The sequence below is a fragment of the Bufo bufo genome, chromosome 5 (assembly GCF_905171765.1).
Source record: "Bufo bufo chromosome 5, aBufBuf1.1, whole genome shotgun sequence".
Lineage (NCBI taxonomy): Eukaryota > Metazoa > Chordata > Amphibia > Anura > Bufonidae > Bufo > Bufo bufo.
The window spans coordinates 356,513,847-357,588,370 of NC_053393.1; the positions used below are offsets into that span (position 1 = coordinate 356,513,847).

General features: G+C 42.5%; 1 protein-coding gene and 1 long non-coding RNA gene across 2 annotated transcripts; one reads left to right on the top strand and one right to left on the bottom strand.

The window, feature by feature from the left end:
- The first annotated feature begins 32,019 nt into the window (after positions 1 to 32,019).
- GABBR2 (gamma-aminobutyric acid type B receptor subunit 2) lies at positions 32,020 to 972,323 on the top strand. The gene is made up of 19 exons (XM_040433083.1): positions 32,020 to 32,444; positions 226,855 to 226,992; positions 373,092 to 373,262; positions 438,681 to 438,782; positions 477,930 to 477,995; positions 486,698 to 486,886; positions 489,202 to 489,438; positions 556,309 to 556,369; positions 635,332 to 635,412; positions 636,428 to 636,578; positions 653,769 to 653,901; positions 668,457 to 668,564; positions 693,561 to 693,683; positions 859,746 to 859,856; positions 862,919 to 863,143; positions 891,435 to 891,617; positions 939,093 to 939,222; positions 959,809 to 959,926; positions 972,158 to 972,323. The coding sequence occupies exons 1-19, from the start codon at positions 32,094 to 32,096 to the stop codon at positions 972,321 to 972,323; spliced, it is 2,844 nt and encodes a 947-aa protein (XP_040289017.1). The 5' UTR covers positions 32,020 to 32,093.
- Positions 93,694 to 116,123, bottom strand: LOC121001864. Its single transcript, XR_005779162.1, has 3 exons — positions 115,971 to 116,123; positions 97,345 to 97,350; positions 93,694 to 93,704 (listed from the first exon to the last, which is right to left on the bottom strand). It is a non-coding gene; the product is annotated as an uncharacterized LOC121001864 (long non-coding RNA).
- Positions 972,324 to 1,074,524: the final 102,201 nt, after the last annotated feature.

A 1,074,524-nucleotide genomic window follows, 5' to 3' on the forward strand; every position in this document is an offset into this window, starting at 1 on the left:
ACCAAGAAAGCGCCGAATACCGAACCCGAACCCGGACTTTTACGAAAATGTTCGGGTTCGGGTCCGTGCCACGGACACCCCAAAATTCGGTACGAACCCGAACTATACAGTTCGGGTTCGCTCATCCCTATTCGGCTGCTTTGCCAAATTTCACAAAGAAAGTGGATTTCTTTGTTTGTAGCAGGCGCAATGATGGGGAACAGCGATCGCACCGCCCTCTGTCAGTGAACCCCTCAGATGAGGTGAGTGGATTTTTTTGGCCACCATTTCAGGAAAAATATATTCTCTACCATGAACTGTGAGGAAATTCTGCTTTGAGGCGAATCAAATTTTTCCTTAAATTTGGATCGATCAATTAATTTGGCTTTGATTCACTCAACACTACATGTACAGCCAAAAGAGCCACAGAAAATTGATTATGTCAGTTTTTATGTATGTAGTGGGCACAATGAAGGGGACTGGTGATTGCACAGTCCCCCATCATTGAACCCCTCAGTTGCTATGTTCATTGCTGATTGCAGCATCTGAGGCTACCATTTAGACTTTTCAGGGGTTAATCAGTTTAAAAATACTCATCTTATCCATTTGCTTGCGTAGAGGCCGTCGCTGTCTTCTTGATTGAAGACAACACTTGAAATCTCACTCAGTGACGTGATGACAATCACCTCACATGGCCAGTGTGCCGGCGTGGTGACGTCATACGTCACCCCGCACAAGACTTTGCGCAGTATCTTCAATCAAGATGGCTGCGATGGGCTCTTCTCGTGCAGATGGATGAGGTGAGTATTCTTTTTTTGTAATTTTCACCATTTTAGGGAAAGTTGATTTGTTACCACAAAGCACGAAGAAATTCGGCTTCACAGTGAATCAAATTTTTCAAGAAATTTGGATCAAAGTCAATGAGTTTGACTTCGATTTGCTCAAAACTAAATATACGTTTAAAGTAACAGGTTTGATAATGACAAAAAAAACTGTGTAGGACACTTAAAACCCGTCTTGTTAAGTATTACAGAAATACCTAGATAAGCTAGCAATGTGGGAAAAAACATGGCAGAAAAATTTAAATGCTGATAATTGTAAAGTAATACACCTAGCCCACAGTAATCGTCTGGATGTATACACATTACATGGACTAAAACTGGGGAAAACTGAATAAGTAAAGGACTTGGGTATTTTGGTTATGATTACAAGTAAGCTAAGCTGCAGTACTCAATGTCAGACAGCAGCTGCAAAAGCGAATGTGATTTTAGGGGATTTAAAAACATAGATAAAAACCTGTGATTCCAATGTAATATTACCGTCTCATAAAGCCGCATTTAAATATGGGATTCACTGTTTTGGCCCCCATATGCTATAAAGGGTATAGGAGAGTTGGAAAGGATTCAGAGGTAGGATACGATGTTATTAAATCGGATGGAAAGTCTCTCGCATACTGAGAGGCTTAAACATTTGGGCTTGTTTAGTTAAGAAAAGAAACGCCTTAGAGCTGATCTCATTTATATGTATATTTATTCATTCCAAGGACTTTACAAAGGACCAGGGGACATTCAATTCTGGTGGAGGAAAGTCAGTTTAAGCATCAATACAGTAAAGGATTCTTTATAGTTAAAGTCGTCAGACTGCAGAATGCCCTGCCCCAAGAGGTAGTAATGGAAGATATTATGTCAGCACTTAAAATAGGGCTAGATTCTTATCTGACAGCATATGACATTGACAGTTCAGGACCCTGCCATTTTTCACCTTCAGGACCCTGCCATTTTTCACCTTAAGGACCAGGCCATTTTTTGCAAATCTGACAATTGCCACTTTATGTGGTGATAACTTTAAAACGCTTATACTTATCCAAGCCATTCTGAGATTGTTTTCTCGTCACATATTGTACTTCATGACAGTGGTAAATTTGAGTCAAAATTTTTTATTTATAAAAAATACCAAATTTACCAAAAATGCTTTTAAAACAGACAGTGATACCTCCTAAAACTAGTTATTACTTTACATTTCCCATATGTCTACTTCAATGTTTGGATTATTTTGTAAATTGCATTTTCTTTTTTTGGGACGTTAGAAGGCTTAGATGTTTAGAAGCAAATCTTAAAATTTTTAAGGAAATTTCCAAAACCCAATTTTTTATTAGCAGTTAAGGTCTGAAGTCACGTTGTGGGGCTTATATAATAGAAACCACCCATACATTTTAGAAACTACACCCCTCAATGTTTGCAAAACTTTTTTTACAAACTTAGTTAACCCTTTAGGTGTTCCACAAGAATTAAAGGAAAATGGAGATGAAATTGTGAGGTCTTAGTGTTGTACTTTTTGTGACAAAAAATGAATGTTTTAGCACAGTTTTTATTTTATTTTTTCTACGGCGTTCAGGTGAGGGGGTGGATCATGTGCTATTTTTATAGAGCTGGTCATTACAGATGCGACAATACCCAATACGTCTGGTTTTCGACTTGTTTTTACAATTTTATGTGTTTTATTTTTGGAAATAAAATGTTTTTTTTTACTTGAAACTTTTTTTTTTTAGTTATTTTTATTTTTGCCCCACTCTGGGACTTTAACTTGTGGGGTCTGAACTCCTCTGCAATGTATTACAATACAACCTGTATTGTAATACGTTGCATGTCAGCTTGTATGTTGACAGCCTACCTGTGAGACCCAGCCTAAGGCTGGATCTCACAGGCTTCCGTAAAAGGCAAGCCCCGATGCCTATCGAGGGCATCAGGCTTGTCTTCTCTGCCATCAGGTCCCTGCCACTGCAGAGTGGGGACCCGATGGAGATGCAGAAGCACCCATACCCTCCGTAAACCCTCTGCATGCCGTTGTCAGCTTCCACCATGGCATACTACTAGTTAATACGCCGGCATAGGTGTTTTCACTGATGCCTGCGTATGCAGCATGGGCCCTGCTGTCAGTGACTGCACCCACCCGATCAGCCTGCCATACATGTACAGCGCTAGTCCTTGAGTCACGTCCACCAGCGCCGTACATGTACGGCGGGGGTCCTTAAGGGGTTAAAGCCTTATTTACACATCAGTGTTTGGTCAGCGATTTCCATCAGTAATTTTGAGCCAAAACTAGGAGTGAAGTCTCCACAGCCATATGGTATAAGGGAAAGATCTGCCCCTGTCCTGTGTTTAGACCCTCACTTGGTTTTGGCTCACAATCACTGATGAAAATTACTGACCAAACACTAAGGCCTCTTTCACACCACCGTATGGCTTTTTCAGTGTTTTGCCGTCCGTTTTTCACGGATCCATTGTTCCGTTTTTGTTTCCGTTGTGTTTCCTTTTCTGGTCCGTTTTTCCGTTCCATTTTTCCATATACAGTATACAGTAATTACATAGAAAAAATTGGGCTGGGCATAAAATTTTCAATAGATGGTTCAGCAAAAACAGAACGGATATGGAAGACATACGGATGCATTTCCGTATGTGTTCCGTTTTTTTGCGGACCCATTGACTTGAATGGAGCCACGGAACGTGATTTGCGGGCAATAATAGGACATGTTCTATCTTTTAACGGAACGGAAAAACGGAAATACGGAAACGAAATGCATACGGAGTACATTCAGTTTTTTTGCGGAACCATTAAAAAGAATGGTTCCGTATACGGACCGTATATGAAATGCAAAAAACGGCGTGTGAAAGAGGCCTAACTGTGTGAATAAGCCATTGTGTCAGAACTTTGTAAAAGCTCTTGATTGATGTCATAGAGACATATCAAAGGTTTTGATTGGTGGTGGTCTGGGTTCTGAAACCCCCACCAATTGCTAGAATGGGGAGAAAGAAGTGCTAATCTTGCTGTGGGCAACAGAAGTGAGATGGACTCAACAAAAGTCTATGGACCAGTCTAACTATGTGAGTACTTCTCTCTTTATACTAGTGATCAGTGGGGGCCCATCACTCAGACTGCCACCGATTAAAATCTGTGACTACGACATATCAAAATAGTTTTCAAAGTTCAGTGGCAATTTAACTGTATTTTACTTTTCTGATTTTAAAGAAACTATGATCTGTTTTTCTTAATTCACTCAATTACAACAATTAGAGGACCTTGCCTAACCGTTGCCAGGTAGGGTCACACGGGATTTACATGGGAGTAGAAACAAAAGACATTTTCTATTTTACAACATTTTTACAGAATATTATATATTTTTTTATAAATGCTGTTTTATTATTATATATAGAAATTGCTGTAAAATTATAAAAATTTAAGGGAAATTGTAAATTTTTAACCAAAGCTCAGTGTTTGTGTAGATGAATCTTGTTTCACTGTAAATGTGAAATTTTCTCTGGGGATGATGCAAAGCTTTAGTGATATGCTTTTGTTTACAGTCACCAGCATTTCCAGGTTGGCGATGCCCACTATGGCAACAGAACACAACAAGGGAATCCCCCAGGAACATTGCTTTAGGAGAAAATGTGCTAGGGGACCAAACTGAAAAGAATATTTTTTGTTAAAATATGTTAAATAACATCTGTGTTTCTAGACATATATTGCTTGTTAGAAGGATATTTTTATTATTTTTATAATTATCATCCTAGGCCTCGTTCAAACTGAATTTTTTCAAGCAGACATAGTCAAACTGCTTCCCTTTGTTTTCTATGTAAAGGTCATGCTGCAGTCGTGGCTTATAGCCACAACTGCACCAAGAAAGGACATGCGTGGAAACCCTAATCTGTTCCATGGCACTCACACTAAAAAGCCACTGCAAGAACTGGAAGGGTTTATGTCACAGAATATGCAGTGTATTTTGCCTTTGCAAATTACACTGTGAACACGGACTGATTGTGATTTTTATCAACCCCTTCAAGACCGGGTGATTTTCCATTTTTTTGTTTTTTACTCCCAGCATTCCCAAAGCTTATGGCATTTTTTTTTTTCATTCATGTAGTCATATCAGGACTTTTTTTTTTGCAGGACAAGTTGTACTTTATAATGGCACTATTTGCGGTTGCATACAATGCAGTAGGAAGCTGGGAAAAATTCCAAATGGGGTGAAATTATAAAAAAGCCTTGACATGTCTGACAGAAAACGATCTTAGTATACAGAGTCACATAACAGGGACAGTGTAAGGAAAGAATAGAAATAAATAATTGTGTAGGATATTAGGGACTTTGAACACGGAAAGCAGTTTGAGGGAGTGAAGAGCTGAGCGGCTGGGGCAAAGTGCTTGATAGTACAGCTGCTGCAAAAACTCCAGCCATCTGCAATAAAAAAATATATATTTCTCAGTAACTGGCTCAATGATAGAAAACAGAGGGTGGTTATTAACGGTACACACTCAGATTGGGTCACTGTCACTAGTGGAGTACCTCAGGGGTCAGTATTGGGCCATATTCTCTTCAATATATTTATTAATGATCTTGTAGAAGGCTTGCATAGGAAAGTATCAATTTTCGCAGATGACACTAAACTGTGTAAAGTACTTAACACTGAAGAGCACAGTATACTGCTACAGAGGGATCCGGATAGATTGGAGGCTTGTGCAGATAAGTGGCAGATGAGGTTTAACACTGACAAATGTAAGGTTATGCACATGGGAAGGAATAATGCAAGTCACCCGTACATACTAAATGGTAAAACACTCGGTAACACTGACATGGAAAAGGATCTAGGAATTTTAATAAACAGCAAACTAAGCTGCAAAAACCAGTGTCAGCCAGCTGCGGCCAAGGCCAATAAGATAATGGGTTGCATCAAAAGTGGCATCAAAAGTGGCATAAATCGCTAGTCAGACCACACATGGAGTACTGTGTACAGTTCTGGGCTCCTGTAAACAAGGCATACATAGAGCTGGAGAGGGTCCAGAGGAGGGCAACTAAAGTAATAACTGGAATGGGGCAACTACAGTACCCTGAAAGATTATCAAAATTAGGGTTATATACTTTAGAAAACAGATGACTGAGGGGAGATCTGATTACTATGTATCAGTACTATGGGTCAGTACAGAGATCTATCCAATCAGCTATTTATCCCCAGGACTGTCACTGTGACAAGGGGACATCCACTGCGTCTGGAGGAAAGAAGGTTTGTACACAAACATAGAAGAGGATTCTTTACGGTAAGAGCAGTGAGACTATGGAACTCTCTGCCTGAGAAGGTGGTGATTGTTGTGAGTACAATAAAGGAATTCAAGAGGGGCCTGGATGTATTTCTGGAGTGTAATAATATTACAGGCTATAGCTACTATAAAGGGGTCGTTGATCCAGGGAGTTATTCTGATTGCCTGATTGGAGTCGGGAAGGAATTCTTTATTCCCCTAAAGTGGGGAAAATTGGCTTCTACCTCACAGGTTTTTTTTTTTGTCTTCCTCTGGATCAACTTGCAGGATGACAGGCCGAACTGGATGGACAAATGTCTTTTTTCGGCCTTATGTACTATGTTACTATTTGAACAGAGAGACAGCAGTTTTTTCCCTCCAAAGCATCAGGTTTCTACATATTATTGCCAGCACAGCACTCCAATAGCATTCTACCCCTGAGCAATTTCCCATTTTTTTCAGTGCATTGTATGTTTACGGTGTTATTAAATGCATTGCAATATAGTTAAAGCATTTTGTGGAAATAAAACCATTTTTATACCAGTGAAATTAAACTTGCAACGTGTGTTTTATAGTAGAAAAAGGTATTTTCTAAAACAGTTTTTTTTTAATGTAAACACAGTAGTCAAATTTACCTACCTTTCCTACATCCTTATATTAGTGTTGTTAGGCGGGGGGAAGGACAATCGCATTACAAGTGTGCAACATGTATTTTACAGTAGAGAAAGGTATTTTTTTAAACTACATTTTTAAACGCAAATAGCACATTAGTCAAATTAAACACTGGCCTTTCCTACATAGTTATATTGGTATTGGGAGGGGAGAATATCCATATTACAACATGTGTTTTATATTAGAGAAAGGTCCTTTCTGAAAATTATGTTTTTAAATGCAAATAATACAGTAGTCCAATCTTACACTGGCCTTTCTTGCAACGTTATATTGGTGTTGGGGAGGTGGAAGAGAATAATTGCATTACAAGTTTGCAACATGTGTTTTACAGTAAAAAATAAAATAAAATTTTGAAACTGCATTTTTAAACGCAAATAACACAGTAGGCAGAAATCTTACCAGTGCCAATACTGCATTATTCACAAAGTAAATTGTCAATAGCAGTATTTGCTGTGTTTGTAGAAGGGAAAGGACATTTAATTTCTCCTGTCTTTAAATTATAGAAAATATGCTTACAATTTTGCTATAACCGTCCCATAATTTGTGTGATGATGTACCAAACCCATGATTTTCATGTACTAAAATTGTGTGTTTACATTAGGCCTCATAATAAAATGTCTGGAATACAGAAGGGTTCAAAACAAAAGACCCAGACAGTGAGTAGTAACAGTACCAGCTATCCAGCCAGAAGTAGTAATAGCAATAGAAGACCACAGTTCTCCCTGGCTTTGAAAAGGCTCATTATTATAATTGAGGAGAAAGAGGATGAGACTGTGGATTGGATGGACCACTCTCTCTCTCAGTCTCAGCAGAATGATGCGTTAGTAACTTCTGAGTCTGACACCATGCCTTGAAGCCAGGGGGACCCCAGGCATAGCTATGATGCTAGTAGTGGTATTAGTGGCACTCATAGTCACAGAATTGAAGATGGGGCAGTGGTAGAGACAGTCGCATTCTGGGCAAATATATATCAGGGATTCAGGAGGTAAGCCAAGGAGCCCACCATGATCACAGTCTGCTAAAAGTGGCAGGGAGGGTCAGGATGATAGTGTGTTGGACAGAACCTGGGAGCTGGATCAGGGTGCTGAGGAGGCGGTAACATCTAAGAAGGACAGCGGTGGCATTGGCAGCAAGAAAGAGCAGAGGCAATGTAAGGCCCAAACCTCCCAAAGAACTGCCAGGGCCAGATCTGCTTTGGGAACTGGTGATAGCACTGATAATATGGGTGCAGCAGGCCCAAAATTAGCCAAGCTCATCTGCCACTAGCTCTGCTTTAGTATCTCCCATCTGGAAGTTTTTCTCCACACTGCCATAAGACAACATCATTGCTCATTGCAAGATCTGCAAGAGTAAAATAAGCCATGGACAGTCATACAAAAACATAGGCACCACAGCTTTATTGAACTACATGAAGCAGCATTACCCTATCCAGTGGGAAACAGAGGTGTCCTCCAGCTAACACAAGTGTTTCCTCCTTCTTCTGTTCTCCTTTACAGTAGTCAGGCCACATTCATGGGTAGTACCAGTGGCATGCCAAGGGGGAGTGGAGGGGGGTGTAGCTGGCCAGCTAAGACTTGTCCTAGTTTGCTAATATGCCTTATATGTGTATACAGCTAAACCTGCTAATAATCTTAATATACAGTCAGGTCCATAAATATTGGGAAATCGACACAATTCTAACATTTTTGGCTCTATACACCACCACAATGGATTTGAATCAGGTGAACGGTGTAGGAATTACAACAGTTTGCATATGTGCCTACCACTTGAAACCAAAAGTAATGGGACAATTGGCTTCTCAGCTGTTCCATGGCCAGGTGTGTGTTATTCCCTCATTATCCCAATTACAATGAGCAGATACAAGGTCCAGAGTTCATTTCAAGTGTGCTATTTGCATTTGGAATCTGTTGCTGTGAACTCTCAAGATGAGATCCAAAGAGCTGTCACTATCAGTGAAGCAAGCCATCATTAGGCTGAAAAAACAAAACAAACCCATCAGAGAGATAGCAAAAACATTAGGAGTGGCCAAAACAACTGTTTAGAACATTCTTAAAAAGAAGGAACGCACCGGTGAGCTCAGCAACACCAAAAGACCACGGAAAACAACTGTGGTGGATGACCAAAGAATTATTTTCCTGGTGAAGAAAACACCCTTCACAACAGTTGGCTAGATCAAGAACACTATCCAGGAGGTAGGTGTATGTGTGTCAAAGTCAACAATCAAGAGAAGACATCACCAGAGTGAATACAGAGGGTTCACCACAAGATGTAAACCATTGGTGAGCCTCAAAAACAGGAAGGCCAGATTAGAGTTTGCCAAACGACATCTAAAAAAGCCTTCACAGTTCTGGAACAACATCCTATGGACAGATGAGACCAAGATCAACTTGTACCAGAGTGATGGGAAGAGAAGAGTATGGAGAAGGAAAGGAACTGCTCATGATCCTAAGCATAGCACCTCATCAGTGAAGCATGGTGGTGGTAGTGTCATGGCGTGGGCATGTATGGCTGCCAATGGAACTGGTTCTCTTGTATTTATTGATGATGTGACTGCTGACAAAAGCAGCAGGATGAATTCTGAAGTGTTTCGGGCAATATTATCTGCTCATATTCAGCCAAATGCTTCAGAACTCATTGGACGGCGCTTCACAGTGCAGATGGACAATGACCCAAAGCATATTGCAAAAGCAACCAAAGAGTTTTTTTTAAGGGAAAGAAGTGGAATGTTATGCAATGGCCAAGTCAATCACCTGACCAGAATCCGATTGATCATGCATTTCACTTGCAGAAGACAAAACTGAAAGGAAAATGCCCCAAGAACAAGCAGGAACTGAAGAAAGTTGCAGTATAGACCTGGCAGAGCATCACCAGGGATGAAACCCAGCGTCTGGTGATGTCTAAGCATTCCAGATTTCAGTCTGTAATTGACTGCAAAGGATTTGCAACCAAGTATTAAAAAGTGAAGGTTTGATTTATGATTATTATTCTGTCCCATTACTTTTGGTTCCTTAACAAGTCGGAGGCACATATGCAAACTGTTGTAATTCCTACACCGTTCACCTGATTTGGATGTAAATACCCTCAAATTAAAGCTGACAGTCTACAGTTAAAGTACATCTTGTTTGTTTCATTTCAAATCCATTGTGGTGGTGTAAAGAGCCAAAAATGTTAGAATTGTGTCGATGTCCCAATATTTATGGACCTGACTGTAGTTCCTATGTTTATGTGTTAAAGACAAAAGCAGAGTTATTTGCTGTGACATCATATTTTGGATGTCATATAACTTATATTTTGTGTTCACAGAAGCAGAAAAAGATCATATGCTGTTAAGATTCATTTTGTAATGTAAGGTAAGCTCAGAGACACAGCAGAAACAGAAAGCATAGTGTTAATCTGTTGTTGCTGGGCAGAAGTCTAGACCAATCACAGTCAGTTTCTCACACAGCAAGAGTTTTCACCAATTACAGCTAGCATCACACACAGCCTGTCCGGGAATTCCCCTAGCAGGAGCTGCTCGAATCATTATTAGCCAGAGACAGGAGCTGAAGAGACATTCACTCCACTGAGAGCTGTCTTTTTATGGAAGTAATGAGGCCAAAATAGATATTTAAAACAGTTATATAATGTTCCTACTGTTAGTATAGTGATTAGAACTGTATACTGAACCAGTTATATGTGTGTTTACTTACAGTTCCACCAATTGCAAATCAAATTGCAAATACAAATTGCAAGCATTCAGATTCCATATTGCAATCCAAATAGCATACAACCATACCAGATCATACTTCAACCAATCTGCAAATAGTCACTGCTAACTGCATACTGCAAGTGAACTATTAGTTAGACCTCAGATATACCTCTCAGAGAGATCATAAAGTGCTTAAATAACTTAAAGTGAGAGTACAGATACTCAAGAGAGAAATATATCCACCATTTTATATTGAATGACAAGATTGAACAGTTGAACCACCATCTTAATCATACCGCCATTTTGTGATATATTTTCAACATGTGTTATGTACATGGACTATCTGCTGCGGAGGCGGCAGTGTTATATATGAAGTTTATAAAGAAGTTATTTCAAGTATTTGGTGTGCTCTTTAACCACCTCCGGACCGCCTAACGCAGATTCGCGTTCCGGAGGTGGCAGCCCTGCGCAGAGTCACGCATATATGCGTCATCTCGCGATGGCCGAGATTTCCTGTGAACGCGCGCACACAGGCGCGCGCGCTCACAGGAACGGAAGGTAAGAGAGTGGATCTCCAGCCTGCCAGCGGCGATCGTTCGCTGGCAGGCTGGAGATGTGATTTTTTTAACCCCTAACAGGTATATTAGACGCTGTTTTGATAACAGCGTCTAATATACCTGCTACCTGGTCCTCTGGTGGTCCCCTTTGTTTGGATCGACCACCAGAGGACACAGGCAGCTCAGCAATATGTTGCACCAAGCACCACTACACTACACCCCCCCCCTGTCACTTATTAACCCCTTATTCACCATTGATCACCCTTGATCACCCCTGATCACCCCATATAGACTCCCTGATCACCCCCTGTCATTGATTACCCCCCTGTAAAGCTCCATTCAGATGTCCGCATGATTTTTACGGATCCACTGATAGATGGATCGGATCCGCAAAACGTATACGGACGTCTGAATGGAGCCTTACAGGGGCGTGATCAATGACTGTGGTGATCACCCCATATAGACTCCCTGATCACCCCCCTGTCATTGATTACCCCCCTGTCATTGATCACCCCCCTGTAAAGCTCCATTCAGATGTCCGCATGATTTTTACGGATCCACTGATAGATGGATCGGATCCGCAAAAGGCATACGGACGTCTGAATGGAGCCTTACAGGGGCGTGATCAATGACTGTGGTGATCACCCCATATAGACTCCCTGATCACCCCCCTGTCATTGATCACCCCCCTGTAAAGCTCCATTCAGATGTCCGCATGATTTTTACGGATCCACTCATAGATGGATCGGATCCGCAAAACACATACAGGCGTCTCCCTGGAGCCTTCAAGGGGGGGTGATCACCCCATATAGACTCCCTGATCACCCCCCTGTCATTGATCACCCCCTGTCATTGATCACCCCCCTGTCATTGATCACCCCTCTGTAAGGCTCCATTCAGACATTTTTTTTGGCCCAAGTTAGCAGAAATTATTTTTTTTTTCTTACAAAGTCTCATATTCCACTAACTTGTGTCAAAAAATAAAATCTCACATGAACTCACCATACCCCTCACGGAATCCAAATGCGTAACATTTTTTAGACATTTATATTCCAGACTCACGCTTTAGGGCCCCTAGAATGCCAGGGCAGTATAAATACCCCACATGTGACCCCATTTCGGAAAGAAGACACCCCCAGGTATTCCGTGAGGGGCATATTGAGTCCATGAAAGATTGAAATTTTTGTCCCAAGTTAGCGGAAAGGGAGACTTTGTGAGAAAAAAATAAATAAAATCAATTTCCGCTAACTTGTGCCAAAAAAAAAAAAATTCTATGAACTCGCCATGCCCCTCATTGAATACCTTGGGGTGTCTTCTTTCCAAAATGGGGTCACATGTGGGGTATTTATACTGCCCTGGCATTTTAGGGGCCCTAAAGCGTGAGAAGAAGTCTGGGATCCAAATGTCTAAAAATGCCCTCATAAAAGGAATGTGGGCCCCTTTGCGCATCTAGGCTGCAAAAAAGTGTCACACATCTGGTATCGCCGTACTCAGGAGAAGTTGGGCAATGTGTTTTGGGGTGTCATTTTACATATACCCATGCTGGGTGAGATAAATATCTTGGTCAAATGCCAACTTTGTATAAAAAAATGGGAAAAGTTGTCTTTTGCCGAGATATTTCTCTCACCCAGCATGAGTATATGTAAAAAGACACCCCAAAACACATTGCCCAACTTCTCCTGAATACGGAGATACCACATGTGTGACACTTTTTTGCAGCCTAGGTGGGCAAAGGGGCCCACATTCCAAAGAGCACCTTTAGGATTTCACAGGTCATTTACCTACTTACCACACATTAGGGCCCCTGGAAAATGCCAGGGCAGTATAACTACCCCACAAGTGACCCCATTTTGGAAAGAAGACACCCCAAGGTATTCCGTGAGGGGCATGGCGAGTTCCTAGAATTTTATATTTTTTGTCACAAGTTAGCGGAAAATGATGATTTATTTTTTATTTATTTTTTTCCTTACAAAGTCTCATATTCCACTAACTTGTGACAAAAAATAAAAACTTCCATGAACTCACTATGCCGATCACGAAATACCTTGGGGTGTCTTCTTTCCAAAATGGGGTCACTTGTGGGGTAGTTATACTGCCCTGGCATTCTAGGGGCCCAAATGTGTGGTAAGAAGTTTGAAATCAAAATGTGTAAAAAATGACCGGTGAAATCCGAAAGGTGCTCTTTGGAATATGGGCCCCTTTGCCCACCTAGGCTTCAAAAAAGTGTCACACATGTGGTATCTCCGTACTCAGGAGAAGTTGGGGAATGTGTTTTGGGGTGTCATTTTACATATACCCATGCTGGGTGAGAGAAATATCTTGGCAAAAGACAACTTTTCCAATTTTTTTATACAAAGTTGGCATTTGACCAAGATATTTATCTCACCCAGCATGGGTATATGTAAAATGACACCCCAAAACACATTCCCCAACTTCTCCTGAATACGAAGATACCAGATGTGTGACACTTTTTTGCAGCCTAGGTGGGCAAAGGGGCCCACATTCCAAAGAGCACCTTTCGGATTTCACCGGCCATTTTTTTACAGAATTTGATTTCAAACTCCTTACCACACATTTGGGCCCCTAGAATGCCAGGGCAGTATAACTACCCCACAAGTGACCCCATTTTGGAAAGAAGACACCCCAAGGTATTCCGTGAGGGGCATGGCGAGTTCCTAGAATTTTTTATTTTTTGTCACAAGTTAGTGGAAAATGATGATTTTTTTTTTTTTATTTATTTTTTTACAAAGTCTCATATTCCACTAACTTGTGACAAAAAATAAAAACTTCCATGAACTCACTATGCCCATCAGCGAATACCTTGGGGTGTCTTCTTTCCAAAATGGGGTCACTTGTGGGGTAGTTATACTGCCCTGGCATTCTAGGGGCCCAAATGTGTGGTAAGGAGTTTGAAATCAAATTCTGTAAAAAATGACCTGTGAAATCCGAAAGGTGCTCTTTGGAATATGGGCCCCTTTGCCCACCTAGGCTGCAAAAAAGTGTCACACATCTGGTATCTACGTATTCAGGAGAAGTTGGGGAATGTGTTTTGGGGTGTCATTTTTACATATACCCATGCTGGGTGAGAGAAATATCTTGGCAAAAGACAACTTTTCCCATTTTTTTATACAAAGTTGTCTTTTGCCAAGATATTTCTCTCACCCAGCATGGGTATATGTAAAATGACACCCCAAAACACATTCCCCAACTTCTCCTGAATACGGAGATACCACATGTGTGACACTTTTTTGCAGCCTAGGTGGGCAAAGGGGCCCATATTCCAAAGAGCACCTTTCGGATTTCACCGGCCATTTTTTACAGAATTTGATTTCAAACTCCTTACTACACATTTGGGCCCCTAGAATGCCAGGGCAGTATAACTATCCCACAAGTGATCCCATTTTGGAAAGAAGACACCCCAAGGTATTCGCTGATGGGCATAGTGAGTTCATGGAAGTTTTTATTTTTTGTCACAAGTTAGTGGAATATGAGACTTTGTAAGAAAAGAAAAAAAAAAGAAAAAATCATCATTTTCCGCTAACTTGTGACAAAAAATAAAAAGTTCTATGAACTCACTATGCCCATCAGCGAATACCTTAGGGTGTCTACTTTCCGAAATGGGGTCATTTGTGGGGTGTTTGTACTGTCTGGCCATTGTAGAACCTCAGGAAACATGACAGGTGCTCAGAAAGTCAGAGCTGCTTCAAAAAGCGGAAATTCACATTTTTGTACCATAGTTTGTAAACACTATAACTTTTACCCAAACCATTTTTTTTTTTAAAGACATGTAGAACAATAAATTTAGAGCAAAATTTATATATGGATGTCGTTTTTTTTTGCAAAATTTTACAACTGAAAGTGAAAAATGTCATTTTTCTGCAAAAAAATCGTTAAATTTCGATTAATAACAAAAAAAGTAAAAATGTCAGCAGCAATGAAATACCACCAAATGAAAGCTCTATTAGTGAGAAGAAAAGGAGGTAAAATTCATTTGGGTGGTAAGTTGCATGACCGAGCAATAAACGGTGAAAGTAGTGTAGGTCAGAAGTGTAAAAAGTGGCCTGGTCTTTCAGGGTGTTTAAGCACTGGGGGCTGAGGTGGTTAAACCTACTGTTTCCATAGAACGGCGCTAGAGGAATTACAGAGTAACAGACAGTGTGGCTAGACTAAAAGTCAGAGATATCAAAATTCTTCTAATGCCACAGCGCAAAAGGCACTTCATAGTGCTGCGCCTTCAAAAGGGGGCGCTCATTGCTAGAGGCCCAGGGAGGCGGCAGTCCTTTCACTTACTAACTGCTCATCTCCCTGTGCTCCTTCCCTCCTTCAGGCCGGCTCACTCTGTGCCTGTAGGGCTGAATGGTGAAGCAGGAAGCAGACGGATACCTGCTTCACCAATCAGCCCTGCAGGCACAGATTGCACTGCTGGACTGTGTAGGAGGAGCATGCAGCCCAGGAATCTGCCTGTGCACTCCTCCCACACAGTGCTACAGTGCGATTGTGTCTGCAGGGGAGTGCTGGAGGTGATCTGATCATTAGGAAAAGGACAAGGTTAGTGTTTCCTGTTCTTTTTTATTTTTTTAACACTAAGGGGCACAATGTGAGCATTAATATAGTGAAATGGGCACAGAGCGGGCATTACTACTGTGAAGGGGCATAAACACTGTTATAGGGGCACATCTACTGTGAGGAGGCACAGTGTGGGCATAACTACTGTGAAGGGGCACAATATGGGCATAATTACCGTGAGGGGACACAGTGTGGGCTTAAAACATAACTATATTGATGCACTGAACCTGGAGGAAAGAACACATGCTCCCTGCATGGCAAAAGTGATAAAACTAGTCATGCAATGCTTTTTGAAAAAGTACACTGGCTTGCCGATGGAGCAGGCAATGTCGAGGAGACTGTCTTCACATTTCAGCCATTCTTAAGTGGCAAGTAATGCCCTCCTGGATTTGCAACGACAAAACAATCTGCCGTTACACCGCTTATTCTGCAACACTCCAACTTGGTGGAATTCAATGTTGCTAGAGCATCTGTATCAGCAGCATAAAGCCTTAAATGATTTCTCATTCACCAGACTACCACAGCAGGGAGCATGTGTTGCTTCAAGGTCAGGCAGTGTCAGCTCATCCGTGCTGAAGCCCTTGAAAGAATTCACAAAATTTGTCAGTAGGGACAACAGTGGGATGAATGATATTAGAAAAAATACTACTGCACTCTTAAAGTTAGATGCAAGTAAAATATTTTTTTATTATGACATATCCTCCATTTAACATTGGCAAATTCAGACAAAATGCCTTCGTGTGTGGGTGACTATTAAATCTCTGACATTTCGGTCGATTCCAGACCTTGCTCACAAAGTCACAAGGAGGAGAAGAGGATACTGGAGGAGACCCCCGTGGAACAGCATGGAGGCGCTGAGGGGTAAATCATGTAGCTCTGATATTTACGGTATGTTAGAACAGAAGCTCCCTCCTATGCAAAAAGGGACAACAGCGGAAGATAAACAGCTAATGCATCTTAATGCCCCCACCGGAAGCCGTTAGGGACCCACAAGGAGAAACTCCCATGGAAGAGGAGCTGCTACTGGAGGAGAAGTGGGAGTCAGTGCTGGAGGAGCAGGGTGATTATGATAACGATGACTCCAGCCAAAACACCCAATTACCCCAAGGGGGGCGGGGGGGTATGCTGGAAAGAATTATCTCCCTGGGCACGCTGACCATAATAGCTTTGATTCAGGTAGAATCGATTTGGGTCAGAACCGAATCTTTTGAAAAATTTAGCGCACCTGAAATGAACCGAACCTCAAAAGGTTTGGTGCAGGCACACAAAACAAAGCCAGACTTAAAACGGACACAAAAACAACCTCAAATGATAAATGACCACAATAATATCTAGTAAGTTGTAAGTGGGTACATAACAGAAATTTGCTGAAAATGTTTCAGATGTGTATACAGTACATATATCATACATATGCTGTAATGTACATTTGTGTTCTGAGTTGCAGCGAGCTGGTGGATCATGGTACACTGTGGCACACAATTTCAGAATGTTATAATACCTGGGCAGCAGGAATAGCAGGGGGTATCTGCAAATGGTTTGTTATTTTAACACCGCGGTAAATACTCCTGGTTCAGCCCTTTGCAGGAGGTTGGGTGAAGATCTAAGATATGCCCCCAGTTCAGTTAGTCAGTCTTAGGGGAGAGTTCCGTGATGGAGCAAACTGTGCCTTATGACCCTCTTCTCAGGCCCAGAAAGCTCAAGAGACTAAAAGATCTCTCTGTGAATTACTGCAAGAGAAAGAGAATGAGAGAATTGGAGAACTTGGAATCTGCATGGCCAAGCATATGGGTCAGTAAGGTAACCGGGTACTACAGCGATTCAGACTTTGTTGCTGTGAAGGACACCGTTAATACACCCTTCACACTTAAAGGGAACCTGTTATGTGTTTATCACCCCATGAACAAACTAGCCCTTATTATAATGACTAATTTCAATAGTATATTCCTCCCCCTTTTTTCACATTAGTAATATAGTACCTTTGCATTCCTTGTTATTCATTTTCCTGCCAATTATTAAAATGAACGAATGACGTCACAAATCATGCCCCATTTTTCATCTTCTTATTATCTACAGCTCTTTTTTATTTTTATTGTGGCTCCGAAGTCTCGTTTCAAATCCCGCGCATGCGCGCAGTAACGCCACTCTTCCAGCCTTCTTTCTTATACAACGCGCATGTGCCAGTTATTTTCTTTCCAGAAACTTCAAGTTGTTGTGTAATCACAGCAAATAACTCCCGCTTCTACTGGTTTACCGGAAGTGAGGCTAGACCGCGCCAGTATATCCCCGACGCATGTGCAGTTTACTTTATGATGTTTGAATGGGAGTCATAACACTAGTCAGACAGCGTGCTGGATTTTGAGCGTCTGAACAAGTGACTAGGGGAGTGGCTACAGTGCTCAATAGAAAAAACACTGGACTCAAATCAAAGTTATGCGTCACAGTGGACTCAAATCAGCTCATTAGCATGCGGCGCGTGGCTTCTTTACGTGTATATTATTAGGCTAACCCGTTGTCACACCACTAAGTGAATAAATCTAAGGTACTTTTTAACAGTTAATAATTGTATATAATGAGTTATATTATATTCAATTACCCACATGACAGGTTTCCTTTAAACACATCCTGGCCAGATGTGCTATCAAGACCATGTATCCCTCAGTCGACAATACAGCCATTATTACCAAGGTACTGCTGCCAGCCATAGATTCTACCGAGAGAGACTTTAGCAAGACAATGTAGAAAGAGGACCATAATTCCCATCCTTGCCTAAATCCACAAATCCCTATCTGGAAGAGAATTGCACTGTGTACAGCTGGAACTGTGACTGCTATAGCGTAATGTACTACACCTTTCATTTCTCAGTACAGTAAAGATATTTATTCTTCTACCTTTGGCCTGGTTTCTGACTCCTACACCATATGCTGGCCAGTGTACTGTACACATCCTGCCATGCATCCATACAGACATTTACCATCATGGGCATCCCAATTACCATCAGACAGGAGCCCCAGAACCAAGGTGTGCCTCGGGGGAAGTAAGGGTGCATCCTTCTTTCACTAAATGGCCCTTGGGTGCAACAGTGTGAGGAAAGCCACTGTGATTGGTTATGACAGTCGGAGCCATTAACACTCCCATTCTCCACTCTGGCTCCTCAGGGGTTTGCTACAGTAGGAGGGGACAAAAGAGAACTGTTGTAATTGCATTGTTTGGTACAAGACTGTGAGTGTGCAGTGGAACCACATCAAGTGCCTAGGAGGCCTGTTTTTGGCTTGAGAGAGAGAATGAGATTATACACTGAGGAACCAATATGCAGGCTGAAAGCTGAGTGGAGTGATAGTGCGTCTGAGTAGAAACTGCCCAGTGAGTTAACTGTCAAGCGTGTTCTAGCAAGGATGCATAGTCTGAGAAGTTATAGAGTGGTACAGCATAGCAAATCTGGAATATTGTCATAGCGAGACATAGTGATTGTAGATTGTTTGGCTGTGTGAAACTCTCTGGGCTGTGCGGTCAGACTGGTCTGTGATTCGGTCCTGAAAGTGAGCTAGCTAACCAGTGACAAACTGAAGCTGGTTTATTAACATTTACCTGTGAGAAGTTGAAATTAAAGGAATATTCTGGTCATAACTATCCACAGGATAAGGGATAACTATCAGATTGGTGGGAGTCCTACCACTGGAAACCCCAAGGATCATGAGAGCGGGGGCCCCATACAATGTGGAGCCCATTTTCGACAAACAGCTCCGTCCATTTCAGGTGGGCTCCACAGGGTACGGCACACACATTCTTGTGATCAGTGAGGGTCCCACCTACCTGATAGTTAACAGCCACCAGCCGTAGGACCCCCACCCATTACATTGTTTTCATAATTCCCATATAAGTGAAACTGCATTGCGCAGTTGTCTGTTACTTGTGAGATGCAGCATACAGTAGCTCGCTCTGCTATACTTGTATAGAAGGAACTGGCCTGTGGATATGCCATACATTTCTTAAGTGCGAGTAACACTTTAAGAAATGGTGCCCTTGGACTGAGACTATGTGGCCTTGTGATTGTCTGAACTATACTCCTGTGATGCAGAGAGTTGGTAATGTGCATATTCACTACCGTGGTTTGTTGAGGCATATTCTTTAACAGATTCTGACTTTGAAGTTGCAAAGATGTCATGAGACACTGAGTAGAAAGACTGGTAGCTGGTGCAAACAGGCAAGTAATGCTTAGGTGGGATAGGATGTGCATAGGGGATAGCTTCTCTGAGAACTCACAGTGGCACCAAAGTACAGGTGAAAGCCAGAAGTCACTTTGGGTGCAACACATCTCTCAGTGGACTATTGGAATATTGCATGGCCCTCGGTCCCAGTGATGGACCACCCATGAAGAGAACTGCAAAGTAGATTTAGCATTCAAATATTTATTGCCATCAACCGTTTTATGCAACCATCAAGCTTATTTTACCACCTATGTTTTTGCAACCATCAAGTGTTAGTGCTATTTTGTAAAGAAAGACACACACAAAGACTTGTGTTAAAGGAGTTATCCCATGAAAGGTATTACTATGCAATGAATTTCATTGCAAATGAAGTAGGTTTACAACATACATGCAGTTAAGATATTGTTTTTTATGCACATATTTTCCTCTCTGTTAGCGCCCCCTGCTGTTTATCCTTCTGGTCCATTTTCTCGCATTCAGTGGTGGACTGACATGCTCAGTATCTTTACTGCTCTCTTCCCCATCACTCAGTGCTGCTGTAGTGATCATAGAGAAGCAGGTAAAGAACTCCAGACAGTTCTCAGTTGACTAAAGGAGCAAGGGAGCTAAAAGTTATTAAGTAAAAAAAAAGTTTCAATAAACTCACAAAAATACATTTTTAAATCACCCTCCCAGTTTTACATATAAAAATATATATAAACAATAAAAAAAACATATCAGGTATTGCTACATTCAAAAATGTCTGAACTATTAAAATATTTATTTAAATGTCCTGCTCGCTGAACGTCGTACTGGAAAATACAATAAAAACACGTTTCACATTTGTTAGTTACCTTGTCAACCCAAAAAGTTTATTAACAGTGATTAAAAAGGTGTATGCACCCCAAAAATGGTACCACTAAAAACTACAGTTTGTTCTGCAAAAAAAAAGTCCTGATACAGCTGTGTAGACCAAAATATAGTTCTGGCTGTTAGAAAATGGGGAATCAAAGAAAATTTTTATATTTTTCAAACATTATTTTTTTTTAACCACTTCCTTCCCCCTTCCTTACCAGACCAGTTTTTCAACTACATGTATTTTATATTATTTTTCACGGGGTGCCTTAGAACTTTCTTTTGTGCCATTAGATGATGGATATAATATTTTTTTTAAAATATTTAAAGAAAAACTGTAAAAAGTTTGAAAATTTTTTTTTTTTCCTTTCTAAGGCTACTTTCACACTAGCGTTCGGAGCGGGTCAGTCTGATGAAACATCAGACGGATCCGCTCCGATAATGCAGACGTTTGCATCCGTTCAGAACGGATCCGACTGCATTATAACTTAGAAAAATTTCTAAGTCTGAAAGTAGCCTGAGCGGATCCGTCCAGACTTTACATTGAAAGTCAATGGGGGACGGATCCGCTTGAAGATTAAGCCATATGGTGTCATCTTCAAGCGGATCCGTCCCCATTGACTTACATTGTAAGTCTGGACGTTTCCGCTCGCCTCCGCACGGCCAGGCGGACACCCGAACGCTGCAAGCAGCGTTCAGGTGTCCGCTCACTGAGCGGAGCGGAGGCTGAGCGCTGGCAGGCGGATGCATTCTCAGTGGATCCGCCTCCACTGAGAATGCATTAGGGCCAGACGGATGCGTTCGGGGCCGCTTGTAAGACCCTTCAAACGGAGCGCACGAGCGGACACCTGAACGCTAGTGTGAAAGTAGCCTTATCAATTTTTTTTCTTTTACAAAAGGTTTAAAGACAAAACATTTCTAAAACCATTCCCGTATGCTTGTACCCTGAAAATGGACACTATTTATGTAATTTATCTACTGGCTGGGCCCGCTTTAAGACTTTAAAAGACTGGAGCATTTGGGATTTTGGCCGCCTATTTTTCTATTGCTGGTCATATGGCACTATACTACCAGAAAACTGTTGCACCGCACCAAAACGTTACAAGCCCCTTTAAAGTGACTTTTTTTTTAATGTTATTCGCCTAAGGTATTCATCTTGAGGGAAATTTGGACATTTTCTTTTTTTTTTTTACATTTTTGTGTGTTTGTATATTTTATGCAGAAAAAACCTTGCTATACAAAATATAGCTAAAACAAATACCTAGATTTTTTAAATAAACAAATGTGTGTATGTTTGAATATTTTACACATACAAATTCCACTATACTATTGCTAAAACTAATAAATATAATAAATATATATATATACAGGGTGGGCCATTTATATGGATACACCTTAATAAAATGGGAATGGTTGGTGATATTAACTTCCTGTTTGTGGGACATTAGTATATGTGAGGGGGGAAACTTTTCAAGATGGGTGGTGACCATGGCGGCCATTTTAAAGTCGGCCATTTTGAATCCAACTTTAGTTTTTTCAATAGGAAGAGGGTCATGTGACACATCAAACTTATTGGGAATTTCACAAGAAAAACGATGGTGTGCTTGGTTTTAATACAACTTTATTCTTTCATGAGTTATTTACAAGTTTCTGACCACTTCTAAAATGTGTTCAATGTGCTGCCCATTGTGTTGGATTGTCAATGCAACCCTCTTCTCCCACTCTTCACACACTGATAGCAACACCGCAGGAGAAATGCTAGCACAGGCTTCCAGTATCCGTACAGGAATATAAGGTACAATTTCTGTTCAGATATTTAACCCTCTAGAGCTGCCAAATCCTGGACACAAGTGAGCAAAAAGTCCACACAATAAAATAGAAAAAATGGATTGCGCTGCAGGAGAGTATGCTAAAATAATAAAGTCAAATGTATCTTTTTCTTTCTTGTGTAAATCTTCGGTCAAATGGGGTCATCCATATACATCAAACATAACTGCGGTGTAGAAATCTGGAAAAATAGAAACCGCACAATGGTGTAGTACTTCTAGAAAGGAGTATCACCTGGCCGCAGGTTATACTTACAAAACTCAGATGGTAATAAGCGTAGAAAACCGGCTCAGCACTTTCATCCACCCGGGAGCTGCCACCTCAGATGCCGTTCAGTAAGCCGCACAAACGAACAGGATCCGAACCGCTTGTGAGAAAACTTGCACAGGCACAAGCTGGATCTAAAATCAGCAAGATGTTACCAAATTTGCACTCTTCAGGGTCTCGGAAGAAGGATATCAACCAATGGTGAAGTACGTACAGCAAGGTTGGATAAAAAGGATTTATTATACTCACAAAAACAGCAGATTTGGGAGCAATTTAAAACAAGTACAAAGTGCCCGACCCGGGTTTCGCCATGATCCTTCGTCTGGCACGCCCCAGACGAAGCATCATGGCGAAACCTGGGTCGGGCACTTTGTACTTGTTTTAAATTGCTCCCAAATCTGCTGTTTTTGTGAGTATAATAAATCCTTTTTATCCAACCTTGCTGTACGTACTTCACCATTGGTTGATATCCTTCTTCCGAGACCCTGTAGAGTGCAAATTTGGTAACATCTTGCTGATTTGAGATCCAGCTTGTGCCTGTGCAAGTTTTCTCACAAGCGGTTCGGATCCTGTTCGTTTGTGCGGCTTACTGAACGGCATCTGAGGTGTGCAGCTCCTGGGTGGATGAAAGTGCTGAGCCGGTTTTCTACGCTTATTACTATCTGAGTTTTGTAAGTATAACCTGCGGCCAGGTGATACTCCTTTCTAGAAGTACTACACCATTGTGCGGTTTCTATTTTTCCAGATTTCTACACCGCAGTTATGTTTGATGTATATGGATGACCCCATTTGACCGAAGATTTACACAAGAAAGAAAAATATACATTTGACTTTATTAATTTAGCATACTCTCCTTCAGCGCAATCCATTTTTTCTATTCCAGTATCCGTAGTTTCAGGTGCTGCACATCTCGTATCTTCACAGCATAGACAATTGCCTTCAGATGACCCCAAAGATAAAAGTCTAAGGGGGTCAGATCGGGAGACCTTGGGGGCCATTCAACTGGCCCACGACGACCAATCCACTTTCCAGGAAACTGTTCATCTAGGAATGCTCGGACCTGACACCCATAATGTGGTGGTGCACCATCTTGCTGGAAAAACTCAGGGAACGTGCCAGCTTCAGTGCATGAAGAGGGAAACACATCATCATGTAGCAATTTTGCATATCCAGTGGCCTTGAGGTTTCCATTGATGAAGAATGGCCCCACTATCTTTGTACCCCATATACCACACCATACCATCAATTTTTTTGTTCCAACAGTCTTGGAGGGATCTATCCAATGTGGGTTAGTGTCAGACCAATAGCGGTGGTTTTGTTTGTTAACTTCACCATTCACATAAAAGTTTGCCTCATCACTGAACAAAATCTTCTGCGTAAACTGAGGGTCCTGTTCCAATTTTTGTTTCGCCCATTCTGCAAATTCAGTGCGCCGATCTGGGTCATCCTCGTTGGGATGCTGCAGTAGCTGGAGTTTGTAAGGGTGCCATTTGTAAGTAGCTAATATCCGCCGAAGGGATGTTCGACTAATGCCACTCTCCAGTGACATGCGGCGAGTGCTACGCTGTGGGCTCTTGCTGAATGAAGCTAGGACAGCCACTGATGTTTCTTCATTAGAGACAGATTTCATGCGTCCACATTTTGGCAAATCCAACACTGAACCAGTTTCACGAAACTTAGCAAGCAGTTTGCTAACTGTAGCATGGGAGATGAGTGGTCTCGTAGGGTGTCTTGCATTGAAATCTGCTGCAATGACCCGGTTACTGCGTTCACCAGACATCAACACAATTTCTATCCGCTCCTCACGTGTTAACCTCGGCGACATGTCAATGGCTGTAAACAAAGAGAAACTTGTAAATAACTCAAGAAAGAATAAAGTTACGTTAAAACCAAGCACACCATTGTTTTTCGTGTGAAATTCCCAATAAGTTTGATGTGTCATATGACCCTCTTCCTATTGAAAAAACAAAAGTTGGATTCAAAATGGCCGACTTCAAAATGGCCGCCATGGTCACCACCCATCTTGAAAAGTTTCCCCCCTCACATATACTAATGTGCCACAAACAGGAAGTTAATATTACCAACCATTCCCATTTTATTAAGGTGTATCCATATAAATGGCCCACCCTGTATATATATATTTTTTTATGAACGAAAAACGGCCGGGATGTTTGTATAGGTGTGTATGCAGTCTAATTACTATTGCTAATACTAGTAACTATTAATATATCTTTTACATTTATTTTTTTATTTTTTTTGTTTGTTTACTTTAAGTGAATTAACCCCTTTCTGCCACAGTCAAGGCAGGAAGAGGTTACTTCCCAGCCTTCAGGCTGACATTTCATTTTAAAGCCAGTAGGTGGCGATCTTACATAAGAAAAAGCGCTCCCTGCCAGCTTTCAGCTTCTTCAATGTAATACACGCTTGTAGCAGAGTGCTACAAGCGTGTATTACAACCAGACCTCTACAGCTTGTAATAAAACAAAATAAAAACGATACAAATTTGGTATTGCTTTACTCCTGCTGAGCTGCAGAATAAGGACTTCAGGTAAATTGTAACGCACATTGAACGCTGTAATGTCAAAACCCCCAAAACCTTGGTGGAATAGTGTTGTTTTTTTTCAATTTTACCCCACAAAGAATTTTCTTTCAATACAAGGCATGGTAAATTAAATGGTGCCATTAAAAATATGCATCTTGTCCATGAAGAAAATACATAGGGCTATGTGAACGAAAAAATAAAAAAGTAAGAAGCAAAGTAGAAGCAACCTTGAGTATAAGGGTACTTTCACACTTGCGTCAGAGGATTCCGGCAGGCAGTTCCGTTGCCACAACTGCCTGCCAGATCCGGCAATCCGGACGCAAACGGATTTATTTGTCAGACGGATCCGGATGCGGATCCGTCTGACCAATCAGACAGATCCGGATGCGGATCCGTCTGACCAATGCATTGAAATACTGGATCCGTCTCTCCGGTGTCATCCGGAAACGAATGAGTTTTTTTCAGGTATTGAGCCCCTAGGACAGAACTAAATACCGTAAAAGATAAACGCTATTGTGAAAGTACCCTTACTCAAGGTTGCTTCTACTTATGTCCTTCAGTTATTCCCGTCAACAATTTTACATATAGAGGGAAGTGAAGAGAAATAAGCAGCCTCTCTCTGTATAATACAATTAATGAATTGCAATTCATATATTTTACACAATAACTTTTTATAAGTTTTATAACGTTTTTTATATATTATCTGTTGTGGGGATTTGCTCTGGTAGGCAGGGTAAGTTGGCGCAGTACATAGGCGAAAGTAAGTTTGTAAAGCAAAACTTCAGTGTTTATTCACATGTAAGACAAAAGTAAAACTGCTCTGTACAGTCTTGGTGTTAGTTCACACAATGCAAAGTCCATAGAACAAAAATATCACCTTGTTGGCCGTTTTATCCCTAGCGGTCCACAGCAGGCCCTAGGGGGCCTGTCTCCCAGCGTGCGGCTCTCAGCCCTCTAGCACGGCACATGCCTCAGATCCCAAAACAGAGGAAACTTGCTGCTGAGCCCAGCTGTCTTTTAAGGACAGCTAGGTGTTGTCAAAACCCGGACCGGCACTTAAAATCCAGTCCGGTGTTTGACCCCACCTGGCTGCAAATCAGCCCAGCAGCACACACTGGGAGGAAAATACCTGTCGTCCCAGACCATACCCTTCACTGTGTCACACTGTGTATATATTTTTATTTTTTTATGTATTTTATATTATATTATTTTATATATATGATTAATTAATAAATTAAAGATTTGAGTGACATGGATAAGGTCTCTCTGGATTCCTCCAAATGAAGTGTGCCTGTCTACAGTTATAAATCAATTCGATATTATTATATGAACGAGGTGAATCATACAGTCAGAGCACCTTGTACTGTACATAGTGCAGAAGGGAGGTGAGCCACCAAGTTGAAATATCACATTATTAGATAACACAGAAAATAGTCCCTACTAAACAGTCCATCATCAGCACAGGTGCTACCAGTTGTAGTACTGCACTGGATTTCCCCCATATGTCTATGAACACATAGAGGGGACATTTACTATGGCTGAACTCCAGTTTTACTTCAAGTGCCCTTTTGCAACAAAATGTGTGACTTTTTAGTCTTTTTCGACACTGTAACTGTTTTGGTGGGTGGGAGGAGGTGGGCCATGGGAGTGAGCTCTGTGACCTGACTGATCAGAAAAGTGTGTATATTACACATGAAATTTACTCCAGCTCCTAGCTGGGGTCGATTTCCCAACTCCTAGCTGGGGTCGATTTCCCAACTCTTAGCTGGGGTAGATTTCCCAACTCTTAGCTTGAATAGGTTTCCCAACTTTTAGCTGGGTAGATTTCCCAACTCTTAGATGGGGTCGATTTCCCAACTCTTAGCTTGGGTAGGTTTCCCAACATTTAGCTGGGTAGATTTCCCAACTCTTAGCTGGGGTAGATTACCCAACTCTTAGCTGGGGTAGATTTCCCGACTCTTAGATGGGGTCGATTTCCCAACTCTTAGCTTGCATAGGTTATCCAACATTTAGCTGGGTAGATTTCCCAACTCTTAGCTGGGGTAGATTACCCAACTCTTAGCTGGGGTAGATTTCCCGACTCTTAGATGGGGTAGATTTCTCAACTCAAGCTTGGGTAGGTTTCCCAACTCTTAGCTGGGTAGATTACCCAACTCTTAGCTGGGTAGATTACCCAACTCTTAGCTGGGGTAGATTTCCCGAATCTTAGATGGGGTAGATTTCCCACCTTGTAGCTGGGGTAGATTTCCAGACTCTTAGCTGGGGTAGGTTTCCCAACTCTTAGCTGGGGCAGATTTCCAGACTCTTAGCTGGGGTAGATTTCCCGACTCTTAGCTGGGGTAGATTTCCCGACTCTTAGATGGGGTAAATTTCCCAACTCTTAGCTTGGTTGATTTTTCAGCTCTTAGCTGGGTTGATTTTTCTGCTCTTAGATGGGGTAGATTTCAATCTGGTGCATGGACAGCATCAGCAGGCAATACATTTAGTGCATCTCACTCCAGCACAGGACACATTAAAGGGGTTCTCCAAGTGTTTCATACCAATGACCCAACCTGTGGATGTCATTAGTATGTTTTCAATGGGGGTCCAACCCCTTGCACCCATGCTGATCAGCTGTTTGAAGAGGGCATAGCCTCATCGCAGAATAGGAAGCACAGCATTGTCCATTGGATAGAGCATGTGCTTGTTATTGCAGATAAGCCCCATTCACTTGGATGGAACTGAGCTGTGCCTAGGCCATGTGACTAATGAAGGTGACATCATTGGCCTAGGAAGAGGCCACAGAGCTCACTAGAATACCATGGTCTCTTCACACAGCTGATCAGCTGAGTTGCTGGGAGTCGGACCACCACTAATTAGATACCAAAGACCTATCCTGAAGATGGGTCATCAGTATTATACACTTAAACAACCCCTTTAAGACAGACATACACAATGCGGTTTTAATAAATCTACCCCACAAACTTGAGAAAAAAATGTAAAAATATCCCAAGAATCCACTCCATGATCCAGCAGGAATAACGACTCAAAAACTGCCCTGTGTGAACCCTGTTGATGGATAAAGGGGGAGATTTATCAAACTGGTGTAAAGTAGAACTGGCTTAGTTGCCCATAGCAACCAATCAGATACCACCTTTCATTTTTCAAAGGAGCTGCGAAAAATGTGGAATCCGATTTGTTGCTATGGGCAACTAAGCCAGTTCAGGACAACATCTGCATGGAGTTTATATGTTCTCCCCGTGTTTGCGTGCGTTTCCCCCAGGTATTCCGGTTTCCTCCTACACTCCAAGAGACATACTGATAGGGAACTTAGTTTGTGAGTCCCAGCGAGTGAGGCTAATGTCTGTAACGTGCTGCGGAATATGTCAGCGCTATATCAGTGAGGGAAAATAAAAAAAATAATAAGCAGCAAAAATCATTCGCTATTTAATTACATCCTTAAAATCAACAAATGTTGCAAACGTGCTGGAAAAAAATCGAATAATAATTATAACTAATAATTTTAAAAAGGCCTCTTATGAAAGGCAAAGGGGCGCATCACATAGCTATAGTAGATGTACACCGATGTATTGAGTCCATCTCCCATCCATTAACATTGGCTCTATTTCAAACAAATGAAACAGATGATAGCAGAGCACAGGAAGACGCCCTTCACTGGCAACCGCTTGCTTATATGATGAAACAGTCATTTGCTATTGTTCCACTTTAGCTATTAGAAAACTATTCTAACGTCTCCATTCAGTATATTGTCTGCTGTTATAATGTCTTTTATATTTTTTCTGACTGAACACAAACTATAGCATGGAACTAAAAACATAGCATAGCGCACACAAGTACCAAGGTCAGAGGCAGAACTACCGCCATATCAGCTGCGGTGGCTGCTATGGGGCCTGCAGTAGCAGGGAGGACGCGGCCATTAAGTGCCCGCATAGCAATGATTACTGTGTGTGTGCTGGAAGGCGAGGTAATGGATGACAGCTTTGGGCTTTACATTTGTGTCCGTCAGACATTACAGATGGGGTCCCATTCTCTATCCTATGCTCTCCTCAGCAGTAGGTAGGATGCAGTGACATCATTGTGCCCTGCTGGGCTGAGTAGTGTACAAAGGGCACTAAGGAGGCATAACTACTGTGTGGGGGCACTAAGGGGGCATTCTACTGTGGACACTAAAAGAGCATTCTACTGAGTGGGAGCACTAAGAGGACATAACTATTGTGTCGGGCACTAAGCCGGCATAACTACTGTGTGGACCACTAAGGGGGCATAACTATTGAGGAGGGGGAACCAAGGGAGCATTCTACTGTGTGGGGGAATTAAGGGCAAATTACTACCGTGTGGGGCACCAAGGGGGCATACAGGGCCAAGGCGGCATACTGTAGGCTCTTGACCCCCGCTCCTGTCCAGCGCTATTGTTTTATTTTCATATTTTTTACATGATTAAATGGGTGGGGGTGTTGTATGGCAAGCGGGGACAGTCTTGACCAGCCGCGGAAGAGGTGTTGTGGGGAGGGGGCAGTTAAACAAAACGCTATGGGGCCCAGCCTGTTCTAGGTACACCCCTGACCAAGGTCATCAAGCACAGTCATAGGCAGACTCATAATTTAAAAAAAACAACGTATGATATCAGCTTGTACATGGTTCTCCAAAATCCAATACACGCCAGATCTAAATAAAGGGGCGGCGTGGTGCGGGCGGTCGGGTAGGCCCGTCTCATTTATCATTTTCTACACCTGTTTACAGGCGGTGGATGTAGAGGATCCACCGCCAGCACAAGGGGTTATTAAGACCGGCGTCTAAAACGCCAGTCTTAATAAACACCCCCATTGTTTTTTTTTTACCCAAGTCACAAGGAATTCAGCAGTTTTGGACTTCTTGAAACAGTTGAGTCAAGGTTACGTCAACGTGCGAGTTGCAATGCAACCCCGTTTACTTTCATTAGTTGCGATCCTGCAGCAATACAGTGTTATCTTTGGTTGTGCAGAGAAGTCAACATCATCAGATTGGCGATGATCCGACTCCTGGCACCCCCACTAATCAGCTGTGACTCTCAGGTGGGTACAAAGGCCTCTTCTTAAGCCACTGTGTCACAAGTGAATGAGACTGAGCTGTAATACCAAGGATGGCCACTATCCAATGTATGGCGCTGTTCCTGGTGAGATTTTTGTGCAGCATAGTACCAGCATAATGAATGAGATTTGCCAAATCTGACGTACATTTTGCTTATTTTGTACATGCCGGAATTGGAATTCAAAATCTGCAGCATGTCAATTGTTTGTGCGATTCCACATCTTCTGTAGAGTGGTTTTCCCCGTAGACTTCAATGGGGTTGTTAAAATAAACAGAAAATCCACACCAAAATCAGCAATAAAACCACATAAAAACTGCACACATAAAAAAAAAAAACACAATAAATAGTGTGGATTTATTCATGTTTTTTATGCAGTTTTAGTGCGGAGTTCATGCGTGCAAATCTGCGCTGTATGCAGGTACCCTGAGGGTGCTTTCACACATTGGCCCTGATTTATCATACCTTCACTCCAGAATGCTGGCGTCAAAATGTCGCAAAAATAGGGCTTTTTTTGCGACTTTTTGCATTTTTACACCACTCACTCCAGTTTTGTAACGTGGGTGGGGAAGCGGGCCTGGTTAGCTATGTTAATGAGTTTCACTTCAGATTTATCATTGAGACTTTTTCTGAAAAAAGTCTCAGTCTGACTCCAGGAGGAGAACTGGAGCAGCTTTTCCAGACAAAAGTGTTCGGTCTAAGGGCTCATGCACACGACCGCAAATTGCGGATCTGCGAAACACGGACGCTGGTCCGCAACCTACAGTACGGAACGGGTGGCCCATGATAGAAATGCCTATTCTTGTCTGCAAAACGGACAAGAATAGGACATGTTCTATTTTTTTACGGAGCAGCGGAGGCGGACAGCACACGGAGTGCTGTGCGCCTCTTTTGCGGCCCCATTGAAGTGAACGGGTCCGCACCCGAGCCGCAAAAACTGCAGCTCAGATAAGGCTGAGACTAATTTATGAGGCATTTGATAAATGTGGCATAAAATGCTCCAACGCAGACTTCAGCAAAACTGACTTCAAATGATAAATCCCCCCCCCTCAGTTTTCTGCAATTTTTCATATTTTTTGTTTTAGTTTTTGCCCCTGCGTTTTTTGCTGAAACTTTATGGGAAATATCAGATGCCTGACACACAAGCATTTTTTTTTACTACTGACAGTTTAACGCAGTATGCTGCTGCTTTTCGCATTTCTTTCAGGCGTTTTGCCAGCACCTCCTCTATAGGGAAAAAACCACCAGGAAGAAAGCCAGCCAGTGCCAATGCATGTGTGCCAGGACCATGGCACTACTATGGCTAGTACACTGGCAGATCTACTGACAGTGAAAGTAATTGCAGCAATGCAGGGAGAGGAAGCTTGTAGTAACTTCCTGATCCCACCTGCTGTAGATCCAATAGATTTATTATGTCACGATACAATGCCTTGTGTCCCGATAGCCCGTGACAGCACATCTGCACTGGTGACCGGTCCCCCCTCCTCGCCCAGAGCTGGGTGCTCGTCCATCCCTTCCTCCGCAGCCATTGTCGCAGCCGAGCCTCTTGCACTGGCGGTGGGAGCCGTGAAGGAGGAGGCGCCATTGACAGGAGGACTGTCAGGGGTGTGCGGAGGGGAGGGGGAGACCCTGGTCCTCTATGGAAAGCGAATAGGGGAGAGGGGACAAGGTGTCTGGGCAGGAGCCCGGCGGACCCTGCTATGTCGCCGTGCGGGAGGTGAGCGCTCTCCCCTAGGTGCTGGGCTGTGACCCGCCTCTGCTTGGGGAGCCCTCCTGAGTGAGAGGGCGGACCTGCTCCGTCTCCCCTGCAGTCTCACACAGGAATGGCTCCGTCCCCGAGGAGGCACTGGAGATCAGCTGGCGCTCTCCGTGCTGCTGGTGCCGCTGCCGGAGGCTCCGCTAAGATGCCGGCGCTGCCCCCGCAATGCCTGCTGCTGGTGCTGGGACTGGGACTGGCACCCGGGCTGGTCCGTGGGTCTGGCGGGACGACCATCGAGCAGCCTGCCAATGGCACTTCCTTGTCTATCATGGGTTTGATGCCCCTGAGCGAGACGGTGGCAAAGGGAAATATCGGCCGAGGCATCCTGCCAGCGGTGCTCCTGGCTATCGATCAGATCCGCAACGAGTCGCTGCTGCATCCCTACTTCCTGGACCTGAAGCTTTACGACACAGCGGTAAGGATCACCTACCTACTACCTACCTGGGGCTGCAGAGGTATTTACCTTGGCGGGGCTGCCAGGTGTGTGTCTGGCAGCTGCCATTGGTCTCACTAGAACCTAGCAACAAGGCACCATTCCTTGAGTGGGAGTGAAGGGAATGCAGAGCTGCAGTATGTGCTGCCATAGTGCTGCATAGGTGCATGACTGGCTAGGAAGACCCCCATCCCCAAAGTGTCAGCCTCCATTCCTTGGTATAGATTAAGTTCAGATCACTAAGCAACAGATGCATTCAATGTCTCTGATCTCAAGCTGTAGGCCAGCAGTGCCCAGCCATTTCAGGGGCGAGCAGGTCCCATCACCCATATGGGCATTCCTGGGGGGAGAAGAATCATTTGGATTGACCATTGCAGGCTGTGTGCTGCGCAGAAGGGAAGACTCCTTCTAGGTGTCCATAGCTGGGAATACTAATCAGCAGAGCCATGCCAAATCGCATCGGAAAAGACCTATTCTCTCTTGTCTGACCCAGAAGATGGAAATGGATATGTCCTCTGTGGATGGGAGCCCGAGCACTCCGAGTTTACTACGTCAGACCTTTATTATTGGTATAAGAGGGAAAAAAAACACCGTTCTATGTAGAGCACATTCATCATATGGGGTTTTCTGATGAAATTCTGAAAGATAGATATTAGATAGAGGGAGGGATAGATAGATAGATAGATAATAGATATTACATAGATAGAAGATTGATTGATAGATAGATAGATATAAGATATATAGATGAGATGATAGATAGATATTACATAGATAGAGAGATAGATAGAGGGATAGATAGATAGATAGATAGATAGATAGATAGAGGGATAGATAGATATTAGATAGATAGATAGATAGATAGATAGATAGATAGATAGATAGAGGGATAGATAGATATGAGATAGATAGATAGATGAAATAATAGATAGATATACAACTTGTAAGTCCAGCTCATCTCATGTCCTCCGTACGCCAAGGCAAACTCAGGCATGCATAGAAATCAAGGAAGAAAGTGATCCAGCAGCCGACAATTCTGTCGTTGCAATGTCTTTATTTTTCACATGCACATGGACCAATACATGCCATAGACATCTCCTCCCTCCTTCTCTAGTTCGGTCGACATGTTTCGAACACTACGATTCTTAATGCTAAAAACCGTAGTGTTCAAAACATGTCAATAGATAGACAGATATATATTACATAGATAGATAGTTGGATGGATGGATATGAGATAGATAGATATGGATATGAGATAGATAGTTGGATGGATATGAGATAGATAGATAGATAGATAGATAGTTGGATAGATGGATGGATATGAGATAGATGGATGGATGGATATGAGATAGATAGATAGATAGATAGATAGCTGGATGGACGGATGGATATGAGATAGATAGTTGGATGGATGGATATGAGATAGATAGATATGGATATGAGATAGATAGATAGTTGGATGGATATGAGATAGATAGTTGGATGGATATGAGATAGATAGTTGGATGGATATTAGATAGATGGATGGATGGATATGAGATAGATAGTTGGATGGATATGAGATAGATAGATGGATGGATGGATATGAGATAGATTGATGGATGGATATGAGATAGATAGATGGATGGATATGAGATAGATAGATATGGATATGAGATAGATAGATAGTTGGATAGATATGAGATAGATAGTTGGATGGATATGAGATAGATAGATAGATAGTTGGATAGATGGATGGATATGAGATAGATGGATGGATGGATATGAGATAGATAGATAGATAGATAGATAGCTGGATGGATGGACGGATGGATATGAGATAGATAGTTGGATGGATGGATATGAGATAGATAGATATGGATATGAGATAGATAGATAGTTGGATGGATATGAGATAGATAGTTGGATGGATATGAGATAGATAGTTGGATGGATATTAGATAGATGGATGGATGGATATGAGATAGATGGATGGATGGATATGAGATAGATTGATGGATGGATATGAGATAGATAGATGGATGGATATGAGATAGATAGATATGGATATGAGATAGATAGTTGGATGGATATGAGATAGATAGTTGGATGGATATGAGATAGATAGTTGGATGGATGGATAGGAGATAGATAGATAGATATGGAGATGAGATAGATAGATAGATAGATATGGAGATGAGATAGATAGATAGATAGTTGGATGGATATGAGATAGATAGATAGTTGGATGGATGGATGGATATGAGATAAATAGTTGGATGGATGGATATGAAATAGATAGACAGATGGATGGATATGAGATAGATAGATAGATAGATAGATAGATGGATGGATGGATATGAGATAGATAGATAGTTGGAAGGATGGATATGAGATAGATAGATATGGATATGAGATAGATAGATAGTTGGATGGATGGATATTAGATAGATAGATAGATAGATAGATATGGATATGAGATAGATAGTTGGATGGATGGATATGAGATACATAGATAGTTGGATGGATATGAGATGGATGGATGGATATGAGATAGATAGTTGGATGGATGGATGGATGGATATGAGATAGATAGATATGGATATGAGATAGATAGTTGGATAGATATGAGATAGATGGATGGATGGATATGAGATAGATAGACATAGATAGTTGGATGGATGAATATGAGATAGATAGATAGATAGATAGATAGATAGATAGATATATGGATATGAGATAGATAGACATAGATAGTTGGATGGATGGATGGATATGAGATAGATAGATAGATAGATAGATAGATAGATAGATATATGGATATGAGATAGATAGACTTGGATATGAGATAGATGACGGAGGGAGGCTGGAGAACCACAGAGATCATCTTGTTCTGCTTCACACTTTGCCGGTTGTTCCGTACTAAACATACCTCGATCCGTTTTTCTCCTCTGAAGGACGCTATTGGCTTTGCCCCCTTTTAATAGATTCTTGTCATGATTCTATTGAACGTTTTGGGATGACCCTGTTGATTGAGCAAGTGCCTGAAGATGGCAGTCATTTCTTTTCAAGGAGCTTGCCACTCTTTCCAAGGCAAACTCTTCGGCTTGTTTCTGCAGGAATACACCTACACCCAGTGACTCCAATGACTAGAGTAACATGAAGAATGCCGTTCCTGGACATATCTTTAATAAATGGGAGATGTTTCCTGTGCTCCAATATTCACAGCCAGTTTCTAGGTCATTTTTTTTAAGTATCAGTTGAAAATTTGTTAACATTTCCTTCTCTCTAGAAAATGAAAAATCAGCTCCCTGAATTCAGGATTTGGAGCTGATTTGCCTTCTGGAGAACACCTTCTGAAGTTCACTCATGCCCATAATTAGGAATTGTACCTCCAAAGCTGGGCTAGATGCTGGCAGTCTACACAGATGTAACGCACAGCAAGCGCATGGGTTAGAATGCCTCACTATGTTGTGAGGCTCATCAATGCAAGGCAAGATTTTTGGAACGGCATCTTAGTTTCTGAGCTCCTTTTTGAAAACGGAATTTGGGAAGCTCCCTCAATTCCTTCCTTATAGGAGCTTCATTGCTGGCCAATATACATATCTATAAAAATCCAGTGCACAAGAAAAAGAAGATTGCGGCACTCACCTTGGATGTAAAAAACGTTCTTTATTCTTCCATTGCTTAAAAATGGGTCAGCGGGACAGACATTAGATGCACATGTAAAAAAAAACGGAGACGGACGTTTCTCGCTTGTATGCGCTTCCTCTGGCCTCGGTTTTTTACATTTGCATTCTATGTTGTCTGTCCCGCTGCCCCATTTTTAAGCAATGGAAGAATAAAGAAAGTTTTTTACATCCGAAGGTGAGTGCCGCAATCTTCTTTTGTGAAGATATCGCCTGTCAATGCAGAGCACCACCGGGTGATTCGCTATATATGCTTTGGTTTGCATCTGGGACGTTATCAGTACAGGACTATTAGGACATACACGTAGTGTCACTCCAGCTTTTTCTATGCTATTATTGTACATATCTATAAAAAATTGTGGTAGACTCGTTCTTCAATCTAGTGTAGAAAAAACTAAGAATATTTATAAATTCTACTTTCTATTGATTCTCCAGCATTAGGATGTTATACCTGGTTAAGGCTATCTGTACCCAAGTAGACTGGCCTTGAGTTTGGGCCGAAATGTCGCCTATATGGGTGAATTAAGAAACCACCTCTAATACCTTGCAGTGTTTCCTATTTTTGATTCTTTGTATAGTTGGGGCACTAGTTTGGTGCCATGAGGCTTGTGACCAATCACTGAACATATGGCGCTGCTGTTTTCTTTCTTTTTTTCTACATAGATAGACAGATAAGTACTGGGCAGATAGATAAAGGTGTAATAAGGCCATCCACTTACCACGTGCCATTTATAGTATTAGTGTTTTCTTCTGTAGCCTAAGGGTTTTTGTACCCCAACAGGTGATAGATAGATAGATAGATAGATAGATAGATAGATAGATAACAGATTGATAGATGATAGATATGGGATAGATAGATAACAGATTGATAGATGATAGATATGGGATAGATAGATAATAGATTGATAGATGATAGATATGGGATATATAGATAATAGATTGATAGATGATAGATATGGGATAGATAGATAGATAATAGATTGATAGATGATAGATATGGGAGGGATAGATAGACTGATGGATAGATAGATAGATGATATATATGGGATTGATAGATAATAGATAGATAGATAATAGATAGATAAAAAGATAATAGATTGGTAGATGATAGATAGATAGTTGATAGATAGATAGATAGATAGATAGATGATATATATATGGGATTGATAGATAGACTGATTGATAGATAGATAATAGATAGATAGATAGATAGATAATAGATAGATAGATGATAGATAGATAAAAAGATAATAGATTGGTAGATGATAGATAGATGATAGATAGATGATAGAGAGATAGATGATATATATGGGATTGATAGATAGATAATAGATAGATAGATAACAGATAAATAGATAATAGATAGATGATAGATAGATAAAAAGACAATAGATTGGTAGATGACAGATACACTTCTTTCGGACACAGTATGCCGGTACATGTATCCTTAGGCACATGGTTTCATTTCTAACTGAAGGATTTGCACAAACCTTTTAAGGACTGGAGGCTCCTGATGTCCTGAAGGCAGACAACATTGTGGCCGCTTATTCCAGAATCAATCTCGTTGTAATCCCAGTGGCTGCCCCTTATTGAAATCAATATAGAGTTATACATTTTATAATGTATTTTTCCCATTAACTGTTAATTTGATCTCTAAAATGTAACTGCAATGTGCGTAGATGAAGACTACCATCAGGTCCTGTTGGTTCCTGCAGTATACAGTAAAGGTATTGACTTCTATTCGGCTGCTATTGGTTGTGTTTTAGCTGACAACTGGCCACTGAGCGGCTTGTCACGGCTCCTATCTGGATGCCAGTCCTGGGATTCTCTTTTATGTTAATTATCTTTTCATGTGCTTGATTTAGTTTTCCTTTCTGCAGGAGCCCTTGTATCTGTAATCTAACTCCAGGCCCTGTGTACAGATTCCGCGGCGGCCGTTATTCCCGCTGCTGTATGGCAGTACCCTTGGAGCAGATGGTGACAGTGCAGTTTTATGGGACAGGAAGAACATTCATTTCTTAGTTGGCAGACGCTATTCAGAGTATTATTGTTCCCACAGAAATGTTGCACTTGACCAGGCGGCATAGATCACCGCTATCAGCGCACTCACTTCATAGATATAGTTTAGCCTTTTTATGCAGTTTAAGCCTTCAAGCAAATTCAACTGTTTGTTTTTCATATGACCTTTGTTATGGCGTATTATATTCTGCTGGTTGATCAATAACCTTCCATTAGTATTAACTTGTGTTCAATATTTGGCTAATAATAAATGCTGGATACTGTAACGTTATTAATTATTAACACTTCGTATAGCACAATGATATCTGCAATGTGTACACGTATGGTTTAACCTAATCCTCTGGATGTGTACAAGGCAAAGTTGTGGTGTAGGGCCTGATTAATATGGCAGTAGTACTATAGATTTAAGATTCCTTACCATAGCCTCACTCCGATGAGACGAGACCAATATAGGGTTAACAAGGTTGACTATGCTGATACTATTGCCAACATAGTCAGCTGATGTAATATCGAGAATTTATTTAGAGGTTTTTTTTAATTACATTTCTCCTCTATTTTTTTTCTGTGTAGTCCATAAAAAAATTGAAACCATCAACAAGCAGGCCCACCGCCTTTGAAAGTCCTTATTATTTTTGTCTGTCTCTATGAAATAAATTAGGAGCGCCGGGTGGTCGCCATGACTAGGTTGTAGTTCTGGTTAACTCATTAGGAATTTAACACCTTCATTAGCACTGCAACCCAGTCACCATATGTTAATGAGTCAGACCACTCTGTTCATTGCTGGTATATTCTCGGGTTAATGGGCCAACCAGGTCCACAGCCTATCGACAGCAGGAAATGATTGTGTACACTAAGGGGGGATTTATCAAAGAAAAGCTAAATGTGGTCCAAACTGGACCATGATAACTATAGTACAGAAAGCTGTCACATACAATGGACGGTTAGCAAAAAATGAGGACAATAAAATACATCTGGGACAGAGAATCAAGATATAATATGTCAATATATAATATAAATACTGCTCAGCCCGGAGATGCACCTTAAAGGTAGGTGCACTGTGTCCACGTACCTGGGCTAACCTGTCCTTATACAGCCCTATCACTTTCCGACACAACATACAATGGACCAACGCGTTTCCCCTTCTAGATAATGAAAGGTTCATCAGGGGACCGACGGTATCAGTATGGTAATAGGATGCCATATATAGAGATACATAAATCGTAAATTACTGGAGCGCCCCAGACCAGCAGACATCTGTGACCCGGTGAAGGACATAAGCCTCTGAGCACTTTTAACAGTGTATAAACACTAAAGTATACTTGATATGAATCCAAATACAGATTCAACGGTATAGTATAATAACAACTTAGCTGATTCAGGTAGATATAGGAATAAATCCAGGATGCACAGCTGGGGGGCTCCAGGGGGCCAAGAAAAACAGCTGGGCGAAAAATAACCATTTTTCTTTCTCATTACACTTAAAATAGCATATACACTAGCTATAAAATAGCAATAGCGCTTCAGTACTAAGTCAGTCACATCGTATTGTTCATTAGCCAATTACTAGGCAGTTTTTTTGTTCTGGCTAGCTTCTCATGACCACTGATTGTACTGCAGATTGACTTACTGGTCATTTGACACCATTTCAATTCTCTTATCCTACATTATTGCATTTGATGGCATTTCAACAGATCAGATTTTGCACACTAAACCCTATTCATTTCAGACTGAGTACATTCTGGAGTGCGTTCAGCAGAAATCTACAGGGCTCGAAAAAGGACAACATTCAGTAAATGTGTTGAATCTAAATGCACAGGGTTTGTAAGGCCACTTTCACACTCGCGTTTTGTGCGGATCCGTCATGGGCTGATCCGTTCAGATAATACAGCCGTCTGCACCCGTTCAGAACGGATCCGTTTGTATTATCTTTAACATAGCCAAGACGGATCCGTCTTGAACACCATTGAAGTCAATGGAGGACGGATCCGTTTTCTATTGCTCAGTGTGGTCAGACGGACACCAATATGCTGCAAGCAGCGTTTTGGTGTCTGCCTCCAAAGCGGAATGGAGACTGAATGGAGACTGAACTGATGCATTCTGAGCGGATCCTTTTCCATTCAGAATGCATTAGAATGCAAACTGATCCGTTTTGGACCGCATGTGAGGGCCCTGAACGGATCTCACAAATGGAAAGTCAAAACGCCAGTGTGAAAGTAGCCTTACTTGAAAGTCAGGAGTGAAATTTGAAAATGGAGGAGCCTTCATTTCACAGCACTCCTTCTTTCTAACAGCCACGTTTCTGTATTCTTGTAGATCCATTGTTATAATGGGAAATCTCATTTGGATAGAGTCAGCCTTTAATTATCATAAACAGAGTATGATCTTAAGAGATATGGGGGTTTATTAAGCCCTGCTCTACTAAATTCTGGCTTCAAAAAAAGCCTTTCTTCGCAACTTTTTGGGCTTACGTATGCAGAAATTTGTGATGTTATGTTATTTTACACCACGCACTCCAGATTTGCAAGGTGGACATGAGTAGCGATGTTAATGTGGTGTAGACCGTATTTAAGAAATGAAGTAATGGTGCAAAAAATTCCCTTCATGATACATTTCCCCCCATGGCCCTTAAAGGGGAATTTCATTTCAGCAGTCTACTGATTTTCTAGCATTTCTTGCAGTACCACTGTAGCATTCTTCTACCAGATGATCACCTAATTGAGTTATATTGGAAGGGACATTTAAAGTGGTTGTACAGTATTTGTAAAAAGCTTTCTTCGAGAACCAGGCCCATCCCAACTCATCACCATTGCACTGAATGGGGCTGAGGTACAGTACCACACTATGAAATAAACATTAATAAGAAAGGTGCACTACTGTGGATGCAAACAACCAAATCTGACTAAACCCTCAAACTGGTGTTAAAATTGAGAATTCAGCCAATAAATATATCCTTATATGAAGGACATATCTGAGCCCGAGCACCGCGCCAAGGTATCTCAAGTAGCTCGGGACCTAATGCTAACCTACCTGTGGCATATGGGCAATACCAGGAGCCTTTTTTTTCCCTAATCCTGATCAACTCCTTTAAAGTAGGCCATTCCAAAACTTAACGAACATTACCATATGAGTAATTTTTCCAATATAAATTAGAAAGGCTCTGTTTGAATTGCCAGTTTCCTGGCTACTTACCTCTCCATTGGCGTATTCATTTCCATGAAAGAAATCACTGACTGGACAATGAAACAGGAAATATATAGAACATGATAGATCACATTCCCCTCTAATAGTCCTTTTGAAGATGTTTCTTCTTTTCTTCTAAATAAGATGAAGACCAGTAACAAGCCTATCCTCTATACTAGGCTCATCGTTTGGTGATTCCGGCAGGTTCCGAGCACTTAGATAAAAGGGTATGGCATATATTTTACCTGACGGTGGCGAGCATTGTTCTCTTCTGTTAGATGTCTTACAGCATATAAACCTGTCCCTTTAAGGGTATCTATGGGTGTGGCTGCATGTAGAGCAAATAACCAGGTAGCACTGCTTTTTTTAGTTCCTGAGGGGGACACATAATAAAACAACACCCACTCCATTCTGCAATATAATGCATTTCTAAAATGTTACGCAGTGGACTTGTTGAAGGATATACAGTATATGCAAAGTTATTCTTCAGAACATCAATAGCCTTTGTGTTTAATCACAATTTTGTCAGTTTTAATGTTTCATGTGCCAATACATACTGTATTCCTGATTTTTGTGAATAAAACTATATGTCAAAGCCAAGAATCTATCAGCCTAGGCTACCATGGTAATAAACTGCATACTTTTTTTACTGGATTGCTGTGATGACTGTGTCCATCAGTCATCTATTGCCCACAAGCTCCTTCGTAACAAAAAAAATGTATATGTCTGATGTACACATCCTTAAAAATGCTCATTCAAAAACATTGGCCCATGTAAACATGGCAGCATTCAGCATCTTTTATTTGGGCCTAAATATCATTGCAGCACATATTCCCACGTAAACAGGTAATGAACTGCCGACAATATGCCAAGTACATGAGAACTGAACAGTCTTGTTCTTCCCAATACAATTTGTATTGAATAAAAATCTGTGTAAACTAGCAGATTTTGTTGGACCCTTATCTATGTTTTTTTGATTGCCTGGTAAAATGCCAACCACATTACCCAAACTCTACTTAATCAGACCTCAGCTGACAGCCCCAATCAGACCCCCAATGTTAATAAAACCCCAGGGACTGTGTTATCAGAGATTGACAGCATTCCCTGTGTAACTGTGTATACATAGATAGCTGTCAGTCATTGATAACTGTACACGGGGGAGGTGTTATCAGTAATTGTTAGCATTCTCTTTCTAACTGTGTATACATAGATAGCTGTCAATCACTGATAACTGTACACGGGGAAGATGTTATCAGTGATGTATAGCATTCTCTGTGTAACTGTGTATACATAGATAGCTGTCAGTCATTGATAACTGTACACGGGGGAGGTGTTATCAGTGATGTATAGCATTCTCTTTCTAACTGTGTATACATAGATGGCTGTCAATTACTGATAACTGTACATGGGGAAGATGTTATCAGTGATGTATAGCATTCTCTGTGTAACTGTGTATACATAGATAGCTGTCAGTCATTGATAACTGTACACGGGGGAGGTGTTATCAGTGATGTATAGCATTCTCTTTCTAACTGTGTATACATAGATAGCTGTCAATTACTGATAACTGTACATGGGGAAGATGTTATCAGTGATGTATAGCATTCTCTTTCTAACTGTGTATACATAGATAGCTGTCAGTTACTGATAACTGTACACGGGGAAGATGTTATCAGTGATTTATAGCATTCTCTGTCTAACTGTGTATACATAGATAGCTATCAGTCACTGATAACTGTACATGGGGAAGATGTTATCAGTGATGTATAGCATTCTCTATGTAACTGTGTATACATAGATAGCCATCAGTCACTGATAGCTGTACACAATGAGGCGTTATCAGTGATTGATAGCATTCTCTGTGTAACTGTGTATACATAGATAGCTGTCAGTCACTGATAACTGTACACGGAGGAGGTGTTATCAGTGATGTATAGCATTCTCTTTCTAACTGTGTATACATAGATAGCTGTCAATGACTGATAACTGTACATGAGGAAGATGTTATCAGTGATTTATAGCATTCTCTGTCTAACTGTGTATACATAGATAGCTGTGAGTCACTGATAACTGTACACAGGGAAGATGTTATCAGTGATGTATAGCATTCTCTGTGTAACTGTGTATACATAGATAGCTGTCAGTCACTGATAACTGTACACGGGGAAGATGTTATCAGTGATGTATTGCATTCTCTATGTAACTGTGTATACATAGATAGCTTTCAGTCACTGATAACTGTATACGGGGGAGGTGTTATCAGTGATTGATAGCATTCTCTGTGTAAGTGTGTATACATAGTTAGCTGTCAGTGACATATAACTGTACATGGGGGAGGTGCTATCAGTGATTGATAGCATTCTCTGTGTAAGTGTGTGTATATATATATATATATATATAGCGGTCAGTCACTGATAACTATACACTGGGGAGGTGTTATCACTGATTGATAGCATTCTCTGTGTAAGTGTGTATACATAGATAGATATCAGTCACTGATAACTGCACACAGGGAGATTTTATTAGTGATTGATGGCATTCTCTGTGTAAGTGTGTATACATAGATAGCTGTCAGTCATTGATAACTGTACACGGGGGGGGGGTATTATCAGTGATTGATAGCATTCTCTGTATAACTGTGTATACATAGATAGCTTTCAGTCACTGATAACTGTATACGGGGGAGGTGTTATCAGTGATTGATAGCATTCTCTGTGTAAGTGTGTATACATAGTTAGCTGTCAGTGACATATAACTGTACATGGGGGAGGTGCTATCAGTGATTGATAGCATTCTCTGTGTAAGTGTGTATATATATATATATATATATATATATATATATAGCGGTCAGTCACTGATAACTATACACTGGGGAGGTGTTATCACTGATTGATAGCATTCTCTGTGTAAGTGTGTATACATAGATAGATATCAGTCACTGATAACTGCACACAGGGAGATTTTATTAGTGATTGATGGCATTCTCTGTGTAAGTGTGTATACATAGATAGCTGTCAGTCATTGATAACTGTACACGGGGGGGGGGTATTATCAGTGATTGATAGCATTCTCTGTATAACTGTGTATACATAGATAGCTTTCTGTCACTGATAACTGTACTGTCACGGATGAGAGTGGGGGAACCCTCATCCGTGCGATGTTATGGAATAGGGTAGCTGCTAGTCCAGGACCACAGGATCAGGGAGCAGGTCACCTCCTCTCGCGTCCCTAATACTGACCCTGACTCCTAACTGTATGAGCCAACCCAGATGGTAGGAAGGCTCATACTCTGGAACCTAGGGTCCCTACTATCCCTCAGGAAAACCCTGTGCTAGGAGCAGGGTAAGACGACTTGTTCCTCCAAGACACAGACGAACAGGAGTCTCACTGGCCAAGCTGCAAGGAAGGGGGAACATATACAGACATATGGATATGGCAGATGAACTACACCAGTTCCAAACCTACCTGCCACAGCCTCGCTGACTGGAACCCATGCACCAGTACTGCTGTCCACACAAACACTAAGGACACAGCACACACCACAAATCTCACAGGTAACCAGAACATCCATAGCTGCAATAAACATAGAAAGGATAACAACATCAAGTTAACATCATCCATAACTTTTATGACCACAAGGGTGGCCCTCACTGGACAGATGGTAAATGAACCAGGAGGATGACTCCAGCATAAACATGACACGAGTACCCCTCAGAGTTCTGGCATCCAGCAGGAGCTAAATAGGCCAAGCAACCACACACACACACACACACACACACACCAGGAAAAGAGCTAACCCTTTCATCACCAGAGAAGGTAAGTATCACTTAAAGGAGACGTGTAAACAGAACAAACTCCCTAATACCAAACATAGAAAGTGAACACTTAAACTCACACGTTGCCCGAGGCAACCGCATGCCATGACAGCGAGCCGCCTAGCCCCCAGCTCCAGCTGCTACACTGCCAACAACCATATGTTGCCAACGGCAGCCACACGTGAGGCAACAAACACAGAGCCCTCACCTGTGGTTGACAACAAAGAACAAACCGCTGACAACTGCATGCGACCAAAGAGTCACGACCATAACCATGGTCGTGACACACCCACCCCTCAAAGCCCCCCCCACCAAAAAAATGAGAAAACTAGTGAGGGACCCAACAAGGAGATAGGATAAGGGGAAAAAGTAATAGAATCAGTGTCAGCACAAAGCAAGTCTCCCTGGACTGCTGCCAGTCCCTGGAGCAACACACAGGAACCAGGGCGCCAGCCAACAAACAGCCAGGAGAGACCACACTGACACTGCGTCCACACTCAGGTCACGGTTCCCACCAGGTCACTGCCAGCCTGCATCCTTCACTAGCATACACTAAAGCCAGTCTCACAAGGACTGCAGCCAGCCACACGACACAAGTCAGAACCACTGAGACGTGGACGAGGGGAAACCCAACCACAAGTGCAATGTCATACACACTGCAGCCACTGCTACAGAGAACTGCACTGTACTAGGATTCCCCTTTCACCCTCCCTCCGGAGGATAAGCATGCGTGCCAGAAACGAGAGGCGCCACATGCTGCGCCCTCTTCGGAAGGCGTAGACACTCCCACCGTTCAAAGCCCCCCCCAACACAAAAGGGCAAAGTTGGTGGGGCACAACAAACAATGGGAGGGGGTGGGGAATGAAGAGTAAGGGGACACCAAAACAGACAACGGTGAAGGAATGGCGGGGAAAAGCCAGTCACTGCGCCGTAAACGGTGAAACCCCCATAACGCTCTCCCTCCGGAGAACGCGCATGCAGCCCAAAAGCAGATGGCGATGCATGCTGCACCATCTTTCGAAGGTCGATCCAAGCAAGGAACCATTGTGGTCATACTGTCACGGATGAGAGTGGGGGAAACCCTCATCCGTGCGATGTTATGGAATAGGGTAGCTGCTAGGCCAGGACCACAGGATCAGGAAGCAGGTCACCTCCTCTCGCGTCCCTAATACTGACCCTGAATCCTAGCTGTATGAGCCAAACCAGATGGTAGGAAGGCTCATACTCTGGAACCTAGGGTCCCTACTATCCCTCAGGAAAACCCTGTGCTAGGAGCAGGGTAAAACGACCTGTTCCTCCAAGACACGGACGAACAGGAGTCTCACTGGCCAAGCTGCAAGGAAGGGGGAACATATACAGACATATGGATATGGCAGGTGAACTACACCAGTTCCAAACCTACCTGCCACAGCCTCGCTGACTGGAACACATGCACCAGTATTGCTGTCCACACAAACACTAAGGACACAGCACACACCACAAATCTCACAGGTAACCAGGCCATCCTTAGCTGCAATAAACATAGAAAGGATAACAACATCAAGTTAACATCATGCATAACTTTTATGACCACAAGGGTGGCCATCACTGGACAGATGGTAAATGAACCAGGAGGATGACTCCAGCATAAACATGGCAGGAGTACCCCTCAGAGTTCTGGCATCCAGCAGGAGCTAAATAGGCCAAGCAGCCACACCCACACCAGGAAAGGAGTTAACCCTTTCATCACCAGAGAAGGTAAGTGTCACTTAAAGGAGAAGTGTAAACAGAACAAACTCCCTAACACCAAACATAGAAAGTGAACACTTAAACTCACACGTTGCTCGAGGCAACCCCATGCCATGACAGCAAGCCGCCTGGCCCCCAGCTCCAGCTGCTACACTGCCAACAACCATATGTTGCAAACGGCAACCACACGTGAGGCAACAAACACAGAGCCCTCACCTGTGGTTGAAAACAAAGAACAAACCGCTGACAACTGCATGCGACCAAAGAGTCACGACCATAACCATGGTCGTGACATGTACACGGGGGAGGTGTTATCAGTGATTGATAGCATTCTCTGTGTAAGTGTGTATACATAGAAAGCTGTCCGTCACTGATAATGGTACATGGGGGAGGTGTTATCAGTGATTAATAGCATTCTCCGTGTAAGTGTGTATACAGAGATAGCTATCAGTCACTGATAGTTGTACATGGGGAGGTGTTATCAGTGCTAAATAGCATTCTCTGTGTAAGTGTGTATACATAGATAGCTGTCAGTCACTGATAGCTGTACATGGGGGAGGTGTTATCAGTGATTGATAGTGTTCTTTGTGTAAGGGTGTATACAGAGATAGCTGTCAGTCACTGATAGCTGTACACGGGGAGGTGTTATCAGTCATTTACAGAATTCTCTGTGTAAGTGTGTATACATAAAGATAGCTGTCAGTCACTGATAGCTGTACACGGGGAGGTGTTATCAGTGATTGATAGCATTGATAGAAAGACAGCCTACGTAGTGACAAATTCTCTTTAGAATAATGTTAATAAGTGAGCTTGTCAGCAGATTTTAGCCTCCTAAAAAGCTAACACTATTGGGTAAGTGACAAAAACAGGTGTAAACATATCTATGTTGCCATCCATAGAAGTTACATAGCTGAGAAAATAAACTTGAATGCTATCTCACGCCATACTGGCAAGTGTCTGCTGGGTGTTGCCAAGCCAGTGAAGTGTGCTGACTTTTCATCAGTAAGTCCTATGGGTTGTTGCTGACTGAAAAGTCAATCATTCTTTTACATCCCTTGGCACTAAAATGTTGATCCATCAGTCAAATTGAATGAAAATCCAAGACATTTCCCTGGCTTGGAAATGCCAATTTGACACTTGACAGTACAGGGCGTGGTGGATTTAAAGTTCATTTTCTCTTCTAGTCTACAATTATGAATGGCAGTATAGGTATGTTTACACTTGTTTCTATGTCACTTGCCCAGTGGTGTTACTGGCTTGGGGGCTAAAATCTGCTGAAAGGCTAATTATCACAAAGTGATCAAGCCAAATCAGAATATGCTAAAAGAAGTGACACCGCTTTGACTGTATTTCCATATACATTTACTTATGTGTTTTGACACATAATCTATTTAGACTACTATACATGCATTTTCTATTAGAAAAAATTACTTTACTTAGCATTTTTTGCACATTATGCAAATATATTGAAGGTCAAAAATTTGAACATAAGAAAATATTCTGAATATTAAGGCTTTTGGATTTCATCTTTTATGACAGTTGGCTTACCAGGACAGTCCTGATAACGTATCCACTGTAGAATGTTTTATTGGTAGCAATTGCTGTGTGTAATTTTTCATCAAACAGTATGATGTTTCAGAGCCAAATACATTCCAGGGCAAAGATGAATTCCTCTAGAAAAACTGCTCCGCTCTACACTGGCAAAATAACGAATACAAATAAAACAGAGTCGGGACTTTTTTCTTAACTCCATATGAGATAGATGCAATAATGATCTACACATGACTTGCAGTAGTTCAGAACTTTGTCAGGCAAAATTCTCCACCTAAAGTCACCTTGAGGCTTGTAGTTCTGCTAGCACACTTCTCACCAACTCCTGATGACCAGAACAAATAGAGATATTCCACAGCAAGTTCAACCCATGGCTACACCATATGCCAGACAGATAATAGAACACTACCACAATTCTAAATCCTTCAAAAGTGGTTTATGATTCTCACTTAGAGATGAGTAAATCAATTCCTAAATTTGTAAATTTGACAGAGGGTGCGAGAAAGCTAGAGAGCTTTTCCAGGCAATCAGAACACTTTTGATTCAGGTAGAATTTTATTGGGCTCAAATCAAACCAGAATTGGAGTTTAAGACATATGATCCTCTCCATTTCTCTCTTTCTAGTAAATTGGAATTAAAAGCATGTCAATAAAATAATAGCCCACTAGGTAACAACTAGAGCCTTGGTTTACCATTTTTTGGCTTCTTCTGGGACATACATCTAACATACAGAGTTATATAGCCAGCTCTGTCTGTCTTTCTATCCACAGATGTGTCCATCCTTAACTGATCTCCAGTTTAGTTAAGAACTGTAATTTGTCGTGAAACCAGTTCAGTACAATATCACAACATGCTATCTAAACATTTGCATTTTCTTCTTAATCTCTTTGGTGCTCAGTGAGGGGGTGGAAGTCTTCACAGTTGTAGATATTTGATATACACTACTACAATAGACTCTTACTTTAAAATATATTGACCATTTATCACCTATGTTCTGCTTATCACTGTTGTAGAACAATAGTACATTATGACCAGTATAACCTCGGCAGTGGAATAATACAGTATAAACTTACAGTAGTAATATTTGAGTAACTATGTGCCTATGTGAGGAATGGAATTACAAGTTAACATGTTTATACACAAGTGGACAAAATTGCTGGTACCCTTCTGTTAAAGAAAGAAAAACCCACAATGGTCACTGAAATAACTTGAAACTGACAAAAGTAATAATACATGTAAATTTACTGAAAATCAATCAAAATCTCAGACATTACTTTTGAATTGTGCTTGAACAGAGTAATCTCTAAATCAAACTAATGGAATTGGCCAGGAAAAAATGATGGTACCCTTAACTTAATATTTTGTTGCTTAACCTTTTGAGGCAATCATTGCAATCAAGCAATTTCTGTAACTCTCATTGAGACTTCTACACCTGTCCACAGGTATTTTGCCCACTTCTTGTGATAAATCTGCTCCAGCTGTCTCAGGTTTCAAGGGTGCCTTCTAGACTGCATGTTTGAGCTCCTTCCACAGACCTTCTATGGGATTTAGATCAGGGCTCATAAGAAGGCCACTTCAGAATATGCTTTGCTCTTCTTGGATGTTTTTAGCTGTGTGTTTTGGGTCATTATGCTGTTGGAGGATGACATGCAACTAAGACCAAGCTTTCTGACACTAGGCAGCGTATTTCACGCCAGAATGCTTTGATAGTCTTGAGATTTTATTGTACCCTGAACAGATTCGAGACACCCTGTGTCAGATGCAGCAAAGCAGCCCCAAAACATAACCAAGCTTCCTCCATGTTTCACAGAAGGTACCATGTTCTTTTCTTTGTATGCTTCATTTTTGCATCTGTGAACATAGAGTTGATGTGACTTGTGAAAAAGAACATTCTCCCAGAAGCTTTATAGCTTGTCAGTATGCAATCTAGCAAATTCCAGTCTTGCGTTTTAATGATTTGCTGTAGTGGTCATTCCTCCTGCAATGTCATTTGTATTGACATGTGTGAAGGCTTATGGAAAAGACCACTGATCGGTTGAACTTGAGCCCTTACTAATAGTAGAATATATACATTATAGCACACCTGTGTTGATTTACTGTTTTCTAGTCTTGTTTGTGCTTCTGTCATCCATCTATCCATACAGTGGCATGAAAAAGTTTGGACACTCCTGGTCAAAATTACTGGTACTGTGAACAGTTAAGAAGGTTGAAGATTAATTGATCTTCAAAAGGCATCAAGTTAAAGATGAAACACACTTTTCAACATTTAAGCAATATCAGTGTATTATCTTGGTTTTGTAAAATTTTAGAGTGAAAACAATGAAAGGTGTACCTTGCAAAAGTATGCCAACCCAAAGAGATTTGAGCACCCGGATACCTTTTGACTGAGGTCTCTGGAGTTGTGGTACATTATTCTACTGTTCAGCGTCACCTGCACAAGTATGGCGTTCCTGGGAAAGTCATCGAATGAAAACCTCCTTCATAAAGTAACATGTAATAAATTTGTTCATAAAATAATCTCTAGCGTTTAAATTGCTCCAACGGAGTCTAAACTACAGTGATTTAACAGCGATTTTCAAGCTACTCAACGCATTCCATGTGGACATGAGATTTTTTTGTAGTGTGACACAAAGTATAAGGCTAGTTTCTGAAGAGTGTCTTCACTTCCGGAATCAAACTCTGAGTGGGAGCTTGATTTTCGGGTATATACACTACTCCTATGTCAGGACCGTTACGGAATTATAATTTATACTTCTGTGTCTCCCTGCCTGACCTTGGCTGTACTGAATTGTACTAATGGCATTTTGTTCGTATGAAACTGGTCTTAGACTTCGAGATGAGCGAATTTACGAAAAAATTTTTGGTCCGATTCATGTGAATCGGCCAAGAAAGGTGATTTGGGTACAGATTTTGTACCCAAATCGAAAGCACTTTAAAGGGGTTCTCTTGGCATTTTGTCTAAGAGCGCTTGGCAATAAACTGTGGAGGGAAGATGTTGTACAAATTGCTTACCCTCTCTCATGTTGCCAATACCACTGTCTCCATTGCACTCGCACAGGCTGCGCGCTATGTGGCTGCTTTTTTTTCTGTTCAGCTGCATATACTCTAATGCTATTTTTCTAACACTAACCTGTGTGTGAATTCACCCTCAAGGTGGTAGATACATAGTTTTTTTTTAAGCATATTTTGCCCAATGAAAATTATTTTTTTACTTAAAAAAAACTGAAATGACACTGTGTCCGTATGTCTGCATGGCCAATTCGTAAAAAAATAGAACATGTCTTATTATTGTTCACACTACGGACAAGGATAGGACTGTTCTATAAGGGACCTGTCGTCCCGTTCCACAAAATGCACAAGGCCAGTATCTATGTCTTTACGGATCCACAATTTGCAGCCCGCAAAACATCCAGCAGTCGTGTGCATGAGCCCTAAGGGTAGCTTCACACATCGTTTTTTATTAGCATTTTTGCGACTATGATTTTTTGTGTGTTTTTTGTGTGTACAAACACCAGATCTAAATGTTAGCTGAAGTTTTATGTGAAATATGAAACACAGAACATCCAAACTTTTTTTTTTTGCTACTGACATTATTTGTTCATTTTTTTTTTTTCGTATTAACAATTTTTATTGTTTTACATTTTAAAGCAAGTAAAAGGCTTACATCAGCAATGAAAGAGTACAATCATATAAGGTACAAAAATAAAGACATACGGTATTGAATCATACCTATAAGGCATAACACTGAAGAGCGTTGTACAAAATCAGTAAATTAACACTAAGAAAAAGAAAAAGATTAACAGAATTTGAACCGTAAATGCGGGCTTAATCCAGGCTAAGTACTTGTTATAGCTATCAATGTGCATCGAAATATCATAGAAGAAATCCAAGATATGCTGTTATCTGTAAAGGGTAGGCAGGAAGAGTGAGAACATGATATGGGAGATGGGGGGGGAAAGGAGGGAGGAGACTCATGGGAAGGCTCTATATTTCTTCCATGGAGACCACATGTCTAAGAATGCAGAGCGGGTACGGGTTTCCCAGTGGGAAAGTTCTTCTAATCTGTATAATTGGTCGACCTTTTGGGTCCATCTGGCTTCCTCTGGAGCTTCAGTAGATAGCCATGCAGAGGCCACTAAAATTCTGGCTGCAGCTAAAAGTATAAGAAGCAATGGTCTGTCTTTTTTTCTGATCTTGTCTAGACCTAAGCTGAGAAGAGTCAGTTCTGGGAAAAATTTAAGAGAGGTGCCACATACGCTATTACACCTATTTACTATATTACACCACCAGTCCCCAATGGTCGGACAACTCCACCATATGTGATAAAAAGTACCCTTGGAGGCTTTACATCTCCAGCAAACATTGGAAACATTAGGGAAGTATAGTGCAATATTTTCTGGCGTTTTATACCATCTCATCATGATTTTGTATCCATTTTCTTGGATTCGGACACATCTAGAAATTTTATGGGGTACAGAAAACATCACTTTAATCTCTGTGGGAGTCAGGGAACGGTCAAGGTCCTTTTCCCAGACACCTACTATTGCTGGCTTGACAGATAATGTGGTGGACTTCATCCGTTTGTATAAGGATGAAATAAACCTTTGGGGCGATTGTTTTGACCCAATTATTTCGTCAAACCATGAGGACAGAAGTTGTATGGGGGAGGATTTAAGTATGGAGGTCACTTCAGATACAATAAAGTTGTGTGTGAAGGAGAGAGACATAGATTCTTTCAGGTCTTTAAAAAGAAGTGAAAGAGGATGTACGTTACCTTCGTCATTTATAATCTCTGAGATGGGCAAACTAGAATGTCTGATCTGGGGGTGACTCGACTCTTTCAAATCAAGAGGGGACAAATCTATCACATCCTTAAGAGTGAGGAGTGGAGAAGGAGTGGTCAGTGCATTATTGTGAGAGGAGAACCATTCCCATATTGCTAGCGAACACCTTATCAAGGGGTTTTAATTTGGTGGGATGGGGGGAAGGGTTTCCCAGCAAGTAATAAAGCTCTGGGGGTAGAGGGAAGAAAATTACTTTCCATATGTACCCAGAATTTATGGGGGGGGGGGGGGGACTCTAATCCAGTCCACTACTCTGGCTAGATGTATGGCCTTCATATACAGTTCAGGGTCAGGGAGATTAATACCTCCCAGATGTTTGGGCTTAGTGAGAGTGTCAAAGGAAATTCTAGATCAACGTCCTTTCCAAATAAATTTGCGAACTGCTTTATTAAACTTGTTGAAAAAGGACCTCGGAAGATTGATAGGAAGAGCCTGCATAACATATGTTAATCTGGGCAATATCAAAGCCGAGACCATATTCTTTCTGCCAAACCATGAGAGGTATGGGAGGTCCAATGAGTCCATCTGGGCAATAACAGAGCGTAAAAGTGGGGCAAAATTCAATTTATATAGATCCGCGGTGTTAGGAGAGATTTTCACCCCTAAGTAAGTTAATAGTTGTATGGACCAGTTGAAAGGCGAATGGAGTTTGAGAGACCTAATTAACGAGGGGGGGAAGCCTCTATGTAGGAGTTGGGATTTGGCAGGATTTACTTTAAAATTAGATAGGGAGCCAAATAAATCCAGCAGGGATAAAATAGATGGAAGGGATTTCTTCGGGTTGGTTGTGAGGATCAGGAGATCGTCAGCGAAGGCGGCCAGTTTAATTTCCTGATCACCAACCCTGAGTCCTACAATATCCTTCTGTTGTCTCAGAGCTTGTAAAAGCGTTTCCATTACTAATACAAATATGAGGGGGGAAAGGGGGCAGCCCTGTCTAGTGCCATTCTGTATGCGAAAGCTGGGGGATAGAGTACCGTTAACTGATATTGATGCTGAGGAAGAGTGATACATAGCTGTGATCGCATTAGAGAATTGATCCGGGATGTTGAATTTAGAGAGCGTGAGGTTAATAAACAGCCAGTCTATTCTATCAAAAGCTTTCTCAGCATCAGTACCCAACAGGACCATAGGGATCCCTCTAAGAGAGGAGAAATATAAGGCGTTCAGAATTTTCATGACATTATCTTTCCCCTCTCTCCCTTTAACAAAACCAACCTGATCCGGATGTATTAGGGAGGGAAGGAATTTTTGTAATATAATAGCCAACATTTTAGCTAATATTTTTAAGTCAATGTTAAGCAAAGATATAGGGCGGTAGTTCGAGCATAATGAAGGGTCTTTACCAGGTTTGGGGATGATCGTAATTGTGGCTCTGGACATGTCAGGAGATACAGGGGTGTTGTGAAGGGCATTATTGCATATTGGAAGAAGGTGGGGAAATAAGATATCGGAAAAGGCTCTGTAATAGGACAGGGGAAGGCCATCTCGGCCTGGGCTTTTCCCAGTTGGAGAGGAGTTTAGTGCCTTCTGAATATCAGACATAGTAAAGGGAGCGGCAAGCTGGTCACGTTGGTTATCTGAGAGGACTGGGAGATTTAATGTACTGAGAAATGAAGAGATGTTTTGCTCTTTATCCAATTTAGGGTTTGGAAGGGGCGGTGAGGGAAGGTTGTAAAGGGTTTCATAGTAAAGCCTGAACTGTTCTGCTATTTCTTCAGTTTTAAACAGTGTGGAGGTTATGTTGTGCACAAAACTTGCCATTTTTCTGCACTTTGTTCTCTGTATTTGGAATTTTGTAGCTTTATCACCATGGGCGAATATTTTTTGTTGGGAGTTTAAAAAGAACTTAGCAGAAGGTTCATTTAACAGGTTTTTCAGTTCCGTTTTAAGCATCTGTAATTCAGATAAATGAAGTTGGAGTAAGGAAATTTTGTGGGTCTTCTCCAGTGTGCTAATCTTAGAGAGGAGGGAGTTTATCTTCTTATCGGATTCCTTCTTCAGATATGAACAAAGGCTAATTAGTTGGCCCCTTATATATGCTTTATGGGCATCCCATAAGGTGTTAGGGGAGATATCAGACGATTGGTTGATGAGAAAGTATTCTCTTAGAAGTGTCATTATTCGCTTTTTATGGCTTTCATTGCCTAAGACAGACTCATTAAACCTCCAACTAGTTTTCTTACCCAGTCCCTGAGGAGGGCGGATGGAGCAGAAGATAGGTGAGTGATCTGACAGCGTCATGGACCCTATTTTTGCTGAGGTGCAAAGTTGTAGATGCTCCTTCGAAATCAGAATGTAGTCAATTCTGCTATATGAGTTATTGGCTGCAGAGAAAAAAGAATAATCAATAATGTTAGGGTTAAGGCATCTCCAAACATCTATGAGCCCTAGGTTAAACAGTCTAGCCAGAGTAGCGCGGATTGCCCTAGAGGACAAGGCAGATTTTTTTGAGGACGTGTCTATCAGGGGGTTAAAAGGCATGTTCACATCGCCTGCCAGTATTAATATACCCTCACTGTGTTTCTCAACCTGGGACAGAAGGCCTGCTATCCATCTAGGCTGGTCTGCTTTGGGGGTGTAGGCATTGACAAAAGTGTATAATATTTGGCCAATTTTTCCTTTTAAAATAATGTAGCGACCCTCAGGGTCTTGAATATGGCTTAAGTAAGTGAAAGGGGTGGCACGCCGGAAACCAATACTGACTCCCCTAGATGCAGCTCCATCTGCGCCACAGTGATACCATATGGGGAATCTAGAGAATGAGAGATCCGGGAAGTTATTCTGCTTAAAGTGGGTTTCTTGTAAGAAAACCACTGAACTTTTTTCTTTCCAGAGAAGAGAAAAAATTTGACTACGCTTAGAGGGAGATCTCAAACCCTTTACATTATATGAGACTATAGTTAATTCAGACATGGCTTGGATTCAGTAGGACAGATGATGTAGCTAATTACATTGAGCATGTTAAAGACAAAAAACCCAGCATTATAACATAATGGCATGAGAACTAAAACTTGAGACCACAATGGGTGGCAAAACAACAACATGTGGGGTTGTATGTATTTGTTCACACATTCACACATTTGTTTAGGGAAAAAAACGTAAGAAAAGCCATGCACTATGGAAAAAATTGTGAGCGATTAATCAACAAAAAAAAAAAAACCCTCAGAAAAACCATGTGTAGGGTTTTTAGGATTCTTTCACATGTAGTCTTTTTTTTCTTTTTTTGCATTTTTATGGTGGTAAAAAGCACTATGAAGGGGAATATATTAATGGGTATGGAAACCAGTGTTCACGAAAAATCAATAAATGCATACATGTATCTTACTAAACTACTGGAGGAAAAAAACTATGATCAATTATATATTTTTTGCATTAAGCTATCCTTTTGATGCACTTAGCAACACATGTCTCGGAGGGCATGCAGTCGTGTACATGAGCCCAAATACTGTGTAAAATATCCAGCATGGCAATTTATTCCTCAAAAATGTATTAGAATATACTGTATTTTTTGCCCTAAAAGACGCACCGGCCAAAAAGATGAACCTAGGTTTTAGAGGGGGAGAATAAGAAAAAAAATGTTTTCATTAGACCTCAGATCAGGACAGAAATCAGACACCCAATGTTAATTAGACCTCAGCTGACAGCCCCAATCAGACACCCAATGTTAATAAGACCCTCAATCATACCTCAGATTAGACCCCAATGTTAATAAGACCCCAGTAAGACCTCAGATGAGACCCCATGCCCTTTATCAGCCGCCCATGCCATTTATCAGCCCCCATGCCATTTATGAGCCCCCATGCCATCTATGAGCCCCAGTGCCATTTATGAGCCCCCATGCCATTTATGAGCCTCCAAAAAAAAGAATATGCAGAAAAGTATGAGTGAATGGATGCAAACATTCAATTTTTGATTTGATGGGCATTTGTCCTTTTTCAACAGAACTATGTAACTATGTATTGACATAATAAAAAGTAAGAAATCAGCAGCTCTCCAAACAAATAAAGCAAAGAAGAGATGGAAACTTCTCCCATATTTGCAAATTTCAGTCCTGATCCATGTGGACTTTTTAAAATGTCAAAAAGACCCCATGGAGCAAAGTTGAAACACTGCACATACCATATAGGTGAATAACATTTCCATCACTTAATTTGTTTGCCTTGCTGCTGATTTTTGCTCTTCTACTGTATAAACAGCCAAGGTAATTGCTTGTGTGTCTTAGGGCTCATGCACACGAACGTATTTTGTTTCCGTGTCCGTTCCATTTTTTTTTGCGGACCGCATGCGGAACCATTCATTTCAATGGGTGAGGGCAAAAAAAATAATTCCCGTTTCCGTATGTCCGCATTCCTGTTCCACTAAAAAATAGAACATGTCCTATTATTGTCCGCATAACGGACAAGGATAGGACGGTTCTATTAGGGGCCAGCTGTTCCGTTCCACATAATACGGAATGCACACGGACATCATCCTTATCTTTTGCGGATCTATGTTTTACGGACTGCAAAATATATACGGTTGTGTGCATGAGCCCTTAAGGTACTATTACACCAGCAGATGTCATATAGATGATGATAAATGTTCGTACTTGCGGCCGTTACTCGTTTGCTTTTAAATCGTTCCTTGTTATTAAAGATGGGGGACAGAGGCTTGGTCAAAAGGCATGTCTGAAATCATTAGCGAGTAGATGACTCCATATTATATGAACAGATCTATTAATGAGGAGCGATAATTTTTTAGCATCCTGAAAGATCACGACGGATGAGAAACTTGAGATTTGTCACTCATCTTTACTATACACAATTCTCGTTCATTTTTTCTCACATGAATCAGATTTTCTCTCCGTGTAATAGGGCGTTTATTGTGATCACAGCAGGTCTACAATACTTCATTTCTCAGGACAGTTAAATCAGCAACAAACAACATATTGTTGATAGGTTTATGTCTATAGTGACCCTCAGACACAGCGTCTGTTCCCAAAGGAAAAAATAAATTGGACAGGTTAGACTTTTTTTGTCCAATTGTACTGTTCTCCCCTGAGAAAAGTGGCGCCAGATTTCTCTGGCAGCCTCTCAACCCACTGCCTCAGTATAGATTAATATGTACGTTCAGCTTAGCCAAACATGCTATGTTAAGAGGGGGAGTATTCCTAGCCAAAAAGTATTTCTTTGTCTAGTGTCTACAGTCAGATAAAAATTAAAATAGTTCTTTTTAGGTGGCTATGTTGGTTTTGGAAGTTGGAATAAAAAAAAAGGTGGAATCAGGCAAACTTCTATTTCTTTCAGTTCATTGCCCTGACTTTTCTTTTTACAGTCCACTATATTAATGGCTAATTGTAATGGAATTCTTAATGTCCATTAAAATATATAACTGATGCTTACAGGACAAATGTTAAGGAGTATTTATTCCTGACCTAAAATGTACATTCTTCATAGTCTGCCATTAAATCATGCTTCCTACTATTTCCCTGTCCATTGTGCCAGGTTTAACCCCTTCAGGACCCAGTGATTTTCCTTTTTTTTATTTTTATTTTTTTATTTAATCCCTGCCTTCCCAGGGCCATAACTTTTTTATTCTTTGAATTATATTATATCTTTTAATACTGTTTATTATTGATTATATTTTTGTACATATTGATATAAATGTTTTAAATATTTCTAGCACATTCTATACAATTCATACCTTGAGAGCCTACCTGCTTCACTCCACTTTATTCCATTCACTCCATTTTATTTCTCTGTGTGTACTGGGAATTTGGCAGTGTACTCGGTAGGATTTTTATCCATTTATAGATGGGCGAGCCACCTGTGATACTTTACCTTTATGTTTATTTACACCGTATTTCACATAGCCATATGAAGGCTTGCTTTTTGTGGGGCAAGTTATACTTTCTAATGCTGCCAAATCAAAATGAGGTGGAATTGGAAAAAAATTAATTCCATCATTATTTCATGGGTTTCATTTTTTCAGTGTTCCCTATGTGGTAAAACAAACCTGTTTCCTTCACTCTCCAGGTTAGTACAATTGCAGCAATACCCCATGTATATAGTTTATTTTTTCTGTGTTTTAGTACTTAAAAAAATAAAAACTTTTTTTAGTGTTTTTTTTTTTGTTTGCATCACTATATTATAACCCCCATAACTTTTTTATATGTATGTCTATGGAGCTGTGCAAAGGCTAATTTTTGTGAGGTGACCTGTAGTTTTTATTAATACCATTTTGGGGTCTGTATGACATTTTGATCACTTTTTATTCAATTTTTGGGGGGAGGTGAAGCGACAAAAAAAAGGACAAATTTGCAGATTAATTATTTTCCTTTATGGCATTTACCACACAGAATAAATATGTTTATATTTTAATACTATGGTGATGCCAGTGATCTTTTTTACTTTTTTAATTGTTGTTTTTATATGAAGAAAGGGGATTATTTAAATTTAAATTTTTTATTAATTTTTTATTAAATGTCCCTTAGGTGACTTGAACATGTCATTGTCTGATCACATCTCCCATTTACTGCAATGAATTACCATTGAAGTCTATGGGAAGTTCACTATGTTCCTATGGAGCCTTGCCACAAGGTTTTCTACCTATTAGGGCTCATGCACATGGCCGTAATGGCACAGTGCCCATATAGAAGACCGTAAATGGCCAGTCTGCAGTATACCGGCACTGGCTGTGTGCCCTCCCCATTGACTTGAATGGATCCAACATTTTCAAGATACGACTGAAGATAGCACTTCACCTATCTTTTGCGGAGCGGAGGCTCTTCAGTGGACTTTCTGGTCTGTACCTCTGTATGTTGTGGATTGCAGACCCATTCAAGTCAATGGGCCCGCATCTGCAGTATAGAGTGCACTCGACTAGTGACTGTGCATTGCGGACCACTATTTGCCGTCCGCAGCATGGGTTGTAAGCCTCCCTTCATGCTGCCATAACAGCCTGGACCTGTGAAGGCATGGATTATGCAAGACTTCTAGAGGTGTCCAGTGGTATCTGACACCAATGAAGACCTAAGGTGCAAGGTGATGCACTAACACTTTTCTATCATAGCCAGTTTTTAATTTTTATTTTTTTAAGCAATTTTTGCTACACTAGCACTTCTGCAGATTTGGACCAGATGGTCTAATCTTCTCTCCCCACATGCATCAGTGAGCCTTAAGCGCCTATGACCCTGTTACTGTTTTACCGGTTGTTAATCCTTGGACCACTTTTGATAGGTACTAACAACTGTACATCAGCAACACTTCAAAAGACCTGAAAATTTGGGAAGACTCTGACCCAGTCATCCAGCCATAACAATTTGAGTCTTGTTAAAGTCAGTGAGACCCTTTTGATTTTCAATTATTTCTGCTTGCAACACATTAAGAACTAACTATTCTATTGCATCCTAACACATCCCACCCCCTGACTGGTGCCATTGTAATAAGATAATCAATCACTTTGTCCGTCTGGGATTTTAATTGTATTTTTTTCCTCAGTTCTCTCACCTTAGTCATTCTATAGGTCAGCGATACAGTATATGATAGACACATTAAATGTCTGCATTAAAAGGGTCCTTAGTAGGGGGTAAAATGTTATGGGAAATAACAAATATGACAAAGTACTACATTTACTTCTGCAAATGTTTAGTTTTATGTTTGCCCAGCAGGAGTTTAGGAATTCCTAATTAGAGTCATTAGCAATGTCCACGGGAGGTATTTAGTCTGATGCAAAATGGAGCTTAAAATTCACACTGAGCTACAAGCCATATTTACTTTAATAAAAATCTATGCCAATATAGGAAAAGCAGAGCAATGGTGCACTTATGATTAAATTGCCAATAATGGATCCTGCTCACACCGTATCAATGGAAACATGAATTTGGTGGCAAAAATATTTTAAGAAAAAGCAACATGGGGAAGATTTATCGAGACAGGAGCTTTCTGTCTTTATACCCCCTGCCCCGCTGGAGAATGTGCCTAATTTATGACGAGGGGCATACTTCATCAAAAATTAGGCGCATCCTCCTGCAGTCCGTGTACCTAAACAGAAATCTAAGACAGCTCAGAGCTGCCGTAGATTTCTGGCTTCATTTGCACCAGAAACCTGGCATAAATGAAGATACATTTGTCAGAGCCACTTGCCATGCCCTCTTTCCACCCTTGCCAGACCCTCTTTGAGGAAAGTGGCGAGGACAGCCTAAGGGCTCATTTACACGACCGTGTGCTGCCCGGGCCCGTGCTGCGGACCGCAAATTGCAGTCCGCAATGCACGGTCACCGACCGTGGGGCGGCCTCATGCGGATCGCGGACCGATTCACTTGTATAGGGTCCGCGATCCGTCCGTTCCGCAAAAAGATAGAACAAGTTCTATATTTTTGTGCAACGGAAGCACGGGACACCACGGAAGCACTCCATAGTGCTTCCATGGGGTTCCGTTCCGTGCTTCCGTTCCGTTCCACACCTCTGGATTTGTGGACCCTTTCAAGCGAATGGGTCCATATCCGTCGTGATGCGGAATGCACATGGCTGGTGACCCGTGTATTGCGGACCCGCCGTATGCGGGATGCAATACAGCCACGGAACCACACTGGAGTATCACCCTCCTGTTTGTCTTAGACAGCAATGACACTTGGTCGTCTGTGATTCTTTACATCCTCCTCTGACCCCTTTCGTAGATAAGATGTTTATATCTACATAATCTCCTTTTGCTGGATGTTTTTCCTAAATCACACCATTCTTAGTGCATTCTTAACACTGTTGCATGAGAAAACCCCAGGAGGTTGGCAGTTTAATACACTGGCCCCAGTTAGTCTAGCACCGATGACCATGCCTCATTCGAAGTTGCTCAGATTGCTCGATTTTCCCATTGTATAGTGAATTCACTTTGAAACGGATCCACCGAAAACGTGCTCACTTGATTTTATTCTGCACTCCAGGGGAACATGTCTAATTTCCATACAGGCAAGCTCCAATCATGAAAGAGCAGTTGTCCCTAATAAATTGGCCATCCATTGTACAGGCACAATAATATACCATATGTACATGACTGCAGATTACTGGATTACCTGTATTTTTAGAAATTAGCTTTGATCTCCTGTAGAGAATGTATGTTTATTACTCACTTCAGTATGAAACAGGAAAACTTCAGTGATTTTATTTTATATATCTCGATATTAGAAGACGCAGTGAAGGTTATATTACAGCAAGGTTTTCATTGACAATGCTTATGTCATTGTGTTTATCTATAGCCACGGATTTGTTGAACAGGTTTGCTATTCAGTGTAGAGTTGGTGAGCTCTTTATCCCTTAATGACAGTCATCCCTTTCTCAGACACACACAGAAGACGATGTTGACAGATAGCTCCAAGGCTCTAGTAATGATCATTTCAGGGAAGACAATCGAGAGACCACATATAAAACATGGTGACTTGGATGTGGAGAATCTGTGGAATATATTTACTGTTCATGGTATCATTTTCCATTGACTCAAAGCCTGTAAACGTATCAATTCTGGGGCTCCTGCCTATTAGTCGCTTTATGAGCCCAACCAATCTTACGGCAGGTGTCCTGCCTGCTATCCATCTAGCTCTGGAACACTTAGTCAGCCACCCTGCAATCCTAAAGGATTATCAACTGCAATTAACATTCACGGATACACAGGTAACGCTAATAACATAGACAAATATCATCAAGGCAGCATTTACAGTACTTGTATGATATATTTATTTTAGTAAGATCGGATACTAAATTCTTACTTTTTCTAATTAAGCAAACCTTTTCTTGAATGTTGTAGACTTGCTAAAGGGGATATGTAATATAGTTTACAATAAGCAAGCTGTGTTCTTTGTAGAAATTAACAAAAATGATCATTGCAGAGCTTCAGGGATTCACTGAACAATGTAGAAAATGCAGCAAGGTATAGTTCTAGGCAAATAAAACTGGAATTGGTAACAAGTGACATTGGTCCAGCCACATAACCCGAATAATTATCGAGTGAATTTACTCATTTACTCTATTATATTGTATAACACAATCATTGTAGATTTTTTGTGATAGTTTTCCTGCCCACAGTTTGAAAAATTATATATAAAAAAATAAACTAAACCTAAACTGAATTATTGGAAGTAGCCTTTTATTCCTTTTTTATTGCATTGTGTATTTTGGAGAATTAATATTCAATAAACGTTCATTGGATTCCTTAATTTTATCCTATTGCATTATAACTTAGGAATTTGTATTGGTATAACATTTCATATACTTTTATTCCTAGAAACATCTGATTATTAGCATAGCTGCTCTTAGCTTTTGGTGACATACATTTGTCTAGTTAGAGGGACTTTTATTGATTTCATTTGATAGAAACAGTATGTTTCCTAATGTTCTGTGTAGACAGAAATATAAAAAAAAGTTATAGATGTCAGATAATGGTAATGCAAACAAAAAAAAATTCAAAGGTCTTTATTTTTTAAAAGTACTAAAAACGTAATAAAAATTGTATGAATTTGGTATCGGTATAATCGTACTGACCTGCAGAATAATTTTGTCATGTCATTTTTAGAGCACAGTGAACACTGTAAAAACAAAACCCCCAAAAAACTTGCAGAATTTATATTTTTTCCAATTTCACTGCAGAAGTTTTACTAATTTTCCAATACAAGCTTCCAATACAAATAATAATATATATATATATATATATATATATATTTTTTTTTTTTATTTAATTGGTAAATGTATTTACTTTGTAAATAGGATCAAATTTTTTGTAGCCTGGGAATCTCTATAATTTTTTATGCAATTTACATCTAGTGGGAATCTTGGTACAGTTCATTTTACAGTCACACTCTATAGTAGTTTTCAATACTTGGCTAAAAACATGCATAATTTAGATTACAGTTGTAATAAATTACAAATTTAAACTATGTGAAGTACACCTCAACTTGTTAACTCCAGTTCACCATCATTCCTTGTAAAAAACAACAACTCTCAACTAGTGATGAGCAAAAATAATGTGTACATGTAGCAATGAGGTAGTAGCAATATACTGAAATCGTGAAAATGGGATGATGACATTTTCTCATGGGTGGCTAGGATTATGGTTATGTTGAGCAACACCAGAAAGTCTCAGCTCCTATTGAACGGAATGGAAGCTGAGCCTCAGTAACTTGACACAATCACTATACTTCAGCAGGCCCCAGGCTGTCATAGTAACTGATTGGAGCGCCTCAATTTCCCTGTGGGGGCTTTGATTGGAAGGTAGGAGGAGCCCCTCCTCCTGCCTAACCCCAGAGATGCCATGGTCGCTATTGACTGCTGCATCTGAGGGCTAAATGACTGGGTTCAGCGTCATCACCGATCCTGATCATTGCAGCTGGGTGCCTGCTGGATTGTACAGCCGGCACCCCACACGTATGGATTGGACTCAGAGCTGCAGCCTTTCCATGCAATGCCTTAAGCATAATGACGTACATATATGTGATTGTGCGTTAAGGGGTTAATGTGAATTTAAGGTTTGCTTGCAGGAGCAGGACTAATTGAAAGGTCATGCACTTAGGAAGTCAGCACAATGAGGCAGCTATTCCATTGAGTGGATTTGGCATTTTTTTTTCACTTAAAGGAACTGAATTACAAAGCCATAGACATTTAGATTGTGGACCTCGCTGTACTTGTCAGGAGCTAATTATAGCTTTCCAAAACTCCTATATTACCTTCTATATTATTAGTACAGCTGTCTCACTCAAAATACGAGTAAAGTACTCAATGAAATACTTCAAATTGTACATTCCAACACTTTCCTGTGAGAACTGAAGCATTTCCTTGTGATTTTGTATAGTAAATCTGTTTATCAATGTAGTTAAACTCTATTCCATGATAACACCTTCCTCTGGAGAGGAGGAATTCTAAATATATCTTTTTAGTAGAGGTTAGTATGGGTTAGATCCTTTCTACAAAGCTCCTATAGTACCATATAATGCCAAAATGGTATTAGTTTGAATGGGGCCTATGGTGTAATAAAACCCTTTCCCAAACCCAACATCACATGTAAAATAATTGCAGGTGTAAAATAGTCTTGAATTCTGTCTCACTTCAGTAAATGGTATTTATCATGTAGAGAAGGTTAATACAAGGCTCTTACTAATGTATTGTGATTGTCCATATTGCTTCCTTTGCTGGCTGGATTCATTTTTCCATCACATTATGCACTGCTCATTTCCATGGTTATGACCACCCTGCAATCCATCAGTGGTGGTCGTGCTTGCACACTATAGGAAAAAGCTCCAGCCTATGTGCACTCTTGCAGTTCTGGCCACCAGAAAGGCTGGTGCGTTTTTCTATAGTGTGCAAGCACGGCCACTACTGCTGGATTACAGGGTGGTCGTAATCCCTAGATACAAGCAGCATATAATATGATGAAAAAAATGAAGTGAAATCAGACACCCTTCTTTTGCAATCCTTTTTGTTTTGTGAAGCTACATCACTGTACTCAAAGGGTAGGGAGCATGCATTAAGATCGGCCTTAATCTGTGGCTCGTTAGCATCAGATGTGCCACAATTATTAACCTCTTTAGGACACAGGGCGTACAGGTACGCCCTGATGTCCTGGTACTTAAGGACACAGGGCGTACCTGTACGCCCTGTGTATTTCCGATCACCGGCGCCTGCTCAAATCATTGGGGCCAATGCGCCGAGGGGTCCTGTGATCCCCCCCCCCCCCCGTGTAGGCGATCGCAGCAAACCGCAGGTCAATTCCAAGTTATTCGTGTCTCTGAGAACCCGATAACCCGGAACACTATGGTGATCGGTGGTGTGATATTACACCACCAATCACCATCCTGCAATCCTGAGAGGTGATGGTGACATCACCTCTCAGGATCGCCTCTGATTGGTAGGTGGGCGGGCGGTTCAAATCTTGGCAGCGCTCCTCTCCTCCTCCTTTTGTGTCCGGAGAGCAGAGGAGAGAGGAGCTGCCTGCACGTGTCGGATCTCAGCCAGCATCACCCTATCCGTGCCTCAGCACCCCTCCGTGCCCCAGCACCCCTCATCTGATCAGCCAGGTAATTAGGGAAAGGCTAGGGAAAGGTTGGGCTAGGCAGGGATATAAAAGGGAAAGTTAGTTGAAAAAAATAACTTTGATTGCATCACCCTAAATAGAGTGTCTGGGGTCCACAGCACAGCTGTGTGACCCTAGACCCCCCCAGGGGTGCTGCCGCTTGCCCCCTGCCTCCCCCACCCCCTACAATTTTTTGGGGCGCAGGCAGTTTTTTTTTTTTTCTGTGCGTACGTTGACTGTGGCCGGCACTCTTAGCGTCCGGCCACTGTTAGCGCATCGCACACCCCACCGCATTTTTTCCCCTTTTTTTTAGTTAGTCTTTTTTATTTTTTTCAGTTCGTTTTAGGGATAAGTACGCAAACACCTGTGCCCCCACACACACGCACACTGCATAAAGATTTACACGCACACTCACACACACGCAGACACACACTCCCCTATGGCCCGCCGGATGTTCTCAACCGAGGAGGCATACGCCCAGCTTGCCTCTGAGTCCATGATTCCTGATTTTCTAGGACAACCAGGAATCCAGATTTCCACAGTGGGCTTCACTGAATATTACTTTTTTTGTCTTTTTTTCAGTGACCACTTTGTAAATCTAATGGTGGAGCAAACAAACCTGTACGCCCAACAGTTTGTTGCTCAACACCCGGGTTCCTTTTTGGCTAGGCTTGGTGGCTGGACCGCGGTCAGTGCAGCCGAGATTAGGACATTTTGGGGCCTCGTGCTGCACATGGGCCTAGTCAAAGAAACCTAGTGTCAGGCATTACTGGAGTGGGGACGTCCTCTACCAGACCCCACTTTACAGTATGGCCATGACACGTACCCGGTTTGAGGCCATCCTAAAATGCCTGCATTATTCAGATAATGCAGCATGTCCCCCACAAGGTGATCCTGCCTATGACCGCCTGTACAAAATCAGGCCGGTCATCGATCACTTTGGGGCCAAATTTGTACAGGCCTATGTACCTGGAAGGGAGGTCACGGTTGATGAGTCTCATTGCGTTCAAGGGGAGACTCATTTTCCGCCAGTATGTTCCCTCAAAGCGGGCAAGGTATGGCGTGAAGCTGTACAAACTTTGTGAGAGTACCTCAGGGTACACTTACAAGTTTCGTGTGTACGAGGGGCGAGATTCCCGTATTCAACCCCCAGAATGTCCCCCCACTCTGGGTGTTAGCGGGAAACTTGTGTGGGACCTTATGCACCTACTTCTAGATAAAGGTTATCACCTGTACGTGGATAACTTTTATACTAGTATCCCCTTGTTCCAGTCCCTCGCTGCCAGATCTACGTCCGCTTGTGGGACCGTGCGGAAAAATCAATGCGGCCTCCCTGCCCACCCCCTCCAGGTACCTATCCCCAGGGGTGAGACCCGTGCCCTTACCAATGAAAACCTGTTGCTGGTCAGATATAAGGACAAGAGGGATGTCCTTGTACTGTCCACAATTCATGGTAACGGCATCACCCCTGTGCCTGTGCTAAGTACTGCGGCAACGGTCCTCAAGCCCGATTGTATCGTCGACTACAATCGGTATATGGGAGGAGTTGATCTCTCTGATCAAGTTCTCAAGCCATATAACGCCATGCGCAAAACCCGGGCATGGTACAAAAAAGTTGCGGTCTACTTGGTGCAGGTTGCCTTGTACAACTCTTTTGTGCTGTCCCGGAGCGCTGGCAACACAGGGACATTCATTCAGTTCTATGAGGCAGTCCTCAAGGCCCTGATATTTTCGGACCGGGAAAGAGCAGGCCGGAGTAATTCGGGAACTGGAGGCGCCAGGATCGTCCACTTTCCAGGTGTGGTCCCCCATACTGGAAAGAAAGGACAGACCCAAAAAAAGTGCAGAGTGTGTCGCAGGAGGGGGATACGGAAGGACACCACTACTCAGTTTGACACGTGCCCCGATCATCCGGGCCTCTGCATTGACGGTTGCTTCAGGGAGTACCACACTTCCATGGAGTACAAAATTTATATCCCAATTTAGCAACTGACAATCGGATAAAAACTGGTTCTCAGACTTGAGACACAAAAACAAAACATTTTTTCTAAAATATTATTTAGTAAAGCTAAAATAAATAAAGAAACGACTTATTAGGTATAGCCGCGTATGTAATAATCTGCTCTATAAAAATACCCCCCCAGCCCTCAGATGAACACGGTAAAAATAAATATATAATTGTAATAACAAGCGATCAAAAAGTCATATGCCCCACAAAATAGCGCCAATAAAACCATCCTTTCATCACGCAAAAAATTAGCCCCTACATAAGATAATCGGCTAAAAACTTTTTAAAAAATGACTATTAGACTTTGGAGATACTAAAATGTTTTTTTTTCTTTATAAAAAGATAATATAGTGTAAAACATAAATAAATAAAAAGTAGACATATTAGGTATCGCGGCGTCCGTAAGAATCTGCTCTATAAAAATCCCCCCCAACCCCTCAGATGAACACGGTAAAAAATAAAAACAGTGCCAAAAAAGCAATTTTTGGGCAAATTTTCCATGTTAATCCGTTTTTTTCCACTAACAAAGCAAGGGTTAACATCCAAACAAAACTTAATATTTATTACCCTCATACCGCAGTTTACAGAAACACCCCATATGTGGTCGTAAACTGCTGTATGACCAAACGGCAGGGCGCAGAAGGAAAGGAACGCCGTATGGTTTCTGGAAGGCAGATTTTGATTGCCTTTTTTTTTGGGCACTATGTCCCATTTGAAGCCCCCCTGATGCACCCCTAGAGTAAAAACTCCATTAAAGCGACCCCATCTAAGAAACTACACCCCTCAAGGTATCCAAAACTGATTTTACAAACGTCGTTAACCCTTTAGGTGTTCCACAAGAGTTATTGGCAAATGGAGATTAAATTTCCGAATTTCTATTTCTGGTAACCTTGCCTCACAAAAATGTAATATAGATAAACCAAAAATAATATGTACCCTAAAAATAGTCCCAACAAAACTACCACCTTATCCCGTAGTTTCCAAAATGGGGTCACTTTTATGGAGTTTCTACTCTAGGGGTGCATCAGGGGGGTTTCAAATGGGACATGGTGTAAATAAACCAGTCCAGCAAAATCGGCCTTCCAAAAACCATACGGCACACCTTTCCCTCTACGCCCTACTGTGTGCCCGTACAGTAGTTTACGGCCACATATTGGGTGTTTCTGCAAACTACAGAATCGGGGCAATAAATATAGCATTTTGTTTGGCTGTTAACCCTTGATTTGTTATTGGAAAAAAAGGATTAAATTGGAAATTTGCCCAAAAATTTAAATTCTCAAATTTCATCTCCATTTGCCAATATCTCTTGTGCAACACCTAAAGGGTTAACGACCGTTGTAAAAATCAGTTTAGAATACCTTGAGGGGTGTAGTTTGTAGAAAAGGGGTCATTTTGGGGTGGTTTCTATTATGTAAGCCTCACAAAGTGACTTCAGACCTGAACGGGTCCCTATAAATTGGGTTTTTGAAAATTTCTAAGCTTCTAAGCCTTGTAACATCCCCAAAATATAAAATATCATTCCCAAAAGGATCCAAACATGAAGTAGACATATGGGGAATGTAAAGTAATAACTATTTTTGGAGGTATTACTATCTATTATAGAAGTAGAGAAATTGAAACTTGGAAATTTGTAATTTTTTTACAAATTTTTGGTAAATTTGGTATTTTTTTTTATAAATAAACATAAATTTTTTTTACTTCATTTTACCAGTGTCATGAAGTACAATATGTGACGAAAAAACAATCTCAGAATGGCCTGGATAAGTCAAAGCGTTTTAAAGTTATCACCACTTAAAGTGACACTGATCAGATTTGCAAAAAATGGCCTGGTCCTTAAGGTGAAATAAGGCTGTGTCCTTAAGGAGTTAAGAGGTGCACGCCTGTTAATAACTCTGGTGACTCTCTAGCCGTCCATGTGCCAGAACTAAAATCTGCATCAGCTAAGAGCAAACATGGCACAACCCCCAAACAAGTTACACAATTTTGGCAAGTGGGGCTTGTGCCAAAATTTTAAGTTGACATCAGAAAACACATTTTATGCAATTTACATCTAGTGGGAATCTTGGTAAAGTTCATTTTACAGTCACACTTTATAGTAGTTTTCAAACTTGGCTAAAGTTGGAATGTTAAAAACATGCATAATTTAGATTACAGTTGTAATAAATTACAAGTGGGGCTTGTGCCCAAATTTTAAGTTGACGTCAGAAACAGCTGTATGGGGTTTGATGTTCTCCAATAGTTGAAAGGGAACCTCCCAAATGCATGTAAACCCGCCAGCAGTACCCCGAAGGGGTAGCCCGCAGTGTGTTACTAATCATATTTTTCATCCTGCAGTCCGATGCTGCATATGGTCAGACAATGATCTTTTATCCTCCGTCCGCGCTATTTTGCATGTCAGCTTGAAGTCAAGGTAACCGCACCCCCTCTTGCCTCTGAGTGACATGGGATTGCGGAGTAAAACAGAGGGCACCGTGCATGCGCGAGACTTGGGAAAGCGAAGCTGAACTGCAGGCTGTCACTCAAAGGCAAGAGGGGGCATGGTTACCTTGACTTGAAGCAAGGAGGCCACTGCCCCCTTGACTTCAAGCTGACATGCAAATTAGCGCGGACGGAGGATAAAAGATCGTTTTCTGACCTTATGCAGCATCGGACTGTAGGATGAAAAGTACAGTATGATTAGTATCACACTGAGGGCTACCCTGAGGTACTGCTGGTGGGTTTACATGCATTTGGGAGGTGACTGGTTCCCTTTAAAGATCATTTGTCGACATGATCAACCCTAGTAAACCATGCATACTGCATGGGAGGGTTGGTCATGCTAAGTACAACAACCCCTCTTTCGCAGTAATCTGATGTGTAGAAGGGTGTGCATAGCCCCTCAGAACAGTGCTTCACCCCCACCCTTTCACCCTTTGTAACTCACTCACTGATTAACAGGGCCAATTATCCTTATTGTTCTGATGCCTGGCTCTGAAATCTCACACATAAGCCAGCAAGAGTACAACAGGAGCGTGCAATGATCTAATTTGGCTCTGAGATCGGTACTGCACATGAGTCGATTGTAATCTCACTAATGCTGGCATGAGATTTCAGGGCCAGGCTTTAGAATGGTGAAGATGCTTGACCTTGTCAATGGTGGGGAGAGGGAGTGGCAAAAGTGTAAGATGGAGGTGAAACGGCACATCGGATTGCTGAAAAACAAGGGTTGTTGCATTCAGCATAAACAACCCTGCCAGGCAGTATGCCTGATTTACTAGGGTTTTTCATGCTGACAGATGCTCTTTAGCATGATCACTATTGTTTAGCAAATCGAAGTATCCAAAGTGGATTTCGATCCCAATTTCAGGAAAAATTTGATTCGCCATGAAGCTGAATTTCCTTGCGCTTCGTGGTAACTAGTGTTGAGCGAATCGAAGTTCACAAAGTGTACTTCAATCTGAATTTCAGGGAAAATTTGATTTGCCGCAAAGCCGAGTATCCTCATAATTGATTTTCCCTGAAATGGGGTACAAAAAAAAAATAAAAATCATGCTTACCTCATCCATTTGAGCGCGAAGAGCCCGTGCAAAATCCTATGCGCGGTCACGTATGATGTTACCACACTGGCCAACGTGATGATGTCATCGCCGGCCACATGGGATTTCGTGGTGGATCAAGATGGCGGCAGCTCTTTGCAATCAAATGGATGAGGTAAATATGATTTTATTTTTTTATTTTTTATTGCAGACTTAAATATTAAAGTCAGATGCCGTGATCACAGATGAATGCAGCACATGAGGGGTACAATGATGGGGAGCGGCACAATCGCAGTTCCCTGTCATTGCACCCACTATTTCCAAAGAAATGCGCTTTGTGACGAAGTAATTCCTCACAAACGGAATTTTGCTCAACACTAGTGGTAATGAATCAATTTTTCCTAAAATGGTGGCTAAAAAGTATAAAAAAATTATACTCATCCACTTGATCACGGAAAGGCCGTTCGCTCCCGTCTTCATTGAGAAAAAAACGCCAAAGGACCTGGCAGCGAGCGTGATGACATCACCTCATAATCACACTGGGTGTATCATTGATGATGTCACCACACGCCCAGCGTGATCACATGGTGACCGCATCACGCTTGCCGCAGGTCCTTTGGTGGATTTTCTCTAATCAAGACGGGAGCGGCCTCTTCGCGATCAATTGAATGAGGTGAATATAATATTTTTTTTTAAGCCCTAATTAACCCCTGAGAAGCTGAATATAAGTGACAGATGCCTCGATCAGCATTTAAAGCGGCATCTGAGGGGTTAAATGACAGGGGTGGCACTATCGCTGTTCCGTACAGTGGAAAGCGATTCATGACAAAGTAATTCGTAACTAATCGAATTTCTTGTCAAAATCCGCAAAGCTGCCGAATCGAATTTAACAAAACTTCGTTCACTTCGTGAGCACCCATATTAACCCCTTTATAAATAGGAATTGTTGCCCACATTTACTATTATGATGACTAGATCTTGTCGTAAACTGCCTTAAACTGTGGGTCAATTTGAAGAATTTGTGGTGCATTACTTTGAGTTTTATTTATGAATCAAATGGAACAAAAAGAAAAATCCACGGAACCTAGCTAGCCAAGGGAAGTTTGCTTAGTGTTAAATGGTGTGGCTTTGTGGGAGATGGGTGTAGTCTAAGTTTTGACAATTTGAGCTAAAATTTTTGTAATAAAGGGAGCTGCAGGTGGAACTCAAATTCTCTTCACTCCTCACTTGATCCTTAAAGGGCATCTGTCAGTAGATTTGTACCTATGAAACTGTCTGACCTGTTGCATGTGCACGTTGCTGCAGAAAGTATCTGTGTTGGTCCTATAATCATATGTGTCTGCATTACTGAGGAAAATTATGTTTTAATATTTGCAAATGAGCTTCTAGAAGCAACAAGGGGTATTGCCGTTATACCTAGGGGCCCTGTTCTCTCGGCAACTGCAGCTCCCCCTGCTTTGATTAACAAGGCCAGGCGTGATACCGTTTTCACTGCCTTGCCTTGTCAATCTAAGTGCAGAGGGTGAGTTGCAGAGAAAGCTGAGCCTCAATGCCCCCATAGGTCTTAGATCCAAATTTGAATATATTAAAACATCGTTTTTCTCAGTAATGTAGACACATATGATCATGGGACCAACACAGATGCCTTCAGCTGCCAAGCACAAATGTAACAGGTCAGCCAGTTTGATAGCTACAAATCTGCTGACAGATGCCCTTTAAGTGGGGAAAAGATTAGAAGATGAATTATCATATTTATCTCCTCAAAACAACTGTTTTTCTAAAAAATTTAAACAAAGCCTGTTTATCATGTTGGGTGCGACTTCAGAAACCCTGGGTGATCAGCTGTTATGGTGAGTTTACACAGCCTGAGGAGCAGCCAATTATCGAGAAGGAAGCGTTTCTTCCTGACAACTGGCTGTATATTCAGTACCGGTTAAGCACTCTATTTACATCCAGCAATCACCTCCACAGTATGATAACTAGTAGAGATGAGCGAATCAAAACCCACGAAGTGGAATTCGATCCGAATTTCAGGATAAATTCGATTCGCCTATGTCACGAGAGGGTAGGGAAGCGTGCACCCCTGACTGCCACCCATGCCTCTCTCCCTGCCTGCTTGCACGATGTGTCCTAGGTAACGGTGCACAACTGGACGACAGTCCCTAACCTGGGTAAGTGTAGGGAAGGAACACAGACAAGGAACACACCACACGGAACACAAAAGCAAGGTGAGGCAAGCCGAGGTCAATGAAAGGAGAGGACGTCAGTACACAAGCAATAACCAATAGGAGAGTAAACAACAAGCCAAGTTTAAATAGTCAGGAGGTCAAGTCAAAAACCAGGAGATAAACAGGAGCAAGGTCAGGAACGATAGCCGAGGTCAGAAATGCAGAGAACACAAACGTAGCAGGTAGGTAATACAGACCCAATAACAGGCAACCTGTGGCCAGCAGGCTGCCTGTTAAATACCAGAGGAAATAGAGTCACGTGACATGGCCAGCGTCACGTGACCCGTCTCTCCAGGTCTATTGTAGCTTGATGACTCGGCGCTCAGTCTCCCTGCCTCCTGTCTACTGGAGAACAGAGGACGCTAGCCACTCTGAGGAAGTGTGCGTGGCCGGGTCCTCCCCGCTCCACCGTTGTCATGGAAACGAGGACGCAGCTCGCATCCTTGCTCCTCATCCCTGGAAGGGAGCCGCCGATGCTGCAAAGAAGGCGCGTGTCGCCGGGCCCTAGTAACAGCCTAGAAGCCGAATTTCCTCGTGCTTCGTGTCAACGAATCGATTTAACCTGAAATTGTCTAAAAAATAAAAAAAATTCAAACTTACCGCCTCCATTTGCTTGCGACGGCCCGCCAGCCTCCATCTTGCTTGAAGATCTCGGCCGAAATCCTGTGCGGTGCGAGATTACATCATCACGCCGACTATATAAGGTCTCACAGCTGACAATGTAAGTCACAGCAAAAACAACAAGCCATGAGGAGGAAAGAACTGCCTGTACAGCTCATAGACATGATTGTGTAGAGGCACAGATCTGGTGAAGAGTACAAAAAATGTCTGCTGCTCTGAAAGTTCCCAAGAGCACAGTGTCTTCCATAATTTTTTAACAACCAGTAGTGTTGATCACGAATATTCGAATTGCAAATTTTTATCGCGTATATCGGCACTTGAGAATTCGCGAATATTTAGAATATAGTGATATACAGTACAGACCAAAAGTTTGGACACACCTTCTCATTCAAAGAGTTTTCTTTATTTTCATGACTATGAAGGCATCAAAACTATGAATTAACACATGTGGAATTATATACATAACAAACAAGTGTGAAACAACTGAAAATATGTCATATTCTAGGTTCTTCAAAGTAGCCACCTTTTGCTTTGATTACTGCTTTGCATTCTGGCATTGGCATTCTCTTGATGAGCTTCAAGAGGTAGTCCCCTGAAATGGTTTTCACTTCACAGAGTGTGCAAAGCAATAATCAAAGCAAAAGGTGGCTACTTTGAAGAACCTAGAATATGACATATTTTCTGTTGTTTCACACTTGTTTGTTATGTATATAATTCCACATGTGTTAATTCATAGTTTTGATGCCTTCAGTGTGAATCTACAATTTTCATAGTCATGAAAATAAAGAAAACTCTTTGAATGAGAAGGTGTGTCCAAACTTTTGGTCTGTACTGTATATTCGTAATTTCGAATATTCAAGATTTTTTTTAATCAGTACACATGATCCCTCCCTGCTTCTAGCTTGTGGGCCAATGAGAAGGCTGCAATATCTTTGACTTTAGGAGTAGTGTTGATTGCGAATTTTCGTAATGCAAATTTTCGTAATGAGAATGTTCGTAATGAGAATTTTCGTAATGAGAATCAATGAGATCGTGAAAACTCAGATCCGATGGTATAATCTAACTCCCAGGCATTCCCATGGTGACGGTGACTCTTGTCGGGGAGGAGTATGCCAAAGTGGAACAACTGTCCAGATTTTTATTAAAAAGACGAATATTCTAAAAAACAAATATATTAGTTTTTAGAATATTCGTAATATTCAAAAACAAGAATATATAGCAATATAGCGAATATTCTGAAAAAACGAATATAGAGCAATTTAGCGCTATAATCTTAATATAGTGCTATAATCTTCTTTGTCTAATAGTCCTAATTTTTTTCTTATCTGAAGTTCAGATTGGAAAAAAATTACAACTATTAAAAAAAAAGATTATAGCACTATATTAGCTAAATTGTTCTACATTCATTTTTTTTCTTCGAATATTCGCTATATTACTATATATTCCTGTTTTAGAATATTACGAATATTCGAAAAAGGAATATATAGCACTATATCGAATATATTCGTTTTTTAGAATATTAAGTAACTTAAGCAGGGGGGAATCATGACTTCAGATGCAAAAAAGACAAATATTCAAAAAAACTATTATATTCGATATAGTGCTATATATTCATTTTTTGAAATATTGCAAATTCGAATATGACCCCTGCCGCTCATCACTAACAACCAGGACTTTTCCTAGAGCTGGCTGTCCCAATAAAATAAGTAATCAGGAAAAGGTTTTAGTAAGAAAGGTGACCAAGAACTCAATGGTCACTGTGTCTGAGCTCCAAAGATTATTTGTGCAGATGGGAGAAATTTCCAGAAGGTCAACCATCACTGCAGCACTCCACCAATCTGGGCTTTATGGCCAGAAAGAAGCATCCCCTTAATAAAAGACATATAATAGCCCACCTGGAGTTTGCAAAAATGCACCTCAAGGACTCTCAAACTGTGATAAATAAGGTACTCTGTTCTGAGGAAATACAAATTTAACTTTTTGGCCTCGATTCTAAGTGTCATGTCTGGAGAATCATCTGCCCCATACCATCCTTACAGTAAAGCATAATGATGGCAGCATCATGCTGTGTTGGTGTAACAGCGGCTGGAACAGGGAGGCTAAAGGGAGCAAATTGCTTAGATATTCTTAATGGGGAAAAAAAAACTAGTACAGAGTGCTCTGGGCATCAGACTGTGCGAAAGGTTCACCTTTGACAATAAATCGAATAACATCGCTAAAACAGCAGAGGAGCGGCTTAGGGGAAACATTGTGGATGTCTTGGATTGGCCCAGCCCAGCCAGAGCCTTGACTTGAACCCAATCGAACATCTGTGAGGAGAGCAGAAAATGGCTGTCCACTGATGGTCCCCATTCAACTAGATAGAGGTTGGGAGTATGTGCAGAGAAGAATAGCAGAAAAATCTCCAAATTCAGGCGTGCAAACCTTGTGGCATCATACTCGAGAAGATTGAAAGATGTAATTGCTGCCAAAGTGGCTACAACTAATTACCGAGTAAAGGGTCTGAAATCTTTTGTGAATTGTCAATGCAATATTTTATATTTTCCTTTTCAAAAAATTAGCAAAGATTTTTCTTTTTTCACAAAATGTGAAAAAGTGACAGGGGATGAAGCCTTTCCGAATCCACTGTATGTGTATGTATGTACACTGCCCATCCAAAATAAGTTGCCAACAAAAATATTTTGTTGGACCGCCTTTAGCTTTGATCACGGCATGCATTTGCTGTGGCATTGTTTCGATAAGCTTCTGCAATATCACAAGATTTATTTCCATCCAGTATTGAATACATTTTTCACCAAGATCTTGCATTGATGATGGTAGAGTCTGACTGCTGCGCAAAGCTTTCTCCAGCACATTCCAAAGATTCTCAATGGGGTTAAGGTCTGGACACTGTGGTGGCCAATCCATGTGTGAAAATTATGTATCATGCTCCCTGAACCACTCTTTCACAATTTGAGCCCGATGAATCCTGGCATTGTCATCTTGGAATATGCCCGTGCCATCAGGGAAGAAAAAATCCTTTGATGGAATAACCTGGTCATTCAGTATGTTCAGGTATTCAGCTGACCTCATTCTTGGAGCACATACTGTTGCTGAACCTAGACCTGATCAACTGCAGCAACCCCAGATCATAGGATTGCCCCCACAGGCTTGTTCAGTAGGCACTAGGCATGATGGGTGCATCACTTCATCTGCCTCTCTTCTTACCCTGATGCGCCCATCACTCTGGAACAGGGTAAATCTGGACTCATCAGACCACATGACCTTCTTCCATTGCTCCAGAGTCCAATCTTCATGCTCCCTAGCAAATTGAAGCCTTTTTTTCTGGTTTGCTTCACTGATTAGTGTTTTTTTTATGACTACACAGCTGTTCAGTCACAATCCCTTTAGTTCCCTTTGCATTGTGCGTGTGGAAATGCTCTTACTTTCACTATTAAACATAGCCCTGAGTTCTACTGTTGTTTTTCTTCGATTTGATTTCACCAAACGTTTAAGTGATCGACGATCTCGATCATCCAGGATTTTTTTCCCCGACACATTTCTTACTCGTATACGATGGGTCCCCATTATCCTTCCAGTTTTTAATAATGCGTTGGTTCTTAACCCAGTTTTAGTAGTTTCTGCAATCTCCTTAGATGTTTTCTCTGCTTGATGCATGCCAATGATTTGACCCTTCCCAGACTAACATCTTTTCCACAACCACGAGATGTGTCTTTCGACATGGTTGTTTAAGAAATGAGAAGCAACTAACTTGTTGCCAGCTGAAAGATAATTGCCCATGCAGTAGTTATCCAATAGGAGGCTCATAGCTATTTGCTTAGTAAAATCCAGTTGGTGACTTTTTTTGAGGACAGGCAGTGTATATGTATAGGTATATGTATATGAATAGACTGTAGTCTTGCTCATTATGATTTTTTACCACGTTAAACCTTGATTACACCAGTCAAGGGCTATGTTGCTGGGAAAGTACATTTAGGATGTAAGTGAATACAAAATTAATGAAGTTTTAACTGGACATATATATTACAGCACTTTCCCATTTATAACCACTCATTGAGCTCCCAAGAGAAACAAAGATGAAGTGTCTTAAGAAAGAGGAGTCTCTGTACAGTCTCTTCTACATGCAGCTTCTACTGTACATGCCTGCATTTTTTTTATATATTATATAATAAATTCTTAAAGGTGTGAAAATTACTTGGCTTTTGCAGTGATATAAAAAGTTTTGACCATGCCTTGTTATTGCTTAGTAGTTCCACTAAGTAGTATATGATAAAAACAAACTGTAATGCTGGACAAACACACATTTTCTGAAATATTGCTCCATTTGTTTAAGGCCTCATGCACACAAACGTATTTTGTTTCCGTGTCTGTTCCGTTTTTTTTGCGGATAGGATGCATTCATTTCAATGGGTCCGCAAAAACACAGTGTGCTGTCCGCATCAGTATGTCCGCTCCGTTGCCCCGCAAAAAAAATTGTGCAAGTCCTATTTTTTTCTAGTTTGCGGACAAGGATAGGCATTATTAGAATGGATCCGCAAAAAAAACGGATGCCATACGGAACGTCATCCGTTTTTTTTTTTTGCGGATCCGCAAAACACATACGGTCGTGTGCATGTAGCCTAAGGAACAAAGTCATTCACCAGTTTTCAGCAGCATATTTTTCTAACTACTTCTATACTTTTGTTAAGGTGCTACCGCACATACTTTTAAATTTCAACAAATTGGAAACTTTTGTGATTTGTCCCTCACGAATTGTTAAAAATGGCAGACACTATTTTAAAGATTAGAAGAGATAAAAAGCACAATCCGACAGTACAGTGCATTTTTTAACCACTTGCTTACCACCGCACAACTTTATACGTCATGGTGTTGGTTTACATTGTGATCTGCTGGTGCCCACTGACTCAGCAGATCGCTGTGAGCATGCGGTCATTAGACAGCAGCAGTCACAGTAAGAATGCCTGAGACCAGCCTAAGAGGTCTCACTGCAACAACGATCCATCGCAATGTAAATTGTAAAAGATAGCAGGGGAGCACCCTACTTAATGTGAAAGCACCCCCTGCTGGCTATTAAATTAATGGTAAGCCTACGCTCTCTGAATTAATTCCATCCTGCCCTGACTGTGGCAGGAAGGGGTTAATTCACCTTTTTCATAAAAATAAGAAAATAAAATTAAAATAAAAAAATAAAAAATTATAGCTATAGTTACTAGTGTTAGCAATAGTATAGCAGACTACATACGCACACATACACACATTCCCCCCTTTTTTATTCATTAAAAAGTTTTAAATAAAAAATGTATTAATTAGGTTTAGCAAAATTTTTCTTTTTGCTTTCTTAAAAAATTTAAAACTATTTCCTGCATAAAATATACAAACACACGCATATTTTTTTTATTTATAAAATAAAATATTATATCTGTCATATACAGATGAAACTCGAAAAATTAGAATATCGTGCAAAGTTCATTTATTTCAGTAATGTAACTTAAAAGGTGAAACTAACATATGAGATAGACTCATTACATGCAAAGCGAGATATTTCAAGTCTTTATTTGGTATAATTTGGATGATTATGGCTTACAGCTTATGAAACCCCAAAGTCTAAATTTTGAGGTACCTTTTGCTAAGGGGGTATGGACTAATTAGCTGACTAGAGTGTGACACTTTGAGCCTAGAATATTGAACCTTTTCACAAATTTAAAATTTTAAGCTGCATTAATGCAATTCCTTTTAATTTGCATTACTGAAATAAATTGACTTTTGCATGATATTCAAATTTTTCACCTGTAATGGCACAAAAGAAAGGTCTAAGATGTCCTGTGAAAAATTCCAAATACATGGAGGTTGGCTCAGAAATCAGTTATTTGCAGTTAGATAGGCCCATTGCTAAAGCTGAAAAATTGGCCTGGTAAGGAACGGGGATAAGCACTCTGATAATGAATTGGTTAAACAGGTTGTATGTTTCCACCGGATGCCATTTGTGTACCTATAGGTGTAAGTGCGGTTGTCACTTTGACATTACTAATGCTGTCTTGGCATAATAGAGCTTGTAAGGGGTTGGATACAGTCTTACGAGCGCCTAGAGTCTCATACATAGGTTTTCAGGCCAATTGGGGATCTTTTCATTTGGGTCAGATTTATCAGACAAAACACATTTTGGTAAATTCGCTAATCTCTAGTAATGCATTTCATTATGGGCAAAAAATGCTCACTTGATCAGTGTGTTTTTTAGAAGATTTTTTGTTACTGCAAACACCAGGCACAACTTAATTACCTTATAAAACAACCTTAACATTTAAAAAAAAATACTGTATAAAACAACACACACTAGCACTTGTGTTTTTTCAGCAAAATGGCTGTCTGTGGGATAAAAATGACAGACAATTAGGGAAATAATGGCTGACCCAAGGCATGCTGTGATTTAAAAAATATTGGAAATAATTGTAAAATACAGACTGGCACTCTGTATGTGTGGGTACAAAAAATATAATACACAATATATAAAGTGATCACGCTGATTTAATAAATGGACAAATACCAATAAAATACTAATAAAATTATCATAAGAACATCAAACACATACGTGCATGCTAGCACACATTATCTTAAATATAGGGAAAGCTAATATATGAAAAAATGCAAAGAATTCCTAGAATAGGTATATAAACGTTTCTTGTTAATGAGACTAGCTGAGTCTTGGCTTGCGGCTTGTATGCCAAAATGTCCTTAATAGGAACAGAAAAAGTCCTGAATATGGTTGCGATTTACTTGCGGTTTTAAGTATCCGGATCCAATTGTTACCAGTAGTGATAAATTGAGTGCTACTTTGCACTGTAATAACAGTATCTACAGGTCTTACCTGCTTCTAGATGGTTTGGGGTTTGATGTCCCAAAATACGGCATTACATACCCAGTATAGCGGTTGCTGTTGTCTGTGCTTTTCCACGCTGTTCAGGCAGACGCCGGCATGTCACGTGGTCTGTACCAGTAAGCAAGCTTGTGTCTCGCAGCAAAGGTATCGCGGGAACTGGTGCCGAAAATAGGATCCGAAGATTTTTATTTTTTTTATTATTTGGAGCGCTCCAATTATTCGTAAGTTTTGTAGATAAACTGTGTAGAAGCTTCTTATCAGTCCGGTGGATGTTCTCAGCTGTTCACGCCAGACTGCCACTGAGGAAGGGGTAAGAGGTCCCCGAAACGCGTATTTCCTATTTTTCTCTGTACGGGTGATACAGCCATTTGGACTAGAGCACCTGTTCCCTGTCACATAAGAGTGAGCTATTCCTACTACTTTTTTCTCAACAAGTGATTTAAAAAATACTTTACAAACACACCTCTGAAATATCTGAAGTGACTTGAGATCTCAATATGCTTTCCATCATTTTACAATAACAGCGCTGCGTGTTCCCTCCTGTTACCTCATTTGCTAGCAAATTGTAGTATACAATGTTATCCTTATGAGACATTTATTTAAAGGGGTTGTCCCATCTCTCATTTCCATGGTGAGATGAGACTAAGTGCCGACCTCAGGTGACCTTATGGAAACTGCTGAGTAGGCCGGCACGCCACTGTTTCCGTACCTCCCAATGCTGCCTCCCAAGCTATACTTTTTCCATAACTCAGAATGTAAAATGAAGATCCAATATATTTACTCAGATTTCCTTAGCCCAGTAGTAAATATTGTTTAATAAGAAAAAAATATTTCCTCTACAGTTATCTTTTTCTGCTTTGGGTGAATAGTAATAAAGCACCTGCAGGAATGTAGAATCAGAATACTTTTGGATAATAAGTTTTCATTACCATAAAAACATATTTAAAGATAGTACCCAAAAAACAAATATCTACTATTATAGATGATGTTTTCATCTGTTCATGGTTTGTAAAATGTTTCCATTTGGTATTTTTATTTTTAACATGTGTGCACTCGACTATTGGTTTATTTAACAGTGTGTCCACTCGGTCTTCAGTTCAATCCGGAGTGGTTTAACTTGGCTCATGGTTTATTCAGGGGTGTGTCCATTGGGCTTTTAGTTTATTCAGGGGTGTGGTCACATACTTCTAGTTTTTACAAGGCTTTACAGATTTTAGTAGTGTTTTATGCTGAAGAATATGTTTAAAGCAGTGAGTGATTTGTTTGTCTTTATCCTGTCATGGTATCCATTAATAGCAGAATTAAAAAAGTATTTAAACTAGTTGTACAGAATTATTTGCAGTATATCCAGAATTTATGATTGAATGATAACTAAGGTTTTTGGGATAGGAAGTGAGCAAGACTTGACATTTTAACTGTAATGCTGATCAAATCACAGAAGACTGGGTGGATTTTAAGTCAGTGGTAATTGATAAATTGGTAATTGAGTACAATTATTGTGTATATATTTTTTTAAATTCTTGTAAATAAGCATATTTAAGCTGTTATAGTATTGTATTGCTTTTATATCATATTTTCGTGATTGTGGACAAGAATAGTTCTGCAGAAAAGAACTACGGATGCGGACAGCACACTGTGTGCTGTTCGCATCTTTTGCGGCCTCGTTGAAATGAATGGGTCCGCAAACCTGTTCCGCAAAATTGTAGAACGGATGTGGACCCATTCATACAGTTGTCTGAATAAGCCTTAACTGTGCTAATTAGTGTTGAGCGAATAAAAGTATCCGAAGTGGATTTTGATCTGAATTTCAGGAAAAATTTAATTAGCCATAAAGCCGAATTTCCTCACGCTTCGTGGTAACAAATCTATTTTTCCTGAAATGGCGATAAAAAAACATACTTACCTCATCCATTGGCTTCCAAAGAGGCTGTCACAGCCATCTTGATTGATTGCAGAAATCACACGGTGTCTTCAATCAAGATGGCCACGACTGCTTCTCCACGATCAAATAGATAAGGTGAGTATTTATTTTTAAATTATATTAGCCCCTGCAAGGCCTTAATTTTAATCTCAGATGCCATTGTCAGCAATGAACACGTCATCCGAGGGGTTCAATGATGGTAGGCAGTGCAATCGCCGTTCCCCGTCATTGTGCCCGCTACATACAAAGGAATGTGCTTTCTGGTGAATTAATTTGGCACAAATTGAATTTCTTTGTGAAATTTGGCCTAATCGAATTTTTCATAACTTCGCTCATCTCTAGTGATAATCATATAACCAAGGCAGATTTTTATCACAAGGAAGCAAAAAAAAAATATTTATGAGAAATCTGTGTGGAGATGATACAGAAGATATATTTGTATATTATGTTCTTTCATTGTACAAGTAATTACATTTTTATTTTTTTTGCCTGAAATTAAAATACAACTTTATGTAATGAACAAATGAAAGGTTATTTATGAACCTATTGCATATTCTGCTATCTGCTTCACATTTTTAAGTGCTCTAGCTTTCAAGTTCTGTGTTCATATATTTTTTTATTACCATATATTTCGCCATAAGGTTTTTATGTTTTTTTGGCTTTTTCCATTTTTACTCATTAAGCACTTACATTTGTTGTTGGGTGTATTAGTTTGCTTTTGAAATCACAATAAAAAGAAATTACCGTAAAGGAATTTCCAGAATTTGTTTCTAGCAACAGCAACACTCAATGTCTATAGGCCAGCCATGTCAGGTACCTTTATATACTTGAATAGAGAGATGAGCTACAGTACCAAACACAGCCAGTAGACAAGAACAGTGCTGCATCAGACAAACACTATAAGCTATCCAGGCTTGTCATGGGATGGGTCACTTTAGCCAGGCTCTCTAGTTAATCCTATGGGATGTTGAGGAGTATGTCCACTTTATGACTTCCGTTTGACTGAAAATATGCGACCCCTAAGAAATAAATGTGATTTGTGTATGCTTATATGCAAATAGATGTGATCTTGATTTTGGGGAAGCTTAAGTCACTGGGGGGGATTTATCATTTGCAGTTGATTTTGTGTCATTATTAAGCATGTGGAAAGAATAGATCCGCTCACCTCTGTTCTCTCAGGGTAGGTGCTCCAAACCAGAAATTGAGACACCCCTCAAAGTTGTATGAAGTTAATATAAAAGTAGGGATGGGCACTCGTATATGGAAATATAGGACACTATTTATTCATAGAACATAAAATACAATAAAATCACAATAGTATAAGACAATATAAAACAATATGTTTGTTCTCACTATCATTTTTTGAGAGAAACCGTTTGGGCAGAGACTGGTAATTCCAAATTCTCTCTCTATTGTTTCCCCACGTGGGCCCAAGGACCTTATTGGGCCCACGTGGGGAAACAATAGAGAGAGAATTTGGAATTACCAGTCTCTGCCCAAACGGTTTCTCTCAAAAAATGATAGTGAGAACAAACATATTGTTTTATATTGTCTTATACTATTGTGATTTTATTGTATTTTATGTTCTATGAATAAATAGTGTCCTATATTTCCATATACGAGTGCCCATCCCTACTTTTATATTATTAAGCATGTCTTTGCTTTGTGTGTTTGCGCAAAATGTATAAGATTTTCCACCTTAATATGTTTGGCATGCTGGCACTGTGGTTTACACCTATATGTGTAAAGTACACCGGGATTTGCCGATTGTAGAGGTGTGACTTTTGTGTAACATAAAGTTACAAAAGTCTCACATAGTATCCAGGTCTAATCAATCCAGGTCTATTTTCACAATTGTCCCTTAAAGGGGTTGTGTCACTTCAGCAAGTGGCATTTATCATGTAGAGAAAGTTAATACAAGCCACTTACTGATGTATTGTTATCATCCATATTACTTCCTTCCCTGGCTGGATTCATTTTTCCATCATAATATAGACTAGTCGTCTCCATGGTTACAGCCACCCTGCAAATCCATCAGCATTGGCCGTGCTTGCACACTACAGGAAAAAGTGTTAGCCTCTCTGGGGGCCAAGACCGCGGGAGCGCACATAGGCTAGTTCTTTTTTCTATAGTGTGCAAGCACGGCCACTGCTGCTGGATTGCAGATTGGCTGTAACCATGGAAACAAGCAGTGTATAATGTGATGGGAAAAAGAATCCAGCCAGCAAAGAAAGCAATGTGGATAACAACAAAACATTAGTAAGTGGCTTGTATTAAATGTCTCTGCATAAAAGTGCTATTTGATGAAGTGACACAACCCCTTTAAATATAGGCCACTTTGAAAAGTGGTGAGGCTCACCAAATGTCGCAGAAAACGCCACAATCGACATGACTTGTGGCATTATTAAAAGTGTTATCCTGTATCATAAACAGCCCTTCCATGTGCCGGGCCCCTCAGAGGGAATATTCTTACCCTGCTCCCTGCACCGCTCTTGGTCCTCGCACCGCCGCTGCTTCTCCCTGTACACGGATGAAAACATCCAGTGTCGGGGGGGGCAGCCAATTGCAGGCGGGGATCGGGACGAGCCTCCCTAGCGTCACCCGCAATACTAGGGAGGCTCATCCCTGTCCCCGTCTGCTATTGGCTGCCCCCCCGACACCGGATGTTTTCATCCGTGTACAGGGAGAAGCAGCAGCGTCGGTGTGGAGACCAAGAGCGGTGCAGGGTAAGTATATTCCCTCTGAGGGGCCTGGCACACGAGGGGGCTGTTTATGATATTGGATAACCCCTTTAAGTCAAAAACTGACGTATCTCATTTGATAAATGTCCCCCTTGGTCTTTGCATTATCGTAATATCCCTTTGCATTAATTTAATATGACATTTTTAAAAATATTTTAAAAAACTAATTCATTTGAGATATACACTTTACTTTGAATTGCTAATAAAGACATGTTTTCTGAAGCACAAAGATTGGTACAAGAATGAGATAACACAAAACATGTCGCAGAAAATAAAGTACAAAATTAACATTCAAACAAGACAAATGTGGCTGGCAGCTGCAGCATTGTCCATGTGCATAACAAAGGAAGGGACACAATGTAAAATTATGCGTCAGTCCTATTATACACCAAGGCCAAATGCAGTGCATAAATTATGACCAATTTGTGTTTGAAGAGAGTGCGGACAAAGGGACATAAATTATTTATTTGCATATGAAGGTAACTAGCTGTCATCAGGAGGATGCACATACAGTGCAGCATTTCTATGTTTTATTATCTGCATTTACATTTCCTAATGCAACAGCAATGACTACATATCTGCCGGCTTAAAAAATACATTTAGAAACTAACACCGCTCCAAACCTGGTAAAGTTAACCCCGAAGTGCCGCCATTTACCGTTGCTAGATATGCTGAAGGGTTTGTAACGCAAAAGAAGAAATGGCCACTCATAAGCAATTCCCAGGTACTGAATGCAGTCTCGATAAGTACTGGAACAAATGACAAAGAAGGATAAAGTCCATAAATCCTTATTAGTAACTTTTAAAATCAATGTAAATAGTACACAACATATACCGTCACAGGTTTACAAGCAGATGAGATTTGGGGAGCCGTTTGACAGAGTGTTCACAAAAATGAGATATGATTATGGATGGCAAAATTTGCTTTCTTCTATCTATGAATAAAGATACAATGTTTTCCCATGGTAAAATATTTGACCCAGTGTTCTGAGAGTTTATTTTGGTTATAGGGACATTGAATAGATCTCTGCCAACGTCTGTATTGATATGTGCACCCTAACTTTCTATTTATAGAGTTCTCATGGTAGGACTACTCCAGGGGTGTACACAGATCTCATAGGGCCCCATAGCAAAATGTAACATGTGCCCTCCTTGCCCCATACCTCACTTTATTCAATTTCCATGTCTTAAAAAGTGGAACATGTGCTTTAAAATGATCACACTCCCGAACACCATATTTCTCAATGTATTTACACTATACAACTGGCATAAACACATTGATAAATCTGGATGTCTGCAGCCACCTCTAGAGTGAGCTCAGTGCATAGACATTTGTACAGTTACCATCATGGAAGCTGTAAAAATATCTTCACACTGAGTTCCCCTAATGGTGGCTACAAGACAATTCTGTGGATTAATGTAATAGGAGTTCAGCACCAGGTCCTCTTCTGCCGGGCCCCTTAGCAATCGCGTAGTTTGACTCCATAGTTGGTACATGACTGGCATACTCTAAGGATATGAAGTCGTCCGATTGACTGCATTCACTTGAGAAGGGAGATTGCTGAGTTGCTAGAGCAACAAATGCACCAGAATCAGTGAAGAGATAATGGTGGTTGTGTGAGGATAAAAAAAATCTTCCTCCTTCTCAACTATTGAACAGTGCAGACAATAAATGAAATCTGATCAATGTATTAACCCCTTACCGACGTATGACGTGTATACTTGTCATGGAGCACTGCTACTTGGCGCTCTATGACGAGTATGGCTGGAAATTGCCACCATGTTTTACTAAATGGGGGCAGAGCTGTGATGATAGCTGTCACGGACAGCTGATTATCACAGCTAGCCGCCTGGGACCTGTGGGAGCACACCCAGGTTGCGATCGCTGTGATTGGTCCATGAAGTCTCATGGACCAATCAGCGCTAGTTTTATTTGCAGTGAAGCGCAGGGAGGTGGGGCTGTAACGGAGTTCAGGGTGGTGGGCTGTATCGGAGACTGCAGCGGCGCTCCGACATACTGCACAGCCACATACTGCTATAGAGGCTCTGATGGTCCCTCCAGTGGACCGATCAGAGAGGGAGGGCATCAGGGATCGCTGCTGTCATGGCGCTTTGACAGGCATCCCAGACGCCAATGTGTATGTGAACCTGTCACCATATACAGTAGATGGTGACAGAGCTGTGACTGGCAGCTGTCACAGACAGCTACCAATCACAGTTTGCCAACCTAGAGCCAATCAAGATGGTCCTAGGTTGGCCAATCAGGAGACAGGAGTCTGGGTAGGTGACTTCACCCCCTCTGATCACCTCAGTTCTGTCAGAGAGGTGATCAGAGAGAATTATTGTCGCTCAGAGCTGCTGTTAGAGTTGCACCAATCGCTATAAACACCCCATCCACCTCCCATTACTTTCCAGTGAACCCCATCCTGCTCCCATATATTTTTTCAGACCAAATATTTTTCCCAAAAAAAAATATATATTTATGTCGTTTAGTTTTAGAATTTTATTAGCGGCCCTTTATTCCCCCCATCATCATCCTCACTGGCTAGCATCCACCAGTCCCTGACCCAGTGAGCCCCAGTACACCCAATGCTCCTGCCAGTCGCACAAAGCACTACATATGCCCCCCTCCCAATCGACATCCGCACAGGCCAACGGCCGCCAGTCACTGACAGAATTTTAGTGTTATTTTAGTGGGGACGCCCAGCACTCCTATCAGAGTCGCATCAAGAACTACATATTCTATTCCCCTACTTAATTTTTTTCTAAGCAATTTTTTTTTCTATGCAGAAAAACTATTTTGGTTCATACTGTTTTACTGTTATTTTAATAGGTACGCCCAGCACCCCTATCAGAGTGCGCCCAGCACCCCCTTCCCATTGACATCTACATTGGCTAACGGCCATCAGTCACTGACCCAGTGAACCCTAAACCACTCCTATATAAAATCTTTTTTAGTTACAGTTTTTCAGTTATTTTCTTGGGTACACACAGACCTATTGACAGAATTACACGAAGCAATACATATTTTTAGTGGGCTTTTTTCTGCCCACCACTGCCACCACTGACCCAGTTAGCCCAATCCCGCTCCTATTTTTATTTTTGAGTAAATTTGCTTTATATATGAAAAATATTTCAGTACCTTTTTGAAAATATATATTTTTTTATCTTCTACAGTTACTGGACTGTTAGGTTGTTTACTAAAATTAAAATACGGCGAGGCGGTTTACGCCATGATTTGTTCAGACACTGAGTCTGCAAGTGAAGGTGAAATTTATTTTATTGCATCATCATCTTCAAATGAATCCGATGAACCCTCAAGAAGGCGCCAAAGGGTTGATGATCAGTCATTAACCCAATTAAGTGCACCTATTTGGGCACCCCCAGATAACTATGTGGCCCAGGTACCCGACTTTAATGCTGATCCGGGTATACATGTTAATACAACTGGGTTTAGAGAAGTTGATTTTTTTCAAGCTTTTCTTTACTGATAATTTAATTTTATTGATGGTTGTGCAAACCAATTTGTACGCAAACCAATTTATTGCCATAAATCCTACAACATTTCATGCCCAGAAATGGACCCCTACCGACACTGGGGATATATTGGGGGTATTTTATTAAGTATGGGCCTGGTAAAAAAAAAACATCTATAAGAGCATACTGGAGTACAGATGTACTTTACTACTAATGTACAGTGCAGCCATGTCTAGAAGATTTGAAGCCATCATGAAATTTATACACTACAATGATAATACCAGATGCCCACCTCAAGATGATCCCAATTTTGATAGATTTTATAAATTAAGGCCCATAATCACCCATTCTATGTTTGTAGAAATATATACCCCTGAAAAACACATTGTTGTCAACGAATCCCTAGTGAACTTCAAAGGAAGGCTGCATTTTCGACAGTACTTGCCTAACAAGAGGGCATGATACGGCATCAAAATGTATAAATTGTGTGAAAGTGAAACTGGCTGCACACATCGCTTTAAACTATATAATGGGAAGGATTCTAAAGTAGAACCCCCAGAATGTTCCCCCACCCTTGGAATAAGGGGAAAAATTGTATGGGATTTGGTTCACCCATTGCTGGATCAAGGATACCACCTATACCTTGACAACTTTTATTCCAGTAGATCACTTTTTAAGTGCCTTGCTAACAGAAGTACGATGGAATGTGGCACAATAAGAAAGAACCAAAAAGACATCCCAAAAACGCTGCTGGGGCAAATGCTTAGGGTGGGAGAGAGCAGAGCACTTTGTAGCGAAAATTTATTGTGCGTTAAATATAAAGTCAAAAGAGATGTACTTGTGTTAACCACAATACATATTGACATCAGCACCCTTGTACCTGTTAGAGGTACTGGCACTGAAACCCCTAAACCAGTGTAAATTCAAGAATATAATAAATTTATGGGTGGGGTAGACCTGTCAGACCAGGTACTCAAATCCTACAGTGCCTTGCAAAACTCCAAGATATGGTATAAAAAAAACTTGTGGTGCACCTTACACAGGTTGCATTATATAATGCATTTACTTTACAGAAATGCAGGCCAAGAGGGAACTTATCTTGAATTTCAAGAAAATGTAATAAAGGCCCTCATATATGGGGATCGGGAGGAGGCAGGCCCCAGTACCACTTCTACATGTGAGGCAACAAGGATAGTGCCAGGACAGCACTTCCCCAGTGAAATTTCTCCCACAGCAAAAAAAAACAAGCCGCTAAAACGTTGCCGTGTGTGTTACAAAAATGGTATAAGAAAGGAAACCAGCTATCAATGTGAAACATGTCCATCAAAACCTGGCCTTTGTATGATAGGATGATTCAAAATTTACCATCCGACTTTTGATGTATACAGGTGAAACTCAAAAAATTTGAATATCGTGCAAAGTTTATTTATTTCAGTAATGCAACTTAAAAGGTGAAACTAATATCTGAGATAGACACATTACATGCAAAGCAAGATATTTCAAGCCTTTTTTTGTTATAATTTGGATGATTATGGCTTACAGCTTATGAAACCTCAAAGTCACAATTTTGAAGTACCCTTTGCTCAGGGGGTATGGATTAATTAGCTGACTAGAGTGTGACACTTTGAGCCTAGAATATTGAACCTTTTCACAAAATTCTAATTTTAAGCTGCATTAATGTAATTCCTTGTAATTTGCATTACTGAAATAAATGGACTTTTGCATGATATTCTAATTTTTCGAGTTTCACCTGTAATTTTATACTTTTACTTTCATGAAACCCTTTTTATCCTTTCCTGTTGCCCAGTGAGAATTTAGATTTTCGAAAAAATCTTAGTCCACCTTTCTAAATTATTCCAACTAAATTAATGTACAAATTATAATGAAACTAAAATTCCACTGCACCTCTAGATGAATACCTTAGTGGGAGTAGTTTCCAAAATGTGGTCACTTATTGGAGGTTTCCACTGTAGGGGTACCTCAGGATCTATTCAAGTGAAACATTGTGCCTAAAAACCATTCCAGCAACATCTGTCCTCCAAAAACCATGTGGTTTGCGTCTGAACCATGCTTTGTGCCAATTTATTAGTTTATGAACAAGTACGAGGTGTTGCCATATTCAACAGTAAACGTTTAATAAATTGTGGGTGCATTATCTCCTTTTGCCCCTTGTAAAATTTAAAAATGTGGGCCTAAAGCGACATTTTCATGAAAAAAATGCAATTTTTCATTTTTATGGCCAAGTGTTTCTAAATTCCAGGCCAAAGAGCCTGTTCAGCCAAAGTGCTTACTACTGACCATTCCTTAGGGGTTTAGTTTCCAAAATGGGGTCACTTTTTGGGAGTTTCCACTGTAAGGCCACCTCAGGGTGTCTTCATATGCGACATAGCTCCCAATTACCATTCCAGCTAAATCTGCTGCTCCTTCCACTTTGAAGCCTGCTGGTCGCCCATGCATCATTTGAGCACAAATGGGGTGTTGTCGTATTCAGGGGTAAATGGGGAACAAAATGTTCCCAATTATCATTCCAGCTAAATCCTCTCTCCTATCGCCATATGGTGCTCCTTTCACTCTGAAGCCTTCTGTGCGCCCATACATCAGTTTTTGAGTGCATATGGGGTGTTGGCGTATTCGGGGGGAAATGGGGAACAAAATGTGTTGTGCATTTTGTCCTGTTTCCCCTTGTGAAAGTGAAAAATGTGTGTGTAAAGCAACTTTTTCTGGAAAAAAATAGTAATTTTTCATTTTCACAGCCAAGCGTTTCCTAATTCTGTGAATCGTCTGATGAGTCAAATTGCTCACTACACACCTTGAAATATTCCCTTAGGGGTGTAGTTTCCGGAATGGGGTCACTTTTTTGGGGTTTCCACTCTAGGGGTACCTCAGGGTTTGTTAAATTGCAAATTGCAAACATATAGCAGTATACAGTCACATATGGGGTATTGCTGTAGTCAGGAGAAAATGGGCAATAAATTAGGTTCATTTTCTCCAGTTCCCCCTTGTGAAAGTGAAAAATTTGGGCCTAAAGAAAAATTTTCTGGAAAAAAATTAAATTTTTCATTTTCATAGCCAATTCAATGAATCACCTTTGAAGACAATGTTCTCACTACACATCTTGAAATATTCCTTTAGGGGTGTAGTTTCCATAATGGGGTCACTTTTTGGGGGTTTCCACTCTAGGGGTACCTCAGGGTGTCTTCATATGCGACATAGCTCCCAAAAGCCAATCCTGCAAAATCTGTCCTCCAAAAACCCTATGGTGCTACTTCCCTTTTGAACCCTGCCATACGCCCATACATCATTTTTTGAGCACATATGGGGTGTTGGCGTATTCGGGGGGAAATGGGAAACAAAAGTGTGGGGTGCATTTTGTCTTGTTTCCCCTTGTGAAAGTGTAAAATGTGGGTGTAAAGCACAAGCGTTTCCTAATTCTCTGAAACGCCTGATGAGTCAAAGTGCTCACTAAACATCTTGAAATATTCCTTGAGGGGTGTAGTTTCCGGAATGGGGTCACTTTTTGGGGGTTTCCACTATAGAGACACCTCAGGGTGTCTTCATATGCGATATAGCTCCCAATTACCATTCTAGCTAAATCTGCTCTCTAAAAGCCATATGGTGCTCCTTCCACTCTGAAGCCTGCTGTGCACCCATACATCAGTTTTTGAGCAAACATGGGGTGTTTCTGTAAACTCCAGCTTCAGGGCAATAGATTTTGAGTTTTGTTTGGATGTTAAGCCTTGATGTGTTGCAGAAAAAATGTATTAAAATTTCAAATCTGCTAAAAATAGAGAAATTTTGAAATGTCATTCCCATTTTCATTTAATTCTCGTGGGGCACCTAAAAGGTTAACAAAGTTTGTAAAATCTGTTTTGAATAGCTTGAGGGGTGTAGTTTCTAAAATGGGGGGATTTATGGGTGGTTTCTAATATGTAAGCCCCAGAAAGTGACTTCATAACTGAACTGGTCATGAAAAAATTAAGGTTTGGAAATGTTCTTAAAAATTTTAAGATTTGCTTTTAAACTTCTAAGCCTTCTAATGTCTCCAAATGATCTAAACATGAAGTAGACATATGGGCAATGTAAAGTAATAACTAATTTTGGAGGTATTACTATCTATTATAAAAGTAGAGAAATTGAAATTTGCTAATTTTGCCATTTTTTTGGTAATTTTTATTTTTTTTTATAAATAAAAATGAAATTTTTTTACTCAATTTTACCACTGTCTTGAAGTACAATATGTGATGAGAAAACAGTCTCAGAATGGCCTGGATAAGTAAAAGCGTTTAAAAGTTATTACCACATAATGCAACACATGTCAGATTTGCTAAAAATGGCCTGGTCCATAAGGTGAAAAATGGCAGGGTCCTGAAGGGGTTAAAAAGTGGGTTTTGGCAATTTTCTTAAAAATTTGAAGAATTGCTTCTAAAATTCTAAGCCTTCTAACGTCCTAAAAAAATAAAATGATATTTCCAAAATGATGCCAACATAAAGTAGACATATGGGGAATGTTAAGTAATAAATATTTTATGAGGTATCACTTTCTGTTTTAAAAGCAGAGAAATTGAAATTTTGAAAATTGCAAATTTTTCGAAATTTTTGGTACATTTTTTCATAAATAAAGGTGAAATATATTGACTCAAATTTATGACTATCATGAAATACAATGTGTCACGAGAAAACACTCTCTGAATGACTTGGATAAGTAAAGGCGTTCCAAAGTTATTACCACATAAAGTGAGATATGTCAGATTTGCACCATTAGGCCTGGTCAGGAAGGGGGCAAATGGCCCAGATGGGAAGTGGTTAAACAACTTTTAAATTTGTTTGATGAAGGGCATGGTTTATCAGGTAAAGGGTGTGGCAATAAATACATCAAAAATGCACCAAAATCTTTGTGCAAAAGTTTGAATTAATAAGCCAATTCCAAGTAATAGGTGGTATAAACAAATAGATGGTATGACTACACAGTCTAAAGGTGAGCCACAAAAATTTACAGTAGCACCAAAGTGGATCAGATTAATCTCATCTGCATGCAGCAGAAAATTTGCACACAACTTGACAACTGTAACACGTCAATTTATTTTTGCTTTTTTGCCATGCATTTCACCCCTTAAGATGCAGAAGGTGAAATCTGCAGCAGACCTCTCAGAGGATTTCTGCAGATTTTGGTGCAAAGTTTGCTGCTTTGGCAGACATACCATGGAGTTTCTGCTCTAGAAATTCTTCAGCGGACCCATCATGTGTGGCTATATACTTTATAAGAGAGTAAACTGAAAGTGCTTGATTGGGTCCCACCGCCTATACCTCCAAGATGACTCATTTATAGTTGAGAAATGGAATCTTTATTTCCCTTGAGTGGCCATTGTTTTCAGCTATTGGATTCTGATGGCTTTTCTGGGCCTATAGGTTGTCATATTTAATAGTGGAAAGTTAGAAATTGTGACTTTCCATTAGTAACATTCTCCAATAAGACATATCAGAAAAAAATGCCTATTGTAAAAAAAGATTGACCTACACCAGACATCCACACCCTAGAAGACCAAGGCTTCCAACCTCAGATTTAAACTTGCAATAATCACTTTTAATGTACTGTAATTATTTTTTTAACTTGAAAGAATTACTACATTACTTGGAAGCCACACACAAAAGGTTTTATTTGTCCTGATCTGGAAACTAGAAATTTCTCTTTGCAATGTTATGTTTCAAGTACTGTATCTTGATAGATTTACAGTGAGCCTTAACCTGCTATTGCAGGTTTTGTAGCATTGGTAGCTATAGCAACAGTCTAAATGTGCTTCTGTACAGCTAAGATGAATTTAATCATTAACATTATTTAACTAATTCACAGCTCTATGGATTGGAAACAGTATGCCATGATTAGTGTCTACTCTGGATCTTAATAAAATACATTGGGTGACAATATACATTTTGTGTACAATGTGCATTTATATAATGACGAGGTCATCAAATAGATATCATAACGTATTATTAAAGGTGTTATTCTGTTGTTACATTCACTGTGTACTTTTTTTTTATGGTTTTAGCTACAGTGCATTAGGAAATCTTTGGACTTTTTTTCCCTTTTCACATTTTGTTATGTTGTGGCTTTATGCTAAAATAAAAAAGAAAGGTTTCCCCCATGAAACTGCCCTCAATCCCTGTTAATGAGAAAGTAAAAACAGAATATTAGACATGTTTACAAATTTATTAAAAAGGAAAGACTAAAATTTCATATGGACATAAGTATACAGACCCTTCACTATGACTCTTAAAATTTAACTCTTGGGTCCTTCCATTTCTTTTAATAAAAAATGAAGCCATGAGGGGAAAGAACTGCCCGTAGAGCTCAGAGACATGATTGTGTGGAGGCACAGATATGGAGAAGGGTACAAGAAAAGTACAAGTACATGTACAAGTTCCCAAGAGCACAGTGGCATCCATAATTCTTAAGCAGAAGAAGTTTGTAAAAACCAGGACTCTTCCCAGAACTGGCTGCCCCACCAAACTAAGTAATCAGACTAAAAGGGCTTTGGTAACATAGGTAACATAGAACCCAATGGTCACTCTGAGTCAGCTGACTTGATTCTTGGTGCAGAAGAGAAAATCTTCCAGAAGGTCAACCATCACTGTAGCATTTCACTAATCTGGACTTTATAGCAGAGTGGCCAGAAATCACCTCTCCTCAGTAAAAGACATATGAAAGTTTGTAAAAAAAGCACCTAAAAGATTCTCAGATTGTGAGAAACAAGACTCTGGTCTAATGAAACCAGGATTTAACTTTTTGGACTCAACTCTAAGCATCATTAGAGGAAACCAGCATCATTTAGAGGAAACGAGGCACTGCTAAATACCATCCCTACAGTGAAGCATGGTTGTGGCAGAATCTTGCTGTGGGGGTGTTTTTCAGTAGCTGGGATAGGGAAACTGGTCTGGGTTGAGGAAAAGCTGAATAGAGTACATGAAAACCTGATCCAGTGTGCTCTGGATCTCAGACTGGGCTGAGGGTTTTCCAACAAGACAGTGACTATAAGCACACAGCCAAGACAACACAGGGCTGGCTTATGGACAACTCTGTGAATGTCCTTGAGTGGCCCAGCCAGGGCCCTGACCAGAACCCAACTGAATATTTCTGGAGAGACCTAAAAGTAGTTGTTGGTCCCACCTTACCTGACTTGACCTTGATAGGATCTGAATACAAGAATGGGGGAAAATTTCCAAATCCAGGTGTGCATCATAACCAAGAAGCTTAGAGGCTGTAAGAGATGCTAAAGGTGCTCCAACTAAGTACTGATTAAAGGATCTGAATACTTATGTCAATGCAGTATTTTAGTTTTTTTCCCTTTTTAATAAATTAGCAAGGATTTTGAACCTTCTCATTTCACTTTGTCATTATGGGGTATTGAGTGCAGAATGATGGGGGGAAATTTAGCTTTTTTTTATTTTAACACAAGCACAACATAACAAAATGTCCAAAAAAATAAAAGGGTCGAAAGACTTTCCCTAAAGCACTGACTGTATATTACGATACACTGGAGTAATGGTCATAATTTGCATGTCTAACACAATCTAAGGTGCTGAAAAGCAAATAAGTAAAATGCAGTGCACTTAATTACATGACATTACTAATATCTTATATCCATTTACTTATTTCATAAGTTGAATACAAAACCCTATGATTAAAACTCCCACCATTTCCACCATTAGTGATCATTGGGTTCGTCTGGAGCCAGAATGGCTGCTACTAACAAGATGATGAAAGAAAAGCCACCTTTATGGGTTGAGCTCTCTTTTGTATTGCTGGTTTTGTCCTGCCTGGTATCAAATGTGTCCAGCCTAATTTCTTCACCAAAAAAAACAAAATTTAGATTCACAGAGACTAATATAATGCAATAGACTACAACCTTTTCATGTGAACCTTCATTATTTAAGCTTTTGTATCATTGTTAAACAGTTTAAGCGCCACTTATCCTAATATAAGGAGCCAAATGGGCTGCATAGAGAAAATTAGAGGGTTACTATTTAGGCATGGGTCCTTAAAATGACATAGTAGGTTCCATCCTACTATACAGTCTTTTATCTCATGCTGTTTATAATGTTTTCTTTCACTCTTGTAATTAAACAAAATAAGGTGTTTGTAGAGCAGGGGAAAAGTGTAATTATTCAGCGTTTTGCTTCATTGTAAGCAGCATATCAAAGCAAATGTTCCATCAAAGCATCTGAGAAAATGGGTTTGAGAATATTTCCTATAGTGTATAGAGAAGCTAGTAGTGAATTTTTCGATAGTGCAGTTTCAATTCACGTAATTTCAGTTTTCTTTTCTGATTGTTAAAGCCTTTGGAATTGGGTTTGTTGAAGTCTAGTAGCCCCCTAAAAACATTAGAGTATCTTCTGCAGAACCTGCTGTTTTCGGCTAGACCGGCTTACTATCTGATATGAATGGAGAGCTCTTGACTCTCTCCTAACATAGCAGTGGCTTTCTCCTCTTGCTTGGTCAAGCCAAGCATGCATGTGTATGGGGCAATCGGGAGAGGTAACTGTCGGCTGAATGAGCATTCATCCGACAGCAGTTTTTTGACAGTTTGTACATCACATCACAGATCTCTGTACTTATCTCTGACATCGAATTTGGTAAAAAAGATTTATAGTTTTTCAGTAAAAGTTCATTTTTGGTTATACACTTTGTATTATGCCATGTGTTTCAATTGCTCGCTAAGTTCAATGCTTGCTAGCAATGGATGGAATGGAACATTCCCGTTTACATACATAGCAGATGTAGACATAGCTGGTACCAGTACATCAGAGCCCTTAAGTCCTGCAGTTGTATCAGTTGGACATGATCAGGACTGGTGTTCAGCATCTGGATGTAAACAATAAATGTTTGCAGTCACCGAAAGCAAGGAGAAGATGTGAAAATAATGAATTAAGACACAAAGCATATTAGAAAGCTTAATAACATTTCATTATAAATCGAGAGTAGTCTAAAGGTCCTATTACAGATGTAGCAGGGTTAACATACAAACTCTTAAGGCTACTTTCACACTTGCGTTTTGGGCAGATCCATCATGGATCTGCAAAAACAGATCCGTTACAATAATACAAACTGATGCATTCTGAGCGGATCCTTTTCCATTCAGAATGCATTAGGGCAAAACTGATCCGTTTTGGACAGCTTGTGAGAGCCCTGAACGGATCTCACAAACAGAAAGCCAAAACGCGAGTGTGAAAGTAGCCTAACTCATCGCGTTATCTTGAAACAAAAGCCACTGAAAAGCAATTAAAGGTGTTTGCTTAACGCATTTAGTTTAGATAACACGTCTCATAAAGCAGGTGTGTTAATTCTACTACATCTGTACACTACTTGATTTTGGACCAATTATTAGGAGCACAAGCTCCCATATGAATGCTCATTCTCTATAATTGGCCCATATAATCGAGCAACGAATCAGCTGATGAACCAGCGTTGATGCTCCATTATCGGCAGTACATCTCCCTGTGTAAACAGGAATGTGCTGCCAATAGTGAATAGACGAGAATGAGGGAGGAATGACTGCAGTAGCAATCTATTCTCCCACATTCAATGTTTCCATCAGCTTGTGTAATCAGGCTGCTGCAAATGAGCACCGATCGATGTGTTCATCCATCAGCTCTCGCGCTGCCCAAAGATCAGGCAGTGTAAAGCTCCTATAAGACCTCACAAAACTTTCCAAGAACGCTCAGTTCTGATAGTTGGCTAGAATAATCAAGCAGTCGTCCAGCCGATGAACGAGCAAACACTTGTTCATTGGCTGATGGCCATCTTTCATCAGGATTAAAGATGCCCCATTATCAGTAGCACGTCTTCCTCGGTAATCAGGAATGTGCTGCCGATAATGAATAGAACAGAAGGAAGGAGGAGCGGATCATTCCTCCCGCAATAGGTTTGCATCAGCTTGTGTAATCTGGCACACTGCCTGTAGGCTGCCTAATACCGCCCTTACCTGTTGGTAGTGGCCTCCATATGCCTATAGCATTTCAGTTATCTTTCTGGCAAAGACTTGTAAAATTTTGGGTCCATTCACACGTCCGCAATTTCTTTCCGCATTTGCGGACCCATTCATTTCTATGGGGCAGCACGATGTGCTGCCCGGATCCGGAATTGCGCATCCGCACTTCCGGGTCTGCAATTCCGATCCCGAAAAAAATAGAACATGTCCTATTCTTGTCCGCAATTGCGGACCAGAAAAGGCATTTTCTAATATAGTGTCTGTGATGTGCGGTCCGCAAATTGCGGATCGCACATTGCAGGTGTCCGTGTTTTGCGGATCCGCAAAACACTTACGGACGTGTGAATAGACCCTTAGTCAGAGAAATGTTAATGAGTTTTTACCAAGATAAGAGATTAAAATCTGATCAGTAAGAGTCAAGGTTAAAGAGGACCTGTCACCACAAAATGCAAAGCAATCTGAACTCACAATGCTATAGAGCAGGAGAAACTGAGTGGATTCATGTATATAGGCAACAGGACAGGAGGGGGGGTTATCATTGATTGATAGCACTGTGTTTATATAGGGCCCTTTACGCACATATGCCCGGGGAGGTGTAAATGTACCGCCGAGTACCCGGGTAATCCGATCGTTTGTGCGCATGCAAAAATGATCATTTACCGCCAGCAGATCGTGCCGTGGAAACACGACCTTCTGCCGGCAAACAAGTCCTTATGGGGAAGAGTGATGGCATTAGCGTTAGCTTCTCCCCTTACTCTGGATGAGATTGCTGCATGTAAATGCACGAGTCGCTTCCGCTAGCGATCAGCTTCCTTCCCGATAATCTGTTGTAAAGGGACCTTAAGTGTGCAAAAGAGATAGCTGTCAGTTGCTGATAACACCTCCTCCTTGTACAGATAGGTATTTACAGGAGGTGGAAAAAAAATATATCAATTTGGTCAGCTTCACCTGCTCTATAACATGGTGCTATCAGACTGCATTGCATTTTGTGGTGACAGATTCCCTTTCAGCTTATTCACTATAATGTACCATCAGTTTTACTATTTTTTTATTGGTTTGACACAGTTTTGGCCTGTTCTTATTAGGCTACTTTCACACTAGTGTTTTTGCTGGATCCGGCAGGGTTCAGCAAAAACACTTCCGTTACTGATAATACAGCCGTCTGCATCCGTTATGAATGGATCCGGTTGTATTATCTTTAACATTGCCAAGACGGATCTGTCATTGAAAGTCAATGGGGGGCGGATCCGTTTTCTATTGTGGCAGAGAAAACGGATCTGTCCCCATTGACTTGCCTGGGGGGTCATGCCAGATCCGTCTTGCTCCGCATCCCAGGACGGAAAGCAAACTACAACATGTTGCGGTTCGCTCTCCAGTATGGAAACGCAACTAAACGGAACGGAATGAGTTCTGTTCAGTTCAGTTTTGTCCCCATTGACAATGAATGGGGACGAAACTGAAGCGTTTTTTTCCGGTATTGAGCCCCTATGACGGATTTCAATACCGGAAAACTAAAACGCTAGTGTGAACGTAGTCTTAGATGTTTCCCTGCTGATGTATTGTAAGCTATGTTTCTGAGAATGCCAGTTCCTGTATAGAACATGGATTGAAGGTAGCGTGCATATTATTTGTTCGGGCATAGCACACGTTACATGGTCCAACTAGCCAAGACTGCACAGATTGTTATAGTCACAGTCTTCTGCATGTGAATGTGCTGTTATTGTGCTCTCTAATGGATTTAAGCCTTTTTTCTATTACATTTGTCGAAATTTTTAAGTCTTCTATCTGCATTAATTTAAAAAAATGAGATTTTATACTTACTGATTTTCAAATCCTTATTAATGATAAATGTACCTTATATATATTGCAAACAGGTGTACATAATTAAGTCTTTGACAGAGAACCTGCACTTGAACATGGTATGTGATCTGCAGGCAGCTTGTTATAGGGCAGTAGGAGCTGAGCAGAATGATATATAGTTTAGTGAGAACAGATTCAGTATAACCTGTATTTTATTCATATAAATCTCTGTCTATGTCTTTCTATGATTAGGACTCCAGAAGGTGGTCTTATTCAGTGATTGATAGCCTTACCTCTATGACTATATGACTGTGCTGTAGTGAGCACAGCTACCTACTGACTCCTAAACCTAGGAATAGTAAGAATTTAAATGAATAAAATAACAATGAATATTTTTTTTATTTAAAAAATTTGTATTTACCCAAAAATATATATACCATGCTGTATATTAAACTCCCTTTGCCTGTAGATGGGAGTAGAAGTACAACATTACAGGATCCCTGATTATTCCAGTAACAGTTAATCGAAGGCTTCCTGTAACCATCTTGGTCTAATGTATGTCATATATGTTTTTATTATAGCAAAGTATTTGAATGTGAGTATGTGCTGGCAAAAAATGATGCCTAATATTTTATGTAGGGGCAATGATAAGTGTTTGCTCTTCTAGTGTACCGTAACATGGAGTGTTGCTGTAAAATAAATCCTGAAGAAGTCAAATATTTTTTGTTGGAGGAAGCAATTTAGGCTACTTTCACAATAGCGTTTGGGGCTCCGCTTGTGAGCTCCGTTTGAAGGGTCTCACAAGTGGCCCTGAACGCATCCGTACTGCCCCAATGCATTCTGAGTGGATGCGGATCCGCTCAGAATGCATCAGTCTGGCAGCGTTCAGCCTCCGCTCAGCTGCTTGCAGCGTTCGGGTGTCCGCCTGGCCGTGCGGAGGCAAACAGATCCGTCCAGACTTACAATGTAAGTCAATGGGGACGGATCCGTTTGAAGTTGACAAAATATGGCTCAATTTTCAAACGGATCCGTCCCCCATTGACTTTCAATGTAAAGTCTGGACGGATCCGTCTGAACTACTTTCATACTTAGAATTTTTTCTAAACTATAATGCAGACGGATCCGTTCTGAACGGATCCAAACGTCTGCATTATAGGAGCGGATCCATCTGTGCAGACACCAGACGGACCCGCTCTGAACGCAAGTGTGAAAGTAGCCTAAATGGTATTTGTAGTAATACTATTACCATTCTATGACATCATATCTAAGATTCTCATATGTAAACTGGGGTGTCTACAGTGCTATATTTTTTATCTATTGTTCCTTGATTTGTATGAACCAATTAATGTAAAATAAGAGCATGTGCTCATTACCTTATTGCAACTCCATATCAGAAAGTACCATTGTCCATCAAATGTCATATTATATTATATAACTAAGTATATATTTCCATAAGGTAGATTTGTTAAAAAAAAAAAAACACTTTCCAGATTGTAGAGTTGGCAAAAATATCTATTATATACATTTAATTGGTAGAGCTGTAGGTAGAAACTCTCTGCACACTTTTATTTCTCCCATTTTTTTGTCTCATTAGAGTTGCTGTCTGGATCAAATTACAACAGCCAGCAGGAAGTTCTGGCTGCTGTAACTTAAATTAGCACATACAAGAATGGGAGGGGAGACCAGATCACTAGAGATTCACATTCTGTCCCTCTTTCACCTTCTAACTTACCTTAGGCCCTGCCTGCACCCATTCCTCCACCCTAACCACACCCACCCAAGCTATGCCTCTGTGAAAGGGGTTGTTTCTGCAGGATAAGTTGAAATGTTCCTTTGAAAACACAATAAATGAATAAAAACTGGAGTCTGCTTGACTGAAGTGTGTTGTGCCTTTGTTCTTGCTTTGTCTTTGGAGCAGGAACTGGACCAGACCCTGACAACCAATAGTATCTCCCATAGTTGAGCCAATGAACCCAGTTAAATGTGCAATGTTCTGTGACTTCTGCATTCGGAAAGTCTTCAGTTCAGACCCTTTTGCTTTTTTTCACATTTTGTTATGTTGTGGCCTTGTACTAAAATGAAAAAAAAATAAATAAAAATGTCCTAGCATAAATCTCTACTCAATACTCCATAATGAGAAAGTGAATACAGAATTTTAGAATTTCTTTCAAATTTATTAAAAAGGAAAAACTATAATTTCACGTGGACATAAATATTCAGACACTTTGCTATGACACTTGAAATTTAACTCGGGGGCATCACATTTGTCTTGATGGTCTTTGAAATGTTTGTACACCTTGTTTGGAGTCTTTTTGTGGTGAATTCAGTTGAATAGACATGAAAAAAGTAAAAAGGGTCTAAAGACTTTCCAAATGCACTATATATACAGTACAGACAAAAAGTTTGGACACACCTTCTCATTCAAAGAGTTTTCTTTATTTTCATGACTATGAAAATTGCAGATTCACACTGAAGGCATCAAAACTATGAATTAACACATGTGGAATTATATACATAACAAACAAGTGTGAAACAACAGAAAATATGTCATATTCTAGGTTCTTCAAAGTAGCCACCTTTTGCTTTGATTACTGCTTTGCACACTCTTGGCATTCTCTTGATGAGCTTCAAGAGGTAGTCCCCTGAAATGGTTTTCACTTCACAGGAGTGCCCTGTCAGGTTTAATAAGTGGGATTTCTTACCTTATAAATGGGGTTGGGACCATCAGTTGCGTTGAGGAGAAGTCAGGTGGATACACAGCTGATAGTCCTACTGAATAGACTCTTAAAATTTGTATTATGGCAAGAAAAAAGCAGCTAAGTAAAGAAAAACGAGTGGCCATCATTACTTTAAGAAATGAAGGTCAGTCAGTCAGCCGAAAAATTGGGAAAACTTTGAAAGTAAGGGCTATTTGACCATGAAGGAGAGTGATGGGGTGCTGCGCCAGATGACCTGGCCTCCACAGTCACCGGACCTGAACCCAATCGAGATGGTTTGGGGTGAGCTGGACCGCAGAGTGAAGGCAAAAGGGCCAACAAGTGCTAAGCATCTCTGGGAACTCCTTCAAGACTGTTGGAAGACCATTTCAGGGGACTACCTCTTGAAGCTCATCAAGAGAATGCCAAGAGTATGCAAAGCAGTAATCAAAGCAAAAGGTGGCTACTTTGAAGAACCTAGAATATGACATATTTTCAGTTGTTTCACACTTGTTTGTTATGTATATAATTCCACATGTGTTAATTCATAGTTTTGATGCCTTCATAGTCATGAAAATAAAGAAACTCTTTGAATGAGAAGGTGTGTCCAAACTTTTGGTCTGTACTGTATATATATATATATATATATATATATATATATATATATACAGTGGGGGAAATAATTATTTGACCCCTCACTGATTTTGTAAGTTTGTCCAATGACAAAGAAATGAAAAGTCTCAGAACAGTATCATTTCAATGGTAGGTTTATTGTAACAGTGGCAGATAGCACATCAAAAGGAAAATCGAAAAAATAACTTTAAATAAAAGATAGCAACTGATTTGCATTTCATTGAGTGAAATAAGTATTTGAACCCCTACCAACCATTAAGAGTTCTGGCTCCCACAGAGTGGTTAGACACTTCTACTCAATTAGTCACCCTCATTAAGGACACCTGTCTTAACTAGTCACCTGTATAAAAGACACCTGTCCACAGAATCAATCAATCAAGCAGACTCCAAACTCTCCAACATGGGAAAGACCAAAGAGCTGTCTAAGGATGTCAGAGACAAAATTGTAGACCTGCACAAGGCTGGAATGGGCTACAAAACCATTAGCAAGAAGCTGGGAGAGAAGGTGACAACTGTTGGTGCGATTGTTCGAAAATGGAAGGAGCACAAAATGAACATCAATCGACCTCGCTCTGGGGCTCCACGCAAGATCTCACCTCGTGGGGTGTCAATGGTTCTGAGAAAGGTGAAAAAGCATCCTAGAACTACACGGGAGGAGTTAGTTAATGACCTCAAATTAGCAGGGACCACAGTCACCAAGAAAACCATTGGAAACACATTACACCGCAATGGATTAAAATCCTGCAGGGCTCGCAAGGTCCCCCTGCTCAGGAAGGCACATGTGCAGGCCCGTCTGAAGTTTGCCAATGAACACCTGAATGATTCAGAGAGTGACTGGGAGAAGGTGCTGTGGTCTGATGAGACCAAAATAGAGCTCTTTGGCATTAACTCAACTCGCTGTGTTTGGAGGAAGAAAAATGCTGCCTATGACCCCCAAAACACCGTCCCCACCGTCAAGCATGGGGGTGGAAACATTTTGCTTTGGGGGTGTTTTTCTGCTAAGGGCACAGGACAACTTATTCGCATAAACGGGAAAATGGACAGAGCCATGTATCGTGAAATCCTGAGCGACAACCTCCTTCCCTCTGCCAGGAAACTGAAAATGGGTCGTGGATGGGTGTTCCAGCACGACAATGACCCAAAACATACAGCAAAGGCAACAAAGGAGTGGCTCAAGAAGAAGCACATTAAGGTCATAGAGTGGCCTAGTCAGTCTCCGGACCTTAATCCAATCGAAAACCTATGGAGGGAGCTCAAGCTCAGAGTTGCACAGAGACAGCCTGGAAACCTTAGGGATTTAGAGATGATCTGCAAAGAGGAGTGGACCAACATTCCTCCTAAAATGTGCGCAAACTTGGTCATCAATTACAAGAAACGTTTGACCTCTGTGCTTGCAAACAAGGGTTTTTCCACCAAGTATTAAGTCTTTTTTTGTTAGAGGGTTCAAATACTTATTTCACTCAATGAAATGCAAATCAGTTGCTATCTTTTATTTAAAGTTATTTTTTCGATTTTCCTTTTGATGTGCTATCTGCCACTGTTACAATAAACCTACCATTGAAATGATACTGTTCTGAGACTTTTAATTTCTTTGTCATTGGACAAACTTACAAAATCAGTGAGGGGTCAAATAATTATTTCCCCCACTGTATATATATTTATACTTTTTCCTCATGTCATATGATTTTAAATGGCTGATTAAAAGCAAAGAACAATAGACAACAATGAATGCACTGTGGATTGTATTTGACCATAACAGTATATTGGCAGGTGACTGGACAAACTGCTCAGCAGGTGAACATCCTGTATCCTAATTCTTTCATGATATTCTTTATTCTTCTCTGTAATGTACATGAATTTTAGGATTTGCATAAACTCTTACCTTAATTATGCATTCTCGTCCCTGCTCACACTGACTATTTTGACAAATGTTTAATATATCCAGGAATTTTAAATCCTCTGCTTCACACAACATACAATTTAACTCACATATTTCTGTAAGACAATTGTAGATCAAACAAGCCCATGTTATTGCTTTCAATAAAACAGGTCATAATGCCATAATGCAGTGTGATTTTTTATTAATTAGATTTTCAAATTACATCAAAAGGAAAACAAGTGAAAGTGCCTCAGAGCTTGCTCATTTTATAATGATTTTGCCTCTTTAAAGTACAGTTGGAAAAATACATACTGACCCTGATTACTCCGTAGTCCTCTTGCCTTTTTTTTATGGTTGTATGTTGTACCCTTGTACCCTATTGCAAGTATGGTTTTCTGTATTGCATCACTAGCACTACTATTCAATATGCTATAAAGCAAGCATACTACATAACATTTAAGAATGAGTAACAGGACCGCCATCGTTTCGAGTATACAGCTAGTTGGGCAGATTTATCAAGTGTTTTGTAACTGGCATAGACTTGAATTTCTGGCACATCGAATGCTGAAATATGTACCAAATTTTTTAAGAAGTATGTGCCTCTTAAAAATTTTGGAACACTTTATGCCATCAGACTTTATACCAAGTTTGGCATATACAACACCTGTCTTTGTATACAGTTGCAAGAAAAAGTATGTGAACCCTTTGGAATGATATGGATTTCTGCACAAATTGGTCATAAAATGCGATATGATCATCTAAGTCACAACAATAGACAATCACAGTCTGCTTAAACTAATAACACACAAAGAATAAAATGTTACCATGTATTAATTGAACACACCATGTAAACATTCACAGTGCAGGTGGAAAAAGTATGTGAACCTTTGGATTTAATAACTGGTTGAACCTCCTTTGGCAGCAATAACTTCAACCAAACGTTTCCTGTAGTTGCAGATCAGACGTGCACAACGGTCAGGAGTAATTCTTGACCATTCCTCTTTACAGAACTGTTTCAGTTCAGCAATATTCTTGGGATGTCTGGTGTGAATCGCTTTCTTCAGGTCATGCCACAGCATCTCAATCGGGTTGAGGTCAGGACTCTGACTGGGCCACTCCAAAAGGCGTATTTTCTTTATGTTTAAGCCATTCTGTTGTTGATTTCCTTCTATGCTTTGGGTCGTTGTCCTGTTGCAACACCTATCTTCTGTTGAGCTTCAGCTGGTGGACAGATGGTCTTAAGTTCTCCTGCAAAATGTCTTGATAAACTTGCAAAATTTATTTTTCCTTCGATGATAGCAATCCGTCCAGACACTGACGCACCAAAGCAGCCCCAACTCATGATGCCCCCACCACCATACTTCACAGTTGGGATGAGGTTTTAATGTTGGTGTGCTGTCCCTCTTTTTCTCCACACATAGTGTTGTGTGTTTCTTCCAAAGAACTCAACTTTGGTTTCATCTGTCCACAGAATATTTTGCCAGTACTGCTATGGAACATCCAGGTGCTCTTGTGCAAACTGTAAATGTGCAGCAATATTTTTTTTGGACAGCAGTGGCTTCCTCTGTGGTATCCTCCCATGAAATCCATTCTTGTTTAGTGTTTTACGTATCGTAGATTTGCTAACAGGGATGTTAGCATATGCCAGAGACTTTTGTAAGTCTTTAGCTGACACTCTAGGATTTTTATTCCCCTCATTGAGCAGTCTGCGCTGTACTCTTGCAGTCATCTTTACAGGACGACCACTCCTAGGGAGAGTAGTAGCAGTGCTGAACTTTCTCCATTTATAGACAATTTGTCTTACCGTGGACTGATGAACAGCAAGGCTTTTGGAGATACTTTTATAACCCTTTCCAGCTTTATGCAAGTCAACAATTCTTAATCGTAGGTCTCCTGAGAGCTCTTTTGTGTGAGGCATCATTCACATTAGGCTTCTTGTGAAAAGCAAACCCAGAACTGGTGTGTGTTTTTTATAGGGCATGGCAGCTGTAGCCAACACCACCAATCTCATCTCATTGATTGGACTCCAGTTGGCTGACACCTCACTCCCATTAGCTCTAGGAGATGTCATTAGTCTAGGGGTTCACATACTTTTTCCACCTGCACTGTGAATGTTTACATGGTGTGTTCAATAACAACATGGTAACATTTAAGTCTTTGTGTGTTATTAGTTTAAGCAGACTGTGATTGTCTATTGTTGTGACTTAGATGAAGATCAAATGACATTTTATGACTAATTTGTGCAGAAATCCATATCATTCCAAAGGGTTCATATACTTTTTCTTGCCACTGTATATGTTTCGCTGTGTGTCAGCAGTTAGTTCAGACTGGCCTCAGCCATCTTTATCTGTCCAGTGAAAGGATTCAATAAATGAACAACCCAACCTATCAGTATTACATTTTGCTTACTATTTAACACAATACAACCAATATTTTCTCACCATTACTCTAAACAATGACTCTTTTAGAGTGGTTATAACACCTGTTTTGAGGAGTATTATCTCTTATTGTGGAGAGTGCCAGGGCTGACACAGGGGCTCCAATAGTCTAGGCAATATCCCCTGTGAAAATGTGCAGATTAGCTCTCTACCAAGAGAAAACAGTGGTTTCTGTTGTGCCACCTTGTAGAAGTAGCTACCCTATAGTCAAGGGAGGAATGTATTAAGACCGGTGTCTTCAACACCAGTCTTATTTTGAAAGCTTGCCGGCGTACAATGCATAGAATTATTACACAAGCCTCTTAATTTTTTGCTCATCCTTGGGAGGTAGGTACATCAGCAAGAAAGCTAGCATAGATTTCGAGTGAAATGTGTGCCAGTTTTCTGGCACCCATGTTCTTAAATACCATATCCACTTTGGGAAAAGTGGCAAGTGTTGAGGAAAAAGTTTTTGTGCAAAACTGGACTTGCACCAAAACTTGTGATATTTGTACAGCAGGTTAATACAAGAACAGTAATCAAGCAACACCTTCTCCAAAAGGGAGAAAGGCTACATGGAGGTGGAGTAGATTTTAGGTTGATAAAGATTCACATTTTCACCCTGATAATGGAATATCCTTTATGACCTGTGATGTAATAGTAGAGCATGGGCAGGAGTCTGCAGAGAACCTGCACCATACTGTTATGGTGCTCTTATCGTATGGGCACTGTCAATGTTCTAGCTTGGTAAGAAGCTGGACTTGTCATGCACAACTATGCTCCTGCTCTAACAACAGAGATAGCATCTCCATCGTTAAACCCCTTATATTCCACACCCTAAGGAGACAGCTGCATGCGAGGGGAAGGCAAGGGATCTCCCTGTGATTGGGCCATAGGGATTTCATGTGACATTTTCTATAACCTATGTATATTGAAGAACCCTGATCAGCATGTTTGTTACAAGGGCATACTTACAGTAAGTGTGCCCTAATAACAACTTAAGAACTTATAAGTCATTAGGCTAATTTAGGCTAATGTCCTCACATAGATGGATATATACAAGTACATTTATATACAGTCATAAATAATTAATAAAAGTACCATTATAAGATTATAAAAAAAACTGTACATAAAATGAATTTAAAATGTTTGCAGAAAAAGAAGTAAAAAAAAATCCAAACAATAATATGTTTAATTATATAACAGTTTGAAAGTACAAACAAACATTAATATACTTATATTAGGTATCACCATAACCATAAAACATATCATATTATTTAAGGTGAAAAGGTGGCAAAAATTTTTGGGTGGTTTTTCCATTTCAATCAAAATAAGTATTAATTGCTAAGATATGCATACACATAAATCTCAACACATTTACTCAAAGAAAAAAATATAAATTAGTCCAGCAAAAAAAAAAAAGCCCTCATTCAAGTATGTTGATCAAACATTTTTGGAGTTATGGCTTCCAAAATGCTGAGAGGTTGAAATAATATCCTGAAATTGTTGTTTCTAAAAAGTTAAACTAATTAAATCTAAAACGAAGATGTGTTTATTGGTGGTAAATTTAGTCTCTCAAATAGAATGGAATATCATTGTAATATTTTTATAGCTGTAGATTAGCACATACTCCAGGACATAATACCAGTAACCTCTCTTCCCAAGGTCATGCATGGATTTTGTTGCGATAGCTTTTCAACATTTAATATCAATCAGTGCTGCTTATTCATGGCTACTCACATTAGATTTAACTGGGGTTTGATGGGATTGGGGTAAAGCCGTAAGCTGAAGTATATATGACAAACATTTTCCTACCGTAGAAGGGAGCAATGTGGCTCCCATAAATTGACAGATTTGGACACCAGACAAAAATGAAAACTCACACCTCTTTGATTTCCATTTTTTTTATATTTCCATTTTGAACATTGAGGGCATATCAGTTAGATATGCCCCCAATGTCTGATAGGTGTGGGTCCCACTTCTGGGACCCGCACTTATAGTAAGAATGGAGCCTGTAAAGTGCCTGAGGGTGCACTGCGCATGCATGGCTGCCCTCCATTATTTCCGTAAGCCCCATAGAAGTGAATGGAGTGGTGGCAACACCTTCTCGGTGGGCTTCCCATTAATTTCAATGAGACTTCCAAAAATAGCCAAGCGCACCAATTTCTGGCAGTCCAATAGAAATGAATGGAGGGCGGCTGCACATGTGCTGTGCGCCTTCCAGCACTTTACGAACTCCATTCTAAGTATAGGTGTGGGTTCCAGAGGTGGGACCTGCACCTATCAGATATTGCTAGGATATGCCCCAGTGTCCAAGATGGAAATACCCTTTTTGATTTGTGTAATTTGTGTATGTGATGTGAATGGTGACCAGAATCTGCGTATTGTAATGAGGTGGTATAAAGACAGACAGCTGGCAGAGGTATACTTAAATATTCAGAGATCAGCACTAAAAGTCCGATGTAACAGGCCATTGTCGATAAGCAAGTGTTTCTTCCTGACAATCGTCTGCTCATCGGTGGAGGAGAAAGATTCGTTTACATGCAGGGATCCCCTTCACTAATGTCATCGCTCAACCTCATACATAATCATTATTTGCTGGCAGCAGGAGTTGATAATTTTCTGGCAAACAATGACTGAGGTGTCCACTCGAATAATCCTATTACCCAATGAACTAACGTTTTGCTCGTTCATTGAGTAATCGCCAGCACCTTTACACAGATTATCGCTATTGAGCCTTCATATAAATTCTTGTTAGCGATAATATGCCCAAAGATCAGGCAGTGTAAAGGCTCCTTAAGTATTCTTTCCAATCTGTTGGTTCCATTCACAGAAAAGTCATGTAGACCAGGGCTCGACAAATCCCAGGCGCCAGGTCGCCATGGCGACCAGGAATTTAGTCCTGGCGCTTGGGTATTTGTGAGCCCGTTTTCAAAGGTGCCCGGGCGATGGGTGCGGAGCTGCCGTTCTGTCCGGAGGCAGCACCGTTTGAAACAGCTCCGTCACAGCACACAATAGCAGAGATGCTGGCAGCAGGGAGGGGAGGGGCTCGGGAGGAGTGTAATCTGATCCTAGAGTGGAAGCTGCTTCTGCCAGCCCCTCCCCTCCCCGCCCACCAACCAATCAGAGCTGAGGCAAGGACTAGCAGCTCTGAGTCACTGACACAAGTACAGGGAGTCTAAGTAAGAAAGAATCGAATGAGTCACAGGTTAAAAGAATCTAAAGATCCGATTAGTTAGTGACTCATTCGATTCTTTGAGTTAAAAGAACAGGTTACACTGAGTCTGTGCTGATGCTTTTGCAGCAGTGATAAGACAGTGACAGGACACAATTTAGATTACAGTGTGAATTAACCCTTTAGGATCAAATTGGCTTCTCAAGGAGATCTATATGTTAAAGGCATCCCTTCTTCTGTCTCATTCAGTAGCTATAGAACTAAGGCTACTTTCACACTTGCGGCAGGATGGATCTGGCAGGCTGTTCACCCTGTCAAATCCGTCCTTCTGCCGGACGGCAGCTCTGTCCCCATTGACTATAATGGGGGTGGAGCTCCGGCGCAGCACGGCAGTGCATGGTGTAAGGCCGCCGGACTAAAAGTACTGCATTGGAAAGCTATAGTAAAGGGCGAGCACACTTCATTTGGACTAACACTAAAATTTAATTAAATCACACTTAATTTCACACGTGTATAACGGATAGATAAAAAGTTATAAAATACAATAAAATACAAAGCATAAAATACACTTCACTTTGTATTTTATTGTATTTTATAACTTTTTATCTATCCGTTATACACGTGTGAAATTAAGTGTGATTTAATTAAATTTTAGTGTTAGTCCAAATGGAGTGTGCTCGCCCTTTACTATAGCTTTCCAATCCACATTTTCAGAGGGTGGGTGTCCCTCTTACCAGGGCTAGTAGCACCTGCTCCGCAATCACGTTTGAAGTGAGCCACCATCTTGAATTTTATATTAAAAGTACTGCATGTCCAACTTTTTAGTCCGGCGGCCTCTCACCGCAAACTGCCATGCTGCGCCGGAGCTCCACCCCCATCCCCATTATAGTCAATAGGGGACGGAGCAGCGGTATATGTAACATGGTATACAGCATTATTGGGGGGGCTCTATGGAGAAGTAGGGGGGGGCACCTACTAGGGGCTTTATGACGCGGCTCCGCCTGGCTCCTAACTTTTTTAGCTGGCTCCTAGATTCCAAGGAAATTTGTCAAGCCCTGATGTAGACAACCCCTTTTTGAAATGGAGCCACCCTGGCAAAGAGCTGAACTCAGGAGGTTTGACTTTCTTAACCTATGATGGCCATCCGTTTTTGCGGGCTGAAGTTGTGGTCTGCATCAGTTGTTACAAAGAAAATGTAGTAGTAAATGGATGGGCCAGGTCAACTAGTGCAAGAGGGAGTAATACAGGCACATAGAAGGGCTCCTCTGAGGGGAATCCCTTGTTGTGATGTCCACATGTAGTTTTTCCATGTATAGGATCACTATGACTTCGCTCATTAGCTCTGCATAGTCAGAAGAGAATTCCCCATTGGGATAGTGCTAGTCTCTGTTGTAGTGATTTGTAATATTGCTGCGATGATTTTTCAGTAATAGAAGGCAATCTGTTTATTTATATGATATTGTGTTTCAATTTGTACATAGCACAAAATAAGAGGAATTTGAATTAAAAAAAAATCTTTGCATATGCAGGTTTAAAGGGGTTTTCCAGGGAATTAATGAAAAAGTGTGCCACAAACAGTTAAAATTACTCACCCGCATTGATCCCTAACCGCTGCTGTTTCTGTCCTGTCCACACTGCTCTCCATTTCCCGTGCCCAGCTCAACATGTCAGAAGCACCAGGAAGGAACGGCCCACACAGCCAGTCATCGCTACCTCTAGTGAGTGGCTTAGTGGGCCTGGACCAGAACGTGGAGAGCAGTGGGGACCGACACATGGTATGCCCTAGTGCAGGGTTTCTCAACTCCGGTCCTTGGGACCCACCTACCGGTCAGGATTTGAGAATATCCCACAGAATATATACCTGTGGTAAGTCCTGATGGATGGACACTAATTATATCACCTGTTCAATACTAAGGAAATCCTGAATCATGACCGGTAGGTGGGTCCCAAGGACCGGAGTTGAGAAACCCTGCCCTAGTGTAACTAAAGAGCACATACAAGGGGTGATAGAGCATGCCACTTATTTTTTCATATCAGTCCAACGGAAAACACCTCCATATGCCGCACAGGTGCCGGTATATAAACTAATATGTCCATTCATGTCTGTGAACCCTTGTTCCCTCTATAGTAGTTCTGAAGGCATGGGAATGGTAAAACAACCCTCTAATATAACGATTTTGATAAGCAGTACCATAGACTTTCAGGAGTGGTCTTTTGGGGGATTAATTGGTCTTTCAAAGGATTTTGGCTATAATCATGAATCCTATCTTTCCTAACTAAATGTATCCTATAAACACTTCTCTTACAGATTCAAGGTACTCAAATTTGCAGACGTATTTGTGTTTTTACTACTGTGATCTTTCTCCTGGGACCAGTATTATCCTAAGGCACCTCTATATTTAAATTTGACACTGTGGGTCAAGCAAAAAAAGTAAGGGGACATAATACACTTAAGGTGACTGGGCATAGCCCAGAAAACATGATAAGACATTCAGTTCACAAGCTGTCACTGCAGACCAGCAGAGGCCATCTCGACCAGATGTCCATACACTGAATGCTCCAGGTCCCCGGTCTCCAAGCTGCTTAGCAATGTTCTCCACCATTTATAGTAGAAGGTTTATTTATCCTTATAATGCATCTATCTATCTATCATCTATGTAATATCTATCATCTCATATTTATCTATATATCTATCATCTATCTACAGTATCTACCAATTATATACTGTATATTAATTATATACGCAGGCGAACAATGCTTGCAATTTGCAAATTGTTACCATTCAATATAATTGCTGTAACACTTTATCAAAGCCGTAGCTTATGTTTAAAATCTGAAAATGTATCCTTCATGTGCTCAACTTGATATTTAACCCTTTGACCTTTGGATTTGCCTGCTTCACAGTTTTATTCAAAAAAAATCCCCCAGCATATAGAAATTTCAGATGTAGAATTAGAAACAGGTTGGAATATTTGAGCAATCCCAGCTTTTCCCCTGTTGCTAAGAAACATGTTATCTCACTCATACTGCTATACCATAAACAAAGCCAGGTTACCCTGGTAACCAAGTCTAGCGAAGCGATGAACGATGATGGAAGAAAAAAAAAAAAGAGAAATGATGGCTCACAGCATAACAGTCTGAACAAAGGGAGCAGATCCTAATAGCATTATATACATTGTCTTCATGTGTAATATTTTTATTGCGAATGCTTTATTATATGCTGACAACAGATTCAATCTCTGCCTCAGCTTCTGAAGCCTCTTTAAATGAATGCAGCTGCTTAGCGGTATTATATACAGGGTGATCTATGGGTTTACCATGTAGCGCTAATTGCCCTGATGACTTTGATGTATATTGTGTATTCACCCAGCTGAGATTTGGGGGATTTATGCACTATATGAGCAGTGTATGTCTTGCAGGCCACATCCTTTCCCTATACCTTTGACTATTATCTGCTGATGTCACACACAGGTATTTTCTGACATTCTTTAGTTTTTTTGTGTGCGTTTTTTGACAGTTCTTTGTGCCATATTTATTTAGGCAAAAATGCCAACTCCAGATGTTGTATGAAAGCTATTGGGAAATATTAAACACAGGACAATACACGGAAGTGTATTTTTTGTGTCAGGGGTGTTTTATTTTTTTTCACAGGATGCACTGAGTTTGGGGTTTTTCCCCTCACTAGCTTACATTTTCATCCCATAGACCTGGTAGTGAAGCCGAGTTTGGTTTCAAGTTGTAAAGCGGTTTTCCACTTTAAAAATCAATAACCGAAGTTATTCAACGAAGTCACGCGCGACTTCGCGAATAACAAACTTCGTCTCATCGGAGCCCATACATTCTAATACTGTATGGTGACAAATCTCTGTACAGTATTATTCCGAAGTTATGAACGAAGCGACTTCGGATGTAGCATCCAAAGCTCGCTTTGCTCATCTCTATTGATGACTTATCTTCAGAATGTGTCATCAATATTACGTTACTGCACAACCTCTTTAAAGGGGTTGGTCACTTTATGGTTAATTTTGACCAATGTGTTTATAAGATGATTATATGGCACTTACTTATCTAATCTTTATTGAAATTCTGTGCCATTTTCTATATTTCGTCACAGTCACAGCCCTGGGGATAAATAGATGATGGGATAGATCTCTGTACTGAGCCCTGATATATTTATACATAGTAATTAGATCTCCCCTCAGTCATCTTTTATCTAAAGTGAATAACCCTAATTTTGATCATCTTTCAGGGTACGGTAGTCCCCCATTCCAGTTATTACTTTAGTTGCCCTCCTCTGGACCTTCTCCAGCTCTGCTATGTCTGCCTTGTTTACAGGAGCCCAGAACTGTACACAGTACTCCATGTGCGGTCTGACTAGAGATTAGTAAAGTGGTAGGACTATGTTCTTATCACGGGCATCTATGCCCCTTTTGATGCAACCCCTTATCTTATTGGCCTTGGCAGCCGCTGCCTGACACTGGTTTTTACTGCTTAGTTTGCTGTTCACTTAAATTCCTAGGTCCTTTTCCATGTCAGTGTTACCCAGTGTTTTACCATTTAGTATGTACTGGTGACTTGCATTATTCCTTCCCATGTGCATAATCTTACATTTGTCAGTGTTAAACCTTATCTGACACTTCTCTGCCTAAGCCTCCAATCTCTCCAGATCACTCTGTAGTAGTATACTGTCCTCTTCAGTGTTAATTACTTTACACAGTTTTGTGTCATCTGCAAAAATGGATATTTTACTGTGCAAGCCTTCTACAAGATCATTAATAAATATATTGGAGAATAGGGCGCAATACTGACCCCTGAGGTACCCCACTAGTGACAGTGACCCAATCTGAGTGTTTACCGTTAATAACCACCCTCTGTTTTCTATCACTGAGCCAGTTACTTACCCACATACAGACATTTTCTCCCAGTCCAAGCATTCTCATTATATATACTAACCTTTTATGTGGTACAGTGTCAAATGCTTTTGAGAAGTCCAGATATACGACATCCACAGTACATCTTTCATAGGAAAAGATCAGATATGTACAGTGGTCCCTCAAGATACAATATTAATTGGTTCCAGGGCGACCATTGTATGTTGAAACCTTTGGAAGTTGAAATTGGTTCCAAAGCCCCAAAATGTCATCCAAGATAAGAGAAAATAAAAATGAAAGAAAAATAAGCTAAAAACAGATAAAACAAGTCCTTACCTATAACTGTCAGGAATAGCTGCTAACTAGCATCTAATCCAGCTATTTTACCAGAGAAGTGACCTTGATTGGTTGGATCTGAGTCTGAAGTATTTTATGCTGAGTCTGGTTTCAACTTACAATGGGTCAGAAAAGACCATTATATGTTGAAAATATTGTATCCTGAGGCCATTATATTCCGAAGGATCACTGTATTCTTATGAAACACCTATAGACGACTAAATGTGATCTATATTTTGGCCTAATAATTAGGGATTAGCGAATTTCATATTTTGGAATTTCGTTATGGTCCGTGGTAATGGAATCCATAACTCAATTCACATTATACCACAACACGAACCGAAAACGATTTTCAAAATATAAAATTCACTCATCCCTACAAAATTTATTGACAGATCAGCATTTTAGACCCTGGACCTACAGTACAGACCAAAAGTTTGGACACACCTTCTCATTCAAAGAGTTTTCTTTATTTTCATGACTATAAAAATTGTAGATTCACACTGAAGGCATCAAAACTATGAATTAACACATGTGGAATTATATACATAACAAACAAGTGTGAAACAACTGAAAATATGTCATATTCTAGGTTCTTCAAAGAAGCCACCTTTTGCTTTGATTACTGCTTTGCACACTCTTGGCGTTCTCTTGATGAGCTTCAAGAGGTAGTCCCCTGAAATGGTTTTCACTTCACAGGTGTGCCCTGTCAGGTTTAATAAGTGGGATTTCTTGCCTTATAAATGGGGTTGGGACCATCAGTTGCGTTGAGGAGAAGTCAGGTGGATACACAGCTGATAGTCCTACTGAATAGACTGTTAGAATTTGTATTATGGCAAGAAAAAAGCAGCTAAGTAAAGAAAAACGAGTGGCCATCATTACTTTAAGAAATGAAGGTCAGTCAGTCAGCCGAAAAATTGGGAAAACGTTGAAAGTAAGGGCTATTTGACCATGAAGGAGAGTGATGGGGTGCTGCGCCAGATGACCTGGCCTCCACAGTCACTGGACCTGAACCCAATTGAGATGGTTTGGGGTGAGCTGGACGGCAGAGTGAAGGCAAAAGGGCCAACAAGTGCTAAGCATCTCTGGGAACTCCTTCAAGACTGTTGGAAGACGATTTCAGGGGACTACCTCTTGAAGCTCATCAAGAGAATGCCAAGAGCGTGCAAAGCAGTAATCAAAGCAAAAGGTGGCTACTTTGAAGAACCTAGAATATGACATATTTTCAGTTGTTTCACACTTATTTGTTATGTATATAATTCCACATGTGTTAATTCATAGTTTTGATGCCTTCATAGTCAGGAAAATAAAGAAAACTCTTTGAATGAGAAGGTGTGTCCAAACTTTTGGTCTGTACTGTATATGGGTAGTAAATATGTATCCGGTTTTCTTAAGAAATGGCAATTCATTGGAATTTGGGATATATTTAGGGTTCTGCATTACAGGATGGTGCAAACTTTAAGGCCTGTAGTTAAAGTAAACCAATTCTGCTCCTGAAAAATGAAAGCTGTGCTGTGATTCATTACCGTGTGCAGCAAATGGACAGTTTAAATGAATCTGCCCTGTACACAAAGGAGCAGGTTTAAGATGGTGACTTTGCATTAAGAAAAAGTTTTTTGTATGTTGGAATTTGCAAGAACAGGGTCTGTTGTGACGGTACAGCAAAATTTTCTGAATAAGGCCTTATGCACACGACCGTTGTTTGGGTCCGCATCCGAGCCGCCGTTTTGGCGGCTCGGATGCGGACCCATTCACTTCAATGGGGCCGCAAAAGATGCGGACAGCACATCCGCGGCCCCGTTAAAAAAAAATATAACATGTCCTATTCTTGTCCACGCTTTTCGGACAAGAATAGGCATTTATATTGCCGGCGCCCGTTCCGCAAATTGCGGAAGGCAACACGGGCGGCTTCCATTTTTTGCAAAAAACGGCACGGCCGTGTGCATGAGGCCTAAATGTGGTTAATGTATTAACTGCATTTTGCACTGGGTGAAGCAATTCAAAACCACTGGCTGTTTATGTTATGGAAAAAGTCCAGGCCGCCCAAAGACTTGGTAAGGGATAGTGAACAGAATTTAAGCCGTTTATGAGCATAGTCCTAGAAAGTCGACCAGGCTGACTAGTATAGAACTACAAGTGCCGAAAACCATGGTATGGCATATCTTATGAGACATCTGCATTGCAAGCCATACAGATTACAAATTCTTCAGGATCTGAAACCAGCTAGTAACCGAAAGGCTGTGACTTTTGCATTGACTTGCAGGGCAGGGACAAATTTACTGACAGGCTGGTATTCAGCGATAAAGCTACCTCTCATCTCAGTGGGAAGGTCAATCACCACGGCAATATAATTTGAGGCTCATAAAATCTACGATCAACGAACAGGTGCAAATTCTATGGTTCCTTCTTTTTTGCCATGTTAAAGGAATGCCACAGATAGAGGAAGATCTGCCAAAAGTAGTCTATCAGCAGGATGGTGTTCCTCCTCATTTCCAGTTGGATGTTCACCAAGACCTGAATGAAACTCTACTGGAGCATTCTGAAATAAACAATTCTTCAATGTTGTGTTGGCCTCCACAATCACCAGATCCAACACCCTGTGCCTTTTTTTGTGAGGAAAGAACTGTGTGTATCTGCCCCCAAGCCACAATATCTGAAGGACCTGAGATGATGCCTCACTGAATCCATGTCCTAGGATATGCTGGCAAGCTTATCCAGTGGAGCTCACACTGAATATTTGTAGTGTATAGATAAAACTTGAATAGTGTGTCTTTTTATATTAATTTGTGTTATTTTCTAAAAGTTTAGAATACCAAAGCTATAATTTTGCACCATTCTTTTTGAATCACCCTGCCTATTGAAACTTAACTGAATTTGCAGGAAAACCACACATAGGCTTTTAGTGGCACATTTGCAGTTTTAGTTGCATTTTTTAAACCAGCATTTTTGGTGCATGTTTTGCAGGGAAAATACTGGGTCCAGATGTTGGCTTAAAGTGCATGGGAAATATAAAAAGCAGGTCACACAAGTTTTTTTTTGGTCAGTTGAGTGGGGTTTTGGTTCTCTGGTGTTTGAAAATACAGAATGCTGAAGCGCTATAAGAATTATTCTCTATAGGGAATAATTTGCCATAAAATAAACGTCACACAATTCTTTACTGAAAAAATATAATAACTATAAAAATAAACATGTATTATGGCATTTTTAGTGAATATAAAAAGCTGTCACAAAATTGTGTGTTTGGGATCCCCTGCAATCTGAAAATATCCAGGGGTCCCCAAGAAGTCCCCTCTGGATGGAGGTGTAGTGTGCATGTTATTGCACTGTTCTGTTACCTTTACAGAAGTGAAGAAAGAGGTGGGCATGTGCAGAGAGGGGACTTAGGGACCCCTAATTCTCTGGATTGCACGAGGTCCCAGTGGTTAGGTTCCCCACAAACTATTATTTATCACCCATTTACACAAGCTACATGTGCTCATTCCTTAGAGAACTAGGCCTTCTTCCTAGAGAATCACTATCTCTGAGAAATTTAAGGAGAGAAAACCATCCAGTACTCCAGAAAGAAAGAGAAACAAAAAATAACTAAAAGCTCCAAAATCTGCATGGCTAAGCATTGGAATAAGTGAGTAAGATATTTGCAGTTTAAGGGCTCATTCAGGCGGCCGTATGAATGAGTGCATCCGTTGCGCAATTTTGCGGAATGGGTGCGGACCCATTCATTTCAATGAGGCTGCAGTAGATGCGGACAGCACACCGGCATTTGCAAGTGAAAAAAGTCCTAGTAGACTGGGATCTTCCCCACAACGCCCTATACTATTTGTGTATTATGTCAGTCATAGTAAAACTGAAAAAATGCTTTTTAGGTCCTACCAAAGGTAAGGCCTAACAGGCATTTTTACATTGGAGGCCATTGTTAAGCCTCAGGCTTCCATGGCAATCTCCCAGAACCCCACAGTCACATAGTGGTAAAGGGAAATTCAGCATCTAAGTGGTTAAACAACTGGAATCAGGGTTATCTCTGCTTCCAGTCATCAGATCAGTGTGCCAACTGTGTAGCACAGCCAGCATCCACAAGTGATGGCACAGACACATCTCCTGAGCCCAAGCCATCACAGTGCTGCAGTAGTGCATTTTTCAGCATAAACTACCTTCCCATTAAAATGTACTGTTAGGGCGCAGAGCAGAAATGGGTTAATGGAAGTATTTTTAGATAGTATAGGTAGAGACTTGCCATGCAAAATTGATTGCAATAATTTGTCATAAATGCAATTTTTACACAAATTCAATAAAAAGCTGAAGTTCACTAGACAAAAATGAAATGGTGCGGTTGCACTACAGAGCACCAAGAAATGTTTCGCCCACAGGCTTGTCATTCACCCTTTGTTCTTGCCCTCCTACCTGAGATGCTCAGTATTGATTTTACATTGTTTTAAGTTTAAAGTTTACAAGCCAAGTAAATCAATATTAATCATAATGTCTAATAATAGGTTAAAGGGAGCTCATCACATTGAAAGTACAGCATGATATAGAGCAGTAGGAGCTGAGCAGATTGATATACTGTAGGAAAAATTCAGTACATCTAGTCCTGTATGCATTTAAATGTCATTCTGGGCTTAGGAGTTCAGTGGGCATTCCTGCTCAGTAACTGGCAGCCTTCCTTGTATGAATCTGTATATAGATGTAGCTGTTATGGTTAACACCGCCCACTGAACTTTTAAGTCCAGAATGAGTACGATTTAGATTAATAAATGGTAAATTATATGGACTCTTTTCCCACAAAACAAATCTTCTACTCAGCTGGTTCCAAAACATGATTACTGCAGATTGCACTGTTACTGATACTCAACAAAGCACCACTGCACTGGAAGTTTTGGTTTAAAAATCTTGTTGGACCCACTATGCCAACTAACCTGTTTGACTTCAAACTAAACCTAAGGGCTTTATCCTGGAGGTTCCCTGGGATTCACTCCTGTAAAGGGATCTAGACTTCTTTGCAGGGAACCTACCGGGCTGCTACCTCCTGTAGTAGTCCTGGCGTAGTTGGCTGCTGACCCACAGGGGTCAGAGACAACGGTGCAAAGCATCAAGGGATCAGGCAAAAGACGTAGTCTGAATACAGTTCAAAGTCATGGGAGGCTGAGTATGTTCTTAATCCAGATAGCAATTCCAAGGTTGGGGCAGGAGGCAAGGAGCAGAATAATTTGGCTAAGTATGTTACACGGGTAGTCAGACAAGAGATCACACCTTTGCTGCTTATTAGACACTAAAAAACCCAAAGCTCAGGCAAGGAGGTGGAACCACCAGCCCAGCTCAATACGATGGCAAATCAGCACCTTAGTCAGCAGCTGGACAGAGAGCAAGAGGGAAGGAGTAACTCCAGCAATGCTGTAACAAAGTTCACGGAGCACTTTACACACATGCCCGCACCAGCCGGGGAAAGCAGGACAGCAGCAGACACAGGCTGCCAAGCTATCAAAATCCAAGTTAATCCATGGCTCAGTTATTCACCTGAATCCACAAAAAGGATGTTTAGATTTTTTTTTAGCAAAATAAAGGGTCCAATTAGGCATATATTTTTTGATTGCAGAGTAGCAAATCATTTGCATTTAAACTTGCACAAAACAATGGCTAAATATTTTTTGCTGTTTGCACGTTATTGTGATTGCTCATTTGCCCCCAGAGCATTTTACAATTCTAATGTCTGGGAGGATTCTGATTAGATGAGGGGATGAAATGGTGACTAGCCATAATCTTTCAGCCAGGCAGATTTGTCTGATCCACAGAAATATTATTAAGTGACTTTTCAGGGCAGTTGGTGCACTTTTGATTCAAAATGAAATTATTTGGACCAAATCGAATCTGTCAGCTAATCGACCGATTCAGACCTGAAACAAATTTTGGGAAATTTGCCCATCTCTGTAAGCCACTTTTCCCCCATAGAGTAACACATAGTGGGGGACAGTTATCAAACTGGTGTTAAGTAGAACTGGCTTAGTTGCCCATAGCAACCAATTAGATTCCACTATTCATTTTCCAGAGCCCCTTTTGAAAATGAAAGGTGGAATTTGGTTGGCTGCTATGGGCAACTAAGGCTACTTTCACACTAGCGTTCAGAGCGGATCCGTCTGATGTTTCATCAGACGGATCCGCTCCTATAATACAGACGTTTGCATCCGTTCAGAACGGATCCGTCTGCATTATAACTTAGAAAAATTTCTAAGTGTGAAAGTAGCCTGAACGGAGCCATATTGTGTCATCTTCAAGCGGATCCGTCCCCATTGACTTCCATTATAAGTCTGGACGGATCCGCTCGCCTCCGCACGGCCAGGCGGACACCCGAACGCTGCAAGCAGCGTTCAGGTGTCCGCTCACTGAGCGGAGCGGAGGCTGAACGCTGGCAGACTGATGCATTCTGAGCGGATCCGCGTCCACTGAGAATGCATGAGGGCTGGACGGCTGCGTTCAGGGCCGCTTGTGAGCCCCTTCAAACGGAGCTCACGAGCGGACACCTGAACGCAGGTGTGAAAGTAGCCTAAGCCAGTTCTACTTTACACCAGTTTTGATATTATTATTATTATTTTTAAAAAATGTTACAATCTGGAGCATTGTACTTTGTGTTCTGCATTGCCCGGGAGTGTTTGATGCACACGTACCGGGATATCCGTGGTGCAGGAGGGCCCATAATACGTTTTGCTGTGGGGCCCTATGAGATCACTGTACACCGCTGACTATGCCACATTACTTTAGTCCTATAATATAAATTTTAATTATTACAATAACCCCTTCATTTAAAAGGATAAAGCCAGCGGAAATGGTTTGAGAGGTCAGACAGGAACTGTACTCGAATGAAAAAAAAAAGTTACTTTAACGTAATATGCAAACTGGGAAATTGCTGTTTCGTATCATCTGCCTGAGGCAAGTAAATCTCTGGGGACGCATGTATCACAAGTTTAGCATTTCTACATTACCCCATTAAACCTGGCTGCCTATGAGCATGGATCCAGGGGCAAGAAATATTCCAACATTCTGAAGCTAATTTTGGGAATTCTGCCAAAACCTTTTAAATGTGTATACTTCTGCAGAGCGTTACTATTGTGAGAAGAAATGTAAAGACACGTCGTCTGAGGAGGAAGCTTTCCTACAGATGACTCATGCATTACTGCAATAGTCCTATATAAAAAGTGTCAGATGAACACATAACACACATTGAAAACTGAGCTGACTCTTACACAGTGTATGTTACACCATATGGTCCATATACAGGATCTTCTCAAAAAATTAGCATATTGTGATAAAGTTCATTATTTTCTGTAATGTACTGATAAACATTTGACTTTCATATATTTTAGATTCATTACACACAACTGAAGTAGTTCAAGCCTTTTCTTGTTTTAATATTGATGATTTTGGCATACAGCTCATGAAAACCCAAAATTCCTATCTCCAAAAATTAGCATATCATGAAAAGGTTCTCTAAACGAGCTATTAACCTAATCATCTGAATCAACTAATTAACTCTAAACACCTGCAAAATATTCCTGAGGCTTTTAAAAACTCCCAGCCTGGTTCATTACTCAAAACCGCAATCATGGGTAAGACTGCCGACCTGACTGCTGTCTAGAAGGCCATCATTGACACCCTCAAGCAAGAGGGTAAGACACAGAAAGAAATTTCTGAACGAATAGGCTGTTCCCAGAGTGCTGTATCAAGGCACCTCAGTGGGAAGTCTGTGGGAAGGAAAAAGTGTGGCAGAAAACGCTGCACAACGAGAAGAGGTGACCGGACCCTGAGGAAGATTGTGGAGAAGGACCGATTCCTGACCTTGGGGGACCTGTACCACCCTGTACAGGCGTGTGCAGGAAATGGGCTACAGGTGCCTCATTCCCCAGGTCAAGCCACTTTTGAACCAGAAACAGCGGCAGAAGCGCCTGACCTGGGCTACAGAGAAGCAGCACTGGACTGTTGCTCAGTGGTCCAAAGTACTTTTTTCGGATGAAAGCAAATTTTGCATGCCATTCGGAAATCAAGGTGCCAGAGTCTAGAGGAAGACTGGGGAGAGGGAAATGCCAAAATGCCTGAAGTCCAGTGTCAAGTACCCACAGTCAGTGATGGTCTGGGGTGCCATGTCAGCTGCTGGTGTTGGTCCACTGTGTTTTATCAAGGGCAGGGTCAATGCAGCTAGCTATCAGGAGATTTTAGAGCACTTCATGCTTCCATCTGCTGAAAAGGTTTATGGAGATGAAGATTTCATTTTTCAGCACGACCTGGCACCTGCTCACAGTGCCAAAACCACTGGTAAATGGTTTAGTGACCATGGTATTACTGTGCTCAATTGGCCTGCCAACTCTCCTGACCTGAACCCCATAGAGAATCTGTGGGATATTGGGAAGAGAAAGTTGAGAGATGCAAGACCCAACACTCTGGATGAGCTTAAGGCCGCTATCGAAGCATCCTGGGCCTCCATAACACCTCAGCAGTGCCACAGGCTGATTGCCTCCATGCCACGCCGCATTGAAGCAGTCATTTCTGCAAAAGGATTCCCGACCAAGTATTGAGTGCGTAACTGAACTTAATTATTTGAAGGTTGACTTTTTTTGTATTAAAAACACTTTTCTTTTATTGGTCGGATGAAATATGCTAATTTTTTTAGATAGGAATTTTGGGTTTTCATGAGCTGTATGCCAAAATCATCAATATTAAAACAAGCAGTGCCGTGGGTTCTTGTCGCAGTGCTCTCTCCACCTCGAGCTTCTGAGCGAGCCAAGGTAGCCTTTATTCTCAGTTTACTGTCCGGGAAGGCCCTGGCCTGGGCTACACCACTATGGGACCGCGCAGATCCTGCCACCGCATCCGTCCAGAGCTTCTGCCTAGAGTTCCGGAATGTTTTTGAGGAGCCTGCCCGGGTTACCTCCGCAGAGACTGCCTTACTAAATTTGACCCAAGGAGGTTCTTCCGTGGGTGACTATGCCATTCAGTTCCGCACTCTGGCCTCTGAGCTGAACTGGAACAATGAAGCCCTTTGTGCCACCTTCAAGAAAGGACTTAACAGTGAAGTAAAGGACGTTCTGGCTGCACGTGAGCTTCCTTCCACTCTTTGTGACCTCATCTTGTTGGCCATTAGGATAGACAAACGTTTCGCCGAAAGACAGGAGGAACTCCTCCTTGAAAAGGAAAAAGCTCGTCCTAGACGCTTTCCTCGTCTGGCTCCCGTTTTTCCGCATCCACCTCAACCCGCTACTGGGTTTTCCGCCGTGGAAGCCATGCAGGTGGATAGGTCACGCTTGACTCTGCAAGAACGAAGCCGCCGCAGAAACGAGAACCTGTGTCTGTACTGTGCCAGTACCGAGCACTTCCTTAGAGATTGTCCTCTCCGTCCACCGCGTTCGGGAAACGCTCAAACCTAGTAAGCGTGGGAGAGGCGTTGCTAGGTGTGGATTCTTCCTCTCCACGTCTCATCATACCCGTGCAGTTGATCATCTCTTCCAAGTCCTCTTTCTCCGCAGCCGCCTTCTTGGATTCCGGTTCAGCTGGCAACTTCATTCACGCCACCTTGGTTGACAAGTACCGTATTCCAGTAATCCGTCTACCCAAGCCGTTTTTCATCTCTACTGTTAACGGTGAGAGACTCTCAGCCACCGTGCAGTTCCGTACCCAGCCTCTACAGATGGACATCAGAATATTTCATACCGAGACTTTAGAGTTTTTTGTCCTTCCCTTCTGTTCTTCCGAACTCCTCCTGGGTCTGCCGTGGCTTCAACGTCATAGTCCTGTCCTGAATTGGTCCACCGGTGAGATCCTGCGTTGGGGCTCCTCCTGTTCGGACCACTGTCTCAAGCCTGCTCTGGTCAAACAGAACCCGCAAGTTTCTCCGCCTTCTGGGCTGCCTAAGCCATACCATTTCTTCACGGATGTCTTCAAGAAACAAGCTGAGGTTCTTCCTCCTCACCGATCCTATGATTGCCCGATCGACCTGATACTCGGTTCTACTCCACCTCGGGGCAGAATGTATCCTCTCTCACCTCCTGAGACTCTTGCCATGTCCGACTATATACGTGAGAACCTACAGAGAGGATTCATAAGAAAATCTTCTCCTGCTGGGGTCGGTTTTTTCTTTGTGACAAAAAAAGACGGCTCCTTCCGCCCCTGCATTGACTACAGAGGTCTTAATAAAATTACCATCAAGAACCGTTACCCTCTGCCTCTAATCTCTGAGCTATTTGATCGTCTCCGAGGGGCTAAGATCTTCACTAAATTGGACCTCCGAGGGGCCTATAATCTGGTCCGTATCCGTGAGGGAGACGAATGGAAGACCGCCTTTAACACAAGGGACAGCCATTTTGAGTATTTGGTGATGCCCTTCATCCTCTGCAACGCACCTGCTGTCTTCCAGGAATTCGTCAATTACATTTTCAGGGACTTACTTTACACCTGCGTGGTCGTATACCTGGATGATATCCTCATCTTTTCCTCCAATTTGGATCAACACCGGGTCCATGTGCAACAAGTTCTTACTCGTCTCAGGAGAAATCGCCTATACGCTAAACTTGAAAAATGTCTATTTGAACAGACCTCCCTGCCTTTCCTGGGATACATTATCTCAGCCCAAGGACTTCAAATGGACCCAGCCAAACTCTCGGCGGTTCTGGATTGGCCACATCCCTCTGGTCTCCGAGCCATACAAAGATTTCTGGGCTTTGCGAATTACTACAGGCAATTCATCCCTCACTATTCCACTCTGGTAGCTCCTATCGTGGCCCTCACTAGAAAAGGAGCTAACCCCAAATCCTGGCCTTCCCAAGCCGAGGAAGCCTTCCAGTCCCTGAAATCCGCCTTTGCCTCTGCACCCGTTCTCTCTAGACCAGATTCCACCAAGCCCTTCTCTCTTGAAGTGGATGCCTCCTCGGTGGGAGCCGGAGCCGTCCTCACCCAGAAGTCTTCCCGGGGCAAGACTTCAACTTGTGGCTTCTTTTCAAAAACATTCTCTTCCGCAGAGAGAAATTACTCCATTGGGGACAGGGAACTGCTGGCTATTAAATTGGCACTAGAGGAATGGAGACATTTACTCGAGGGCGCCACACATCCTGTGTACATCTTCACGGACCACAAGAACCTGGCTTATCTCCAGTCTGCTCAGAGATTAAATCCCCGTCAGGCTCGTTGGTCTCTGTTCTTCGCCCGCTTTAACTTTGAGATCCATTTTCGTCCGGCTTGCAAGAACATTAGGGCAGATGCTCTGTCTCGCTCCTCTGATGTGGTGGGCGACGAGTTAACACCTCGATATATTATCCCTCCAGAACGCCTTATTACAGTCGCTCCCGTGGACCTGCGCCTTCTTCCTCCTGGCAAATCCTACGTACCTCCACGTCAGCGGCTGCGAATTCTCAAGTGGGGCCACGCCTCCCCTTTTGCCGGTCATCCAGGGGTGCTAAAGTCTCTCCAACTTATCTCCCAAAGGTACTGGTGGCCTTCTCTGGAGAAAGATGTCTCGGACTTCGTCCAGGCCTGTATGATTTGCGCCCGGGATAAATCGCCTCGCCAGAGACCAGCGGGTCTCCTCTTGCCTCTACCTGTTCCTGAAGTTCCCTGGTCTCACATCGCCATGGACTTTATTACTGATCTTCCCTCCTCCCATGGCAAGTCCGTTATTTGGGTCGTGGTGGATCGCTTCTCCAAGATGGCTTACTTTGTACCCCTGCCCGGTCTACCCTCTGCACCTATGTTGGCCAAACAATTTTTCCAACACATCTTCCGTCTCCATGGCCTTCCCAAACATATTGTCTCGGATCGTGGGGTACAATTCGTCGCCAAATTCTGGAGGGCTCTATGTGCCCAGCTCGGGATCAAATTGGACTTTTCTTCTTCGTACCACCCTCAATCTAACGGCCAAGTAGAACGGGTGAACCAGATTTTGGGTGACTATCTGCGTCACTTTGTATCCTCTCGCCATGACGACTGGGCTGATCTACTTCCCTGGGCGGAGTTCTCCTACAACTACAAACAATCCTCTGCCTCTAACAAGTCTCCTTTCTTTGTAGTTTTTGGCCGTCATCCTCTTCCACCGCTGCCGCAGTCTCCCACTCCTTCTTCTGTACCTGCCGTTGACAGTCTTGTACAGGATTTTTCCTCCATCTGGCGAGAAACCCACGCTGCTCTCCTCAGGGCTTCCGCCCGTATGAAGGTTCAAGCTGACAAGAGACGCAGATCTCCACCGGAATTTCGCCCGGGTGACAAGGTGTGGCTCTCCTCTAGGTACATCCGATTTAGGGTCCCAAGTTACAAGTTGGACCCTCGTTTCTTGGGACCCTATAAAATCAAGAGTCGCATCAATCAAGTTTCTTATCAGCTCCATCTTCCTCCCTCCCTCCGAATCCATAACGCCTTCCATGTCTCCCTTCTTAAACCTGCTATCTTTAACCGTTTTTCTCCCAAGCTTGTTTCTCCCACCCCTGTCGCCGGTACCTCCAATATATTCTCTGTCAAGGAGATCTTGGCGACCAAGATCTCCTGGGGGAAAAGATTTTTTTTGGTCGGCAGTCTCATCCGCAAGTTCTTCGGTATTAAAAAGGGAGGGAGACCAAAGGGGGGGGGGTGCTGTTACACTGAGCGCTCTGGGTCCCCTGCTGGTCTCGGAGCGCTCACAGCGTATGTCCCCAGGCAGCACTCCAGTGTCTCAGCGTGTGCTTCCTCGCTCTCTAGGGCGTGCGCGCTCCGGGACTCTTAGATTCAAAGGGCCAGTGCACCAGTGATTGGTGCCTGGTCCAAAGGGGTTATTAAGGGTTAAGGTTGTGAGAGGCAGTGCTGACTTAATTAGGCTGCACCTGTGCACTGCCCATTTATACCTTCTCCTCCCACAGCCTTCTGCCGGATCTTTGTGCCTTGTGCCTCAGAGAAAGCGTTCCCTATGATGTTAGTTTGCCTTACCTGTTGCCGTACCCGTTGCTACCGTCCACTCGCCTTTGAACCTTTGCCGCCTGCCCTGACCGCTGCTTCGTCCGACTACGCTCTTGCCTTCTCCCTGTGTACCACGCCTTATCAGTTGCCAGAGAGGTTGAGTTGTTACTAGGGGACACGACCTGGTAGTTACCGCCGCGGCAAATCCATTCCGCTTTGCGGCGGGCTCTGGTGAAGACCAGTAACTGCTTAGAACCGGTCCTCTAGTACAACCCGCGCCATCGCCTCTCTGGTGCAGAGGATTCACTACCTGTCCTGCCGGTTCGTGACAAGAATTAAAGGAAAATGGAGATTAAATTTCACTTTTTTGGGGTATTGCTAGAGTGGCACATTTGTTTGTTGCAGATAGTTTTAAAGTTTTAGGGGACTTTAATTTCACAAACATTTTTTTAGACCGATTTATGTACGCACGTTTAAAACATGCACACGAAGCTACACTTAATAAAACATACATGATCACTCAACAACACTCATTCTTTGATTATTGCTTTCTTCACTTAGGGAAAAAGATTAAAATGGCACGCTCTTGCCTTCTCCCTGTGTACCACGCCTTATCAGTTGCCAGAGAGGTCGAGTTGTTACTAGGGGACACGACCTGGTAGTTACCGCCGCGGCAAATCCATCCCGCTTTGCGGCGGGCTCTGGTGAAGACCAGTAACTGCTTAGAACCGATCCTCTAGTACAACCCGCGCCATCGCCTCTCTGGTGCAGAGGATTCACTACCTGTCCTGCCGGTTCATGACAAGAATTAAAGGAAAATGGAGATTAAATTTCACTTTTTTGGGGTATTGCTAGAGTGGCACATTTGTTTGTTGCAGATAGTTTTAAAGTTTTAGGGGACTTTAATTTCACAAACACTTTTTTAGACCGATTTATGTACGCACGTTTAAAACATGCACACGAAGCTACACTTAATAAAACATACATGATCACTCAACAACACTCATTCTTTGATTATTGCTTTCTTCACTTAGGGAAAAAGATTAAAATGGCACAGATTTATTCGAAAATGCGAGAATCACTGTCCACTGTGTTGCCTTTTAAAAGTATACATAAATGGGAGCAGGAACTGAAAACCTCCCCTGGCCACAGATCTTTAAAAACATCAAAAGGGTAGTATCTGCATCCAGCTATAGATTGATTCAGTTTAAGATCTTACACAGGTTATACTATACACCGCAAATGCAGGCTAAGTTCGCTAACAGAGGTCGTGAATTTTTCTGTCAAAAGTGCATTCCCCCCCCTTCCCTTCCCTTAGTTGCTGTCGCTGGTAGCCCGAACCCCATACCCCCCCGTACCCGTCCTGATGGTCCGCCCGTCAAACCGACATAGTCAGTCCACCTCACCTCTACAAAACAGAAAAGAATCGCGTGCCTCACCTTCTCCGCCTCTCAACCTCCTCATAGATCTTTATTTGGGACATAATCCGTCTCCACTCCTCAAATACCGGAGAAATGGGGGAGCCCAATCTCTTAACTATCAAAGCCTTAGCGATCAGGCAGCCCTTCAGCCTGCTCAATTGATGTGTAGAAGAGTTAGGATTTTCTGGTATAAAGAAACCCCAAATTACGGAGATCATATCCGGTGCACAAGATTGGGGGAGATCCCCCTGCAATGCTGTAAATACCTGCTCCCAAAAGCGCTTTATCACACTACATTCCCATAAAAGATGAGTATATCCAACATTGGGACTACCGCACTTTTGACAGAAAAATTCACGACCTCTGTTAGCGAACTTAGCCTGCATTTGCGGTGTATAGTATAACCTGTGTAAGATCTTAAACTGAATCAATCTATAGCTGGATGCAGATACTACCCTTTTGATGTTTTTAAAGATCTGTGGCCAGGGGAGGGGGGAGGTTTTCAGTTCCTGCTCCCATTTATGTATACTTTTAAAAGGCAACACAGTGGACAGTGATTCTCGCATTTTCGAATAAATCTGTGCCATTTTAATCTTTTTCCCTAAGTGAAGAAAGCAATAATCAAAGAATGAGTGTTGTTGACTGATCATGTATGTTTTATTAAGTGTAGCTTCGTGTGCATCTTTTAAACGTGCGTACATAAATCGGTGTAAAAAAGTGTTTGTGAAATTAAAGTCCCCTAAAACTTTAAAACTATCTGCAACAAACAAATGTGCCACTCTAGCAATACCCCTTCAACTCCAATAAGTGTAATCAGTTATTTTCAAAAATTCCAGTAAATTCTGATTATCCCACAACGGGGTGAAATGAAAAGCAAGTGACAGCTGCAAAATCGTTTTCAATGTATCCCAGACCCTCTGTAGAGTTCTAGGGATTAAACATCTAGTGTCCAAAGCACCAAACTGTGCCGTTTCTAAATACATAAAAATATTCTCAATTGACCTACCTGTTACCCTAGTTAAATACTGCCCTAGTGAATTCTCTCTGGAATAACAACATCTTTGTACCTGCGCAGAAAAAAAGTACCCTTGAAAAAAAGGGAGAGACAGTCCCCCTTCTGACTCAGCCAGCCATAGATACCTGTGCTTTATTCGGACCCTCTTCCTTCCCCAAATTAGATCATTTATTAAAGCTTCCAATCTAAAAAAAAAAGCGTCCTCTATCCAGATGGGGGAGGCGCAGATCGGATATAAAACCAGAGGTAGTATGATCATTTTTCTCATGCCAGTCGATCAGGTTGCAATATTAACAATTTTTGACAGGCTCTAATTTTCCCCTTTACTTTGTCCATTACTGGGGAAAGATTTAATTCATGGAATCTACCTATAGGGACACCTAACTTTATCCCCAGATAGTCCAGAGAGTCATCCAACGAAAGTATCCGGATCCGGGAGCCACCGTCGGGGGTATTTAGATTTAGCGGGAGGAGTGAGGACTTAGCCCAATTGATTGAATAACCAGACAATTGACTAAACTCCTCTATCACCTGCATAACATAGGGGACAGCATTCCAGCCCTGATCCCAACAAAAAGTATAACATCATCGGCATAGAGCCTGATTTTGTCACTCTCTCCCGCTACCCCGAACTCCCGAATCTGACCATCCAAGCGAATCCTACACGCCAGTGGCTCCAGAAATAACACAAATAATAAGGGAGAGATGGGACATCCCTGTCTCGTACCACGTTGAAGCTCAATCATGGAGGAATTAACCCCATCAATATTAACTCGGGCAATTGGTTCAGTGTATAACAATTGAGTCATTGCAATAAAAGCATTCCCCAATCGAAAATGTGCCATGGTCCACCACAGGAAGGACCACTCCACCCTGTCGAACGCCTTAGCAGCGTCCAAAGACAGGATGGAGTGGTCCGGGCCCCCCCCACCGACAGGTTCAAATACACCCCATAAAGATTCGCCTGAATCTGTCTCCCAGGTATAAATCCTGTTTGATTAGAATGAACCAGGGCTGCAATTACCCGTTTAAGACGGTTTGCTAAAGGTTTTGCGAAGATCTTATAGTCTGTATTAAGGAGTGATAAGACCCAACCTCAGCCTATAAGACCCAACCTCACTACCATCCTTTTCTTTTTTTAAGATTAAAGTGATAATTTCCTCCCTAAAGGATGGGGGGAGAGAGCCATAACTACATGATTCATTTAAAACTTGCAACAGAATAGGGAGGAGTACTTTAGCGTGATTTCTATAGAGGCAAGCCATCCGCCCCAGGGGAAGAATTATATTTAACGAATCGAAGGGCATCCTCCAATTCTGCCTGTTGTATAGGGTGATCAAGCATTCCGGTTTCCTGAGGCGGGAGAGAAAAGGCATTTCTAATTGGTCCAAATAGTCATCAATTTTAGAGAGCGACGAGGAGAAAGCAAAGCTGTTAAATATTTTTTTCTCCAATGTATTCACTGAGGAAAATAAATTGTCAGATGACATGCAGAATGCAAAAATAAATTCCCCATTAAAAGTGTCCTGTCTGACCCAGGAAGAAGTACATCAGCGGCTTAAAAAGATTAAAATAGACAAATCGCCAGGACCGGATGGCATACACCCCCGTATCCTAAAGGAATTAAGTAATGTCATAGCCAGACCCTTATTTCTGATATTTGCGGACTCTATACTGACAGGGAATGTCCCACAGGATTGGCGCATGGCAAATGTGGTGCCAATATTCAAAAAGGGGCCAAAAACAGAGCCTGGAAACTATAGGCCGGTAAGTTTAACATCTGTTGTGGGTAAACTGTTTGAAGGTTTTCTGAGAGATGCTATGTTAGAGCATCTCAACAGAAATAAGCAAACAACGCCAAATCAGCATGGCTTCATGAGGGATCGGTCATGCCAAACTAATTTAATCAGTTTCTATGAGGAGGTAAGTTCTAGACTTGACAGCGGCTAATCAATGGATGTCGTATATCTGGACTTCTCCAAAGCATTTGACACTGTACCGCATAAAAGGTTAGTATATAAAATGAGAATGCTCGGACTGGGAGAAAACATCTGTATGTGGGTAAGTAACTGGCTGAGTGATAGAAAACAGAGGGTGGTTATTAACGGTACACACTCAGATTGGGTCACTGTCACTAGTGGGGTACCTCAGGGGTCAGTATTGGGCCCTATTCTCTTCAATATATTTATTAATGATCTTGTAGAAGGCTTGCATAGTAAAGTATCAATGTTCGCAGATGACACTAAACTGTGTAAAGTAATTAACACTGAAGAGGACAGTATACTACTACAGAGGGATCTGGATAGATTGCAGGCTTGGGCAGATAAGTGGCAGATGAGGTTTAACACTGATAAATGTAAGGTTATGCACATGGGAAGGAAAAATGCAAGTCACCCGTACATACTAAATGGTAAAACACTCGGTAACACTGACATGGAAAAGGATCTAGGAATTTTAATAAACAGCAAACTAAGCAGCAAAAACCAGTGTCAGGCAGCTGCTGCCAAGGCCAACAAGATAATGGGTTGCATCAAAAGGGGCATAGATTCCCGTGATATGAACATAGTCCTACCACTTTACAAATCGCTAGTCAGACCACACATGGAGTACTGTGTACAGTTCTGGGCTCCTGTAAACAAGGCAGACATAGCAGAGCTAGAGAGGGTTCAGAGGAGGGCAACTAAAGTAATAACTGGAATGGGGCAACTACAGTACCCTGAAAGATTATCAAAATTAGGGTTATTCACTTTAGAAAAAAGACGACTGAGGGGAGATCTAATTAATATGTATAAATATATCAGGGGTCAGTACAGAGATCTATCCCATCAGCTATTTATCCCCAGGACTGTGACTGTGACGAGGGGACATCCTCTGCGTCTGGAGGAAAGAAGGTTTGTACACAAACATAGAAAAGGGTTCTTTACGGTAAGAGCAGTGAGACTATGGAACTCTCTGCCTGAGGAGGTGGTCATGGTGAGTACAATAAAGGAATTCAAGGGGGGCCTGGATGTATTTCTAGAGCGTAATAATATTACAGGCTATAGCTACTAGAGAGGGGTCATTGATCCAGGGAGTTATTCTGATTGCATGATTGGAGTCGGGAAGAAATTTTTTATTTCCCTAAAGTGGAGAAAATTGGCTTCTACCTCACAGGGTTTTTTGCCTTCCTCTGGATCAACTTGCAGGATAACAGGCCGAACTGGATGGACAAATGTCTTTTTTCGGCCTTATGTACTATGTTACTATGTTACTATGTTACTATATCATTTCAGATCTATATATAGTGGAATAGTACTTGACAAATTCCTGTCTGATCTGATCTGGATCCTCAACTATCTGGTCCCGAGTATTCCTAATATGCCTAATTTTTGTCCCACCCCTTTGATTGGCGATCAGTGTAGCTAACAGTTTCCCTGTTTTTCCCTCCTCACTAAAGCGTCTCTGTCCTTGAAAAAAGAGTTTATGTTGGGCCTTATTTACCATAAGAGTCCTATATTGTAGATTAGCGGCTTTCAATTGTATGCGAAGAGAGTCCGTACCGTATTTCGTCAGCTCGCCCTGCAACCTCCTAACTGTCTCTTTCATTGCATTTTCTTGCTTATGGAACTCCGCTCATTGTCTTTTTATTTTACCGCAATAAAGGCCCCTAATGTAGGCCTTCAAAGCGTCCCATACAAAATGAATATGGGTGGAGCCCTCGTTATGATGCCAACTGCCTGCCTGATCTTCACAACGCAAGTGTGAAAGTACCCTTAGACTTTTATATGGTTTTTATTCACTTGGGATAAGGAAAGCTTATTTGGGAAAGCACTGGCACTAGGACCCTTTTTTTTTTCTTTTCTGCACTTTCTACAGTTTTTCTACAGAATTATCATACAAAGACAGCCCCTTATAGATAAAATACAGTCTGGCAACCAGGCAGTCACTGTGGCTTCTTTAACCCACGGCGATGCACTGTTATCACCAGTGGAAGCTATGTCTGGAATACATACATGCGGCTGATAATGTAATGCTTGCACAGGCTCCAATGGTGTACCCTTCAGGCAGATCATGTAGCTGCAACTAGGGTAAGGCCCCTTTCACACGGGCAAGTATTCCGCGCGGATGCGATGCGTGAGTTAAACGGATTGCACCTGCACTGAATCCTGACCCATTCATTTCTATGGGGCTGTGCACACGAGCGGTGATTTTCATGCATCACTTGTGCATTGCGTGAAAATCACAGCATGCTCCTCTTTGTGTGTTTTTCACGTAATGCAGGCCCCATAGAAATGAATGGGGTTGCGTGAAAATTGCAAGCATCCGCAAGCAAGTGCGGATGCGGTGCGATTTTCACGCACGGTTGCTAGGTGACGATCGGGATGGGGACCTAGATAATTATTATTTCCCCTTATAACATGGTTATAAGGGAAAGTAATAGCATTCTGAATACAGAATGCATAGTACAATAGGGCTGGAGGGGTTAAAAAATAAAAATTAAACTCACCTTAATCCACTTGCTCGTGCAGCCCGGCTTCTCTTCTGTCTTCTTTTTTGCTGTGTGCAGGAAAAGGACCTGTGGTGACGTCACTCCGGTCATCACATGGTCCGTCACATGATCTTTTACCATGGTGATGGATCATGTGATGGACCATGTGATGACCGGAGTGACGTCACCACAGGTCCTTTTCCTGCACACAGCAAAAAAGAAGACAGAAGAGAAGCCGGGCTGCGCGAGCAAGTGGATTAAGGTGAGTTTAATAATTTTTTTATTTTTTTTAACCCCTCCAGCGCTATTGTACTATGCATTCTGTATTCAGAATGCTATTATTTTCCCTTATAACCATGTTATAAGGGAAAATAATACAATCTACCCAGCACCTAACCCAAACCCGAACTTCTGTGAAGAAGTTCGGGTTTGGGTACCAAACATGCCGATTTTTCTCACGCGAGTGCAAAACGCATTACAATGTTTTGCACTCGCGCGGAAAAATCGCGCATGTTCCCGCAACGCACCCGCACCTTTTCCCGCAACGCCCGTATGAAAGAGGCCTAAGGGTTTCCATTGCAGTCAATTGTAACTATATAAATTCCTATGCACTGAGTTCCCCCTAGTGGTGGCTGCTGGTAGCCAGTTTTGTATATATTATGTGAAGGGAAGCAGTGATTTACAGCTGTGTGGAGGAGATTTATCAATGTATTTATGCCAATCTTCTGGTGCAAATACATTTATAAAAATGATGTTCAGAATAAGTGAATTTTTTTTATTTTTTTTTATTTAAAATGCTTCTGCTTAAAATTTTTTTAAATTTGTGAGAAATTTGGGGCATTTTGCCTCACGTTTCGCATTGCCTTGGAGTGATTGGTGCATACTTACTGGGAAACTGGCTGGGGCAGGAGAGGTCTATTGTACATTTTGTTGTGTGGCCTTATGGGATCTACCATATGTATGCCTTTGTACTCCAGCTCATGGAGTGGGATTCTTAGCAAGGGATCCTTCTCAGAGACAGCCTTTTTAGTCTGCATGATAACAGATTGGAGAAAATTGTTGTAATTGTGTTTTTTTCTTTTCTTAACTTATTAGACAAGTAATCATTCTTGGGTAAAATAGTCAAAAGGTGAATTTCCTAACTTACCGCCTGCGTCCTTTATTCACAAAATATTACATTGGTGGTGAATGACTGTGCCTCACTGCACAATGTACAGCCAGCTATGACTGATTCCACTCCGTTAAGTAATGAGAAACTACCAGGTTGACATTTTTCTCAGAGCAAATAGCACCAGAAGCATTATTTTTTTTTTGTGAATGTCGCATATGCAGCTTTATAGTTTTATTACATTACCAGCAGAATTATCTTATCATTTTTAGATCTACAAATCAACAATGTTTATGTTAATTATTAATGAGGAAAATCTTATACGAGAAGCAACATGCAAAATAGAAATATCAAAAAGTAATATCCTTGGCTTTGTGAAAATGCCCACTCATTTAGTAACAGGATACAGAATCAGAATCATTTTGCGGAAGAGATATCAATAGGATAAAGGTCCCTTTACACTGGACGATACAGCAGGCGATTATCGGGAAGGAAGCGGTCCTTCCCAGCAATTGCCTGCTCGTCAGTGGAGGAGACCGCTGCATTTACATGCAATGATCTCCTCCACAGTGTAGGGAGGAATGATCGCTAATGCCATTGCTCGTCCCTATACAGACTCATCTTTGCTGGCAGCAAATGCTGTTTACATAGCACGATCTGCCGGCAATCGACAATTTTTTTGTGTGCACAAATGATCCATTACCCGATGAACGAGCGTTCCCTAGTGCATCAGGTAATCAACAGCACTTTTACACCACCAGATGTTACTATGAACGCTTGTGAGCAATTATCTGGCTGATTTTCGGCCCGTGTAAAGAGCTCTTTAAAGGAGATGTCTGGGTTCAGAGCTAAACCCGGACATTTCCCCATTTTCACCCCTCCGGCTCCCCTGATATGACCATCGGAGCATCTCGTATTTGCACATATTGGTTGAAATTTTGTAGAGTAAACTTTCATTTGCAATAGCTTTCATCAGTGTCATTTAGGAAATAAATAGTACCCTCTGGCATCTTTACATTATTGACTGTTTTTTTCCTGATGGACTATGAATCCACGTTAACTGGCTGAATATTGTCCATCCATGCAAAAAAAACGTGACTGCTCCCGAAAAGAATTATGTCAAATTATTTTTATGCTAATTAAGGTGCATGGAGGAATGAATTATTTACTTTATGCAGTTTTAAACAGTCTTGTAGTTATAACATATTTTCTGGAAAGATGAGCACACAAATCATCATCCAATTAACCCTATAACTAAGGATTAAAACCCCCACATTCTAGTCAATTGTCAGCATATTCTGCAATACAAACATCTCCAAAGAAGCAAAAAAAAAATCTTTCTCTACACTAATGACTACCTGGTTCCCTGGTTCCTGTTGTTAGTTATGCGCACAGAAATTTTGACAGATTTGTCCTTACTTGCCCTTTCGAAATCTTAGTGCTTAGTGCACTGATCAGCAAAGACATTAAAACCGGGGTCATGAATAACATTGATCATTTTGGTACAATTTCATCTGTCAAGAGGAGGCATGTATTAGGCAGCAACTGAACAGTCAATTCTTGAAGTTGATGTTTTGAAAGCAGGGAAAATGGTCTACTATAGATCTGTGCAAGATTTACAAGGATTACTGTATGGCTCATGCCAGAGCATTTCCAATACGATGGGTCTTGTGGGATGTCCCTAGTATGTATTCACTTATCCTGAAACCTCTGACTTAGGCCTCATGCACACGGACGTTTTTTTTTGCGGTCCGCAAAACGGATTTCCGTTTTTTTTTCCGTGGGTCTTCCTTGATTTTTGGAGGATCCACGGACATGAAAAAAAAGTCATTTTGGTGTCCGCCTGGCCGTGCAGAGCCAAACGGATCCGTCCTGACTTACAATGCAAGTCAATGTGGACGGATCCGTTTGACGTTGACACAATATGGTGCAATTGCAAACGGATCCGTCCCCCATTGACTTTCAATGTAAAGTCAGGAGTTAATATACCATAGGATCGGAGTTTTCTCCAATCCGATGGTATATTTTAACTTGAAGCGTCCCCATCACCATGGGAACGCCTCTATGTTAGAATATACCATCGGATTTGAGTTAGATCGTGAAAACTCATATCCGACAGTATATTCTAACACAGAGGCGTTCCCATAGTGATGGGGACGCTTCAAGTTAGAATATACTAAGAACTTTGTACATGACTGCCCCCTGCTGCCTGGCAGCACCCGATCTCTTACAGGGGGCTGTGATCCGCACAATTAACCCCTGCTACTGCAGTCCTGCTTGCCATGGTTACTTAGCAATTTTAAAAGCATTATACTTACCTTCTCTGTCTGTGACCGGCCGGGCGCTCCTCCTACTGGTAAGTGAAAGGTCTGTGCGGCGCATTGCCTATAGCACAGACCTGTCACTTACCAGTAGGAGGAGCGCCCAGCCGGACACAGACATCGCAGGTAAGTATAATGCTTCAAAAAATTGCTAAGTAACCATTGCAACCAGGACTGCAGTAGCGTCCTGGTTGCCATGGTTACCGATCGGAGCCCCAGCTATTAAACTGGGACTTTGATCGGAACTCTCCGCTGCCACCAATGATGGGGGAAGGTGATTTTAATTAGGGGGGGGGGGAGAGGGGAGGCCGCACTGGCCACCAATGATGGGGGGGTGATTTTAATTAGGGGGGGAGAGGGGAGGCCGCACCGGCCACCAATGATGGGGGGGTGATTTTAATTAGGGAGGGGGGAGAGGGGAGAGGGGAGGCCACACTGGCCACCAATGATGGGGGGGTGATTTTAATTAGGGGGGGAGAGGGGAGGCCGCACTGGCCACCAATAATGGGGGGGTGATTTTAATTAGGGAGGGGGGGAGTGGGGAGGCCGCACTGGCCACCAATAAATATATAATACTGGGGAGGGAGGGAGGGGGCCGCACTGGCCACCAATGAGTTAAATACAGGGGAGTGGGGTCTGCCCCCTCCTGCCTGGCAGCACCTAATCTCTTACAGGGGGCTATGATACGCACAATTAACCCGTTAGGTCTGGCACCTGAGGGGTTAATTGTGCGGATCACAGCCCCCTGTAAGAAATCGTGTGCTGCCAGGCAGCAGGGGGCAGTCATATACACTGTTCGTAGTATATTTTAACTTGAAGCGTCCCCATCACTATGGGAACGCCTCTGTGTTAGAATATACTGTCGGATCTGAGTTTTCACGAAGTGAAAACTCAGCTCTGAAAAAGCTTTTATGCAGACGGATCTGCGGATCCGTCTGTGTGAAAGTAGCCTACGGCCACGGACGCGGATGCCAATCTTGTGTGCATCCGTGTTTTTTCATGGACCCATTGACTTGAATGGGTCCGTGAACTGTTGTCCGTCAAAAAAATAGGACAGGTCTTATTTTTTTGACGGACAGGAAACACGGATCACGGCCGCGGATGAACAACGGGGCATTTTCCGAGTTTTCAACGGACCCATTGAAAGTCAATGGGTCCACAGAAAATCACGGAAGACGGAACAACGGCCACAGATGCACACAACGGTCGTGTGCATGAGGCCTTACAAGCATGGGTATTTGTACAGTATACAAATTCAGCATATTACCTTTCATGTGAGCACTATGCAGAAACCACTGACTTAGGAGCTACTCTTTGCTAATGTTAGTAGTGAAAAGCTTTCAGAGGATTCTTCAGGGCTATGGAATCAGCTACAAAATGGATGGTAAAGAAGCTGTAATAGCCATTAACTCTAGGCCTAGACTGAAAAATTAACAAATCTGGCATGCAGTAGTGGGCTTGTGGCAGATCTTCTGCAAAAAAAATATCTTTTGGCTCCTTACAGTGTGGCTCATTTAAAGACCCACGCAAACAACAATATAATATAATGTGAATGTTGCTTAAAGGGGTTATCAAGGAAAATATATTTATGACTCCATCAGTATCATATCTGGGGGGGTGGCTCACCCGGCGACCCTTGCCAAACAACTGTTAGAAGAAGCCTTGAGCGCTGCAGCCTCTTCCTAGGCCAGTGACATCACTGTCCATTGGTCACATGGGCTAGTTGCATCTCAGCCCCATTCAAAGAGACTGAGCTGCAATACCAAGCGCAGCCACTATACGATGTACGGCGCTGTCCTTAGTAAGCTGCCGGGAGCCTGCATCGCTCACCAGAGCTCCGATGAGCACAGCAGCTCCCTGAAACAGCTGATCGGCGGGAATGCCGGGACTTGGACCCCCACCGATGTGATAATGATGATCTATCCTGAGGATAAGTTATCATTATCTTTTCCAGGATAACCCCTTTAACCAAGCTAAATTGCTCAATCTATGTAGAGGGTATAGCTTTTGGGCTTTGTTGCAGAGTACCCACTAGTTTCCCTTTTATAGACCTATTAGATGGGTTATACATGATCAAATATTTTTATTATCAGCATTCTTTCCTTCAGAAGTGAGAGCACCCAATAATAATCATGCAGGACAGTGAGAAGTTAAAGTGACCCTGTCAGATGATTTATGCTGCCCTAATGTAAGGGATAGAAGTTGAGCTCTGTGATATATAGGCTTATGTGATTAGGAGCAGCATCTCTGAGTGCACACGCTCATACAGGATAAGCTGTCAATTAGCCGCTGTGGACAAGGTAATCAGGGCTCTCACTATCTCTCCTAGGAGTCCTGACCATGCACATGGACGAATGACCATCTGATGAACAATAATTTCAGGATAATAACGTTCAGGATTTTGATATTGATGGTCTTCGCTCAGGATAAGCCATCAATATTAGATCAGCAGAGAGTCAGCCTCCTGAACCCACTGCTGATCAGCTGTTTCATTGTAGCTCTGGAGCCAGAAGTCAACACCTAAGGCTGGGTTCACACGAGCGTGTCCGGATTAGGTCCGGATGCGTCCCGGTGTGTTGCGGCAAAACCGCGCGAGTAGGAATGCAATTGCAGTCAGTTTTGACTGCGATTGCGTTCCGATGTTCAGTTTTTATCGTGCGTGTGCAATGTGTTTTGCACGCGCGTGATAAAAAACCGACTGTGGTACCCAGACCCGAACTTCTTCACAGAAGTTCAGGTTTGGGTTCGGTGTTGTGTAGATGTTATTATTTTCCCTTATAACATGGTTATAAGGGAAAATAATAGCATTCTGAAAACAGAATGCATAGTAAGTGATCAGTTGAGGGTTAAAAAAAATAAAAAAAATTAACTCACCTTCTCCGTTTGTTCGCGTAAGTCCCGGTCTCTTCTTTACTTCTCAAAAGATGAACTATGGGCTAAAGGACCTTTGGTGACGTCAGATCACATGCTCCAATCACAGGGTCCATCACCGCGGTGATGGACCCTGTGATTGGAGCATGTGATCTGACGTCACCAAAGGTCCTTTAGCCCATAGTTCATCTTTTTAAAGAACTAAAGACCGGGAGAACTACGCGAACAAGAGGACAAGGTGAGTTAATTTTTTTTATTTTTTAACCCTCAATTGATCACCTACTAAGCATTCTGTATTCAGAATGCTATTATTTTCCCTTATAACCATGTTATAAGGGAAAATAATACAGTGTATAGACAGTCACCTAGCAACCGTGCGTGAAAATCGCACCGCATCCGCACTTGCTTGCGGATGCATGCGATTTTCACGCAACCCCATTCACTTCTATGGGGCCTGCGTTGCGTGAAAAACGCAGAATATAGAGCATGCTGCGATTTTCACGCAACGCATAAGTGATGCGTGAAAATCATCGCTCATCTGAACAGCCCCATTGAAATGAATGGGTCCAGATTCAGTGCGGGTGCAATGCGTTCACCTACCGCATTGCACCCGCGCGGAAATCTCGCCCGTGTGAACGCAGCCTAAGGCTACTTTCACACCTGCGTTCGGGGCTCCGCTTGTGAGCTCCGTTTGAAGGGGCTCACAAGCGGCCCCGAACGCATCCGTCCAGCCCTAAAGCATTCTGAGTGGGCGCGGATCCGCTGAGAATGCATCAGTCTGGCAGCGTTCAGCCTCCGCTCCGCTCAGCAGGCGGACACCTGAACGCTGCTTGCAGCGTTCGGGTGTCCGCCTGGCCGTGCGGAGGCGAGCGGATCCGTCCAGACTTACAATGTAAGTCAATGGGGATGGATCCGTTTGAAGATGACACAATATGGCTCAATCTTCAAACGGATCCGTCCCCCATTGACTTTCAATGTAAAGTCCGGACGGATCCGTTCAGGCTACTTTCACACTTAGAAATTTTTCTAAGTTATAATGCAGACGGACCCGCTCTGAACGCTAGTGCAGCTCCATCCATTGTGCAAATGAGAGCAGCCCAGCAGATGCCAGTTCCGTCCAGTACACAATGGATGAAGCTGTGTACTCCCAGTAGCTGCAAATAAACAGCTGATTGACAGTGGAGCATGGTGTCGGACTTCCACCAATCTGATTTTGATGGACCATCCTGAGGCTAGGCCATCATTATCAAAATCCTGGACAACCTAATTAGGAGCCCATACACCATCAATAGCTTGGGGTCTGCTCCCCCACTCTGACTCCTCACTCATTTGAATGTCTATTTGTTTTCAATGGGGAATCTGTGCTAATCTTCCTACAGAACAAAAGGACTGGATGTTGAAATCCATACATATTAAATGATCTGTTGGTCCTATCAAAAACACTAGGTTCGGCTGACAGTACCCTAATGTGTATGTGGTGCTTTACACAGCAGACAGCCTATGACTGGGGCCTTGAGAAAGATCTAGGAGGAAAATAACATAAGGAAAGAAGGAGATGGACATGCTTGAAAGTTTTAAATATGTTAAATGTCATCAGAAAAGGACCTATTGTTTATTAAATGACATTTTTATGTAAAAAATGTATTTTTAGAATTTTTGGTGATTTTTGTTTTAATTTTCCAGGTGACTATATGCTGTATATTTAAAAGAAAATCGTAAAATTGTGCAGTGTTTGCAATGGCCATTAGGCCTACTAATATGACGAGACTTCATGTTCTGTACACTAACATCACAGGCGTAATTGCAATGACAAATATCAGCTCTGTATAGAAAATACCAGATCCGCCACTCACAATAGGTGGTATCACGGGCACCTTACAGTATCTACAACCTCCTGACCTCTAAACAGGTCAAAGAACACGCCCAGAAAAATCTCCTATAGAAGTCAATGTGGTCATCTCCTGTCCATTGTTTCTGTTGTCCATGTGGTTGTTCTCAAAGAACAGGAAGTCTTGACATTTTTTAAGCCTAAAATATCCATATACACAGAATAAGAGAAGATACTGAGGATTACATCCAGTAGATTACAGTGTCCACATATACAGAATAACAGCAGATACTAATATTTTATCCAGCATTCAAGACACGAGAAGTGGCACTATACACTGTTCATATATACAGAATAAGAACAGGTATTGAGAATTACACCCAATATATAGGACAAGAGAAGTGGTGCTGTGCAGTGTCCATATACACAGAATAAAAGAAGATACTAAGAATTACACCCAGTATACAGAACAAGAGACGTGGTATTGTGCAGTGTCTGTATATTCAGAATAAGAGCAGTTTCTGAGGATTACATTCAGTATATAGGACAAGAGAAGTGTTACTGGGCAGTGTCCATATATACAGGACAGGAGAAGTGGTACTGGGCAGTATGCACATATACAGAATAAGGGCAGATACTGGGAATTACACCCAATATAAAGAACAAGAGACGTGGTACTGTGCAGTGTCCATATATACAGAATAAGAGCAGATAGTGAGAATTACACCAGTATAAAGGACAGGAGAAGTGGTACTATACACTGTTCATATATACAGAATAAGAACAGGTATTGAGAATTACACCCAATATATAGGACAAGAGAAGTGGTACTGTGCAGTGTCCATATACACAGAATAAAAGAAGATACTGAGAATTACACCCAGTATACAGAACAAGAGACGTGGTATTGTGCAGTGTCTGTATATTCAGAATAAGAGCAGTTTCTGAGGATTACATTCAGTATACAGGACAGGAGAAGTGGTACTGGGCAGTATGCACATATACAGAATAAGGGCAGATACTGGGAATTACACCCAATATACAGAACAAGAGACGTGGTACTGTGCAGTGTCCATATATACAGAATAAGAGCAGATAGTGAGAATTACACCAGTATAAAGGACAGGAGAAGTGGTACTGTGCAGTGTCCATAAATACAGGACAGGAGAAGTGGTGCTGTGCAGTATTCATATTGTAGGAAGGCGCAGGGGTCCGTCATTGACGGAAGGTACGTGTCACGAGGTTCCTGGCCTCGGTGAGATAAGAACCAGTAATTTTGTGTGTCATCGACAGCTAGTGTTCGCTGACACTGTTTTACTTAGTCTGGCTGTAAAGCTAATCCAGGCCGGTTCTTATTGGGAGCAGCCAAAGAGCAGAGTGGATGGCTGTTCCCCACGTCCAGGCCAGGCTTTGGGCTGGGGTCTAAAAGCCCAGCCAGCAGCTCAGCTGGGTGTGGAATGAACCTCCAGGTGATGGTGGAGCTCTGTGTTTTGGGAGCCGAGGAGTTCTGCCATACTGCAAGGCCCCCTGCACACGAACGTGTGCTTCCCGTTGCCATATTGCGGACTGCATCTGCGGATCCGCAATACACAGGTGCCGTTCCGTGGGCATTCCGCATCACGGATGCGGACCCATTGACTTGAATGGGTCCGCAAATCCGGAGATGCGGAATGGTACGGAACGGAAGCACGGAACGGAACCTTACGGAAGCACTACGGAGTGCTTCCGTGGGGTTTCGTCCCGTACTTCCGTTCCGCAAAAAGATAGAACATGTCCTATCTTTTTGCGGAACGGCCGGATCGCGGACCCATTCAAGTGAATAGGTCAGCGATCCGCTGTGGCTGTCCCATGGACTGTGTTCGTGCATTGCGGGCCGCAGCACGACCACGGGGCACACACGATCGTGTGCAGGGAGCCCAAGGCTGAGAGCTGCATGAGAGCTGCCAGCTGGAAGCCAGGCGCCCTAAACGTGTTTTTTTTGTGAACTTTTGCTGTGTGAATTAACACGAGAATTCCTGCGGTGTGAATTAACGCCAGGGTCCTGCCAAGTATTGTGTTTCTTTTCTTCCTTTTTGTGTGAATAAACACTGACTTTTGCTTTTCAACCATGGTTTTGCCTCTGTATTGCGTCCGCTTACCCTGCCTACCAGAGCAAATCCCTACAATATATACAGTGCAGATATTAAGAGCCCAGTATACAGGACAGGAGAAGTGGTACTGTGCAGTGTCCATATATACAGATGACAGCAGATACTAAGAATTACCCCCAGTATACAAGACAGGAGAAGTGGTACTGTGCAGTGTCCATATATACAGAATGAGAGCAGATACTAAGAATTACCCCTAGTATACAGGACAGGGGAAGTGGTACTGTGCAGTGTCCATATATACAGAATAACAGCAGATACTAAGAATTACCCCTAGTATACAGGACAGGAGAAGTGGTACTGTGCAGTGTCCATATATACAGAATGAGAGCAGATACTAAGAATTACCCCCAGTATACAGGGTAGGAGAAGTGGTACTGTGCAGTGTCCATATATACAGAATTAGAGCAGATACTAAGAATTACCCCCAGTATACAGGACAGGAGAAGTGGTACTGTGCAGTGTCCATGTATACAGAATAACAGCAGATACTAAGAATTACCCCCAGTATACAGAACAGGAGAAGTGGTACTGTGCAGTGTCCATATATACAGAATAACAGCAGATACTAAGAATTACCCCTAGTATACAGGACAGGAGAAGTGGTGCTGTGCAGTGTCCATGTACACAGAATAACAGCAGATACTAAGAATTACCCCCAGTATACAGGACAGAAGTGGTACTGTGCAGGGTCCATGTATACAGAATAACAGCAGATACTAAGAATTACCCACAGTATACAGGACAGGAGAAGTGGTACTGTGCAGTGTCCATATATACAGAATAACAGCAGATACTGAGAATTACCCCCAGTATACAGGACACGAGAAGAGGCTTCCTGCTGCTTACTATTTTCCACTGTGCCTGTGGCCACATGATCTAAACACAGTTGAAAGTGGTGCTGCAACTGCCAGGGGTCCACTACTGGGGGTAGGGGGTTGTTGGCGGGGGATGGTGCACATGCATTTTTTGCCCTAAAGTTAGAAGGCCATGGTTTTTGGGAGCCTAAAAAATTCTACAAAATGTAAGCACTATTGTGTATACTGGAACATGTGATCCTTCTTTAATGAATATGTGCATTTTTATATTGCACACATTACAGTCACAGCAGTAAAGGATGCTTATGCATGTCACATTTTGCCATGTTGTCAAGGAAACCAATTTATTTTTTATATATTTTTTCAAATACAGCACTTGTCTCAGAGGCACTGCAGCTGTTGAGATTACGAACATTTTGTGGGCTTAATTGCAAATAAGATGACGTTTCTTATTGAAAGTTTAATATTTTTCTAATCCCAGAAATAGGTCAGATAGGGAGTGAAATTGCAGAAATGAGCCAGTTGAAAACAGAAAGCAGCAATGCTGGAAACTACAAGGACTTATCTACTTTAGTCAAATTAAAATATCTGACATCAAAGCATTTCTTGCACTGTGCTTAGTAAAAATTTGCATTGGTTAGGGTTGCACTTCAGAAGGCAATTTGTAAGCATGGTCGATACAGATAATTTAATTCCATGGTTCAAAAACCACAAAAGTAAAGAAATTCATTGTAACTGATCAGAAATTAGCTAAGAATATTTCTGCCGAAAACTAAAATAGTGCTTCTTCCACTAAGTATTCACCACTGTAGCCAATGAAGTAAAAATATGAAGTGTGTTCTATCTGTTAAGTCAACATCTGGTCCTTATACATTGACATCAGATGCCGGGAATAGGTTTAAACACTGTCTTCAGAATTGCAGAATATTTTGGGCTGGATGTACACTGACCTACAGGCCTGTTAACTTTGATGACCCTTTGGTGAAACAATTTCACAATAGTTGTTTGAATAAGGCCATTTCTGTCAATTTGAGGGTAACAAAGGAAGAACAGAGTTGGCGTTGGGTGCCACAAAGGTTGTCAGTAGTGTTGAGCGAACTTGTGGTTTAAGTTCGGCGTCTAAAGTTATCGAAGAATCGCGTTATGGATTCTAAATTCCGTTATGGTCCGTGGTAGCGGAATCCATAACTCGATTCTTCGATAACCCGAACCTGAACTTTAGACGCCGAACTTAAAACACAAGTTCGCTTAACACTAGTTGTCAGACATGTAGAATATCTTTTTGGCACATTTTATATACAGGACTATGCATTTTTAGAACTGACTGTTCTCTTTTTCATGTCCATTCATATTAGACACATTGTATATGTAGTATATGTACATACTATATATATATATATATATATATATATACACACACACACGCTTATTGACAAGGAATATATGATGTGATATGGTTGGATATAGAGACATACAGGTTCCAGGGCCTGTATATCCTGTACAGTCATAGGTGCCAAAGCTGGCATCTCTGTTAGTCCCATAAAAGCTTGATTGGTGATAAATCTAGCAACTGGGCAGACATTCCAGGGAAACACTTGCTGTGTGTGGATGAGCATGATCCTGCTGAAAAATGCCACTTTGAAATCTTGCCATGAGCTGAGCTGCTAGTGTCCCTCATATCACTATTAGGGGTGATCAACTGTTATGTGCAATGACTCCCCAGATTGTCACACAAGCAGTTGGGGCAGTGTGTTGCTGTACAGCAAAGGCAGGATTAAAGCACTCACCATAAGGCTTCCATCCTCTAACCCAACCATCATGGGATCCCAAACAGAACCTAGATTCGGCATTAAAGACAATACAATTCCAGTCCATAGCAGCCCAAGCATCTCGTTCACTACATCTCTGCAAATAATGGTGACATCTCTGGTCTGAGCAGAGACAGGTGTGTAATGATGTTGCCACTTTGTCTGGATGGTGGACAACAAAACTGTTGGAGCTGCTCATGCATTTCAGGAAAATAAATGACCCTCTCTGCTGATGGTCTGTCTGGGCTTCCGGAGCCTGTTCTACATGTGTGCCAGCCAGCTAGGTTATAACCAACTAGATAATGTAGTAGATAGAGAGGATCGCAGTTTGAGGCGCAGAAACACCGGGCAGGACAGATGTGGTTATGAAGAAAGGTTCTTCTTTATTAAAAAATTATCAGCAGGTGAAGCAGATTTATATTTATAGTTTTATCAGCTTCACCTGCTGAGCAATACCTAATAAAGAAGAACCTTTCTTCATAACCACATCTGTCCTGCCCTGTGTTTCTGCGCTTCAAACTGCGATCCTCTCTATCTACTACGTTATTGGCTCTGAGGAATTTGGGCCCTTCCTTTGGAAATTTCGGGCGCTACAGCTGCACACCCGGTGACCAGACAACTACTCATATAAAGCCTTCTATAGAGTTGTGCCTATATTCAGCACAACCGCTTAAGGTGAGCCTCCAATTTTGTGTTCTACGAACCAACTTTGTTTTTAAGGACGTACTACTCTATTGTGCGCTTTCTTTTGCATATTCTCACAGCTTTCCTACGCATAACTAACTAACTTTAGAACCAACTAGATGGCAGGCAACTTGTTCAAAGGACCATCCTGCTTCTTTCAGGGCATGTCTAGCAGTTAATGATCTCTCACCAAGAGGTAGACTACCAAAAAGTAGCCTCTTAGAGCATCTACTACCTCATGTACCTCACACAGTGACCATAATGTATAACTGACCACATATACCTGTACACACTGCATCTATTATACCTTGTGACTCTCACATCAGTACACTGCTCTCTCTCTCTCTGTATATACACTTACCTAAAGAATTATTAGGAACACCTGTTCTATTTCTCATTAATGCAATTATCTAGTCAACCAATCACATGGCAGTTGCTTCAATGCATTTAGGGGTGTGGTCCTGGTCAAGACAATCTCCTGAACTCCAAACTGAATGTCAGAATGGGAAAGAAAGGTGATTTAAGCAATTTTGAGCGTGGCATGGTTGTTGGTGCCAGACGGGCCGGTCTGAGTATTTCACAATCTGCTCAGTTACTGGGATTTTCACGCACAACCATTACGCACAACCATTTCTAGGGTTTATAAAGAATGGTGTGAAAAGGTAAAAACATCCAGTATGCGGCAGTCCTGTGGGCAAAAATGCCTTGTGGATGCTAGAGGTCAGAGGAGAATGGGCCGACTGATTCAAGCTGATAGAAGAGCAACGTTGACTGAAATAACCACTCGTTACAACCGAGGTATGCAGCAAAGCATTTGTGAAGCCACAACACGCACAACCTTGAGGCGGATGGGCTACAACAGCAGAAGACCCCACCGGGTACCACTCATCTCCACTACAAATAGGAAAAAGAGGCTACAATTTGCACGAGCTCACCAAAATTGGACTGTTGAAGACTGGAAAAATGTTGCCTGGTCTGATGAGTCTCGATTTCTGTTGAGACATTCAAATGGTAGAGTCCGAATTTGGCGTAAACAGAATGAGAACATGTATCCATCCTCTGATGGCTACTTCCAGCAGGATAATGCACCATGTCACAAAGCTCGAATCATTTCAAATTGGTTTCTTGAACATGACAATGAGTTCACTGTTCTAAAATGGCCCACACAGTCACCAGATCTCAACCCAATAGAGCATCTTTGGGATGTGGTGGAACGGGAGCTTCGTGCCCTGGATGTGCATCCATCAAATCTCCATCAACTGCAAGATGCTATCCTATCAATATGGGCCAACATTTCTAAAGAATGCTATCAGCACCTTGTTGAATCAATGCCACGTAGAATTAAGGCAGTTCTAAAGGCAAAAGGGGGTCCAACACCGTATTAGTATGGTGTTCCTAATAATTCTTTAGGTGAGTGTATACAGGGAGTGCAGAATTATTAGGCAAGTTGTATTTTTGAGGATTAATTTTATTATTGAACAACAACCATGTCCTCAATGAACCCAAAAAACTCATTAATATCAAAGCTGAATATTTTTGGAAGTAGTTTTTAGTTTGTTTTTAGTTTTAGCTATTTTAGGGGGATATCTGTGTTGCATAATTATTAGGTAACTTAACAAAAAACAAATATATACCCATTTCAATTATTTATTTTTACCAGTGAAACCAATATAACATCTCAACATTCACAAATATACATTTCTGACATTCAAAAACAAATCAGTGACCAATATAGCCACCTTTCTTTGCAAGGACACTCAAAAGCCTGCCATCCATGGATTCTGTCAGAGTTTTGATCTGTTCACCATCAACATTGCGTGCAGCAGCAACCACAGCCTCCCAGACACTGTTCAGAGAGGTGTACTGTTTTCCCTCCTTGTAAATCTCACATTTGATGATGGACCACAGGTTCTCAATGGGGTTCAGATCAGGTGAACAAGGAGGCCATGTCATTAGATTTTCTTCTTTTATACCCTTTCTTGCCAACCACGCTGTGGAGTACTTGGACGGGTGTGATGGAGCATTGTCCTGCATGAAAATCATGTTTTTCTTGAAGGATGCAGACTTCTTCCTGTACCACTGCTTGAAGAAGGTGTCTTCCAGAAACTGGCAGTAGGACTGGGAGTTTATCTTGACTCCATCCTCAACCCGAAAAGGCCCCACAAGCTCATCTTTGATGATACCAGCCCAAACCAGTACTCCACCTCCACCTTGCTGGCGTCTGAGTCGGACTGGAGCTCTCTGCCCTTTACCAATCCAGCCACGGGCCCATCCACCTGGCCCATCAAGACTCACTCTCATTTCATCAGTCCATAAAACCTTAGAAAAATCAGTCTTGAGATATTTCTTGGCCCAGTCTTGACGTTTCAGCTTGTGTGTCTTGTTCAGTGGTGGTCGTCTTTCAGCCTTTCTTACCTTGGCCATGTCTCTGAGTATTGCACACCTTGTGCTTTTGGGCACTCCAGTGATGTTGCAGCTCTGAAATATGGCCAAACTGGTGGCAAGTGGCATCTTGGCAGCTGCACGCTTGACTTTTCTCAGTTCATGGGCAGTTATTTTGCGCCTTGGTTTTTCCACACGCTTCTTGCGACCCTGTTGACTATTTTGAATGAAATGCTTGATTGTTCGATGATCACGCTTCAGAAGCTTTGCAATTTTAAGAGTGCTGCATCCCTCTGCAAGATATCTCACTATTTTTGACTTTTCTGAGCCTGTCAAGTCCTTCTTTTGACCCATTTTGCCAAAGGAAAGGAAGTTGCCTAATAATTATGCACACCTAATATAGGGTGTTGATGTCATTAGACCACACCCCTTCTCATTACAGAGATGCACATCACCTAATATGCTTAATTGGTAGTAGGCTTTCGAGCCTATACTGCTTGGAGTAAGACAACATGCATAAAGAGGATGATGTGGTCAAAATACTCATTTGCCTAATAATTCTGCACGCAGTGTATATATATATTTTTTATCATCTTAATCCCTTATTGTTCCCTATATTGTTCTTTTTATTCCTGTATTTCTTTGTCTATTATGCACTTATATTATAATATATATCTTCTCTTTTATTATTATCATCTTTAACCTATTATCACTATAATAGCCAACGGCTATAGTAAAATCCAACCCATTTTTTATAACATCTTTGATAATATCTTTATTGGATAATTGAATGATTGGATAATTAGTTTCAACCAGAAGGTATTTAAAGTCCAAAGTAGGAGTATGCAGGTACCACTGATGAAGGGGAAGGATACTCCCCAAAACGCGTTTGGTACCGACCCAAGAACCCTGCATATCCTGGATTAGCATTGGAAGACCGTGCATAAGGATCCAGACACAGGGGATCCCCATTTTTTGATAACGGACATACCGCTACCATACCGCCAATTGAACACATCCCCCCGCTGACGCGGACACCAAACATCCGGCCACGGGGCACCGGGCAGAGGAGACGCGCGCGCTACCCACGAGCCGTCTAGGAGCCGCCGCTACGCGCGAACACCGGACTACTAACGACAGACTGCGGGGGAATCAAAGGTACTAGGGCACAATACTGTTTCACTGTGGGACGCCACACTGAGGTAGCATATGCCCACCACCTAAACCTCTGCTTTTAAGTACATTGCAATACAAATAAGAGGACCGTGTTCCCCTAAAGGGGTGTATTCTTCTAAAATTTCAAGGGGAAGTTTTACTCTTAAAAGGGCCTACTCTCCCCCCTCTCGTTTTAACTACACAGTTACATCCCCTATCAACGGGTACTACCCCTCCTGGGCAACCAGAGATATATATAACTATGAATGGACAGTCTATGAAGATTTTACCTATTACTTAGTTTGACGTCCGGATTCCCTACTGGTCCTTCTACTACAATGACTCTTCTAACTATCTCAATACCGACTGTTTTTTTATCTATACAACTTTTTATCAACTTTTTTCTTATCACCTTCCCTACATCGACTCAAATATATTTCTTATCCATATTTTTATCTATATATTTTTTATCCATATTTTATTAGCTATATTATTAAAGGTGTATATTGTATATTTAACTATATCCGAGATTGTCCACATTTTATTAGTTTAAAATCCAGCTGTTTGAGTGCCTGTCTATCAAGTTCTTTCAGTTTATATTGATGACCTATCCTCAGGATAGGTCATCAATATCTGATTGGCGGGGGTCTGACACCTGGTACTCCCGCCAATCAGTTGTTTGAACGGGAGGCGGCACTTCATGCTAGCACTACTTCCTCTACATTATACTGCCTGTCATCTCAGAAGTGCAGTGTAATGACAAGTACTCACTCCATTCACTTGAATGGAGAGAAGACTCGTAACTACACAACGCCGTTGCTGCAAGGAAGACGACTTGCATTGTAATGAAGAGGAAGCAGTGCTCGCATGGAGCGCCACGTCCTCTTCAAACAGTTGATCGGCGGGAGTGCTGCCGATCAGATAATGATGACCTATTCTGAGGATATACGGGACCACCTGCACAACCCCTTTAATGCATTGAATTGTCTAATACAGAAGTTTCATTTAATGGGTTGTATTACATTAATATGCCGGTAGTTTTAGTTAACGTTTTGTACTGCATTATTATAGCAGTTTAATTCAACACATTGTATTACAGTATGTCAATATACTGAGCAGTTTTAGTTAGCACATTATATTGAATGAATACACAGCGCAGTATTAATTAGAGCATCGTATTGCAATAACTGCATTAATATAGCAGTTTCATTCAATGCATTGTATTATGTTAATATACCGTAGTTAATGCATTGTATTGCCAAACTGGATGGAAAGCTGTCTTTTTTCGGCCTTATAAACTATATTACTATGTTACTATGCAGTTGTAATTTATTCATTGTACTGCATGAACCTCTTCTCGGCAGTCTTTAAACATGGCATCTGCTCAGTTGGTGGGTGCCAGAGTGTGTGCCATAGCCACTGGGTGCCTACTTTTTTACACAGCAGATGCCAATCATGGACATTTAACCCCTTAGATGCCATGGTCATTTGTGTCCACGGCATCTGAGATGGTTCTCCCAGTTAAGCTCTCTCAGGATCCGAATGGCTCCCCGAGTGTATGGTTGATGTTCGATTTCTGTGGCAGCCTTGGACATTCTGAATGGTCCAAGGTCTGCCACAGTTACAGTATATTCCTATGGAGCCCTGCTACATAATGAATCTCCCATAGACTGCAATAGTAATTGATGGCAGCCTATAGGAGAAGCGATCTGACAATCATGTTAAGTAAAGTAAAAAATAAATAAATATATATATATATATATATATATATATATATATATATACACTGCTCAAAAAAATAAAGGGAACACTTAAACAACACAATGTAACTCCAAGTCAATCACACTTCTGTTAAATCAAACTGTCCACTTAGGAAGCAACACTGAGTGACAATCAATTTCACATGCTGTTGTGCAAATGGGATAGACGACAGGTGGAAATTATAGGCAATTAGCAAGACACCCCCAATAAAGGAGTGGTTCTGCAGGTGGTGACCACAGATCACTTCTCAGTTCCTATGCTTCCTGGCTGATGTTTTGGTCACTTTTGAATGCTGGTGGTGCTTTCACTCTAGTGGTAGCATGAGACGGAGTTTACAACCCACACAAGTGGCTCAGGTAGTGCAGCTTATCCAGGATGGCACATCAATGCGAGCTGTGGCAAGAAGGTTTGCTTTGTCTGTCAGCGTAGTGTCCAGAGCATGGAGGCGCTACCAGGAGACAGGCCAGTACATCAGGAGACGTGGAGGAGGCCGTAGGAGGGCAACAACCCAGCAGCAGGACCGCTACCTCCTCCTTTGTGCAAGGAGGAACAGGAGGAGCACTGCCAGAGCCCTGCAAAATGACCTCCAGCAGGCCCCAAATGTGCATGTGTCTGCTCAAACGGTCAGAAACAGACTCCATGAGGGTGATATGAGGGCCCGACGTCCACAGGTGGGGGTTGTGCTTACAGCCCAACACCGTACAGGACGTTTGGCATTTGCCAGAGAACACCAAGATTGGCAAATTCGCCACTGGCGCCCTGTGCTCTTCACAGATGAAAGCAGGTTCACACTGAGCACGTGACAGACGCGACAGAGTCTGGAGACGCCGTGGAGAACGTTCTGCTGCCTGCAACATCCTCCAGCATGACCGGTTTGGCATTGGGTCAGTAATGGTGTATGGTGGCATTTCTTTGGAGGGCCGCACAGCCCTCCATGTGCTCGCCAGAGGTAGCCTGACTGCCATTAGGTACCGAGATGAGATCCTCAGACCCCTTGTGAGACCATATGCTGGTGCGGTTGGCCCTGGGTTCCTCCTAATGCAAGACAATGCTAGACTTCATGTGGCTGGAGTGTGTCAGCAGTTCCTGCAAGATGAAGGCATTGATGCTATGGACTGGCCCGCCCGTTCCCCAGACCTGAATCCAATTGAGCACATCTGGGACATCATGTCTCGCTCTATCCACCAACGTCACCAACGGTGTTGGTTGCACCACAGACTGTTCAGGAGTTGGCAGATGCTTTAGTCCAGATCTGGGAGGAGATCCCTCAGGAGACCGTTCGTCACCTCATCAGGAGCATGCACAGGCGTTGTAGGAAGGTCATACAGGCACGTGGAGGCCACACACACTACTGAGCCTCATTTTGACTTGTTTTAAGGACATTACATCAAAGTTGGATCAGCCTGTAGTGTGTTTTTCCACTTTAATTTTCAGTGTGACTCCAAATCCAGACCTCCATGGGTTGAAAAATTTGATTTCCATTTTTTTATTTTTGTGTGATTTTGTTGTCAGCACATTCAACTATGTAAAGAACAAAGTATTTCAGAAGAATATTTAATTAACTCAGATCTAGAATGTGTTATTTTTGTGTTCCCTTTATTTTTTTGAGCAGTGTATATATATATATAAATGAATATAAAAATTCTAATTTCTGAATTTTAAAAAAATTATCAGCTTGTATCAAAATGCCCATACAAAATATAAATGTATTTATCCCATACAGTGAACTCTGTAATGGAAGGAAAAATCTAAATGGCTAAGTTATTGTTTTTTCATTGCTTCTCCTCGCCTCAAAAAACAATAAAAGGGGATCAAAAAGTCATACACACTCTAAAATGGTATCAATAAAAACTACAAATTGCCCCACAAGAAATGAGGCCTTATACAGCACCACAGACATAAATATAAAAAGATTATGGGGATCAGAATATGGTAATGCAAAGAAAAAAGTAATTTTTTTTAAAACACATGAAAACAATATAAATTTGGTATTGCTGTAATCGTACTGACCAATAGAATGAAGGTTACAGTCCATTTTTACTGCATTTATTTTTTCAGTTTCACACTACATCATATGCAATATTAAAAAGTTATAGGTCCGGGAAGTCAGGGATTAAAAAACGGAAATGCAAAAATGGAAAGAGGTTAATATTCCAGTTTCATTGTATTACATCAATTTACGATTGGTAATGCATTGTATTGTGTCAATATAAAATGCAGTTTTAGTAAATGCATTGTGCTACATTAATATACTAGTTTCACTTAAAGCATTGTATTAATGTCATGATACCGTTGTTAACGCATTGTATTACATCAGTATATACTGTGCGGTTTTAGTTAATACATTGTACTCTGTTAATATACCAGTTTCACTCAATGCATTGTATTACATCAATATACAGTAGTTAACGCATTGTAATGTTTAAATGTACCGTGCAGTTTTAGTTACAGCATTGTATTGCGTCAGTATACCACTTTGCTAGTGCTTGACCCTGTCAATCAAAGCAGCCAGGGAGGGGCTGGCTACAGGAATTAGTGGAGTTTGGCTGCAACAAGAGCAACAGTGACGCCCTCAATGCACCCTAATTTGCATATTAAGACAATTTATCATAACTTAGGAACAGAGCCTCCGATCAACAAAAGAAAAATAGCGTTTTAATCAGGGGAACTACAGCTATGTGTCTATGCAAACAGTTTGATAGGGAGGTCTCTGGTGACAGATTCTCTTAAAAGTATATTGTGTCGTATTCTAATGTGTCGTATTCTACGTCTACATTCTACGCAAAAATGTTAAGTACAATATTATATTCACTGCAGTACAAATCTAATCAATTGAGACTAGAAGCATGCCCCAGGAAACCACTTATCATTATTTGTAGGATATTTGTAGTCTTTAAAAAAATTTATATCTCACAAATGTTAGTTTACCTCACAAAGGACACAGTAGTATATATATATATATATATATATATATATATCATAGGCAAATACTACCACATCATTATAAAGCCAAAAACATAATAACAAAGTGGCATATTTCAAAAACAGTAGATTTGATTTCTTAAGTCTTCTCCTAAAAAAGAAACATTGTTATGATTTTGCTCAGCATCAAAGAAAATGAACTGTGGCAGGTTTATAAATTAATGATGAGGGAATAAATGAATTATGGTTTCCTTACAATTATGTAACGAAAGATTTCAGTTTTGACTTCCTGATATATAGCATTTCTCAGGATAAGCAGAGTGTTCAGTTTAGTGTGAAGCAATTTGCTGCTGTCCTACATTCATTTGAAGCCTCCACTATCTTTCCTGAGATTACTTGTTTATCTTGAAGTAGTAAATGTAAAAAGTCAGTTAAAATGAATTGTATTCATTCAGTATTTTCCATAGCCAGAACAAAAGTCCAAAAATGTTATTGCCATATAGCGACACAGAACAGTATAAGCTGTGACATTTATTTACTTACAGCTACTATTATATTTGTCCTAATTATTAACAAAGTCAGCATTTGTGATAAAATAATAAAATAACCTATACTCACATACGTCTGCAGTGGCTGCAGTGGTGACATGTCTCAGCAGATGACATCATAGGTCAGTGATTGGCTGCAGTGGAAACATGAAGTATAGGGAGATGTCTTCGTAGCAGCCTGAAACAAACACATGCTGCCTTAGATTTATTGTACTGTATCTTTGACAACTGACTTTAAGTCTCAACATTTATAATAATAATCTTTATATAGCGCCAACATAGTCTGCATCGCTTTACAGTTCAGAGCTGAATATATATGCAAACTGTTGTAATTCCTACACGTTCACCTGATTTGGATGTAAATACCCTCAAATTAAGGCTACTTTCACACTTGCGGCAGAGAGATCCGGCAAGCAGTTCCGTCGCCGGAACTGCCTGCCGGATCAGGCAAAATGTATGCTAACTGATGGTATTAGTAAGACTGATCATGATCCTGATCACTCTTAAAAATGCCTGATCAGTCGAAAAAATGCATTGAAATGCCGGATCCGTCTTTCCAGTGTCATCCGGCAAAAACGGATCCGGCATTTATTTTTTCACCTTTTTTTTCAGTCTGCGCATGCGCATACCGGAAGGACGGATCCGGCATTCCGGTATTCTTAATGCCGGATCCGGCACTAATACATTCCTATGGGAAAAAATGCCGGATCCGGCATTCAGGCAAGTCTTCAGTTTTTTTCGCCGGAGATAAAACCGTAGCATGCTACGGTTTTATCTTTTGCCTGATCAGTCAAAACGACTGAGCTGAAGACATCCTGATGCATCCTGAACGGATTTCTCTCCATTCAGAATGCATGGGGATAAAACTGATCAGTTCTTTTCCGGTATAGAGCCCCTGTGACGGACCTCTATGCCGGAAAAGAAAAACGCAAGTGTGAAAGTAGCCTAAAGCTGACAGTCTGCAGTTAAAGCACACCTTGTTTGTTTCATTTAAAAAGCCATTGTGGTGGTGTAGAGAGCCAAAAATGTTAGAATTGTGTCCATGTCCCAATATTTATGGACCTGACTGTATCATAGCAATGGTACCACACAGTGCAGCAATGCTGCCCTTGCACCTAAAAAGAATTAAAAAAACTGTCAAAATGTTTAGACAGCAGAATGGGGCTAAAAACAATGTTATTAGAAATAGTTGTTTTGGCAATCTTTTTATGTAATGCTACTAAAAACTGGTTAAATGATTAGGCACTAAAAGGGATTTTGGGGTATTTTTTTTTTAAAAAGCAAAAGAAGTGATACTACACCAATCTACCGTCGCTCCCATTCTGATGCTTCCTGGGTCCCTGTTGTCTATACAGTACTTCCTGGTCACTCTCAACATACAGAAGATCCTCACTCAGCCAATCACATCTAGTAACATCATGTATCAAAACTAGAGATGAGATGTTATGAAATTCGTTCACGCTTCGTTTGGTGGTAAAAGCATAATTGCGTTATGGATTCCGTTACTACGGACCATAACGCATTATTATTAAAGGCATTCCGTTATGCATTTTGTCATAGAATTGTGTTATGGTCCGTGGTAACAGAATCCATAACGCAATTCTGCTTTTACCACCAAACGAAGCGTGAACGAATTTCATAACATGAAATTCGCTCATCTCTACTTATTACACATTAAGGCCTCATGCACACGACCGTTCCGTTTTTTGTAACCCGCAAACCGCGGATCTGCAAAAAACGGAAGCCGCCCGTGTGCCTTGCGCAATTTACGGAACGGGCGGCCCATTGTAGAAATGCCTATTCTTGTCCGCAAAACGGACAAGAATAGGACATGTTCTATTTTTTTTGCGGGGCCATGGAACGGAGCAACGGATGCGAACAGCACACAGAGTGCTGTCCGCATCTTTTGCAGCACCATTGAAGTGAATGGGTCCGCATCCGAGCCGCAAAAATGACCTCGTGTGCATGAGGCCTAAATCTACTCCAGGTCGCATGTATCTGAAATATGATTGTGTGATTGTGGTCTTATGCTACTGCAAATTGTTGCCAAAAGGATGTAAAAGCATTGTATACATTTAACGTTATTTTTTTTATTTTTTTATATACACTCTAAATGCCAATTAATGTAAGGACAAAATAAAAAATAAAACTTATGTTAATGGGTTGTACATTAAGAAAAATACATTGTTAAAATAAGATATTTACATTTACTTTCAGACAATGGCCAACATTTACCAATTCTGATGGTGTAAACTTAAACCAGGCAATCAAAAATATACACAGTATTTACAGTATCACAGATACAGATGAATTTGGTGCATATTTCAACTATCTAGTCTAAGTTTATATGTCAAATAAAGCATCTAAATGGACCAGCAGTATGTCAGTCTGACACACTAGGTCCATGCAAAACAGAAAGAACCACCCCAGATGGGTACCTCTACAGAGCAAGCTCCAGAGAGGCAGTGGTTCGGCAGTGAACAGCAGCTGCATTGTACTGCAAATGCATTATTGCAAATTTCTGTATTGTAAATGCTCAATTGCAAGCAGTTCATTTTTCCATCTGAAATAAGGGATCTCTGATGGAAGTGGCTCAAAAGGATGCTAAATGTACATAACTGATGCACATTATCCATCTTTTTACAGGATCAGTTCTTTTCTTTGTTTTTCTGTTCTTCTGACGCATTAGAAGAACAGAAAAATAAGTGATGTGAACTCGCCCTTACTTTGCAGAATAATTGTATTGCAGAATAAAATATTTGATGCCAATTTTGACACATGGAGTTGCGTCTTAGGCTATACCCCTTTACTGCTAAGGCACATACCTTCCCATGAGGTCACATCCACTTGTTGAGTACAGCACAAAAGGGGTCTAAGACAGCGAATGAATGTGGCGCCAGTGGTGTACACTACAATACTCACTCACCTTCTGGCACATTTTTATTAGTCTGCCCCAATGTCTGCATTACACAGCAGCACCATAATTGTAATCTTATCTAAAAATATCTATATAAAAAAGTTTATGAAGAATTGAAGATTTATTTAGGGGTTTCTCAAGCGGTTAGTGAATAGATTAGACTAGGTAATGGGGAAAAAATAACCTTTACTTTGACCGATCTCTACTGAATGTGATTAGGAATGTGGTTACAGAAAATAATGCACTATAATAATAGATGCAAGCATAACATATGTTCTAAGCCCTCACTCTATTGATAAAATCTTTGCCCCACCTATCTAATAGGCAATCTTGATTAAGGTGGTACATATAGTTGTGTGAGCTCCTCCTCCCACCGGTTGCTGCTGCACATGGAGGTAGCTAGGAGCAACACACTATATGTGCGGGGTCTGCGCTCATGAACATAAATGCATAACGGCATAGGCAGGTTTAGCGTAGGACCCGCCTGAACTGAGACCACCTTGTCGCTTGGTAGGTGGGCTTAGATGTGTTTTGATCAAAATGTATTGACCAAGTGTCTCAGATTTTATCAATAGAGTGAGGGCTTAGTCCATATGTTATGCTTGTATCTATTATTATAGTGCATTATTTTCTGTGATTGTATAAATGTAGCCATGTACATCCGCAACATTCATTATCATACCATGCAGGATGTTTTATAATTTTTTTTTCCGTGATGTGATTAGGAATGTGGTCTCAGTTTACCTTGCCTAAGTGACAAAGTAACGGTACAACGTAAGCAAGAAGACCAGAAAAGGACCAGTAGAGCCATAAATGCAGTACACTGTTTGGTCCATGATCAACTGCACTGATAAAAAAAAAAATTATGTGTATGTATATTTTAGAAAATGATATGATTTTGTAAAAAAAAAAAATTGGGAATATACAGCTGCAAGAAAAAGTATGTGAACCCTTTGGAATGATATGGATTTCTGCACAAATTGGTCATAAAATGTGATCTGATCTTCATCTAAGTAACAACAATAGACAATCACAGTCTGCTTAAACTAATAACACACAAAGAATTAAATGTTACCACGTTTTTATTGAACACACCATGTAAACATTCACAGTACAGGTGGAAAAAGTATGTGAACCCCTAGACTAATGTCATCTCGAAGAGCTAATTGGCGTGAGGTGTCAGCCAACTGGAGTCCAATCAATGAGATGAGAGTCGAGGTGTTGGTTACAGCTGCCCGGCCCTATAAAAAACACACACCAGTTCTGGGTTTGCTTTTTACAAGAAGCATTGCCTGATGTGAATGATGCCTCACACAAAAGAGCTCTCAAAGACCTACGATTAAGAATTGTTGACTTGCATAAAGCTGGAAAGAGTTATAAAAGTATCTCCAAAAGCCTTGCTGTTCATTAGTCCACGGTAAGACAAATTGTCTATAAATGGAGAAAGTTCAGCACTGCTGCTACTCTCCCTAGGAGTGGCTGTCCTGTAAAGATGACTGCAAGAGCACAGCGCAGGCTGCTCAATGAGGTGAAGAAGAATCCTAGAGTTTCAGCTAAAGACTTAAAAAAGCCTCTGGAATATGCTAACATCCCTGTTAGTGACTCTACAATACGTAAAACACTAAACAAGAATGGATTTCATGTGAGTATACCACAGAGGAAGCCACTGCTGTCCAAAAAAAACATTGCTGCACGTTTACAGTTTGCACAAGAGCACCTGGATGTTCCACAGCAGTACTGGCAAAATATTCTGTGGACAGATGAAACCAAAGTTGAGTTGTTTGGAAGAAACACACAACACTATGTGTGGAGAAAAAGAGGCACAGCACACCAACATCAAAACCTCATCCCAACTGTGAAGTATGGTGGTGGGGGCATCATGGTTTGGGGCTGCTTTGCTGCGTCAGGGCCTGGACGGATTGCTATCATCGAAGGAAAAATGAATTCCCAAGTTTATCAAGACATTTTGCAGGAGAAATTAAGGACATCTGTCCACCAGCTGAAGCTCAACAGAAGATGGATGTTGACACAGGACAACGACCCAAAGCATAGAAGTAAATCAACAACAGAATGGCTTAAACAGAAGAAAATACGCCTTCTGGAGTGGTCCAATCAGAGTCCTGACCTCAACCCGATTGAGATGCTGTGGCATGACCTCAAGAAAGCGATTCACACCAGACATCCCAAGAATATTGCTGAACTGAAACAGTTCTGTAAAGAGGAATGGTCAAGAATTACTCCTGACCGTTGTGCATGTCTGATCTGCAACTACAGGAAATGTTTGGTTGAAGTTATTGGTGCCAAAGGAGATTCAACCAGTTATTAAATCCAAGGGTTCACATACTTTTTCCACCTGCACTGCGAATGTTTACATGGTGTGTTCAATAAAAACATGGTAACATTTAATTATTTGTGTGTTATTAGTTTAAGCAGACTGTGATTGTCTATTGTTGTGACTTAGATGAAGATCAGATCACATTTTATAACCAATTTGTGCAGAAACCCATATCATTCCAAAGGGTTCACATACTTTTTCTTGCAACTGTATATACGTTATTTTACAAGTAAACCAAGATTTAAATAAGTTTTCTTAATGTTCCATTATATTCAGCCCTTTTCAGTAAATAGATTCTAATGTGGGAAATTCACAGGTGTCAGCAGAAACATGGTTGGAAATTTTGATAGTTACACATTTTTCCTGTTGCTACTTCAGGTTGTATCAGTCGTATATATTACTCTTGGGAGGTTATCATTAAGTCTCTAAAGTCATCATGATACTATGATGTTTACCATGTAAATTCCGTAAGGTATTTCCTTTCCAGCTATATTTCAAGGGGATTGAGTGATTTGAGGGATTATCTACGCTTCACCTATTTTAATCCCATTTATGCTAAGTGATGGAAAATCATTGCGATCAGTGCTCAGCAACTTTGATGAGATTAGATAAATCTCCCTTCCCTTATTCTTTAATGTGATTTAAATCACCTATTGCATTTCACAGTAACTTAAAGCTTGAACATTAAGATAAGTTTAGGTTTCAAGTGGAAATAATCAACAAAATGCAAGAAATTAATAGAAATGATTAATATTGGGTATGCCTCCCAAGTGTCCATCTTTCGGAGGCCCCAACAGTCCCTATTTTTGGTCAAAGTCCCTCCTCTTTTTTTCTCCTTGAATGTCCCTATTTTTGACCTGGGAAATAAATATGGATTAAGAAACTAAATAAGCTGTTCCAGAAACTGTCTAGAAGACCTGTCTATTGGATTTCAATTTAGACCTTAAAATGTATATAATCAGATGATTTTTATGCTAACATTTGAAGGGGTATTTCATGCCTGTTAAAGTAACAGAACGTATACAGTACTTAGTAGAGATGAGGGAAGTTTTGAAAAATGCAATTCAGACAATTCACCGAAGTTCACCAAGAAATTTGATTTGCTTTAAATGAATTTGTCACAAATCACTATAAACCAGGTATACGCAGGCCACTCTGCCTAATCATGTTCTTCCCACTTGGTGGCCCAATCTCAGTGTGAAGGCTTGGAAGTTAACCCTTTCCCGACTGCTGACAGGAAATTTATGTCAGCGGCCAGGCATTTAAAAATTGTGCCCGCTGGCGCATGCAGCGGGTATCATGACCACCGAGTGTCTCCTGTTTTAAAGAGCAGACATCCGACACTAATGTTCGCGACTGGAGTTAATGCCGGTCATGGACTTTTAACCCTTCAGATGCCGTGGCCATCCAGGTGTGCTCCAGCTCCTCCCGGCAGGGATCGGGGGAACCAGAGCATGTATGCAGCAGCCCCTGTCCTACTGTGTGATGGTACCAGAGATGGTACACAGCATCTAAGTGGGAAAACCTTCCTCAAAGCAATAAATTTGAGGGATCCACAACAGGGATGATCAGAATCCCATGTGGATCCCTCCATAAGGTTTGGGATCCCTCCATACTATTAACTTGATGGTATTTCACTTTTAAAAGTATTAGGGTTAATACCAGATGGCAGAACATGTTGGATGGATAAAACATGGCCACTGGATTATTGCAGCAACACTGTCCCTAGCGCATGAGCACTTGTCACATCTCGCTTATGCTCAGCTCACAGGATAATGGCGGAGAACGCACGGGATGAGGCTTTTATACGGCTGTGACATTACAGGGGATGGCTACCTGTGGATTGGCTGGTTTCATGGCATTATGGGTGATCTCACATTCCTGGGCTTCTTACTTTTACTTTGTAACACGTGCAGCCACCATTTTTGGAATACCTGATTCATTACCATGAAGCAAAGGAAATGAGACTTTGTTGTGAATCAAAGTTTTCCTAAACTTCGGACCGAATTTGCTTCACTTCACTCAACACTAGTACTTACGACAGTAGTTCCTACTGTGCAATGGTTCCCGCTGTACCGCTCACCCTGCTACTGTCTCAACACAGCAGGAAATGCTTGTGAATGCTGCCCAGCCAATCGCTGGCTGCAGCCATAACCTGCCTGAACTGTTGATTGGATCTTTCACATGTTCCTCTTTGACTGGGCAAAATGTTTAGTGATATGGTGTTGGGCACCTAAACTTATTATGACTCAAGTTTTGTTCAGAACCATAATAGGCTTTCCATATACAGTAGGTCTATGTGACTTCTATAGGCCTTCATACAGAGGCAAGTCTAAAAAAGTGGGCACTGCGTGGGGTTGAAGGGGGCGGGCCCTTTCTACGCCTGTTTTAGGAGTAGAAATGGTCTAAAATGTAAGCCAGCTAGGAAACTGGCTTACATTTTGACTTGCTCTGGATGTTCTAAAGTTATGTAGAGGCCGGAACCTCTTCATAATTTCGCCAATGCCAGTCTTAATAAATGACCCCCAATATCTCCATATTTACGCCAGACAATAAAGCATGCAAGGTAGTTCTTTAAGGACATACGTTGTTAATGAACTGTCAAGCCTCCATGCATTACGGTACAAGTTGCATGGACTGCGCATTGTGTGCCTGAGCTCTAAAACATATTGGAGCAATGCATATATAAATTTGGTACATCTAGTGCTGAAAATTTAGTATATTGCTAGCCTTTTTTGCAAGTTTCCCTAATGTCAAACAGTTTTCATCGTTAAATTGCTTTTTAATTTGTGACAGATAGCACATGCATTTGCAATTATTTTTTTTACATTTTACAGTTTTGGTGAGCTTGTTTGAATATCTATGTAACTATATGTTCTTCTATGTAATGACAACTATAAATGATTAGAAAAGAGCTACCAAATTGTTTATTTTGCATTAAAGAGGAATTACATCTGTGAATGGTAGCTGCAAATACAGTGGTAGCTTCAAATACAGTGGTAGCTGAAGTGGTAGCTGCAAATACAGTGAAGGAGTTTAAGCATGCATGGGATAGGCATAGGGCCATCCTTCATATAAGATAGGGCCAGGGGCTATCCATAGTATTTAGTATATTGGGCAGACTAGATGGGCCAAATGGTTCTTATCTGCCGACACATTCTATGTTTCTATATATTTAAAGGGGTTCTCCAGGATTCATATATTGATACCTACCCACAGGATGGACCATTAATATCAGATTGGCGGGGGTTGATCAGCTTTTCCTAGGCCAGTGATGTCATATTCATCGGTCACTGCTGCTGCCTCTTCAAATAGCTGATTGGCGGGTTCCCATGAGTTGGTCCCCTGCCTACTTGATAATAATGACTTGGGATGAGCGAATTGACTTAGGATGAAACATCCGAAGTCGATTTGCATAAATCTTCGTTCCAATACTGTACGGAGCAGGAGCTCCATACAGTATTAGAATGTATTGGCTCTGATGATCCGAAGTTATTGCTTCGCCATGTCTCGCAAGACTTTGGGTAATAACTTTATAACTTAATTTGTACTGTAAAAAACCATTTCCCGAACATGGGTTCCGTTCCAAGTGGTAACTTGGAACCGAACCCGAGTTCGGGAAATGGTTTTTTACAGTACAAATTAATTTATGAAGTTATTACCCAAAGTCTCGCGAGACATAGCGAAGCAATAACTTTGGCTCATCAGAGCCAATACATTTTAATACTGTACGGAGCTCCTGCTCCATACAGTATTGGAATGAAGCTTTATTCAAATCGACTTTGGATGCTTTAAAATGAAGTCAATTCGTTCATCCCTATTAATGACCTATCCCGAGGATAGGTCATTAATATTCTGCATGAATCCTTGAACTCCCCTTTAATATAGCATTTTAAGAAAATATGTAATATACACCTTAGAGATGATTGAATCAATTCTGAACTAATTGGATTCATAAAAAAAAAACTGCTGCCAAATCAATTTGAAGTTTTTGCTATGATTGAATCATGCAAAATAGTGCGCCACACCATTTTACAGTAAAAATGAGTGAGGAAAACAACAAGGAGGATGAAGATGGAGGATTACATGACACTGGGAGGGAGGTAGCATGCCCTGATTGGACCAGAGGCTAACAGACAGCCTGTGAACCAGTCAGCGGCATACTGTGAGCACAGGCTCAAAACATGCCAGACCTAAACCAAGCTCGGCTGCCAATTGCTCAGTGCAAGTATCTCCCATATGGCAGTTTTCCTCCACAAGCCAGCACACAAAACCACTGTTGTTTGCAAGATCTCATTCAAGCACAAACATAGGTATCAATGCTCTATTGCAGGGATGGCCAACCTGAGGCTCTCCAGCTGTTGCAAAACTACAACTCCCAGCATGCCCAGACTGCCTACAGCTAGCAGCCTACAGCAGGGCATGGTGGGAGTTGTAGTTTTACATGGTGGCATTATCAGATCATGTGGGAAAATAGAACTGACAAGCATTTCAAATCAGAACATGTCTTTCCTCCTACTCTTAGGCTACTTTCACACTTACGGCAGAGTGATCCGGCAAGCAGTTCCGTCGCCGGAAATGCCTGCCAGATCCGGCAAAACGTATGCCAACTAAGGGCTCTTTCACACCTGCGTTCTTTTCTTCCGGCATAGAGTTCCGTCGTCGGGGCTCTATGCCGGAAGAATCCTGATCAGGATTATCCCAATGCATTCTGAATGGAGTGAAATCCGTTCAGGATGCATCAGGATGTTTTCAGTTCCGGAACGGAACGTTTTTTGGCCGGAGAAAATACTGCAGCATGCTGCGCTTTTTGCTCCGGCCAAAAATCCTGAAGACTTGCCGCAAGCCGGATCCGGAATTAATGCCCATTGAAAGGCATTGATCCGGATCCGGCCTTAAGCTAAACGTCGTTTCGGCGCATTGCCGCATCCGACGTTTAGCTTTTTCTGAATGGTTACCATGGCTGCCAGGACGCTAAAGTCCTGACAGCCATGGTAAAATGTAGTGGGGAGCGGGGGAGCAGTATACTTACCGTCCGTGCGGCTCCCCGGGCGCTCCAGAGTGACGTCAGGGCGCCCCACGCTCATGGATGACGTGTCGCATGGATCACGTCATCCATGCGCATGGGGCGCTCTGACGTCACTCTGGAGCGCCCCGGGAGCCGCGCGGACTGTAAGTATACCGCTCCCCCGCTCCCGCTCCTACTATGGCAACCAGGACTTTAATAGCGTCCTGGCTGCCATAGTAACACTGAACGCATTTTGAAGACGGATCCGTCTTCAAATGCTTTCAGTACACTTGCGTTTTCCGGATCCGGCGTGTAATTCCGGCAAGTGGAGTAGACGCCGGATCCGGACAACGCAAGTGTGAAAGAGGCCTAATGGCATTAGTAAGACTGATCAGGATCCTGATCAGTCTTAAAAATACCTGATCAGTCAAAAAAATGCATTGAAATGCTGTATCCGTCTTTCCGGTGTCATCCGGCAAAACGGATCCGGCATTTATTTATTTCACCGGCATTTAGGCAAGTCTTCAGTTTCTTCGCCGGAGATAAAACCGTAGCATGCTACGGTTTTCTCTTTTGCCTGATCAGTCAAAATGACTGAACGGAAGACATCTTTATGCATCCTGAATGGATTACTCTCCATTCAGAATGCATGGGGATATGCCTGATCAGTTCTTTTCCGGCATTGAGTCCTTTTGACGGAACTCAGTGCCGGAAAAGAAAAACGCTAGTGTGAAAGTACCCTTTGTCTTCCCTGTGGCAGCTAGCCCACATCCCGAAGCAGTACACTGTCCTTGTTATCAGCTGATTCTTCACCTGCTCACGCTTCTCCTCCTCCTTGTCCTCTATCCATAACGGAATGTGTGGCCATGAGATAACTATTTGCAATCAGCAATTAGCTTGTGCACATGCTGAACGCCCACGTGCCCAAGTTGCTGGCGGTGGGGTTGCTGCTGTACCAATTAATTTTGGTAATTGTGGCACAATTCCATACCTTCCTCAGTACTAAATTCAGCAGGCATTGCTAGCTGTGTCAAGCTGTCTGTAAAACTTGTCTCACAATTATGTAAATTCACCAAAATGTTATTCTTTTCTATACCATCAGCCCGATATTTAATCTACTCACTTACCAGACATTAACATCACACTGTCCCCAAAGGGGCTCACAATCTAAGTTCCCTCTCAGTATGTTCTTCAAGTGTGGGAGGAAACAAGAGAACATACAATCTCCAAGCAGATGTTGTCCTTGGTTGGATTTGAACCACTACAAGGCACCAGTGCTAACCACTGAGCCACCGTGCTGCCCATCTGCCTTTTATTCATATGGAAATGAGTGACTTGGAGCACCAGGGCGCAAGTGAGATATGATTAGAAAGCTAACATATTACTGCTTTATTCTCAAGCACAATATTATATATATTACCCTTCTAAGCATAGAAAAAAAAAACACTTCCTCTATGTTGTAATGCTATAGCTTAGTGGTAAGTGGTCTATGAACTAAAGTCAGGCAATTCTCAAGATCAGAAGAGATCCAAATGTCTTGATGGGTACTAACTGCAGCCCATGACACCACTTAAGCCAGTAGACTTTATTGAAGGTTATCTACCAAGTTACATGGTGATGATAACTGACCTGAGGTTCTAGTATAACCTGCAGTATAAACATTTTATCCAGTCTGGATTACAGAAATAAGTATCTACATGATAAATAAAATAGGATGCCTCAAACAGGCCAAACAAATATGTCAATTAAAATGCACCAACTCATAAAAGCAACAAAACCAAACAGTTATTGCAGCATATGGATATGTTTTGTTTTATTTGATCGGATGGAACATGGGCTGCTTAACTCTAGTGCTCTGTGAAGATGTCAGAACAAAAGGAGCAGAACTGGATGATAAAGCAGTCAGAAGGTTGGACAATGCTATGACAGCCTTGGCAGCATTGTCGGAGACAAATTAGTATTCCAAGATAGGGGATCAGCTAGTTCAGACAGACAATTCTGGGTCATGTCAGGCGGCTGGCACATCATATCTCAAATGTTGGAAAACAAAATAGAAAGAATTGCACAAGAAACTGTGGCAATAAGGTGACTATATTTATGCATTAGGCGTATGTCAAGGCGTATGTGCTTTGTTCTGTTATATTTCTTTAATGGTTTTCTCAATACATATTATGGAAGAGTAAGAAAACTTGGCTAAAGTCAGCATTATCATTTTGAAAGAGCTGTTTGTGTAATATAACATAAAATCAATCAGCATGGGCCTGAATAGAACTATTCAGATAAAGCACCAACTCATATTGCAATGGCATCATATTATGGTTCTAGCTGTAACTCCATAATGCTCACTAGTGTTGAGCAAATCAATGTATCTGAAGTTAAATTTCCTCGCGCTTTGTGGTAACAAATAACATTTTCCTAGAATGGTGGCTGAAAAAAAAAAATAGTACTTACCTCATCCACTTGCTCGTGGAGAAGTCGTCCGTTCAGTTATGGCGTCACTGCACACACCCAGAGTGATCACGTGGTGAGGTCACCAGGCTTGCCGCAGGTCCTTTGTCAGGTTTTCTTCAATCAAGATGGAAGCAGAGTTCTGCGAGCAAGTGGATCATGAATCATTATTTTAACCCCTGATGAACCCCTGAAAGGCTTAATGTGAGTCACACATGCCGCGATCAGCGTTGAACGCGGCATCAGAGGGGTTAAATGGGGTGGCGACACGATCGCCGTTCACCTTCATTGCACCTGCTCCATACAATGGAAAGCGATTCGTAATGAAGAACTGCATAACTAAATGAATTTCTTGTGGAAGTTCGGTGAAGCAGCCAAATAAAATTTTTCAAAACTTTGCTTATTCACAATTTTTTTATTTCCTTGTAACACTGTAAAAAAGATCCCTGTGTGTAAAACATTGCACTAGTTAAAACCTGTGTTGCATTCATATTTGTACAGGCTTCATCTCAAATCTCTCATCTTATTTTGTCTTAATGTACTCTGTATTCTTGATGTGTATTCTTTAAAGAGGATCAGACAGCAGTTTTGACCATGCTAAACTGTTGGCAGCACTAGATAGGGGCTGGGGTGATTCGTACATGCATACCTTTTATGAAGCTTTTCTCATCTGGGGTAGTGTGAATAAGAAGTCTATTATGCTAGATTCTACTCTTGCAAGTTTCCAGGAAATGGGGATTCACAGTGAAGTTCTCTTTGCATTGAGCTGGTTCACATCCCTCCCACCCCCTATGCTCTGTTAGTTGTAACATCTAACCAGGTGAACACTACAGCGATCACTCAGAGAAGAGGGAAGGGACTGTGAAGCAGCTTAATGTGGAGAGCACTTCACATTAAATACCACTTCCTGGGCACTTCCAAGAGCAGATGTGACAGAATAAAATTTCATATTTATACTACTCCTGATGAGAAACACTCCTTATGAGATATGACAGTCATGAAGATAGTGGCACCTCTGATAAAAGTGATTGGGACTTACAAAGCTTGGTTTAAGTTTTGCAGAGATTTTACAGGGACTGGGCAGGGGGGCAGAGTTTAGCCACCGAGAAGTGGGGTTCCCATTTCGGGGTGAGTGCTCTGCTTATATGCAGGTATAGCTGGACTTCTTTAGAGACAGAGATAGGAGAGTCCTGTATCTGAAGCTACCCATGTAATGTCAACCTACAGTGCCTTGAAAAAGTATTCATAATGCTTTTTTTCACATTATACCCACAAACTTAAATGTTTTTTTATTGGTATTTTATGTGATAGACCAATAAAAATAGCATGTATGTGTGAAGTGAAAATAAATTCATACCTGGTTTTCAAAAGTAATAAGCAAAAATCTGAAAAGTGTGGCATGCATTTGTATCAATATCTTGTAGGACCAACTTTTAATGCAATTACAGCTGCTTCTCTTTTGAGGTACGTCTCTATCAGCTTTGCACATCTAGATGCTGAAATTTATACCCATTCTTTTTTGCAAAATAGTTCAAGCTCAGTCAGATTGGATGGAGAGCGTCTGTGAACAGCAATTTTCAAGTCTGGCCACAGATTCTCAATGGGATTTAGGTCTGGACTTTGACTGGGCCACACATGAATATACTTTGATCTAAACCATTCATTTTTATCCCTGGCAGTATGTTTAGGCCTAGTTCACACGAACGTATTTTTTGCGGGTGTACGGGCCGTTTTTTTGTCTTCCGTATACGGTCCGTATACGGAACCATTCATTTCAATGGTTCCGCAAAAAAAACGGAATGTGTTCCGTATGCATTCCGTTTCCGTATTTCCGTTTTTCCGTTCCGTTGAAAGATAGAGCTTGTCCTATATTTGGCCGTAAATCACGGGTCGTGGCTCCATTCAAGTCAATGGGTCCGCAAAAAAAACGGAACACATACGGAAATGCATCCGTATGTCTTCCGTTTCCGTTCCGTTTTTTGCTGAACCATCTATTGAAAATGTTATGCCCAGCCCAATTTTTTCTATGTAATTACTGTACACTGTATATGCCATACGGAAAAACGGAACGGAAAAACGGAACAGAAACGGAAACACAAAGGAACACAAAAACGGAACAACGGATCCGTGAAAAACGGACCGCAAAAAACTATAAAAGCCATACGGTCGTGTGAACTTGGCCTTAGGGTCATCCTGCTGGAAGGTGAACCTCTGCCCCAGTCTGAAGTCTTTTGCAACCTTTAACAGGTTTTCCTCCAGGATTGCCCTGTATTTAGCTCCATTGATCTTTCCATCAACACTGACGAGCTACAGCATGATGAACCCTACAGCATGATGCTGCCACCACCATGTTTCACGGTGGGGATGGTGTGTTCAGGGTGATATGCAGTGTTAGTTTTCTGCCACACATAGCATTTAGGCCAAAAAGTTTAACTTTGGCTTATCGGACCAGACCACCTTCTTCCACATGTTTGCTGTGTCCCCTACATGGCTTCTGGCAAACTGCAAATGGGACTTCTTATGACTATGGTTTTCTTCTTGCCACTCTTCCATAAAGGCCAGATTTGTGGAGTACACGACTAATAGTTGTGCTGTGGACAGATTCTCTAACCTGAGCAATGGACCTCTTGTCTGCTTCTCTAATTAGTGCTCTCCTTGTTTGGGCTGTCAGTTTAGGTGGATGGACATGTCTTGGTAGGTTTGCAGATTTCAATACTCTTTCCATTTTTGGATGATGGAAGGAACAGTGCTCCGTGAGATGTTCAGAGCTTGGGAATTTTTTTTTTATAATCTAACCCTGCTTTACACTACTCCACAACTTTTTCCCTGATCTGTCTGGTGTGTTTCTTGGTTTTCATGATGCTGTTTGATCACTGATGTTCTCTAACAAACCTCGGAGGCCTTCACAGAACAGCTGTAGTTATACCGTGAATACATTACACATAGTGATGTAGTTTCAGAACAGCTGGGGTGCCGGAGGTTGCTGATTCCTGTTATAGAAGTTTTTTTTTTTAACCCATGCTATATAAATTTGAGGTGATACGTGTTCTGTAACCTCCCTATCCACAAGACTGGGATCAATAAAGATATCACTGTAATTGGAAAAGGCTCAGGTGGCACATTACCTCCTTTAATATAGCAAAAAGGCCTTTGTTTAATCTGCAAGTGAATGAGGCTCTGTCACAGAGAGATCTGATGAATAGTTTTCATTAGTTAAATGATTACTTGACTGTATAGGTTCTCAGAGCTGTTATACTGGAAAAAGGTCAGTGCAAAGTCTGAGCCACAGGACAAGAATATCACTGGGAAGATGCTGCATTCAAGAAGAGCCCTAATAGAAATAGTCTCATGTTTCAGACAAGATAGCCTGCCTTTGTGCCTTTGTTTCAGTTCCTTATCTTATCTACAAATTTTAAGTAATTTTACATCATGCATTGTATGCTGCAGATAATTCAATGGGTTCACTTTGCATTCAGCTCTAGGATGGAGCTTTGTTTGTGTTCTTCAGCAATTTTAACAATCTCAACCATATAGCAAGCAGCCAGGAACTCTAGTTCCCTCCCATATGTTTGCCTAGTGTATTTATATTTTTAGTTAATTTGCCTGATACTACAACAATAAGACTACAAGCTACATCTGAGGAGCCTATGTCACAGATACCGGCAAAAAAAAAAAATGGCGGTCTCCATGCTGGAAACCCAATGGACCCAATTGGGAATGGGATCCATCAGGTGCCAGCAATGTCCAGCTTATTGGTGGTTCCTGTATTCTGTTCCTATGCTGGAGCAGAATACCGGAATGTAAGTGCAGATATGTATTTAGCCTAACATGACTTTTATGGCAGAGCCATAGGACATGTAGCTGATGTGAATGGAGAGCTATTTTCTGAGAACCTTACGTTTTTTCATTTCCTCTCGATTGAGCTGTGTGAGGGCTTATTTTGTGTGGAATAAGTTTCCATTATCATAGGTACTATTTTGGGGTAATAAAAAAAATTTGATCACCTTTTATTTTGCTTTTAGTGAAGCAGGATGAGGAATAAGGCAAGAATTCTTCCATTGATTTTTCAGTACACCATGCAACGTGCTGGTCAATATAATTCCAGACTGAGATACTAATTCTATATTTTATTTAATTTTTTTTTCATTTTTGCTACTTGTACACAAAAAAAACGTTTTTGCAAACTTATGTTTTTTTACCGCCATTTTTTATTTTTCTGGTGATGATCTTGTCTGAGGTCTCGTTTCTTGCTGGATGAGATGACATTTTCATTCGTACCATTTTGGGTACATAAGATATTTTGATCACTTGATATTGTGTTTTTTGGGAGACAAGATGACCAAAAAATTGCTGTTCTGATATAGTTTTTTTTTTTTTTTTTATGCTGTTCCCTTACAGGGTAGATCATGTGATATTTTATAGAGACAGTCGTTATGGTAGGGCGACAAAAAATATGTGTATTTTTTTTTCCTCATCCACTTGACTGCGTTGCTGCAGTCTCTTCTCTCTTCATTGAACAGGATCTGCTGAATGTCCTGCGATATGCGCAATGATGTCACTGCACTCTCACACATGGCTATGTCATTACGCATATCGCAGGTCCTTCGGTAGGTCCTGCTCAATGAAAAGAGGAGAGACAGCAGTAGTGCGATCAAGTAGATGAGGTGAGTTGTTTTTTTTAACCCCTAAATGGCCCTATTGTTAAAGTATACCTGTTTTTAACGGCCATTAGACGGGTGCACTCCTGTCTAATTGGCCATTAAAAACAGTCCCATTGATTTCAATGGGGTCTGTCCGTAGAAACGGCCAAAAATAGGACATGTCCTATTTTTGGACAGACGCTATTCACTGACTGTTAAAAGAGCGGCCATGTGAATAGCCCCATGGACTTTTATTGCTGCTAAAAATGGCCATGTGACCGCTGTTACTTAAACACACGGCCATTTGTCATGTGGATGAGGCCTAATTATATGTTTGACACATTGCAGTGCCCAAACATAAAGGAGTACCCAGTGGCTTTCAGAACACAACTTGACAATGTTTCAGGCCCCATTGCACACTTGTGGAGGCATAGAGCCGTTTGAAAAATAGAACGCTTCCAGAAATGCCCCATTTAAAAAAAACTAAACCTCTTAAAGTATTTACCTGGGGGTGTAGTGGGTATTTTCTGAAGAAATTAACACTAAGCAGGTGGAAGAAATTACATTTCCTTTCTTTTCGCAAAAGTGTCATTTTAAAGACGTGTTTTGTAAAGAGCACTTAAAAAAGGGAGAAATACACCCCAATATGTATCACCGAGTTTCTCCTGTCTTAGGCAATATCCCTATTGACACCCTAATGTTATGCCTTGACACAAGGCAGGGCCCAAATGTAAAGAAGCCCATTGGCTTTCAGAACACCAACTGAAAATGTTTCAGACCCTACTACACACTTTTGGAGGCATTGAGCTGCCTGAAAGATAGAACTCCCCTCACAAATTACCCAATTATGAAAACTAGATGCATTTAGAGGTGTAGTGAGAATTCTGAGCGCAAAATTCTTATAGGACAAACTAATAGGTATACAGTATATGGTTTTCTTCAAATTTTAATAAAGGGAGAAATAAATGTTTTAAAATGGGTAACTCTGTTACAGTCTTGGAAATACGCCACATTCTTATTTTGTGGTGCATACAGATGAAAAGTGAAGCTCTGCACTATTAAGAGATGCATATTTAAAGAAAAAAAAAAAAAGTTTCAAAATAGGGGGCTGGTTGTGATGGGCATGTTTTGAGGATATTTCTGGGTGGCAGTGTCAGGGTCAGGGTGAAGGAAGTGACGTTCTGATAGCCTTTGAACATCCTTACATTTAAAGGCTTGTGCAGGTGCGGCAGATTCAAACAGGAGATGTTTAACTACCTTCTACTGGAACTCAAGAAAGCTGAATGTTTCTTCAGCCTTTTTAAATAATTATTATAGTTAGAAATCTGAATGAGACAGATTGCTACCTTTTTGTATCAGGCCCTGTTTTATGCTTCACCAGGTATAGTTATAGTGCCTGGTAGGGATCGACTGATATAGATTTTTTAGGGCCGATACCGATAATCTGTGAACTTTCAGGCCGATAGCCGATAATTTATACCGATATTCTGTGAATTATCATTTTTGAAAAAAAATAAATTCCTACACAAATCTGCTGAAAATGAATGTTTATTGTTAATGTGTAATTTTTTTTTTTTGTAAATCTTTCTTTTTCATTTATAATTAATATTTTGTTGTGTTTTTTTTTTTTTTTTGCTTGTTTTTTTACTATTAGGCCCCTTAGGGACTAGAACCCTTGTCCTATTCACCCTGATAGATCTCTATCAGGGTGAATAGGACTTCACACTGTCCCTGCTGCTCTGTGCTTTGTGCACACAGCAGCAAGGAAACCAACTATGGAAGCCAGAGCTTCTATAGCGTCCTGGCTGCCATGGTAACCGATCAGAACTGCCAGTGAGGAGGAGGGGACCCTGTGGCCACTGCCACCTATGATTTAATACTGGGGGGCTTGGGTGGGGGGCGCACTGCACCACCAATGATTAATACTGGGGTTTGGGGGTGGTGGGGGGGCGCACTGCACCACCAATGATTAATACTGGGGTTTATGCACTTTGGGGGGTGGGGGGGCGCACTGGGCCACCAATGATTAATACTGGGGTTTGGTGGGGGGGCACACTGCCACCAATGAAGATAACTCATTAATTCATATACAGGAGGCGGTAGCTGGCTGCAGAATCACATAGCTGGCTCCCGACCTCTATGAGCGGTAGCTGCGATCTGCGGCAGTTAACCCCTTAGGTGCGGCACCTGAGGGGTTAACTACCGCAGATCGCAGCTACCGCTCATAGAGGTCGGGAGCCGGCTATGTGATTCTAAGGCCAGCTCCTGCCTCCTATATATGAATTAATGAGAGAGGTATCTTCATTGGTGGCGCAGCCCCTCCCCTCCTCTTGTCCTCCCTCTTCTCATTGGTGGCAGCGGCAGCAGCAGCACAGGGGGGAGGGAGACACTGCTTCCTTCTCCCCTGTGCTGCTGAGGGAACACAGAGAGTGCTGACAGCAGCGCGATCCGTGTTCCCGATGCGTAATCAAAATATCGGCTAAATAGATGCCGATACCGATAACGTTCAAAATCCTTAATATCGGCCAATAATCGGTCTATCCCTAGTGTCTGGTCAGAAAGATCCACTCCTCCCATTATTATAGTCTGCTACACAGACTGGTTCAAGCTTGTCAGCAGTAGACTTCCCCTTCCTAACTGCTACTGTGGTGTCTACATGCACGGTGGTCAACATATATACATCCTTCTTGTCCTTCCATTTCATGTTCATGTGGTACCCTTTGTACAGATTGTGTAGGTCCCACACAATTTTACTTCATGTACCAATATTTTCAGGGCAGCCTGTTGGCAGTCTCTGCCCTCATAAACTGAAAAACTCTAGGTGCAACCTATCTTGCTATCTCACATCTTATATAATTTCACCCCATATCTGGCAGGGGTGGCATTTGAAATTGAAATATAGATTTTTTTTTTATCAGGGGTGTATAATTTTAAGAATGAAACCCTAAGGAGGGCAGTTAAGGGCCCCAATGTATTTAGCCGATTATAAGCTGGGTCATTTATGGGGAGGACTTGGGAATTATCCAAAAAATATATAAAATGTTTTAGAGCTTCATAGTGGTTTCAGGACATAACTGCTATAAGTACAGGGGTTAGATGGACAGCACTTATAGCCCACTAGGATTGAACAGATGACATTTTTACTATGCCCATATTTAGGGTAATGCCCTTTTTTAAAAAAAAATTCAGGGACACTTGTGCGGGTTCGCCTTTTTAAGTACACAGATATGGGCTTTTGTACAGCAAACTGTGTAGCATACAGGTTAGCCTGCTGGACAATTAGTTCCAGGATTTTTTCATCCATAAACAAACGTGATGGCTCAGTGGCAGCTTCCACCACCATAGGTCTTTGGGGTCCAGTGATAGAAACAGAGCTACAGTCACTAATATCTGAATATATTTCTGCCTCTGAAGGGGTGTCTATTTCATCTGAACTGTCGGAGCAGAAGAACTAATATGCCTGCTCCGTACTATACAACTCTAGAGCCATTTTTTGTTCCGAAGCCCAGTAGGTAAAAAAAGAAAAACATCCCATCCTTACGTAACACTTTTACTGACAGTAACGACAGTGATGGATGGACAGTAATGGACACCTAGTAAAGGGAGTCCATTGACTGACAGTTATGGACAGACAGCACTGGATGCCCACTGACCGACAATTAAGGATGGACAATAACAGACAACTAGTAATGGATGCCCACTAACTGTGCTTAGTAAATATGCTGTGACCTCCATGATAGGTATATCATAGACATTACATGATCATTAATCAATAGTAATGGCCCCTAATAATTGCTGTGCTGCAGGCAAAGCTGAGCACAGTAATCAGGGGTTGGGGGGCAATACTGAGGCGGGATCAGAACCTTGCCTGACACTGGGAGACAATGAGGTACCCAATCAGAACATTGGAGGCTTTCTCCCTTCTCACTTATGTGAGGTGGCTCCCTAGCCCACAGCCCATTAGTGACCAACATAAAAGGGCTTATTAGAGAGACCATCTGAAGGAAAACAATTTTGCAAAGGATCTTCTAAATTTAAATGAGTATACGGCAGACATAACATTGCCTTTTTATGTATAAAAAGTCATTTTATATATATATATATATATACATTAGGGATCGACCGATATTGATTTTTTAGGGCCGATACCGATAATTTGTCAACTTTCAGGCCGATAGCCGATAATTTATACCGATATTCTGGGTATTTTTATTTTTGAGGAAAAAAAAAATTTCCTACACAAATCTGCTGAAAATTAATGTTTATTGTTAACGTGTATTATTATTATATTTTTTTGTAAATCTTTTTCATTTATACTTAATATTTTTGTGGTTTTTTTTTTACTAACTTTTAGCCCCCATAGGGACTAGAACCCTTGTCCTATTCACCCTGATAGAGCTCTATCAGGGTGAATAGGAGCTCACACTGTCCCTGCTGCTCTGTGCTTTGTGCACACAGCAGCAAGGTTACTGACTATGGCAGCCAGGGCTTCAATAGCGTCCTGGCTGCCATGGTAACCGATCGGAGCCCCAGGCTTACACTGCTGGGGCTCCGATCGGAGGAGGAGGGGAGAGGGGACCCTGTGGCCACTGCCACCAATGATTAATACGGGGGGGGGGGGCGCACTGCGCCACCAATGTTTTTACTATTGGGATGGGGGTGGGGGGCGCACTGCGCCACCAATGATTAATACTAGGGGGCTTGAGGGGGCGCACTGCGCCACCAATGAAGATACCCCTCTTTCACATACAGGAGGCGGGAGCTGGCTGCAGAGTCACATAGCCAGCTCCCGACCTCTATGAGCGGTAGCTGCGATCCACGGCACCTAAGGGGTTAACTACCGCGGACCGCAGCTGCCGTTCATAGAGGTCGGGAGCCGGCTATGTGATTCTGCAGCCAGCTCCCGCCTCCTGTATATGAATGAATGAAAGACTCATCTTCATTGGTGGCGCAGCGGCCACAGCCCCTCCCCTCCTCTTGTCTCCTCCCCTGCCATTGGTGGCAGCGGCAGCAGCATCACAGGGGGAGGAGACACTGCTTCCTTCTCCCCTGTGCTGCGGAGGGAACACAGAACGCGCTGAGAGCAGCGCGTTCTGTGTTCCCAATACGTTATCGGTATATCGGCAAAATAGATGCCGATACCGATAACGTTCAAAATCCTCAATATCGGCCGATAATATCGGTAAAACCGATAATCGGTCGATCCCTAATATATATATATATATATATATATATACACACACACTGTCTTAGAATCAGTCATCAGGTTACACTACAATAAATTCTCTATTTTCAGATCTGCAATATGTCAAATGTAGAAATATAAACGTATTTGCTTACACGTCTTCAGTTTCAAGTAATTATGCAAGTACTATTAGAGCTAGGCATTGATTCAGTAAACCAAAATCAGATGACCTAATCTTACAGTATTTCTTCAGTTTTGAATGGGGCTCTAGGTAAAGATTTCCAATCTCTCCATAAAGGTTGTGTTGACTCATCACCTCATTTCCCCATTGTGTCACTCAACTGTACAGCGTTAAATCTGTGACTCATCCTCTGTCCTTTCTTAACCATCTTTTCACCACAATGTTATTTTACATCACAGTAATTCACATAATTATGTCACATCTGCTGTATATGTGCTTCTGCCATGAAGCATGTTGACTCATCCAGGGTTCCACTTATTTAAACATATTTTCCCTCACTTTGCAGTCCATGGTGAGCAATTTTTCATGTTTGCTGCAGCGAACCGTATTAGAATGACTAACTGAAGAAATTCTAAATTGTTTTATAGAAAATTAATAAATGAAGTAAATAGGAAGTGAAGCACTCTCTCTAATCTGTGGATATGCTTTGTGTTAATGTGATATTTTAAGATAATAGTGCTCTCTCTTGAAAAATCTTAGGCTGGGTTCGCATCATGTTTTTGCCATCCATTTAACATATACAAATATCATATACATTAACGGATGCCTCAGACTGATGCCATAAAGTGGTATCCGTCACTATAGAGTTCCATTGTATAAAAAAAGTATACGTTTATTACCGGACTTTGCAGTATGCAAAAGCGTGGTGTGTTAGGTTTTTGGCAAAACTGAGGGCAAAAACGTGATACGAACCCACCCTTATTATTAGTTCCCTTACCATGTAGACGAGTAGCTCTTCTTTCAAGCATTCTGGCAGCTTCTTGGCTGTTTCTGCAACTGTCATACACACCAATGGACAAGACCACACATGACCACCTCAGCACTAGTGATGAGCAGCAGGGGTCATATTCGAATTCGCAATATTTTGCGAATATTTTGTAGAATATTGGTTGAATATTCGCAAATTAGAATATTCGTTATATTCTACAATTTTTTTTACTTGAAAAATCGGCAAGGTAATGATCGCGTAATATGCGAATTTTCGTAATGCAAATTTTTTAATTGCAGAGTAAAAACATGATTCCTCCCTGCTTCTTGCTTGTGGGCCAATGAGTCATAGCGCTATATTGAATATATTAGTTTTTTCGAATATTTGTAATATTCTAAAACAAGAATATATAGCAATATAGCGAATATTCGAAAAAAAACAAATGTAGAGCAATTTAGCTAATATAGTGCTATAATCTTTTTTTTTAATAGTTGTAATTTTTTTTCCAATCTGAACTTCAGATGAGAAAAAAAGGACAACTATTAGACAAAGAAGATTATAGCACTATATTAGCTAAATTGCTCTATATTCATTTTTTTTTCGAATATTCGCTATATTGCTATATATTCTTGTTTTAGAATATTACAAATATTCAAAAAAATGAATATATTCAATATAGTGCTATATATTTGTTTTTTAGAATATTCGTAATTTTTCCCATCTAAAGTTATGATTCCTCCCTGCTTAAGTTGTTTGTGGGCCAAGGACTCATTGGCCCACAAGCAAAAATCATGTTTTTACTCGGCAATTGAAAAATTTGCGATAAAAATTTGCATTACGAAAATTTGCATTATGAAAATTCGCAATCAACACTACTCCTAAAGTCAAAGATACTGCAGCCTTCTCATTGGCCCACAAGCTAGAAGCAGGGAGGGATCATGTGTACTGATTAAAAAATAAAAAATCTCAAATATTCTAAATTACGAGTATACTGTACATCACTATATTCTAAATGTTTGCGATAAATTTTTATAAATATTATGCCTATATTCGCGATAAAAATTCGCAATTCGAATATTCGTGATCAACACTACTCAGCACAAAGCTATATTTTATAAACAGGTGAACTAAACCATTAAATATCTGTCTATGTGCATGATTCCTTAAATGCAGTTTTATATTATATCTCAATTTTAATTATTTTTAATGTGTGGCCAAAGCTAATTGCTCATTGGTTACTGTGGTCTAATTAGCATTTTTGTGAATCACCCTCATTATGCATTTGAATACTGCCGATATCTTCCATGTTTTCCCATATTCCATATCTCATACCTTGCATTTTCTAGTAGGCAATTTATGTGGTTATCTTTCTCAGTGTGATTTGATTAAGATTCTTTTCTTGCCATTGCAGCCTCAAGTTTTTTGATTTATTATTCCCTAAATATTATGTAAAACAGGATATGTTCCAATCTTTTATCTGGTTTTGCATAAAATGAAAGCATTCATGAGCATATTTCAACACATTCTTTAGCACTTTGATTTTGAAGAGGTTCACATCATTTGCAAATGAAGTGCAAGAAGCAAATATATTTAAGTGAAAATAATGCGTAATAATTTATGAAAAAAAGTGTTTTTTTTGTAGAAAAGTCCAAAGCCTTAAAAATAATTAAAATGGGCTGTAGCACTTTGCAGTCCACATGAAAGAGAATTTCGTTTCTATGAACTGCTGTGATATTTTCAGTTCATACAGTAGCTTTTCATTTCAATTTAAAGAAAAAGGCAGTAGTCAACCTGACCATATGACAGGAAGTTAGAGCTGTAAGGCCTTATGTATGGAGGCAATCGGAATACCTGTAAATCTGTATTTTGGTGCTGCTGCCAATATCTGTACCACTGCATGGCACTCTACTAGAAGGAATGCTTCAAGGGGAGAATGCCTCTGTAATAAAATTGTTTCTGGACTCTGGACTTCAACATGTAAAAACTATCATATGCCTCTGTATGTGAACAGATGTATTCACAGGTGCACTAAGACCTATAGACGTTTATAGTGGCGTGCATAGCTTTAATTGTCATTCAACATATTAGACTCTGTAGGGTTCCTCTTCATGGCCTAATGCAAGTCCACAACAAGCACCAATCAAAAATATAACAAACCAGTTGTTGAAAGGATCTTTATTTAAAGGGGTTCTGCACTTTGTTTTAACTGATGATCTATCCTCTGGATAGATCATCAGCTTCTGATCGGCGGGGGTCCGACACCCGGGACCCCCTTCGATCAGCTGTTTGAGAGGGCAGCGGCGCTCCAGTAGCGCCGCGGCCTTCTCACTGTTTACCACCAGCCCACTGATGTCACGACTAGTATCAACTAGCGTGGGCTAAGCTCTGTTCACTTGAATAGAGCTTAGGCCCGCCCACGCTAGTTGATACTAGTCGTGACGTCAGTGGGCCGGCGGTAAACAGTGAGAAGGCCGCGGCGCTACTGGAGCGCCACTGCCTTCTCAAACAGCTGACACCCGGGACCCCTGCCGATCAGAAACTGATAATCTATCCAGAGGATAGATCATTAGTTAAAACAAAGTGCAGAACCCCTTTAAGCTAATGCAAACTGCATGTAGGATGAATATTCATTAATATGATCATTCGTCCTCCATAGCTTTTGCTTATTATCAGAAACACATCCCTGTTTAGACATGGAGATGTGCTGTTGACAAATGATTATTTTTGTGGCTGCATAAAAGATCAGACCACAAGGTAGTGTTTGCTCATTAGTCACATGATGTGTTTGGCGTTGGGATGGGCAATGGACAACTGAATGAACTTTCCTACAAAACACTGCTGTCGATTGTCTGCCCATGTTAAGGGCTCTGTATCCTCTCACTGCTAACAGTACCGATTCTCTCTTACTGATTTATCAGGCAGATTAATGATTCTAAATTCATATTGTGAAATATTTACCGTAATCAATATATTCATCCAGTATTAATATTTTATGGGAAAAAGTGTTATATGTACTGTCAATACATCAGTCATCAACTGTTGCTCCGCGTGGATTAATCTACTAGGCCAAGTAAGTGAAGATTTGTGAAAACATTTTAGTAGCTGGTGTATAGATGCTACCAACCCTTCTGGTGCCAACTATCAAAGAAGTATGTGTATAATTGGACTTTGAACTAGGAATGCATCTTGTTTTTTGTTATATTTTTAATTGTGCAGTTGCGGATAGAGGGGCTTTGTATCTCTTCACTATTAAAGTTAGAGATGAGCGAATTAAATCCCACAAAGTGGAATTCAATCCGAATTGCAGGATAAATTTAATTCGCCTAGAAGCAGAATTTCCTCGTGCTTCGTGTCAGCGAATCGATTTAGCCTGAAATAGTATAAAAAAACTAAAAACTTCAAACTTACCTCTATTTGCTTGCGACGGGCCGCGTGCGACGCGAGATTACATCATCACGCCGGCCGGCGCGATGACATCATACTTCGCCACGCCAGCCTGTGTGATGAAATAATCTTGCGCCGCACAGGATTTCGGCCGAGATCTTCAAGCAAGATGGCGGTGGCCAGCCCGTCGCGAGCAAATGGAGGTTTACATTTTTTTTATAGTTGATTTTACACTCAGATTCCGCGATCATGTATTAATGCGGCATCTGAGGGGTACAATGATAGGGGCGGCACTATCGCAGCTCCCTGTCATTGCACCCTCTACTTACAAAAAAATGCGCTTCGTGATGAAGTAATTCGTCACAGAGCTAATTTTTTTGTGAAATTTGGCGAATCAGCCGAATCGAACTTTTAAGAAATTCGCTCATCTCTAATTAAAGTGTAACTGCCATTCTATTTTTATTTGTGTAATGTGTAGGGCCAGTGGTGTTAACCATTTTTGCAATATACTTTAATTACTGAAATCGTACATTTCTATTAGAAAAATAGCTCTAAAGTGGCCCATTTTGAGCCTTAGCAGCGCTCCTGTCTTCTGTTTACATAACTGTGGAGACTCGCTCAACACTGACTGTGTTATCTAAACAGAAGACAGAGGAGCGCTGCTAAGGCTCAAAATGGGCCACTTTAGGGCTATTTTTCTAATAGAAATGTACGATTTCAGTAATTAAAGTATATTACAAAAATGACCAGCATTGCTGCCCCAATACATTGCACAAATAAAAATAGAACGGCAGTTACACTTTAAGATTCATAGCTCACAATATGCCATAACCAGAGTATCCCTTTAATACTACCCCTCTGTACTGATATGAATGCATTTCTGTAAGTCTTTCTCATATAACCTAATCTAATTTGACCCATACTAAGTTGCTTACTGAAAATACATAAATCTCTGATTAATTCTCCTGGCAGGCCAATAATCTCAGAAAAAAGCTCTTTCATTTATATAGTAGCTGATTGATTTCTATACACAAAGGCAAAAGGCACACAATAGATTATGAAAGAATATGAAGAATGATGGTGTTCTCTAAAAAAGGAAGGTGGTGTGTGTTTATTGATGCATTTATTTCTTGTAAGGTGAAGATGCATGTGATGTCTTTATGCTCCTTAGCTGTGCCCTATTGTTCTTTAAGGAACATATCTATTCATCTGCTCAAAGACATAGACAATGCATTAAAGGGTTTCTGTCACCAGAATTAACCCTATTAACCCCTTAAGGACTTAGGGCGTACCGGTACGCCCTATTTCCCGAGTCCTTAAGGACTCGGGGCGTACTGGTACGTCCTAAGTTTAAATCGCAATTGCGTCGTCGCGGGGGTTAATCCGAACAGGATGTCCGCTGAAATCATTCAGTGGGCATCCTGTCACAACGCCCGGGGGGGTCATGTGACCCCCCCCCCGTGTCAGCGATCGCCGCAAACCGCAGGTCAATTCAGACCTGCGGTTTGCAGCTTTTACCTGAGGTTGCGCGTGTGTCGGCGGTGCCATCGGGTCCCCATGCGGCTGTGGGGGGGACCCGATGGCATGGAAGGCAGCGCGATGTCTAAGGAAGGCATCGCGCTGCCTTCTGGTGACGAGCCTGTGAGATCCAGCCCCCTGGATCTCACAGGCAGGAAGCTGTATGAGTAATACACACAGTATTACTCATACAGCCAATGCATTCCAATACAGAAGTATTGGAATGCATTGTAAAGGAATATACCCCCCAAAGTTCAAGTCCCAAAGTGGGACAAAAAAAAAGTTTAAAAAAAAGTTTAAAAAATAAAGTTTTCCCCCCAAAAAATTAAAGTTTCAAGTAAAAATAAACAAAAACGTCATTTTCCCCAAATAAAGTTAAAAAAAATTGGTAAAAAATAGGAAAAAAAAAAGTATACATATTAGGTATCGCCGCGTCCGTATCGACCGGCTCTATAAACATATCACATGACCTAACCTCTCAGATGAACACCATAAAAAATAAAAAATAAAAACTGCTAAATAAACAATTTTTTGTCCCCTTACATCACAAAAAGTACAACAGCAAGCGATCAAAAAGACATTTGCCCACCAAAATAGTACCAATCTAACCGTCACCTCATCCCGCAAAAAATTAGCCCCTACCTGAGACCTCCAACTCCGCTGAACGGTGCAGGCGCAGTGAGGAAGCCGGCAGCCGGCGAGCATCCTTCACTCACTGCGCCTGCGCCGAATTCTCAAACAGGATGGCACAGGCGCGAGATTTACACGGCAGACATTGCTGGCAGTAGGAGACCAACGCTGCTTGGCCCTGTCAATCTAGTGTAGCAGGGCGTGGCCAGAGGTGGGAGAACGGAGCCTCTACGAGCAAGGGCAACGCCCCCCTGCTCCTAGAGGCTAATTAGCATATTATAAAAGTAATATTTTTGGAGTAACGGGGGCATAGATAAAAGTAGAAATAGGCTAGTTAGGTTCAGCTGACATTAGCACATCGCTAATATCAGCTAGTTTAATAGGGTTAATTCTGGTGACAGAAACTCTTTAACCTTTCTTCATTCTTTTGTTTGATAGTTATGCTGCTATTGGAGATGAGCGAAGTTCTCAAAACGATTTGGCTGCTTTGCCGGATTTCCCAAAGAAATTCGCTTCATGACAAATTACTTTGTCATGGAGCTCATTTCTTTGTGATTAGCAGGCGCAATGGCGGGGAATGGCTTTTTTGCCACCCCCATTATTGAATCCCCTCAGATGCCACATTCATTGCTGATTGCGGCATCCGAGATGACCATTGAGGGCTATCAGGGGTTAATCTGAAAAAAAATTAAATTACTGACCTTATCGATTTGCTTGCAAAGAGTCCGCTGTGGCCATCTTGATTGAAGATCTAGAGGGAAATCTTGTGAGGTGCATGATGAAGTCATCATGCTGGTCAGTGAGGTGACATCATACGTCACCGCGCATGAGATTTAGCGCGGGATCTTCAATCAAGATGGCAGCGGCTGACTCTTTGCGCGCAAATGGATAAGGTGCAGATTTTTAAGGTGATTATGATATATTTTTTTTCTAATGCCATTTTAGGGAAAATCGATTAGTTACCATGAAGCACAAGGAAATTCGGCTTTACGGCTAATCTCATTTTCCCTTAAATTCGGATCGAAGTCCACTTCATGAACTTCTATTCGCTCAACACCAGCTGCTATCATCTGATTCATCAATAACGTACAGTATATGCCTCTTTTAATGAATTGGTTAATGGTCTGGGTAAAATAGTAACCTCATCTTTGGATTGTCTAATATATTTACAACCAGACCATCCCTTATCTCTAGAGTAAAGAACATTTCAGCATACATCGGAGGCCACTGGCAGTAGAGAGAAGAATTGCTTGGTCAGTTTGATATAGAAAAAGTTAAATAGGTCCACAAATTTTAGGTTCCAAAAACATGCTATATGGAGGCTATGGACACCTGTGGAACCAATTTTATTTATTCATTTAGATCTATTTTAGGCTAAAAATATTTGTCTATGTTAATTTGTCTTTGGCTTCTACAGCTTCTACAATATGTTTAACAGTACATGCGATAACTCAGACTGATGGCTCCTTCTCCAGATCCTCTTTCTTTTTTCTAAAAGAACTTCTAAACTGATTTGTGACCACATCAAAGTTGAACTGTGATTTGGTCATAAATCAGCTTAGTCAATAAGTTTAGGAGAGAAGAGGACCTGTAGATGGAACTGGGTACTGTCAGAGAGCAGTTTATACTGTTTTTTTTTTTTTTTTATCACAGAATGACATTCTGCAACTGCCATGTACCATGAAATATAGAAGCTGCAGAAACCAAACAAAGGCAAATTTTCAATAAAAAAACTATTACAAAATATTTTAGCCCACCATAAGTTTTTTTAAAGTATCAGATGTGTTTCTGTATTAAACAATCAATGTGTAAAATTGCTTATTTGTTACTTATTTTAATAGAATTAAAACTGGAAAATGAACATCTATTATAAAAGGTAAAACACATTTTAGGGCCATTTTAAAGTGTGTTGATCCTTTTGTGTTTTTCTTTTTCTTTTTTTTTTTGCACTTTTCTTTATTTTGAGGTGGGGGGCAAACATTCTGTTGCTTAATGATAAAGTCTACAGTAAAAAATTATAAATTCTACATACACTATATTTTAGGTTTTGGTGTTTTGTAGCGTTTTTATACTCACTGGTATTTTTATTAAGTTGCAGGATTCTCTAGGTATGACATTTTTTCAGATTTTTCTATAGAATTTCAAAATCAGGAAAATGTGTGTACATAATGAGACTCAATAGGAAAAAGTCTCCAAAAACTACTTAAAAATGCGAGTGTAAAATCAGCCTTATGGCTAGCACTGGGTGTGTAGGGTAGTTATGATTTTATTTATGTTTAAAAAAGACTTTTTAATTAAAGCATACAATCAGTCATTTGATGTGAAATATTCATTAATGAAAGTCACAGTGGAAAATAACAGTGCAGAAAGATCAATAGTAGTAGCAGTATGAGTAAGTGAATTCATTGAATTGAAAGAACTACAAAAATAAGATTTGAGAGTATTGCACTGAATAATGAATGGTTTAATATAGACACAGCTGCATTTCTTCATTACGCTGCAAAGGAAATAAACAGAGCTGTGGCTTTATCATAATGCCATTGTTAGTTAAAACTAAAAGAGTTATCTATTCTTGGGATTGGTCTGTTCTGCTTCTTTTAGAATATACAGTGCAATACTAATTGGGCAAATATTAAAGGGGTATTCCGGTTACCATAAATATAACTTATGTTTTACGTTATGCTGGAGTCCTCTCCTGCATAACAGAAACAGGGCGGATCCGTTATGCAGCCCATAGACTTCTATTATGACAGAATGAATAACGGAATAGCTCTAAAGGCATTCCGTTATGCATTCCGTCATAGAATTGTAATAACGGAATCCATAACGCAATTCACATTATACCACAACCCAAACCTATTTCAAAATCTGAAATTCGCTCATCCCTAATTAGGTGCCATAATGCTCTCAGTGTGTTGCAGGCTCACACAGGAGCTAGACAAATGGATTGCAAGGTAAAATAAAGCTCTGATTATATGTAGAGGTATGGGTTCTGGTTGGGTCACAGCTTGCAGCCTTAATGCTGTTTTTCAAAAATTAAGTTACTTTACCAGAATACCCCATTTATACAACTGATATCTTGGAACTTTCAATTGTATTAATTAGCATGATATATTAATAATCATAATCATTAGAGAATCAAATTATGTGAGTCAATAAACCTTACATATATCCCTACCTGGACTGGCCTATAGTGGAGATCTACACTAGCTCCCTTGGTGTTTTAGATCTCAGCTTTGTCACATGGACCTTCAAAGCTGCCCCGTAAGTATTGAAGGGGTTTTCTGATAATAATGGTTCCATGCTGCTCCATCTTCATGTCCTGCACTTTTTTCTTCCGGCAGTGCATGCTCACATGCACTGCTTACATGCCACAAGCAGCACACCCCCATTGATGCCAGTCATTGATTGGAGTGATGGATGTGACTATGCTCTTCACCACCAGATATAAACACTGCAGGGACAGGTCGATGGAGACAGGGGAGGCAGCACAGAGGACTGGAGCGGCATGGTGCTGGTAACTAGGAATCTTCTGTTTCAGGGGCAGGCTGCAGGCTGCTAAAAAATCATCATTCCTAAGAAAAACCCTTTTCAGAGGCATGCATCTCTTAATTGCGGTGAATTTAACCCCTTCAGCACCCTGTGATTTTCCATTTTTGAGTTTTCATTTTTCATTCCCTTTCTTCCGAGGGCCATAACTTTTATATTTTTCTGCTCACATAGTGTCACGACCGCTACCCCAGCAGCAGTCGTGTCGCACCAGACGGAGGGGAAGGGGGACCCTTATCTACGGATGGGAATAGTATGGCCACCCCTGACTAACCCTAAGCTGGCACCTGTCTGCCCTGATACCCTAGACGGGGTGTGAACCCGTGCGGAGAGCAGGATGCCTAAAACCCTCAGTCACCCTAACAAGCCTAGAGTGGGGAAAGGCCGATGGGAGCACTAGTCACCATCACTCATGTCTAGGAGAACAGCAGGGGAAGACAGCAACAAACAAACTATATCAGAGATAGACTTATCCAGTCACGAGCAGAGAAGGCGATCCCAATCACGACAGTCCACGCCGGACAAGAGCTCCACAGCAACACCATCAAACGATCTCCTTCAAAGGTCAGAATAGAACTGGAAGTAAGGACTATATCTGGCAATGACTGCAAGTGAAAGTGAAACTAATATAGTAGCTGGGAGTGGCAGACAGGACTCACCTGAGAAGGATGCCTACAAACTCCCAGTCAGGACAAAAAAAGGTTCACAAGGCAAAACCCAGATGACATACCCTGAACCACGGAGCAAACTCACAAGCTATCGCGAGTAGCAAGTCGCTGCGACCTTCTCCTCCCCGACCTGTCTGGATCAGTCACAGTCGTGACACATAGTCAAATAAAAACGTGTTTTTGGAGGACAAGTGCGGCACCAAATGCATGGAATGGCCGCACAACGGCCGTGTGCACGAGGCCTAAGGGCTCATGCACACGAACGTATTTTCTTTCCGTGTCCGTTTCGTTTTTTTTTTTGCGGACTGTATGCGGAACCATCCACTTCAATGGGTCTGGAAAAAAAACTGAAGTTACTCCATGTGCATTCCGTTTCATGTCCGTATTTCCGTTCTGCAAAAAAATAGAACATGTCCTATTATTGTCCGCATTACGGACAAGGATAGTATTGTTCTATTAGGGGCCAGCTGTTCCGTTCTGCAAAATATGGAATGCACACGAATGTCATCAGTATTTTTTGCAGATCCATTATTTGCTGACTGCAAAATACATACGGTTGTGTGCAGAAAATCTAAGTTTTCTGTGATTTGCAGAAGAAAAAGCCCTGGAAGGTGTTCTGTTTGTATCCGTCATTCAATCTGTTCATCCATCCATTTTTTTTCTTTTTCTTTTTTCTTCTGTTCCTCAGATGGAACAGAGTAACTGAAATCTCAACACAAATGTGAACTCAGTCTAACATTTATTTGCAAAATAACTTGCAACTTTTCCTCCTTCTTGCCACTTTCCTGAAGTGTCTAGAAAGGGAATCATGGTGAGAGGGGCTGTGGCCAGCAGGACTGGTACATCTACTTTTATTCACGCCAGTTTTCTGGTGTGACTGAAGATAGAAATCTAGGGCAGCTAGGAGGCTTCAGTATACTTCAGTCTGTGGCGCAGTCTGTGGAAGGATGCCCCAAATCTATGCCGAAGTCTGCACCACAGCATAACTTTGTCCCCTGTTGTACTGTACCTAAAGCACATTTAGAAGGACCAACAATGACCACTCCATCAGAAGGCCAATACATAAAGCTCTTCATTAGGAGAGAGAACAACTTCAGTCCACTGTAGATATTGAGTAATAATAAAGAGCAGGAGAATCTAAGCATCATTGTCACAAGAAGGCTAGCTAGTAATGGTTTAAAGGGATGAGTAGCCATCTCTAATCCAAAGGAAACTAATCTAAACAATTTCACAATTGATCATTGGAATAAAGAGGAAGAATTACTATGGGATGTATGCCAGTATATAAGGGAAATGGTAGAGAGCTCGATACCAATGTACTAAAACAGCAGTGATAGAATGGTAGAGATTGTACACTATTGTAGGGTTGATACTTTGTTCTTCATATTACAACTCCTGGTTTGGCTGTTTGTGGAGTATTCAGTGTAATAACTCAAACATGTAAAAACTTTCCAAGAAGAGTGGGACATGTTGACTGCCATGGATTTCCTTTCGCCATCATCTGACCTCAGGCCCATCTGGCATTTAAAAAAAATTAAAAAAAATTAAAAAGCAAGAGGGCCAAGCATTAAAGAATGTATTTTTCATTCACTCTAGAATAACAAAGTTCATCAGGTTTTGCACAAAATACTGGATTCTGTCTACACTCAAAGTGCATAATTTTCCTTGTTATTAAAGGGGTTGTCTGTCTGGGTTCAGAACCCGGACATACCCATAAATTCACCCTGATGTTTTACAGGCTAGGGCAGCGCTAAAGCCCGCCCATCAGTGATAGTGATGTCACCGGGCTCACTGCTGGGTGGAAGCCTCCGCCTGGCAGCCCTAAGGAGAGCCTGGTTCATCACCGGAACTCCACAAAATGCTGAATTGCGCAGGGAAAAGGAGAGCATCAAAGCATGAACTGCTCCGATGCTCAAGTCAGGGGGGCTGCCTGGGTGAAAATGGGGATATGTCCGGGTTCAACTCTGAATCCGGACAACCCCTTTAAAGTCCAAACCATGCCAAATACTATACTAACAAAATATGTATAACATCACTTACAATCCCCCACTATTTGTGTCTCTTGGTATGCATTATAGTGCACCTCTGGTTTGGAGGTACCAGAACTCATATACTAGTGAAGTGTATTGCCTACAATTTTCATATTGTATTTTCAATATGAAGTATAGTATAGGTAACTTCAGTAGTTTCTCTTAGAGGCCAAAGCTATGTATTGACTTAAAATGTTGGTGATATATTGTAAATAATGTGTATGCTTGCTACAGTGCACGCCTACATCCCATCATTCTGGTAATTGTTACATATTTCCAAAAGGCTGTTTTCATTCTCAATTTATCCAAGAAAATGAACAAATATAAAGGTATTTGAAAAGGTGAATTTATCTTGGGAATTTTGGGATCTGTTATTTCTTTGTAATATAATATATTTTTCAGTTAAAGTGTTTGATTACAGGTTATTTATAATTATATAGTGCCAATATAGTGACAATCTAGCAAAAGCATAGTGGTCCTTGCCAGCAGACAGATGGCATGATCTAACAGCCTAACACCTTTTGGACTTGGTAAAAGCCAAAGAAACAGCTTGGATGCTTACTCAAGAACCAGTTTGTTAAAAAGCAATTATAGGCAGGAAGTATCTTTATAAAGAAAATATGTCTCCTATTTAGGACAATGTTCTGTCTGTATCGATGATGCATAGTAAACTGAAGCCAGGATGTCAACATTTAAAAGCTACAAAGTTTGTACAAATAAGTCCAAACAGTTGCAAAAGTCCAATGTAGGCTACTTTCAAACCAGTGTTTATGCTGGATCCGTCATGAATCAGCAAAAACGCTTCCGTCATAATAATACAACCGTCTGCATCCGTTCTGAACGGATCCGGTTGTATTATCTCTAATATAGCCAATAGCCATCCGTCTCTAAAACCACTGTAAGTCAATGGAGGATGGATCCGTTTTCTTTTGTATCTGAGAGAACGGATCCGCCACTATTGACTTACATTGTGTGTCATGATGGATCAGTCTTGCTCCGCAACACGTCGCGGACAGAAAACGCTGCTTGCAGTGTTATTCTGTCCGCAATGGGGAGGCAATCAACTGGAACGGAATGTATTCTGGTGCGCTCCGTTCAGTTCAGTTTTGAACACATTGACAATGAATGGGGACAAAACAGAAGCGTTTTCCCCCGCTATTGAGATCCTATGACGGATCTCAATAGCGGAAAGGGAAAGAGGAAGTGTGAAAGTAGCCTTAGTAACTTTTTGAAGCCAGAACTCTGGAGTTAAGGGCTTGATATATTCCTCCCAAAGAGTGAAACTCAAGATTACAACTGTTACTTGTTATAAAGCCTCATTTTCAATGAACATATATTGTCCAACAGCTTTAGTTTTTTTTATGTTGCCTTTTTTTAGTTATTTGAAAAACTGTAGAAAATACTTGAGCTCTCTCATGTTTCATTATTGAATAGTAACCCTGCGTTAGATCCATATATCTACTGTACAACCATACATCAGATTTAGAAAATTTTGGGACAACATTACATGAACTACCGCATAGAAGGAGGTCTAGATCAGGGATCACTAACCCCCAGTTCCCAGCATGCTCCATTTATATCTATAGGAGATATTAGAATAGCCAAACAATTTTGCATGCTGGGAGTCGTAGTTTCACCACAGCTGGAGTGCTGGAGGTTTCCAATCCCTCTCCAAAATATGGAAGTACGTAGTTACTTGCTGGTGGAAAGTCTAAGACCACAAGGCTACTTTCACACTCGTGTTTTGGGCGGATCCATCATGGATCTGCAAAAACGGATCTGTTACAATAAGGGTCCATTCAGACGTCCGTAGTGCATTGCAGATCCGCAATACACCCGGCCGGCACCCCCATAGAACTGCCTATTCTTGTCCGCAATTGCGGACAAGAATAGGACATGTTCTATTTTTTTCCGGAGCCGCGGACTGGAAGATCGGGGGCGCGTTCCGGAAATGCACATGTGGAGAGCACATAGTGTGCTCTCTGCATCCATTCCGTCCCCATAGAGAATGAATGGGTCAGCACCCGTTCCACAATTTGTGGAACGGATGCGGACCCATTATACGAATGTGTGAATGGAGCCTAATATAACCGCATGCATCTGTCATGAACGGATCCGTTTGTATTATCTATAACATAGCCAAGACGGATAGGTCTTGAGCACCATTGTCAGAGAAAATGGATTTGTCCCCGTTGACTTACATTGTGTGCCAGGACAGATCCGTTTGGCTCAGTTTCGTCATATGGACAGCAAAACGCTGCAGGCGGAATGGAGACTGATCGGAGGCAAACTGATGAATTCTGAGAGGATCCTTTTCCATTCAGAATGCATTAGGGCAAAACTGATCCGTTTTGGACCGCTTGTCAGAGCCTATGATGGATCTCACAAACGGAAAGCCAAAACGCGAGTGTGAAAGTAGCCAAAGGCCCCTTTTACACAGACGAGAATTCCACGCGGTGAACGCGGTGAAGGCATTGCACCCGCACTGAATCCGGACCCATTCACTTCAATGAGGCTGTGCACATGAGCGGTGATTTTGACGCATCACTTGTGCGTTGCGTGAAAATCGCAGCAAGCTCTATATTGTGCGTTTTTCATGCAACGCAGGCCCCATAGAAGTGAATGGGGCTGCGTGAAAATCGCAAGCATCCGCACATGGTTATAAGGGAAAATAATAGCATTCTTAATACAGAATGCAAAGTAAATTAGGGATGGAGGGGTTAAAAATAAATAAATTAAATTAAACACCTCATTCACTTGTTTGCTCAGCCCGTCTTGTCTTCTTTCTTCTTCTTTGAGGACCTGGGAGAAAAGGACCTTTGGTGATATCACTGCGCTCATCACATGGTCCATCACCATGGTGATGGACCATGTGATGAGCGCAGTGACGTTACCAAAGGTCCTTTTCTCCCAGGTCCTCAAAGAAGAAGCAAAAAGACAAGCCGGGCTGCGCAAACAAGTGGATGAGGTGAGTTTAATTTTATTTATTTATTTTTAACCCCTCCATCCCTAATTTACTTTGCATTCTGTATTAAGAATGCTATTATTTTCCCTTATAACCATGTTATAAGGGAAAATATTAAAATCTACAGAATACCTAACCCAAACCCGAAATTCAGTGAAGAAGTCTGGGTTTAGATCTGGGTCCCACATTCAGTTTTTTCTCACGCGCGTGCAAAATGCATTGCACTCGTGTGGAAAAAACTGAAGAACGCAACGCAATCGCATACAAAACTCATCCCACTCACAGGCAAAATTGCCTGATTTTCCCGCGACGCACCCGCATCCTATCTGGCCCTCACACGCGACGCCCGTGTGAAAGAGGCCTAACAATACGTGCCTGTTGTATCCAACGCTGTAAGGCTAGTCCTGTTCGTTAGTATAGTATGTGATCATTTTATAACTTATGCTCTCCATAGGGGTCGATATTGAGTGTGTTTTCAATACACAGTATTTAGATTAGATTTCTTCAGATGGGTCATTGATTCAGAGCTTTATTCTTTTTCTTGCCTTCCTTGCCATGATAGTTGGATGAAAAAGCATGTGCATTTTTTCAATAATAATTATTTCTATAAAACAATAATACATTCTATTAATGTGTAAGAAATAATTAATGAGGGTCTGTTGGCTTTCCAGACACATATGCTAATTTGAAAGCATCTTTTGTTAGAAGCCTGTGATGGACTGCTTCTTTGTTATTCCCCATAGAAATGAATGAATACATTGGCAACTGGATGCTACCATTTGTAGGTGTTTCCCCACAGACCATGTAAGGACAATCCCCCTTACCAAGGGAAAATGGTAACACCCAGCTGTCAATTTATTCATAGATTTCTAGAAGGAATAACAGATGCATTTTCAGCTGCTTTGGAAAATGAAAGGAGAAATCTGATTGGTTGCTATGGGCAACTAAGCCAGTTCTACTTTACACCAGTTTGATAAATGACTCCCAAAGTTTTTTGCTTTTTTAAAGATGTTCCAGAACTAGAGATGAGTGAATCAATTCTAAACAAATTGGATTCAACCCGAATTTTGTGCAAATTCAAGTTGCATCTGAATCTGAATGTATAGTGATTCAATTCAGGGGAATTTTGTTTAGAGACAGAGAGAGTGAAAATTAATAATGATATAAAGGAAAAAATAAATGACTAGAGAGAACAAATACGAGTCCTAGGAGACTCAGAGAATCATACAGAAATTTTCAGGCTATTTGGAACCTTTTCAATTCAGGTAGGATCGATTCAGACCCGAATTGAATCGGTTAACAGATTAAGCCAAATAGAACTTAAATTGAATTTTGTGCAATTCACTCTTCTCTATCAGAAGAATACAAGTATTTACTAAAACAGACATATCAGATGATGTGACAAATCCTTTTTAAGGGCTCATGCACACGAACATTTTTTAGCGAGTCAGATGCTGACCCATTCACTTCAATGGAGCTGCAAAAAATGTGGAAATGGCACCATGTGCTGTCCGCATCCATATGTCCGTTCCGTGACTCTGCAAAGATATAGAACATGTCCTATTCTTAACCATTTTATGGACAAGCAGAAGATAGTTCTATTGAGGGCAGGATCTTCCATTCTGCAAAATGTAGAACACACACTGGCCGGTGTCCGTGTTTTGCAAATCCGCAATTTGCGAACAGCAAAAACAGCGACGGCTGTCTGCATGAGCCCTAACTGCTGACAAGACGCAATGATTCAATGATACCACAAAACTACTGCACCAGAAGAAGTAAAAGGATGACCTTTTCAAAACATCAGAGACCATTATAATTCTGCTCAAAGAGGACCTGTCACCACTCCTGACATGTCTGTTTTAATAGCTTTATGTATTCCCCATGTAATAACAATTCTGGAGCATCTATTCTTATGGCTGTATGTTGTGCCATTCCTGTATTATTTCTACTAGAAGTCATGAATGAATTGCTAGCAGTCTGCAGTAAGGGTACAGAGGGGAGGTAACGAGCTGGGGGGGTGTACCGACACAGTCTGAAAATGTCAGCACTGATTGGATAGAGTGAGTCTGTGCAGGGACACACCTCCAACTTGTTACCTCCCCTCTGTACCCTTACTGAAGGCTAATAGCAATCCATTCATAATTTCTAGTAGAAATAAGAAAGGAATGGTACAACATAGAGTCAAAAGAACAGATGATCCAGAATTATTATTACATTAGGGGTGCATGAAGCTAGTAACACAGGCATGTCAGGAGCTGTTAAAGGTCCTCTTTAAAATCTAATGAAATGATTATTTCCTCATTTATGGCATCCTGACAGAATTCCGTTTGGAATATATTACTTGACAAATGGACAATATCGAGCATACTTGTGAGGATGTGATGTAATTTAATTAAATGTATGGAATTTGCATTAGGACTTGCTATGCTCAGCAGTTCATAGCAATGCCAAAGAGTTTATCAGCCACTGGACACTGAACCTTGCTTAATAGTTGACAACTTTAAACGTTTTATATCTAGAAATTGAAAATTGCACAGGCTTTGCATATCATTGAAGTCGCAGTAGTTTAGCAAATTCATTTATTTTACTATTATCTGTTTAAAGATAATGTGCAGATTTATATGCCTCTAACCTTGTTGCTCAGATTTTAATTGGATTCATTAAAGATGTAGACTGAACAGATACCAGTTTGGTGGTTATAAGGCTTTAAGATGTAGTTTGCCTTCTCAGCACTTATTACTGCTTGTGGTATATTTCGGAGGATAAATATACTGTATGCTGTGGGAGAGATTTATCAAAACTGGTGTAAAGTAGAACTGCCCATAGATACCAATCAGATTCCACCTTAACTTTTGGAAAATGAAAGGTGGAATCTGATTGGCTGCTATTGGCATCTAAGCCAATTCTACTTTACACCAGTTCAATAAATTTCCCCTATATGTCTTGTTTAAGTTAACTTACCACTTATAGAATAAATTACCAGCAATTGAAAATATGTTTTTCTTAGAAACCTAATTTACCATTCAGTATTTTATGAGAATAAAAAAAATTATGTAAGCAGCCAGACATTGGTAAATACCTTACTGTGATATTCTCAAAACTTCTTCACAGTTTTATTTGGTGATTATTTTATTGTAAAAATACTCCATACATTTCAAACATTTTTTTTTCTTTTTTGTGGCATTTTTTATTTTGTTGCATATATAGAAGTCTATGGAAAAATTCTAGAAACAAATGCCACTGACTCAACACAAAGAGCCACCAAAACACCACAAACAAAAACTCATTATTGGTAATGCATTTTATATTTCACTAATAGACTTCTATGCAATATCGGGCCACTAGTTTTGGGCACCCAACGTTCATGAGAAAATACCACAAGAAATGAGGCTTTTTTCCTGAAAAACACTGTGGCTGTGACTGAATGTTTCAATTTGTGTCTTTTGTGTCCTTGAGTATGAATTATGTATAAGTACTCTACTGAGCTGCATATGCTTTGAGTTTTTTTTTTTTTTTTTGTGATCATCATGAGTGAGATGGGTGGATGAAAAGTAGCAGGGAATACAATCTGGTTGCTCATTGCCAAAATAGAGTGTCTAAAAGCCACTGAGTCTTTGCAAAAAATTAACCAGGAGGCAAGCATAGACATAAAAAAAACCTTGGTTTTGAAACCTATGCAGTTACCATCACAGTCATTCTCTCCCTGTGCCCCATATTCAAAAAGATGACGCCAAAGCATACTGTTTATGGCCTCTGCATTACCAGATAACTTCTTAGTTTTTTATTAATGATTATGTTTAATAATTGGTGCCCCTACCCCCAGTTTTACTTCCCCTCTGGGGTTTAATTGTCTCATTTTCATTATTATGTCTTCTTCTTCTTCTTTTTTTTTATAATAATAATAATAATAATTATTATTATTATTATTAATCATAAATTTTATTCCTTTTTTTCACATGCAATACTCTGAAATAAACCTTACTGGGTGATGTGATAAATGTAAATGATTTTATGCACAAGTCTTAGGGCAAATAATATCCAATTTCCAAACCCATTTTAACTCTTTAATAAAAGTTAGCATTTACTATAATCCAAGTGACAACCAACCACCCTCACCTAATGAGAAAATGTATTAAAAAAAATCTGGTATTTGCGCCCATGGTTAGAAGCCTGTTATCATTACAGTGACCACAGGTTCAGATACCAGATTATTTTATACATTTTCTCATTAGTTAAGGGTAATTGGTTTTAGCTATAGAATTATAAGAAATGTTATGTTTTATCCAGGAGTTAAGATGGGGTTGGAAATTAGATATTATTTGACCTAGGTCGATTTGTGCATACAATGTGTTTCACATTTTTTCTTTTTTTACTTGCACTTTACAAGTACATAGTCCGTTATAGTCTTTTCTATATAGGGATACATTTTTTTATTTATTTCATACACAGTACTAGTGATGAGCGGCAGGGGTCATATTCGAATTTGCGATATTTCGCGATTATTTCGTAGAATATTCTTCAAATATTAGCGAATTTGAATATTCGTTAAGAGTAGTGTTGATTGCGAATTTTCGTAATGAGAATTTTCATAATGAAAATCAATGAGATGTGAAAACTCAGATCCAATGGTATATTCTAACCCCCAGGCGTTCCCATGGTGACGGGGACGCTTGTCGGGGAGGAGTATGCTAAGGTGGAACAACTGTACAGATTTAAAAAAAAAAAGACGAATATTCTAGGAAGCGAATATATTTGTTTTTAGAATATTCGTAATATAAAAAAAAAAGAATATATAGCAATATAGCAAATATTCGGAAAAAAACCCGAATATAGAGCAATTTATCTAATATAGTGCTATAATCTTCTTTGTCTAATAGTTGTACTTTTTTTTTTCCTGAAGTTCAGATTGAAAAAAAAATTACAACTATTAAAAAAAAAAGATTATAGCACTATATTATCTAAATTGTTCTACATTCGTTTTTTTTCGAATATTTGCTATATTGCTATATATTCTTGTTTTAGAGTATTACGAATATTCGAAAAACGAATATATAGCACTATATCGAATATATTTGTTTTTTAGAATATTCGTCTTTTTTTTTTTTTATCTGTACAATTGTTCCACTTTGGCATACTCCTCCCCGACAAGAGTCCCCGTCACCATGGGAATGCCTGGGGGTTAGAATATACCATCGGATCTGAGTTTTCACGATCTCATTGATTCTCATTACGAAAATTCGCATTATGAAAATTCGCATTACGAAAATTCGCAATCAACACTACTCCTAAAGTCAAAGATATTGCAGTCTTCTCAATGCCCCACAAGCTAGAAGCAGGGAGGGATCATGTGTACGGATTTAAAAAAAATCTCGAATATTCAAAATTACGAGTATATATCACTATATTCTAAATATTCGCAAATTCTCAAAGTGCCAATATTCGCGATAAAAATTAGCAATTCGAATATTCGTGATCAACACTACACGGTACCACCTGTAAATTTATAAGACCTTTTGAGGTATTTGAACATTATTTTTATTGCTAATTTCCCCTGTAAATGGCATGACATATTTGCCCCAGATACAGTGGGAATACAGCCTCTTGAGACTCAGTGCAGTTCTGGGTCTATGACCCAGCAGCTCCTGCAGTTACTTGGCACCCAGCAATGATGTGATTATTAGAGGAGGAAACTTCATGACAAGTTTTAGAGCTGTTTATATGGTGCTTTGGAAAGCAGGGACAGTAATAAACCATCTCTGTCTTCTGTAGGGAAGTCAGGCTGTCTTTGACAACGACTCCCTGCTCCTGCAGCTGCACAATCTTTGTGACTCAGCAAAGGTTTTTATGTTTTGAAGTGTCCTTGCAGAGCTACATTGACCTTCTGAACATTTAAAGGGGTTATCCCATGGCTAATGTAAAAAATGAAAATCAGACATCATATAGTACATGACAACCCCTTTCTAACAAATCTAGAACCAGCCCTGTACCTCATATGGATCCAGAGATCTCCTCATGCATTGCTTTGCTCTGCTAGATTTATATCCAGCTGAAAGGTCAAGGGGAGTGTCTTTTCTGCTGCAGCTAAGGGGCGTGTCTCAGCTCTACCTATCACAGCTCAGGAGGCAGCTGAAGGATGAAACTGAGCATGTGCAGTAATCTCAGTGAGCCAAAGAAATAAGGAAGAAAAAAAACGTCAGGTGACGCTATACAGATACATTTTATTCAATAATTCACTGGCTATGCGAAATTTTTAGTTACATACAGTTACAAAAGAATTCAGATCCAGGTGCTGGTTTGAAAACTGTAGAATATTTACAGCCCCTTTAAGTTGTACAGCAGTCCACATGTAGTTATTATTAATAATAATAAGAAAAGATCTACAGTATAATTTACGTAAGTATTGGTGGACTATTTTTTACTTATGTTGTTATCAAAAGCATTAATATCTATAATCACTATTATTATTGTTGTTGTAATCTGTATAATATAATGATGATCCGTGTACTGCTTATTACTTAATAATTGCTAAGTGCTCTTCTCAAATTCTGCTTAAATATATAATAGGCGAAATAAAATTCTATCATGGCTGTCTTAGAAAACCTCTGTCAGGAAGATATTGTCTCTCTTGCTCCTCAAATTACCAGCACTTAAGTGGTATAAAAATTGATCACACTCATATGTACAAGAGTGTTCTGAGCAGCATGGTTACTGTCTGGTTAAGCAGCCACCCAAGCCTAGAAAGGTTTGCAAAACCTCTTAAAAGACTCTTTAAATAGTAACAATGGGAAACAATAGACATGTAAAGGCATAAAGGCAATCTCATAGTAAGAACCTGTTTCTACAACAGAATGGCAAAGTCATCTGGAATCTAGCAAGAACAGAAGCAGAATATTGATCAGAGATCAACCAGTTACAAGTCTATAGATTATAAAGCCGATTTGTCATTTCCTGGAAGCACTGCTCGTATTGTTCATTGGCAGTGTTTGGCACGTTATCGTAGCACTGTTTAGTAGTCATCTCACCAGAGGAAAGATTTACACTGAAAGGTAACATCTCTATTATAAAGCTGAATACAAATAATGCAGGATCCCAGCATAGAGAATAGGTGATAGGGATAGCTCTCCTCCTCCACTTCCCTGCATTCTGAGCTTTGTATATGTTACAGAGCATGCCCACACCACTCTCCCATAGAAATTAGTCATTTGCTGTCCACGGTTCAGAGCAGATGTTCAGCTAAGATGGCTGTCCCTTAATCACGTAAAAATATTAGAGTATCACAGACCTGAGAAGTCTACCCTCAGTGGTTCCAAACATCTAGGAGATGTACTCAAAGTATATCACAGAAAACAATATAAGCAAGGTATAACATTGGTCTCCTCCGCTAGCAAGCAGGCGATTGCCAAGAAGGAATTCTTCCTCCCTGACAGTCGCCTGCCTGATCGGGGTGTATAATACACCCTTTAGATATCTCACCCCAAGATAAATATCTCAAGAACTAGGTGGAGCGGGATACATGCGTGTATGATATACAGTACAGACCAAAAGTTTGGACACACCTTCTCATTCAAAGAGTTTTCTTTATTTTCATGACTATGAAGGCATCAAAACTATGAATTAACACATGTGGAATTATATACATAACAAACAAGTGTGAAACAACTGAAAATATGTTATATTCTAGGTTCTTCAAAGTAGCCACCTTTTGCTTTGATTACTGCTTTGCACACTCTTGGCATTCTCTTGATGAGCTTCAAGAGGTAGTCCCCTGAAATGGTCTTCCAACAGTCTTGAAGGAGTTCCCAGAGATGCTTAGCACTTGTTGGCCCTTTTGCCTTCACTCTGCGGTCCAGTTCACCCCAAACCATCTCGATTGGGTTCAGGTCCGGTGACTGTGGAGGCCAGGTCATCTGGCGCAGCACCCCATCACTCTCCTTCATGGTCAAATAGTCCTTACTTTCAAAGTTTTCCCAATTTTTCGGCTGACTGACTGACCTTCATTTCTTAAAGTAATGATGGCCACTCGTTTTTCTTTACTTAGCTGCTTTTTTCTTACCATAATACAAATTCTAACAGTCTATTCAGTAGGACTATCAGCTGTGTATCCACCTGACTTCTCCTCAACGCAACTGATGGTCCCAACCCCATTTATAAGGCAAGAAATCCCACTTATTAAACCTGACAGGGCACACCTGTGAAGTGAAAACCATTTCAGGGGACTACCTCTTGAAGCTCATCAACAGAATGCCAAGAGTGTGCAAAGCAGTAATCAAAGCAAAAGGTGGCTACTTTGAAGAACCTAGAATATGACATATTTTCAGTTGTTTCATACTTGTTTGTTATGTATATAATTCCACATGTGTTAATTCATAGTTTTGATGCCTTCAGTGTGAATCTACAATTTTCAGAGTCATGAAAATAAAGAAAACTCTTTGAATGAGAAGGTGTGTCCAAACTTTTGGTCTGTACTGTATACAAACAAAAAACTAGGGCAATATGGAGACCCTAAAGAAGTACATCAGATTGCACGTGTCATATACACATACAGTAATAATAGATGTTAGGTATACACAGCAGTTAGAGCACTAATGTTGACCCCAGTCTAGGTGCACGATATACACATAGCAGAAAACACATGAGTATGCCAGATTGTGTGTGTGATGTACACACAGATAACGTAATAATAGATGCTAGTTATGCAAAGCAGTTAGAGTATAGACATTGCCCCCCCCCCCCCCCAGTTAAATATGATATACAAGTAACAGAAGACACATGGGGTGCCATATATATGCAGCAGTACTTATCTTGCCCAGGCTGATGATGATCCAGTAATCACCCTGGTAGATGATATGTCAATCCTGTAGGTGTTTTCCCGGTAGCAGGGACGGTTGCCTGGGCAAGTTGGCTCCTCACATTAAGTGGAGCTTCCTCCCATGCAACCATCCTTGCTGCAGAAGAAACCCCTACAGCAGGGATGCTCAACCTGTGGCCTTCCAGCTGTTGCAATACTACAATTCCTAGCATTCCCTAATAGTTGTAGGCTGTCCAAGGATGCTGGAAGTTGTAGTTTTGCCACAGTTGAAGGGCCGCAGTTTGGGCATCCCTGCCCTACAGGATGCATACATCATCTACCAGTGTTATTAATGAATAGTGATGGACGAACATCTGCCGGGATGGTTTGCGAACCCGATCAAATGTTCGCGAACCGCAAGTTAGCGGCGGGTCCCATTCATTTTAATGGCAGGCGAACCTGAAAAACCTTCAGCTCATATTTGCAGCCAAGAAATAATTACTAGAAGTGCACAAATAGTCCCACAACATGGACAGTGATATACCAGATGTATTATTCGAATTTTTGCGATCTCCATTCATTTAATTTTTTTTATGCGAAATATCGGCAATATAATTTTGCACTATAAAGAAAGTATATTGGTATATAACACCCCGCTTCAATCAGTTTTTTTGGGGGGGCGACTGGTATATCACACCAGTAGAAATTATTTGTTCCAATAACGCTTGTCCCTCTATATACCTGCAGTATCGCAGCAGAACCGCACACAACTGCCGCACAATACAAATGCACTATAATATACTTTCTAACATAGAAAGTATATTATAACATTGTACACGGAAGGCAATCCATTAGAATATACATAAAGATAAAACGTAACCTTTAATAATTTTACTATGACGGTCTATTCACACGTCCGTAAGTGTTTTGCGAATCCGCAAAACACGGACACCGGCAATGTGCATTCCGCAATTTGTGGACCGCACATCGCCGGCACTATAATAGAAAATGCCTAATCTTGTCTGCAATTGCGGACAAGAATAGGACATGTTCTATTTTTTTGCGGAAACGGAAGCACAGATGCGGAAGTGCGGATCCGCGGATGCGGACAGCACATTCCGGCCACATTGAACATGAATGGGTCTGCACCCGTTGCGCAAAATTGCAGAACGGATGCGGACCTATTTTGTGGACGTGTGAATGGAAAAGATATCCCTCAAAATGAAAATAAATTTAATTATTAAAGTTAAAGGGGTTCTGCACTTTGTTTTAACTGATGATCTATCCTCTGGATAGATCATCAGCATCTGATCGGCGGGGCTCCGACACCCAGGACCCCCGCCGATCAGCTGTTTGAGAAGGCAGCGGCGCTCCAGCAGCGGCGCGGCCTTCTCACTGTTTACCGCTGGCCCAGTGACGTCACGACTAGTATCAACTAGCGTGGGCGGGGCTAAGCTCCATTAAAGTGAACAGAGCTTACCCCCGCCCACGCTAGTTGATACTAGTCGTGATGTCACTGGGCCAGCGGTAAGCAGCGAGAAGGCCGCGGCGCTGCTGAAGCACCCCTGCCTTCTCAAACAGCTGATCGGCGGGGGTCCCGGGAGTCGGACCCCCGCCGATCAGATGCTGATGATCTATCCAGTTGATAGATCATCAGTTAAAACAAAGTGCAGAACCCCTTTAAGCAAAAAGCATAGATGTGGTAGGCAATAACAAGTGCTCGGCAGCACTAAATCAGGTGCTCGGCGGCACCAAATCAGAAACTATATGTCCTACCACAATCCGGGGAGTTCCAGTGCACATCCATGAATCCCAGAGGGAAAGCAAAAAACATCTATCCCTGGGCTAGATGATGATGTGGTATTGAAGGACAGGGTGGGCAAAGAACTGTCCTTGATATTGCCCTACAGGGGGGTGCTATTCTGGCCCTGATAGTCTAACCACAGACCACCTGCCCTGATAAGAGCGACCCCGTCTGGAACCTTACCCTATATAAAAATGGCCCTAGTAAGCCCCTAGCCCCTAGGCCCCTAACTTCCAGGTGATCACTATATAGATCTATGTGTCTTTGACTCATTATAAAAGTATATTATAAGTATATCACACCCCTCTGTGTATCACACATATTGATAGCACACCTATACCAGTGTCACGGCCATGCCCATGACCGTGACTCCTTTACCGCATGCAGTTGCCTGCGGTTTTGTATGGGTGTTCAACCACTTGTCCGCTTGTCTGTGGCCTCACTTGTGGTTGCCGCGGGCAACCAGTGTTGTATTTTGCAGCAGAGCAGCCTGAGCGTCGCTAGGCAGCTTGCTGCCCTGGCATGCGGTCACACCTAGCAACCTTTATGTTAGGTGTGTGTATGTTATGCACGTTGTATGTATTGTGTGCACTTCCCATTTATGTGTCTTTCCCTTCTGTGGTACTGGAAGGGTTAACTTCCTTCCCAGTGTGTGTGTGATGTCACTGGGTGTGTCCAACCCTTGGGTGTGGCCACTTGGGCCTATATAGACCCTCTCTCTAGCAGGGCTCAGTAGGTTGCTTCAGTCTTGCTAGCTGGAGCAGCCTCCTGTCTTTTCTATCCGCCTGTGAGAGCCACCACTGTGGTCATAAGTTTAAGTTTAAGTTTAGCTAAGTCTGTGTGATGTTCGGTTTATGTTTTCCTGTATTATTCAGTGCTGCCATGTATCTGGGTTCCGGTGTGTGGATGAGTTTGTGCTGACTTCTGTTTGCTATTTGTGGACTTCAGCTTTCCTGCACACGGATCCAGTCAGCAGGGCTGTGGCAGGTGGCTGGAACTAGTGCAGCACCTGCCATATACATAGGCTTGCATTTGTTCCCCTTTTCCCAACAGCTTGGCCAGTGAGACTCCTGCTCCTCCGTGCCTAGGAGGAGTAAGTCGTCTTACCCTGACTCCTAGTGCAGGGACCAGACGGAGGGTGAGTTAGGGATCCGAGGTTCCTGCGCATGGGTCCTCCTACCTTTAAGGTCGGCCCATGCAGTTAGGAGTTAGGGTCAGGGTAGGGACGCTGTAGGAGGTGACCTGCTCCCTATCCTGTTCTCCTGGCCGAGCAGCCATAACATCAGATGGCATCGCACGGCTGAGGATTTCCCCCATCCTCAGCCGTGACAACCAGTCCTTAAAAGGACTTTTGTGGCCCTATTAGCTAGCGTTTGGTGTCCCTAACAGTCTGTCCCTGCTCCACACAGCAACCTCTTCCTTCACTCGCAAAACACTGACTGTAAAATGGCGGCCAGATCAGGTCTATTTATGAGGTAGGGGGTATGTCCATGTGCTGAAATGTCTCAATTGTCTGTCCTGTACCACCTGATGGATGTGTCATGGGTCAAAGTTCTTCACAATGTAAAAGAATATGGCGGGCGCGAATATCTCCATATGTTCGCATGTTCGGCGAATTGCAAACACGCAAAGTTTGCCGCGAAACGACCGCCCGGCGAACCGCAAGGCCATCTCTATTAATGGATCATTGTCAGCCTGGGCAACCTAAGTACTTAGGGGCCTATACTGATGGTGTTGCCTAGATTACAACTGCTGCATTTATCTGGCACCCCATGTGTCTTCTGTTACATATAAATCAAACAACTACACTGGAGGCAATGTCTGTTCTCTAACTGCTATGTATAACTAACATCTATTATTACTTTATCTATGTGTACATCACACACGCAATCTGGTATACCCCATGTGTTTACTGCTATATGTACAGTACAGACCAAAAGTTTGGACACACCTTCTCATTCAAAGAGTTTTCTTTATTTTCATGACTATGAAAATTGTAGATTCACACTGAAGGCATCAAAACTATGAATTAACACATGTGGAATTATATTCATAACAAACAAGTGTGAAACAACTGAAAATATGTCATATTCTAGGTTCTTCAAAGTAGCCACCTTTTGCTTTGATTACTGCTTTGCACACTCTTGTCATTCTCTTGATGAGATTCAAGAGGAAGTCCCCTGAAATGGTTTTCATTTCACAGGTGTGCCCTGTCAGGTTTAATAAGTGGGATTTCTTGCCTTATAAATGGGGTTGGGACCATCAGTTGCGTTGAGGAGAAGTCAGGTGGATACACAGCTGATAGTCCTACTGAATAGACTGTTAGAATTTGTATTATGGCAAGAAAAAAGCAGCTAAGTAAAGAAAAACGAGTGGCCATCATTACTTTCAGAAATGAAGGTCAGTCAGTCAGCCGAAAAATTGGGAAAACTCTGAAAGTAAGGGCTATTTGACCATGAAGGAGAGTGATGGGGTGCTGCACCAGATGACCTGGCCTCCACAATCACCGGACCTGAACCCAATCGAGATGGTTTGGGGTGAGCTGGACCGCAGAGTGAAGGCAAAAGGGCCAACAAGTGCTAAGCATCTCTGGGAACTCCTTCAAGACTGTTGGAAGACCATTTCAGGAGACTACCCCTTGAAGCTCATCAAGAGAATGCCAAGAGTGTGCAAAGCAGTAATCAAAGCAAAAGGTGGCTACTTTGAAGAACCTAGAATATGACATATTTTCAGTTGTTTCACACTTGTTTGTTATGTATATAATTCCACATGTGTTAATTCATAGTTTTGATGCCTTCATAGTCATGAAAATAAAGAAAACTCTTTGAATGAGAAGGTGTGTCCAATCTTTTGGTCTGTACTGTATATCATACACCTACACTGGGGGCAATATCAGTAAATTATATGTATACTGTATCTATCTATTATTACTCTATCTATGTGCACACCACACACACACAATCTGATATACTTCTCTAAGGTCTCTATATTGCCCTAGTTCTTTGTTTTGATATACATAAATACAAGTACTTTTATATGCTCTCACTTCTTTAGCTGGATACCCCAGTGTGCATGAGGTTTTCTAGGGACAACAAAGAAGACAGTGGGATCGCCCTTCTCAGGGTGGCTGTTCCACTGTTAGGTAGGGTGGAATAAGGACATTGTAGGGTTTTCCTTGGTTATTTGTTTGGTATCTTTTTAATTGCAATTTTATTATTGCAATTAAAAAGATACCAAAATATAACCAAGGTTATGTTTTGGGAAAGTTTTTTTTTGTTTTCTGTGATATATATATATAAATATTTTAAAAAATAAAGCAGTTTAGAAAAATGTTTCTGTACATGTTTTTTGTTGTTCCTATCGGGTGCTAAGAAATAAGTCAATAGAATGTAATATAGGCTTTTCTAATTATCAATTTTGTAGTGCATATTACACCATCAATCATCTGTTCTTCCTTGTTAGTTTTTTATTTTTTGAATATGTTGTCAGTTAAGATGATTGCTGTAGCATAACCATGTAGCATAGCTGAGGTTGCCACTTGCCAAGCTTATAATATAATTCTGCATTTGCATGTAATTTTATATAGGACGTCAGGTAAATTTACTACACATAAGGAGTTACCATAGTGGCCAAACAATGTATCACAACCCCCGCCATATTTGTATATGTTTGTTCTAAAATATTACTGCACTATAAAATAATTACTAGACATATCATGTCACCCTGTCCCCACAGCTATATGCCACATTTTATGATTATAAATGCTTGACTAACATTTTCGAAGTTCCTTGGTCAAGTGGATTCCAATATATTTGACATTGTTCAACCATGTAATACTAATTGATATTCTAATTAGTCGCTATATACTTTACCCACAATATTTTTTCTCAATGTCTAATCCTGTTATATGCATGGCAACATAAAAGTCAGCAGGTAACCTAGATGGAATAAAGGGAATTTAGAGCTGTCGGTCTTCATCTTTGTCTGTGTCCTAGGGGTATTAATTGTCTTGACATGAAATGAGCAGAAACTTTCACTCACAATCCAGGGCGACCAAAATGAACCAGCATAAATGTCCCATTCATATCATAACCCTGTGCTGTCATCAAGTACAAGCAAAGCCATGGTAAATAATAGACTGGAAAACATAGAAAAAATAAACTATTTTCAATGTTATTGACACACATAGACGGACGCTGAGTAATGCCTTCAATAGAAATGTGTCCTCCTCAAGGAACAAGCAGTTTAGTGTTGGAATTTTATGTTTCTTTGTGTTTCTTTCTAAAATACATACTGTAGGTATCAGTACTTTTCTCCAAAAATAGAAAGATACCTTATATACTTAATTCCCCGAATCTAGCTCTGCCTTTTTAGTCATGTACATTGAAAACTGACTCTACAGATTTGAAGACACCTTTAGTACAAGGCTGTGGCCCTCATTCTGCCATATGGTTACGATATTCCCTCTTAGAAGCAGTGCTGAGCACATCACAGGGTCATAGAGGTGCTAATTTGGCACCAGCAGTCCATGATGTCTATTGATCTATGAAACACAAATCTGTTAATTATAGATTTTTGGCCTACTTGTACACAATGCATATTAGCAAAATTGATTTCATGGAACAGCTAAAAACAACATTTAAATGAACTGAATAGCCAGTTTCACAGTAATAAATGATTCTTTGCACATTCTTAAGTGTATTTCCCAAAAATAAAACATGTCACCTATTCACAGGGTATGCCCTAAATGTGACTGATGGGAAATCTTTGAGAATTGAAAGTGAAACATTTGATCCATTCTTCATAATGCCTTCTGGGAGGATGCTAACATTACATATGTAGAGCAGAGATGTGTAATGCCTCCTCGGGTTGGCAGAGAGTTCGCTCCTTGCCTCTATGTGTCAGTTCTTTGAATGTGCTAGTCGGTTCTATGTCTACTAGATGCGCTTAATTGTCTACTTCAGCTGTCATCAATTTACTTTACTGATGTTAATACTAATTACTTAATGTGACAAATGTAATATGACTGGCAGGCGAGGGAAAGTGTAAAATTAATTTATTCTTCGACACTAATTTGTTTGAAAGTGTGCTCTTCACAAGACAATAATTTAAATTTTGTACTTAGCAATAGTTCAAGAGCTGCTGCTAAACTGTGTGTTTATAGCAGAATAGGAATAACAACAGGTGAATAGGGCTGGGCTGCAATACCACACACAGCCTAGAGATAAGAGTCAAGCTGTTTCCCATTAAAACAGCCATGTTTTTCATAAACCCCTTAAGATAGGTTTCTAAAAAATACATGTAACTAAACTTTGGTCGTTAAAAGGGTTTTCTCACTTCAGCAAATGGCATTTATCATGCAGACAAAGTTAATACAAGGCACTTACTAATGTATTGTGATTGTCCACATTGCTTCCTATGCTGGCTGGATTCATTTTTCCATCACGTTATTTTACTGCTTGTTTCCACGGGTTAGGATCACCCTGCAATCCACACTATAGGCCTATGCACACTCCCACAGTCCTGCCTTTTCCTATAGTGTACAATCATGGCCACCACTGATGGATTGCAGGGTGTTCATAACCCCTGGATATGAGCACTATATAATGTGATGGAAAAATGAATTCAGCCAGCAAAGGAAGCAATATGGACAATCACGGTACATTAGTAAGTGCCTTGTATTAACTTCCTCTACAGGGCCGGCCTTAGGTGTTCAGGCGCCCTGTGTGAGCTAACCTTGTGGCGCCCCCCCCCCCCCCCCAAAAAAAAAAAAAAACACTGCTTGTTGCTGGCATCATGGCATAGGCTGGCTGACTATCCAACCAAGTAGTTACCAGCCCACACACCCCAAAGGCCGGTGTAATGTTATACTTCCCTACTTCGTGAGATTTCCCTACCCTCGTCACTTCCAGTCGCACCGGACATGACGTGAGGAGGTGTGCAGCGCCGCGCAGGCGCACAACGACAGGTTAGGGAAGTTTCACAGCAGAGTGCGCATGCGCCAGGAGCCTCACCAGCGGTTAGGGAAGGGAAAAATTACGTACGGGCCAGTGCTTTTTCCCTACCCTAACCGCTGGTGAGGCTCCCAGCGCATGCGCAGTGTCGGCCGGTGTCCAGCTGAGAACATCCATCCGATCACCGCACCTGTGCACTGGCCCATAATTTTTTCCTACCCTAACCGCCGGCGAGGCTCCAAGCGCATGCGCACTCTGCTGTGAAATTTCCCTAACCCATCGTTGTGCGCAGTGCGCCCCCCCAATATAATAAACATTGGTGGCGCAGTGCGCCCCCCCCAATATAATAAACATTGGTGGCGCAGTGCGCCCCCCCAACACCCCAGTATAATAAACATTGGTGGCGCAGTGCGCCCCCCCTCAATATAATAAACATTGGTGGCGCAGTGCGCCCCCCCCCAATATAATAAACATTGGTGGCGCAGTGCGCCCCCCCTCAATATAATAAACATTGGTGGCGCAGTGCGCCCCCCCAACACCCCAGTATAATAAACATTGGTGGCGCAGTGCGCCCCCCCCCAACACCCCAGTATAATAAACATTGGTGGCGCAGTGCGCCCCCCCCAATATAATAAACATTGGTGGTGCAGTGCGCCCCCCCTCAATATAATAAACATTGGTGGCGCAGTGCGCCCCCCCCCCCCAATATAATAAACATTGGTGGTGCAGTGCGCCCCCCCTCAATATAATAAACATTGGTGGCGCAGTGGGCAGTGCCAATGAGGGTTAAAAAATAATTAACTCACCTCCTCCAATTGATCGTCTTCTGTTCTTTCTTCATGACCTGTCAAAGGACCTGTGGTGACATCACTGTGCTCATCACATGATCCATCACCATGGTAATGGGTCATGTGATGAGCTCAGTGACGTCACCACAGGTCCTGAAGAAAACAGGAGAATGGCAGCTATGCGATCAACTGGAGGAGGTGAGTTAATTTTTTTAAATTATTTTTTAACCCTCACTGGCACTTCCCACTGTGCCACCAATGTTTCTTATGTTGGGGGGGGGGGGGGGCCGCACTGTGCCACCGTTTCTTATACTGGGGTGTTGGGGGGGGGGGGGGCCGCACTGTGCCACCAACGTTTCTTATACAAATACAGGAGGCGGGTGCCGGAATCAAATAGCCGACACCCGACCTTTGTGACAGGGAGCTGCGATCAGCGGCAGTTAACCCCTCAGGTACCGCACCTGAAGGGTTAACTCAACTGCAGCTGATCGCAGCTCCCTGTCACAGAGGTCGGGTGCCGGCTATTTGATTCCAGCACCCGCCTCCTGTATTTGTATTTCAGGTCAGTTTTTTTCATTGGTGGCGCAGTGGCCACAGCCCCTCCCCTCCTCCTCCTGTCTCTCTTCTTATTGGCAGCGGGGGCAGCAGGCAGGTCAGACAGGGGAGAGGGAGATGGAGGGGGCGCCCCGAGGGAGAACACAAGTGCAGCCTCGCCTGCCGCAGATTACATTGCGAGCTGTCGGCCGCCCAGCGCCCCTGTTACTATGGCGCCCTGTGCGGCCGCACAGCCCGCACACCCCAAAGGCCGGCCCTGTTCCTCTACATTATACCGGTAAATGCCATTTGCTGAAGTGAGACAACCCAAAATTAACAAGGTCTTTGGTAAACTCTCCTCAACTTTACTGCTACTGTAATGTGGTGTGGATTCTGCAAATCTGGATAAAAAACACATAGCACATCCAACACTTGTGAACCTTTTTATAATTCTCTAATGTTCAATTCATAAAATAATAAAATGGGTATAGAATTTAAGCTTTTAAATATTTTTTTGCAGCATGGAGACACGCTATGATAGATCATACTATTAAATTATTTTAAAACTGATGTATTAGCTTGAGATGCTGTTTAGTGTAAGAGAAGAATATTACATCTATGACTGCATGCTACTAGTAGCCAACACAGCACATAATGTTGTGCTACATGACTACCAGTATCCCCTGAGACTATACAAAGGACACATGGTTTGTAAGGCTACATGCACACGACCGTTCTGTTTTTTGCGGTCCGCAAACCGCGCATCCGCAAAAAAACGGAAGCCGCCCATGTGCCTTCCGCAATTTGCGGAACGGAACAGGCGGCCCATTGTAGAAATGCCTATTCTTGTCCACAAAACGGACAAGAATGCGACATGTTTTTTTGCTGGGCTACGGAACAGAGAAACGGATGCGGACAGCACAGAGAGTGTTGTCCCCATCTTTTGCGGCCCCATTCAAGTGAATGGGTCCGCAACTGAGCCGCAAAAACTGCTGCTCGGATGCAGACCAAAGCAACGGTCGTGTGCATGAGGCCTAAGTCTGATGTTTTCATAATGGGAGTGCTATGCCAGCTTCTCCCTGCCTCCCCCCACTCATCAGGATGGTGACTGACAGTCTGCTATGCATATGTGCATATACAGCAACCTGTCATTCACCACCCTGAGGGGCAGGCAGTAACATATAAGAAATTACCAACCATCTCTGCTGTATATCCCTAAGGTGCCTGCAGATAATACCCCTCAGGAATCACACAGGGTTGTAGAAGTACAGCCAGGTCAATAAATATTGGGACATCGACACAATTCTAACATTTTGGGCTCTATACACCACCACAATGGATTTGAAATGAAACTAACAAGATGTGCTTTAACTGCAGACTGTCAGCTTTAATTTGAGGGTATTTACATCCAAATCAGGTGAACGGTGTAGGAATTACAACAGTTTGCATATGTTCCTCCCACTTGTTAAGGAACCGAAAGTAATGGGACTGAATAATAATCATAAATCAAACTTTCACTTTTTAATACTTGGTTGCAAATCTTTTGCAGTCAATTACAGCCTGAAGTCTGGAACGCATAGAAATCACCAGACGCTGGGTTTTATCCCTGGTGATGCTCTGCCAGGCCTCTACTGCAACTGTCTTCAGTTCCTGCTGGTTATTGGGGCATTTTCCCTTCAGTTTTGTCTTCAGCAAGGGAAATGCATGCTCAATCAGTTTCATTTCAGGTGATTGACTTGGCCATTGCATGACATTCCACTTCTTTCCCTTAAAAAACTCTTTGGTTGCTTTTGAGATATGCTTTGGGTCATTGTCCATCTGGACTGTGAAGCGCCGTCTAATGAGTTCTGAAGCATTTGGCTGAATATGAGCAGATAATATTGCCCGAAACACTTCAGAATTCATCCTGCTGCTTTTGTCAGCAGTCACATCATCAATAAATACAAGAGAACCAGTTCCATTGGCAGCCATACATGCCCACGCTATAACACTACCACCACCATGCTTCACTGATGAGGTGGTATGCTTAGGATCATGAGCAGTTCCTTTCCTTCTCCATACTCTTCTCTTCCCATCACTCTGGTACAAGTTTATCTTGGTCTCATCTGTCCATAGGATGTTGTTCCAGAACTGTGAAGGCTTTTTTAGATGTCATTTGGCAAACTGTAATCTGGCCTTCCTGTTTTTGAGGCTCACCAATGGTTTACATCTTGTGGTGAACCCTCTGTATTCACTCTGGTGAAGTCTTCTCTTGATTGTTGACTTTGACACACTTACACCTACCTCCTGGAGAGTGTTCTTGATCTGGCCAACTGTTGTGAAGGGTGTTTTCTTCACCAGGGAAAGAATTATTTGGTCATCCACCACAGTTGTTTTCCGTGGTCTTCCGGGTCTTTTGGTGTTATTGAGCTCACCGATGCGTTCCTTCTTTTTAAGAATGTTCCAAACAGTTGTTTTGGCCACGCCTAATGTTTTTGCTATCTCTCTGATGGGTTTGTTTTGTTTATTCAGCCTAATGATGGCGTGATTCACTGATAGTGACAGCTCTTTGGATCTTATCTTGAGAGTTGACAGCAACAGATTCCAAATGCAAAGAGCACACTTGAAATGAACTCTAGACCTTTTATCTGCTCATTGTAATTGGTATAATGAGGGAATAACACACACCTGTCCATGGAACAGCTGAGAAGCCAATTGCCCCATTATTTTTTGTCCCTTAGCAAGTAGGAGGCACATATGCAAACTCTCCTTTATACTTTTTCTAGCTCCAGAGCATCCTTTCTATAGACTGGTGCCCAGAAATGAACTGCATATTCCAGATGAGGCCACAAAAAAAGCTTTGTAAAGTGGTAATATTACATCACTGTCCTGTAAGTCCATGCCTCGTATCCATGACAGTATCCTGCCAGCCTTATAAGCAGCTTATTGACATTATATGCTGTTATTTAATTTACAAGTGACTCCTACAGTTACATCCCCTAGGACATATGATGCACATAGATGATTATTACTACCCAGATGCATAACTTTACATTTATCTACATTGAACCTCATTTGTCAAGTTGATTCCCAAACACTCAGGGTGTTCAAGTCAGCTTGTAGGTTTCAGATACAGTCCTGATCAAAAGTTCAAGACCACTTGAAAAATGACAAAAAATCATATTTAGCATGGCTGGATCTTAACAAGGTTCCAATTAGAGCTTCAACATGCAACAAGAAGAAATGGGATTGAGACAAAAAAAAATTTGAGCATTCAATTTAATGAAAACAACAAATAAACTGAAACAGGCTGTTTTTCAGCTGATCAAAAGTTTAGGACCACACCTCCAAAAAAAAACTAAACCCCCCCAAAACAGAAATCCAACTTCCAAACATGAACTCAGTAATGAGTAGCTCCACCGTTATTGTTTATCACTTCAAAAATTTGTTTCGGCATGCTTGATGCAGGCGTTTCCATGAGGTGAGTGGGAACATTTCTCCAAGTGGTGAAGACGGCCGCACGAAGGCCATCTACTGTCTGGAACTGTTGTCCATTTTTGTAAACTTCCCTTGCCATCCATCCCCAAAGGTTCTCAATTTGATTTAGATCAGGGGAACACGCAGGATGGGCCAAAAGAGTGTTGTTATTCTCCTGGAAGAAGTCCCTTGTCTTGCAAGCATTGTGTACTGTAGCGTTGTCCTGTTGAAAAACCCATTCGTTACCACACAGACGAGGGCCCTCAGTCATGAGGAATGCTCTCTGCAACATCTGGACATAGCCAGCGGCCGTTTGACGCCCCTGCACTTCCTGAAGCTCCATTGTTCCACTGAAGTAAAAAGCACCCCAGACCATTATGGCGCCCTATCCACTGTGGCGCGTAGAAAACATCTCAGGTGGGATCTGCTTGTTATGCCAGTAACGTTGGAAACCATCAGGACCATCAAGGTTACATTTTTTCTCATCAGAGAATAAAACTTTCTTCCACCTTTGAATGTCCCATGTTTGGTGCTCTCTTGCAAAGTCCAAACGAGCAGTTCTGTGGCATTCAAGGAGACGAGGTCTTTGAAGACATTGTTTGTTTTTGAATCCCTTCAGTCTCAGATGCCGTCTGATGGTTGTGGGGCTGCAGTCAGCACCAGTAAGGGCCTTAATTTGGGTCGAGGACCGTCAAGTGTCTTGACGGACAGCCAATTGGATACTCCGGCTCAGTGCTGATGAAATTTTTTTGGGTCTTCCACTTGACTTTTTTGTTCCATAACCCTCAGGATCATTTAAGAAATTCTAAATGACTGTCTTACTGTGTCCCACCTCAGCAGCGATGGCGCTCTGTGAGAGACCCTGCTTATGCAGTTCAACAACCCGACCACGTTCAAAAAGGGAGAGTTTTTTTGCCTTTGCCATCACAACGTGTGACTACCTGACAGAAAATGACAATGAATCCACATCTTTGCACAGATTTGGCCTTTTAAAGGCATGTGGTCCTAAACTTTTGATCAGCTGAAAAACAGCCTGTTTCAGTTTATTCGTTATTTTCAATTAATTGAATGCTCAAAAAATGTTTTGTCTCACTCCCATTTCTTCTTGTTGCATGTTGAAGCTCTACTTAGAACCTTGTTAAGATCCAGCCATGCTAAATATAATTTTTTGCCATTTTTCAAGTGGTCTTAAACTTTTGATCAGGACTGTATCTTCCATAGACTGCACAGTAGTACATAGCTTGGTGTCATATACAAAAATAGAAACAGTGCTATTAATTCCATCTTCAATATCATTAATAAATTAAATAATAGGGGACCCATGACAGATTTTTTGGGTATACCACTTATGACCATTTAGAATAGGAATCATTGACCATGACTCTTTGGACCTGGTCCCTCTGCCATTTTTCAATCCAATGGCAAACTATACCTTCTAACCTTATTTTACCTATTAAATGTCTATAAGAAACAGTATGAAATTCCTTGCAAAATACAAGAATGCTACATCCACAGCAGCCCCTCTGTCCAGGTTTCTACTTACCCCCTCATAAAAACAAATCAGGTTAGTCTGACAAGTTCTGTCCTTAATAAACCCATGCTGGTTTTAACTTTTATTATTAACAGTTACATACTCCTGTATGTAGTTCCTTAAGAGTCCTTCAAACATTTTCACACAACAGAAGTTAATCTTACTGGTGTATATTTACCTGTTGAGGACCTAGAGCCCTTTTTGAATATGGGCACCACAAAATTATGAACAGGAACACAGTAATAACTGAACTGAGTTATTTAAGAATTGTTGGGTGTAACCCATCTGGACCTGGAGTCTTGTTCATATTCACCTTATTTAACTTAGTTGAGCTTGGACCATATCTACAGTTAGCCAGTTGAGTATATTACTGGCTGTACAGAGCTAAAAAAATAAAAATTGTAACTGTACTTTTTCTTTATATTCAGTTACCATCCTCCCGTTGCAGTTATTTAGGGGATTTACCTACTCTGAAAAATCACTGAGTAAAGTGGCCTAAATGGGAGGATATGCTCAACCCCAAACACTGTAGCGTGTTTATAATCTGGGGAGCAATTCCTCCACAAGTGATCCGTTGCTAACGGCAATCCCCAGCAAAAATGCATACAATGAGGGATGCCGGCAGTGGACCACAAGCACCACAAAAACATCCGACACCTGGTAGCCTGTGTCACATGGCCTGTTATAGGTCCCTCCCATTGTATTAGTGATCTTACTATGGAGGTATGTAGGAGTTTGGCTGTGAGTCGGTCCTTAGCCGATAGGTAGCTTAGCGGTAGGACCCACACCACACTGAGACACCTTGATGGGGTGTGCAGGGCTCCGATATGTTCCTGACTGGAATATATTGGCTAAAGTCTCAGCTTTTAACATCAGCGTGAAGGTCTAGCCAGTATGGTCAGTCGCAAATTAGTGTGGTGCTGATTTTTTCAGTGATTGATGTACCTACAGATTATTTTAAGCTCTTTGTAGATTGCAAAGGATACAGCAGATACCCTCAGATTTGTATTTTTCAAATGCCCTTCTTTTGTTATTTATTGCCCTTTTTATAGTAGCTGTCAACCATGTGGGGGTTTACTTTTATCCGTTTATACTTGTTACCTACAGGAATAAATCTTGCAGTGTGATTAGCCAGTGTGAATTTAATTTAAAGCTCTCCCGTTTATCCTCTGTATTATGTGACAATAACTAATCTCAGTCTGTGCTCTGAAATGCTGAAATGAGTGGGGGGTTGTTGAACTTATTAAAACCAGGATATAACTGATTACATGTCTTACAATACGAACGGTAGCGCACAACACTATCTGTGAGTGATAACGTAATATTAGGCCTAAATCTGTGTACCGTATTTTTCGCCCTATAAGATGCACCGGCCCAAAAGACACACCTAGGTTTTAGAGGAGGACAATAAGAAGAAAATATTTTTCATTACACCTCAGATCAGACCACCAATCAGACCCCCAATGTTAATAAGACCTCAGATCAGACCCCCAATCAGAGCTCAGCTCAGACCCCAATGTAAATGACTCCCAATCAGACCTCAGATAAGAGCCTCATGCCTCTCATCAGCCCCCATATCAACCCCTATGCCTCTCATCAGCCCCATGTTAGCCCCCATGCCTCTCATCAGCCCCCATATCAGCCCTTATTCCTCTTATCAGCCCCCATTATCATCCATTATGCCTCTCATCAGCCCCCATTATCATCCATTATGCCTCTCTTCACCCCCATTATCATCCATTATGCCTCTCATCATCCCCATTATCATCCATGATGCCTTTCATCACCCCCATTATCATCCATGATGCCTCTCATTACCCCCATTATCATCTATTATGCCTCTCGTCATCCCCATTATCATCCATGATGCCTATCATCTCCCCCATTATCATCCATGATGCCTTTCATCACCCCATTATCATCCATCATGCCTCTCATCACCCCCATTATCATCTATTATGCCTCTCATCACCCCCATGGCCTCAGATCAGCCCCAAGTTTTATAAAATAAAAAAAAACACTTACCTCTCCTGCTCCTGGACGCCGCCGTTCCTCACCGCCCGCAATATTCTTCCTCCTGCTGTCGGCTGTGCTGTGAACTTGCACGCCCTCACGCTGTGCTCAGCCACTGTATAGCCGACAGCCGAGGACCAGGAAGCGAGGAGTACAGAGCCTTCACCGCTTCCTGGTCCTCCGGTACTAATGAATGCTTCAATAATAGAAAAGCTCATTAGTATGGGGTGAAAAATACAGTATTTCTGTCTTCAGTCACTTCCAGTGTTGGTGTGGTGGGGGTAAAAAATTGCATAGTAGTTTGTTTTACACTGGAGCATTTCTTTAAATCTGAATATTTTAATGACCAAAAGACATTGGCTACAAATCCATTAGTGGCGTTGATAGTGGCACAATATTTCCAAAGTCAACAGTCAGTAGTAGTGTCTTCAGTGTGTTTGTGGAAAGGAAGGACATCGTCTTGCACCACCCTGTCTTTTATTTCCAGAAAGCAGTTTTGCAAACCGTTCCATACTTAGGTCCAAAAATGTCAGGGGCTACGGAAGGATTCCAAACAAAAGAGCAGAGCCAGAAGTAGGTAGTAGCAGCACCAGCTATCTGACCAGAAGTAGTAGTAGTAGCAGTAGGCCGCAGTTGTCCCTGGCTTCAGAAATGTGCAACATTATAGTAGAGGAGAAAGAGGATGAGATTGTTGATTGGATTGCTCATTCCTCATCTCAATCACAGCAGGATGATGTGAAGGTGACTTCTGAGTCTGACTTCATGCCATGGAGCCAGGGATTGCAGTGGAGCCAGAGAAGGCTTTCAGTGAAGTCCTCTCAGTCTTCACTGCCCCTTTATAGTGGGGCCCCCTCATTTTTCCTAAGTGACAAGAAAACCTCACCACACCCTACGGCAGATAGTCAAGAGAGTCTCCCTATTGACGACTTGTGTAAGAGTACTCAGCGTTTTTCCTGCCCTGAAGAGGAGGTTGAAGAGGAGGTTGCAGACCCCAGGCATCGCTGTGTTGGTGGTGGCAGTAGCAGTACTTGTATCCATGGTGTTGGGGGCAGTGACAGTGGCAGTCGGGGAAAATGCAGAGCATCGTTATCATCCCTTTCTGCTTTTTATGCTCAGACTCCTCCTCTGCTCCATCATCAGCCATTGATAACGGAATGTGTGGCCAGGAAACAACTGTACACACTCAGCAACTGGCTAGTGTGCAAGCTGAATTCCCACCTGGACAATTTTCTGGGGGTGCAGCTGCCGTACCATTTAGTCAAGACTTCTGCCTTTAGGGAGCTGATGGCTTGCGCTCAGCCTCGCTGGAAGATACCTAGCCACCATTATTTCTCCCAAGAAGCCATCCCTATCTTGTACTTTCACATGGTGGGCAACATGCGTTTACCCATAGCTATGTATGTCAGTGTCAATCACACATAATTTACTATTGTTGTCATTGTGTTTGAGAGCTTGGGGGTCAGGGATTAATGAAAGAATTCATAAAAAAATAATGAAAATAAATAACAAGTTAGTAAAGAGGATGTTATATACCAGTTTTCAGGGCAATTGAAGCAACTTTTGTTTGGTCTAAATCGATTTGGGTCCAAATCTAACTTTTTGAAAAATTTGGCAAACCTAAAGCAAACTGAATTTCAAGTGGTTCACTCATCTCTAATTTGCATCTTTAGAAATTACCAGATCCAATAATGCATCGCTCCAAGTGGGAGCATCTACAAACTGTCCGATAAAGTTTTCCTGCAGCAAGCTGAGGAATTTTATCCCCTAGGAAGTTGAAGCAGAACCATGACCCCAGTCAATATCTCTATTTGGTTATACAGCTGAACTTCTATCTCCTCTGTGATTTTAGGGGGTCTATAGATTACACCAAGTATTTTTTCAGAGTTTATTTCCCTTTGTAATTCCACCAATAAGGTTTTAACATCCTCAACATCTTCATCCACAATTGCCTCTTTCATACTCACCTTTATATCACTTCTCAGATATTGGCACAGTCCCTTCGCCTTTTCTATTGGCCCTGTCTTTCTTAAAGAGTGTAAAATCCTGATTATTGACAGCCCAATCATGAGTAGAGTCCAGCCATGTCTCAGCCACCCCAACTATATCTATGTGTTCCTCTTGTACCATAGACTTCAGCATCCCTATTTTGCTAGCTAGACTTCTGGCATTTGTAAACATACATCTTAAGCTACTATTTAATTCCCCACATTCAGTGAATATTTGGGATTTTTTTAATATCTTGTTTTATATTGTTCGTTTGTTACAGTTATACCCAGTCACCTTCCTACTTTCCTCACTAACCCCAGCCCCCACTAAATCCCCACTGTCCCCTCTTATATCCAACTCTCTGTCTACTCCCTTATTGGTTTGACCGAGCCACCCTCCCCCAGATTCTAGTTTAAAAGCTCCTCCAGCCATCTAACCATTTTTACCCCAGTCCATTAAGGTGCAGCTCATCCCTATTGTAGAACCTGTAGACGATAAATAAGCCACCTACCCAGCAATCTGTCTATCCGATCCGCAATAAGCCAAACCCGAGCACCCGGAAGATAACACATTGTTGTCTCAGTGACAGATGACTCTGTCTATCCACCTAATAATGGAGTCCACTACCACCAGTATCTGTCTGAACTTTGCTGTACTCCTCTTCCCATCCTTCCTACTACAGTCACCCTCCTGGCAATGCCCTGCTGCAGAGTTGCTGGCCCTGGACTGGAGTCCCTAATCTCAGCCAAACAGGCATGTTTACTAGGTCATTACTAGTAAATACTAGTCTCCCTGGTACTTTTCCCTCTACCCCTTCTCGTAAAATTAACCCAACTAGTGACTCCATAGTTCTAATTAGGGATGAGCGAATCGACTTCGGATAAAACATCAGTATTCAGGATCCCATCAGTGTTTTGTCCATGATTTTTATGGACCCATAGACTTCAATAGGCATGTTTGGTCTACATCACGGATCAAAGTAGTGCATGTCTCAGGTCTGTAAAAAAAATACTGATATGTGAACAGACACATTTGAATCAATGGGTACCTGTGCTGAGGACTTAGGCAGTTGTCTAGTGGGACAATATTTTTTATATATGTCTTAGAGTGAATAATAAAAAATAAATAAAAATGCTCACTCTTACTGATCCCCTGCCACGTACTGGTCTCCACTGCTATCCACTGCCTGGTTCAAGCTGAACAGGCGTAACACCACTGTGGCCAGTGATTGGCTGAGCAGGCATCTCCAGGCATTTTATGCTTGTCCAGCCCGGACAAGGAAGTGGAGAGCAGCAGAGTCCAGCAGTTAGAGTGAATAATGCTTAATTTTTCATTTTTAACCAACTCTGAGCCATATATTAAATTTAATCCTGAAGGACAACTTCTAGTTGGTTCTGCGACAAGAGAGGAACAATTTTGCATTGTCTTTGTTTGTCCAGATTGCCAGCAAAAATCAAGTAACACAACATCACTTCTTGCAAGGTCACAATCTGCATATTTATATAGCTATTAGCAGGACATACTGCAAATTGTTGCAAAAGCCTACCATAGACATAAGACAATGTATGGCAGTCAATGAGTGTTTGATCAGTTGTCCATGGGGAAGTTTATCCAACTGAGCCCACCAGCAATATGTTGGTGGACATTTTTAATAAATACTTACTGGTCATTGAACACACTGGCAAATGAATGGCCGATTTGTCCACAATGGCTCAAATTTTCCAACTTGGCAGTTGGAATACAAAAGCCTACCATCGCCCATCCCAAAACATTTGCCCTAGTTTTCTCATGTGTATGGTTATCCTAGCCTACCCCAAACTTTTGAACATTATACAATTTTAATTAATCTCTTATTCCTGCTATTCATTCTTGTTACAGGCTAGCCCTAATTGCCCTAAGAATTGTATCATAAACAGTCTGGTTAAAGTCAACAATGTATTAACACTTCTGTTTGTTTTTTGATGATTACTAGATGTTATATACTTGGTTTTGGTATGTAACTTCCTCACTGAAGCAAACTCAAAATGACAGAATTATTAAAAAGTCCTGCATTATAGGCCTTAAAGCTATTGTTCCCTACATATAATGGACACGATTATTAAAAATAGACACTTCTGCTTTGTGTAACTCATTATGTTATCTATATTTTTCTTAGTGTGACAATGCAAGAGGATTAAAGTCATTTTATGATGCGATAAAGTATGGACCTAATCACCTGATGGTTTTTGGTGGAGTATGTCCTTCAGTAACATCAATTATAGCAGAGTCTCTAAAAGGATGGAACTTGGTTCAGGTAAGAGAAGTCCACTTACTTGTTTTTTGCATATTATTACCTGTTTGTTAGTTCCTGTATGGGGTTGGCCTTTTATTGGCTGCAAAATGCACTAAAATTTCAAAATTGCTCTACAAACGTCTAAAAAAGACTACGTCTGACACCAGCCATATACAGGGTTTAGAAGAATGTACTGATGAAAGCATTGTTATAATATAGACTAAAATTTAGAGTAACAATTTTTTCAATAAATATTATACAACTTAAGCAAGCAAAATTCAGTCTGGTTGGTAATGTCATAATGTATACACATGTAGATAGAGAACAATGATGGAGATTTACTAATCGAAATGTGTTAGAATTATGTTGTAAATTGCACCCAATTTGCTGTACATATTTTGCACCACATTTGCTGTGTTTCACTCACTTTTTGTGGCTTGTCCGACAAGGAGACATGGTTTTTACCCTTTAACTGCTATACGTCGATCTGGTCATCGCTGCAGGGGAACTATCAGACTACTGTTTCTTGAGATAGTCTCAGGTCAGAAACACCTATGTGATGTACTGAGGGTTTAGGCAATATTTGAAGTCAGGAGACAGTCAGGGAGGTCAGGGAGGACACAGAAACAGGCTAAGGTCAGGGCTGGCAGCGGAGAATCAGTTTTCAGACAGAAGTTCAGTACACAGTAGTCGCAGAATAACGCTCCTTCTCTGGTTAACTAAAGACTAGGAACCTAAAGTTCAGGCAATCTCCCACTAGGGAAGCTGCCTTATATACCTAGGGACAGCCAGTTATAGGCTTGAAAACAACTTGGAAGTGCGTCCTTTAAGAGGCCAAGAGCGAGCATGTGCCCTCTGGGACAGACTTTGAAGGAGAGGCACATGGAGCGATGGGAGTCAGACCCAATGCAGGTGGCCGAAGAGAGCACCTGGAGTAAACTAGGGTCAAGTAAGAGACGTAACATCCATGCCCACTCAGGAGAGTGGGACAGTGGTGAGCACGGGGCCGTGGTAACAGCTTGTGTAAACACTTAACCCCTATAATTACCCCAGCCCTTAGCCCATAAAATCTCCCCCAGTGTATATAGAAAGAAAATTTCTTGAAATTATTTTCAGGTCGGATCCTAATGAATTGTTCAGAAAGTTTGATTCAGAATCAAATCGATTCTACCCAAATTGAAAGTGCTTCAATTGGCCTGTACATTGGTTTATGATACCGTGAGGTCTACTAGGACTATTTTTTTTCTCTTGTCCTTCTCTCTTTTTTAATTTTTATTTCAAATTCTCTCTCTGTTACCAGTTTTCTGGCATCCTAACTAAGGGCAGCATAAACTAGTGACAGATCCCTTTAGCCAATAGCTGTGTTACTTTCTTTCATTGACCCTGCTGTTTTGCTAAAACTTTGTATTGAATATCTCCAGGACATGCCGATGAGCTCCTGGCTCTCCACACTCAGCTGCTACTGATTTTACAAAAAATGTCAATCAGTGGTAAGAGGGGTGGGGAGAGTTGGCATGCGCTGGAGCTGTTAAGGCAGCATAAAACTGGTGACAAAATAATAATATTTCCCACCGCTGAGACCCACACCTATATTGAGAACAGAGCCCCGAAAGCGAAGGAGGGCGTACTGCGCATGCGCAGTCGCCCTTCATTCATTTTCTGTGGGGTCGGCAAAATTAGCCGAGCGCTGTTTTTTTTCATTGAGCCCATAGAAGTGAATGGGAGCTGTGGCCGGTCATGCGCGGTGCGCTCCCATTGGGGTGGGCACCATTTTGTACAATTTTTCCGAAGTGAATCAGCAAAAATTTATTATTATTGTAATCCGTTGCTGCTTTTACAAGAAAAAAAAAAATATTTGTTTATGTTTGCAAATGAGCTGTTCGGAGCTCCGAGGATGGACCCCAGCCCTTCGGTGCACAGTAGCTCCACTGCTTTATACCAGAAGACCCTCTTCCCTTGTTTAATTGACAGGGCCAAGCATAAAAAATTCTGCTCCCACCTGGTCCTCTAGCCTTGCACCTATGCTGTGCGTCACAAATTCAGCACATGTGCAGTACAGCACAGGAATTTTACTGTGCATGCTCTGAAATTATGATTCAAGGTGTAGATGTGAGATTGCAGGGCCAGGCTAGTCCCTTCTTCTGTGCCTATACTGAACAGCTGATCTGCATATTTGAAGAATTTTTTGATGAAAGCAGCAAGTTATGTAGAGGCGCTGACCTCTACATCACTTAGGCGCATCCACCGCCAGCCTTAATTTATGCCAGCTCCCGTCCCTTTACATTTAGATCATTTTCTATGCCTAAAACAGGAGTAGAAAATTAGAAATGAGACAGCCAGCCCCTTTTCCCCACCAACGCCACGCCCCCTATTTAAGAACTGGTGTACGTAGCATGGATGGGGAAGAAGTCGCAGATTCGGCTGCAAATCCCTTTTCTGACCAAGTCTGTGACACATAGTGGTGTATATCTGATAGATTCCAATGCTAATACATGGGAGTCTATGCGGGAAGCTGAATCTGATTGCTTTTTATCAGAACTATTAAAAAGTATAAAAAGAAAGAAAGGAAATGTTTTAAAAATATATAAAAATTCTAATCACCCCACTTTCCACAAAATCAAAAGAAAAATACATAAACAATAAAAAAAATAAACATCATGGGCATTGCCACATGCGAAAAGGTCCATACTATTAGAATATAAAAATATTTATTCCATATGGCAAATGATAAAATGGAAAAAAAAAGTAAAAATGGCCAATTCACAGTTTTTTGGTGGCTACTTCTCCCACAAAAAGTTGATCAAAAAGTGATCAAAAAGTCATACAAAAATCAATGGTATCAATAAAAATTACAGGTCACCACTCAAAAAAAATAAGCTCTCACTCTGCATAGATAAAAATATAAAACGTTATGGGGTCTGAATATTGTTATGCAAAGAAAGAATTTGTTTTCCAAAGTTTTTTTTTCTTTTCAGTATTAAAACACAAGAAAAACAATGCATATGTGGTATTGTTGTAATCGTACTAACCCTAAGGCTCAATTCACACCTGAGCGTTCTGAAAGGAGCGCTCTGTATGCGCGATTGTACGGACGTTTACAAGCGCGCATACAGAGACAAGTGTGCACACAGTGTCGCGCGTTCCCGAAAGTCTATGTACGGGAACGCGCGACAAGCGCCCAAAAAAACGCTCCTGTACTTGTGTGAGCGTCGGGCGTTTTACAGCGCGATCGTACGCGCTGTAAAACGCCCAGGTGAGAACCATTCCCATAGGGAAGCATTGGTTTCTCCTTGTTGAGCGTTTTACAGCGCGTAGGAACGCGCTGTAAAACGCTCAGGTGTGAATTGAGCCTAAGGGAATGCCTTAAAAACAAAACCCATAAAACCTTGGCCACTCCGTTTGAATTTTTTTCCCTCTTCCCACTATGTTTTATGCAACTGTAAATGGTGCCGTTAGAAAGTATAACTTATCCTGCAATAAACAAGCCCTCAAACAGCTATGTGAATGGATAAATAAAAAGGTTATGGCTTTGGGAAGGCTGAGAGTAAAAAATGAAAATAAATAAAAAAGGAAAATTTCCCCATCTTGAAGGTTAAGTTCCTCCTGCTCCAGTAATTGTGTACTAGAGAAATTGTTCTAGCTGCATGTATGTGAATGAATTTATGAATTTTCTAGTAGAATTTGTGCATGCCTTCACACTACACTACACTACATTCAACTATAATGAATGCAATAAAGTTTTTGGGGGGGATTTCAAACAAAGTGAATATAACTATGTTCACATGTTTATGTATATTGAATACTTTAGTAGAGTGTGTTGGTGTATTGTGATAATGATTCATTACAGCATATTACAAGTGCATCTTATAAAATGAAAAATATGGTACATTGCTCTATTTGGTATGTGGTGCTTTGTATATTTACATTGCTGTGTGTAGTATGTGGTGCTTGGTATGTCTACATTGCTGTGTGTAGTATGTGGTGCTTGGTATGTCTACATTGCTGTGTGTAGTATGTGGTGCTTGGCATGTCTACATTGCTGTGTGTAGTATGTGGTGCTTGGTATGTCTACATTGCTGTGTGTAGTATGTGGTGCTTGGCATGTCTACATTGCTGTGTGTAGTATGTAGTGCTTGGCATGTCTACGTTGCTGTGTGTAGTATGTGGTGCTTGGTATGTCTACATTGCTGTATGCAGTATGTGGTGCTTGGTATGTCTACATTGCTGTGTGTAGTATGTAGTGCTTGGCATGTCTACATTGCTGTGTGTAGTATGTGGTGCTTGGCATGTCTACATTGCTGTGTGTAGTATGTGGTGCTTGGTATGTCTACATTGCTGTGTGTAGTATGTGGTGCTTGGCATGTCTACATTGCTGTGTGTAGTATGTAGTGCTTGGTATGTCTACATTGCTGTGTGTAGTATGTGGTGCTTGGTATGTCTACATTGCTGTGTGTAGTATGTGGTGCTTGGTATGTCTACATTGCTGTGTGTAGTATGTGGTGCTTGGTATGTCTACATTGCTGTGTGCAGTATGTGGTGCTTGGTATGTCTACATTGCTGTGTGTAGTATGTGGTGCTTGGTATGTCTACATTGCTGTATGCAGTATGTGGTGCTTGGTATGTCTACATTGCTGTGTGTAGTATGTGGTGCTTGGTATGTCTACATTGCTGTGTGTAGTATGTGGTGCTTGGTATGTCTATATTGCTGTGTGTAGTATGTGGTGCTTGGTATGTCTATATTGCTGTGTGTAGTATGTGGTGCTTGGTATGTCTACATTGCTGTGTGTAGTATGTGGTGCTTGGCATGTCTACATTGCTGTGTGTAGTATGTGGTGCTTGGCATGTCTACATTGCTGTGTGCAGTATGTGGTGCTTGGTATGTCTACATTGCTGTGTGTAGTATGTGGTGCTTGGTATGTCTACATTGCTGTGTTCAGTATGTGGTGCTTGGTATGTCTACATTGCTGTGTGTAGTATGTGGTGCTTGGCATGTCTACATTGCTGTGTGTAGTATGTGGTGCTTGGTATGTCTACATTGCTGTGTGTAGTATGTGGTGCTTGGTATGTCTACGTTGCTGTGTGCAGTATGTGGTGCTTGGTATGTCTACATTGCTGTGTGTAGTATGTGGTGCTTGGTATGTCTACATTGCTGTGTGTAGTATGTGGTGCTTGGTATGTCTACATTGCTGTGTGTAGTATGTGGTGCTTGGTATGTCTACATTGCTGTGTGTAGTATGTGGTGCTTGGTACGTCTACATTGCTGTGTGTAGTATGTGGTGCTTGGTATGTCTACATTGCTGTGTGTAGTATGTGGTGCTTGGTATGTCTACATTGCTGTGTGTAGTATGTGGTGCTTGGTATGTCTACGTTGCTGTGTGTAGTATGTGGTGCTTAATATGTCTACATTGCTGTGTGTAGTATGTGGTGCTTGGTATGTCTACATTGCTGTGTGTAGTATGTGGTGCTTGGCATGTCTACATTGCTGTGTATAGTATGTGGTGCTTGGCATGTCTACATTGCTGTGTGTAGTATGTGGTGCTTGGTATGTCTACATTGCTGTGTGTAGTATGTGGTGCTTGGCATGTCTACATTGCTGTGTGTATTATGTGGTGCTTGGTATGTCTACATTGCTGTGTGTAGTATGTGGTGCTTGGCATGTCTACATTGCTGTGTGTAGTATGTGGTGCTTGGTATGTCTACATTGCTGTGTGTAGTATGTGGTGCTTGGTATGTCTACATTGCTGTGTGTAGTATGTGGTGATTGGTATGTCTACATTTCTGTGTGTAGTATGTGGTGCTTGGCATGTCTACATTGCTGTGTGTAGTATGTGGTGCTTGGTATGTCTACATTGCTGTGTGTAGTATGTGGTGCTTGGTATGTCTACGTTGCTGTGTGTAGTATGTGGTGCTTGGTATGTCTACGTTGCTGTGTGTAGTATGTGGTGCTTAATATGTCTACATTGCTGTGTGTAGTATGTGGTGCTTGGTATGTCTACATTGCTGTGTGTAGTATGTGGTGCTTGGTATGTCTACATTGCTGTGTGTAGTATGTGGTGCTTGGTATGTCTACGTTGCTGTGTGTATTATGTGGTGCTTGGTATGTCTACATTGCTGTGTGCAGTATGTGGTGCTTGGTATGTCTACATTGCTGTGTGTAGTATGTGGTGCTTGGCATGTCTACATTGCTGTGTGTAGTATGTGGTGCTTGGTATGTCTACATTGCTGTGTGTAGTATGTGATGCTTGGTATGTCTACGTTGCTGTGTGTATTATGTGGTGCTTGGTATGTCTACATTGCTGTGTGTAGTATGTGGTGCTTGGTATGTCTACATTGCTGTGTGTAGTATGTGGTGCTTGGTATGTCTACATTGCTGTGTGTAGTATGTGGTGCTTGGTATGTCTACATTGCTGTGTGTAGTATGTGGTGCTTGGTATGTCTACATTGCTGTGTGTAGTATGTGGTGCTTGGTATGTCTACATTGCTGTGTGCAGTATGTGGTGCTTGGTATGTCTACATTGCTGTGTGTAGTATGTAGTGCTTGGTATGTCTACATTGCTGTGTGTAGTATGTGGTGCTTGGTATGTCTACATTGCTGTGTGTAGTATGTGGTGCTTGGTATGTCTACATTGCTGTGTGTAGTATGTGGTGCTTGGTATGTCTACATTGCTGTGTGTAGTATGTGGTGCTTGGTATGTCTACATTGCTGTGTGCAGTATGTGGTGCTTGGTATGTCTACATTGCTGTGTGCAGTATGTGGTGCTTGGTATGTCTACATTGCTGTGTGTAGTATGTGGTGCTTGGTATGTCTACATTGCTGTGTGTAGTATGTGGTGCTTGGTATGTCTACATTGCTGTGTGTAGTATGTGGTGCTTGGTATGTCTACATTGCTGTGTGCAGTATGTGGTGCTTGGTATGTCTACATTGCTGTGTGCAGTATGTGGTGCTTGGTATGTCTACATTGCTGTGTGCAGTATGTGGTGCTTGGTATGTCTACATTGCTGTGTGTAGTATGTGGTGCTTGGTATGTCTACATTGCTGTGTTTAGTTTGTGATGTTTGGTATGTCTACATTGCTGTGTTTAGTTTGTGATGTTTGGTATGCTGTATTTGGTTTTTGGAGTTTGGTATATTTACATTGCTCTATTTGGTTTGTGGCGTTTACTGTGTTTCACATGCTCAATCTAAGGTGCTGCAATATTTATTTCTTGGCCTAAAAGTACCCTTTGTCATATTATTTGCTAGAGTTTGCTAGAAGTCCACGGAAAGAGACATAAATATTTTTGACCTTTCATTTTCATGAGGTAGCCCGTCAATTTTCCCTAGTAAAAAGAATGACTGAAAAAGTTATTTTGATATTATTGTGGTTCACAATGATAATTATTTTATTCTGCTCTTTCTGGGTATTGCCAGTGGCTGTGTCTCACGGTATGTTATTTTTTGCATTGGGCATCATTGAATATTATCTTCAGTGATTTTATATGCTGGCAAAGTGGCATAGGTCCTATAGTTTGCTTTGTTCTCAGTAATCAAACCTCATGGAAAACCCAGAGATCCTCACTGTGAAGTAACTTCAACAAAATAGTGAGTAATATTAATGGCCTGCAAGAGGAGTTTCTTGTTCACATCCTCCCATGTAAATGTGTGGTCAAAGTACACCTACTCTCCCTCTGCAATAAAGCCATGTTAAAAACAAGGAAGGTCAAGAACTTTATGTCCTAATATGCCACTACCTTCCCTGATCTCAACCACTTTCATTGTCATAAGCCACATTTTCAGTATATCTGATAAACATACTTCACTTTCGTAATTAGTAAAAGAACTGTGGCACAATAAATCATAGCTAATAGAATGAAAAAAAAGAATGTGGCCATATTCTTTCAGTCTTCACTGACATTTCATGGGTAGGGATGAGAGAACTTGTGGAAGTTCGGGTTCGCAGGGTTCGTCCGAACTTCAGGTCAAAGTTTGGGTTCGGGACCCGAACTTGACCCCAAATCCCTATTTATGGGTTAGAATTATCGATGAGGCACAGGAAATATAGGATATACAGTATCATCCCTATTTTGGATAAATGGCTGCAGGCTGCACAGGTATATGCACTAATAAACAATAGTACTAAGTCTGATCAATGGTGATTTCACTATGCTGACACACTTTATATGAATTAACACAACTGAATTGATAATATAGAAGAATTACTACTACTTATACTTTACATACATAGTCAATTTACATGACCGCATACCTTTTGAAGGCAAACAGATATGGAGGATCTTAGCTGTGAGAAAACACCAACATTGTTAACTTGCATAAGTATATAAATGGCCAGTCCAAAAATGTGGTGAGATGTTGTTCCATGTAACCCTGTAAAATACTGGTGAAAAAAAGGTTCAGTCTCCAAAGGCAACAAGACTTCTTTACCAAAAGAGCTGTGAATCTGCAATAGTCTATCTCAGGATGTGGTCACAGCAGAAACAGCTGATCTCCTTTAAAAAAGGCTTTGAAGAATTCTTAGAATAAAATACCATTAAGGGCTCGAACAGACAGCCGTATGCGTATTTTTGCAGACAGTTGCATATCCGCAAAAAAAACAAAACGGATTGCATTCCGCATGTTTGTGGACCCATAGACTTCAATGGGGCCACAGCCTGATTTTCACTGACAAGTATAGGACATGTCTTATTTGTTTTGCGGAGTTGTGGAGAGGAAAAACGGGCACCATAGAAGTGAATGGGTCCACATCTAATCCGCAAAATTGTGGATCAGATGCGGAGAACAACATACGGCCGTCTGAATGAGCCCTAACACTTATGTAAGTATTCAGAATACTTTGGATGCTTTGAATGTTGACCCAGTCTGATTACCATAGGTTCATGCCTTATGGGCATCTTTTTAAAGTTAAATCTGAGTCAACAGGATTGATCATTTCTTTTTAATTTACTCATGCCTCTTCCCTTCAGCCACATTTTCTCCCAACCCGTGGTTTAACCTGATAGACTATTTCAAGTGTACTGTGTGCCTGTGCCTATGTACTGTGTGCTGATAGGCACACAAATTATAAACTTAGATTACAAGGGTGAAGAAGTTTTTTTTTTTATTAACATACCATCTTAAAAAAACTATGATTCCAAAGTTTAAAAAAATTGTTAGCATTATTATAAAGAATATTTGTTTTTAACATTTGTGTAAAAATTACTGTATTGTCTGAGATCCTTAAATGAGCACCAAACCTTTACTCAGCACGGTTTATGAGCAGAGATCTGCTTATCTTCAAAAAGCAAACAACCAGGAAATCTATTGAATGAATGTACTATCATCTCTATGTGCAAGTGTTATCTATGTTATTGCTGGGGCATTTCAATGTGGATGTCTTCATTAAAATCATTTTAAAACCAAAGGCTGCTAAAATCTGCTTTGCTCACACCAGTATCATGGCTAGAAAATCCAGCGATCAGGAGAAGGAAACCATAATTAAAGGGACTTTATGGCTTCTCTCTAATACCCACTACTACTTTAACATAACTTTAACCTGAGTATGGAAACATTTTGTCCTGTTTCACCTGATTTGCACTGCTGAGAAAGTTTTGGTCCACAATGGGAAGTGCAACATGAGCTACTTCAGTAGAATATTAATTAGATTTTTTAGGTATACAAGGTTTGTGTTTGCAAATAATCTAGTCTCAATGCTCTAGCAGTCAATACCCCATTGGTTTAAAATGTTTGGATTTTGATGAGGACATTTAATGCTGACAGTCTATCAGTAGATTGACTTGAGTCTGCACAATACATAGTGTTGCATTAAAACCTATGTTTTCCAGTTCATGCTCTTCTCTAACTGTTCTGGTAAATCCTACCTTAGAAATATGTTCTTGTACACAGGTGTCTATATCCATTTGTGGTCATCTAATGGGAAAGACTGTCCTCTTGAATAAAATGTTATTTTACAATTTACGGAATGGTGGCATCTAATGTATAATGTATGCACTACTTAAAAGCCTTTCATAATGTATATACTAATATTAGATTACATTTTACTCTGCAAGTTAGAAGTTTGCCTTTAGCTATGCCATAGGGCTTTCAGCCATCCAGGCTTAACTTTTAAACATACAAATGCCTTTTGACGTTAAGTGAGAACAGGTACAATACTTGCACCCAGGCAGAATATAAAGTACGGTATATTAAATATATTTACAGCGGTTGGAAATGTGTAGGGTTTACAAAAACGGGGAATAGATACATATGATTGATAGATAGATAGATAGATAGATAGATAGATAGATAGATAGATAGATAGACTGATAGGACATCATTTAAAACATTTGATCATAAAATATCTTAAATTTAGCTACATACAAATTCATATGAAAAACAACAGACAGCAAATTCCACCTCATAATTTGTGTGTGAAAAATTAGGTACACCCTTACAGCTTCCATAGGAATTAATAGGGTACATAGCAGCCAGGTGCTACTAATAAAATGTCCTTGATTAATTGATCATCAGAAAGTGGGACCATTTCTATAAAAGCAGATGTTTTGGCAGTTGGCAGGTCTGGAGTATTCAGGTGTATGCTAACACAATGCCAAGGAGCAGAATACATCAGAAATTATGATAGAGACAACATTTTTGCTTCTGGTAAGCAAAAATCTGAGAAGGGTTATAAGGCCATTTCCACATTGATCTTTGTTAACTAACGCTACTTTCACACTGGCGTTTCTGGGTTCGCTTGTGAGATCAGTTTCAGGGCTCTCACAAGCGGCCCAAAACAGATCAGTTCAGCCCCAATCCATTCTGAATGGATAAGGATCCGTTCAGAATGCATCAGTTTGGCTGCGTTTGGTCTCCGTTGCGGTCACTAAAACGCATCTTGCAGCATTTTTGTGACCGTCTGACTATACGGAGCCAAACGGATCCGTCCTTACTTACAATGTAAGTCAATGGGGACGGATCCGTTTTTCACTGACACAATATGGTGCAATTGAAAACGTATCTGTCCCCCATTGACTTTCAATATAAGTCAAGACGGATCCATTGACTTAGACTTTTTTTTTTAATGAATAATGCAAACGGATACCAAACGGATCCGCACCAAACGCCAGTGTGAAAGTAGCCTAATGTGTGTGGGGCGTGCCCAACTCTCCCCTGACAGATGATATCAGAGGAGACAAGAATTGGGTGAAATTAATATTTTTGCCCGATCCTTTTTTTCTAAAAAGAACATGGCAGCATGGCTTAAGTTTCAAAGTTACATCTCAAAAAACCACAAGACTTCTTGAACAATGTTCTTTGGACAGACAAGACCAAAATAAAGATGTTTCACCCTACTGCACAGCACCATGTTTAGTGTAAATCAAACAGCATAGCAGCACAAACACGCAATACCAACTAAGCATGGTGGTGGTAGATGATGATTTGGACTTGTATTGCAGCCACAGGACATGTCCACTTTCAGTCAACCATGAAATCCTCTGTATACCATAGTATTCTAGAGTGAAATGTGAGGCAGCTAAAGCTTGGCAAAAATAGGGTAATGCAGCAGGACAATAAATCTTCAACAGAATGGCTTAAATGAGAAGAATTAAGGAGATGCAGTGGCCCAGTTAAAGTTCAGTCCCTAATCCAAATGAAATGTTGTGGCTGGACTTTAATATGCTATGCATAAATGATTGCCCACAAACTTCATGAACTAAAGTAATGTTTTTTTTTTTTTTTTTTCATCAATAAAGTTTTTATTGAGAAATGGTTTTGTTCTTAAGTAAATTTAACAAAATAGACATACAGGAAAGGAAAAATTAATAAATAATAAAGGGGGTTCCATACATAAATACATAAGTTTTGGCATATTGAGGATGTTACAGTAAACATAAGCTGTATATGCTAATCAATTGCATTTTACAATTTACAATAGTCATATGCAACATACATTGGCAGTGTACTTGTGCAAATATATCATCTGCGGGCAACTGTTTAGCTTCCCCCCATAACACTCCAATTATAGGAGGCAGTGTGGGAGTGGATCAGCGTACGAGCTAGACAGCCATAGTAACCATGAGTTATGCGTTGCTATTCTGTGTTTTATCGAGGAGGCGAAGGTGAATTCACATTGCATATGGTAATTTACCAATTTAAGGACTTCACTAACTAGTGGGGACTTTGATCCTTTCCATTGGCGGGCAATCACCTTTTTTGATGCAGAAAGCATATGCGCTACTATACCTCTGCTGCTGCAGGGAAAATCTACCAGGCCTATGCTCAGTATTGCTAGTTCCGGGCTTAGTATTCCTTTAATCCCTGTTACCTCTTCTATGACCCCAGAAACTGACGCCCAAAAAACAAGTTAGTGTAGGACACACCCACCATATATGATACGAGGAGCCCATTTGACCACATCCCCTCCAACACAGTGGAGAATAATTCGGGATAGAATGAGCCAACCTGTCTGGCGTTAGGTACCACCTTAATTGAATTTTCCTGTTCTGCTCTGTATGATTTATACATTTTGAACATTTCATGGACCAAAACATAGCGTCTGCCCATTTATCTAGTGAGAATTCTTTCCCCATTTCAGCCTCCCACCTAGTCATAAAAGGTTTTTTGCATTCTTTGTCATTTGACAGAAGAGATGAGTACCAAAATGAAAGGCTGGAATGGAGGGAGGTGTCTGCTTTAAGTAGACTACCGATTGTGTCGCACTCACTCTCTATTACACCCATTATGAGGGGGGAAAGAAAGTGACGGATCTGCAAGTACTGGTAAAAGAGAGAGTTAGGCAGGTTGTATGTGGAATGCAGTGTCTCAAAAGGTTTTAGGATGGATTGTTCAAATAGGCTCTCCAGTGTATCTATTCCACTATTTAACCAATTTGTGATTTGAAGTGTAGGGATATGGTATTCTATGACCGAGATAGGGAAATGTTTCTTCTCCAGGGGGTAAGGTGTTTTGGGTTTGAACACATGCGCCCATGCAAATATGGTGGCTTGCATTGTGCTTAGAGGCATGGGAAAGGTGAAAGGCTTTAATAAATAAGCTGCCAGTAGTGCCTTTAGGGATCTCCTTCTAACATAGTGCTCTTCAATGCTAAGCCACTTATGGGGTGACGCTGGGGACCACCACTCCATAGCCTGATCTAGCAAGTTGGCTACGTAATATTTGTGTAAGTCTGGGATCCCTAGCTCTCCTTTGCGAAGAGATGGGTATAACACATTTTTATTAATCCTAGAGCGAGTGCCCCCCAAATGAAGCTGAGCATGTCAGTTTGTAGTTGTTTAATACAAGTTCTGGGAATTTTTAGGGGTATACATCTAAATACATATAGGATTTTTGGGAGTATTAGCATCTTAATGGTATTAATTTTTGCTATCCATGAAAGCTGTACTTTGTTGTACTTAGAATAGTCTTCTTGGAGTTCAGCCCTCAGTTTTTTAAAGTTGAGGGAGATCATGTCAGTTAATGAGCTTGTTAACTCAACCCCTAAATATCTTATTGATTCAGTGGCCCAGTTAAAGGGATGGCGTTCGTTTATTTCACACTTTAAGCTTTCTGGTACATTGATGGGAAGTACATTGGTCTTACTAATATTCAACTTGTAATACGATACCAAGGAGTATTGGTGAAGTATCTCATTAAAATAAAATAGAAAATGTCAGTCCTGTGTCCCAAAACACAGAGAATTACTTGCGCTGCTGGTTCCGGTGTAGTGTGGTGGGTAATTCAGACTGAAAAGTCATATAGTAAAAGTTTGAAACCGCGCTGCTTGTGATTTAGTCATCCGATGCACAAGTGAATGAATCAGGGTATTAGCCTTCGTCCTCCTCTCTCAAAGGAAGACTATAGATCACAGTGTAAGGTGTTAAAAGACCGATTCCTTGAAAGGGGGTATGAAGAAGACAGCCTGGATGTGTGCATCCAGACTGTAGAAGATGAGAAAAAGAAAGAAAAGGAAAGTATGAAAGAAAAAGAAAAAAAGAATGAGAAGGATTACAGGTTTTCCTTCACAACAAGATATTGCTCAATGTCGGATATTGTCAAAAAAGCGGTTAGAAAGAACTGGGGTACACTTAAAAATGATCCAATACTAGGGAAGGTTATACCTGAGAACCCTTCTTTTATTTTTAGGAAGGCTTCCAACATTAGAACCAAGCTGGTGCATAGTGCCATCCGCCCAGTGGGTGTAAAGCGGGCCAAGGAGGGAGGGAAATTTATATGGTGTGGGTTCTGTACCGGGTGTAAAAATCGGAACACAAAAGGAAGAATGAGAACGCTTAACTGTATTGTATCCAATAAAAATGGAGGGGAGTTTCGAATAAAAGGAAACTACTCGTGTGAGAATGAGGGCATAATTTACGTATTGGAGTGTCCTTGCGGACTCCAATACGTTGGTAGGACAGTGAGGAAATTGAAAGTAAGGATCCAGGAACACATAGGGAATATTAAGAGAGGATTGATGAGTCACAGTTTGTCAGCTCACTTCAAGCTCACGCATGGTAAGAACCCGCGGGGCTTGAAGTTCGCTGGAGTGGAAGTGGTTAAACCACACTGACTAGGAGGCGACTCGCTGCTACAAATTAACCGAAAAGAAGTACAATGGATTTACCAACTAGGGACCTTGCAACCGAGCGCCCTGAACATAGAGTTCGATCTGAAGCTGTGTTTAGTGTAAAATATAGGACAAGAAGTATCTTTTCTGGGTGGAATTAATCAATGAGCTTTTACCTTTGTCTTAAGGACCTTCCAGGAAACGTCATAGGGAGTGACTGCTCATTGGGCGGTTGGATCATGTGATGTGAACGTCATGAAAGGGAAAGAGGTGGGGTTGAGAGTTTTTGGAGTAACGTGACCAGTAGTGGGTGGTGAAGAAATGGCGTGATTGCGTGATGAACGGGACAAGAAAACTATGAAGGGCTTACCATTCGAGAGGTTTTTTAGAGAATTTGGAATAAAGGCTGTGTAAATAGAAAGAAAATAGAAAGAAATAGAGGATACATTGTAATACATAAAAACGGTCCAGATGAAAGAGATAATAGAATGGACTAATGAGGCTTACATATATCATAAGGCTGCGGTAACATGATAGTGGGAAATATAGAGATAAGTAGATTGTTGTGAGAGCAATTCTCTCATTAAGTATATGTGAAAAGCATTGTTTGTATTGATGCATTTTAATATGATTTGATTGAGTTATGGCTCCCGCAGTTTGGGAAGCTGGGCTATTTAAAGGGCCCTACTGTGAACATGCGCAGTTGTCGCCCCTGAGGAAGCCAGGGTCGGGCAGGAACGTTATTGATTTTATCATTGTGATATGCCTGTTATCTACCTTTGTCTGTGAGTAGAATAAAACCTTTTTATATTAACAACTAAGAGGGTACTTCACTATATGCCGGTCATTTAATCCTGCAGAGGAGGCGGTCTGAGGAGGATCGAACCCTTTGAGAGAGGAGGACGAAGGCTAATACCCTGATTCATTCACTTGTGCATCGGATGACTAAATCACAAGCAGCGCGGTTTCAAACTTTTATTATGTGAAGTATCTCATTGACTGCCCGAAGTGATGTTAAGGGGCTAGTGAGTGTTAAAATACATCATCAGATTACAAACCAATACAGTGTGAGCATTTACCCACCGTGATCCCCGATATTTGAGTACAATTGCGTATTTTTTCTGCCAATGGCTCCATCACCAATGCAAAGATCAGGGGCGATAGTGGGCACCCCTGCCTAGTGCCATTGGTAATCGAGAAAGGTTCTGCCAAAAATCCTGATGCCAATACGTTCGCCGTTGGTGCTGAGTACAATCCTAGGATAGCCTGCAGAATATGCCTGTTGAACCCAAATTTCCTAAGGGTCTGGTCCAGGAACCCCCAGTGCACTCTGTCGAACGCTTTTTCAGCGTCTAAAGAGACAAAGATCGTGGGGGTTTTGGACCATTCCGCAACCTGAATTAAGTTGATCATCTTTCTAGTGCCATCTCTGCATTGTCTTCCTGGCACAAAGCCTACTTGATCAGGATTTATCAGGGCCGCTAGCACTTTATTAAGGCAGGAGGCTAGGATTTTAGAAAACAGCTTGAGGTCTGCATTTAACAGGGAAATTGGCCTGAAATTCTCAGGGGCATCAGGAGTTTTTCCAGGTTTGGGTAAAGTAACTACAGTGGCCCTTAACATTTCAGGGGGATTTTCCCCGAGGTCAGAAGTGCGTTGTATAACTTAGTTTAGTGAGGAAGTAGCGTGGGGTGAAATATTTTATAATATTCCACTGGAAAGCCGTCTGGTCCTGGAGCCTTGTTAGATGGAGTAGCTTTGATGGTGGTGAGGATTTATTTGGTGGTGATTGGCCTATTCAGAACGCTTAAATCGTCTGAAGTCACTTTGGGGAGCTTAAGGGGATCCAGATATGCCGAGATTGCCTCCGCAGATGGTTGAGTGGTTTTACCGTCTAACCGTAAGTTATATAAGGAGGAATAATAAGACGCAAAGGCGTTGGCTATTTCTTGGGGATGTGTAAACACTTTGTTATCATGCTTTAGACTAGTTATTCTAGCTGCAGCTTTCCTGCTTTTTAATCTACGCGTTCTTGGCGATATAAAAGAAGGGTTCTGAGTGCAGTTCTGCATTATTTGAGAGAGGCTAACGTTAGGGGGTTATTAAGTAGTTTGTGACTTTTTTTCGCATTTTGTAGATGGGATAGGGCATCTTGTAAAGCTTTGTTTCTACATCTATGCATTCTCGCAGCTGACTGTAACAGGATCCCTCTCATGAATGCTTTGTGTGTAAGCCATAGTGGGTTTACATTAGTGTCGGGTAGGTCATTGAAATGCAGGAATTCTTGCAGTTTAGCTCTAATGCCCTTAACTCTTTCAGGGCATTTGAGCAGGTAAGTATTCATTCTCCATTGTGGGCGTGGGAGGTTAGGAAGATCATCTTCAATGACAATGCTCACCGGGGCGTGGTCTGACCACGTCGCTCCCCCAATGTAGGACCTCATGACCCTATGCAAAAGGCTTTTTGAGACTAGTATATAGTCAATTCGAGATTGAGATAGGTGCGCTGTTGATATGAACGTATAGTCCCTCTCATCACTGTACTGATAACGCCAGATGTCATGAAAGGCGGACTCATACAGAGTTGTTTGCAGCTTTGTGCGGCGACTCCCCTGCGCAGACTTACAGTCTAATTCTGAATTGATCGGGATGTTAAAATCTCCTCCAACCACAACCTCGCCCACTGCAAATTTTTCCACTTTATTGAACAGCCTCTTGCAGAAGGCCACCTGTCCGACATTGGGGGCGTATACTGACACTAAAGTGAAAGGTTTACCATCAAGAGTGCATATTAAAATAACATATCTCCCTGCTAAATCCGTTATGCATTTTTTTAGGGAAAAGGTGATAGTAGATACAACACCAATGAATACCCCTGCTTTTCTCTTTTTCCGTGTATGGGAATGGTGTATTACAGGGAAATTCTTATGTTTACATCTAAAAGCATCTTTTTCCAACAGGTGTGATTCTTGTACGAAGACCACATCACATATAGATTTAAGGGCTTCTGACCAAAGCTGAGTGCGCCTATATGGAGAATTTAACCCGCGAACATTAAGTGAGAGAATTTTTAACCCCATTTCCTATATATATACAGTCTCCCTGTAATACGCATTGCCGCACTTTAGTAAAGAAGCCCCTAAAAGCCAAAATGCACAAAGCACTTAGTACATGCATAGTATTCATAGGAACCAACCAAAAAAGGGAACTGAACACATTAAAAGGGAAAACTAAAGTTAAATACAATAAGGTCATCAAGGTGTAACAAGCCCAACCAAATAATTAACAAAAGACCAAGAGAAGTCCGATTGGGACAAAGAAACAAAAGCTCCCTACTTCGGACCAACACTAATGATTGCAGACAATCAGCTACTCCCGGCTGAAGGCAGACTCACGTATCAGGCAACGTCCCATTCTGGAGAAATCTTGTCTGGACGCGGGGCGGCTTCTTTCGCTCGATGAGAATCTTCAGTGATGAGGCCCCATTCGATCAAACTACGAGTCGCCTCTTGTGGTGAGTTGAGGACCTGCAGGCCTCCATTGTGGGTGACCAGTAATTTCACTGGGAACCCCCAGCGGTACTTTATTTGTTGCTGCCTTAACGCAGCGGTGATCGGAGCGAACTCTTTTCTTTTAACAAGTGTTGCTGCGGAGAGGTCTATGAAGACCGCTATGCCTTTAAATTCCTCCGATGGGGTCGGATTTTGCCTTAGGACCTTCAGGAATGCTTCTTTGATGTTATAGAAGTGAATCCGCGCATAACATTGCGTGGGAGAGAAGCGTCAAGCCCCTTAGGTTTAGGCACTCTGTGGATGCAATCTATTATCAAGTCCCTCTCTGTAGACTCAGGCAGCGCTGCTTTAATAAGCTGTTGAAGGAGAGGTTCCAGCCCGCTTGCTTCTACAGACTCTGGGATCCCACGAATTCTGACGTTATTCCGTCTGTGTCTGTCCTCCAGATCCTGCCGCTTGGCTGTTATTTTAGCAATATCTTCCTCCATAGCCTCATGGGCATCATTGAGGGTGTTGTGAGAGGTGGCGAATTCGGCCATTTTAACCTCCAAGTGAGACGTGCGTTCTCCAATACTCTGGATATCTTTCCGGAGGTCTTTCAGAAGCCCCAGCATGTCCTCTTTCATAGAGGTACGCAGGTTGTCCAGCATAAAGCGCATAATGTCCGGTGTGAGCTGAGTAGGTTCATAGGTTTCCCGCTCAGTCCCGCGTCTATCAGCAGAGCTATGCATAGGCGGTAATGACGTTCCCGCCGGAGAGGCCAACGTGCAAGCTGGTGGAGCTCCTCTCTGACCAGTCTCTGCTTGCGTCGCTTTATCGAAGAATTCGGTTAATTTCGCTGGAGCAGGGCGCCTTCTGACCTTCCCCATGGCTGGTACACGGTGCAGGGCTACAATTCGCTGTATTAGGGTGCAGGAGTAGTAGCTGTGAGCCGCTGGCTAGTGATTAAGCCCGGAGCAGAAGTGCTATGCGACCGGCGCCATCAGCGTGCAGGCCACACCCCCACTAAAGTAATGTTGTAAAGAAGAGTGGGCTAAAATTCCTCCAGAATGATCTGAGAGATTGATTTTGTCATACAGAAAATGATTATTTCAAGTTATTGCTGGTAAAGGCACATCATTGGCAATCAGGTGTGGCTTGTGACTGGGAATGAATTTGCTGGAATTGATGACCTGAGAAAAAAATGACAACCTTTGGCGAAAAAATGTCCCCCAGGGCTGTTTAAAAATATTCTGTTAGGCCAATTCTTAATTTTAGATGCACATGAAATATGATAATGTTTAGAAAATGATATAAAACAAAAAAATCACACTGCAACCAAAAATACATTAAAATTTCATTAAAGTAACAAATATTAAAACATATATTAAACATACACATATTATACTGTATATCACCATACTTCTCTTGAACAGGCAATAAAGTTATGCGTTTTATTAAGGTAAACTCTGTAAAAATAAATTTATAAATATATAGTGGCGGACAGGCACTCAATTTATGGGGTTACGGGAGAACTATTGAAGAAAAATCTTAAAATTATTAAAAAAAAACTTTGTAAAAATGTATTTGATCAATAAACACATAGAATAAAATAATATAAAATAGAACCAATCTCATTGAGTATCTTCTAAAAATCCTTTGCAATATTATACGATGGTGGAGTATAAAAAAATGACGTTGCAACAACAATAATGCAATATAGCTATAAAAGCAACAGTAGTGCGGTAGATGCAATATAATAGCAGCAATGATAACGTAGGTGCAATATATAGTGCAAACAGTATATAGCCGCAGTAGATGCAGTCACTTGATCCTCAATATTACCTATTGGTTACAGACAGAGGCGTTTCCAAATAAAGCTGCAGCAGATACAGTCACTTGATCCTCAATATTACCTGTTGGTAACAGACAGAGGCGTTTCCAAGCAAAGCCGCAGCAGATACAGTCACTTGATCCTCAATATTACCTGTTGGTAACAGACAGCGGCGTTTCCAAGTAAAGCTGCAGCAGATACAGTCACTTGATCTTCAATATTACCTATAGGTAACAGACAGTGGAGTTTCAAAGTAAAGCCGCAGCAGTTCCTCCGTAGCTATACCACTACTAGAGTAAAGAGAATCCTTCAATTGTACTTAAATTGCAAAATAGTTCCCTTCTTGCTCCACATACAAGGAAGCCTTTCACTTCATATATAGGAAAGTTGATTTACTCACAGTTTGTCTGTCTCTATGTGTTGCATCCCACACAATTTGGCAGAACAGACTTACCCGTATCCCGATGTACTCGGAACCTCCGATTACAGATGTCATTCAAACTTGGCATCCCACATGGCTTGGCGGCGTCTCCGTGTTTCTCCGGACTCCTCCGCTCACCCGTAGGATGTTTATGGGTTCGCTCTCTGTGTGCTGCCGGCGTTCCACGTGCTATAGATCGGGAATAGAATCGGGTAACTGTGATTGTGGCTATAGTTTTCTGGGAGCACTCCACCGTGGATATTGTTTTAGATCAATGAATTCTAGTATACTCTTTCACCAAACATGTTTCGGAGAATAGACTTGCCCCTTCTTCAGTGGCCAGAATTTTTACAACTTTCCCATCTTTTTTAAATTAAAATAATTAAAATGGTACCATACATCTACCTGAAAATGATGACTAAAAATGTATGTACCAGGCACTAGCACAAAAACAGGAAAAAAGTTACTGTATATCAAAAACTCCTACTTTGCCTACTTAGTACTCATGGCATGACTAAAGATAAGACAGAAAATAGTAAAAACAGAAATATTCTACATTCTTTATACAATTATTTGGTAACTTTTGTTCAGCCTCTGCGTTGAAATGTTGTTTCTATAATTCATTTGCTTCATATCTCCATTGTATACATGGTAACAATGCCACTAGGGATGAGAATCGACTTCGGATGAAACATTTACTAGATAGGTGGTAGAGATGAGCAAATCCCACGAAATGGAATTCAATATGAATTTCAAGATAAATTAGATTTGCCTCAAAACTGAATTTCCTTGTGCTTCGTGCTAGCAAATCGATTTAACCTGAAATAGTGTAAAAAAAATAAAATAAAAAATCATACTTACCTCCTCCATTTGCTCGCGACTGACCGCCAGCCCGCATCTTTATTGAAGATCTCGGCTGGATTGATGACGGAATCTCGTGCCGCTCGAGATTTTACTCCAGATCTTCAAGCAAGATGGCGGCAGCGAATTTTTTTGTAAAATTCGTCGAATCAGCCGAATCTAACTTTTCATAAATTCGCTCATCTCTAATAGGTGGCATGCGTTAATGGATAGATCATCCATTAAAGCATGCCACCTATTAGAGATGAGCGAATTTATGAAAAGTTAGATTCGGCTGATTCGCCGAATTTTACAAAAATACTCCCTTCAGAGCATTGCTTCTAGAAGAGAATATATAAAACATATATAATACCGCAAAAAACCCCACTAAAGAACATCATATGGAGTTTCTGTAGCTACATAGTACAGAGCTAAGGGAAACAGCATGTGCTGCCATGCAGCCTCCTGAACAAGGCTCTATCATCTGCATGAGGAATTTCTACATATTAATTCTAACACAGCAACTATATTTTCACAATTCCCTTTAGTTTTATATACCCTATTAATTGACCTAGTTGCCTCATATGCTTTTATATTCTCACTTCACTAGTCATAAATTTTTGTATGTTATTTTATACTGGTATCTATTACTATGTCGAACATGCAAAAACTAGCTCTGACACAGTGAATGATCATGAATGTATGCTCAATAGAGGTCATGTGCCATTATACTATATTCCTGTTAAGAATAATGGACATACAGTATATCGGTCGAAGCTCCCAGCGTTGCGCCATGGCTATTAGTACAGTATATATCCTGAGCATACTGAATTTCTAGGAAAATAACATCAGTCCAAGAGACCAAATCTTATGCAATTTTCTGAATCAATGAAATGTGAATTAGCAGGAAGTGAATGATTGAACTTGATGGAGTTTATGTCTTTTTTTACTCTATTGACTGTTAGACTGTTATGCAGTACATATCCATGCTGGAGACAAAGCTTTTAAGCATTCACACAGTGACAGCATTAATAGATAGCTTATCTTTCTCCTGTAAATTTAACAAAATGGCATTAAGATACTTAGCTTTCTAATCATGTTAGCTGTTGTAAGTATTGTATTCCCCAGATAGTCCATGGTGTATACACTGACGGATGTGCTGAAATTGGTCACTGTAACAACGGCAATGTCTCTAATTGTAGGCGTCATGGTATTAATATTTTACATATCTGCTAGTTTCTGTTACTTTTCTAATTAAGTAATCAATGCAAACTTTGCAAAGTAATAAATTAAGCCATCAAAGAATGACTTTCTCCTTAAACACTGGTCTTATGACTAACACATCTTAAAGCTTTTCTTATTGAAGATGGTAGCTACATAGTAAGGTTTCTTTAAGTAAATCTTCCCAGGAGAATGTAAATTACACGATCCGATGCCTCTTTCCCTTTTGAAATACAATTAATCCAAATCCTGTTGGGATATTGATGTAAGTTTACTAAGCTAGTTTTAGTAAGGAAAAATCTAAACATATGTAAAAAGAGCCATATTCAAACATAACCATTTTTTAATAGTAAATTAAAAAAACAGTCAAAGACTTAATGAAAAAATATATATTAAAATGTATAAGCATTTTTAACAGGAGTCAATGGAATGGGAAAACAGATTGCATTAAGGTTTGACTGAAAAGAAGAATGCCTTTTAAATATTATTGCAGCCATGTGTCAGTGACAGAGCTCTTAGTTTGGAGTCAACTGTCAGCAGGGCTGTAGAGTCAGAGTCAGTTGTATTCAGAGTCGGAAATAAATGTCTCCAGGTCTGGCTTTAAAATAAAAATACCTGATGATGATGATGATGATGATGAAAACATTGAAAAGCCTTTTGTTCCCATGATTTTTCTACAGTAAGTTTGTAACTGCTAACTATTATACATGTGCCATTTATAAAAGAGTCAAGGTTTGAACTGGAGTTGGAGTTGGAGTATGGAAAAATAGAGGATTCAGTGTTGGACGTTTGGCCTACCGACTACACAGCCCTGACTGGCAGTCATATGGTTTTGAACTAGGTGCCAAGTTTTAGTTAAACTGTAAATATGTAGTGGCAATAACATCAGCTGCTGCCAGCTGGAGCCCATGGGAGGGGGAACTATGGAAAAAGAAGCAGAGCTATGTTGGCACGTCAAAGAAATCCATGGGGCCTCTACTGTACCATCATACAGTCTAATATTTCATATGGAGTTATTTTACTGTGAGATTCTGAATTAATCCAATAGGACAAAATGTGTGATATGCTCCATTGGACTTTGTATACTCTATATGGAGTAGAGATGATCAAATTTCCTGAAATTCTTTTGTGCCTGATTCTGCAACTTTTTCCAAAAATTTGATAGAGGTCCAAATCAATTCTACCTAATTCAAATATGCACCAATTCCTCTGAATTAGTATATAACAGTTTCTGGTCTCCTCGGAATCACATTTTCTTTTTCTGGAAAGCTTCAGAAAATAAATATGAGTGTGAAAGAATATACTCCACTGGAAATGAAATGTACAAGACATTTCGCTTTTCAAAAAGACAAGAATACTAGAGTGTCTCAAAAAAAACTTGCCCTGGTTAGCTGAGTGGCCTTGGAGGTGCTCTTGGGGGTGCTCTTTCTCATTAGGGAGTCCAATAAGTATGCATGAGGAGTATTGTATTGTCCAGTCAACCCTGCTTTGCCTTTCTGGGAAACATTTATTCAATTAGTATCTTACGCCTGGTGGCATCAGATAGGCCTAGTGTTCTTTTCTTTTGGAAGATCTTTTCCCTCTGTCTCTCTCTCTGTGATTTGCCCAAAAGGAATTACAAGATATTTGGGTTTGTTAGAATCTGTATTTTTTTATAAATTTGGGATGAACTCTGAACTGGTAGAACTGATTCATCGATCTCTGAGGCTACTTTCACACTTGCGTTTTTCTTTTCCGGCATAGAGTTCCGTCACAGGGGCTCTATACCGGAAAATAACTGATCAGGTATGTCCCCATGCATTCTGAATGGAGAGTAATCCGTTCAGTTTGCATCAGGATGTCTTCAGTTCCGTAGTTTTGACTGATCAGGCAAAAGAGAAAACCGTAGCATGCTACGGTTTTATCTCCGGATAAAAAAACTGAAGACTTGCCTGAATGCCGGATCCGGCATTTTTTCCCAAAGGAATGTATTAGTGCCGGATCCGGCATTCAGAATACCGGAATGCCGGATCCGTCCTTCCAGTATGCGCATGCGCAGACTGAAAAAAAGGTGAAAAAATAAATGCCGGATCCGTTTTTGCCGGATGACACCGGAAAGACGGATCCGGCATTTCAATGCATTTTTTCGACTGATCAGGCATTTTTAAGAGTGATCAGGATCCTGATCAGTCTTACTAATGCCATCAGTTAGCATACATTTTGCCTGATCCGGCAGGCAGTTCCGGCGACGGAACTGCTTGCCGGATCTCTCTGCCGCAAGTGTGAAAATAGCCTAATATGAAGAAATTCTTGCCTAGAAGTACTGGTTCTGTGTGCTGCTATTCAAGTTCCATACAGTTTTCAGCTGTGTAAATATTATTTCACACAATACAGACACATTTCCATGGTCAAAAAGACTTATAGTGTGCAAAATATATTGATGTTATGTACAATATTTACTATTTGGGTAAATTCACACTCTGGGGGAAATTAATCATTTGCAATGGTTTGAGTGTCAGTTTTAAGTCTGTCTTTACTTTTTGTGAGGTTGTGCCAAATTTATGAAATGGCACATAGTAATAATACATTTGGTGCAAATGCAATGTTGTATATGCTTATATCTGTAAAAGTACATCAGAGGGTTGCCTGGCATGGCACTTCTTTGCGACTTTTTAAAATGTTCTATTCTGAATCCTGACTTGCTTATCACTCTAATTTTAAAAGTGGCGAGGCTCACCAACTGTCAAAAAATTTGACCAAATGTCACCAAAAATGTACCAAATGTTGCATCACTTTTGACTTTTTTACGGCACAAAACTGGCATAGCAGACTTGATGAACATCCCCCGCTGTGTTTTTTGCTTTTGTTTTGAACAAATTCTCAAAAAGTAGAACAATTCTCAAAAGATTTTCTATTGTATTTTATGAAACCGTGATTGTAGCAGGACTGCCTAAAAACTAACATGGGTTTTCAGCTTTAATTAGGGGTCCTTTACAAGCATTTTTACACAATTTTCTAGCATTAAAAAGTTGACTTTTTAAAATGGCTATTTGACATTATTTTGTCACATGGACATTTGTATGCAGTCGTCACCACTTGAGAGTGCTGGGGCATAGCAAGGGCAAGGCCAGAGAAAATTTTATCACATTTACAATCATTTACACCTAAAAACTGACTTAAAAGAGGAGTAAAAATTAACCCCAGTGAGCGGCTGAAGTCATTTTTATTCAAGGCACACGGCCTGCCAGATGTTTGCCAAATTTATGATGAGGCGCATGCCTCGTCATAAATTAGGCAAATCCTGCAGCAGCACAGGGGGGAAACAAAACCAGTGTAGAAAGCCACCCAATGTCTTTTTCTGAGGCTAGCTTTACACATTCACCTTTTCTGATGCCGTTTTTGGTGCTAAAACCATAAATGGATTCTAAAATTTCTCTTATAAATACTATCTGTCTATGATCCATTCCAGGTTTTGCCTTCAAAAACTGCATAAAAAAACTGAATGTGAAAACTCAGCCTCAAAAGCTAACTTTAGTTATAGGCCATTGGCAAGATTGTCTGCTTATGGATCCCCATTAATCAGCTGTAGTCTGTAGGGGAACCCAACAGGAAGTGTTCCATTCCCCTACATTAGCTTGGTGGCTCAGTGGTAAGCATTGTAGTCTTTAGCTTCTTCAGGGTCCAGTACAGTGCCCACATTGTGCAGCAATAGTAAAAGAGCTACCCTTACTTGGTGTCCAAATTAGAACATGTACTGTATTACTGCATTATTGCTCTTTACTAATGCAGATGTTTTACCAATGAAATTCCTAGGCTGTATCTTTTAGCTGAAAACATGTAGCACAGATTAGGAGTCGCTGTGACATTTCATGTTGAAATTAAGTTCAAGTTACTACGACCAAGGATAAACTATGTTGGAAATATTGTACATGGTCATAATTGAGGAAACACTATATTTACATGTAGTTTTGGGTGAAGTTGCAGCAGTGGTGGGCTACCTACCACATGCAGTCCTATAATAAGGTGAAACTTTGTAGCGTGATGTTGCTTGGTGGCGCTGACGGAATAAATGTATAACAAAGAATTTTGGGCTTCTGCACTGCATCTATAGAACACAAACAACATAATTACTTGTGTTCATAATTCCCAGATTTGTCTGTGAATGTATATAATTTTAATAAAGTTAATTAAATTAAATAAAATGCAATTAAATAAGGGAATAACTATGAAATGAGAATACTTCTAATAAAATGTGATTGTAACAAGAAATTGAGTTACGTTTAATTGTTCATGCTCAACCTCAGATTTGTACAGAACTGTAATTTGGCATACATGAAGGTCTAGGAGCCCTACTGTATCTCCATATTGTTATGGCAGGCATGGGTGCTGCTGTACTCACCAGGCCTTGTCTTGTCACTGGCCTTCTCCTGCTCTTGCTGTTGGCAGTGTGTCCGCATGCTGGAGTTTCACGCGCTCCTCCTGTGGGCCGCAGCCTACTCTTGCCAGGCCTTCTTCCTCTGTCTTTATGGCATATGTGCTACTGCTGGCCCTTAAAGAGCCAGCACACACCCTGATTTGTTCCAGCCTTTGGCTGGCTGCCTATGTCAATGTAAGGAGCCTGAACTTACGGTTTCCTATTTTAATAGTCCAAATTAAGATAGGCTTATTCTGACTGTCTCTCTGTGTACCAAACTCTGCCTGTTTATAGATTCTGTTCTTCCACTGCCTGTCCTGATTACTGCCTATTTACTGTATTGACCATCAGCTGCCTGACCTCGGCCTTTTTTCTGACTATGAGTATTGTCTGACCCCTTGGTACTTCACACCAGTGTTTCTGACCCCCATGGATCAACTGCCCTGGGACTATTCCAAGAGGCAGCAGCCTAGTCCACATCCCTGAGCAAGAGTTAAAGGGTGAAAACCAGGGGACCACAAGGACAACACCCTTAGGGGTAGTCCAAAGCCAAACTGGTTAGTTGGTACAGTCATTCCACACAAATTGTCACAAATTTTATTTTAGTGATTTGTGCTGCCCCCTATGGCAGAGCACTCTCCATAAGGCTCCATGTACATGGCTCTGCCATTCAATGTGCATAAGGCTTAATTAACATTAGATCCATATATCTTGCTATGAACAGTTATTTTCACAACTCTCTTAAATTGTGAAATTATGAATAAAGTTAATAGCAGTTAGCAGTTTTTTTTTGTCTGCCAGTTCCATACCTGCATATGAATTATTTTAGCTAAGGAATTTGATTGCCTCAATAATGTGAGATATATTTTTCTGTTTAATATTTGCATATAGCACTGAATTTGTAGCATAGTAACATCAAACCATACTGAAAAGCAGATATCCCATTATGACATCTTCTTTCTGTTCACTCTATTACGTATACTTATTTCTTGCTGGATGTTAATTGTATTGTCTGTTGCAGACATTCTGTAGACCGGGAAAAGTTCCTTCTAAAACATGCTGGTCACATTGGCCTTCAGAATTTCAACCCATGCAAGATGCTTGTTACTATGTCAACATGAAAGATCAGATTGCCTTTGCCTGCAGCACCAAATTATGTATTTCAGCTGTTACTGCTATGATGATTGACAGCGGGACAAAGAGTGCACCTTTCATTGGCATGGTAACCTGGCTTCCATACTAACAGTGATGAAGAAAGTTGAAACAGGTTAAAGGATGATAGTTGAACACAGAAAACAAAACATGACAGTTCACATCAGGGTCAGAAGATTAGGATTAGGGGGTATAGTGCTGCACTGTGTCATAAAACATACTAAATATACACTATTAGACACTATAAATTTTGATGGGGATTTTTCCCACAATAAATCTGTCATAATGTACTGCAAATGTATCAAACGTCACATGTTTAAACATAAGACTTTTGTCTGGATACATTTTTGGGCAGCAATGGGGCACAACAGAATTGAATGGATAAGTTTATTGGAGAAAACTGTCCAATTGAAAGGAGATACTAGTACCGTGTTAGGCCACCCCTAGCCTGAATGGAAAATTAGATAGTTGTGCATGGAGGTATTCAGGTTCTGTATGATTTTGGAACTGGGTCTGTAGATCCTACCCACTCAGGTGGCATCCCAGCTGGTCCCATAAATGCTTGATTAGTGATAAATCTGGTGACCAGGCAGGCCAACAAAGTGTTGCATCTGGTGGAGACATTCCTGGGAAACCCTTGCTGTGTGTGTGGGAGAGTATAATACTGCTGAAATATGCTAGTTGGAAGCCCTGCCATGAGGGGCAACACATATGGCCAAGGATGTCCTTCACATATTAGAGAGCTGTTAGTGTCCCTTGTATCACTATTAGGGATGACTGACTGTCATATGCGATGGCTACCCAGATCATCACATCAGCAGTTGGGGTAGTGTGTCTCTCCACAGCAAAAGTAGGATTGAAGAGCTCAGCACAAGGCCTCCATACTGAAACATGACCATCGGGGGGATCCCAAACGGAAGTTGGACTCATCACTCAAGATTATATGGTGCCAGTTCATAGCAGACTAGGTTTCTCGTTCATGATAGCACTGCAAACTAAGGCGATAGTGGCAGGGCGTCAATGGTAGAACATGTAATGGATGCCCTAGTATATATGCAAACACAAAAAAAAGTTTTTCTGCACATTGACTACATGGATTCTATATTGCAGTAGTGCTATATTTACTATATAAATTAAATTGAGGGTCTTGCAAATATTTTGATTTTGAACCCAGTCACCCCGGTAAGAAGTAAAATTTATAATCTATACACACAGTTTATAATGTTTGTAGATTATATATATATATATATATATATATAAATAAAATATATACTGTATGTATGTACTACATCTTAGTATAGAAGCAGGGTCAGACACATAAGGCTGCCATATACATAATTATACTTTTTAAAAGTTAAATGTTTGAAAGCACTTCACCTTATGTATCCAGGTCCTGAAACCCACATGTTTCTTCGGTTTTGATCAGTTTTCTTGGCTTTGCTTGACTTCCCTCATTTCTCCTTGGAGAGCCAAGCAAAGCTGATCACAGCTGAAAGGGCACAGCACTTAACAGAGTACTTCTGCCCTTTCATTTCTCTGGAAATGGACCCACACAGATGAAAATACTTATGACATGCTAGAATTGTTTTTAATTAGCCTTTAAACAAATTCAAAGGGAACCAAGTAATACTGTACATTGGATTTCTGCAAACACAAAATATGTAACTCATTCACCTTTATTTTTCCTGATATAAGCCCATTCATTTAATGGTTTGGTAGTGTTCCTTCACTTAAGATCAACATAACAAATGCTTCACCATTTATTGAATATGTCATTTTAATAGGAGTAGTTGAGGGCCAACAATCAATGTATGCACATTGCATACCGTATTGAATAGGATTTTATTGAGACATCCTTGTGCACTGGAAACCAATATAACCAAAATATATGATTTTACAAGTTTTTTGAAGAACTACGAGCTCCAAACCACAGTGAATAACATCTAGCAGTTCTTTTCTTTAACTGGGATGTCTTCGATGTTAACTGCTTTTTCAGTTCATAGTGCATGTGATACATTATCCTGTATTGATTTTCACATAAAATGCACAAAAAGCAATATCTTTGTTGAGTGAGTCAACAAAACAATTTTACGGCACATATAATATAGAGAAAGATGAAAAACTGCTCCACAGTTATGTGCAATTCAGTCCATTTTTACCAAAGCTATCTGGTTTATTAAAAATTGTTTTCCTTTGACAAGAGTCAATGTAGCCCATTATTTTGAAAACAGAAGCAAAGTCTATAAATTTAACATGTCTAAATTATTTAGGAAGAAAGACTTAGGGGGACATCTATCAATACTGGCATTTTCTTTACTGGACTTCATTCCCCCTGTGCCACTGGAGAATGCGCCAAATTTATGCAGACGCGCACACCACTAATTCATTTGGCGCATCCTACCATTGACCGTGCAGCAGTCTAAAATCTATGGTAGCCTCCTAGCTGCTGTAGATTTCTGTCTTTATTCACACCAGAGAAATGACATCAATAAAGATAAATGTGGCGGACCTGAAAAGTGAAGTGCAGGGGGAAAAGTCGCAAAGTGTGCAATAAAAGCTTACTTTAGTTTCTCAGGAGATGATTGCTGCAGTGACTCCCATCTACAGGGTGTTGTCTGTGATGCAGGGTTGTCTAACATAAATGAAATAATTTGTGACAGACAGGAAAATTTGTAAATAAAAGAAAAAAAAACATTACCTTATGAAATTCTGCAACTTTCATCCCTGATGTTTCCGTTACCCACTGAACTGGAAGTGATGACATCTTGTCCTTGGTCATGTGACCACTGTGGACAATCACTGATCTCTGCATTGATGTGGAAGGTTCTTCCAATAAGCTCCACTGTGAAGTTTTCCATAGAGCATTGCTGGCCTATAAGACTCTGTGTCAATTTGGCAGTCTCCGCAAGGAGAAACTTTATTATCTCAGACCGATGTCAAAAGCCTCTTACCCAACTAAACCAGTACCCAGCTCTGCACTTGCAGCGAGCCCGTGAGAATCCAGTGCAGAGAATGGGAGTGGTGGTGGCTCTGATGAGATGTTGTGTCATGGTGTACTCCCTTAGGCTGTTGCACCCTAGGGATCGGGGCATTGGAAAGGGGGTTTGAAGATTCCGTCCAGGCTGTGCTATTTTATCTGGTAAAATTTAGAGCCATCCAATTATAGCCAATGGGATCCACTGGATACCATGTTCATAAAACAGAGCAGAACCACCAAAATAACTTTTGCAAAGTACTTATGTTTACACATGGTAAACTCTGTAGCAAATCGGCAATTTATCTATACAGAATTTTTCTGTTACATGTGAATAGGGTTTTTGGAAAAGACATTGAAATATATTCAACTTTACTGGAATCCACAACAAATTTGCAACATCTGAATATGGCTTTATAGCATAATCCAAACAGAAGTTTAAAAGGTATGTTACCATTTTGAGTTTTGCAGGCGAGAGAGCCAGTGACCCTGATTGGCCAAGAGGAGTCATTCTAGTTATTAGGAATTACGTGAAGGATTGTAGGCTGGGAATTGTTTAATAGTTCCAATCACTAAGCTTCTGGTCTGTAATACAAAAACATAGGGAAAATAGCAATTTTAATTTAAGTGAAATGCACACATAAATGTATCCTAACATGCTATTAGTATAATGGTATGTTGCTATATTATAGATACTAATTAAAATGCACTTTAAGATATTATTTGCATATTACTGATCCTAATAATGAAACACATTTTCTCATCTCTGTTTGTCCATTAATGTTTGACAAGCATAAAGGTTAATTGGATTGAAAGGTTTTCCATGAAATGGGTGACAACACCTATTGTTCATCTCAACAGCACTAATGCTCTGTTGGTCTAAGAGAACATATCCTGCTTCCTTTTATGACATTAAACATGTAAAAAGTGTTGTTCTGTCCCTTAAGTGCTGGAGTTATTTACCTTCCTTTTTACTTTAATTACCATACAAAATGTACAACCCAGTCTTCCTGCCCAAGTAATGTAAACAATGTGGTAAATCTACTAACATGTAATACGGAGGATGAATACTCTATGTGAGACCCTTGTTTTCTACGTTTTTAAATAAATCTGTCACCTATAATATTTTTCGCCAGTTAAAACCAGATGGTGAAACACATCCTTTCTTTCTAATCTGTTTTTACTATCTGGTCGTAGATATTTTACATTTTCTTTTAACATGATTGTTGGGGCAGCCAACTTGTCTGAGCTGCTGTTAGCAACATTTAGAGCTATACTTTACAACAGCCACCATGGCCCATAGACAAAAATAGACACAAGCTAACTGATTAAGGGGCATTTACTTAAGTTTTTATGCCACTATTCTGGTAGAAATAAAGTTGCAAATTATGTTGCACACCATTTTTTTGCGCCATAAACTTTTCTAAAGTGACAATAAAAGGGAGGGCGCTAAGCAGAAGGGGTGGGGCTTTACACTGTCGGACGGATTTACTGTAACTTACTGTATGCCAAAAGCTGGCCTAAGTTATAGCTAAAGTCTACGCCAGCCCCTAGCAGTTTCTGGATCAGGGACTGCCAGAGATGCAAATAATTTTTTAAGAGGCATTTGACTCTTAATAAATTAGGTGCATCTTACTCCAATGCATAGGGATCAAAACTGGCATATGAGAACGACAGTCTAGAACAATTTCCCTCATTGACTTCTATGTGAGAGATTTCTACCCATGCTCTGTGACCTGTGCAGAGGTCATTGTGAATGATAGACCCTATCTATTTATCTATCTAGGTTTTCCCTATAATTCTGCACTCAATACTCCATAATGAAAGAGTAAAAAAAAAATCTTCAACATTTTTGTTAATTTATTGAAAAGGAAAATCTTGCATAGACATAAATACTCAGACCCTTTAGTCAATACTTTGTTGAAGCAACTTTTTCTTCTATGCAGATCCTTCAAACTCTTTCAGGTTGGATGGGGACCACCAGTGGATAGCCATTTTCAGGTCTCTTTAGCGATGTTCGATTGTATTTAAGTCATGACTCTGGCTGGGCCACTCAAGAACATTCACAGAGTTGCCCCTGACACTGTGTTGCCTTGGATGTGCCCTTAGGGTCTTAAGTAAACCTTCAGACCAGTCTGAGGTCCAGCGCAAACAAGATCAAGTTTTTATTAAGAATATCTCTGTACTTTGCTCCATTCAGCTTTTACTCAACTTTGAACAGTTGTCCTGTTCTAGCTGCTGAAGAACATCCCCACAGCATGATACTGCCACCACCATGCTTGACTGTAGGGATGGTATTGGGAAGGTGATGAACAATGTCTAGTTTCCGCCAGACATGATGCATAGAATTGAGGCCAAAAAATGTAATTTAAATTTCTATCAGACCAGAGAATCTTGCTTCCCACATTCTGAGAGTCCTTGCTTTTTTGCAAACGTCTTGTGGGCTTTCATGTGTCTTTTAGGGTCTTTTACTGAGAATAGGATACTTTCTGGCCTCTCTGTCATAAAGCCCTGATTGGCGAAATGTTGCAGTGATAGTTTACCTTCTGGAAGAGTCTCCTATCTGGACACAGGATCTCTACAGCCAGTACAGCCAGAGTGACCATTGGGTTCTTGGTCCCCTCTCTTATCAAGGCTATTTCCCCCCGATTAATTAGTTTGATGGGGCGGCCAGCTCTAGGAAGAGTCCTTGTTGTTCCAAACTTCTTCTATTAAAGAATTGGATCTTGGAATTTCTCTTGGAAACTTTCAGTGCAACAGAAATGTTTGTACCCTTCTCCAGATCTTTTGCCTCCACAAAATCCTGTCTCTGGGCTCTACAGGCAGTTCTTGCCTCCTCGTGGCTTGTTTTCTGCTCTGATATGCATTGTCAGCTGTAAGACCTTATACAGGGAGAGCTGTGTCTTTCCAATCATGTCCAGTCAACCAGTACAAACACAAATAGCATAAACAACTCCCAACAGAGTATTGTGAAATTATGTTTTTTTTTTTTTTCAAGTGCTGGTCATCTTGTGCCACATATCTGTGTGAAAGCTAAAGAATGATATTTCACATCTGTATGTGAACTGCTCCGTGATGATTTGGCAAAGCTACTGATCACATTTAGACAAGTACTAGGCAGAACAGTGCAAATTTAGCCGCTAACAGAAGTAGCATGCAGCATTGAAGACTTGTTCATGTAATTTTATAGTGTGCTCTCTTAGTGCTTGTAACGGCCCCCCGGGCATAAAAGGGGGTAAACGCAGTTTATGAGATATTCCCTTTCCAGATGCAAAGGCAGCTACTAAAGACTCTCGAACTAGAAACCATATGAATGCTGCATACAGCCGAATAGAAAAAACCATATGAAAGGTTTACACTCCTAGCAGTCGAACTGGAACAGCATACAATCCCCCCAAGAATGAGATCAAGCTCTGTGTTGAGGGTAAAGCAGTGGACAGCCAGAGCTGTGGGTTTATTGTTCTTATATACACGTTCTTACACATTAGTACCACCCACAGGGTTTTGTAAAACAACCAGTAACCACATACAATACACTCAGACACTCAAAAATCCTCCCCTCTGCCTGTGATACAATTACCTTACACAATGGGTTAAAGGGCAGAGGCAAAACTCCATTAGCCAAATGGTAGCAAAAGACAATAAAAGACATAAGAATATTTAACTGTGCAGCTATTGCATACAACATAGACATTTAACATATCCCCAGATAGCTCAGGTCTGAGTGCATATTATTAGGTGAATGGCACTCAGACTACACGAATACAGTTCAATTGCCATGGAGCCAAATTCTTTCACATAGTCTTTGCAGGGGAAAATCAAGCATTTCAGCATGGGGCCATAGTCTAAAGGAAGCAGGCGGGCAACCAGGCTTCTCCAATGCAATGTGGCAAGATTGGTCTTGTCACAGTGCTCATTTTGTTAAACCTTCATAGACTGTTTCCAGCTCTACTGTCTCATGCTAGGTGAAATTTACACATCCAATATTAATACAGTTCAATTGCCATGGAGCCAAATTCTTTCACATAGTCTTTGCAGGGGAAAATCAAGCGTTTCAACATGGGGCCATAGTCTAAAGGAAGCAGGCGGGCAACCAGGCTTCTCCAATGCAATGTGGCAAGATTGGTCTTGTCACAGTGCTCATTTTGTTAAACCTTCATAGACTGTTTCCAGCTCTACTGTCTCATGCTAGGTGAAATTTACACATCCAATATTAATACAGTTCAATTGCCATGGAGCCAAATTCTTTCACATAGTCTTTGCAGGGGAAAATCAAGCATTTCAACATGGGGCCATAGTCTAAAGGAAGCAGGCGGGCAACCAGGCTTCTCCAATGCAATGTGGCAAGATTGGTCTTGTCACAGTGCTCATTTTGTTAAACCTTCATAGACTGTTTCCAGCTCTACTGTCTCATGCTAGGTGAAATTTACACATCCAATATTAATACAGTTCAATTGCCATGGAGCCAAATTCTTTCACATAGTCTTTGCAGGGGAAAATCAAGCGTTTCAACATGGGGCCATAGTCTAAAGGAAGCAGGCGGGCAACCAGGCTTCTCCAATGCAATGTGGCAAGATTGGTCTTGTCACAGTGCTCATTTTGTTAAACCTTCATAGACTGTTTCCAGCTCTACTGTCTCATGCTAGGTGAAATTTACACATCCAATATTAATACAGTTCAATTGCCATGGAGCCAAATTCTTTCACATAGTCTTTGCAGGGGAAAATCAAGCGTTTCAACATGGGGCCATAGTCTAAAGGAAGCAGGCGGGCAACCAGGCTTCTCCAATGCAATGTGGCAAGATTGGTCTTGTCACAGTGCTCATTTTGTTAAACCTTCATAGACTGTTTCCAGCTCTACTGTCTCATGCTAGGTGAAATTTACACATCCAATATTAATACAGTTCAATTGCCATGGAGCCAAATTCTTTCACATAGTCTTTGCAGGGGAAAATCAAGCGTTTCAACATGGGGCCATAGTCTAAAAGAAGCAGGCGGGCAACCAGGCTTCTCCAATGCAATGTGGCAAGATTGGTTTTGTCACAGTGCTCATTTTGTTAAACCTTCATAGACTGTTTCCAGCTCTACTGTCTCATGCTAGGTGAAATTTACACATCCAATATTAATACAGTTCAATTGCCATGGAGCCAAATTCTTTCACATAGTCTTTGCAGGGGAAAATCAAGCGTTTCAACATGGGGCCATAGTCTAAAGGTAGCAGGCGGGCAACCAGGCTTCTCCAATGCAATGTGGCAAGATTGGTCTTGTCACAGTGCTCATTTTGTTAAACCTTCATAGACTGTTTCCAGCTCTACTGTCTCATGCTAGGTGAAAGGCCATAGTACAATATTACTGTTTCCACCTCTACTGTCTCATGCTAGGTGAAATTTACACATCCAATATTAATACAGTTCAATTGCCATGGAGCCAAATTCTTTCACATAGTCTTTGCAGGGGAAAATCAAGCGTTTCAACATGGGGCCATAGTCTAAAGGAAGCAGGCGGGCAACCAGGCTTCTCCAATGCAATGTGGCAAGATTGGTCTTGTCACAGTGCTCATTTTGTTAAACCTTCATAGACTGTTTCCAGCTCTACTGTCTCATGCTAGGTGAAATTTACACATCCAATATTAATACAGTTCAATTGCCATGGAGCCAAATTCACATAGTCTTTGCAGGGGAAAATCAAGCGTTTCAACATGGGGCCATAGTCTAAAGGAAGCAGGCGGGCAACCAGGCTTCTCCAATGCAATGTGGCAAGATTGGTCTTGTGACAGTGCTCATTTTGTTAAACCTTCATAGACTGTTTCCAGCTCTACTGTCTCATGCTAGGTGGCATTCTCTTGGCTTCTCCAGTGCAATGTGGCAAGATTGGTCTTGTCACAGTGCTCATTTTGTTAAACCTTCATAGACTGTTTCCAGCTCTACTGTCTCATGCTAGGTGAAATTTACACATCCAATATTAATACAGTTCAATTGCCATGGAGCCAAATTCTTTCACATAGTCTTTGCAGGGGAAAATGCTAGGTGAAATTTACACATCCAATATTAAATTTAAAAATTGCATATGCAGTGCACCTCAAAGGGGAATTTTTTATTGTCTGATCTATTTCATATATTTTGTCTTAAAAATGAGTTTCACACCAGCAAGACTTGATTCCTGGTCTTTCGTCCATATATGCACGGAAGGATGATTTCAGTACAAAGCCAATGGCATAGAAAAATAGAGGGCCATGTCTGTTGTACTGTCTGCTGTAACAGTTACGGTTTATATCTGGATAATAAATTATATCCAACAGTTTATATGTTTCTAGTTTTGTGCTTTATACTTTTGACATTTTGTTTTTATGAAGTTTTATAAATCAGCTTTTGTCACAAAACTTAGAGCTTACAAGAGTGTCCCCTAACAGAGTTTTTCTTGTTTTACAAGCAAAATGCTTATTCTTATTTAGAATGGAAATTTTTAAATAGTTTTTCCACTTTGAGAAATTTATGTCTTATCTAACCATTTTTTTTCTTTTCAAAGTAGATTATTCCATACCTACTTGTGTATTAAAAGTCAATACATTAAATGAATATAGATGGAATAGGTGGTTTAATGTATTGGCTATATACCACTGTTTCCAGTGGTTTACAATTATATATAACATACAGTACAGACCAAAAGTTTGGACACACCTTCTCATTCAAAGAGTTTTCTTTATTTTCATGACTATGAAAATTGTAGATTCACACTGAAGGCATCAAAACTATGAATTAACACATGTGGAATTATATTCATAACAAACAAGTGTGAAACAACTGAAAACATGTCATATTCTAGGTTCTTCAAAGTAGCCACCTTTTGCTTTGATTACTGCTTTGCACACTCTTGGCATTCTCTTGATGAGCTTCAAGAGGTAGACCCCTGAAATGGTTTTCACTTCACAGGTGTGCCCTGACAGGTTTAATAAGTGGGATTTCTTGCCTTATAAATGGGGTTGGGACCATCAGGGTTGGGACCATCAGTTGCGTTGAGGAGAAGTCAGGTGGATACACAGCTGATAGTCCTACTGAATAGACTGTTAGCAGCTTTTTTCTTGCCATAATACAAATTCTAAGTAAAGAAAAACGAGTGGCCATAATTACTTTAAGAAGTGAAGGTCAGTCAGTCAGCCGAAAAATTGGGAAAACTTTGAAAGTAAGGGCTATTTGACCATGAAGGAGAGTGATGGGGTGCTGCGCCAGATGACCTGGCCTCCACAGTCACCGGACCTGAACCCAATCGAGATGGTTTGGGGTGAGCTGGACCGCAGAGTGAAGGCAAAAGGGCCAACAAGTGCTAAGCATCTCTGGGAACTCCTTTAAGACTGTTGGAAGACCATTTCAGGGGACTACCTCTTGAAGCTCATAAAGAGAATGCCAAGAGTATGCAAAGCAGTAATCAAAGCAAAAGGTGGCTACTTTGAAGAACCTAGAATATGACATATTTTCAGTTGTTTCACACTTGTTTGTTATGTATATAATTCCACATGTGTTAATTCATAGTTTTGATGCCTTCATAGTCATGAAAATAAAGAAAACTCTTTGAATAAGAAGGTGTGTCCAAACTTTTGGTCTGTACTGTATGTGGAAGAAAATAAGGGCCTATTTGACCTTCAGCAGTGCAGTTATATGTTCTAAAGCCCTTTTTGTCGTGTATTAGTGGCAAAAGAAAAATATATTCGCCGTTCAGCGGTGCAGTTATATGTTCTAAAGCCTTTTGTGGAGTGTATAAGTGGAAAAAAGAAAAATATATTTGCCATTCAGCAGTGCAGTTATATGTTCTAAAGCCTTTTGTGGGATGTATATGTGGAAAAAAATAAGGGCCTATTTGCCGTTTAGCGGTGCAGTTATATGTTCTAAAGCCCTTTTGTGGAGTGTATAATTGGAAAAAAGAAAAATATATTTGCCGTTTAGCGGTGCCGTTATATATTCTAAAGCCTTTTGTGGAGTATATAAGTGGAAAAAAGAAAAATATATTTGCCGTTTAGCGGTGCAGTTATATGTTCTAAAGCCTTTTGTGGAGTGTATAAGTGGAAAAAAGAAAAATGTATTTGCCGTTTAGCGGTGCAGTTATATATTCTGAAGCCTTTTGTGGAGTGTATAAGTGGAAAAAAATAAGGGCCTATTTGACGTTCAGCAGCGCAGTTATATGTTCTGAAGCCCTTTTTGTTGTGTATTAGTGCAAAAGAAAAATATATTTGCTGTTCAGCAGTACAGTTATATGTTCTAAAGCCATTTTTATTGTGTATTAGTGAAAAATAAATATAAATATATTAGCTGTTCAGTGGTGCAGTTATATGTTCTAAAGCCTTTTGTGGAGTGTATAAGTGAAAAATAGAAAAATATATTTGCCATTCAGCGGTGCAGTTTTATGTTCTAATGCCTTTTGTGGAGTGTATAAGTGGAAAAAAATAAGTGCCTATTTGCCGTTCAGCGGTGCAGTTATATGTTCTAAAGCCCTTTTGTGTAGTGTATAAGTGGAAAAAAGAAAACTATATTTTCCGTTCAGTGGTGCAGTTATATTTTCTAAAGCCTATTGTGGAGTGTATAAGTTGAAAAAAATAAGGGCCCATTTAACATTCAGCGGTGCGGTTATATGTTCTAAAGCCATTTTTGCTGTGTATTAGTGGCAAAAGAAAAATATATTTGCCGTTCAGCGGTAAAGTTATATGTTCTAAAGCCCTTTTTTTTGTGTATTAATGGCACAAAAAAGTATTTGCCGTTGTGTGGTGAAGTGAGAAAATTACAGCCATTTTTGGCATGTATTAGTAGAAAGAAAACGGGATTATTAGCCATTGTGTGGTGAAGTGAGAGAATTACAGACTTTTTTGGGGTGTTTTAATTTCCTTTTTATTTATTTATTTGATCTAACATTATGTCAGACAGAGAAGTGCCAGGCCCTGCACAGGGGAGTGGCAGAGGCCTAAATGTTTCTGGTGCAGGCACAGGTCACAGCAGAGTAAGGGGGCGTGGCTGTAGGAGTCACAGCGAGACGCCTGAGCTCCCGGTGTCATCTAGCGGTCGTGTCTTGACCAGCAACCCAGCAGTTCTTGAATGGTTGACTCGGTCATCCACTTTTTCCAAAGTGACATCAGACAACCCCAGCCAAGAGTCGGTGGATTTATCAGAGACAAACCTTTGTTGGCATAGCCCGGGAGCAGGCCCTGTGCCCTCACCTGTCCTCAACCTGCCTCTGTTATTGGGCCACTCTGTGGTCTCCTCATGCTGCTTCCACCTCACCACTATGTCATAGGGCCACTCTGTGGACTTCTTATGCTGTTCCCACCCTCCCCACTTTTTGACTTGGCCACTATTTTGCCTTTCAGCCTGGCTGACATCATTTATTTGACCCTTCTTCTTATCTGTAGGAAGGAAGAAAAAATTAGACGCTCAATGGATCCTGTCTGTGTAGCAGCTGTAAGGCCTGTGTGGTCCCATCAGAATTGGCTTGTGATTTTGTAGCCAAATGCAGGAGTGGGTACAAAACAGAGAATACATGCAGATATTCCATTCATGTGTCATCTCTGTTTTGGATCCACTCCTGTTTTTTTGGGCATTAGCAATACTGATGGATTACTGACCAAATGCTGACCGAGTGAAGTCGGATGTTTAACAGACAGGATCCATTTTTTGGGGGTTATTTTTTCTGACAGATCAGAGGAAGGGCAAAATAATCAGTGACGTCAACACAAACTTACTGCTGACACCCTCTCCACTCTGTCTGGGGGCTCTTCTTGTATAAGCGTTTAATAGAACAGGTTCTGTAGACATCTATGTGGAATCAGCTGACAACGGTGTAAAAGGAGTGCGCTTCTTCTTGGCGCTAACATTTTATGTAAGGGTGAGTTCATACTTGAGTTATTTGGTCAGTTTTGGCCCCGTGACTGCCCAAATAAGTGAAGTGTGCAGTGATTCTAAGAGCAACGCCTGTCATCTGCATGTCTTACTGACTCACAGTATTATTTCACTACCACAGCAAACTCCCTATGCGTATTACTGTAAGGCACAGTGTTCTCCACCACTATAAAGGCTCTCTGCAGCCAGGAAATAGCAATTTTTAACGCGATTCGCCGCAAATAAATTCAGATCGAATCAAATTTTTGCGCAAAATTTGCCGAACCGGACAAATAGAATTTTTTTAAAATTTGCTTATCTCTACTATACACACATCGGGTGGCTGAGATGACTTCTAGGTTCAAAGGCAGGCCATCCAGTATCCTCTTTCCCCAGGAACCTGCCCTCTCAAGAACACAGCAGGGACCCCGATAATCCATCATCTTTTAGTGTCTTTCTACTGCTGCCCATATGCGAGTAGGTAATATTTGTACTGAGCTTTACACTGGGTCACCAAAATGAATATTACTGGTGGTACCTAGGCACCCTGGTCTGACACTAGACATAAGAGCTGCCAGATGATTATGCCTGCCTTACCTGGACTGTTATGTAGGAAATAGAGGCTCACACCAAACTCATGAATCAATCATACCTCAAGTATGAACATTTTAGATAAGTATGTGATATGTGTCAGTGTTTTTCATGGCTTTTCTTGAAGACCTTCCTAAACATTTTTGATGTTCAAAAGAAACAGTGAGATACAGTATATAGAGATCTGCATAGTTTTCATGTTGGAAAGTGGAAAAACATAGAAGATGCAGTGGAACTGTGTTACTTGATTTGTTGTTTCCAATATAAGCACGTATGTCTTGATGTTTGCTTGTTTTTTGGACTATCTGCATTTGTCGGAAGGACCACTTAACCTGATAATGTGAGTGATGACAATCTCTATAAGGCACCGCAGAAGTACCTTAAGGCTACATGTAAACGACCGTATGTGTTTTGTGGTCCGCAAATTGCGGATCCGCAAAAAAATAAAACGTATGCCATCCGTTTTTTTTGCGGATCCATTGGACAAGAATAGGACATGTTCTATTTTTTGGCGGGGCTACGGAACAGACATACTGATGCGGACAGCACATGGTGTGCTGTCCGCATTTGTTGCCGACCTATTGAAATGAATGGGTCCGCATCCTATCCGCAAAAAAAACGGAATGGACACTGAAATAAACAACGTTCGTATGCATGTAGCCTAATGCTGGGACTCCTGGAGATGAGCTGTCATCTATTGCGGTTCCTTCAGTAATTGTGTCATTTTCCAACAGTGTAACCACAAAATAAATGAAGAATTATATCCTTTGCATTGAAACTTACAGAATGTCTGTGTAATGTAAGGGATTCTCTGGTGAGAAACAGAGATGCTCTTTGTAACTGCTCTTTGCTCTAGCTAATAGTTAAGGTCCTAAACAGCCCCCAACTTTTCAGTGTTCTTTAATAGAACATCTGCCAGTCTCTTTAAAATGTACAGTGGTCCTTCAGGTTACAATATTAATTGGTTCCAGGATGACCATTGTATGTTGAAACCATTGTAACTTGAATAATCGGTTCCAAAGCCCCAAAATGTCATCCAAGATAAAATAAAATGAAGATTTGATGGGTTGGATCTGAATCTGAGGCATAATATTTTGAGTCTGGTTTCAACTTATGGTTGGCTAGAAAAGACCATTGTATGTTGAAAATAGTGTATCCTGACGTCATTGTATCTTGAGGGACCACTGTATATATACCAATAAAATGTAATTATTACTATAACAATTGTCATGTGATCACAATTTCATGTAATATACAGTTATTAAAGATTAATAAAATAAATACTCTTATTTAATGAATGAACTGTTCTTGCACCAAAAACTGTGATCAATGCAGTTATACTTCTTATGGCGGAAAGTAGCAAAAAAGTGTCTGCAGGCAGCCCGCAAGGTATCTATGTGTTGCTGAGGTCGCATTCACATATGCGCTGTGAACTCTGGCAGTCTGACAGATGTACAACAAGCAGCATATACAGTATGCCGGAAAGCGGCCGGATCCTTGCTGGATCCCATTACAGTGAATCGTGATCCTGCGGTGCACAGTGGTATCCGGCTATGCCAGAAACTGTGAATTCTGTCAGTCTGTACCTGCGCTGGAACAGACTGCCGGAGTTCACAGTGCATATGGTATGTGAACCCAGCTTAAGCATTTCTTTATAGTGCTTAGAATCTTAACTTATTATAGAATTCTAGGACAGTGTAATGTAAGAAAAAAAAGCGACTGTTATTCCTGATGCTGTTTGGCGAGTTGAAAGTTAGCCAGAGCCACAATTTTCTTTTAAATATTGAGAGTGTAAAAAATAAATATATCTTGCTTAAAATCTATAGACTTTGAAAGGTAATATCATTTTAATTGTATTTGCTGCTATACACAGTGCAGCCATCTATGCCCAGATTGGTTCTTTCATTTTTTTTTTACTATTATGCTCTGCTTATTCCATCTGTTGCATGTAAACATACATTGTGCTAAAAGATTCATGATTTGCCAACTTGGTATAAGTCACAATGGATAAAAATGTGTCTGTATTTTATAAGTAATTCTGGTAATAAAACAGCATAAAAGATTCAGAAAGTTTCCAAAATGTTTTTGTTCAGTAATGTGTGCACTTTATTTTGGGACTTGGAAGTCATATGAGAAAACACCTGCAAGTAAACTAAAATAGATTTAATGGTTCACTTACAATAGGAAACAATTAGAGGCACATTTCAATTCTGAGTGCAGTCTAATGGCAAGATGCTAAGCCTTCGCTGTTGGAGTATATTTTGTTCATAATGATTCAGCACAGTATAGCCATACAATTTAATATTTCACTGTTTTTCAGTTTTAACAAAACAACTATTCAATATGTTTAAGGTCAACCTTCTACTGTCAGTGGTTAGGGCTCACTGACACAGATTTATAGTGGAAAATGCCACAAAACCCAAAAATGTTGAGTATGTATACAGACTGTGATGTACCTACCAATTCCTATAGTCAGTGGAGAAAACTAAAGGACCTTTTATGATATCATCACAAGTCCTGTAAGGGATCTGCACAGAGTATAGTGTAGTTCCCAGGTTAGAACAGTGCATCTGCCAGGACCTGTGATGACATCATATTCAGCATCACAGGTCCTGCAGGATCTAGCAAAGGAACTACACCAAGAATGCATGCCTCCCAAGTGTCCCTCTTTTGGAGGGACAGTCCCTATTTTTGACCCAAGTCCCTCTGTCCCTCTTTGATCCATAAATGTCCCTCTTTTTGACCTGGGGAATTAATGCATAAAAGAGCATTAATACATTTACAAAATTGCTCCTTACTAAACTATCTGTATGGTTTTTACCTGTATATTAGATCAAACTTCCTTGGGCGGTCGGTTTATCTCTGAATGGACGTTCTGGAACGTCCATTCAGAGGTCGCAGCTGCACGCTAATTGTCAGTGACAGCAGGGCACCCCAGGGAGAAGGCAGGGACCATTCCTGGGTGTCCCTGCTTTCTAGATCGCTGTATACACAGCAACAGCGGATAGAGACTGTTTTTCCTCTTGTCAAGCAGCATATGGAGAACGCTCAGCGAGCCTAGAGTCGGATCTAAAATCGGCAGGCATGGGTCTGGATCTTTAACCCGGGTGATCAGGTTTTGGTTCTGGTGCCACCCGTGGACAGTAAGTTCCTTGCCAGGTGGCAGCGGCACTATGAGGTACTGGAAAAAAATTAAAAATTGCATGGTACACCAGCCAAGTAGCGAAAGCCAGAGCAGGTGTACCATGTAAATCTACTCAAACCTTGGAAAGATAGGGAAGCCTGTACTGAAGACAGCCAGTGGTCAGGTTTTCTAGGGGAAGCGGTTTCGGCCCCTCTGTCTGAAGCAAGGGAAGCGGCTGCCACAGTAAGAATTGCTAAAAGCCTCTCCTCTAAGCAGGCTCAGGAGGCCAGGGAGTTTTTTAGCTGGAACACGGATATGTTTTCGGATCTCCCTGGACACACTTCCACAATTCGCCATGACATTGTCACTCAGCCTCAAGCGAAAGTCCTGCTAAAACCATACCGGGTACCCCGAGGCTCGGCGACAAGCCATCTCAGAGGAAGTGCATATGATGCTGAGGCTAGACGTCATTGAGGAGTCTAAAAGTGAGTGGGCTAGTCCTATAGTGCTAATACCCAAGCCGGACAGGACACTCTGGTTCTGTAACAATTTTTGTAAACTGAACGAGATTTCCAAATTCGATGCGTATCCATTGCCCCGGGTGGATGAGCTTATCGAGAGGTTAGGACAAGCCTGGTAATTTTCTGTTTTGGACCTCACGAAAGGGTACTGGAAGGTGCCCTTAACGGAGGCTGCCAAAGAGAAAACTGCCTTCATCACACCTGAAGGGCTGTATCAGTAAAAGGCGCTACTCTTTGGTCTGCATGATGTCCCTGCTTCCTTTCAAAGGCTAATGGACATTGTACTTCGTCCACATCGGCGGTACGCTTCGGCATATCTGGATGATATCGCCATCCACAGTACCGACTGCGAAAGTCACCTACCCAAAGTACAGGATGTAGTGAACTACCTTAGGAATGCTGGGCTAACCGCTAACCCAAAAAAATGTGCGATAGGGTTAGAGGAGACTAAGTACCTGGGGTATGTCATTGGGTGCGGAGTTATCAAACCTCAAGTGTACAAAATAGAGGCAAAATAGAGGTTAAAGATCCGGACCCGAGCCTGCCGATTATAGATCCGACTCTGGGCTCGCTGAGCTGCCTCCATATGCTCCCTGACAAGAGGCAAAACTGTCTATATCCGCTGTTGCATCTTGGTAACGTACTCCAGGACACTTTTATGCAAAGTTGGTTGCTGTTCCCACTCCTCTTTGGCTACGTCCAACAAACCGCGAGGATGTCTGTTATATAGCAATTCGAAGGGCGAGAACCCAGTATAGACCTGGGGCACCTCTCGAACAGCAAACATGAGATAGGGCAGAAGAAGGTCCCAGTCCTTCCCATCTTTAGACACCACCCTTTTTAACATGATTTTTAATGTTTTATTAAACCGTTCAACCAGACCGTCCATTTGCGGATGGTAAACCAACGTCCGTAACTGTTTAATATGCAGCAACTTACAGAGCTCCCTCATGACCTTGGAGATAAAAGGGGTCCCCTTGTCAGTCAGAGCCTCTTTACGTAGACCCACTCGGGAGAACATCTCCATCAGCTCCTTGGCCATCAGTTTAGCCGATGTATTTCGCAGTGGCACCGCCTCTGGGTACCGAGTGGCACAATCTAGGATGACCAGGATGTGTTGGTGTCCTCTAGCGGACTTCAGTACTGGGCCTACGAGGTCCATCGCGATTCGCTCAAGCGGTACCTCGATGATCGGGAGATGTACCAAGGGACTGCAGAATAGGTGCTGGAGGCTAGTTGCCTGGCAGGTCGGGCAAGACTTACAGAATTCGTCCACCTCTCTAAACACACTGAGCCAGTAAAACCGTTTTAATATCCGGTCCTGTGTTTTCTGCATTCCCAGATGCCCCCCGAGAACATGTTGGTGGGCTAACTCTAACACAAGTTTGCGATAAGCCTGGGGTACCACCAACTGTTCAATATGTTCACCCCGCAGTTGGTTTACCCGATACCAAATATCCTGATGAACCACAAAACGGGGAAACACCAACTCTGTCCCCACTTTGTTGGTACAAGTCACTGGGTCTGGGATGGAGATTTACGGGGTTTGACTGCCCCCCTCCCAAAAGAACCCCCCGTAACTTTCATAGTATCCTCGTAGCGCTCCACCAGGTCCAATATTTCCAGGGCATTGACTGGCCGATCCAGTGCTTGAGAGGGGGTGGCAGAGCCCTCCAGAATATATCAGCCAATAGTCTATCCAGCATAGCCATGGGACTCAGCACATCAGGCTGTAGCCACTTTTGCAAGAGGTGAAGTAAGTCATAATACTGGGGTCTCACAGGCTCAGCCGGCTTAAACCCCCACTGATGTATTTGCTGGGCCTGGACCAAGACATTCACCCCCAGTCTTGCCAAAATCCCACCCTTTACTTTTTGGTAGTCGGTCGCTTGATTGTCCGGCTAGTCGAAATACACCCGCTGAGAATCAGATGCCAGGAATGGAGCGACAACCTCAGCCCACTGGTCTCGGAGTAGCTTCTTCTTGATGACCACTTTCTCGTACATCGCCGGGTAGGTTTCGATGTCGTCTGCGGGGGTTATCTCAGGAATCGCAGCACGGACTGCTTTTCAGGCATTGTGGACACTCGGGGTTGCTCCTTCTGTCTGCTCGTGTTGTAGCAGCAACTAGTTGGTCTCCTGCTTCTGCTTATTAGCCTCGCATTGATGCAGGTTTGTCTCTCACTGTTGCAGATTAGCCTCCATGAGGGCCTTCACAACAGCCTCCATTTTGTCATGGGACACTGGTTGTAATAAAGCTGTTTTAATGTATGACATACAACCGTGCCTGGAAAAATGCGGAACCCAAAAATATTAGCATTTACGGCAACCTCAGTGCTCTTGCCGCATCCTCCACCAATTGTGGGGACTCGCTCTGGTAGTCAGGACAAGCGGACAAGTATAGAGGCAAAGAGTAGTTTATAACTCAAAAACTTCAGTGTTTATTCACACTTGTTGCAAGTACACAGTACGACAGTTCATTTGCAGTATTGGTGTTAGTTCACACCCAGATAGCTCACCAACAAAACAGTGACCTTTTTTCCTAGGTGTTCATCCACACCCGACCAGCATAGCTGAGAACAGAGCAGTCCTCCCGGATTCAGGCCTCCAGCCTGGCACAAGGCTCAGATCCCGGTACAGAGATTGCCAGAGCTCCAATGTCAGAGAGAGATAATTCCCCACTGCTGGCTGTTTTTTATAGGCCTGACAAAACCCGGCCTGGACCGTGGGGAGTAGTCACCCACCCATCACTTTGACTACTCCCAGTAAGAGCCGTCCCGGATCAGCTATTTACAGCCATACTAAATAGCAAAGTGTCAAACAGCAACTGCTGCTGACACATGAAAACTGGCTCTTACTCCACCGAGGCCAGGAACCTTGATGACACATACCTATCATCCACGATGATTCCTTGTACCTTCTTACAATATATATAGTACATACGGCAGTGTAGAGATATGTGAGGTAAGAGTTATAATAGATTTAGTGTGTACAGATATATAGTTTACACAGTAATATACTGCTATGTGAGTTATGAGGTATAATAAATGCAGTGTGTACAGATATAAAGAATATCTGTGCTTAACAGGGGGTCACAAATACAGACTTCTTCGCAGACAACAGGATTTTATGTCAAAACTGGTGCTTTATTTTGGCACCTCAGAACCCGCACAAACAAAATCATCAAAAAAACACCTGCCGTCTAGGCACTTCCTAATACACAGTAGTTTTCCCTGACTCACCTCTAAGCACAGTTTGTACTCAGGGTCTCAGACTCCAAGCGTTAGAAGGTCTGCTCATCAGACACAAGTCCAGACAGGGAAGAGATCGTGCTACACGTAGCCTCGTGGCCCCTCAGCCCTCCTGGCTGAGACCACCCAGAGCCTCTGTAGGCCTCTGTTTCCAAGTTTTCTCTCCTCAGACTGACACACAGAGGGTTGTATTTATCTCTCCTTGGTTACAGCAGGCCTCACCTGCGATCACCTCTGTTAAAAGACAACACCCGTACTGGAAGGGTGTGGACTGGCAGACCCCACTACCAAACCTATCCACCAGTCCAAAGGAAATCCAGACCAGAACAAAATGTAAACAAAACTGTCTGAGCAAACTGCGCTTTGCTGAAACCCCTGCAACTTTCTGGATTTTATTTATCTCACCCAGCTGAGGTATCTGGGTAGGATATATACGCTTTCCAGCACTTATACTGTCCACATCACCAATATATATATATATATATACAGTTGCAAGAAAAAGTATGTGAACCCTTTGGAATGATATGGATTTCTGCACAAAATGGTCATAAAATGTGATCTGATCTTCATCTAAGTCACAACAATAGACAATCACAGTCTGCTTAAACTAATAACACAGAAAGAATTAAATGTTACCATGTTTTTATTGAACACACCATGTAAACATTCACAGTGCAGGTGGAAAAAGTATGTGAACCCCTAGACTAATGACATCTCCAAGAGCTAATTGGAGTGAAGTGTCAGCCAACTAGAGTCCAATCAATGAGATGAGATTGGAGGTGTTGGTTACAGCTGCCCTGCCCTATAAAAAACACACACCAGTTCAGGGTTTGCTTTTCACAAGAAGCATTGCCTGATGTGAATGATGCCTCCCACAAAAGAGCTCTCAGAAGACCTACAATTAAGAATTGTTGACTTGCATAAAGCTGGAAAGGGTTATAAAAGTATCTCCAAAAGCCTTGCTGTTCATCAGTCCACGGTAAGACAAATTGTCTATAAATGGAGAAAGTTCAGCACTGCTGCTACTCTCCCTAGGAGTGGCCATCCTGTAAAGATGACTGCAAGAGCACAGCGCAGACTGCTCAATGAGGTGAAGAGGAATCCTAGAGTGTCAGCTAAAGACTTACAAAAGTCTGTGGCATATGCTAACATCCCTGTTAGCGAATCTACGATACGTAAAACACTAAACAAGAATGGATTTCATGGGAGGATACCACAGAGGAATCCACTGCTGTCCAAAAAAAACATTGCTGCACGTTTACAGTTTGCACAAGAGCACCTGGATGTTCCACAGCAGTACTGGCAAAATATTCTGTGGACAGATGAAACCAAAGTGGAGTTGTTTGGAAGAAACACACAACACTATGTGTGGAGAAAAAGAGGCAAAGCACACCAACATCAAAACCTCATCCCAACTGTGCAGTATGGTGGTGGGGGCATCATGGTTTGGGGCTGCTTTGCTGTGTCAGGGCCTGGACGGATTGCTATCATCGAAGGAAAAATGAATTCCCAAGTTTATCAAGACATTTTGCAGGAGAACTTAAAGGGACACTGACAGGGCCAAAAAGCATATTAAGGTATATATATGACCGTACAGGTCTTATAAAGTGTATAAGAATCATGTAAGTATCCCCCCTGTCCACCTTATAACTACAGTAATGTGAAGTTTTATAACCTGCTGGAATCGGGTTCAATCTGCCCAAGGGGCGGTGTTTCACCTCAGCTTGCGCCCAGCCAGCCTCGCCACAACTGCCGTTTGAAGCGCCGCCCAGCTCATCAATATTCACTTTGCTGGGCGGCTACTAGTGTCCCCGGCCATCTTCAGCGCATGCGCCCGGCACCCTCACTGGCCGGGATCGCATCGCGCCTGCGCACAGTCTCATTTTCAGAGGCTGCCTCTGAGAATGAGACTGTGCGCAGGCTCAATGCGATCCCGGCCAGTGAGGGTGCCGGGTGCATGTGCTGAAGATGGCCGGGGACACTAGTAGCCGCCCAGCAAAGTGAATATTGATGAGCTGGGCGGCGCTTTAAACGGCAGTTGTGGCGAGGCTGGCTGGGCGCAAGCTGAGGTGAAACACCGCCCCTTGGGCAGATTGAACCCGATTCCAGCAGGTTATAAAACTTCACATTACTGTAGTTATAAGGTGGACAGGGGGGGATACTTACATGATTCTTATACACTTTATAAGATCTATACGGTCATATATATACCTTAATATGCTTTTTGGCCCTGTCAGTGTCTCTTTAAGGCCATCTGTCCACCAGCTGAAGCTCAACAGAAGATGGGTGTTGCAACAGAACAACGACCCAAAGCATAGAAGTAAATCAACAACAGAATGGCTTAAACAGAAGAAAATCTGCCTTCTGGAGTAGCCCAGTCAGAGTCCTGACCTCAACCCGATTGAGATGCTGTGGCATGACCTCAAGAAAGCGATTCACACCAGACATCCCAAGAATATTGCTGAACTGAAACAGTTCTGTAAAGAGGAATGGTCAAGAATTACTCCTGACCGTTGTGCACGTCTGATCTGCAACTACAGGAAACGTTTGGTGGAAGTTATTGCTGCAAAAGGAGGTTCAACCAGTTATTAAATCCAAGGGTTCACATACTTTTTCCACCTGCACTGTGAATGTTTACATGGTGTGTTCAATAAAAACATGGTAACAATTAATACTTTGTGTGTTATTAGTTTAAGCCGACTGTGATTGTCTATTGTCGTGACTTAGATGAAGATCAGATCACATTTTATGACCAATTTGTGCAGAAATCCATATAATTCCAAAGGGTTCACATACTTTTTCTTGCAACTGTATATATATATATATACATATATATATATATACCACATTTATTAAGACTGGCATTTTAGATGCCGGTCTTAATAAGCATTATAGCAGGCGGTGGATCACTGAACTTATGTAGAGGGTGCCAGCCTCTACATAACTTCTGCGTGTCCACCACCACTTCTAAATTTAAGACAGCTTCCCAGCTGTCTTACATTTAGACCATGTATTGCGCCTAAATGCCTAAACCATAATATTTAGACTTTTCTTAAGGCATATGTTCACTTCTCAATACTGCTTCATTTTAGGCTGAGGCAATATGTCATAAAATACTGAAAATATATTCATCTTGCACTGATCCAGAATCACAGACTATATTATAGTCCAGACCTGCATTCACAATTTTGCTGCTTGCGTTCGGCCCATAATAGAACAGTCCTATCCTATTTTTTGGGGTGACAAGGTGACTAAAAAATGGCGAATCGCATGGTTTTTATTTATTTATTTCTGTTACAGCGCTCACCGCATAGGAGATATTTTTTAATAATTTAATAGTTTGGACTTATCGGACGCAGCGCTATGTAATATGTTTATTTATTTATTGTTTATATATTTTATATGTAAAATTGGGAAAGGGGGGATTTAAACTTAATATTTTAGGGTACTTTCACACTAGCGTTTTTCTTTTCCGGCATAGAGTTCCGTCACAGGGGCTCTATACCGGAAAAGAACTGATCAGGCATATCCCCATGCATTCTAAATGGAGAGTAATCCGTTCAGGATGCATCAGGATGTCTTCAGTTCAGTCATTTTGACTGATCAGGCAAAAGAGAAAACCGTAGCATGCTACGGTTTTATCTCCGGCGAAAAAAACTGAAGACTTGCCTTAATGCCGGATTTTTCCCCATAGGAATGTATTAGTGCCAGATCCGGCATTCAAAATACCGGAATACCGGATCCATCCTTCTGGCCTGCGCATGCGCAGACCGGTAAAAATGTGTAAAAAGATACAAGACGGATCCGTCTGTCCGCATGACAAGCGGAGAGATGGATTCGTTCTTGCAATGCATTTGTGAGATGGATCCGCATCCGGATGCGTCTGCACGCATTGCACCCACACTGAATCCGGACCCATTCACTTCTATGGGTCTGTGCACATGAGCAGTGATTTTCACGCATCGCTTGTGCATTGCATGAAAATCGCAGCATGCTCTATGTTGTGCATTTTTCACGCAACGCAGGCCCCATAGAAGTTAATGGGGCTGTGTGAAAATCGCAAACATCCGCAAGCAAGTGTGGATGCGGTGCGATTTTCACGCATGGTTGCTAAGATGAAAGTCTATTCACTGTATTATTTTCCCTTATAACATGGTTATAAGGGAAAATAAAAGCATTCTTTAATACAGAATGCTTAGTAGAAGGTCAATTGAGGGTTAAAAAAATTAATAATTAACTCACCTCCTCCAATTGATCGCGTAGCTGCCGGTCTCCTGTTCTTTCTTCAGGACCTGTCAAAGGACCTGTGGTGACATCACTGTACTCATCACATGGTACATCACATGATCCATCACCATGGTAATGGACCATGTGATTAGCTCAGTGATGTCACCACAGGTCTTTTGACAGGTCCTGAAGAAAGAACAGGAGACCAGCAGCTACGCGATTAATTGGAGGAGGTGAGTTAATAATTTTTTTTTTTAACCCTCATTGGCACTGCGTACCAATGTTTATTATAGTGGTGGTGAGGGGGGGCGCACTGCACCACCAATGTTTATTATAGTGGGGGTGGGGGGGGCTCACTGCGCCACCAATGTTTATATGTTCATTATACTGGGGAGGGGGGGGCACTGTGCCACCAATGTTTATTATACTGGGGAGGGGGGGCACGCTGTGCCACCAATGTTTATATGTTTATTATACTGGGGAGGGTGGGGCGCACTGTGCCACCAATGTTTATATGTTTATTATACTGGGGAGGGGGGAGTGCACTGAAGATAATTGACCTGTTAATACAAATACAGGAGGCGTGTGCCGGAATCAAATAGCAGGCACCCGACCTCTATGACAGGGAGCTGCAATCAGCCGCAGTTAACCCGCAGCTATTTGATTCCGGCACCCGCCTCCTGTATTTGTATTAACAGGTCAGTTATCTTCATTGGTGGCGCAGTGGCTACAGCCCCTCCCCTCCTCCTCCCGTCTCTCTTCTTATTGGCGGCGGAGGCAGCAGCTCAGGGGGGAGGGAGAGACTCCTTCTCCACTGCGCTGCTGAGAAGAACATCGGCGGCGTGCAGAGAACTATCAGCTCCTGTGCCCCGCTGCTGTATTCAACGGCAGAGCTGCGGCGGCGGGTCTAGTCGCAAATGGCGACAAGAGTAAAAAGTCTTGTCGATATTTGTAAATTCTAAGTCCCATTTCTGGTCGCCATCTGGAGCCCTGAGGGGGGTGACAGGGGGGTGATCAGGGAGTCTATATGGGGTGATCAGGGGTTAATAAAGGGTTAATAAGTGACAGGGGGTGTGTGTAGTGTAGGGTGGTGCTTGGTGCTACTTACAGAGCTGCCTGTGTCCTCTGGTGGTCGATGCAAGCAAAAGGGACCACCAGAGGACCAGGTAGCAGGTATATTAGACGCTGTTAACATAACAGCGTCTAATATACAGTACAGACCAAAAGTTTGGACACACCTTCTCATTCAAAGAGTTTTCTTTATTTTCATGACTATGAAGGCATCAAAACTATGAATTAACACATGTGGAATTATATACATAACAAACAAGTGTGAAACAACTGAAAATATGTCATATTCTAGGTTCTTTAAAGTAGCCACCTTTTGCTTTGATTACTGCTTTGCACACTCTTGGCATTCTCTTGATGAGCTTCAAGAGGTAGTCTTCTGAAATGGTCTTCAACAGTCTTGAAGGAGTTCCCAAAGATGCTTAGCACTTGTTGGCCCTTTTGCCTTCACTCTGCGGTCCAGCTCACCCCAAACCATCTCGATTGGGTTCAGGTCCGGTGACTGCGGAGGCCAGGTCATCTGGCGCAGCACCCCATCACTCTCCTTCATTGTCAAATAGCCCTTACTTTCAAAGTTTTCCCAATTTTTCGGCTGACTGACTGACCTTCATTTCTTAAAGTAATGATGGCCACTCGTTTTTCACCTGTGTATCCACCTGACTTCTCCTCAACACAACTGATGGTCCCAACCCCATTTATAAGGCAAGAAATCCCACTTATTAAACCTGACAGGGCACACCTGTGAAGTGAAAACCATTTCAGGGGACTACCTCTTGAATCTCATCAAGAGAATGCCAAGAGTGTGCAAAGCAGTAATCAAAGCAAAAGGTGGCTACTTTGAAGAACCTAGAATATGACATATTTTCAGTTGTTTCACACTTGTTTGTTATGTATAAAGGGTGGGCCATTTATATGGATACACCTTAATAAAATGGGAATGGTTGGTGATATTAACACAGGCTTCCAGTATCCGTAGTTTCAGGTGCTGCACATCTCGTATCTTCACAGCATAGACGATTGCCTTCAGATGATACGAGATGTGCAGCACCTGAAACTATGGATACTGGAAGCCTGTGCTAGCATTTCTCCTGCGGTGTTGCTATCAGTGTATGAAGAGTTGGAGAAGAGCTTTGCATTGACAATCAAACACAATGGGCAGCACATTGAACACATTTTATAAGTGGTCAGAAACTTGTAAATAACTCATGAAAGAATAAAGTTACGTTAAAACCAAGCACACCATTGTTTTTCGTGTGAAATTCCCAATAAGTTTGATATGTCACATGACCCTCTTCCTATTGAAAAAACAAAAGTTGGATTCAAAATGGCTGACTTCAAAATGGCCACCATGGTAACCACCCATCTTGAAAAGTTTCCCCCCTCACATATACTAATGTGCCACAAACAGGAAGTTAATATCACCAACCATTCCCATTTTATTAAGGTGTATCCATATAAATGGCCCACCCTGTATAATTCCACGTGTTAATCCATAGTTTTGATGCCTTCAGTGCGAATCTACAATCTTCATAGTCATGAAAATAAAGAAAACTCTTTGAATGAGAAGGTGTGTCCAAACTTTTGGTCTGTACTGTACCTTTCCGATGCGATTTTTTAAACATCTACAGCCTGCCAGCGAATGATCAGCGCTGGCAGGCTGTAGTTCACGCGGAATCTCGGGTCTTACGAGATGACGCCAATAGGCGTCGCTGAGACCTGAGAGCGCTGCCGCCCGGACGCCTATGGGCGTTACAGTGGCGGCAAGCGGTTAACAGTGTTCTTGAGTTCTTTGAATTCATTGGCACACAGTTTTTTTTTTTTTGCTTTATAGTATCTAAAGAGAGATAAAAACCTGTGATCTCAATAAAATATTACCCCTTTATAATCCCCTTGTAAGCCCGCACCTTGAATATGGGATTCAATGTTGGGCTCCACATGATTTAAAGAATATAGGAGAGCTAAAAAGAGTTCAGCGGTTCAGAGACAGATAACCAGGTGGAAGCAGGGTTGCCAATTGTCCAGAAATTTCTGGACAGTCCTTAAAAATAGGTGACTTTTTTTTCCTGTATCCGTAAAAAAAAACGTGGAGTGTACTGTACATGATTTTTTTGAGGCTGGTGGTACATGACTAGATTATTTTGGTGGTCACTTTCTTGATTCTACAGCTCACAGTAAAGGCTGGTAATGAGTTCTTATCAGTATATTGAGCTATAATGTCCAGATAAAAGAAAAATTCTGGTTGGCAACTCTGGGTGGAAGGTCTCTCTGGGTTGTGCCATAAACTTATTTTCTCTCAAGTTTATTTTCATCAATTAGTCTAGCTGTTTTTTTTTTTTCAAATTTACTTAATTTGCACTTTTCTCTCATGCCCCATGCTTGAATCCTAGGTTCCAGGTTTGTCATGTGTTTGCTGTTCCATCATGGCTTAGGGTACTGAGATGTGTCCTGAGATCAGCAGATCATGTGACACTAGCCACGCCCCTTGTTCTTACCAATGACACTTCCTATGTCCTACATTACAGGACTCCAAAGCAGGACATAACCTACAGCAACTGAATATCAAAACAGATTTGCCTCAAGGGCAATGATAGGCTAATAACTTTAGAATAAGTGGTAAAGTGGTATAACATCAAAATCGGTTCCAGAGAACCTTCTTTAAAAGGAGTTATCCATGAATGTATATTTGATAACCTATCCTCTGGATAGGTCATCAATATCAGATCAATGAGGACCCGGGACCCCTGTGGTTCAGCTGTTAGAAGAAACCGATGCTCCGTGGACGCCATGGCTTCTTCCTTAGCTGTGTGACGTCACCCTACATTGCTCACATGGCCTAGTGAAAACTCAGCCCCATTTACGGCATTGGGGCTGATCCAAGCACAGCTTCTGTCCCATGTACGGCGCTGTGCTTGGAAAGGCTTGGAGGCTCCTTGAAACAGCTGATCTATCCTGAAGATAGTTCATCAATATCAAGTCCTGGGTAACCTCTTAGACATCAATACAGGAAAGGATCCTTTACAGTTAGAGCAGTCAAACTGAGGAATGCCCTACCCCAAGAGATAGTCATGACAGACTCTAGCGCTAGATGCTTATCTAATAGCCAATGACACTGAGGGTTAGGCCTCATGCACACGACTGTATCTATTTTCCAGCCCGTAAACTACGGATCCACAAAGTACAGACATCGACCGTGTGCATTCTGCAATTTTCTCTCACCCATCAGTAGAAATGGCTATTCTTGTCCACAAAAATAGGACATGTTCTATCATTTGCGTAACAGCTGCCCAGATGTGGACAGCACATGGGTGACATTCATGTGCTGTCCTCATTATGTGCAGCCTCAAAGAAATGAATGGGTCGTCATGTGATCCGTTAAAAATATGGATCGGGGACTAAAACTACAGTCGTGTGCATCCCTTGTTCTGTAATTAATCGAGCAATTAATATCAGGACGGATTTCAGCCCTGCAAATGTGTGACTACAGCTCTAGATTATACAGATATATCATTTTTTTTATACATATTAGGTCATATTTTCATTATTTAATAACTATGGCAATGGCCTCCTATTAAGGAAGCCTGCGGTGGACAATGCCCCCATCTCTTTTTCAAATATAAGTTTACCTAATCTGTCGATAGGAATGGTGAGGAAAATAAGAAAATTCACATGTTGAGCGGAAGCTTTCATGCTGGTTGCCAGGGAAACAAGCAAAATGTGGCAGTGCCTTGCTGTTTATTCCATCTCAGGCAGTTCTGCTAAATGCACACTATGTACAACACGTTACAGTCTTCTAACTGAAATCCTCGGCTAATCGTTTGATCAGCAAAAGTTACCATACATTATTCTTAATCTTTAGTTTGGTGGTGTCACCTTTTTCCAGATGCTGCTGTGCAGAAATTGACAGAATTGTTGGAAATTTAGCATGTATCACTTATGTGAAAAAGCTTATATTGCACGTAGTGTAACTGTAGCAGGAGTCAAACATTATTATGGATGATTCTATTCATAGAAGTCACATGTTTATGTCACTAGTATGTTATATTTATTATTCATATTCATTCATATGGATTCTCCAGCCTCCAACAGTCCTGTGAGTAACTGCAATGCCAAGACAGATTTAGGGTACATTCATTCTGTTGTCATGATGGCAACCATTAGTAAAGGACGAACATCGGCCGGGACGATTCGCGAACGCAAGTTCGCGATCAAATGTTCGCGAACTGCGCGTTCACAGCGAACCCCATTCACTTTAATAGCAGTTGAATGCAGCCAGCAAACACTTACTAGAAGTACACAAATAGTCCCATAACATAAACAGTGATATACCAGAGGGGGATCATTGGCAAAAATTCCCACAAGAAATATGTATTTTAATCAGGGGTCATTTTTATGTGTCTTAAAGGGAAACACTCAAAAATGTGCCCTGCAGGGAGCCTAGACATTTTTTCTTTTCTATCGGTTTGATGTATACAAATGTGCAGCACTCCACATTTTTGTATCCCTGAAAAGTCCATTAAAAAATGCATACGTTAACGCAATTTTTTTTTTCTACCATAGAACTGTATAGTGAACGGACGCCACTGTACGGCATCAGTCAGAGGCATCTGTTAACACATGCATTTTTGGTATGCATTAAATGGATGGCAAAAATAGGATGTGAACCCAGCCCTAGTGTCAGAATAAGCACCATGGGAGGCCGCTATGTACTGACAGAGCGCTACCTGGTCCTGGTGGTCAGGGATGAGGACTGTGTTTCCCAAGGATCATTTTTTACTGGGAAATACAGGGCACAGTATAATACACTAGAATCTGTATAATATAAAGATATTAGGCCTACCCCCGAATAGTAATACAATTAGGTGGTCATTTGTTATATAGAAATACATCTATGTTAGGCGCATTTCTGACACAGATTGTGGCGGAAAGGTCCTTAGCACCGCAATCTGCATATTTTTCCCCTTCCAGTTATTGGATATCACCTCCATACATTGACCAGATAACACCTCTGTACAGTGACCGGATAACACCGCCATACCGTGACCGGATAAAAGGGTATAAGAGGGCACAGTACAGGGAATGACTAGGGGCACTGCACAGGGTGTAGTAAGAGGGCACAATGCAGGGTATAAGGAGGCACAGTACGGGGTGAGGGGCACAATCCCATGACCCTTTGACATTAGAAGGTCCTTATGGTGAATTTGGTTCATACGCCACTATAATGAGAGGCAAAGGAGTGACACAGAGGTGTGATTATGTGGCTAGAGATAAAAAATTTAACTGTCAGCCAGTATAGGCCCCAAAAATTAGGCAATAGGCATTCACCTGACAGCAAAAAACTTTGGATTCTGTGGCTGGAGGTACCTTAGGCGGTCACAGGATAAAAATTTAACTGTCCGCCAGTACAGGCCCCGAAATTAGCCAATAGGCATTCACCTGACAGCAAAGAACTTTGGATTCTGTGGCTGGAGGTGCATTAGGCGGTCACAGGATAAATATGTAACTGTTGGCCAGTACAGGCCCCAAAAATTAGGCATTCACCTGACATAAAAGTCCTTTTATGCCGCTGTATATACATAAGGCAAGGACCATTCTTTGTTCTGGGTTGTGGAGGATATGTGTGGACTGGCATGAGGAAATTCAATTGCACGTGGTCATCACAGGTGTTGAATTCCTCTGAGATCCATGCCTCATTCATATTTAAAAATGGGAGGTAGTCCACACTGTCGTGAGCTAGGCGAGTGCACTTGTCGGTCATGATCCCCCATGGTGCGCTGAACGTCCTTTCGGACAGGACCCTCGACGAGGGGCAAGCCAAGAGTTCCATGGCAAATCGTACCAGCTCTGGCCACAGGTCAAGCCTGCGCACCCAGTAGTCAAGGGGTTCCTCGCTTCTCAGAGCGCCCACATCAGCCGTTAACCCGATGTAGTCGGACACCTGTCAGTCTAGGTGTTACCTGAGGCTGGATCCGGCTGTCGATGGGTTGGCTGCAAGAATGATCTCATATCAGAAGTGGCCAACACATCTTCAAACCGCCCGCTTTGCAGGTGCGGTAGGATTGGTACCAGCACCTGTTTCGCTGTGGGTGGAAATTCCTCTGCCAGTGCCCGCAACAGCACAATGCAGCATCTCTCGCAGCAAGGCCTGGAAATGCAGCATTTTGAGAGCCCTCTGTGATGCTGGTAACATGTCCGCCATTTTGTGTTTGTACCGGGGATCTAATTACGTTGCCACCCAGTACAGGTCCTTCCCCTTTATGCTTTTTATGCAGGGGTCCCTCTTCAAACACTGGAGCATGATTTCCCCTATTTGCACTAAATTGGAAGTGTTGGAGCGCCCTGGCTCCTGCTCATCGCCCAGGAAAATGTCGTCCTTGGTCTCCTCCCCCCAGCCACGGACAACACCAGTGATCCCCGAAAAGTTTAAAGCCTGCTCTTCTTGATCCTCCTACTTCTCCCCCCAGCCACCATCCTCCTCTGACTCCTCTTCAGACTCCTGTTGACTTGTCTCAGATGGAGTAGCCCCCCCTGGGAATTCATTCAGCATTGTGACTTCCTCATCTTCCAGCTCCTGTTCCCCGACGGCTTAATCAATGAAACGACGCAATGCACGCTCCAGAAAGAAGGCATAAGGTACAATGTCACTGATGGCGCCCTGGCTGCGACTGACCATTTTTGTGATCTCATCAAATGGCCGCAGAAGTCTGCATGCGGCACGCATGAGTAGCCACTGGCGCAGTGAAAAAACCAAGTTCCCCAGAACCTGTCCTGCCGCAGAGTTCGTACAGGTAGTTGTTAACGGCACTTTTCTGCTGGAGCAGCCTATCAAGCATATACAAGGTGGAGTTCCAGCGCGTCGGGCAGTCACAAATCAGATGTCTGATGTGCAAGTGGTGTCGCCGCTGTTCGTCAGCAAGGCGAGCCATGGCTGTGTAAGATCTTCTAAAATGGCCAGAGATTTTCCTGGAGTGCCGCAAGACGTCATGGACCCGGGGTATTTGGCAACGAATCACTGCACGACTAACTTCAGGACATGTGCCATGCATGGCATGTGTGTCATTTTGCCATGTTTCAGCACGCTCAGCAGATTGGCACCGTTGTCGCACACCATTTTACCAACTGTAAAATGGAGCGGGGTTTGCCACTGATCGGGCTGTGACCGCAGAGCTGAAAGGAGTGCAGGACCGGTGTGGCTCTTGGCTTCCAGGAACAGTCGCAGCACAGCATGGCAACGTCTCACCTGGCACATCGAATAGGTTCTGGGGAGCTTCGGGGGTGCAGTGGAAGAGGTGGTACCAGTGGAAAAGGAGGAGACAGCCGAGGAGGAGACGGATTTTGGAGTAGGAGGAGGAGAAGAAGAGGCAGGCCTGCATGCAATCCGTGGCGGTAACACAAATTCCACACGGGTGCCATGGGAAAAAGCTTGACGGCCGTCAGTAGGTTCACCCAGTGGGCAGTAAAAGTTATGTACCTTCCATGCCCGTGTTTGCTAGACCACGAGTCTGTGGTCAGATGTATTTTAGCACTGACACTTTGTGCCAGAGATATATTAAATTGCCACAATGGCCATATAGTTCAGGGATGTCCTTCTGGGAGAAATATTTCTTTCCGGGGACCTTCCATTGCGGTGTGCCAGTGGCCACAAATTTTCTAAAGGCCTCCAAGTCTACCAATTTATATGGCAGTAGTTTGCTGGCTAGCAGTTCCGACAAGCCAGCGGTCAGCCGTTGGGCAAGAGGATTATTCAGCGTCATAATTTTTTTACTCTCGAACATTTGGGCCACGGAAGCCTGCCTTTTGCCAGATAAACGCGACGACGGCATGGTGGAAGGTGGAGTGGAGGACAAATGGGAGGAGAGAGGAGAAGGAGAAGAGGCAGGACGTGGAGTTCCGGGAGTGTGGCTTTGTGGGTTCTGATGGCGTTGCTATCACTGGGCTCGGTGATGGGAGGCCAGGTGCCTTCTTAAGACGGTCATCCCTAAGTGATTATTTGGCTTACCGCGACTTATGCGTTGACAGCACAGGCTGCAAATGGCAACACTATTATCAGCAGCTGACACATTAAAAAATGCCCACACTGCGGAGCCATGTGCCAGCGCCCTTGGAGCTCAAGATGTGACTATGCATGGCTCGCTCCAGATACATTTGCAGTCTGCTTTTTGCCTCCTGTGCACTGCGAGTTCTGCCTGCTTCTCCTCCTTCTCTGCCCTATCTGCTGCTCCTTCTCTCCTTCTGAACTGCCCTCCTCTTCCTCTCTTGTGGGCATCCATCGACACGTCATCATCCTCACCTTCACTACCACTGACATTAGAGATCTCAGAGTAGGCAGCAACAGCGGGGACCACCCTCCTTGGGCTGATCTGGGTGCTGTCGTCAGACTGCTGTGTGGTAGCCGTTGCTACCTCCTCTTCCTCATTCGATGCCAAGAATGGCTGCGCATTGGTAAGGTCTGAGAATGGATGGGAAAATAATTCCTCTGGCTCGAGTGGAGAGGCTATGGTGGTGGTGGTGGTGGTGTTTTTGGGGGTGCACACAGCAGAGAGTGAGGAGGGTGCTGATGCAGAGGATGAGGAGGGTGCAGAAGCGAAAGGCTGAGTGAGCCACTCAACCAACTCTGGGGCGTAGTTTGACGTAATCGCATGCACCTTCTCCAACTTCCCACTTAGGCTCCGGCCTGGGGCACCTGCCCGACCCCTACCACCCCTGCGGAACGGCCTGCCTCTTCCTCTGCCTGTCATTTTCAAAATGACCCTGTGCCACAGTCCCTAGAGAAGAGCAGTATTTGTGGAGGCAGGTATATCGTAGGCCTCAATCAGTATTTGGTGAAGCCGATATATCGCACCCCTCGATCAGTATTTTGTGACAGCAGGTATATAGCAATAGCACCCCTCAATCAGTATTCAGTGGAAAAAGGTATATGGCATCCCTCATTCAGAAACAAAGACAGAAAATAATATGTTGCCAGTGTTAGTTTGACACAGATCTAAAGAGAAAAAATATAATTTTTATTTTGCAGGACTCTATTCATTATTCAGCAAGGTTAACCTATTAGCAGCTGCTATTTTTCTTCTTGTTAGAAAAAGAATGTAAAGAAATTCAAAAGCAACAGTGACATCCCAACAGGCATTTCTTCACAGAAACAGATTGGCTCCAACAATTAATAATCCATGACATTTGCTGTCTGTTACTGCATTGAAAAGTGTCAGATGTTGCCATTTCCTAAGTATATTATGGGTATTATTTAAAAATCATATTGCAGAGTATTAGGGAAAACCACTTCTTAATCAAGAATTATATATAAGGAGTTCTACCTGAAATGTCAAGCGTTACATTTATTTTAAAAAATTTTATCTCGTTTGCAAATAGTTAAAGGCTATGGACACATTTATTTTTTTTTTTAAATAATTTTCCTAAAAATTATTTTTCAATTGGTCTTTATTAACAATGTTGAACCTTTCAGTTTCACTGCACCTACAGACTGTTACTTATCCATCTCAGTCAATCCATCAAGAGAGCTGCTCTGACTGCTCCATCTTTAGTCCTTACCTCTAGCTCACTGACATGTCATTTAAATTATATTCTCATCAGTTTGATAAGAGTGTTTATGAGTAGGTATGAGTAAACCCGTGGTAGTTGGGGTTCGCCAGGTTCGGCCGAACTTCAGGTCAAAGTTTGGGTTCGGGACCGAACCTGACTCGAACATGACCCCGAACCCCATTAAAGGCAATGGGGACCCAAACTTCACTTTATTATTTTCCGTTTTAACATGGTTATATCGGAAAATAATAGCATTCTTAAGACGGAAAGCAAAAGGGACACCTTTTGTGACAGGACACAAAACTGCTGCAAGCTGCGGTTTTGTGTCCGGTTATAAAAATGGAAAAAAATAGATCCGGCACTGAAAACAATGTCAATGGTGGAGCCTAAAAACCGGATCCATCACCCATTGACCTTCAATGGATCAGTTTTTTTCCGTTTTGATTTCACACAACCGCATCCTAACGGAACGGATGCATTCTGCAATCAAAATAAATGAATTTAATTGCGGTATTGAGATCCTCTGCCGGATCTCATTACTGGAAGTACAAACGGAAGTGTGAAAGTAGCCTAAAAAAGTCCCACCCACTGTAACTTTAAATAAATTAATTTCCCTTTCTTTTATCAATTCATAAAAACAATGTCAGATCATTAAAGTGTAGGCAGATAAGCAGACCAATATCATTCCTAGTTGCATGACTGGCATTATTCTCTCTAATCTATGCCAGCTGGAGTTAAAAGTGTTAAAACCATAATTTAATGAAAATGTTACCTGGCAGTGGTATATTGAGGATCTGGTGCCCTGAGCTCATTTTTAGCACAGCTGTTTCCAGATCACTTAGCTCAGTTTTCCATTCATAGCTAGAAATCACCACAGGAGCTTTTGGAAAACTGACCTCTGATAGATGGAATAGTATAGCAGAATAAGGTAGTGTGCAGCTCTAAACTATGAGTGTCTGACCTAGTTAGATAATATAGCAAGTACAAGCATATTAAAAGGGGTTTCCCAGTTAATTTTTATTCATAAAATATAATGGAATCCATTCAAATAATGAAAAAATAACAATAAGTATGAATTTTTTTATTCAAATAGGTTCCCTGCCTTTAAAAAATGAACTGGGTCAGACAGGCCACGTTTAATAGCGAGTTTATTGGCATGCTCTGCTTTTCATCTGGCATTCACTTTCCTTAATGAATACAGTGGAGAAAAAAGTATTTAAAGGCAATGTGTCATCAGAAAATGACCTATTGTTTAAATCATGTTTAAAAAAAAATTTGGAGAATTTTTGATTTTATTTTTAATTTTCCTGGTCAATACCCATATTTAAACAAAAAACATAAAATCCTGCAGTTTTATCACTGCCCACTAAGCCAAATAATTGGCACCACTTCTTGTTCTGCACAGATCACTTTACTGCAGTTCCCTTTTTATCTGTACGCAGAGGTGATATTAGTATAGGCATAATTAGAATGACAGATAAGACAAGATCCACCATTCACAATAGGTGATTGTCACAGTTTATCTATTCTTCCCTTGTACAATCACCTCTGCACAGGTCACAGAACATGCCCAGAAAACTCTCCCATAGAAGTCAATGAGGTTCCATCCTGACCATTGTGTCTATGGACCATAGGACTGCCATAAGCCAACTTTTTAAAGCTGTGTAAATGCTGATTAAAACAGCTCAGACAAGATGGCCGCCCCCATAATCATGTTCAGGAAATAGAATAAGTAAATCTGCAAACAGAAAATAAAAACTGATTAGAAAAAGAGGATATCTGTTACTATCTGGTTGTAACTGGCAGAAAACATTTTTGGCGATACATTTCCTTTAATAAATTTACTTTGTCCTCATTGGTCTCTATAACAATTCCCTCTTAACTCCTTAAAGGGCCAAAGTTTTCAGGTTTATACTTTTAACCATTTATATAATTGAAGAACATTTTAGGGTTAGTTTTGCTCTCTTTGGCAGTGAGCCTCTCTCTTTAGCTTGGCTTAATTTATCTGTCTTGTACATATTCTATTTTTCTCTTTGTGGTTTGTTATTGCTTCTTTGCTACCATCGTGTTTAAATTTAAATGCTTTCTTTTTGTCATTTAATGCCCCTGTTTTTTTTTGTTCCTGACACTTTTATTCCCATCGTATATGTATCTCTCACAATGAGTTTAGTATGCTTTTTAAAAAAAAAATCCCATTTTGTTTCTGTATTTTCATTTTTGAGGACATTGTCCCAGTTAATGAGGCTGATGGACTCTTTAAGCTGGTCTGGCTAAATTTTGCTTGGAAGTTCACAGTTTTTGTGCCTCTCTGAAAAAACACCCTTTCGAATTACTATTGGAAATTTATTATATTATAGTCACTATTTCCCAGGTGTCCCGCAACCTGCACGTCTATCAGGTCTAGTGATGAGTGAACTGGTTAATTCTGCTTTGGACAAACCCTATTCATTCATCTACATAACTCAAATTCATCCTGATCCCTAGCTCCGTACATGCCATAAAATGTATTAAATCAGTAAATGTTCTGACTCTGGCTTCAAATAAAAAATATCATATGATGTTGAGGAAAATGTTGGGAAGCCTGAGCCATTTATTAAATCTATGTGGTCTATTACTGGTAAGGTACTGATTGTGTTGTCAGGTACTATGTACAGTAGAATAGTAATGAAAATCAAAGCATTGTTGTAAAGCTAAGTTCTTCCAGTTAACATTATTAACAACACACTGCATTAGAAAATAATAATGTAAAAAGGTTAATAACTCTCAAAAATACATGTTATGTTTATTGAATAAAATTGGTTTACACAGAAAAAACATGTTTAAAGAACAATGACTCGCAAAATTTTCTCTTTCTTTTTGGAAAATACTAAGAACTGTAAAGCCAATCTTTTCCTTTGTTCTATATCTACCTGCACTTTTTTTTCAACATGCTCAGCCACAATGGCAATCAATTACCTGTTGGGTAAAAGCTAATTGTTATGAAAGAGTATTATAGTGCAGAAATAATTACAAAAAATCCCATTTGCTGCATTTGATGGATTCGGTATTCTCCTAATGTATTTACAGCAGGAAGACTTTCATATCTAATTCCTACAGTTGCTTTGATAGTGAAAAATTGTACAGGTTAATAATGCAAATGTAGCACACTTCCACATGCTCTGCTGCTTAAATGACTAAACGTGGCAGGCAAAATCAGATTTTCCTACCAACATATTATTTATGAAGCAATACGTCTCTTCCAGACTACTGCTACCACAGCACGACATGACATTTTCTCAGGAGGCCATGCACAAACTGACTCCAAGTTCATCAATAACATCAGTGCGTAATAATAAATCAAGTTATCTCCCTTGCATCATTATCATGATACTATGCCTATAATGGCAAGGGAACATACATGTGTTCAGTGAACACACACTTGGGTTAAATAATTAGTATCTACAGTATATACGGCAGAGACAGAAAAGATTAATGGATACTGCCATCATAAATAAATATAGTACATCAAACCCTTCTCATTTCAGAAATAATATGTCTTCAAGCTGAAATGTTATAAATAGATCTGGATTAGTATAACGGTTTTAGTAAGCAGAGGAGTCTCCAATACGTTTATAAGGATAGGTACATAGGCAGTGGTAATACATGTAATCATGGGGCTCCACTGGAAAGCTTGGAGAAATCATTTTGTGTCTTGACCTCCTTACTTTGTGTTCCAGTGTTATTCACTCATTTTTTCACTCTTGTTTTGCATCATCACTAACTATATCTCACTTGTAAGTGGAAATGGGCCCCCGTTAGTGCCCTCTTAACAAGGTATGTCACATACCTTTGGCCTTACCTTCAGTGCAATCTCATCATTCAAGACAGAATAAGGACATATAATGTGCGCCTATGTAAAAGAACATGGATGCACATACACATACGTGTGTAACCAGTGGAGCAGGCATTGGTACTTTCTGCCTGTTTTTACTGAACCACACAGGGGTCCCCAGGCACAATTAATGCATCAGAAACATATTTATCCCCTTCCTGATGCACCGATTTTAAGTTTTTGCTTTTCGTTTTTCATACCCTGTTTTTCGGAAACCATAACTTTTTTATTATTCTATTCACAAAGCCATATGGGAGCTTGATTTTTTTGTGTGGGACAAGTTGTACTTTCTAATAGCACCATTTAATTTGCATATGATGTAGTGGGAAGCTGGAAAAAAAAAATCCCAAATAGGTGGAATTGGGAAAAAACACACAATTCCACCATAGTTTTATGGGTTTTGCTTTTATGGCATCCTCTATATGGTTAAACTGGCTTGTTAACCTTATTATCTTGGTCAGTACAATTACTGTACCAAAAGATCCGATTTATATAGTTTCTCTAGTGTTTTAGTACTTAAAAAAAGTACTTAAAAAAAATCTGTAAGTTTCATTGATAGCATTTATACATATGTTAATGGTGATACATATTTGTATATTTTATAGTATGGCATTTTGGGACGCTAGTGATCTTTCAGGATTCTAATGATCTTTATTTTTTATTGTTTATTTTAAAATAGGAAAGGGGTAGACTTGAATTTTATTTTTATATTTTTTAAAAACTTTCCCCCCCCCCACTTATTGCTACACTTATTTTATGTCCCCCTAGAGGACTTTAACATGAGTTCATCTGATAGCTTCTCCTATAGACTGCAATGATTTAACATTTTTTTCAACAGCCTATCACTGGCTTCATTAGTCTCATCCCATATAGTACGGAACCAGTGATAGGCTGCATCAGTCAGTCACATGCGGTACACCTCAATGTCACCGATGCATTCTTGTTTACAAAGAATGTGAGGATGAATGGAGGTGTGGTGCTAAGAACAGAACATTACTATCTATATTTTGGATGTATTTTTTCTGTAATACATTTTGTTTGCCCAACAGGCCTGAACATATTGCTTGTTTCTTAATGCTGTTTTATTTCAAAAATGTAATAAAAACTATTGTACAGGTATAGCTCTATTTTTGTTTTATGCAATTTTTTGGGCATCTGGCTAAGTTTTACAACCCCTTTAAAAAGGACCTTCCAGACTTCCTTCCAGGATTATCTCGGGAAATATTTGTTTTAACAATGCTTTTCACCTTTTCTTAGAATTCTTTATTGTGTATTCCTGTGTTATTCACCCTGGACATGTATAAATAAATCGACAACTGGGCATTGCCAACCATTATATCATACTTGCAGGAGGTATCACAAGAGCGGCACAATGCAGGGTTTGAAAGATGCTTGACAATTGTGATTTTATGGAGAATGACAGTCGTTACTACAATAGACATAACAGGAGTGGTGACAGAGTCACTAAAAAAATAAAAAATATGGTACTTGAGTTGCTGATTTGGTACAATGCTTGCATATAATGGCATATCAAACGTTTAATATGACTTCATTTTTTGAACCAAGAAACAAACTATGTAGCGTTAGATAAACATGTCAAAGACTTCAAATAATTATGACAAAATGCATTTCAAACAGCACCACAAGAACATAGCATGTGCTGGTTTAGTGCTGATAGATTGACAGTAGCATGCAACAAAAGATTAGGTTCATTTCAGGACTTTCTTTCCAAATTCATTTCTCAATTATAATAGCTTAGACCTGATAATTAAGTGTGGTTAACTGCTTCTCACTTTATGTATATTAGCTTCACGATTTACAGTCTTTATGAGGTATTAAAAGTGAAGTCACGTAATGCATAATAGCGCAGCTACACAGTAAAGCACTGTCATCATTCGCTATTCATCGTTTTGTATAGAATTACACATATAGCAAAGATGACTTTGTCCCTTATCATCACGATAACTTGAAGTTATTTATGGCTTTCTAAGAACTCATGGAAGTACAGGAAAAAGTCAGTTTGTACTGGTGCAACAGCCTTTTCCATGGGAAAGGGGCGAGGACCTTCCTCTCTCAAGCATGAGAAAGAGGGAAGAGCCCCCAAAGTGCTGCAAGTGTGGTTTTAAGCTTGGTTTCCTTGTGCTGCATCTCCATGTGGTCCTTGTGGGACCCAATGTCGACTCCTGATTGATCACATGTGGACTATGAATTATATGGTGAACATCATTTAGTCACATGGATTATGCTCTATATTGAATATGATGTCTTAATAAGCAAATGATAAAAAGAAACATTGGAGCCATTAATAGTAAAAACCCTGCTGAAGAAAGATCTGACCAATGTATTAGGGGACACATGCCTCTTAATAAATGTGCCAGGAATGCACGCCCGCCAGGGAGCTGGACTAGGTTTCTAGTGTAACAGACCCAGAGGTCCTGACAGCTTCCTCATGCTCACATTCTATGCACATTGTGTGCATTTCAGTAGATGGCAGATAACCTCGATGCTGTTTCTGTCACACACATTTACAATACAGTGCTGTCCATTCTATCACAGTGCAGCTCACCTGCAATGTCAACTGAATCCTGCCCACGCTATATGACTTTCTTAGAGTGGCGGTACACTGATTCAGGCTGTTGCCAACCTTTCTTATCATTACACAGCTATGTCCAGGGCTTCTACACACATTTATCAAGATTGGAGTTTTCCTCACTGATCTTGACATCCACTGTCCAGCTGCAGGATGCGCCTAATGTGTGCAGAGGTGCAGGCCTCGTCATAGATTTGGGCCATACGTTAGACTGAACTCTATGGCTGCCTCCTAGCTCTCCTATATTTTTGACTTTCACGCCAAAAAACTGGTGCGAATTAAGCTAAATGTGTTAGGCCTGCTGGCCATGATTTCTTCCTGCCCTTTTAGAAAGTGGCGAGGGCAGTGTAGACAAACTTTTGTCACAGTGCTGGTGTCTTTTTTATGCCAGAAAACAGGTGTGGGAGGAATAACAAAATTCCCACCATGGTTTTTTACAATCATCGTGCAGAATTTTCTCTTGTGGTACCTCATGTGGTGTTTCCCAGCAGAATAAGACCCACAGAGCATATTTGTAACAATTCATATTACAATTTAATTAAATAACATGGTGTATCAACATCATTGCAAGTTGTACTTACATAGAGGGAGATATGGTATAACTGCATACAACAACATAGCAAATTCTGACAAATGCAAGGTTATGCACATGGGAAGGAATAATGCAAGTCACTTGTACATACTAAATGGTAAACACTGCGTAACACTGATATGGAAAAGGACCTAGGAATTTTTGTGAACAGCAAACTAAGCTGTAAAAAGCAGTGTCAGGCAGCTGCTGCCAAGGCCAATAAGATAATGGGTTGCATCAGAAGGGGCATAGATGTCCGTGATAAGAACATAGTCCTACCACTTTACAAATCGCTAGTCAGACCACACATGGAGTACTGTGTACAGTTCTGGGCTCCTGTGAACAAGGCAGACATAGCACGGCTGGAGAGGGTTCAGAGGAGGGCAACTAAAGTAATAACTGGAATGGGGCAACTCCAGTACCCTGAAAGATTATCAACATTAGGGTTATTCACTTTATAAATATTCACTGTATTTCAGGGGTCAGTACAGAGATCTATCCCATAATCTATTTATCCCCAGGACTGTGACTGTGACGAGGGGACATCCTCTGCGTCTGGAGGAAAGAAGGTTTGTACACAAACATAGAAGAGGATTCTTTACGGTAAGAGCAGTGAGACTATGGAACTCTCTGCCTGAGGAGGTGGTGATGGTGAGTACAATAGAGGAATTCAAGAGGGGCCTGGATGTATTTCTGGAGCGTAATAATATTACAGGCTATAGCTACTAGAGAGGGGTCGTTGATCCAGGGAGTTAGTCCGATTGCCTGATTGGAGTCAGGAAGGAATTTTTTATTCCCCTAAAGTGGGGAAAATTGGCTTCTACCTCACAGGGTTTTTTTTTTTTTGCCTTCCTCTGGATCAACTTGAGGGATGACAGGCCGAACTGGATGGACAAATGTATTTTTCCAGCCTTATATATTATGTTACTATGTAAACGTGTAAAGTACTGTTTTCATTTGTAGTCCAACATTTTATAGCCATAGTGGCAAACTAAAAAGGATATGTGTCTTTTGTAAGAGCATACAAAGGTTTGTGGGAAATCTTTTCATGGCATAATGGATTAGATGAGTTACTTCTCAGTACCAGAGTATTGCACAACATGGTCCACCATGTATAAAATACTGTATTCATTAGTAGTGATGGACGAACATCTGCTGGGACGGTTCGCGAACGCGATCAAATGTTCGCGAACCGCAAGTTCGCGGCGGGTTCCATTTATTTTAATGGCAGGCGAACCTGAAAAACCTTCAGCTCATATTTGCAGGCAATAAATAATTACTAGAAGTGCACAAATAGTCCCACAACATGGACAGTGACATACCAGATGTATTATTCGAATTTGTGATCTCCATAAATTTTTTTTTTTTTATGCAAAATATCGGCAATATAATTTTCGTGTACGCGCATGCGCACACCAGTTCTAATTATTTTTTACGATACCGTTTGTCACTGTGTGTAGCAGAGGGAATGCAGCAAAACCGCAAACAAATGCTGCAGTACCCAAATACACTATATAGAAAGTATTTTATTGGTATATAACACCCCGCTTCTATCAGTTTTTTTGCGGGGCGACTGGTATATCACACCAGTTATAATTATTTTTTCCAGTACCGTTTGTCACTGTGTGTAGCAGAAGGAACGCAGCAAAACAGCAAACAAATGCTGCACTACCTAAATGCACTATATAGAAAGTATATTATTGGTATCAGTTTTTTTGGGGGGCGACTGTTATCTCACACCAGTGGCGTCGCCAGGGGGGGGCCAGAGGGGGCCACGGCCCCCCCTACATCATGCTGTGCCCCCCCAACTAAAATGCCCCCTCCCCCCAAGTGAGCCGCCGCCGCCGGGCACAGGGAGATGAGCGCTTCCATTGCGCTCATCTCCATTGTAAACTGCCTGTGCCAGCGGAGGTGCAGGGGAGGGAGAGGCGTGTCCCTTACCCTTCCTCTGATAGGCTGCAGGCAGGCCCCAAAGTGGAGAGGCCCCGCCCCCTAATTGCTCCTGTTTATCTTTCTAAAGCTAAAGGACCTTTGATGATGTCATCACAGGTCCTGTAAGGGAACTGCACAGTGTAAAGTGTAGTTCCCAGGTTAGAACAGTGCATCTGCCAGGACCTGTGATGACATCATCTTCAACATCACAGGTCCTGCAGAATCTAGCAAAGGAACTGCACCAAAAATGGTGTAGTTCCTAGGTTTCAAAGGTATATCTGCCAGGACCTGTGATGACATCATCACAGGTCCTTCAACCCCTAACAGCAAGTATTAGAAGTTCTCAAGCAGCTCTGCATTGATCCATACAGACTGGAATGGAGTGGTAAGAGGAGGTCCTCCACTTTTCATCTTTACCCCCCCCCCCCTCCATGCCCTGTTTTTACTCATTGCTCACTGATGTATAATACTTCAGACAGTTACAGTGACCACTACCTCATGTACCTCACACACAGTGACCATAATGTATAACTGACCACATATTTCTATAAACACTGCATCTCAGTATTATACCTTGTATGTCTCACATCAATACACTTCTCTGTGTGTAATATATATATATAGATACACACACATACATGCACACACACTGCATAAATTACACAGTATTATACATGCAATATGTACAGATATATAGTATATACCGCAGTGCACTGATATGTGAGGTACAAGGTATAATAGATGCAGTGTGTACAGATATCAGTACACTGCTGTATATACTATATATGTGAGGTACGAGGTATAATAGATGCAGTGTGTACAGATATATAGTATATACAGCGGTGTACTGATATCTGAGGTACGAGGTGTCAATACACTGCTGTATTTACTATATACCTGTACCCACTGCATCTATTATACCTCGTACCTCACATATTACACTACTGTATATACTGTATACCTGTATACACTGCATATATTATACCCCGTACCTCACATATCAGTACACTGCTGTATATACTATATACCTGTACACACTGCATCTATTATACCCTGTACCTCACATATCAGAACACTAGGGAATATACTATATACCTGTACACACTGCATATATTATACCGCGTACCTCACATAACTGTACATTGCTGTATATAATATACATCTGTACACACTGCATCTATTATACCTCTTTTGTGTGCCAGGGCTGTTTTGTAATCCCAATCTGGCCCTGATGGCATAAATTCTAAAACGCAGCAGCAAGAATAGTTCATGGAACAAAGGGAGGGGCTATAAAAGGGGAATGGGGGCCCAATTTAGATTCCTGCTATGGGGCCCAGTGATTTTTATGTACGCCCCTGGCTGCAGGCACTAGGCCGGCAGCTTATCAGAGGCCGGAGCAATGACGTCATCGTGCCGCCTGAGCCTTACATTACAGCGTGGGACACAGGAAGAGGCTGCATCGCATCGCTGACACTGAGGTAAGTATAAGTGTTTTCTTTTCTTTTTTTTTACAATAGTGTTACTGGCACATTGGGGGGGCTTATTACAATACTGGCACATGATGATGGGGGGGATTTAATACTGGCACATGATGATGGGGGGACTTAATACTGGAACATGGGGGGCTTAATACTGGCACGTGATGGGGGGCTTATTACTGGCACGTGATGGGGGGCTTATTACTGGCACGTGATGGGGGCTTATTACTGGCACATGATGGGGGCTCCTGTTACTGGCACGTGATGGGGGCTTATAACTGGCACATTGGGGGGCTCTTGTTACTGGCACATTATTGAGGGCACTTATTACTGGCACATTATTGGTGGGCACTATAGGGGCATCTACTGAGGCCACAAAGAAGGGGTGTTTTATATGGGGGGCTCTGTACAGTAGCATTTTATACTGGGACACATTATGGTGGGTACTATGGAGAAGGGGAGAGAGGAGTACTATGGAGTCATCTACGGGGGGCACTAAGAAGGGGTATTTTATACTTGCAAATTATGGGGGACACTGAGGGCATCTACTGGGGCACGATATATGGGACATTTTATACTGGTACATTATGGGGGGCACTAGCAGGAAGGGGGGAGAGGAGCACTATGGAGGCATTTACTGGTGCACTATATTGGGGTATTTTATACTGACACATTATGGGGGACATTAGCTCAACTGGGGGCATAAGGGGGTATGTTTTGCACATTATAAGGAGAATTATTTCTACTGGGGGGCATTATGGTGGGTTTTATTACTCCCCCATGGTATGACCCCCTAGTAGCAGCACCATTCTCTCCCTGCTCTGCTATCCCTCTGTCCCTTCTCCAAATCCTTATTATGAAATCTTTCTCATTAGGATAAAACACAACATCAGCTCCGCCGAGCCCCCGGCGAAAGTGTTGAAGTGGTGTCCGAGATCCCCAAGGGCCAAGCCAAGTAACTGTAAGTGTTCATGTGAAATATGTTTATTTTATATATGTACACTCCTGTGAGAGGCGGGGAGGGAGATCTGTGGATGACACTGTTATAGGGAGGGGGAAATGGAGATGACACTGTCATGGGGTGGATCTGTGGATGACACATATAGCATAAGATGCTATATACGGTATGTGGCATCCACAGATCCCCCCCCATAGCAGTGTCATCCACAGATCCCCCTCTCTATAAAAGTGTCATCCACAGACAGCTGGACTTTTCTTCCCTGTTGCGGTTTTAGGTATTGGGTAAAGTATCGCAGCATTTCTAAGCGTACTTGTGTAAATGTATCGTTGTTATAGCTGCCCCCCCCCCTACTTTTGTCCTGGCCCCCAGTGTGCCCCCCCAAAATTTGAAAGCTAGAGACGCCACTGCACACCAGTAGAAATTATTTTCCCCAATAGCGTTTGGCACTCTGTGTAGCTGCAGTATCGCTGCGGAACTGCACACAACTGCTGCACAATACAAATCCACTATAATATATTTTCTATGTTAGAAAGTATATTATAAGTGTATTACACCCCTCTGTACTGCACACCTATCAATAGCACACCTATACCAATCCTTAAAGTGACTTTTGTGGCCCTATTAGCTAGTGTTTGGTGTCCCTAACAGTCTGTCCCTGCTCCACACAGCAACCTCTCCCTACACTGGCAAAAGACTGAATGTAAAATGACGGCCAGATCAGGTTTATTTATAGGCTAGAGGGTATGTCCATGTGCTGAAATGTCTCAATTGGCTGTCCTGTCCCACCTGATGGATGTGTCATGGGTCAAAGTTCTTCACAATGTAAAAGAATTTGGCAGGCGCGAATATCGCCATATGTTTGCATGTTCTGCGAATCGCAAACAAGCAAAGTTCGCCGCGAACTGACCGCCGGGCGAACCGCAAGGCCATCAGTGTTCATTAGTACTCCAGCATCTCAGAATCATAGTGGTCACCAGAGTACTAGACGACTTTGGGGTGGCCCCCTGCTCAAACGCAATAATGGGGCTGTAATCAGGGGTGGACTGGGTACTTATAGTGGCCCTGGAAAAAACTCAAAAGTGGCTGCAGATACCACAGTGCAGCACAAAATACAAAATTAATTAATGCTAAGAACATGAGATCTGTAAGCTGTCTTTCCTTATATGTCTCAATATTCTGCGTAATGTCTCACAGTCCACGGGATATTTGCTGTTCAAATGCCAATACAGTATGCTTCTGTACTCTGCGTTGGTATCCTATAGCCCAAAGCCACTCGTTATTCCAACACCAGTACCTTAAGGAAGGATATACACATAGTGCTTATCGTATCAAAAACGAATCAAAACACTTTATTGCACTTACAGACTAGATGTCTTGGTTTTTCACATAAAAACACATTACCCTTGGGACATTACGCAGAATATTGAGACATATAAGGAAAGACAGCACAAGTCTGCATATTTATAAATAGTGCTTTGAACCACTTGCAAATTGTTGCGCGGATCCATTGTTATTTTATTACGTTACAAGAGGAGGACTGGGACTACTCCAATAAAGGATCCTTCTGCAATCCAGTTACATGTGTAGTGAGATACTCAATCTATTATTTCATCAAATCTTTATGTACCAGGCTTTTGGCCAAGAGGAGGGCTTAGGTGGCCCTCTGGGAAATTTCCCTGTAGGGTCTATGGCCAGTTTGCCCCTGGCTGAAATGTCCAAAAGTAGACAGATGTATGAAACTCCGGTCTTAGTTAATTTGACCATAGATTAAAAAACAAAACAAAACAAAAAAAATGCTGGCAGCTTACAGTCACCACTAGAGGGAGCTAATAATAATAACACCGTATGCACTGATCTCCTGTTTTCCCTCTAGAGATTCTAGTGGCTGCTTCATGTAGGCAGCTTGTTGTTTTTACTTTTAGAAATTGGATTTTCAGGGTCATATGATCAAAGTATTTAAAACATTGTAACCTGGAAGCTCAAAACTCAATGCTGCACTTCTAGTAATCTATATCGCTGTTAGGCGATAGACTTCTTTACACATATACTAGTGTGATTTAATGTGTGAGTGATTTAATGGCACTTGCTATAAGGATACGGTCAGATGTTATGATGTCGTTTTGGAAGCCAAAATCAGGAGTAGATCACAAAAGGAGAGAAATTATAAAGGGCAGATATGACATTTTTTTTTTATTCACTCCTGGTTTTGTTTTTCAAATCAAGAAACATGACCGTGTGGTCATGACCATACCCTAAGTGTTACTTTTAGAAGCCTTCTGTAGCAAGCGTGATATGTTAATATGCCAAATTCTTGCAGAAATTTCTGCAACTGAAGCTCTATTTCATGCATCTTGGGGTCCATTCACATGTCGGTATGTGTTTTGCAGATCCGCAGATTGCGGATCCGCAAAACACGGACACCGGCAATGTGCATTCCGCATTTTGCAGACTGCACATCTCCGGAACTCTTATAGAAAATGTTCACAGAATGGGGTGGCTCTACCAATCCGTAGGATAGAAAAGGCTCTCACTATCTAAGTGTTAACTCCAAAAACACCAAGAGGTTAATAAATTGTAAAAAATAAATAAAGATATGGCACTCAATATCTGGAGGACTGCTCAAAGCAAATTACTTTATTATTACTACTACTATAACAGTTCTCAATTGTTAAAAGATTTAAAATATCATACAAGATACGTAAGTTATACAGAAATTAAATAACAAAAGGATAAAACATCACAAATGACGATAAGATATAGAAAATGCCTTTTCTTGTTCGCAATAGCGGACAAGAATAGGACATGTTCTATTTTTTTGTGGAACGGAAGTGCGGATCTAGAAGTGCGGATGCGCAAATGCTGATGCGGACAGCATATTCCGACCCCATTGAAAATGAATAGGTCCGCACCAGTTTTGCAAAATTGCAGAACAGATGCGGACCCATTTTGAGGATGTGTGAATGGACCCTTAATAGGGTTCTTTCTGGAGCATGTGCATGGATTTAGATGAATGGGACGGTGGCAGAAATTTTCTGCAATAAATTTATGGTATATAAACATACAGTATGGTTACCCTGTGCTATTACCTATCCATGGAATCAAAGCCTTTATCAGTTTATTTTCTCAGGTGACACAGGAAAGAAGGTTCACTGAGCAGCTGTAGTTTATAAAATGTTTTGGAGCCTGACTGCAATCAGTTTGTCACCCCACCTTAAAAAAATAAATAAAGAATCTGTATAGTTTGGTAAGAAAACAGTCACACCTAATTTCTGCTATATAGAAGTGTGACTAAAGAAGAAATTGGAAAAACATTGTAGCATGGCATGTTTCAGTCAAGCCAGGCACCAAAATATCAGAAAAGTAGAAAGTAAAAATTATTTTTTGTCTATACAGTTGTGTACTGTGACCAATATGGATGAGCGAATTGAAGTTGACAAAGTGGAATTCGATCCGAATATCAGGAAAAATTTAATTTCCACCGAATCCGAATTTTCTCATGCTTCGTGGTAACAAATCACATTTCCTCCTAAAATGGCTGCTGCACGTGTGAGGACATGGAGCAAAGAACTCTGGGAAGGCAGGATCACCCATAATGCCGTGCATGCAGCCAATCAGCAGCCAGCCAGCCCTGTGATGTCAAAGTCCTATAAATAGCCTCAGACATTTTGGATTCTGACATTTTCCAGTGTACTTAGTGCAGGGAATGACATCAGCAGGCGTTAGGGACAGTGCTACAAAAAAAATTATTGTGCTAAAAAAATGATGGATTATTCAAGGTGTAGGGAAAGGATAGGGAGGAATCATTCTACAGCATTTATGTTGAACAGGGTTCAGTAGGGGAGGTTACAGCCTGGGTAATAGCAACAATCCTATTACACCTTGCTGCACTGACTGGGGATCCAAATTGCCATTATACAGCTCTGTAATTCTTGTTATTGGGGTGCAAGTGCTGTTTGATACAGCCATTAGCAGGGTTTATTACAAGGAAATATTTCTATATCTTATTTGCCCTTGTGTGGTACAGTTATATGTTCTAAAGCAGTTTTTGGCTTGTATTAGTGGGGAGAAAAAAGGCTTATTAGCCATTGTGTGGTGAAGTGCAGAAATTGCAGCCCTTTTTGTCGTGTATTAGTGGCAAAAGAAATTTTTTTTGCCGTTAAGCAGCGCAGTTATATTTTCTAAAGCCTTTTGTGTCATGTATAAGTGGAGAAAAATAAGGGCTTATTTGCCATTCAGTGGTGCAGTTATATGTTCTAAAGCCGTTTTTGCCGTGTAATAGAGGCAAAATAAAAATATATTTGCCATTCAGCGGTGCAGTTATATGTTCTAAAGCCCTTTTTGTTGTGTTTTAGTGGCAAAAGAAAAATATATTTGCCGTTCAGCGGTGCAGTTATATGTTCTAAAGCCTTCTGTGGCATGTATAAGTGTAAATAAATAAGGGCCTATTTGCCGTTCAGCGGTGCAGTTATATGTTCTAAAGCCCTTTTTTGGCATGTCATAGTGGCAAAAGAAAAATATATTTGACATTCAGCGGTGCAGTTAGAGCCCTTTTTTGTTCTCTTTTGGAGTGCAGGGGACGCTCCTAAAGACCTTATTTGACTCAGTGGTGGCATCAGCCATATTCTATGGTGTGGTTTGTTGGGGGAGCAGCTTATCTGTGGCTGAGAGACAGAGATTAGATAAGCTCATTAAGAAGGCCAGCTCTGTCCCAGGTTGTCCCCTTGATCCAGTGCAGGAGGTGGGTGACAGAAGAACAGTAGCAAAATTAACATCATTGTTAGACAATGTCTCCCACCCCATGCATAAAGCTGTTGTGGAGCTGGAGAGCTCCTTCAGTGACAGACTGCTGCATCCTAGGTGCACAAAGAACGTTATCAGAGGTCCTTCCTCCCAGCAAGATTTATAACCGCCACTGTTCCAAGTAACCCAGTAGTGATTTTTTAAGTAAATTCTGTGTTATGTTTTTCTTGTATTTTAATCTTTAATTTCTAATTACTCTTATTTTGCTCCTGTTGTGAATGTGATTGCTGCTGTTATGCAGTTATATGTTCTAAAGCCTTTTGTGTCGTTTATAAGTGAAAATGAAAAATAAGGGCCTATTTGCCATTCAGCGGTGCAGTTATATGTTCTATAGCCCTTTTTGTCATGCATTAGTGGCAAAAGAAAAATATATTTGCCTTTCAGCAGTGCAGTTATATGTTCTAAAGCCCCTTTATGTCGTGTATTAGTGGCAAAAGAAACATATATTTGCTGTTCAGCAGTGCAGTTATATGTACTAAAGCCTTTTATGGCGTGTATAAGTGGAAAAAGAAAAATATATTTGCCGTTCATCTGTGTATTTATATGTTCTAAAGCCCTTTTTGTCATTTATTAGTGGCAAAAGAAAAATATATTTGCCATTCAGAGGTGCAGTTATATGTTTTAAAGCCTTTTGTGGCGTGTATAAGTGGAAAAAAAAAAAGGGCCTATTTGCTGTTCAGAGGTGCAGTTATATGTTCTAAAGCCCTTTTTGGCGTTGTAAGAAGGTACAAGGAATCATCGTGAATGATAGGTATGTGTCACCGAGGTTCCTGGCCTCCGTGGAGTAAGAGCCAGTTTTCATATGTCAGCAGCAGTTGCTGTGTGACACCTTGCTATCTAGTATGACTGTTTATAGCTGATGCGGGACGGCACTTATTTGGAGTAGTCTAAGTGCTGGGTGGGTGATTACTCCCCACTGTCCAGGCTGGGTTTTGACAGGCCTAAAAACAACAGCCACCAGTGTCAGGTGAGTGGATTAATCCTCTTTGACACTGGAGCTGTGTGAAACTCTACTGAGATCTGAGGCCTATGTGTGGGCTGAAAGCTGAAGACAGTGTGTCAAGCGAGCAGGCCGCCTAAAGCCTGCAATTGGACTTTTGGACTTTTTGAGGCTGAGCATTCAGCCAGGTGTGGATTAAACACCTAGGATCAAAGGTGAATCTTTTTGTGTATGTACTGTTTTGGGTGTGAACTAACACAATACTGAAAATTGACTGTCATACTGTGAACCTGCAACTAGTGTGAATAAACACTGCAGTTTTTGAGTTACAAACATGTCTTTGCCTCTATACTGCACCCGCTTGTCGTGTCTACCAGAGCTTATCCCCACAGCGTGTATTAGTGGAAAAAAATATATATATTTGCCATTGAGCGGTGAAGTTCTATTGTACTAAAGCCATTTACAGGGTTCATTAATAGGATAGATACGTACGCCCTATTAGCCATTCTGTGGTGAATTGTGATTGTTATATATTTTTTTGGGGGTGTGTATAATTAGGGAAAAGAATACAGGAAAATAGATCAGTGATTGTTGAGTTTCTTCTGTATGAACCAAATTACGTCGATTAGCCATTCATTGGTAAAATTATTTTGTGAAACAGCCTTTATGTGGAAAATAGATGGGTGACTGTTGACTTTCTTCTGTATGAACCGAATTCCTTCAATTAGCCATTCAGTGGGGAAATTTGTTTGTGATACAGCCTTTTTTTTGGAAAATTGGTAGGTAGCTGTAACTATGGTCAAGGACAATACAGTTGCAAGAAAAAGTATGTGAACCCTTTGGAATAATATGGATTTCTGCACAAATTGGTCATAAAATGCGATCTGATCTTCATCTAAGTCACAACAATAGACAATCACAGTCTGCTTAAACTAATAACACACAAAGAATTAATTGTTACCATGTTTTTATTGAACACACCATGTAAACATTCACAGTGCAGGTGGAAAAAGTATGTGAACCCTTGGATTTAATAACTGGTTGAACCTCCTTTGGCAGCAATAACTTCAACCAAACGTTTCCTGTAGTTGCAGATCAGACGTGCACAACAGTCAGGAGTAATTCTTGACCATTCCTCTTTACAGAACTGTTTCAGTTCAGCAATATTCTTGGGATGTCTGGTGTGAATCACTTTCTTGAGGTCATGCCACAGCATCTCAATCGGGTTAAGGTCAGGACTCTGACTGGGCCACTCCAGAAGGCGTATTTTCTTCTGTTTAAGCCATTCTGTTGTTGATTTACTTCTATGCTTTGGGTCGATGTCCTGTTGCAACACCCATCTTCTGTTGAGCTTCAGCTGGTGGACAGATGGCCTTACATTCTCCTGCAAAATGTCTTGATAAACTTGGGAATTCATTTTTCCTTCGATGATAGCAATCCGTCCAGGCCCTGACACAGCAAAGCAGCCCCAAACCATGATGCCCCCACCACCATACTTCACAGTTGGGATGAGGTTTTGATGTTGGTGTGCTGTGCCTCTTTTTCTCCACACATAGTGTTATGTGTTTCTTCCAAACAACTCAACTTTGGTTTCATCTGTCCACAGAATATTTTGCCAGTACTGCTGTGGAACATCCGGGTGCTCTTGTGCAAACTGTAAATGTGCAGAAATGTTTTTTTTGGGACAGCAGTGGCTTCCTCTGTGGTATCCTCCCATGAAATACATTTTTGTTTAGTGTTTTACGTATCGTAGATTCGCTAAAGAGGGATGTTAGCATATGCCAGAAACTTTTGTAAGTCTTTAGCTGACATTATAGGATTCTTCTTCCCCCTCATTGAGCAGTCTGCGCTGTGCTCTTGCAGTCATCTTTACAGGACAGCCACTCCTAGGGAGAGTAGCAGCAGTGAACTTTCTCCATTTATAGACAATTTGTCTTACCGTGGACTGATGAACATCAAGGCTTTTGGAGATATTTTTATAACCCTTTCCAGCTTTATGTAAGTCAACGATTCTTAATCGTAGGTCCTCTGAGAGCTCTTTTGTGCGAGGCATCATTCACATCAGGCAATGCTTCTTGTGAAAATCAAACCCAGAACTGGTGTGTGTTTTTTATAGGGCAGGGCAGCTGTAACCAACACCTCGAATCTCATCTCATTGATTGGACTCCAGTTGGCTGACACCTCACTCCAATTAGCTCTTGGAGATGTCATTAGTCTAGGGGTTCACATACGTTTTCCACCTGCACTGTGAATGTTTACATGGTGTGTTCAATAATAACATGGTAACATTTAATTCTTTGTGTGTGATTAGTTTAAGCACACTGTGATTGTCTATTGTTGTGACTTAGATGAAGATCAGATCACATTTTATGACCAATTTGTGCAGAAATCCATATTATTCCAAAGGGTTCACATACTTTTTCTTGCAACTGTATATGTCCTTTACGGCCCACTGGGTAACTCTGGTTCCCGCACAGCCACACCAGCAACTTGGCCAGGTGACGCCGCTTCCGCCTCTACGTTTTCACGCCGTTGGTCATGCGACAATGTCCGCCTCTACATTCTCATCCTCCACCGTGTCCTCAGCATCCACTGCAGGGACAATTCACAGTGCTCCTCCAGCATACCACATGTGCAGGGCACGGCGGTGACACACTGGTTTACACCTCGTTTGCCTGGGTGAACGGAGTTACACAGGGGAGAAATAGCTCCGTGTCCTTCATCAAGAAATCTAATCCTGGGACGCTGAATTGGAGGAGGAGGAGAACATTGGAGCACAAGCAATGTGTAGCGAAATGGGTGGTTTTTACACACAGGTGACAGTAGAGGAGTAGCAGGAGCAGCCAGAGGAGCTACAGGGTGATGAGGAAGACGAGGCAGAGGACCCAGACACTCCGTGGCAGTATGCAGTGGAGATGGAGGCAGGTAGTCCCTCAGGGTCACTTGTATGATGCATGCTCACTTGCTTGCGTAGTGAATGCCGAAATGTCACCATTCAGCAGAGGGATGACTTCTGGCTCTCCACCTTGTTGGACCCTCGCTACCGGTCCAAAATGGGGCCTTTTTTAAACCCGCTGAGAGGGAGGACAAACTGACAAACTGAACTACTATAGAGACATCCTATGTAGTCAGTTGGCCGCTGCCTATCTGCGCCAATGTCCATCCTCTCGCAGATCTGACCGGGGGGCCCTTTATGCTCACATTCCACTGCTGGGGGTGGCAGGAGCAGTACCAGCTCCATCAGCAGCAGCCTGAGTCTAGAGTCGCTGATGAGCAGCTTTCTTCAACTGCATAGTGAAGAAACTACTCACCAGCAGCTAGACATAGAACAGAACCTGAACCAGCAGGTGGTGGCATACTCGGAGTGCACCCTGCCAGCGGTCATTGAAGATCTGCTGGACCACTGGGCAGCCAAACTGGATTTGTGGCCGTAACTGGCCAAGTTTGCCTTGGAAAAGCTGTCCTGCCCGGATATTAGTGTGGCATCAGAGCTGGTGTTTATCGCAGCGGGGGCCATAGTTACCTCAAAAAAAACTTGCCTATCCACCCAAAATGTGGAGAGACTGACCTTTGTCAAGATGAATAAGGCGTCAGCCAGGATTTCCACCTACCAGTGCCTGCTGCATCAGACTAGATCATCCATGGTTCCACACCAACACATTGACAAAAGAGACCCGTCTGATGCCACACATCTGATGCCAAGTGCTCCTTCTTTCACCCACCATCTTCAGTTGGTACTGGTATTGCCACCAACCTCCCCACTCTGTCACCAGGTTACCCTGTGGTCTCCTGATGCTGCTGCCACCTCCACACTATGTCACCTTGCCACTCTGTTGTCTCTTACATTCAATCAAAGCACTCCCCGTGTGCAAATAATAGGCTGACAAACGAGTCTCACTTTCACTCTATACTTGCAGTTTCTCACATACAATTCAGCCACCATTCATTGGTATTATGATCGAGCGTATGAGGAAAAGGTTACTCACGCTTCAGAAGTATCTTCAATATATTTGTAGCTTTATTCTTCTTGATAAAAGACATATATGGCTCACAGGCACTTTTTTTCAGAGGACGCTGAGCTGTACCACACTAGTTCATGCGCAACGTTTCGGGGGACACACCCCCTTACTCATGCGTGAACATCAGGTGTAACTAGCAGGCTTAAAAAATGCCCAATACCATGTGTGGGGTCTATTTTTATTTTATACACCCTATTTTGAGAGAAAATAAAATAGTTACAAGATAACTATGTCACAAAAACACCTTGAAATTACAGATGTCAGTTAACCCTTTTGGTTTTAATGTCTCCATTTTTGTTATCCATCTAGTTTCATGTTGCAATAATTTGCGTTTATTCTCATCTGGAGTTGTTCCTGGTTTAACATATTCTAATACAACCCATTTTATTTCATTCCATCTATGTTTCTTTTCCTGACAGTGTTGCAACAATGTGGTTTCCTGGTATTTATTTTTTTCTTTTTCTATTCTGCTGTCTGTTGCATACATGCATCTCCTTATGTTAGATTTATGTTCATTTACTCTCACTTGTATTTCCCTTTTAGTTTGTCCTATCTACCACATGTTGCACCTCAATCCATATATGACATTTTTAGTCATACATGTGGCATAATGGTACATAGGAATTTCTTGGATGGTTAATGTTCTATCCTCTTAAAATTTGTTTACAGTTCATACAGGATAAACAGGGAGACGTACTCTTTCTTTGAGTGGCTAACAAAGTTTGTTGATCTTTTTTATATATTTTTATGTCCCCCTTAATTAGTCTGTTTCCTATTGTTCTTCCTTTTCAATATGCAAATCCGGATTTGTTTTTGAACAGTCTACCATACTTTTTATCATATTGTAATATGTCCCAATATTTATCAATAGTTTTTTGAATTAATATTGCATGACGATCGTATGTTCCTATATACAATAGATGATCTTTAGTATTCTTTTTTATCTTCCTTTTTTAATAAAGACTCTCTGGGAATTTGTTCAACTTCCTTTTTTATATTATCCATCATATTTTTGGGATAGCCTCGCTTAATAAATTTATGTTGTATCAGTTTTTCCTGTTTTATATAGTCAGTATTCTTTTTAGCTATACGTTTTTCTGTTATCAACTGGCCTTTAGGTATACCTTTAAAGGTATGTCGAGCATGGTGACTAGTGTAGAGTAGAGTATTATTCTTATCTGTAGGCTTTGTATACAATGTAGTTTTAAAACCTCCTTCACTATCCTTAGTGATTTCTACATCCAAGAATTGTATAGTCATAGTGTGATAGTGTAACTGTAATTTAATAGATTCATGGCATGTGTTCAGATATTTAATAAACGCTAGAAGAGATTGTTCACTCTCTTTCCATAATAGGAAAATATAGTCCACATGGCTACTTTTTAGTTTTCCAGGAATAAAAATAAAATTATTTTCCAACATAGCCATGAAAATATTAGCAAAACTCAGTGCTACGGAGGACCCCGTCGAAGTCCCCCGCAGCTGCAAGTAATATGCATCGTCAAATCTAAAATAATTTTTGGTTAGAACAAATTCCAAGAGTGTCAGATTGGATGTGGACAGCCATTTTCATGTCTCTCCAGCGATGTTGTATTGGGTTTAAATCAAGCTTTGGCTGGGTTACTCAAATATATTCACACAATTTTTCATAAGCCATTCCTATGTTGTCTTGGCCGTGTACTTAGGGTCATTGCCTTGTTGGAAGGTAAACCTTAAGCCCTGTTTGAGGTACAGAGCACACTGTCTCAGGTTTTAATTAGGTATATCTCTTTGCTCCTTTCAGCCTTCCCTCAACTCTGATGAGTTTCCCTGTCCCTGTTGCTGAAAAACACCCTCACAGAATGAAGCTGCCACCACCATGCTTCATGCTTGATTTCATCCAAGTATGACGCTTTGAAGTGAGTCCAAAAAGTTCAATCATGGTTTTCTCAGACCAGAAAATCTTTTTTCTCACAGTATGAGAGTCCATAAGGTGTGGCAAGTACCCGTTTCTGTCCGGCCATGCGACAATATTTTATTGCACGGATGGTTTTGACTTTGTACGCCAGTTGTGCATGACAAGGGTGGTGTGGGTGCATGTGGAGTGCCATTCCGGGGCTTGTCTTAGTAAATATGCCCCTGTCTGGTCAGTGTTTGAAACAAAAATAGTGCTCATGGTTCCTTACTTGATGCTGCAATGGTGACTTTTGCCATGAATGCTGCTGCAGTTGAAATCAGAAGAAAGATGTGCAGTGAGGAGGTGGAGATCCAGAACAGTTTCCATCTGCAACTTCTGCAGGTAGGGATGGATTGGGGACTCAAAGTGGCCCTGAAGAAAAATATAGAAGTGTCCCCATGTTGTAGATGGAACCAAAGTGGTAGAAGGAATGACCAAGCCAGGAAGGCACGGTCAAGTAAGCAAAGCATTGCACTGGTAGAAAGGGCCAAGGCAGTAAAACTGTAGGTGATTCAAACATGCCAGTAGGTGGTGGCAGCCCAGCCTAAGTCCCAGCACCCTCTATATATTATATATATATACAGTTATGTGTAAAATAATATCAGTGTTCAAAACAACTGAGAAAAAGCTCATTCCTCGTAATAGCATTTATTTCCCTATACACAAAGGCACTGAGAGCACTGTACATTCAATTCCAAATTAAAACATGATCAAAATATAAATGTTTAAACTGAAAATGAATAATAGACTGTTCAAAGAGAATAGCAGCCTTTGCATTTTCAGTTATAAATTTGAATATTTACACTATAAATTGAAATTTGTTTACAGATATAGCTTTTATGTTAATCACTGAACTAATATTTAGTTGCATAACTTTTATTTTTGATAAATGCTTTACATCTGTGTGGCATGGAGTCAACTAACATCTGACACCTGTGAAGAGATATTCCAGACCAAACTGACTGGACTACATTCCACAGTCATTCTGCATTCCTGGGTTTGGCATAAAAAAACAGGTGCGGATTGATCATAGACCTTACAGGGAAATTTCCCGGTGAGCCGATACCCAGGGGTCCACCCAAGCCCCCATCTCTGCTGCTGGCTGGGTACATAATAAGCTCTGAGATTCTAAGCTGAGAATCAGATATTCATGTACCTGGCCAGCTACATGCTCTCCTCAATCTAACTATTTCCTGCATCTCATCTCTTCAACACCCTTAGCCTGCTCCATATCTTAATCAGACAACTTTGAGGATGAGGACATAAAATGGCCAATACTGATGGCCAACACAGAGGGACAGCTTTTGGTACAATATATTGTGCTGCACTGTGCTATATGATATTATGCGCTTTGTTATTGCTGACTCCCCTACTTTTCTAGCCCCTCCTCCTGTCAATTTTAGACCCTCCTATAACATGGGGTCACTTTTAAAGGGAACCTGTCTTCAACTTTATGCTGACCTCACTGACGGCAACATAAAATAGTGACAGAAATGCTGATTTCAGCGGTGTGTCAGTCATGAGCTAAAAGTAAGTGGTTGCTCAGAACCAGCATCATAATCATTGCAGCACAGGCCTTGAAAAGAGTCAAATCTACCTGAGAAGAGTCACGTTTATTCATAATCTCCTGCTCTCCCCGCCCACCTGCTGATGATTGGCAGTTCTCTCCTAGAGAGAGGGAGAAAACTAGGTATTAGACTGTCAGTCATCAGCAGGTGGGCAGGAGAGCAGGAATTTATGGATAACCATGACTCTTCTCAGGAGGCCTTGACTCTTTTCCAAGCCCAGTCTGTAATGATTGTGATGTTGGTTCTCGGCAACCACTTACTTTTAACTTATAAATGACAGACCGCTGAAATCAACTCACCTGTCTCTACCTTATGCTGCCGTTAGTATGGGCAGGACAAAGTTGATGACAGGTTCCCTTTAAGTATTTTTTTTCCAAGGCCACTTTAGGTTTCCAATAAGGTTTTGTTTGCCATTTTAAAGCATTGGAGATTATTTTAGCTGAGCAGCCAATTATTTTCTGCACTTGTTTATACGTTTTCCCCTCTCCAATCAACTTCTTGATTAAAGTTCTTACTTCTTCGGTATAATGTCTGGAACGACCCATATTACTCACTGAGCAAGGGCTAAAACCAGCAAGTACAACATTTGCTACCTTTCTTCTTTAAATAAGGGTCATAATTGACACCTGTTTCTTCACAGAATAAATGATTTCACTAATTGAACTCCACACTGCTATTAATTTGAACACCCCATTTTATTAAATGAGTCAAATACACCCAATTAGCAGCATCAGTGTGCATGTCATGACTGTTGATTCTGTTAGTTGCCCATTACTTGGCTACACATAGTCATGAATTTGTTCCCATGTTTTATTATCTTTTCTGCCAAAAACAATAATTAAACACATTACTGATGTTAGACTGCTATTATATTTCACATAACTGTGTATATATATATATTATAATGATGCACATTGCAGGCAGCAGGTGACCCTGCTGTGCTATCAATTATAATGCCACACATGATAATTGCAAATGTGGGAGCCATGCGCTTCTGCATTGGTAACAGCTTCCACTGGCTGAGATCAGGAAGCTATTGTCTTTTAATGATAGGCATCAGAGCCTCAAGCAGGCTCCAGCCTATTATTGCAGCACTGCATTGTAATATACAGATTTTTTTTAAATCTGAGTGATCAAAATCCATTGCTGAATTAAAATGGCAAATGGCACAGCCTGATCGTTATAGTTACCTAGAGAGACTTAAAGTAAAAAAAAAATTAAAAAAATTTGAAATATAAAAAAATAAAAAAGCTGAAATTATCCCCCCCTTTCCTCAAAATTAAAACAATTTAAAAACATCATAGGCATTGCTGCATCTGAAAATGCCCATACTATAAAATAAATGAATATTTATCCCTTACATCGAACAGTATAGAAATAAATAAAAAAAAAGGTGATAAAAAAAGTCATAGACATGCCAAAATGGTATCTATGAAAAGTACAAATTGTCCCGCAAAAAAAATCAGCGCTCACAAATCTTGTCAGATGTAAATATAAAAAAAAAGGGTCAGAATTAGTGATGGACGAACATCGGCCGGGACGATTTCCGAACCGCAAGTTTGCGGCGGACCCTATTCACTTTAATGGCAGGCGAACCTGAAAAACCTTCAGATCATATTTGCAGCCACCAAATACTTACTAGAAGTGCACAAATCGTCCCACAACATGGACAATGACATACCAGAGGGGGATCAATGGCAAAATTTCCCACAAAAAATATGTATTTTAATCAGGGGCCATTTTTATGTGTCTTAAAGGGAAACTGTCAAAAATGTGCCCTGCTGGAGCCTGGAAATTTTTTATTTTAGACCACAAGAGTACACACCCTAAACATTAGGCATTCACCTGACAGAAAACATCAAGTGATTATGTGGCTGGAGGTATATTAGACAGTCAATGGATATCAATTTTACTGCAGGCCAGTGAACTACAGGCTCCAAAAATTATTCATTCACCGTACAGAAAAGAACAATTGATAATGTGGCTGGAAGTACATTAGGCGGTCACCCATATAACAATTTTACTGTTGGCCAGTTAGATTATAGGCCCCAAAAATTATGCATTCACTGTACATAAAAGATCAAGTGATTATGTGGCTGGAGGTATATTAGACTGTCAATGGATATCAATTTTACTGCAGGCCAGTGGACTACAGGCTCCAAAAATTATTCATTCACCGTACAGAAAAGAACAATTGATAATGTGGCTGGAAGTACATTAGGCGGTCACCCATATAACAATTTTACTGTTGGCCAGTTAGATTATAGGCCCCAAAAATTATGCATTCACTGTACATAAAAGATCAAGTGATTATGTGGCTGGAGGTATATTAGACTGTCAATGGATATCAATTTTACTGCAGGCCAGTGGACTACAGGCCTCAAAAATTATTCATTCACCGGAAAGAAAACATCAAGTGATTATGTGGCTGGAGGTATATTAGACAGTCATTGGATATCAATTTTACTGCAGGCCAGTACAAATACATGTCAAACACATATGTTTAAAAGAACTAAAAATATAAAATTGGATTAAAAACATGGCAAACGAAATCCCCCCTCTTGAAAAAAACCCAAATGATAATAGTTGAAATTCGATAACACATGGTCGTCACAGGTGTTGAATTCCTCTGTGGCCCCAATTAGGCATTCACCGGACAGAAAAGGCCTTTTATGCCGCTGTATTTGCATAAGACTGGGACCATTATTTGTTCTGGGTGGTGGCGGATATGTGTGGGCTGGCATGAGGAAAATCAAATAAACGTGGTCGTCACAGGTGTTGAATTCCTCAGAGATTCATGCCTCATTCATTTTTAGAAATGTGAGGTAGTTCACACTGTCGTGAGCTTGGCGAGTGCGCTTATCGGTCACGATCCCCCCTGCTGCGCTGAACGTCTGTTTGAACAGGACACTCGACGAGGGGGAAGCCAAGAGTTCCATGGAAAATTGTGCCAGCTCTGCCCTCAGGTCAAGCCTGCACACCCAGTAGTCAAGGGGTTCCTTGCTTCTCAGAGCATCCACATCGGCCGTTAACCGGTAGTCGGACACTTGTCGGTCTAGGCGTTCCCTGAGGCTTGATCCGGAGGGCGGCTGTCGATGGCTGCAAGAATGATCTCATATACAAAGTGACCAACACATCTTCAAACTGCCCTCTTCTTGCATGCACTGTAGGATTGGTACCCACAACTGTTTCTCTGTAGGTGGAAGTTCCTCTGCCAGTGCCCGCAACATCACAATGCAGCATCTCTCGAAGAAAGGCCTGGAAATGCTACATTCTGACAGCCCTCTGTGATGCTGGTAACATATCCCCATTTTGTGTTTGTACTGGGGATCTAAGTGCGTTGCCACCCAGTACTGGTCCTTGCCCTTTATGCTTTTTATACGCGGGTCCCTCTTCAAACACTGGAGCATGAAGGCCCCCATTTGCACTAAATTGGAAGCGGTGGAGCGGCCTGGCTCCTGCTCATCGCCCAGGAGAATGTCCTTGGACTCCTCTTCCCAGCCACGGACAACACCTGGGATTCCAGAAAAGTTTAAAGCCTGCTCTTCTTGCTCCTCCTCCCCCCAGGCACCATCCTCCTCTGACTCCTCTTCAGACTGTTGCTGACTTATCCCAGATGGAGTAGCCCCCCGGGAATTCATTCCGCATTGCGACTTCCTCATCTACCTGCTCCTTGACGACTTGATCAATGACACAACGCAATTCACGCTCCAGAAAGAAGGCGTAAGGTACGATGTCACTGATGGCGCCCTGGCTGTGACTGGCCAGTTTTTGTGATCTCATCAAATGGCCGCACAAGTCTGCATGCGTCCTGCATGAGCAGCCACTGGCTCGGTGAAAAAAAAAAAAGCTCCCCAGATTCTGTCCTGCAGCAGAGTTCATACAGGTAGTCGATAACTGCACATTTCTGCTTATACAGCCTATCAAGCATATACAAGGTGGAGTACCAGCGCGTCAGGCAGTCGCAAATGTTATGTCTGACGGGCAAGTGGTGTCGCCGCTGAACGTCAGCAAGGCGAGCCATGGCCGTGTAAGACTTTCTATAATGGCCAGAGATTTTCCTGCCCTGCCGCAAGAAGTCCTGGACCCCGGGGTATTTGGCAATGAATCGCTGCACGACTAAGTTCAGGACGTGTGCCATGCACGGCATGTGTGTGATTTTGCCCTGTTTCAGTGTGCTCAGCAGATTGGCACCGTTGTCGCACACCAATTTACCAACTGTCAAATTGAGTGGGGTTAGCCACTGATCGGCCTGTGACCGCAGAGCTGAAAGGAGTGCAGGACCATTGTGGCTCTTGGCCTTTAGGCACAACAGCCGCAGTACAGCATGGCAACGTCTCACCTGGAACGTCGAATAGGTTCTGGGGAGCTGGGGGGGTGCAGAAGAAGAGGTGGTAGCAGTGGAAAACGAGTCAGCCGAGGAGGAGAGGGAGGAGGAGGAGATGAGGCAGGCCTTCATGCAATCTGTTGCGGTAACACCAAATCCACATGGGTGCCACAGGTTGCATGCTTGACAGCTGTCATAAGGTTCACCCAGTGGGCAGTAAAAGTTATGCATCTTCCCTGCCCGTGTTTGCTAGACGACGTGTCTGTGGTCAGATGTATCTTGGCACCAACACTGTGTGCCAGAGATACATTCACTTGCCGCTGAACATGGCCATATAGCTCTGGGATGCCCTTCTGGGAGAAATATTTTCTTCAGGGGACCTTTCATTGCGGTGTGCCAATGGTCACAAATTTTCTAAAGACCTCCGAGTCCACCAGTTTATATGGCAGTAGTTGGCGTTCTAGCAGTTCCGACAAGCCAGCGTTCAGCCGCTGGACAAGAGGGTTATCGGCGTCATCAACTTTTTACATTCGAACATTTGGCCCACGGAAGCCTGCCTTTTGCCAGATGAACGCAAAGATGGCATGGTGGAAGGTGGAGTGGAGGACAAATGGGAATAGAGAGGAGAAGGAGAAGAGGCAGGACGTGGAGCGCCAGGAGTGTGGCTTTGTGGGTTGTGATAGTGTTGCTCCCACTGGGCTCGGTGATGGTAGGCCAGGTACCTTCTTAAGGCAGTCGTCCCTTGGTGAGTGTTGGGCTTACCGCAACTTATGCGTTGACAGCACAGGCTGCAGACGGCAACACTATTGTCAGCAGCTGACACGTTAAAAAAAGTTCACACTGTGGAGCCATGTATCTGCATCCTGGGAGCGTCAGATGTGACCGTGTAGGTGGATGGCTCTCTCCAGATACATTTGCAGTCTGCTTTTTGCTTCCTGTGCACTTCCTGTGCAGTTCTGCCTGCTTCTCCTCCCTATCTGCTGCTCCATCTCTCCCTCTGAACTCCCCTCCTCTTCCTCTCTTGTGGGAACCCACGTGATGTCCATTGACACGTAATCATCGTCACCTTCACCACCACTGAAATTAGAGATCTTGGATTAGGTAGCAACAGCGGGGACCACCCTCCTTAGGCTGATCTGGGTACTGTCGTCAGACTGCTGGGTGGCGGCCGTTGCTACCTCCTCTTCCTCATCCGATGGCAAGAATGGCTGCGCATCGGTAAGGTCTGGGAATGGATGGGAAAATTATTCCTCTGACTCAAGTGGAGGGGCTATGGTGGTGGTGGTGTCTTTGGGAGTGCACACATCAGAGAGTGAGGAGGGTGCTGATACAGAGGATGAGGAGGGTGCAGAAGTGGAAGGCTGAATGAGCCACTCAACCAACTCTGGTGCGTCCTTTGACTTAATCGCATGCACCTTCTCCAGCTTCCCACTTAGGCTCCGGCCTGGTGCACCTGCCCGACCCCTACCACCCCTGCGGAATGGCCTGCCTCTTCCTCTGCCTGTCATTTTCAAAATGACCCTGTGACAAAGTCCCTATAGAACTACAGTATTTCTGGAAGTAGGTATATCGCAGGCTTCAATCAATATTTTGTGTAAGCCGGTATATCAATCCCCTCTATCAGTATTTTGTGGAAACAGGTATATAGAACCCAATAATGAGTATTTGCTGGAAGCTGGTAAAACAAACCCCTTAATCAATATTTTGTGGAAGCCGGTGTATTGCAGACCTCAATCAATATTTGGTGGAAGCCGGTATATCAATACCCTCTATCAGTATTTTGTGGAAACCGGTATATAGAACCCAATAATGAGTATTTGCTGGAAGCCGTTAAATCAAACCCCATAATCAATATTTGGTGGAAGCTGGTTTATCGCAGGCCTCAATCAAAATTTGGTTGAAGCCGGTTTATTAATACCCATTATCAGTATTTTGTGGAAACAGGTATATAGAACCCAATAATGAGTATTTGCTGGAATGTGGTATATCAAACCCCTTAATCAATATTTGTGGGAAGCTGGTGTATCGCAGGCCTCAATCTATATTTGGTGGAAGCTGGTGTATCATACACCTCAATCAATATTTTGTGGAAGCAGGGTATATCACACCCCTCAATCAGAATTTCTTTTGGGGGCAACAGGTATATAACACTAGTTGCAATTAGTTATTCTGTTAGCGTTTGTCCCTCTATATAGTTGCGGTATCTCGGCAGAACAGCACACAACTGCTGCACAATACAAATGCACTATAATATACTTTCTATGTTAGAAGGTATATTATAGGTATATCACACCCCTCAATCAGATTTTTTTTTGGGGGGGGGGGGCAACAGGTATATCACACCAGTTGCAATTAGTTATTCCAAAGCGTTTGTCCCTCTATCTAGCTGCAGTATCTCGGCAGAACAGCACACAACTGCTGCACTATGCAAATGCACTATAATATACTTTCTATGTTAGAAAGTATATTATAAGTATATCACACCCCTCTATATGTCAACACATATCGATAGCACACCTATACCAGTCCTTAAAAGGACTTTTGTGGCCCTATTAGCTAGCATTTGGGGTCCCTAGCAGTCTGTCCCTGCTCCACACAGCAACCTCTCCCTACACTGGCAAAAAACAGAATGTAAAATGGCTGCCAGATCCAGTTTATCTATAGGGTAGGGGGTGTGTCCATGTGCTGAAATGTCTCAATTGGCTGTCCTGTACCACCTGATGGATGTGTCATGGGTCAAAGTTCTGCACAATGCAAAGAATATGGCGCCGGTGGACATCGCCATATGTTCGCCTGTTTGGCAAACCGCGAACGAGCAAAGGTCGCCGTGAAACGACCGCCGGGCGAACCGCAAGGCCATCTCTAGTCAAAATATGGCAATGAAAAGAAAACAAAAGTTTTTCAAAAGTTTTTATTTTTTTAAGTTTTAAAACTAGAGAAACTATACAAATGTGGTATCGCTGTAATCGTACTGACCAAGAAAATGAAGGGAACAGGTCCAATTTATCGCATAGGAAATGCTGTCAAAACAAAACCCATAAAACTGTGGTGGAATTGCTTTTTCCCATTTCCACCTCATTCAGAATTTTTTTTCCAGCTTCCCACTAAATTATATGCAATAATAAATGGTAGAATTAGAAATTACGTGTCCCACAAAAAACAAACTCTGAAACGGCATTAAGAAGGGAAAAGTAAAAAAAAAAAGTTATGGCTCTGGGGCTCTGGGAAGGCAGGAAGTAAAAAAAGAAAAAGAAAATATGGAACATCGATTCATCACGAAAAGGTTAAATTATATTGTCCCACCTTACTTGCAGCTACAAGCAAGGAACGGACCGCTGTATGGAAAAAGTTAACAGTAACTTAACAGTAAGAGGGGGCTCCCTCCCTCTCCCATCGGGGGACTGCTGTGCCTTTGCAGCCCCCCGAAGGGATGTGGTCACAGAGGTAGGGAGCCCCCCTCCTTACCCTTCCCCGTCTGCGCAGTTGTGGCCACAACTGAGCAGACGGGGAAGGTTCCCATGGCAACAGGGCGCCTTCTCAGGCATCCTGCTGTCCATGGTGCTGAACAGATCTGTGCTAAAGGCATAGATCTGTTCAGACAAAGTGTAAGTAAAATACAGTACAGTACACTATATATTGTACTGTACTGTATTATACAGACATCAGACCCACTGGATCTTCAAGAACCAAGTGGATCTGGGTAAAAAAAAAGTTTAAAAAAAAGTGAAAAAAGTTAAGATAAAAAAAAACATTTATCACTGAATAAAAAAAAATACACTACACATATTAGGTATCGCCGCGTCCGTAACGACCTGATCTATAAAATGGTCATGTTACTTTCCCCGCACGGTGAATGCCATAAAAAAAAAATAAAAAAAACTATGAGGAAATTGAAATTTTGCCCACCTTACTTCCCAAAAAAGGTAATAAAAGTGATCAAAAAGGTCGCATGTACGCCAAAATAGTACTAGTCAAACTGTCATCTCATCCCGCAAAAATCATACCCTACCGAAGATAATCGCCCAAAAACTGAAAAAACTATGGCTCTTAGACTATGGAAACACTAAAACATTATTTTTTTTGTTTCAAAAATGAAATCATTGTGTAAAACTTACATAAATAAAAAAAAGTATACATATTAGGTATCTCCGCGTCCGTATCGACCGGTTCTATAAAAATATCACATGACCTAACCCCTCAGATGAACACCGTAAAAAAATATATATATATAAAAACGGTGTAAAAAAAGCAATTTTTTGTCATCTTACGTCACAAAAAGTGTAATAGCAAGCGATCAAAAAGTCATATGCACCCCAAAATAGTGCCAATCAAACCGTCATCTCATCCCACAAAAAAAGAGACCCTACCTAAAATAATCGCCCAAAAACTGAAAAAAACTATGGCTCTCAGACTATGGAGACACTAAAACATGATTTTTTTGTTTCAAAAATGAAATCATTGTGTAAAACTTACATAAATAAAAAAATTGTATACATATTAGGTATCGCCGTGTCTGTGACAACCGGCTCTATAAAAATACCACATGATCTAACCTGTCAGATGAATGTTGTAAATAACAAAAAAAACGGTGCCAAAAAAGCTATTTCTTGTTACCTTGCCTCACAAAAAGTGTAATATAGAGCAACCAAAAATCATATGTACCCTAGACTAGTACCAACAAAACTTCCACCCTATCCCGTAGTTTCTAAAATGGGGTCACTTTTTTTGGAGTTTCTACTCTAGGGGTGCATCAGGGGGGGCTTCAAATGGGACATGGTGTCCAAAAAAACAGTCTAGCAAAGTCTGCCTTCCAAAACCCGTATGGCATTCCTTTCCTTCTGTGCCCTGCTGTGTGCCCGTACAGCAGTTTACGACCACATATGGGGTGTTTCTGTAAACTACAGAATCAGGGCCATAAATAATGAGTTTTGTTTGGCTGTTAACCCTTGCTTTGTAACTGGAAAAAAATATTAAAATGGAAAATCTGCCAAAAAGTGAAATTTTTAAATTGTATTTCAATTTTCCATTAAATCTTGTGCAACACCTAAATGGTTAACAAAGTTTTTAAAATCAGTTTTGAATACCTTGAGGGGTGTAGTTTCTTTGATTGGGTCACTTTATGGAGTTTCTACTCTAGGGGTGCATCAGGGGGGCTTCAAATGGGACATGGTGTAAAAAAAAACAGTCCAGCAAAATCTGCCTTCCAAAAACCATACGGCGCACCTTTCCCTCTACGCCCTACTGTGTGCCCGTACAGTAGTTTACGGCCACATATGGGGTGTTTCTGCAAACTACAGAATCGGGGCAATAAATATAGCATTTTGTTTGGCTGTTAACCCTTGCTTTGTTACTGGAAAAAATGGATTAAAATGGAAAATTTGCCAAAAAATAGAAATTCTCAAATTTCATCTCCATTTGCCAATAACTCTTGTGCAACACCTAAAGGGTTAACAAAGTTTGTAAAATCAGTTTTGAATACCTTGAGGGGTGTAGTTTCTAGAATGGCGTCATTTTTGGGTGGTTTCTATTATGTAAGCCTCACAAAGTGACTTCAGACCTGAACTGGTCCCTAAAAAGTGGGTTTTTGAAAATTTCTGAAAAATTTCAAGATTTTCTTCTAAACTTCTAAGCCTTGTAACATCCCCCAAAAATAAAATATGACTCCCAAATTGATCCAAACATGAAGTAGACATATGGGGAATGTAAAGTAATAACTATGTTTGGAGGTATTACTATGTATTATAAAAGTAGAGAAATTGAAACTTGGAAATTTGCAATTTTTAATTTTTTTGGGGTAAATTTGGTATTTTTTATAAATAAAAATGATTTTTGTTTACTTCATTTTACCAGTGTCATGAAGTAAAATATGTTATGAAAAAACAATCTCAGAATGGCCTGGATAAGTCAAAGCGTTTTAAAGTTATCAGCACTTAAAGTGACACTGGTCAGATTTGCAAAAAATGGCCAAGTCCTTAAGGGGTTAAATGAAAGGCAGCTGCGGGCTAATTAGCCACATGGTTCTTCACTGCAACATCGCCTAAACCTGCCCACAGCATGGCCGCTCCGTGTGGCCGACCTTAAGCCAGAGTGGCCTGGGTATACCGATTTATAGCAATTTGTGACTAATTGATTCATAATGAATTTGATTAGTTAGCAAACTTTGGCAACGCTGCTGAATCAAAGTTTTCGCTCATCTCTAGTTACTACACATTCTGAAATTCTCTAATCAGTGCATTAACAGATTTTTCTGTTATTTATTTTGTAACTGTATGAACAAACACCAACTGGTTGTTATTATTCTCTTTTCTAATAGGATGAGTGACTACATACTGTGACACTTAGTCATGACAGGACTGAATGTATATGGACACACCCCTTTGAAAAAGAGAATGGTGACACCCAGTTGTCAATTTATTCAATTAGGAGTAGCATAGGAATTGTACAATGCAGAGTTCTAAGGAAAGGTGCTCCAAGATTATTATTTAATTGGAAATACAACTGTTTAGTAAAATGTCAGAAGATTCAGGAGGTGAGTTGATTGCTTTTTGCATATAGGAAACAGGCCTTTGAATCAAAGGTATACTCTGTCACTCATGGACTGGTCAGTATAACAAGTATGCTTCAAATATTTTGTTTGATATTGTATTTTCTCCTGTTTGGAATTGTTGAAAACTAGTTGCTTGACAATTTATAAATTTTAAAGGGGAGAACTTTATTTTTGATATAACGTTACAGTCCTTTATGATTTGTCTAAATGACAGAATGATTGGTTTATTAGACTTTTACTTTGTCCTTCATTTTTTCCAAATTAGCAAAATCTTCACAGTTATGCGTTGGTGATTATTGTTTATCTCCCTCACCAATTAAATAAATCAGATATGTTTCCACATTTATTCTGAAAGAAAATCCAGAGTCTACTGCTTTCTATTCTTTTCTGGTATTTGTAGTATCGGAATTTATTTTAGAAAGGGTTTAAAGAGATTATGCATTCTCTGTAGAACAAAAGGGATTAAGAGATTACTTGATTTAGGTTTACAAGATGTTTAACAAAATAGTTGAAACTGAAACTCTGTTATTAGTATGGCATAGGAAAATGAAATATGAATAAAGCTGTTTAATTTGTTCACGCTGTGTTCCAGTTACTTATAAATCAAGTTTCATTCCAAGTAAGCAAAAGAACACAATAGATTGCAAAGATCTACCAAACGTCCTACCTGTGATCCTCACAAGAACAATAACGTGAGGAACAGGTTGGAGGTCCTTTTATGGTTAAGAACTTCCTTCCCAAAGAACAAATGTCACTATGACTGTCACGGTCATATTGTTGTTTGACCGTGAAGCGGTTGCTGTGCAGACTGGTTGGCGGGGGCAACGTGTAGTTTTCGGTTTGCGCGCGCACTTCTACTTTAAGGTGTGTCTCCCTGCTGTTTGGTGAGAGAGGGGTTATTCTTTTAGCTAGTGGGGATTTAGGTGTGTCCTGGGTGTGGTCACCAGGTGCTTCTTATACGTGTGGCCTAAGACCAGGAATCAGTTGTGCTCTAGCCTTGGTGTGTGCTGGAGTTATGCTCCTTGTCTGCTTGTTCCATCTTCCAGTGTGAGGGCCACCTAGTGGGACATCGATGTCTCCAGCGATGTCTTCCCATTCTATGCTCCATGTTCCGCCTCTCACTTGTTTCCCTGCGGCTGTTAGTTCTGTGGAGTGCGCTGCCTGGGGCTGCCATGCACCTTGCGGCATGGGTGTCCTGGCATAGTCTGGTGTGCTGGATACCTGTGTGAGTTGCTGGTACGGCGTCATGTTTGGTGTTAGGGCTTCTGAATGTATGCACGGTTCCAGTCGTGGTGAGAACACAAGACAACACACTTACCTGCCGAAGTCCCCCACTCCCCACCGTGACAATGACATGATATTTTTAACCAGAAACCGTCATAAGGAATTAGACTCCAAAACCACATGTTATATAAGAAGGAAATGGGTTGACTATGATATTGTAAATTCTGACAGGTTCAGCAGAAAATGAATTTTGAACGCTGTATTAAAATGCATCCATATAGAGTCTAAAGAGTCAGTGGATGGAGCCACTCTCCTGAATATTCATACTGAGAGTCCCCCTCCTCATTTGATTGACATCCCACACCACAGGTATGTCATCACAAGCTACTTTCAGTGGCATCCTGCATATGCAGTCTGCAGATGAGACCAAGTCCATATAACACACTTCACTGCATATGCACTAAATGTGGCTTGTGATGATGTACCCAACCTGTGGGATATCAACCAAGCCAGAATTTGGACCAACAAGCATGGCTATGAAGTAAAGAGCCTCTAATCATGTGACTCCTCATACATCATTGTGAACCTTTACAATCCTTAATAATACCTCGTCACATATTCCATTTAAAATGAGGCCAAACAACAGTCTAAAAATGAAGAACTTCCTGTGCAGTTATATGATTCCTTTTAATCTGTTAGAATTTCTGAAAACATCAGACAATATTGTTTCTGATTCCTGTATCGGAATAGTTCTGTAGTGTAGGTCATATTATCCTTATGTCAGGGCTAGTGACTAGCTAAGATGGATAATTTGATACGCCAATTGACAGAAGAAAGGGCTTTCTTTTCAGCTGTTTGACATTTTGGAGGCTGTCTAAAGGGTACAAATAGACTCAGTGGGCATCATTCTGATATTCATGACTTAAACCCTTTAGAATCCTGCCATTTTTCACCTTAAGGACCAGGCCATTTTTTGCAAATCTGACATGTGTCACTTTACGTATGTGGTGATAACTTCAAAACGCTTTTACTTATACAAACCATTCTGAGATTTTTTTCTTGTCATATATTGTACTTAATGACAGTGGTAAATTAGAGTAAAAATATTTCTTTTTTATTTAAAAAAATACCAAATTTACTAAAAAGTTAGAAAAATTAGCAATTTTAAAATTTTTAATATTTCTACTTTTAAAACAGATAGTGATAGCTCCTAAAATAGTTATTTATTTACATTTCCCATATGTCTACTTCATGTTTGGATCATTTTGTAAATGACATTTTCTTTTTTTGGGACGTTAGAAGGCTTAGAAGTTTAGAAGCAAATCTTAGAATTTTTAAGAAAACTTCCAAAACCAGGAGCAGTTCAGGTCTGAAGTTACTTTGTGGGGCTTACATAATAGAAACCACCCATAAATGGCCCCATTTTAGAGACTACACCCCTTAAGGTATTCAAAACAGATTTTACTAATTTTGTTAACCCTTTAGGTGTTCCACAAGAATTAAAGGAAAATGTAGATTAAATTTTAGAATAGACTTTTGGCAGATTTTCTATTTTAATCCATTTTTATCCGCTAAGCAAGAGTTAACAGCCAAACAAAACTCAATATTTATTGCCTTGATTCTGTAGTTTACAGAAACACTCCATATGTGGTCGTAAACTGCTGCATGGGCACGCAGCAGGGCACAGAAGGAAAGGAACGCCATAATAATTTTAAGTTGCCATGTCACATTTGAAGACCCCCTAATGCACCCCTAGAGTAGAAGCTCCCCAAAAATTGCCCCATTTTGGAAACTACGGGATAAGGTGGCAGTTTTGTTGGTACTAATTTAGGGTATATATGATTTTTGTTTGCTCTATATTACACTTTTTGTGAGGCAAGGTAACAAAAATAGCTGTTTTGGCACCGTTTTTATTTTTTGTTATTTACAATGTTCATCTGACAGGTTAGATCATGTGGTATTTTTATAGAGCAGGTTGTTGCGGATGCTACAATACTAAATATGACTACTTTTTTGGGTTGTTTGTTTCAGTTTTACATAATAAAGCATTTTTGAAAAAAAATATTTTTTGTGTCTCCATATTCTGAAAACCATACCATATTTTTTAGGCGACTGTCTTTTGTAGGGGCTCTTTTTTTGGTATGAGATAATGGTTTGATTGGTACTATTTTAGGGTGCATATGACTTTTTGATTGCTTGGTATTATACTTTTTGTGATGTAAGGTGACAAAAAATGGCTTTTTTGACAGACTTTTTATTTTTATTTTTTACGGGGTTCACCTGAGGGTTTAGGTCATGTGATATTTTTATACAGCAGGTTCTTATGGACGTGGCAATACCTAATATGTATACTTTTTTTTATTTATTTAAGTTTTAGACAATAACAGTAACGGTAAGAGCAGTGAGACTATGGAACTCTTTGCCTAAGGAGGTGGTGATGGTGAGTACAATAAAGGAATTCAAGAGGGGCCTGGATGTATTTCTGGAGCGTAATAATATTACAGGCTATGGCTACTAGAGAGGGGTCGTTGATCCAGGGAGTTATTCTGATTGCCTGATTGGAGTCGGGAAGGAATTTTTTATTCCCCTAAAATGGGGAAAATTGGCTTCTACCTCCCAGGTTTTTTTTTTGCCTTCCTCTGGATCAACTTGCAGGATAACAGGCCGAACTGAATGGACAAATGTATTTTTTCGGCCTTATGTACTATGTACTATGTTAACAGCATTTTGGTGTCTCCATATTCTGAGAGCAATAGTTTTTTTTTATTTTTTGCCATATTGTTTTATGTAGGGGCTCATTCATTGCAGGATGAGGTAGCGGTTTGATTGGTACTATTTTGGGGGCATACACCTTTTTGATCTCTTGGTGTTGCACTTTTTGCACAGTTTTTATTTTATTTTTTCTACGGCGTTCAGGTGAGGGGGTGGATCATGTAATATTTTCATAGAGCCAGTTGTTACGGACGTGAAAATTCCTAATATGTATCTTTTTTTTTTCCTTTTTTTTTTTTTTACAATTTTATGTGTTTTATTTTGGGAAAGGGGCTATTTTTTACTTGTTTTTTTTTTCTTTTTGTCCCACTCTGGGACTTCAACTTCTGGGATCTCATCCCCTATGTAATGCATTACAGTACAACCTTTTACGGTGGCAGCCTGCCTGTGAGATCCAGCCTAAGGGGCTGGATCTTACAGGCTTCCATAGAAGGCAACCCCGATGCCTATGGAAGGCATCGGTCTGCTCTTCCATCAGGTCCCCGCCACAGCAGCGTGGGGCCTGATGGAGATGCGAAAGGCACACGTACCCTCCACAATCCCTCGGCATGCCGCGGTCAGCTTTGACCGTGTCATACAAGGGGTTAATACGCAGTCATCTGTGTTTTTGCCAATGCTGGCGTATGCAGCAGGGGCCCGGCTGTCAGTGACTGCCAGGTCCATGCCGTTAATCGGGCGAGCGCAGCTCCTGCACCCTTTTGATCAGCCCGCAGTGCATGTATGGCGCCAGTCCTTAAGTCACATCTACCAGCGCCGTATATGTACGCCGTGGGTCCTTAAGGGGTTAAAGAGGTACCTCATAGTGACTCACTGCCTTTAGATTTCACTGCAGTTTAAAGTTGACTAATGCAAATTTTTGACTAAAAAGGAGAAAATTACAATAACAGATTTAGATCTGCTGTGTCTACTTAACATATTTTGCTTGGGGTTTCTCCTGACGGCGTTATCCTGGCAGCCCCCTGGTCTTCACCCTTTTGCCACTATTCAGGTACATGGATTTTGCTGCAAAGAAATCACCAGGCTGCTACTTCTTTTACTACTTTCTGTACAGTGACCATTGGGTAAGGCAAAACTATAGTAAAAAACAAGCCAAAGTTAAGGCAGGCAACTCAGAGTGAATATAAGGACCAGGCAGAGGTAAGATCAGGCAGCAAAGGGTTGAATCCAGAGACAGGCAGGGATTGGCACACAGATAAGCCTAAAACCAGCGATGTATCTTAGTAGGAAAATAGACTACTAGAACCTATTGCTCAGGTACCTTCTCTCTGGGGAAGGTGTTTAATATAACCTTAGGTATTGGCCATTGGCTGAGGAACACTGAGGTACAGGGACACTGGCCCCTTAAGAGCCAGAGGAGACATGCATGTGCCCACTGTATGGGTGGAGGGGGGCATAGCAGACACATTTCAGGCTCCAGCCTGGGTGTAGTAGACAGAGCTGTAAAGCCTAACAGTGGCCAATTTTGTGGAATCCCTTTTACTTTGCTTAGCGTGTTGAAAACAATGCTTCTAACGTATTCTTTAATTCGTAGAGTATGGGCATCAAACTGAATCTTTACTCAGGGTGAAAACAAAACCTAATGCCCGTTTCAGATTTCCGGCAGGAGTTCTCTGGATCCGGCACTGCATGATGTAACGGGAATGCCCGCCAGTCCAATTGAGTATAATAGAGTCCGCTGAGATCCAGCCGCTACCCGGCAAGAAAGCCGTGATTCATCCAGACAAATACCGCTGCAAATGTGAAACAGTCCTAACTTTGTTCTTGCTGTGACTTTCAGGGCTATGCAGTTTATTTGTTTGCCTACAAGAAATGCATAAGCAGGCAACAAAATATATCAGACATTTATAAGGTGGTGTCAGCATGCACAGTGTTTACCATATATTTTACTTACCTTTAATTTGAAAAGACAAAGAGGAGTGACACCCAACTAGAACTAACAAAAATCTGGACTCCAAACATGTAGTCTTTGTGGATTTCATTTCATAAAACATTTTCAAATCACAGGAATCTCAACTAGCAAAATAATAGCTCCAAATACAGTACTAAGAATACCCTACAATAATCCCTTTGCTGTTCAGAATCATTTGGCATTGATTGATATTAAAAATCCTTTCTGAATCTGACAAGTTGAAACATTTTTAGGACATTGTAAACTAGTGTTTCTACCCAGCATTAGTTGACAAGATAACCAGTTTATATACAGTATTTCTTCCTGGCCAAGACCTGCAACATAGGGCTAGTGTTTCCGTAGAGGAAATGGAACTAAAAAACCTGAAATATAGCAAATACATTAGTCTGTACTCACCCAAACCAGGGTATTTGGAACTTTAAATTCCCAGACAGAACTTAGGTAAGTTGTGAACAGCTGTGAGAAGTAATAGTTTCCCATTGCCCGACAATCATGAGTAACCTTATTTTAGTGCATCTGTGACCATGGCTATGATTAGTAAATACATTCTGTTTTAAGAAGGCAATGTTGTACTAAGAAAAGTTGATATATAGTGAGGCAATATAAATTAAATTTAAGAAGTTAAGTAAAGTTAAATATTTGACTGAAAATTGTACCAGTGCCTGGAGCAAACTCCCAGCAGATTTATTAAGAAAATCAACAGATAATTTGGTTTACTTACCGCTATTAATAAATAAATTAGGTATAGTAAATGTATCAATTGATGCTTATCTCTGTACCCACTTTGTATATTTATACTGAATAACTCCTATCCTAACTAGTAAGTGTTTTGAAATGATCAAAATTATACTAAAATGGCTTATGCTATAGGTTGAAGTCAATGCACTGGTTGCTCATCCTTTTTAGAATACAGTTTAAACTTCTCACTCTCACCTGCAAAGCATTCCAAAGTGCTGCAGCTCCCTACATCTTTTTCTTCACCTCCATCACCCTACCCTTGTTCTATGTTCTGCCAATGATCTAAGATTAACATCATTCCCACCTCCATCTTCAAGACTTTTCTTATGCTGCTCCATTTCTCTAGAATTCACTATCTAACATAAGTACCACAGCCCTGTGCATGAGGGGGCCCAGAATACTCTGTCACTCTGTAAGAAGACATAGGTATTCTAAATGCACATTGTATTTAGGGACTCTGTTACAGATTTTGCATTGGGGTTCAGGAGCCTCTGGCTGAAGCCACCAAGGAGGTTCTGTAATAGTAAGTAATGGGACAGCATATTTTCATGAAATAATTTTGTCTTATTTTGAATCCACAAGTTTACACACAAAAAGCGTTTGACTTAAATAGTTTGCCCCTTTTCAAGTTCGGGTCTGTGCACTGGGTAGCTAAGGAGGAGGTGTTACCAGTGTAATCTTGGCTACCCAGTGCACAGACCCCAGCTTGAAAAAATAATCTAAGCCCAAAATGTCCCTTTTTGTGTGCAAACTGATGGCAGATTCAAAATAAAAATCTGATGTTTGCAAAAATCAGATGACTGCTATCCCATAACTTACCATTACAGTACCAATATCTCAGACCTTCTGGCAGAAGAGCTATTAAAGGGGTTCTCTGGGAATTAATCAAATAAAATTACTGAAAATACTTAAATATTACTTTATAATAAATATACTCCCAAATACCTTTTATTAGTTATAGTGGCTCATTTTGTCTAAGAAGCAATCGTCAGGGGAAATAATATGGCCGCTGTCATATCAGTACAAACGAAACCTGTCCTAATCACACAACAGGACAAGTAACTTCACAACACTGAGCTAAAGAGCTGCCTCAGCCTCCACTCTGCTCTGCTTGTCAGGGATTATGATCCTGAATACATCTGATAAGATATTCAGCTGAATCTCTGTAGGAATGGAGTTCAAAAGGGGCATGAAGTACAGAGAGGATGGACAGGACAGACTGGTAATGTGGGGCTGTGATAACGGAGACTGCATACAAGAGCTGCTGCTCATTAGCCACATCCCACCCTCCTCTCTGTACTTCATGTCTCCTCATGAGCTCCATTCCTACATAGATTCAGCTGAAGATCTTATCAGATCATAATCCCTGAAAAGCATAGCATAGAGGAGGCTGGGGTAGCTCTTTAGTAACGTGTCCTGCTGTGTGATTAGGACAGGGTTTGTGTGTACGGGGTAGCTCTTTAGTAACGTGTCCTGCTGTGTGATTAGGACAGGGTTTGTGTGTACTAATAGGATGGAGGCCATTTTATTTCTCCTAACGATTGCTCCCTAGACAAAGCAAGCCATTATAACTAATGAAAGGTATTTGATAACGTACTTATAATAAAGTAATATGTATGTATTTTCAGTAATTTTGTTTCATTAATTCCCTAGAACACCACCAACAGAGACAGTGCTGTTGTCCAACATATTTGCTGTATGCCATTAGAGGGAGATCACTGCATCCAAGTGTAATAATATATCCATCTTCAATAAGCTTATATGATACCCCTGGTGATGGTTACTGGTAGCCAGGATTTTATAATTTTATTTTACGTCTGTATAAAGGTAAGGAACTACAACAAACAATCTCTATGGATAGCAGCACAAGAAGTTAGAGTTATTTTAATTTACTAAAAAGCAATAAACAATAGCTACACAAGAAACATATTTAGCCCACTACACTAAATCATAATTTCATGAGCAGTTTCCACAGAATGATCCAATGTTGCATGGTTTTCAAACATATGCTTGTTCTATGGCTATGCAGGATTCTGGATGCAGACTGTCTCAGTAGAGGATCAAAATATTTTCTGGTGGGCCCAGTTATCACATACTAATGATGTACAGCCATAGACCTATAGGGTCACATTTAACCTATATTTCTATTTGCCAGTGTATTTGCCTAATATTTTAAGTATACTATTGCAAAGGCATTGACTTGCCACTGAAAATAAACATGCCCACACTGCAGAGCAGTGAAGACGTGAAGTTACCTGATATAGGTTTGGGGCAGTATGCTTGAATTCCAGAGTCCAGGCCCCACGTCTACATGCCTAGATATGCCCCTGCACAAACAGTGCATATATTTTTCTCAGGGTATTCCAGGAAGCCGGCACTTCATATCATCTTTACATTTGAATCCCATTTTGCAGGACATTTTAAGTAATGTCCCCATTTTGCATGGGAACACCTATAAAACCTCCAAATAACAACCATTCTTAGTCAAATAAACACCATGACTTTGAAGCTCACTGCACAGGACTGTCTTCCTACAAAATGGGATCACAACTGGCCATAACAGTGCATATATTTTGCTCAGGGTATCCCAGGAAGCCGGCCTTAAGCACTTTGTATCATCTTTACGTGATATTTAGCAAACTTTAGCAATTTTCCTCTAGGCAGCAATTCAAAGCAGTTATGGGAACTGGTAAATATAAACCTCTAAGTTTTACAATGTTTGTGACCTAGTTGCTTCATTTAATTAGACTTTTACTGGGCTTGGTTGCTTTAATACATGAAGGCCTAAGGTGCAGAATAAATTAGCTACACTGCATCTCCTGTATGATTGGTAAATTAATTTGGTATATATTCAGTCTATGCTAAGCCTCTGTCCAAGGAACAATACAGTAGCTATTAGTACAATATATTCTATATATTTACTATACTTTCTATTTCTTTATATGAATTGCAATGTTAGACTAATAATCCTGTCTACTAGAGTGATCTTGCTGATTGACCATCAGGATTGGCGCATAGCAAATTTGGTGCAAATATTCAAAAAGGGCCCAAAAACAGAACCCATAAACTATAGGCCAGTAAGTTTAGCATCTGTAATGGGTAAACTATTTGAAGGTTTTCTAAGAGACGCTATCTTGGAGAACCTCAATGAAAATAAGCAAATAACGCCATATCAGCATGGCTTCATGAGGGATCTGTCATGCCAAACTAATTTAATCAGTTTCTATGAGGAGGTAAGTTCTAGACTTGACAGCGGCGAATCAATGGATGTCGTATATCTGGACTTCTCCAAAGCATTTGACACTACCACATAAAAGGTTAGTATATAAAGTGAGAATGCTCGGACTGGGAGAAAACGTCTGTATGTGGGTAAGTAACTGGCTCAGTGATAGAAAACAGAGGGTGGTTATTAGTGGTACACACTCAGATTGGGTCACTGTCACTAGTGGAGTACCTAAGGGGTCAGTATTGGGCCATATTCTCTTTAATATATTTATTAATGACCTTGTAGAAGGCTTGCACAGAAAATATCAATTTTTGAAGATGACACTAAACTGTGTAAAATAATTAACACGGAAGAGGACAGTATACTGCTACATATGGATCTGGATAGATTGGAGGCTTGGGCAGAGATGTGGCAGATGAGGTTTAACACTGCACATAGGAAGGAATAAGGCAAGTCACCAGTACATACTAAATGGTAAAACACTGGGTAACACTGACATGGAAAAGGACCTAGGAATTTTAGTGAACAGCAAACTAAGCTGCAAAAACCAGTGTCAGGCAGCTGCTGCCAAGGCCAATAAGATAATGGGTTGCATCAAAAGGGGCATAGATGCCCGTGATGAGAACATAATCCTACCACTTTACAAATCACTAGTCAGACCGCACATGGAGTACTGTGTACAGTTCTGGGCTCCTGTGAACAAGGCAGACATAGCAGAGCTGGAGAGGGTTCAGAGGAGGGCAACTAAAGTAATAACTGGAATGGGGCAACTACAGTACCCTGCAAGATTATCAAAATTAGGGTTATTCACTTTAGAAAAAAGACGACTGAGGGGAGATCTAATTACTATGTATAAATATATCAGGGGTCAGTACAGAGATCTATCCCATCATCTATTTATCCCCAGGACTGTGACTGTGACTGTGACGAGGGGACATCCTCTGCGTCTGGAGGAAGGAAGGTTTGTACACAAACATAGAAAAGGATTCTTTACGGTAAGAGCAGTGAGACTATGGAACTCTCTGCCTGAGGAGGTGGTGATGGTGAGTACAATAAAGGAATTCAAGAGGGGCCTGGACATATTTCTGGAGGGTAATAATATTACAGGTTATATTCACTAGAGATGGGTCTTTGATTCAGGGAGTTATTCTGATTAGTGATGAGCGGCATAGGCAATATTCAAATTTGTGATATTTCACTAATTTTTGGCCGACTATACGCCATAAATTCGAGTATTCGTGATCTCCAGTCATTATTTACTTGATTGCGAAAATCGCCAATGTAATATATTCGCGATAAAAATTTGCGATTAGAATATTCGCGATCAACAATAAGGGGTAGGCAACTTTCCTATTGGTTGCTACGGATGTTGCTAAGTGCCGATATTCGCTATAAATTCGCAATTAAATTCGCGATTCCGATTATATAGCACTTTATTCTAAATATTAACGAATTCTCGAAGTGATGATATTCGCAATTAAAATTTGTGATTCGAATATTCGCACTCAACACTAATTCTGATTGAGTCGGGAAGGAAAATTGGCTTCTACCTCACAGTTTTTTTTTTGCCTTCATCTGGATTAATTTGCAGGATAACAGGCCGAACTGGATGGACAGATGTCTTTTTTCAGCCTTATAAACTTTGTTACTATGGGAAAATACAGCTGGAAATCTTCAAATAATGTTTGTCTTATTGTTTCTTTACATGACACATTATAATATACATCCTGTCTATCTATAGTGTATGTAAAATTATATATGTAACATTTGAATACAAACAATTTTTATAGAAGATATTTAGACATCAAGGTTTCTACAATGTTGTTTTTTTTTCATTTTACAGATAAATCTAATGGTTGCTACAGTTATGTAACTGCAAAAATGATTCACAGAATTAATATTCACAGAAATATCGATAGTGATATACTGCTTCCTCTTATGCTTAAATAATTAATCAAAAATATTCCATTCTAACCACAAGAGGCATTTTCAAAGGCATTAGCTTGAAACAGCGTTTTTTCCAATATTTCATCCTACGTGTTCAACATGAAGGTTTACTTTGAAGAGTTAAGGGAACTTTCACCTAAAATATAACACTGGCAATACAATATATTAGAACATCAGCCCTCCAGCACTTTGTGGGCTCGTTCTAAGTATAGGTGAAGGTCCCAGAGGTAGGACCCGCACCTATTAGACATTGGGGGCATATCCTAGCAAGATGGGAAGCTGCTTTTTTGTTTCTTTCCTCCCCACCTTCCAAGAGTAATAACCTTTTTAAATTTTCTGTTTACATAGCTATGAGAGGATGTATTTTTTGTGGAAGAAGTTGTATTTTTAATGGTACCATTAAATTTACCATAACTTGTATTGAAAAATAGAAAAAAAATACATATTATTTGTAGGGTAAAGAAAAAAAACTATTCCTTTATGGTTTTTGTGTTTTGTGTTTACGGCATACACTGTGTGCTAAAGATGACAATCTTATTCTACGGGTCAGAACAATTGCGGCAATACCAAATTTATATAGTTAAAATTATGTTATACTAATTTAAAAAAAACTGCCATATTCTGACAGACAGAACTTTTTAAAATTTTTCTAATTTAAGGTCATTTTTATGTTTTCAGTGAAAATGGAGTAAATTGGACCAAATTTGACACTCACATACATTTTTCATACTATTAATGACAGCATTTCGGTATACTTTTCATAGTCGATCTCCATCACTTTATGCATATCTTTAGAATACTAAGAATGAATCCATTTGTTGCGCAGAATTTTAAAGGATTATTTGATTTGGACAGTTCCTACTTGTTAGAACACAAAGTGTCCCCCTGTTGTAACCCTCAGCAATCAGCTGTAATCTGTGGGGAAAACCTGTCAGTAAGTGTACAATTCCATGCAGTGCCACCACAGGAAAAATTAAGCATTGCACAGCACCCGTTCAACTTAATGAGCTGGTTGTGTAATGTGGCATAGGCCGGCTACTCTGAAGCAAGATACACTCATTGTAACCACTCTCCTCTCTGGTCATGAGATTAGGATCCTGAGCAGAAAACACAGTTCTGTTAATGCAGAAAACGCTAATAAGCCATATAAAATAGATTTTTTTTTTAAAGTAGACAACCCCCTTGAGCTACCGAATAATATACAGTAATGTAATTTTGCATGCAAGTGGACCATACAAAATGGTCTTTTTAGCAATATATGTATTGATAAATTAAGTGGCACAGTTAAATCTACACTGGTGTAAGAGTATACAGATGTTAGTCATTCCAGTACAGGACTGCTGCCTAATGTTTATCAGTGCTGGTGAGCTATAAATTATGACACACAGTCTCAACATGGTACCACACATGTTGGTTCAGGCTTTGCAGAGCTGGGGTCCTGGATTCAAAGCTATAGGGGTTAATTTACCAAAACTGGTGTACAGAAAATCTGCTTAGTTGCTCATAACAACCAATCAGATTCTACTTTTCATTTAGAAAATGAAAGGTTAATTCTTGATTGGTTGCTATGGCCAAGCAAACCAGTTTTCCTGTACACCAGTTAGATAAATTGCCTCTATGGAGTTTGTATGTTCTTCCTGTATTTGCGTGGGTTTCCTTTAGGATGTCCAATTTCATCCCACACTCAAAAACTTACAGATAGGTTAATTTGGATATTGTGATACAGATACTAGTATAAAAGTGAGGACAATCTCTGTATCAAAGTATGTAAGTGCTATATAAATAAATCAAACTTGAAGTAAATAGATTTATTAAAAAGAAATGTATTCACTAACAAATAAATTATTTACAATAAAATATTGAAGTGATATTTACAGAAATAAGAATCCACTGAACATTATACAGTATACATAAAATATAGTATTAGAAGCTCAGATACAAAGAAATTATAACCTAAGATTACAACCTAAATTCTGATAAAATAATAATTCATCCTCCATAAATAACAAAAATCTAATATAAGTACCGTATTTTTCAGACAATAAGACACACTTTTTCCCCCCAAAAGTGGAGGAAAGAGCAGTGTATCTTATTGTCCGAATGATGTTGCCTACTTCCATTAACTATGTGGTCATTAGCACGCGGGAGACGTAGGGAGCAGTGAGGGAAGCGCTGCGCTGGCTCTACTCACCCTCCCTAGTCTTCTTCCAGGCCCTATTCTGCACTCTGTCCTGACTGCGTACATTGTCAGGACGTAGTGCACGTAGGCATGAACTATGACCTGACGCTGTGCAACATCAGGTTACAGTGCAGCACTGGCCAGAAGAAGACCAGACAGAGAGAGTGGATCTGCAGATTGGCAGTGCTGTCCAGAGCAGGAGAGGTAAGTTTATTTATTTATGCTACTATCTGATCTGAGGTCTTATGGGTTTTGAACTGAGGCTGATGGAGGGGTCTGATCTGAGGCTGATGGAAGGATCCAATCTGAGGTCTGATGAGGGTCTTAGCTGAGGCTGATGGGGGTCTGAGCTGAGGCTGATGGGGGTCTGAGCTGAGGCTGATGGAGGGGTCTTATCTGAGGCTGATGGAAGGGTCCAATATGAGGTCGGATGAGGGTCTAAACAGAAGCTGATAGGGGTCAGAGTTGAGGCTAATAGGGGTTGAACTGAGGCTGAAGGAGGGGTCTGAGCTGAAGATGATAGGGGTCTGAGCTGAGGCTAATGGATTATTCCACATTTTAAAATTCGTCAGTAAAAAATAATGAATTAATTTCTAGAAATAAGATAGACAACCTCATGCATTCTATGCATAACACTTAATCCAACTCCATATCTGAATATTATATAATAGATAGTGATTTACAGCATGAGAACATTGTCAGCCTGGAAATAGATTATTTAGTGTCATGTGCTAACAACATCAATAGGCTCTGGAATGCTGATTTATTCTGGGTATGAAACAATTCATATAGATGTAGCACAGTGGAGATACTATCAAATCATCAAAGAATAGTGGCCAGCAGCTATTGGTGCTACATGTAGCATTTGATGCAGTGAAGCATTGTTTTCTAACATGATTATTTTACTAAATAGAGTGCCTCTTTTAAATTTATAGCTCACTAGTCTTTGCATTATATTGTCCAGCGATTCCTTATAGTGAACAGTCCACAGGAAGATACTTTGGGAACTATGAACATCTCCCACATCAGATAACAATGTGGTGTGCTTACATTTAAGCCTCAGAGGGAAGAAATCATGCAGGGTGTACCGTCATTTGTGAACCCAAAGTATGCATAACAAAGAAACACAAATCATATCCAAATGCATGCTGTGTCCGAGCTACTGACCATGATGAATGATGAGGGGATGATGCGTATCACAAGAATAGACTTTCGTTGTATAATTGATGCCTGCATCATTAAATGCTTTCTTCTCAAAAGATACAGTCAACTAGGCAGTCCTAGGGTTGGGCAACAATAAGAACTGCACAAGTGTGGAAGTAATGAAAGGAAATGCATAGTATCTATTGTGGCAATGTGAACTGAAAAATGCATGGGAAAGTCCAGGACCGGGGGTATATCTCTCCCAGGATCCTCAACTGGCTGAGGTGGGTGAAATCCAGAATGACGCTGGCTTCAGTAAATATAGTTGCTGAAGCTATTTTCGTTATTTATTCAGGGCTGGATTTTACTTGGATTGGGATGGTTGGTTTTTGAAGCGGGACGTCCCAATTTCCCCCCAGTCCAGGGCAGGTTTTCCCTAGCATGAAAGGATCCCCAGGTGAGGCCTGCTCTAATCAGGCTGGTATAAAGCACCGCCCAGTGTGTCAGTCTGGGAAGAGAAAGAGAGTGTGATTTGGAACAGAGACCTGCAGAGGCTCTGTGAGTGTGGTCTCAGCCTGGCTAGGCTGAGGGGCCATGAGGCTGGGAGATAGCCTGGAATTTGAGCGACTCGTATTTGCTACAGCCTGGAGTCTGCTGGACTATTGGGCTGAGAAAGCCACACCTGAAACAGTGTGTGGAACTGTGATGTATAGGTGAGTCAGAGACACGTCATTTTTGTTTAGTTAGTGCCTAGCGGGCAGGTGTTTCTTTTGCTTGTTTGTGCTGGTGTGTGAAGACTGCCAAATAAATGCACCGTTTGGACCTTAAACCTGGTGTCCGTGAAGAACTCTGTGGGTACGACCCCCTGAGAGAGAGCGATCCCTGATACTATTATAAATAGAAATGCTATGAATTTTGTGGGAAGCAGTGACAGGCTCATTAAAATTAAAAAATATTGTCTACCTGACAGCTATGACATAAAAAGGCTCTCCTTATTACTTGGGTCCTTTGATAATAAGCTAATCATAGAGTGCCCCCTGCTAGGGCCTCCAAAAATCAGCTATTATCTGTGGACAATCTGGCAAATGCTGTTTTCCTACAGTACCACCACAGCGGAAACTAAGCATTACACATTGCCCATTCACATTAACCCCTTCAGGACCCTGCCATTTTTCACCTTAAAGAGGACCTTTCATCGGTCCAAACATTGTGAACTAAGTATCATGATCTGTAGAGCGGCGCCCAGGGATCTCACTGCACTTACTATCATCCCTGGGCGCCGATCCGTTCTCCCATTATGCCCTCCGGTATCTTTGGTCACTTGGTTATAGTAGGAGGAGACTGCCCTTGTTCTCCTGGGCGTCTCCTTCTCCCAGGCTGTAGCGCTGACCAATCGCAGCTCAGAGCTCACAGCCTGGGAGAAAAAAACCTCCCAGGCTGTGAGCTCTGTGCTGCGATTGGCCAGCGCTACAGCCTGGGAGAAGAAGACGCCCAGGAGAACAAGGGCAGTCTCCTCCTACTATAACCAAGTCCCCTAAGACTCCGCCTACTATAACCAAGTGACCGAAGATACCGGAGGGCATAGCGGGAGAACGGAGCGGTGTCCAGGGATAATAGTAAGTGCAGTGAGATCCCTGGTCGCCTCTCTACAGAACATGATACTTACTGTAGTTCACAATGTTTGGACCGATGAAAGGTTCTCTTTAAGGACCAGGCCATTAGAAAATCTGACATGTGTCAATTTATGTGGTTATACCTTTAAATCACTTATCCAGGCCATTCTGAGACAGTTTTTTCGTCAAATATTGTACTTAATGACAATGGTAAAATTGAGTAAAAAAAATGTCATTTTTATTAATTAAAAAATACCAAATTTACCAAAAGTTTAGAAAAATTTGCAAATTTACATTTCTCTATTTTAATAATATATAGTAATAACTCCAAAAATAGTTATTACTTTACATTCCCCATATGTCTACTTCATGTTTGGATCATTTTGAAAATTACATTTTATTTTTTGGGGACATTAGAAGGCTTAGAAGATTAGAAGCAAATCTTAAAATTTTTAAGAACATTTCCAAACCCCAATTTTTTTAGGATCAGTTCAGTTAGGCCCCCTGCACACGAACGTGTGCTTCCTGTTGCCGTATTGCGGACCGCATTTGTGGATCCGCAATACACGGGTACCATTCCGTGGGCATTCCGCATCGCGGATGCGGACCCATTCACTTGAATGGGTCCGCAAATCCGGAGATGCGGAACTGAAGCACGGAACGGAACCCTACGGAAGCACTACGGAGTGCTTCCGTTGGGTTTCGTCCCGTACTTACGTTCCACAAAAAGATAGAACATGTCCTATCTTTTTGCTGAACGGCCGGATCGCGGACCCATTAAAGTGAATGGGTCCGCGATCCGCTGCGGCTGCCCCACGGACTGTGTTTGTGCATTGCGGCCCGCAGCACGACCACGGGGTGCACACGTTCGTGTGCAGGGGGCCTCATGAAGTCTCTTTCCGGGGCTTACATATTAAAACCACCCATAAATCACCCCATTTTAGAAACTACACTCCTCAAGGTATTCAAAACTGATTTTACAAACTTGCTTAACCCTCTAGGTGCCCCACGAGAATTTAATAAAAATGGGAATTAAAATTAAAAATTTTTTTTTTTTTTTGCAGATTTTACATTTTAATCTATTTTTTCTGCAACACATCAAGGGTTAACAGCCAAACAAAACTCTAACTCTATTACCCTGAATCAGGAGTTTACAGAAACACCCCTTGTGTGCTCAAAAACTGATGTGTGGGCGCACAGCATGCTTCAGAGTGGAAGGAGCACAGTATGGCTTTTGGAGAGTGGATTTAGCTGGAATGATAATTGGGAGCTATGTCGCATATGAAGACACCCTGAGATGACGCTACATTGGAAACCCCCAAAACGTGATCCCATTCCGGAAACTACACCACTCAAGGAATATTTCAAAGTGTGTAGTGAGCACTTTCACCCATCGGGCGTTTCACAGAATTAGGAAACAATTGGCTGTGAAAATGAAAAATTACAATGTTTTCCAGAAAAAGTTGCTTTACACCCACATTTTTCACTTTCACAAGGAATAACAGGACAAAATTCACCCCACATTTTGTTCCCCATTTCCCCCCTAATATGCCAACACCCTATATGTGCTAAAAAAATGATGTATGGGTGCATGGCAGTTCTCTAGAGTCAAACAGCTAAATATGGATTTTGCTGAACTGAATTGGCAGACATGTATTTTAGGTGCCATGTCGCATTAAATAAATTCCTGTGGTCCCCAGAAATAAAACACCCCAACAAGTGACCCCATTTCGCAAAGAGCACCCCCGTACGAACATTTTAAGTGGTAGAAAGGGTACTTTTCAGAAAACAGGTGTCTCACAGAAGACAGAAATACTTGGAAAGCATTTCAAAGCACATACTGTATATGTGAAAAATAAATAAGTACTAGCATTTTATTTTCACAAGGGGTTAAATGAGAAAATGCACCCCAGGTTGTGTTCCCCATTTTCTCCCCATTCAGGAAACACCCCGTATATGCTTGTAGCCTGCTGTATGTGCTCACAGCAGGGAAATGGCAAAATATGAATTTTGCTGAGAGGCCTGAATTGGCAGACATGGATTTTAGGTGCCATGTCACATTAAATAAATTTTCTGAGGTCCCCATAAATAAAAAACCCCAAGAAGTGACCCCATTTTGGAAAGAGCACCCCCGTATGAACATTTTAAGTGGTGTAAAGGGTACTTTTCAGCAAACAGGTGTCTCACAGAAGGCAGAAATACTAGAGAGGATTTCAAAGCACACATTTGTAAAAATGAAAAATTACAAGCAGACCACAATTTTTCACTTTCACAAGGGGTTAAAGGAGAAAATGCACCCCAGTATATGTTCCCCATTTTCTCCCCATTTTGCAAACACCCCAATTGTGCTTCTAGCCTGCTGTATGAGCGCACAGCAGGGAAATGGCAAAATATGAATTTTGCTGATAGGCCTGAATTGGCAGACATGGATTTTTGGTGCCATGTCGCATTAAAAAAATTCCTGAGGTCCCAAGAAATAAAAAACCCTAAGAAGTGACCCCATTTCGGAAAGAGCACTCCTGTACGAACATTTTCATCACACAGGGGTACTTTTCAGCAAACAAGTGTCTCACAGAAGGCAGAAATACCAGAGAAAGGATTTCAAAGTACACATTTGTAAAAATGAAAAATTACTAGCAGACTCCAATTTTTCTCTTTCACAAGGGGTTTAAGGAGAAAATGCACCCCATATGTGCTGTATTGGCGCACAGCAGGTCTCTAGAAGCCTGAAAAAACAGACATGGATTTTAGGTGCCATGTCGCATTAAAAAAATTTTTGAGGTCCCCAGAAATTAAAAACCCCAAGAAGTGACCCCATTTTGGAAAGTGGACCCCCGTACGAACATTTTAAGGGGTGGAAAGGACACTTTTGACCTAACAGGTGTTTCACAGAAATGAATATGTAGTGGTTGGTGAAAAGTGTATATGTAAGCTATGCGGACTAAATCAGAGGTATAAGGTTGTAAAATTACAGTGTACATCAAGGATGAAATTAATACTTTATGGATGTGTGGTAGATTCTAAAACACTCCTGCATGCACAGGCCAGGTTTTTCAGGGCAGGTTTTGCAGTGGTAAATGGTGTCTTTCCTTATCCCACTTTTGGAACACACCCTGCATCTTTTTTGGGTCCTTCCCTTCCTTGCTGTCTGGGGGACTTGACCTGGAAAAGATTGCCCTGGTACAACACGGGCACCATGACTCCCTGAAGTACTGGGACCCTTCCCGGCCTGGCTTTTAAAAATTAGGGCCTTGATAACCACCTCTTGGAACTGGAGGAAAGTTCCTGTGTGGCCTGCAGATTGAAATAGCATTGTACATTGCCACCTGTACACGGCCAGCTTTTTGTACCACACTTTTGTTTTTTGTGTGGCACTGTAGGGCTTCAGAACTTGATCTGAAAGATCAACCCCTCCCATGTGCTTATTGTAGTCCAGGATGCAAATTGGTTTGGGGACAGTGGTAGTGGTACCTCGCACATGAGCAGGGGAGCTGGTTTTTGTGTGAACGGTGATCAGTAAAAGGACATCCCTCTTGTCCTTGTACTTAACGGCCAGCATGTTCTCATGGAGGAGAGCCCTGCTTTCACCCATTCTCAGTGGTTGCCCTACCAGGGACCTAGGGTGGCCTTTCTGATTTTTGCACACTGTGCCGCAAGCCACAGTACTTCTGGCAGTTAGGGACCTGAATAGGGGTATGCTGGTATAATAGTTATCCACATAGAGGATAACTTATCCAGCAGTGGTTGCAGAAAGTCCCACACAATCTTTCCACTTACTCCTAGGATGGGGGGCGCATTCTGGGTGTTCTATGCAGGAATATTTCCCTTCATAAACGCAGAACTTCTGGGTGTACCCGGAGCTTCTCTCACAAAGCTTGTAAATTTTTATGCAATACCTTGCCCGTTTGCTAGGCAGGTACTGGCGGAATCTAACGCTCCCTTTGAAAAGTAACAGGGACTCATCTACACATACATTTTTATCAGGGGTGTACACCTCAGCAAACTTGGTGTTAAAGTGGCCAAGGACAGGCCTAACCTTGAACAGACGGTCAAATGTCGGGTTATTTTGGGGTGGGCACTGTGTATTGTCGTTGTTGTGTAGAAATTTCCGAATTGACTCAAAACGCTTCCGGGTCATGGTCTTACTGTATATTGGAGTCTGGTAGAAAATTTCCAAACTCCAGTATTGTCTGACGTTTGGCTTCCTTACTACGCCCATATGCAGCACGAGTCTCCAAAACTTCATCATCTCTGCTGTACTTACTGGGGTCCAATCTTGGGGTCTAGCTCAGAGGTGGGCAAACTTTTTGACTCGTGGGCCACAATGGGTTCATATATTGGACCAGGGGGCCAGACCAAGAGTAGATGGATGGGGTGTTTGTGTGACCTAATATAAATTACATTTAAATTTCGTAACATTAAAGGTTTAGTTTAATTCAAGGTAGAAAAGTATAAAAAGAGTTATGGTACAAAACTTTTATGCAATGTATTTCTTTCATAACATAGTATGTATAACTCACCTTCAATTTTAGTGGGAACAGTGTTGTTGGTCTCCCTTTTTTGCTAAGGCATCAAAGTCTGGAGTCAGCTTTGTTGTTGCAATTCGCAGAATAGATACTGTGCCAGTATATAGGACCCCATAGTTCCCCCCATAATGTGCCAGTATATAGGGCCCCCATAGTGCTTCTCCTCTTCTCCATAGTGCCCACCCCATATTGTAATTAGGGCCCCCATAGTGCTTCCCCTCTTCTCCATAGTGCCCCCCATATTGTGCCAGTATATAGGACCCCATAGTACTTCACCTCTTCTCCATAGTGGGCCACATAGTGCTTCCCCCTCTTCTCCTTAGTGCCCCCCATATTTTGGCAGTATATAGGGCCCCTATAGTGATTCCCCTCTTCTCCATAGTGGCCCCCATAGTGCTTTCCCTCTTCTCCATAGTACCAATTCATATTGTGCCAGTATATAGGGCCCCCACCCCCTTCTTGCCACAGTATTCTATAAATTATAAAAACAATAAACACATATACTTACCTTATGCTGCTGTACGGGATGCGATGCAGGCCTCTTCCGGCCTGTGTCCCGCTCTGTTCGGCTCAGGCAGTGCGATTACGTCATCATGGCGAGGTTCCATAAAATTTACAAAATCTTTAGAGAAGAATATTTAGAAAAAATCTTGTTCTGTGAAGCCTGCACTGTCTATCTGTATTCCGGAGTTGCCCTCAAAATCCGGAATTTGGGGCTGATAATCGTCAGGGTATGGGGTCCATATGGGTCACTCTGGGGGGCTGCCTCCTCTGCTACCCTGGGGCGCCTTCTAAAGGGTGCCTCATCAGCGGATGATGTTGATGATGAGGGGGTAGAGGAGTAGAGGAAAGTGACATCCTCTTCTCCCTCACTGGCCGACTCAGTATCAGAGGCAAGATACTCTTATGCCTCTTCAGCTGAGTAAACTCGTTGGGGCGAACGGGCCATTTTTATTTTATTGGGGTGTTTTGTGTGAAATGTGTAAAACTTTATTTAGTATGGGGTGTGTATGTAGTGTTTTCACATGTGAAGGGGCTTATTATAAATTTTAAAAATAGAGAAAAGAGTAGAATAAAAAAATTTATTGCTGGATGCACGCACAAACTTACTCTAACACTACCTAACTAAAATTAATTTCTATATATATGTATATGGAGATTTATATATATATATATATATACAGTCTTGTGAAAAAATTAGGACACCCTTTGAAAGCATGTGGTTTTTTGTAACATTTTTAATAAATGGTTATTTCATCTCCGTTTCAACAATACAGAGAGATTAAAGTAATCCGACTAAACAAAGAAAACTGAAGAAAAGTCTTTTCAAGATCTTCTGTAAATGTCATTCTACAAAAATGCCTATTCTAACTGAGGAAAAAGATAGGACACCCTTGCCCCTAATAGCGAGTGTTACCTCCTTTGGCTGAAATAACTGCAGTGAGACGGTTCTTGTAGCCATCTACCAGTCTTCGACATCGGTCTGAGGAAATTTTACCCCACTCCTCAATGCAGAACTTTTTCAGCTGTGAGATGTTTGAGGGGTTTCTTGCACGTACAGCCCTTTTCAAGTCACCCCACAGCATCTCAATGGGATTCAAATCTGGACTTTGACTTGGCCATTCCAGGACTCTCCATTTCTTCTTTTTCAGCCAATCTTTGGTTGATTTACTAGTATGTTTTGGGTCATTGTCATGTTGCATGGTCCAGTTCCGCTTCAGCTTTAATTTTCTAACTGATGGTCTCACATGTTCTTCAAGCACCTTCTGATACACAGTAGAATTCATCGTGGATTCTATGATGGTGAGCTGACCAGGTCCTGCTGCAGCAAAGCAGCCCCAAAACATGACACTTCCACCTCCATGCTTCACAGTTGGTATGAGGTTCTTTTCTTGGAATGCTGTGTTTGGTTTACGCCAAACATGTCCTCTGCTGTTGTGTCCAAATAATTCAATTTTGGACTCATCTGTCCAAAGAACATTATTCCAGAAGTCCTGGTCTTTGTCAACTTTATCGCTGGCAAATGTCAGTCTGGCCTCGATGTTTCTCTTGGAAAGCAAAGGTTTCCTCCTTGCACACCTCCCATGCAAGTTAAACTTGTACAGTCTCTTTCTGATTGTAGAGGCATGTACTTCTACATCAACAGTAGCCAGAGCCTGCTGTAGTTCTCGAGATGACACTTTAGGGTTTTTGGATACCTCTTTTAGCATCTTGCGGTCTGCTCTTGGGGTGAACTTGCTGGGGCGACCAGTCCTGGGCATGTTGGCAGTTGTTTTGAAAGCCCTCCACTTGTAGACTATCTTCCGGACAGTGGAATGGCTGATTTCAAAATCTTTTGAGATCTTTTTAAATCCCTTCCCAGACTCATAGGCTGCTACAATCTTTTTTCTGAAGTCCTCTGACAGCTCTTTTGCTCTCACCATGGTGCTCACTCTCACTTCAACAGTCAGGAGCACACCAAACTAAATGTCTGAGGTTTAAATAGGGCAAGCCTCATTCAACATGCAGAGTAACGATCTACTAATTATGTGCACCTGGTGTGATATCTGAGCCAATTTAAGAGGGAATACATGTGAGGGTGTCCTATCTTTTTCCTCAGTTAGAATAGGCATTTTTGTAGAATGACATTTACAGAAGATCTTGAAAAGACTTTTCTTCAGTTTTCTTTGTTTAGTTGGATTACTTTAATCTCTCTGTATTGTTGAAACGGAGATGAAATAACCATTTATTAAAAATGTTACAAAAAACCACATGCTTTCAAAGGGTGTCCTATTTTTTTCACATGACTGTATATATATATATATATATATATATATAGATAAAACTAACTACACGAGAAAAAAAAAAGTGCACAGTAAAGTGAGCAGACCGGTCAGAAAAATGGATGTTTATGATCAGCGCTCAGCAGGTGCAGGACGCACACATGCACACACACAGATATTATGTGCGTGCAAAAATCTGCGCTAACACTACCTAACTAAAATGTATTTCTATATATGTAGATGGAGATTTATATATACAGTGGATATAAAAAGTCTACACACCCCTGTTAAAATGTCAGGTTTCTGTGATGTAAAAAAAAATAGACACCTTTAATGTGACCTATAAACTGTACAACTCAATTGAAAAACAAACTGAAATCTTTTAGGTAGAGGGAAGAAAAAAGATAAAAAATAAAATAATATGGTTGCATAAGTATGCACACCCTTAAACTAATACTTTGTTGAAGCACCTTTTGATTTTATTACAGCTCTCAGTCTTTTTGGGTATGAGTCTATCAGCATGGCATATTTTGACTTGGCAAGATTTGCCCACTCTTCTTTGCAAAAACACTCTAAATCTGTCAGATTGTGAGGGGATCTCCTGTGCACAGCCCTCTTCAGATCACCCCACAGATTTTCAATCGGATGCAGGTCTGGGCTCTGGCTGGGCCATTCCAAAACTTTAATCTTCTTCTGGTGAAGCCATTCCTTTGTTGATTTGGATGTATGCTTTGTGTCGTTGTCATGCTGAAAGATGAAGTTCCTCTTCATGTTCAGCTTTCTAGCAGAAGCCTGAAGGTTTTGTGCCAATATTGACTGGTATTTGGAACTGTTCATAATTCCCTCTAGCTTAACTAAGGCCCCAATTCCAGCTGAAGAAAAACAGCCCCAAAGCATGATGCTGCCACCACCATGCTTCACTGTGGGTATGGTGTTCTTTTGGTGATGTGCAGTGTTGTTTTTGTGCCAAACATATCTTTTGGAATTATCAGACCATATTTCATCAGACCATAACACCTTTTCCCACATGCTTTTGGGAGACTTCAGATGTGTTTTTGCAAAGTGTAGCCTGGCTTGGATGGTTTTCTTCGTAAAAAAAGGCTTCCGTCTTGCCACTCTACCCCATAGCCCAGACATATGACGAATACAGGAGATTGTTGTCACATGTACAACACAGCCAGTACTTGCCAGATATATCTGCAGCTCCATTAATGTTGCTGTAGGCCTCTTGGTAGCCTCCCAGACCAGTTTTCTTCTCGTCACTTCATCAATTTTGGAGGGACGTCCAGTTCTTGGTAATGTCACTGTTGTGCCATATTTTCTCCACTTGATGATGACTGTTTTCACTGTGTTCCATGGTATATCTAATGCCTTGAAAATTATTTTGTACCCTTCTCCTGACTGATACCTTTTAACAATGAGATCCCTCTCATGCTTTGGAAGCTCTCTGTTGACCATGGCTTTTGCTGTGGGATGCGACTAAGGAAATTTCAGGAAAGACTAACTAGAGCAGCTGAACTTTATTTGGGGTTAATCAGAGGCACTTTAAATGATGGCAGGTGTATGCTGACTCCTATTTAACATGATTTTGAATGTGATTGCTTAATTCTGAACACAACTACATCCCCAGTTATAAGAGGGTGTGCACACTTATGCAACCCCATTATTTTTGATTTTTTTTGTTTTGTTTTGTTCCCTCCACCTAAAATATTTCAGTTTGTTTTTCAATTGAGTGGTAAAGTTTATAGGTCACATTAAAGGTGGAAAAAGTTCTGAAATGATTTATCTTTGTCTCATTTTTTTACATCACAGAAACCTGACATTTTAACAGGGGTGTGTAGACTTTTTAGATCCACTGTATAGATAAAACTAACTACACGAAAAAAAAGGGCACAGTAAACTGAGCAGACTGGTCAGAACAATTAATGTTCTGATCAGCGGTCAGCAGGTGCAGGACGCACGCACACAGATATTATGTGTGTGCAAAAATCTACACTAACACTACCTAACTAAAATTGATTTCTATCTAACACTAAAAGTACTTTTTACACCAATAAAATAAAAAAAACTGAGCACAAAAGCAACCAGTAAAAAAAAAAAAATAATTATTGGTGCTCAGGGCTGCAGAACGCATGCAAGCAGACGTTTGGTGCGTTTGTGCAGACACTGCAGTATAAAAATTGACTGCAGATACAAAAAAAGAACACTAGCTAAAAATTAACATATATATATATATATGATTCTAACTATTACTTAATAAAGGGACAGATGAAAAAAATATATATCTGCGCCAAAAAAACAGAGCCCAGGTGCTGAGCAGTGAAGTACGGACTGATCAGCACTTGGCGTTCACAGCTCGCACACAGAAAAAGTGGTGTAGAGCAGGAAAAAAAAAAGATAAAAGTGACAAAATAAATTCAAAATTTCTTCACCGCAGGCAAAACTGGTGAAGGTGTGCTGTGTGTGTGCACATTTCCGCAAGTCATTGGCAGCAGAGTCCATAGTTCCTTGGGCAACAGAGGAGGGGAGACAAGGAGAACACACAGCAGTTCCAACAGAGGCAGGGCAACACTCTCCAAAGCCTGGGACTGTTTCATGACACCCCGCCAGCAACCTCACTCTGATGCGTGGCCTACTGTCACAAGGAGGGAAACATTTTGGAAGATGGTGAAGGAGTACATAGCAGACCGTGTCAGTGTCCTCAATGATCCCTCAGTGCCTTACAACTACTGGGTGTCAAAGCTGGACATGTGGCACAAACTGGCGTGCTACGCCTTGGAGGTGCTGGCCTGTCCTGTCGCCAGAGTTTTGTCTGAGCGGGTATTTAGTGCTGCTGGTGATATTATAACAGGTAAGCATATCCGGCTGTCAACTGAAAATGCTGACAGGTTGACTCTTATAAAAATGAACAAGGCCTGTATTGACCATGACTTCTCGACTTCACCAGAGGAAAGCTGATGAACATAAAGGCACTTTAAATGTGTTGTTTATAATGTACTGAATACACTGTATTCCCATGCACCCCTTCCACCACAAAGAAGTGTATATGGTTGAATCTTCCTTTTCTTATCCTCCTCTTCCATCATATCAACATGCTTATTCGTTGTATATAATGCCCTCGCATTTATTGTTTTAGAGGGTCAGCTCACCAGCAGGCCCTCACCTACAATCTTTTACAGGGTCAGCTCACCTGCAGGCCCTCGCATATAATCTTTTACAGGGTTAGCTCACCTGCAGTTACTCACCTACAATTTTTTACAGGGTCAGCTCACCAGCAGGCCCTCACCTAGAATCTTTTACGTGGTCAGCTCACCTGAAGGCCCTCACCTACAATCTTTTACAGGGTCAGCTAATGTGCAGGCCCTCGCATATTATTTTTTAGAGTTTTAGATGAGCTTACCTGCAGGCCCTTGCCTATAATGTTTTACAGGGTCTGCTCACCAGCAGGCCCTCACCTACCATCTTTTACAGGGTGAGCTCACCTGCAGGTCCTCACATATAATTTTTTAGATAGTCAGCTCAACAGCAGGCCATCAATCATCATTTTTCAAGGGTGTATGTTGCCCTCCTTTATGTGTAATAAAGGGTGTCGGTTTCTTGTAATTTTTGGCCGCCCTTTTACTTAGTGCATAGGCTATATGAGTGTTGGAGTCCCACTACCTGAACAATTGTACCACAATGTGAATGAGGCCCTCCTTTATGTGATATATAGGTTGTATCGGAGTGCCTCTTTCTTGCACTTTATATACAAGTAAATATACAGGAAAGAATGTTTCCTAACAATTTTTCCTTTAAAATGCATACTATCTTTGGTTTTGTGCGTATTATTGTCAGTCTGTAAAAGTGGCATACTACTCGGACAACGTTATTCCCAGCAGCGACCTGGGAGTCCTGAGCATCCCGAGGTGTTCGAACCGAGCACCTTGGTGCTCGATCAACACTAATAAGAACATGGTTGGGTGAGTTTGACGTTAAGGACACTGGCGTAACTATAGGGGTCGCAGCGGTCACGGTTTTGACCGGGCCCCTGTTCTTTTCCCTTTATAAGATGGGAATACTAGTGATCGCTTCCATAATGGAAGCACTCACTAGTCTGCAGGAGGAGGGGAAGAGAAGCGCTGTACAGTACTCACCCCTCTTCCTGCTCGCTCTTCTCAGTGCCCGTGCTGCTGTGTCCTGGCTGCCTGCAGCGTCAGAACCTACAGAGCACACACTGACCTGACACTGCAGGAGGTCAGGTGAGTGCAGCGCAAGCCCTTAGAAGAGAAAACAGCCAGGTCAAGGAGAGTGGCAGCAGGAGAGGTAAGTTACTTTATTATTTTACAGTCTGATCTGAGGTCTGATATGGAGGTCTAATGGGGGGTCTGGAGAGGTCTCACTGGGGGTCTGGAGAGGTCTAATAAGGGTCTGGAGTGGTCTATGGGGGGTCTGGAGGTCTTACTGGGGGGTCTAGAGGTCTGACCGGGGGTCTGAATTGGTCTAATGGGGGAGTCTGGAGGTCTGACTGGGGAGTCTCGTGGTCTGACTGGGGAGTCTGGAGGTCTGGAGAGGTCTGACTGGGGGGTTCTGGAGAGGTCTGACTGGGGGGTTCTGGAGAGGTCTGACTGGGGGGTTCTGGAGAGGTCTGACTGGGGGTTCTGGAGAGGTCTGACTGGGTGGTCTGGAGAGGTCTGACTGGGGGGTCTGGAGAGGTCTGACTGGGGGCTCTGGAGAGGTCTGACTGGGGGCTCTGGAGAGGTCTGACTGGGGGCTCTGGAGAGGTCTGACTGGGGGCTCTGGAGAGGTCTGACTGGGGGCTCTGGAGAGGTCTGACTGGTGGTCTGGAGAGGTCTGACTGGGGGTCTGGAGGTCCAATGGGGGTCAGATATGGGGGTCTGGAGGTCTAATGGGAGTCAGCTATGGGGGTCTGGAGGTATAATGAGGTCAGATATGTGGGTCTGGAGGTCTAGTGGGAGTCTGGAGGTCTAAATGAGGTCTAGAGGTCTGATATGGGGGTCTGGAGGTCTAATGGGGGTCTTATCTGAGGTCTGACATTGGGTCGGGGTCTTACATTCAGGTCTAATGGGGGTCTGATTTGAGGTCTAAAACTGGGGTCTTATATGGGGTCTGACAGAGGTCTAAAGGGGGTTTGGTTTGAGATGCGGGAGATCTTATTTAGGAGTTTATATGGGGGTCTGATCTGAAAGGAAGGGGGGATTTTTTTGTACTAGCGCACAATATAAAGAGATGTTTGGTACCAGTATTTTCAGGGGGACTGTTTCTGCATGAAAGTATTAGGGAGCACAGTGGGCACAGAATTGGGGGTGGCAGGATGGGATGTTGAGAAGGTGAGGAGGAGGATGGAAAAGTAGGAAAGTTAGATGTCTGTTTGTTAAACTCTGCAGAGACGAGGCACGGCTGAAAGAAGTCACCATGGTGGTCTGGTCTAACAGGAGAAGAAGAGGAAAAAGAATATCTACATCAGAGAATAGAAGTCACTGGATGTAAGAGGTACATATGTGGCGCTGTATTACCCGGTATGTTCTGTGGCACTGTATGTAATGTTTTCCAAGTATGTCTTTTAAGGGGTTGTCCGCTTTTTTTTTTTTTGTATGAGCGCAGCCTTCTCTGCTCTGTTTACCTGCTCATCACTGCAAATGCTACAGCGTGCAGGCAAACAGAACAGAGAAAGCAGCTCTCATATGAGCGCTGCCCTCTCTTCAAATAGCTGATCGTCGGGGGTGCCGGAGGACCACGGCTGATCTGATATTGATGACCTATCCTGAGGATAGGTCATCAGTAGTAAAAAGAGAACAACCCCTTTAACAGTAGGACTGGAGGGAAGGGAGGGGGGGGGGGCATTTCAATATTTGACTTAGGCAGCAGAAAATCTAGGTACACCAGAGCTGAGTGAACAGGGGGGCTCAAGCTGAACTCTTGCACCAGGGCCCATGAGCCTTTAGCTACGCCACTGGTTAAGGACCATATTGGCCTGCACACAGCCCTGACTTTAACCCCATCAAACACTTTTGGAATTAACTAGAATGGAGATTGGGAGGCTTACCCTCTTATCCAACATCAGTGTCTGACCTCACAACTGTTTTTCTGGATGAAAGGAAGCAGGGAAGGAAGATATATTCGTTTTCATTTTCTCAAATATAGACATAATAATTAATTAATACCGTTAACCATAATAAAATCCAGAACCATAACTTTTTCAACCTTTATCCATGACTGATTGCAGATTATAATGTTCATTTACATTGCTAGCTCCGATTTTCAGCTCATGTTAATTAGTTTTATGCTGCCCTGGTACCAACAAATATTTTAAATTGGCCTCAGTGGGATGCTGTGTCTCAAGTGCATTGGCAAAATATGAAATATATATTGCATCGTTACTTTATATATGAATGTTACCATCATTAAGTTCAGAAACTTGCAGAGAGGCCCTGCAGAGTATTTTGTTGTGATGTAGTATCTAATATACAGTAAATTGAATCCATGACATATTCTGTGTTTCATCTTCCATATTCCTATGTCATGTAGTAGCTTATTAATGGATAAACAATATCAACAAAAAAAAGGGAGATCCAACATCTTAAAAAAAAAATGCTTAGAATTTCATTGATACATAAATAGTAAAAGCGGACATCAGGTGCACAGTAATGTAAAAAAAAATAATAATAATTGCTTGCACATTTCCCACATTTATATGCTTACTCTTAGCAATGGGGTACAAGGTGTGACTTGGATATTTGACATCACAGCCATTAGATATACAGTGTCTGGTGAGTTACCCAGCCGGACAAATGTTCGCACAAACCCCCTCTCTTTTTAAAAAATGAATGCTATAAACATAACGTGTATGTCCTGATGGGAAATAATTTACCAAGAGCCTTTTACAGCAAAGAGCATTGTTACATATGCTATGATATGGTGATACCAAACAATCATTGGGGCCTTGTGTTATTAATGTGGCACTCCTGATAATTAGCATGTAGCAGCAGCTTCACAGCATCTGGGAATATCTTTGTGATATGCACATTATAGAGATTAATACCACTGTTCTGTTTTAAAACAGACAATTGGATGATAAATCGCCCTTTGATATATACATTTGCATCTGCCTGTATCATTATACTCTGTATGTTAATAGGTAAATGAACGTGCATAAAATGGATAGCCGAGATTTATCAGCAATTTAGCAGTCATTATGTTAACTTTAGCTGTTGGGCAATAATGCTTTAAACTTGTAAGGGATTTTGACTCACCACAGTTCTGCACATTAAATAAAAGACAAATTAAGCCCCAGTTCAATCTGTCAAGTGAGATTTTGGTTTCAAGACTTATTAGAACCTTCACTGCCATGTTCTTATTAACTTGATGTATTAAGTTTAATATCCCGCTGTCAAAACCTGTACATTTTGGGATGCATCCAGTCTACTTTTACGAAGATCAATGATGTAATGAATCATTTCAATTTAGTGCTTGAAATATGAGCTTTATATCCCCAGCTAATCATCAGACATTTTTGTGGCATATTGATTTGTATGGAATTTTTGCCATTCTGTAGGCAATAAAGAGTGTATACAACATACTTTGCACGTAAGTTTTTTGCCTAACTGTTAGCAGACCTCCTCTCGAGAAATGGGAGTCTGACCATCATCAATGTAGTTAAATGGAAGGCACATTTTTAAAATATGAATGTCACCAATGAGTATGTTGGGTTAAGACAACTAGAAATCGCCCCCTAGGTTTCTTTTTCGATTATGAATGATAGTGAATTTCTGGAAACTTTTGGATTTTTGTAGTAGACAAGTTAACTTTGAAATGAAGGCACTTATTTACCCACATGTTCCTTGTAATATGACAGATAGAGAACATTAAAGTTTTCAGTAACACAGAGTAATCTTATGACCGACTGATAAGGGGAGGAAGCAATATGCTGTGTTGTGGCTAGCACTGAGGCATGGTGAATAATGCAAGGATGTGAAAAAACACCAATAAGTGAATCCATTTGCCATACTTACTACTTGAATTTCCCATGTAATAACAATTCTGAAGCATCTATACTTATCACTCTATGTGGTGTTCCTGTATTATTCCTTCTAGAAGTTAACAAATTGGCAGCAGTCTGCAGTAAAGGTAGTGCTGGGTGGTACCAGTAGTGGGTGTGCCTGACTCTGTCTAATCAGTGCTGCTGGTGTCAGGGACACACTCCCAACTGGAAACACCCATCTGTACCTTTACTGCAAGCTGCTGCCAATTCATTCATAAACAAAGGGATGGCACATCATAGAGTTATAAGAATAGATGCAAGTAGTTACTACAATAGACTTGTCAGAAGAGGTGACAGCTCCTCTTTAAGATGAATCTTATTCTTTAAAGTTATTTCTCAGATGTTCAAGATCTGTCTTCAGTATTTTCAGTCACTTCTCACATGAATGTAGTATGTTATATGTCAATCTGCATTGTCCTAGCAGTACAATATTTAGATATCTCCAACTACAACATCTTCAAAAATCAGTGCAGCCCACAGATGTTAAACTTCTGTTTATGATATTGAATAAACTAAGCACATCATTTACAATGTTAGTTGCAGCTATACCGGGTCATTTACAATCAGAAATACACCTATATTAGGCGTATTTCTGGCACAGATTGTGGCGCAAAGGTTATTTGGTCTAAAGAAGGGGGCGTCGCATGGGCGGAGAAGGGCCGGCAGGCCCGTCTCATTTATCATTTTCTACACCTGTTTTAGGCGTAGAAAAAGGTCTAAATGTAAGGCAAATCGGAAGCTGTCTTACATTTAGACTGGCGCAGGATACGCCAAAGTTATGTAAAGACCGGAGCCTCTACATAACATCAGCGGATCCACCCCCAGCGCACGGGCTTATTAAGACCAACGTCTAAAATGCCAGTCTTAATAAATGACCCCCATAGTCTTTACAGATTTTTTTTCCACTCTTATGTGTATTGATAAAAACACATATTAGAGAGCAGAATCATCAATGTGAAAAAGGGCCTTATATACATGTGGATTTCCAGCTTAAGTAGTTTAATTATGTCTTTTATGCTATTCATATTGTTCATCTTTGTTATCATCCACACCCAACACCATTTTATGTTATATTTGTCCTAACATAGAAAGAAGAGGAGATAACTACCTAGCCTAATGGTGGCCTTACACTGCCCCATTAACAGGCAGATTATCGGGATCAAATGGTCATATGAACACTTATTCCCAATAATCAGCCTGTGTAAAGGTGTCACAATTGGTCATACAGTGGAGGGGATCGTTGCATGTCAGTGCAAGAAGGAGCACTTCCTTCCTGACATTTGCCTGCTTCTTCAGGCCATGTAAACTGACCTTTTAAGCTGGATTTACATGGCCCGATTTTCGGGCCAATTATCAGGAACTACTTTGAACGCTTGTTCCTGATAATCTGCCTGTCTAAAGGTGCTGCAGATCACCCAAAGAATTAGCAAAACGACACCTCAAACAAATCATAGAGCCAAAGTCGATTCATAAAAAAACTTTGTAATGCTGTTTTTCTACAGCATCAGTGCTTTAAGTGGGCCAAAAGAGGTGCCGGTACTCTATTAGGCGCCGGTGCTCCCCCCCCCTGCACATCAGACCCCCCCCATCACACACATATATATTAGTTCCTCTATGTACCAGTACAGTACCCCCCCCCACCACCGCACATTCGTTCCTCTCTGTACCAGTACCCCCCTGCACATCAGACCCCCCCCCCCACTCATCACACACACACACATTAATTCCTCTCTGTACCAGTACCCCCCTGCCAGGGGGGTACTGGTACAGAGAGGAATTAATGTGTGTGTGTGTGTGATGAGGGGGGGGTCTGATGTGCAGGGGGGTACTGGTTCAGAGAGGAACGAATGTGCGGTGGTGGGGGGGGGGGGTACTGGTACATAGAGGAACTAATATATATGTGTGTGATGGGGGGTCTGATGTGCAGAGGGGTACTGGTACAGAGAGGCACTAATGTGTGGTGGTGGTGGGGGGGGGGTACTGGTAAAGAGAGGAACTAATGTGTGTGATGAGGGGGGGGGGTCTGATGTGCAGGGGGGTACTGGTACAGAGAGGAACGAATGTGCGGTGGTGGGGGGGGGGGGTCCTGGTACATAGAGGAACTAATATATATGTGTGTGATGGGGGGTCTGATGTGCAGAGGGGTACTGGTACAGAGAGGCACTAATGTGTGGTGGTGGTGGGGGGGGTACTGGTAAAGAGAGGAACTAATGTGTGTGATGAGGGGGGGGGTCTGATGTGCAGGGGGGTACTGGTACAGAGAGGAACGAATGTGCGGTGGTGGTGGGGGGGTCCTGGTACATAGAGGAACTAATATATATGTGTGTGATGGGGGGGTCTGATGTGCAGGGGCCCCCTACACATCAGACCCACCCATCAGACACATATATATTAGTTCCTCTATGTACCAGTACCCCCCCCCCCCACCACCACCGCACATTCGTTCCTCTCTGTACCAGTACCCCCCTGCACATCAGACCCCCCCCCCCCTCATCACACACATTAGTTCCTCTCTTTACCAGTACCCCCCCCCCCCACCACCACCACACATTAGTGCCTCTCTGTACCAGTACCCCTCTGCACATCAGAACCCCCATCACACACATATATATTAGTTCCTCTATGTACCAGTACCCCCCCCCACCACCGCACATTCGTTCCTCTCTGAACCAGTACCCCCCTGCACATCAGACCCCCCCCCCCCCTCATCACACACATTAATTCCTCTCTGTACCAGTACCCCCCTGCCAGGGGGGGGGGGGGGTACTGGTACAGAGAGGAACTAATGTGTGTGGGGGGAGGGGGGGTGCCTGTCACTCACCAGTACTCTTCAGAAGTTGGATTCCAAAGCAAAGTCGATGTTCTTTGCTGCACCGTCCGACTCCTGACTCCAAGGAGGACCAGTCACTGGTCGCCGCACTGATCGCTCCTCAGTCACAGGCGCGCGGGAAGGAGTTGACGTCACCTAACGTGAGGTCAACTCCCTGCCTGCGCCAGCCTGAGCCGTACTCTGCAACGACCCGCCCCCCTCCACTAGCTGCCCAGCCAACGACATTAGGGAGGAGATACTGCCAGCTCTCCGCTGCGCTCCGGTACCGGAAACCCACGTACTGGGCGCACGGAGAGGTGCTGGTACTCTCCAGGGCAATTTTTGGAAGTGGCGGTACTGAGTACCGCCGCGTTCCGGCCCACTTCAAGCACTGTACAGCATTAAAATCTATGTGCTGCGCGTAGATAAACGTCATCTTCGGCGAAGTTGTGCGAGACTTCAGTCAATGACTTCAGTATTCCTATCTGCGTATTTAAAAAACATTTCAAAATAGGAATCCAAAGTCGGCTTCGGTACTGGCGGCTACTTTGGATTCCTATTTTAAAATGTTTTTAAATACTAAGATAGGAATACCAAAGTCATTTACCGAAGTCTTACGCAACTTCAGCCGAGACTAAGTTTTCCTACACGGTGCCCATACATTTAATGCTGTACAGAAACATCCTTAAGTTTTTTTTAACAAATCGACTTTGGATCTATGATCTGAAGCGCGAATCGCTCATCCCTAACCTCAATCATCGTTTCAGATTGTGCACTCTAAACAGAACTCTGCTGCCCGGAAACAACAAGCAATAGCAGCAATCATTGTTCGTTCTCATACTGAGGAGGTGATCGCTCCACTAATGAGCATGTATTTGTCAGGAAGAAACAGTCATCTGCTCATTGCCACAGTGTAAATGTGCCTTTAATTGGAGCATGTATCAGAAGACGTTAGAATAGGTGATAAAATCCAAACAATGTCCTAAAATCTCCATACTCCTATGAGGAATATTTTGATAATGAAATGAAAGAATCATCTTTAAAGGTGATGTATCTGCATGCTAAGTTTTCCTTTTGCTTCTAACACAAGAAGGGATAAACAACTCTACTAAAAGTGTTCTGTGTGGGGTGAATCATAGAATTAAAATCCTTTGCCGCATACATGTAGTTCTTTGTTCCTCCTCAACAAAGAATCTACTGTGATATGTGAAAAACCATTGTCAGGCTGGGGCTCCTGCACAAAACATGCCTTCTTTAATTGCATTATAAACTGTATTGTTATTACACATAGTACACCCAGAAGAAGTCATCCGTAATGTCAAATTAGGTTATTTCTATATCAGCATAATTAAACCTTAGTGAAAAGTGAATGGCTCCAAATGTAGATTCCTGTGTAGAGGATCTTCTGGTACTCCAGTGGGCCTTCTGAAATGTGCGGCATGTCATAAAATATAATAAAAATCAACATTCCCTATGTGGTCAAGACTCCTATTGTTCCTTATTTAGTTCGGATTTCCTAAAATGTATATCCATCAAATTTGTACTTATATTTACCCTCAGTACTTCACACATGTGTCCCTGACAAGAGATGAGCGAATCGAAGCGGAATTCGTTACGAATTTCAGGAAAAATTAGATTTGCAACTAATGCGAATTTCCTCGCGCTTTGTGGTAACGAATCGCATTTTTCCTAAAATGGCTGCTGCACGTGTGAGGACATGGAGAAAGGAACTTTAGGAAGGCGGGATCACCCATACTAACATGCATGCAGCCAATCAGCAGCCAGCCCTGTGATGTCACACCCCTATAAATAGGGCAGCCATCTTAAATTCTGCCATTCACCAGCGTACTTAGTGAAGGGAGAGACGTGTCTGCAGGCGCTAGGGACAGTGATAGGAAAGATGTCATAGTGCAAAAAAAAAACGATTTACAAGTGCAGGGCAAGATTATGCAAGGTGTAGGGAAAGGATAGGGAGGAATCATTCCACAGCATTTCTGTTGAACAGGGTTCATTTGGGGAGGTGACAGCCTGGGTAATAGGAACATTCCTATTAGACCTTGCAGCACTGACTGGGGATCCCAATTGCCATTATACAGCTCTGTAATTCCAGCAAACCGTTCTTATTAGGGTGCAAGTGCTGTTTGATACAGGCATTAACAGGGCTTATTACAAGGAAATATTTATATGTCTTATTTGCCCTTGTGCGGTGCAGTTATATGTTCTAAAGCATTTTTTGGCTTGTATCAGTGGGAAAAAGGGCTTATTAGCCGATGTGTAGTGACGTGAGAAAATTACAGCCCTTTTTGTCGTGTATTAGTGGCAAAAGTAAAATATATTTGCCCTCAGCGGTGCAGTTATCTGTATTAAAGCCCTTTTTTGCGTGTATTAGTGGAAAAAGGAAAAATATATTTGCCGCCTAGCAGTGCAGTTATCTGTTTAAAAGCCCCTTTTTGCATGTATTAGTGGCAAAAGTAAAATATATTTTTGCCATTCAGAGGTGCAGTTATATGTGGTAAAGCCCTTTTTGCGGTGAAATTTTTTATGTGACACAGTCTTTTTTTCTGAAACTTTATGGGTGAATGTACACCTCCTTTTGCGGTATGGACTAAAATACTTACTAGTGAAATTCTTTATGTGACACTGGCTTTTTTTCAGAAAATGTCTGGGTGAATGTACACCTCCTTTTGCGGTATGGAACGACTTGCTTAGTGGTGAAATTCTTTATGTGACACTGGCTTTTTTTTGGAAAATGTATGGGTGAATGTACACCTCCTTTTGTGGTATGGGCTGAATTACGCAGTGTTGAAATTTTAAATTTCAAAGTAAACTCCACTGCTCTGCATCTCTTGTTAAGTCAATGTCTCCAAATATGCCCCTCTCGCACTTTACACCAAATACATTATTTTCATATAGAGATCCAATAATTATGTTGGAGGCATGTAGTGTATGCAAGCCATGTGTGACCCCTCTCATGACTGTCACGCTGTTCTGCCCCTGGTTTTCCTAGGCGAACGGAGTCACACTCCATGGATGAACTGTTCCATATCCTTCAGCAAGAAATCGAATCCTGGCTTTCTCTGCGACAACTGAAAATCTGAACCATGGTGACCGACAACGGGAATAACATGGTGTCTGTACTGCGTCAAGGATGGCGGAAGTCTTCCACCCACCTGCAAGACATCCTAACAATGTCCGGGAAACTTTGCATGCACTTCAGCCACTTGTACACCGCCAAGCACACCCTCCTTGAGCTGCAGCGTCAGAACTGCATCCCCCAACATAGTCTGATATGCGATGTTTCCAACCATTGGAATTCCACCCTCCATATGTTGGATTGACTGTAAGAACAGAGAAAGGCCATAAACAATTTTTTGATGATCCAAGCGGACAGGAGTACTCCCCTGTGTAACTTCGATGTCAGCCAGTGACAGCTTATGTGTGACACCTGCCGTTTGCTCTGGCCCTTTGAGGAGGCCACATTATTTGTCAGTCGCCAGGAGTACGGGATGAACAATGTCATTCCTTCAGCTTCATGTCCTGGGACAGATGCTAGTAAATCTGGCTGGTCAGGGCACTGGAGACGTGGCGCCTAGAAAGATGGTGGCAGAGTTCGATATGTTTGCCTGTCAATATCGCTATTTACATTCAGTGAACGGGAACATCATTTATCGCTAGGATATGCAAACACCAACCGATCTATTGGAGGTGTTACCAAAGACATTTACTTGCCTCCTGCTCTTTATATATAATGGCTCCAAGGCGCTCACGGCCATCGTAGGGACGTGGTTCCAAAGAAACTTTGACTGTTGTTTGGGTAAGCTACTGATAAGTTCTCAGGACCTCACTTGGCTAGCAGCGATGTGGACCGGGTATGACCTGTCTGGATCAGTGTCGGCCACAGAGCTTGTTTTTTCTATGCCCGTCGAACCTCGCATGGACATTTATTATGCCATCCACGCAGAGGACTTCAAGACTTTATGGAATGATATTCATAAATTAAAGGTCAAGGTCATGTTGGAGGAAGTTGACAATTTATTCCAATGGCTTTACTCGCATTTCTTCAGACACTTTAGAATCCACTTATCAGCAACCCAGCTCGTCACGGAATGAGCTGGAGTCGGCTTGTTTGCTGGACTGTCCTCCAGTTATCAGCCATAACCCCATACATTTCTTGATCCATATGCATTACCCTCATGGTCACCCCGAGACTGGTCGTCCATTCTTGTTGATGAAGCACTTTGTTTTTCCAGTTTGTCTTTTAAATCTTGTTGTTTTGCCCCTTCTGTGTTGTATTTTATGTGTGCTAATATCCTGTTTATTAAATAAACATAGTTTTTTCCCCCATGTTCAAAAAATAATAATTTGATTTGTGATTTGGTAGCCAAAACAGGAGTGGGTACATAACACAGAAGACATGCAACTATTCCATTCACGTGTCATCTTTGTTTTGGATCCACTCCTGTTTTTTTGGCATTAGCAATACTGAGGGATTACTGACCAAATGCTGACCGAGTGAAGGTGGATGCTCCACAGACAGGATCCGTTTTTGGGGGGTTATTGTTCTGACGGATTAGAGGAAGGGCAAAATAAGCAGTGATGTCAACACAAAATTACTGCTGATACCCTCTCCACTCTGTCGGGGGCCTCTACTTGTATAAGCGTTTAATAGAACAGGTTCTGCAGACATCTATGTGGAATCAGCTGGCGTCGGTGTAAAAGCAGTGCGCTTCTTCTTGGTGCTAACATCGACCTGTAAGGCTGAGTTCATACTTGAGTTATTTGGTCAGTTTTGGCCCCGTGACTGCTCAAATAAGTGAAGTGTGCAGTGATTCTAAGAGTGACGCCTGTCATCTGCATGCCATACGGACTCACAGTATTATTTTACTACCAAAGAAGACTCCCTATGCGTGTTACTGCAAGGCACAGTGTTCTACAACACTATAAAGGCTCTGTGCAGCCAGGAAATAGCAGTTTTTCTACGTAATTCGCCGCAAATTTATTCGGATCGAGCCAAACTTTTCAGAAAAAACTCGGCGAATTGGCAAATCAAATTTTTTCGGAAACATTCGCTCATCTCTATCCCTGACCCTTTGTGAGTCAGCTACAAAGGGTATATTCTATGAGGGGTCCCCTGCAGCGAAGGCCAGATGCCTGTACAGGAGTTAAAGGGTGAAAACAAGGGGATCACCAGGATAATGCCCTTAGGACTAGACCAAAGTCCAACTGTTTAGTTGGTACAGTGGGTCCACACCAACTGCAGTGCTCGTTACTAATATATACAGTATATATATATAGCAAGAAAATCTAGACTAGCACATCCAAAGTCACAGGTGCACATTCATAAAGCTAACATACAAACAGCAAACAGAATATGGTAGCACACTGTTATGCATGCAAACAATAGGGATTAGAGATTATTTTGGATTACAGTGGTACTATACCTACTATACATGGAAAATGGAAAACTCTGCTTAGAAGCCCTGGGCAGGCGGGCTGGGAGTGCTTAATCTAAAAAGAGGTGTGTATATATATATATATATATATATATATATATATATATATGCACAGGGTGGGCGATTTATATGGATACACCTTAATAAAATGGGAATGGTTGGTGATATTAACTTCCTGATTGAGGCACATTAGTATATGTGAGGGTGGAAACTTTTCAAGATGGGTGGTGACCATGGCGGCCATTTTTAAGTCGGCCATTTTGAATCCAACTTTTGTTTTTTCAATAGGAAGATGGTCATGTGAAACATCAAACTTATTGGGAATTTCACACAAAAAATAATGGTGTGCTTGGTTTTAACGTAACTTTATTTTTTCATAAGTTATTTACAAGTTTCTGACCACTTATAAAATGTGTTCAATGTGCTGCCCATTGTGTTGGATTGTCAATGCAACCCTCTTCTCCCACTCTTCACACACTGATAGCAACACCGCAGGAGAAATGCTAGCACAGGCTTCCAGTATCCGTAGTTTCAGGTGCTGCACATCTCGTATCTTCACAGCATAGACAATTGCCTTCAGATGACCCCAAAGATAAAAGTCTAAGGGGGTCAGATCGGGAGACCTTCGGGCCCATTCAACTGGCCCATGACGACCAATCCACTTTCCAGGAAACTGTTCATCTAGGAATGCTCGGACCTGACACCCATAATGTGGTGGTGCACCATCTTGCTGGAAAAACTCAGGGTACGTGCCAGCTTCAGTGCATAAAGAGGAAAACACATCATCATGTAGCAATTTCGCATATCCAGTGGCCTTGAGGTTTCCATTGATGAAGAATGGCCCCACTATCTTTGTACCCCATATACCACACCATATCATCAATTTTTTTGTTCCAACAGTCTTGGAGGGATCTATCTAATGTGGGTTAGTGTCAGACCAATAGCGGTGGTTTTGCTTGTTAACTTCACCATTCACATAAAAGTTTGCCCCATCACTGAACAAAATCTTCTGCGTAAACTGAGGGTCCTGTTCCAATTTTTGTTTTGCCCATTCTGCAAATTCAGTGCGCCAATCTGGGTCATCCTCATTGAGATGCTGCCGTAGCTGGAGTTTGTAAGGGTGCCATTTGTGAGTAGCTAATATCTGCCGATGGGATGTTCGACTAATGCCACTCTCCAGTGACATGCGGCGAGTGCTACGCTGTGGGCTCTTCCTGAATGAAGCTAGGAAAGCCACTGATGTTTCTTCATTAGAAACAGATTTCATGCGTCCACATTTTGGCAAATCCAACACTGAACCAGTTTCACGAAACTTAGCAAGCAGTTTGCTAACTGTAGAATGGGAGATGGGTGGTCTCGTAGGGTGTCTTGCATTGAAATCTGCTGCAATGACCCGGTTACTGCGTTCACCAGACATCAATACAATTTCTATCCGCTCCTCACGTATTAACCTCGGCGACATGTCAATGGCTGTAAACAAAGAGAAACTTGTAAATAACTCATGAAAGAATAAAGTTACGTTTTTCGTGTGAAATTCCCAATAAGTTTGATGTGTCACATGACCCTCTTCCTATTGAAAAAACAAAAGTTGGATTCAAAATGGCTGACTTCAAAATGGCCGTCATGGTCACCACCCATCTTGAAAAGTTTCCCCCCTCACATATACTAATGTGCCACAAACAGGAAGTTAATATCACCAACCATTCCCATTTTATTAAGGTGTATCCATATAAATGGCCCACCCTGTATATACATATATACACACACACACTGTGTATATATTTATGTATATAATTTTTTTCATCTCTTTTTTTCAACCTTTAACTTTTTTTATCATTACTTTATCACTTTGCACCATTTTTTATTTATTAAAAAACTCAAGATAATACAACAAATGCTTATAATTTGGAAATTTGTATATGTTAATTTGAGTATCAATACCTTAATTTGTATCTTACACTGGAAAGAAGTGAAAGACACATTAGGATATTCCAATGTGCAGAAAGATATGAAGTGCGGCTGCAATGGTTTTTGTAGATTCAACTACAATTCAAAGATTCCTTACAACATTAGAACAGTGCTTGAATTTTAAAATCACGTTTAACCTTTGCAACTCCCTGAGATGTGATTTGCATTACAAACCTAAAGTAATATCACTCTTATTTCAGCAAGCAAACAGTGCCATTCTTTTGTGTACATTGGCAAGTGTGCAATTGATTTTCTCATTCCAAAGTCTTTTGGAAAACATGGATAGCTATTTAGAGGCTACAGAACAACTTAGATTACTTAATGGGAAATATGCTAATGTCCCTTTCATACTTTACTGATCCCATAAGAATACCACAGTTGTAATACAAACACGATGGGTGACCCAGGTAGCAAATCACTGTGGATATTTGGCTAACTAAACACTGTAACGTTGATTTTTATAATTAACAATGAGAGTTCAGCGTTTCCATTATTGAATGAAACAGTTTTTTATGTGTTCTCATTCTGCTTTAAAGAGGTTATCTCACAAATTAATAAAAAATATATATGTGGAGTAATTCACGCCATCATTTTAACTATTTCAACAAGCTCATGCTGTTCGTCAGCGTAATTTTCACTATTTTTTACTTCTTTCTTACCTGCAGCTCTTCTGTTTCTTTTCTTTCTGTGGGTGGGCAGCAGCTCAATCGCCTTCATTTCCCAGTCATCTCTTGTTAACCCCTACAAAGAAAATAATATTTCTGCCACAGCCCTTGTGAAACCATTAATAAATGACACTATGATATGCAATGCAATTTCCCTCTCCACTGTCTAGAAACACATATATATATATATATATATATATATATATATATATACACAGTACAGACCAAAAGTTTGGACACACCTTCTCATTCAAAGAGTTTTCTTTATTTTCATGACTATGAAAATTGTAGATTCACACTGAAGGCATCAAAACTATGAATTAACACATGTGGAATTATATACATAACAAACAAGTGTGAAACAACTGAACATATGTCATATTCTAGGTTCTTCAAAGTAGCCACCTTTTGCTTTGATTACTGCTTTGCACACTCTCGGCATTCTCTTGACGAGCTTCAAGAGGTAGTCACCTGAAATGGTTTTCACTTCACAGGTGTGCCCTGTCAGGTTTAATAAGTGGGATTTCTTGCCTTATAAATGGGGTTGGGACCATCAGTTGCGTTGAGGAGAAGTCAGGTGGATACACAGCTGATAGTCCTACTGAATAGACTGTTAGAATTGGTATTATGGTATTATGGCAAGAAAAAAGCAGCTAAGTAAAGAAAAACAAGTGGCCATCAATACTTTAAGAAATGAAGGTCAGTCAGTCAGCCGAAAAATTGGGAAAACTTTGAAAGTAAGGGCTATTTGACCATGAAGGAGAGTGATGGTCTGTACTGTATATATATATATATATATATATATATATATATATATATATACACTCACCTAAAGAATTATTAGGAACACCTGTTCTATTTCTCATTAATGCAATTATCTAGTCAACCAATCACATGGCAGTTGCTTCAATGCATTTAGGGGTGTGGTCCTGGTCAAGACAATCTCCTGAACTTCAAACTGAATGTCAGAATGGGAAAGAAAGGTGATTTAAGCAATTTTGAGCGTGGCATGGTTGTTGGTGCCAGATGGGCCGGTCTGAGTATTTCACAATCTGCTCAGTTACTGGGATTTTCACGCACAACCATTTCTAGGGTTTACAAAGAATGGTGTGAAAAGGGAAAAACATCCAGTATGCGGCAGTCCTGTGGGCAAAAATGCCTTGTGGATGCTAGAGGTCAGAAGAGAATGGGCCGACTGATTCAAGCTGATAGAAGAGCAACGTTGACTGAAATAACCACTCGTTACAACCAAGGTATGCAGCAAAGCATTTGTGAAGCCACAACACGCACAACCTTGAGGCGGATGGGCTACAACAGCAGAAGACCCCATCGGGTACCACTCATCTCCACTACAAATAGGAAAAAGAAGCTACAATTTGCACGAGCTCACCAAAATTGGACTGTTGAAGACTGGAAAAATGTTGCCTGGTCTGATGAGTCTCGATTTCTGTTGAGACATTCAAATGGTAGAGTCCGAATTTGGCGTAAACAGAATGAGAACATGTATCCATCCTCTGATGGCTACTTCCAGCAGGATAATGCACCATGTCACAAAAGCTCAAATCATTTTAAATTGGTTTCTTGAACATGACATTGAGTTCACTGTACTAAAGTGGCCCCCACAGTCACCAGATCTCAACCCAATAGAGCATCTTTGGGATGTGGTGGAACGGGAGCTTCGTGCCCTGGATGTGCATCCCTCAAATCTCCATCAACTGCAAGATGCTATCCTATCAATATGGGCCAACATTTCTAATGAATGCTATCAGCACCTTGTTGAATCAATGCCACGTAGAATTAAGGCAGTTCTGAAGGCAAAAGTGGGTCCAACACCGTATTAGTATGGTGTTCCTAATAATTCTTTAGGTGAGTGTGTATGTATATATATATATATATATATATATATACATACATTGGAGAGGGAAATGGCATTGCATATCATAGTGTTGATTTAGTGATTAGAGATCAGCGAAGCGAGCTTCGGATGCTACATCTGAAGCCACTTCGCAAAAAAAATTGTTATGATGCTGTACAGAGATCCTTCTCATTACAACATTAGAATGTACTGCCTCTGGTGAGGTGAAGTCTGTTATTCATGAAGTTGCACGAGACTTCGTTGATTAACTTCGGTAATTGATTATTATAGTGAAAAACCACTTCAAAACTGGGAACCAAACTCGGCTTCTGTCCCAAGTGGTACCATGAGTTTGGTTCCAAGATTTTTCACTGTAATAAACAATTACCGAAATGATTCAACGAGGCATTGTGGCAGTACATTCTAATACTGCATTATAATGAATTTTTTTGTAGTGATCTCATAGAGGAGTAGGTGAAGTGGCCCAGACACCTTTTATTTATTCATTTCATTCATTCATCCCTAATTCTAAATATATTTTTATAGCTGTATATATATTAGAAAAAAAGGCAACACTACAAAGATCTAGTGAAAAAAATTGGATGTCTTTATTCACCCATGCATCAACAACGTTTCAGCTCTACTCAATGGAGCCTTTGTCAAGCTCCATTGAGTAGAGATGAAAGGTTGCTGATGCATGAATGAATAAATATATCCACTTTTTTCAACCTGATTTTTATAGTGTTGCCTCTTTCTATTTTTTGCATCAACTGTGGATCCTGGTCCCTGGGGTTTGTGGGGGGATTGCTTTTCTATTTTTTTTGTGTATATATATATATATATATATATATATATATATATATGTATATATATATATATATAATATATACACTACACACACACTCCATTATTGCTAGTACTGCATTAATAGAATATATATATATATATATATGTATATATATAAAATAATTTAATTAAAACGGCCTTATAAATGTTGTACACATGTATTATGACTCACTGCCATAGAGATGCTCTGGTCCTCCAGTGTTCCTCCATAAGCCTTTAATTTGTTGGACTATGTCCAAATTCAACAGGAAGTACACTTGCAGCAAGTTTAATCAAATTGTATAGGCAGGCATTTTCCTCTACAAGCATTGTTCTAGAAGAGAATAACTCCATTCGTGCACCAGCCGACAGAGCATGTTTGCCAGCTCATGGAGGTCACGTGGCTCAGTACTAAGGTTCTGTAATGTGCATGAGTTCCAACAAGGAGAGATAACTAAAAAGGCTGCTTCATTACAAATATTCAGAGTGTTGAACATAGTTAGTGCCACTGTACCGTCAGTAAACTTTTGATATGTCATAGGGACATAACAAAAGTTTAGATCGGTGGGGGTCTGAATGCTGAGACCCCACTATCTCTAGAACGAGGGGATAAAAGCACTCAGCGTGTTCTCTCTCCTTGGTGCAGGACAGGAAGTGAGACAGTTGCCTCGGGATAGCAACACAGTTAAATTAGTTACCGCCTTGATGTATAACTACTTGAATCCCCCAGCATGAATTAACTCATGGGAGCACCGGATCATTTACTTACTTGGCTGGCGGCTGCGAGTAGGGCTCAGGTGGCTCTGGGCATCGGCCCACCAAGAAACTTCTCTGTAGAGTTGGGTTTTTATATACAGTAGGAAAGTATGTAACCCCTTGAAATGTCGCTTCCTCTGTAGATTGCCATGAAAAAAATGATTTAAAAAAAGCTGTGCAAAAGCGCCATTAGAAAGTGCAGCAAAAAGTGTCTGTAAAAAAATAAATAAAAATGCTAAATACCTAACAGAACACTAAAAAGGACTGTCTAAAACCACTTTCGGACAGTACGTATTCTCAATATGGCATAGACTGGTGATGTAAGGCCGAGTTCACAATTCAGTTATTTGGTCAGTTATTTCCATCAGTTATTGTGAGCCAAAGGCCTCTTGCTCACGACCGTATGGCTTTTTCTGTATTTCGCGGTGCGTTTTAAATGGATCCGTTTTTCCATTTTTTTGTTTCAGTAGTGGTTCCGCTTTCATTCCATTTTGCCCATTTGTTTTTCAGTTTGGTTTCTGTTTGTGATCTGTTTTTTGTGGATCGTAAACAGAAACAGAAGCATACAATAATGTTTAAACAGTAAGTACATAAAAAAATTGGGCATAACATTTTCAATAGATGGTTCCGCAAAAACTGAATGTATACGGAAGACATATGGATGCATTCCGTATGCATTCCGTTTCTTTTGCGGAACCATTGACTTGAATGGAGCCACAGAATGTGATTTGCGGGCAATAATAGGACATGTTCTATCTTTCAACGGAACGGAAATACGGAAACGGAATGCATACAGAATACCTTCCGTTGTTTTTGCAGACCCATTGAAGTGAATGGTTCTGCATACGGACCGCAAACAGAACACACAAAAACGGAACGAAAAAAAAAAATGTATGTGCAAGAGGCCAAAATCAGGAGTGAAGCCTTCACAAAGATAAGGTATAATGGGAAGATTTTCACCTGTTCTGTTTTTTTCAGCCTCACCTGGTTTTGGCTCACAATAACTAATGGAAATAACTGAACAAGTAACTGAAGTGTGAACTTGGCCTAACTGAGCTTTAATAACTCATTATACATATATTGATTATTATGTTAATCTAGCAGTGACATACTTTACAGTATTTTTCTATTTTCTTTCAGCTGTCTTTTGCTGCAACAACTCCAGTTTTAGCAGACAAAAAAAAATATCCCTACTTTTTCCGGACTGTTCCATCGGATAATGCAGTTAATCCAGCCATAGTAAAATTCCTCAAACACTTCAAATGGCAAAGAGTAGGAACATTAACTCAAGACATACAGCGATTTTCAGAGGTAAGTGAAAGCAATGTGTGACTTTACAACCATAACTAGACTATCTACTATCAAAGTAATTGTAGGCGCTAGATACTAATAAATTAGGCTACTTTCACACTCGCGTTTGGTGCGGATCCGTCATGGATCTGCACAGACAGATCCGTTGAGATAGTACAACCGTCTGCATCGGTTCAGAACGGATCCGTTTGAATTATCTGTAACATAGCCAAGACGGATCCGTCTTGAACACCATTGAAAGTCAATGGAGGACGGATCCGTTTTCTATTGTGCCAGATTGTGTCATAGAAAACAGATTTGTCCCCATTGACTTACAGTGTGTGTCAGAACTGATCCGTTTGGCTCAGTTTCGCCAGACGGACACCAAAACGCTGCAAAGCGGAATGGAGACTGATCGGAGGCAAACTGATGCATTCTGAGTGGATCCTTTAACATTCAGAATGCATTAGGGCAAAACTGATTTATTTTTTCAACCGCTTTTGAGAGGCCTGAACGGATCTCACAAACGGGACGACAGAACGCCAGTGTGAAAGTAGCCTTATTTAGAGATTAACTGCCTCTGCATTAAAGTGTTCCAAGAAATTATTTTACGATGTTGGGAAATATGTACACGAGGTATCTGACAGGTTGAGCATTTGTATAATATACAGGTGAAACTCGAAAAATTAGAATATCGGGCAAAAGTTAATTTATTTCAGTAATGCAACTAAGGTTACATGCACACGACCGTATGTGTTTTGCGGTTCACAAATTGCGGATCCGCAAAAAAAAATGGATGACATCTGTATGCCATCCGTTTTTTTTTTTGCGGATCCATTGTAACAATGCCTAAAACGGACAAGAATAGGACATGTTATTTTTTGGGGGGGGGGCTATGGAACGGACACACGGATGCGGATAGCACACAGTGTGCTGTCTGCATTTTTGGCGGACGCATTGAAATGAATGGGTCTGCATCCTCTCCTCAAAAAAAAATGGAATGGACACGGAAATAAAATACGTTTGTGTGCATGAGGCGTTAAAAGGTGAAACTAATATATGAGATAAACTCATTACATGCAAAGCGAGATATTTCAAGCCTTTATTTGTTATAATTTAGATGATTATGGCTTACAGTTTATGAAAACCCAAAATTCACAATCTCTGAAAATTAGAATATTGTGAAAAGGTTCAATATTCTAGTGTCAAAGTGTCAGACTCTAGTCAGCTAATTAATCCATAACACCTGCAATGGGTTCCTGAGTCTTTAAATTTTCTCTCAATCTGGTTCAGTAGGAATAACAATCATGGGAAAGACTGCTGACCTGAGAGTTGTGCAGAAAACCATTATTGACACCCTTCATAAGGAGGGAAAGCCTCAATAGGTAATTGGAAAAGAAGTTGGATGTTCCCAAAGTGCTGTATCAAAGCACCTTAATACAAAAGTTATGTGGAAGGGACAAGTGTGGAAGAAAAATGTGCACATGCAGCGGGGATGACCGCAGCCTCAAGAGGATTTTCAGGAAAAGTCCATTCAAAATTGTTGGGGACTTTCACAAGGAGTGGACTGAGGCTGGAGTTAGTGTATCAAGAGCCACTACACACAGACGGACCCTGGACATGGGCTTCAAATGTCGTATTCCTCTTGTCAAGCCTCTCCTGAACAACAAACAACGTCAGAAGCGTCTTGCCTAGGCTAAAGAAAAAAATAACTGGTCTGTTGCTCAGTGGTCCAAAGTCCTCTTTTCTGATGCAAGCAACTTTTGCATCTTATTTGGAAACCAAGGACCCAAAGTCTGGAAGAAGAATAGAGAGGGAGACAATGCAAGATGCTTGAAGTCCAGTGTGAAGTTTCCACAGTCTGTGTTGATTTAGAGAGCCATGTCATCTGCTGGTGTTGGGTCCACTGTGCTTCATTAAGTCCAGAGTCAACACAGTTGTCTGCCAGGAGATTTTGGAGCATTTCATGCTTCCTTTCGCAGACGAGCTTTATGGATATGGTGACTTCTTTTTCCAGCAGGACTTGGCACCTGCCCACACTGCCAAAAGTACCAAAACCTGGTTCAATGACCATGGGATTACTGTGCTTGATGGGCCAGAAAACTCGCCTGACCTGAACCCTATAGCGAATCTATGGGGCATTGCCAAGAGAAAGATGAGAGACATGAGACCGAACAATGCAGAAGAGCTGAAGGCTGCTATTGAAGCATCGTGGACTTCCATAAAACCACAGCAGTGCCATAGGCTAATAGCATCCATGCCATGCCACATTGAAGCAGTAATTGATGCAAAATGGGCCCAAACCAAGTACTGAGTACATATGCATGCTTATACTCTTTAGAGGTCCTACATTTTTTGATTTAACATCCTTTTTTTTATTGATTTCATGTAATATTCTAATTTTCTGAGATTGTGAGTTTGGGGTTTCATAAGCTGTAAGCCATAATCATCCAAATTATAACAAATAAACGCTTGAAATATCTTGCTTTGCATGTAATGAGTCTATATTATATATTAGTTTCACCTTTTAAGTTGCATTACTGAAATAAATTAACTATTGCACAATATTCTAATTTTTTAATTTTCACCTGTACATCCTGTATTGGACATTCTAGTACTGAGTGTATCATTTCACATGGTCTTCTTTAGGGCTAATGGACACAATCCACTCATGTTGACTTTAACCACAGCTTCTGAAACATTTATCTACCTAATCTCAGTGAAGTAAATGTGGTTTCTCATATACTCAGCAGGCTTGATGAACAACCTTGCTACACTGACAATGTAACCGCAATGATCTAAGTTCTAATGCAGTGTTACTTCTCTAACCTATATAAGTGATCCTGTTCATAATATATTTTCTATGAAATTAACTAATGTAATAATGCAATTGTGTCTAAATATCAGCAAATGTATTAATGTATCATTATGTTGTAGTGTAGTATGCTAAGATTTACCGTATTTTTTGCCCCATAAGACGCATTAGTACCAGAGGACCATGTCAGGGATATAAAGCAAATGCTTTATATAAAAGAAAGAAACAAAGGAAATTTTTTAAAGAGAATTGATCCTAGAGGTGGACATATAAAACACCTCAAAAAGAGTTTGTCATTAATTTTATTATATTGTGCGATCAGTAAAACATGGTACAAGCGTCTATGCAAAAATATAAATGATTTATTATACAATAACTTAGAATACAATCAAAGCTTAATCAATATAAAATTCAATAATATTCAATAACATGCAGTAATATGTAGTGCCCTAAAATCACCACTAGATGGCTCTAACACAAATACCAGTGTTACTTATTACCTCTCAAACATAAAATGTAATACAACCCTATTGACCACAATTATGAGATATACTATCAGTTGACTATACACAGTAACTTTATAGTGATAAAGATAGATACTAACCCTTGCTCTGCTCAAACTATGACCAATCTCGGATATCGGGTAGTTTTGCGACACAACTTATAAATTATCAGGCCTGATATTGACTATGGAATGTGAATATTCCAATCAGATAGTTTCTCCAATATCAATATTAGATATTTTAGTCAATAATATGCATCTTTACTGAATATTGATAATATTGATGTAGCACTTTTAACATTATACATCCGCACTAAAGCGGGGAGTTACTAAATATCAGGCCAATTAATTCAATCAATACTACACATAATAAAGTTTTACATAACCCGAGAATGCAGATAATATGCAGAGTCTAAGGGAAGTCAGCTCTAAAGTCTGTTCGGATCATTGGGATTTTTCTCCTGGGGTCTCTCCTTTCTTTCTTCCTTCTCTTTTTTTTTCTTTTTCTACCTCCCTCTCTCTTGTGTGTGGTTTATTATCCCAAAACTTATCAGTTAGACACACCTTCCTAGCTTGGAGTTTTCCGAACATTGTTGATTAGGTGTGTACATATGATAACGACTATGATGTCACTGTATTACCCAGAATACATTTCTGCTGTTGGTGTAATGTTACTTATTTATTCCTAGGTGGCACTATTGTATAAGCTACTAGCATCATTACTAGTAAGGGATAAATGACCAGGTCTGACTTCATCTTACATTCCATACACATAACATATGGAATCCTAAATCAGAGCTAAAGTGATTAACTTTGACACATATACCCATTAAAGCATAGACATTCAGGTACCAGTTTAGGCACCTCCCAACTATCAAATTTATGGTACCGATAAGAAAATAATAGACCTTGTACTCTCACAGACATATGTGTCTTCCCTGTCACTTGAACGGGTGATTGTTAGTTAAAATAACACCGCCTTTCCTGAAACAGAGACTCATTAACAAAGTCTATACTTAAAATTCTTCTCATCATATTTTAGGAGTACATGCATTCCTAGTGAGAAATATATAAGATAATAGTTGCACTGACGTCCTTCATAATAGTTAAAGGGAACCTGTCACCGTGATTTTGTGTATAGAGCTGAGGACATGGGTTGCTAGATGGCGGCTAGCACATCCGCAATACCCAGTCCCCATAGCTCTGTGTGCTTTTATTGTGGAAAAAAGCCGATTTGATACATATGCTAATTAACCTGAGATGAGTCCTGTCCCTGACTCAACTCAGGGACAGGACTTATCTCAGGTTAATTTGCATATGTATCAAATCAGTTTTTTTACACAATAAAAGCACACAGAGCTATAGGGACTGGGTATTGCGGATGTGCTAGCGGCCATCTAGCAACCCATGTCCTCAGCTCTATACACAAAATCACGGTGACAGGTTCCCTTTAATAAAAACAATACATATGTACTATTGATTATCTTATACTAAGAAAACTAAGGTTCATTATATGTGTATACAGACACCACAGATTTTCTGCTTCACCAATAGATATCAACTGTAGGAGTAATTAGTACCAGATATGTCTAGAGAATAGATGATACAGATTACGTTTCACAGGTATAGCATGGTCACATTTAATAGAAACGTTGTAGATTAAATAAAATTTCAAAGTTTATTAGATATGCGTTAAAAGAAAGGGGAGGGTATGTAAGGCCCTACCTCAATATATACAAAAACAAAAAAATGGAAAATAAATATATTATTGGCCCTCTGAACTGCTATAGAGGGCAGAAAAATCACCCCTCAGTACCTCTTTACGTATTTGAAGTGGGATTACTGGCTGTCTAGAATGATGCTCTACAGAGTGTATGTAAATAGTAACGCTATGAACAGTATCCTTTCCATGAACCTATTTTGGCTGACATACAAAATGGTGAATATATCACAATATGGCCTCTTATATATAATCACATACACTATAATTATGATATTTAGACATAAATGTTATATACCTATGAAAAAGCACAACAACCAGGAAGCGGTGAAGGCTCTTTGTACTCACCGCTTCCTGGTCCTCGTCTGCCAGCTGTGCAGTGGCTGCACACAGCGTGAGGGAGCTCTGTGACCTCACGCTGTGTGCGCAAATTCACAGCACAGCCGACAGCAGGAGGAAGAAGATCGCGGGCGGTGAGGAGCGGCAGCATCCAGGAGCAGGAGAGGTAAGTGATTTTTTATTTTATAAAACATGAGGCTGCTTGGGGCTGATCTGAAGCAATGGGGGTGATGAGCGGCATAATGGCTGATAATGGAGGCTGATGAGAGGCATAATGGCTGATAATGTGGGCTGATAAGAGGCATAAGGACTGATATGGGGGCTGAAGAGAGACTTTAGGACTGATATGGGGGTCATGAGAGGCATGGGGGATTATATGGGGGTGATGAGAGGCATGGAGGATGATATGGGGGCTGATGAGAAGCATGGAGACTGATGAAAGGCATGGGGCTCTTATCTGATGTCTGATTGTGGGTCATTTACATTGGGGCCTGAGTTGACGTCTGATTGGAGGTCTGATCTGAGGTGTTATTGGGGGCATGGTGTGAATTACCACCAACACCGCAAGGTGACTTTTTGTTTATGACTGCTTGTTTTGTCACTTGCCTAAAGTGTAAATAAAACACTGAACTGTTTGATCCAAAGAACTTGTTGTTGCCTCTATACTGCGTCCGCTAATCCTGTCTACTAGAGCAAAACCCCACAATTGTTGGAGGATGCGGGCATGAGCAGTGAGGTGTGAACACAGTTTTTTTTTTGTTTCTGCATTTTTCAGGCACGGTTGTATGTCGTACATTAAACCAGCTATATTTCAACCAGTGCCCCACAACAATATGGAAGCTGTCGTGAAAGCCCTCGTGGAGGCTAACTTGCAGCAGCAGGAGGCTAATAAGCAGCAGCAGTAAACCAACCAGCTGCTATTGCAACATGTGATGGCTTTACAAGCGGCCAGAGCATCCACGATGCCCGAAAAGCAGTCCGTGCTGCGATCCCTAAGATGACTCCCTCAGACGACATCGAGACCTATCTGTCGGTGTTCGAGAAGGTGGCTATGAGGGAGAGACTATCCCGAGATCAGTGGGCTGAGTTAGTCGCTCCGTTCCTGGCATCCGGACCCCAGCATGTGTTTTTCGACTTACCAGATAATCAAGCGGCCGATTACACGACATTAAAGAGTGAGATTCTGGCAAGACTGGGGGTTAATGTGTTGGTCCGGGCCCAGCGGCTGCATCAGTGGGAGTTTAACCCGGCTGAACCCTCGAGACCTCAGTATTATGATCTGTTACACCTGTTGCAAAAAATGGCTGCAGCCTGACATGCTGAGTTCCACTGCTATGCTGGACCGTCTGGCTAATGTATTCTGGAGGGATTTGCCATACCCTCTCCATCACTGGATTGGCCAGGTGTCTCCTGGTAATGCCCTTGAGATGGTTGACCTGGTGAAGAGCTATGAGGCTACCAGGACTCTACAGGGGGGTTCTTTTGGGAGTGGGGCAGTCAAACCTTGGAAATCCCCACCCCAGACCCGGCAACTGGTGCCAGCAAAACCCACCCGGGATATACCCCCTACAGACCTAGCTCCGTTAGTCTGCTGGCGGTGTCAGGAGTCTGGCCACATAAGGGCCGACTGTCCCCATCGGTGCGAACCCATGGATACTAACTATGGCTACCACCACTCCTTGTATGCCAGGAAGCTGTGTGCAACAGGTACCCCAGAGACTATAGACAATAGCCACCTGTGCCAGGTGGAAGTGGTAGACGTTTTGGTGGTAGCTCTGCTGGACTCAGGGAGTCTGGTGTCCCTGGTAAGAGCTTCCATGGTGCAGCCCGCCGAGTATACTGGCCGAAAAGTCAGGGTCGTGTGCATCCATGGAGACTTAAAAGACTATCCCACTGCCCTGGTGTCTCTGTCCACGGTGGCCAGCAGGTGGATCCATGAGGTGGCCGTCGCCACTAATTTACATTATGAACTCATATAGTGAGAGACTTCCCGGGCTTCCCGGCACTGTGGTCTTCTATGAAAGTTGCTGATACCCATGAGCCAGGGGTAACCATAGCATTGTGGCCAGGCTCAGGGTGGGGGGGGGGGAGACCAGAACCCTGGGAACCTGAGACCGAAGGGCCAGCGGTAGGGGTGACCGCCACTTAGGTGGAAATGGGGGAGACAACCTCGCTAAGTGTGATGGTGTGAGACGTGGAGGGCTTGCCGCCGGGTCCTGAATTGGCAGACCTCAATATCTCCGGGGATAATTTTGGTACCGCCCAACGTCGGGACCCAACCCTATCCCGCGCTTGGGAAAATGTGTTAATAGTAGATGGTGAACCACAACAACCTGAGGCAGAGTCAGTGTTTCCCCGATTTGTGGTTCATCAAGATATGTTGTATCGGGTAAACCAACTATGGGGTGAACCTATTAAACAGTTGGTGGTCATCAAGGCTTATCGTAAGCTTGTTTTAGATCTAGCCCACCAACACGTTCTCGGGGGTCACCTGGGGCTGCAGAAGAGTCAGGATCGTATTCTACAGCGGTTTTAATGACCCAGCATAATCAAAGAAGTGGAAGAGTTTTATAAGTCTTGCCCGACCTGCCAGATAACTAGCCCCCAGCCAAATATCCATAGTCCCCTAGTACCTCTCCTGATTATCGAAGTACCGTTAGACCGAATAGCTATGTACCTCATAGGCCCAGTACTGAAGTCTGCCAGAGGATATCAACACATCTTAGTCATTCTAGACTACGCCACTCGGTACCCGGAGGCGGTGCCACTGTGACATACCTTGGCCAAACTCATAGCTAAGGAGTCAATGGAGATTTTTTCCCGAGTAGGACTACCTAAACAGGTTCTGACCGACCAAGGGACCCCTTTTATGTCCAAGGTGATGAGGGAACTCTGTAAGTTGCTGCACATAAAACAACTACGGACGTCCGTTTACCATCCGCAAACGGACGGTCAGGTAGAACGGTTTAACCAAACATTAAAAATATGTTAAAAAAGGTAGTGTCTAAGGATGGAAAGGACTGGGACCTCCTGCCCTATCTCATGTTCGCAGTGTGAGAGGTATCCTTCTCGCCCTTCGAACTGCTATATGGCAGACACCCTCGCGGTCTCTTGGACGTGGCCAAAGAGGCGTGGGAACAAAAACCCACTCCACATAAAAGTGTCATTGATTACGTTACCCAGATGTAAGATCAGATAGAGACAGTGTAGCCTCTTGTTATGGAGCATATGGAGGCAGCTCAGTGAGCACTGAGTCGGGTCTATAATCGGCATGCTCGGGTCCGGATCTTTAACCCGGGTGATCGCGTTTTGGTTCTGGTGCCAACCGTGGACAGTAAGTTCCTGGCTAGGTGGCAGGGGCCCTACGAGGTACTCGAGAAAATTGGAGATGTAAACTACAAGGTACACCAGCCAGGGCGGGGAAAGCCGGAGCAGGTTTACCATGTGAATTTACTCAAATCGTGGAAAGATAGGGAAACCTGTACAGAAGACAGCCCGCAGCCGGGTTTTCTAGGAGAAGAGGTACCAGCCCCTCTGTCTGATGCAAGAGAGGCGGCTGCCACAGTAAAAATTGCTGACAGCCTCTCCTCTAAACAGACTCAAGAGGAGTTCGTTAGTCGGAACACAGATGTGTTCTCGGACTTTCCTGGACGCACTTCCATAACCCAACATTACTGAGCCTCAGGCAAAAGTAAAATTAAAACCATACCGGGTGCCTGAGGCTCGGCGACAAGCCATATCGGAGGAGGTGCAGCTAATGTTGCAGCTAGACGTCATTGAGGAGTCAAGAATTGAATGGGCCAGTTCTATAGTATTGATACCCAAGCCAGACGGGACCTTGCGGTTTTGTAACGACTTTCGAAAACTTAACGAGGTTTCCAAATTTCATGTGTATCCCGTGCCCCGGGTGGATGAGCTCATCTAGAGGTTAGTAAAAGCCCAGTATTTTTCTGTTTTGGACTCATGAAAGGGTACTGGCAGGTGCCCTTAATGGAGGCTGCCAAAGAGAAAACTGCCTTCATCACGCCTGAGGGGCTGTATCAATATAAGGTCTTACCCTTTGGTCTGCATGGCACCCCTGCCACTTTTCATTGACTAATGGACATTGTGCTTCGTCCACATCGTCGGTACGCTTCGGTTTACCTGAACAATATTGTCATCCACAGTACAGACTGGGAAATTCACCTGCCCAAAGTGACGACTGTAGTGGACTCCCTTCGGAAAGCTGGCCTAACCACTAACCCCAAAAAATGTGCGATAGGGTTAGAAGAGACTAAGTACCTGGGGTATGTCATTGGGCGCGGAGTCATCAAACCCCAAGTGAACAAAATAGAGGTGATACGGAATTGGCCCCGACCTGTAACCACTAGGCAAATAAAGTCATTCCTGGCAATGGTGGGCTATTACATTAGATTTGTTCCCCACTTTGCTACTCTAGCCGCGCCCTTGACAGGACTCTTGAAGGGACACAAGTCAGTGATGGTTCCCTGGAATGAGCGGGCGGAAGAAGCTTTTTCCACTTTGAAGTTGGCCCTGTGCGGGTCACCGTTTTTGGTGACGCCCGACTCAATAGGGAGTTCGTAGTAAAGACCGATGCCTCCGAAGTAGGCCTCGGTGCTGTACTGTCTCAGGAAGTCAATGGGGAGGAGCATCTCGTTGTCTTCCCCAGCCGTAAGCTCACCCCAGCCGAGACCTGGTATAGTATAGTGGAAAGAGTGCCTGGCTATCAAGTGGGCACTAGAATCTCTCCGCTATTATTTATTTGGGAGAAAATTACGCCTGGTGACTGACCCCTCCCCTCTCAAATGGATGAGCCAGGCCAAGGACAGAAATGCCCGGGTCACCCGATGGTTTTTGTCTCCTTAGAAAAGTTTTTGGTGGAAAACAGGGCAGACCGGTTACAGGGAAACATGTATGCCCTGTCCCGGGTGCACTGTCTGGCGTGTGTTCACCCCCTCAGGGTGGAACAACGGGGGCGGTGGGGTATGTGAGAGAGGTTTGGTCTGGGAAAACAGGTATTTTCCTTCCAGCATGTGCTGCTGGGCTGATTTACAGCCAGGTGAGGTCAAATACCGGACCGGATTTTAAATGCCGGTCCGGGTTTTGGCAGCACTTGGCTGTCCTTAAATAGGCAGCTGGTAAATTTAAGTTAAATCCCTTAAGGATTATCCCTAAGTGGAAGTCACTGATACCAGACCTCACTGATGAGGATATTGAGGAAATGCTTGAGTCACCCTTACTTGTATCTCCGGCTATAAATAATAGGTTTATCCAACTGTGCATAATACATCAGGGATACCTGTCCCCTTTGCGTCTGGCTAAGATTGGTGCCCTATCACACTCTTGCTGCCACAGATGCTCTATGGAAGGCGCTGATTTTTGGCATTTAATGTAGATGTGTTCACACATCCAGAGGTTCTGGACAAAATCACTGATTTCTTAACTATTCTTATGGGACATACAGTACCCATGACCCCTAAATTATGTATCTTTGGCATCCTAGATGAGGAAATTTGGGATCATTATGGTAGAATATTCTTGAGAGAGGCCTTGTTTTTGGCACGAAAAGCAGTGGCAATTAGGTGGATGGGGGAGAGGTCCCACAATAAATCAGTGAAAAATTTGGTAAATACTGTCATACCATATGAGAATATAGTATACAAAAATAGAGGTTATGCTCCCAAATTCACTAAGGTATGGGAGAGATGGTGTTCCTCACCGCAATCAATGTACTCTTACCAGGAGCTGTCTAGCTCTTTGGCTATCATGTCTCGGTGACTGTGAGCTCATGTGATTAATGTGATAAAAGCAATACAAACAATATATGTGAACATTGTTTATTTGGCAAAGTGAATATGATATGACATAGTACATCTTGTTTTTGGGCTGTGCATACTGTTGTGTGTACTTTGTATACCTTGCATATTTTATCTGTTCAATAAAACAAATAAAAAAAAATAAAAAATAGGCAGCTGGGCTCAGAAGTCAGGTCTCTGTGTTGGGATCTGGGAGCCTTGTTTCTGGGTGAAGGCTTGTTACCTGTTTGGTGTGAAAACATGTTGGTGCTGCTATGGTCAAGGACTGTTTGAGACAGATTTGCCGCATTGTGTGAATTACCACCAACACCGCAAGGTGACTTTTTTTTGGATTATGACTGCTTGTTTTGTCACTTGGGGATTATATGGGGGTGATGAGAGGCATGGAGGATGATATGGGGGCTGATGAGAAGCATGGAGACTGATGAAAGGCATGGGGCTCTTATCTGATGTCTGATTGTGGGTCATTTACATTGGGGCCTGAGTTGACGTCTGATTGGAGGTCTGATCTGAGGTGTTATTGGGGACATGGTGTGAATTACCACCAACACCGCAAGGTGACTTTTTGTTTATGACTGCTTGTTTTGTCACTTGCCTAAAGTGTGAATAAAACACTGAACTGCTTGATCCAAAGAACTTGTTGTTGCCGCTATACTGCGTCCGCTAATCCTGTTCACTAGAGCGAAACCCCATAATACACACACACACGCCACATTTTTGGGACTATAAGACACACTTAGACTTTGGAGGAGGAAATTAAGAAAAATATATTATCCGTCAAACTTTAGAGCAGATCCCCAAATCAGATGTCCATTCTTCATCAAATTAGACCCCAAAATCAGACCCCCAAGCTCCATCAGCTTCAAATAAGAGCGCCCAATCTCCATCAGCCACAGAACAGCCTCCCATCAGACCCCCCTAGCCTCCATCAGCCTCAGATCAGATCCCCATTAGACCCACCTAGCCTCCATCAGCCTCATAACAGACTTCCATCAGACCCCTCAGCCTTCTTTAGCCTCAGATCAGCCTCCCATAAGACCACCCAGCCCCCATCAGACTCAGATCAGACCGCCACTCAGCCTCAGATCAGACCCTATCAGCCTCTGATCAGGCCCTCCCAGCCCCAATCAGCTTCAGATCAAACCCCCCTTCCCCAGTCCCCATCAGATCTCAGATCAGATATTACAATAAATAAATAAACAAACTTCCCTCGCTTGCTGCAGATGGCTCTGCAGATCCAGGATACTCCATTGCTTCTTCTGGGTCCCACTGTGTTGTGTAACCTGACGGTGCACAGTGTCAGGTCATAGTGTGCGCCAATGTGATGCCCTGACGTTGTGCGTACACAGCAGGACCTGGAAGAACACTAGCAGCACTACCCTCATCTCCCTATACCTCCCGCATGTTTATGACCGCTTCCATAATGGGGAAAAAAAGTGTGTATACAGTATATACTGTGTGTATATGTGTATATATATATATATATATATATACACACACACACACATTCTGGCATAGGTGTAAATTGCTAGAATACTTTCCATATAATATACATATATTATCAGTTCTCTTCACTTGAATTTTCTATCAAGTCATTGATATATTTTAACAAATAACTGCTAATGACTAATAGCAAGCTTTTGAGACTACTTAGGTTCTTCATCAGGCATCGAGTAACAAAATCTGAAGAGTCACATATTTATACACAAAAGGACATAAACATAGTCTGGTATATAAGAAGAGCGATGTAAAATAGAACTAATAGGAGAGAAAACAGCTATAGCAGTAAATAGATGGAACATTTCAATGAGTGTCATTAAAGGGATTCTGCACCGCCTATGTCCTCCAAATCTTCTCCTTTCGTCACAGTTAGATTGCCGCGAGCGCATGCGCAGTGCCGGTATAGTGTTCCTTGCGCATCGCGAGATTACGGCAATCTAACTGTGACAAAAGGAGGAGATTCGGAGGACATAGGCGGTGCCGGGCTCCTTCACAGGGGGGCGTGGCTGGGCACCAGAAAGGTTAGCACAGCCCCTTGGGCTCCTTACAAGGCTCATTTACATATCTCTAAAATAATTTTTCAAACAAAATAAAGGGACACAGCCCTATAGGACCGGTATATTGCGGACATGCTAGCGGCGATCTAGCTGTGCATGTCCGCATCTCTATAACTGAAAACATGGTGACAGAATCCCTTTAAGATCTGGTCCATGTTTGAGATGCCTAGTCTAAGTGGCACATTCCTTAAAGGGAATGTGTCATCAGAAAATGACCTATTGTTTAAATTATGTTTTTATGTCTAACATATTTTTAAAGAATTTTTGATTATGTTGTTTTTAATTTTCCATGTCAATATCTATATTTAAACAAATACCATAAAATCCTACATTTTTCGTACTGGCCACTAAGCCTAATAATAGACGCCCACTTTACTGCAGTTACCTGCTTATCTATACAGAGAGGTGATATTATTTGAGGCAGAATTAGAATGACAGATAAGACAGGGTCCACCATTCTCAATTGGTGATTGTACAAGAATACAGGGAGTGCAGAATTATTAGGCAAGTTGTATTTTTGAGGATTAATTTTATTATTGAACAACAACCATGTTCTCAATGAACCCAAAAAACTCATTAATATCAAAGCTGAATATTTTTGGAAGTAGTTTTTAGTTTGTTTTTTTAGTTTTAGCTATTTTAGGGAGATATCTGTGTGTGCAGGTGACTATTACTGTGCATAATTATTAGGCAACTTAACAAAAAACAAATATATACCCATTTCAATTATTTATTTTTACCAGTGAAACCAATATAACATCTCAACATTCACAAATATACATTTCTGACATTCAAAAACAAAACAAAAACAAATCAGTGACCAATATAGCCACCTTTCTTTGCAAGGACACTCAAAAGCCTGCCATCCATGGATTCTGTCAGTGTTTTGATCTGTTCACCATCAACATTGTGTGCAGCAGCAACCACAGCCTCCCAGACACTGTTCAGAGAGGTGTACTGTTTTCCCTCCTTGTAAATCTCACATTTGATGATGGACCACAGGTTCTCAATGGGGTTCAGATCAGGTGAACAAGGAGGCCATGTCATTAGATTTTCTTCTTTTATACCCTTTCTTGCCAGCCACGCTGTGGAGTACTTGGACGCGTGTGATGGAGCATTGTCCTGCATGAAAATAATGTTTTTCTTGAAGGATGCAGACTTCTTCCTGTACCACTGCTTGAAGAAGGTGTCTTCCAGAAACTGGCAGTAGGACTGGGAGTTGAGCTTGACTCCATCCTCAACCCGAAAAGGCCCCACAAGCTCATCTTTGATGATACCAGCCCAAACCAGTACTCCACCTCCACCTTGCTGGCGTCTGAGTCGGACTGGAGCTCTCTGCCCTTTACCAATCCAGCCACGGGCCCATCCATCTGGCCCATCAAGACTCACTCTCATTTCATCAGTCCATAAAACCTTAGAAAAATCAGTCTTGAGATATTTCTTGGCCCAGTCTTGACGTTTCAGCTTGTGTGTCTTGTTCAGTGGTGGTCGTCTTTCAGCCTTTCTTACCTTGGCCATGTCTCTGAGTATTGCACACCTTGTGCTTTTGGGCACTCCAGTGATGTTGCAGCTCTGAAATATGGCCAAACTGGTGGCAAGTGGCATCTTGGCAGCTGCACGCTTGACTTTTCTCAGTTCATGGGCAGTTATTTTGCGCCTTGGTTTTTCCACACGCTTCTTGCGACCCTGTTGACTATTTTGAATGAAACGCTTGATTGTTCGATGATCACGCTTCAGAAGCTTTGCAATTTTAAGAGTGCTGCATCCCTCTGCAAGATATCTCACTATTTTTGACTTTTCTGAGCCTGTCAAGTCCTTCTTTTGACCCATTTTGCCAAAGGAAAGGAAGTTGCCTAATAATTATGCACACCTGATATAGGGTGTTGATGTCATTAGACCACACCCCTTCTCATTACAGAGATGCACATCACCTAATATGCTTAATTGGTAGTAGGCTTTCGAGCCTATACAGCTTGGAGTAAGACAACATGCATAAAGAGGATGATGTGGTCAAAATACTCATTTGCCTAATAATTCTGCACGCAGTGTAGATAATCTATGACAATCACCGCTGCACAAGTCACAGAACATGCCTAGAAAACTCTCTCATAGAAGTCAATGAAGTCTCCTCCTGACCATTGTTTCTATGTCCCATGGGGCTGCCGTAAAGCAATTTTTAAAAAATTCTGTGTAAATGCTGATAATATGTATACAGTGACAAAGCCCTGTCTCTATATGATCAAGCCACTTTGTAGTGACCAAAAAGCAGAAGAGTCATACAGAAGTGTTCAGGGTGTACAGAGTGCAGACAGAACCCTATAGTAGAAATTAAAATGGATCCATCCTTACTGTCTGTGGATCATGCTGACAGCACAATGTCCTGCCCAGAAACAATGATTGATGTGCCTGCACGAACTGCAGGATCACCCAATGAACAAGCGGTTCGTTCATTCATCGGCGGCACATTTAGAGTCAGAGATTGGCAGGAACGAGTGTCCGCAGGAACGTTTGTTCCTGATAATCTGCCCGACAATCAGGCTGTGTAAATCCAAAGTGTGTATAGAGAGATAACTGTCACTGAAAAGATGGTACCTGTGTACAAGTGAACTCAGAAAGAGCAGGAATTTAAATGTATAAGTTTGCTGAATAGTTTCCCATAATACTGTATATAACTCTGCTCAGCTCCTCCTGCTCTATGTCATGCTGCCTGTAGATTGCACTGTATTTTTTGATAACACTATGCTTGTTTAACGCCTTTTAATTTTTGTATATAAAAGGAGTAGGCCATAATGACTATGTGGGTGATTTTTTTCCTCTCTGTTTGAAAGTACAGAACTCAGAGCAGGCATTTTAGAAGAAGAAAAATATAAGACTCTAGACAACATTCTGTCAAGACAATGCTCTAAAAAAAGAACTTTTTAATTGATAATATATAAATTCAATATGCACTACACTTCTGCTGAACTTTTAGACAATAGCAATAAATTATGTTTAAAATTGGATGTCAAATGGTCCATCCTATTACAGTAAAGTCAAGAGAGGTTCATATTACAGTCCTTTAAAATATTACATGAATGGATGATGAGTGTCAGCAAATGTACAGTATGTTAATGACTTCCCCAAGAGTTAGCTGGTAAAAAGTGTTTCAGTTAAGGAGATGAGATTGGAAGTGTGGGTTCCACAGGTGCATTGCCCATTAAAGGTACACAAAGCCTGGCAACGAGGGTTGTAGCTATAGGGGAAGCAGGGGAAGCGGCTGATTTGGGGCCCCGATTTTCAAGGCCCCCTCAACAGTATTATAAAATGACAATATATACAGTGACACTGTAGGAAACGGATGACGCAGCTGCTGGGCTTTGTCTGAGAGAGTGATCTTGACTAGCCACAGGAGTGCCTGGGAGGAGGCGGTTGTGAAGAAATTGCTGTGGGGTCCCCCGTTCAAAAATTTGCTGTGGGGCCCAGTCATTTCTAGTTATGCCAGTACTGGCAACTGCCAAATTTGTTCTTGTAAAGAAAGATTGGATGGTGTAAACCATATCTTGATGTAAATAACTTGATGTAAGACATGTTACAGAGACACATAAAGCTGGAATATGCTATAAAAGCATTACTAAAGACCTAGATACATTACAAATGAAGAAAATTCAGGACTGCTGCTACTCAGAAAAAAAACATGGGTAAAAGCAATAGACCTACAGAAGACTTACAAACTGCAAAAAACAATGTTCATGTATCCATTACTAAAACAAAACAAAACAAAAAATAAATAAAAATTAACAAGAACAATGTTTGTAGAAGGATATCACAACGCAAGCAGCTGCTGTAAAAAGAAAAAACACAAAAAAAAACACTTGTTGGATGAGACAGAAGGGGAACTTTTTGGCACAAGTGCACAATATTATTGTTACAGACAATGGTTGTGGAACCACTGTGTCAAGTAACCGGTTTGACGTTGGACCAAACCCCAGGGGCATTATTTTGGCATCTTCCAGTATTCAGCCTTTAATCCCTGTACAAGCACGTACACTTTGCTGTAGGTTATCAAAAAGACAGCAACCTCCTGGGATGGTCCTGGTCTACTTGGCATTTAACCTACATGGGCCAGGAACACTAGTGCAAAGCACCAAAGGTACACGTATGGCACAAAACACGGAGCACTAGCAGACAAACAGCCATATGGACTTCATGCACTTGGACACATGGACTTCAGGAACGGACTTCGGGACTTGAAAAACTGTTCAGGTACAGCAGAGCTTGGCAAGACTGACTTCAGTTAACTTAAACATTGTTTAGACACAGCAGATACATACAGAAACTAGGCAAGATTGATTCAATAAGAACTAGGACAGAATCCAGACAACACACAGAACAGACTTTAGCAAACGAACTAGATAAAGAATACAGACTGTGACATAGCTAGAACAATCCAGACACAAACTACAAACTAGAACTATGATTAAGGCCTCATGCACACGACCGTTCCGTTTTTTGCGGTAGGCAAATTGCGGATCCGCAAAACACGGAAGCCGCCCGTGTGCCTTCCGCAATTTGCGGAACAGACGGGCCATTGTAGAAATGCCTTTTCTTGTCCGCAAAACGGACAAGAATAGGACATGCTATATTTTTTTTGCGGAGCCACGGAACGGAGAAACGGATGCGGACAGCACACAGAGTGCTGTCTGTATCTTTTGCGGCCCTATTGAAGTGAATGGGTCCGCACCCGAGCCGCAAAAACTGCGGCTTGGATGCAGACCAGAACAACGGTCGTGTGCATGAGGCCTAAGTCACAGACTCCAAGCAGAACAAAGCAAGATATGGCAAGACAGCCATGAGAGATAAGGAAGTTACTCAACCAGTGCAGGATATAGCACTCAAGAGACATCCACCAAACTGACAGAGAACTCAGGACTATATAGCAGACTTAAATGGAGTCTGTCACCTGTTTTTCACCAATATAACTAAGAGCACTGCCCCATAGAAGATTGCATATGTAAGCTGTGTACCGGGGTGGTCTCCCCAGGATACAGCGAAGTCACAGACAAGGAAAGCGACACTGACACCAGCTTAATATGCAAGAACAGAAACTTTACTTAGGCAAAAAGTAATAACACAAGCATCACCAAAACAGAACAAACATGCATAGAAAACGCTATCCCGAACCCACAGTCAATGTCCCTGCCCACTGGACAGGCCTAGCCGATGGCGGACACAGCAGAGCCTGCAAGTTGTGCTGTGCCGCTAAAGAGGACACCCCTAGTCGGTGGCAAACGCAGCAGAGCCTGCAAATCAATAACTGCGCTGCAGTCCAGTACAGTAAAGCCTAGCAAAACGATATAATCCTAACTAACTAACTAACTAATGCGAGGCCTAGGCTAGTCTCTGTTACTTCAGGCGCCACACAATATATTACAATCAGTAACCAGGTATACTGACCTGCGTCCGTTCTGGGCCCGAGGATGTAGCCTACCAGAGATGGCCACCAACCTCTCAGCAACCGTGCGGCCTTGCTTGATGATGAGGCCTTCTGTCCACACACTGAACTGGTCTTCCTGGGACAACCTCTCTTTCAAAAGAGCTGGATTCAGTAAGGGTATAACAGCTACTCTCCTTCTTCTGAGTGTCCATTAACTGCCAAACATCTGCAAGCCAGGATGGAATCGGATTCAGTCCCTCACAGCAGAATCCTTCCACCATGCCAGATCAACACTTCCTGGTTCACTCACAAGCAGCAGCATGAGTCATCACCTACTTTGCATATGCAAATCCCAGAGTGTGCTGGTTGTAGCTGCAAAACAGTGGCCTCTAGTGCCCGGAATGCCAAATGACAGTTTAAGTGCAAACATTATGCAGAAATAGCTGTTTCACAATCTCACACATACACATCCCAAACCTACCTGTGTGCACTTTGTGTCTGTATTCCATGTCCAGGAAAAGCATTCTGCTAGAAAACAGCTCCCAAGTGTCCAGCTTGCCCAAAGCAAACCAGACTGAAGAGGGGAGGGCTGCTTTAGTTGCTCATATCTTGGGATTGGTAGCAGCTATAAATATGAACCTGGCATTTCAACCTTTCAAACGATGCCAGAATCACAGCATTATATCCACTATATCAGAAGATATAGCCGTTAGAATTCAAGTCAGGAGTGAAAGCTGTTTTTACTTTCACTTTCAGCTGGGCACTTGGGAGCTGTTTTCTAGCAGAATAAAAGTGCTTTTCCTGGAAATGGAATACAGACACAAAGTGCACACAGGTATGCTTGGGATGTGTCTGCAATCTTCTATGGGGCAGTGCTCTTAGTTATATTGGTGAAAATGAAGTGACAGACTCCCTTTAACAAACTCATCGGACACATGCAGACACACAGACAGCAAGGAAAAGGTTAACTCTCTCAATATAGAACTGTGGTGCAGTACAAGCACTTAGGCACAATTCACATCACAAGAAACTGGGACCAGGATAGAGAGTGCAGTGGAACTATCAAATAGCCATACTGGCCCAAAATTGCTCCCACAAGCAGATGCTACTGGCATGGATGGCACAATGATACAGGTGAACCGCTGTTCTAACAGTTATGATTGGGGGGAAAAAATACTGCACACAAAAAGCTCATCACAACTGTGAAGCTTTGTGGAGAAAGTATCATGGTTTGAGGCTGCTTTGCTGTCTCATGTCCTGGACACCTTGTGATCATTGAGAGAACAATGAGAATATAAGATGTATCAAAACATTTTACAGGAGAATGTACTTGACTACAAGCTAAAGAGACATTGGGTGATGTAACAAGACGTTGACCCAAAGGACACAGTAAGGCCTCTTTCACACGGGCGTTGCGGGAAAATGTGCGGGTGCGTTACGGGAACACCCGCGATTTTTCCGCACGAGTGCAAAACATTGTAATGCGTTTTGCACTCGCGTGAGAAAAATTGCGCGTGTTTGGTACCCAAAACCGAACTTCTTCACAGAAGTTCGGGGTTGGGATCTGTGTTCTGTAGATTGTATTATTTTCCCTTATAACATGGTTATAAGGGAAAATAATAGCATTCTGAATACAGAATGCATAGTAAAACATCGCTGGAGGGGTTGAAATAAAATAAAAAATTATTTAACTAACCTTAGTCCACTTGATCGCGTACCCGACATCTCCTTCTGGCTTCATCTGATCTCTGTGCAGCAACAGGACCTTTGGTGACGTCATTCCGGTCATCACATGATCCATCACCATGGTAAAAGATCATGTGATGGATCATGTGATGACCGGAATGACGTCACCAAAGGTCCTGTTGCTGCACAGAGATCAGATGAAGCCAGAAGGAGATGCCGGGTGGACTAAGGGGAGCTAAATAATTGTTGTTTTTTTTTTAACCCCTCCAGCGATGTTTTACTATGCATTCTGTATTCAGAATGCTATTATTTTCCCTTATAACCATGTTATAAGGGAAAAAAATAATGATCGGGTCTCCATCCCGATTGTCTCCTAGCAACCGTGCGTGAAAATCGCACCGCATCCGCACTTGCTTGCGGATGCTTGCAATTTTCATGCAACCCAGTTAATTTCTATGGGGCCTGCGTTACGTGAAAAACGCACAAAGAGGAGCATGCTGCGAAAATCACCGCTCATGTGAACAGCCCCATAGAAATGAATGGGTCGGTATTCAGTGCGGGTGCAATGCGTTCACCTACCGCATCGCATCCGCGCGGAATACTCGCTCGTGTGAAAGGGGCCTAAATCAACTAAAGAATGTTTGAAAAGCAAGATGAATAGTTTTGGAATGGCCAAGTCAGAGTCTTTACCTTAAAAGGGGTTGTCCAGTTACAGATGGAAGCTCTGACGCCCACATACTGCGGCGGGGCACGGAAGCGCATAGTTCCCTGCCCTGCCGCCGATCACCGCCATAGGCTTCAGGCCTAGTAGGCCTGATGCCTATGCAGTAGTGAAATCCCGCCGCAGGCATGCGTGATGACGTCATCGCGCGCTTGTGACGGGACGCAGCAGCACAGTGAAGTGTGCACCCCTTCCTCTCCTCTGCAAGTGCAGGTGAGTATTTAGCTTTTAGGTTTTTTTTTTGTTTTGTTTTTATGTGCCAACTTTGGTGGACGACATGGGGGACGGGGGGGGTCACACAGGAGGACATGTGGGGGAAAAATATTATGGTGGGATACTGTGTGGGGGGCAAATTATTATGGGAGGGATTACTATGTGGGGGCAAATAATTATGGGAGGGATTAATATGTGGGGCAAATAATTATAGGAGGGAATACTATGTGGGGGCAAATTACTATATGGGGCAATGTGGGGGAAACTAGTGTGTGGGACAAATTACTATATGGGGCAGTGTGGGGGAAATTACTTTGGGGGTCAGTGTGGGGGAAACTACTGTGTGTGGGCAGTGTAGGGGAAACTACTGTGTGGGGGAAATTACTGTGTGGGGGAAATTACTATATGGGGCAGTGTGGGGGAAATTACTGTGTGGGGGCAGTGTGGGGTAAATTTCTGTGTGGGGGGCAGTGTGGGGAAAATTACTATGTGGGGGAAATTACTGTGGGGGGGAGTGTGGGTGAAATCACTGTGGGGGGCAGTGTGGGGAAAATTACTGTGGGGGGCAGTGTGGGGAAAACTACAGTGTGGGGGCAGTGTGGGGGAAATTACTATATGGGGGCAGTGTGGAGGGCATTGTTATTGGGGAGGCACTGTAGGGGCAATTCTATTATTTCTGGGGACACTATACAGGGATTATTACCTGGAGCACAATATAGGGTGTTATTACTACTGGGCGCATTCTAGAGGACATTATAACTGCTGTAAACACTATAGGGACATTTAGGGCTCATGCACACGAATGTTTTTTGCGTTCCGTATACGGACCGCATTTTGATTCCGTATACAGTACCATTTATTTCAAAAGATGCGAACAGCACACAGAGTGTTGCTCCATTCCGTGACCCCGCAAAAATTATAAGACATGTCCTATTCTTGTTTGTTTTGCGGACAAGAATAGGCATATCTATAATGGGCCTCCTGTTCCGTTCCGCAAATTGCGGAAGGCACACGGGCGGCATCCGTTTTTTGCGGATCCACAATTTGCATGAGCCCTTAGGGTAATTTAGCAAACTGGTGTAAAGTAGAACTGGCTTAGTTGCCCATAGCAGCCAATCAGATTTCACCTTTCATTTTTGACAGCTCTTTTGGAAATCCAGTTCTACTTTACACCAGTTTGATAAATGACCCCAATTATGTCTACTAGGGTCACTATTTTTATCAGCAGTATAGTACCTGGGGCATTGGGGGGCATAACAGGCACAGTATTGGGGATGACACTGTGGGGACACCAGGATGGGGAGGTTGATGGAAAAATTTAGAAATCTAACATGTCTGTGTTACAAACTCTGTAGAGACGAGATGCGGCTGAAAGAATTTGTCATGGTGGTCAAACGGAGGAGAAGAGGAAAGAGAAGGTCTACATTACAGGAGATGTCCCTGGATGTAAGAGGTATGTGGTCAAGTATTGGGGGGCAGGGGTGCCAGAGAAAGGACACGCCCCGGGTGCCTAACACCCTAGGCACGTTACTGGGTCATATATATCAGAACGGCAGAGGATCGACTCCCAGCACCCCTGTCGATCAGCTGTTTGAAGAGGCCTCAGCGTTCTTATTAGCACTTTACACATCAACATTGCAGCGGGGAGCAGGTGTAATTACAGCTTCTCTAACCCATTCACTTGATTGAGAAGGAGCAGTTGTAGTTACACTTCATCCCATTCAAGTGAAAAGGATGAAGGCGCTGTAATTACACCTGCTCATCACTGCAATGTTGACGCAGGTAAACAGTGAAGAGAATGCAGAGCTAACACGAGCGCTGCAGTCTCTTCAACAGCTGATCAGCAGGGGTGCTGGGAGGCATCAATATCGGTAACTGGTCTACCCCTTTAACCCTATTAAGATGATGTGGCATGACCTGAGGGCTGTGCACACAAGGCATCCAAGAAATACAAATTTGCAGGGAGGAATGGTCAACAAATTCTCCTTACCATTGTGCTAGTTTTATTTGCAGCTATAGGAAACATTTTTACTCAGCTGCTAAAGAGAGATTTACAGGTTAAGGATTCACTTACTTTTTCTCCCTGTTTACTTAGTGTGCTCTATAAAAGACATATCTGGTACAACTGTGTGTTATTAGTTTAGTTACATTCTGTTTATTTATAATTGTGAAAACAGATTACGATATCACAATATTTTATTAGTAATTAATGCAGAAATCCAGGTAAATAAAAGTGTTTACTTACTTTTTATTGCAACTATATAATTTAAGTTCATTTACTGCCCTTTGTAAAGTGTAAGGCTAGGTTCACAACACTGCCAACGGTTTCTGTTCTGTTACAGAAAAACAGAAAATAATATTTCCTTCATCACCATTGATTTGATTGGTGTAATACTAGCATCTGGTATGCTCAGTTTGATTCCATGTTTACTTTATTTTTCATGTCTGCAGGACTTATAGTTCAGCCAAAATAACGCAAACATGACAGAAAGAAGCTTTCTGTTCTTTTTGATTGAATGATGGATAAAAATGTTAGGTGTTCAATTTGTATCCATTATTCAATCCAACGGATCCATGTTTTCCTGATTTTTCTATTCCTCTAATGAAATAGAACTAAGGAAAGTTAATGCAGATGTGAATTTATGCAGCTTTTTTTGTAGAATTTTGGGATTCAGTGACACTTTTATTAAAACATAGCATGCCCTAGGTGGTTTTCAATCATTTTTCTCCATAACTTAAAAATTTCTGAAAAAAACATTTTTAAAACACAATTAAAAATGCATGTAGAAGCGCCATGAATACATTTTTAATTGTGGGCTTCATTTGCAAGTATGAAAATGCTACAAATAGCCCACATTTTTATGTGTCTATGTGTCTAGTGTTAGAAAAAGTCACTGTATCTTCAATGAACAAAAATATAAATGCAAGACTTTTGATTTTGCTCCCATTTTGCATGAGCTGAACTCAAAGATCTTATAGTAGAGAAATGAACATTCATTGCATGGGCAACAGCTCTGGTAGACATTCCTGCAGTCAGCATGCCAATTGCACGCTCCCTCAAACATTGCGACATCTGTGGCATTGTGCTGTGTGATCAAACTGCACATTTCAGAGTGTCCTTTTATTGTGGGAAGTCTAAGGCAAACCTGTGCAAAATTCATGCTGTCTAATGAGCACATTGATATGCCACACCTGTGAGGTGGGATGGATTATCTCGGCAAAGGAGAAGTGCTCACCAATACAGATTTAGACAGATTTGTGAACAATATTTGAGAGTAATGGGTCTTTTGTGCATGTAGAAAATGTTTCAGATCTCTGAGTTCAGCTCATGCAAAATGGGAGCAAAACTAAAAGTGTTGCGTTTATATTTTTGTTTAGTGTAGATTGCCAAGGGGAAATTGCTTAGGCAGAAAAGAGGTGTGGCCTATTATGCAATGTTTTGAATCACAATTTGAATTATTTACACTGTCTACAGGGTTAGTCAATCTGCCCCATTGTGTGAAGGTGGGCTAAACTAGGGCCTCACCTTTAAATAATTCATATGAATATAGAAATGTATCAAGAATCTCAGTTTGGAGCTCAGTCAGAAAATACTGCTAGTGCAACATAATGTTAATTAAAAAAATTTAATATACTGTGGTGATCCCAAGTTTGCTGTTCTATAATCTGAAATGGAAGGAAATGCCTACCTGAAGATCTATTAACCTGTTATGCTCAGTCCGGTGTGACACATATACACATATTATAGATCTTTGTTGAAATTTTCAAGAAGGGAGAAGTGAGATTCTCACATGTGTGATATTAGGAGGTACTTTTCCAACTCTAGCAAGCCAAGAACTTTTGATTAAGCTCCTTTGTGTATGATGTGTCTCTTTCATATAGAAAGGGGATTTGTCAAGCTGATGAGAAGCTAAGCTTTCTTCATCAACATTTGTTATAGTATGAATACAATAACACAAAAAAATAACAATAACCTTCTAGAGTTCCATGCACATATGAACTGCATAAAAATGCCTGACTCTGCAAACCATCTGTGCCATGACTAGTTCTCATTAGGACTCTCTTATGATCAACATCTGGTAGGATTAGAGACTCCTCTGAATGACAAAAGGATTTACTTTTCAGTGCTTACATGTAGCTTTAGCTCCAGAAAAATGACTGAAATATGAATTAAAATAGAGTTCTGCATTGTTTAAACATTGTTTGCTAACAACTAAGGGGGAGATACAATAGTTCTCAAAATATATTATGTGTTTATAAGCAGCATAATCTCTCCCCGTTTGCAAATTTAGAATTTTCTTGTAGTATGCAACATTAATGGCTAATTATCTATTTCCATATTGCTAGCATTCTCTCTTCCAGCCACCGTTTAGTCTGCTGTATAGGAAGAACTAATTTTGCAGATAAAATAGGACATTGTAACCAGTGTTTAGGAATGTACCATCCAAACTTCTGCACTCAGCAGAATTGCTATTTAATTGGACGTGTGGACATATACACATGCACATGGACAGACACATGACTGTACAAAAGTCACAATTAATGCTGTCATAATTAGACTGTCATAAAATTACAGCAACAATGTCCCAATATCATCACCAGCCACATATTTGTTTATACTTCCTGAGACATAAACACTCAAATTTCTTAGTAGGAAAAAGTAAGGACATTTTTAGTAAATCTGGGCCAGTATGTTTATAACCATAACCACAAACGAGGACGTAAATCATATACTGTAAAAGTAAACATTGAACACAATTTAAAGGGGTTGTCTCATCATGGACAATGGGGGATATCACTAGGACATGCCCCCATCGTCGGTGCTGGTCCCACCGCTGTGACCCGCACCTACAGGGAGTGCAGAATTATTAGGCAAGTTGTATTTTTGAGGATTAATTTTATTATTGAACAACAACCATGTTCTCAATGAACCCAAAAAACTCATTAATATCAAAGCTGAATATTTTTGGAAGTAGTTTTTAGTTTGTTTATAGTTTTAGCTATTTTAGGGGGATATCTGTGTGTGCAGGTGACTATTACTGTGCATAATTATTAGGCAACTTAACAAAAAACAAATATATACCCATTTCAATTATTTACTTTTACCAGTGAAACCAATATAACATCTCAACATTGACAAATATACATTTCTGACATTCAAAAACAAAACAAAAACAAATCAGTGACCAATATAGCCACCTTTCTTTGCAAGGACACTCAAAAGCCTGCCATCCATGGATTCTGTCAGTGTTTTGATCTGTTCACCATCAACATTGCGTGCAGCAGCAACCACAGCCTCCCAGACACTGTTCAGAGAGGTGTACTGTTTTCCCTCCTTGTAAATCTCACATTTGATGATGGACCACAGGTTCTCAATGGGGTTCAGATCAGGTGAACAAGGAGGCCATGTCATTAGATTTTCTTCTTTTATACCCTTTCTTGCCAGCCACGCTGTGGAGTACTTGGACGCGTGTGATGGAGCATTGTCCTGCATGAAAATCATGTTTTTCTTGAAGGATGCAGACTTCTTCCTGTACCACTGCTTGAAGAAGGTGTCTTCCAGAAACTGGCAGTAGGACTGGGAGTTGAGCTTGACTCCATCCTCAACCCGAAAAGACCCCACAAGCTCATCTTTGATGATACCAGCCCAAACCAGTACTCCACCTCCACCTTGCTGGCGTCTGAGTCGGACTGGAGCTCTCTGCCCTTTACCAATCCAGCCACGGGCCCATCCATCTGGCCCATCAAGACTCACTCTCATTTCATCAGTCCATAAAACCTTAGAAAAATCAGTCTTGAGATATTTCTTGGCCCAATCTTGACGTTTCAGCTTGTGTGTCTTGTTCAGTGGTGGTCGTCTTTCAGCCTTTCTTACCTTGGCCATGTCTCTGAGTATTGCACACCTTGTGCTTTTGGGCACTCCAGTGATGTTGCAGCTCTGAAATATGGCCAAACTGGTGGCAAGTGGCATCTTGGCAGCTGCACGCTTGACTTTTCTCAGTTCATGGGCAGTTATTTTGCGCCTTGGTTTTTCCACACGCTTCTTGCGACCCTGTTGACTATTTTGAATGAAACTCTTGATTGTTCGATGATCACGCTTCAGAAGCTTTGCAATTTTAAGAGTGCTGCATCCCTCTGCAAGATATCTCACTATTTTTTACTTTTCTGAGCCTGTCAAGTCCTTCTTTTGACCCATTTTGCCAAAGGAAAGGAAGTTGCCTAATAATTATGCACACCTAATATAGGGTGTTGATGTCATTAGACCACACCCCTTCTCATTACAGAGATGCACATCACCTAATATGCTTAATTGGTAGTAGTCTTTTGAGCCTATACAGCTTGGAGTAAGACAACATGCATAAAGAGGATGATGTGGTCAAAATACTCATTTGCCTAATAATTCTGCACTCCTTGTATATCGAGAACGGAGCCCCGACAGTGAAGGAGGGCGCACTGTGCATGCGCAGCAGGCCTCTATTTATTTTTTATGGGGTCCGTGAAAATAGCCGAGCTGCTGGAGGGTATGTGGGATAGGATCCATAGAGCGAACATGACGATCAAGGTGGTCCCACAGATTCTCAATTGGGTTCAAGTTCCATCTAGAATTAGGGGACCAGGGTTGTACTTGGAAGTCTTGGTCATGCTCTTCCAACCAATATTGGACATTTCTATTCATGTGATGTTGCATTGTCTTGCTGGAAGATCCCATTCATCCCCGGGAAAGCAATCAGCATGTATAGGTGTACATGATTGGTTAAGATTAGGGATGAGCGAACCCGAACTGTATAGTTCGGGTTCGTACCGAATTTTGGGGTGTCCGTGACACGGACCCGAACCCGAACATTTTCGTAAAAGTCCGGGTTCGGGTTCGGTGTTCGGCGCTTTCTTGGCGCTTTTTGAAAGGCTGCAAAGCAGCCAATCAACAAGCGTCATACTACTTGCCCCAAGAGGCCATCACAGCCATGCCTACTATTGGCATGGCTGTGATTGGCCAGTGCAGCATGTGACCCAGCCTCTATATAAGCTTTGGTCACGTAGCGCTGCACGTCACTCTGCTGATACAAGCGTAGGGAGAGGTTGCAGCTGTGACGTTAGGGCGAGATTAGGCAGATTAACTCCTCCAAAAGACTTCATTCAGTGATCGATCTACAGCTGTGGATCATTGAACTGCTTCTATTCAATTGCTCAGTGTTTTTAGGCTGCCCAGAGCGTTTTTCAGTCACTTTTTTCTGGGGTGATTGGCGGCCATTTTGTGGCTTGTGGTGCGCCAGCACAAGCTACCACCAAGTGCATTTAACCATCAATAGTGTGGTTATTTTTTGCTATATCCTACATCAGGGTCAAGCTTTCATCAAGTGCATTTAACCATCAATAGTGTGGTTATTTTTTGGCTATATACTACATCAGGTGCAGGCTGAGCCTGTTTCACCCAAGTGCATTTAACCATCAATAGTGTGGTTATTTTTTGCTATATCCTACATCAGGGTCAAGCTTTCATCAAGTGCATTTAACCATCAATAGTGTGGTTATTTTTTGGCCATATACTACATCAGGTGCAGGCTGAGCCTGTGTCACCCAAGTGCATTTAACCATCAATAGTGTGGTTATTTTTTGGCCATATACTACATCAGGGGCAAGTTGAGCCTGTCACCCTAGCTGGTCAAGTTATTTTTAGTGACCGTAAAAGCACAGTTTTTGTTCTGGGTTGAAAAACAATTCCCAAATTTGCAATTCTCAAAATTAGTGGTTTCTGCTGTATCAGACCTACTTTAAATCTATCCCTAAAAGGGTATATTAGATTCAAGGTGCTGATAGTGTCATTCTGAAAAACTTAACACACACGCTACAGTGCAGATACAAATCGAATTCTGTGATTAAACGTATACCTGTCACACAGCGCCTAAAAAATATGCCTCGCATTTATATTCAGCTAAGGGCTCTTTCACACTTGCGTTATTGTCTTCCGGCATAGAGTTCCGTCGTCGGGGCTCTATGCCGGAAGAATCCTGATCAGGATTATCCTAATGCATTCTGAATGGAGAGAAATCCGTTCAGGATGCATCAGGATGTCTTCAGTTCCAGAACGGAACGTTTGTTGGCCGGAGAAAATACCGCAGCATGCTGCGCTTTTTGCTCCGGCCAAAAATCCGGAGCACTTGCCGCAAGGCCGGATCCGGAATTAATGCCCATTGGAAGGCATTGATCCGGATCCGGCCTTAAGCTAAACGTCGTTTCGGCGCATTGCCGGAGCCGACATTTAGCTTTTTCAGAGTGGTTACCATGGCTGCCGGGACGCTAAAGTCCTGACAGCCATGGTAAAGTGTAGCGGGGAGCGGGGGAGCAGCATACTTACCGTCCGTGCTGCTCCCCGGGCGCTCCAGAGTGACGTCAGGGCGCCCCAAGCGCATGGATCACGTGATCGCATGGATCACGTCATCCATGCGCATGGGGCGCTCTGACGTCATTCTGGAGCGCCCCGGGAGCCGCACGGACTGTAAGTATACCGCTCCCCTGCTCCCCGCTCCTACTATGGCAACCAGGACTTTAATAGCGTCCTGGGTGCTATAGTAACACTGAACGCATTTTGAAGACGGTTCCGTCTTCAAATGCTTTCAGTACACTTGCGTTTTTCCGGATCCGGCGGGCACCTCCGGCAACGGAAGTGCATGCCGGATCCCAACAACGCAAGTGTGAAAGAGGCCTTAATCTGTCATTACTGGTGTGCCTGTATTAGTGTAATACGGTACCTAAATAGATAGCCAGACAGTGTTAAGTGTCTGTAAAAAAAGGCCTGAATTTTAATTCAATACATTGGCCCGAATAATATTTTTCTTATTGTGGTGAACGGTAACAATGAGGAAAACATCTAGTAAGGGACGCGGACGTGGACATGGTCGTGGTGGTGTTAGTGGACCCTCTGGTGCTGGGAGAGGACGTGGCCGTTCTGCCACAGCCACACGTCCTAGTGTACCAACTACCTCAGATCCCAGTAGCCGTCAGAATTTACAGGGATATTTGGTGGGGCCCAATGCCGTTCTAAGGATGGTAAGGCCTGAGCAGGTACAGGCATTAGTCAATTGGGTGGCCGACAGTGCATCCAGCACGTTCACATTATCTCCCACCCAGTCTTCTGCAGAAAGCGCACAGATGGCGCATGAAAACCAAGCCCATCAGTCTGTCACATCACCCCCATGCATATCAGGGAAACTGTCTGAGCCTCAAGTTATGCAGCAATCTCTTATGCTGTTTGAAGACTCTGCTGCCAGGGTTTCCCAAGGGCATCCACCTAGCCCTTCCCCAGGGGTGGAAGAGATAGAATGCACTAACGCACAACCACTTATGTTTCCTGATGATGACATGGGAATACCACCTCAGCACGTCTCTGATGATTACGAAACACAGGTGCCAACTGCTGCGTCTTTCTGCAGTGTGCAGACTGAACAGGAGGTCAGGGATCATGACTGGGTGGAAGACGATGCAGGGGACGATGAGGTCCTAGACCCCACATGGAATGAAGGTTGTGCCACTGACTTTCACAGTTCGGAGGAAGAGGCAGTGGTGAGACCGAGCCAACAGCGTAGCAAAATACAAAGAGGGAGCAGTGGGCAAAATCAGAACACCCGCCGCCAAGAGACTCCGCCTGCTACTGACCGCCGCCATCTGGGACCGAGCACCCCAAAGGCAGCTTCAAGGAGTTCCCTGGCATGGCACTTCTTCAAACAATGTGCTGACGACAAGACCCGAGTGGTTTGCACGCTGTGCCATCAGAGCCTGAAGCGAAGCATTAACGTTCTGAACCTTAGCACAACCTGCATGACCAGGCACCTGCATGCAAAGCATGAACTGCAGTGGAGTAAACACCTTAAAAACAAGGAAGTCACTCAGGCTCCCCCTGCTACCTCTTCTGCTGCTGCCGCCTCGGCCTCTTCTGCTGCTGCCGCCGCCTCGGCCTCTTCCTCCGCCTCTGGAGGAACGTTGGCAGCTGCCGCCCAGCAAACATGGGATGTACCACCAACACCACCACCTGCGTCACCAAGCATCTCAACCATGTCACACGGCAGCGTTCAGCTCTCCATCTCACAAACATTTGAGAGAAAGTGTAAATTCCCACCTAGCCACCCTCGATCCCTGGCCCTGAATGCCAGCATTTCTAAACTACTGGCCTATGAAATGCTGTCATTTAGGCTGGTGGACACAGACAGCTTCAAACAGCTCATGTCGCTTGCTGTCCCACAGTATGTTGTTCCCAGCCGGCACTACTTCTCCAAGAGAGCCGTGCCTTCCCTGCACAACCAAGTATCCGATAAAATCAAGTGTGCACTGCGCAACGCCATTTGTGGCAAGGTCCACCTAACCACAGATACGTGGACCAGTAAGCACGGCCAGGGACGCTATATCTCCCTAACTGCACACTGGGTAAATGTAGTGGCGGCTGGGCCCCAGGGGGAGAGCTGTTTGGCGCACGTCCTTCCGCCGCCAAGGATCGCAGGGCAACATTCTTTGCCTCCTGTCTCCTCCTACTTAGCTTCCTCCTCCTCTTCTTCCACCTGCTCATCCAGTGAGCCACACACCTTCACCACCAACTTCAGCACAGCCCGGGGTAAACGTCAGCAGACCGTTCTGAAACTCATATGTTTGGGGGACAGGCCCCACACCGCACAGGAGTTGTGGCGGGGTATAGAACAACAGACCGATAAGTGGTTGCTGCCAGTGAGCCTCAAGCCCGGCCTGGTGGTGTGCGATAATGGGCGAAATCTCGTTGCAGCTCTGGGACTAGCCGGTTTGACGCACATCCCTTGCCTGGCGCATGTGCTGAATTTGGTGGTGCAGAAGTTCATTCACAACTACCCCGACATGTTAGAGCTGCTGCATAAAGTGCGGTGGTCCGTCTGTGCGCGCTTCTGGCGTTTACATCCTGCCGCTGCTCGCCTGTCTGCGCTACAGCGTAACTTCGGCCTTCCCGCTCACGGCCTCATATGCGACGTGCCCACCAGGTGGAACTCCACCTTGCACATGCTGGACAGACTGTGCGAGCAGCAGTAGGCCATAGTGGAGTTTCAGCTGCAGCACGCACGGGTCAGTCGCACTGCGGAACAGCACCACTTCACCACCAATGACTGGGCCTCCATGCGAGACCTGTATGCCCTGTTGCGCTGTTTCGAGTACTCCACCAACATGGCCAGTGGCGATGACGCCGTTATCAGCGTTACAATACCACTTCTATGTCTCCTTGAGAAAACACTTAGGGCGATGATGGAAGAGGAGGTGGCCCAGGAGGAGGAGGAGGAAGAGGGGTCATTTTTAGCACTTTCAGGCCAGTCTCTTCGAAGTGACTCAGAGGGAGGTTTTATTGCAACAGCAGAGGCCAGGTACAAATGTGGCCAGACAGGGCCCACTACTGGAGGACGAGGAGGACGAGGATGAGGAGGAGGTGGAGGAGGATGAGGATGAAGCATGTTCACAGCGGGGTGGCACCCAACGCAGCTCGGGCCCATCACTGGTGCGTGGCTGGGGGGAAACGCAGGATGATGACGATACGCCTCCCACAGAGGACAGCTTGTCCATACCTCTGGGCAGCCTGGCACACATGAGCGACTACATGCTGCAGTGCCTGCGCAATGACAGCAGAATTGCCCACATTTTAACGTGTGCGGACTAATGGGTTGCCACCCTGCTGGATCCCCGGTACAAAGACAATGTGCCCACCTTACTTCCTGCACTGGAGCGTGATAGGAAGATGCGCGAGTACAATCGCACGTTGGTAGACGCGCTACTGAGAGCATTCCCAAATGTCACAGGGGAACAAGTGGAAGCCCAAGGCGAAGGCAGAGGAGGAGCAAGAGGTCGCCAACGCAGCTGTGTCACGGCCAGCTCCTCTGAGGGCAGGGTTAGCATGGCAGAGATGTGGAAAATTTTTGTCACCACGCCACAGCTAACTGCACCACCACCTGATACGGAACGTGTTAGCAGGAGGCAACATTTCACTAACATGGTGGAACAGTACGTGTGCACACCCCTGCACGTACTGACTGATGGTTTGGCCGCATTCAACTTCTGGGTCTCCAAATTGTCCACGTGGCCAGAGCTAGCCTTTTATGCCTTAGAGGTGCTGGCCTGCCCGGCGGCCAGCGTTTTGTCTGAACATGTATTCAGCACGGCAGGTGGCGTCATTACAGACAAACGCAGCTGCCTGTCCACAGCCAATGTGGACAAGCTGACGTTCATAAAAATGAACCAGGCATGGATCCCACAGGACCTGTCCATCCCTTGTGCAGATTAGACATTTATAACTACATCCCCTTAACAATATATTCTTGTACTCCAGGGCACTTCATTCAATCCACTTTTTTTAATTTTACCATTATATTGCGGGGCAACCCAAAGTTGAATGAATTTCTCCTCCGTCTGGGTGCCGAGGCCTAAATATCTGACAGTGGCCTGTTCCAGTGGTGGGTGACATGAAGCCTGATTCTCTGCAATGGGACCTCTGTCTGGGTGCCGGGGCCTAAATATCTGACAGTGGCCTGTTACAGTGGTGGGTGACATGAAGCCTGATTCTCTGCAATGGGACCTCTCTCCTCTGTCTGGGTGCCGGGGCCTAAAAATATCTGACAGTGGCCTGTTCCAGTGTTGGGTGACATGAAGCATGATTCTCTGCTATGACATGAAGCCTGATTCTCTGCTATGGGACCTCTCTCCTCTGTCTGGGTGCCGGGGCCTAAACATATCTGACAGTGGCCTGTTCCAGTGTTGGGTGACATGAAGCATGATTCTCTGCTATGACATGAAGCCTGATTCTCTGCTATGGGACCTCTCTCCTCTGTCTGGGTGCCGGGGCCTAAACATATCTAACAGTGGCCTATTCCAGTGTTGGGTGACATGAAGCATGATTCTCTGCTATGACATGAAGCCTGATTCTCTGCTATGGGACCTCTCTCCTCTGTCTGGGTGCCGGGCCTAAACATATCTGACAGTGGCCTGTTCCAGTGTTGGGTGACGTGAAGCCTGATTCTCTGCTATGACATAAAGCCTGAATCTCTGCTATGGGACCTCTCTCCTCTGTCTGGGTGCCGGGACCTAAAAATATCTGACAATGGCCTGTTCCAGTGGTGGGTGACATGAAGCCTGATTCTCTGCTATAACTTGAAGTCTGATTCTCTGCTATGGGACCTCTCTCCAATTGATATTGGTTATTTTTTATTTATTTAATTTTAATTTTTATTAATTTCCCTATCCACATTTGTTTGCAGGGGATTTACCTACATTTTGCTGCCTTTTGCAGCCCTCTAGTACTTTCCTGGGCTGTTTTACAGCCTTTTTAGTGCCGAAAAGTTCGGGTCCCAATTGACTTCAATGGGGTTCAGGGCGAAGTTCGGGTCGAGTTCGGATCCCGAACCCAAACATTTCCGGGAAGTTCGGCCGAACTTCTCGAACCCAAACATCCAGGTGTTTGCTCAACTCTAGAGATAAGTATTCATACCCTTTGCTATGACACTTGAAATTTAGTTCTGGGAGCCTCCCATTTCTCTTGACAATATTTGACATGTTTCTACCCCTTGATTGGAGTCCACCTGTGGTAAAGTCAGTTGATAAGACTTGATTTGGAAAGACACAGCCCCCCGGTCTCACAGCTGACAATGCACATAAGAGCAAAAACAAAGCCATGAGGAGCAAAGAGCTGTCTACTCTACAGAGATCACAGACATGATTATGTGGAGGCACAGACCTGAAGAAGGGTATAAAAAAATCCTGCTGAACTGAAAGTTTCCAAGAGCACAATGGCCTCAATAATTCTTAAATGGAAGTAGTTTGGAACAACTAGGACTCTTCCCAGATCTGGCCACTTCACAAAATTGAGAAAATAGAGAGAAAATGGGCCTTGGTAAGAGAGGTGACCAAAAAGCTAATAGTCACTCTGACTGAGCTCCAAACATCCTGTGTGCAGATGTGAGAATTTTCCAGAAGGTAAACCATTACTGCAGCATTCAACCAATCTTGGCTTTATGGCCAGGAAGAAGCCTCTCCTCAGACACATGAAAGTTTGCAAAAAAAGACTCTAAGACTGTGAGAAACAAGCTTCTCTGTTCTGATGAAACCAGGATTGAATTTTTTGGCCTCAGTTCTAAGTATCATGTTTGAAGGAAACTAGGCACTGCCCAATACCTTGCCTACAGTGAAGGATGGTGGTGGCAGAATCATGCTGTGGTGGTGTTTTTCAGCCACTGGGACAGGGAGACTGGTCAGAGTTTAGGGAAAGCTAAATGGAGCAAAGTACAGAGATATTCTTAATAAAAACCTGATCCATTAATTACATACAGAAAGTAATAGTAATATGCAGACATTTATGTATAGTAACAATGAAGAATGCACTTGTCTCTTGTTGTGTACCTAGTATGTCATGTAATGTACAGTACTTCAAGAATGCAGAGCCATTTCATAAAGCTGCTGCAATGACATATCTGCATTATTTACCATTTCCACGTCTGGCGAGTGTCATTATTCATCTTTCATTTCCTCTTCTCTATGTGCTAACCTTTTTAAGTAGGTTAAACACTGAAGAAACTGAGTAAGGTTATGGAGCCTGACAGATGCATATCAGTCCATTACACTGCCAACAGACTGATTATCAGGCAATCCTCTTCAAATGTAATCACTTTAAGCCATGCCTGTGAATTGCTAACTTTTTAATTCAGCTCACTGTATTTCCACTAATCACGAACATTAGTAATTACATTAGATATTTTCACAATATAATGGAAATAGAAGGTAAGTGAGTTTTGTGTGCACAGCACTTTATGAATCACCTTGTAATCATAATTATTACATTATAGAGAAATCTATTTTTGTAAAGTAAATAATCCCTTTCCCTTAGACACGGTTTTCTATACCATACAGAGGAACCAGATGGTATAGGGAAGCAATGTATGTCCCTTCTGCTACTTAATGTTCCATTATAATAGGAGGATTTAGCGAGCCCCCTCCACCAGAATAGGAGAGCCAAAAAGTAGTTTTATGTAAAAACTTTTAGCCGTTTATGCCATGCTTGCATCTTTTATTTTTTTTAAATGCACAGGGCAGGAGCAGTTAGTTGCGTGGCCTACACACCCTAAAAGATTTACCAATATTTATGCCAGAACACTGTACAACTGAAATGTACACCAGTAAAATCCTAAAACTTCCAACAGATTTCAAGATTTGTATTAGAAAAAATGTACAATATTTCCAATCTAGAGCAGCCTTTAGAATACAGATGTATCAAAACGAAGAAGAAGAAACAGTGGAGTAGTTATGTTACATGTGTAGAAATTAGTTTTTCTGGATTGGTGAATAAGGCCGTCAGAAATTCACACAGTGATTTTCAGTTGACTGAACTTGTGTTTCAAGTTTGGCATGCAAGGTTCGGGTTCGGATTATCTAAGAATTCCGTTATGGATTTCGCTACCATGGACCATAAATTGTGGTACATGGTAGTAAAATCCATAGCGGAATTCTTAGATAACCTAAACCTTGTAGGTCGAACTTGAAACCACAAGTTTGCTCAACACTGTGAGCCAAAAACAGGTGCAGATCTTTCCATGATACCTTATCTCCTGGTTTGGCTCACAATCACTGATGGAAATCACTGGTCAAACGCTGACTGTGTGAAAGTGTCCTTAGGATGGCAAAAACCTAAAAACAAAAATGTGTAGTGCACACTTACTTACAGTATCTGTAGTATACAAATTTGCTTATACAATTATACTCTAGGGCTCCGTTATGACTTTACAATTATTTATAAATTCTATGGTGCTGTACACATGAAAAGGGGTATGCATACATAATGTAAAACAAGTACAATACACATTAACTATGTTAATAACAGGCTGCTACATGGGCATAGAGGACCCTGCCTGTGAGGGCTTAGGCTAGGGCTACACAGCACTTAAAAAAAAGGGTACAGCTACACAGAGATATGTGTCACACAACTTCTTTTCACTGAAAAGTCGCAAATGATAGTCAATGATGTCGCACTGCAACATGATGTGACTGCGATGTGACAGTCGCACAAAAATCTAACTTGGATCAATTTTTTGGACTGTCGTGTCTGGAATGACAGGAAGAGGTGCCCCAAGGTGAACCTCTGCACAGGTGGATAATCTGAATGGCTAGTAGCGATCCATTGCCTACTGCTAGTGAAATAGGATATCTCATCCCAAGCTTATAGAAGTAAACAGTGCTGGCCTTTTCTTCAAAGTGTCCCAGGAGCCATTTTTCAACAGGACGATGACAGGCCACATATTGCACATGCCACTCTTAGCTGCCCGCGTGGCCTAAATCTGCTACCATTGCCTATAAAGTCTCTGGAAATATCTCCCATCGAGCACATGTGGAATGTCAGCCATAGTGATGAGCGGCAGGGGTCATATTCGAATTCGTGATATTTTGCAAATATTTTGTAGGATATTCGTCATATATTCACAAATTCGTATATTCGTTATATTCTACATTTATTTATTTTTTTACGCGAAAATCGGCAAGGTAATGATCGCATAATATGTGAATATTGTGTGCTCAATACAGGCGTGGGTCAAACACGAATATATAGCACTATAGAATATAGTGCTATATATTTGTTTTTAGAATATTCGTCATTTTTTCCATCTGAACACGATTCCTCCCTGCTTCTTGCTTGAGTCATTGGCCCACAAGCAACTTAAGTAGGGAGGAATCATGACTTCAGATTGAAAAAAATGACGAATATTCAAAAAAACTAATATATAGCACTATATATACTATATAGCACACATATACTAATGTGCCACAAACAGGAAGTTAATATTTAACTATTTATATTTAGTTCATATAAATGGCCCACCCTGTAGTACTATATATTTGTTTTTTAGAATGTTCGTCATTTTTTTCCATCTGAAGTGAATACATGATTCCTCCCTGCTTCTTGCTTGTGGGCCAATGACGTCATTGGCCCACAAGCAAGAAGCAGGGAGGATTCATGTGTTCAGATGGAAAAAAATGACGAATATTCGTCATTACGAATATATAGCACTATACTCTAAATATTTGCGAATTATCAAAGTGCTCAACACTAGTCAGCAATTGCAATAGGAGCAGCCAGCAGTGGATTTCGATGATTTGCGTGCCCAAGTGCGCTCGGCAGAACATTCCTCAGACAACCATTAATAACCTAATTGATAGCATGGCAAGGTGTGTAAGTGCACGTATTTTTTGCAAATGGTGCTCATGCTGGAAACTGATTAAATCATGATGTTTTTAATATTTAACTTTTTTTCATCATTTGTATATTATTAACTTGTCTATCGATCCTTTGATTTCCATAATTTCTTGACATTTCCTTCATGGTGTTGCAATTTCAGTGTTAAGGAATGTAGATTATGATACCAAATGATATGCACCTCATATCACATAAAGTTTTGCTGCTCCGATTTACAATAAATAGGAAAAAAATTGCACTACAGCTATTTTTTCCATCCACTTCTAGTGGAACCAAATGGTAAAACAAGAGCAATATATTGGTACCTGTAATTTGTTGCATGTAGTTTGTTGCATGTAGTCTCCCTGCTAAGGCATTATTGCTGGCCGTATATTTTAGATAGCTCTGGGATGAACACTTATTACTCATGTTTTGCAACCCGCCATACATGTGCATACTCAGCTAGGCCAAGGATGTACAGTATGTGTTGTCAGTGGGCAGAGGAAAGTAAGCCACTGGCAGATACCTTTGGTGGTGACTTATCTCCCCGAAGACAAAACTATTGGACACTGAAATGCAGCTGGCAAATTATTCTCTCCCATTGGAGGGAAGTTGAGAGGCAAACATACAATTTAGATGAACGGATGGTAAAGCTGAAATCAGCGGGTTCATCTGGTATTTAATGGGAGTATAATATTGATGGGTTAACCTTAGGATAGATCTGATTGGTGGTGGTTCAGCTCTCGGCACCACTGCTGATCAGCTGTTTGAAGAGGCTACAGCCTCCTCACAGCATCCCAAGCACAGCACCATACATTGTATAGAGGATGTGTTTGCAGCCCAGGCCCATTCACTTAAATAGGAATGAGCTTTACACAGGGGAGGATTGGCCATAAACCTTACAGGGAAATTTCCCAGTGGGCCGAGGCCCAGGGGGTCACTCAAGCCTTCCTCTCTGCCACTGGCCAGATACATAATGAGCTCTCAACAATAATTAAATGTCACTGCCACGGTTATGGCCGTGACTCCTTGGGAGCCGCATACTGTTGCCCGCGGTTTTGGGTTGTAGTGTCAACCGCAGCTTGAGGCATAATGTAGTTGGCCTCAGGTGCGGTTGCCGCGGACAACAGCTATGTGTGCGGTTCCCTTGGAGTTATGTGCACGTTTGTAGCACTTTTGTATGTCTGTGTGCACTTTGTTTATGTTTGGTGTGCACTGACATTTTCCCTGCACTGTGGCTGTCCGTGGCAACGTTTTGTTGTATGATGTACATGTGGTGGTAGTGTCCCGGCCTTCAGGCTGACTCCCAGGACACGCTTGCCACCCATGTCGTTGCCTGCGGTAACAGCCACAGTGTGTTTATTGTTTGGACACTTCCCCTTTAAGTTATGTTTTCCCTTCTGTGGTTTTGGAAGGGTTAACTCCCTTTCAGTGTGTGTGAGTCACGGGGTGTGTCTGATTGTTGGGTGTGGCCTCTTGGCCCTATATAGCCTCAGTTGTAGGCAGTAGCCAGGGAGGGTGTTTCAGCCATGCTGGCTGTAGACATCCTCCTGGTTACTTACCAACTGCCAGTGGGGGCCAACCTTCTGGTCATAAGCTAATATATGTCCTTTGGTGTCTGGAAGATGTGTTTGCTTTTTCTTTATTGCACCTGTGGTCCTGGGTTCCCGTGTGTTGTGTGTTTGTGTGCTGAGTCCTGCTGTCTGTGGGCAGTACATCCACATGGGTTCCAGGCTTTGCGGTCTGTGGTAGGTCTCTGTTATGTTTGTGACAAGTACCTGCCATTGCCACAGGTTGCATTTGTTTCCCCTTGCTTGCAGCTTGGCCAGTGAGACTCCTGTTCCTCCGGATCCAGAAGGAACAGGATGTCTTACTCTGACTCCTGGCCTAGGGACCGGCGGAGGGCGAGTAGGGATCCGAGGTTCCTGCGCATGGGTCCTCCTACCTTCAAGGTCGGCCCATGCAGGTAGGAGTTAGGGTCAGGTTAGGGACGCTGTAGGAGGTGACCTGCTCCCTAATCCTGTTTGTCCTGGTCAAGCAGCGACCATCTTTCTCCAGGCACACGGCTGAGGGTTTCCCCCATCCTCAGCCGTGACATTAAAGCTGTGAGAATACCAGCGAGCAGCTTCACATAGCCTCCTGAATTCAAATGCTGTGCCCCACCTCATAGGCCCCCCTGCTCCATATCTTAAATAAAGACAACTTGGAGGAGGGCAGAAAATGGCATCTATTGATGGCCACCACAGAGGGACAGCTTTGGGGCAATATATTGTGCTTCAGTGTGGTATATAATTCTGATGGAATGGTATTTTGCACTATAGTAGTGCTGACCCTACCTACTTGTGTTGCCCCGCCGTCAGTCAATTTGGACCCACATAAAACCTGTGGCCACTTTACATTTTTTTCTAGGATTATTTAAGTTCCCAAGTCTACCCCTGGCTGTGCATAGGCCATGTGACCAAAGAACGTGATGTCACTGGACTGGGAACATTCTGCAGCGCTCACTGAAGTCTTGCGGCTCTTTAAACAGCTGATCAGCGGTGGTGCTGTGAGACAGAACCCCACTGACAGATATTGATGACCTATCCTAAGGATAGGTCATTAATATTATACTCCTGGAAAATGTATTTAATCTAATGCATATAAGGTGCTTAAATTACATAAATAGTATCCACTAACTTCTCCTCAGAATTGAGCTGCAAATGGATTACACTAAATATTCAAATAGCTTTCATGGATAGCAAGAATCAATGGTGTTAAAATGCTCATTTTAACTAAAATATTGTATAAATTCCACTACATTCCACTAATCATCCCAACTCGTATAATACTTCAGTTACAATTGGACTTGCTTCAGTGTATTTGGGGACATACCCACCCTAGAATCACTCAAGGCGCACTGTTCTCCTGCTTCCATAAATTGGTTCTGGGCATACCGGATCTTCAGCGTTACTACCGAGCTAATCTTATAAAGCAGACTAAAGAGTAGTGGTCTCCATCATCTTGGCACAAGTGGCTAGAAACAGAAACCTCATATGCCCTTAAACAGTCTCTTCGATGACTACTAGCTGCAAATTCACCCAAACCCCACTTCTTTCTGTGGTCAGTCCCTCCCTGGTTGTTTTTATTGACAGGGACATGATGAGGGAGGGGCTGGCCACAGAAATGAGTGGAGCTTGGGTGCAACAAGAGCAGTGGTAATGCCCTCATTGCATCAAAGTCCTAATATGTAAATTAAGAAAAAAGTATCATAACTCCTGAACGGAGCCTTAAATCAACAACAGAAAAACATAATTGCAATTAGGTGAAACATATCTATGTGTCTATGCTGGTGACAGATTCCCTTTAGTAAAATAAAGTGCATTGTGTAAAAATAAAAAAAATAAAAACAGCTATGCATTTGGTATTTTTTTTACATTGTTCAATAAATTATATACATGCCATAATGGTATCATTAAAAAGTAAAACTCATCTTGCAGAAAAGAAGCCCTCAATACAAAACAAAATTATAGGTCTCAGAATGGCCATGAATATCTGATAAGCGGCGTTGACAAACCGTACCCCTACCGATCATCTGTTGGTACCAGAACTATGCAGCCCAGTCCATTGTGTAGTGAAGGGAGCTGCAACACTGCTTCCATTTTTTTCAGTTGTAGCGGTGCTGCAGTAACTACCTCAATACATTACATAGCAGATGGAACTGTGTAGTTCCTGTGCCAACAGTGAAGTAGCTCGTTGTTGGGATGTGTCAGACCTCTGATGATCAAATAGTGATGGCCTATCTTGAAGACAACCCTTTAAAGAGTTGAATGTTGCAATACAGTTGCATACAAAAGTTTATGCACCCCTGGTCAAAAAGTACTGTTACTGTAAACAGTTAAGCAAGTTGAAGATTAAATGATCTCCAAAAGGCATAAAGTTAAAGATGACACATACCCTTTGTATTTTAAGCAAAAACATTTTTTTATTTTCATCTTTTACATATTCACAATATCAGAGAATGTCCTTTGGCAAGTATCACAGCTTGTAAATGCTTTTTGTAGCCAGCCAAGAGTCTTTCAATTCTTGTTTGAGGGATTTTCATCCATTCTTCCTTGCAAAAGTCTTTCAGATCTGTGAGATTCCTGGGCAGTCTTGCTGGTCAGATCAGGGGACTGTGTGGGCCATGGTGAAAGCTTGCTGTGTGGGCCAAAGGTCTATTGTGTATTTTGAGGTATGTTTAGGATTATTATTCATTTGTAGAAACCATCCACTTTTCAACTTCAGCTTTTTTACAGTTGCTGTTCTGTTTGCTTCCAGAATTTGCTGGAGATTCATTGAATCCATTCTTCCCTCTCCCCGTGAAATGTTCCCCATGCCATTGGCTGCAGCACAACCCCAAAGCATGATTGATCCACCCTCATGCTTAATTATTGGAGAGGTGTTCTTTTCATGAAATTCTGTGCCATTTTTTTCCCAAACATTTGCTCATCGTGGCCAAAGATTTCTATTTTAACCTCATCAGTCCACAGGATTTGTTTCCAAAATGCATCAGGCTTGTATAGATGTTCTTTTACAGACTGTTGATGCTGAATTTTGTGGTGATGATGCAGGAGAGGTCTTCTTCTGATGACTTTTCCATGAAGGACATATTTATGCAGGTGTTGCTGAACAGTAGAACAATGTGCAACAACTCCAGAGTCTGCAAAATCTTCCTTAAAGTCTTTTGCAGTCAAGTGGGGGTTCTGATTTGCCTTTCTAGCAATCCTATAAGTAGCTGCCTCTAAAATTTTTCTTGGTTTTCCAGATCTTCTCTTGACCTCGACTGTTCTTATCAACTGCCATTTTTTTTCTTACATTTCAAACTGGGGAAATGCCAAACTGAAAATGCTTTGCTATCTTCTTATATCCTTCTTCTGCTTAGTGGGACCCAACCATTTTCATTTTCAGAGTGTTAGGCAGCTTCTTAGAAGAGCCCATGGCTGCTGTTTTTTGTGACATGGTTAGAGGGGTCTGAGTATTTATGAAGCTTTGAAATTAGCATTGTCTAGCATTTCCTAACGATGGTTGTGAACAAGCCTTAACCCTAACAAGCTATTTAAGGTCTGAGACCTCGATCAAAGTTATCTGAGTGCTCAAATCTCCTTGGGTTCCCATACTTTTGAAAGGTATGCCTTTCCTTTTTCACTCTAAAATTGCACAAAGCCAAAATAATACACTGATATTGTTTAAATGTTGAAAAGTGTGTTTCATCTTTAACTTTACACCTTTTAGATATCATTTCATCTTTAACTTGCCTAACTGTTCACAGTTACAGTAATTTTGGCCAGGGATGCCCCAACTTTTGCATACCACTATATTTCATGGAAAAGCAGAATCATATACTATAAACTGTTCTAATTATAGAAGTTGTGACAGTTATTACAGAGCAACAGTTCCAGTTGAAACCAAGCATGTAGACAGGATTGATACATCTTGATTTGGAAGAGGTTTTTCAACTTCAGTGTCAAATGTCTTTGTCAACTTTAATATTGTAAAAAACTTTTTTGACTTCTGTTTGATGTGGAAGATTATGACAAGTAAAAATGACTTCTCTTGCAAACTGTAGCTACTTGTTGATCTTACCTTCATTTTCTTACTCTTTTGAACCATATAGGACCATTATAGATATTTTGCAAGTGCTTCTGACAGCATACATTTCATTATTAGACAATTTTATTATTAATTCTTTGATTTACTTTTAGAACAGGTATCTTTATACAGGAGATAATAAGCAAAAGAATGCAGATATTAAATTAAATATCTTCTAAAATCTGTATTTTTTAACACCTTCACCATGATATGTAAAATAAGCTGACACATTCCTCAAGCAGCAGGGGCTTGCATTTTATATTTTTTAAACTTTATTTTTGTTGAATATTTTTAGAAAAAAATCTATTTACAACAACGTACTCCTATCTGGGGATGCAGTGTTTTCCATTTTACACGCTTGTTTGTTATAATAGGACAAAAAAAAGAAACATGCAGTGTTCTAGTCAGTACATATATCACAAATAAGAACAGGTTGTCAATATTTAAAGTGCAACTGTAAGTTTGTTTGTTTTTAAATGTGTAGGGTAAATGATTCTGATTATTTTTAGTTTATTAGTTTATTTTAGTAGTTTATTTGTTGATTTTGCAAATTCTTATTACAAAACTGCCTCTGAAGTTGTCCCTAATCCATCTTCACAATGCAGTACTAAACGGTGAAGACACACATCACTCACTGCTACTGCCCTTACTTCCCTCTTGTATATCACTAAAACTGGCCAAATATACTATATATGTATTCTGGCTGACTATGAGTATGCTGTTAGTCGTGAGCGCTGACAGTGTAAAGTAGTCTTCAAAAAATAGAGGTCCAGCATCATTAACCTGATAAATTACTGATTTTGGTCAATGTGATATTTCCACATAGCAAATAATTCACTTGTAAGTATAGTAGAGTAATAGAATAGACCCAACAATTATTACATGTATGCCTTTAATTAGAAGTAATTGAATCTTCAATTGAAAGGGGCGTGTTTAAAATAACAGCAGTGTCAAATTAAATTGGTGAAGTCATTAATTCTGTGAAATAACAGGTGTCAATTTTGGCCTTTATTTAAGTTACGTTAGGTGGCAAATGTTGCACATGTTGGTTATGGTGCATTTCCTTATGAAATACAGGATGAAGTGGGTCATTCCACATGTTCTGAAGAATATACTTTGATTAAAAAGTTGATTGGAGATGAAAAACATATAGAGAGGCAGCTAAAATGCTATCTTCTGATGACCCTATCCAAAGAACTGTTTGTATCTTCCAAAAACAGCAGAGTATATAGTTTGTGTATAAGGATATAATATCCTCTCTAACCCTATATTCAAGCCCTTAGATATCATTTTAAACAAGACAAAGATAAGGTGCGGGCATGCCTGATGCAACCCCCTAGAGAGAAATAAGATTCCATCTGTGCCCTATTAACCCCTTAATGCATAATGCCTGACATTTATTGTATTATCCACAGATAATTGTATGGAGCAGGCTATTCCATACAGTATAATACAGTAGGCATCTGCCACTAATGATGGGGAAAAGCAATCACACCAAACCTTGTCAGGCATCTGTGAGGTTAGGCAGAGGGATGCGGCTCACTCTGCCTAACAATTGGAGACCCTGCAATGAAATTGTGGGTCTCTGATCAGTTACCATGACAGCCTAGGAGCTGCTGAAGCTTCCCAGGCCTGTCATGGTAAGCTTCCTGCTAAGTTGTGCACAAGGCACAGCTCAGCAGGGAGTGTTCAAGATTCCCAGTCAACCTAATAGATCTCTGTTAGGGTGAATGGGACAAGGGATCAAAAGATCCCAGGTTCTAGCCTCCTAAGGGGGCTAATACTAATTAAGTCAAAAAGTTAAAAACAAAATTAAATCACCCCTTTTCCCAATTTCACATATAAAATTATAAAAACAATAAAAAATACACATATCAGTCATAGCTGCATCAGAAAAGGTCTGAACTATTAAAATATTTAAAAAAATAATGGCGTAACTGAAAATAAATAAAAAACACGTAATTCACCATTTTTTTGTCACCTTTTCCCCCCCAAAAAATTGAATAACGGTGATCAAAAAGTTTTACATACCACAAAAATGGTACTAATTAAAGCTACAGTTCGTCCCGTAAAAACAACAAGCCCTCATACAGCTCTGTAGATCGACATATAAAAAAGTTATCGCTGTTAGAAAATGCAGATGCATTTTTTTTTTAAGTAATAAAACTAAATAAAAAACTATATAAGTTTGGTATCTCTTCGCTGTAATTATATTGAGCTGAAGAACAAGAATCACATGTAATTTTTATCCTACGTTGAAACCCAACCCAATTTTACCGCACAAATTTATTTTTCCATATTTCAATACAAGACATGGTAATTGAAATGGTGCTGGCCACAGAAACTCCAAGCCCCTGAAGAAGTTCCCTATGGACCAAAACGGTATGTATGGATAGTGGTTACGCAGCATTTAATTTCCTATAAACTGGATCATGAACCTCCTTATTGTGAAAATCACTAAATAAACCTTTAAATTGCAAAGAATATTCTGTGTGCCGCATATTTATACTATTGTTGGATCGTCGGGTCTTTGCTGGCACTGGGAAGAGTAAAACCGTGTGCGGTACTCCATTCTCTAATATCCTGAGGATAGGTCATCAATATATATGGCCGGACAACCCCTTTAACTCTCAATACAGTCAATACAGAATGTCTGACTAAGGCTACTTTCACACTAACGTCCGGGTGTCCGCTTGTGAGCTCCGTTTGAAGGGGCTCACAAGCGGCCCTGAACGCATCCGTACTGCCCTAATGCATTCTGAGTGGACGCGGATCCGCTCAGAATGCATCAGTCTGGCAGCGTTCAGCCTCCGCTCCGCTCAGCAAGCGGACACCTGAACGCTATTTGCGTCGTTCGGGTGTCCGCCTGGCCGTGCGGAGGCAAGCGGATCCGTCCAGACTTACAATGTAAGTCAATGGGGGCGGATCCGTTTGAAGATGACTCAATCTTCAAACGGATCCGTCCCCCATTGACTTTCAATGTAAAGTCTGGACGGATCCGTTCAGGCTACTTTCACACTTAGAATTTTTTTTAAACTATAATGCAGACGGATCCGTTCTGAACGGATCTAAACGTCTGCATTATAGGAGCGGATCCGTCTGAGCAGACATCAGACGGACCCGCTCTGAACGGTAGTGTGAAAGTAGCCTTAGTGTATCAAACGAATGCTAATTGACAATACAACACATCAATTGGCACTGGTTTAAACGGCCTTCACACCAGCTGATGCAAACTGAAAAGGGGATTGTTAACACGATCATTTGACCCCATTTATTTTGCATAGTGTCTGCAGCAGATCTCTGTTTACATGGGGGATATGCTTCGGACCAGAGGTCAGTTTAATGCCCACTTAAAAGATCCAGTCAGTTGACAAACATGCTAGTTTGTTGCATGATCAGTGGAGTGTTTAGCTGATCATCAGCAGAAATAATTTTCCTGATCATTTCTGATTATTGGCCAATGTAAAACACCCTAACATTGTCACATAGTAAGCATGTTACTTCTTTCTACAGGCTCACCAAATTTGCAGATGAGAACATTCTATTATTTAATCAGTCCAACTGATTATTTGCTGACAAAGCTCAATATAATGTCCAAAGCCATGGAAACCATGTTAAGAACATTTCAGATGATATCTATTAATATATTTAAAACTATGTGAACATGTCCATGTTTAGTGGTAAAAACTTAGAGTTTTTTAGACTAAAATGCAGAGGAAAGTTAAAGGAACCCGGCTATACTACCTGAACATTGCAGAAAGAGGAAGCTTGCATTGCCTGCCACCAGATTCTTGAGAAGACAGGGTGTCAAAAACTCTAGATTTACTGCAAAAGTCTTGCAGTAAGATTTGGTGGCAGCAGGCACTCAGGTTTCAGTAAAGTAACATGCATAGTAAATGCTGAAGGTCTTCATGCCCTACTTCCAGGACATCTACTGACCGACTAGCACAGGAAAAGTAGACTCCTTGGCTCCTTTTTGCTAAAAATCATATGAATAAGGCACAGATATTTGAGGATTTTGTTCTGTGGAGTAATGAAACAAACTGAAAATTTCAAGCCTGTGGATCAGATGCATTTCTGTAAATGGGTTGCGTATAGATTTTAAGCGAATCGCATTAAAGACGGCTATTTCCGGGCTGCAGTGAGCCTTTATAGTGATGTAGAACACTGTGCCTTGCAGTAACACGCCTAGGGAGTCTGCTGTGGTAGTGAAATAATACTGTGAGTCAGTATGACAACAGGTTTCACTCTTAGAATCACTGCATACTTCACTTATTTGGGCAGTCACGGGACCAAAACTGACCAAATAACTCAAGTATTAACTCAGCCTTACAGGTAGATGTTAGCATGAAGAAGAAGCGCACTCCTTTTACACCGTCGTCAGCTGATTCCACATAGATGTCTACAGAACCTGTTCTATTAAACGCTTATGAAAGTAGAACCCCCCCCAGACAAAGTGGAGAGGGTGTCAGCAGTAAATTTGCGTTGACCTCACTGATTATTTTGCCCTTCCTCTGATCCGTCACAATAACCCCTCAAAAAACGGATCCTGTCTGTTGAGCATTTGCCTTCACTCGGTCAGTATTTGTTCAGTAATCCATCAGTATTGCTAATGCCCAAAAAATAGGAGTGCATCTAAAACAGAGATGACACGTGAACCAACTATTTGCATGTCTTCTGTGTTTTCTACCCACTCATAAGCCAATTTATAAGCCAATTCTGATGGGACCATACAGGCCTTAAAGCTGCTACAAAGACAGGATCCGTTGTGCGTTTCATTTTTCCTTCCTTCTGACAGATCAGAAGTGTCAAATAAATGATGATGCCAGCCAGGCCGAAAGCCAAAATAGTGCACCAGTCATGAAGTGGGGAAGGGTGGAAACAGCATGAAAAGTCCACAGAGTGGACCGTTCACATAGTGGTGAGGTGGAAGCCGCATGAGGAGACCACAGAGTGGCCCAATGACAAGGTCTTTAGGTGGAAGCCGTATGAGCAGGCCACGAGTGGCACAATGACAGACTCTGTAGGTGGCGGCAGCAGCAGCAGCATTAGGAGAAGGCCACTGAGTGGCACAATGACAGAGTCTGGAGGTGGCGGCAGTATGAGGAGGCCACCGAGTGTCACAATGACCAATCTGGAGTTGGCAGCAGTATTCCAATACTGGGGATAGTAGCGATCTTCGAACCGACTACCTACATCTACAGGTGATTCGAATCTCCGCTCGAAGAAATTTCTAAATCACATGACTGAACAGTGAACCATGTGGGATGCCACGTAGGTCCTGGCAGGTCACAACGGTGAACTGTGCTATATTGCTGCATCGTACCCGTAGGAGCGGGAGAAACTTTCACCCACAGATTCGTGCAGACGATTGTGGAGATACACACCACACAAACCAATTGGCGATAACAGATGAAGATTTGGTAATGTAAAAACAACCAATAAAATATTATTAACTTTCTGTGGCCTATAACACATATGAGTGCATACGAACATACGATCCTGAGGTCTAGTTCGGCTGAACTGATACGATTGTGACATAGACCCGATTGATTTACCTTGATATTGGGCTACATGCCCTAATTGATCTACCCGTCTAATACTGGATTATGTGCATTGGGATATTTTGTAAATTGCGGTATTTTTAAGCTTTTTATGATATGTAATGATGTGTATGTGACACATTTATGTTTTATGTTTATTCACTATAAAGATTTTACTAAAGATTTTACTTTGGATACAATTCAAACATGTGTCTGCCTGATATTGAGGGACCCCCTACCAATTTTCCAATTTCCATACTTCTGAGGGAACCTGCCTGGCATGATCAGGCCTCTAGTCGCTACAGACAATGACAAGACAAAGCATCAAGATAGCTTTGAGCCCGGAAGAGTCGCGAAGTTCATCAAGATATGACACTAAAGATTTTGCCGCATATAACCGCAGCGTTGACCGCAGAATAAATTCTGTTTTTCGAACGAAATACTTCAATAAAGATTTTACCGCATATAACCGCAGTGCTGACGACTGAATTAATTTTGTTTTTCGACCAACATACTTCAATAAAGATTTTACCACATATTACTACAGCGCTGAACGCTGAATTAAATTAGTTTTTCCACCGAAATAAGTCACAAAAGATTTTTACCGCATATAATGGAGCCCGGAGATGGAGAGGGTGTTCGGATTCCATCCGCACTATTTGGACAGCAGTTCCTGGGAAGGTCATGGAGTGTCCCGGTCATTCGGCAACTATTCGCTCCGCTGAAGGATAATTATGAAAGTGTGTAGAAGCCACATGGGGCCCCTACGCTGCAGATTTATCATGGAAACATCATGGAGATTTAACCGCATATAACAGCAGCGCTGACCGCTGAATAAATTTTGTTTTTCGACCGAAATACTTCAATAAAGATTTTACAACATATAACCGCCACACTGACTGACTGCTACTGCTGCTGCTGCGAAGCAGGTGCTCTACGCCAGGCACTTTTGGCTTCCGACCTTCCACTGCTACCACCCTGCTGACTCTCAGCCATGCTTTGAACACATATAACCGCCGATGTGAACTGAGAATATATTTTTCTTTTTGTACTGAAATAGGCTACTAAACACTTTCAAGACATATAACCACCGCTGACATGAACTGAGAATATATTTTTCTGTTTGTACTGAAATAGGCCACTAAACGCTTTCAACACATATAACTGCCGCCGACATGAACTGAGAATGTATTTTTCTTTTTGTACTGAAATAGGCCACTAAACGCTTTCAACACATATAACCGCTGCCGACGTGAACTGAGAATGTATTTTTCTGTTTGTACTGAAATAGGCCACTAAACGCTTTCAAGACATATAACTGCAGCCGACTGAGAATGTATTTTTCTTTTTGTACTGAAATACAAAATAGCACATATAACTGCTGCACTGACTGACTGCTATCGTCGCTACTTCCGTGAACCCCTGTACCACTACTTTCCGGATAGGTAGGCTGCTGCGAAGCAAGTGCTCTACCTCGGGCATGTTTGGCTCCCGACCTCCCACTGCTGCCACCCTGCTGACTCCCAGCCATGCTTTCAAAACATATAACTGCCGACGTGAACTTAGAATATATTTTTTCTTTTTGTACTGAAATAGGCCAGTAAACGCTTTCAGCAGAAATAAATGCACCAGTGAAGTGCGTATATATTTTTCTTTCTGTTCTGAAATAGGCCACTGAACGCTTTTGCCACAAATAAGCGCACCAGTGAATTGCGTATATTTATTTCTTTCTGTACTGAAATAGGCCACTAAACCCTTTTTCTCAAATAACTGCACCAGTGAAGTGCATATATTTTTCCCTTTCTATAATAAAATAGGCCACTGAACAATTTTGCCACAAATAAGTGCACCAGTGAAGTGTGTATATATTTTTATTTTTTTACTGTAATACGCCCCTATACGCTTTCAACAGAAATAGCTGCAGAAGTGAACTGAGAATATATTTTTCTTGTAGTACTGAAATACGCCTGATATGCATTCACCAGAAATAACTGCAACAGCAGTGCAGTGCGTATATATATATATTTTTTATTGTAATACACCCCTTTCAACAGAAATAACTGCAGTGCGTATATTTTTTTCTTTTTTTAATGAAATATGCCTCTAAACGTTTTCACCAGAAATAACTGCAGAAGTGAAATGCGTATATATTTTTCTTGTAGTACTGATATAAGATACTAAAGATACTATGATATAAGCCACTAAAGGATTTTTAACATAGCACTTGCACCCCAATAACAAATAGCTGGAATGACAATTTTTTCCCCTGCACTTGTAAATTACTTTCCTATTAATGTCCCTAGCGCCTTCTGACATCTCTCCCTGCACTAAGATGCTGTGAAATGATTCCTATCCTTTCCCTGCACTTATAAATCATTTTTTCTGTCTTTTTTTTTATTCCACAATGAGGTTTTTCCAATTGCTGTCCCTAGCGCCTTCACACGTCTGTACCTGCACTCTGAACGCTGGAAAATGGCAGAATCTAAAATGGCTGCATTATTTATAGGGCTGTGACATCACAGGGCTGGCTGGCTGCTGATTGGCTGCATGCAGGCATGTCAATCTGGGAGATCCCGCCTTCCCAGAGTACCATGTCCTCAGTCTTAACATGTGTAGCCGCCATTTTAGGAAAAATGTGATTCGTTACCACGAAACCCGAGGAAATTTGCATTCGTTGCAAATTGAATTTTTCCTGAAATTCTAAACAAATTCCACTTTGTCAGCTTCGATTCACTCATCTCTAATCATCACCCCTGCCGATCATCTGTTTGAAGAGGAGGCGGCGCTTCATGCCAGCGCTGCTTCTTGTTCATTACACTGCCCGTTTTCTCGGAAACAACTGTAATTACGAGTACTTCCTATATTCACTTGAATGGAGTGAGTAGTTATAATTAGACTATGCTGCTGCTTCACAGGAAACAATGCTATTGTAATAACGAGGAAACAGCACTCGCATGAATCGGCGCCACCTCTTCAAACAGCTGATCAGCGCGGATGCCGAGTGTCAGACCCCCACTGACCTGATATTGATGACCTATCCTGAGGATAGATCATCAATTTAAAACCCATGCACAACCCCATTAAATTATTATTTTTTGGTTTATTTACATTCAGCTGAAAATTAGCAAATTTGGCTGATAAACCTAATTTGCAATCTGGAATGAACAATTTTCATTGCAACAGTTGCTAAAAGAGAGCAGAGATCTCTTTGCATTACAAGTTTTATGCACAGAATGCATACAGGATATAGACAGAAGAGAAGGCCTGTGCGGTAGGGCCCTTGAGAATTGCTATAGAGCACTGAATTATGTCTACTGCACACCCCAGTAACATGCAGCATAGGATAGGATCAGACAGGGATACACTTGCAGCAGCCTCTACTAGTACAATTTGTGGTTGCATTGTCTTGTGTGTAATATTAAGTACCTATAGCATTCAGTAAGCCTTGCAACTGGGGAACCAGAGTGAAAAACCTAATGGTGTGGTTATGTTACACGACCCTAGTAGTTCCATTATGCAAATCGTGAAAATGTATCTAGAGTTTTACATTAAACCATCTAAAGATGTCTATTTTTTATTTTGGCAATGCTATTTTTTTCTTCAATTTTCCAAAATACATATACACTGCTCAAAAAAATAAAGGGAACACAAAAATAACACATCCTAGATCTGAGTTAATTAAAAATTCTTCTGAAATACTTTGTTCTTTAAATAGTTGAATGTGCTGACAACAAAATCACACAAAAATTAAAAAATGGAATCAAATTTTTAACCCATGGAGGTCTGGATTTGGAGTCACACTCAAAATTAAAGTGGAAAAAGACACTACAGGTGTCACGACTGTGACTGATCCAGACAGGTCTGGGAGGAGAAGGTCGCAGCGACTTGCTACTCGCGATAGCTTGTGAGTTTGCTCCGTGGTTCAGGGTATGTCATCTGGGTTTTGCCTTGTGAACCTTTTTGTCCTGACTGGGAGTTTGTAGGCATCCTCCTCAGGTGAGTCCTGTCTGCCACTCCCAGCTACTATATTAGTTTCACTTTCACTTGCAGTCATTGCCAGATATAGTCCTTACTTCCAGTGCTACTCTGACCTTGGAAGGAGATCGTTTGATGGTGTTGCTGTGGAGCTCTTGTCCGGCATGGACTGTCGTGTTTGGGATCACCTTCTCTGCTCGTGACTGGATAAGTCTATCTCTGCTGTTGTTTGTTTGTTGCTGTCTTCCCCTGTTGTTTTCCTAGACGTGAGTGATGGTGACTAGCGCTCCCATCGGCCTTTCCCCAGTCCAGTCTTGTTAGGGCGACTGAGGGTTTAGGCATCCTGCTCGCCGCACGGGTTCACACTCTGTCTAGGGTATCAGGGCAGACAGGTGCCAGCTTAGGGTTAGTCAGGGGTGGCCATTCTATTTCCCATCCGTAGATAAGGGTCCTCCTTCCCCTCCGTCTGGTGCGACACGACTGCTGCTGGGATAGCGGTCGTGACAGTATATCTGGCCTTTTAAAAAAAAAAAAGTGACATTTCTTTTTTTTTTTTTTTTTTCTGCTTGCTGTTTTGCTTTGTATTTTGTCTGTTCCACTATGGATCCGGTTTCGGTTTTGGCGAAACAATTACAGGGGTTATCCCTTGAAGTGGCAGGATTAAAAGCAACAGTGCTGCAGCAGCAATCCTTGGGTTCCACCGTTGCTACGGGAAACCAAGGTACTCCTGAGCCAAAAGTGGCTTTACCTGATAGGTTCTCTGGAGGGAGAGACCAATTTGTAACCTTCAGAGAAGCTTGCAAATTTTTCTTCAGGTTACGCCCTAGATCCTCCGGCGGTGAGGAACAACGGGTGGGCATTGTAATTTCTCTCCTGCAAGGAGATCCGCAGGCTTGGGCTTTCTCCCTACCATCAGACTCTCCGGCCTTACGATCAGTGGAGCCCTGGGTCTCGTATATGATGACCCGGACAGGGTCTCACTGGCTGAGTCTAAGCTACGTAGACTTCGGCAGGAGAACCGGTCTGCTGAACTATATTGTTCCGAATTCCGTAGGTGGGCTACTGATACGTTATGGAATGACTCGGCCCTTAGGAGTCAGTTCTGCCAGGGGTTGTCTGAAAAATTAAAAGACGCGCTGGCGGTATACGAGGTCCCTGGGTCTCTTGAGGCTGCTATGTCTCTGTCCATAAGAATCGACAGACGACTCAGGGAGAGACTATTAAATTTTACAGAGTCCTCTATAGGGCAGGGATCGGTCTGTTATGGTCCAGTCGAACCAATGCAAATAGGGGGCGCCACTAGACGGGTGAATCCTCCTAAGTTCCGCCGTAGGTCAGAGGTTTGTTTTCGTTGTGGGGGGAGGGGTCATTTTGTAAAGGTTTGTCCCTCAGAACCCAAGAGACCACAAACAAAGGAGCCGCCAGAAAACTAGAGTCCCCAGATTGTGCGGAGGAGAACAGTCTGGGCGTATTCGTTTCCTCCATACGCATGTCTCAGTTTTTGTTGTCCGCTACCGTTGAGGCGGGCAATAAAACTGAGATCTGTTCCGTCTTTTTGGACAGTGGGGCGGGGGTCAACTTGGTGGATTCACGGTTTGCTCAGGCTCTGGGTTTTACTTCGGAACCGGTATGCAGAACTATTCCTGTGTTTGCCATCGACTCCTCCCCTCTTACTCAGAGAGAGTTAACTCAGATCATCCATAATATCTATCTGCAGGTAGGGGACCTCCATAAAGAGCATATCTCTTGTTATGTCCTGGACGGTCTTCCGGCTCCTATGGTATTGGGGCTTCCCTGGCTGGTGACTCACAATCCAGTGGTGGATTGGCAGGCCGGGAAGATTGTGGAGTGGAGTGAACATTGTAAGGACAACTGCTTGAGTAGTAGGTGCTCTACACTCTCTGTAACATCTTTACCTGCCTTTCTGTCAGATTTTATGGATGTGTTCTCTGAGAAGGGTTGTCAGGGGTTACCACCTCATGTCCATATGATTGCCCGATTAATCTATTACCTGGGGCAAAACTACCTAAAACCCGGTTATACAATCTTTCCGGCCCGGAGAGGAAGGCTATGAAAGATTATATTTCGGAGAGTTTGGCTAAGGGACACATCAGACCCTCTTCTTCACCTGTGGCTGCAGGGTTCTTTTTCGTTAAAAAGAAAGATGGGGGCCTACGTCCTTGCCTGGATTTCCGGGAATTAAACCGGATAACTATCCGAGATCCCTATCCTCTTCCTCTCATTCCCGACCTCTTTAATCAGGTTGCTGGTGCGAAATGGTTCTCCAAAATGGATCTCAGAGGAGCCTATAACCTGGTTCGCATCAAAGAGGGGGATGAGTGGAAGACGGCTTTTAATACTCCGGAAGGGCATTATGAAAATCTGGTCATGCCATTTGGTCTTACTAATGCGCCTGCGGTATTCCAACATTTTGTCAACGATATTTTTAGTCACCTTATCGGGAGATTTGTTGTGATATATCTTGATGACATCCTGGTCTATTCCCCGGATCTGGATACACATAAGATCCATGTGAGACAAGTGCTGCAGATATTAACCCCTTAAGGACACAGCCTTTTTACACCTTAGGACCAGGCCATTTTTTGCAAATCTGACCAGAGTCCCTTTAAGTGCTGATAACTTTAAAACGCTTTGACTTATCCAGGCCGTTCTGAGATTGTTTTTTCGTCACATATTGTACTTCATGACACTGGTAAAATGAAGTCAAAAAAATTATTTTTTTTGCACCAAAAAATACCTATTTTAACAAAAATTTGAAAAAATTTGCAAATTTCAAAGTTTCAGTTTCTCTACTTCTGTAATACATAGTAATACCCCCAAAAATTGTGATGACTTTACATTCCCCATATGTCTACTTCATGTTTGAATTGTTTTGGGAATGATATTTTATTTTTTGGGGATGTTATAAGGCTTAGAAGTTTAGAAGCAAATCTTGAAATTTTTCAGAAATTTACAAAAACTAAATTTTTAGGGACCAGTTCATGTCTCAAGTCACTTTGCGAGGCTTACATAATAGAAACCACCCAAAAATGACCCCATCTAAGAAACTACACCCCTCAAGGTATTCAAAACTGATTTTGCATACGTTGTTAACCCTTTAGGTGTTGCACAAGAGTTATTGGCAAATGGGGAGGAAATTTGAGAATTTCATTTTTTTGTCTAATTTTTCATTTTAACCCATTTTTTCCACTAACAAATCAAGGGTTAACAGCCAAACAAGACTGTATCTTTATTGCCCTGACTCTGCCGTTTACAGAAACACCCCATATGTGGCCGTAAACTACTGTACGGCTACACAGCGGGGCGTAGAGTGAAAGGTGCGCCGTATGGTTTTTGGAAGGCTGATTTTTATGGACTGGTTTATTTACACCATGTCCCATTTGAAGCCCCCCTGATGCACCCCTAGAGGAGAAACTCCCTAAAAGTGACCCCATCTAAGAAACTACACCCCTCAAGGTATTCAAAACTGATTTTACATACATCGTTAACCCTTTAGGTGTTGCACAGGAGTTATTGGCAAATGGCGATGAAATTTGAGAATTTCATTTTTTTGCCTAATTTTCCATTTTAACCCATTTTTTCCACTAACAAAGCAAGGGTTAACAGCCAAACAAGACTGTATCTTTATTGCCCTGACTCTGCTGTTTACAGAAACACCCAATATGTGGCCGTAAACTACTGTACGGGCACACAGCGGGGCGTAGAGTGAAAGGTGCGCCGTTTGGTTGTTGGAGGGCTGATTTTGCTGGACTGTTTTTTTGGCACCATGTCCCATTTGAAGCCCCCCTGATGCACCCCTAGAGTAGAAACTCCATAAAAGTGACCCCATCTAAGAAACTACACCCCTCAAGGTATTCAAAACTGATTTTACAAACTTTGTTAACCCTTTAGGTGTTGCACAAGATTTAATGGAAAATAGAGATACAATTTCAAAATTTCACTTTTTTGGCAGATTTTCCATTTTAATATTTTTTTTCCAGTTACAAAGCAAGGGTTAACAGCCAAACAAAACTCATTATTTATGGCCCTGATTCTGTAGTTTACAGAAACACCCCATATGTGGTCGTAAACTGCTGTACGGGCACACGGCAGGGCGCAGAAAGAAAGGAACGCCATACGGTTTTTGGAAGGCAGATTTTGCTGGACAGTTTTTTTTTACACCATGTCCCATTTGAAGCCCCCCTGATGCACCCCTAGAGTAGAAACTCCAAAAAAGTGACCCCATTTTAGAAACTACGGGATAGGGTGGAAGTTTTGTTGGTACTAGTTTAGGGTACATATGATTTTTGGTTGCTCTATATTACACTTTTTGTGCGGCAAGGTAACAAGAAATAGATTTTTTGGCACGTTTTTATTTTTTGTTATTTACAACATTCATCTGACAGGTTAGATCATGTGGTAATTTTATAGAGCAGGTTGTCACGGACGCGGCGATACCCAATATGTATACAATTTTTTTTATTTATGTAAGTTTTACACAATGATTTCATTTTTAAAACAAAAAAAATGTTTTAGTGTCTCCATAGTCTAAGAGCCATAGTTTTTTCAGTTTTTGGGCGATTATCTTAAGTAGGGTCTCATTTTTTGCGGGATGAAATGACGGTTTGATTGGCATCTATTTTGGGGTGCATATGACTTTTTGATTGCTTGATATTACACTTTTTGTGAAGTAAGATGACAAAAAATGGCTTTTTTTACACCGTTTTTATTTTAATTTTTTTACGGTGGTCATCTGAGGGGTTAGATCATGTGATATTTTTATAGAGCCGGTCGATACGGACGCGGCGATACCTAATATGTATACTTTTTTTTTATTTATGTAAGTTTTACACAATGATTTCATTTTTGAAACAAAAAAAATCATGTTTTAGTGTTTCCATAGTCTAAGAGCCATAGTTTTTTCAGTTTTTGGGCGATTATCTTGGGTAGGGTATGATTTTTGCGGGATGAGATGACAGTTTGATTGGTACTATTTTGGCGTACATGCGACTTTTTTGATCACTTTTATTACCTTTTTTGGGAAGTAAGGTGGGCAAAATTTCAATTTCATTATAGTTTTTTATTTTTTATTTTTATGGCGTTCACCGTTCGGGTAAAGTAACATAACCGTTTTATAGATCAGGTCGTTACGGACGCGGCGATACCAAACATGTGTAGGGAATTTTATTTTTTTCATTTTTAATCAGTGATAAATGTGTTTTTTGATTTTTACTTTTTATTCACTTTTTTTAACTTTTTTTTTGACCCAGACCCACTTGGTTCTTGAAGATCCAGTGGGTCTGATGTCTGTATAATACAGTACAGAACAATATATATTGTACTGTACTGTATTTTGCTTACACTGAACAGATCTATGCCTTTCAGCACAGATCTGTTCAGCACCATGGACAGCAGGACGCCTGAGAGGCGTCCTGTTGCCATGGGAACCTTCCCCGTCTGCTCAGAACTGCGCAGACGGGGAAGGGTAAGCACAGGGCTGAGGGGGGCTCTCTAGGGGCTCTCTCCCTCTCCCATCGGGGGGCTGCAAAGGCACAGCAGCCCCCCGATGGGAGAGGGAGGGAGCTCCCTGCGCTGTTAACCTTTTCCATACAGCGGTCCGTACGGACCGCTGTATGGAAAGGGTTAACGGCTGACATCGCATCGCAGATGTCAGCCGTTTATACCAGGGTGCCAGCAATGTGCTGGCACCCTGGTATACCCACTAGAAACCAACGATTATACAGGGGGAGGCGGGCGGGGGATCGCGATCCCGCCTGCCGCACCGCCCGCCTCCCGCACCGCCCGCACTGCCCGCAACCCTCCCCCTGCACCTCCCACCGGGCTAAAATCACTCGGGGGGTGCAGGGGGAGGGATACAGATCTATTTTAGGAATACTAAAGTTTCTGATCCCCGCGGTCAGGGACCGCAGGGATCAGAAACTGCAGAAATCGCAGCAAACCGCAGGTCTGAATTGACCTGCGGTTTGCCGCGATCGCCGACATGGGGGGGTCACGGGACCCCCCCGCGCATTTAGCCTAGGTGCCTGCTCGATGATTTTTAGCCTAGGTGCCTGCTCGGCGGCAGTGATCGGAACAACACATGACGTACCGGTACGTCATGTGTCCTTAAGTACCAGGACATCATGACGTACCGGTACGTCATGTGTCCTTAAGAGGTTAAGGGCCAACAAATTGTTTGCTAAGTTAGAAAAATGTGTGTTCGCCGTAAAAGAACTGCCATTTCTGGGGTATGTGTTGTCAGATTCAGGTTTCCGCATGGATCCAGAGAAAGTCCGGGTGATTATAGACTGGGATCTGCCTGAGAACCTGAAGGCATTGCAACGCTTCCTGGGGTTTGCCAATTTTTATAGAAAGTTTATAAAGAACTATTCCTTGGTGGTCAAACCACTGACGGACATGACCCGAAAGGGATCCGATTTTTCCAAATGGTCACATGCAGCCAAAACTGCCTTTGCATCTCTGAAGGAGAGATTCACCTCGGCCCCTATTCTCGTACAGCCAGATGTCTTGCTTCCTTTTATTGTAGAGGTTGACGCATCAGAGGTGGGGGTGGGAGCGGTACTATCTCAGGGCCTGTCCCCTGGTGAATGGCGTCCGTGTGCTTTCTTTTCGAAGAAATTGTCTACTGCAGAAAGGAACTATGATATTGGCAACAGGGAACCTTTGGCTATTAAGTTGGCTTTTGAGGAGTGGCGTCATTTTTTGGAGGGGGCGGTTCATCCCGTTACGGTGATTACTGATCACAAAAACTTATTATATCTGGAGTCTGCTAAACGTCTCACCCCTAGACAGGCTCGGTGGTCGTTATTTTTTACTAGGTTTAATTTTGTAATAACCTATCGCCCGGGGGCAAAAAATACTAAGGCGGATGCATTGTCTCGAAGTTTTCTTGAAGGGGGTGATGTTGAGGTACCAGAGCCCATTTTGCAAAAGGGGGTGGTGGTCTCTGCATTACACTCAGGTTTGGAGGGGAGGGTGTTGGAAGCTCAGGGGGACGCCCCGGCCTCCTGCCCCTCGGGTAAACTGTTTGTGCCAGAAAATTTACGACTGGAGATACTAAAAGAACACCATAACTCCACACTGGCAGGACACCCAGGTAGTAGGGCAACCTCTGAGTTAGTGTCTCGTCGGTTCTGGTGGCCTAAATGGCGCCAGGAGGTGTTGAATTTTGTGTCTGCATGTGCTACCTGTGCTCGTTCTAAGGTAGATCATACTCGTCCGGCAGGGCGTCTTTTACCTCTGGCCATCCCCAACAGGCCTTGGACGCACCTGTCAATGGATTTCATTACGGATCTACCAGTATCAGCGGGGAAGACTGTTATTCTTGTAGTTGTTGACAGATTCAGTAAAATGGTGCACTTTATTGCTCTTGCCGCATTGCCTAATGCTAACACACTGGCTCAGGTTTTTATTGACCACATCGTGAAGCTTCACAGGGTCCCTTCCGATATTGTTTCGGATCGTGGTACCCAATTCGTTTCTAAATTTTGGAAAGCTTTTTGTTCTCGTTTAGGGGTTCATCTGTCGTTTTCTTCATCTTTCCATCCACAGTCCAACGGTCAGACTGAACGTACCAATCAAAACCTAGAGACATATTTGAGATGCTTTGTTTCCGAAAATCAGGAGGAATGGTCATCTTATTTACCGTTAGCCGAGTTTGCCATTAATAATCGTCGTCAAGAATCCACCGATAAGTCACCATTTTTTGGTGCGTATGGTTTTCATCCTCAGTTTTGTACATTTAGTGAGGGGGGGCCGTCTGGGATTCCCGAGGAGGAACGATTTGCGTCTTCACTTTCTTCAGTGTGGCAGAGTGTGCAAGAAAGTTTGAAGAGAATGGGTGGTAGATACAAACGTGTGGCTGATAGGAGGCGCTCTGAAGGTCCGGTCCTTGGGGTGAATGACTTGGTGTGGTTGTCTACCAGAAATATCAAGTTGAAGGTTCCCTCGTGGAAATTTGGTCCGAGATTTATTGGTCCTTATAGGGTAATTAAGATCATTAACCCGGTGGCTTTTCGTCTGGAGCTACCTCAGACTTTAAGGATCCATAATGTCTTCCACAGATCTCTGCTTAAGAGATATGTAGAACCTCCTGAACCATTGCCACTACCGCCTCCACCGGTGGTTGTTGATGGCAGTCTTGAGTTTCAGGTAGAAAAGATTGTTGATTCACGATATGTTCGCCGCTCTCTTCAGTACCTGGTGCACTGGAAAGGTTATGGTTCCGAAGAGAGAATGTGGGTTCCAGCATCAGAGATAAAAGCGGACAGACTCATTCGGGCTTTTCATAGCTCCCATCCGGAGAGGCCTGGTCTTGAGGGTCCAGGGGCCCCTCGTAGAAAGGGGGGTACTGTCACGACTGTGACTGATCCAGACAGGTCTGGGAGGAGAAGGTCGCAGCGACTTGCTACTCGCGATAGCTTGTGAGTTTGCTCCGTGGTTCAGGGTATGTCATCTGGGTTTTGCCTTGTGAACCTTTTTGTCCTGACTGGGAGTTTGTAGGCATCCTCCTCAGGTGAGTCTTGTCTGCCACTCCCAGCTACTATATTAGTTTCACTTTCACTTGCAGTCATTGCCAGATATAGTCCTTACTTCCAGTGCTACTCTGACCTTGGAAGGAGATCGTTTGATGGTGTTGCTGTGGAGCTCTTGTCCGGCGTGGACTGTCGTGTTTGGGATCGCCTTCTCTGCTCGTGACTGGATAAGTCTATCTCTGCTGTTGTTTGTTTGTTGCTGTCTTCCCCTGTTGTTTTCCTAGACGTGAGTGATGGTGACTAGCGCTCCCATCGGCCTTTCCCCAGTCCAGTCTTGTTAGGGCGACTGAGGGTTTAGGCATCCTGCTCGCCGCACGGGTTCACACCCCGTCTAGGGTATCAGGGCAGACAGGTGCCAGCTTAGGGTTAGTCAGGGGTGGCCATTCTATTTCCCATCCGTAGATAAGGGTCCCCCTTCCCCTCCGTCTGGTGCGACACGACTGCTGCTGGGATAGCGGTCGTGACAACAGGCTGATCCAACTTTGATGTAATGTCCTTAAAACAAGTCAAAATGAGGCTCAGTAGTGTGTGTGGCCTCCACGTGCCTGTATGACCTCCCTACAACGCCTGTGCATGCTCCTGATGAGGTGGCGGACAGTCTCCTGAGGGATCTCCTCCCAGACCTGGACTAAAGCATCTGCCAACTCCTGGACAGTCTGTGGTGCAACGTGACGTTGGTGGATAGAGCGAGACATGATGTCCCAGATGTGCTCAATTGGATTCAGGTCTGGGGAACGGGCGGGCCAGTTCATAGCATCAATGCCTTCGTCTTGCAGGAACTGCTGACACACTCCAGCCACATGAGGTCTAGCATTGTCTTGCATTAGGAGGAACCCAGGGCCAACCCCACCAGCATATGGTCTCACAAGGGGTCTGAGGATCTCATCTCGGTACCTAATGGCAGTCAGGCTACCTCTGGCGAGCTCATGGAGGGCTGTGCGGCCCTCCAAAGAAATGCCACCCCACACCATTACTGACCCAATGACAAACCGGTCATGCTGGAGGATGTTGCAGGCAGCAGAACGTTCTACACGGCGTCCCCAGACTCTGTCACATCTGTCACATGTGCTCAGTGTGAACCTGCTTTCATCTGTGAAGAGCACAGGGCGCCAGTGGCGAATTTGCCAATCTTGGTGTTCTCTGGCAAATGCCAAACGTCCTGCACGGTGTTGGGCTGTAAGCACAACCCCCACCTGTGGACGTCGGGCCCTCATATCACCCTCATGGAGTCTGTTTCTGACCGTTTGAGCAGACACATGCACATTTGTGGCCTGCTGTTGGTCATTTTGCAGGGCTCTGGCAGTGCTCCTCCTGTTCCTCCTTGCCCAAAGGCGGAGGTAGCGGTCCTGCTGCTGGGTTGTTGCCCTCCTACGGCCTCCTCCACGTCTCCTGATGTCCTGGCCTGTCTCCTGGTAGCGCCTCCATGCTCTGGACACTACGCTGACAGACACAGCAAACCTTCTTGCCACAGCTCGCATTGATGTGCCATCCTGGATAAGCTGCACTACCTGAGCCACTTGTGTGGGTTGTAGACTCCGTCTCATGCTACCACTAGAGTGAAAGCACCGCCAGCATTCAAAAGTGACCAAAACATCAGCCAGGAAGCATAATAGTTATTATGTATAATAGTTATTATGTATTATGGTCATCTGTTTCCATTCCAGATGACCATAATACATAATAACTATTAGAATGTCTCACAAGGGGTCTGAGGATCTCATCTCGGTACCTAATGGCAGTCAGGCTACCTCTGGCGAGCTCATGGAGGGCTGTGCGGCCCTCCAAAGAAATGCCACCCCACACCATTACTGACCCAATGACAAACCGGTCATGCTGGAGGATGTTGCAGGCAGCAGAACGTTCTACACGGCGTCCCCAGACTCTGTCACATCTGTCACATGTGCTCAGTGTGAACCTGCTTTCATCTGTGAAGAGCACAGGGCGCCAGTGGCGAATTTGCCAATCTTGGTGTTCTCTGGCAAATGCCAAACGTCCTGCACGGTGTTGGGCTGTAAGCACAACCCCCACCTGTGGACGTCGGGCCCTCATATCACCCTCATGGAGTCTGTTTCTGACCGTTTGAGCAGACACATGCACATTTGTGGCCTGCTGTTGGTCATTTTGCAGGGCTCTGGCAGTGCTCCTCCTGTTCCTCCTTGCCCAAAGGCGGAGGTAGCGGTCCTGCTGCTGGGTTGTTGCCCTCCTACGGCCTCCTCCACGTCTCCTGATGTCCTGGCCTGTCTCCTGGTAGCGCCTCCATGCTCTGGACACTACGCTGACAGACACAGCAAACCTTCTTGCCACAGCTCGCATTGATGTGCCATCCTGGATAAGCTGCACTACCTGAGCCACTTGTGTGGGTTGTAGACTCCGTCTCATGCTACCACTAGAGTGAAAGCACCGCCAGCATTCAAAAGTGACCAAAACATCAGCCAGGAAGCATAGGAACTGAGAAGTGGTCTGTGGTTACCACTCCAGAACCACTCCTTTATTGGGGGTGTCTTGCTAATTGCCTATAATTTCCACCTGTTGTCTATCCCATTTGCACAACAGCATGTGAAATTGATTGTCACTCAGTGTTGCTTCCTAAGTGGACAGTTTGATTTCACAGAAGTGTGATTGACTTGGAGTTACATTGTGTTGTTTAAGTGTTCCCTTTATTTTTTTGAGCAGTGTATTATTCTATATCATTATTACCATCTGTACTGGATATTCATCATATTAATAGAAGGATGCTGTAACTGCTCAGTCTTATTACATTCTAAGTAGTATTTTAAAAGTCATTAAAATGGTAATATTCTCAGAAAGGCAGCTCCAGCCATCACGTTCAGCATGACCTCTTTAGAATTCTGTTACAAAAGTCTTGATTATTTTGGCCATGTGCCATAAGATTAATTGAAGGCCACCCACAATTTTCTAACGATTAGTGACACTATGCATACATTTTGTAATTACCATTAATAAATTACTCCCATAAATTTTAACAGGTTGCTAGATGTAGGTCTGGAAAAATGTAAAAATCAATCATGTGTGTTGCAAAGAGCCAGTGGTTTTAATCTGCAGCTTCATTTTATCATGCTAAATAGTCTCCTGATTCTGGTGATCTAAGTGGATTGTTTTAGAGTCCTGTAAAAAGTGTTAAATGAAGACATTAATCATGCAATATCTATGTACTTTATCAAGATAAAGCCATGTAGAAGACCATCTGCTTGCAACTAAACAGTGACCAATTTTTCTATTCAGCCTTTTTTTTTTTTCCTGGCAGGTGAGAAATGACTTGACAGGAGAACTGGAAGAGTCAGATATCCAAATTGCAGACACTGAGAGTTTCTCCAATGATCCCTGCATCAGTGTGAAAAAACTCAAGGTATTGTATGCACAGAGTGCGATAATTTAAGGAAATTGTGTACTTTATCTTATATTATATTTTAGTATTTATATTCAGTATTGTGATCTTACTTTTTTCTTACAGAGAATATATTCATACTTGAGAAGTGATCTTCTACTGTTCACTTCAAATTAAAAAAGAGCCATGAGAGAATCTGGACTGCCTACTTGACCTCAGCAGAATTGTTTTAGCCACACAAATGATTAGACAGTTGTTTCCATTCCAGATGACCATAATACATAATAACTATTAGAATGTTAGGGGCACCTACCAATTACAAGAAAGGGGGCCCAATACCCCTCAGGGTCTCCTGAAATTAACAGATTGGCAGATTGGACTTGTACACTGCTGTGCTGTTTCATTCATCTCTCAAAAATAGCTTAGCTCTGTACTTGGTTATCTCCGACTGTTTCATGGAGAAGAATGAAGCAGTAGTGCTCATGCTTGTCCTGCAGCTATGTTCATTTTGGGGGCCCTGCAAGGTACTGGGTCTTGTTCTCATTGGGGGCCCCAGCAGTAGGACCCCTACTGAATAGTTATCCCCTATCCTCATGATAGGGAATATCTTGAAATTAACAGAATACCCCTTTAAGATCGCGTCACCTAGATTCCACAAAACTAAACTTGAAATTACAATTCTATTCTCATTTGAATTTGATTTGGTAGAACAAAGAGGGGACTGGATACATTCTGGGACTCCGCCTTAATGCCCAGATTGGTGAATTACTGCGGTGATGGTTGACCTTCTGCAAGTTTCTCTCATCTGCACACTGAATCTTTGGAGCTCATCCAGAGTGGCCATTGGATTCTTGGTCATCTTTCTTACCAAGGTCCTTCTCCTCTGATTACTTAGTTTGGTGGGGTGGTCAGCTCCTGTTTGTTCCAAACTTCTTCCATTAAGAATTATGACCGTGCTCTTGGGAAATTTCAGTGCAGCAAAGATGTTCTGTACACAATTCTGTCTCTGAACTCTACAGGCAGTTCTTTGTTCTTTATGGCTTGGTTTTAGCTCTGATATGCATTGTCAGCTGCGAGACCTTATATAGAGGGCTGTGTCTTTCCAAATCATGTCCTATCAACTGAAGTTACCACAGGTAGACTCTAATCAAAGTGTATAAACACGTCAAAGATGATCAAGAGAAATGGAAGGGTATGAATACTTATTTCAAGGCAAAATTTATTTTTTTCCTTTTTAATAAATTACCAAACATTTCTAAAATTATGTTTTCACTTTCTGATTATGGGGTATTGAGTGCAGATTGATGGAGAAAACAAGTTTTTCTGACTTTTTCTGACCTTTTTCAATCTTTTCTGACTAGCACAGGGCCACCCATAGCGAAATATGAAAAAAAGGGAAAAGTTCTGAAGTTTTCCAAATGCAGAATACAGTGGATAGGCCATCGTCAGGATAGATCATCAATATCTGATCAGCGGGGGTCAGACATCCGGCACCCCTGCCAATCAGCTGTTTGCAGAGTTCACGGTGCTCCATTCAAATGCAGCTTCCTCTTCATTTCACTGAACTTCATCTCGGAAGTGCAGTTTAATGACGAGTACTTGCTCCATTCACTTGAATGGAGCGAGTACTTGTAATTACACTATGCTGCCGCTCCAGAGGAGATGACGTATAGTATAAAAACCATGAAGCAGTGCTCTCGTGGAGTGCCTGCTCGTCAAACAGCTGATCGGCAGAGGTGCCAGGTGTCGGACCCCAGACTATCAGATATTGACGACCTATCCTACTGCACAACCCCTTTTGATTTATCATCCCTGCTAACTCAAATCTGGTGATGTCTTGATATGACATTGCAACATGACCAGTGTCGTACCGCCAATAGCGGCAGACCACACAACTGCTATGGGGCTACATGTAAGGCCCCGCACCCTTCAATGTCTGCAGACGTTATTTATGTATTATGTCGCTCTGGCGGGCCCTGCTTCCCCTCTTCTTAGGCCCCCCTGCCCCTCCCCCATGTACCAGCACCGATGTCCCTGCCAGCACTGCAGCCAGGCTAGCACTTGCTCTATTCTTTCTGCTGGGCGCTGCACTGGCCAATCAGCATTTAGCAGGCTAAGCTCCTGCTGCTGATTGGCTAGTGTATCACTTGCACCAGCAGACAGAACTGAGTGGGCAGGACCTGGCAGTGACTCACCCACTGCCTGCTTCAGCTTTCAGTTTGCCACCAAATTCCAGCAGCCCCCAGCATTTCCTGCCCCTGTATGCCACTGCCTGCACAAAGTGAGTTCAGTGCTGTGCCTCTATGTGGTAAAAAAAAGTTTATGGTGGGGGGATAGTTGGTGAGGGGAAGAGGGGGTCCTACTGCAGCAGCAAGCAGAGTTCTTGGGGGGACACACACACACACTGTGTTCTGTATGTAAATTATAAGGCTTACCAGCCTCCGGGGGCCTGGGGCACACTAAGCATCAGCAGCAAAAATAGTTCAGATATGGGGGGATGGGCTATGTCAGGCTTCAGCAAAGTGGGCACAGGCAGGAGGAGCGATGTGTATGTGGGCCCCTGCCCTGCACTCGCTGTGCCCGCATACATATTGTGCCATGCCAACTCTGCTAAAGCCTGACATAGCCCATCTATGCCTGGCTTTACCAAAGCAGACAGGCCGGAGCAGTGATGTGTGCTGTACATGGCTCACTGCAGCCCCAGTGAGATCCCTACTCCCATACAGCTCTGTCATATCAGCGGTGTATGAGAGTACGGATTAGAAAGCGCTACAGGCACCTGAATTTAGCATCTATTTCTCATAGGCCTCATGCACACGACCGTTGTGTGCATCCGTGGCCGTTGTGCCGTTTTCAGTTTTTTTTCGCGGACCCATTGACTTTCAATGGGTCCGTGTAAAAATCGGAAAATGCACCGTTTTGCAGCCGCATCCGTGATCCGTGTTTACTGTCCGTCAAAAAAATACCTATTTTTTTGACGGACAACGGTTCACGGACCCATTCAAGTCAATGGGTCCGTGAAAGAACACGGATGCACACAAGATTGGCATCCGCGTCCGCGATCCATGGCCGTAGGTTACTTTCATACAGACGGATCCGAAGATCCGTCTGCATAAAAGCTTTTTCAGAGATGAGTTTTCACTTCGTAAAAACTCATATCCGACAGTATATTCTAACACAGAGGCGTTCCCATGGTGATGGGGACGCTTCTAGTTAGAATATACTACGAACTGTGTACATGACTGCCCCCTGCTGCCTGGCAGCACCCGATCTCTTACAGGGGGCTGTGATCCGCACAATTAACCCCTCAGTTAAAAAGTCGTTTTGGTGTCCGCCTGGCCGTGCGGAGCCAAACGGATCCGTCCTGAATTACAATGCAAGTCAATGGGGACGGATCCGTTTGACGTTGACACAATATGGTGCAATTTCAAACGGATCCGTCCCCCATTGACTTTCAATGTAAAGTCAGGAGTTAATATACCATAGGATCAGAGTTTTCTCCAATCCGATGGTATATTTTAACTTGAAGCGTCCCCATCACCATGGGAATGCCTCTATGTTAGAATATACTGTCGGATATGAGTTAGATCGTAAAACTCATATCCGACAGTATATTCTAACACAGAGGCGTTCCCATAGTGATGGGGATGCTTCTAGTTAGAATATACTACGAACTGTGTACATGACTGCCCCCTGCTGCCTGGCAGCACCCGATCTCTTACAGGGGGCTGTGATCCGCACAATTAACCCCTCAGTTGCTGCACCTGAGGGGTTAATTGTGCATATCATAGCCCCCTATAAGAGATCAGGGGCTGCCAGGCAGCAGGGGGCAGACCCCCCTCCCTCCCCAGTTTTAATTTCATTGGTGGCCAGTGCGGCCCCCCCGGCCCCCCCTCCCTCTATTGTAATTTCATTGGTGGCCAGTGTGCGGCCTCCCCCGGCCCACCCTCCCTCCCTTTATTGTATTATCATTGGTGGCCAGTGTGCGGACCCCCCGCCTCCCCACCTCCCTCTATTGTAATATCATTGTTGGCCAGTGTGCGGCCTCCCCCGGCCCCCCCTCATTCCCTCTATTGTATTATCATTGGTGGCCAGTGTCCGCCCCCCCGTCCCCCCCTCTATTGTATTAATATCAATGGTGGCCAGTGTGCGGCCTCCCCCCCCGATCATTGGTGGCAGCGGAGATTCCGATCGGAGTCCCAGTTTAATCACTCTGGGGCTCCGATCGATAACCATGGCAACCAGGACACTACTGCAGGCCACCAATGATATTAATACAATAGAGGGGGGCCGGGGGAGGCCGCACACTGGCCACCAATGGTATTACAATAGAGGGAGGGGAGGCCGGGGTGCCCGCACACTGGCCACCAATGATAATACAATAGAGGGGGGGGCGGGGGGCCACACACTGGCCACCAATGATAATACAATAAAGGGAGGGAGGGGGGGCCGGGGGGGGGGGCCGCACTGGCCACCAATGAAATTAAAACTGGGGAGGGAGGGGGGTCTGCCCCCTGCTGCCTGGCAGCCCCTGATCTCTTACAGGGGGCTATGATATGCACAATTAACCCCTCAGGTGCAGCAACTGAGGGGTTAATTGTGCGGATCACAGCCCCCTGTAAGAGATCGGGTGCACAGTAACAAAGCAAAATAGTGGGTGTGGACTAATGGATAAAAAGCTGCGGTGCCCTTAATGGGGTAGGTTCAATCTCCTTAGTGCAAAATAAAACAAGATACGGGTACCACGCTATATCTAAAGCAATATATGGAATTGTTAGTTACTTGAAACCATAAAGACAAGAAGCCAAGTTCGTAATCTGCTACAAAGTGGATATCACAAGTCCATATTACGTCTGTACATAGACGGATGTCACAAGTCTGTATTCAACACGTGGATTTTCAGCGACCCTTTGCTTTGCTGTGCATATACAAAGACAGCTGCCTCGCGTCTAATATTCCACAAACGATGGACCTGTTATCCGCCTCCAACATGTAGTCAGATTCCGCTTTGAGGTACCAACCGCTTACTCCAAACCGGTCTGGATTACCTTTATAAAGGACACAAACAGATGGTGCAATACCCTCAAGATTTAGAGGTAAGAAAGTTTTATTCTACTTATAAAATGCACAGTTTTCACATGCGTATAAAATGCCCGACCCGGGTTTCGCACTTAGCTTCGTCAGGGGCTGCGGTGCAAACGCCGCTAAAGGTCAACAGGTATATAGCAATCCTTAACCCCGGAACAAGTACGGACTTCCGTTTGTCCGGCAATGTGTTTAAACATTTAAACATTATAAAAGTGTACCATAAATATAAATACTAAAAGTTACTAAAAATTAGCTCTAGTAGCTTGCATACAACATATTACAGAATAACAATAAAATACAATCAATATAAAATAGTATTAAATATTCACAAAACTTGCTTACAAATAAAACATATAATATATTATATTCTAAGATATCAGACCATACAGACCGATTTAATGTCCCATTCAATGTTATGTCCATGTGGCTGCAATGTATTCATTTCATAAATCCATTGAGCCTCCCTTTTATTAATTTGTGTAGCGGGATTACCTCCTAGCCAGTGGCGTTTCACTAGTTCCACACCACAAAATGTGCAGCGGGATCTGACTACATGTTGGAGGCGGATAACAGGTCCATCGCTTGTGGAATATTAGACGCGAGGCAGCTGTCTTTGTATATGCACAGCAAAGCAAAGGGTCGCTGAAAATCCACGTGTTGAATACAGACTTGTGACATCCGTCTATGTACAGACGTAATATGGACTTGTGATATCCACTTTGTAGCAGATTACGAACTTGGCTTCTTGTCTTTATGGTTTCAAGTAACTAACAATTCCATATATTGCTTTAGATATAGCGCGGTACCCGTATCTTGTTTTATTCAGTCATGTACACAGTTCGTAGTATATTCTAACTAGAAGCGTCCCCATCACTATGGGAACGCCTCTGTGTTAGAATATACTGTCGGATATGAGTTTTACGATCTAACTCATATCCGACAGTATATTCTAACATAGAGGCGTTCCCATGGTGATGGGGATGCTTCAAGTTAAAATATACCATCGGATTGGAGAAAACTCCGATCCTATGGTATATTAACTCCTGACTTTACATTGAAAGTCAATGGGGGACGGATCCGTTTGAAATTGCACCATATTGTGTCAACGGCAAACGGATCCGTCCCCATTGACTTGCATTGTAATTCAGGACGGATCCGTTTGGCTCCGCACGGCCAGGCGGACACCAAAACGACTTTCTTTTCATGTCCGTGGATCCTCCAAAAATCAAGGAAGACCCACGGACGAAAAAACGGTCACGGATCACGGACCAACGGAACCCCGTTTTGCGGACCGTGAAAAAATACGGTCGTGTGCATGAGGCCATACAGAAAGAAAGTCTTAGAAAATGTCATTTCAAAGCACTTATAATTGGGGCTAATAAACTGTATTTATAAGTCTGGGTACACTCTAACTTCTTTAACTCTTGAATGACCAGAACATTTTCTTTTTTTTGCTTTTTACTCCCAGCCCTACCAAAGCCATTTTTTTTATTTTCCAGGTTAGTACGGTTATGGTGATACCACATACAGTACAGACCAAAAGTTTGGACACACCTTCTCATTCAAAGAGTTTTCTTTATTTTCATGACTATGAAAATTGTAGATTCACACTGAAGGCATCAAAACTATGAATTAACACATGTGGAATTATATACAGTGGGATGCGAAAGTTTGGCCAACCTTGTTAATCATCATGATTTTCCTGTATAAATCGTTGGTTGTTACGATAAAAAATGTCAGTTAAATATATCATATAGGAGACACACACAGTGATATTTGAGAAGTGAAATGAAGTTTGTTGGATTTACAGAAAGTGTGCTATAATTGTTTAAACAAAATTAGGCAGGTGCATAAATTTGGGCACCACAAAAAAGAAATGAAATCAATATTTAGTAGATCCTCCTTTTGCAGAAATTACAGCCTCTAAACGCTTCCTGTAGGTTCCAATGAGAGTCTGGATTCTTGTTGAAGGTATTTTGGGCCATTCCTCTTTACAAAACATCTTTAGTTCATTCAGGTTTGATGGCTTCCGAGCATGGACAGCTCTCTTTAAGTCACACCACAGATTTTCAATTATATTCAGGTCTGGGGACTGAGTGTCACGGATGGTGTACAGGAAACAAGACAATACCATATAAACAATGTCTCTCTGGATCCACAACTAAGGAACAAAGGGAGACCCCTGCAATAGACCTGCCGCTCTCCGTCACTGCTCAGCCTATGCGAACACCCCAAAGGTGGATGGCCGCATATTCACGTTCCTCGGCTATCTATTACCTGAAGACCCTACAATAGTGAAGGGACACGACCACCGGCTCCCTACACTGACACGGAGGGAGTCAGGGTCACCTGGATCCAGAAAAGACAAAATCATAAATACATAAACAGCACTTATCTTGCTGACGACTGGGGACTGGGAACTGGGAACTGGGAAACGCATGCATGCACACACACTCCAGGAAGTTGTATCAGCCGCACACTACTGCATTATGGGGAGTTACTTAAAGGGTAGCAATCAGTCCAACTGCATGACAGCTGAGATAGACTAACGAGATGAGAAACTAAACCAAAACAAAGAAATTCAAGGAGGAGGATCTGAGAAGCTCCTGTGAGCGCTTCTCAGCTGTCTGGCTGTGACAGTACCCCTCCCTCTAGGAGTGGACTCCGGACACTCAGAGCCCACCTTCTCAGGATGGGACCTATGGAAAGCCCTGATGAGACGAGAGGCCTTAATGTCCGTCACTGGGACCCACATCCTCTCCTCAGGACCATAACCCTCCCAATGAACGAGGTACTGGAGGGAACCGCGGACAAGACGAGAATCCACAATCCCAGAGACCTGAAATTCAAGATTTCCATCAACCATAATCGGAGGAGGAGGCAAAGACGAGGGTACAATAGGTTGAACATGAGGTTTCAATAAGGACTTATGAAAAACATTATGGATCTTCCAAGTCTGAGGAAGATCAAGACGGTAGGCAACAGGATTGATGACAGACAGGATCTTGTAAGGCCCAATAAACCTAGGACCCAACTTCCAGGAGGGAACCTTCAATTTGATATTCTTGGTAGACAACCACACCAGATCACCAACATTCAGGTCCGGACCAGGCACACGTCTCTTATCCGCCACACGCTTATATCTCTCACTCATGCTCTTTAGATTATCCTGAATCTTTTGCCAAATAGATGACAAAGACGAGGAGAATCTGTCCTCATCAGGCAAACCAGAAGAGCCCTCTCCCGAGAGAGTCCCAAACTGCGGATGGAACCCATATGCACCAAAAAATGGTGACTTATCAGAGGACTCCTGACGACGGTTATTTAAAGCAAACTCAGCAAGGGACAAAAAAGAACACCAATCCTCCTGATTCTCCGCCACAAAACAGCGCAGATATGTCTCCAGATTCTGATTGATGCGCTCTGTCTGGCCATTCGACTGCGGATGGAAAGCAGAAGAGAATGACAACGGAACTCCCAAGCGAGAACAGAAAGCCTTCCAGAATCTGTAAACAAACTGCGTGCCCCTATCAGAGACTATGTCTGAAGGAATCCCATGCAATTTGACAATGTGGTCAATAAATGCCTGCGCCAGCGTCTTAGCATTGGGCAAACCAGGAAAAGGGATAAAATGCACCATTTTGCTAAAACGGTCCACCACCACCAGAATCACAGACTTCCCCGAGGAACGAGGCAAGTCCGTTATGAAGTCCATGGACAGATGTGTCCAAGGACGGGAAGGAATGGACAAAGGAAGGAGAGGACCTGATGGCCGTGAATGAGGGACCTTGGCACGAGCGCAAGTCTCGCAAGCTGCCACAAAACCCTCAACTGACTTACGAAGCGCAGGCCACCAGAATCTCCGAGCGATGAGATCCAGTGTGGCTCTTGCCCCCGGGTGCCCAGCAAGGACCGTGTCGTGGTGTTCTTTAAAAATCTTGTGTCTCAAAGCGAGAGGCACAAACAACCTCCCAGGAGGACAAAGATCAGGAGCTTCTGACTGGGCTGCCTGCACCTCTGCCTCCAATTCAGGAAAAAGAGCAGAGACCACCACACCTTCAGCCAAAATGGGACCCGGGTCTTCAAAATTCCCACCTCCCGGAAAACAACGTGACAGGGCATCTGCCTTCACATTCTTAACCCCAGGGCGGAACGTAACAACAAAATTAAACCTTGAAAAGAACAAAGACCATCTGGCCTGTCTCGGGTTCAGACGCTTGGCTGACACCAAGTAGGCCAGATTTTTATGGTCAGTAAACACGGTAATAGGGTGTCTGGCTCCCTCTAGCCAATGGCGCCATTCCTCAAAAGCCAACTTGATGGCCAACAATTCCCTATCTCCCACATCATAATTTCTCTCTGCGGAGGAGAGTTTCTTTGAGAAAAAGGCACACGGTTGCCATTTGGCAGGAGAGGAACCCTGAGACAAGACCGCACCCACCCCTACCTCAGAAGCATCAACCTCAACTATGAAGGGTAACGAAATATCAGGTTGTACTAGGATGGGAGCGGAAACAAAACTCTCCTTGATATTAGAAAAGGCCTTACGCGCCTCTACCGACCAGGAAGAAAAATCTACCCCCTTTCTGGTCATATCAGTGAGTGGTTTAACAACAGAGGAATAATTCAAAATAAATTTCCTGTAATAATTGGCAAAGCCCAAAAAATGCATCAGCGCCTTCTGATTCTCAGGAAGCTCCCACTCAAGCACAGCGCGGACCTTCTCGGGGTCCATGCGAAAACCAGAAGCGGAGACAAGAAACCCCAGAAATTGGATTTCTGGAACCGCAAACACACATTTTTCCAGTTTCGCGTATAATTTATTCTCCCGCAGGATGAGCAAGACCTGACGTAAGTGTTCCTTATGAGTCTTGAAATCAGGAGAAAAAATCAAAATGTCATCCAAATACACTAATACAAATTTTCCCATTAAATGATAAAAAAATGCTGTTGACGAAATGCTGAAAAACGGCTGGGGCATTCATCAAACCAAAAGGCATAACCAAATTCTCAAAATGGCCCTCAGGGGTATTGAAAGCCGTCTTCCATTCGTCTCCTTCTCTGACCCTAACCAGGTTGTATGCCCCTCTTAGGTCTAATTTGGAAAAGACTTTAGCCCCAACAACCTGGTTAAACAGGTCCGGGATCAGAGGAAGCGGATAAGGATCACGAATAGTGATACTGTTCAGCTCCCTGAAATCCAGACAAGGTCTTAAAGAACCATCTTTTTTCTTAACAAAGAAAAAAACAGCGGCAACAGGTGACTTCGAGGGTCGTATGTGTCCTTTTCTCAGACTCTCAGAGATATAAGCCCGCATAGCGACCCTCTCAGGTTGGGAGAGATTGTATAAACGAGATTTAGGCAGCTTGGCGCCTGGGATGAGATTAATAGGGCAATCATACTCCCTGTGCGGAGGTAAACCCTGAACTCCACTCTCAGAGAAGACATCCAAAAATTCAGAGAGGAAAGGTGGTACAGTCTTAGTAGAAACCTCAGAAACAGATGTTATGAGGCAATTCTCTCTGCAAAAGTTACTCCAACCATTTATTTGCCTCGCTTGCCAATCAATGGTGGGGTTATGTTTAGTGAGCCAGGGTAGCCCCAACACTAGAGGAGAAGGCAAACCGCTAAGGACGAAACATGACACATCCTCAACATGAGCATCACTCACAATTAAACGGATATTGTGAACTATGCCCTTTAATGATTTCTGAGAAAGTGGAGCTGAATCAATAGCAAAAACAGGAATATCCTTTCCCAAAGTGCATACCTGGAAACCATGAGTTATTGCAAATTGATTATCAATGAGGTTGACAGCTGCTCCACTATCCACAAAAATCTCACAAAAAATGCTCTTGCTCTCTAGCACCACCCTAGCAGGCAGGACAAAACGGGAACTACAAGCAAACGGAAAACCTTCAATTTCCGCCTCAACCCTGCCAATAGTAACAGACGGAACATTTTTAAAAGATTTTTTCCTTTTTGTCTCTTTATTACTCCCAGAAAACTGCCTGAATCTCCTAGAGGGACAAACATTTGCCAGATGATTTATACCTCCACAACAAAAACAAACCCTCCTCTGCGGGCTGAATCTTCTATTGTCAGAGGCAATCAACCCCAGCTGCATGGACTCCTGCTCAGAAGGGGCTGACAGCGACTGAGACCCCTGTGCACAGAATGAGACCGCTGCACTGTCCCGGGACTGAGTATGACAGGAAGGAGAGATCTCTCCTCTCTCTCTAAGGCGCCTGTCAATACGAACAGCCTGAGACATAGCAGAATCCAAGGAGGTAGGTCTTTCATGAAAGGCAAATGCATCTTTCAATCCCTCTGAAAGACCATAGCAAAATTGACTTCGGAGTGCAGCATCATTCCAACCCGTATCTGCTGCCCATCTCCGAAATTCTGAACAGTATATCTCTGCAGATTGTTTACCCTGGCATAACAGACGTAGTCTAGACTCAGCCAGAGCAATACGATCCGGATCATCATATATCTGACCCAGGGCTAAAAAGAATTCATCCACTGAACGAAGGGGCCGTGCCCCCTCCGGCAGTGAAAAGGCCCAGGACTGAGCGTTACCCCTGAGCAGCGATATAATGATCCCCACCCTCCGTTCTTCATCACCAGAAGAATGGGGAAGAAGGCGAAAATGGAGTTTGCAAGCCTCTCTAAAACGCACAAAATTCTCACTACCCCCGGAGAACGTATCCGGGAGCGAGATCTTAGGCTCAGCACAAACTCCATGAACGCAAGCTGAACCGGTCACTTGAAACTGAGAAAAAGTCTTACGGAGATCAGCTACCTCCAAAGAAAGACCCTGAAAGCGTTCAGCCAAAAGTGAAACCGGATCCATGCTTGAGACGGTTTTGGCGGCTGATAATGTCACGGATGGTGTACAGGAAACAAGACAATACCATATAAATAATGTCCCTCTGGATCCACAACTAAGGAACAAAGGGAGACCCCTGCAATAGACCTGCCGCTCTTCCGCACTGCTCAGCCTATGCGAACACCCCAAAGGTGGATGGCCGCATATCCACGTTCCTCGGCTATCTATTACCTGAAGACCCTACAATAGTGAAGGGACACGACCACCGGCACCCTACACTGACACGGAGGGAGTACATAAACAGCACTTATCTTGCAGACGACTGACGACTGGGGACTGGGGACTGGGAACTGGGAACTGGGAACAGCATGCATGCACACACACTCCAGGAAGTTGTATCAGCCGCACACTACTGCATTATGGGGAGGAACTTAAAGGGTAGCAATCAGTCCAACTGCATGACAGCTGAGATAGACTAACGAGATGAGAAACTAAACCAAAACAAAGAAATTCAAGGAGGAGGATCTGAGAAGCTCCTGTGAGCGCTTCTCAGCTGTCTGGCTGTGACACTGAGATGGCCATTCCAGAACGTTGTACTTGTTCCTCTGCATAAATGCCTTAGTGGATTTTGAGCAGTGTTTAGGGTAGTTGTCTTGTTGAAAGATCCAGCCCCGGCGCAGCTTCAGCTTTGTCACTGATTCCTGGACATTGGTCTCCAGAATCTGCTGATACTGAGTGGAATCCATGCGTCCCTCAACTTTGACAAGATTCCCAGTCCCTGTACTGGCCACACAGCCCCACAGCATGATGGAACCACCACCATATTTTACTGTAGGTAGCAGGTGTTTTTCTTGGAATGCTGTGTTCTTTTTCCTCCATGCATAACGCCCCTTGTTATGGCCAAATAACTCAATTTTAGTTTCATCAGTCCACAGCACCTTATTCCAAAATGAAGCTGCCTTGTCCAAATGTGCTTTAGCCCACCTCAAGCAGCACTTTTTGTGCTGTGGGCGGAAAAAAGGCTTCCTCTGCATCACTCTCGCATACAGCATCTCCTTGTGTAAAGTGCGCCGAATGGTTGAACGATGCATAGTGACTCCATCTGCAGCAAGACGATGTTGTAGGTCTTTGGTGCTGGTCTGTGGGTTGACTCTGACTGTTCTCACCATTCGTCGCTTCTGTCTATCCGAGATTTTTCTTGGTCTGCCACTTCGAGCCTTAACTTGAACTGAGCCTGTGGTCTTCCATTTCCTCAATATGTTCCTAACTGTGGAAACAGACAGCTGAAATCTCTGAGACAGCTTTCTGTATCCTTCCCCTAAACCATGATGGTGAACAATCTTTGTCTTCAGGTCATTTGAGAGTTGTTTTGAGACCCCCATGTTGCTACTCTTCAGAGAAAATTAAAAGAGGAGGGAAACTTACAATTGACCCCCTTAAATCCTCTTTCTCATAATTGGATTCACCTGTGTATGAAGGTCAGGGGTCACTGAGCTTACTAAGCCAATTTGAGTTCCAATAATTAGTTCTAAAGGTTTTGGAATCAATGAAATGACAGCAGTGCCCAAATTTATGCACCTGCCTAATTTTGTTTAAACAATTATAGCACACTTTCTATAAATCCAATAAACTTAATTTTACTTCTCAAATATCACTGTGTGTGTCTCCTATATGATATATTTAACTGACATTTTTTATCGTAACAACCAACGATTTATACAGGAAAATCATGACGATTAACAAGGTTGCCCAAACTTTCGCATCCCACTGTATATAACAAACAAGTGTGAAACAACTGAAAATATGTCATATTCTAGGTTCTTCAAAGTAACCACCTTTTGCTTTGATTACTGCTTTGCACACTCTTGGCATTCTCTTGATGAGCTTCAAGAGGTAGTCCCCTGAAATGGTTTTCACTTCACAGGTGTGCCGGTCAGGTTTAATAAGTGGGATTTCTTGCCTTATAAATGGGGTTGGGACCATCAGTTGCGTTGAGGAGAAGTCAGGTGGATAAACAGCTGATAGTCCTACTGAATAGACTGTTAGAATTTGTATTATGGCAAGAAAAAAGCAGCTAAGTAAAGAAAAACGAGTGGCCATCATTACTTTAAGAAATGAAGGTCAGTCAGTCAGCCGAAAAATTGGGAAAACTTTGAAAGTAAGGGATATTTGACCATGAAGGAGAGTGATGGGGTGCTGACCTGAACCCAATTGAGATGGTTTGGGGTGAGCTGGACCACAGAGTAAAGGCAAAAGGGCCAACAAGTGCTAAGCATCTCTGGGAACTCCTTCAAGACTGTTGGAAGACCATTTCAGGGGACTACATCTTGAAGCTCATCAAGAGAATGCCAGAGTGTGCAAAGCAGTAATCAAAGCAAAAGGTGGCTACTTTGAAGAACCTAGAATATGACATATTTTCAGTTGTTTCACACTTGTTTGTTATGTATATAATTCCACATGTGTTAATTCATAGTTTTGATGCCTTCATAGTCATGAAAATAAAGAAAACTCTTTGAATGAGAAGGTGTGTCCAAACTTTTGGTCTGTACTTTATGTATAGTTTTTCTTGCGTTTTAATACTGGGGAAAAAAATTAAAAAAATGTAATTGTTTTTTTTCCCTAGCAATATTCTGACCCCTCTAACTTTTTTGTAGTTAGCTGTATTGAGCTATGTGAGGACTCATTTTTTGCAGGACCAACTGTACTTTTTAGTAATTATTGGAAAATACCTACTGTATATTTTTTTAGGTGCTGCAACAAAGTTGGTTAAGATAAAAAAAATGATTTATCCCTAACGGTTTTATTAGGTTATTTATACATTGTATTTCTGTATTTTTGGCAAACGGGGGTGTGACAGGGGAGGAGCCAGGGCAGGTAGTGGGATGGGCTAGGGGTGGGTATTGAGTGAAGTTAGGGGGCCGAATTCAGATTCCTGCAATGGGGCCCAATGATTTCTATGTACGCCCCTGAACATGACTTCTCTCATTCTCAGCATTATATTCTTCTAATATTAAGTGTAAAATTACAGTATGGGGATAATATTTTAAACATGCAGTACTAACCTAAATAAGAATTATGTAGCTATATGACTACTTTACCATTACCTAATTGGTGCTGAATTAGATTAGACTAGCAATAAAGCCTGTTGTATGAAAAAAAATGCTCTAGAAAACTCTGCCACCTTACTGTATATGCAATCACTCTACTACCTGGATGCCACCACTATGTCCCCTGGGTATGCCATCAGAGTCATCTGTTGGCAATCACTGTCCCCTTTGTATGCCACCACTCTGTCCCTTGTAAGCCATCACTGTCCCCTGGGTACACCACCACATTACTTCCATTTTTCATGAAACATTGAAATACAAAATGAGGAAGCATTTGCAGGATGATCATCCTCCCAGGGTTGGAGACAAGGACCCCTAACCACACATTTTATGGCTCCCCCATATTTACTGTATTACACTGAATGTATCCAGACACTGACATCTATATATTGATAGACTCCTCACGCGTGACACATGCACTCAGATTTAGCTCCAGTTTGTTGGGATGTAATTTCTTTCAAAAAAGGCTGCAGCTCATGAATGATTTTGTTGTATAGCATCAGCTTGTTTTGCCATTCACGGGCTCTGTGTACATGGTATTGCTCAGGGGCCTAGCTAAAGGCTCATGGTCCCTGGTGCAAGGGTTCTGCTTGGGCCTTCCCTCAGTGCTTTGTGGCCAGGGGCGCACACACTAATCGTGCCATTTAGTTAACAGAGTTATATGATATGCATGGGCTAACTGAATAGGAATTAAGGTGAAATTATTGTTATTATTGCAACAACTCATTCACTGTGTATTTATGTACTTGTATTGCTTTACTGTCTGTCTCTTGGTGATGTTGTCATGCCCATAGCAACCAATCAGAGCTCCTATTTCCTTTTATCAAAGTGTTCTAGTAAAATGAAATCTGGGCTATGATTGGTTGTTATGAGTAAGAAGGACACTTTTTCTTTTAGATACTGTAATGTACTCAGGTTATGAAAGATTACATAAATAAGATAGAAATAAATATTGTATCTGCTGTCCATAGACAAACAGTTTTGATATTTTTTCCCCCCACTAAGTACAGTTTACATGTAATTCAGCACATGTATTAAAATAGTCTATGTAGAGAGATGAGAGGCAGGTTCAGAAGCTGTGACCACTGCAGCCAATCAGAGAAGTGAGTCATTAGCAACATGGCTTGCCTTTTATACATATGTTATACAGGTGAAACTCAGAAAATTTGAATATTGTGCAAAGTTTATTTATTTCAGTAAAGCAACTTAAAAGGTGAAACTAATATCTGAGAGACTCATTACATGCAAAGCGAGATATTTCAAGCCTTTATTTGTTATAATTTAGACGATTATGGAATAATTAGCTGACTAGAGTGTTACACTTTGAGCCTAGAGTATTGAACTTTTTCACAAAATTCTAATTTTAAGCTGCATTAATACAAATCCTTTTAATTTGCATTACTGAAATAAATGAACTTTTGCACGATATTCAAATTTTTCGAGTTTCACCTGTATGTAACGTATGTTAGTATGATAATAACCAGAATGAGGTAAAGCATAATACAAGGTTATATGTGTCTGGGTTATTTCTTGGGCAGAACAGAACAACAGTTCACCTGCACCAGTGAAATCATAAGTCCAGTGATATTAATACAATCACACACATTACAAGTCTTTACTTATGAAAGGAGGAAGGAAATAAGTGTGTATTTTAAGAAAGAAAACAACCAAACATAGCTATTGATTAATTTACTTTGGTTTGCTTTAAAGCTAAATTCATTGGAAAGAGAGCACAGCATGAGTGACCCTAATAATAGATGGCAAAATAGATCACCTAAGGACTAGTGATGGACAAACATCAGCCGGGACAGTTAGCGAACACGCGTTCGCGGCGGGCCCCATTCACTTTAATGGCAAGCGAACCTGAAAAACCTTCAGGTCATATTTGCAGCCAGCAAACACTTACTGGAAGTGCACAAATAGTCCCACAACATGGACAGTGATATACCAGAGTGGAATCATTTTCAAAAATTCCCACCAAAAATATGTATTTTAATCAGCGGCCATTTTTATGCGTCTTAAAGGGAAACTCTCAAAAATGTGCCCTGCTGGAGCCTAGAAAGATTAGGCATTCACCTGACAGAAAAGAACTTATGATTATGTGGCTGGATGCAGGGCCGGCTCCAGGTTCATGTGGGCCCATGGGCGATAAATCTCAGTGGGCCCACTTGAGGCAATTTTGTACATTTACATTTCCCTCTGTGGCTCCCACATGGTATAATGAACACCAGTGGCCCCTATACAGTATAATGACCACTAGTGGCCCTTCACACAGTATAATGACCCCCCAATGCCCCCAAACACAGTATAATGACCCCCAGTGGGGTTATACTGTATGGACGGGGCATTGGGGGTCATTATACTGTATGGTGGTAATTTGGGGTCATTATATTGAATGGGGGCTCTGATGGTCATCATACTGAATGGAGTGTCATTGGGGAACATTATACTAAATGGGGGGCACTGGGGGTCATTATACTGTGTAAGGGGCCCTCACAGTGTAATGACCCCCCCCCCAGTGGCCCCCTCATATACCTATCATTGCTGTAGCGCAGGGGAGCCGGCGGTCTTGTCATTCACTAACTGCAGCTCCCTGTGCTCTTTCTCTTCTCAGGCCCGCTGCAGCAGTGAGACACATGTCATGACGTCACTGCTAGGCTGGGCCTGGAGGAAAGAAGGAGCTGTGCAGTGATTTAGCTAGAACTTTAGTATGCCCCCCGCCCCCCCAGTGGGTTCACATCACGTTTTTTCCTATCGGTTTGATATATACAAATGTGCAGCACTCCACATTTTTGTATCCTGCAGAGTCCAGTAAAAATATATATACGTTAACGTAATGTATTTTTTACAATGGAACTATATGGTGAACGCATTCCACTGTACGGCATCAGTTTGAGGCATCTGATAACGTATACATTTTTAATATGCATTAAATGGATGGCAAAAATGGGATGTGAACCCAGCCCTAGTGTCAGAATAAGCACCAGTACACAGCGGAGCAGCAGGGTGGAGAGGGGAGGCTGCCATGTACTGACAGAGCGCTACCTGGTCCTGGTAGTCAGGGTTGAGGACTGTGTTTCCCAAGGATCATTTATCTATTGTATAATACACTAGAATCTATATACTATAAAGATATTAGCCCTACCCCTGAATAATAATACAATTAGGGGGTCATTTATTATATAGAAATACGTCTATAAAAAATAACTTGTGATTATGTGGCTGGAGGTACATTAGGCGGTCACTGGATAAAATTTTTACTGTAGGCCACTGGAGTACAGGCCCCAAAAATTAGGCATTCACCTGAAAGAAAAGAACTAGTGATTATGTGGCTGGAGGTATATTAAGCAGTCAGTGGATAAAAAATTTCTGTAGGACACTGGAGTAGAGGCCCAACAAATTAAGCATTCACCTGACAGAAAAGGCCTTTTAAGCCGCTGTATATAAGACAAGGACCATTCTTTGTTCTGGTCGGTGGCAGATATGTGTGGGCTGGCATGAGGAAATTCAAATACACGTGGTCGTCACAGGTGTTGAATTCCTCCGAGATCCATGCCTCATTCATTTTTAGAAATGTGAGGTAGTCCACACTGTCGTGAGCTAGGCAAGTGCGCTTATCGGTCATGATCCCCCCTGCTGCGCTGAACATCCTTTCGGACAGGACACTTGACGAGGGGCAAGCCAAAAGTTCCATGGCAAATTGTGCTAGCTCTGGCCACAGGTCAAGCCTGCACACCCAGTAGTCCAAGAGTTCCTCGCTTCTCAGAGCGTCCACATCGGCCGTTAACCCGATGTAGAAGGAAACCTGTCGGGCTAGGCGTTCCCTGAGGCTTGATCCATAGGCTGTCAATGGGTTGGCAGCAAGAATGATCTCATATCCGATGTGACCAACACATCTTCAAAATGACCTTTTCTTGCAAGCGCGGTAGGATTGGTACCTGCACCTGTTTTGCTGTGGGTGGAAATTCCTCTGCCAGCGCCCACAACAGCAGAATGCAGCATCTTTGGCAGCCAGGCCTGAAAATGCTGCATTCTGCCAGCCTTTTGTGATGCTGGTAACATGTCTGCCATTTTGTGTTTGTACCGAGGGTCTAAGTACGTTGCCACCCAGTGCTGGGGTCCTTGCCCTTTATGCTTTTTATATGGGGTCCCTCTTCAAACAGTGAAGCATGCAGACCCCCGTTTGCACTAAATTGGAAGCGGAGGAGCGCCCTGGCTCCTGCTCATAGCCCAAGAGAATGTCGTCCTCGGTCTCCTCCCCCCAGCCAAAGACAACACCATGGATCCCCGAAAAGTTTAAAGTCCACCTCAAAGCCTGCTCTACTTGGTCCTCCCCACCAGCCTCCTCTGACTCCTCTTCAGACTCCTGCTGACATGTCTCAGATGTAGTAGCATCCCCTGGGAATTCATTCAGCATTGCGACTTCCTCATCTTCCTGCTCCTGCTCCTTGATGGCTTGATCAATGACACAACGCAATGCACGCTTCAGAAAAAAGGGGTAAGGTACGATGTCACTGATGGCGCCTTGGCTGCGATTGACCAGTTTGGTGATCTCATCAAATGGCCACAGAAGTCTGCATGCGTCGCGCATGAGCAGCTACTGGCGCAGTGAAAAGAAAACAAGCTCCCCAGAACGTGTCCTGCTGCAGAGTTCGTAAAGGTAGTCGTTAACGGCGCGTTACTGCTGGATCAGCCTATCAAGCATATACAAGGTGGAGTTCCAGTACGTCGGGCTGTCACAAATCAGATGTCTGACGGGCAAGTGGTGTCACCGCTGAACGTCAACAAGGCGAGCCATGGCCGTGTAAGATCTTTTAAAATGGCCAGAGATTTTCCTGGCCTGCCGCAAAAACGTCCTGAACCCTGGGGTATTTGGAAACAAATCGCTGCAGGACCAAGTTCAGGACATGTGCCATGCACGGCACGTGTGTCATTTTGCGCTGTTTCAGCATGCTCAGCATATTGGCACCATTGTCGCACACCACTTTACCAACTGTCAAATTGAGCGGGGTAAGCCACTGATCGGCCTGTGACCACAGAGCTGAAAGCAGTGCAGGAATGGTGTGGCTCTTGGCTTCCAGGCACAACAGCCGCAGCACAGCATGGCAACGTCTCACCTGGCATGTCGAATAGGTTCTGGGAGCTTGGGGGCGCAGCGGAAAAGGCGGTAGCAGTGGAAAAGGAGGAGTCAGGTGAGGAGGAGATGAAGGATGGAGTAGGAGTAGGTGAAGAAGAGCAGGCCTGCATGCAATCCTTGGCGGTAACACCAAATCCACATGGGAGCCACGGGTTACATGATTGACTGACGTCAGTAGGTTCACCCAGTGGGCAGTAAAAGTTATGTACCTTCCCTGCCTGTGTTGGTAGACCACGTGTCTGTGGTCAGATGTATCTTGGCACCGACACTGTGTGCCAGAGATATAGTCACTTGTGGCTGAACGTGGCCATATAGCTCTGGGATGCCCTTCTGGGGAGAAATATTTCCTTTCGGGGACCTTCCATTGCGGAGTGCCTATGGCCACAAATTTTCTAAAGGCCTCCGAGTCCACCAGTTTATATGGCAGTAGTTGGCGGGCTAGCAGTTCCGACAAGCCAGCGCTCAGCCGTTGGGCAAGAGGGTTATCCGGCATCATCAACTGTTTTACGCTCGAACATTTGGGAAGTGGAAGACTGCCTTCTTCCACGGCACAGTGGAAGGTGGAGTGGAGGACAAATCGGAGGAGAGAAGAGAAGAAGAGGCAGGACGTGGAATGCCGGGAGTGTGGCTTTATGGGTTCTGACGGCGTTGCTCCCACTGGGCTCGGTGATGGGAGGCCGGGTGCCTTCTTTAGGCTGTCGTCACTAGGTGAGTGTTGGGCTTACCGCGACTTATGCATTGATAGCACAGGCTGCAGATGGCAACACCATTGTCAGCAGCTGACACGTTAAAAAAAGCCCACACTGCAGAGCCATGTGCCAGCGCCCTGGGAGTCCCAGAAGTGACCGTGCATGGGGGATGGTTCGCTCCAGATACATTTGCAGTCTGTTTTTTGCCTCCTATGCCCTGCAAGCTCTGCCTGTTTCTCCTCCCTCTCTACTGCTCCTGCTCTCCCTCTGAACTCTCCTCCTCTTCCTCTGTTTTGGGCACCCACGTGACGTCTATCAACACATCATCATCGTCACCTTCACCACCACTGACATTTGAGATTTCAGAGTAGGCAGCAACAGGACCTCCCTCCTTTGGCTGATCTGGGTACTGTTGTCAGACCGCTGGGTGGCGGCCGTTGCTACCTCCTCTTCCTCATCTGATGTCAAGAATGGCTGTGCATTGGTATGGTCTGGGAATGGATGGGGAAATAATTCCTCTGACTCGAGTGGAGGGGCTATGGTGGTGGTGGTGTATTTGAGGGTGCACACAGCAGAGAGTGAGGAGGGTGCAAAAGCGGAAGGGTGAGTGAGCCACTCAACCAACTCTGGTGCACCCTTTGAAGTAATTGCACGCGCCTTCTCCAACTTCCCACTTAGACTTTGGCCTGGTGCACCCGCCCGACCCCTACCACCCCTGTGGAACGGCCTGCTTCTTCCTCTGCCTGTCATTTTCAAAATGACCCTGTGCCTAAGTCCCTAGAGAAGAGCAGTATTTGTGGAAGCAGGTATATCGCAGGCCTCAATATTTGGTGTAATCAGGTATATCGAACCCCATAATCTGTATTTTGTGGAAGCAGTTATATCGCAGGCCTCAATTAATATTTGGTGGAAACAGGTATATCGAACCCCTAAATCAGTATTTTGTGGAAGCAGGTATATCGCAGGCCTCAATCAATATCTGGTGGAAACAGGTATATCAAACCTCTTAATCAGTATTTTGTGGAAGCAGGTATATTGCAGCCCTCAATCAGTATTTTGTGGAAGCAGGTATATCAAACCCCTTAATCAGTATTTTGTGTAAGCAGGTATATCACAGGCCTCAATCAATATTTGGTGGAAACAGGTATATCGAACCCCTTAATCAGTATTTTGTGTAAGCAGGTATATTGCAGCCCTCAATCAATATTTGGTGGAAGCAGGTATATCGAACCCCTTAATCAGTATTTTGTGGAAGCAGGTATATCACACCCCTCAATTATTTTTTTTGCCACAACAGTTATATCACACCACCATGTTTATTTGGGGCAACAGGTATATCGCAGCCCTCAATCAGTATTTTGTGGAAGAAGGTATATCACACACCTCATCAGTTTATTTGGGTGGCAACAGGTTTATCACACCCATTGCAAATAGTTGTTCCAATAGCGTTTGTCCCTCTATATAGCTGCGGTATCGTAACAGAACCGCACACAACTGCTGCACAATGCAAATGCACTATATACTTTCTATGGTAGAAAGTATATTATAGGTATATCACACGCCTCAATCATTTTTTTGGGGGGCAACAGGTATCACACCTGTTGCAATTAGTTGTTCCAATTAGCATTTGTCCCTCTATATAGCTGCGGTATCACAGCAGAACCGCACACAACTGCTGCACAATACAAACGCACTATAATATACTTTCTATGTTAGAAAGTATATTATAAGTATATCACACCCCTCAGTATATCACAGCTATTGATAGCACACCTATACCAGTACTTAAAAGGACTTTTGTGGCCCTATTAGCTAGCGTTTGATGTCCCTAACATCCTGTCTCTGCTTCACAAAGCAACCTCTCCCTACACTGGCAAAACACAGAATGTAAAATGGCTGCCAGATCAGGTTCTTTTGTAGGGTGGGGGTATGTCCATGTGCTGAAACGTCTCAATTGGCTGCCCTGTCCCACCTGATGGATGTGTCATGGGTCAAAGTTCGGCGCAATGCAAAAGAATATGGCACCGGCGGACATCGCCATATGTTCGCATGTTTGGTGAATCGTGAACGCGCAAAGTTCGCCGCAAAACGACCATCGGGCGAACTGCAAGGCCATCCCTACTAAAGACTGCATTGTCAGTAGCTATGGTACACTTTTCCAAAATGTCACATAATTAAAAATAGAACAGGACTACAGTTCTGTGTTTATACACTGGTTTCATTAATTGTATATATACATCGATCAGCCATAACATCAAAACCACCTGCTTAATATTTGTGTATACCCCCTTGTGCCACCACAACAGCTCTGATCCATTGAGGAATGGACTCCACAAGACCTCTGAAGGTGTTTAGAGGGGAGGACCTCCATGCATCTGACTTCTTTTATGGCTGGATTAAATGAAGATCTTGTGAAACTGGAGGCCAAGTCAACAACTTGAACTCTTTATTGTGTTCCTAAAACCTTTTTTTAAGTGCATTATCCTGCTGATAGAGGCCACTTTTGTGAATTACCAGGATCCCAGAAGTACATTGCCCAGAGCATCATGCTTCCTCTGTTGGATTGCCTACCTTCCAGAGTGCATCCTATGGTGCATGGTATAAATAACTATAAAAGGGTATTCTCACTTCAATAACCCTCTCCCCCTGCTTCTGTGTAAGGGGATGTGTCTTCCATTGGATGGTGGTAGTGGTAGTAGGGTACTCCTTATGGTTCATTTGAATGAAACGGGAATAAGGAAGGTGGAGACATGCAAATACAACAAAACTTTACTGTACATATATTTAGATTCACACTTTCAAATGTCCAGTTCTATTAGCTGTTCACAGTCCAGTCAGATTTTTGGCACAAAGCAATGCACAGTTTAGTTCAAGAAACTTGAAGGGCTCCAATTCTTAAAACAGGTGTCATTTCAGGAGGTGACATGTCATCTATGTGGCACGTGAGCCATCACTGCTGCGGCCAGTCATTAACTGCAGTGGTCACATGCTCAATGTCAAAAGGAGGAGAGGAGATCCAGGACCTGCAGAGCTGGTGATCTACATATAACCCAGCGGCTTGGATAAGGTAAGTATAATCACTATCAGGGGTTTGGCCACACTGTGGGGTCTGAAAAAAAGGTGGACAACCCCTGTAAGTTAACCCCTTAATAACCGACTTAATGTCGTGGGTCTGTAAGGTGATCCCGTGCCATACATGACAGGTGTCGGCTGTACAATAAAGCTGACACCCAACTGCAATGACCAGGATTGGAGATGCAATGATCAGATTTAACCCTGCAGTTGGCGGGGCATCTCAGCAGCTAGACAGAGGGAGGAAGTTTTCTCTGTCCTCTGATTGTAGCCTCCATGACAAAATTGCAGGTATTACCACGTCCAAAAATGGCTGGTCTTTACTGAATATTTCTATATTTTTTATATGACCGATTGTTTGGGGGTCTTATGGTGAGCATGGACCATCTTAACTAGCCGCAGGAGTGGGGGTTGCACAGGAGGAGGGATTAATGGAGAAGTTGATACGGGAAGGTTCTTTTCAAAAATTTGCTATGGGGCCGAGGCATTTCTAGTTATGCCCTTGACCATGAAATGAATGAATAGCTGATAGGCATTGATGGGCCATATTGTTTGAAGAAAGAGGCACCCTTACGTAACCAATCTCTGTTGTCTGTGCTGGCTCATGGGTGGATCCTAACAGAGGCATATGGACAGGGTTTGCCATTCTCAGACAACCCTTTTATGGAAAAAATTTGATTTGTTTACAAATAAAATATGTATGTATTTTATGAATTGATTCAATAAAACATCACGTTACTGGAATGAAAAGAGAAAGCTGCCCCATGTAATGTAAATGCATTTCAATTATGAACTATCTAAAGTGTATGAAACCATAATCCAGCTTCCATAGCTTTCTATGGGATCCTATTGTGCTTCTGTGTCCTGCCACTGGTTGCTGTTTTATGGTTGCACTCTCTTTAGAAGCATTACTTGTAGGAGAAAATGTATCTGCACTATGGTTCCATGCAGACAAGTATGTGGCAAATCAGCAATCCTGATCTGAAAGGACTCCATATTCCACTGCATAGCCTCATGCAGATGGCCCTGTTATTTGCATGAGGCTTTTCTTGTTGAAAAGATAGATAGATAGATAGATAGAAAGAAAGAAAGATAAATAAAGAGTAAAGTAATAAGTGAGTAAAATAAATAAAGAAAATCACATGACCCTTTCCCAACAAACATATTGCCTTGCAGTCAGCTTCAGTCAATCATGAGGAACTATTGCTGCGATGTCCGTTAACATGTACCATACTTACCAATGTTTAGGTTGGTAACTGAAAAACCCACCCCTGAGAACACCCAATTCTGCCCAGAAATGTCAATTTATGGGCATGGTTATCATTAGCACCACCTATTTTTGGCTCAGGACAGTTGCTGGGGCTGTCTCTGAAAACCAGGGACAGTCCCTGCATATTCGGCACAGTTGGCAAGTACTAAGTGCTATATAGGATCCCAGCCAGGATTTGCCATGTTTTTCTTAGCTTGCTCAATTAAGTGATAATAATATTTATGTTAGATAGAGGAAAGAGGCCTTAAAGGGATTATCAAGGAAAAGATTTTTAGGACTTATCCTCAGGCTATATCTTCAGATCTGCAGGGGGTGACACCCTGGATGTTAGAAGAGGCCTTGAGAGCCACAGCCTCTTCCTAGGTGTAAAGGGGTGCCGAAGGCACACTCGGTCTCCCATCAGCCGCAGACCTGCTGCTTAGCTTTGGGAGCGAGGATCTGTGTTTGACCTCGTTCCCAGGGCGGCTTTGCTAGCTGGGAGGCTCCCTGCTCCTAGGTCTGCCTTGAGCACCGAGCTGATCACTCGGTGCCCGACTGGTCGGTCTGTCGGTCATGTGACGCTGGCCACGTCACATGACCCTCACTTCCCACTGTAAATACAGGCAGCCTGCTGGCCACAGGTTGCCTGTTAATTTAGGTTCCTGGCAGTTGTTGGATACCTGTGTACTTACCTGATCCTGTTCCCTGACGATCCTTTGCCTGCTCCTCCTGTACTGCGCATCCTTCCTGGTATATTGACCTCGGCTTCCACCTGACTATTCTTTGCAGACTCCTTTGGTACTTCTCGACTCTCCTTGTATTTATGACCCCGGCTTCTCCTGACCTTTCTTTGCTTATCCCTCTGTACTGCGTTGTCCTCTTGGTTTTGACCCGGTCCGTTCACTATCCGTTATTTGTCTTGTCTGTCCTTCCCGCACGTATACTAAGTTAGGGACTGCCGTCCAGTTGTCCCCTGTCATCAGGACTCGTGAGGCAAGTAAGCAGGGCCAGGGCTGAGGGTGGAGCGCAGTGGTCACTATCCTCCCCCGTGTGTGTGTGTGTGTGTGTGTGTACGTGACCGTTACACTAGGCCAATGACATCAGTCACATGGCCTAGTTGCATCTCAGCCCCATTTAAGTCAATGGTGCTGAGCTGCAATACCAAGCACTGTCACTATATGACGTATGGAGCTGTGCTTGGAAACCTACCGGGAGCCTGCATCGCTCACCAGAGCTTCAGTAAGCACAAGTTTCCTGATACAGCTGATCGGTGGGGATGCGGGAACTTGGATCCCCTATCCTGAGGATAAGTCATCATTATCTTTTCCAGGATAACCCCTTTAGAATGGAATACAGCTAGTTTAATGTAAGAGATAGTTTCCTTCACAGTGAGGGGAAGACAACAGCTAGTTACCATTTTTTAAGCTTTTTAAGACATACCTGATTATAAGGCACACCTAGGTTTTAGAGGAGGAAAATCAGAAAAAAAATATTTTTCATCAGACCTCGGATCAGACCCAGATCTTCATCAGATACACAAATCAGACCCAAAATCTGCATCAAACCTCAGCCCATAAAGCAGACCTCCCAATCTTTATAAGACCTCAGATCAGACCCCCAAACTTTATCAGACCTCAGATAAGACCCCCCAATCAGACCTTAAATTTTTATTAGACCTCAGATCAGACCCCCCAGCCCCTATCAGATCTCTGAACAGATATAAAATAAATTAATGAACTTACCTCTCCTGCTCCAGACGGCGTGCTCTTCCTACATTAACCTCTTCCTGGTCATCCGCCGGCCCTGCACTTCACAGTGACCTGTGACAATAAGGACAGTGCAGCGCAGTGCCTGGAAGAAGACCAGGGAATGGTGAGTACAGACAATGTTTGCAGTGCTACACTCAATGCTCCTCCTGCATATTAATGACCGCTTCCATAATGGAAGCGCTCGTTAGTATTCGCTTTATAAGACACAATGCTATCCCCACCCCCTCACTTATGGGGGAAAATAGTACATCTTATAAAGCTAAAAATACAGGACATAGATTTAATTAACTGAGGTCTACGTTTTAGAGATGGGAGTCCATGTGTAATTTTGTAACTCATGTTGCCTCAGGCCAGCAGCCATTTTCATTGAATTCAATATAGTGAGCATTTACAGCTATAGTACTTATAGTTATAGTACCATACAGTTTTTCTTTTAAAAAAATTCAGTTGATCACAGACTTGCATACCTTAGGTAAAGTATTTTGTCTGCGTTACAATTTGCGTATATAGTACTGGACACTTTCCAATGGACCATTTGTTTTTTTAAAAACTATTCCACAGTTTCTTAAAAATAATTTGTTTGATCACAGAGTAGTGTAGTGTTTTTCAACAGCTTGTTAAAAACAACCTGGTACTTCTTCCAATACCACCATGGCAGGAATCTACCCCTAAAAGGACAATTTTAAAGTGTGTTTTTAAACAGGCTGTTTGACATCACCGGCTACCATCCATTTATTCAAACGATATACTGATATACTGTGATTTTGACAATACTAAAGCCACTTGACTTTAACGATCTTAAAAAAAGTGTTTGATACAGTCCTAGGAAACCTCAGAGTGTCATACACACATTTTTAGGGTGATTAGGGCACTTTTGATTTCCATTGAATTTATTTGGTCTGAATCTAATCGGATGTCTGATTCAACAGAATCACACCGCAAATGATTTTCAAGAAATTTGCTCATCTCTAATAGATGAGATAGATAGATAGACTATTCCAAACCCCTATAATAGGGATCAGCAACCTTCGGCACTCCAGCTGTGGTGAAACTACGACTCCCAGAATGCACACTTGCTTGACTGTTCCCAGAACGCCCTTAGAAGTAAATGGAGAATGCTGGAAATTGCACTTTCACCACAGCTGGTGTGGCCTCGCTTTATAACATAATGCAGATTTCCTGTTGTTACTATATGCCTGTTATACACATACAAATATTTTATTCAGAAGGAATTGCCATCAAGAAAACAGTCCTTCCTAAGAGCTAAGAGTGATGTCAGCTAAGGACAGTGGATCTCTGTTATAAAAGGTTTTCAAATATTTATTCAGTTCTCACAAAATGTATCTTAATGATAGAACCTTGTCTCGTCTTCAAAGCTTTTTAGTTTTTTTTTTTCTGTCTTATGTTTGCATGGCAATTATAATGCCATCATTAGTCAAGACAATAAACGTAAGGATATGATGAGCTTGTTTTCAGGATTAAAATGGAGAATTCACGGAGAAAATAATGCACTCTACATAATATATTGGAAACATTTTAAATGCTTTTGTAAAATAAAAAATATTGTTTGGTGGCTATATGTCCTATTGGTAAAGACTATGGGCCACATTTATTATTAAAATACACCACTCTTGGGGCTTTAACAATTTGCACTGTTTTCTATTTTTTTTATGTTTGTGCATGTGCCACTACTCCACCGGCCTCGCCACTTTCCCAAAAGGGGGCGTGGTGAGCATGTGGAAGAGTTTCTGCTGGCGGCCCCACCACATTTATCATCATCTATGCTTGATTTCTGATATTGATCAATAGTGATAAGCGAAGTTTTAAAAAATTCATCACCTCATCCATTTTAATGCGGAGAGGCCATTGTTGCCATCTTAATTGAAGAAAACGTGTCAATTCTCACATGTCATCATACTGGGTGGACGTGGTGATGTGGTGATGTCACACTTCAGCACGCAAGCATTAATACATTTTCTTCAAACAAGATGGCTGCAATGGCCTCTCCACAATCAAATGAATGAGGTGAGTATGTTTTTTTTACCGCCATTTCAAGAAAAAAGTATTCGTTACCACAAGAAAAGAAATTCAGATTTGTGGCAAATCTATTATTTTCTGAAATTCTGAAAAAAATGTGTGGCAGCATCTGCCAGCATGCCTGGTTATCATAGCCTGGCGGCATATGCCCTTATGGGTATTTATTCTATAGATAAAGACTAATGTTCCCTATAGAATACACAGTTCATCAAAAATGTGTGAAATTCATTTGAAAAATTTATGCCATGATTTTTAACAAATGTCCTACTAACACAGCCATTTTTTTGCAGATTTTCCATTTCATTTTATTTTCTGTAATGCATCGTTAACAGCAAAACAAACCTCAATATTTATTACCCTGATTCTGCAGTTTAGAAAAACATCCCATATGTGGTTATACCTGTAAACTTCTGTATGGGCAGGGCTGGTGCAAGGATTTTTGCCACCCTAGGCAAAAGCTAATTTTGCCGCCCCCTTGACTCTGCCCATTGACCACACCCCCTTTCCTGCCCATTTTCCCACCCCTTTTTCGGGCCACCTATTGCATGCAACATTTAACTATGGTCGTGTACCCTGTGCCAGTGTGACTATGGTCGCATACCCTGTGCCAGTCTGACTATGGTCATGTATATATAATATCCAGCCATTGTCTGCCACCTAGTACCATCCCAGTGATGCCAATCACTCTGCGCTGTTCAGCAGGTTGGCACACCAAATACGAGCAGTGCCACCTATTCACTGCCAGCCGCCATTCAGCCACTGTCTGTCTAGAGGTCACTGGTCTCGCGGGATTGCGCGCCCGAAATCAGGGCCGGTGCAAGGATTTTTGTCAACAGAAGCAAATGTACATTTTGCCCCCCCCCCCCATCATTTCACATTTCTGCCCCTCATGATTCATGTCCATTTCTTGCCCCCCCATGTGCTAATATCATAGTGCCATCCTCTCTCCTCCCCCCTCCATGTGCCAGTATCATGGCGCCAATAGCCCCCCCCTCCCCCGTGGCAGTAAAGTAACAGTCCGGTATTTAAAAAAAAAAAAAAAAAACACTTTCAGAAAAGTTTCTCCTGGGACTCAAACTCACAACCTTTCACATCAGAGGCAAGGCATTTACCCACACAGCTATGAAAGCAGTGTAGCCAGTTACTTAAAAAAAAAAAGTTAAGTAGCAGTCCGGTATTTAAAAAAAAAAAAAAACACTTTCAGAGAAGTTTCTCCTGGGATTCGAACTCACAACCTTTCACATCAGAGGCAAGGCATTTACCCCGAAGTGAACAAACTCATGCTCGCACTCATCAGAGCGCATTTGGCCGGCAAGTACAGGAACAGAAGGAGATGATGTCAGATGGATGACAAGTAGGGGGCGCGGCGCAGGCGGCGGCCGGCACCCCCAGGGAGAGTGTGCTCTACGCGGTTGCCTACTCTGCTTATGGGTGGCGCCGGCCCTGTGTATGGGCACACTGCAAGGCTCAGAAGGGAAAGAGCACTATATGGGTTTTGGAAGGCAGATTTTGATGGAAGTGTTTTTGACCCGTTTTGGAAACTACACCCCTCAAGGAATTTATTGAAGGGTGTACTGACCGGTTTGACTTCACAGGTGTTTCATAACATTTAGAAACACTTGGCTGTGAAAAAAATGAAACATTACATTTCTTCCAATAAAATGTTACTTAAGCCACAAATTTTTCATTTTCACAAGGGGTACCAGGAGAAAATGCACTCCATAATTTGTTAATCCTTCTCTCCTGTAGATGGCAACACCAAATGTGCAGTATTAAATAGCTGTTTGGGCACGCGGCAGGGCTAAGAAGGGAAGGAGCACCATATGGGAAAATGGGAAAGCCCATTTGGCTTTTGGATGACAGATTTTGTTGGAATAGTTTTCGTGTGCCATGTCACATTTGAAAATCTGAAGTACCCATAGAGTGGAAAATCCCCAAAAGTGACCTTTTTTTTTAAAAATCAATTTATTGAAGGCTGTAATGAATGATCTGACCCCATAGGCATTGAATATAATTTAGAAACCTTGGCTGTGAAAATGAAATATTTCATTTCTTCCAATAAAATGTTTCTTTAGCCCCAGATTTGTCATTTTCACAAGTGGTAACAGTAAAAAAAGGACCTCACAATTTTTTATGCAATTTCTACAGAATACGGCAACACCACATATGTAGTTGTAAACTGCTGTATGGGTACGCCATAGAACTGAGAAGGGAAACAGCTCTATATAGCTTCTGAATGGCAGATTTAAATGGAATGGTTCTCGGGCACCCCTTTCATTACCACCATTGGCGGCTGGGAGGCAAGAAAAACTTAGGACGGGGATATCAGTTAGGTCACCTAAGTTAAGCGGCCACATGTCCCCCAATAATGTCAGATCAAACAAAGGTCTGTTTATATCCCCTAGAAAAAAAGTCTGCAAAATGCTCTAGTAAAATCCTGTGCTATAGCTCTATGCATTTCGCCAGAGATGCTAGACAATGCTAGAGGTAATAACAAAGACACACATCAAAAAGCCACAATTGATGGTGTATGGTTGTAAAAGACAGTAACAGAGGATAATGATACAAAGTAACGTGGCCCCCGCTGATAGTGTGAGGCTGCGCGTCCGACTCTGGTATGGCCAGCCTCCATGTGGCCCTAATCATTTACCTGGACATTCACCAGGCTTCAGAAGTAAAAGAGCACCATGTGCGTTTATGGCCTAATGTGGTGATTTACGCATTTTATTTTGAGAGTTGTAGAGGCTCTGGGTTGAAATAGTAAATGGAACCCCAAGAAGTGACCCCATTTTGGAAACTACACCCGTCAAGATATTTATGAAAGAGTGAAGGGAGCATTTTGACGCCACAGCTATTTTGTAGAAATGAATGCACCGCAGACAAGGAAAAGTGAAAATATCTAGTTTTCAACAGATATGGCATTTTAGTGCCCAATATACTGTGTCCAGCTGGTGCCATCTGAAAATCACACCACACTACTTGAATTGATAGGTGGGATTTGCTAGTTAGGAAAATGTCATAAAGGTGGACCTAAGTGTCATGAACCAGCGGGTGCGAACCCACTGTGCCATGTGTCCTACCTCCTCTAAGGGCATTGTCTAAGTGAACCCCTCGATCTTAACAGAACCCCTGATGGTGCGTTTAGACTTTCCAAGGGGAACACCAGGTCGCTACCTCTTGAGGAGGATAGGCACATGAGGCAGCTGGTCCAGGTGGACCAGCAGATACCTGAGAAAGGTACCAGAGGTACAGGCGTTGTCATCAGGCCGAGTCGTAACCAGGAGCAACAGTGCAAGACCAAAGGATGAGGCAGAGGCGAAGTCAGACAGGCAATAAGTCAGATCCAGATTTAATAAAGAGATGGGCCTATAGCTTGAGCAGAGAGTTGGGTCTTTTTGGGGTTTGGGGATCAGTGTAATATGAGCACTCAGTGTTTGGGGAGCGAAAGGAGTTCCTTCTAATGCAGTATTATAGACTTGGGCCATGTGAGGAGCAAGTACATCCTTGAAGGTTGTGTAGTATATGGCTGGGAGGCCGTCAGGACCTGGTGACTTCCCTTTGGCAATTGATTTCAGGGTATCCATGACCTCATTTTCAGATATTGGTGAACATAATCGGTGTGCCTGTTCTGCATTAATAGATGGTAGATTTAGCTTCCGTAGAAAATCCGAGGTGAGATCAGTTTTTTTGCGTTTTACCTCTTCAGGTTCTACTGCATTAATGTTGTAGAGATCCGAGTAGAATTAATGGAAAGCCTGAGCTATCGAAGTGTCATCTCTATAGAGTTGTTTTCCACCTGACCTAATGGTCGAGATTCTAGATTTGCGTTTGCGTTGGCGCAATAGTGCCAGCATGAATTTAGTAGGCCTATTGCCATGAGCAAAAAACGTTTGCTTTATTGCCAGATATAGTTTTGCCAACTGTGCATTAAGATGAGTTTTCAATTCTTCTCTGGCTGCATTAGGGTTTATCTAGGATATCTCTTTTTTTTGGGCGTTTATGTGAACACTCTAGCTTAGAGATCTTGGGGAGTATTTAATCTGTTCTTTTTTGCCTTTCTTTGTTTAAACTGGAAGCGAGCAAAATAAACCCCTAATTACTGCTTTATGAGCTTCCCACACAAATTGTGAGGAGGTCTCTCCTTGGTTATTACATATGAAAAATTCCTTTAATTTTTTATTTATGGCCATTTGGACATTCGTGGAGCTAAGCAGTATCTCATTCAAATGCCAACTGAAACATTTGGGAGATGTGTTAGGGGGTTTGAACTTGAGGAACACTGGTGGATGGTCTGAATGTATAAGGGAGCCTATTTTTGCTTCTGAACGTAGGTGTAAATTAGTGGTGGGGAAAAATATATAGTCCAGTCTTTGGCATGAATTATGTGGGGCTGAAAAATTGGTGAAATCTCTTTCTTTCGGGTTAAGCGCTCTTCACACATCAACCAGAGAACTTTTATGTAAGGATCTTTTTATGGAATTTAAAGCTTTATTTGGGACCGCCGAATTTCCTGTTGAAGAGTCTGCTCGAGGATTAAGGGTAAGGTTAAAGTCACCTGCTACTATGACTATCCCCTCTCTGAAAGTTTCGAACTCTAGCCAAAATTTGTCAAACAATTTTTTTGTGCTGTATTGGGGGCATAGATATTGACTAGAGTATATAATTGGGAATTAATTCTGCCTTTCACCATAACAAATCTCTCTTCTTTGTCTGACATGGTATTTATATGTAGGAAGTCTGTATTTCTATGGATCCCTATACTAGTACCAGATTTATTAGAGGAGGTCGACGTGCTGTGAAATCAAAGGTTGTATTTGTTTCTAGATAGCTCTGGGGTTCTATCATGCTTGAAATGTGTTTCTTGCAAAAGTATTATATTGACTTTTTCTCTGTTAAGTTGGTTAATGATTTGGCTTCTCTTTACATGGGATTTGAAGCCTCTAACGTTGTAAGTAGCTATTTTAAGTTCTGCCATGAGGATGGTTATGTGTATGGACCTGTGCTGCTAACTTACTCACTGGAGGGATGTTCCGGTGTATTACAGAGATTGTGTTGAGGTGTCTGACTTCATGTAGTGGTACTTTTGGTGAAGGAGGAGATGAAGGAGGGGGGAAGGAGATAAAACCAATCTAAATAAGTAAAAGACAAAACAAAGATTATCAAAAAACTGTGTAACTGACAACAGTTCCACAAAGGTCGAAAGGAAGGAGGGAAGAGGGAGGGAGAGGGGGAGGGATGGGGGCCCAGGCTGCAGAACCGAGACAGAATACCCAAATTCCGCCTACACAGTGAGAAGGAGGTGGAGAAATCTGGTTCTCCTAGAGATCCCCCTTAAGAGTAGGAAAAGACCCAGGACCACCAGTCTAAACATCCTCAGTCATCATCAGCGATAAGACGTCTTGGTGTCATCTTCTCTTGCTTTTTCTTGATCTTCTGAGCTTTGCTTGAGAGCACAGGTTCCCAGGTGATAGGAGGTGGGATCTCTGAAGGGATGAGGACATCAGTAGCAATGGACCAGTCTGGGATATCTATGTCCTCTATTTCTAGGGCAGCAAGAACATCTGGCAAATCTTTTGGTGTTCTAATGATATTTTTTTTTTTTCTCCAAATTATCAGCATACCGAAGGGGAAAAGCCAGCGGAAGGCAATTCTCTTGTGTCTTAGGTAATCTGTTAGAGGTTTTAGCATGCACCTTTTATTTAGGGTTGCTGGCGCTAAGTCTTGAAAGAGTAGGATTATCAAGTCTTCATATTCAATACGTTCCATTTCTCTTGCTTTTTTCATTATTGCCTTTATCTGTGCAAAGTTCAGAAATTTACAGACTACATCTCTTGGGGGTTTACCAGGTTTTGGTTTAGGGCGTAGTGCTCTGTGTGCTCTTTCTATAGTTATGGAGCCTGACGTATTATTATCTAACAGAGATTTGCATATTTCCTCTACTGCTTTTGGTACTGCTTCATTAGCGACGGTCTCAGGGATTCCTCTGAAGCGGATATTATTCCTTCTGCCTCTGTTATCTTGGTCTTCTATGTAGTCATGAAGATGGTTAATGTGCTGTTGGTATTTTGAGAAGGCATCAGATGATTGTCTAGTATAGTTAGTAAAAGCTGTTTGGGTGGTTTCAAGAGCTTCAACTCTGCTGCCAATCTGTCTCATTTCTCTTTTAATCTCAGACAGTTCCTCTAATACTGGGTTTAATGCATCTGACAGAGCTCTAGAAATAAAGGATCTGGATAGTGGGAGTTCAGCCATTAGTTCTGTGGCGTCTTCATTGTCACTATCTTATTCTTGTGATCGTGCTGTTGCTTTGGTACTGCTCCTTTAGGAGTAGAGACTTGTGCATATGTAGAGGCATGGGATTTCTTCATTATGAATTTATCCAGACCTGATTGAGACAGATGGGAGAGTTTTGAATGGCTTTGATATTCTTGGCAGGTGCCTCTGTATCTTCCTACTTTTACCATAGGTGCTTTGGATCTGAAACCACTATGTAGTGATGTGTCTATAGCATGCAGGTAGATTACGGATTATTGCATATTGGAACCTTCGCTGGCTGGAAGATTAAAAAGTCGGTGGGTGACTGGGATGTGACTTCTAAGTTGGTGGCCAGTGAAGGTAAAAAAAAAATATGGAGAGCTTTGTAGATAATCGCTTAAACCTTTCAGGTTGTATTCTAGCGTTGCTGTCATGTAAAATTGGGTCACTGGCCCTTTAAGAAGTGCTTAACAAAGATAGATCTTCTTATGAAGGTCCGAAAAATTGTAGGTGACCTATTTTGAAAGGTCCAAAGTTGTAAGTTTAAGGTGAGGGGGGGTGGCAAAGGAGAGTGGAGATCTGGTCTTGTAAAGTCCAATTGATGTAAAAGGGCCGGTTTAATCGGGTTTTGAGGATATAATGTCCTGACAAGGTCAGATATACCGGTTAAATCAAAGTTTGGACAGAGTCTCTCAGGTATCCTTTGCAGTGAAGCACTTAGGGAGTGTCTATGGAAGCGTGCTTACTCCGACCACTGCCGTGTTGCGTCTATCTGATATTATCCCTTGCGTCCGGGGTGACCCGAAGGGTAGCGCGGTGACTGGGCTAATGGAGCAGGGGAGGGCAAGCTCTTCTTACCGGCACAACGTTCTCCCTCGTATCGGAGTATTCCACGCTGCAGCTGGTCTCAGAAGAGGATTTGTCGCGAATCGCCGAGCGGACACTGTCTGCAATTGAGTCCGAGGATCAGCACTCGGTCTAGGCCGCAGATGAAATAACGGCTGCTAGGGCCGGAAAGGTCTCAAAAAGGGCTCAAAATGATCTAGATGACGATGTTGGTCCGAATGGGGGAGTTATGGAGTCCTGTAACCTTTGCAGGAGTCAGGATGTCTTGAGATTGACTTTAGATCGCAGGAGCTCAGGCTAGGCGCTTCCTCCCTGTTCGGCTGTTAGCCACGCCCCCCTGGATGATTGCCTTTCTGATGCCACTTTTGGAATTTGTTTTGGTGAAAAACTATTTTTGCTTTGATGACTTTTACTTTCAACAATGGGGGACTTCAACAGGGTCCTCCGCAGCTCCAGGTATTGCTAGTATTTTTATTTCTGCATTTAAAGCTAATTATGTTTTCTCTCCAGATCAGGGATGGGGGGGGTCATCAACATGGTATTGCTATGTGAATGATATTTTCTTTCTATGTGAATTAAACAAGTACTTGTGGTTTGTGGAGTATTTGAATGCTTGCCATGAAACTATTAATTTCACTTACATTATCATCAGAGAATTCAAAATTTTTTGGATGTTGAGGTAAGGAGGGAAGATGATGGTTCCTTTAAACCAGTGCTCCTCAACTCCAGCCCTCAGTGCTCACCTAACTTTCAGGTTTTCAGGATTTCCATAGTATTCAGCAGGTGATATAATTAGTTTCAACGAATCAGGACTTACCACACGTATTCATTCTGTGCGATATTCTCAAATCATGACTGCTAAGTGGGCCCTGAGGACTGGAGTTGCAGAACACTGCTTTAAACTACAATGTACAACAAGCCAAAAGATAGACATAATTTGCTGCTCTTTTCTAGTCACCGTGCCCCACCATATATTTTGTGGTATACAAATACAGCCGAGCAAAACTTGATGGTTAACGTGTTAAGTAAGCAATGGCAAGAAAATGTTAACTGACTTTTTAAATGGACTTTAATGGCTTTTGTCAGGAGGTAACCGAGATAACACTGTGAAGTGTTATCAGAGTCAATTTTAGCTCGCCTACATCTGTACCTAGGAGTCAATTTATGCAGGCAAAGAGGTATTGCTAGTACAGAGGATGATTGTGAAATACAGAGGACGAAACTGACTATGATTGATAGAGTAAGCAGATAAATTGGTTAGGTCACTATGGGTAAAGTATTACGTAGTCCTCAGAACAAAAGAATGATAAGAAAGATCGCTTGGTGTATGTGGAAACTTATGATCGACATACATACACCTTTAGTGAAGAACATGATTTTGAAATACTGGAATCTATTAAGCAGGGTAATCAGATATGGGAAATTGTTCTAAGAGAAACCAATGTTTGTGTATTAGAAAGGAAGAACATAGGTGATGAGTTAAACCTGTATTACACTGCCCGATTTTTCAGAAGAGTATTCCTAATGAGCATTCGCATAAACACTCATTAGCAATCATCTGGCAGTGTAATACTGCTGCCTATTGGCCGATGAACAGCAAAAGTTCGATCATTGGGCAATCCAAATCTTTTGACATGTTAAAAAAATGATCACTGATGTTCACTAACAAACCTCAGAGGTCTTCACAGAACATCTGTAGTTATACTGAGAATACATTACACACAGGTGGACTCTATTTACTAATTAGGTGACTTCTGAAGCCAGTTGGTCACTCTGGATTTTATTTAGGGGTATCAGAGGACAGGGGACTGAATACAATTGTACTCCAGACATTTCAGATTTGTATTTAATATATATATTTTTTTTAAGTATGTATCCTTTTCTTTTCACTTCGCACATACGTGCTACTTTGTGTTGGTCTATCACATAAAATCCCAATAAAAAACATTTAACTTTGTGGGTATAACAGGAAAAAATTGAAAAGTTCAAGTGGTAAGAATATTTTTTAAGGCATTGAAACTATCGAGCAATGTTTCCTCAATATACTGTAGGTGAACATGCTTTTATAATATACTGTAAATCTGTGGGATGGAAGAGTAGATTTTATAAAAATAGACAATGATCATTTCATTTTCATATTAGCTGTTTAAACACAGTACCACCTGAGCACTCGGGAAGGTCTTGTGCTCCTTCTTTCATATGTGCCTTGGCCAAAAGGAAGTGTCAGCTCCTGTATACTAAGTGGTAAAATGACTCTTTAGTAGTGAGGAGCGAATTACTGGATATTCGATTGGTCTGACTGGTCCAAATTAGGCATCTGATTTGATTCGGGACTGAATTGATATTACCTGAACCGAAAGTGCTTTAATCTCTGCGAAAAGCTACAGTATGACTGGCATTCTGGTATTCTCTCTCGCTCTTTGTCTGTATCTTTGTCTCCATAAGTCTTTACAGAAAATCTCCCAAACCAAATCACATGAAATTCTGATTCTATAGAATCCAAATTTTTGAGAAACTTTGGTTGATTCTTTAGAAATGATTCACTGATCTCTGCTCTTTAGTCTTATTTGAAGAAAGACTGTCACAAGTCAAATATATCACCATTCATGTCAGTCACCATTGAAGTAGATTTTGTTTCCTTAGCAAACTTCCTAAATGAGGGAACCAAAAGATTGACTTCTGGAAGACTTAAGCTAGCCTGAACATTTTGGATGAAATTTTTTTCCTCTATAGGACGAGGCATGTGGCATACTACAGAAATGTGATTTTGAGTAGCCTTAGGCCACTTTCACACAGTCAGTGTTTGGTAAGTGTTTGATCAGGGATTTCTATCAGTAATTGTGAGCCCAAATCAGGTGCAGGTCAAAAACACAAACCAGGTGCAAATCTTTCCATTATACCTTTTCAATGTGTATCCTCCACTCCTGTTTTTTTTTATCACAATCACTGATGGAAATCACTGATCAAACACTGACCAAACTCTGGCTGTGGGAAAGCAGCCTAAAGGTAAATTTTTGCAGTGAACTTAAAATTTATATATGAGTAAAATACTGAAAGTATAATTGTTTTCCTTTTTATTTTTATAGGGTAACGATGTACGGATAATTATTGGCCAGTTTGATGAACATATGGCAGCAAAAGTCTTTTGTTGTGTAAGTAGAAATGACTACAGTTTGAACTTCGATTTAAATTTTTTTTATATATGCAGTAACCCAGCAGGTCACTGCTAAGAGTTAATTTTATGCCAAGAGTTAAATATTGTGATTTGTTGTTTTGTTAAAGTACTCTTTTCCTTGCACTATGTATATCCCAAATGTCTATGTATGGGAAACAAATAGTTAACACTGGCAATCCTAGTTAGGTTGCTGGGAGACAGGCTGGACCAAGCCCCTGCTCCCCAGTTTGTAGAGTAGATAATGTCAAGCAGGCAAAGCTAAAGATTACACATGCTTGTGTAAGCTCTTGAAAAGTAGACCCAAAAATAAGCCTGTTCCAGGGACTCTTCACCCCCGAGGATGCCTGAAAATTGCCAGACAACAATCTGACTGAAAGATAGACTACCCCTGAGAGAAAGAGAACATTCACAGAAGGTCAGGAACAACTTCAAGGCCCTGCTGGATAGTGAGTAATTTGCTTGTTTATGTCAAAAGAAGTTACTGCTGGTGGAAAGGGCATATTGCTTAAAGGGGTCCACCACCAGGCGCAGCTCCCCGCCTCTCCCATTGAAGTAAATGGGAGCGCACCGCACATGCGCGGCCACAGCTCCCATTCATTTCTATGGTGCGGCTCCATAGAAATGAGATAGGCTAGCCATCCAATCTAAGATCGGCACCCTGCAGCCTGGGCATTGCAAAATGGGCACCCCAACCATCATGGGCGCCCCCAGGCAAGAGCCCCAGAAAGTCCACGGTGTGACCTGAGGTAAGAAAGGGTGTTCCCTCCAACCACTACACAGGCGGCTCGGCGAGCACACATTAGCCACCATGAGAACTATAGCCACCCTCATTGCCACCGCTACCATTCCCATCTTCTCCAACAACTTCCACCATGCCTCCCCTGCAGACCGGTGTGATGCATATAAGAATCTGATTATTAAGAAGCTAAGGTATGTTTTCATGGGTCAGTTACACCGCAGATATTCCATTATAACTCTCTTAGTTGAAATTCTTCAGTGTTCACAATAACATGTATAAGATTTAACCCCTTCCTGACATGCAGCGTAAATGTACTGCACATGTCAGGTCTTTAAAGGAGGAAAAATCACTGAAAAAGATACAAAACATTCTGCACGATGTAATAAATGAATATGTGGATGTGCATGGCTACATTGTATCTTGGGAGTAGCATTTTTGGGCACTTTTTCCCCACCTATCCCACAGGCGACCTTGATTAGGTGGTACATGTAGCTCTGTGTGCTCCTCCTCTCATTGGTTGCTTGGTGCACATAGAGGTGACTAGGAGCAGCACACAATATGTGCAGGGTCTGCTCTCCTGAATATAGATGCCCAACGGCATAGATAGGTTTAGAGTAAGTCCTGTCTGACTGAGACTAACTTGGCGCTGGTAGGCGGGCACAGATGTGTTTTGATCAAAATATATTGGCTAAGAGTCTCATATTTTATGATCTCAGAGTAAGGACTGAATCCATATATAATGTTTGTATCTATTGTGCATTATTTTCTGTGATTTTTCTTTAAAGGAAGAGCCAGTTGCCTGGTGTTTCACACAGCAAACACCCAGATTATTATGTGATTATTCCAATCGCAAACTTTTAAACCTTCACCATCTGAGAGGTCACTGCATTCCCATTGGGTCTGAATGGCTCGCATGAGCTGAGATCAGGGGAGCTGTTCATTTGCTGTTGCAGCTTCAGGCCATAGGAACATAGTACATCTCCTCTAGACTATAATGATAATTCATTGCAGTCTATGGAAGAAGCAATCTGACATTCACATGTTCCATTCCTCTAGTGTGAAAAAAAGGTGTTTAAAAATGTTTAAAAGAAATCAAAAAATTCAAATCACCCCTTTTCCTCATAATAAAAATAAACAAAAAACACTTAAATAAAACAATTAAAATATAAACATTTTTATTCTGTATGGTGAACGCTATAACAGAAAAAAATCAAAATGGCCAATTTGCCATTTTTTTATCACTTCACCTACCAAAAAAAAAATTACACAAAGTGATCAAAAAGTAATACACGCCCTAAGATAGTATCAATAAAAACTACAGCTGACGATGCAACACAGAACACAGCCTTGTTGACATAAGAATAAAAAAGTTATGGGGGTTCAAAAAGGTTTTTTTTTCAGTACACAAAAAAAAGTCTGAATTTTACTTACGTAATTGTACTTTCTTCGAGTCCGAAGGCAGCACAGAAGGGATATTTCCCGTCCCAGTCACTCTATCATAGGACCTCCCACCTATAAAAAATCGAACAATTAAACAATTAACAATTAACAGAATTAACAATACCCTAGGTACTCTATATGAGACGCCAAGGCACTGCAACAAATTGTGTAATACTCATGCAAGTAAAATTTATTGGGAGGGTTAGTGTGCTGCCTTCGGACTCGAAGAAAGTACAATTACGTAAGTAAAATTCTGACTTTCTTCTTCGTCCTGCAGCAGCACAGAAGGGATATAACATAGAAATTAAAGGGGGGGAACGCTTTCTTTTACTGCTGACAAAACTGCTGTGCTGAAGGCTGAGTTTTGTCCATTGTTGAGCCTATAATGATGAACAAACGTAGAAGATGAAGTCCAGGAAGCTGCGTTGCAGATGTCTAAGAGATCAACTTGCTGTCTCTCTGCCCAAGATGTAGAAGTTGCTCTCGTGGAGTGGGCTCTTAATGGCCGAGGCGGTTCTTTACCGTCTAAGATGTAGGCTTCCGAGATGGTTGCTTTAATCCAACGACCCAGAGTGTCTTTTGAGGCCTTCATACCCTTCAGCCTTTCAAGATAGCAAATTAATGCTCTACGAATGTCCAGTGTATGGAGTTTTATTTCCTCGTCTGACTTTGGGTCAGGGTAGAATACTGGAAGAACAGATTCTCTATTGATGTTAGTTGAAGATGCAACCTTTGGTCTAAATGAAGGCATGGTTGTAAGTCTGACACCATTTGGCAAAATTTTCAGATATGGTTCTCTGGAGGACAAAGCCTGCAACTCCCCTAGCCTCTTTGCACATGTGATGGCAATGAGAAAAAGGATCTTGTAGGACAACCAGCTAAGATTCACTTCGGCAATAGGCTCAAAGGGAGGACCTGTAAGTCTATTTAGAACCAGCGATAATTCCCAGATGGGCATAGGCGGTCTAACAGAAGGCCTCAACTTCTTCAATGCTCTAAAAAATCTAGCTATTAAAGCGTCACCTGCATATTGGCCATCTGTCCAGGCATTAATGGCTGTCATGTGAACTCTCAACGTATTAGGCTTTAGGTATTTTTTGTGCCCCTCTTGTAGGAATTGCAAAATGGAGTTGGTAGAGATTAGTAACTCTTTTTCCTGCAACCAGGATGAAAACTTTCTAAATAATCTGTTGTACACTGAAATAGTAGACTGCTTTCAGGAGGACAGTAAAGTAGAAATGACCTCATCTGAAAGGCCTTTCTCTTTTAATCTTTCCCTTTCAGGTGCCAAACGGTTAAATGCAACTTGTTCAGTTGAGGATGGTAAAGGTCTCCCTGTAGAAGAAGATCTGGGTACAGAGGCAAAGTCCAGTGATAGTTTTTCGAAAGTTGACATATGACAGAAAACCAAGCCCTGCGGGGCCAATATGGAGCTATTAGTATCGCTTCCGGTGCTTCTGATAGGAGTTTTGGTATGATCTGAGGTAATATTGGTATGGGAGGAAAATGGTAAACAAACTTGTGGCTCCAATTCAGAGAGAAGGCATCCAGACAGTCGGGTTTGTCCGCTCTCCTGAGTGAACAAAACTTCAGGACTTACTTGTTCTTTCTGGTTGCAAACAGATCCCATCTGGACGGCCCCATTTCTCCACTATTTGGGCGAAATATTTCGGGTTCAATTCCCATTCTCCTGGACACACCCTCTGTCGACTGAGCCGATCTGCCCTGACATTCTCGGAGCCCTTGATGTGAACTGCCATTAGCTTGTGTAGGACTGGCTCTGCCCAAGACATTATTCTGTCGCAAATGGACTGTAGAGAGAGACAACGCGTTCCCCCTTGTTTGTTTACATAATATGCCGCCGTCGCATTGTCTGTCTGCAGGAGAACTGCTCTGTGGTAGAGATAGGGCTCGAAATGCTGCAGGGCTAGTTGAATGGCTTTTAATTCCCTGAAGTTTGAGGATCTCCTCATAGTGGTTGAGGGCCATTCCCCCTGAATCCACTGGTCTCCCATGTGCGCACCCAAACCTTTGCGGGAAGCATCTGTGGTTATCACTACTCTTTGTATGACGCAGAATTCTCTTCCTTTTATCAGATTTTCTTCTCTTGTCCACCAAAGAAGCCCTCTGCGCGTTACATACGATATCTTCATCATAGTGGTTAGAGAGTTGGGATTCTTGTCCCAACAGTGGAGAATTTCTCTTTGCAGGTCTCTCATACGAGCTTTCGCCCATGGAACCTCTTCTATAGCAGCTGTCAATAACCCGAGGGTGCTCATTGCCGAACGGATAGATATTTTCGTTGTAGAGATCAACGACTGAATTCTTTGAACAATCTGAGCCACTTTGAGGGGAGGAAGAAATACCCTCATTACTTCTGAGTCTATTAAAAGACCCAGGAACTGGATTCTCGTAGTGGGGACAAGCTGTGACTTTTTTAGGTTGACAATGAACCCAACTTGCTATAGTAGATTCAGGGCAGTGTGTAGATCCGACCTCAGAATTTCCTTGGAAGCTGCTATAAGTAACCAGTCGTCCAGATATGGCACTATCCTTAGACCTCGAACTCTCAGAGCTGCTATTAGGACGACCACAACCTTCGTGAAGATACGAGGGGCCGGAGATAGCCCGAAGGGAAGAGCTTTGAATTGATAGTGCCAAGTCTGACCTAGAGTCTTGACCGCCACCCTGAGAAATCTCCTCGATTCTTTGTGGATAGGTATATGAAGGTATTCATCCTTTAGATCTATGGATGCCATCACCTCCCCAGGTTGCAGGATGCTCAGGACAGATCGTATGTTGTCCATCTTGAATTTTACCTTTTTTAAATGGTTGTTTAGAAACCTTAAATCTATGATAAGGCGCCACCTGCCATCTGGTTTTGGAACAGGAAACACTCTTGAATAGACCCCTGAATATACTTCCTCTTCCGGCACTCTCTCCAGAGCATTCATCTGTAGGAAATCCTGAAGAAGAGGCATAATTATTGGATCCTCTGTGTTGTTTAACAGGAACCTTTCTCTTGGATGATGAACAAATTCGAGTGAATAACCGTTCTTGATGATATTCCGAACCCAATTGTCTGAAGTGACACTCTCCCATTTCGTATAAAAGTTTCTTAACCTTGCGCCAACAGTGAGGGCAGGCCTGACGTCAGAATTTTGAACTGGAGGCAGGGGCTTCAGAAGGTTTCTTCTTTCCCTTGTCCTGGTAGCGGAAGCGAAACTTCTTTCCTTGCTCCTGTCTATTACGACCCTGAAAGGAAGATCTTCCCCTCTGCGTACGAAATCTAGCAGATCTGGGCCTGAACGTTTGCTGAAATGCTAAAGCTTTCTCTTTTTTATTTTCTTCCAGGATCTTATCCAACTGGGATCCTATTAACTTTCCCGGTTCAAATGGGAGGCGCAAAAACTGGATTTAGAGGAAGCATCTCCCGTCCAAGGTTTTAACCATATCGATCTTCTTGTAGAATTCACTAAAGCCATGTTCTTGGCTGAGATCTTTATAACATCAAGAGGAAAATCACAAAGAAATTCCACAGCCATCTTTAGGGTCAATACTTGATCCAAAAGTTCATGCCTTGATAACCCCGCTTGGATGTCTCTGGTTAGTTCGCTCAGCCAGACTCTTAAAGCTCTTGCAACAGGCACTGAGGACATTGCTGCCTTCTGCAGGGAAGCAAGGTTGCAATGAGCTCTTTTTAGGAAGATGTCAGCTTTCCGATCCATAGGGTCTTTTAATAGGGAAGAATCATCTGACGGAAAAAAAGATCTTTTGGACAGACGTGCAATGGCTGGATCAACTTTAGACGGCAATTCCCACTCCTCCGATGCTGCTGGGTCTAATTTGTATAGGGACTTGAAGCGAGGTCCTAAGTCCAGGCGTTTATCGGGTCTCTTCCATAATGGTCTTTAAAACCGGGTGAGCGGGAAGAACTCTGGATTTCTTCTTAGGGGAGTAATGCAGGTTACCTTTATCTTGAACTAAATCTTCTTCATCATTAGTTTCCAGACAACGCTTTACTCGTCTAATGAGTTTTTCTGCTGAATTCTTTTTCAATAGGAAAAATTCTTCGCTGCCTGCATCTGAATCCGAAGATAGGTCAGATTGAGAAACAATAGCTGACGACTGAGACATGTCATCTGAATGATGATGATGATGATGGTGGCTCCCCCCCCCCCTTCCTTGCTACCAGAAGTAGAAAGTAAATTCTGCATATTTTCTTTGAACCAGGAAAAAAACTTTTTTGCTTCTTCTGCTAATGAGTCCTGTGGGCTACAATCCATACAGATATTGGATACCACTTCTGGTGATAAGGGCTGTAGACAAGTGATGCATAGCTTAGATCTTGCGGGCTGCAGAACAGGCGGGATCACAGATGTCGTCTTGTAAATCATCTGGAAGCGGCAACTTACAACCTGCACAAGCATGGTGCTTTATCTTTTTATGGCTCTTCCGGCTCGACATCTATAGAAAGAAACAACTTTAATTAGATGCACATATAGAAAGCATAAGGGAGGCTAAACAGGGCAGCAATACCTTTAGAGACTCAGAACTCGGCTGCCCGGCACAGCAGACGTGTGCAAACAGCCTCTGAGTCTCTAAATAGGATCTAGGATTTGAATTTGCCGCCCAAACACGCCCCCAACGTGATGACGTAACAGAACCTGGACGCCGCACAGGAAAAGGCAGAGCGCCTGTGCCAGCAAAGAAACGAGGCATAGGCATAAAAGGCCGCGCGCGCGCCTATACATTTAACAGAGCCCGCGGTGCATAACAGAAGAAGAGGTAAGTTAACCCTTCCTGAACATTTACCCGGAAAAATAAACAGAAATGAGCCAGGCAAGCGTCGGCAGACAGCCCAATACTCACCCGGCTGTCACTATCTGTATACCGGGAACTAGGTCAGCCAGGCAGACGCACTGGACACCGACTGGCGACTTGCTACAGGCATTACCAGGCAAACGCACTGGTAGGCAACAGCCACAATGCACTATAGCAGGTCTGGGCTAGGAACACACTAGCCAGACCGAAGGAGCCTGAACAACGCTAGGCTCAAGTCCTTTCCAGGTGGGCAGCAAGGTGAGACCATCACCTGATAGAGTAAGGACTAGAAAAAACACAATTGGTGCAGTGCCTTGGCGTCTCATATAGAGTACCTAGGGTATTGTCAATTCTGTTAATTGTTAATTGTTTAATTGTTAGATTTTTTCTAGGTGGGCGGTCCTATGATAGAGTGACTGGGACGGGAAATATCCCTTCTGTGCTGCTGCAGGACGAAGAAGAAAGAAAAGCTATAAAAATGTGCTATCGCTGTAATCGTTCTGACCCAGAGAATGAAGTTCACATGTCAGTTTTATTGCATAGAGAACGACATAAAAACAAAATTATGGTGGAATTGCTTTTTTTTATTTCACCTCTTATGGGATTTTTTTCTAGCTTCCCACTATATGATATACAATTTTGAATGGTGCCTTTAGAAAGTGAAATTTGTCTAGCAAAAACCAAGCTCTCATGTGGCTATGTAAACAGAGAAAATAAAGAAGGTAATGGCTTTGGGAAAGTAGGGAGTAAAAAACAAAAACTGCAAAAACAGAAAATTGTCCAGTCAGAAAGGGGTTGAAGAAATCTAATCCACATTCTGCATAAAAATTAAAGTCCATTTAGGTTGCAGAACAGGTTCTTACAGCAGATTTCACTCTGCAATGCAAAGGGGTACATCCACCACTAATTTGTTGCTCAATCTGTGACAAATCTATATCTATAACTCATGTGAACTGTGCAGAAGATTTGTTGCAGATTGAATTTGAATGAATAAAGTATCATATGGAAGGGATTTTCCTGGTCACATGACCTTCCATAAATTACCATTTTATTGACCGGACTTCTGTTTGGACAGCACAAAAGACTTTGTAAACAAGGGAGTATACCTGATAAAATATAGAAAATGGTGCAGAATTTCAACAAAGACTATATTAATAAGTGCCATATAATCATCTCACAAACACATTGGTGAACTGTTACCAAAAAGTGGCCAACCCCTTTAGCGATAAATGTACCCAAAAATGAGCTTAAGCACTTCATTTGCTGTAAACATGTCATTACAAACTATGGTGAGGGCCCCCAAAGCCTACGAAGGCTGCCAAAAGTGACAATCCTGACTGGCTGACAGCACCTTACCTTAAGAGTGTGTCTATCTACCTTAAGATCTCATTATCACGCGGCACTGTGTCTGATGAAGGCTAATGTAGCCGAAAACGCGTTAACACGTTGTTGCCGCATTTCACTGTATCACAAAATAAAACGCAATTTAAGGAATCTTCTCTACTGCTGTGGTTTCTATTATAATACGACTGGGGTGGGAACCCTATACACAGCAGATACCTGGTGTGAACAAATTTGTTACATATAATCCTGACTGGTGTTAAGATGAATTTTTAGGATATATTATAACTTACAAGTTTTTTTTACATTTATTGTATGTTTTTCATCATTTGTAGGCTTATAATGAAGACATGTATGGTAGTAAATATCAATGGATAATCCCTGGATGGTATCAAGCACTATGGTGGCAGCAGGCCAATTCATCTACCTGTTCAAGTAAAAACCTACTGACAGCCATGGAAGGATATGTTGGAGTGGATTTTGAACCTCTTAGCACAAAAAATATCAAAACTATATCAGGACGGGTGAGCTTCTGTAGTACAGCACATATATACATTAGTACTGTTAAGCAAACTAAAGCAATAGTCAAAAATAAAATGGGGCAGATGTACTAATCCTGTCTAAGGTTTAGACAATTTATATATTGTGGTCAATGTATTAATATGCAACTTTTGCTTTAATTATTGTTTTTGTTTCTGTCATGGGTTGCACTTGTTTTTTCAGACAAATTTGCAAAATGTTGCATGCCATTTGTCTTTGTAGCACGAAATATCGATTTTTCAGTCTAAAGTCTAATCATATTTATTACAAAGGTATCGTCAGTTTGTATGCCACCAGGTAATTGGAGCACAGTTGTAGATTTTTTTGTGACTTTTACCAGAAGGTCACAATAACAAATCTGGCTAAAAGTGTACCCCATAAAACATCTGGCCACCCCTTAGTAAATGTAAACTGCTGGACATGGCATAGACGTACAATAAAAATTGCACACTTTTTTTTGTTTCTTACATAAAACCTATAGATTAGCCAGTTTTTTAAATATGGTACACTTTTAGGCCTCTTGCACACAAACTTTTTTTTTCTGTTTCCATTCTGTTTTTTGCGTTCCGTATACGGACTGTATATGGAACCATTCATTTCAATAGATCCGCCAAAAAAACGGAAGGTACTCCGTATGCCTTCCGTTTCCGTATTTCTGTCTTTCCGTTCCGTTCAAAGATAGAACATGTCCTATTATTGTCCGCATAACGGACAAGGATAGTACTGTTCTATCAGGGGCCAGCTGTACCGTTCCGCAAAAAATGGAATGCACACGAACGTCATCCGTATTTTTGGCGGATCCGTTTTTTGTGGACTGCAAAATACTGAAAAAGCCATACGATCGTGTGCAAGAGGCCTTAGACTGCCTAGTCTAAGGGTGTAATGTTTCAAGATGTGACCTTTTGATTTTTGGGGGTGTCTGCTTTGCTTTGAAACCATTTTTGTGACAAATGAAAATGACATCACACCATTTGCTAAATTTGTCATACGAGTCACATAGTTATATCTCTGTCTAAAGTCTAATATTATTTATTACAAAGGTTCCTTCAGTTTGGATTGGAGTACGCTTGCAACTGTTTGAATAAAAAGTTACAATGATAAATCTGGCTAAGCGGTAGCTCTGCCCACAAAACATCTGGCCGTTCTTTAGTAAATGTAAACTGCCAGTCATAGCACAAATCACCCTAAAATGGCACAAACAATACCTTTAGTGAAAATGCCTAATCCACCAACAAAACAGGCAAAATCATAATCATTTCACTCTTATGGTGCAGCACATTTAATACATTACCCACTTAGTTTAGTATATTACTTGGCTTGATTTATGGCACAATTTTGCACGAATTTGGTGCACATTATCTTACTCCAGGCCACTTTCTGGTAGGTCACACCCCCTTATCAGGTGAAAAAAAGTGTCTAAAAATATGTACTATGTACAAAACCTTTTAGTTTTTTGCTTTTATGGTGCAAAGTATGTCCAAATTTTTTTCTCATTTTGATTAGCAATGTTCCCTCAATGTTCTTTCTATAGTCAAATCGCTAGGTAAAAAATTTTAAAATCCTTAAGACACAACGTTGCCACCACTGCCAATTTGGCAAGTGTTGAAAATTGATTGCAAAACCCCAATTTCTTATAACCAGTAGTCATTATACATGATCACAGCATCCTTATATTGTATGGAGGAAATCATCAGTTGATGTCTAAGCACTCTACAAATCTACTAATAATATAGGTTATAGAATTGTTATGCCAATATTTTTTACATAAATTACAGACGTACATATGGAGATACATGATGCAAACAATTGGATCTTATATGCATCTGGATCGTATATGCATGTGTTGACTTTGATGAGATAAATCATTATTGTACCTGTAATACTTTGGTGTTCAGAAAAAAGCTGAATAAATTGATATACTACCTTCCTGAAAGAGAGGAGGGAATAAAGCAGAAGCTCCTAACTTAGCATTGGAGTTAACAACACAAAGAGTGGTAGAGGAGCTGGGATGAGACATCTGATTGGTAGAGGAGACACAGCACAACTAGGAGGAGCCTCTAAGCAAATGCGAAGAAAGAAAAAATGCATGTGTAGAAGGCACAAATTATTCAGGTTAGACAGAACTTATCTAGCTGCATTAAATTTGACATTTATAAGTAATGTTACACGTAATACATCCAAGGACAAAATATATTTGGGAGAAAATGGCACATTATATCTACATATTATACTTGAACTGTATGTGGTATATTATTATCTTAGAATTACACAAAGAGTCATCATTATTTCCTCTATTTAGACTCCACAACAGTATGAAAAAGAGTACAATGAAAAGAGATCGGATGTGGAGCCCAGTAAATTTCATGGTTACGCTTATGATGGAATATGGGTAATAGCCAAGACACTACACAGAGCAATGGAATATCTTAATGCGACCAATCGGCATCAAAGCATTCAGGATTTTAACTATACAAACCACAAGCTTGGGAAAATTTTCCTCGACGCAATGAATGAAACAAACTTCTTTGGAGTAACAGTAAGTACATTCTATTGTATAGCAGACGAGAGAAAGACGTATAGAACAAGAGTTTTTTTAAAAATAATTTGTATTAGATATTTTGATAAAAGGCCCATGTATTTTGTGTTCACATCTACTGTACATTGGAGGCTCCATTAGAAACTTTCATTGCATATTCTGTCAAAAATTGGAGACAAAATAATGAAGCATGTTGCGCTATTTTGTGCAGCAAAAAGGCAGACATCATGACGGAAACCCAACAGACCCAATTATAGTTAAAGGGGTCTCTCGGTGCAGTTTGTGTTCGTCATATGACGGATTTGGCCCTTTCATCTTTGTCATTGCTTTGCTCCTAATGCGAACCCATTCTAAAGAGCCGCACACAATGACATATGGCTACTTTTTATTTTTATGACACTAAGTATCATATAAAAGTTCAGTATTTTTAAGAAAACTCACTTGCTGAATTTATTTTGAAAGACGAGGGTTGGAGAGAATGAACTAAATTAGATTAAAAGAAGATGCTTTCTTATTTGAGCCTTCTAAAGCATAACTAATGCTGATGTCACATGAAATATTACATAGTCCTCTGTCAAGTGTCATTCTTTCGGCATTACAGTCACACTTTTCAGCTTTGTAAAACATGAAATTAAATAGGTGTGCTGAATCCTTAGACATTTTCACATGGTAATCTCATGATATTTGTGTCAAGGATTATTTCCTAACCATTCTTTATAGGCCTACAGTTAATATCCCTAAAATCCAGTTAAAGGGGTATTCCCATCTCAGACAATGGGGGTATATCACTAGGATATGCCCCCATTGTCTGATAGGTGCGGTTCCACAATGAGAATGGAGAGGGGAGAGCTGTTGCTGGAGGACCCCGGATTTCCCTGGGTCTGTCCACCACCAAGAAGTGAATGGGAGCGCACCGCGCACGCGCTGACCCTGCTCCCATTCATTTCTATGGGACAGACAGAAATAGCCAAGCCAGTGCTCGGCTATTTTCAGCGGCCTTATAGAAATAAATGGAGGGCAGCTGCGCATGTGCAGTGTGCCCTCCGTTCATTTCTCCACTCCGTTCTCATCCTAGCGATGTCTGAGATGCAAAACCCCTTTAAGCACTTGTTTGAGCAACTGAAAAATAGTTGCCTAATTTGTAATAGTTTTTTTATGGCTGAAAAGCATTTCAATTTATTTTGTTACTGGTGTTGTGACTGCTCTGTGAAATGGTTCTGTAAATTTAGTGTACAAATAGGCTTCCATTCAAGTTATTGAAGCTCTGAAACAGCTAGGAATTAGAGAGTTACATTTTATCACGACAATATAAAACACTATATACAGACAATGGGGATAAGTTATTGTGAGGGGACTTTTTGAAGAAGTTTTTTTGCTTGAGTCTGCATTGAATCTTGAATCTTGCATTATTTGCACCATTGTATCAAATGTTCCATATATTCAAATGTTTGATAAATTAGGTGCATCTTTGACTATGTCTAGAGATGTTCCTCCAGTTTTTATGCCACCCCTGTGAACTTGCAACATTTGTGCGATGTTTGTGTGACTTTTTTCTGAATATTTTCAATCTGGTTTACACCTCATTAGCATAGCTAACCACAGTCACTTTTCATAACTGGAGTGAATGGTGTAAGATCACAAAATGTCACACATTTTTCCACAAATTAAAAATAAGCCTTCTTTGTGAAAAAAAAAGCCTTAATTCTGGAGTGCAGGGCTTGATAAATCCCCTCTATTATGTATGAGCATTTACAATAATGAAAGCATGTAACAGGCAGGAATTGCTGTCCAAGAGTATGTGCCTGTCACATAGTAGGTTCTTGTCACACTTTGCTTCTAATACAATCAGAGGAGTACACAGATCTTATAGGGCCCCATAGCAAAACTTAACATGGGGCCCCCTTCCCTGCCTAGTTTCCCTATACAAGTGACACAATCACTGCCAGGCAACACAAAATGCACTGTAACAGATCTGTGACAAATTATTTTATTTTTTTTATTACACAGAAGAAATTTTAACTCAAAAAAACATTGTAATTAAAAAGTTATCCCTCTTCCTCACCCACTTTATCTCACTTATATGTCGGAAAAATTGGAATAGGTGCCTAATAAATATGGTGCTCATTCTGAACCATATTTTTCAGTGTATTTACACCAGACATACACCCCCACATTTTTGTAAATATTTTATTATATCTTTTCATGGGAGAACATTGAAGATATCACACTTTGTCACGATGGTTGATAAAAAAAATGGCTGCACAATATTTCACATACAAACAATAGAGCTGAGAAATGGGGATCATTCTAAATTAAAGTGATATTATACCTACTATAAATGGAAAAATAGAAGCTCTTTGCGCACATTTTTGATCAAGCGTGTGTCGGGCCCATCTACCAGCCGTCAAGGTGGCTTCCGCAGATGGGTATCTAACACTAATATACTGCCTCTCTTGGACTTACCTAAGCCTACAATTTTCAGGGCAGAGTAGGAACCAGCTACATTTATACTCTTCTCAACTTGCAGGATAACAGGCCGAACTGGATGGACAAATGTATTTTTTAGGCCATATATACTATGTTACTGTGTTACTCTTGACGCCTGGTAGATGGCCCAACACATGTTTGATCAAAAATGTGCGCAAAGAGCTTCTATTTTTTCATTTATAGTAGGTATAATACCACTTTTTATTTAGAATGATCCCCATTTCTCAGCTCTATTGTTTGCATGTGAAATGTTGTGTAGCCATTTTTTTTATCAGCCATGTTTGCTTGATGAATATGCACCTGTGACTATGAATATAAATGCACTAGTCTAAATTTTCTTTGTCACAATGTAAAGTAGTCAGTGTACAGCTTGTATAACAGTGTCAATTTGGTGTGCCCTCAAAATTACTCAACACACAGCCATTAATGGCTAAACCGCTGGCAACAAAAGTTAGTACACCCTCAATTAGCCATTTTCCCTCCCCAGTATCATGTGACTTGTAAGTGTTACAAGGTATCAGGTGTGAATGGGGAGGTGGTGTGTTAAATTTGGTGTTATCGCTCTCACACCCTCTCACTGGAAGTTCAACATGGCACCTCATGGCAAAGAACTCTCTGAGGATCTGGAAAAAAGAATTGTTGCTCTACATAAATACGCCTAGGCTATAAGAAGATTGCCCAGAAACTGAGCTGCAGCACGGTGGCCAAGACCATACAGCGGTTTAACAAGGCAGGTTCCACTCAGAACAGGCCTCGTCTAGGTCAACCAAAGAAGTTGAGTACACATGCTCAGCGTCATATCCAGAGGTTGCCTTTTAAAAACAGACTTATGAGTACTGACAGCATTGCTGCAGAGGTTAAAGGGGAAGGGGGGTCAGCCTGTCAGAGCTCAGACTATACCACACACTGCATCAAATTGGTCTGCATGGCTGTTGTCCACAAAAAAGCCTTGCTGATGACAAGTAGATTAAGGGTATGGATTACTGAAACCATGTCCTGTGGTCTGATGAGACCAAGATAAACTTATTTGGTTCAGATGGTGTCATGCATGTGGGGCGACAACCAGGTGAGGAGTACAAAGACAAGTGTGTCTTGCCTACAGTCAAGCATGGTGGTGGGAGTGTCATGGTTTGGGGCTGCATGAGTGCTGCCAGCTGGGGGGAGCTACAGTTCATTGAGGGAACCATGAATGCCAACATGTACCGTGACATACTGAAGCAGAGCATGATCCCCTCCCTTTGGAAACTGGGACACAGGACAATATTCTAACATGTTAATGACCCTAAACACACCTCAAAGACAACCACTTCCTTGCTAAAAGAAACTGAGGGTAAAAATACTCGACTGGCTAAGCATGTCTCCAGACCTAAACCCTATTGAGCATCTGTGGGGCATCCTCAAACAGAGCACAAGGTCTCTAACATCCACCAGCTCCATGATGTTGACATGGAGGAGTGGAAGAGGATTCCAGTGGCAAGCTGTGAAGCTCTAGTGAACTCCATGCCCAGGAAAGTTAAGGCAGTGCTGGAAAATAAAATATTGACACTTTGGGCACATATTTGGCCATTTTAACTTAGGGGTTTACTCACTTTTGTTGCCAGAGGTTCAGACATTAATGGCTGTGTGTGTTGAGTTATTTTGAGGGCACACCAAATTTACATTGTGATACCAGCTGTACACTGACTACTTTACATTCTATTAAAGTGTCATATCTTTAGTGTTGTCCCATGAGAAAAGATATAATAAAACATTTACAAAAATGTGAGGGGTGTACTTTTGTGAGATACTGTAAGTCTCCTGCTTCCCTTATATTATAAAGCTGTCTGTCTGCCTGCAGCCACCACTAGGGGGAGCTCAATAGACAGAAATGTATGCAGTTACAATTTACTGGAAGCCAAAATAATCTATTTGCATTGAGCTCCCCCTAGTGTAGGCTGCCTGAAAATGCAGTGTTTTTACATTGTGAAGAGGAAGAGGGAGTTCAGTGCAGATTCTCCTCTCCCTAGGTCCCATAGCATGGGGTCTGCCTACATTGAAGGTATGCCACTGAATCCAATTATTCTACTGTAACATTGTGACTGGAATATTTGAAGGCGCTATTATTAGAGATGAGCAACACAGTCCCCCCAGACTATCCTGGATGCATCATTAGCTTGATAAAGGGCACTTAAAACAGGCCCAAAATGTTGCAACATGTAACTAATTCATACTGGTGACAAATGGAAAATTAAGAATAAAGCTAACGTTTAATTGCATCAAAATGCAATGGGTTTTCATCACCAAATCCAATCCTTTTACTGTATGAACATCTCAGTATGATTTTTTTTCTTACCAGCAGGGAATTGGTTCCTTGTGCAACTTAGAAAAGTATCTTAATAAAGAAAGTGATCATGTTGAAAAATAGACAAAAGCTATGTTTGAAGAGAATACTGGCCTTGTGCTACACATCATATGCTAATTTCCCAAGATACTTGTGTTTAACAACTATAGGGACTCCTTGGGATTGCAGCCTTCCAAACCTAACACGGACCTGATAGCACATGGAAATAATTGTTTCTTTTCATGCTTTGACAGTAAAATGTATGTCAAGGATTGCTATTTAGTACTCTGAAGAGAATCTGGGGAGACTACCTAAGGTTTGGATTGATGATCTTTTGTGGTAGCTCTACTATCATGCTGGGACATCCTGTAAAATATTGCTGCAGAAAGGCCTCATTTAGACTTGTATGTTTTTCCATTGTATTGTACTGTCCTTATTGACTAGGTGCAGAATTTGATGTCATTGTTCCTTGGATTTTTCATATAGATATTCTGATATTGATGATATGTCTTGATATTTTCCTACACAGTATTGGGGAAAATGTATCAAAGCCCGGCGTTTTAAGGCAGTCTTTAAGTTCCCTTGCAATGCCGGAAGATGCGCTTAATTTATAATGAGGCGCATGCCTTATCATAAAGTAGGCACATCCTCTGAGCAGTCTGTGAGCAAAAACTAATTTACGGCAGCCCATGGCAGTCATCATTATAATAATTAGTGTTGAACGAAGCAAAGCATCCAAAGCGGAATTCGGTTCGAAGTTTAAGGAAACATCAATTCTAAACTAATCCAAATTTCCTCGTGCTTCAAATCAGTTTTGCTAAAACGCCTGGGTGCACGTGTTAGAAGGTGAAAGTAGGTGTAGAGGAGACAAACTCAGGGACGCTATATCACCCATAATGCTGTGCAGCCAGCCAATCCGCAGGTAGCCATCTCCCCATGATTATGTACACACAGCAATGGAGGACCCTATCTAGGTATAGGTATATTTACAAAATCCACAAAAAAAAGCCATACAGGCTTAGTACCTAACTTGACCCAGATAAATATTTGCATATTGATAAAATATAAATTTTAATTGTATATATTTAAAACCCAGTTGTGAGCAAAACAAAATGGTATTAAAAATAAACTGTTCCCTGTGTTAAATGTCTGCCCAAAACCCCTGAGGAAGCCAATTTATCTGGCGAAACATGTCGTGGGGCAGTCTTAGGTTTTATTGATCTGTTTGCCTGTGTTCTTAGTCTTGATAAAAGAGCAAATACGCATGGTAGTGCATCTGTTAATAGGTAGTTTTGGCTTTAATGTGAGCTAGTGATGCAACTGGCCACTAGTGGACTGTTAGCAGCACCTATGTGATTTAGTAGTGAGAGTGCACACCCCTGCTATTAGCAACTAAACACAAAGATATCAGACATTTAATGCAGGGAACAGTTTATTTTTAATACCTTTTTTCTTTTGCTCACAATTGGGTTTTAAATATATACAGTTAAAAGTTATATTTTATCAATATGTAAATATTTATCTGGGTCACGTTAGGTACTAAGCCTGTATGGCTTTTTTTGTGGATTTCATCCCCCTGTGATGTCACAGCTAGACAGAGCCCATTAAAATATGCTCTGTCGCTGGTATTTTCCTGTAAGCTGACCAAAGGGAGAGACTTGACAAGATGCTCATTCATTAGGGACAGTGTTGCTGCAAAGTACAACATGTTAACAGAGAGTGCAGGGCGAGCATAGGAGCCTGCTGAACGACAGACTTTGCTACAATTTATCGCCATGTACATAAGTGTGCAGTGCACCAAGATTCATCATAGCTAGCAAATCAAAGTTAATATATAGAATTACTGTGCCGCAGTATTAAAGGGCGGTCTAATATATTGCCACATGCATATTGTTCAACTGTTGACACAATCCCGGTTAATCTTTGAGTTGATAAATAGAATTACTTTGCCTCAGTGTTAAAGAAGACCTTTCACCAGAATAAAGTATCTAAACTGACTATATAGACGTGTAGAGCGGCGCCCAGGGATCCCCCTGCACTTACTGTTATCCCCGGGCGCCGCTCCGTTCGCCCGGTATAGCCTCCGGTATGTTCATAGTTAGGCTCCACCCAGGGGAACCTGCCGGCGTCTCCTTCTCCTAACTATGAACATACCGGAGGCTATAACCGGAGAACGGAGCGGCGCCCGGGGATAACAGTAAGTGCAGGGGGATCCCTGGGCGCCGCTCTACACGTCTATATAGTCAGTTTAGATACTTTATTCTAGTGAAAGGTCCTCTTTAAAGGGTGGTCTAATATAATGTTATCTGCATCTTGTTGAACTGCTGACACATTTTCAGTTAATCTCTTATTTTATATATAGAATTACTTTGCCGCAGTATTGAAGGGTGGTCTAAGATATCGCTGTCTGAATCTTGTTGAACTGCTGACACATTTACAGTTAATCTGTTACATTACTGATACAGTAACTGTACACTATGGCCAACAAACAGTTGCCTGGGTCCTCTAAAGGAATGTGCAGTGGCAAAAATGTTGCTGTGGCCAGCACAAATAGCAGCAGAAGAAGGGTTGGTGTCATCCAGCGGTTATGTTTTGACCAACAATTCAGCTGTACTAGAATGATTGACCCTCTATTCAAAATCATCTCAAGTGACAACAGATACACACAACCAGTAATCTGTGGGTTCTTCCAATACCATGCTTAGTTGGCATGACTCAGGAACTGTGCCCTTACCTGTTATGAACATGCTTCTTGCTTTTGCTGCTCCTTCTGCTAGCAAAGAAATGTACGGTATACTGCCGACTATCCTCTGCTTTTCAGCAAGGATGAGCTTTTTGAAGACAGTCAGTCTGTTCAACTGTGCGGTGGAGCCAAATTTATCATAGCGAATAAATTCTTTTAGCTGCTGTGTTACATAGCGTCAGTATTAGACCACGGTTAAATATCCAACTACGAGCGTCTCAACTTCATGAATCTTTAATACACACTGGAGCTTTAATTACTATTGCTGCAGGTCTAATATATTTCCGTGTGCATCATGTTCTACTGCACCCACATTTATAGTTAGTCCATTATTTTAATGATAGTGTTAGTTAAATATTTAGCCTTGTACAAGTTAGCATTGGGCCCAAATTCATCATTGTTAATAAGTTAGTTAAAAAAAATATATTCTGCCTCTATATTGTAATCCCCAATCCCTATGATGAACGGCGTTGAGTGGGTTACCTGCACCTGTCGTCGAAGGGTAGACTCATGGCGATCCCTTCAGTGTAGCTTGCATGCAGCCCCCGCCACTTGTCCTTCGAAGATGTTAAAACCGGACCGCCTGGGGTCAAATAACTACTTAGCATGGAGGAGTCGGGATGGTTGTCGGAATGAACCACACAAATCGCTCCATCAACACGACCCAAATTCATCATAGCTAATACATACTTTTAAAAAAAAAATAGTCTGCGTCGTTATTGCAATTGTATGGTTGGAACAACAACGGTATTACAGATGAATCACTCTACCAACTGGACCCAAATTCATCATTCCTAGCTAACACATTCAGTTAGCGAAAATTTTATTCTGCGTCACTCTAACAGCCTTGAGAAATTTTAAACAAATTCTATATCGCTGTGCAACAAAATTTTAACCCATGTGGATCCCTCCATACGGTCCAGAATCCCTCCATACTATGAACTTATTGCGCTAGAAGAGCGCGATCCCGGCAGCATGTCCATCTAATTGTAGAGGAGGGGTAAGGGGCGGGCTTAGCTTTACTTGAAGCAAGGAGGCCACTGCCCCCTTGACTTCAAGCCTGACTCGGAGACAGCGCCAACCGACATTAAAACAACGTTTTTAACAAGTATGAAGAAACACAAAGAGGAAAGAAAAACATGATTAGCAACACACTGGGGGATACTGTAAGGTACTGTGGTCGGTTTAATATGCGTTTTGCAGGTGACAGGTTCCCTTTAAGAGAACCAGGGATCATTCAGGACCTCCTCTGCTTTAGGAGGCAACTAAATCTATTTAAGATCAAGATATATTTTCTACAAGGAAAAGTTGAGTCTTGTCTAAAACTACTAGATTCTACATTGTACATATTAGGCTGTATTCCTTGGGTAGGACACCCGTTCCATTGCTCAACTGAATGTAACTAAAACAACGCTGTGGCATGACTATAGATGTAATAGAGTTAGACTGCCAAGGGAGTCACTTTAATGAGTTGAATCTATAATATTCCTTGGGGAGATTTTCCTTTCGGAAGTGTTCCATGCACTTCAATTTTATATGTGCCTTGTGGCAGACCTGACTCTTGTATAAAAGACTTTTAGCTAATTTTGACATTCATTTATTTGACAGCCATTTTGCAGTTTCTTGTCTTTCAAAAATGTCTTCCTTTATAATTTTATTTACAAGCCCTTCTGTTATCCTTCTTATACAATGGTTGTGAAAAACACAAGATGCCAAAGCAGTTTATTTTAACAGGAATATTTTGCTTGGGCTTTTCCAAGCTTATATTTTATACCTAAACTATAAAATAAATAAGGACATAGGATGCATTAGCTCTACACCATTAAATACTGAAACCAGAATAGATCAACTATAATAAATCAACCAGAATGTCACACCTTAAAGAGGACCTTTCACCGATTCTTACCCTATGAACTAAGTATACAGACATGTGGAGCGGCGCCCGGGGATCTCTCTGCACTTACTATTATCCCCGGGCGCCGCTCCGTTCTCCTGCTATGCCCTCCGGTATCTCCGTTCCCTAAGTTATGGTAGGCGGAGTCTGCCCTAGCGCTGGCCAATCGCATTGCAGAGCTCACAGCCTGGGAGAAAATAACCTCCCAGGCTGTGAGCTCTGCGCTGCGATTGGCCAGCGCTAGGGCAGACTCCGCCTACCATAACTTAGGGACTGGTATCTCCGCCTACTATAACTTAGTGAGCGGAGATACCGGAGGGCATAGCGGCAGAACGGAGCGGGGATAATAGTAAGTGCAGTGAGATCCCCGGGCGCCGCTCCACATGTCTGTATAGTTAGTTCATAGGGTAAGAATCGGTGAAAGGTCCTCTTTAAAGTCTACGGTATACAATCTTACGGTGTATATTAACTGTATGTCTGGCTATTCCAATGAAAATACTGTATTTATTTCCTTTGTTGCTTAAATATTTATTACACCCACCAATTAAATACACCGGGTAGTAATAAAGTGAAAGGAGCCCTAACACATTTTACAAAATTTGATACCCAAACAATAGAACTACGGCTCCAATTCTAAGTACAAAAATTCTCTTTATTAAATAAACACAATCACATTGTAATAAAAACAGCAGTAAACAGGTATGTTGTAGTGAGGAAAGACCCGAGGAGGACCGGGGGATCGACACACATGGGCTCACATAAGTTAGTAAGGAGCGTCGCAACAAAGCCAGAAAAAGAAAAGAAAAAGTAACTCTGGATGGTTGGATCCAATGAGAAATATACATAGGCAGTGTTGAAATAAAGACAAGCTCAGAAAAAGTACCCAATATTAGTGCGCCGGTCCCTCAGTCTCCTTGTCTCAATAGTTTTCCCAATTTTTCGGCTCACTGACTGACCTTCATTTCTTAAAGTAATGATGGCCACTCGTTTTTCTTTACTTAGCTGCTTTTTTCTTGCCATAATACAAATTCTAACAGTCTATTCAGTAGGACTATCAGCTGTGTATCCACCTGACTTCTCCTCAACGCCACTGATGGTCCCAACCCCATTTATAAGGCAAGAAATCCCACTTATTAAACCTGACAGGGCACACCTGTGAAGTGAAAACCATTTCAGGGGACTACCTCTTGAAGCTCATTAAGAGAATGACAAGAGTGTGCAAAGCAGTAATCAAAGCAAAAGGTGGCTACTTTGAAGAACCTAGAATATGACATATTTTCAGTTATTTCACACTTGTTTGTTATGTATATAATTCCACATGTGTTAATTCATAGTTTTGATGCCTTCAGTGTGACTCTACAATTTTCATAGTCATGAAAATAAAGAAAACTCTTTGAATGAGAAGGTGTGTCCAAACTTTTGGTCTGTACTGTATGTCTGTGTCTTGTGGCTGCTCACATGTATTTTCACATTGGATGGGAGTCCTGGAACTGGAACTAGACATTAATGGTATATACTGTGTGTTCAATATGCCATAAATACAGTATTTCACTTGTTAATACCACTTCAAATTTAATTTTTGGCCCTCGTCATTGGTTCACTCTGGCAATGTGGCCCTGAACCAGAAAATGTTGTGCACCTCTGCTTTATGGTTTTTTCAAATGTGACATGGTGCCCAAAAGTCATTCCAGCAAAATCTGCACGCCAAAAGCTATATGGCACTCCTTCCCTTCTGAGTCCAACTGTGTGCCCATACAGCAGTTTATGACCATATATGAAGTATTTCCGTAAACTGCAGAATCAGGTTAATATCTATCGAGGTATTTTGCTGTTAACCCTCGCTTTGTTGCTTCAGAAAATGGATTAAAATGGAAAATCTGCAAAAAATAAAATAAAAATTAAACACTTAGGCTAGCTTCATACTAGTGCTAGCGATCCGACAGGCTGTTCGGGCAGGAAACAGCCTGTCAGATCTGTCTGCATTCTGCATTGCCAGAAGCATAAAAGTATTAGTCCAACCGCTTTAACTATAATGGGCACCAGCCAAGATCTGGTTGTAAACCAGCAAATATTGTCTGATAGAATACTGCTGTTGAAATGAATATTTGCTGGTCCCCATTATAGTTAATGGGGTCGGACGGAGACTTTCATGCTTCCAGCAGAGAGATCTGGCAGGCTGTCGGAACAGTCTGCCAGATCTTTAGTGCTAGTCGGAAACTAGCCTTAAAGAGTTAACAGAATTTGTAAAATCAGTTTTGAATAATTTGAGAGGCATTGTTTCTAAAATGGGGTAATTTATGGGTGATTTCTATTTTTTAAGTCTCTCAAATTAATTTCAAAACTAAATTAGGCTACTTTCACACTAGGATTTTTTGCGCATCCGTCATGGATCTGCAAAAATGCTTCCGTTACAATAATACAACCGCATGCATCCATCATGAACGGATCCGGTTGTATTATGTCTTCTATAGCCATGACCGATCCGTCTTGAACTCCATTGAAATTCAACGGGGGACGGATCCGTTTTCTATTGTGCCAGATTTTGTCAGAAAAAACGTATCCGTCCCCATTGACTTACATTGTGTGCCAGGACGGATCTATTTGGCTCTGCTTCATCAGGCGGACAGCCTCCAGAGCGAATGGTGACTGAACAGAGGCAAGCTGATGCATTCTGAGCGGATCTATTCAGAATACATTAGGGCAAAACTGATCCGTTCAGGGCTCTCAAAAGCGGTCCAAAATGGATCTCACAAAAGGAAAGCCAAACACTAGTGTGAAAGTAGCCTTAGTCTTAAAAATGTGGATTTACTCAAGCATTTGAAAAACGGCTTCTAAAATTCTAGCCTTCTAATGACCTGAAAAAATAAAATTACATTTTAAAAATTATGTCAACATAGATAAATGTTAAATGTTAATTAATAACTATTTTATGAGGTGTCACTATCTGTCTTAAAAACAGAGGAATTCAAATTTAGAAAATAGTGATCATTTCCAAGTTGGACTTTTTTTAATACATAAATATAAACTCAAATTTACTACTAACATGAAGTACGTGTGTTTCAAGAAAACTCTCAGAATAGCTTTGATAAGCAAAAGTATTCCAAAGTCATTACCACATATCAGATTTGCAAAATTAGGCAGGGTCAGAAAGATAAAAAAAATGGCAAGGTTTAAAATGAAAGAGTACACAGCTCTCTGATTGGTTCTTTCCTTACAATAACTTTTAAGGGGAGGTCCAGACTACAAAGTCAAATTGCAAGTCAGGAATTAAACTTTGCCCAAATTGAGACATTGCAGAAAACAAGCATCTGAGTCTCACTTCCTTCTGGGATTCGCATCCCCACCTATCCCTTGGTTGAACTTGATGGACTTTTTCCAACCGTATTAACTATGAGCAAAATCTAAAAGTATTTTATATGTGTTTATTTTAGGCTATTCATTAAAAAGCAATTTTGAATTGAATCTCTACATACGCATTTGATAAACTTCTTTTAATATGGGCTTGTTTATTAGCCCATGCTTTCTATATTTATGGACTACATATGTCTTATGTTCCTCGCTTTTTTATGTGATATATTGCAAGGACACATTACAATAGCATGTATGGCTGGATTGGGAAATCTGAAATGATTATATGTTCGTGGTAGATAATTTTAAAAACATACTTTCTCAGTCAGTACCTGTGTTTGTAAAACTTTGGGAACTGGCTGACTTTGCCTGGAGAGGCTCCAAAATTTTCAGGTCTAATGTTGTTCATTGGATCAGTTTTTCATACATCACTGCTCCTCTTCCTGGGCAGAGACAATTTCAGTCTTAAACTAGTTTACTTCCTTGGAGAGGTGTTCCAATTGCAGATTCAGTTTTGTGAGGAAGGAATACATGTAATTGTAACTCCTTTATTTGCAGTAGATAAGCAGCTGTATCACAAAGGCTGTTAAATTAATCATTTGGAATATTTGTAATTATTTTTATTGATTGTCAATACTGACATTGCTTGATAAAATCTATAGTTTGTATTAGAAATGAGAGAAAGAGAGATCTATTTTTTTTATTTTTTATTTTGTGAATCGGACCAAGACAAATTTCAAGAAGTTTGCTCATCTCCACTCTATATTCATCAAAATGCATTTTAATTTTATTTTATGATGAGCCATGTTGTCCTGCAATTAGATCATTGAAATATGCTTAGCATTCATTAAAGGGGTTGACATCAACTTATCCTATAGATAGAGGTTTTGTCTGATTGGCAGGGATCTGACCGGTAAGGTCCCTGCCAATCACTAGAATGCCCTGTTTTAATGCAGTGGCAGACACACATGTGTATTCTTTACTCCATTCAACTCAACAGAGCAGCGCAAACATTCAACTATCTCTGGAAGTCCCCTAGAATTGAATGGAGTGGAGGCCATACATGCATGTTTGCTACTCCATGCATTCTAGTGATGGTGAGGGCCCAAGCATTTAGACCCCTTGCTGATCAGACATGTGTACCCTCTCCTATGAATAGGGGATAAGTTGATGTCAAGGAACAACCCCTTTTAATTCCATTTCTGTTGGCTTTGACACCGATTTACTCATATGCATAGTCCCTCAGGAATTCTACTGATGTCTCTTAGGTTTGACAAATAAACTTTGTTCAACAAAGACTTGAGCCATAAAGTGTAAGCCTTTAGATCGTGTTTGAAAATGCTACAGTAATTTTCTTGTTTTAAGCATAAAATGACATTTAATAAACTATGTTTTAATATACGCTTGGAGTTTCCAGTTCTATAATACAACCCAATACATTATATCATGTATTGGGTTAAATTTATTGTTAATTTCAAATTTATCCAGTACAAACAATAACAAAATAGGACACCTATAACTGTATACCTATATTCCCTATATCAATGGAAAAGGAATCAGAGGGGAAAAGGGGAAAAGTGGAACAGCTACATATGGTAAATTTACTTGCTTAATCTATTATTTCACTATTAGGATTACTTAAATGGCCACTGATCTTTCAGGCAAGTTTGCATAAATTAATAGTGAGAGTGAGTATAAGGTACTTTTTAGTATATAACGGAGAAAAATTCATTGATTTATCATCTGTTTCTCCCCACCCTGTTTCTAAATTAACTTTCTGAAATTCATAAGAAATCCAAATTGTGAGACCAAGACTGACTTCCTGTTTACTGAAGGATCAGATTACATCATCCCCTCTGCATTTGATAATAAGGAGAGGGGGAAGAGAAGGGAGTAAGTGTACAGCAAAGAGACAGCACAAAATGTTTTCAGCTGCTAATACTAAGTTCTTTATCCACCTCTACTGATTTATTTACATCTACACTACCTACAAAAAGTTAGGGATATTTGGCTTGTGGGTAAAATTTAAGGATGAACCTAAAATGCACTCTAACCTTTAATCAAAAAGTCGTATGTACCCCCAAATGGTAGCAATAAAACCGTCACCTCATCCCACAAAAAATGACCCCCCCACACAAGACCATAGCCAGAAAAATAAAAAATATGGCTCAAAATTGCAACATAAAAACATTTTTTTTTTCTAAAAATGCTTATTGTGTAAAATGTAAAAAAAAAAAATAATTTGGTATCATATGGCTCTACAAAAATATCACATGATCTACCCCATCAAGTTAAGTGTAAAAAAAACTAATAAAAATTTTGTCAAAGCAGTCTTTTTTGTCACCTCACAATCAATGAAAAATTTGTATGTACCCCAAAATGGTACCAATAAAAATGTCAACTCGTCCCGCAAAATACAAGCCCTCACACAAGACTATAAAAATGAAAAAATATGGCTCAAAGAAAATGGTAACGCAAAAACATTTTTTTATATGTTCTTATTGTGTAAAACTAATAAAAAAAAAACTAGACATATTTGGTATTGTTGCGTCCGTAATGACCGGATCTATAAAATATCACATGATCTATCCCATCAAGTAAATGGTGTAAAAAAAATAGAAAAACAACACCAGGTTTTTTTTGTGACTTCACCTCCCAAAAATGGATAAAAAGCAACCAGAAAGTCAAATGTACCCCAAATGGTGCCAATAAAAACTACAGTTTGTCTTGCACAAAATAAGCCCTCATGCAGTTCATTCAACAAAAAGAAAAAAAGCTATTGCTTTTAAAAACCATGACAGAAAATTACATGTTAGAAAATTCAGATGCCGCTCCCTCCCTTCTGAGCCCTGGCGTATCCCCAAATAACAGTTTATGACCACAATTTTGGTGTTACTGTAGTCAGGAAAAAGTGTGCAGCAAATTGGGGAGAATTCTCCTGTTATCTTTTGTGAAAAATAAAGGTTGGGCCTAAAGCACCATTTTCATGTAAAAAAATTTAATATTTTTCATTTTCACACCCAAGTATTAAAAATTCTATGAAACAGCTGTTGAGTGAAGTGTTCGCTACATCCCTTAAAAATTCCTTGGCTGGTGTAGTTTACAAAATGTGTTCACTTTTTGGGGTTTTTTACTGTGGGGTTACCTCAGGGCCTATTCAAATGCAACATGGTGCCCAAAGACCATTCCAGCAAAATCTGCCCTCCAAAAACCATATGGCGCTCCTTGCCTTCTGTGCCCTGCCGTGTGCCCAAACAGTGGTATACGACCACATATGGGGTGTTTCCGCAAACTGCAGAATCAAGGTAATAAATATAGAGGTTTTTTTTGTTGTTAACCCTTGACGTGTTCCAGGAAAAAAATTGATTAAAATGGAAAATCTGCAAAAAAAGTGACATTTTGAAGATTTACCTCTATTTTGCTTTAATTTCTGTAGAATGCCTAAAGGGTTAACAACATTTCTAAATCAAGTTTTGAATAGTTTGGGGGGTGTCATTTCTAAAATGGGGTCATTTATGGGTTGGTTCTATTATGTAAGCCCAACAAAGTGACTTCAGAACTGAACTGGTCCTTAAAAAGTTGACTTTGGAAATTTTCTTAAAATTTTCTAAAATTGCATCTAAAATTCGAAACCTTCTAGCGTCCTAAAAAAATTCAATTTCATTACTAAATTGACGCCAACATAAAGTAGACATATGGGTAATGTTAATTAATAAATATTTAATGAGGCATCACTATCTTAAAAGCAGAGATAAAAATTTGGAAAACAGTAAATTTGTTCAGATTTTCATTAACTTTTAGATTTTTTTTTATAAATAAAGGTTAAACATATTGACTCACATTTACCATTAACATGAAGTACAATGTGTCACAAGAATACAATCTCTGAATGGCTTGGATAAGTAAAAGCGTTCCAAAGTTATTACCACATAAAGTGACACATGTCAGATTTGCAAAATTAGGCCTGGTCAGGAAGGGGGTAAATGGCCCGGTCTGGGAGTGGTTAATGTGACCTTCTCTAAACTTTTGAATGCTCATGTCCAACTTTTCAATGTGTCAGTACTTTTTGCTAAGTTGCTGATACTTTTCTGCTCATCTCTAACAAGGAGCTTAATGTCAAAATTCACAACAGGTGTTTGATCTATGAATCGCCAATAAATTTCCTGGTTCAATTAGAATTGGTATTTAAACAGTAATCCTCATCATGCTGTTCACATTTTGACATCATGAGACCAAGTCGACACCTAATAATTGATCAACAGTACGTCGCCATTGCGAGGCTTCAAACAGGATGTTCTCAGACGGAAGTGGCCACTGAGCTTAGAGTGTCACAGAGTGTCATCAGCAAGTTGAACAGAGATACAGAGAGACTAGAAGAGTCACAGAAAGGCATAGACATGGACATCCTTTGGCCACATCCCACATTGATGACCGTTTCATTGTGAACAATGCCCTGCGGAACTGGATGATGAATTCCACACAACTCCAGGCACATTTAAGGGAGGTGAGAGTCACCCAAGTGTCACGTCAGACAATTCAAAACCATTTACATCAGTGTGATCTGCATGCTAGACGACCTGCAAGGCATCATTGTCTTTCATGGACCAGGGAGCATCTACGACCTGTGGGCCTCAGTGCTGTACACTGATGAAAGTCGATTCACACTGAGCAGAAATGATGGCCACCAACGATGTGAGATGTCAAGGAGAGTGCTATGCATCAGCCACTGTTGTCACTAGAAAAGCCTTTGGTGCTGGTGATGTCACAGTGTGGACAGGTGTGTCTAGTCAATACAGAACTGTCTATCAAAAAACTACCAGACCACTTAAATTATAAAAGTAAATTTATTAACAAATTACATACAGGACAATCCATACATAAAGAACAAGTGCAGGGAAAGGCGGCATCCTCAAGAGGAAGACACAGGGCAGTGATTCAACATATCATCCACATTAAATGACAATAAAGTGCAAGTGCATAGTGCCAAGTTTGTCAAGCAAGTAAATCATCAGAATCAGTTACCCATGTGTGCTTCCTCAAGGATGGCGCCAGCCCCAATGCATGTTTTGGCGAACCTTCATCTGGGGGTGACCCCCATAGCAGTAGTTGGTAGGCAAACATTCAGCATTCTATGGCATTCCCGTGGAGAATGACTCAATAACTACTCATTAAACAAATTCTCTGTCACGTATCAAGTGGATTCTAGATCCTACTTTTGACGGGTAATCAGCTCTAAGATTATCTAATTTTGAGCAGATGGCAAGGGGAGATGATAGCTTTGCTTCATCGATCCAGTCCTATAAACATGATTTTGTTAAAAGGATCACCTACATAATAGACTATACTAAACTGTATACTGTGGCTCCTAAATAAACACATTATTGTATACTATAGGCAAATATAATTCACAGTTACTCTGCACTTGTAATAAACTAGGTTTAAAAGTTGACTAACTTAAAATGAAGTTCTATATTATATATTAACATTTATATTATAGTACATTATATTTCTTAAGTAAAACATGAATAATGTAAAACTGCCAGAATAAAGGAGCATTATAAGATAATGTTAATGTTTTTTCCTCATGATAAGCCAATAACGTATGATCAGTGGAGGTCCTGAGGGTAAGGCTTCTTGCACACGAACCTTTTTTTCCATTCCGTTTTTTTTCACTTCAATGGGTCCCCAAAAAAAACGGAAGGTACTCCGTGTGCATTCCGTTTCCGTATTTTCCGTTCCGCCAAAAAATAGAACATGTCCTATTATTGTCTGCATTACGGACAAGCATAGTACTGTTCTATTAGGGGCCAGCTGTTCTGTTCCGCAAAAAACGGAATGCACACGGATGTCATCTGTATTTTCTGCAGACCGCAAAATACATACGGTCGTGTGCAAGAGGCTTAAGTCTGATTAGCAGAGGTGATCAGCATTGGCTGAAGTATTTGTCTGTGCAGCTGCATCTGGTATTATAAATCATCACCATTTATTTCAGGGGCACTGAACTGCAATACCTGGATTACTGCTGTAGAAAAAAGTTTGCATCACTGGTACTCTAAAGAATTGGGACTTTAAGGAGGACAAAATAAGTTGTTACAGTTCTGATTGCAGCTTATCTTCTGTGATAAAGTATTAACTTGCCCAAACCTTTCCTTCCCATTAACTGCCATCAGGGGAGAGTTGCCCACCTTATACACATAGATTAGGTTAGTTGAATTGATGATCTGATGTTCAGAAGAATGAATTATTAATTCCTAATTAATTTGATTTGGACATGCATAGTTAATTTATTAGTTACCAAATTCTTAACCAGTATAATAAAAAAAAAAGCATATCTTCTGTCACGAATCAGCGGGTATGAACCCACTGTGCCATGTGTCCTACCTCCTCTAAGGGTATTGTCTAAGTGTACCCCTCGATCTTCACAGTACCCCTGATGGTGGGGATAGACTTTCCGAGGGGAACACCAGGTCGCTACCTTTTGAGGAGGATAGGCACACGAGGCAGCTGGTCCAGGTGGACCAGGAGGTAACTGAGAAAGGTACCAGAGGTACAGGCATTGTCAGCAGGCTGATTCGTTACCAGGAGCAACAGTGCAGGACTGAAGGATGAGGCAGAGGTGAAGTCAGGCAGGCAAAAGGTCTGGGCGGGCAGCACAGTTACAGGTAATTCGGATCGGCAACAGGAGAGTCAAGGCAAGCAGGCAGGGATCAAACAGGTAGCAGAGTCCAGGAACACAAGTATGAGTCAGGAACACAGGGACACAAGCCGATATCAGGAACCTTAGCAGGACACAAGTACCTTGACACTGAGGCATCTGGGAAGGGGGCTGAGCCACTATATATGTGCAGGAGGGCTAGGATTGGTCAGCGAGGTCACATGACCTAACCCATAAAGCCCAGGAAGTGACGCGCAACGGCCCTTAAGGAAGTACTGCAGGAAACAAGCAGCAAGCATGCTGTGGCTAGGGCTGAGAGGAAACTGTGGAGCGGATCCCAGAACTACAGTACCTACACAGACAGAGCCCAGGACTGCAGCGGTGAATGGGAAGCAATGGCGGCAGATCACCGCTGAACACGGTGCCCGGGACCGTGGCGGTAAGCAGGGGAACAGTGGCGCACAGCAGCTACTGTTACATCTTCTATTCAGGTTTGTGCACTGTTGTATTCAACCATCATCAAAAACAGCTTGGCACACCCGCATGTTGTCATATAGTCCTCAAAATTAGCACAGTTTGCAAATTGTTAACTACTGTATGTTGTTTATGGCCATTAAAATTGTTTTCTAAATATCCTTAAATTGACATGAAGACATGAGGTAACTGCACAAACAGCAATTTCATTTCAGCTTCACATACACAATAGACTAACATGATCTGTTAGTGCTCAGTCTGGGCTCTCTCAGAAGTCCCCCTATGATTAATGGCAGAAAAACAATTATTGAACATATTGGATTTCAGGAAGGTGTTAGAGTCCATCTTGTGCAACTCCCCATTAGAACGTACATGCAGTCTCAACTAAGGTTACGTTCACATCTGAGTACATGATTTCTGTACAATCTGTTCCAGCAGAGGAGCAGAGTACTGGAATTGCCAAATCTGTTATAGCTAAACACCACAACACCGCTGGGTCTCCAGCATGAATGCCAACTTTTTGATGGAAAATTACTTCTGCATGCAGAAAGCGTCCATTCTTTCCAAAGACCCAACAGATGCCATTATAGAGAAGGGGCATCTGGTGGGCCCCAGCAGTGTCTGGCTGTGCTGGATACAAGAATTTTGCTATTGTGCTCCTCTTTTAAAATATTTGTCTCCATTGTGTTTATGATCGTCATGTGTAAGCAGTATCACAAAGCCAGCTCAATTTTAACTAGGAAATGAGAAAAAAAATTAACAGTACTTTCTATAGAAATAAATTGTATCCTATAAAACATTATCTGTTTGGTGTAAAGAACCATCTCCGAACAATCCTACAATTACTGAAATAACATGATGGGTTAGCAATCTGTATGTTTAACACTTGTCTACAAATTGGTGTAATCAAATAGTAACCCTGCAGACCTGCAGGGAGTTTTGAATCCAAGTTCTTGCCCGGCAGGAGCAGTCTGATTCCACAAATACATTATAACGCCTATTCAGGTAATTCTTACAAATACTGAATATTTAAAACACACTTTAAGCTTATTTTTAAACTGCAGTAATAATACCGAGTTAGTGAAACTCCTCCCTAGTAGAGAATGTATGTTCATATTACAAGTGAATATGTTAAGGAAATTGACAAAGTAATTAGCACAGATAATGATCCTTGGTAACAACTCCCATGTGTATGACATCGCTATAGGATGTGTAACATTTTCAGAGTTTAATTCCAATTAAAGCAATTTGCAGATTAGTGTTGGTAAAATTTGAAGTCATATATGCTCTAGTTTCAGTTTTAATGGGTCAACAAACATTGCTAGTCTTTGAACTACTTGGCTGTTTGCACAGTTTAAAATGCAAAGCCCACAGGAACACTTCATAGCTTAGAGGATATCATTTGTCCCATTTTAGTCATTTCTTTATATATTTAAATTAGATGTACAGTAAATGTTTTTAGATTTTGTATATAAAAGATGCAATTTAGCAACTATCTATGCTAAAGAGATCACCTTTATGGTTGTAGAAATGCTATATATCGTATCAGCAGGAAGCAAGTTTTTTTTCAAAGGTTTTAATTTCTTTTTAAATTAGACAAGTAAAAAAACTTACGAATTTGATATCACCATAATCATATTGACCCGCCGAATAAGAACATCATGTCACTTTTAGCGCACGGGGAATGTCGTAATATTAAAACCTAAAAAACCTTGTAGGAATTGTGAGGTTTTTCAATTTTACCCAACAAAGAATTTATTTTCCTGACCAATGCAAGACATGATAAATTAAATGGTGAAGGTAAAAAATAAGCCCTCATATCGCTATATGACTATTGGATGGTGAAGAGCAAAATGGAAAGCTGTTCTTTTGTCAGATAAATCTAAATGTGAAATTATTTTGGGAGCAAAGGATGTCGGGTCCTGCGGACTTGAGGAGAAGGACTGTCAATCTTATCAGCAGACAATTCAAAAGCCTGTATGATATGGGGTTGCATTAGTGCCTATGGCAGCTTACACATCTGGAAAGGCACAATCAATGCAGAACACTATATAGAGATTGTAGAATAAGGGTACTTTCACACTAGTGTTATTCTTTTCCGGTATTCAAATCTGGTAAAGGGTCTCAATACCGGAGAAAAACGCTTCAGTTTTGTCCCAATGCATTCTGAATGGAAAGCAACCCGTTCAGTATGCATCAGGATGTAACATAGTAACATAGTACATAAGGCCGAAAAAAGACATTTTTCCATCCAGTTCGGCCTGTCATCCTGCATGTTGATCCAGAGGAAGGCAAAAAAAAAAAAAACTGTGATGTAGAAGCCAATTTTCCCCACTTTAGGGGAATAAAAAATTCCTTCCCGACTCCAATCAGGCAATCAGAATAACTCCCTGGATCAACGACCCCTCTCTAGTAGCTATAGCCTGTAATATTATTATGCTCTAGAAACACATCCAGGCCCCTCTTGAATTCCTTTATTGTACTCACCATCACCACCTCCTCAGGCAGAGAGTTCCATAGTCTCACTGCTCTTACCGTAAAGAATCCCTTTCTATGTTTGTGTACAAACCTTCTTTCCTCGAGGCGCAGAGGATGTCCCCTCGTCACAGTCACAGTCCTGGGGATAAATAGATGATGGGAAAGATCTCTGTACTGACCCCTGATATATTTATACATAGTAATTAGATTTCCCCTCAGTTGTCTTTTTTCTAAAGTGAATAACCCTAATTTTGATAATCTTTCAGGGTACTGTAGTTGCCCCATTCCAGTTATTACTTTAGTTGCCCTCCTCTGGAACCTCTCCAGCTCTGCTTTGTCTGTCTTGTTCACAGAAGCCCAGAACTGTACACAGTACTCCATGTGTGGTCTGACCAGTGATTTGTAAAATGGTAGGACTATGTTCTCATCACGGACATCTATGCCCCTTTTGATGCAACCCATTATCTTATTAGCCTTGGCAGCAGCTGCCTGGCACTGGTTTTTGCAGCTTAGTTTGCTGTTTATTAAAATTCCTAGATCCTTTTCCATGTCAGTGTTACCGAGTGTTTTACCATTTAGTATGTACGGGTGACTTGCAGTTTTTCCTTCCCATGTGCATAACTTTCCATTTGTCAGTGTCTTCCACTCCGTCCCTTGTACGGTATTTGACCGAACAAAATACGGCAGCTTGCTGCAGTATTTTTTACAGCCAAAATTCCGAAACACTACCGCACTTTCCGGATCCAGCATTAATTTCCATTGAAATGTATTAATGCCAGATCTGGTACCAAGTGTTCTGGAAATTGTCGCATTGCCGGATCCGGTTTTCCGGTATGCGCATGCACATTTTTTTCTAGCTTTGAAAAAATTAAATACTGTATCTGTTATTCCGGAAAGACGGATCCAGTATTTTAATGAATAAGTCTAACTGATCCGTATCCAGAAACAAATATATCTGTTTGCATACGGATTTCTGGATCCGGCAGGCAGTTCCGGCAACGGAACTCCCTGCCGGACTCTAACAACGCTAGTGTGAAAGTACCCTAACTTATGCTACATCCAGACCTCTCTTTCAGGGAAGGCCTTGCATATTTCAGTAAGACAATGCTAAACCACATACTGAACCCATCACAACATCTTGGCCTCGCAGAAGAAGAGTCTGGGTGCTGAACTGGCCTGCCTGCAGTCCAGACCTTTCACCAATAGAAAAGATTTGGTGCATCATGAGACAGAAAAAGAATACTCAACTGTTGAGAAGCCAACATCAGACAATAATGGGACAACATTTCTCTGCCAAAACCCCACCAATTGGTCTCCTCACTTCCCAGAAGTTTACAGACTGTTGTTAATAGAAGAAGTGATGCTACACAATGGTAGATATGGCCCTGTCACAAACGTTTTAAGATATGTCGCTGCCATTAAATAAAATATGGTTCTATGAGATCTGCAAATCATTGCATTCTGTTTTTATTTACATTTTACACATTCTCAGTAGTGTTGAGCGCGAATATTCGAATCGCAAATTTTAATCGCGAATATCGCCACTTTGAGAATTTGTGAATATTTAGAATATAGTGCTATATATTCGTATTCACGATTAGTGTTGAATATTCTAATCGCGAATTTATCGCAAGTATATTACATTGATGATTTTCGCAATCAAGTAAACAATGACTAGAAATCATGAATTCTCTTATGGCAAATGTGACGGTAGTAGAAAATATCCTCGTCAAGCATTCCCTTCTTCCCATAAAAGAAAATCACCCAATATTCCACGAGTAGGAATATCCCTGGAATCGCCGAATAATCCACACATGAGTCAACTTAATGCTGGAACAAGACTGATTTACTGGTACACAGAACTCACAATTTATGCAGCAAAAACTCCTCCTCTGGGCCAGGCTAGATAATTGAGTTTTAAGAATACACACAGCTCAATTATCCTAAAACTCCTCCTCTGGGCCAGGCTAGACAATTGAGTTTTACCAATACACACAGCTCAATTATCTGCTGGCCAGAACATTTACAATTCTTAACAATTTCACACAAGTACTTTCTATCCCACATACAAACATAATCTCAACATCATTGTCCGGTACACGAATACATTCATTCTTGACACTTGGAACCGAACAATATAGTCCTCAAAATAGCAGGGAGAGAATCAAACTGAAGCATATAGGCAATTGCATAAAAGTCCTTCACAATGGCCCCCCTTTTTCTCCCTGCTCCGGCAACTCGGTTGGACCTTTCCTGGTCCAGTAGGGTTGACGGGTTCAGAGCTTTTAGTCCGAGGTTAAATCCGTTTGGCGTGACAATCCATCGGCATTCCCGTTTTGCTTGCCTGGGCGATAATGAATCGTAAAGTCATAGGGCTGTAAGGCCAAGCTCCAGCGTAGCAAACGGGCGTTGTCCCCTGAAACCCGGTTAAGCCACACCAAGGGGTTGTGATCGGTGATGAGAGTGAACGCCCGGCCATAAAGGTAAGGTGTGAGCTTTTTGAGTGCCCATACCAAGGCCAAACACTCTTTTTCAATGGTGGCATAACTGACCTCCCTTGGCAACAGCTTCCGACTCAGGTATGCCACCGGGTGCTCTCCTCCATCCTCCCCGATCTGGCTTAGTACTGCCCCCAGTCCAAACATTGAAGCGTCTGTATGGACAATAAATCTTTTGTTAGGATCTGGGGTAACCAACACCGGAGCATTAACCAGAGCAGTCTTTAGTGCTTGGAAAGCCACCTCGCATTCCGGGGACCACAGGACTTGTCGGGGTAGCTTCTTTTTGGTCAAGTCGGTCAGGGGTTTGGCCAGGGCACTATAGTCGGGTACAAAGCGTCTGTAATAGCCGGCTGTGCCTAAGAAAGCCATGACTTGTGTCTTGGTGTGGGGAGTGGGCCAATTGGCAACGGCCTCGATCTTAGCCGGCTCCGGCCGTTGCTTACCACATCCTACTCGGTGGCCCAAATATTGTACCTCCGCCATACCCAAGTGACATTTGTCGGGTTTCAGGGTCAGCCCGGCCCCCCTGATCCTATCTAATACTACCCCTACGTGCTCTAGGTGCGCTTCCCAGGTATCGCTGTGGATGGCGATGTCATCCAGGTAAGCGCATGCAAAGCTCTGGAGACCCCTAAGTAACTGATCCACCATCCGTTGGAAGGTGGCCGGGGCGTTCTTCATCCCGAACGGCATAACCCGGAATTGGTATAGGCCGAACGGGGTGATGAAGGCCGACTTGGGTATGGCATCTTCTGCTAGGGGAATCTGCCAATATCCCTTGCATAGGTCTATTGTGGTCAGATACTTCCCTGCAGAGATACGGTCAAGCAGCTCGTCCATCCGTGGCATCGGATAGGCGTCTGTAACTGTCTTGTCATTGAGGCGCCGGTAATCTACACAGAAGCGGGTTGTCCCATCCTTCTTTGGCACTAAGACTACCGGCGAGGCCCAAGGACTTTCTGAGGGTTCGATTACGCCTAGCCGAAGCATCTCATCTATCTCCTTCCGCATCCCTTCCCGGACTGCTTCGGGGATACGGTAGGGAGGCTGTCTCAGGGGTGCCTGTCCTGGAGTCTCTACCTTGTGTATGGCTAGGAGTGTGTATCCAGGCTCCTGAGAGAATGTGGCCTGTTTTGTTTCTAGTAAGCGGACAGCTTGATCCCGCTCTTGCGGCTCCAGCTGTTCACCTAGCTGGACTTTCTTTATCTGGGTCATCCCTTCGTTACTGCCCAATAGGTCGGGAAGGGGTAGGGTCTCTGTGTCTTCTCCTGCTGGTGCACAGATAGCGGCTACCTCCTCTGCCCGTTCCTGATAGGCCTTGAGCATGTTGATGTGAAAGGTTCGTTTCACATCTTCATCCTCGCAGCTGGCTATCGTGTAGGTAGTGTCGCATATCTGTCCTATAACTTTATAGGGGCCCTGCCAGGCGGCCTGGAGCTTGTCTGTTCGGACCGGCCTTAATACCATGACCTTTTGGCCTATCTGAAAGCTCCGGTGCCTAGCCCGTCGGTCATACCATACCCTCTGGCGCTGTTGGGCCGCCCGGAGGTTCTCTCGCACTGTCTGGGCTAATTCCTCCATGCGGTCCCTCAGCTCCAGGACATAAGGTACAACCGGGGTCCCCTCAATCTCTGTCTGCCCCTCCCAGTGATCCTTGATGAGATCTAAGGGCCCCCTCACCCGCCTCCCATAGAGAAGTTCGAAGGGTGAGAATCCGGTCGATTCCTGCGGTACCTCTCGGTAGGCAAAGAGAAGGTGTGGCAGGAATCGCTCCCAATCCTTGTATGCCCCCGTGAACGACTTCAACATTTGCTTTAGCGTTCCGTTGAAGCGCTCGCACAGGCCGTTAGTCTGGGGATGGTATGGGGAGCTAGTCAGGGATTTAACTCCACAGGTTTTCCATATCTGCTGGGTTACCTCGGCCGTAAATTGGGTACCTTGGTCGGACAGAACCTCCTTGGGAAAGCCTACTCGGGAAAATACTTTAACTAGGGCCTCTGCTACGGTCTCAGCCTGTATGTTAGAGAGAGCTACCGCTTCGGGGTAACGGGTGGCGTAGTCTACTATGGTGAGTATATACCGCTTGCCGGAACGGCTAGGTTGGGCCAGGGGCCCTATAATGTCCACGGCTACCCTTGTGAACGGTTCTTCAATAATGGGCATGGAAACTAGTTTAGCCTTTGGGTGGTCTCCCTTTTTACCTATACGTTGGCATACCTCGCACGTTTGACAATACGCCCTGACGTCGTCGGACACCCCAGGCCAGAAGAAGTTCTGGGTTATCCGATACCCTGTCTTGCGTATTCCCAAATGGCCTGCAAAGGGTACGTCGTGCCCAATCCTCAATAACTCCTGGCGGTATTTCCGGGGAACTACCAGCTGGCGTTTTTGCTTAGGCCCTGGTGTATTACCCCGGGTCTCGGTGAGCCTGTACAAGCGGCCTTCCTCCCAGATAAATTGCTCCTTCTCTAACCCCCCTTGGCCCCTCCTGGCTTTCTCTCGATACTTTCTGAGGGAAGGGTCTCCGGTCACCTCCCGCCCAAAATCCTCTGGGGTGTCCCAGGGTAGGGGTTCTACAGTCAAGGATAGGTTGGGTTGGCTTACCTGGGTCTCAGTAGGAAGCGGATGGCTCTCGGCAGCGCGACTTTGTGCTCTGGTGGTTACTGCGTGGGCCTCCTGAGCGGGGGTAGAGGCGAACGCCGAAGTCAGGGGGCCAATGTCGTTGCCCAGGATGACTTCAGAAGGTAAGTCTTTCATGACGCCCACATGAACATTGCCAGCTCCCGCACCCCAGTCTAGGTGTACCTGTGCAGTAGGAATACGGTATACTGCCCCCCCTGCCACTCTCACAGCAATTGATTTCCCCGGTTTCTCTGATGCCTTAATAAGGTGTCTTTGTACCAACGTGATGGTTGCCCCACTGTCTCTTAATCCCCGGGCGGTTTTTCCGTTAACCATGACCAGCTGACAATGGTGTTTCCTGTTGTCCGTAATAACAGATTGTACCATGAGGGCTTCGTAAAGGGTGCCCAATGGTTCTTCCTGACCCAGTTCCTGGGGATCCCAAGCCGAGTCTACACAATGGGCTGCTGCTGGTGGGCGGTACCCAGGTCGAGACCAATTTGACCTGGTGTTGTTATCCATGGGGCAATTCTGCTTGTAGTGACCCAGCTGTTTGCACCGGAAGCAGCGTTGTTCATTGTCCTCCTGGCGTGGATAGCGAGGGCTAGATGTCACCGGTCTGTTAGGAGGTTGGTATCTAGCGGCTGGTGGGTGTGAGGGCACCGTTGGTCGTGGAGGTTGTACCCGTGGTGTGACCGGGTTCGTCTGGCGAGTATCCGCATATTCATCCGCCAACTTAGCGGCCTCTGGTAGAGTCATGGGCCTGCGATCTCTCACCCAGTCTTTGACATCCGTCTGGATGTGATTGTAAAATTGTTCCAGGAGCATTAGTTGTAAAATGTCCTCTGCGGAGGTGGCCTGGCTGCTGTTGACCCAGTTAGAGGCCGACAGGGATAACTGGCATGCCCATTCCACGTAAGAGTCTTTCGTGGTTTTGCGTGAGTCCCTGAACTTTTGTCGGTAGGACTCTGGGGTTACTGCATAACGAGCCAGGAGCACTTCTTTAACCCTGGCGTAGCTATGGATCTCCTGCTCTGGCACGGTCCGGAAAGCATCAGAAGCTTTGCCTGACAGTTTGCCTGACAATATTGCGACCCACTCTCCTCTATCTATTCGGTGCAGGTTACATTGTCGCTCAAAATCTGCCAGGTAATTATCAATGTCACAGTCTTTTTCATCAAAAGCTTTAAAAGCGCTAAACGGAATCTTCCTTGTGTCTGCTGTGCTGTACTCACTGTTTGGAGAATGTGCGGCTGCTCGTTGGACTGCTGCCAATTTTAACTGTAGCTCTGCGTCTCTTATTTGTTTAGCCTCCTCCGCTAACAGGTTCATCACTTTCAGCACCACATCCGCTGTTGGGTTCGGACCGAACCATGCTAGCTTCTCTCTCATTGACTTGTTGGCTGGTGATTCCTCCTCCTGAATCACTGGTGTCCCCATCTCTTGTACTGCTGGCGTTGCTGCAACCAAGTTCTCCTGGTCTAGCTCCATTAATTTCTGCTATAATGACCCGCTTGGTTTTGTTGCTAGCAATCCTTCCACGGACTTCCAGTAGTTCTTTAAGTGTATTTCTTTTAAGCAAGGTGTACCAGCCTTCCATTCACTGTTCCCAGTGTCTGCTTGGAATCCTGGTGTAAAGGAAAGTAGAAGGGAAAATCCCGCTGCTGCCAACCAATTGTGACGGTAGTAGAAAATATCCTCGTCAAGCATTCCCTTCTTCCCATAAAAGAAAATCACCCAATATTCCACGAGTAGGAATATCCCTGGAATCGCCGAATAATCCACACATGAGTCAACTTAATGCTGGAACAAGACTGATTTACTGGTACACAGAACTCACAATTTATGCAGCAAAAACTCCTCCTCTGGGCCAGGCTAGATAATTGAGTTTTAAGAATACACACAGCTCAATTATCCTAAAACTCCTCCTCTGGGCCAGGCTAGACAATTGAGTTTTACCAATACACACAGCTCAATTATCTGCTGGCCAGAACATTTACAATTCTTAACAATTTCACACAAGTACTTTCTATCCCACATACAAACATAATCTCAACATCATTGTCCGGTACACGAATACATTCATTCTTGACACTTGGAACCGAACAATATAGTCCTCAAAATAGCAGGGAGAGAATCAAACTGAAGCATATAGGCAATTGCATAAAAGTCCTTCACAGCAAATATTCGGCCAAAAATTTGCAAAATATTGCGAACTCGAATATTGCCTATGCCGCTCATCACTAATTCTCAACTTGTTTTTGGAATTGGGATTGCGCGTGTGTGTATGTATATATGGAGATAGATAGATAGATAGATAGATGAAAAAAGAAAAAATGCTATAAGTAAACGCTGGTGTCCTTACATACATTTTGAAAAAAAAAAAGAGGCTTTACAGTGGTTGATCTCAAGTTCAAGATCTAATTTTGCATCTAAAATCCCAGTTTAGATATTTAATTTACCTGTGAGGTGGATTTTCTTAGACCAGTGTTGGTGCTATCAGTTTTGCAGGGAATTAAGTCACTCCTTCAGTCAATTTAGAAAATGGAAAATAAAATGTGATCTAATTTGAGTTAGCAATTATTTGCATTAGCAGTTGCATAATTAGGAACTCCTGTGTGAGCAGCAGACTGGAAGGGGGGAATCAAATCTGTAACTGCTTGGTTTATAGCATCTCTTAACATTCCTATACACTGCAGAGCACTATGCATATCATTTGACTGATTGGTGTCAGGGGAAACGCTGTGCTATCACTCTAGGGGAATCTGGAAACCAGAGCACATTGTAAAAAGTTCACAATAAAAAATAATGACGCTTGGTTTTTAGTGAGTTAGACTGTATGGAAGATTGACCATGACGAATAGGTACTTTTAATCATGAGCATATCTTTATTTGACCATAATAACTGCTGATTACCTTAGCATAGGTTTAGTAGGCAGTATGTCCTATTCACTTTAACTGTAATAAAAATAGAATGGAAAGATGTAGTCGAGGGAGCAACGCCTGTCATACTATCTCTCTATCAAGCTATTAAGTCACATCTACAGTGCTGCCCAACCATGTTTCACTTCACCTATACTACACTGAAAATGTGCATACGGCTCATCTTCTTCTTCTTAAAGAAAACAAAATGCATCTGTGAAAAGAACATTCACCAAATGTTTGTTTAACTGCTGTTCCGCCATCACTTTTGTCTAATGTGTATGGCCAGCTTAAGTGGGTATATAATGCAGAAGAGGAAACCTACTTACTTACTTACTGGCTGTATATTTTTAGTAAAAAAGAAGAAAAAAGGAGCCAGTGCTGTTAAAATTAGCTATCTAAAAATACCAAGTAATTGTGTTTCTATTTGAAAGTGGCAATTAAAAGAAAGAAAGGAAGGATTAAGCAGGCGTGATGATTCTTTAATCAGGTATATATGTGTAGTCACTGAACCATACGTAAGCTCTCTGAAAAAAGTTAACCACACTGTTTTCTTATATTTTATCTTTATTATATTTTACGAATCGATCAGCCATAATATTTGAACAACCTGTCTAATATTGTGTAGGTCTTCCTTATGCTGTCAAAACAGCTCTTATCTGTTGAGACCTCTAAAGGTGTTCTGTGTTATCTGTAAGCAGCAGATCATTTAAGCCCTTTAAATTACAAGGTGAGGGCCTCCAAGAATTTTACTTGTTTTTACAGCACATCAATCAAATTGAAATTAGGGGAATTCATAGGCCAAGTTAACACCTTGAACTCTTTGTCTTGATACACCATTCCTGGAAAAGTTTTGCAGTGGGACAGGGTGCAATATCTTGAGCAAAAGAACCACTACCAATAGGGAATACTGTTGCCATGAAGAGTTACCATGAATACTTTGTCTGCAACTAATGTTTAGGTAGGTGGTACTTGTGAAAATTACATTCACATCAGTGGACTCAAGGTTTCCCAGCAGAACATTTCTTAGAGCATCATACTTTCTCCTCCAGTGTGCCATCTTCTCATTGTGAGTCCTGATGCCATCTCTCTCCCAGGAAAGTGAGCCACACAAAAACCCAGCCAGCAAAATGATATATTGATTCATCTGGCTGTCTTCTCCCATTGTTTTGTGGTCTTGATCAGATGCTCATGTGCCTACTGCAACCGCTTTTTGCAATGAAAAGAGATCTGTAATGGATAATGAGTGTGAACGCATGGTGCCATCTAACCGGTTTTGGTTCAGGCTAAACCTAAAACCTAGCAGTCCCCTAATTTTCACCCTTTAACCCCTTCTACAGGGATCTGACATTCGCTGCAAGGGACCCACCCGGTCGATACTTCCTTGAATAGTTCCAGTGTAGTTTGCAGCTTACCCACTTGGGTCAGAGACACTGGTGGGAACTACCAAGGGATCAGGCAATATTCGTAGTTAAGAAACAGCCCAAGGTTTATGGACAGGCAAAGTCTGTAAAAGAAGCCTGATGTCAGGGCAGGAAGCTAAGGGTCAATATGATGAACAGGCACTGGTCAGGTCAGGCAGTGGTAAACAGGCAAAAATATGTCTAAAGTGCATAGTGCAACTTGCACTATGCACTTTAGTTGTATTTTTGTACAAATTTTATGATGCTGAGATAGACTGGGACGCTATATTGAGATGGATGTAGCTCATTGAATATATATAACCATTTACTGCAGTATCAATCTATCCTCTTTGCTTGCACATGTATGCCGCTGTTGTGACTGTTTTAATATGTTCACGATTTGCATAATTTAATAAATATATAGATTTTTGGTATTTGATTGTTCTTTATTAGTGGGGGGGACATTCATTCTTTTTAGTGTAAAGCGAAACTAAGTGTAGGGGAGACAAGCCCCGGAACACAAGATCAGCCATAATGCCGTGCAGTGTGCAGCCAGCCAATCCACAGATAGCCATCCCCTGTGATGTCACAGCCCTATAAAACCCTCATTCTGAGTGGTCTCCGTTTTTTGTCCGGTGAACTGAGCATAGGGAGAGACAAGGGACAGTGCTGCTGGAAATGATTAATTGAAGAATATTGGAGAGAGAGAGTGCAGGGAGACTTATTCTGAATCAGTTTTATTTATTCCTACATTTGCTAATTCCAACATCAGCTGTAAATTATTCCACTGCCAGCATGCCAATCCAATCGGCACCCCTTAGGGGGACAGGTCTTAATGATGACCATCCTCATATTTTGCTGGCTTTACTTCATCCAAATCATCCTTCAAAGTCTCCATGTCTTAGAAAGTAAGATGCATAGAGAGGAGGAGCTTGATGTTCCTGATGCCATATTCTCATCAATGTTAGATGATGTGGAAAAGGAGGAAAAGCAGATGGCAGAAGAAGGGCTCCCACCTGTAAGGCAGGAGAGCCCTGGGGTTGGAGAAGTGGGTATGCCAGAACTGGTTAATATTCAGTGTTTACTGTCAACCTATAGGAGATTGCAGACCAGAACAGCAATAATATGCATACTGTGCCCCCACGTAACCAGCCAAACCCCACACCAGCAACACCCCCTGTTTAAAGGTTCCGTGTGGCTATTAACAAAGAAGAAAGACTATGTGGCCTTCATTATTAAATGAAAGGTAGCTGTGGGATAATTGGTCACGCTGTTTTACACCACAGCATGGCTGCAACCCGCCCATAACACGGCCGCTCTGTGTGACCATTCCCTAAGGCCTGGGTATACCTGATTTATAGTGATTTGTGACAAATTAATTCGGAACAAATCAAATTTCTTGTCAAACTTCGGCAAACTTACCAAATTAAATTTTTCTAAACTTTGCTCATCTCTAATAGCTAGAATTAAATTTGCCAGCAATTTGTACTACAGTAGCTCTTCTGAAGGCTAGCCTTCACTTCCCAAATTCAGCTGTGAGACTTGGACACCCATGAACCTGCTGTCAGTTTACTAGTATACTGGAAATACTCCCCCAAGGCCTCCTATTTTGTAAATGCTTTGACTTTGTTATCTTATTAGCGCTCATAACTTGACCCTTGTCTAAGTTGTTCAGATCCTTACACTAGGTCATATTTTATTTTGCTTCCATTGCATCTACATGAAAAACTGAAACCTGCTTTGCCATTGACACAAGATAATCATTTTTATTGACTTTACCCGTCATTGGTTTTCATTTAACAGTATCTGTTATGTTATGGGTGGTTAGCACTGGTGCCTTGCAGTGCTGGGGTCCTAGGTTCAAATCTGGCCAAGGACAACATCTGCATTGTACTCAGGTTTCTTTTGACTCTCCAAAGACATACTGATAGGGAATCTAGATTGTGAGCCCCACTGCGGATAGTGAGTGATGATAATGTCTGTAAAGCGCTGTGGAATATGTCAGCACTATATAAGTGAGTAAAAAAAATATGACTAAAAAGATCATTTTTTGCTTATGGACATATTTACCACACAAAAATTATCTAATTCAAATTATATGCAGTACTATTCAAATCTTTTGGCCAGGTGTGGAAAAAATGCTGTAAAGTAAGAATTATTTAAAAAATAGAAGTGTTAATAGTTTATTTTTACCAATTAACAAAATACATGAACAAATCAATATTTGGTGTGACCACTCTTTGCCTTCAAATCATCATCAAGTCTTCTAGGTATACTAGCACACCGTTTTTGAAAGAACTTGTTTGTTCCAAAGATCGTGGAGAACTACCCATAGTTCTTCTGTGTATGCAGGCTTGCTCAAATCCTGGACTCCTTGTTCTTCTTTATGCTGAACAAAGTTCTTAATGACATTGACTGAATGTTTGGGGTTCTCCTGCTGCAGAATAAATTTGGAGCCAGTCAGACCTTAATTCTATATTGCTTTGTTTAAGATTACATTTCTAAACAAGGCCTCAAATAATGTACAGTGTGGCCAAATCAATAACATATCATAACCTACAATGAGAAAAGGATCAGACTCCAAAATGTACTATGAAACATATATATACATAAAACCTAGAGTTAAAGGGGTTATACAACTCATACGGGCCCCTCATACAGGTTATACTTTCCCCGCTCCCGCGTCGTTACTGAAGCCCGCATGGCCGCCGCTGCATCTCCCTGTCGCGCAGATCAAAACATCTGGTGACAGGGTGGGGGCAGAGAATAGCAGGCTGTGATGGGAACAAGCCTCCCTACCATCACCTGCGATGCTAGGGAGGCTCATTCCCATTGCAGCCTGCTATTAACTGCCCCCATCACCAGTTGTTTTGATCCATGCGTCAGAGAGATGCAGCATTGGCCATGCAGCCATGAGGAGCGACACGGGTGCCAGTGAGTGGGTATAGTAACCTGTATGAAGGGCCCAGGAATTTGGGGGGGCATTATAGGGATTGGATAACCTCTTTAAACTTTACCAATATATACCCAGGAATTTCATCTTAGAATTCAACGTACCCAACCCTTTTGTTCTTGAGAAATGCCAGAGGTGTCTGTCAGTATCTTTCACCCCTCTCCCATTCACAATGGAGGAATTTGGGGAATGATAGCTGTAGGCTGAACAATCACTTGGCCAAAACTTATGTCATGTGTGTTGCTGGCTTTATGTGGAGAATCTGTCTTTTTTTTAAATCTCAGAATAAGAGAGTTAGACACTTAGACTCCATATTAATGTTCATGGCCACTGTATACCATCAATCATCATCATCTAAGATGACAACGCTCCTCATGGATGGAGCAGAATCGTTGCCAAGTGACTAATCAACATAGTATGCTTTTAACAATGAACTGTATTATAATTGTAACCTTTCAATATACTGTACATCACACATCTTAAGGTAATGTTCATTGACTAGGCAGGGTAATGCTTATAGTAAATGCTTTGAGGCTTATGAATGTGTTTTGTATTTTGGGAGCTGTGCCATATAACACTTTTATAAATTTGTTAGTTGTCAAAGTAATTATAAGGAGCGATAATTCCCCTTGTATTTCGTTCAAAACCTGTAATAAAAACCAACCAGCTAAAGAGAAAAATAATCACTTGAGCATTTCTGTAAATTGTTTAGTAATTCAGTCTTTCCTCAGTGTCAACTTTTGTATAGTGATCTAAAAGTGTAACATATTAGATCAAAGGTATGCATTATAATTACCTTTAAATGTATTCACATTTGTATTTATTGTTGCTGCTTGTATTAAATAGTAAACTGTTTGTTTTTATTAGCACTTTGACAGTCCAATAAACAGTCTTACAGAAATCTATAGCTATTGTTTTACAATCAGAAAAAGGGGGAACGACCCCAGGGGTGCCAAAAGGGGAGGAGAAGGGGGACCCGTGCCCACCCAATATACCCACAGTGACGCCCCTGAGAGATAAGTTGGCACAAGCTCCCGAGTACAATATCAGAACGGCAGAGAAAATGGAGCTAGAAGTGCCAAATGATGAGGGTTATAAATATTTCATTGTAGCATGACAAAAAATAAAAATTACATACAAAAGATGCAGTAAGACAAGGAACAAAAAAGGGGGCAGGGAGAGGGAAGAACGGCGCCACCCTGGGAGGGGCCCTCCGGTCATGAATACTGAAATGTATGAGGTCAGCGAGATATATGTATAAACAGTGATAATGAACTACCCGCAGACCAGCAGTGTATACTTAATGAAAAGGTGAGTCACAAAATGACTACAGAGCCCAACGCGGACAAAGACATAAACACCCGGCCAATCACAAAGGAAGCCTGGCAATAAGTAGACCTCCAAATAGAGAGAAATCGGGGAGTAAAATAGCAGATGGGACTCACCAAAAGACAGACCAGGAGTGGAACAACCAGGGTGGCGCTACCCCAACGCGCATTTCGGCGTACCTTCGTCAGGGGGTAACGCCATCACTGCAGATCGAATGTTTTAAAATCTCTACAAACCAATCAAACACCAGCACTTGTTGTACATGTGTGCACATTATTGGATATATTGATATTGTTATGCTTATATTATATTTATTATATTTATTCTGTGGTATTTTGTATACTTTTCATTTTCCCATTTCTCTCCCTTCCCTCCCCTCTTTCCCCCCCGTCTATACACACTAGACGGTACATGGGGTTACCCATTTGGGTATATATAGATATATGCGGTCATATCAATATTCACTTGTCCCCCCTTCCCCTTCTTTCTATTCCCCTTATCAACAGTGGTGTCCTGATTCCCGATTCTGATAGGTAGATGCCTGTTGCTCCTCCGCCGGTGTGATGCGTGCGCGCGTCATCGGGCGCCGCCTCCGGCGCCCCGTGCCTGTGCGTCCACACGTCATTTCCGCCCGATCATGTTCTTAGTCACGTGGGTGGGCGTGTCTTTGACAGGACGCCGGCTGCGGGGTGCCCGGATGCGCTTGCGCCGGAATGATCGCGCGCCGACAGACATACGCCCCTGGGGACTAGTAAGTGCTGGTGTTTGATTGGTTTGTAGAGATTTTAAAACATTCGATCTGCAGTGATGGCGTTACCCCCTCACGAAGGTACGCCGAAACGCGCGTTGGGGTAGCGCCACCCTTGTTGTTCCACTCCTGGTCTGTCTTTTGGTGAATCCCATCTGCTATTTTACTCCCCGGTTTCTCTCTATTGTGAGGTCTACTTATTGCCAGGCTTCCTTTGTGATTGGCCGGGTGTTTATGTCTTTGTCCGCGTTGGGCTCTGCAGTCATTTTGTGACTCACCTTTTCATTAAGTATACACTGCTGGTCTGCGGGTAGTTCATTATCACTGTTTATACATATATCCCGCTGACCTCATACATTTCAGTATTCATGACCGGAGTGCTCCTCCCAGGGTGGCGCCGTTCTTCCCTCTCCCTGCCCCCTTTTTTGTTCCTTGTCTTACTGCATCTTTTGTATGTAATTTTTATTTTTTGTCATGCTACAATAAAATATTTATAACCCTCATCATTTGTCACTTATTGTTTTACAATGTACAGTAAAGCAAATGTGCAGAATCAGAACTCTCAAAGTTATAGAGATTTTAACATGTCCTTTGACGCTGTCTGTGACCCCAGTATACTATAATTTTAGATCAATGCAAGAAGATATTTTAATGTGTTGATAAATTAAAATTGACTTTTTAACCCCTCCCTGGAAAAGCCTGTTTGGACTAAATATCGAAGCCCCATTTTTTTTTTATCTGACATGTATCAAGTTATGTGGTAATAACTTTGGAACGCTTTTACTTATCCAAGCAATTCTGAGACTGTTTTCTTGTGACACATCATATTTCTTATTAGTAGTGAATTTGAGTTGATATACAGTACAGACCAAAAGTTTGGACACACCTTCTCATTCAAAGAGTTTTCTTTATTTTCATGACTATGAAGGCATCAAAACTATGAATTAACACATGTGGAATTATATACATAACAAACAAGTGTGAAACAACTTAAAATATGTCATATTCTAGGTTCTTCAAAGTAGCCACCTTTTGCTTTGATTACTGCTTTGCTCACTCTTGGCATTCTCTTGATGAGCTTCAAGAGGTAGTCCCCTGAAATGGTCTTCTAACAGTCTTGAAGGAGTTCCCAGAGATGCTTAGCACTTGTTGGCCCTTTTGCCTTCACTCTGCGGTCCAGCTCACCCCAAACCATCTCGATTGGGTTCAGGTCCGGTGACTGTGGAGGCCAGGTCATCTGGCGCAGCACCCCATCACTCTCCTTCATGGTCAAATAGCCCTTACTTTCAAAGTTTTCCCAATTTTTCGGCTGACTGACTGACCTTCATTTCTTAAAGTAATGATGGCCACTTGTTTTTCTTTACTTAGCTGCTTTTTTCTTGCCATAATACAAATTCTAACAGTCTATTCAGTAGGATAATCAGCTGTGTATCCACCTGACTTCTCCTCAACGCAACTGATAGTCCCAACCCCATTTATAAGGCAATAAATCCCACTTATTAAACCTGACAGGGCACACCTGTGAAGTGAAAACCATTTCAGGGGACTACCTCTTGAAGCTCATCAAGAGAATGCCAAGAGTGTGCAAAGCAGTAATCAAAGCAAAAGGTGGCTACTTTGAAGAACCTAGAATATGACATATTTTCAATTGTTTCACACTTGTTTGTTATGTATATAATTCCACATGTGTTAATTCATAGTTTTGATGCCTTCAGTGTGAATCTACAATTTTCATAGTCATGAAAATAAAGAAAACTCTTTGAATGAGAAGGTGTGTCCAAACTTTTGGTCTGTACTGTATATATTTACCTTTTTGTATAAAACAATCCAAAATTTATATAAAATTTAAAAAAAATACCAATTTTCAAAATTTTTATTTCTCTGCTTTTAAGACAGTGATTCCTCACAAAATAGTTATCAATTACATTCACCACATGTCGACTTTACATTGGTATCATTTGTGGTAATGGTAATGTTACTTTCTTTTTTAGGACGTTAAAAGGCTTAAAATATTGGAAGCCGTTTTTAAGAGCCTTACATAATATAAAACACCTAAAAATGACCCAATTTTAGAAACTACGCACTCAATTTTTTTCAAACTTTGTTAACCATTTGGGTGTTCCACAGGAATTAACCACCTCAGCTCCCCTAGCTTAAACCCCCTTAATGACCAGACCACTTTTTACAATTCTGCACTACACTACTTTCACGGTTTATTGCTCGGTCATACAACTTACCACCCAAATGAATTTTACCTCCTTTTCTTCTCACAAATACAGCTTTCTTTTGGTGGTATTTGATTGCTGCTAAGATTTTTAGTTTTTCCGATATTAATCAAAATAGGCTGCAATTTTCTAAAAAAACAAGTGTATTTTTAACTTTCTCTGGTTAAATTGTTTAAATATAATTACATTTCTATACAAGTTTGTGTCAGTATTTATTGTGCTACATGTCTTTGATAAAAAAAATCCAATAAGTGTATATTTATTGGTATGCTCCAAAGTTATAGCATTTACAAACTATGGTACAAAAATGTGAATTTCCGCATTTTGAAGCAGTTCTGACTTTCTGAGCACCTGTCATGTTTCTTGAGGTGCTAGAATGCCAGGATAGTATAAATACCCCCCAAATGACCCCATTTTAGAAAGAAGACACCCCAAAGTATTCGCAGAGGGGCATGGTGAGTTCATGTATGATTTAATTTTTTTCAAAAGTTAGCGGAAAATGACACTTTCTGAGAAAAAAAAAAAAAAAATAAAGTTTCCATTTCTGCTAACTTCTGGCAAAAAAAAAAAAATCTCCCACGGACTCACTATTCCCCTCAGTGAATACCTTGGGGTGTCTACTTTCCGAAATGGGGTCATTTGTGGGGTGTGTTTACTGTTCTGGCATTTTGGGTGGGGCTAAATTGTGAGCAACCCTGTAAAGCCTAAAGGTACTCGTTGGACTTTTGGCCCCTTTACGCACCTAGGCTGCAAAAAAGTGTCACACATGTGGTATCGCCATACTCAGGAGAAGTAGGGCAATGTGTTTTGGGGTGTATTTTTACATATACCCATGCTGGGTAAGAGAAATACGTCCAGGAGGAATAACCCAGCCCCCCGCAGGACGCATCCCTGCGTTCGGCGGTCGGGAGGTGGTTAAAGCAAAATGGAAGTGAAAATTATAAATTTCCTTTTTTTGTGTGCAGATTTCCCATTTTAATCCATTTTCCCTGCAAAACACAAAAAGGGATAACAGCAAGCCAAACCACAATATTTATTACACTGGTTCTGCAGTTTACATAAACACCCAATATTTGGTAGTAAACCTCTTCATGGGCATAACGAAGTGCTCAGAAGGAAAGGAGTGCAATATTGTTTTTAGAGGGCAGATTTTGCTGGAAAGGTTTCTGGGCACCATGTCACATTTGAACAGACCATGAGGTACCTCTAAATAGGAAATCCCCAAAAAGTGACACCATTTTGGAAACTACACCCCTCAAGGAATTGATCGAGGGGTGAAGTGAATGCTTTGACACAAGCGTTTCATAGAATTTAGAAACACTTGGGTCTGAAAATGAAAAATTACTTTTTTTCCCCAATAGTGTAGAGTGTTGCTTTAGCCCCAAAGGGTTATTTGTGAGGGCTTGTTTGTTGCAGAACAAGCTGTAGTTTTTTTTAATACTTTTGAGGTAAAACTGACTTTTTGATTGCCTTTTTTTAGGATGTGAGGTGGGCAAAAATTGCAATTCTGTCAGTGTTTTTAAATTTTTATTTTTTATGGGGTTACTCATGCGGTACATATAATATGTATAATTGTATTCTGTGGGTCGATGCGATTAAGGAAACACCAAATTCATATTGTTTTCATTTGAGATAATCGAATTTATTTGCAGCGAATTGGGTTAAAAAATTGCTATTTCCTGGCTGCAGAGAGCCTTTATAGTAATGTAGAACACTGTGCCTTGCAGTAACACACATAGGGAGTCTGCTCTGGTAGTAAAAAATAATACTGTGAGTCAGTATGACATGCAGATGACAGGAGTCGCTCTTAGAATCACTGCACACTTCACTGACCAAATAACTCAAGTGTGGACTCAGCCTTACTGGTCAACGTTAACGTCAAGAAGAAGCGCACTCCTTTTACAACGTTGGCAGCTGATTCAACATAGATGTCTACAAAACCTGTTCTATTAAATGCATATACAAGTAGAGCCCCCCCCCCCCTCCGACAGAGTGGAGAGGGTGTCAGCAGTAAGTTTGTGTTGACGTCACTGATTATTTTGCCCTTCCTCTGATCCGTCAGAACAATAATCCCCCAAAATTTGATCCTGTCTGTGGAGCATCCGCCTTCACTCGGTCAGCATTTGGTCAGCAATCCATCAGTATTGCTAAAGCAAAAAAAAACAGGAGTGGATCCAAAACAGAGATGACACGAGAATGGAATATTTGCATGTCTTCTGTGTTTTGTACCCTGTTAAGGGGCTATTAGCTATTGCTATTTATGTAGATTTCAATAGCTAATATTCATAAATAGGCGTGAGTCGTCTTATGATAGCTCCGCCTATTTATGCCTTACTTAACAACAAATCGCTACTGATTGCCCTACGCTACTCACTAAACTAGCTGCATGCGCCTTACTAGCTTGCTACCGTTAACAAGTACACGCTACACAAAGGGTATAAATAACACCGTATTTATTAATTCTTACAGAATATAACACATGTAATACACAGATAATACAGTACAACAATACACTACAACTATTGCTGAGGCAACTTACATATATATAAGGAATATAAAGATTTGTAACTATATATTTCTATATCAAGGGTATAGACTTATATAGTTACAGCGGCCCACAGCAATATGAATACACACACTATTACGACACACTAATACGGTTCTGACTACACCAACGCAGCCCCAAGTCCTCCCCAATATCTATCTACAATTGCACTAATACACATACATACACTTTACCAGCAACCCACCCACCTAGTACTATTAACTATCCCTATGGGGTCGACGGTGGTCTTACAAGGGCGTAAGCCAACCACAGAGCATATATATATATATCACAGGAGGTGATTAGGTTAAATCAGGGATCAGGGGTAGGGTTACCAGGGGTAATAAGGGGTAGGGTTACCAGGAGTATATAGGGTAGGGTAACCAGGAGTATATAGTAGGAGTAGTGGGATATATAGTAGTTGGTGAGAGTAGTGGGGTATATATATATATATAGTAGTGGGGTATATAGAGTAGTGGGGTATATAGTAGGTGAGAGTAGTGGGGTATATAGTAGTTGGTGAGAGTAGTGGGGTATATATTTATATAGTAGTGGGGTATATAGAGTAGTGGGGTATATAGTAGGTGAGAGTAGTTGGTGAGAGTAGTTGGGGTATATATATATATATATATATATATAGTATGGGGATCAGTGGGGTATATAGTAGGGGGGTATTTAGAGATGGTGCAGGGGGGTATAGTGATACTTATGGTTAAATGCGCGTTGTCCAGGGGTTGCTCGTTCGTCTAGGGGTGATCCTCTCTGGCTGGGGCTCCGTTCAGAAGTGCCTCAGCGTAGCGCCGCCTGACTATTTAAGTTTGGCGGCGCTCGCTCCCGAGGCAGCACGTCCGGACGTGCACGTGCGCGCCGCCGGCCAGAACACGTGGGCCGGCGCGGTGATATGACGTCACCACGCCGGCCCGCGCATCCCGGAGCGCGCTTCCAGGCGGAGGGTTCCTTTGATCCTCCGCCTGTAGCGCATCTGCATACCATGCGGTGCGATAATTATCGCGCCGGAGGTGTGCAGATAACAGAGGGAGGGACGTTTGTTCCTCTCTCTGTTATGTTAACTATCCCCAACGGTTGGGGATAGTTAAATACCAAAAGGCATCGGATCTCTATTGATCCCATGCCTTTTGAGGTCACCAGAGGCTGGACATAATTGTCCAGCCATCTGGAGACCTTCTCATCCCCTGCAGGGATGCATGAGGGGGGGGGGGGGGGGGGGGCGGCACGTCTGGTTCCTATACTATATGTGTATGGATACTTGAGGCACATCCATACACATATATATACATATATATATATATACATAGTTATATTATAAGTATATGCACATTCATGGATGTTTGGGGCACATCCACAAATATGCATACACCCACACGGGACAATAAGCCCATCCATACATATATATATATATATACATAGAGATGTATGCCTGTCAAGGAGGCCTACATACATCTCCATGTATATCCCCTGGTCCCACCTGGACGGGCCCACAGTCAAGGGCCAATATACATGTATACATGTCAAGGCATATATACATATATATTTAAATATAACACTTCCTTCAACAATCCCCCTGTTGTCGGGAATACGACAATAAACATTTTGGGGGAAGGGTTGGGAGGTATTTACCCCCTCTCAATCGCACTCTAGGTGATAATTCAGGAAGGACTGAAGTAGTATGACCCTTAGGTACCTAGACATCACCTATCATGATGACCAACATCTCCGACCTGCCCTTCACCAACGCCTCCGTCCACCGAATACACCGTCTTTTCTTTGGATAACTTCCTCGGCATCTTACATTATGTTCCTCAGGTGTCAGCCACTCCCTATGTAGTCTATTTCTGACTCCGGAATGGCTTCACCCTTGCCGTATTTAGGTCACTCCACTCGGTGACCGTGTTCTCTCTCTTGGCCAGTGTTGTTCTTCTGGCGTCCGTTACCCCCAATGTTAGTGCCGGTAATTCATGTAGCACCTCCTTATGGGGTATGGACGGCCGTACCTTTTAACACCAGTATGATTTTCATCTTAATTGAAGACTCAGTTGTTAGAGAGGTTCTCCCATGGACAGATACATAGGTTTTTACAAGGCAGGTCAGATTTTCTGGGGGGGGGAGGTGATGTCATAGTACCTAAATTCTACCTGCGGGAAAGAACCCCGCACTACCATCATTCAATCCAACCCTTACAAAAAGTCACCATTGTCGATATTGAAGCTGCAAATACTTTAGTAGATGAGGGGCCTGACCCTAGGGAATCTACTCTACCCCACTCACACGAACATGTCATATCCCTCCCAATACAGCCCAATTCAATTCAGTGTGTACCCATGGAGACTCATGCCACCTGGCCTACTCTCTATACCTCCCAAGACACTGGTAGATAACAGACCTTTGTGTCCTTGGGGAAACGACTATAGGATGCAAGTGTGCGTCCAGCCATATTGTAGTATGGCTGTCGCACATCTACACCTAGAGTGTCCATGGGTACATGAGGACACATATATACAAATAATCAATGTAAATCTATACACAATATGATGAGGACACAGGGTGGCCTATGATTATACCCCTATCCTTCTTACGAAAATCTACTACAATACGTGATATACATGTACATAATGCTATGAAGTCACAGGATGGCTTTGGATGTTCACCCTGAACCCTCATAGGAAAAACCTACTACAACACAATATTTATATACACCCACCCCCACACACAATACTATGAGGTCACAGGATGGCTTTTGGATTTTCATCCCGACCCTCATAGGAAACAGTATGTCCATGCGATATCTGGCTCCAGGACTTTGTTGGAGCTAAGTCCTGAGCCTCCTACGATTAACTTCGTGAAGTTCTGTCTGGTTCTGGTTTAGTTGGTCCGCAAGTCTCTTGACCCTCCTGTAGATTAGACACAGTCCCGTGTACATGATGATTACCAGAACCAGAAGAACTATCACCGGATGAATCAATAGGTTGAAGAAGGATGTTGCCTTTGGACTGTAGCCGAACAGACTTTCCCACCAGGAGATCTTGGAGTCTTTGTCCAACGCAGTTGTGATTGCCGTTATTTTATTCTTGTCGTGCATCAGTTGGATGGTGGCCTGTTTCTCTGTTTCTCGAAGATTCTTAATTATTTCGTCTTCTTGGCTGAAGTCTAGCAGGAGATGTTTGAGTTCTATCCCAAAGCCAAGAGGGATCTTCTGGAGTCTCACGGGTACGTCAGGGCGGATGTCGAGTCTCTTCTCCGGGGTGATTGGTGTCCTTCCTTGTAACTCTGCGACATCTAAACCTAGGACGGGACTAAGGGTGCAATACGCTCCAGGGAGGAGCTCTCCTCTCTCAGTGCAGTTAGTTCCATAGATTGTATAAGACATGTTTTGCCTTTGGTACCAGCACCAATACCCCTGTCCCAAGTATTTAAGGGAGGAGGGTATTGGGCTGGCCTTCATCTCACAGGACCCCTCGGTGCTCCAACATTGGTGTCTTAACACCCGATCCTGACTACCTTGACAGAGGATAGCATCCTCTTTCTTCCAACATCCCTCTGTGTCTAACAGATAAGGATGGCCCCTCTCATAGGTTAGAATGCCCGGGGGGAGCTGTGGATGAAGCACCGTCTGGTTATTTATGACAATCCCTAAGTTAATTGCACTGTAACCCTGTCTAAGATGGCCAGATACAGGAGCCAATGATGAAGCAGTGCAAGTGAGATTCCTACAGCCGTGCCACTGGACTACCCACCAGTTGGTGTGATTGGCTGCAAAAGGAGATATAAGAGGACTTACCCGTTGGCGGAGGTTAAATGGGAAGTGGCCGCCGTACAATGATGATACAATATGTTTAAGGTTGCCTGAGAGTTCACTCTGGACCTGCGTACACGCCAGAGCGAGCTGAGCTCTATCCTGTTCTTCCAAGAGACCCACAACTAACCTTCTAAACTTCTCTCGTAAAGCAGAAGATAGAGAGGTAGTGGCATCTATGTGCGAATGTTGCAAACCCTCTAAGACGTGGTTTACATCAAGCTGGGTCTCGAATCCTTCTCCGGCGTGTCGCGCAACATCCCCAAGTTTACCTCTCAGGACTTCCATATCCATAGTGTTCAGGGCGCCCACTCCCAATGCACCTCCGCCTAGTCCCATGGCTATCAGGTCTCTTCTTCCCCTGTGATTTCTGTGTATGAGATCGTCCTTTCTTACCTCTTGCCCCGCCTCTATCCAACCTCTTATCATGTCAATTTGGTTCCTCACAAACTCCCCACATCTGTGATCCCACTGGTCGACTCGGAAGTCATCTACAGAAATTCTCCAAGTAAATAGGACGAATTTTGTCCCCGTGATGATCTTCCATGGGGAGGACAGTTGAGAAGCTATAGGATCTGCCAATTGATGGATAGGGGCGTTGCAAGAGTCTAAATGCATTTTTACAGGTTGTAGACCTGTCGCTTCATAGGGGATCCTTACCACCGTTACACAAACTTGCCCTCTACCTCTGAACGGATACCATTGGTCATTTTCTCCAACCTGTAGCACTAGTTTTCCTACGGGTTTGGATTTAGACAGATAGGCCCATTGTGTAAATGTCCAGCACCCTTCATCTACTGCCTCGCAAAAAGGCCATCTAAACGAACCATCTATATTGATGTCAAAGTTAATATCCCTGCCACTGGGGTCTTTCCAATCGGAAGACACATACCTACCCCGGTATTCCTCATTCATAGGGGTACCGTCCATCCATACATCCACTGTAGGGGTATCCACCCCATTGCACACTAAATCCCAACTCCAGGGATTAGTGTCCAAGGTTACCATCTGGGTATCTTGTTCCCAGTGGGCATAGGTGACGAAATAATATCCAGTCACCTCCTGAACACAATTGTCTCTCATGATGGTGATCATAAAGGACCGTATGGATGGAGATCCCTTTAACTGAGCATACCTGGGATCCTTGGCATCTGTCCGTACTTTTAAAACGGTGGCTCGGTAAAAGCCTTCCAGTTTTACCGGACCACTCTGGTCATTCCATATGGCCTGGCCAGAGTTACTGCAGTTTAACTTTAGCATCACTATACTGGTTCGTATGTAATCTGTGGACACATGTCCTTGAACATAACTGGATTCCCTAGTGATAATCATCTGGGAATCTCTTAACATACAATAAGCTTTTAGGGTGCCCTTTACCGGAATGGGTCTGTCAAAATATGTCCTTACCCTCAGCCCATCTTGGCTATCCCTCCTTATGAAGGTAGCTTTAAGGATATACCAGCCACTATACTCTGCACCCGTGACATCCTCGGGACTCAGAACCCCCTCCTTGGTACAGTACACAACACTGTGGTAGTGTTGGCTTCCACTTGTTTGTAAGGATGTAAGTGAGGGTCCTTAGACACCCATCTTAAGGATCTCATAGGAGTAGGGTCAGAGTCCCGAAAATGTCTGAATTCTTTGAGGCAGAGTGCATGTAAATCATGTTGTATGGCAGACACATTCTCCACAGGGGTATAATGTTGAATTACACCTTGGGCAAAACTCTCCCTCTGGAAACCATACAGATACCACTGTCCTGGTGTAAATGAAAAGTTCTCGTATGGTGTCAGGATTTTGCCCTCCAAACATTCCACCATTAAAAGGCCGGGTTTATTCATAGATATGTCAGCCATATCTATATTAACTCCCAGGCCCTCCCCCAAAGAGGTTGAACCTGCCATCATCATGCTTACCACCAGTACCACAAGTTCGGGATATGCCATGTTCAGAGGATTTCTATATCTTTTCAGGCTAGTCGTAACCTTGGTGAGTCTCCCTCCCGTGATCTGTTAATTCAATGTGAATGTAATTAGCTTCATGGATCCACCTTCGACCCCACCAAAACACCCCCCCCTCCCCCCGGTCACCCAACTCTGTGAGGGTTCATGTTATTGAGTTGGGGAGGCTCGGGTGGCCTTGGCCTGGTCGATATGGATCCATAAAACTCCCTGTCGCCTACGTGACTTTTTCTTGGTCGTCATCGGCCTTTGCACCTTTAGCATGGTGTCACCCATTACTTCAAGGACCTGATAAGGTCCTTCCCAGTTTGCATCCCAGGGGCCGGCCCGACGGAAGATTTTCACCATCACTAGCTCTCCTACAGAGGGCATTGGCGTTTCCCCCTGTAGATACGGTCTGTGTAGCCGTATCGCTGCATGAGGCAATAACTCCTTCAGGTTTAGTTGTACCTGTTGGAGAAACAGGTCTCTGGCGATGGCGTTCTTCACTGGTCCTGACACTAGGGGTTCATTGGGTAGGCATAGGGGCATTTTGCGTCCGGTCATTAGTTCAAATGGGGTGATACCGGTACTAGTAGCCTCGGTAGCTCGGATTCCCATTAGCACGGCTGGCAGAGAGGTTACCCATGAGGAACCTTTCTCCAGTAGTGCTTTAGAAAGTCGTGTTTTTATGGTCCGGTTCATCCGCTCCACGATGCCCGCAGACTGAGGGTGGTAAGGCACATGAAACCTTTGCTTTATATCTAAAAGACCACAAAGTGCTTTCATTACCTTACCCGTGAAATGGGTCCCTCTGTCCGACTCTATCAATCTGGGGATACCCCATCGTGACAGAACCTGTTCCCAGAGAACAAGGGCAGTGGTTGTAGCCGAATCATTAACCGTGGGGATGGCTTCTACCCACTTAGAGAAGACATCCACTACCACCAGTGCGTAACGATAGTTACGACTTCCTGTTGGTAAAGGTCCTATAAAATCTATTTGTAGTGCGGACCATGGACCATCTGCAGGAGGGACTCGCTGCAACACCGGCTTCAGGGCTGACGCCCTTGGGTTAACCTGAGCACAAACCAGGCACTGTTGTGTTACTTCCTCTACTGTGTTGGACATTCCCTGCCAGTATAAGAGTTTATCCCGGCCCAGGTGTCCAAACAGTTGGTGGTTCAATCTGGTTAGCTCTGCTTGCAGATGCTGTGGAACCACGGGAAGAGGAAGTTGCTGTGTACCGGTATCGTAACACAGGATCCCCTGCTGTATTGACCAGGGATGCTGTGGAGATGTGAGGTGTGTCATTAGAAGAGGATCTTTTGCTTGTTCCTCCTCAAATGACACCGGGCCTTTACTCAGGTTGGTACGAACTGCAATCTGGTAAGCCGGTAACGGCTCAGTGTCTGTTTCCTGAAGGATCCCAGACACTGCCACTAGTTTGGCCAATTCATCCGCCTTGTTGTTACCTAACGTCAAAGGCTCATCCCCTTTCTGATGCGCAGGGATTTTTATGATGGCTGCTTCCGCCGTGTGTGCCATGCCCCATTCCCAAAGTTCTTTCAGGACCGACAAATGAGCCAGAGGTTTGTTTTGGCTATCCACAAATCCTCGTCTTTTCCATGTGTCCAGGTGTAGGGTGAGAGAACGAACTACATATGAACTGTCGCTATATATAGTTCGTTTCCCTGGGGGTTGAAGAAGCAAGGCTTCCTTGACCGCCTCCAGTTCTGCCCGCTGTGCCGACATGTGACCTGGTAACTTGACAAGATTCTGGGTACCTGTGGTCTCATCCAGCACAGCAAAACCTGTGACATAGGTCCCATCCATGAAAAATCGAGAGCCATCCACAAAGATGACTCTGTCTTCTGGATGTTTATCGGTCCTGAAAATTTGTGGCGCGTTGATATGCGCTGGTTGGCCACAGTCATGTTCGGTGCCAGTTAGGTTCAATAACTGGGACAGAACATACTTGGCTTTGTGGTTCACCTGCAGACTCCGGCCACTGAGATCCATAATCCACCTCCCGAATCTCTGTTGGGAGACTCCAGGGAGTGTATCACGGAGCAAGAGGGGCCAATGGAGAGTGTGGAGTCTGTAAAGTGAGGGGCCTGAAGCCTACAATATGCTCAGTGGTTTTGACGGCATAGTGTATGGCTGCCAGTTGTTTGGCACACTCATCGAACCCCTCGTTCAACAGGCGAAAGTAACCTGGAGAAGTATCCCAGCGGTCTAGTGTCATACCCTATCTGCTGTAGGAGGACCGCTGAGATAGACTCCGTCCCTGCATGCGCCTGTATGGCTATTTCCCCTTCAGGATGGGGAGTGGCCAATACAGGGGCAGAGGAGAGGTCCCTTTTCAAAGTAGAAAAGGCCTCTTCCTGTGCATCAGACCAACCTTTGATTGAGGGGTCTTCTCCTCTGAGGAGTTCATAGAGGGGTTTTGCTTTGGCAGCAAAATCCTCTATGAACTCCCTCATAAAATTAGCAACTCCCAGGAATTTTCTCAAATCCTGTAGAGTGCCCGGTCTAGGTAACTTTACCATGGCTTCCACTCTGGCTGCCACGATTCCTTTGGCTCCAAAAGAAATTTGGACTCCAAGGAAAGTCACCTCTGTTCTGGCCAAATTTGCCTTGTGGGGACTCAGCTTGAGTCCTGACTTGGCCAGGAGTCCCAATAGCTCTTTTAACAGAACCAAGTGTTCTTCTATGGTTTCTGTGTGTAAGAGCAGGTCATCCACATATTGCAGAAGGCATTCCGGCCGTGAGAATACACTCAGAACGGCTGCCAATGCCTGGTGAAAATACGTGGGACTACTGTGGAACCCCTGGGGGAGTACACCGAACATGTACTGTTTGTCCCCTACTGTAAAGGCAAATTTGTACCTACAGTTTTCAGTGAGTTCAATTGAGAAGAACCCATTGGCAACATCTATGGTTGAGAATATGCGACTTTTGCCGCTTATTCTGGCCATGATGTCAGGAGTCTGTGCCACCACTGGAGCGGACATTGGGGTGTATTTGTTGAGGACCCGGAGGTCTATGGTGAGCCTCCATGCATTGGTGTCCTTTTTCTTTACTGGCCAGAGGGCATTGTTGCATTTAGAATTGCCCTCTATGACCACCCCCCCTAGTTTTTAATTCTTGGACGGTGTCCAAAATTGAATGGGTGGCTTCTGGCGGAAAGCGGTATTGGCGTTGAGGTGGAGGGTCGGGACCCTGTATGTCCACCTGAACACCAATCAGTCTGCCACAATCGTTTTTTCCCTGGGCCCACAGATCGGGGTACTCATACACAATAGCCTCAAGGTCTGGATTATGCGAGATCTCAGGCCATTTGTGTTCAAGTACTTCAGTAGAGTCATCTATTGTTGGCAATGGTGGTCCCAGAAACTGGCGTTGGATGACAAACACCTTGGATTGTCTGGGACCCGTCCATACAATACTATTTGCCAGATCTAAGATCCACCCATTTTGTGTCATTACGTCGGTTCCAATAATGTTGTCAGAACCGGGGTAATACCACATGGGGATCCTAAGGGTCGTGTGACTGGTAATCTGGACAATTACTTCTTCTATTCTGTGGGCCCTCACCCCCCCTTGTTGGTGATCAAATCCGATCACCACACACTGAGGGGCTGTTGGGATGTAAATCATGTTTGACATTGGTAATGGAAATTTCCGCACCAGTGTCAAGCATGATTTCGGCGTCCTGATTTTTATTTTTGGCCTTTATGTGGGGTCTCCCTGAAGAATCCAGTATGATGGGACATACTGGCGCCAGATCTTTAGGGATCCCTGATCTTCAATCAATTTCTACCAGACTCCCAGTAGGTACCTGTGAGGTACATACTGCCACTTGTGGGTTCTTGCTATGAACCCTTCGTGTGGATTCCAGGGATTCCACACTCATTACCGAACGCGCTGGGTCATTCACAACAGCCACACGTTTTGGTGTCTGGACCTGTGAATGTCCCAGATATTCCCCCACTGGTTTGGCATAATTAGGTTTCATCTTGAAACCGTTATTATTGCCTGTTCTCTCAGGATTTGTCCGGTTGTTACGTGACCATTGTGGACAATTCCTCTTTATGTGCCCGTATTGTAAACATAGAAAGCATCGAATGCCTCCCATCCTTTCCAATGGTGGGGCTGTGGGGCGAATAGCCGAGTTACCTTTTGTGTGCTGTACCCGTTCATCTTGAGATGTATCGTGTACAGGCGCACGCTCCGTCACTTTGACGGATTTCTTATTGAGCAGTGTATCCTGTCTGCACTGCTCAATAATCATAGCAGCATCCGTGAGGGATGGCTCCCTAGCTGCACTCAACCGGATTGCAGTGTCAAGGTATGGGAATTTTTCCACAAACATACGTATCATACCCTGTGGAATTCCAATACCGTGATCTTTCGTAACCCTTCTGTACATTGCTTCAAACCGACTACACATAGACAGAGGTTCGTCATGTATAGTGGGTTTGAACTTGGACAGGATATCCGGAGTGACGTCCCAATGGCCCGTTGCCAGTCTCATGAGTATGGAGAGACGTTCCTCCTTGTCATAAAACTGTCCATTCATGGGTTGCGTCCTCCCCGTTACCTCATACCTTTGGTTTAGGTGTGTAGGTAACCATAACTTGAATAACTCCATGCGATATTCGTGAGCCACTGAATACTTGTTACAGTGACCCTCGAAGATATCACATGAAGTAAACGGATCTACACTGGGATCGTATTTTGGGATCTCCTTGCAGATCCGTAACAGGAAGTTTATCCTTTCCATACTGGAATGGTTAGGATAAAAATCTTCCTGTCTTTCCGGACGCGTTGGCGGATTGGAAGTGGTAAATGGCCAACCACTTTCCTCTCTCCAATCGTTGCCCTGTTCCTGGGATCGGTTGCCACTATTCTCCCTGGGTGTGTGGGTGAATTGTAGCGTCCGTTCCACCTGTCCCCTAGTGTCTACTGTATCGGATGTTTGATCCGTGGAAGATCTTGGCGCTGTCGCCGCTATCTCCCCCTGTGCCGTTTCCGAAACACAAACCTGTTTCGTGGGCACCATACTGTTAGCACCAGGCCGTGACAGATTCGAGATGACCTGCTGCAAATCCGCAATGGTTTGTGTTTTTGCAGCCAGGTCCTCTCGAAGTTGAACAATCATGTTATCCATAGATACCGTATTGTTCCTGAACTGGTTTATCTCAGTGTACAGTCTGAGCAGTTCCTTATCCATGTCAGAGTAGAAACTCTCCTTGTCCGAGAGTCTAGACTCTAACACGCAAATTTCCCTGCCCCTCTCGACCGTACACTGGATTTCTCTTGTAGTTGTATTTGTAATGTGTGTAACTGTTTAATGTTCTCAACACAACCATTGCAGTGGAAGTTTGCAGTGTTGGAAACTTCCTCTGCCTTTGCCGTGCTGTTAAGTGTTTCCAGATGTTCCGGCTTCCAAATGATATCCTCAAAGGTGTGAACCAATTTGGCTAACATTTGGAGCCGTTTTTTGGTTTTTTTAAACATGCTGCGATTAATGCAGAGTTTGTCATGAGCGTATGCCTGGTCCAATAAAGTGGACCATAGCAGCTCAGTGGATTTGTAGGTGGTGGGAATGATGGGGTTGTATGTGCTATGTTTGCTGAGGTGTTGCAGTGTGGCGAAGTTCATACTTACTTTTTGACGAGAGGCCATCTTCATTGGTGTCGTTTGTTGTGCTGTGTTGCTGCGTGGAGGAGGTCCTTCAATATTCGGAACGCCTTCTCCCGACCAGCCAGACGACTTATGTTCGACTTCAATGACGACGGTTCTCTCTTCAGTGGTGTAGGTGATGACTTCTCTCCAGTGGGCGTGTAAGGGAATCAGAAAATATTAATACAGAAAAATCAGAAAAGATTTTAGATTCTCTGCTGTAGAGATTGCTCTGTGTCTGGTTCTGATTGAACAAAACCGCCTTACCTATACGAACTATCAGGCAATGGACGCTCAGAATCCACTGACCGCGTCCCTCCCGCCTGACTAGTTCACAGCGTAAGCGATTCTTTTCGCCAAAACCAAACACAGAAAACAAATTCTTAGCAGTGGGCCTGGCTCGCCAATGTTAAGGGGCTATTAGCTATTGCTATTTATGTAGATTTCAATAGCTAATATTCATAAATAGGCGTGAGTCGTCTTATGATAGCTCCGCCTATTTATGCCTTACTTAACAACAAATCGCTACTGATTGCCCTACGCTACTCACTAAAACTAGCTGCATGCGCCTTACTAGCTTGCTACCGTTAACAAGTACAACGCTACACAAAGGTATAAATAACACCGTATTTTATTAATTCTTACAGAATATAACACATGTAATACACAGATAATACAGTACAACAATACACTACAACTATTGCTGAGGCAACTTACATATATATAAGGAATATAAAGATTTGTAACTATATATTTCTATATCAAGGGTATAGACTTATATAGTTACAGCGGCCCACAGCAATATGAATACACACACTATTACGACACACTAATACGGTTCTGACTACACTAACGCAGCCCCAAGTCCTCCCCAATATCTATCTACAATTGCACTAATACACATACATACACTTTACCAGCAACCCACCCACCTAGTACTATTAACTATCCCTATGGGGTCGACGGTGGTCTTACAAGGGCGTAAGCCAACCACAGAGCATATATATATATATCACAGGAGGTGATTAGGTTAAATCAGGGATCAGGGGTAGGGTTACCAGGGGTAATAAGGGGTAGGGTTACCAGGAGTATATAGGGTAGGGTAACCAGGAGTATATAGTAGGAGTAGTGGGATATATAGTAGTTGGTGAGAGTAGTGGGATATATATATATATAGTAGTGGGGTATATAGAGTAGTGGGGTATATAGTAGGTGAGAGTAGTGGGGTATATAGTAGTTGGTGAGAGTAGTGGGGTATATATTTATATAGTAGTGGGGTATATAGAGTAGTGGGGTATATAGTAGGTGAGAGTAGTTGGTGAGAGTAGTTGGGGGTATATATATATATATATATATATATAGTATGGGGATCAGTGGGGTATATAGTAGGGGGGTATTTAGAGATGGTGCAGGGGGGTATAGTGATACTTATGGTTAAATGCGCGTTGTCCAGGGGTTGCTCGTTCGTCTAGGGTGATCCTCTCTGGCTGGGGCTTCCGTTCAGAAGTGCCCTCAGCGTAGCGCCGCCTGACTATTTAAGTTTGGCGGCGCTCGCATCCCGAGGCAGCACGTCCGGACGTGCACGTGCGCGCCGCCGGCCAGAACACGTGGGCCGGCGCGGTGATATACGTCACCACGCCGGCCCGCGCATCCCGGAGCGCGCTTCCAGGCGGAGGGTTCCTTTGATCCTCCGCCTGTAGCGCATCTGCATACCATGCGGTGCGATAATTATCGCGCCGGAGGTGTGCAGATAACAGAGGGAGGGACGTTTGTTCCTCTCTCTGTTATGTTAACTATCCCCAACGTTGGGGATTAGTGAAATACCAAAAGGCATCGATCTCTATTGATCCATGCCTTTTGAGGTCACCAGAGGCTGGACATAATTGTCCAGCCATCTGGAGACCTTCTCATCCCCTGCAGGGATGCATGAGGGGGGGGGGGGGGGGGGGGGGCGGCACGTCTGGTTCCTATTCTATATGTGTATGGATACTTGAGGCACATCCATACACATATATATACATATATATATATACATAGTTATATTATAATATATGCACATTCATGGATGTTTGGGGCACATCCACAAATATGCATACACCCACACGGGACAATAAGCCCATCCATACATATATATATATATATATACATAGAGATGTATGCCTGTCAAGGAGGGCCTACATACATCTCCATGTATATCCCCTGGTCCCACCTGACGGGCCCACAGTCAAGGGCCAATATACATGTATACATGTCAAGGCATATATACATATATATTTAATATAACACTTCCTTCAACATACCCACTCCTGCTTTTAGCTACCAAATCATAAGCCAATTCTGATGCAAAATAGGGACCATGTCATGCAGGCCTTACAGCTGCTACAGAGACAGGATTCGTTGTGCGTCTCATTTTTCCTTCCTTTCTGACAGATCAGAAGGAGGGTCAAATAAATGATTATGTCAGCCAGGCCGAAAGGAAAAATAGTGGCCCAGTCATGAAGTGGGGAGGGTTTGAAGCAGCATGAGAAGACCACAGAGTGGCCCAATGACAGAGTCTAGAGGTGGCAGCAGCATCAGAAGGAGGCCACAGAGTGGCACAATGACAGTGTGGCGATGGCAGCAGCATCAGGAGGCCACATAGTGGCACAATGACAGAGTGTGGAGGTGGCACCAGCATCATCAGGAGGCCACAGAGTGGCAAGGTGACAGAGTGTGGAGGTGGTGGCAGCAGCATTAGGAGGAGGCCACAGAGTGGCACAATGACAGTGTGGAGATGGCAGCAGCAGCATCAGGAGGCCACATAGTGGCACAATGACAGAGTGTGGAGGTGGCAGCAGCAGCATTAGGAGGAGGCCACAGGGTGTCACAATGACAGTGTGGAGGTGGCAGCAGCATCAGGAGGCCACAGAGTGGCACAATGACAGAGTGTGGAGGTGGCAGCAGCAGCATCAGGGGGAGGCCACAGGGTGGCACAATTACAATATGGTGGTGGCAGCAGCATCATGAGGAGACCACAGAGTGGCACAATGACAGAGTGTGGAGGTGGCACCAGCATCATCAGGAGGCCACAGAGTGGCAAGGTGACATAGTGTGGAGATGACAGCAGCATCGGGAGATCACAAAGTGGCAAGATGACATTGTGTGGAGGTGGCAGCGGCATCAGGAGACCACAGAGTGGTAATGTGACATAGTGTGGAGGTGGTAGCAGCATCAGGAGACCACAGAGTGGAAAGGTGACACAGTGTGGAGGTAATAGATAAATGAAAGAAAAAAAGGAGGAGGTTAGACAAATCCTCTGGGTGTAGGTGGGGTCCCTTAGAGAAGATGTAAAACCTTTTGGGTGCCAGCAGTGATGAAAGAAGAAAGAAGAGGAATAAGGCTACTGGATTCCAATGGGGAAGGCAGCTGGGAATAGCGTTAGTGATTACTAAACGCTTGATAGTAGAGATCTAGTGAAAACAAAAGGAACTGGCGGGTAGTGGAAGCTCGAATCATCCACCAGGTTATTACGATCACTGCTAAATTCTGAAAATAGGAATAAGCAAGTGTTGAGAGGTAGCGACACTCCCCAAAAAAAACAATAACGGAAGATAGAACGGTCTTGTGTAGAAAAAACGGGATAGAGTATACAGTGACAAAAGATAAACATTAATTTGTCTATTAAAGTATAGTCATAATTAAAGTAATGTATATAAAAACAAGTCGTAATGAACATAGATAAAAGAAGATATAAGAAAGATCCTCCACTCACTTCGCTGAGGGGCTTGTCAACAGGATAAACTCAAGACACCTGTGACATTCAACTCTCCTGGCCAGGATCGCATATAGGAATGTAGAATTAAAGGGAACCTGTCATCAACTTTATTCTGACCTCAGCTGAGGGCAGCATAAAATAGTGACAGAAATGCTGATTTCAGCGGTGTGTCACTCATGAGCTAAATGTAAGAGGTTGCTGAGAACCAGCATCATAATCACTGCAGCACAGGCCTTGAAAAGAGTCAAATCTACTTTCATGGTTATTCATAATCTCCTGCTCTCTCCAACCCATCTGCTGATGATTGGCAGTTCTCTCCTAGAGAGAAAGAGAGAAAACTAGTATTAGACTGTCAGTCAACAGCAGGTGGGCAGGGAGAGCAGGAATTTATGAATAACCATGACTCTTCTCAGGTGGCCGTGACTCTTTTCCAGGCCCAGTCTGCAATGATTGTGTTGTTGGTTCTCGGCAACCACTTACTTTTAACTTTTAAATGGCAGACCGCTGAATCAACTCATCTGTCTCTACTTTATTTTTGCTGTTTGTATGGGCAGCATAAAGTTGATGACAAGGCTCCCTTTAAGTAAAGATGAGTTTTCTCAATGTATTCCCAGAAATCACCTATGGACAACTCATCTATACTTAATTATGTAGATGATTGGTCCAAGGACTGTTTTGTATCGATGTAATTCATGTAATGGAAATAATAACCTGGTACACCTTCTATTCCCATCCATATATACATAAAATCCCCTATGGAATAGAGATTATATCCAATACAAAAGGTCCATCTTATATAGAAAATGTTGATTTTATATAGAAATTGCCCATATGCCTATCTCTCTACCCCATACACAAGCGATGCGTTCCAGTGTGGAACCATCCATTCCTACACTTACCATCATTGGGTTCCAGGGTTGGAACGCTACTTGGCCTCTTCTTCCGCCCAGACACCACGACGCGTCACTTCCGTGATGTCACCAGAAGCTGCGACTCCTACGCTCCAAGGTGGAGCGCAGAGATCTCTACATGGTGCTTTCCACAGGGACCGGAAGCCGCGCTCCCTGGTGGTGCTACTTCCGGTTTCACTGCAGGAATGCTCCAATTCTACATCCAGATGTGACAAACCATGTGCCTATAAATATGTAAGTGTTTTCTGTGTACTGTTATTGCCAATTTTATTTATCTTCTCCTGAGGAAGGGAGTTCTGTTAAAAAAAAAAAAAGAAACGCGTTGAGCCACATATTACCCGAATAAAGAGATTGACTTGAGACCGTGTGAAGAGTGTGTGCTGACTTCAATCTCCAACATTCTACATGTGATCCTGGCCAGGGGGGTTGAATGTCACAGGTGTTTTGAGGCTTATCCTGTTGACAGCCCCCCAGCGAAAGGAGTGGAGATTCTTAGGGTACTTTCACATTAGCTGCAGGGGAGTCCGGCAGGCTGTTCCGTCGGGTGAACAGCCTGTCGGATCCATCCTGACGCTAATTCATGTGTGCCCCCAGACTGCCGCTATGTCCTCATTGACTATAATGGGGGGTGGGGGCGGAGTTCCGACGGCAGCACGGCAGCGCACGGCGAGAGGCAGCCGGAACTAACCGCCAGTTCCTTTTGTTTTCACTAGATCCATAGTCTGGAGGTGGCAGCAGCATCAGTAGACCACAGAGTGACCCAGTGACAGAATGGGGAGGTTGGTGGCAATACCAGTACCAGCTGAAGATGGTGGGTGAAAGAAGTAGTTCTTGGCATCAGATGTGTGGCATCAGGCGGATGGCAGCATCAGAATAGTAGCTGAGGCAGATAGCCAGAAGAAACCGGTTTCTTTTGTCAAAATGTTGGTGTGGCACCATGGATGATCTAGTCTGATGCATCAGGCATTGGTGGGTGGAAATCCTGGCTGATCCACTCCTAATTCATCTTGACAAAGGTCAGTCTCTCCACAGTTTGGTTCTTCTTGGGGTAACTATGGCTCCCGCCGCACTAAACACCTGCTCTGATGCCACACTACTGGCCGGGCAGGACAGCTTTTCCGGGGCAAACTCTGCTAGTTGCGGCCTCAAATCCAGTTTGGCTACCCAGTAGTCCAGCGGATCTTCAATGTGGGGTGGCAGGGTGCTGTCCAAGTATGCCGCCACCTGCTGTTTCAGGTCCTGCTCCAGGTCTACCTGCTGATCCTGGTGAGTAGTTTCTTCACTATGCGGGTGAAGAAAGCTGCTCATCAGCAATTCTAGACTCAAGTTGTTGCTGATGGTACTTGAACTGCTCCTATTCCCCCCACCCTGCCACAGCATCCATGGCAGAGGAATGTGAGCGCAGAGGGCTCCCTCGGTCAGACCTTCAAGAGGATGGACGATAGCGCAGATAGGCAGTGGCCAACTGACTACATAGGATGTCTCTATAGTAGTTCAGTTAGTACTGCCTCTCAACGGGTGTAAAAAAGGCCCCCATTTAGGACTAGTAGTGCCCTGGGCATGCTTCACATTCTGCCCACAGATTCTACAAATGGCCATGTTCACCTCCTCCTCCGGCGGCTTAACAAAAAACTGCCACATCACGAGTAGGTGATTTTACCCCCAACACTCCGTACTGACTGACTGCTACCGCTGCTGCTTCCGTAAACCCCTGCACCACAACTTTCCGGGCAGGTAGGCTCCTGCAAAGCGGGTGGTTTATCCTGGGCTCGTTTAGCTCCCGACCTACCACTGCTGCCACCCTGCTGACTCCCGGCCACACTAGCTATTGCTGGATCCGCCGCTGCCTCACGGGCAAGCTGCCACTCTCTTCTCCGATGATGATGAAGCGCCTAATTTACCCGACTCCTAAGTGCGATCAGCTACATCATCATCATCGAGTACTGTCTGCACGTCACTGATGTCCTCCTTAATGGTCTCTGGGTCAGGAGCCTGACCCCTCGCAACCCCAGCTCCCACGCAACTATTTTGGGAGACATATAACTTTTGCGAGACCAATCGAAACCAAAGTAAATTTCAGGTAATTAGCTCATCCCTACTATTAAACATATTATAGGCTTTCTCTGTGATTTCACTTTAGACCAATGCACAAGCAATAACCATGAGCAAACTATTTATTACCAATAAGTGCTTAAGGGGGGAAGAGCTCTGTTTACATGCAGCAATAATTCCCTATGTGTGGTATTAAACAATTGCTACTGCAGTTGTTCATCCCCATACCGATTAAATGTTTGCCAGTAGAGATGAGTGAAGTGTAAAAAAATTTGATTTGCCTGCTTCGCTGAATTTTTTTAAAAAAAATTTGCTTTGTGACGAATTACTTTGTCATAAACTGCATTTCTTAGTAATTAGTGGGTGCAATGACAGGGAGTGGCGATTGCACCACTCCCAGTCATTGTGCCCCTCAGATGCTGCTTTCATACGTGCAATAATCAGGTGTAAAATTTTTTACAAATGTTAATTAAATCATACTTACCTCATCCATTGACGGTGATGACAGATTCTGGAAGGAATTAATTTCACTTACACATGAAGAGCTAGACTTACAAAGATAAGCCAGATATAGACGACTCGAGTAGTAAAGAAAGGTCATCCACCAGAATCATAGTTCTTAGGCCAGAAAACTGAGATGTAAAATAAAAAGTTGAAGATAAACTCTACTGCAGCATGCACAACATTTAATTGTTGTAAAATGAAGTAGAAGACACCAGTGTATTACTTAATAAAACATAATGTACAACTGTGACTTTAGAGTCTTCCGCTGAAAAACATTGCAAAAATATGTCACAACTAAATGTGGGCGGCAAGCTTAACAACTGTTATTTTCCTTGCACCCCGTAATTTAACAATGTCTCAAACTTCTACAACAATGTGCAATTTCAAAGCAGTTATGAAAAAAGGAGAAGTGCAAATAATTGGCTGTTTGGAATAGATTACTTCAAGTGTAATTGTGGAAAGTATTATCTAAAACTGTGTAATTTTTATTGAAAAAAATAAAAATAACAAATTGTGATATGTTAGTTAAAGAAATGGTCTACTATGCTTCATTACCCATGGCTAAAGTTAACATTGTCTATAAGTTTGTGGGTCCATAGCAACAATGTGAAAATGTTTCTGTATTACATATGTTGAAGTTTAAGCACCTGTACAGGACATATTCAAGAAAGTCCAAGTTGCTTCCCGCAAAATGTTCATTACTCTTAACATCTACATGTTTTACATTGATGGTGGTTTCACACACAGCATTTCTTGGAAAAGCAACACTGCAGTTTTTTATTCCAGTGTTTGAGCCAAAGCCAGAAATAGATTCTATTGGAAGGAGAAGTGTAAGTCCTTGCACTATATTTCCTATTCCTTTTGAATGTACTTCTGACTTTGGTCAATAAACTGCATGAAATCCTGCCTAAAAAAAAAACTAACAAAAAAAAAATGTGTGTGAAACAACTACATATTAGGCTCCGTTTCATTACGCATGTAAAAATCACTCCCAGGCAACGCAAAATGCAATGCCCCAGATTTCTGCTGAATTTACATATTTTTATTAAGCGGAAGAAATGTAATAAAAAAAAATTCTAATTAAAAAAGTCACCCTCCACCGCACCCATTTTATTTGGCATTTATGTCAGAAAAAGGGAAATAGATGCTTCATAAATACAGTTGCAATAAAAAGTATGTGAACCCTTTGGAATGATATGGATTTCTGTACAAATTTTTCATAAAATGTGATCTGATATTCATCTAAGTCACAACAATAGACAATCACAGTCTTCTTAAACCAATAACACACAAAGAATTAAATGTTACCATGTTTTTATTGAACACACCATGTAAACATTCACAGTGCAGGTGGAAAAAGTATGTGAACCCCTAGACTAATGACATCTCCAAGAGCTAATTGGAGTGAGGTGTCAGCCAACTGGAGTCCAATCAATGAGATGAGATTGGAGGTGTTGGTTACAGCTGCCCTGCCCTATAAAAAACACACACCAGTTCTGGGTTTGCTTTTCACAAGAAGCATTGCCTGATGTGAATGATGCCTCGCACAAAAGAGCTCTCAGAAGACTACTGATTAAGAATTGTTGACTTGCATAAAGCTGGAAAGGGTTATAAAAGTATCTCCAAAAGCCTTGCTGTTCATCAGTCCACGGTAAGACAAATTGTCTATAAATAAAGAAAGTTTAGCACTGCTGCTACTCTCCCTAGGAGTGGGCGTCCTGTATAGATGACTGCAAGAGCACAGCGCAGACTGCTCAATGAGGTGAAGAAGAATCCTAGAGTGTCAGCTAAAGACTTACAAAAGTCTCTGGCATATGCTAACATCCCTGTTAGCGAATCTACGATATGTAAAACACTAAACAAGAATGGATTTCATGGGAGGATACCACAGAGAAGCCACTGCTGTCCAAAAAAAACATTGCTGCACGTTTACAGTTTGCAAAAGAGCACCTGGATGTTCCATAGCAGTACTGGCCAAATATTCTGTGGACAGATGAAACCAAAGTTGAGTTGTTTGGAAGAAACACACAACACTATGTGTGGAGAAAAAGAGGCACAGCACACCAAGATCAAAACCTCCTCCCAACTGTGAAGTATGGTGGTGGGGGCATCATGGTTTGGGGCTCCTTTGCTGCGTCAGGGCCTGGACGGATTGCTATCATCGAAGGAAAAATGAATTCCCAAGTTTATCAAGACATTTTGCAGGAGAACTTAAGGTCATCTGTCCACCAGCTGAAGCTCAACAGAAGATGGGTGTTGCAACAGGACAACGACCCAAAGCATAGAAGTAAATCAACAACAGAATGGCTTAAACAGAAGAAAATACGCCTTCTAGAGTGGCCCAGTCAGAGTCCTGACCTCAACCCGATTGAGATGCTGTGGCATGACCTCAAGAAAGCGATTCACACCAGACATCCCAAGAATATTGCTGAACTGAAACAGTTCTGTAAAGAGGAATGGTCAAGAATTACTCCTGACCGTTGTGCACGTCTGATCTGCAACTACAGGAAACGTTTGGTTGAAGTTATTGCTGCCAAAGGAGGTTCAACCAGTTATTAAATCCAAGGGTTCACATACTTTTTCCACCTGCACTGTGAACGTTTACATGGTGTGTTCAATAAAAACATGTTAACATTTAATTCTTTGTGTGTTATTAGTTTAAGCAGACTGTGATTGTCTATTGTTGTGACTTAGATGAAGATCAGATCACATTTTATGACCAATTTGTGCAGAAATCCTTATCATTCTAAAGGGTTCACATACTTTTTCTTGCAACTGTAAATAGAAAAATAACACACGAAGAAAGAGTTAGGCCTCATGCACACGACAGTATTTTTTCACGGTCCGCAAAACAGGGTTCCGTTGGTCCGTGATCCGTGACCGTTTTTTTCATTCGTGGGTCTTCCTTGATTTTTGGAGGATCCACGGACATGAAAAAAAAGTCGTTTTGGTGTCCGCCTGGCCGTTGCGGAGCCAAACGGATCCGTCCTGATTTACAATGCAAGTCAATGTGGACGGATCAGTTTGACGTTGACACAATATGGTGCAATTGCAAACGGATCCGTCCCCCATTGACTTTCAATGTAAAGTCAGGAGTTAATATACCATAGGATCTGAGTTTTCTCCAATCCGATGGTATATTTTAACTTGAAGCGTCCCCATCACCATGGTAACGCCTCTATGTTAGAATATACCATCGGATTTGAGTTACATCGTGAAAACTTATATCCGACAGTATATTCTAACACAGAGGCGTTCCCATGGTGATGGGGACGCTTCAAGTTAGAATATACTACGAACTGTGTACATGACTGCCCCCTGCTGCCTGGCAGCACCCGATCTCTTACAGGGGGCTGTGATCAGCACAATTAACCCCTCAGGTGCCGCACCTGAAGGGGTTAATTGTGCGTATCATAGCCCCCTGTAAGAGATCAGGGGCTGCCAGGCAGCAGGGGGCAAACCCCCCTCCCTCCCCAGTTTGAATATCATTGTTGGTCAGTGTGCGGCCCCCCCTCCCTCTATTGTATTATCATTGGTGGCCAGTGTGCGGCCCCCCCGGCCCCCCTCCCTCCCTCTATTGTATTATCATTGGTGGCCAGTGTGCGGCCCCCTCCCTCCCTCTATTGTATTATCATTGGTGGCCAGTGTGCCCCCCCCCTCTATTGTTTTAATATCATTGGTGGCCAGTGTGCGGCCTCCCCTCTTCCCCCCCCCCGATCATTGGTGGCAGCGGAGAGTTCCGATCGGAGTCCCAGTTTAATCGCTGGGGCTCCGATCGGTAACCATGCAACAGGACGCTACTGCAGTCCTGGTTGCCATGGTTACTTAGCAATATTAGAAGCATCATACTTACCTGCTGCGCTGTCTGTGACCGGCCGGGAGCTCCTCCTACTGGTAAGTGACAGGTCTGTGCGGTGCATTGCTTAATGATCTGTCACTTACCAGTAGGAAGAGCTCCCGGCCGGTCACAGACAGCGCAGCAGGTAAGTATGATGCTTCTAATATTGCTAAGTAACCATGGCAATCAGGACTTCAGTAGCATCCTGGTTGCCATGGTTACCGATCGGAGCCCCAGCGATTAAACTGGGACTCCGATCGGAACTCTCTGCTGCCACAAATGATCGGGGGGGGGGAGAGGGGAGGCCGCACACTGGCCACCAATGATATTAATACAATAGAGGGAGGGGGGGCCGCACACTGGCTACCAATGATAATACAATAAAGGGAGGGGGGTCTGCACTGGCCACCAATGATATTAATACAATAGAGGGGGGGCCAGGGGGGGCGCGCACACTGGCCACCAATGATAATACAATAGAGGGAGGGAGGGGGGGCCGGGGGGGGCCGCACACTGGCTACCAATGATAATACAATAAAGGGAGGGAGGGGGTGCCGGGGGGGGGGCCGCACTGGCCACCAATGAAATTAAAACTGGGGAGGGAGGGGGGTGCGGGCACCTGAGGGTTAATTGTGCGGATCACAGCCCCCTGTAAGAGATTGGGTGCTGCCAGGAAGCAGGGGGGCAGTCATGTACACAGTTCGTAGTATATTCTAACTAGAAGCGTCCCCATCACTATGGGAACGCCTCTGTGTTAGAATATACTGTCGGATTTGAGTTTTCACGAAGTGAAAACTCAGCTCTGAAAAAGCTTTTATGCAGACGGATCTTCGGATCCGTCTGTATGAAAGTAGCCTACGGACACGGATCCCGGATGCTAATCTTGTGTGCATCCGTGTTTTTTCACGGACCCATTGACTTAAATGGGTCCGTGAACCGTTGTCCGTCAAAAAAATAGGACAGGTCATATTTTTTTGACGGACAGGATACACGGATCACGGAGACGGATGACAAACGGTGCATTTTCCGAGTTTTCAACGGACCCATTGAAAGTCAATGGGTCCGCAGAAAATCACGGAAAGCGGAACAACGGCCACGGGTGCACACAACGGTCGTGTGCATGAGGCCTTAATGGGATCAATTTTTTTTTTCCATGTTTGAATGTAAAAATCATATATGTAAGTGATTTCAATATTAGAGTGAAAAGATAAGTTTAGTGGACAAAAGTATGCAATTGAAAGGAGACTCTAGCACTTTGCTGAGCCTTCTCTAGCCTGGATACAAAATAAGATACGGGTAGGCATGGAGACAAATTCCGTATGGTATCATGCTTACATTTCCCAACATATGTTGCAGCTTCGCCTATAGATCCTGCACGCTTGTAGGTTGCCGAAGCTGGTGTCCCAGCTGGTCCCATAAATGCTTGAGTGCTGATATATCTGGCAACCAGGCAGACATAGGAAATGTTCCAGTCTGCTAACAACGTTCCTGAGAAACCCTTGCAGTGTGTAGGTGAGCATTATCTTGCTGATAAATGCTGGTTGGAAGCCCTGCTATGAGAGGCAACACATGTGGCCGCAGAGTGACCTGAACATATAACTGTTACTGTCCCTCGTATTATTACTGGGAGTGCCCAAACTGTCATGTGCAATGGATTCCAGAACATCACAGTAGCAGCTGGGGAAGTGTGCTGCTCAACAGCAAAGGCAGGATTGACACATTCACCATGTGACCTCCGTAATCTAAACGGTGGTCACTAGATCACAAATAAAACCTGGATTAGTAACTAAAAACAATACGGTTCTAGTCTGTAGCAGTTCATTGGTCTTGTTCATAGACCACTGAAAATGAAGGCGATGGTTGCTGGCTGTCAATGACAATGGCGTTTCAGTTGATGTGATCGAGCTGTGCGGGCCAGTGTTGGCAGCTGGTGGGTTTTATTTGGGACATTACGTTCAATGGGAGTTCATGTTGCCACTGCTCCATGTATCCTTGTCTCGGTTACTTGTGTTGTGAATTGTGGCAATGTGCCTGTATCTCCCCTCAGTTCTGTATTGCCAGATTTTATTTTTCCGTGGCTGTGTTTGTGTGCATCTTCTCATCTAATTAGTTAGTTAGGTCTGCTATATGCAGTTTGTTCCTGATTTCTGTCTCAGCATGAAACATGTCTCTTGAGTTCTGTGACCTGCCCCGGTTGTGCAACATGTCATGTTGTGGTTTGGTCTGTTTGAAATCTCTCTGTCTGTGTTGGAGTTTATATCTCAAGTCTATGTCTGGATCCTTCTAGTTATGTCATTGTCTGAATTCCAACATAGTATTGTATGCCCTGACCCTGTGTCTATACTAAGCATTATATCTAATTTGTTTGCTTGACCCTTTAATATTGTCACAGACCAATTAAGTCTCTTCATGCTTGTCATACTGTAAAAAAAATATTTAGGAATGGTTTGAGGAAAGTTATAAAGTGTTCAAGGTGTTGACTTGACCTACAAATCCGACAGACCATAATCTGATCTGTGGGATTGAAAAACCTTCGGAGGTCACGTGAAGTCCATTCCTCATGGGTTAGAGCTTGACAGGAGCTCTTGACAGGACGAGGGGGGTCTACACACTATTAGGCAGTGGGTCTTAATGTTATTGCTGTTATGTTCCTTCAATATATTAAGTGTAAAATATGATGTATCCTTTACTGGTTCTTATAAATGTTTTTTTTTTTCTTTAGGGGCAAGTTGTATTTAGAAATGGAGAAAGAATGGGCACAATCAAATTTACCCAGTTTCAAGGTAACATATGATTTGTACTACTGACGTTATTAACATATGATACAAATCCATTGGTATGGAAAGCAAATGTTATTATTGGATGAGAGGTCATATACAGAAAAGCTGATGAGGATCACTGTGTTAATAAATGAAAGGGTGTTACATTTTGCACTAAAATATGCATGATATTTATAATATAAATTAAAGGGGTTGTGTCACTGCAGCAAATAGCATTTATTATGTAGAGAAGGCTAATACAAGCCACTTACTAATATATTGTGATTATCCATATTGTTTCCTTCGTTGGCTGGATTCATTTTTCCATCATGTTATACACTGCTCGTTTTCGTGGTTATGACCACCCTGCAATCCAGCAGCAATGGCCATTCTTGCACACTATAGAAAAAAATCACCAGCCTATGTGCGAAGCAGGTGCTAAACCCGGGTCGGGCAGCATTTATATGTATAGGCGATTGTGAAAGAGGGAAACTCTGTGATATAATAAAAGATATTGAATGCTTTTTACCAGCAGGTCTGACCTATGTTGATTTCCTTTTTGAAGGAAAGGTGGCTGCGGTTTAATCTGGTATTGTGGATAAAGGAGAATATATATGAGTTGCTTACTGCTGGTCGGTATAGAGGGTTGAAGTGATGGTGATGAAGAAGGAGATCAACTGAGGATCGAGTTGAAAGGAACACCTGAGAATTATAAACTGTGCATTTTTCTACCCAATATTGTAGCACGGTCCTAACATATATTTATTTTTTTGACCAGCCTATGTGAGCATCCCATGGTCCTGGCCACCATAGAGGCCGCACTTTTTCCTATAGTGTGCAAGCACGGCCACTGCTGCTGGATTTCAGGATAGTCTTAACCATGGAAACGAGCAGTGTATAATGTGATTGATAAATGAATCAAGCCAGCAAAGGAGACAATATGGACAATCATAATGTATTAGTAAGTGGCTTGTATTAACCTTCTCTACATGATAAATGCCACTTGCTGAAGTGACACAACCCCTTCAATACTATTTTGTGAGTGTAAAATGGGGGACAAGAATTAAACAAGTTGTCCTATCTTATTATGAACATATCGGCTAGGATAGCCAAACATCAGCTGGAGATAGGAAGTGGGGTTTTCCTGAGGTGGGGACCTAGCACCTATTTGACATTTGTTGTTTATCCTAGCAATAGGCCATAAATTTTGAGATGGGACAACCCCTTTAACGTATAGTTTTGACAATAGGTCTACTTCGTAGCACTCCAAAGCAAACTGGATATTACAAGGGACACTACTTTAAGTGGAGAAAACATAATTCATGGGCAATTGTGTGGCCTCACCTAGACCAAAAAAGGTGAGTTCTGAGTACATTATCTTTAAAATTATATCTTGTTCCCAGGAAGAGTGCAATCAAATTCTAGGTTACTTTACTGTAAGAGTAATTAGGTTATATGATATAATCTTAAAGAAATTAGTATGTTGATATATTTAGAAGAAGAGCTGTAGAAGACTATAAAACGTTTCCAAATATCTGAGGGATAATTTCAGAGGAAAAGAACCTTTAAAAGGGGTTGTCCAGGCTACAAATATCAGATCGGGCGGGGGGTGCTGGATGGGGGGGGTCACTGTATGAGGAGACTGGGTGCTGGGTGTCGGGTCGTAGCACCCCGACGATCATGTGTTAAGACTTATCCTGAGGATTGGTCATCAATATTAAGAAGGTCGGACAACCCCTTTAACTTCTTAACAGTCACATTAAAGTTCTCCCAAAAATGTCATTTTTTTTATTGTGTGTCTGCAGTAAATCTTGTTGGCGAACAATTCAGGGGACATAATTGCATTTTTAACCCCTTAGTGACATCATTAATTTTAGCTTTAAGGACCAATAATATTTTCCACCTTTGTGTTCTAGCAGTCATAACTTTTCATTTTTTCTTCTAAATGTTTTTTATTTTATTTTACGGGATTAGTTGTAGGTTTTTAGGAACTATTTGGGGTATATATAGTGTATCAAATAACTGTTATTATTTTATTTTTAGGGGGAAAGATAAAAAAACCCTGTAATTTTGGGGACATTATTTTGGTGTAATTTTTTACGGGCGTTCTCTGTGTGGGTAAAAATAATCTAATTTTATTATCTGGGTCACTAGAATGATAAAAATGTCACATTTCTATATATTTTTACAGTTTTTTTCCCTCCTCCTGCAGTCTGTCAGTTCTGCAGCTGCTCCCTCATTCTCCTCCAGATTGAAGGAGAGGGGGCAGCTGCTTTAACTGCCCATATCTCTGGTTTGTTATTGTATTTTGTATTGTTCAATAGATGTCATTCCAAGTTTCCATACAATACCAGAATGACAGCAATATGTTCAGTACAGGGAAGATATCACTGATAGAAATCAGGATGCTGCAAATGCAGCTGAAATGAAAGTATAAGCAGGTTTTACCTGCGATTATTCCCAACTCGGCAGTGATTTCTCCTCTGTAGCTTGGACTAATACTGTCATTTTGGTATGAAAGCTTGGAATGCTAGCTTTCAAACAAGACCAGTTGCATGTTTCTAGCTGCTACTATTCAGGAGATAGCAGCATCTAAAGCAGCCCTCCCCCTCCACTCTCTACCCGAGCCCAACTCGGGCAGAACAGTTAAGTACTCTTCCCACTGCAGGAGCTCAGATCGGGAAAAACAGGTGGTTAAAGAGGACCTTTCATCTAGAAAAACATTGTGAACTAAGTATCATGATATATACAGCGGCGTCCAGGGATCTCACTGCACTTACTATTATCCCAGGGCACCGCTCCGTTCTCCTGCTATGCCCTCCGGTATGTTCGATAAATGCAGAAGTTTGGCAGCACTACTGAACCCAAAAAATAGGGACAGCCATGAATAAATACCTTACAGGTAGTGGTGGTGCAAGCAGATGGGGATCTTGGCAGATGGTCCCGACGTCAAATCAATGTAAAGAAATCTGCAGCACTCACCAGTATGAAAAATCCAATGGTGGTTTTATTCCAAAAACAACAGGATAATGCAACGTTTCGACCTTCCTTGGTCTTTTTCAAGCAAAAGACCAAGGAAGGTCGAAACGTTGCATTATCCTGTTGTTTTTGGAATAAAACCACCATTGGATTTTTCATACTGGCGAGTGCTGCAGATTTCTTTACATTGATTCTCCGGTATGTTCGGTCACTTGGTTATAGTAGGCGGAGACTTAGGGGACTTGGTTATAGTAGGAGGAGACTGCCCTTGTTCTCCTGGGCGTCTTCTTCTCCAAGGCTGTGAGCTCTGCGCTGCGATTGGCCATTTATTAATATACATAAAACCCTCTCAAAACTCAAATAAGATACTGCCTTGTGGTGATTTACAATGGAATGCAGGTTAGTAATCAGTAAGTATCTCAAATAAGAGCAGCAATCATATATATAAAAAAGTACAATATATCATCAAAACATATCACAAGATCATATATTCAGATGTACGGAAATTCTTGCATCCTATAGAATACCATACTAGATGTGACTTTATATTGGGTATATCAGATATAAATCGCCACTAGTTACTTTCTTATTAGTGACAATTAGTATTTGTTAGGAAATATTAAAATCCCTGCTGCATGTCACATGGAGCTCCCAGTGAAGCAGAGTAACTTCACAGATGATTCCTTTCCTGTTATTAGAAAGTTAGTATGTCCGAGGATCTTACAGTACCCTCTTCATATGTTACAGTTATCCTCTGTATTAGATCACAAGTCCAAAAAATCCTGAGATAATCAATAGAGCAGTATATTTGTATATATGAACGTTGTATAAAACATTCAGGTTACATTATCGCTCCTAATGTCTGCGCCGTGGTGTAGTCTATACCCCACTGTGTTTGCCAGCCAAGTCGGATGGCGTCCCGCATGGCGTCCCACGTGATCAGGAAGCAATCTCTGTGATTTATCACCGGATCTTAGAGCGGGTAGGGTAACACCCTCTGTATAGGATTGATAGAAAAGTTGTAGTCCTTAGTAACATCAATGTTACAATCCTTGTGGATCCACAGATGTATTAAGGAATTTCAGGAATCCTCGTTGGGATGCCAGATTACTGCTTACAAAACACCAAACATGTCTTGGAGAATTTATGATTACCAGCACTTTCAAGAAAACATTGAATATGCCATTTCTAAGCTTATCGGACACTTTATACACATGGGATATTATCCCTTCATTATTGGAATGAATGAGAAGGTGTTATGTGAAAAATCGTACCAAAAATGCATATGCCGTTTTTTGGTATGTATATCTGCATATAGTGATACCAAGTGTTGATTTATCATCTCTTATAATTTTTTGGGGGGGATATAAAAGGGCAGTTTATTACATTATTGAATTAACAATTGATCCATACAATCCAGATCATGGTTTGAAGTTAACCTTATATCAATTGGACTTCCTTAATACACTGTCGCGAGCAAATAAAGGATGTAAGTATGAATTTTTTTTTGTTTTTTACACTATTTCAGGTTAAATCAATTTGCTTACATGAAGCACGAGGAAATTCGGCTTTGAAGCAAATCGTATTTATCCTGAAATTCGGATCGAATTCCACTTCCTGGGATTTCGATTCGGCTCATCTCTAATGATAAACATAAAAATACAAGGAAAAGAGTATCTGTGATCACTCCAGCTGGGACAATGTTAGGAGACAGTGTGCTCTTGTCTGAGTGCCCACCCAGCCACTGAAGGCAAAGAAAAACTAGATGTAAAGATAGACCAGGCACTCTATATATGTAACCAACAGACGAGATATTTATTATAAAATCAGTTATCTAAATTGCATAATATACAGCATACAGTATCAGCATAAAAAAGTAGCACTAAAATATCAATAGTAGCAATCAAACCATATATAGTATCAAAATAGCAGCAGTAAGTAACAAATAAACAAATAGCAGCAGTTAGCAGCAATAAATGTATCAAAAGGCAATGGTGTTTAAAGTCTGTCCACATAAACCACAGATACAGATCGTATATTCCTCTTTGACTGGGCAGCAGAGGGATATGGGCCTAATTAGAGGCCAGATATAAAAAATATCAACGTCTTTTCTCAGAGTTAATTTCCACATTCCGGGTCAAAGTATCTTATGTCTTTTACAGTTCCACTCCTGGCTAATTTTGTTTGCGCATATATAGATCGCCAGTCCCTTTGCAATATCACGGAGAGAGAAAGAGGTACAATGCGGTAAGGGGCAAGGTGGCGTCCCACCTAGTTGTATTTACTCATTCAGTATTACCTTACTCTTATTCCTCTCCCTCTCCCGTTTCCGGTGCAAGGTGTAACCCATACGTGTTTCGGGAACGTGGCCCCTTCCACTGAGGAAGGGGCCACGTCCCCGAAACACGTATGGGTTACACCTTGCACAGGCATGCTGGCAGAGAGTCCCCTTTGAATCTGATTCAAGCTCCTGGAACGAAAAACCCTGGCGATATTTAACTTCACCGAGCGCAGAATCTGCTGACGATACTGGATACAGAGTCAGCTGATATCCACGCCGAGTCGGCATTCAGAAACGGGAGAGGAATAAGAGTAAGGTAATACTGAATGAGTAAATACAACTAGGTGGGACGCCACCTTGCTTACCGCATTGTACCTCTTTCTCTCTCCGTGATATTGCAAAGACTGGCGATCTATATATGCGCAAACAAAATTAGCCAGGAGTGGAACTGTAAAAGACATAAGATACTTTGACCCGAATGTGGGAAATTTACTCTGAGAAAAGACGTTAATATTTTTTATATCTGGCCTCTAATTAAGCGCCATATCCTCTGCTGCAGTCAAAGAGGATATACGATCTGTATCTGTGGTTTATGTGGACGGACTTTAAAACACCATTGCCTTTTGATACATTTATTGCTGCTAACTGCTGCTATTTGTTTATTTGTTACTTACTGCTGCTATTTTGATACTATATATGTTTGATTGCTACTATTGATATTTTAGTGCTACTTTTTTATGCTGATACTTTATGCTGTTATTTTATGCAATTTTAGATAACTGATTTTATAATAAATATCTCGTCTGTTGGTTACATATATAGAGTGCCTGGTCTATCTTTACATAGTATAAACATAAAAATGCCATTTAAACAATAGGTCTGATGACACATTCAATTTAAAGGGGTTGGCCATTTTCTGGATACTTTTGAAGAATGTAAGATGACTAAATGGCACTTACTAATATAGTCTTGAAATTCTGCTCCATACGATCTACCCCAGGAAGTCAAAGACATAAAAAAATAATAATAATTTAAAACCATGCCAAAACAGTAGTGTTGATCGGAGCATGCTCGGCTGAACACCAGTTCGGTCGAGCATCGGCGATGCTCGGCACATCGCGGTGTTCAGCCGAATACAATGTGTGCTCGAGCATCGCGATGCTCGGCACATCTCGGTGTTCGGCCGAATACAATGTGTGCTGGAGCGCGATGCTCGAGTCTCCTCCACGCACGTTTGTTGGCTGCTACGCAGCCAATAAACGTGCAGCTAAGTACTGCCACTCACTGTAATGCTGTAGCCATGTTGTTTACTGGCATTATCGCTATTGGCTGTCCGAAACGCGTCATCAGGTGCTATAAAGCACCCGATGACACGTGTTTCGGCCAGTCTTAGTCAGGGAGAGCTGTGCTGTAGAAGGGACAGATAGTGTAGGGAATTTAATAAAAAATTTTTGTTAGGCAGGGTTTGTGTTAGAGACCCAAAAGTCCTTTTAAGGATAATTGTTGTGTCTAGCAGCAGTATATATTATTAGCACAACCTGCGCTAAATAGCTTGCAATTGTTTGTCCGCTGCAGACAGTCGACATTATCTGCGCTACAGCTCCTATTAACGTGTGCGCAGCCTAAAAATATCTGTGACATCCAGTGTACTTTTTCCGTAGACGCTGCGGGACAGTGACATTACCTTTGCTACATCTCCTGTATAACATATGCGCATCCTAAAAGTATCTGTGACATCCAGTGTACTTTTTCTGTAGACGCTGAGGACAAGCGACATTATCTGCACTACATCTCCTGTTTAACGTGTGCGCATATTAAAAATATCTGTGACATCCAGTGTACTTTTTCCGTAGATGGTGTCCGCTGTGGACAGTTACATTACCTGCGCTACATCTCCTGTATAACGTTTGCGCATCCCAAATACCTGTGAGATTCCCTGAAATGTATTATTAGCTGCTGGTGGCAGCAGCGACATTACCTGCGCTACATCTCCTGTATAACGTTTGCTCATCCTAAAAATATCTGTGACATCCAGTGTACTTTTTCGGTAGACGGTGCGGACAGTGACATTACCTGCGCTACATCTCCTGTATAACGTTTGTGCATCCTAAAAATATCTGTGACATCCAGTGTACTTTTTCCGTAGACTGTGTCCGCTGCGGACAGTTACATTACCTGCGCTACATCTCCTGCATAACGTTTTCACATCCCAAATAGCTGTGACATTCCATGTCATTTTTTTATTAGCCGCTGGTCACAGCGACATTACCTGTGTTACATCTCCTGTATAACGTTTGCGCATCCTAAATATCAGTGACATTCAGACTAATATTTTTGCTGCTGGTGGCAGCAACATTACCTGCGCTACATCTCCTTTATAACGTTTGCACATCTTAAATATCAGTGACATTCAGTTTAATTTATTTGCGCGTGCACTTACAAAACCTGCGCTAGTGTACGTGTGACATACTTGAAAGCATATATACCGTTTAATATGCAGAAGGCAAGCAGTAAGGGACGGGGAAGTGGCCGTGCTGCTGATGGTGCAAGCAGAGACCGTGGCCCTGGGTGTGGTAAAACTGTGCCTGCTGCCAGAGCACAAGAAACACACACTTATCCATGATACCTAGCTTCATGTCCCAGTTTGCAGGGCAGCGCAGGACACCACTCTTGAAGTCAGACCAGTGCGACCAGGTGGTCGGTTGGATTGCAGCAGATAATGCTTCCAGTCTGTTAAGCTGTCTTCCACAAAGTCCAGTCTCAGTAGCCAAGAGTCTGGTCAGCAGAATCCTCACCCTGATCCTCCTTCCTCCCACCATGGAGAGTTTTGCCAAACAAGTGATCCCACACTTGGATATTCCGAGGAGCTCTTTTCATCGCCATTCCTTGATTTGGGCCTCTCGCTAAGCCTGCTTGAAGAGGGACATGAGGAGATCGTGTGCACCGATGCCCAAACTCTTGAGCATCCACAGTCAGAAGAAGATGACGGTGGGGAATGACAATTAGTGTTTCAAAGGGTGGATGATGATAATGAGACACAGTTGCCAATAAGTCAACGGCAATTAGTGTCTCAAGAGGTTGATGATGAGGATGAGACACAGTTGGCAATATGTGAGGTTGTTGTTAGGTCACAGTCAGGAGGATGACCAGAATGAGGAAGTGGAAGAGGAGGTGGTGGACGATGAAATCACTGACCCAACTGGGGTGTACGGGGTTCCGAAGGTGCACTCGGTCCCCCATTGCCCGCAGAACTGTTGCTTAGCTTTGGGAGTGAGGATCTGTGTTTGACCTCATTCCCAGGGCGGCTTTACTGCTGGGTGGCTCCCTGCTCCTAAGTCTGGCCACATGTGACGCTGGCCACGTCACATGACCCTCACTCCCCACTATAAATACAGGCAGCCTGCTAGCCACAGGTTGCCTGTTAATTTCTAGGTTCCTGGCTATTTTTTGGACTACTGAATACTCACCTGATTCCGTTCCCTGACGATCCTTTTGCCTGCTCCTCCTGTACTGTGCATCCGTCCTGGTATTGTGACCTCGGCTCCCACCTGACTACTCTCTTAGGACTCCTCTTGTACTTCTCTACTCTCCTGGTATTTGACCCCGGCTTCTCCTGACCATTCTTTGCTTAACCCTTTGTACTGCGTAGCTCTCTTGGTTCTGACCCGGTCTGTTCATGTTCCGTATTTTGTCTTGTCTGTCTTCCCTGCACGTATCCTAAGTTAGGGACTGTCGTCCAGTTGTCCCCTGTCATCAGGACTCATGAGGCAAGTAGGCAGGTCCAGGGGTGAGGGTGGAGCGCAGTGGTCACTATCCTTCCCCCTGTGTGTGTGTGGACGTGACCGTTACACTGGGAAGGTGGCAAGCCGAGTGAGGACAGCAGTACAGAGGGGGAGGGATCCGCAGCACCGCAACAGGCTGTGGAGTGGCAAAAGGGAGAATGCGGGCCACACCAAACAGGCCCGCAACTGTTCCCCGGGGCACCCCCTTGTGGAAATCTCCCTTGCCAAGGGGTAAGTGTTCCGCAGTCTGGGGCTTATTTGAGGAAAGTGCGGACGATAAAAGAATTGTCATTTGCAACCTGTGCCGTACCAAAATGAGCAGGGAGGTGAACACTAGCAACCTCACCAGCATGATCCGCCACATGGCATCAAATCACCGTAATAGGTGGGCCGAACGACTGGGTCCACAATCAGTGTCTGCGGGTCACACCTCTGCCTCCTCTTCCTCTGAGTTACGTGCTGGCCAATCCCCTGTCCAAGATGCAGGCCCGGTTGCCTCCCACCCTGCACCTGAACCTTCGCAAGCACCATCAGCTAGCACATCCACTTCTGTGTCCCAGCGCAGCGTACAGATGTCCATACTAGGGATCGACCGATTATCGGTTTTAGTGATATTATCGGCCGATATTCAGGATTTTGACCATTATCGGTATCGGCATCTATTTTGCCGATATTCCGATGACGTATGGGGAACACAGATCGCGCTGCTGACAGCGCTCTCCGTGTTCCCTCAGCAGCACAGGGGAGAAGGAAGCAGTGTCTCCCTCCCCCTGTGCTTCTGCTGCTGCTGCCGCCAATGAAGAGTCAGATGGGAAGAGGAGGGGAGGGGCAGTGGCCACTGCGCCACCAATGAAGATAAATATCTCATTTATTCATATACAGGAGGCGGGAGCTGGCTGCAGAATCACATAGCCGGCTACAGACCTCTATGAGCGGTAGCCGCGATCCGCGGTAGTTAACCCCTCAGGTGCCGCGGATCGCAGCTACCGCTTATAGAGGTCGGGAGCCGGCTATATGATTCTGCAGCCAGCTCCCGCCTCCTGTATATGAATAAATGAGATATTTATCTTCATTGGTGGCGCAGTGCGACCCCCCAAGCCCCCCAGTATTAATCATTGATGGCGCAGTGCGCCCTCCACCCCCACCCCCGTATTAAAAACATTGATGGCGCAGTGCGCCCCCACCCCAGTATTAAAAACATTGGTGGCGCAGTGCGCCCCCCCACCCAAGCCCCCCCAGTATTAATCATTGGTGGCAGTGGCCACAGGGTCCCCTCTCCCCTCCTCCTCCGATCGGGAGCCCCAGCAGTGTAAGCCTGGGGCTCCGACGGTTACCATGGCAGCAGGACGCTTTAAGGCCCTGGCATGCCATAGTAAGCTCCATGCTACTGTGTGCACAAAGCACAAAGCAGCAGGGACAGTGTGAGGTCCTATTCATCCTGATAGAGCTCTATCAGGGTGAATAGGACAAGGGTTCTAGTCCCTAAGGGGGCTAAAAGTTAGTAAAAAATATATATATATTAAGTATAAATGAAAAAGAAAGATTTACAAAAAAAACTACACGTTAACAATAAACATTTTTTTTTTCAAAAATGAAAATTCACAGAATATCGGTATAAATTATCGGCTATCGGCCTGAAAGTTCACAAATTATCAGTATCGGTATCGGCCCTAAAAAATCAATATCGGTCGATCCCTAGTCCATACCCCAGGCCTTATAACGAAAGCGCAAATACCCAGCCACCCACCCACAGGCCATAGCACTCAATGCGCACCTTTCCAAATTGCTGGCCCTGGAAATGTTGCCATTTAGGCTTGTGTACACTGAGACTTTCCGCAGCCTGATGGCAGTGGCCGTCCCTCGTTACTCAGTCCCCAGCCGCCACTATTTTTCCCAGTCTACCTTCCCCGCCTTACACCAGCATGTGTCCCGTAACATCACTCGTGCCCTGACAAACGCAGTTATTGAGAAGGTCCACTTAACGACTGACACATGGACAAGTGCTTGTGGCCAGTGATGCTACATTTCCCTGACGGCACACTGGGTGAATGTTGTGGAGGCTGGGAGCGAGTCGTACCCTGGGATGGCACAGGTGCTACTGACACCAAGGATTGCGGACCCTACTTACATCAGGATTTCCGCCACCACCTACATTAGTGGCTCCAACCCCCCCTTCTCCTCCTCCTCCTCCTCCACTTCCACCTCTGAATTCTCATCTTGCAGCACCAGTCAGCCATCAGTCAGTAGCTGGAAGCAGTGTAGCACTGCAGTGGGGAAGCTGCAACAGGCCGTGCTGAAACTAATATGTTTAGGTGACAAACAGGCACACCGCCGCAGAGCTGTGGCAGGGTGTATAAGGGACCAGACTGAGCTGTGGCTCTCGCCACTCAACCTACAACCAGGCATGGTTGTGTCTGATAATGGCCGTAACTTGTTGCCTAGCCCACGTGTTCAACTTAGTGGTTCAGCGGTTTCTCAAAACCTACTCCTATTTTCCTGAGCTACTGGTGAATGATGTGCCGCATGTGTGCCCATTTCCGAAAGTAATCTACAGCTGCCCGCTGCAATTGCTAGCTCACTGACTGTTGTGCGACGTGATCATGCGCTGGAACTCCACGCTTCACATGTTGGCCAGGCTTTGTGAGCAGCAGAAGGCAGTAGTGGAATACTAGCTGCAACATGGTTGTCGCCTTTCCAGTCAGCTTCCACTATTCACAAGCGACAAGTGGGCATGGATGTCTGACCTCTGTGATCTTTTACACAACTTTGAGGAATCAACACAGATGGTGAGCGGCGTTAACGCTATTATCAGCGTAACCATCCCACTTCTGTTTCTACTAAAACGCTTGCTACTCATAATGAAGGCTGATGCTTTGCATGTGGAAGAGGTGGAAATGGGGGAAGACAGTTCACAGGATGATAGCCAGACCACTCCCAGTTCGTCTTCTCAGCGCAAATTGGATGATGATGAGGAGGAGGAGGAGCAGGAGATGGTTGCCTCCGCTACAGAGGGTAGTACCCACAGCAGGTTTATTCCATCTGTTCAGCGTGAATGGACCGAAGAAGAGGAAAAGGATATGGAGATTAAGAGTGATCCTCCTGATGAGGACAGCGAAGTCTTGTCTGTTGGGACTCTGGCACACATGGCTGACTTTATGTTATGCTGCCTTTCCCGTGACCCTCACGTTATACGCATTTTGGCCAACACGGATTACTGGTCGTTCAGCCTTCTCGACCCCTGCTACAAAGAGAACTTCTCATCTTTCATTCCTGTGGTGGAGAGGACTACCAAAATGGTGCAATACCAGAAGGTCCTTGTGGAAAAATTGCTTCAAAAATTTCCAGCTGACAACGCTTTCAGCAGAGTACGAAGTTCCTTAAGCAACAGAGAAGGGGAGACGAGGGGAACACACAGCAGTTCCAACAGAGGCAAGGCAACACTCTCCAAGGCCTGGGACAGTTTTATGACACCCCGCCAGCACCCTCACCCTGATGCATGGCCTATTGTCACAAGAAGAAAAAAGTTTTGGAAGATGGTGAAGGAGTACTTAGCAGACCGTGTCAGTGTCCTCAATGATCCCTCTTTGCCTTACAACTATTGGGTGTCCAAGCTGGACATGTGGCACAAACTGGCGCTCTACGCCTTGGAGGTGCTGGTGTGCCCTGCCGCCAGCGTTTTGTCAGAGCGGGTATTTAGTGCTGCTGGGGGAATAATAACTGATAAGCACATCCGACTGTCAACTGAAAATGCTGCCAGGTTGACTCTTATCAAAATGAAGAAGGCCTGGATTGCCCCTGACTTCTCTACTCCACCAGAGGAAAGCGGCTGAACATAAAGGCACATTAAATGTGGCTTTTATGGTGTATTGAATACACTGTATTCCCATGCACCCTTTCCACCACAAAAAAGGGTATATGGTTCAATCTTCCTTTTCTTATCCTCCTCCTCCATCATATCAACATGCTTATTAGGCTGCCCTCGCTCCTAATGTTTTTGAGGGTCAGCTCAGCTGCAGGCCCCTCCATCCATAATTCTTTGATGGTCTGCTCAGCAGCAGGCCCTCAACCATTTTTTTTCGATGGGGACACTCAGCAGCAGGTCCTCTGACCATAATTTTTTCCCATGGTCAGATCAGATGCAGGCCCTCCGCCCCTAATGGTTTTAGAGCGGTCAGCATCACCAGCAGACCCTCAACCATAATTTTACGGATGGTCAGCACAGCAGCTGTACCCTCACCCCTTATGTTTTTAGATCGTCAGCTCAGCGCAGACCCATCATTCCTAATGTTTTAGATGTGCAGAGATCAGCAGCAGGCCCTCGCACCGAATGTTTTAGAGGGTCACCAGCAGGCCCTTGCTCCTAATGTCTTTGATGGTCACCAGCAGGCCATCAATCATAATTTTAATGCTACTGAGGTGTTCTACTCGAGCACTCAACACTGCAAAACAGCCATTTTTTGGTCACCTTTTTTTTACATCCACATTAATGGCATTTCCATACCCAGCAGAACCTGCCTAACAATTTAAGGGATGTGGTGTGTCTCAGTTGTCACATTCTGGACCCAACATATTGGGCACTGAATGCTATACCTGGGGATAAATTGCAATCTTCATTTTGAATCATCCCCTGCTCATTAATTTCTGCAAAATACCAGTAGTGTCAAAATGCTCACTCCCATACTCTGATAACTTGAGGGGTGGCGTTTCCAAAATGGAGTCACTTCTGGGGGTTCCATTAATTATTCTACTCAAAAGCATCTGCAGTTGTCAGCACAAAGTTGTAAATCATCACATGTGCATGTTGCATTAGGGCCACATGTAGGATGTTTCTAAAACCAGGAAATACAGCACTGGCATATGATGGACAACATATTGCAATTGCAATTTTTACTTTGTACTATCCGCTGTGCATTACCATTTCCAAAACACCTATGGGGTCTAAATGCTCTCTCCACCCCTTAAAGGGTTTCTATCACTTCGTATGACATAATTAGCTGTCAGACACTAGCGATCTGCTAGTGTCTGCTCTGGCCAACCATCCTACTATAATCACTTGTGGGGCAGCGGTTTTGCTAAAAAACTAACTTTTATAAATATGCTAATGAGCCTCTAGGTGCTATGTGGGCGTCATTAGCACCTAGAGGCTCCGTCTACCTTCATACACAGCCGCCGCCCAGCGCGTCCCTCCAGCCCGCCCATGTCCTCCTCCGTGTGACGCAGCGGACGAGTTCTCGCGCATGCGCCGTGCGCGGCTGTATTCAGCGCATTTGAGATCTCAGCTCGGAGCGGTCAGATATTCAATGAGCATGCGCCGAATACAGCCGCGCACGGCGCATGCGCGAGAACTCGTCCGCTGCGTCACACGGAGGAGGACATGGGCGGGCTGGAGGGACGCGCTGGGCGGCGGCTGTGTATGAAGGTAGACGGAGCCTCTAGGTGCTAATGACGCCCACATAGCACCTAGAGGCTCATTAGCATATTTATAAAAGTTAGTTTTTTAGCAAAACCGCTGCCCCACAAGTGATTATAGTAGGATGGTTGGCCAGAGCAGACACTAGCAGATCGCTAGAGTCTGAGAGCTAATTATGTCATACGAAGTGATAGAAACCCTTTAAGTCCTGGGCCGATATTTGATTTAGCATTTTCATTTTTTCCTCCCCATGTTCCAATAGCCATAACTTTTTTAATTTTCCATTTATATAGGCATATGAGAGCGTATTTTTTGCGGGATAAATTGTATTTTTTTATTTTATTTAATTGACCAGGTCTGTTATTGCAAAATAGAAAAAAAAAATTGTTTGTGGAGTTAAACTGAAAAAAACCTACAATTCTTCCAAGGTTCTGCCAAGTCAAAAACTCCAGACTTCCCCCAAGCATACTTTAACTGCAAAAGATGCACTACATCACGCCAAATTTATTATCACTGTGTGGCATTTTCATACATTTGGACCAGGTGCGCACCGCAACATCAATTTAAAAATTAACCTCAAATACACCAACAATGATAAATTACCACCCTAGCCTTTTTCAGAAATACATATCTGATCAGAATGTTGAATATACTAAATTAAACTCACATTTACTGATTTCAGCAAATACAAAACGTGGCAGCCACCATTTTACAGATCAGAAGGCAGAGAAGAAGGTATCTGACACCAAAAAGGGATACATTTTGGACTGTCTTTTTATTGGTTTACCAATAGCTGCATATATTGCTGTCACATTGACATTACCAATGCGTTCTTGGTGGTAAAGAGCTTGAAAATGGATAGATACAGTTCTAGGAGACCTCAGAGTGTCAAATGCAACTTTTTCAGGGCATTGAAGGGTTTCTGTCAGCAAGAAAGTGGTTGTTAACCTGGCTGACATTAATGATGCGCTAATGTCAGCTGAACATAACTATATTAGTGCCATCTCACTGTGTGCCGCCGTTATAAAAAAATAATAATTTTATAATATGCAAATGAGCCTCTAGGAGCAGGGGGGGCGTTGCACCTGCTCCTACAGGCTTCGTTCTCCCACCTCTGGCCTCGCCCTGCTACACTTGATTGACAGGGCCAGGCAGCCATGGTCTCCTCTTGCCAGCCATGCCTGCCGTGGAAATCTGGCGCCTGCACCGTCCTGTTTAGTATTCGGCACAGGCGCAGTGAGTGAAGGATGCTCGCCGGCTGACGGCTTCACTCACTGCTCCTGTGCCGAATACTAAACGGGACGGCGCAGGTGCGAGATTTCCATGGCAGACAGGGCCGGCAAGAGGAGACCAGCACTGCCCGGCCCTGTCAATCAAGTGTAGCAGGGCATGGCCAGATGTGGGAGAACGGAGCCTCTAGGGGCAGGAGCAAGGCCCCCCTGCTCCTAGAGGCTCATTTGCATATTACAAAAGTTATTTTTTCTCAATAACGGCGGCACGCAGTGAGATGGCACTAATATAGTTATGTTCAGCTGACATTAGTACATCACTAATGTCAGCCAGGTTAATAACCATTTTCCTGCTGACAGAAACCCTTTGAGGGCACTTTTGATTTGGACTGGAGTTGAATCTGAAGGCCGATTTGACAGAATCGGACACGGAACTAATTTTTAGAAATTTGCTTATCTCTAATATCTCTATATATTTTACAGAGTGCATGGACAACTATAAATAGGATGATGTGCTGCACTTTGTCTATAACGTTTGTTTATTCTTGGTATAAGTATGTATAGAGAAATAGTTGCCAATGACTGAGTAGGACTACCCACTGGACTCCTAGCAGTAATGCACATGAATAAATTTCACGTACTGACTCTTCTGCCTAAAAATTATATATCCTGCTCTATAACATGTTGCCTGCAGATCAGACATTTTCAATGTGACAGGTTTCCTTTAAGAAATGTTTCACCATGTCATACTAATGTGTTCCCTTGGATAGAATAGCATGTTCAGAAGCTGAGAGATATTTTGTTCTATGTATAGGACCAATTACTAGTGTCTTTAAATGCATACTTTTTGTGCTGAAAATTTGCATTCTTTCCAAAAGCATAAATTAAAGCTGCCACCACCTATTCAATGTTCAACCATTTAAACAGGCCTTAAGACATACGATAATTTAGGATTATAGCCAAGCCAGTGCCTCATCTAAAGACAGCTATTTCGGTATGATTTCCCCTTATCAATGCAGAGCAGGGGTGTACATATAAATTACTGGGCCCCATAGAAAGACTCTAAATTGGTCACCCATGCCCTATTCATAGCCCCTCCCACCACCTGTTTCTGGCTCCTTAACAGTGACCTCACAGTACCCCGATGCTCTTTTAATAGTGGCCTCCACAGTCCCCTCCTCCCTTAAAGGGTTTCTGTCAGCAGGAAAATGGTTATTAACCTGGCTGAAATTAGTGATGTACTAATGTCAGCTGAACATAACTATATTAGTGCCATCTAACTGCGTGCCGCCACTATTGAGAAAAAAATAACTTTTATGATATGCAAATGAGCCTCTAGGTACAGGGGGGTGTTGATCTTACTCCTAGAGGCTCCGGTCTCCCACCTCTGGCCGCGCTCTGCTACACTTGATTGACAGGGCCAGGCAGCCATGGTCTCCTCTTGCCAGCCATGCCTGCCGCAGAATCAATGGCCCCCCTGCACTTAGAGACTCATTTGCATATGATGGCACTAATATAGTTATGTTCAGCTGACATTAGTACATCACTAATATCAGCCAGGTTAATAACCATTTTCCTCCTGACAGAAACCATTTAAGGGAGGAGGGGACTGTGGAGGCCACTATAAAAGGGGCAGCGGGGTACTGTCATGCCATGTGCCCCCACAGCAGTTTACCACCACATATGCCGTATTCAGGAGAAAATGGGTAACAAATTATTGGGTGCTTTTTCTCCTGTTACCCCTCGTGAAAATGAAAAATTTGGGGCTAAAGCAACATTTTATAGGAAGAAACAAAACTTTTCATTTTTACAGCCAAGTGTTTCCAAATTCCGTAAAACGCTTAGGGGGTCAAAGTGCTCAGTAATATGTTCTTTAAGGGGTGTAGCTTCCAAAATTGGGTCACTTTTTGAGGGTTTCCACTGTAGGGGTACGTCAGGGTCTGTTCAAATTCTAGCGAATTATGCCTCCAAAATCCGTATGGCGCTCCTTTGCTTCTGACCACTGCCACGTGCCCATTGAGCAGTTTACCATCACATATGGGGTATTTCTGTAAACTGCAGAATCAGAGTAATATATATTGAGGTTTATTTTGCTGTGTTGCAAGAAAAAGCTAAAAAAATCTAACAAAAAAGTGAAATTTTGAAATTTCACCTCCATTTTCCTTTAATTCTTATGGAACACCTCAAGGGTTAACAAAGTTTGTAACATCAGTTTTAAATAATTTGAGGGGTGTAATTTCTCAAATGGGGTCCTTTATGGGTGGTTTCTATTACATAAGCCCCTGAAAATCACTTCTTCACAACTGAATTGGTGCTTAAAAAAATTGTTTTGGAAATTTTGTTGAAAATTGGAAATATAGCTTCTAAACTTCTAAGCCTTCTAACGTCCTAAAAAAAAAAAAATGACATTTACAAAATGATGTCAAAATAAAGCAGACATATGGGGAATGTTGATTGATAACCATTTTATGAGATATTACTATCTGTCTTAAAAGTAGAGAAATTCAAATTTAGAAAATTGTGAATTTTTCAAAATTTTTGGTATATTTTTTATTATTTTATAAATAAAGGTGAAATATATCTACTCAAATTTACCACTTTCATGACCTATAATGTGTCACAAGAAAGCAGTCTCATAATAGCTTGGATAATTAAAAGCGTTCCAAATTTATACCACATAAAGTGCCACATGACAGATTTGCAAATTCGGCCTGAATTATGGTTGGAAACGTGGCCTGGTACTGAAAGGGTAAAGGGAAATCTGTCTCCAAGTAATCGCGATTTATGTAAGCACCATGCCTAATAGCACTTAGTACCTTATTTCTAGATTGTCGCCTTTGTTCCAGCTAATAGATGTTATACTATCATTCTGAAAATCCAGTTTATTTGGTATGCAAATGAGCCAGTAAGGTGCCAAGAGGGGCGTCACTCTTGCAGGAAGGAGCCCAGGCATGCCTCCTGCTAGTGCCCAAGCCCGCCCTCATGCTGGGAGCAGGGAAAAGGGGGGCAGAGTTATGGCTTGAATGTGATGTAATAGGGGTGGGTGAACACATTGTGGCAGGGGGCGTGTCTGGGCTCCTTCCTGCAAGAGTGACATCCCTCTGGGCACCTTACTGGCTCATTTGCATACCAAATAAACTGGATTTTCAGAGGAAAAAAAACATCTATTACTGGAACAAAGGCACATCTGGAAATAAGGTACTAAGTGCTATTAGGCCATGTCTTTACATAGCGATTATCCAGGTGACAGATTTCCTTTAAAGCTGACCTATAGCAGTGAAAAAGAAAAATGGCTGGGTTGTTATGGAAACCTTCTGTAAAACTGTATGTATGTGGAGACTAAAGGCCTGCAAGCTTCTATTGGCTGATAAGGGTCATGTGACAAGGCTTCTATTGGCTGATGCATTTTTTGGGAATATCTCAGGATTGGTATGTGCTAGGTAGCTGAGACCTGGTCTAAAACCTTCCCAGACACCTGATGTACCTGTGTGCCAAATTTCGTGATTGTAAATGCAACGGTGCGGATTCCTTTAGCGGACATACATACACGAATACATACACTCAGCTTTATATAATATATATATATATACATACATACAGTGCCTTGAAAAATCATTCACCCTTTTGACTTTTTTAGTATTTCGTTACATTACAACCTTAAGTTTAATGTTTTGTTAATGTGAATTTTATGTGATGGATCAGAACACAATAGTCTAAGTTGGTGAAATGAAATAAGAAAAATATATAAAAAAAACTATTGTTTAGAAATAGAAAACAGAAAATTGGCATGTGCGTATGTATTCACCCCCATTGGACCGGGCAAGGAGGGCATTAATCAGAGAGGCAGAGCAAAGACCTAAGGTAACCCTGGAGGAGCTGCAGAGTTCCACAGCAGAGACTGGAGTATCTGTACATAGGATGACAATAAGCCATACGCTCCATAGAGTGGCCAGAAGAAAGCCAATACTTTCAGCTAAAAAGAAAAAGGAACGTTTTGAGTTTGCCAAAAGGCATGTGGGAGACTCCCAAAATGTATGGAGGAAGGTGCTCTGGTCTGATGAGACTAAAATTGTACTTTTCAGCCATCAAAGAAAACTCTATGTCTGGCGCAAACCTAACACATCACATCACCCAAAGAACACCATCCCCACAGTGAAACATGGTGGTGGCAGCATCATGCTGTGGGGATGTTTTTCAGCAGCCGGGACTGGAAAACTGATCAGAGTTGAGGGAAAGATGGATGGTGCTAAATACAGGGATATTCTTCAGCAAAACCTGTACCACTCTGTGCATGATTTGGGGCTAGGATGGAGGTTCACCTTCCAGCAGGACAATGACCCTAAACACACTGCTAAAGCAACACTTGAGTGGTTTAAGGGGAAACATGTAAATGTGTTGAAATGGCCTAGTCAAAGCCCAGATCTCAATTCAATAGAAAATCTGTGGTCAGACTTAAAGATTGCTCTTCACAAGCTCAACCCATCCAACTTGAAGGAGCTGGAGCAGTTTTGCAAGAAGGAATTGGCAAAAATCCCAGTAAAGTATTGACTTTAGGGGGGTGAATAGTTATGCACATTGACTTTTTCGGTTATTTTGTCCTATTTGTCTTTTGCTTCACAATAAATAAATAAAAAACATCTTTAAAGTTGTGGGCATGTTCTGTAAATTAAATGATGCAAATCCTCAAACAATCCATGTTAATTCCAGGTTGTGAGGCACCAAAATATGAAAAAAGTCAAGGGGGTGAATACTTTTGCAAGGCACTGTATACACAGTATATGGTATATAGAGCAGTGTACTGATATGAGGAGTACAAAGTACAATAGAGCAGTGTGTACAGATATATGTGGTCAGTTCTATATTATGGTTATTGTGTGAGGTACATGAGGTAATAGAGGTTGCAACTTACTGCAGTACTGTATATATGAGTGAGATATGAGTACAAATAGGGAATGAGGGAAAATAAAGAGAAAGGAAGAGGGTCTCCTCTTACCACTCCATTCTAGTCTCATCGTGCAGTTCTTTCCCAGACTGTTGGGGGTTGAAGGACCTGTGATGAGGCTCTGTGCAGTTACTTTACTAGATATACAGGACCTGTGATGACATCATCATCACTTTCTCCTCTGATGATAGGGATACTATACTTGAGAGTAATGAGTGTAATTAGGGGCAGGGCCTTTGGTTCACTATGGGCCCCTTTTCCCCATGGGCCCCATAGCAGCTGCGTGGTCTGTCACTGGCTGATGAGGTACTGTCTTAGATATAATCCTAAATTCTGGCTCTATCTACGATAAGAGTCATTACAAATACTATATAATTTAAAATGTATTAACTTCTAAATACATACTTTTTCATTTGCACATTCTAAATGTTATGTTCAGTTGCGGTGTTAATTTTAGCTTGCTTACTAAGGAACACCTACCAGTAAAACAGATTTTAAAAGGCCACTGTAGATTTGATATTTATAGCCAAACCAAGAACAAAAGCATTAATAAATATAGTAATGGTTTGCTTTTACATCAAAGCTTTAGAATCAGCATATGCAATCTGCTTGCATGACCTCATACAGATATAGTACAATGCCTAATAAAAATAGACTATTGTCTGTATTCCCCAGTGTGTTGCTTAAATATCCCTATCCTTATCCCTATAGCTTTTATTCTAATCACTTTCTCCTTATTTCATACAGAAGTAAGGAATTTTTATTTTTTTTAGTAGTAACTACAATATAAATGATGAAATAAATATCAAAACTAAACCAAAAACAAAAAACAAAACTTTTGTCTACAACCGAAAATCAATGTCTTACATTTAGTTTCAACAATAAGTAACTCCTTAAACGCTACGTACAGCTTTGAGTCAATTATTTTTTATTATTGCATTGTACTGATTTTGAGCTAAAAATAATTTTTTTATTGATTTTTATAAAAAATATGGAGTCCTTTTTTTATGTACAGAGCTGAGATGCTTTAGTAAAACCCTTTGGATTTTCTCTCTTTTCCGTCAGACCAGTAGCTAAAGGACTCCTTATTTCTGCTCTCCGACCTCCTAAACCCTCATTATAGCTCATGAGTTTATTCTTTATTAAAGGCAGTTTTAATCCATACGAAAATGAGCATTAAAGGGCACTGGGAGGTCAAACTCTTTTTTTCCTGCTTTCAATACTTCTCTGACTATTCAGAATCATCCTGACCTTGTCAATCAAAAAGAAGATGGGGAGGCTAGGAGGAGCAAAGGTGCACTGAGTAGTTTAGGCTCACTCTCGATACACTTAACTGCTCATTTGAATGTGGATCAAAAGTACCGTACTCTATTTTTCATCCTAGAAGATGCAGGTTTTAAAGGAGGAAAATAAGAAAAAAAAATTTTTTATTGGACCTCAGCTGAGACCCCCTAATAAGACCCCCAATGTTAATCAGACCTCAGCTCACAGACCCAATGTTAATCAGACCTCAAAACAGACATCCGATGTTAATAAGTCCCCCAATCAGACCTCAGATCAGACCAACATATTAATAAGTTCCCCAATCAGACCTCAGATCAGACCTTTATATTAATAAGTCCCCCAATCAGATGCCCAATCAGACCTCAGATCAGACCTTCATATTAATAAGTCCCCCAATCAGACGCCCAATCAGACCTCAGATTAGACCTCAATAAGTCCCTCAATCAGACCTCAGTTGAGACCTTCATGTGAATGACTCCCAATCAGACCTAAAATTAGACCTCAATAAGTCCCCTAATCAGACCTCATATCAGACCTCCATGTGAATGATCCCCATGTTCAGATCAGATAAAAACAACAACTTACCTCTCCTGCGTTGGATGCCGCTCCTCACATTCAGCACTCTTCTTCTTGCCATGCACTGTGCTGTGACCCGACGCACACAGAGTGAGGTCACAGAGCGCCAACATCCTTACGTTGTGCGCAGTCACAGCGCAGCGAGTGGCCGCAGAAGTTCAGGAAGTGGTGAGTACAGAGCACGGGGAGCACTGCATTCACCACTTTCCGGTCCTCCTGTACTAATGAGTAGTTCCATAATGAAAGTGCTCACTAGTATTTAATATAAAGATGCAGTGCCATTTTTCCCCCACTTTGGGTGGGGGGGAGCACGTCTTAAAGGGCAAAAAATATGGTACCTTTTCTTGACCCATAAGTGAAAGGAATCACTACATTCAGTTGAGCTAGCACTTCAAGACAGTGTGCCTGCAAATGTCCTGGTAGCAGAACTTTCAGTGTGTTGTGTTTTTATTAGTAATCTCTTGTAGTGTATTTTTCTAATGTCTCATAAATGGGATTGGGCACTATGATGTTTGCTAGTATAATATTGTAGGTTTATGAAAATGAGACTGCACTATCTTTGCCTATTATGCCAACGTGTCGCTTAATTTGTAAGAGGGATTGAGTATCACTGACTAAGGATAGTGGCGCACATGTATCAATGTATTTGCATGTTTATCTGGCTCATTTTAATCCAAAATGATGTCTAATCTGCTTTGAGACACATTTTTATGCATTTGCAGCAGAAATTACAGCAATTTGTGCCATGCTTGTCAGTTTGTGAAACTAGAAAAAAAAAGTTAGACACATTTATCAATTGCAACTTTTTTTGCACATTCTCACTCCAGAAGGTGGGTGTAGTAAAATTTGGACAAAAATGTCTACACTGGAGACAAATTTATCATCATTGTACAACAGTTTGCTAAATTTGTTATAAATAATTGCATTGTTGCGACCAGAAAAAAGGAACATATGAAAATTTCCTCCTATGTATTCTCAGTTGGACAGCAAAAAACATTTTTATATTTTAATACTTAAGACATTTTCAGACACGATTATACCTATTATGTTTATTTTTAATGCTTATTTTTGTATGTAAAATTGGATCAGAGGGTGATTAGAATTTTTAATATTTATGTGTTTATTTTTTTTATAAAACATAAAACATTTTGTACTGTAATTTTTAGTCCTCTTATGGGACTTCAACATGCGATCCTTTGATCACCTTTACAATAGACTGCAATAGAATACTATTGCAGTCTATAAGATTTTTACTGTCTGCTTATCAAGTCCTGCCAGAGGCACGTCTTAGCAGGCAGCATAGTTACTCATCCAAAGCTGCATATTTAAATGGAATATCATACCTGAAGTCAGAGACTGTGATAAATAAGCCCAGAAAAAATATGCTACAGTATAATTTTGTAAACAACTACCAAGGACATATACCACACTATAGTATAAAAATATCATTTTTATCAAATCATCATTAAAACCATGTAGACAATAAATAATAAAAGGTGGCATTCCCAAGAAGGAAGCTGCTTATGGTGCTAATCACATGTTAGCACAATAAAACACTTCACAGATACACATGGAACCAATGAAAAGTACCACGAGGAAAAACACCATAAAAAACAGGTATACTGTATATAAGGAACATTATAAGATAGGATAATCAAAGCAAATTCAGATCACAAGGCTGGCTCCAACACCAATGTATATTTTGCCTACATCTTCTTGCAGGGAGTATAACTTTCCTGTGTGTGATGCATCTTTTATAAGTAGCCTAACCAGTCATCAGATACACACCAGAAAAGGCAGCATTCGTAATGAAATAATACTAAATTGCCATTCACCAGTAAAAGCAGAAGGAAAAAACCTGGCCACGGATATCCAAGGCACGCCATGGTTTTCACGGACTAGAATAGGAAGTGACATCAGTTCCGAATCCAGATCCATTTGGTCGGGCTTACACTTGTAATCTATATAACAAGGTTGGGTGTGCTCACCTGGCTTGGAATATTAGTTGAAGCACGGAATCTGCCGGGAACAAGACGTAAGATACTTGACCATAGAAAAGAAAAAATGTGATCCAGCTTCTTTATCAAACGTGGCAGCTTTTATTGAAAATAGTGCTTTAAAAACCATACATGTCTACACGTTTCGGATCCCTTAATACTGATCATGACTCATGATGGTCATGTGTAAGGATCAGTATTAGGGGATCCGAAACGCGTAGACATGGACTGTCTGTATGGTTTTTAACGCACTATTTACACTTGTAATCTATGGCTGGGCGCTTGAGTGCTCAACATACACTCCAAATGGCATATTTTGTCAAAGATTTTCCTTTAGAAACTTTTAGAAGTAGTGCTCTACTATCTCTTCTATAACATGTTTTTATTGTGGGTCTTATTTATTAGACACTTAAATAGGAAGTGTGTGAATGTATTTAAATGACAATGTTATGTTAATACTAATACTTTGATTCTTAATAGTTCTGGTATTAAAGGGAATGTGTCATCTGAAAGTGACCCGCTATTTAAATCACTTTTTTATGTTTAACATATTTTTTAAAAAATTTTGATGATGTTATTTTTAATTTTCTATGTCACTTTTTAAATTTAAACTAAAGCTACTTTCGCACCTGCATTTTTGCTGGATTCGTCATGGATCTGCAAAAACGCTTCGGTTAGAAAAAAATACAACTGGCTGCATCCTTTTTGAACGGATCCAGTTGCATTATCTCTAAAATAGCCATGACGGATCCGACCCTAAAACCATTGTAAGTCAATGGATGCCAGATCTGTTTTCTTTCGTGTCCAAGAAAAAGGATCTGACACCATTGACTTACATTGTGTTTCATGCCATCTTACTCCTCATCCCATAACACACTCAAAAATGCTGCTTGCAGCGTTTTTCTGTCCAGCATTGGAACGCAACCAAATGGAACGGAATGCATTTTGGTGCACTCCATTCCGTTCAGTTCAGTTTTGTCCCCGTTGACAATGAATGGGAAAAGTGCAGATGTGAAATTAGCCTATAACAAAAAATCCTGCAGTTTTTGTACTGGCCACTATGTCTAATATTTGGCGCCACTTCTTGGTTTATACAGATCACTTTACTGCAGTTAACTCATTCTAATCCTGCCTATAATGATATCACCTCTGTATACACATAAGACTGGATTCTCCATTCACAGTTGGTAATTGTCACAGTTTATCTATTGTTTCCTTGTACAATGACCTGCACAGGTCACAGAGCATTGGTGGGAAAACTCTCCCATATAACTCAATGAGGTCCCCTCCTGACCATTATATCTATGGACCATGGGGCTTCCATAAAGCCATTTGTCGTGCTGTAAATATAGTGCCCCCCAAAAATAATTGTGCTAAGCTGATGCCAGGATGCCCCCACATTCATACTGCTTCTAATGTCCCAGGCAAATAAATTGAATAATGGGAAGACCTTAAAACATACTTTTATTAGTCATCTTAAAATTTACGTCGGAAGCCCAAAAAGATACCCTACCCTTCCTGGATATAGTCATCATGAGAGGGGGTGGGGGAGAACTTCAGAACAAAACATACAGAAAGCCAACATCTACTAACTCCCTACTTAAAGGGCTTCTGTCAGCCCACTAAACTTTTTTTGTTTTTTTTTTGTTTACTAATAATCCCTACACTGCGATTTATGCATACATAAGTTAAATAATCATTTCTGTTCAGTAGAATTTGCTAAAAAGCAATTTTTAAAATATGCAAATTACCTTGCTACCAGCAAGTAGGACGGCTACTTGCTGGTAGCAGCCGCATCCTCCGACCCTAATGACGCCCCCTCCGCATTGTGATTGACAGGGCCAGGGAACGGAATCGTTCTCTGCTGGCCCTGCCTGTTAGCATTCAAAATCTGGCGCCTGCGCCGCGGCCGTACCTATCTTCAATCTGCGCAGACACACTGAGAGACGGCCACTCACTCGGCCGCTCCATCCTCAATGCGCCTGCGCCGATGACGTCACATCTACACCCGGTGCAGGCGCATTGAGGAGAGAGCGGCCATCTCTCAGTGCGCCTGCGCAGATTGAAGATACGTATGATTTTGAATGCTAACAGGCAGGGCCAGCAGAGAACGATTCCGTTCCCTGGCCCTGTCAATCACAATGCGGAGGGGGCGTCATTAGGGTCGGAGGATGCGGCTGCTACCAGCAAGTAGCCGCCCTACTTGCTGGTAGCAAGGTAATTTGCATATTTTAAAAATCGCTTTTTAGCAAATTCTACTGAACAGAAATGATTATTTAATTTATGTAAGCAGAAATCGCAGTGTAGGGATTGTTAGTAAACAAAAAAAAAAAAAAACGGTTTAGTGGGCTGACAGAAGCCCTTTAATTGGAACAGCCACCATCCCCTTCCCTTGAAAAGAGGTATCCCCACTGGACAGTACCTACGAATGAGGAGGAACTGTTCCACGCTGAGGGAATACAAACAACAGGCTGATCACCTACATGAGAGGTTCAGGGAAAAAGGCTATCCGGAATCGACTCTTAAAATAACCTACCAAAGAGTCCGTTCGAGGAGTCGAACGGAACTTCTTCACCCTAATAAAACAGAGAGAATGGAAAAGCAAATTCACCTGATAGGTACCTTTGATGGGGCCGCAAGAGAAGTGCGTGAGGTGTTATCTAAACATTGGAACATTTTACTGCTGGACCCTGACATTAAAGAAATTGTCGCACCAACGGCACAGATCACGTATCGCAGGGGACGGAGAATACGAGACCGCTTAGTACGCAGCCACTTCAGCGAGACCAAAGAGCAGGTGGGAAGGTGGCTCAAACCACTGGAGGGTTGCTTTCGCTGCAGTGGTTGCGTCGCCTGCCCTTTCATTAGTAAAGGCCGTGAATTCTGTAGCAATATAACAGCCAAGAGCTACTCTATCAAGGGATTCTTAAATTGTAGATCCAAGGGAGTAATTTACAAGGCCACATGTCATTGTGGCATGGAGTACGTGGGCAAAACCACCCGGGAACTTCGAAGGAGGGTGGGGGAGCACCTTGGAGATATAAGGCATAAGAGAGACACTCTGCTAGCCAAACACATAGAAACCAGCCATAATGGAAACTCCAAGGGCATGACCTTTATGGGCATTGAAGTAATCCCTCCCCTGAAGAGAGGGGGTAATTGGGATAGGAGGATATTGCAGAGGGAGACTTGGTGGATATTTGAGCTAAAAACTTTCCACCCTACTGGCCTCAATGAGCAGCTTTCATTTAGCTGCTACATTGATGAAACAAGGTCCACCCGTTGATTTTTGGGGGGCTGTTCTACTCCGTCTGCTAGACTCCACACATGTAACTGAAAAAGGACCCATAACACTGCCCACCTGTCTCAAGTGATATATAAAAATATCTCTTGCTTTCCCCATTCCAGATACTGAAGGATAATACCTCTGCTTGGGCCCAGCATAAATGTTAGGGACCTTATATATTCCTTAAGCATTTTGCCTATGATTTGGTGTTCTGGCAAGATAATGTCCTTCAATAAAAACATCTCACATTTGCCCATCTCCTAATAGGGCTGCATATGACCTGCCCCACTAACATTGATCTTGATTGGATGTGTTGATGGACAGGGATCGCACCCCACATCCTTGTGATTTTTACTGACACACATAATTTGCATATGTGTGGACAGGACTGATCTACTAGAACATGCATTAATAATATATAAAAAAAATTCAAACCATTGATCGCTAGCTATCAGGTCCATGACCTATTAAATCTGCTATTTAAATACTCTAGGTAGCGCGTTCTGTGATTGGATGGTAGCGACGCACCTTATCTGGCTATTTTTGCCGGAGTAACTGGTGGCCTGTGGGAAGTGAAGTTAGCCCACCTCCATTTCCCTACAAGCTTATCAGGGATCCATCCCCCGCAGACTGCTGGACCAACCGCGCACTGAGAAGGAGTGGCCGCAGCAAAGGGGCGGCATTGGTAGTGCCGTTCCCGATCATGTGATCTCAGATGGTGACGTGAGTCCTCTCGTGACTATCTACGTCACGACTCACGTGACTGATCATGTGATCTTAGGGGCGGAGCCAATTAGACGCGCGAGGCTTAAAAAGAACGCCAGCGCAAATTATTGTTCCCCACTGCCACACGCAGGAAAGGAGCGGACCCAGGAAACAAACATACTTGGCGAGCTAAGTACACTCTGTTCTATCTACAGGATTGTCATTTACTTGCTAATGCCGGCAACTGAGGCTGGAACAAGCGTTTATTGTGTGTTCTGTTTGAAGTCCGGGTATTTGTTGGTCCCCTGATGATCTGGCGTACAGTCATTTTTTTGTTTTGTATTTGTCTGTCTGCCCCAGGGTGTGACTGGTCCTTTTTGTTTCTGACGAAGCTAGGCAGTCACTGCATAGCCTTTAAGGGACACCTAGGGACAGACAGAGAGGGGTGAATTTTCAATAGTTAGGACACAGGGACGCTGTAGGGGAAGAGACCCAGCATCTGTCTCCCTCTTGGATTGTATCCCTTTAATTCCTAACTCACCCTCTGAGTGAGCCAGTGAACACACCTCCTGGCTGCTTCAAAACTCTCCACCAGATCACATCAAGGTGGCAGTTGAGTGTTACCTCCCATGTCCCACCAATAGAAATAATTATCTGCTAAAGTGCACCTAGTGTTACCAGTGCCACCAATAGTAATAATGCCCCATTATGCCCATATTGGTAATCATGTTCCCCATAGCCCCCCCATACTAATACTTCTCTTTAAAATATTTGCCACTAGAAAAATGGCCTCTAATATGTGCCAGTACAAAAATAACCCCTTTTTAATGAGTGCCTGTACAAAAATACCCCCTTATAATGTTTGCCAGTACAAAAATACTGCATTATAATGTGTGCCATTAGAAAAAATACCCTCTTATAATGTGTACCAGTACAAAAAATACCCCTTTACAATGTGCACCAGTACAGAAAATACCCCAATACAATATGCGCCAGTACAAAAAATATCCCAATCAGACCTAAAATTATACCCCCATATCAGGCCTAAAATTATACCCCGATATCAGATCAGACCCCCACATTACACCTCAGATCAGACCCCCAATCAGATCCTCAAAACAGACCCCCATATAAAATTCTCAGATGAGACCCCCATATTTAATCCTATTGTGTCCTGTGGATAGGTAATAACTTCAAACAACCATAATACCCCTTTAAAGGGGTATTTCAGGATTTTAATGTTGATGGCCTACCCTGAGGTCATTCACTTCCATGGGAGCAGTGATGTAATTTCAAGCACGGTTCAGACTCAATGAATGAAACTATATACTGTAGTTACCCCATTGACTTTTAGTGCTTGAGCTATCCCAAAACAGCTGATCGGCTGGGGTGTTGGGTACAGTACCCTCGCTGATCAGATATTGATGAGCCATTCTGAGGATAGGCCATCAATAGTAAAATCCTGGAATGACCCCTTAAGTAATACACTGTGATTTTTGACAAAAATCAGTGATATGAGAGGTTGCATACATTTATATAAACGTTTGTATAGATATTGCATATGGATATATGGAGGGAGTTTTTAATGTATGATGAAAAATCATATGATTATCTTATGTCAGGCCTGTTTGATGGACAGGCTCTTTGTCCTTCAGCTTCAGCTTTCCCAAAGGATGAAAAGCACAACATTATTACAAGAAAGACAATTCAATTGTGTGTACAGAGTATAGTACATGTTGTGCTTATGTTATTTTTCAGTGTAATTATTATCTAATCATCATTGGCCTCTTAGTACTATAGTAACATACTGTAGTTTATAAGGCTGAAAAAAGACATCTGTCAATCCAGTTTGACCTGTTATCCTGCAAGTTGATCCAGAGGAAGGCAAAAAAAAAATAAAAAATCTGTGAGGTAGAAGACAATTTTCCCCACTTTAGGGGAAAAAAATCCTTCCCGACTCCAATCAGGCAATCAGAATATCTCCCTGGATTATGACCCATCTAGTATCTATAGCCTGTAATATTATTACACTCCAGAAATACATCCAGGCCCCTCTTGAACTCTTTTAGTGAACTTACCATCACCACCTCCTCAGGCAGAGAGTTCCATAGTCTCACTGCTCTTACCGTAAAGAATCCTCTTCTGTGTTTGTGTACAAACCTTTTTTCCTCCAGACGCAGAGGATGTCCCCTTGTCACAGTCATAGTACTGGGGTTAAATAGATGATGGGAGAGATCTCTGTACTGACCCCTGATTAGTGTTTATCGAGCACCATAGTGCTCGGGTGCTCAAGGGCTCGGGCCGAACACCACGGGATACTACCGAGCACAATGGAAGTCAATGGGAGAACCCGAGCATTAAACCAGGCACCCCCTGCTCTGAAGAGGGGAGGGTGTCTGGTTCATACGAAAAGTTACTAAATTGATGGAAACACCACTGAAATGGTTCGGGAACAGCATGGGGTGGATGTCTGGATGCATCTTGGACTCCCAGGTCGCTGCTGGGAGCAATGTTGTCCAAGTCGTATGCCACTTTTACAGACTGACAACAATACTCACCAAACCGAAGATAAAATCGATTTTAGACGGAGGAGCTGACCCTCTAAAATATTATATGCAAGGGTCTGCAGGTGAGCTGACCCTGTAAAAGATTTTTGGTGCGGGCCTGCAGGTGAGTTGAGCCTGTAAAACATTATATGTGAGGGCCTGCAGCTGAGCTGACCCTGTAAAAGATTGTAGGTGAAGGCCTGCTGGTGAGATGACCCTCTAAAATATTATATGCGAGGGCCTGCAGGTAAGGCTACTTTCACACTCACGTTTGGTGTGGATCCGTCATGGATCTGCACAAACACATCCGTTCAGATAATACAACCACATGCATCCGTTCAGAATGGATCCATTTGTATTATCTTTAACATAGCCAAAATGGATCGGTCTTGAACACCATTGAAAGTCAATGGGGGACGGATCAGTTTTTTATTGTGCCATATTGTGTCAGTGAAAATGGATCCGTCCCCATTGACTTACATTGTGTATCAGGGTGGATCCGTTTGGCTCAAGCAGCGTTTTGCTGTCCGCCTCCAAAGCGGAATGGAGGCAGAACGGAGCCAAACTGAGCCAAACAGATGCATTCTGAGCAGATCCTTATCCATTCAGAATGCATTAAGGGCAAAACTGATCCATTTTGGACCGCTTGTGAGATCCCTGAACGGATCTCACAAACGGGAACCAATATGCCAGTGTGAAAGTAGCCTAAGCTGATCCTGTAAAATATTTTACGTGCGGGCCTGCTGGTGAGCTGACCCTGTAAAAGATTTTAGGTGCGTGCTAGTGTTGAGCGATCATGCTCGGCCAAATACCAGTTCGGCTCGAGCATCGCTATGCTCGGCACATGTCCGGTACTTCTCTTCGGCCGAGTACCGCATGTGCTCGAGCGCAATTCTCGAGTCTCCTCCCTGCACGTTTCGCGGCTGCTAAGCAGCTAATAAACGTGCATGTTAGTACTGCCCTTACTTTAATGCCAGTAGCCATGCTGGCTACTGGCATTACAGTGATTGGCTGTCCGGAACATGTCATCAGGTGCTATATATCAGGGAGAGCTGAGGATAGGAAGGGACAGAGAGTGTATGGAGTGTAATCGAATATTATAAGTGTACAAAAATGTTTCAGAGACCCAAAAGTCCTTGTATTTTTGTAGCTCAACCTGCGCTAAATTGCTCAGTGTTAGGGAGAGCTGTGCATAGGAAGGGACAGACAGTGTAGGGAGTGTAATAGTAAGATTTTTGAGAGATGAGTTCTCTTTGTAGCGGGGGTAGAGAAGGGTGAACAACCAGTAATCCGTGTTGTCTAAAATGCGTATAATGCGCAGGTCACTGGAAAGGCAGCCTAACATGAAGTCAGCCATGTGTGCCAGAGTACCAACAGGCAAGACTTCGCTGTCGTCATCAGGAGGATGACTCTCAATCTCCTCATCCTCTTCCTCCTCTTCTGCGTACCCACGCAGAACAGATGGAATTAAACTTCCATGGGTACTACCCTCTATCGTGGAGGCAACTGTCTCCTCCTCCTCCTCATCGTCCAATTCGCGCTGAGAAGACGAACTGAGGGTGGTCGGGCTATCACCCAGTGTAATGTCTTCCCCCATTACCACCTCTTCCACATGCAAAGTGCCGTCCTTAATTGTGAGCAGCGAGCGTTATAGTAGCCACAGAAGTGGGATGGTTACGCTGAAATAGCGTTATCGACGCTCACCATCTGTGTTGATTCCTCAAAGTTTCTTAAAACTTCACAAAGGTCAGACATCTATGCCCACTCTTTGCTTGTGAATAGCGGAAGCTGACTGGAAAGGCGACGACCATGTTGCAGCTAGTATTCCACTACTGCCCTCTGCTGCTCACAAAGCCTGGACAACATGTGGAATGTGGAGTTCCAGTGCGTGCTCTCGTCGCGCAACAGCTGTTGGTGACTTGTGGAAATGTGCACACATGCGGCGCACCTTGACAAGTAGCTCAGGCAAATTGGGGTAGGTTTTGAGAAACCGCTGAACCACTAAGTTTAAGACGTGGGCTAGGCATGGGATGTGACTGAGCTTGCCAAGCTCCAAAGCTGCCACCAAGTTACAGCCATTATCAGACACAACCATGCCTGGTCTCTTTTTCCCTGCCACAGCTCTGCGGCGGTGTGCTGTTTGTCACCTAAACAGATCAGTTTCAGCACGGCCTGTTGACGCTTCCCCACTGCAGTGCTACACTGCTTTCAGCTACCCACTGATGGCTGACTGTTGCTGCAAGACAATAATTCTGAGGTGGAAGTGGAGGAGGAGGAGGAGGAGGCGGAGGAGGAGAAGTGGGGGTTGGAGCCACTAACAAAGGTGGTGGCGGAAAGCCTGATCGACGTAGTGCCCACAATTCTTGGCATCGGTAGCACCTGTGCCATCCCAGGGTACGACTCGCCCAGTGTGCAGTCAGGGAAATGTAGCGTCCCTGGCTGAATGCACTTGTCCATGTGTTCGTGGTTAAGTGGACCTTCCCAGTAACTGCATTGGTCAGGGCACGTGTGATGTTACGGAACACATGTTAGTGTAAGGCGGGCACGGCATACCTTGAAAAATAGTTGCGGCTGGGGACTGCGTAACGGGGGAGGGACGCCAACATCAGGGTGCGGAAGGCCTCAGTGTCCACAAGCCTAAATGACAACATTTCCAGGGCCAGCAATTTGGAAAGTTGTACATTTAGTGCTATGACCTGTGGGTGGGCGGCTGGGTATTTTCGCTTGCGTTCAAATGCCTGGGGTAAGGACATTTGTACGCTGCGCTTGGACACGGAAGTGGATGTGTTTGCTGATGGTGCTTGCGAAGGTCCTGCACCTTCGACATGGGATTGGACAGCACCTAACACAGGGGAAGAGGAGGCAGTGGTGTGACCCGCAGACACAGACTGTGGACCCAGGCGTTCGGCCCACTTATTACAGTGCTTGAATGCCATGTGGCGGATCATGCTGGTGGTTGTTAGGTTGCTAGTGTTCACGCCCCAGCTTATTTTGGTACAGCACAGGTGGCAAACTACTATTCTTTTGTTGTCTGCACTTTCCTCAAAAAAGCGCCAGACTGCGGAACATCTACCCCTTGGCAATGGAGATTTCTGCAAGGGGTGCTCCGTGGAATAGTTGCGGACCTGTTTGGTGTGGCCCACCTTCTCCTTTTGGCCACCCCACTGCCTCTTCCAGCCTGTTGCTGTGCAGCAGATCCCTCCCCCTCTGTACTGCTGTCCTCGCTCTGCTTTCCACCTTCCCAGGTTGGGTCAGTGATTTTATCGTCCACCACCTCCTCTTCCTCACTCTGCTAATCCTCCTGACTTGTTGACCTAACCACAACCTCAATGATTGATAACTGTGTTTCATCCTATTCATCAACCTCTTGAGACAGTAATTCCCTCTGACTTATTGGCAACTGTCTATAATCATCATCCACCTCATTAAACAGTAATTGCCATTTGCCACTGTCATCTTCTTGTGACTGGGGATGCTCAAGAGTTTGGGGATCAGGGCACAAGATCTGTCCCTCTTCAAGCGGGCTTGGCGAGAGGGCCAAATCAAGGAATGGTGCAGAAAATAGCTCCATGGAATATCAGAGTGTGTGATCACTTCTTTCCCCAGACTCTCCATGGTGGGAGGAAGGAGGATCAGGGTGAGGATTGTGTTGAGCAGACTCTTGGCTACCGAGACTGGACTTGGTGGAAGACAGGGTGGTGCTTAAGCGACTGGATGCATTATCTGCTGCAATCTAACCGACTACCTGGTCGCACTGCTCTGACTTCAAGAGTGGTGTCCTGCGCCACCCTGCAAACTGGGACATGAAGCTAGGTATCGTGGATGATTGTTTTTCTTGTGCTCTGGCAGCAGGCACAGTTTCAATGCGCCCACGGCCTCTGCGTGCATCAGCATCACGGACACTTCACACCGTACTCTACTGCTCGCCTTCTTCATATTAAATGTTATATATGCTTGAAAGTATGTCACACATACAGTAGCGTAAGATTTGCAAGTGTATGCGCCAATTTCTTTTAAAAGGTATTTGGAATGTGGAAACGTCACACAGGAGATATCCCGCAGGTGTTAATGCTGTCACCAGCGGGTAATAAAAAAGTACAGGGAATGTCACAGGTATTTGGGATGCGGAAACGTTATACAGGAGAGGTACCACCGGTAATGTCACTGTCCAAAGCATCTACATAAAAAGTGCACTGTATGTCACAGATGAAATTTTTAACACACACGTTACACTGGAGATGTGGCACTGGTATTGTCAGATTGAAAAAGTACACGGTATGTCACAGATATTTTTTTATTGCGCACACTTTACACTGGTGATGTGGCGCAGCTAATCTCACTGTCAGAAGCAGACATCGTCTATTGAATAAGTACACTGGATGTCACAGATAAATTTTTGGATGCACACACCTTACACTGGAGATCTGGCGCAGCTAATCTCACTGTCAGAGGCGGACATCGTCTATTGAAAATGTACACTGGATGTCACAGATATTTTTTGGATGCGCACACTTTACACTGGAGATGTGGCGCAACTAATGTCACTGTCCGCAACGGACACCGTCTATTGAAAAAGTACATTGGATGTCACAGATATTTTTTGGATGCGCACACTTTACACTGGAGATGTGGCACAGCTAATGTCACTGTCAGAAGTGGACACCGTCTATTGAAAAAGTACACTGGATGTCACAGATGCATTTTTGGATCCGCACACTTTACACTGGAGATGTGGCGCAGCTAATGTTGCTGTCTGCAGCGGCCTAACTATTGTACGCTATTTGCGCTAAAAAAAGCTATTGCTGCTGCCACACACTGTCTTTTGAAAAAGTATACTAGATATCACAGATATTTTTTGGATGCGCACACTTTACACTGGAGATGTGGCGCAGCTAATGTCACTGTCAGAAACTGACATCGTCTACGGAAAAAGTACACTGGATGTCACAGGTTATTTTTGGATATGCACACTTTACACTGGAGATGTGGCGCAGCTAATGTTGCTGTCTGCAGTGGCCTAACTATTGTACGCTATTTGTGCTAAAAAAAAGCTATTGCTGCTGCCACTCATATTAGTCCTTAAAAGGACTTTTGGGTCTCTGAAAAGTTTTGATGATAAAAATATTCTTAAACCACTCCCTACACTGTCTGTCCCTTCCTCAGCACAGTTCTCTCTGACTAAGAATGAGCCGAACATGCGTCATCGAGTGCTATATAGCACCCAATGACACGTTCCGGCCAGCCAATCACTGTAAGGCCAGCAGCCAACATGGCTACGGCATTACAGTGAGGGCAGTACTTAGCTGCACGTTTATTGGAAAAAGTACACTGGATGTCACAGATATTTTTTGGATGCACACACTTTACACTGGAGATGTGGCGCAGCTAATGTCACTGTCCGCAGTTAATGTCACTGTCCGTCTACGGAAAAAGTACACTGGATGTCACAGATACATTTTTGGATCCGCATGCTTTACACTGGAAATGTGGCGCAGCTAATGTTGCTGTCTGCAGCGGCCTAACTATTGTACGCTATGTGCGCTAAAAAAAGCTATTGCTGCTGCCACACACTGTCTTTTGAAAAAGTATACTGGATATCACAGAAATTTTTTGGATGCGCACACTTTACACTGGAGATGTGGCGCAGCTAATGTCACTGTCAGAAGCGGACATCGTCTACGGAAAAAGTACACTGGATGTCACAGGTTTTTTTTGGATATGCACACTTTACAATGGAGATGTGGCGCAGCTAATGTCACTGTCAGAAGCGGACATCGTCTACGGAAAAAGTACACTGGATGTCACAGGTTATTTTTGGATATGCACACTTTACACTGGAGATGTGGCGCAGCTAATGTTGCTGTCTGCAGTGGCCTAACTATTGTATGCTATTTGCGCTAAAAAAAAGCTATTGCTGCTGCCACACATATTAGTCCTTAAAAGAACTTTTGGGTCTCTGAAAAGTTTTGGTGGTAAAAATATTCTTAAACCACTTCCTACACTGTCTGTCCCTTCCTCAGCACAGTTCTCTCTGACTAAGATGACGCGTTCCGGCCAGCCAATCACTGTAATGCCAGCAGCCAACATGGCTACGGCATTACAGTGAGGGCAGTACTTAGCTGCACGTTTATTGGCTGCGTAGCAGGCAAGAGACGTGCGGAACGGAGACTCGAGCACTGCGCTCGAGCACATGCGGTATTTGGCCGAATACCGCCATGTGCCGAGCATCGAGATGCTCGAGCCGAACTGGTCTTTGGCCGAGCATGCTCGATCATCACTACTCCTGATATATTTATACATAGTTATTAGATCTCCCCTCAGTCGTCTTTTTTCTAAAGTGAATAACCATAATTTTGAAAATCTTTCAGGGTACTTTAGTCCACCCATTCCAGTTATTACTTTAGTTGCCCTCCTCTGAACCCTCTCCAGCTCTACTATGTCTGCCTTGTTCACAGGAGCCCAGAACTGTACACAGTTCTCCATGTGTGGTCTGACTAGTGATTTGCAAAGTGTCAGGACTATGTTCTCATCACGGTCATCTATGCCCCTTTTGATGCAACCCATTATCTTATTGGCCTTGGCAGCAGCTGCCTGACACTGGTTTCTACAGCTTAGTTTGCTGTTCAGTAAAATTCCTAGGTCCTTTTCCATGTCAGTGTTACCCAGTGTTTTACCAAATTAGTATGTACTAGTGACTTGCATTATTCCTTCCCATGTGCATAACCTTACATTTGTCAGTGTTAAACCTCATCTGCTACTTCTGTGCCCAAGCCTCTAATCTATCCAGATTCATCTGTAGCTGTATACTGCCCTCTTCTGTGTTACTTTAAACAGTTTACTGTCATCTGCAAAAAAATAAATTTTACTGTGCAAGCTTTCTACAAGTTCATCAATAAATATATTGAAGAGAATAGTGCCCAATACTGACCCCTGTGGTACCCCACTAGTGACAGTGACACAATCTGAGTGTGTACCATTAATAACCACCCTCTGTTTTCTATTACTGAGCCAGTTACTTTCCCACATACAGACATTTTCCCTCATTCCAAGCAATCTCATTTTATATACTAACCTTTTATGCGGTACAGTGTCAAATGCATCCATTGATTTGCCGCGGTCAAGTCTAGAATTCTTCATAGAAACTGATTAAACAAGTTTGACATGACCAATCCCTCAAGAAGCCATGCTGATAAGGCATTATTTGCTTATTTTCATTGAGGTACTCCAAGATAGCATCTCTTAGTAAACCTTCAAAAAGTTTACCCATGACAGATGTTAAACTTACAGGCCTATAGTTTCCAGACTCTGTTTTTGAATATTGGCACCAGATTTGCTATGCGCCAATCCTGTGAAGCACTCCTTGTCAGTATAGAGTCCTTAAATATCAGAAATAAGTGTCTGGCTATGAAATTACTAAATTCTCTTAGGATACAGGAATGTATGCCATCTTATTCCAGCAATTGGTCTATTTTAAACTTTTTAAGACACTGCTGTACTTCTTCCTGGGTCAGACAGGGCACTTTTAATTGGGAATATACTTTTACATTCTGTATTTTATCTGACAGTTTATTTTGTTCAATGAATACAGTGGAGAAAAAAAATATTTAATAGCTTTTCTTTCTCCTCATCACTCTCTGCAACTCCCCCCTCATCACTCTGTAAAGGGCCAACACCTTAAAATTTAAACTTTTTACCATTTATATAATTGAAGAACATTTTAGGGTTAGTTTTACTCTCTTTAGCAATTAATCTCTCAGTCTCTAGTTTGGCTGCTTTTATTTGTCTTTTAGATATTCTATTTTTTTCCTTATAGTTTTTCATTGCTTCCTAGCTACCCTCCTGTTTTAGTGATTTAAATGCTTTCTTTTTGTCATTTATTGCTTTCTTTACATTTCTATTTATCCACATTGGTTTTTTTCTTGTTCCTTAACTTTTTATTCCCATATGGTATGTACATCTCACAATTAGATTTTAGGGTACTTTTAAAAATATCCTATTTTGTTGCTGTATTTAAATTTTTGAGAACTTTGTCCCAGTTAGTTGGGCCTATGGCCTCCCTTAGTTGGCTAAATTTAGCTTTTTTAAACTTTGGTATTTATTTTCCTCTCTATAGAAAAACTCTTTTGAATGACAATTGGAAGGTTATTACTTTATGGTAACTATTTCCCAGGTGTCCCCCAACCTGCACATCTGTTGTTTTGTCAGGTCTATTGATTAATACTAAGTCCAGTGTGTCTGTCCCTCTAGTTGGGTCCTGAACCAGTTGGGTAAGGTAATTGTCTTTGGTTATTGCGACAAGAAACGCTTTTAGCGCAAATAGCAAATATGAACTTAATCTATTTTTTTCTTTTTCTCTAGAAATATGGCAATAAACGCTTTTAGAGCAAAAAACACCAAATGTCAACTGCGTTTATTTTTCTTGTATTGGAGTAAAACATGACAAGAAGCGCTTTTAGCGCAAATAACATCAAATATGAACTAAGTCTCTTTTTCTCTAGAAATATGGCAATAAACGCTTTGAGCACAAATAATCCCAAATGTGAACTGCGTCTATTTTTCTCGTATTGTAGTAAAATACGACAAGAAACGCTTTTAGCGCGAATAACAGCAAATATGAACTTAGTCTATTTTTCTTTTTCTCTAGAAATATGGCAATAAACGCTTTTAGTGGAAATAACTCCAATTGTGAACTGCGTCTATTTTTCTTGTATTGTAGTGAAATATGACAATAAATGTTTTTAGCGCAAAAAACAGAAAATATGAACTTAGTCAATTGTTCTCTAGAAATCTGGCAATAAACGCTTTTAGCGCAAATAACAACAAAAGTGACCTGCATAAATATTTCTCGTATTGTATTGAAATAGGCCACTAAATGATATCAGTGCAGTTAACAGGAAAAGTGACCTGCGTATATACACTGCTAAAGGGAACACAAAAATAACACCTCCCTAGATCTGAGTTAATTAAATATTTTTCTGAAATACTTTGTTCTTTACATAGTTGAATGTGCTGACAACAAAATCACACAAAAATAAAAAAAAATGGAAATCAAGTGGAAAAACACACTACAGGCTGATCCAACTTTGATGTAATGTCCTTAAAACAAGTCAAAATGAGGCTCAGTAGTGTGTGTGTCCTCCACGTGCCTGTATGTCCTCCCTACAACACCTGTGCATGCTCCTGATGAGGTGGCGGACGGTCTCCTGAGGGATCTCCTCCCAGACCTGGACTAAAGCATCTGCCAACTCCTGGACAGTCTGTGGTGCAACGTGACGTTGGTGGATAGAGCGAGACATGATGTCCCAGATGTGCTCAATTGGATTCAGGTCTGGGGAACGGGCGGGCCAGTCCATAGCATCAATGCCTTCGTCTTGCAGGAACTGCTGACACACTCCAGCTACATGAGGTCTAGCATTGTCTTGCATTAGGAGGAACCCAGGGCCAACCGCACCAGCATATGGTCTCACAAGGGGTCTGAGGATCTCATCTCGGTACCTAATGGCAGTCAGGCTACCTCTGGCGAGCACATGGAGGGTTGTGCGGCCCTCCAAAGAAATGCCACCCCACACCATTACTGACTCAATGCCAAACCGGTCATGCTGGAGGATGTTGCAGGCAGCAGAACGTTCTCCACGGCGTCTCCAGACTCTGTCACGTCTGTTACATGTGCTCAGTGTGAACCTGCTTTCATCTGTGAAGAGCACAGGGCGCCAGTGGCGAATTTGTCAATCTTGGTGTTCTCTGGCAAATGCCAAACGTCCTGCACGGTGTTGGGCTGTAAGCACAACCCCCACCTGTGGATGTCGGGCCCTCATATCACCCTCATGGAGTCTGTTTCTGACCATTTGAGCAGACACATGCCCAATTGTGGCCTGCTGGAGGTCATTTTGCAGGGCTCTGGCAGTGCTCCTCCTGTTCCTCCTTGCACAAAGGCGGAGGTAGCGGTCCTGCTGCTGGGTTGTTGCCCTCCTACCGCCTCCTCCACGTCTCCTGATGTACTGGCCTGTCTCCTGGTAGAGCCTCCATGCTCTGGACACTACGCTGACAGACACAGCAAACCTTCTTGCCACAGCTCGCATTGATGTGCCATCCTGGATAAGCTGCACTACCTGAGCCACTTGTGTGGGTTGTAGATTCCGTCTCATGCTACCACTAGAGTGAAAGCACGCCAGCATTCAAAAGTGACCAAAACATCAGCCAGGAAGCATAGGAACTGAGAAGTTGTCTGTGGTCACCACCTGCAGAACCACTCCTGGGGGTGTCTTGCTAATTGCCTATAATTTCCACCTGTTGTCTATCCCATTTGCACAACAGCATGTGAAATTGATTGTCACTCAGTGTTGCTTCCTAAGTGGACAGTTTGATTTCACAGAAGTGTTATTGACTTGGAGTTACATTGTGTTGTTTAAGTGTTCCCTTAATTTTTTTGAGCAGTGTATTTATCTTTTTCCACAGATAAAAGCCACTAAAGGCTTTTCAACATAGCACTTGCACCCCAATAACTAATTGCTGGAATGACAGAGCTGTATTATAAGACTATCTGGATCACCAAGTAATGTTTCCCTGCACTTATAAATCGCTTTTTTTCACAATGAGGATTTTTCTATGACTCTCCCTAGTATCTGTACACGTCTCTCCCTGACTGTGAAATGATTCCTCTCGCTATCCTTTCCCTGCACTAGTAAATCGCTTCTTTCCTTTTTTCTTTAACAATTCGTTTTTATTTCACTCTCCCTAGCGCCTGCATACACGTCTGTCCCTGAACAAAGTAGGATAGTGAATGGCAGACTCTTAGATGGCCGCGTATTTATAGGGCTGTGACATCACCGGGCTGGCTGGCTGCTGATTGGCTGCATGCATGGCATTATGGGGCATCCCGCCTTCCCAGAGTTCCTTGCTCCATGTCCTCACATGTGTATAAGAGAGAGAGAAAGTTTTGAGGGTCAGACGGATCTGTTGGAAGGGATTCCACTAGATCTGAAAAACTTGAGGCACCTTGGGTTTGTAGGAGTGGGGTGGAAAGGAAGAAAAGCGCTAAATACTAGAGGCTGCTCGGGGTTTGTGAGGTCGACAAGAGTGTCTGCCTGTAAAGGATATGGGAGTGTGCCAAACTAGGGGGACTGGTGGGTAATGGTACCATCCCAGTCTCGCCTGTTCTTGGATAAACCCTTTTTAGCGCCAATAGTGGTAAGTTAGTGTCAAGCTACTCAGGTATATAGTTAATATATAGTATATATAGTTTATATTTAATATATAATAATTATAATATATAGGATAAAATATATACAGTACAGACCAAAAGTTTGGACACACCTTCTCATTCAAAGAGTTTTCTTTATTTTCATGACTATGAAAATTGTAGATTCACACTGAAGACATCAAAACTATGAATTAACACATGTGGAATTATATACATAACAAACAAGTGTGAAACAACTGAAAATATATCATATTCTAGGTTCTTCAAAGTAGCCACCTTTTGCTTTGATTACTGCTTTGCACACTCTTGGCATTCTCTTGATGAGCTTCAAGAGGTAGTCCCCTGAAATGGTTTTCACTTCACAGGTGTGCCCTGTAAGTTTTAATAAGTGGGATTTCTTGCCTTACAGGGAGTGCAGAATTATTAGGCAAGTTGTATTTTTGAGGATTAGTTTTATTATTGAACAACAACCATGTTCTCAATGAACCCAAAAAACTCATTAATATCAAAGCTGAATATTTTTGGAAGTAGTTTTTAGTTTGTTTTTAGTTTTAGCTATTTTAGGGGGATATCTGTGTGTGCAGGTGACTATTACTGTGCATAATTATTAGGCAACTTAACAAAAAACAAATATATACCCATTTCAATTATTTATTTTTACCAGTGAAACCAATATAACATCTCAACATTCACAAATATACATTTCTGACATTCAAAAACAAAACAAAAACAAATCAGTGACCAATATAGCCACCTTTCTTTGCAAGGACACTCAAAAGCCTGCCATCCATGGATTCTGTCAGTGTTTTGATCTGTTCACCATCAACATTGCGTGCAGCAGCAACCACAGCCTCCCAGACACTGTTCAGAGAGGTGTACTGTTTTCCCTCCTTGTAAGTCTCACATTTGATGATGGACCACAGGTTCTCAATGGGGTTCAGATCAGGTGAACAAGGAGGCCATGTCATTAGATTTTCTTCTTTTATACCCTTTCTTGCCAGCCACGCTGTGGAGTACTTGGACGCGTGTGATGGAGCATTGTCCTGCATGAAAATCATGTTTTTCTTGAAGGATGCAGACTTCTTCCTGTACCACTGCTTGGAGAAGGTGTCTTCCAGAAACTGGCAGTAGGACTGGGAGTTGAGCTTGACTCCATCCTCAACCCGAAAAGGCCCCACAAGCTCATCTTTGATGATACCAGCCCAAACCAGTACTCCACCTCCACCTTGCTGGCGTCTGAGTCGGACTGGAGCTCTCTGCCCTTTACCAATCCAGCCACGGGCCCATCCATCTGGCCCATCAAGACTCACTCTCATTTCATCAGTCCATAAAACCTTAGAAAAATCAGTCTTGAGATATTTCTTGGCCCAGTCTTGACGTTTCAGCTTGTGTGTCTTGTTCAGTGGTGGTCGTCTGTCAGCCTTTCTTACCTTGGCCATGTCTCTGAGTATTGCACACCTTGTGCTTTTGGGCACTCCAGTGATGTTGCAGCTCTGAAATATGGCCAAACTGGTGGCAAGTGGCATCTTGGCAGCTGCACGCTTGACTTTTCTCAGTTCATGGGCAGTTATTTTGCGCCTTGGTTTTTCCACACGCTTCTTGCGACCCTGTTGACTATTTTGAATGAAACGCTTGATTGTTCGATGATCACGCTTCAGAAGCTTTGCAATTTTAAGAGTGCTGCATCCCTCTGCAAGATATCTCACTATTTTTGAATTTTCTGAGCCTGTCAAGTCCTTCTTTTGACCCATTTTGCCAAAGGAAAGGAAGTTGCCTAATAATTATGCACACCTAATATAGGGTGTTGATGTCATTAGACCACACCCCTTCTCATTACAGATATGCACATCACCTAATATGCTTAATTGGTAGTAGGCTTTCGAGCCTATACAGCTTGGAGTAAGACAACATGCATAAAGAGGATGATGTGGTCAAAATACTCATTTGCCTAATAATTCTGCACGCAGTGTATAAATGGGGTTGGGACCATCAGTTGCGTTGAGGAGAAGTCAGGTGGATACACAGCTGATAGTCCTACTAAATAGACTGTTAGAATTTGTATTATGGCAAGAAAAAAGCAGCTAAGTAAAGAAAAACTAGTGGCCATCATTACTTTAAGAAATAAAGGTCAGTCAGTCAGCCGAAAAATTGGGAAAACTTTGAAAGTAAGGGCTATTTGACCATGAAGGAGAGTGATGGGGTGCTGCGCCAGATGACCTGGCCTCCACAGTCACCGGACCTGAACCTAATCGAGATGGTTTGGGGTGAGCTGGACCGCAGAGTGAAGGCAAAAGGGCCAACAAGTGCTAAGCATCTCTGGGAACTCCTTCAAGACTGTTGGAAGACCATTTCAGGGGACTACCTCTTGAAGCTCATCAAGAGAATGCCAAGAGTGTGCAAAGCAGTAATCAAAGCAAAAGGTGGCTACTTTGAAGAACCTAGAATATGACATATTTTCTGTTGTTTCACACTTGTTTTTTTATGTATATAATTCCACATGTGTTAATTCATAGTTTTGATGCCTTCATAGTCATGAAAATAAAGAAAACTCTTTGAATGAGAAGGTGTGTCCAAACTTTTGGTCTGTACTGTATATATATATATATATATATATATATATATATAAAAAAGATTTATATAAAAGATTATACACACAGATAGGAACACTACATAACGTCTCAAGTGCCTAAGAGACCGTATTTTGCAGTGTCATACACGATATAGTGTGGTATAGTGGGGCGAATTGGTTATATCAAATAGGTAAAATCTGTTTAAAAGGATACGAATACATATAATAAAATACTGTAGTATCGTAGGTTCATTTACTCACTTCACGAGGGGGGCGGTTTACCAGGAAAGGCATAATACACCTGTAAACCAAACACCCCCCCAGCCTGGATCGCTTCTAGAGTTTTAACGGATGAAGGCAGCCAATCACACGGGTGCTTCTCTTCAAAGGTCTTTATTGCAATACATGTAAAAATCCGGCTCACATGTGTAGCCACCATTGTAGCCGGCTAGCCGCTATGTTAGGAAAAATTGTGATTCGTTACTATGAAGCGCGAGGAAAATCGCATTAGTTCAGAATCAAATTTTTCCTGAAATTCGGAACGAGTTCGACTTTGTCAGCTTCGATTCACTCATCTCTATTTGGCTTATAATAAACTGCTATTAGTATTTTATTATTGTTTTTTCCTCCATGTATTTCTGCCGACAGTAACTCCACATATTCATGTCCCTCACTTATATCTTCCCGGAGTGTGGACTTTAGACAGGACTTTGCATAAAGGCAAACCCCTCCCCCTCACCGGTTTTGACGATCCTTTCTAAACTGTCACGCCCTGCCCTGTGGGTGTTCTGAGGAGATCTGTAAGAGTTGCTGCACGTGACTCGATCTGACAGTTTGTTTTGTTGTGGGTTTGAACTGAATCCCACCTCCTCCCAGATGTTGTTCTTTAGGTAATTGGTAAGGCTATTTATTCCTCCCTCTCCCTATAGCCTTTGCGGGTTATAGTTCTGCCTTGTGTGAGCTCTGGAAGTTTGGTGGATCTTCTGCTCCAACACATCTCTAGATAAGTCCTTTTCCCTTTTTCCTATTGTGTCTGTTTTTACTAGGCCTCTAGGGTGACGCTAGCTCCTTCGGTTGCTGAAGGAGCTGGGTGTCTCTTTCCCTCTTCCCTACAGCTGAGGGTTTGGTTCAGTGTGTTACAGTCTTAGGTACGTGGGCATGTGCATATCTACCATTGAGATATGCACATGGTCATAGCAGCTTAGAGAAAGTGTTTTAGGGATTGCTAGGAGGTGACCCCTTTGTTCCCTAGCAATTGGGGCCTAGTCAGTTGTTTTGTTTGCCTTGTCGTGTTCTGTTTCCTTCCCTTATTTTACCTACCGTGACATAAACAGACTGTAACCCTGTACATTAACTGCCCAGTCATAACTATCATCCAGCCATGTCTCAGTTATTCCCACTATGTCATAGTCCTCCTTACACATCACCAATTCCAGTTCACCAGTTTTATTAGTCAGGCTTCTGGCATTAGTATACATACATTTAAGAGGTTTATGTATATTTTTTACCCTACACCTTTCCTTATGAACTGTTCGAGTCCCTCCTTCCATTCCTCCCCCAGTTCCATTACCTCGCCCCAGGTCTCTATCTGCACTATCTTCCCCTCCTATAATGTAATTACTTTCCCCCAGTCCCTAGTTTGAACACTCCTCCAACCTTCTAGCCATCTTCTCCCTATCTTCTCTTGCGCAACATACATATAAAATAAACCCTGTGATTATAAATATACATTCATTAACTGCTGTATTGTAACAGTTAACAAACATTGCTAAATGGATAAAAATTGGCTTCCTTTTTCATGATGAATTATTTATGCTTAAATGGCTGTGTTCTGAATCTTTCAGTTCAGTGGCTGACTTATATAATACCAGTCAGAGTAAGATCATTCTCAGTTAAACCTGACAGTGAATATCTGATGTTCTAAAATAAAGAAGTAATAGGGATTTCTTTCTCATATGCATTCTTAATTAACATTATAAGGTGTGTGTTTTTTATTCTTGTTGGAAAAGTGGTTTGTAAAAACAGTGACAACAGAAATGAGTTCAAAATAAATATTAACTGGATATTCATGCATAATTCATTCTGAGAGTCTACATTACTTCAAACTAAATCACTCCTGTCATAATTCATGTACAGGCTCCATCTAAAATATATGCAAATAACAGCTTCTGCTTTGAAGTTTCTTACATGTTTTGCAGTAAATCAATAGTCTATCTATGGCCATAAAATGTGCAGTTCCACATTAAAATATCTACAGTATCTTGTGGGTTCTCAACTATTCTTTCATCATTTCAGAGAGTGAACTTTTGCATTGACTTTTTCGGTCAGGTCCATAAATATTTGGACATTGGTCAAATTATTGTAATTTTACCTGTGTACATAGAATATTAGAGTTGAGCATAAATGGATTATCTGGGATTGTTATACTGATGGCCTATCATTAAGGAAATGTACAACGAAAAGACCAAGAAAAAACGCAAAACATTTGCTCATCCAATAATTGTAAAATCTATAAAGCAATTTTATTGTAAAAAACAAACAAACACTTAAAAGTTGTATACAATGAAAGATGTGCCGGTATGAATAAAACCAAGCACAGACAACCAGCCCACCAAAATCCACAAATATGGACCAAACATGTAAAGTCCGGGACAATACACAATTAGATCTAGTATTAAAATAATTATAATAAGGCAGCATCAACTAGAAAAGCTACAATTTCTGGGGAAATTGTGTGAAGTGTTCTTGCCTCCACCAGTAGTCTGCAACTGGAGTGGGCGGAGTAACTGGGTGGAGTGGCATGAGTAACTGTTGTGTGGTTGGAGTGGCTGGAGTAACTGTGGAAAGGTTGAACTGGGCAGAGTAACTGTGTGGAGTGGGCAGAGTAACAGTGTGGAGTGTTTGGAGTGAGTAAAGATAGTAAACATTACACTAATCAATTGATTGATCAAATTTAAAAAGTGCACATGGCAAAATTGATAGAGTGAGAAATGCATTTCAAATATTTTTTTTTTATATAGCACAATTAATTGCAATGTTGTTGCTCAAAATGCTTCACAGTTACATTAAAACATACATTTATAAAAACATTAGCAGCATTATCAAGCCTAGCAGATGAAGATATGACCACATGCATTTGGGGGGGTCTCAGCATCTTGACGTAGAATGGAGGTGAAGGTGTGCTATCTGTTTGATGATAATCAGTGTTCACAACCATTGTTTCCTGGAAGCACTCATGCCCCGTTTATGCAGGCTCTAAGTGTGTGACACCACATCACTATGTACCTCCTGGGCACATCCACTGTCACAAACCTCCATTTCCACTATGATGCTGTGGGGCTCCAGATCCCGAATGTCACAAAACTCCATTTCCACTATGCTGCTGTAGGGCTCCGGATCCCGAATGTCACAAACCTCCATTTCCACTATGCTGCTGTGGGGCTTCGGATCCTGAAAACGTGGGTATGAAAGGTCCAGTTTAGTCCAGCGTACCTTTGCAGCTTTAGGTCTCTTTCCTTTAGATGGCATGATCATATTCACACAGCTCTAATTTCTTTTCGCAAATGTAGCTAGTTGAAACACCTCAAATACTCTCTACTGTATAAAACTTATTTCCAAACTTTTAAAGGGGTTGGCCACCCTAAGTATCAAAAATCCAAAGTGCCCCAGACAATAGCCCAAACTATGAAGTATTTATATCATGCTAAATGTGCTGGCTATATGTAATTTTTCTAATCTGTTCACCATGACATGTTCCCCTGAGGAGTTTCCTCAGACAGGTTGTGTGGGCGGAGCAGCTGGAAAGTGAAAGTAAATATCCCAGCATGCATTGCAGCAAGCATCTTCAGAGGAGTAGTCACATGACATCCCTGCCCACCTCTGTTCCTATAGAGAAAAGAGCCCCTCAGACTTCTGTACAGACACAGCAATAGAAAGCACACCCCAGTCCCAGCAGTAAAGAGAGGTCACTTCACTGGCGGTTGTAGTTAAAAAATTATAAATCCTACAGCGAGAGCCAGACCTACATTTTGATGCATAGTATGTCACTGAAATATTAAAGGCACAGTCGCATTTTAGAAATTGCCCTTTAAATTTGAGGTGGCTAGAGTGGAGTTTCAATAAATGTCAATGGGCGGCAAGATTTGCAAACAAATGGTCATATTATGAAAACTATCAGGACTATGGCTTAGCCGTGGACATTTCGAGTGGCAGCAGGGATAGCTGAACGTTTTGATATAAGATTTGTGTTGGTGGCGCTTGAAAATTAGGGAGTAGTGGCAGTTTAGAAATCATGTCCTGATTTTTCAGCTCCCACTCTATCTTTTGTCAGCTCCCACTCTAGTTTTGAACCTTCCGCCATTCATTCCTATAGGACCAATTTCGGCACAAAAACGCTGATATTTCGTGAATTTGAGGGTATCTAATCCAAATCAGGTGAACGGTGTAGGAATTACAACAGTTTGCATATGTGCCTCACAATTGTTAAGGAACCAAAAGTAATGGGACAGAATAATAATCATAAATCAAACTTTCACTTTTTAATACTTGGTTTCAAATCCTTTGCAGTCAATTACAGCCTGAAGTCTGGAATGCATAGACATCACCAGACGCTGGGTTTCATCCCTTGTGATGGTCTGCCAGGCCTCTACTGCAACTGTCTTCAGTTCCTGCTTGTTCTTGGGCCATTTTCCCTTCAGTTTTGTCTTCAGAAAGTGAAATGCCTGCTCAATTGGATTCATGGCAGGTGATTGACTTGGCCATTGCATAACATTCCACTTCTTTCCCTTAAAAAACTCTTTGGTTGCTTTTGCAGTATGCTTTGAGTCATTGTCCATCTGCACTGCGAAGTGCCGTCCAATGAGTTCTGAAGCATTTGGCTGAATATGAGCAGATAATTTTGCCCGATACACTTCAGAATTCATCCTGCTGCTTTTGTCAGCAGTCACATCATCAATAAATACAAGAGAACCAGTTCCATTGGCAGTGATACATGCCCACGCCATGACACTACCACCACCATGCTTCACTGATGAGGTGGTATGCTTGGGATCATGAGCAGTTCCTTTCCTTCTCCATACTCTTCTCTTCCCATCACTCTAGTACAAGTTGATCTTGGTCTCATCTGTCCATAGGCTGTTGTTCCAGAACTGTGAAGGCTTTTTTAGATGTTGTTTGGCAAACTGTAATCTGGCCTTCACCAATGGTTTACATCTTCTGGCGAACCCTCTGTATTCACTCTGGTGAAGTATTCTCTTGATTGTTGACTTTGACACACATACACCTACCTCCTGGAGAGTGTTCTTGATCTGGCCAACTGTTGTGAAGGGTGTTTTCTTCACCAGGGAAATAATTCTTCGGTCATCCACCACAGTTGTTTTCCGTGGTTCTCCGGGTCTATTGGTGTTACTGAGCTCATCGGTGCATTCTTTCTTTTTAAGAATGTTCCAAACAGTTGTTTTGGCCACGCCTAATGTTTTTGCTATCTCTCTGATGGGTTTGTTTTTTCAGCCTAATGATGGCTTGCTTCACTGGTAGTGACAGCTCTTTGGATCTCATCTCGAGAGTTGACAGCAACAGATTCCAAATGCAAATAGCACACTTGAAATAAACTCTGGACCTTTTATCTGCTTATTGTAATTGGGATAATGAGGGAATAGCACACACCTGGCCATGGAACAGCTGAGAAGCCAATTATCCCATTACTTTTGGTTCCTTAACAAGTGGGAGGCACATATGCAAACTGTTGTAATTCCTACACCGTTCACCTGATTTGGATGTAAATACCCTAAAATTAAAGCTGACGGTCTGCAGTTAAAGCTCATCTTGTTCGTTTCATTTCAAATCCATTGTGGTGGTGTATAGAGCCAAAAATGTTACAATTGTGTCGATGTCCCAATACAGTCCCTGACTGTAAATACATGCAGCAGGGGATGATGGCAGAAGAAGAACAGCTAACACATCTTGCTGTCTGCTACATAACTGTTGGAAAACCACAAGGAGAAAATCCCATGGAGGAGGTGGATTAAGAGGAACTGCCACTGGAAGAGGAGGAGTCAGATGTGGAAGAGCAGGTGGATGACGATGACACCAACCAAGACACACAATCATCTCAATGGTGGCGGAGCCAGAAAGAACTGGCTCCTCGGGCATGCTGACTAGAATGGTGAGCTGTATGCTCACTTGCTTATGCAGAAACAGGCATATCATTGAAAAAAGCAGTCTAATGATTATCAAAGCAAAATGGGAGAATGTTTTCCTCCCGTAGAAAGGACGAACAAATCATGTTATTTCTAGGAAAACCTGTGTACATAGCTTGCTGCAGCTTTTGGGGAGCAGATACCTGTCACCAACATGTCTGAAAGGGAAGCCCCTAACCGCCAGCTCCCCCCCACACACACACACACACAGAGTCACCCCTCTGTAACTTAATCAGTTCAAGATTCCTCTGTGTGCTTATGTACAAGATGAAAAGCCACAAAAATATAATGTATGGTACAATAACAGGCTATAAGCACCCTATTTGGAATCCATGAGACCCATATAGCCATGCCAAAATAGCATTGTGAATCTAAAAAACTTTTTTTATAGAACTAGTAGAAAAGAAATATGAGCTTTCATAGGAACAAATTAAGAAACAAATTATTAATAGATTGAGCATTTCTAAGGGATAAGGGGGTGTGCATGGGTCTCTGAAGTACTTGTGGCAAAAATGGAGCATAGTGAGGAAGATCAATAGTGACCAAGCAGAGTGGTAGCCTTGAAACCACTTTTTTCCCAGAGGGTTTAGGTATGAAGACAGACATAAGATGGATAATATTATAGTGTATGAAAACAACAAAACAAATGTTCAACTGTCCAAGAAATGTTCAAGTGTTTTGCCTACACTGTGTTGAATTGAACATGACAGATCCTATACTCTCTTGTTTGGTACTTTGTGGAGAACGATTCATACTGTATTGGATAAAGATATATAGACACTTTGCAAGAATAGCTTAACAAAGAAATGTTAGAACTGATGACTGTCATGGACCTTCTACAAACACCTGACCTCAACACCACTGAAAATGTATGAAGAGTGAAAAAATGTATGCATTCAATAACATCAGAAGATACTGTAAGAAACATTGCCAAATCATGTGGAAATAACATGGCTTATCAGGTTTATCACAGACATGTAGTTCATGCTAGCCAAAGTGACCAGCAGTCTTACACTTCTGAATCCATTGTGCTGAAAATGCCCTAAATACTTGGTATGTTGGAGTGTAACCTTCATGTCCTTTGCAAGATGTTTAGCCTTCCTTGGCAAGTGTTTCTTTCATGTATATGGCAGACTCACTTGACTCTTGGTATAGTAACTTAACCAGTTCAAGGTTTTGGCAGGTTTATCATGAGATCAAAGTGTTTAACCCCTTAAGGACTCGGCCCTATTTCACCTTACGAACTTGGCAATTTTTTGCAAATCAGACCAGTGTCACTTTAAGTGCTGATAACTTTAAAACGCTTTAACTTATCCAGGTCATTCTGAGATAGTTTTTTCGTCACATATTGTACTTTATGACACTGGTAAAATGAAGTAAAAAAAAATCATTTTTATTTATAAAAAAATACCAAATTTTCCAAATATTTGTAAAAAAAATTGCAAATTTCCAAGTTTAAATTTCTCTACTTCTATAATACATAGTAATACCTCCAAAAATAGTTATTACTTTACATTCCACATATGTCTACTTCATGTTTGGATCATTTTGGGAATGATATTTTATTTTTTTGGGGATGTTACAAGGCTTAGAAGTTTAGAAGCAAATCTGAAAATTTTTCAGAAATTTTTAAAAACCCAATTTTTAGGGACCAGTTCAGGTTTGAAGTCACTTTGCAAGGCTTACAAAACAGAAACCACCCAAAAATGACCCCATTCTATAAACTACACCCCTCAAGGTATTCAAAACAGATTTTACTAACTTTGTTAACCCTTTAGGTGTTCCACAAGAATTAATGGAAAATAGAGAAACAATTTCAAAATTTCACTACTTTGGCAGATTTTCCATTTTAATAATTTTTTTTCCAGTTACAAAGCAAGGGTTAACAGCCAAACCAAACTCAATATTTATGGCCCTGATTCTGTAGTTTACAGAAACACCCCATATGTGGTCGTAAACTACTGTACGGGCACACGGCAGGGCGCAGAAGGAAAGGAATGCCATACGGTTTTTGGAAGGCAGATTTTGCTGGACTGTTTTTTTTTACACCATGTCTCATTTGAAGCCCCCCTGATGCACCCCTAGAGTAGAAAATCTATAAATGTGACCCCATCTAAGAAACTACACCCTCAAGGTATTCAAAACAGATTTTACAAATGTTGTTAACCCTTTAGGTGTTCCACAAGAATTAATGGAAAATAGAGATACAATTTCAAAATTTCACTTTTCTGGCAGATTTTCCATTTTAATAATTTTTTTCCAGTTACAAAGCAAGGGTTAACAGCCAAACCAAACTCAATATTTATGGCCCTGATTCTGTAGTTTACAGAAACACCCCATATGTGGTCGTAAACTACTGTATGGGCACATGGCAGGGGGCGCAGAAGGAAAGGAATGCCATACGGTTTTTGGAGGGCAGACTTTGCTGGACTAGTTTTTTTGACACCATGTCCCATTTGAAGCCCCCCTGATGAAACCCTAGAGTAGAAACTCCAAAAAAGTGGACCCATTTTAGAAACTACGGGATAGGGTAGCAGTATTGTTGGTACTAGTTTAGGGTACATATGATTTTTGGTTGCTCTATATTACACTTTTTGTGAGGCAAGATAACAAAAAATAGCTGTTTTGGCACCGTTTTTATTTTTTGTCATTTACAACATTCATCTGACAGGTTAGATCATGTTATTATTTTTATAGACCAGGTTGTCACGGATGCGGCGATACCTAATATGTATACTTTTTTTTATTTATGTAAGTTTTACACAATGATTTTTTTTTTGAAGCAAAAAAAATGTTTTAGTGTTTTTATAGTCTGAGAGCCATAATTTTTTCAGTTTTTAGGCAATTACCTTGGGTAGGGTATGATTTTTGCTGGATGAGATGTCGGTTTTATTGGCACTATTTTGGGGTGTGTGTGACTTTTTGATCGCTTGCTATTACACTTTTTGTGGTGTAAGGTGACAAAAAATTGTTTATTTAGCACAGTTTTTATTTAAAATTTTTTACGGTGTTCATCTGAGGGGTTAGGTCATGTGATATTTTTATAGAGCCAGTCGATATGGATGCGGTGATACCTTATATGTATACTTTTTTTTATTTATGTAAGTTTTACACAATGATTCCATTTTTGAAGCAAAAAAAAAATCATGTTTTAGTGTCTCCATATTCTGAGAGCCATAGTTTTTTCAGTTTTTGGGCGATTATCTTAAGTAGGGTCTCATTTTTTGCGGGATGAGATGACGGTTTGATTGGCTCTATTTTGGGGTGCATATGACTTTTTGATCTCTTGCAATTACACTTTTTGTGATGTAAGGTGACAAAAATTTTTTTATTTACCACAGTTTTTATTTTTTATTTTTTACGGTGTTCATCTGAGGGGTTAGGTCATGTGATATTTTTATAGAGCCAGTCGATATGGATGCGGTGATACCTTATATGTATACTTTTTTTTATTTATGTAAGTTTTACACAATGATTCCATTTTTGAAGCAAAAAAAAAATCATGTTTTAGTGTCTCCATATTCTGAGAGCCATAGTTTTTTCAGTTTTTGGGCGATTATCTTAAGTAGGGTCTCATTTTTTGCGGGATGAGATGACGGTTTGATTGGCTCTATTTTGGGGTGCATATGACTTTTTGATCTCTTGCAATTACACTTTTTGTGATGTAAGGTGCCAAAATTTTTTTATTTACCACAGTTTTTATTTTTTATTTTTTACGGTGTTCATCTGAGGGGGTTAGGTCATGTGATATTTTTATAGAGCCGATCGATACAAACGCGGTGATACCAAATATGTATACTTTTTTTATTTTTTTATGTAAGTTTTACACAATAACAGCTTTTTTAAAACAAAAAAAATGATGTTTTAGTGTCTCCATATTCTGAGCCATAATTTTTTGAATAATTTGAGCAGGCACCGTGTTCCGATCTCTGCCCGCCAGTACTTAAAAATGTGTGATGTTTGTGGTGAATCGAATAGAAGATGCCATGGCTGTCGTACTGCTCAGGATCAGAGGAACAAAGCTGGAAGCAGTAGGGGATGAAATACCCCTTCTAGTTTGTTTAATCTACTACCTATTTTTTGGAGGTCTGTCTTAAACGTCCAGGCAATTAGACATAATCTGAAGCACTGAGCTTTCTTTCTATTCACTTACTTAAACACTATAGTAAATTGTATCTTTCTCATACAGTACCTTTTAAGGTCTATTAACATTATATGGAAAGGAAACAAGTTATCCAATTTAAGACAGTAGTACATTGGGAATTTACCATAACATATTAAGTGAAATATAAATTGTAATGTAATTTATAATTTTTTTAATTATAAATCAACCCATTCATTTGTAAAAAAGTTTTTTTGTACAAACTATCACTTATAAAGTATCTTAAAGCAATTAGTATCTTCTAGGCAAATATTTACAGTATGTACTTAGTAGACGGGTCTGAAATGTCAATAGCGATTTACATATTGTGCATGATTTAGAATTTTAGCATATGATATGCACAAGTGAATAATATTTGCAAGAAAACAGATTATTGAACATATTAAATATATTATCAATGCTCGCAGAAAGTATAATACTGGCTGCCATCCGTCATTGTGTGTTAGGACCCGGAGATCCCAGTGCTAATTAAGGCCTTATTCACATAGTCAGTGTTTGATCAATGATTCCCATCAGTGATTTTGAGACAAAACTAGGTGCAGGTCAAAAACACAAACATTGGGCTGTGTAAATCCACCATAAGGCCTAAGGCCGGGTGCGTCAAGTCCTGATGTATATTATTGGACAAATATAAAACAAATGGCAGCAATGTAAGGAGATGGTAGAATATTAGGAGGCCCACTGGCCCCAGTGGGGTCTATGGCCAGTCTGTCCCTGCTAGTATTAGTATAAAAAAAAACTGTCAAAGCTAGTCAACAGTTTTCTTGAAAAGAAAAGTCTCACTTTTTGCAAAAAAATTTGCTCATTTTAAAATTTTTCATGCAGTTGCAACTTTCGATAAAGTAGGTGGGGGTTATCCGAATGAGGTGTGACAGGTTTATTATAATGTATGCCATAAAATGGTGTAAAGCATAGAGAAATTCTAAGCTCTGGCACTTCAACTGTCAGAAGATATGCCAAATTTATTGACAGAGCTACGACTTACAATTAAATTTGGCACATCTTGCTTTTGTTTTATTAACACAGGTGCATAAAAAGCCAGTCTTAATACATTTCTTCTATATATTCCTATTTAAAACTTTATGTGCCACTATACTTCACCTCTTAAGGCTACTTTCACACTAGCGTTTTTACTGGATCCGTTACTGATAATACAAGCATCTGCTTCCATTATGAACAGATCCGGTTGTATTATCTTTAACATAGCCTAATCGGATCCGTCATGAACTCCATTGAAAGTCAACGGGGGACGGATCCGTTTTCTATTGTATCAGAGTTAAACGGATTGACTCCATCCCCATTGACTTGCATTGTGGGTCATGATGGATCCGTCATGCTGTGGTTTTCTGTCCAGTATGAGAACATAACCAAACAGAATGGAATGCATTTTGGAGCATTCCGTTCTGTTCAGTTCTGTTTTGTCCCCATTGACTATGGATGGGGACAAAACGGAAGCATTTTTCTCTGGTATTGAGATCCTATGACGGATGATAATAGAAACATTAGTGTGAAAGTAGTCTAAAGGGGTTGTCTAGGATTAAAAAACATGGCTGCATTAGTTAAAAACAGCCCCACACCTGTCCATGGGTTTGTGCCTGGTATTGTAGCTCTGCTCCACTGAATGAATGGCACTGAGCTGTTATATCACACGTACTTCGTGTACAGGTGTGCTGCTGTTTATGGAGGAAAGCAGCTATGGTTTTCTATCTATGGACAACCCCTTTGATTCACAGGAGATCACAGCACTCAGCAGATAACTGGCAGAAAAATGGGTGCTCGTCACTTTTATCCCTGACTCCACCTCAGGAACTCTTCAGATAATAAAAGAGTTTCTTTTTTTTTTTTCTTGTACAGTGTTTTGTACTTGTACATGTATATTGCAAAAGCGTATCTTTTTGACATATATTTGGCTAGTAAATGTTAGTCTTTTTTAGCCTGAATTGAAGTGTTGCCGATTGAGCCTGATCGGCATGCCGGTCCCATATATATACTTCTATCAGATACAACCTGATGAAGGGCACGATATGTAAGCCCGAAACGTTGCTGTTCAAAATTATGTAATGTCCGGCTGAATAAAACATTCACGTGGTGTGCTGTCACAAACTCTATTTTATTATATGGACAACCCCTTTAACACTACCACTAGAAAATAAATGGAAAGCTTGAGGAGGAGCCAATGTTACTACTTTGGTACTGTATATATGAAACTTTCATTTATATATTAATGCTAGTAGACGCTGGAGTAATGTACACAGTATACTTTCATGAACCCAGAGTGACTGACTGACCAGAGAATGACTATGATTGAAATTATCTGCACTCAGTTGTGATAGAACAGCTTTTTAGCACAAACAGCACATAGTTTATGTCTATTATTGAAAGGATTGTTATAATGCTTATTGTTTTATCACAGGAGTTATGTTAAAACGTTTCTCATATAGAGGACAGTTAGAAGAAGGTGTCTAACCAGCTGTTAGTGAAAGCAGATGATGGATATTGATGTTCATGGGGTTCAGTGAGTCATATAACTGTAGCCATATTAATATTCATACATTGGAAGCTAATAGCTATAGGACTAATCTCTCTAGTAGTGATAAACAGTGTAACCTAACAGAGCATAATGATCCCTACTGCTAAAATATGTAACTTCTGTTGTGTCAGACACAGTATGGTTCTGCTCTACTCCCTGTGTGATTGGCATATAGGGAGGGAAACTACTGCTGATTTCTGGTGTCCTACCCAAAAGCAGCATATGATAGAGGGAGAAAAGCTGAGCTCTGTGATGTATAGGTTTATATAATTTGGAGCAGGATAAGTCCTGACAGAACTTCGAGGAGAGACAGTGAGAGTCCTGATTATCAGCTCCCACAGCTTTCACTCTATCATTATGTAGACACAGAAAGCTGAGTGTTGGTGGGGGCATGTGTGATATGATCATACACCATGAGGGGAATTTTGCCGACTGTTGTTTCTATGCTGTCCTTAGCCACTTTCCTGAGAAGGGTGTGTGCGAGGGTGGAAAGGGGGTGGCACCAGCAGTTTTCTAGAGTAAAAGAAGACTGAATGCTACACCGGCTCCTAGCTGGCATAGATTTTAGTTTCCTCTGGATAGGGCATCTAACGTATATCTGATCGATGGGTTCCGACATCTGGGACTCCCACAGATCAGCAGTTTGAGAAGATAGCGGCGCTCATAGCAGCACCGTGGCCTTCTTGCTGCTTTCTTTAGGCCACTGATGACACTTTCATTGGTCACATGGCCTAGACACAGCTGAGCCCCATTGAAGTGAATGGGTCTGAGCGCGACACCAAACACAGTCATTATACAATGTATGGCGCTGTGCTTGATAAGCACGGAGAAGGCTGCGGTGCTCACAGGAGCGTCGCTGTCTTCTTAAATAGTTGATCGGAGGGTATCCCAGGTGCCAGAGGATAGGTCACCAGTATTAAAATCTCAGAAAACCATGCTCATTCCCTGCTTTTTTGTGCTTAGGTGTTTAGTGGGCAGTCCTATTCAGTTATTGACAGCTATGTCTATATGCAGGGAAGGCTGTTAAAAACTGCACCCACTGATATCAACTGCTTAATGCAACTACCCTTATCCTTCTAAATTTGTGCATTCATGATAGATAATGGCGAGTTAGGAAGTGTATTCATTTTATTACAAGTAGCTGAATGCAAATAGAGCAAATATAAACATAAAATACACATAAGGAAGTAATGTGATATTTGACAGCAAATATGCCGAATACCTACATAAAAATGTAAGGGAAAATATCTCTCAACTGTTATTTGAGGAATACATCCAGCTGCATGCATTGCCTGACAGAAGACAATGATTTGCTCTATCACAACGTCTAAGGGATTGTCAGACTACTGTCAGAAAATTGTCAAAACTAGTATAATCATTTAGCTGTAGTAATCATGTCATCATGTAAGTATTGTAACCACGCTACCACTCTCGTCCTTCTTTCTGTTTGTCATCACTTTTGTAATGAACTTTTTTATTTTTTAAAGGAAATTATTAACCCCTAGAGGACCCAACAATTTTCAATTTTTGTGTTTTCATTTTTTCTACCTACAGTACCCATAACTATTTTTATTTTTCTGTTAACATAGCTGTACGAGGACTTGTTTTTTGTGAGACAAGTTCTACTTTATAGTAGAGCCATTTAATATTGCTTATGATATTGTGGATAGCTGGAAAAAATTTTTAAATGGGGTAGAATTGTTAAAAAACTTTAATTCTGCAACAGTTTTATGGGTTGTTTTTACGGCATTCCCTTTGAGGTAAATCTGACCAATTACTTTTATTCTCCAGGTCAGTATGATTCAATTGGCCATTTACAATTTTTTTTTTCAGTTACGCCATTTGCCATATGGGATAAATAATTTAATATTTGAATAGTACTGTGAATTTTTTTAAATTGCTTTTTTTTTTTTGGGCAAAAGGGATGATTTGAACTCCTATTTTTCTTTTTATATTTTTTTATATACTTTTTTTTTTAAGTCACCCTAGACCTTCAGGTCATATTTGTAGCCACCAAATATATACTAGAAGTGCACAAATAGTCGCACAACATGGACAGTGACATACCAGAGGGGAATCAATGCCAAAAACTCCCACAAAAAATATGTATTTTAATCAGGGGCCATTTTTATGCATCTTAAAGGCCCTGTTTGAGCCTAGAAAATTTTTATTTTAGGCCACGGGAGTACAGGCCCCAAAAATTAGGCATTCACCTGACAGAAAATAACAAGTGATTATGTGGCTGGAGGTACATTAGGCGGTCATTGAATAACAATTTTACTGTAGGAAAAATGTATAAGACTGGCACTCAACTTATGTGACTCACATGAAAAAGATCACAATTTATATGTATATGTATACTTCTAAAAATAAACAATAAAAATACAATAAAATACTGTGTGAAAAGACTACAGATGACACTGCGTGGCTCCAATTGGGTCACCTGAACGCTTCACAATTCATGCTAATGGTAATACATATCTGTTGCTAAAAATTGTAGAAACAGAGCACCTACACAGGGACAAAAAGAGAGGAAAGATAGATCACAAATTCTCTCAGAAGACGCATGTATAGTCCCTTAATTAACTCTGCAGAAAAGGAAATCCAACGGCTGTGATAAAAAAAGTCCTCCTCTAGATTCGGAGGATATCTAATTGTGGACAGCAATGTGTTCCTACAAAAATATCCAGGTGTTGACCTGAGAGGGGTAATCACTCCACAGAAAACGCACAGTAAACCTATATTAGTCCAATCATGCAGGGGTTCAGTCCAATAGACGTAGTGCAGATTCTATCATCAAAACTGTTTTAGCCAGGTATGTTACTGGTGATTAGATAGAGATGGTAGGTTAAGTGGTACTATATGTCTTACCGGTGACGTCTCAAAGCCGGTGACTGTTAGCTCTGTACCGCAAGCTCCTACTCACCGCAACATGCATCTCTATGCTTCCCCATCGGCGTCCTCGCTCACCACTGGCTGTCACGTGGTTTCCGTCAAGGATCGCGAGAGCGGCCTTTCAGTCAATGTATTCAAGTAGTAGATAGAACGATCCTGGAAATATAGGACTTTGGAGCGCTTCAATTTTGTTTAATCAGTCCATCCAAGAATATTAATCAATGTTTCCAGTTAATGAAGATGCAGGGGTGGGTCACGCCAGATGCGTTTCGGGGACTTCTTTCCCCTTCCTCAGTGGCTCTACCCCCATTAATCCGTCATATCCTTTTATATCCCCTCCGGTAATCATCAAAAGCAGGACTGGAGCAAAAGTTGATCCTTGCGGAATAATTGTGTTTTCTGTGCGTTTTTTTTTATCTTCATGTGCGTTTTCTGTATATTGTTTGCACAATGCTGTAATTAAGCTCTATAATAAAGGAAAAAGGTCTACACCATTGCTATCCTTAAAAAAGGAAAGAAGAGTGTGAAAAAAAGGGTGAAACGAATAGTGAATAGGGGGACATCCCCATAGTGCATAACAAAACCCATACATATTTACAAAGGAACATAATCTTATTAATCTAATACAATGTAAATATACATTAAAGGGATATTCTAAAATTTTATTATAATACATAACGTGGAAGTGAATGAAACAGAAATCGTGCATAATATAGCCAATCCCTCATCTTTATTCCATAGTTTGGGCTTTCTGTCCTAGAGTAGGTTAGGGTATGTGTGCCTATCTCCAAGGAGGGATCACAGTGCTGATAACATAGCCAGACATGTGATTCCTCATTGGATGAGAGGCACACATCCCAATATTCAGAGAAAGCCAAAGATTTCCAACTCAGCGTTTATTCCCGCTGGGATCAAGCTGCCAAAGTCATAAATTTGTCTCGATTCAGCTCTGGACATTCTCTCGATGTGTTTTCCTCCTCTCCAGTGTCTGTCTATCTTCTCCAAGGCCATAAAGGTAAGTCCCTTAGGATCTTGATTATGGACTTCTTTAAAGTGCTTCGAAAGCGAGTGTTTTAGATATCCTTTCTTGATATTAGATAGATGTTCGGATATCCTCACCTTCAAAGTTCTCTTTGTTCTCCCAATGTACTGTTTAGTACACGGGCATTGGATAAGATAGACAACGCTGGTTGAATTGCAGGTAAGGAAATGTTTGATCTCCCATGAAAAGGAGTTTTGCGTTGATTGTACCTTTTTTTTATACTTCTTGGGGCTTTGGTGGTTTTACAGCCTGCACATTGGCCACATCTGTAAAGACTTTTAAGGTTTATCCAGTCTGTTATTCACAGAGTCTTATTTGATTTTGGTTTAATTGATGGGGCAATTTTTATACCCAAATTGGGTGCTTTCGTTTACGTGATCTGCGGTCTAACTGGTATTAGTGAGCCTATAGTCTTATCTTGTAACAGGTGGTGCCAGTGTCGCTTCACTATCTCTTCCACCCCCCTATATTGTGTGATATATGGGAGTATCAGTCTGAATTGGGATTCCACCTGATTTTAATGTAAACAACGAACTCCTAGGTAGACTCCTCACGTTTTCTAACGCTCCCTCTAACACTGGACTGGGAAATTGTTTCATCACAAACTTGTTTTTCAAAGTCAAAGCCTCCACTTCAAACTGGGAATCTTCGGTACAGTTCCATTTTAATCGGCGGAACTGTCCGAACGGAACATTCAACAGCCAATTCGGCAAATGACAGCTTGAATGCAGGATAAAGGAGTTCCTGGCTGTCGGTTTTTGTTAGGTTTTACATATGTACCCGTTTTCTTTTTTCATAATTGACAGATCTAGGAACTTTGTTTCTACTAAATTAATATTGGCAGTGAAAACCAGGTTAAGGTCGTTGGTATTCAGTCTGGCTATAAAAGATCGTAGGGCTTCTTTCTTTCCCTTCCAAATCAAAATAACGTTGTCTATGTATCTGAGCCAGAGCATCAGGTTGCCCCTTCCCCCCCGATATGGATCAATGCAAACCTGCTCCCACTGGGCCAGGAACAAGTTTGCATAACTGGGGGTGAACCTGGTGCCCATGGCAGTCCCTTTAACCTGCAGATAAAAACTGCCCTCAAAATAAAAATAATTATGTTGTAAAATGTGTCCTATTCCTTCTAGAATAAAATCGATTTGTTCTGGTCTCATCACCTTATTTTTCTCTAATTGTGCCTTTAGGGCTAATATGCCCTGTTCATGATCTATCACTGTATAGAGCGATTGGATGTCCAAAGTTGTCATTATTCAATCAGGGTCTGTCCTTAATCCTTCCAATATGTGAAAAATCAAGATCAAGATCCTAAGGGACTTACCTTTATGGCCTTGGAGAAGATAGACAAACACTGGAGAGGAGGAAAACGCATCTAGAGAATGTCCAGAGCTGAGTCGAGACGAATTTACGACTTTGGCAGCTTGATCCCAGCGGGATTAAACGCTGAGTTGGAAATCTTTGACTTTCTCTGAATATTGGGATGTGTGCGTCTCATCCAATGAGGAATCACATGTCTGGCTATGTTATCAGCACTGTGATCCCTCCTTGGAGATAGGCACACATACCCTAACCTACTCTAGGACAGAAAGCCCAAACTATGGAATAAAGATGAGGGATTGGCTATATTATGCACGATTTCTGTTTCATTCACTTCCACGTTATGTATTATAATAAAATTTTAGAATATCCCTTTAATGTACAGTATATTTACATTGTATTAGATTAATAGGATTATGTTCCTTTGTAAATATGTATAGGTTTTGTTATGCACTATGGGGATGTCCCACTATTCCCTATTCGTTTCACCCTTTTTTTCACACTCTTCTTTCCTTTTTTAAGGATAGCAATGGTGTAGACCTTTTTCCTTTATTATACAGCTTAATTACAGCATTGTGCAAACAATATACAGAAAACGCACATGAAGATAAAAAACCGCACAGAAAACGCAATTAAACCGCAAGGATCAACTTTTGCTCCAGTCCTGCTTTTGATGATTACCGGATGGGATATAAAAGGATATGACGGATTAATGGGGGTAGAGCCACTGAGGAAGGGGAAAGAAGTCCCCGAAACGCGTCTGGTGTGACCCACCCCTGCATCTTCATTAACTGGAAACATTGATTAATATTCTTGGATGGACTGATTAAACAAAATTGAAGCGCTCCAAAGTCCTATATTTCCAGGATCGTTCTATCTACTACTTGAATACGTTGACTGAAAGGCCGCTCTCGCGATCCTTGATGGAAACCACGTGACAGCCAGTGGTGAGCGAGGACGCCGACGAGGAAGCATAGAGACGCATGTTGCGGTGAGTAGGAGTTTGCGGTACGGAGCTAACAGTCACCGGCTTTGAGACGTCACCGGTAAGACATATAGTACCACTTAACCTACCATCTGTATCTAATCACCAGTAAAATACCTGGCTAAAACAGTTTTGATGATAAAATCTGCACTACGTCTATTGGACTGAACCCCTGCATGATTGGACTAATATATGTTCACTGTGCATTTTCTGTGGAGTGATTACCTCTCTCAGGTGAACACCTGGATATTTTTGTAGGAACACATTGCTGTCCACAATTAGATATCCTCAGAATCTAGAGGAGGACTTTTTTATCACAGCCGTTGGATTTCCTTTTCTGCAGAGTTAATTAAGGGACTATACATGCGTCTTCTGAGAGATTTTGTGATCTATCTTTCCTCTCTTTTTGTCCCTGTGTAGGTGCTCTGTTTCTACAATTTTTAGCAACAGATATGTACTACCATTAGCATGAATTGTGAAGCGTACAGGTGACCCAATTGGAGCCACGCAGTGTCATCTGTAGTCTTTTCACACAGTATTTTATTGTATTTTATTGTATTTTTATTGTTAATTTTTAGAAGTATACATTTAATAAATTGTGATCTTTTTCATGTGAGTCACATAAGTTGAGTGCCAGTCTTATACATATTTCCTTTTTTTGTCAATTATTCTCTGACTGGGTGATCAGTTAAGACTAGAGCACCTATTCCATACTGAAAGGGTAGTGAGCTATTCACGCGAATTGTATTCAATTTTACTGTAGGCCAGTGGAGTACAGGCCCAAAAAATTATGCATTCACCTGACAGAAAAGAACAAGTGATTATGTGGCTGGAGCTACATTAGGTGGTCACTAAATAACAATTTTACTGTAGGCCAGTGGAGTACAGGCCCCAAAAATTAGACATTCAAATGACAGAAAAGAACAAGTGATTATGTGGCTGGAGGTACATTAGGCGTTACTGATTAACATTTTTACTGTAGGCCAGTGGAGTACAGGCCCTAAAAATTAGGCATTCACCTGACAGAAAAGAACTAGTGGTTATGTGTTTGGAGGTACATTAGGCGGTCACTGGATAAAAACTTTACTGCAGGCCACTAGAGTAGAGGCCCCAAAAATTAGGCATTAACCTAACAGAAAAGGCCTTTTATGCCGCTGTATATACATAAGACAAGGGCCATTCTTTGTTCTGTGTGGTGGCGGATATGTGTGGGCTGGCATGAGAAAATTAAATTACACATGGTCGTCACAGGTGTTGAATTCCTCCGAGATCCATGCATCATTCATTTTTAGAAATGTGAGGTAGTCCACACTGTCGTGAGCTAGGCGAGTGCGCTTATCGGTCACGATCCCCCCTGCTGAGCTGAACGTCCTTTCGGACAGGACACTTGACAAGGGGCAAGCCAAGAGTTCCATGGCAAATTGTGCCAGCTCTGGCCACAGATCAAGCCTGCACACCCAGTAGTCCAGGGGTTCCTCGCTTCTCAGAGAGTCCACATTTGTCATTAACCCGATGTAGTCGGACACCTATCGGTCTAGGCATTCCCTCCTATCCGAAGTGACCAACACATCTTAAAACTGCCCTCTTCTTGAAAAAAAAACTTTAAAGTCCCCCTCAAAGCCTGCTCTTTTTGCTCCTCCTCCTCCCCTCAGCCACCATCCTCCTCTGACTTCTGTTCAGACTGCTGCTGATTTGTCTCAAATGGAGTACCCCCCCCCCCCCCCCCGGGAATTCATTCAGCATTGAATCTTCCAGCTCCTGCTCCTTGACGGCTTGATCAATGACACAACACAATACACTCTCCAGAAAGAAGTCATAAGGTACAATGTCACTGATGGTGCCCTGGCTGCCACTGACCAGTTTGGTGATCTCATCAAATGGCCGCAGAAGTCTGCATGCGTCGCGCATGAGCAGCCACTGGCGCGGTGAAAAGAAACCAAGCTCCCCAGAACCTATCCTGCTGCAGAGTTCGTACAGGTAGTTGTTAACGGCAAGTTGCTGCTGGAGCAGCCGATCAAGCATATACAAAGTGGAGTTCCAGCATGTTGGGCTGTCACAAATCAGACATCTGACGGGCAGGTAGTGTCACCGATGAACGTCTGCTAGGCGAGCCATGGCCGTGTAAAATCTTCTAAAATGGCCAGAGATTTTCCTGGCCTGCCACAAGACGTCCTGGACCCCGGGGTATTTGGCAACGATTCGCTGCTTGACTAAGTTCAGGACGTGTGCCATGCATTTTGCCCTGTTTCAGCGCGCTCAGCAGATTAGTACAGTTGTCGCACATCACTTTACCAACTGTCAAATTGAACTGGGTTAGCCACTGATCAGCCTGTGAACGCAGAGCTCAACGGAGTGCAGGACCGCTGTGGCTCTTGTTTTCCAGGCACAACAGCCGCAGCATAGAATGGCAACGTCTCATCTGGCACGTCGAATAGGTTCTGGGGGGGCTTGGGGGGTGCAGCGGAAGAGGCGGTAGCAGTGGAAAAGGAGAAGTCAGCCGAGGAGGAGAAGGAGGATGAAGTAGGAGGAGGAGAAGAAGAGGCAGGCCTGCATGCAATCCGTGGCGGTAACACCAAATCCACACGGGTGCCACGTGTTACATGCTTGACGGCCATCAGAAGGTTCACCTAGTGGGCAGTAAAAGTTATGTACCTTCCCTGCCCGTGTTTGCTAGACCACGTGTCTGTGGTCAGATGTATCTTGGCACCGACACTGTGTGCCAGAGATATATTTACTTGCCGCTGAACATGGCTGTGATGAATACCACACTTCGTGCCCGCTTGAGGTCGCCTATGTCGAGCTCACGAGACGCGGTATGGTCACTGATTACCACAGCATGACGTTACGCCCTCCAGAGGAGCAGGTAAGATCAACTTGGTACAGTTAACACACACCTCCTGTCCACGCGGGGACAGAGAGGAAACAAGCTGAGAGAGCCTTTTCACTGCCGCAGTGAAAACAGCGCTGTCTCAGCCCAGGAAATCTGCCACCAGCTTCTCGTTTGATATAAGCCCAGTCCGCTAACGGGATTATATAGGGTGAGAAACCAACCCGCGGTAGCTTATAACTAGGCCAAAACACGGACGTGGGGTTCCGTGATCGAGATACAAGATAGCACAAGATAAAATTTATATATTTAATTGCCGTAAGGGCACACTAGATATAACACAATATACACAGAGAATATATACAGTGGTCTGAGGTTACAGATACAGGTTATATGGGTACAACAGGGTTAAGCAGAGCAAAAGTCAGTTACCGGGTAGTTGAAAGTTCTGTGATGGTGGAATAGTCCTTAGCTTCAGTCACGTGGTGGGCGGTGATGTCAGCGGTTTCCAGGTCTCTCCAAATACATTTGCACAATGTGACCCCCTTTCAGAGAAAGACACCGCTCTCTGGCTTGCATGGGCTTATGACCTGTAGCCAGCAGCTCCCCTCCCTGCCTATCGGTAGGGTCCACCCCTCCTTCTCTGGTGCTGGGAGAAAATGACCCATAAAACCCATTAGGGCTCATAGCCCCAGACCAGAATGTCGCAGGAAGATGGTTCCGGGCCCAATTGATCCGCCTGGGTTCCGGCTATAACTAAAGTCCAAACATGATACTGTTATTTGATTTCTGTGGGGAGATATGGATATTTTCCTTCCCTGACTTCGCCCCATCAAACAAAGACCATGGGCCACCGGAACACAAATATGTATCCGGTTTGCGCCTGTGATGGCCGGGCGATTCATAATTCCTTATGAAATGTAGGTGCCAACATGTCTGGAAGGTATCATTCATCCTGGCAAGGGCTGATACCTCCTGCTGGGGGGTTTTCCTGCAGGATTTAGCTTGCCTCCAAACTTGCTGATTGAGGTGTGACATTCTCCTCCTGGGGCCTCCTTAAAGCCTGGACCCCTGGGCTTTCTTCCTTGCCAGCTGACAATCAGATGGCTGGGGGGTGGGAACTTATTTTGCACGTATACTGATGTATATGCCAAAAGGTGAATCAAATGAGAATCAGGGCTGCCAGTAAATAATAATCCATTTTCCTCACAATTGCCATATAGCCTTCGGATGCCCTTCTGGGAGAAATATTTCCTTCCTGGGACCTTCTATTGCGGTGTGCCAATGGCCAAAAATTTTCTAATTGCCTCCGAGTCCACCAGTTTATATGGCAGTAGTTGGCGGGCTAGCAGTTCCGACAAGCCAGCGGTCAGCCATTGGGCAAGAGGGTTATCCGGCATCATCAACTTTTTACGCTCAAACATTTGGGCCACGGAAGCCTGCCTTCTGTCAGATGAATGCGACGACGGCACGGTGGAAGGTAGAGTGAAAGACAAATGGGAGGAGAGAGGAGAAGGAGAAGAGGAAGGATGTGGAGCGCCAGGAGTGTGGCTTTGTGGGTTCTGACTGCGTTGCTCCCACTGGGCTCAGTGATGGGACGCCAGGTGCCTTCTTAAGGCGGTCGTCCCTAGCTGAGTGTTGGGCTTACCGCGACTTATGCGTTGAATGTACAGGCTGCAGATGGCAACATTATTGTCAGCAGCTGACACGTTAAAAAAAAGCCCACACTGCGGAGCCATGTGCCTGCGTCCTGGGAGCGCAAAATGTGACTGTGCATGGAGGATGGCTCGCTCCAGATACATTTACAGTCTGCTTTTTGCCTCCTGTGCACTGCGAGTTCTGCCTGCTTCTCCTCCTTCCCCTCCCTATCTGCTGCTCCATCTCTCCCTCTAAACCCCCCTCCTCTTCCTCTCTTGTGGGCACCCACGTGACGTCCATCGACACGTCATCATCACCTTCACCACTGACATTAGAGATCTCGTAGTAGGCAGCAACAGCGGGGACCACCCTCCTTGGGATGATCTGGGTACTGTCGTCAGACCGCTGGGTGGTGGCCGTTGCTACCTCCTATTCCTCATCCAATGCCAAGAATAGCTGTGCATTGGTAAGGTCTGGGAATGGATTGGAAAATAATTTCTCTGTCTCGAGTCGAGCGGCTATGGTGGTGGTGGTGGTGATGGTGGTGGTGTCTTTGGGGGTGCACATAGCAGAGAGTGAGGAGGGTGCAGATACAGAGGATGAAGAGGGTGCAGAAGTGGAAGGCTGAGTGAGCCACTCAACCAACTCTAGTGCGTCCTTTGACGTAATCGCACGCACCTTCTGCAACTTCCCTCTTAGGCTTCGGCCTGGTGCGAAACGGCCTGCCTCTTCCTCTGCCTCTGCAGTATTTGTAGAAACAGACATATTGCAAGCCTCAATCAGTATTTGTTGGAAGCCGATATATCGCACCCCTCAATCAGTATTTTGTGGAAGCAGGTATATAGAGCCTCTTAATCAGTATTTTGTAGAAGCAGGTATATAGAACAACTGAATCAATATTTGGTGGAAGCAGGTATATATCGCACCTCTCAATCAGTATTTTGTGGATGCCGATGTATCGCAGCCCTAAATAAATATTTTGTGGAAGCAGGTATATAAAACCCCTTAATCAGTATTTTGTGGAACCAGGTATATCGAACCCTTTAATCAATATTTTGTGGAAGCAGGTATATCGCACCCCTCAATCAGTATTTTGTGGAAGCAGGTATATTGCACCCCTCAATCAGTATTTTGTGGAACCAGTTATATAGAACCCGTTAATCAGTATTTTGTAGAAGCAGGTATATCACACCCCTTAAGTATTTTGTGGAACCGGGTATATTGCACCCCTCAATCAGTATTGTGTGGAATCAGGTATATTGCAACCCTCAATCAGTATTTTGTAGAAACAGGTATATACAGGGTGGGCCATTTATATGGATACACCTTAATAAAATGGGAATGGTTGGTGATATTAACTTCCTGTTTGTGGCACATTAGTATATGTGAGGGGGGAAACATTTTAAGATGGGTGGTGACCATGGCGGCCATTTTGAAGTCGGACATTTTGAATCCAACTTTTGTTTTGTCAATAGGAAGAGGGTCATGTGACACATCAAACTTATTGTGAATTTCACAAGAAAAACAATGGTGTGCTTGGTTTTAACGTAACTTTATTCTTTCATGAGTTATTTACAAGTTTCTGACCACTTATAAAATGTGTTCAATGTGCTGCCCATTGTGTTGGATTGTCAATGCAACCCTCTTCTCCCACTCTTCACACACTGATAGCAACACCTCAGGAGAAATGCTAGCACAGGCTTCCAGTATCCGTAGTTTTAGGTGCTGGACATCTCGTATCTTCACAGCATAGACAATTGCCTTCAGATGACCCCAAAGATAAAAGTCTAAGGGGGTCAGATCGGGAGACCTTTGGGGCCATTCAACTGGCTCACGACGACCAATCCACTTTCCAGGAAACTGTTCATCTAGGAATGCTCGGACCTGACACCCATAATGTGGTGGTGCACCATCTTGCTGGAAAAACTCAGGGAACGTGCCAGCTTCAGTGCATAAAGAGGGAAACACATCATCGTGTAGCAATTTTGCATATCCAGTGGCCTTGAGGTTTCCATTGATGAAGAATGGCCCCACTATCTTTGTACCCCATATACCACACCATACCATCAATTTTTTTGTTCCAACAGTCTTGGAGAGATCTATCCAATGTGGGTTAGTGTCAGACCAATAGCGGTGGTTTTGTTTGTTAACTTCACCATTCACATAAAAGTTTGCCTCATCAGTGAACAAAATCTTCTGCGTAAACTGAGGGTCCTGTTCCAATTTTTGTTTTGCCCATTCTGCAAATTCAGTGCCCCGATCTGGGTCATCCTCGTTGAGATGTTGCAGTAGCTGGAGTTTGTAAGGGTGCCATTTGTGAGTAGCTAATATCCGCCAAAGGGATGTTCGACTAATGCTACTCTCCAGTGACATGTGGCGAGTGCTACGCTGTGGGCTCTTGCTGAATGAAGCTAGGACAGCCACTGATGTTTCTTCATTAGAGACAGATTTCATGCGTCCACATTTTGGCAAATCCAACACTGAACCAGTTTCACGAAACTTAGCAAGCAGTTTGCTAACTGTAGCATGGGAGATGGGTGGTCTCGTAGGGTGTCTTGCATTGAAATCTGCTGCAATGACCCGGTTACTGCGTTCACCAGACATCAACACAATTTCTATCCGCTCCTCACGTGTTAACCTCGGCGACATGTCAATGGCTGTAAACAAAGAGAAACTTGTAAATAACTCATGAAAGAATAAAGTTATGTTAAAACCAAGCACACCATTGTTTTTCGTGTGAAATTCCCAATAAGTTTGATGTGTCACATGACCCTCTTCCTATTGGAAAAACTAAAGTTGGATTCAAAATGGCCGACTTCAAAATGGCCGCCATGGTCACCACCCATCTTGAAAAGTTTCCCCCCTCACATATACTAATGTGCCACAAACAGGAAGTTAATATCACCAACCATTCCCATTTTATTAAGGTGTATCCATATAAATGGCCCACCCTGTAGAACACCTGAATCAATATTTGGTGGAAGCAGGTATATCGCACCCCTAAATCTGTATTTTGTGGAAGCAGGTATATAGAACCCCTTAATCAGTATTTTGTAGAAGCAGGTATATCGCACCTCTCAATCAGTATTTTGTGGAAACAGGTATATTGAACCCCTGAATCAATATTTGGTGGAAGCAGATATATCGCACCCCTCAATCAGTATTTTGTAGAAGCCGGTGTATCGCAGTCCTCAATCAATATTTGGTGGAAGCAGGTATATCGCACCTGTCAATCAGTATTTTGTGGAAGCAGGTATATCGCACCCCTCAATCAATATTTTGTGGAAGCAGGTATATAGAACTCCTTAATCAGTATTTTGTAGAAGCAGGTATATCGCACACCTCAATCAGTATTTTGTGGAAGCAGATATATAGAACCCCTTAATCTGTATTTTGTAGAAGCAGGTATATCGTACCCCTCAATCAGTATTTTGTGGAAGCAGGTATATAGAACCCCTTAATCTGTATTTTGTAGAAGCAGGGGACATCCTCTGCGTCTGGAGGAAAGAAGGTTTGTACACAAACATAGAAAAGGATTCTTTACGGTAAGAGCAGTGAGACTATGGAACTCTCTGCCTGAGGAGATGGTGATGGTGAGTACAATAAAGAAATTCAAGAGGGGCCTGGATGTATTTCTGGAGTGTAATAATATTACAGGCTATGGCTACTAGAGAGGGGTCGTTGATCCAGGGAGATATTCTGATTGCCTGATTGGAGTCGGGAAGGAATTTTTTATTCACCTAAAGTGAGGAAAATTGGCTTCTACCTCACAGGTTTTTTTTTGCCTTCCTCTGGATCAACTTGCAGGATAACAGGCCGAACTGGATGGGCAAATGTCTTTTTTCGGCCTTATGTACTATGTTACTATGTTATGTACTATGTTACTATGTAGGTATATCGCACCCCTCAATTAGTATTTTGTGGAAACAGGTATATAGAACCCTTGAATCAGTATTTTGTGGAAGCAGGTATATCGCACCACTCAATCAGTTTTTTTGGGGGGCAACAGGTATATCACACCCATTGCAAATAGTTGTTCCAATAACGCTTTTCCCTCTATATACCTGTGGTATCGCAGCAGAACCGCAAACAACTGCTGCACAATACAAATGCACTATAATATTCTTTCTATGTTAGAAAGTATATTATAGGTATATGACACCCCTTAATCAGTTATTTTTTGGGCAACAGGTATGTATATCAAACCAGTTGCAAATATTTATTCCAATAGTGTTTGTACCTCTATATAGCTGCGGTATCGCAGCAGAACCACACACAACTGCTGCACAATTCAAATGCACTATGATATACTTTCTATGTTAGAAAGTATATTATAAGTATATCATACCCCTCAGTATATCACACATATCAATAGCACACTTATAACAGTCCTTAAAAGGACTTTTGTGGCCCTATTAGTTAGTGTTTGGTGTCCCTAACAGTCTGTCCCTGCTCCACAAAGCAACCTATCCCTACATTGGCAAAACACAGAATGTAAAATGGCTGCCAGATCGGGTTCTGTTATAGGGTGGGGGTGTGTCCACGTGCTGAAACGTCTCAATTAGCTGTCCTGTCCCACCTGATGGGTGTGTCATGGGTCAAATTTTGGCGCAATGCAAAAGAATATGGCGTATGCGAACATCTTCATTTGTTCGCATGTTCGGCGAATTGCGAACGAGCAAAGTTCGCCACAAAATGACCGCAAGGCCATCTATATTCACTATATTCCAATACAGTGCTGCCCCCTGCAGGCCTGTATTGGAATATAAAACTTATAGGTATCGGAACCTCAAGCAGCCTCCAGGATATCATTTTAATGTAATTGATTCCCTGATCTCAGTCAGGGGAGGCTGTTATAGGCGTGGGAGCATGTGGCTCCTACATCTTCACCGCTCAGATGCCATGGTCACTGCGATTAGACTTATGTTTACTGAACCCGGCAGCGCCATATTTAAAGAGATTACTTCTGCCATACATGTATGGCAGATGTCATGGGGTTAAAGGGGCTGTCCCACGAAAAATATTCTATTTTTTTGAAAACAGCACCTGGGTCTGAATAGTTTAGTAATTTTTTTAATTTTGTGATCCATGTAATTAAAAATGTATAATAGTTACTAAGTTATTCAATGAACTCTTACACCTTATTTTTCTAATTTCTCTATCAACCTCACTGAGGTGGACACACATACTCAGTTCCAACTTTTATCTGCCTCCAGCTGCAGGAGGCAGGACATGCCTTCTGAGAAATGACATGCCTCCCTGAGCTGCCAGCTTAAAATGAATATTAGAGATAAGAGCCGCAAAGCGGAATTTCAATTAAAAAAAATACACATCATGGGCATCGCCGTGTGTGAAAATGCCAGTACTATTAGGATATAAAAATATTTATCCCATACGGCAAATGAAAAAAGTCAAAATTTCGGATTTGGTTAAAAAAAGTCAAAATGCCTTATTTGGTCACTTCATTTCCCACAAAACATTAAACAAAAAGTGATCAAAAAGTGACACACACCCCCAAATGATATAAATAAAAAAAGTACAGATCGCCCCGCAAAAAATTAGCCCTCATAAAACTCCATACACATAACTACAAAAAAGTTATCTGTGTCAGAATATAGCAGGGATGGCCAACCTGAGGCTCCCCAGCTGTTGCAAAACTACAACTCCCATCATGCCCGGATAGTCTACAGCTATCACCCTACAGCAGGGAATGGTGGGAGTTGTAGTTTTACAACAGCTGGAGAGCCGCAGGTTGGCCATGCCTGGAAAATAGCAATGAAAAGAAAAAAAAGATTTATTTTCAAGTTTTTTTTCCCAGTATTAAAACGCAAGAAAAACTATACCTATGTCATATTGTCATGATCGTACTGACCTAATGAAAGTAATTGTCCAGTTTTACTGTATAGGCAATGCCTTAAAAACAAAAACTTTGCCAAAAAAACCCACATGTAGAATGACCACAAATAAGTTTGATTCATTTGACAGTTTTCAAATAGATAAATATATCTGCTCCTTGTTCTAGTGAGAAGTGTAATATTTGCAAGTAATTCCAGCAAGCCCAACCACTTTGATTCATGACAAACCAAGTTATATGCCGATTTTGTTGTGGAAAATTTCTTTAGCACGTTGATAAGATTAAAAAAAAAAGATTTTATCCACATTGCTGCCACTGTAAAGGCTGCAAATATTTAGCAATAGTGTTGATCGCAAATATTCTAATTACGAGTTTTTATCGCGCACATCGGCACTTCGAGAATTCGCAAAGATGTAGAATATAGTGCTATATGTTTTTTTTCATCAGTAACCTCCCTTCTTGCTTGTAGGCCAATGAGAAGGCTGCAATGTCTTTGTCAGAGCTAAGCAACATCCCTAGCAACAAATGGGAAAGTTGCTTACCCCTTACTATATAAGAAACTCCCCAGCAGCCATTTTCTGCAGTTTTTTTGCAGTTCTGAGAGAGAGAGCAGTGACATTGTTGTGCTCTGTGCTTTCATCTGGATCCTATTCCTTATCCAATTACATTAGATAGTTAGTTAGCTTATATATAAAATACAGATAGTTAGTAGGAGATAGTCAGTGTAGGTTATATCCTGATATAGTGTAACTGACAGGTTCCAGTACAGGGTGTTAGGTAGTGTGATAGGAATTACTGTTTCTCTGCTGTCCATACATACATGCTACAGACATAGTGCTGTGATGTCACAACAATACTGCACCAATCAGTAATATCTACTCAGACCTGATAAAATGTGAAGTTGCATGTATTGCGCAAAAAATATGTGCATCATTAGTGCCGATTTACACAATCGCGAAAATAATGACTGGAAATCACGAATTCTAGAACTCGTAAATTTATTGCGAGTATTATGCGAAAAATTCGCAAAATATCGCAAAAACGAAAATGCCTATGCCGCTCATCACTATTCAGCAACCTGCTGCTGCAAAAAGAAAACAACAAGAAAATATACCAAAATGTACTTTTATTAACCCTTTCCAAAATCGGTTCTTTAAAAACTCTCACTGTAGAACTGAGCGAGCACCACAGTCACGGGTTGCCTGCTGTTTCACACAGCAGACACTCGGGGCTAATGTCTGCAATTGTCAATAGTGCCAAAATGTCAAATGTGACCATGGCACCTCATGAAAATAAGTAAAATAAAAATCATCTAAAAATATTGACAGAAAAAAATATATAAATGGACGATTTTGCTTCACTTCCTAGAAAATATTTAAATCAAAAGTGACCAAAATGCCATATACCCCCCACAATGGTATCAGTAAAAACTGCAGATCGCCCTCCAAAAATTAAGCCCTCATACAGCTCTGTAGATGTAACTATAAAAAAGTTATGGAGCCACAATTCAATGATAAAAAACAAAAAATAAATGTTGGATTTTCTTTTCATCAAAAATTGCTATTGCTTAATTCATACTGACCCAGAGAATGAAGGCCACAGGTCAGTTCTGCCACATAGGAAATGCTGTAAAAACAAAACCTATAAAACTGTGGTGGAATTCCTTTCCGTGGAATTCCGTTTGAATTTTATTCCAGCTCCTCACCAGATTAGATGCAACAATCAATGGTACCATTAGAAAGTGCAACTTTTCCCACAAAAAAGACACCATACAGCTATGTAAATGAAAAATAAAAAAGTTATAGCTCAGGGAAGGTAGGGATTAAACAATGAAAACTCAAAAGTGAAAAATCCCTTGGGGCTGAAAGGGTAGTATATAGAGGGGCAAATAAATATTCTGTAGCACTATTTCTACACTCACGATGAGGCGTAAATTAAATGTTAACTTTTTTAAGTGGGTTGTTACAATTTTAGTCATACCATATACTATACTTGTGTAAATTAAAAGGGGCTTAGAACCTAAATTCCCTATCAGTTTGTCTTTGGAGCATGGAGGATAATTGAAGTATGTGGAGGGCACTCACGCAAACACAGGGAGAACATACAAACTCCATGCAGATGTTGTCCTTGATCTTATTACAATCTAGTACCCCAGTGCTGGAAGGCACCTGTGCTAACCATTCAGCCACCGTGAAGTTTTTACTTCATTAAACAAACTTTTTTAGTTACATAAGGGGACTTTTCTTTTTTCTTTTTTTATATGGGCTGCTCCGTTCCCCCTCTGTGCCCCTCATTGTGGTTACCGATGGTATGGATTAGCATACCATGCGGGAAACAAGAACAGGGGACACAGCAATGGAATGGAGCAGCCCATAGAAGAAGAAAAAAATACAAGGGTATCGCCTCAACATACCCTACAGTGTCACGTACTTATATTGTAATGTCAGGACTGGTGGAAGGTTCTCTTTAAAGGGAGTCTTTCACGCAGATTCACCCTATTAACCTAATAACAGTGTTATGTACACGGCATCCCCCCTATTAAAACTGTGCTTACCGTTAGTTCCTTGCTAGCATCGTTGTGCAGAAAAACACTTTTAATCCGTATGCAAATGAGGCTGTGAAGGTGCCCAGTGGAGGCGTTACAACGGCCGGTACCCAGGCCCCGGGTCATTTTCATATGAAGCCACTCCCCCTCTGCCGCGTCTGCCCGCCTTTAGTCTCTGCTCTAACCTCCCTCCTCCCGTCCGTAATCCCGCGCATGCGCCGATGAACGCGATAACGCACGGTAAACTGTGATGCCCCGGCCCGATATCGGAGGGGAGGAGGGAGGTTAGAGCAGAGACTAAGGGCGGGCAGACGCGGCAGAGGGGGAGTGGCTTCGTATGAAAATGACCCGGGGCACCTACATATGTGTATCAGGGCACCTACACATTCCATTTACAGGAGCTTTTATGGAATCCCATTCTAAATCCATAGGCATTGCTATAGAGTTGGTCCACACTTTGGAGCTTAAAAAGTTTTTTACAATCTTGTAGGTTTTCTACAAGATTTTGGAGTGTGTCTGCGTGAATTGTTGCTCATTTAATGCAAAGAGCATTTGCAAAGTCAGAACTAATGCTGGACAAGAAGGTCTGGCTCACAATCTCCTTTTTAGATAATATCTATAATGGAGCAAAAGAACGGAAATAATAGTAATGATGTGAAAGCATATTTATTGGCACAGTGTAAATACGAATTAAGGGGGAGATTTATCAAACTGGTGTAAAGTAGAACTGGCTTAGTTCCCCACAGCAACCAGAATCCATCTTTCATTTTTCAAAGGAACTCTCAAAAATGAAAGGAGGAATCTGATTGGTTGCTATGGGCCAATAAGCCAGTTCTACTTTACACCAGTTTGATAAATGACCCCATAAGTCTTCCAGGGGGAGAGACGCTCTTTGCATTGTTGCCACCCTCTTATGTGACCTAATATGGCACAAGAATATGGCTTGTCTAAAGCAGATAACCCATTAATCTCTGCTGGAACAGCCTGCTGGAGGATTTTAACACTAGTGTGAAACTAGCCTTAGGCTTTCTAAAATGACCAGTTTGGAGTATACAAGTTTTACATATTTAAATTTTTGGAGGGCGTAGAGTGCATATTTTTTTTAAAGATGCATTATAAATTATGTTATCTTTATTGTATAGGTTATTATAATTACTCTGATACTATATATATATATATATATATATATACACAGTACAGACCAAAAGTTTGAACACACCTTCTCATTCAAAGAGTTTTCTTTATTTTCATGACTATGAAGGCATCAAAACTATGAATTAACACATGTGGAATTATATACATAACAAACAAGTGTGAAACAACTGAAAATATGTCATATTCTAGGTTCTTCAAAGTAGCCACCTTTTGCTTTGATTACTGCTTTGCACACTCTTGGCATTCTCTTGATGAGCTTCAAGAGGTAGTCCCCTGAAATGGTCTTCCAACAGTCTTGAAGGAGTTCCCAGAGATGCTTAGCACTTGTTGGCCCTTTGCCTTCACTCTGCGGTCCAGCTCACCCCAAACCATCTTGATTGGGTTCAGGTCCGGTGACTGTGGAGGCCAGGTCATCTGGTGCAGCACCCCATTACTCTCCTTCATGGTCAAATAGCCCTTACTTTCAAAGTTTTCCCAATTTTTCGGCTGACTGACTGACCTTTATTTCTTAAAGTAATGATGGCCACTCGTTTTTCTTTACTTAGCTGCTTTTTTCTTGCCATAATACAAATTCTAACAGTCTATTCAGTAGGACTATCAGCTGTGTATCCACCTGACTTCTCCTTAACGCAACTGATGGTCCCAACCCCATTTATAAGGCAAGAAATCCCACTTATTAAACCTGACAGGGCACACCTGTGAAGTGAAAACCATTTCAGGGGACTACCTCTTGAAGCTCATCAAGAGAATGCCAAGAGTGTGCAAAGCAGTAATCAAAGCAAAAGGTGGCTACTTTGAAGAACCTAGAATATGACATATTTTCAGTTGTTTCACACTTGTTTGTTATGTATATAATTCCACATGTGTTAATTCATAGTTTTGATGCCTTCAGTGTGAATCTACAATTTTCATAGTCATGAAAATAAAGAAAACTCTTTGAATGAGAAGGTGTGTCCAAACTTTTGGTCTGTACTGTATATCTTCACAGATAAAATGTAAAGTATGTCTCAATTAGTGTAAACCAACTACTTCCTCCCCTTCTCTCTGCAGATGGTAAAGAAGTGAAGGTGGGCGAATACAATGCAGTAGCTGACAGCCTTGAACTGATCAACGATACAATTAGATTTCAAGGTACATGTACATACAATGATAATGCACAATAAACTAAACAGTATACACCAAGGCCCTGATTTACCATGCTTTCATTACAGAATCTGATGTCAAAGACTTGCAAAAATAGTGATTTTGTGACTTTTTGCACTTTCACAAAATTTAAGCAATTGCGCAAAGTTTGGCAACTTTTTTGCACTTGCTTGAACAAAATGTTGTGATATTTTGCATTTTTACACCACTCACTCCAGTTTTGTAATGTGGGTGGGAAAGTGGGTATGTTTAGCTATGTTAATGAGTTTCACTTCAGATTTACCATTGCAATCTCACTCCAGGAGGAGGGTGGAGTAGGAAAACTGGAGAAGCTTCTCTAGACAAAAGTGTTAGGTCTAAGGATAAGCCAAATTTATCAAGTAACATGAGACATTTGATAAATGTGGCATAAAGTTCTTCAACGCAGACTCAAGCAAAACTGACTTTAAATTTTCTCCTCATGATAAATCTCCCCCAAATGTTTTGCAATATTTTACATGCTCAGGGATGTACAGATGTAGTCGAGCTAAAATTTACTCTGATAACACCGATGTTACAGTGTTATCTCGAGACAAAAAACATTGAAATCTATTGAAAAAGTAAATTAACATTTTCTTGCCATTGTTTCCTTAACCCTTTGAGGACCGACCAAGGGACGTATTTGTCCCATGTTTTTAATTGCCTGTATCATCTTATTAAGAACTTAAAATACTTTTTTTTTGTTTGAGTAAAAATATTAGTTCTTATCAATAAATGGATCTAGCTTTATTTATTGTTCAAATACATTCTTAAAGGGAAAAATATATAATTATTTTTATATTGATGACGGTAATATTATGGTCCTCAAAGAGTTAATGCATTAAGCATCAAGTTTAGCTTGGAGCTTTAGCAGGAGCTTAAAGTCTCACCTTTGTAGGAGAAGGAAGAAACATAAGACAACTTAATAAGAGTTAATATGAAAATTTTCAAAAATATTTCTTGTTATATTTTCTATTCATTTTAGGGTTAGAGCCTCCAAAAGACCAAACTTTCATTCGAATGGAGCGACGTCAGATCTACTTGCCACTTTACAGTATTCTTTCTGCCATAACGATTATTGGAATGATTATGGCCAGTACATTTTTATTTTTTAACATCAAAAACAGGAATCAAAAGTAAGTGCCATCAGTAGTGATGACAGAATTTCTAGAAACTTGATTCTATTTGACCGATTTGACCCAAATCGAAAGTGGTTCAAAGGCTATATACACCTTCAGGGGTAATTTTTTTATGATCACATTTTACTTATTTTGGGCTGAAAATTATTCAGCTGTTTTTTCACAAAGGGTAAAATTTTCCTCTAGCTGTGTGACTCCTACTTTCACTTTGTTATAGTCATCTATTAACCCTTAATCTCTAAATTATTAAAACATCATGAACACTTATTCAAGCCACATTCTTATCAGTAAGATAAGAATTGAGCTATAATGAGTGTTTAGGAGGTCAGAGATCAGAGATAAGGAGCCATCAGCTGAGCTGCCTGATGGAACAGAGTGAAAACAGACAGCAGGCTACTAGAGAATCCGATGGCTGTAGATAGAAAAGGATTTAAAAATTTTTATAAAGCCAATTAAACAAAGACTTTTTGAAAAAAATTTTTTTTTAGCTGAAAATCAATACAATTTAATAATAAAAAATAAATAAAATTGCCCCCAAAGCTGTATATAGCCTCTAAGTGCCCTGAAAAGTTGTGGATGAACATTCTCTCTCTCTCTAAATTTCTGGGTCGAATTTAGACTCTACAGAATCAATTTACTCATCTTTAATCATATACCACTGCATCTTCCTCTATTAAGCATTTAGAAAAGGGGAAGATGGAGAGATTGTCATCTTCCTACACATGTATGTAACACATTGGTCCATATTCATGAAAATTATCCCCCTAACTACAGTATGTTTAACATGATTGAAAAATAAAATTTGAAATACATTTTGGGTGATGGGGAGTATAGTATTTTATATCTTTGCACACATAAAAATTTACATTGGTCCATTTATTTTATGTTCAGAGTTTTACAGAATGTAATGAGAACAATTCACATTATGTTTCCTGTAGAGATGTGATTCTACCATCACATATAAAGACTAGGACAGCTGCGTACACCTATCCGTTTGTTACATGTCAAATAAACTTCTCATTATGCAAATTAACAATTCAAAAGAAAAATAAATTTAAATGTATATCTGGTAAAAGAACTTGTGCAAATTTGGCTTAGGCTTAAAGGCTTCCCCTTCCCCCCCCCCTCCGAACCTGTGAGGCGATGCATACTTATCTGCATCCCGTCAATTGGCTATTGCTCCTTCAGTCCAACTCTTTTTGTCATGCTCCAGTCCCAGCATGTAAACTTCCAGTGACAGGGTCACATGGTGTGCCACTGTGTTATGCAGTCAAGTGTTTGGAAAAAACGTCAACACTGCAGCCAGCCATTGGCTTCAGCGCTGCTTGTGACCCCATCTTTGCCAGAAGTTTACATGCAGGTAGTGTTGGTCGAGCACCAAAGTGCTTGGGTGCTCAAGTAGAACAACTTGCGATGCTCGGGTGCTCTACTGAGCACCCGAGCACAATGGAAGTCAATGGGAGAACCCGAGCATTAAACCAGGCACCCCCTGCTCTGAAGAGGGGAGGGTGTCTGGTTCATAGTAAAAGGTCATAAATTGATGGAAACACCACTGAAATGGTTCGGGAACAGCATGGGGAGGATGTCTGGATGCATCTTGGACTTTTACAGACTGACAATAATACGCACCAAACCAAAGATAAAATCGATTTAGAGGAAAAATTGTTAGGAAACATTCTTTCCTATATACACTGCTCAAAAAAATAAAGGGAACACTTAAACAACACAATGTAACTCCAAGTCAATCACACTTCTGTGAAATAAAACTGTCCACTTAGGAAGCAACACTGAGTGACAATCAATTTCACATGCTGTTGTGAAAATGGGATAGACAACAGGTGTAAATTATAGGCAATTTGCAAGACACCCCCAATAAAGAAGTGGTTCTGCAGGTGGTGATCACAGACCACTTCTCAGTTCCTATGCTTCCTGGCTGATGTTTTGGTCACTTTTGAATGCTGGCGGTGCTTTCACTCTAGTGGTAGCATGAGACGGCGTCTACAACCCACACAAGTGGCTCAGGTAGTGCAGCTTATCCAGGATGGCACATCAATGCGAGCTGTGGCAAGAAGGTTTGCTGTGTCTGTCAGCGTAGTGTCCAGAGCATGGAGGCGCTACCAGGAGACAGGCCAGTACATCAGGAGATGTGGAGGAGGCCGTAGGAGGGCAACAAGCCAGCAGCAGGACCGCTACCTCCGCCTTTGTGCAAGGAGGAACAGGAGGAGCACTGCCAGAGCCCTGCAAAATGACCTCTAGCAGGCCACAAATGTGCATGTGTCTGCTCAAACGGTCAGAAACAGACTCCATGAGGGTGATATGAGGGCCCGACGTCCACAGGTGGGGGTTGTGCTTACAGCCCAATACCGTGCAGGACGTTTGGCATTTGCCAGAGAACACCAAGATTGGCAAATTCGCCACTGGCGCCCTGTGCTCTTCACAGATGAAAGCAGGTTCACACTAAGCACATGTGACAGACGTGACAGAGTCTGGAGACGCCGTGGAGAACGTTCTGCTGCCTGCAACATCCTCCAGCATGACCGGTTTGGCATTGGGTCAGTAATGGTGTGGGGTGGCATTTCTTTGGAGGACCGCACAGCCCTCTATGTGCTCGCCAGAGGTAGCCTGACTGCCATTAGGTACCGAGATGAGATCCTCAGACCCCTTGTGAGACCATATGCTGGTGCGGTTGGCCCTGGGTTCCTCCTAATGCAAGACAATGCTAGACCTCATGTGGCTGAAGTGTGTCAGCAGTTCCTGCAAGACGAAGGCATTGATGCTATGGACTGGCCCGCCTGTTCTTCAGACCTGAATCCAATTGAGCACATCTGGGACATCATGTCTCGCTCTATCCACCAACGTCACATTGCACCACAGACTGTCCAGGAGTTGGCAGATACTTTAGTCCAGGTCTGGGAGGAGATCCCTCAGGAGACCTTCTGCCACCTCATCAGGAGCATGCACAGGCGTTGTAGGGAGGTCATACAGGCAAGTGGAGGCGACACACACTACTGAGCCTCATTTTGACTTGTTTTAAGGACATTACATCAAAGTTGGATCAGCCTGTAGTGTGTTTTTCCACTTTAATTTTGAGTGTGACTCCAAATCCAGACCTCCATGAGTTGAAAAATTTGATTTCCATTTTTAATTTTTGTGTGATTTTGTTGTCAGCACATTCAACTATGTAAAGAACAAAGTATTTCAGAAGAATATTTAATTAATTCAGATCTAGGATGTGTTATTTTTGTGTTCCCTTTATTTTTTCGAGCAGTGTATTTACTTGTATATAAAGTGCAAGTGCTGCCAAAAATTGCAAGGAAGAGGCACTCCGATACAACCTGTATATCACATAAAGGAGGGCCTCATTCACATTGTGGTACAATTGTTCAGGTAGTGGGACTCCTACACTCATAAAGCCTATGCACTAAGGGAATGGGCTGCCAAAAATTACAATGAACCAGCACTCCAATACACCCTTGAAAAATTATGATTGCTGGCCTGCTGGTGACCCTCAAAAACATTAGGAGCAAGGGCCTGCTGTTGACCCTCTAAAACATAAGGGGCGAGGGCCTGCTGCTGATCTGACCATCTAAAACATTAGGGGGTGAGGGCCTGCTGCCGAGCTGACCATCTAAAAAAATTTATGGGTGAGGGCCTGCTGCTAACCATCTAAAATCTAACCATCTAAAAAAAATTGTGGGCGAGAACCTGCAGCCAAGCTGACCATCTAAAACATTATGGGCAAGTGCCTGCTGCTGAGCTGACCATCTAAAAAAATTTGTGGGCGAGGTCCGGCTGCAAAGCAGACTATCGAAAAAAAATTGTGGGCGAGGGCCTACTGCTGAGCCTGCCATCTAAAAAATTTTGTGGGCGAGGGCCTGCTCCCGAGCTGACCATCTAAAAAATTTTGTGGGCGAGGACCTCTTGCCGAGCTCACCATCGAAAAAGATTTGTGGCGAGGGCCTGCTGCTGAGCCTGCCATCTAAAAAAATTTGTGGGCGAGGGCCTGCTGCCGAGCTGACCATCTAAAAAAAATTGTGGGCGAGGACATGCTGCCAAGCTGACCATCTAAAAAAATTTGTGGGAGAGGGCCTGCTGCCGAGCTGACCATCTAAAAAATTTTGTGGGAGGGGGCCTGCTGCCGAGCTGACCATCTATTAAATTTTGTGGTCGAGGGCCTACTGCCGAGCTGACCATCTAAAACATTATGGGCGAGGGCCTGCTGCTGAGCTGACTATCTGAAAAATTTTGTGTGTGAGAGCCTGCTGCCAAGCTGACCATCTAAAAAAAATTGTGGGCGAGGGCCTGCTGCCAAGCTGACCATCTAAAAATTTAGGGGTGAGAGTCTGCTGCTGAGCTGACCCTCTAAAACATTATGGTTGAGGGCCTGCTGGTGACCCTCAAAAACATTATTTGTGAGGGCCTGCTGGTGACCCTCTAAAACATTATTGGTCAGGGTCCGCTGCTGAGCTGACCCTCTAAAACATTAGGAGCGAGGACAGCCTAATAAGCATGTTGATATGATTGAGGAGGAGGACAAGAAAAGGGAGATCGAACCATATACCTTTTTAGTGGTGGAAGGGGTACATGGGAATACAGTGTTTTCAATACACCATAAAAGTCACATTTAAAGTACCTTTATGTTCAGTCACTTTCCTCTGGTGGAGTAGAGAAGTCAGGGGCAATCCAGGCCTTGTTCATTTTTATAAGAGTCAACCGGTCAGCATTTTCAGTTGACAGGCAGATGCGCTTATCAGTTATTATGCCCCCATCAGCACTAAATACACGCTCTGACCAGCACCTCCAAGGCGTAGAGTGCCAGTTCATGCCACATGTCCAGCTTGGACACCCAATAGTTGTAAGGCACACAGAGATCACTGAGGATGCTGACACAGTCTGCTAAGTACTCCTTCACCATCTTCCAAAATGTTTCCCTCCTTGTGACACTAGCCCGCACATCAGGTTAAGGGTGCTGGCGGGGTGTTATAAAACTGTCCCAGGCCTTGGAGAGTGTTGCCCTGCCTCTGTTGGAACTGCTATGTGTTCCCCTCATCTCTCCTCCTCGGTTGGCCAAGGAACTACGTACTCTGCAGCCAATGTTGTCAGCTGGAAATTTTGGGAGCAATTTCTCCGCAAGGACCTTCTGGTATTGCACCATTTTGCTCATCCACCACAGGAATGAGACATAAGAAGTTCTCTTTGTAGCGGGGGTCGAGAATGGTGAACAACTAGTCATCGGTGTTGGCCAAAATGCGTACAACGCGAGGATCGCGGGAAAGGAAGCCTAACATAAAGTCAGCCATGTGTGCCAGAGTACCAACAGACAAGACTTTGCTGTCCTCATCAGGAGGATGACTCAATCTCCTCATCCTCTTTCTCCTCTTCTATCCATCCACGCTGAACAGATGGAATAAAACTTCCATGGGTACTACCCTTTGTAGCGGAGGCAACAGTCTCCTGCTCCTCCTCCTCCTCATCATCCAATTCGCGCTGAGAAGATGAACTGAGGGTGGTCTGGCTATCGCCCTGTGTACTTTCTTTCCCCATTTCCACCTCTTCCACATGCAAAGCGTCCGCCTTAATTGTGAGCAGCGATCATTTGAGTATACACACTGATAATAGCGTTACCGCTGATAATAGCGTTATCGCCGCTCACCATCTGTGTTGATTGCTCAAAGTTGCTTAAAACCTCACAGAGGTCAGACATCAATGCCCACTTGTCGCTTGTGAAGAGCGAAAGCTGACTGGAAAGGCGACGACCATGTTGCAGCTGGTATTCCACTACTGCCCTCTGATGCTCACAAAGCCTGGCCAACATGTGGAAAGTGGAGTTCCAGCGAGTGCTCACGTCGCACAACAGTCGGTGAGCTGGCAATTGCAAGCGCTGCTGCAGTGTTGCCAGACCGGTGGAAGCTGTCGATGACTTGCGGAAATGGGCACACACGCGGCGCACCTTCAGTAGCTCAGGCAAATTGGGGTAGGTTTTGAGAAACCGCTGAACCACTAAGTTGAACACGTGGGCTAGGCATGGTATGTGTGTGAGCTTGCCAAGCTCTTAAGCCACCACCAAGTTACAGCCATTATCAGACACAACCATGCCTGTTTCTATGTTGAGTGGCGAGAGCCGCAGCTCAGTCTTGTCCCTTACCCCCTGCCACAGCTCTGCGGCGGTGTGCTGTTTGTTACCTAAGCAGATCAGTTTAAGCACGGCCTGTTTGATAATTCAGAGGTGGAAGTGGAGGAGGCGGAGGAAGAGAAGGGGGGGTTGCAGCCACTAACGTAGGTGGTGGCGGAAACCCTGCTGGAAGTAGGGCCCGCAATACTTGGCGTCGGTAGCACCTGTGCCATTCCAGGGTACGACTCACTCCCGGTTCACTCAGTGTGCTGTCAGGGAAATGTAGCATCCCTAGCCAAAAGCACTTGTCCATGTGTCAGTCGTTAAGTGGACCTTCCCAATAACTGCGTTGGTCAGGGCAAGGGTGATGTTACTCTGGTCATCCTCCTGACTTGTTGACCTAACAACAACCTCAATTTTTGACAACTTTGTCTTATCCTCATCATGAAACTCTTGAGGCACTAATTACGGTTGACTTTTTGACAACTATATCTCATCATCATCATCATCATCCACCTCGTGAAACACTAATTGCCATTCCCCACCGTCATCTTCTTCTGACTGTGGATGTTCCAGAGTTTGGAAATCAGGGCACAAGATCTCCTCATGTCCCTCTTCAAGCGGGCTTGGCGAGAAGCCCAAATTAAGGAATGGCGATGAAAACAGCTCCTCGGAATATCCGAGCGTGGGATCACTTGTTTGCCAAGACTCTTCATGGTGGGTGGAACAAGTATCAGGGTGAGGATTCTATTGACCAGACTCTTAGCTACTGAGACTTGACTTTGTGGAAGACAGGGTGGTGCTTAACCGACTGGAAGTATGATCTGCTGCAATCCAACCGACCACCTGGTCTCACTGGTCTGTCTTTGAGAGTGGTGTCCTGCGCTGCCCTGCAAACTGTTACATGAAGCTAGGTATTGTGGATGAGTGTGCTTCTTGTGCTCTGGCAGCATGCACAGTTTCACCGTGCCCAGGGCCATCTCCTCTGCATGCACCATCAGCAGCACGGCCACTTCCCCATCCCTTACTGCTCGCCTTGCGCATATTAAAAATGCTTGCAAGTATGTCACACGTACAATAGCGCAGGTTTTGTAAGTGTAAGCGCAAATAAAGTACACAGAATGTCACACATATTTTTAGGATGCGCACACGTTAAACAGGAGGTATAGCTCAAGTAATGTCACTATCACCACCACCTAATAAAAAATTACACTGAATGAATGTCACTGATATTTAGGATGTGCACACATTAAACAGGAAGTATAGCACAAGTAATGTCGCTGTCACCACCACGTAATAAAAAATTACACTGAATGAATGTCACTGATATTTAGGATGTGCACACAATAAACAAGAGGTATAGCGCAAGAAATGTCGCTGTCACCACCGCCTAAAAAAAAATTACACTGAATGAATGTCACTTATATTTAGGATGCGCAAACGTTATACAAGAGGTAAAGCGCAAGTAATGTCGCTGTCACCACCGTCTAATAAAAAATTACACTGAATGAATGTCACTGATATTTAGGATGCGCACACGTTAAACAGGAGGTATAGCGCAAGTAATGTCGCTGTTACCACCGCCTAATAAAAAATTACACTGAATGAATGTCACTAATATTTAGGATGCGCACACGTTAAGCAGGAGGTATAGCGCAAGTAATGTCGCTGTCACCACCGCCTTATAAAAAATTACACTGAATGAATGTCACTGATATTTAGGATGTGCACACGTTAAACAGTAGGTATAGCGCAAGTAATGTCACTGTCACCACCGCCTAATAAAAAATTACACTGAATGAATGTCACTGATATTTAGGATGTGCACACGTTAAACAGCAGGTATAGCGCAAGTAATGTCGCTGTCACCAGTGGCTAATAAAAAATTACACTGAATTAATGTCACTTATATTTAGGATGTTCAAACGTTATACAGGAGATGTAGTGCAGGTAATGTTGTTGCCACCAGCAGCAAAAACATTAGACTGAATGTCACTGATATTTCAGATACTCAAAAGATATACAGGAGATGTAGCGCAGGTAATGCAACTGTTCGCAGCGGACACCGTCTACGGAAAAAGTACACTGGATGTCGCAGATATTTTTAGGCTGCGTATGCATTACACAGGAGATGTAGCTCAGATAATGTTGCTGTCACCAGCGGCGAAAAAAATTACACTGAATGTCACTGATATTTCGGATGCACTAAAGTTATACTGGAGATGTAGCGCAGGTAATGTCGCTGCCATCAGCAGAAAAATAAATAGACTGAATGTCACTGATATTTCGGATACGCAAATGTTATACAGGAGATTTAGGGCAGGTAATGTAACTGTCCGCAGCGGACACCGTCTACGAAAAAAGTACACTGGATGTCACAGATATTTTTAGGCTGCGCACACGTTACACAAGAGATGTAGTGCAGATAATGTCAATGTCTGCAGCGGCCAAACAATGTCAAACTGGTTGCGCTAAAAATATATATTGCTGCCAGATACAACTATAGTCCTTAACCACCTCAGCCCCCAGTGCTTAAACACCCTGAAAGACCAGGCCACTTTTTACACTTCTGACCTACACTACTTTCACCGTTTATTGCTCGGTCATGCAACTTACCACCCAAATGAATTTTACCTCCTTTTCTTCTCACTAATAGAGCTTTCATTTGGTGGTATTTCATTGCTGCTGACATTTTTACTTTTTTTGTTATTAATCGAAATTTAACGATTTTTTTGCAAAAAAATGACATTTTTCACTTTCAGTTGTAAAATTTTGCAAAAAAAACGACATCCATATAGAAATTTTGCTCTAAATTTATAGTTCTACATGTCTTTGATAAAAAAAAAAAGTTTGGGTAAAAAAAAAATGGTTTGGGTAAAAGTTATAGCGTTTACAAACTATGGTACAAAAATGTGAATTTCCGCTTTTTGAAGCAGCTCTGACTTTCTGAGCACCTGTCATGTTTCCTGAGGTTCTACAATGCCCAGACAGTACAAACACCCCACAAATGACCCCATTTCTGAAAGTACACACCCTAAGGTATTCGCTGATGGGCATAGTGAGTTCATAGAACTTTTTATTTTTTGTCACAAGTTAGCGGAAAATGATGATTTTTTTTTTTTGATTTTTTTTTCTTACAAAGTCTCATATTCCACTAACTTGTGACAAAAAATAAAAAGTTCTATGAACTCACTATGCCCATCAGCGAATACCTTGGGGTCTCTTCTTTCCAAAATGGGGTCACTTGTGGGGTAGTTATACTGCCCTGGCATTCTAGGGGCCCAAATGTGTGGTAAGGAGTTTGAAATCAAATTCTGTAAAAAATGACCTGTGAAATCCGAAAGGTGCTCTTTGGAATATGGGCCCCTTTGCCCACCTAGGCTGCAAAAAAGTGTCACACATCTGGTATCTCCGTACTCAGGAGAAGGTGGGGAATGTGTTTTGGGGTGTCATTTTATATATACCCATGCTGGGTGAGAGAAATATCTTGGCAAAAGACAACTTTTCCCATTTTTTTATACAAAGTTGTCATTTGACCAAGATATTTATCTCACCCAGCATGGGTATATGTAAAAAGACACCCCAAAACACATTCCTCAACTTCTCCTGAGTACGGGGATACCAGATGTGTGACACTTTTTTGCAGCCTAGGTGGGCAAAGGGGCCCATATTCCAAAGAGCACCTTTCGGATTTCACTCCTCATTTTTTCCTGAATTTGATTTCAAACTCCTTACCACACATTTGGGCCCCTAGAATACCAGGGCAGTATAACTACCCCACAAGTGACCCCATTTTGGAAAGAAGACACCCCAAGGTATTCCGTGAGGGGCATGGCGAGTTCCTAGAATTTTTTATTTTTTGTCACAAGTTAGTGGAAAATGATGATTTTTTTTTTTTTTTTTTTTTTTTCATACAAAGTCTCATATTCCACAAACTTGTGACAAAAAATAAAAACTTCCATGAACTCACTATGCCCATCAGCGAATACCTTGGGGTCTCTTCTTTCCAAAATGGGGTCACTTGTGGGGTAGTTATACTGCCCTGGCATTCTAGGGGCCCAAATGTGTGGTAAGTAGGTAAATGACCTGTGAAATCCGAAAGGTGCTCTTTGGAATGTGGGCCCCTTTGCCCACCTAGGCTGCAAAAAAGTGTCACACATCTGGTATCTCTGTATTCAGGAGAAGTTGAGGAATGTGTTTTGGGGTGTCTTTTTACATATACCCATGCTGGGTGAGATAAATATCTTGGTCAAATGCCAACTTTGTATAAAAAAATGGGAAAAGTTGTCTTTTGCCAAGATATTTCTCTCACCCAGCATGGGTATATGTAAAATGACACCCCAAAACACATTCCCCAACTTCTCCCGATTACGGAGATACCAGATGTGTGACACTTTTTTGCAGCCGAGGTGGGCAAAGGGGCCCATATTCAAAAGAGCACCTTTCGGATTTCACAGGTCATTTTTTACAAAATTTGATTTCAAACTCCTTACCACACATTTGGGCCCCTAGAATGCCAGGGCAGTATAACTACCCCACAAGTGACCCCATTTTGGAAAGAAGAGACCCCAAGGTATTCGCTGATGGGCATAGTGAGTTCATGGAAGTTTTTATTTTTTGTCACAAGTTAGTGGAATATGAGACTTTGTATGAAAAAAAAAAAAAAAAAAAAATAAGCATTTTCCACTAACTTGTGACAAAAAATAAAAAATTCTAGGAACTCGCCATGCCCCTCACGGAATACCTTGGGGTGTCTTCTTTCCAAAATGGGGTCACTTGTGGGGTAGTTATACTGCCCTGGCATTTTCCAGGGGCCCTAATATGTGGTAAGTAGGTAAATGACCTGTGAAATCCGAAAGGTGCTCTTTGGAATATGGGCTCCTTTGCCCACCTAGGCTGCAAAAAAGTGTCACACATGTGGTATCGCCGTATTCAGGAGAAGTTGGGGAATGTGTTTTGGGGTGTCATTTTACATATACCCATGCTGGGTGAGAGAAATATCTTGGCAAAAGACAACTTTTCCCATTTTTTTATACAAAGTTGGCATTTGACCAAGATATTTCTCTCACCCAGCATGGGTATATGTAAAATGACACCCCAAAACACATTCCCCAACTTCTCCTGAGTACGGCGATACCAGATGTGTGACACTTTTTTGCAGCCTAGATGCGCAAAGGTGCCCAAATTCCTTTTAGGAGGGCATTTTTAGACATTTGGATACCAGACTTCTTCTCACGCTTTGGGGCCCCTAGAATGCCAGGGCAGTATAAATACCCCACATGTGACCCCATTTTGGAAAGAAGACACCCCAAGGTATTCAATGAGGGGCATGGCGAGTTCATAGAAATTTTTTTTTTTTGGCACAAGTTAGCGGAAATTGATATTTTTAATTTTTTTCTCACAAAGTCTCCCGTTCCGCTAACTTGGGACAAAAATTTCAATCTTTCATGGACTCAATATGCCCCTCACGGAATACCTGGGGGTGTCTTCTTTCCGAAATGGGGTCACATGTGGGGTATTTATACTGCCCTGGCATTCTAGGGGCCCTAAAGCGTGAGAAGAAGTCTGGAATATAAATGTCTAAAAAATTTTACGCATTTGGATTCCGTGAGGGGTATGGTGAGTTCATGTGAGATTTTATTTTTTGACACAAGTTAGTGGAATATGAGACTTTGTAAGAAAAAAAAAAAAAAATTCCGCTAACTTGGGCCAAAAAAATATCTGAATGGAGCCTTACAGAGGGTGATCAATGACAGGGGGGTGATCAATGACAGGGGGGTGATCAATGACAGGGGGGTGATCAATGACAGGGGGGTGATCAATGACAGGGGGGTGATCAATGACAGGGGTGTAATCAATGACAGGGGGATGATCAGGGAGTCTATATGGGGTGATAACCACAGTCATTGATCATGCCCCTGTAAGGCTTCATTCAGACGTCCGTATGCGTTTTGCGGATCCGATCCATCTATCAGTGGATCCGTAAAAATCATGCGGACATCTGAATGGAGCTTTACAGGGGGGTGATCAATGACAGGGGGGTGATCAGGGAGTCTATATGGGGTGATCACCACAGTCATTGATCACGCCCCTGTAAGGCTTCATTCAGACGTCCGTATGCGTTTTGCGGATCCGATCCATCTATCAGTGCATCCGTAAAAATCATGCGGACATCTGAATGGAGCTTTACAGGGGGTTGATCAATGACAGGGGTGTAATCAATGACAGGGGGGTGATCAGGGAGTCTATATGGGGTGATAACCACAGTCATTGATCATGCCCCTGTAAGGCTTCATTCAGACGTCCGTATGCGTTTTGCGGATCCGATCCATCTATCAGTGCATCCGTAAAAATCATGCGGACATCTGAATGGAGCTTTACAGGGGGGTGATCAATGACAGGGGGGTGATTAGGGAGTCTATATGGGGTGATCACCACAGTCATTGATCACGCCCCTGTAAGGCTTCATTCAGACGTCCGTATGCGTTTTGCGGATCCGATCCATCTATCAGTGCATCCGTAAAAATCATGCGGACATCTGAATGGAGCTTTACAGGGGGTTGATCAATGACAGGGGTGTAATCAATGACAGGGGGGTGATCAGGGAGTCTATATGGGGTGATCACCACAGTCATTGATCATGCCCCTGTAAGGCTTCATTCAGACGTCCGGATGCGTTTTGCGGATCCGATCCATCTATCAGTGCATCCGTAAAAATCATGCGGACATCTGAATGGAGCTTTACAGGGGGGTGATCAGGGAGTCTATATGGGGTGATCACCACAGTCATTGATCATGCCCCTGTAAGGCTTTATTCAGACGTCCGGATGCGTTTTGCGGATCCGATCCATCTATCAGTGGATCCGTAAAAATCATGCGGACGTCTGAATGGAGCTTTACAGGGGGGTGATCAATGACAGGAGGGTGATCAATGACAGGGGGGTAATCAATGACAGGGGGGTGATCAGGGAGTCTATATGGGGTGATCAGGGGCTAATAAGGGGTTAATAAGTGACGGGGGGGGGGGGGGCGGTGTAGTGTAGTGTAGTGCTTGGTGGGACTTTACTGAGCTACCTGTGTCCTCTGGTGGTCGATCCAAACAAAGGGGACCACCAGAGGACCAGGTAGCAGGTATATTAGACGCTGTTATCAAAACAGCGTCTAATATACCTGTTAGGGGTTAAAAAAAACACATCTCCAGCCTGCCAGCGAACGATCGCCACTGGCAGGCTGGAGATCAACTCTCTTACCTTCCGTTCCTGTGAGCGCGCGCGCCTGTGTGCGCGCGTTCACAGGAAATCTCGCGTCTCGCGAGAGGACGCGCCGGCGCGTCCAGGAGGAATGAATCAACCACCTCCAGGACGCGTCTGTGCGTACAGCGGTCCGGAGGTGGTTAAAAGGACTTTTGGGTCTCTAACAAGTTTTAGCAATTTAGTACAGGTTGTACTAAAAATATATATTGCTGCCACACACAATAGTCCTTAAAAGAACTTTTGGGTCTATAACAAGTATAAAAGCTAAAATATTGCTATTTCAATCCCCTACACTATCTCTCCCTTCTGCTTTCCAGTTCTCCCTGACTAATACTGAGCCGAACACGTGTCATCGGGTGCTATATAGCACCCGGCGACATGTTTCGGCCAGCCAATCACTGTAATGCCAGCAGCCAACATGGCTATGACATTACAGTGAATAGCAGTACTTGCCTGCACATTTATTGGCTGCTTAACAGCCAGCAAACGTGCTGGGAGGAGACTCGAGCATCGCGGTCGAGCACACACGGTATTCGGGCCGAACACCGCGATTTGTCGAGCATCGCGATGCTCGTGCGAGTTCGGCCGAGCTTGCTCGCCCAACACTACATGCAGGGACTGGAGCTTGATAAAGAGAGAGCACTGGACCAAAGGAGCAGTGTTCATGAAGCATGTAAGTATGCTTCCTTCCAAAGATCTGGCTTGGAGAGCAAAAAAGTATTTAAAAAAAATGGAATTACCCTTTAAGGTATACTACCAACATAATTTCAAGGTCCACAATTACTGTATCTGTTGATTTTGTCCGTAATGTATTTTTATAGGAGTTGGAGCTTTATTTATCAAATGCAGAACTCCAGAGTTAAAGGGGTATTCCCATCTGGGACATTGATGGCATACCACAAGCATATGTCATCAATGTCAGATAGGTGATGTTCCTATATCTGGGACCCATTCCTATCTCCAGAATGGGACACCTGAAGTGAACATAAAGCAGCTGCACATGTTCGGCCACCCTCTGTTCATCACTGTGGGAGTTCTACAAATAGCCGAGGCAATGGCTATTTCCAGCAGTATCATAATGGTAAATTGAGAGGTGGCTGAGCTTGCACAGAGCACTCTCTATTCATTGCTATGGCATTTATGAAAATACCTGAGCATGCTCGCTATTCTGTTTTTGGAACTTCCATAGTGATGAATGGAAAGCCGCCATGCATGTGCAGTTGGAGTGCACGTCAAGGTCCCATTCTCTAACTAGGAGTGGGTCCCATAGGTGGAGCCTAAACCCATCTGACATTGATGGCATATTCTAGCAATGTTATCAGTGTCCCAGGTGGACCAACACAAAAAGGCATCTGTAACCAGGAAATTCACTGTTAAACAAGACATAATCATACCTAGTTAAGGATCCATTGTTTCACTCTAGAGAAAAAGTACTTTTTATCCATATGAAACTGAGCAGTTATTGGCACTGAGGGTCAGCCCAAACCGCTCTGTGCACCCTTGCTCCTCCTACTTTCTCTACCAGCCCCTCCGTCTCCTTCTTGATTGAAAAGGCCATTTACTTATGCTGGCCATTTACTTAGTGCTTCGCCAGTTTCTGCACAAAAACGCCACAAGACACTATTTTGTGACTTTTTAAAATGCTCATTTTTAAACAGTGCACAACACTGCAGTGTGGAAAGGGAGTGGTGAGGGCTGTACCATGGCTGGTCAATCAGCCCTGGCACATTCACAAATATTTCCACCTTTTCCAGTTGTTAAAGTTGTCGTAAAAACTACTCACACTCAGGGAGTGGAGTAGAATCTCACTCTACAGGGAGTGCAGAATTATTAGGCAAATGAGTATTTTGACCACATCATCCTCTTTATGCATGTTGTCTTACTCCAAGCTGTATAGGCTCGAAAGCCTACTACCAATTAAGCATATTAGGTGATGTGCATCTCTGTAATGAGAAGGGGTGTGGTCTAATGACATCAACACCCTATATTAGGTGTGCATAATTATTAGGCAACTTCCTTTCCTTTGGCAAAATGGGTCAAAAGAAGGACTTGACAGGCTCAGAAAAGTCAAAAATAGTGAGATATCTTGCAGAGGGATGCAGCACTCTTAAAATTGCAAAGCTTCTGAAGCGTGATCATCGAACAATCAAGCGTTTCATTCAAAATAGTCAACAGGGTCGCAAGAAGCGTGTGGAAAAACCAAGGCGCAAAATAACTGCCCATGAACTGAGAAAAGTCAAGCGTGCAGCTGCCAAGATGCCACTTGCCACCAGTTTGGCCATATTTCAGAGCTGCAACATCACTGGAGTGCCCAAAAGCACAAGGTGTGCAATACTCAGAGACATGGCCAAGGTAAGAAAGGCTGAAAGACGACCACCACTGAACAAGACACACAAGCTGAAACGTCAAGACTGGGCCAAGAAATATCTCAAGACTGATTTTTCTAAGGTTTTATGGACTGATGAAATGAGAGTGAGTCTTGATGGGCCAGATGGATGGGCCCGTGGCTGGATTGGTAAAGGGCAGAGAGCCAGCAAGGTGGAGGTGGAGTACTGGTTTGGACTGGTATTATCAAAGATGAGCTTGTGGGGCCTTTTCGGGTTGAGGATGGAGTCAAGCTCAACTCCCAGTCCTACTGCCAGTTTCTGGAAGACACCTTCTTCAAGCAGTGGTACAGGAAGAAGTCTGCATCCTTCAAAAAAAACATGATTTTCATGCAGGACAATGCTCCATTACACGCGTCCAAGTACTCCACAGCGTGGCTGGCAAGAAAGGGTATAAAAGAAGAAAATCTAATGACATGGCCTCCTTGTTCACCTGATCTGAACCCCATTGAGAACCTGTGGTCCATCATCAAATGTGAGATTTACAAGGAGGGAAAACAGTACACCTCTCTGAACAGTGTCTGGGAGGCTGTGGTTGCTGCTGCACGCAATGTTGATGGTGAACAGATCAAAACACTGACAGAATCCATGGATGGCAGGCTTTTGAGTGTCCTTGCAAAGAAAGGTGGCTATATTGGTCACTGATTTGTTTTTGTTTTGTTTTTGAATGTCAGAAATGTATATTTGTGAATGTTGAGATGTTATATTGGTTTCACTGGTAAAAATAAATAATTGAAATGGGTATATATTAGTTTTTTGTTAAGTTGCCTAATAATTATGCACAGTAATAGTCACCTGCACACACAGATATCCCCCTAAAATAGCTAAAACTAAAAACAAACTAAAAACTACTTCCAAAAATATTCAGCTTTGATATTAATGAGTTTTTTGGGTTCATTGAGAACATGGTTGTTGTTCAATAATAAAATTAATCCTCAAAAATACAACTTGCCTAATAATTCTGCACTCCCTGTAGATGCACACTGCCAGAGGATATGTAAAAAGCCAGTCTTGGACAAATGACCCCATAGTGCCTGGTTTAACAGTGAATTTCCTGGTGATAGACTCTCTTTAAAGGGTCACTTTTGATATGTCATAGAGACATATTTATGGGTTCTAAGCACTGAGACCCCCTCCGATCCCTAGAATGAGGAGTACAAAGCGCTCGCATATTGTGCTAGGGATCAGTGGGCCCCTCAGAGCTCAGATCCCTTCTAATCTAAAGTTTTGATATGTCTCTATGACATAGCAAAAGTCTTGTGGAAAGTTAGTGACCTTTTAAACAATAAAATTATTCCTGCTTGCAGGTGTATGCAACTATAAGCATCAACAGAAACTAAATATGCATGCAGTCATCTCCCTCTATGGGAAGCTGTTTGTAGGTAAGTCAAATGCTATTCCCTCTGTCTTCGTTCATCCTGTATGTTTTCTTTGACAGATTAATAAAGATGTCTAGTCCTTATATGAACAACCTTATTATCCTTGGAGGAATGCTTTCCTACGCATCTATATTTCTATTTGGCCTTGACGGATCATTTGTATCAGCAAAAACATTCGAAACTTTGTGCACGGTAAGTAATCTGATGTTTAAAACCTTTTTTCACCCTTATGAAACTGTATTGTTGCTACACGCTGCACAATTGAGTCATACACTGTGCTATGTATTATGCATTGTGGTTGACATTCCTGCTTTCCAGAGTAGTTGCCGTCTTTTCTCTCCTGATAATTTTACTGTGAAGCAAATTTTTAATCGAGGCAGTAGGTTTATGTAGGTTATATGCAGTGGAGTCGTGCCCGATAGTATGTCAAGGGCATTATAGTAAATTCAGAATGTCAAAACGTATGCCATGATGTGCATCTATTATAATGTCATCACATTAAAGGGGTTGTCTCACTTCAGCAAATGGCATTTATCATGTAGACAAAGTCAATTACTAATGTATTGTGATTGTCCATGTTGCCTCCTTTGCTGGTGATTAATTTTTCTATCACATTATACGTTGCTCGTCCCTGGAATTATCACCAACCTGCAAACCAGAAGTTGTGGCAGTGCTTGCACACTATAGGAAAAGGCGCCGGCTTATGTGCACTTCTGTTGTCCCATTCACCAGAGAGGACAGCCTCTTTTCCTATACTATGCAAGCATGGCCACCTCTGCTGGATTGCAGGATGGTCATAATGCCTGGATACAAACAGTGTATAATGCGGTTATTTACCACTCTTTTTTGTCTCACAACTACCAACACCTAAGTTTGTATTACTTTCTATTCAGCAGTTAGCAGTGCTGACATAGGCAGCCAAGCAGATCAATCATGGTCCCTCCATGTTTTTCTATGTACATCTCTCCTAGGCAATGCTGTCTTTGTTCCTATGTTGTAATTGGGATTGTGGCGATGGTGCATGGCCTGTTCCTCATTCTTTTCCTGTTGTGGTTGTTTTTCCTTAGTGGTATCACTGTGTCTATTTCCTTAGAGTATTTAGAGAACAACGTATTTTCGAATAAAGCTGTTACTGATGTTAATAACTCTGTTACAATCAAGGAACATCCGTTTTTTCCCCCCTTTCTTTATATAGATATAAGGGAGAGAAGTTGAAGCTAGTTTTCAGATCAGAGTTGCTAAGCACACCAGTGCCAAATTTATGAAAATTGTACACAGTGATAATACATTTGTTGCAAGTGGTTGCACCTATTTCAGTTAAAATATGCATGTGGGGTTCCTGGCATGAGGTTGCAACTTTTTTACGACCTTATAAAAAGTCACACTTCTGGCCAATTTTTCACTCAAAATCCATAGGTGGCTCTGTAAAGTGCAATGCTCAAAAAGTTGCAAAAAATCCTACCTGCAACTTTCTGAAGCCAGAATTGTGGCATGCATGTCTTGGTAAATTCCCCCTATGTGTGTGTGCGTATCTAATTGCCTTACTATAGAATAGGTTAATAGTTATGTCCAAACAATAGTGATTAGCCTTACATAAACTAAACTAGTTTATTCCAACTAGTTTATGCAAATCATTTGTCACGCTAGAACCATTTCTTTAGGAGAGATAAACAGAGATGGAGTGAGAGAGAGAGTGAAAAATATCTGCAAATATATTTTTCAGAACAAAAGACCAGTTAGAATACACAATGATTGTTGTAGGCTATAACTACCTTTTTATCCTTTTTGTCAAAAAAGCTATCTTGCATATTGTTGGGTTACTGGGAAAGATATTCAAATTAGCTCTCATGATAAGATAAGAAAGGTAATTCATTATGATGCTATCTGGTGTTAGGCACACTAATTTGCATATTTTTTTCTCAGAAGTCAAGAGGAGTGTTGCCTAGCCTACAATTGCCATCACATATATTAACTGGTCTCCATAATAGAAATAGTACCCATCCAAACGTCCCCCCATGGCCTCTCAGCTAGAAGAGGCAATATCTGTCTGCTTTGCTCTGATAAAGGGATTTTTTTTCCTGAAAGAGATATTTGTAGATGTGTATCTAGCTTAGCTGTTATTCTAGTTATGCTAGGATGCCTGCTTAAAACACTATCATATTTTTTTCTTAGACTCTTAAAACATATGAGTACTAGGAGACCAGCAACTGTGATATACCAATTTTCATGCCAATTGAAGCAAATTGGATTCAGACCTGAATCAAATTTTTTGAAAATTTCACTGAATTGGAGATGAAACTAAATTTTCTTTCTATTAGGGACCTGTCAGTCCAAAATTTAGTCCCTTGGTAATTCTGTATATACTGTTCGGACAAAATGTCCATAGAATCCTTATTTACTAAGCTAACATTTTGGTCACTCATCATTCAGGAAATAGTGTAGTTACTCCCAGTGCCATAAAAATATGCTGTTTTCAAGTATTCACCTGTTTTACTATTATCATTACTGTATAAAGTAACATAGGCACTAGATGTCCCTTTTCTTTCTGAAATGAGAGAAGATCATTCCTACTTTTTGTGTCAACTCAGTTGTGTCTGCTGAGATTTCAAGATATCAACTATATGTTATTTTGCCTTGTTAAGCATTCTATAGTTTAATCCTCTATGACAAACCTCATCTACAGTTCTAACTAGAAATCTACTAATCAAACAATTTTACTCTGTGACAAAAATGTTGATATTGGAAATACCCTCAGTAAGTCCCTTCGGGTTTAGACTACCCATTTACAGTTGCAAGAAAAAGTATGTGAACCCTTTGGAATTATATGGATTTCTGCACAAATTGGTCATAAAATGTGATCTGATCTTCATCTAAGTCACAACAATAGACAACCACAGTCTGCTTAAACGAATAACACACAAAGAATTAAATGTTACCATGGTTTTATTGAACACACCATGTAAACATTCACAGTGCAGGTGGAAAAAGTATGTGAACCCTTGGATTTAATAACTGGTTGAACCTCCTTTGGCAGCAATAACTTCAACCAAACGTTTCCTGTAGTTGCAGATCAGACGTGCACAATGGTCAGGAGTAATTCTTGACCATTCCGCTTTATAGAACTGTTTCAGTTCAGCAATATTCTTGGGATGTCTGGTGTGAATCGCTTTCTTGAAGTCATGCCACAGCATCTCAATCGGGTTGAGGTCAGGACTCTGACTAGGCCACTCCAGAAGGCATATTTTCTTCTGTTTAAGCCATTCTGTTGTTGATTTACTTCTATGCTTTGGGTCGTTGTCCTGTTGCAACACCCATCTTCTGTTGAGCTTCAGCTGGTGGACAGATGGCCTTAAGTTCTCCTGCAAAATGTCTTGATAAACCTGGGAATTCATTTTTCCTTCGATGATAGCAATCCGTCCAGGCCCTGACGCAGCAAAGCAGCCCCAAACCATGATGCCCCCACCACCATACTTCACAGTTGGGATGAGGTTTTGATGTTGGTGTGCTGTGCCTCTTTTTCTCCACACATAGTATTGCGTGTTTCTTCCAAACAACTTAACTTTGGTTTCATCTGTCCACAGAATATTTTGCCAGTACTGCTGTGGAACATCCAGGTGCTCTTGTGCAAACTGTAAACGTGCAGCAATGTTTTTTTTGGACAGCCGTTGCTTCCTCTGTGGTATCCTCCCATGAAATCCATTCTTGTTTAGTGTTTTACGTATTGTAGATTCGCTAACAGGGATGTTAGCATATGCCAGAGACTTTTGTAAGTCTTTAGCTGACACTCTAGGATTCTTCTTCACCTCATTGAGCAGTCTGCACTGTGCTCTTGCAGTCATCTTTACAGGACGGCCACTCCTAGGGAGAGTAGCAGCAGTGCTGAACTTTCTCCATTTATAGACAATTTGTCTTACCGTGGACTGATGAACAGCAAGGCTTTTGGAGATACTTTTATAACCCTTTCCAGCTTTATGCAAATCAACAATTCTTAATCATAGGTCTCCAGAGAGCTCTTTGGTGCGAGGCATCATTCACATCAGGCAATGCTTCTTGTATAAAGCCAGAACTGGTGTGTGTTTTTTATAGGGCAGGGCAGCTGTAACCAACACCTCCAATCTCATCTCATTGATTGGACTCCAGTTGGCTGACACCTCACTCCAATTAGCTCTTGGATATGTTATTAGTCTAGGGGTTCACATACTTTTTCCACCTGCACTGTGAATGTTTACATGGTGTGTTCAATAAAAACATGGTAACATTTAATTCTTTCTGTGTTATTAGTTTAAGCAGACTGTGATTGTCTATTATTGTGACTTAGATGAAGATCAGATCACATTTTATGACCAATTTGTGCATAAATCCATATCATTCCAAAGGGTTCACATACTTTTTCTTGCAACTGTATGTATCCATTTTGCATCCTCCTATAGAAGCTTTATTTTATTTTTTTTCAATATTGCCTTTTCTGTCTCTCAGCTTCTGTTGACATATCACCCAACATGGCAAATCCCCAATATATCCCCCGTGTACAAAACGTACATTTCTTGCTAGGGCAATATCCTTCTCAGTTCTTATTGCACTGTAATGACCTGACTGGCTCCTCCTCAATTCTTCTCTTGTTTTCCCCATATATGTTTTTGGACATATACATTGTGTGGCATAGATCACATTTCTACCTTGACAGATTTTAAAATGTTTGAAGATGTCTAATCTCAAATTCACAATTATCACTTAGATTAGTGAACTTCAGCATATATTTTTGTCGCTGGTCTAGAACCAGTTAATAAATAGCCTTTGTTTTTTTTATTACAGAAAGTACTGAAAGCTGGTAAAGTACATTATTTGCACTCTCACATTCATACAGCGGAGTGTATGAACACTTTGTAAACAGACACAAAACATGATAGTTTAGGGATTGAATGGCAACTGAATACATGTTACCAATGTTCAACACTTGAAGTCCATTAATATTACTGCTCCAGCATTTAGTGTTAAACACTGTGCTAAACATTGGACATTTATAAGTTGTTTACATGCTATATTACATGCAAATATATTTCTACTTGTATTTGCTTAAAAGCATTGGTTCTTTACTCAATCCCAGCTTTATTTTTCTAAAATTCCAAAGACACCCAATTAGTTACATGTTTAGCTTTCATACTGGCACAACAAATAGCATAACATATGAATAATTTGTATGTCAATGGGGGTTTCCAGGAATGCCCCCACAGATTAGACCACAATCGGATAGAGTGGAAATATTTATCTGTACATGTGGCTGTGCCTGTTCCTGAAGCTCAGCCCTATTTAACCCTTTTTTTTTTACCTCTGCTGTACATGTATGGTGCCAACTCGCTAATGCAACAAGTGCCATAGCCACCGGTTTTTCTGCCCAATCATACAGCAGACACCTGGGAATAATGTCTGCAATCTGCAAAAGTGTTACATTTGACCACGGCCTCTGAGAGCGCCTGGAATGACTCCCCCACATGGCATTCATGAGAGCCTTTTCATTATCTGTGAAAGGCCTGCAGGTGGCAGTACTACATTGCAATATACAGTGGCAATCTGGCAATCTAATAATTGCATGATGTTTCTGCAAGAAAACATAAAAAAAGCTTTAAAAAATCCCCCAAACATAACTAAAAATTAAAATCACCCCCCCCCCCTTTCTCAGGCATAAAAATGAAATAAACAATAAAAAAAATCATAGTCATTCACCACATGCAAAATGCTGTACTATTAAAATATAAAAATATTTATCCCATACTGCGAAAGCCATAGCGGAAAAAAATCAAAATGGCCGATTTGTAGAAATATTGGGGGGGAACTGAAATTCACTTATTCATAAGAAATAAAGTCAGTGACATTTTAGAAACAAAATGTTGCTCATTAATTTTGTATGTACTTTTAAATACTTTTTTTTGTAAAGAACAGAATTACTGTAGATGCTGTGCTACTGTGATTTCATCCCCGCATTAGCAAGTTTATCTCTACATAGGATGCTTTTGCCAAAACTCCTACTTCCATCTGTCAAAGACCATCCTTTAACGTCTATAAAAACAGGTTTTCTAAGTCTCAGAGTGACCTCCCCTACATATAAAATAATTGCATTTTCCAGGAATAAATTAGGATGTTTACAAATCAGCTACATTTTCTACAGATTAATATCCAAGTCTTCTTCCTTCTCTATTATCATAGTCACCACATGGGATATTAAATTAGTCTGATAATTTGAATTCATTCTACATTTGCTATGACTAATTTTCCAAAACTAACAAGGGTGTAATAAGATTGTGCAATTCATTCATTTCCCATACTACACTAGTACACTACACTATGGATTAATACTTTGCCATTTGCTCTAACCTTCCATCATTATTTGCAATGTGAATTCAAATCTATTAGTTACAAGTAATATTTTTTTATACACACATGCAACAGTGTTGCAAAATAAGTGAAAGAAATATTCCTAGTCTGGTCTTTTTTTTTATTTACAGTGATGCCCATAATTATTCATACCCCAGGCAAATTTTGACTTAGTTACTTTTATTCAACCAGCAAGTAATTTTTTGACGGGAAATGACATAGGTGTCTCCCAAAAGATAATAAGACGATGTACAAGAGGCATTATTGTGGAAAAAAACATTTCTCAGCTTATTTACATTTGAGCAAAAAGTGTCCAGTCCAAAATTATTCATACCCTTCTCAATAATCAATAGAAAAGTCTTTATTGGCTATTACAGCAATCAAACGCTTCCTATAATTGCAGACCAGCTTTTTGCATGTCTCCACAGATATTTTTGCCCATTCATCTTTAGCAATGAGCTCCAAATCTTTCAGGTTGGAGGGTCTTCTTGCCATCACCCTGATCTTTAGCTCTGGACTCTGGCTGGGCCACTCCAAAACGTTAATGTTGTTGTCTGCTAACCATTTCTTCACCACTTTTGCTGTGTGTTTTGGGTCATTGTCATGCTGAAATGTCCACTGGTGCCCAAGGCCAAGTTTCTCTGCAGACTGCCTGATGTTGTCGTTGAGAATCCTCATGTATTGCTCTTTTTTCATGGTGCCATTTATTGTGATTAGGTTCCCTGGTCCATTGGCTGAAAAACACCCCCAAAGCATTAGTTTACCATGTTTGACAGTGGGGATGGTGTTCTTTGGGTTCAAGACTTCTCCTTTTTTACGCCAAATGAAGGAAACATCATTGTGACCAAACAATTAAATTTTTGTTTCATCTGACCATAACACAGAAAACCAGAAGTCTTCTTCTTTGTCCAGATGAGCTTTTGCAAAGGCCAAGCGAGCTTTTGTGTGCCTTATCTGGAGAAGTGGCGTCCTCCTTGGTCTGCATCCGTGGAACCCAGCAGTGTGCAGTGTCCGTTGGATTGTCTGCCTTGAGACATTGCCACCAGCAGAGCCCAGATTCACCAGGATGGCCTTGGTGGTGATATTTGGATTCTTTTTCACCTCCCTAACTATCCTCCTTTCCAGCACAGGTGTCACTTTTGGCTTCCGACCACATCCTCCGAGATTTTCCACAGTGCAGAACATATTTTTTAATATTACTTTGCACTATAGCCACTGGAACTTGAAAACATTTAGAAATGGCCTTGTAGCCCTTTCCTGACTTGTGAGCAGCCACAATGCGCAGCCGCAGGTCCTCACTGAGCTCCTTTGTCTTAGCCAAGACTGTCCTCAAACCAACTGCAGAGAGCTGCTGTTTTTCACCTGTTAAGTTGATTAAAACAGCTGTTCCCAATTAATCAGGGTAATTGGGATGCTTTAGAACAGCTTGGACTATTTGGAATGGTATAGAACTTTTGTATTTTCCCACAGACTGTGACAGTTTATGAAGGGTATGAATAATTTTGGACTGGACACTTTTTGCTCAAATGTAAATAAAAGCTGAGAAATGTTTTGTTTTTTCCACAATAATGCCTCTTGTACATCGTCTTATTATCTTTTGGGAGACACCTATGTCATTTCCCATCAAAAAATGACTTGCTGGTGGAATAAAAGTAACTTTAAGTCAAAATGTGCCAGGGGTATGAATAATTATGGGCAGCACTGTATGTTCATTATATTATATTTTTAATTTTTCAGTGTTATTGCACTTAGAGTTCAAAATCCTTGTTCTAGAATTCCTTTGTGATTATCCCACAGAAAGTATATAATATTTACAAATTTTGCAATAACTTTTGCATTGCTAAAATAATATATTTCTTTTTAACATTATAACAATAACAGTTATTATATTATTAAAGGGGGTTATCCCATGATTAGTGTAAAAAATGAAAATCAGACATAATTTTGTACATGACTATCTGTTTCTAACAAAGAGCTAGAGCCAGCCCTGTACCTCCATATCCTCCATAGTAATTGTTCCAATTGCTCTGCTACATTTATATGAAGCTGGTAGATCAGGAGGAGTGTTCTCTCTCGGTTTGACTGTCGCAGCATCTAACAGAAGGTAGGGCTGGTGGAAGGTGAAGAATGGAATTGAGCATGAGTGACCACCTCAGAGAGTTGGATGGAGAACTAAGGGAAAAGAGCACAAAACACATGGCTCTACACAGATACATTTTATTGAATATCTCAATGGCTATACAAAATTTAAAATTTTATGCAATTACAAAAGTATTCAGATCCAGGTGCTAGTTTTTTTCTGTATCTTTTAAATGTTTTTTTTTTTAATCTATAGTTTTTTGGCTTAGTATTTTCTCCCCTTCTAGATATCAGCACATTTGCTGTTCTCAGTTCTGCAGATACCTTCATTATGTTTATAGAAGTTGGTAACTTCCACAGTAAAATTGGAAGTAAACAACTTTGTGTCCTTTATAACGATTTCCTAGTAATCGGAATGCAGCCAGCACAGTGAGCAATGGATATTTTAATTCTAATTGCTATAGCTATATCTAGATACATACGGAAGGTAATGGTTGGCACTCGACTTAATGATGCGGTGCTCAGTGGCAGGGTGATTTTCCCAGAGTAATGTGTCAGTAAACCACGGGACTCAACTTGGTATCAGATTAGCAGATTCATTTATTTTCACATCCAGTTAATTCCAATTTGCATAGGCCATTGTTTCGGTCCACAAATGGACCTTGATCACGGCCTAAATATACAAAAATAACAGTATTCATAAAAAAAATATCAAAACAACAAAATTAATTAACTGGATGTGAAAAGAAATTAATTTACTAATCTAATACAAAGTTGAGTGCCGTAGTTTACTGACACATATATGTAGATACATATATACTGTAAATTATTGGAACCCTTGATGGAATGGCAACACCAATGTGAACAGAGATTTTACTTCTTTTTTTCGGTTAGCTTGAATCCTGGAAGACCTTGATTCTTACATTATGCATTTACTTAGACTCTATAAATCATATATTTTATTCCCATGAAAAGTAGAAGCTTCTGTGCTCCTGGGAGAGCTACTAAGGCTAGGAATTACAAGTAGAACATATAACATCTTCTTTTCATACAATAGTTCTTAAGTATTTACCTTAAAATAATTCTTAAATCTTTAGCCCTAAACTCTAAGACATAGTCCTTAATACATAGTATAACATTGATATTCCTATACATTAGTAATTAAATTATAGAAGCAGAATTGTAAATGAAGCAATCTATACATTTATTGTACATGTAAAGCAAGCTAATTTGATGAAGTGATGATTGACATAACATTGATCCTGGCCATTACTAATATACCACATCAAGTGATATGTATCTGACCTGTGTATATGCATGTGTGGTTACATTATATAGCTGGACTATAAAATGTCCTATACCCCTAATTTAAATAAAAAAGTGAAAATACTTGTAGAAAATGTAAATTCCAAGAAATTACTGCAATAATGCGACTTGAGATGGAATGTTACTATCCTATGTCTATGCCAAAGCTATACTCCATATACTCGACTAGAGATGAGTGAATAAATTACAAACAAATTGCACTCATCTTGAATTTCCCCCCAAAACTTGGATTCCAGCCAAATTCTAATCTTTTGCTATTCGATTCAGATGAATCTTTAAAAATGTCAGCCATGATTTTACAGGAGAGAGTTACAAGACAGAGATGAAGGCAACTGCCACCAAAAAGGGATCATTTCTGAATCTTTTTAATAAAAAAAAATCAGACAGTGCAAGTTTTATTAAGCATGCTGTTACCAGCTGATTCTGTCCATTTACCCAGGGGTATATATGTCACTGTCACTTTGACATTACAAATGATGTCTTGGTCTTAAAGAGCTTTAAAGGAGTTGGAAATAGTCATAGGAGACCCCGGAGAGTCATACACAACATTGCAGGGCAATCTGAGCATTTTCAATTCAGGTCAAATTTTTTTGTACCGAAAACAAATTTGCTGACAAAAGTTAGTATCAGACTCAAACTGAGTTTCAAATTTGCTTATCTCTATCTTCGACCTTTATTATTATATTATTATTTTAAATGCTTAGAATAGGGATGAGCGAATTGATTCTTTCTTTTCAAAATCTGTTTTCAAAGTAAGGTAGAATAAAGAAATAGATTCTGATGAATTGATTAGTCTCATTAGCAGGACTTCTTCATTTGTGAGGGGCTGTCCCCAAAGGTAAAATTGCTCCTAACTGCCTGTGGATTGACAGGGCCAGACATTTAGTATGGCCCTGGCAATTTGTGTCCTGTTCCCTTATTCAGAGTAGTGATGCAGGTGCCAAAGCTGAAGTTCAGTTTCAGCTCTGGAGCGGCGACTGCGCTTATTGGTGTACGATAAAACACTTGAGCATTTAGCAGCATCTATATATGTCTGTGTCTCTCTCTATCATTGCTGATTCCTCCTTCTCCTGCCCTCTATATAAACATCTACATACTGTATATGCAATTTTAACCTGATCTCTCAGTGAATCTGAAAATCTATCTCATCTTGAGAGACAGATTTAACCAGTTATTCACAGTCAGTGGAAACTTCATGAGGCGGGATAAAGATGCATTTTTCTCTAATGAGAAATATTTAGGGGTCATTTATTAAACAGAAATATGCGACTTCTCCCCGCTCATGCCAGGTCTAAAAATGCCGGCCCGTCTCATTTACCATTTTCTACACTTGTTTTAGGTGTAGAAAATGGTCTAAATGTAAGACAGCAAGAAATCTGTCTTATATTTAGGCTGGCGCTAGATACGCCGAAGTTATGGAGAGGCCTGCGACTCTTCATAACTCCAGTGGATCCACCACCAGGTATAGGGCTTATTAAGACTGGCATCTAAAACGTCGGTCTTAATAAATGTGCCCCTTAATCGTTATAACATTGATTTATGAATAGTTGCTTATAATCAGAGGATAGAAAAGTATATCAACTAATGCATTTTTCTTTAAAGTGACTGAGCAAGAGAAGGGAAATGATCCCTTCTGTTGCTCAGGAAAACAGCATCTGAATGTTAATTGACACGAAGAGCTTCATCATAGGCTTATAACAACAAATTGTTATTCATGATTAATACCAGATGGCCAGGTTTCTTAGATCTACGGGACTTCAGCAGACAAAGTGTTATTGATGTTGGTCATAACAACAGTGTTTGGCAACGCAAATGAGGTTAACATGGTTGGCACAGAAAATAAAAGAAATCTGATATGGAACACTAGGATTATCAAATAATAGCAGCAAATATGGTCGGGGACAAAAAAGAAAGGAACATTCAGAGTATGTTTTTTTTTTTTTTTGTGGCAAATTGTCACATGTTTTGGCACACATCTTCGTTCTTGCAAAATCTTGCAAAATTTACCCACCAATGCTAGATCTCTCCACTTTTCAAAGTGGTCTCTTCGTTTTAGAACCTCTATTGTGATTAGACCTGTTTCCTGCCATATTTATTTTGTGCAACTTTTGTAAAAGTTGGAAAAAAGTCGCAACTCAATGCCAGGCAATCCACAGTAACATAGAAACTAATTTATCTCATTTTAGGGGAAAAAATTCCTTCCCGTCTCCAATTAGCCAATCAAAATAACTCCCCTGATCAACGACTCTTCTCCAGAAATCTAGTAACAATAGCCTATAATATTATTACACTCCAGAAATATATCCAGGCCCCTCTTGAACTCTTTTAGTGAGTTTACATCACCACTTCTTCAGGCAGAGAGTTCCACAGTCTCACTGCTCTTACCATAAAGAATCCTCTTCCATGTTTGTGTACAAACCTTCTTTCCTCCAGACGCAGAGGATGTCCCCCCGTCACAGTCACAGTCCTGGTGTACTTTCACTGACAATAGTTAAACTACATTACACTTAAGCCAAATTCATTATTAATGTGCTCCATTTCATAAATTAGGGGTGACCGCAGAACCCAAAAACAGACTTAAAACTGACACAAAAACCACTGTAAATGATAGATTCCCCAATAAATGTTTAAGATATTCTTTAGGGAAGTAGTACATGTGCTGATGCAATTTGCTTTCTGAGTACATATCCTATACAATAATATCCTCTATAAACAATAGACATTGAACATACAGTTCTTATTCAGGGGTTTTGGTTCCTTATAAAGAACCTGTCCGCAGGGTTAGCCAGATTAACCAGGCATTCTGCTTGTTTGGTTTGATCCTACTGATTAAAATGATAACTGTCTTGTGAAAGTGGCGTTTCTGAGAAAAAAAGACATTTCTTATTTATGCAAATCGAGGCTTCAGTGCACCAAGGTTTGGGGTGTAACCTCTTGGTGTACCTCGGCTCCTCAGCATTCTAGTGCTGACCACACTCCTTGAAGCACTGAGGTCCTGATTTGCATAAAGAATGTAAGTTTTATTTTCTTGGGAACACCCCAATCAATGTTCACTAGACAGGTATCATTTTAATCAGCAGGATCAACCCCACTAGACAGTATGCCTAGTTTAATAAGGATGGCCTGCTGGATAGGTACTCTTTAGTGATAAGTTGCATCATATTTGGCAGCCACTAATAATTGTATCCAAATACTATCTATAAGTTTATTTCAGTTTGTCACATAATTCCAGAAAGTGAATTCAAGAATTTACAGTAGATATTACTTGACACACATGCATTCTGTGCGTCCTCCAGAGTATGAGAAGCGTTTTTTACACGTTACTTTCATGCATAAATTTAAAATGTACCATACCACACAAACCTAAAGGTCATTCATAAGTATTTGCCAGTCTACCACCAAAATAATCAGAACCTTACATTGGACACATTTAGGCTAAAGCTCCTAGGCCAATAACACAGGATGTTTTGTATGTTGTGCTATTCTAAATATTAAGAATGAGTGTAGTAAGACTAGTTTCACACCAGCGTTACAGACTTCTAGAAGGCTGTTCTGGCAGACAACAGCTTGCTGGAGTTCTCCGGATCCACCATAGCCGGAAACTGTCAATTGCCCACCAGACCCCATTGACTATAGTGGGAACCGGCTGAGATCTGGCCACTCCCAAGCATATATGCAAGGATTCAGCCGGACAAAAGTTGTTTAACATTATGGTTTTTGTGTAGCCGAATCCTGGCATATATGCTGGAACAGCCTGCTGGATGTCTCCTGACGGTGTGAATGTAGCCTAAGATACGTAAGTCTTGTATAACCATATAATTGTAAATAATTGCTTCTGCTTTACGCTGGGTTCACACCAGAGCGTACTGAACGTACGCTCTGTATGCGCGATTGTACGGGCGTTTACAATCGCGCATACAGAGACAAGCGAACGCCCAGTGTCGCGCGTTCCCGGAAGTCTATGTATGGGAACGCGCGACACTACGCCCCAAAGAAGCTCCTGAACTTCTTGGGGCGTCGGGCGTTTTACAGCGCGATCGTACGCTCTGTAAAACGCCCAGGTGAGAACCATGCCGATAGGAAAGCATTGGTTTCTCCTTGTTGAGCGTTTTACAGCGTGTAGGAACGCGCTGTAAAATGCTCAGGTCTGAACCGGCTGTTAGGTGCAGTGATCACCACCACTGGCTACAGTCATCTCTCGTCTTCATACAATTTCATTATTTGGGGGCAAGAGAGTGCATTTGTTCACTATAAGAGCATAACTTTGTGGCCGGCCCAAATAATTAAATGGATTTTCTGAGACTTTTATACTGATGACTTTTCCTCTGGATAGGTCATCACTCAGTATCTGATTGGTGAGGGTCGACACCCAAACCCCCCCCCCCCCGATCAGAGAAGGCACCAGCCCTTACAGTAGTGCCGTAGCACTACTACAACTTAGTCTAGGCTATGTGACATCACGTTCATCAGTCAGATGACCTAGGTGCAGCTCAGCCCCATTGATGTGAATGGGACTGAGCTGTGATACCAAGCACAGCCACTATACAATGTATTCTGCTGTGTTTGGTGATCTGAGGGAAGCCTTCTGCAGCTGCTGTGGCTTCTCAAACTGCTGATCGGCAGGGGTCCTGGGTGTCAAACTCCACCTATCAGATACTGATGACCTATCCTGATAGGTCATCAGTAGAAAACTCTCAGAAAGCAGTTTTAAGTGACATGCTGCATGGTTGACAGGTCACCGCTGAGGCCAGTGATTGGCTGCAGCAGTCACATGGCGCCCGTCAACATTATGTTGATGCCAGAGCATCACGGACATCCAGAGACAGCTAGGGAGCAATGGAGCCAGAACCCAGTAGCGAGGACCAGGTAAGTATAAATCCCACTGCGGGTCGGACACTCTGTGAGGTATTTTTAAGTCCTGGATAACCCCTTTAACGTAACATTATTACATCTACTGTTCTATTTGTTTATAGGTGAGAACATGGATTTTAACTGTAGGCTACACAACAGCTTTTGGGGCAATGTTTGCAAAAACATGGAGAGTTCATGCCATTTTTAAGAATGTAAAGATGAAGAAAAAGGTGAGTGATGCTTCAAGCCTATTGATAAACGCTGTTTCAATTACGTGTATTATCCTGCATAGTGTTGTGTCCCAGATTTGGTGTTTAATGGATTTTTCCTCTGTCCTTTGTGTTACACAATAACATTTAGTAATCTTGTTATTAGTGCATTGGTATCTAAATAACAAACCTGCATTATGAGACTTAATGATTCATATAGTCACAATCAAATTTCATTTCTGCGTAGCCAGGTAGTTTCTATAGAAACTTATAGAAAACTTAAATTTGAAACATATAAAACATAAAGCTCATTGTTCCTGCTTTGGCTTTTTTTTCCATGCATTAGAATACATACACCCTTGCATACACAATTATATTGCCTTTACTGCAAAGTTTAAAGTAAATCTGTCACTATATACCTGGTGATGAATTTTTCTTACATGCCAGATGTACCCTGGTAATAAAATAATAATGGTCTTTGTTCTGTGTCCATTGGTGGCTCCTTTGTTGAAGAAATCTGGCTTACCTATTTTAAGCTAATTAGTTCCTGGTGCAACAGGGCAGTGCTGTTGTACCCGAGGCTCTGCTCATAATTAATGTTGTCCGCACTCCTACCACTTTGAAAGGCGTGACCAGGCAGTGAAGATGTACTCACACCTGGCACTTGAAGTCTCATGGGAGTGCATTTGACAGACGCATTGTACAGGGATGGAGATCGCTGATCACTCCATCCCTGTAAAACATGTGCACCGAACTTTCAGTGCCAGACATGAGTACTTCTTCACTGCCTGGATTTGTCATTCAAAGTGGTGGAGGTGTGGAGCCCTGTTGCACTCATGGGCTAATTATCATAAAATAAAAAGCCAGTTTACTCCACAATGGGACCACCAATGGACATAGAACAAAGGTTATTATAATGTACTGGCCATCATGCACCTGGCATGTCATAAGGATTCATCATCAGGCATGTGGTGACAGATTTCCTTTAAAGGGGTTATGCTATGATTGATGTAAAAAATGTAGTAAATGAAAACCATCTTTTAACACAAGGACCAGCCCTGTACTTCACATAGATCCTGAGATCTCCTCATTCATTGCTCCAATTGTTCTGCTAGATTTTCTTCAAGCTGGCCGCTCAAGGGGCATGTCCTTTCTCAAGGGGGTGTCCTTCCTGCTGCACCTCTCACCCTGTGACTGTCACAGCTTCTATAAGTAGATGTAAATATCTTGAAAAACCATGGCACTTTTCGATCTCCATAATATGGTATGTGTCTAGAAGAGTGTACTTGTGTAGACCCAGCAGTCCTTAAAGTGTGCCATAAACGAGTTTGTGTATGTAGGGGGGGGGAGGGGGGGAGGGGGGGGGGCATGTTGGACCCCATAGCAGTCCCTTTCTTCTGCATAAAAAAGTAATCCTCAAATATGAAGAATTTTTTTTGTTAGACAAATCTCAGAAGTTGTTTGCAAAATGATTTGGAGGTGTCACTGTCTTTTTCACGTCCTATTGATGTGTATAAACTATTGACATCCAGTGTGATAAGTAGACTGTTGGATAAGACCCTCTGTAATTCAGTAAATCAGTTTCAGAAATTCTGATGTGTCTAACAGGTACGATTTTGTTTTGCGTCTTAGTGGTGTGAGAATTTTCTCCAAGTAGATGGATACTGGAGAAAGGATATATTTTCTGGATGCCATTTTTTCAAGATATTTAGTTGCGGATTTTTTTTTACCACTGAGCACCAACACGACATTGCACATCAAAGTGCCAACCATTTTCTCATCTAAAAGTAGATGTGGCTGGTGGCAGCTAAATGATGGACCTGAGCATATGCGACCACCTCAATAGATAGACTGGGATATTGCTATGCAGATTAAACACCAGGGGGCACCATTATAAAGAAGTAAAGAGAATATCTCAGAAATAGAGCGTTGTAGCAGAAAGTAAATTACAAAACTAACTTGTTTTTCATGCTGAATTGTAATAAAATAACATTTAATGGTGGCATAATCCTTTTAAGGGAGAACTACAAAAATAAAATTTACAGTATTATAAATCCCACTTTAGGGCACTTTAAAATATATAAAAAAAAATAAAAGCACTTGTCAACAATAGGTTCAGGAATAAAGATATATGGCATATAAAGGTTCCCACTTGGGAAGACTTAACATATCTGTACATTAATTTCATTGGGCACTTTATGATGCTATATAAATAAAACTTTGGAATATCTAATTCCTCTGCTTATAATTGGTAGAAGTTCCCAGCATCCTGTGACCATATTTTTCTAGCCATCATGGCAACACTTCCATTGCTCTAACAGATCAGGTTATCATAGGGATAATGGATTTCATAACATAAATTTCCTTTCATTTCCATACATGTGCAAGAAAAATAGATGTCGGTTCTAGTGATTGTTCAGTTGAAACCTTGAAGAATCTTTGAAAATAATAATGACTGGGGCAGCAATTGTAATACTTTCTCATAGCTAGCCTGTATACGCAAATTTAGGATTGTAATTCAATTTAGATAGATGAATGTAACTTTACTAGCACAATGTGAAAGTTAAAGGGATTGGGCACTTTCTGGCTACTGTTGACCTCTGTGTATACAAGTTGACTATTAGAGATGTCCCGAATAGTTCGCCGGCGAATAGTTCCCGGCGAACATAGTTTGTTCGCGTTCGCCGCGGCGGGCGAACATATTCGATGTTCGGTCCGCCCCCTATACATCATCATTGAGTAAACTTTGACTCTGTACCTCACAGTCAGCAGACACATTCCAGCCAATCAGCAGCAGACCCTCCCTCCCAGACCCTCCCACCTCCTGGACAGCATCCATTTTAGATTCATTCGGAAGCTGCATTCTCAGTGAGAGGAGGGACAGTGCTGCTGCTGATCTAATAGGGAAAGTGTTAGCTAGGGCAGTGTTCTGTGTCCACAGACTCATCTGCTGTAAGGACAGCATCCTGACAGCACCCCAAAAAGCCCTTTTCAGGGCTGGTACATCAGTCTGCTTTTTTCTTTTTCTTTTTTTTAATATATATATATATATATATATATATATATATATATATATATTGCAGTTGCCTGCCCGTGTGTGAGAGGCTGCAGGCTCAGTCACAGACAGTACTGTGTGCACACCATTCATACAGGGTGTGACAGAAAATACCTCGCAGATAAAAAAAAATTATATTTAATCTTTTTCTGTGATATAATCACAGTTGCAAGCCAGTGTGTGTCAGGCCCACACAGACTGTATTGTGGCCACTGGCTAGTGGCTAGGCCTCCACTTATACCGTTACAGGGTGTCACTCACTCACAAATACCTCGCAGATAAAAAAAAATTATATTTAATCTTTTTCTGTGATATAATCACAGTTGCAAGCCAGTGTGTGTCAGGCCCACACAGACAGTATTGTGGCCACTGGCTAGGCCTCCACTCATACCGTTACAGAGTGTCACTCACTCAAATACCTTTCAGATAAAAAAAATTCTATTTAATATTTTTATGTGATATAATCACATTTGCAAGCCCGTGTGTGTCAGGCCCACACAGACTGTATTGTGGCCACTGGCTAGTGGCTAGGCCTCCACTCATACCGTTACAGGGTGTCACTCACTCACAAATACGTCGCAGAAAAAAATTATAATTAAACTGATGAGAAGAGAGAACTACAGAAAATACCACTCATATCGGGTGTGACAGTAAATTGCACGGCGCAGATGCAGTGACCGTGGAGTGGATTCAAACAAAGGGGAGGGAGCCAGTGTTTTTTTAACCATCTCCCCGTTCGAAAAATCAATTTAATAAATGGACCCCAGATTGGGGACGTAACAGCGATTAAACTGATGAGAATAGTACTACAGAAAATACCACTCATATCGGGTGTGACAGTAAATTGCACGGTGCAGACGCAGTGACCGTGGCGTGGATTCAAACAAAGGGGAGGGAGCCAGAGTTTTTTTAACAATCTCCCCGTTCGAAAAATCAATTCAATTCACCTTTCGGGGACCCTTGGTGTTGTGCGTGGCTGGGTGGAGGAAGAAACCTTCAATGACATCAACGGGACATGGCTAGCTTGGTATCCAACCTTGTGCAAATGGGGAGTTTGCGGTTGGGCAAATGGACTGTTTGCGGTTGTTTGCGGTGCATTAAAAGGGGAGTTTGGTCTGTCAATGTCTGTGAAGCGGGCGTAACCCTTACACTACCTGATCGATACAACATCATACCTGATCGTATACACACACTGGATGTTTTAAACCACGTTGTTCAAAAATTTTTAGGATTGTTAGGTGATTTATGCCCTTTATGGATTAAAACCCGACTCTGCGTCAACTACGTAATTTTCCATGGGAGTTTTGCCATGGATCCCCCTGCGGCATGCCACAGTCCAGGTGTTAGTCCCCTTGAAACAACTTTTCCATCACTATTGTGGCCAGAAAGAGTCCCTGTGGGTTTTAGAATTCGCCTGCCTATTGAAGTCTATGGCGGTTCGCCCGGTTCGGCCGTTCGCGAACATTTGCGGAAATTCGCGTTCGCCATTCGCGAACGGAAAATTTTATGTTCGCAACATCTCTATTGACTATATGACTGTCACAGTTTGGTTCACTGTGATACTGCATTGCCATGTAGGCTGGCTGCCTGTGCTCTTGCATACTGGCTGCAATTGAAGTGTTCCCGTGTATACTGGTTACTTGTGTTGCATGAGCTGGCTGTGGTCATCTGTTGGTTTATGTAAACCGTTCCCTGTAACTTGTATGCTCTCAGTGTCCATGTAAGGTTAATGTTTCCCTGGTCTGTGCCTCAACATCAGGTGAGAAGCAAAAAAGAAAAAAAAAACTAGTGGAGCACCAGAAACTAGGAAGGTGTCAAGCGAAATATAACTAGTGAATATAGCACCAGTGGATGTATCAGAGATCCCCAAGTTGGGTGTTGGAGAGAAGCTCTAGAGATTCTAGAAGCAAGTATGGCCAGGTGGCCCAAATTAAATAATTTTTAATTAATGGTCGATAACCCCTTTATAGTAGCCCCTATAGTAAGGGAGATAGTGCCGACTATAAAAAGTGTGACTTAGTCCGTGAAAGGGAAGAAAGCATAAAAGTGTTCCACTCAATTTGTACCCCATCGGGCAATAAACAATAGAGAAATCTTTACTCACATCACTAGTGAGGATGGCACAAAAAAAAGCTCAAGATACTTGCCAATCCTCCCTCGCCGAGGTTGTATGTAGAATCGTAGTTCTCATGTAGTCCCTCCAATAGATGACCCGGTGGACTCCAACATGTAGACAAGGAACTTTATTCAATATAAGCTCAACGCTTTTCAGGGTTCTATGATCCCCCCTTCTTCAGGAGCAGTAAAATGACATAACCACTCTCCTGGGACTATAGTATCCCGTGGCGCCTGTCTCACTATACTATATTTTTCCTTTTTCACCAACCACCACCCACTTCCCTCATCTTCTTTTCCTCCCTCTCTCTTCCCCCTCTTTCCTTCCTTTCTCCCCCCACCCTTCTTTACCCCATTTCCCTTCTTCCTTTTCCCATTTCTCAATCCTTTCTGATGCTCCCTTTTGTTTGAATTTTCAACATCAGGTGGTCGGGTGTCCTAATCCCTCTGCTGTTAGGGTGCATATTATGTTTGCACGGTTTGCACTGTTCCCTACCTATATACCTTTATGTCCTGTTTGATTCTGATCATGTTTGTCTTATAACCATCGTTGAATAAACCAGTCGTTTTGCCTAGTCTGTGTCATGAAGTCTTGTTTGAGTTCACATGTGATTAGTGATAGACGAACATCGGCCGGGACATTTCGCGAACGTGCGTTCGCAATCAAATGTTTGCGAATCACGTGTTTGCGGCAGGCCCCATTAACTTTAATAGCAGGTAAACCTGAAAAACCTTCAGGTCATATTTGCAGCCACCAAATACTTACTAAATGTGCACAAATAGTCCCACAACAGGGACAGTGACATACCAGAGGGGGATCAATTGCAAAAATTACCACAAAAAATATGTATTTTAATCATTATGCATCTTAAAGGGAAACTCTCAAAAATGTGCCCTGCTGGAGCCTAGAAAGTTTTTATTTTAGGCCACTGGAGTACAGGCCCAAAAAAATAGGCATTCACCTGACAGAAAAGAACAAGTGATTATGTGGCTGGAGGTATATTAGACGGTCAGTGGATAACAATTTTACTGTATGCCAGTACAGGCCCCAAAAAATAGGCATTCACCTGACAGAAAAGAACAAGTGATTATGTGGCTGGAGGTACATTAGGCGGTCACTGAATAACAATTTTACTGTAGGCCAGTGGAGTACAGGCTATAAAAATTAGGCATTTACCTGACAGAAAAGAACAAGTGGTTATGTGGTCACTGAATAATAATTTTACTGTAGGCCAGTGAAGTACAGGTCCCCAAAATTACATTCACCTGACAGAAAAGGCCTTTTATGCCGCTCTATATACATAAGACAAGGACCATTCTTTGTTCTGCGTGGTGGCGAATATGTGTGGGCTGGCATGAGGAAATTCAATTACACATGGTCATCACAGGTGTGGAATTCCTCCGAGATCCATGCCACATTCATTTTTAGAAATGTGAGGTAGTCCACACTGTTGTGAGCTAGGCGAGTGCACTTATCGGTCACGATCCCCCCTGCTGCCCTGAACGTCCTTTCGGATAGGACACTCAACGAGGGGCAAGCCAAGAGTTCCATGGCAAATTGTGCCAGCTCTGGCCACAGGTCAAGCCTGCACACCCAGTAGTCCAGGGGTTTCTTGCTTCTCAGAGCGTCCACATCAGTCGTTAACCCGATGTGGTCGGACACCTGTCAGTCTAGGCGTTCCCTGAGGCTGGATCCGGAAGGCGGCTGTCGATCGGTTGGCTGCAACAATGATCTAATTTCCGAAGTGACCAACACATCTTCAAACCGCCCTCTTTTTACAGGCGTGGTAGGATTGGTACCCGCACCTGTTTTACTGTGGGTGTAAATTCCTCTGCCAGCGCCCGCAGAATGCAGCATCTCTCGCAGCAAGGCCTGGAAATGCTGCATTCTGACAGCCAGTACTGGTCCTTGCCCTTTATGCTTTTTATATGAGAGTCCCTCTTCAAACACTGGAGCATGAAGGCCCCAATTTGCACTAAATTGGAAGCGGTGGAGCGCCCTGGCTCCTGCTCATCGCCTAGGAGAATGTCATCCTCGGTCTCCTGCCCCCAGCCACGGACAACACCAGCGATCCCCAAAAAGTTTAAACTCCCCCTTAAAGCCTGCTCTTCTTGCTCCTCCTCCTTCCCCCAGCCACCATCCTCCTCTGACTCCTGTTTACACTCCTGCTGACTTGTCTCAGATGGAGTAGCCCCCCGGGAATTCATTCAGCATTGCGACTTCCTCATCTTCCAGCACCTGCTTCTCGACGGCTTGATCAATGACACAATGCAATTGTTCAATGACACGATGCAATGCGATGCAGAAAGAAGGCGTAAGGTACAATGTCACTGATGGCGGCCTGGCTGCGACTGACCAGTTTGGTGATCTCATCAAATGACTGCAGAAGTCTGCATGCGTCGCGCATGAGCAGCCACTGGTGCAGTGAAAAGAAACCAAGCTCCCCAGAACCTGTGCTGCAGAGTTCGTACAGGTAGTCATTAGTAGTGTTGAGCGCGAATATTCGAATAACATTTTTTTTAACGAATATCGCAACTTCGAGAATTTGCGAATATTTCGAATATAGTGCTATATATTCGCTATATTGAATATTCGTAATTTTTTAACATCTGAAGACATGATTCCTCACTGCTTCTTGCTTGTGGGCCAATGAGTCATTGGAAGGAATCAGGAAGCAGGAAGGAATCATGTTTTCATATGGAAACGTTTTTTATGAATATTCTAAAAAAAAAATATATAGCAATATAGCGAATTCTTTTTTTCCCCCAATCTGTACAGTTGTTCGATTACTACTCCCCGACAAGCGTCCCCGTCACCATGGAAACGCCTGTGGGTTAGAATATACTATCGGATCTGAGTTTTCCCAGAGATCGTGAAAACTCAGATGCAATGGTATATTCTAACCCACAGGCATTCCCATGGTGACGTGGACGCTTGTCGGGGAGGAGTATGCCAAACAACTGTACAGGTTGAAAAAAAAAGGCGAATATTCTAAATAACGAATATATTCGCTATAATACTATATATATATATTTTTTTTTAATATTCGTCATATTCTAAAACAAGAACATATATCAATATAGCGAATATTCATAAAATATGCAATTTAGCTAATATAGTGCTATAAACTTTGTTTCATAGTCAGAATTTTTTTTCTCTTATGAACTTCAGATTTTAAGAAAAATTACAACTTAAAAAAAAAAGATTATAGCATTATATTAGCTAAATTGTAGTCTATTTGTGTACTTTCCGAATATTCTGTATATTGCTATATATTTGTTTTTTAGAATATTCGTCATAGTGTTTGGCAAACAATAGAGAAGTAAGTTGCATATACCCCGCTCTAAGTTGGATGCGCAATGCGAGTAATATTACTTAATCTTCTCGCATTGCGCATCCAACTTAGAGCGGGGTATAGCCAACTTTATTATTGGTTGGCTTGCTAGAATTAACAAAGATAACGAATATAGCACTATATTCTCTATATTCGTTAATTCTAGCAAGCCAATAGGAAAGTTGCCAATGGACAGCTCTAAATTGGATTCGCAATGCGAGAATATTACTTTGCCTATTTCTTGCAATAAAATGAATACTGAGTCATTATTCTATTCATTGCAAAAAATAGGCAAAGTAATATTCTCGCATTGTGAATCCAACTTAGAGCTGTCCATAGGCAACTTTTCTATTGGCTTGCTAGAATTAACGAATATAGAGAATATAGCGCTATATTTGATATCTTCGTTAATTCTAGATAGCCAACCAATAGGAAAGTTGCCTTATACAGTTAAACTCGCAATACGTGAATAATTAAATCGCATAATATTTGCGATAAAAAGAATAATGACGAATTTCCAATTTTGACGAATATAAAACGTATATTCAATCGAATATTTGTGAAATATCGCAAAATCGAATATGGCACCTCTCACTCATCTGTCATTAGCGGCACGTTTCTGCTGGAGCAGCCTATCAAGCATATACAAGGTGGATTTCCAGTGCGTCGGGCTGTCACAAATAAGACGTCTGACGGGCAGCAACACTGTGTGCCAGAGATATATTCACTTGCCTCTGAACGATATAGCTCTGGTATGCCCTTCTGGGTGAAATATTTCCTTCCGGGGACTTTCCATTGCGGTTTGCCAATGGCCACAAATTTTCTAAAGGCCTCCGAGTCCACCACTTTATATGGCAGTAGTTAGTGGGCTAGCAGTTCCGACAAGCCAGCGGTCAGCCCTTGAGCAAGAGGGTTATCCGGCGTCATCAACTTTTTACGCTCGATCATTTTGGCCACGGAAGCCTGCCTTCTGCCAGATGAACGCGACGACGGCATGATGGAAGGTGGAGTGGAGGACAAATGGGAGGAGAGAGGAGAAGGCTTTGTGGGTTCTGACAGCGTTTGCTCCCACTGGGCTCGGTGATGGGAGGCCAGGTGCCATCTTAAGGTGGTCATCCCTAGGTGAGTGTTGGGCTTACCGCAACTTATGGTTTACAGCACAGGCTGCAGATGGCAACACTATTGTCAGCAGCTGATACGTTAAAAAAAGACCACACTTTGGAGACATGTGCCGGCGTCCTGGGAGCGCAGGATTTGACCGCATGCATGTTGGATGGCTCGCTCCAGATACATTTGCAGTCTGCTTTTGCCTCTGGTGCACTGCGAGTTTTGCCTGCTTCTCCTCCTTCTCCTCCCTAACTGTAGCTCCGTCTCTCCCTCTGAACTCCCCTCCTCTTCCTCTCTTGTGGGCACTCACGTGACGTCCATCGACACGTCATCATCGTCACCTTCACCACCACTGACATTAGAGATCTCGGAGTAGGCAGCAAACAGCAGGGACCACCCTCCTTGGGCTGATCTGGGTACTGTCGTCAGACTGCTGGGTGGCGGCCGTTGCTACCTCCTCTTCCTCATCCGATGCCAAGAATTGCTGCACATTGGTAAGGTCTGGGAATGGATGGGAAAATAATTCCTATGACTTGAGTGGAAGGGCTATGGTGGTGGCGGTGGTGGTGTCTTTGGGGGTGCAGACAGCAGAGAGTGAGGCGGGTGCAGATACAGAGGATGAGGAGGGTGCAGAAGCAGAAGGCTGAGTGAGCCACTCAGCCAACTCTGGTGCATCCTTTGACGTAATCGCACGCACCTCAGTATTTTGTGGAAACAGGTATATAGAACCCCATAATCAATATTTGGTGGAAGCAGGTATATCGCACGCACCTCAGTATTTTGTGGAAGCAGGTATATCAAACCCCTTAATCAGTATTTTGTGGAAGCAGGCATATCAATCCCCTTAATCAGTATTTTGTGGAAGCAGGTATATCAAACTCCTTAATCAGTATTTTGTGGAAGCAGGTATATGGCACCCCTAAATCAGTATTTTGTGGTAACAGGTATATAAAACCCCTTTATCATTATTTTGTGGAAGCAGGTATATGGCACCCCTCAATCAGTATTTTGTGGAAGCAGGTATGTAAAAAACCCTTAATCAGTATTTTGTGGAAGCAGGTATATCGCACCCCTCAATCTGTATATTGTGGAAGCAGGTATATAGAACCCCTAATCAATATTTGGTGGAAGCAAGCATATCAAATCCCTTAATCAGTATTTTGTGGAAGCAGGTGTATCGCAGGCCTTAATCAATATTTGGTGGAAGCAGGTATATCAATCCCCTTAATCAATATTTTGTGGAAGCAGGTACGTCAATCCCCTTAATCAGTATTTTGTGGAAGCAACTATATCGCACCCCTCAAACTGTGATTTGTGGAAGCAGGTATAAAGAACCCCTTAATCAATATTTGGTGGAAGCAGGTATATCGCACCCCTCAATCAGTATTTTGTGGAAGCAGGTATATCACAGGCCTCGATCAATATTTGGCGGAAGTAGGTATATCGCACCCCTCAATCAGTATTTTGTGGAAGCAGGTATATCAAACCCCTTCATCGGTATTTTGAGGAAGCAGGTATATAGAACCCCTTAATCAAAATTTGGTGGAAGCAAGCATATCAAATCCCTTAATCAGTATTTTGTGGAAGCAGGTGTATCGCAGGCCTCAATCAATATTTGGTGGAAGCAGGTATATCAATCCCCTTAATCTGTATTTTGTGGATGCAGGTATATTGCATCCCTTAATCAGTATTTTGTGGAAACAGGTATATAGAACCCCATAATCAATATTTGGTGGATGTAGGTATAGCGCACCCCTCAATCAGTATTTTGTGGAAGCAGGTATATCAAACCCCTTAATCAGTATTTTGTGGAAGCAGGCATATCAATCCCCTTAATCTGTATTTTTTGGAAGCAGGTATTTGAAACCTCTTAATCAATATTTGGTGGAAGCAGGTATATCGCACCCCTCAGTCTATATTTTGTGGAAGCAGGTATATCAAACTCCTTAATCATTATTTTGTGGAAGCAGGTATATCGCACCCCTCAAACTGTGATTTGTGGAAGCAGGTATAAAGAACCCCTTAATCAATATTTGGTGGAAGCAGGTATATCGCACCCCTCAATCAGTATTTTGTGGAAGCAGGTATATCACAGGCCTCGATCAATATTTGGTGGAAGCAGGTATATCACACCCCTCAATTAGTATTTTGTGGAAGCAGGTATATCAAACCCCTTAATCAGTATTTTGTAGAAGCAGGTATACTGCACCCCTCAATCTGTTTTTTGGGGGTAACAGGTATATCACACCTGTTACAAATAGTTGTTATGATAGCGCTTGTCCCTCTATATACCTGCGGTATCACAGTAGAATCGCACACAACTGCTGCACAATACAAATGCACTATATACTTTATATGTTAGAAAGTATATTATAGGTATATCACACTCCTCAATCAGTTTTTTTTGGGCAACAGTTATATCACACCAGTTGTAATTAGTTATTCCAATAGCGTTTGTCCCTTTTTATAGCTGCGGTATCGCAGCAGAACTGCATACAACTGCTGCACAATTCAAATGCACTATAATATACTTTCTATGTTAGAATGTATATTATAAGTATATCACACCCCTCAGTATATCACACCTATCGATAGCACACCTATACCAGTCCTTAAAATGACTTTTATGGCCCTATTAGCTAGCTTTTGGTGTCCCTAACAGTCTGTCCCTGCTCTACAAAGCAACCTCTCCCTACACTGGCAAAACACAGAATGTAAAATGGCTGCCAGATCGGGTTCTGTTATAGGGTGGGGGTGTGTCCATGTGCAGAAATGTCTCAATTGGCTGTCCTGTCTCACCTGATGGATGTGTCATGGGTTAAAGTTTGGCGCAATGCAAAATAATATGGCGCATGCGAACATTGTCATATGTTTGCATGTTTGGCGAATCGCGTTCAAGTAAAGTTCGCTGCAAAACGACCGCCGGGTGAACCGCAAGGTCATTTCTACTTGTGATACGTTCAGTGGTTCTCATAACCTCTGAACATGACATCAACACTTACTAATATAGCCTTTGTTGATATTCTGCGCTGTCTGCTATAGAGGTCCTATCCATAAGATGACTGCCGATGGAGGATCATGTGACCAGACACATTACTCAGCTTCCTTCATCCAAACACGCTGCACCTACACTAAACTCCAAAAGTGATTTATTTGTCTGGTAACATGACCCTCTATCACCAGCCATTTAATGGGCAGGACATCTGTGAAGACCCTAAATTCATTCAGACCGCAGATGACATTCCAAAATTCATTCAAACCCTAGAACAGATCCCTAAATTCATTTAGACCCCAAGTCAGAAAGAAAAAAAATCGGACCCCAAACTAGTTGTAAATTAATAAAATCTTAAACCACTCACTGCTCTCAGGTCCTTTTGGATGTTCACTTTTAAGCGCTGTCTCATTCAAGCTCCTTGGATCAATGAGTGTCAGGATGTTGTATGCACCGTTAGATTTATTTATATTTTACTTGGTGCAGCTTTAAGTTGTTTACTTGCAGTAATATCAGCAGGTTAAGGTTTAAGCAACCATAGAAGCAGTGTCCATGTAATACCATCAGTATAAGCCACAATATGATTTACACAGTCAGTTTAGCCGACTTCAGTCAGCTTCAGTTAAGGCACCTGTAATTTTAGGCTACGTCTACACGACGACATTTGTCACGCGTCATTTTGTTGCACTAATGTCGCGCAACAATTTTTATAATGGCAGTCTATGGTGTCGCACTGCAACATGCTGCGACTGCGATGCAACAGTCGCAGAAAATCCATTCGAGATGGATTTTTCTGCGACTGTTGCATTGCAGTCTCAGCATGTTGCATGTCTCAGTGCGACACCATAGACTGCCATTATAAAAATTGTCACGCGACATTAGTGCAACAAAATGTTGCGCTACAAATGTTGCAGTGTAGTTGTGCCCTATCTGTTGCGCGACAAATGTCGTCGTGTAGACGTAGCCTTAATCTCAGGTCTAGTTGCAGTTCATTCCAGTCTTTATTATTCCAGCAGTAAGAGCAAGGGAAGATTTAACCAGCACATGGGAGAAGCTACCCAAGCACAGGTTATAACTAGAGATGATCGAAGTTATGGAAAATTTTATTTGACTGTTTCGCCAAATTTTACAAAGAAGTCCTCTTTGTGACAAATTACTTTGTCACAAAGTACATTTCTTTGTATGTAGCAAGTGCAATGATGGGGAAAGGCGATTGCGCCCCCCCCCCCCCCCCCCCCCCGCCCCCAGATGCCACGTTCATCACTGATTGCTGCATCTGAGATTGAAAATTAGGGCTTTCAGGGATTAATAAGTTAAAAAAAAAAAAGTATCATTTGATTGCGAAGAGCCTGTCGCGGCCATCTTGATTGAAGACACTGCGCAAAATCTCACGACGGCCCGAGATGGTAACATCATACATTATTGTGCACAAGATTTTTGGGGTATTGTGGTAAGGTGAACAGAAAAATGTATGGTAAAGTCCTGGAAGGGGTGTATATCCCACCCAGCTTCCTCAACTGGGTGAAGTAAATAAAATCCATAAGTTTAAAATGGTCTCAGCAATGTGTAGGTTGCTGAGACAGTTTTGTTAAGTTTATGGGCTGGATTTTATTGGACTGGGAGAAGGTAGGATTGGTAGAGGGACCTCCCCAGTCCACCCCATTCCGGGACAAGTTTTCCCCTAGCCTGAAGGATCCCTAGCTGAAGCCAGCTGGGATCGTCAAGGGGAAATAAAGCACAGTCCAGGCTGTCAGTCTGAGGAGAGTAATGCCTGGAGAAAGTCTGGGAAGATGTCTGCCCTGCTGACTAGAGAAGCCGAATTCTCTGTGTGACCTGTGTTCAATAGGGGAGCTAGGATCTTCACTGTATTAGCCAGAGCCCAGACGGGCAGGTGTTTATTTTGGGTTGGTTTATGTTTTGTGGTGCTGGATCTTCACCTTACCCAGTGAATTATAACTGGGGTGCCTGTATTCCCAGAGTGTTATAAATAAAGCAACGTTTGGACTTTAACCCTGTGGTCTGCAAGAGAATCTGTCATCGCCGCCCAGCCTGAGAGTTTAACCCCTTACAGTATATTCAATAAAAATTGGCTTTTCACTTGCAAATGGATGAGGTATGTATTTTTTTTACTGCCATTTCAGGGAAAATTGATTCATTTGCATGAAGCGCGAGGAAATTAGGTTTCACTGTGAATCAACTTTTTCCTCAAAATTCAGATTGAAGTCCACTTCAGATAATTTGATTTGCTCAACACTAGTTATAACAGTAGACATATTTGTTGTCAGACAAGTTCTTTACCAAAATCCTGAACATTATTTTAGGTACTTAAACTGCTCAGTTATGCCTACAGACACTTAAGGTAACAATTCCATCATACGAGATCCTCAGTATTTATTATACACAGTATTTCATTATATCTACAGTTACAAATGCACAGCACGAAGACAAGATTTCTGTCTCTTGCTGAAGGGGTTACAGCAAAAAACAAAACAAACAAAACATACATTAACAATAGAGAACAGACATTAGTTGGATAAAGCGTATATTTTAAAAGTTGATTAATTTTTGACAGCAGTAGACATAATTTGGAACATATGGCTGTGTTTTCAAATGATTCATCCATTTTGAGAGATTTTTGCAGTAACATACAACAATGTGATCTGATCTAGAGGCAATGCCCCAGGGCAACTTGGATTGCAGAACACTCTAGACTTTGCTGTGTTTAAAATCTAGAGCATGTTTCATAGAACAGTGACTTAGCCTCTAGACACTGACCTTTAATCTAAATTTAAGACACAGTCAAATCAGTAATCAATAAAGAGTGATAATGACTTTATATTTTATTAAGTACAGTGGTCCCTCAAGATACAATATTAATTGGTTCCAGGACAACCATTGTATGTTGAAACCATTGTAACTTGAGTAATCGGTTCCAAAGCCCCAAAATGTCATCCAAGATAAGAGAAAATGAAGATTTAAGAAAAATAGGCAGATAACTAAGACAGATAAGACAAGTCCATACTTATAACCATCAGGAATAGCTGCTAACTAGCAACTAATACAGCTATTTTACCAGAGAGGTGGCCTTGATTGGTTGGATCTGAGGCTGAGGCATTGTGTGTTGAGTCTAGTTTCAACTTACGATGGGTCAGAAAAGACCATTGTATGTTGAAAATATTGTATCCTGAGGCCATTGTATCTTGAGGGATCAGTGTTTATCTTTAGTTTTAAAAAAATGAGACCAATTGACATTTACATTTTAAAAATATAAACTGAAAACAAAACGAAAATCTGTGTAAAAGCAGAAAGAAATTCTAAAATAAATAAAATAGGGCCTAGCTGTGTCCCAGTTTAAAGGGGATGTTTGGGTTCAGAGTTGAACCCAGACATATCCCCATTTTCACCCATTTCATGCTCCAATGCTCTCCCTTGCCCTGCGCTGTATTGTGCAGGACAAGGGCTTTTTGTTTATATTTTTTATACTGCTAGGTGGATGCTTCCATCTAGCAGTGTTTCCAGTGACGACTACGGCACTGATGGGTTGGCTTTAGCGCTGCCCTAGCCGTTTTACAGGCTAGGGTAGTGCTAAAGCCCACCCACTAGTGCCGATTCACTGCTAGGCAAAAGCCTCGCCGACACTACCTTACCCATGGAGAGCCCGATATGTCACTGGATCTCCAAAAAAGCCTTTGACTGCTCATATCAGGGAGGCTGCCTGGGTGAAGAAGAGGATATGTCCTGGTTCAATTCTGAACCCAGACAACCCCTTTAACATTTTTACATGGGCCTATTTTGGTCAGCATTTTGCAACACTGTTTGTAAAATAAACGAAGAACTGGCTCCAAAAAATGTTAAAGGGAACCTGTCACCGGGATTTTGTGTATAGAGCTGAGGACATGGATTGCTAGATGGCCGCTAGCACATCCGCAATACCCAGTCCCCATAGCTCTGTGTGCTTTTATTGTGTAAAAAAACTAATTTGTTCCATATGCAAATGAACCTGAGATGAGTCCTGTCCTTGAGATGAGTCAGGGACAGGACTCATCTCAGGTTAATTTGCATATGTATCAAATCTGTGTTTTTACACAATAAAAGCCCACAGAGCTATGGGGACTGGGATGTTCTAGCGGCCATCTAGCAACCCAAAATCCAGGTGACAGGTTCCCTTTAACTGTAGTTTTTCTGTGTTTGTGTTCCATTCCTGGTTTTGGCAAAAAAAATATTGATGCAAAATATCAAGAACACCCATATGAATGTTGCCTAAGTAAAATTTTATTTTTATTTTACATCTTATATGTATTAAGGCATTTGCCTGGATTTGTGGGAGGGGCTGAGGTCCGCCTCCAGCCTATTTAGGGCACCCCCCTTACCTGGCTCCTGCACCGTCTGAGGTCTGAGCTTTGTGAGAGGAAGTCGCTTGTTGGAGTTCTGAGGAATTTACCTACGAGCCGCTGATTTTCTGAGAGCCTTTTTTCGTCGCCGTCTGGTTCTGGTTTTGGAGCATTGCTGTTCTTTTCCCAGCTTCACTCGGTTCACTGTGGGTCGCGTTTGCCCGTCAAACTGTGAGTTATTTCGTACGGGTCAGCAGGGCCTCACGGTTGCCCCAGTACCGGTTTATCTCATTTCATCAAGGCGCACTAATGTCATGGTTCATACAAGTCACCATCATTCATTTCTGTCACACCTGTTCATACGTTCTCATCCACGATTTGCACCATCATTCTGGTCACACTCTGGCAGCATGCGGCAATGGTTCCTGGTTTAAAACCCCCTCTTTTTTCTGATGTTCTTTCACACGCTGCATTCATGTCACGGCTGCCCAGTCACCAGCAGCTCATTTCTCAGGCCCTCTGTCATCTCCCCACAGGACCGTTACGCCGGCCAGCAACCTGCTAATCTCAGCCCACTACCCGGTCTGGTTCACCCCAAACGAACATTCATCATGTACATCACAAGGGCAGCTGCGGTGCACCCCCCCCCCCCCATTCACTTCACTTTCTCTAGCGATCGTCCCCTCCCCGTCGCCTCCTGCCTGTTGCCGCTCCGCCTGCCGCGCGGCCGATGGCGCCCGACCGCGTCCTGGGGCCTGGTCTGCGCATGCGCGGCCGGGGTTCTGCGCATGCGCGGCGATTTCGTCGGCGCATGCGCAGTGTCCCGACGACTCCGGACACATATGTTCAAATACATGGATTTCCCTGGCTCCATGCCCCCCCCCCCCCCCGGTCAATCACGGGCGCAGTCGCGGGGGCCAGAGGCGGTGATACCGCACACCCCCCCCCCCCCCCCCTCTCCTCCCATTTATTTACCATGCACTGGGCTCACCGCGGCCGAAACATCCCCTCACCACCTCCTGGCTGGTACCGCTCCCCCTGCCGGCCGCATCCTTGGTGCGTGGTCTGCGCGTGCGCGGCCGGGGTTCTGCGCATGCGCGGCTATTCCGTCGGCGCATGCGCGGTGTCCCGGCGGCCGTGCGCACGGCGCTGTGTTCGGGGGGCCGCCGTCGGGCAGCACTGATTCTTCCCAGCCCCCACATGTCACTCCTCAGTCACACCCCCCCCCGGTCATTCATGTGCGCAGTCGTGGGGGCCAGCAGCAGTACAACCACACAATCTCCCCCCCCCCCCCCTCTTCCATTCATTACCTGCACTGGGCTCACCATGGCCGTAACGTCCCCTCACCACCTGCTGCCTGGTTGCCGCTCCCCCTGCCGCGCGGCCGCCCGCGTCCTGGGGCCTGTTCTGCGCGTGCGCGGCCGGGGTTCTGCGCATGCGCGACGGCATGTCGGCGCATGCGCGGTGTCCCGGCGGCCGTGCGCGCGGCATCTGTGTCCGGGGGGGCCGCCGCCGGGCGGCAGGGGAGGCCACAGCATGCCCCCCTTGTTACACATTCCCCAGGAGCCCCAATAAAGACAGGGAAACACATCACACCCATGAAATAAACAAACAGGGAATCATGAGCAGGCCCTCTTGGCCAAAATCGTACATGATCTCACCATGCTGATCGCCGGAGGGGCATAGACTTCCCATCCGCATTCAGCTACAAGTGACTGTCTCCAACGGGGTCGTCACCTTTTTCACAACCATGTTCAAAAAAAAAAAAATTAATAATATATATTTTGCTTCATATTCAATAAACATGTGGGAATTGCGGGGGCACGGTCCAGAATGTTCCAAAAAAAAAAAAAAAAAGAGAAAAATATTTTGCAGGCGCACACTTTCCGCCAGCCCATGGCCACGGCACGCACTGGTCTCGTTCACATCAGGCGCAAGCTATCATTTCATGTGTAACCGCCATGATCCTCCCGGTCATACATATGTACCACATGCATTTACGCTTTTCATCACGCTATGTCATGTTTACCCTCCCCCTTATTTTTTAGGCGGTCAACCTATACTGTTTTACACTACCGTGTATCCGGAGAATTTTTCTTGGTACCAGGTACGTTCACCTGCTCATTTACCAAAATCTTCCTTACATTTCGGATGGTCCCGTTAGGGTCAGCGTGCTGGCTTTAGGGGCACGATCATCCCACTAGGTAACCCCCCCCCCTTTCTTGGCTTCGCCGACAGTTAGTGGTCCCGCGAGGCCGACACCCCGCCTCAAACGTACGGAGGCACCTGCCCAACGCGCCACCTCGTTAGTAAGCCGCCTCGCATGTTGCATAGAGAGGGCCTCACCTGTCACTCCCTTCCCCTAGTCCTGTCTTACAGTCACCGAGAGGCCAACGCTCCTGCCACTACCACGAGTGGCCTCATTACCCCCTCGCGCCAAATCATAGGTAGAGCCTCTCAAAGCCGCTTGGCAATTAGCAGGGCCTCATCTGTCACCATGCAAGTGTAATTTTTTCGCCATTTGGCCTAGCTAGCCAGCACGATCCTGCATGGCCTCAAATTAATCAACTTTTTTTTATTATAGTATGTCGCTGGATGGGTTGGGAAACTTCTCCCTACCTGGCACCCCTGCTAGATCTGTCACTGCCACTTCGGGAGACGATCTAGCCAGTCCAGCGTCCATCCGGTCCTGGACAATTCCTCGCATCACGGCGGAGTTGAGGAAACGGCATGTTCCCTTCCCCGCCACGGCTAGGAAAGCGGAGCTGTTCCGGCTGTTACGCGCTTCAACCGATACTAGCGATGCGGGGCAAGGACCCAGCCAGTCCGGCACCGGGGACATCCATGCCATGCTGGCCTCTCTGATGACATCCATGTCAACAATCAACGCCAGGCTGGAGAGGCTGGAAACGGTCACCACGACCCTCTCCTTGGCGGGTCCGCCACCGGCGGCATCACCGGCACCGGTCGGTTTGCCGGTGGTCACACCATCCACTAACGTGGAGGACCGGGAAGTCAACCCGGCGCATATGATTCCTGAGCACTTGAAACGGGATATCCTGGAAGGTAAGGATATAAACCTGGCCTCCCTTCTGATTGCCTCCCAGGACGTGGTCGAAAACACGACGTACGCCTATGACGAGGTGTCAGTTGTGGTCAAGTCCAGGGATGCCCGGCTCAACAGGAAATTGACCATTCCCGAATTCGTGCTGGCCTTCGGAATCTACAGAGAGGTCATCTGTGCGGTCTACCCCATCAGAAGGGAGGAATTCGACCTCTACTTACACAAACTGGTGGATTTGGGCAACAAATACGGAGGGTCAGCGTTTTATGACTATCACAGGTCTTTTTCGGCAAAGGTGGCAGGGGCTTTCTCCCAGTACGGAGTCCGCTCCAACTGGGCGAGGATCGACACGGTCATTTTTTGTCGCCACTTCGCAGGCCTTAGAACCCCAGCCTGTGCGCACTGCTCCTCCACGGCCCACACCACCAATTTCTGCCCGAACACGTCGGTCAGACAGGGCCCCTCCCAGGCAGCTGGTCCCTCCGGGGTCCCGGAGAGACTGGCCCGGGACAAACTGGGTCGGCCGATCAAATTTCTAGGCAAATCGATGATTTGCAATAATTTCAATGAGGGGTCCTGTAATTATAACGGATGTAAATTGTTACACATATGCACCAAATGTTTCCGGGCACATGCCAAGTCCATGTGTCCAAAATAAATGTTTACCAAACCGTATCTAACGACCATCAACATGCCAGTTTTTACCGCGCTCATGTCGCAACACCCCTCCAGGCATCTGTCAGATTTCCTCGTTTCAGGATTGACAGAAGGATTTCACACGGGCATCCTGTATATGCCAACAGGCACCCTGGAATGTCCCAATCTTTTATCCGCTCTACACAACCCCACCGCCATTGACGCCCTCATAGCCCAAGAGGTAACAGAGGGTTTTGTGCTAGGTCCTTTCAAAACTCCCCCATTCGCCACATGGCGCACCAACCCCATTGGCGTCGTCACTGGGAAATCTTCCCAGAAACAGAGGCTCATCATTGACCTATCGGCACCTCACGGGACGGGCAACCCCAGTCTCAACTCCCTCATTCCCTCGGAGGAATTCTCTCTGCAGTATACCACCATAGATCACGCCATCACGGCCATCAGTCAAGCAGGGGTGGGGGCATGGCTCAGCAAAACCGACATCGCCAACGCCTTCAAATTACTTCCGATTCACCCTACACTGTGGCACCTGCATGGCATCAAGTGGTCTGGGGATTATTATTTTTTCTCCCGATTGACCTTCGGGTCCAAAAGCAGCCCGGCCATCTTCGACGTGTTTGCGGAAGCATTATGCTGGTTGCTATTGAATATAGCAAGGTGCCCGCTGGTTTTACATTACCTTGATGACTTCCTATTGGTGGAAGAAAACACTTCCCCTCCTTCCAGCCTCAGAGCCACCATCAAGCTGTTCAAGGAACTGGGGGTCCCCCTCTCCACCAAGAAGACAGAGGGGCCGGACACGATCATCACCTTCCTGGGTATCCAGTTGGATTCAGCTTCGATGCAAGCCAGTTTGCCGTCCGGGAAGATCCAGGACATCCTCACCCACATAGACGGCTATCTTCAACTCGGCACCTGCAACCGCAGAGAACTACAGTCCCTGCTGGGCTCCCTGAACTTTGCCATGCGCATCATACCCCAGGGTCGCTCGTTTATTTCACGGCTTCTGCACCTCTTCCCCTTGTTCCTACACGACTCGCACAGATTGTCCCTGGATGCCCACGCTGCGGCGGATCTGGGTATGTGGAGGAGATTTCTGTCCACCTGGAATGGTAGGAGCTTGTTTCTCCCTCAGCTGTCGGACTCTTCCCCCTCTATCTGGTCAGATGCGGCATCTACCACAGGCTTTGCGGCCATATTTGGGGACGATTGGCTGTGGGGCAGCTGGCCTCCTGAGGTCCAGGGTCTGGAAGGATTCTCCACTACCTCAGCGCTTTTTGAGATCTATCCCATCGTAGCGGCTGCCGTGGCGTGGGGTCATTTATGGGCAAATCTGGCGGTCCGCTGCTACTCGGACAACCAAGCAACCTGCCAGATTATAAATAAAGGTCGTTCCAAATCCCTCACAATCATGAGGTTCATGCGAAGACTTACTTGGCTGGCCGCCTGCAACAATTTTTTCCTGCATTGTTTCCATGTCCCAGGGGTGTGCAATTCGGCTGCTGACAATTTATCTCGCTTCAAATTTCAGGCTTTTCATCAGGATCTCCCATCAGCATCACCCACTGCCTCCAGCACCCCGTCATTTCAGCAACTCATTCTGGACTAGAGGCCATCATGCGGCATAGCCAGTCTTTGTCCCACTTTTCACTATCAGTCAATACACATAGAGCATACAACAGAGCATTCACGCTGTTCAACAGATTCCTGGTAGAACACAACATCACGCACCCTTTCATCATGACGTCTGTTTTGGGATTTGCTTCCTTTTGCCACCTCAAACTAAAAATGTCATACAACACCATCAAACTGTATCTTACTGGCATTCAACATCATATGCTAATCTTGCACCCTAACTACACCAGCTTCATGGCCTCCCACCAAATCAAAACAATACTCAGAGGCATTCAGAAGACGGAACCCGCACGTCCAGCCCAAAGGCTGCCCATCAACAGTCATGTTTTCAAGGCATTATCCGACCTGCTGGACGCCACGCCTTTTGATACGAATACCAACGCGGTCATCAAAGCTGCTATTTACTTGGCCTTCTACGGGTTCCTGAGGCCCGGGGAATTCACTACCACCTCCGCATCCCAAACCTCATCTTGTCTTCTTGTCTCCCACTTATCTAAACACCTGGATCACTACGTCCTGACCTTACCTCACTCCAAGAGTAGTCAGCGTTCACCTGTCAACATCTCATATTACCCCACGCACAACAAATGGTGTCCGGTGAGGGTGCTGGACACATACAGTCAGCTTCACAGGTTCCTACCCTCTCAACCGCTACTTCAACTTCATGGATCGGTGCTCACCACGACCACCTTCATGATCCATGTCAGATCATTTCTCACCCAACTGGGCCTGGACGCGGCCAACTACTCGGGGCACTCCTTTCGCATCGGAGCTGCATCCACGGCCTCCAGTGCCAACATCCCTGCCCATGTTATCAAGAAATTGGGACGCTGGAAGTCGTCCGCTTACGCACGATACATTCCCAATCCAGCACAAGAGTTAAGGGTGGCTTTCCAAAGCATGTCGGGTTGAGCTGTTTACATGTTTTATTGGTTACAAATAAACTGGTTTATTTCCATTTTTGCCCTCTTCTTTCTTAGGCCTACCTCGTCCTCGGTTTCGGCACACCACAACCGACTGCATTTCTTTCCCTGCTTCCCAGGGCTCTTCTCTGTACTACCGTAAGCACCTAACACAAGTATTAAGGCATTTGCCTGGATTTGTGGGAGGGGCTGAGGTCCGCCTCCAGCCTATTTAGGGCACCCCCCTTACCTGGCTCCTGCACCGTCTGAGGTCTGAGCTTTGTCCCTCCCACCACTCCACTCATTTACAACTCATTTCTTTTATGTCTTTTCCTTGGGTGGGCCCTCTTCTTTCTTAGGCCTACCTCGTCCTCGGTTTCGGCACACCACAACCGACTGCATTTCTTTCCCTGCTTCCCAGGGCTCTTCTCTGTACTACCGTAAGCACCTAACACAAATATATATATATAAACTGGAAGACATGAAATGGTCATCAGATAAGAAATAATAAAGACCATCTTGCCTTAGTGTCATTTGAAGTGATGCTTTGATTAATACTACCCCCATTATCTAGCATATTTTTTATTTTTTGCTGTTTTAAATTCTTTTCAATACAGAAAGATTTTGTTGCTACATAAAAACTGTTAACAAAAGGCTCTTTGCCTTCATTTAAACCAATTGTAACATGAGTTACTAAAGCTTAAATGCCTCTTTGAAGAGGTTTTCCAGCATTGTGCACTTTTTTTTAAATGTCAACTCTAGCATGCTGTACAAAGAAAAAAACTTTTCTGTCCCCCGCCACTCCATTCCAGCTCCATGGATTCCTGGCTCTCTTCTGTGGTCTTCCAGTCCGCATCCTGTATACTTTAGGATGGAGGGGTCACATGCACCTTTGTAGCTTTGGCTCGTCTCTACCGGGTCATGTGCCACTAAGGGACAAGTCATCGCTGAGACAGGTTAATGGCTGTAGCAGCAGAAATGACTCATTTGTAGCCTTGTATAAAAGGTTTGAGTGAGAGTAAGTGTGGGAAGCAGAGTAACCCTTTCCATTGACATCAAAGTCAAGTGGTATATGTGACAGTTCAGCCAACTGACTTAAAAAAAACACTAAGACGGCTTTAACATAATAAAATAAGTAATATTCAGTTTTTGGATGCCTCACTACATATTTTCTGATGCTTCTTGAGTCATCCACGGGTCTCTTGCTCCATATCATCATAGACATTTAACCTTCACATCCAAATATTGACTGCACAAGGTAGAAGGCAGCGCCAAATGTGCATTGGGGTGGGCGCCATCCTGGAGTGCAGGAATAAGATGGGCCAGATCTGTGGACATCTTTTCATGTACATTGGGCTTATGATGTAGCTGACTCTTTAGTATTATTTGCTTCATGTGCTGGGATTTATGGTTAGTCTTGGTCCTTTTTCAGCATTGTTACATTGTTATGATATATGTTGCTATATTTGGTGTGATGATCCATATGGCCCTTTCTGCTTTTTCTTGCGTCACTTCCATGTTGTTACCTCAGTTTCTGTATATATATATATCGTCTTCTATCATCTTTGGAATAAATATTTGTGTAACGGATAATGGTAATGAAGAAATCAACTTGAAGAGCAGTATTTGTGAAGTTTGGGCTTTTACAAAAAAATTTACAAAAACAAAGGTTATTCTGAAAAAAAAAAAAAAACAGGGCTTTATTCCTTATACTGTATATCCCCATCTCATTGTAACAATCATCTGTTGTAAAAAAAAAAATATATATATATATATATATATATATATCCCACTGAACAAACTATGTGCTCTTTCTTTTGGCAGATCATAAAGGATCAGAAGCTACTGGTAATAGTTGGTGGAATGCTTTTGATTGATCTATGTATTTTGATTTCCTGGCAAATAGTTGATCCTTTAAAAAGGACAGTTGAAGAATATAACCTAGAGGTAAGATATCTGTTTTATTCATTATATTTCTGGTACAGCACTGGCAAATAACTACAGAGCGTAATCTTGAACTGAATGTATTTTTGTTAGCACATGTTTGCATTTTTTTTAAATCTAAATAAGTCCAAAATTCTCTGAGGATTCATTTCTTCATAAATCTTTATGGCAGTTGAAATAGCCATAGATTAAAAAGGTAAAATTAAAACTGCCTACATTGACCATTAAGGGGGAATTTAAAGGGAAACTAAAGCCATGATCCAAACACAAAAAAAAATAAATGTAATCTCCTTATGTGTCTTTGTTATTTGCTCTTGTTTCATCAGATATCACAAATGCAGACAAAGAAAAATAAACTAGAAAATCAGTGCATTATTCTCTTAGGCTGCAGCCATGACTTCTCCCTTTTCCCCTCTCACGGTATTGCAGGAAGGCAAGACAGGAAGTATAGGAGGAGAGGGCCAAGTTTAGTGTGGATAATGTTTATCTACACAGGGAGTATGGCTATCTTGTTGGAAGGAATCTCTTTGTTAGCAATGGTTATAACTACTTGGAGCTGTAATAGACTGGAGAATACTAAATCTACCAAGATAAATCCTCCTCCTCTACCTAAATAGTGTCTTAGCATGGCCTTTCAGGATCCTAGGAAAGCTGGGATACCACTACGTGGAGCTGTTATAGATGACAGAATACTAAATCTACCAAGATAAACCCCCCTCCCCCCAATGCAAATTTAGACAAATATGACCCAGACAATGGGTGATAGTGAGAGAAAATGCCTGTTTGGAATGCCAATCTGTATGAAATCTATCAGATCTTCCTCTCTAGTGATAGTCATTATTACCCAAGCATGTAATGCTGTGTTCACATCATATTTTTGTCCTGTTTTACATATGCACATGATATACAGGGAGTGCAGAATTATTAGGCAAGTTGTATTTTTGAGGATTAATTTTATTATTGAACAACAACCATGTTCTCAATGAACCCAAAAAACTCATTAATATCAAAGCTGAATATTTTTGGAAGTAGTTTTTAGTTTGTTTTTAGTTTTAGCTATTTTAGGGGGATATCTGTGTGTGCAGGTGACTATTACTGTGCATAATTATTAGGTAACTTAACAAAAAACAAATATATACCCATTTCAATTATTTATTTTTACCAGTGAAACCAATATAACATCTCAACATTCACAAATATACATTTCTGACATTCAAAAACAAAACAAAAACAAATCAGTGACCAATATAGCCACCTTTCTTTGCAAGGACACTCAAAAGCCTGCCATCCATGGATTCTGTCAGTGTTTTGATCTGTTCACCATCAACATTGCGTGCAGCAGCAACCACAGCCTCCCAGACACTGTTCAGAGAGGTGTACTGTTTTCCCTCCTTGTAAATCTCACATTTGATGATGGACCACAGGTTCTCAATGGGGTTCAGATCAGGTGAACAAGGAGGCCATGTCATTAGATTTTCTTCTTTTATACCCTTTCTTGCCAGCCACGCTGTGGAGTACTTGGACGCGTGTGATGGAGCATTGTCCTGCATGAAAATCATGTTTTTCTTGAAGGATGCAGACTTCTTCCTGTACCATTGCTTGAAGAAGGTGTCTTCCAGAAACTGGCAGTAGGACTGGGAGTTGAGCTTGACTCCATCCTCAACCCGAAAAGGCCCCACAAGCTCATCTTTGATGATACCAGCCCAAACCAGTACTCCACCTCCACCTTGCTGGCGTCTGAGTCGGACTGGAGCTCTCTGCCCTTTACCAATCCAGCCACGGGCCCATCCATCTGGCCCATCAAGACTCACTCTCATTTCATCAGTCCATAAAACCTTAGAAAAATCAGTCTTGAGATATTTCTTGGCCCAGTCTTGACGTTTCAGCTTGTGTGTCTTGTTCAGTGGTGGTCGTCTTTCAGTCTTTCTTACCTTGGCCATGTCTCTGAGTATTGCACACCTTGTGCTTTTGGGCACTCCAGTGATGTTGCAGCTCTGAAATATGGCCAAACTGGTGGCAAGTGGCATCTTGGCAGCTGCACGCTTGACTTTTCTCAGTTCATGGGCAGTTATTTTGCGCCTTGGTTTTTCCACACGCTTCTTGCGACCCTGTTGACTATTTTGAATGAAACGCTTGATTGTTCGATGATCACGCTTCAGAAGCTTTGCAATTTTAAGAGTGCTGCATCCCTCTGCAAGATATCTCACTATTTTTGACTTTTCTGAGCCTGTCAAGTCCTTCTTTTGACCCATTTTGCCAAAGGAAAGGAAGTTGCCTAATAATTATGCACACCTAATATAGGGTGTTGATGTCATTAGACCACACCCCTTCTCATTACAGAGATGCACATCACCTAATATGCTTAATTGGTAGTAGGCTTTCTAGCCTATACAGCTTGGAGTAAGACAACATGCATAAAGAGGATGATGTGGTCAAAATACTCATTTGCCTAATAATTCTGCACTCCCTGTATATGTTAAACAGCTGTTTAGACATATTTTACACAGTGGCACCCGCTGAAGATGCTAGAAAAGTGGACTGTTCTTAGGTTTTGCTGGAGATAAAGAGCTTGGATGTGAGTCTTTTTTTTTAAGAAAGAGGAGAGACCTACAACTATCAGCATGTCCAAACTGTTATGACACATCAGTAGACATTATAGGGAGATGAGTATAGGAGGACAGAACTACAACTCCTAGCATGTTCAGACTGTTATTTTGGGGAATCAGTGGCCATTACATGGAGAGTGATGTGAGAGAACTACAAGCCCCATTATTTCTAGGATGTTATTATGAACTATTATATGACATTAAAGTGAGTGAGACAGAAAAAACTCCAACTCCAACATGGTTATAACTGAATGGAAGCCATAATGGAATCCATAAGACAGAAGTAAAAAAAAGGCATTCCTTTTTGATCCGTCATAATAGAAGTCTATGGGAATCATAACGGTACCATCTGGTTCTCGTTATGCAAGATGGAAAACAAAGTCCTGTCGACTTTCTTTTTTTTTCTGTTCTGCATAACGGAGACCATACGGATCCGTTATGATTCCCATAGACTTCTATTATGACAGAAAGCAAAACGGAAAGCCTTTTAAAGGCTTCCGTTTTGCATTCCGTCTTAATAGAAGTCTGTTGGCAGCATAACGGATTCGTCCTGGTTTCCGTTATGCAGGACTGGACTCCTGCATAATAGAAACCAGGACGAATCAGTTATGCTGCCCATAGACTTGTATTATGAAGGATCAAAATGGAATGCCTCTTAAAGGCTTCCGTTTTGACTTCCGTCTTATGGATTCCGTTATTTTCCGTTATAACCGTGTTATAACGGAAAAAAATGACAGAATCCATAGCGATGATGTGAACCCGCCCTAACCTGTCACATACACATAGCACAGATGCCCCGGCTGCATGATGACATCACTAAGGTCCTTACAGGTCTTTCACCACTTCTGTACACTGCTGAGCTCTCTCTTAATGAGTAAATGGGTGAAATGAAATCAGCTGGAGTGGAATGAGTAAATTGAAAATGCTATGAGGTTTTGTGAGAAGCTGCTGAAGTTTTACAACTTCCATATTCTTTCACATTGTCTGACAGTCTGTTAAAGTGAATTCAACATTAAGCTTCGCTCCCCTCGGCTGAACTTTTAGCTGTACTCTGCACAGTCCATCTCCAGCTGAACATGTTGCTGGAGGGAGCGAGGAGACCTTTCCTGATCAAGTTATGCTTCATTTTACTTGTTTTTCAGAGTTTAGTGTCCCTTTAAAAGATTGCTCTATACAGATTTATCATTGAGTTTAATGTATTGACTGTGGAGCAAGCTCCTAAATCCCCCTAGTAGGTATTGGTGGCAGACAGAACTTTAGCATTTTATCTATACAGGGCATATGAAGTTCAGTGCCAGACAAACAGAGCTATGGCTACTATAAAGATACATAATAATCAGCATACATGTATATGGCCTTAAAACCAGAGGATAACACTCTGGGCAAACTAACAGTGTTATATCTAAGTTCAGTGTGAGAGGGCATGATTATCCTGCACTAGGTATTTCTCGTTGGATCAGTTTTTATCTAGAGTGTTCCTTAAAGATATTTTACAGGAATCACATTTTGATTGCCAATCCTGATCAGAGATTTAGGTTTTGGCTTTGTGTATCAATATTTGTAACGTACAGTCATTTTAATAATATTCATAAAAAGTAGTGAAGAGACATCACATGCAACTTTATACATCTACAGTCATGTTTACATCTGTAAAGATGGACAACAGGCATATGTTTAATTTTCAGGCCTATAATAGGAATAAAACTTTTGACTGAACATTTCCTACTGTGAATATCAAAGTCCCTTATTCTTTTGTTAAATACACTTTTGTATGTAGCAATAATAATAGGCCAATACAGATTGTGATGGCTAGAGGACTAGGTCGGAGCATCTCCAAATAACAGGTTATAAGGGGTTTTCCTCATAAGCTGTGGATAGCACCTCCAGCACCTCCTATACAAAGTGGTCTGAGAAAGGACAAATAGTGAACTGGGCACGGAGTCATGTATGTTCAAGGCTCTTTGACGTCAATGGAGAGCAAATGCTAGTCAGTTTGGTCCAGAAGAGCTACTGTAAGGCAAATTGCTGAAAAAGTTGATGCTTGGTTATGGTAGAAAATTATGAGAACTAACAGTGCAGGACAGCTTTCTAAAGACCTTCCAGTGTTTCACGGTGCCACTGAACACGTATACAATGAGCACTTGAGCATCAAAACTGGAACATAGAGAAGAATGTGTCTGATCTTGTGAATCATGTTTTCTTATATATCCTGTGGAAGGCCCAGCACATATGTTTCACTTACCTGGGGAAGATATAGAACCAAGATGTACTATGGGAAGATGGCAAGTTGGTGGATATAGTGTAATGCTATGGGCAATGTTCTTGTGGGAAATCTTTGGTCCTGGTGTTCATAAGGATGTTATTTTGCTACATACCATGTACCTACCAAGTACACAAATGGGTGAACTCCAGCAATGTAATGCGGTCACTGTATCCAGCCAAACAAAAAATGTCACACACATTTTTTGTCCTGTCAAAAATCAGCATATATGCCGGAGAGCGGCCAGATGACCACCGGATCCCATTACCGTGAATGGGGATCTGGCGTTGCATGGTGGTATGCCAGATAAGGTGAACTCCGGCAGTCTGTGCAGTGCAGATGCGAACCCTGCCTAAACTCGGTGTATTATGTGTCTAAAGATAAGTTTTCTTTGCTCTCTCACTCTCTGCTAAACATCCTGTCACATAAATGTACAAGCTGAGAATACAAGTGGATCCTCTGCTTGGGATCTTATATAGTGCCTAGGACACATCAGTATCGTCCCTCCTGATTGACTGAGGATGACTGGAAATTAGCAAGTCTGCTGGCCAGGTGATACTTCTTCATCGTTCCTGCCCTGCTGTGCTGTCCTCTGATTTATAAATTGGCAGTTTGAGTAATTCGTCCAAATCAAAAAACAAAAGTTTTGGATCCACTGGAATCCAAAGTTTTTGGGAGATTCAAGATTAGTTTAGAATTAATTCATTCATCTGTATTTACATGATGTTATGAATAAATATCTGAACTTCCAACTGCCAATATTTATATACTGTATGAAGTCTATGGGGGAGTTTATCATGAAGGGAATATTTGAAGTCAGTGTCGCTTGAGTCTGTGTTAGCGTGCCTTGCAACAGGATAATGAAATGTAATTTGCTGTTTGTTAAACTGGGTCCATCTTTAAAGCTAACACTTTTGTTTAGAAATGCCACTCCAGTTCGTCAAGGCCACTCTCCTATTGGAGTGAGTTTGAAACATTTAAAAAATATTTTTTAACTCAATAAGATAACCACTTTCCCACTCACTTTTCAAAACTGGAGTGATGTAAAAATAAAAACGGGGTCATTTATCCAATCTGCTACGCCAGTTTTGTGGTTTAAAAAAGTGATGCCAAAGTGCGACAATTGGTCAAATTTTGTGACATTTGGTAAACCTCACCACCTTTAGAAGTGTAGTGAAAATGATGTCATGATTTCAGATTAGAACACCTTTAAGTCTCATTTATGATGTACGGAAAGTCGCAAAAAAGTTGCATCTCCACTCCAGCTTCATGGTGTACTTTTACAGACACAGGTGTACACCTCATTGCACTTGCCCCAAATATAATATTACTGTGCGCCATTTAATAAATATGGGGTAACCTCACAAAGAAAAGACAGACCCCAAATTTTATGTGCAAGCGATTCCAAAAATCCTAGTCCTATTTTTCAACTTTTTGAAGCCAGAGTTCCACAGTGTAGGAAGTGGTATGTATGTATTCTATGGATTAAATAAAATAGATTTTTTGCTTGAAATAAATTGAGCGTTGCAAAAATAAATAAATAAATTGCTGTTACTGTAAACAGTTAAGCAACTTGAAGATGAAATGATCTCCAAAAGGCATAACGTTTAGAATGAAATACACTTTTCAACATCCTAAGCAATATCAGTGTCTTATTTTGTACAATTTTAGAGTGAAAAAACTAAAGGAGTACCTTGCAAAAGTATTGGAATTAAAGCAGATTTGACCGAGGTCTCAGACCTTAAATAGCCTGTTAGGGTTAAGGCTTGTTCACAATCATTGTTAGGAAAGGCTACGTGATGCAAATTTCAAAGCTTTATAAATACCCAGGCTCCTTGTCCTTAACCTTGTCCCAAAAAAACAGCAGCCATGGGTTCTTTTAACACCCTGAAAATGAAAATGAGGCTCACAAAGTTAGAGAAGGCTATAAAAAAGATAGCAAAGCGTTTTCAGGTTGCCATTTCCTCTGTTCGAAATGTAATTAAGAAATGGCAGTTAGCAGGAATAGTGGAGGTCAAGAGGCCTGGAAGACCAAGAAAAAATTCAGAGACAGCTGCTCGTAGGATTGCTATAAAGGCAAATCAAAACGCCACTTGACTGCAACAGACCTTCAGGAAGATTTAGTAGACTCTGGAGTTGTGGTACACTGTTCTACTGTTCAGCGAAAATGTAGACAAATAAGGCCTTCATGGAAGAGTCATCAGAAGTAAACCTCTCCTGCATGTTCACCACAAAATTCAGCATCAGAAGTTTGCAAAATAACATCTAAACTAGTAAAACATTCCCAAAGGCACAGAAATTGCAGACTGCACTGCCCAGTGCTTCCTCCATGGCAACACGTCCACTTAGTACCCCAAAAAAAAAACAGTACAGGTGGTGCACAACCTCGATAATTCAAAAGAGTCAGCACTTGATTGTAGATGAGAAAGAAAGCAGTGGCACTCGCCACTGGTATCGTCAAATCTTCTTTATTATTCACTTTGACATAGGTAGCAGTAAAGCTGGGGCGGACCGTAGCCTTTACAGAACGCTCATAGCGACGGCCGTTTTGCGCAACTGCGCTTCTTCCGGCTAAACTACGGTAGTCTGATGCATTTTAAAAACAAGTCTTGGGGACCGATGAGGGTTAAATAAAACTCTTTGACCACAATGAGCATATGTATGTTTAGAGAAAAAAGGGCACAGAATTTCATGAAAAGAACACCTCTCCAACCATTAAGCATGGGGGTGGATCAATCATTCTTTGAGGTTGTGTTGTAGCCAGTGGCACAGGAAACATTTCACAGGCAGAAGGAAGAATAGATTCAAAGAAATTTCAGCAAATTCTAGAAGCAAATATAACACCAACTGTAAAAAAGCTGAAGTTGAAAAGAGAATGGCTTCTACAAATGGCTCTGCAAAAAAAGGGGGTTAGTCAGCACCTCCCAATGCGCAGGTGCACGCTGCCATGGCAAAGACCTAGAAAAGAGACAATGCAGCAGCACTCTGCAAATTCAGGGAGTGTTGGACCCACATTGGAAGCTGTCTAGCACCAGGAAGGGTATAGAGTGGGCTCAGCATGCATGTTGGTATCTGCATCCCTTGTAATGGAGGCCATTTTGGCACAAAAAATGGAAAAAGGCAGAGTAGATCCAACATGCATGTGGGTCCAACACTCCCTGAATTTTATGGTGGTCATTGTGGCGCATAACAGGTAGTATTTAGTGTTAGGACCCGTCTAACAGAGATCGCCTTGACGTTCGACAGATGGGCTTAGATAATTTTGTACAAAATGCATTGTCCAAGCATCTCGATTTTATAAATAAGCGTAGTATTAGCACCATAATTTTTGTAAGCATTGTTGTACTTTGTCTGATTTGCAGAGTGCTGCTGCATTGTCTCTTTTTTTTCTACAAATGGATAATGATCCTAAATACACCTAAAAATCCACAATAGACTACCTCAAAAGGCGCAAGCTGAAGGTTTTACCATGGCCTTCACAGTCCCCTGATCTGAGCAGTGCATGCAAAATGGTCCAGGAATTTCACAGAGCTGGAGAACATGGAAGAATGGATAAAAATCCCTCAGACTAGAATAGAAAGACTCTTGGCGTGCTACAAAAAGCATTTACAAGCTTAGATACTGTACTTGCCAAAGGGGGCACTACTAGCTACTAACCTTGCAGGGTGCCAAAAGTTTTGCTTTGTTAATATGAAAATGCAAAAGATAAGAATAAAAATAGTTTTTTGCTTAAAATACAAAGGGTATGTGTCATCTTTAACCTTGTGGAGATCATTTCATCTTCAACAGTAACAATCATTTTGACCAGGGGAGCTCATTCTGTTACATGCCACTATAAATATATATATATATATAGTACAGACCAAAAGTTTGGACACACCTTCTCATTCAAAGAGTTTTCTTTATTTTCATGACTATGAAAATTGTAGATTCACACTGAAGGCATCAAAACTATGAATTAACACATGTGGAATTATATACATAACAAACAAGTGTGAAACAACTGAAAATATGTCATATTCTAGGTTCTTCAAAGTAGCCACCTTTTGCTTGGATTACTGCTTTGCACACTCTTGGCATTCTCTTGATGAGCTTCAAGAGGTAGTCCCCTGAAATGGTTTTCACTTCACAGGTGTGCCCTGTCAGGTTTAATAAGTGGGATTTCTTGCCTTATAAATGGGGTTGGGACCATCAGTTGCGTTGAGGAGAAGTCAGGTGGATACACATCTGATAGTCCTACTGAATAGACTGTTAGAATTTGTATTATGGCAGCTAAGTAAAGAAAAACGAGTGGCCATCATTACTTTAAGAAATGAAGGTCAGTCAGTCAGCCCAAAAATTGGGAAAACTTTGAAAGTAAGGGCTATTTGACCATGAAGGAGAGTGATGGGGTGCTGCGCCAGATGACCTGGCCTCCACAGTCACCGGACCTGAACCCAATCAAGATGGTTTGGGGTGAGCTGGACCGCTGGGTGAAGGCAAAAGGGCCAACAAGTGCTAAGCATCTCTGGGAACTCCTTCAAGACTGTTGGAAGACCATTTCAGGGGACTACCTCTTGAAGCTCATCAAGAGAATGCCAAGAGTGTGCAAAGCAGTAATCAAAGCAAAAGGTGGCTACTTTGAAGTCCTAGAATATGACATATTTTCAGTTGTTTCACACTTGTTCGTTATGTATATAATTCCACATGTGTTAATTCATAGTTTTGATGCCTTCATAGTCATGAAAATAAAGAAAACTCTTTGAATGAGAAGGTGTGTCCAAACTTTTGGTCTGTACTGTATATATATATATATATATATATATATATATTTGCAAGTTATTTTTCCATAGAAATGAAAAACATGAGAAAACAAAAGCTTAGTAAGGTAAAGGTATTCTACATGAACTTCACACAGCCTGTTATTTTAAACCGATTTTACAATTGCAAAGTAGAGCAAGAAACTAAAAACACAAGAGACATTTTTGCTCAGAGTTTATAATAGATGCTGTGGCAATGAATAATAGATTTTCAGGACCCATTAGTACACTAGACATGCTTGGTAAGACCTAACTTAGATGAACACCGGCAAAAGCTTCTACATGGCTGGAGGAGAAAAGTCAATTGAAAACTGATCATTCCAGAAGATGCTTAGGTATCTTTTTTATCATTTACTTTAAAGAAGAACTATTATCAGAACATCAGATGGTGGAAATCTTCCTTCTGGCACTTAATATAATGCATTCCAGAAACAAAAATCTGGCACTGAAGAATTTTTACGTCATATGACGATCATGGAAAAAAAAGCTTGATAAATGAGACTATGAAGTATTAATAAGTAAAATGTGCCAGCCTCAGGAATAAAATGTTTGTGGAGGGGTAATGTCACTGTAGATTAAGCATAGCATACCTTGACATAGTGATAAGAAGTAATTGTTTAAAGAGCATTTGTCAGGTGGATCAACCATATTAAACTATACATACTTCTTGGTAGAGTTGATCCTGATGATTAAAATTATACCTGTTTTGTGAAAATCAGTTGTGATGATCCATTAGTGCACTGAGCTGCAGGGCCTAGCACCCCAATACATCATATAGTATGCCTGGTTTAATAGGGTTGACCCTGCTGACTGCTGCTCTTTAACCGTTTCAGAGTTTGCTGTGCCCTTAAACTGAAGATGTTGAACTGCTCAATTTTACATGGGATTGATTGCCTGTAAAATAGATTTAGCTCAAATGTATGTATTAAATACGACAGCTTTCTCCATCATCTCAATCAATTCTTCAGGGGTTTTAATAATGATATCCCATTGCCTGCCTTTGTCTCCTTAGTTCCGGATTGAACATCTCAGTAATGGAGTAATTTAAGGCTGTTCCTGGAAGTTAGGCTGACACAGAGCCAGAAAATTCACATTAACTAACCTTGCCAGGAACCAATCTTATCTTAGTTTCTCTTGCAAAGTACCGATAAGCCATGTGAAAAAATGAGCTCTGCAGCATAAATATGTTGGTACTGCTCAAATAACGTTGTGTAAATCAGTATTAAAATGTTACTTGTAATTATTATAGGATCACTGTTTTCATAAATGAATATTAAAAATTAATTCCATAATAAAGATAGGGAGCACTAGAAAAATTGATATTAAAGTTTACACAGCACTATATGCTGCTTATAAAATAATACAATCACTCAATAATAAAGTATAATGTTTCCTAATGGGAGAGGAAATGCAGCTATTGATTCCATACCTGGAGTCACAAACTTTCCTCATTCTGGCACTCCAGGTGGGTTAGGAAGCATTTATTGCAATTGTGTTCATTAGCTTAAAGGGGTTATCCAGCCCCTATAATGTCCCCCAAAATGCTCAGGCACCACATACAGTTTATACTTACCCCACTCCCCGGCACCCGCGTCACTCCTGATGCCTGCACGGCCACCGTTGCATCTCCCCGTTGTGCAGATCAAAACATCTGGTAAAGGGGGGGCAGCCAATAGCAGGCTGCAACGGGAACGAGCCTCCCTAGCATTGCGGGTGATGGTAGGGAGGCTTGTTCCCATCACAGCCTGCTATTGGCTCACCCCGCCCCGTCACTGGATGTTTTGATCCTAGAGACGGGGAGACGCAGCAGCATAATAAAGCACTAAATTTATTATGCATGTACGACAATTGGTTCATCTTTTGCCTGGCTGGTCTACTTTTAAACTAATAATAAACCTCATATATAATAACATATGCAAAGACAGGTGCACTCTGCGGTCTTACTAAACCCTCATACTGATGGAGGACATGTCTGAGCCCGAGTACCGCACCAAGGTTTCTCAAGTAGCTCGGGACCTAACACTCACCTACCTGTGCCATATGGGCAATACCAGGAGTGGGCGAATTACAGGAGCGTAAGGTCCGACTCACAAACAACTCACCAGTTACCTCCAGCATGTAGCCATGCTAGCAATGGGAGGAGGGAGGAGTCTGTGAGTCTTACTCAAGACTGGCTGATAAGGCCCAGGCCTCACAGGTGCACCTAAATGTAGCCTGTAGATGGAAAACAGGCACATTTAAATTGGAGTTTATACACCTCCAGGAATCTATATATACAAACCAACAGAAAAAAATGGCATGGTGTTAACTAGGCAGGAAGTGCTCAAACCCATATGCAGTTGTGCATGTGTATATAGGGGAGCAAACCCTGCACTTGTAGCCCGTTGCTAATGGTGATCCCCAGCAAAAATGCATACAGTGGAGGATGCCCGCAGTGGACCACAAGTACCACAATAGACATCCTACACAAGATAGCAATTATGTGGCTGTGATAACCAACATGGCTACATTCTGGAGGTAACTGGTGAGTTGGCTATGAGTCGGACCTTACGCTCCTGTAATTCTCCTACTGGTTTCTGGTATCGCCCATACGGCTCAGGTAGGTGAGTGTTAGGTCCCGAGCTACTTGAGAAACCTTGGCGCCATGCTCAGGCTTAGACATGTCCTCTACAGTAGGATATGTTGGCTAATCTCTCAATTTTAACATCAGTATGAGGGTTTAGTAAGACCGCAGTGTGCACCTGTCTTTGCAAATGTTATTATATTGTTATATTGTTTATTGCATCCACATAATTGCTATCTTGTGTAGGATGTTTATTGTGGTTCTTGTGGTCCGCTGCGGGCATCCTCCACTGTATGCATTTTTGCTGGGGACCGCCATTAGCAACGGGCCACAAGTGCAGGATTTGCGCCCCTATATACACATACACAACTGCATATGGGTTTGAGCACTTCCTGCCTGTTTAACACCACGCTATTTTTTCTGTTGGTTTGTAATAATAAACCTCCCATATTACCTCTAGATGAAGCCTATATAGTAGTCTACCAGAGATTACACTGCAGCATGTGAATAAGGGAGAGTACTTTAGAAAACGTGCACTGCTTTTAACCTACTGCATGGGAAATGACTACAATTTTTCACATATTTAAGCCAGACTCCCATCTGTGTCCCAGTTCGGTGTGTAGGTGGATGTTCCCGCTTACAGAAGAGATGAAAGGAGTTCAACATTCAAAAGAATGTTAAAAATACATTGGTTCAAATAATGTGCATCATATGCTGACGTCTTTCTCATTCTTACTTACGTGGAGAACACAATATGCGATTTATTCACGGCGAGAAGTTTAACTGAAAACTGCTACGGATGTAGAATGGAGTCTTTTTAAAGTACAGAATACCAGTATTTAGAGTTAAAAGGACTGGAAACGATGATTAGAGCTGTATAACAATACCTGGCACTGCCTGGATGAACATCTGCAATCTCATTGTATCAATAAAGCAGCGTTAGTGTTAACACTTTAAGAAAATACACTAGATATATGAAAGACCTGCAGTGAAACCTATTATTTTTGTGGAGCCATATGATACACCAGATGTTATTATTATGATCTATCAGGTCAGCTATAGTACCAAAGCTGTCTGTGTAAATGTAGTCATTTTCTATGTAGCTTTCAGGTTTTTAGGAAAATACAGACCAGATTTTTTAGTGATAGATTTACAATATGATTATATTCTGTAGGACCTAGAGGATCTTTTTTGTCAATGCAATTTTTATAAAACATTTTGGGGGAGGCAGAGTGACCAAAAAAAGACAAATTTTTTTTACACTTTTTTTTTGTTTTTATTCCCCTTCGGGGACTTGAACCAACAATCTTTAAATCAGCAGCCAGAACATGACACCCCATGATTGTATTCTTGGGGTGCTGATCAGAGGACAGAGGGGGCGCTCTACCTCAACCTTAAAGCTCAGATGCTGTGGTCGCTGTTGACCATAGTATCTGAGGGGTTAAACTACCAGGATCAGAGTTATCAGTGAGAGCCAGGTGCCTGCTGTATAATACACCTGGCTCTCGCAAGCAATGTTGGAAGTCCAGCTTCTGAGCCCCTGCCATCACCATGATGGTGCAGAGCATTTCAAAAAATATCACAGAGTAGGGGGGGCTATCTAAAATAAATAAAAATAAGTTTCTCAACTTTTAAAGGGCTTCTATTACCCCCCATTGTGCAATTTTCATTAGCCGACATTAGCTATTTGCTAATGTCAGCTGAGTGCAATCATACATGTCCTACCTTTGTCTGTGGCTTATTTCTTGTAAAAATTATACTTTTATCATATGCAAATTTCTTCTCTACCAGCAAGTTGGGCGTGTACTTGCTGGTAGCCGCCGCATCTGCCTCTTCTAGACAGGGCCAGCGACCGCTCTCCTCCTCCCGCTGGCCCCGTCTGCTGCTGAATTCCCGCGCCTGCGCCGTAACGTTCCTCAATCAGCGCAGGTGTACTGAGTGAAGGACGTGCGCTTGCCAGCTCCTTCCTCAGTGCACCTGCGCCGATTACGTCACACTACACCCAGGAGAGAAGACTGCCGATTATCTCTGATGCCGGCAGTCTTCTCTTCCAGGTGTAGTGTGACATAATCGGCGCAGGCGCACTGAGGAAGGAGCTGGCAAGCGCGCGTCCTTCACTCAGTACGCCTGTGCCGATCGAGGAACATTACGGCGCAGGCGCGGGAACAGGTAGGACATGTATGATTGCACTCAGCTGACATTAGCAAATAGCTAATGTCGGCTAATGAAAATTGCACAATGGGGGGTGACAGAAGCCCTTTAAATGTCCCACCACTGCATTGATGGGTCCCCACTGGTCTTGTAGCTAGGATATCACATACATCATTCACATGAAACTGTTACCAGTAACTGGTTTCAGAGGTAACATGAACGGTGGACATGACATCATGGCTGCAATACCAGTGTGACTAGGATCAGAATGCTGGAGTGGAGGGGCATTTAAAAGCGGAGGAAGGTTTTTCCTTTATTTTAGACAGTCTACAGCTCTGTGAAATTTTTTCAGAAATCTTGCAAAACCCCTTTAAGAGCTTAAGACAGGCATCCTCAAACTGCGGCCCTCCAGCTGTTGTAAAACTACAACTCCCACAATGCCCTGCTGTAGGCTGATACCTGTAGGCTGTTCGGGCATGCTGGGAGTTGTAGTTTTGCAACAGCTGGAGGGCCACAGTTTGAGGATGCCTGGCTTAAGAGGTAGAAAAAGAGATATACAAAGGTATTAGCCACCTATTCATTTATTTTATCACTCTGTCTTCTAGCCCAAATGTCTCTATTTGTTTTAATGCTGAACTTCACCATTAAACATGTACTTTCACATCTTATGAGGGGTATGTGCCCGGTGATCTCTAATTGCATTGCTCTTCATAGCAACTTGTCCCTTTGTCATTTTTGTCACCTCAAAATGACATATCCTCTACATGCCCCTTCCAAATCTCATTAAATAACCTCTGTGTAATGCTTCATTTCTTCTGTTGTATTGCTGCAGAAGAAATTAAAACCAGTGGGTCATTTCCCAACCCCTATTCCATCAGCATATCATAAGGTGAGTGCTCAGCTTAAGGCCTCATGCACACGACCGTTGCTGTGTTCCGTTCCGCAAAATGGGGTTCTGTTGCTCAGTGATCCGTTTCCGTTTTTGTTTCCGTGTGTCTTCCTTTATTTTTGGAGGATCACCAGACATGAAGGAAAGTAAAAAAAAGTCTAAGTCAAGTTTGCCATGCAAATGATAGGAAAAAAACGGACGCGGGTGCAGATGATAATCTTGTGTGCCTCCGCGTTTTTTCACGGTCCCATTGACTTGAATGGGTCCGCGAACCGTTTTCCGTGAAAAAAATAGGACAGGTTATATTTTTTGGACGGACTGGAACCACGGATCACGGACGCGGATGACAAACGGTGCAGTAGCCGAGTTTTCAACGGACCCATTGAAAGTCAATGGGTCTGCAGAAAATCACGAAAAACGGAACAACGGACACGGAATAAAACAACGGTCGTGTGCATGAGGCCTAAAGGGAATGTGTCACCAAAAACTGTTTCTGCCAGTTAAAATCAGATAGTAGCATATATCCTTTTTTTCTAATCTGTTTTTATTTTCTGATTGTAGATTTTTTTTATTTGTATTTTCTGAACATGATTATGGAGGCGGCCATCTTGCATGAGTTGTTCTTAACAGCAGTGGCGTACCGCCCATAGAGGCAGACCACGCCACTGCTATGGGGCCCGAGGCACTGGGGGGCCAGTAGCGCAGAGAAGGCCCCGCCCACACTACTTGGCCCCGCCCACTCATTACCTGCAGCTGGCTATGGCTATGCCTGCGGCTGCTTTTCTCCCCAGCAGCAGCAACGTCATCAAAGTAAACTCATCTTATCTAATCTTCCGCAATCGCCCTCGACGCACAGACCCCCCCCCTTGACCTGAGACTGATCCTCTGTCTGACGCTGACCTCAGTGTCTCAGACATCACGTGACCTGACCTCCTCCTGACCCGGACCGTCTGCCGGGCCCGGAATCAGGATCAAACCAGCCTGCATGTGGCGCTCGAGCCGCTGGCCAATCAGCACAGGCAACTCTCTGTTGAGGCAGCTGCTGATTGGCCAGTGGCGCAAGGGGGCGGGCGGGAGAATCGGCTCGAACTTCGCTGTCGGCCGTCACCAGAGTCAGTGCCTGCCGGCTGCCCTGCAACTTCTGTGCTGTCCTCCCTTCTGTGCGATCATCCGGCTGAGTGATCGGGTGCCAGGTAGGCAATGTTACTTCTCCCCCTGCTGCCCTCTGACCCCCCCCCCCCCCACTGCTGTCCTCCCCTCGGCGATGCAGCAGGGTCCGTGTCCCCAGCTGGAGGTGACATCTCCCCAGCAGACACGTCCAGGTCACTGACTCACCTTTGGGGGGGACATGCCTTCACCCTGCAGCTATGGATGCCTGCCCACTAAATAGTTAACAATACATTGAATTGGCTCTTGGAGCCTGGTGATGTCATCAGGACCCTTTGGGTGGTCTTCTTCCCATATGTTGGAGCAGCTGGCCAGGCTTCCTACCCCATTTTTATGGGGGCTGAGCTTTTTGGCTATCCCACATAATAAGCAATGAGAACTTGGCTGTAAGTGCTGGGGGGGCCAAGTGTAACAAGTGTGGGTGCTGGGAAATCTCTAGTGAGTGATTTATACGTCAGCTCCAGGCACCGCTGAGGAAACTTTTTAGTAGTTGTGGATCTCCCTGTCAGGTTTCATCCAGGAGCCCTCCATCACCCCCCCTTCAATATTCCTGAAGTATTGCAGGGCTGTTCCGATCCTGCATGATGGCTGCTGGACTAGGCAGGGATCAGTGGGGACTGTAGGTCATGTATAAATTTATTTAATGGGGGTGTGGCATGGGAGGAGCCAGGTCAGGAAGTAGGAGGGGCCATGGTGGGTAGTGGGCGGGGTTAAGGGGCCCAATTCAGATTTTTGCTATGGGGCCCAGTGATTTCTATGTACGCCTCTGCTTAACAGCATTTACAAGGCATTAAGAAAATTGCCTTACGGCAGCCCCATAGTCCATAGACACAATGGTCAGGAGGGGACCTCATTGATTTCTATGGGAGAGTTTTCTAGGCATGCTCTGTGACTTGTGCCGAGGTCAGTGTACAAGGAAAGAGTAGATAAACTGTGACAATCACCTATTGTGAATGGAGAATCCACTCTTATCTGTACACACAAGTATTCTGTATAAACCAAGAAGTGGCGCCAATTATTAGACATAGTGGCCAGTGAGAAAATCACAGGATTTTATATTTTTTGTTTAAATATATGGAATACATGAAAAATTTAAATCAATTTTATCTAAAATTATTTTAAAAATATATTAAACATCAAAAAGTGATTTAAACAGGTCATTTTCTGTTGAAACAGTCCGTTTATCAAAGGTTGTCCAAAAGCACAACTCTTAGGGTCCATTCACACATCCGTGTGTGTTTTGCGGATCCACGCATCCGCGGATCCGCAAAACATGGACACCGGAAATGTGTGTTCCGCATTTTGTGGACCGCACATGGCTGGCACTAACTAGAATATGCCTAATCTTGTCCGCAATTGAATAGGACATGTTCTATTTTTTTCGGGAACGGAAATGCGGACCCGGAAGTGCGGGTCTGCATTTCCGGATCCGGGCAGCACATCGTGCGGCCTCATAGAAATGAATGGGTCCACAATTCCATTCTGCAAAATGCGGAACAGAATTGTGGACGTGTGAATGGACACTTAGAAGTTGCTGGCTGGAGAATAACTTTAGCATTATAAAAAGATATCCCTGCTAAAATATGAAAGCATTTTCATATGATGCCTATTTTTGCCTATGTTATTGCCTGCCCTGGGCTCATGCCTCCTGCAGTACGATAGAACTTCTTCCCCCACAGTCTAGAATACAGAGGTCACTGGTAAAAGCCTGAAATACAATTACATACATTCCATAGAATGAAATTGTCCATGCTACTGTTTGGGGTCTGAGTAGATAAGAAAACCTGGTCTTTTCTACATTTAAATTCCTTAATGTGTCATCAGAAAATCTACCTACTGTTTAAATCATGTTTTATTTTAAACATATTTTTAAATAATTGTTAATGATGTTATTTTTCATTTTCCATGTCAATATCTACAGTATATTTAAAAAATATATATAATTCTGCATTTTTCATGCTGGCCACTAAGCCTAATAATAGACGCCACTTCCTGGTCTGTACAGATCACTTTAGGGCAGTTACTAGGTTATCTGTCATTCTAATCCTGCCTGTAATGATATCACCTCTGTGTATAGATAACACAGGAACCTCCATTCACAATAGGTGATTGTCGGAGATGATCAATTCTTTTCTTGTACAATGACCTCTGCACAGGTCACAGAGCATGCCTAGAAAATTCTCCCATAGGAGTCAATGAGGTCCTCTCCTGACCATTGTGTCTATGGCCCATGGGGCTGCTGTAAAGCAGGTTTCTTAATGCTTTCTAAATGCTGTTAAGGACAGCTCAGACAAGATGGCCGCCACCATAATCATGTTCAGAAATAGAATAAATAAAAATCTGTAATCAGAAAATGAAACAGATTGTGAAAAAAGGATAAGTGCTGCTATCTGGTTTTAACTAGCAGACAAAAAATAGTTGACATTCCCTTTAAGCATTTGGGTGCCTAGCTTTTTTCGTCAGTCAGCAGTGTTTGACTAGAGGAGCACCAGTGCACATGCTCAACCACCTGTTTATTCAAGACCGACATATGTCACCTTTTCAAAGAGAAAACGGTCACTAATTCATTCAGCTTTATGAAAAGGGACTGTACAAGATGAGTGAAGACATAATCATTTATTACACAGAGACAATGCAATTTTTGAGCCTGTACTATAGTTACCTTCATTTAAGTAACAAAATGGAGGTCCTGGCATCCTCTGTAAGAATGGAGAGATGGTGCACTTGTTTGACCACCACTCCATTCACTTCTTTGGCACTGCAGAGTCCATTCTAATAGGACTACCTTCTGTTTCTTGATCACTGGCAGTCTCCGCAATCAAACACCACATCCCCTATCCTATGGATAGGGTATACATGTCATCAGTGGTCAATTGTAGAGAAATTGAGAAGACTAATATATTATTTCATTACAAAAATGATGATATATTATGTAGTTTTAACGTCTTTCTCATGCTGGATTTAAAACCCTGCAGCAAGGGGGCGGAGCTTGGCAGCGGAGCAGGACACACATGTCTGTGTGAGCTCTGCAAAGGGCTAAGTGTAAGCGAGCTACAAAAAACGCTTGATTTTTTAGAGCAAAATGGGCAAAACCACTAGAGACAAGTCCAGAGACTCCCCAGGACTTCAGAGATCAAACTCCAACCATGGGGAAATGGATACATTTGTTAAAAAGGGAACCTTGGCCGCGAAGACAGGAAACAAGATGGTGCTGGGTAGAGAATCCCCGCTGCGAACAGAGCACACAGACTATTCAGCCGACTCAGATGGAGACCGCCATAGCGACGCTGAATCCCATCACCCACATGAAAATCTCCCAGTATCCAGAGCCTTCATAGGGTCAGTGAAAGAGTGGAAACACTCGAGGTGGGCCAGGAGGCTGTCGTTTTATTCAATACAGCAGTCTCCCACAGTTTAGACTATGCACAAGCCCACATGAATCTTCTTTATAACCTGATCGAAGATCAAGATAATCGCGAGCGGAGAAATAACTTGTGAATGAAAGGCCTCCCGGAGTCCATACTACCAGACTCTATTATGGCGTCGGTGCTTGAGTTATTTGCCACACTACTAGGCCCTGAGGCTCCCAACGATCTTACCATGAATTGGGCCCACAAAGCGCTACGCCCTCTGCCTAAACCGCAGAAGCCTGTTAGAGACGTTATCTGTAGAATGGTCAGCTTCCAGACCAAAGAGAAACTGCTGAAAGTGTCTAGAGACAAATAGCCCATCACCTTTTCTGGGACAACCATCTCCCTGTACCAAGATATATAACCTATGATTCTGCAAAAACACAGGGCTCTGAAACCTCTCTTGGAAGTATTGAGAGATAAGGCCATAACCTAGCAGTGGCTACACCCTTTTGGACTGCTGATAAATGCTCCTGGACCCAAGATGGTGGTCTGGTCCCCAGCCGATCTAACACAAGTTTATGATACTCTAGATGTCGCAGCACTTGACATTTCTGACTGGAACAATGTGAAGAACCTCACGGACTTGCCGGATATACCTGTGATTCCTGCCTGGACACCCAGTGCCACATGAAAATAGCAGTGCCAGAAAAGGAAACTGGATAAGATGACTCCACAGAGACTACACATTGATCCTGAGTGATTTGTTTCTAGCGCCTCTTAGTTACCTATATTTCTGTTTTACTTCTCCATCTCTGTCTAATTTCTACTTTCTTTTCCTATCTACAAATGAAAAGTGATGCCTGTTACGAGCCCTGAGGTCCAGAAGCGGCTTCTATAGGGCCACTATCTGTAATTGGGTCGCACCATTAGTTTAATTATACCTTTATCCTACTATGTTAATTGACAATGTCAGGCTCTTAGGCCCTAGAGATGTGAGATTCTAACTCCATTTTGTATCTATATGCTCACTTCCCCCTAGATATGCCCTACTCTTGGTCAAACTCGACCCCAAATACTTACCTCTCTTGCTATAGACATGGGAGAGATGCTGTTATTCTCATATGCAGATGTTCAGCTTTATCTGTTACCTATCTGTTTGACACCTTACATGATCCATGTTCCCCTTACACCCCCTTATCTTACCTTGTTGCCCAATTTTGCAGAGATTGCACGAAGTTACATACATAGTAACATAGTAACATAGTAACATAGTACATAAGGCCGAAAAAAGACATTTGTCCATCCAGTTCGGCCTGTCATCCTGCAAATTGATCCAGAGGAAGGCAAAAAAAAACCCTGTGAGGTAGAAGCCAATTTTCCCCACTTTAGTGGAATAAAAAATTCCTTCCTGACTCCAATCAGGCAATCAGAATAACTCCCTGGATCAACGACCCCTCTCTAGTAGCTATAGCCTGTAATATTATTACACTCCAGAAATACATCCAGGCCCCTCTTGAATTCCTTTATTGTAATTACCATCACCACCTCCTCAGGCAGAGAGTTCCATAGTCTCACTGCTCTTACCGTAAAGAATCCTCTTCTATGTTTGTGTACAAACCCTCTTTCCTCCAGACGCAGAGGATGTCCCCTCGTCACAGTCACAGTCCTGGGGATAAATAGATGATGGGATAGATCTCTGTACTGACCCCTGATATATTTATACATATTAATTAGATCTCCCCTCAGTCGTCATTTTTTTTTAAGGTAAATAACCCTAATTTTGATAATCTTTCAGGGTACTGTAGTTGCCCCATTCCAGTTATTACTTTAGTTGCCCTCCTCTGGACCTTCTCCAGCTCTGCTATGTCTGCCTTGTTTACAGGAGCCCAGAACTGTGCACAGTACTCCATGTGTGGTCTGACTAGCGATTTGTAAAGTGGTAGGACTATGTTCTTATCACGGGCATCTATGCCCCTTCTGATGCAACCCATTATCTTATTAGCCTTGGCAGCAGCTGCCTGACACTGGTTTCTACAGCTTAGTTTGCTGTTTACTAAAATTCCTAGATCCTTTTCCATGTCAGTGTTACCGAGTGTTTTATCATTTAGTATGTACAGGTGACTTGCATTATTCCTTCCCATGTGCATAACCTTACATTTGTCAGTGTTAAACCTCATCTGCCACTTATCTGCCCAAGCCTCCAATCTATCCAGATCCCTCTGTAGTAGTATGCTGTCCTCTTCAGTGTAAATTACTTTACACAGTTTAGTGTCATCTGCGAAAATTTATACTTTACTATGCAAGCCTTCTACAAGATCATTAATAAATATATTGAAGAGTATAGGGCCCAATACTGACCCCTGAGGTACCCCACTAGTGACAGTGACCCAATCTGAGTGTGTACCATTAAAAACCACCCTCTGTTTTCTATCATTGAGCCAGTTACTTACCCACATACAGACGTTTTCTCCCAGTCCGAGCATTCTCACTTTATATACTAACCTTTTATGTGGTACAGTGTCAAATGCTTTGGAGAAGTCCAGATATACGACATCCATTGATTCGCCACTGTCAAGTCTAGAACTTACCTCCTCATAGAAACTGATTAAATTAGTTTGGCATGACCGATCCCTCACGAAGCCATGCTGATATGGCGTTATTTGCTTCTTTCCGTTGAGATGCTCTAAGATAGCATCTCTTAGAAAACCTTCAAACAGTTTACCCACAACAGATGTTAAACTTACTGGCCTATAGTTTCCAGGCTCTGTTTTTGGACCCTTTTTGAATATTGGCACCACATTTGCCATTCGCCAATCCTGTGGGACATTCCTTGTCAGTATAGAGTCCGCAAATATCAGAAATAAGGGTCTGGCTATGACATTACTTAATTCCCTTAGGATACGGGGGTGTATGCCACCCGGTCCTGGCGATTTGTCTATTTTAATCTTTTTAAGTCGCTGATGTACTTCTTCCTGGGTCAGACAGGAGACTTTTAATGGGGAATTTATTTTTACATTCTGCATGTCATCTGAGAAAAAAATATTTAACAGCTTTGCTTTCTCCTCGTCGCTCTCTGCGACTCGCCCCTCATTACTCTTTAAAGGGCCGACACCTTCAGATTTATACTTTTTAACATTTAGATAATTGAAGAACATTTTAGGGTTAGTTTTACTCTCTTTGGCAATTAATCTCTCCGTCTCTAGTTTGGACTTTTTTTATTTGTTTTTTACATGTTCTATTTTTTTCCTTATAGTTTTTCAGTGCTTCCATGCTACCCTCCTGTTTTAATGTTTTATATGCTTTCTTTTTGTCATTTATTGCTTTCTTTACAGTTCTATTTATCCACATTGGTTTCTTTTTGTTCCTTAACCTTTTATTCCCATACGGTGTGTACCTCTCACAATGAGATTTTAGGATGTTTTTAAAGATATCCCATTCTGTGGCTGTATTTTTATTTTTGAGGACTTTGTCCTAATTAGTTAGGCCTATGGCCTCTCTTAGTTGGCTAAATTTAGCTTTTTTTAAGTTTGGTATTTTTGTTCCTCCCTGTAGAAACGCTCTTTTGAATGATAATTGGAAGGTTATTACTTTATGGTCACTTTTTCCCAGGTGTCCAAAAACCTGCATGTCTGTTGTTCTGTCAGGCCTATTGGTTAATACTAAGTACAGTATGGCCGTCCCTCTAGTCGGGCCCTGAACCAGTTGGGAGAGGTAATTGTCTTTGGTTATTGCCAAGAACCTGTTTCCCTTATGAGATATACAAGTTTCAGTTTCCCAGTCTATATCTGGGTAGTTGAAGTCCCCCATAATAACCACCTCATTATGATTTGCCACCTCGTCTATCTCGTTTAGTTGTAGATTTTCTGTGGACTCTGGTATATTAGGTGGTTTATAGTAAACTCCTATTAGTAATTTATTGTTGTTTTTAGCTCCATGTATCTCTACCCACAGTGACTCCACATGTTCATGTCCCTCACTTATATCTTCACGGATTGTGGGCTTTAGACAAGACTTTACATAAAGGCAAACCCCTCCCCCTCTCCGGTTTTGACGATCCTTTCTAAACAGACTGTAACCTTGTACATTAACTCCCTAGTCATAGCTATCATCCAGCCATGTCTCAGTTATTCCCACTAGGTCATAGTCCTCCTCACACATCACTAATTCCAGCTCCCCAGTTTTATTAGTCAGGCTTCTGGCATTAGTATACATACATTTGAGAGGTTTACGTTTCGATCTGGTCTCCCATGGCTGCTATCAAGGTAGTTTTTTTTAACATAATAGGGCTGAACGCACCAGCCAAGCAAAGCCAAATATGCCACCAATTGCGCAAACACCAGGTGGGTGTTGCACTATTACAAGAAACCCACTTTAGAGCTGGTCACGTACCGCGTCTGAACCATCTCCTGTATAACCAATGGTTCCACAGTACGTCACCCTCCTATGCATCTCCATAAGAACTTCCTGCTGGAGGTGCGTTCAACTCTTGCAGACCCAGAAGGGAGATATCTCTTTATTAAAGGCACAATAGGGAGGCAGACATTCAAATATGGGAATATATACGCTCCCAATTCTCCAGGATCTGTAGGGGTGATGATTCTAGGGGGATCTAAACTTGACCCTGGATCCCCATTTAGATTCCTCTACTGGCACCTCGGCTATCTCCCGCTTTCTTTAAGACGGGTTAAGGCTTATATGGCATCTCTAGGCCTCGCAGACATTTGGAGAACCGTCCATCCCACTAATAAGGACTACACCTTTTATTCCGTGGCACACCACTCATACCAGTGCCTCGACTATCTTTTTGTACCATACCAATTATTAACTTCATGTACGAGTGCTAATATTGGCTTCTTTCAGACCACGCACCCATGTTCCTGGAATTTACACCTCAACATTTTCAGAAACCCATGGGCAACTGGAGGTTAAATGAGACATTGCTAGATAACGTAGAATAGGTCAAAAAGCTGTCAAGTCTACTAGATGAGTATTTTGAACTTAACTCCACTCCTGGGGCATCAGCTGACCTGGTCTGGTAGGCCCACAAAGCTGTAATTAGAGGCCACCTGATTTCTCTATGAGCTTATCTTGAAAAGAAAAGGGAGCAAAAACTGTCAGAGCTACACAAACAAATCCAGGAAATTGAGTTAATCCATAAAAAACATCTCTCTGACGCTATCTTAGAGCAGTTGAATCAGTTGCAAACCACTCTTGAAAACATATTGAATGCACGTACTGCCAAATTGTATCTCTCGGCCATATTTAAATATTATGCCCACAGAGACAAGGCCTTCAAGTTTAAGCTATCTCAGATCAAGAAGAGGAAATCCCGCACTTACATACACTCTGTCAAAACGATGTCCTCCACTCTTCTCATGACAACAGAGTAGATAGCCCTTCGCTTTAGAGAGTTCTACCAAGCTTTGTACAATATTAGGCAGCCCTGTTCCCAACAAGCAGAAAAGGACAGAATGCAGGAGACCCATTGGCTAGAGTTTTTCAACACCATTTAACATTACCAATGGAACCCGTCAGGGATGCCACCTCTCCCCCTTATTGTTTCTTTTGACTGTGGAATGCCGATTTCAAGCCATTAGACAAGATGATAGAATCCAGGGGATTCACCTTTAGGGGGTCCACCACCAACTGGCAGCTTTTGCGGATGACTTACTGGTGATTATAACATCCTAAAAGCGCTTTCTCAGCAATTCAGACTTTGATCGTTTTGGACAGCCCCTCTAAGTCACAAGTGTTGAGTATAACAATATACTTGCAGAAGACCCTGTAACTTCTCACCCCCTATAAATGGTCGAACACAGCTATGAAATTCCTGGGAGTTTATATTACTTCTGACCCTTCAAACCTTTACAAGGATAACTTCCAGAGGTTACCCCAAAATATTAAAATCTTGTTAGACTTGTGGGAAATCCCATTCACCTCATGGTTTGGCAGGCATTCTCTAGTCAAAACGATCAAAAACTGTCACGGCCTATGGTGCGTGCTGTGACACTGTTGCAACGTGTTGCTGTCTGTGCATGCGGTGGCAGTGTCTCGGCCTTCTGGGTAATTGCCGTGACATGGTTGCCACGCATGTTGTTGCCTGCGGCAACGTTTAGCTTTTTTTGCTTGTGTGTGCACTTCCCCTTTAAGTGGCTTCTTTCCCCTGTCTGGTGATGTAAGGGTTATCTACCTTGCTGGGTGTGGTCACTTGTGCTTCTTATACCTGTGGCTTTAGGTCAGGAGGCAGTTGTACTCCAGCCTTGGTGTGTGCTGGAGTTAAGCTCCTTGTCTGGTATTTTCTTCTGTCCAGTGAGGGCCACCCTTGTGGTCATCAATGTTATCACGGTGTCTCCTTCCCTTCCTGTCCCTTTGTGTATGGAGTGGGTTTTGATCAGGGTGTTGGTATGTCTATTTTTGGTGTTACATGTCTGGTGGTGTTAGGTGTCCAGCATGTTGTTTAGACTTTCCCCTGTTTCACATTTATTGCAGCTATGAGTGTCCTGGGTCCCTGTGTGGTTCGTGGTGTGTGCTGTGTCCTTTGATGTTGGGTTGGACACTAGCACTTGTGCACGGGTTCCAGTCAGTGTGTCTGTGGCAGGTAAGTGTGTTATTGGTTTCACTTACCTGCCATCACCTATAGCTGTATGTGTTCCCCTCTCCTTGCAGCCTGGCCTCAGATAGAGACTCCTGTTCCTCCATTACTGGGATGAACAGGTCGTCTCTTCCCTGCTCCTTGGTGAGGGATTACCAGGGTCACTTAGGGTCTTTAGGTATACTGAGTATGAGTCATCCTACCATCGGGGTCCGCTCATATGGTGAGGAATCAGGGAGAGGATTAGGGATGTTGTAGGAGGTGACCTTCTCCCTTATCACTCCTTTTGGCCAGGCTGATCCCCTTTACCCTCGGACACCGCACGGTGGGGGGTTTCCCCCACTCCCCGTCGTGACAAAAACTTGCCTAAAGTACTATATTAGTTAAACCCTTACTATTTCTCTCCATCATTCCTTTTTTACACTTATAAAAGATGAAATAACCGCAGCAATCCAACGATTCAATATCTTCAAGGATTTATCACCGAATGCAGCAACGTTTCGACCACACTGGTCTTTATCAAGCTCACAGGTGTGGTCGAAACGTTGCTGCATTCGGTGATAATAAATCCTTGAAGATATTTAATTGTTGGAGTGCTGCGGTTATTTCATCTTTTATGTTTATGAGGAGACCCAGAGGCCGGGACTTGACACTGCGGGCACCGCCACATATTAGACTATCTGAGATTGCTCAGTAAGTAGTGCTGTCTTGATGTTTTACTATTCCTTTTTTACACTGAGATCCCTTCTATCAGTCTTTCTTTGGCGCAAAAAGAGAGCTAGACTTAAACATTCTTATATTACCCAGCTGACAAGACAAGGCGGCATTGGGATGCCAGACTTTATCATGTACTATAAAGCTGTACAAGGTATGCGCTGTATGGAATGGCTCAGACCACAAAAAAATTGCTTAAATATCCGGGCTGAATCCACCTTTTCCCCAAAATCCCTAAGGACTCTACTACTGTTAGACTGTAAAAATGTACAGATATATACAGTCATGATCAAAAGTTTAAGACCACTTAAAAAATGGCAAAAAATCATATTTTACATTGTTGGATCTTAACAAGGTTCCAAGTAGAGCTTCAACATGCAACAAGAAGAAAGGAGAGTGACACAAAACATTTTTTGAGCATTCAATTAATTGAAAATAACGAATACGATTAAACTGAAACAGGCTGTTTTTCAGCTGATCAAAATTTTAGGACCACATGCCTTTAAAAGGCAAAATCTGTGCAAAGATGTGGATTCATTGTCATTTTCTGTCAGGTAGTCACACGTTGTGATGGCAAAGGCAAAAAAACTCTCCCTTTTTGAACGTGGTCGGGTTGTTGAACTGCATAAGCAGGGTCTCTCACAGAGCGCCATCGCTGCTGAGGTGGGACGCAGAGCTCACAGCCTGGGAGAAAAAAACCTCCCAGGCTGTGAGCTCTGCCCTGCGATTGGCCAGCGCTACAGCCTTGGAGAAGGAGACGCCCGCAGAACAAGGGCAGACTCCGCCTACTATAACCAAGTCCCCGAACATACCGGAGGACATAACGGGAGAACGGGGCGGCGCCCAGGGATAATAGTAAGTGAAGTGAGATCCCTGGGCGCCGCTGTATATGTCATGATACTTAGTTCACAATGTCAGAATCGGTGAAAGGTCCTCATTAAGTTTAACAGACCAAATAAAATGCCCAGCCCATACTAAAACTCTGATAATACAGCTTTTGGCAGCAGCTAGAATCCTTATCGCCTCATACTAGCAGAAAAACTCCACTGCCCCACTGGCCAAATGGCTAGCAAAATGCGACAATATTTATAGGTTAGAACAAATTGCAGGATGGGAGACCAGACTCACAACCAAATTCACAAGGATATGGAAACCATGGCATGAGTTTCATGGTTTTCTCTCTTAATGAGATTGTATTTCAGCTACAGAAAAGTCTTCTCTGCAACATGGGGCTACCTTACTACCTTATCCCCCCCCCCCCGTTTTTTTTTTCTTTCCCTCTTTCACCTTGTATTTACATTGTTTACATGTATATTTTATGTGCTTATTCAACATTGTCTGTTAAAAATGGCACTTTACTTTATTTGATTTTCAATTTTGTGATGTAATGTCGCATATAAGTGTTCTCAATAAAATATGTTTATAAATAAAAAAAGCCTGCAGAAAATCTGGAGTCCAGTTTTACCCTACTCTCTGCAAGTTATTTACAGCCTTCGCCTCATGATCATTCCACTTTAATGATTTATGTACTGTAATGAATGACCAACTATCCAGATGTACTGTACAAGTGATGATATTAGTCATAACCAAGCCTTACAAGTCATGTAAAAGAATGCTGCAGATATTGCTGAGTAGGTCAGTTTAGGGCAAGGGCAAAAGAACATCACTAAATGGCCTCTAGAGCTTCATGTACATGGCAGGGATTCAGGGATAAATGGCAAGTACTCTTTGGGGACCACCAGCTAGAAAAGGTTAAGGGACTGAAAGCTATATCTTCCTCCAGGGTTGGATTACTCAGGAGAGTTACAGCCTGTCACCTCTAGACCTGTGTATGTCATTGTAACAAAATAATATTGCAAATGATGTATTCTTTGTGACAAGAGCTACAGACACAAATAATGCCAATCCCAACTGATATTTTAAGTAACTTATCTAGAATGAAACTTTGTAATGCAACACAAACATTCAAAATAAGAGTATAGCAAATGAAGAGTATAGTACATAGTTTATTACTCTTATCATACAAAAATATAAACACAAATGCTCATGGTGGACTCTATATTCAGGTCAACTTTATTAGTCTTGAATTCCTACAAATGTGGAGCGTTTAGTGATGATGAGACCAATATAAAAAAAAACTGTAGTAATTTTGGAATGCGGTGTCAAGTTGTTAGGAACTTTTTCATAAATACCAAATCACCAGCCCTTAAATATCTTGGAAATGAAAGCATTTCAACTACTCGACATACAGAATATGTAAAGTACCCAGCATCTACATACTCTGCGTGCAATTTGCAAGATGTGAAGCATTGCAGTGTATGTTAGTACCTTAGAGGCTTTGTCCGACCTTGGAGCTGACAACTCCTGGGGTCCATCGCCATCCTTTTAAACATAAAAAAAAAATTACTCATCTGTCTGTATTCTCACCACTGCGCCATTCCCTGCCACTTCTGGTCCCCGCAGGATGACAAAGCGGCTTGGTCCCATAACCACTTTGTCCAATCAGTGGCCTCCATGGTCACAGTAGTTTGAAAGGCACATTCAAGCTGGTGTGACCACAGAAGCCTGTGATTGGCCACAGTGGACATGGAATCAAGCTGTTTCCTGGTTCTGCAGTAACCAGAAGCAGCTGGGAACAGAGCAGTGGAGGGACTGCGGACAGATGAGGGTGGGTTTTAGGAGGACAAACTTCACTGAACAATTGATAGTTTACGTTCCACTCTCTAAATAAAGTGACTGGAAGGAGGAACGTTGTAAAGAAAATGATAAAATCACCTTTATTATCTACGTTATTAAAATAATAGGAGTGACGACATAAACTCTACCTAAATCACTATACAAATAATGAATGGACGACTATCCACAAACGACTGGCTCAGAATTCAATCTGATACACTGATGAGCTGTGTCGCTATAATTCAGTGTGTCTGGCTGCTCAGGTGTGGAAAAGAAGTCAACCATAAGCACCACAGAGAGCTATGACCATTCCCTGTATATTGACAAGTGGTGATTAACAAGCCTATAGTAAGCCAATGCAGCTAAAAGGTACAACACCACTGACTGGATATAGTCATAGTAATACTCACTGGTGCAAGTGGGCGGCAAGTCTGGCTACTGTTTGCTATACCAGAAAACATACACTCTGCCCTATGTCCTACAGGGAGTTGATAAACATCTGCTCACATCCTAGCATGCACCCACATTACAGTGACGGGATGCATCCAGTATTCCTGATGTGAGCACGAATCAACATCCCATAAGCTGTCTAGCATAAATCACCCCCAATTCTGCTCTACTCGTTTTACCCTCACTAGGGATCTCCAGGAGCATTTAAGATGGGCTATAGACATACATACAAAAACGCTAACCGCCTCGTGTTCTGAGGTCGGCGGCAGCTGCGCTAGAATGGCCGTAGGCGGCCGATGAAGCGCTCAGGATATGAGGAGGAGGCCCCTCCCCTAGGATGAATCGAGCCCCTGGGTCAGCCAATCGCATGGGGCCGGGGCGCGGCTAACCGCAACTGAACCCCGCCCACACTGGCCACCCACTGAATGGAGCAATTTCAACTAAAGCGTCACAACACTCTGGGTTTTAGGAGGACCCCAGAGGTTATTGGTTCCAAGGCCAGACAACCCTAGGTTATGTTCATCTTGTTTTAAATTTTTGTCCAACTTTTTTTAAACCAGGTAAATGCTACAGATGTATACTCCAAAAAAATTCAGGGTACATAATGGACCTAACATGTCAAAGGATTGTCCTTGTGGCATATGTTTTCTCAGTACACATCACTAATACATTGTGTCTTGAAAAATGTGGTCGACTATATTTTTCAGGACATAGGTATTCCACAAAAATATATATTGTAAGGTATGTTATAAAAATACAGCTATTTGGCAATCAGTTGTATTTGTTGGGGTCATACATTAGGCCTAGGAAGAGTTTTCTGGCGTTTAAGTTACTCTTTTGTTTTGTGAAGATTGTGAGCATTTAGTTTAAAGAACTTTTCACGTGGTAGGTGGGATATCTCTTCTGATTGTGCACCTTTCAACTCCTCCCACTAGATCAACATGCATAGAATAAAAACAATTTGGTTGACCTAGTTCTCCAATGTTAGGGACCTAGAGCCATTTTCTCCTGGAGAGTTCAGATACGGAAGCAAAATTTCTTCTGTATTGAAAGATGACAGCGTTGGACCTCCATAATAGTATGCTGATCCAGAATGATCCATTTTGTGGTTGCCAGACATCCAACAGAGCTCATACTAGGACTAAATAGCAATCTCTGCACATACAAAGTGTGTTCATTAGGAAATCTGAAGACCTCACTAATGAGTAGTTGCAGTGGCAAAATTAAGTTGCCCTTTAAATCTGAATTGATGCTGTATCTCTGGTAGCTTACGTCACATGCTATGAAACAGTCTCTCTTGTAAAATGACTACCAGTCCAGTCTATATTTGTGTGTGACATTCAGGGTTGCCAACCGTCCAAAAATTCCTGGACTGTTTGTAATAATAGTGGACTTTTTTCCAATGTCCATGAAAAAATGGTTGTGTCAGTGATTTTTTTTTAAGCTGTTCATGATTGTTTGAGGCTGGTGGTACTTAAGCAGATCACTGTGATTGTAATTATCAACATTTCACAGCTCGTAATAAATTCTGTTAATGAGTTCATATCAGTGTATTGAGCTACAGACATGTATTAGTTATTGTCTTCATTAGGGATGCTCCGTACAGTATTCATCTGAAGTATTCATCATGTTTCATCCGAAGTAGATTCGCTCATCTCCAGTCTTCATTATTCATTATGGTTTTCCAATCGGCCCATAAAAAATGTTTTTTGTCTGTGATTTTAGGGTAAATTATCCAGAATAAAGAAAAACTTAGGTTCGCAACTTTGGTGGCATTTCTTCAATTCAATCACTGACACAACCATTTTTTCATGAACATTGGAAAAAAGCGGCGCATTAATTTGATTTACTGTATATGTTGCAACACATATAACTAAACAGCAACTGCAATGTTCACAGAATCTATCTGTTCTGATGTGACAATGATCCTGCAGACTCATTCCTATGCTTTACGGTTGAAATGATGATGTAACAGGCCCTTATAACCTGCACAGACTCTTCAGGAAAGCAGCTGGCTGCAAGACCAGCCCAGGGTTGCCAACCGTCCAGAAATTTTACAGCTCACAGTAAATTCTGGTAATAAGTTATCAGTATATTGAGCTATAGATACAGTATGTAGTACTTAAAATCTTCATCATTCATTATGGTTTGCCAATTTGACCATAAAAAATTTGGCTGTTCGTGCTTTTGAGATAAGTTGTCCATAAAAAAAGAAAAATTCGGGTTGACAACTCTATGAAGTGGAGGCAAACTTCAGGGGTGGAGCAGACACCTCAGGTTTAAATATGATTTACGGCTTTTGCCTTTAGCCTTACTTTAAAATGTCATTTTTATATGTCATGTCTTATCAGAAAATGATAAGCTGTTTAAATAATTTTTTAAGGTTAACATATTTTTATAGAATTTTTGATGATGTTGTTTTCAATTTTCAGCTTAGGCAAGATGGCAGACCCAATAATCATGTTCAGGAAATAGAATAAAAAAAAATCTACAATCAGAGAATAAAAACAGATTAGAAAATAGCTGCTATCTGATTTTAACTGGCAGTTAAATTTTTGGGTGGCACATTTCCTTTAACTGCCACCGAACAACTTTTCCAAATGTTAAAATATATTGTATTTACATAAAGCCCACATTTATCTGTGTAATTGCTGCTTTTTTGGTGTATTTTACTCCAAATTACTTCAGATTCAGTAAGGTGAAAGGATAGACATACTCATCATACAAGTACAGAGACAGCAGAAGGAGACATTTCCCCTGCTTGATGCCGACCTGCAGAATGGCTACTGTGAGTTATTCCTTTGAAGTGCAAATGTACCTTAGGAGGGGTGTTAAATATTTCAAGTAATAGCAATGAACTTGAAATATCTCATTAGAGGATGCTGCAAAATGCAGATAAGAGACTGTGGGCACATGGAGATATTCATGTAAGAATCTAATTTTTCCTGGACATTATATCTACCTTCTACTCTTTGTTTTCCATTCTTGTATCTTTTTGCCTAATGCAAAAACTGCTGTTGAATGGGAAACGGGAGTCTGCTATGTGCCTATTAATCTCCAAGCCTCAGACCTTCATGTGAAAGCTGACATGATGTGAGATCCCAGCTATTTCACCTGCATCAAAGGCTTTTACCCATGCCAAGGTTTTGCATTTTTAATTTTCTAAGTGACATTTACAGTAGGTCCTGTTTGTAACCAAGGGATGAATTATGTAACACAGTAAAGAAAAGGCTACAAGTGCATAACGATACATTGCTTCACATATCCTCCATTCCAGAACTGTAACATCATTATTCTCTATATCTTTCCCCTATTGTCAAAGCATCAATCTGAGAAATCCCTTCTTTATCAATTATCAGTATTATTGATATATAACGAAAGATACAATTTTGATATTAAAATAGTTACCGTATGTTTGTTACATTTGCATCATATGAATCCCTACAGTTCACATGTATTACTGGCAAGTCTTGAGAGGACAGTTGCTCTTCATTATCAGTGAGATGATTCTGAAATACTGCACCACCAGAAAATTCTCAAAATGTTTATGGAAAGTCTATTGACCTTTATAAGGATTTATTATTAACAGATAGGTTTTAAAGAAGCTATTGAAAAGCTTGAGACACATGTGTTTAACAGATGCCTGTACCTGATGCCATACAATGGAATCCGTCCCCCTTAGGTTACAATTGGAGATGAGCGCAATTCTCAAAAATGAGTTTCGTCTGCTTTGCCAAATTTTACTAAGGAATTTGTTTTGTTTCTCAGTATTAGCCCCCAAGATCTGGAACTCCCTCCCAGAACATATTAGAACTATACCAGATTACCTGGAATTCAGGAAGCTGGTTAAGACCTGGCTATTTGTGTAGGATGACGTAGGGGCCCACCAATACAGCCGTCCACAAGCGCTTCGATCGGATTGAGTTCCTCTAGAGCGCTATATAAGGACTTAGTAACATAACATAACATAACGTGACAAATTGCATTTCTTTCTGAGTAGCAGGCGCAATGATGGCGAATGGCGATGGTGCCACCCCCTGTCATTGAACCCCTCAAATGCCATGATCATCGATGATCGTGGCATTTGAGATGACCATTGAGGGATGTCAGGGGTTAATCTGTTAAAAAATTAAAAATACTCACCTTATCCATTTGCTTGGGAAGAGTCCATCACGGCCATCTTGATTAAAGATCCAGCACGAAAACTTGCGCGGTGCATGATGACGTTGTCACACTGGCCAGAATGGTGATGTTATCACTCACCGTGCACGAGATTTTGCACAGGATCTTCAGTCAAAATGCCTGCGGCAGACTCTTCTCGCACAAATGGATGACGTGAGTATAATGTTTTTTTTCCCGTCATTTTAGAGAAAATTGATTCATTACCACGAAGCACGAGGAAATTCGGCTTCACGGTGAATCAAATTTTCGCTGAAATTTGGATCAAAGTCCACTTCGTGAACTTCGATTCGCTTAACATTATAAAAAGTATACATGTATACCGTATTGTTTTTGAATCGACTCCACAAGAGGCAATATAATTGTCTATTATCTTATTCCATACCTTTTTTTAGTGGCATAGTGACATATGGAGGCCAAAAGGGCATCAAGGCTATGAACACGTTTAGCTTGTACATCAGAAGCTTTCCTGGCACACATGCCAAATGTAACCAAGAAACATCATGTGAACAGACCCCGACATGTATGAATTGTGTAAAAAAACAGGCAGAAATGTTACTGTTTCTGTCTGCTTAAAGTTCCTAATCTAAGGTCTTATTCACATAATCCATATTTGGTCAGTATTTTGTATCAGTCTTGTGAAGCCAAAGCCAAGTCTGGTGGATCCTAAACAAAGCAAAGTATAAAGGAAATATTTATACTTCTTCCCTTTGCATGTACTCCTGTTTTGACATCAAAATAGCAGTTCAAAATATTGACTAAATCTGCAATGTGTGAATAACCCTTAGGATTGGAGAAAAATCTCTACATCTATGGCTAAGTAAGGTTGAAGAAGTGATACAAGGATAGAGCTCACACATACAGCAGACCAGGCCAATATACAGCCATTGACCAAAAAAATTATGCACCAAGATAGAAATGTTGGTTTGCTGCAGAATTTGGCATGCAGTTATGTCCCAGGGAGATATGTAAATGATTACAGGTATAGTCTGATTAGACACTGGATCTTTCTAGTGTCATCTACAGTCATTTTGTCCCGCACTTCGCTCTTCTCCTTCCATCACACAGGCTGAAAGTGAAGCTCCAAGTCTATGTAACTCAAACTTTATCCAGCTCTTAGCCGGCCTATACTTCAGCTATAATGTACACCAGTTTTTGATGCAAGCTATAGTAAATTTGACCTGTCCCTCCTGCTAAGACCCCAAAACTCCATTTCTCACCACTTCAGAAAAGTGGCTAGAACCTCAAAAAGTAATCTAAAACTTGCATAAATGTCCTCAATAGTGTATATTGTAATTGTTTAGTAGGGTAGGGATAATTGGATTAAACAAGTTTGTCATTAAATGTTGTAGCCCAAATTTTGCAGTAAATCTTGCAAATAAGATGTGTCCATACTAGCAATTTCTGCTTCGTGTTTTACATGGTTCAGATGGGCATGACTCTCGGGAAGAGAATCTTACGTTTAATATATCTCACACAGAATCAGCAGTTGTTTTATCTTATTAAAATTGGTAATAAATTGCTATGACTGGCTGTCTGTGCATTATTTTTTCTTGATAGGTTTTTATAAGGTTTGCTGCATATTTTTCTAGCATTATATGGATTTTAAATGTGCAGTTAAAGTACAGCTAGAGCATGCATAGGGACAGGCATGATTTACCTAATCTGCAATGTTCTCCATTCTTATTCAGATAGTTATTCTTATACGTTATCAAACAGTCAAGATGTGAAGGCTATGTAAAAATGTTCAGAGCAGTGAGCAGTTCAAGCTATATATACAGCCATAAAATCTCTGAATAACACCTGCATTTTATGTCATTAAGTTATAAAGACAGCAGCATTAAAATCACAGCTTATGCTCTTAAAATAGTTCACCAGGCCTGAATAATGAATACTTGCCCAATAACGAGTGCTTTTCATATAACTGGGACATTTGTAAATGTCATTTACTATACGAAATAGCTTGCTATATCTGATTCAATTTGAAACTATAGGTTCACCTTATGTAACCCTCTAATCCATGGGTAACAAGATCAGCAGTTGAGGAGGGCCTCTGATACTATTAACCCATTTGAAATTAACCCGTTCACTGTCATTGGTTTTGGAACATTTTGCACCTTTATTAGGACAATTTTCACACTGTTGACAGGGGTGGACTGGGAACTTAAAGTAGCTCTGAAAAAAACCTTTAAGTAGCGCCATGTTATAGGCAGGGCCAACAGAAGTGGGCGGGGTCAGCAATACCATAGTGCAGAGTAAAATACTGCCCCAGCAGCTCCAAATACCACAGTGCAGAACAATGTACTGCCACCCCTGCCACAGTATTCAACTGTATCATGATGCTCCTAGCATTAATTATTAATGCTGAGAATATCAGATCATTATGTACCTGGCCAGTGGCTGTGAGGATGGCGCGGTTGGCTCCCTGTGTATCGGCCCAGTGGGAAATTTCCCTGTAGGGTCTATGACCAGTCTACCCCTGACTGCTGACTTGCAAAAAATAAGCCTAACTTATTAAACAAAAAAGTAAAACCCCAGCACATTGTCAAAATACCACATAGCACCGTATATACAAACCTTTAGGCCTCATGCACACGACAGTTGTGTGCATCCGTGGCCGTTGTGCCGTTTTCCGTTTTTTTTTCGCGGACCCATTGACTTTCAATAGGTCCGTGGAAAAATCGGAAAATGCACTGTTTTGCAGCCGCATCCATGATCCGTGTTTCCTGTCCATCAAAAAAATATGATGTGTCCTATTTTTTTGACGGACAACGGTTCATGGACCCATTCATGTCAATGGGTCCATGAAAGAACACGGATGCACACAAGATTGGCATCCGCGTCCTTGATCCGTGGCCGTAGGTTACTTTCATACAGACGGATCCGAAGATCCGTCTGTATGAAAGCTTTTTCAGAGCCCATAGTGATGGGGACGCTTCTAGTTAGAATATACTGAGAACTGTGTACATGACTGCCCCCTGCTGCCTGCCAGCACCCGATCTCTTACAGGGGGTTGTGATCCGCACAATTAACCCCTCAGGTTCTGCACCTGAAGGGGTTAATTGTGCATATCATAGCCCCCTATAAGAGATCAGGAACCTCCAGGCAGCAGGGAGCAGACCCCCCTCCCTCCCCAGTTTTAATTTCATTGGTGGCCAGTGCGGCCCCCCCTCCCTCTATTGTATTATTTTCATTGGTGGCACAATGTGCGGCCCCCCCCCCTCCCTCCCTCCCTCTATTGTATTATTATTGGTGGCCAGTGTGCACCCCCCCCCCCCCCCCCCCCGGCCCCCCCTCTATTGTATTAATATCATTGGTGGCCAGTGTACTTTGTTTGGTTAGGGTAAGTTCAAACAATGTATTTTCCACTGGAAAAATCCATGGTGGAATACATGGTTTTACATTTTAAATGCAGTGGACCAACCCTCAGCTCTAGTCCCAATCAGTAGGGATAATTTGCAGGTTGGAAACAATTCTTAATAGCCACAGACAGTTGATAAACATGTAATTTGTGACTGATGGAAATATTTTCCATTAAGAATAAATGTATTACATATTGTTCGTTAGTGATATTCACTATTGTTATGGATATAGCATGTAATAGGTATCGCTAGAGTAGAGATTTGGTGGATTTTATGCTTAAAGGACATTTGTCAGCAGATTTTTACCTAATCTGACTGACCTGTTGAATCCGCTTGGCAGCTGAAAACATCCATGTTGGTCCCATGTTCATACGTGCCTGCATTGCTGAAAAAAAAAATGTTTTAATGTATGCAAATGAACCTCTAGGAGCAATGGAGGTTCTTTCTGCAACTGTCACTCCCTCTCCACTTTGATTGACAGGGCGAGAGGACATTTTCATTGCTGGCCCTGTCAATCAAATTGCAGAGACTGCGGCAGTTGCAGAGAGAGCAGAGCATCTACATGTAACTAAAGGACCCCCTTTCCTCCTAGAGGCTCATTTGCATATATAAAAGCTCAGCACTGCAGGCACATATGAACATGGGACCAACACTGATGCCTTCAGCTGCCAAGTGGACATGCAACAGATCAGCCAGTCTCACAGGAACAAATCTGCTGACAGATGCCCTTTAGGATCAGGCAGACAGTATAAAATTTATATTATGCTTATTGTAGTTTATAAGTGTGGTGTCGGTGTTTCATGCAACTTATTTGATTGCAGGATTCAGGCTTTGGTAAACATCTAAGCAACAGAGTTAGTATATGGCTTAATTAGACATTGAGTAATGATTAAATCAGCTATTTCTTAATCCTTGTCTAAAAAATATCACAAAGAGAAAGAATGCATTCTGGTTCATAAGGTAAGTGGTGTGATGGTGGTCCATGCCTACCATGGCTGGGGCGGAGGAACAATGAAAGAAGGCAGGGCAGCCTGGGCACCAACACAGTGTACGCCGCCCCTGGGCACTTGCGATTGCTCATTTGCATATAAATCAAAGTTAGTTTTTCCAGCTTCTGCAAGTGTAAAGACAAAGGTACCATTACATTCATGTATAGCTGTGCGATGGGACAATGTAAGCACTGTATATGGCCATATGGAGGGGACAGGCTCCCTTTAAGCAGACTGTGCTTGTCTATTGTTGTGACTTAGAAGAAGATCAGATCACATTTTATGACCAATTTGTGCAGAAATCCATATCATTACAAAGGGTTCACATACTTTTTCTTGCAACTGTATGAGCTGACTGACTATCTAATGTAATTGGATAAGGAATAGGATCCAGATGAAAGCACAGAGCACAGCAATGACACTGCTCTCTCTCTCTCTCTCTCTCTCTCTCATAACTGCAAAAGAAAACTGCAGAAAATGGCTGCTGGGGAGTTTCTTATATAGAAAGGGGTAGGCAAGTTTTCCTATTGGTTGCTAGGGATGTTGCTAAGCTCAGACAAAGATATTGCAGCCTCTCAATGGCCCACAAGCAAGAAGGGAGGCTGCTGATGAAAGAAAATCTAGAATATTCACAATTACAAATATATAGCACTATATTCTACATCTTCGCAAATTCTCGAAGTGCCAATATTCACAATAAAAATTTGCGATTAGAATATTCGCAATCAACAATAGAAGACTCAATATTAAAGAAGACTCAAAGTTCAAAGGCAAAAAAAAAAACGGAGACAGAGGTTGTGTCACGCTTCGTTGTGAGAGGGAAACACCACACCGAGCATAGGAGGGAAGGGGGGGAACATGGAATCAGGCCTAAGAATTAGGGAAGGAAGATGGACACCTCCTAGTGAAAACCCTAACTATAATCCTGACTGACTACCAGTATGAACAGACCCCAAAGGTAGGGGAGTTCATACGCAGGAATACCCTGTTACTAATAGCAGGGACAAGACTACCTGTTCCTCCAAAAGGAAGGATGAACAGGAGTCTTCTACAGGCCTAATACAAACAATAGGGAAATGCAACACACAGAACCCAAACAAAATACAAAAGGGAAAGGAAAGACTTAACTTCAAAGGGGCTATAAAAGCACCAGGAACTCAGCTGAGATCCAACCACAAACTATCCACATGCACAGAAGTTCTAAACCGCACAGCATTGTGGGAGAAGCAACTATAAATAAGGAAGGTTAAATGACCACATTAGCAACACCTGGAGGCAAGTGGTGTGGCCATTACCAGAAACAACACAGACGTTTATTGATCCACAAGGAAAACCTGTCAGATCAAATAACGTGTTGCCAGTCTCACAGCTCCCCTGCCACTCACTGTCGCCGGGACGTCCGTATGTCTTGGTACGTCCGTGACAGGTTGGCAGTGAACAGTAGAAATTGCAGCTCTTAACCCCTTAGTGACCAGCCTGTTTTGGGCCTTACTGACTCAGCTTTTTTCTTCCTTTTTTCATCGTCGCTTTCCAAGAGCTATAACTTTTTTATTTTCCCATCTATATAGCTTTATGAGGGCTTGTTTTTTGTGGGACAAGTTGTAGTTTTTAATGGTGCTATTTTGGGGTACACATAACTTTCTGATTAACTTTTATTAACTCTTTCTCGGAGGGAGATGGGAAAAACAGCAATACTGCCACTGCGATTTTACGTTATAAATTTTACAGTGTTCCTTTTTTGGTATAAATAACATAATATATTTATTCTCTGGGTCAGTACAATTTCAGTGATTCCAAAGACATATAGTTTTTTTAAAACTTTTTACTACCCCTTTTTTTTAAAGAAAAAAAATGTTTTTGCATTGCCGCTTCCCAAGACCCATAACTTTTTTATTTTTCTTTCTATGGAGCTGTGCGAGTGCTTGATTTTTGCGGGACAACTTGTATTTTTTATTGGTATCATTTTGGAGTAAAAGACGCTTTTTGATCGCTTGTTATTATGTTTTTTCAGTGGCAACTAAGAATAAATTAGCAATTCTGTCTTTATTTATTTTTTACTTTTTTTTTACGGCGTTTACCGTAGGGGATAATTTACATGATATTTATGTAGTCCAGGTCGTTACGGATGCAGCAATACCAAACATATGGGGAAGATTTTTATTTTTGCAATTTTCTTTATTGAAAAGCGTATTTTCAATGGGAAAAAAAGCGTAATTTTTTTTATTGAATAAATGATTTTTTTTTATTTTTTTACTTTTTTTTTACCACTTAATAGTCCCACAAGGGGACTATGTATTTTGATTGCTTTTAAAATGCAATGCACTCTCCCTATAGTGAATTGCATTTTAATGGCAATGCTATTCTAACATTGTCCAGCAGGCTGTGCCAGAGAGGCGCAGCCTGCTGGAAATTGCTGAAGGCTGGTGTGGGGCCTACATCAGACCCTTTCCAGCCTTCACACAAATCGGCACTCCGCGATCACATTTGCGGGGTGCCTATGTGTTAAACCGCCTAGATGTTAAACAGCCCGGATCGGCACCTCATGTGAGAGCCAGGTCCCCGCTGTAAAAAAGCGGTGGCCCAGCCTAAGGCCCCTTAGTGACCGCTGTAAAAACATGTATGGGTGGTCACAAGGTGTTAAAGGCCAAGGAAGGGAAGAAAAGATACAGGGAACAGGACAGTAATCATGATGATCGGAAACTTCATTTTTCTTTAACAGTTACTGATGATATAAAGTCAGCAAATTGTACAGAATTAAAAGTACAAATAATACCTGTAAATTGCAAATAAAGTAATTTAATGATCCAATGTCAAAATATGTGGCTTAATATATATATTGTATTCAATATGTGAGAGAGAATCTAAATCGCACATCCTCATTACTATGCTTTTGATATAACAACTGTTTTAAATTTCAGCATGATAAAACATGGCTATACAGCACTATTATCAATATATTGCTATGCACTATTAGGAGGCATTAGTATACAGTTTGATCAAAGAGCATAGGCCCACTTACCACGACAAGGTTGCCTCTTTCTCTTTTTCCCCCCTCTGGATCAGCACTCCCCCCCCCCCCCCCTTTCGGCTTAGGTGCTTTTAATTAGCAGAAGTCTGCAAAGGGTTTATAATTCCTACCACCTCTCAGTTGGTGTTCCTGAGAGGCTGTGAACAGGTGAGCTCTTTGCACCTGTTCACATTACGCTGTGCTGGGCGGTGGCCATCGCTGCTTTTGTGCTGTGCTGGTGGAGTGATGGGGCCCAGGGTCTGGGTGGCTTTGCCGCACAGTGAGGGTGCTGTGTGGCTGCTGGGTCCCATTGCCTGCTGGAGCGGTGTGGGGGAGCGATAGTCACTGCACAGTGCCGCGCCAAAGTTAGATTAGGTCCCCACTTTAAGAGGCAACCTTGCCATGTTTTATCATGCTGAAATTTAAAACAGTTGTTATATCAAAAGCATAGTAATGAGGATGTGCGATTTAGATTCTCTCTCATATATTGAATACTTAATATATATATCACTTCACCTCCTACCAAAAAAAAAAAATGATCAAAAAGTCATACACATCCCAAAATGAAACTCAATAAAAACTACAGATCATCTTGTAAAAAATGCGCTCTCGCACAGCTTGCAGGTGTATCCATAAAAAGGTTTTGGAGTTCAGAATATGGTGATCAGCGTAGTTTACAAAAATTAGATTTGGCTGCTTTGCCAAATTTGCAAAGAAATTTGCTTTGTGACAAATAACTTTGTCACAAAGTGTATTTCTTTGTAAGTAGCGGGCACAATCATAGGGAACGGCAATTGCACTGTCCCCTGTCATTGAATCCCTCAGTTGTGCGTTCATCGCTGATAGCAGCATCTGAGATGAAAAATGAGGGCCTCCAGGGGTTAATCAGTAAAAAATAATAATAATACTAACCTTATCTATTTGAACGTGAAGAGGTTGCGCAAAATCTCCCATGGTGCATGATAACATCATCAAGCTGGCCAATGTGGTGACTTCATATGTCACCTCGCACAAGATTTCGTTCAGGATCTTCAATCAAGATGGCCGCCGCGGCCCACGAAACGTCGCCCAGATTGGATAGCAATCAGTTCAGAGCTCTCAGAATTATGAAGCATTGCAGCTATGTTTGCATATAAAGAATAAAGAGATGTAAAAGTGCAAGTCACGCTTTTAAAGAGTGAGTATCATTTATATCTCACGTATAAGTTTGAATAAGACTGATATGACCGAACAAAGTGTATATGCCCAAAAAACAATCCCTCATATTGCCATGTGAACGCAAAAAATAAAAAAAGTTATAGCTCTGGGAAGGCAGGGAGTAAAAAAAATGGAAACGCAAAAACGGGAAATCGCCATGTCACTAAGGGGGTAATTTTCTTTTGAAGGTGAGTTTAGATATTTAGACTGAGGCACACTGTACATTATGTTCACTTGAACACAGGATTTCACAGAGGAAATAATTAGGGATTTCACATTTAGTCTGGAGGTGGCATACATTTGGAATTTAAATGGGGGTCAAGACACCATAAAAAGCTATTCAGTACTGAAAATCAACATTATTAAAAGCTTTACTCCTATTTAATTACAACATAAAATCAAAATGCTTGTGAATTAACAGGTCATTGAATGACTAGTTGAACACTTTTAACTGCATATATACTGTGTGTGGAATGTGGTATGCTTTACTAGAAAAATATACAAATATTTACTAATAAACCATTTGCAAATTATATTACCAAGTGACATTGCTGTGTGCAGATTGTTTCTTTTTATTTTTTTTATATATATTTTTACCTGACTATGGGGACAGGCATCTCATCTGAGTTTCATCAGTGGTAGTTCCAGTGATTTGATTTGCTCAATTGAGCAGACAATTGTTGGGAAGGAAGGAGAGATGTGTGAACTAGCCGAGATTCGCTTCGGGTCCGATTCGTCCAATTTTTCTAAAAGTTCAGTTTGGACCCAAATCGATTCAGGCCAAACCGAAGTTGTTCCAATTGCCCTGCCAGTTAGTATATAACCCTTGTAGCATCCTAGTATTAATATTTTTTAGGAAAACTTGTTAACCCTTTTCGTTAATTTTTTTCCCTCCCACCTCCTCAAGCTCTGGGACGCAATGACAGCAGTAGTAAATGATGTGTGAGTGACTTTGACATACGTAGCTTTGGTATATGCATGTTTGACCAAGTAAACATACAGCCATCAAATCCTGATGCAAAATACTGACCGTCTGATAGAGGCCTTAGGCCTCATGCACACGGCCGTTGCCCGGCCATGGCTATATTGCAGCCCGCAAACAGCTGGTCCGCAATATGCGGGCACCAGCTGTGTGCTCCCTGCATCATGGATGCGGACCCATTTACTTGAATGGGTCCGCAATTCAGAGCTGCGGTCCCCAATGCGGTCCCCAATGCACGTAACGGCCATGTGCATAAGGCCTAATGGACGCACAAACAAGACCTTTTTTTTTTATTTCTGAACATTACTGCCAGAATGATCTAGTCTGTTGCACCGGTCATCAGTGTCTGAAAATACCGGTTGATCCACGCCTGATTCATCTTCATAAAGGTTAGTCTCTCAACATTTTGTGTTGAAAGGCGAGTTCTCTTTGGGATAACTATGCCATCCGCCTCACTAAACACCTGCTCTGATGCCACAGTACTGGCTGGGCAGGAAAGCTTTCCCAGGGCAAACTTGGCCAGTTGTGGCCAGAATTAAAGTTTTTCTGCCCAGAAGTCCAGGGGATCTTGAACCTGGAGTGACAGGGTGCGATCCAAGTATGCTACCACCTGCAGGTTCTGGTTCTGCTCAATGCCCTACTGCTGCTGGGTGGTTTCTTCTGTAGGTGGGTGAATAAAAGTGTTCATTAGAGACTCAAGAATTAAGTTGCTGCTGATGGAGCTGGTGCTGCTACTGCCCCCCCCCCCTTCAGCAGTCATGGTAGTGGAGCATGAGCTCAGAAAGTCTTCCTGGTTACACCTTCGTGAGAATGTGGCAGCGACCAAATTACTACAAAGAATATCTTGATAGTAGTTAAATTTTTCATCCATCTAAGAAGGTGTAAAAAGAAAAGGCCCCCATTTTGGACTGGTAGCGAGGGTCTAACATTGTGGAAAGCCAGTAGTCATTCCTCTGCCAAAAGGTGATAATGCGGCTGTCACTACCCAAGCAACTCAGCATGTATCTGGCTATTTGTGCAAGGGACTCGGGGGGGACTGCCTGCTTACATTTCCACTGCATATTGTGTGTGTCTGTTGTCAACTGTTGCTGCAGCTGCTGCTGCCACCAGCCCCTTTTTATGCTGCTACTTGTGCCGGCTACAGCAACATTTTTGCCACTGCCCATTCCTTTTGAGGGCCCAGGCAACTGTCTGTTGGCAATAGTGTATAGTAACTGAATCAGTAATGTAACTAAGTATGTCATGAGGAAGGATCGCTATTGTCTCTGATCCGAAACATGTAGACTGGACTGTAACTGGCTTTTATCCGCACTGAAAAATAAAGGTAACATTTTAACCGAGCTGGAAATTTTTCTCTTTTTTTCTTAAGTAACGCTGTGGTTCTTGGCGTGGTCCGTGCTTGGTGGGACAGGGTTTGAGCACGCCTATACTCTCTCTTTGCCTACCTAAGTATGAATGGTACAGCAGGTGAACTAGATAAACGCGCCTATATATTAGACCACCTGTTGACAATGAGTCTTATGCACAGTAAGTCTATGTATAACAGAGCAGACTAAGTATTAATGGTGCAGCAAGTGTAATAGATAAACACACCTATATATTAGATCACCTGCTGACAACTAGTCTGATGCACAGTAAGCCTATGTATAACAAAACAGATTAAGTATAAAAGGCACAGCAGATGAACTAGATAAATGTGCCTATATATTAGACCGCCTCTTGACGCTGAGTCTAACGCACAGTAAGTCTAAGTATAACAGAACAGATTAAGTATGAATGGGGCAGCAAGTGAACTACATAAGCATGCATTAATATTAGATTGCCTGTTGACACTGAGTCCGAAACACAGTAAGTCTGTGTAGGACAGAACAGATTAAGTATTAATGGTGCAGCAGGTGAACTAGATAAACGCGCCTATATATTAGACCAGCTATTGACAATAAGTCTGATTCACAACAAGTCTATGTATAACAAAACAGATTAAGTACTAATGGGGCAGCAGGGAAACTAGATACACAAATAACAAATTAAAGGGGTTATCCAATACTATAAAAATTAAAAATGTCCCCCATATGCCGGGCCCCTCACAGTGTGCCGCTCCTGGTCCCCGTATCGCCGATGCTGCTTCTCCCCGTGTGGTGTCAGGGGGAGCAGCCAATGACAGGCGGGGACGAGCCTCCCTAGCGTCACCCGCAATGCTAGGGAGGCTCGTCCCTGTCCCCGCCTGCCATTGGCTGCTTCCCCCCAAGACCAGATGTTTTCATCTGTGCACAAGGAAAAACAGCAGCGGTGGTGCCGGGACCATGAGCGGCACGGGGAGCGGGGTAAATATATTCAATGTGAGGGGCCCGGCATATGGGGGACATTTTTATAGTATTGGATAACCCCTTTAAGTATTAATGGCACAGCAGGTGAGCTAGATAAATGCCCCTATATATTAGACCACCTGTTGACAATGAGTCTGATGCTTAATAACTCTATGTATAACAGAAAAGATTAAGAATAAATAGAACAGAAGTTGAACAAGATGCATAAGATGATTACACTGAACCTGCACTGTCCCTATGCTCTTCCTACAGTGTCTAAAAACTCCCTATAATCTTCCTACATTGTCCCTGCACTCTCCCTATTGAATATTCTACAATTCCAAACTTTCTGAAACACTATCCCTATCGCTTGCCATATCTCTCCCTGTGTTCAGTTGACAGTGAAATGTCGGTGACCACACAAGGATAAGGTTTTTGTAGGAAGGTGACATCACATGGAATGGCTGATTGGCAGGTTGCACAGCAATATGGGTCACATCGCGTTCCCGGGCTTCTTACTTTTACTTTGTAACACATGTAGCCACCGTTTTAGGAAAAAGACGATTCGCAAAGCGAGAGGAAATTCAGATTCGCTGCAAATTGGATTTTTCCTGGAATTCGAATAGGAGTAAATTTTTTCACTTCAATTCGCTAAACACTAGTGCTGGTCAACTATATGCTGGTTTAAATAAATTTAACAAGTCCCAAAATAAACTTGCACACCATCCGATTGCTGGGCACATGGCGTTGTTTCCCGGCCACGCATTCTGTTATTGATAACTAATGATGGAACGGAAGAGGAGTTGTTGATCACTTATATGCTGGTTCAATTAAAATAAAATGAATTTTAGCCATGTGTAGAAATAAATGAATGTTAACAGATTATTAAGGGATAGGCCTCACACTCAATTTCATATTAACACTCTATGGTAGATTGCTGTCCTACCCTGAGTCTTGAAGTAAATATATATATTTATATATATTTTAAGATCTGCTGCCAGAAAACAATTTAGGTGATCACATGAACAATCTTATTACTCAACGAACAAACATTTTGCTTGTTCATCTGGTAATCGGCGGCGCCTTTACACCAGCAAGTTATTGCAGCATTTATATGAATGCTTGTTAGCCATAATTTGCCTGATGTTCAGGCAGTGTAAAGGGCCTTAAAGGGGTTGTGAATTAATGAGATGGAGTTTGGCAAATACCCCCCATTTAGCCGAACCTATAAAGGAAAGAATACTTAACTGCTTCCGCCTCCTCCAGGCATGTGATGCTGGGCTTCCTCTATGTCAACATCCAGTTTGACATATCACCGCAGCCAATCACTGGCCGTGGTGGTGACCATCTCTCCTTACATCATGGCAAATGGTCACATGATGCAAGGGGATCTGGCCTCCGCCACAAGCTAATGATTGCCTGACGTAATGTTAAATCAGATGTTGACATTGAAGGAGCGAAAGTAATCTTTCCTTTACAAGTTTGACCAAATGGGGGCACCTGTAAAGGAAAGATTACTTGCATAACCTCGTTAAGGCAGAAAATAGTCTATTGACTTCTGTACATTAGTTACTGTGACTGAAGGGGGGGGCTGTGTTGTCTCTTCAATCATTTATTGTCAATAGTGTGATCCTGTATTATCTGCCTTCAGTTTTATAATGAAAGTGCTATCTTTCAATGTAATCCTGCTCTCTAATAATAGTGAAAAAACTGGTGTAAAGTTATCACTAAAACAGTAAAAAGTATGTGGCCACTAGAGATGAGTGAATTTCTAAAAAATTTGATTCGGCAGGTTCGCCGAGTATTTCGAAAAAGTTTGGTTCGATCTGAATTTATTTGTGTCGAATTGCGTAAAAAAATGGCAATTTCCTGGCTGCAGAGAGCCTTTATAGTGGTGTAGAACACTGTACCTTGCAGTAACACAGATAGGGAGTCTGCTCTGGTAGTGAAACAATACTGTGAGTTAGTATTACATGTAGAAGACAGGTGTCGCTCTTAGACTCACTGCACACTTCACTTATTTGGGCAGTTATGGGGCCAAAACTGACCAAATAACTCGAGTGTGAACTCAGCCTTACAGGTCAATGTTAGCGTCAAGAAGGCACTCATTTTACACCGTTGGAAGCTGATTCCACATAGATGTCTACAGAACCTGTTTTATTAAACGCTTATACAAGTAGAGCCTCCCCGACAGAGAGGAGAGTGTGTCAGCAGTAATTTTGTGTTGACGTCACTGATTATTTTGCCCTTCCTCTGATCTATTTTTCCCTTCCTTTGTTGTGGAGCATCCGCCGGTCAGCATAAAGCAAAAAAAAAAAAAAAAACAAGAGTGGATCCAAAACAGACGCATGAATGGAATATTTGAATTTCTTCTGTGTTTTGTACCCACTCCTGCTTTTGCCTACCAAATCATAAGCCAATTCTGTTGCAAAATAGGGACCATGTCATGCAGGCCTTACAGCTGTTACATAGACAGGATCCATTGTGCGCCTAATTTTTTCTTCCTTTTGACAGATCAGAAGAAGGGTTAAATAAATGATGATATCAGCCAGGCCGAAAGGCAAAATAGTGGCCCAGTCATAAAGTGGGGAGGGTGGGAACATCATGAGAAGTCCACAGAGTGGCCCTATGACATAGTGGTGAGGTGGAAGCAACATGAGGAGACCACAGAGTGGCCCAATGACAGACTGGAGGTGGCAGCAGCATCAGGAGGAGGCCACAGAGTGACACAATGACAGTGTGGAGGTGGCAGCAGCAGCAGCATCAGGAGGCCACAGAGTGGCACAATGACAAAGTGTGGAGGTGGCAGCATCAGGAGGAGGGCGGTGTCTCGGCCTTCTGGGTGATTGCCGGGACATGGTTGCCACGCATGCTGTTGCCGGTGGTAACATGTGGATTGGTATGCGTATGTGTGCACTTCCCCTTTAAGTGGCTTCCTTTCCTTGTCTGGTGTTTTGTTAACACTGGGTTTATGTGTGTGGGTGTGGCTTCTTGGGCTATTTAGCCTCTGCTGGATGCCTGAAGCTGAGGGGTACTCCAGCCATGGTGTATGCTGGAGCTATCCTCCTGGTCTTCATATTCCATCTGTCCAGTGAGGGCCACCCTTGTGGTCATAGATGTTAGATGTTCTTATGGTGTCTCACGTTTATTGCAGCTATGAATGTCCTGGGTTCCTGTGTGGTTTGTGGTGTATGCTGTGTCCTTTTAATGTTGGTGTGAACACCAGCACTTGTGCACGGGTTCCAGTCAGTGTGTCTGTGGCAGGTAAGTGTGTTACTGGTCTCGCTTACCTGCCATCTCTATAGCTGTATGTGTTGCCCTCTCCTTGCAGCCTGGCCTCAGATAGAGACTCCTGTTCCTCCATGACTGGGATGAACAGGTTGTCTCTCCCCTGCTCCTTAGTGAGGGATTACCAGGGCGACTTAGGGTTTCTAGGAATCCTGAGTATGAGTCGTCCTACCACCGGGGTCCGCTCATACAGTGAGGAGTCAGGGAGAGGATTAGGGATGCGGTAGGAGGTGACCTGCTCCCTTATTACTCGTTTTGGCCAGGCTGATCCCCTTTACCCTTTGACACCACAGGGTCCCCCACTCCCCGCCGTGACATAGAAGCAGCATCAGGAGACCACAGAGTGGCACAGTGACAGAGTGTGGAGGTGGCAGCAGCATCAGGAAGCCACAGAGTGGCAATGTGACATAGTGTGGAGGTGGCAGCGTCATCAGGAGACCAAAGAGTGGCAAGGTGACATAGTGTGGAGGTGGCAGCTGCATCAGGAGACCACAGAGTGACCCAGTGACAGAGTGGGGAGGTGGGTGGCAATACCAGTACCAGCTGAAGATGGTGGGTGAAAGCAGGAGCACTTGGCAATGACATCAGATGTGTGGCATCAGGCGGGTGGCAGCATCAGAATGGTAGCTGAGGCAGGTAGCCAGAAGAAATCAGTCTCTTTTGTCAAAGTGTTGGTGTGGCACCATGGATGATCTAGTCTGATGCATCACGCATTGGTGGGTGGAAATCCTGGCTGATCCACGCCTGATTCATCTTGACAAAGGTCAGTCTCTTCATATTTTGGATGGACAGGAGAGTTCTTCTTGGGGTAACTATGGCCTCCGCCGCACTAAACACCCGATGCCGGACAGGACAACTTTTCCAGGGCAAACTCTGCCAGTTGCGGCCACAAATCCAGTTTGGCATCCCAGTAGTCCAGCGGATCTTTAATGTGGGGTGGCAGGGTCCTGTCCAAGTGCTGTCCACCACCTGCTGGTTCAGGTCCTGCTCCAGGTCTAGCTGCTGCTGGTAAGTAGTTTCTTCAATAGGCAGGTGAAGAAAGCTGCTCATCATAGACTCTAGACTCAAGTTGCTGATGATGGAGCTGGAACTGCCACAGCAGCCATGGCAGAGGAATGTGAGCACAGAGGGACCCCCGGTCAGACCTGTGAGAGGATGGGCGATGGTGCAGATAGGCAGCGGCCAACTGACTGCAGAGGATGTCTCTATAGTAGTTCATTTTGTCCTCTCAGCGGGTGTAAAAAAAAAAACATTTTGGACCGGTAGCAAGGGTCCAACAAGGTGGAGAGACAGAAGTCATCCCTCTGCCGAATGGTGACAATTCGGCTGTCACTACGCAAGCAAGTGAGCATGCATTTGGCCATTTGTGCAAGTGACTCAGAGGGACTCCCTGCCTCCATCTCCACTGCATACTGCCACGGTGTGTCTCAGTCCTCTCCCTCATTGCCCTGTAGCTCCTCTGGGTGTCCTGCTCCTCCTCTATTGTCACCTGTGTAGAAAAACCACCCATTTTGCTACATATTGCTTGTGCTCCAATGTCATCCTCCTCCTCCTCCAGTCCATCCCTCACAGGGCTCATGTGGCCGTAAGATCTAGGCACCATGTCTCTAGTCCTCTGGCAGATTTACCAGCATCTGTTCCAGTACATGAAGCAATGGAATGACGTTGTTCATCCCATAGTCCTGGCGACTGACAAATAACGTGGCCTCCTCAAAGGGCCTGAGCAAACGGCAGGTGTCATGCATGAGCTGCCACTGGCTGACATCGAAGTTACACAGGGGAGTACTCCTGTCCGCTTGGATCACCAAGAAATCGTTTATGGCCTTTCTCTGTTCGTATAGTCGGTTCAACATATGAAGGGTGGAATTCCAACAGGTGGAAATTTCCATATCAGCCTATGTTGGTGGATGCCGTTCTGCCGTTGCAGCTCAAGGAGGGTGTGCTTTGCAGTGTACAAGTGGCATGCAAAGTTTCCTGGCCATTTTTAGGATGTCTTGCAGATGGGTGGAAGACTTCGGGAACCACTTGACAACAAGATTGAATACATGTGCCATGCAGGATGCATGGCTCAGCCCTCCTTGACACAGTGCCGACGCAATGTTCTTTCATTTGTCGGTCAAAATGGTTCCGATTTTGAGTTATCACGGATAAATCCAGGATTCAATTTCTTGATAAAGGACAAGGAGCAGTTCCTCCCCTGTGTGACTCCGTTCATCCAGGAAACGAGGTGCAGAACAGTGGGACACTGCCGTGCCCTGCACATGTGGTATGCTGGAGGGGCACTGTGAATTGTCCCTGCAGTGGAGGCTGAGGACACGGTGGAAGATGAGGAGGCAGAGGCAGGCATTGTCGCAGGACCAACAGCGTGAGAACATGGAGGCAGAAGCGGCTTCACCTGGCCAAGTTGCTGGTGTGGCTGTGCAGGAACCACATTCACCCAGTGGGCCATAAAGGACATGTACTGTCCCTGACCGTAGTTATAGCTCCACATGTTGGCGCTGCCGTGCACTTTGGCAGACACCGATAGGCTCAAGGACTGGTCCACCTTCTGTTCTACATACGTGTGCAGGGCTGATACTGCCTTTTTGGCAAAGAAATGACAGCTTGGGACTCTCCACCTCGGCTCGGCACAAGCCATCAGTTCTCTGAAAGGTGCAGAGACCACCACTTGGAAAGGGAGGGACTGCAGTACCAGCAACTTGGCCAGGAGCACATTCAGCTTCTGCTTCGTTGGATGAGTGCACGCATACTGTTGTCTCTTGGCAATCGCTTCGGTAATCGATTGCTGACAAAATGACTGACAAGTAGTAGGAGCAGGAGAATCAGGACCAGCAGATGATGGGAAGGACAGACAGCTCCCTTCAGCTGAGGTGGTGGAGCCTTGAGTGCCTGAAATTGGTTGCGTGCCACTGGGTGAAGCTGCAGTTGCTGCGGCAGGCTAGACCACCACATCAGAGCCACGGTTCTCCCAGGCCACTTTATGGTGACGCTGTATATGTTGACGCAGGGCCGTGGTGCCAACATTGTCACCCTGGCAATGCTTCACCTTCTGCCCACAGATTCTACAAATGGCTATGTTCACCTCCTCCGACGGCTTAACAAACAACTGCCACACTGCCGAGTAGGTGATTTTACTCCCAACACTCTGACTGCTACCGCCGCTGCTCCGTGAATCCCCGCACCACTACTTTCCTGACAGGTAGGCTCCTGATAAGTGGGTGGTTTGGCTCCCGACCTCCCACTGCTGCCATCCTGCTGACTCTCACCCAATTTACTGGCTGGCCAGTAGCTGCTGACTGTCCTCTAGCAGCTCGTCCTTGCTGTATAGTGGAGCTGAGCCCACAACATATAATACTTCTCTGTCTGAGGGAACAGAAAAGTACAGAGGCAGATTGAGGACAGGTGAGGGTACAGGGTCTGCTCCAGGGCCATGCCAACTAAGGGTTGTGTCTGACGAACCCACTGACTCTTGGCTGGGGGTGTCTGATGTCACCTAGGACGAAGTGGATGACCAAGTCAACTATTCAAGTATCGCTGGGTTGCTGGTCAAGACACGACCGCTAGATGACACCGGGAGCTCAGACCTCTCACTTCGACTCCTGCTGCCACGCCCCCTTCCTCTGCTGCGACCTGTGCCTGCGCCAGAAACATTTAGGACTCTGCCACTCCCCTGTGCAGGGCCTGGCACTTCTTTGTCTGACATATTGTTAGATCAAGTAAATAAATAAAAAGGAAATTAAAACACCCCAAAAAAATAAGCCCTTACTTTTTTATCACTTATACACGCAACAAAAGGCTTTAGAACATTTAATTGCACTGCTGAACACGAAATAATATATATTTTTTGCCACTAATACACACCAAAAAGGGCTTTAGAACATAAAACTGCACCGCTGAACGGCAAATATATATTTTTTTGCCACTAATACACGCCAAAAAGGGCTGTAATTTTCTCACTTCACCACACAACGGCAAATACTTTTTTTGTGCCACTAATACACGCCAAGAAGGGCTTTAGAGCATATAACTGCACTGCTGAACGGCAAAAAGGTTCTTATTTTTTTCCACTTATACACGCCACAAAAGGCTTTAGAACATATAACTGCACAGCTGAACGGCAAATAATATATATTTTTTCCACTAATACATGCCAAAAAGGGCTCTAGAACATATAACTGCACCGGTGAACGGCAAATGATATATATTTTTTTGCCACTAATACACGCCAAAAAGGGCTGTAATTTTCTCACTTCACCACACAACGGCTAATAAGCCCTTTGTTTCCAACTAATACATGCCAAAAAATGCTTTATAACATATAACTGCACCGCACAAGAACAAATAAGGCGTAGAAATATTACCTTGTAATAAACTCTGTTAATGGCTGTATCAAACAGCACTTGCACCCCAATAACAAGAACAGTTTGCTGGAATTACAGAGCTGTATAATGGCATTTTGGATCCGCAGTCAGTGCAGCAAGGTGTATTAGGATTGTTCCTATTACCTAGACTGTAAACTCCCCTACTGAACCCTGTTCTGCTTCGATACTGTGGAATTATTACTCCCTATACTTTCCCTGAACTTCTATACAGCAAAATAAAAGTTTTAAAGTATTTTCTGTCCCTAGCGCCTGCTGACGTCTCTCCCTGCACTAAGTCCACTGGAAAAATGGCTGAATCTAAGATTGTTGAGGATATTTATAGGGCTGTGACATCACAGCGCTGGCTGCTGATTGGCTGCATGAATTGCATTGTGGGTGACCCCTCGTTCCCACAGTTCCTTGCTCCATGCCCTAACACGTGCAGAAGCTATTTTAGGAAACAATGCTATTCTTTACCACGAAGCGTGAGGAAATTCTATTCGTTGTGAATCAAATTTTTCCTGGTTTAAGGCTTCATATTACTTAATTTGAAGTACTGGTGAACAGCTTGGTGATGTATAGTTATTTACCATCTCTGAAATTAAAATCTCTCACAAATGCTAAATTCCACCTGCTTCTAGTTATATCTAATATCATATCGCCTCCCCATGGTATGTACCAGTGATGACTAACCTATGGCACTCCAGCTGTGGTGAAACTATGACTCTCAGCATGCTTCATTCATTTTGATGGAGTTGTGAGAACAGCCAAATAAGTGTATATCTTGGGAGTTGTAGTTTTACCACAGCTGGAGTGCCGGAGGTTAGCCATCACAGTTTTAGGGTCCATTCACACGTCCGTTTTTTCTTTCCTGATCTGTTCCGTTTTTTCTGGAACAGATCTGGACCAGATCTGGACCCATTCATTTTCAATGGGTCCTGGAAAAAAACGGACAGCACAATGTGTGCTGTCCGTTTCCGTTGTTCCATTCCGCATGTCCGTTTAAATATAAAACATGTCCTATTATTTTCTTGAAAAATCGGATCCTGGTACAATACAAAGTCAATGGATCCGCAAAAAACGGAAGACATACGGATGTCATTCCGTATGTCATCCGTTTTATACGGAATCCGTTCCTGGAAATTACATTTTAATTTATTTATTTTTTTTTTTTTTTCAAGAAATCCAAACAACTTTATTTGCTTATTGAAATTTATACATGTTTCCGTTTTTTGCGGATCCGCAAAAAACGGATGACATACGGATGACATACGGAAACATTTTCAGGAACAACGGATCCGCAAAAAACGGACAGAAAATCGGATTATAGAAAAATACTGACGTGTGAATGTAGCCTTATACTGTATAAATGCAATTTATTGATGCCTTAAAATTAAAATCTAATAATACGGATAATAAAAATCTATTACATAATTATCACCATTGATGATTTAATATTATATTGAAAGATGAATGCTTAAATTTTAAAAGATATTAAACTGTGCTTATTATTGCATGGATTAACATGGCAAAACAATTAATGAATGAAAAAATGTACATATACCTGGTGAAATCTGTTTATTAGGATTAATAATTTAGTTGGCAGATAATAGCACAGGAACCAAGTGACATATGATTTAGTGCATAAAATTGGGTTGGAAAGCTTTAATAGATTTTCAGGAAGACATATACTTTGATTAACCTACTATGGAAACACATTCATCTAGGGAATTGATGCTCAGCTGCGTATTTAGCATGCATGAATGGACATGGCTTGTTAGGTTGCCTTATGTACACAATAAACCACAGGCATGTGTGAAATAAACTAAATAAATGTTTTGGTGGCTAAAAAAAAATAAAAATAAATTCATTCACATAACATGTTAGAATTTATAAAATAGAAATATTGTAAAATGTGATCCTTTTTATGTATCACTAGATTTTGTCCATCAGTAAATCTGGGGATCATATGAGCATTGTAAAATAAACTGATCTATATTATTATTAACTTATGATAAATATCTAATATATAAAGCTGAGAGTGTGTGTGTGTGTGTCCTCTAAAGGAATCCGCACCGTCGCATTTACAATCGGGTACATCATGTGTCCGGGAAGGTTTTAGACCAGGTCTCAGCTCTTTATTTCCTGAGATATTCCCCAAAAATGCATTAGCCAATAGAAGCTTGGTCACATGACCCTTATCAGCCAATAGAAGCTCACAGGCCCTCCAGCCTCCACATACACAGTTTTAACATAACAACCCAGCCATTTATCTACACTGCTGAGAGCTTTAAGGAAATCTGTCACCAGGATAATCGCTATTGCAGTAAAGCCATGGCCTAATAGCACTTAGAACCTTATTTCAAGATGTGCCTTTGTTCCAGCAATAAATGTTTTTATCCTCTGAAAATCCAGTTTATTTGGTATGCAAATGAGCCAGTAAGGTGCCCAGAGGGGTGTCACTCTTTCAGGAAGGAGCCCAGAAACGCCCCCTGCCACAATGTGTCCACCCTCAAAAGACTTAAAACCCCTCCCCCAGTCCCCACTAAGCCACACCCCTGATCTGGTTAGGCCATGCCCCCTCTGACTCCTGAGCCAACAGGGATTGAAAAAATGAAGGTAAAAATCAACTTCTATCAGCTGCAGGGGGGGGAGGAACGGTGACTTTCTCCCTGCAGCTTACATTTAGACAGCACAGTGCTGCTGTCTTAGAGTGAGCTGTTCAAAAGGACATGCCCCCGATCCAGTTAGGCCATGCCCCATCCCACTCCTCAGCCGAATGAGATTGAAAAAATGAAGTTAAAAATCAACTTCTAGGTCCTGATAAGCCACGCCCCTTTATTGTAGGCAGTCTAAGGCACACCTGTGCAATATTCATGCTGTCTAATCAGCACCTTGATATGCCACACCTGTGAGGTGGGATGGATTATCTCGGCAAAGGAGAAGTGCTCACTAACACAGACTTAGACATATTTGTGAACAATATTTGATCGTAATGGGTCTTTTGTGTATGTAGAAAATGTTTCAGATCTTTGAGTTCAGCTCATGCAAAATGGGAGCAAAAACAAAAGTGTTGCGTTAATATTTTTGTTCAGTGTATATATATATACAGTACAGACCAAAAGTTTGGACACACCTTCTCTTTCAAAGAGTTTTCTTTATTCTCATGACTATGAAAATTGTAGATTCACACTGAAGGCAACAAAACTATGAATTAACACATGTGGAATTATATACATAACAAACAAGTGTGAAACAACTGAAAATATGTCATATTCTAGGTTCTTTAAAGTAGCCACCTTTTGCTTTGATTACTGCTTTGCACACCGTTGGCATTCTCTTGATGGGCTTCAAGAGGTAGTCCCCTGAAATGGTTTTCACTTCACAGGTGTGCCCTGTCAGGTTTAATAAGTGGGATTTCTTGCCTTATAAAAGGGGTTGGGACCATCAGTTGCGTTGAGGAGAAGTCAGGTGGATACTCAGCTGATAGTCCTACTGAATAGACTGTTAGAATTGGTATTATGGCAAGAAAAAGGCAAAGAAAAGTAAAGAAAAACGAGTGGCCATCATTACTTTAAGAAATGAAGGTCAGTCAGTCAGCCGAAAAATTGGGAAAACTTTGAAAGTAAGGGCTATTTGACCATGAAGGAGAGTGATGGGGTGCTGCGCCAGATGACCTGGCCTCCACAGTCACCGGACCTGAACCCAATCGAGATGGTTTGGGGTGAGCTGGACCGCAGAGTGAAGGCAAAAGGGCCAACAAGTGCTAAGCATCTCTGGGAACTCCTTCAAGACTGTTGGAAGACCATTTCAGAGGACTACCTCTTGAAGCTCATCAAGAGAATGCCAAGAGTGTGCAAAGCAGTAATCAAAGCAAAAGGTGGCTACTTTGAAGAACCTAGAATATGGCATATTTTCAGTTGTTTCACACTTGTTTGTTATGTATATAATTCCACATGTGTTAATTCATAGTTTTGATGCCTTCATAGTCATGAAAATAAAGAAAATTCTTTGAATGAGAAGGTGTGTCCAAACTTTTCGTCTGTACTGTATATATATATATATATATATATATATATTAGATAGATATATATACACTGTAGGAGAGTACCTGGGGTGGTGGTAGACGGGAGGTACGTGCCACCGGGGGTCCTGGCCCCGGTGGAGTAAGAGCCGGAAAAGTGCATTTTGCAGCGGTTACGCTGTTAACAGCGGATCCGGGCCAGCTCTTATTGGGAGCAGGCAGATATGCGGGCGGTTGCCTGTCTCCCCACGGTCCAGGCCAGGTTTTGCAGGGAAGGGTTAAAACCCGACCAGCAACAAGGGTGTGGTGCGCAGTGTGGAGCTTCTGTGTTCTCTAGCTGTGAGAGTAAGAAGTGGAGGTGAGCTGGGCTGTGTGCTGAGGCCTGTAAAGGAGTGTGCAGGGACCCGCAGCTGAATCCAGGAGGGATCCGTGTCCTGTGGCTAGAAGCAGGACCCATGGACTTACTTCACCAAGGAGAAAAAGGTGACATTACTCCTGGCTTTAAATAGACTTTGCTTTATGTGACTGAAACAGGCCTCAAGTAGCCTGCAGCAGGGACTTGCTGTGTTTGAACTATTATTTTTGCTGTGTGTGACCACCCTCCCTATGAACTGCACCGTCTTTCACAAATATGCACCGTGTGAATAAACAAAGCATTGTGTTTTACACCAAGACCGGTCTGTGTTGCCTCTATGCTGCACTTGCGACCAGTGTCTACCAGAGCGGATCCCCACAACACACAATATTTTTCGCTTTATAAGACGCACCTGATTTTGAGCTGTTGATCAAAAATTCCCAAAAGAGCGATGCAGGTCATATTTACAGAATTACATTTTTTTTTACCTCTCTCCTGACAATCTAATTGTTTTTTTGTTTCATGACATTCATTGTGCATATAAATTACATAAATACAACTTCACTAACAATACAAGTGAGTGCAGGTCTTTTATTAAGCATGCACTTCTATATAGCACTTCATAGGCTAATTATAATGAATAGTGAAGAGTCTTTTGGGTATGCCCCTGGCAAATGAATCCAAAGTTCTGGTGATTTGTTTCAGAAGAATTGCGTAAAAATGGTGCCCAGTGCCATTTTATTGTGAAAATTGTCAGGGAAAACTAGGAGAGAGGAAGAATATGAAGGATTACATGATACTAGGAGGAAGTGGGGGGAGGGCTTGCCCTGACTGACTCAGTAGCTAAAAGACAGCCAGATCAGCCAATCAAAGGACAGTATGCAGGTATTCTGCATTCAAGTATTGACCTAAAAGGATGTCTCCCTGCCTCAAGATGTGGCTGGATAAAAATTGCAGCGTGCTGCGGTATTTGTCCGCCCGCCTCTCTGCATATTTGCCGTGCTGTGGCTGCATCTCCCGCCCGTCCCCATTATAGTGAATGGGGCCCAGGCCGGACTTCCAGCAGTACACATGTGCAAGCGTTAGTACGGATCCGGCAGGCTGTACTTCGCAGCCTAACACTAGTGTAAAAGAAGTCTTATTTGGATTCAATCAGGTGTAGCATATAGAGAGAGAGCAAAGTCATTGTCTCAGCTGTTTCAGGTATTCTGTTGGCAACTAGTTCTGCATTACAAAATCCTGCAAGAAAATCCTACTTTTCTGCATTAACAGCCAGCTTTTTTTCTTTTTTTTTAAACTGTGGTTTCTATAGTTCATACACTTATTGTCAGCAACTTAATAGTATACATTCTGCTGCAAACGCTAGGCAAGTTTAAATTTACTGTTTGTAATTGGGCATTTCAGTGCATCATACCCATACCCAACACATTTTATATTGCTGCAAGATAACAGGTCGTTATAGCAAAAGCAATACTGTAATAATGACATTGTTAAACTGTGTTATTGAACACATTGTATAGTATTGCAAGATAACGGGTAGTTACAGCAAAAGCATTTTACTGCAATAACTAAATTTTTATACCCATGTTATTGAATGTGTTTTATAACATTATAAGATAACATATAGTTACAGCAACAGCGATACTGCCATTGTTAAACCCATATTATTGAACACATTTTATTTTTGCTCAAACATATTTTACAGCAAAAACTGCCTTCTTATACCAGTGTTAGTGAACGCAATCTATTACTGCAATATATAGTGTAGTTCAAACACATTATATCTTACATTTATACTTTATTTTATACTTGTTTTGATTTATCTTATAACTCTGTGTAGTCTAAACACATTTTACTGCAATAATTGTATTGTTATACCCATGTTAGTGAACACATTCTATTACTGCAATAGACTGTGCAGTTTACACACATTATACCTTACATTTATAACTTATCTTATACCCTTGTTAGTAACTGCATTCTATTACTGCAATATACCATGTGTTTCAAATACATTTTACTGGAAAAATTGCATTGTTATACCTGTGCTAGTGAACGCATTCTATTACTGCAAAAGACTGTTTAGTTCAAACACATTTTACTCCAAAAACTGTGTTATTACCTTACTAAATCGTCAATACTAGTGTGCATGGTGTTTGATGAAGGAGAGGAATGTTTAATGGCGCCTCTGTATTTAAATTGCAGAAAAAAAACATTTGCAATTTTGTCAGTACCATTTAATAATCTGTACACCAAACCAATGACTTTTCATTTCTAGGCCTCATAATAAAATGTCTAGAAAACAGAAGTGTGGAAAATGAAATACGCATAACTCACCATCTGAGACAGAATATTGTTAGTAGGAGCACCAGCCAGTAATAGTAGTACTAAGCCACAGTTCTCCCTGGCTTCTGATAGGCGCAACATTTATTATTGAGGACAAAGAGGATGAGATTGTGGACTGCATGGGTCACTCCTCTTTTCAGTCAAAGCAGGATGATGTCACATCTGAGTCTGACAGCATGCCTTGGTGCCAGGGGTCACAGCATTCCTACTGCTTCTTGCTGCCCCAGAAAATCATTTCACCTGCTTTATATCTCTCTGCACTGCTCCCGTTAGAGGGGCGCAGACTTTTTTCCTAAGAGGCAACAAAACCCCACCACATGCTATGGAAGATACTCAAAGGATGTTTCCTATTGATGACTTGTGTGAGATAGGCCAGCGTTTGAACTGACTGCATCGCTGACATGCATAGCTGTGTTGGTGGTGGGGTAGTAGTGACACTTGTAGCCAGGGTGGTGGCAGTAAGGGCAGAGGTAGCAACAGTGGCACTCGGGGCAAATACTGAGCAGGGAATCAGGAGGGAGGCCAAGGAGCCCTTGATTACATATTACAGTTTGATAAAAGTATCAGAGGCTGAGGACTCTAATGATGATTGTGTGTTGGACATAAGCCTACAGCCAAACAGGGGTGCTGAGGAGGAGGTAACATCGGAGGAGGAGGGTGATGGTTACGGTGGCAATAAAGAGCAAAGGCAACATACAGCCAGAACCTCCCAAAAAACTGCGGGGGCCGGATCTATTTATTATGGTTAGCCTGGGAACTATTGATGCCACTGATACTGTGGGTGCAGGCTCAAAATGTGCCAGACTTTAGCCCTGATTAGCCTCAGCTAGCGTTATGCGAGTATCTTCCTGCTGGCAGTTTTTTTCTACAGTGCTGGAAGACAAAAGAATTGCCATGTGGAAGATCTGCAGGATAAAATAAGCCATAGGAGATGAAACATAAGTGTAGGACTCATGGCTCTTTTGAAGCACATGAAGCAGCAACACCAGTTGGGAAAAAAGAACTGGCCACCAGCTACCACAACAGGAGTGTCCTCCTTCTCCCTGTCTCCTTTGAGGCAGCTAGGCCGCATCCACATGCAGTTCGGTGTCCTTGTCATCATCATCAGTTACTGCTTCTGCTCAAACTACTCCTTTTCTTCCTAATCCTCTTAACTGTCAGCCATCGATAACAGAACGTATAGACAGGAAACAAATTTATACATCCAGCATAGCAACTTTACTTCAGCCTGGCCAAGTTTCTGGTGGTGCAGTCACTGCCATACCACTTAGTTGATTATGCTGTATTTAGGAAACTGATGGTTTTTGCTCAGCCTTTCTGGAAGATTCCTATCCACCATTATTAAAAAAACAAAAAAAAAAAAACATCTAGGCCTTGTACAGTAACATGGCAGAGTATGTGGGATGCTTGTTGCAATTTTTACTGTGCAGCAAGGTGCACGCCATGGTGATTACCTGGAGCAGCTGTTACAGGCAGTGACAGCACATGTCTTTCATGGCACACTGGGTCAATGCACGGCAGCAATGAAGCCATGTCCTATTTACACCTCAACGTTTGTGTCAGTCCTCCTCCATGGACATCCTCCCATCCCCAAAAGAAGCAGGGCAGAGCATCGCTCCTATTCTCCCTATCATATATGTAAAGTGAAACGTTGTCATGCAGTTTTAGAGCTAATCAGCCTGGGCAAGAGTAGTCACACAGTTGATCACCTGCTAAAGTGAATCAAGCAGCAAACATACCGCTGGCTGTTTCTTCACCAACTCTTGGAAAGCTGGTAAGTGACAATGGCAGGAACATCGTGACTGCGCTAAATTTAGGAAAAATAACACATTCTCCCTGCATGATAAATTTAGTGGTGCAATGCTTTTTTGGAAAAGTACAGTGGCATGCAGAGGGTGCTGTCCATGTCCTGGATACTATCTTAACATTTCATCCGTTCTTATGTGGCAAGGAACTCCCTCCTGGGCTTGTGACAAAATGTTCTTCCATTGCACCATTTGATTTGTGACTTTCCAAGTCACTGAAATCCCACCTTGCATATGCTAGAGTGTCTGTAAGCATTGTATGATTTTGTCATGCAACAGACCACCTCCGCAGGGAGTATGTGTTGTTTTGAGGTCAGGCAGTGGCAGTTCATCAGAGACGAGTGTTAAATACTCAGGACCTTTAAAGGGGCCACCAGATTTGTCAGTAGAGACAACTGCAGCATAAATTATGACATTTCCCCTGAAATACGCTCATACTGGTGCAACAAGGGATCACAGAAGAACAGCTTCTGAATCTTGCTGCCCACCCACACAAAGAAAGTTCTGAAGGACTTTCCAGGAGGAGGAACTGGACCAGTTTTCTCTCACTGCACCGTCTTGTCCAGCATACAGTGTCATCTCAGAGACAGGTTTCAGTGCAACAGGTGGCATTTTTACACCCAAACAGAGGAACTTGTCCTCCACCAGTGTACAAAATATCAATTTGTCAACATGAACAAGAAATGGATCCATGCACACACATCTATTTACTGCCTTGTCTGTTCCATGCTATGCTGCTACGCTGGTGAGACTTTTGCCCCTGCACAATGTATCCTTTCTATATTCATAATGTACTATTACTGCTCCTAAATAAAAGGGAATATTTTTCCTTGTTTGTTTAACTACAGAACAAGCCAGTTTCTTCTGGCAATTAACACTTGTGTGGGTATAAATACAGGTGGTCATTATGCCCCTAACACATAATTTTTGAACGCTTGTGCAGAACAAGCCAATGTTTCTTATTACCTTAACTTGTGTTTGTGTATAAACAGGGACAGTGATCTTCTCCATTAAGCCATAATTTTTGAATGCTTGTTCCCAACAAGCCAAAGTTTTTTCTGATAACACTATATGTGTTTGAACACCATCTGCTTCAACTAATATTAAAAAGCAAATGCAAAGGCGCAGTGTATTTTTAAACACACGGTTTGTTAACACCCTCAACCATGCATTTCCCTTAGCTATATATGTGTCAGTGTCACTTTGACATTATTTACTATTGCTGTTATTGCTATAAAAAGCTTAAAAGGGAAGGAGAGCGAACATTTTTCAAAAAGATATAATAAAAAGATATTTAAAAAATCCTAGGAAACCTCAAATTTTCGAGCCAATTGGAGCATATTTAATTTGTCTATAATCTATTCAGACACAAATCAATTTTTTTTTATATTTTACAAATCGGACACGAAACTAATGTAAAGAACTTCGCTTATCTCTAGTGTATTCCTATATGATGCATCTGTACACTGCTCTCCCCTGATTCCTGTTTGTAATAGGTTTCTTTCAGTTTGCTGTTACAAGCAAGAGAAGGGAGAGAGTATTGTGAAGCTATATCTCATTGAAATACTCCTGAAATTGTATACACAGCACTCAGAGATAGCAGAGACAGGAAGAGGGAGTCAGGTGACTTTTACAACTTTGCAGCTAATCATTGTAGGGACACACCTACTACGATATATCACTAGACTGCTGGTCCCTTGGTTAAGGAATTTATGTCTTTGGCAGATCTCTATGCATTTAGAGGAAAAAGGAGGATGAAGATGTGTGAGGAAGTTGAGAAATGCTAGGAGGGATTATTAGATGCTAATATAATCCTTTAGTTCACAGAAAGTCAGCCACTCAGGAGAGGCTGACTTCCTGTATGCACAAAAGAGCAGGTTTTTGCACTGGTAGTCAGATTAGGGATCCCGAAACAAAACTGCTCACAGTGAAAGATTTCAAAATGCATGGACTCAATTGAGCTGGGATGAAACAAATTACTGCTAGAATAGTGACGTATCCATTGATCAGTATTAATTGAAATTTGGTACACTTTGGTCAATAGGGTGCTCCAAGTGTGCAGAAATGTGTCATGTACATTACTATTCATTAACAAAATATGTGCCAGAGGCTTTCCTATAAAGGTCTGACAATGACATAAAAATGTACAATGTTGAAAGCGGTTAAAAGGCAATTTTGAATCCAAAATCTGTTGCCATGCTTCATAAAGGTTTAATGAAAATGGTCCATATTTTTTATTTTTTTTGTAATACACGTAAGAAAGGAGAAAATGTAAAGTTACTCATCTAGTCCTTTTATTTTAATGACCTTTGTCTCTATGTTGGGTTACAAGCAGTAGAGCAATAACTCAATTTCATATATCACCAATGTTGAGTGACTATTGCATGCTGCCAGTGTCAACAAACTAAGAGACAACAGATTATCTGACCAATATCTGTCCAATCAGATCAAAAGTTGTTGTTTATAACAAAAGTTCTGTGTGTGTAGTAGGTCATCTGACCAATAATTGGTCAGAAAATCTTTTGGTGTAATACACCCCTTAGTAAAGGTCATGTTTGAGTAATTAGATGATATCTTCAGTCATGATCCTATCAGATGTAATCTGTCAACTTTTATATACCTTCACACTTTTTTTTAATAGCATAGCAGTATGATAATAACCTTAGTACTACAATGCACAAATGCCACCCTTTTGCCATTTTGTGCTTAACGTAAAATTGAACAATAAATATTGATGTGGTTTAAAAATTGCATAAAAAATGTAGATGAGAATTTAAACAAGAAACTAGATATGTTTTTTCTGGGTAATATTTATATGTAAAATACAGTTGCAAGAAAAAGTATGTGAACCCTTTGGAATTATATGGATTTTTGCACAAATTGGTCATAAAATGTGATATGATCTATTCATCTAAGTCACAACAATAGACAATCAAGGTCTGCTTAAACTAATAACACACAAAGAATTTAATGTTACCATGTTTTTATTGAACACACCATGTAAACATTCACAGTGCAGGTGGAAAAAGTATGTGAACCCTTGGATTTAATAACTGGTTGAACCTCCTTTGGCAGCAATAACTTCAACCAAACGTTTCCTGTAGTTGCAAATCAAACATGCACAGCGGTCAGGAGTAATTCTTGACCATTCCTCTTTACAGAACTGTTTCAGTTCAGCAATATTCTTGGGATGTCTGGTGTGAATCGCTTTCTTGAGGTCATGACACAGCATCTCAATCGGGTTGAGGTCAGGACTCTGACTGGGCCACTTCAGAAGGCGTATTTTCTTCCGTTTAAGCCATTCTGTTGTTGATTTACTTCTATGCTTTGGGTCATTGTCCTGTTGCAACATCCATCTTCTGTTAAGCTTCAGCTGGTGGACAGTTGGCCTTAAGTTCTCCTGAAAAATGTCTTGATAAACTTGGGAATTCATTTTTCCTTCAATGATAGTAATCCGTCCAGGCCCTGACGCAGCAAAGCAGCCCCAAACCATGATGCCACCACCACCACCATACTTCACAGTTGGGATGAGGTTTTGATGTTGGTGTGCTGTGTCTCTTTTTCTCCACACATAGCGTTCTGTGTTTCTTCCAAACAACTCAACTTTGGTTTCATCTGTCCACAGAATATTTTGCCAGTACTGCTGTGGAACATCCAGGTGCTCTTGTGCAAACTGTAAATGTGCAGCAATGGTTTTTTTTGGACAGCAGTGGCTTCCTCTGTGGTATCCTCCCATGAAATCCATTCTTGTTTAGTGTTTTACGTATCGTAGATTCGCTAACAGGGATGTTAGCATATGCCAGAGACTTTTGTAAGTCTTTAGCTGACACTCTAGGATTCTTCTTCACCTCATTGAGCAGTCTGTACTGTGCTCTTGCAGTCATCTTTACAGGACGGCCACTCCTAGGGAGAGTAGCAGCAGTGCGGAACTTTCTCCATTTATAGACAATTTGTCTTACCGTGGACTGATGAACAGCAAGGCTTTTGGAGATACTTTTATAACCCTTTCCAGCTTTATGCAAGTCAACAATTCCTCATCATAGGTCTTCTGAGAGCTCTTTTATGCGAGGCATCATTCACATTAGGCAATGCTTCTTGTGAAAAGCAAACCCAGAACTGGTGTGTGTTTTTTTTATAGGGCAGGGCAGCTGTAACCAACACCTCCAATCTCATCTCATTGATTGGACTCCAGTTGGGTGACACCTCACTCCAATTAGCTCTTGGAGATGTCATTAGTCTAGGGCTCCGCATACTTTTTCCACCTGCACTGTGAATGTTTACATGGCATGTTCAATAAAAACATGGTAACATTTAATTCTTTGTGTGTTATTAGTTTAAGCAGACTGTGATTGTCTATTGTTGTGACTTAGATGAAGATCAGATCACATTTTATGACCAATTTGTGCAGAAATCCATATTATTCCAAAGGGTTCACATACTTTTTCTTGCAACTGTATATCATCAGATTGTCAAGTCATTGAACATATCAGTGATTTCACCGTAGCAATTGCAGCCTATAGGTAAGCATGAATATATTTAATCACCTCTACATATATTTGAAATCTTGAAATAACATTAAAGGGGTTATTCAAGTTCTATAATGCCCCCCCCCCCCCATATGCCCAGGCCCCTCACAGAGATCGTACTTACCTCGCTCCTGGCACCTGCATCGCTTCTCATACCGGCACAGGTGGGGCTGCATCTCCCCATGGTGCAGATGAAATTGGCTATTGGTTATTGGCTTCTGACCCAACCCGTATGTTTTCATCTGCATGATGGGGAGATGCAGCAGTGGCCGTGCCGGTATGAGACATGATGCGGGTGCCGGGGAGTGAGGTGAATACAACCTCTGTGAGGGGCCTGGGCATATATATAACTCGGATAACCCTTTAAATTATTGCCACCTATTATCCATAGAGAATGTAGGAAGAATTGGAATTACCTCAATCCAAGAAATGTATTAACACAGATATTTCAAATACAATAACAATTTAGGAAGAAAAATATCAGGAAAGAAAAAGGAATCAGGTTATTTCAGGTTATTTATTTATTTATATCTTATTTTAGAAATATTGAAATCTTGTTGACTATGTTATTCTACTGACATGGCTGTTTGTTTGTCACAAGGTCATGCAGCTATAAAGTAAGACTATGGGGGTTGCAGGTGGTGCTACTGTATGGTTAATATAGTGCTATGTTTTAAATAGGAACATTGTGGAAGGTCAAGTAATTGACACTGACACATCTGCTTCCCAAAGAGAAATGTCATTAGTTATATATTTGAGTATTTATCTTTCAACATCTCATTATTCACAGACTGTCCTTAAACCACCCTTGGAAAACAGTTATTTTTTCCAGCAAAAAGTTTTTCAAAGCTTTTAAATAAGGACTTCACACATTTGTGTAAACTGGCAAAGGTGTCACTAAGGAACAAAAGATCTTGGTAGCTAGTAAACAAAATAAAAAGCTCCAAGCATTCCTTTCTTTACTGACTTATGCCGCCTAGTGGCTAAAGAGAATACTGACTCCCTAAAATACCAAGCACACTGTAATACAAACCATAGCTAAACTATATTATATTTCCATTGATCTAATTGCCAAATATCAGTATGGTGAGCCTATTTAGATTTTTATTTTGATAAGCTATATTTCTTTGGGAGAAGATCCCATCATATACAACTTCTTCTTATAAGCTTATACAATCATATGCTAAATTCTTAAATAATATTTGTAATGGCATGACTGTATTGAACTGCACCGAAAGACATGCTTAGGTGTTAATTCTTCTATAATTTTAGCCAGCTTTCAGAGCTAAAGGTACCGTATGAAAAATTACACTTAATTTCCAAAATGTCCCTGGTGGATCTATTTCTTTCTTCCTCTGCCTTCCCCAGCTTGGCATGATGATTGTGCTTTTCAGATGAAAATCCTCTATCAGCTAGAACTGTTACTGCTTTCACTAGAAAGAAATCACAGATGCTGTATGCATGGTACAAATTCTCCTGTTCCCTCTCGTTTGACCAGCCGTGCATCTGTTCTCAGTGATATCATTAGCACACGGTAGACACATTTCAAGTACATCTGCAGCTTTACTGTATGACACCTAGCCCTCCATGGTAACAGCATATTTTTTTCAAAACTACTCTCAAGATGTCCTTTTTTTGGATGAGAAAATAATGTTGCAGGATATCTTATGTCTGCATCAGTGAGGAAAAAGAGAAAAAAGTCTAAACATTGTAGAGCAACAAATCTGAAAATAAGCAAATCTAGAATACCTTTTGACAAATTATTTTCATCTGAACCTTGAACAACTGACTTTATCAAAAGAAAATCTGCATTAAATTTAAAGAAAATTCAGTTGGAACTTAGATTCTAAAGAAAAGAGGTTCCCTTACCCTTGTAGATGTTGGAGCCCTTACACCTACTTACATCAGTTACATCATTTGCTCTTATGATACACATTAGTCATGAGTTTTGACTCCAAAAAGACATGGTGTGGCAGCCGCAGCACTGTGAAGTGCCTTTTGCGCTGTGGCATTAGAAGAATTTTGGAAACAGTAGGTTTAAAGAGCACACCAAATGCTTGAAAATAACTTCTTTATTAACGTCAACTTTTCTTTATATATAACACTGCTGCCTCTGCAGCAGATAGTCCATGTACAAAATACGCGTTGAAAAGATATCCCAAAATGGTGGTATGCAGTTAGCAGTAACTATTTGCAGATTGGTTGAGTATGATCTGGTATGGTTGTATGCAATTTGGATTGCAATATGTTTGTATGGTGTTTGTAGTAGTTCACAGTTTGCAACTGTAGCTTGCAATTTGCAATTTGTATTTGTGCTTTGCAATTTAATTTGTATGGTTGCAATTGTAGTTTGTATTTGGTGGAACTGTAAGTAAACACACATGTATCTAGTTCAGTATACAGTTCTAAACACAATACTAAAAATATGAACATTATATAACTGTTTTAAATACCTATTTTGGCCTCTGTTCCCATAAAACTCAGCTCTCAGTGGAGTGAATGTCTCTTCAGCTCCTGTCTCTGGTGAATAATGATTCTAGCAGCAGGAGCTGGGGGAATTCCCAGACAGGCTGTCTGTGAGGCTGGCTGTGATTGGTGAAAACTCTTGCTGTATGAGAAGCTGGCTGTGATTGGTCTAGACCTCTGCCCAGTAACAACAGATTAACACTATGCTTTCTGTTGTTTCTGCTGTGTCACTGAGTTTACCTTACATTACAAAATGAATCTTAAAGGCATATTATCTTTTTCTGCTTTTGCGAACACAAAATATAACAGTAATACGACATCCAAAACATGATGTCACAGTAAAAAACTCTGCTTTTGTCTTTAACACATAAATATAGGAACTGTATTAAGGCTATTGGCAGGTTTAGCTGTATACACATATAAGCTATACTAGAAACCTAGGACAGGTCCTAGCTGGCCAGCTACACATGGGCAGATTTACTAATTTTTAGACAGCGTAAATGTAAGCTAGACAGTCTGAATATGAACCTGATTTATCAAAGTCACTGGTGTTGGATAATCAATCTGTGGCACCTTTAGTTTGTTTAGTCTAAGTTTATGAGACCTAAAATTTTGGACCATTTTTTGAAGGACATGGCCATATAAAGTTATACCCCCTGTCCTAGTGGGCAACACTTTCCCTGCTAAGCCAAGGACTCTTGCAGGACAAGTCAAAAGTGTCTTAAACCCTTAATAAATGTAGTGCAAACCATGTAAACCAGTTTGTTGGTGCAAATTTTTGTAAGTTTTCCCATTTTGTGGGCCATTATCATACCTTTAATCATAGTGGCTTGTGGAATTACTTTGATTTAAATAAATGCTAACTAAAAATATCAAATATACAATACACATAAATTAGAACTGTCAATGCATATGGTATATACAGATCTCCAAGCTCCACAGATAGAATATGCAACAATACAATGTATACATGTAATGTACAGTAAATAAAGCTTTAGCTCTCTCTCTTTTATGGAAGGTGCAAATTTCAAAGTGAACGAATGTCTTATGTCTAAAATATGTAAACTGAAATGAATGATTAGATTTGATTATCTGGAATGTAGACTGCACATAGATCCCTTGGTTTCTTAGCACTGGTTTTGGCTATTGGGAAGGCTTCCGGCTAACCTGAAAAGAGATTAACACACACGAGAACAAACTCATACACTCCTATCTTTGGTAGTTGTATGTAGTCTATCTGCAGTCACTTCCCCTAAACGGAAAAGGAGAACGGAAAGGCTGAACGGTGATGTGAACGAAGCCTTAAATGACTTGGTAGCCCTGAAGTTAGGGGAGGCACAGTATAACTCGGTTAAGAGGGCGACAGAGTGAAAAATGACCCAAATGTGGCCTGGAGGGATTAGGAGAAGACAGAACAGTTAGGGGCAGAGTACTGCAGGACTTTTAGTAGATGGAAGCAGGTTTATGGGAGAGGATGGGCCGTTCCACACTGGATATGAAGTGGTCACACAGCATGAGGTAGCCGTTGCTGAACCACTCCCTCCGCACGTTTTGGGTGCCAAGTTTCCGTTGGGGCAAAGACCCCAATGCCGGATGAGCGGTGGACTCCGAATTAGAAGTTATATGAGTACTGAGAGAAACTGGCGCAGTGCTGTGTATCAAGTGTTTCTAACTTTATTGAAAGTAAGCAGAGGTTTATATAACTTTTTTTGGATCATTTCCAACTGGAGGCATAGTTAACCATTTACATCATATAACTCATTAAAACCACAATCTGAAATGAGCATCTCTTGGCTTTTTGCCTGGAGCGTCTCCTTGATTCTAACTGTAGGTGTTAATCACATACCAGTCTTTCTAGTAATTATAGAAATTCCTTACTAGACCAGGTTGGTGGGGGCTAGGAGTGACCTTGAGGTTATAGCAACTTTCCACACAGAAATTCACATTTTATAACATAAAATGGCTGCACAAGGCACAAGATAGAATCTCAACCCTCACACTTATTACCCAGTTGCCCTATTATGTATTTACGAGAATTATGAAAAGTTCCAGAATATGATAGTCAAACACAAATAAAAGTCTGTTTTAGGATAACACTATATGATTGGCAGACAAATTACTAAGAATGGAAAAAACATTCACTATTATTTAAAATTATGAAGCCAAATACTCTGAAAAGCAAAAAAAAGTTTATAAAATGATAAAAAGAAACATGCATTGTCTATTAAAAAAGGCACTGCAAAAACCCTTGTCAATAGCCAACAGCTAAAAATGTTATAGCTGTTAAATTAGTGTGCATACAAATGGCTAAACTGTATCTGGTCCTGAAGACCCCAAATACCCTGGGCCTGAAGCGGCAAGTCATTCAAATTGTCCATGAATTGTTACAAAAATTAAAATACACTTTGCAGGTTTTGACTAACCCTGAATTTATGCCACACTAAAACTGTTCCTGGTTTCTGCTTTTGTCTTGTTCCATTAAAGGAGTATTCAAAACTGTTTCAAACATTGCAAATCAAAGTGGCCATAGCGTAACCTGTATGATTCCATATGAAATGGGGGGGGGGGGGGGGGGGGTGAAATTACAACAGAGCATTATAGACCTTTGTACTGTACATATTGTTTTATGATTCCATAAAACACAGCTCTTGTATGAATAGGGCTATAATACAGCCATATGGTTGAGTAAATATGTCTTGAGCACTACTAAACATATAGAAGCTGAATATACAGTATACAAACGTAGTATGAACATAGCCTTAGTAATTCTCATTCCATTCAGCTTTTTGTATGTGTATATAGAAGATAAAAATGGTTATCATGAAGCTGAATAGAATATAAAATAAAAAAAATCTCACATGAGGACAATTTAGGGGGCCAAGGGTATGGCCACACTGAGTGGACTTGCTGCTGCTGGGACATGGCCACCTCACGGCCAAGTACGATGCAGCCGTATGAACCACAGCAGTGTGATATTACAAGGGCATTCCAACTTTTTTATACTGACCACCTATTCTCAGGATCCCCACCCATCAGCTCCCAAAGGCAATTGGTCAAACTGTTTTTTTTTTAGGGGTATCAAAATACAGGTGGTTGAATAAAAATTCACACCACACTTTTCAGATTTTTATTTGTTAAAATTTTTTGAAAACCATGTATCATTTTCTTTTCATTTCACAGATACTTGCTACTTTGTGTCAGCGTATCACATACAATCCCAATAAAATACATTCAAGTTTTTGAGTGTAACATAAAAAATATGAAAACGCCCAAGGGGTATGAATACTTTTTCAAGGCACTGTACCAAGCACAGGGCCATACATTGGATAACAGGTGTGCTTGATATTGCAGCTCAACCCTATTCACTAGAAAGGGACTGAGCTGCGCCTACGCTACATAACTGATGAATGTGACATTACTGACTAGGGTAAGCTGCGAGAAGGTGGCCTCCTCAGTCGGCTGGCAGGGCGTTCCAGGTGTCAGACCTCCACTAAAGAAATGCTGATGATCTATCTAGACTATAGGTCATCAGTATAAAAAAGTCAGAAGACCCTTTTAACTAATTGAAACTACATTGCTTAGTCTTCATGGTTAAAAGCTATATGCTTTTTCAGGTACAGTGCGGCCATCAACAATGAAGTCTGAATAAACAATATGATTTTGATTAGTTATAGGATTATGCAGTACATCATGCCCTATCTGAAATGCAGTACGGCCTTGGTGCTCTGTTTGCACCATGTTTGATTTGTAAGTCTGGCATATTTACTGGGAAAATTTCCTGAGGTACAGTATATGCTGGATGTGTAGTCTGGAAGAATACAACTCTATGCCATAGTTCTGTCATTGACTTCCATTGTAAAGAGGCATACATTTTTTCCAGCATGACACCTGAAATGCATGGCCTTATTTTGATAAGAATTTTTTTTTAAAGTGCAATGTCTAGTAGATAAATCATGAGGATGTTTGAATGGGCACCCCTGTTGTTATTTCTTTCTTTGTATTGTAAGAGCAGTGCCCATTGTGATTATTCAATGAATTGCGGCACACACTTTATTATAAGCGTATTTAAAGGATGTAAGAACAATGCCTTCAAACCTGGAGTGTCAGCACTTAGCACTACACAGCATATTCTCTGATTTGATGTTTATTTGTTCATAAGAAAGAAAAAGATCACACTGACCTTTTGTGCTGTTCAATTTTTTCCCCTGCTTTAAGTAAACATTTCAACTTTGTAGCTTTTCAGAACATGAACTTTATAGATCGTATATTGTTATACAACAAACCGTTGTCATTGAGGGTTATGCGGCTAGAACAGTTGACATTGGTAGGTACACCTGCTGTTTAAACATACTAAACTTTCAGAAGTTTAAATTCCAGGAAGAGAAAACGATTTAAAAGAAAACCATTTAGTTTGTGTTCACGTGTCATATTTGACGCAGATTTTCAGTGTGGATTCTCCAGTAAAAAATTTGAAATGAAAGTACAAGACGAAACACGTTTTTAAAAACTTAGCAATCTTCGGCGGTCCCATAGAGCTGGATTGGAGCAGAAGGATGTACAGTATATCCAACCTTCTACTCCATTAGGAGATGAGAACGAAACAATTGTTCTTGGAATCAGAGGTGAGCCCTTCACCGATCAGTTACTCATCCAGTGGACAAGGGATAACTTGTAGTAACTGGAATATTCTAACTTGTTCTATAGGTCTTTCCTGCTGCATTTTAACATCTCCACCTTCTATTATCATGTTGATTTAAGGTTCAAAATTCAAAACAAATAAATGTTTAACATATCTTTAAGTTTTAAAAGCAAACACACAAACAACCACCACTAGAGGTAGCTTCATATTAAATAGCATAATGTCTTATTATCAAAAGAGTTGTCTCATAAGACGGATAGCATAGGCCACCAGTATTAGATAAGTGGAGGTTTGACTCTCAGGAACCCACTGATTAGCACCAAAGAAAACAACTACTTGTCCCACAAAAACAGGCCAGCACAGATCCATTGACGAAAAAATGAAAAGTCTTTTAATGCAGCGACACATATGATTAAAACAAAAGGGGTTTTTATTGTAGAAAAACATATCATTCTGGTATATGTGCAATTATGCTAACCAGTAAAATAAAGTGATCATGTCACGTATACCACACAGCGGTATGGCAGGGTTGCTATGTTTTGTTTTGTATGTCCCCCTTCTCAAATAATTAATCAAAGATTTACAATGCATGCCAAAATGGTGCCACAAACAAGTTATATCCTCTGTAATGCAGGGATGAAAAAAGATCACTTTGTCCTGAAGTCCAATGTAGGCTGTATCCTTAAGGAGCTAAATGAAGCACTTTATTGTAAACAGATGCAGAAGCTCTCCACAGGAAGACTTGAAAAGTTCAATGTACGCACATGCTGTGTATGTTTTTTTTTCTGGTTTACCCATAAAAATTGATGATAGGTTGTTACCTCTTCAGATCAAGGTGCCTCAGGATTGTGGGGTTTCAGCAAATTTTTAGTTTTATCAGCAGACATGTAAACCTTTCTGGAAACATTGCAGGAACTAAAACATTTCTGTAAATTTACCAAGAGAGTATTTAGCAGATTTCAAAATCGCTTTACAAATTATGATAATTTACAGTATTTAGTTACTGGAGGTTTACGTTCATTGGTATACCTGAAGATGTAATCCATTTAAACCAAGCTTGCCAAACTCGAATATGGCATACAGTATACAGAATTTTGGCATCATAGATATAGTCTATTTCTAAATAACCTCTAAAGGGCTCTCTTACATGGGCCACTGCCTACAGGCAATTATTAGGAACGAACTGAAGATTTTTGATTGCCTGATCATTGAGCAGAGGGGAGAGCTACATTTACATGCAGCAATGGTTTCCTCTGTATGGAGCTGAATGATCACTATTACAGGATTGGGTATTTGGATCATTCTAGTAGGGTTTTTGGGAGCTGACAGTAGTTTGTGGCTCTGTGATGGTAAGTCAGAGATGAGTAGGGGACTACTTACGGTACTAGTGGGGTAATACTGTATGGTGCCTGGAAGTATCAGCTCCAGCTACTGTGTTTGGCATAAGAGGTGTAATTGGCAGTTTAAATTGCCAGCATTTGAGCACTGCTGTGCTATGCCATCAAGAACTGTTGGGACTGTCTTATACAGTAGGATGGGGCTTGTTTACTGCCAGTTGGGTGTCAGGGCAGCAGTGGAGTCGGCTCTTTGACCCTGAATGATCTGAGTTTGGGGTACCTAAAAAGAACCTACAGCAGAGTGTGGCTGGGCCCAGTTAGTGTGTGAAACAGCAGCTGCTGAGTGTTAGTATGAGTAGTTTTAGTGAACTGTGAAAGCCTGCTGCAGTGAAGTCCTATTTGGCGAGTTGGAGTCATTCATGCTGCTTGAGCTGAACCGTGTTTTGCCCTGTGCTCAAGTCTATCTGGACAGTAAAAATTAAAGAGGTTGTCCAAGTTAAAAAAAAAAACTTGGAGAGTCCATGCACAATGAGAAAATGAGAAAATAATCAATATTGACCCTTTTTCAGACTATGAAAAGTATTACTATACAATGGATAGAGTAGTTTAATGAAGTATTGTCACAATATAAAAGCAATATAAATGTTGCTTGTATTTTGTGTACATTACATTTTCCTCTCTGGTAGTGCCTTCTGTTTCTCCTCTGGCTGCAATTACGGAACACCTTCTTCTACATTCAGTGATTGATCAAGATGCTCATTATCTCCTTTCCTCTCGTCCTCCTCTCAGTGCCTTTACAGTGATCTCATAGTAAAGCAGGTGAAGCAGCAGAGATACCTTCAGTGTTGGGCTGGTGTGCTTAGGGCCCACCAGTAAAATGTATTCTGGGGCCCACTATAGGGCTACTTGCAAATATTACCTGCTCACACAGCAGCAGCAGAAAGACATTACAAGATAAGTGATTATAAGGTTCCCTGCAATTATTTAGTGAAGGCAAGTCCTTGGAGAAATAGGATACTGATTGGCCTGCCTTAGTGCATAGAAGTCTTCTTCACCACCCAGTGCATCTATAATAAACGTAGTCGTCAGGTTTTTTTTGGGGTTCAGGGCTGATTGTGGGTATATGCTGCTCTTAATTTCTAGCCTACATATGAGTGAAGCATATGACCATTTCCTTTCTTTAATGCTTACTCTTGTCACACTGCAATCGCGCAGTGAAAGGATCTGTTTTCATTGTAACGGTGACTAACCAGGCTTCTCATCAATATGGTAAGCCAATACTTCCACCCAGCACTGAGCACGGTGATGTTCTTTAGCGCTGCCGGATGCTTTTTTTGAGTTGGACACTATGCTACTTTGCAGCACTAGGAACACCCATGTGTGCTGGTGACGTCACCGGGTTCAGTGCTGGGTGGAAGTCTTGGTTTACCATGCGGTACAATGAAAACACATCCAGCAGGAAGGAGCATCAGAGCAAGGAATTTGCGCTCACAATATACACTGAACAGCGTAACATTAAAACTGCTAACAGGTGAAATGAATAGCATTGATCGTCCAAATAAAATGGCACCTGCCTAAGGGTGGGATTTATTTGGCAGCAAGTGAACAGTCAATTCTTTAGGTTGGAAGCAGGAAAAATGTGCAGGCATAGGGATTTGAGCAACTTTAACAAGGGCCAAATTGTGATTGCCTGACAACTGTGTCAGAGCATCTCGAAAATGACAGTGGTTAGTACCTATTAAAAGTTGTCTATGGAAGAACAACTGTTAACCAGCTTCAATGTCTTGGGTACCCAGAGCTCAATGATGTACATGGGGAGAGAAAGCTAGCCTATCTAATCCAATCCCACAAAAGAGCTACTGTAAAACAAATTGCTAAAGAGTCTACTACTTGACATTACTGAACGGTGTCAGATCATGGATTGCAGCTTACTACATATGAAGATACATAACCGCAGACCAAGTGCCTATGCAAACCTACGACAGCGATATGAGCATCATAACTGAACCACTGAGCAATAGAAAAAGGTGTGCTGTGCATTGTTTTCCTAGAGAAGATATGGTACCAAGATATACTATGGAAAAAAAGGCAAGTCAGCAGAGGTAATGTGATGCTCTGGGCAATATACTCAGTTGGGAAACCTTGGGTTCTGGCATTCATGTGAAGGTTACCTTGACACATCCTAAACACTTTTGCAATCCCATCCATGGTAACAGAACAAAACATAATCACACTGCAAGAATTGTTCAAGAATGGTTTGTGGAACATGACAAAGAGTTCAAGATGTTGACTTGTTCAGATTCCTCACATCTGAATCCAATAAATTAAATCCAATAAAGTGTGTTGTGCTGGAAAAATAAATTCAATCCATTGAGGCCTAACTTCACAACTTACAGGACTTGAAGGATCTGCTGCTTAAGTTTTAGAGACAAATTCCATAGAACACCTTTACAGGTCTTAGCTATTAAGAAGTCCATGTTTCAACAGTTCAGAGCTCTTTTGGGGGTCACTAGAGGGGCATACACAAGTGGTTTTAAAGTTATAAGCAAACTTGCATGCTCCATTTCTTTGTGACAAAGACATGAAAACAATGGATTTTTGTCTATGTACAGAATACTGTAAGTACATATAGTTTTCCTGTCCACTCCAGTCTTTTTTATCAACATACAAAGATAACTTGTTGTCATGTACTTTCTATAAAACTAGAAGTGTCCTAAAATAAAATAATGCATCAGAACTTAACTGACGAATCCAGAGGCACCACCCCAGTTCACCACACCAAGCTTTGCATACCCCACTTCAGTGATGACATCATGATGAAAGCATGTGACCTCTGCAGACAGTAATTTACCTCAGAGGTGAATTGGAGATGTGCTGCTCTGTCTACTAGGAAAGAACGGACACCATTTTTTTAGTTTAGGCCATGGCCAAGAATTGTCCTTTTTTGCTGAAACCAGAAATACCTTTAAATTCTCTCAATATTACATTGTGAAGTCCTTCCTACAAGCAGTTTTTCTAAAGAGAGCCTGTAAAAAGGAAAAACTTTATAGAGCATATCTATTGCTCTGGTCCCTTAGTATATATACTGCGGATTTTGGGGACCATGACTGGAAAGCTTGTTCAAATGTTCTCCCAAAATCACCATTTGGAGACCAAATGTAATAGATTACATTAAGAAGTTGTAGAACTAGATATGCTCTGTTAGTTAAACCGTACTTACTACAATCCACCAAACCTTTCAGTACAAGTACAGTAAAAGTACCCCTTTCATGAGAACAGTTCCAAATTTTTCAGATCTAATGTTTATATTTACAAAATATTCATAAAGGGTCTTTAAAAGTTTTTTTTAAAGGTTCATCCTACTAGAAGCTCAAGGTCTCCATTCCTTTTAATTATATCCTTGGTGCTTTATTTGATTTATTTAATAATCATCACCTATAAAAAAGGAAAAGCTAGCATATTACTGAATTGCACATAATGGAACTCCCAAATATATCAACAACAAAAAAACTGAGGGGCAAAGTTCTTTGAAACAGCAGGACACTCCTATTGTCAAATATGACTGTGTGTCTCTAACTGTACTTTGTGACTTTCCTGCTCTTTATGCTATTTTTTGGAGGCATGGCATATGTATGTGATCTGCATGGGGTTTGTATGTTCTCCCCGTGTTTGCGTGGGTTTCCTCCGGGTACTTCGGTTTCTTCTCACACTCTTGCTCTACTTGAAGCTTGCTGTACTAAGTGGGCTGCTGAATAAGTGGAGTTAAAGAACTGGAGTTTAACACAAGGAGCAAGAAACTAAGGTTTGATAGATTTTCCTTTAGTGTTGTTGGCTTGATTCTAGCTAGTCCTCCAACTGCAGCAGACAGGGTCTAAATCTTAACTCATATTTACTGTTTTTCTTCTTTACTGTTCATCCCTATTTAAACATGTGCTCCATGGACAATGCTACTAAGTGTGTGTCTTGTGCAATGTATGCGTGCCTTGAGGAGCCTTTCGAGGGTGAATATATTTTCACTAGATGCAATCATGTTGCATATTTGGAAGCCCAGATCTTGAAACACTTAGGGGCATTGCTGACCTGGAGAGAGGTTTAGACCTCACTGTGCAGACATTGACTGGGGTCAGTGAAATGGAGGTGGGAGGAGGAGGGCAAGATCAATTCAGGACTCTTCGATCAGCAGTTGGGTTAATGTAGGAAGAAGGGGTAGAGGGAAAAGTGCCAGGGAGGCTAGTCCTGAACTGGAATGCCCTAGTAAATATGCCTGTTTGGCTGATATTAGGGATGAAAGCCCAGGGCCAGCAACACTGCAGCAGGGTGTTTCTCCTAGCAACCAGGAAGATGCCCCCTGCAGGAAAGATGGCAAAAGGAGGAGCGTCACCACAGAGACAATGGGAGCTTAGGGGGTTAAATAAGTGGCTCAGAATCTGGTGCAGGAAAGAAGGGTTTGGGTTCATGGAGAACTGGGCTGACTTCTCTATAGGTTACAGGCTCTACAGTAGGGATGGGCTGCACCTTAATGGGGAGGGTGCAACTGCCCTGGGGGGAAAAATGGTTAGACGGCTGGAGGAGCTTTTAAACTAGGATCTGGGGGAGGGTGGGGGATCATACTAATAAGGGGGTAGATAGTGTAGATAGAGAGTGGGATATCGAAGGGGACAGTGGGAATTTAGTGGGGGCTGGGGTTATGACGCCATCAAAGGTCCTTTTCCTTACAGATGAAGACAGAAGAGATGCCAGCTGCGCGAACAAGTGGATTAAGGTGAGTTAAATTATATATATATATATTTTAACCCTCTCCAGTCCTATTGTACTATGCATTCTGTATTCAGAATGCTATTATTTTCCCTTATAACCATGTTATAAGGGAAAATAATAATGATCGAGTCCCCATACCGATCGTCACCTAGCAACCGTGCGTGAAAATCGCACTGCATCCGCACTTGCTTGCGGATGCTTGCGATTTTCACGCAACCCCATTAATTTCTTTGGGGCCTGCGTTGCGTGAAAAACGCACATAATAGAGCTTGCTGCGATTTTCACGCAACGCACAAGTGATGCATGAAAATCACCGCTCAGGTGCACGGCCCCATAGAAATGAATGGGTCCGGATTCAGTGCGGGTGCAATGCGTTCAACTCACGCATTGCACCCGCGCGGAAAACTCGCCCGTGTGAAAGGGGCCTTAAGGGACTATATACAGGAGTATGTGACTGTAAATAATATTATAAGTGATAACCAACATGGGTTTACCAAGGACAGAAGTTGTCAGACTAACCTGATTTGTTTTTATGAGTAGGTGAGTAGTAGCCTCGACAGAGGTGCGGCTGTGGATGTAGTGTTTCTGGATTTTGCAAAGGCTTTTGATACTGTCCCTCATAGACGCTTAATAAGTAAAGTAAGGTCTATAGGCTTGGAAAGTATAGTTTGTAATTGGATTGAAAACTGGCTGAAGGACTGTGTCCAGAGAGTTGTGGTGAAGATTCCTATTCAGAATGGTCCCGGGTTATAAGTGGTGTACCCCAAGGTTCAGTGCTGGGCCCTTTATTATTTAATTGATTTATTAATGATATTGAGGACGGGATTAATAGCACCATTTCTATTTTTTCAGATGATACTAAGCTATGTAGAACTGTATAGTCTATCGAAGATGTCCATATACTACAAGCTGACTTGAACACTCTGAGTGATTGGGCATCAACTTGGCAAATGAGGTTCAATATGAACAAATGTAAAGTTATGCATCTTGGTAGTAATAATCTCCGTGCTTCATATGTCCTAGGTGATGTAACACTGGGAGAGTCACTTATAGATAAGGATTTGGGTGTGGCTGGTAGATTAAATAACAGCATACAATGTCAATCAGCTGCTTCTAAGGCCACCAGGATATTGCCATGCATTAAATGAGGCATGGACTCGCGGGGCAGGGATGTAATATTACCACTTTACAAAGCGTTGGTGCGGCCTCATCTGGAATATGCATTTCATTTCTGGGCACCAGTCCATAGAAAGGATGCACTACAGCTGGAAAAAGTACATATGAGAGCGACTAAAATGATATGGGGCATGGAGGGTCTTAGTTATGAAGAAAGATTAAAAGAATTACATTTATTTTTCCTTGAGAAGAGACGTCCCCCCGACATGATTAACCTATACAAATATATAAATGGGCCATACAAAAAAATACGGTGAAAAACTGTTCCATGTAAAATGCGCTCAAAAGACAAGGGGGCACTGCCTCCGATTGGAGAGGAAAAAGTTCAGTCTCCAGAAGCGTCAAAGCTTCTTTACTGTAAGAACTGTGAATCTGTGAAATAGACTTCCTCAGGACGTGGTAACAGCAGGAACAGTGGACAGTTTCAAAAAGGGTTTAGACAAATTCTTAAAAGTAAACATTAATGCTTATGAAAACGTGAGTCTCAATTCCTTCTGGGATTCGCATCCCCACCTATCCCTTGGTTGAACTTGATGGACTTATGTCTTTTTTTAACCGTATTAACTATGTAACTATGTAACTCCAAAGACATACTGATAGCGAGCTTAGATTATGAGCCCTATTGGCGACAGCTTGATTCTAATGTCTGTAAAGCGCTGCAGAATATAGTAGCGCTTTATAAGTGCATAAAATAAATAAATAAATAATGGAAAATACGTAAGCATAAAATAATTGAACCCGATAGATATTTTTTAGCCCACTAACTATGCAACTGTTGCATGACACCCAACCCTCAATGTTCCATTTATGATACTAGATGTCTTCTTATGCAGCAGAAGGGACTTTGGGTTCCCCCTGTTACAGACCCAGGTGCCACTTTTACCTCTGCACCCCTTACAAGTTAAAGCGACCTATAGGTCACCTTAAATGGAACCCGTCAACAACTTTATGCTAACCTCACTGAGGGCAGCATAAATTAGTGACAGAAATGCAGATTTCAGCAATGTGTCACTTATGAGCTAAAAGTAAGTGGTTGCCAAGAGCCAGCATCTTAATCATTGCAGCACAGGCCTTGAAAAGAGTCAAATCTACCTGAGAAGAGTCATGGTTATTCATAATCTCCTGCACTCTTACCCATCTGCTGATGATTGGCAGTTCTCTCTTAGAGAGAAAGGGAGAAATCTAGGTAGAAGCCTGTCAGTCATCAGCAGGTGGGCAGGGAGAGCAAGAATTCATGGATAACCAGGACTCTTCTCAGGTGGCCGTGACTCTTTTCCAGGCCCAGTCTGCAATGATTGTGATGTTGGTTCTCGGCAACCACTTACTTTTAACTTATAAATGACAGACCGCTGAAATCAACTCACCTGTCTCTACTTTATTCTGCCATTAGTATTGGCATCATTAAGTTGATGACAGGTTCCCTTTAAAATAAATGACAGCAAGAATGAAAAAAATGTATAGACTGACACCTAAATGTTTACGTAAACAATGTTAGAACCCCTTCATTACCCTAATTGGGCAGAAGTGTATAATAGAATATTTTATCTACAGCTACTGTATTATACACAGAGATCTACTGATGCACATCCAATCAATGTTAAAGTGACTCATTGTGACTTATTGATCTACTGTATCCAGTCTCATGACTGTGCATTGTATGTAAATGTTTTAATTTGAGGGCCAGAGGAGAACATTTTATCATCTCTGCTTTGGCACTATGTATCTTGCCCATCCTTGGACATATCCTTCATATTGCCCCATCCTTGGACATAGCCTTTATAGATTGTTTATAAATGTAAGTTAAGAAAATATCATAATGTTCTATATTTTAGATTTCTAATCATTGTCTTGGATTATTTTGCATTGCTTTCTGCAGCATCCACAGAACAAACCATGTGTTTCCTTGGGGGGGGGAGAGCTTATAGGTTAAAAACAGCAGGATGGTGAAAAAAATAGAATATCCCACTGAGAACTTCATTAGTTAAAGCAATCCTAATAGATGGCTCTAGACAGGGTGCCCTACTTGTCATTCCTATAATACCATGTGGTCTCTGGCACTGTTTTGTCAGAGTATTTAATTATTTAGCTATATAACAATTTCTGCAATCCAGAATTGTATCTTGCCAGAATTCAGTTTCTCTGTTTTCCATTATTCAGAAGACACGCAGGAGGGATTCCGTCCAAGAATGAGATTGCATTGTAGTGAAAAGCCATTGTTAGCATCAACTATAAATAGTGAAACACTGTCTACATGAAAAACAGAATACAATGGCATTCCTTTTCTTTTACTTGAATAGTTTAACATACAATATGTTCATCATCTGCAGAAAAAAGAATAAAAGGGTTTAAATATTTAGTAGGTTACTACAATCAAGAAAGAGTTATTAAGTATTAATATTCTTAAATAACGGAGAAAGTTGATAATTTCATTATTTTCAGAACTAATACATATTTCATTAATGATTCACTATTGTTTCCTCAATTTTATATCACAAAAACCCCTAAACAATGACTGACCCTTATTATATACAGCATGCTTTATTTGTACTTATAAATGGGAATATGTTTGTTTTTCTGTAGACCCATCAGCTCTTATTATTCAGCCAATCATATAATCCCTAAGGAAAAACAGGATACAAATATTTTGTATCTAGTGTTGAGAGAATCCAATTCAAACAAATAAAATTCGATCCGAATGCCAGGAAAACTTTGAATCGCAACTAATGAGAATTTCCCCTTGCTTCATTGTAACAAATCGATTTTTTCCTAAAATGGCGGCTACACATATTAGAAAGTGAAAGTAAAAAGCCTGGGAAAGAGATGTGACCCATAATGCCATGCAGCCACCCAATCAGCACTCAGCACTTAGCCATCCCCTGTGATGTCATAGCCCTATAAAAAGCCTAATCCTGCTTGTTCTCCACCATTTTACAGTGAAATGAGCATAGGGACAGATGTGTCAAGTGCTAGAGACAGAGTTTAACAAAGCTTTAATTGTAGAGTCTTTGATATAGACAATGCAGGGAGATTGTAGGTGGAGTATTCAGACACTATGGGGAAAGAATAGGGAGACTGCAGAGACAGTGCAGGCTCTGTGTAAACGCCCTGTGCATCTTATTCCACTGCTGTGCCATTCATTCTTAATCTGTTATGTTCTACATAGACTGTCAACTGCATCAGACTGTCAACAGGTGGTGTAATATAGGCACATTTATATAGTTCATCTGCTGGACCATTTATACTTAATCTGTTCTGTTATACATAGACTGTGCATTAGACTTTGTCTCAACAGCCGGTCTAATATATCGGCACCTGTACCTAGTTAATCTGCTGTGTCATTAATAATTAATCTATTCAGTTATACATAGACGTACGGTGTATCAGACTCATTATCTCCAGGCGGTGTAATATAGGCAAGTTTATATAGTTCATCTGCTGGGCCATTTATACTTAATCTGTTCTGTTATACTTAGACTGTGCATCAGACTTACTCTCAACAGCCGGTCTAATATATAGGCACGTGTACCTACCTCAACAGGTGGTGTAATATATAGGCAAATTTTTCTAGTATATATGCTGCGACGTTCATACTTCATCTGTTACATTACTGATTCAGTTACTGTACTCTATGGCCAATAGACAATTGCCTGGGCCCTCAAAAGGAACAGGCAGTAGTAAAAATGTTGCTGTAGCTGACACAAGTAGTCGCAGAAGGCTAGAGCTGCCACTGTCATCCAGCTGTCGTGTTTTGACCGACAATCCAACTGTACTGAAATAGTGACTCACTCTTCAAAATCATCTCAGGTGACAACAGATACACACAGCCAGAATTCTGTGGGTTCCTCTGACACCACACTTTGCTGGCATGGCCCAGGAAAAACCTCTGTGCCCTCACCTGTCCTGCAACTGCCTCTTTCTTTTGCTGCTACTTCTGCTTGGAAAGTTATGTATGCTGCTGGATTTTCTCCACTTTTCAGCACAGACTTGGAGGAGAGGTCCGCTGCGTCCTCCCTTAGGCATGCAACTAGTGTTGCTGACAGTTGGGTAGGAGAACGTGTTGTGTGCAGCCAGGGACGTGGCCATGAGACTGGTGAGAGTGACATAAGTGACGAACAGTCATTAGTTCAAGTTGAAGAAGGAGCATCATCATCAGGGTGGCAGTAGGCCCATGAGACAGAAGCAGGGTGGCAGCGTGCACGATGAGCCAGCAGGGTGAAAGCAGTGAGAAATCTGGAACTCCACCCTCCACATGTTGTACCAACCTAGGAGCAGAGGAAATCTGTGGCCAATTTCCTGATGATGCAGACGGACAGGACTACTCCCCAGTGTAGCTTTGACATTAGACATTCGTCAGTTGCCAGAACTTTGGGATGAATGATGTCATTCCACTCTGTCACGTCCTGGAGTGGATACTGATAAATCTGACTGGCAAGGGGACAGAAGACGTGGCGCCTTCATCTCATGGCCACCTGAGCCCTGTGGAGGCTGAACTGGCACAGGAAGAGGACTAGGAGGAGGACATAAACGCCCAGGATTTCCATATACAAGTAGGTGGTTTATCTGCCCAAGCGACAGGAGAGGATCAGGAGAATCTAGAGGGCGACGAGAAAGACGATGCAGATGACCTTGACAGACAGTATGCAGTGGAGGTAGAGGAAGGGAGTCCCTGCGAGTCACTTGTGCAAATGGCCAGATGCATGCTGAGTTGCTTGCGTAGTAACAGCCGTATTATCACCATTCGGCAGAGGCATGACTACTGCTTCTCCACAATGTTAGACCCTCGCTAGCAGTCCAATATAGGAGCCATTTTTAAACCTTCTGAGGAATGAAAAACTCAACTACTATCAAGACATCCTTTGTATTCACTTAGTCACTGCATACGCTCCCCATCACCCATCCTCACGAAGATCTAACCGGGGGGACCCTCTGAGCTCACACTCCACTGCCATGACTACTGGAGGGAGGGCAGGAGTAGCATCAGCTCCATCAGCAGCAACCTTAATACCTCATGAGCACTTTTCTTCACCCATCTACTGAAAAAAACACCCAGCAGCAGGACATGAGGCAGAACCTGAACCAGCAGGTGGTTGCATACTTGAACTGAAACCTGTCACCCCAGATCCAAGATCCCCCGGGCTACTGGGCAGCCAAACTTGAATTTTGGCCACAACTGGCCAATTTTGCCCTGGGTGCGCTTTCCTGCCCAGCCAGTAGTGTGGCATCAGAACGGGTGTTTAGTGCAGTGGGTGGAACTAGCTTTTCAACCCAAAATGTGAGAGACTAACCTTTATAAAGATGATTCAGGCCTTGAACAGCCAGGATTTACAGACAACAGTGCTTATTACAGAGTAGACCATTATGGCAGTAATGATCTGACTGTAGTGTCCTGCCACACCAGGACATTGTGACAAATAGCTTTTTATTTCTGCCCATGTCCTCCTGCCACTTTTTTTATGCTGTCACCCGCCTGATGCCACACACCTGCTGCCTCTACTGCCATCTGCCACCATCTTGTGCTGTTACTGCCACTGCTGTTGCCCCTCCTCATTCTGTTCTGGGGAAACTATTGTGACTCTTCATGCTATTTCCACCCTCACCAGTTTGTTATGAGGCCACCAGTGTCCCTGTTTGGCAATGTTGACATCACCATTTATTTTTCCGTTCTTCTGATCTGTCAGAAGAACAGAAAAATAATGAAAAAAAACGTGTCCTGTTTGAGCACCCATAAGGCTTCTATCACACGGTCAGGATTTTGCATCAGGATTTGATGATGATTTGGAGGCCAAAAGCAGCAGTGGGTCCAAAACATAGAAGACATGCAAATATTTCCATCACATGTTATCTCTGTTTTGGACCCACTCCTGTTTTTGTGTTACCAATACTGATCAAATGCTCACCAAATACTGGCGGTGTGAAGGCGGATGCTCAAACTACAGGAACACTTTTTTTGGGCTGATCTTTGAATGGATCAGGAGAACTAAAAAATAAACAGTGATGTGAACACAGTGTTACTGCTGAAACTCTTCTTACTGTCAAGGGACCACTCTTTGAATTTTGGGCCACTGCACGGCTAAATAAACACTGATAAATTAGACCTGATGCTAACATTGACCTGTAAGGCGGAGTTTCCACTTTTGTTATTTGGTCAGTTATTTTCATCACTTAGGCCTCTTTTACACGGGCGTCATGTTTTTGGCCCGGATAAGACGCAGGTGCTTCGCGGGAAAATGCACAATTTTTCAGCGCGAGTACAAAACATTGTAATGCGTTTTGCACGCGCGTGAGAAAAATCGGCATGTTTGGTACCCAAACCCAAACTTCTTCACAGAAGTTCGGGTTTTGGTTAGGTGCTGTGTAGATTGTATTATTTTCCCTTATAACATGGTTATAAGGGAAAATAATAGCATTCTTAATACAGAATGCGTAGTACAATAGGGCTGTAGGGGTTAAAAAAAATAAAAAAAATGTAACTCACCATAATCCACTTGTTCGCGCAGCCCGGCTTCTCTTCTGTCTTCATCTTTGGTGTGCACAGGAAAAGGACCTTTGATGACGTCACTGCGCTCATCACATGGTCCATCACATGATCTTTTTTACCATGATGATGGATCATGTGACGGACCATGCGATGAGCGTAGTGACGTCACCACAGGTCCTTTTCCTGTGCACAGCAAAGATGAAGACAGAAGAGAAGCCGGGCTGCGCGAACAAGTGGATTATGGTGAGTTACATTTTTTTTATTTTTTTTAACCCCTACAGCCCTATTGTACTACGCATTCTGTATTAAGAATGCTATTATTTTCCCTTATCACCATGTTATAAGGGAAAATAATCATGATCGGGTCTCCATCCCGATCGTCTCCTAGCAACCGTGTGTGAAATTTGCACCGCATCCGCACTTGCTTGCGGATGCTTGCGATTTTCACGCAGCCCCATTCACTTCTATGGGGCCTGCGTTGCGTGGAAAACGCACAAAGAGGAGCATGCTGCGATTTTCACACAATGCACAAGTGATGTGTGAAAATCACCGCTCATCTGCACAGCCCCATAGAAATGAATGGGTCCGGATTCAGTGTGGGTGCAATGCGTTCACCTCACGCTTTGCACCCACGCGGAAATCTTGCCCGTGTGAAAGGGGCCTTATTGTGAGGCAAATTCAGAAACCAAGCCTATTCTCTGATTAGACATCAAGAATAGATCTGCACCTGTTCTATGGGTGTGACCCGCACCTGCTTTGAGCTGACAATTACTGACCAAATAAGTGAAATGTGAACGAAGCCAGCTAAGCCTAAGGGCTCTTTCACACGAGCGGATGCCGTGCGGGTAATCCGCTGCGTAAAAAAGAGCCAAGCCCTGTTCCGAACAGCAGAGACACAGAGCATTAACATGATTGATAATGCTCCGTGCCTCTCTATGACCTTTTTGCTACAAAATCACAGTGACAACTTTATCTCACTGTGATTTTGTAGTAAAAAGATCACAGAGAGGCACGGAGCATTATCAATCATGTTAATGCTCCGTGTCTCTGCTGTCCAAAACGGGGCTTGGCCCTCTTTCACGGCATCCGCTCGTGTGAAAGATCCCTAATAGTGACACACATTCATTCTACATCTAACAGAAGGGATTCAAACACATGTGTTTGCACTTCCATAACATGGATTAAAAGACCCTTTTTTTCTCCACTACTTTATTGGTGCTGCCTTCATGTCCTTTTTTTTCCACTAAAGAGTCATTGGGATAAGTGCAGGGGCGCACAGCGTTTTTATTTTTATTTTTTTGCTTTACTGAGGGATGCTGTATGCTTTTTTTTGTTTAGGTATGGGATAGCTAGGAATGTTGGTGGTCATGCATGATGATGTGCATGGCCATATATGTGACCCGCCTGTCATTCAAACGCACAGTAACTGTTTTGCTACCAGAAAGGAATAGCTATGCATGTTGATGCACTGCACAATGATGTACACCAGGATAGATTCTTCCTAAAGTTCAACTGTAGGTCAGGATAGACCTGATTTAACGTGCCGCATGATGAATTAATTTGGACCAAAGCAAATTTTTGGAAAAAATTGGCAAAGCGACCAAATCAAATTTTTTAGAACTTTGCTCATCTCTAATTGTATCCGTTTGCACTTTTCATGATGAACCACTAAAGTCTGGACATACATTGACCTTCCTGTTCTGTGCATTAGAAGACATGTTGTATAATACACTGCGTGCAGAATTATTAGGCAAATGAGTATTTTGACCACATCATCCTCTTTATGCATGTTGTCTTACTCCAAGCTGTATAGGCTCGAAAGCCTACTACCAATTAAGCATATTAGGTGATGTGCATCTCTGTAATGAGAAGGGGTGTGGTCTAATGACATCAACACCCTATATTAGGTGTGCATAATTATTAGGCAACTTCCTTTCCTTTGGCAAAATGGGTCAAAAGAAGGACTTGACAGGCTCAGAAAAGTCAAAAATAGTGAGATATCTTGCAGAGGGATGCAGCACTCTTAAAATTGCAAAGCTTCTGAAACGTGATCATCGAACAATCAAGCGTTTCATTCAAAATAGTCAACAGGGTCGCAAGAAGCGTGTGGAAAAACCAAGGCGCAAAATAACTGCCCATGAACTGAGAAAAGTCAAGCGTGCAGCTGCCAAGATGCCACTTGCCACCAGTTTGGCCATATTTCAGAGCTGCAACATCACTGGAGTGCCCAAAAGCACAAGGTGTGCAATACTCAGAGACATGGCCAAGGTAAGAAAGGCTGAAAGACGACCACCACTGAACAAGACACACAAGCTGAAACGTCAAGACTGATTTTTCTAAGGTTTTATGGACTGATGAAATGAGAGTGAGTCTTGATGGGCCAGATGGATGGGCCCGTGGCTGGATCGGTAAAGGGCAGAGAGCTTCAGTCCGACTCAGATGCCAGCAAGGTGGAGATGGAGTACTGGTTTGGGCTGGTATCATCAAAGATGAGCTTGTGGGGCATTTTCGGGTTGAGGATGGAGTCAAGCTCAACTCCCAGTCCTACTGCCAGTTTCTGGAAGACACCTTCTTCAAGCAGTGGTACAGGAAGAAGTCTGCATCCTTCAAGAAAAACATGATTTTCATGCAGGACAATGCTCCATCACACGCGTCCAAGTACTCCAAAGCGTGGCTGGCAAGAAAGGGTATAAAAGAAGAAAATCTAATGACATGGCCTCCTTGTTCACCTGATCTGAACCCCATTGAGAACCTGTGGTCCATCATCAAATGTGAGATTTACAAGGAGGGAAAACAATACACCTCTCTGAACAGTGTCTGGGAGGCTGTGGTTGCTGCTGCACGCAATGTTGATGGTGAACAGATCAAAACACTGACAGAATCCATGGATGGCAGGCTTTTGAGTGTCCTTGCAAAGAAAGGTGGCTATATTGGTCACTGATTTGTTTTTGTTTTGTTTTTGAATGTCAGAAATGTATATTTGTGAATGTTGAGATGTTATATTGGTTTCACTGGTAAAAATAAATAATTGAAATGGGTATATATTTGTTTTTTGTTAAGTTGCCTAATAAATATGCACAGTAATAGTCACCTGCACACACAGATATCCCCCTAAAATAACTAAAACTAAAAACAAACTAAAAACTACTTCCAAAAATATTGAGCTTTGATATTAATGAGTTTTTTGGGTTCATTGAGAACATGGTTGTTGTTCAATAATAAAATTAATCCTCAAAAATACAACTTGCATAATAATTCTGCACTCCCTGTAAAGGTTTTACATGTGGAATAACACATCTCATCTCAACTGTATGGTAGCTTAGTTCCAAAGAACAACATAAAAACAAGTTCAGATGACAGGTCAAGAGATACAGGTCCCCAAACATTGCCATCTTTGTGTCTTATCCTGGTTACAACAGGTGCACCAGTACTGGGTAGTTAGCTTATCATGGACATACTGTAACTACAACCATACATGCTACTATGGTCAAGCAGAGGAAGAGGAGGTCATATTGACAAATAACTAGGTGCATCCCATCCCTTACCTTGCTAGTTACTATTGAATTCCACTTACATTTCTGGTACCATGTGAACTCTAGTATAAGGGCTGGTAAACATACAGTACAGAGCAAAAGTTTGGACACACCTTCTCATTCAAAGAGTTTTCTTTATTTTCATGACTATGAAAATTGTAGATTCACACTGAAGACATCAAAACTATGAATTAAGGGCTCTTTCACACTTGCGTTCTTGTGCTCCGGCATAGAGTTCCGTCGTCAGGGCTCTATGCCGGAAGAATCCTGATCAGGGTTATCCCCATGCATTCTGAATGGAGATAAATCCGTTCAGGATGCATCAGGATGTCTTCAGTTCCGGAACGGAACGTTTTTTGGCCGGAGAAAATACTGCAGCATGCTGCGCTTTTTGCTCCGGTCAAAAATCCTGAACACTTGCCGCAAGGCCGGATTTGGAATTAATGCCCACTGAAAGGCATTAATCCGGATCCGGCCATAAGCTAAACGTCGTTTCGGCGCATTACCGGATCCGACGTTTAGCTTTTTCTGAATGGTTACCATGGCTGCCAGGACGCTAAAGTCCTGGTTGCCATGGTAAAGTGTAGTGGGGAGCGGGGGAGCAGTAAACTTACCGTCCGTGCGGCTCCCGGGGCGCTTCAGAGTGACGTCAGGGCGCCCCACGCTCATGGATGACGTGTCGCATGGATCACGTCATCCATGCGCATGGGGCGCTCTGACGTCATTCTGGAGCGCCCCGGGAGCCGAACGGACTGTAAGTATACTGCTCCCCCGCTCCCCACTACTACTATGGCAGCCAGGACTTTAATAGCGTCCTGGGTGCCTTAGTAACACTGAACGCATTTTGAAGACGGATCAGTTAACTTGCGGTGTTACGGATCCGGCGGGCACCTCCGGCAAATGGAGTGCACGACGGATCCGGACAACGCAAGTGTGAAAGAGGCCTAACACATGTGGAATTATATACATAACAAACAAGTGTGAAACAACTGAAAATATGTAATATTCTAGGTTCTTCAAAGTAGCCACCTTTTGCTTGGATTACTGCTTTGCACACTCTTGGCATTCTCTTGATGAGCTTCAAGAGGTAGTCCCCTGAAATGGTTTTCATTTCATAGGTGTGCCCTGTCATGTTTAATAAGTGGGATTTCTTGCCTTATAAATGGGGTTGGGACCATCAGTTGCGTTGAGGAGAAGTCAGGTGGATACACAGCTGATAGTCCTACTGAATAGACTGTTAGAATTGGTATTATGGCAAGAAAAAAGCAGCTAAGTAAAGAAAAAGGAGTGACCATCATTACTTTAAGAAATGAAGGTCAGTCAGTCAGCCGAAAAATTGGGAAAACTTTGAAAGTAAGGGCTATTTGACCATGAGTGATGGGGTGCTGCGCCAGATGACCTGGCCTCCACAGTCACCGGACCTGAACCCAATTGAGATGGTTTGGGGTGAGCTGGACCGCAGAGTGAAGGCAAAAGGGCCAACAAGTGCTAAGCATCTCTGGGAACTCCTTCAAGACTGTTAGAAGACCATTTCAGGGGACTACCTCTTGAAGCTCACCAAGAAAATGTCAAGAGTGTGCAAAGCAGTAATCAAAGCAAAAGGTGGCTACTTTGAAGAACCTAGAATATGACATATTTTCAGTTGTTTCACACTTGTTTGTTATGTATATAATTCCACATGTGTTAATTCATAGTTTTGATGCCTTCATAGTCATGAAAATAAAGAAAACTCTTTGAATGAGAAGGTGTGTCCCAACTTTTGGTCTGTACTGTACATTTAGGGTAGTTAAAGGAATCTGTCACATCATTTTTAGCTATACAGTATAACTCCATTGCCTCACAGAAGATTGCAAACACATTCCAAACATACCTGTATATACTTTGTGTCTTTGTTCCATGTCCAGAAAAAGTACTTTTATTCTGCAAAAAATGACTCCCAAGTCCCTGGCTGGGTGGGGTTTGCTGCTCCCTGTGCCCAAAGCAAACCAGGTTTAAAGACTATGTACACCTTCGGAGGCAATTTCTGTTTATGATTGCATTTTACTCATTTTTGGCTAAAAATCATATTGTAAATGGTCCCTAATTAAAAATATTCAGCCATTCTGGAACAAAGGGTTTTTCTAACTGCGTGACTGGTACTTTCACTTTCACTTTGTGCTGGTCATCTAATAAACCTTATCTCTAAACTACTAAGAGGTCAAAACACTTATTATAGCTCAGTTCTTATCTTACTGATAAGAATGTGGCTTAAATAAGTGTTTATAATGTCAGAGAACAGAGATAAGGAGCCCATCAGCTCCCCAAATGACGGAAAAGACTCTGACACATCATCTCAGCTATGTACACTAAAAAAAGATTCCATATTTTTAATAAAGACCAATAGAAAAAATGATTTTTAGCTCAAAATAAGTACAATGCAATAATAAAAAAAAACAATTGCCCCCGAAGGTGTACATAGCCTTTAAGAAGAGGGGGCTGCTTTAGCTGCTCGTATCTTGAAATTGGTAGCAGCTAGAGATATGGCATTCCAAGCTGTTCCAAGTGCCCAGAGCAAACTAGACTTAAGAAGAGAGGAGGACTGCTTTATTTGCTCATATCTTGGAACTGGTAACAGGTAGAGATATGGGCTTGGTCAGACAACACCAGAATCACAGCGTTATTAATTATATTAGAATATATAGCTGTTAGATATCAGGATGGCAGAGAATGCAGTTGAATGTGAAAGTAAAAACATGTTTCACTGATTTCACGCTTGACTTGATTTCTAGAAGCTATATCTTCCAATGTAATGGATATAATGCTGTGATTCTGGTATTGTCTGACCAGGTCCATATCTCTAGCTGTTACCAGTCCCAAGATATGAGCAGCTAAAGCAGTCCCCCTCTTTACTTAAGTCTGGTTTGCTTTGGCACTGTAGAATATAGTGCTGTATATTTGTAATCGTGAATATTCTAGATTTTTTTTTCATCAGTAACCTCCCTTCTTGCTTGTGGGCCAATGAGAAGGCTGCAATATCTTTGTCTGAGCTTAGCAACATCCCTAGCAACCAATAGGAAAGTTGCCTACCCCTTACTATATAAGAAACTCCCCAGCAGCCATTTTCTGCAGTTTTTTTGCAGTTCTGAGAGAGAGAGCAGTGACATTGCTGTGCTCTGTGCTTTCATCTGGATCCTATTCCTTATCCAATTACATTAGTTAGTTAGTTAGCTCACATATATAATACAGTTAGTGGGAGATAGTCAGTGTAGGTTAGATAGTGATATAGTGTAGCTGATAGGTTCCAGTGCAGGGTGTTAGGTAGTGTGATAGGAATTACTGTTTCTCTGTTGTCCAGTGTCCATACATACATGCTACAGACATAGTGCTGTGATGTCACAACAATACTGCAGTAATATGTACTCAGACCTGATAAAATGTGACATTGTATGTATTGCGCAAAAAATATGCGCATCATTAGTGCGAAAATAATGCCGAGATCACGAATTCTAGAATTCGCTAATTTATTGAGAATATTATGCAAAATATTAGCGAAATATCACAAAAACAAATATTGCCTATGCCGCTCATCACTAATAAAGATTTGCGGACCGCAATGCACGAACACCAACCGTGGGGCAGCCGCAGCGGACCCATTCACTTTAATGGGTCCGCGATCTGCCCGTTCCGCAAAAAGACTGGACATGTTCTATCTTTTTGTGGAACGGAAGTACGGGACGAAACCCCACGGAAGCACTCCGTAGTGATTTCGTAGGGTTCTGTTACGTGCTTCCGTTCCGCACCATTCCACATCTCCGGATTTGCGGACCCATTCAAGTGAATAGGTCCGCATCCGTGATGCAGAATGCCCGCGGAATGGCGCCAATGTATTGCAGATCCACAAATGCAGTCCGCAATACGGCCACGGATCGCAGATGTTCGTGTGAAAGAAGCCTAACTCTGGGAATGCTTATCCTCTGATCATATCAACAGATCATTTGACCCTTTCAACCTTTAGAGGACCTTGCCATTTTCGTTTTTCACTGTCCGCCGTCCCAGGGCCATATATATATATATTTTTCTATTCACATAGCCTTATAAGGGCTTGTTTTTTGCGGGATAAGTTGTACTTTCTAATGGCACTATTTAATAATGCATATGATGTAGTGGGTAGCTGGAAAAAAATTCCAAATAGGATGGAATTGGAAAAAAACACAATTCTGCCACAGTTTTATGTTTTTGTTTTGTTTTGTTTTTACGGTGTTCCCCATGCAGTAAAATTGATATGTTTCAATGCTGAAAAAAATAAAAAGGTGAGGTCCGTTATACCATTCGCCGTATGGAACAAATATAGTTATATTTTAATAGTACGGGTGTTTTCAGACATGGTGGTGACTATTTTTTTTTTTTATTCAGTTTGATTTTGATTTTGCGGAAAAGGAAGTGATTTGAACTTTTTTCTTTCTTTGTTTTTTTTTTTACTTTTTTAAATCACCCTAGGTGACTATGACTGGCAATCATTAGATTGCCAATTGTGTTCTGTTAGGGGTATTTATCAATCATAGAAGACACCGTTTACTATATACCGATACAGTGCTGCCACCTGCTCGCCTGTATTGATATATACCAGAGATGGGTATCGGAGCCTGCTTGAGGGTCCAAGCCATCAGTGGGATATTATAGCTTCCCCAGTTTCAGGCAAGGAATGCTGTTATGGGCGCGGGAGCGTCTGCAATGCTCAAATGCCATGGTCACATTTCTGAGAGGTTAAATGTATGAGATCAGCCTTATGGCTGAACACATACATTCGCCCTGGGTCTCTGCTGTTTGAAACTGCAGACACCCGGCGGCTATGGCACCTGCTGCACGTACAAGCAGGCGACATCTTTAAAGTACAGGCATACATGCATGACGATGGTCGTAAAGGGGTTAATGTACATTCCATGTGCCCAATGTCATTTATCACGGTAACTGTTTGGTCAGTTTTACATAATAATCATTTCCTTTCATTTACATTTTAATTGACATTTCTTTTCTACTCATCTTGTTATTAAAGGGAACCTGGATTTTGGGTATAGAGCTGAGGACATGGGCTGCTAGATGGCCACTAGCACACCCGCAATATCCAGTCCCCATAGCTCTGTGTGCTTTTATTGTGTATAAAAACCGATTTGATACATATGCAAATTAACCTGAGATGAGTCAGAGCTTGAAAATATGACTCTTCTCTTCTCAAGTAAGATATGACTCTTTTATGTTAATTTGCATATGTATCAAATACTTTTTTTTGCACAATAAAAGCACACAGAGCTATGGGGACTGGGTATTGCGGATGTGATAGCGGCCATCTAGCAACCCATGTCCTCAGCTCTTTACCCCAAATCCCGGTGACAGGTTCCCTTTAACACCTAGTAAATGGTAGCTTCTTGGCAAACAGTACAGCTATTACCAGTTTACATGACATGATTATTATACTAATTATTGAGTCTCGCTGTGTTTGTCTTCTTAGGACAACTCATTTGTGGTGTCACTTCCTAGAGAGATATGATTTTGTTTGCTTAATGGCTCTTGCAGTGTTATCATCAACTATAGTAGAACAGAAATATTCCTGCAGATGATACAGCACTCATTTATTTACTTCTGAAGACTCACAGAAGCTTTCGTATAAAATGATACCCACGTTTTTCATTTCTACTTTAATTTGTTAATGTTAATGTCTTCTACTTAAAAATCTGAATATATAAAACATATAAGAGTAGCACAAGCCACAAATAGAAATGGTAATGCAGAGATGAGTGAAGTTTTGAAAAAAAATTTACGGCAAGTTTGACAAAGTTCGCTGGGAAATTTGATTTGTTCCGAATTAATTTGTCGTGAATCGCTATAAATCGGGTATAACCAGGCCACTTTGCCTTAGGGTACAGCCACACGGAGTGGATGTGCTGCGGTCGGGATGCAACCATGCTGAGGTGAAGAACCGCGCGGCCAATTAGTCGGCAGGTGCCTTTTGTTTAATAATGAAGGCTGCACTGTATAGTCCTTCTTCACTGTTAATGGTGACACGGCACCTTTAATGCATCTTTAAATACGAGCTATTGCTGGTATGGGGTTTGGCTGGTTAGGTGGGGGCACAATATGCATATTATTGCTGTTCTGGCCTGCAGTCTCCTGCAGGTTATTTGCCAGTACACTTTGAATATTAATCAGCTTAGGCATACCCACTTCTCCAACCCCAGTGCTCTCCTGCCCTGCAGGTGGGAGCCCTTCTTCTGCTCTTCTCCTATTGATGAGAATATGTCATCAGGAACTTCCAGCTCCTCCTCTCTCTGCATCTTGATGACTTTTCTAGGACATGGAGACTTTCAAGGATGATTCGGAAGAAGTAAAGCCAGTAAAGGATGCAGATGGTCATCAATAAGACCTGGCCCCCCTAAGTGGTGCAGACTGGATGGTATTGGTTGGCATGCTGGCACTGGAATAATAAAGGCGTCCATCTTATTGGTATTGAATTACATATTTTAGTTCACGGTAGGAATAAGTAAATAAAACTGACACAGAATAAGTCTCCCTGCACTCTCCCTTTCCAATATTCTTCTATTAATGATTTTCAGCAACACTGTCCCTAGCGCATGAGCTCTTGACGCATCTCTCCCTATGCTCAGCTCACAGGACAATGTTTTTTAACGCCAAAATGGCCATATTCTTTTGCATTCTGTCTTAAGAATGCTATTATTTTCAGATATAACCACGTTATAACGGAAGATAATAAAGTGAAGTTAGGGTCCCATTGACTTCAATGGAGTTCGGGGTCAAGTTCGGGTCCCGAACCCGAACTTTGTCCGAACCTGGCAAACCCGAATTTCCATGTGTTCGCTCTAAACATACAATCATTTGTAATATATGGACAAGACCATACCATATGTATTATACCTCCCTCTCCTGATCTACATCTCCCACAGCTTGGAAGAACAATATTTAATTTTAAAAGGAGTAAAGGAGTATATGGACCAGAATAAATTGTGTGAGGCTTTCTGGACAGCTAAAATATTTTTTTACAAGCATTGGCAGAGATTTCTGCTCCCTCTTTTTCCCACTGTCTCTTTGGTTTAAATGTCATTGTTCAAGAGACCAGATCATTAAATATTTTGTATGACAACCGGGTGCCTACTGTATGCAAGCGGTTCAGGTCTTTTAGATGTCCAATATTGGAAAGGCGTCAAACAAAAACAGTTTTGGGATCATTTATCAAACTGCTGTAAAGTAGAACTGGCTTAGTTGCCAGTAGCAACCAATCAGATTACACCTTTCATTTTCCAAAGGAGCTGTCAAAAATGAAAGGTGGAATCTGATTGGTTGCTATGGGTAACTAAACCACTTCTACTTTATACCAGTTTGCTAATTGACCCCATTTATTCTGTAAAGAAAAGAAGAGTGTAATATAACTGCAAATACTTAAATGCATTGGGATTGAGAAAGTTTAATATGGACCGCCTGCAAAGATACCTTTCTGATAAGATTTGAAAAATAAAGGACAAAACTTTTTATTTTATTTTAAGGTTTCTGTCTTTTTTTTTTCTTTTGTCTGTCTCCTTTCTCCCTGGGTTGGGGTGGGCGGGTTTTCAATGCTATAATGTTTTATTTACCTTGTTTGTGTGTATTTATAAATAAAATAAACATACAAATATAAAAAGTTATTTCTATCATAATAATTATAACATAATAAGATTGATAAAATAAGAGTAAATAAGAACATCTTAGAAGATAAATTAACAGAACTGTCAGGTACTGGTGGTGGTTTGGGGGAGGGGGGCATACTTTTTAATCCTCTTAAATATTTTAAGATCTAATGAAGACATATTATAGATATGTGTTTGTATCTAAGTAGAGCCATTTTCTTTTTATTATGTGTCTCTACGAATAAGTGTACAGGTAATAGGCTTCCATGGAACAACAAGGGACTTTCTATAAATAAAATGGCTGGTTCCATTAGTGCTTATAATTGAGTATTGAAACAAAAATATAAGAACAAGAAATGAAAGATTTTCCAGAACACATAAAATAGAGCACAGTGAATCTAAGAATAGTATGCAACAAAAAAAGTCACTGCTTGATAAAAATGTCTACAGAAACCTGCCAGTAATGTTATATGTAGAAGCTTGGTTAATCACTAAGATTGTCAAGCACATTGCGACCATGTATTTGATGAGTGGACATATAATGATATTCTTCATGGTAGTTAAATTAAGGGATTTTTAAAGATATTTTAAAAAGGCCTATAATGCAAATCCTGTTATAAAGCTAAAAATAAATGTGGTTATCAGTATTAAAAGTGCCTTTAAGGGCTCATGCACACGGCTGTTGTTTTTTTGCGGTCTGTTTTTCACGGATCCGTTGTTCCGTATCTGAGTTTTTTTTTCTCTGATTTAAGTCCTCTTCCGTTTGGTTATTCCACAAAACATATCCGTATGGTTTCCGTATGTGATCCGTTTTTTGCCGATCGGAAACGGAAACAGTAACTTATTAATCACCAAACACATGAGCAATATGGGCTGGGCATAGCATTTCTACAGTATGCATTCGCAAAATGTGGATGAAATATGGATGACATACGCATGTGTTCCATGTGCGTTTCTAATTTTTTACGGACCCATTGACTTGAATGGGGCCACGGACCATGATTTGCGGACAATAATAGACATGCACTACTTTTTTGCGGAACAAAAATACGGAAACGGAATGCACACAGAGTACCTTCTGTTGTGTTTCGGACCCATTGAAGTGAATAGTTCCGCATATGGTCCGCAAAAAAAAACGGAGCGGAAGCGGAAAGAAAATACATTCGTGTGCATGAGCCCTAAAAGGAAAAAAATTATCTTAGGTGAAGACTTCAAAGGGAATGTGTCGTCAGAAAATGATTTATTGTTTAAATCATGTTTTTATGTTTAACATATTTTTAAATAATTTTTTTGTGGTTATTATCCCCTCCTGACCTTTGTTCCTATGGACCATAGGGCTGCCATAAAGCAATTTTCTTAATGCTTTCTAAATAATGTTAAGAACAGCTCAGGTAAGATGACCGCCTCCATAATCATGTTCAGGGAAGAAAAAAAAAAATCTGTAATCAGAAAATAAAAAACAGATTAAAAAGAACATTTTTTTTCTGTGCAGACGGATCACGGACCCATTCAAGTTGAATGGGGATCGATCCGTCCCGGCCACCGCACAGACGTTGCCCGTGCATTGGGGACCACAAATTGCAGCCGTGTGCATGAGGCCTGAGGAGGAGCTTCTACCTGGCCACTCTGCCATAAAGCCCAGATTGTTGGAGTGCTGCAATAATAGTTGACCTTCTGGAAGTTTCTGCCATCTGCACCTTTTTTTAATCTGTGTTTTATTCTCTAATTACAGATGTTTTCTGAACATGATTATGGAGGCGGTCATCTTACCTGAACTGCTCTAAACAGCATTTAGAAAGCATTAAGAAAATGCAGAGGCATAGACAGACTCCGTAGGGCTTCCGTGGGGTTCAGTGCCTCCATTCCACACTGCAGCTCCGGATTGCGGACCCATTCAAGTGAATGGGTCCGCAGCGTCGGCGATTTCATTAAGGCAAGGGGGCAGTTGCCCCCAGGCCCCCCAAGTCCTTAGGGGCCCCCACCAGCCCGCAACTAAATATATTTTTGTGGGCCCCGTGGCGGCAAGTGGGGGCAGCGGCGGACAGTCACACAGGGAGATATATCCATAGTCATCTGTATCGCCGTCCTCAGGACAGCGATACAGATGGCTGTGCGGAGGAGCAGGGGAGAGGTGTGTCCCTTCCCTGTTCCTCTGATAGGCTGCCGGCACTAGGCCGGCAGCCTATTAGAGGCCGGTGCAGATGGCGCGATGATGTCATCGCGCTGCCTGAGCCGTACAGCGCGGGACACAGGCTGGAAGAGGCCTGCATGGCATCACTGACATGGAGGTAAGTATGTGTTTTTTTTTTTTTTTATATGTGTACAATACTGGCGGCTACTGATATGAGGGGGGCTCTGGCTACTGGCACATGATGGGGGGCCCTCTGGCTACTGGCACATGATAGGGGGGGCTCTGGATACTGGCACATGATATGGGGGGGCTCTGGCTACTGGCACATGATATGGGGGGGCTCTGGCTACTGGCACATGATGGGGGGGCCTCTGGCTACTGGCACATGATATGGGGGGGCTCTGGCTACTGGCACATGATATGGGGGGCTCTGGCTACTGGCACATGATATGGGGGGCTATGGCTACTGGCACATGATGGGGGGCCTCTGGCTACTGGCACATGATATGGGGGGGCTCTGGCTACTGGCACATGATGGGGGGGCTCTGGCTACTGGCACATGATGGGGGGGCTCTGGCTACTGGTACATGATATGGGGGGCTCTGTCTACTGGCACATGATGGGGGGGCTCTGGCTACTGGCACATGGGGGTCTGGCTACTGGCACATGATATGGGGGGCTCTGGCTACTGGCACATGATATGGGAGGCCTCTGGCTACTGGCACATGATATGGGGGGGCTCTTGTTACTGGCACAAGATGGTGGGGGGGCTCATATTACTGGCACATGATTGGGGGCATCTATGGGGGCACATTTTACTGGCACACTATGGGGGCACTTCTTACTGGCACATTATTGGTGGGCACTATAGGGGCATCTACTGAGGCCACAAAGAACGGGTATTTTATATGGGGGGCTCTGTACAGTAGCATTTTATACTGTGACACATTATGGTTGGTACTATGGGGAAGGGGGTAGAGGAGTGCTATGGGGTCATCTACGGGGGCACTAAGAAGGGGTATTTTATACTGATACATTATGGGGGCACTAGGAGGGAGGGGGGAGAGTAGCACTATGGGGGCATTTAGTGGGGGCACTATATAGGGGTATTTTATACTGGCACATTATGGGGGCACAATGGGGACATTAGCTCAACTGGGGGCATTACAAGGGGGTATTTTTTGCACTGTCACATTATAAGAAGAATTATTACTACTGGGGGGCATTATGGTGGGCTTTATTACTACCCCATGGTATGAGCCCCCTAGTAGCAGCACCAGCCTCTCCCTGCTCTGCTATCCCACTGCCCCTTCTCCAAATCCTTATTATGAAATCTTTCTCATTAGGATAAAACACAACATCAGCTCCACTGAGCCCCCCAGCCAAAGTGTTGAAGTGGTGTCCGAGATCCCCAAGGGCCAAGCCAAGTAATTATAAGTTTTCATGTGAAATATGTTTATGTTATAAATTAAATCTCCAGAGTCAATACAGGACGTTAAAGTCAGCAAGTGTCGTGGGGGGGCCCTTATTGTTTTTTGCCCCAGGGCCCCATTTCACCTAAAACCGGCCCTGTGGGTCCGCATCCGTGATGCGGAAAGCACACGACCGGTGCCTGTGCATGAGGCCTCAAGAAAAGACACATGAAAGACTGCCTGGCTTTTGCAAACAAAGCACCTAAGGGACTTTTAGACCTTTGCACACAACCAAGACAACATAGGAGTGGCTTAGAGACAACTTTATGCATGTCCTTGAGTAGCCCAGCCAGATCCCTGACTTGAACATCAATCAAACATCTTTGGAGAGATCTGAAAATGGCTGTCCACCAAGGATCCCCATCCAACTGATGGAAAACTTACTATTTATTTTAGCACAGGGTCACAATATACCAAAATGTGACAAAAGTTAAGGGGTCTAAAGACTTTTTGAATATATTGCGGCCGGTTTGCCGAATGTTTTGAAAAAATTTGTTTCGATCTCAATTTATTCGCGGCTAATTGCGTTTAAAAAAACGGCTATTTCCTGGCTGCAGAGAGCCTTTATAGTGGTGTAGAACACTTGCAGTAACACGCATAGGGAGTCTGCTGTGGTAGTGAAACAATACTGTGAGTCAGTATGACATGCAGATGGCAGGTGTCGCTCTTAGAATCACTACACACTTCACATATTTGGGCAGTTACGGGGCCAAAACTGACCAAATAACTAACCAAAGTGTGAACTCAGCCTTACAGGTCAATGTTAGCGTCAAGAAGAAGGGCACTCCTTTTACACCGTCGACAGCTGATTCCACATAGATGTCTACAGAACCTGTTCTATTAAACGCTTATACAAGTAGAGCCCCAATGACAGAGTGGAGAGGGTGTCAGCAGTAAGTTTGTGTTGATGTCCCTGATTATTTTGCCCTTCCTCTGATCCGTCAGAACAATAACCACCAAAAAATGGATCCTGTCTGTGGAGCATCCACCTTCTTGGAGTAACTGTGGCCCACGCCGCAATAAACACCCGCTCTGACGCAACACTACTGGCCGGGCAGGACAGGTTTTCCAGGGCAAACTCTGCCAGTTGCGGCCACAAATCTAGTTTGGCTGCCCAGTAGTCCAGCGGATCTTCAATGTGGGGTGGCAGGGTTCTGTACAAGTATGCCACCACCTGCTTGTTCAGGTCCTGCTCCAGGTCTAGCTGCTGCTGGTGAGTAGTTTCTTTACTAGGCGGGTGAAGAAAGCTGTTCATCAGCAACTCTAGACTCAAGTTGCTGCTGATGGAGCTGGAACTGCTCCTACCCCCCCCCCCCCACCCTGCCACAGCAGCCATGGCAGAGGAACATGTGGAGAGAGGGCCCTGCGAGAGGATAGACGATGGCGCAGATAGGCATCGGTCAACTGACTATATAGGATGTCTCTATAGTAGTTCAGTTTATCCTCCCTCTCAGCAGGTGTAAAAAAGGCCCCCATTTTGGACCGGTCCAACAAGGGGGAGAACCAGAAGTCATCCCTCTGTTGAATGGGGACAATTCTGCTGTCACTACGCAAGCGAGCATGCATCGGGCCATTTGTGCAATACTGCATACTGCCATGGTGTGTCTGGGTCTGGCTGCTCCTGCTCCTCCTCTCCTGTCACCTGTGTAAAAAAAAAACACCCGTTTTGCTATACATTGCTTGTGCTCCAATGTCCTCCTCCTCCAGTTCAGCCCCCACAGGGCTCATGTGGCCGTGAGATCTAGGCTCCATGTCTCCAGTCCCCTGACCACCCAGATTTACCAGCATCTGTTCCAGGACATGAAGCAGTGGAATGACGTTGTTCATCCCATAGTCCTGGCGACTGACAAATAACGTGGCCTCCTCAAAGGGCCGGAGTAAACGGCAGGTGTCACGCGTGAGCTGCCACTGGCTGACATCGAAGTTACACAGGGGAAAACTCCTGTCCGCTTGGATCATCAAGAAATCGTTAATGGCCTTTCTCTTTTCGTATAGTCGGTCCAACATATGGAGGTGGAATTCCAATGGGTGGAAAGGTCACATATCAGCCTATGTTGGGGGATGCCGTTCTGCCGCTGCAGCTCAAGGAGGGTGTGCTTTGCGGTGTATGAGTGTCTAAAGTGCATGCAAAGTTTCCTGGCCATTTTTAGGATGTCTTGCAGATGGGTGGAAGATTTCAGAACCGCTTGACAACCAGATTGAACACGTGTGCCATGCAGGGTGCATGGCTCAGCCCTCCTTGACGCAGCGTGCGAAACCATGTTCTTCCTGTTGTCGGTCACCATGGTTCCGATATCGAGTTGTAGCGGAGAAAGCCAGGATTCGATTTCTTGATGAAGGACACGGAGCAGTTTCTCCCCTGTGTGACTCCATTCACCCAGGCATACGAGGTACAGAACAGCATGACACCGCCATTCCCTGCACATGTGGTATGCTGGAGAGGCACTGTGAATTGTCACTACAGTGGAGGCTGAGGACACGGTGGAGGATGAAGAGGCAGAGGCAGACATTGTTGCAGGACCAATGGCGTGAGAACGTGGAGGCGGAAGTGTCGTCACCCGGACAAGTTGCTGGTGTGGCTGTGCAGGAACCACATTCACCCAGTGGGCCGTAAAGGTCATGTATTGTCTCTGACCGTAGTTACAGCTCCACATGACGGCGCTGTCGTGCACTTTTGCAGACACGGACTGGCCCACCTTCTGTTCTACATACGTGTGCAGGGCTGGTACTGCCTTTTTGGCAAAGAAATTGCGGCATGGAACTCTCCACCTCGGCTCGGCACAAGCCATTAGTTCTCTGAAAGGTGCAGTATCCACCACTTGGAAAGGCAGGGACTGCAGCACCAGCAACTTGCCCAGGAGCACATTCATCTTCTGCTCTGTTGGATGAGTGCACGCATACTGTTGTCTCTTGGCAATCGCTTCGGTGATCGATTACTGAAGGAATAACTGACGATGAGTAGGAGCAAGAACATCAGGACGAGCAGATGATGATGGGAAGGACAGACTGCTCCCTTCAGCTGAGGTAGTGGAGCCTTGACTGCCTGAAATCGAGTGCGTGCCACTGGGCGACGCAGCGGCGGCTGCGGTAGGCTGGACCACCACATCGGATCCATGGTTCTCCCCGGCCACTTTATGGTGACGCTGCATATGTTGACGCAGGGCCGTGGTGCCAACATTGGCACCCTGGCCACGCTTCACTTTCTGCCCACAGATTCTACAAATGGCCTTCTCCGGTGGCTTAACAAAAAACTGCCACACCTCCGAGTAGGTGATTTTACCCCCAACACTCCGTACTGACTGACTGCTACGGACACTGCTTCCATGAACCCCTGCACCACTATTTTCCAGACAGGTAAGCTCCTGCAAAGCGGGTGGTCTACCCCGGGCACGTTTGGCTTCCGACCTCCCACTGCTGCCACCATGCTGACTCCCGGCCACGCTAGCGACTTGCTGGCTCTGCCGCTGCCTTGCAGGCAAGCTGCCACCCTCTTCTCCTGGCTCCCAAGTGCAATCAGCTTCATCTTCATCATCATCGAGTACTATCTGTACGTCACTGATGTCCTCAACGGTCTCTGGGTCAGGAGCCTGGCCGTTCGCAACACCCACTCCCACGCCACTGTCCTCATCACTACTTGCCCACCTTCCAGAGGAAGCGGCGGATGTCTCCTCCACATCTTGGCTGGCCAGTAGCTGCTGACTGTACTGTAGTAGCTCATCCTTGCTGTATAGTGGAGCTGAGCCCACAGCATATAATACTTCTCTGGCTGAGGGAACAGAAAAGGACCGAGGCAGGTTGAGGACAGGTGAGGGTACAGGGCCTGCTCACGGGCCATGCCAACTAACGTTGTGTCTGACAAATCCACCGACTCTTGGCTGGGGGTGTCTGATGAAACTTGGGACGAAGTGGATGACCAAGTCAACTATTCAAGAACCGCTGGGTTGCTGGTCAAGACACGACCGCTAAATGACACCGTGAGCTTGGGCCTCTCGCTGTGACTCCTGCTGACACGCCCCCTTACTCTGCTGCGACCTGTGCCAGAAAAATTTAGGCCTCTGCCACTCCCCTGTGCAGGGCCTGGCACTTCTCTGTCTGACATACTGTTAGATCAAATAAATAAATAAAAAGGAAATTAAAACACCCCTAAGAAGTCTGTAATTTTCTCACTTCACCGCTGAACGGCAAATAAGCCCTTATTTTTGTGCCACTAATAGACGCCAAAAAGGGCTTTAGAACCAAGGCCGGCATCAGCACCTGGCATACCCAAGCAAGTGCCCGGGCCCACAGCTCCTGCGGGGGCACACTGCACAGCTGATTATAATTGTGAAGCACTAGAAGCAGGGCAGTGTCGTGCTAAGGGGGGCGTTCTTCCCCAGGTGCCACCTCACAGGGGGTGCCAGAACACAGAAGCAATGAGCGCTTTCATCAAAACAGATGGAAGCGCTCATTGCTGGAGCGCAGGGAGCTGCAGTCTTGTCACTCACCGCTCTGCTCCCTGCGCTCCTCCCTTCCTTCAGGCCGGCGGCGCTCTGAATGGTGAAGCAGGAAGACTTCTCCCTGCTCCACCATTCAGCTTGCACGCACAGATCGCGTGTGGGTGGAGCCTGCAGCCCCAAAATTCGCATAAGCTCCACCCACACAGTGCTGCAGAGCAATCTGTTCCTGCAGGGAAGAGTGGACTGTGAGCTTCACAAACCAGACAAGGTGAGTAGTTACTGTGTTTTTTAATTTAAATTTTTAATATAGAGGGGGCACAGAGGACTTTATTACTATGGAGGGGACACAGAAAGCATTTCTACTATGGAGGGGACACAGAGGGCATTACTACAATGTAGGGGGCACAGTGGGCACTATTACTGTGAAGGGGGCACAGTGTGCATTAGTACAGTGAAGGGGGCACAATGGGGATTTCTACTATGGAGGGGGAACAGAGGGCATTACTACTATTAAGGGGGCACAATGGGCGTTATTTCTGTGAAGGGGGCACAATGGGGATTATTACTTTTAAGGGGGCACAGATAGGGCATTACAACTGTGAAAGGGGCACAGAGAGGGCATAACTACTGTAAGGGGGCACACATCTGTACAAAACTACTGTGAAGGTTGTACAATGAGGGCAATACTACTGTAAGGGGGTACAATTTTTTTTTTAAGTATTGGGGGGGTGCCAGAGAAATCATCCGGCCCAGGTGCCAAACACCCTAGGCACGCCACTGAAGCAAGGATCTATTTGCCTACATAGTCCTGCTGATCTGATTAGGAGGAGGAGCGGGGCAGGCTGGCAATCAGCCTCTGCTCCTCCTACACAGCAGTGCGATGTGTCATAGTATCCTGCTGATGATGATGGGGAGCGCAGATCATGGGAGGAGCCACGTGACTGAGACTAGGAGTATTTATTGTTTTTTTAATTTCCTGTGAAGGGGACACATCTGGGCATAACCACTGTGAAGGGGGCACTGGACACATATCTTGGCATATCCACCGTAAGAGGGCACATATCTTGGCATATCTACTGTGAAGGGGGCACATATCTTGGCATATTAACTGTGAGGAGTCACATATTTGGGGATATCTACTGGGAAGGGTGTACATATCTTGGCATATCTACTGTGAGGGGGCACATATCTTGGGAAATCTACTGCGATGGGGCACATATCTTGGCATATCTACTGTGAGGTGGCACATATCTGTGAGTAGACCTGAGGGACTGAAACACTGGGTAGAAAATAAAAGTAGGCACATTAGGACTGATTCACATATATCTGCTCTGTAGCATGCTCTGTGTAAGGTATTTAATCTATAATACATGAAGTTTCATTGCTGTAAGAACTGTGAAAAATGCCACAAGCGGCCCACTGAGACTTTATCGCCCAAGGGCCCACATGAACCTGGAGCCAGCCCTGTTTAGAACATATAACTGCACCGCTGAACAGCAAATAATATATATTTTTTTGCCACTAATACATGCCAAAAAGGGCTTTAGAACATATAACTGCACCGCTGAACAGCAAATAATATATATTTTTTGTCACTAATATATGCCAAAAAGGGCTTTAGAACATATAACTGCACCGCTGAACGGAAGATAATATATATTTTTTTGCCACTAATACACGCCAAAAATGGCTTTAGAACATATAACTGCACCGCTGAACGGCAAATATATATATTTTGCCATTAATACATGCCAAAAAATGCTTTAGAACATATAACTGCACCACACAAGGGCAAAAAAGATGTAGAAATATTTCCTTGTAATAAACCCTGCTAATGGCTGTATCAAACAGCACTTGCACCCTAATAACAAGAACAGTTTGCTGGAATTACAGAGCTGCATAATGGCAATTTGGATCCGCAGTCAGTGCAGCAAGGTGTAAAAGGGTTGTTCCTATTACCCAGGCTGTAAACACCCCTACTGAACCCTGTTCTGCTTCAATACTGTGGAATGATTCCTCCCTATCTTTTCTCTTAACTTCTATACAGCAAAATAAAAGTTTTAAAGTCTTTTCTGTCCCTAGCGTCTGCTGATGTCTCTCCCTGCACTAAGTAGACTGGAAAATAGCTGAATCCAAGATGGCTGAGGCTATTTATAGGGATGTGACATCACAGGGCTGGCTGGCTGCTGATTGGCTGCATGCATGGAATTGTGGGTGATCCTCGTTCCCAGAGTTCTTTGCTCCATGTCCTAACACGTGCAGCAGCCATTTTAGGAAAAAATGTGATTCGTGTAGCGGAGGAAATTTGGATTCGGTGTGAATTGAATTTTCCCTGAAATTCGGATCGAATTCCAGTTCGTCAACTTCGATTCGCTCGTCTCTAATTAGTGTAATATACTCCATTTTCAAGTTTAAATAGATTTTTGTGCATTATTATTAATTATTTTCAAAGCAATGCTCATAGCTGTGTTTTTCTGAGCAGGTTGCTTGAGAAATGGGTTTTCATTCAGTCTTATGTGTCCAATGTACATCAAAAAGAAATAGTTTTACAAAGAGAGTCTTAAGACTGAAACAAGCTGCATCTGTTTAAAGGGCTCTGGGAATTAGGAAGGTATTAACATGGTACATTAAGGATTAGACCCATAAAGTTAATGATGTATAAATGCACAAATTAAATTTTTAGTCTCACAGCTTTTTGGCAATGTTTGTAGATAGAACATCAACTAAATAAGCAAACCTACTACGGTGATTTGTCCATACTTGATATCATACAGTATGCCAGTGTGTTAAAATAGATTTTATAATGGAATACTGTGGGTTCAAAGGAGTTTCTACATAGCCTACAGTAAATGAATAATAAATCATCCAAATTATTGAACATTATATACTACTGAAATGTATATACAGTTTCAATACGACTTTCCAATGGACTCACAAGCCACACTTATGTATACTGTATGGTAAAAGTATATACTGTATATTTTGTCTTGAGTTGCAATTTGATTGGTATTCTTTAACCATTTTTACTCTTTTATTGGCCTTGATTTAAAGGATAACTGTCACATTTAGACCCTAATTTAAATTTTCATATATGTAGTTACTAATAACATGATATTCCAGAATCAGTTACTATTAGACTGACTTACCCCATATTTAATAAGATTCAGCCCTTAGCAACCAGTCTGCATAAAACTGCAAGTTCACTATTCAGTTAAGATGGCCGCCACTGCCCTCACCCTGAGGCTAATCCCGCCTGCCCCCACTAGCCAGTAACAATAGCCCCCCAAAAGTGTCAGTAACCAGAGCCCTCCCCCCTAAAGGGTTAATCTCCTGCAGCACAAAGGGGTCCTCTTACCACATGTTGCTTTCATTTATACACTGAGCAGACGGCAGATCTCCCTTCCCTGTTGTGCGCTGATTCAACTCTGCCTTCTCCAGCTCTGCTGAGTGAGGGAGCGTCTGCCAAGCGCAGGGACAGGGAGAAGTGCACACAGCCCAGGCACTATTATCAGCTGCTGGGAGGACCTGGCTTTAATCAGTTACTTACAGTCCCTGGCTGTCAGTAATCTGACCTTGCACGCATGCCTAGCACAGGGATCTCAAGTCTCCCGGAGGTTCAGGGAGTCTCCCGCTATTAGATAGCGGCTCCCTGACACCCACATGTGAAACAATATATCCCAGAAAGGTTTACTGATAGCAGAGGGATAAGAGAAGTGACAGGACAGAGTTTAGATTACAGGTTGAATTAACCCTTTAGGGTCAAATTGGCTTCTCAAGGAAATATATATGTTAAAGGCATCCCTTCTTCTGTCTCATTCAGTAGCTATATAACTATTGAGAGAGATGTATTTTTTTTTAATACATTTACACATTTAACCCTCCATTTTAATTATATTATCTACCCCAGTGTTTTTTCCTACAGTGGGGTAGATAATTACACACAGGGTTTTAAAGAATAAACTTCCTGACTCAGACCAAGAGCCGACTCAGCGAGTCAGCAAGTGAATGGAAGCATCCGCGCATGCGCATTGCGCAACCTAAGCTTCGGTTCACTTGCTTCTTGTCGGCTCAGCGAATGAACCAATTCATGTGAAAGATCCGAACTTCCCATCTCTAGTTTACTCGCAGTAAACCTTTCCGGCAACCTGTAGCAGTGTCCCCTTCTCGGCGCGTGCGCACAGTGCAAGAAGAAGCCGATGCCAGCAGTCCGCAACGGCGCATCAGGCTGATCCTGTGCGCACGTGCGGGATCTCAAAGCGGGAGGAGGGGGAGGGAGGGAGAGGTGGCACTGAGGAGTAGAAGGCAGCGCTGGGCACGAACGGCGATGCGTGCGGCCAGGCACCATGCATCCACAGACCTCCCCTGCTTGGGCACCTTAATTCAATGATTGACAGGTTAGTAAAACCAGTTTTTCCACAGAATAAAGCCACAAATAGCTTTTATAAGGCCACCTTAGAAATCAGAATGCTACCCTGGACATGAGCATATGTTTAGCTCACAGGGCTTATAGGTGGTGACAGAATCCCTTTAATCATATACATAAATATGATAATTTGGGGCAGGGTAATGAGCCCAGTCCTCCACACCATAGAGCAAAGTGTGCAGATACTGCATATGTCTGGAAAATGTAATAAAAAGTTTGTGAAAGAAAAAAAAAAGAAAACCTCCCTGAAATTAGAAGTGCACCTCCCTGAAATGAGTTTTTGCAGGTTGGGATGTCTGTAGCAACCCTATTTTAAGCACTGATAAAAGTAGGCAGTACAGGGAACAAAAATGTGGAATTAAGGGGTAATTGAATACACAGTGAAAAGTTGAAATAGGGCCACCAAGGTGATATTAATCACCACAATCCAATACTCCAAAAAAATATATATACGACAGTTATCCTTTAATTATGATATGTTGTGGTACATTAAATGGGCTGGCCACTTTCTGGCTACTTGTGACCAATGTGTATGTAATATGACTATACAGTATGACATTTATCAATATAGCCTTTCTTTATGTTCTGTGCCGTTTGCCATATTTCATAAGCCATGCCCCCTTCTTAGGCAAATCTTCTGTCCTGTCCACTCGGAGGTCCTCTCCACAAAATGGCTGCGGATGTAGGGTCATGTGACCAGATACTGTCACGACCGCTATCCCAGCAGCAGTCGTGTCGCACCAGACGGAGGGGAAGGGGGACCCTTATCTACGGATGGGAAATAGAATGGCCACCCCTGACTAGCCCTAAACTGGCACCTGTCTGCCCTGATACCCTAGACGGGGTGTGAACCCGTGCGGCGAGCAGGATGCCTAAACCCTCAGTCGCCCTAATAAGACTGGACTGGGGAAAGGCCGATGGGAGCGTTAGTCACCATCACTCACGTCTAGGAAAACAACAGGGGAAGACAGCAACAAACAAACAACAGCAGAGATAGACTTATCCAGTCACGAGCAGAGAAGGCGATCCCAAACACGACAGTCCACGCCGGACAAGAGCTCCACAGCAACACCATCAAACGATCTCCTTCCAAGGTCAGAGTAGCACTGGAAATAAGGACTATATCTGGCAATGACTGCAAGTGAAAGTGAAACTAATATAGTAGCTGGGAGTGGCAGACAGGACTCACCTGAGAAGGATGCCTACAAACTCCCAGTCAGGACAAAAAGGTTCACAAGGCAAAACCCAGATGACATACCCTGAACCATGGAGCAAACTCACAAGCTATCGCGAGTAGCAAGTCGCTGCGACCTTCTCCTCCCAGACCTGTCTGGATCAGTCACAGTCGTGACAGTGCCCCCCTTTCTACGAGGGGCCCCTGGACCCTCAAGACCAGGCCTCTCCGGATGGGAGCTATGAAAAGCCCGAATGAGTCTGTCCGCTTTTATCTCTGATGCTGGAACCCACATTCTCTCTTCGGAACCATAACCTTTCCAGTGCACCAGGTACTGAAGAGAGCGGCGAACATATCGTGAATCAACAATCTTTTCTACCTGAAACTCAAGACTGCCATCAACAACCACCGGTGGAGGCGGTAGTGGCAATGGTTCAGGAGGTTCTACATATCTCTTAAGCAGAGATCTGTGGAAGACATTATGGATCCTTAGAGTCTGAGGTAGCTCCAGACGAAAAGCCACCGGGTTAATGATCTTAATTACCCTATAAGGACCAATAAATCTCGGACCTAATTTCCACGAGGGAATCTTCAACTTGATATTTCTGGTAGACAACCACACCAAGTCATTCACCCCAAGGTCCGGACCTTCAGAGCGCTTCCTATCAGCCGCACGTTTGTATCTACCACCAATTCTCTTCAAACTTTCTTGCACACTCTGCCACACTGAAGAAAGTGAAGACGCAAATCGTTCCTCCTCGGGAATCCCAGACGGCCCCCCCCTCACTAAACGTACAAAACTGAGGATGGAAACCATACGCACCAAAAAATGGTGACTTATCAGTGGATTCTTGACGACGATTATTAATGGCAAACTCGGCTAACGGTAAATAAGATGACCATTCCTCCGGATTTTCGGAAACAAAGCATCTCAAATATGTCTCTAGGTTTTGATTGGTACGTTCAGTCTGACCGTTGGACTGTGGATGGAAAGATGAAGAAAACGACAGATGAACCCCTAAACGAGAACAAAAAGCTTTCCAAAATTTAGAAACAAATTGGGTACCACGATCCGAAACAATATCGGAAGGGACCTCGTGAAGCTTCACGATGTGGTCAATAAAAACCTGAGCCAGTGTGTTAGCATTAGGCAATGCGGCAAGAGCAATAAAGTGCACCATTTTACTGAATCTGTCAACAACTACAAGAATAACAGTCTTCCCCGCTGATACTGGTAGATCCATAATGAAATCCATTGACAGGTGCGTCCAAGGCCTGTTGGGGATGGCCAGAGGTAAAAGACGCCCTGCCGGACGAGTATGATCTACCTTAGAACAAGCACAGGTAGCACATGCAGACACAAAATTCAACACCTCCTGGCGCCATTTAGGCCACCAGAACCGACGAGACACTAACTCAGAGGTTGCCCTACTACCTGGGTGTCCTGCCAGTGTGGAGTTATGGTGTTCTTTTAGTATCTCCAGTCGTAAATTTTCTGGCACAAACAGTTTACCCGAGGGGCAGGAGGCCGGGGCGTCCCCCTGAGCTTCCAACACCCTCCCCTCTAAACCTGAGTGTAATGCAGAGACCACCACCCCCTTTTGCAAAATGGGCTCTGGTACCTCAACATCACCCCCTCCAGGAAAACTTCGAGACAATGCATCCGCCTTAGTATTTTTTGCCCCCGGGCGATAGGTTATTACAAAATTAAACCTAGTAAAAAATAACGACCACCGAGCCTGTCTAGGGGTGAGACGTTTGGCAGACTCCAGATATAATAAGTTTTTGTGATAAGTAATCACCGTGACGGGATGAACCGCCCCCTCCAAAAAATGACGCCACTCCTCAAAAGCCAACTTAATAGCCAAAAGTTCCCTGTTGCCAATATCATAGTTCCTTTCTGCAGTAGACAATTTCTTCGAAAAGAAAGCACATGGACGCCATTCAACAGGGGACGGGCCCTGAGATAGTACCGCTCCCACCCCCACCTCTGATGCGTCAACCTCTACAATAAAAGGAAGCGAGACATCTGGCTGTACGAGAACAGGGGCCGAGGTGAATCTCTCCTTCAGAGATGCAAAGGCAGTTTTGGCTGCATGTGACCATTTGGAAAAATCGGATCCCTTTCGGGTCATGTCCGTCAGTGGTTTGACCACCAAGGAATAGTAATCACCGTGACGGGATGAACCGCCCCTTCCAAAAAATGACGCCACTCCTCAAAAGCCAACTTAATAGCCAAAAGTTCCCTGTTGCCAATATCATAGTTCCTTTCTGCAGTAGACAATTTCTTCGAAAAGAAAGCACATGGACGCCATTCACCAGGGGACGGGCCCTGAGATAGTACCGCTCCCACCCCCACCTCTGATGTGTCAACCTCTACAATAAAAGGAAGCGAGACATCTGGCTGTACGAGAACAGGGGCCGAGGTGAATCTCTCCTTCAGAGATGCAAAGGCAGTTTTGGCTGCATGTGACCATTTGGAAAAATCGGATCCCTTTCGGGTCATGTCCGTCAGTGGTTTGACCACCAAGGAATAGTTCTTTATAAACTTTCTATAAAAATTGGCAAACCCCAGGAAGCGTTGCAATGCCTTCAGGTTCTCAGGCAGATCCCAGTCTATAATCGCCCGGACTTTCTCTGGATCCATGCGGAAACCTGAATCTGACAACACATACCCCAGAAATGGCAGTTCTTTTACGGCGAACACACATTTTTCTAACTTAGCAAACAATTTGTTGGCCCTTAATATCTGCAGCACTTGTCTCACATGGATCTTATGTGTATCCAGATCCGGGGAATAGACCAGGATGTCATCAAGATATATCACAACAAATCTCCCGATAAGGTGACTAAAAATATTGTTGACAAAATGTTGGAATACCGCAGGCGCATTAGTAAGACCAAATGGCATGACCAGATTTTCATAATGCCCTTCCGGAGTATTAAAAGCCGTCTTCCACTCATCCCCCTCTTTGATGCGAACCAGGTTATAGGCTCCTCTGAGATCCATTTTGGAGAACCATTTCGCACCAGCAACCTGATTAAAGAGGTCGGGAATGAGAGGAAGAGGATAGGGATCTCGGATAGTTATCCGGTTTAATTCCCGGAAATCCAGGCAAGGACGTAAGCCCCCATCTTTCTTTTTAACGAAAAAGAACCCTGCAGCCACAGGTGAAGAAGAGGGTCTGATGTGTCCCTTAGCCAAACTCTCCGAAATATAATCTTTCATAGCCTTCCTCTCCGGGCCGGAAAGATTGTATAACCGGGTTTTAGGTAGTTTTGCCCCAGGTAATAGATTAATCGGGCAATCATATGGACGATGAGGTAGTAACCCCTGACAACCCTTCTCAGAGAACACATCCATAAAATCTGACAGAAAGGCAGGTAAAGATGTTACAGAGAGTGTAGAGCACCTACTACTCAAGCAGTTGTCCTTACAATGTTTACTCCACTCCACAATCTTCCCGGCCTGCCAATCCACCACTGGATTGTGAGTCACCAGCCAGGGAAGCCCCAATACCATAGGAGCCGGAAGACCGTCCAGGACATAACAAGAGATATGCTCTTTATGGAGGTCCCCTACCTGCAGATAGATATTATGGATGATCTGAGTTAACTCTCTCTGAGTAAGAGGGGAGGAGTCGATGGCAAACACAGGAATAGTTCTGCATACCGGTTCCGGAGTAAAACCCAGAGCCTGAGCAAACCGTGAATCCACCAAGTTGACCCCCGCCCCACTGTCCAAAAAGACGGAACAGATCTCAGTTTTATTGCCCGCCTCAACGGTAGCGGACAACAAAAACTGAGACATGCATATGGAGGAAACGAATACGCCCAGACTGTTCTCCTCCGCACAATCTGGGGACTCTAGTTTTCTGGCGGCTCCTTTGTTTGTGGTCTCTTGGGTTCTGAGGGACAAACCTTTACAAAATGACCCCTCCCCCACAACGAAAACAAACCTCTAACCTACGGCGGAACTTAGGAGGATTCACCCGTCTAGTGGCGCCCCCTATTTGCATTGGTTCGACTGGACCATAACAGACCGATCCCTGCCCTATAGAGGCCTCTGTAAAATTTAATAGTCTCTCCCTGAGTCGTCTGTCGATTCTTATGGACAGAGACATAGCAGCCTCAAGAGACCCAGGGACCTCGTATACCGCCAGCACTTCTTTTAATTTTTCAGACAACCCCTGGCAGAACTGACTCCTAAGGGCCGAGTCGTTCCATAACGTATCAGTAGCCCACCTACGGAATTCGGAACAATATAGTTCAGCAGACCGGTTCTCTTGCCGAAGTCTACGTAGCTTAGACTCAGCCAGTGAGACCCTGTCCGGGTCATCATATACGAGACCCAGGGCTTCAAAAAACTCCTCCACTGATCGTAAGGCCGGAGAGTCTGATGGTAGGGAGAAAGCCCAAGCCTGCGGATCTCCTTGCAGGAGAGAAAATTACAATGCCCACCCGTTGTTCCTCATCGCCGGAGGATCTAGGGCGTAACCTGAAGAACAATTTGCAAGCTTCTCTGAAGGTTACAAATTGGTCTCTCCCTCCAGAGAACCTATCAGGTAAAGCCACTTTTGGCTCAGGAGTACCTTGGTTTCCCGTAGCAACGGTGGAACCCAAGGATTGCTGCTGCAGCACTGTTGCTTTTAATCCTGCCACTTCAAGGGATAACCCCTGTAATTGTTTCGCCAAAACCGAAACCGGATCCATAGTGGAACAGACAAAATACAAAGCAAAACAGCAAGCAACAAAGAAAAAAAAAAGAAAAAAATGTCACTTTTTTTTTTTTTTTTTAAAAGGCCAGATATACTGTCACGACCGCTATCCCAGCAGCAGTCATGTCGCACCAGACGGAGGGGAAGGGGGACCCTTATCTACGGATGGGAATAGTATGGCCACCCCTGACTAACCCTAAGCTGGCACCTGTCTGCCCTGATACCCTAGACGGGGTGTGAACCCGTGCGGCGAGCAGGATGCCTAAACCCTCAGTCGCCCTAACAAGACTTGACTGGGGAAAGGCCGATGGGAGCGCTAGTCACCATCACTCACGTCTAGGAAAACAACAGGGGAAGACAGCAACAAACAAACAACAGCAGAGATAGACTTATCCAGTCACGAGCAGAGAAGGCGATCCCAAACACGACAGTCCACGCCGGACAAGAGCTCCACAGCAACACCATCAAACGATCTCCTTCCAAGGTCAGAGTAGCACTGGAAGTAAGGACTATATCTGGCAATGACTGCAAGTGAAAGTGAAACTAATATAGTAGCGGGGAGTGGCAGACAGGACTCACCTGAGAAGGATGCCTACAAACTCCCAGTCAGGACAAAAAGTTTCACAAGGCAAAACCCAGATGACATACCCTGAACCACGGAGCAAACTCACAAGCTATCGCGAGTAGCAAGTCGCTGCGACCTTCTCCTCCCAGACCTGTCTAGATCAGTCACAGTCGTGACAGATACATGCCTCCTCCATTCAAACACATCACACCTGCACTAAAATCCCAACAGTGCAAGTGCATAAGGCATGTGCAGTGTATTCAAATGGAGCAGACATTATATGGAGGTGATTTGCCTGGTCACATGACCCTCTATCAGCAGCCATTTTATGGTCAAGGCCTCTGTGTCGACAGCACAAAAGACTTGGAAAACGATGAAATATAGAAAACTGCACAGAATTTAAAACAAAGGCTATATTAGTAAGTGCCCACACACTTCTCACCCATCAATCAGCTTTTCAAACAGAGGTTGTCTTTATGTGACAATCCTATTGGGTTTACCCGTGGAATAACAATTATAACAGATCACTAAAGGGTTTGAGTTCTGTCAATTGACACCAAATCTAAAACACAAGCTTAGGATGCAACATTAGGATATGTTCTAGTACAGTAGGTCCATTTTTATTCTGTATAGCCAAATGCAAAGACATTGTACCTGTACATGAAGAGATAATATTACTTTCTGTTGCTCCGTTTCCTGCAGATTGTAACGCAGCCATTCATTAAACTGTTGCTATGGAAACGTCATCTTTGCAATATGTTGAAAGCAAAGCTGGAAAGACACTTGTGAAGATTCACACACATTTTTTTGGAATTCAGGGCAAAATGTATTTCAGCAAACCTGTGTGTAGAGCACCCAATCATAGACAAGATACCATTTATAATGTAATAGTTACATTTTACCTTCAGGGTGAAATCTCACCTTAAGGCCTCTTTCACACGACCGTTTGTTTTTTTACGTTGACGGGCCGTTTTTTTACGTTCCGTATACAGTCCGTATTTGGAACTATTCATTTCAATGGTTCCGCAAAAAAACAGAATGTACTCGGTATGCATTCCGTTTCCGTTTTTCCGTTCCGTTTAAAGATAGAACATGTCCTATTATTGCCCGCAAATAACGTTCCGTGGCTCCATTCAAGTCAATGGTTCCGCAAAAAAAACAGAACACATACGGAAATGCATCTTCCGTATCCGTTCCGTTTTTTCGGAAACATCTATTGAAAATGTTATGGCCAGCCTAATTTTTTCTATATAATTACTGCATACTGTATAGGTCATATGGAAAAACGGAACGTAAAAACAGAACAGAAACAGAAACACAACGGAAACAATAAACGGAACAAAGGATCCGTGAAAAACGGACCGCAAAACACTGAAAAAGCCATACGGTCGTGTGAAATAGGCCTAAAGTTGAGGTAGTAGATTTACACAACCAGCATGTGTAGAAATGTTGTCCTATATTTGAATTGGGCTAACAATCGGTAGAACTGGGGTACAGAGTCCCCTTCATTGTGTTTCCAACCACAGCGGATCGCCAGATAACGTGGTTATTCCAGTTAATGCAGCTCAGAGAGCGCCAGAGCCCCAACCTTTTGTTAATTGGGGGTGGTTCTGAGTGTCAGACACCCACCAATCACACATAAAAAAAAATCTAAAGTTAGCTTATCAATGTATTTTCCACTGTTTAATCTGTTTAATTACTACAGTACATGTGTCATAATATAGTTCAGCCATGAGCTTGCTGTCATATATAAGGATGGGAAGCATCTTTCTCACCCTAAATGTTATATTAGAGATAGTTTATAGCAGTTTTGAACTACATCATGGTAAAAACAAGCTCTTGATTCTTGTACATGGTGTCGCCTGACCACAGGAACCACATGTGGATTGCCGTTATTTGCCAGAATGCATCTGTACTTATCATTTGAAACAAAGGTGAGTATATAGTTGCAGCCCCGATCTGATGGCTCGTTCACACAGCAACCTGCAATGCCAAAGGCAAGATGCATGCCAAAGAGGTGTTCCCATGAAAAGCACTTATCCCGTCAACCGTATAAAGATGTGTTCATGCAAATAATAACATGTAATGAATTATCCACATGTAATGTATATCATTTATGTTGGAATCGATGTCTACTTATGATATTTCAATAAAAAGTAATCTAACTAAAGATGTGTTCAATCAGCGGGGTTAACGCATGTCCGCCGCCACTCCATTTAACTCTATAAGAGCGTTGTACTTGGCTAGCTCCGTGAGTCCTATTGATTTGAATGGAAAATCAGCAGACATGCATGACAGATGCTCCATTCTAACTGGGAACACGAAACCCCTCATTCTCATCATCAAGGGAGGCCCCATAGGCCAGACCCACCCTGAACTTATACTTATTTCTTATCCTGAGGTTAGAGAATAACAGTTTTTCAGGAAAATATGTTCCAGTAATCACTACTGTTAATAATGCTATTCCTAAAGTTCCATGGTCTCATATCCACAACCCGTTTGTGGGTTATTGTTGTACAAATCTATCAGCCAGTACCGTACCTGCTGTACATGTGTTTGTGATTTCATGCAGAGGAATACAATGGTTTATTCTCATGGATTCATGCAGAATCCATCTTATGCTATAGTATGGAGGTGTACAGGATAAATGCATGTAGGGTAGAATAGATTAGTGGAGTGCATGCAGTTGTGATATATAGAACAATAGATGAGTCCATGTGCCACCATGTATGGGTACACACAGCTTTGCCAGATGCTTGTAGCCATACACCATAGATAGAAGTTGGTTGATGGTTAAACAGCAGTTGAAAAAACATCTGGTGAACGCCCATTTCACAGCCATGGTCATAAAATAAAATCCATATTGGCCATTACAGTTGTTTAAACTGGCCATACATGTTCAATGAAACCGGGCGATGGACGAAAAATCTTTCTAAAAACAGTCTTTCAAAGAAAGATGTTTTGTCCCCCAAAAAATTTCCTTCGATAAAAGAACTTTCGTCCAACTATGAGATGAAAATATCAAACACGGCAGATTATAATGGTCTGTCATCAGTTAGCTACAATGATCGGGCAGTGTTAAATTTCACTCGATGAACATTCGTTGTGGTTGAAATTGTCCATTTTCATCAATTGTAGACTAATGTGTATGGCCTCCTTAGGGAGAGTATATCAGTTATCTACCTTTCGAAGCACCTCCCTTTCATTCTGTCACTCCCACTTACTTAACACTTTTTTTCAGGTCAAGTCCCTAATTTGAATTGTAAACTCAATAATTATACAAATGTTTGGTTGTGGAATTATTTTTAGAGCTATGGGAATGTAATTAACTCATATTCGCTAGTTACTGTAGCATTTAACTACAACATAGCTACAATAGAAAGTGCGTAGATACAAGAGTACACATTGCACCTCCAGATGGCATCTGACATCAAACAGAAAGCTTCAACAGTGACTATGTAATAAACAGCCAAGTTCAGTTTTGTGGTTATGTATTGTAATGAATTTATTCATTAACCTGCCATTTATCGTTATTTTAGCAAACTGCTATTAAGGAAATTTTTAGGAGTACATACATATGGTATTGTTAGCAGTTATGATGTTACTTTGTGTAAAAGGAAACTATTCTAGCTTTGATTTCCAAAATAATTTAACCTCTTGCGGACACAGGGCACCTGTACGCCTTGATGTCCGAGTCCTTAAGGACACAGGGCGTACAGGTACGCCCTGTGTATTTCCGATTACCGCCGCGGGGCGGGCGGTGATCGGAGCGGGGTGCCTGCTGAAATCATTCAGCAGGCACCCTGTGATAATGCCGAGGGGGGTCCTGTGACCCCCACCGTATCGGCGATCGCTGTGTATTAACTTCTTCTATGCCACGGTCAGCACGGACCGTGGCATAGAAGTAGTTTGTGGTTGAGGGAGCCCATTGAGTCACCCGATGGGTGAGAAAGCAGCCCGATGCAGTGCAGAGGCTGCCCAATGCCTTGCACGGCATCGGGACCTGCCTCAGGCTGGGTCTCCTAGGCAACCTGTTAGTTAATGACTCAGTGTCATACACTAAGAGGCAATGCATTACAATACAGATTTATTGTAATGCATTGCAGAGGGGATCAGACCCCCAAAAGTTGAAGTCCCAGAGTGGGACAGAAATAAAGTTTTTAAAAAAGAAAAAGTAAAAAAAAAGTGTTTTCAATAAAAAAAAAAAGTTTTAAGTTAAAAAAAGAAAAAAAAAACGCCCTTTCCCCTAATTTTATAAGAAAAAAAAAGAAAAAAAAGAAAAAACACACATATTAGATATTGCCACATCCGTAACGGTCGGCTCTATAAATATATCACATAATCCACCCCGTCCGATAGACACCATAAAAAAATAAAATAAAAACTGTCAAAAAAAGTCATTTTTGTCACCTTACATCACTAAAAGTGCAACACAATATAGTACCAAAATAGTACCAATCTAACCATCACCTACAGTACCCTGAAAGATTATCAAAGTTAGGGTTATTCACTTTAGAAAAAAGACGACTGAGGGGAGATCTAATTAATATGTATAAATATATCAGGGGTCAGTACAGAGATCTATCCCATCAGCTATTTATCCCCAGGACTGTGACTGTGACGAGAGGACATCCTCTGCGTCTGGAGGAAAGAAGGTTTGTACACAAACATAGAAGAGGATTCTTTACGGTAAGAGCAGTGAGACTATGGAACTCTCTGCCTGAGGAGGTGGTGATGGTAAGTTCACTAAAAGAGTTCAAGAGGGGCCTGGATGTATTTCTGGAGTGTAATAATATTACAGGCTATAGCTACTAGAGAGGGGTCGTTGATCCAGGGAGTTATTCTGATTGCATGATTGGAGTCGGGAAGGAATTTTTTTTTTCCCCTACAGTGGAGAAAATTGGCTTCTACCTCACAGGGTTTTTTGCCTTCCTCTGGATCAACTTGCAGGATAACAGGCCGAACTGGATGGACAAATGTCTTTTTTCGGCCTTATGTACTATGTTACTATGTTACTATGTTACCTCATCCCGCAAAAAATTGGACAATCACCCAAAAAAATAATAAAAAAATGTCTCACACTAAAACATGATTTTTTTTTTGTTTCAAAAATTATATTAGTGTAAGTAAATAAAAAAAAGTAGGCATATTAGGTATCGCTGCATCCATAAAAACCTTCTCTATAAAAATATCACATGACCTAACCCCTCAGGTGAACACCGTAAAAAAATTAATAAATTTTGGTCACCTTACATGACAAAAAGTGCAATACCAAGCGATCAAAAAGTCATATGCACCCTAAAATAATACCAATCAAACCGTCATCTCATAGCGAAAAAAATGAGCCCCTACATAAGACAGTTGCCCAAAAAATAAAAAAAACTATGGCTTTCAGAATATGGAGACACAAAAGAATAATTTTTTTCAAAAATGCTTTATTATATAAAACTGAAACAAACAACAAAAAAAAGTAGTCAGATTTGGTATAGTTGCATCCATAATAACCTGCTCTATAAAAATAGCTCATGATCTAACCTGTCAGATGAACGTTGTAAATAACAAAAAATAAAAACAGTGCCAAAACAGCTATTTTTTTGTTACTTTGCCTCACAAAAAGTGTAATATAGAGCAACCAAAAATCATCTGTACCCTAAAATAGTACGAACTGCAACCTTATCCCATAGTTTCCAAAATGGGGTCACTTTTTTGGAGTTTCTACTCTAGGGGTGCATCAGGGGGTCTTTAAATGTGACATGGCAAGTTAAAATTATCCCAGTGAAATCTGCCCTCCAAAAACCATATGGTGTTCCTTTCCTTTTGGGCCCTGCCGTGTGCCCGTACAGCAGTTTACGACCACATATGGGCTGTTTCTGTAAACTACAGAATCAGGGCAATAAATATTGAGTTTTGTTTGGCTGTTAATCCTTGATTTGTTAGCGGAAGAAAAATGATTAAAATGGAAAATCTGCCAAAAAAGTGAAATTCTGAAATTTCATCTCCATTTTCCATTAATTCTTTTGGAACACCTAAAGGGTTAACAACTTTAGTAAAATCTGTTTTTAATACCTTGAGGGGTGTAGTTTCCAAAATGGGGTCATTTCTGGGTGGTTTCTATTATGTAAGCCTCACAAAGTGACTTCCGATCTGAGCTGGTCCTTAAAAAGTGGGTTTTGGAAAGTTTCTGAAAAATTTCAAAGTCTTCTAAGCCTTGTAACATCCCCCAAAAAAAAAATGGCACTCCCAAAATGATCCAAACATGAAGTAGACATATGGGGAATGTAAATTAATAACTATTTTTGGAGGTATTACTATGTATTATAGAAATAGAGAAATTGAAACTTGGAAATTTGCAAATGTTTCCAAATTTAGTTTTTTTTTTTTTAGTCCATTTTACCAGTGTCATGAAGTACAATATGTGACGAAAAAACAAAAGTGTTTTAAAGTTATTCACGCATAAAGTGACACTGGTCAGATTTGCAAAAAATGGCCTGGTCCTTAAGGTGAAAATGAGCTTGGTCCTTAGGGGGTTAAGCCAATACCAAGATGTGTCACACAGCACCTTGTAGTAATACTAGAAATGCTAATCCTTTTATAGAACCAAAATATTATACCCTTTACATTTTGGAAAGGACCAATTAAGTAAAATAATAATTAAAGGCCTTGTCTTGCTTAGGAGCCAACCAACTCAATCATTGGAAATTGTGCCGATTAAAAAAATAAAATAAAACAGTCCTGCAGTCAGATGTGGTAGAACAGCATGTCACTATCACGTCACTAGCAGTGATCTGCCATTATTCAGCATCAATAACTGTCAGTATGAGTGGGAGGAAATCCCTCAGAAGCTATAGAAGAGGAATTCAGTCCAGGAATGACGCTATGCAGATACACCTGCTAGTAAAACAGCAGCGCACAGATTCGGCATGTATTCAGCAAAACGTGTGGTACGGCCACACATTCAGTTTTTCTGATGCAGTTTTGGAAGCCAAAATCAGGAATGGATCATAAAACAAGAGAACTTTAATTCACCCTTGGTTTTGGTTTCCAAAACTGCATCAAGAAACCTGATAATTTGACCGTGCCTTTCCTGAAAGGGATACAACCACATGAGAAACATCTGAAACTTGAAAAGTTGCAAACTGAATAACACAGTCTGAAAATTCAAGAAGTTTTTGGAGATTTTATTACTGATGACCCATCCTCTGGATAGATCATCAGTATCTGATCGATGGGGGTTCCCACAGCTTTCCCTAGGCTGAATGATGACGCATTCATTGGTCACGTGGCCTAGGTGCAGCTCAGCCCCTTTGAAGTGAATGGGGTTGAGCTGCGATACCAAGCAGAGCCGCTATACAATGTACGGTGCTGTGCTTGGTGAGCAGAGAGAAGACCGTGGCACTTACAGGAGCGTCGGTGCCTTCTCAAACAGCTGATCCATGTGTGTCTCAGGCGTCGGACCCCCATGGGTCAGATACTGAAAAACCCAGTTGCAGACTAAAACATGTTGCATATTTATAAAAATAGCTCATATTTCAATGGGAATAAATTTAGAAATCCATTTTTAGTAATGTAATACTTCATGTGATTAAATTCCCCCCAGAAAAAAAAAATCCTACAGGCATTAAAATAATTTGTTGCTCCATCTAGCTTACGTACTGTCATTTTATAAATTCAGCACCCCTAAATGTCCCACATTGGGGTTGAAAACTCAACAGTTGCCGTAGTAGAAAATCAGAGTGCAGCTATTAGTTTTCTAGCTGACTGCCAAAGACAGTGCCCATTTTGTAATGACAAGTAGTGATGAGCAGCAGGGGCAATATTCGAATTCGCGATATTTCGCGAATATTTGGGCGAATATTCGCCATATATTCGAGAATTCGCGAATTCATGATCTCTAAGCATTATTTTCTTGATTGCGAAAATTCGCATAAAATTTGCCTAAAAATTTCGCATAAAAATTCGCATGAACTGGTATTTTTAGAAAAACGAATATTCGCGATTACGAATATATTTTCCGATATTCTAAATATTTGCGAATTCTCGAAGTGCCGATATTCGCAATTAAAATTCGCAATTCGAATATTCGTGATCAACACTAACACAAGGTTGGATATTGCCAGTAATGTGCTCCAGGAGGTTTACTTTTTCTCGCTGAAAGCATATTGATACCTATCATGGCTTGTATAAAGTGGATTTCAAATGATTTGCAGCTTTGATGAGTAGAAGAATTTTACATGACACCTCATAATCCCCCAACATATGCAGGAAATGTAACTTTATCACATCCTGCAATTAAGCAGACACTTGGCAATAAATATCTAAGGCTATTATCTGGACTAAGACGATGCTTGTTACAATGTGGTCATTAAGAATAATGATGGTGCTAAAAGCATACACTCTGCAGAGAATATAAGACTAATTAGCAGCAATGCTGCCGTTTAGATTATAGCTTTATATTTACAGGCTACGGATGAGAATACCATAGGGGTTGCTGTTGAAGTGCAATGGGTTGCATTATAATTTGTTATCAAAATATTATACATCATTATGATATGATACAGAACACAGTTATATAACTATACAGAAATCTTTTGGGACAGACCAGATATTAAAGTAAAACTCTGGGCAAATTTTCATCATTAATAAAATGGAGCCTCAAATGGAGGCCTGAGGTTCTCAGTACATCTTGGTAATTAACAAAATGCAGAATGTTTGTATGCCATACGGGAGAAGTTGACAATGTCCCTTCTCTGATATGACCCAGTGCTCTTCAGCTATTGAATGAAGCTTTACCACACTGCACACTCCACACTTAAGTGCTCTACCCATCTCCTGCAATCATTCCACACATAGTCCTGGTAATATTGAGAATAGTGTTGAGCGAAGCAAAGCGAAACAAATTGACTTTGATCTGAATTTCAGGAAAAATAAAATTTGCCACAAATCCGAATTTCCTCACGCTCCATGGTAACAAAAATGGCGACTACACATGTTGCAAAGTGAAAGTAAGAAGCCTGAGAATGTTATATGATGACCCATAATGCTGTGCAGTCAGCCATTCAGCAGATAGCCATCCCCTGTGATGTCACAGCCCTATAAAAGCCTCATCCCTGCCATTTTACTGTGAGCTGAACATAGGGACAGACATGCCAAGCAACAGGGACAGTGGTTAATAAAGCTTTTAATTGTAGAATATTGGATAAGGACAGTGCACAGACAGTGTAGGGAGATCGTAGGAAGAATTTTTATATACACTGTAAGGAGAGCATAGGAAGACTGCAGGGACAGTGCAGGCTCAGTGTAATCGCCCTGTGCATCTTGTACAACTGCTGCACCATTCATACTTAATCTGTTCTGTTATACATAGACTTACTGTGCATCAGACTCATTGTCAATGGGCTGTTTAATATATAGCCGTGTTTTTCTAGGTCATCTGCTGCGCTATTTACATTTAATCTGTTCTGTTATGCATAGACTTACTGTGCATCAGACTTATTGTCAACAGGTGGTCTAATATATAGGAGCATTTTTCTAGTTCATCTGCTGCACCATTAATACTTAAAGAGATTATCCAAGACTAAAAATGTCCCCCATATTCCCGGGCCCCTCACACTGAATATACTTGCCTGAATCCCCGCTCCCTGCACTGCTCCTGGTTCCCGCACCGCCGCCGCTGCTTCTCCCGTGCGGAGATTAAAACATCCGGTGTCGGGGGGGAACAGCCAATAGCAGGCGGGAACGGAGACGAGCCTCCATAGCATCACCCGAGATGCTAAGGAGGCTCAACCCCGACCACGCCTGCCATTGTCTGCCCCCCCGACACCGGATGTTTTCATCCGTTCACGGGGAGCAGCAGCAGCAGTGGTGCGGTTACCGGGACCGGGAAGCGAGGTAAGTATATTCAGTGTGAGGGGCCCGGGAATATGGGGGACATTTTTTAGTGTTGGATAACCCCTTTAATCTGTTCTGTTATACATAGATTTACTGTGCGTAAAGACTCATTGTCAACAGGAAGTCTAATATATAGGGTCTTTTTTTAGTTCATTTGCTGCGCCATTTATACTTAATCTGTTCTGTTATTCATAGACTTACTGCGCGTCAGACTCATTGTCAACAGGCGGTCTAATATATAGTCACGTTTATCTAGTACACCTACTGCGTCATTAATACTTTATCTGTTCTGTCACACATAAACTTACTGTGCATCAGACTTCATCTCAACAGGCAGTCTAATATATAGGGGTGCTTATCTAGCACACTTGCTGTGCCATTCATACTTAATCTGTTGCGTTATTGATTCAGTTACTGTTCACTATGGCCAACAGACAGTTGCCTGGGCCCTCAAAACAAATGGGCAGTGACAAAAATGTTGCTGGAGCCAGCACAAGTAGCAGCAAAAGAAGGAGGGGTGGTAGCATCAGCTAGAGCAACAGGCCAGAGCTGCCACTGTCATTCAGCGGTCATGTTTTGACCAACAATTCAGCTTTACTGGAATGATTGACTCGCTCTTCAACATCATCTCAGATGACAACAGATACGCACAGCCAGGAATTGGTGGGTTCCTCTGGAAACACACTTAGTTGGCATGGCCCAGGAACAACCACTGTGCCCTTACCTGTCTTGCAACTGTCAGTTTTTTTTGCTGCTCCTTCTGCTCGGGAAGTAATGCATGCTGTCAGCTCTACTCTGCTTTTTAGCTATGACGAGCTTAGTGAGGACAGTCAGCAGCTAGAGGCCAGCATAGACTTAGAGAAGAGGTCTTCTGTGTCTTCCCTTAGACGTGCAACTAGTGATGATGACAGAAAGGTGGGAGCACGTGTTGCAAGCGGTCAGGGACATAGCCATGAGACTGGTGAGGGTGACATATGTGACGAATAGACAGTAGTGGATGATGATGTAGCCGATCGCACATGTGAGCCCGGTGAAGAGGGGGCATAATCATCATCATTATCAGGGAGTGAGGATGGCAGCAGGCCTGTGAGTCAGCAGCAGGGTGGCAGCATACCGATGAGCTAGCAAAGTGAAAGTAGTGGGAGATCTGGAGCCAAACGCACCCGGGGTAGACAGTCTCCTACTGAGGAGCGTACCTGTGAGGAAACAACTAGCAGTGCATGGCTTCATAAAGGCATCAGGCAGTCAGCATCGAGTGGTGGGGTTAAAATCCCATGCTCGGCAGAGTGCACATTTTTTATCAAGTCGATGGAGGACGTGAGGGCGGCGGTATGCAAGATATGTGGGCAGAAGGTGAAGCACAGTCAGGGTGCTAATGTTGGCACCATGACCCTGCGTCAGCACATGGAGCATCACCATGAAGTGGCCTGGGAAAACCGTGGCCCTCATTTAGTGGTACAGCCTGATTCAGCAATTGCTGCATCTCCCAGCGGCCCGCACACCTTCTCCAGCAGTCAAGGCTCTTCAATCTCATCAGGAAGCTGTTGTTCCTTCCCTTTCTCTATTGCTCCTGATGTTCCTCCTCCACCTCGTAACATGTTTCATAAGCATTTGATCACCAAGGTGATTTCACAGAGTCAACAGTATGCGTGCACTCATCCAATCGCACAGAAGCTGGATATGCATCTGGCAAAGTTGCTGGTACTACAGTCCCACCCTTTCCATATCATCGACTCTGAATATTTCAGAGAATTGATGGCTTCTGCCCAGCCAAGGTGAAGAGTCCCAAGCCTTCATTACTTCTTTAAAAAAGGTGTACTGTCCCTGCACGTTTATGTTGAACAGAAGGTGGGCCAGTCCTTGAGCCTGTCAGCATCTAGTACAATTCATACCAGCACTGACGTGTGGAGCTGTAGCTATGGTCAAGGACAATATATATCTTTTACAGCCCACTAGGTAAATGTGGTTCCAGCCCAGGCACACCAGCAACTTGGCCAGGTGATGACAATGCCGCCGTCACGTTGTAATTGTGGGATTTCTGCACCAATGTCCTCATCCTCCACCTTGTCCTCTGCCTCCACTGTAGGCACAGTTCAGAGTGGTCCTCCACCATACAACCTATGGAAAGCACAGCACTGTCACACAGTTCTGCACCAGGTCAGCTTGGGCAAATGGAGTCTCACCAGTGAGGAACTGCTCCACATCATCAACCAAGAAATCGAATCCAGGCTGTATCCTCACCAACTGGCGATAGGAACCATAATCACCAATAAAAGGAAGAACATTCTGTCTGCACTTTGTCAGGGAGGGCTGACCCATGTGCCCACATAGCGCACGTCTTCAGTCTGTTGTCACCCGGTTCCTGAAGTCTTCCACCCAACTGCAAGACGTCTTAAAAATGTCCAGAAAACTGTGCATACACTTCAGCCACTCTTACCGTGCAAAACACTCCCTCCTTGACCGGCAAAGGCAGATTGGTTTCCCCCTACATTGCCTCATATGTGATGTTTCCACACGTTGAAACACCACCCTCCACATATTGAACCTACTGTATGAGCAAAGGAAACCCGTGACCGATTTGTTGGTGATGCAGACGGACAGGACTATGGCAGCTCATGCCTGACATCTGCCATTTGCTCAGGCCCCTTGAGGAGGCCACTTTATTTGTCAGTCGCCAGGACTACTGGATGAATGATGTCATTCCACTCCTTCACATCCTGGAGGGGATGCTGATAAATCTGACTGGTGAGAGAACAAAAGACATGACGCCTACTTCTCAAGGTCACCTGAGCCCTGTGGAGGCTCAACTAGCACAGGAAGAGGATAGGGAGGAGGACATAAATGCCTGGGAATTCTATACAGAACTAGGTGGTTTATACACTCCAAGCGACATGAGAGGAGCAGGAGCAGCTAGAGGGTAATGAGAAAGATGATGCAGATGACCTTGACAGATCGTGGTAGTATGCAGTGGAGATGGAGACAGGGAGTCCCTCTGAGTCCCTTGCGCAAATAGCTGGTTGCATGCTGAGTTGCTTGCGTAGTGACAGCCGCATTATCACAATTCTGCAAAGGGATAACTACTGCCTCTCCACAATGTTAGACCCTCTCTAACAGACAAAAACAGGGGCCTTTTTTATACCTTCTGAGAGGGATGAAAAACAACTGACTGATCAGAAAAACTGAAATGAATGAAGAGTGATGTGAACACAGCCTTACTGCTGACACCCTCCCTACTGTCATGGGGCCACTATTTGAATCTGCACAGTTCAGTCCATGCTGGTAAATTTGACCTGTTGCTAATAGAGATGAGCGAATCGAAGTTGACGAAGTGGAATTCAATCCGAATTTCAGGAAATATTCGATTTGCTCCGAATCCAAATTTCCTCACACTGCGTGGTAAAAAAAAAAAAATATCTCATTCCTAAAATGGCTGCTGCATGTGTTAGGACATGGAGCAAGGAACTCTGGGAACGAGGGATCACCTACAGTGCCATGCATGCAACCAATCAGCAGCCAGCCAGCCCTGTGATGTCACAGCCCTATATTGCCTCAGCAATCTTGGATTCAGCCTTTTTCCAGTGCACTTAGTGCAGGGAGAGATGTCAGCAGGCGCTAGGGACAGTGGTAGAAAAGACTTTAAAACTTTTATTTTGCTGTATAGAAGTTCAGGGAAAGGATAGGGAGGAATCATTGAACAGTATTGAAGCAGAACAGGGTTCAGTAGGGGAGTTTAAAGCCTGGGTAATAGGAACAATCCTATTACACCTTGCTGCACTGACTGCGGATTCAAATTGCCATTATATAGCTCTGTAATTTCAGCAAACCGTTCTTGCTATTGGGGTGCAAGTGCGGTTCGATACAGCCATTAACAGGGTTGATTATAAGGAAATATTAATATGTCTTATTTGCCCTTGTGCAATGCAGTTATATGTTCTAAAGCATTTTTTGGCTTGTATTAGTGGGGAAAAAAGGGCTTATTAGCCATTGTGTGGCGAAGTGAGAAAATTACAGCCCTTTTTGGCGTGTATTAGTGGCAAAAAAAATCTATATTATTTGACGTTCAGTGGTGCAGTTATGTTCTAAAGCCCTTTTTGCCGTGTATTAATGGCAAAACAATATATAAAATTTGACATACAGCGGTGCAGTTATATGTTCTGAAGCCTTCTGAGGCGTGTATAAGTGGAAAAAAATAAGGGCCTATTTGCCGTTCAGCAGTGCAGTTATATGTTCTAAAGCCCTTTTTGGTGTGTATTAGTGGCAAAAAAAATATATTATTTGCCATTCAGCGGTGCAGTTATATGTTCTAAAGCCCATTTTGGCGTGTATTAGTGACAAAAAAATATATATTATTTGCCGTTTAGCAGTGCAGTTATATGTTCAAAAGCCCTTTTTGCCATGTATTAGTGGCACAAAAAAGTATTTGCCGTTGTGTGGTGAAGTAAGAAAATGACAGTCCTTTTTGGCGTGTATTAATGGCAAAAAGATATATATTTGCCGTTCAGTGGCGCAGTTATATGTTCTAAAGCCATTTTTTGAGTGTATTAGTGGCACAAAAAAAAGTATTTGCCGTTCTGTGGTGATGTGAGAAAATTACAGCCCTTTTTGGTGTGTATTAGTGGCAAAAATATATATATTTGCCGATCAGCGGTGCAGTTATATGTTCTAAAGCCCTTTTTGGTGTGTATTAGAGGCAAAAAATATATATTATTTGCCATTCAGAGGTGCAGTTATTTCTAAAGCCTTTTGTGGCGTGTTTAAGTGGAAAAAAATAAGGGCCTATTTGCTGTTCAGCCGTGCAGTTATATGTTCTAAAGCCCTTTTTGGCGTGTATTAGTGGCAAAAAAAATTATATTATTTGCCATCCAGCGGTGCGGTTATATGTTCTAAAGCCCTTTTTTGCCATTGTGTACTGAAGCGAGAAGAATACAGCCCTTTTTGGTGTGTATTAATGGCAAAAAGATATATATTTGCCGTTCAGCGGTGCAGTTATATGTTCTAAAGCCCTTTTTTGCATGTATTGTTGACTAAAAAAAAGTATTTGCCGTTGTGTGGTGAAGTGAGAAAATTCCAGTTTTTTTTGGGGGGGGGGATTAAAAGTGGAAAAAAAATAAGGGCCTATTTGCCGTCCAGCGGTGCAGTTATATGTTCTAAAGCCCTTTTTGGTGTGTATTAGTGGAATTTTTTTTAATATTATTTGCCATTCAGCTGTGCAGTTATATGTTCTAAAGCCCTGTTTGGCGTGTATTAGACGCAAAAAAATATATATTATTTGCCGTTCAGAGGTGCAGTTATATGTTCTAATGCCTTTTGTGGCATGTATAAGTGGAAAAATATAAGGGCCTATTTTCCGTTCAGCAGCGCAGTTATATGTTCTAAAGCCCTTTTTGGCATGTATTAGTGGCGCAAAAAAAGTATTTGCCATTGTGTGCTGAAGTGAGAAGATTACAGCCCTTTTGACATGTATTAGTGGCAAAAAAAAATTATATTTTTTGCCATTCAGCGGTGCAGTTATTTGTTCTAAATCCCTTTTTGGCGTGTATTAGTGGCAAAAAGATATATATTTGCCGTTCAGCATTGCAGTTATATGTTCTAAAGCCTTTTGTGGCGTGTATTAGTGGCAAAAAAAAAATATTATTTGCCATTCAGCTGTGCAGTTATATGTTCTAAAGCCCTTTTTGGCGTGTATTAGTGGCAAAAAAAAATATATTATTTGCCGTTCAGTGGTACAGTTATATGTTCTAAAGCCAGAACTCCGCCCACATTATAGTTAATGGGGACGGAGCAGCAGTCCAGGGGCACACTTAAACTAGCAGCAGGACGGATCCGATAGGCTGTTCACCCGCCGGAACAGCCTGCCAGAGTCCCCTGCCGTTAGTGTGAAACTAGCCTTATATGTTCTAAAGCCTTTTCTGGTGTGTATGTTGTAAAGCCTTTTGTGGCATGTATAAGTGGAAAAAAATAAGGGCCTTATTGCCATTCAGCGGTGCAGTTATATGTTCTGAAGCCCTTTTTGCCATGTATTAGTGGCAAAAAAAAATATATTATTTGCTGTTCAGCAGTGCAGTTATATGTTCTAAAGCCTTTTGTGGAGTGTATAAGTGGAAACAAGTAAGGGCCTATTTGCCGTTCAGCGGTGCAGTTATATGTTCTAAAGTCCTTTTTGGCGTGTATTAGTGGCACAAAAAAAAGTATTTGCCGTTGTTTGGTGAAGTGAGAAAATTACAGCCCTTTTTGGCGTGTATTAATGGCAAAAAGATATTTATTTGCCATTCAGCGGCGCAGTTATATGTTCTAAAACCCTTTTTCACGTGCATGATTGGCAAAAAAAAAAGTATTTGCCGTTGTGTGGTGAAGTAAGAAAATTACAGCTCTTTTTGGCATGTATTAGTAGCAAAAAAATAATATTTACCGTTTAGCAGTGGATATGTTCTAAAGCCCTTTTTGGCGTGTATTAGTAGCAACAAAAATATACAGTCGTGGCCAAAAGTTTTGACTATGACACAAATATTAGTTTTCACAAAGTTTGCTGCTAAACTACTTTTAGATCTTTGTTTCAGTTGTTTCTGTGATGTGAAATATAATTACACGCACTTCATACGTTTCAAAGGCTTTTATCGACAATTGCATGACATTTATGCAAAGAGTCAGTATTTACCTCTGCAATTCGACTGGGCATGCTCTCAATCAACTTCTGGGCCAATTCCTGACTGATAGCAACCCATTCTTTCATAATCACTTCTTGGAGTTTGTCAGAATTAGTGGGTTTTTGTTTGTCCACCCGCCTCTTGAGGATTGACCACAATTTCTCAATGGGATTAAGATCTGGGGATTTTCCAGTCCATGGACCCAAAATGTCAACGTTTTGGTCCCCGAGCCACTTAGTTATCACTTTTGCCTTATGGCACGGTGCTCCATCGTGCTGGAAAATGCATTGTTCTTCACCAAACTGTTGTTGGATTGTTGGAAGAAGTTTCTGTTGGAGGGTGTTTTGGTACCATTCTTTATTCATGGCTGTGTTTTTGGGCAGAATTGTGAGTGAGCCCACTCCCTTGGATGAGAAGCAACCCCACACATGAATGGTCTCAGGATGCTTTACTGTTGGCATGACACAGGACTGATGGTAGCGCTCACCTTTTCTTCTCCGGACAAGCCTTTTTCCAGATGCCCCAAACAATCGGAAAGAGGCTTCATCGGAGAATATGACTTTGCCCCAGTCCTCAGCAGTCCGTTCACCATACTTTCTGCAGAAGATCAATCTGTCCCTGATGTTTTTTTTGGAGAGAAGTGGCTTCCTTGCTGCCCTTCTTGACACCAGGCCATCTTCCAAAAGTCTTCACCTCACTGTGCGTGCAGATGCGCTCACACCTGCCTGCTGCCATTCCTGAGCAAGCTATGCACTGGTGGCACTCCGATCCCGCAGCTGAATCCTCTTTAGGAGACGATTCCGGCACTTGCTGGACTTTCTTGGACGCCCTGAAGCCTTCTTAACAAGAATTGAACCTCTTTCCTTGAAGTTCTTGATGATCCTATAAATTGTTGATTGAGGTGCAATCTTAGTAGCCACAATATCCTTGCCTGTGAAGCCATTTTTATGCAACGCAATGATGGCTGCACGCGTTTCTTTGCAGGTCACCATGGTTAACAATGGAAGAACAATGATTTCAAGCATCACCCTCCTTTTAACATGTCAAGTCTGCCATTTTAACCCAATCAGCCTGATATAGTGATCTCCAGCCTTGTGCTCGTCAACATTCTCACCTGAGTTAACAAGACGATTACTGAAATGAGCAGGTCCTTAAATGACAGCAATGAAATGCAGTGGAAAGGTTTTTTTTGGGATTAAGTTAATTTTCATGGCAAAGAATGACTATGCAATTCATCTGATCACTCTTCATAACATTCTGGAGTATATGCAAATTGCTATTATAAAAACTTAAGCAGCAACTTTTCCAATTTCCAATATTTATGTAATTCTCAAAACTTTTGGCCACGACTGTAGATTATTTGCCATTCAGCGGTGCAGTTATATGTTCTAAAGCCTTTTGTGGCGTGTATAAGTGGAAAATAATAAGGGCCTTTTTACTGTTTAGTGGTGCAGATATATGTTCTAAAGCCCTTTTTGGAGTGTATTAGTGGCAAAAAAAATATATTATTTGCCGTTCAGCGGTGTAGTTATATGTTCTAACGCTTTTTGTGGCGTGTATAAGTTGAAAAAATAGGGCCTATTTGCCGTTCAGCGGTGCAGTTATATGTTCTGAAGCCCTTTTTGGCATGTATTAGTGAAAAAAATATATATATCTTTGCCGCTCAGCGGTGTAGTTATTAGTGTTGATAGAGCACCAAAGTGCTTGTGTGCTTGGGTGCTCTGGCCGAACACATCGGTATGCTCGTGTGCTCTGCCGAGCATCCGAGTACAATGAAAGTCAATGGGAGAACCCCAGGCACACCCTGCTCGGAAGAGAAGAGGGTGTCTGGTTCACGTAAAAAGGTTGAAATTGATGGAAACCCCATCAAAATGGTTTGGAACCGGCGGAGCCTGGCCGTGGTTACAGATGGCTGTGTGAAACCTCGGCTCCTCCGCACTCAAGCGAACTTAACCAATTTTACAGCGGTGACCCACTCCAAAATGGTCAAGTACGGGTGAGACCCCCCTGATACACCGAGAACCCAAAAGAGCCAACAAGCTATGCAGCGTTTCCTCAAGAAGAAAACTCTTCTCTCACCAGGCGCGGGCCCTAAGATGGCGGCGGCAGCAGCATGCGCTGAGGAAGGAGAGGATTCCGATATTGGACAGCTCGCAGGGGGATGCAGTGGAATCTCGGGACCCCTCACCGGTGTCGAAGTCCTTCCTCACCAAGGTACTGGGGCAGGCACTTGAAAAAGCCATAAAGCCAGTACTAGCCGAACTGTCCGATATAAAATAGAGTGGAGACACTCGAAACTGCGACGCAGGAGCTTGTAACACACTCCACAGGAATGGCAGACTACCTCGACATGCACACTGCAGAGCTCAACAGAGCGATGTTAATGCTAGAGGATCAGGAAAATCGCAGCAGAAGGCGAAACATTCGCATCAAAGGACTACCAGAGTCCTGGGTATCTGAATCGCTGCGCAAAGTAGCTATGGAAATATTCGCCGATCTTTTAGGTCAGGAACCGGCTGCCTCGATCATAATCGAGCGAATCCACAGGGCCTTGGGACCCGTGCCGAAGCCGAACGAAAGACCCAGGGATGTGATCTGTGGCTAGCTTTCTTTTGTGGACACTGCCGAAGGCAAATCACATACAGAAGGCAAATCACATACGACGGAGCGGACATTGCACTTTACCAGGACATTGCGCCTTCCTTGCTTGCAAAAAGGCGCATTATGAAGTCACTACTTGATGCACTGAGAGCGCAAAAAATACCATACGTGTGGCTTTACCCCTTTGGCATCTCGATCCTGAAAAACGGGAGACGCATAGCGATCCACACCCCAGACGACCTAGAGAAAGCCTGGGAGGCTATAGGAGTGCACCCAGTAGAAATTCCTTCGTAGATGCCGATAGCTCAGCCCGCAGACCTACCGCGACTCACACAAGTAGAGCCCTGGAAGAGGGTGCTGAAGGCAAAGACCAAGATAAACAAGGCAGCGTCCAGAGCGCATTCTCCTCCATACTGAAGACGGATCCAGGGATTGAAGGCCTCAGCTCAAAAGGACAGCCATAATTGTCATGGTTGTTCATTAACCCGTGGGGAGTTTACCCACATTCAGGGTCTGGGCTCTGAACTTTGGGCCTATATTTCTCAACTTGTCAGTTCTTATCAATAGTTTTGAAAAGTTACTATGGTTCCGATTTATTACTAAAATGCTGCGTATACCTTCGGTATATGCTCTCAGCTATCCTTCCTAAGTATACGTCTAGATAGATACTACCCTCCCCTCCCTCTTTGTTAACCCTAACCCCAGATTTGGGAATATCACTGCCTCTTACCCCCCTTCCCCTTCCCCCTTCCTTCCTCCTTCCTGAAAGGTTCACAAACCTCTCACATTTGTAACGGAGTCCTGAGACTCTTCATATCCTCAGGAAAAGGTGACACAGGTTAAAATAACCACTTTCAACGTCAAGGGCCTTAACTCGCCTCAAAAGCGAGGTCAGGTGATGCTAGCGCTACGGAAAATGGGCTCCCACATAGCCTTTCTACAGGAAACCCATTTACGTCAGAAGAAAATGCCAAAATTGCTATCTCGCCCATTTAGCCAATGGTTTCATAGCACCCACCCCACCTCAGCCTCCAAGGGAGTTTCTATTGCCATACACCACTCCATACTATTTATACTAAACCAGCAGCTTACAGATACTGAAGGTAGACTCTTGGTTTTGAAAGGGGAAATAGCGTCACGAAAATGCACTTTAGCCAACTTGTACACCCCGAATACAGCTACTGTACAATGGCTCAGTAAAGCCTTAGACACTATTAAACTTTTTGCAGAAGGTTCAGTGATCTTGGGGGCGGATCTCAACCTGGTATTGAACCCAGAACTTGATTCTTCCACATCCAAGTCACATATTGCGCAGAAACATATCAGTAGGCTACACAGAAAGCTACATGATCTACAACCTGATAGACATATGGTTAAGGACTACTCCTTCTTTTCCAACCCACATGGCTCATACCAGAGATTAGATCATATTTTAACATCTACCTCTCTTTTGCCTGTCTCTAGCGTTGCCGAGATCGGGAACATCACCATCTCTGAACACGCACCATGCCAGGTGACCCTCATCCTGGCTCCTTTACCAAGAAGAGAGTGGAACTGGAGACTCAACGAGTCCCTGTTGAACAACAGGCTACAATCCGAACAGGTTAGGTCTCAATTAGAGATGTATTTTGGGATCAACTCCACCACACACAGCACTTCCCCTATTGTATGGGAAGCCCACAAGGCTTACTTTAGGGGTTGTTTTATTTCTCTGGGTACCAGGGTTAAAAAGGAACACCAAAAGACTCTAGATTCAATACTAGCTCAAATAAGGGTGGAAAAGCTAAACAAACTATCTGCAAGTAGAGAGAAACAAAGGGAACTCATGGAGCTTAGACTGCAACTTAACAAAATTTTAGCCCAGAAAGTAAGGAAACAGATGTTACATTTCCAACATAAAGTGTACGCCCATGGGAACAAAGGGGGTAAACTGATGTCCTCTTTACTGAAAAAAACAAAAAACGTAACATACATTCCTAAAATAAGTAGGACAGATGGTAACGTTACCCAAGAAAAGCCTGAGATAGCAAAAGCCTTTCAAAAATTCTATGAGGAGCTATACAACCTTAACCAATCAAAATCCTCAGACCAAGAAAATATTAGACAGACACACATCAAAGAACTCCTACACTCCCTTAAGTTACCGTCAGTGCACCCTGACGACTCAGACTCACTAACTAACCCCGTCACAACGGAGGAAGTGAGTTCTATTATACGGAGCTTCCCCCCAGGTAAAAGTCTGGGACCGGATGGTTTGCCTCTTCTGTATTAAAGGAGATTTCAGCATATCCTTATACCCCGATTTACTGATGTCTGCAATGCGTTATTACAGGGCGGTCACCTTCCTAGACAGATACAAGAATCGTATGTCACACTTATCCACAAAGAAGGCAAGGATCCTCAGAACTGTGGAAGTTATAGACCAATCTCCCTCTTGAATCTGGACCTAAATATTTGGGCTAAAATTCTAGCAACTAGACTAAGCAAAATACTACCCTCGTTAATAGGTCCAGAACAGTCAGGATTTGTCCAAGGCAGAGAAGGGAAAGACAACTCACACCGGATCTTTCACGCAATCCACACTGCTAAAACAAAGAGGTTCCCGTTGGTCCTGCTGAGCATAGACGCCGAGAAGGCGTTTGACAGGGTCAACTGGAAGTTCATGAAATTGACCCTGGAAAAATTTGCCATTCCTGATCCATTCATACACTCGATATTTACTCTATACCAGCAACCACATGCCAGATTTAAAGTCAATAGCACACTCTCCCCAACTTTTCAAATAACAAACGGGACAAGACAAGGGTGCCCATTATCCCCATCCCTATTCATACTGGTAGTAGAGACCCTCATTCAGCTAGTCAGACAAACCACTGAAATCAAGGGTGTTAATTATGGAAAGAAAGACCTAAAATGTACTGCTTTCGCAGACGACCTTCTGTTCTTGGTGACTAATCCTGATAAAGGTCTGGATCACCTAGTTAAAAAAATTGAAATATTTAGCCAGATTTCAGACTTTAAAGTTAACCACTCCAAATCTGAAATACTAAACATTTCACTACCAGAATCAAAAGCAGCCTCTTTACAGACCCACCTTCCCTTTTACTGGACTAAGGAACCAATAAAGTACCTAGGGATACTGATACCAAGGGACCTAGATGATCTATATAAATGCAACTATATACCCCTTAAAAGAGACATTACACAAACCTTACAGAAATATAGCTTGCCCTACCTATCCTGGATGGGCAGGAAAAATGTGCTCAAAGCCTATGTCTTTCCCAAGATCCTATACGTATCGCAAATGGTACCGATACACCTACCAAAAACATTTCTCCTAGAGGTCAGACGAATCTTCTCTAAATACCTGTGGAATGGGAGGAGACCTCGAATCTCACATACCATTCTAGTTAGACATAGGGACAAAGGAGATTTGGGAGTCCCAGATGTTTCAAAATACTACCAAGCTATACAACTGAATAGGTGGTTGGAGTCAGTAAACCCCAAGAGACAACCAGATGTACAGGAGTTACTTCATTATAGTGTAGGCCCTTCACTCCAAAGTCTCCTATGGCTACCCGAAATAAGCCCAATCAAAAACAAAGACCTTAATCCCTTATTAAAAGGGATTCGTGAGACATGGAAAGAACTTGGTAAAGATTTAGCCCCCAACCCGTCTCCTCTATTGCCAGCAAGCCTTATCCCCGACTTATTAGGAAACAACAGCGATATCCTCCCGGAGATCTGGTCCTCGATAGTGCAGGTTAGACTGGGGGAGTTGATCCCTGATACAGAAGCATCTATATTGAGCAGATTACCAGAGCGAATAAAAAACTCCCCAAGCTTTTTCCTTACAAAGTCATATATGAGTGCTGTGTGTGGTGGGTTGAGAAAGAAGTGCAGCTCAGGGAGACCATTGACAGATTTCGAAAATATATTATTATCTCCACTTCCCAAACAGAGGAAAATTGCAGCAATGTATGTTCTGGTGAGAGCCAAGGGTGAGATGAAAAAGCCTCTGTACACTAGAGAATGGGAGAGAGGGCTTGACACAGTTTTTTCAGATCAGGAACTTAAAAAACTTCTAGCTTTATCACATGGATCGTCACCATGTATACGCCTACAAGAAAATCATTTCAAACTCCTCTCCAGATGGTACAGAACCCCAGAGTTCCTACACAGGAGGGGTCTGTCCCCTGATCGGCTGTGCTGGAGATGTGGCAAAGGAGTAGGCTCACTATCTCATATCTGGTGGACATGCCCACTAATTATTCCATACTGGGAGGGGGTTATTACGGTAATAAATAAAGTCTCAACTCCTGAACTTAAGATCACTTTAGAAATAGTGTTCTTCTCACTACCAACTTATCTTTATCGGCCATCTAAACACAACTTAGTAACCCATCTCATATCGGCTGCTAAAGCCATTATACCTCTCCATTGGAAGAATACTAGTACTCCCTCAATACAAGAATGGAAGGCTAAAGTCAATCAGATTTGCCAATTCGAAGAAATGACGAGTTGGATCAATAGGAGTCACGAGAAATTCCTGAAAACGTGGCAACCTTGGAGGTCATTGGATGACAGTGGGTGTTAGGAAACGCTATGATGACAGTTAGAAGGCTTAACTTGATCAGCTTAGCATCACCTGACCAGCTTCGTAAGGAACTGACCAGCCTTTGAAGCACTGACTAGCTTCTTAGGCTCGACCCCCCCCCCCTCTCCTCTCTCTGTCTTTATCCTCCCCTCCCCCCCTTTTTTTTCTCTCTCAATCTCTTGCCTCCCTTTCTTCTCTCTTCTCTCATCATCTTTCTCTGTAATTTATATTATGTCTTATGTTTAGGTAGCCAACGTTACCTTGAACACTCCAATATATTACGCCTTCTGGTAAACAATAGAATCTCTAGGAGTGGTACAGGAGATTGTGAAATGTGTAATAACTATGGCTACTATATATTGATGTTATTATATGTGTTCTGCCTGATTACTTGTAAGACTATCTTCATATATTATTAGACTATGGCCATCAGGCTTTTGTCGGTTTGTCTCAAGATTGAAAATTTTAAAATAAAGAATTAATAAAAATAAAAAAAATGGTTTGGAACCAGCATTAAGAGGATAGCTGGATGCGTTTTGGACTCCAATTATCTAAGACATACAGTAGACAACATGAAAATTACATACGACCCATTAGCACGTATTGAGACTCTATATATGGGAATATTTTCATTTGGTCAGTAAGACCACAAAATGTCTCTTGGTTTATACGTGCTACTAAATGTATTGGTTATTTGCATATAAAATTTAACGTTTATTTGATACGTTTAAAATAAATGCCTTGAACTCACACATTAAAACTATCAGTGGTGCCTGCCCTATTGCAATGTATCTTATATTGTATCCTTTGGTGATATGCTTATTGACCACTGGGGGGCCCTTTACTGTTCTCTTAGCTAGTTCCTGCTGTCTCGATGCAGCAGTATTTCGCCGTTATTTCTGGTGCACTGTTATTAGCACAGTGTACTCCTCTAGGTACGGGCTTATTCCCAGATTACTAGTTAGTATCTGCGCACTGCTACCTAGAGGAGTACACTGTGCTAATAACAGTGCACCAGAAATAACGGCGAAATACTGCTGCATCGAGACAGCAGGAACTAGCTAAGAGAACAGTAAAGGGCCCCCCAGTGGTCAATAAGCATATCACCAAAGGATACAATATAAGATACATTGCAATAGGGCAGGCACCACTGATAGTTTTAATGTGTGAGTTCAAGGCATTTATTTTAAACGTATCAAATAAACGTTAAATTTTATATGCAAATAACCAATACATTTAGTAGCACGTATAAACCAAGAGACATTTTGTGGTCTTACTGACCAAATGAAAATACAGTAGACAACCACACAAAGGCTATATGCCAGGGGAGTGGCAGAGGCTTAAATGTTTCTGGCGCAGGCACAGGTTACAGCAGAGTAAGGGGGCGTGGCAGCAGGGCAGGAGTCGCAGCGAGAGGCTCCCGATATCATATAGCGGTCGTGTCTTGACCAGCAACCCAGCGGTACTTGAATGGTTGGCTCAGTCATCCACTTCGTCCCAAGTGACATCAGACACGGCCCTGTGTCAACATATGCAGCGTCACCATAAAGTGGCCTTGGACAACCGTGGCTCTGATGTGGTGGTCCAGCCTGCCGCAGCAACCGCTGCATTGCCCAGTGGCACGCACCCAATTTCAGGCAGTTAAGGCTCCATCACCTCAGCCGAAGGGAGCTGTCTGTCCTTCCCATCATCTGCTGGTTCTGATGCTCATGCTCCTCCTCCTACTCCTCGTCAGTCATTCCATCAGCAATCGATCACCAAAGCGATTGCCAAGAGACAACATTATGCGTGCACTCATCCAATGGCGCAGAAGCTGAATGTGCTCCTGGCCAAATTGCTGGTGCTGCAGTCCCTCCCTTTCTAAGTGGTGGACTCTGCTCCTTTCAGAGAACTGATGGCTTGTGAGTAGTAAGGGACAACAGTAATCGTAAAACTCAAAAGTGACAGGTACCACGCCCCCTTTTCAGTCAGTGACACCTGTTCCCTGCGACCTTAGGGCAGGTCCTAAAATAGCTAGGATACTTTATGCACAGCCGGTCAGGTGACTTTCTGTGATTTTCACAGAAACAGCAATTCTCTTTTACAGTTTACACGTGTAATCTAAGTTTTAACATGTTTAAAAATAAAATCATAAATTATATCAAGCTTGTAGTAAACTTAATATCAATACATAAAGCGTCAACGTCCTTATGCATAGATATTATATTTTATAAAATACAGCCTTTCCTGACGCGTACAGAAATATTTATAATAAAATAATATCTGTTTATTCAAAAATATATAAAACAAATTTTAATAAAATAACAGCTACCGTATTTATCTATCTCCCATTGTCTATGTATCTCCCCATATATCTATCTATCATCTATCTATCTATCTATCTATCTATCTCCCATTATCTATGTATCTCCCCATATATTTTTTTTATCCATCTATCTATCTATCTATCTATCTATCTATCTATCTATCTATCATCTATCTATCTATCTATCTATCTATCTATCATCTATCTATTATCTATCTATCTATCTATCTATTATCTATCTATCTATAATCTATCTATTATCTATTTATCTATTATCTATCAATCAGTCTATCTATCAACCCCATATATATCATCTATCTATCTATCTATCTATCTATCTATCTATCTATCTATCTATCTATCTATCTATCTATCTATCTATCTATCTATCTATCTCCATTAGCTATTTATGTCCCCATATAGCTATTTATCTATTTATCTATCTCTGCAGACATGTCAGACGATATATCTATCTAACTATCTCTTTTATCTAATACCCATATATCTATTTTATCTATATATCTATCTATTTATCTATATAACTCAGACTATCGCGTAGATAAATATTTATAATAAAATAATAGCTTTTTATATAAAAATATATAAAACTAATTTTAATAAAATAACATCTATTTAATCTATTATCCACTTATCTAGTCATCATAGTGTTATTTATCAATCTACTTATCTTTCTATATCAATCTATCCATCTCTCTCATTTCATCTACCTATCTACCATTTTATCTATCTGTCTATCTATTTATATTTATATCTACATATCTATTTAGCTCTATCTATCCTCATTTTATCTATGTATCTATTCATTTTATACCATTTTTATCTATCTTTCTACATTCTATCTATCTATCTATCTATCTATCTATCTATCTATCTATCTATCTATCTATCTAACAATCTATTTATCTATCACCGCAGACATGTCAGACATGTCAGGGCATGTTCTAATATCCAGCATTTATCTATTTATCTATGTATCTACTGTTTCATCTATCTATCTAGCAATTTCTATCTAACTATCTATTTATCTATCAATGCAGACATGTCAGAAATGTCAGGGAATGTTCTAATATCTAACCATTTATCTATGTTTCTATCCATTTTATCTATCCACTATTTTATCTATCTACCATTTTATCTATCTTTCTACATTTTATCTATCTATCTGTCTATTAATTATTTATATTTCTAGCTACATATCTATCTATGTATCTCTATCTACCCCCATTTATCTATGTAGCTATCCATTTTATACCATTTCTATCTATCTTTCTACATTTTATCTGTCTATCTAACAATTTCTATCTAACTATCTATTTATCTATCTATCGACGCAGGCATGTCGTGGCATCTTCTAATATCTAACGTCTATCCATTTATCTATGTATCTATCAATATTATCTATCCACCATTTTATCTATCTATCAATTATCTATCTTTCTTTCTACTTTATCTATTATCTATGTAACAATTTCTATCTATCTATCTATCTTTCTTTCTATCTATCAATTACCTACCTTTCTAAATACATTTCTATCTATGTATGTATGTATCTATCTATCTATCTATCTATCTATCTATCTAGCTGTTTAGCTATCAATTTGTACAAACACCTACCAATTACATACGCCCTAGAGTTATACTGTACGTTTATATCTTAATTTCTAGGAGGAGTAACAGAGGACCAATATAGAGGTTTTTTTATTAGTTTGATACTTTAGGTCTAGATTGTATTACATGACCCTTACAGTTATTCATTTAAATCTTCATTTCTGGGAGTAGTAACAGAGGAACAATATAGAGTTCTTTATTAATGTACTACTTTAGGTTTAGATTGTATGACACACTCATTTTGTAGCTTTCGCAACCGATGTCGCTGCAACAGAAATAACAGAATCAGCAACAGCCGCGACAGGCGAAATCATTTTTTTGTTGCGTTAGGAAATTTGTCTCGATACATAATTATGTTTTAATAAAAATCGAAGGTGTGTGTGATTTTAAGAAAAATATTAGTTCCCCGCATCTAGAGCAAATACGTAACATTTCTAATTGATTCATCTAGCATCCTAAAACTAACAGACATAAATGCCTTTTTCACCGTCCCAGCCACTGCAGCGGTGACAGAAACAACAGAAACTGCGACATCCGCGACAGTCGAAATAATTTCTGCAGCGGTAGGAAATTTGCCTCGTTACATAATTATGTTTTAATAAAAATTGAAGACGTACGTGATTTAAGCAAAATACTTGCTCGCCGCATCTAGAGCAGATACATAACATTTATAATTGATTCGTCTAACATCCTAAAAACTAAATGATTGACAGTACACAACTTTTTTCCGGGTATGCCGATATCATCTAGCAGACATAGCATCTTTTGCCCCACCGTCACATCCGAGGCAGCGGCGCCAGAAACAACAGAAGCTAATAAAAACGAATAAAAACTCTATATTGGTCCTCTGTTACTCCTTCTAGAAATTAAGGTATAAACGTATAACTCTAGGGTGTATGTAATTGGTAGGTGTTTGTACAAATTAATAGCTAGGCAGCTAGATCGATAGATACATAGAAATGTATTTAGAAAGGTAGGTAATTGATAGATAGAAAGAAAGATAGATAGATAGAAATTGTTACATAGATAATAGATAAAATAGAAAGATAGATAAAATGGTGGATAGATAAAATGGATAGATACATAGATAAATGGATAGACGTTAGATATTAGAACATGCCACGACATGTCTGCGTTGATAAATAGATAGAAATTGTTAGATAGACAGATAAAATGTAGAAAGATAGATAAAAATGGTATAAAATGGATAGCTACATAGATAAATGGGAGTAGATAGAGATAAATAGATAGATCTGCAGATATAAATATAAATAGATAGATAAAATGTAGAAAGATAGATCATTGATAGATAGATAAATTGGTGGATAGATAAAATGGATAGATACATAGATAGATGGATAGATGTTAGATATTAGAACATGCCCTGACATTTCTGACATGTATGCATCGAAGTTGCCAGGTGCAAATCCCACTTTTAATCCCTGGACCAGGAAAAGTAGAATAAAATCGATGAAATGAGGGCAGCACTCAAGCTTGACAAAGGCTCCATTGAGAGAGCTGAAATGCTGCATTGCTGTTGGGTGTAATAAAATCCACCTTTTTCATCACAAGACCGGAGTGCTGCCCTCATTTCATCGATTTTAGATAAATATATAGTTAGATAGAAATTGTTAGATAGATAGACAAAACGGTAGATACATAGATAAATGGATAAATGTTAGATATTAGAACATGCCTTGACATGTCTGCCATGTCTGCGGTGATAGATAAATACACTGCCTGTCCCAAAAAAAAAGTCGCCACCTGGATTTAACTAAGCAAATAGGTATGAGCCTCCTATTGGATAATTACTGCATGGGCGATTATCTTTCAGCTGGCAATAAGTTATTTAACCCCAACTGGTGCAATGAGTTGCTTCTCATTTCTTAAACAACCATGTCGAAAGACACATCTCGTGGTCATGGAAAAGATGTTAGTCTGGGAAGGGTCAAATCATTGGCATGCATCAAGCAGAGAAAACATCTAAGGAGATTGCAGAAACGACTAAAATTGGGTTAAGAACTGTCCAACGCAATATTGCTTCTAAGAAATTGATAGAGAAGTGAAATTGTCGGTCTAATTTTTAGCCGCAAGAGTAGGTCAAATTCATTTGCTCTCCATTCCTTCGTTAGATCCTTACATAATTCCTTACCATATGACATAAGTTGCATATATGGTAGGAAAGACAGACCCTGCAATCCCCACTTCTCTCTCAACTCCTCCAGTGTCCTCCACCTAGATTCTGTCTCGTGAAATAAGTCACCCATCTTCCTAACCCCTTTCCGTAACCACATAGCTATATCTCTGCTGCTCCTTCCTGCCTCAAAACTGGGGTTAGCTGCAATCGGGAGATGCTTAGAAATTCGATAAGGCAAACCATACATCTTCCACAATATTTTCCATACTACAATGGAATCTTTTAGTAGCAATGATTTTTTTAATTGGTCCTGGCAAGTTAGGAATACTGGTATGCAATAATGCCATCAGGTCCCAGGGTTTTGCTAACTGTTTCTCCAGGCTGGGGGTTGGTAAAAAAGAAGTCTGATTTGCCCAATCCAATATGTATCTGCTATTGCATGCGATATTGTAACCCCGGACATCTGGGAAGTTGACTCCCCCCAAATCTCTTCTCAGTTTCAGTTTATCCAGAGCAACTCTCGGCTTCTTGCCCTGCCATATAAACCACACGAATTTACTCTCCAGGATTTCAACATCAGCATGCCGTAATAATAGTGGAATGGTCTGTATCGGGTATAGCAATTTAGCGACCCCCATCATCTTCACTAAGCAGCACCTTCCCATCAAGGAGAGGGGTAGACCCTGCCATCTATCCAGGTCAGCTCCTATACGGGACAGTAGTGGTGGAAAATTAAGTTGATACAAGGAGTGTGGGTCCTTCCCTATTTTCACCCCGAGATATGTTATGCTAGATTTGGCTATACTGATTCCCTGATCCCTCGTCACCTTACGCAAGGTATCACTCATGGGTAACAAAGGTAGGAGTTCACATTTGGAAATGTCCCTGGTTTGGGCAGGAGCTTAATGTAAGACACATTATCCTTGTCTGGTTTGAACTTGCCCTTCAGTATGTTATTGTAGAGCTGCATCATTATTGGGGAGACCTGCGCAAGCAAAATCTTATAATACTCTCCCGAGAAGCCATCAGGCCCCGGAGCTTTTGCGTTTTTTAGACCCCTAATGACCAATTGGAGTTCCTCCACGGTCACATCCGCGTTTAATTTCAGGAGCTGCTCAGATGTTACCGTGGGCAGTGCCACATTGTCCAAAAGGGTATCTACTAGTGATGTTGGGGGGTGGTCCTTGTATAAAGCCGCATAATATTGACCCACTATTTCATTAATGCCTGCCGGATCAATGATTATCCTCCCCTTGTCATCCTTTAAACAAGATATATACTGAGGCGCTCTCCGGCCTTTCGCTAGATTGGCCAGTAAGCGGCCTGCTTTGTTCCCATAACGAAACAATTTAGCTTCAAAATGGGTTTGTCTGAGAGACTCTCTGTGTCTTTCGCTAGTTTCAAAGGACTGCGTGCTTTCTACCCATTTTGCCTTATTGTCCGCCGAGGGCAGTTCTGTGAACTGCCTGTACGTCTGCCTAACTTTATCGCTTGCTCTTTCTAATGACTGTTGACACGCTTTCTTCCTGCCAAATATTTAGCTCATGATGCGTCCCCTCAGGACCACCTTGGACGCCTGCCAGAAAAGTTCTGGGTTATCCATGTGGATCTGATTACCTTCCTTGTACTCTTCCCACCAGCCTATTAGTTTATTTTGAAAATCCTCATTTCCTAATAAATTTGAGGGGAACCTCCATAGGTAATCTGAGCCTTTTGAGAAGGTGTTCCTTCAAAATCAGGGTTACCGGAGCATGATCTGATATGTTAATGTCGCCAATATCAGCATGTTCCACCAACCCCGATAGAGAACCCTGAGCAAAGATGTAATCAATGCGTGACCACGAGTCCTGAGAATGGGAGTAGAAAGAGTAGGCCCTGTCATCTGGATGAAGCTGCCTCCAAGGATCCACCAATCCCACAGTCTCTATCATCTGCCCCAATACTGCGTCATGGGCCGTAGTAGTCCTACCACCCTTTGACTTGGTCTTTCTGTCTTCCTGCCCCATCACAACTGAATTAAAGTCGCCTCCCACTATCAAGTTTGAAGTCTTGTCCAATAGTAATTCGCCTTCCAGTTCCCTGAAAAATTGTGAATTGTTGGTTTTCGGGCCATATACATTGAATATAGTGTACTCCATATTCTGGACCTTTATCGATACCTTGACCATCTCCCTTTGTCGTCCGTTACTGAACCCAGCAGGGTGAAATTGAATGCTCTGTTGAACAGTATCAGGACTCCCGCTCTCCGCTCAGAGGAAGATGATCCAACCACCTGACCAACCCACAATTTTTGCATCCTCCCAACGTCCCTTGCCGATAAATTAGTTCCATGAAGCAATGCTATGTCAGGTTTCAATTTTTTAAGGTGACAGAGGATCATCCACCTCTTCTGTGGAGAGCGGAGGCCCTTCACATTCCAGCTAACTATCTTCATACTTATAGCAACCTACAAAGTTTGATCTTCCAATGACCAGGATAATAGCTGGGTAGATATAACCCATTACCAAGAGATTCCGTAGATAAGCGTCAGCTGATGCATAAGAAAAAACATGAACAGTATTGTGTACAATATCATAAACTGCCCCCCTCCCCACCCTGTCCCAGTTAGGAAAATCTCCTAAAACCAAACTCTCACTGCAATACATATACCCACTCAGTACCCTCCTTCCTTACTCCCTGACTTCTCTTTTTTCTGGGCTACAGTACTTAACTACCTGTCCCCCTTACTTTACACAATACTGACCGCAGACAATGCTAGAACATACAATTATGCAACCCCACGGGCAAAGTTATAAAGTTCACTTCTATGTGCGACCCCGCCAGGAACCGCATAATGCGCCAGGAACCGCATAATGACTTGGCGCGGCCTAGACTGGAGGTGTTGCGAGTTGGTGCGATTTTGTGTCTGAGAGTCCATAGCAGGGCCAACTCTGTGAACCCTCTCCACTGTGTGTCTACCATGCAGGTTCAAGGCTTGAGGTATCTCGACCTCGCAAATCTCTTTCAGGGCAAGCTGTTTAACGCTCTCTGGTAAGCCCACTATTCGTAAATTATTCCGCCTAGACCTATTCTCCAGGTCCTCTAGGCGATCCTTCAGCACGATGTTTTGCTTAAAAAGGTCCTGGGCATCATGGGTAACTCTGGTTACATCGTCCTCCATTGCAGAAACCCTTTGCCCCAGCTCCTCTATGCTTGCTTCATGCCTTGCCACCGTGTTATGCAGCTCATGCAGGGACTGTGTTAGGGTCTTAGCAAGAGTCTCTTTGATGTCCGGGGTCAGGTACTTGGCCACTTCAATAGCAGCGTTTTTGTAGTCTATGCTACTTAGGTCCCCAACCAGCTTGCCGCCACTATCCACCACCTCTGCAGCCCCTTGGTTGTTAATCGGGGATTCGGGGCGGAAATCCGCCATCTTGCCCGGCACAGCACTAGCGGTCTGTCTTGTCCCGTTCATGACTTGTCGTCTGCCACTCCTCAGCAAATATCGGTCCATGGACCGTCGGCCGCCGCTCTGTGGGATCCCCCAGGTGACTTTCGGGGCCCCTTGTTGTCATCAGGATCGGAGTGCAGACAAAGATACAGGGACAGGCGCCGGAGCTCACTCACTCCGCGTCCTGCATCCCAGCGCCGGAACCGGAAGTCTCGAAATGGGTGTTTTTTCTACACAGGTGACAGGAGAGCAGGAGCAGCCAGAGGAGCTACAGGGCTATGAGGATGAAGATGAGGCAGAGGACCCAGACACACCTTGGCAGTATGCAGTGGAGATGGAAGCAGGGAGTCACTTGCACAAATGGCCCGATGCATGCTCACTTGCTTGCGTAATGACAGCCGAATTGTCACCATTCGGCAGAGGGATGACTTCTGGCTCTCCACCTTGTTGGACCCTCACTATCGGTCCAAAATGGGGGCTTTTTTTACTCCCGCTGAGAGGGAGGACTAACTGAACTACTATAGAGACATCCTATGTAGTCAGTTGGCCGCTGCCTATCTGCACCATCGTCCATCCTCTCACAGGTCTGACCAGGGGGGGCCCTGTGCCGCTTCACGTTCCTCTGCCATGGCTGCTGTGGCAGGAGGGGGGTAGGAGCAGTTCAGCTCCATCAGCAGCAACTTGAGTCTAGAGTCGCTGATGAGCAGTTTTCTTCACCTGCCTATGAAGAAATTACTCACCAGCAGCAGCTAGACCTGGAGCAGACCTGAACCAGCAGGTGGGGGCATACTTGGACAGCACCCTGCCACATTGAAGATCACTGGACTACTGGGCAACAAAACTGGATTTGTGGCCGCAACTGACAAAGTTTGCCTGGAAAAGCTGTCCTTTTCTGGCTAACCTCATCATTTCTTTGACCCTCTTCTGATCTGTCCGAAAGAAGGAAAAATGAGAGGCACATCGGATCCTGTCTATGTAACAGCTCTAACGCCTGCATGACATGGTCCCTATTTTGCATCAGAATTGGCTTATAATTTGGTAGCCAAAAGCAGGAGTGGGTACAAAACACAGAAGATATGCAAATATTCCATTGATGTGTCATCTCTGTTTTGGATCCACTCCTGTTTTTTTTTGGCTTTAGCAATACTGATGGATTACTGATCAAATGCTGACCAAGTGAAGGCAGATGCTCCAGAGACAGGATCCGTTTTTTGGGGGGTTATTGTTCTGATGGATCAGAGGAACGGCAAGATAATCAGTGACGTCAACACAAACTTATTGCTGACACCCTCTCCACTTGTTGGGGCTCTACTTGTATAGAACAGGTTATGTAGACATCTATGTGAAATCAGCTACCAACAGTGTAAAAGGAGTGCTCTTCTTCTTGACGCTAACATTGACCTGTAAGGCTGAGTTTACACTTGAGTTATTTGGTCAGTTTTGCCCCATAACTGCCCAAATAAGTGAAGTGTGCAGTGATTCTAAGAGCGGCACCTGTCATCTGCATGTCATACTGAATCAGATTATTTTTTATTACTTTCACTGCAGACTCCCTATGCGTGTTACTACAAGGCACAGTGTTTTACACCACTATAAAAGCTCTCAGCTGGTCTCTAGTTGCTAACAATCACCTGTAAGGTGGATTTCACACTTCAGTTATTTGTTCCTTCAGTTTTTGTGAACCTAATTCAGGAGCCAAGCCTACTACATAATTAGGTATCATCTAAAAAACATATGGCTATATAAACAGAAAAAAACAAAAATTATGTCGGGAAAGGAAAAAATAAAATAAAAAATGCACTGTGTTCAGAAAGGCTTAAATTACAATTCCAAAGGAACATTGCTGTTCTGTATTATCCCCAGAAAGCAAGACAGACATTGTGAAAAGTAGCCCTGTTCTAACAGATGCATCTCAACTAGTGTTGAGCAAACCTGACAAAATGGAATTTGATCCAAATTTCTGGGAAAATTTGATTAATCGCATGGCCGAATTTCCTTGTGCTTCGTGGTAATGAATCAATTTTCCCTGAATGGCAGTAAAAAAATAAATAAAAAATACTTACCTCATGCGTTTGAGTGCGAAGAGATGGCAGCTGCATCTTATTAAAGATCCCGTACAAAATCCAGAGCGCAGTGACATATGACATCAACATGCCAGCCTACAATCAAGATGGCAGTAGACGACTCTTTGTGATCAAATTGATATGGGTGAGGGCTCTTTCACACCTGCGTTATTGTCTTCCGGCATAGAGTTCCGTCGTCGGGGCTCTATGCCGGAAGAATCCTGATCAGGATTATCCTAATGCATTCTGAATGGAGAGAAATCGTTCAGGATGCATCAGGATGTCTTCAGTTCCGGTACGGAACGTTTGATGGCCGGAGAAAATACCGCAGCATGCTGCGCTTTTTGCTCCGGCCAAAAATCCGGAACACTTGCCGCAAGGCCGGATCCGGAATTAATGCCCATTGGAAGCATTGATCCGGATCCGCCTTAAGCTAAACGTCGTTTCGGCGCATTGCCGGAGCCGACATTTAGCTTTTTCAGAGTGGTTACCATGGCTGCCGGGACGCTAAAGTCCTGACAGCCATGGTAAGTGTAGCGGGGAGCGGGGGAGCAGTGTACTTACCGTCCGTGCGGCTCCCCGGGCGCTCCAGAGTGACGTCAGGGCGCCCCAAGCGCATGGATCACGTGATCGCATGGATCACGTCATCCATGCGCATGGGGGCGCTCTGACGTCATTCTGGAGCGCCCCGGGAGCCGCACGGACTGTAAGTATACCGCTCCCCCCGCTCCCCGCTCCTACTATGGCAACCAGGACTTTAATAGCGTCCTGGGTGCCATAGTAACACTGAAAGCATTTGGAAGACGGTTCCGTCTTCAAATGCTTTCAGTACACTTGCGTTTTTCCGGATCCGGAGTGTAATTCCGGCAAGTGGAGTACACGCCGGATCCGGACAACGCAAGTGTGAAAGAGGCCTAAGTATGGTTTTATTTATTTATTTATTTTTAATTTTACACTGTAATATTGATGTCGAATGCCGCAATCAGCTATGAACATGGCATCTGAGGGCTACAATGACAGGGTGGTGCAATCGCCACTGCCTGTCATTGCACCCACTACTTACAAAGAAATGCGATTTGTGACAAAGTAATTCGTCACAAATCAATTTTTTTTTTAAAGTTTGGCTAAGCAGCCAAATCGAATTTTCCAAAACTTTGCTAATTTCATGCTGCAAGCCATTCACAGTGGATTACATTTACTTCAGCATGCTGAAAGCCTGACCCTTATGATCCCCAAGAAGTGACTATAGAAAGTATTTCAGTTACGTTAGCTGGTGTACCACATGGTCCGGAGGGATGGAGAACAGGTAAGAAAACGTGAATCTAAAAATTAGTGAAGGAAAATGCTGTGCAAAAGGGGTCAGTGGTGAATATGCAGCAAATTAAAGCTGCAAAAGAGCATCTGGAGGTATGTTTATCACCAGTTGGCTACTATTGTGTTTGTGACCAGGGACGATTGAAAGGTGCTGGGAGGGGCAAAGTTGAGTGTAAGGCATGGGTCCCGCTAGTGCTAGGTATCGGCTCAAAGCAAGATCAGAGAGGGGGCGGAGCCTGACCGCCATCCTGACCGGCCGCATGTGAGAGAGCTCTCCTCTCCACTACTCTGCAAAGTGGTTTATTTCGCACCCTAACCGCAGAAACATGGGGAAAGTCGGCAGATATTTGCCTAAAGACAAGCCTGAGCCCCACAAACAAGACCGGGGGACCTCTGACATGGAGAAATACTTCAACAAGAAAGCGGCAGCTCCGGCACTCGAGCGAACCAAAATGGCACCGCCGGACCCTGATGAGGGTGAGAAGACGCTGAAAGAGCTGATAGCCCTCTCACTGAGGGCTCACTGTGATCACAAAATGATAACCTAGAACCCATTTCTAAGAGGTTCCTACAACAAGCACTGTCTTCAGCTTTTATTCCGGTGCTACAAGAGCATTAAAAGTGACATTAAACATCTTGGGAGCTCCTGAACGCAATTCCACAGGACATTCCATCATGGCTGCCCTCGGCTGAGACTGGCATCCCACTCCCGGACCTCCCAGAGAGCTCCAGATGGTCCAAAGTTCCACCAAGAAAGGGACAAGGGTCTAAATCTAGAAACACCTGAACATCCTCCACAGGTTGTATGCTCTTTCTTGAAAAATGTGCCCCCAGGGACGTTGTTTACTAAGTTCGGTTTGGTGTCATAACCTTGCTGGGGCCAGCACTTTATCTCTGGTGCTTATCCTAATTGTCAGCTGCCTGGTGTCGACCCGGGCAACCAACAAAAGATGTATGTTATAAGAAGCAAAGTTTTCCTACTATATGTGAAAGTTATGTATTGTAGGACCATGTTTATTCCTCCTAAGGCTCTTTAATACGGTTAGGGCAGTTGCTATGTTTAGTTGTATACTATATTGCCACACTTTGCGGGGGCATGGGGTCCCGGTCCCTGGCTCCAGTGCATTCTACTGACTGGCATTACGAATGCCGGTTCGCTCCCACTTGGCCACCGGAGGACCCTATGTCCCATCATGGTGTACTTGTACTCTCTTTGAACCCTTCTTGCTTTTCAGGATGTACAATCTGTCACTGAATTGGAAGATCTGGCAAGGGGGTTCCATTGTCCGTGCATATAGCAAGGGTTTTTGTTTTATCCAAGTTGTTGAGTTACCCCTATGTACATGTTCATGTTCACCACATCACATGACTAAGGACACCCTCCTACCGCATTGCACTGATGGCTTTGGTTAACTGCACCTCATTCAATGTCAGGGGTTTTAATACTCCCCAAAAGCGCTCACAGGTCATACGGCTCCTGAAAAAATCTCACACTGACATCTGTTTTTTCCAGGAACTTCACTTTAAACTAGGAAATATCCCTAAATTCTCTCTGTCATATTTTCAGCATTGGCTCATCAGCGCCCACGCTAAGGCATCCAGGGGAGCGGGGATTGCCATTTCTAAATGGGTACCCTTCTCCCTCATTGCATCCTTAACGGATCCAGAGGGTCGGTATGTTTTTGTGAAAGGTAAACTGGGGACTGTTTCAGTGACCTTGGCAAGTCTTTACAGTCCTAACCGAGGTCAGGGTTCTTGGTTAGCTACTACAATGTCGAAACTGTCGTCATTTGCTGAAGGAGTCTGGTTAGTAGGCGGAGACCTCAACGTTACGTTGAACCCTCTTCTGGACGCCTCGGACCAATCCTCACAACTGACTCAGGCGGTTTTAGGAAGAATAAACAATCACATTTCGGACTCCCACTTGGTAGACACATGGCGCTTGACTCACCCTACAGACCGCGATTACACGTTCTTTTCAGCCCCCCATAAAGTATATAAAAGGCTAGACTACATCTTCATCTCTAGTAACCATATTGACATAGTGGAGAGGTCCACCATAGATCCCATGACGGTGTCAGATCATGCCCCAGTCACGACATCCGTGAGGTTCTCGAATTTACCTCAACATTCCCGGCAATGGATATTGAATGAGACTCTATTGGATAATGTAGAGGGAGTGAGAGGCTGAAACCAAATTGCAATATTTCTTTAAGGAGAACACCACGGATAGCGTATCTATAACCACCATCTGGGAAACACATAAGGCGGTCATGCGGGGGTAACTGATAGCGTTAGGCAGTAAAATCAAGCGGGACAGACAACAAACTTTCCACTCGCTGATTGAACGAATTATGGCTTTAGAATCCTTACATAAGAAATCTAAAGCAATAGCTGCCCAAACAGAGCTATCACTGCTACGGAAAAAACTGAAAAGATCACCTTAATACCTGTCGCGCCAAGGCTTATCAATATGCTCAATTCCAATTTTATGCCCATGGTGATAAAGGTACAAGACTTATGTCTTCACTTATTAAACAGAAAAAGGACTCCTCCTATATATCAGGGATTAAAACAAAAGATGGACATCTAGTGCACAAAACCTCAGATATTGCAAAAGAATTCCAACAGTTTTATAGCCAGCTGTACGGCCTTCGGTGTCAGGATAATGACACAGATGCTGGCATAGAGATAGCCACTGACAGATTTTTGCAGAATCTTAATTTGCCACACTTAGAGGGAGGGGATAGGGAAACACTACTGGCTCCGGTCACAATAAAAGAAGTGACGAGAATCCTTAACTTGATGCCAATGGGGAAATGCCCAGGACCTGATGGGTTCCCAGTTGGTCATTTCAAAAAGTTTTCAACTATTTTAATCCCACATATGGCTGCATGGTTCAATTCCCTTTTAAAGGGCTCCACACTTCACAAACAATCCCTAGAGGCGACAGTCACAATTCTCCCAAAGGCAGGGAAAGACCCTAATCAGTGTGGCAGTTATAGACCAATTTCGCTTCTTAACGTGGATATAAAGACCTGGGCAAAGTTGTTAGCTACCCGCCTAGGCCCCCTCCTATCGAAACTGATTCACCCTGATCAGGCAGGGTTTGTGCCAGGGCGTGACGGCAATCAAAACTCTTGCAGAGTAATCTCGGCCATGCAGTTGGCTAAAAAGAAAGGTGCCTCACTAGTTCTGTTGGGTGTGGATGCGGAAAAGGCCTTTGACAGGGTGAGCTGGAATTACATGAGGAAAACTCTGCATAAATTCGGCATACCAGAACAATTCCAAACAGCCATTAGGTCCCTTTACCATGAACCTAGTGCCCGTATACGGATGAATGGCACGCTGTCCCAACCATTCCTGATTACAAATGGGACTCATCAAGGATGTCCCCTGTCACCTACCCTGTATGTTATGGTCATGGAGACGCTGTTTCAAGCCATCAGAGAACACCCTGGCATAAGAGGAATACAAATGAATGAAAACTCTCCTGAATTCATAAATGCCGCTCATGCAGACGACCTTCTGGTTATGCTTACTAACCCTGTCGAGGCCTTTCCGCATCTTCTATCCCTCCTTGAACAATATGGGAGGATTTCTAATTTTAAAGTGAACTATACGAAATCGGAGGCCATGAATGTCTCAGCCCCAAAAAAGGTGATTTCTTTGCTTAAAGGCACAACCCCGTTCATTTGGCAGAATTCTCATCTCTCATACTTAGGGATTAAACTACCTGCTAGCTTAGACCAAATCTTCCACCTGAATCATGAACCTCTGTTGAAAGATGTGCAACGCCAACTCCATTCCCTTAGGATCCCATATGTCTTGTGGATGGGTAGGAAAAATCTGTTGAAGGCTTTTATCATGTCAAAGATTCTGTATGTGCTACAGATGTTACCTATCTTTTTCCCCTTGTCCTTCTTCTGTCAAGTTAAGCGGCTATTCAGTACATTCCTGTGGGGAGGTAGGAGTGCCAGGCTAGCCCATAGCAGATTAATACAAAAGAGGAACATGGGAGGTTTTGGGTTACCAGACGCGCACTTATATTATCAAGCTATACATCTGAAAAGATGGATCTAACTCCATGTTCCCAGGTATCAAAATTGGGGAAGTGACCTAGAACTTGCACAACTCTCTTATGTCCAAAGGACGGGTCTGTGACTCCTCAAACCTTAGATCTCAAGTTTTGCTGAGTGGAATAGCCTCAGTCATTGAACAGCTGAATAGCAAACTGAGTCTGTTAAATAACCCCTCCCCTTCTATGCCAGCGGACCTACTCCCCTTCACGTTGCGCCCAAATACAACACAAATGGCCCTGTCCTGGTTTAAATTGCTCAAATACACAGCAGCAGAGTTTCTCAGTGGGACTTCCTGACACAAAACCCACTTCATCTCGTTATAAACTCATGCAAATTATTGGAGCTGATTGAGTTTAACTCCATTAGTAAGCCACTGATAGACAGTAGGAGACATAAGCCTGCTCTGACATGGTTTGAAAAACTTTTGACCTTTGACGCCATTCCATGCAAACTAGTCTCCATGTGTTACCTGTCCTTGGTTAGTCCCCGTTCCCCTGGAGTGCCACATTATTTGAGACACTGGGCTGCTGAGCTAAATGTAGAAATGACTGAAACTAATATATTGCGCATTCACGTGCACTCCCATGGCTTTTCTAGATGCACCAGAATACAAGAACACTCATACAAAGTCCTCACACAATGGTATCAGACCCCAAAACAAATGTTCATCAGAGGTATGAGGCAGAATAACAGATGCTGGAGGTGTCATGAAGACACGGGCACTCTATCGCATATTTGTTGGTTTTGCTCGAAGATCTGCCCATTTTGGGATGGTATATTATAAACAATCCAGAAAATAACACATATTTCTGTCTCTTTGCCCCCCACTCTGGTGCTTTTGTGGCTCCCAACTTCTACATTTTCTCCCTCGAAAAAATGTCTGACCACACATTTGCTACAGGCGGCCAGGCTGCTCATCCCGCAGAAATGACTGTGTGCTGAACCTCCTACTGTGGACTCTTGGCTAACCAAAGTAGATCAAATATGCCGTATGGAGGAGCTAGCGAGTTGGGAGGCCAGGGACCACAGTAGGTACATGAAACTTTGGACACCTTGGTTCCTGTTCAGACATGAGCAGTTGGACAAGCAGACTTCGCACATGAACCCTAACAACACATGAATCTTAAGGTATGAGTTAGGATGTCAGGAACTACGTAGCGCCTAAGTATCTCAAGTGTTTAAGTGAGGCTAGTATAGCTCTCCACTCATTCTTAACCGCCATCAGTACTCACCTTTTTTTCAGCTCACTAAATGTAGATTGGTGTCATGAACAGACTTTACCTGTCACATCCCCTCCTACCCCTTCCCAACCCCCCCTCACATTCTTCCCTCCCTCCCCTAATATTATCCTTTATCTACCCCCTTTCCCTCTCTCCCCTTCACTCTCAAGATAACATATTTCATTGTTGTTATACCAATGTCTATTGAAACCACATGCTCGGCTTACCACAATAGATTGATGTTGAATTTATGCTGTCATATATATTCCTTGTCCGCTTACACACTCTCGATCTAAGCATTGTAACTGGAATTTTCATATTATGTACCATACCTCTGTATTTGGAATATTCATATTGTGTACCATGCTTCTTAATTTGCCGAGAAAGAACTGTAACCTGAATGTACATAATCAGCTGTGGTATGCAACTTTCTGCTTTACAATAAAAAGAGAATTGACAAAGCAAGATCAGAGAAAACCATGCCCTCCTAATCAGAGTGCCCCTCCCAACCACATACCCAGACTGAATGCTCTGTGTAGTCGCGGTTCACAGAGATGGGTAAAATACTTCACATGATGTCTGTTCCTCTTTAGTCTGGTGCTCTCCTGCTGTATCATCTTCATATTCCTTCAGTTTTTACTCTGCTCTCTGTAGAGATAGATGTGTACTATCTTTCCAGTTTGGTAAGTCAAACTTTAAAAGCATTAACTACACGGGCAGTTGTAGAAAAGCACATAATGATTTTAATAGCCTATCAAATTTTTTATTGCAAGTCTGATTTAGAGATTAGTTGAAACTCAATGATCTACAGTATATTTCAAGAAGATGTATTCAGGTTAAAGGGGTTATCCAACCAGTGAAATTCTCCACCATTTGCCCCGGCCCCAAACACACAATATACTTACCTTGCTTCCTGGCACCCGCTTCGCTCCTGGTCCCCGCCCGGCCACCGTTGTTTCTGCCTGTGAGCGGATGAAAACATCCGGTATCTGGCGTGGGCATCTCTGTCGCCACCTGCCATTGGCTGCGACTCCTCCCCCCCTCGACACTGGATGTTTTCATCCGTGCACGGGGAGATGCAGTGGCAGCCGTGCGGGGACCAGGAGCGACGCGGGTGCCAGGGAGCAAGGTAATTATATTGTGTGCGAGGGGACCGGGCATATAGTGGAGCATTCCAGGGGTTGGATAACCCCTTGAAGGATAAAGAATCTCACCTTGTATTGGTTTAATCTCAGCATTTTGTTATAAGTGATATACAAATATATATTCCTGTTTCAGGAAGCCGTGGCACTCCCCAGAGCTCCTGGGAGCTTACCATACACAGCGGTACATTGTATAGCAGTTGTGCTTGGTATTGCAAATCAAGTCCATTGACTTGAATACGACTGAGCTGCAACTAGGCCCTGTGACGGATGTACAGTGACATCACTGGCCTGCGAAAAGTCCGAAGCATCCCTATAATTTGGATGTATTAAGATCCTGTGTCTCTTGTCCTGTTGTATACCATTAGAAATAGATGGAAAAACATGGGCTGAACATAACTTTACATACACTGACAGGGAAAAAAAATGTCATGCATTTTATAATAGAGGTATTGCCAAAGATAATTTACATTATTCGTTGTATTCTCAAGTCTCTATTTTCTGCCCTTTCATACATTTAACCAAACATATCATTAAAGGGGTTCTGTGGGCTTCAGATGTTGGTGAACTATCCTCCAGATAGGTCATCACTATCAGATTGTGGGGGTCTGACACCCGTAATCCCTATATATCAGCTTTTTCGGGCTACCACGGTGCCTGAGACTAGCAGTGTTCGGAACCAGAAGCAGAAGACGCCATAAACTGTGCAGTTTCCAGCGTCAGCCGACTGAAGCTCCGCTCCCATCCCATTCACTTGAATGGTGGCTAAGCTGCAGTACCCTGGCATGGCCAATACACAGGGTATGGGGCTGTTTGCCTCCAGCACTATACACTATAAAAGTCAGGGGCGGATTGGGAATTGAAAGTGGCCCTGGAAAAGAAAAACTGAAAGTGGACCCATGTTGTGGGGGGGTCAAAATAGACAGAAGCTGGGGCCAGTAATACCATAGTGCAGGACAAAATACCACAGTGCAGCATGAAAAAAGCCCCAGCAGAACCAGATACCAAAGTGTAGAACAATATACTGCCCCAGCAGAACCAAATACCAAAGTGCAGAACAATATATTGCCCCAGCAGAACCAAATACCATAGTGCAGCACAAAATACTGCCGTCCATGCCACAGTATGAAACTATATCTTCAGCCTGAGGACGGTAATACAGTAGAATTCAGTAGGACACCTGTGACCGCTGGCCAGGAGCATAAGTGCCCGAAGCTCCTACATTAATTAATGTTGAAAGCATCAGATCTTTATATACCTTCCTGGTGGTCAAGAGGAGGACTTGGGCAGCCCTCTGGGCATCAGCCCACTGGGAAAAATTTACCTGCAGGGTCTATGGTCAGTACACCTATGGTAAAGCATACACTTCTGTAGCAACCCAAAACAATTGAACAGTAGGGATGTCGGGTTTTGGCCCCAAATCTATCTGATATTGATGACCTATGTGGAGGATAGGCCATCAAAATCTGTAGACTGGAGAACATCTGTAAGCTTATCACTCAGGGGGAATATAGCAATTAGTCATTGCCTTACTTCATGGTAAGCAAATAAGACACTGTAGATGAAAAGTCAACCGCGGACATTCATGTTTCTAAACATTGAGAGTTTGTAAGGCAGGGAAAGCAGGAGGCAGCCATACATATCTAAAAAAAGTAGTGTTATACAGCAACCATGCAGATAAATGGATGTAGTCTATAGATGCCCTCTGCTCTGGGCCATATACAGTGTTCTGATTAGTGGATTTCCCTCTGGGAGGTCCATGGGCCCTATTTGAACCTATGGACCATGGTTGCTTCATCAGACTGTGTCTTCATGAAACCACTCTTAAATTAATTTCATTGCTTACCATACTTTTGTTGAGTACATTCGATGATATAATGCAGCTAGTCTTCCGTTCATCTTTGGAATGAAGGTTAGTTACTATCTACTGTCTTTTCCCAGTCCAGTGCTCAGAAAAGATAGTCCGCTTTTCCTGATTTTTTAAACTATCTATCTTTATGTGAACGCAATATCTCCAGGGATATGGCTCAGTTGTCTTTATTATCCCCCACAGAGTGTTTATGCTGTGCATCTGAACAGTCTTCATATCAAGTGGGCTCATTAACTCTCCTTGTGAATTCATCAGTCTCCACAGCCTCCCTAAGAATTAATTCAGCATCCGTTTCCTGCAGGTGTACTGAGCACGTGCACCACAAATGATATAATAATATTTATAGCAGCCCATAAAGATGACGAATGCAGCAGATTATTAACCTAAAAATATGCATCTACAGTGTACTGTAGGTAGTGGTAGATTGCAGCTCATTGATGTCATTAATAGCATCATAATGAAGGCTATTGTACTGCAACATAGCCAATCCATAGATTTCGAACCATGTGACCTATTTTAATCTAATGGATAAAAAAAAAAATAGAGAACAACAGACTGAGTCATTTAGAAAGCCAGTGGTGCGTTGCAATCGTAACTATCCATTGCTAGTTCCTCTAGGCTGATTAATTGACGGTGAAGAAAGCTGAATTGGAAGTAGAATGACTTGTTGTGAATGAAATGCTATCAAAGTATGAGCCTTGTGGCTTTTAATTTGTCATACTGTACATTTTCTATTTGCGTGTTTTGATGCATCAGAGTTATTTTGGCAATAAACAGTTATTTTTTCTCCACTGAATAATTCATTATTTTTATTAATGTCATGGGGGAGGAGAAGGTTTGCTCGGAAAGTGTCTACAATGGATATCTTTTCTAGGGTAATCCTTACTGTGCCCTAGCCCCATTAGAATGTCTGCACTGATGGTCCTATAACTGGTATAATAATGGCATTACCAAATCATACGATGCTTGATAAATGCTCTGTTTGAGTTGCCATTGACATCATTTCTCGAAGAACGATGAGACTTCTAGAGGCCACTTCTCTAGCCATAATGTGCCTTGTTACTCATATGATGCATGTAAGGGCTCATGCACACGAATGTATTTTCTTTCCGCTTCCGTTCCGTTTTTTTTGTGGAACCATTCACTTCAATGGGTCCGCAAAAACAACAGAAGGTACTCTGTGTGCATTCCGTTTCCGTATTTACGTTCCACAAAAAAAGTAGTGTATGTTCTATTATTGTCCGCAAATCACGGTCTGAGGCCCCATTCAAGTCAGTGGGTCCGCAAGAAATACGAAACACACAGGGAACACATCCGTATGTCATCTGTATTTCATCCCTATATTGCGGATCTATACTGTAGAAATGCTTTGCCCAGCCCATTTGCTCATGTGTTTGCTGATTAATAAGTTACTGTTTCCGTTACCGATCCGCAAAAAACGGATCAAATGCGGAAACCATATGGATATGTTGTGTGCAATAACGGAACGGAAGACGACTTAAATCAGAGAAAACCCTCAGATACGGAACAACGGATCCGTGAAAAACAGACCGCAAAACAACAACGGTCGTGTGCATGAGGCCTAAGTCACATGATAAAATTTTCCTGGCACCATTTGTGTTTAATTTTCAATGGATATTGGCAGATGCCTTTTTTCAATGACTTTTGTGGGGTATTATTTGACTGCCATATCATAGATAAATTCGCACACTGAGTTAAGTGACTGAAAGAGAAGTGGCAGGATTAATATAAAAGGCTAGAATATAGAAAGAAGGTAACAGAATGAGTACAGTGCTTGTAAGGACATATTAGGCAGTAAGGCGACGGAATCATCCTGTATATTAAAGGGAATCTGTCACCACATAGTTCGCTATGTAACCATTTTACATGACAGGTGTGCACTTGTCAATACATTCTAATGGTGTTGGTCCTATTTTCATCTGTGGCCCATTGTGGAGAAATTGGACTTTGTATTGTATGCTAATTAGGCACTGGGTGCATCTAGGCTGCCTTCCTTTTCCTTTGCAGCTGCCCCCCTGTCACTTAAACTGGCAGGACCAGGCAGTCAAGACATACCCACACCTGGACCTAAAGTCTCCCGAAGTCTTGGGATTGCTCATTCGCTTCACAGTTCATGGTAGGCGCAGTACAGAATCTATCGGCCAACGAGCCCCTGTACTGCACTGAGCATGCACTGAACAGTGAAACAAACAAGCAATCTCGAAACATTAGGGCCAGGAAGGAGTACATCTTCACTGCCTGGCCCTGTCCCTTAGGGCTCATGCACACAAATGTATTTTCTTTCAGTGTCGGTTCCGTTTTTTTGCGGACCGTATGTGGAACCATTCATTTCAATGGGTCCACAAAAAAAAAAACTGCAGTTACTCCATGTGCATTCCGTTTCCATATGTCTGTTCTGCAAAAAAAATAGAACATGTCCTATCATTGTGCGCACTACGGACAAGGATTGTATTGTTCTATTAAGGGCCAGCTGTTCCGTTCCGCAGAATGCGCACGAATGTCATCAGTATTTTTGGCGGATCCATTTTTGGGGCCCGCAAAATACATACGATCATGTGCATGAGCCTTTAAAGTGGTGGGGGTGCAGCAAGGAAGGAAAAGAAGCAGAGCCTCTGGTGCATCAAGGTGCAATGCCACTGCCCTCTTTGCATCTGGGGGCTAATTATCATACATTAAAAAGCATAATCTCTCCACAATGAGGCCACCAATGGAGATATGACTGACACCATTAGAATGTATTGACAAGCGTGCATCTGGCATGTAAAACGGTTTCATAGTGAGCTATGTGGTAGTTTATAAGGCTGAAAGAAGACATCTGTCCATCCAGTTCGGCCTGTTATCCTGCAAAGTTGATCCAAAAGAAGGCAAAAAACTCCATGAGGTAGAAGCAAATTTTCCTCATTTTAGGGTTAAAAATTCCTTCCCGATTCCAATCAGGCAATCAGAATAACTCTCTGGATCAACGACCCCTCTCTGGTAACTATAGCCTGTAATATTATTACACTCCAGAAATACATCCAGGCCCCTCTTGAACTCTTTTATTGTACTCACCATCACCACCTCCTCAGGCAGAGAGTTCCATAGTCTCACTGCTCTTACCGTAAAGAATCCTTCTTTCCTCTGACAGATTCCCTTTAAAAGCAGGTACAACTTTCATTGACAGCAATATATGAATATATAAATCACATACTTATATATATATTTTGTCTATTTTCAGCCGGATCCTGCAGGGAGAGACATTGCCATTCTTCCATTTCTGGAGCACTGTGAGAACACTCACATGACCATTTGGCTTGGAATTGTCTATGCCTATAAAGGGCTTCTTATGGTAAGTAAGATTTAAATGGTTATTTCATGATTGATACAAAAAATATATATATACAGTACAGACCAAAAGTTTGGACACACCTTCTCATTTAAAGAGTTTTCTTTATTTTCATGACTATGAAAATTGTAGATTCATACTGAAGGCATCAAAACTATGAATTAACACATGTGGAATTATATACATAACAAACAAGTGTGAAACAACTGAAAATATGTCATATTATAGGTTCTTCAAAGTAGCCACCTTTTGCTTTGATTACTGCTTTGCACACTCTTGGCATTCTTTTGATGAGCTTTAAGAGGTAGTCCCCTGAAATGGTTTTCACTTCACAGGTGTGCCCTGTCAGGTTTAATAAGTGGGATTTCTTGCCTTATAAATGGGGTTGGGACCATCAGTTGCGTTGAGGAGAAGTCAGGTGGATACACAGCTGATAGTCCTACTGAATAGACTGTTAGAATTTGTATTATGGCAAGAAAAAAGCAACTAAGTAAAGAAAAACAAGTGGCCATCATTACTTTAAGAAATGAAGGTCAGTCAGTCAGCCGAAAAATTGGGAAAACTTTGAAAGTAAGGGCTATTTGACCATTAAGGAGAGTGATGGGGTGCTTCGCCAGATGACCTGGCCCCCACACTCACCGGACCTGAACCCAATCGAGATGGTTTGGGGTGAGCTGGACCGCAGAGTGAAGGCAAAAGGGCCAACAAGTGCTAAGCATCTCTGGGAACTCCTTCAAGACTGTTGGAAGACCATTTCAGGGGACTACCTCTTGAAGCTCATCAAGAGAATGCCAAGAGTGTGCAAAGCAGTAATCAAAGCAAAAGGTGGCTACTTTGAAGAACCTAGAATATGACATATTTTCTGTTGTTTCACACTTGTTTGTTATGTATATAATTCCACATGTGTTCATTCATAGTTTTGATGCCTTCATAGTCATGAAAATAAAGAAAACTCTTTGAATGAGAAGGTGTGTCCAAACTTTTGGTCTGTACTGTATATGAAAATAGGACATCATATAGTACACAACAATCTCTTTCTGACAAAGCTAGAATCAGCCCTGTATCTCAGAGCTCCCCCCATTCATTGCTGAAATTTCTGTTCTACATTCTCTTCAGGCTGACCTCTCAAGGGGATGCTCTTCTCCTGTCACTGTCTGGATGGATTGTAAGCATGTGCGACCAGCTCAGTAGGGGGACATGCACATTACTATACAGATTAATTTACAGATTAAACACCAGGAGGGTGCCATTACAATGAAGTAAAAAGAATATCTCACAGCTGAAGCATTTTTATAACAGGAAGTAAAATACGAAAGTAACTAAGTTTTCATGCTGAATAACATAAAAATATAATTTAATGGTGGAACAATCCCTTTAAAGGGAACCTGTCATCAACTTTATGCTGCCCATACTAACGGCAGTATAAAGTAGAGACAGGTGAGATGATTTCAGCGGTCTGTCATTTATAAGTTACAAGTAAGTGGTTGCCGGGAACCAACATCACAATCATTACAGACTGGGCCTTGAAAAGAGTCACGGCCACCTGAGAAGAGTCATGGTTATTCATGAATTCCTGCTCTCCTGCCCACCTGCTGATTGACAGTCTTCTACCTAGTTTTCTCCCTTTCTCTCTAGGAGAGAACTGCCAATCATCAGCAGATGAGATTATGAATAACCATGATGACTCTTCTCAGGTAGACTTGACTCTTTTCAAGGCCTGTGCTGCAATGATTATGATGCTGGTTCTCGGCAACCTCTTACTTTTAGCTCATGAGTGACACACCGCTAAAATCAGCATTTCTGTCACTATTTTATGCTGCCCTCGGTGATGGTCAGTATAAAGATTATGACAGGTTCCCTTTAACTAAGAATGAATGCATTATGCTAATAATGATAATGCTTCATTGCTTTTATAAAAGACGTCATATTATTTTGCCTAGTATTCTTAAAGCTAAACTCCAAGAAATGGACCTACTTGTGTCGTGTAATATATCAAGGCTAATAATACTTTCACTGTGTTCCCCCAATAAATGTAAGTTTACTAGGTTGTCTGTACACTATGATGTAGTTCCACAGAAAATAACACAATGGCTGCATTTTACTGGGAGCTACTGTACAGAAGAATAAAAAACAATGCCTCGTTTTCTAAAATGACTCCCTGCCCTGCAGCTATTGGCTGAGGCTGCATCTCTTAGACTTCCTGTTCTGCCATCCCCTTCCTGCACACTGCACATAATAATGGTAATACCGATATCTGTCTGTTCCAATTTTAGCTGCTTCTCACAGTTTACTGTTCCACACGAAGGGTTTGATTTTAAAGTAAAACACGGTTCTCTCACCAGTTGAGCATGTAGCTATGTGGGATTGCTTACAGAGCAGTGATCTCCCATCTACATTGGTACACAATGCAACAGTTTCATTATTAAAAAATGGTCCTTTTTATCACTTTCCAGTGGGCTTGTACACTTACACATCAATATACTATTATATTCAGTTCTGAAACACAAATCGTACGGCAGTTTGGGCAGAAATGTGTCATCCTGAACTAGTAGGCCACACATAGGCACATGACTCTCCATTAGGTATTAGGAAGTTGGTATGCTTTAAATAGGTTTTCTGGCTACCAATATTGATGATAGATCATCAATATCAGATTGGTATGACATCCGGCACTCACGCTGATCAGCATTGCTGATGCTGCAACTATGACAGAGATCGGAACAGCTCCATTTTCTGTGTAGTGACCATACAGGCTGACTGCAGCTCAGCTCCCATCTACCCCTCGTAGGGTTGGCCGACCAATGTCGCCATACAATCAGGGTTTGTATAGGCCATATTGTGCTGTGGGGTGCATCATACCACTATTGGTGACTGACGCTACTCATACTCTCAAGTTATAAATCCAGCAAACCATAAATCATTCAAATTAGCTAAAGTAAAGCAATAAAATATCTATTATGATTAATGTAATTACACAAATACGTACACAAAAACTAGTGTAATGATTAATTAACTATTAGTAACAAATAATAGTAAACATATTTTTATTTATCTTTTCCCCTTAGTTGTTTGGTTGTTTTTTGGCCTGGGAGACTCGAAATGTAAGCATTCCAGCACTAAATGACAGCAAGTATATAGGAATGAGTGTGTACAACGTTGGCATTATGTGTATTATAGGAGCAGCAGTCTCCTTTCTCACCAAAGACCAACCCAACGTCCAGTTCTGTATTGTGGCTTTAGTCATCATATTCTGCAGTACCATCACACTCTGTCTAGTTTTTGTGCCAAAGGTAAGTTACTTACCCTTCTATTTTTATACAGCACTTCATTTTGCTCTGTGTTCGTTTTCTTTCAGCCTTTAACATGCAATGTGTTGTGACCTAGATTCAAGACGACATGTTAAAGACCAGTAATGCTCATCTCTCATTCATACAACTGAGTATTAACCTCTTCTGTGCGTCTGTGTAATTGCAATGCAATAAATACATAAAACTGTTTTTATGGTGCCCCTAAACCCATTAATTACCAGTAAATGGTAATCCATTTAATTCCTTAGCAATAGATGACAGAATCATTATTCTTCTAGTTCATTTCATATCTTTAGGCATGGTTCCAGTTATTTATTTTACATTTAGCGAGGAGATGTGCAGTGAAAGGCGAATTCCATGCTTTAAACCGATAAATCCATCGTTCCCTTTTTAAAGGGAATTTGTCACCAATTTTATGTGGCCTTCAACTAGATCCCTTAGCAAATTGTTTGTTCACATTCTTTGATTTAACCATCAATTTTGCAAAAATCTTGTACTCAACAGCCCCAAGTCTGGAGTTTGCTTAATACACAGCCTTAGCCAACTTTCACACTGGCTTTTTGGTTTCCGTTTATGAGATCCGTTAAGGGATCTCACATGCGGTCCAAAATGGATCAGTTTTGCCCTTAATGTATTCTGAATGGATAAGGATCCACTCAGAATGCATCAGTTTGCCTCCGTTCCGTCTCCATTCCGCTTTGGAGGCGGACACCAAAATGCTGCTTGCAGTGTTTTGGTGTCCGTCTGACGAAACTGAGCCAAACGGATCCGTCCTGACACACAATGTAAGTCAATAGGGATGGATCCGTTTTCTATGACACAATCTGGTACAATAGAAAACGAATCCGTCCTCCATTGACTTTCAATGGTATTCAAGACGGATCCGTTTTGGCTATGTTAAAGATAATACAGGTGAAACTCGAAAAATGTGAATATCGTGCAAAGTTCATTTATTTCAGTAATGCAACTAAAAAGGTGAAACTAACATATGAGATAGACTCATTACATGCAAAGCGAGATATTTCAAGCCTTTATTTGTTATAATTTGGATGATTATGGCTTATAGCTTACGAAATCCCAAAGTCACAATCTCAGGTCCCCTTTGCTCAGGGGATAGGGATTAATTAGCTGACTAGAGTGTGACACTTTGAGCCTAGAATATTGAACCTTTTCACAAACTTCTAATTTTAAGCTGCATTAATGCAATTCCTTTTCATTTGCATTACTTAAATAAATGGACTTTTGCACAATATTCAAATTTTTCGAGTTTCACCTCTATAAACGGATCCTTTCTGAACGGATGCATGTGGTTGTATTATCTGAACGGATGCGTTTGTGCAGATCCATGACGGATCCGCACCAAACGCGAGTGTGAAAGTAGCCTTAGCTCAGGAGTCCTGATATTCATGAGGTCCTGGCTTTCCCCGTCTCCTTCACAGCTGTTTTCCTACTACAGTCAGTTGCAGGGGGAGGGACAAGCTAGAACCTCATGAATATAAGGACTCCTGAGCTTGTGCATTGAGCACCCTCCAGTGCTGTGGCTATTCAATAAAAGATTTTAGCAAAATGGCTGGGTCCATTAAAGAAAGTGACCCAGGGATCTGTCATAAGATCTGTCATAAGTTCATGCTACTCTCAACTTAGGGCATCAAAAATGGTGACAGATTCCCTTTGAATTATGTTATTTTCAAAAACATATTTAATCTATTGCCTTTTTTGCAATCCTCCTATTTTCCGATTTTCTTGGTGATCTGTCACTTGTTGTACCACTATTTATTTGATGCTGCTAAATGCTAATAAAATTATCTGAATTTTAGGAATTACATAATGTAATATATAGTGGAACATTTATAACACCATAGGTTGATTGATAATACAGCATATTACTGTATTGTATAGTTCAGCCTTTGACTGAAATTAGTTTGAAGTCTTTCAAAAAACATTTGTAGTTGTAATCCCCATAGTGCTTGTAGGTGTATTTGTGTACTAATCCAAGCAGACACACTAGAAGGAATTTATCAAGCAATTTACGCCACTTTTGTGGGTTTCAGAAAATCTGTTTCTGGAAAAGTTGGTGGTGCTTAGCGGGAGTAGGTAGGGCCAATACATCTCCGACAATCCAGCTCTACCATTGTATGCTGAGCTATATTCCCTGAATTCAACCAGACGTCAACACACAAATTCCCTCTGACCTGACACTGAAGGAAAGGATAAACATAGAAAACTTTGCACTACAAAAGTGGTTAAAACAAGGCTTATTCTTCTGTTGTGCAAAGTTTTCTGTGGTAGTGCCAACTGCACAGAAACCCTCACCTGACATGTTCCAGAGGGAGGACGAGAAAAACACAGAGAAACATACACAAAGGAGAAAGTGTAATGATGTTTTATGGTGACATAAGGTGGTAAGACGGACATTGTTGCAAAGACTACCAGTATGCCACGAACAGCATGAAAAGGAGTTTTTTTTTTTTCAGTTTGCTTTTATTTATTCAGCTTCAGAACTAGATTTTTTTTATTTTTCTTATATTTTTTACATTGTACCAGCCTCTTTTACTTGATAAAGGGGCCATGGAGACCAGTAGCACAGTGTACTTTGAGATATGCAATAAATCCATGGACAATTTCCATTCTGAGTAACCATAAAGGTATTGGGCAATTTGATGCTCCCCTCTTTGTGTTGACTTCTCTTGGCTATTGGTCTCTTAACTATTAGTAAATCGGCCAAATTGTGTGAAATTCCACCAAACCCCAAGAGGAGAAACAGATTGTGACTTCTTTTCTTCCACGAAATACCTTTAAGCAGATTTAGAGGCATACAGATTCCCCTTTATGACTACCCGCTTCTATATTACATAGTCACAGAGACGCTATACAAGTGTGAGCATATCTTTTGGTTTTCACTTCAGACATCTCTACTGCCTACAAAACTTTCTCCTTCCCTGATTTTAAAGCTCTAAGGCTCAGTTCGCATCTGCATGGAGCTTTTTGTTCTTCTGATTAGAGTTGAGCGAACACCTGGATGTTCGGGTTCGAGAAGTTCGGCCGAACCCAAAGCCCATTGAAGTCAATAGGGACCCAAACTTTTCGGCACTAAAAAGGCTGTAAAACAGCCCAGGAAAGAGCTAGAGGACTGCAAAAGGCAGCAACATGTAGGTAAATCCCTTGCAAACAAATGTGGATAGGGAAATGAATTAAAATAAAAAAAAAATTAACCAATATCAATTGGACAGAGGTCCCATAGCAGAGAATCGGGCTTCACGTCATGCAGAGAATCAGTCTCTTCATGCCATAGCAGAGAATCTGGCTTCATGTCAGCAGAGAATCAGTCTCTTCATGCCATAGCAAAAAATCTGGCTTCATGTCAGCAGAGAATCAGTATCTTCATGCCATAGCAGAGAATCTGGCTTCATGTCAGCAGAGAATCAGTCTCTTCATGCCATAGCAGAGAATCTGGCTTCATGTCAGCAGAGAATCAGTCTCTTCATGCCATAGCAGAGAATCTGGCTTCATGTCAGCAGAGAATCAGTCTTCATGTCATAGCAGAGAATCAGGCTTCACGTCACCCACCACTGGAACAGGCCACTGTCACATATTTAGGCCCAGGCACCCAGGCAGAGGAGAGAGGTCCCATAACAGAGATTCAGGCTTCATGTCAGCAGAGAATCAGTCTTCATGTCATAGCGGAGAATCAGGCTTCACGTCACCCACCACTGGAACAGGCCACTGTCACATATTTAGGCCCAGGCACCCAGGCAGAGGAGAGAGGTCCCATAACAAAAATTCAGGCTTCATGTCAGCAGAGAATCAGTCTTCATGTAATAGCAGAGAATCAGGCTTCACGTCACCCACCACTGGAACAGGCCACTGTCACATATTTAGGCCCAGGCACCCAGGCAGAGGAGAGAGGTCCCATAACAGAGATTCAGGCTTCATGTCAGCAGAGAATCAGTCTTCATGTCATAGCAGAGAATCAGGCTTCACGTCACCCACCACTGGAACAGGCCACTGTCACATATTTAGGCCCACGCACCCAGGCAGAGGAGAGAGGTCCCATAACAGAGATTCAGGTTTCATGTCAGCAGAGAATCAGTCTTCATGTCATAGCAGAGAATCAGGCTTCACGTCACCCACCACTGGAACAGGCCACTGTCACATATTTAGGCCCAGGCACCCAGGCAGAGGAGAGAGGTCCCATAACAGAGATTCAGGCTTCATGTCAGCAGAGAATCAGTCTTCATGTCATAGCAGAGAATCAGGCTTCACGTCACCCACCACTGGAACAGGCCACTGTCACATATTTAGGCCCAGGCACCCAGGCAGAGGAGAGAGGTCCCATAACAGAGATTCAGGCTTCATGTCAGCAGAGAATCAGTCTTCATGTCATAGCAGAGAATCAGGCTTCACGTCACCCACCACTGGAACAGGCCACTGTCACATATTTAGGCCCAGGCACCCAGGCAGAGGAGAGAGGTCCCGTAACAGAGATTCAGGCTTCATGTCAGCAGAGAATCAGTCTTCATGTCATAGCAGAGAATCAGGCTTCACGTCACCCACCACTGGAACAGGCCACTGTCACATATTTAGGCCCCGGCACCCAGACAGAGGAGAGAGGTCCCGTAACAGAGAATCTGGCTTCATGTCAGCAGAGAATCAGTCTTCATGTCATAGCAGAGAATCAGGCTTCACGTCACCCACCACTGGAACAGGCCACTGTCACATATTTAGGCCCCGGCACCCAGACAGAGGAGAGAGGTCCCGTAACAGAGAATCTGGCTTCATGTCAGCACAGAATCAGTCTTCATGTCATAGCAGAGAATCAGGCTTCACGTCACCCACCACTGGAACAGGCCACTGTCACATATTTAGGCCCAGGCACCCAGGCAGAGGAGAAAGGTCCCATAACAGAGATTCAGGCTTCATGTCAGCAGAGAATCAGTCTTCATGTCATAGCAGAGAATCAGGCTTCACGTCACCCACCACTGGAACAGGCCACTGTCACATATTTAGGCCCCGGCACCCAGACAGAGGAGAGAGGTCCCATAACAGAGAATCTGGCTTCATGTCAGCACAGAATCAGTCTTCATGTCATAGCAGAGAATCAGGCTTCACGTCACCCACCACTGGAACAGGCCACTGTCACATATTTAGGCCCCTGCACCCAGACAGAGGAGAGAGGTCCCGTAACAGAGAATCTGGTTTCATGTCAGCACAGAATCAGTCTTCATGTCATAGCAGAGAATCAGGCTTCATGTCACCCACCATTGGAACAGGACACTGTCACATATTTAGGCCCAGGCACCCAGGCAGAGGAGAGAGGTCCCATAACAGAAATTCAGGCTTCATGTCAGCAGAGAATCAGTCTTCATGTCATAGCAGAGAATCAGGCTTCACGTCACCCACCACTGGAACAGGCCACTGTCACATATTTAGGCCCAGGCACCCAGGCAGAGGAGAGAGGTCCCATAACAGAGATTCAGGCTTCATGTCAGCAGAGAATCAGTCTTCATGTCATAGCAGAGAATCAGGCTTCACGTCACCCACCACTGGAACAGGCCACTGTCACATATTTAGGCCCAGGCACCCAGGCAGAGGAGAGAGGTCCCGTAACAGAGATTCAGGCTTCATGTCAGCAGAGAATCAGTCTTCATGTCATAGCAGAGAATCAGGCTTCACGTCACCCACCAATGGAACAAGCCACTGTCACATATTTAGGCCCCGGCACCCAGACAGAGGAGAGAGGTCCCGTAACAGAGAATCTGGCTTCATGTCAGCACAGAATCAGTCTTCATGTCATAGCAGAGAATCAGGCTTCACGTCACCCACCACTGGAACAGGCCACTGTCACATATTTAGGCCCAGGCACCCAGGCAGAGGAGAGAGGTCCCATAACAGAGATTCAGGCTTCATGTCAGCACAGAATCAGTCTTCATGTCATAGCAGTGAATCAGGCTTCACGTCACCCACCACTGGAACAGGCCACTGTCACATATTTAGGCCCAGGCACCCAGGCAGAGGAGAGAGGTCCCATAACAGAGATTCAGGCTTCATGTCAGCAGAGAATCAGTCTTCATGTCATAGCAGAGAATCAGGCTTCACGTCACCCACCACTGGAACAGGCCACTGTCACATATTTAGGCCCAGGCACCCAGGCAGAGGAGAGTGGTCCCGTAACAGAGATTCAGGCTTCATGTCAGCAGAGAATCAGTCTTCATGTCATAGCAGAGAATCAGGCTTCACGTCACCCACCACTGGAACAGGCCACTGTCACATATTTAGGCCCCGGCACCCAGACAGTGGAGAGAGGTCGCGTAACAGAGAATCTGGCTTCATGTCAGCACAGAATCAGTCTTCATGTCATTGCAGAGAATCAGGCTTCACGTCACCCACCACTGGAACAGGCCACTGTCACACATTTAGGCCCCGGCACCCAGACAGAGGAGAGGTTCATTCAACTTTGGGTTGCCCCGCAATATAATGGTAAAATGAAAATAAAAATAGGATTGAATGAGGAAGTGCCCTAAAGTACAATAATATATTGTTAAGGGGAGGTAACATAGCAGAGAATCAGGTTTCACGTCACCCACCACTGGAACAGGCCACTCTCACATATTTAGGCCCAGGCACCCAGGCAGAGGAGAGAGGTCCCATAACAGAGATTCAGGCTTCATGTCAGCAGAGAATCAGTCTTCATGTCATAGCAGAGAATCAGGCTTCACGTCACCCACCACTGGAACAGGCCACTGTCACATATTTAGGCCCCGGCACCCAGACAGAGGAGAGAGGTCCCGTAACAGAGAATCTGGCTTCATGTCAGCAGAGAATCAGTCTTAATGTCATAGCAGAGAATCAGGCTTCACGTCACCCACCACTGGAACAGGCCACTGTCACATATTTAGGCCCCGGCACCCAGAGAGAGGAGAGAGGTCCCGTAACAGAGAATCTGGCTTCATGTCAGCACAGAATCAGTCTTCATTTCATAGCAGAGAATCAGGCTTCACGTCACCCACCACTGGAACAGGCCACTGTCACATATTTAGGCCCCGGCACCCAGACAGAGGAGAGAGGTCCCGTAACAGAGAATCTGGCTTCATGTCAGCACAGAATCAGTCTTCATGTCATAGCAGAGAATCAGGCTTCACGTCACCCACCACTGGAACAGGCCACTGTCACATATTTAGGCCCAGGCACCCAGGCAGAGGAGAGAGTTCGCGTAACAGAGAATCTGGCTTCATGTCAGCACAGAATCAGTAATCATGTCATAGCAGAGAATCAGGGTTCACGTCACCCACCACTGGAACAGGCCACTGTCACACATTTAGGCCCCGGCACCCAGACAGAGGAGAGGTTCATTCAACTTTGGGTTGCCCCGCAATATAATGGTAAAATGAAAATAAAAATAGGATTGAATGAGGAAGTGCCCTCGAGTACAATAATATATTGTTAAGGGGAGGTAGTTAATGTCTAATCTGCACAAGGGATGGACAGGTCCTGTGGGATCCATGCCTGGTTCATTTTTATGAACGTCAGCTTGTCCACATTGGCTGTAGACAGGCGGCTGCGTTTGTCTGTAATGACGTCCCCTGCTGTGCTGAAAACACGTTCAGACAAAACGCTGGCCGCCGGGCAGGCCAGCACCTCCAAAGCATAAAAGGCTAGCTCTGGCCACGTGGACAATTTGGAGACCCAGAAGTTGAATGGGGCCGAACCATCAGTCAGTACGTGGAGGGGTGTGCACAGGTACTGTTCCACCATGTTAGTGAAATGTTGCCTCCTGCTAACACGTTCCGTATCAGGTGGTGGTGCAGTTAGCTGTGGCGTGGTGACAAAACTTTTCCACATCTCTGCCATGCTAACCCTGCCCTCAGAGGAGCTGGCCGTGACACAGCTGCGTTGGCGACCTCTTGCTCCTCCTCTGCCTTCGCCTTGGGCTTCCACTGGTTCCCCTGTGACATTTGGGAATGCTCTCAGTAGCGCGTCTACCAACGTGCGCTTGTACTCGCGCATCTTCCTATCACGCTCCAGTGTAGGAAGTAAGGTGGGCACATTGTCTTTGTACCGGGGATCCAGCAGGGTGGCAACCCAGTAGTCCGAACACGTTAAAATGTGGGCAACTCTGCTGTCGTTGCGCAGGCACTGCAGCATGTAGTCGCTCATGTTTGCCAGGCTGCCCAGAGGTAAGGACAAGCTGTCCTCTGTGGGAGGCGTATCGTCATCGTCCTGTGTTTCCCCCCAGCCACACACCAGTGATGGGCCCGAGCTGCTTTGGGTGCCACCCCGCTGTGAACATGCTTCATCCTCATCCTCCTCCACCTCCTCCTCATCCTCGTCCTCCTCATCCTCCAGTAGTGGGCCCTGTCTGGCCACATTTGTACCTGGCCTCTGCTGTTGCAAAAAACCTCCCTCTGAGTCACTTCGAAGAGACTGGCCTGAAAGTGCTAAAAATGACCCCTCTTCCTCCTCTTCCTCCTGGGCCACCTCCTCTTCCATCATCGTCCTAAGTGTTTTCTCAAGGAGACATAGAAGTGGTATTGTAACGCTGATAGCGGCGTCATCGCCACTGGCCATGTTGGTGGAGTACTCGAAACAGCGCAACAGGGCACACAGGTCTCACATGGAGGCCCAGTCATTGGTGGTGAAGTGGTGCTGTTCCGCAGTGCGACTGACCCGTGCGTGCTGCAGCTGAAACTCCACTATGGCCTGCTGCTGCTCGCACAGTCTGTCCAGCATGTGCAAGGTGGAGTTCCACCTGGTGGGCACATCGCATATGAGGCGGTGAGCGGGAAGGCCGAAGTTACGCTGTAGCGCAGACAGGCGTGCAGCAGCAGGGTGTGAATGCCGGAAGCGCGAACAGACGGCCCGCACTTTATGCAGCAGCTCTGACATGTCGGGGTAGTTGCGAATGAACTAATGCACCACCAAATTCAGCACATGCGCCAGGCAAGGGATGTGCGTCAAACCGGCTAGTCCTCGAGCTGCAACGAGATTTCGCCCATTATCGCACACCACCAGGCCGGGCTTAAGGCTCACCGGCAGCAACCACTCGTCGGTCTGTTGTTCTATACCCCGCCACAACTCCTGTGCGGTGTGGGGCCTGTCCCCCAAACATATGAGTTTCAGAACGGCCTGCTGACGTTTACCCTGTGCTGTGCTGAAGTTGGTGGTGAAGGTGTGTGGCTGACTGGATGAGCAGGTGGAAGAAGAGGAGGAGGAAGCTGAGTAGGAGGAGGAGGAGACAGGAGGCAAAGAATGTTGCCCTGCGATCCTTGGCGGCGGAAGGACGTGCGCCAAACAGCTCTCCGCCTGGGGCCCAGCCGCCACTACATTTACCCAGTGTGCAGTTAGGGAGATATAGCGTCCCTGGCCGTGCTTACTGGTCCACGTATCTGTGGTTAGGTGGACCTTGCCACAGATGGCGTTGCGCAGTGCACACTTGATTTTATCGGACACTTGGTTGTGCAGGGAAGGCACGGCTCTCTTGGAGAAGTAGTGGCGGCTGGGAACAACATACTGTGGGACAGCAAGCGACATGAGCTGTTTGAAGCTGTCTGTGTCCACCAGCCTAAATGACAGCATTTCATAGGCCAGTAGTTTAGAAATGCTGGCATTCAGGGCCAGGGATCGAGGGTGGCTAGGTGGGAATTTACGCTTTCTCTCAAATGTTTGTGAGATGGAGAGCTGAACGCTGCCGTGTGACATGGTTGAGATGCTTGGTGATGCAGGTGGTGGTGTTGGTGGTACAACCCATGTTTGCTGGGCGGCAGGTGCCAACGTTCCTCCAGAGGCGGAGGAAGAGGCCGAGGTGGCGGCAGCAGCAGAAGAGGCCGAGGCGGCAGCAGCAGAAGAGGTATCAGGGGGAGCCTGAGTGACTTCTTTGTTTTTAAGGTGTTTACTCCACTGCAGTTCATGCTTTGCATGCAGGTGCCTGGTCATGCAGGTTGTGCTAAGGTTCAGAACGTTAATGCCTCGCTTCAGGCTCTGATGGCACAGCGTGCAAACCACTCGGGTCTTGTCGTCAGCACATTGTTTAAAGAAGTGCCATGCCAGGGAACTCCTTGAAGCTGCCTTTGGGGTGCTCGGTCCCAGATGGCGGCGGTCAGTAGCAGGCGGAGTCTCTGATTTTGCCCACTGCTCCATCTTTGTCTTTTGCTACGCTGTTGGCTCGATCTCACCACTGCCTCTTCCTCCGAATTCTGAAAGTCAGTGGCACGACCTTCATTCCATGTGGGGTCTAGGACCTCATCGTCCCCTGCATCGTCTTCCACCCAGTCTTCCTCCCTGACCTCCTGTTCAGTCTGCACACTGTAGAAAGACGCAGCAGTTGGCACCTGTGTTTCGTCATCATCAGAGACGTGCTGAGGTGGTATTCCCATGTCCTCATCATCAGGAAACAGAAGTGGTTGTGCGTTAGTGCATTCTATCTCTTCTACCCCTGGGGAAGGGCTAGGTGGATGCCCTTGGGAAACCCTGGCAGCAGAGTCTTCATACAGCATAAGAGACTGCTGCATAACTTGAGGCTCAGACAGTTTCCCTGATATGCATGGAGGTGATGTGACAGACTGATGGGCTTGGTTTTTATGCGCCATCTGTGCACTTTCTGCAGAAGACTGGGTGGGAGATAATGTGAACGTGCTAGATGCACTGTCGGCCACCCAATTGACTAATGCCTGTACCTGCTCAGGCCTTACCATCCTTAGAACGGCATTGGGCCCCACCAAATATCCCTGTAAATTCTGGCGGCTACTGGGACCTGAGGTAGTTGGTACACTAGGACATGTGGCTGTGGCAGAACGGCCACGTCCTCTCCCAGCACCAGAGGGTCCACTAACACCACCACGACCATGTCCACGTCCGCGTCCCTTATTAGATGTTTTCCTCATTGTTCCCGTTCACCACAATTTTAAAAATAGCAAATTTGGGAATAGTTTTTCAACCCAGAACAAAAACTGTGCTTTTACGGTCACTACAAATAATTTGACCAGCTAAAACAGTACAGATTTGGTTGAATAGAAATGTGAGGCCTATTTTTTTTGCGCTGTGTGACAGATATACCTTTAATCACAGAATTAGACTTGTATCTGCACGGTAGCGTGTGTGTTAAGTTTTTCAGAATGACACTATCAGCACCTTGAATCTAAGATATCCTTTTTGGGATAGATTTAAAGTAGGCCTGATATAGCAGAAACTACAAATTTTTAGAATGGCAAATTTGGGAATAGTTTTTAAACCCAGAACAAAAACTGTGCTTTTACGGTCACTACAAATAATTTGACCAGCTAAAACAGTACAGATTTGGTTGAATATAAATGTGAGGCCTATTTTTTTCGCGCTGTGTGACAGATATACCTTTAATCACAGAATTAGACTTGTATCTGCACGGTAGTGTGTGTGTTAAGTTTTTCAGAATGACACTATCAGCACCTTGAATCTAAGATATCCTTTTTGGGATAGATTTAAAGTAGGCCTGATATAGCAGAAACTACTAATTTTGAGAATGGCAAATTTGGGAATAGTTTTTCAACCCAGAACAAAAACTGTGCTTTTACGGTCACTAAATATAACTTGACCAGCTAAAACTGTACTGATTTGGAGGAATAGAAATGTCAGGCCTATTTTTTACGCGCTGTGTGACAGATATACCTTTAATCACAGAATTAGACTTGTATCTGCACGGTAGCGTGTGTGTTAAGTTTTTCAGAATGACACTATCAGCACCTTGAATCTAAGATATCCTTTTTGGGATAGATTTAAAGTAGGCCTGATATAGCAGAAACTACTAATTTTGAGAATGGCAAATTTGGGAATAGTTTTTCAACCCAGAACAAAAACTGTGCTTTTACGGTCACTAAATATAACTTGACCAGCTAAAACTGTACTGATTTGGAGGAATATAAATGTCAGGTCTATTTTTTAGGCGCTGGGTGACAGGCTCAACTTGCCCCTGATGTAGTATATGGCCAAAAAATAACCACACTATTGATGGTTAAATGCACTTGGGTGACACAGGCTCAGCCTGCACCTGATGTAGTATATGGCCAAAAAATAACCACACTGTTGATGGTTAAATGCACTTGGGTGACACAGGCTCAGCCTGCACCTGATGTAGTATATGGCCAAAAAATAACCACACTGTTGATGGTTAAATGCACTTGGGTGACACAGGCTCAGCCTGCACCTGATGTAGTATATGGCCAAAAAATAACCACACTGTTGATGGTTAAATGCACTTCGGTGACACAGGCTCAGCCTGCAGCTGATGTAGGATATAGCAAAAAATAACCACACTATTGATGGTTAAATGCACTTGGTGGTAGCTTGTGCTGGCGCACCACAAGCCACAAAATGGCCGCCGATCACCCCAGAAAAAATTGATATAAAAACGCTCTGGGCAGCCTAAAAAAAGTGAGCAATTCAATATTAGCACTTCAATGATCCACAGCTGGAGATCGATCACTGAATTAAGTCTTTTGGAGGAGTTAATCTGCCTAATCTCGCCCTAACGTCGCAGCAGCAACCTCTCCCTATGCTTGAATCAGCAGAGTGACGTGCAGCGCTACGTGACCCAAGCTTATATAGAGGCTGGGTCACATGCTGCACTTGCCAATCACAGCCATGCCAATAGTAGGCAAGGCTGTGATGGCCTCTTGGGGCAAGTAGTATGACGCTTGTTGATTGGCTGCTTTGCAGCCTTTCAAAAAGCGCCAAGAAAGCGCCGAACACCGAACCCCAACCCGGACTTTTACGAAAATGTTCGGGTTCGGGTCCGTGTCACGGACACCCCAAAATTCGGTACGAACCCGAACTATACAGTTCGGGTTCGCTCATCCCTACTTCTGATCCATCAGAAGAACAAAAACATTATCCATTTAACCCCATTTGTTTGGGGCTACAGATCTGTTGTTACTAGTAGTATTCACACCTACCCACAAGTTCACAATTTAGGGCACACTCTATATTATGATTCACTGCTTGATAAAGACTTGTAGTAGTCGAAACGTTGCATTGCATGCTGCTGGTTGGATCCTGATCCGTGGGTACCAACCTAGAGCTGCACCTGAAATTAGGTACCTTGACTATTGGTATATTTTTCCCCACATTGGGATTTGTAGTGCTGCTTATCCTTTATTAGAATTTTAGAAGCAATTTTTGAAATTTTCAAGAAAATTTCCAAAACCCACTTTTTAAAGGACTAATTCAGTCATAAAGTGTTTTCAAAAAATAAATGCACAGCAGATTGTGCAAAGTGAAATTTGCAATATTTTCCACAGATATGCTATTTTAGTGCCCAATATCTTGTGCCCAGTGTATGCCAGAGTGATAAGCAAGCCATCTTATCATTATGATGTGCTTCCTGGTTTTATAAACACCCTAGATGTGACCCTAATCTTTTGCCTGGACACACTGTAGGGCTCAGGAGTAAATGAGCACCATGCACATTTGAGGCCCAGTGTTGTGATTTGCATATCTTGTGCTGACAACTGTACAGGCTCTGGGGCCTCTAAATGGAAAGCCCAAGAAGTGACCCTATATCGGAAATTACACCCCCCAAGGTATTTATGAAGGGGTGGAGTGAGCATTTTTACCCCACAGGTGTTTTGCATAAACTAATGAGCATGGGACTGTGTGAAATTAAATTGCAAGTTTTCCACAGATATGGGATTTCAATGCCCAATATTCTGTGACCAGCTTGTGCTATCTGAGACATACAATGCCCTTTAAACTTTTAGGCGTATTCTACTGGGTACTGAAATGCCATAAATGTGGATGTAAAGTGCTGTTTCTGTACGCTGCAGGGTTTCAAAAGGGAAAGACCACCTTTTGGATCTTGCAGCTCAGATTATGATGAATTGGTTTATGGGTGCCATGTTGCTTTTGAACAGCCTCTGGGGTAGTAGTACAGCCATTTTGTGAGAACCATACTTTTATTTTTCTCTCGATTGAGCTGTGTGAGGGCTTATATTTTTGCGGGATGAGTTGTCATTATTGCTTCTATTTTGGGGTACTTACAACTTTTTAAATCACTCTTTATTTAGCTTTTTGTGAAGCAGGATAAAGAAATGGCAGTAACTCTGCCATTGCTTTTTTGGTTTTGCTATGGCAGCGTACAATGTTATCTTTATTCTGCTGGTCAGTATGATTACAGAGATACCAATTTTATATAGTTTTTTTTATGTTTTACCACTTTTGAAAATATCTTGGTTTTGCATTGGCTTTTTCTAAAAGCCATATATTTTTTATTTTTCAGGCAATGGTCTTGTGTGAGGGCTTGTTTTTTTGCAGGTTGAGGTGACATTTCCATTCGTACCATTTTGGGGTACACAAGACGTTTTGAGTGCTTGATATTGCACTTTTTGTGAAAAAAGGTGACCAAAAAATGTCTGTTTTGGCGCAGTTTTTCTTTTTCTTTTGTTACGGAGTTCATCTGACTGAGTAGATCATGTGATATTTTTATAGAACCAGTCGTTACGGACACAACTATACCTGATATGTCTATTTTTTTATTTTTGTTCAGCGTTACACAATAAAAGCTCTTTTGGAAAGAAAAAATGTTTTTGTGTCAACATTTTTTATTTTGCAAAACACATTTTTTTCTCTATTTTTCTTCTTTTTTTTTTGTCCCGCTATGTACAAATACATTGTGTTTTGTAATACATTGAACTGTCAGTAATACACTGACAGTGTGCCAATGAGACCCAGGCTTCTGTAGCTGGCAGGCTCCGAGGCCTGTGTAAGGCATGGGGCTGCCTTGGCAGCAATTGGCCCCCTGTCATTACACCACAAGGAGCTGTTGGGGTGAGAGAGAGCCCCCTCGCTCTGCGGACCCTTTTCATGGTCATCTAAGGGGTTAATACGCCAGCATCCCGCCTGTCAGTGTGCCACACATGTACGGCGCTGGTCTTTTAGTCACTGCCCGCAGCTGGTTGCCTACGGCTTAAAAGACTGAAACTCACAACACATCCACTGGGTGGCTGCACATATAAGGTAAACATTTTGTGACACAATATCTCAAAATCATCTCTTAAAAAGCTGGTGATCTTGTTACGCACATATCAGCACATGTTCAGCCAAGAGGATAGGTAAGGAAACATCTATATACTGAGGTAAATATGCTCTAGTAAGGGATCACTTCAACATCTGACAAAAGCATAGGACTTGAGCCAATGAAGACTTGACATGCCAAGTAAGTCTTAATCCCTTAGTCACCAGCCTGGTTTTGGCCTTACTGGCCAAGCATTTTTTTTTAATTATTTTATCGTCGCCTTTCAAAAGCTATAACTTATATTTTTCCATCTATGTAGCCGTAAGGGGGCTTTTTTGCAAGTTGGACAGACCAGGGAAAGTTAACCCCATCAGAACCAGGATTAACAAGAAGCACAGAACAAACAATACAGGCCCCATTTTACACACAAGGCTGTAGGACAAGTTGAAGTTTTTCATGGTGCCATTTGAGTGCCAATGAGTTTTTTCGATATAAATTTTGTGGTGTTAATTCTTCGGCATAAATAATATGATAACTTTATTCTCTGGGTCAGTACGATTACAGCGATACCAAATACATATATTTTTACTACTTTTGTGCAATAAAAACCATTTTTTAAACCCTTTTTTTGCATTGTCGCATCCCAAGACCCATTACTTTTTATTTTAATTTCTACAGAACTGTGTGAGGGCTTGCTTTTTGCAGGACAACTTGTAGTTTTCATTAGGGTCATTTTAGGGTACGTAACACTGTTTTATCGCTTTTTATTCCTCTTCTTTGGTGAGGATAAAGCAAAAAACAGCAATTCTGACATATTTAGTTGACTTTCACATTCACCTTATGGGATATTTTACATGGTACTTGTGTAGTGTGGGTCGTTATGGATGTGGCAATACCACAATAACAAACATGTGGAGATTTTATTTTTTTTTTCATTGAAAAGCACTATTCCTATAGTGTAATATAAGGAAGTATTACTTTACTGAGAGAGTAGTGGATGCATGGAATAGCCTTCCTGCAGAAGTGGTAGCTGCAAATACAGTGAAGGAGTTTAAGCATGCATGGGATAGGCATAAGGCTATCCTTCATATAAGATAGGGCCAGGGACTATTAATAGGATTCAGATATATTGGGCAGACTAGATGGGCCAAATGGTTCTTATCTGCCGACACATTCTATGTTTCTATGTAATGCATTTTAATCAGTGCGTGTCACGGTGCAGTTCACTGTGACAGTTGTGGCCGTGTATGCTGGCTGCATGCCCTCTTGCGTACTGGCGGCAGGCTGACTCCTGTGTATGCTGGTTGCTTGGGGCGGGTGTGCTGCCTGCGGTGTATTGTGTGAACTATTCCTGTGCATGTGTGTACTCCCCGTGTCTGCATCTCTGTGCAGTTCTTGTCTCTGTTGCTGTGCAGGCTGGCTGCAGGCTCTCCCACATACTGGCTGCAGGCTGACACCTGTGTATGCTGGTTGCTTGGGATTGCATGCTGGCTGTGGCCTTGTGTGTGAACTGTGGCCTGTATCGCTTATTCTGTGCTTCTTTTTTATGGTTCTGATGGGGTTAACTTTCCCTGATCTGTTCCTGGGTGTGTCTGAACAGGTGCCCTCGTTATCACAGCTATACTGTATCTATCTGTGAGATGTGGAGCTTGTGGTCAGTCTGTCTTGTGCCTTTCTGGGTGTAGCCCCTTGCTGCTGACCCAGAGGTTTTTGCCATCTGCTCTTCTGTGTGGTGTCGCCTGGTATAGCCTTGATGTTGTTGGTGTTGTTGTATATTTGTTCATGCCTTGCCTGATCTTCTGTACCTGTTCTGTGACATTGATGTTCTATCATGTCTGTTCTATGTATAGCTTGGCAGTGCTCAACTGCTTCTGATCCTGTCTGTTCCATGTATAGCTTGGCACTGCTCAACTGCTTCTGATTCTGTCTGTTCCATGTATAGCTTGGCAGTGCTCAACTGCTTCTGATTCTGTCTGTTCCATGTATAGCTTGGCAGTGCTCAACTGCTTTTGATCCTGTGTGTTCCAAGTATAGCCTGGCTGTGCTTTCTGCTTCTGTTCCTGTCCTGTGTATATCCTGCCTTCATGAGAGGGCTCCTGGGTTCGGAGGGAGGATCTCTAGTCTCTGTGCAGCTGCCTGAGACTGCCATGCTTCCGTTCCGCAAGGGGTCCAGGCATCTGCTTGTGTGCTGGTTTCCATTTGCCGTCTGATCCATTTCCTGTGTTTGGTTGCCTTCCAGTCCTGTTTCTGTGGTTCCTTGCAGGTAGTAGCCAAGTGTACCGGGACATTCCTGGAGGTGCGACCAGCGAGTTCATCCCCACCACCAGGGGCTTTGTGAAGAACGGAGCTCGCTGGCTCTCCGCCCTCTGGGGGTTGTCTCTGGTCTACTGGTGCACTTGGTTCTTTGGTAGTGCTACCACTATTGTCTAACCTGCTTTTACTTTTACTGTCATGTTCTTTTATTACATGTGTAATAAAGTATTCTGTTGGTCCCTGATCTGTATATGCCCATGTTCTGTTTGATAGACGTCCTGGAGGTCTGCCTGGCCCCTTGAACGTGACTGTATGATTTACTGAGACCTCTCTGTTGTTCTGTGCCGTGTTTGGAGTTCCTTGCTTTGTATTGAATTTCCGAGTTTATGTACTCTGGATCTGAGTTCTGTGATCTGTTGTCCGAGTATCTGTTCTGAGTCTTGTGTTCTGGTCTTGGCCTTTGGTAAGAGGGAGTCAGCATGTTCTGCCTGCCGTTTTCTGGCGTTCATGTTCGTCCTCCGGAGGGAGGGTATGAGGGGGAGGCACTGTCACGGTGCGGTTCACTGTGACAGTTGTGGCCGTGTAGGCTGGCTGCAGGCTCTCCCACATACTGGCTGCAGGCTGACACCTGTGTATGCTGGTTGCTTGGGACTGAGTGCTGGCTGCGGTGTTGTGTGTGAACTATGGCCTGTGTTTGTGACTTCCATGTCCACATCTCTGTGGTTCCTGTCACTGGTGCCGTCCAGGCTGGCTGCATGCGCTTTGTGTACTGGCTGTGGGTGTTCCCGTGCATGCTGGTTCTGCGATGCGTGCTGGCTACAGCCTTGTGTGTAAAATGGGGCCTGTATTGTTTGTTCTGTGTTTCTAGTTAATCCTGGTTCTGATGGGGTTAACTTTCCCTGGTCTGTTCTTGGGTGTGTTTTAACAGGTGCCCTCGTTATTGCAGCTATACCTATCTGTGAGATGTGGGGGTTATGTCTTGCTGGGTCTACCCCCTTTGCTGCTGACCCAGGGGGTTTTGCCATCTGCCCTTCTGTGTGTTATCGCCTGGTATAGCGTTGGTGTTTTATCCTTGTCTATGCCTTGCCTGATCTTCTGTACCTGTTCTGTGTCATTGATGTTGTATCATGTCTGTTCCATGTATAGCTTGGCAGTGCTCAACTGCTTCTGATCCTGTCTGTTCCGTGTATAGCCTGGCTGTGCTTTCTGTTTCTGTTCCTGTCCTGTGTATGTCCTGCGTTCTTGAGAGGGCTCCTGGGTTCTCCGGAGGGAGGATCTCTAGTCAGCTCTGCCTCAGACTGCAATGCTTCCATTCCGCATTGGGTCCAGGCATCTGCTTGTGTGCTGGTTCCAGTTTGTCATCTGATCCGTGTCCTGTGTTTGCTTGGGTTCCAGTCCTGTTTCTGTGGTTCCTTGCAGGTAGCGGCCAAGTGTACCAGCGAGCCCTTGGCCAAGTTCATCCCACCACCAGGGGCTCTGTGAAGAACAGGGTTTTCCTATGGTCTACCTGTGCTCTTGGTTCAGTGGTAGTGCTACCACTATTGCCTAACCTGCTTTTCCTTTTACTGTCATGTTCTTTTATTACATATGTATTAAAGTATTCTGTTGGCCCCTGGTCTGTATCTGCCTGTGTTCTGTTTGCTAGACGTCCTGGAGGTCTCCCAGGCCCCCGGAACGTGACAGTGATATAGTGACATTGACCAGCAGGCTGCTGGAAAATGCTGGAGGCATGCTTGGGGCCTACACTAGGCCCCGACTTGCCTTCACTGGCATCGGCACTCCGCAATCTCATTTGAGGGTGGCCGATGGGATACAGATGGAGTTCCCTCCCTCTGTAACTGCTTACATGCAGGAATGGTTGCAATGTAATATGGATTTCACACAATCGAACAATACAAAAGTCTACAGGGGCATCAACAAGCTCCACACTTACTAATCTGAATGTGCCTGGATTATGCCGTAAATTACACCAAGATGTGTGTGCAATTTGGTACATCTAGGTTTAGAGAAATAGGAAAGGAGTGTGGCATTGCTGGAAAGGGCATATTTTGCGCAAAATTGTGCCCGAATTCTGGTGTAAATTTTCGTCTCAAACTACGCTAAGACAACCAATAGTTAATAGACAAAAGTGTCTAGGCATGCAGCAAATTGATCATCCAGCACAAGCCACTGTGATAATAAGCCATAGAGAAGCGGGTGAATTAGCATTTTCTTTTTTACTCTTTTTTGCAAATTTCACATGGCAAAAATGCTAATTAAGTCAGGTTAAAGGTGGAGCTATACAGGTGAAACTCGAAAAATTTGAATATTGTGCAAAGTTCATTTATTTCAGTAATGCAACTTAAACGGTGAAACTAATACATGAGATAGACTCATTACATGCAAAGTGAGATGTTTCAAGCCTTTATTTGTTATAATTTGGATGATTATGCCTACAGCTTATGAAAACCCCAAACTCACAATCTAAGGTACCCTTTGAGGTCTTGTGCTAAAATAAAAAAAAGTTGACATTTTATTCCATCATTCTGCACTCAATAACCCATAATGACAAAGTAAAAATAGAATATTTGCAATTTTTCTTAATTTATTAAAAGAAAAATATTGCATCAACATAAATATTTAGACCCTTTGCTTAGTATTTAGTTGAAACACTTTTGGCAGAGATTACAGTTTCCAGTCTTCTTGGATATGATGAAATAAGGTCTGCATTCCTGGATTTGGGATTTTCTGCCATTCTTCTCTGCAGATCCTCTAACGCTGTCTAGGGTTGGATGGGGACCCTCAGTAGACAGCCATTTTCAGGTCTCTGCAGAGATGTTCGAATGTGTTCAAGTCAGGGCTCTGGCTGGGCCACTCGAGGACATTCACAACCACTCCTATGTTGTCTTGGCTGTGTGCTTAGGGTCATTGTTGGAGGTCTTTCAGCTCACGCAGAGCACAAAACATCAGGTTTTCATTAAGAATATCTCTGTACTTTGGTCTGTTCTGCTTTACCTCAGCTCTGACCAGTCTACCTGTCCTAGACACTGAAAAATACCCCCACAGCATGATGCTGCCACTACCATGCTTCATTGTAGGAATGTTATTGGCAGGGCCTTGTTTCTTCCAAATTTGATTCCTAGAATTACTGTATCTACTGTAAATTCCTTTACTTTTTTCTTATATGTTATTTTCCTTCTTCATCCCCCCGGAACAAGGCTGTTTGCGGATTACACATTTTCCAAGAGGATTATCAAGTGATTTTGTAGTTAATAGTAGCTTCATAAACTGAGTGGACTTAAAGTGCAAATGCACACATGTCCTTGCCAGCTGTTTCTACACACCAGCCTGCCTATTTGTAGGGGTTTGTAGAAACTTATCATCCTATATATTTTGCTTGTCTTCATTATATAGGAGGCTGAATCCTGCCCACAACAGTAGAGATTAATTAGAGACGCTTCCTATTCATTAAGCAGCACTAATCTAATAAGACCAAATCAATGTTCCACTAATTTACATGGTGAACTAGCACAGCTGCGAGCTTAGGATGGCACTGGCGCCTGACTAATGAGCCACAATTATTTCAAATGTCCCTACCCGTGTCCCTGAGTTTGCAGACAGTCTATTTAAAGTATGTGGTACCACCAGCCAAAGCATACTATATATACACTATAGTTATTTTAATGTATACAGTTTTACTGCTTTCTTGAAGTCTTATACCCAGCAAGCTTTGCAAGGGCAGCAAAATGTTTAAATTATTCAGTTATTAGATGGCATAACTGGCTAAATTACTTTTTAAAATCTTTTTACTGTCATAGCTCAGATGAACTCAAGTGTATATTAAGGCTTCAATATGATAATGATAGTTAATGGCACGTTTTTTAGAATCAGAATTATTACAGAGAGAAAGGAAAGAAAGCTCATTTGCATATCTTTGAGTTTCTGGGAAAGATACTCAAATTAGCTTTTCTTCAATAAGGAAAGGAAAGCCAAGCCTCTCTGATGCCACCAGATTTGAGATTTGTTAATTTACATATATTTCTCCCAAAAACCCAGAGGAGAGTTTCCTGGCCTACTATACTCCTCACACATACTCGACTCCTTGAATAATGAGAAAGAGTACACCAAAGATCCTGACAAAGGCCTCTCAACTAGCTAAGCCAGTTTTCATTGCTCTTCTTTGACAAAATGTTAATCCCCTGGAAAGAGATGTGTGCAGATGAGATGCTAACTTGGCTATTATCTAAGTTATCCCTTCAGGCCTGTTTAGAAAGTTAAGCATTAGCTTTAGATCGCAACATTACACCTGGTGGTGCAAGACACTCAGTTTTCCTTTCCATTTGGAAGAAAAACTAGTTTACACATCTCTCTCCCAAAGGAATACAATGTATTGGCTAACTTATTCTATCTTTCTCTTGATTAGGGTAGAATTGATTTGTACCTGAATCAATTTTATTTTTTTTGCAAATTCAGACGAAAAGATTTTCAAGAAATTTTCTCATGCTTACACATAATGTAATAAATCTCACTGCATACAGTGGATATAAAAAGTCTACACACCCCTGTTAAAATGTCAGGTTTCTGTGCTGTAAAAAAATGAGACAAAGATAAATAATTTCAGAACTTTTTCCACCTTTAATGTGACCTATAAACTGTACCACTCAATTGAAAAACAAACTGAAATCTTTTAGGTGGAGGGAAGAAAACAAAAAAAAACTAAAATAATGTGGTTGCATAAGTGTGGGGATCTAGGTGTGTTCTGAATTAAGCAATCACATTCAAAATCATGTTAAATAGGAGTCAGCATACACCTGCCATCATTTAAAGTGCCTCTGATTAACCCCAAATAAAGTTCAGCTGTTCTAGTTGGTCTTTCCTGAAATTTTCTTAGTCGCATCCCGCAGCAAAAGCCATGGTCCACAGGTATCTCACTGTTAAAACGTATAAGTCAGGAGAAGGGTACAAAAGAATTTCCAAGGCATTAGATATACCATAGAACACAGTGAAGACAGTCATCATCAAGTGGTGAAAATATGGCACAACAGTAACATTACCAAGAACTGGACATCCCTCCAAAATTTATGAAAAGACGAGAAGAAAACTGGTCTGGGAGGCTACCAAGAGGCCTACAGCAACATTAAAGGAGCTGTAGAAATATCTGGCAAGTACTGGCTGTGTGGTACATGTGACAATAATATTAATAATAATAAAATGTATTTATATAGCGCCACCATATTCCGCAGCGCTTTACAAATTTATAGGGTTCATGTATGAAACAAAACTAACTGGTTAATATGCAACTGAAACACTAGGAGTCAGGGCCCTGCACGCAAGAGCTTACAATCTATGAGGAATTGGGGGTGACACATAAGGTACAGTGGGATGCGAAAGTTTGGGCAACCTTGTTAATCGTCAGGATTTTACTGGATAAATCGTTGGTTGTTACGATAAAAAATGTCAGTTAAATATATCATATAGGAGACACACACAGTGATATTTGAGAAGTGAAATGAAGTTTATTGGATTTACAGAAAGTGTGCTATAATTGTTTAAACAAAATTAGGCAGGTGCATAAATTTGGGCACTGTTGTCATTTTATTGATTCCAAAACCTTTAGAACTAATTATTGGAACTCAAATTGGCTTGGTAAGCTCAGTGTCCCCTGAGCTACATACACAGGTGAATCCAATTATGAGAAAGAGTATTTAAGGGGGTCAATTGTAAGTTTCCCTCCTCTTTTAATTTTCTCTGAAGAGTAGCAACATGGGGGGGTCTCAAAACAACTCTCAAATAACCTGAAGACAAAGATTGTTCACCATCATGGTTTAGGGGAAGGATACAGAAAGCTGTCTCAGAGATTTCAGCTGTCTGTTTCCACAGTTAGGAACATATTGAGGAAATGGAAGACCACAGGCTAAGTTCAAGTTAAGGCTCGAAGTGGCAGACCAAGAAAAATCTCAGATAGACAGAAGCGACGAATGGTGAGAACAGTCAGAGTCAACCCACAGACCAGCACCAAAGACCTACAACATCATCTTGCTGCAGATGGAGTCACTGTGCATCGTTCAACCATTCGGCGTACTTTACACAAGGAGATGCTGTATGCAAGAGTGATGCAGAGGAAGCCTTTTCTCCGCCCACAGCACAAAAAGTGCCGCTTGAGGTGGGCTAAAGCACATTTGGACAAGTCAGCTTCATTTTGGAATAAGGTGATGTGGACTGATGAAACTAAAATTGAGTTATTTGGCCATAACAAGGGGCGTTATGCATGGAGGAAAAAAGAACACAGCATTCCAAGAAAAACATCTGCTACCTACAGTAAAATATGGTGGTGGTTCCATCATGCTGTGGGGCTGTGTGGCCAGTGCAGGGACTGTGAATCTTGTCAAAGTTGAGGGACGCATGGATTCCACTCAGTATTAGCAGATTCTGGAGACCAATGTCCAGGAATCAGTGACAAAGCTGAAGCTGCGCCGGGGCTGGATCTTTCAACAAGACAACGACCCTAAACACTGCTCAAAATCCACTAAGGCATTTATGCAGAGGAACAAGTACGACGTTCTGGAATGGCCATCTCAGTCCCCAAATCTGAATATAATTGAAAATCTGTGGTGTGACTTAAAGAGATCTGTCCATGCTCGGAAGCCATCAAACCTGAATGAACTAAAGATGTTTTGTAAAGAGGAATGGTCCAAAATACCTTCAACCAGAATCCAGACTCTCATTAGAACCTACAGAAAGCGTTTAGAGGCTGTAATTTCTGCAAAAGGAAGATCTACTAAATATTGATTTCATTTCTTTTTTGTGGTGCCCAAATTTATGCACCTGCTTAATTTTGTTTAAACAATTATAGCACACTTTCTGTAAATCCAATAAACTTCAATTCACTTCTCAAATATCACTGTGTGTGTCTCCTTTATGATATATTTAACTGACATTTTTTATCGTAACAACCAACGATTTATACAGGAAAATCATGGCGATTAACAAGGTTGCCCAAACTTTCGCATCCCACTGTAGTTGATTGTGATAAGTAGGATTTGAGCCATTATTAAACTGAAACTGAGTGGTGCCAGCCGATCTGCTTCGGGTTTGGGACTACTAGAGGATCGAGTTTAGGCCAGAGGAGTTGGTGGGGGAGAGGTTTAGTCGGGAAATAGTCAGTTTAGATAGCTTGATAAGCCTGCCTGAAAAGATGTGTTTTTAAGGCATGTTTGAAGGTGGAGAAGTTGTGAATTGACCTAGTATTCCGGGTCAGAGTATTCGAGAGAGTAGGTGCAGCTCGAGAAAAGTCTTGAAGACGGGAGTGAGAGGTACGAATTATGGAGGTTATTAATCTCAGGTCGCTAACAGAACGGAGAGCACGAGTAGGGTGGTAGATGCAGATGAGGGAGGAGATATAAGGAGGTGCAGCACTGTGGAGAGCTTTGTGGGTGAGGCACAATCTCCCGTATTCTTCATATGTCTGGGATATGGGGTAGAGTGGCAAGACGAAAGCCTTTTCTTATGAAGAAAAACATCCTTGCCAAGCTACATTTTGCAAAAACACATCTGAAGTCTCCCAAAAGCATGTGGGAAAAGGTGTTATGGTCTGATGAAACCAAGGTAGAACTTTTTGGCCATAATTCCAAAACATAAGTTTGGCGCAAAAACAACACTGCACATCACCAAAAGAACACCATACCCACAGTGAAGCATGGTGGTGGCAGCATCATGCTTTGGGGCTGTTTTTCTTCAGCTGGAACTGAAGCCTTAGCTAAGCTTGAGGGAATTATGAACAGTTCCAAATACCAGTCAATATTGGCACAAAATTGTCAGGCTTCTGATAGAAAGCTGAACATGAAGAGGAACTTCATCTTTCAGCATGACAATGACCCAAAGCATACATCCAAATCAACAAAGGAATGGCTTCACCAGAAGAAGATTAAAGTTTTGAGATGGCCCAGTCAGAGCACAGACCTGAATCCTATTGAAAATCTGTGGGGTGATCTGAAGAGGGCTGTGCACAGGAGATGCCCTCGCAATCTGACAGATTTGAAGTGTTTTTGCAAAGAAGAGTGGGCAAATCTTGGCAAGTCAAAATGTGCCATGACTCAAACCAAAAAAAGACTGAGTTCTGTAATAAAATCAAAAGGTGCTTCAACAAAGTATTAGTTTAAGGGTGTGCACACTTATGCAACCATGTTATTTTATTTTTATATTTTTTCTTCCCTCTACCTAAAAGATTTCAGTTTGTTTTTCAATTGAGTTGTACAGTTTATAGGTCACATTAAAGGTGGAAAAAGTTCTGAAATGATTTATCTTTGTCTTATTTTATTAAATCACAGAAACCTGACATTTTAACAGGGGTGTGTAGACTTTTTATATCCACTGTATATTAGATTTTATGACAGTTTTCACTATGGCTCTGGCAAAATAAAGACATAATAATGATGATAATAATATTAATGCTATTTTATTTTTTAAGTCATAAGGAGGAATTTATCATGAGAATAATATTTGAAGTCAGTTTTGCTTGAGTCTGCTTTGGCGTATTTTGCACAAGATTTATCAAACGTCACATATTGTTTGTTAACTTTAGTGCATCTTTAAACTTGACACATGTCTAGAAATGCTACTGTAGTTTGTCTAAGCCCCTACCCTGTTTGAGTGAGTTTGCAACGATTTTTTGCAATCACTTTTATTTTACCGTAATAACATCATAACTCATGTTGTATAAACATTCATAAAGTAAATGCCCCTTTACAGTATATGGACTGAACCATTCTTTCCTAATATTTGCCTGCTCGTCAGAGGAGGTGAATGCTGCATTTATATTTTTTCATGCAGCAATCTCCTCTGTATGCCCAGAAATTATAATGTTGGTGTCCGCATCAGCAATGCTTTAAAACAAGTGCTTGTTAATCGGGTGATCAATGGCATTTTTTTCAGGTAGAACCATACAGTGCTGCAGTTGAGTAATGCATGCTGTGGTCGAATACTGTGCGGCCATTTGGGCCACAGAGGGCGCTAATTATACTAATGAAGACCACACTCTCTAGTTGGTCCACATTGCTAATGGCCATGTGATATTAAAGGTCCAAGGAACGCTCCTTCCCGATAATTGCCCCAATCATGGACCCATGTAAAGGAGCCTTTAGACTTAGATATTTTGTTTTACAACATTGCCCTAGATTTATTAATCCAAATGTGCCAGAATTCTGTTGCAATATGTGCAAAAAAAACCTATCATATATGCTTTGAGCTACATTTATGTGCAGTTTTAGACAATTTTAGATGCTTTTCAGACTTGTCCAACAAGAGGCATTGCTTAAATATGGAGGCATGCACCAAAAAGTACCAACATTTTGGCTAATTTTTTCATGAGTTAAGTCAACAAGTGGTGTCAACTAGATAAACTAGGTGTAGTAAAGTTAGTCTAGACAGTCTATAGGTGCATCAGATTTATCAGCCAGCATCAGCCACTCTAAGATTGTCTGTCTAAGACAGTAGACAGTATTGCCTCAATTTCAGACAATCATGTTGAATAAAATCTGATGATCTAATAACACAATAAATCTGGCTCATACAACATAAAATGTAGATAACCCAATCAGCAAGCTAAGTTGCATTTAGATGGGCCAATGAGCAGCAATCGGCTGCTCGTTCATTGGGGGTGAAGGGCTGCATTCACATGCAGGGATCACTTCCATAGAATGAGGATGAGTGATCGCTATTGCGATCGCTTATGCTCATACAGTCACATTGTTTCTGGGCAGCAGATCATTGTTTAGACAGCATGCCCTTCTGCCCTGAAATGATAATTTAGGTGCCTGCACAAACGACAGTTTCACCCGATGAACAAGCGCTTTGCTCGTTCATCTGGTGATCTGCGGCACCTTTGCACAGGCAGATTGTTGGGAACAAGCGTTCGCAGGAACTTTCATTCTCGATAATCTGCCCGATTATCTGGGTGTCTAAATCAACCTTTATTCCCAGTTTGAAGATCTACTGTCTGAAGTATAGAGAGGCTGTAATGATTGCGGCTGCAGACTCCAACAACAATTTCTTAAAACATTTTCCAGGTACATATTTAAATGACAAAATTTATGAAACTAGTAGTGAGAGCACTAATTTAAACATTATGGAAGTGTTTTAGTGGAAAACTCGTTGACTTCTCTCAAACTTGAATTTAGGTTTTTGAGCAGTGCACATTTTTAATGTGGTTGTCTGGCTTAGAATACCCATTGTGGGTTGATTTACAATGTCAACACTTTTCTATGGATATTGTAGAGGAGCCAAAGATCCTGCAAAACAAGCCCTCATATGGTTATGTGAACAGACAAATGAAAATGTTATGTCTCAGGGAAGGCAGAGAGTAAAAAATGAAAATGCAGAGTGGATTTTAATTTGGGACCACCATCAATAAGCTGGAGTAACTGCCAAGAATGTCACTCCTAGGAGAACTTAACATGTCAGTGGGCCCCTTGTAATGCTTAATTACTTATGTGATAGTCCTGCAAGAGAATTTACCACACTGGGGTACCAGCAGTATGACATCCTGTGATCAACCTAATTTGCATATTAAGAAAAAATATCATAACTCTGTAACAGAGCCTTGGATCAACACAATAAAAACAGTGTTTTACTCAGGTGAACCACAGCTTATCTATGAAAACAGTTGGATAGGGAGGTCGCTGATGACAGATGCACTTTAAGTTGTCAGCTTGTTCTCAAAAAGTTTTCAGATGAAAACAAAGTTATGTTTCATCCCCTTAATGTACTGTTGGCTTACTGGAGGATGAGAAAGCCATTACAATGTTGAAGGTAGAGTGAATTATAAACTTGTACAATCCGTTTTTTCCAATAAACAGTAACTTGCAGTAGTTATTAATGTATAATTCAAATGTTTATTTGTATAGATATCTAATGTTGCCTTTGTCCATTGAGTACATTACATTTGCATTACAAATGGCAAACATTAAGTTACCAGCATAATGTGATACCTGCCTGTTAAAGAAGAGTATTGCATTTTCTTCAGCCAGGTTCCATTGCAAGTTATAAATTGTTATTTCATTTTCATAGTTATTAACTCTAAGGGCGAATCCCGATGTAGCAACACAAAACAGAAGATTTCAGTTCACACACAATCAAAAAAAAGAAGATTCCAAGACATCGACATCAGTCACCAGTGTAAATCAAGCCAGCACATCCCGACTAGAAGGACTGCAGTCGGAAAATCATCGATTACGGATGAAAATCACAGAGGTACATTCAGTTTCAGTTTTGCCGCACCTTTTAGATAACAGCTGATTTAACTGTTTCATAAGCCCAGTTTGCTGTGTGAGCAGGACAAAACAGGTGCTGTATACAGTGTTCTAAATTTCGCTCCTTGGCATGGCACATGTATCAAATCATAGAACACTGCAAATCTGATTGTTCGTAGTGCACTGTGCTGCCGGAAGTCTGCTCCGGCCCTATTCACTATAATGGGGGCGGGCTGGAGGTCCGGCGGCAGCATGGCAAACATGCCGAGAGGCGGCCGGAATAAAACTACGACATGTTGTCGTTTCATTCCATTATAGTAAATGGACTTCCGGCAGCACAGTGCACTAGCGGTAGCACGGATCCGGCAGGCTGTCGGAATTGAAGGCACGATATGCAATATTGTTACCCATTGCATAGTGACAAATGACATTGAGAGTTTTAAAATTTTTTGGCTGAATGATGTTCATTCAGCATAACGGATTGAGAAAGTTGAACTTTGATAGACCTGTGTCCTTTTTCAACCAAACTAGCTATTTAACAACTTTCTAAGGAGGCTTTAGCTGTCTACAAGATCTGGTATGTTTAACTCAATTCTAGAACACATAGCCTACAGAATTATATATTCTGTATGCAGCTTTAAAGATATTTTGCCTTGACAAATAACTGAAATACAACATTTAGAATGCCCTTTTTTCACAAGTGACTCAGAGAGCTGTCCAGGAGCAAAAATTTGGTTTGTTATAATGACTTGTGAAGAGAGCAAATTAATTATTTGCCCTCAAATGTCAAAGTGAACAAGTGAGTTTTGAGTCATCTTTTAGAAGAGCCCAGTGATGATATTTCTCTTGATTCAGACAGTTTGTTCTAGAGAGTAGGAGCTGCATGACGGAAGGCTCTGGCTCCAAATGTTTTATGGTGGATCCTGGATATGGACACTTTGTTCATGCCTGCTCGTCTGATGGCACGGTGTATAGAGATGCAGTAGTTCTTTCAGAGAATTGGGGTCTATATTGTTTATGCAAGTCAATTTTAAGTTATTTTCCATTTTATGGACAGCCAGTGCAGTCAGCGGAGAATTGGTGTTATGGTACCATGTCGAGGCTAATTGATTATTAATCTAGCTGCAACATTTTGAACTCGCGGAAGGTAGTGTATTGCTTCGTCTGGGAGGCATACATAAAGGACAATATTTCACCTGCAAGGTGGATAAATCTTCTGGTGGAATGAGATATTAAATTTGTGGAAGTATCAATCAGTAACTACACCCAAATTGCTTACATGGTCTGAGATTTGCAAGTTTGTGTTTCTCAGGGATGAAAGTGTTGGATTGTAAGTTTACATTTTGCTGTCAGGTGCTGACCTCTAACCAGAAGAACTTTCTTTTTGACCAGGTTCAGTATTAGCCAGGTGCCATACATCCAGGGCTGTGGAGTCGGAGTCGAGGAGTCGGAGTCGGGGGAAATTTTGGGTACCTGGAGTCGGAGTCGTCAAACAATGCACCGACTCCGACTCCGACTCCTACTAAATTTAGATTGGAATAAAAAAAAAAAGCAAGTTTAAATGTCCCAATTCACAAAAAGTTATAATTAATGACTTCTCTACTATAAGAATAAAGACCAATGCATGCAGTGCCTCACGTAACCGCAAAACGAACACGTTAAGTGACCGTGAAGAAGCATGCTTTTCATGTGCTTCACTATATGGCACGCAACGCACAATTAGGAGCTGCAATACTTATACTTTCCATAGTGTTGTGTTCTGCTTTTACAGGGAACGCAGCGTCCATGTGTAACCTAGCCTCTCACTGATAAGGGATTAAATAAATATGTTTTTTGCAGGACTAGAGAGTGAGACACTTGTATAAGTGAAGGGAATGGAGGACCAATAGTTCAAGACTGAAGCTGTAAACCATTGGAAAAACTGCTGTCATTTAGCTAAGGCTATAAAAACTTGTAAACTCCGATTGTTAGCTTAAACTTTAAACATGACTATGGGATTCTCCTAGGAAAATCATGTTTTAGAATAAATGCCCCTTCCTGGATCCCCCCACTGCCCTATCTTCAGCAGAAGATCAGCACACAAAGGAGAAGGCAGCAGCCCAACTACCTCTCTGCTAGGTTGCGTTTCTTTCCCTCAAGGAATGTATAAAATACATTTGCATATTAATACAGAGGAGTCGGAGTCGGGGAGTCGGAGTCGGAAGTACATAAAACTGAGGAGTCGGAGTCGGAGTCGGAACATTTATCTACCGACTCCACAGCCCTGCATACATCCATTCTTGTAGTTTAGCTAAGCAGGAGGGAATGGGTGTGGGATGGGTCATTTACTCCAGGATTAAAGAACAGGTAAAGTTGGCTATCATCTGAATATCAATGGTAGGCCAGACAATTTCTCTGAATTATTTTGCCTATTGGTAGCATGTAAACTGCAAACAGCATGGGGGATAGTACTCCATATTTTGATAGAACTGGTGAAGAGGATAATGAGCCAAGAGATACTTTTTGAGAAATAAATAGCCCTTGTTACAATCAAATCATGGCAGAGGACTTAAAGGGGTTGTCTCCCTTCAGTAAGTAGCATTTATCATGTAGAGGAAGTTAATACAAGGCACTTACTAATGTACTGTGATTGTCCATATTGCTTCCTTTGCTGGCTGGATTCATTTTTCTATCACATTATGCACTGCTTGTTTCCATGGTTACAGACCACCCTGCAATCCATCAGTGGTGGTCGTGCTTGCACAATATAGGTAAAAACGTCAGCTTATCTGGTGGCTGGGACCATGGGAACGCACATAGGCTGGTGCTTTTTCCTAAATTGTGCAAACATGACCACCACTGCTGGATTGCAGGGTGGTCTGTAACCATGGAAACGGGCAGTGTATAATGTAGTAGAAAAATGAATCCAGCCAGCAAAGGAAATAATATGGATAATAACAATATATTAGTAAGTGGCTTGTATTAACTTTCTCTACATATTAAATGCCACTTACCGAAGTGAGACAATCCCTTTAAAGGGGTGTCCACCTTTGAGGGCCTTTCAGCTAGACCATCCCATGTGGCTGGACCTGGGAAGGGAAATATACCTGCCTGCTCCCCAATGCTGAGTTATGGCTCCTTAGGTCCCCTGCCACTGTGTTCCAGTCCTCACTGGTAAATTTCCTATTAGATGTAGTCAGGTGGCCACTGCATCCTAGTGACATAAAACACGTCACTGCAGTGACCACATGAACCCCGTCAAACAGCAAGTTTACCTGGGTGGAGACCAGAGCAAGGCAGAGGGGAACCGAAGGAGCTGGAATCAAGCAGTGTGGAGCAGGCAAGTATGCTTTCTTCTTCAGGTCGACCACATGCGGGGTATCACTGAAAGGTCCCTGAAGGTGGACACCCCTTTAGTACTGAGGTGTAGCTTCATTTTCTTTCACCAGGGCAAACATTCAGTTTGCTGCCCTAGCATTGTGTCTAAATGCAGTGACTTAAGCCTCTTTCACATTAGCCTATTTGCAATCCATATATGATACATATTTTGTGTACCGGAATTCACAGCTAATGATAATGAACAGTTCTATTCGCATGGGCATTTATTTACCATCAGTATTGTAAATCCGCAGCATGTCCTAGTTCTGTGTGTATTTACTTCCAAGTATGTCCATTATAGTTTATGGGACTGCATACCAATGCAGAAAAGAAGGAATATGTATGTAAATCCTGATGAATTGAAGCAATACTGATTACAATAAGGAATCTTATTCCATATCCAGAATATGGATGGAGGCCTAGAGAAAAGTTGCCTGTTGGCAGTGTTTCCAATTATCCTTAGCTTTACTGATAAAAAAAATTGTGGATTTTTGGCTAATGTTCATATAAAATAATTTATATGTTTCGTACATTTTTAAATTTAATAATTTTATAATTCCCAGTAAATGCTGATAATGTGTTCATATTATCTGAGATACAGTATACACATTAATTACTTAGAATCTCTATGATCCATTTTTGTTTTACGATTTATCTGTAATCATTTTTGTCTCTCCACGATCTTTGGTCAAATTATCTAGAAAAAAAAAGGAGGCTGACTTGTTAGTAGACCAACCTGGCACCATCACACAACCTCAACTTAGCATGGCCCTTAACTCAGAACAACTCTTACTTCATGCAGAAATTATTTCAGGATTCAGATTGTTGCTACAGAGGATTGCGAGTAGAGATGGTCCACAGTCATAATGACCAGTAATAAGTAGATATACGATTAGAACAGTTCATGCGGTGGATGCGGAAGATAAGGAAAGGAAGAGTTACTAAATGTTTTTTTTAGCTCTGCATGTTGTTCAAAAGAAGAGAAAGGAGCAGATATTGGTGATGCCAGGGCTGTTAGTACATCCAGTAATATACTCAACTGGCTAACTGTAGATATGGTCGAAGTTAAGGTAAATAAGGTAAATGTGAACAAGGCTCCGGGTCCAGATGGATTATACCAAAGAGTTCTTAAAGAACTCAGTTCAGTCATTGCAGTGCCTCTGTTTATAATTTTAGAGATTCTCTAGGGACTGGTACAGTGCCATTATCGTCATGTATTAAAAAAAAAATATATATATATATATATATATATATATATATATATATACACTGCTCAAAAAAATAAAGGGAACACTTAAACAACACAATGTAACTCCAAGTCAATCACACTTCTGTGAAATCAAACTGTCCACTTAGGAAGCAACACTGAGTGACAATCAATTTCACATGCTGTTGTGCAAATGGGATAGACAACAGGTGGAAATTATAGGCAATTAGCAAGACACCCCCAATAAAGGAGTGGTTCTGCAGGTGGTGACCACAGACCACTTCTCAGTTCCTATGCTTCCTGGTGATGTTTTGGTCTTTTTTTAATGCTGGCGGTACTTTCACTCTAGTGGTAGCATGAGACGGAGTCTACAACCCACACAAGTGGCTCAGGTAGTGCAGCTTATCCAGGATGGCACATCAATGCGAGCTGTGGCAAGAAGGTTTGCTGTGTCTGTCAGCGTAGTGTCCAGAGCATGGAGGCGCTACCAGGAGACAGGCCAGTACATCAGGAGACGTGGAGGAGGCCGTAGGAGGGCAACAACCCAGCAGCAGGACCGCTACCTCCGCCTTTGTGCAAGGAGGAACAGGAGGAGCACTGCCAGAGCCCTGCAAAATGACCTCCAGCAGGCCACAAATGTGCATGTGTCTGCTCAAACGGTCAGAAACAGACTCCATGAGAGTGATATGAGGGCCCGACGTCCACAGGTGGGGGTTGTGCTTACAGCCCAACACTGTGCAGGACGTTTGGCATTTGCCAGAGAACACCAAGATTGGCAAATTCGTCACTGGCGCCCTGTGCTCTTCACAGATGAAAGCAGGTTCACACTGAGCACATGTGACAGACGTGACAGAGTCTGGAGACGCCGTAAAGAACGTTCTGCTGCCTGCAACATCCTCCAGCATGACCGGTTTGGCATTGGGTCAGTAATGGTGTGGGTTGGCATTTCTTTGGAGGGCCGCACAGCCCTCCATGTGCTCACCAGAGGTAGCCTGACTGCCATTAGGTACCGAGATGAGATCCTCAGACCCCTTGTGAGTCCATATGCTGGTGCGGTTGGCCCTGGGTTCCTCCTAATGCAAGACAATGCTAGACCTCATGTGGCTGGAGTGTGTCAGCAGTTCCTGCAAGACGAAGGCATTGATGCTATGGACTGGCCCACCCGTTCCCCAGACCTGAATCCAATTGAGCACATCTGGGACATCATGTCTTGCTCTATCCACCAACGTCACGTTGCACCACAGACTGTCCAGGAGTTGGCAGATGCTTTAGTCCAGGTCTGGGAGGAGATCCCTCAGGAGACCGTCCACCACTTCATCAGGAGCATGCACAGGCGTTGTAGGGAGGTCATACAGGCACGTGGAGGCCACACACACTACTGAGCCTCAATGAAACAATGACTTGTTTTAAGGACATTACATCAAAGTTGGATCAGCCTGTAGTGTGTTTTTCCACTTTAATTTTGAGTGTGACTCCAAATCCAGACCTCCATGGGTTGAAAATTTTGATTTTCATTTTTTTTATTTTTGTGTGATTTTGTTGTCAGTACATTCAACTATGTAAAGAACAAAGTATTTCAGAAGAATATTTAATTAACTCAGATCTAGGATGTGTTATTTTTGTGTTCCCTTTATTTTTTTGAGCAGTGTATATACAGTACAGACCAAAAGTTTGGACACACCTTCTCATTCAAAGAGTTTTCTTTATTTTCATGACTATGAAAATTGTAGATTCACACTGAAGGCATCAAAATTAACATGAATTAACACATGTGGAATTATATACATAACAAACAAGTGTGAAACAACTGAAAATATGTCATATTCTAGGTTCTTCAAGGTAGCCACCTTTTGCTTTGATTACTGCTTTGCACACTCTTGGCATTCTCTTGATGAGCTTCAAGAGGTAGTCCCCTGAAATGGTTTTCACTTCACAGGTGTGCCCTGTCAGGTTTAATAAGTGGGATTTCTTGCTTATAAATAGGGTTGGGACCATCAGTTGCGTTGAGGAGAAGTCAGGTGGATACACAGCTGATAGTCCTACTGAATAGACTGTTAGAATTTGTATTATGGCAAGAAAAAAGCAGCTAAGTAAAGAAAAACGAGTGGCCATCATTACTTTAAGAAATGAAGGTCAGTCAGTCAGCCTAAAAATTGGGAAAACTTTGAAAGTAAGGGCTATTTGACCATGAAGGAGAGTGATGGGGTGCTGCGCAAGATGACCTGGCATCCACAGTGACCGGACCTGAACCCAATCGAGATGGTTTGGGGAGAGCTGGACCGCAGAGTGAAGGCAAAAGGGCCAACAAGTGCTAAGCATCTCTGGGAACTCCTTCAAGACTGTTGGAAGACAGTTTCAGGGGACTACCTCTTGAAGCTCATCAAGAGAATGCCAAGTGAGTGTGCAAAGCAGTAATCAAAGCAAAAGGTGGCTACTTTGAAGAACCTAGAATATGACATATTTTCAGTTGTTTCACACTTGTTTGTTATGTATATAATTCCACATGTGTTAATTCATAGTTTTGATGCCTTCATAGTCATGAAAATAAAGAAAACTCTTTGAATGAGAAGGTGAGTCCAAACTTTTGGTCTGTACTGTATATATATATATATATATATATATATATAGTCATGCATGGACTTGCAGGACAGGGATGTGATATTGCCATTTTACAAAGCTTTGGTGCAGCCTCATCTGGAATATGCAGTTCAGTTCTGGGCACCAGTCCATAGAAAGGATGCCCTGGAACTGGAAAGTACAGAGAAGAACAACTAAACTGATAAGGGGCATGGAGGGTCTTAGTTATGAAGAAAGATTAATATTTAGTTTTGAGAAGAGACGTCTAAGTGGGGAAATGGCCATACAAAAAATATGGTGAAAAGCTGTTCCATGTAAAATGCCCTCAGAAGACAAGGGAGCACTGCCTCCGACTGGAGAAGAAAAAGTTCAGTCTCCAGAAACGCCAGAAAGCTTCTTTACTGTAAGAACTGTAAATCTGTGGAATAGACTTCCTTAGGACGTGGTCACAGCTAGTGATGAGCGGCAGGGGCTATATTCGAATTCGCGATATTTCACGAATATTTTGTAGAATATTCATCATATATTCGCGAATTTGAGATTATTTTATTGAATGCGATAAATCGGCAATGTAAAAATCGCGTAATGCGAATTCGTGACGCAAAATACAGGCGTGGGTTATTTTGACTACATTTTTCAAGCTGGTATAAGTTTCCTGAGACTGGAGAAAATGGTTGGCATGGCAGAACATTAGAATATCTTTATATGCAGATAGTCAAGTGCTCCAATATGATGATTAGAATTAGCAGTGATTAGAATATTTTTTCGCACGTGCAACTTCACATTTTAGCAGGTCTGACTACAGATTACTGATTGGTGCACTAAGTATTGTTGTGAACTTGACATTGCTTCCTTCTCATTGGCCCACAAGCAAGTAGCAGAGAGGAATCATGTGTTCAGAAATGTCGAATATTTGATATAATGAATATATAGCACTATATTCTAAATATTCGTGAATTCTCGAAGTGGCGATATTCGCGATAAGAATTTGCTATTCAAATATTCGTGCTCAACATTAGTCACAGCAGGAACAGTGGACAGTTCTAAAAAGGGTTTAGATGATTTCTTAAAAGTAAATGATATTAATGCTTATGAAAACGTGTAGAAATCTAAGTCTCACTTCCTTCTGGGATTCACGTCCCCACCTATCCCTTGGTTGAACATGATGGACTTTTTTCAACCGTATTAACTATGTAACTGTGATATAGATATATTTGTTTTAAAGTGAAGTAAAAATAACATTATAAAGTATTACCCCAAACAAAAATAAATAAATGTGCACATCTTCCCCCAAGCACACAATCAATGATACTGCATTACATGGATTTTTTATGTAAAATATGCAACCACAAAATATGATTTCATCCCAGGATGCTCAATCTGCGGCCCTCCAGCTGTTGCAAAACTACAATTCCCAGCATACCTTAATAGCTGTAGGCTGCCCAGGCGTACTGCGAGTTGTAGTTTTTCAACCACTGGAGGGCCACAGGTTGGGCCTCCCTGATTTCATCTATTTTATGGCTGCCTCTCAACATTGCAATGTACTGTGAAGATAAATTGTGCATGCAGCAGATTCCACATATAAGCCAAAGTATAGAGATATGCTTTAGATTTAAATGTGAACCTTTGTGCTCTGATGTTACAACTACAACAGATATGAGAACAAGTGGACAAATATATTCTCTCTATGTAGTGTAAGTGGCAACCAATTATATTAACCCTTTCATGACCAAGGGTCATTGATGCCCCAGTGTCCAGGTCAAAATTTACAAATCTGACATGCGTCACTTTATGTGGTAATTAAGGATAAGCGAACCCGAACTGTATAGTTCGGGTTCGTACCGAATTTTGGGGTGTCCGTGACACGGACCCGAACCCGAACATTTTCGTAAAAGTCCGGGTTCGGGTTCGGTGTTCGGCGCTTTCTTGGCGCTTTTTGAAAGGCTGCAAAGCAGCCAATCAACAAGCGTCATACTACTTGCCCCAAGAGGCCATCACAGCCATGCCTACTATTGGCATGGCTGTGATTGGCCAGTGCAGCATGTGACCCAGCCTCTATTTAAGCTGGAGTCATGTAGCGCCGCACGTCACTCTGCTATGATCAGTATAGGGAGAGGTTGCAGCTGCGACGTTAGGGCGAGATTAGGCAGATTAACTCCTCCAAAAGACTTCATTCTGTGATCGATCTGCAGCTGTGGATCATTGAAGTGCTATTATTGACTTGCTCACTTTTTTGAGGCTGCCCAGAGCGTTTTTAGATCACTTTTTTTCTGGGGTGATCGGCGGCCATTTTGTGACTTGTGGTGCGCCAGCACAAGCTATCACCAAGTGTATTTAACCATCGATAGTGTGGTTATTTTGTGCTATATCCTACATCAGCTGCAGGCTGAGCCTGTGTCACCGAAGTGCATTTAACCATCAACAGTCTGGTTATTTTTTGGCCATATACTACATCAGCTGCAGGCTGAGCCTGTGTCACCGAAGTGCATTTAACCATCGACAGTCTGATTATTTTTTGGCCATATACTACATCTGGTGCAGGCTGAGCCTGTGTCACCCAAGTGCATTTAACCATCAACAGTGTGGTTATTTTTTGGCCATATATTACATCAGGGGCAAGTTGAGCCTGTCACCCAGCGCCTAAAAAATAGACCTGACATTTCTATTCAACCAAATCTGTACTGTTTTAGCTGGTCAAGTTATTTGTAGTGACCGTAAAAGCACACTTTTTTTTCTGGGTTGAAAAACCATTCCCAAATTTGCCATTCTCAAAATAACTAGTTTCTGGTATTTGAGGCCTACTTGAAATCTATCCCATAAAGAATATCTTACATTGAAGCTAGTGATAGTGTCATTCAGAAAAACCTAAGACACACGCTAGCGTGCTGATAGAAATCTGATTCTGTGATTAAACCTATACCTGTCACACAGCGCAAAAAAAAACAGGCCTCACATCTCTATTTAACCAAATCTGTACTGTTTTAGCTGGTCAAGTTATTTGTAGTGACCGTAAAAGCACACTTTTTTTTCTGGGTTGAAAAACCATTCCCAAATTTGCCATTCTCAAAATAACTAGTTTCTGGTATTTGAGGCCTACTTGAAATCTATCCCAAAAAGAATATCTTACATTGAAGCTAGTGATAGTGTCATTCAGAAAAACCTAAGACACACGCTAGCGTGCTGATAGAAATCTGATTCTGTGATTAAACCTATACCTGTCACACAGCGCAAAAAAAAACAGGCCTCACATCTCTATTTAACCAAATCTGTACTGTTTTAGCTGGTCAAGTTATTTGTAGTGACCGTAAAAGCACACTTTTTTTTCTGGGTTGAAAAACCATTCCCGAATTTGCCATTCTCAAAATAACTAGTTTCTGGTATTTGAGGCCTACTTGAAATCTATCCCAAAAAGAATATCTTACATTGAAGCTAGTGATAGTGTCATTCAGAAAAACCTAAGACACACGCTAGCGTGCTGATAGAAATCTGATTCTGTGATTAAAACTATACCTGTCACACAGCGCAAAAAAAAACAGGCCTCACATCTCTATTTAACCAAATCTGTACTGTTTTAGCTGGTCAAGTTATTTGTAGTGACCGTAAAAGCACACTTTTTTTTCTGGGTTGAAAAACCATTCCCAAATTTGCCATTCTCAAAATAACTAGTTTCTGGTATTTGAGGCCTACTTGAAATCTATCCCAAAAAGAATATCTTACATTGAAGCTAGTGATAGTGTCATTCAGAAAAACCTAAGACACACGCTAGCGTGCTGATAGAAATCTGATTCTGTGATTAAAACTATACCTGTCACACAGCGCAAAAAAAAACAGGCCTCACATCTCTATTTAACCAAATCTGTACTGTTTTAGCTGGTCAAGTTATTTGTAGTGACCGTAAAAGCACACTTTTTTTTCTGGGTTGAAAAACCATTCCCAAATTTGCCATTCTCAAAATAACTAGTTTCTGGTATTTGAGGCCTACTTGAAATCTATCCCAAAAAGAATATCTTACATTGAAGCTAGTGATAGTGTCATTCAGAAAAACCTAAGACACACGCTACCGTGTAGATAGAAGTCTGATTCTGAGATTAAACCTTAACCTGTCACACAGCGCAAAAAAAAAACAGGCCTCACATCTCTATTTAACCAAATCTGTACTGTTTTAGCTGGTCAAGTTATTTGTAGTGACCGTAAAAGCACACTTTTTTTTCTGGGTTGAAAAACCATTCCCAAATTTGCCATTCTCAAAATAACTAGTTTCTGGTATTTGAGGCCTACTTGAAATCTATCCCAAAAAGAATATCTTACATTGAAGCTAGTGATAGTGTCATTCAGAAAAACCTAAGACACACGCTACCGTGCAGATAGAAGTCTGATTCTGAGATTAAACCTTAACCTGTCACACAGTGCAAAAAAAAACAGGTCTCACATTTCTATTCAAGCAAATCTGTACTGTTTTAGCTGCTCAAGTTATTTGTAGTGACCGTAAAAGCACACTTTTTTTTCTGGGTTGAAAAACTATTCCCAAATTTGCCATTCTCAAAATAACTAGTTTCTGGTATTTGAGGCCTACTTGAAATCTATCCCAAAAAGAATATCTTACATTGAAGCTAGTGATAGTGTCATTCAGAAAAACCTAAGACACACGCTAGCGTGCTGATAGAAATCTGATTCTGTGATTAAACCTATACCTGTCACACAGCGCAAAAAAAAACAGGCCTCACATCTCTATTTAACCAAATCTGTACTGTTTTAGCTGGTCAAGTTATTTGTAGTGACCGTAAAAGCACACTTTTTTTTCTGGGTTGAAAAACCATTCCCAAATTTGCCATTCTCAAAATAACTAGTTTCTGGTATTTGAGGCCTACTTGAAATCTATCCCAAAAAGAATATCTTACATTAAAGCTAGTGATAGTGTCATTCAGAAAAACCTAAGACACACGCTAGCGTGCAGATAGAAGTCTGATTCTGTGATTAAACCTATACCTGTCACACAGCGCAAAAAAAAACAGGCCTCACATCTCTATTTAACCAAATCTGTACTGTTTTAGCTGGTCAAGTTATTTGTAGTGACCGTAAAAGCACACTTTTTTTTCTGGGTTGAAAAACCATTCCCAAATTTGCCATTCTCAAAATAACTAGTTTCTGGTATTTGAGGCCTACTTGAAATCTATCCCAAAAATAATATCTTACATTGAAGCTAGTGATAGTGTCATTCAGAAAGACCTAAGACACACGCTAGCGTGCAGATAGAAGTCTGATTCTGTGATTAAACCTATACCTGTCACACAGAGCAAAAAAAAACAGGCCTCACATCTCTATTTAACCAAATCTGTACTGTTTTAGCTGGTCAAGTTATTTGTAGTGACCGTAAAAGCACACTTTTTTTTCTGGGTTGAAAAACCATTCCCAAATTTGCCATTCTCAAAATAACTAGTTTCTGGTATTTGAGGCCTACTTGAAATCTATCCCAAAAAGAATATCTTACATTGAAGCTAGTGATAGTGTCATTCAGAAAAACCTAAGACACACGCTAGCGTGCTGATAGAAATCTGATTCTGTGATTAAACCTATACCTGTCACACAGCGCAAAAAAAAAACAGGTCTCACATTTCTATTCAAGCAAATCTGTACTTTTTTAGCTGCTCAAGTTATTTGTAGTGACCGTAAAAGCACACTTTTTTTTCTGGGTTGAAAAACTATTCCCAAATTTGCCATTCTCAAAATAACTAGTTTCTGGTATTTGAGGCCTACTTGAAATCTATCCCAAAAAGGATATCTTACATTGAAGGTATTGATAGTGTCATTCAGAAAAACCTAAGACACACGCTACCGTGCAGATAGAAGTCTGATTCTGAGATTAAACCTTAACCTGTCACACAGTGCAAAAAAAAACAGGTCTCACATTTCTATTCAAGCAAATCTGTACTGTTTTAGCTGCTCAAGTTATTTGTAGCGACCGTAAAAGCCCTTTTTTTTTTCTGGGTTGAAAAACTAATCCCAAATTTGCCATTCTCCAAATAACTAGTTTCTGGTATTTGAGGCCTACTTGAAATCTATCCCAAAAAGGATATCTTACATTGAAGGTATTTATAGTGTCATTCAGAAAAACCTAAGACACACGCTACCGTGCAGATAGAAGTCTGATTCTGAGATTAAACCTTAACCTGTCACACAGTGCAAAAAAAAACAGGTCTCACATTTCTATTCAAGCAAATCTGTACTGTTTTAGCTGCTCAAGTTATTTGTAGTGACCGTAAAAGCACACTTTTTTTTCTGGGTTGAAAAACTATTCCCAAATTTGCCATTCTCCAAATAACTAGTTTCTGGTATTTGAGGCCTACTTGAAATCTATCCCAAAAAGGATATCTTACATTGAAGGTATTGATAGTGTCATTCAGAAAAACCTAAGACACACGCTACCGTGCAGATAGAAGTCTGATTCTGAGATTAAACCTTAACCTGTCACACAGTGCAAAAAAAAACAGGTCTCACATTTCTATTCAAGCAAATCTGTACTGTTTTAGCTGCTCAAGTTATTTGTAGTGACCGTAAAAGCACACTTTTTTTTCTGGGTTGAAAAACTATTCCTAAATTTGCCATTCTCAAAATTGTGGTGAACGGAAACAATGAGGAAAACATCTAATAAGGGACGCGGACGTGGACATGGTCGTGGTGGTGTTAGTGGACCCTCTTGTGCTGGGAGAGGACGTGGCCGTTCTGCCACAGCCACACGTCCTAGTGTACCAACTACCTCAGGTCCCAGTAGCCGCCAGAATTTACAGGGATATTTGGTGGGGCCCAATGCCGTTCTAAGGATGGTAAGGCCTGAGCAGGTACAGGCATTAGTCAATTGGGTGGCCGACAGTGCATCCAGCACGTTCACATTATCTCCCACCCAGTCTTCTGCAGAAAGCGCACAGATGGCGCATGAAAACCAAGCCCATCAGTCTGTCACATCACCCCCATGCATATCAGGGAAACTGTCTGAGCCTCAAGTTATGCAGCAGTCTCTTATGCTGTTTGAAGACTCTGCTGCCAGGGTTTCCCAAGGGCATCCACCTAGCTCTTCACCAGGGGTGGAAGAGATAGAATGCACTAACGCACGACCACTTATGTTTCCTGATGATGAGGACATGGGAATACCACCTCAGCACGTCTCTGATGATGACGAAACACAGGTGCCAACTGCTGCGTCTTTCTGCAGTGTGCAGACTGAACAGGAGGTCAGGGGTCAAGACTGGGTGGAAGACGATGCAGGGGACGATGAGGTCCTAGACCCCACATGGAATGAAGGTCGTGCCACTGACTTTCACAGTTCGGAGGAAGAGGCAGTGGTGAGACCGAGCCAACAGCGTAGCAAAAGAGGGAGCAGTGGGCAAAATCAGAACACCCGCCGCCAAGAGACTCCGCCTGCTACTGACCGCCGCCATCTGGGACCGAGCACCCCAAAGGCAGCTTCAAGGAGTTCCCTGGCATGGCACTTCTTCAAACAATGTGCTGACGACAAGACCCGAGTGGTTTGCACGCTGTGCCATCAGAGCCTGAAGCGAGGCATTAACGTTCTGAACCTTAGCACAACCTGCATGACCAGGCACCTGCATGCAAAGCATGATCTGCAGTGGAGTAAACACCTTAAAAACAAGGAAGTCACTCAGGCTCCCCCTGCTGCCTCTTCTGCTGCTGCTGCCTCGGCCTCTTCTGCTGCTGCCGCCGCCTCGGCCTCTTCTGCTGCTGCTGCCGCCGCCTCGGCCTCTTCCTCTGCCTCTGGAGGAACGTTGGCACCAGCCGCCCAGCAAACATGGGATGTACCACCAACACCACCACCTGCGTCACCAAGCATCTCAACCATGTCACACGGCAGCGTTCAGCTCTCCATCTCACAAACATTTGAGAGAAAGTGTAAATTCCCACCTAGCCACCCTCGATCCCTGGCCCTCAATGCCAGCATTTCTAAACTACTGGCCTATGAAATGCTGTCATTTAGGCTGGTGGACACACACAGCTTCAAACAGCTCATGTCACTTGCTGTCCCACAGTATGTTGTTCCCAGCCGCCACTACTTCTCCAAGAGAGCCGTGCCTTCCCTGCACAAACAAGTGTCCGATAAAATCAAGTGTGCACTGCGCAACGCCATCTGTGGCAAGGTCCACCTAACCACAGATACGTGGACCAGTAAGCACGGCCAGGGACGCTATATCTCCCTAATTGCACACTGGGTAAATGTAGTGGCGGCTGGGCCCCAGGCGGAGAGCTGTTTGGCGCACGTCCTTCCGCCGCCAAGGATCGCAGGGCAACATTCTTTGACTTCTGTCTCCTCCTCCTCCTACTCAGCTTCCTCCTCCTCTTCTTCCACCTGCTCATCCAGTCAGCCACACACCTTCACCACCAACTTCAGCACAGCACGGGGTAAACGTCAGCAGGCCATTCTGAAACTCATATGTTTGGGGGACAGGCCCCACACCGCACAGGAGTTGTGGCGGGGTATAGAACAACAGACCGACGAGTGGTTGCTGCCGGTGAGCCTCAAGCCCGGCCTGGTGGTGTGCGATAATGGGCGAAATCTCGTTGCAGCTCTGGGACTAGCCGGTTTGACGCACATCCCTTGCCTGGCGCATGTGCTGAATTTGGTGGTGCAGAAGTTCATTCGCAACTACCCCGACATGTCAGAGCTGCTGCATAAAGTGCGGGCCGTCTGTTCGCGCTTCCGGCGTTCACACCCTGCCGCTGCTCGCCTGTCTGCGCTACAGCGCAACTTCGGCCTTCCTGCTCACCGTCTCATATGCGACGTACCCACCAGGTGGAACTCCACCTTGCATATGCTGGACAGACTGTGCGAGCAGCAGCAGGCCATAGTGGAGTTTCAGCTGCAGCACGCACGGGTCAGTCGCACTGCGCATCAGACACACTTCACCACCAATGACTGGGCCTCCATGCGAGACCTGTGTGCCCTGTTGCGCTGTTTCGAGTACTCCACCAACATGGCCAAGAGGAAGAGGAGGAAGAGGGGTCATTTTTAGCACTTTCAGGCCAGTCTCTTCAAAGTGACTCAGAGGGAGGTTTTTTGCAACACCAGAGGCCAGGTACAAATGTGGCAGACAGGGCCTACTACTGGAGGACGAGGATGAGGAGGAGGTGGAGGAGGATGAGGATGAAGCATGTTCACAGCGGGGTGGCACCCAAAGCAGCTCGGGCCCATCACTGGTGCGTGGCTGGGGGGAAACACAGGACGATGACGATACGCCTCCCACAGAGGACAGCTTGTCCTTACCTTTGGGCAGCCTGGCACACATGAGCGACTACATGCTGCAGTGCCTGAGCAACGACAGCAGAGTTGCCCACATTTTAACGTGTGCGGAATTCTGGGTTGCCACCCTGCTGGATCCCCGGTACAAAGACAATGTGCCCACCTTACTTCCTACACTGGAGCGTGATAGGAAGATGCGCGAGTACAAGCGCACGTTGGTAGACGCGCTACTGAGAGCATTCCCAAATGTCACAGGGGAACCAGTGGAAGCCCAAGGCGAAGGCAGAGGAGGAGCAAGAGGTCGCCAACGCAGCTGTGTCACGGCCAGCTCCTCTGAGGGCAGGGTTAGCATGGCAGAGATGTGGAAAAGTTTTGTCACCACGCCACAGCTAACTGCACCACCACCTGATACGGAATGTGTTAGCAGGAGGCAACATTTCACTAACATGGAGGAACAGTACCTGTGCACACCCCTCCACGTACTGACTAATGGTTCGGCCCCATTCAACTTCTGGGTCTCCAAATTGTCCACGTGGCCAGAGCTAGCCTTTTATGCCTTTGAGGTGCTGGCCTGCCCGGCGGCCAGCGTTTTGTCTGAACGTGTATTCAGCACGGCAGGGGGCGTCATTACAGACAAACGCAGCCGCCTGTCTACAGCCAATGTGGACAAGCTGACGTTCATAAAAATGAACCAGGCATAGATCCCACAGGACCTGTCCATCCCTTGTGCAGATTAGATATTAACTACCTCCCCTTAACAATATATTATTCTACTCCAGGGCACTTCCTCAATCAATACTATTTTTAATTTTATTTTACCATTATATTGCGGGGCAACCCAAAGTTGAATGAACCTCTCGTCTGTCTGGGTGCCGGGGCCTAAATGTGTGACAGTGGCCTGTTCCAGTGGTGGGTGACGTGAAGCCTGATTCTCTGCTATGACATGAATACAGATTCTGCGCTGACATAAGGCCAGATTCTCTGTTACGGGACCTCTCTCCTCTGCCTGGGTGCCTGGGCCTAAATGTGTGACAGTGGCCTGTTCCAGTGGTGGGTGACGTGAAGCCTGATTCTCTGCTATGACATGAAGACAGATTCTGCGCTGACATAAGGCCAGATTCTCTGTTACGGGACCTCTCTCCTCTGCCTGGGTGCCTGGGCCTAAATGTGTGACAGTGGCCTGTTCCAGTGGTGGGTGACGTGAAGCCTGATTCTCTGCTATGACATGAAGACAGATTCTGCGCTGACATAAGGCCAGATTCTCTGTTACGGGACCGCTCTCCTCTGTCTGGGTGCCGCGGCCTAAATGTGTGACAGTGGCCTGTTCCAGTGGTGGGTGACGTGAAGCCTGATTCTCTGCTATGACATGAATACAGATTCTGCGCTGACATAAGGCCAGATTCTCTGTTACGGGACCTCTCTCCTCTGCCTGGGTGCCTGGGCCTAAATGTGTGACAGTGGCCTGTTCCAGTGGTGGGTGACGTGAAGCCTGATTCTCTGCTATGACATGAAGACAGATTCTGCGCTGACATAAGGCCAGATTCTCTGTTACGGGACCGCTCTCCTCTGTCTGGGAGCCGGGGCCTAAATGTGTGACAGTGGCCTGTTCCAGTGGTGGGTGACGTGAAGCCTGATTCTCTGCTATGACATGAATACAGATTCTGCGCTGACATAAGGCCAGATTCTCTGTTACGGGACCTCTCTCCTCTGCCTGGGTGCCTGGGCCTAAATGTGTGACAGTGGCCTGTTCCAGTGGTGGGTGACGTGAAGCCTGATTCTCTGCTATGACATGAAGACAGATTCTGCGCTGACATAAGGCCAGATTCTCTGTTACGGGACCTCTCTCCTCTGCCTGGGTGCCTGGGCCTAAATGTGTGACAGTGGCCTGTTCCAGTGGTGGGTGACGTGAAGCCTGATTCTCTGCTATGACATGAAGACAGATTCTGCGCTGACATAAGGCCAGATTCTCTGTTACGGGACCGCTCTCCTCTGTCTGGGTGCCGGGGCCTAAATGTGTGACAGTGGCCTGTTCCAGTGGTGGGTGACGTGAAGCCTGATTCTCTGCTATGACATGAATACAGATTCTGCGCTGACATAAGGCCAGATTCTCTGTTACGGGACCTCTCTCCTCTGCCTGGGTGCCTGAGCCTAAATGTGTGACAGTGGCCTGTTCCAGTGGTGGGTGACGTGAAGCCTGATTCTCTGCTATGACATGAAGACAGATTCTGCGCTGACATAAGGCCAGATTCTCTGTTACGGGACCTCTCTCCTCTGCCTGGGTGCCTGGGCCTAAATGTGTGACAGTGGCCTGTTCCAGTGGTGGGTGACGTGAAGCCTGATTCTCTGCTATGACATGAAGACAGATTCTGCGCTGACATAAGGCCAGATTCTCTGTTACGGGACCGCTCTCCTCTGTCTGGGTGCCGGGGCCTAAATGTGTGACAGTTGCCTGTTCCAGTGGTGGGTGACGTGAAGCCTGATTCTCTGCTATGACATGAAGACAGATTCTGTGCTGACATCAGGCCAGATTCTCTGTTACGGGACCTCTCTCCTCTGCCTGGGTGCCGGGGCCTAAATGTGTGACAGTGGCCTGTTCCAGTGGTGGGTGACGTGAAGCCTGATTCTCTGCTATGACATGAAGACTGATTTTGCGCTGACATGAAGCCAGATTCTCTGCTATGGCATGAAGAGACTGATTCTCTGCCATAGGCGTGCGCAGCCTATTGCATTAGGGTGTGCACCGTAAAGCACAAACACACACACGCCGCACGCGCGTGTGTGTGTGTGTGTGTGTGTATGTATGTATGTATGTGTATGTATATATATATATACACAAATATCCACAGATCCTCCCCACCAGTGTATCAATTTTGATTGTACTAACCTAATACTTAATAGACAAGCTTTCAAGAGTTTTCCTTTCTTCCTCGGTACGCTTGAGTATTCAGAAACAATCTATTCCTAAGGGTGGGTTCACATCTGCGTTATCCCATTCCGTTATAGGTTCCATTTCAAATGGAATATAACGGAATGGCAAGATGGAATGCAAAACGGAAACCTTTAAGAGGCATTCCATTTTGCTCTGTCCTAATAGAAGTTTATGAGAAAGCATAACGGATCCGTCTGGGTCCCCTTATGCAAGACGGAAAACAAAGTCCTGTCGAGTGGATGACACACTGTTATGGGGGCATCGTGGATGACACACTGTTATGGGGGCATCGTGGATGACACACTGTTATGGGGGACCTGTGGATGACACACTGTTATGGGGGACCTGTGGATGACACACTGTTATGGGGGACCTGTGGATGACACACTGTTATGGGGGCATCTGTGGATGACGCACTGTTATTAACAGTGTATCATCCACAGATCCCCCCATAACAGTATCATCCACATATCCCCCTCATAACAGTGTAATTCACAGATCCCCCATAAAAGGTGACATATTCCACACAGATGCCCCCATAACAGTGTCATCCACAGATATCCCCTTACAGTCTATTAAGGGGATATCTGTGGATGGCACTGTTATGGGGGCATCTGTGTGGAATCTGTGGATGACACTGTTATGGGGGGCCAGGGGGGATCTGTGGATGACACATATATAGCAGCATCTTGTTCAATATATGTGTCATCATCCACAGACACCCCCCCCCCCCCATAACAGTATCCCTGACAGTGACCCCCCAACAGGGGGTGGAGGCTGGAAACTATTGTAACACCCCGCTGCTTTCCTTATGTAAAGTGTTGTTAAACTTGTGCCAAGTTGTACTACTAGTACTATTTAATCTATTACTAACTTACTTGGACAGGACTCCACTGGTATTCAGTTTTTCTTTTTGACACAATCACATATTCACTGGGCGGGCAGGCAGGCTCTTCAAATATTCAAACTAGGCCGGCGGCAGCGTAAAGTGACGTCACTCACTCCGTCACGCCGAAAGCGCCTGCTCCTCCCACTTTATTAATGAAGCAGACGGAGCAGGCGCGTGACGTCAGAGTGAGTGAAGTTACGCGGCCGGCCGCCGGGAGACGGAGCGCAGGAGCAGTGAGCAGTCATATAAGCAGATGTATGTCATTGAATTTGAAGCTGTCCAGGGCTGGCAGCCGGGGCTCAAGTGGCAGGCGGCAGTACAGGAGGCAGAGCACAGGGGTGTGATTAGGGTGTGCCCAGGCACACCCGGCACACCCCGTGCGCACGCCTATGTTCTCTGCTGACATGAAGCCAGATTCTTTGCTATGGCATGAAGAGACTGATTCTCTGCTGACGTGAAGCCAGATTCTCTGCTATGGGACCTCTGTCCAATTGATATTGGTTAATTTATATATTTTTTATTTTTATTTTAATTCATTTCCCTATCCACATTTGTTTGCAGGGGATTTACCTACATGTTGCTGCCTTTTGCAGCCCTCTATCTCTTTCCTGGGCTGTTTTACAGCCTTTTTAGTGCCCAAAAGTTCGGGTCCCCATTGACTTCAATGGGGTTCGGGTTCGGGACGAAGTTCGGATCGGGTTCGGATCCCGAACCCGAACATTTCCGGGAAGTTCGGCCGAACTTCTCGAACCCGAACATCCAGGTGTTCGCTCAACTCTAGTGGTAATAGCTTTGGAACACTTTTACTTATCCACGCCATTCTGAGATTGTTTTCTCGTGACACATTGTACTTCATGATAGTCATATATTTGAGTCAATATATTTCACCTTTATTTATGAAAAAATCCCAAATTTACCAAAAATTTTGAAAAATTCACACATTTCAAAATTTCTATTTCTCTGCTTCTAAAACAGAAAGTCATACCTAATAAAATATTTATTACTTAACATTCCCCATATGTCTACTTTATGTTGGCATCATTTTGGAAATGTCATTTTATTTTTTTAGGACGTTAGAAGGCTTAGAAGTTTAGAAGCAATTCTTACAATTTTTAAGAAAATTTTCAAAACCCACTTTTTAAGGACCAGTTCAGGTCTGAAGTCACTTTGTGGGGCTTACATAGTGGAAACCCCCATAACTGACCCCATTGTAGAAACTACACCCCTCAAGTTACTCAAAACTGATTTTACAAACTTTGTTAACCCTTTAGACGTTCCACAAGAATTAAAGGAAATGGAGATGAAATTTCTAAATTTCACTTTTTTGACAGATTTTCCATTTTATAATTATTTATTTTTTCAGCCAAACAAAACTCAATATTTATTACCCTGATTCCGCGGTTTACATAAACACCCCACATGTGGTCGTAAACTGCTGTACGGGCACACGGCAGGGCGCAGAAGGAAAGGAATGCCATACGGTTTTTGGAAGGCAGATTGTGCTGGATTGGATTTCTGAACGCCATATGTTATTTATTTTTCTGCCGATCGTCTTGTGCAGGGGCTCGTTTTTTGAAGAAAGTGTTGAGGTTTTTATTGGTACCATTTTTGGGTACATAGGATTTTTTGATCATTCATTATTACACTTTATGGGGCAAGGTGACCCAAAAATTGGCTTTTTTCGAACAGTTTTCATTTATTTATTTTTACAGCGTTCATCTGAGGAGTTAGGTCATGTGATAGTTTTATAGAGAAGATCGTTACAGACGTGGCAATACCTAATATGTATACTTTTTCTTATTTATTTAAGTTTTACACAATAATAGCATTTCTGAAACCAAAAAAATGATGTTTTAGTGTCTCTATAGTCTGAGAGCCATAGCTTTTTTATTTTTTGGGCGATTGTCTTAAATAGGGTATCATTTTTTGAGGGACGAGGTGACAGTTTGATTGGTACTATTTTGGGGTTCATAAGCCTTTTTGATCGCTTGCTGTTGCACTTTGTGTGATGTAAGGTGACAAAAATAGCTTTTTGGCACAGTTTTTTTTATTTTATTTTTATGGTGTTTATCGGACGGGGTCTATCATGTGATATATTTATAGAGACGGTCGTTACGGACGCGGTGACACCTAATATGTGTATTTTATTTTATTTTTTCATTTTTTTTATAGGAAAAGGCAATTTCTTTTTTTCATTTACATTTTTATTTATTTATTTATTTATTTTTACTTTTATTATTTTCACTTTTTTTATCAGTTCCCTCTTGGATCTTGAAGATCCAATGGGGCTGATGGCTGTACTATACTTTGCAATGCTCTTGCATTCCAAAGTATAATACTTCCAGTCCCAGATGTCCTGTAGGTGGCAGCACTGGACGCCTTTGCCATGGCAACCATCGGGTGCTGCAATCACAGTGCTCCCTCCCTCTATTAACCCCATGGATGCCGCAACCGCGGCATCTATGGGGTTACAGGAGAGTGTCAGCATAGAGCTGACACTCTCTGCTGATGGCGGCGGCTCAGTAATGGAGCCGCCGCCATCACACACAGCAGGGGGATCGGGGGCAGCGGGGATCGGGGGCAGCGCTGGAAAGGGGGGGGGGTCGGGGGGTACGGCCGCCAATATTGAGGGAGGCTGGGGCAGGAGGGGCGGGTGAGACTGAATGTATGGGACAGGGAGGGGGCGGACCGCATCAGGGCAGCTGCCTCTAGGAGATGAGCTGCAGGTGGACACAAGGGGGGGCACAGCCACAGATTGGGGGCACAGATCGGGGGGGGTATTACGAGGACCCTACCTGATTTCATGCTCTGATCTGCAGAGCGCAGATCAGAGCATGAAACCGGCATTTTTTTCACTGCCGCAATCCGATTGGTTAGTTTGCACAGACTAACCAATCGGATCGATTGTCGGCAAGGGGCCACTCTGATTGGTCCCTTGCCAGCATTACTGCACTGTATGCTCTTGGATTAAAGAGCTGCCAGAACGTTTATATACGTGGTAGCTGCACAGGGTATGTGCAGCTATCACGTATATATACAGATTGCGGTCGGGAGGGGGTTAAACTGACAGGAAAGTGAAACAGCTCAACTTTAACAGAAAGTTTAAACTTTTTTGTGGACTCAATATCCTGAATGAGCACCAGTCACACAATAAGGACACCTTCACTTCCTTAAAGGGAACCTGTCATCAACTTTATGCTGCCCATACTAACGGCAGCATAAAGTAGAAACAGGTGAGTTGAATTCAGGAGTCTGTCATTTAAAAGTTAAAAGTAAGTGGTTGCCGAGAACCAACATCACAATCATTGCAGACTAGGCCTGGAAAAGAGTCATGGCCACCAGAGAAGAGTCATGGATATTGATAAATTCCTGCTCTCCTGCCCACCTGCTGATTGACAGACTTCTACCTAGTTTTCTCCCTCTCTCTCTAGGAGAGAACTGCCAATCATCAGCAGATGAGATTATGAATAACCAGGACTCTTTTCAGGTAGATTTGACTCTTTTCAAGGCCTGTGCTGCAATGATTATGATGCTGGTTCTCGGCAACCTCTTACTTTTAGCTCATGACTGACACACCGCTGAAATCAGCATTTCTGTCACTATTTTATGCTGCCCTCAGTGAGATCAGCATAAAGTTGATGACAGGTTCCCTTAAATAAGCATAGATCATTAAACAAGAGACGACTACACCAAAATGTGATATAATAATAATTGAAGACTCATTTTTCAGTGTCTATGAGATTTTGCTCTTGATAAATGAGTATATTAGGATGGAATCCAGTTTTATTTTAACCCACCTGTGGACCATGTCATCATTGATGAATCCGCTTAACAGAAATTTTACTTTAAATAAGCATATTTTAAAGAAGCTTGGTTTATCTACACTTAAAGGGGTATTACCATCTGGGACATTGTTGGCATATCACTAGGACATGTCATCAGTGTCAGAAAGGTGCTCCTATCTTCAGAACATGACCCCAAGAGAACAGCAAGCAATGGTGCAATGTGCAGCCATTCATCGTTCCCTTCTATGGGAATTTTTCAAAAGTCCCACAGCAGTGCACTCTCCATTCACTGCTATGGGACTTGACTATCGATGGAACTCCCACAGTGGGATGAAGAGCATGCTGCTCACAAGGGAAATGCTCTCCTTCACTTTAGGGACCCTGTTCTCTGGACAGGAGTAGGTCCCAGAGGTGGGACTCGCATCTTTATGACACTGATGATATAACCTAGATGGGCCAATCTTTTAATGCATAGTGAGCTGTTAACCCTGTTTTTGTAGCATATATGGCATCTGAATATGCACAAATGTGTATGAACCAAATGAAATATAAGGATACATACACCAATAGTGATGGCCTTGCGGTTCGTCCAGCGGCCGGTTCGTGGCAAACTTTGCTCGTTCGCGATTCGCCGAACATGCGAACATATGGCGATATTTGAGCCCGCCATATTCTTTTACATTGTGAAGAACTTTGACCCATGACACATCCATCAGGTGGTACAAGACAGCCAATTGAGACATTTTAGCACATACCCCCTACCTCATAAATAAACCTGATCTGGCCGCCATTTTACATTCAGTCTTTTGTCAGTTTAGGGAGAGGTTGCTGTGTGGAGCAGGGACAGACTGTTAGGGACACCAAACGATAGCTAATAGGGCCACACAAGTCCTTTTAAGGACTGGTATAGGTGTACTATCAATATGTGTGATACACAGAGGGGTGTGATATACTTATAATATACTTTCTAACAGAAAGCATATTATAGTGGATTTGTATTGTGCAGCAGTGGTGAGCGGTTCTGCAGCGATACAACTACAAAGAGTGACAAATGCAATAAGAAAAAATAATTATAACTGGTGTTATATAACAGTCGCCCCTCAAAAAAACTGATTGAAGCAGGGGTTTTATATACCAATAATATACTTTCTATATAGTGCATTTGGGTACTGCAGCATTTGTTTGCTGTTTTGCTGCATTCCCTCTGCTACACACAGTGACAAACGGTACTGGAAAAAATAATTATAACTGGTGTGCGCATGCGCGTACACGAAAATGATATTGCTGATATTTCGCATTGAAAAAAATAATGAATGGAGATCACAAATTCGAATAATACAGCTGGTATGTCACTGTCCATGTTGTGGGACTCTTTGTGCACTTCTAGTAATTATTTCTTGGCTGCAAATATGAGCTGAAGGTTTTTCAGGTTCGCCTGCCATTAAAATGAATGGGACCCGCCGCGAACTTGCGGTTCGCGAACATTTGATCATGTTTGCGCGATCGCGTTCGCGAACCGTCCCGGCAGATGTTCGTCCATCACTATACACCAATGTATAATAGCAACTATATTTGAGCTTTTATAGAGCATTAAAAAATACTCCTGTACGATTAAGAGATACTGTAAGAACATTAGTACATTTAATTGTATAGCGGACAACTGGAACATTAATGTGGAGCAGGTTAACCAAGCTGTCTCATGGAACGTGCACTTATATAAGCTTTCAATTGTCAAGCTTACAGCTCTGAAGAAGTTCTGTGTAAGTAGAAAATATTCCGTATAAAGCAGCTCCTGCTGGTCCTGATGGCATGTTAGTTGTGAGGTAATCATGCAGAACTTAGTTTGATAGAAACTACTGATGACACCTCTTACAGTAACTTACAGAATGCAGTGTCATGCATTATTGAACACACATACCTGTCAGCAAGCGAAATCACAGAATTTATTCTCTGCAACTTGGCAACAGGCTCCAATACAAGAGCTTAATAAAGATCTTAACAATGTATCAGGAGAATAATGCTTGGAGTAAAAATCACTTCCTGCATGAAACCCGTTTAGCAGGAGCATATAGGAACAATGGCAAAGGGGATCATGAGCAAAAATCAAAATGGGACATGAAGCTGGTGGTGGATTACTCATTGCTATTACTCAAGGGAGGTGTATTGCGTTTATACTGGAGACCCTTCATAATGAGTTCATAAAATGCCTCAATGACACATATCTAGACCTGTAATCAGTAGCCTTCTAAGGGGTGGGGGGTGGTCTGCCATGGGTGCCCGCTCTCAGGGGGTGCCAGAGCCTAGAAGCAATGAGCGCTTCCATCTATATTGCTGGAGCACAGGAAGCTGCAGTCCTGTCACTTAGCTCCCTGCGCTCCGACTTCTCCCTGCTGCACTATTCAGATCGCTCTGCCAGCCTGTGTGGGCAGAGCCTGAAGCCCGGGAATCTACATAAGCTACGCCCACACAGTGCTGCAGAGCGATCTGTATCTGCAGGGGAGAGAGGACTGTGAGCTTCAGGAACGGGACAAGGTGAGTAGGTACTGTGTTTTTTTTTTGTTTTTTTTAACAGAGAGGTCACAGAGGGCATTTCTACCATGGTGGGGGCACAGAGGGCAAAATTACTACCAAGGGGGCACAGAGGGCATTACTACTAGAATGGGGGTACAGAGGGCATTATTACTACTACAGAGGGGGCACAGAGGGCATTATTACTACTAAAAAGGGGGCACAGAGGGCATTACTATTACAAAGGGGGCACAGAGGGCAATACTACTACAAAGGGCATTACTAGTATTAGGGGGCACAATGGGCATTACTACTATGGAGGGGGCACAATGGGCTTTACTACTATAAATGGAATAAAATGGGCATTATAACTATGAAGTAGGCACAATGGGCATTACTACTGTGAAGGAGGAGGCACAATGGGCATTATTACTATGAAGGGGCCACAATGGGCATTACTACTATTAAGGGGGCACAATGGGTATGACTACTATGAAGGTGCACAATGGGAATTACTACTATGAAGGGGGCACAGGTTGCATTACTACTGTGAAGGGGGCACAGAGAGCATTACTCTTGTAAAGTAGGTGGGCATAACTGTTATTGGGCACTGAGTGGGCATTGATACTATGAAGGGGCACAGAGATCATTATTACTGTTATGGGGGCACAGAGAGGGCATAACTACTGTGAGGGAGGCACAAAGAGGGCATTACAACTGTGAAGGGGGCACAGATAAGGCATTACTACTGTGAGGTGGGGACAATGACGGCATGACTACTGTGAAGGTGGCACAATTAAGTGATAAGTACTCTAAAGGGGCACAATGTGGGCATAACTACTGTGAAAGTTGTACAGTGAAGGCATAACTACCTTGAAGGGGTACAATATGGGCATAACTACTGTGAGAGGGCACATATCTGGACAAAACCACTGTGAAGGTTGTACAATGAGGGAGATTCCTCTGGAGGGTATTAGAGGGTATGAGATTTGGCACTAAGTTCATAAATATGATCAAGCTTTTATACAAATCCCCTAAGGTGAGGCTGAATATTAATAAGTAGTGTTGAGAGAGCATGCTCGGCCGAACACCAGTTCGCTAACCAGGATATAAATGTGCAGGTAAGTACTGCCACTCACTGTAATGCCGTAGCCATGTTGGTTACTGGCATTACAGTGATTGGCTGGCCAGAACGCGTCATCGGGTGCTATAAAGCACCCAATGACACGTGGTTCGGCTCAGTCTTAGTCAGGGAGAGCTGTGCTGTAGAAGGGACAGATAGTGTAGGGAATTTAATTTAATTTTTTTGTTAGGCAGGGTTGGTTAGAGACCCAAAAGTCCTTTTAAGAACTATTGTTGTATCTGGCAGCAATATATATTTTTAGCGCAATCTGAACTAAATAGCTTACAATTGTTTAGCTGCTGCAGACAGCGACATTATCTGCGCTACATCTCCTGTGTAACGTGTGCGCAGCCTAAAAATATCTGTGACATACAGTGTAATTTTTCTATGGACGCTGCGGAGAGCGACATTATCGGCGCTCTATCCCTTTTTAACGTGTGCGCAGACTAAAAATATCTGTGACATCCAGTGTACTTTTTCCATAGATGGTGTCCGCTGCGGACAGGTACATTACCTGCACTACATCTCCTGTATAACATTTGTGCATCCTAAAAATATCTGTGACATCCAGTTTAATTTTTCCGTAGACGCTGCAAACAGTGACATTACCTGCGCTACATCTCCTGTATAACGTTTCCACATCCCAAATATCTGTGACATTGATTGTAATTTTTTCTTAGACGCTGGTGACAGCAGTGCCATTACCTGTGGTACCTCTCCTGTATAACATTTCCACATCTGAAATATCAGTGACATTGACTGTAATTTTTTCTTAGATGCTGGTGACAGCAGCGGTACCTGTGGTACCTCTCCTGTATAACGTTTCCGCATCCCAAATATCTGTGACACCGACTGTAATTTTTTCTTAGACACTGGTTACAGCAGCGCCATTACCTGTGGTACCTCTCCTGTATAACGTTTCCGCATCCCAAATATCTGTGACATTAACTGTAATTTTTTCTTAGGCCTCTTTCACACTTGCGTTGTTGGGATCCGGCATGCACTTCCGTTGCCGGAGGTGCCCGCCGGATCCGGAAAAACGCAAGTGTACTGAAAGCATTTGAAGACGGAACCGTCTTCCAAATGCTTTCAGTGTTACTATGGCACCCTATTAAAGTCCTGGTTGCCATAGTAGTAGTGGGGATCGGGGGAGCGGTATACTTACAGTCCGTGCGGCTCCCGGGGCGCTCCAGAATGACGTCAGAGCGTCAGAGCGCCCCATGCGCATGGATGACGTGATCCATGCGATCACATGATCCATGCGCTTGGGGCGCCCTGACGTCACTCTGGAGCGCCCGGGGAGCAGCACAGACGGTAAGTATGCTGCTCCCCCGCTCCCCGCTACACTTACCATGGCTGTCAGGACTTTAGCGTCCCGGCAGCCATGGTAACCACTCTGAAAAAGCTAAATGTCGGCTCCGGCAATGCGCCGAAACGACGTTTAGCTTAAGGCCGGATCCGGATCAATGCCTTCCAATGAGCATTAATTCCGGATCCGGCCTTGCGGCAACTGTTCCGGATTTTTGGCCGGAGCAAAAAGCGCAGAATGCTGCAGTATTTTCTCCGGCCAAAAAACGTTCCGTTCCGGAACTGAAGACATCCTGATGCATCCTGAACGGATTTCTCTCCATTCAGAATGCATTAGGATAATCCTGATCAGGATTCTTCCGGCATAGAGCCCCGACGACGGAACTCTATGCCGGAAGACAATAACGCAGGTGTGAAAGAGCCCTTAGCCGCTGTTGACAGGAGCACCATTACATGTGGTACCTCTCCTGTATAATGTTTCCACATCCCAAATATCTGTGACATTGACTGTAATTTTTTCTTAGCTGCTGGTGACAGCAGCGGTACCTGCAGTACCTCTCCTGTATAATGTTTCCGTATCCTAAATATCAGTGACATTGACTGTAATTTTTTTCTTAGCCGCTGTTGACAGCAGCACCATTACCTGTGGTACCTCTCCTGTATAACATTTCCGCATCCCAAATATCTGTGACATTGACTGTAATTTATTTGCGCATACACTTAAAAAACCTGCGCTACTGTACGTGTTACATACTTGAAAGGATATATACCATTTAATATGATGAAGGCGAGCAGTAAGGGACGGGGAGGTGGCCGTGCTGCTGATGGAGCACGCAGAGGCCGTGTGCCTGCTGGCAGAGCACAAGAAACGCACTCATCCACGATACCTAGTTTCATGTCCCAGTTTGCAGGGCGGTGCAGGACACCACTCTCGAAGTCAGACCAGTGCGACCAAGTGGTCGGTTGGATTGCAGCAGATAATGCTTCCAGTCGGTTAAGCAGCACCCTGTCTTCCACAAAGTCCAGTCTCAGTAGCCAAGAGTCTGTTCAACAGAATCCTCGCCCTGATCCACCTTCCTCCCACCATGGAGAGTATTTGCAAACAAGTGATCCCACACTCGGATATTCCAAGGAGCTATTTTCATCGCCATTCCTTAATTTGGGCCTCTCGCCAAGCCCACTTGAAGAGGGACACGAGGAGATCTTGTGCCCTGATTCCGAAACTTGAGCATCCACAATGAGAAGAAGATGGCGGTGGAAAACGGTAATTAGTGTTTCACGAGGTGGATGAGGATTATGAGACACAGTTGCCAATAAGTCAACGGCAATTAGTGTCTCAAGAGGTTGATGATGGGGATGAGACACAGTTGTCAATAAGTGAGGTTGCTGTTAGGTCAACAAGTCAGGAGGATAACCAGAGTGAGGAAGTGGAAGAGGAGGTGGGGGACGATGAAATCACTGACCCAACCTGGGAAAGTGGCAAGCCGAGCGAGGACAGGAGTACAGAGGGGGAGAGATCTGCAGAACCGCAACAGGCTGGAAGAGGCAGTGGGGTGGCAAAAGGGAGAAGGCGGGCCACACCCTTGCCAAGGGGTAGGTGTTCCGCAGTCTGGTGCTTTTTTGATGAAAGTGCAGACGATAAAAGAATTGTCATTTGCAACCTGTGCCATACCAAAATGAGCAGGGGCGTGAACACTAGCAACCTAACCACCACCAGCATGATCCACCACATGGCATCAAAGCACCCTAATAGGTGAGCTGAATGCTTGGGTCCACAATCAGTGTCTGCGGGTCACACCACTGCCTCCTCTTTCCCTGTGTTACGTGCTGGCCAATCCCCTGTCCAAGACACAGGCCCGGATGCCTCCCACCCTGCTCCTGGACTTTCGCAAGCAGCATTAGCTAGCACATCCACTTCTGTGTCCCAGTGCAGCGTACAGATGTCCATACCCCAGGCCTTTGAATGAAAGTGCAAATACTCAGCCACCCACCCACAGGCCATAGCACTAAATGCGCACCTTTCCAAATTGCTGGCCCTGGAAATGTTGCCATTTATGCTTGTGGACACTGTGGATTTCCGCAGCCTGATTGCGGAGGCCGTCCCCCATTACTCAGTCCCCAGCCGCCACTATTTTGCCCGGTGTGCTGTCCTCGCCTCACACCAGCATGTGTCCAGTAACATCACCCTTGCCCTGACCAACGCAGTTATTAGGAAGGTCCACTTAACGACTGACACATGGACAAGTGCTTGTGGCTAGGGATGCTACATTTCTCTGACGGCACACTGAGTCAACGTTGTGGAGGCCGGGAGCGAGTCGACCCTTAGATGGCACAGGTGCTACCGACGCCAAGGATTGCGGGCCCTATTTCCACATGAGGATTTCCGCCACCACCTACATTAGTGGCTGAAACCCCCCCCCTTCTCCTCCTCCTCCTCCACTCCCACCTCTAAATTGTTATCTTGCAGCACCAGTCAGCCATCAGTCAGTAGCTGGAAGCAGTGTAGCACTGCAGTGGGGAAGCGGCAACAGGCCATACTGAAACTTTTTTGCTTAGGTGACAAACAGCACACCGCTGCAGAGCTGTGACAGGGTATAAGGGACCGGACTGAGCTGTGGCCCTCGCCACTCAACCCAGATCCAGGCATGGTTGTGTCTGATAATGGCCATAACTTGGTGGTGGCTTTGGAGCTCAGCAAGCTCACACACATCCTATCCCAACTAGCCAACGTGTTAAACTTAGTGGTTCAGCGGATTCTCAAAACCTACCCCAATTTGCCTGAGCTACTGGTGAAGGTGCGCCACGTGTGTACCCATTTCCGAAAGTCATCAACAGCTGCCACCGGTCTGGCAGCGTTGCAGAAGCACTTGCAATTGCCAGCGTACTGACTGTTGTGCGACGTGAGCACGCGCTGGAACTCCACGTTCCATATGTTGGCCAGGCTTTGTGAGCAGCAGAGGGCAGTAGTGGAATACCAGCTGCAACATGGTCATCGCCTTTCCAGTCAGCTTCCGCTCTTCACAAGCAACGAGTGGGCATGGATGTCTGACCTCTGCAAGGTTTTACGCAACTTTGAGGAATCAACACAGATGATGAGTGGCAATGCCGCTATTATCAACGTAACCATCCCACTTCTGTGTCTACTGAAACGCTCGCTGCTCACAATGAAGGCAGATGCTTTGCATGTGGAAGAGGTGGAAATGGGGGAAGACAGTACACAGGGTGATAGCCAGACCTCCCTAATTTCGTCTTCTCTGCGCTAATTGGATGATGATAATAAGGAGCAGCAGAAGACGGTTGCCTCCGCTACAGAGGGTAGTACCCATAGCAGGTTTATTCCATCTGTTCAGTGTGGATGGGCAGAAGAGGAGGAAGATGATGAGGAGATTAAGAGTCATCCTCCTGTTGAGGACAGCAAAGTCTTGTCTGTTGGGACTCTGGCACACATGGCTGACTTTATGTTATGCTGCCTTTTCGGTGACCCTCGCGTTGTACCCATTTTGGCCAACACCGATTACTGGTTGTTTACCCTTCTCGACCCCCGCTACAAAGAGAACTTCTCAGCTCTCATTCCTGTGGTGGAAAGGAGTAGCAAAATGGTGCAATACCAGAAGGTCCTTGTGGAAAAACTGCTCCAAAAATTTCCAGCTGACAACGCTGGCGGCAGAGTACGTAGTTCCTTGGGCAACCGAGGAGGGGAGATGAGGGGAACACACAGAGTTCCAACAGAGGCAGGGCAACACTCTCCAAGGCCTGGGACAGTTTCATGACACCCCGCTAGCACCCTCACTCGGCCTACTGTCACAAGGAGGGAAAAATTTGGGAAGATGGTTATGGAGTAAGTAGCCGACCGTGTCTGCTTCCTTAATGATCCCTCTGTGCCTTACAACTATTGGGTGTCCAAGCTGGACATGTGGCATGAACTGGCGCTCTACGCCTTGGATGTGCTGACCTGTCCTGCCCTGCCATGCCACCAGCGTTTTGTCAGAGCGGGTATTTAGTGCTGTTGGGGGCATAATAACTGATAAGCGCATCCGACTGTCAACTGAAAATGATGACAGGTTGACTCTTATCAAAATGAACAAGGTCTGGATTGCCCCTGACTTCTCTACTCCACCAGAGGAAAGCGGCTGAACATAAAGGCACTTTAAATGCGGCTTTTATGTTGTATTGAATACACTGTATTCCCATGCACCCCTTCCACCACAATCTTCCTTTTCTTGTTCTCCTCCTCCTCCATCATATCAACATGTTTATTAGGCTGCCCTCGCTCCTAATGTTTTAGAGGGTCAGCACAGCAGCAGGCCCTCAACCATAATTTTTTCAATGGTCAGATCAGCAGCAGGCACTCGCCACTAATGTTTTAGAGAGTCAGCTTAGCAGCAGACCCTCAACCATAATTTTTTCAATGGTCAGCTCAGCAGCAGGCCCTCGCCTATAATTTTTTCGATGGTCCGCTCAGCAGCAGGCACTTGCCCCTAATGTTTTAGAGAGTCAGCTCAGCAGCAGGCCCTCGCCCATAATTTTTTCCATGGTCAGATCAGCAGCAGGCCCTCGCCCCTAATATTTTAGAGAGTCAGCTCACCAGCAGACCCTCAATAATAATTATTTCGAAGGTCAGCTCAGCAGCAGGCCCTCAACCATAATTTTTTTCGATAGTCAGCTCAGCAGCAGGCACTCGCCCCTAATGTTTTAGAGAATCAGCTCAGCAGCAGGCCCTCACCTATAATTGTTTCCATAATCAGATCAGCAGCAGGCACTCGCACCTAATGTTTTAGAGAGTTAACTCGGCAGCAGACCCTCACCCCTAATGTTTTTGATGGTCAGCTCAGCGCTGGTGCACCTAGCTTTTCTGCTGCCCAAGGCAAATATTGAAATGCCCCCCCCCCCCTTCCCTCCAGTCCTACTGTTAAAGGGGTTGTCCTCTTTTTACTACTGATGACCTATCCTCAGGAAAACATTACATACAGCGCTACAGAACATACAGGGTAATACAGCGCCACACCTCTTCTCTTCTCTGATGTAGATATTCTCTTTCCTCTTCTTCTCCTGTCAGACCAGACCGCCATGTTCACTTCTTTCAGCCACGCCTCGTCTCTGCAGAGTTTAACAAACAGACATCTTACATTCCTACTTTTCCATCCTCCTCCTCACCTTCTCAACACCCCATCCTGCCACCTCCAATACTGTGTCCACTGTGCTCCCCAATACTTTCCTGCTGAAACAGTCCCCCTGAAAATACTGGTACCACACAGATAGTGCATCAGTACAAAACACCCCTTTATATTGTGCGCTAGTACAAAAAAATCTCCCCTTCTTTTCAGATCAGACCCCATCTGTGGATGGCACTGTTATGGGGTGGGGGGTCTGTGGATGGCACTGTTATGGGGTGGCGGGTCTGTGGATGGCACTGTTATGGGATGGGGGGTCTGTGGATGGCACTGTTATAGGATGGGGGGGGTCTGTGGATGGCACTGTTATAGGATGGGGGATCTGTGGATGCCATCCCCAGATCCCCCATTAACAGTGCCATCCCCAGATCCCCCATTAACAGTGCCATCCCCAGATCCCCCATTAACAGTGCCATCCCCATCTGGGGGGTTTCTTTGCTGGGCTGGACTTTTATAGCCCCCCCCCAAATTTTACTTGCATCCCTGTTCTCTAAAGGGGCGGTTTTAGGGGGCGGTCCTAGGGGTGGGTAGGAGGGGTTGGTAGGGGGCGGTCCTAGGGTTGGGTAGGGGCATGGCCAGGGGAGGGGGGGTGAGTTCCACCACCTTTTCTCTGAGAAAAAAAGCCCTGAGTAGACCTAGCCTAATACTCCAAGTATAAATACATGGTTAAAGCTTGTTAACAAGATCAAAAGGTATGAACATGTCTTATATAAACAAAGAAACTCTGAGGATAAATGGTTTAAGATATGGGGAGAATGGAATTTTTTTTCTGCCTCCACCTACTCACTATCCCCGTTCCGTCCTTTTTTTGACGGGGGATGGGAGACACATTACAAAGGGGTGGGAGTTTGGGAGGGAATTGGTGGGGGTAAGGTTTAAGAAATGGAAATAATAGTTTGAATGTTTTACTTTGTATGAAAATATTATCGTTTAAAAAATAAAAAAATAAAAATAAAAAGAATGTCGCTCTATAAAACAACAAAAAAAAAGCCTGTTTCCCGCTTGAGAGTCGTTTATTGAGTATATCGAGAACCTGACACTGATCAATCATGTTTCACATTCAGGTACATAGTGTTACATCGTATTTTCCTACTGCTAATAAATAGCTGGACAATTCCATTGCTAAGTAAAAAAAAAAAAAAAAAGGTTGTACAATGAGGGCAATACTACTGTAATGGGGTACCATTTTTTTAAAGTATTGCTGGGGGGGTGCCGAAAGGACCCGCCCCAGGTGCCAAACACTCTAGGCACGCCATTTCCTTCAATCCCTGCTTTCCCGGAGTCATAACTTTTTATTTTCCGTCCACACATCCATATGAGGACTTGTTTTTTGTGGGGCAAGTTGTAATTTCTAATGGCACCATTTGATATTGCATACGATGTAGTGGGAAGCTGGAGAAAAATTCCAAATAAGGTGGAATAGGAAAGAAAACACAATTCTGACCTTTTCCCTTGATTCTCTTGGTCAGTACAATTACAGAGATACCACATTTGTATGGTTTTTCTTGTGTTTTAATATTTAAAGAAATATGGAAATATTATTTTTTCTTTTCATCACCTTATTCTGACCCCCATAACTCTTTATATTTATGTCTACGGAGCTGTGTGAGAGCTCATTTCTTGCACAGCTATATTTAATTTTGAGTGATACCATTTTGGAGTGGGTATGACAAATGATGAAAAACAGTAACTTGGCCATTTAGATTTTTTTTCCATTATGGCATTCACCATTAATAGTTTGGGCATTTGTGGACATGACAATGCCTATTATGTTTAATTTTTATTTTATTTTTTTACTTCTGGGGAGGGGGTGATTTTGAATTTTTTTTATTTTTATATTTTTGAAAAGGTTTTTTAAACTTTTTTCTACTTTTTTAAGTCACCTTTGGTGACTATAACATGTAATCATTAGAGTGCAATTTTTATTTTTTATCCATTACAGAATACAGAATTCTATAAATTCCAATGCAGTGCTGTCACCTGCAGGCCAGCATGGAATATACAAGTAATAGGCCTAGGAGCCTTTTACAGGCTCAGGCCTAACACTACTACAGAATGATGTCCCCAATCTCAGCAAGGGGGAGGCATTCCTGGAGGGGAAGCATGCGTCTCCCAGTTTTAGTGTTTAAGCCATGTACCGGGATAGGCGCAAAAAACGGAACAGATCAGGAAAGAAACAACGGACGTGTGAATGGACCCTAAACAGCACGTGCTATAGTGTTTATCCTGAATACACCAGCATGGCTTGAATTAGTTGTGAGGCTTCTCAGCTCTCAGGTGTGAACTGACACTTTAAACGTGAAGTCCTTGCTAAAGGCAGTTAACAGCACTTGTGGCCTGACGCAAACAGCAAACCGAACTAACTGACTACAGGTCTGGTTTCAGTCTCTAGGATCCTAGGCGCCGAAACTGTATGAGATTAGTCTTACTGACCCGGGTCTGCTTTGTGAAAGCTGGTGACTGTGGATGGAAAAAGGGTTTCTCCAACCAGCGTGCAGTACCACAGTGTTTGTGACTTTACTCCTCAGCTGCCGTCTGAGTTCCTGGCAACAGTTCCCCTTCCTCTGGACAACATCAGGATAATGGACACGATCAGCTCCCCTTGGCTGCAGCTCTGGTCCCTGGAGGATGCTTTCACGCTTGGATGTCCAGGGATTCTCCTCACACAGCTCCTGGATGGCTCTTCCAAGTCCATTCACACGTCCGTAATTTGGGTCCGCATTCGTTCCGCAATTTGCGGACCCGTTCACTTTGAATGGGGCTGGAACGGATGCAAATCCACATTTCCTGGATCCGCATCCGTTTTTTCGGTATCCGCATCAGTTTTTTTGGGATCAGTTTTTTCGGGATGCGCAATTTCGTTCCTGGAAAAAATAGAACATGTCCTATTCTTGTCCGCAATTGCGGACCAGAAAAGGCATTTTCTATTATAGTGCCTGTGATGTGCGGATCCGCAAATTGCGGATCGCACATTCCAGGTGTCCGTGTTTTGCGCAAAACACTTACAGACGTGTGAATGGACCCTTAGATGGCTGCTGCTGCTTTCCTCTCAATGCTTTGTAACTCCACCCCTGAGAGTTTTCAACATCAGATCAATCTAGAAATGCAGTCCTTTTTAGCTATGCTTAGGGAACAGCAGAATGTCAGTCCAAATCATTAACTTCATTTACACAAATACAATGTTCACAAAATGAGTGCTGTTTCCCCATCTCACAAGTGCTCTCAGATGCTGTGGTTACATTTTACCACGGCATCTAAAAAGGTTAAATGTATGTGATCTGCATTATCATCTAATGTACACACTAGCCCCTAGCCGTTTATAGCGCTTGCTGTGTTCGTGAGCTGGCACCATTTTTAAATACCAGAAAGGGTTAAAGGGTTTGTGCCACTATTAAATTTAGTTTTAATATACATTAACATGAAAAATGAATTACCTTTGTAATTTATTTTCTGTTACAAAAATAGTGCCCCCTGGAATTTAGTCTGTATAGTAATGTGCATGTCCACCCAATGAGCTGGATGAGCATGATCGTACATACTCAGTTCTATTCTTCAACTGCCACTGCATCAGAAAGGACGAGCCCTCTGAAAAAGGACATGTCACCTAAGCTGCCAGTCTGAAGAGAATGAACAATGGTCAATTCTGCTTCTCATTAAAAATAAACTTCACTTGATCTGATATTCAGCATGAATACATACTGTGCTGTGAAACCAGGGATTCATGATCTTTTTGACTTTTTGGATTTTAAGCAGGAGGTGCCACAAAAGCTACCGCAGGGATAACTGGCTTGTGGTAGTAAAGCGTTCACAGCAATGTTGGTTTTTAATCCTTCGATTGACTCTTCCAATCGTTGTTAGGGCTCTTGCACATGGCCATGCCCGTATTGGGGCCCACAATCAGCAGGTCCGCAATATACGGGCACTGGCTGTGTGCACCCTGCATCATGGATGCGGACCCATTGACTTGAATGGCTCAGAAATACGGAAGGTCTGGTGCGAAATGCAGGCACGGAACCCAACAGAAGCACTATGGAGTGCTTCCGTGGGGTTTCTCTCCATGCCTCCGCACCGCACTTCGGTGCAGACAGATCACGGACCCATTCAAGTTGAGACCTTAGTATTATATGGGCATAAAAAAATTTATGGCAGCAAATGTTTTTTTCTTAAATACAATTCTGCCCTATATCAACTGCACAAGCAGGACAAAGCAGAAGCTTTGGGGATTTAACACAAATCAATCTTATTTTCTCTAGACTTTGGGTACTGTGGGGATTTGCTCTGGTAGGCAGGGTGAGTGGATGCGGTACAGAGGCACAAAAACAGTTCTTTACCAGACTTCAGTGTTTATTCACACTTGGCAGGCTTCACAAAACAGAAAACAACTTCACCTTAGTTTTAAGTCCTGGTGTTCAGTTAACACGTCCCAGGTTTAGTAGGAATGCTGAGTGGTGTAGTGTGGCCTAAATGTCTCTTTATGTGTGTCACGGTGCTCCTACCTGGATTACCGCTGGACCCCAGGCTTTGGCTCTGAAGCAATAAAAGGGGGGAGTAATGGAGGGATTTGAAAGAATAACTTGAGTCCAGACCTTGAGAAGAAGTTCAATGGCAGCTTTACTTGAATAAACATTTCTTCAAACAGTTTTCAGGCATTGTCTTGGTTCCAGCAGGTTTTAGCATTAACTGGCAGGCAACCTCAACTCTGCTTTATCTCTTTCTCTCTGCTGTACTGACAGGCTAGCTTAGTAACTTTGATTCCTTCTGCTGCACCTCTATCCTTAGTCAGACTTTGGTTCTGCCAGAGGACTATGCTCTTGGCTTCTGAGGCTTCAAGCTTCTGCCTCCATGGCCAGCAGAGCTTAGGGTGCTCTGGCTGGCATGGACACATCCAGCACACCTTTCCCTATCTAGGGAAGACTATAACTCCCTAGAACTAACTGGAAACTTCTGCCCCCACCCTTCTGGCTGGAAGCAGGACTGGCCCACTTTTGTGGTGAACCTGGAACAGAATTACACAGATGACATTCAGGTTAGCCCATTAGAGATAATAGCAGGGTGTAGGAGTGGTAATGCCACTCTGGAGTGTTACACATGCTGCAGGTAACACGTATAAAGATCAATTCCTGGTGTTCGGTTTACACCGTTTGCCATAAATCTACTCAAAGGGTTCAAGTCCTGATCATAGTTGACCTGTCCTCCCAGACAGGTCGTAAAGATCCACACAGGTACAAACACCTTAACACAGACATATTCCACACTCTAGCTGCTTTTAATGGGCTTTTGAAGGGGCTTTTGAAATCTTGACCTCACCCTGCTGCAATCAGTCTCTACAGCATATGCTGAGAGGAAAATACCACCCATCTGCTAACAGACCCTTCACTATATCACAGTACCTTGTAGCAAACATTTTCCAGTACATTGTGTGGGGATTTGCTCTGGTAGACAGGCTAGCGGACGCAGTAGAGAGGCAACCACAAAGTCTTTAAGTTAAACAGTTCAGTGTTTTATTCACACATAGGGAAAAACAAAAAGTAACGGTTTGTAGTCTTGGTGTTTGTTCATACCATAAAAAGTCCACCGAACAAAAACCTTCACCTGGTCAGCAGTTTTTCCACTCGCAGTACACAGCAGGCTTTAGGGCCTGTTTCCCAGCAGGCGTCTCTCAGCCCTTTAGCACGGCACAAGTTCTCAGTTCCAAAAACACAGAGACTGACAGCGCTCCACTGTCAGATGGAGGATAATCCACACCCAGCTGAGACTGATGGCTGGGTTTTACATAGGCCAATAAAGACCTGGTCTGGAGCGCGGGGAGCAGCCACCCGCCCAGCACTTTGGCTACTCTCAGTAAGAGCCGGCCTGATCGGCCACACTAACAACAAACAGTGTCAACCAGCACTAGCTGCCGCTGACACTTAAAACTACCGGCTCTTACCTCACTGAGGCCAGGAATCTTGGGGACACATACCTTCCATCAATGAAGGCCCCTTGCGCCTTCCTACATACCTCCCCCTTTGTTCAACCCTGAGGAAGTGAACACCCGCCAGACAGTGTACCCAGGACAGGGCATCTGCGTTTCCCTGTAACCTACCTGCCCTATGTTCCACGGAAAATTTAAAGTTTTGTAATGTCAAGAACCACCTGGTGACCCGAGCATTCCTCTCTTTGGCCTGGCTCATCCACTTGAAAGGAGAGTGGTCGGTCACCAAACGGAACTTTCTCCCTAACAGATAATAGCGAAGAGACTCGAGTGCCCATTCAATGGCCAGGCACTCTTTCTCTCCACTATACTATACCTAGTCTCGGCTGGGGTAAGCTTTCTAATTGCCTCAATTTTGTTCACCTGAGGTTTGATAATTCCGTGCCCAATCACATACCCGAGGAACTTGGTCTCATGAGTCCACCTGCCAGCCACCATTGATAGAGAGACCAGTGCGGTGGGATAGTCTTTTAAGTCCCCATGAATGCACACAATGCCGACCTTTTGGCCAGTATACTCGACGGGCCGCACCAGGGCAGCTCTTACCAGGGACACCAGACTCCCTGAATCCAGCAGTGCCACCGCCAGTGTCCTCCGCTTCCACCTGGCACAGGTGGCTATTGTCTACAGTCAAAGAGGTACCTGTGGCACACAGCTTCCTGGCATACAATAAGTGGCAGTATCCATGGGTTCACCCCGATGGGGACAGTCGGCCCTTGATCATCGGGGAGATCAAAAAACACTTGCTGGGGTCCAGATGCCAGGAACGGAGAGACGACCTCAGCCCACTGGTCTTGGGGTAACTTCTCCCTCACAGCCACCTTTTCGAACACCGCCAGATAGGTCTCAACGTCATCCGAGGGGGTCATCTTAGGGATCGCCGCACGGACAGCTTTCCGGGCATCATGGACATTCTGAGCCGCTCCTGCCGCTTGCAACGCCATCACATGTTGTAATAGCAGCTGGTTAGTTTCCTGCTGCTGCAAGTTAGCCTCCACAAGGGCTTTCACGACCTCCTCCATTTTGTCAGGGGACACGGGTCGTAACCTTGCCGGCTTAATATAGGACATGCACTTGTGCCCGGGAGTTGCTCTGGTAGACAGGCCAGCGGACGCAGTACAGAGGCAACCACAAAGTCTTTAAGTTAAACAGTTCAGTGTTTTATTCACACATAGGGAAAAACAAAAAGTATAGGTTTGCAGTCTTGGTGTTTGTTCACACCATAAAAAGTCCACAGAACAAAAACCTTCACCTGGTCAGCAGTTTTTCCACCCGCAGTCCACAGCAGGCTTTGGGGCCTGTTTCCCAGCAGACGTCTCTCAGCCCTTCAGCACAGCACAAGTTCTCAGTTCCAAAAACACACAGAGACTGACAGCGCTCCACTGTCAGATGGAGGATAATCCACACCCAGCTGAGACTGCTGGCTGGGTTTTACATAGGCCAATAAAGACCTGGCCTGGAGCGTGGAGAGAAGCCACCCACCCAGCACTTTGGCTACTCCCAGTAAGAGCCGGCCCGGATCGGCTTTACAGCCACACTAACAACAAACAGTGTCAACCAGCACTAGCTGCCGCTCCACTTAAAACTACCGGCTCTTACCTCACCGAGGCCAGGAATCTCGGTGACACATACCTTCCATCAATGACAGCCCTTTGCGCCTTCCTACAATTGCTATAGATTTCGGTGTACATTTTTTTTTTATCTATTCTGTTTTTATTAGTTTTTCTATAAAAGACATAATACATGAAAATAATCCATTTAATACAGCATTATCCTTTATTGCTGTTGTGAAATCAAAAAGAGAGAAAAAACAGACATCCACATTGACGCTGTCACCTCTGAAACGAAACAACTTTTCTTAGGCTTTTAATTAAAAGCAGTAAAGAATTCTTGCTTCTAAGGCTCAATTCAGACGTTCGTAGAATGTGTCCGCACCCGTTCCGCAATTATCCGGAATGGGTGTGCACCCATTCATTCTCTATGGGGTATGAATGGATGCGGACAGCACACCGTGTGCTGTCTGCATCTCAGGAGCGAGGCCCTGAACTTCCGGTCCGCGGCTCCGGAAAAAAATAGAACATGTCCTATTCTTGTCCGCAATTGCAGACAAGAATAGGCAGTTCTATGGGGGTGCCGGCCGGGTGTATTGCGGAGCGTGTGAATGGACCCTAAGAATGATGTGTTTCAGGGATAATTTCCCTCCAGCAAATCAGATGAGACGCCAAATAACTCCAAAATGGCACCAAGACCACATAAAAAAATAGTTACAGGTGTTACTTGAGTGGCATAAAGTCCATACAATAAATAGGCATTACAATATAATACTTAACACATAAAGCAAAATTTGCAAAGCATGTTATCATTTTGACGGTTGTTGTTAAAGGAATTATCTTCTAATTTAACTTACAGTACAAGCCTAAGAAAGACTTTCTTGGTTCAGAGGTGACAAAGCCAATATAGAGGTTCTAGTTTCCTATAATATTTCACTATTTTGTCACTGATGGAAAAATCTTGTTTACAATCATTGGTTATAGTTAGTGACAAACTCACTTCTATAACCTTATTTTTCAGACTATAAGACGCGCTATTTTCACCCAAACGTGGGGGGAAATGGCAGTGAATCTTATAGTCTGAATACAAATGACTGCTTCCATTATGGAAGCAGTCATTAATATGCCGGAGTCCGGGGGAGCAGTGAGGAAAATGCTGCGCTGGCTTTACCTTCCCTGGTTTTCTTCCAGGCATCACTCTGAACTTTGTTATGACTGCATACAGCATCAGGACATGGTGCATGTAGGCGTGCACTATGACCTGTAGGTCATCAGGTCACAGTGCAGCACAGGTCAGAAGAAGACTAGGGAGCAGTGCTTCCTGGATATGCAGACTGGCAGTACCGCCCGGGGAAAGCAAGGTAATTTTTTTATTTTTTTATGTCTGATCTGACATCTGATGGGGGTCTTATCTGAGATCTCATGAGGGTCTGACCTGAAGCTGTTGATAAAGATGCAAGAAGTAGTGTAGAGGCAGCACTATGCGGTATCCAGATAATGCGTCTATGTCAATGCAACAGCCTAGCCGTAGGCCCTTGATCCATCAGGCCATGAAAAACACATATAGAAAAGAAGATGGCTTCGGCAGCATTCCGCAATATCAAAACGATCCTTTATTCGTACCTCCAGACACAATTGGCAACGTTTCGACTGTACACCAGTCTTTGTCAAGCCTAATGACATACATTCTGGTAGGCATATATATACCCCCCACATAAAAGACACACCCCGTTACATCATCAGTACAAATCACTGCACAATAGTATACACATGTTGATATTACAACTCACAGTTAATGATATGTCCACCCCGCTCGTGTTGTTCACCTCGGCGTTCCAATATCTATAATGCGCAGCCGCATCTCAATGTATTTGCATATCGGAAGTGTCATACGTTGCCATGACTCCCGGCGGCGCACGTGTCTCCAGCCAATGTGCTGCAGGACGCACTCACTGACGTCACAGCTTGTGCGTCCACCCCATGACCCACACTCAAGTGCGCACAACAGTGCGTCAATAGCGTTAGTCACGTGGGGTACGTAGCCAATGAAGACCCGGCGCGAACATCGGCGCCATGGCAACGATGACGCCACGGTCACCACTACTTATTACATGTGTGATCTGTATCTAAAGTGGCCGGGTCTATATATTACAGAACCTCCGCTCACAGCGATAATCACATGACTATAGAGGGAAATTAATCCTGACCCCACATATACACGCACATAACAGCTAATGGAAAAATGCATAACTTCATAAGTGTGGTGCACAATAATCACACATAACCATCATCTGGATGGTGTATCCCATATATACATCACATATGGACCATCAACATGGTCCTTTGACATATAGACTAAAGACTGTTGCACCAGGGATGTGCCACATATATATTTAAAAACATGATGTCACTATACTGAGAGGACAAAACAGTGACAATCATCAATCGATGGATGCGACATTAAACTCTAAATTCAGGCCAAAAGGTTGGAGGGACCTGAGGGTATGTATAGATGTGTAGGAATTTCGAATTACGCAATAAAAGTCATTTTATTCCACCACAAAACAACCATGTGGTGGAAACATATATCAGTTTCGTCAGAAAACGTATCGATCAATTGAGGGTGGAGGGTACCCACCAGTTCAGACACAACCTATCTCATGATGAGAGACGGGCTGTTCTTGAGCTGGAACATAACAAACAATTGACGATTAAACCAGCTGACAAGGGGGGTGCCGTGGTCGTGATGGACACATGTAAATATACTGATGAGATCACAAGGCAGGTAAGGGATGACAATGTCTATGAGATGTTGAGTAAGGATCCAAGGTGGGACATAGCAGGTGTCATAGGGGTGCTATTGGATGAGGCTCTCAGCCAGGGAATCATTGATGATGAATTAAACAGCTTTTTGCGTGTAAGCCATCCAATCACCCCTGTGATATATGTCTTACCAAAGATCCACAAGAGCCTTGTGGATCCCCCTGGCCGACCCATAGTGTCGGGCAGGGGCTCCATCTTCAATCCTGTATCCATCTTTCTGGACAAGGTATTGCGGATCCACGCGACCACGGCCCCCTCCTATGTCAGGGATACTGGCCATTTCTTGACTAAACTGAATTCACTTGACTTGCCGGCGGAATTTTTACTTGTGAGTTTTGATGTTGTATCCCTGTATACATCCATTGATCACTCCTATGGTTTAAATGTCGTCGATGTGGCCCTGGCCGGCACGGGGCTCTCTCTTGGGGCGCGCCGGCTGATCCTCGCCCTCTTGGAGGTTGTCCTGAGGAGGAATTACTTTCTCTTCGGTGACACCTTCTACCAGCAAAAGCGGGGTGTGGCGATGGGGTCCAATGTGGCCCCCACCTACGCAAACATCTTCATGGCGGAGGTCGAGGATCGGCTGGTGTATCGCTCCATATTTTTTGAGAGAGTCCTGTGCTGGTGGCGCTACATCGACGACATTTTCTTGATTTGGACTGGCACCGTGCCTGAACTGGATGAGTTTCATGCGCACCTGAATTCTGGGGTCCGGGACCTGCAGTTCACCGTGATGCATTCTGCCCGTGAGCTGCAGTTCCTTGACGTCCGAATTCAGGTGCACAATGGAAGGATCTGTACTGATCTCTTCCAAAAACCTACAGACAGGAATACCTTGTTAATGTATGACAGTAGTCACCCTCAGAACATGGTGAGCTCCCTCCCGTGGAGTCAGCTACTTAGGGTACGCCGTATCGTATCGGATGACACCCTCTTTGGTATTAGGGTAGATGAGATGTGTAATAAGTTCAGCAGGAGAGGATATCCCATCAAATTGATCAACCGTACTAAGCATAGGATTACATCCATGGAACGTAGTGCCACTCTGGTAAGGAAATCCCAAAAACAGGAGACCCCCCGCATTCCATTTGTATCCATCTATGGGGGTGATAGCGGCAATATAGCCAACATCCTACGACAGGAATGGCGGATCCTACAGAAAGGATTGCCTACAGTCACTGAATTTTCAGTTCCCCCAATGATGGCATACAAACGGAGCCCTAACCTACGCGATAGATTGGTGAAGGCGGATATAGGGGGGAAGGACATCGAAAGACAGAAAAGGCTAGCACCACTGAGGAATGGTAATTTCCCTTGCCTTTCATGTTGCAACTGCGGTGGCATCATGAAAGGTGATGGTTTTACACATCCCTACAGTGGTAAACGGTTTAAGATCAAAGGTCATTTTACATGTAAATCCACGGATGTGGTGTACATGATACAGTGCCCATGCAGTTTGATCTATGTGGGGGAGACCACGATGGAATTGAGGGAAAGAATTAACAAACACAAAAGCACAATTAGAACAGGTGCACTTGACAAACCGGTTGCAAAACACTTCATTGACTGTAAACATTCCATTAATCAATTGAGATTTCGAGTTATTGACAGTGTAGGATACTTGAGAAGGGGTGGGGACAGGAAGGGAATCCTGAGGAAGAAGGAACTTAAATGGATCCATACCCTCAGGTCCCTCCAACCTTTTGGCCTGAATTTAGAGTTTAATGTCGCATCCATCGATTGATGATTGTCACTGTTTTGTCCTCTCAGTATAGTGACATCATGTTTTTAAATATATATGTGGCACATCCCTGGTGCAACAGTCTTTAGTCTATATGTCAAAGGACCATGTTGATGGTCCATATGTGATGTATATATGGGATACACCATCCAGATGATGGTTATGTGTGATTATTGTGCACCACACTTATGAAGTTATGCATTTTTCCATTAGCTGTTATGTGCGTGTATATGTGGGGTCAGGATTAATTTCCCTCTATAGTCATGTGATTATCGCTGTGAGCGGAGGTTCTGTAATATATAGACCCGGCCACTTTAGATACAGATCACACATGTAATAAGTAGTGGTGACCGTGGCGTCATCGTTGCCATGGCGCCGATGTTCGCGCCGGGTCTTCATTGGCTACGTACCCCACGTGACTAACGCTATTGACGCACTGTTGTGCGCACTTGAGTGTGGGTCATGGGGTGGACGCACAAGCTGTGACGTCAGTGAGTGCGTCCTGCAGCACATTGGCTGGAGACACGTGCGCCGCCGGGAGTCATGGCAACGTATGACACTTCCGATATGCAAATACATTGAGATGCGGCTGCGCATTATAGATATTGGAACGCCGAGGTGAACAACACGAGCGGGGTGGACATATCATTAACTGTGAGTTGTAATATCAACATGTGTATACTATTGTGCAGTGATTTGTACTGATGATGTAACGGGGTGTGTCTTTTATGTGGGGGGTATATATATGCCTACCAGAATGTATGTCATTAGGCTTGACAAAGACTGGTGTACAGTCGAAACGTTGCCAATTGTGTCTGGAGGTACGAATAAAGGATCGTTTTGATATTGCGGAATGCTGCCGAAGCCATCTTCTTTTCTATATCTGAAGCTGTTGATAGTCTGATCTGTGGCTTGGGAGTCTGATCTGAGGTTGATGGGGGTCTGATCTAAGGCTGATGGAGGCTGGGGGGGGGGTCTGATCTGAGGCTGAGGGAGGTTGGGTGTCTGATCTGAGGCTGGTGGAGACTGCTGGGAGGTCTGATGGGGATCTGATCAGAAGTCTGATGGAGCTTGGGGATTCTGATTTTGGAGTATGATCTTAGGTCTGATGAAGAATAAGGGTCTGATCTGAGCTCTGTTAAAAAAAATATGTTTTCTTATTTTTCTCCTCTAAATCCTAGGTACTGTTCATCTTATAGTCTAAAAAATACAGTATATCTCAGTCTTTACAGTCCATTATATGATGAAATATGTTAACAAAATCATATTTTTTACATTTCTACACAGCTGGATAAAGATCTTGAGGAGGTTACAATGCAACTTCAAGATACTCCAGAGAAAACAACCTATATCAAACAGAACCACTACCAGGATTTGAATGATATACTCAGTATACGAAACTTCACAGAAAACAAAGGTAAAAAGTACAAACTATTTTAATATTTTTAGTTATGATCCAGGTAAGATTGAAGTCAATGCTTAACTGTTAAATCACTACTATCTAACCAATCTGATATTAGAGAAAGCAAACAAAAACGTCAAATGAGACATTAAAGCAAATTCTTGTAATCAGGCATAAATTAACTCATAGGATAAACAATATTTTTGTGTTTGCTTATAGTGGCCATGTTGTGACAAAAGGAATTGCAGCAATACTGGTGGCAACCTTTGAATTATTGTTTCAGCTACTAATGCCAAAATAGTTTTAACATGCCAACAGACGCTAATTAAAAAGTGACAACTGATATGGATGTAATTCCTGTTTTTACTTGTGCAACAAAACAGGAAAACATCTAAGAGTGAGCTTAGTGGGGTATTCCACTTTATATTTTTTTGTTTATTTATGTAATAGGAAACTATACAATTTACTCATGTTTCATCAAATTTTGCATTCATACCTTTCTTATATCAGGCGGTTGACCCCCGCTTATGCAGTAGAATAGTATAGGCCATGTATCAGTCCTATATAATGTATCTATAGCCTAAAGGAAACATAACATTAGTCATGTGACATCATATAATCTCTGACATTCAGTAAGCAACAGTGTTAAGTGATTAAATAGGACTAGTGTTAGAATAATGATTTTATTGTGCTTATTACAATAACTACAATTTTGTGTGTACAACCCCAATTCCAAATATAGTTGTGACTCTGTAAAATATAATTAAATGTAAATAAAACCAGAATGCAACAATTGGCAAATCTCATACAGCCATATTTTATTCACAATAGATCATAGAACACATATCAGATGCCATTTCATGAAATTAATGAACTCATTTAGAAATTGATGGCTCCAACGCATTTAAAAAAAAATCGGGATAGGGCTATTTCTACCATTGTTTAACATCCCCTCTTCTTTTAACAAAAGTCAGTAAAGATCTGGACAGTGAGGAGACCAATTGCTGGAGTTTGGGGAGAGGAATGATGTAAGCTTTTAGCTGCTCAACAGTCCTGGGTCTTCTTTGCCAGGTTTTTTGTCTAGGACGTTTCTCTTGCGAGGCCATGCTGTTGTGATGGATGCAGTATGTGGTATAGTACTGGCTTGCTGAAATCTGCAAGGCCTGTCTGGATAGGAGCATATGTTGTTTTAAAACCTCCATATATTATTCAGCATTGATTGTGCCTTTCCAGCTATAATGTTATGTTATACTCTTAAAATTATGTAATCCCTGACATTCAGTAAGCAGCAGTGTTACATGACATACATGTGCTAGGTCAGCATACAGGACACATTCATGTGATAAGTAAATTGGACTAGTGGTGGAATCAGTTTTATTGTGGTTATTACAGTAACTACATTACTATGTGTATTTACATGGCTGCCTGTCTGTAGGTGCTTTGTAAAATGGCCGCCTGTTTGCAGGTGATGTTGTAAAATGGCTGCCTGTCTCTACGTGATGCCATGTTTTTAGCAAAGTTAAGTTTAAAAAAAACTAAATGAACACATAGTTCTTTTTCTACAGAGACATTGACAGATATATGATGAGATACTCCTGTAGGTAGTAATGCTGTAAATACTGTACATGTTATGCTCCTCAATGCGCTACTTTCACATGTTATCTACCCAGACAGTTAACTGAAAGCCAAGTCATATGATACTTGTGAGGGTCACATGATGGCTCACATGACTGATGCCATGTTTAGTTCTATCCGGCTCTACTATGGATACATTTTACAGGACTAAAATGGGGCAGAATTTTTTTTTCTATATGGAGAGAATACTGTATAGACATAATAGAGGTCTGCAAAAAAGATATATACAGTATTAGAAAATTGTCCAACATCCTACTCTTTAAATAAATAAATAAATGTAATCATTAAAACCTGAATACCTATTTAACAAGTTAAACAGTTGCAAGAAATGTTTACTCCACTATTCAATGGCTTTTGTAATGTGATATCATGCTATGACATGATATCACAGTCAAGTTGGAAACAGCTCCATCTACAGTTTTTTTTTATAAAGGTCTAATCTTTTCAGTTGCCATATAAGAGGGAACCCTTCCATAATACGTAACAGAATGATGTACATTTTTAGTAAATATGAGTGATCCTACAAAACACCATTGGTAAATTTAAGAATGATGGTAAGGTGAATCCATCATACAATTTTGTTTATTCTTTAGTAATCACAATAATGGAGAGCTACAAAAATTAATGGCAGGATGAATGTAGTATCTATTTGGAAAATATTGGGGAGAATTTGCAGTCACCAGCCAGGAAGCTGCACATGGGGGCACTTGTAAATTCCAGCATGGCAATGATTCAAATCATGAAGCCAATATGACTCTTCAGTAGCTGCAGGTTCTGAAGCGGCAGTCAGAGTTTCCTGACCTCAATGTCATTGAGACACTTTGAGGAGAACATAAGCTGTTCATGCCAGAAAACAAAAGAATTTAGAGGATCTGCAGGCTTTTTTCCAAAATGAATAGTCTTAACGACTTGAGAAAATAAAGAGCCTCATTCACTATTCAGCTATCACAATCAAACTGCAAGCCATCGGTGATGCAAAAGGACTCCGCACACAGTATCAAGAGCTAAACTGTTGAGCTGGAGCACTCTATTATTTCATTTAACTTTTTCCTCACATCTGCCGTACATGTACTGAGGAAGTTGGGTTTTAAAGATGATGTCTGCTCAAGAGCTGAATTGGCATCAAGGCTGTTATTTTACAAAAAAGACACGCGGTGGCAAAAAATATTATTCCCGCAAAAACGGTAGTCAATTGCGACCATAGCATCTGAGCACAATTTTTCCAGGAGTACTGCACTCTCATGGACCAAACTGTGTTATTCTGTGGTGTATAAAAGTGTTATTCAAAAAACATTGCAAATAACAGTTGTGTTAGATCGCTTATCTTTTCTAATAAAATGGTAAGAATCTAACAGACCAGGAACACTGCGATGATGTCAGTGTCCTGGTTGAGGAGTCGTGATGCAGTGAAGTCATTGCAACCCCTGCACTGAGATACTGAAGACTGGCAGATCATCATGGGAACAAGGAGCGAGGCGAGTTTGTCTTTTTTTTGTTGTTGTTTTCATTGGTACAACTGGGCACATTATAAAATTTGGGGACACAAAAGTGGGGATGATATAACAATGTGGAGATGCAAAGGGGGAAATTATATTGAAGGACTGTTATATTGTGGGATACAACAGTGAGGTCATTATAACAGTGTTATATTGTTATAAAGACAAAAATGGGAAAGATTTTGTGTGGGCACAAAAGGAAACATTATTAAAATTGTGGGGTCAGAAAAGGGGGTCATTATATTGAGGGACAGAAAGAGGAGCTATTGTTATATTCTGGGGGCACAAAAGGTGAACATTAATACAATATAGCGCACAAAAGTGGGACATTGTTATATTGTGGGGCACAAAAGAGGAAATTATAATAATGTAGGATAATGAAAAGAGGACATTATTAAAGTATAGGGGCACAAAGGGGGACAACATATTGTTGGGACATTGCCATTTAGGGGGCACTCAGAGGACACCATTACTGTACGGGCAGTCTGGGCTATTAATCTTTGGGGAGTACTATGACTGTGTGGGGCACAAAATGGGTGGTTATTACTACCTGGGTCACTACATCTGAGGGGGAACCAGGTCCAAAACTTTCCCTGGGGCCCCTAAGACTCCAGTTACATGCCTGGTTATGATATTTTAGAACCACCTTAAAAGGGTTGTCTGTAGAGTTGAGCGGACACGTGGATGTAAGGGTTCGACGGGTTCGACGGGTTCGGCCGAACTTTGGAAAAAAAAATTGAGTTCGGGACCCGAACTTAACCCCGAACCCGAACCCCATTGAAGTCAATGGGGACCCGAACTTTTGAGCACTAAAATGGCTGTAAAAATGTCATGGAAAGGGCTAGAGCATGGCAAGTGCTCTGCAAACAAATGTGGATAGGGAAATGACTTTAAATAACATAAAATACGTAAAAATAAAAAAGAATAATCTTGATCTAGGAGGACGAGGTCCATATGGAGTAGGAGTTTGAGGAGGCGGTGGATGTGGCGGTGTAGGTGGAAGCCGCGGTAGAGGAGGGTACACCCCAAAACATTGGCAAATATAACCTGTGATAACCCCCTCCAGTCATGCTAAACACATGTTCAGACAATGCAAATTTTTGAATTTCAACTGAAAATGTAACTGACAATTTATTTTTATTTTTAACCTATCTACCAGGTATAGCAGTGGTACATCACACCCAAAAATTGTTGAATTTCACCAGAAAATGTAACTGACAATTATTTTTTTAACCTGTCTACTAGGTATAGCAGTGGTACTTCACACCCAAAAATTGGTGAATTTCACCAGAAAATGTAACTGACTATTTATTAATTTTTTTAACCTGTCTACTAGGTATAGCAGTTGTACATCACACCCAAAAATTGTTGAATTTCACCTGAAAATGTAAATGACAATTTATTTTTATTTTTTTACCGGTCTACTAGGTATAGCAGTGATACTATGCACACAAAAATTCATGAATTTTACCCGAAAATGTAAATGACAATTTTTTTTATTTTTTTTACCGGTCTACTAGGTATAGCAGTGGTACTATACACAACAAAATTGGTAAATTTCACGCGAAAATGTAAATGAATTTTTTTTTTTTACCTGTCTACTAGGTATAGCAGTGGTACTATACACCCAAAAATTGGTGAATTTCACCCGAAAATGTAAATGACAAAGTAGTGAAATGACATAAAATAAAATACGTACAAATAAAATAAATAAATTTGATTTATGAGGTGGAGTTCCATATGGAGTAGGAGTTTGAGGAGGCGGTGGACGTACCGATGTAGGTGGAAGCGGCGGTGGAGGAGGACAAGGTAGCCAACACAATTTGTTTGCCCAAAATGGCTGTATTTCAAATACCTGAATCAAACCCCTGTATTTAAAGGGTGTATCTCACATGGCCTGAACCAGGCTAGTCCTCAATTAAATTTGTTTGCCCAAAATGGCTGTATTTTAAATACCTGAATCAAACCCCTGTATTTAAAGGGTGTATCTCACATGGCCTGAACCAGACTAGGCCTCAGTTAAATTTGTTTGCCCAAAATGGCAATTCAAATATTTCAAATACCTGAATCAAACCCCTGTATTTAAAGGGTGTATTTCACACGGCCTGAACCAGACTAGGCCTCAATTAAATTTGTTTGCCCAAAATGGCTGTATTTCAAATACCTGAATCAAACCCCTGTATTCAAAGGGTGTATTTCACACGGCCTGAACCAGACTAGGCATCAATTAAATTTGTTTGCCCAAAATGGCTGTATTTCAAATACCTGAATCAAACCCCTGTATTTAAAGGGTGTATCTCACACGGCCTGACCCACACTAGGCCTCAATTAAAGATTTGTGCACCAAATGGCGGTATTTCAAATACCTGAATAGAACCACACTATGTAAAGGCTGTATCTCACAATGACATATGCAGCAAAGGCTGCCAAATAAACTTTTTTGCCCAAACGGGTGTTTAATAACTGAATATGGCAGCAGTATATAACCCTGGAATTTCAAACGTCAAGATGCTGCAAGGCCTGAAAAATTGTGTCTTTTGACCCAAAAAGGGTGTTTTTTTAATAGAACAATATAAGCCTTGTATATACAGGGTGTATCTCACACAGCCTGACCCACACTAGGCCTCAATTAAAGATTTGTGCACCAAATAGCAGTATTTCAAATACCTGAATAGAACCACACTATGTAAAGGCTGAATCTCACAATGACATCTGCAGCAAAGGCTGCCAACGTTTTTTTGCTGCAAGGCCAGAAAAATAGTGGAATCTGGCAAAAACTTGTGTTTTTAAAAACCCAGAAAATGGTGGCTGTATTTCTAGCTTAAATTGCACACTGACTAATCCAGATGTTGTATATTGCCAAAAAAGTGTTTTTTTTGTAACAGAATATGAAGGCTGTATATATTAAACTTGAATTTAACACTTGCAGATCTGGAAAATAGTGTTTTTTGGCAAAAAAAAAGTATGTTTTTAAAAACCCCGAAAATGATGGCTGTATTTCTAGCTAAAATTGCACACTGACTAATCCAGATGTTGTATATTGCCAAAAAAGTGGTTTTTTTTGGTAACAGAATATGAAGGCTGTATATATTAAACTTGAATTTAACACTTGCAGATCTGGAAAATAGTGTTTTTTGGCAAAACAAAGTATGTTTTTAAAAAACCAGAAAATGATGGCTGTATTTCTAGCTTAAATTGCACACTGACTAAGCCTGCAAATGCACCAGATGTTGTAAATTGCCAATAAAATTGTGATTTTCAATGTCCCAAAAGCTCAGATGCAGTGCTGGTGTACTGAGCTTGCATAAAATGGCCGCCGCCGCCCACCTAACTGACTTATAAAAGTTATTTTTTTCGGTCACTGCGCTCAGGCCAGGATAAAAAAAATTGTGCCCTGCACCCACAAAACACAATGTATGTAGATCGCTGAGTTAGATTCAGGTTTTGAGCAAAGATTCAGTCCTATTCCCTCCCTGAAATCACCAGCAGCATCCGCTTACCCTACACTAAGCACAGCAGACGTGCAGCGCTAGGTGACTCCAGCTTATATAGAGGCTGGGTCACATGCTACACTGGCCAATCACAGCCATGCCATTAGTAGGCATGGCTGTGATGGCTTCTAAGGGCACAGAGTTAAACGCTTGGTGATTGGCTGCTCTGCAGCCTTTCAAAAAGCGCCAAGAAATCACTAAACACCAAACCCGAACTTTTACTGAAATGTTCGGGTTCGGATCCGGGGTCCAGAAATCCTAAAGTTCGGTACGAACCCGAACTTTACAGTTCGGGTTCGCTCAACCCTAGTTGTCTGCTTTTTTTATATCGATGGCCTATCCTTAAGATAGGTCATTAATTTCAGATGGGTGCTGGGCCGACTGCCGGAATCCTCTCTGATCAGCTGTTTTAAGAAAAGGCAGCGATCATACGAGTGCTACCTTCTCTATTCTGTTTACCTGCTTGCCATCGCAACTGCAGTGTTGAGCAGGAGTAATTACCACTCTGCCATCCCCATTTACTTCTATGGGACGTCTCTGTGCTATTCAATTGAAGTGATTGGGGACAGCAGAGTTGTAATTATACCTGCTCACCGCTGCATTTGCGAAGGCAGTGCTCATACGAATGCTGCGTTCTCTTTAAACAGCTGATTGGTGGGGGTGCTGGGAGTCTTCCCCACTACCGTTTTGATATTGATGACCTATCCAGAGGATAGGCCAGCAACAGATAAAAAAGTGTACAACCCCTTTAACTTTGCATGTGTATTGATATCGACCTTTCAGAGTAATGGGGCATTTAGACAAATAGATAATTGTTAAGGCGATTAATGACACAATCACATGTAACAATTTCAAGCCGATGACAGACAAGCGTTTTCATGCAAAGATTATTGTTTATAAATTCGCATACAATTGTATACTTGCCTATTCCAGGATCGATCACAGTATTTAGACAAGTATAGTAATGCAATCATTTTCATACAACACGCCTGTTTTTATTATTCCCATTACCACACAAAGTAACTTTACATTATCACAATTCAACAACAAGTGATAATACATTCATTCACATAAACACTTTTACAAGCATTTAATGAGCATTTTCAGTATAACTGTTAAGTCGCTACATACATCTACACTACACAATTATCATCCAACATGAATCATTAGCGTTCAAATTGTAACAATTATCTGATCACCTATGAACTCCTTCGGGGCAATTGTTTCTTTTAGGATTGCATTTTACTCATTTCGAGCTATCAATACTGAGCAGCAGATTTACTAAGACTGACATTTCATAGGCCAGTTTTTTTGTAAATAGTCAGCTGGAGTAAGATGAAGTCAGATGGCCAAATTTATTAAGAGGCCTGTGCCTCCCAAAAATTGGCACATCTTTTGGCTGTCGATGCACCAGAAACTGAAATCTATGTCATATACGAGCTGGCATAGATTTCAGCTATAGCCACTATGACCTATGCCTAAACAAAACAAAAAAAAAGACAAGCATAAGGGCTCATGCACACAAACATATTTTTATTCAGTTTCTGTTCTGTTTTTTTTACAGGTCCGTATATGGAACCATTAATTTCAATGTGGCTTTAAAAAAACGGAAATGACTCCATGTGCATTCCGTGTCCGTATGTCCGCATGTCCGTTCCGCAAAAAAAAAATAGAACATGTCCTATTCTTATCCATTTTGCGGACAAGGACAGGTATTGTTACAATGAATCCACAAAAAAACGGATGCAACACAGACATCACACAGATGTCATCCGTTTTTTTGTGGATCCGTGTTTTGCGGACTGCAAAATACATAAAAGTTATGTGCATGAGCAAAGAAAACACAAGCACTATATATACTATATTGCTTAAACAAGTACAATTAAATCAGATTTTACAGAGAATTGAACAGAGAACAGAGGATAGTATTGGATTATATTCATTTTTTTCTCCTCAAGATATAGAGTTTACATACCAGATCTAATAGTCCTGGGACATTATTTTTCTAGTAATCATCTCCATCTAGTGGAGAATGTGAAAAATACATGCAGACGTTTACAACAAAGAAATAACTAAGGGCTCTTTCACACCTGCGTTCTTGTCTTCCGGCATAGAGTTCCGTCGTCGGGGCTCTATGCCGGAAGAATCCTGATCAGGATTATCCCCATGCATTCTGAATGGAGAGAAATCCGTTCAGGATGCATCAGGATGTCTTCAGTTCCGGTACGGAACGTTTGTTGGCCGGAGAAAATACCGCAGCATGCTGCGCTTTTTGCTCCGGCCAAAAATCCGGAACACTTGCCGCAAGGCCGGATCCGGAATTAATGCCCATTGGAAGGCATTGATCCGGATCCGGCCTTAAGCTAAACGTCGTTTCGGCGCATTGCCGGAGCCGACATTTAGCTTTTTCAGAGTGGTTACCATGGCTGCCGGGACGCTAAAGTCCTGACAGCCATGGTAAGTGTAGTGGGGAGCGGGGGAGCAGTGTACTTACCGTCCGTGCGGCTCCCCGGGCGCTCCAGAGTGACGTCAGGGCGCCCCAAGCGCATGGATCACGTGATCCATGTGATCACGTCATCCATGCGCATGGGGCGCTCTGACGTCATTCTGGAGCGCCCCGGGAGCCGCACGGACTGTAAGTATACCGCTCCCCCGCTCCCCGCTCCTACTATGGCAACCAGGACTTTAATAGCGTCCTGGGTGCCATAGTAACACTGAAAGCATTTGGAAGACGGTTCCGTCTTCAAATGCTTTCAGTACACTTGCGTTTTTCCGGATCCGGCGGGCACCTCCGGCAACGGAAGTGCATGCCGGATCCCAACAACGCAAGTGTGAAAGAGGCCTAACATCATGTAAGTAGAATATAGAGATGAAACCAAACTCTTATGTTTTGGTTTCATCCTTTGCTGTAATCGAGAGTAAGAAAGGGGACTCCTAAATGCCTGACATCTGCAGCAGCATATGCTTGTGCGGTTTCTTCCCAGATGCTGTCCTACAAATGGAACTGTCATCTCAAGCTTGCAGCAGGAGTATAAGGACAAAGCATGAGTATGCTATAGTCCAAGTTTGTCTGAAAACCACAGAATAAAACACTCAGCACCGGGCAATGATCTGGAGAGGACCATTTGTTCCCGATCATCTCCCAATTGAATAGGTATTAATTGTACAGAAGATACATGACCAGACGGCAGAAATTATAGATTGAAAGTATCAGCTGACTAGTGAGAAGAAGGAAGTTAACGTCTTCAGGAGGCAACATGTGATGACTTGCAATGTCATTTTTAAACTTTGTATAGTATGAAAAACTGTCCACAGTATGTCATATTTAGTGTTCAGCGAATCGAAGTTGACGACATGGAATTCGATCCAAACTTCAGGAAAAATTCAATTTGTCACGAATCCGAACTTCCTGGTGCTTCGTGGTAACTAATCGGATTTTTTCTAAAATGGCTGCTGCACATGTTACAAAAATCAATGAAATATAATTATTCACCTTAAAACTTTACTTTTATTGATTCTATAAAAAATCCCACAAATTCAAATATCAAAAAGACAAAAAGATAAATAACCTTGGGACTTATTAGACATGAAAGTACAGATATTTAGTTGTTGCCACTAAGTGGCTACTAACGATGCTGTTGACCATGAAGCAGGTGATAATTGGTCTTACAAGATGGGACCAAAGCGATATCAGGATCTCTCCTTGGTGGTAAATCAATGAAGAATTCTGTTGGCTTAAATCCAGGAGGACCCAGTGATTCCGCTTTTAGGCAGTTGGGGAGCTGTCCCTAACCATCTACGCTCACCCTGACTAAAAGCAGAGTTATTGCCCCGAAAGGGGCTGCCCTACTTATAGGTGGCTGTACCCTAATCTGTAATCCCTCCCTGAGTAGATTCCCAATTAGAAATCAACTGCCAACATATCCTGGATGTATAACTGGACAGTTCAAGCAGGAAGACAAAAAAGATCAGGTTATGTGGAAGATCAGTGCTTCTCCAAAAAAGGTGAATAAAGAAAAGAAAAAAAAAGTCCCAGGTGATACAAGATGATCAATAATTTGACCCCGACCCGTTTCCCCCGTAATATTAAATAGGTTCATCAGGGGACCATTTCATGTATGCACAATGCCGTTAGATGATGGTGCCAGGAGATGAATGGCTTCCAGCAATCATATGTCTGTCAAAACCGGGTTTAAATATCCCCCCTTAGGTTACTTTCACACCTCCGTTTAGGTGCGGATCCGTCTGGTATCTGCACAGACGGATCCGCACCTATAATGCAAACGCTTGTATCCGTTCAGAACGGATCCGTTTGCATTACCATGAACAAAAAAATATATTAAATTAAATAAATTTTGTGGAATCAGCTGACGGTGTAAAAGGAGAGCACTCTTTCACTCTATAGTACAATCTTGGGCCACTGCATGGTTACGTATATTATACCTGATGCTAACATTGACCTTTAAGGCTGAGTTAACACTTCCGTTATTTGGTCAGTTTTTGACCCATAACTGACCAAATAAGTGAAGAGTTTCACTATCACAGCGGACCAGCTATGCGTGTTTCTGCAATGCATAGTGATGTACACCGAGATACACGACCCCTGCAGATGTGAAATAGCTGATTTATAACGCGCTTTTTACTAATTAATTCGGATTGATTTTATTGGAAAAATTTGGTGAAGCGTCTGAATAGAATTTTTGAAAACTTTGCTCATCTCTAGCCATATTATCAAATTACCAAGCAGTTTACTGTACAGATATGGCAATTGCAAAAATGTTCTGCCTTTAGTCCAATGGTTTTACGTGCTGTATGGGATATTTACATTCAGGCTGACATCATGACGCACAGGATTGTTCCAGCATTAAATGTTCCCCAAATTTGACAAAATTGGTAATGACAGTAGGAAAAAAAAGTTATGTTATAAGCAAACGTAGTTTAAGAAAGTGACAATAGACTTGTGAGACCAATATTTTGACATAAATGCAATTGGTTTTAGATACGTATTCTGCTCTACATGAATGTCATTATTAGTCTTGGTAGGCTTGTGTGCAAGGTATTCAGAATAAAAAATGTGTGCGATAATGGTGCTCTTAAACTTGTGAAACAGAAATATGAGATTAAAGAATTTCTAATTAGGTTATGCTATTAACAAGTGGAAAGATAAGAATACTTTGCACAAAGAAATTCCATTGTTAAAACTGCAGATTGCAGCCATCGTTTTCGGCTCATTCCTTCTTCTTTCATGGGTCCCCTGGCTTTAAGGCTTTAAGCAGATTCCTTTAATTAAGTTTCTACTAGTGATGTAATATGCCTATAGTTATTCTATATATATATATATATATATATATATTTTTTTTTTTTTACAGAAGGTACCTGTTGCCGTATCTTTAAACTAGGGTACTTACCAACAGTACTGTGAAAGGGGCAGGGTCAACCACAACAGGGCAGGAAAGGGGGTTTTTCAAATTTACCCCAAAATTGAGAGTTTATGAGAGTGTTGTCAACACTTAGGGGTAGCCATGGGCGTTCCCAGGGCAGAACTTGGCAACTACTGGATACTGTGTCAGATTATTTCATTGAAGGGGCTATAATTATACCCTGAATGCATAAATAAATGTATTAGATGGACGGATAGGAGGTCTCACCTTTGGGACATGCAAATATTTAGCAAAAATGGGTTTCTAATAATAGGTCCTCCTTGAAGTGGTTAACATTTTTAAGTCCCAGGAGGGGTCACACATTTTTGTGCAATCCTCATTTGGCCAAAACGTGCAACTTTTGACTGTTTCCAGCTATTTTTGTCACTTTTGCAAAAACTGGGTGTGGCCTAGAGGAAAGGCGACATATTTACTTTCATTTATGTAAGAAATTGTAAAGCAAATCTATACCACCTGGCATAGATTTGATTTTCATGTACACGGAAAAAGGTGTGACAATTTATTAAGATGACTGTTCAAAGCCTGGATGTACATTCAAAGCCTTTAAATCGTTGGATTGCATGTAGACCCATAGGCCGTGGCCAATTTATATAGAAAAAAGAGGAGTTTTCTCAAAAACGCATTGTTCTAATTTTGCATACAGTCTAATATCCTTCGCCTCTTGAGTATGGTACATGTTTGCGATGGGAGAACAGTCCTGGTTAGAAGATCAGGATGTTATCAAGGCACATGATAACTCAGACAAAGAAAAAATTTCAGATCAGAAGATGTCATTCACAAATTTTTGAAAGACTGCTTTAGCATTGCAAAGCAAAGACATGAGTTTTTAACCTGAAGTGGACCCTTTTTAAAAGAATCGCTTTTATTCGTTTTATTTGAAAAAGCATAAGTATAAACACCCTGTGATAACTGGATATCCAAAACAAATAATAGGACAAGATGTTGCCCAGCTACCACCGTGAATTGGTGAGACAAAAAAAAAAGATAAGTAGATAGATATGTAAGGATTTCCGTGGCATTAATGACCTTTATAGGCTTGGGGTCGGGTAGAAAATAGGGCACATTGATGGTTCTTTCCTTATACCCGCCCTGAAATAATCCTCTGCCCAGGGATGAACCCTAATGGTGGGATCACCCTGTCCCCGTGCCTATCCTGTCTAGCCCTGTACAACCCTGTACAGTTGGAATTTATTACAGATGATGTCCGTTAATTTTATATATATATTTTTACCCCGACGCGTTTCCCCACTTCTGGTTCGTCAGGGGGTCGGTTTAAAGGATAACAATTTATAATGATTAACATCAGGATGAAATACAATGAAGTTATATATAATTACTGTGTCCTGATCGATGCCATGATAGTGCAGTCTGTTATGGAGGAACTGTGGATTCCCCAAAAGTGGAATAATCACCTAGGAACAAGATAATATACAAAAGCCTACTGTCAATATTATGGCTACAAAAAAGATATATTCATGTGGATTTCCAAGTAGTGGTGACTTACATGTGGATGTCCCCCTGTTGTTTAGACTGCCGCCTGCCGTATCCGATGGGGCAGTGAGGCATCCATGTGTAAACGCTGTTTATAAGGGACTGTTTAGAAGGCGCCTTTTTCCTTAGGAGCCGCATATCCGGTAAGTGGAACGCACGCTCCCATGGAACGCACGCTCCACTACTTCCGGTAGCGTGGAACGCAGGCCTCGCTTGCTGTCTGCTGAGGTTCAGACGTCACTTCCGGAGTAGGTGCCTTTATCGTCTGGAGCCGCATATCCGTTGAGTGGAACGCATGCTCTCATGGAACGCATGCTCCACTACTTCCGGTGTCATGGAACGCAGGCCTCGCTTCCTGTCTGCTAAAGCGCAGACGTCACTTCCGGAATAGCGGTGCCAAGACGCTCCGAATGCTTTTGTGCGGTACATATGTGGTTTAATCCGACTATGACACCTGATCATTCCCCAGTGGTTATTCTATTTAGACACCACTGAGCATATCCAAAGGGCTGGGGTATATATGGTTGTTTATTAAGGTATAATTCCTCTGATACCTTTTTGGGCAAATTTAGTATGCCAGGCAAATTTAATATGCCAGGCAACCCTGTGGAGTTGTTTATACCTAAACCCCAGTCTCCCGGTGTAATAAAACAGACCCTCTAGTTTGTATAGACAGCAACACATTGACAGGACCATTTTTTTCTTCCATTTCTGGGTTATAGCTATTCTGATCAGTAGAGATGTATGTACAATCAACATGATCAGACTAAATAAAAAAATAGTGGATAGTTTGGCTGGGTGGTGCATAATATAGCACAGACCCTTCTGATATTATATATTCGGTACTTTGTGTACCCATGACCAGTTTGAGACCATTATTTATTTATGAGAAATAGAGGTAGGCATCGGACGAAGGAGATTTCCGAACCCTCCAACTACTTTCACAGATTCCTGAGGTATAAATAAACTCTACAAAAAACAAGTAAACGTCAATCGTTCATTAAGGCCTACAGGTGCTTGTGAGTGACATCTGTAGATCCATTCTGCTTCTCTGCGCAAAACCTTGTTATCCCAGTCCCCCTTTCTCGGGGACATGGGTACAAGTTCCAATGCAGAAAAACTGAGTGAGCGAGGATCTCCTGAGTGGCATTCATGTACATGACTTGCCACCGGTGTGATTCTGTTGTTTCTAATATCACCTATATGCTCGCCCACTCTTTTCCTTAATTCCCGAAGGGTCTTTCCAATGTAGTCTTTGGGACAGGGGCAACGGCAGATATAAATTACCCCTTTGCTTTTGCAATTGATAAAATCCCGGATTGTAAATACCTTTTGGGTGGCCGAACATGTGATCGTTTTACCTGTAGTGATAAAAGGAAAGGGTCGACCAATAGTATCCGGTGTTAATTCAATCACACAAAATTGTGGTCTGTATCTTGATCAGGTATTGAAGGATTTCGTGGTGTCCCTTGAGTCATACACAAGGGACACCATGGATTTTCTGAAAAAAACTGAGTCCCTGGGGATTGAACCTTCCTGTTTATTAGCCAGTATAGACGTCGAGTCCCTATATAGTAGTATCCCACACGATAAGGGACTTCTGGCGGTCACCTATTATCTTGGCACAAGAGGTAATCATTTCTAGGAACATAATCAGTTTATCCTAAGCCTACTTAGTTTCATTCTGAGGCATAATTTTTTTCTGTTCAGGGGGCAGTTCTACCACCAGCTCAGGGGGACGGCCATGGGATGCCCATGTGCCCCCACATACGCCAACCTCTTCCTGGGCTGGTGGGAAGACAACATCGTCTTTCCAGGTCACCATACTTGGTGGAATGAGAAGGTGGCCTTCTGGACGAGATATATTGATGACATTTTTTTGCTCTGGAATGGAAGTAGGAGGGAATTTGCTGATTTTATCAATGTCTTAAACATCAACGACATTGGCCTTAAGTTCACATCTGAGGTACATGAAGAAAGTGTCAACTTCCTAGATGTGACAATACAAAAACAAGGCGACAAATTGGTCAGCACAATTTTCAGAAAATCTACGGCAACAAATTCCATACTACATTGGGGGAGCCACCACCCCACTCCACAGAAAAGAGGTATCCCCAGGGGACAATACCTCAGGATTCGCAGACACTGTTCGGGTACACATGATTTTCACTGTGAATCGAAGAAACGCTACAAAAGACTTAGCGACAGAGGGTATCCAAAGAACACTTTAAGAGATGCTTTTCAGAAAGCCCTAGCAACAGAAAGAGAAACCCTACTTACCCCCAAAATACGTGGGGATGATGGCGGGGGCGAAACGCGTCTCATCTCTACATTTGACATGGCCAACAGTGAAATAAGGACCATTCTTAATAAGTACTGGCCAATTTTACAAATGGACACGAGTGTCGCCAAAAACATCTCATCTCACCCAAGCATAACTTATCGCAGGGGTCAGAGTCTGAGAGACAGACTGGTCCATAGCCACTACGTGCCCCCTTCTCCACCGGGAACGTGGCTTGATCGCCGTCCCATCGGCATGTTCAAATGCGGGACATGCAAAATCTGTCCTTTTATCACTACAGGTAAAACGATCACATGTTCGGCCACCCAAAAGGTATTTACAATCCGGGATTTTATCAATTGCAAAAGCAAAGGGGTAATTTATATCTGCCGTTGCCCCTGTCCCAAAGACTACATTGGAAAGACCCTTCGGGAATTAAGGAAAAGAGTGGGCGAGCATATAGGTGATATTAGAAACAACAGAATCACACCGGTGGCAAGTCATGTACATGAATGCCACTCAGGAGATCCTCGCTCACTCAGTTTTTCTGCATTGGAACTTGTACCCATGTCCCCGAGAAAGGGGGACTGGGATAACAAGGTTTTGCGCAGAGAAGCAGAATGGATCTACAGATGTCACTCACAAGCACCTGTAGGCCTTAATGAACGATTGACGTTTACTTGTTTTTTGTAGAGTTTATTTATACCTCAGGAATCTGTGAAAGTAGTTGGAGGGTTCGGAAATCTCCTTCGTCCGATGCCTACCTCTATTTCTCATAAATAAATAATGGTCTCAAACTGGTCATGGGTACACAAAGTACCGAATATATAATATCAGAAGGGTCTGTGCTATATTATGCACCACCCAGCCAAACTATCCACTATTTTTTTATTTAGTCTGATCATGTTGATTGTACATACATCTCTACTGATCAGAATAGCTATAACCCAGAAATGGAAGAAAAAAATGGTCCTGTCAATGTGTTGCTGTCTATACAGACTAGAGGGTCTGTTTTATTACACCGGGAGACTGGGGTTTAGGTATAAACAACTCCACAGGGTTGCCTGGCATATTAAATTTGCCTGGCATACTAAATTTGCCCAAAAAGGTATCAGAGGAATTATACCTTAATAAACAACCATATATACCCCAGCCCTTTGGATATGCTCAGTGGTGTCTAAATAGAATAACCACTGGGGAATGATCAGGTGTCATAGTCGGATTAAACCACATATGTACCGCACAAAAGCATTCGGAGCGTCTTGGCACCGCTATTCCGGAAGTGACGTCTGCGCTTTAGCAGACAGGAAGCGAGGCCTGCGTTCCATGACACCGGAAGTAGTGGAGCATGCGTTCCATGAGAGCATGCGTTCCACTCACCGGATATGCGGCTCCAGACGATAAAGGCACCTACTCCGGAAGTGACGTCTGAACCTCAGCAGACAGCAAGCGAGGCCTGCGTTCCACGCTACCGGAAGTAGTGGAGCGTGCGTTCCATGGGAGCGTGCGTTCCACTTACCGGATATGCGGCTCCTAAGGAAAAAGGCGCCTTCTAAACAGTCCCTTATAAACAGCGTTTACACATGGATGCCTCACTGCCCCATCGGATACGGCAGGCGGCAGTCTAAACAACAGGGGGACATCCACATGTAAGTCACCACTACTTGGAAATCCACATGAATATATCTTTTTTGTAGCCATAATATTGACAGTAGGCTTTTGTATATTATCTTGTTCCTAGGTGATTATTCCTCTTTTGGGGAATCCACAGTTCCTCCATAACAGACTGCACTATCATGGCATCGATCAGGACACAGTAATTATATCTAACTTCATTGTATTTCATCCTGATGTTAATCATTATAAATTGTTATCCTTTAAACCGACCCCCTGACGAACCAGAAGTGGGGAAACGCGTCGGGTTAAAAATATATATATAAAATTAACGGACATCATCTGTAATAAATTCCAACTGTACAGGGTTGTACAGGGCTAGACAGGATAGGCACGGGGACAGGGTGATCCCACCATTAGGGTTCATCCCTGGGCAGAGGATTATTTCAGGGCGGGTATAAGGAAAGAACCATCAATGTGCCCTATTTTCTACCCGACCCCAAGCCTATAAAGGTCATTAATGCCACGGAAATCCTTACATATCTATCTACTTATCTTTTTTTTTGTCTCACCAATTCACGGTGGTAGCTGGGCAACATCTTGTCCTATTATTTGTTTTGGATATGCAGTTATCATAGGGTGTTTATACTTATGCTTTTTTAAATAAAACTAATAAAAGCGATTCTTTTAAAAAGGGTCCACTTCAGGTTAAAAACTCACGTATATGGACACTTAATATATGTAATTCTTTAAGATATTTCCTAAGCAAAGACATGACAAAATACTTGTGGCCATCACGGGTATTAAAAGCAGTTTTTCACTCATCCCCTTCACAGATGCGGATCAGGTTGTACATACCATACAGATCTAATTTGGTAAACATCCTAGCGCCACATACAGCAGTCTGTCAAATAGTTTAGGGATCAAGGGTAGCAGATTTTTATTCTTCACAGTTATTTTATTTAAACCGTGGTAATCAATGCAAAGATGAAACAACCCATTATACTTCTTAAAGGGGTTGTGCCACGAAACACATTCTACATTTTTTTTTAAACCAGAATACTTTTGTAATTGCATGTAGTTAAAAATGTAATAGAGCCACTCAGCTAATCAATAAAATGTATCTGTATACATTTGTGGTTTGTTCTTGTCCAACTGTGTGGTCGCACATGCTCAGTTAAATTCAACTGCCACCAGCCATATCTTCTGTTAGGAGTTACAGGGAGAGAGCTGCAGCAGAAAGGACACACCCTAGAGAAAGGACACACCTCCCTTAGTGGCCAGCCTGAGGAAAATCTAGCAGAACAATTGAAGTAATGAATGGGGAGATATCTGGTTCCATGTGAGACACATGGAAGGTTCTAGCTTTGTTAGAAAGATTATAAGATACTATATGATGTCTCACTTTCATTTTTTACATCTGGCATGGGATTATTCCTTTAACAAATTAAAATCCAGCTCCAGCCAGAGAAGTTGACTTGCAGATAATCCCTCCAGGTTTTCTTTAATGTAGCCTGACATGGCTTGTGTTTCAGGTAGAGACAGAGAATAAACACAGTCTCGTGGAGGTTCTACGAAACTGGTGGAAGCCGTACAGGCTGTACAGTAGTCAGACATTGGGAGTGAGAGCTGAACCCTCATGTAGAATCTGCCTGGATTTCCAATCCAGGACAGTACTGTGCATACCAAGCCAGGCAGATGCAGGCAGGACGTGGAGTGTGCCCACTTGAAGCTCCAAGGGCTTAGTGACATACTGTATGGTCTCTGAGAGAGCCTTCCCATTGAGGATGCCACCACCAAGGACTTCTCTAGGCGCTGGCCTAGTATTCAGTACTGGTTCACCACGTTTCCTGCTGAGCCAGAATCTATGAAGGTCTGCACAATAAACCGAGTTCCACAGCAAGACAATAACAGAGGTAATGTCAATTTTGGAGAAAGCAGGTGTTCACCTAAAGCAGTGATTGCTAACCTATTGCACTCCAGATGTGGTGAAACTACGACTCCCAGCATGCTCCATTAATTTCTATGGAGTTCTGAGAACAGCCAAGTATATGTGCATCTTGGGAGTTGTAGTTTTACCACAGCTGGAGTGCCGGAGGTTAGAAATCACAGGCCTAGGGCCATCTTTCCTATCAACCCTAGGCCCTGGAGTCCCACCTTGTGGGGACAAGTGCAGACATAATGTCCTTTGGATCTACAATGCAGACAGAGATCATTGGAGCACTTGTGCTGATACTCTTCTTCAGACAGCCTGACTCTATCCACTTGCATGGGTACAGGTGCTTGTGTTAGGGATAAAAAATAAATCTTATTTGTAGTGGCATCAGATATATGTCTTCTTATACAAACTTTCAATGGACCAGAGGTATGTCCCACGTATTGCAGATTAAACAGGTGGCCAAATAAATTACATGGGAGTTATTTCAGTTTATATAGGTACGTATCTTATATTCTGATGTTGTGCGTGCCCAATAGGAATGACAACCCTGGCATATTTACATGCTTTGCATTTACGATACCCACATTTATAAAAGCCAAGATAAGATAACAATGTTTTTTTGGTCCTTCTCTGGGAATATATGCATTTGGTGATATCATATTACCAAGGGTCCGTGCTTTCCTAGCTACAAATCGCACCCATTTTTTTTTATAATTTAAGCCAATACGTTATCTTGCTGTAATATAGGTAAGTATTTACGAACAAATTCCTACAATCCGACGATACTGTAGACTATAAGTGGTAACAAATATTACTGGTTGTTTCTGGTCTATGTTCACACACATTTGGAGCATCTTTTGGAGCCAGTCACTTGCCACTAGAATCTATTTATTTGAATCAAAACCTATTAAAGTTTATTGATAATGTAGGGGTTGGTCACCGAAAATAATTTCCTCTTGTGGGCCTGAAGGACCCCAGTCCGACACTGGTTGGTGGGTTACAGCTGACGACAGGTAACATACAGTATAAGAGACTAAAGATTGACAAATTGTAATTCCCACCCTCTCCCTCGTGTTGTGCAGTGCCTCAATGAGCACCCTCTCATGTTACTGCCTCAAAGGTACTTTGAAAAAACATGTATGTGTTTAACTCTGTGATGAAACAAAATCTTGTAAACAATTTGTAATTTAAACCTCATTTGTCATGTTTACAGATGGCGAGAAAGCAGTTTTAAAAAATCACCACGATCAAAATATGACTCCACAGTGGAACACTATAGAATCATCCAGAACGAGCAAAGACACTATAGAAGATATTAACTCACCAGAGCAGTAAGTAGAATTACTTTTGGTTGACAATTTTTTTTGAAAAAAATGTTAATGAACCTAATCTAAAATTCAGGATCCATTCTTTTTAATCTTAGTATTTGATTACTTTCAGTTGGCTGTACTGTGGGCACATTTTATTGTTCGTATTGCTGTGTGTCTATACATACCATGGTTCAACTGAGCTACACTTCGATCACCATATGGTAATCTAAGTTCAGTTCAGTAAAACTGTAGGAGATCTGTGCTTTGCATCAGCATTACGGCCATCTGAAAGCAACCTTACCGTGTATCTACATAAGATATTTTTGATCACGTAGTCAAAACTGCATGACTGACTGCAAAACTTACCACAAAGTCAAAAATATTTCATATAATACAACTGTAGGGTTTATGACATATTTAAATACCAAACATAAATTTACGTTGGGCGGTCAGGAAAGAGTCAAAGGGTTAATAACTTTAATAGGATTAATAACCTAGAGTGACTCAAAGAGATCTTCATCCTGGAGAATCTGCAGAGGAAAGAATATTTAAAATGTAACTTTCATTCTTTTTTTTTATTTTTGTAATGTGTATGGGGCAGTGATACTGACCATTTTTGTAATTTACTTAAATTACTGAAATTGTACATTTCTATTAGAAAAATTGCTCTAAAGTGGCCTATTTTGAGCCTTGGCAATGCTCCTCTGTCTTCTTTTTACATAACAGTGGAGACTTGCTCTACCCTGACTGTGTTATGTAAACAGAAGACAGAGGAGGGTTGCTAAGGCTCAAAATGGGCCACTTTAGAGCTATTTTTCTATTAGAAATGTACAATTTCAATAATTAAAGTATATTACAAAAATGGTCAGTATCATAGCCCCTACATATTACAAAAAAAAAAAAAAAAATGACAGTTACACTTTAAGGAATTCCTCACCTCACTTCGAAATGGATAATAATTAGAATGTGTGAGCCCTATACAATTATACTTATCCTTTCTTTTAACAGAATTTTTGTGTAATGTGATCTATCTACAGTATATTCACAATGATAATGAGGCATGGAATAGTTACACAGTTCATTCAAGTAGAAATAAAATAGTGGAAAAACAGTACCTTGCCATTCCACACAAAAGATAGAGGGAAATTTATTAAACTGTCTTTGTTTCCTATAGCAAGCAATAACAGAACAGGTTTCATTATGTGTTATGTATTTTTTCTGCTCATGAAAAATGAAAGCTATGCTATGAATGGTTGCCATGCGCAACAAAGACAGTTTTACTTTTGGTAGCTATATGTAGAAAAAATACAAACAGGTGCACATAAGGCATTAACCCGTTATACAGAGGAATTGATGCAAAAATAATATAATGCAACAGTTGTGGACCCACTGTGCCTACTGAACAAACTTATCTGGGGGCTACACCTGACCAAGGTGATTTAAGAGGCATTGGTGCGTAGCACAAAGTGGACAAGCAAGAGCATGGTCAATGGGCTAGTGAAAGTCAGGACAGGCAGAGTTTGTGCAGTATGGTAGTCAGGCATTAGACCAGGGCCGGCAGCACAGGGTCAATCCAGTATATAGGGAGAGGTCAGGCACGGGAGGACAGGACAATCTAATAGTGCACCTTCGTAGAAGACAAGCTAAGACCCTAAATCTCAGGCACATTACCATAGGGGAAGGCACTCCAGGTAATGCTGACATAAGATGAGAAGAGATTAGCCCAATTGCATGCTGACCCTTAAGAGCCAGGTAGAGAACACACTTGTGGCCTAAGAGTGAGCAGTAGAAAACAGAAGGGGAGGGCCTGTAACAGAAAATAGTGTGAAAGAGCGGGGAGCATTTGTTCTCCAGCGACTGTGCCCACCAGGAGAGGGGCGATGCCAGCAGGCATGGACTTCCAGCATCACAGTATCCCCCGTTAAGCCCCCTTCTCTTTGGTCCATACTCCAGACCATAGAATTTTCTGAGAAGAGCTAGTGGACCAATATTCTTGGCAAGCTCCCAAGATCTCTCCTCAGGACCAAATCCTTTCCAATCCATCAAATAGAAAGTTTTTCCTCCAACCCTCTTGACATCAAGGATGCTTTTTATCACTAACTCATCTTCAGCAACAACTAGAGTGTGAGCAGAGACTGAAGTCCTGAAGCAGTGGTTTAATTTGTAAGAAATGGAAGGAGTTGGGAATATGCAGAGAAGGTTTAAGAACAACTTATAGCAAACAGGGTTAATCTGTTTCACAATCTCAAAGAGACCAAAGAATCAAGGGTAAAACTTATGGGACAGCACCATCAAAGAGATGCTATTGGAGGAGAGCCAGACTTTGCCTCCTGGGGAGAATTAAGATGGTGCCCCGAATCTCTAGTCAGCAGATCTCTTCCTCGACCAGGAAGGCTTTAGACTCCTGCCAGAACTGGACAAAGCCCTTGAGAGTAGAGATAGCAGCTAGAACCTCAGAGGAAACTGGAAGTGGAATACACAGATGCTGCCGATACACAATGCAGAAAGGGATAATTACCAGTATACACACCTGTCATAAGAGAATTCAGCCCGGGGAGGCAAAGGTACTCAGTAGGTCTGGCAGGAAGAGAGGAAATTGTGCAGTTAATTCTCCAATACTTGGTTAGTACACTCCACATACTCATTAGATTGAGGATGATATGCTGATGTAAAATCTAGCTTGACATTCAGAAATCTGCAGGAGTGACTCAAGAACCTAGATGTGACTAGTGTCTCCGCTATCATAAATTATGTTCTAGGAAAACCATGTAGACTTCGAATGACTTTGACAAACAGGTTATCAAGGTGGATGGCAGTAGGAAGATCAGGGGAACGTTTTTGAGAAACAATCAAAAACTGCCCAGAAGGATGGAGGCAGATCTGTGATGAAATCCCTAGCACTGTGTTGCCACAGAGATTTTAGCACAGGCAAAGGAAAGAAAAGGTTTTTGCCAAAAGGGGTTGTTTTGTTTGCATGTGGCATAGGACATGATATAATCAGAAATGTCCAGTGAAAGTGTAGGCCACCAATATTATGAAGAAAACAGGTTTACCATTATTACTGTATTTGATGATGAATCCTCTCTCTAGCTTCTCCTTTATGTAGTCTGACATGGAATTAGTATCCAGAAGGGACAGTGAATATACACAACCAAAGAGGAGTGGTGCCAGGCAATAGGGTGATAGACAGTCATATGGTCTATGAGGCATCAGAGTTTCAAAACATCCATATAACTGGATTATAAAAGAGGTAGTCGCTTGAGTTTTTGAGGGATTTAATACCTCAGGACTGGCTGAACAGTAGTCAAACAGATTGATAGCCAAAGCATGGAGATGTAAGCAAGATAACCCCAGCAATAATGGACTGATGTATTCAGGGAGTATACAATGCATTTGGAAAGTCTTGAGACCCTTTCACTTTTTTCATATTTTGATATGTTGCTGCCTTGTGATAAAATAAAATTCAAGTTTTCCCCATATTTTCTGCAATCAATACCCCATAGTGACAAACCCCATAATCTTTTGCTAATTTATTGAAAAGGAAAAACTAAAATATTGCATTGACATAAAGACCATTTACTCAGTACTTAGTTGAAGCACCTTTGGCAGCAACTACAGCCTCCAGTCTTCTGGGGTATGATGCCACAAGGTTTGCACACCTGGATTCAGGAATTTTCTGCCATTCTTCTCTGCATATCCTCTCAAGCTATGTCAGATTTTATGGGGACCACCGATGGACAGCCATTTTCAGATCTCTTCAGAAATGTTCGATTGGGTTCAAATCAGGGCTCTGGCTGAACCACATACAGCCACTCCTAGGTTGTCTTGTTGGAGGGTGAGCCATCTGCCCATTCCAAGGTCCAGAGAACTCTGGAGCAGGTTTTCATTAAGAATATCTCTGTACTTTGGCCCATTCAGATTTCCCTGAACTCTGACCAGTCCCTGCCATTGAAAAACACCCCCATAACATGAAGCTGCTACCACCATGCTTTACTGTAGGGATGGTATTGGAGAGATGATGAGCAGTGCCTGGTTTCCTCCAGACATAATGCTTACAATTGAGGTCAAAAAGTTCAGTCTCTGTTTCATCAGACCAGAGAATCTTGTTTCTCACAGTCTGAGAGTCCTTTAGGTGCTTTTTTGGCAAACTCCAGGTGGGCTTTCATGTGTCTTTTACTGTGAGACTTCTTTCTGGCCACTCTGCCATAAAGCCCAAATTGGTGGAGTGCTACAGTGATGGTTGACCTTCTGGAAGTTTCTGCCATCTGCATACAGGATCTTTGGGGCTTAGCCAAAATAACCATTGGGTTCTTAGTCACCTCTCTCACCAAGACCTATCTGTCACGACTGTGACTGATCCAGACAGGTCTGGGAGGAGAAGGTCGCAGCGACTTGCTACTCGCGATAGCTTGTGAGTTTGCTCTGTGGTTCAGGGTATGTCATCTGGGTTTTGCCTTGTGAACCTTTTTGTCCTGACTGGGAGTTTGTAGGCATCCTTCTCAGGTGAGTCCTGACTGCCACTCCCAGCTACTATATTAGTTTCAGTTTCACTTGCAGTCATTGCCAGATATAGTCCTTACTTCCAGTTCTATTCTGACCATTGAAGGAGATCGTTTGATGGTGTTGCTGTGGAGCTCTTGTCCGGCGGGGACTGTCGTGATTGGGATTGCCTTCTCTGCTCGTGACTGGATAAGTCTATCTCTGCTGTTGTTTGTTTGTTGCTGTCTTCCCCTGCTGTTCTCCTAGACATGAGTGATGGTGACTAGTGCTCCCATCGGCCTTTCCCCACTCTAGGCTTGTTAGGGTGACTGAGGGTTTAGGCATCCAGCTCGCCGCACGGGTTCACACCCCGTCTAGGGTATCAGGGCAGACAGGTGCCAGCTTAGGGTTAGTCAGGGGTGGCCATACTATTCCCATCCGTAGATAAGGGTCCCCCTTCCCCTCCGTCTGGTGCGACACGACTGCTGCTGGGATAGCAGTCGTGACAGTATATCTGGCCTTTTAAAAAAAAAAAAAAAAGTGACATTTCTTTTTTTTTTTTTTTTTTTCTGCTTTCTGTTTTGCTTTGCATTTTGTCTGTTCCACTATGGATCCGGTTTCAGTTTTGGCGAAATAATTACAGGGGTTATCCTTTGAAGTGGCAGGATTAAAAGCAACAGTGCTGCAGCAGCAATCCTTGGGTTCCACCGTTGCTACGGGAAACCAAGGTACTCCTGAGCCAAAAGTGGCTTTACCTGATAGGTTCTCAGGAGGGAGAGACCAATTTGTAACCTTCAGAGAAGCTTGCAAATTGTTCTTCAGGTTACGCCCTAGATCCTCCGGCGGTAAGGAACAACGGGTGGGCATTGTATTTTCTCTCCTGCAAGGAGATCCGCAGGCTTGGGCTTTCTCCCTACCATCAGACTCTCCGGCCTTACGATCAGTGGAGGAGTTTTTTGAAGCCCTGGGTCTTGTATATGATGACCCGGACAGGGTCTCACTGGCTGAGTCTAAGCTACGTAGACTTCGGCAAGAGAACCGGTCTGCTGAACTATATTGCTCCGAATTCCGTAGGTGGGCTACTGATACGTTATGGAACGACTCGGCCCTTAGGAGTCAGTTCTGCCAGGGGTTGTCTGAAAAATTAAAAGACACGCTGGCGGTATACGAGGTCCCTGGGTCTCTTGAGGCTGCTATGTCTCTGTCCATAAGAATCGACAGACGACTCAGGGAGAGACTATTAAATTTTACGGAGGCCTCTATAGGGCAGGGATCGGTCTGTTATGGTCCAGTCGAACCAATGCAAATAGGGGGCGCCACTAGACGGGTGAATCCTCCTAAGTTCCGCCGTAGGTCAGAGGTTTGTTTTCGTTGTGGGGGGAGGGGTCATTTTGTAAAGGTTTGTCCCTCAGAACCCAAGAGACCACAAACAAAGGAGCCGCCGGAAAAACTAGAGTCCCCAGATTGTGCGGAGGAGAACAGTCTGGGCGTATTCGTTTCCTCCATACGCATGTCTCAGTTTTTGTTGTCCGCTACCGTTGAGGCGGGCAATAAAACTGAGATCTGTTCCGTCTTTTTGGACAGTGGGGCGGGGGTCAACTTGGTGAATTCACGGTTTGCTCAGGCTCTGGGTTTTACTCCGGAACCGGTATGCAGAACTATTTCTGTTTTTGCCATCGACTCCTCCCCTCTTACTCAGAGAGAGTTAACTCAGATCATCCATAATATCCATCTGCAGGTAGGGGACCTCCATAAAGAGCATATCTCTTGTTATGTCCTGGACGGTCTTCCGGCTCCTATGGTATTGGGGCTTCCCTGGCTGGTGACTCACAATCCAGTGGTGGATTGGCAGGCCCGGGAGATTGTGGAGTGGAGTGAACATTGTAAGGACAACTGCTTGAGTAGTAGGTGCTCTACACTCTCTGTAACATCTTTACCTGCCTTTCTGTCAGATTTTATGGATGTGTTCTCTGAGAAGGGTTGTCAGGGGTTACCACCTCATCGTCCATATGATTGTCCGATTAATCTATTACCTAGGGCAAAACTACCTAAAACCCGGTTATACAATCTTTCCGGCCCGGAGAGGAAGGCTATGAAAGATTATATTTCGGAGAGTTTGGCTAAGGGACACATCAGACCCTCTTCTTCACCTGTGGCTGCAGGGTTCTTTTTCGTTAAAAAGAAAGATGGGGGCCTACGTCCTTGCCTGGATTTCCGGGAATTAAACCGGATAACTATCCGAGATCCCTATCCTCTTCCTCTCATTCCCGACCTCTTTAATCAGGTTGCTGGTGCTAAATGGTTCTCCAAAATGGATCTCAGAGGAGCCTATAACCTGGTTCGCATCAAAGAGGGGGATGAGTGGAAGACGGCTTTTAATACTCCGGAAGGGCATTATGAAAATCTGGTCATGCCATTTGGTCTTACTAATGCGCCTGCGGTATTCCAACATTTTGTCAACGATATTTTTAGTCACCTTATCGGGATATTTGTTGTGATATATCTTGATGACATCCTGGTCTATTCTCTGGATCTGGATACACATAAGATCCATGTGAGACAAGTGCTGCAGATATTAAGGGCCAACAAATTGTTTGCTAAGTTAGAAAAATGTGTGTTCGCCGTAAAAGAACTGCCATTTCTGGGGTATGTGTTGTCAGATTCAGGTTTCCGCATGGATCCAGAGAAAGTCCGGGCGATTATAGACTGGGATCTGCCTGAGAACCTGAAGGCATTGCAACGCTTCCTGGGGTTTGCCAATTTTTATAGAAAGTTTATAAAGAACTATTCCTTGGTGGTCAAACCACTGACGGACATGACCCGTAAGGGATCCGATTTTTCCAAATGGTCACATGCAGCCAAAACTGCCTTTGCATCTCTGAAGGAGAGATTCACCTCTGCCCCTATTCTCGTACAGCCAGATGTCTCGCTTCCTTTTATTGTAGAGGTTGACTCATCAGAGGTGGGGGTGGGAGCGGTACTATCTCAGGGCCCGTCCCCTGGTGAATGGCGTCCGTGTGCTTTCTTTTCGAAGAAATTGTCTACTGCAGAAAGGAACTATGATATTGGCAACAGGGAACTTTTGGCTATTAAGTTGGCTTTTGAGGAGTGGCGTCATTTTTTGGAGGGGGCGGTTCATCCCATCACGGTGATTACTGATCACAAAAACTTATTATATCTGGAGTCTGCTAAACGTCTCACCCCTAGACAGGCTCGGTGGTCGTTATTTTTTACTAGGTTTAATTTTGTAATAACCTATCGCCCGGGGGCAAAAAATACTAAGGCGGATGCATTGTCTCGAAGTTTTCCTGGAGGGGGTGATGTTGAGGTACCAGAGCCCATTTTGCAAAAGGGGGTGGTGGTCTCTGCATTACACTCAGGTTTGGAGGGGAGGGTGTTGGAAGCTCAGGGGGACGCCCCGGCCTCCTGCCCCTCGGGTAAACTGTCTGTGCCAGAAAATTTACGACTGGAGATACTAAAAGAACACCATAACTCCACACTGGCAGGACACCCAGGTAGTAGGGCAACCTCTGAGTTAGTGTCTCGTCGGTTCTGGTGGCCTAAATGGCGCCAGGAGGTGTTGAATTTTGTGTCTGCATGTGCTACCTGTGCTCGTTCTAAGGTAGATCATACTCGTCCGGCAGGGCGTCTTTTACCTCTGGCCATCCCCAACAGGCCTTGGACGCACCTGTCAATGGATTTCATTACGGATCTACCAGTATCAGCGGGGAAGACTGTTATTCTTGTAGTTGTTGACAGATTCAGCAAAATGGTGCACTTTATTGCTCTTGCCGCATTGCCTAATGCTAACACACTGGCTCAGGTTTTTATTGACCACATCGTGAAGCTTCACGGGGTCCCTTCCGATATTGTTTCGGATCGTGGTACCCAATTCGTTTCTAAATTTTGGAAAGCTTTTTGTTCTCGTTTAGGGGTTCATCTGTCGTTTTCTTCATCTTTCCATCCACAGTCCAACGGTCAGACTGAACGTACCAATCAAAACCTAGAGACATATTTGAGATGCTTTGTTTCCGAAAATCAGGAGGAATGGTCATCTTATTTACCGTTAGCCGAGTTTGCCATTAATAATCGTCGTCAAGAATCCACCGATAAGTCACCATTTTTTGGTGCGTATGGTTTCCATCCTCAGTTTTGTACGTTTAGTGAGGGGGGGCCGTCTGGGATTCCCGAGGAGGAACGATTTGCGTCTTCACTTTCTTCAGTGTGGCAGAGTGTGCAAGAAAGTTTGAAGAGAATTGGTGGTAGATACAAACGTGCGGCTGATAGGAAGCGCTCTGAAGGTCCGGACCTTGGGGTGAATGACTTGGTGTGGTTGTCTACCAGAAATATCAAGTTGAAGGTTCCCTCGTGGAAATTAGGTCCGAGATTTATTGGTCCTTATAGGGTAATTAAGATCATTAAGCCGGTGGCTTTTCGTCTGGAGCTACCTCAGACTCTAAGGATCCATAATGTCTTCCACAGATCTCTGCTTAAGAGATATGTAGAACCTCCTGAACCATTGCCACTACCGCCTCCACCGGTGGTTGTTGATGGCAGTCTTGAGTTTCAGGTAGAAAAGATTGTTGATTCACGATATGTTCGCCGCTCTCTTCAGTACCTGGTGCACTGGAAAGGTTATGGTTCCGAAGAGAGAATGTGGGTTCCAGCATCAGAGATAAAAGCGGACAGACTCATTCGGGCTTTTCATAGCTCCCATCCGGAGATGCCTGGTCTTGAGGGTCCAGGGGCCCCTCGTAGAAAGGGGGGCTTTCATGTGTCTTTTACTGTGAGACTTCTTTCTGGCCACTCTGCCATAAAGCCCAAATTGGTGGAGTGCTACAGTGATGGTTGACCTTCTGGAAGTTTCTGCCATCTGCATACAGGATCTTTGGGGCTTAGCCAAAATAACCATTGGGTTCTTAGTCACCTCTCTCACCAAGACCTATCTGTCACGACTGTGACTGATCCAGACAGGTCTGGGAGGAGAAGGTCGCAGCGACTTGCTACTCACGATAGCTTGTGAGTTTGCTCCGTGGTTCAGGGTATGTCATCTGGGTTTTGCCTTGTGAACCTTTTTGTCCTGACTGGGAGTTTGTAGGCATCCTTCTCAGGTGAGTCCTGTCTGCCACTCCCAGCTACTATATTAGTTTCAGTTTCACTTGCAGTCATTGCCAGATATAGTCCTTACTTCCAGTTCTATTCTGACCATTGAAGGAGATCGTTTGATGGTGTTGCTGTGGAGCTCTTGTCCGGCGTGGACTGTCGTGATTGGGATCGCCTTCTCTGCTCGTGACTGGATAAGTCTATCTCTGCTATAGTTTGTTTGTTGCTGTCTTCCCCTGCTGTTCTCCTAGACATGAGTGATGGTGACTAGTGCTCCCATCGGCCTTTCCCCACTCTAGGCTTGTTAGGGTGACTGAGGGTTTAGGCATACAGCTCGCCGCACGGGTTGACACCCCGTCTAGGGTATCAGGGCAGACAGGTGCCAGCTTAGGGTTAGTCAGGGGTGGCCATACTATTCCCATCCGTAGATAAGGGTCCCCCTTCCCCTCCGTCTGGTGCGACACGACTGCTGCTGGGATAGCAGTCGTGACACTATCTCCCCTGATTACTTAGTTTGGTGGGGAATCTAATAGCGCATAATAACAGTCTGTTGCCACGTTTTTCAGTGTACAGTATCTAAATGTCAATCCAAAAAATGTCTTGTATAATGCCTGAGGAAGGAAATACTGTAGTCTAGTCCTAAAACTCATTGCCTGTTACACATTGAAATAAGCATTTAAAGGGAACCTGTCATCAACTTTAAGCTGCTCATACTAATGGCAGCATAAAGTAGAGACAGGTGAGTTTATTTCAGCGGTCTGTCATTTAAAAGTTGAAAGTAAGTGGTTGCTGAGAACCAACATCACAATCATTGCACACTGGGCCTGAAAAAGAGTCATGGCCACCTGAGAAGAGTCATGGTTATTCATAAATTCCTGCTCTCCTGCCCACCTGCTGATGATTGGTAGGCTTCTACCTAGTTTTCTCCCTTTCTCTCTAGAAGAGAACTGCCAATCATCAGCAGATGAGATTATGAATAACCATGACTCTTCTCAGGTAGATTTGACTCTTTTCAAGGCTTGGGCTGCAATGATTATGATGTTGGTTCTCAGCAACCACTTACTTTTAGCTCATGAGTGACACCGCTGAAATCTGCATTTCTGTCACTATTTTATGCTGCCCTCAGTAAGGTCAGCATAAAGTTGATGACGGGTTCCCTTTAATATCTTTAGTCTAAACAGTGACTTTCCATTCCCAGTTGCCCAAACTCTCGTATTCTTATTTCTCATTTTAGTGTCAAAATGAATAGTTTCTGTAAGTTCATTTATTAGAGAATACCCACATGTCACTCTGTAGGCTTAGCCCTAGATGAAAGGACCACTGGGTTAATACAAGATACTTGTTATTTTAAGAAGAAATGGTTATTTACAATATCTGAAATCTCAAGAACAATAAAATCGATCTACTTATCTAAGGTAAAATAATTAAAATATAGAAAAAGCTTAAAGAGAACCTGTCATCAACTTTATGCTGCCCATACTAATAGAAGAATAAAGTACAGACAGGTGAGTTGATTTCAGCGGTCTGTCATTTATAAGTTAAAAGTAAGTGGTTGCCAAGAACCAACATCACAATTATTACAGACTGGGCCTGGAAAAGAGTCATGGGTACCTTAGAAGAGTCATGGTTATTCATGAATTCTTGCTCTCCCTGCCCACCTGCTGATGACTGACAGTCTTCTACCTAGTTTTCTCTCTTTCTCTCTAGGAGAGAACTGACAATCATCAGCAGATGGGTGAGAGAGCAGGAGATTATGAATAACCATGACTCTTCTCAAGTAGATTTGACTTTTTTCAAGGCCTGTGTTGCAATAGTTATAATGCTGGTTCTCAGCAACCACTTAATCTTAGCTCATGAGTGACACACCGCTGAAATCAGGATTTCTGTCACTGAGGTCAGCATAAATTTGATGACAGGTTCCTTTTAAGAACATATAACAAAAGATAGCAAAACTCATGGGGTTACAAAATCAATTCACTAATATAATTAGAAGACTGCTGTAATGATTTAAGAGTCATTTCACTTAGGGTACACACTAGCATTATTGCTGTATCCGGCAGGGTCCAGCAAAAACGCTTCAGTTACTGATAATACAACCATCTGCATTAGTTTGGACGGATCAGGTTGTATTATCTTAAACTTTTTTTTAACAATACCAAAACGGATCAGTTTTGAACTTCATTGAAAGTCAATGGGGGACAGATCCGTTTTCTATTGTGTCAGAGAAAACGGATCCATCCCCATTGACTTGCTCCGCATCCCAGGGACGGAAAGAAAAAAGCAGCATGCTGCGGTTTTCTCTCCGGTCTGGAAACTGAACTAAACTAAACACAATGCATTTTGGTGCATTCCGTTCTGTTCAGTTCAGTTTGGTCCCCATTAACAATGAATGGGAACCAAACTGAAGCGTTTTTTTCTGGTATTGAACCCCTAGGATGGAACTCAATACCGGAAAACTTTAACGCTAGTGTGAAAGTACCCTTAGATTGTGAACCCCATTGGGGACAGCCCGATGTTAATGTCTGTAAATCGCTGCGGAATATAGTAGAGCTATATAAGTGCATAAAATAAATAAATAAATAAAATGTCATGTTTTAACTATAAACATTATTATGATATGAATATCTATGTACAAATTAATGACCTTAAATTCTTTTCATTTCTTCACAGTATACAGCGACGGCTATCGTTACAACTGCCCATTCTCCACCATGCCTACTTGCCATCAATAGGTGGCGTGGATGCAAGCTGTGCCAGTCCGTGTGTAAGCCCTAGTGCCAGCCCCCGGCACAGACATGTGCAGCCTTCCTTCCAAGTCATGGTCTCTGGCCTGTAGAAATGGGTGAAACAGGCTTCCTAGACTACTCCTGTAATTTCTCAAGAAAGACTCAACTGCACATTCTGATATAGAATCTTTGCTATACACACATAACATTTGCTCTTAATGTATGGAGACAGAGGAATTCTACGGATGTTACCCTGGGAGGCCGATTTCAACCAGCATGGGCTATTAATGAAAGAGTTAGAGAGATGCACAGAGTTATACCTGGAGCCTTATTTGTGGAGTTTTTGTTTCTTTACTCAGAGGACTCAGATAAAATAATTCTTCCCAAAACTCTATGAGCAAAAGAACAAGAGAACAAAATTTCGAATCTTGCACAAAGGAAAGAAATTCAGAAAGGAATAACTTTTTAAATTCAACTCACAATGCTACGAATATGGCTGCTATGTACTTTGGTTAGTACACTTTATACACATGTATAAACCTAAAAAAAATGCTAAAAAAAATATTAATAAAGAAAAATAAAAGAGGAGACAGCACAGCTAGGAATTCTATCCAGAGGAACATACACGGGTTTGCACAATTCTGCTGAGATGCTGAATGCATTCCATTATGATAAGCCCTGCTTATGTTTCACATCAGACAACATGGCAGAAAAAAATAAGAGCATCTTTACAAATGATCCCTCAGGTGACAGCGAGACATGCAGTATTACCAAGGTTTTGTCTCTGTAACTGAACTAAGCTGTTTTTACAATGGTATATATTTAAAGCAGTATGGAGTCAATAAGAAACCAAGGTTTTATTGTACTGAGCCAGAACAATTTGCAGCACAGCACTTCTGAGAATTAGGAACGCCTAAGTTTCGATGCTCGCCATTTGGGACTATGATTTATCAAGGTTTCTGTATTTTTTTTGTAATGCACAGAACTGAGAAACTTGCAGGCCTGGGACCTAGTAAATAGCTTATATGTCACAAGATGGATGATTTGTCACAATTTGTGTTTGATTTGTTCCATTCAGTGCCACAGAAAAAGTACAATGAAACAAATGTTACAGTGGATTTAGGTTCCTTAGGCATACCCACACTGATGCCAATTATGGTACCAACATATGCTGTTGCGCCAGAATTGTGTTACCCTTTCTTTATTAAGGAATTCAACCAAGCCCTAAGTATTTTTCGTCAAATTCAAAGAAATATACAGAAGTAATAGTCCACTTTCTAAAATAAAGGTCTTGATACATGTCAGAGAAGATTAAAGTTATTTACAAATTTTGTACTACATTGTATGTATATGCACCTGATTTGATTGCTAAATGCACCAAATGATGAATATGCATTATGAAATACTTTATATTTGGAATATCAGAGTCAATTTCAACAATCATCAGAATACTATGAACCATCAATATTTCAATGGCATACCAAACTAAATACCATGTACTGTAGGGGTCGTTCATCAGAATGATAGAAATAGCACAAATTGGATGGTACAGCTAGACTGTCCTGATATTTTCCATAAAAAAGTTGTTAACATGCAGTTTAATGTGCTTATTTTTCTTGCAAAATCTATCCATATTTAAAGGTCATGCTATAATTTACATGCGACATTAAAAGTTTAGTAACTTTGTGAATACAAAGATATTTGCCTAGCCTGTATTATAGTTATCACAGTTCTGCAGGCTTCAGAGCTGAACTCCTCCAGCATGCCCTATTCATAACTTTGTCTGCTAATTTCACTTCATGTTTTCTATACCGTAAGCACAAAACTGATATAACTCATATACTGCATTATAAATGCTCTTACTAAACTGTTAGTGTCGCGTCGAACAACAAGTTTGTTGACTGTGTTTAAACTGGACCTGTTGGCAAAATAAAAGAAGTGAAAGTTTATATGGTAGTGGCTAAATAGTACTGCTTCCCTGAGCACGGCATTGTTTACTTTATCTTCCTCCTTTCTTGAGATATGTCCTCCTAAACTTACGATATGCAAATTTGAAGTGGTTAGCTGCAGAGGTGACAAACACTTAGCTTATCTGCAAGGGGATTCTGATGCTGTCCAGTCATAGACTGCTACAGTGTGGTCTCTTGAGACTGTGCTGTATACTAACTTTAGCCAGGGTATATTCTCACTCAGACCAGAGGGAGACTTTGCTGCTGCACAGAGGAGACTAAAGTCCAGCCAGAGCTGAAGACAACCAGGCAGAGCATGTGGTAGCTCCTCTGTGCTCCTCTCAGTCTGGTTTGAGCGAGAAGATGCCCCGACTGAAGTCAGTATACAGAGTGGTCTCACAAGATCTGCTATATTTCTCAAGATCACACTGCAGTCATTTCTTCCCCCACTCTGATGTTTCAATATTTTCTACAATAAAAATCAGTCGGGGAAGTGAAGCGCTTCAAATTTGCATAATGGGCACCGTAGGCTTAGGGGGACAGATATCAAGAACAGGAAAGGGGGGTACAGACAGATAGAAAAAACAATGCCATGCTCGGGATGCAGCGCTATTTAGCCTATGTAATATTTTTCTATATGGTGATAGGCACTCTTTAATCAGTTCAAGCCAAGGCCATTTTCCTCCCTTCATGACCAGACACATTTCCATTTCTTTTCTTAGTGTGTACAGCTTTGAAAGCCATATTTTGTTTTCTTTTGGGTTTTTAAATAGTTTTTGTGCCTTCTTTTTCAGATATACATGGGACTTGTATTTTTTATTTCGTCTTGATTTTACATATTGTGTCCCCTAGAGGTCATACAAGACCTTTGGGTGGCATTTTAACATTACATTTTTTTTTTTATTGCTGATTTGTACTGTATTTGGGGTTCACAGATTATCCCCAAATACAGGGGGAATACAGCCACTTCACATGCACCACAGAGCTGATTTGTGCCTGCTAAGACTCAGCATCTCTTGCAGTTAACTAGCACCCAGGGATCACATGATTGCTGGGACTAGAGTAGGAAGTGGCTTTGTATGTACACAGCAATGGGGAAGATAGGGACAGAAGAAACTTTTGTCTACCTTCTCAATGGGGTGCCCGGCTGTCACTGACCATTGGTTCTGCTTTCCTGCAGGTGTGCAATCTACTTGCAGCTATCTCTGTAAGGATACTTAGGATCATGCTTGCAGAGATTAATGGGGACCACTCAGATATTTAAAGTCAATACACGGGCATAAAGAACTGCAAATACAACTTTGGACAGATCTCCAGTTAAATAAAAGATATGTATTGTAATTTCAAAGTTGCTTAGCTTTTTATGTATAAATGAAATGAAGAGTATGGTAATGTTCAAAGTGGACATCTCCTTTAAATTCATTCAGGCATTCTTTAAATTGCTAGAAATCATTGAGAGCGTGTTTATGCTTCCTTTGTGTCATACATTATATAATGCAAACATTTTTGCATTACACATGAATCTCCTTATTAGACTGTTCCTGCTTATAAAAGAAGAGCTTTAGACAATTAGACTACTTCAATAATCCCTTACATATTAAAACATAGTTTCAAGACCCTTAAAGAGACAGAAGTCCATCAATTACCAACTCTATGGGAAAAAAAAAAACATTTTTATTTTAATACACATATCCATCTTACAACACAGTGGGGAGATTTGTAAAACTGGTGTAAAGTAGAACTGGTTTAGTTGCCCATAGCTACCAATGAGAGTGCTCCTTTCATTTTCCAGAAGCTGTGAAAAGTGGTATCTGATTGGTTTCTATGGACAACTAGGCCAGTTTTCCTTTACACCAGTTTGATAAATTTCCCCAGTATCTTCCTTACACTTTAGATATCATAAATAAGCTATCAAAAATGGCAAGATGGCGCAATCTTCCTTCGGGTCAGTCTATCTGGTGGTCACATTTGCCTAATCAACTCCAACTCCCGATTTCCTAGTTTCCAACTACTTTGTGCTATTTTCCCCTACTGTTTAATTTAATAAGTCTCATTTATTAGACACAAGTGAATTTAAGGCATCAATGAACGGTTCCCAGCATCAGGTAAATGGCGACAGTGTTTTTCTTACCCCACACAAAAATAATTAATAGCACCAGAAAACAACAGAATTCACGGTTACCAAAATGTAACTTAAATATCAATGCTGAGGTTTGTTTTAGATAGACATACAGTAAATGGTAAAAGTGTCTTGATACTCATTTATATGTATTAACAGCCATTTAATTGTATTCAATCTGTAGTTTTACTTGTTTGATAAAAAAAAGAGAAAACCTTATTGAGAATGGTGGTGTTTTTTTCCATTTAAAACCTAACAGTGAGCTGTGTATTGTACCATGTCAGAGGCTTTCCTTAGTCCTCACAGCAATAATAAGAAACAGTCCAGTCTAACTGCGTATATACTCATATGTACTGTAGTCTGAAACATTGTAAATCTTATCAAGTGTCACCCATAATAATGGGCATCAGCGTCCATGCATTTTATAAACTATAACAACCATCTTATTACTTTTCTGGAATTCATATCGTAGTCAAATATTAGGGAAGCAAAATAATTGCAGTGTTGTGAGTATCTTTAACCAACCAAGACTTCTTTATTAGTTTTATTCCTGTCCTAATGAACGGCTAACATACAGAAACTATGTTCTCTCCAAATAAAACAATAGTACATGGTGGTATAAAGCATTTTATTTTGGTTTACATTGATGTTTGATTTGCAGTCAATTACTGTACATGATTTTTATTAATAAAGCCTTTAAGAAATTGTCCATACAGGACAGAAATACTGCATGTTTGTGCGAGGCAAATCAACAGCATTTTATAGTAACCAACGTGAATAAGATTTAAAATATATATATATTTCACCCTTTGCAATGTACAGGGTAAAGTCTAAGGCAAAATCCACAATTACACATATTTTGCCATGGATTCGTTTTAATCTTTATGGCCACAAATTATGTTCTGTGTGGACATACCATAAAAATAGAAATGTGAGAGGATAAAAACTGAAAGAATGTAAAAGAATTATCATACAAGATAACAGACCAGACAATATACACTATGTAAAGCCTACTGTAGGACCTGAGAGGGTGGAGCATGAGACAAGAACATATAGCATGCCTATGTCATGCACCACCCCCTCAGGCCCTGTGTTAAGCATAACACAGTGCAGACAATTTGCCTTATGAATGCCTTGCAGTACATGCTTCATCTTCACATACTAGTAAACCTTCTAATACTGATGATTTTACATGGATTTGAAGGGTAAATATTAGGGCTGCAGCTAACAATTATTTGAATAATCGATTAGTTGTCGATAATTTCATCGATTAATCGGGAAAAAACACCAAAATGACAAAAAAGGGGTTTATATGATTTTACTTGAAAAATTATGTTCAAAGGCCATATTAAAACAAATTTAGGAGTTAGATAATTATTAAAATTTTGCATTACAATGTAAAAAAGACAAGTTATGGGGGATCTGTGGATGACACTGTTATGGGGATCTGTGGCTGACACTATTATGGGGGATCTGTGGATGGCGCTGTTATGGGGGTGATCTGTAGATGGCACTGTTATGGGATCTGTAGATGACACACTGTTATGGGGGATCTGTGGATGACACACTTATGGGGGATCTGTGGATGACACTTAAGGGGGATCTGTGGATGACACTTAAGGGGGATCTGTGGATGACACTGTTATGGGGGATCTGTGGATGGCACTGTTATGGAGGGTATCTGTGGATGGCACTGTTATGGAGGGTATCTGTGGATGGCACTGTTATGGGGAGGGGATCTGTGCACTGCTATGGGGAGGAGGATCTGTGAATGGCACTGTTATGGAGGGGATCTGTGGATGGCACTGTTATGGAGGGGATCTATGGATGGCACTGTTATGGGGAGGGGGATCTGTGCACTGCTATGGGGAGGGGGATCTGTGGATGGCACTGTTATGGGGAGGGGGATCTGTGGATGGCAGTGTTATGGGGAGGGGGATCTGTGGATGACACTGTTATGGGGAGGGGGATCAGTGGATGACACTGCTATGGGGGGGATCTATGGATGACACTATATAGCATTGTATGCTATGTGTCATCCACAGATCTCCCCCATAACAGTGCCATCCACAGATCCCCTCCATAACACTGCCATCCACAGATCCCCTCCATAACAGTGCCATTCACAGATCCCCCCTCCCCATAGCAGTGCACAGATCCCCCTCCCCATAACAGTGCCATCCACAGATCCCCTCCATAACAGTGCCATCCACAGATCTCCCAATACACCGGCCACATCAGTATTCAGACTATTCCTTATCTGGCAGTAACTTTTACTTGAACTTTAAATCAGCTCTATGATCTTTATTACCTTACAAATACAATGAAGCTCCAGTAACAGGCAGAGCAGGCTACGGCGTAACGTCACTCACTCACATGACGCGCCTGCTTCGCCCACTTTATGAATGAAGCAGGCGGAGCAGGCGCGTCACGTGAGTAAGTGACGTAATGCCGCCGCCCGCTCTGCCTGTTACCAGAGCTTCATTGTAAGTTAGTAAAGATGTGCTGATTTTAAGTTGAAGTAAAAGTTACTGCTGGTTAAGGACCCTGACTGCCTGCTCCCGCCCCGCATAGCAACGAATCGGCCGATTATTCGATAACGGGGTTCGTTGACAACGAATCCCGTTATCGAATATTATCGATAACTTCGATTAATCGTTGCAGCCCTAGTAAACAAAACATTTTTTTATTTTCTTTAAATTTATCAAACATACTAGTACTGCGAACACCTCCTATGTGTTAATGAACACATTTTAACATGCTGGCGACCTACAGATCCTACAGTGTATTGGCAATATGAGTGTATCAAGAGGGTTTGATTGCAGGTCAATACATAGACTTATACATTTAGTAAAGAAAACTCACTTTTAGCACTAAAGCCAGCTTATAAATTGTGAATATGGAATATTTTATGTAGAGATTAACTTTTATATAATGCCCAGGGAAGCAATGAAGATGAACACTAGATGTAATTAAATGTACTCTTATACATTAAACTACATTACACAGTTTAACATATACCATCCCATATACACAAGATATCTACACTGTCCTTTTCTTTTTGGTTGACAAACATGAGATTGTTCATTATTCACAGAGTTGTCATGTCAAGCACATACACTGCATTAGAAAGTGCTTCAGATCCTTAACTTTTTTTCACATTTTGTTATGTTATGGTGTTGTGCTGAAATAACCAAAAAATCAAAACTAAAATTTAGTATGGACATACCGTAAGTATTCATACTCTTTGATGACACTTAAAATTTAGCTCTGGGAGGCCCTCTTGATCATCTTTGAGATGTTTCTACACCTTGATTGGGGTCCACCTGTGGTAAATTCAGTTGATTGGACATGATTTTAAAAGACATACCCCATGCCTATTTAAAGTCTCACAGCTGACGATGCATATTTGAGCAAAAACCAAGCCATGAGGAAAAAAGGCTGCCTAAGATTCCCAGGACTTCGTGGAGGCATAGATCTAAAGAAAGGTACAAAAACATTTTAGCAGTAAGTTCCCAAAAGCACAATAATCTCCATAATTCTTAAATATAAGAAGTTTGGAACAACCTTTCTAGAGCTGGCTGCCCCACCAAACTAAGTAATCGGAGGAAAAGGGCCTTGGTAAAAGAGGTGACCAAGGACCCAATGGTCACTCTGGCTGAACTCTGAAGATCCTGTGGGCAGATGGGAGAAACTTCCAGAACCATCACTACAGCATTCCACCAATCTGGGCTTTATGTTAGAGTGGCCAGAAAGAAGCATTACTTCACTATAAGACACATGAAAACCCACCTGGAGTTTGCAAAAAAGCACATAAAGGATTATCAGACTGTGAGACACAGCAACAATCCCAGCAACAATTTCTTCTGAAGAGTATACTTTTATTTCATCCAAAAATTATAAGATAGGACGCGTTTTGGCCCGTTCAGCCTTTCTCAACTGCGGTTGAGAAAGGCTGGACGGGCCAAAACGCGTCATGCTACCTTATAATTTTTGGATGAAATAAAAATATACTCTTCAGAAGAAATTGTTGCTGGGATTATCTCTTTACCTACTTTTCACTTCCAACCTGACAGTGCTTGAAAGGATCTGCAAAGAAGAATGGCAGAAAATCCCAAATCTAGGTGTGCAAACCTTATGGCGTCATACCCAAGAAGATTGGAGTCTGTAATAGTTGCCAAAAGTGTTTCTACTAAGTATTGAGCACTTCTGTCAATGCAAGATTTTAGTTTTTCCTTTTCAATAAATTAGCAAAGATTTGAAACATTTTGTTGTCAATATGGGGTACTGAGAGATGAATGAGGGGCTAAAAAACTTGATTATTTTTCTATTTTAGCACAAAGCTGTAACATAACAAAATGTGAAAGAAGTGAAAGGGTCTGAAGAGTTTCCGAATGCATTGTACACATCTCATGAATCACTGACTATTGTGTATTTCTAACTTTTGCCGCATTTCATTTGGATCACAGCTCATGGTGAAGAGCATTTTGGGACATAACACTCATGTACATAATGTAAACACAAATAACAGTTAGAAATGTATTGACATAGCAGAAATAAAAGTGTTGGACTCCTGCAGATGAGCGTGTGTGTTTGTGAATCTTCACTGTGTGGAAGTTGTTAGTAGCTACTGTATGTCCATGAAGCCCACTGGCTCAATATTTACTATACCTTTATTTTACCTTAAGATACACATACCATAACCCTACGATACACTAGATAAGAGGACGCTTTGTTCATTAACACCCCAACATAAAATAAAGTGTACTGTACAGAAACCTGTGCCAGACGGCAACTTCCGATTATGTTATTGCACAAATGCTTTAAAACTAGACTGGAACTGCCAGGATAAACATGAAACCTGAGATTTTCTTGTATCCTTATACTGCATGATACCAATTTTTAATAAATCATTACAAATTGTTTTTATGAATAAAATATTTAAACATACCAGATTCTTACTATTTATGTGCCTGATATGAAGAAAACAAGAGCATATATAGTATGTATTTAAGAAAATTTCTATAAACCTAGGAGAAAGCTTATGGTATTTTTTGTACAAATCTTTAAAAATTGTCTGAAATTTTGTCTCTACTAAAGAAAACATCCGCTAGAAAAGAAAATTCCTTGTGCAGCACTATATCAATTTCCATATTAATTTACCTATAAACTAAAAGGTTTTTTAAATACTCTAGTCTACATTACTTTTACTGATTGCTGAGTCATAGGTTTTTGGACAAATTTGCAGATCTGCTGTAAAGGAAATCGGCAAGGAGTATTTACCGTACACTGTGCCAGAAGCTCCTAATGCAGACAGGAAGAAAAACATGATTCAAAGCTGCAGTTTGTCTATTCAGAGGATTTAAAGCTCTGTATCAGAGAATATGAGTCCGACCAATATCAAAATATATTGACAAATAACAGCATAGAATTTTTATTAGAAAACCAAACTGGTGTAGAAATTCCTTTAAGGGTCCATTCACACATCCGTAGTGTATTGCTGATCCGCAATACACCCGGCCAGCATCCCCATAGAACTACCTATTCTTGTCCGCAATTGCGGACAAGAATAGAACATGTTCTATTTTTTTCAGGATCTGCTGTCCGCATCTTTTCCGGCCCCATAGAGAATGAATGGGTCCGGATTCGTTCCGCAACGTTGCGGAACGGATTCGGACCCATTCTATGAACGTGTGAATGGACCCTTAAGGGGTGGAGTCACACAAGAAGTTTTTGATGCAGTTTGGTCATATAAGGTCAATATTGCATAATATGAGTATGCTGACACTATTCTTAGCAAAAATTGCATGTGTAAACCCAGCCTTATTTTAACTGAAGTGAGAATCTTGCAGAAGGCAGCTGAGAATTTAATAAAAATTTTCTTTTACTAAGTTGGACATATGAATTTTCACAAAATATTTTTGCTCCATCAACCTTTTATTTGATTATGATAAATGCACCACTTTGTTTGCACCACAATTCTAGTGCACCTCATTTATTATTCAAATCTAAAAACAAACTGCAATTGCACAACCTCCTAAATGAGAGCCAAATAGATACAAATAAGGACAGTCCTCCAAACGTCTCGTACAAAAGTCGATGTCCCAACCAACATATAGTAGCAGGAGGACAAAAAATACTGTTCACGGCTGATAAATGAAGCACACAGTAAAGCAACTTAAAGAGGACCTTTCACTACTCTACAAACTAAAAACTAACTATATCAGTGGGCAGAGCGGCGCCCAGGGGTCCCCCTGCACTTACTAGTATGTCTGGGCGCCGCTCCGTTCGCCCGGTATAGGCTCCGGTGTCTGCGCTCCCTCTGCTGTACTGGAGTGCTTTTTGTATGAGGCGTGTCCCATACTGCGATTGGCCAGCGCTGCAGCAAGGGACACGCCTCATACAAAAAAGCACTCCAGTACAGCAGAGGGAGCGCAGACACCGGAGCCTATACCGGGCGAACGGAGCAGCGCCCAGACATACTAGTAAGTGCAGGGGGACCCCTGGGCGCCGCTCTGCCCACTGATATAGTTAGTTTTTAGTTTGTAGAGTAGTGAAAGGTCCTCTTTAAGTAGCTTCTCCTTCATAGATGCAGTCAAATGTTCATTCAGATGTTATATTTCCTGTTATATTTCACCTTGTGTTGATCTAAGAACTGCAGCCTATCAAGAGGGTTTTAAACCAGATTACTAGTATTTTGCTACTACATCTTTAGCAGTGGTTGTTTATTATAGTAAAAAGTTAAAACAAAACGCTTCTCGTAATAGAACCATGATATGCTATAGCCATCTGACCTAGATTACGGCTTCCACGCCTTCTTCATGTATATATATAATACATGTATATACCACATAATAATAAAACAGTTTTACCATGTCCTAAAATTAAAGGGGTATTCCAGTAGGTACAAGTTATCCCCTATTCACAGGATAGGGGATAACTATCAGATCAGTGGGGGTCCTAGCTTAGCGCTCTCGGCTATCTCCATAACTCTCCTAGAAATTAATGGAGCTGTCATGCACAAGTGCGATCGGCCGCTCCTGTCATTTTAGGGGAGCAGCACGGATCTGATAGTTATCCCCTATCCTGTGGATAGGGGATAACTTGTACTCACTGGAATACCCCTTTAAGTAATAAAACATAGGTGCTTGAAACACTCTAATAATTTTTTGATGTCTGACATCTCATTGCGCATTTGTACGTACTCTGGACAATCACCCATATTCACTTCTTTAGTACATACAAACATTAATTTGGTTCTTTAACCCCTTCTACCCTAGGTCAGTTTTCACCTACTGTCCAGGCCTATTTTTGCAAATCTGACATGTGTACCTATAAGTGGTAATAACTTTGGAATGGTTTTACTTATCTTTCTCGTGACATATTGCACTTCACGTTTCCAGTATTTATAAAAAAAAATCTACTTTATAGAAAATATGGAATAATTCACAATTTGCTAAATTTACATTACTCTACTTTTAAGACATACAGTTGCAAGAAAAAGCATCTGAACCCTTTGGAAGGCTATGGATTTCTGCACAATTTGGTCATAAAATGTGATCTGATCTTCATCTAAGTCACAACAATAGACAATCACAGTCTGCTTAAACTAATAAAACACAAAGAATTAAATGTTACCATGTTTTTATTGAACATGCCATGTAAACATTCACAGTGCAGGTGGAAAAAGTATGTGAACCCCTAGACTAATGACATCTCCAAGAGCTAATTGGAGTGAGGTGTCACCCAACTGGAGTCCAATCAATGAGATGAGATTGGAGCTGTTGGTTACAGCTGCCGTGCCCTATAAAAAACATACACCAGTTCTGAGTTTGCTTTTCACAAGAAGCATTGCCTAATGTGAATGATGCCTCACACAAAAGAGCTCTCAGAAGACCTACGATTAAGAATTGTTGACTTGCATAAAGCTGGAAAGGGTTATAAAATTATCTCCAAAAGACTTGCTGTTCATCAGTCCACGGTAAGACAAATTGTCTATAAATGGAGAAAGTTCAGCACTGCTGCTACTGTCCCTAGGAGTGGCCATCCTGTAAAGATGACTGCAAGAGCACAACGCAGACTGCTCATTGAGGTGAAGAAGAATCCTAGAGTGTCAGCTAAAGACTTACAAAAGTCTCTGGCATATGCTAACATCCTTGTTAGTGAATCTACGATACGTAAAACACTAAACAAGAATGGATTTCATGGGAGGATACCACAGAGGAAGCCACTGCTGTCCAAAAAAAAACATTGCTGCACGTTTACAGTTTGCACAAGAGCACCTGGATGTCCCACAGCAGTACTGGCAAAATATTCTGTGGACAGATGAAACCAAAGTTTGGAAGACACACACAACACTATGTGTGGAGAAAAAGAGGCACAGCATACCAACATCAAAACCTCATCCCAACTGTGAAGTATGGTGTTGGGGGCATGATGGTTTGGGGCTGCTTTGCTGCGTCAGGGCCTGGACGGATTGCTATCATCGAAGGAAAAATGAATTCCCAAGTTTATCAAGACATTTTGTAGGAGAACTTAAGGCCATCTGTCCACCAGCTGAAGCTTAACAGAAGATGGATGTTGCAACAGGACAATGACTCAAAGCATAGAAGTAAATCAACAACAGAATGGCTTAAACAGAAGAAAATACGCCTTCTGGAGTGGCCCAGTCAGAGTCCTGACCTCAACCCGATTGAGATGCTGTGGCATGACCTCAAGAAAGCGATTCACACCAGACATCCCAAGAATATTGCTGAACTGAAACTGTTCTGTAAAGAAGAATGGTCAAGAATTACTCCTGACCGCTGTGCACGTTTGATCTGCAACTATAGGAAATGTTTGGTTGAAGTTATTGCTGCCAAAGGAGGTTCAACCAGTTAATAAATCCAAGGGTTCACATACTTTTTCCACCTGCACTGTGAATGTTTACATGGTGTGTTCAATAAAAACATGGTAACATTTAATTCTTTGTGTGTTATTAGTTTAAGCAGACTGTGATTGTCTATTCTTGTGACTTAGATGAAGATCAGATCACATTTTATGACCAATTTGTGCAGAAATCCATATAATTCCAAAGGGTTCACATACTTTTTCTTACAACTGTATATCAATACCTCATAAAATAGTTATCAATCAACATTCCCCATATGTCTACTACAGTGCCTTGCAAAAGTATTCACCCCCTTGACTTTTTTTTGTGTTTTGTTACATTACAGCCTTAAGTTCAGTGTTTTGTTAATCTGAATTTTATGTAATGGATCAGAATACAATAGTCTAAGTTGGTGAAGTGAAATGAGAAAAATATATAAATAAAAATATTGTTTAGAAATAGAAAACAGAATATTGGTATGTGCGTATGTATTCACCCACTTTGTTAGGAAGCCCATAAAAAGCTCTGGTGCAACCAATTACCTTCAGAAGTCACAAAATTAGTGAAATGATGTCCACCTGTGTGCAATCTAAGTGTCACATGATTTGTCATTATATATACACACCTTTTTTGAAAGGCCCCAGAGGCTGCAGCCCCTAAGCAAGAGGCATCACTAACCAAACACTGCCATGAAGACCAAGGAACTCTCCAAACAAGTAAGAGACAATGTTGTTGAGAAGTACAAGTCAGGGTTAGGTTATAAAAAAATATCAACATCTTTGATGATCCCCAGGAGCACCACCAAATCTATCATAACCAAATGGAAAGAACATGGCACAACAGCAAACCTGCCAAGAGACGGCCGGGCAAGGAGGGCATTAATCAGAGAGGCAACACAGAGACCTAAGGTAACTCTGGAGGAGCTGCAGAGTTCCACAGCAGAGACTGGAGTATCTGTACATAGGACGACAATAAGCCGTATGCTCCATAGAGTTGGGCTTAATGGCAGAGTGGCCAGACGAAAGCCATTACTTTCAGCAAAAAACAAAAAGGCACGTTGTAAGTTTGCGAAAAGGCATGTGGGCGACTCCTAAAATGTATGGAGGAAGGTGCTCTGGTCTGATGAGACTAAAGTTACAATTTTCGGGCATCAAAGAAAACGCTATGTCTGGCGCAAACCCAACACATCACATCACCCAAAGAACACCATCCCTACAGTGAAACATGGTGGTGGAAGCATCATGCTGTGGGGATGTTTTTCAGCAGCCGAGTGGGAAACTGGTCAGATTTGAGGGAAAGATGGATGGTGCTAAATACAGGAATATTCTTGAGCTAAACCTATACCACTCTAGGGTTGCTTTGAGGCTAGGATGGAGGTTCACCTTCCAGCAGGACAATGAGCCCAAATACATTGCTAAAGCAACACTTGAGTGGTTTAAGGGTAAACATGTAAATATGTTGGAATGGCCTAGTCAAAGCCCAGATCTCAATCCTATAGAAAATCTGTGGTCAGACTTAAAGATTGCTGTTCACAAGCGCAAACCATCCATGGAAAACATGGAAAACATGGAAAACAAGCCAGCAAAGCATGGTTGCACATGCATAGTAACATCCCTACATACCAATAGAGCCTGATATAGAAATAGATAGGGCAATTCGACATTTCTAAATCTGTAATTTTATTCTTACAAACATGAAATAAGGAGGAAAGTATTATCCAACCAGAACCTCTCAATACTATTTTGGCAATAAACTATTTTTAATCTTTTAACATCATGGCTAGAGATGAGCAAAGTCATGAAAAATTCTATTTGGCCGATTCACTGAACTTCGACAAGAAATTAGATTTGTGATTAATTAATTTGTTGCGAATCTTAATAAATCAGGTATACCTAGGCCACTCTGCTTAATCATATTAATCACACTTGGTGGCCCAATCTTGGTGTGAAGGCTTGGAACTGCAGGGAGAGTGTATTGCCATGTGCATTATGTTGTAGTGCACTCACGTTCATAGTTAATCCATTCTCTAGGTACTGTGCCATCAGTATATCAGGTCTAATTTATTGCCATCTACATCACAGTGCAGGGCACTAAGATTCATAGCTAATCCCTTCTGTTAAACAAAAAGAAAAGCATACACCACCATTCTGTAAAGCCAAAAACCTGTATGTTCCCCTGCAGGAGCTATGTTTATTTGGCTTCTTAGTGGAACAAAATAAAGAAATGGCGGTAGCACCAGTAAAGTAGTGGAGAAAAAAATATATGTTCTTTTAATGCATATTGTGGCAGTCCAAACAAATGTTTTTTAATCCTTTCTGTTAGCTGTAGATTTAATGTGTGTCAATATTACAGGTCACTGTTACTATCAGGTCTAATTTATTATTGTGGACTTAACCTTGCAGTGCCCAAGATTCAAGTAGTGGCCCCATGACAGAGTGGGGAGGGTGGCAGCAACAGCAGCAACAATGGCAATAGCAGTGACAATAGTGGCCCCATGAGAGAGAGGGGATGGGGACAAACAGCAGCAGCAGTAACATGGACAATATTGGCCCCATGACAGAGTGGGGAGTGGAGACAGCAGCAGTGGCAATAAGGCTGTGTTCACATCACTGTATATTTTTCCATTCTTGTGAGCCATCAGAAGAACAGAGAAAAAATTAAACCTGTATTTTGAAAATCCATAAAGTCTCTTTCAGACAGTCAGTATTTCATCAGTAATTGTAAGTCAAAACCAGGAGTGGGTCAAAAACAGAGATAAAATGTAATAGAAATATTTGCATTTCTTCTGAGTTTTGGACATACTCCTACTTTTGGCTTACAAATACTGATTAAATACTGATGCAAAATACTGACCAAAGAGGCATTATGCTCAATTTGCATCTGTTTTGGCCACTTACATCTGAAATAAGTTTTTTAACAAGGAAAAAAAAGTGCTGCATGCATGACTTGAAAAGCCTATTTCACACGGTCAGTATTTGGTCAATATTTTGCATCAGTATTTATAAGCCAAAAACAGGGGTGGGTCCAAAACAGAGATAAAATGTAATGGAAATATTTGCATCTCTTATGTGTTTTGGACCCATTCCTACTTTTGGCTTACAAATACTGATCAAATACTGACTGTGTGAAAGAGGCCTTACAGATGCTCAAAATACAGAATCCTATTTTAAATGTATTTTTCTGTTCTTCTGACCAGATCAGAAGAACGGAAAAATAAACAGTGATGTCAACACGGACAAACAGGGACAACTGTAGACCCATAAAATAGTGGGGGTGGGGGGCCAACAGCAGTGGCAGTAACAAGGAAAATAGTGGCCCCATGACAGAGAGGGGAGTGGGGCAGCAGCAGTGACAGTAGTCGCCCAATGACAGAGTGGGGATGGCGGTCAACATCAGTGGCAGTAACAGGGACAATAGTGGCCCCATGACAGAGTGAGGAGGAGGGGCAACAGCAGTGGAATGCAACACAAGATAATAGCAGATCACAGTAGTAGCAGAACCCAAAAACAGCAGTGTGATAGCAAGGCCCAGTGGCATGCATATCCTTTTAAAAATGTCTCATGTACTGTACATATCAGTAAGCCAAGAAGCCCCATTGTACAAATGGCAGTAGAGGCAGTGGGCAGGTGGCATCAACAGAATGGTGGCAGCAGGACGTAGCCCAAAGTAACGGACTGTTTATCAGCATATTCTGGTGTGGCAGCACACTACAGTATGATCATTAGTGGCAGAATGACCTATTCTGTTGCATCAGGCACCGATGTCTGGAAATCCTGGTTGTTCTATGCCTGATTCATCCTTATGAAGGTAAGTCTCTCAAAAGTTTTGGAGGAAAGGCGAGTTCTCTTTGGGGTAACTATGATCCCAGCATACTGAACACCATATCTGATGCCACACTATTAGCCTGGCAGGAAAGGATGGCCATGACAAATTCGGCCAGTTATGGCCACATTTCAAGTTTGCATGCCCAGTAGACCAGGGGATCTTGAATCATGGGTGACAGGATGCATTTCAAGTATGTCACCAACTGCTTCTTGAGTTTCTACTGCATGTCCTGTTGCTGCCGGGTGGTTTCATCAGTAGGTGGCTGAAGAAAACTAATAATCAAAGACTCCAGACTGAATTTGCTGCATATGGAGCTGGTGCTGCTCGTGCTCCTGCCTTCCCCCTCCACCAGTCATGGCGGTGGAGCGTGAGCACAGAGGGTCCCCCCGGTCAGATATTTTAAAGATGGGTAATGACCCTCTGAGGCAACGACCAACTGACTACAAAGCATGTCTCTATAGTAGTTGATTTTTGCATCCCTACCAGAAGCTCTAAAAAAATGCCCCCAATTTTTGACTGGTGGCGAGAGTCTAACAACATGGATAGCCAGTAGTCATCCCGCTGCCGAATCATGACAATGCGGTTGTCACTACACAAACATGGCAAGCATGCATCTAGCCATTTGCGCAAGGGACTCAGAGGGCCTCCCTGCATCCAACTCCACTACATACTGCCACGGTCTGTAGTTGTTATCTGCATCATCTTCGTTATCACCCTCCAGCTCCTCTGTTCCTCTCCTGTTGCTCGGGCAGATAAACCACGTAGTTGTGAATAAAATTCCTGAGGGTGTATGTCCTCCAACTCTGTCAGTTCATCCTCCTCGAGGCTCAGATGGTTGTGAAATGGAGGTGCCACGTCTTCTGCCCCCTTACCAATCAGATTTGTCATCATCCCCTCCAGGACGTGAAGGAGTGGAATGACATCATTCATCCCGTAGTTCTGCCGACTGACAAATAAAGTGGCCTCCTCAAAGGGACTGAGCAAAGGGCACATGTCACGCATGAGCTGCCACTGGCTAAAATGAAAGTTACACCAGGGAGTAGATCAATCCGTCTGTAGCATTAAGAAATCAATTACTGCCTTCCTCTGCTCGTATAGGCGGTCTAACAAATGGTGAAGACCACGTGGGATGAGGCTTTTATAGGGCTGTAAGATCATAAGGGATGGCTATCTGCAGATTGGCTGGCTGCACGGCATTATGAGTCATATCGCGTTCCCGGGTATCTTACTTTCATTTTGTAACACAAGCAGCAGACATTTTTTTTTTTAATAATTTGTTACCACGAAACCTAAGTAAATTTGGATTCATGACAAGTAAATTTTTTCCTAAACTTCGAATTGAAATCCACTTCAGATGCTTCGATTCACTCAACACTAATCATGGCCATAATGTTATCACACATAGAATCGCCAGAAAAAAATCTGCTGCAACTCTTAAAGGGAATCTGTCACCAGCGATCTCTTATCCAGTTGTTTGCATAGTCACATAACTATAACTGTGGTTCCCCTCCCATACTGCTTTGTTTGACAAGTCCAGGCAGTGAAGGGCTAGACACAGAAAATGGGTGGAGCATGGGTACAACTAGAGCAATGGTGACTCCCTCATTGCACCAAAAGACCTATTTTGCATATTAAGAAAATTAGCATAACTTAGGGACAAAGCATCGGCTCAACAAAATAAAAACTGTGCTTTAATCCGGGGAACTACAGTTATGTGTCTATGCAAACAATTTGATAGGGAGGTTGCTGGTGACAGATGCCCTTTAACAAAACTAAACTAAAACTAAAAAGTCCACACTTAGCCACTATGCAATGGTTAACTGTAACTACTAGGTAGTAAAACATAACAAAAACTAAACAAAAACATTGGTATTACCAGAATCATGTTGACCTACAGAATGTTTTCCTCAATGTATAGTGGCTTGTAGTGGACAGTCACAATGGAGGTGACCCTTATGTACAATGTGAAAAAAGTTAGCAGGAAAATTAATTAAATGGGCAGGTGCATGACTGCTATCTCTGTAATTCAAAAGCAAATAAAAAAATTCCAATTGTTTACAAGTGTTGGCTTAGTTATTTTTTTCCTTAAAATTAGGCCTCATGCACATGGACCGTGGTCCGCAAACCATGAATCCGCATAATATCATAATATAATCCCATGCATTCTTTTCACTCCTATTACTATATATTAATATTCTTACAGGAATAGGACATGTTTTCTAATTTGTGGAACAGACCCAAGGATGTGGACAGCACACAGATGACATCCATGTGATGTTTTTTTTTTTTTCAGATCTATAGAAATGAATAGGTCTGCAACGTTTGAAAATAGTTACAGACACGGACAGTGAGCCCTGACCTGGAACCCAGCCCACTTTCCCTACCTACGTGCAGTTCAAGCCATAGGTAACAACACCACAAGTGGTCGATAGTCTCTATGCAAAACGAGAGACAGTCAAAGATGTAGTCAAAAGGCAAGCTGAGATCAAATACCAGACAGGATGCACAGTACATATCATATGAGTCAGAGAGTGGTCAAAAGACAAGCCAAGGTCAAAAACACAAACAAATCAAAATGAATCAAAGAACCAGGAACCTAGGTAGTGAGCCCATACAAGACCATCGGTATATGGCTAGGATGGGGTTTAAATACAGCACCGAGTCCCAGGATCAGAATGTGATAGGTCACTGCTAGTCTTCTCCAGCACAAGCCCACTGTTGTGAGAAACAGAGCATTGCATCCTGTTGCTAAGGATGCTGTCCCATCACCAGGACCACTCATGCATTATTTTATACGCTTGTTTTAGACATAGAAAATAGTCTAAATGTAAGCCAGCAAGGAAGTTGTCTTACATTTTGACTGGCGCTAGATGCACTGAAGTTATGTAGAGGCCTGCGACTCTTCATAACTTCGGCAGATCCACTATCAGATATAGGGGTTATTAAGACCGACATCTAAAATGCCAGTCTTATTAAATGACCCCCTAAATGTTAAAGGTTTCTCTAGAGCTAGTGCAACATAGACAGTCATAGGTTGATTAGCAAGTATAGTCATAATGTGATAAATTATTCAGTTCTAGATCAAAAGACAAAACTTTATTGCATAATAAAATGTAAGAATTTATCTACTTCATAGTCAATAGTGTTGAACAGAGCAAACCGATAATTACACATTAAAAATAAATTATAACAACCTCAGGAACAAAACTTGAATAAATTAGAGAATCATGATCTAAAAAAATGAATACAGGTACAATAAATATAACAATATCTGATAACGTCAGCATGGAAAACATTAAAAAAATAATTGTATGTTGGAGTTTCTTGTTTCAGACAACTGCAAAATTATATATATATATATATATATATACAGTACAGACTAGGGATGAGCGAACCCGAACTGTACATTTTCGTAAAAGTCCGGGTTCGGGTTCGGTGTTCGGCGCTTTCTTGGCGCTTTTTGAAAGGCTGCAAAGCAGCCAATTAATAAGCATCATACTACTTGCCCCAAGAGGCCATCACAGCCTTGCCTACTATTGGCATGGCTGTGATTGGCCAGTGCAGCATGTGACCCAGCCTCTATATAAGCTTGGGTCACGTAGCGCTGCACGTCACTCTGCTGATACAAGCGTAGGGAGAGGTTGCTGCTGCGACGTTAGGGCGAGATTAGGCAGATTAACTCCTCCAAAAGACTTCATTCAGTGATCGATCTACAGCTGTGGATCATTGAAGTGCTGATATTCAATTGCTCACTTTTTTTAGGCTGCCCAGAGCGTTTTTATATCACTTTTTTCTGGAGTGATCGGCGGCCATTTTGTGGCTTGTGGTGCGCCAGCACAAGCTACCACCAAGTGCATTTAACCATCAATAGTGTGGTTATTTTTTGCTATATCCTACATCAGGGTCAAGCTTTCATCAAGTGCATTTAACCATCAATAGTGTGGTTATTTTTTGGCCATATACTACATCAGGTGCAGGCTGAGCCTGTGTCACCCAAGTGCATTTAACCATCAATAGTGTGGTTATTTTTTGGCCATATACTACATCAGGGGCAAGTTGAGCCTGTCACCCAGCGCCTAAAAAATAGGCCTGACATTTATATTCCTCCAAATCAGTACTGTTTTAGCTGGTCAAGTTATTTTTAGTGACCGTAAAAGCACAGTTTTTGTTCTGGGTTGAAAAACAATTCCCAAATTTGCCATTCTCAAAATTAGTGGTTTCTGCTGTATCAGGCCTACTTTAAATCTATCCCTAAAAGGGTATATTAGATTCAAGGTGCTGATAGGGTCATTCTGAAAAACTTAACACACACGCTACAGTGCAGATACAAGTCTAATTCTGTGATTAAACGTATACCTGTCACACAGCGCCTAAAAAAAAGGCCTCACATTTATATTCAGCTAAGGCCTCTTTCACACTTGCGTTGTTGGGATCCGGCATGCACTTCCGTTGCCGGAGGTGCCTGCCGGATCCGGAAAAACGCAAGTGTACTGAAAGCATTTGAAGACGGAACCGTCTTCCAAATGCTTTCAGTGTTACTATGGCACCCAGGACGCTATTAAAGTCCTGGTTGCCATAGTAGGAGCGGGGAGCGGGGGAGCGGTATACTTACAGTCCGTGCGGCTCCCGGGGCGCTCCAGAGTGACGTCAGAGCGCCCCATGTGCATGGATGACGTGATCCATGTGATCACATGATCCATGCGCTTGGGGCGCCCTGACGTCACTCTGGAGCGCCCCGGGAGCCGCACGGACGGTAAGTACACTGCTCCCCCGCTCCCCGCTACACTTACCATGGCTGTCAGGACTTTAGCGTCCCGGCAGCCATGGTAACCACTCTGAAAAAGCTAAACGTCGGATCCGGCAATGCGCCGAAACGACGTTTAGCTTAAGGCCGGATCCGGATCAATGCCTTTCAATGGGCATTAATTCCGGATCCGGCCTTGCGGCAAGTGTTCCGGATTTTTGGCCGGAGCAAAAAGCGCAGCATGCTGCGGTATTTTCTCCGGCCAACAAACGTTCCGTACCGGAACTGAAGACATCCTGATGCATCCTGAACGGATTACTCTCCATTCAGAATGCATTAGGATAATCCTGATCAGGATTCTTCCGGCATAGAGCCCCGACGACGGAACTCTATGCCGGAAGACAATAACGCAGGTGTGAAAGAGCCCTAAATCTGTCATTACTGGTGTGCCTGTATTAGTGTAATACGGTACCTAAATAGATAGCCAGACAGTGTTAGGTGTCTGTAAAAAAAGGCCTGAATTTTAATTCAATACATTGGCCCGAATAATATTTTTCTTATTGTGGTGAACGGTAACAAGGAGGAAAACATCTAGTAGGGGACGCGGACGCGGACGTGGACATGGTCGTGGTGGTGTTAGTGGACCCTCTGGTGCTGGGAGAGGACGTGGCCGTTCTGCCACAGCCACACGTCCTAGTGTACCAACTACCTCAGGTCCCAGTAGCCGCCAGAATTTACAGGGATATTTGGTGGGGCCCAATGCCGTTCTAAGGATGGTAAGGCCTGAGCAGGTACAGGCATTAGTCAATTGGGTGGCCGACAGTGCATCCAGCACGTTCACATTATCTCCCACCCAGTCTTCTGCAGAAAGCGCACAGATGGCGCATGAAAACCAAGCACATCAGTCTGTCACATCACTCCCATGCATATCAGGGAAACTGTCTGAGCCTCAAGTTATGCAGCAGTCTCTTATGCTGTTTGAAGACTCTGCTGCCAGGGTTTCCCAAGGGCATCCACCTAGCCCTTCCCCAGGGGTGGAAGAGATAGAATGCACTAACGCACAACCACTTATGTTTCCTGATGATGAGGACATGGGAATACCACCTCAGCACGTCTCTGATGATGACGAAACACAGGTGCCAACTGCTGCGTCTTTCTGCAGTGTGCAGACTGAACAGGAGGTCAGGGATCAAGACTGGGTGGAAGACGATGCAGGGGACGATGAGGTCCTAGACCCCACATGGAATGAAGGTCGTGCCACTGACTTTCACAGTTCGGAGGAAGAGGCAGTGGTGAGACCGAGCCAACAGCGTAGCAAAAGACAAAGAGGGAGCAGTGGGCAAAATCAGAACACCCGCCGCCAAGAGACTCCGCCTGCTACTGACCGCCGCCATCTGGGACCGAGCACCCCAAAGGCAGCTTCAAGGAGTTCCCTGGCATGGCACTTCTTCAAACAATGTGCTGACGACAAGACCCGAGTGGTTTGCACGCTGTGCCATCAGAGCCTGAAGCGAGGCATTAACGTTCTGAACCTTAGCACAACCTGCATGACCAGGCACCTGCATGCAAAGCATGAACTGCAGTGGAGTAAACACCTTAAAAACAAGGAAGTCATTTAGGCTCCCCCTGCTACCTCTTCTGCTGCTGCCGCCTCGGCCTCTTCTGCTGCTGCCGCCGCCTCGGCCTCTTCCTCCGCCTCTGGAGGGACGTTGGCACTTGCCGCCCAGCAAACATGGGATGTACCACCAACACCACCACCTGCGTCACCAAGCATCTCAACCATGTCACACGGCAACGTTCAGCTCTCCATCTCACAAACATTTGAGAGAAAGCGTAAATTCCCACCTAGCCACCCTCGATCCCTGGCCCTGAATGCCAGCATTTCTAAACTACTGGCCTATGAAATGCTGTCATTTAGGCTGGTGGAAACAGACAGCTTCAAACAGCTCATGTCGCTTGCTGTCCCACAGTATGTTGTTCCCAGCCGGCACTACTTCTCCAAGAGAGCCGTGCCTTCCCTGCACAACTAAGTATTCGATAAAATCAAGTGTGCACTGCGCAACGCCATCTGTGGCAAGGTCCACCTAAGCACGGCAGTAAGCATCGCCAGGGACGCTATATCTCCCTAACTGCACACTGGGTAAATGTAGTGGCGGCTGGGCCCCAGGCGGAGAGCTGTTTGGCGCATGTCCTTCCGCCGCCAAGGATCGCAGGGCAACATTCTTTGCCTCCTGTCTCCTCCTCCTCCTACTCAGCTTCCTCAGCCTCTTCTTCCACCTGCTCATCCAGTCAGCCACACACCTTCACCACCAACTTCAGCACAGCCCGGGGTAAACGTCAGCAGGCCGTTCTGAAACTCATATGTTTGGGGGACAGGCCCCACACCGCACAGGAGTTGTGGCGGGGTATAGAACAACAGACCGACGAGTGGTTGCTGCCGGTGAGCCTCAAGCCTGGCCTGGTGGTGTGCGATAATGGGCGAAATCTCGTTGCAGCTCTGGGACTAGCCGGTTTGACGCACATCCCTTGCCTGGCGCATGTGCTGAATTTGGTGGTGCAGAAGTTCATTCACAACTACCCCGACATGTCAGAGCTGCTGCATAAAGTGCGGGCCGTCTGTTCGCGCTTCCGGCGTTTACACCCTGCCGCTGCTCGCCTGTCTGCGCTACAGCGTAACTTCGGCCTTCCCGCTCACCGCCTCATATGCGACGTGCCCACCAGGTGGTACTCCACCTTGCACATGCTGGACAGACTGTGCGAGCAGCAGCAGGCCATAGTGGAGTTTCAGCTGCAGCACGCACGGGTCAGTCGCACTGCGGAACAGCACCACTTCACCACCAATGACTGGGCCTCCATGCGAGACCTGTGTGCCCTGTTGCGCTGTTTCGAGTACTCCACCAACATGGCCAGTGGCGATGACGCCGTTATCAGCGTTACAATACCACTTCTATGTCTCCTTGAGAAAACACTTAGGGCGATGATGGAAGAGGAGGTGGCCCAGGAGGAAGAGGAGGAAGAGGGGTCATTTTTAGCACTTTCAGGCAAGTCTCTTCGAAGTGACTCAGAGGGAGGTTTTTTGCAACAGCAGAGGCCAGGTACAAATGTGGCCAGACAGGGCCCACTACTGGAGGACGAGGAGGACGAGGATGAGGAAGAGGTGGAGGTGGAGGAGGATGAGGATGAAGCAGGTTCACAGCGGGCTGGCACCCAAAGCAGCTCGGGCCCATCACTGGTGCGTGGCTGGGGGGAAACACAGGACGATGACGATACGCCTCCCACAGAGGACAGCTTGTCCTTACCTCTGGGCAGCCTGGCACACATGAGCGACTACATGCTGCAGTGCCTGCGCAACGACAGCAGAGTTGCCCACATTTTAACGTGTGCGGACTACTGGGTTACCACCCTGCTGGATCCCCGGTACAAAGACAATGTGCCCACCTTACTTCCTACACTGGAGCGTGATAGGAAGATGCGCGAGTACAAGCGCACGTTGGTAGACGCGCTACTGAGAGCATTCCCAAATGTCACAGGGGAACCAGTGGAAGCCCAAGGCGAAGGCAGAGGAGGAGCAAGAGGTCGCCAACGCAGCTGTGTCACGGCCAGCTCCTCTGAGGGCAGGGTTAGCATGGCAGAGATTTGGAAAAGTTTTGTCACCACGCCACAGCTAACTGCACCACCACCTGATAGGGAACGTGTTAGCAGGAGGCAACATTTCAATAACATGGTGGAACAGTACCTGTGCACACCCCTCCACGTACTGACTGATGGTTCGGCCCCATTCAACTTCTGGGTCTCCAAATTGTCCACGTGGCCAGAGCTAGCCTTTTATGCCTTGGAGGTGCTGGCCTGCCCGGCGGCCAGCGTTTTGTCTGAACGTGTATTCAGCACGGCAGGGGGCGTCATTACAGACAAACGCAGCCGCCTGTCTACAGCCAATGTGGACAAGCTGACGTTCATAAAAATGAACCAGGCATGGATCCCACAGGACCTGTCCATCCCTTGTGCAGATTAGACATTAACTACCTCCCCTTAACAATATATTATTGTACTCCAGGGCACTTCCTCATTCAATCCTATTTTTATTTTCATTTTACCATTATATTGCGGGGCAACCCAAAGTTGAATGAACCTCTCCTCTGGCCTGTTCCAGTGGTGGGTGACGTGAAGCCTGATTCTCTGCTATAACATGAAGACTGATTCTGTGCTGACATGAAGCCAGATTCTTTGTTACGGGACCTCTCTCCTCTGCCTGGGTGCCTGGGCCTAAATATGTGACAGTGGCCTGTTCCAGTGGTGGGTGACGTGAAGCCTGATTCTCTGCTATGACATGAAGACTGATTCTGTGCTGACATGAAGCCAGATTCTCTGTTACGGGACCTCTCTCCTCTACCTGGGTGCCGGGGCCTAAATATGTGACAGTGGCCTGTTCCAGTGGTGGGTGACGTGAAGCCTGATTCTCTGCTATGACATGAAGACTGATTCTCTGCTGACATGAAGCCAGATTCTCTGTTACAGGACCTCTCTCCTCTGTCTGGGTGCCGGGGCCTAAATATGTGACAGTGGCCTGTTCCAGTGGTGGGTGACGTGAAGCCTGATTCTCTGCTATGACATGAAGACTGATTCTCTGCTGACATGAAGCCAGATTCTCTGTTACGGGACCTCTCTCTTCTGCCTGGGTGCCTGGGCCTAAATATGTGACAGTGGCCTGTTCCAGTGGTGGCTGACGTGAAGCCTGATTCTCTGCTATGACATGAAGACTGATTCTCTGCTGACATGAAGCCATATTCTCTGTTACGGGACCTATCTCCTCTGTCTGGGTGCCGGGGCCTAAATATGTGACAGTGGCCTGTTCCAGTGGTGGGTGACGTGAAGCCTGATTCTCTGCTATGACATGAAGACTGATTCTCTGCTGACATGAAGTCAGATTCTCTGTTACGGGACCTCTCTCCTCTGCCTGGGTGCCTGGGCCTAAATATGTGACAGTGGCCTGTTCCAGTGGTGGGTGACGTGAAGCCTGATTCTCTGCTATGACATGAAGACTGATTCTCTGCTGACATGAAGCCAGATTCTCTGTTACGGGACCTCTCTCCTCTGTCTGGGTGCCGGGGCCTAAATATGTGACAGTGGCCTGTTGCAGTGGTGGGTGACGTGAAGCCTGATTCTCTGCTATGACATGAAGACTGATTCTCTGCTGACATGAAGCCAGATTCTCTGTTACGGGACCTCTCTCCTCTGCCTGGGTGCCTGGGCCTAAATATGTGACAGTGGCCTGTTCCAGTGGTGGGTGACGTGAAGCCTGATTCTCTGCTATGACATGAAGACTGATTCTCTGCTGACATAAAGCCAGATTCTCTGTTACGGGACCTCTCTCCTCTGCCTGGGCCTAAATATGTGACAGTGGCCTGTTCCAGTGGTGGGTGACGTGAAGCCTGATTCTCTGCTATGACATGAAGACTGATTCTGTGCTGACATGAAGCCAGATTCTCTGTTACGGGACCTCTCTCCTCTGCCTGGGTGCCTGGGCCTAAATATGTGACTGTGGCCTGTTCCAGTGGTGGGTGACGTGAAGCCTGATTCTCTGCTATGACATGAAGACTGATTCTGTGCTGACATGAAGCCAGATTCTCTGTTACGGGACCTCTCTCCTCTGTCTGGGTGCCGGGGCCTAAATATGTGACAGTGGCCTGTTCCAGTGGTGGGTGACGTGAAGCCTGATTCTCTGCTATGACATGAAGACTGATTCTCTGCTGACATGAAGCCAGATTCTCTGTTACGGGACCTCTCTCCTCTGCCTGGGTGCCTGGGCCTAAATATGTGACAGTGGCCTGTTCCAATGGTGGGTGACGTGAAGCCTGATTCTCTGCTATGACATAAAGACTGATTCTGTGCTGACATAAAGCCAGATTCTCTGTTACGGGACCTCTCTCCTCTGTCTGGGTGCCTGGGCCTAAATATGTGACAGTGGCCTGTTCCAGTGGTGGGTGACGTGAAGCCTGATTCTCTGTTTTGACATGAAGACTGATTCTCTGCTGACATGAAGCCAGATTCTCTGCTATGGCATGAAGAGACTGATTCTCTGCTATGGGACCTCTGTCCAATTGATATTGGTTAATTTTTTTTTTTTTTATTCATTTCCCTATCCACATTTGTTTGCAGGGGAATTACCTACATGTTGCTGCCTTTTGCAGCCCTCTAGCTCTTTCCTGGGCTGTTTTACAGCCTTTTTAGTGCCGAAAAGTTTGGGTCCCCATTGACTTCAATGGGGTTCAGGTTCGGGACGAAGTTCGGGTCGGGTTCGGATCCCGAACCCGAACATTTCCGGGAAGTTCGGCCGAACTTCTCGAACCCGAACATCCAGGTGTTCGCTTAACTCTAGTACAGACCAAAAGTTTGGACACACCTTCTCATTCAAAGAGTTTTCTTTATTTTCATGACTATGAAGGCATCAAAACTATGAATTAACACATGTGGAATTATATACATAACAAACAAGTGTGAAACAACTGAAAATATGTCATATTCTAGGTTCTTCAAAGTAGCCACCTTTTGCTTTGATTACTGCTTTGCACACTCTTGGCATTCTCTTGATGAGCTTCAAGAGATAGTCCCCTGAAATGGTCTTCCAATAGTCTTGAAGGAGTTCCCAGAGATGCTTAGCACTTGTTGGCCCTTTTGCCTTCACTCTGCGGTCCAGCTCACCCCAAACCATCTCGATTGGATTCAGGTCCGGTGACTGTGGAGGCCAGGTCATCTGGCGCAGCACCCCATCACTCTCCTTCATGGTCAAATAGCCCTTACTTTCAAAGTTTTCCCAATTTTTCGGCTGACTGACTGACCTTCATTTCTTAAAGTAATGATGGCCACTTGTTTTTCTTTACTTAGCTGCTTTTTTCTTGCCATAATACAAATTCTAACAGTCTATTCAGTAGGACTATCAGCTGTGTATCCACCTGACTTCTCCTCAACGCAACTGATGGTCCCAACCCCATTTATAAGGCAAGAAATCCCACTTATTAAACCTGACAGGGCACACCTGTGAAGTGAAAACCATTTCAGGAACTACCTCTTGAAGCTCATTAAGAAAATGCCAAGAGTGGGCAAAGCAGTAATCAAAGCAAAAGGTGGCTACTTTGAAGAACCTAGAATATGACATATTTTTAGTTGCTACACACATGTTTGTTATGTTTATAATTCCACATGTGTTAATTCATAGTTTTGATGCCTTCAGTGTGAATCTTCAATTTTCATAGTCATGAAAATAAAGAAAACTCTTTGAATGAGGTGTGTCCAAACTTTTGGTCTGTACTGTATATATATATAGCAAGAAAATTTAGACTAAAACCTTCAGAATCACAGGTGCATATCCATGAAGCAAACATAATTACAAAAAACAAAATGGCTGCACACCATTATACAGTATATACAAATTATAGAGCTAAGAAATGGGGGTCATTCTAGATAAAAGTGGTACAATACCGACTATAAATGAGTATAAATGAAAAATGGAAGCTCTTAGCGCACATACGTGTTGGGCCCATCTACCAGGCGTCAAGGTGGCTTCCGCAGATAGGTCCCTATCACTAAGGCTGGGTTCAGACCTGAGTGTCCTTGATATGCGCGTTTAACGCGCGTTTTTGACGCGCGTTTTTGACGCGCGTTTTTTGCAATAGTAAACGCGCGTTTGACGCGCGTTTGTGTGATTGACTGCAATGTCCTATGGCCACAAACGCGCGTCAAAACGCCCCAAAGAAGCTCACGTACTTGTTTGAGCGTAGGGCGTTTTACAGCGCGTTTTTCAGCGCTGTAAAACGCTCAAGTGAGAACCAGGGCCATAGGGAAGCATTGGTTTTCATGTGTTGAGCGTTTTACAGCGCGTTTGAACGCGCTGTAAAACGCTCAAGTGTGAACCCAGCCTAAAGATACTGCCTCACTTTGGACTTACTTTAGCCTACAATATTCAGGGCAGTGTAGGAACCAGCTACAAACGTACTCTGCTCAGAAGTCGCAGGTAGATGGGCGTGTCTAGTCTAAAAGGGGTGCCACCCCCAATATACTGCAAGAAAATTTAGACTAAAACCTTCAGAATCACAGGTGCATATTTATGAAGCAAACATAATTACAAAAAACAAAATGGCTGCACACCATTATATATACAAACAATAGAGCTAAGAAATGGGGGTCATTCTAGATAAGGTTTTAGTCGAAATTTTCTTGCAATATATTTTCTTGCAAAAATGCGGACACCAATCATAGTGCTGTCCGACTCACGGAATCCGTTCCGTTTTCCTATTTTCGAGTATAGGGATCCTGAAAAAAAATTAAGCTTGTCCTACTTTCTGTCCGTTTTTCAGGTCCGTTGTCCATTCAAGTCAATGGATCTGCATAAATGCGGATGACATGCACAAAACCATCCGAATGTCATCCGATTTTGCGGATCAGTTGACAGGAAAATGGATGAAAAAAAAAACGGAATAACAGAAACACGGAACGTATTCGGAAGCACTTTAGTAAAAAAAACTGAAGGTTGTAAAAAAAAAAAACGGATCCGCAAAAAAAAGGAACGTTTATCTGGAAAGGTAAAAATACTGACGTGTGAATGGGCCCTAACGGACACTCCAATTACTACGAAGCAGTAAGAGTCTCACTGAGATAACTCAGAAAGCTTTGAATAATTTATCATACCACATTGTGTGACTCCTTATATTGGGCGGTCTATGAGAGCATTGGTACTGACTTCTTTATTGCGAATCTACATTTCTAACAGTTGGACCTTTTTTCACATTCAAAGTTGTGTCCCATCTTAGGTCACGGTGTGGCCCATCTTCGGAGACTGTATATATTGGATTCCACACAAGATGAGGGCACTGGACCTCTGAACACTTTTATTTTGAGTTTTATCTAGTGACTTTTATCCTTTTATGTTTTTTACCATATGGTATTATACTGGATTCATCGATTATGTATCGAGCTTTTATTATGTATTGAATATTATGTTTTGAGTATTCACTCACACTTTTATCTTTATTAAATTGTTGCTATATTCTTCTCCAGAAGGTGGTGTGCCTGCTCTTTTCCTTGATATAAGGTTGGATCATCACAATAAATCCTGTTAACCATGGTTTCTCTTGACGGAAGATTATATGGGAAAATCGCCATATCCGACTGTCTGTAGATCCCATTAAAATTGTCAACATCTGCTAACACAGGGGGCATGGCTTGCTGACCTAGTGTCAGGCAGCCAGGGAGACAGACGTAGTCTCACTGGAAGCATGTCACCAAGTGAAAATGTGTTTCCCATTCTCCCAGACGGTCTCCGCCCGCTGGCCAACGAGGGGCAGGATTTGGCCTCCGGAGGGCGGAGCTAGTAAAGGTTCGCGCTTTACGCACACGTCGCTATGTAGGATCCACTCTGGATCTTGGTACTGCTGGGAGACGGGACGCCATCATTCCCAGCACTGACGCTGGTCAAGGGTCCCGGGACGCCAGAACCCCTAGGGTCAGCTGTTGCCAGGGAACCTCTGTTGTCATGTCTCCTGACTTAGACATGTAGTAAGAGGTTCCTTCCTTTGCACACTCTCAGCCCTCACCTGTGCTTCCCTCGTCTGAGGGTGGAGATTGGGTGTGACCTCAGCAGTGTCTGTGGAGGGATATTTCAAACTGGTATTTTCCCCCACTCACTGCTGATTATTCACTTACTTCCCTGGGTCTGGATCTGAAGCTATCTGGTAAGTGTTTTTTCTGGTTATTTACTCTGGCTTTGGCTTTAGTAGTTTTCTGGTTCTTGTGCCCTGGCTTACGTTCACTGACCATTCTCGTGTTTCACTATTGACCATTGCATAGTGTCACGGTATTTACTTTGGAGTTTTGCCTAACTGTGGCTGGTATGCCCAGCCACTCTGCTATTTGACACCTGGGAAGGGCTCTGCCAAAGTCCCCCTTCCGGTTGGAGGAGGGTGAAGAGTACCCCGACCCTCAAGGGTATTTAGAGTGTGACGGCTTGCACAAAGTGTGTCTGGTATGCTGTGTTCTCTGGCCAACAGTTTAGCCTTATCATTACATTAGCATTACAGAATAATCAGCCTAATCTATGGATCCTGCTAAGCAGCTGGGTGATCAGATGCATAGTCTGTTAAATATGTTTCAAGATCTAGCTATGACTGTGGGGCACCATACTCAGGCTTTGGCTCAGTTAACTCCAGCAGCCTTAACTCAGCCCTTGTTAAGTCCCGGGTAAGGGGGAGGGGCATTTTCTGAGCCTAAGGTTCCCCTACCTGAGTTTTTTTCTGGGGATCGCAAGCAGTTTGTTAATTTTCGTGAGAGCTGCAAGCTATACTTCCATCTTAGACCCACTTCCTCGGGCGATGAGAAGACTCGGGTGCGCTTAGTCATTCCCCAGACGTGGGCCTTCACCTTAGCTGAGGATTCTCTGGCTCATATTTCTATTGAGGAATTTTTTAGGGTGCTGGGCCTAATTTATGATGAACCAGATAGAACAGCCATTGAAGAGTATAACCTTAGATCACTCCATCAGGGCGATCTTCCGGCAGAGGAGTATTGTTCCCAGTTCAGGTGTTGGGCCATTGAAACAGGGTGGAATGATGTGGCCTTGCGGAGTTCTTTTCTGAGTGGGTTAGTGGATTCCCTCAAGGACATGTTGGTGCACCACTTGCCGCCACAAAAACTGGAAACTGCCATGACCCTGGCTATTTGTCTTGATAGAAGACGACGTAAACATCTACAAGATAAGTCCACCTACAAGGGGGTCTCGCCTGTGGCAGGGCCAACAACTCCTCCGGGTGAATATCCTATGCAGCTGGGAAAGACTGCCCTTTCGCTTGATGTAAGGCAACGTCGCTGGGAATGGAGACAATGTCTGCTCTGCGGGTCACCTAAACATCTGGTGTGTGATTGCCCTCGTCTAGAGCATTCAGGGAAACAACTGCGCCTAGTTGGAGCAGGGACTCCCCAATAGTGTTGAGCTCAAATATTCAAATAGCGAATATTAATCGCGAATATCGCAACTTCGCGAATATTTCGAATATAGTGCTATATATTCGCTATATCGAATATTCAGCATTTTTTTTAAATCTGAAAACATGAATTCTCCCTACTTCTTTCTTGTGGGTCAATGAGCCATTGGCCCACAAGCAACTTAAAGGGGTATTCCCATCATCAGTTTTCATACTTACCTTCGTCCAGCGCGACGTTCACTTCCTGGATTCGGCTGGGCTTGATTTACGTCTTCTCCCAGCCGGGCCGCGCTTGCGCAGAAGACTGAAGTTTTTCTCCCGGCCGGGCCACGCAATGTCCTGAACGCGCACGCCGCTACGCATGCGCCATGGTGACATATTCCTTACTTGTATAGTACAGAGCCGGCGTTCGTGGCTCTGTACTATACTGGCCAGGAAGAAGTCACCATGGCGCATGCGCCGCGGCGTGCGCGTTCAGGACATTGCGCGGCCCGGCCGGGAGAAAATCTTCAGTCTTCTGCGCAAGAGCGGCCCGGCCAATTCGACACGCGAGAGGTGGCCGTAACCAGGGGAGACAAAAGAAAACAATCAGGTTAGAGGGGACTTATTTTCTAAAAAAGGGTGGGAATTGGGTAATAAAATGTATTTACAAAAATGATCACTGTCAAATCATTAACAGATTTAACAGTGATCATTGTGATGGGAATACCCCTTTAAGCAGGAAGGAATCATGTTTTCATATAGAAATTAAAATGACGAATATTCTAAAAAAGGAATATATAGCAATATAGGGAATTTATTCGTTATTTAGAATATTCCATTTTTTTTCCCAATCTGTATAGTTGTTCGCATACTCCTCCCCGACAAGCGTCCCCGTCACCATGGGAACGCCTGTGGGTTTAAAAATACCATTGAATCTGAGTTTTCCCTAAGATCGTGAAAACTCAGATCAGATGGTATATTCTAACCCACAGGCGTTCCCATGGTGACGGGGACGCTTGTCGGGGAGAAGTATGCCAAAGAGGAATAACAGTACAGATTGAAAAAAAAAAAGACGAATATTCTAAATAACGAATATATTTGCCATATTGATATAACTTTGTTTTTTAGAATATTCGTCACATTCGTCATATTCGTCATATTCTAAAACACCAAGTTATAGCAATATAGCGAATATTCGTGAAATACACATATAGACTGCAATTTAGCTAATATAGTGCTATAGAATTTTTTTTTTAATAGTGTAAATTTTTCCCAAATCTGAACTTCAGAAGAGACAAAAAAAAATAGACTATAAAAAAAAGATTATAGCACTATATTAGCTAAATTGCAGTTTATATGTGTATTTTACGAATATTCGCTATATTGCTATAACTTAGTTTTTTAGAATATTCGTAATATTCTAAAACAAGAATATATAGCAATATAGCGAATATTCGTAAAATACACATATTAGCCATAGCCATAGCCATAGCCAACCAATAGGAAAGTTGCCTTATACAGTTAAAAGAAAATCGCAACATGCGAATAATTAAATTGCATATTATTCGCGATAAATGGAATAATGACGAATATTCGATTTCGACGAATATAAGACAAATATTCAATTGAATATTCGCGAAATATTACAAGATCAAATATGGCCCCTCCCGCTCATGACTACTCCCCAACTAGGTGCCCAGGTACCCCTATTTAAAAATGTGTTTTTCCCTATTATGATTGCTTCCAGGGGCGGGAGGTGAAGGGGCGTGCATTTGTTGACTGCGGGGCTGAGGTTAATTTTTTGGACTCTGCCGTGGCCAAGGATCTGGTGGCGCCCGTTAGAGTCTTGGAGTCTATTAGGTATTAGACTCACCTCACTTGACAGTTCGTTTCTTGCCCAAAGTGTAGAGGCGGTTACTGACAGACCAGTATCCCTTCAGGTGTGGTGTCTTCACAAGGAAGAGATTACCTTCTGGGTTATTCATTCCCTCCCTGCCTCTGTGGTTTTGGGCCTGCCCTGGCTCAGACAACATAATCCCTGTATTGATTGGGTCAGTGGGGATGTTACTAGTTGGAGTAAGGAGTGTCAGGGTAAATGTATTCAAAAGATCAGTCAAATTGGATGCCCTTCTACACAGGTCCTGTGGTACATAAAGGAGTTACCTGAGGTGTTTTTGGAGGGGGTAGGTTCGATTTTACCACCTCATCGACCCTATGATTGTGATATGTAATTGATTCCTGGGGCCCCTCTGCCTAAGGGAAGGATCTTTAATCTCTGGGAACCTGAGAGGGTGTCCATGAGGGATTATGTCTGGGAGAATGTTTCCAAAGGTTTTATGCGCCCCTCTAAGTCTTCTTTAGGAGCCGGTTTCTTTTTTGTGTCTAAAAAAAGATGGGGGATTAAGGCCATGTATTGACTATCGTGAACTAAATAAGATCACTATTAGGAATCAGTATCCTCTTCCTCTCATTCCTGACTTGTACAACCAGCTTATTGGGGCCAAGATGTTTACAAAATTAGATTTTAGGGGGGCCTACAACCTCGTCCGTATCAAGTCAGGTGATAAATGAAAAATGGCCTCTAATACACCCGAAGGGCATGCCGTCTTTCAAGCTTTAGTTAATGACATTTTTAGGGATATTTTGGAATTATTCGTCATTGTGTACATTGATGACATTTTTATATTTTCTAAAGATGTTCATGTATGTACAGTTCTCAAAAGACTCAGGGATAACTTCCTGTATGTGAATTTACCCAAGTGTTCTTTTGAGGTAGAGGAGATCGGGTTCCTTGGTGTGATTTTGTCACCCGCGGGCTTTCGGATGGATCCAGCCAAGGTGCAGGCGATACGGGATTGTGTCCAGCCCAGGAACCTGAAGGCCCTTCAAAAGGTTTTTGGGTTTTGCCAATTTCTATAGGAAGGTTATTAGGGGTTTCTCAAAAATCGTGAATCCCCTTACTGACCTTACTTGCAAAGGGGCTGATGTGTCTAGGTGGGGGGCCGATGCTGTTTTGGCATTTTCCAGCCTCAAGAAGGCTTTTGCATCTGCCCCTGTCCTGGTCCAACCCGACCTAGACAGGCCATTTGTGGTTGAGGTGGATGCTTCGGAAGTTGGGGTGGGGGCGGTGTTGTCCCAGGGGTCTCCTTCCCTCACGCACCTCCGACCTTGTGCTTTCTTTTCTAGAAAGTTCTCAACCGCAGAATTAAACTACGATACTGGTAAAAGGCAGTTATTAGCCATTAAATGGGAGCTTGAGGAATGGGAATACTTCCTGGAGGGGGACAGACATCTGTTTGTGGTACTTACTGGTCATAAGAACTTAATTTACTTGGAAAATGCTAAAAGGCTTAACCCTAGGCAGGCTAGGTGGGCCTTGTTTTTCTCACAATTTCAAATTTTCTATTTCATTAATTCCAGGGTCTAAAAACATTCGAGCAGATGCTCTATCCAGGAGTCAGTGCCCTGTCCAGCAAGAAGAAGCCAGTCCGCCCCCTATTCTTTCCCAGGGAATGGTGGTTGCCTCAACCAACGTTGAATGGGAGGTGTTGAAATCGCAACAAATAGCTCCTACAGACACCCCACAGGATAAATTGGCTCCTACAGACACCCCGCAGGATAAATTGTTTGTGATAGTTAATCTGAGACTCTGTATTATTCAGAGTTGCCATGATTTCGTGCTGGCTGGTCATCTAGGCAGGGGATTTGGTGACCTTCCTTGGGGCAGGATATAGGGGAGTTTGTCCATTCATGTGAGGTGTTCTCCAGGAGTAAGGTACCTCTGTCTGCTCAGACTGGGAAGCTATTTTCACCTCGCCATCCTGGACCAGCCCTGGTCGCACATCTCAATGGATTTAATTACTGATCTCCCCGTCTCTGAAGGCATGACCATTATCTAGGTTATTGTGGATCATATTTCCTATTAGTGTCACCTCATCCCTCTTCCTTGGGGATGCCTTGATCCCGGGATATGGTCAATGTTTTTATCAATAATGTTGTCAGGTTGCATGGGGGTTCCTTCTAACATTGTGTCCGACAGAGGCACAAAGTTAATTTCCAGGTTTTGGAAAGCCTTTTGTGGGCGTATTGGGATAGAGTTATCTTTCTCAACAGCATATCACCTTAAGTCGAACGGTCTCACAGAAAGAACCAACCACTCGTTGGAGACTTATCTTAGATGTTTCTGTTCAGACAATCTTACTTGAATGGGAAATGTATCTACCGTTGGCTGTTTGCCCTTTATAATAGGCATCATGAGTCTCTGGGTACGTCCTCCTTCTTCTGTAATTTTGGGTTTCATCCCAGGTCCCCAGCTTTTCTTAAGGCCTCATGCACACGGCCGTTGTTTGGGTCCGCATCCAAGCTGCCGTTTTGGCGGCTCGGATGTAGACCATTCGCTTCAATGGGGCCGCAAAAGATGCGGACAGCACTCCGTGTGCTGTCCGCATCCGTTCCGAGGCCCCGCGAAAAAAATATAACATGTCCTATTCTTGTCCGCGCTTTGCGGACAATAATAGGCATTTACATTGCCGGCAACCGTTCCGTTCTGTAAATTGCGGGAGGCAACACGGGGGCGGCTTCCGTGTTTTGCGGATCCGCAGTTTGCGGACCGCGAAAGACGGCACGTCCGTGTGCATGAGGCCTAAGGGTTCTGAAAATATCCCGGGGGTTTCTGAGACCACTAATAGACTGAAGGGGGTCTGGGAGGGGATTTGTCAGCAACTCCAAAAGGCAGTTTTCAAGCAGAAGGTTGCTGCCGACAAATACCGGGGAGGATTTGCAAGTTGAAAACTTGGTGTGGGTATCCACCAAAAATCTAAAATTCAAAGTCCACTGCTTTAAGCTCGCCCGCAGGTTTATCAGACCATTTCCTATTCTGTAGGTAATCATTCGGGTTGCCTTTAGAATTAAACTCTATGAGAATTTAAAGATTCCTAATGTGTTTCACAGATCCCTCCTTAAAAAAGCCTGGTAGCCTTTGGTTTGTCGATAGTCAGGAGGGGTATGAGGTTGAACAGGTTATTGACTCATGGAAGGTCCAAAATTGTGTTCAATACCTAATACATTGGAAAGGGTATAGGTCAGAGGAGAGGCCATGGGTGGTGAGAGCCCAGAGGTCTCTCCTCAAGAGGGGGGTACTGTCAGACAGCCAGGGAAACAGACGCAGTCTCACCAGAAGCATGTCACCAAGAGAAGACGTGTCTCTCATTCTCCCAGGTGGTCTCTGGCGGGACATTCCTCACCCCTCGCTGGCCACGAGGGGGGCAGGGTGTCGTCCCCAGAGGGCGGAGCTACTAAAGGTTCGCACTTTACACGTGCACGTCACTATGTGATATCCACTCTGGATCCTGGTACTGCTGGGAGACAGGACGCCATCCTCCCCAGCGCTGACGCTGGTCAGGGGTCCCGGGACACTAGAACCCCTAGTGTCAGCTGTTGCCAGGGAATCTCTGTTGACATGTCTCCTGATTTAGATATGTGGTGGAAGGTTCCTTCCTCTGCACACTCTCAGCCCTCACCTGTGCTTCCCTGGTCTGAGGGTGGAGATTGGGTGTGACCTCAGCAGTGTCATGTGATCTGTGGAGGGATATTTAAACCTGATCTTTTCCCCCAATCTGGTCATTGTTTTCTCTGGTTATTGACTCTGGCCTTGGTTTTCTTCTGGTTCTTCTGCCCTGGCTTACGTTTACTGACCATTCTCGTGTTTCACTGTTGACCATTGCATAGTGTCACAGTATTTACTTTGGGGTTTTGCCCAACTGTGGCCAGTGTGCCCAGCCACCAGCCGTCATGCTATTTAACACCTGGGAAAGGCTCTGCCAAAGTCCCCCTCCTGCTGGAGGCAGGTGAAGAGTACCCCAGCCCTAAAGGGTGTTCAGAGTGTGCAAAGGCTTGTGCAAAGTGTGTCTGGTATGCTGCATTTGCTGGCTGTCAATTTGGCTTTATCATTACATTAGCATTACACCTAGGAAGATGGTTTCTTGACTGTGGCTCTCCTGGCACAACAGCAGTGAACTGCTAAGCTTTTGGATCTTGTAACGTTTTTCCTTCCTTCACCGACTCATCTATAGAGCTAATGATCACATGCAGCAGGAGATCTCTGAAAAAACAGGGGAAGCGGGACTTTTTCTTTGAGAAAGAGCAAATTCAGAACAGCGACTCTCCTTCAACCTCCTGCTCTTTGCATTGGGAAATTGTAATTCATCTGCTTCTTCTTTGAGATCTCCTTCCCAGATAAATGTATTGTTGGCTTTGCCTCAAAACACGCACTGTGACAGTCCTGAGCCTGTGCTCTATTAGGCGCTGCCCTGCACGTCACCATCTAATAGTCCTTTCAAACAGAAGCCTCAACTACAAGGCTAAGAATCTCCACATTCTGAGTCAGCCCTACCTATTCTCTGGGAGAATACCGGTGGCGGTAGGGGCCCTGAGGGACTTTCTGACATTTGCATCAGGGAATCTCCTTACAGATACATTGGTTGCATTTGGCCCATGGTCCATACACGCCAACCTACCCTTGCTGAAAACTCCACTGCAGGCTACAGTCATGGAGCTAGATTCTGGAGTATCATAAGTATCATAACCAGCTCATTGATGCTCACAGCAAAGGCGATTCCTCGCTCCTATGACCTCTTCTCTTCATGACCATGCCAAACCCTATTGATGGGAGTTCCAGACAAAGATTCTACTCCACCATAGTTGATCCCTTCATTCCCATACCACCCAGGAGGAAGGAAAGCATATATTCCACTCCCGGAACATCTCGCTTCCTGAAATACCACCAGATTACAGATCCTTGCCATTCCGTTAGAATCAAGAATTGCAGGTTATGGCCCCTTAGTGCAAAACAAAGACCTGACTTCTCAACTGGCTGCTATTCTGAGCATTGGAACGCGCTCCGTAGTCATCTTTATGTTCTGCTGACTTTAGATTATTTTTCTGTTTAGAAAGTTAAGAATGTTTGGCATACTGTCTTCTTACCACAATCAGGTGCCTACATATGTGTTCAGTCTACTCAGAACATCGGATCTGATCCTAGAACCTACATGTTTGTGTTGGCTTTTTGTGGTGCAACATATACGGGTATACTCTTAGCTTGCTTTCTTATGACCATGGCTATTAAATTTGCCTAATTAAATGCAAACGGCCTCAATAGCCCTTATAAGCGTTCCCTTTTGAGGGGGGAAGTAAGGAATTTGAAATGCGACGTTTTAAGCACCTAGGAAATACACCTCTTAAAAGAGGATGCTTGTCGTGTCCATCACAACTCCTTCCCACCTCTATTTCAGTCCCATTACCTCAAAAAAACAAAGGTGTATTTCTGCTGGGTGTTAAAAACTTAGCTGCCTTAAAAATTATTGAGATACATATAGATCATGCAGCTATAAAACTCACCATGACAAAAAATCTGGCGTCTTAATACCTATCTGCCTGAGGACTGCTTAAGGATTGAATATTTTTTCTGACTAATGTGAATTCAGTATCTAATCATTTCTCTCTATATAGTGCACATATGGTCTTCATAAGAGGCATATTTATCAAGATAGGCTACAGGGCTAAGAAAGAAAGGGAACAGAAGTTCTCGGACATTATGGCCCGTATCCTCTCATTGGAGCTCCTCAATAAATGCTCTACCTCCGCTTCCCGCACTGCCCAACTGAGATCTCTCCACCCACAGCTGTACTTATTACAGGAGTACTTATTATATAAATATGAACAGTCTCAAATGGGATAGAGCTCAATATTATTCCCAAGGCAACAAGGTGGGAAAGCTGCTGGCTCACACTCAAAAAAGAAGTTATTAAATCCAAGATTTCATTCCTAAAGAGTCTGACCTCTGGATCTAATTACTTTCATTAAATAGTGAATAAGTTTAAAGGGGTTTTCCAAGATTTTTATACTGAGGGACAGTGCAGGCTCTGTGTAATCGCCCTGTGCATCTTGTTCCACTGCTGTGCCATTCATTCTTAATCTATTCTGTTAAAAATAGACTGACTGTGCATCAGAATAAGTCTCAACTGCCGGTCTAATATATAGGCGCGTGTACCTAGTAAATTTGCTGCACCATTAATGATTAATCTATTCAGTTATACAAAGACATACTGTTTAATTCATTGTTAACAGGCAGTGTAAAATATAGGCACGTTTTTCTAGTCTATCTGCTGCACCATTCATACTTCATCTGTTACAATACTCATTCAGTTACTGTACACTATGGCCAACAGACAGTTGCCTGGGACCTCAAAAGGAAGAGGCAGTGGCATAATTATTGTTGTAGTCGGCACAAGTAGTAGCAGAAGAAGAGGTGGTGGTAGCAGCAGCTGTACCAAAAGCCCAGAGCTGGCACTGTCATTCAGCAGTCATGTTTTCACCAACAATCCAGCTGTACTGAAATGGTTGACTTGCTCTTCAACATCATCTCAGGTGACGGTAGATAATCACAGCCAGGAATCCGTGGGTTCCTCTGACACCACATTTAGTTGCATGGCCCAGGAACAACCTTTGTGCCTTCACCTGTCCTGCAACTACCTCTTTTTTTGCACTCCTTCTGCTAGAGAAGTTATGCACGTTGCCAGCTCTACTCCGCTTTTCAGCAAGGATGACCTCAGTGAGGACAGTCAGCAGCTACAGGCCAGCACAGACTTGGAGGAGAGGTCCGCTGTGTCCTCCCTTAGGCATGCAACTAGTGTTGATGACAGTTGGGTAGGAGAACGTGTTGTGAGCAGCCAGGGACGTGGCCATGAGACTGGTGAGGTTGACATAATTGACGAACAGACATTAGTGGATGATGATGTAGCTAATCGCACTTGGGAGCTGGGTGAAGAGCGGGTATCATCATCATGGGGTGAGGGTGACAGCAGGTCCGTGAGACAGCAGCAGGTTGGTAGCGTACCAATGAGACAGCAGGGTGTAAGCAGAGGGAGATCTGGAGCCAAACACGGCTGGGGTAGACCTTTTGCTACTTAAGAACCTACCTGTCAGGAAACAACTAGCAGTGGATTTTTTTTTCCATCTGCTGCTGCAATATTTTAACTACTGAACAACCTATTTCATTTTGTGGTGTTTGTGATTCAAAGGCATTAGGAGGGACTGTGTGATTTTTTTGTTCAGTTGCCCAGAAAAAATTAAAGAGAGGTTGCCAATCCTGATGCACAGTTAATCCCCAGTGTACATAGGTGGAGGGGGATGATGGATGGAACCCTCCATTTACAGCTTCTATTCAGTATGTGTGCATAAGGCCACATTGCTATAGGTTTTCTAATCTTTACAAGATTTTTAACCCCTTATGGACCGGGCTCATTTTCACCTTAAGGACCAGGCCATTTTTTGCAAATCTACCAGTGTCACTTTATGTGTGAATAACTTTAAAACGCTTTTATTTATCCAGGCCATTCTGAGACAGTTTTTTCGACACATATTGTACTTCATGACACTGGTAAAATGGAGTAAAAAAATACCAAATTTACCAAAAATGTAGAAAAATTTGCAAATTTCCAAGTTTCAATTTCTCTACTTTTATAATACATAGTAATACCTACAAAATTAGTTATTACTTTACATTCCCCATATGTCTACTTCATGTTTGGATCATTTTGGGAATGCCATTTTATTTTTTGGGGATGTTACAAGGCTTAGAAGTTTAGAAGCAAATCTAGAAGCAAAAACCCACTTTTTAAGGACCAGTTCAGGTCTGAAGTCACTTTATGAGGCTTACATAATAGAAACCACCCAAAAATGACCCCATTCTAGAAACTACACCCCTCAAGGTATTCAAAACTGATTTTACAAACGTTGTTAACCCTTTAGTTGTTCCACAAGAGTTAATGGCAAATGGAGATAAAATTTCAGAATTTAGATTTTTTTTTTTGGGCAAATTTTCCATTTTTTCCAGTAACAAAGCAAGGGTTAACAGCATATTTATTGCCCAGATTCTGTAGTTTGCAGAAGCACCCCATATGTGGCCGTAAACTAGTGTACGGGCACACAGTAGGGCGTAGAGGGAGAGGAGCGCAGTGTGGTTTTTGGAAGGCAGATTTTGCTGGACTGGTTTATTTACACCATGTCCCATTTGAAGCCCCCCTGATGCACCCCTAGAGTAGAAACTTCATAAAAGTGACCCCATTTTGGAAACTACGGGATAAGGTGGCAGCTTTGTTGGGACTATTTTTAGGGTACATATGATTTTTGGCTGCTCTAAATTAAATTTTTGTTAGGCAAGGTTACCAAAAAAAGAAATTCTGAAATGTAATCTCAATTTGCCAAAAATTGTTGAGGAACACCTAAAGAGTTAATAAAGTTTGTAAAATCAGTTTTGAATACCTTGAGGGGTGTAGTTTCTTAGATGGGGTCACTTTTATGGAGTTTCTACTCTAGGGGTGCATAAGGTGTTCTTCAAATGGAACATGTTGCCAAAAAAAAGGCCATCAAAATCTGCCTTCCAGAAACCATATGGCGTTCCTTTCCTTCTGCGCCCTGCCGTTTGGTCATACAGCAGTTTACGACCACATATGGGGTGTTTCTGTAAACTGTAGAATTAGGGTAATAAATATTAAGTTTTGTTTGGCTGTTAACCCTTGCTTTGTTACTGAAAAAATGGATAAAAATTGAAAATTTGCCAACAAATTGCTGTTTTGGCACAGTTTTTATTTTATTTTTTTGACCTTGTTCATCTGAGGGGTTAGGTCATGGGGTATTTTTATTGAGCAGATTCTTACGGACGTGGCGATACCTAATATGTCAACTTTTTTAAATTTATTTAGGTTTTACACTATATTATCCTTTTTTTAAACAAAATAAAAACATTTTAGTATCTCCATAGTCTAAGAGTCAGTTTTTTGCTGATTCTCTTAGGTAGGAGGCTCATTTTTTGCGGGATGAGAGGACAGTTTTATTGGCACTATTTTGGGAGCATATAACTTTTTGATCGCTTGCTATTACACTTTTTGTGATGTAAGGTGACACAAAAATACCTTTTTTTTGCACCATTTTTATTTTTATTTTTTTGACAGTGTTCATCTGAGGGGTAAGGTCATGGGGTATTTTTATAGAGCAGATTCTTACGGACACGGCGATACCTAATATGTCTACTTTTTTATTTATTTTAGTTTTACAAAATAATATTTTTGAAAATTTTTGTTTTTGTTTTAGTGTCTCAAATCTGAGAACCATAGTTTTTTTTCGATTTGTCAGTGGCTAAATGGAATCAAAATTGGGGAAGGGAATTATAAATTTAGTACTCCATGGAAGTGTGGTACTCCCTGAAGCAACCATCAATGCAGAGGCCCAGATGATCGGGGCACGTGTCTTACTGAGTGGTGGTGTCCTTTCATATCCCCCTTCTGTTACACACTCTGCACTTTTTTGGGGGCCTCCAGTTCCAGAGGTACTCCGGCCTGCTCTTTCCCGGTCAGAAAAGATCAGGTCCTTGAGGACTGCCTCATAGAACGGGAGGAATTTCCCTGTGTTGCCAGCGCTCCGGGACAGCACAAAAGATTTGTACAAGGCAACCTGCACCAAATCTACCACAACTTTTTTGTACCATGCCCGGGTTTTGCGCATGGCGTTATATGGCTGGAGGACTTGATCAGAAAGATCAACTCCTCCCATATACCGATTGTAGTCGACGATACAATCGGGCTTGAGGACCGTTGCCACGGTACCTCGCACAGGGACAGGGGTGATGCCGTTACCGTGAATTGTGGACAGTACAAGGACATCCCTCTTGTCCTTATATCCGACCAGCAACAGGTTTCCACTGGTAAGGGCACGGGTCTCACCCCCGGTAATAGGTACCTGGAGGGGGTAGGTAGGGAGGACGCACGGTCCCACAAGCGGACGTGGATCTGGCGGCGAGGGACTGGAACAAGGGGATACTAGTATAAAAGTTATTCACGTACAGGTGGTAACCCTTATCTAGCAGTGGGTGCATAAGGTCCCACACAAGTTTCCCGCTAACACCCAGAGTGGGGGGACATTCTGGGGGTTCAATATGGGAATCTCACCCCTCGTACACACAAAACTTGTAAGTGTACCCTGAGGTACTCTCACAAAGTTTGTACAGCTTCACGCCATACCTCGCCCGCTTAGAGGGAACATACTGGCGGAAAATGAGTCTCCCCTTGAAAGCAATGAGAGACTCATCAATCGCGACCTCCCTTCCAGGTACATAGGCCTCCAAAAATCTGGCCCGGAAGTGATCGATGACCGGCCTGATTTTGTACAGGCGGTCATAGGCAGGATCACCTCAGGGGGGACATGCTGCAGTACCTCAAACCGGGTACGTGTCATGGCCGTACTGTAAAGTGGGGTCTGGTAGAGGACTTCCCCACTCCAGTAATGCCTGACACAGTTTTTTTTGACTAGGCCCATGTGCAGCATGAGGCCCCAAAACGTCCTCATTTTGGCTGCACTGACCGGAATCCAGCCACCGGCCCTAGCCAAAAAGGAGCCCGGGTGTTGAGCAACGAAATGTTGGGCGTACAAGTTCGTTTGCTCCACCATTAGATTCACAAAGTGGTCACTGAAAAAAAGACTAAAATAGTCATATTTAGTGTGGGAATCTGGATTCCTGCTTGGCCAACAAAATCAGGAATCACGGGCTCAAGAGGAAAGACAAGAGGAAAGTGGGGTCATCCTCGTCCTCACTGGGGCTCTCAGAGTCGGAGGCAAGCTGGGCATATGCCTCCTCGGCCGAGAACATCTGGCAGGCCATAGGGGAGTGAGTGCGTGCGTGCGTGCGTGGAAAGCTTTATTCAGTGTGCGTGTGTGTGGGGGACGGGTGTTCGTGTACTTTGCCCTACACCTAACAGAAAAAAAAAAACTAACAAAAAAAATTGAAAGCCCCAATAGTTTTCTAGTATTGAGCGAGCACCAGTGCCTCTGCACTAAACAGAGAATATAAACATATAAACAATAGGAGGGTCCCCACAGGAGCCAATTAATACTATACTAGATAAATATTCCCACACTAGGCTGAGAGAGAGATCGAGGAAATATTCTAGGCAGGAAACAAGTGATAAGATGATGGCCTTTAGGGCGAACGTGGAGAGACAACTGAGACAAATAAAACCAAGGAATAGAAACAATCTGAGTAGAAAGGAGATCGAGGCGATTCAACAACTGTAGAAGACACACGATATCACAATACACCCAGCCGATAAGGGTGGGGCTGTAGTGGTCCTTGACACAATGGCATACAGGGACGAGTGTCTTCGGCAGTTGAATGATGACTCCACATACAAGAGATTGAGAAAGGACCCGACGAATGACTTTTTTCAAGTGCTATCCGAGCTATGCCGGAAGGGCCAAGAGGAAGGTTTCCTATTGGAACATGAGGCCCGCTTTATTGTGGGCACTGATAAGAGGATCCCAGCCTTTTATTGCGTCCCGAAAATTCACAAAGATTTAAAATCCCCACCTGGCAGGCCGATTGTATCAGGGATTGAATCTATATCTGTCAATTTGTCGCAGTATATAGATGAATGGCTACAACCAGTGGTCAGGAAGGTCCCATCATACATCAAGGATACAACGGATATTATTAAGACCATAGAGTCATTAAAATGGGAGGAGCATTGGATTATGGGGACTCTTGACGTTAGTTCGTTATATACGGTGATTGAACATACTAAAGGTCTAGAGGCCCTGAATATTCAACTTAGAAGGAATAGCGAATTGGAGGAAGCACAGATTGGGTTCATTGTGGAGGCAGTTCACTTTATCCTGAGACACAATTATTTTGTGTTTAAGGATTGTTTTTATCTGCAGCTAACCGGTACCGCCATGGGCACCAGATTCTCCCCCAGCTATGCCAATTTATTTTTGGCCCAGTGGGAGGATGATATAGTACGTCCCAGGCTAGGGACGAGTCTGGTGCTCTGGCGCCGGTATATCGACAATATTCTCTTTGTCTGGCAGGGGGATGAGGAATCATTAAATAACTTCCTAGTCGATATTAACCAGAATGATAGGAATTTAAAATTCACCCCTGACATTGGACATGGAAAGGCGACTTTCCTGGATGTCAATCTGAAGGTTGAGGGACAGAAAATTACTTGCAGTACCCATTTCAAGACGGTTGCCAGAAACAGCTACATTAGATTTTCCAGCTGTCATCTGCCTAGATGGCTCACCAATATACCGGTGAGCCAGTTTAGACGCTTGAGACGCAACTGTACCCATAGGGGTCAATTTGAAGTGGAGGCCTCAGCACTAAGGGACCAGTTCCTAGAGAAAGAATATCCACCGACAATCGTTACAAAAGCTTTGGATAAAGTGAGGTTGATGGAAAGAGACACCTTTTTTACACCTAAGGAGGCCATACAACACAATGAAATTTTGAGACTGATCCTACCATTCCATACACAATATAAACAGGTAGAGAGGATTGTCCGGAAAAACTTGCACTTTTTGTTGGAGGACAAACTTTTGGGCCCTTTTTTATCAGGATTCCCACGGATAACGTATACCAAAGCCAATAATTTGGCTTCAAAAGTCGCCCCTACTACCAAACAACAACAATCCGAAACTGGCTCTCTATGGATTAAACCAAAGGGGTTCTTCAGGTGTGGTAGATGCCTGAACTGCAAGACCACGTCCTTCCCTAAAAAAACTATGAAAGTAAAATCCGCACAAAATAACTTTGAGATAGAGATCAGGGAAACACTAACATGTGATTCTCAAAATGTCATCTACCTCCTTGAATGTCCATGCCGTAAACAGTATGTAGGCAGAACTAAAAGGCCTCTGAAAAAGAGAGTGATGGAACACATTTTGAAAATCAAAAAGGGGGATGAACACTCACTCTCTATACATTATAAAACATTTCATAATTGTGACCCTTCCTCCCTTCGCTTTACGGCTATGGAAAAAGTACATCAATCAAAGAGAGGAGGAAATCAAATCATCCGCATGTCCAGACAAGAATCCCGCAGGATATTTGAGTTTGATACGTTGGCTCCAAGGGGGCTAAACGCAGAGATAGAGTTGTTTGGCTTTTTGTGAGTCCTACTTGGGGGGGTTGTCTGGTGAGGACATGGGATACAAGTCAGGCTGTTGTTTCCAGCACTTGGATCCCCACTCCCTGCCGGACCTCATTAGTATCTCCATCCCAGCATTCATCCCGCGAGCAACATCTCCATGGTCCAAGGTCTCGAATACACACTTCTGGATGTTTTCCAAGGTTGTTCAGGCCATATATAGTGAAGACTAGTGCTCCAGGTTGATGGCCCTAACAAACACACCCATATCGCAAAAAGCGCACCTTTACCGCAGGTGCGTTTTTTGACTACAAAGGGACACGGGCATCCCGGGATGTAGATGGATGGGAAACAAAGGTGATTTATATTGTATTATGCTGCTATTTTGGTTTCAGTTCAGCAACTAGTACGCATGCTACACTTATGTATTTGAAGAAATTGTCACAATGTCAAATACCGCATGTGCGAGTGATAGATACATATGCTCCATGTCGGGTGTTCTACGTCTTTGGTGGTCCCGGATATTTGAGTGCCCTCCTATTGTTTATATTTTTTGCACCATTTTCTCTGGATTCGGGTGGATCCGTGGAGTGAGCACCTGGTCTTCTGGGAGTGTTTGGGGTGAGCCGCTGACAGAGAATGTCAGCTGACAGCTCAGTTCACTGTTGCAAGAAGGCTTCTACAAGCCTGAGCTCAACAATGTAAATGGCTATGTGCATGTAAAAGAATAAATATATATACACTCACCTAAAGAATTATTAGGAACACCTATTCTATTTCTCATTAATGCAATTATCTAGTCAACCAATCACATGGCAGTTGCTTCAATGCATTTAGGGGTGTTCTCCTGGTCAAGACAATCTCCTGGACTCCAAACTGAATGTCAGAATGGGAAAGAAAGGTGATTTAAGCAATTTTGAGCGTGGCATGGTTGTTGGTGCCAGACGGGCCAGTCTGAGTATTTCACAATCTGCTCAGTTATTGGGATTTTCACGAACAACCATTTCTAGGGTTTACAAAGAATGGTGTGAAAAGGGAAAAACATCCAGTATGCGGCAGTCCTGTGGGCGAAAATGCCTTGTGGATGCTAGAGGTCAGAGGAAAATGGGTCGACTGATTCAAGCTGATAGAAGAGCAACATTGACTGAAATAACCACTCGTTACAACCGAGGTATGCAGCAAAGCATTTGTGAAGCCACAACACGCACAACCTTGAGGCGGATGGGCTGCAACAGCAGAAGACCCCACCGGGTACCACTCATCTCCACTACAAATAGGAAAAAGAGGCTACCATTTGCACGAGCTAACCAAAATTGGACTGTTGAAGACTGGAAAAATGTTGCCTGGTCTGATGAGTCTCGATTTCTGTTGAGACATTCAAATGGTAGAGTCCGAATTTGGCGTAAACAGAATGAGAACATGTATCCATTATGACTTGTTACCACTGTGCAGGCTGGTGGTGGTGGTGTAATGGTGTGGGGGATGTTTTCTGGGCACACTTTAGGCCCCTTAGTGCCAATTGGGCATCGTTTAAATGCCACGGGCTACCTGAGCATTGTTTATGACCATGTCCATCCCTTCATGACCACCATGTACCCATCCTCTGATGGCTACTTCCAGCAGGATAATGCACCATGTCACAAAGCTCGAATCATTTCAAATTGGTTTCTTGAACATGACAATGAGTTCACTGTACTAAAATGGCCCCCACAGTCATCAGATCTCAACCCAATAGAGCATCTTTGGGATGTGGTGGAACGGGAGCTTCGTGCCCTGGATGTGCATCCCTCAAATCTCCATCAACTTCAAGATGCTATCCTATCAATATGGGCCGACATTTCTAAAGAATGCTATCAGCACCTTGTTAAATCAATGCCACGTAGAATTAAGGCAGTTCTGAAGGCAAAATGGGGTCCAACACCATATTAGTATGGTGTTCCTAATAATTCTTTAGGTGAGTGTATATGTTGGTAAGGCTGATTTGTCAGCCTGCATTTGTGGAAGGGGCGGAGGCCTTTCATATACGAGCCGCAGCCTCACTCACAGGCGTGCATTCTCAGGTGCAGGGGGGGGTGTGCGTTTTCATCCCTGCCCCAAGCAGCTCACACCAACAGCAGCTACGCTGAAGTGTGCTCGACTCGTAAGTATGCATGGGCCACGGTGCCCTGAGCCAGCCAAAGTTTCTTACGGTAAGCGCAACTCGGGCTCAAGGACAACCGCCACTCTGGGTTTGTTTCTCCCTGGGCTTGCAGGTCGGGTAGGGCTCCCGCAGCTCTCAAGCACACGGATCATTCTGATCTCCCTCCCTACCTTGCGCTTTCCTTACCTGCACTCGCAACCACGCCATCGGCTTCCTTGCACGTGCGGCACACTCACGGTCTCGCACGTGTGGCTGTTTCGTCTGTCTGTTAGTTCGCCACCCTGGTCTCTCGTTCACCTCTTCTAGTGTCGCAGTTACGGGGTGTCTGCCTCCAGCGTTCTCTACCCCACCGGCTATGCTCCCTTGGATCCATCTGTCTGGCACTCAGCTGCCATGTTGTACCAGCATTGCCAGGAGGAATAATGGAGGGATAGCAACAGTTCTGTTAAAGCATAGCTATTTAACTAGAGAGCGGTTCTGTGAAAAAAAAAATGGTCTGTGGTGCTTGGGTGAGCTGGTTTTTGTGTTACTGTTGCATTCATGCCTCGGTTTGTATTCACTCAGCTTGGTCTCCTTGCCTTTGCTTCAGCTAAAGCCAATAATACAATAGGAGCGAGTTCCTACTAGGTATAAGGAAGTTTTACTATTCACTTTGTATGTTTTGGTGAATGGTCATGATTAGCAAAATGAAATTTGTCTTCTTTCCTCGTCTGGATTTTAGTTTAAAAAAATAAATCAAAATAAATAAATAAAATAAAGAGGGGAAATACAGGTAAGATGGCGTTGGGCGTGATGACATCACGTCGTAGGGCCTGTGACGCGTTGCGCTGCTACGAAATGCTTGATTTGTTGCCCTGAGTCGGTCATGCACCGGACACCGATGCGTCACGGCTTTTCCCCGGACTTCCCGATCTCTTACAGGAGCAGTTCGCACTCCCCGCCCCGTACCGCTTTCCCGGCAGACGCCGCCGTTCTCTAGAAAGCTGCTCCCTCCTCTCCACCACCTCCCGCGCCCCCGCCATGGCCACTCCTCCGAGAGTTGAAGCCAATCCTGCTCCTGCTTCAGTCCCAGCCGCCCCTGCTCCAGACCCGGCACTCTCGCTCTAGAACCCGCCGTTCCAGATCCCCCGCTCCCCGTTCCCGCATTAACGGTACTCAGGCCGGCGCTGCTCCCCTGGTGGCCCTCGCCGGTACGAGGGCTGCAGGAACAAACATCATGTCTGTTGCCTGTTACATTTCAGGCTCACGTTTATTAATCAGTATTGTTCTGTCGCCTGTCTTTTATTCAGGCCCAGGTTGATTGATATCTGTTACCTGTTTACGTTCTTCAGGCTTACAATTACTAACTACCAATGTCTGTTGCCTGTTTTACGTTATTCAGGCTTACGTTTGCTAACTACTAATGTCTTTTGCCTGTTTACGTTATTCAGGTTTACGTTTACCACCTACCAATATCTGTTGCCTGTTTACGTTATTCAGGCTTACGTTTATTAATTACTAATGTCTGTTGCCTGTTTGCGTTATTCAGGCTTACGTTTACTAACTTCTAATGTCTGTTGCCTATTTACATTATTCAGGCCTACGTTAATTGATTACTGTTGCCTGTTTACTTTATTCAGGCTTACGTTTGCTAACTACCAATGTCTGTTGCCTGTTTACGTTATTCAGGCTTTCGTTTACTAACTACCAATATCTGTTGCCTGTTTACGTTATTCAGGCTTACATTTATTAATTTCTAATGTCTGTTGCCTGTTTGCATTATTCAGGCTTACGTTCACTAACTTCTAATGTCTGTTGCCTCTTTACGTTATTCAGGCTTACGTTTGCTATCAACTAAGGTCTGTTGCAAGTTTACGTTATTCAGGCTCATGTTCATTAATTACTAATGTCTGTTGCCTGTTTGCGTTATTCAGGCTTACATTACTAACTTCCAATGTCTGCTACCTGTTCACGTTTTTCAGGCTTACGTTAATTGGTTACTGTTGCCTGTTTACGTTATTCAGGCTTACGTTTACTAACCACTAATGTCTGTTGCCTGTTTACGTTATTCAGGTTTACGTTTACTAACTACTAAGGCCTGTTTACGTTACTTAGGCTTGAGTTTTTTAAATTTCTAATGTCTGTGGCCTGTTTACATTATTCAAGCTTACTTTATTAATCCCGAATGTCCATTGACTGTTATGTTTATTCAAGCTTACATTTATCAAATCTCTGTTGCCTGTCACGTTCTTCAGGTTCATTTTTTTTGCTAATGTCTTTCGCTCCCCCGCTACAAATGTTTCAGAACTCAATGTCCCGATCACCCCTTCCATCCAGGGTCCAAGCAGTAAAAAAAAATTAAAAAAAAATAATTATAATTTTTTGTTGCAGCTGCTTTGTCTTGTTTTAATTCTCCATGCTTTCTTTCAGGTCATTCAGGGGGGGGGGGGGGGGAACAAGTAGGGCTATCCTCTCCAGCATTTCAGTCTCTGATCACAGTCAAAAGGCATACATCTCTTCAGCCAAGTCTCTCGTGCAAAAGTTGTGGTCTGTTAATACGGTTACAAGTTACAAAACCGCCTGGAGCATTAATAGCAAATTTGCACTAACATTCACCCACGGGAGGACATCGACAGGACCTCGTACATTATGACCTCCTTAGCTTATTGCCATACTGGCCTTAGACTCTCTCACAACACAGTTAAATTGTATTTGGTCTAACCTCAGACTCCCTACAACCACATTGAATCGGGTTTTGGACAATGTCCAGCATTTCCTCACGGTAGAAGATTCAGATAGTAGGTCGGTCTTCACGTCTCAAGCGTTAAAACAATTCTCAGGGGCACACAGTAGAACAACCCGCGAACCACGGCTGGCAGATAGCTGTTGTCTGGGGAACTATTCAAGGATTCTCTTCCTATCTACATGGTTCTTGGCCCTCATTCCTGCATAGTCTAGTCAGTTAGGTTTCGGTCCCACGATCTCCTGAGGCTAGGGCATTGCCAGTACTCACACTAGAGCCAAAACTTTACAGGTTCAGTTGGTTTTCATGATCCATTTCTCAACGTATTCCCGATACTCCATTCCGCTTCGGGGGCAGTATCCGCAATATTGAGCATCATGTCTATGGCCTTGTCATACACAAGACGAGTTGTAGGTCTCCTTCTGGCCTTGCCTCATACACCCCGAATTTTCGCTCTAGATCCCTGACGCCTTGCAGTTGGCTTGGGGATCAGTTTGCACATGCCATTCGAGTTCTTTTTCTACCCTTGCTTGTTTTTTTCCCACTTATAGGCCTACCCTCGATCATGGCTTAGGGCTTCACTGATGAGGTGGTATGCTTAGGATCATGAGCAGTTCCTTTCCTTCTCCATACTCTTCTCTTCCCATCACTCCGGTACAAGTTGATCTTGGTCTCCTCTGTCCATAGGATGTTGTTCCAGGACTGTGAAGGCTTTTTTAGATGTCATTTGGCAAACTCTAATCTGGCCTTCCTGTTTTTGAGGCTCACCAATAGAGTTGAGCGAACACCTGGATGTTCGGGTTCGACGAGTTCGGCCGAACTTTCGAAAAATGTTCGGGTTCGGGATCCGAACTCGACCCGAACTTCATCCCGAACCCGAACCCCATAGAAGTCAATGGGGACCCGAACTTTTGGGCACTAAAAAGGCTGTAAAACACACCCCGAAAGGGCTAGAGGGCTGCAAAAGGCAGCAAAATGTAGTTAAATCCCCTGCAAACAAATGTAGATAGGGAAATGATGAGTTAACATAAAATGAATAAAAATTAAACAATATTAATTGGAGTGAGGTCCCATAGCACAGAATCAGGCTTCAAGTCACCCACCAATGGAGAAGGTCACTTACTATTATTTTGACCACAGCACCCAGACAAAGGAGAGAGGTCCCACAGCAGAGAACCAGGCATCATATCACCCACCACAGGAGTAGGCCACCATTTAGTTACTTTGACCCCTACACCCAGACGGAGGAGAGAGGTTACACAGCAGAGAATCAGGCATTTAGATCACCCACCACAGGAGTAGGCCACCATTGAATCAGACCCCGGCAACCATGTCAGATGGCACAAGCATAAGCTTTATATCAATCAGCACAGGAGAAGGCGACTTTGACAGACTTTGACCCCTACACCCGGACGGAGGAGAGAGGTTTCAAAGCAGAGAATCAGGCATTTAGATCACCCACCACAGGAGTAGGCCCCAATTTAATGGGACCCCGGCAACCATGTCAGATGGCACAACCATCAGCTTCATATCAATCAGCACAGGAGAAGGCGACTTTGAAAGACTTTGACCCCTACACCCAGACGGAGGAGAGAGGTTTCACAGCAGAGAATCAGGCATTTAGATCACCCACCACAGGAGTAGGCCCCCATTGAATCAGACCCTGGCAACCATGTCAGATGGCACAACCATCAGCTTTATATCAATCAGCACAGGAGAAGGCGACTTTGAAAGACTTTGACCCCTACACCCAGATGGAGGAGAGAGGTTTCACAGCAGAGAATCAGGCATCATATCAACCACCACAGGAGAAGCCACCATTTAGTTACTTTGACCCCTGCACCCAGGAAGAGGAGAGAGGCACCACAGCACATATTCTGGCATCATATCAGCCACCACAGGAGAAGCCACCATTGAGTTACTTTGACCCCCGCACCCAGGAAGAGGAGAGAGGCACCACAGCACATATTCTGGCATCATATCAGCCACCACAGGAGAAGCCACCATTGAGTTACTTTGACCCCCGCACCCAGGAAGAGGAGAGAGGCACCACAGCACATATTCTGGCATCATATCAGCCACCACAGGAGAAGCCACCATTTAGTTACTTTGACCCCTTCACCCAAACAGAGGAGAGAGGTTCCACATCAGAGAATCAGGCATCATATCAACCACCACAGGAGTAGGCCACAATTTAGTTTATTTGACCCCTGCACCCAGGAAGAGGAGAGAGGCCCCACAGCACATATTCTGGCATCATATCACACACCACAGGAGAAGGCCTCTTTCAGTGATTTAGGCCTTTGGACCCAGACAGAGGAGAGAGGTCAGAGATTAGCTTCATATCCCCCAGCACAGCAGAAGACGACTTTATTTGACTTAGGCCTCAGCACCCAGACAGAAGACAGAGGTAGCATGGCAGAGGTTATGGCTTCATGTCACCCGTTAGTTTAACCGGCCACTTTCATCTGGTTAGGCCCCGGCGCCCAGACAGAGAAGAGTTTCATTCAACTGTGGGTTTCATAAAATTTGTATCAAATAAAGAAGTGGCCCGTAGCACAACAAGACATGTTTTAGGCAGTTAATAAGGACTACTCTGCACAAGGGAGGGACAGGTCCTGTGGGATCCATGCCTGGTTCATCTTTATGAAGGTCAGCTTGTCCACGTTGGCTGTGGACAGGCGGCTGCGCTTGTCAGTAATGACGCCCCCTGCCGTGCTGAATACGCGTTCAGATAAAACGCTGGCCGCCGGGCAGGAAAGCACCTCCAAGGCATAACATGCTAACTCTGGCCACGTGGACAATTTCGAAACCCAGTAGTTGAATGGGGCCGAACCATCCGTCAGGATGTGGAGGGGTGTGCAGACATACTGTTTAACCATGTTAGTGAAATGCTGCCTCCTGCTAACACGTTCCGTATCAGGTGTCGGTGCAGATAGCTGTGGCGTGGAGACAAAACTTTTCCACATTTCTGCCATGCTAACCCTGCCCTCAGATGAGCTGGCCGTGACACAGCTGCGTTGGCGACCTCTTGCCACTCCTCTGCCTTCACCTTCCACCTGTTCCCCTGTGACATGTGGGAATGCTCTCAAGAGCGCCTCTATCAGCGTGCGCTTGTACTCGCGCATCTTACGGTCGCGCTCCAGTTCAGGAATTAAAGTGGGCACATTGTCTTTATACCGGGGATCCAGCAGGGTGGCCACCCAGTAGTCTGCACACGTTAAAACGTGGGCAACTCTGCTGTCGTTGCGCAGGCATTGGAGCATATATTCGCTCATGTGGGCCAGGCTACCCATGGGTAAGGACAAGCTGTCCTCTGTGGGAGGCGTATCGTCATCGTCCACCGTATCCCCCCAGCCACGCACCAGTGATGGGCCTGGGCTGCCACCCCGCTGTGAACTTGCGTCATCCTCGTCCCCCTCCACCTCCTCCTCCTCCTCGTCCTCCAGTACAGTGCCTTGGCTGGCGACTTGTGAACCTGTCCTCTGCTGCTTAAACAAACCTCCCTCTGAGCCACTTCGAACAGACTGGCCCGAAAGTGTTAGAAACGAGCCCTCATCCTCCTCCTCCTCCTCCACCTGGGCCACCTCCTCTAACATCATTGCCCTAAGTGTTTTCTCAAGGAGACATAGAAGTGGTATTGTAACGCTGATAACAGTGTCATCGCCACTGGCCATGTTGGTGGAGTACTCGAAACAGCGCAGCAGGGCACACAGGTCTCGCATGGAGGCCCAATCATTGGTGGTGAAGTGGTGCTGTTCGGCAGTACGACTGACGCGAGCGTGCTGCAGCTGAAACTCCACTATGGCCTGCTGCTGCTCGCACAGTCTCTCCAGCATGTGCAAGGTGGAGTTCCACCGGGTGGGCACGTCGCATATGAGGCGGTGAGCGGGAAGGCCGAAGTTCCGCTGTAGCGCAGACAGGCGAGCAGCGGCAGGATGTGAACGGCGGAAGCGCGCACAGACGGCCCGCACTTTATGCAGCAGCTCTGACATGTTGGGGTAGTGGTGAATGAACCTCTGCACCACCAAGTTCAGCACATGCGCCAGGCAAGGGATGTGCGTCAAACCGGCTAGTCCCAGAGCTGCCACGAGATTTCGCCCATTATCGCATACCACCAGGCCTGGCTTGAGGCCCACCGGCAGAAACCACTCGTCGGTCTGTTGTTCAATACCCCGCCACAACTCCTGTGCGGTGTGGGGCCTGTCCCCCAAACATATGAGTTTCAGAATGGCCTGCTGACGTTTACCCCGGGCTGTGCTGAAGTTGGTGGTGAAGGTGTGTGGCTGACCGGATGAGCTGGTGGAAGCAGTGGAGGAGGAAGCCGAGTAGGAGGAGGAGGCTACAGGAGGCAGAGAATGATGCCCTGCGATCCTAGGGGGCGGAAGGACGTGCGCCAAGGAACTGTCCGCCGGGGGCCCAGCCGCCACTACATTCATCCAGTGTGCAGTTAGTGAGATATAGCGTCCCTGGCCGTGCTTACTGGTCCACGTATCTGTGGTTAGGTGGACCTTGCCACAAATGGCGTTGCGCAGTGCACACTTGATTTTATCGGACACTTGCATGTGCAGGGAAGGCACGGCTGTCTTTGAGAAGTAGTGGCGGCTGGGAACCACATACTGCGGGACAGCCATGGCCATCAGCTGTTTGAAGCTGTCTGTGTCCACCAGCCGGAATGACAGCATTTCAAAGGCCAGCAGTTTAGAAATGCTAGCGTTCAGGCCAAGGGCTCGAGGGTGACTCGGGGGGAATTTGCGCTTCCTCTCTAAGGTTTGAGATATTGAGAGCTGAACGCTGCTGTGTGATATAGTGGAGACGCTAGTTGACGGTGGCGGTGGTGGTGGTGTCGGTGGCACATCCTCTGTTTGCTGCTCGGCAGGTGGCAACATTCCTCTCGAGGCGGAAGCCGAGGCAGCAGCGGTAGAGGGAGCAGGGGGAGCCTCAGCGAGTGCCTGGTTTTTAAGGTGTGTACCCCACTGCAGTTCATGCTTTGCATGTAGATGCCTGGTCATGCAGGTTGTGCTGAGGTTCAGAACGTTAATGCCTCGCCTCAGGCTCTGATGGCAGAGCGTGCAAGTCACTCGGGTCTTGTCGGTAGGACATTGTTTAAAGAAGTGCCATGCCAGGGAACTCTTTGAAGCTGCCTTTGTGGGGCTGGGTCCCTGTTGGCGATGTCCAGTAGCAGGCGAACTCTGGGGGCGGCGGCTCGTCTGCTTTGGCCCCCTGCTCCCTCTTTGGCTTCGCTGTTGTCTCGGTCTCACCACTACCTCTTCCTCTGAACTGTGAAAGTCATCGCCACGACCTTCAGTCCATGTGGGGTCTAAGACCTCATCGTCCTCTGCATCGTCTTCCACCCAGTCTCCCTCCCTGACCTCCTCCTGTTCAGTCTGCACACTGCAAAAAGACGCGGCAGTGGGCACCTGTGTTTCGTCATCATCAGAGAGTCGGTGACTCTGCTGTGGTGGTATTCCCATGTCCTCTTCATCTGGAGACATAAGTGGTTGTGCGTCAGTGCATGGTATGTCTTCCTCCACTGGGGAAGGGCTAGGTGGACGCCCCTGGGAAACCCTGGAAGCAGAGTCTTCAAACAGAAGAAGAGACTGCTGCATAACTTGTGGCTCAGACCGTTTCCCTGATATGCTTGGGGGTGATGTGACAGACTGATGGGCTTGGTTTTCAGGTGCCACCTGTGCGCTTTCCGCAGAAGACTGGGTGGAAGACCATGTGGTGAACGTGCTGGAAGCACTGTCGGCCACCCAATCGATTAATGCCTGTACCTGCTCAGGCCTTACCATCCTAAGAGCGTCATTGGGCCCCACGAGATATTGCGGTACATTCTGCCGGCTAGTTGAGGGAGTTCGTTCCCTACTGTGTGCGCCTGGGGCCGAACGGCCACGTCCTCTACCAGCAACAGAGGCTCCACGGACACCACCACGACCGCGTCCTCGTCCCTTAATAGTATTTTTCTTCATTGTTGCGATTCAACTCGCACCACAATGAAATATATTATTTTTTATAAGCAAAATCCCCTCACTGGAATACTTTCAGTCTTTTGACTGTATGGATTACAGATGGAATGACTGTTATATGTGAGTACCGCTTTCTTTGACAGATTCTAGTATGGGTACATATATGTTTTCCCAACCCCAGCACATTAGTTTGCTAATTCCAGATGTATGAAACGCAGGCCTAACTGTATCTAGTATATTGAACGCCAGATAAACTAACTTGGCCTTTTTTAAATAAAAAAAAAATTCCCTCACTGGAATACTTTCAGTCTTTTGACTGTATGGATTACAGATGGAATGACTGTTATATGTGAGTACCGCTTTCTTTGACAGATTCTAGTATGGGTACATATATGTTTTCCCAACCCCAGCACATTAGTTTGCTAATTCCAGATGTATGAAACGCAGGCCTAACTGTATCTAGTATATTGAACGCCAGATAAACTAACTTGGCCTTTTTTAAATAAAAAAAAAATTCCCTCACTGGAATACTTTCAGTCTTTTGACTGTATGGATTACAGATGGAATGACTGTTATATGTGAGTACCGCTTTCTTTGACAGATTCTAGTATGGGTACATATATGTTTTCCCAACCCCAGCACATTAGTTTGCTAATTCCAGATGTATGAAACGCAGGCCTAACTGTATCTAGTATATTGAACGCCAGATAAACTAACTTGGCCTTTTTTAAAAAAAAAAAAAAATTCCCTCACTGGAATACTTTCAGTCTTTTGACTGTATGGATTACAGATGGAATGACTGTTATATGTGAGTACCGCTTTCTTTGACAGATTCTAGTATGGGTACATATATGTTTTCCCAACCCCAGCACATTAGTTTGCTAATTCCAGATGTATGAAACGCAGGCCTAACTGTATCTAGTATATTGAACGCCAGATAAACTAACTTGGCCTTTTTTAAATAAAAAAAAAATTCCCTCACTGGAATACTTTCAGTCTTTTGACTGTATGGATTACAGATGGAATGACTGTTATATGTGAGTACCGCTTTCTTTGACAGATTCTAGTATGGGTACATATATGTTTTCCCAACCCCAGCACATTAGTTTGCTAATTCCAGATGTATGAAACGCAGGCCTAACTGTATCTAGTATATTGAACGCCAGATAAACTAACTTGGCCTTTTTTAAATAAAATAAAAATTCCCTCACTGGAATACTTTATGGCTTTTCACTGTATGGATTACAGGTGGACTGGTATTAGTAGGGGTGACACAAGCACACCCAAGTCCCTGATGTAGGATTTCTATGTCACAGACCACTATTACAAGTGATTAATGGACGTTGGGAGAGATTGTGCTGCAGCACTAGTCCCAAGATGGCCGCCGCCTATCAGCCCAGTAACATGTGCCACAAAATGGTCTGCACAACCTTTAAAAAAAATAGCCTTGGACTGTGCTGCTAAATCGCTATTGGTCTGAATCCCAGGTGTAGATGTCTGACTTGTTTGGAGCTTTGGAATGCACACTGTGGCAGCTTCTGCTGCAGCACTACAAGTCGCAAAATGGCGGCCGGCGGTCAGCCCAGGTACATGTGGATGGAAAAATCACTCTGGCCACTCTAAAAATAGCCAATCCCTATCAAAAAAGCAGCTCAGCTGCAGTTGTTCAGATGAATCACAGGTGGAGGAGAGAAATTTGCTTCCAGTTATTCAATTATCCCTGCCTATTCTCGCCCTAGCATCAGCTGCGTCTATCCCTGTTCTATTCACATCGGGAGTGAGCACGTCCCGACGTGCGCACAAGCTTATAAAGAGGCTGAGTCACATGCTGCACTTGGCCAATCACAGCCTTGCCAATAGTAGGCATGGCTGCGATGGCATCTTAGGGCAAGTAGTATGATGCATGTTGATTGGCTGCTTTGCAGCCTTTCAAAATGCGCCAAAATACATGCCGAACGACGAACCCGAACCCGAACTTTTACGAAAAAGTTCGGGTTCGGGTCCGTGTCACGAACACCCCAAAATTCGGTACGGACCCGAACTATGCTCGAACTGTTCGCTCAACACTACTCACCAATGGTTTACATCTTGTGGTGAACCCTCTGTATTTACTCTGGTGAAGTCTTCTCTTGATAGTTGACTTTCACACACATACACCTATCTCCTGGAGAGTGTTCTTGATCTGGCCAACTGTTGTGAAGGGTGTTTTCTTCACCAGGGAAAGAATTCTTCGGTCATCCACCACAGTTGTTTTCCGTGGTCTTCCGGGTCTTTTGGTGTTGCTGAGCTCACCGGTGCGTTCCTTCTTTTTAAGAATGTTCCAAACAGTTGTTTTGGCCATACCTAATGTTTTTGCTATCTCTCTGATGGGCTTGTTTTGTTTTTTCAGCCTAATGATGGCTTGCTTCACTGATAGTGACAGCTCTTTGGATCTCATCTTGAGAGTTGACAGCGACAGATTCCAAATGCAAATAGCACACTTGAAATGAACTCTGGACCTTTTATCTGCTCATTGTAATTGGGATAATGAGGGAATAACACACATATGGCCATGGAACAGCTGAGAAGCCAATTGTTCCATTACTTTCGGTCCCTTAACAAGTGGGAGGCACATATGTAAACTGTTGTAATTCCTACACCGTTCACCTGATTTGGATGTAAATACCCTCAAATTAAAGCTGACAGTCTGCAGGTAAAGCACATCTTGTTTGTTTCATTTCAAATACATTGTTGTGGTGTATAGAGCCAAAAATGTTAGAATTGTGTCGATGTCCCAATATTTATGGATCTAACTGTACATATACACATATACACACATACTACTCACAAAAAGTTAGGGATATTTGGCTTGTGGGTGATGAAAGGAATCCATGTTCTTTATTATGTCAAAACCAATTCTGCTTTTTGCTGAAGTTTCGTTTTTATGTTAAGAACTAACTCTGATTGCTTTGGAAATAATTGTTGTAAGGTTTCTATTCTCTGTAACCCTGAATCTTATCTCTTTGGCACTACTCCCGGACAATATTCCTAATATGGAAGTTCCGTTTTTGTTTCTATTTCTCTGACTGTAGAATGAAACGTGTTAATATGATAGGTTAAATACATAACTTACGATGATATGCTAATAAAGAGGGTAAAGCCCCCTCTATATAACCTGTATGCATTAAAAATAAACCTCAGAGTGTTCATTCAGTACATCACTGTTGTGTCTTTCATTACCTACTGAGTGAAGCGCTCTCCTGACGTCAGAAAGGGACTCAAACCAAGCCGATACTAGAAGTTTGGTGCCAGGGGTACCAAGTGGGACGTTGAGATTCCTATGAGTTTGGGGGCTCGTCCGGGATCGGGAAGGTTTTCCTCGTGTTCGGTAAGGAAGGCATCTGTTATTGTCCTCTGGCCGATCCGAGAACCATGTCTCGATCTAGTAAGTAGAACCTACAACTTCTAGTATAATTACTGTATCAGGGATACAGGGAACAGACTCCTGGAGTCTGGGGGAGTGACCCGGGGACTCCGGGAGTCCGCTGTGAGGATCACTCAGAGAAAATATAGTCCGCACTAGATAATATTGTCTCAGGGAGACAAAGACGGAGCTTGGTTTGACTCTTTTTAAAGCTGTTTTAAAGTATAAGATTATTAGAGTTGAGATAAGGATAATTTAGCTGGATGGACTGAGTCCATGCAAGTTGCTAGCCCCTTTTCCCAGGGACGGCGATAATAGCCCGTACTACATGGACATGATAAAGGGTCTTTGTCTGGGAAACAAAGAAGCATGGCCACATAGTACGGGCTATTATCGCCGTCCCTGGGAAAAGGGGCTAGCAGCTTGCATGGACTCAGTCCATCCAGCTAAATTATCCACCCATGGGTTAACTAGGAAGTAATTTGTGGGACTATACCGTGCAACATAAAGTTTGCATGTTTCTCCCGTCTCTGGTTTGGGATAATTTGTTTTAGACCCTTGTGACCCCATTCCGTCTGATATTTTAATGATGCTACTTTCCTAGGACTGGCTGTCCTGAACCTTTAAGGCTCCGAGAAATTAATCCTGTCAACTAAGCAAAGGACTCAGGTCTGATCACAAAATATCAGAGAGTTTCATCAAACATATAATAAGGCATCTGTTATTGTCCTCTGGCCGATCCGAGAACCATGTCTCGATCTAGTAAGTAGAACCTACAACTTCTAGTATAATTACTGTATCAGGGATACAGGGAACAGACTCCGGGAGTCTGGGGGAGTGACCCGGGGACTCCGGGAGTCCGCCGTGAGGATCACTCAGAGAAAATATAGTGCGCACTAGATAATATTGTCTCAGGGAGACAAAGACGGAGCTTGGTTTGACTCTTTTTAAAGCTGTTTTAAAGTATAAGATTATTAGAGTTGAGATAAGGATACTGATGTCCGGGTGGTAAGTGTACGGACTGAAGTTCACTATTTCACATAGAGTTTCAAAGACATTGCATTGTTGTTTTACTGTTTTGCGGAGGTCTGCAAATTATATGTTTGATGAAACTCTCTGATATTTTGTGATCAGACCTGAGTCCTTTGCCTAGTTGACAGGATTAATTTCTCGGAGCCTTAAAGGTTCAGGACAGCCAGTCCATAGGAAAGTAGCATCATTAAAATATCAGACGGAATGGGGTCACAAGAGTCTAAAACAAATTATCCCAAACCAGAGACGGGAGAAACATGCAAACTTTATGTTGCACGGTGTAGTCCCACAAATTACTTCCTAGTTAACCCATGGGTGGATAATTTAGCTGGATGGACTGAGTCCATGCAAGCTGCTAGTCCCTTTTCCCAGGGACGGCGATAATAGCCCGTACTACTTGGACATGATAAAGGGTCTTTGTCTGGGAGACAAAGAAGCATGGCCACATTTTGACCATGACCCGTCCTAGGATATGGATTACATGATACAAAGGGGTAGGGAATCCTGCAGAGTAAGTGATGTTATATGTGTAATATTATTATAGAAGACTAAAATTGTTCAATAATTTTCTTTCCCCAGCAGTGTAATGTGAGAATTCAGCTTTTAACAAGAATTATTATATATGTACAACATTAACTAAGAACACCTGACATATTAAATGACTGTATGATTATAACATGTATATTGTCTTCTTATAAGAGTTGATTTATCACAGAGTGAAGATCAGAAAACATTGGAAAACAGCACAACAGCGAGATATACTATTAGCAATTCTGTGTGTGGTGTGGCTATCTGTTTCCAGGAAAGCCGTGTTTGTCTGTGCTGCAAGTTTTGGGATGAAACAAAGACAATTGTGTGATTAGGATGGAAGACAAATGATTCAGTGGAATGTGAATGGGTGTGGCTTTGAGTTGTAGTGGAGTTGAAAGTGTGAAAGAGCCCTAATGGATGCTTATAGCAGTGCTGTGTGTGTAATTCAGTTTTTATGTGTAAGGGCGTGGTTATGAGCTGTTATGTGAAGATGAGTACATGAAATGTATATGAAAGTGTATGGAGTACGATATTTGTTTTCATATAATATGCGCATTGAAAATTTTATTTTATTTTTCTTGGAAGTTTTTGGTTTTTATTGGTGCCAACAGCATTGATCAAGCTGTAAATAATTTTTTATTATTGAAGTCAATGAAAAGTTTTAATGGGCCTTTTGTGTGTTTATGTCTGTATTGTCAGATCTGTTTGTTTCAATGTTTGAAGTTACGTGTTACATGTTAAGTGTTGTGCTTCACATCAGAGCTCTGTCCTCATGGACAGCTGGGACACTAATGACAGACAGAAGGTGGACCACAGCGTCCGACTAAAAGGGGTGGACTTAGATGACTCAGAGTAGGATTCATGGCAGATAGCAGTGCAACCTCAAGTGTGTTAAGTAAAGATTTGTTCATTAAGCTTGACTTACAAGTGTCAGCCAAAAATCAGGGCATAAAAGTACACTCAGATCTCATTCCAATCTCTACACCAGTGCCACTGATTCTTGCAAACATACAGAACCACCCAGAACTTAATAACATTAACCCTGCATTATGGTCTTCAAATGAATATGACACAGGATTCATAGATTGCACACCTTACAAAGCTACTGTAAAACCAGGTGTCATTTCAGTGTTCCAGAAACAATACCTACTGCCAAAAGAGAAACTCGATGGACTTAGGCCAATGATAAAAGAATTCCTACAAAAGGGAATCCTGGAAGAGGTGATTTCACCCTACAGCACACCTGTAAACCCAGTGACAAAGGCAGATGGTAATGCCCGCTTTGTACAGCATTTAGGGGCCATCAACAATATCATTGTGCCTATAGCCCCTGTTGTACCTGACATCACTCAATTACTATCTGCCATTCCAGCAGACGCTGTTTGGTTCAGTGTGATAGATCTGAAAAATGCATTCTTTTCTATCCCAGTTGACAAGAAGACCAGACTAATTTTTGCTTTTTCCTTTGACAGATGTCAACTGACCTGGGGCAGAATGCCCTAGGGATGTGCTGATTCACCTGTAGTGTACAGCATAGTCCTCCAAGCCACGTTAAAACCATGGCACCCCCCCAAGGTTCCGTGTTGTTGCAATACGTGGATGATTTACTGTTGTGCAGTATGTCAGTGGAGGCCAACATTGAGGATGGTATATCACTGTTACAATGGTTGTTTGAATGTGGACACAAAGTGTCATTAGGGAAAATGCAATGGTGTAAACAGCAAGTTGAATACTTGGGGTTTGTCCTCACAAAGGGGGAAAGGAGGATCAGTCCAAGGAGAGTTCAGTCTGTAGCGGGCTTGGTCACCCCGCTCTCCAGGAAGGAAATGCTATACTTCCTTGGAATGATAAACTACTGCAGACAATGGATCCCAGACTGTTCCTACTATGACAATATCTTGAGGCAGGCAACACTGCAGGACAAACCTGATTTAATAAGATGGTCTTCAGAAATGTACAATGCATTTGATTATCTGAAATGTTCATTAAAGTCAAGTCCAGGATTGGGCCTCCCTGACTACAAACTGCCCTTCCACATGTTTGCACGACAAAATTGTAAAACCATGGCGGTTGTACTGACACAAGAACACGGAGGCAAGTTGCGTCCTTGTGTATTTTTCTCAAAGGTAATGCCCACCCCTGTTCAAGGGATGCCGGCATGTCTGTGTTCTCTTGCAGCCTGTGCTATGATGGTAGAGTTGGCAACTCCTTTCACAATGTGACGTTACACCATTTTTGCACACTACACATGATGTTGTAGGCCTACTCAAGGGCATCCAAACTCAACACAGCAGGCAGCTGAGCTCATTGCACTCACTAGAGCATGTATTCTACATACTGATAGATCTGTCACCATTTATACTGAGAGTAGGTACACACATGGGGTAGTGTGGGACCATGGTATGATTTGAGGAGAGGATTCACGGCAGCAGATGGTAAGGATCATGTCTCACAGGGCAATGCGCTGGCAGATAAGGTGGCAAAATGAGTGGCCAAATGCAACCCCACAGGTCCATGTAACTATTGGGAGATGCCATGTTTGGCACCTCCAACCCCTGAGATGTCACAAATGCTTACTGATCTTCAAAGGTATGCCACTGAACAGGAACAGTAAGACTGGTGTTATCCAGTATTGCAGAAAAATCCTAAGACAGGATTAGTCTGCAAAGAGGGGGTAGGATATAACAGCATTGAGATACTCATGGGAAGGCCTTTCCCCACCCGCCCAACAATAGTGCAGGAAGGAGACCTTGATTTAATAAGGGAAGAAAATGTCACCAAATTGATACAGGTACTTAATAAAACTGAGGAAAAAAGTTGCTTGTAAGTCTCCCTCTCTTCCACAGGAACCCACCCACCCATACAGGGTGGGGGATGAGGTAGTGATCAAAACACTGAAGAAAAAAAATCCCAAGGTGATTTCGTATATATGGCCAACAGAAAGAAAAATCCCAAGGTGATTTCGTATATATGGCCCACCCACTACCGTGGTCGCAGTAACCCGAACAGCCGTGCTGACTGAACAGTCTCCAACTTGGATCCACGCCACCCGAGTGAAGCTTGTGAGAACAAGAGAGGAGGCAGGAACGGAGGCAGACAGCCTTGGCCTTGAAGAAGGACAAGAGGTACTAACGGGGGCAGACAGCCCTGACCTCCAACAAGGCCCAGAGGTACTAACGGGGCAGACAGCCCTGACCTCCAACATGATGAGCTCCTCACTCTTTTCTGGGAAATGGTTGAATGTACTGACTAAGATTGCTTCAATAATCTTGTTGATTTTACCAATTAGTAGTAAGGGAGTAGTAGCCGCAACTAGCAAGGGCGGCGTCATCACCTTTTGGTATAATTCATCTAACACTCACGTAGCTACCTACACCTTTTGCCTTTGTGAAATATTGAAAACATGTTCATATTATAACTATTGTTCCAACGACTATGTAGAAGGACAGGCCTATATATGTGTAACAGACTCATACTGGGGAAAAGGTTGTGGATACTGGGGATCAGTGGGATGGAATACAGGGACAGAATGGAGATATAAACCAGAAAGCGCCCTCAAAAGGAGGGATAAAAATTCTAAGTCCCTTTTGACTAGAATGACACTCCTTGAGAGAGGGACGTGTTATGTGGACACCTCCTCATTGAATTATTGCAAAAAAAGGTCAGCAGAAATGAAGATTGTATTGACAATAGACAACCCTGGTAAATATGATAAAGGAGATTATGTACTGGGATGGTACTTCCATAAAATGTGGGGAGCTGAGACTTCTCGGGTAACACAAATGTTCAGACTTAGAGATATGTATAAGTCTAAGGAATACCAGCCCATCACAGGTGTCCCCAAAAACCCACTAGCCCCACATATAGTTTCTTTAAAAAAACCTAAGGGCCATATCTGATCCCACATATGAGGATACTTTGGCCATGGAGACGGGTTTTTCTGATGCTAATTTGTGGCTGGAGTGGGTGAAGTATAGTGCAGCCTCTGTGAATAAAAGTAACGGTTACATATGCGGTGCTGCCAAGCCACACCTAGGTACCGTACCCCTAGTGTTACCAGAAAGTGTTGAAGAATGTTTTTTGACTCTTTTTGTTAATATGTCTTGTAACCACGGTGCATGTACAGAATGGAAATCAAAATACCCTCTTTTGTTAAAAAATCCTCGCCCAGGGGCAGGAATCCAGGTATATCCAGGTAACTACACATGTTACAAAGGGAGTACACATGGGAGGAATGTACAGAATTTCACCAAAGTTTATTGTTATAAATACAGCAATCTGAACATATCCCTCACTCAGAACCAAGTATACTCCATAGGAGATGTGTACTGGATCTGTGGAGATGGAAAAATAAGATCCAGATTGGAAGGTGCCTGGAAAGGTGAATGTGCGCTTGCCAAAGCTATAATGAACATGCACATTTTTACTGAATCAGATATTACAGACCAAGGGGTGCTAAAGATAAACAAAAGAAGCAGCCCCCTTTCAAGTTTTGATCCCCATGTGTATATAGATGCAATAGGTGTTCCAAGAAGGGTCCCAGATTAGTTCAAAGCTAGAGATCAAGTAGCCGCCGGATTTGAATCAATATTTCCCATCATTACTGTGAATAAAAATGTGGATTGGATAAATTACATATACTACAATCAGCAAAGGTTTGTAAACTATACCAGAGATGCATTTCTACGGGTAGCAGAAGAACTACAAGCAGACTCAATCATGACATTCCAGAATCGAATGGTGTTAGATATGATTCTTGCAGAGAAGGAGTGTGCCGAGTATTGACTGATCCAACCTCCTGCTGCACATACATACCAAATAATACTGGCCCCACTGGTAAGGTCACAATAGCTATAAAAAAGCTTGAAGATCTGTCAATAGAACTGAAAAAGAACTCAGGTATAAATGATCCATGGGATCAATACTTTGGGTGGTTCACAAGTTGGAAACAAGGTCTCATGCAACTAGGGATTGTCATACTAATAGTAATTGTAGTAATAGGTGTAGTAGCATTATGTGGTATTCCCTGTGTGAGACGAATGCTAGAAAAAGGGCTCTCTAATATGTCATTATATCAGACTACTCTACCCCAGGAGGATCGAAGCCCAGATGGATATAAGAATTACCTAATATCATATAGAGAGAAAAAGGACAAGAAAGGAAAGAACCATGTAGTGTGATCCACTAAAGGTTCTAAGAGGGGATTTGAAAGGAATCCATGTTCTTTATTATGTCAAAACCAATTCTGCTTTTTGCTGAAGTTTCGTTTCTATGTTAAGAACTAACTCTGATTGCTTTGGAAATAATTGTTGTAAGGTTTCTATTCTCTGTAACCCTGAATCTTATCTCTTTGGCACTACTCCCGGACAATATTCCTAATATGGAAGTTCTGTTTTTGTTTCTATTTCTCTGACTGTAGAATGAAACGTGTTAATATGATAGGTTAAATACATAACTTACGATGATATGCTAATAAAGAGGGTAAAGCCCCCTCTATATAACCTGTATGCATTAAAAATAAACCTCAGAGTGTTCATTCAGTACATCACTGTTGTGTCTTTCATTACCTACTGAGTGAAGCGCTCTCCTGACGTCAGAAAGGGACTCAAACCAAGCCGATACTAGAAGTTTGGTGCCAGGGGTACCAAGTGATTCCTATCAGTTGATATTTCAGGATGAACCTAAAATAGGATCAAAACCTTAACAGGTGAATAGAGTTGAGCGAACACCTGGATGTTCGGGTTCGAGAAGTTCGGCCGAACTTCCCGGAAATGTTCGGGTTCGGGATCCGAACCCGATCCGAACTTCGTCCCGAACCCGAACCCCATTGAAGTCAATGGGGACCCGAACTTTTGGGCACTAAAAAGGCTGTAAAAACAGCCCAGGAAAGAGCTAGAGGGCTGCAAAAGGCAGCAACATGTAGGTAAATCCCCTGCAAACAAATGTGGATAGGGAAATGAATTAAAATAAAAATAAAAAAAATAAAAATGAACCAATATCAATTGGACAGAGGTCCCATAGCAGAGAATCTGGCTTCACATCAGCAGAGAATCACTCTCTTCATGCCATAGCAAAGAATCTGGCTTCATGTCAGCAGAGAATCAGTCTCTTCATGCCATAGCAGAGAATCTGGCTTCATGTCAGCGCAGAATCAGTCTTCATGTCATAGCAGAGAATCAGGCTTCACGTCACCCACCACTGGAACAGGCCACTGTCACACATTTAGGCCCCGGCACCCAGACAGAGGAGAGCGGTCCCGTAACAGAGAATCTGGCCTTATGTCAGCGCAGAATCTGTCTTCATGTCATAGCAGAGAATCAAGCTTCACGTCACCCACCACTGGAACAGGCCACTGTCACACATTTAGGCCCCGGCACCCAGACAGAGGAGAGAGGTCCTGTAACAGAGAATCTGGCCTTATGTCAGCACAGAATCTGTACTCATGTCATAGCAGAGAATCAGGCATCACGTCACCCACCACTGGAACAGGCCACTGTCACACATTTAGGCCCAGGCACCCAGGCAGAGGAGAGAGGTCCCGTAACAAAGAATCTGGCCTTATATCAGCGCAGAATCTGTATTCATGTCATAGCAGAGAATCAGGCTTCACGTCACCCACCACTGGAACAGGCCACTGTCACACATTTAGGCCCCGGCACCCAGACAGAGGAGAGCGGTCCCGTAACAGAGAATCTGGCCTTATGTCAGCGCAGAATCTGTCTTCATGTCATAGCAGAGAATCAGGCTTCACGTCAGCCACCACTGGAACAGGCCACTGTCACACATTTAGGCCCAGGCAGAGGAGAGAGGTCCCGTAACAGAGAATCTGGCCTTATGTCAGCGCAGAATCTGTATTCATGTCATAGCAGAGAATCAGGCTTCACGTCACCCACCACTGGGACAGGCCACTGTCACACATTTAGGCCCCGGCACCCAGACAGAGGAGAGAGGTCCTGTAACAGAGAATCTGGCCTTATGTCAGCACAGAATCTGTCTTCATGTCATAGCAGAGAATCAGGCATCACGTCATCCACCACTGGAACAGGCCACTGTCACACATTTAGGCCCAGGCACCCAGGCAGAGGAGAGAGGTCCCGTAACAGAGAATCTGGCCTTATGTCAGCACAGAATCTGTCTTAATGTCATAGCAGAGAATCAGGCTTCACGTCACCCACCACTGGAACAGGCCACTGTCACACATTTAGGCCCAGGCACCCAGGCAGAGGAGAGAGGTCCCATAACAGAGAATCTGGCCTTATGTCAGCGCAGAATCTGTATTCATGTCATAGCAGAGAATCAGGCTTCACGTCACCCACCACTGGAACAGGCCACTGTCACACATTTAGGCCCCGGCACCCAGACAGAGGAGAGCGGTCCCGTAACAGAGAATCTGGCCTTATGTCAGCGCAGAATCTGTCTTCATGTCATAGCAGAGAATCAGGCTTCACGTCAGCCACCACTGGAACAGGCCACTGTCACACATTTAGGCCCAGGCACCCAGGCAGAGGAGAGAGGTCCCGTAACAGAGAATCTGGCCTTATGTCAGCACAGAATCTGTCTTAATGTCATAGCAGAGAATCAGGCTTCACGTCACCCACCACTGGAACAGGCCACTGTCACACATTTAGGCCCCGGCACCCAGGCAGAGGAGAGAGGTCCCGTAACAGAGAATCTGGCCTTATGTCAGCGCAGAATCTGTATTCATGTCATAGCAGAGAATCAGGCTTCACGTCACCCACCACTGGAACAGGCCACTGTCACACATTTAGGCCCCGGCACCCAGGCAGAGGAGAGAGGTCCCGTAACAGAGAATCTGGCCTTATGTCAGCGCAGAATCTGTATTCATGTCATAGCAGAGAATCAGGCTTCACGTCACCCACCACTGGAACAGGCCACTGTCACACATTTAGGCCCAGGCACCCAGGCAGAGGAGAGAGGTCCCGTAACAGAGAATCTGGCCTTAAGTCAGCACAGAATCTGTCTTAATGTCATAGCAGAGAATCAGGCTTCACGTCACCCACCACTGGAACAGGCCACTGTCACACATTTAGGCCCCGGCACCTAGGCAGAGGAGAGAGGTCCCGTAACAGTGAATCTGGCCTTATGTCAGCGCAGAATCTGTATTCATGTCATAGCAGAGAATCAGGCTTCACGTCACCCACCACTGGAACAGGCCACTGTCACACATTTAGGCCCAGGCACCCAGGCAGAGGAGAGAGGTCCCGTAACAGAGAATCTGGCCTTATGTCAGCGCAGAATCTGTATTCATGTCATAGCAGAGAATCAGGCTTCACGTCACCCACCACTGGAACAGGCCACTGTCACACATTTAGGCCCCGGCACCCAGACAGAGGAGAGCGGTCCCGTAACAGAGAATCTGGCCTTATGTCAGCGCAGAATCTGTCTTCATGTCATAGCAGAGAATCAAGCTTCACGTCACCCACCACTGGAACAGGCCACTGTCACACATTTAGGCCCCGGCACCCAGACAGAGGAGAGAGGTCCTGTAACAGAGAATCTGGCCTTATGTCAGCACAGAATCTGTCTTCATGTCATAGCAGAGAATCAGGCATCACGTCACCCACCACTGGAACAGGCCACTGTCACACATTTAGGCCCAGGCACCCAGGCAGAGGAGAGAGGTCCCGTAACAGAGAATCTGGCCTTATGTCAGCACAGAATCTGTCTTAATGTCATAGCAGAGAATCAGGCTTCACGTCACCCACCACTGGAACAGGCCACTGTCACACATTTAGGCCCCGACACCCAGACAGAGGAGAGCGGTCCCGTAACAGAGAATCTGGCCTTATGTCAGCGCAGAATCTGTCTTCATGTCATAGCAGAGAATCAGGCTTCACGTCAGCCACCACTGGAACAGGCCACTGTCACACATTTAGGCCCAGGCACCCAGGCAGAGGAGAGAGGTCCCGTAACAGAGAATCTGGCCTTATGTCAGCGCAGAATCTGTTTTCATGTCATAGCAGAGAATCAGGCTTCACGTCACCCACCACTGGAACAGGCCACTGTCACACATTTAGGCCCCGGCACCCAGACAGAGGAGAGCGGTCCCGTAACAGAGAATCTGGCCTTATGTCAGCGCAGAATCTGTCTTCATGTCATAGCAGAGAATCAAGCTTCACGTCACCCACCACTGGAACAGGCCACTGTCACACATTTAGGCCCCGGCACCCAGACAGAGGAGAGAGGTCCTGTAACAGAGAATCTGGCCTTATGTCAGCACAGAATCTGTCTTCATGTCATAGCAGAGAATCAGGCATCACGTCACCCACCACTGGAACAGGCCACTGTCACACATTTAGGCCCAGGCACCCAGGCAGAGGAGAGAGGTCCCGTAACAGAGAATCTGGCCTTATGTCAGCACAGAATCTGTCTTAATGTCATAGCAGAGAATCAGGCTTCACGTCACCCACCACTGGAACAGGCCACTGTCACACATTTAGGCCCCGACACCCAGACAGAGGAGAGCGGTCCCGTAACAGAGAATCTGGCCTTATGTCAGCGCAGAATCTGTCTTCATGTCATAGCAGAGAATCAGGCTTCACGTCACCCACCACTGGAACAGGCCACTGTCACACATTTAGGCCCCGGCACCCAGACAGAGGAGAGCGGTCCCGTAACAGAGAATCTGGCCTTATGTCAGCGCAGAATCTGTCTTCATGTCATAGCAGAGAATCAGGCTTCACGTCAGCCACCACTGGAACAGGCCACTGTCACACATTCAGGCCCAGGCACCCAGACAGAGGAGAGAGGTCCCGTAACAGAGAATCTGGCCTTATGTCAGCGCAGAATCTGTATTCATGTCATAGCAGAGAATCAGGCTTCACGTCACCCACCACTGGAACAGGCCACTGTCACACATTTAGGCCCCGGCACCCAGACAGAGGAGAGGTTCATTCAACTTTGGGTTGCCCCACAATATAATGGTAAAATGAAATTAAAAATAGTATTGAATGAGGAAGTGCCCTGGAGTAGAATAATATATTGTTAAGGGGAGGTAGTTAATATCTAATCTGCACAAGGGATGGACAGGTCCTGTGGGATCCATGCCTGGTTCATTTTTATGAACGTCAGCTTGTCCACATTGGCTGTAGACAGGCGGCTGCGTTTGTCTGTAATGACGCCCCCTGCCGTGCTGAATACACGTTCAGACAAAACGCTGGCCGCCGGGCAGGCCAGCACCTCCAAGGCATAAAAGGCTAGCTCTGGCCACGTGGACAATTTGGAGACCCAGAAGTTGAATGGGGCCGAACCATCAGTCAGTACGTGGAGGGGTGTGCACAGGTACTGTTCCACCATGTTAGTGAAATGTTGCCTCCTGCTAACACGTTCCGTATCAGGAGGTGGTGCAGTTAGCTGTGGCGTGGTGACAAAACTTTTCCACATCTCTGCCATGCTAACCCTGCCCTCAGAGGAGCTGGCCGTGACACAGCTGCGTTGGCGACCTCTTGCTCCTCCTCTGCCTTCGCCTTGGGCTTCCACTGGTTCCCCTGTGACATTTGGGAATGCTCTCAGTAGCGCGTCTACCAACGTGCGCTTGTACTCGCGCATCTTCCTATCACGCTCCAGTGTAGGAAGTAAGGTGGGCACATTGTCTTTGTACCGGGAATCCAGCAGGGTGGCAACCCAGTAGTCTGCACACGTTAAAATGTGGGCAACTCTGCTGTCGTTGCGCAGGCATTGCAGCATGTAGTCGCTCATGTGTGCCAGGCTGCCCAGAGGTAAGGACAAGCTGTCCTCTGTGGGAGGCGTATCGTCATCATCCTGTGTTTTCCCCCAGCCACGCACCAGTGATGGGCCCGAGCTGCTTTGGGTGCCACCCCGCTGTGAACATGCTTCATCCTCATCCTCATCCTCCTCCACCTCCACCTCTTCCTCATCCTCGTCCTCCTCGTCCTCCAGTAGTGGGCCCTGTCTGGCCACATTTGTACCTGGCCTCTGCTGTTGCAAAAAACCTCCCTCTGAGTCACTTTGAAGAGACTGGCCTGAAAGTGCTAAAAATGACCCCTCTTCCTCCTCTTCCTCCTGGGCCACCTCCTCTTCCATCATCGCCCTAAGTGTTTTCTCAAGGAGACATAGAAGTGGTATTGTAACGCTGATAACGGCGTCATCGCCACTGGCCATGTTGGTGGAGTACTCGAAACAGCGCAACAGGGCACACAGGTCTCGCATGGAGGCCCAGTCATTGGTGGTGAAGTGGGTCTGATCCGCAGTGCGACTGACCCGTGCGTGCTGCAGCTGAAACTCCACTATGGCCTGCTGCTGCTCGCACAGTCTGTCCAGCATATGCAAGGTGGAGTTCCACCTGGTGGGCACGTCGCATATGAGGCGGTGAGCGGGAAGGCCGAAGTTACGCTGTAGCGCAGACAGGCGAGCAGCGGCAGGGTGTGAACGCCGGAAGCGTAAACAGACGGCCCGCACTTTATGCAGCAGCTCTGACATGTCGGGGTAGTTGCGAATGAACTTCTGCACCACCAAATTCAGCACATGCGCCAGGCAAGGGATGTGCGTCAAACCGGCTAGTCCCAGAGCTGCAACGAGATTTCGCCCATTATCGCACACCACCAGGCCGGGCTTGAGGCTCACCGGCAGCAACCACTCGTCGGTCTGTTGTTCTACACCCCGCCACAACTCCTGTGCGGTGTGGGGCCTGTCCCCCAAACATATGAGTTTCAGAATGGCCTGCTGACGTTTACCCCGTGCTGTGCTGAAGTTGGTGGTGAAGGTGTGTGGCTGACTGGATGAGTAGGTGGAAGAAGAGGAGGAGGAAGCTGAGTAGGAGGAGGAGGAGACAGGAGGCAAAGAATGTTGCCCTGCGATCCTTGGCGGCGGAAGGACGTGCGCCAAATAGCTCTCCGCCTGGGGCCCAGCCGCCACTACATTTACCCAGTGTGCAGTTAGGGAGATATAGCGTCCCTGGCCGTGCTTACTGGTCCACGTATCTGTGGTTAGGTGGACCTTGCCACAGATGGCGTTGCGCAGTGCACACTTGATTTTATCGGACACTTGTTTGTGCAGGGAAGGCACTGCTCTCTTAGAGAAGTAGTGGCGGCTGGGAACAACATACTGTGGGACAGCAAGTGACATGAGCTGTTTGAAGCTGTGTGTGTCCACCAGCCTAAATGACAGCATTTCATAGGCCAGTAGTTTAGAAATGCTGGCATTCAGGGCCAGGGATCGAGGGTGGCTAGGTGGGAATTTACGCTTTCTCTCAAATGTTTGTGAGATGGAGAGCTGAACGCTGCCGTGTGACATGATTGAGATGCTTGGTGACGCAGGTGGTGGTGTTGGTGGTACATCCCATGTTTGCTGGGCGGCAGGTGCCAACGTTCCTCCAGAGGCAGAGGAAGAGGCCGAGGCGGCGGCAGCAGCAGCAGAAGAGGCCGAGGCGGCGGCAGCAGCAGAAGAGGCCGAGGCGGCAGCAGCAGAAGAGGTAGCAGGGGGAGCCTGAGTGACTTCCTTGTTTTTAAGGTGTTTACTCCACTGCAGTTCATGCTTTGCATGCAGGTGCCTGGTCATGCAGGTTGTGCTAAGGTTCAGAACGTTAATGCCTCGCTTCAGGCTCTGATGGCACAGCGTGCAAACCACTCGGGTCTTGTCGTCAGCACATTGTTTGAAGAAGTGCCATGCCAGGGAACTCCTTGAAGCTGCCTTTGGGGTGCTCGGTCCCAGATGGCGGCGGTCAGTAGCAGGCGGAGTCTCTTGGTGGCGGGTGTTCTGATTTTGCCCACTGCTCCCTCTTTTGCTACGCTGTTGGCTCGGTCTCACCACTGCCTCTTCCTCCGAACTGTGAAAGTCAGTGGCACGACCTTCATTCCATGTGGGGTCTAGGACCTCATCGTCCCCTGCATCGTCTTCCACCCAGTCTTGACCCCTGACCTCCTGTTCAGTCTGCACACTGCAGAAAGACGCAGCAGTTGGCACCTGTGTTTCGTCATCATCAAAGACGTGCTGAGGTGGTATTCCCATGTCCTCATCATCAGGAAACATAAGTGGTTGTGCGTTAGTGCATTCTATCTCTTCCACCCCTGGTGAAGGGCTAGGTGGATGCCCTTGGAAAACCCTGGCAGCAGAGTCTTCAAACAGCATAAGAGACTGCTGCATAACTTGAGGCTCAGACAGTTTCCCTGATATGCATGGGGGTGATGTGACAGACTGATGGGCTTGGTTTTCATGCGCCATCTGTGCGCTTTCTGCAGAAGACTGGGTGGGAGATAATGTGAACGTGCTGGATGCACTGTCGGCCACCCAATTGACTAATGCCTGTACCTGCTCAGGCCTTACCATCCTTAGAACGGCATTGGGCCCCACCAAATATCCCTGTAAATTCTGGCGGCTACTGGCACCTGAGGTAGTTGGTTCACTAGGACGTGTGGCTGTGGCAGAACGGCCACGTCCTCTCCCAGCACCAGAGGGTCCACTAACACCACCACGACCATGTCCACGTCCGCGTCCCTTATTAGATGTTTTCCTCATTGTTCCCGTTCACCACAATTTTGAGAATGGCAAATTTGGGAATGCTTTTTCAACCCAGAACAAAAAGTCTGCTTTGACGGTCACTACAAATAACTTGACCAGCTAAAACTGTGCAGATTTGGTTGAATAGAGATGTGAGACCTGTTTTTTTTTGCGCTGTGTGACAGTTATACCTTTAATCACAGAATGACACTTCTATCAGCACGCTAGCGTGTGTCTTAGGTTTTTCTGAATGATACTATCAATAACTTTAATGGAAGATTTTCTTTTTGGGATAGATTTCAAGTAGGCCTGAAATACCACAAACTAGTTATTTTCAAATGGCAAATTTGGCAATGCTTTTTCAACCCAGAACAAAAAGTCTGCTTTGACGGTCACTACAAATAACTTGACCAGCTAAAACTGTGCAGATTTGGTTGAATAGAAATGTCAGGTCTATTTTTTAGGCGCTGGGTGACAGGCTCAACTTGCCCCTGATGTAATATATGGCCAAAAAATAACCAGACTGTTGATGGTTAAATGCACTTCGGTGACACAGGCTCAGCCTGCAGCTGATGTAGTATATGGCCAAAAAATAATCAGACTGTTGATGGTTAAATGCACTTGGGTGAAACAGGCTCAGCCTGCAGCTGATGTAGTATATGGCCAAAAAATAATCAGACTGTTGATGGTTAAATGCACTTCGGTGACACAGGCTCAGCCTGCAGCTGATGTAGGATATAGCACAAAATAACCACACTATCGATGGTTAAATACACTTGGTGATAGCTCGTGCTGGCGCACCACAAGTCACAAAATGGCCGCCGATCACCCCAGAAAAAAAGTGATCTAAAAACGCTCTGGGCAGCCTCAAAAAAGTGAGCAAGTCAATAATAGCACTTCAATGATCCACAGCTGCAGATCGATCACAGAATGAAGTCTTTTGGAGGAGTTAATCTGCCTAATCTCGCCCTAACGTCGCAGCTGCAACCTCTCCCTATACCAGGGGTGGGCAATTATTTTTTCGATGGGGCCACATGAGAAACTGAAAATATTTTGGAGGGCCGGGCCAAAAGGCTAAACTCAATACTGCATAAAATCACCGCGTCCTGGCACAGGCGGGCGTGATGACATCATCATGCCTGCCTGCGCTGGGATTTCACTACCAAATAGACCTCAGGCCTGTAGCCTATGACAAGTCTTGTCGCCATCTGCAAATTTTAAGGCGCATTGGCGACCATTTTGGTCGCCATCTGGAGCGCTGTATTGCATCAGTGACATGAACACTCTCCACATAGAATGTTATATTACATCAGTGACATCACCGCTCTCCACATATAAGTGATATTTTACATCAGTGACATCACCGCTCTCCACATATAATGTTATATTACATCAGTGACATCACCGCTGTCCACATATAGGCGATATATTACATCAGTGACATCACCGCTCTCCACATATATGTGATGAGCGGTGATGTCACTGATGTAATGTATTACTTACCGGTATATGTGGACAGCAGTGATGTCACTGATGTAATATATTACTTATGTGTGGAGAGTGGTGATGTCACTGATGTAATATATCACTTATAAGTAATATATTACATCTGTGACATCACCGCTCTCCACATATAAGAGGCATATTACATCAGTCATCCCTTGGCGCTGGGGTGCGCAGCCAGGGCCGGCCTTAGGTGTTCAGGCGCCCTGTGTGAGCTAACCTTGTGGTAGTGTTACCTGCAGTCCTATGTAAAACCACAGATAACACTAGTGCTAAATAATGTAGTAGTGTTACCTGCAGTCCTATGTAAAACCACAGATAACACTAGTGTAGATCATGTGGAAGTGTTACCTTCGTCCTTAGTGTGCCTCCCTGTGTCTATCGCACAGACTCCATGCTGGCGCTGCCTCCTCTTCCATCTTCTTCCCCGCACAGAACGTTCTGAAGCAGCTGCGTCAAGACATAGGAACACTGTGGGCAAGGTGATACACACAGGGAGAGACATACACACAGGGACGGGGACACACACAAAGGGACAGACACACTCACACACACACAAAGGGACAGACACACACGGACGGACACACACAGGGACGGGGACACACACACAAAGGGACAAACACACACACACACACACAAAGGGACAAACACACACACACAGGGATAGACACACACACACAAAGGGACAGACACACACACACAAAGGGACAGACACACACACAGGGACGGACACACACACACACACACACACAAAGGGACAGACACACACACACAGGGACGGACACACACACACTGGCACACTCAACATCAGCAGCAAGTCCAACCCTTAATGACCCCCACAATCCCTGGGGGGGGGGGGTGATGTAGTAGCAGGCAGGAAAGCACACACTGTCCCCCTGTCCTATATGAGCCCCCCCCACCCCCACCAAATACCTGTAAGTTCTGTTAGTTGCTTGGCTTTGGCTGTGGCTGCTGGCTGGGGCTCCGCCTCCTTCCTCTTTCTGCCTGTGCGGCAGCTGCATCACGCTCCAGCAGCCACTGGTCTGCTCTGTTAAAGAGACAGGCAGGCCAGGCAGCAGAGCGGAGCGCAGAGCGGCCGCGGGCCCCGCCCCCTCCTCACTCCGGACAGTGACTCCGTGCTGTTACAGGGCCGGCGGCGGCGGCGGCAACAAAAATGCCGGGGGCCGGATTAAAAGGTCCGCCGGGCCGTATACGGCCCGCGGGCCGTAGTTTGCCCAGGTCTGCCCTATACTGATCATAGCAGAGTGACGTGCGGCGCTACGTGACTCCAGCTTAAATAGAGGCTGGGTCACATGCTGCACTGGCCAATCACAGCCATGCCAATAGTAGGCAAGGCTGTGATGGCCTCTTGGGGCAAGTAGTATGACGCTTGTTGATTGGCTGCTTTGCAGCCTTTCAAAAAGCGCCAAGAAAGCGCCGAACACCGAACCCGAACCCAGACTTTTACGAAAACTATACAGTTCGGGTTCGCTCATCCCTACAGGTGAACTTTTAAATGCACATTTCCAACTGTTCAATGTTTCAGTACTTTTTGCATAACTAGCTGTTCTTTAAGGAGGACCTTTCATTGGTTTGTAGTAAGTGAAATAAATACCGGTACCTGCGGGTGCTGCCACCCTGCCTGTTTTTTTTTAAATAGCACTCCTGCGTCCTGTTAAGGCCACCCTCAAATTATGCGCTCAGTATGCTAATACTGAGAATCAGAGCAATGGGGAGGAGATGCAGTCTTTCTCTATGGGCGTCTCCTTCTCCACTGGCTGTAGCACTGTCCAATCGCAGCGCAGAGCGTCACAGCCAGGGAGAAAAATTTCCTGGTTTTATTAGAATAGGTATTTAAACAGTCCTCCTCATCATGCTGTTCACATTTTGACATCATGAGACCAAGGCGACACCTAAGAATTGACCAACAGGACCTCAATATTGTGAGGCTTAAAGCAGGATGTTCTCAGACGGAAGAGGCCACTGAGCTTAGCGTATCACAGTGTGTCATCAGCAGGTTGCAACAGAGATACAGAAACACTGGAAGAATCACAGAAAGGCATAGAAGAGGCCACATCCCACACTGATGACCACTTCATTGTGAAAAATGCCCTGCAGAACCAGAATATGAATGCCACACAACTCCAGGCACATTTAAGGGAGGTGAGAGGCACCCAAGTGTCACATCAGACCATTAAAAACCATTTAGATCAACGTGGTCTGTGAGATAGATGACCTGCAAGAGTACCTAACCTCAGGCATCATTACTAATTTTACCACATGACAGGAGGCTTCCTATTTTGCATTAAACTCTCTTTACTAACTCCACATAGCAGTAAAAGAAAAGAGAAAAAACGATCACCAATCAAAATGCAATAGGAGGTATATAATGCATCGCGGTGAAACTCCTCCCCCTCTTTCTTTACTGCTCCATCAAGCAGACAGGTCAGAGTTTCAGCTCTTCCATTTATTACTTGTTTTTCACATAGTTTTGACCTTTTAGGTTATTAGAGGGGTTTCGTTACTAAGGGTTTTGTTCCCGGTGTGGTATTATTGGTGCGGCAAGTTTTTATTCCCTATCCCGGCATACCGCGCATCCGCGATTTTTCCCGGCCGGTCCGCCGTTTGTACCGTCGGCGGATTCGCTGACCCCTCTCCCCCCTGGGGTAACGCTCACCCCATTTACCAAGCAGGGTCAATCCCCAGCGATCCTACCTCATCACTCGTTTCTCCCGGCGCTCGCGGGGTTTTTTTTCTCCGCCCGACGTCTGCGGCGGCCATCTTGGCTCTCACATCGCGAGATCTGAGGCCGCCATCTTAGGTACCGCCGTGTCCCACTCGTTCGGCGCTCGGCTGTAACTAGCACCCGGTTACATCTTCAGCTTGTCAGCCTATTCTAGGGCGCTCAAGGCGGGGGTCGCCGGGTCAGTACCGGAGCCTGTATTCCAGCACTATAGGGCTGACTACCCTGTGCTTCGGGGTGAGGCCCTGATTTCCTGCTGCTGCCGTGGTGTGATTCATACATCCACTATTACCTGGGTGTAGCCCAGAGACAAAACCCAATTACCCTGCTGGGGTTATAGGTACTGCGGGTACCAGTTCCATACAGACCGACCCCTAGCCCTCCCTGCCCTGTGCCGTGTGCTCTATTAGTGAACACCTTAGCTGCCATGGATCAGAGCGCGGCAAGTTTTCAGGCTATGATAAATGAGGCCGTGGCGGCCTCAATGGAAAAGGCTCTCTCCAGGGTTATAACGGCCTCTGCCGATCAACAGAAGAACCCCACGGTGGCCCAAGCCCAGGACTACGATTCCGAGGCTTCAGGTTCACAGGCTTGTGCCGAAGTCCGACCACCTAAACGCCACTGGAAAGGTGATAAGGGGACCACCAACTCAGACAGGGGCAAGGCCCCTAAACATAGCAAACCTGCCCCCTCCGCCCCCTCTCCAAGACGCCATTACTCCTCGGACGAGGAGGATAAGCTTTCGCCCTCCATGAATATCGTGGATTCGTGGCAAGCCGCGGACTCCGACTCTCCTGAAGACATTTGGGGATCGGATGACGGTTCACAAACTGGATTTCGACAGGGCACCTTTCCCGACAACATGCGTCTTCCGGACGACCCAGTACCAACTCTGGACGAGGAGGAAGTCATCTTGGACCCCTCGGGCCAACGTCTTTTCGATCCAAGAAACATTCGCCACCCGCGTTCAGGGGACTGGACACCGCCTGATCACTTAGCAAAGTTTATGCATCTGTGGCTGCGCAAGCCCATGGACAAGACGGTGCGCAACCGTTTACGTTCCGAGTGTCCTCGTCCTTCGCTACCCGATCAGGTGGCACAGACACCGGAATTCGATCAGGTCATGACCACCTTTATGTCTAGAGGAGGTCGCGATCCCCGTAAAGGGGTGGAGAAGGCATTCCATGGCGCACAAGACAAATTGCTGGACTCCATCGGCCCACTTTCCCGCATCTTATACTTGGCAGATTAATGGGCGCACGATATTTGAGAATGGGCACAACGATGCTTCTGCTTCGTGGGCAACGCCAACGTATCCCTCTCCGCTGAGAGGAGGAAAGCAGCATTACTCCGTTTGGACGGAAAGTTGGTGGAATTGGGCACCAAGGAACTTGGGCCACTGGCACAGGGCAAGCTCTTCGGTGACGCCTTTTTGAAGGAACTCAACAGGCATGTGAATGTTTTCACGTCACTCAACAAAGCACAGACCTCTATGAAACGGGTCTTCAGGGGCAACCCCCAGAGGGGTGTTTTTGGCAGGGCTGGCCGCTACAGGGGCCGTGCAGCCAGCCGCTTCTGGCCTTCAGGCCCCCGGTCACAGAGACCCCAACCGTTTTACCCAGAAGTGGGCTACAGGCAGCCTTTCTCCTTCACCAGAGGAGCCGACAGAGGTCGTGGATCGCGTTCCCGTGGCAGAGCACGTTTCAACCCCACAGGTAAGTCTTTGGTCTCAAGTACCCCTTGCCAATCTTAATGCAGGTCATATTTCTCTTTATTTTCAGAACTGGGCGGCTATCTCGACAGACGCTTGGATCCTTCAAACGGTGCACGGCTACATCATAGACCTCGTGGGCCTTCCGGAACAGACAGTCCCGCCATGTCCTTTAAACTGCTCCATGGAAGACGGCCAGCTCATCGAGTACGAGTTGCAGGAACTCAGCTCGAAGGGAGCAATAGAACCCGCTCACGACCAGGGTTTTTTTTTCAGCAATATCTTCCTGGTAAAGAAGAAGACCGGGGATTTCAGGCCAGTCATAAATTTAAAGAGGCTCAACGCCTTCGTTCTGTACAGGCACTTCAAAATGGAAGGCATTCACCTCCTAAGGGACCTTCTCCAAGACGGAGATTGGTTCACAAGACTGGACCTCAAGGACGCGTATCTGTCAGTGCCCGTCCACATGGCCTGCCGACGTTTCCTCAGGTTCCTGTGGCAGGACCTTCCCTGGAATGCCTTCCATTCGGCCTCAGTTCAGCTCCGTGGTGTTTCACCAAGCTGCTGAAGCCAGTGGTCGCTCATCTACGCACACAAGGAATTCGGTGCATTATTTACCTGGACGACCTGCTTCTGTTTTGCTCCGACAAATCCAGACTGGCTCAACACACACACTTTACCGTGGATTTCCTGACATCTCTAGGTTTCGTGGTGAACTTCCTGAAGTCGGAGTTATACCCAAGTCAGACGGTACAGTTTTTGGGCTTCGTGATAGACTCCAGGTCCAGCACTTTAAGTTTGCCAGCGTCAAAGATCACGGCCATCAAAAAAGAGCTACGCAGAGTCATTCGGTGCCACTCCATCCCACTTCGTGCTCTGGCTCGGATTGTAGGACTACTATCCGCTTCCATCCAGGCCATATTCCCAGGACCGCTCCACTACAGGGCGATGCAACGTCTGAAGACCTCCTTTCTCCACCAGAATCCTTCCTACAATCAAACGATCCCGATAACGGAAGAGGTCAGGGAGGAATTCAGATGGTGGCTCGACAGCATGGAGGCATGGAACGGCCGGGCCATCTTCGGGAACTCGCCCGACATCGTTCTGGAATCGGATGCCAGCCTTTGGGGCTGGGGCGCAACGGGCGAAGGCAAGTCAACAGGAGGCACCTGGTCCTCTCAAGAGACCCTTCTCCACATCAATTGTCTGGAACTCCTCGCGGGGTCATTTGCAATCCGCAGTCTGGCAAAGGGCATATCGAACAGTTGTATTCTTCTCCGGATGGACAACATCTCGGCGGTTCGTTATATCAACCGCCTGGGCGGAGCCCGGTCTCGACTCCTATCCGAAATAACGAAGGAGATATTCGATTTCTGCCTTCCCCGCAATATCTCGCTCAAAGCGGAATACCTCCCGGGGGAAACGAATCTGACGGCAGACTGGTTTTCACGTCATTGGCGGGACAACAGCGACTGGAGACTGGATCCTCGGATCTTCCAAAGGCTCTCAACCAGGAGAGGCCCCTTCAGGCTGGATCTGTTTGCTTCCCGCAACAACAGACAGACTCAGGACTATTTCAGCTGGCTCCCGGACCCGGAGAGCAGGGCAGTGGACGCGTTTCTTCAACAATGGCCAGTCGAAGGGGCGTACGCTTTTCCCCCATTCTCCATGATAGCGAGGACAATTCAGTACCTGAGGAATCAACGTGTTTCTCTTCTACTCATCACCCCCCTTTGGCGGAGTCAACCATGGTTCCCGGATCTCTTGGCGCTGTCCTACACCGATCCATTGCTCCTGCCATCGTATCCGTTGCTCCTCACGGATCCGAAAGGGAATCCCCATCCCCTGGTGCTCGAGGACCGTCTCATCCTGGTGGCTTGGACTCTTTCAGGGGAGCCTGGCAGACCAGCGACTTATCGCAGACGGCTAGAGACCTCATATGGGACTCCTGGGCACCCGGGACCAGAAGATGTTACCTATCAGCTTGGGATTCCTGGTCCTCTTGGTGCGGTGAACGGGACTTCGATCCATTTACGGCACCTGTGACTGCCATCTTTAATTTTCTTTCACACCTTTTCTCTCTATCGGCCAAATTAACTCTTTTGCTTTGCCTTGTTTCTTTCAGACGGGTTTCTGATGTACGAGCTTTTGACATCGACGCTTTTTCGGTGTCTCCCGATGGAGTTACCTTTAGAGTGTCTCGACGTACCAAATCTGACTCTTCGTCAGTGTTTTATCCTTTCTTTGCCTCTGAACCACAATTATGTGTCGTTTCTACTCTACACCGGTACGTGGAGTTCACGTCCGCCCTTTGGGTCTCTGCAGCGGGACAGCTACTTGTGTCCTATTTTAGACCTCACGTTCCCGTCTCTACTACCACGCTCGCCAGGTGGATACGTTGGATCCTATCTCTGGCGGGAGTGGATCCCACTTTTGGGGCGCATTCGGTACGCGGGGCAGCTGCCTCGTCGGACTTCTTGGCGGGCGCTTCTCTTTCGGACATCCTTCAATCGGCGGACTGGTCTAGAGAATCTACTTTCCGGACATTCTACTTTCGCCCGAGCTCGGGTGCGGCTATGTGTCTTCTAAATCAGCGTTAAAAATGCAAAATAGGAAGCCTCCTGTCATGTGGTAAAATTGAAGATTATGCTAGCGATAGTGTACTTATAATCTTAATTTTAATAATGACAGGAGGCGAGTATTTTCCCACCCTTTTCTCCCGCCCTCAGGTCTGGGGTCTCGCGTAAGTACACTTTTAGCTTTGTTTACTCACCATTCTTGTTCATTCCTCTTCAGGTTGGGAGTTTGTGCTATTTTATGTACAATATTCATTACATTGATGAGATGTTTGCGGTAATTATATGTCAGGTCATTACTGCATTCAGGTTCAAAATCGGTTCCTAACCCGTTTCATGTTCTCTTTTCAGTGTAAATCCGCAATGTTAGCAGTGTCGTCTTAGGATGGACGCATTTGGGTCGACCTTCAGCTGCTGAGGATCTTCGTTCAAGCAAGTTGCCCTTTGGCGCTGGTTTCAAGTTTAGGGATCAGCCTTCTTTCCGCGAGATTCCTCTGGTTGGGATTCTTCCGTTGATTCGTGTTATAGACGGTTGGACTTTGTACTCTAAGTTACCTGATGTCGCGTAAGAAAGAGGGGGAGGAGTTTCACCGCAATGCATTATATACCTCCTATTGCATTTTGATTGGTCATCGTTTTTTCTCTTTTCTTTACTGCTATGTGGAGTTAGTAAAGAGAGTTTAATGCAAAATACTCGCCTCCTGTCATTATTAAAATTAAGATTATAAGTACACTATCGCTAGCATAATCTTCAATTACTAGTGTTGAGCGAACTTGTGTTTTAAGTTCGGCGTCTAAAGTTTGGCTTCGGGTTATCAAAGTATCCCGTTATGGATTCTAAATTCCATTATGGTCCGTGGTAGCGGAATCCATAACGGGATTCTTCGATAACCCGAAGCCAAACTTTCGACGCCGAACTTAAAACACAAGTTCGCTCAACACTACTAATTACACTACAGGGACACTGTGGGAGTCACTGTTATGGGGGACACTGTGGATGTAAACGCTATGTGGTCTCTGCGGATGTCACTTATGGGGAACACTGTGGCTGTCACTCGTTTGGGGGACATTATAGATGTCACTGTTGGGGGGCTCTTTATCGGTAGCACTCCAAAATATTGAAATATTTATAAAAATAAAAAAACATCAGTGAATGTGTGTACCCTTGCTTACGATCATTCTCACTGTGAGGTCGCCTATCTGTTCATGCAGCTGGCAGTTTATAGCCATGACCATGGAACAATGGAAGTCTATTTTTCATTTTTTTAACCTACAATAGCAAATTTTCTAAAATAAAATAAAAAAACAAAAACAAAAGACACATAAAAGGCTGTATGCCTTCTCGGTGTGGTATCAGCTTTAAACTGCCAATCCACAATCTTCAGCACTACCTCCCATTTAAATGAATGGGGGGCAGAAACCACTTAGCCGCTGGCGAAATTTTGTCGTGGATACCAGCTCCAAATTTACGCTAGCGTTTTGCAGGCCCATACACTGGTTTCACATCTGTGTTCAGATGTATAGCCATTAACTAGCTAATCCCTTTGACCAGTGATGCCCAGCCTGCGGCCTTTCAGATGTTGCAAAACTACAACTCCCAGCATGCCTGGACAGCCCGCAGCTATCAGTGCATGGTGGAAGTTGTACTTTTACAACAGCTGGAGGGCCACAGCTTGAGCATACCTGCATTTGACTATAATGGGATCAGACAAGAATCCAGCCGGTTTCCACTATCAATGCTGGCTTTCTGCAACACAAAGTCTTGCACATTTGAATTTTGGTCAAGCTGAAAGCCAGCATTTCTGATGGAAAGTGGCCGAATTCATGTCAAATCCCATTACAGTAAATGGGATCAGGCAGTTTTTATCCGGCAGGTTGAATGTAGATGTGAATGTATCCTTAGATACACACCTCAGCAGACCGTATCACACATCACTTCTACAGCACATGACTTGCTATGTTACAGGCTCAGCAGACAGTATCACAAATGATGGAATTAAATACATATGTGTTTTGATGTACTTGCTAATTCAAGCTGTTTATTGCACTTTGGAGATAGTAAAGGAGGAGTCTGTGGACTGTTAGTGATGTGATTTAGAACATGCCTCCCAAGTGTCCCTCTTTTGGAGGGACAGTCCCTCTTTTTGACCCAAGTCCCTCTTTGATCCTTAAATGTCCCTCTTTTTGACCTGGGGAATTAATGCATAAATGGGCATTAATAAATTAAAAAACTGCTCCTTACTAAAGTGTCTACATGGTTTCTACCTGTATATTAAACCATAACTTCATTATTTTGTGCAATTTGGACCTTAAAATAACAATAATCTGATGATTTATTTGCTAATATTTAAATGGGTATTGAAGCACAAGAAAAAAATTGTCCCAGGGTCTCGACATGCTGTAAAAAAAAATAAAGGAACTTATACTCCCCTAACCGATCCCCATCTGCTGTAGTTGTGATGGAGTAAGTGCAGTGTCCCACTCGTGATCGTGGGCACCGTAAACTAGTTTGATTGTGTTTTATTGTCATATCTTATGCCTGTATGCTGTACTTCATCAGATGTCATATTCTCCCATGTCGCTATGTGATTTTATATGTAAGGTCCTTTATACAGGCCAGGTAAGTGCGCACTACACTAGTTTCTCTACTAGATGGGGCAGTGTTACAGAGTATATATAGCTTAGCTCAGGCCTAGTTAGTATATTTTATTCAAGTCAAAGGATAGAAACGGCAGTACTCAAAGGCTTCCCAGGCAACTTCACAATTAGGTGTAGGACACAGATTCCAGCATCCACACCTCCAGTTTAAATCCTGAGGACAGTCAGGCCAACTGTCAGAAAAGCACTGGAAATAGAAGTTCAAGGATTCTGAAAACCACCTTTAATTTAGGTTAGAAAAAGGCGAGAGTTAATACCAGCCTAAGACTTTTTATACTTCAAAAGCCTAGTCTGCAGCAGTAACTTTCATATATATAAAAGACAAAGAGCCTGTTTTACCTGAGGACTTACAATATCCTACACCCGTATGCATGAGAGACTGTATTTTATATCTGGATGTTCTAGAGACTGTTTTATACTTGGATGTAACCGTTATCAGGAGCAACGTTCAGTAAAAGTTATAAGCTGGATTGCACCATCCTTGTCTCAGTCTCCAATTCCTCACTTAACACTACAATAAATGGTTGTACCACCACAAAAGGTACTGGCGTCACGACTACAAGGGACTTTGCCATAGGCACATTAATACAGACCATCAAGGGCACCTAGAACCACCATCTGGCCTGTGTCCCTTACACCAGAGTGTGCCCCAGAGAATTATTGTGCCGTTCTCCTCTTCACTTATGCAGGCCAGCCCAGGGACGACATAACCGTGAGTAACCAGAACTGTATTTACCTCGGCCCACCTAATGCTCACACCGTGACCTCACATATAATTCCCCTGTCCTTCTGGCTCACTACATCAGTAATTATGCTTTGGGCGGAGTTAGAGAAGTGACCTAGTATGAAAAAAACTGCCGTCATACACACCGCAGATATTGACCCTCTTTGAGATTTTTAAAAGTTGGGAGGTATGATTTAGAAGATGAGTAAGAAATAGACTAGCAAGATTCAGGTATGGGTGTAGTAACATGGCCACAGGAGGAGTAATCGGCGTAGTTCCTGCAGATTGAACAATGTGGCATAAAGCTAGGTAGTGAAGCAAGCAGGAAATGCTAGATGTAAACAATGCTGTTGAGCTGCTCTGAAGCCAAGACAGGGGAAGGAAAGCACATATATGAAAAACAGGTATTGGGGGTATAAATATGCATCTTCAGAGCTGTTAGCAGCACATTGCCAGTGGTGCACCGCCAGTTACCAAATTTTTACTTTATAAGACGCAGTGCATCTTATAAAGTGAATATTAGTGAGCAGTTCCAGGAGGAGACGAGGAAACTGAAGCTGTACTCATCCCCCCTGGTCTTCTCTGGGTTTCCAGGTCCGTTCTGCACTATCCTGACTGCGTACAACGTCAGGATGTAGTGTGCGCACTATGATCTGACATTGTACGCAATCAGGTCACTGTAGGGGAGACCGCTGGACCGAGAGAGTGTGCAGCAGAGCAGGAGAGGTAAGTGAATTTAGGTATGGAGACCTAAGGTCTGATACTGGGGTGTGACATGGAGGTCTAAAATGGGTCTGATATGGGGGTCTAAAAGGGGTCTGTGTAAAGAGGGAATATTAATTACCAATATTTATGCAAATATCAATAATTAATATTCATAAATAGGAGGAGCCGTCTACCAATGAATCCGCCTATTTATACCTTTATATTAATAACAATTTCACTTTGCCTTACGCTAATCACTAAACTAGCTGCAAGCGCCTAACTGAGCTAGCTACCGCTAATAACCACACGTAGCACAATAGGTATAATACAAATAATACAAGATATTTATTATCAACCTACAATGCACAATACAGCACCATAAATACAGCACTAAATACACTATTTAATCCCAAGTTCCACCCACAAACTACCTATACAGTACACATACACATACATTAGCAGCAACCCACCCTCCTGGCTACTCACTGTCCCTACGGGGTAGAAAGGGTATGTAGCCATGAGTACAGGTTCAGGGAATACATGGTTAATACAGCCCAGCAATGCAAGGGTTAAAGCGGGGCTGTAAACCACACAATCACTGCAATGTAGGGATAATCACAGTGCAGGGGATGATGGACATAAAGGGGTAAACCTGGGTAAGGGGTATTGGGGCTACTGCAGGGGACCAGGATATTACAGACCAGCAAGGGTATGCTGGGGCTGTACACCGGGAAGGCAGGAGTTAAGGATATGGGCAGAGGCAGACAGGGCTGAGGTTAATGCTGCAGGAGGTCAGCAGCCGGGGTTAAGGGATGGTTGGTGGAGAAGGGGTTACTTAGCCCTTCCGGGGTTACTAGGCCTTCTCCAGGGGCACGTCATGGAGCTGCTCTCTCCCATGTGTCTCTCATTGTAGTCCAGTTCCAAGAGCCCTTCCCTTTGTCTTGGACTGATATATAAGTCACTCTCACCCCCCCCCCCCCCTTTCCCCCATCCAAGGTGCAGGGAAATGACATCATCGTGTGCGTGTGACGTAATGCATACACTCAGACTGCAGCAGATAACTGACTGGCCCCCTGAGGCTCAGAATCTGTACAGCGAAAGACACCATGGCACCACACACACACCCATGTCATAAAAAGTCCCTAAACAGAAGGTGGGGGAGCCCTGCTGGGGATGTTTCAAAAGGATCTATTGATCTTCTGAAGTGACCAGAAGCTGGACAATCTAGCCATCTGGTGCCATCACTCGCAGGTATGCAGGGGGGGGGGGGGGGCAGGCAGGGCCGGCCTTTGGGGTGTGCGGGCTGTCGCTATAGCAACAGGGGCACCGGGCGGCCGACAGCCCGCCGTGAACTAAGTCTAGAGGAGTCTCTACTCACGATTAATCTGCGACTGCGGGCGGCCGACTAACACAGCGCTCAAAGCGCACGGTCCGGACAATTGAAGAAGTTAGGAGGGGGCGGGGCCCGCGGCCGCTCTGAGCTCCGCTCTGCTGACTGGCTGGCCTGCCTGTCTCTTTAAGAGAGCAGACCAGTGGCTGCTGGAGCGTAGCTGCCGCACAGGCACGTCTTCCCTTTTGACGTTGCCACTGAGCTCCGCCCCCAGAGAGAAGACGGAGCGCGCCCGAGCGCCAGCCAGCAGCCACAGCAAGGAAGGCCCACGCGGCAGCACTACAGTCTACACAGCAAAAGAACAAGTAGGTATTTGGAGAAATGTGCCATGGGGGCTGGGAGAAATGTGCCATGGGGGCTGGGGGGGGCAGACATGTGCTGATGCTGCAGTGCCCATCTGGAGGGGAGAAATGTGCCATGGGGAGGGGGGACAGAGATGTGCTGATGCTGCCCATCTGGAGGGGAGAAATGTGCCATGGTGACTGGGGGGGGGATGTGCTGCTGCCAGCCCACTGGCCCATGGAGTGGGAGAAGTGAGCAAAGGGGGAGGGGGGTGCTCAGAGAGGACTCAGGGGGGGCTCATAGAGGACAGGGGGACAGTGTGCTTTCCTGCTACTACATCAACTCCCCCCCCCCCCAGGCATTTTGGGGGCCATTAAGGGTTGGACTTCAACTCCTTGCTGCTGATGTTGAGTGTGCACAGCACATAGCCACCAATCATATTCCTCTCCCCCAGCACATCAGTTACCTTTAGGAGGGGGGGGGATATGATTGGTGGCTATGTGCACAATCCGCATCATCTAACCCCTAATGCCCCCCAAAATGCCCGGTGTGTGGGGGGGGGGGGGGTATGACAGGCAGGAGGAGCAATGTGTATGCGGGCCCTTGCCCTGCACTCGTTCAGCTGTGCTTGCATACATATCGTGCCCTGTGTCCACTGTCCTGTGCCCACTCTGCTAAAGCCTGGCATAGCCCAGCTATGCCCAGCTTTACCAAAGCAGACAGGCAGGAACTGTGATGTGATCATATTTATTGTATGTATGTGTGTGTGTCCGTCCCTGTGTGTGTGTGTGTCTCTCTTCCTGTGTGTCACCATCACCATGCCCACAGTGTTCCTATGTCTTGACGCAGCTGCATCAGGACGTTCTGTGCGGAGGAAGAAGGAAGAGGAGGCAGCGCCGCCAGCAGGGAGTCCGTGCGATAGACACAGGAAGGCACACTAAGGACGAAGGTAACACTTCCACATTATCAGCACTAGTGTTATCTGTGGTTTTACATAGGACTGCAGGTAACACTACCACATTATCAGCACTAGTGTTATCTGAGTTTTACATAGGACTGCAGGTAACACTACCACATTATCAGCACTAGTGTTATCTGTGGTTTTACATAGGACTGCAGGTAACACTATCACATTATCAGCACTAGTGTTATCTGTGGTTTTACATAGGACTGCAGGTAACACTACCATATTATCAGCACTAGTGTTATCTGTGGTTTTACATAGGACTGCAGGTAACACTACCACATTATCAGCACTAGTGTTATCTGTGGTTTTACATAGGACTGCAGGTAACACTGCTGCATTTTCAGAAATCAGAGAGCAATCACTGTCTGTGTTATCTGTATTTATTTATGCGACCAGGTGTAAGAGGGGGGGGGGGGCGCCACAAGGTTAGCTTGCACAGGGCGCCTGAACACCTAAGGCCGGCCCTGGGGGCAGGGGCCGCCGTGACTGGGGGGCCACCTTTTGCTTTGATTACTGCTTTGCACACTCTTGGCATTCTCTTGATGAGCTTCAAGAGGTAGTCCCCTGAAATGGTTTTCACTTCACAGGTGTGCCCTGTCAGGTTTAATAAGTGGGATTTCTTGCCTTATAAATGGGGTTGGGACCATCAGTGGCGTTGAGGAGAAGTCAGGTGGATACACAGCTGATAGTCCTACTGAATAGACTGTTAGAATTTGTATTATGGCAAGAAAAAAAGCAGCTAAGTAAAGAAAAACGAGTGGCCATCATTACGTTAAGAAATGAAGGTCGGTCAGTCAGCCGAAAAATTGGGAAAACTTTGAAAGTAAGGGCTATTTGACCATGAAGGAGAGTGATGGGGTGCTGCGCCAGATGACCTGGCCTCCACAGTCACCGGACCTGAACCCAATCGAGATGGTTTGGGGTGAGCTGGACACAGAGTGAAGGCAAAAGGGCCAACAAGTGCTAAGCATCTCTGAAAAATCCTTCAAGACTGTTGGAAGACCATTTCAGGGGACTACCTCTTGAAGCTCATCAAGAGAACGCCACGAGTGTGCAAAGCAGTAATCCAAGCAAAAAGGTGGTTACTTTGAAGAACATAGAATATGACATATTTTCTGTTGTTTCACACTTGTTTGTTATGTATATAATTCCACGTGTTAATTCATAGTTTTGATGCCTTCATAATCATGAAAATAAAGAAAACTCTTTGAATGAGAAGGTGTGTCCAAACTTTTGGTCTGTACTGTATATGTATATATATATATATATATCCACAGATGCTTGGGACACATCTATAAACACATACACATACATACAAAACCAGGGGTATGAATGGGCAGCAATAAGCCCACATACATACTGTCATGCTGACATAGGTGTATATACATAGACATGTGTGCAAATACATACACACATATCTATATATACACACACACTAGCATATACCTGGGGCATCACATACAGGGGACATACATATGTCCCCACTTGCCATACAGGGCCAATATATACACAGCCATACAGGAAATATATATCCCTATTGGCCATATAAAGGGGTCCATATATATACACATATCAAAGAAGGGGCAGATACATATATATATCCATATACATACGCGCACCTGACTTCCCTCTATAGTCTGATATGGGGGGGCCTAACATGGAGGTATAATCTGATCTGTGGTTTGATATGGGGTCTGATTTGAGGTGTGATGTGGAGTTCTGATTTGAGGTCTGATATGGGGGTCTGATCTGAGGATCTGATATTTTATTACTATTGCGGGGCTATGGGGAAGATGATTACTAGTATGGGCACAGTGGAGGCATTATTACTATTGGGGCACTGTTAACACTAGCACACTGGCACATAATTATTTACATTGGTAGGACTTTGAGCAGCACTATTACTGTAGGGAGCACCCTGGCACAGTATCAGCTTAGCACAATTATTTCTGGGAGACATTATGTTTACATTATTAGTGTCTGGAACACTATTTGCTGGGTGGTTATTTTTTTAGGGCACTGTGTGCCAATAATTATTAAAAGGGCGCTATTTGTGGTACTAGTATTTTTTGAGACTGAAAAAAAGTCCTGCATGCAGAGCTTTTTTTCAGTCTTAAAAAAAAAACACATCTCCGATGGAAATGGCTTAAACAGATGCCAAATGTGAATACCAGATGCACAGAATCCATTTTTTTTTTACAGAATCCTGTTTACAGAAGAACAGAAAAAGAAACGTGATGTGAAACCAGCCCAACTGTGTACCAATTACTGGCTGGCTTAGTTTGAGACAGAATTTTACACCAGAATTATTGGGCAATTTTGGCTCAAAATGTCAGATCTTAGTTCATGTCCCTTTCTGTACTAAACACGGACACTTTCTCTAAACCTACATGTTCCAAATTGTAACACTTTATGGTGCAATTTATGCAAAAAATCTAGGTCACAGTAAGGCTTAATGCACATGACCACAATTTTGGTCTGCATCTGATCCGCATATTTTGCAGATTATATTCGGACCCATTCAAAGGAGTGCCGGTTCCTTCCTTCATTCAAGCATCCGGAGTGACGTCCGCTAACCGCGCACCCATACCTTCACGCAGTGCCGTCTGACTATTCGTAACCCACCATTCAATGTGCTGTCTAGTGTATTTCCGTTCTGCGGCCCCACCAAGGAAATCTGTGTTGCAGACAAGAAAAGTCATTTCTAACAGAGGGCAGGACATATCAATCCACTAAATGCGGAACACAAACGGCCGGTATCCATGTTTTGCTGATCCGCAATTTGCAGACTGCAAAAACGGACATGGCCATGTGCAGGTGGCCTAAGCGTGGGTCAGTGTGCATTGTGGGGACTGACTTGGATCCATTTTATCCAGAATTTTTTGCATAGGTGGAGCTGCAGCCCATGTCTATTTTTTAGTATAGTGCTTGGAATGTGGATTGTCCTTGCTGGGCTGTTCAGCAAGCATGTAATAGTTCTACTACAAATCAACATGTTTAACTTGTATTTTATCCCTATATAATCCAGTATAGATTATATTAAAGAATAATGTAGACACCCTCTTCTGTAAGTCTTGCGTATTAATAACTCCACTCCAAGGGGGGCATTCACATGAACGTACCCATTTGGCAGTCTGCAAATAATGGATCCGCAAAACACAGACAAAAGCCATATGCATCCTGCATGTTCCCCTTCTGCAGGTCCCGCACTATGTAACAAATGCCTATTCTTGTCTGCAAAACATTCAAGAATAGAACATATTCAATTTTTTTTGTGGGGCCGCGGAACAGACATACGGATGTGAACAGCACATTGTCTGCTGTCCGCATCTTTTGCGGCTGCACTAAAATGAATGGGTCTGCATCCCATCCACTACAGATGTGGACTGAAAATACGGTCATATGAATGCCTGTGAATCCGTTTTGCAGTCTGCAAAACACGAATAGCAGCCATGTGTATCCCACATTTTCCCTTTATGCAGGTCCTGCACTATGTAGGAAATGCCTATTATTGTTTACAAAAAAAGACAAAACTAGGACATGTTCTATCTTTTTTGTCGCGAAACGGACATACGGATGCAGACTACACACGGCCTGATGTCCACATCTTTTGCGACCCCACTGAAATAAATGGAATGGATGCAGTCCAAAAATACAGTCATGTGAATGCCCCCTATTTTTGAGGAATCTCCTGTGTATTCCTATGAGATGCAGCTTCATTCACACTGATCTCCCCATGGCTCACAAGCAGGAGGTGGGAAGATCAATGAGAAGCCTCATAACATGAATGGGCTGTCTGCACACAGCACTCACAGACAGCAGATAAACGCAAATATGCCATTGTTTTAAGAGTTAAATTTTTATAACGTTTAGGCCTCATGCACACGACCGGTTTTTTTTGCGGTCCGCAAAAACGGGTTCCGTAGTTCCGTGATCCGTGTCAGTTTTTTCTTCCGTGGGTCTTCCTTGATTTTTGGAGGATCCACGGACATGAAGAAAAGTAAAAAAAAGTCGTTTTGGTGTCCGCCTGGCCGTGCGGAGACAAACGGATCCGTCCTGACTTACAATGCAAGTCAATGGGGACGGATCCGTTTGACGTTGACACAATATGGTGCAATTGCAAACGGATCCGTCCCCCATTGCCTTTCAATCTGAAGTCAGGAGTCCCTATTAATATACTATCGGATCGGAGTTTTCTCCAATCCGATGGTATATTTTAACTTGAAGCGTCCCCATCACCATGGGAACGCCTCTATATTAGAATATACCATCGGATTTGAGTTAGATTGTGAAACTCAGATCCGACAGTATATTCTAACACAGAGGCGTTCCCATAGTGATAGGGACGTTTCAAGTTAGAATATACTAAGAACTGTGGACATAACTGCCCCCTGCTGCCTGGCAGCACCCGATCTCTTACAGGGGGCTGTGATCCGCACAATTAATTGTGGGGGTTAATTGTGCGTATCATAGCCCCCTGTAAGAGATCAGGTGCTGCCAGGCAGCAGGGGCCAGACCCCCCTCCCTCCCCAGTTTTAAATTCATTGGTGGCCAGTGCGGCCCCCCTCCCTCCCTCCCCAGTGTAATATTCATTGGTGGCCAGTGCGGCCTCCACTCCCCCCCCTAATTAAACACCCCCCCCATCATTGGTGGCAGCGGAGAGTTCCGATCGGAGTCCCAGTTTAATCGCTGGGGCTCCGATCGGTTACCATAGCAGCCAAGACGCTACTGCAGTCCTGGTTGCCATGGTTACTTAGCAATTTTAGAAGCATTATACTTACCTGCGCTGTCTGTGTCCGGCCGCTCCTCCTACTGGTAAATGAAAGGTCTGTGTGGTGCATTGCTTATAGCACAGACCTGTCGCTTACCAGTAGGAGGAAAGCCTGGCCGGTCACGGACATCGCAGATAAGTATAATGCTTCTAAAATTACTAAGTAACCATGGCAGCCAGGACTGCAGTAGCGTCTTGGCTGCCATGGTAACCGATCGGAGCCCCAGCGATTAAACTGGGACTCCTATCGGAACTCTCTGCTGCCACCAATGATGGGGGGGTGTTTTTAATTAGGGAGGGGGGGGGAGAGAGGGGAAGCCGCACTGGCCACCAATGAATATAATACTGGGGAGGGAGGGAGGGGGGCCGCACTGGCCACCAATGAATTTAAAACTGGGGAGGGGGGGTCTGGCCCTTGCTTCCTGGCAGCACCTGATCTCTTACAGGGGGCTATGATACGCACAATTAACCCCTCAGGTGCCGCACCTGAGGGGTTAATTGTGCGGATCACAGCCCCCTGTAAGAGATCGGGTGCTGCCAGGCAGCAGGGGGCAGTTATGTCCACAGTTCTTAGTCTATTCTAACTTGAAGCGTCCCCATCACTATAGGAACGCCTCTGTGTTAGAATATACTGTCGGATCTGAGTTTTCACGATGTGAAAACTCAGATCTGAAAAAGCTTTTATGCAGACGGATCTGCGGATCCGTCTGTGCGAAAGTAGCCTACGGACACGGATCACGGACGCGGATGACAATCTTGTGTGCCTCCGTGTTTTTTCACGGACCCAATGACTTGAATGGGTCCTCGAACCGTTGTCCGTCAAAAAAATAGAACAGGTCGTATTTTTTTGACGGACAGCAAACACGGATCACGGACGCGGATGATAAACTGTGCATTTTCCGAGTTTTCAACGGACCCATTGAAAGTCAATGGGTCCGCAGAAAATCACGGAAAACGGAACAACGGACACGGATGCACACAACGGTCGTGTACTTGAGGCCTAACGGTGTTAAAAATTACACATTATCTATATTCTGCAGGTTAGTACAATTACACAATTAGCAAATTTATATAGTTTGTTATGTTTTAATATTTGTTAAAATGTAAAAAAAATAAAAAACTTTGGTACCCAACTTTTTATATTTCTGTCTGTGGAGCCATGTAAAAAACAAATATATATATATATATATATATATATATATATATATATATATATACACATATATATATACACTCACCTAAAGAATTATTAGGAACACCTGTTCTATTTCTCAATAATGCAATTATTTAGTCAACCAATCACATGGCAGTTGCTTCAATGCATTTAGGGGTGTGGTCCTGGTCAAGACAATCTCCTGAACTCCAAACTGAATGTCAGAATGGGAAAGATAGGTAATTTAAGCAATTTTGAGCGTGGCATGGTTGTTGGTGCCAGACGGGCCGGTCTGAGTATTTCACAATCTGCTCAGTTACTGGGATTTTCACGCACAACCATTTCTAGGGTTTACAAAGAATGGTGTGAAAAGGGAAAAACATCCAGTATGCGGCAGTCCTGTGGGCAAAAATGCCTTGTGGATGCTAGAGGCCAGAGGAGAATGGGCTGACTGATTCAAGCTGATAGAAGAGCAACGTTGACTGAAATAACCACTTGTTACAACCGAGGTATGCAGCAAAGCATTTGTGAAGCCACAACACGCACAACCTTGAGGCGGATGGGCTACAACAGCAGAAGACCCCACCGGGTACCACTCATCTCCACTACAAATAGGAAAAAGAGGCTACAATTTGCACGAGCTCACCAAAATTGGACTGTTGAAGACTGGAAAAATGTTGCCTGGTCTGATGAGTCTCGATTTCTGTTGAGACATTCAAATGGTAGAGTCCGAATTTGGCGTAAACAGAATGAGAACATGTATCCAACCTCTGATGACTATATCCAGCAGGATAATGCACCATGTCACAAAGCTCGAATCATTTCAAATTAGTTTCTTGAACATGACATGAGTTCACTGTACTAAAATGGCCCCCACAGTCACCAGATCTCAACCCAATAGAGCATCTTTGGGATGTGGTGGAACGGGAGCTTCGTGCCCTGGATGTGCATCCCTCAAATCTCCATCAACTGCAAGATGCTATCCTATCAATATGGGCCAACATTTCTAAAGAATGCTATCAGCACCTTGTTGAATCAATGCCACGTAGAATTAAGGCAGTTCTGAAGGCAAAAGGGGGTCCAACACCGTATTAGTATGGTGTTCCTAATAATTATTTAGGTGAGTGTATATATATATATATATATATATATATATATATATATATATATATATATATATATATATATTTTGCACCTGCGGTTTTTGCATCTTTGCAGTAAAAATGAGCTTCAGACTTTGGTATGAAAGTCTATAGGAAAAATGAAAAAAAAAAGGGGGCAGAGAGGCATTTTTTTGTTACTGGCATTTTTGTTAATAAGGAGGCATTTTTGGGGCCCCTTGCATTTAAAAGCATAGAATGTCATTTTTTTCTAGCATTTTGACATCTCCTTTTCCATAGGGAACAGTTGTTTCGAAAAAGAATGCAAATGAAAAACTGACATAAAAACTGCATGGTATGGAAAAAAACGCAAACAGTTATTATTGTTTTTTAGCTAACTAAAAATTCCAGAGCAAATAATTTTGAAGAGGCCCTAAGGGCATTTTTGCAGGGCAAGCTGTACTTTTTATTTATACTATTTTAGGGTATGTGACTTTTTAATCCCTTTATATTTCACTTTTTTTGAGGGGCAAAGCAACAACTATAAGGACAGTTTGGGCATATTGATCTTTTTTCCATTACTGCCTTCTTCAGATAAATACTTTTATGTTTTTAAAGTTTGGGTATTTTGGACGCGGCAATACCAGCTATGTTTATTTTTTATTTTTATTTGTAGAATGGGGAAAGGGGAAATTAGATTTTTTTTATTCTTATGTTTATTTTTATATTGTTCAGTTCTTTTGGCTATATTTTTACAAACTTATTTTTTTCATTTTTTGAAGAACTTGATTGCTTATACCATAAGCAATAAAATAATATTGCAGTTTATGACGATTATGCTGTGTTCCTATTAAGGCAAGACTTAATAGGAACTTTACGATGGCAGGCCCCCCTAAATGACTCGGGTGCCATGGGTGCATTTGACCACAACATCTGATAGGTTAAGTTTGTGTAATCTGAGTCATCTCCAATCAGACACAGCATATGTCTGTTGTATGTATGGCATATGTCAGAAGGGGTTAATTTCCATCAGTATTTGAAATCCGCAGCATGTTCGAGTTTTGTGCATTTTTGTTTCCAAATACACACTTTGAAGTCTATGGGAGTGCATAAAAAATGCAGGGAGGAAGGAATACGCATTTAAATCCTGAAGCAATACTGATGATATATCATCTGGAATCCGTGCATAAGAGCTCATGCACACGACCGTTGTTTGGGTCCGCATCCGAGCTTCAGACCCTTTCACTTCAATGGGGCCACAAAGGATGCGGACAGCACACGTTGCTCTGTTCCGTGGCCCCGCAAAAAAAAAAAAAATACAACATGTCCTAGTCTTGTCCATTTTTGAGGACAAGAATATGCATTTCTATCATGGCCTGCCCGTTCTGTTCTGCAAATTCCGGAATGCACACGGCCGGCATCTGTGTTTTGCGGATCCGCAATTTGTGGGCCGCAAAACATGGCGCAGTCGTGTGCTTGAGCCCTAATCCACAGCCAGAATACTGACGGATTTCAATACACATGTGAAAGCTGCCTTTGGGTATACATTTTCTATGATCAGGTTATAATGCAATGAAATATATACCGGTTTTGAGATTCTCTCCACTTACAGAAAGTAAGAGGAGAACTCAAAAATAAGTATTTATGAAAGTGGTAAAACTTTTCAATTTTAATGCATGAACTGGACAAATGCTTTAAACAACCATCATATTTTATGTTTATTTATAAATAATAAATTGATTAAATGTTCGCCCAAAAATAATCCAAACCACCCATTCTATGCCAAATGTTTTTAGCTTATTAAAATGATAAAATTGTGATGATAGTATAAGTCTGCACCCTTAGGCCTTAAAGGCTTCAGGTGGGCATGCAGAATCCCTATGGCTGTGTACTACTATACTGCCTTATGGTGCTTTGTGTGACTCTAAATAACAAAGTGACAGCATTCTAACAAAATCAATTCTGCAGTGATTTTAAATCATAAGATTTATACTGTATTTGACAGAAAATGACGTATTAATGTCTCCTTATAAAAAAGAGATTGTAAGGGCCACAATACATTTGTCGGCATGAGCCCTTATGATTCAGTTAGTCCAGTGAAGAGCAATGCTACTGCCCTCTACATACCTAGTTATATATTAAACATAAAGGAATAATATTGTACATAACAGCAGAACTTTAAAAAAAAATCTATTAAAGTTTTCCTATCTTGACAAATTGTAAAAATGAGTAACATGCTTTATCAACACAGTCCTATCAAGAAAATTCTTCTCCATTAGAAAACCATACATCCATCTGCCGTTTTAATGGTTACATTTTAAGATACAAATGACATTTTAGAACAAAAAAACTGTCAAAATATGGTGCAGAGAATTGCTTTCTTCTGTCCTTCATGAAACGACGCCATTGCGTGAAATAAAATATGTTTTCATTCAGACAAAACTCAGAATCATTGTTTAAGCCGATAGAAATCAATAAACACTTTAGATTCGCAACAGGAACGCGTGAGAAATAAGATGTGAGGATGAGTTATCCAACTATACGATAATGAATGAAATTACAAAGTTAATGTAGTGCAAATGTTATGATTTAACACATTAAATGTTGCCAGTCTTATAGGTCATCATAAAATCTACATATAAACAGACATGTTTGTCTAAGAGTGTATATTGCTTCAGGATGTCGGTTTTTGAAAGAATAGGCTTTTGATCAACAAGGCTCTGTTCACACTTTGTTATGCCAAATATACTGAATGTAACCATACATTCAGGGGTAAGTCAACTATGCTTTTCTATGCAGAAGCATCCTATAAAAGCTATGTGTAAATATATTTCTTTAACAAGGAAGTCTATAGGTGCTTTCGGTTTGGTGAATAGGTTGAGATTTTCCTGCTCTTTTTGTCATACGTAAAGGAATGAATATGTAGAGAGAATCTCTAAATCGCACATCCTCATACCTATGCTTCTGATATACAACTGTTTTCAATTATCAGCATTTCTTATGATAAAACATGGCTATACAGCGATGCTATCAATCATTTGCTGTGCACTATAAAGAGACAATTAGTATACAGTTTGATCAAAGAGCATAGGCCCACTTACCGCGACAAGGTTGCCTCTTGTTTAAGTGGGAACCTACTCTAACCATGGCGCAGAGCCGTGCGGCGACCACCGCGCCCCCACACCGCTCCAGCAGGCAATGGGACCCAGCAGCCGCACAGCGGCCCCACTATCCAGTGAGGCCACCTGGGCCCCGGGTCCCATCACTCCCCCGGCACGGCACAGAAGCAGAGACGGCCGCCGTCCAGCGCCGCATGTGA

Bases quoted from the DNA above. Each gene is read 5' to 3' on its own strand.
- GABBR2 (XM_040433083.1), top strand. From the start codon at position 32,094: ATGGCTCCGTCCCCGAGGAGGCACTGGAGATCAGCTGGCGCTCTCCGT. The intron at 939,223-959,808 runs GTAAAAAGTACA...TCATGTTTACAG, and splicing joins AAACTTCACAGAAAACAAAG to ATGGCGAGAAAGCAGTTTTA. The intron at 959,927-972,157 runs GTAAGTAGAATT...ATTTCTTCACAG, and splicing joins GATATTAACTCACCAGAGCA to TATACAGCGACGGCTATCGT.